This window comes from Hydractinia symbiolongicarpus, chromosome 11 (assembly GCF_029227915.1).
Source record: "Hydractinia symbiolongicarpus strain clone_291-10 chromosome 11, HSymV2.1, whole genome shotgun sequence".
Lineage (NCBI taxonomy): Eukaryota > Metazoa > Cnidaria > Hydrozoa > Anthoathecata > Hydractiniidae > Hydractinia > Hydractinia symbiolongicarpus.
The window spans coordinates 18,120,149-19,127,585 of NC_079885.1; the positions used below are offsets into that span (position 1 = coordinate 18,120,149).

The following is a 1,007,437-nucleotide window of genomic DNA, read 5'->3' on the forward strand; positions in this document are numbered from 1 at the left end:
CCATTTGCGTTTGAATTTCGATTCGATTCTTTATTTACTAGCGGTCGATTTAAAGTGGCCATAACAAGTACCAGTAATTTCGCGGCAAATTTAATCTGCTTCATACGTTTAGTCACGAACAAAAACTTCACATTTACTGCTTTGTTTCACATTTCCAATTAACCGTTAGCGGAAAAACGTCCGCCATGTTCGAAGTCATTGCATATATCTTGCGTTGAACTTTATAATATTCTTTCTTTAAACACTCAAAAAGGTACATCTGTAAAAACATTAAAAAAATAAAAATAAGAACGTTTAAAATAGTAGAACATGTTTGTTTGTCAACTTCTATTTATTTTTTGTACACTTTGTTCTAAAATCGTTCTGAATGACACTTTTTGTAAAAATGCCATCCACCAATGAGGTGTCCTCATAGCCAAACAAGTTATGTTTTTGTCTTGTAATTAATGTTGTGTTACCAAATATATTTTATATTCGCCTCACTATATATATATTTTATTTCTTCAGGCGGTGATTTTCAGCACAAGACTGTGATATGATATTATCTTAATCGTGATATATTCCTCAATTACTTCAGGTATCTGAATTTTTATTCATTTAATAAATTAACAATAAGAGGTTGTTCAAAAGGCTTTTTGTCTCTCATCGCTGCTGTACTTTTGCAACAACGGAGATAACAAAATGTATAGAAGTATCATTATTTTGTTTTATGTTAACTACACTTGATTTAGGAGAAAATGGGGAATGTCGGGTTCAGTATCGGAGAGCCCCTTCAGACGTATCTCGTGGAAACGTCTGTGACATTCGCGGAAACGCTACCTCTCTGATGTTTCTTGGGGGGAAACACCTGCGTATCCCGTAAAAACAATAATTGGCTTTAGGTGTCTCCCGTGAAAACGCAACCCTCTGAGCGAATCTTGTGGAAACGTCTACATCCCAGCGACTTTCATGGATCAAACGACCTAAACGCATACATCTCAGCGAATCTCGTGGAAACGCCTACATCTTAGCGAATCTCGTGGAGAAAACAGATCATCATCCCATTTAGCCGAAAAAGGAAGCCCAGCATCCCCATCAGCGCCAGTCATCAGTGCTTCTACCTACAAAAGACTTAGTAACCGCGAGCAGCCAAATTGAATCACCAAGAAACCTTGAGACAAGAGCACTGGTATTAGTAAGACCGCACCTTCGATGCCAATTGTTCCCATTATCTTGAGTTGTAGAGCGCGTCGAGCGTGGTGGATCGTCGTCGTAAAAGAGCCTCAGAGGTAAATATACTTGTTTCGTACGTGTTGTCATATGGCTCGATTATTGAGTTGATACGTGAGTTATGGTTCATTGTAGGATTAGTAGTTGGTACGATAACAGTTGTAGACATCGATTCCAATGGATGAAGTAATTGGTATACATAAAAATGAAAACAAAATATTCAAAAGGGTTGGTGGTTAGAAAAAGCAAACTGTCAATGACGAATGATAGGGGGGGGGGGGGGGGTAGTTGACTTTAGCTGCTCCTACTTATTGAATGCGACAGCTGAAGTAGGCGAGCAAATCTGGAGACATGGATTTACACTGTTGGTGGAGTCTGGGGTAAGGAGAAAACTAGTGTCCATGCCCTCTAATCACCCTTAACAGTGGCTTATTATTTTGCATTTGGCAAAACATTGGGCCTTTAGAGCATATTCTCTCATGTAACCATCCCTGCATGCAATCAACAGTCAAGCATCTCAACAAGGTAAGTGCTAACTTCTATAACCGCATGTAACATGTGGTGAATCGGGGGTCACCAACATATTGATTGTTCTCATCGCCGTACGAACAGGTTCTAGAATCAAGTTTGAGGTTGTCAAAACTTTAACGAGGTGATTTCGTTTACCGTAAAAAAGGTAGGGGCGCCATTGTGGTCATAAAAATGTCAGCATGAAAGTGGTAGTAAAAGGTTAGTCAACGACTATCTTCTGTCTTCACATGTCAAGATTCGGTTTTTTTGACAAAACTTAAGTTCACATGAGAAACAAATCGGCCAAACTTGTTTAGATATTGTTTTATGATCTTGATGTATTATTATTGGGTATGCTAACTTGAATTCTATATAAAAAGCCTAGCTCACAATCATTGCCAAAAAAGTAGTTGAGACAAATGCAAGAAATGACAATAAATGGCAACAAAAATGATAAAAACGGTCGGAAATCAACATCATTGTAACTACTGGGGGTGCATAGATAGATAGATAGATGTGCATATTTTACATGGCTAGCCTCACAAATATCGAGGGATATACCCTGTCTATTATTTCCAGGAGGGGCCATGGCTTAGATGGAGAGTCCTAGAGTATTTAATGCTCATTTTGAGCTACGCAGACCCAATTAGTAGGGCCCACGCTCTACTAGACAACTTCTTCTACGACGAGCTTCTACGACGGTTGCTGGAGACATACCTATTGGAAAATAATGAATAATGAAAATTTTCTGCATTGATTTCAAAAGTTGTGCTGACGGGAAACTCGCATGTGACTTCCTTTCGACTAAAGCTAAATTAGCAAAAACCCACCTAAAACTACACAATATGACAGATTTGAAGTTAGAAAACAAAGATTCTATAAAAAATTCAGCCCTTATTTATGAAGAGGTGACTGTGTGGAATGGTGTGTTTCCCTTCAAAATATAATAGCTACTTTAAAAACTGCGGACCTGTAATTGGTTTGAAAGTATAACATGACATTCGGCGGCCAGGAGAATTCAATCTATAAAATATAAACGTAGAGATATTATATATGTGAAAAATGCAACACCTAACCCTTATGTGGAAGTATATAAGGGACAAATAGAAATATACCTAGAACAAAATAAACATTGTCAATATAAAAATATGGAAGTTGTTCAGTAGGCAGACCTGGTGGTGGAATAATGAGGTTGACCAGTGTATAAAGGAAAAGACGAAACTTTGGAAAGAGTGGAAGTCAGGTGGTAGTAAAAATATTTACTTAGAAGCTAAGCGTTGTGCTTGTACAGCAGTGTATAAGGCAAAATCAGAAGCAGAAAGAAACAGATTTGCAGATGTGTCAGGCCATTCCTTGAGACGAGTGCGATTGCACGCGCACTCGCCCGCACACTGGTAAAAAAATTTACGAGTGCTTTTTATCGCACTCGTAAATTTTTTCTTTTTCTAAAATATTATAGAATGATGAAAAGGGCTATTAAACCTAAAGTAAAATTCTGTTTTTTATGTATTTTTTTAGCATAAAAATAAACAACATAATATTTATCACGGGTTGTCTGTAACAGCGATGTATGGAACAATCTTTTCTAATGTTTATAGAATTTTGTTATCTATTTATATCTTAGCAATCACAGTGTGCATGATAAAATGAATGGCGGCAATAAAAAGGATATAGTTGCGTGCGTCTAATTAATTGTATTTTATATTTATTTTTAATATTCTCTGTGGCCACCTGTTGCTTGAAGCTAGCGAACATAAAAAAAGAAAATTATCTATACTATTTATCTATTTATTTTAACATTTATCAATATTTTCAACAGGAATTAATAATTAAGTCCTGGGTACTAGGTTGTGAAATACATGTCAATTAAAAAAATGATACCTGCTATATTGCTCTATTACCAGAAGCAAATCATTTCAATGTGCTCAATGTGATTGCAAAGATATAAATAGATTAGAATTACATTCAACACAAAATAAAAATGATCTCCAGCATTGTGTTTCAGAGAGAGCTCATAACATTAGCAAGCAATAGAAAGTTAAAGCAACTTCACAACATTTTTTTGAATAGCAGAAAAAAAGATGTTGTGCAATAATTGAAATGTATTTTTATATTTTCACCACCAGGTGGCTGAAGAAAACACCTTCTTGGTGGCCCACAAATATAATTGTTCGTACACAAGAAGAGTATGACGTGAATATTCATCTTTATGCCCTTCAAAAATAAATAATAAAAAAAAATTGTTTTATTCATACACAATGAGAGTGCACAACTCAAAATTTTCCTTTTATATTTCTTTTAATGATATATTTCTTGCAAGACTTAAAACCTCATTTCTATACAGCTTAAATAACATAAACGTTGTGGTAAACAATAAAAAGTTAAGTGTGAATCACACTTGCAGATATTCACATCGCGCTTGTAAAATTTGCTTACGAGTGCGATTTTTCACACAACATAGCACTCGTAATTTTTTTAACGGGTACTTTTTGTAGCTCTGGCATAGTTTTATTCAAGAAATGGCCTGATGTGTTAAGAAGGGAAGACCAGTGCAATGAGGTATTCAAGATAGCAAAGCAAATGAAGAAGACTAATCAAGATGTTGTAGGTGAGAAGTGTATACGTAATGATGAAGGTGTTTTGGCTAGCACAGAGGAGGAGAAAAGGGTAGCTTGGAAGAATTATTATCAGAGGTTGCTTAACACTGAGTTTGATTGGGATGAGGATAATTTGTCTGATGAAGATGTTGTAGAAGGGCCAGCTATGCAGACAAAGAGTATGGGTAGTGGAGGCTATTAGGAAATTGAAGATTGGCAAGGCTGCAGGAGTATCAGGTATTGTTACAGAGATGGTAAAAGCATCTGGATATATTGGAGTTGAGCTTATTACAAGTGTTGCTAATCAGATTATAAAGGATGGTGCTATTCCGAGTGAGTGACAGTCGAGTGTAATAGTGAATTGTTTCAAGAGCGAGGGTGATGCATTAGAAAAAGGTAACTATAGAGGTTTGAAGTTGGTTGATCAAGTAATGACAGTTATTGAAAGAGTGATTGTTAAGTTACTTAGAGAAAGAATTGATATAGATAAGATTCAATTTGGTTTTGTTCCAGGGCGTGGCACTACAGATGCAAAATTTTACTCAGACAGCTTCAGGAAAAGTATTTAGGAAAGAAAAAGATCTATATTTTGCCTTTGTAGATTTAGAGAAAGCTTTTGATAGAGTGCCACGTAAAGTTATTTGGTGGGCTATGAAAAAATTAGGTGTGGATGAGTGGCTAGGTATGATGGCACAGTCTACGTACAGTAATGCCAGAAGTCGTGTCAGGATTAACGATTCACTTAGTGATGAATTTAGTGTAAATGTTGTTGTACATCAGGGTTCTGTACTTAGTCCTTTGTTGTTTGTTCTAGTCTTAGAAGGGTTGTCGATGGAGTTCAGAACAGGTTTGTCCATGGGAGTTATTGTATGCAGATGATTTGGTTCTCATAGCAGAGTCGATAGAATAATCAGTTGAAAAGTTTGAGAAGTGGAAGAAAGGACTAGAAGAGAATGGGCTAAGGGTGAACACAGCAAAGTCTAAAATCATGATTAGTAGCATTGCAGCCAAGTGTGACCTTGTAGTTGGAAAGTGGCCTTGTGGAGTTTGCAGGAAAGGCGTTGGTAGTAACTCAATTTTTTGTCAAACTTGCAAGCATTGTGTACATAAGAAGTGCAGTAGTATTGGTGGAAGGTTAAGAGCTGACATTCAGTTTGTATGCAAGAGTTGCAAAGGTGAGATTATAGAGAACGAAGTATTTCCAGCTTCAATGATATTACAACAGTGGCTCGTTAGAGTTAGTTGAGAACTTCTGTTACTTAGGTGATAATCTTCCTTTGTTGACTAGCAGAGTCTTGTCAATTGAGTTAAAACGTAGGTTGTATGAGGCCTGTGTAAGAAGTGTTATGTTGTACGGTAGTGAGACATGGGCAGTGAAGCAGGAAGATCTTGACCGTTTAGAAAGGAATGATATGAGAATGGTTAGGTGGATGTGTAACGCCAGTCTGAGAGACAGAAAGAGTTCAGATGAGCTAAGAAGCACGCTAAGTATCCGTAGAATTAAAGATGATATCCAGATCAAAAGATTAAATTGGCTGGGGCACCTGGAAAGAATAGAGGGGGATAATTGGGTAAGAAAGTGTAGAGACTTGATAGTTCCTGGGGCAAAGCCCAGAGGCAGACCAAGAAAGACTTGGCAGATACGGACAGACTTGATACAGAGGAAGTTGAGTTTGGATCTAACACAGTTTAGATCAGATTGAGGAGGGTCATTATTATACCCCGTGCAACCCATGCTAACATGGAAAACAGACGCAAAGCCGAGAATGATGATGATGAAACTCTTTTCCAGTGGATTTTTTCTCACAGAAACATTATTGAGGTTATAAACTATGGAGTGGTAGAGTGATGCCTTTTGATTTATTTGAATTCATTTAAAGTCATAAGAATGGCTTTGTGTGATATAATAGACTGATAATTACTTAGCTTCACCTAGCACCACCATCTTTTTTCCTGCCTCACAAATGCCAAAGCAAAAAGAGCTTTCCATCGTATAATGACAAGGCGACTGTATTTGTACAATGAAATGAAAATTTGTCTTCAACCTTGTCAACAACATCAATGATAACAACTGAAATATTATTATTATTATTATTATTATTATTCATTTATTTATAGTTGACTAAGTGTAAATACATATATAGCTAATAAAAGATTTTAAAATATACAGTATAAATATAAGGCATAAAATATTTTTAGATATATACAATTTTTTAACATTTGTGGTTGTATAAATTAAGTGAGTGTATAAGCAAATATGAAATTAGCGAGAGTACATCCGCGAGTGATATAAAACCAATTTGTGGAATGTATTTTTTACATAGTCTGCGGGAGCAGTTTGGTACCCACTTTTTAATTTGGGATTTAAAGGATTGCAAGGATGACATTTCTTTGATTCTTACCGGAATTTGTTGCCAGATTTTGTAACCGACCATAGTAAACTGATTTAGCATTACGGCCAGTAAATTCTCGATTATTTCTTAGATTGTATTTTGGATTATAAACAGGAAAAATATCTTGCATTATTTCTGGAGCCATGTCGTTTTTTATTTTGTACATCTCAGTTGCAAGAGATTGTAGGTTTCGTTGGTGTACCGTAACAGAGCTGTCCTTATGAAGGAGGTCTGCGAAGGAAGAAGAACTGTCGCTATATACTATCCGCAGTGATTTTTCATGTATTCGATTAATACGATTGTTTAGAGCTCTGTTGTGAAACATCCAAACTAGAGGGCAGTAATTGAATTGTGAAATTACGAAGGAATTCATTAATAGTTTCTTCTTATTAAAGTTCATAAAAGATGTCATCCTTGTAAGCGCATTTAGTTTCTGACTCGCTTTTGCACAGAGTTTAGACACATGCAGATCATATTTAAGTTTGTTATCGATAATGACTCCAAGTAGGCGTCTATGAGTGCTGCCTTTTATTACTGAGTTGCCTATCTGTGTACTTAATATTTCATTATCGCTTAAAAGCAAATGACACTTGTCATCATTTGCTTTCATTGCATTATTGTCAAACCATGTAAACACTTTTTCAGACATGTTTTGAAATTTAGTAACGACTTCCTTTGAGTCATTACCGATAACATATGGTGTTGTGTCAACTGCATAGCTCGCAAATTCAATGTCATTAAAATCAAATTCAACTGAGAAAAGATCGCAGATAAATATGTTAAAAAGTAACGGGTCTAGAATAGATCCTTGCGGAACGCCAAACAATATTTCAAACCATGAGCTATACGAATTTTTTATCTTTACTCTTTGAAATCTTCCACTCACATAACTCATAATTAGGCGTAGGGAATACATGTCAAATCCATATGCATGAAGTTTTGCGATCAGTAAATCATGTAGGAGACAGTCAAATGCTTTAGATAAATCAGTCAGAAGGGCTCCACCTGCTTTACCTTCATCAACAGCCTTTTTCCATTTTTCAAGCATAACAGTAAGACAGTGCTGAGCACTGTAGCCTTTCCTAAATCCACACTGAAACTTCTTCAATCTTCAATCTGACGATACAGACATCTCTCAAAGATTTTTGAAAGGTTACTAAGAATGCTTATAGGTCTGTAGTTTGATTTGTCAGATCTGTCTTTTTCTTTAAAAAGTGGTGTCACATCTGCCCTTTTCAAAAATTCTGGGTATTTACACAGATCAATTGCAGAGTTGACAGAGAAATGTAAAATTTCTAAATACTGATCTTCGTTTTCCTTAATTATTTTTGTTGGTATATCGGAAATAGATATGTACTTTAAAATTGTCAACAACATCAATGATAACAACTGAAATAGATAATGTTAATGTTTTTGAAATATATACTATAGCTATATATTATATATAATACTATATATATTACATACTGACTTGATAAAGATGTGAAATACATTCGAAATATCGTCGCAGATGTGTTTTCATTAACATAAAATATATTATATATAATATATATTTTAATAAACATGAAAATGAAGTCCTTTAAATTTACCAGATAGTAGCTAAAAGTGAAAATTAGTTCTGCTATTTAAGATCTTTTCAAAGCGCAAAATATTTATTCCTGTGAAATATGGCTGTTTTTGGACCCCTAGACTGCAAAAAATTAATTCAGCAAAAATTAAAAAACTGTGAAAATTTGTGCCCTAGGTGTTGTCATTAACATTAGTAATTAATCTAACATAGTATTTATAATCACAAGATTTTTGAATATCATTTATTCTGAAGATGGCTAAAAGCAAATTTTCTAACAATATATTTTTCGTTTTTATTTTTAAATCTTTTTTTAAAATTAACCATGAGGAAAAAATTTTTTGTAAAATTCTAAAATCTTGCATACCAATATTTGTAATAACATGTTAGTTGTACATTTGAAACATAGCTAGTTACTAATTGCAAACCAATGCCATCCTAACAAGCAAGATAGTTAAAAGAAAACACAATTAGATGAGAAATGGCTTGGCTTCTTTTTTCGCTTTACAAATCCTTCACTATTTTATGTTTCTTTCTTAGTTGATATATTTTATAAGTTTATATAATAAAGGATGGGATTACTATCCAGTACAAATGGACGCCAGAAGGTGATACCTATGTTAAAAAAGTATGGATTTTCTATCAGGTGTGTAATATTTTTGCTTGCTGAGGTTTTCGCTGTGTGTCTAACCTATTTCCTTATTTATTTATTTATTTATTTATTGTTGCTTTTTGTTTTATATTTTTACAGCATCTTGAGTTATATTTGTGGAATATCCTGGATGGCATCATTGGCACATCATGAACTTAGTGCAAAAAATTACTTTTCTGAAAATCAACTGTTACCTGGTTTAGTTGAAACATATTTTTCACAACTTCAACATGTGTATAAAATGTACAATAGAATTCTTTCAGAATGCCCCAACAATGATGTGTATGTATTGCTTTTAAACTTAAACAAAATTTGTTATTTTTATGTTAAAAAGAACCCAAGGTATAAAATGATGTTGGACTTATATTACAGAGCCTAAAAAAGTTGGTTAACAAGTCTTTTTAAATTTTTAATAAAGCTCTTTTCGTTCTCAAGATATTCACATTTCAAAATTAATTATGTTGCATAAATTATGATTTCATATTTAAGTAATAACAAATTTTGACATTTTCCGGCATCAGTAATTTTGTTAAGGGATGTGCATTCAAACTTTATTAATGCATAGATGTTATAAAGGTGAATACAATTAAGGGTGGTGTTATGGCGTTATTTAAGTGAGAGAATTGTTATGCAGCAAGAATTTGGCATTGTGTATGGCATAGGTGTAGTGTGTGGCTTTTTACAGAAATGTTGGCTTACTTCAACTTGATCGTAATGCTTTTAATTCTTTTTAAGTGTTTTGTATATTTTTAGTATCAAGGACTTTATTACCACTGAGTTTTACAAAGTTGGTTTAGATGTGCACACTCAGCCATTTTACATCAAGTCTAAGGTCTGTTTTAACAATAGTCATAATAATTTTTTTTTAAAAGATTCCTCAAAAAATTATTCATGTGCACATTTGCTACCTATTCTTCTTCAAAAATTATGTATATACTTGTACTTGCACCATGCTATATGATTAGTTCTAAATTTATTGTAATTGTAGCAACTAAATGGCACAAATGTATATGGGATATTTCGTGCCCCTCGAGCACCAGGAGTAGAATCAATCATTTTAAATGTCCCTCTTGATCGTTGCAACTCAAGTGGTGCCATTGCTTTGATGCTAACGCTTTCAAGATATTTCCGCTCTCAAACATACTGGGCAAAGGATATTATTTTCTTGGTTACAGATCATGGTTTATATGGCATGAAAGCTTGGTTAGAAGCATATCATCATGATCACAGTTATGGTAAGAATTGATAATTCTGATTTTTACATGTTTTAGTTAAGTTTGTGTCCTCAAATAATTATTTCCATTAGTCATGTCAATAAGGAATAAAAATTCTGCCTTGTGAATAGCAGAATTTGCAGTTATTTCCAAGTATATTGATGTATTAAGCTTTATGTTTTGCTTTTAATTCCTAACAGAGGACAAATTTGCATTGACAACATAAAATACAAAATTAAATATACAAATGTTCTTTTCATAATCTTCTTTAGATATAGAGACAGCTGATACCAGAGGTCATGCTGGATCTATCCAGGCTGCTCTTGTTCTTGATTTTTCCAATGATTTTATCAATTACTTCGATCTTCTGATAGAAGGAATGAACGGTCAACTGCCAAATCTTGATGTTATAAATGTAGTGTACCGTATTGCACAATTAGAAAGCGTGCGTGTTAAGTTTAAACACCAGGTATTTGAAATTTTTGTATATGAATTGTGACTTATGTACAACAAGGTTTGCATGAATATAATTTTTTAAAGTTAATTTGTAGTTAAAATTATTTCCATAAATAATTATTTTCCATGTAAAATCTGTTTGCAAGTAAATCAATTTAATCAACAAGGAAAAACTTTGCCGTTAATGGAAGAATTTGCGTTTATAGGTATTATAAAACAAAATTCTTAATTTAAAATAATTTCAAGTAATTCTTTAAATGACATGTTCATGTGAACGTATGTTAATACTTTAAAGAAACATATACATGGTCGTTCAATATATATATATATATTTTTATGGTAATATTTCAACCTCTATATTGGAGGTCTTCATCAGACTATGCCAATATAGTCTGATGAAGACCTCCAATACGGGAGTTGAAATATTACCATAAAAATATATATGCTGAAAAACCATGTATATGTTTCTGAAAAAAATTTCAAGTAATGTCAACAAATTCTGAACGGAGTGTGCCATTCTAAGCCTCAAAAAAATAATTTTATGAGGAAACCTTTAAAAAAATGTTTTTAGACACATTTGAATCAATTTAATGACAACTACTTGGGAAATTTGGAAACTTTGATTCGTATGATGATTATACATGCATCAGGTTATCCTGTTGGTAATCATGGCCTGTTTTACAAATATCGCATTGAAGCAGTCACATTAAAGGGTGTAAAAGATGGGAACATTGTTCATGGAAGTAGAGCTGACTTTGAAGCCATTGGACGGTACTATTAATTGATTTTTTCAGGTTATTTTTTGAAAAAAGGAGTAAATCCAAACATTATAGGTTCAGTTCATCTCTCATACTGCAATGTCTATTAGACAACCAAAAGAATACCAGCCTGTATATTTATGTGCAGGTTAATAGAAGGAATATTTCGAAGTTGGAATAACATGCTGGAGCATTTTCATCAATCATTTTTTCTATATGTGTTACCAAACACCAACCGATACATATCAATTGGATTATACATGCCACCACTTGGATGTTTGATGCTGCCACTTGTCATTTGTTTGTTTATGCTCTGGATTGATATATTCCAGCTTGAACATCCTCCAGATGAGAAGCAAAGTATGGTAGGAAAACCTAGTTAGATATTTATTATATGGAAAGATTTGCCAAGATAGTTGTAGCTAGAAATGTAACCTGTTGCTTTTAATGTTAGAGTAATTGTTTCCCCTGAATGTATTTTAGCAGTTGGTAAAAATTTATGGCTTCTAAAGTTTTGTGCGATCTTTTTAGAATTGTTTTAATTTCATTGTGACGTTTCTAAGGAATTTGATAACAAACTATAAACTATATTTATTGATAGCTATTTAACGATAATTAGATGAAGAACAATAAAATTATTGCTAAACAAAAAATTCTTAGAGATAAGGCTACATAGTAATAATCAGTACTAACCTATATTTATTGCTAACTTGATTTGTTTTTTCTGCCATGTGTTGTCATCCAGGAACTAATTTTTCCCACACCTGTTATATTGCGTAACTTGTTGTTAATGTTTTTCTTGTTTTTTGGCAGTGGAATATATCAGACATTCCATTTATGGGAGATGGTGTTGTCAGGAATTTGATATTTGATACCCAGTTTTTTAGGTGGATAAGTGCTTTGCATATTCCTTTAAATTTACAATTATGTTGTTACTTTGTGGGAAGAATTTTGTTTGCTACCGAGAGCTTGCAGTTACCTAGAATTAGGGTCTGTACATAACAATTTTTCTCTGGATCCGCTCATTACGTTCTTCTGATTTTTTTCACTTTTTGTTACTTATTAATAAATGCTAGAAAGTGACATTTTTGGATTTATGGAAAAAATCAAAATGGTACCATTTTTTAGCAAAAATGTTTTTTTATAATAAAAAAAACAAAAATTGGCCCAAAAATAGGGTTTTTATCATTACTGCACCGTTAATCTAGCTACTTAGAGGCTAAACTTGTGTTTCAGGTGCAGGATTATCATTACTTTTTTTTATAAATGTTGTAAAATATTAGTAGAGATCACTATCGCCAAATTTTATTTGGTTCATGCGGCCTTTGGTTTTAAAAGTAGCTAAAAATATGGTTTTAACATTTTCTGAAGGTTGATTTGTTTCTTTTTTTATTGATGAATTATAACCTGAGAACATATTATTATTTACAACTTTCAGTGGATTTTTGGAAAAAATAAGCTACCAACCTAAATTAACCTTAAATAAGGTTTTCATGTTTGTTTTAAATTTTCATTGTTTATTCTCATGTTTGGTAATTGTCTGTGACCATTAGAATGTAAACTTGTTTCACTGTCCCAGTGTTTAAAAAATTTTGATATGGTTTTCATTATTAGCAAGTAGCAGGATTTAAATTTTAGAAAATTTGTCCTTATTTACATATATGTTAGTTTTTGAAAAAAAAAAGTTCAGATTTAAATGTTAACATATCATAAGGAGAGTATTTGCATTCCACATTTTTTGTTAGAAATTTTTCTTTCAGAAAGCTGTAGACATTTTCTATAACAGTAACAGTTCAATTCAGCCATACATTGTTTAATTTTTTCCAATAAGAAATGGAAATGTTGATATATTCATTTTAGTTTTAACCCTGTTTAATGTTACGACATTATTTCCTCATGTGACAGGGTGAGTTTTTAATTTTTATAAAGAAGAAACTGTTTGCAAGAGTAAACAATGCAAAATTAAGAAATAATTTTTTGAGGAGAGTGGAAAATTAAGGAATAATTTTCTGAGGAGAAATGTAAAATTAAAGAATAATTGTCTAAAAATCAATGCGAAATTAAAAGAAAAAATTCTGAAAAAAAAACAAAACGAAATTAGAAAATAATTTTCTGAGGAAACAATACACAATTAAAAAATACTTTCTATAAAAAAACAAAGCCTGAGGTCGTTGGTTAAAAACGTGTTTAATTCCTTAAGTTTTTGTGAACATGGAAATTTAAACCAACTGTTGCTTAACACTTTTAGTGTCGAAAATATTGAAAAAATAAGCAACTTTGAGTGCCGGGCTAAAGCTAATTAAAAAGTGTGCCCTAACTTAAATCTTTAATAAGATTGAAAGCATTTCTCTTATTCTTACCATTAGAAAGAGCCCTAAATAATTAAAATATTACTTTATCCATCTTCTTAATGCATGTTAAGTTAAAAGGACGTATAGTCTTAGTATTGCGTTCCTTATAAACGTGTTCCTTATATTAGAAAACAACTCTTCACCAGAGCTTTTTTGATAGAATAATAACTTTAGCTATAGGTAGCATTAATTTCCAATAGATATTTACATTTCTCTTACTGTTAGCGATATAGCGATAAAACACATCGATGTGAAAATTATCGCTATATAGTTTGTTATCAAACTCCCTAGGATTGTCGCAATTGTGGATATCGTCACATATCTTTCCACATTTTTAAACTCTTATATTAATCTAAATCCAAATTTTTGCCTAGTTTTGTTACTACAAGGCTTTTTTTCATTTTTTTCTGAGAAACATTTTTAAATCTTTATTGCATTATAATTTCGAAATTCCTATTTTATTTGTGATAGTGGAATTTGTGACTTTATTTCAAAAACAACCAAATGGTGCTACATTCCATTGTACACGTATTCCTGAATGTCGTGTAAAATACAACTGTTTAAATACTGCCTGAAACAGATGTTGGTTACTGGGTATCTTTTTGGTAAAAATTGGTTATTGGGTATCCTTTTGGCAAAAATTTATTTACCATGTTTCCCACTTGTATAAACTTTTACATGTTTTCTCAATTCATATATCTATATAAGTCACTTTCATTAGCACATCCATATTTCCTCTAAATGTTGTATAAGTAAATTATGTTTTATAATTGTAGATAGTTCCTTATATATCTCGTCCATTTCGAAGCAAATTGCATTCCTTCGACCTTTAAATTTTACCCATTTAAGCATTTTATTACAAAACTCGCTTTCAGCTTTTTTGCTCAGGTCTTTATTTCTATAATGTGCAGGTGGAGTTTTGGGAAGGGAAGTAGCAATGTGCAAGTTTCTCTTCCTTTTGCCTCCCTCATTAGTAGGCACTGAATCTCCTGTATCTTTAGTTACTATTTTCTCTACTTTTGTATTAAATTGGTTTTTATTTTCGCTATTAATTGGTGTCAATTTTTTCTGTTGTTCATACTCCAATTTTTTAGCAATAGGTGGCAATACACTGTATTTTGTGAATGCTTTTCTCTTAGTTAACTGTTCTATGCTTGTTAGTTCTTTTTGTATATCGGTACTTATAGTTACATCTCGACAATCTGCTATGATATTATCGAGCACAGGTTTAGACGCTTCTGGAATCCGTAGTACCTTCGTTACAGGACGACGTAGAGCTACTTCTGGAAGCTTTGTTGGGAATGGAGTTGATTGAATGGAATTAAAAACATCCAGGTCGATGTTCTGCTTAGTTGGATAGTATATCGCCATTCTTTTCTGTTGATTGTCCTTGATGCTTGGTAAATGCAACATGTTGTTGCCCTTGTAACTTTTAGATCTTGTTTTTTGCTTGCTTAGTTGTTGTGATGTCATCACGTGGATGAGAGTCTGTCATTGGGCTCTAAAATAATCAATTTAATGTAAACAATAGTGAATTTGCTGATGTAATGATGATGATGCAAACTAAACTTGATGTTTTATTTAGGTTGCCTTGTCGGTGTTGCTTAATGGAAAAGTTCTTGCACAGATTTGTTTTGCTTACCTTTGTACCACGCTGTTATATTTTTCATGGCCGAGAATATTGCAAGTTGCGAAGGTTTATAATTTGTTGCCGTACCAATTACTTGGAGGATGTTTTGTTGTCTTATGGTTTTTTGCAGTTATATGCAGGTAAGAGTAATTATCCTAATTACATTTCCTGGTTTACTATTTAAACATTTCGAAGTACATTAGGTATTTCATTTGCTTAGTATTACTGTATCCAAGGTGAAATGAACGTGACTACCCACATTTTTGAATAGTCATTTCAAACAATTTAACTTTCTGTTTTCATTGACACGCCAACTAATTCGTTAAAAATGTTGTTTTAAGAGGTAAAAAGACCGTCTTGTGTAGTAAGTAGATTTTATATAACAAGTCATGATATATATTCATACTTTGTTTATATACATCGAAGACGAATTTCAAACCTTTTTTATTGTTTTTTTGTTGCAGATGAAGTTCTTCCAGTAAAATGCAAACGTGCTGTGTATGAATTCAGCTATAGAAAAGTTTTGAATTACCATATTCGTAATAAATAAATAACTCGCTACATTTTTAAAATTATTGACATTATTATTTTTATTTAAAGATTTCTGTCTTTCTAACAGTTTTGATTCAGTCAATTTAAAAAGTTGGCCTTGCGAATTTTACGATTATTGAAATACTTACCAAAGAACTACTTCTGGTTGATTGTATTGCTATTATTACTTTTAGTGTTCAGTTTGTTTTACAAAACGTTACCTTCATCCAATTGTTTGATTTGTAAACACGTTATAAAAAATACGCACACTAACTTTAACTGTAACAATCTTCAATGAAACAATTTTAGTGGACGGGTGGCCGTTTATTAGATTTTTTGTTTTTATATTGTGATTAGTTATTCCAAGTTATAACTTTATAAACCCCCTTATTGTTTCATCCATCCATTTAAAGCTGTGGCAGCTGTTTCGTGCTGTAAATCATCAAGAAAACGAGTGCAATACTATGTTTCCCAATTATCGCAGGTGCGTATTCACAAAACTGGAAAAGATATCTACCACCATCAGGATTATTGTTACGTCAATCGCTTCCATCTTTCTTACACCAGGTCACGTGACGCCACACATGACGTTTGTTTGTTTCGTGTTTTGGCGTCACTATCAAAATGCAGTAGAAAATAAGTGAAAAAAAGCTTAAGTTTTTTTGTCTTGTTTTGTTGTTGCTCGTGTTAGTAACTATTACGGATGTGATATATATTTAAGTGAGTTATTAATTTATTTATTTTTAAATTTCAGGTTCGCTCGAGATGAAAGGCACAATAATTCTGATAAAGTTCTAAAGTTATATTGGCTTCTGCATTTTTCTGTCCTCATCGTTTTGCTTTCGATACTAAATTTTTCATTGGCATTTATTGTGGCAACTTTTTACGTCCCTCTTGTAATCCTGGTGTGTTGTCAGCGAGCTAAATCAAGGTAAAAAAAAATTATCGCAATGTCTCCAGGGTGGCCAACAGGTCAAAAAGGTGTAATAAACAACAGGGTTTCGGGGTAATGGCCAAGCGCATACCTTCTCAATAAGGATAGATTTATTTTATAATTTTAATTATTGATACTCCTTTTTATAAATTCATAATGACGTAATTGCGGTCTCACGGAAACGAGGCAGCCGTTGCTCCAGTTCTTCATAAATAAAAAAATCGCTATGGCGGACAGTGTATCGAAAAAAGGTAAACATAAAAAACCAAGTCTTGGAAAGCAGTGTGCTGCCTGGGGATGTGATAGTAGAGGTTTAGTTGAATTCGAGGGTGAACGTATCACAAGTGCTTTGAGTTTCTTCCAGTTTCCGAAAGATCCCAGTCTTAGAAAAGTGTGGTGTAATCGTATAAAAAGAGTTGATGGAAAAGACAACTTTAGAGTTACTAATTATACTGTTTTGTGCGAGAAACATTTTGAGAAATCTGATATAATTCGTCCTCCTGGTGGCACATTAAGGAAATTAAAAAAAGGAGCAAAACCTATGCTGTTTGAAGCCATGGTAGAACAGCATGGAAGTAAACGGAAACCTCCTGTCAACAGACCCTCTCCCCGCAAAAAATTTAGAAACACAGTGTCAGATTATGAACCTCCGACAGAGTCATTTATGATAGATATGCCAGATGTTAGTTGTGATATGTCAAGCCAAACAGAAGAAAGTTTTTTTGACTCACAAAGCAAAATCGAAGCATTGCAGAAGGAAAATGAACAACTTAAAAATGATTTGTTGCACAGAACTGTAACTACAAAATGTAAATTTGTTGAACATGTGCTTTTGTCAGACGGAGCATGTAACCACTACACTGGTTTACCAAATGTTAAAGTTTTCAAAGGCATACTAATATTTTTGAACACTGGTGACAATGGAGAAAATGTGGTATTATACAACAACCAACAGGTCAAAGGTGATTCACAGAGAGGGAGACCCCGAATGCTATCCCCTTTAGAAAGTTTTTTGTTGACCCTGGTACGCATTAGAAGAAACTTCGATATTTTTCATTTATCTTATATCTTTCAAGTTTCTGAAGCTACAGTCACCAATACAGTGTTGACTTGGATAAATTATATGTACGTTAAATTTGGATCAATATGCATATGGCCTACCCGACAGCAGGTAAAAGATGTAATGCCAAAATCAATGATGGAAAAATTTCCTAATGTACGGTGCATTATAGACTGTGTTGAATTCAAAATTGCAGTGCCTGCTTCACTTGTTGTCCATAAATTGATGTATTCAGATTACAAAAGTCACACTACAGTAAAAGTTCTGGTTGGAATTGCACCAGGGGGTGGCTTCACTTTTATATCCTCAGCCTTCCCTGGGAGCATATCTGATAAAAATATAGTAGTGAAAAGTGGAATATTATACCCAGAACTCTGGGAGCCTGGTGATGCGATCATGGCAGATCGAGGTTTTTTGATAGCAGAATATGTGAATCCAATCGGTGTGGAGCTGATAATACCATGTTTTTTGAGAGGACGAGATCAGTTCAGTGAAAGCGAAGTTATTCAAAGTCAACAAATTGCCGCTGAAAGAATACATGTCGAAAGAATGATACAGAGATTGAAAACTTTTCACATATTTGATCGAGTTATTCCTGTTAACATGCTAGGTTCTCTTAACCAGATCATCACTGTTTGTGCAATGTTAGCAAATTTTCAAGAACCAATTTTAAAGGTATAGAATGTTTAGAAAAAGAAAATCTTTACAATTATATGCATAAAAATATCTAAAAAGTTTTTTACTGCTACACACACATTATGAGATATACCTCAAGGAGATGATTTTTTCTATAGCTTATTTTTGTGGTAATGTTGCAAACTCGTAAAAATCAATCCTTGCAAAAAATATCACTTTGAAGTATATTTCATATTTTACAAGGTTATGATATGTTTCAAGTACTTATTTATATTTATATATAAAGTATATAAAAATATCTAGATAGGTTCATTCCTCTAATTCCACAATTTCGGGTAACATGTACGTAAAATAAAATTTCAAGATTCGGTGCTGCAATGTATCCCAATATTCTGTGTCAAAGGGAACTCTGTCAATGGCTAATCCTTTCGATGTATAAAATACGAAGTCACACCATGTGCGTGTTGTTATAGCAAGTTGCATTTGTACTTGGTCATAATACGTGTGGTTTTTATTTATAGTAATTTGATTGTTTTCTTTGTTGTAAACTATACACGGGTTTGGTGAAATGTGGCAAATTGTTTTTGGATCAACATCCCTGTACTGTTCGCTGCATTTCACCTCCAATATACCAAAACATCCATCACATATAACTTTACCATCAGGTGTAGCACCCAACACAAAATTGATCGGATCAATGACTAAACCTGATTGTTCTACAGTTATGTTAAAATTCTTCAACTTCATATATCGCTCATAATGTTGGATTGCTATGGGTTCGTAAAATCGACCGTACTCCATTTTCATTTTCATAATCCTGTTCACATTTTTTTTACTCCCTGTCACAATGTTATGGGCTAATGTCTTCGAAGATTTTTCAGTTTTTCGTCCAGTTTTACCCAATTTGTTACATAAAGATGCTGTAAATCTGTTCTTGCGGTATAAAAACCAGTTCGGATCATCAGCTTGATTTCTTGTACTCGTTTCAATCAAGTTAACATCTTCGGAGTGGGATTTTAAATTTTCTAAAATATTGTTTTTCTTTATTTCAACAATATGAATATCCTTAGTAAAAGTGTCTATAACATTTTCCAATGATTGGAATGGAAATTGTGGATATCTTTGATACAATGGGTACTCTTTTCCATCTGATCTGTCAATGCTACAGTATACTGTAAAATCAGGTGGCATAACTGAACACTGATATGAGAGGTACGAACCTGATGGTAAAGTTCCAAATTGTGTCTGTCTGTGATGAACTGGATTGGGATTAAGTAATTTGGTTGCACATATATTTGTTGGTGTTTTATGTTCCATATGTCTTATGAGAAAATTGATATCATCTTTTAAAGTGTTTTTAACTATTCGAGGTTCGTAAAGAGATGAAACAATACCCTTTTTGTCTTGAACATTGTCAGTTTTTTTAGTTTTTTTCGATGGAGGAGACTTGATCATCATTTCCATGATAGGAACCTTTTCTATTCTACTTCTGGACTGCGGAACATTCCACACGCAGGGCTTTGAAGTACATGCTTTAGTTGCTGGTACCATAGATAGGCCATCTACTACCCACTTTGCTAAAAGTTTCATCATAGCATATGCATGAGAACATGTCCCACAACGTCCAGCTGGACACTGACAGTTCGCAAACTCAATATTGGAGGTTTTTTTCTCTATGGCTAAAAAAACCCATCTATTTGCTTTTTTCAAACTAGCTGCAGCTACACCCTTCAAACAAAATATTGTTTCATCTTCTTTAACATATATTGTATCAGTATCTAAGAACTTCTCTTCGAGGAATTGTTCGCCACGTATAAAATGTTTCTTTATTTTTGTTGAATTTTTACAAAATGTTTCATTGACATGTTCATGATAATTTTGAATATGTTCAACTGTAAAATTTGGCATTCCTTTCAAGGATTTCGACCAACCTGTTAAATCAGTTGGTTTTGACATATCAGCTTTGAGTTTCAAAGGGACTGATGGAAGTATTCCCTCTTTCCACAGCGGTTTCAAAATAACTCCCATTTTTTCTGCTTTTTTACGTAGCCAGATTTTATCAGGTGTAGGATCTACAATTTTAGCTTCAGTTTTATTTTCGAAATAGCTCATAACACGAACTTGAGCTTCTTTCAAAGTTGTAATACCTTGAAGTGTGTCTCCTCGGAATACCAGCCATCTTTTTAAATGTTCGACTTTGTAATTTGAAAGTTTTTCAAAATCTATATGAATATGTGGGTCACTAATGTCATCTTCTGTTAATATGATACTTTCATGAGCTAAATAAAATCAAGAGAAAACTAAGTAGAGGATAAACTATTATATATATTATGGTGTGCTGTGGTAGTTTTTAAATTTTGTACAAAATTTGATGTATATTAATCACCTATCTGCTGACAAAATATATAATATCAGTGTGCACAGTTTGGTGAATCTCCCCTTACTCGTATACCATTAAAATTTTAATATTAACGTGTTTACCTACTGACTTTTCTTCAAATAGTTCGTTGAAGTCTTCTACTATCATTTCATGGTCTCCGTCATTGTTTTCCATTATAATAAACTGTTCTTGAGTTTTTACACAAACTACTGAGTCTGTGTAGAAAGTTGTTGCTATTAAAATAGCAGTTTTATTGAAGTTTTAAGTTTTAAAAGTAATAAAGTTTGATAGTACGTCTTCTCTCTTGAAAAAAATTCGTAAAATGGTAATTAGCAATGTTTATCATAAAATACGTGCATACAATTATGGAGGTAATCAAATAGTCATCACAAAATACGAAAAATTACGGAAAATTATTATTGAGATAATTAATTCTCCATTATTCGTTGCGCGTGATTTTTCAATGTCCCCGTATCGTAAGAGATAATAAAATATAAAAGATTTGGAGCAACGGCTGCCTCTTTTTCATGATGAGGCTGAATATTGCGCAATAATTTATAAAAAGGAGTATATCTTTAGCCAGGATATCAAGCTGGTCTTCCCACTCGATCCTGGAAATGTTTCTACATTAACAAACCAGAACAAAGGCATTATCAATCGAAATATTAGAAGTTGAAAAATTGTAGGAGTTAAATATTTTTGTAAGCGGGAATATGCCCTTAACAATTCAAAAACAATTCGAAACGATTACATTTTCAAAGTTCAGTGTGTGTTTACTTGCCGATATATCTGGTTACATGCACATGAGAAAAGTTTCACAATCATATATTCTACAGTTTATCAGTTTTTGTTCATGATTTGACTGCTTAATACTTTCTGAAAAGAAATTTCTTTCCGTGAAGTGACTGGATATTGTAGATGGGATTAGGACTGTGGTTTTCTCACTTTTAACTGTTGGTCTTCCTGCGCTTGTTATCCTGTTGCTTTAAAAGGTTTTGAAATAAAAAAAACAGAAGCTACGTCATGAAATATTTTAGTCAAGCGGATTGACACGAACTCAATCTAGTGTGGTGTTTGCTTTTTGTAATTTACATTTGCCACATGTTTTTGTTTCTCGTGAAAATCTGAAAGATGTTTCACAGCTAATAGGCCATCAATTTTTCTCATAAAACTCCACTTAAGTTTTCATGACTGAACGGCTTACTATTTGTGTATGACGAGCATGTTGTGTTTTGGTTTTTAGGTTATTGGCCACAACAGCAGCTCTTTGGTCCTTACTCTCCACACCAGTAATAGTACTGTGTATCATTATGCTTGTTAGAACGTATCCTCTCCAAGAAGGACAAGAATTTGAAGGAATATTTTCAAGCATAACAAATTTAGTAACTGTTCTATACAACGAGGTTTCAGACGCTGCGTTGTCAATTTTCACCACGAAAGTAATATTCCTTGGTATAATTCCTTATTGGTTGTCTTTTAGTAGTTTATTTTAATTTAACATTTATGAAACTTTTTTTTTTTTCCATGCCCATTTTGCAGTTACCTTATTCCTCGCATAAATTGTCGATTTTAAAACTTTTAATTTAAAAAAACGCTTCCATGTTAAGGCCTATGGGTCTATACAGTCGACGCTTGATATCTCAAACTCTCACGGGACCGACGGAAATGTTCGAAATAAAGGATAGTAGAGATATTGAGCGTCGAAGACAAGAGATATAGAAATACGCGTACTTGTTTACGAAAGTTCACATTCTTGATTAGATTGTTTAGCCGAAAACGAGAAACAGCCAACGTTTTTACCACGAACGTTTTGTAGCCATTTTTGAAATGAAGAGGAATTAAAAATCCCAAATTATAACATTCGAAAGTCTCTTTTATGTATTATCTTTTATACAATGTGTTTTCTGTTCAAAAAATACGGGTAAAGTTCGAGATAATGTGATAAAACAGCTGAAGGGACGAGAAGAATAGTTCGACAAAGCGAAAGCTCGAGATAACGGATGGATGAGAGCTATTACTTGTGGTACAAGAAGAAACAATAAAGGGAATGGCTTGGATGTTCCGTGTAAATATCCTAGCTGGCAATAATACGTTATTAAAACGTTATAGTAACGTCGCACTGTGACCATATGTGACGTTGTGATAACGTCATCAGATTTGTACATTTGCACTCAACGACGTCAGTTCACGACGCAATAGTAACGTTTAAATGACGTCATTTCGAACGTCATGAGTTGGTTAGCATGTCGTCAGTATAACGTTAGTCGTCGCCGTTTCCTTTAGCATTGTCTGAAGAACTCGTTTGCATCGGTATAAGGCCATCGCATTATGCTTCATTGTTTGGTTATCTTTTGCTGACTTATTTCTGTGAACCGTAAGATAACGCGAAAAATTATTATTTGTGAGGAAAAAGAAAAACAGACAAAACGTTTATCAGGAATTAATTTTATTCCAATTAAAACGTGTAACAACTATAAGAACTATGCTTCGTCATCAAAAATGATATTGTTAAAATGATATTAAAGATTCTCCACAAGTATTTCCCACTTTCCCACTTGCGTTGCAAGAAATAAACCCTTGCGATTGACGACTTTAGCGAGCAAACTACAAACAAGTTTTTACATGGAATCTTAACCAAATGCAAAGAGAGCTATCAAAATCGTGAAGTTTGTACTAGTAGAAAAAAAATTACAATAGCAACAAGTAATGCGTTATAAAAAGTTAAGTGTGATACATTTTTGCGCGGAATTTTGTTTTAAGTTATACGTATCTTTATTTCTGTGCTAAAAATTCCCTTATTCTAACGAAATTGTTAGAGGTGACGTCAAAATTGTACTAAATACACAGACCCTGTCAAAACCAGTGTTCGCTATTCCACATACAATAATGTTTATACTAAGTTGCTTAGCAATGAATCTTTTAGCACAGTTTCTTATACAAAACAACTACGTAAAAACTTAACCATGCAAATAAGTAGAAATAAAACTTGCCAGAAACTAATCTTTCTTCTCTTCGACCGACTTCGTGCTCTGCTCAACACGCGCCGGTGCAAGCTTTTTTCGAACCTTTTCCCAAGAAGAATCCTTTCTTTCTTCTTTCTGTTTTCCATTCTTTTTTGTGAATAAAGAATGGAGAACATTTTGAAATGCGAATTTCGAAAAAAACACAATTAGTATTAGATGTTTTTTATTCCTACTTACTTGCCGCATCGAATAATTTCATCTTTTCAAAAGCCTTCTTCCCTTTTAATCCTTTGCCGCTGGACAAAGACAATACTTGATCTGTTGTTAACCTTATAATAAAAGTTATTTCAATTTTCCTAATCTATCCCTCTGCATATTTTGTGGAATGTATGTAATATATACATGTTTTGTCCATTGTTCTCCTGTCTAAGTGGATACTTCCACTGGACTTATCGATTATTAAGTAATAAACACTTGTGTTAATAATATGTTCCTTGCACATTCCCTCTCACAACTAGCACTTATATTGGATACTTGTTCCTTCTCACAACTAGCACTTATATTGGATACTTTTTCGACCTAATAAAGACAAGAAAAAGTGGGAGGAGATTTTAGTTATAAAGCAGTTTATGCTTAACCAAACAAAACTGTCACAACAGCTGCTCAACGAACTTATGTTAAACAAAATAAAAAGCTTCAAGATTTTTGAATTCACCTTTGACAACCACTTTTCAACGTTATCGTCATTGTTAGTACTCATTACTTTTCTGTTGCTTCTCAGGAGATTAAGAATTTCAGAAATCTCAAGTAAAATCATTCGTTGGAACTCTAATGCGATACAAACTAATAGTTAATTCACTCACGAAAAAAAAAAAAATCACGAATGATGCATTGTTAACTATTATCGCTTTAACTCTTAAGGGAGGCGCAAACCGGCCAACATTTTGGCCGACATCGACTAACCAACATGTTAGCCGGTTTGTGTTAGGCGCCAACATGCACAAGAAGAAAAAAATCTCAAAAAATGTTGGCCAACATTTATTAAATATTGGCCAACATTTCCGCCAAAGTTTGCACGTTGGTAGCACGTTTGTTGGGTAACCAACATGTTGGCCAACATTTCGACCAACATTTTAGCTTTCGAATGTTTTAATTCGAATTTTTTAAAATTCGAACTCCAAATCAAATGTTCTTAATTGATTCAAATGTTTATATATATTTTACATTTGGCGGGCATGTCCTTATAGCACTCTATTCATTTAAAAAATGGTTGTAAAAATATTCTCCATTTATTTGCCAGTTACTAGTCGATAGAGCCCGTGGAAAAATCCACTGAGGCTGGATAAAATTGAAAAATAAGCGTCATATGAATTTTGATGACGTCAGAAACCCATCTGCAAAAAAAATTAGAACCTTGTTTTTACGTTAACTCTATTGTGTAGAGTTTAAAACTCTGATAAAGAAAATGTATGTAATCACGTGCTTTTGATGAATAGTTAATGAGAATAAGGGTTTAAAAATTTTGCTGACGCCAGCAAAGTCCCAAATAAAAGTACAAAAATTTTTCTTTTGAAATTTGTACACCCGTTACCTTCATCTCAAAGTTTTAGGTGCACTGTAATGGCTTTAATAATTTAGTACATAGGATATTGACGTTAAAGTAGTGTTATTGACGTCGCCCTGTTACGTTAGAAAATTCAACATTTGAGACATAACTTTTTCAGCGATATCGCTTAGGCAGACGGACAATAAAAAAATAGGATTTTTTGCTGACGTCAGCTTTGAAGATAAAAATAGCGAAGTTTAGATTATTTGTTGCCTATAACTTGTAGAGGTTATAACGCTAATCAAAATAATGTATAGTTCAAAAGCCTAAAAACATAAAAGGTTTTAAAAATTTTACTGACATCCAGCAATTGCCTGTCAAAACCCAAAAATTCTTTTCAAGAAATTCTTTTACCTGTTGCCATTATCGTAAAGATCTTAAAACGCTAATCAGGAAAATGTATATGACAGCGAACGCAACTTCCTAGTGATTCACGCGAACGCACTCAACTAGGTGATGTAGATCAGAAAGGTGAAAGTCCTTGTGTCAAGTCTACACCTCACGATGCAGCACCTTTTAAGCGTCCTCTACGAACGGACACACTGGCAAGCGGCACACCACAAGCAAAGGTTAAGTCGGCTCGAAGGCACAACAGGTCGCGCCGACTTACGACAACTCTGGGCTTTCTTCAGTTCACGCACAAATCTTTCGCCTTTTACTAAAGATTTCCGTGGAGAAGGCCAAAACGATGAGTATATAGACGATTTTTCTACTGTCTCGCTTCGGCGGGACGATCACTAGTCTAAATGAAAAAACGTGCAGGAGGCCATACGCGGGCCTATCTCTCATCTCGCTCACAGAGACTTGGTAAGCACGGTCCACTCAATGGCTTTCCAAATGCGAAGAGTGAAGGCCGCAGACGGCAGGGGTTGAGCCAAGGGCCTTTCGGCCGTATCCCGCTCACAAGTTTTTTTTTTTTTTTTAGCAGAATAATACATACGAGCTAATCAAAATCGGCTCGAGGAAAGAAATAAAGTTCAGAGACAACCAAAGGAGTCGAACTGCAGTAGAAACAAACTAGATGTAACGCAAGCCACTAGTACGACGTATTGCCTACAGGGACCACACTCTCCGAGTCAGCGAACGCAACTTCCTAGTGATTCACGCGAACGCACTCAACTAGGTGATGTAGATCAGAAAGGTGAAAGTCCTTGTGTCAAGTCTACACCTCACGATGCAGCACCTTTTAAGCGTCCTCTACGAACGGACACACTGGCAAGCGGCACACCACAAGCAAAGGTTAAGTCGGCTCGAAGGCACAACAGGTCGCGCCGACTTACGACAACACTGGGCTTTCTTCAGTTCACGCACAAATCTTTCGCCTTTTACTAAAGATTTCCGTGGAGAAGGCCAAAACGATGAGTATATAGACGATTTTTCTACTGTCTCGCTTCGGCGGGACGATCACTAGTCTAAATGAAAAAACGTGCAGGAGGCCATACGCGGGCCTATCTCTCATCTCGCTCACAGAGACTTGGTAAGCACGGTCCACTCAATGGCTTTCCAAATGCGAAGAGTGAAGGCCGCAGACGGCAGGGGTTGAGCCAAGGGCCTTTCGGCCGTATCCCGCTCACAAGTTTTTTTTTTTTTTTTAGCAGAATAATACATACGAGCTAATCAAAATCGGCTCGAGGAAAGAAATAAAGTTCAGAGACAACCAAAGGAGTCGAACTGCAGTAGAAACAAACTAGATGTAACGCAAGCCACTAGTACGACGTATTGCCTACAGGGACCACACTCTCCGAGACAGCGAACGCAACTTCCTAGTGATTCACGCGAACGCACTCAACTAGGTGATGTAGATCAGAAAGGTGAAAGTCCTTGTGTCAAGTCTACACCTCACGATGCAGCACCTTTTAAGCGTCCTCTACGAACGGACACACTGGCAAGCGGCACACCACAAGCAAAGGTTAAGTCGGCTCGAAGGCACAACAGGTCGCGCCGACTTACGACAACACTGGGCTTTCTTCAGTTCACGCACAAATCTTTCGCCTTTTACTAAAGATTTCCGTGGAGAAGGCCAAAACGATGAGTATATAGACGATTTTTCTACTGTCTCGCTTCGGCGGGACGATCACTAGTCTAAATGAAAAAACGTGCAGGAGGCCATACGCGGGCCTATCTCTCATCTCGCTCACAGAGACTTGGTAAGCACGGTCCACTCAATGGCTTTCCAAATGCGAAGAGTGAAGGCCGCAGACGGCAGGGGTTGAGCCAAGGGCCTTTCGGCCGTATCCCGCTCACAAGTTTTTTTTTTTTTTTTAGCAGAATAATACATACGAGCTAATCAAAATCGGCTCGAGGAAAGAAATAAAGTTCAGAGACAACCAAAGGAGTCGAACTGCAGTAGAAACAAACTAGATGTAACGCAAGCCACTAGTACGACGTATTGCCTACAGGGACCACACTCTCCGAGACAGCGAACGCAACTTCCTAGTGATTCACGCGAACGCACTCAACTAGGTGATGTAGATCAGAAAGGTGAAAGTCCTTGTGTCAAGTCTACACCTCACGATGCAGCACCTTTTAAGCGTCCTCTACGAACGGACACACTGGCAAGCGGCACACCACAAGCAAAGGTTAAGTCGGCTCGAAGGCACAACAGGTCGCGCCGACTTACGACAACACTGGGCTTTCTTCAGTTCACGCACAAATCTTTCGCCTTTTACTAAAGATTTCCGTGGAGAAGGCCAAAACGATGAGTATATAGACGATTTTTCTACTGTCTCGCTTCGGCGGGACGATCACTAGTCTAAATGAAAAAACGTGCAGGAGGCCATACGCGGGCCTATCTCTCATCTCGCTCACAGAGACTTGGTAAGCACGGTCCACTCAATGGCTTTCCAAATGCGAAGAGTGAAGGCCGCAGACGGCAGGGGTTGAGCCAAGGGCCTTTCGGCCGTATCCCGCTCACAAGTTTTTTTTTTTTTTTTAGCAGAATAATACATACGAGCTAATCAAAATCGGCTCGAGGAAAGAAATAAAGTTCAGAGACAACCAAAGGAGTCGAACTGCAGTAGAAACAAACTAGATGTAACGCAAGCCACTAGTACGACGTATTGCCTACAGGGACCACACTCTCCGAGTCAGCGAACGCAACTTCCTAGTGATTCACGCGAACGCACTCAACTAGGTGATGTAGATCAGAAAGGTGAAAGTCCTTGTGTCAAGTCTACACCTCACGATGCAGCACCTTTTAAGCGTCCTCTACGAACGGACACACTGGCAAGCGGCACACCACAAGCAAAGGTTAAGTCGGCTCGAAGGCACAACAGGTCGCGCCGACTTACGACAACACTGGGCTTTCTTCAGTTCACGCACAAATCTTTCGCCTTTTACTAAAGATTTCCGTGGAGAAGGCCAAAACGATGAGTATATAGACGATTTTTCTACTGTCTCGCTTCGGCGGGACGATCACTAGTCTAAATGAAAAAACGTGCAGGAGGCCATACGCGGGCCTATCTCTCATCTCGCTCACAGAGACTTGGTAAGCACGGTCCACTCAATGGCTTTCCAAATGCGAAGAGTGAAGGCCGCAGACGGCAGGGGTTGAGCCAAGGGCCTTTCGGCCGTATCCCGCTCACAAGTTTTTTTTTTTTTTTTAGCAGAATAATACATACGAGCTAATCAAAATCGGCTCGAGGAAAGAAATAAAGTTCAGAGACAACCAAAGGAGTCGAACTGCAGTAGAAACAAACTAGATGTAACGCAAGCCACTAGTACGACGTATTGCCTACAGGGACCACACTCTCCGAGTCAGCGAACGCAACTTCCTAGTGATTCACGCGAACGCACTCAACTAGGTGATGTAGATCAGAAAGGTGAAAGTCCTTGTGTCAAGTCTACACCTCACGATGCAGCACCTTTTAAGCGTCCTCTACGAACGGACACACTGGCAAGCGGCACACCACAAGCAAAGGTTAAGTCGGCTCGAAGGCACAACAGGTCGCGCCGACTTACGACAACACTGGGCTTTCTTCAGTTCACGCACAAATCTTTCGCCTTTTACTAAAGATTTCCGTGGAGAAGGCCAAAACGATGAGTATATAGACGATTTTTCTACTGTCTCGCTTCGGCGGGACGATCACTAGTCTAAATGAAAAAACGTGCAGGAGGCCATACGCGGGCCTATCTCTCATCTCGCTCACAGAGACTTGGTAAGCACGGTCCACTCAATGGCTTTCCAAATGCGAAGAGTGAAGGCCGCAGACGGCAGGGGTTGAGCCAAGGGCCTTTCGGCCGTATCCCGCTCACAAGTTTTTTTTTTTTTTTTAGCAGAATAATACATACGAGCTAATCAAAATCGGCTCGAGGAAAGAAATAAAGTTCAGAGACAACCAAAGGAGTCGAACTGCAGTAGAAACAAACTAGATGTAACGCAAGCCACTAGTACGACGTATTGCCTACAGGGACCACACTCTCCGAGACAGCGAACGCAACTTCCTAGTGATTCACGCGAACGCACTCAACTAGGTGATGTAGATCAGAAAGGTGAAAGTCCTTGTGTCAAGTCTACACCTCACGATGCAGCACCTTTTAAGCGTCCTCTACGAACGGACACACTGGCAAGCGGCACACCACAAGCAAAGGTTAAGTCGGCTCGAAGGCACAACAGGTCGCGCCGACTTACGACAACACTGGGCTTTCTTCAGTTCACGCACAAATCTTTCGCCTTTTACTAAAGATTTCCGTGGAGAAGGCCAAAACGATGAGTATATAGACGATTTTTCTACTGTCTCGCTTCGGCGGGACGATCACTAGTCTAAATGAAAAAACGTGCAGGAGGCCATACGCGGGCCTATCTCTCATCTCGCTCACAGAGACTTGGTAAGCACGGTCCACTCAATGGCTTTCCAAATGCGAAGAGTGAAGGCCGCAGACGGCAGGGGTTGAGCCAAGGGCCTTTCGGCCGTATCCCGCTCACAAGTTTTTTTTTTTTTTTTAGCAGAATAATACATACGAGCTAATCAAAATCGGCTCGAGGAAAGAAATAAAGTTCAGAGACAACCAAAGGAGTCGAACTGCAGTAGAAACAAACTAGATGTAACGCAAGCCACTAGTACGACGTATTGCCTACAGGGACCACACTCTCCGAGACAGCGAACGCAACTTCCTAGTGATTCACGCGAACGCACTCAACTAGGTGATGTAGATCAGAAAGGTGAAAGTCCTTGTGTCAAGTCTACACCTCACGATGCAGCACCTTTTAAGCGTCCTCTACGAACGGACACACTGGCAAGCGGCACACCACAAGCAAAGGTTAAGTCGGCTCGAAGGCACAACAGGTCGCGCCGACTTACGACAACACTGGGCTTTCTTCAGTTCACGCACAAATCTTTCGCCTTTTACTAAAGATTTCCGTGGAGAAGGCCAAAACGATGAGTATATAGACGATTTTTCTACTGTCTCGCTTCGGCGGGACGATCACTAGTCTAAATGAAAAAACGTGCAGGAGGCCATACGCGGGCCTATCTCTCATCTCGCTCACAGAGACTTGGTAAGCACGGTCCACTCAATGGCTTTCCAAATGCGAAGAGTGAAGGCCGCAGACGGCAGGGGTTGAGCCAAGGGCCTTTCGGCCGTATCCCGCTCACAAGTTTTTTTTTTTTTTTTAGCAGAATAATACATACGAGCTAATCAAAATCGGCTCGAGGAAAGAAATAAAGTTCAGAGACAACCAAAGGAGTCGAACTGCAGTAGAAACAAACTAGATGTAACGCAAGCCACTAGTACGACGTATTGCCTACAGGGACCACACTCTCCGAGACAGCGAACGCAACTTCCTAGTGATTCACGCGAACGCACTCAACTAGGTGATGTAGATCAGAAAGGTGAAAGTCCTTGTGTCAAGTCTACACCTCACGATGCAGCACCTTTTAAGCGTCCTCTACGAACGGACACACTGGCAAGCGGCACACCACAAGCAAAGGTTAAGTCGGCTCGAAGGCACAACAGGTCGCGCCGACTTACGACAACACTGGGCTTTCTTCAGTTCACGCACAAATCTTTCGCCTTTTACTGAAGATTTCCGTGGAGAAGGCCAAAACGATGAGTATATAGACGATTTTTCTACTGTCTCGCTTCGGCGGGACGATCACTAGTCTAAATGAAAAAACGTGCAGGAGGCCATACGCGGGCCTATCTCTCATCTCGCTCACAGAGACTTGGTAAGCACGGTCCACTCAATGGCTTTCCAAATGCGAAGAGTGAAGGCCGCAGACGGCAGGGGTTGAGCCAAGGGCCTTTCGGCCGTATCCCGCTCACAAGTTTTTTTTTTTTTTTTAGCAGAATAATACATACGAGCTAATCAAAATCGGCTCGAGGAAAGAAATAAAGTTCAGAGACAACCAAAGGAGTCGAACTGCAGTAGAAACAAACTAGATGTAACGCAAGCCACTAGTACGACGTATTGCCTACAGGGACCACACTCTCCGAGACAGCGAACGCAACTTCCTAGTGATTCACGCGAACGCACTCAACTAGGTGATGTAGATCAGAAAGGTGAAAGTCCTTGTGTCAAGTCTACACCTCACGATGCAGCACCTTTTAAGCGTCCTCTACGAACGGACACACTGGCAAGCGGCACACCACAAGCAAAGGTTAAGTCGGCTCGAAGGCACAACAGGTCGCGCCGACTTACGACAACTCTGGGCTTTCTTCAGTTCACGCACAAATCTTTCGCCTTTTACTAAAGATTTCCGTGGAGAAGGCCAAAACGATGAGTATATAGACGATTTTTCTACTGTCTCGCTTCGGCGGGACGATCACTAGTCTAAATGAAAAAACGTGCAGGAGGCCATACGCGGGCCTATCTCTCATCTCGCTCACAGAGACTTGGTAAGCACGGTCCACTCAATGGCTTTCCAAATGCGAAGAGTGAAGGCCGCAGACGGCAGGGGTTGAGCCAAGGGCCTTTCGGCCGTATCCCGCTCACAAGTTTTTTTTTTTTTTTTAGCAGAATAACACATACGAGCTAATCAAAATCGGCTCGAGGAAAGAAATAAAGTTCAGAGACAACCAAAGGAGTCGAACTGCAGTAGAAACAAACTAGATGTAACGCAAGCCACTAGTACGACGTATTGCCTACAGGGACCACACTCTCCGAGACAGCGAACGCAACTTCCTAGTGATTCACGCGAACGCACTCAACTAGGTGATGTAGATCAGAAAGGTGAAAGTCCTTGTGTCAAGTCTACACCTCACGATGCAGCACCTTTTAAGCGTCCTCTACGAACGGACACACTGGCAAGCGGCACACCACAAGCAAAGGTTAAGTCGGCTCGAAGGCACAACAGGTCGCGCCGACTTACGACAACTCTGGGCTTTCTTCAGTTCACGCACAAATCTTTCGCCTTTTACTAAAGATTTCCGTGGAGAAGGCCAAAACGATGAGTATATAGACGATTTTTCTACTGTCTCGCTTCGGCGGGACGATCACTAGTCTAAATGAAAAAACGTGCAGGAGGCCATACGCGGGCCTATCTCTCATCTCGCTCACAGAGACTTGGTAAGCACGGTCCACTCAATGGCTTTCCAAATGCGAAGAGTGAAGGCCGCAGACGGCAGGGGTTGAGCCAAGGGCCTTTCGGCCGTATCCCGCTCACAAGTTTTTTTTTTTTTTTTAGCAGAATAATACATACGAGCTAATCAAAATCGGCTCGAGGAAAGAAATAAAGTTCAGAGACAACCAAAGGAGTCGAACTGCAGTAGAAACAAACTAGATGTAACGCAAGCCACTAGTACGACGTATTGCCTACAGGGACCACACTCTCCGAGACAGCGAACGCAACTTCCTAGTGATTCACGCGAACGCACTCAACTAGGTGATGTAGATCAGAAAGGTGAAAGTCCTTGTGTCAAGTCTACACCTCACGATGCAGCACCTTTTAAGCGTCCTCTACGAACGGACACACTGGCAAGCGGCACACCACAAGCAAAGGTTAAGTCGGCTCGAAGGCACAACAGGTCGCGCCGACTTACGACAACTCTGGGCTTTCTTCAGTTCACGCACAAATCTTTCGCCTTTTACTAAAGATTTCCGTGGAGAAGGCCAAAACGATGAGTATATAGACGATTTTTCTACTGTCTCGCTTCGGCGGGACGATCACTAGTCTAAATGAAAAAACGTGCAGGAGGCCATACGCGGGCCTATCTCTCATCTCGCTCACAGAGACTTGGTAAGCACGGTCCACTCAATGGCTTTCCAAATGCGAAGAGTGAAGGCCGCAGACGGCAGGGGTTGAGCCAAGGGCCTTTCGGCCGTATCCCGCTCACAAGTTTGTTTTTTTTTTTTAGCAGAATAATACATACGAGCTAATCAAAATCGGCTCGAGGAAAGAAATAAAGTTCAGAGACAACCAAAGGAGTCGAACTGCAGTAGAAACAAACTAGATGTAACGCAAGCCACTAGTACGACGTATTGCCTACAGGGACCACACTCTCCGAGACAGCGAACGCAACTTCCTAGTGATTCACGCGAACGCACTCAACTAGGTGATGTAGATCAGAAAGGTGAAAGTCCTTGTGTCAAGTCTACACCTCACGATGCAGCACCTTTTAAGCGTCCTCTACGAACGGACACACTGGCAAGCGGCACACCACAAGCAAAGGTTAAGTCGGCTCGAAGGCACAACAGGTCGCGCCGACTTACGACAACACTGGGCTTTCTTCAGTTCACGCACAAATCTTTCGCCTTTTACTAAAGATTTCCGTGGAGAAGGCCAAAACGATGAGTATATAGACGATTTTTCTACTGTCTCGCTTCGGCGGGACGATCACTAGTCTAAATGAAAAAACGTGCAGGAGGCCATACGCGGGCCTATCTCTCATCTCGCTCACAGAGACTTGGTAAGCACGGTCCACTCAATGGCTTTCCAAATGCGAAGAGTGAAGGCCGCAGACGGCAGGGGTTGAGCCAAGGGCCTTTCGGCCGTATCCCGCTCACAAGTTTTTTTTTTTTTTTTTAGCAGAATAATACATACGAGCTAATCAAAATCGGCTCGAGGAAAGAAATAAAGTTCAGAGACAACCAAAGGAGTCGAACTGCAGTAGAAACAAACTAGATGTAACGCAAGCCACTAGTACGACGTATTGCCTACAGGGACCACACTCTCCGAGACAGCGAACGCAACTTCCTAGTGATTCACGCGAACGCACTCAACTAGGTGATGTAGATCAGAAAGGTGAAAGTCCTTGTGTCAAGTCTACACCTCACGATGCAGCACCTTTTAAGCGTCCTCTACGAACGGACACACTGGCAAGCGGCACACCACAAGCAAAGGTTAAGTCGGCTCGAAGGCACAACAGGTCGCGCCGACTTACGACAACTCTGGGCTTTCTTCAGTTCACGCACAAATCTTTCGCCTTTTACTAAAGATTTCCGTGGAGAAGGCCAAAACGATGAGTATATAGACGATTTTTCTACTGTCTCGCTTCGGCGGGACGATCACTAGTCTAAATGAAAAAACGTGCAGGAGGCCATACGCGGGCCTATCTCTCATCTCGCTCACAGAGACTTGGTAAGCACGGTCCACTCAATGGCTTTCCAAATGCGAAGAGTGAAGGCCGCAGACGGCAGGGGTTGAGCCAAGGGCCTTTCGGCCGTATCCCGCTCACAAGTTTTTTTTTTTTTTTTAGCAGAATAATACATACGAGCTAATCAAAATCGGCTCGAGGAAAGAAATAAAGTTCAGAGACAACCAAAGGAGTCGAACTGCAGTAGAAACAAACTAGATGTAACGCAAGCCACTAGTACGACGTATTGCCTACAGGGACCACACTCTCCGAGACAGCGAACGCAACTTCCTAGTGATTCACGCGAACGCACTCAACTAGGTGATGTAGATCAGAAAGGTGAAAGTCCTTGTGTCAAGTCTACACCTCACGATGCAGCACCTTTTAAGCGTCCTCTACGAACGGACACACTGGCAAGCGGCACACCACAAGCAAAGGTTAAGTCGGCTCGAAGGCACAACAGGTCGCGCCGACTTACGACAACACTGGGCTTTCTTCAGTTCACGCACAAATCTTTCGCCTTTTACTAAAGATTTCCGTGGAGAAGGCCAAAACGATGAGTATATAGACGATTTTTCTACTGTCTCGCTTCGGCGGGACGATCACTAGTCTAAATGAAAAAACGTGCAGGAGGCCATACGCGGGCCTATCTCTCATCTCGCTCACAGAGACTTGGTAAGCACGGTCCACTCAATGGCTTTCCAAATGCGAAGAGTGAAGGCCGCAGACGGCAGGGGTTGAGCCAAGGGCCTTTCGGCCGTATCCCGCTCACAAGTTTTTTTTTTTTTTTTAGCAGAATAATACATACGAGCTAATCAAAATCGGCTCGAGGAAAGAAATAAAGTTCAGAGACAACCAAAGGAGTCGAACTGCAGTAGAAACAAACTAGATGTAACGCAAGCCACTAGTACGACGTATTGCCTACAGGGACCACACTCTCCGAGACAGCGAACGCAACTTCCTAGTGATTCACGCGAACGCACTCAACTAGGTGATGTAGATCAGAAAGGTGAAAGTCCTTGTGTCAAGTCTACACCTCACGATGCAGCACCTTTTAAGCGTCCTCTACGAACGGACACACTGGCAAGCGGCACACCACAAGCAAAGGTTAAGTCGGCTCGAAGGCACAACAGGTCGCGCCGACTTACGACAACACTGGGCTTTCTTCAGTTCACGCACAAATCTTTCGCCTTTTACTAAAGATTTCCGTGGAGAAGGCCAAAACGATGAGTATATAGACGATTTTTCTACTGTCTCGCTTCGGCGGGACGATCACTAGTCTAAATGAAAAAACGTGCAGGAGGCCATACGCGGGCCTATCTCTCATCTCGCTCACAGAGACTTGGTAAGCACGGTCCACTCAATGGCTTTCCAAATGCGAAGAGTGAAGGCCGCAGACGGCAGGGGTTGAGCCAAGGGCCTTTCGGCCGTATCCCGCTCACAAGTTTTTTTTTTTTTTTTAGCAGAATAATACATACGAGCTAATCAAAATCGGCTCGAGGAAAGAAATAAAGTTCAGAGACAACCAAAGGAGTCGAACTGCAGTAGAAACAAACTAGATGTAACGCAAGCCACTAGTACGACGTATTGCCTACAGGGACCACACTCTCCGAGACAGCGAACGCAACTTCCTAGTGATTCACGCGAACGCACTCAACTAGGTGATGTAGATCAGAAAGGTGAAAGTCCTTGTGTCAAGTCTACACCTCACGATGCAGCACCTTTTAAGCGTCCTCTACGAACGGACACACTGGCAAGCGGCACACCACAAGCAAAGGTTAAGTCGGCTCGAAGGCACAACAGGTCGCGCCGACTTACGACAACACTGGGCTTTCTTCAGTTCACGCACAAATCTTTCGCCTTTTACTAAAGATTTCCGTGGAGAAGGCCAAAACGATGAGTATATAGACGATTTTTCTACTGTCTCGCTTCGGCGGGACGATCACTAGTCTAAATGAAAAAACGTGCAGGAGGCCATACGCGGGCCTATCTCTCATCTCGCTCACAGAGACTTGGTAAGCACGGTCCACTCAATGGCTTTCCAAATGCGAAGAGTGAAGGCCGCAGACGGCAGGGGTTGAGCCAAGGGCCTTTCGGCCGTATCCCGCTCACAAGTTTTTTTTTTTTTTTTAGCAGAATAATACATACGAGCTAATCAAAATCGGCTCGAGGAAAGAAATAAAGTTCAGAGACAACCAAAGGAGTCGAACTGCAGTAGAAACAAACTAGATGTAACGCAAGCCACTAGTACGACGTATTGCCTACAGGGACCACACTCTCCGAGACAGCGAACGCAACTTCCTAGTGATTCACGCGAACGCACTCAACTAGGTGATGTAGATCAGAAAGGTGAAAGTCCTTGTGTCAAGTCTACACCTCACGATGCAGCACCTTTTAAGCGTCCTCTACGAACGGACACACTGGCAAGCGGCACACCACAAGCAAAGGTTAAGTCGGCTCGAAGGCACAACAGGTCGCGCCGACTTACGACAACACTGGGCTTTCTTCAGTTCACGCACAAATCTTTCGCCTTTTACTGAAGATTTCCGTGGAGAAGGCCAAAACGATGAGTATATAGACGATTTTTCTACTGTCTCGCTTCGGCGGGACGATCACTAGTCTAAATGAAAAAACGTGCAGGAGGCCATACGCGGGCCTATCTCTCATCTCGCTCACAGAGACTTGGTAAGCACGGTCCACTCAATGGCTTTCCAAATGCGAAGAGTGAAGGCCGCAGACGGCAGGGGTTGAGCCAAGGGCCTTTCGGCCGTATCCCGCTCACAAGTTTTTTTTTTTTTTTTAGCAGAATAATACATACGAGCTAATCAAAATCGGCTCGAGGAAAGAAATAAAGTTCAGAGACAACCAAAGGAGTCGAACTGCAGTAGAAACAAACTAGATGTAACGCAAGCCACTAGTACGACGTATTGCCTACAGGGACCACACTCTCCGAGACAGCGAACGCAACTTCCTAGTGATTCACGCGAACGCACTCAACTAGGTGATGTAGATCAGAAAGGTGAAAGTCCTTGTGTCAAGTCTACACCTCACGATGCAGCACCTTTTAAGCGTCCTCTACGAACGGACACACTGGCAAGCGGCACACCACAAGCAAAGGTTAAGTCGGCTCGAAGGCACAACAGGTCGCGCCGACTTACGACAACTCTGGGCTTTCTTCAGTTCACGCACAAATCTTTCGCCTTTTACTAAAGATTTCCGTGGAGAAGGCCAAAACGATGAGTATATAGACGATTTTTCTACTGTCTCGCTTCGGCGGGACGATCACTAGTCTAAATGAAAAAACGTGCAGGAGGCCATACGCGGGCCTATCTCTCATCTCGCTCACAGAGACTTGGTAAGCACGGTCCACTCAATGGCTTTCCAAATGCGAAGAGTGAAGGCCGCAGACGGCAGGGGTTGAGCCAAGGGCCTTTCGGCCGTATCCCGCTCACAAGTTTGTTTTTTTTTTTTAGCAGAATAACACATACGAGCTAATCAAAATCGGCTCGAGGAAAGAAATAAAGTTCAGAGACAACCAAAGGAGTCGAACTGCAGTAGAAACAAACTAGATGTAACGCAAGCCACTAGTACGACGTATTGCCTACAGGGACCACACTCTCCGAGACAGCGAACGCAACTTCCTAGTGATTCACGCGAACGCACTCAACTAGGTGATGTAGATCAGAAAGGTGAAAGTCCTTGTGTCAAGTCTACACCTCACGATGCAGCACCTTTTAAGCGTCCTCTACGAACGGACACACTGGCAAGCGGCACACCACAAGCAAAGGTTAAGTCGGCTCGAAGGCACAACAGGTCGCGCCGACTTACGACAACTCTGGGCTTTCTTCAGTTCACGCACAAATCTTTCGCCTTTTACTAAAGATTTCCGTGGAGAAGGCCAAAACGATGAGTATATAGACGATTTTTCTACTGTCTCGCTTCGGCGGGACGATCACTAGTCTAAATGAAAAAACGTGCAGGAGGCCATACGCGGGCCTATCTCTCATCTCGCTCACAGAGACTTGGTAAGCACGGTCCACTCAATGGCTTTCCAAATGCGAAGAGTGAAGGCCGCAGACGGCAGGGGTTGAGCCAAGGGCCTTTCGGCCGTATCCCGCTCACAAGTTTTTTTTTTTTTTTTAGCAGAATAATACATACGAGCTAATCAAAATCGGCTCGAGGAAAGAAATAAAGTTCAGAGACAACCAAAGGAGTCGAACTGCAGTAGAAACAAACTAGATGTAACGCAAGCCACTAGTACGACGTATTGCCTACAGGGACCACACTCTCCGAGACAGCGAACGCAACTTCCTAGTGATTCACGCGAACGCACTCAACTAGGTGATGTAGATCAGAAAGGTGAAAGTCCTTGTGTCAAGTCTACACCTCACGATGCAGCACCTTTTAAGCGTCCTCTACGAACGGACACACTGGCAAGCGGCACACCACAAGCAAAGGTTAAGTCGGCTCGAAGGCACAACAGGTCGCGCCGACTTACGACAACTCTGGGCTTTCTTCAGTTCACGCACAAATCTTTCGCCTTTTACTAAAGATTTCCGTGGAGAAGGCCAAAACGATGAGTATATAGACGATTTTTCTACTGTCTCGCTTCGGCGGGACGATCACTAGTCTAAATGAAAAAACGTGCAGGAGGCCATACGCGGGCCTATCTCTCATCTCGCTCACAGAGACTTGGTAAGCACGGTCCACTCAATGGCTTTCCAAATGCGAAGAGTGAAGGCCGCAGACGGCAGGGGTTGAGCCAAGGGCCTTTCGGCCGTATCCCGCTCACAAGTTTGTTTTTTTTTTTTAGCAGAATAATACATACGAGCTAATCAAAATCGGCTCGAGGAAAGAAATAAAGTTCAGAGACAACCAAAGGAGTCGAACTGCAGTAGAAACAAACTAGATGTAACGCAAGCCACTAGTACGACGTATTGCCTACAGGGACCACACTCTCCGAGACAGCGAACGCAACTTCCTAGTGATTCACGCGAACGCACTCAACTAGGTGATGTAGATCAGAAAGGTGAAAGTCCTTGTGTCAAGTCTACACCTCACGATGCAGCACCTTTTAAGCGTCCTCTACGAACGGACACACTGGCAAGCGGCACACCACAAGCAAAGGTTAAGTCGGCTCGAAGGCACAACAGGTCGCGCCGACTTACGACAACTCTGGGCTTTCTTCAGTTCACGCACAAATCTTTCGCCTTTTACTAAAGATTTCCGTGGAGAAGGCCAAAACGATGAGTATATAGACGATTTTTCTACTGTCTCGCTTCGGCGGGACGATCACTAGTCTAAATGAAAAAACGTGCAGGAGGCCATACGCGGGCCTATCTCTCATCTCGCTCACAGAGACTTGGTAAGCACGGTCCACTCAATGGCTTTCCAAATGCGAAGAGTGAAGGCCGCAGACGGCAGGGGTTGAGCCAAGGGCCTTTCGGCCGTATCCCGCTCACAAGTTTTTTTTTTTTTTTTTAGCAGAATAATACATACGAGCTAATCAAAATCGGCTCGAGGAAAGAAATAAAGTTCAGAGACAACCAAAGGAGTCGAACTGCAGTAGAAACAAACTAGATGTAACGCAAGCCACTAGTACGACGTATTGCCTACAGGGACCACACTCTCCGAGACAGCGAACGCAACTTCCTAGTGATTCACGCGAACGCACTCAACTAGGTGATGTAGATCAGAAAGGTGAAAGTCCTTGTGTCAAGTCTACACCTCACGATGCAGCACCTTTTAAGCGTCCTCTACGAACGGACACACTGGCAAGCGGCACACCACAAGCAAAGGTTAAGTCGGCTCGAAGGCACAACAGGTCGCGCCGACTTACGACAACTCTGGGCTTTCTTCAGTTCACGCACAAATCTTTCGCCTTTTACTAAAGATTTCCGTGGAGAAGGCCAAAACGATGAGTATATAGACGATTTTTCTACTGTCTCGCTTCGGCGGGACGATCACTAGTCTAAATGAAAAAACGTGCAGGAGGCCATACGCGGGCCTATCTCTCATCTCGCTCACAGAGACTTGGTAAGCACGGTCCACTCAATGGCTTTCCAAATGCGAAGAGTGAAGGCCGCAGACGGCAGGGGTTGAGCCAAGGGCCTTTCGGCCGTATCCCGCTCACAAGTTTTTTTTTTTTTTTTAGCAGAATAATACATACGAGCTAATCAAAATCGGCTCGAGGAAAGAAATAAAGTTCAGAGACAACCAAAGGAGTCGAACTGCAGTAGAAACAAACTAGATGTAACGCAAGCCACTAGTACGACGTATTGCCTACAGGGACCACACTCTCCGAGACAGCGAACGCAACTTCCTAGTGATTCACGCGAACGCACTCAACTAGGTGATGTAGATCAGAAAGGTGAAAGTCCTTGTGTCAAGTCTACACCTCACGATGCAGCACCTTTTAAGCGTCCTCTACGAACGGACACACTGGCAAGCGGCACACCACAAGCAAAGGTTAAGTCGGCTCGAAGGCACAACAGGTCGCGCCGACTTACGACAACACTGGGCTTTCTTCAGTTCACGCACAAATCTTTCGCCTTTTACTAAAGATTTCCGTGGAGAAGGCCAAAACGATGAGTATATAGACGATTTTTCTACTGTCTCGCTTCGGCGGGACGATCACTAGTCTAAATGAAAAAACGTGCAGGAGGCCATACGCGGGCCTATCTCTCATCTCGCTCACAGAGACTTGGTAAGCACGGTCCACTCAATGGCTTTCCAAATGCGAAGAGTGAAGGCCGCAGACGGCAGGGGTTGAGCCAAGGGCCTTTCGGCCGTATCCCGCTCACAAGTTTTTTTTTTTTTTTTAGCAGAATAATACATACGAGCTAATCAAAATCGGCTCGAGGAAAGAAATAAAGTTCAGAGACAACCAAAGGAGTCGAACTGCAGTAGAAACAAACTAGATGTAACGCAAGCCACTAGTACGACGTATTGCCTACAGGGACCACCCTCTCCGAGACAGCGAACGCAACTTCCTAGTGATTCACGCGAACGCACTCAACTAGGTGATGTAGATCAGAAAGGTGAAAGTCCTTGTGTCAAGTCTACACCTCACGATGCAGCACCTTTTAAGCGTCCTCTACGAACGGACACACTGGCAAGCGGCACACCACAAGCAAAGGTTAAGTCGGCTCGAAGGCACAACAGGTCGCGCCGACTTACGACAACACTGGGCTTTCTTCAGTTCACGCACAAATCTTTCGCCTTTTACTAAAGATTTCCGTGGAGAAGGCCAAAACGATGAGTATATAGACGATTTTTCTACTGTCTCGCTTCGGCGGGACGATCACTAGTCTAAATGAAAAAACGTGCAGGAGGCCATACGCGGGCCTATCTCTCATCTCGCTCACAGAGACTTGGTAAGCACGGTCCACTCAATGGCTTTCCAAATGCGAAGAGTGAAGGCCGCAGACGGCAGGGGTTGAGCCAAGGGCCTTTCGGCCGTATCCCGCTCACAAGTTTTTTTTTTTTTTTTAGCAGAATAATACATACGAGCTAATCAAAATCGGCTCGAGGAAAGAAATAAAGTTCAGAGACAACCAAAGGAGTCGAACTGCAGTAGAAACAAACTAGATGTAACGCAAGCCACTAGTACGACGTATTGCCTACAGGGACCACACTCTCCGAGACAGCGAACGCAACTTCCTAGTGATTCACGCGAACGCACTCAACTAGGTGATGTAGATCAGAAAGGTGAAAGTCCTTGTGTCAAGTCTACACCTCACGATGCAGCACCTTTTAAGCGTCCTCTACGAACGGACACACTGGCAAGCGGCACACCACAAGCAAAGGTTAAGTCGGCTCGAAGGCACAACAGGTCGCGCCGACTTACGACAACTCTGGGCTTTCTTCAGTTCACGCACAAATCTTTCGCCTTTTACTAAAGATTTCCGTGGAGAAGGCCAAAACGATGAGTATATAGACGATTTTTCTACTGTCTCGCTTCGGCGGGACGATCACTAGTCTAAATGAAAAAACGTGCAGGAGGCCATACGCGGGCCTATCTCTCATCTCGCTCACAGAGACTTGGTAAGCACGGTCCACTCAATGGCTTTCCAAATGCGAAGAGTGAAGGCCGCAGACGGCAGGGGTTGAGCCAAGGGCCTTTCGGCCGTATCCCGCTCACAAGTTTTTTTTTTTTTTTTAGCAGAATAATACATACGAGCTAATCAAAATCGGCTCGAGGAAAGAAATAAAGTTCAGAGACAACCAAAGGAGTCGAACTGCAGTAGAAACAAACTAGATGTAACGCAAGCCACTAGTACGACGTATTGCCTACAGGGACCACACTCTCCGAGACAGCGAACGCAACTTCCTAGTGATTCACGCGAACGCACTCAACTAGGTGATGTAGATCAGAAAGGTGAAAGTCCTTGTGTCAAGTCTACACCTCACGATGCAGCACCTTTTAAGCGTCCTCTACGAACGGACACACTGGCAAGCGGCACACCACAAGCAAAGGTTAAGTCGGCTCGAAGGCACAACAGGTCGCGCCGACTTACGACAACTCTGGGCTTTCTTCAGTTCACGCACAAATCTTTCGCCTTTTACTAAAGATTTCCGTGGAGAAGGCCAAAACGATGAGTATATAGACGATTTTTCTACTGTCTCGCTTCGGCGGGACGATCACTAGTCTAAATGAAAAAACGTGCAGGAGGCCATACGCGGGCCTATCTCTCATCTCGCTCACAGAGACTTGGTAAGCACGGTCCACTCAATGGCTTTCCAAATGCGAAGAGTGAAGGCCGCAGACGGCAGGGGTTGAGCCAAGGGCCTTTCGGCCGTATCCCGCTCACAAGTTTGTTTTTTTTTTTTAGCAGAATAATACATACGAGCTAATCAAAATCGGCTCGAGGAAAGAAATAAAGTTCAGAGACAACCAAAGGAGTCGAACTGCAGTAGAAACAAACTAGATGTAACGCAAGCCACTAGTACGACGTATTGCCTACAGGGACCACACTCTCCGAGACAGCGAACGCAACTTCCTAGTGATTCACGCGAACGCACTCAACTAGGTGATGTAGATCAGAAAGGTGAAAGTCCTTGTGTCAAGTCTACACCTCACGATGCAGCACCTTTTAAGCGTCCTCTACGAACGGACACACTGGCAAGCGGCACACCACAAGCAAAGGTTAAGTCGGCTCGAAGGCACAACAGGTCGCGCCGACTTACGACAACTCTGGGCTTTCTTCAGTTCACGCACAAATCTTTCGCCTTTTACTAAAGATTTCCGTGGAGAAGGCCAAAACGATGAGTATATAGACGATTTTTCTACTGTCTCGCTTCGGCGGGACGATCACTAGTCTAAATGAAAAAACGTGCAGGAGGCCATACGCGGGCCTATCTCTCATCTCGCTCACAGAGACTTGGTAAGCACGGTCCACTCAATGGCTTTCCAAATGCGAAGAGTGAAGGCCGCAGACGGCAGGGGTTGAGCCAAGGGCCTTTCGGCCGTATCCCGCTCACAAGTTTTTTTTTTTTTTTTAGCAGAATAATACATACGAGCTAATCAAAATCGGCTCGAGGAAAGAAATAAAGTTCAGAGACAACCAAAGGAGTCGAACTGCAGTAGAAACAAACTAGATGTAACGCAAGCCACTAGTACGACGTATTGCCTACAGGGACCACACTCTCCGAGACAGCGAACGCAACTTCCTAGTGATTCACGCGAACGCACTCAACTAGGTGATGTAGATCAGAAAGGTGAAAGTCCTTGTGTCAAGTCTACACCTCACGATGCAGCACCTTTTAAGCGTCCTCTACGAACGGACACACTGGCAAGCGGCACACCACAAGCAAAGGTTAAGTCGGCTCGAAGGCACAACAGGTCGCGCCGACTTACGACAACTCTGGGCTTTCTTCAGTTCACGCACAAATCTTTCGCCTTTTACTAAAGATTTCCGTGGAGAAGGCCAAAACGATGAGTATATAGACGATTTTTCTACTGTCTCGCTTCGGCGGGACGATCACTAGTCTAAATGAAAAAACGTGCAGGAGGCCATACGCGGGCCTATCTCTCATCTCGCTCACAGAGACTTGGTAAGCACGGTCCACTCAATGGCTTTCCAAATGCGAAGAGTGAAGGCCGCAGACGGCAGGGGTTGAGCCAAGGGCCTTTCGGCCGTATCCCGCTCACAAGTTTTTTTTTTTTTTTTAGCAGAATAATACATACGAGCTAATCAAAATCGGCTCGAGGAAAGAAATAAAGTTCAGAGACAACCAAAGGAGTCGAACTGCAGTAGAAACAAACTAGATGTAACGCAAGCCACTAGTACGACGTATTGCCTACAGGGACCACACTCTCCGAGACAGCGAACGCAACTTCCTAGTGATTCACGCGAACGCACTCAACTAGGTGATGTAGATCAGAAAGGTGAAAGTCCTTGTGTCAAGTCTACACCTCACGATGCAGCACCTTTTAAGCGTCCTCTACGAACGGACACACTGGCAAGCGGCACACCACAAGCAAAGGTTAAGTCGGCTCGAAGGCACAACAGGTCGCGCCGACTTACGACAACTCTGGGCTTTCTTCAGTTCACGCACAAATCTTTCGCCTTTTACTAAAGATTTCCGTGGAGAAGGCCAAAACGATGAGTATATAGACGATTTTTCTACTGTCTCGCTTCGGCGGGACGATCACTAGTCTAAATGAAAAAACGTGCAGGAGGCCATACGCGGGCCTATCTCTCATCTCGCTCACAGAGACTTGGTAAGCACGGTCCACTCAATGGCTTTCCAAATGCGAAGAGTGAAGGCCGCAGACGGCAGGGGTTGAGCCAAGGGCCTTTCGGCCGTATCCCGCTCACAAGTTTTTTTTTTTTTTTTAGCAGAATAATACATACGAGCTAATCAAAATCGGCTCGAGGAAAGAAATAAAGTTCAGAGACAACCAAAGGAGTCGAACTGCAGTAGAAACAAACTAGATGTAACGCAAGCCACTAGTACGACGTATTGCCTACAGGGACCACACTCTCCGAGACAGCGAACGCAACTTCCTAGTGATTCACGCGAACGCACTCAACTAGGTGATGTAGATCAGAAAGGTGAAAGTCCTTGTGTCAAGTCTACACCTCACGATGCAGCACCTTTTAAGCGTCCTCTACGAACGGACACACTGGCAAGCGGCACACCACAAGCAAAGGTTAAGTCGGCTCGAAGGCACAACAGGTCGCGCCGACTTACGACAACACTGGGCTTTCTTCAGTTCACGCACAAATCTTTCGCCTTTTACTAAAGATTTCCGTGGAGAAGGCCAAAACGATGAGTATATAGACGATTTTTCTACTGTCTCGCTTCGGCGGGACGATCACTAGTCTAAATGAAAAAACGTGCAGGAGGCCATACGCGGGCCTATCTCTCATCTCGCTCACAGAGACTTGGTAAGCACGGTCCACTCAATGGCTTTCCAAATGCGAAGAGTGAAGGCCGCAGACGGCAGGGGTTGAGCCAAGGGCCTTTCGGCCGTATCCCGCTCACAAGTTTTTTTTTTTTTTTTAGCAGAATAATACATACGAGCTAATCAAAATCGGCTCGAGGAAAGAAATAAAGTTCAGAGACAACCAAAGGAGTCGAACTGCAGTAGAAACAAACTAGATGTAACGCAAGCCACTAGTACGACGTATTGCCTACAGGGACCACACTCTCCGAGACAGCGAACGCAACTTCCTAGGGATTCACGCGAACGCACTCAACTAGGTGATGTAGATCAGAAAGGTGAAAGTCCTTGTGTCAAGTCTACACCTCACGATGCAGCACCTTTTAAGCGTCCTCTACGAACGGACACACTGGCAAGCGGCACACCACAAGCAAAGGTTAAGTCGGCTCGAAGGCACAACAGGTCGCGCCGACTTACGACAACACTGGGCTTTCTTCAGTTCACGCACAAATCTTTCGCCTTTTACTAAAGATTTCCGTGGAGAAGGCCAAAACGATGAGTATATAGACGATTTTTCTACTGTCTCGCTTCGGCGGGACGATCACTAGTCTAAATGAAAAAACGTGCAGGAGGCCATACGCGGGCCTATCTCTCATCTCGCTCACAGAGACTTGGTAAGCACGGTCCACTCAATGGCTTTCCAAATGCGAAGAGTGAAGGCCGCAGACGGCAGGGGTTGAGCCAAGGGCCTTTCGGCCGTATCCCGCTCACAAGTTTTTTTTTTTTTTTTAGCAGAATAATACATACGAGCTAATCAAAATCGGCTCGAGGAAAGAAATAAAGTTCAGAGACAACCAAAGGAGTCGAACTGCAGTAGAAACAAACTAGATGTAACGCAAGCCACTAGTACGACGTATTGCCTACAGGGACCACACTCTCCGAGACAGCGAACGCAACTTCCTAGTGATTCACGCGAACGCACTCAACTAGGTGATGTAGATCAGAAAGGTGAAAGTCCTTGTGTCAAGTCTACACCTCACGATGCAGCACCTTTTAAGCGTCCTCTACGAACGGACACACTGGCAAGCGGCACACCACAAGCAAAGGTTAAGTCGGCTCGAAGGCACAACAGGTCGCGCCGACTTACGACAACACTGGGCTTTCTTCAGTTCACGCACAAATCTTTCGCCTTTTACTGAAGATTTCCGTGGAGAAGGCCAAAACGATGAGTATATAGACGATTTTTCTACTGTCTCGCTTCGGCGGGACGATCACTAGTCTAAATGAAAAAACGTGCAGGAGGCCATACGCGGGCCTATCTCTCATCTCGCTCACAGAGACTTGGTAAGCACGGTCCACTCAATGGCTTTCCAAATGCGAAGAGTGAAGGCCGCAGACGGCAGGGGTTGAGCCAAGGGCCTTTCGGCCGTATCCCGCTCACAAGTTTTTTTTTTTTTTTTAGCAGAATAATACATACGAGCTAATCAAAATCGGCTCGAGGAAAGAAATAAAGTTCAGAGACAACCAAAGGAGTCGAACTGCAGTAGAAACAAACTAGATGTAACGCAAGCCACTAGTACGACGTATTGCCTACAGGGACCACACTCTCCGAGACAGCGAACGCAACTTCCTAGTGATTCACGCGAACGCACTCAACTAGGTGATGTAGATCAGAAAGGTGAAAGTCCTTGTGTCAAGTCTACACCTCACGATGCAGCACCTTTTAAGCGTCCTCTACGAACGGACACACTGGCAAGCGGCACACCACAAGCAAAGGTTAAGTCGGCTCGAAGGCACAACAGGTCGCGCCGACTTACGACAACTCTGGGCTTTCTTCAGTTCACGCACAAATCTTTCGCCTTTTACTAAAGATTTCCGTGGAGAAGGCCAAAACGATGAGTATATAGACGATTTTTCTACTGTCTCGCTTCGGCGGGACGATCACTAGTCTAAATGAAAAAACGTGCAGGAGGCCATACGCGGGCCTATCTCTCATCTCGCTCACAGAGACTTGGTAAGCACGGTCCACTCAATGGCTTTCCAAATGCGAAGAGTGAAGGCCGCAGACGGCAGGGGTTGAGCCAAGGGCCTTTCGGCCGTATCCCGCTCACAAGTTTTTTTTTTTTTTTTAGCAGAATAATACATACGAGCTAATCAAAATCGGCTCGAGGAAAGAAATAAAGTTCAGAGACAACCAAAGGAGTCGAACTGCAGTAGAAACAAACTAGATGTAACGCAAGCCACTAGTACGACGTATTGCCTACAGGGACCACACTCTCCGAGACAGCGAACGCAACTTCCTAGTGATTCACGCGAACGCACTCAACTAGGTGATGTAGATCAGAAAGGTGAAAGTCCTTGTGTCAAGTCTACACCTCACGATGCAGCACCTTTTAAGCGTCCTCTACGAACGGACACACTGGCAAGCGGCACACCACAAGCAAAGGTTAAGTCGGCTCGAAGGCACAACAGGTCGCGCCGACTTACGACAACTCTGGGCTTTCTTCAGTTCACGCACAAATCTTTCGCCTTTTACTAAAGATTTCCGTGGAGAAGGCCAAAACGATGAGTATATAGACGATTTTTCTACTGTCTCGCTTCGGCGGGACGATCACTAGTCTAAATGAAAAAACGTGCAGGAGGCCATACGCGGGCCTATCTCTCATCTCGCTCACAGAGACTTGGTAAGCACGGTCCACTCAATGGCTTTCCAAATGCGAAGAGTGAAGGCCGCAGACGGCAGGGGTTGAGCCAAGGGCCTTTCGGCCGTATCCCGCTCACAAGTTTTTTTTTTTTTTTTAGCAGAATAATACATACGAGCTAATCAAAATCGGCTCGAGGAAAGAAATAAAGTTCAGAGACAACCAAAGGAGTCGAACTGCAGTAGAAACAAACTAGATGTAACGCAAGCCACTAGTACGACGTATTGCCTACAGGGACCACACTCTCCGAGACAGCGAACGCAACTTCCTAGTGATTCACGCGAACGCACTCAACTAGGTGATGTAGATCAGAAAGGTGAAAGTCCTTGTGTCAAGTCTACACCTCACGATGCAGCACCTTTTAAGCGTCCTCTACGAACGGACACACTGGCAAGCGGCACACCACAAGCAAAGGTTAAGTCGGCTCGAAGGCACAACAGGTCGCGCCGACTTACGACAACTCTGGGCTTTCTTCAGTTCACGCACAAATCTTTCGCCTTTTACTAAAGATTTCCGTGGAGAAGGCCAAAACGATGAGTATATAGACGATTTTTCTACTGTCTCGCTTCGGCGGGACGATCACTAGTCTAAATGAAAAAACGTGCAGGAGGCCATACGCGGGCCTATCTCTCATCTCGCTCACAGAGACTTGGTAAGCACGGTCCACTCAATGGCTTTCCAAATGCGAAGAGTGAAGGCCGCAGACGGCAGGGGTTGAGCCAAGGGCCTTTCGGCCGTATCCCGCTCACAAGTTTTTTTTTTTTTTTTAGCAGAATAATACATACGAGCTAATCAAAATCGGCTCGAGGAAAGAAATAAAGTTCAGAGACAACCAAAGGAGTCGAACTGCAGTAGAAACAAACTAGATGTAACGCAAGCCACTAGTACGACGTATTGCCTACAGGGACCACACTCTCCGAGACAGCGAACGCAACTTCCTAGTGATTCACGCGAACGCACTCAACTAGGTGATGTAGATCAGAAAGGTGAAAGTCCTTGTGTCAAGTCTACACCTCACGATGCAGCACCTTTTAAGCGTCCTCTACGAACGGACACACTGGCAAGCGGCACACCACAAGCAAAGGTTAAGTCGGCTCGAAGGCACAACAGGTCGCGCCGACTTACGACAACTCTGGGCTTTCTTCAGTTCACGCACAAATCTTTCGCCTTTTACTAAAGATTTCCGTGGAGAAGGCCAAAACGATGAGTATATAGACGATTTTTCTACTGTCTCGCTTCGGCGGGACGATCACTAGTCTAAATGAAAAAACGTGCAGGAGGCCATACGCGGGCCTATCTCTCATCTCGCTCACAGAGACTTGGTAAGCACGGTCCACTCAATGGCTTTCCAAATGCGAAGAGTGAAGGCCGCAGACGGCAGGGGTTGAGCCAAGGGCCTTTCGGCCGTATCCCGCTCACAAGTTTTTTTTTTTTTTTTAGCAGAATAATACATACGAGCTAATCAAAATCGGCTCGAGGAAAGAAATAAAGTTCAGAGACAACCAAAGGAGTCGAACTGCAGTAGAAACAAACTAGATGTAACGCAAGCCACTAGTACGACGTATTGCCTACAGGGACCACACTCTCCGAGACAGCGAACGCAACTTCCTAGTGATTCACGCGAACGCACTCAACTAGGTGATGTAGATCAGAAAGGTGAAAGTCCTTGTGTCAAGTCTACACCTCACGATGCAGCACCTTTTAAGCGTCCTCTACGAACGGACACACTGGCAAGCGGCACACCACAAGCAAAGGTTAAGTCGGCTCGAAGGCACAACAGGTCGCGCCGACTTACGACAACTCTGGGCTTTCTTCAGTTCACGCACAAATCTTTCGCCTTTTACTAAAGATTTCCGTGGAGAAGGCCAAAACGATGAGTATATAGACGATTTTTCTACTGTCTCGCTTCGGCGGGACGATCACTAGTCTAAATGAAAAAACGTGCAGGAGGCCATACGCGGGCCTATCTCTCATCTCGCTCACAGAGACTTGGTAAGCACGGTCCACTCAATGGCTTTCCAAATGCGAAGAGTGAAGGCCGCAGACGGCAGGGGTTGAGCCAAGGGCCTTTCGGCCGTATCCCGCTCACAAGTTTTTTTTTTTTTTTTAGCAGAATAATACATACGAGCTAATCAAAATCGGCTCGAGGAAAGAAATAAAGTTCAGAGACAACCAAAGGAGTCGAACTGCAGTAGAAACAAACTAGATGTAACGCAAGCCACTAGTACGACGTATTGCCTACAGGGACCACACTCTCCGAGACAGCGAACGCAACTTCCTAGTGATTCACGCGAACGCACTCAACTAGGTGATGTAGATCAGAAAGGTGAAAGTCCTTGTGTCAAGTCTACACCTCACGATGCAGCACCTTTTAAGCGTCCTCTACGAACGGACACACTGGCAAGCGGCACACCACAAGCAAAGGTTAAGTCGGCTCGAAGGCACAACAGGTCGCGCCGACTTACGACAACTCTGGGCTTTCTTCAGTTCACGCACAAATCTTTCGCCTTTTACTAAAGATTTCCGTGGAGAAGGCCAAAACGATGAGTATATAGACGATTTTTCTACTGTCTCGCTTCGGCGGGACGATCACTAGTCTAAATGAAAAAACGTGCAGGAGGCCATACGCGGGCCTATCTCTCATCTCGCTCACAGAGACTTGGTAAGCACGGTCCACTCAATGGCTTTCCAAATGCGAAGAGTGAAGGCCGCAGACGGCAGGGGTTGAGCCAAGGGCCTTTCGGCCGTATCCCGCTCACAAGTTTGTTTTTTTTTTTTAGCAGAATAATACATACGAGCTAATCAAAATCGGCTCGAGGAAAGAAATAAAGTTCAGAGACAACCAAAGGAGTCGAACTGCAGTAGAAACAAACTAGATGTAACGCAAGCCACTAGTACGACGTATTGCCTACAGGGACCACACTCTCCGAGACAGCGAACGCAACTTCCTAGTGATTCACGCGAACGCACTCAACTAGGTGATGTAGATCAGAAAGGTGAAAGTCCTTGTGTCAAGTCTACACCTCACGATGCAGCACCTTTTAAGCGTCCTCTACGAACGGACACACTGGCAAGCGGCACACCACAAGCAAAGGTTAAGTCGGCTCGAAGGCACAACAGGTCGCGCCGACTTACGACAACTCTGGGCTTTCTTCAGTTCACGCACAAATCTTTCGCCTTTTACTAAAGATTTCCGTGGAGAAGGCCAAAACGATGAGTATATAGACGATTTTTCTACTGTCTCGCTTCGGCGGGACGATCACTAGTCTAAATGAAAAAACGTGCAGGAGGCCATACGCGGGCCTATCTCTCATCTCGCTCACAGAGACTTGGTAAGCACGGTCCACTCAATGGCTTTCCAAATGCGAAGAGTGAAGGCCGCAGACGGCAGGGGTTGAGCCAAGGGCCTTTCGGCCGTATCCCGCTCACAAGTTTTTTTTTTTTTTTTAGCAGAATAATACATACGAGCTAATCAAAATCGGCTCGAGGAAAGAAATAAAGTTCAGAGACAACCAAAGGAGTCGAACTGCAGTAGAAACAAACTAGATGTAACGCAAGCCACTAGTACGACGTATTGCCTACAGGGACCACACTCTCCGAGACAGCGAACGCAACTTCCTAGTGATTCACGCGAACGCACTCAACTAGGTGATGTAGATCAGAAAGGTGAAAGTCCTTGTGTCAAGTCTACACCTCACGATGCAGCACCTTTTAAGCGTCCTCTACGAACGGACACACTGGCAAGCGGCACACCACAAGCAAAGGTTAAGTCGGCTCGAAGGCACAACAGGTCGCGCCGACTTACGACAACTCTGGGCTTTCTTCAGTTCACGCACAAATCTTTCGCCTTTTACTAAAGATTTCCGTGGAGAAGGCCAAAACGATGAGTATATAGACGATTTTTCTACTGTCTCGCTTCGGCGGGACGATCACTAGTCTAAATGAAAAAACGTGCAGGAGGCCATACGCGGGCCTATCTCTCATCTCGCTCACAGAGACTTGGTAAGCACGGTCCACTCAATGGCTTTCCAAATGCGAAGAGTGAAGGCCGCAGACGGCAGGGGTTGAGCCAAGGGCCTTTCGGCCGTATCCCGCTCACAAGTTTTTTTTTTTTTTTTAGCAGAATAATACATACGAGCTAATCAAAATCGGCTCGAGGAAAGAAATAAAGTTCAGAGACAACCAAAGGAGTCGAACTGCAGTAGAAACAAACTAGATGTAACGCAAGCCACTAGTACGACGTATTGCCTACAGGGACCACACTCTCCGAGACAGCGAACGCAACTTCCTAGTGATTCACGCGAACGCACTCAACTAGGTGATGTAGATCAGAAAGGTGAAAGTCCTTGTGTCAAGTCTACACCTCACGATGCAGCACCTTTTAAGCGTCCTCTACGAACGGACACACTGGCAAGCGGCACACCACAAGCAAAGGTTAAGTCGGCTCGAAGGCACAACAGGTCGCGCCGACTTACGACAACTCTGGGCTTTCTTCAGTTCACGCACAAATCTTTCGCCTTTTACTAAAGATTTCCGTGGAGAAGGCCAAAACGATGAGTATATAGACGATTTTTCTACTGTCTCGCTTCGGCGGGACGATCACTAGTCTAAATGAAAAAACGTGCAGGAGGCCATACGCGGGCCTATCTCTCATCTCGCTCACAGAGACTTGGTAAGCACGGTCCACTCAATGGCTTTCCAAATGCGAAGAGTGAAGGCCGCAGACGGCAGGGGTTGAGCCAAGGGCCTTTCGGCCGTATCCCGCTCACAAGTTTTTTTTTTTTTTTTAGCAGAATAATACATACGAGCTAATCAAAATCGGCTCGAGGAAAGAAATAAAGTTCAGAGACAACCAAAGGAGTCGAACTGCAGTAGAAACAAACTAGATGTAACGCAAGCCACTAGTACGACGTATTGCCTACAGGGACCACACTCTCCGAGACAGCGAACGCAACTTCCTAGTGATTCACGCGAACGCACTCAACTAGGTGATGTAGATCAGAAAGGTGAAAGTCCTTGTGTCAAGTCTACACCTCACGATGCAGCACCTTTTAAGCGTCCTCTACGAACGGACACACTGGCAAGCGGCACACCACAAGCAAAGGTTAAGTCGGCTCGAAGGCACAACAGGTCGCGCCGACTTACGACAACTCTGGGCTTTCTTCAGTTCACGCACAAATCTTTCGCCTTTTACTAAAGATTTCCGTGGAGAAGGCCAAAACGATGAGTATATAGACGATTTTTCTACTGTCTCGCTTCGGCGGGACGATCACTAGTCTAAATGAAAAAACGTGCAGGAGGCCATACGCGGGCCTATCTCTCATCTCGCTCACAGAGACTTGGTAAGCACGGTCCACTCAATGGCTTTCCAAATGCGAAGAGTGAAGGCCGCAGACGGCAGGGGTTGAGCCAAGGGCCTTTCGGCCGTATCCCGCTCACAAGTTTTTTTTTTTTTTTTAGCAGAATAATACATACGAGCTAATCAAAATCGGCTCGAGGAAAGAAATAAAGTTCAGAGACAACCAAAGGAGTCGAACTGCAGTAGAAACAAACTAGATGTAACGCAAGCCACTAGTACGACGTATTGCCTACAGGGACCACACTCTCCGAGACAGCGAACGCAACTTCCTAGTGATTCACGCGAACGCACTCAACTAGGTGATGTAGATCAGAAAGGTGAAAGTCCTTGTGTCAAGTCTACACCTCACGATGCAGCACCTTTTAAGCGTCCTCTACGAACGGACACACTGGCAAGCGGCACACCACAAGCAAAGGTTAAGTCGGCTCGAAGGCACAACAGGTCGCGCCGACTTACGACAACTCTGGGCTTTCTTCAGTTCACGCACAAATCTTTCGCCTTTTACTAAAGATTTCCGTGGAGAAGGCCAAAACGATGAGTATATAGACGATTTTTCTACTGTCTCGCTTCGGCGGGACGATCACTAGTCTAAATGAAAAAACGTGCAGGAGGCCATACGCGGGCCTATCTCTCATCTCGCTCACAGAGACTTGGTAAGCACGGTCCACTCAATGGCTTTCCAAATGCGAAGAGTGAAGGCCGCAGACGGCAGGGGTTGAGCCAAGGGCCTTTCGGCCGTATCCCGCTCACAAGTTTTTTTTTTTTTTTTAGCAGAATAATACATACGAGCTAATCAAAATCGGCTCGAGGAAAGAAATAAAGTTCAGAGACAACCAAAGGAGTCGAACTGCAGTAGAAACAAACTAGATGTAACGCAAGCCACTAGTACGACGTATTGCCTACAGGGACCACACTCTCCGAGACAGCGAACGCAACTTCCTAGTGATTCACGCGAACGCACTCAACTAGGTGATGTAGATCAGAAAGGTGAAAGTCCTTGTGTCAAGTCTACACCTCACGATGCAGCACCTTTTAAGCGTCCTCTACGAACGGACACACTGGCAAGCGGCACACCACAAGCAAAGGTTAAGTCGGCTCGAAGGCACAACAGGTCGCGCCGACTTACGACAACTCTGGGCTTTCTTCAGTTCACGCACAAATCTTTCGCCTTTTACTAAAGATTTCCGTGGAGAAGGCCAAAACGATGAGTATATAGACGATTTTTCTACTGTCTCGCTTCGGCGGGACGATCACTAGTCTAAATGAAAAAACGTGCAGGAGGCCATACGCGGGCCTATCTCTCATCTCGCTCACAGAGACTTGGTAAGCACGGTCCACTCAATGGCTTTCCAAATGCGAAGAGTGAAGGCCGCAGACGGCAGGGGTTGAGCCAAGGGCCTTTCGGCCGTATCCCGCTCACAAGTTTTTTTTTTTTTTTTAGCAGAATAATACATACGAGCTAATCAAAATCGGCTCGAGGAAAGAAATAAAGTTCAGAGACAACCAAAGGAGTCGAACTGCAGTAGAAACAAACTAGATGTAACGCAAGCCACTAGTACGACGTATTGCCTACAGGGACCACACTCTCCGAGACAGCGAACGCAACTTCCTAGTGATTCACGCGAACGCACTCAACTAGGTGATGTAGATCAGAAAGGTGAAAGTCCTTGTGTCAAGTCTACACCTCACGATGCAGCACCTTTTAAGCGTCCTCTACGAACGGACACACTGGCAAGCGGCACACCACAAGCAAAGGTTAAGTCGGCTCGAAGGCACAACAGGTCGCGCCGACTTACGACAACTCTGGGCTTTCTTCAGTTCACGCACAAATCTTTCGCCTTTTACTAAAGATTTCCGTGGAGAAGGCCAAAACGATGAGTATATAGACGATTTTTCTACTGTCTCGCTTCGGCGGGACGATCACTAGTCTAAATGAAAAAACGTGCAGGAGGCCATACGCGGGCCTATCTCTCATCTCGCTCACAGAGACTTGGTAAGCACGGTCCACTCAATGGCTTTCCAAATGCGAAGAGTGAAGGCCGCAGACGGCAGGGGTTGAGCCAAGGGCCTTTCGGCCGTATCCCGCTCACAAGTTTTTTTTTTTTTTTTAGCAGAATAATACATACGAGCTAATCAAAATCGGCTCGAGGAAAGAAATAAAGTTCAGAGACAACCAAAGGAGTCGAACTGCAGTAGAAACAAACTAGATGTAACGCAAGCCACTAGTACGACGTATTGCCTACAGGGACCACACTCTCCGAGACAGCGAACGCAACTTCCTAGTGATTCACGCGAACGCACTCAACTAGGTGATGTAGATCAGAAAGGTGAAAGTCCTTGTGTCAAGTCTACACCTCACGATGCAGCACCTTTTAAGCGTCCTCTACGAACGGACACACTGGCAAGCGGCACACCACAAGCAAAGGTTAAGTCGGCTCGAAGGCACAACAGGTCGCGCCGACTTACGACAACTCTGGGCTTTCTTCAGTTCACGCACAAATCTTTCGCCTTTTACTAAAGATTTCCGTGGAGAAGGCCAAAACGATGAGTATATAGACGATTTTTCTACTGTCTCGCTTCGGCGGGACGATCACTAGTCTAAATGAAAAAACGTGCAGGAGGCCATACGCGGGCCTATCTCTCATCTCGCTCACAGAGACTTGGTAAGCACGGTCCACTCAATGGCTTTCCAAATGCGAAGAGTGAAGGCCGCAGACGGCAGGGGTTGAGCCAAGGGCCTTTCGGCCGTATCCCGCTCACAAGTTTTTTTTTTTTTTTTAGCAGAATAATACATACGAGCTAATCAAAATCGGCTCGAGGAAAGAAATAAAGTTCAGAGACAACCAAAGGAGTCGAACTGCAGTAGAAACAAACTAGATGTAACGCAAGCCACTAGTACGACGTATTGCCTACAGGGACCACACTCTCCGAGACAGCGAACGCAACTTCCTAGTGATTCACGCGAACGCACTCAACTAGGTGATGTAGATCAGAAAGGTGAAAGTCCTTGTGTCAAGTCTACACCTCACGATGCAGCACCTTTTAAGCGTCCTCTACGAACGGACACACTGGCAAGCGGCACACCACAAGCAAAGGTTAAGTCGGCTCGAAGGCACAACAGGTCGCGCCGACTTACGACAACACTGGGCTTTCTTCAGTTCACGCACAAATCTTTCGCCTTTTACTAAAGATTTCCGTGGAGAAGGCCAAAACGATGAGTATATAGACGATTTTTCTACTGTCTCGCTTCGGCGGGACGATCACTAGTCTAAATGAAAAAACGTGCAGGAGGCCATACGCGGGCCTATCTCTCATCTCGCTCACAGAGACTTGGTAAGCACGGTCCACTCAATGGCTTTCCAAATGCGAAGAGTGAAGGCCGCAGACGGCAGGGGTTGAGCCAAGGGCCTTTCGGCCGTATCCCGCTCACAAGTTTTTTTTTTTTTTTTAGCAGAATAATACATACGAGCTAATCAAAATCGGCTCGAGGAAAGAAATAAAGTTCAGAGACAACCAAAGGAGTCGAACTGCAGTAGAAACAAACTAGATGTAACGCAAGCCACTAGTACGACGTATTGCCTACAGGGACCACACTCTCCGAGACAGCGAACGCAACTTCCTAGTGATTCACGCGAACGCACTCAACTAGGTGATGTAGATCAGAAAGGTGAAAGTCCTTGTGTCAAGTCTACACCTCACGATGCAGCACCTTTTAAGCGTCCTCTACGAACGGACACACTGGCAAGCGGCACACCACAAGCAAAGGTTAAGTCGGCTCGAAGGCACAACAGGTCGCGCCGACTTACGACAACTCTGGGCTTTCTTCAGTTCACGCACAAATCTTTCGCCTTTTACTAAAGATTTCCGTGGAGAAGGCCAAAACGATGAGTATATAGACGATTTTTCTACTGTCTCGCTTCGGCGGGACGATCACTAGTCTAAATGAAAAAACGTGCAGGAGGCCATACGCGGGCCTATCTCTCATCTCGCTCACAGAGACTTGGTAAGCACGGTCCACTCAATGGCTTTCCAAATGCGAAGAGTGAAGGCCGCAGACGGCAGGGGTTGAGCCAAGGGCCTTTCGGCCGTATCCCGCTCACAAGTTTTTTTTTTTTTTTTAGCAGAATAATACATACGAGCTAATCAAAATCGGCTCGAGGAAAGAAATAAAGTTCAGAGACAACCAAAGGAGTCGAACTGCAGTAGAAACAAACTAGATGTAACGCAAGCCACTAGTACGACGTATTGCCTACAGGGACCACACTCTCCGAGACAGCGAACGCAACTTCCTAGTGATTCACGCGAACGCACTCAACTAGGTGATGTAGATCAGAAAGGTGAAAGTCCTTGTGTCAAGTCTACACCTCACGATGCAGCACCTTTTAAGCGTCCTCTACGAACGGACACACTGGCAAGCGGCACACCACAAGCAAAGGTTAAGTCGGCTCGAAGGCACAACAGGTCGCGCCGACTTACGACAACTCTGGGCTTTCTTCAGTTCACGCACAAATCTTTCGCCTTTTACTAAAGATTTCCGTGGAGAAGGCCAAAACGATGAGTATATAGACGATTTTTCTACTGTCTCGCTTCGGCGGGACGATCACTAGTCTAAATGAAAAAACGTGCAGGAGGCCATACGCGGGCCTATCTCTCATCTCGCTCACAGAGACTTGGTAAGCACGGTCCACTCAATGGCTTTCCAAATGCGAAGAGTGAAGGCCGCAGACGGCAGGGGTTGAGCCAAGGGCCTTTCGGCCGTATCCCGCTCACAAGTTTTTTTTTTTTTTTAGCAGAATAATACATACGAGCTAATCAAAATCGGCTCGAGGAAAGAAATAAAGTTCAGAGACAACCAAAGGAGTCGAACTGCAGTAGAAACAAACTAGATGTAACGCAAGCCACTAGTACGACGTATTGCCTACAGGGACCACACTCTCCGAGACAGCGAACGCAACTTCCTAGTGATTCACGCGAACGCACTCAACTAGGTGATGTAGATCAGAAAGGTGAAAGTCCTTGTGTCAAGTCTACACCTCACGATGCAGCACCTTTTAAGCGTCCTCTACGAACGGACACACTGGCAAGCGGCACACCACAAGCAAAGGTTAAGTCGGCTCGAAGGCACAACAGGTCGCGCCGACTTACGACAACACTGGGCTTTCTTCAGTTCACGCACAAATCTTTCGCCTTTTACTAAAGATTTCCGTGGAGAAGGCCAAAACGATGAGTATATAGACGATTTTTCTACTGTCTCGCTTCGGCGGGACGATCACTAGTCTAAATGAAAAAACGTGCAGGAGGCCATACGCGGGCCTATCTCTCATCTCGCTCACAGAGACTTGGTAAGCACGGTCCACTCAATGGCTTTCCAAAAGCGAAGAGTGAAGGCCGCAGACGGCAGGGGTTGAGCCAAGGGCCTTTCGGCCGTATCCCGCTCACAAGTTTTTTTTTTTTTTTAGCAGAATAATACATACGAGCTAATCAAAATCGGCTCGAGGAAAGAAATAAAGTTCAGAGACAACCAAAGGAGTCGAACTGCAGTAGAAACAAACTAGATGTAACGCAAGCCACTAGTACGACGTATTGCCTACAGGGACCACACTCTCCGAGACAGCGAACGCAACTTCCTAGTGATTCACGCGAACGCACTCAACTAGGTGATGTAGATCAGAAAGGTGAAAGTCCTTGTGTCAAGTCTACACCTCACGATGCAGCACCTTTTAAGCGTCCTCTACGAACGGACACACTGGCAAGCGGCACACCACAAGCAAAGGTTAAGTCGGCTCGAAGGCACAACAGGTCGCGCCGACTTACGACAACTCTGGGCTTTCTTCAGTTCACGCACAAATCTTTCGCCTTTTACTAAAGATTTCCGTGGAGAAGGCCAAAACGATGAGTATATAGACGATTTTTCTACTGTCTCGCTTCGGCGGGACGATCACTAGTCTAAATGAAAAAACGTGCAGGAGGCCATACGCGGGCCTATCTCTCATCTCGCTCACAGAGACTTGGTAAGCACGGTCCACTCAATGGCTTTCCAAATGCGAAGAGTGAAGGCCGCAGACGGCAGGGGTTGAGCCAAGGGCCTTTCGGCCGTATCCCGCTCACAAGTTTTTTTTTTTTTTTAGCAGAATAATACATACGAGCTAATCAAAATCGGCTCGAGGAAAGAAATAAAGTTCAGAGACAACCAAAGGAGTCGAACTGCAGTAGAAACAAACTAGATGTAACGCAAGCCACTAGTACGACGTATTGCCTACAGGGACCACACTCTCCGAGACAGCGAACGCAACTTCCTAGTGATTCACGCGAACGCACTCAACTAGGTGATGTAGATCAGAAAGGTGAAAGTCCTTGTGTCAAGTCTACACCTCACGATGCAGCACCTTTTAAGCGTCCTCTACGAACGGACACACTGGCAAGCGGCACACCACAAGCAAAGGTTAAGTCGGCTCGAAGGCACAACAGGTCGCGCCGACTTACGACAACACTGGGCTTTCTTCAGTTCACGCACAAATCTTTCGCCTTTTACTAAAGATTTCCGTGGAGAAGGCCAAAACGATGAGTATATAGACGATTTTTCTACTGTCTCGCTTCGGCGGGACGATCACTAGTCTAAATGAAAAAACGTGCAGGAGGCCATACGCGGGCCTATCTCTCATCTCGCTCACAGAGACTTGGTAAGCACGGTCCACTCAATGGCTTTCCAAAAGCGAAGAGTGAAGGCCGCAGACGGCAGGGGTTGAGCCAAGGGCCTTTCGGCCGTATCCCGCTCACAAGTTTTTTTTTTTTTTTAGCAGAATAATACATACGAGCTAATCAAAATCGGCTCGAGGAAAGAAATAAAGTTCAGAGACAACCAAAGGAGTCGAACTGCAGTAGAAACAAACTAGATGTAACGCAAGCCACTAGTACGACGTATTGCCTACAGGGACCACACTCTCCGAGACAGCGAACGCAACTTCCTAGTGATTCACGCGAACGCACTCAACTAGGTGATGTAGATCAGAAAGGTGAAAGTCCTTGTGTCAAGTCTACACCTCACGATGCAGCACCTTTTAAGCGTCCTCTACGAACGGACACACTGGCAAGCGGCACACCACAAGCAAAGGTTAAGTCGGCTCGAAGGCACAACAGGTCGCGCCGACTTACGACAACTCTGGGCTTTCTTCAGTTCACGCACAAATCTTTCGCCTTTTACTAAAGATTTCCGTGGAGAAGGCCAAAACGATGAGTATATAGACGATTTTTCTACTGTCTCGCTTCGGCGGGACGATCACTAGTCTAAATGAAAAAACGTGCAGGAGGCCATACGCGGGCCTATCTCTCATCTCGCTCACAGAGACTTGGTAAGCACGGTCCACTCAATGGCTTTCCAAATGCGAAGAGTGAAGGCCGCAGACGGCAGGGGTTGAGCCAAGGGCCTTTCGGCCGTATCCCGCTCACAAGTTTTTTTTTTTTTTAGCAGAATAATACATACGAGCTAATCAAAATCGGCTCGAGGAAAGAAATAAAGTTCAGAGACAACCAAAGGAGTCGAACTGCAGTAGAAACAAACTAGATGTAACGCAAGCCACTAGTACGACGTATTGCCTACAGGGACCACACTCTCCGAGACAGCGAACGCAACTTCCTAGTGATTCACGCGAACGCACTCAACTAGGTGATGTAGATCAGAAAGGTGAAAGTCCTTGTGTCAAGTCTACACCTCACGATGCAGCACCTTTTAAGCGTCCTCTACGAACGGACACACTGGCAAGCGGCACACCACAAGCAAAGGTTAAGTCGGCTCGAAGGCACAACAGGTCGCGCCGACTTACGACAACTCTGGGCTTTCTTCAGTTCACGCACAAATCTTTCGCCTTTTACTAAAGATTTCCGTGGAGAAGGCCAAAACGATGAGTATATAGACGATTTTTCTACTGTCTCGCTTCGGCGGGACGATCACTAGTCTAAATGAAAAAACGTGCAGGAGGCCATACGCGGGCCTATCTCTCATCTCGCTCACAGAGACTTGGTAAGCACGGTCCACTCAATGGCTTTCCAAATGCGAAGAGTGAAGGCCGCAGACGGCAGGGGTTGAGCCAAGGGCCTTTCGGCCGTATCCCGCTCACAAGTTTTTTTTTTTTTTTTAGCAGAATAATACATACGAGCTAATCAAAATCGGCTCGAGGAAAGAAATAAAGTTCAGAGACAACCAAAGGAGTCGAACTGCAGTAGAAACAAACTAGATGTAACGCAAGCCACTAGTACGACGTATTGCCTACAGGGACCACACTCTCCGAGACAGCGAACGCAACTTCCTAGTGATTCACGCGAACGCACTCAACTAGGTGATGTAGATCAGAAAGGTGAAAGTCCTTGTGTCAAGTCTACACCTCACGATGCAGCACCTTTTAAGCGTCCTCTACGAACGGACACACTGGCAAGCGGCACACCACAAGCAAAGGTTAAGTCGGCTCGAAGGCACAACAGGTCGCGCCGACTTACGACAACTCTGGGCTTTCTTCAGTTCACGCACAAATCTTTCGCCTTTTACTAAAGATTTCCGTGGAGAAGGCCAAAACGATGAGTATATAGACGATTTTTCTACTGTCTCGCTTCGGCGGGACGATCACTAGTCTAAATGAAAAAACGTGCAGGAGGCCATACGCGGGCCTATCTCTCATCTCGCTCACAGAGACTTGGTAAGCACGGTCCACTCAATGGCTTTCCAAATGCGAAGAGTGAAGGCCGCAGACGGCAGGGGTTGAGCCAAGGGCCTTTCGGCCGTATCCCGCTCACAAGTTTTTTTTTTTTTTTTAGCAGAATAATACATACGAGCTAATCAAAATCGGCTCGAGGAAAGAAATAAAGTTCAGAGACAACCAAAGGAGTCGAACTGCAGTAGAAACAAACTAGATGTAACGCAAGCCACTAGTACGACGTATTGCCTACAGGGACCACACTCTCCGAGACAGCGAACGCAACTTCCTAGTGATTCACGCGAACGCACTCAACTAGGTGATGTAGATCAGAAAGGTGAAAGTCCTTGTGTCAAGTCTACACCTCACGATGCAGCACCTTTTAAGCGTCCTCTACGAACGGACACACTGGCAAGCGGCACACCACAAACAAAGGTTAAGTCGGCTCGAAGGCACAACAGGTCGCGCCGACTTACGACAACTCTGGGCTTTCTTCAGTTCACGCACAAATCTTTCGCCTTTTACTAAAGATTTCCGTGGAGAAGGCCAAAACGATGAGTATATAGACGATTTTTCTACTGTCTCGCTTCGGCGGGACGATCACTAGTCTAAATGAAAAAACGTGCAGGAGGCCATACGCGGGCCTATCTCTCATCTCGCTCACAGAGACTTGGTAAGCACGGTCCACTCAATGGCTTTCCAAATGCGAAGAGTGAAGGCCGCAGACGGCAGGGGTTGAGCCAAGGGCCTTTCGGCCGTATCCCGCTCACAAGTTTTTTTTTTTTTTTTAGCAGAATAATACATACGAGCTAATCAAAATCGGCTCGAGGAAAGAAATAAAGTTCAGAGACAACCAAAGGAGTCGAACTGCAGTAGAAACAAACTAGATGTAACGCAAGCCACTAGTACGACGTATTGCCTACAGGGACCACACTCTCCGAGACAGCGAACGCAACTTCCTAGTGATTCACGCGAACGCACTCAACTAGGTGATGTAGATCAGAAAGGTGAAAGTCCTTGTGTCAAGTCTACACCTCACGATGCAGCACCTTTTAAGCGTCCTCTACGAACGGACACACTGGCAAGCGGCACACCACAAGCAAAGGTTAAGTCGGCTCGAAGGCACAACAGGTCGCGCCGACTTACGACAACACTGGGCTTTCTTCAGTTCACGCACAAATCTTTCGCCTTTTACTAAAGATTTCCGTGGAGAAGGCCAAAACGATGAGTATATAGACGATTTTTCTACTGTCTCGCTTCGGCGGGACGATCACTAGTCTAAATGAAAAAACGTGCAGGAGGCCATACGCGGGCCTATCTCTCATCTCGCTCACAGAGACTTGGTAAGCACGGTCCACTCAATGGCTTTCCAAATGCGAAGAGTGAAGGCCGCAGACGGCAGGGGTTGAGCCAAGGGCCTTTCGGCCGTATCCCGCTCACAAGTTTTTTTTTTTTTTTTAGCAGAATAATACATACGAGCTAATCAAAATCGGCTCGAGGAAAGAAATAAAGTTCAGAGACAACCAAAGGAGTCGAACTGCAGTAGAAACAAACTAGATGTAACGCAAGCCACTAGTACGACGTATTGCCTACAGGGACCACACTCTCCGAGACAGCGAACGCAACTTCCTAGTGATTCACGCGAACGCACTCAACTAGGTGATGTAGATCAGAAAGGTGAAAGTCCTTGTGTCAAGTCTACACCTCACGATGCAGCACCTTTTAAGCGTCCTCTACGAACGGACACACTGGCAAGCGGCACACCACAAGCAAAGGTTAAGTCGGCTCGAAGGCACAACAGGTCGCGCCGACTTACGACAACTCTGGGCTTTCTTCAGTTCACGCACAAATCTTTCGCCTTTTACTAAAGATTTCCGTGGAGAAGGCCAAAACGATGAGTATATAGACGATTTTTCTACTGTCTCGCTTCGGCGGGACGATCACTAGTCTAAATGAAAAAACGTGCAGGAGGCCATACGCGGGCCTATCTCTCATCTCGCTCACAGAGACTTGGTAAGCACGGTCCACTCAATGGCTTTCCAAATGCGAAGAGTGAAGGCCGCAGACGGCAGGGGTTGAGCCAAGGGCCTTTCGGCCGTATCCCGCTCACAAGTTTTTTTTTTTTTTTTAGCAGAATAATACATACGAGCTAATCAAAATCGGCTCGAGGAAAGAAATAAAGTTCAGAGACAACCAAAGGAGTCGAACTGCAGTAGAAACAAACTAGATGTAACGCAAGCCACTAGTACGACGTATTGCCTACAGGGACCACACTCTCCGAGACAGCGAACGCAACTTCCTAGTGATTCACGCGAACGCACTCAACTAGGTGATGTAGATCAGAAAGGTGAAAGTCCTTGTGTCAAGTCTACACCTCACGATGCAGCACCTTTTAAGCGTCCTCTACGAACGGACACACTGGCAAGCGGCACACCACAAGCAAAGGTTAAGTCGGCTCGAAGGCACAACAGGTCGCGCCGACTTACGACAACTCTGGGCTTTCTTCAGTTCACGCACAAATCTTTCGCCTTTTACTAAAGATTTCCGTGGAGAAGGCCAAAACGATGAGTATATAGACGATTTTTCTACTGTCTCGCTTCGGCGGGACGATCACTAGTCTAAATGAAAAAACGTGCAGGAGGCCATACGCGGGCCTATCTCTCATCTCGCTCACAGAGACTTGGTAAGCACGGTCCACTCAATGGCTTTCCAAATGCGAAGAGTGAAGGCCGCAGACGGCAGGGGTTGAGCCAAGGGCCTTTCGGCCGTATCCCGCTCACAAGTTTTTTTTTTTTTTTTAGCAGAATAATACATACGAGCTAATCAAAATCGGCTCGAGGAAAGAAATAAAGTTCAGAGACAACCAAAGGAGTCGAACTGCAGTAGAAACAAACTAGATGTAACGCAAGCCACTAGTACGACGTATTGCCTACAGGGACCACACTCTCCGAGACAGCGAACGCAACTTCCTAGTGATTCACGCGAACGCACTCAACTAGGTGATGTAGATCAGAAAGGTGAAAGTCCTTGTGTCAAGTCTACACCTCACGATGCAGCACCTTTTAAGCGTCCTCTACGAACGGACACACTGGCAAGCGGCACACCACAAGCAAAGGTTAAGTCGGCTCGAAGGCACAACAGGTCGCGCCGACTTACGACAACTCTGGGCTTTCTTCAGTTCACGCACAAATCTTTCGCCTTTTACTAAAGATTTCCGTGGAGAAGGCCAAAACGATGAGTATATAGACGATTTTTCTACTGTCTCGCTTCGGCGGGACGATCATTAGTCTAAATGAAAAAACGTGCAGGAGGCCATACGCGGGCCTATCTCTCATCTCGCTCACAGAGACTTGGTAAGCACGGTCCACTCAATGGCTTTCCAAATGCGAAGAGTGAAGGCCGCAGACGGCAGGGGTTGAGCCAAGGGCCTTTCGGCCGTATCCCGCTCACAAGTTTTTTTTTTTTTTTTAGCAGAATAATACATACGAGCTAATCAAAATCGGCTCGAGGAAAGAAATAAAGTTCAGAGACAACCAAAGGAGTCGAACTGCAGTAGAAACAAACTAGATGTAACGCAAGCCACTAGTACGACGTATTGCCTACAGGGACCACACTCTCCGAGACAGCGAACGCAACTTCCTAGTGATTCACGCGAACGCACTCAACTAGGTGATGTAGATCAGAAAGGTGAAAGTCCTTGTGTCAAGTCTACACCTCACGATGCAGCACCTTTTAAGCGTCCTCTACGAACGGACACACTGGCAAGCGGCACACCACAAGCAAAGGTTAAGTCGGCTCAAAGGCACAACAGGTCGCGCCGACTTACGACAACTCTGGGCTTTCTTCAGTTCACGCACAAATCTTTCGCCTTTTACTAAAGATTTCCGTGGAGAAGGCCAAAACGATGAGTATATAGACGATTTTTCTACTGTCTCGCTTCGGCGGGACGATCACTAGTCTAAATGAAAAAACGTGCAGGAGGCCATACGCGGGCCTATCTCTCATCTCGCTCACAGAGACTTGGTAAGCACGGTCCACTCAATGGCTTTCCAAATGCGAAGAGTGAAGGCCGCAGACGGCAGGGGTTGAGCCAAGGGCCTTTCGGCCGTATCCCGCTCACAAGTTTTTTTTTTTTTTTAGCAGAATAATACATACGAGCTAATCAAAATCGGCTCGAGGAAAGAAATAAAGTTCAGAGACAACCAAAGGAGTCGAACTGCAGTAGAAACAAACTAGATGTAACGCAAGCCACTAGTACGACGTATTGCCTACAGGGACCACACTCTCCGAGACAGCGAACGCAACTTCCTAGTGATTCACGCGAACGCACTCAACTAGGTGATGTAGATCAGAAAGGTGAAAGTCCTTGTGTCAAGTCTACACCTCACGATGCAGCACCTTTTAAGCGTCCTCTACGAACGGACACACTGGCAAGCGGCACACCACAAGCAAAGGTTAAGTCGGCTCGAAGGCACAACAGGTCGCGCCGACTTACGACAACTCTGGGCTTTCTTCAGTTCACGCACAAATCTTTCGCCTTTTACTAAAGATTTCCGTGGAGAAGGCCAAAACGATGAGTATATAGACGATTTTTCTACTGTCTCGCTTCGGCGGGACGATCACTAGTCTAAATGAAAAAACGTGCAGGAGGCCATACGCGGGCCTATCTCTCATCTCGCTCACAGAGACTTGGTAAGCACGGTCCACTCAATGGCTTTCCAAATGCGAAGAGTGAAGGCCGCAGACGGCAGGGGTTGAGCCAAGGGCCTTTCGGCCGTATCCCGCTCACAAGTTTTTTTTTTTTTTTTAGCAGAATAATACATACGAGCTAATCAAAATCGGCTCGAGGAAAGAAATAAAGTTCAGAGACAACCAAAGGAGTCGAACTGCAGTAGAAACAAACTAGATGTAACGCAAGCCACTAGTACGACGTATTGCCTACAGGGACCACACTCTCCGAGACAGCGAACGCAACTTCCTAGTGATTCACGCGAACGCACTCAACTAGGTGATGTAGATCAGAAAGGTGAAAGTCCTTGTGTCAAGTCTACACCTCACGATGCAGCACCTTTTAAGCGTCCTCTACGAACGGACACACTGGCAAGCGGCACACCACAAGCAAAGGTTAAGTCGGCTCGAAGGCACAACAGGTCGCGCCGACTTACGACAACTCTGGGCTTTCTTCAGTTCACGCACAAATCTTTCGCCTTTTACTAAAGATTTCCGTGGAGAAGGCCAAAACGATGAGTATATAGACGATTTTTCTACTGTCTCGCTTCGGCGGGACGATCACTAGTCTAAATGAAAAAACGTGCAGGAGGCCATACGCGGGCCTATCTCTCATCTCGCTCACAGAGACTTGGTAAGCACGGTCCACTCAATGGCTTTCCAAATGCGAAGAGTGAAGGCCGCAGACGGCAGGGGTTGAGCCAAGGGCCTTTCGGCCGTATCCCGCTCACAAGTTTTTTTTTTTTTTTAGCAGAATAATACATACGAGCTAATCAAAATCGGCTCGAGGAAAGAAATAAAGTTCAGAGACAACCAAAGGAGTCGAACTGCAGTAGAAACAAACTAGATGTAACGCAAGCCACTAGTACGACGTATTGCCTACAGGGACCACACTCTCCGAGACAGCGAACGCAACTTCCTAGTGATTCACGCGAACGCACTCAACTAGGTGATGTAGATCAGAAAGGTGAAAGTCCTTGTGTCAAGTCTACACCTCACGATGCAGCACCTTTTAAGCGTCCTCTACGAACGGACACACTGGCAAGCGGCACACCACAAGCAAAGGTTAAGTCGGCTCGAAGGCACAACAGGTCGCGCCGACTTACGACAACTCTGGGCTTTCTTCAGTTCACGCACAAATCTTTCGCCTTTTACTAAAGATTTCCGTGGAGAAGGCCAAAACGATGAGTATATAGACGATTTTTCTACTGTCTCGCTTCGGCGGGACGATCACTAGTCTAAATGAAAAAACGTGCAGGAGGCCATACGCGGGCCTATCTCTCATCTCGCTCACAGAGACTTGGTAAGCACGGTCCACTCAATGGCTTTCCAAATGCGAAGAGTGAAGGCCGCAGACGGCAGGGGTTGAGCCAAGGGCCTTTCGGCCGTATCCCGCTCACAAGTTTTTTTTTTTTTTTTAGCAGAATAATACATACGAGCTAATCAAAATCGGCTCGAGGAAAGAAATAAAGTTCAGAGACAACCAAAGGAGTCGAACTGCAGTAGAAACAAACTAGATGTAACGCAAGCCACTAGTACGACGTATTGCCTACAGGGACCACACTCTCCGAGACAGCGAACGCAACTTCCTAGTGATTCACGCGAACGCACTCAACTAGGTGATGTAGATCAGAAAGGTGAAAGTCCTTGTGTCAAGTCTACACCTCACGATGCAGCACCTTTTAAGCGTCCTCTACGAACGGACACACTGGCAAGCGGCACACCACAAGCAAAGGTTAAGTCGGCTCAAAGGCACAACAGGTCGCGCCGACTTACGACAACTCTGGGCTTTCTTCAGTTCACGCACAAATCTTTCGCCTTTTACTAAAGATTTCCGTGGAGAAGGCCAAAACGATGAGTATATAGACGATTTTTCTACTGTCTCGCTTCGGCGGGACGATCACTAGTCTAAATGAAAAAACGTGCAGGAGGCCATACGCGGGCCTATCTCTCATCTCGCTCACAGAGACTTGGTAAGCACGGTCCACTCAATGGCTTTCCAAATGCGAAGAGTGAAGGCCGCAGACGGCAGGGGTTGAGCCAAGGGCCTTTCGGCCGTATCCCGCTCACAAGTTTTTTTTTTTTTTTAGCAGAATAATACATACGAGCTAATCAAAATCGGCTCGAGGAAAGAAATAAAGTTCAGAGACAACCAAAGGAGTCGAACTGCAGTAGAAACAAACTAGATGTAACGCAAGCCACTAGTACGACGTATTGCCTACAGGGACCACACTCTCCGAGACAGCGAACGCAACTTCCTAGTGATTCACGCGAACGCACTCAACTAGGTGATGTAGATCAGAAAGGTGAAAGTCCTTGTGTCAAGTCTACACCTCACGATGCAGCACCTTTTAAGCGTCCTCTACGAACGGACACACTGGCAAGCGGCACACCACAAGCAAAGGTTAAGTCGGCTCGAAGGCACAACAGGTCGCGCCGACTTACGACAACTCTGGGCTTTCTTCAGTTCACGCACAAATCTTTCGCCTTTTACTAAAGATTTCCGTGGAGAAGGCCAAAACGATGAGTATATAGACGATTTTTCTACTGTCTCGCTTCGGCGGGACGATCACTAGTCTAAATGAAAAAACGTGCAGGAGGCCATACGCGGGCCTATCTCTCATCTCGCTCACAGAGACTTGGTAAGCACGGTCCACTCAATGGCTTTCCAAATGCGAAGAGTGAAGGCCGCAGACGGCAGGGGTTGAGCCAAGGGCCTTTCGGCCGTATCCCGCTCACAAGTTTTTTTTTTTTTTTTAGCAGAATAATACATACGAGCTAATCAAAATCGGCTCGAGGAAAGAAATAAAGTTCAGAGACAACCAAAGGAGTCGAACTGCAGTAGAAACAAACTAGATGTAACGCAAGCCACTAGTACGACGTATTGCCTACAGGGACCACACTCTCCGAGACAGCGAACGCAACTTCCTAGTGATTCACGCGAACGCACTCAACTAGGTGATGTAGATCAGAAAGGTGAAAGTCCTTGTGTCAAGTCTACACCTCACGATGCAGCACCTTTTAAGCGTCCTCTACGAACGGACACACTGGCAAGCGGCACACCACAAGCAAAGGTTAAGTCGGCTCAAAGGCACAACAGGTCGCGCCGACTTACGACAACTCTGGGCTTTCTTCAGTTCACGCACAAATCTTTCGCCTTTTACTAAAGATTTCCGTGGAGAAGGCCAAAACGATGAGTATATAGACGATTTTTCTACTGTCTCGCTTCGGCGGGACGATCACTAGTCTAAATGAAAAAACGTGCAGGAGGCCATACGCGGGCCTATCTCTCATCTCGCTCACAGAGACTTGGTAAGCACGGTCCACTCAATGGCTTTCCAAATGCGAAGAGTGAAGGCCGCAGACGGCAGGGGTTGAGCCAAGGGCCTTTCGGCCGTATCCCGCTCACAAGTTTTTTTTTTTTTTTTAGCAGAATAATACATACGAGCTAATCAAAATCGGCTCGAGGAAAGAAATAAAGTTCAGAGACAACCAAAGGAGTCGAACTGCAGTAGAAACAAACTAGATGTAACGCAAGCCACTAGTACGACGTATTGCCTACAGGGACCACACTCTCCGAGACAGCGAACGCAACTTCCTAGTGATTCACGCGAACGCACTCAACTAGGTGATGTAGATCAGAAAGGTGAAAGTCCTTGTGTCAAGTCTACACCTCACGATGCAGCACCTTTTAAGCGTCCTCTACGAACGGACACACTGGCAAGCGGCACACCACAAGCAAAGGTTAAGTCGGCTCGAAGGCACAACAGGTCGCGCCGACTTACGACAACTCTGGGCTTTCTTCAGTTCACGCACAAATCTTTCGCCTTTTACTAAAGATTTCCGTGGAGAAGGCCAAAACGATGAGTATATAGACGATTTTTCTACTGTCTCGCTTCGGCGGGACGATCACTAGTCTAAATGAAAAAACGTGCAGGAGGCCATACGCGGGCCTATCTCTCATCTCGCTCACAGAGACTTGGTAAGCACGGTCCACTCAATGGCTTTCCAAATGCGAAGAGTGAAGGCCGCAGACGGCAGGGGTTGAGCCAAGGGCCTTTCGGCCGTATCCCGCTCACAAGTTTTTTTTTTTTTTTTAGCAGAATAATACATACGAGCTAATCAAAATCGGCTCGAGGAAAGAAATAAAGTTCAGAGACAACCAAAGGAGTCGAACTGCAGTAGAAACAAACTAGATGTAACGCAAGCCACTAGTACGACGTATTGCCTACAGGGACCACACTCTCCGAGACAGCGAACGCAACTTCCTAGTGATTCACGCGAACGCACTCAACTAGGTGATGTAGATCAGAAAGGTGAAAGTCCTTGTGTCAAGTCTACACCTCACGATGCAGCACCTTTTAAGCGTCCTCTACGAACGGACACACTGGCAAGCGGCACACCACAAGCAAAGGTTAAGTCGGCTCGAAGGCACAACAGGTCGCGCCGACTTACGACAACTCTGGGCTTTCTTCAGTTCACGCACAAATCTTTCGCCTTTTACTAAAGATTTCCGTGGAGAAGGCCAAAACGATGAGTATATAGACGATTTTTCTACTGTCTCGCTTCGGCGGGACGATCACTAGTCTAAATGAAAAAACGTGCAGGAGGCCATACGCGGGCCTATCTCTCATCTCGCTCACAGAGACTTGGTAAGCACGGTCCACTCAATGGCTTTCCAAATGCGAAGAGTGAAGGCCGCAGACGGCAGGGGTTGAGCCAAGGGCCTTTCGGCCGTATCCCGCTCACAAGTTTTTTTTTTTTTTTTAGCAGAATAATACATACGAGCTAATCAAAATCGGCTCGAGGAAAGAAATAAAGTTCAGAGACAACCAAAGGAGTCGAACTGCAGTAGAAACAAACTAGATGTAACGCAAGCCACTAGTACGACGTATTGCCTACAGGGACCACACTCTCCGAGACAGCGAACGCAACTTCCTAGTGATTCACGCGAACGCACTCAACTAGGTGATGTAGATCAGAAAGGTGAAAGTCCTTGTGTCAAGTCTACACCTCACGATGCAGCACCTTTTAAGCGTCCTCTACGAACGGACACACTGGCAAGCGGCACACCACAAGCAAAGGTTAAGTCGGCTCGAAGGCACAACAGGTCGCGCCGACTTACGACAACTCTGGGCTTTCTTCAGTTCACGCACAAATCTTTCGCCTTTTACTAAAGATTTCCGTGGAGAAGGCCAAAACGATGAGTATATAGACGATTTTTCTACTGTCTCGCTTCGGCGGGACGATCACTAGTCTAAATGAAAAAACGTGCAGGAGGCCATACGCGGGCCTATCTCTCATCTCGCTCACAGAGACTTGGTAAGCACGGTCCACTCAATGGCTTTCCAAATGCGAAGAGTGAAGGCCGCAGACGGCAGGGGTTGAGCCAAGGGCCTTTCGGCCGTATCCCGCTCACAAGTTTTTTTTTTTTTTTTAGCAGAATAATACATACGAGCTAATCAAAATCGGCTCGAGGAAAGAAATAAAGTTCAGAGACAACCAAAGGAGTCGAACTGCAGTAGAAACAAACTAGATGTAACGCAAGCCACTAGTACGACGTATTGCCTACAGGGACCACACTCTCCGAGACAGCGAACGCAACTTCCTAGTGATTCACGCGAACGCACTCAACTAGGTGATGTAGATCAGAAAGGTGAAAGTCCTTGTGTCAAGTCTACACCTCACGATGCAGCACCTTTTAAGCGTCCTCTACGAACGGACACACTGGCAAGCGGCACACCACAAGCAAAGGTTAAGTCGGCTCGAAGGCACAACAGGTCGCGCCGACTTACGACAACTCTGGGCTTTCTTCAGTTCACGCACAAATCTTTCGCCTTTTACTAAAGATTTCCGTGGAGAAGGCCAAAACGATGAGTATATAGACGATTTTTCTACTGTCTCGCTTCGGCGGGACGATCACTAGTCTAAATGAAAAAACGTGCAGGAGGCCATACGCGGGCCTATCTCTCATCTCGCTCACAGAGACTTGGTAAGCACGGTCCACTCAATGGCTTTCCAAATGCGAAGAGTGAAGGCCGCAGACGGCAGGGGTTGAGCCAAGGGCCTTTCGGCCGTATCCCGCTCACAAGTTTTTTTTTTTTTTTTAGCAGAATAATACATACGAGCTAATCAAAATCGGCTCGAGGAAAGAAATAAAGTTCAGAGACAACCAAAGGAGTCGAACTGCAGTAGAAACAAACTAGATGTAACGCAAGCCACTAGTACGACGTATTGCCTACAGGGACCACACTCTCCGAGACAGCGAACGCAACTTCCTAGTGATTCACGCGAACGCACTCAACTAGGTGATGTAGATCAGAAAGGTGAAAGTCCTTGTGTCAAGTCTACACCTCACGATGCAGCACCTTTTAAGCGTCCTCTACGAACGGACACACTGGCAAGCGGCACACCACAAGCAAAGGTTAAGTCGGCTCGAAGGCACAACAGGTCGCGCCGACTTACGACAACTCTTGGCTTTCTTCAGTTCACGCACAAATCTTTCGCCTTTTACTAAAGATTTCCGTGGAGAAGGCCAAAACGATGAGTATATAGACGATTTTTCTACTGTCTCGCTTCGGCGGGACGATCACTAGTCTAAATGAAAAAACGTGCAGGAGGCCATACGCGGGCCTATCTCTCATCTCGCTCACAGAGACTTGGTAAGCACGGTCCACTCAATGGCTTTCCAAATGCGAAGAGTGAAGGCCGCAGACGGCAGGGGTTGAGCCAAGGGCCTTTCGGCCGTATCCCGCTCACAAGTTTTTTTTTTTTTTTTAGCAGAATAATACATACGAGCTAATCAAAATCGGCTCGAGGAAAGAAATAAAGTTCAGAGACAACCAAAGGAGTCGAACTGCAGTAGAAACAAACTAGATGTAACGCAAGCCACTAGTACGACGTATTGCCTACAGGGACCACACTCTCCGAGACAGCGAACGCAACTTCCTAGTGATTCACGCGAACGCACTCAACTAGGTGATGTAGATCAGAAAGGTGAAAGTCCTTGTGTCAAGTCTACACCTCACGATGCAGCACCTTTTAAGCGTCCTCTACGAACGGACACACTGGCAAGCGGCACACCACAAGCAAAGGTTAAGTCGGCTCGAAGGCACAACAGGTCGCGCCGACTTACGACAACTCTGGGCTTTCTTCAGTTCACGCACAAATCTTTCGCCTTTTACTAAAGATTTCCGTGGAGAAGGCCAAAACGATGAGTATATAGACGATTTTTCTACTGTCTCGCTTCGGCGGGACGATCACTAGTCTAAATGAAAAAACGTGCAGGAGGCCATACGCGGGCCTATCTCTCATCTCGCTCACAGAGACTTGGTAAGCACGGTCCACTCAATGGCTTTCCAAATGCGAAGAGTGAAGGCCGCAGACGGCAGGGGTTGAGCCAAGGGCCTTTCGGCCGTATCCCGCTCACAAGTTTTTTTTTTTTTTTTAGCAGAATAATACATACGAGCTAATCAAAATCGGCTCGAGGAAAGAAATAAAGTTCAGAGACAACCAAAGGAGTCGAACTGCAGTAGAAACAAACTAGATGTAACGCAAGCCACTAGTACGACGTATTGCCTACAGGGACCACACTCTCCGAGACAGCGAACGCAACTTCCTAGTGATTCACGCGAACGCACTCAACTAGGTGATGTAGATCAGAAAGGTGAAAGTCCTTGTGTCAAGTCTACACCTCACGATGCAGCACCTTTTAAGCGTCCTCTACGAACGGACACACTGGCAAGCGGCACACCACAAGCAAAGCTTAAGTCGGCTCGAAGGCACAACAGGTCGCGCCGACTTACGACAACTCTGGGCTTTCTTCAGATCACGCACAAATCTTTCGCCTTTTACTAAAGATTTCCGTGGAGAAGGCCAAAACGATGAGTATATAGACGATTTTTCTACTGTCTCGCTTCGGCGGGACGATCACTAGTCTAAATGAAAAAACGTGCAGGAGGCCATACGCGGGCCTATCTCTCATCTCGCTCACAGAGACTTGGTAAGCACGGTCCACTCAATGGCTTTCCAAATGCGAAGAGTGAAGGCCGCAGACGGCAGGGGTTGAGCCAAGGGCCTTTCGGCCGTATCCCGCTCACAAGTTTTTTTTTTTTTTTAGCAGAATAATACATACGAGCTAATCAAAATCGGCTCGAGGAAAGAAATAAAGTTCAGAGACAACCAAAGGAGTCGAACTGCAGTAGAAACAAACTAGATGTAACGCAAGCCACTAGTACGACGTATTGCCTACAGGGACCACACTCTCCGAGACAGCGAACGCAACTTCCTAGTGATTCACGCGAACGCACTCAACTAGGTGATGTAGATCAGAAAGGTGAAAGTCCTTGTGTCAAGTCTACACCTCACGATGCAGCACCTTTTAAGCGTCCTCTACGAACGGACACACTGGCAAGCGGCACACCACAAGCAAAGGTTAAGTCGGCTCGAAGGCACAACAGGTCGCGCCGACTTACGACAACTCTGGGCTTTCTTCAGTTCACGCACAAATCTTTCGCCTTTTACTAAAGATTTCCGTGGAGAAGGCCAAAACGATGAGTATATAGACCATTTTTCTACTGTCTCGCTTCGGCGGGACGATCACTAGTCTAAATGAAAAAACGTGCAGGAGGCCATACGCGGGCCTATCTCTCATCTCGCTCACAGAGACTTGGTAAGCACGGTCCACTCAATGGCTTTCCAAATGCGAAGAGTGAAGGCCGCAGACGGCAGGGGTTGAGCCAAGGGCCTTTTGGCCGTATCCCGCTCACAAGTTTTTTTTTTTTTTAGCAGAATAATACATACGAGCTAATCAAAATCGGCTCGAGGAAAGAAATAAAGTTCAGAGACAACCAAAGGAGTCGAACTGCAGTAGAAACAAACTAGATGTAACGCAAGCCACTAGTACGACGTATTGCCTACAGGGACCACACTCTCCGAGACAGCGAACGCAACTTCCTAGTGATTCACGCGAACGCACTCAACTAGGTGATGTAGATCAGAAAGGTGAAAGTCCTTGTGTCAAGTCTACACCTCACGATGCAGCACCTTTTAAGCGTCCTCTACGAACGGACACACTGGCAAGCGGCACACCACAAGCAAAGGTTAAGTCGGCTCGAAGGCACAACACGTCGCGCCGACTTACGACAACTCTGGGCTTTCTTCAGTTCACGCACAAATCTTTCGCCTTTTACTAAAGATTTCCGTGGAGAAGGCCAAAACGATGAGTATATAGACGATTTTTCTACTGTCTCGCTTCGGCGGGACGATCACTAGTCTAAATGAAAAAACGTGCAGGAGGCCATACGCGGGCCTATCTCTCATCTCGCTCACAGAGACTTGGTAAGCACGGTCCACTCAATGGCTTTCCAAATGCGAAGAGTGAAGGCCGCAGACGGCAGGGGTTGAGCCAAGGGCCTTTCGGCCGTATCCCGCTCACAAGTTTTTTTTTTTTTTTTAGCAGAATATTACATACGAGCTAATCAAAATCGGCTCGAGGAAAGAAATAAAGTTCAGAGACAACCAAAGGAGTCGAACTGCAGTAGAAACAAACTAGATGTAACGCAAGCCACTAGTACGACGTATTGCCTACAGGGACCACACTCTCCGAGACAGCGAACGCAACTTCCTAGTGATTCACGCGAACGCACTCAACTAGGTGATGTAGATCAGAAAGGTGAAAGTCCTTGTGTCAAGTCTACACCTCACGATGCAGCACCTTTTAAGCGTCCTCTACGAACGGACACACTGGCAAGCGGCACACCACAAGCAAAGGTTAAGTCGGCTCGAAGGCACAACAGGTCGCGCCGACTTACGACAACTCTGGGCTTTCTTCAGTTCACGCACAAATCTTTCGCCTTTTACTAAAGATTTCCGTGGAGAAGGCCAAAACGATGAGTATATAGACGATTTTTCTACTGTCTCGCTTCGGCGGGACGATCACTAGTCTAAATGAAAAAACGTGCAGGAGGCCATACGCGGGCCTATCTCTCATCTCGCTCACAGAGACTTGGTAAGCACGGTCCACTCAATGGCTTTCCAAATGCGAAGAGTGAAGGCCGCAGACGGCAGGGGTTGAGCCAAGGGCCTTTCGGCCGTATCCCGCTCACAAGTTTTTTTTTTTTTTTTAGCAGAATAATACATACGAGCTAATCAAAATCGGCTCGAGGAAAGAAATAAAGTTCAGAGACAACCAAAGGAGTCGAACTGCAGTAGAAACAAACTAGATGTAACGCAAGCCACTAGTACGACGTATTGCCTACAGGGACCACACTCTCCGAGACAGCGAACGCAACTTCCTAGTGATTCACGCGAACGCACTCAACTAGGTGATGTAGATCAGAAAGGTGAAAGTCCTTGTGTCAAGTCTACACCTCACGATGCAGCACCTTTCAAGCGTCCTCTACGAACGGACACACTGGCAAGCGGCACACCACAAGCAAAGGTTAAGTCGGCTCGAAGGCACAACAGGTCGCGCCGACTTACGACAACTCTGGGCTTTCTTCAGTTCACGCAAAAATCTTTCGCCTTTTACTAAAGATTTCCGTGGAGAAGGCCAAAACGATGAGTATATAGACGATTTTTCTACTGTCTCGCTTCGGCGGGACGATCACTAGTCTAAATGAAAAAACGTGCAGGAGGCCATACGCGGGCCTATCTCTCATCTCGCTCACAGAGACTTGGTAAGCACGGTCCACTCAATGGCTTTCCAAATGCGAAGAGTGAAGGCCGCAGACGGCAGGGGTTGAGCCAAGGGCCTTTCGGCCGTATCCCGCTCACAAGTTTTTTTTTTTTTTTTAGCAGAATAATACATACGAGCTAATCAAAATCGGCTCGAGGAAAGAAATAAAGTTCAGAGACAACCAAAGGAGTCGAACTGCAGTAGAAACAAACTAGATGTAACGCAAGCCACTAGTACGACGTATTGCCTACAGGGACCACACTCTCCGAGACAGCGAACGCAACTTCCTAGTGATTCACGCGAACGCACTCAACTAGGTGATGTAGATCAGAAAGGTGAAAGTCCTTGTGTCAAGTCTACACCTCACGATGCAGCACCTTTTAAGCGTCCTCTACGAACGGACACACTGGCAAGCGGCACACCACAAGCAAAGGTTAAGTCGGCTCGAAGGCACAACAGGTCGCGCCGACTTACGACAACTCTGGGCTTTCTTCAGTTCACGCACAAATCTTTCGCCTTTTACTAAAGATTTCCGTGGAGAAGGCCAAAACGATGAGTATATAGACGATTTTTCTACTGTCTCGCTTCGGCGGGACGATCACTAGTCTAAATGAAAAAACGTGCAGGAGGCCATACGCGGGCCTATCTCTCATCTCGCTCACAGAGACTTGGTAAGCACGGTCCACTCAATGTCTTTCCAAATGCGAAGAGTGAAGGCCGCAGACGGCTGGGGTTGAGCCAAGGGCCTTTCGGCCGTATCCCGCTCACAAGTTTTTTTTTTTTTTTTAGCAGAATAATACATACGAGCTAATCAAAATCGGCTCGAGGAAAGAAATAAAGTTCAGAGACAACCGAAGGAGTCGAACTGCAGTAGAAACAAACTAGATGTAACGCAAGCCACTAGTACGACGTATTGCCTACAGGGACCACACTCTCCGAGACAGCGAACGCAACTTCCTAGTGATTCACGCGAACGCACTCAACTAGGTGATGTAGATCAGAAAGGTGAAAGTCCTTGTGTCAAGTCTACACCTCACGATGCAGCACCTTTTAAGCGTCCTCTACGAACGGACACACTGGCAAGCGGCACACCACAAGCAAAGGTTAAGTCGGCTCGAAGGCACAACAGGTCGCGCCGACTTACGACAACTCTGGGCTTTCTTCAGTTCACGCACAAATCTTTCGCCTTTTACTAAAGATTTCCGTGGAGAAGGCCAAAACGATGAGTATATAGACGATTTTTCTACTGTCTCGCTTCGGCGGGACGATCACTAGTCTAAATGAAAAAACGTGCAGGAGGCCATACGCGGGCCTATCTCTCATCTCGCTCACAGAGACTTGGTAAGCACGGTCCACTCAATGGCTTTCCAAATGCGAAGAGTGAAGGCCGCAGACGGCAGGGGTTGAGCCAAGGGCCTTTCGGCCGTATCCCGCTCACAAGTTTTTTTTTTTTTTTTAGCAGAATAATACATACGAGCTAATCAAAATCGGCTCGAGGAAAGAAATAAAGTTCAGAGACAACCAAAGGAGTCGAACTGCAGTAGAAACAAACTAGATGTAACGCAAGCCACTAGTACGACGTATTGCCTACAGGGACCACACTCTCCGAGACAGCGAACGCAACTTCCTAGTGATTCACGCGAACGCACTCAACTAGGTGATGTAGATCAGAAAGGTGAAAGTCCTTGTGTCAAGTCTACACCTCACGATGCAGCACCTTTTAAGCGTCCTCTACGAACGGACACACTGGCAAGCGGCACACCACAAGCAAAGGTTAAGTCGGCTCAAAGGCACAACAGGTCGCGCCGACTTACGACAACTCTGGGCTTTCTTCAGTTCACGCACAAATCTTTCGCCTTTTACTAAAGATTTCCGTGGAGAAGGCCAAAACGATGAGTATATAGACGATTTTTCTACTGTCTCGCTTCGGCGGGACGATCACTAGTCTAAATGAAAAAACGTGCAGGAGGCCATACGCGGGCCTATCTCTCATCTCGCTCACAGAGACTTGGTAAGCACGGTCCACTCAATGGCTTTCCAAATGCGAAGAGTGAAGGCCGCAGACGGCAGGGGTTGAGCCAAGGGCCTTTCGGCCGTATCCCGCTCACAAGTTTTTTTTTTTTTTTAGCAGAATAATACATACGAGCTAATCAAAATCGGCTCGAGGAAAGAAATAAAGTTCAGAGACAACCAAAGGAGTCGAACTGCAGTAGAAACAAACTAGATGTAACGCAAGCCACTAGTACGACGTATTGCCTACAGGGACCACACTCTCCGAGACAGCGAACGCAACTTCCTAGTGATTCACGCGAACGCACTCAACTAGGTGATGTAGATCAGAAAGGTGAAAGTCCTTGTGTCAAGTCTACACCTCACGATGCAGCACCTTTTAAGCGTCCTCTACGAACGGACACACTGGCAAGCGGCACACCACAAGCAAAGGTTAAGTCGGCTCGAAGGCACAACAGGTCGCGCCGACTTACGACAACTCTGGGCTTTCTTCAGTTCACGCACAAATCTTTCGCCTTTTACTAAAGATTTCCGTGGAGAAGGCCAAAACGATGAGTATATAGACGATTTTTCTACTGTCTCGCTTCGGCGGGACGATCACTAGTCTAAATGAAAAAACGTGCAGGAGGCCATACGCGGGCCTATCTCTCATCTCGCTCACAGAGACTTGGTAAGCACGGTCCACTCAATGGCTTTCCAAATGCGAAGAGTGAAGGCCGCAGACGGCAGGGGTTGAGCCAAGGGCCTTTCGGCCGTATCCCGCTCACAAGTTTTTTTTTTTTTTTTAGCAGAATAATACATACGAGCTAATCAAAATCGGCTCGAGGAAAGAAATAAAGTTCAGAGACAACCAAAGGAGTCGAACTGCAGTAGAAACAAACTAGATGTAACGCAAGCCACTAGTACGACGTATTGCCTACAGGGACCACACTCTCCGAGACAGCGAACGCAACTTCCTAGTGATTCACGCGAACGCACTCAACTAGGTGATGTAGATCAGAAAGGTGAAAGTCCTTGTGTCAAGTCTACACCTCACGATGCAGCACCTTTTAAGCGTCCTCTACGAACGGACACACTGGCAAGCGGCACACCACAAGCAAAGGTTAAGTCGGCTCAAAGGCACAACAGGTCGCGCCGACTTACGACAACTCTGGGCTTTCTTCAGTTCACGCACAAATCTTTCGCCTTTTACTAAAGATTTCCGTGGAGAAGGCCAAAACGATGAGTATATAGACGATTTTTCTACTGTCTCGCTTCGGCGGGACGATCACTAGTCTAAATGAAAAAACGTGCAGGAGGCCATACGCGGGCCTATCTCTCATCTCGCTCACAGAGACTTGGTAAGCACGGTCCACTCAATGGCTTTCCAAATGCGAAGAGTGAAGGCCGCAGACGGCAGGGGTTGAGCCAAGGGCCTTTCGGCCGTATCCCGCTCACAAGTTTTTTTTTTTTTTTTAGCAGAATAATACATACGAGCTAATCAAAATCGGCTCGAGGAAAGAAATAAAGTTCAGAGACAACCAAAGGAGTCGAACTGCAGTAGAAACAAACTAGATGTAACGCAAGCCACTAGTACGACGTATTGCCTACAGGGACCACACTCTCCGAGACAGCGAACGCAACTTCCTAGTGATTCACGCGAACGCACTCAACTAGGTGATGTAGATCAGAAAGGTGAAAGTCCTTGTGTCAAGTCTACACCTCACGATGCAGCACCTTTTAAGCGTCCTCTACGAACGGACACACTGGCAAGCGGCACACCACAAGCAAAGGTTAAGTCGGCTCGAAGGCACAACAGGTCGCGCCGACTTACGACAACTCTGGGCTTTCTTCAGTTCACGCACAAATCTTTCGCCTTTTACTAAAGATTTCCGTGGAGAAGGCCAAAACGATGAGTATATAGACGATTTTTCTACTGTCTCGCTTCGGCGGGACGATCACTAGTCTAAATGAAAAAACGTGCAGGAGGCCATACGCGGGCCTATCTCTCATCTCGCTCACAGAGACTTGGTAAGCACGGTCCACTCAATGGCTTTCCAAATGCGAAGAGTGAAGGCCGCAGACGGCAGGGGTTGAGCCAAGGGCCTTTCGGCCGTATCCCGCTCACAAGTTTTTTTTTTTTTTTTAGCAGAATAATACATACGAGCTAATCAAAATCGGCTCGAGGAAAGAAATAAAGTTCAGAGACAACCAAAGGAGTCGAACTGCAGTAGAAACAAACTAGATGTAACGCAAGCCACTAGTACGACGTATTGCCTACAGGGACCACACTCTCCGAGACAGCGAACGCAACTTCCTAGTGATTCACGCGAACGCACTCAACTAGGTGATGTAGATCAGAAAGGTGAAAGTCCTTGTGTCAAGTCTACACCTCACGATGCAGCACCTTTTAAGCGTCCTCTACGAACGGACACACTGGCAAGCGGCACACCACAAGCAAAGGTTAAGTCGGCTCGAAGGCACAACAGGTCGCGCCGACTTACGACAACTCTGGGCTTTCTTCAGTTCACGCACAAATCTTTCGCCTTTTACTAAAGATTTCCGTGGAGAAGGCCAAAACGATGAGTATATAGACGATTTTTCTACTGTCTCGCTTCGGCGGGACGATCACTAGTCTAAATGAAAAAACGTGCAGGAGGCCATACGCGGGCCTATCTCTCATCTCGCTCACAGAGACTTGGTAAGCACGGTCCACTCAATGGCTTTCCAAATGCGAAGAGTGAAGGCCGCAGACGGCAGGGGTTGAGCCAAGGGCCTTTCGGCCGTATCCCGCTCACAAGTTTTTTTTTTTTTTTTAGCAGAATAATACATACGAGCTAATCAAAATCGGCTCGAGGAAAGAAATAAAGTTCAGAGACAACCAAAGGAGTCGAACTGCAGTAGAAACAAACTAGATGTAACGCAAGCCACTAGTACGACGTATTGCCTACAGGGACCACACTCTCCGAGACAGCGAACGCAACTTCCTAGTGATTCACGCGAACGCACTCAACTAGGTGATGTAGATCAGAAAGGTGAAAGTCCTTGTGTCAAGTCTACACCTCACGATGCAGCACCTTTTAAGCGTCCTCTACGAACGGACACACTGGCAAGCGGCACACCACAAGCAAAGGTTAAGTCGGCTCGAAGGCACAACAGGTCGCGCCGACTTACGACAACTCTGGGCTTTCTTCAGTTCACGCACAAATCTTTCGCCTTTTACTAAAGATTTCCGTGGAGAAGGCCAAAACGATGAGTATATAGACGATTTTTCTACTGTCTCGCTTCGGCGGGACGATCACTAGTCTAAATGAAAAAACGTGCAGGAGGCCATACGCGGGCCTATCTCTCATCTCGCTCACAGAGACTTGGTAAGCACGGTCCACTCAATGGCTTTCCAAATGCGAAGAGTGAAGGCCGCAGACGGCAGGGGTTGAGCCAAGGGCCTTTCGGCCGTATCCCGCTCACAAGTTTTTTTTTTTTTTTTAGCAGAATAATACATACGAGCTAATCAAAATCGGCTCGAGGAAAGAAATAAAGTTCAGAGACAACCAAAGGAGTCGAACTGCAGTAGAAACAAACTAGATGTAACGCAAGCCACTAGTACGACGTATTGCCTACAGGGACCACACTCTCCGAGACAGCGAACGCAACTTCCTAGTGATTCACGCGAACGCACTCAACTAGGTGATGTAGATCAGAAAGGTGAAAGTCCTTGTGTCAAGTCTACACCTCACGATGCAGCACCTTTTAAGCGTCCTCTACGAACGGACACACTGGCAAGCGGCACACCACAAGCAAAGGTTAAGTCGGCTCGAAGGCACAACAGGTCGCGCCGACTTACGACAACTCTGGGCTTTCTTCAGTTCACGCACAAATCTTTCGCCTTTTACTAAAGATTTCCGTGGAGAAGGCCAAAACGATGAGTATATAGACGATTTTTCTACTGTCTCGCTTCGGCGGGACGATCACTAGTCTAAATGAAAAAACGTGCAGGAGGCCATACGCGGGCCTATCTCTCATCTCGCTCACAGAGACTTGGTAAGCACGGTCCACTCAATGGCTTTCCAAATGCGAAGAGTGAAGGCCGCAGACGGCAGGGGTTGAGCCAAGGGCCTTTCGGCCGTATCCCGCTCACAAGTTTTTTTTTTTTTTTTAGCAGAATAATACATACGAGCTAATCAAAATCGGCTCGAGGAAAGAAATAAAGTTCAGAGACAACCAAAGGAGTCGAACTGCAGTAGAAACAAACTAGATGTAACGCAAGCCACTAGTACGACGTATTGCCTACAGGGACCACACTCTCCGAGACAGCGAACGCAACTTCCTAGTGATTCACGCGAACGCACTCAACTAGGTGATGTAGATCAGAAAGGTGAAAGTCCTTGTGTCAAGTCTACACCTCACGATGCAGCACCTTTTAAGCGTCCTCTACGAACGGACACACTGGCAAGCGGCACACCACAAGCAAAGGTTAAGTCGGCTCGAAGGCACAACAGGTCGCGCCGACTTACGACAACTCTGGGCTTTCTTCAGTTCACGCACAAATCTTTCGCCTTTTACTAAAGATTTCCGTGGAGAAGGCCAAAACGATGAGTATATAGACGATTTTTCTACTGTCTCGCTTCGGCGGGACGATCACTAGTCTAAATGAAAAAACGTGCAGGAGGCCATACGCGGGCCTATCTCTCATCTCGCTCACAGAGACTTGGTAAGCACGGTCCACTCAATGGCTTTCCAAATGCGAAGAGTGAAGGCCGCAGACGGCAGGGGTTGAGCCAAGGGCCTTTCGGCCGTATCCCGCTCACAAGTTTTTTTTTTTTTTTTAGCAGAATAATACATACGAGCTAATCAAAATCGGCTCGAGGAAAGAAATAAAGTTCAGAGACAACCAAAGGAGTCGAACTGCAGTAGAAACAAACTAGATGTAACGCAAGCCACTAGTACGACGTATTGCCTACAGGGACCACACTCTCCGAGACAGCGAACGCAACTTCCTAGTGATTCACGCGAACGCACTCAACTAGGTGATGTAGATCAGAAAGGTGAAAGTCCTTGTGTCAAGTCTACACCTCACGATGCAGCACCTTTTAAGCGTCCTCTACGAACGGACACACTGGCAAGCGGCACACCACAAGCAAAGGTTAAGTCGGCTCGAAGGCACAACAGGTCGCGCCGACTTACGACAACTCTGGGCTTTCTTCAGTTCACGCACAAATCTTTCGCCTTTTACTAAAGATTTCCGTGGAGAAGGCCAAAACGATGAGTATATAGACGATTTTTCTACTGTCTCGCTTCGGCGGGACGATCACTAGTCTAAATGAAAAAACGTGCAGGAGGCCATACGCGGGCCTATCTCTCATCTCGCTCACAGAGACTTGGTAAGCACGGTCCACTCAATGGCTTTCCAAATGCGAAGAGTGAAGGCCGCAGACGGCAGGGGTTGAGCCAAGGGCCTTTCGGCCGTATCCCGCTCACAAGTTTTTTTTTTTTTTTTAGCAGAATAATACATACGAGCTAATCAAAATCGGCTCGAGGAAAGAAATAAAGTTCAGAGACAACCAAAGGAGTCGAACTGCAGTAGAAACAAACTAGATGTAACGCAAGCCACTAGTACGACGTATTGCCTACAGGGACCACACTCTCCGAGACAGCGAACGCAACTTCCTAGTGATTCACGCGAACGCACTCAACTAGGTGATGTAGATCAGAAAGGTGAAAGTCCTTGTGTCAAGTCTACACCTCACGATGCAGCACCTTTTAAGCGTCCTCTACGAACGGACACACTGGCAAGCGGCACACCACAAGCAAAGGTTAAGTCGGCTCGAAGGCACAACAGGTCGCGCCGACTTACGACAACTCTGGGCTTTCTTCAGATCACGCACAAATCTTTCGCCTTTTACTAAAGATTTCCGTGGAGAAGGCCAAAACGATGAGTATATAGACGATTTTTCTACTGTCTCGCTTCGGCGGGACGATCACTAGTCTAAATGAAAAAACGTGCAGGAGGCCATACGCGGGCCTATCTCTCATCTCGCTCACAGAGACTTGGTAAGCACGGTCCACTCAATGGCTTTCCAAATGCGAAGAGTGAAGGCCGCAGACGGCAGGGGTTGAGCCAAGGGCCTTTCGGCCGTATCCCGCTCACAAGTTTTTTTTTTTTTTAGCAGAATAATACATACGAGCTAATCAAAATCGGCTCGAGGAAAGAAATAAAGTTCAGAGACAACCAAAGGAGTCGAACTGCAGTAGAAACAAACTAGATGTAACGCAAGCCACTAGTACGACGTATTGCCTACAGGGACCACACTCTCCGAGACAGCGAACGCAACTTCCTAGTGATTCACGCGAACGCACTCAACTAGGTGATGTAGATCAGAAAGGTGAAAGTCCTTGTGTCAAGTCTACACCTCACGATGCAGCACCTTTTAAGCGTCCTCTACGAACGGACACACTGGCAAGCGGCACACCACAAGCAAAGGTTAAGTCGGCTCGAAGGCACAACAGGTCGCGCCGACTTACGACAACTCTGGGCTTTCTTCAGTTCACGCACAAATCTTTCGCCTTTTACTAAAGATTTCCGTGGAGAAGGCCAAAACGATGAGTATATAGACCATTTTTCTACTGTCTCGCTTCGGCGGGACGATCACTAGTCTAAATGAAAAAACGTGCAGGAGGCCATACGCGGGCCTATCTCTCATCTCGCTCACAGAGACTTGGTAAGCACGGTCCACTCAATGGCTTTCCAAATGCGAAGAGTGAAGGCCGCAGACGGCAGGGGTTGAGCCAAGGGCCTTTTGGCCGTATCCCGCTCACAAGTTTTTTTTTTTTTTAGCAGAATAATACATACGAGCTAATCAAAATCGGCTCGAGGAAAGAAATAAAGTTCAGAGACAACCAAAGGAGTCGAACTGCAGTAGAAACAAACTAGATGTAACGCAAGCCACTAGTACGACGTATTGCCTACAGGGACCACACTCTCCGAGACAGCGAACGCAACTTCCTAGTGATTCACGCGAACGCACTCAACTAGGTGATGTAGATCAGAAAGGTGAAAGTCCTTGTGTCAAGTCTACACCTCACGATGCAGCACCTTTTAAGCGTCCTCTACGAACGGACACACTGGCAAGCGGCACACCACAAGCAAAGGTTAAGTCGGCTCGAAGGCACAACACGTCGCGCCGACTTACGACAACTCTGGGCTTTCTTCAGTTCACGCACAAATCTTTCGCCTTTTACTAAAGATTTCCGTGGAGAAGGCCAAAACGATGAGTATATAGACGATTTTTCTACTGTCTCGCTTCGGCGGGACGATCACTAGTCTAAATGAAAAAACGTGCAGGAGGCCATACGCGGGCCTATCTCTCATCTCGCTCACAGAGACTTGGTAAGCACGGTCCACTCAATGGCTTTCCAAATGCGAAGAGTGAAGGCCGCAGACGGCAGGGGTTGAGCCAAGGGCCTTTCGGCCGTATCCCGCTCACAAGTTTTTTTTTTTTTTTTAGCAGAATATTACATACGAGCTAATCAAAATCGGCTCGAGGAAAGAAATAAAGTTCAGAGACAACCAAAGGAGTCGAACTGCAGTAGAAACAAACTAGATGTAACGCAAGCCACTAGTACGACGTATTGCCTACAGGGACCACACTCTCCGAGACAGCGAACGCAACTTCCTAGTGATTCACGCGAACGCACTCAACTAGGTGATGTAGATCAGAAAGGTGAAAGTCCTTGTGTCAAGTCTACACCTCACGATGCAGCACCTTTTAAGCGTCCTCTACGAACGGACACACTGGCAAGCGGCACACCACAAGCAAAGGTTAAGTCGGCTCGAAGGCACAACAGGTCGCGCCGACTTACGACAACTCTGGGCTTTCTTCAGTTCACGCACAAATCTTTCGCCTTTTACTAAAGATTTCCGTGGAGAAGGCCAAAACGATGAGTATATAGACGATTTTTCTACTGTCTCGCTTCGGCGGGACGATCACTAGTCTAAATGAAAAAACGTGCAGGAGGCCATACGCGGGCCTATCTCTCATCTCGCTCACAGAGACTTGGTAAGCACGGTCCACTCAATGGCTTTCCAAATGCGAAGAGTGAAGGCCGCAGACGGCAGGGGTTGAGCCAAGGGCCTTTCGGCCGTATCCCGCTCACAAGTTTTTTTTTTTTTTTTAGCAGAATAATACATACGAGCTAATCAAAATCGGCTCGAGGAAAGAAATAAAGTTCAGAGACAACCAAAGGAGTCGAACTGCAGTAGAAACAAACTAGATGTAACGCAAGCCACTAGTACGACGTATTGCCTACAGGGACCACACTCTCCGAGACAGCGAACGCAACTTCCTAGTGATTCACGCGAACGCACTCAACTAGGTGATGTAGATCAGAAAGGTGAAAGTCCTTGTGTCAAGTCTACACCTCACGATGCAGCACCTTTCAAGCGTCCTCTACGAACGGACACACTGGCAAGCGGCACACCACAAGCAAAGGTTAAGTCGGCTCGAAGGCACAACAAGTCGCGCCGACTTACGACAACTCTGGGCTTTCTTCAGTTCACGCAAAAATCTTTCGCCTTTTACTAAAGATTTCCGTGGAGAAGGCCAAAACGATGAGTATATAGACGATTTTTCTACTGTCTCGCTTCGGCGGGACGATCACTAGTCTAAATGAAAAAACGTGCAGGAGGCCATACGCGGGCCTATCTCTCATCTCGCTCACAGAGACTTGGTAAGCACGGTCCACTCAATGGCTTTCCAAATGCGAAGAGTGAAGGCCGCAGACGGCAGGGGTTGAGCCAAGGGCCTTTCGGCCGTATCCCGCTCACAAGTTTTTTTTTTTTTTTAGCAGAATAATACATACGAGCTAATCAAAATCGGCTCGAGGAAAGAAATAAAGTTCAGAGACAACCAAAGGAGTCGAACTGCAGTAGAAACAAACTAGATGTAACGCAAGCCACTAGTACGACGTATTGCCTACAGGGACCACACTCTCCGAGACAGCGAACGCAACTTCCTAGTGATTCACGCGAACGCACTCAACTAGGTGATGTAGATCAGAAAGGTGAAAGTCCTTGTGTCAAGTCTACACCTCACGATGCAGCACCTTTTAAGCGTCCTCTACGAACGGACACACTGGCAAGCGGCACACCACAAGCAAAGGTTAAGTCGGCTCGAAGGCACAACAGGTCGCGCCGACTTACGACAACTCTGGGCTTTCTTCAGTTCACGCACAAATCTTTCGCCTTTTACTAAAGATTTCCGTGGAGAAGGCCAAAACGATGAGTATATAGACGATTTTTCTACTGTCTCGCTTCGGCGGGACGATCACTAGTCTAAATGAAAAAACGTGCAGGAGGCCATACGCGGGCCTATCTCTCATCTCGCTCACAGAGACTTGGTAAGCACGGTCCACTCAATGTCTTTCCAAATGCGAAGAGTGAAGGCCGCAGACGGCTGGGGTTGAGCCAAGGGCCTTTCGGCCGTATCCCGCTCACAAGTTTTTTTTTTTTTTTTAGCAGAATAATACATACGAGCTAATCAAAATCGGCTCGAGGAAAGAAATAAAGTTCAGAGACAACCGAAGGAGTCGAACTGCAGTAGAAACAAACTAGATGTAACGCAAGCCACTAGTACGACGTATTGCCTACAGGGACCACACTCTCCGAGACAGCGAACGCAACTTCCTAGTGATTCACGCGAACGCACTCAACTAGGTGATGTAGATCAGAAAGGTGAAAGTCCTTGTGTCAAGTCTACACCTCACGATGCAGCACCTTTTAAGCGTCCTCTACGAACGGACACACTGGCAAGCGGCACACCACAAGCAAAGGTTAAGTCGGCTCGAAGGCACAACAGGTCGCGCCGACTTACGACAACTCTGGGCTTTCTTCAGTTCACGCACAAATCTTTCGCCTTTTACTAAAGATTTCCGTGGAGAAGGCCAAAACGATGAGTATATAGACGATTTTTCTACTGTCTCGCTTCGGCGGGACGATCACTAGTCTAAATGAAAAAACGTGCAGGAGGCCATACGCGGGCCTATCTCTCATCTCGCTCACAGAGACTTGGTAAGCACGGTCCACTCAATGGCTTTCCAAATGCGAAGAGTGAAGGCCGCAGACGGCAGGGGTTGAGCCAAGGGCCTTTCGGCCGTATCCCGCTCACAAGTTTTTTTTTTTTTTTTAGCAGAATAATACATACGAGCTAATCAAAATCGGCTCGAGGAAAGAAATAAAGTTCAGAGACAACCAAAGGAGTCGAACTGCAGTAGAAACAAACTAGATGTAACGCAAGCCACTAGTACGACGTATTGCCTACAGGGACCACACTCTCCGAGACAGCGAACGCAACTTCCTAGTGATTCACGCGAACGCACTCAACTAGGTGATGTAGATCAGAAAGGTGAAAGTCCTTGTGTCAAGTCTACACCTCACGATGCAGCACCTTTTAAGCGTCCTCTACGAACGGACACACTGGCAAGCGGCACACCACAAGCAAAGGTTAAGTCGGCTCGAAGGCACAACAGGTCGCGCCGACTTACGACAACTCTGGGCTTTCTTCAGTTCACGCACAAATCTTTCGCCTTTTACTAAAGATTTCCGTGGAGAAGGCCAAAACGATGAGTATATAGACGATTTTTCTACTGTCTCGCTTCGGCGGGACGATCACTAGTCTAAATGAAAAAACGTGCAGGAGGCCATACGCGGGCCTATCTCTCATCTCGCTCACAGAGACTTGGTAAGCACGGTCCACTCAATGGCTTTCCAAATGCGAAGAGTGAAGGCCGCAGACGGCAGGGGTTGAGCCAAGGGCCTTTCGGCCGTATCCCGCTCACAAGTTTTTTTTTTTTTTTTAGCAGAATAATACATACGAGCTAATCAAAATCGGCTCGAGGAAAGAAATAAAGTTCAGAGACAACCAAAGGAGTCGAACTGCAGTAGAAACAAACTAGATGTAACGCAAGCCACTAGTACGACGTATTGCCTACAGGGACCACACTCTCCGAGACAGCGAACGCAACTTCCTAGTGATTCACGCGAACGCACTCAACTAGGTGATGTAGATCAGAAAGGTGAAAGTCCTTGTGTCAAGTCTACACCTCACGATGCAGCACCTTTTAAGCGTCCTCTACGAACGGACACACTGGCAAGCGGCACACCACAAGCAAAGGTTAAGTCGGCTCGAAGGCACAACAGGTCGCGCCGACTTACGACAACTCTGGGCTTTCTTCAGTTCACGCACAAATCTTTCGCCTTTTACTAAAGATTTCCGTGGAGAAGGCCAAAACGATGAGTATATAGACGATTTTTCTACTGTCTCGCTTCGGCGGGACGATCACTAGTCTAAATGAAAAAACGTGCAGGAGGCCATACGCGGGCCTATCTCTCATCTCGCTCACAGAGACTTGGTAAGCACGGTCCACTCAATGGCTTTCCAAATGCGAAGAGTGAAGGCCGCAGACGGCAGGGGTTGAGCCAAGGGCCTTTCGGCCGTATCCCGCTCACAAGTTTTTTTTTTTTTTTTAGCAGAATAATACATACGAGCTAATCAAAATCGGCTCGAGGAAAGAAATAAAGTTCAGAGACAACCAAAGGAGTCGAACTGCAGTAGAAACAAACTAGATGTAACGCAAGCCACTAGTACGACGTATTGCCTACAGGGACCACACTCTCCGAGACAGCGAACGCAACTTCCTAGTGATTCACGCGAACGCACTCAACTAGGTGATGTAGATCAGAAAGGTGAAAGTCCTTGTGTCAAGTCTACACCTCACGATGCAGCACCTTTTAAGCGTCCTCTACGAACGGACACACTGGCAAGCGGCACACCACAAGCAAAGGTTAAGTCGGCTCGAAGGCACAACAGGTCGCGCCGACTTACGACAACTCTGGGCTTTCTTCAGTTCACGCACAAATCTTTCGCCTTTTACTAAAGATTTCCGTGGAGAAGGCCAAAACGATGAGTATATAGACGATTTTTCTACTGTCTCGCTTCGGCGGGACGATCACTAGTCTAAATGAAAAAACGTGCAGGAGGCCATACGCGGGCCTATCTCTCATCTCGCTCACAGAGACTTGGTAAGCACGGTCCACTCAATGGCTTTCCAAATGCGAAGAGTGAAGGCCGCAGACGGCAGGGGTTGAGCCAAGGGCCTTTCGGCCGTATCCCGCTCACAAGTTTTTTTTTTTTTTTTAGCAGAATAATACATACGAGCTAATCAAAATCGGCTCGAGGAAAGAAATAAAGTTCAGAGACAACCAAAGGAGTCGAACTGCAGTAGAAACAAACTAGATGTAACGCAAGCCACTAGTACGACGTATTGCCTACAGGGACCACACTCTCCGAGACAGCGAACGCAACTTCCTAGTGATTCACGCGAACGCACTCAACTAGGTGATGTAGATCAGAAAGGTGAAAGTCCTTGTGTCAAGTCTACACCTCACGATGCAGCACCTTTTAAGCGTCCTCTACGAACGGACACACTGGCAAGCGGCACACCACAAGCAAAGGTTAAGTCGGCTCGAAGGCACAACAGGTCGCGCCGACTTACGACAACTCTGGGCTTTCTTCAGTTCACGCACAAATCTTTCGCCTTTTACTAAAGATTTCCGTGGAGAAGGCCAAAACGATGAGTATATAGACGATTTTTCTACTGTCTCGCTTCGGCGGGACGATCACTAGTCTAAATGAAAAAACGTGCAGGAGGCCATACGCGGGCCTATCTCTCATCTCGCTCACAGAGACTTGGTAAGCACGGTCCACTCAATGGCTTTCCAAATGCGAAGAGTGAAGGCCGCAGACGGCAGGGGTTGAGCCAAGGGCCTTTCGGCCGTATCCCGCTCACAAGTTTTTTTTTTTTTTTAGCAGAATAATACATACGAGCTAATCAAAATCGGCTCGAGGAAAGAAATAAAGTTCAGAGACAACCAAAGGAGTCGAACTGCAGTAGAAACAAACTAGATGTAACGCAAGCCACTAGTACGACGTATTGCCTACAGGGACCACACTCTCCGAGACAGCGAACGCAACTTCCTAGTGATTCACGCGAACGCACTCAACTAGGTGATGTAGATCAGAAAGGTGAAAGTCCTTGTGTCAAGTCTACACCTCACGATGCAGCACCTTTTAAGCGTCCTCTACGAACGGACACACTGGCAAGCGGCACACCACAAGCAAAGGTTAAGTCGGCTCGAAGGCACAACAGGTCGCGCCGACTTACGACAACTCTGGGCTTTCTTCAGTTCACGCACAAATCTTTCGCCTTTTACTAAAGATTTCCGTGGAGAAGGCCAAAACGATGAGTATATAGACGATTTTTCTACTGTCTCGCTTCGGCGGGACGATCACTAGTCTAAATGAAAAAACGTGCAGGAGGCCATACGCGGGCCTATCTCTCATCTCGCTCACAGAGACTTGGTAAGCACGGTCCACTCAATGGCTTTCCAAATGCGAAGAGTGAAGGCCGCAGACGGCAGGGGTTGAGCCAAGGGCCTTTCGGCCGTATCCCGCTCACAAGTTTTTTTTTTTTTTTTAGCAGAATAATACATACGAGCTAATCAAAATCGGCTCGAGGAAAGAAATAAAGTTCAGAGACAACCAAAGGAGTCGAACTGCAGTAGAAACAAACTAGATGTAACGCAAGCCACTAGTACGACGTATTGCCTACAGGGACCACACTCTCCGAGACAGCGAACGCAACTTCCTAGTGATTCACGCGAACGCACTCAACTAGGTGATGTAGATCAGAAAGGTGAAAGTCCTTGTGTCAAGTCTACACCTCACGATGCAGCACCTTTTAAGCGTCCTCTACGAACGGACACACTGGCAAGCGGCACACCACAAGCAAAGGTTAAGTCGGCTCGAAGGCACAACAGGTCGCGCCGACTTACGACAACTCTGGGATTTCTTCAGTTCACGCACAAATCTTTCGCCTTTTACTAAAGATTTCCGTGGAGAAGGCCAAAACGATGAGTATATAGACGATTTTTCTACTGTCTCGCTTCGGCGGGACGATCACTAGTCTAAATGAAAAAACGTGCAGGAGGCCATACGCGGGCCTATCTCTCATCTCGCTCACAGAGACTTGGTAAGCACGGTCCACTCAATGGCTTTCCAAATGCGAAGAGTGAAGGCCGCAGACGGCAGGGGTTGAGCCAAGGGCCTTTCGGCCGTATCCCGCTCACAAGTTTTTTTTTTTTTTTTAGCAGAATAATACATACGAGCTAATCAAAATCGGCTCGAGGAAAGAAATAAAGTTCAGAGACAACCAAAGGAGTCGAACTGCAGTAGAAACAAACTAGATGTAACGCAAGCCACTAGTACGACGTATTGCCTACAGGGACCACACTCTCCGAGACAGCGAACGCAACTTCCTAGTGATTCACGCGAACGCACTCAACTAGGTGATGTAGATCAGAAAGGTGAAAGTCCTTGTGTCAAGTCTACACCTCACGATGCAGCACCTTTTAAGCGTCCTCTACGAACGGACACACTGGCAAGCGGCACACCACAAGCAAAGGTTAAGTCGGCTCGAAGGCACAACAGGTCGCGCCGACTTACGACAACTCTGGGCTTTCTTCAGTTCACGCACAAATCTTTCGCCTTTTACTAAAGATTTCCGTGGAGAAGGCCAAAACGATGAGTATATAGACGATTTTTCTACTGTCTCGCTTCGGCGGGACGATCACTAGTCTAAATGAAAAAACGTGCAGGAGGCCATACGCGGGCCTATCTCTCATCTCGCTCACAGAGACTTGGTAAGCACGGTCCACTCAATGGCTTTCCAAATGCGAAGAGTGAAGGCCGCAGACGGCAGGGGTTGAGCCAAGGGCCTTTCGGCCGTATCCCGCTCACAAGTTTTTTTTTTTTTTTTAGCAGAATATTACATACGAGCTAATCAAAATCGGCTCGAGGAAAGAAATAAAGTTCAGAGACAACCAAAGGAGTCGAACTGCAGTAGAAACAAACTAGATGTAACGCAAGCCACTAGTACGACGTATTGCCTACAGGGACCACACTCTCCGAGACAGCGAACGCAACTTCCTAGTGATTCACGCGAACGCACTCAACTAGGTGATGTAGATCAGAAAGGTGAAAGTCCTTGTGTCAAGTCTACACCTCACGATGCAGCACCTTTTAAGCGTCCTCTACGAACGGACACACTGGCAAGCGGCACACCACAAGCAAAGGTTAAGTCGGCTCGAAGGCACAACAGGTCGCGCCGACTTACGACAACTCTGGGCTTTCTTCAGTTCACGCACAAATCTTTCGCCTTTTACTAAAGATTTCCGTGGAGAAGGCCAAAACGATGAGTATATAGACGATTTTTCTACTGTCTCGCTTCGGCGGGACGATCACTAGTCTAAATGAAAAAACGTGCAGGAGGCCATACGCGGGCCTATCTCTCATCTCGCTCACAGAGACTTGGTAAGCACGGTCCACTCAATGGCTTTCCAAATGCGAAGAGTGAAGGCCGCAGACGGCAGGGGTTGAGCCAAGGGCCTTTCGGCCGTATCCCGCTCACAAGTTTTTTTTTTTTTTTTAGCAGAATAATACATACGAGCTAATCAAAATCGGCTCGAGGAAAGAAATAAAGTTCAGAGACAACCAAAGGAGTCGAACTGCAGTAGAAACAAACTAGATGTAACGCAAGCCACTAGTACGACGTATTGCCTACAGGGACCACACTCTCCGAGACAGCGAACGCAACTTCCTAGTGATTCACACGAACGCACTCAACTAGGTGATGTAGATCAGAAAGGTGAAAGTCCTTGTGTCAAGTCTACACCTCACGATGCAGCACCTTTTAAGCGTCCTCTACGAACGGACACACTGGCAAGCGGCACACCACAAGCAAAGGTTAAGTCGGCTCGAAGGCACAACAGGTCGCGCCGACTTACGACAACTCTGGGCTTTCTTCAGTTCACGCAAAAATCTTTCGCCTTTTACTAAAGATTTCCGTGGAGAAGGCCAAAACGATGAGTATATAGACGATTTTTCTACTGTCTCGCTTCGGCGGGACGATCACTAGTCTAAATGAAAAAACGTGCAGGAGGCCATACGCGGGCCTATCTCTCATCTCGCTCACAGAGACTTGGTAAGCACGGTCCACTCAATGGCTTTCCAAATGCGAAGAGTGAAGGCCGCAGACGGCAGGGGTTGAGCCAAGGGCCTTTCGGCCGTATCCCGCTCACAAGTTTTTTTTTTTTTTTTAGCAGAATAATACATACGAGCTAATCAAAATCGGCTCGAGGAAAGAAATAAAGTTCAGAGACAACCAAAGGAGTCGAACTGCAGTAGAAACAAACTAGATGTAACGCAAGCCACTAGTACGACGTATTGCCTACAGGGACCACACTCTCCGAGACAGCGAACGCAACTTCCTAGTGATTCACGCGAACGCACTCAACTAGGTGATGTAGATCAGAAAGGTGAAAGTCCTTGTGTCAAGTCTACACCTCACGATGCAGCACCTTTTAAGCGTCCTCTACGAACGGACACACTGGCAAGCGGCACACCACAAGCAAAGGTTAAGTCGGCTCGAAGGCACAACAGGTCGCGCCGACTTACGACAACTCTGGGCTTTCTTCAGTTCACGCACAAATCTTTCGCCTTTTACTAAAGATTTCCGTGGAGAAGGCCAAAACGATGAGTATATAGACGATTTTTCTACTGTCTCGCTTCGGCGGGACGATCACTAGTCTAAATGAAAAAACGTGCAGGAGGCCATACGCGGGCCTATCTCTCATCTCGCTCACAGAGACTTGGTAAGCACGGTCCACTCAATGGCTTTCCAAATGCGAAGAGTGAAGGCCGCAGACGGCAGGGGTTGAGCCAAGGGCCTTTCGGCCGTATCCCGCTCACAAGTTTTTTTTTTTTTTTTAGCAGAATATTACATACGAGCTAATCAAAATCGGCTCGAGGAAAGAAATAAAGTTCAGAGACAACCAAAGGAGTCGAACTGCAGTAGAAACAAACTAGATGTAACGCAAGCCACTAGTACGACGTATTGCCTACAGGGACCACACTCTCCGAGACAGCGAACGCAACTTCCTAGTGATTCACGCGAACGCACTCAACTAGGTGATGTAGATCAGAAAGGTGAAAGTCCTTGTGTCAAGTCTACACCTCACGATGCAGCACCTTTTAAGCGTCCTCTACGAACGGACACACTGGCAAGCGGCACACCACAAGCAAAGGTTAAGTCGGCTCGAAGGCACAACAGGTCGCGCCGACTTACGACAACTCTGGGCTTTCTTCAGTTCACGCACAAATCTTTCGCCTTTTACTAAAGATTTCCGTGGAGAAGGCCAAAACGATGAGTATATAGACGATTTTTCTACTGTCTCGCTTCGGCGGGACGATCACTAGTCTAAATGAAAAAACGTGCAGGAGGCCATACGCGGGCCTATCTCTCATCTCGCTCACAGAGACTTGGTAAGCACGGTCCACTCAATGGCTTTCCAAATGCGAAGAGTGAAGGCCGCAGACGGCAGGGGTTGAGCCAAGGGCCTTTCGGCCGTATCGCGCTCACAAGTTTTTTTTTTTTTTTAGCAGAATAATACATACGAGCTAATCAAAATCGGCTCGAGGAAAGAAATAAAGTTCAGAGACAACCAAAGGAGTCGAACTGCAGTAGAAACAAACTAGATGTAACGCAAGCCACTAGTACGACGTATTGCCTACAGGGACCACACTCTCCGAGACAGCGAACGCAACTTCCTAGTGATTCACGCGAACGCACTCAACTAGGTGATGTAGATCAGAAAGGTGAAAGTCCTTGTGTCAAGTCTACACCTCACGATGCAGCACCTTTTAAGCGTCCTCTACGAACGGACACACTGGCAAGCGGCACACCACAAGCAAAGGTTAAGTCGGCTCGAAGGCACAACAGGTCGCGCCGACTTACGACAACTCTGGGCTTTCTTCAGTTCACGCACAAATCTTTCGCCTTTTACTAAAGATTTCCGTGGAGAAGGCCAAAACGATGAGTATATAGACGATTTTTCTACTGTCTCGCTTCGGCGGGACGATCACTAGTCTAAATGAAAAAACGTGCAGGAGGCCATACGCGGGCCTATCTCTCATCTCGCTCACAGAGACTTGGTAAGCACGGTCCACTCAATGGCTTTCCAAATGCGAAGAGTGAAGGCCGCAGACGGCAGGGGTTGAGCCAAGGGCCTTTCGGCCGTATCCCGCTCACAAGTTTTTTTTTTTTTTTTAGCAGAATATTACATACGAGCTAATCAAAATCGGCTCGAGGAAAGAAATAAAGTTCAGAGACAACCAAAGGAGTCGAACTGCAGTAGAAACAAACTAGATGTAACGCAAGCCACTAGTACGACGTATTGCCTACAGGGACCACACTCTCCGAGACAGCGAACGCAACTTCCTAGTGATTCACGCGAACGCACTCAACTAGGTGATGTAGATCAGAAAGGTGAAAGTCCTTGTGTCAAGTCTACACCTCACGATGCAGCACCTTTTAAGCGTCCTCTACGAACGGACACACTGGCAAGCGGCACACCACAAGCAAAGGTTAAGTCGGCTCGAAGGCACAACAGGTCGCGCCGACTTACGACAACTCTGGGCTTTCTTCAGTTCACGCACAAATCTTTCGCCTTTTACTAAAGATTTCCGTGGAGAAGGCCAAAACGATGAGTATATAGACGATTTTTCTACTGTCTCGCTTCGGCGGGACGATCACTAGTCTAAATGAAAAAACGTGCAGGAGGCCATACGCGGGCCTATCTCTCATCTCGCTCACAGAGACTTGGTAAGCACGGTCCACTCAATGGCTTTCCAAATGCGAAGAGTGAAGGCCGCAGACGGCAGGGGTTGAGCCAAGGGCCTTTCGGCCGTATCCCGCTCACAAGTTTTTTTTTTTTTTTTAGCAGAATAATACATACGAGCTAATCAAAATCGGCTCGAGGAAAGAAATAAAGTTCAGAGACAACCAAAGGAGTCGAACTGCAGTAGAAACAAACTAGATGTAACGCAAGCCACTAGTACGACGTATTGCCTACAGGGACCACACTCTCCGAGACAGCGAACGCAACTTCCTAGTGATTCACACGAACGCACTCAACTAGGTGATGTAGATCAGAAAGGTGAAAGTCCTTGTGTCAAGTCTACACCTCACGATGCAGCACCTTTTAAGCGTCCTCTACGAACGGACACACTGGCAAGCGGCACACCACAAGCAAAGGTTAAGTCGGCTCGAAGGCACAACAGGTCGCGCCGACTTACGACAACTCTGGGCTTTCTTCAGTTCACGCAAAAATCTTTCGCCTTTTACTAAAGATTTCCGTGGAGAAGGCCAAAACGATGAGTATATAGACGATTTTTCTACTGTCTCGCTTCGGCGGGACGATCACTAGTCTAAATGAAAAAACGTGCAGGAGGCCATACGCGGGCCTATCTCTCATCTCGCTCACAGAGACTTGGTAAGCACGGTCCACTCAATGGCTTTCCAAATGCGAAGAGTGAAGGCCGCAGACGGCAGGGGTTGAGCCAAGGGCCTTTCGGCCGTATCCCGCTCACAAGTTTTTTTTTTTTTTTTAGCAGAATAATACATACGAGCTAATCAAAATCGGCTCGAGGAAAGAAATAAAGTTCAGAGACAACCAAAGGAGTCGAACTGCAGTAGAAACAAACTAGATGTAACGCAAGCCACTAGTACGACGTATTGCCTACAGGGACCACACTCTCCGAGACAGCGAACGCAACTTCCTAGTGATTCACGCGAACGCACTCAACTAGGTGATGTAGATCAGAAAGGTGAAAGTCCTTGTGTCAAGTCTACACCTCACGATGCAGCACCTTTTAAGCGTCCTCTACGAACGGACACACTGGCAAGCGGCACACCACAAGCAAAGGTTAAGTCGGCTCGAAGGCACAACAGGTCGCGCCGACTTACGACAACTCTGGGCTTTCTTCAGTTCACGCACAAATCTTTCGCCTTTTACTAAAGATTTCCGTGGAGAAGGCCAAAACGATGAGTATATAGACGATTTTTCTACTGTCTCGCTTCGGCGGGACGATCACTAGTCTAAATGAAAAAACGTGCAGGAGGCCATACGCGGGCCTATCTCTCATCTCGCTCACAGAGACTTGGTAAGCACGGTCCACTCAATGGCTTTCCAAATGCGAAGAGTGAAGGCCGCAGACGGCAGGGGTTGAGCCAAGGGCCTTTCGGCCGTATCCCGCTCACAAGTTTTTTTTTTTTTTTTAGCAGAATATTACATACGAGCTAATCAAAATCGGCTCGAGGAAAGAAATAAAGTTCAGAGACAACCAAAGGAGTCGAACTGCAGTAGAAACAAACTAGATGTAACGCAAGCCACTAGTACGACGTATTGCCTACAGGGACCACACTCTCCGAGACAGCGAACGCAACTTCCTAGTGATTCACGCGAACGCACTCAACTAGGTGATGTAGATCAGAAAGGTGAAAGTCCTTGTGTCAAGTCTACACCTCACGATGCAGCACCTTTTAAGCGTCCTCTACGAACGGACACACTGGCAAGCGGCACACCACAAGCAAAGGTTAAGTCGGCTCGAAGGCACAACAGGTCGCGCCGACTTACGACAACTCTGGGCTTTCTTCAGTTCACGCACAAATCTTTCGCCTTTTACTAAAGATTTCCGTGGAGAAGGCCAAAACGATGAGTATATAGACGATTTTTCTACTGTCTCGCTTCGGCGGGACGATCACTAGTCTAAATGAAAAAACGTGCAGGAGGCCATACGCGGGCCTATCTCTCATCTCGCTCACAGAGACTTGGTAAGCACGGTCCACTCAATGGCTTTCCAAATGCGAAGAGTGAAGGCCGCAGACGGCAGGGGTTGAGCCAAGGGCCTTTCGGCCGTATCGCGCTCACAAGTTTTTTTTTTTTTTTAGCAGAATAATACATACGAGCTAATCAAAATCGGCTCGAGGAAAGAAATAAAGTTCAGAGACAACCAAAGGAGTCGAACTGCAGTAGAAACAAACTAGATGTAACGCAAGCCACTAGTACGACGTATTGCCTACAGGGACCACACTCTCCGAGACAGCGAACGCAACTTCCTAGTGATTCACGCGAACGCACTCAACTAGGTGATGTAGATCAGAAAGGTGAAAGTCCTTGTGTCAAGTCTACACCTCACGATGCAGCACCTTTTAAGCGTCCTCTACGAACGGACACACTGGCAAGCGGCACACCACAAGCAAAGGTTAAGTCGGCTCGAAGGCACAACAGGTCGCGCCGACTTACGACAACTCTGGGCTTTCTTCAGTTCACGCACAAATCTTTCGCCTTTTACTAAAGATTTCCGTGGAGAAGGCCAAAACGATGAGTATATAGACGATTTTTCTACTGTCTCGCTTCGGCGGGACGATCACTAGTCTAAATGAAAAAACGTGCAGGAGGCCATACGCGGGCCTATCTCTCATCTCGCTCACAGAGACTTGGTAAGCACGGTCCACTCAATGGCTTTCCAAATGCGAAGAGTGAAGGCCGCAGACGGCAGGGGTTGAGCCAAGGGCCTTTCGGCCGTATCCCGCTCACAAGTTTTTTTTTTTTTTTTAGCAGAATAATACATACGAGCTAATCAAAATCGGCTCGAGGAAAGAAATAAAGTTCAGAGACAACCAAAGGAGTCGAACTGCAGTAGAAACAAACTAGATGTAACGCAAGCCACTAGTACGACGTATTGCCTACAGGGACCACACTCTCCGAGACAGCGAACGCAACTTCCTAGTGATTCACGCGAACGCACTCAACTAGGTGATGTAGATCAGAAAGGTGAAAGTCCTTGTGTCAAGTCTACACCTCACGATGCAGCACCTTTTAAGCGTCCTCTACGAACGGACACACTGGCAAGCGGCACACCACAAGCAAAGGTTAAGTCGGCTCGAAGGCACAACAGGTCGCGCCGACTTACGACAACTCTGGGCTTTCTTCAGTTCACGCACAAATCTTTCGCCTTTTACTAAAGATTTCCGTGGAGAAGGCCAAACCGATGAGTATATAGACGATTTTTCTACTGTCTCGCTTCGGCGGGACGATCACTAGTCTAAATGAAAAAACGTGCAGGAGGCCATACGCGGGCCTATCTCTCATCTCGCTCACAGAGACTTGGTAAGCACGGTCCACTCAATGGCTTTCCAAATGCGAAGAGTGAAGGCCGCAGACGGCAGGGGTTGAGCCAAGGGCCTTTCGGCCGTATCCCGCTCACAAGTTTTTTTTTTTTTTTTAGCAGAATATTACATACGAGCTAATCAAAATCGGCTCGAGGAAAGAAATAAAGTTCAGAGACAACCAAAGGAGTCGAACTGCAGTAGAAACAAACTAGATGTAACGCAAGCCACTAGTACGACGTATTGCCTACAGGGACCACACTCTCCGAGACAGCGAACGCAACTTCCTAGTGATTCACGCGAACGCACTCAACTAGGTGATGTAGATCAGAAAGGTGAAAGTCCTTGTGTCAAGTCTACACCTCACGATGCAGCACCTTTTAAGCGTCCTCTACGAACGGACACACTGGCAAGCGGCACACCACAAGCAAAGGTTAAGTCGGCTCGAAGGCACAACAGGTCGCGCCGACTTACGACAACTCTGGGCTTTCTTCAGTTCACGCACAAATCTTTCGCCTTTTACTAAAGATTTCCGTGGAGAAGGCCAAAACGATGAGTATATAGACGATTTTTCTACTGTCTCGCTTCGGCGGGACGATCACTAGTCTAAATGAAAAAACGTGCAGGAGGCCATACGCGGGCCTATCTCTCATCTCGCTCACAGAGACTTGGTAAGCACGGTCCACTCAATGGCTTTCCAAATGCGAAGAGTGAAGGCCGCAGACGGCAGGGGTTGAGCCAAGGGCCTTTCGGCCGTATCCCGCTCACAAGTTTTTTTTTTTTTTTTAGCAGAATAATACATACGAGCTAATCAAAATCGGCTCGAGGAAAGAAATAAAGTTCAGAGACAACCAAAGGAGTCGAACTGCAGTAGAAACAAACTAGATGTAACGCAAGCCACTAGTACGACGTATTGCCTACAGGGACCACACTCTCCGAGACAGCGAACGCAACTTCCTAGTGATTCACGCGAACGCACTCAACTAGGTGATGTAGATCAGAAAGGTGAAAGTCCTTGTGTCAAGTCTACACCTCACGATGCAGCACCTTTTAAGCGTCCTCTACGAACGGACACACTGGCAAGCGGCACACCACAAGCAAAGGTTAAGTCGGCTCGAAGGCACAACAGGTCGCGCCGACTTACGACAACTCTGGGCTTTCTTCAGTTCACGCAAAAATCTTTCGCCTTTTACTAAAGATTTCCGTGGAGAAGGCCAAAACGATGAGTATATAGACGATTTTTCTACTGTCTCGCTTCGGCGGGACGATCACTAGTCTAAATGAAAAAACGTGCAGGAGGCCATACGCGGGCCTATCTCTCATCTCGCTCACAGAGACTTGGTAAGCACGGTCCACTCAATGGCTTTCCAAATGCGAAGAGTGAAGGCCGCAGACGGCAGGGGTTGAGCCAAGGGCCTTTCGGCCGTATCCCGCTCACAAGTTTTTTTTTTTTTTTTAGCAGAATAATACATACGAGCTAATCAAAATCGGCTCGAGGAAAGAAATAAAGTTCAGAGACAACCAAAGGAGTCGAACTGCAGTAGAAACAAACTAGATGTAACGCAAGCCACTAGTACGACGTATTGCCTACAGGGACCACACTCTCCGAGACAGCGAACGCAACTTCCTAGTGATTCACGCGAACGCACTCAACTAGGTGATGTAGATCAGAAAGGTGAAAGTCCTTGTGTCAAGTCTACACCTCACGATGCAGCACCTTTTAAGCGTCCTCTACGAACGGACACACTGGCAAGCGGCACACCACAAGCAAAGGTTAAGTCGGCTCGAAGGCACAACAGGTCGCGCCGACTTACGACAACTCTGGGCTTTCTTCAGTTCACGCACAAATCTTTCGCCTTTTACTAAAGATTTCCGTGGAGAAGGCCAAAACGATGAGTATATAGACGATTTTTCTACTGTCTCGCTTCGGCGGGACGATCACTAGTCTAAATGAAAAAACGTGCAGGAGGCCATACGCGGGCCTATCTCTCATCTCGCTCACAGAGACTTGGTAAGCACGGTCCACTCAATGGCTTTCCAAATGCGAAGAGTGAAGGCCGCAGACGGCAGGGGTTGAGCCAAGGGCCTTTCGGCCGTATCCCGCTCACAAGTTTTTTTTTTTTTTTTAGCAGAATAATACATACGAGCTAATCAAAATCGGCTCGAGGAAAGAAATAAAGTTCAGAGACAACCAAAGGAGTCGAACTGCAGTAGAAACAAACTAGATGTAACGCAAGCCACTAGTACGACGTATTGCCTACAGGGACCACACTCTCCGAGACAGCGAACGCAACTTCCTAGTGATTCACGCGAACGCACTCAACTAGGTGATGTAGATCAGAAAGGTGAAAGTCCTTGTGTCAAGTCTACACCTCACGATGCAGCACCTTTTAAGCGTCCTCTACGAACGGACACACTGGCAAGCGGCACACCACAAGCAAAGGTTAAGTCGGCTCGAAGGCACAACACGTCGCGCCGACTTACGACAACTCTGGGCTTTCTTCAGTTCACGCACAAATCTTTCGCCTTTTACTAAAGATTTCCGTGGAGAAGGCCAAAACGATGAGTATATAGACGATTTTTCTACTGTCTCGCTTCGGCGGGACGATCACTAGTCTAAATGAAAAAACGTGCAGGAGGCCATACGCGGGCCTATCTCTCATCTCGCTCACAGAGACTTGGTAAGCACGGTCCACTCAATGGCTTTCCAAATGCGAAGAGTGAAGGCCGCAGACGGCAGGGGTTGAGCCAAGGGCCTTTCGGCCGTATCCCGCTCACAAGTTTTTTTTTTTTTTTTAGCAGAATATTACATACGAGCTAATCAAAATCGGCTCGAGGAAAGAAATAAAGTTCAGAGACAACCAAAGGAGTCGAACTGCAGTAGAAACAAACTAGATGTAACGCAAGCCACTAGTACGACGTATTGCCTACAGGGACCACACTCTCCGAGACAGCGAACGCAACTTCCTAGTGATTCACGCGAACGCACTCAACTAGGTGATGTAGATCAGAAAGGTGAAAGTCCTTGTGTCAAGTCTACACCTCACGATGCAGCACCTTTTAAGCGTCCTCTACGAACGGACACACTGGCAAGCGGCACACCACAAGCAAAGGTTAAGTCGGCTCGAAGGCACAACAGGTCGCGCCGACTTACGACAACTCTGGGCTTTCTTCAGTTCACGCACAAATCTTTCGCCTTTTACTAAAGATTTCCGTGGAGAAGGCCAAAACGATGAGTATATAGACGATTTTTCTACTGTCTCGCTTCGGCGGGACGATCACTAGTCTAAATGAAAAAACGTGCAGGAGGCCATACGCGGGCCTATCTCTCATCTCGCTCACAGAGACTTGGTAAGCACGGTCCACTCAATGGCTTTCCAAATGCGAAGAGTGAAGGCCGCAGACGGCAGGGGTTGAGCCAAGGGCCTTTCGGCCGTATCGCGCTCACAAGTTTTTTTTTTTTTTTAGCAGAATAATACATACGAGCTAATCAAAATCGGCTCGAGGAAAGAAATAAAGTTCAGAGACAACCAAAGGAGTCGAACTGCAGTAGAAACAAACTAGATGTAACGCAAGCCACTAGTACGACGTATTGCCTACAGGGACCACACTCTCCGAGACAGCGAACGCAACTTCCTAGTGATTCACGCGAACGCACTCAACTAGGTGATGTAGATCAGAAAGGTGAAAGTCCTTGTGTCAAGTCTACACCTCACGATGCAGCACCTTTTAAGCGTCCTCTACGAACGGACACACTGGCAAGCGGCACACCACAAGCAAAGGTTAAGTCGGCTCGAAGGCACAACAGGTCGCGCCGACTTACGACAACTCTGGGCTTTCTTCAGTTCACGCACAAATCTTTCGCCTTTTACTAAAGATTTCCGTGGAGAAGGCCAAAACGATGAGTATATAGACGATTTTTCTACTGTCTCGCTTCGGCGGGACGATCACTAGTCTAAATGAAAAAACGTGCAGGAGGCCATACGCGGGCCTATCTCTCATCTCGCTCACAGAGACTTGGTAAGCACGGTCCACTCAATGGCTTTCCAAATGCGAAGAGTGAAGGCCGCAGACGGCAGGGGTTGAGCCAAGGGCCTTTCGGCCGTATCCCGCTCACAAGTTTTTTTTTTTTTTTTAGCAGAATAATACATACGAGCTAATCAAAATCGGCTCGAGGAAAGAAATAAAGTTCAGAGACAACCAAAGGAGTCGAACTGCAGTAGAAACAAACTAGATGTAACGCAAGCCACTAGTACGACGTATTGCCTACAGGGACCACACTCTCCGAGACAGCGAACGCAACTTCCTAGTGATTCACGCGAACGCACTCAACTAGGTGATGTAGATCAGAAAGGTGAAAGTCCTTGTGTCAAGTCTACACCTCACGATGCAGCACCTTTTAAGCGTCCTCTACGAACGGACACACTGGCAAGCGGCACACCACAAGCAAAGGTTAAGTCGGCTCGAAGGCACAACAGGTCGCGCCGACTTACGACAACTCTGGGCTTTCTTCAGTTCACGCACAAATCTTTCGCCTTTTACTAAAGATTTCCGTGGAGAAGGCCAAACCGATGAGTATATAGACGATTTTTCTACTGTCTCGCTTCGGCGGGACGATCACTAGTCTAAATGAAAAAACGTGCAGGAGGCCATACGCGGGCCTATCTCTCATCTCGCTCACAGAGACTTGGTAAGCACGGTCCACTCAATGGCTTTCCAAATGCGAAGAGTGAAGGCCGCAGACGGCAGGGGTTGAGCCAAGGGCCTTTCGGCCGTATCCCGCTCACAAGTTTTTTTTTTTTTTTTAGCAGAATAATACATACGAGCTAATCAAAATCGGCTCGAGGAAAGAAATAAAGTTCAGAGACAACCAAAGGAGTCGAACTGCAGTAGAAACAAACTAGATGTAACGCAAGCCACTAGTACGACGTATTGCCTACAGGGACCACACTCTCCGAGACAGCGAACGCAACTTCCTAGTGATTCACGCGAACGCACTCAACTAGGTGATGTAGATCAGAAAGGTGAAAGTCCTTGTGTCAAGTCTACACCTCACGATGCAGCACCTTTTAAGCGTCCTCTACGAACGGACACACTGGCAAGCGGCACACCACAAGCAAAGGTTAAGTCGGCTCGAAGGCACAACAGGTCGCGCCGACTTACGACAACTCTGGGCTTTCTTCAGTTCACGCACAAATCTTTCGCCTTTTACTAAAGATTTCCGTGGAGAAGGCCAAAACGATGAGTATATAGACGATTTTTCTACTGTCTCGCTTCGGCGGGACGATCACTAGTCTAAATGAAAAAACGTGCAGGAGGCCATACGCGGGCCTATCTCTCATCTCGCTCACAGAGACTTGGTAAGCACGGTCCACTCAATGGCTTTCCAAATGCGAAGAGTGAAGGCCGCAGACGGCAGGGGTTGAGCCAAGGGCCTTTCGGCCGTATCCCGCTCACAAGTTTTTTTTTTTTTTTTAGCAGAATAATACATACGAGCTAATCAAAATCGGCTCGAGGAAAGAAATAAAGTTCAGAGACAACCAAAGGAGTCGAACTGCAGTAGAAACAAACTAGATGTAACGCAAGCCACTAGTACGACGTATTGCCTACAGGGACCACACTCTCCGAGACAGCGAACGCAACTTCCTAGTGATTCACGCGAACGCACTCAACTAGGTGATGTAGATCAGAAAGGTGAAAGTCCTTGTGTCAAGTCTACACCTCACGATGCAGCACCTTTTAAGCGTCCTCTACGAACGGACACACTGGCAAGCGGCACACCACAAGCAAAGGTTAAGTCGGCTCGAAGGCACAACAGGTCGCGCCGACTTACGACAACTCTGGGCTTTCTTCAGTTCACGCACAAATCTTTCGCCTTTTACTAAAGATTTCCGTGGAGAAGGCCAAAACGATGAGTATATAGACGATTTTTCTACTGTCTCGCTTCGGCGGGACGATCACTAGTCTAAATGAAAAAACGTGCAGGAGGCCATACGCGGGCCTATCTCTCATCTCGCTCACAGAGACTTGGTAAGCACGGTCCACTCAATGGCTTTCCAAATGCGAAGAGTGAAGGCCGCAGACGGCAGGGGTTGAGCCAAGGGCCTTTCGGCCGTATCCCGCTCACAAGTTTTTTTTTTTTTTTTAGCAGAATAATACATACGAGCTAATCAAAATCGGCTCGAGGAAAGAAATAAAGTTCAGAGACAACCAAAGGAGTCGAACTGCAGTAGAAACAAACTAGATGTAACGCAAGCCACTAGTACGACGTATTGCCTACAGGGACCACACTCTCCGAGACAGCGAACGCAACTTCCTAGTGATTCACGCGAACGCACTCAACTAGGTGATGTAGATCAGAAAGGTGAAAGTCCTTGTGTCAAGTCTACACCTCACGATGCAGCACCTTTTAAGCGTCCTCTACGAACGGACACACTGGCAAGCGGCACACCACAAGCAAAGGTTAAGTCGGCTCGAAGGCACAACAGGTCGCGCCGACTTACGACAACTCTGGGCTTTCTTCAGTTCACGCACAAATCTTTCGCCTTTTACTAAAGATTTCCGTGGAGAAGGCCAAAACGATGAGTATATAGACGATTTTTCTACTGTCTCGCTTCGGCGGGACGATCACTAGTCTAAATGAAAAAACGTGCAGGAGGCCATACGCGGGCCTATCTCTCATCTCGCTCACAGAGACTTGGTAAGCACGGTCCACTCAATGGCTTTCCAAATGCGAAGAGTGAAGGCCGCAGACGGCAGGGGTTGAGCCAAGGGCCTTTCGGCCGTATCCCGCTCACAAGTTTTTTTTTTTTTTTTAGCAGAATAATACATACGAGCTAATCAAAATCGGCTCGAGGAAAGAAATAAAGTTCAGAGACAACCAAAGGAGTCGAACTGCAGTAGAAACAAACTAGATGTAACGCAAGCCACTAGTACGACGTATTGCCTACAGGGACCACACTCTCCGAGACAGCGAACGCAACTTCCTAGTGATTCACGCGAACGCACTCAACTAGGTGATGTAGATCAGAAAGGTGAAAGTCCTTGTGTCAAGTCTACACCTCACGATGCAGCACCTTTTAAGCGTCCTCTACGAACGGACACACTGGCAAGCGGCACACCACAAGCAAAGGTTAAGTCGGCTCGAAGGCACAACAGGTCGCGCCGACTTACGACAACTCTGGGCTTTCTTCAGTTCACGCACAAATCTTTCGCCTTTTACTAAAGATTTCCGTGGAGAAGGCCAAAACGATGAGTATATAGACGATTTTTCTACTGTCTCGCTTCGGCGGGACGATCACTAGTCTAAATGAAAAAACGTGCAGGAGGCCATACGCGGGCCTATCTCTCATCTCGCTCACAGAGACTTGGTAAGCACGGTCCACTCAATGGCTTTCCAAATGCGAAGAGTGAAGGCCGCAGACGGCAGGGGTTGAGCCAAGGGCCTTTCGGCCGTATCCCGCTCACAAGTTTTTTTTTTTTTTTTAGCAGAATAATACATACGAGCTAATCAAAATCGGCTCGAGGAAAGAAATAAAGTTCAGAGACAACCAAAGGAGTCGAACTGCAGTAGAAACAAACTAGATGTAACGCAAGCCACTAGTACGACGTATTGCCTACAGGGACCACACTCTCCGAGACAGCGAACGCAACTTCCTAGTGATTCACGCGAACGCACTCAACTAGGTGATGTAGATCAGAAAGGTGAAAGTCCTTGTGTCAAGTCTACACCTCACGATGCAGCACCTTTTAAGCGTCCTCTACGAACGGACACACTGGCAAGCGGCACACCACAAGCAAAGGTTAAGTCGGCTCGAAGGCACAACAGGTCGCGCCGACTTACGACAACACTGGGCTTTCTTCAGTTCACGCACAAATCTTTCGCCTTTTACTAAAGATTTCCGTGGAGAAGGCCAAAACGATGAGTATATAGACGATTTTTCTACTGTCTCGCTTCGGCGGGACGATCACTAGTCTAAATGAAAAAACGTGCAGGAGGCCATACGCGGGCGTATCTCTCATCTCGCTCACAGAGACTTGGTAAGCACGGTCCACTCAATGGCTTTCCAAATGCGAAGAGTGAAGGCCGCAGACGGCAGGGGTTGAGCCAAGGGCCTTTCGGCCGTATCCCGCTCACAAGTTTTTTTTTTTTTTTAGCAGAATAATACATACGAGCTAATCAAAATCGGCTCGAGGAAAGAAATAAAGTTCAGAGACAACCAAAGGAGTCGAACTGCAGTAGAAACAAACTAGATGTAACGCAAGCCACTAGTACGACGTATTGCCTACAGGGACCACACTCTCCGAGACAGCGAACGCAACTTCCTAGTGATTCACGCGAACGCACTCAACTAGGTGATGTAGATCAGAAAGGTGAAAGTCCTTGTGTCAAGTCTACACCTCACGATGCAGCACCTTTTAAGCGTCCTCTACGAACGGACACACTGGCAAGCGGCACACCACAAGCAAAGGTTAAGTCGGCTCGAAGGCACAACAGGTCGCGCCGACTTACGACAACTCTGGGCTTTCTTCAGTTCACGCACAAATCTTTCGCCTTTTACTAAAGATTTCCGTGGAGAAGGCCAAAACGATGAGTATATAGACGATTTTTCTACTGTCTCGCTTCGGCGGGACGATCACTAGTCTAAATGAAAAAACGTGCAGGAGGCCATACGCGGGCCTATCTCTCATCTCGCTCACAGAGACTTGGTAAGCACGGTCCACTCAATGGCTTTCCAAATGCGAAGAGTGAAGGCCGCAGACGGCAGGGGTTGAGCCAAGGGCCTTTCGGCCGTATCCCGCTCACAAGTTTTTTTTTTTTTTTTAGCAGAATAATACATACGAGCTAATCAAAATCGGCTCGAGGAAAGAAATAAAGTTCAGAGACAACCAAAGGAGTCGAACTGCAGTAGAAACAAACTAGATGTAACGCAAGCCACTAGTACGACGTATTGCCTACAGGGACCACACTCTCCGAGACAGCGAACGCAACTTCCTAGTGATTCACGCGAACGCACTCAACTAGGTGATGTAGATCAGAAAGGTGAAAGTCCTTGTGTCAAGTCTACACCTCACGATGCAGCACCTTTTAAGCGTCCTCTACGAACGGACACACTGGCAAGCGGCACACCACAAGCAAAGGTTAAGTCGGCTCGAAGGCACAACAGGTCGCGCCGACTTACGACAACACTGGGCTTTCTTCAGTTCACGCACAAATCTTTCGCCTTTTACTAAAGATTTCCGTGGAGAAGGCCAAAACGATGAGTATATAGACGATTTTTCTACTGTCTCGCTTCGGCGGGACGATCACTAGTCTAAATGAAAAAACGTGCAGGAGGCCATACGCGGGCCTATCTCTCATCTCGCTCACAGAGACTTGGTAAGCACGGTCCACTCAATGGCTTTCCAAATGCGAAGAGTGAAGGCCGCAGACGGCAGGGGTTGAGCCAAGGGCCTTTCGGCCGTATCCCGCTCACAAGTTTTTTTTTTTTTTTTAGCAGAATAATACATACGAGCTAATCAAAATCGGCTCGAGGAAAGAAATAAAGTTCAGAGACAACCAAAGGAGTCGAACTGCAGTAGAAACAAACTAGATGTAACGCAAGCCACTAGTACGACGTATTGCCTACAGGGACCACACTCTCCGAGACAGCGAACGCAACTTCCTAGTGATTCACGCGAACGCACTCAACTAGGTGATGTAGATCAGAAAGGTGAAAGTCCTTGTGTCAAGTCTACACCTCACGATGCAGCACCTTTTAAGCGTCCTCTACGAACGGACACACTGGCAAGCGGCACACCACAAGCAAAGGTTAAGTCGGCTCGAAGGCACAACAGGTCGCGCCGACTTACGACAACACTGGGCTTTCTTCAGTTCACGCACAAATCTTTCGCTTTTTACTAAAGATTTCCGTGGAGAAGGCCAAAACGATGAGTATATAGACGATTTTTCTACTGTCTCGCTTCGGCGGGACGATCACTAGTCTAAATGAAAAAACGTGCAGGAGGCCATACGCGGGCCTATCTCTCATCTCGCTCACAGAGACTTGGTAAGCACGGTCCACTCAATGGCTTTCCAAATGCGAAGAGTGAAGGCCGCAGACGGCAGGGGTTGAGCCAAGGGCCTTTCGGCCGTATCCCGCTCACAAGTTTTTTTTTTTTTTTTAGCAGAATAATACATACGAGCTAATCAAAATCGGCTCGAGGAAAGAAATAAAGTTCAGAGACAACCAAAGGAGTCGAACTGCAGTAGAAACAAACTAGATGTAACGCAAGCCACTAGTACGACGTATTGCCTACAGGGACCACACTCTCCGAGACAGCGAACGCAACTTCCTAGTGATTCACGCGAACGCACTCAACTAGGTGATGTAGATCAGAAAGGTGAAAGTCCTTGTGTCAAGTCTACACCTCACGATGCAGCACCTTTTAAGCGTCCTCTACGAACGGACACACTGGCAAGCGGCACACCACAAGCAAAGGTTAAGTCGGCTCGAAGGCACAACAGGTCGCGCCGACTTACGACAACTCTGGGCTTTCTTCAGTTCACGCACAAATCTTTCGCCTTTTACTAAAGATTTCCGTGGAGAAGGCCAAAACGATGAGTATATAGACGATTTTTCTACTGTCTCGCTTCGGCGGGATGATCACTAGTCTAAATGAAAAAAGGTGCAGGAGGCCATACGCGGGCCTATCTCTCATCTCGCTCACAGAGACTTGGTAAGCACGGTCCACTCAATGGCTTTCCAAATGCGAAGAGTGAAGGCCGCAGACGGCAGGGGTTGAGCCAAGGGCCTTTCGGCCGTATCCCGCTCACAAGTTTTTTTTTTTTTTTTAGCAGAATAATACATACGAGCTAATCAAAATCGGCTCGAGGAAAGAAATAAAGTTCAGAGACAACCAAAGGAGTCGAACTGCAGTAGAAACAAACTAGATGTAACGCAAGCCACTAGTACGACGTATTGCCTACAGGGACCACACTCTCCGAGACAGCGAACGCAACTTCCTAGTGATTCACGCGAACGCACTCAACTAGGTGATGTAGATCAGAAAGGTGAAAGTCCTTGTGTCAAGTCTACACCTCACGATGCAGCACCTTTTAAGCGTCCTCTACGAACGGACACACTGGCAAGCGGCACACCACAAGCAAAGGTTAAGTCGGCTCGAAGGCACAACAGGTCGCGCCGACTTACGACAACACTGGGCTTTCTTCAGTTCACGCACAAATCTTTCGCCTTTTACTAAAGATTTCCGTGGAGAAGGCCAAAACGATGAGTATATAGACGATTTTTCTACTGTCTCGCTTCGGCGGGACGATCACTAGTCTAAATGAAAAAACGTGCAGGAGGCCATACGCGGGCCTATCTCTCATCTCGCTCACAGAGACTTGGTAAGCACGGTCCACTCAATGGCTTTCCAAATGCGAAGAGTGAAGGCCGCAGACGGCAGGGGTTGAGCCAAGGGCCTTTCGGCCGTATCCCGCTCACAAGTTTTTTTTTTTTTTTTAGCAGAATAATACATACGAGCTAATCAAAATCGGCTCGAGGAAAGAAATAAAGTTCAGAGACAACCAAAGGAGTCGAACTGCAGTAGAAACAAACTAGATGTAACGCAAGCCACTAGTACGACGTATTGCCTACAGGGACCACACTCTCCGAGACAGCGAACGCAACTTCCTAGTGATTCACGCGAACGCGCTCAACTAGGTGATGTAGATCAGAAAGGTGAAAGTCCTTGTGTCAAGTCTACACCTCACGATGCAGCACCTTTTAAGCGTCCTCTACGAACGGACACACTGGCAAGCGGCACACCACAAGCAAAGGTTAAGTCGGCTCGAAGGCACAACAGGTCGCGCCGACTTACGACAACTCTGGGCTTTCTTCAGTTCACGCACAAATCTTTCGCCTTTTACTAAAGATTTCCGTGGAGAAGGCCAAAACGATGAGTATATAGACGATTTTTCTACTGTCTCGCTTCGGCGGGACGATCACTAGTCTAAATGAAAAAACGTGCAGGAGGCCATACGCGGGCCTATCTCTCATCTCGCTCACAGAGACTTGGTAAGCACGGTCCACTCAATGGCTTTCCAAATGCGAAGAGTGAAGGCCGCAGACGGCAGGGGTTGAGCCAAGGGCCTTTCGGCCGTATCCCGCTCACAAGTTTTTTTTTTTTTTTAGCAGAATAATACATACGAGCTAATCAAAATCGGCTCGAGGAAAGAAATAAAGTTCAGAGACAACCAAAGGAGTCGAACTGCAGTAGAAACAAACTAGATGTAACGCAAGCCACTAGTACGACGTATTGCCTACAGGGACCACACTCTCCGAGACAGCGAACGCAACTTCCTAGTGATTCACGCGAACGCACTCAACTAGGTGATGTAGATCAGAAAGGTGAAAGTCCTTGTGTCAAGTCTACACCTCACGATGCAGCACCTTTTAAGCGTCCTCTACGAACGGACACACTGGCAAGCGGCACACCACAAGCAAAGGTTAAGTCGGCTCGAAGGCACAACAGGTCGCGCCGACTTACGACAACACTGGGCTTTCTTCAGTTCACGCACAAATCTTTCGCCTTTTACTAAAGATTTCCGTGGAGAAGGCCAAAACGATGAGTATATAGACGATTTTTCTACTGTCTCGCTTCGGCGGGACGATCACTAGTCTAAATGAAAAAACGTGCAGGAGGCCATACGCGGGCCTATCTCTCATCTCGCTCACAGAGACTTGGTAAGCACGGTCCACTCAATGGCTTTCCAAATGCGAAGAGTGAAGGCCGCAGACGGCAGGGGTTGAGCCAAGGGCCTTTCGGCCGTATCCCGCTCACAAGTTTTTTTTTTTTTTTTAGCAGAATAATACATACGAGCTAATCAAAATCGGCTCGAGGAAAGAAATAAAGTTCAGAGACAACCAAAGGAGTCGAACTGCAGTAGAAACAAACTAGATGTAACGCAAGCCACTAGTACGACGTATTGCCTACAGGGACCACACTCTCCGAGACAGCGAACGCAACTTCCTAGTGATTCACGCGAACGCACTCAACTAGGTGATGTAGATCAGAAAGGTGAAAGTCCTTGTGTCAAGTCTACACCTCACGATGCAGCACCTTTTAAGCGTCCTCTACGAACGGACACACTGGCAAGCGGCACACCACAAGCAAAGGTTAAGTCGGCTCGAAGGCACAACAGGTCGCGCCGACTTACGACAACTCTGGGCTTTCTTCAGTTCACGCACAAATCTTTCGCCTTTTACTAAAGATTTCCGTGGAGAAGGCCAAAACGATGAGTATATAGACGATTTTTCTACTGTCTCGCTTCGGCGGGACGATCACTAGTCTAAATGAAAAAACGTGCAGGAGGCCATACGCGGGCCTATCTCTCATCTCGCTCACAGAGACTTGGTAAGCACGGTCCACTCAATGGCTTTCCAAATGCGAAGAGTGAAGGCCGCAGACGGCAGGGGTTGAGCCAAGGGCCTTTCGGCCGTATCCCGCTCACAAGTTTTTTTTTTTTTTTAGCAGAATAATACATACGAGCTAATCAAAATCGGCTCGAGGAAAGAAATAAAGTTCAGAGACAACCAAAGGAGTCGAACTGCAGTAGAAACAAACTAGATGTAACGCAAGCCACTAGTACGACGTATTGCCTACAGGGACCACACTCTCCGAGACAGCGAACGCAACTTCCTAGTGATTCACGCGAACGCACTCAACTAGGTGATGTAGATCAGAAAGGTGAAAGTCCTTGTGTCAAGTCTACACCTCACGATGCAGCACCTTTTAAGCGTCCTCTACGAACGGACACACTGGCAAGCGGCACACCACAAGCAAAGGTTAAGTCGGCTCGAAGGCACAACAGGTCGCGCCGACTTACGACAACTCTGGGCTTTCTTCAGTTCACGCACAAATCTTTCGCCTTTTACTAAAGATTTCCGTGGAGAAGGCCAAAACGATGAGTATATAGACGATTTTTCTACTGTCTCGCTTCGGCGGGACGATCACTAGTCTAAATGAAAAAACGTGCAGGAGGCCATACGCGGGCCTATCTCTCATCTCGCTCACAGAGACTTGGTAAGCACGGTCCACTCAATGGCTTTCCAAATGCGAAGAGTGAAGGCCGCAGACGGCAGGGGTTGAGCCAAGGGCCTTTCGGCCGTATCCCGCTCACAAGTTTTTTTTTTTTTTTTAGCAGAATAATACATACGAGCTAATCAAAATCGGCTCGAGGAAAGAAATAAAGTTCAGAGACAACCAAAGGAGTCGAACTGCAGTAGAAACAAACTAGATGTAACGCAAGCCACTAGTACGACGTATTGCCTACAGGGACCACACTCTCCGAGACAGCGAACGCAACTTCCTAGTGATTCACGCGAACGCACTCAACTAGGTGATGTAGATCAGAAAGGTGAAAGTCCTTGTGTCAAGTCTACACCTCACGATGCAGCACCTTTTAAGCGTCCTCTACGAACGGACACACTGGCAAGCGGCACACCACAAGCAAAGGTTAAGTCGGCTCGAAGGCACAACAGGTCGCGCCGACTTACGACAACACTGGGCTTTCTTCAGTTCACGCACAAATCTTTCGCCTTTTACTAAAGATTTCCGTGGAGAAGGCCAAAACGATGAGTATATAGACGATTTTTCTACTGTCTCGCTTCGGCGGGACGATCACTAGTCTAAATGAAAAAACGTGCAGGAGGCCATACGCGGGCCTATCTCTCATCTCGCTCACAGAGACTTGGTAAGCACGGTCCACTCAATGGCTTTCCAAATGCGAAGAGTGAAGGCCGCAGACGGCAGGGGTTGAGCCAAGGGCCTTTCGGCCGTATCCCGCTCACAAGTTTTTTTTTTTTTTTTAGCAGAATAATACATACGAGCTAATCAAAATCGGCTCGAGGAAAGAAATAAAGTTCAGAGACAACCAAAGGAGTCGAACTGCAGTAGAAACAAACTAGATGTAACGCAAGCCACTAGTACGACGTATTGCCTACAGGGACCACACTCTCCGAGACAGCGAACGCAACTTCCTAGTGATTCACGCGAACGCACTCAACTAGGTGATGTAGATCAGAAAGGTGAAAGTCCTTGTGTCAAGTCTACACCTCACGATGCAGCACCTTTTAAGCGTCCTCTACGAACGGACACACTGGCAAGCGGCACACCACAAGCAAAGGTTAAGTCGGCTCGAAGGCACAACAGGTCGCGCCGACTTACGACAACTCTGGGCTTTCTTCAGTTCACGCACAAATCTTTCGCCTTTTACTAAAGATTTCCGTGGAGAAGGCCAAAACGATGAGTATATAGACGATTTTTCTACTGTCTCGCTTCGGCGGGACGATCACTAGTCTAAATGAAAAAACGTGCAGGAGGCCATACGCGGGCCTATCTCTCATCTCGCTCACAGAGACTTGGTAAGCACGGTCCACTCAATGGCTTTCCAAATGCGAAGAGTGAAGGCCGCAGACGGCAGGGGTTGAGCCAAGGGCCTTTCGGCCGTATCCCGCTCACAAGTTTTTTTTTTTTTTTAGCAGAATAATACATACGAGCTAATCAAAATCGGCTCGAGGAAAGAAATAAAGTTCAGAGACAACCAAAGGAGTCGAACTGCAGTAGAAACAAACTAGATGTAACGCAAGCCACTAGTACGACGTATTGCCTACAGGGACCACACTCTCCGAGACAGCGAACGCAACTTCCTAGTGATTCACGCGAACGCACTCAACTAGGTGATGTAGATCAGAAAGGTGAAAGTCCTTGTGTCAAGTCTACACCTCACGATGCAGCACCTTTTAAGCGTCCTCTACGAACGGACACACTGGCAAGCGGCACACCACAAGCAAAGGTTAAGTCGGCTCGAAGGCACAACAGGTCGCGCCGACTTACGACAACTCTGGGCTTTCTTCAGTTCACGCACAAATCTTTCGCCTTTTACTAAAGATTTCCGTGGAGAAGGCCAAAACGATGAGTATATAGACGATTTTTCTACTGTCTCGCTTCGGCGGGACGATCACTAGTCTAAATGAAAAAACGTGCAGGAGGCCATACGCGGGCCTATCTCTCATCTCGCTCACAGAGACTTGGTAAGCACGGTCCACTCAATGGCTTTCCAAATGCGAAGAGTGAAGGCCGCAGACGGCAGGGGTTGAGCCAAGGGCCTTTCGGCCGTATCCCGCTCACAAGTTTTTTTTTTTTTTTAGCAGAATAATACATACGAGCTAATCAAAATCGGCTCGAGGAAAGAAATAAAGTTCAGAGACAACCAAAGGAGTCGAACTGCAGTAGAAACAAACTAGATGTAACGCAAGCCACTAGTACGACGTATTGCCTACAGGGACCACACTCTCCGAGACAGCGAACGCAACTTCCTAGTGATTCACGCGAACGCACTCAACTAGGTGATGTAGATCAGAAAGGTGAAAGTCCTTGTGTCAAGTCTACACCTCACGATGCAGCACCTTTTAAGCGTCCTCTACGAACGGACACACTGGCAAGCGGCACACCACAAGCAAAGGTTAAGTCGGCTCGAAGGCACAACAGGTCGCGCCGACTTACGACAACTCTGGGCTTTCTTCAGTTCACGCACAAATCTTTCGCCTTTTACTAAAGATTTCCGTGGAGAAGGCCAAAACGATGAGTATATAGACGATTTTTCTACTGTCTCGCTTCGGCGGGACGATCACTAGTCTAAATGAAAAAACGTGCAGGAGGCCATACGCGGGCCTATCTCTCATCTCGCTCACAGAGACTTGGTAAGCACGGTCCACTCAATGGCTTTCCAAATGCGAAGAGTGAAGGCCGCAGACGGCAGGGGTTGAGCCAAGGGCCTTTCGGCCGTATCCCGCTCACAAGTTTTTTTTTTTTTTTTAGCAGAATAATACATACGAGCTAATCAAAATCGGCTCGAGGAAAGAAATAAAGTTCAGAGACAACCAAAGGAGTCGAACTGCAGTAGAAACAAACTAGATGTAACGCAAGCCACTAGTACGACGTATTGCCTACAGGGACCACACTCTCCGAGACAGCGAACGCAACTTCCTAGTGATTCACGCGAACGCACTCAACTAGGTGATGTAGATCAGAAAGGTGAAAGTCCTTGTGTCAAGTCTACACCTCACGATGCAGCACCTTTTAAGCGTCCTCTACGAACGGACACACTGGCAAGCGGCACACCACAAGCAAAGGTTAAGTCGGCTCGAAGGCACAACAGGTCGCGCCGACTTACGACAACTCTGGGCTTTCTTCAGTTCACGCACAAATCTTTCGCCTTTTACTAAAGATTTCCGTGGAGAAGGCCAAAACGATGAGTATATAGACGATTTTTCTACTGTCGCGCTTCGGCGGGACGATCACTAGTCTAAATGAAAAAACGTGCAGGAGGCCATACGCGGGCCTATCTCTCATCTCGCTCACAGAGACTTGGTAAGCACGGTCCACTCAATGGCTTTCCAAATGCGAAGAGTGAAGGCCGCAGACGGCAGGGGTTGAGCCAAGGGCCTTTCGGCCGTATCCCGCTCACAAGTTTTTTTTTTTTTTTTAGCAGAATAATACATACGAGCTAATCAAAATCGGCTCGAGGAAAGAAATAAAGTTCAGAGACAACCAAAGGAGTCGAACTGCAGTAGAAACAAACTAGATGTAACGCAAGCCACTAGTACGACGTATTGCCTACAGGGACCACACTCTCCGAGACAGCGAACGCAACTTCCTAGTGATTCACGCGAACGCACTCAACTAGGTGATGTAGATCAGAAAGGTGAAAGTCCTTGTGTCAAGTCTACACCTCACGATGCAGCACCTTTTAAGCGTCCTCTACGAACGGACACACTGGCAAGCGGCACACCACAAGCAAAGGTTAAGTCGGCTCGAAGGCACAACAGGTCGCGCCGACTTACGACAACTCTGGGCTTTCTTCAGTTCACGCACAAATCTTTCGCCTTTTACTAAAGATTTCCGTGGAGAAGGCCAAAACGATGAGTATATAGACGATTTTTCTACTGTCTCGCTTCGGCGGGACGATCACTAGTCTAAATGAAAAAACGTGCAGGAGGCCATACGCGGGCCTATCTCTCATCTCGCTCACAGAGACTTGGTAAGCACGGTCCACTCAATGGCTTTCCAAATGCGAAGAGTGAAGGCCGCAGACGGCAGGGGTTGAGCCAAGGGCCTTTCGGCCGTATCCCGCTCACAAGTTTTTTTTTTTTTTTTAGCAGAATAATACATACGAGCTAATCAAAATCGGCTCGAGGAAAGAAATAAAGTTCAGAGACAACCAAAGGAGTCGAACTGCAGTAGAAACAAACTAGATGTAACGCAAGCCACTAGTACGACGTATTGCCTACAGGGACCACACTCTCCGAGACAGCGAACGCAACTTCCTAGTGATTCACGCGAACGCACTCAACTAGGTGATGTAGATCAGAAAGGTGAAAGTCCTTGTGTCAAGTCTACACCTCACGATGCAGCACCTTTTAAGCGTCCTCTACGAACGGACACACTGGCAAGCGGCACACCACAAGCAAAGGTTAAGTCGGCTCGAAGGCACAACAGGTCGCGCCGACTTACGACAACTCTGGGCTTTCTTCAGTTCACGCACAAATCTTTCGCCTTTTACTAAAGATTTCCGTGGAGAAGGCCAAAACGATGAGTATATAGACGATTTTTCTACTGTCTCGCTTCGGCGGGACGATCACTAGTCTAAATGAAAAAACGTGCAGGAGGCCATACGCGGGCCTATCTCTCATCTCGCTCACAGAGACTTGGTAAGCACGGTCCACTCAATGGCTTTCCAAATGCGAAGAGTGAAGGCCGCAGACGGCAGGGGTTGAGCCAAGGGCCTTTCGGCCGTATCCCGCTCACAAGTTTTTTTTTTTTTTTTAGCAGAATAATACATACGAGCTAATCAAAATCGGCTCGAGGAAAGAAATAAAGTTCAGAGACAACCAAAGGAGTCGAACTGCAGTAGAAACAAACTAGATGTAACGCAAGCCACTAGTACGACGTATTGCCTACAGGGACCACACTCTCCGAGACAGCGAACGCAACTTCCTAGTGATTCACGCGAACGCACTCAACTAGGTGATGTAGATCAGAAAGGTGAAAGTCCTTGTGTCAAGTCTACACCTCACGATGCAGCACCTTTTAAGCGTCCTCTACGAACGGACACACTGGCAAGCGGCACACCACAAGCAAAGGTTAAGTCGGCTCGAAGGCACAACAGGTCGCGCCGACTTACGACAACTCTGGGCTTTCTTCAGTTCACGCACAAATCTTTCGCCTTTTACTAAAGATTTCCGTGGAGAAGGCCAAAACGATGAGTATATAGACGATTTTTCTACTGTCGCGCTTCGGCGGGACGATCACTAGTCTAAATGAAAAAACGTGCAGGAGGCCATACGCGGGCCTATCTCTCATCTCGCTCACAGAGACTTGGTAAGCACGGTCCACTCAATGGCTTTCCAAATGCGAAGAGTGAAGGCCGCAGACGGCAGGGGTTGAGCCAAGGGCCTTTCGGCCGTATCCCGCTCACAAGTTTTTTTTTTTTTTTTAGCAGAATAATACATACGAGCTAATCAAAATCGGCTCGAGGAAAGAAATAAAGTTCAGAGACAACCAAAGGAGTCGAACTGCAGTAGAAACAAACTAGATGTAACGCAAGCCACTAGTACGACGTATTGCCTACAGGGACCACACTCTCCGAGACAGCGAACGCAACTTCCTAGTGATTCACGCGAACGCACTCAACTAGGTGATGTAGATCAGAAAGGTGAAAGTCCTTGTGTCAAGTCTACACCTCACGATGCAGCACCTTTTAAGCGTCCTCTACGAACGGACACACTGGCAAGCGGCACACCACAAGCAAAGGTTAAGTCGGCTCGAAGGCACAACAGGTCGCGCCGACTTACGACAACTCTGGGCTTTCTTCAGTTCACGCACAAATCTTTCGCCTTTTACTAAAGATTTCCGTGGAGAAGGCCAAAACGATGAGTATATAGACGATTTTTCTACTGTCTCGCTTCGGCGGGACGATCACTAGTCTAAATGAAAAAACGTGCAGGAGGCCATACGCGGGCCTATCTCTCATCTCGCTCACAGAGACTTGGTAAGCACGGTCCACTCAATGGCTTTCCAAATGCGAAGAGTGAAGGCCGCAGACGGCAGGGGTTGAGCCAAGGGCCTTTCGGCCGTATCCCGCTCACAAGTTTTTTTTTTTTTTTTAGCAGAATAATACATACGAGCTAATCAAAATCGGCTCGAGGAAAGAAATAAAGTTCAGAGACAACCAAAGGAGTCGAACTGCAGTAGAAACAAACTAGATGTAACGCAAGCCACTAGTACGACGTATTGCCTACAGGGACCACACTCTCCGAGACAGCGAACGCAACTTCCTAGTGATTCACGCGAACGCACTCAACTAGGTGATGTAGATCAGAAAGGTGAAAGTCCTTGTGTCAAGTCTACACCTCACGATGCAGCACCTTTTAAGCGTCCTCTACGAACGGACACACTGGCAAGCGGCACACCACAAGCAAAGGTTAAGTCGGCTCGAAGGCACAACAGGTCGCGCCGACTTACGACAACTCTGGGCTTTCTTCAGTTCACGCACAAATCTTTCGCCTTTTACTAAAGATTTCCGTGGAGAAGGCCAAAACGATGAGTATATAGACGATTTTTCTACTGTCTCGCTTCGGCGGGACGATCACTAGTCTAAATGAAAAAACGTGCAGGAGGCCATACGCGGGCCTATCTCTCATCTCGCTCACAGAGACTTGGTAAGCACGGTCCACTCAATGGCTTTCCAAATGCGAAGAGTGAAGGCCGCAGACGGCAGGGGTTGAGCCAAGGGCCTTTCGACCGTATCCCGCTCACAAGTTTTTTTTTTTTTTTAGCAGAATAATACATACGAGCTAATCAAAATCGGCTCGAGGAAAGAAATAAAGTTCAGAGACAACCAAAGGAGTCGAACTGCAGTAGAAACAAACTAGATGTAACGCAAGCCACTAGTACGACGTATTGCCTACAGGGACCACACTCTCCGAGACAGCGAACGCAACTTCCTAGTGATTCACGCGAACGCACTCAACTAGGTGATGTAGATCAGAAAGGTGAAAGTCCTTGTGTCAAGTCTACACCTCACGATGCAGCACCTTTTAAGCGTCCTCTACGAACGGACACACTGGCAAGCGGCACACCACAAGCAAAGGTTAAGTCGGCTCGAAGGCACAACAGGTCGCGCCGACTTACGACAACACTGGGCTGTCTTCAGTTCACGCACAAATCTTTCGCCTTTTACTAAAGATTTCCGTGGAGAAGGCCAAAACGATGAGTATATAGACGATTTTTCTACTGTCTCGCTTCGGCGGGACGATCACTAGTCTAAATGAAAAAACGTGCAGGAGGCCATACGCGGGCCTATCTCTCATCTCGCTCACAGAGACTTGGTAAGCACGGTCCACTCAATGGCTTTCCAAATGCGAAGAGTGAAGGCCGCAGACGGCAGGGGTTGAGCCAAGGGCCTTTCGGCCGTATCCCGCTCACAAGTTTTTTTTTTTTTTTTAGCAGAATAATACATACGAGCTAATCAAAATCGGCTCGAGGAAAGAAATAAAGTTCAGAGACAACCAAAGGAGTCGAACTGCAGTAGAAACAAACTAGATGTAACGCAAGCCACTAGTACGACGTATTGCCTACAGGGACCACACTCTCCGAGACAGCGAACGCAACTTCCTAGTGATTCACGCGAACGCACTCAACTAGGTGATGTAGATCAGAAAGGTGAAAGTCCTTGTGTCAAGTCTACACCTCACGATGCAGCACCTTTTAAGCGTCCTCTACGAACGGACACACTGGCAAGCGGCACACCACAAGCAAAGGTTAAGTCGGCTCGAAGGCACAACAGGTCGCGCCGACTTACGACAACTCTGGGCTTTCTTCAGTTCACGCACAAATCTTTCGCCTTTTACTAAAGATTTCCGTGGAGAAGGCCAAAACGATGAGTATATAGACGATTTTTCTACTGTCTCGCTTCGGCGGGACGATCACTAGTCTAAATGAAAAAACGTGCAGGAGGCCATACGCGGGCCTATCTCTCATCTCGCTCACAGAGACTTGGTAAGCACGGTCCACTCAATGGCTTTCCAAATGCGAAGAGTGAATGCCGCAGACGGCAGGGGTTGAGCCAAGGGCCTTTCGGCCGTATCCCGCTCACAAGTTTTTTTTTTTTTTTTAGCAGAATAATACATACGAGCTAATCAAAATCGGCTCGAGGAAAGAAATAAAGTTCAGAGACAACCAAAGGAGTCGAACTGCAGTAGAAACAAACTAGATGTAACGCAAGCCACTAGTACGACGTATTGCCTACAGGGACCACACTCTCCGAGACAGCGAACGCAACTTCCTAGTGATTCACGCGAACGCACTCAACTAGGTGATGTAGATCAGAAAGGTGAAAGTCCTTGTGTCAAGTCTACACCTCACGATGCAGCACCTTTTAAGCGTCCTCTACGAACGGACACACTGGCAAGCGGCACACCACAAGCAAAGGTTAAGTCGGCTCGAAGGCACAACAGGTCGCGCCGACTTACGACAACTCTGGGCTTTCTTCAGTTCACGCACAAATCTTTCGCCTTTTACTAAAGATTTCCGTGGAGAAGGCCAAAACGATGAGTATATAGACGATTTTTCTACTGTCTCGCTTCGGCGGGACGATCACTAGTCTAAATGAAAAAACGTGCAGGAGGCCATACGCGGGCCTATCTCTCATCTCGCTCACAGAGACTTGGTAAGCACGGTCCACTCAATGGCTTTCCAAATGCGAAGAGTGAAGGCCGCAGACGGCAGGGGTTGAGCCAAGGGCCTTTCGGCCGTATCCCGCTCACAAGTTTTTTTTTTTTTTTAGCAGAATAATACATACGAGCTAATCAAAATCGGCTCGAGGAAAGAAATAAAGTTCAGAGACAACCAAAGGAGTCGAACTGCAGTAGAAACAAACTAGATGTAACGCAAGCCACTAGTACGACGTATTGCCTACAGGGACCACACTCTCCGAGACAGCGAACGCAACTTCCTAGTGATTCACGCGAACGCACTCAACTAGGTGATGTAGATCAGAAAGGTGAAAGTCCTTGTGTCAAGTCTACACCTCACGATGCAGCACCTTTTAAGCGTCCTCTACGAACGGACACACTGGCAAGCGGCACACCACAAGCAAAGGTTAAGTCGGCTCGAAGGCACAACAGGTCGCGCCGACTTACGACAACTCTGGGCTTTCTTCAGTTCACGCACAAATCTTTCGCCTTTTACTAAAGATTTCCGTGGAGAAGGCCAAAACGATGAGTATATAGACGATTTTTCTACTGTCTCGCTTCGGCGGGACGATCACTAGTCTAAATGAAAAAACGTGCAGGAGGCCATACGCGGGCCTATCTCTCATCTCGCTCACAGAGACTTGGTAAGCACGGTCCACTCAATGGCTTTCCAAATGCGAAGAGTGAAGGCCGCAGACGGCAGGGGTTGAGCCAAGGGCCTTTCGGCCGTATCCCGCTCACAAGTTTTTTTTTTTTTTTTAGCAGAATAATACATACGAGCTAATCAAAATCGGCTCGAGGAAAGAAATAAAGTTCAGAGACAACCAAAGGAGTCGAACTGCAGTAGAAACAAACTAGATGTAACGCAAGCCACTAGTACGACGTATTGCCTACAGGGACCACACTCTCCGAGACAGCGAACGCAACTTCCTAGTGATTCACGCGAACGCACTCAACTAGGTGATGTAGATCAGAAAGGTGAAAGTCCTTGTGTCAAGTCTACACCTCACGATGCAGCACCTTTTAAGCGTCCTCTACGAACGGACACACTGGCAAGCGGCACACCACAAGCAAAGGTTAAGTCGGCTCGAAGGCACAACAGGTCGCACCGACTTACGACAACTCTGGGCTTTCTTCAGTTCACGCACAAATCTTTCGCCTTTTACTAAAGATTTCCGTGGAGAAGGCCAAAACGATGAGTATATAGACGATTTTTCTACTGTCTCGCTTCGGCGGGACGATCACTAGTCTAAATGAAAAAACGTGCAGGAGGCCATACGCGGGCCTATCTCTCATCTCGCTCACAGAGACTTGGTAAGCACGGTCCACTCAATGGCTTTCCAAATGCGAAGAGTGAAGGCCGCAGACGGCAGGGGTTGAGCCAAGGGCCTTTCGGCCGTATCCCGCTCACAAGTTGTTTTTTTTTAGCAGAATAATACATACGAGCTAATCAAAATCGGCTCGAGGAAAGAAATAAAGTTCAGAGACAACCAAAGGAGTCGAACTGCAGTAGAAACAAACTAGATGTAACGCAAGCCACTAGTACGACGTATTGCCTACAGGGACCACACTCTCCGAGACAGCGAACGCAACTTCCTAGTGATTCACGCGAACGCACTCAACTAGGTGATGTAGATCAGAAAGGTGAAAGTCCTTGTGTCAAGTCTACACCTCACGATGCAGCACCTTTTAAGCGTCCTCTACGAACGGACACACTGGCAAGCGGCACACCACAAGCAAAGGTTAAGTCGGCTCGAAGGCACAACAGGTCGCGCCGACTTACGACAACTCTGGGCTTTCTTCAGTTCACGCACAAATCTTTCGCCTTTTACTAAAGATTTCCGTGGAGAAGGCCAAAACGATGAGTATATAGACGATTTTTCTACTGTCTCGCTTCGGCGGGACGATCACTAGTCTAAATGAAAAAACGTGCAGGAGGCCATACGCGGGCCTATCTCTCATCTCGCTCACAGAGACTTGGTAAGCACGGTCCACTCAATGGCTTTCCAAATGCGAAGAGTGAAGGCCGCAGACGGCAGGGGTTGAGCCAAGGGCCTTTCGGCCGTATCCCGCTCACAAGTTTTTTTTTTTTTTTTAGCAGAATAATACATACGAGCTAATCAAAATCGGCTCGAGGAAAGAAATAAAGTTCAGAGACAACCAAAGGAGTCGAACTGCAGTAGAAACAAACTAGATGTAACGCAAGCCACTAGTACGACGTATTGCCTACAGGGACCACACTCTCCGAGACAGCGAACGCAACTTCCTAGTGATTCACGCGAACGCACTCAACTAGGTGATGTAGATCAGAAAGGTGAAAGTCCTTGTGTCAAGTCTACACCTCACGATGCAGCACCTTTTAAGCGTCCTCTACGAACGGACACACTGGCAAGCGGCACACCACAAGCAAAGGTTAAGTCGGCTCGAAGGCACAACAGGTCGCGCCGACTTACGACAACTCTGGGCTTTCTTCAGTTCACGCACAAATCTTTCGCCTTTTACTAAAGATTTCCGTGGAGAAGGCCAAAACGATGAGTATATAGACGATTTTTCTACTGTCTCGCTTCGGCGGGACGATCACTAGTCTAAATGAAAAAACGTGCAGGAGGCCATACGCGGGCCTATCTCTCATCTCGCTCACAGAGACTTGGTAAGCACGGTCCACTCAATGGCTTTCCAAATGCGAAGAGTGAAGGCCGCAGACGGCAGGGGTTGAGCCAAGGGCCTTTCGGCCGTATCCCGCTCACAAGTTTTTTTTTTTTTTTAGCAGAATAATACATACGAGCTAATCAAAATCGGCTCGAGGAAAGAAATAAAGTTCAGAGACAACCAAAGGAGTCGAACTGCAGTAGAAACAAACTAGATGTAACGCAAGCCACTAGTACGACGTATTGCCTACAGGGACCACACTCTCCGAGACAGCGAACGCAACTTCCTAGTGATTCACGCGAACGCACTCAACTAGTTGATGTAGATCAGAAAGGTGAAAGTCCTTGTGTCAAGTCTACACCTCACGATGCAGCACCTTTTAAGCGTCCTCTACGAACGGACACACTGGCAAGCGGCACACCACAAGCAAAGGTTAAGTCGGCTCGAAGGCACAACAGGTCGCGCCGACTTACGACAACTCTGGGCTTTCTTCAGTTCACGCACAAATCTTTCGCCTTTTACTAAAGATTTCCGTGGAGAAGGCCAAAACGATGAGTATATAGACGATTTTTCTACTGTCTCGCTTCGGCGGGACGATCACTAGTCTAAATGAAAAAACGTGCAGGAGGCCATACGCGGGCCTATCTCTCATCTCGCTCACAGAGACTTGGTAAGCACGGTCCACTCAATGGCTTTCCAAATGCGAAGAGTGAAGGCCGCAGACGGCAGGGGTTGAGCCAAGGGCCTTTTGGCCGTATCCCGCTCACAAGTTTTTTTTTTTTTTTAGCAGAATAATACATACGAGCTAATCAAAATCGGCTCGAGGAAAGAAATAAAGTTCAGAGACAACCAAAGGAGTCGAACTGCAGTAGAAACAAACTAGATGTAACGCAAGCCACTAGTACGACGTATTGCCTACAGGGACCACACTCTCCGAGACAGCGAACGCAACTTCCTAGTGATTCACGCGAACGCACTCAACTAGGTGATGTAGATCAGAAAGGTGAAAGTCCTTGTGTCAAGTCTACACCTCACGATGCAGCACCTTTTAAGCGTCCTCTACGAACGGACACACTGGCAAGCGGCACACCACAAGCAAAGGTTAAGTCGGCTCGAAGGCACAACACGTCGCGCCGACTTACGACAACTCTGGGCTTTCTTCAGTTCACGCACAAATCTTTCGCCTTTTACTAAAGATTTCCGTGGAGAAGGCCAAAACGATGAGTATATAGACGATTTTTCTACTGTCTCGCTTCGGCGGGACGATCACTAGTCTAAATGAAAAAACGTGCAGGAGGCCATACGCGGGCCTATCTCTCATCTCGCTCACAGAGACTTGGTAAGCACGGTCCACTCAATGGCTTTCCAAATGCGAAGAGTGAAGGCCGCAGACGGCAGGGGTTGAGCCAAGGGCCTTTCGGCCGTATCCCGCTCACAAGTTTTTTTTTTTTTTTTAGCAGAATATCACATACGAGCTAATCAAAATCGGCTCGAGGAAAGAAATAAAGTTCAGAGACAACCAAAGGAGTCGAACTGCAGTAGAAACAAACTAGATGTAACGCAAGCCACTAGTACGACGTATTGCCTACAGGGACCACACTCTCCGAGACAGCGAACGCAACTTCCTAGTGATTCACGCGAACGCACTCAACTAGGTGATGTAGATCAGAAAGGTGAAAGTCCTTGTGTCAAGTCTACACCTCACGATGCAGCACCTTTTAAGCGTCCTCTACGAACGGACACACTGGCAAGCGGCACACCACAAGCAAAGGTTAAGTCGGCTCGAAGGCACAACAGGTCGCGCCGACTTACGACAACTCTGGGCTTTCTTCAGTTCACGCACAAATCTTTCGCCTTTTACTAAAGATTTCCGTGGAGAAGGCCAAAACGATGAGTATATAGACGATTTTTCTACTGTCTCGCTTCGGCGGGACGATCACTAGTCTAAATGAAAAAACGTGCAGGAGGCCATACGCGGGCCTATCTCTCATCTCGCTCACAGAGACTTGGTAAGCACGGTCCACTCAATGGCTTTCCAAATGCGAAGAGTGAAGGCCGCAGACGGCAGGGGTTGAGCCAAGGGCCTTTCGGCCGTATCCCGCTCACAAGTTTTTTTTTTTTTTTTAGCAGAATAATACATACGAGCTAATCAAAATCGGCTCGAGGAAAGAAATAAAGTTCAGAGACAACCAAAGGAGTCGAACTGCAGTAGAAACAAACTAGATGTAACGCAAGCCACTAGTACGACGTATTGCCTACAGGGACCACACTCTCCGAGACAGCGAACGCAACTTCCTAGTGATTCACGCGAACGCACTCAACTAGGTGATGTAGATCAGAAAGGTGAAAGTCCTTGTGTCAAGTCTACACCTCACGATGCAGCACCTTTTAAGCGTCCTCTACGAACGGACACACTGGCAAGCGGCACACCACAAGCAAAGGTTAAGTCGGCTCGAAGGCACAACAGGTCGCGCCGACTTACGACAACTCTGGGCTTTCTTCAGTTCACGCACAAATCTTTCGCCTTTTACTAAAGATTTCCGTGGAGAAGGCCAAAACGATGAGTATATAGACGATTTTTCTACTGTCTCGCTTCGGCGGGACGATCACTAGTCTAAATGAAAAAACGTGCAGGAGGCCATACGCGGGCCTATCTCTCATCTCGCTCACAGAGACTTGGTAAGCACGGTCCACTCAATGGCTTTCCAAATGCGAAGAGTGAAGGCCGCAGACGGCAGGGGTTGAGCCAAGGGCCTTTCGGCCGTATCCCGCTCACAAGTTTTTTTTTTTTTTAGCAGAATAATACATACGAGCTAATCAAAATCGGCTCGAGGAAAGAAATAAAGTTCAGAGACAACCAAAGGAGTCGAACTGCAGTAGAAACAAACTAGATGTAACGCAAGCCACTAGTACGACGTATTGCCTACAGGGACCACACTCTCCGAGACAGCGAACGCAACTTCCTAGTGATTCACGCGAACGCACTCAACTAGGTGATGTAGATCAGAAAGGTGAAAGTCCTTGTGTCAAGTCTACACCTCACGATGCAGCACCTTTTAAGCGTCCTCTACGAACGGACACACTGGCAAGCGGCACACCACAAGCAAAGGTTAAGTCGGCTCGAAGGCACAACAGGTCGCGCCGACTTACGACAACTCTGGGCTTTCTTCAGTTCACGCACAAATCTTTCGCCTTTTACTAAAGATTTCCGTGGAGAAGGCCAAAACGATGAGTATATAGACGATTTTTCTACTGTCTCGTTTCGGCGGGACGATCACTAGTCTAAATGAAAAAACGTGCAGGAGGCCATACGCGGGCCTATCTCTCATCTCGCTCACAGAGACTTGGTAAGCACGGTCCACTCAATGGCTTTCCAAATGCGAAGAGTGAAGGCCGCAGACGGCAGGGGTTGAGCCAAGGGCCTTTCGGCCGTATCCCGCTCACAAGTTGTTTTTTTTTAGCAGAATAATACATACGAGCTAATCAAAATCGGCTCGAGGAAAGAAATAAAGTTCAGAGACAACCAAAGGAGTCGAACTGCAGTAGAAACAAACTAGATGTAACGCAAGCCACTAGTACGACGTATTGCCTACAGGGACCACACTCTCCGAGACAGCGAACGCAACTTCCTAGTGATTCACGCGAACGCACTCAACTAGGTGATGTAGATCAGAAAGGTGAAAGTCCTTGTGTCAAGTCTACACCTCACGATGCAGCACCTTTTAAGCGTCCTCTACGAACGGACACACTGGCAAGCGGCACACCACAAGCAAAGGTTAAGTCGGCTCGAAGGCACAACAGGTCGCGCCGACTTACGACAACTCTGGGCTTTCTTCAGTTCACGCACAAATCTTTCGCCTTTTACTAAAGATTTCCGTGGAGAAGGCCAAAACGATGAGTATATAGACGATTTTTCTACTGTCTCGCTTCGGCGGGACGATCACTAGTCTAAATGAAAAAACGTGCAGGAGGCCATACGCGGGCCTATCTCTCATCTCGCTCACAGAGACTTGGTAAGCACGGTCCACTCAATGGCTTTCCAAATGCGAAGAGTGAAGGCCGCAGACGGCAGGGGTTGAGCCAAGGGCCTTTCGGCCGTATCCCGCTCACAAGTTTTTTTTTTTTTTTTAGCAGAATAATACATACGAGCTAATCAAAATCGGCTCGAGGAAAGAAATAAAGTTCAGAGACAACCAAAGGAGTCGAACTGCAGTAGAAACAAACTAGATGTAACGCAAGCCACTAGTACGACGTATTGCCTACAGGGACCACACTCTCCGAGACAGCGAACGCAACTTCCTAGTGATTCACGCGAACGCACTCAACTAGGTGATGTAGATCAGAAAGGTGAAAGTCCTTGTGTCAAGTCTACACCTCACGATGCAGCACCTTTTAAGCGTCCTCTACGAACGGACACACTGGCAAGCGGCACACCACAAGCAAAGGTTAAGTCGGCTCAAAGGCACAACAGGTCGCGCCGACTTACGACAACTCTGGGCTTTCTTCAGTTCACGCACAAATCTTTCGCCTTTTACTAAAGATTTCCGTGGAGAAGGCCAAAACGATGAGTATATAGACGATTTTTCTACTGTCTCGCTTCGGCGGGACGATCACTAGTCTAAATGAAAAAACGTGCAGGAGGCCATACGCGGGCCTATCTCTCATCTCGCTCACAGAGACTTGGTAAGCACGGTCCACTCAATGGCTTTCCAAATGCGAAGAGTGAAGGCCGCAGACGGCAGGGGTTGAGCCAAGGGCCTTTCGGCCGTATCCCGCTCACAAGTTTTTTTTTTTTTTTTAGCAGAATAATACATACGAGCTAATCAAAATCGGCTCGAGGAAAGAAATAAAGTTCAGAGACAACCAAAGGAGTCGAACTGCAGTAGAAACAAACTAGATGTAACGCAAGCCACTAGTACGACGTATTGCCTACAGGGACCACACTCTCCGAGACAGCGAACGCAACTTCCTAGTGATTCACGCGAACGCACTCAACTAGGTGATGTAGATCAGAAAGGTGAAAGTCCTTGTGTCAAGTCTACACCTCACGATGCAGCACCTTTTAAGCGTCCTCTACGAACGGACACACTGGCAAGCGGCACACCACAAGCAAAGGTTAAGTCGGCTCGAAGGCACAACAGGTCGCGCCGACTTACGACAACTCTGGGCTTTCTTCAGTTCACGCACAAATCTTTCGCCTTTTACTAAAGATTTCCGTGGAGAAGGCCAAAACGATGAGTATATAGACGATTTTTCTACTGTCTCGCTTCGGCGGGACGATCACTATTCTAAATGAAAAAACGTGCAGGAGGCCATACGCGGGCCTATCTCTCATCTCGCTCACAGAGACTTGGTAAGCACGGTCCACTCAATGGCTTTCCAAATGCGAAGAGTGAAGGCCGCAGACGGCAGGGGTTGAGCCAAGGGCCTTTCGGCCGTATCCCGCTCACAAGTTTTTTTTTTTTTACCAGAATAATACATACGAGCTAATCAAAATCGGCTCGAGGAAAGAAATAAAGTTCAGAGACAACCAAAGGAGTCGAACTGCAGTAGAAACAAACTAGATGTAACGCAAGCCACTAGTACGACGTATTGCCTACAGGGACCACACTCTCCGAGACAGCGAACGCAACTTCCTAGTGATTCACGCGAACGCACTCAACTAGGTGATGTAGATCAGAAAGGTGAAAGTCCTTGTGTCAAGTCTACACCTCACGATGCAGCACCTTTTAAGCGTCCTCTACGAACGGACACACTGGCAAGCGGCACACCACAAGCAAAGGTTAAGTCGGCTCGAAGGCACAACAGGTCGCGCCGACTTACGACAACTCTGGGCTTTCTTCAGTTCACGCACAAATCTTTCGCCTTTTACTAAAGATTTCCGTGGAGAAGGCCAAAACGATGAGTATATAGACGATTTTTCTACTGTCTCGCTTCGGCGGGACGATCACTAGTCTAAATGAAAAAACGTGCAGGAGGCCATACGCGGGCCTATCTCTCATCTCGCTCACAGAGACTTGGTAAGCACGGTCCACTCAATGGCTTTCCAAATGCGAAGAGTGAAGGCCGCAGACGGCAGGGGTTGAGCCAAGGGCCTTTTGGCCGTATCCCGCTCACAAGTTTTTTTTTTTTTTTAGCAGAATAATACATACGAGCTAATCAAAATCGGCTCGAGGAAAGAAATAAAGTTCAGAGACAACCAAAGGAGTCGAACTGCAGTAGAAACAAACTAGATGTAACGCAAGCCACTAGTACGACGTATTGCCTACAGGGACCACACTCTCCGAGACAGCGAACGCAACTTCCTAGTGATTCACGCGAACGCACTCAACTAGGTGATGTAGATCAGAAAGGTGAAAGTCCTTGTGTCAAGTCTACACCTCACGATGCAGCACCTTTTAAGCGTCCTCTACGAACGGACACACTGGCAAGCGGCACACCACAAGCAAAGGTTAAGTCGGCTCGAAGGCACAACACGTCGCGCCGACTTACGACAACTCTGGGCTTTCTTCAGTTCACGCACAAATCTTTCGCCTTTTACTAAAGATTTCCGTGGAGAAGGCCAAAACGATGAGTATATAGACGATTTTTCTACTGTCTCGCTTCGGCGGGACGATCACTAGTCTAAATGAAAAAACGTGCAGGAGGCCATACGCGGGCCTATCTCTCATCTCGCTCACAGAGACTTGGTAAGCACGGTCCACTCAATGGCTTTCCAAATGCGAAGAGTGAAGGCCGCAGACGGCAGGGGTTGAGCCAAGGGCCTTTCGGCCGTATCCCGCTCACAAGTTTTTTTTTTTTTTTTAGCAGAATATTACATACGAGCTAATCAAAATCGGCTCGAGGAAAGAAATAAAGTTCAGAGACAACCAAAGGAGTCGAACTGCAGTAGAAACAAACTAGATGTAACGCAAGCCACTAGTACGACGTATTGCCTACAGGGACCACACTCTCCGAGACAGCGAACGCAACTTCCTAGTGATTCACGCGAACGCACTCAACTAGGTGATGTAGATCAGAAAGGTGAAAGTCCTTGTGTCAAGTCTACACCTCACGATGCAGCACCTTTTAAGCGTCCTCTACGAACGGACACACTGGCAAGCGGCACACCACAAGCAAAGGTTAAGTCGGCTCGAAGGCACAACAGGTCGCGCCGACTTACGACAACTCTGGGCTTTCTTCAGTTCACGCACAAATCTTTCGCCTTTTACTAAAGATTTCCGTGGAGAAGGCCAAAACGATGAGTATATAGACGATTTTTCTACTGTCTCGCTTCGGCGGGACGATCACTAGTCTAAATGAAAAAACGTGCAGGAGGCCATACGCGGGCCTATCTCTCATCTCGCTCACAGAGACTTGGTAAGCACGGTCCACTCAATGGCTTTCCAAATGCGAAGAGTGAAGGCCGCAGACGGCAGGGGTTGAGCCAAGGGCCTTTCGGCCGTATCCCGCTCACAAGTTTTTTTTTTTTTTTTTAGCAGAATAATACATACGAGCTAATCAAAATCGGCTCGAGGAAAGAAATAAAGTTCAGAGACAACCAAAGGAGTCGAACTGCAGTAGAAACAAACTAGATGTAACGCAAGCCACTAGTACGACGTATTGCCTACAGGGACCACACTCTCCGAGACAGCGAACGCAACTTCCTAGTGATTCACGCGAACGCACTCAACTAGGTGATGTAGATCAGAAAGGTGAAAGTCCTTGTGTCAAGTCTACACCTCACGATGCAGCACCTTTTAAGCGTCCTCTACGAACGGACACACTGGCAAGCGGCACACCACAAGCAAAGGTTAAGTCGGCTCGAAGGCACAACAGGTCGCGCCGACTTACGACAACTCTGGGCTTTCTTCAGTTCACGCACAAATCTTTCGCCTTTTACTAAAGATTTCCGTGGAGAAGGCCAAAACGATGAGTATATAGACGATTTTTCTACTGTCTCGCTTCGGCGGGACGATCACTAGTCTAAATGAAAAAACGTGCAGGAGGCCATACGCGGGCCTATCTCTCATCTCGCTCACAGAGACTTGGTAAGCACGGTCCACTCAATGGCTTTCCAAATGCGAAGAGTGAAGGCCGCAGACGGCAGGGGTTGAGCCAAGGGCCTTTCGGCCGTATCCCGCTCACAAGTTTTTTTTTTTTTTTTAGCAGAATAATACATACGAGCTAATCAAAATCGGCTCGAGGAAAGAAATAAAGTTCAGAGACAACCAAAGGAGTCGAACTGCAGTAGAAACAAACTAGATGTAACGCAAGCCACTAGTACGACGTATTGCCTACAGGGACCACACTCTCCGAGACAGCGAACGCAACTTCCTAGTGATTCACGCGAACGCACTCAACTAGGTGATGTAGATCAGAAAGGTGAAAGTCCTTGTGTCAAGTCTACACCTCACGATGCAGCACCTTTTAAGCGTCCTCTACGAACGGACACACTGGCAAGCGGCACACCACAAGCAAAGGTTAAGTCGGCTCGAAGGCACAACAGGTCGCGCCGACTTACGACAACTCTGGGCTTTCTTCAGTTCACGCACAAATCTTTCGCCTTTTACTAAAGATTTCCGTGGAGAAGGCCAAAACGATGAGTATATAGACGATTTTTCTACTGTCTCGCTTCGGCGGGACGATCACTAGTCTAAATGAAAAAACGTGCAGGAGGCCATACGCGGGCCTATCTCTCATTTCGCTCACAGAGACTTGGTAAGCACGGTCCACTCAATGTCTTTCCAAATGCGAAGAGTGAAGGCCGCAGACGGCTGGGGTTGAGCCAAGGGCCTTTCGGCCGTATCCCGCTCACAAGTTTTTTTTTTTTTTTTAGCAGAATAATACATACGAGCTAATCAAAATCGGCTCGAGGAAAGAAATAAAGTTCAGAGACAACCAAAGGAGTCGAACTGCAGTAGAAACAAACTAGATGTAACGCAAGCCACTAGTACGACGTATTGCCTACAGGGACCACACTCTCCGAGACAGCGAACGCAACTTCCTAGTGATTCACGCGAACGCACTCAACTAGGTGATGTAGATCAGAAAGGTGAAAGTCCTTGTGTCAAGTCTACACCTTACGATGCAGCACCTTTTAAGCGTCCTCTACGAACGGACACACTGGCAAGCGGCACACCACAAGCAAAGGTTAAGTCGGCTCGAAGGCACAACAGGTCGCGCCGACTTACGACAACTCTGGGCTTTCTTCAGTTCACGCACAAATCTTTCGCCTTTTACTAAAGATTTCCGTGGAGAAGGCCAAAACGATGAGTATATAGACGATTTTTCTACTGTCTCGCTTCGGCGGGACGATCACTAGTCTAAATGAAAAAACGTGCAGGAGGCCATACGCGGGCCTATCTCTCATCTCGCTCACAGAGACTTGGTAAGCACGGTCCACTCAATGGCTTTCCAAATGCGAAGAGTGAAGGCCGCAGACGGCAGGGGTTGAGCCAAGGGCCTTTCGGCCGTATCCCGCTCACAAGTTTTTTTTTTTTTTTAGCAGAATAATACATACGAGCTAATCAAAATCGGCTCGAGGAAAGAAATAAAGTTCAGAGACAACCAAAGGAGTCGAACTGCAGTAGAAACAAACTAGATGTAACGCAAGCCACTAGTACGACGTATTGCCTACAGGGACCACACTCTCCGAGACAGCGAACGCAACTTCCTAGTGATTCACGCGAACGCACTCAACTAGGTGATGTAGATCAGAAAGGTGAAAGTCCTTGTGTCAAGTCTACACCTCACGATGCAGCACCTTTTAAGCGTCCTCTACGAACGGACACACTGGCAAGCGGCACACCACAAGCAAAGGTTAAGTCGGCTCGAAGGCACAACAGGTCGCGCCGACTTACGACAACTCTGGGCTTTCTTCAGTTCACGCACAAATCTTTCGCCTTTTACTAAAGATTTCCGTGGAGAAGGCCAAAACGATGAGTATATAGACGATTTTTCTACTGTCTCGCTTCGGCGGGACGATCACTAGTCTAAATGAAAAAACGTGCAGGAGGCCATACGCGGGCCTATCTCTCATCTCGCTCACAGAGACTTGGTAAGCACGGTCCACTCAATGGCTTTCCAAATGCGAAGAGTGAAGGCCGCAGACGGCAGGGGTTGAGCCAAGGGCCTTTCGGCCGTATCCCGCTCACAAGTTTTTTTTTTTTTTTAGCAGAATAATACATACGAGCTAATCAAAATCGGCTCGAGGAAAGAAATAAAGTTCAGAGACAACCAAAGGAGTCGAACTGCAGTAGAAACAAACTAGATGTAACGCAAGCCACTAGTACGACGTATTGCCTACAGGGACCACACTCTCCGAGACAGCGAACGCAACTTCCTAGTGATTCACGCGAACGCACTCAACTAGGTGATGTAGATCAGAAAGGTGAAAGTCCTTGTGTCAAGTCTACACCTCACGATGCAGCACCTTTTAAGCGTCCTCTACGAACGGACACACTGGCAAGCGGCACACCACAAGCAAAGGTTAAGTCGGCTCGAAGGCACAACAGGTCGCGCCGACTTACGACAACTCTGGGCTTTCTTCAGTTCACGCACAAATCTTTCGCCTTTTACTAAAGATTTCCGTGGAGAAGGCCAAAACGATGAGTATATAGACGATTTTTCTACTGTCTCGCTTCGGCGGGACGATCACTAGTCTAAATGAAAAAACGTGCAGGAGGCCATACGCGGGCCTATCTCTCATCTCGCTCACAGAGACTTGGTAAGCACGGTCCACTCAATGACTTTCCAAATGCGAAGAGTGAAGGCCGCAGACGGCAGGGGTTGAGCCAAGGGCCTTTCGGCCGTATCCCGCTCACAAGTTTTTTTTTTTTTTTTTAGCAGAATAATACATACGAGCTAATCAAAATCGGCTCGAGGAAAGAAATAAAGTTCAGAGACAACCAAAGGAGTCGAACTGCAGTAGAAACAAACTAGATGTAACGCAAGCCACTAGTACGACGTATTGCCTACAGGGACCACACTCTCCGAGACAGCGAACGCAACTTCCTAGTGATTCACGCGAACGCACTCAACTAGGTGATGTAGATCAGAAAGGTGAAAGTCCTTGTGTCAAGTCTACACCTCACGATGCAGCACCTTTTAAGCGTCCTCTACGAACGGACACACTGGCAAGCGGCACACCACAAGCAAAGGTTAAGTCGGCTCGAAGGCACAACAGGTCGCGCCGACTTACGACAACTCTGGGCTTTCTTCAGTTCACGCACAAATCTTTCGCCTTTTACTAAAGATTTCCGTGGAGAAGGCCAAAACGATGAGTATATAGACGATTTTTCTACTGTCTCGCTTCGGCGGGACGATCACTAGTCTAAATGAAAAAACGTGCAGGAGGCCATACGCGGGCCTATCTCTCATCTCGCTCACAGAGACTTGGTAAGCACGGTCCACTCAATGGCTTTCCAAATGCGAAGAGTGAAGGCCGCAGACGGCAGGGGTTGAGCCAAGGGCCTTTCGGCCGTATCCCGCTCACAAGTTTTTTTTTTTTTTTTAGCAGAATAATACATACGAGCTAATCAAAATCGGCTCGAGGAAAGAAATAAAGTTCAGAGACAACCAAAGGAGTCGAACTGCAGTAGAAACAAACTAGATGTAACGCAAGCCACTAGTACGACGTATTGCCTACAGGGACCACACTCTCCGAGACAGCGAACGCAACTTCCTAGTGATTCACGCGAACGCACTCAACTAGGTGATGTAGATCAGAAAGGTGAAAGTCCTTGTGTCAAGTCTACACCTCACGATGCAGCACCTTTTAAGCGTCCTCTACGAACGGACACACTGGCAAGCGGCACACCACAAGCAAAGGTTAAGTCGGCTCGAAGGCACAACAGGTCGCGCCGACTTACGACAACTCTGGGCTTTCTTCAGTTCACGCACAAATCTTTCGCCTTTTACTAAAGATTTCCGTGGAGAAGGCCAAAACGATGAGTATATAGACGATTTTTCTACTGTCTCGCTTCGGCGGGACGATCACTAGTCTAAATGAAAAAACGTGCAGGAGGCCATACGCGGGCCTATCTCTCATTTCGCTCACAGAGACTTGGTAAGCACGGTCCACTCAATGTCTTTCCAAATGCGAAGAGTGAAGGCCGCAGACGGCTGGGGTTGAGCCAAGGGCCTTTCGGCCGTATCCCGCTCACAAGTTTTTTTTTTTTTTTAGCAGAATAATACATACGAGCTAATCAAAATCGGCTCGAGGAAAGAAATAAAGTTCAGAGACAACCAAAGGAGTCGAACTGCAGTAGAAACAAACTAGATGTAACGCAAGCCACTAGTACGACGTATTGCCTACAGGGACCACACTCTCCGAGACAGCGAACGCAACTTCCTAGTGATTCACGCGAACGCACTCAACTAGGTGATGTAGATCAGAAAGGTGAAAGTCCTTGTGTCAAGTCTACACCTCACGATGCAGCACCTTTTAAGCGTCCTCTACGAACGGACACACTGGCAAGCGGCACACCACAAGCAAAGGTTAAGTCGGCTCGAAGGCACAACAGGTCGCGCCGACTTACGACAACTCTGGGCTTTCTTCAGTTCACGCACAAATCTTTCGCCTTTTACTAAAGATTTCCGTGGAGAAGGCCAAAACGATGAGTATATAGACGATTTTTCTACTGTCTCGCTTCGGCGGGACGATCACTAGTCTAAATGAAAAAACGTGCAGGAGGCCATACGCGGGCCTATCTCTCATCTCGCTCACAGAGACTTGGTAAGCACGGTCCACTCAATGGCTTTCCAAATGCGAAGAGTGAAGGCCGCAGACGGCAGGGGTTGAGCCAAGGGCCTTTCGGCCGTATCCCGCTCACAAGTTTTTTTTTTTTTTTAGCAGAATAATACATACGAGCTAATCAAAATCGGCTCGAGGAAAGAAATAAAGTTCAGAGACAACCAAAGGAGTCGAACTGCAGTAGAAACAAACTAGATGTAACGCAAGCCACTAGTACGACGTATTGCCTACAGGGACCACACTCTCCGAGACAGCGAACGCAACTTCCTAGTGATTCACGCGAACGCACTCAACTAGGTGATGTAGATCAGAAAGGTGAAAGTCCTTGTGTCAAGTCTACACCTCACGATGCAGCACCTTTTAAGCGTCCTCTACGAACGGACACACTGGCAAGCGGCACACCACAAGCAAAGGTTAAGTCGGCTCGAAGGCACAACAGGTCGCGCCGACTTACGACAACTCTGGGCTTTCTTCAGTTCACGCACAAATCTTTCGCCTTTTACTAAAGATTTCCGTGGAGAAGGCCAAAACGATGAGTATATAGACGATTTTTCTACTGTCTCGCTTCGGCGGGACGATCACTAGTCTAAATGAAAAAACGTGCAGGAGGCCATACGCGGGCCTATCTCTCATCTCGCTCACAGAGACTTGGTAAGCACGGTCCACTCAATGGCTTTCCAAATGCGAAGAGTGAAGGCCGCAGACGGCAGGGGTTGAGCCAAGGGCCTTTCGGCCGTATCCCGCTCACAAGTTTTTTTTTTTTTTTAGCAGAATAATACATACGAGCTAATCAAAATCGGCTCGAGGAAAGAAATAAAGTTCAGAGACAACCAAAGGAGTCGAACTGCAGTAGAAACAAACTAGATGTAACGCAAGCCACTAGTACGACGTATTGCCTACAGGGACCACACTCTCCGAGACAGCGAACGCAACTTCCTAGTGATTCACGCGAACGCACTCAACTAGGTGATGTAGATCAGAAAGGTGAAAGTCCTTGTGTCAAGTCTACACCTCACGATGCAGCACCTTTTAAGCGTCCTCTACGAACGGACACACTGGCAAGCGGCACACCACAAGCAAAGGTTAAGTCGGCTCGAAGGCACAACAGGTCGCGCCGACTTACGACAACTCTGGGCTTTCTTCAGTTCACGCACAAATCTTTCGCCTTTTACTAAAGATTTCCGTGGAGAAGGCCAAAACGATGAGTATATAGACGATTTTTCTACTGTCTCGCTTCGGCGGGACGATCACTAGTCTAAATGAAAAAACGTGCAGGAGGCCATACGCGGGCCTATCTCTCATCTCGCTCACAGAGACTTGGTAAGCACGGTCCACTCAATGGCTTTCCAAATGCGAAGAGTGAAGGCCGCAGACGGCAGGGGTTGAGCCAAGGGCCTTTCGGCCGTATCCCGCTCACAAGTTTTTTTTTTTTTTTTAGCAGAATAATACATACGAGCTAATCAAAATCGGCTCGAGGAAAGAAATAAAGTTCAGAGACAACCAAAGGAGTCGAACTGCAGTAGAAACAAACTAGATGTAACGCAAGCCACTAGTACGACGTATTGCCTACAGGGACCACACTCTCCGAGACAGCGAACGCAACTTCCTAGTGATTCACGCGAACGCACTCAACTAGGTGATGTAGATCAGAAAGGTGAAAGTCCTTGTGTCAAGTCTACACCTCACGATGCAGCACCTTTTAAGCGTCCTCTACGAACGGACACACTGGCAAGCGGCACACCACAAGCAAAGGTTAAGTCGGCTCGAAGGCACAACAGGTCGCGCCGACTTACGACAACTCTGGGCTTTCTTCAGTTCACGCACAAATCTTTCGCCTTTTACTAAAGATTTCCGTGGAGAAGGCCAAAACGATGAGTATATAGACGATTTTTCTACTGTCTCGCTTCGGCGGGACGATCACTAGTCTAAATGAAAAAACGTGCAGGAGGCCATACGCGGGCCTATCTCTCATCTCGCTCACAGAGACTTGGTAAGCACGGTCCACTCAATGGCTTTCCAAATGCGAAGAGTGAAGGCCGCAGACGGCAGGGGTTGAGCCAAGGGCCTTTCGGCCGTATCCCGCTCACAAGTTTTTTTTTTTTTTTAGCAGAATAATACATACGAGCTAATCAAAATCGGCTCGAGGAAAGAAATAAAGTTCAGAGACAACCAAAGGAGTCGAACTGCAGTAGAAACAAACTAGATGTAACGCAAGCCACTAGTACGACGTATTGCCTACAGGGACCACACTCTCCGAGACAGCGAACGCAACTTCCTAGTGATTCACGCGAACGCACTCAACTAGGTGATGTAGATCAGAAAGGTGAAAGTCCTTGTGTCAAGTCTACACCTCACGATGCAGCACCTTTTAAGCGTCCTCTACGAACGGACACACTGGCAAGCGGCACACCACAAGCAAAGGTTAAGTCGGCTCGAAGGCACAACAGGTCGCGCCGACTTACGACAACTCTGGGCTTTCTTCAGTTCACGCACAAATCTTTCGCCTTTTACTAAAGATTTCCGTGGAGAAGGCCAAAACGATGAGTATATAGACGATTTTTCTACTGTCTCGCTTCGGCGGGACGATCACTAGTCTAAATGAAAAAACGTGCAGGAGGCCATACGCGGGCCTATCTCTCATCTCGCTCACAGAGACTTGGTAAGCACGGTCCACTCAATGGCTTTCCAAATGCGAAGAGTGAAGGCCGCAGACGGCAGGGGTTGAGCCAAGGGCCTTTCGGCCGTATCCCGCTCACAAGTTTTTTTTTTTTTTTTAGCAGAATAATACATACGAGCTAATCAAAATCGGCTCGAGGAAAGAAATAAAGTTCAGAGACAACCAAAGGAGTCGAACTGCAGTAGAAACAAACTAGATGTAACGCAAGCCACTAGTACGACGTATTGCCTACAGGGACCACACTCTCCGAGACAGCGAACGCAACTTCCTAGTGATTCACGCGAACGCACTCAACTAGGTGATGTAGATCAGAAAGGTGAAAGTCCTTGTGTCAAGTCTACACCTCACGATGCAGCACCTTTTAAGCGTCCTCTACGAACGGACACACTGGCAAGCGGCACACCACAAGCAAAGGTTAAGTCGGCTCGAAGGCACAACAGGTCGCGCCGACTTACGACAACTCTGGGCTTTCTTCAGTTCACGCACAAATCTTTCGCCTTTTACTAAAGATTTCCGTGGAGAAGGCCAAAACGATGAGTATATAGACGATTTTTCTACTGTCTCGCTTCGGCGGGACGATCACTAGTCTAAATGAAAAAACGTGCAGGAGGCCATACGCGGGCCTATCTCTCATCTCGCTCACAGAGACTTGGTAAGCACGGTCCACTCAATGGCTTTCCAAATGCGAAGAGTGAAGGCCGCAGACGGCAGGGGTTGAGCCAAGGGCCTTTCGGCCGTATCCCGCTCACAAGTTTTTTTTTTTTTTTAGCAGAATAATACATACGAGCTAATCAAAATCGGCTCGAGGAAAGAAATAAAGTTCAGAGACAACCAAAGGAGTCGAACTGCAGTAGAAACAAACTAGATGTAACGCAAGCCACTAGTACGACGTATTGCCTACAGGGACCACACTCTCCGAGACAGCGAACGCAACTTCCTAGTGATTCACGCGAACGCACTCAACTAGGTGATGTAGATCAGAAAGGTGAAAGTCCTTGTGTCAAGTCTACACCTCACGATGCAGCACCTTTTAAGCGTCCTCTACGAACGGACACACTGGCAAGCGGCACACCACAAGCAAAGGTTAAGTCGGCTCGAAGGCACAACAGGTCGCGCCGACTTACGACAACTCTGGGCTTTCTTCAGTTCACGCACAAATCTTTCGCCTTTTACTAAAGATTTCCGTGGAGAAGGCCAAAACGATGAGTATATAGACGATTTTTCTACTGTCTCGCTTCGGCGGGACGATCACTAGTCTAAATGAAAAAACGTGCAGGAGGCCATACGCGGGCCTATCTCTCATCTCGCTCACAGAGACTTGGTAAGCACGGTCCACTCAATGGCTTTCCAAATGCGAAGAGTGAAGGCCGCAGACGGCAGGGGTTGAGCCAAGGGCCTTTCGGCCGTATCCCGCTCACAAGTTTTTTTTTTTTTTAGCAGAATATTACATACGAGCTAATCAAAATCGGCTCGAGGAAAGAAATAAAGTTCAGAGACAACCAAAGGAGTCGAACTGCAGTAGAAACAAACTAGATGTAACGCAAGCCACTAGTACGACGTATTGCCTACAGGGACCACACTCTCCGAGACAGCGAACGCAACTTCCTAGTGATTCACGCGAACGCACTCAACTAGGTGATGTAGATCAGAAAGGTGAAAGTCCTTGTGTCAAGTCTACACCTCACGATGCAGCACCTTTTAAGCGTCCTCTACGAACGGACACACTGGCAAGCGGCACACCACAAGCAAAGGTTAAGTCGGCTCGAAGGCACAACAGGTCGCGCCGACTTACGACAACTCTGGGCTTTCGTCAGTTCACGCACAAATCTTTCTCCTTTTACTAAAGATTTCCGTGGAGAAGGCCAAAACGATGAGTATATAGACGATTTTTCTACTGTCTCGCTTCGGCGGGACGATCACTAGTCTAAATGAAAAAACGTGCAGGAGGCCATACGCGGGCCTATCTCTCATCTCGCTCACAGAGACTTGGTAAGCACGGTCCACTCAATGGCTTTCCAAATGCGAAGAGTGAAGGCCGCAGACGGCAGGGGTTGAGCCAAGGGCCTTTCGGCCGTATCCCGCTCACAAGTTTTTTTTTTTTTTTTAGCAGAATATTACATACGAGCTAATCAAAATCGGCTCGAGGAAAGAAATAAAGTTCAGAGACAACCAAAGGAGTCGAACTGCAGTAGAAACAAACTAGATGTAACGCAAGCCACTAGTACGACGTATTGCCTACAGGGACCACACTCTCCGAGACAGCGAACGCAACTTCCTAGTGATTCACGCGAACGCACTCAACTAGGTGATGTAGATCAGAAAGGTGAAAGTCCTTGTGTCAAGTCTACACCTCACGATGCAGCACCTTTTAAGCGTCCTCTACGAACGGACACACTGGCAAGCGGCACACCACAAGCAAAGGTTAAGTCGGCTCGAAGGCACAACAGGTCGCGCCGACTTACGACAACTCTGGGCCTTCTTCAGTTCACGCACAAATCTTTCGCCTTTTACTAAAGATTTCCGTGGAGAAGGCCAAAACGATGAGTATATAGACGATTTTTCTACTGTCTCGCTTCGGCGGGACGATCACTAGTCTAAATGAAAAAACGTGCAGGAGGCCATACGCGGGCCTATCTCTCATCTCGCTCACAGAGACTTGGTAAGCACGGTCCACTCAATGGCTTTCCAAATGCGAAGAGTGAAGGCCGCAGACGGCAGGGGTTGAGCCAAGGGCCTTTCGGCCGTATCCGGCTCACAAGTTTTTTTTTTTTTTTAGCAGAATAATACATACGAGCTAATCAAAATCGGCTCGAGGAAAGAAATAAAGTTCAGAGACAACCAAAGGAGTCGAACTGCAGTAGAAACAAACTAGATGTAACGCAAGCCACTAGTACGACGTATTGCCTACAGGGACCACACTCTCCGAGACAGCGAACGCAACTTCCTAGTGATTCACGCGAACGCACTCAACTAGGTGATGTAGATCAGAAAGGTGAAAGTCCTTGTGTCAAGTCTACACCTCACGATGCAGCACCTTTTAAGCGTCCTCTACGAACGGACACACTGGCAAGCGGCACACCACAAGCAAAGGTTAAGTCGGCTCGAACGCACAACAGGTCGCGCCGACTTACGACAACTCTGGGCTTTCTTCAGTTCACGCACAAATCTTTCGCCTTTTACTAAAGATTTCCGTGGAGAAGGCCAAAACGATGAGTATATAGACGATTTTTCCACTGTCTCGCTTCGGCGGGACGATCACTAGTCTAAATGAAAAAACGTGCAGGAGGCCATACGCGGGCCTATCTCTCATCTCGCTCACAGAGACTTGGTAAGCACGGTCCACTCAATGGCTTTCCAAATGCGAAGAGTGAAGGCCGCAGACGGCAGGGGTTGAGCCAAGGGCCTTTCGGCCGTATCCCGCTCACAAGTTTTTTTTTTTTTTTAGCAGAATATTACATACGAGCTAATCAAAATCGGCTCGAGGAAAGAAATAAAGTTCAGAGACAACCAAAGGAGTCGAACTGCAGTAGAAACAAACTAGATGTAACGCAAGCCACTAGTACGACGTATTGCCTACAGGGACCACACTCTCCGAGACAGCGAACGCAACTTCCTAGTGATTCACGCGAACGCACTCAACTAGGTGATGTAGATCAGAAAGGTGAAAGTCCTTGTGTCAAGTCTACACCTCACGATGCAGCACCTTTTAAGCGTCCTCTACGAACGGACACACTGGCAAGCGGCACACCACAAGCAAAGGTTAAGTCGGCTCGAAGGCACAACAGGTCGCGCCGACTTACGACAACTCTGGGCTTTCTTCAGTTCACGCACAAATCTTTCGCCTTTTACTAAAGATTTCCGTGGAGAAGGCCAAAACGATGAGTATATAGACGATTTTTCTACTGTCTCGCTTCGGCGGGACGATCACTAGTCTAAATGAAAAAACGTGCAGGAGGCCATACGCGGGCCTATCTCTCATCTCGCTCACAGAGACTTGGTAAGCACGGTCCACTCAATGGCTTTCCAAATGCGAAGAGTGAAGGCCGCAGACGGCAGGGGTTGAGCCAAGGGCCTTTCGGCCGTATCCCGCTCACAAGTTTTTTTTTTTTTTTTAGCAGAATAATACATACGAGCTAATCAAAATCGGCTCGAGGAAAGAAATAAAGTTCAGAGACAACCAAAGGAGTCGAACTGCAGTAGAAACAAACTAGATGTAACGCAAGCCACTAGTACGACGTATTGCCTACAGGGACCACACTCTCCGAGACAGCGAACGCAACTTCCTAGTGATTCACGCGAACGCACTCAACTAGGTGATGTAGATCAGAAAGGTGAAAGTCCTTGTGTCAAGTCTACACCTCAAGATGCAGCACCTTTTAAGCGTCCTCTACGAACGGACACACTGGCAAGCGGCACACCACAAGCAAAGGTTAAGTCGGCTCGAAGGCACAACAGGTCGCGCCGACTTACGACAACTCTGGGCTTTCTTCAGTTCACGCACAAATCTTTCGCCTTTTACTAAAGATTTCCGTGGAGAAGGCCAAAACGATGAGTATATAGACGATTTTTCTACTGTCTCGCTTCGGCGGGACGATCACTAGTCTAAATGAAAAAACGTGCAGGAGGCCATACGCGGGCCTATCTCTCATCTCGCTCACAGAGACTTGGTAAGCACGGTCCACTCAATGGCTTTCCAAATGCGAAGAGTGAAGGCCGCAGACGGCAGGGGTTGAGCCAAGGGCCTTTCGGCCGTATCCCGCTCACAAGTTTTTTTTTTTTTTTAGCAGAATATTACATACGAGCTAATCAAAATCGGCTCGAGGAAAGAAATAAAGTTCAGAGACAACCAAAGGAGTCGAACTGCAGTAGAAACAAACTAGATGTAACGCAAGCCACTAGTACGACGTATTGCCTACAGGGACCACACTCTCCGAGACAGCGAACGCAACTTCCTAGTGATTCACGCGAACGCACTCAACTAGGTGATGTAGATCAGAAAGGTGAAAGTCCTTGTGTCAAGTCTACACCTCACGATGCAGCACCTTTTAAGCGTCCTCTACGAACGGACACACTGGCAAGCGGCACACCACAAGCAAAGGTTAAGTCGGCTCGAAGGCACAACAGGTCGCGCCGACTTACGACAACTCTGGGCTTTCTTCAGTTCACGCACAAATCTTTCGCCTTTTACTAAAGATTTCCGTGGAGAAGGCCAAAACGATGAGTATATAGACGATTTTTCTACTGTCTCGCTTCGGCGGGACGATCACTAGTCTAAATGAAAAAACGTGCAGGAGGCCATACGCGGGCCTATCTCTCATCTCGCTCACAGAGACTTGGTAAGCACGGTCCACTCAATGGCTTTCCAAATGCGAAGAGTGAAGGCCGCAGACGGCAGGGGTTGAGCCAAGGGCCTTTCGGCCGTATCCCGCTCACAAGTTTTTTTTTTTTTTTTAGCAGAATAATACATACGAGCTAATCAAAATCGGCTCGAGGAAAGAAATAAAGTTCAGAGACAACCAAAGGAGTCGAACTGCAGTAGAAACAAACTAGATGTAACGCAAGCCACTAGTACGACGTATTGCCTACAGGGACCACACTCTCCGAGACAGCGAACGCAACTTCCTAGTGATTCACGCGAACGCACTCAACTAGGTGATGTAGATCAGAAAGGTGAAAGTCCTTGTGTCAAGTCTACACCTCACGATGCAGCACCTTTTAAGCGTCCTCTACGAACGGACACACTGGCAAGCGGCACACCACAAGCAAAGGTTAAGTCGGCTCGAAGGCACAACAGGTCGCGCCGACTTACGACAACTCTGGGCTTTCTTCAGTTCACGCACAAATCTTTCGCCTTTTACTAAAGATTTCCGTGGAGAAGGCCAAAACGATGAGTATATAGACGATTTTTCTACTGTCTCGCTTCGGCGGGACGATCACTAGTCTAAATGAAAAAACGTGCAGGAGGCCATACGCGGGCCTATCTCTCATCTCGCTCACAGAGACTTGGTAAGCACGGTCCACTCAATGGCTTTCCAAATGCGAAGAGTGAAGGCCGCAGACGGCAGGGGTTGAGCCAAGGGCCTTTCGGCTGTATCCCGCTCACAAGTTTTTTTTTTTTTTAGCAGAATAATACATACGAGCTAATCAAAATCGGCTCGAGGAAAGAAATAAAGTTCAGAGACAACCAAAGGAGTCGAACTGCAGTAGAAACAAACTAGATGTAACGCAAGCCACTAGTACGACGTATTGCCTACAGGGACCACACTCTCCGAGACAGCGAACGCAACTTCCTAGTGATTCACGCGAACGCACTCAACTAGGTGATGTAGATCAGAAAGGTGAAAGTCCTTGTGTCAAGTCTACACCTCACGATGCAGCACCTTTTAAGCGTCCTCTACGAACGGACACACTGGCAAGCGGCACACCACAAGCAAAGGTTAAGTCGGCTCGAAGGCACAACAGGTCGCGCCGACTTACGACAACTCTGGGCTTTCTTCAGTTCACGCACAAATCATTCGCCTTTTACTAAAGATTTCCGTGGAGAAGGCCAAAACGATGAGTATATAGACGATTTTTCTACTGTCTCGCTTCGGCGGGACGATCACTAGTCTAAATGAAAAAACGTGCAGGAGGCCATACGCGGGCCTATCTCTCATCTCGCTCACAGAGACTTGGTAAGCACGGTCCACTCAATGGCTTTCCAAATGCGAAGAGTGAAGGCCGCAGACGGCAGGGGTTGAGCCAAGGGCCTTTCGGCCGTATCCCGCTCACAAGTTTTTTTTTTTTTTTTAGCAGAATAATACATACGAGCTAATCAAAATCGGCTCGAGGAAAGAAATAAAGTTCAGAGACAACCAAAGGAGTCGAACTGCAGTAGAAACAAACTAGATGTAACGCAAGCCACTAGTACGACGTATTGCCTACAGGGACCACACTCTCCGAGACAGCGAACGCAACTTCCTAGTGATTCACGCGAACGCACTCAACTAGGTGATGTAGATCAGAAAGGTGAAAGTCCTTGTGTCAAGTCTACACCTCACGATGCAGCACCTTTTAAGCGTCCTCTACGAACGGACACACTGGCAAGCGGCACACCACAAGCAAAGGTTAAGTCGGCTCGAAGGCACAACAGGTCGCGCCGACTTACGACAACTCTGGGCTTTCTTCAGTTCACGCACAAATCTTTCGCCTTTTACTAAAGATTTCCGTGGAGAAGGCCAAAACGATGAGTATATAGACGATTTTTCTACTGTCTCGCTTCGGCGGGACGATCACTAGTCTAAATGAAAAAACGTGCAGGAGGCCATACGCGGGCCTATCTCTCATCTCGCTCACAGAGACTTGGTAAGCACGGTCCACTCAATGGCTTTCCAAATGCGAAGAGTGAAGGCCGCAGACGGCAGGGGTTGAGCCAAGGGCCTTTCGGCCGTATCCCGCTCACAAGTTTTTTTTTTTTTTTAGCAGAATAATACATACGAGCTAATCAAAATCGGCTCGAGGAAAGAAATAAAGTTCAGAGACAACCAAAGGAGTCGAACTGCAGTAGAAACAAACTAGATGTAACGCAAGCCACTAGTACGACGTATTGCCTACAGGGACCACACTCTCCGAGACAGCGAACGCAACTTCCTAGTGATTCACGCGAACGCACTCAACTAGGTGATGTAGATCAGAAAGGTGAAAGTCCTTGTGTCAAGTCTACACCTCACGATGCAGCACCTTTTAAGCGTCCTCTACGAACGGACACACTGGCAAGCGGCACACCACAAGCAAAGGTTAAGTCGGCTCGAAGGCACAACAGGTCGCGCCGACTTACGACAACTCTGGGCTTTCTTCAGTTCACGCAAAAATCTTTCGCCTTTTACTAAAGATTTCCGTGGAGAAGGCCAAAACGATGAGTATATAGACGATTTTTCTACTGTCTCGCTTCGGCGGGACGATCACTAGTCTAAATGAAAAAACGTGCAGGAGGCCATACGCGGGCCTATCTCTCATCTCGCTCACAGAGACTTGGTAAGCACGGTCCACTCAATGGCTTTCCAAATGCGAAGAGTGAAGGCCGCAGACGGCAGGGGTTGAGCCAAGGGCCTTTCGGCCGTATCCCGCTCACAAGTTTTTTTTTTTTTTTAGCAGAATAATACATACGAGCTAATCAAAATCGGCTCGAGGAAAGAAATAAAGTTCAGAGACAACCAAAGGAGTCGAACTGCAGTAGAAACAAACTAGATGTAACGCAAGCCACTAGTACGACGTATTGCCTACAGGGACCACACTCTCCGAGACAGCGAACGCAACTTCCTAGTGATTCACGCGAACGCACTCAACTAGGTGATGTAGATCAGAAAGGTGAAAGTCCTTGTGTCAAGTCTACACCTCACGATGCAGCACCTTTTAAGCGTCCTCTACGAACGGACACACTGGCAAGCGGCACACCACAAGCAAAGGTTAAGTCGGCTCGAAGGCACAACAGGTCGCGCCGACTTACGACAACTCTGGGCTTTCTTCAGTTTACGCATAAATCTTTCGCCTTTTACTAAAGATTTCCGTGGAGAAGGCCAAAACGATGAGTATATAGACGATTTTTCTACTGTCTCGCTTCGGCGGGACGATCACTAGTCTAAATGAAAAAACGTGCCAGAGGCCATACGCGGGCCTATCTCTCATCTCGCTCACAGAGACTTGGTAAGCACGGTCCACTCAATGGCTTTCCAAATGCGAAGAGTGAAGGCCGCAGACGGCAGGGGTTGAGCCAAGGGCCTTTCGGCCGTATCCCGCTCACAAGTTTTTTTTTTTTTTTAGCAGAATAATACATACGAGCTAATCAAAATCGGCTCGAGGAAAGAAATAAAGTTCAGAGACAACCAAAGGAGTCGAACTGCAGTAGAAACAAACTAGATGTAACGCAAGCCACTAGTACGACGTATTGCCTACAGGGACCACACTCTCCGAGACAGCGAACGCAACTTCCTAGTGATTCACGCGAACGCACTCAACTAGGTGATGTAGATCAGAAAGGTGAAAGTCCTTGTGTCAAGTCTACACCTCACGATGCAGCACCTTTTAAGCGTCCTCTACGAACGGACACACTGGCAAGCGGCACACCACAAGCAAAGGTTAAGTCGGCTCAAAGGCACAACAGGTCGCGCCGACTTACGACAACTCTGGGCTTTCTTCAGTTCACGCACAAATCTTTCGCCTTTTACTAAAGATTTCCGTGGAGAAGGCCAAAACGATGAGTATATAGACGATTTTTCTACTGTCTCGCTTCGGCGGGACGATCACTAGTCTAAATGAAAAAACGTGCAGGAGGCCATACGCGGGCCTATCTCTCATCTCGCTCACAGAGACTTGGTAAGCACGGTCCACTCAATGGCTTTCCAAATGCGAAGAGTGAAGGCCGCAGACGGCAGGGGTTGAGCCAAGGGCCTTTCGGCCGTATCCCGCTCACAAGTTTTTTTTTTTTTTTTAGCAGAATAATACATACGAGCTAATCAAAATCGGCTCGAGGAAAGAAATAAAGTTCAGAGACAACCAAAGGAGTCGAACTGCAGTAGAAACAAACTAGATGTAACGCAAGCCACTAGTACGACGTATTGCCTACAGGGACCACACTCTCCGAGACAGCGAACGCAACTTCCTAGTGATTCACGCGAACGCACTCAACTAGGTGATGTAGATCAGAAAGGTGAAAGTCCTTGTGTCAAGTCTACACCTCACGATGCAGCACCTTTTAAGCGTCCTCTACGAACGGACACACTGGCAAGCGGCACACCACAAGCAAAGGTTAAGTCGGCTCGAAGGCACAACAGGTCGCGCCGACTTACGACAACTCTGGGCTTTCTTCAGTTCACGCACAAATCTTTCGCCTTTTACTAAAGATTTCCGTGGAGAAGGCCAAAACGATGAGTATATAGACGATTTTTCTACTGTCTCGCTTCGGCGGGACGATCACTAGTCTAAATGAAAAAACGTGCAGGAGGCCATACGCGGGCCTATCTCTCATCTCGCTCACAGAGACTTGGTAAGCACGGTCCACTCAATGGCTTTCCAAATGCGAAGAGTGAAGGCCGCAGACGGCAGGGGTTGAGCCAAGGGCCTTTCGGCCGTATCCCGCTCACAAGTTTTTTTTTTTTTTTAGCAGAATAATACATACGAGCTAATCAAAATCGGCTCGAGGAAAGAAATAAAGTTCAGAGACAACCAAAGGAGTCGAACTGCAGTAGAAACAAACTAGATGTAACGCAAGCCACTAGTACGACGTATTGCCTACAGGGACCACACTCTCCGAGACAGCGAACGCAACTTCCTAGTGATTCACGCGAACGCACTCAACTAGGTGATGTAGATCAGAAAGGTGAAAGTCCTTGTGTCAAGTCTACACCTCACGATGCAGCACCTTTTAAGCGTCCTCTACGAACGGACACACTGGCAAGCGGCACACCACAAGCAAAGGTTAAGTCGGCTCGAAGGCACAACAGGTCGCGCCGACTTACGACAACTCTGGGCTTTCTTCAGTTCACGCACAAATCTTTCGCCTTTTACTAAAGATTTCCGTGGAGAAGGCCAAACCGATGAGTATATAGACGATTTTTCTACTGTCTCGCTTCGGCGGGACGATCACTAGTCTAAATGAAAAAACGTGCAGGAGGCCATACGCGGGCCTATCTCTCATCTCGCTCACAGAGACTTGGTAAGCACGGTCCACTCAATGGCTTTCCAAATGCGAAGAGTGAAGGCCGCAGACGGCAGGGGTTGAGCCAAGGGCCTTTCGGCCGTATCCCGCTCACAAGTTTTTTTTTTTTTTTTAGCAGAATAATACATACGAGCTAATCAAAATCGGCTCGAGGAAAGAAATAAAGTTCAGAGACAACCAAAGGAGTCGAACTGCAGTAGAAACAAACTAGATGTAACGCAAGCCACTAGTACGACGTATTGCCTACAGGGACCACACTCTCCGAGACAGCGAACGCAACTTCCTAGTGATTCACGCGAACGCACTCAACTAGGTGATGTAGATCAGAAAGGTGAAAGTCCTTGTGTCAAGTCTACACCTCACGATGCAGCACCTTTTAAGCGTCCTCTACGAACGGACACACTGGCAAGCGGCACACCACAAGCAAAGGTTAAGTCGGCTCGAAGGCACAACAGGTCGCGCCGACTTACGACAACTCTGGGCTTTCTTCAGTTCACGCACAAATCTTTCGCCTTTTACTAAAGATTTCCGTGGAGAAGGCCAAAACGATGAGTATATAGACGATTTTTCTACTGTCTCGCTTCGGCGGGACGATCACTAGTCTAAATGAAAAAACGTGCAGGAGGCCATACGCGGGCCTATCTCTCATCTCGCTCACAGAGACTTGGTAAGCACGGTCCACTCAATGGCTTTCCAAATGCGAAGAGTGAAGGCCGCAGACGGCAGGGGTTGAGCCAAGGGCCTTTCGGCCGTATCCCGCTCACAAGTTTTTTTTTTTTTTTTAGCAGAATAATACATACGAGCTAATCAAAATCGGCTCGAGGAAAGAAATAAAGTTCAGAGACAACCAAAGGAGTCGAACTGCAGTAGAAACAAACTAGATGTAACGCAAGCCACTAGTACGACGTATTGCCTACAGGGACCACACTCTCCGAGACAGCGAACGCAACTTCCTAGTGATTCACGCGAACGCACTCAACTAGGTGATGTAGATCAGAAAGGTGAAAGTCCTTGTGTCAAGTCTACACCTCACGATGCAGCACCTTTTAAGCGTCCTCTACGAACGGACACACTGGCAAGCGGCACACCACAAGCAAAGGTTAAGTCGGCTCGAAGGCACAACAGGTCGCGCCGACTTACGACAACTCTGGGCTTTCTTCAGTTCACGCACAAATCTTTCGCCTTTTACTAAAGATTTCCGTGGAGAAGGCCAAAACGATGAGTATATAGACGATTTTTCTACTGTCTCGCTTCGGCGGGACGATCACTAGTCTAAATGAAAAAACGTGCAGGAGGCCATACGCGGGCCTATCTCTCATCTCGCTCACAGAGACTTGGTAAGCACGGTCCACTCAATGGCTTTCCAAATGCGAAGAGTGAAGGCCGCAGACGGCAGGGGTTGAGCCAAGGGCCTTTCGGCCGTATCCCGCTCACAAGTTTTTTTTTTTTTTTTAGCAGAATATTACATACGAGCTAATCAAAATCGGCTCGAGGAAAGAAATAAAGTTCAGAGACAACCAAAGGAGTCGAACTGCAGTAGAAACAAACTAGATGTAACGCAAGCCACTAGTACGACGTATTGCCTACAGGGACCACACTCTCCGAGACAGCGAACGCAACTTCCTAGTGATTCACGCGAACGCACTCAACTAGGTGATGTAGATCAGAAAGGTGAAAGTCCTTGTGTCAAGTCTACACCTCACGATGCAGCACCTTTTAAGCGTCCTCTACGAACGGACACACTGGCAAGCGGCACACCACAAGCAAAGGTTAAGTCGGCTCGAAGGCACAACAGGTCGCGCCGACTTACGACAACTCTGGGCTTTCTTCAGTTCACGCACAAATCTTTCGCCTTTTACTAAAGATTTCCGTGGAGAAGGCCAAAACGATGAGTATATAGACGATTTTTCTACTGTCTCGCTTCGGCGGGACGATCACTAGTCTAAATGAAAAAACGTGCAGGAGGCCATACGCGGGCCTATCTCTCATCTCGCTCACAGAGACTTGGTAAGCACGGTCCACTCAATGGCTTTCCAAATGCGAAGAGTGAAGGCCGCAGACGGCAGGGGTTGAGCCAAGGGCCTTTCGGCCGTATCCCGCTCACAAGTTTTTTTTTTTTTTTTAGCAGAATAATACATACGAGCTAATCAAAATCGGCTCGAGGAAAGAAATAAAGTTCAGAGACAACCAAAGGAGTCGAACTGCAGTAGAAACAAACTAGATGTAACGCAAGCCACTAGTACGACGTATTGCCTACAGGGACCACACTCTCCGAGACAGCGAACGCAACTTCCTAGTGATTCACGCGAACGCACTCAACTAGGTGATGTAGATCAGAAAGGTGAAAGTCCTTGTGTCAAGTCTACACCTCACGATGCAGCACCTTTTAAGCGTCCTCTACGAACGGACACACTGGCAAGCGGCACACCACAAGCAAAGGTTAAGTCGGCTCGAAGGCACAACAGGTCGCGCCGACTTACGACAACTCTGGGCTTTCTTCAGTTCACGCACAAATCTTTCGCCTTTTACTAAAGATTTCCGTGGAGAAGGCCAAAACGATGAGTATATAGACGATTTTTCTACTGTCTCGCTTCGGCGGGACGATCACTAGTCTAAATGAAAAAACGTGCAGGAGGCCATACGCGGGCCTATCTCTCATCTCGCTCACAGAGACTTGGTAAGCACGGTCCACTCAATGGCTTTCCAAATGCGAAGAGTGAAGGACGCAGACGGCAGGGGTTGAGCCAAGGGCCTTTCGGCCGTATCCCGCTCACAAGTTTTTTTTTTTTTTTAGCAGAATAATACATACGAGCTAATCAAAATCGGCTCGAGGAAAGAAATAAAGTTCAGAGACAACCAAAGGAGTCGAACTGCAGTAGAAACAAACTAGATGTAACGCAAGCCACTAGTACGACGTATTGCCTACAGGGACCACACTCTCCGAGACAGCGAACGCAACTTCCTAGTGATTCACGCGAACGCACTCAACTAGGTGATGTAGATCAGAAAGTTGAAAGTCCTTGTGTCAAGTCTACACCTCACGATGCAGCACCTTTTAAGCGTCCTCTACGAACGGACACACTGGCAAGCGGCACACCACAAGCAAAGGTTAAGTCGGCTCGAAGGCACAACAGGTCGCGCCGACTTACGACAACTCTGGGCTTTCTTCAGTTCACGCACAAATCTTTCGCCTTTTACTAAAGATTTCCGTGGAGAAGGCCAAAACGATGAGTATATAGACGATTTTTCTACTGTCTCGCTTCGGCGGGACGATCACTAGTCTAAATGAAAAAACGTGCAGGAGGCCATACGCGGGCCTATCTCTCATCTCGCTCACAGAGACTTGGTAAGCACGGTCCACTCAATGGCTTTCCAAATGCGAAGAGTGAAGGCCGCAGACGGCAGGGGTTGAGCCAAGGGCCTTTCGGCCGTATCCCGCTCACAAGTTTTTTTTTTTTTTAGCAGAATATTACATACGAGCTAATCAAAATCGGCTCGAGGAAAGAAATAAAGTTCAGAGACAACCAAAGGAGTCGAACTGCAGTAGAAACAAACTAGATGTAACGCAAGCCACTAGTACGACGTATTGCCTACAGGGACCACACTCTCCGAGACAGCGAACGCAACTTCCTAGTGATTCACGCGAACGCACTCAACTAGGTGATGTAGATCAGAAAGGTGAAAGTCCTTGTGTCAAGTCTACACCTCACGATGCAGCACCTTTTAAGCGTCCTCTACGAACGGACACACTGGCAAGCGGCACACCACAAGCAAAGGTTAAGTCGGCTCGAAGGCACAACAGGTCGCGCCGACTTACGACAACTCTGGGCTTTCTTCAGTTCACGCACAAATCTTTCGCCTTTTACTAAAGATTTCCGTGGAGAAGGCCAAAACGATGAGTATATAGACGATTTTTCTACTGTCTCGCTTCGGCGGGACGATCACTAGTCTAAATGAAAAAACGTGCAGGAGGCCATACGCGGGCCTATCTCTCATCTCGCTCACAGAGACTTGGTAAGCACGGTCCACTCAATGGCTTTCCAAATGCGAAGAGTGAAGGCCGCAGACGGCAGGGGTTGAGCCAAGGGCCTTTCGGCCGTATCCCGCTCACAAGTTTTTTTTTTTTTTTTAGCAGAATAATACATACGAGCTAATCAAAATCGGCTCGAGGAAAGAAATAAAGTTCAGAGACAACCAAAGGAGTCGAACTGCAGTAGAAACAAACTAGATGTAACGCAAGCCACTAGTACGACGTATTGCCTACAGGGACCACACTCTCCGAGACAGCGAACGCAACTTCCTAGTGATTCACGCGAACGCACTCAACTAGGTGATGTAGATCAGAAAGGTGAAAGTCCTTGTGTCAAGTCTACACCTCACGATGCAGCACCTTTTAAGCGTCCTCTACGAACTGACACACTGGCAAGCGGCACACCACAAGCAAAGGTTAAGTCGGCTCGAAGGCACAACAGGTCGCGCCGACTTACGACAACTCTGGGCTTTCTTCAGTTCACGCACAAATCTTTCGCCTTTTACTAAAGATTTCCGTGGAGAAGGCCAAAACGATGAGTATATAGACGATTTTTCTACTGTCTCGCTTCGGCGGGACGATCACTAGTCTAAATGAAAAAACGTGCAGGAGGCCATACGCGGGCCTATCTTTCATCTCGCTCACAGAGACTTGGTAAGCACGGTCCACTCAATGGCTTTCCAAATGCGAAGAGTGAAGGCCGCAGACGGCAGGGGTTGAGCCAAGGGCCTTTCGGCCGTATCCCGCTCACAAGTTTTTTTTTTTTTTTTAGCAGAATAATACATACGAGCTAATCAAAATCGGCTCGAGGAAAGAAATAAAGTTCAGAGACAACCAAAGGAGTCGAACTGCAGTAGAAACAAACTAGATGTAACGCAAGCCACTAGTACGACGTATTGCCTACAGGGACCACACTCTCCGAGACAGCGAACGCAACTTCCTAGTGATTCACGCGAACGCACTCAACTAGGTGATGTAGATCAGAAAGTTGAAAGTCCTTGTGTCAAGTCTACACCTCACGATGCAGCACCTTTTAAGCGTCCTCTACGAACGGACACACTGGCAAGCGGCACACCACAAGCAAAGGTTAAGTCGGCTCGAAGGCACAACAGGTCGCGCCGACTTACGACAACTCTGGGCTTTCTTCAGTTCACGCACAAATCTTTCGCCTTTTACTAAAGATTTCCGTGGAGAAGGCCAAAACGATGAGTATATAGACGATTTTTCTACTGTCTCGCTTCGGCGGGACGATCACTAGTCTAAATGAAAAAACGTGCAGGAGGCCATACGCGGGCCTATCTCTCATCTCGCTCACAGAGACTTGGTAAGCACGGTCCACTCAATGGCTTTCCAAATGCGAAGAGTGAAGGCCGCAGACGGCAGGGGTTGAGCCAAGGGCCTTTCGGCCGTATCCCGCTCACAAGTCTTTTTTTTTTTTTAGCAGAATATTACATACGAGCTAATCAAAATCGGCTCGAGGAAAGAAATAAAGTTCAGAGACAACCAAAGGAGTCGAACTGCAGTAGAAACAAACTAGATGTAACGCAAGCCACTAGTACGACGTATTGCCTACAGGGACCACACTCTCCGAGACAGCGAACGCAACTTCCTAGTGATTCACGCGAACGCACTCAACTAGGTGATGTAGATCAGAAAGGTGAAAGTCCTTGTGTCAAGTCTACACCTCACGATGCAGCACCTTTTAAGCGTCCTCTACGAACGGACACACTGGCAAGCGGCACACCACAAGCAAAGGTTAAGTCGGCTCGAAGGCACAACAGGTCGCGCCGACTTACGACAACTCTGGGCTTTCTTCAGTTCACGCACAAATCTTTCGCCTTTTACTAAAGATTTCCGTGGAGAAGGCCAAAACGATGAGTATATAGACGATTTTTCTACTGTCTCGCTTCGGCGGGACGATCACTAGTCTAAATGAAAAAACGTGCAGGAGGCCATACGCGGGCCTATCTCTCATCTCGCTCACAGAGACTTGGTAAGCACGGTCCACTCAATGGCTTTCCAAATGCGAAGAGTGAAGGCCGCAGACGGCAGGGGTTGAGCCAAGGTCCTTTCGGCCGTATCCCGCTCACAAGTTTTTTTTTTTTTTTTAGCAGAATAATACATACGAGCTAATCAAAATCGGCTCGAGGAAAGAAATAAAGTTCAGAGACAACCAAAGGTGTCGAACTGCAGTAGAAACAAACTAGATGTAACGCAAGCCACTAGTACGACGTATTGCCTACAGGGACCACACTCTCCGAGACAGCGAACGCAACTTCCTAGTGATTCACGCGAACGCACTCAACTAGGTGATGTAGATCAGAAAGGTGAAAGTCCTTGTGTCAAGTCTACACCTCACGATGCAGCACCTTTTAAGCGTCCTCTACGAACGGACACACTGGCAAGCGGCACACCACAAGCAAAGGTTAAGTCGGCTCGAAGGCACAACAGGTCGCGCCGACTTACGACAACTCTGGGCTTTCTTCAGTTCACGCACAAATCTTTCGCCTTTTACTAAAGATTTCCGTGGAGAAGGCCAAAACGATGAGTATATAGACGATTTTTCTACTGTCTCGCTTCGGCGGGACGATCACTAGTCTAAATGAAAAAACGTGCAGGAGGCCATACGCGGGCCTATCTCTCATCTCGCTCACAGAGACTTGGTAAGCACGGTCCACTCAATGGCTTTCCAAATGCGAAGAGTGAAGGCCGCAGACGGCAGGGGTTGAGCCAAGGGCCTTTCGGCCGTATCCCGCTCACAAGTTTTTTTTTTTTTTTAGCAGAATATTACATACGAGCTAATCAAAATCGGCTCGAGGAAAGAAATAAAGTTCAGAGACAACCAAAGGAGTCGAACTGCAGTAGAAACAAACTAGATGTAACGCAAGCCACTAGTACGACGTATTGCCTACAGGGACCACACTCTCCGAGACAGCGAACGCAACTTCCTAGTGATTCACGCGAACGCACTCAACTAGGTGATGTAGATCAGAAAGGTGAAAGTCCTTGTGTCAAGTCTACACCTCACGATGCAGCACCTTTTAAGCGTCCTCTACGAACGGACACACTGGCAAGCGGCACACCACAAGCAAAGGTTAAGTCGGCTCGAAGGCACAACAGGTCGCGCCGACTTACGACAACTCTGGGCTTTCTTCAGTTCACGCACAAATCTTTCGCCTTTTACTAAAGATTTCCGTGGAGAAGGCCAAAACGATGAGTATATAGACGATTTTTCTACTGTCTCGCTTCGGCGGGACGATCACTAGTCTAAATGAAAAAACGTGCAGGAGGCCATACGCGGGCCTATCTCTCATCTCGCTCACAGAGACTTGGTAAGCACGGTCCACTCAATGGCTTTCCAAATGCGAAGAGTGAAGGCCGCAGACGGCAGGGGTTGAGCCAAGGGCCTTTCGGCCGTATCCCGCTCACAAGTTTTTTTTTTTTTTTAGCAGAATAATACATACGAGCTAATCAAAATCGGCTCGAGGAAAGAAATAAAGTTCAGAGACAACCAAAGGAGTCGAACTGCAGTAGAAACAAACTAGATGTAACGCAAGCCACTAGTACGACGTATTGCCTACAGGGACCACACTCTCCGAGACAGCGAACGCAACTTCCTAGTGATTCACGCGAACGCACTCAACTAGGTGATGTAGATCAGAAAGGTGAAAGTCCTTGTGTCAAGTCTACACCTCACGATGCAGCACCTTTTAAGCGTCCTCTACGAACGGACACACTGGCAAGCGGCACACCACAAGCAAAGGTTAAGTCGGCTCGAAGGCACAACAGGTCGCGCCGACTTACGAAAACTCTGGGCTTTCTTCAGTTCACGCACAAATCTTTCGCCTTTTACTAAAGATTTCCGTGGAGAAGGCCAAAACGATGAGTATATAGACGATTTTTCTACTGTCTCGCTTCGGCGGGACGATCACTAGTCTAAATGAAAAAACGTGCAGGAGGCCATACGCGGGCCTATCTCTCATCTCGCTCACAGAGACTTGGTAAGCACGGTCCACTCAATGGCTTTCCAAATGCGAAGAGTGAAGGCCGCAGACGGCAGGGGTTGAGCCAAGGGCCTTTCGGCTGTATCCCGCTCACAAGTTTTTTTTTTTTTTTTAGCAGAATAATACATACGAGCTAATCAAAATCGGCTCGAGGAAAGAAATAAAGTTCAGAGACAACCAAAGGAGTCGAACTGCAGTAGAAACAAACTAGATGTAACGCAAGCCACTAGTACGACGTATTGCCTACAGGGACCACACTCTCCGAGACAGCGAACGCAACTTCCTAGTGATTCACGCGAACGCACTCAACTAGGTGATGTAGATCAGAAAGGTGAAAGTCCTTGTGTCAAGTCTACACCTCACGATGCAGCACCTTTTAAGCGTCCTCTACGAACGGACACACTGGCAAGCGGCACACCACAAGCAAAGGTTAAGTCGGCTCGAAGGCACAACAGGTCGCGCCGACTTACGACAACTCTGGGCTTTCTTCAGTTCACGCACAAATCTTTCGCCTTTTACTAAAGATTTCCGTGGAGAAGGCCAAAACGATGAGTATATAGACGATTTTTCTACTGTCTCGCTTCGGCGGGACGATCAATAGTCTAAATGAAAAAACGTGCAGGAGGCCATACGCGGGCCTATCTCTCATCTCGCTCACAGAGACTTGGTAAGCACGGTCCACTCAATGGCTTTCCAAATGCGAAGAGTGAAGGCCGCAGACGGCAGGGGTTGAGCCAAGGGCCTTTCGGCCGTATCCCGCTCACAAGTTTTTTTTTTTTTTTAGCAGAATAATACATACGAGCTAATCAAAATCGGCTCGAGGAAAGAAATAAAGTTCAGAGACAACCAAAGGAGTCGAACTGCAGTAGAAACAAACTAGATGTAACGCAAGCCACTAGTACGACGTATTGCCTACAGGGACCACACTCTCCGAGACAGCGAACGCAACTTCCTAGTGATTCACGCGAACGCACTCAACTAGGTGATGTAGATCAGAAAGGTGAAAGTCCTTGTGTCAAGTCTACACCTCACGATGCAACACCTTTTAAGCGTCCTCTACGAACGGACACACTGGCAAGCGGCACACCACAAGCAAAGGTTAAGTCGGCTCGAAGGCACAACAGGTCGCGCCGACTTACGACAACTCTGGGCTTTCTTCAGTTCACGCACAAATCTTTCGCCTTTTACTAAAGATTTCCGTGGAGAAGGCCAAAACGATGAGTATATAGACGATTTTTCTACTGTCTCGCTTCGGCGGGACGATTACTAGTCTAAATGAAAAAACGTGCAGGAGGCCATACGCGGGCCTATCTCTCATCTCGCTCACAGAGACTTGGTAAGCACGGTCCACTCAATGGCTTTCCAAATGCGAAGAGTGAAGGCCGCAGACGGCAGGGGTTGAGCCAAGGGCCTTTCGGCCGTATCCCGCTCACAAGTTTTTTTTTTTTTTTTAGCAGAATAATACATACGAGCTAATCAAAATCGGCTCGAGGAAAGAAATAAAGTTCAGAGACAACCAAAGGAGTCGAACTGCAGTAGAAACAAACTAGATGTAACGCAAGCCACTAGTACGACGTATTGCCTACAGGGACCACACTCTCCGAGACAGCGAACGCAACTTCCTAGTGATTCACGCGAACGCACTCAACTAGGTGATGTAGATCAGAAAGGTGAAAGTCCTTGTGTCAAGTCTACACCTCACGATGCAGCACCTTTTAAGCGTCCTCTACGAACGGACACACTGGCAAGCGGCACACCACAAGCAAAGGTTAAGTCGGCTCGAAGGCACAACAGGTCGCGCCGACTTACGACAACTCTGGGCTTTCTTCAGTTCACGCACAAATCTTTCGCCTTTTACTAAAGATTTCCGTGGAGAAGGCCAAAACGATGAGTATATAGACGATTTTTCTACTGTCTCGCTTCGGCGGGACGATCACTAGTCTAAATGAAAAAACGTGCAGGAGGCCATACGCGGGCCTATCTCTCATCTCGCTCACAGAGACTTGGTAAGCACGGTCCACTCAATGGCTTTCCAAATGCGAAGAGTGAAGGCCGCAGACGGCAGGGGTTGAGCCAAGGGCCTTTCGGCCGTATCCCGCTCACAAGTTTTTTTTTTTTTTTTAGCAGAATAATACATACGAGCTAATCAAAATCGGCTCGAGGAAAGAAATAAAGTTCAGAGACAACCAAAGGAGTCGAACTGCAGTAGAAACAAACTAGATGTAACGCAAGCCACTAGTACGACGTATTGCCTACAGGGACCACACTCTCCGAGACAGCGAACGCAACTTCCTAGTGATTCACGCGAACGCACTCAACTAGGTGATGTAGATCAGAAAGGTGAAAGTCCTTGTGTCAAGTCTACACCTCACGATGCAGCACCTTTTAAGCGTCCTCTACGAACGGACACACTGGCAAGCGGCACACCACAAGCAAAGGTTAAGTCGGCTCGAAGGCACAACAGGTCGCGCCGACTTACGACAACTCTGGGCTTTCTTCAGTTCACGCACAAATCTTTCGCCTTTTACGAAAGATTTCCGTGGAGAAGGCCAAAACGATGAGTATATAGACGATTTTTCTACTGTCTCGCTTCGGCGGGACGATCACTAGTCTAAATGAAAAAACGTGCAGGAGGCCATACGCGGGCCTATCTCTCATCTCGCTCACAGAGACTTGGTAAGCACGGTCCACTCAATGGCTTTCCAAATGCGAAGAGTGAAGGCCGCAGACGGCAGGGGTTGAGCCAAGGGCCTTTCGGCCGTATCCCGCTCACAAGTTTTTTTTTTTTTTTTAGCAGAATAATACATACGAGCTAATCAAAATCGGCTCGAGGAAAGAAATAAAGTTCAGAGACAACCAAAGGAGTCGAACTGCAGTAGAAACAAACTAGATGTAACGCAAGCCACTAGTACGACGTATTGCCTACAGGGACCACACTCTCCGAGACAGCGAACGCAACTTCCTAGTGATTCACGCGAACGCACTCAACTAGGTGATGTAGATCAGAAAGGTGAAAGTCCTTGTGTCAAGTCTACACCTCACGATGCAGCACCTTTTAAGCGTCCTCTACGAACGGACACACTGGCAAGCGGCACACCACAAGCAAAGGTTAAGTCGGCTCGAAGGCACAACAGGTCGCGCCGACTTACGACAACTCTGGGCTTTCTTCAGTTCACGCACAAATCTTTCGCCTTTTACTAAAGATTTCCGTGGAGAAGGCCAAAACGATGAGTATATAGACGATTTTTCTACTGTCTCGCTTCGGCGGGACGATCACTAGTCTAAATGAAAAAACGTGCAGGAGGCCATACGCGGGCCTATCTCTCATCTCGCTCACAGAGACTTGGTAAGCACGGTCCACTCAATGGCTTTCCAAATGCGAAGAGTGAAGGCCGCAGACGGCAGGGGTTGAGCCAAGGGCCTTTCGGCCGTATCCCGCTCACAAGTTTTTTTTTTTTTTTAGCAGAATAATACATACGAGCTAATCAAAATCGGCTCGAGGAAAGAAATAAAGTTCAGAGACAACCAAAGGAGTCGAACTGCAGTAGAAACAAACTAGATGTAACGCAAGCCACTAGTACGACGTATTGCCTACAGGGACCACACTCTCCGAGACAGCGAACGCAACTTCCTAGTGATTCACGCGAACGCACTCAACTAGGTGATGTAGATCAGAAAGGTGAAAGTCCTTGTGTCAAGTCTACACCTCACGATGCAGCACCTTTTAAGCGTCCTCTACGAACGGACACACTGGCAAGCGGCACACCACAAGCAAAGGTTAAGTCGGCTCGAAGGCACAACAGGTCGCGCCGACTTACGACAACTCTGGGCTTTCTTCAGTTCACGCACAAATCTTTCGCCTTTTACTAAAGATTTCCGTGGAGAAGGCCAAAACGATGAGTATATAGACGATTTTTCTACTGTCTCGCTTCGGCGGGACGATCACTAGTCTAAATGAAAAAACGTGCAGGAGGCCATACGCGGGCCTATCTCTCATCTCGCTCACAGAGACTTGGTAAGCACGGTCCACTCAATGTCTTTCCAAATGCGAAGAGTGAAGGCCGCAGACGGCAGGGGTTGAGCCAAGGGCCTTTCGGCCGTATCCCGCTCACAAGTTTTTTTTTTTTTTTAGCAGAATAATACATACGAGCTAATCAAAATCGGCTCGAGGAAAGAAATAAAGTTCAGAGACAACCAAAGGAGTCGAACTGCAGTAGAAACAAACTAGATGTAACGCAAGCCACTAGTACGACGTATTGCCTACAGGGACCACACTCTCCGAGACAGCGAACGCAACTTCCTAGTGATTCACGCGAACGCACTCAACTAGGTGATGTAGATCAGAAAGGTGAAAGTCCTTGTGTCAAGTCTACACCTCACGATGCAGCACCTTTTAAGCGTCCTCTACGAACGGACACACTGGCAAGCGGCACACCACAAGCAAAGGTTAAGTCGGCTCGAAGGCACAACAGGTCGCGCCGACTTACGACAACTCTGGGCTTTCTTCAGTTCACGCACAAATCTTTCGCCTTTTACTAAAGATTTCCGTGGAGAAGGCCAAAACGATGAGTATATAGACGATTTTTCTACTGTCTCGCTTCGGCGGGACGATCACTAGTCTAAATGAAAAAACGTGCAGGAGGCCATACGCGGGCCTATCTCTCATCTCGCTCACAGAGACTTGGTAAGCACGGTCCACTCAATGTCTTTCCAAATGCGAAGAGTGAAGGCCGCAGACGGCAGGGGTTGAGCCAAGGGCCTTTCGGCCGTATCCCGCTCACAAGTTTTTTTTTTTTTTTAGCAGAATAATACATACGAGCTAATCAAAATCGGCTCGAGGAAAGAAATAAAGTTCAGAGACAACCAAAGGAGTCGAACTGCAGTAGAAACAAACTAGATGTAACGCAAGCCACTAGTACGACGTATTGCCTACAGGGACCACACTCTCCGAGACAGCGAACGCAACTTCCTAGTGATTCACGCGAACGCACTCAACTAGGTGATGTAGATCAGAAAGGTGAAAGTCCTTGTGTCAAGTCTACACCTCACGATGCAGCACCTTTTAAGCGTCCTCTACGAACGGACACACTGGCAAGCGGCACACCACAAGCAAAGGTTAAGTCGGCTCGAAGGCACAACAGGTCGCGCCGACTTACGACAACTCTGGGCTTTCTTCAGTTCACGCACAAATCTTTCGCCTTTTACGAAAGATTTCCGTGGAGAAGGCCAAAACGATGAGTATATAGACGATTTTTCTACTGTCTCGCTTCGGCGGGACGATCACTAGTCTAAATGAAAAAACGTGCAGGAGGCCATACGCGGGCCTATCTCTCATCTCGCTCACAGAGACTTGGTAAGCACGGTCCACTCAATGGCTTTCCAAATGCGAAGAGTGAAGGCCGCAGACGGCAGGGGTTGAGCCAAGGGCCTTTCGGCCGTATCCCGCTCACAAGTTTTTTTTTTTTTTTTAGCAGAATAATACATACGAGCTAATCAAAATCGGCTCGAGGAAAGAAATAAAGTTCAGAGACAACCAAAGGAGTCGAACTGCAGTAGAAACAAACTAGATGTAACGCAAGCCACTAGTACGACGTATTGCCTACAGGGACCACACTCTCCGAGACAGCGAACGCAACTTCCTAGTGATTCACGCGAACGCACTCAACTAGGTGATGTAGATCAGAAAGGTGAAAGTCCTTGTGTCAAGTCTACACCTCACGATGCAGCACCTTTTAAGCGTCCTCTACGAACGGACACACTGGCAAGCGGCACACCACAAGCAAAGGTTAAGTCGGCTCGAAGGCACAACAGGTCGCGCCGACTTACGACAACTCTGGGCTTTCTTCAGTTCACGCACAAATCTTTCGCCTTTTACTAAAGATTTCCGTGGAGAAGGCCAAAACGATGAGTATATAGACGATTTTTCTACTGTCTCGCTTCGGCGGGACGATCACTAGTCTAAATGAAAAAACGTGCAGGAGGCCATACGCGGGCCTATCTCTCATCTCGCTCACAGAGACTTGGTAAGCACGGTCCACTCAATGGCTTTCCAAATGCGAAGAGTGAAGGCCGCAGACGGCAGGGGTTGAGCCAAGGGCCTTTCGGCCGTATCCCGCTCACAAGTTTTTTTTTTTTTTTAGCAGAATAATACATACGAGCTAATCAAAATCGGCTCGAGGAAAGAAATAAAGTTCAGAGACAACCAAAGGAGTCGAACTGCAGTAGAAACAAACTAGATGTAACGCAAGCCACTAGTACGACGTATTGCCTACAGGGACCACACTCTCCGAGACAGCGAACGCAACTTCCTAGTGATTCACGCGAACGCACTCAACTAGGTGATGTAGATCAGAAAGGTGAAAGTCCTTGTGTCAAGTCTACACCTCACGATGCAGCACCTTTTAAGCGTCCTCTACGAACGGACACACTGGCAAGCGGCACACCACAAGCAAAGGTTAAGTCGGCTCGAAGGCACAACAGGTCGCGCCGACTTACGACAACTCTGGGCTTTCTTCAGTTCACGCACAAATCTTTCGCCTTTTACTAAAGATTTCCGTGGAGAAGGCCAAAACGATGAGTATATAGACGATTTTTCTACTGTCTCGCTTCGGCGGGACGATCACTAGTCTAAATGAAAAAACGTGCAGGAGGCCATACGCGGGCCTATCTCTCATCTCGCTCACAGAGACTTGGTAAGCACGGTCCACTCAATGTCTTTCCAAATGCGAAGAGTGAAGGCCGCAGACGGCAGGGGTTGAGCCAAGGGCCTTTCGGCCGTATCCCGCTCACAAGTTTTTTTTTTTTTTTAGCAGAATAATACATACGAGCTAATCAAAATCGGCTCGAGGAAAGAAATAAAGTTCAGAGACAACCAAAGGAGTCGAACTGCAGTAGAAACAAACTAGATGTAACGCAAGCCACTAGTACGACGTATTGCCTACAGGGACCACACTCTCCGAGACAGCGAACGCAACTTCCTAGTGATTCACGCGAACGCACTCAACTAGGTGATGTAGATCAGAAAGGTGAAAGTCCTTGTGTCAAGTCTACACCTCACGATGCAGCACCTTTTAAGCGTCCTCTACGAACGGACACACTGGCAAGCGGCACACCACAAGCAAAGGTTAAGTCGGCTCGAAGGCACAACAGGTCGCGCCGACTTACGACAACTCTGGGCTTTCTTCAGTTCACGCACAAATCTTTCGCCTTTTACTAAAGATTTCCGTGGAGAAGGCCAAAACGATGAGTATATAGACGATTTTTCTACTGTCTCGCTTCGGCGGGACGATCACTAGTCTAAATGAAAAAACGTGCAGGAGGCCATACGCGGGCCTATCTCTCATCTCGCTCACAGAGACTTGGTAAGCACGGTCCACTCAATGTCTTTCCAAATGCGAAGAGTGAAGGCCGCAGACGGCAGGGGTTGAGCCAAGGGCCTTTCGGCCGTATCCCGCTCACAAGTTTTTTTTTTTTTTTTAGCAGAATAATACATACGAGCTAATCAAAATCGGCTCGAGGAAAGAAATAAAGTTCAGAGACAACCAAAGGAGTCGAACTGCAGTAGAAACAAACTAGATGTAACGCAAGCCACTAGTACGACGTATTGCCTACAGGGACCACACTCTCCGAGACAGCGAACGCAACTTCCTAGTGATTCACGCGAACGCACTCAACTAGGTGATGTAGATCAGAAAGGTGAAAGTCCTTGTGTCAAGTCTACACCTCACGATGCAGCACCTTTTAAGCGTCCTCTACGAACGGACACACTGGCAAGCGGCACACCACAAGCAAAGGTTAAGTCGGCTCGAAGGCACAACAGGTCGCGCCGACTTACGACAACTCTGGGCTTTCTTCAGTTCACGCACAAATCTTTCGCCTTTTACTAAAGATTTCCGTGGAGAAGGCCAAAACGATGAGTATATAGACGATTTTTCTACTGTCTCGCTTCGGCGGGACGATCACTAGTCTAAATGAAAAAACGTGCAGGAGGCCATACGCGGGCCTATCTCTCATCTCGCTCACAGAGACTTGGTAAGCACGGTCCACTCAATGGCTTTCCAAATGCGAAGAGTGAAGGCCGCAGACGGCAGGGGTTGAGCCAAGGGCCTTTCGGCCGTATCCCGCTCACAAGTTTTTTTTTTTTTTTTAGCAGAATAATACATACGAGCTAATCAAAATCGGCTCGAGGAAAGAAATAAAGTTCAGAGACAACCAAAGGAGTCGAACTGCAGTAGAAACAAACTAGATGTAACGCAAGCCACTAGTACGACGTATTGCCTACAGGGACCACACTCTCCGAGACAGCGAACGCAACTTCCTAGTGATTCACGCGAACGCACTCAACTAGGTGATGTAGATCAGAAAGGTGAAAGTCCTTGTGTCAAGTCTACACCTCACGATGCAGCACCTTTTAAGCGTCCTCTACGAACGGACACACTGGCAAGCGGCACACCACAAGCAAAGGTTAAGTCGGCTCGAAGGCACAACAGGTCGCGCCGACTTACGACAACTCTGGGCTTTCTTCAGTTCACGCACAAATCTTTCGCCTTTTACTAAAGATTTCCGTGGAGAAGGCCAAAACGATGAGTATATAGACGATTTTTCTACTGTCTCGCTTCGGCGGGACGATCACTAGTCTAAATGAAAAAACGTGCAGGAGGCCATACGCGGGCCTATCTCTCATCTCGCTCACAGAGACTTGGTAAGCACGGTCCACTCAATGTCTTTCCAAATGCGAAGAGTGAAGGCCGCAGACGGCAGGGGTTGAGCCAAGGGCCTTTCGGCCGTATCCCGCTCACAAGTTTTTTTTTTTTTAGCAGAATAATACATACGAGCTAATCAAAATCGGCTCGAGGAAAGAAATAAAGTTCAGAGACAACCAAAGGAGTCGAACTGCAGTAGAAACAAACTAGATGTAACGCAAGCCACTAGTACGACGTATTGCCTACAGGGACCACACTCTCCGAGACAGCGAACGCAACTTCCTAGTGATTCACGCGAACGCACTCAACTAGGTGATGTAGATCAGAAAGGTGAAAGTCCTTGTGTCAAGTCTACACCTCACGATGCAGCACCTTTTAAGCGTCCTCTACGAACGGACACACTGGCAAGCGGCACACCACAAGCAAAGGTTAAGTCGGCTCGAAGGCACAACAGGTCGCGCCGACTTACGACAACTCTGGGCTTTCTTCAGTTCACGCACAAATCTTTCGCCTTTTACTAAAGATTTCCGTGGAGAAGGCCAAAACGATGAGTATATAGACGATTTTTCTACTGTCTCGCTTCGGCGGGACGATCACTAGTCTAAATGAAAAAACGTGCAGGAGGCCATACGCGGGCCTATCTCTCATCTCGCTCACAGAGACTTGGTAAGCACGGTCCACTCAATGGCTTTCCAAATGCGAAGAGTGAAGGCCGCAGACGGCAGGGGTTGAGCCAAGGGCCTTTCGGCCGTATCCCGCTCACAAGTTTTTTTTTTTTTTTTAGCAGAATAATACATACGAGCTAATCAAAATCGGCTCGAGGAAAGAAATAAAGTTCAGAGACAACCAAAGGAGTCGAACTGCAGTAGAAACAAACTAGATGTAACGCAAGCCACTAGTACGACGTATTGCCTACAGGGACCACACTCTCCGAGACAGCGAACGCAACTTCCTAGTGATTCACGCGAACGCACTCAACTAGGTGATGTAGATCAGAAAGGTGAAAGTCCTTGTGTCAAGTCTACACCTCACGATGCAGCACCTTTTAAGCGTCCTCTACGAACGGACACACTGGCAAGCGGCACACCACAAGCAAAGGTTAAGTCGGCTCGAAGGCACAACAGGTCGCGCCGACTTACGACAACTCTGGGCTTTCTTCAGTTCACGCACAAATCTTTCGCCTTTTACTAAAGATTTCCGTGGAGAAGGCCAAAACGATGAGTATATAGACGATTTTTCTACTGTCTCGCTTCGGCGGGACGATCACTAGTCTAAATGAAAAAACGTGCAGGAGGCCATACGCGGGCCTATCTCTCATCTCGCTCACAGAGACTTGGTAAGCACGGTCCACTCAATGGCTTTCCAAATGCGAAGAGTGAAGGCCGCAGACGGCAGGGGTTGAGCCAAGGGCCTTTCGGCCGTATCCCGCTCACAAGTTTTTTTTTTTTTTTTAGCAGAATAATACATACGAGCTAATCAAAATCGGCTCGAGGAAAGAAATAAAGTTCAGAGACAACCAAAGGAGTCGAACTGCAGTAGAAACAAACTAGATGTAACGCAAGCCACTAGTACGACGTATTGCCTACAGGGACCACACTCTCCGAGACAGCGAACGCAACTTCCTAGTGATTCACGCGAACGCACTCAACTAGGTGATGTAGATCAGAAAGGTGAAAGTCCTTGTGTCAAGTCTACACCTCACGATGCAGCACCTTTTAAGCGTCCTCTACGAACGGACACACTGGCAAGCGGCACACCACAAGCAAAGGTTAAGTCGGCTCGAAGGCACAACAGGTCGCGCCGACTTACGACAACTCTGGGCTTTCTTCAGTTCACGCACAAATCTTTCGCCTTTTACTAAAGATTTCCGTGGAGAAGGCCAAAACGATGAGTATATAGACGATTTTTCTACTGTCTCGCTTCGGCGGGACGATCACTAGTCTAAATGAAAAAACGTGCAGGAGGCCATACGCGGGCCTATCTCTCATCTCGCTCACAGAGACTTGGTAAGCACGGTCCACTCAATGGCTTTCCAAATGCGAAGAGTGAAGGCCGCAGACGGCAGGGGTTGAGCCAAGGGCCTTTCGGCCGTATCCCGCTCACAAGTTTTTTTTTTTTTTTTAGCAGAATAATACATACGAGCTAATCAAAATCGGCTCGAGGAAAGAAATAAAGTTCAGAGACAACCAAAGGAGTCGAACTGCAGTAGAAACAAACTAGATGTAACGCAAGCCACTAGTACGACGTATTGCCTACAGGGACCACACTCTCCGAGACAGCGAACGCAACTTCCTAGTGATTCACGCGAACGCACTCAACTAGGTGATGTAGATCAGAAAGGTGAAAGTCCTTGTGTCAAGTCTACACCTCACGATGCAGCACCTTTTAAGCGTCCTCTACGAACGGACACACTGGCAAGCGGCACACCACAAGCAAAGGTTAAGTCGGCTCGAAGGCACAACAGGTCGCGCCGACTTACGACAACTCTGGGCTTTCTTCAGTTCACGCACAAATCTTTCGCCTTTTACTAAAGATTTCCGTGGAGAAGGCCAAAACGATGAGTATATAGACGATTTTTCTACTGTCTCGCTTCGGCGGGACGATCACTAGTCTAAATGAAAAAACGTGCAGGAGGCCATACGCGGGCCTATCTCTCATCTCGCTCACAGAGACTTGGTAAGCACGGTCCACTCAATGGCTTTCCAAATGCGAAGAGTGAAGGCCGCAGACGGCAGGGGTTGAGCCAAGGGCCTTTCGGCCGTATCCCGCTCACAAGTTTTTTTTTTTTTTTTAGCAGAATATTACATACGAGCTAATCAAAATCGGCTCGAGGAAAGAAATAAAGTTCAGAGACAACCAAAGGAGTCGAACTGCAGTAGAAACAAACTAGATGTAACGCAAGCCACTAGTACGACGTATTGCCTACAGGGACCACACTCTCCGAGACAGCGAACGCAACTTCCTAGTGATTCACGCGAACGCACTCAACTAGGTGATGTAGATCAGAAAGGTGAAAGTCCTTGTGTCAAGTCTACACCTCACGATGCAGCACCTTTTAAGCGTCCTCTACGAACGGACACACTGGCAAGCGGCACACCACAAGCAAAGGTTAAGTCGGCTCGAAGGCACAACAGGTCGCGCCGACTTACGACAACTCTGGGCTTTCTTCAGTTCACGCACAAATCTTTCGCCTTTTACTAAAGATTTCCGTGGAGAAGGCCAAAACGATGAGTATATAGACGATTTTTCTACTGTCTCGCTTCGGCGGGACGATCACTAGTCTAAATGAAAAAACGTGCAGGAGGCCATACGCGGGCCTATCTCTCATCTCGCTCACAGAGACTTGGTAAGCACGGTCCACTCAATGGCTTTCCAAATGCGAAGAGTGAAGGCCGCAGACGGCAGGGGTTGAGCCAAGGGCCTTTCGGCCGTATCCCGCTCACAAGTTTTTTTTTTTTTTTAGCAGAATAATACATACGAGCTAATCAAAATCGGCTCGAGGAAAGAAATAAAGTTCAGAGACAACCAAAGGAGTCGAACTGCAGTAGAAACAAACTAGATGTAACGCAAGCCACTAGTACGACGTATTGCCTACAGGGACCACACTCTCCGAGACAGCGAACGCAACTTCCTAGTGATTCACGCGAACGCACTCAACTAGGTGATGTAGATCAGAAAGGTGAAAGTCCTTGTGTCAAGTCTACACCTCACGATGCAGCACCTTTTAAGCGTCCTCTACGAACGGACACACTGGCAAGCGGCACACCACAAGCAAAGGTTAAGTCGGCTCGAAGGCACAACAGGTCGCGCCGACTTACGACAACTCTGGGCTTTCTTCAGTTCACGCACAAATCTTTCGCCTTTTACTAAAGATTTCCGTGGAGAAGGCCAAAACGATGAGTATATAGACGATTTTTCTACTGTCTCGCTTCGGCGGGACGATCACTAGTCTAAATGAAAAAACGTGCAGGAGGCCATACGCGGGCCTATCTCTCATCTCGCTCACAGAGACTTGGTAAGCACGGTCCACTCAATGGCTTTCCAAATGCGAAGAGTGAAGGCCGCAGACGGCAGGGGTTGAGCCAAGGGCCTTTCGGCCGTATCCCGCTCACAAGTTTTTTTTTTTTTTTTAGCAGAATATTACATACGAGCTAATCAAAATCGGCTCGAGGAAAGAAATAAAGTTCAGAGACAACCAAAGGAGTCGAACTGCAGTAGAAACAAACTAGATGTAACGCAAGCCACTAGTACGACGTATTGCCTACAGGGACCACACTCTCCGAGACAGCGAACGCAACTTCCTAGTGATTCACGCGAACGCACTCAACTAGGTGATGTAGATCAGAAAGGTGAAAGTCCTTGTGTCAAGTCTACACCTCACGATGCAGCACCTTTTAAGCGTCCTCTACGAACGGACACACTGGCAAGCGGCACACCACAAGCAAAGGTTAAGTCGGCTCGAAGGCACAACAGGTCGCGCCGACTTACGACAACTCTGGGCTTTCTTCAGTTCACGCACAAATCTTTCGCCTTTTACTAAAGATTTCCGTGGAGAAGGCCATAACGATGAGTATATAGACGATTTTTCTACTGTCTCGCTTCGGCGGGACGATCACTAGTCTAAATGAAAAAACGTGCAGGAGGCCATACGCGGGCCTATCTCTCATCTCGCTCACAGAGACTTGGTAAGCACGGTCCACTCAATGGCTTTCCAAATGCGAAGAGTGAAGGCCGCAGACGGCAGGGGTTGAGCCAAGGGCCTTTCGGCCGTATCCCGCTCACAAGTTTTTTTTTTTTTTTAGCAGAATAATACATACGAGCTAATCAAAATCGGCTCGAGGAAAGAAATAAAGTTCAGAGACAACCAAAGGAGTCGAACTGCAGTAGAAACAAACTAGATGTAACGCAAGCCACTAGTACGACGTATTGCCTACAGGGACCACACTCTCCGAGACAGCGAACGCAACTTCCTAGTGATTCACGCGAACGCACTCAACTAGGTGATGTAGATCAGAAAGGTGAAAGTCCTTGTGTCAAGTCTACACCTCACGATGCAGCACCTTTTAAGCGTCCTCTACGAACGGACACACTGGCAAGCGGCACACCACAAGCAAAGGTTAAGTCGGCTCGAAGGCACAACAGGTCGCGCCGACTTACGACAACTCTGGGCTTTCTTCAGTTCACGCACAAATCTTTCGCCTTTTACTAAAGATTTCCGTGGAGAAGGCCAAAACGATGAGTATATAGACGATTTTTCTACTGTCTCGCTTCGGCGGGACGATCACTAGTCTAAATGAAAAAACGTGCAGGAGGCCATACGCGGGCCTATCTCTCATCTCGCTCACAGAGACTTGGTAAGCACGGTCCACTCAATGGCTTTCCAAATGCGAAGAGTGAAGGCCGCAGACGGCAGGGGTTGAGCCAAGGGCCTTTCGGCCGTATCCCGCTCACAAGTTTTTTTTTTTTTTTTAGCAGAATAATACATACGAGCTAATCAAAATCGGCTCGAGGAAAGAAATAAAGTTCAGAGACAACCAAAGGAGTCGAACTGCAGTAGAAACAAACTAGATGTAACGCAAGCCACTAGTACGACGTATTGCCTACAGGGACCACACTCTCCGAGACAGCAAACGCAACTTCCTAGTGATTCACGCGAACGCACTCAACTAGGTGATGTAGATCAGAAAGGTGAAAGTCCTTGTGTCAAGTCTACACCTCACGATGCAGCACCTTTTAAGCGTCCTCTACGAACGGACACACTGGCAAGCGGCACACCACAAGCAAAGGTTAAGTCGGCTCGAAGGCACAACAGGTCGCGCCGACTTACGACAACTCTGGGCTTTCTTCAGTTCACGCACAAATCTTTCGCCTTTTACTAAAGATTTCCGTGGAGAAGGCCAAAACGATGAGTATATAGACGATTTTTCTACTGTCTCGCTTCGGCGGGACGATCACTAGTCTAAATGAAAAAACGTGCAGGAGGCCATACGCGGGCCTATCTCTCATCTCGCTCACAGAGACTTGGTAAGCACGGTCCATTCAATGGCTTTCCAAATGCGAAGAGTGAAGGCCGCAGACGGCAGGGGTTGAGCCAAGGGCCTTTCGGCCGTATCCCGCTCACAAGTTTTTTTTTTTTTTTAGCAGAATAATACATACGAGCTAATCAAAATCGGCTCGAGGAAAGAAATAAAGTTCAGAGACAACCAAAGGAGTCGAACTGCAGTAGAAACAAACTAGATGTAACGCAAGCCACTAGTACGACGTATTGCCTACAGGGACCACACTCTCCGAGACAGCGAACGCAACTTCCTAGTGATTCACGCGAACGCACTCAACTAGGTGATGTAGATCAGAAAGGTGAAAGTCCTTGTGTCAAGTCTACACCTCACGATGCAGCACCTTTTAAGCGTCCTCTACGAACGGACACACTGGCAAGCGGCACACCACAAGCAAAGGTTAAGTCGGCTCGAAGGCACAACAGGTCGCGCCGACTTACGACAACTCTGGGCTTTCTTCAGTTCACGCACAAATCTTTCGCCTTTTACTAAAGATTTCCGTGGAGAAGGCCAAAACGATGAGTATATAGACGATTTTTCTACTGTCTCGCTTCGGCGGGACGATCACTAGTCTAAATGAAAAAACGTGCAGGAGGCCATACGCGGGCCTATCTCTCATCTCGCTCACAGAGACTTGGTAAGCACGGTCCATTCAATGGCTTTCCAAATGCGAAGAGTGAAGGCCGCAGACGGCAGGGGTTGAGCCAAGGGCCTTTCGGCCGTATCCCGCTCACAAGTTTTTTTTTTTTTTTAGCAGAATAATACATACGAGCTAATCAAAATCGGCTCGAGGAAAGAAATAAAGTTCAGAGACAACCAAAGGAGTCGAACTGCAGTAGAAACAAACTAGATGTAACGCAAGCCACTAGTACGACGTATTGCCTACAGGGACCACACTCTCCGAGACAGCGAACGCAACTTCCTAGTGATTCACGCGAACGCACTCAACTAGGTGATGTAGATCAGAAAGGTGAAAGTCCTTGTGTCAAGTCTACACCTCACGATGCAGCACCTTTTAAGCGTCCTCTACGAACGGACACACTGGCAAGCGGCACACCACAAGCAAAGGTTAAGTCGGCTCGAAGGCACAACAGGTCGCGCCGACTTACGACAACTCTGGGATTTCTTCAGTTCACGCACAAATCTTTCGCCTTTTACTAAAGATTTCCGTGGAGAAGGCCAAAACGATGAGTATATAGACGATTTTTCTACTGTCTCGCTTCGGCGGGACGATCACTAGTCTAAATGAAAAAACGTGCAGGAGGCCATACGCGGGCCTATCTCTCATCTCGCTCACAGAGACTTGGTAAGCACGGTCCACTCAATGGCTTTCCAAATGCGAAGAGTGAAGGCCGCAGACGGCAGGGGTTGAGCCAAGGGCCTTTCGGCCGTATCCCGCTCACAAGTTTTTTTTTTTTTTTAGCAGAATAATACATACGAGCTAATCAAAATCGGCTCGAGGAAAGAAATAAAGTTCAGAGACAACCAAAGGAGTCGAACTGCAGTAGAAACAAACTAGATGTAACGCAAGCCACTAGTACGACGTATTGCCTACAGGGACCACACTCTCCGAGACAGCGAACGCAACTTCCTAGTGATTCACGCGAACGCACTCAACTAGGTGATGTAGATCAGAAAGGTGAAAGTCCTTGTGTCAAGTCTACACCTCACGATGCAGCACCTTTTAAGCGTCCTCTACGAACGGACACACTGGCAAGCGGCACACCACAAGCAAAGGTTAAGTCGGCTCGAAGGCACAACAGGTCGCGCCGACTTACGACAACTCTGGGCTTTCTTCAGTTCACGCACAAATCTTTCGCCTTTTACTAAAGATTTCCGTGGAGAAGGCCAAAACGATGAGTATATAGACGATTTTTCTACTGTCTCGCTTCGGCGGGACGATCACTAGTCTAAATGAAAAAACGTGCAGGAGGCCATACGCGGGCCTATCTCTCATCTCGCTCACAGAGACTTGGTAAGCACGGTCCACTCAATGGCTTTCCAAATGCGAAGAGTGAAGGCCGCAGACGGCAGGGGTTGAGCCAAGGGCCTTTCGGCCGTATCCCGCTCACAAGTTTTTTTTTTTTTTTAGCAGAATAATACATACGAGGTAATCAAAATCGGCTCGAGGAAAGAAATAAAGTTCAGAGACAACCAAAGGAGTCGAACTGCAGTAGAAACAAACTAGATGTAACGCAAGCCACTAGTACGACGTATTGCCTACAGGGACCACACTCTCCGAGACAGCGAACGCAACTTCCTAGTGATTCACGCGAACGCACTCAACTAGGTGATGTAGATCAGAAAGGTGAAAGTCCTTGTGTCAAGTCTACACCTCACGATGCAGCACCTTTTAAGCGTCCTCTACGAACGGACACACTGGCAAGCGGCACACCACAAGCAAAGGTTAAGTCGGCTCGAAGGCACAACAGGTCGCGCCGACTTACGACAACTCTGGGCTTTCTTCAGTTCACGCACAAATCTTTCGCCTTTTACTAAAGATTTCCGTGGAGAAGGCCAAAACGATGAGTATATAGACGATTTTTCTACTGTCTCGCTTCGGCGGGACGATCACTAGTCTAAATGAAAAAACGTGCAGGAGGCCATACGCGGGCCTATCTCTCATCTCGCTCACAGAGACTTGGTAAGCACGGTCCACTCAATGGCTTTCCAAATGCGAAGAGTGAAGGCCGCAGACGGCAGGGGTTGAGCCAAGGGCCTTTCGGCCGTATCCCGCTCACAAGTTTTTTTTTTTTTTTTAGCAGAATAATACATACGAGCTAATCAAAATCGGCTCGAGGAAAGAAATAAAGTTCAGAGACAACCAAAGGAGTCGAACTGCAGTAGAAACAAACTAGATGTAACGCAAGCCACTAGTACGACGTATTGCCTACAGGGACCACACTCTCCGAGACAGCGAACGCAACTTCCTAGTGATTCACGCGAACGCACTCAACTAGGTGATGTAGATCAGAAAGGTGAAAGTCCTTGTGTCAAGTCTACACCTCACGATGCAGCACCTTTTAAGCGTCCTCTACGAACGGACACACTGGCAAGCGGCACACCACAAGCAAAGGTTAAGTCGGCTCGAAGGCACAACAGGTCGCGCCGACTTACGACAACTCTGGGCTTTCTTCAGTTCACGCACAAATCATTCGCCTTTCACTAAAGATTTCCGTGGAGAAGGCCAAAACGATGAGTATATAGACGATTTTTCTACTGTCTCGCTTCGGCGGGACGATCACTAGTCTAAATGAAAAAACGTGCAGGAGGCCATACGCGGGCCTATCTCTCATCTCGCTCACAGAGACTTGGTAAGCACGGTCCACTCAATGGCTTTCCAAATGCGAAGAGTGAAGGCCGCAGACGGCAGGGGTTGAGCCAAGGGCCTTTCGGCCGTATCCCGCTCACAAGTTTTTTTTTTTTTTTAGCAGAATAATACATACGAGCTAATCAAAATCGGCTCGAGGAAAGAAATAAAGTTCAGAGACAACCAAAGGAGTCGAACTGCAGTAGAAACAAACTAGATGTAACGCAAGCCACTAGTACGACGTATTGCCTACAGGGACCACACTCTCCGAGACAGCGAACGCAACTTCCTAGTGATTCACGCGAACGCACTCAACTAGGTGATGTAGATCAGAAAGGTGAAAGTCCTTGTGTCAAGTCTACACCTCACGATGCAGCACCTTTTAAGCGTCCTCTACGAACGGACACACTGGCAAGCGGCACACCACAAGCAAAGGTTAAGTCGGCTCGAAGGCACAACAGGTCGCGCCGACTTACGACAACTCTGGGCTTTCTTCAGTTCACGCACAAATCTTTCGCCTTTTACTAAAGATTTCCGTGGAGAAGGCCAAAACGATGAGTATATAGACGATTTTTCTACTGTCTCGCTTCGGCGGGACGATCACTAGTCTAAATGAAAAAACGTGCAGGAGGCCATACGCGGGCCTATCTCTCATCTCGCTCACAGAGACTTGGTAAGCACGGTCCACTCAATGGCTTTCCAAATGCGAAGAGTGAAGGCCGCAGACGGCAGGGGTTGAGCCAAGGGCCTTTCGGCCGTATCCCGCTCACAAGTTTTTTTTTTTTTTTAGCAGAATATTACATACGAGCTAATCAAAATCGGCTCGAGGAAAGAAATAAAGTTCAGAGACAACCAAAGGAGTCGAACTGCAGTAGAAACAAACTAGATGTAACGCAAGCCACTAGTACGACGTATTGCCTACAGGGACCACACTCTCCGAGACAGCGAACGCAACTTCCTAGTGATTCACGCGAACGCACTCAACTAGGTGATGTAGATCAGAAAGGTGAAAGTCCTTGTGTCAAGTCTACACCTCACGATGCAGCACCTTTTAAGCGTCCTCTACGAACGGACACACTGGCAAGCGGCACACCACAAGCAAAGGTTAAGTCGGCTCGAAGGCACAACAGGTCGCGCCGACTTACGACAACTCTGGGCTTTCTTCAGTTCACGCACAAATCTTTCGCCTTTTACTAAAGATTTTCGTGGAGAAGGCCAAAACGATGAGTATATAGACGATTTTTCTACTGTCTCGCTTCGGCGGGACGATCACTAGTCTAAATGAAAAAACGTGCAGGAGGCCATACGCGGGCCTATCTCTCATCTCGCTCACAGAGACTTGGTAAGCACGGTCCACTCAATGGCTTTCCAAATGCGAAGAGTGAAGGCCGCAGACGGCAGGGGTTGAGCCAAGGGCCTTTCGGCCGTATCCCGCTCACAAGTTTTTTTTTTTTTTAGCAGAATAATACATACGAGCTAATCAAAATCGGCTCGAGGAAAGAAATAAAGTTCAGAGACAACCAAAGGAGTCGAACTGCAGTAGAAACAAACTAGATGTAACGCAAGCCACTAGTACGACGTATTGCCTACAGGGACCACACTCTCCGAGACAGCGAACGCAACTTCCTAGTGATTCACGCGAACGCACTCAACTAGGTGATGTAGATCAGAAAGGTGAAAGTCCTTGTGTCAAGTCTACACCTCACGATGCAGCACCTTTTAAGCGTCCTCTACGAACGGACACACTGGCAAGCGGCACACCACAAGCAAAGGTTAAGTCGGCTCGAAGGCACAACAGGTCGCGCCGACTTACGACAACTCTGGGCTTTCTTCAGTTCACGCACAAATCTTTCGCCTTTTACTAAAGATTTCCGTGGAGAAGGCCAAAACGATGAGTATATAGACGATTTTTCTACTGTCTCGCTTCGGCGGGACGATCACTAGTCTAAATGAAAAAACGTGCAGGAGGCCATACGCGGGCCTATCTCTCATCTCGCTCACAGAGACTTGGTAAGCACGGTCCACTCAATGGCTTTCCAAATGCGAAGAGTGAAGGCCGCAGACGGCAGGGGTTGAGCCAAGGGCCTTTCGGCCGTATCCCGCTCACAAGTTTTTTTTTTTTTTTTAGCAGAATATTACATACGAGCTAATCAAAATCGGCTCGAGGAAAGAAATAAAGTTCAGAGACAACCAAAGGAGTCGAACTGCAGTAGAAACAAACTAGATGTAACGCAAGCCACTAGTACGACGTATTGCCTACAGGGACGACACTCTCCGAGACAGCGAACGCAACTTCCTAGTGATTCACGCGAACGCACTCAACTAGGTGATGTAGATCAGAAAGGTGAAAGTCCTTGTGTCAAGTCTACACCTCACGATGCAGCACCTTTTAAGCGTCCTCTACGAACGGACACACTGGCAAGCGGCACACCACAAGCAAAGGTTAAGTCGGCTCGAAGGCACAACAGGTCGCGCCGACTTACGACAACTCTGGGCTTTCTTCAGTTCACGCACAAATCTTTCGCCTTTTACTAAAGATTTCCGTGGAGAAGGCCAAAACGATGAGTATATAGACGATTTTTCTACTGTCTCGCTTCGGCGGGACGATCACTAGTCTAAATGAAAAAACGTGCAGGAGGCCATACGCGGGCCTATCTCTCATCTCGCTCACAGAGACTTGGTAAGCACGGTCCACTCAATGGCTTTCCAAATGCGAAGAGTGAAGGCCGCAGACGGCAGGGGTTGAGCCAAGGGCCTTTCGGCCGTATCCCGCTCACAAGTTTTTTTTTTTTTTTAGCAGAATATTACATACGAGCTAATCAAAATCGGCTCGAGGAAAGAAATAAAGTTCAGAGACAACCAAAGGAGTCGAACTGCAGTAGAAACAAACTAGATGTAACGCAAGCCACTAGTACGACGTATTGCCTACAGGGACCACACTCTCCGAGACAGCGAACGCAACTTCCTAGTGATTCACGCGAACGCACTCAACTAGGTGATGTAGATCAGAAAGGTGAAAGTCCTTGTGTCAAGTCTACACCTCACGATGCAGCACCTTTTAAGCGTCCTCTACGAACGGACACACTGGCAAGCGGCACACCACAAGCAAAGGTTAAGTCGGCTCGAAGGCACAACAGGTCGCGCCGACTTACGACAACTCTGGGCTTTCTTCAGTTCACGCACAAATCTTTCGCCTTTTACTAAAGATTTCCGTGGAGAAGGCCAAAACGATGAGTATATAGACGATTTTTCTACTGTCTCGCTTCGGCGGGACGATCACTAGTCTAAATGAAAAAACGTGCAGGAGGCCATACGCGGGCCTATCTCTCATCTCGCTCACAGAGACTTGGTAAGCACGGTCCACTCAATGGCTTTCCAAATGCGAAGAGTGAAGGCCGCAGACGGCAGGGGTTGAGCCAAGGGCCTTTCGGCCGTATCCCGCTCACAAGTTTTTTTTTTTTTTTTAGCAGAATAATACATACGAGCTAATCAAAATCGGCTCGAGGAAAGAAATAAAGTTCAGAGACAACCAAAGGAGTCGAACTGCAGTAGAAACAAACTAGATGTAACGCAAGCCACTAGTACGACGTATTGCCTACAGGGACCACACTCTCCGAGACAGCGAACGCAACTTCCTAGTGATTCACGCGAACGCACTCAACTAGGTGATGTAGATCAGAAAGGTGAAAGTCCTTGTGTCAAGTCTACACCTCACGATGCAGCACCTTTTAAGCGTCCTCTACGAACGGACACACTGGCAAGCGGCACACCACAAGCAAAGGTTAAGTCGGCTCGAAGGCACAACAGGTCGCGCCGACTTACGACAACTCTGGGCTTTCTTCAGTTCACGCACAAATCTTTCGCCTTTTACTAAAGATTTCCGTGGAGAAGGCCAAAACGATGAGTATATAGACGATTTTTCTACTGTCTCGCTTCGGCGGGACGATCACTAGTCTAAATGAAAAAACGTGCAGGAGGCCATACGCGGGCCTATCTCTCATCTCGCTCACAGAGACTTGGTAAGCACGGTCCACTCAATGGCTTTCCAAATGCGAAGAGTGAAGGCCGCAGACGGCAGGGGTTGAGCCAAGGGCCTTTCGGCCGTATCCCGCTCACAAGTTTTTTTTTTTTTTTTAGCAGAATAATACATACGAGCTAATCAAAATCGGCTCGAGGAAAGAAATAAAGTTCAGAGACAACCAAAGGAGTCGAACTGCAGTAGAAACAAACTAGATGTAACGCAAGCCACTAGTACGACGTATTGCCTACAGGGACCACACTCTCCGAGACAGCGAACGCAACTTCCTAGTGATTCACGCGAACGCACTCAACTAGGTGATGTAGATCAGAAAGGTGAAAGTCCTTGTGTCAAGTCTACACCTCACGATGCAGCACCTTTTAAGCGTCCTCTACGAACGGACACACTGGCAAGCGGCACACCACAAGCAAAGGTTAAGTCGGCTCGAAGGCACAACAGGTCGCGCCGACTTACGACAACTCTGGGCTTTCTTCAGTTCACGCACAAATCTTTCGCCTTTTACTAAAGATTTCCGTGGAGAAGGCCAAAACGATGAGTATATAGACGATTTTTCTACTGTCTCGCTTCGGCGGGACGATCACTAGTCTAAATGAAAAAACGTGCAGGAGGCCATACGCGGGCCTATCTCTCATCTCGCTCACAGAGACTTGGTAAGCACGGTCCACTCAATGGCTTTCCAAATGCGAAGAGTGAAGGCCGCAGACGGCAGGGGTTGAGCCAAGGGCCTTTCGGCCGTATCCCGCTCACAAGTTTTTTTTTTTTTTTTAGCAGAATAATACATACGAGCTAATCAAAATCGGCTCGAGGAAAGAAATAAAGTTCAGAGACAACCAAAGGAGTCGAACTGCAGTAGAAACAAACTAGATGTAACGCAAGCCACTAGTACGACGTATTGCCTACAGGGACCACACTCTCCGAGACAGCGAACGCAACTTCCTAGTGATTCACGCGAACGCACTCAACTAGGTGATGTAGATCAGAAAGGTGAAAGTCCTTGTGTCAAGTCTACACCTCACGATGCAGCACCTTTTAAGCGTCCTCTACGAACGGACACACTGGCAAGCGGCACACCACAAGCAAAGGTTAAGTCGGCTCGAAGGCACAACAGGTCGCGCCGACTTACGACAACTCTGGGCTTTCTTCAGTTCACGCACAAATCTTTCGCCTTTTACTAAAGATTTCCGTGGAGAAGGCCAAAACGATGAGTATATAGACGATTTTTCTACTGTCTCGCTTCGGCGGGACGATCACTAGTCTAAATGAAAAAACGTGCAGGAGGCCATACGCGGGCCTATCTCTCATCTCGCTCACAGAGACTTGGTAAGCACGGTCCACTCAATGGCTTTCCAAATGCGAAGAGTGAAGGCCGCAGACGGCAGGGGTTGAGCCAAGGGCCTTTCGGCCGTATCCCGCTCACAAGTTTTTTTTTTTTTTTTAGCAGAATATTACATACGAGCTAATCAAAATCGGCTCGAGGAAAGAAATAAAGTTCAGAGACAACCAAAGGAGTCGAACTGCAGTAGAAACAAACTAGATGTAACGCAAGCCACTAGTACGACGTATTGCCTACAGGGACCACACTCTCCGAGACAGCGAACGCAACTTCCTAGTGATTCACGCGAACGCACTCAACTAGGTGATGTAGATCAGAAAGGTGAAAGTCCTTGTGTCAAGTCTACACCTCACGATGCAGCACCTTTTAAGCGTCCTCTACGAACGGACACACTGGCAAGCGGCACACCACAAGCAAAGGTTAAGTCGGCTCGAAGGCACAACAGGTCGCGCCGACTTACGACAACTCTGGGCTTTCTTCAGTTCACGCACAAATCTTTCGCCTTTTACTAAAGATTTCCGTGGAGAAGGCCAAAACGATGAGTATATAGACGATTTTTCTACTGTCTCGCTTCGGCGGGACGATCACTAGTCTAAATGAAAAAACGTGCAGGAGGCCATACGCGGGCCTATCTCTCATCTCGCTCACAGAGACTTGGTAAGCACGGTCCACTCAATGGCTTTCCAAATGCGAAGAGTGAAGGCCGCAGACGGCAGGGGTTGAGCCAAGGGCCTTTCGGCCGTATCCCGCTCACAAGTTTTTTTTTTTTTTTTAGCAGAATATTACATACGAGCTAATCAAAATCGGCTCGAGGAAAGAAATAAAGTTCAGAGACAACCAAAGGAGTCGAACTGCAGTAGAAACAAACTAGATGTAACGCAAGCCACTAGTACGACGTATTGCCTACAGGGACCACACTCTCCGAGACAGCGAACGCAACTTCCTAGTGATTCACGCGAACGCACTCAACTAGGTGATGTAGATCAGAAAGGTGAAAGTCCTTGTGTCAAGTCTACACCTCACGATGCAGCACCTTTTAAGCGTCCTCTACGAACGGACACACTGGCAAGCGGCACACCACAAGCAAAGGTTAAGTCGGCTCGAAGGCACAACAGGTCGCGCCGACTTACGACAACTCTGGGCTTTCTTCAGTTCACGCACAAATCTTTCGCCTTTTACTAAAGATTTCCGTGGAGAAGGCCAAAACGATGAGTATATAGACGATTTTTCTACTGTCTCGCTTCGGCGGGACGATCACTAGTCTAAATGAAAAAACGTGCAGGAGGCCATACGCAGGCCTATCTCTCATCTCGCTCACAGAGACTTGGTAAGCACGGTCCACTCAATGGCTTTCCAAATGCGAAGAGTGAAGGCCGCAGACGGCAGGGGTTGAGCCAAGGGCCTTTCGGCCGTATCCCGCTCACAAGTTTTTTTTTTTTTTAGCAGAATAATACATACGAGCTAATCAAAATCGGCTCGAGGAAAGAAATAAAGTTCAGAGACAACCAAAGGAGTCGAACTGCAGTAGAAACAAACTAGATGTAACGCAAGCCACTAGTACGACGTATTGCCTACAGGGACCACACTCTCCGAGACAGCGAACGCAACTTCCTAGTGATTCACGCGAACGCACTCAACTAGGTGATGTAGATCAGAAAGGTGAAAGTCCTTGTGTCAAGTCTACACCTCACGATGCAGCACCTTTTAAGCGTCCTCTACGAACGGACACACTGGCAAGTGGCACACCACAAGCAAAGGTTAAGTCGGCTCGAAGGCACAACAGGTCGCGCCGACTTACGACAACTCTGGGCTTTCTTCAGTTCACGCACAAATCTTTCGCCTTTTACTAAAGATTTCCGTGGAGAAGGCCAAAACGATGAGTATATAGACGATTTTTCTACTGTCTCGCTTCGGCGGGACGATCACTAGTCTAAATGAAAAAACGTGCAGGAGGCCATACGCGGGCCTATCTCTCATCTCGCTCACAGAGACTTGGTAAGCACGGTCCACTCAATGGCTTTCCAAATGCGAAGAGTGAAGGCCGCAGACGGCAGGGGTTGAGCCAAGGGCCTTTCGGCCGTATCCCGCTCACAAGTTTTTTTTTTTTTTTTAGCAGAATAATACATACGAGCTAATCAAAATCGGCTCGAGGAAAGAAATAAAGTTCAGAGACAACCAAAGGAGTCGAACTGCAGTAGAAACAAACTAGATGTAACGCAAGCCACTAGTACGACGTATTGCCTACAGGGACCACACTCTCCGAGACAGCGAACGCAACTTCCTAGTGATTCACGCGAACGCACTCAACTAGGTGATGTAGATCAGAAAGGTGAAAGTCCTTGTGTCAAGTCTACACCTCACGATGCAGCACCTTTTAAGCGTCCTCTACGAACGGACACACTGGCAAGCGGCACACCACAAGCAAAGGTTAAGTCGGCTCGAAGGCACAACAGGTCGCGCCGACTTACGACAACTCTGGGCTTTCTTCAGTTCACGCACAAATCTTTCGCCTTTTACTAAAGATTTCCGTGGAGAAGGCCAAAACGATGAGTATATAGACGATTTTTCTACTGTCTCGCTTCGGCGGGACGATCACTAGTCTAAATGAAAAAACGTGCAGGAGGCCATACGCGGGCCTATCTCTCATCTCGCTCACAGAGACTTGGTAAGCACGGTCCACTCAATGGCTTTCCAAATGCGAAGAGTGAAGGCCGCAGACGGCAGGGGTTGAGCCAAGGGCCTTTCGGCCGTATCCCGCTCACAAGTTTTTTTTTTTTTTTTAGCAGAATAATACATACGAGCTAATCAAAATCGGCTCGAGGAAAGAAATAAAGTTCAGAGACAACCAAAGGAGTCGAACTGCAGTAGAAACAAACTAGATGTAACGCAAGCCACTAGTACGACGTATTGCCTACAGGGACCACACTCTCCGAGACAGCGAACGCAACTTCCTAGTGATTCACGCGAACGCACTCAACTAGGTGATGTAGATCAGAAAGGTGAAAGTCCTTGTGTCAAGTCTACACCTCACGATGCAGCACCTTTTAAGCGTCCTCTACGAACGGACACACTGGCAAGCGGCACACCACAAGCAAAGGTTAAGTCGGCTCGAAGGCACAACAGGTCGCGCCGACTTACGACAACTCTGGGCTTTCTTCAGTTCACGCACAAATCTTTCGCCTTTTACTAAAGATTTCCGTGGAGAAGGCCAAAACGATGAGTATATAGACGATTTTTCTACTGTCTCGCTTCGGCGGGACGATCACTAGTCTAAATGAAAAAACGTGCAGGAGGCCATACGCGGGCCTATCTCTCATCTCGCTCACAGAGACTTGGTAAGCACGGTCCACTCAATGGCTTTCCAAATGCGAAGAGTGAAGGCCGCAGACGGCAGGGGTTGAGCCAAGGGCCTTTCGGCCGTATCCCGCTCACAAGTTTTTTTTTTTTTTTAGCAGAATAATACATACGAGCTAATCAAAATCGGCTCGAGGAAAGAAATAAAGTTCAGAGACAACCAAAGGAGTCGAACTGCAGTAGAAACAAACTAGATGTAACGCAAGCCACTAGTACGACGTATTGCCTACAGGGACCACACTCTCCGAGACAGCGAACGCAACTTCCTAGTGATTCACGCGAACGCACTCAACTAGGTGATGTAGATCAGAAAGGTGAAAGTCCTTGTGTCAAGTCTACACCTCACGATGCAGCACCTTTTAAGCGTCCTCTACGAACGGACACACTGGCAAGCGGCACACCACAAGCAAAGGTTAAGTCGGCTCGAAGGCACAACAGGTCGCGCCGACTTACGACAACTCTGGGCTTTCTTCAGTTCACGCACAAATCTTTCGCCTTTTACTAAAGATTTCCGTGGAGAAGGCCAAAACGATGAGTATATAGACGATTTTTCTACTGTCTCGCTTCGGCGGGACGATCACTAGTCTAAATGAAAAAACGTGCAGGAGGCCATACGCGGGCCTATCTCTCATCTCGCTCACAGAGACTTGGTAAGCACGGTCCACTCAATGGCTTTCCAAATGCGAAGAGTGAAGGCCGCAGACGGCAGGGGTTGAGCCAAGGGCCTTTCGGCCGTATCCCGCTCACAAGTTTTTTTTTTTTTTTTAGCAGAATATTACATACGAGCTAATCAAAATCGGCTCGAGGAAAGAAATAAAGTTCAGAGACAACCAAAGGAGTCGAACTGCAGTAGAAACAAACTAGATGTAACGCAAGCCACTAGTACGACGTATTGCCTACAGGGACCACACTCTCCGAGACAGCGAACGCAACTTCCTAGTGATTCACGCGAACGCACTCAACTAGGTGATGTAGATCAGAAAGGTGAAAGTCCTTGTGTCAAGTCTACACCTCACGATGCAGCACCTTTTAAGCGTCCTCTACGAACGGACACACTGGCAAGCGGCACACCACAAGCAAAGGTTAAGTCGGCTCGAAGGCACAACAGGTCGCGCCGACTTACGACAACTCTGGGCTTTCTTCAGTTCACGCACAAATCTTTCGCCTTTTACTAAAGATTTCCGTGGAGAAGGCCAAAACGATGAGTATATAGACGATTTTTCTACTGTCTCGCTTCGGCGGGACGATCACTAGTCTAAATGAAAAAACGTGCAGGAGGCCATACGCGGGCCTATCTCTCATCTCGCTCACAGAGACTTGGTAAGCACGGTCCACTCAATGGCTTTCCAAATGCGAAGAGTGAAGGCCGCAGACGGCAGGGGTTGAGCCAAGGGCCTTTCGGCCGTATCCCGCTCACAAGTTTTTTTTTTTTTTTTAGCAGAATATTACATACGAGCTAATCAAAATCGGCTCGAGGAAAGAAATAAAGTTCAGAGACAACCAAAGGAGTCGAACTGCAGTAGAAACAAACTAGATGTAACGCAAGCCACTAGTACGACGTATTGCCTACAGGGACCACACTCTCCGAGACAGCGAACGCAACTTCCTAGTGATTCACGCGAACGCACTCAACTAGGTGATGTAGATCAGAAAGGTGAAAGTCCTTGTGTCAAGTCTACACCTCACGATGCAGCACCTTTTAAGCGTCCTCTACGAACGGACACACTGGCAAGCGGCACACCACAAGCAAAGGTTAAGTCGGCTCGAAGGCAAAACAGGTCGCGCCGACTTACGACAACTCTGGGCTTTCTTCAGTTCACGCACAAATCTTTCGCCTTTTACTAAAGATTTCCGTGGAGAAGGCCAAAACGATGAGTATATAGACGATTTTTCTACTGTCTCGCTTCGGCGGGACGATCACTAGTCTAAATGAAAAAACGTGCAGGAGGCCATACGCAGGCCTATCTCTCATCTCGCTCACAGAGACTTGGTAAGCACGGTCCACTCAATGGCTTTCCAAATGCGAAGAGTGAAGGCCGCAGACGGCAGGGGTTGAGCCAAGGGCCTTTCGGCCGTATCCCGCTCACAAGTTTTTTTTTTTTTTTAGCAGAATAATACATACGAGCTAATCAAAATCGGCTCGAGGAAAGAAATAAAGTTCAGAGACAACCAAAGGAGTCGAACTGCAGTAGAAACAAACTAGATGTAACGCAAGCCACTAGTACGACGTATTGCCTACAGGGACCACACTCTCCGAGACAGCGAACGCAACTTCCTAGTGATTCACGCGAACGCACTCAACTAGGTGATGTAGATCAGAAAGGTGAAAGTCCTTGTGTCAAGTCTACACCTCACGATGCAGCACCTTTTAAGCGTCATCTACGAACGGACACACTGGCAAGCGGCACACCACAAGCAAAGGTTAAGTCGGCTCGAAGGCACAACAGGTCGCGCCGACTTACGACAACTCTGGGCTTTCTTCAGTTCACGCACAAATCTTTCGCCTTTTACTAAAGATTTCCGTGGAGAAGGCCAAAACGATGAGTATATAGACGATTTTTCTACTGTCTCGCTTCGGCGGGACGATCACTAGTCTAAATGAAAAAACGTGCAGGAGGCCATACGCGGGCCTATCTCTCATCTCGCTCACAGAGACTTGGTAAGCACGGTCCACTCAATGGCTTTCCAAATGCGAAGAGTGAAGGCCGCAGACGGCAGGGGTTGAGCCAAGGGCCTTTCGGCCGTATCCCGCTCACAAGTTTTTTTTTTTTTTTTAGCAGAATAATACATACGAGCTAATCAAAATCGGCTCGAGGAAAGAAATAAAGTTCAGAGACAACCAAAGGAGTCGAACTGCAGTAGAAACAAACTAGATGTAACGCAAGCCACTAGTACGACGTATTGCCTACAGGGACCACACTCTCCGAGACAGCGAACGCAACTTCCTAGTGATTCACGCGAACGCACTCAACTAGGTGATGTAGATCAGAAAGGTGAAAGTCCTTGTGTCAAGTCTACACCTCACGATGCAGCACCTTTTAAGCGTCCTCTACGAACTGACACACTGGCAAGCGGCACACCACAAGCAAAGGTTAAGTCGGCTCGAAGGCACAACAGGTCGCGCCGACTTACGACAACTCTGGGCTTTCTTCAGTTCACGCACAAATCTTTCGCCTTTTACTAAAGATTTCCGTGGAGAAGGCCAAAACGATGAGTATATAGACGATTTTTCTACTGTCTCGCTTCGGCGGGACGATCACTAGTCTAAATGAAAAAACGTGCAGGAGGCCATACGCGGGCCTATCTCTCATCTCGCTCACAGAGACTTGGTAAGCACGGTCCACTCAATGGCTTTCCAAATGCGAAGAGTGAAGGCCGCAGACGGCAGGGGTTGAGCCAAGGGCCTTTCAACCGTATCCCGCTCACAATTTTTTTTTTTTTTTTTAGCAGAATATTACATACGAGCTAATCAAAATCGGCTCGAGGAAAGAAATAAAGTTCAGAGACAACCAAAGGAGTCGAACTGCAGTAGAAACAAACTAGATGTAACGCAAGCCACTAGTACGACGTATTGCCTACAGGGACCACACTCTCCGAGACAGCGAACGCAACTTCCTAGTGATTCACGCGAACGCACTCAACTAGGTGATGTAGATCAGAAAGGTGAAAGTCCTTGTGTCAAGTCTACACCTCACGATGCAGCACCTTTTAAGCGTCCTCTACGAACGGACACACTGGCAAGCGGCACACCACAAGCAAAGGTTAAGTCGGCTCGAAGGCACAACAGGTCGCGCCGACTTACGACAACTCTGGGCTTTCTTCAGTTCACGCACAAATCTTTCGCCTTTTACTAAAGATTTCCGTGGAGAAGGCCAAAACGATGAGTATATAGACGATTTTTCTACTGTCTCGCTTCGGCGGGACGATCACTAGTCTAAATGAAAAAACGTGCAGGAGGCCATACGCGGGCCTATCTCTCATCTCGCTCACAGAGACTTGGTAAGCACGGTCCACTCAATGGCTTTCCAAATGCGAAGAGTGAAGGCCGCAGACGGCAGGGGTTGAGCCAAGGGCCTTTCGGCCGTATCCCGCTCACAATTTTTTTTTTTTTTTTTAGCAGAATATTACATACGAGCTAATCAAAATCGGCTCGAGGAAAGAAATAAAGTTCAGAGACAACCAAAGGAGTCGAACTGCAGTAGAAACAAACTAGATGTAACGCAAGCCACTAGTACGACGTATTGCCTACAGGGACCACACTCTCCGAGACAGCGAACGCAACTTCCTAGTGATTCACGCGAACGCACTCAACTAGGTGATGTAGATCAGAAAGGTGAAAGTCCTTGTGTCAAGTCTACACCTCACGATGCAGCACCTTTTAAGCGTCCTCTACGAACGGACACACTGGCAAGCGGCACACCACAAGCAAAGGTTAAGTCGGCTCGAAGGCACAACAGGTCGCGCCGACTTACGACAACTCTGGGCTTTCTTCAGTTCACGCACAAATCTTTCGCCTTTTACTAAAGATTTCCGTGGAGAAGGCCAAAACGATGAGTATATAGACGATTTTTCTACTGTCTCGCTTCGGCGGGACGATCACTAGTCTAAATGAAAAAACGTGCAGGAGGCCATACGCGGGCCTATCTCTCATCTCGCTCACAGAGACTTGGTAAGCACGGTCCACTCAATGGCTTTCCAAATGCGAAGAGTGAAGGCCGCAGACGGCAGGGGTTGAGCCAAGGGCCTTTCGGCCGTATCCCGCTCACAAGTTTTTTTTTTTTTTTAGCAGAATAATACATACGAGCTAATCAAAATCGGCTCGAGGAAAGAAATAAAGTTCAGAGACAACCAAAGGAGTCGAACTGCAGTAGAAACAAACTAGATGTAACGCAAGCCACTAGTACGACGTATTGCCTACAGGGACCACACTCTCCGAGACAGCGAACGCAACTTCCTAGTGATTCACGCGAACGCACTCAACTAGGTGATGTAGATCAGAAAGGTGAAAGTCCTTGTGTCAAGTCTACACCTCACGATGCAGCACCTTTTAAGCGTCCTCTACGAACGGACACACTGGCAAGCGGCACACCACAAGCAAAGGTTAAGTCGGCTCGAAGGCACAACAGGTCGCGCCGACTTACGACAACTCTGGGCTTTCTTCAGTTCACGCACAAATCTTTCGCCTTTTACTAAAGATTTCCGTGGAGAAGGCCAAAACGATGAGTATATAGACGATTTTTCTACTGTCTCGCTTCGGCGGGACGATCACTAGTCTAAATGAAAAAACGTGCAGGAGGCCATACGCGGGCCTATCTCTCATCTCGCTCACAGAGACTTGGTAAGCACGGTCCACTCAATGGCTTTCCAAATGCGAAGAGTGAAGGCCGCAGACGGCAGGGGTTGAGCCAAGGGCCTTTCGGCCGTATCCCGCTCACAATTTTTTTTTTTTTTTTTAGCAGAATATTACATACGAGCTAATCAAAATCGGCTCGAGGAAAGAAATAAAGTTCAGAGACAACCAAAGGAGTCGAACTGCAGTAGAAACAAACTAGATGTAACGCAAGCCACTAGTACGACGTATTGCCTACAGGGACCACACTCTCCGAGACAGCGAACGCAACTTCCTAGTGATTCACGCGAACGCACTCAACTAGGTGATGTAGATCAGAAAGGTGAAAGTCCTTGTGTCAAGTCTACACCTCACGATGCAGCACCTTTTAAGCGTCCTCTACGAACGGACACACTGGCAAGCGGCACACCACAAGCAAAGGTTAAGTCGGCTCGAAGGCACAACAGGTCGCGCCGACTTACGACAACTCTGGGCTTTCTTCAGTTCACGCACAAATCTTTCGCCTTTTACTAAAGATTTCCGTGGAGAAGGCCAAAACGATGAGTATATAGACGATTTTTCTACTGTCTCGCTTCGGCGGGACGATCACTAGTCTAAATGAAAAAACGTGCAGGAGGCCATACGCGGGCCTATCTCTCATCTCGCTCACAGAGACTTGGTAAGCACGGTCCACTCAATGGCTTTCCAAATGCGAAGAGTGAAGGCCGCAGACGGCAGGGGTTGAGCCAAGGGCCTTTCGGCCGTATCCCGCTCACAAGTTTTTTTTTTTTTTTAGCAGAATAATACATACGAGCTAATCAAAATCGGCTCGAGGAAAGAAATAAAGTTCAGAGACAACCAAAGGAGTCGAACTGCAGTAGAAACAAACTAGATGTAACGCAAGCCACTAGTACGACGTATTGCCTACAGGGACCACACTCTCCGAGACAGCGAACGCAACTTCCTAGTGATTCACGCGAACGCACTCAACTAGGTGATGTAGATCAGAAAGGTGAAAGTCCTTGTGTCAAGTCTACACCTCACGATGCAGCACCTTTTAAGCGTCCTCTACGAACGGACACACTGGCAAGCGGCACACCACAAGCAAAGGTTAAGTCGGCTCGAAGGCACAACAGGTCGCGCCGACTTACGACAACTCTGGGCTTTCTTCAGTTCACGCACAAATCTTTCGCCTTTTACTAAAGATTTCCGTGGAGAAGGCCAAAACGATGAGTATATAGACGATTTTTCTACTGTCTCGCTTCGGCGGGACGATCACTAGTCTAAATGAAAAAACGTGCAGGAGGCCATACGCGGGCCTATCTCTCATCTCGCTCACAGAGACTTGGTAAGCACGGTCCACTCAATGGCTTTCCAAATGCGAAGAGTGAAGGCCGCAGACGGCAGGGGTTGAGCCAAGGGCCTTTCGGCCGTATCCCGCTCACAATTTTTTTTTTTTTTTTTAGCAGAATATTACATACGAGCTAATCAAAATCGGCTCGAGGAAAGAAATAAAGTTCAGAGACAACCAAAGGAGTCGAACTGCAGTAGAAACAAACTAGATGTAACGCAAGCCACTAGTACGACGTATTGCCTACAGGGACCACACTCTCCGAGACAGCGAACGCAACTTCCTAGTGATTCACGCGAACGCACTCAACTAGGTGATGTAGATCAGAAAGGTGAAAGTCCTTGTGTCAAGTCTACACCTCACGATGCAGCACCTTTTAAGCGTCCTCTACGAACGGACACACTGGCAAGCGGCACACCACAAGCAAAGGTTAAGTCGGCTCGAAGGCACAACAGGTCGCGCCGACTTACGACAACTCTGGGCTTTCTTCAGTTCACGCACAAATCTTTCGCCTTTTACTAAAGATTTCCGTGGAGAAGGCCAAAACGATGAGTATATAGACGATTTTTCTACTGTCTCGCTTCGGCGGGACGATCACTAGTCTAAATGAAAAAACGTGCAGGAGGCCATACGCGGGCCTATCTCTCATCTCGCTCACAGAGACTTGGTAAGCACGGTCCACTCAATGGCTTTCCAAATGCGAAGAGTGAAGGCCGCAGACGGCAGGGGTTGAGCCAAGGGCCTTTCGGCCGTATCCCGCTCACAAGTTTTTTTTTTTTTTTAGCAGAATAATACATACGAGCTAATCAAAATCGGCTCGAGGAAAGAAATAAAGTTCAGAGACAACCAAAGGAGTCGAACTGCAGTAGAAACAAACTAGATGTAACGCAAGCCACTAGTACGACGTATTGCCTACAGGGACCACACTCTCCGAGACAGCGAACGCAACTTCCTAGTGATTCACGCGAACGCACTCAACTAGGTGATGTAGATCAGAAAGGTGAAAGTCCTTGTGTCAAGTCTACACCTCACGATGCAGCACCTTTTAAGCGTCCTCTACGAACGGACACACTGGCAAGCGGCACACCACAAGCAAAGGTTAAGTCGGCTCGAAGGCACAACAGGTCGCGCCGACTTACGACAACTCTGGGCTTTCTTCAGTTCACGCACAATTCTTTCGCCTTTTACTAAAGATTTCCGTGGAGAAGGCCAAAACGCTGAGTATATAGACGATTTTTCTACTGTCTCGCTTCGGCGGGACGATCACTAGTCTAAATGAAAAAACGTGCAGGAGGCCATACGCGGGCCTATCTCTCATCTCGCTCACAGAGACTTGGTAAGCACGGTCCACTCAATGGCTTTCCAAATGCGAAGAGTGAAGGCCGCAGACGGCAGGGGTTGAGCCAAGGGCCTTTCGGCCGTATCCCGCTCACAAGTTTTTTTTTTTTTTTAGCAGAATAATACATACGAGCTAATCAAAATCGGCTCGAGGAAAGAAATAAAGTTCAGAGACAACCAAAGGAGTCGAACTGCAGTAGAAACAAACTAGATGTAACGCAAGCCACTAGTACGACGTATTGCCTACAGGGACCACACTCTCCGAGACAGCGAACGCAACTTCCTAGTGATTCACGCGAACGCACTCAACTAGGTGATGTAGATCAGAAAGTTGAAAGTCCTTGTGTCAAGTCTACACCTCACGATGCAGCACCTTTTAAGCGTCCTCTACGAACGGACACACTGGCAAGCGGCACACCACAAGCAAAGGTTAAGTCGGCTCGAAGGCACAACAGGTCGCGCCGACTTACGACAACTCTGGGCTTTCTTCAGTTCACGCACAAATCTTTCGCCTTTTACTAAAGATTTCCGTGGAGAAGGCCAAAACGATGAGTATATAGACGATTTTTCTACTGTCTCGCTTCGGCGGGACGATCACTAGTCTAAATGAAAAAACGTGCAGGAGGCCATACGCGGGCCTATCTCTCATCTCGCTCACAGAGACTTGGTAAGCACGGTCCACTCAATGGCTTTCCAAATGCGAAGAGTGAAGGCCGCAGACGGCAGGGGTTGAGCCAAGGGCCTTTCGGCCGTATCCCGCTCACAAGTTTTTTTTTTTTTTTTAGCAGAATATTACATACGAGCTAATCAAAATCGGCTCGAGGAAAGAAATAAAGTTCAGAGACAACCAAAGGAGTCGAACTGCAGTAGAAACAAACTAGATGTAACGCAAGCCACTAGTACGACGTATTGCCTACAGGGACCACACTCTCCGAGACAGCGAACGCAACTTCCTAGTGATTCACGCGAACGCACTCAACTAGGTGATGTAGATCAGAAAGGTGAAAGTCCTTGTGTCAAGTCTACACCTCACGATGCAGCACCTTTTAAGCGTCCTCTACGAACGGACACACTGGCAAGCGGCACACCACAAGCAAAGGTTAAGTCGGCTCGAAGGCACAACAGGTCGCGCCGACTTACGACAACTCTGGGCTTTCTTCAGTTCACGCACAAATCTTTCGCCTTTTACTAAAGATTTCCGTGGAGAAGGCCAAAACGATGAGTATATAGACGATTTTTCTACTGTCTCGCTTCGGCGGGACGATCACTAGTCTAAATGAAAAAACGTGCAGGAGGCCATACGCGGGCCTATCTCTCATCTCGCTCACAGAGACTTGGTAAGCACGGTCCACTCAATGGCTTTCCAAATGCGAAGAGTGAAGGCCGCAGACGGCAGGGGTTGAGCCAAGGGCCTTTCGGTCGTATCCCGCTCACAAGTTTTTTTTTTTTTTTTAGCAGAATAATACATACGAGCTAATCAAAATCGGCTCGAGGAAAGAAATAAAGTTCAGAGACAACCAAAGGAGTCGAACTGCAGTAGAAACAAACTAGATGTAACGCAAGCCACTAGTACGACGTATTGCCTACAGGGACCACACTCTCCGAGACAGCGAACGCAACTTCCTAGTGATTCACGCGAACGCACTCAACTAGGTGATGTAGATCAGAAAGGTGAAAGTCCTTGTGTCAAGTCTACACCTCACGATGCAGCACCTTTTAAGCGTCCTCTACGAACGGACACACTGGCAAGCGGCACACCACAAGCAAAGGTTAAGTCGGCTCGAAGGCACAACAGGTCGCGCCGACTTACGACAACTCTGGGCTTTCTTCAGTTCACGCACAAATCTTTCGCCTTTTACTAAAGATTTCCGTGGAGAAGGCCAAAACGATGAGTATATAGACGATTTTTCTACTGTCTCGCTTCGGCGGGACGATCACTAGTCTAAATGAAAAAACGTGCAGGAGGCCATACGCGGGCCTATCTCTCATCTCGCTCACAGAGACTTGGTAAGCACGGTCCACTCAATGGCTTTCCAAATGCGAAGAGTGAAGGCCGCAGACGGCAGGGGTTGAGCCAAGGGCCTTTCGGCCGTATCCCGCTCACAAGTTTTTTTTTTTTTTTTAGCAGAATATTACATACGAGCTAATCAAAATCGGCTCGAGGAAAGAAATAAAGTTCAGAGACAACCAAAGGAGTCGAACTGCAGTAGAAACAAACTAGATGTAACGCAAGCCACTAGTACGACGTATTGCCTACAGGGACCACACTCTCCGAGACAGCGAACGCAACTTCCTAGTGATTCACGCGAACGCACTCAACTAGGTGATGTAGATCAGAAAGGTGAAAGTCCTTGTGTCAAGTCTACACCTCACGATGCAGCACCTTTTAAGCGTCCTCTACGAACGGACACACTGGCAAGCGGCACACCACAAGCAAAGGTTAAGTCGGCTCGAAGGCACAACAGGTCGCGCCGACTTACGACAACTCTGGGCTTTCTTCAGTTCACGCACAAATCTTTCGCCTTTTACTAAAGATTTCCGTGGAGAAGGCCAAAACGATGAGTATATAGACGATTTTTCTACTGTCTCGCTTCGGCGGGACGATCACTAGTCTAAATGAAAAAACGTGCAGGAGGCCATACGCGGGCCTATCTCTCATCTCGCTCACAGAGACTTGGTAAGCACGGTCCACTCAATGGCTTTCCAAATGCGAAGAGTGAAGGCCGCAGACGGCAGGGGTTGAGCCAAGGGCCTTTCGGCCGTATCCCGCTCACAAGTTTTTTTTTTTTTTTTAGCAGAATAATACATACGAGCTAATCAAAATCGGCTCGAGGAAAGAAATAAAGTTCAGAGACAACCAAAGGAGTCGAACTGCAGTAGAAACAAACTAGATGTAACGCAAGCCACTAGTACGACGTATTGCCTACAGGGACCACACTCTCCGAGACAGCGAACGCAACTTCCTAGTGATTCACGCGAACGCACTCAACTAGGTGATGTAGATCAGAAAGGTGAAAGTCCTTGTGTCAAGTCTACACCTCACGATGCAGCACCTTTTAAGCGTCCTCTACGAACGGACACACTGGCAAGCGGCACACCACAAGCAAAGGTTAAGTCGGCTCGAAGGCACAACAGGTCGCGCCGACTTACGACAACTCTGGGCTTTCTTCAGTTCACGCACAAATCTTTCGCCTTTTACTAAAGATTTCCGTGGAGAAGGCCAAAACGATGAGTATATAGACGATTTTTCTACTGTCTCGCTTCGGCGGGACGATCACTAGTCTAAATGAAAAAACGTGCAGGAGGCCATACGCGGGCCTATCTCTCATCTCGCTCACAGAGACTTGGTAAGCACGGTCCACTCAATGGCTTTCCAAATGCGAAGAGTGAAGGCCGCAGACGGCAGGGGTTGAGCCAAGGGCCTTTCGGCCGTATCCCGCTCACAAGTTTTTTTTTTTTTTTTAGCAGAATATTACATACGAGCTAATCAAAATCGGCTCGAGGAAAGAAATAAAGTTCAGAGACAACCAAAGGAGTCGAACTGCAGTAGAAACAAACTAGATGTAACGCAAGCCACTAGTACGACGTATTGCCTACAGGGACCACACTCTCCGAGACAGCGAACGCAACTTCCTAGTGATTCACGCGAACCCACTCAACTAGGTGATGTAGATCAGAAAGGTGAAAGTCCTTGTGTCAAGTCTACACCTCACGATGCAGCACCTTTTAAGCGTCCTCTACGAACGGACACACTGGCAAGCGGCACACCACAAGCAAAGGTTAAGTCGGCTCGAAGGCACAACAGGTCGCGCCGACTTACGACAACTCTGGGCTTTCTTCAGTTCACGCACAAATCTTTCGCCTTTTACTAAAGATTTCCGTGGAGAAGGCCAAAACGATGAGTATATAGACGATTTTTCTACTGTCTCGCTTCGGCGGGACGATCACTAGTCTAAATGAAAAAACGTGCAGGAGGCCATACGCGGGCCTATCTCTCATCTCGCTCACAGAGACTTGGTAAGCACGGTCCACTCAATGGCTTTCCAAATGCGAAGAGTGAAGGCCGCAGACGGCAGGGGTTGAGCCAAGGGCCTTTCGGCCGTATCCCGCTCACAAGTTTTTTTTTTTTTTTAGCAGAATAATACATACGAGCTAATCAAAATCGGCTCGAGGAAAGAAATAAAGTTCAGAGACAACCAAAGGAGTCGAACTGCAGTAGAAACAAACTAGATGTAACGCAAGCCACTAGTACGACGTATTGCCTACAGGGACCACACTCTCCGAGACAGCGAACGCAACTTCCTAGTGATTCACGCGAACGCACTCAACTAGGTGATGTAGATCAGAAAGGTGAAAGTCCTTGTGTCAAGTCTACACCTCACGATGCAGCACCTTTTAAGCGTCCTCTACGAACGGACACACTGGCAAGCGGCACACCACAAGCAAAGGTTAAGTCGGCTCGAAGGCACAACAGGTCGCGCCGACTTACGACAACTCTGGGCTTTCTTCAGTTCACGCACAAATCTTTCGCCTTTTACTAAAGATTTCCGTGGAGAAGGCCAAAACGATGAGTATATAGACGATTTTTCTACTGTCTCGCTTCGGCGGGACGATCACTAGTCTAAATGAAAAAACGTGCAGGAGGCCATACGCGGGCCTATCTCTCATCTCGCTCACAGAGACTTGGTAAGCACGGTCCACTCAATGGCTTTCCAAATGCGAAGAGTGAAGGCCGCAGACGGCAGGGGTTGAGCCAAGGGCCTTTCGGCCGTATCCCGCTCACAAGTTTTTTTTTTTTTTTAGCAGAATAATACATACGAGCTAATCAAAATCGGCTCGAGGAAAGAAATAAAGTTCAGAGACAACCAAAGGAGTCGAACTGCAGTAGAAACAAACTAGATGTAACGCAAGCCACTAGTACGACGTATTGCCTACAGGGACCACACTCTCCGAGACAGCGAACGCAACTTCCTAGTGATTCACGCGAACGCACTCAACTAGGTGATGTAGATCAGAAAGGTGAAAGTCCTTGTGTCAAGTCTACACCTCACGATGCAGCACCTTTTAAGCGTCCTCTACGAACGGACACACTGGCAAGCGGCACACCACAAGCAAAGGTTAAGTCGGCTCGAAGGCACAACAGGTCGCGCCGACTTACGACAACTCTGGGCTTTCTTCAGTTCACGCACAAATCTTTCGCCTTTTACTAAAGATTTCCGTGGAGAAGGCCAAAACGATGAGTATATAGACGATTTTTCTACTGTCTCGCTTCGGCGGGACGATCACTAGTCTAAATGAAAAAACGTGCAGGAGGCCATACGCGGGCCTATCTCTCATCTCGCTCACAGAGACTTGGTAAGCACGGTCCACTCAATGGCTTTTCAAATGCGAAGAGTGAAGGCCGCAGACGGCAGGGGTTGAGCCAAGGGCCTTTCGGCCGTATCCCGCTCACAAGTTTTTTTTTTTTTTTTAGCAGAATAATACATACGAGCTAATCAAAATCGGCTCGAGGAAAGAAATAAAGTTCAGAGACAACCAAAGGAGTCGAACTGCAGTAGAAACAAACTAGATGTAACGCAAGCCACTAGTACGACGTATTGCCTACAGGGACCACACTCTCCGAGACAGCGAACGCAACTTCCTAGTGATTCACGCGAACGCACTCAACTAGGTGATGTAGATCAGAAAGGTGAAAGTCCTTGTGTCAAGTCTACACCTCACGATGCAGCACCTTTTAAGCGTCCTCTACGAACGGACACACTGGCAAGCGGCACACCACAAGCAAAGGTTAAGTCGGCTCGAAGGCACAACAGGTCGCGCCGACTTACGACAACTCTGGGCTTTCTTCAGTTCACGCACAAATCTTTCGCCTTTTACTAAAGATTTCCGTGGAGAAGGCCAAAACGATGAGTATATAGACGATTTTTCTACTGTCTCGCTTCGGCGGGACGATCACTAGTCTAAATGAAAAAACGTGCAGGAGGCCATACGCGGGCCTATCTCTCATCTCGCTCACAGAGACTTGGTAAGCACGGTCCACTCAATGGCTTTCCAAATGCGAAGAGTGAAGGCCGCAGACGGCAGGGGTTGAGCCAAGGGCCTTTCGGCCGTATCCCGCTCACAAGTTTTTTTTTTTTTTTTAGCAGAATAATACATACGAGCTAATCAAAATCGGCTCGAGGAAAGAAATAAAGTTCAGAGACAACCAAAGGAGTCGAACTGCAGTAGAAACAAACTAGATGTAACGCAAGCCACTAGTACGACGTATTGCCTACAGGGACCACACTCTCCGAGACAGCGAACGCAACTTCCTAGTGATTCACGCGAACGCACTCAACTAGGTGATGTAGATCAGAAAGGTGAAAGTCCTTGTGTCAAGTCTACACCTCACGATGCAGCACCTTTTAAGCGTCCTCTACGAACGGACACACTGGCAAGCGGCACACCACAAGCAAAGGTTAAGTCGGCTCGAAGGCACAACAGGTCGCGCCGACTTACGACAACTCTGGGCTTTCTTCAGTTCACGCACAAATCTTTCGCCTTTTACTAAAGATTTCCGTGGAGAAGGCCAAAACGATGAGTATATAGACGATTTTTCTACTGTCTCGCTTCGGCGGGACGATCACTAGTCTAAATGAAAAAACGTGCAGGAGGCCATACGCGGGCCTATCTCTCATCTCGCTCACAGAGACTTGGTAAGCACGGTCCACTCAATGGCTTTCCAAATGCGAAGAGTGAAGGCCGCAGACGGCAGGGGTTGAGCCAAGGGCCTTTCGGCCGTATCCCGCTCACAAGTTTTTTTTTTTTTTTAGCAGAATATTACATACGAGCTAATCAAAATCGGCTCGAGGAAAGAAATAAAGTTCAGAGACAACCAAAGGAGTCGAACTGCAGTAGAAACAAACTAGATGTAACGCAAGCCACTAGTACGACGTATTGCCTACAGGGACCACACTCTCCGAGACAGCGAACGCAACTTCCTAGTGATTCACGCGAACGCACTCAACTAGGTGATGTAGATCAGAAAGGTGAAAGTCCTTGTGTCAAGTCTACACCTCACGATGCAGCACCTTTTAAGCGTCCTCTACGAACGGACACACTGGCAAGCGGCACACCACAAGCAAAGGTTAAGTCGGCTCGAAGGCACAACAGGTCGCGCCGACTTACGACAACTCTGGGCTTTCTTCAGTTCACGCACAAATCTTTCGCCTTTTACTAAAGATTTCCGTGGAGAAGGCCAAAACGATGAGTATATAGACGATTTTTCTACTGTCTCGCTTCGGCGGGACGATCACTAGTCTAAATGAAAAAACGTGCAGGAGGCCATACGCGGGCCTATCTCTCATCTCGCTCACAGAGACTTGGTAAGCACGGTCCACTCAATGGCTTTCCAAATGCGAAGAGTGAAGGCCGCAGACGGCAGGGGTTGAGCCAAGGGCCTTTCGGCCGTATCCCGCTCACAAGTTTTTTTTTTTTTTTTAGCAGAATAATACATACGAGCTAATCAAAATCGGCTCGAGGAAAGAAATAAAGTTCAGAGACAACCAAAGGAGTCGAACTGCAGTAGAAACAAACTAGATGTAACGCAAGCCACTAGTACGACGTATTGCCTACAGGGACCACACTCTCCGAGACAGCGAACGCAACTTCCTAGTGATTCACGCGAACGCACTCAACTAGGTGATGTAGATCAGAAAGGTGAAAGTCCTTGTGTCAAGTCTACACCTCACGATGCAGCACCTTTTAAGCGTCCTCTACGAACGGACACACTGGCAAGCGGCACACCACAAGCAAAGGTTAAGTCGGCTCGAAGGCACAACAGGTCGCGCCGACTTACGACAACTCTGGGCTTTCTTCAGTTCACGCACAAATCTTTCGCCTTTTACTAAAGATTTCCGTGGAGAAGGCCAAAACGATGAGTATATAGACGATTTTTCTACTGTCTCGCTTCGGCGGGACGATCACTAGTCTAAATGAAAAAACGTGCAGGAGGCCATACGCGGGCCTATCTCTCATCTCGCTCACAGAGACTTGGTAAGCACGGTCCACTCAATGGCTTTCCAAATGCGAAGAGTGAAGGCCGCAGACGGCAGGGGTTGAGCCAAGGGCCTTTCGGCCGTATCCCGCTCACAAGTTTTTTTTTTTTTTTTAGCAGAATAATACATACGAGCTAATCAAAATCGGCTCGAGGAAAGAAATAAAGTTCAGAGACAACCAAAGGAGTCGAACTGCAGTAGAAACAAACTAGATGTAACGCAAGCCACTAGTACGACGTATTGCCTACAGGGACCACACTCTCCGAGACAGCGAACGCAACTTCCTAGTGATTCACGCGAACGCACTCAACTAGGTGATGTAGATCAGAAAGGTGAAAGTCCTTGTGTCAAGTCTACACCTCACGATGCAGCACCTTTTAAGCGTCCTCTACGAACGGACACACTGGCAAGCGGCACACCACAAGCAAAGGTTAAGTCGGCTCGAAGGCACAACAGGTCGCGCCGACTTACGACAACTCTGGGCTTTCTTCAGTTCACGCACAAATCTTTCGCCTTTTACTAAAGATTTCCGTGGAGAAGGCCAAAACGATGAGTATATAGACGATTTTTCTACTGTCTCGCTTCGGCGGGACGATCACTAGTCTAAATGAAAAAACGTGCAGGAGGCCATACGCGGGCCTATCTCTCATCTCGCTCACAGAGACTTGGTAAGCACGGTCCACTCAATGGCTTTCCAAATGCGAAGAGTGAAGGCCGCAGACGGCAGGGGTTGAGCCAAGGGCCTTTCGGCCGTATCCCGCTCACAAGTTTTTTTTTTTTTTTTAGCAGAATAATACATACGAGCTAATCAAAATCGGCTCGAGGAAAGAAATAAAGTTCAGAGACAACCAAAGGAGTCGAACTGCAGTAGAAACAAACTAGATGTAACGCAAGCCACTAGTACGACGTATTGCCTACAGGGACCACACTCTCCGAGACAGCGAACGCAACTTCCTAGTGATTCACGCGAACGCACTCAACTAGGTGATGTAGATCAGAAAGGTGAAAGTCCTTGTGTCAAGTCTACACCTCACGATGCAGCACCTTTTAAGCGTCCTCTACGAACGGACACACTGGCAAGCGGCACACCACAAGCAAAGGTTAAGTCGGCTCGAAGGCACAACAGGTCGCGCCGACTTACGACAACTCTGGGCTTTCTTCAGTTCACGCACAAATCTTTCGCCTTTTACTAAAGATTTCCGTGGAGAAGGCCAAAACGATGAGTATATAGACGATTTTTCTACTGTCTCGCTTCGGCGGGACGATCACTAGTCTGAATGAAAAAACGTGCAGGAGGCCATACGCGGGCCTATCTCTCATCTCGCTCACAGAGACTTGGTAAGCACGGTCCACTCAATGGCTTTCCAAATGCGAAGAGTGAAGGCCGCAGACGGCAGGGGTTGAGCCAAGGGCCTTTCGGCCGTATCCCGCTCACAAGTTTTTTTTTTTTTTTTAGCAGAATAATACATACGAGCTAATCAAAATCGGCTCGAGGAAAGAAATAAAGTTCAGAGACAACCAAAGGAGTCGAACTGCAGTAGAAACAAACTAGATGTAACGCAAGCCACTAGTACGACGTATTGCCTACAGGGACCACACTCTCCGAGACAGCGAACGCAACTTCCTAGTGATTCACGCGAACGCACTCAACTAGGTGATGTAGATCAGAAAGGTGAAAGTCCTTGTGTCAAGTCTACACCTCACGATGCAGCACCTTTTAAGCGTCCTCTACGAACGGACACACTGGCAAGCGGCACACCACAAGCAAAGGTTAAGTCGGCTCGAAGGCACAACAGGTCGCGCCGACTTACGACAACTCTGGGCTTTCTTCAGTTCACGCACAAATCTTTCGCCTTTTACTAAAGATTTCCGTGGAGAAGGCCAAAACGATGAGTATATAGACGATTTTTCTACTGTCTCGCTTCGGCGGGACGATCACTAGTCTAAATGAAAAAACGTGCAGGAGGCCATACGCGGGCCTATCTCTCATCTCGCTCACAGAGACTTGGTAAGCACGGTCCACTCAATGGCTTTCCAAATGCGAAGAGTGAAGGCCGCAGACGGCAGGGGTTGAGCCAAGGGCCTTTCGGCCGTATCCCGCTCACAAGTTTTTTTTTTTTTTTTAGCAGAATATTACATACGAGCTAATCAAAATCGGCTCGAGGAAAGAAATAAAGTTCAGAGACAACCAAAGGAGTCGAACTGCAGTAGAAACAAACTAGATGTAACGCAAGCCACTAGTACGACGTATTGCCTACAGGGACCACACTCTCCGAGACAGCGAACGCAACTTCCTAGTGATTCACGCGAACGCACTCAACTAGGTGATGTAGATCAGAAAGGTGAAAGTCCTTGTGTCAAGTCTACACCTCACGATGCAGCACCTTTTAAGCGTCCTCTACGAACGGACACACTGGCAAGCGGCACACCACAAGCAAAGGTTAAGTCGGCTCGAAGGCACAACAGGTCGCGCCGACTTACGACAACTCTGGGCTTTCTTCAGTTCACGCACAAATCTTTCGCCTTTTACTAAAGATTTCCGTGGAGAAGGCCAAAACGATGAGTATATAGACGATTTTTCTACTGTCTCGCTTCGGCGGGACGATCACTAGTCTAAATGAAAAAACGTGAAGGAGGCCATACGCGGGCCTATCTCTCATCTCGCTCACAGAGACTTGGTAAGCACGGTCCACTCAATGGCTTTCCAAATGCGAAGAGTGAAGGCCGCAGACGGGAGGGGTTGAGCCAAGGGCCTTTCGGCCGTATCCCGCTCACAAGTTTTTTTTTTTTTTTTTAGCAGAATAATACATACGAGCTAATCAAAATCGGCTCGAGGAAAGAAATAAAGTTCAGAGACAACCAAAGGAGTCGAACTGCAGTAGAAACAAACTAGATGTAACGCAAGCCACTAGTACGACGTATTGCCTACAGGGACCACACTCTCCGAGACAGCGAACGCAACTTCCTAGTGATTCACGCGAACGCACTCAACTAGGTGATGTAGATCAGAAAGGTGAAAGTCCTTGTGTCAAGTCTACACCTCACGATGCAGCACCTTTTAAGCGTCCTCTACGAACGGACACACTGGCAAGCGGCACACCACAAGCAAAGGTTAAGTCGGCTCGAAGGCACAACAGGTCGCGCCGACTTACGACAACTCTGGGCTTTCTTCAGTTCACGCACAAATCTTTCGCCTTTTACTAAAGATTTCCGTGGAGAAGGCCAAAACGATGAGTATATAGACGATTTTTCTACTGTCTCGCTTCGGCGGGACGATCACTAGTCTAAATGAAAAAACGTGCAGGAGGCCATACGCGGGCCTATCTCTCATCTCGCTCACAGAGACTTGGTAAGCACGGTCCACTCAATGGCTTTCCAAATGCGAAGAGTGAAGGCCGCAGACGGCAGGCGTTGAGCCAAGGGCCTTTCGGCCGTATCCCGCTCACAAGTTTTTTTTTTTTTTTTAGCAGAATATTACATACGAGCTAATCAAAATCGGCTCAAGGAAAGAAATAAAGTTCAGAGACAACCAAAGGAGTCGAACTGCAGTAGAAACAAACTAGATGTAACGCAAGCCACTAGTACGACGTATTGCCTACAGGGACCACACTCTCCGAGACAGCGAACGCAACTTCCTAGTGATTCACGCGAACGCACTCAACTAGGTGATGTAGATCAGAAAGGTGAAAGTCCTTGTGTCAAGTCTACACCTCACGATGCAGCACCTTTTAAGCGTCCTCTACGAACGGACACACTGGCAAGCGGCACACCACAAGCAAAGGTTAAGTCGGCTCGAAGGCACAACAGGTCGCGCCGACTTACGACAACTCTGGGCTTTCTTCAGTTCACGCACAAATCTTTCGCCTTTTACTAAAGATTTCCGTGGAGAAGGCCAAAACGATGAGTATATAGACGATTTTTCTACTGTCTCGCTTCGGCGGGACGATCACTAGTCTAAATGAAAAAACGTGCAGGAGGCCATACGCGGGCCTATCTCTCATCTCGCTCACAGAGACTTGGTAAGCACGGTCCACTCAATGGCTTTCCAAATGCGAAGAGTGAAGGCCGCAGACGGCAGGGGTTGAGCCAAGGGCCTTTCGGCCGTATCCCGCTCACAAGTTTTTTTTTTTTTTTTAGCAGAATAATACATACGAGCTAATCAAAATCGGCTCGAGGAAAGAAATAAAGTTCAGAGACAACCAAAGGAGTCGAACTGCAGTAGAAACAAACTAGATGTAACGCAAGCCACTAGTACGACGTATTGCCTACAGGGACCACACTCTCCGAGACAGCGAACGCAACTTCCTAGTGATTCACGCGAACGCACTCAACTAGGTGATGTAGATCAGAAAGGTGAAAGTCCTTGTGTCAAGTCTACACCTCACGATGCAGCACCTTTTAAGCGTCCTCTACGAACGGACACACTGGCAAGCGGCACACCACAAGCAAAGGTTAAGTCGGCTCGAAGGCACAACAGGTCGCGCCGACTTACGACAACTCTGGGCTTTCTTCAGTTCACGCACAAATCTTTCGCCTTTTACTAAAGATTTCCGTGGAGAAGGCCAAAACGATGAGTATATAGACGATTTTTCTACTGTCTCGCTTCGGCGGGACGATCACTAGTCTAAATGAAAAAACGTGCAGGAGGCCATACGCGGGCCTATCTCTCATCTCGCTCACAGAGACTTGGTAAGCACGGTCCACTCAATGGCTTTCCAAATGCGAAGAGTGAAGGCCGCAGACGGCAGGGGTTGAGCCAAGGGCCTTTCGGCCGTATCCCGCTCACAAGTTTTTTTTTTTTTTTTAGCAGAATATTACATACGAGCTAATCAAAATCGGCTCGAGGAAAGAAATAAAGTTCAGAGACAACCAAAGGAGTCGAACTGCAGTAGAAACAAACTAGATGTAACGCAAGCCACTAGTACGACGTATTGCCTACAGGGACCACACTCTCCGAGACAGCGAACGCAACTTCCTAGTGATTCACGCGAACGCACTCAACTAGGTGATGTAGATCAGAAAGGTGAAAGTCCTTGTGTCAAGTCTACACCTCACGATGCAGCACCTTTTAAGCGTCCTCTACGAACGGACACACTGGCAAGCGGCACACCACAAGCAAAGGTTAAGTCGGCTCGAAGGCACAACAGGTCGCGCCGACTTACGACAACTCTGGGCTTTCTTCAGTTCACGCACAAATCTTTCGCCTTTTACTAAAGATTTCCGTGGAGAAGGCCAAAACGATGAGTATATAGACGATTTTTCTACTGTCTCGCTTCGACGGGACGATCACTAGTCTAAATGAAAAAACGTGCAGGAGGCCATACGCGGGCCTATCTCTCATCTCGCTCACAGAGACTTGGTAAGCACGGTCCACTCAATGGCTTTCCAAATGCGAAGAGTGAAGGCCGCAGACGGCAGGGGTTGAGCCAAGGGCCTTTCGGCCGTATCCCGCTCACAAGTTTTTTTTTTTTTTTTAGCAGAATATTACATACGAGCTAATCAAAATCGGCTCGAGGAAAGAAATAAAGTTCAGAGACAACCAAAGGAGTCGAACTGCAGTAGAAACAAACTAGATGTAACGCAAGCCACTAGTACGACGTATTGCCTACAGGGACCACACTCTCCGAGACAGCGAACGCAACTTCCTAGTGATTCACGCGAACGCACTCAACTAGGTGATGTAGATCAGAAAGGTGAAAGTCCTTGTGTCAAGTCTACACCTCACGATGCAGCACCTTTTAAGCGTCCTCTACGAACGGACACACTGGCAAGCGGCACACCACAAGCAAAGGTTAAGTCGGCTCGAAGGCACAACAGGTCGCGCCGACTTACGACAACTCTGGGCTTTCTTCAGTTCACGCACAAATCTTTCGCCTTTTACTAAAGATTTCCGTGGAGAAGGCCAAAACGATGAGTATATAGACGATTTTTCTACTGTCTCGCTTCGGCGGGACGATCACTAGTCTAAATGAAAAAACGTGCAGGAGGCCATACGCGGGCCTATCTCTCATCTCGCTCACAGAGACTTGGTAAGCACGGTCCACTCAATGGCTTTCCAAATGCGAAGAGTGAAGGCCGCAGACGGCAGGGGTTGAGCCAAGGGCCTTTCGGCCGTATCCCGCTCACAAGTTTTTTTTTTTTTTTTAGCAGAATAATACATACGAGCTAATCAAAATCGGCTCGAGGAAAGAAATAAAGTTCAGAGACAACCAAAGGAGTCGAACTGCAGTAGAAACAAACTAGATGTAACGCAAGCCACTAGTACGACGTATTGCCTACAGGGACCACACTCTCCGAGACAGCGAACGCAACTTCCTAGTGATTCACGCGAACGCACTCAACTAGGTGATGTAGATCAGAAAGGTGAAAGTCCTTGTGTCAAGTCTACACCTCACGATGCAGCACCTTTTAAGCGTCCTCTACGAACGGACACACTGGCAAGCGGCACACCACAAGCAAAGATTAAGTCGGCTCGAAGGCACAACAGGTCGCGCCGACTTACGACAACTCTGGGCTTTCTTCAGTTCACGCACAAATCTTTCGCCTTTTACTAAAGATTTCCGTGGAGAAGGCCAAAACGATGAGTATATAGACGATTTTTCTACTGTCTCGCTTCGACGGGACGATCACTAGTCTAAATGAAAAAACGTGCAGGAGGCCATACGCGGGCCTATCTCTCATCTCGCTCACAGAGACTTGGTAAGCACGGTCCACTCAATGGCTTTCCAAATGCGAAGAGTGAAGGCCGCAGACGGCAGGGGTTGAGCCAAGGGCCTTTCGGCCGTATCCCGCTCACAAGTTTTTTTTTTTTTTTTAGCAGAATATTACATACGAGCTAATCAAAATCGGCTCGAGGAAAGAAATAAAGTTCAGAGACAACCAAAGGAGTCGAACTGCAGTAGAAACAAACTAGATGTAACGCAAGCCACTAGTACGACGTATTGCCTACAGGGACCACACTCTCCGAGACAGCGAACGCAACTTCCTAGTGATTCACGCGAACGCACTCAACTAGGTGATGTAGATCAGAAAGGTGAAAGTCCTTGTGTCAAGTCTACACCTCACGATGCAGCACCTTTTAAGCGTCCTCTACGAACGGACACACTGGCAAGCGGCACACCACAAGCAAAGGTTAAGTCGGCTCGAAGGCACAACAGGTCGCGCCGACTTACGACAACTCTGGGCTTTCTTCTGTTCACGCACAAATCTTTCGCCTTTTATTAAAGATTTCCGTGGAGAAGGCCAAAACGATGAGTATATAGACGATTTTTCTACTGTCTCGCTTCGGCGGGACGATCACTAGTCTAAATGAAAAAACGTGCAGGAGGCCATACGCGGGCCTATCTCTCATCTCGCTCACAGAGACTTGGTAAGCACGGTCCACTCAATGGCTTTCCAAATGCGAAGAGTGAAGGCCGCAGACGGCAGGGGTTGAGCCAAGGGCCTTTCGGCCGTATCCCGCTCACAAGTTTTTTTTTTTTTTTTAGCAGAATAATACATACGAGCTAATCAAAATCGGCTCGAGGAAAGAAATAAAGTTCAGAGACAACCAAAGGAGTCGAACTGCAGTAGAAACAAACTAGATGTAACGCAAGCCACTAGTACGACGTATTGCCTACAGGGACCACACTCTCCGAGACAGCGAACGCAACTTCCTAGTGATTCACGCGAACGCACTCAACTAGGTGATGTAGATCAGAAAGGTGAAAGTCCTTGTGTCAAGTCTACACCTCACGATGCAGCACCTTTTAAGCGTCCTCTACGAACGGACACACTGGCAAGCGGCACACCACAAGCAAAGGTTAAGTCGGCTCGAAGGCACAACAGGTCGCGCCGACTTACGACAACTCTGGGCTTTCTTCAGTTCACGCACAAATCTTTCGCCTTTTACTAAAGATTTCCGTGGAGAAGGCCAAAACGATGAGTATATAGACGATTTTTCTACTGTCTCGCTTCGACGGGACGATCACTAGTCTAAATGAAAAAACGTGCAGGAGGCCATACGCGGGCCTATCTCTCATCTCGCTCACAGAGACTTGGTAAGCACGGTCCACTCAATGGCTTTCCAAATGCGAAGAGTGAAGGCCGCAGACGGCAGGGGTTGAGCCAAGGGCCTTTCGGCCGTATCCCGCTCACAAGTTTTTTTTTTTTTTTTTAGCAGAATATTACATACGAGCTAATCAAAATCGGCTCGAGGAAAGAAATAAAGTTCAGAGACAACCAAAGGAGTCGAACTGCAGTAGAAACAAACTAGATGTAACGCAAGCCACTAGTACGACGTATTGCCTACAGGGACCACACTCTCCGAGACAGCGAACGCAACTTCCTAGTGATTCACGCGAACGCACTCAACTAGGTGATGTAGATCAGAAAGGTGAAAGTCCTTGTGTCAAGTCTACACCTCACGATGCAGCACCTTTTAAGCGTCCTCTACGAACGGACACACTGGCAAGCGGCACACCACAAGCAAAGGTTAAGTCGGCTCGAAGGCACAACAGGTCGCGCCGACTTACGACAACTCTGGGCTTTCTTCAGTTCACGCACAAATCTTTCGCCTTTTACTAAAGATTTCCGTGGAGAAGGCCAAAACGATGAGTATATAGACGATTTTTCTACTGTCTCGCTTCGGCGGGACGATCACTAGTCTAAATGAAAAAACGTGCAGGAGGCCATACGCGGGCCTATCTCTCATCTCGCTCACAGAGACTTGGTAAGCACGGTCCACTCAATGGCTTTCCAAATGCGAAGAGTGAAGGCCGCAGACGGCAGGGGTTGAGCCAAGGGCCTTTCGGCCGTATCCCGCTCACAAGTTTTTTTTTTTTTTTAGCAGAATATTACATACGAGCTAATCAAAATCGGCTCGAGGAAAGAAATAAAGTTCAGAGACAACCAAAGGAGTCGAACTGCAGTAGAAACAAACTAGATGTAACGCAAGCCACTAGTACGACGTATTGCCTACAGGGACCACACTCTCCGAGACAGCGAACGCAACTTCCTAGTGATTCACGCGAACGCACTCAACTAGGTGATGTAGATCAGAAAGGTGAAAGTCCTTGTGTCAAGTCTACACCTCACGATGCAGCACCTTTTAAGCGTCCTCTACGAACGGACACACTGGCAAGCGGCACACCACAAGCAAAGGTTAAGTCGGCTCGAAGGCACAACAGGTCGCGCCGACTTACGACAACTCTGGGCTTTCCTCAGTTCACGCACAAATCTTTCGCCTTTTACTAAAGATTTCCGTGGAGAAGGCCAAAACGATGAGTATATAGACGATTTTTCTACTGTCTCGCTTCGGCGGGACGATCACTAGTCTAAATGAAAAAACGTGCAGGAGGCCATACGCGGGCCTATCTCTCATCTCGCTCACAGAGACTTGGTAAGCACGGTCCACTCAATGGCTTTCCAAATGCGAAGAGTGAAGGCCGCAGACGGCAGGGGTTGAGCCAAGGGCCTTTCGGCCGTATCCCGCTCACAAGTTTTTTTTTTTTTTTTAGCAGAATATTACATACGAGCTAATCAAAATCGGCTCGAGGAAAGAAATAAAGTTCAGAGACAACCAAAGGAGTCGAACTGCAGTAGAAACAAACTAGATGTAACGCAAGCCACTAGTACGACGTATTGCCTACAGGGACCACACTCTCCGAGACAGCGAACGCAACTTCCTAGTGATTCACGCGAACGCACTCAACTAGGTGATGTAGATCAGAAAGGTGAAAGTCCTTGTGTCAAGTCTACACCTCACGATGCAGCACCTTTTAAGCGTCCTCTACGAACGGACACACTGGCAAGCGGCACACCACAAGCAAAGGTTAAGTCGGCTCGAAGGCACAACAGGTCGCGCCGACTTACGACAACTCTGGGCTTTCTTCAGTTCACGCACAAATCTTTCGCTTTTTACTAAAGATTTCCGTGGAGAAGGCCAAAACGATGAGTATATAGACGATTTTTCTACTGTCTCGCTTCGGCGGGACGATCACTAGTCTAAATGAAAAAACGTGCAGGAGGCCATACGCGGGCCTATCTCTCATCTCGCTCACAGAGACTTGGTAAGCACGGTCCACTCAATGGCTTTCCAAATGCGAAGAGTGAAGGCCGCAGACGGCAGGGGTTGAGCCAAGGGCCTTTCGGCCGTATCCCGCTCACAAGTTTTTTTTTTTTTTTAGCAGAATAAAACATACGAGCTAATCAAAATCGGCTCGAGGAAAGAAATAAAGTTCAGAGACAACCAAAGGAGTCGAACTGCAGTAGAAACAAACTAGATGTAACGCAAGCCACTATTACGACGTATTGCCTACAGGGACCACACTCTCCGAGACAGCGAACGCAACTTCCTAGTGATTCACGCGAACGCACTCAACTAGGTGATGTAGATCAGAAAGGTGAAAGTCCTTGTGTCAAGTCTACACCTCACGATGCAGCACCTTTTAAGCGTCCTCTACGAACGGACACACTGGCAAGCGGCACACCACAAGCAAAGGTTAAGTCGGCTCGAAGGCACAACAGGTCGCGCCGACTTACGACAATTCTGGGCTTTCTTCAGTTCACGCACAAATCTTTCGCCTTTTACTAAAGATTTCCGTGGAGAAGGCCAAAACGATGAGTATATAGACGATTTTTCTACTGTCTCGCTTCGGCGGGACGATCACTAGTCTAAATGAAAAAACGTGCAGGAGGCCATACGCGGGCCTATCTCTCATCTCGCTCACAGAGACTTGGTAAGCACGGTCCACTCAATGGCTTTCCAAATGCGAAGAGTGAAGGCCGCAGACGGCAGGGGTTGAGCCAAGGGCCTTTCGGCCGTATCCCGCTCACAAGTTTTTTTTTTTTTAGCAGAATAATACATACGAGCTAATCAAAATCGGCTCGAGGAAAGAAATAAAGTTCAGAGACAACCAAAGGAGTCGAACTGCAGTAGAAACAAACTAGATGTAACGCAAGCCACTAGTACGACGTATTGCCTACAGGGACCACACTCTCCGAGACAGCGAACGCAACTTCCTAGTGATTCACGCGAACGCACTCAACTAGGTGATGTAGATCAGAAAGGTGAAAGTCCTTGTGTCAAGTCTACACCTCACGATGCAGCACCTTTTAAGCGTCCTCTACGAACGGACACACTGGCAAGCGGCACACCACAAGCAAAGGTTAAGTCGGCTCGAAGGCACAACAGGTCGCGCCGACTTACGACAACTCTGGGCTTTCTTCAGTTCACGCACAAATCTTTCGCCTTTTACTAAAGATTTCCGTGGAGAAGGCCAAAACGATGAGTATATAGACGATTTTTCTACTGTCTCGCTTCGGCGGGACGATCACTAGTCTAAATGAAAAAACGTGCAGGGGGCCATACGCCGCCCTATCTCTCATCTCGCTCACAGAGACTTGGTAAGCACGGTCCACTCAATGGCTTTCCAAATGCGAAGAGTGAAGGCCGCAGACGGCAGGGGTTGAGCCAAGGGCCTTTCGGCCGTATCCCGCTCACAAGTTTTTTTTTTTTTTTAGCAGAATAATACATACGAGCTAATCAAAATCGGCTCGAGGAAAGAAATAAAGTTCAGAGACAACCAAAGGAGTCGAACTGCAGTAGAAACAAACTAGATGTAACGCAAGCCACTAGTACGACGTATTGCCTACAGGGACCACACTCTCCGAGACAGCGAACGCAACTTCCTAGTGATTCACGCGAACGCACTCAACTAGGTGATGTAGATCAGAAAGGTGAAAGTCCTTGTGTCAAGTCTACACCTCACGATGCAGCACCTTTTAAGCGTCCTCTACGAACGGACACACTGGCAAGCGGCACACCACAAGCAAAGGTTAAGTCGGCTCGAAGGCACAACAGGTCGCGCCGACTTACGACAACTCTGGGCTTTCTTCAGTTCACGCACAAATCTTTCGCCTTTTACTAAAGATTTCCGTGGAGAAGGCCAAAACGATGAGTATATAGACGATTTTTCTACTGTCTCGCTTCGGCGGGACGATCACTAGTCTAAATGAAAAAACGTGCAGGAGGCCATACGCGGGCCTATCTCTCATCTCGCTCACAGAGACTTGGTAAGCACGGTCCATTCAATGGCTTTCCAAATGCGAAGAGTGAAGGCCGCAGACGGCAGGGGTTGAGCCAAGGGCCTTTCGGCCGTATCCCGCTCACAAGTTTTTTTTTTTTTTTAGCAGAATAATACATACGAGCTAATCAAAATCGGCTCGAGGAAAGAAATAAAGTTCAGAGACAACCAAAGGAGTCGAACTGCAGTAGAAACAAACTAGATGTAACGCAAGCCACTAGTACGACGTATTGCCTACAGGGACCACACTCTCCGAGACAGCGAACGCAACTTCCTAGTGATTCACGCGAACGCACTCAACTAGGTGATGTAGATCAGAAAGGTGAAAGTCCTTGTGTCAAGTCTACACCTCACGATGCAGCACCTTTTAAGCGTCCTCTACGAACGGACACACTGGCAAGCGGCACACCACAAGCAAAGGTTAAGTCGGCTCGAAGGCACAACAGGTCGCGCCGACTTACGACAACTCTGGGCTTTCTTCAGTTCACGCACAAATCTTTCGCCTTTTACTAAAGATTTCCGTGGAGAAGGCCAAAACGATGAGTATATAGACGATTTTTCTACTGTCTCGCTTCGGCGGGACGATCACTAGTCTAAATGAAAAAACGTGCAGGAGGCCATACGCGGGCCTATCTCTCCTCTCGCTCACAGAGACTTGGTAAGCACGGTCCATTCAATGGCTTTCCAAATGCGAAGAGTGAAGGCCGCAGACGGCAGGGGTTGAGCCAAGGGCCTTTCGGCCGTATCCCGCTCACAAGTTTTTTTTTTTTTTTAGCAGAATAATACATACGAGCTAATCAAAATCGGCTCGAGGAAAGAAATAAAGTTCAGAGACAACCAAAGGAGTCGAACTGCAGTAGAAACAAACTAGATGTAACGCAAGCCACTAGTACGACGTATTGCCTACAGGGACCACACTCTCCGAGACAGCGAACGCAACTTCCTAGTGATTCACGCGAACGCACTCAACTAGGTGATGTAGATCAGAAAGGTGAAAGTCCTTGTGTCAAGTCTACACCTCACGATGCAGCACCTTTTAAGCGTCCTCTACGAACGGACACACTGGCAAGCGGCACACCACAAGCAAAGGTTAAGTCGGCTCGAAGGCACAACAGGTCGCGCCGACTTACGACAACTCTGGGATTTCTTCAGTTCACGCACAAATCTTTCGCCTTTTACTAAAGATTTCCGTGGAGAAGGCCAAAACGATGAGTATATAGACGATTTTTCTACTGTCTCGCTTCGGCGGGACGATCACTAGTCTAAATGAAAAAACGTGCAGGAGGCCATACGCGGGCCTATCTCTCATTTCGCTCACAGAGACTTGGTAAGCACGGTCCACTCAATGGCTTTCCAAATGCGAAGAGTGAAGGCCGCAGACGGCAGGGGTTGAGCCAAGGGCCTTTCGGTCGTATCCCGCTCACAAGTTTTTTTTTTTTTTAGCAGAATAATACATACGAGCTAATCAAAATCGGCTTGAGGAAAGAAATAAAGTTCAGAGACAACCAAAGGAGTCGAACTGCAGTAGAAACAAACTAGATGTAACGCAAGCCACTAGTACGACGTATTGCCTACAGGGACCACACTTTCCGAGACAGCGAACGCAACTTCCTAGTGATTCACGCGAACGCACTCAACTAGGTGATGTAGATCAGAAAGGTGAAAGTCCTTGTGTCAAGTCTACACCTCACGATGCAGCACCTTTTAAGCGTCCTCTACGAACGGACACACTGGCAAGCGGCACACCACAAGCAAAGGTTAAGTCGGCTCGAAGGCACAACAGGTCGCGCCGACTTACGACAACTCTGGGCTCTCTTCAGTTCACGCACAAATCTTTCGCCTTTTACTAAAGATTTCCGTGGAGAAGGCCAAAACGATGAGTATATAGACGATTTTTCTACTGTCTCGCTTCGGCGGGACGATCACTAGTCTAAATGAAAAAACGTGCAGGAGGCCATACGCGGGCCTATCTCTCATCTCGCTCACAGAGACTTGGTAAGCACGGTCCACTCAATGGCTTTCCAAATGCGAAGAGTGAAGGCCGCAGACGGCAGGGGTTGAGCCAAGGGCCTTTCGGCCGTATCCCGCTCACAAGTTTTTTTTTTTTTTAGCAGAATAATACATACGAGCTAATCAAAATCGGCTCGAGGAAAGAAATAAAGTTCAGAGACAACCAAAGGAGTCGAACTGCAGTAGAAACAAACTAGATGTAACGCAAGCCACTAGTACGACGTATTGCCTACAGGGACCACACTCTCCGAGACAGCGAACGCAACTTCCTAGTGATTCACGCGAACGCACTCAACTAGGTGATGTAGATCAGAAAGGTGAAAGTCCTTGTGTCAAGTCTACACCTCACGATGCAGCACCTTTTAAGCGTCCTCTACGAACGGACACACTGGCAAGCGGCACACCACAAGCAAAGGTTAAGTCGGCTCGAAGGCACAACAGGTCGCGCCGACTTACGACAACTCTGGGCTTTCTTCAGTTCACGCACAAATCTTTCGCCTTTTACTAAAGATTTCCGTGGAGAAGGCCAAAACGATGAGTATATAGACGATTTTTCTACTGTCTCGCTTCGGCGGGACGATCACTAGTCTAAATGAAAAAACGTGCAGGAGGCCACAAGCGGGCCTATCTCTCATCTCGCTCACAGAGACTTGGTAAGCACGGTCCACTCAATGGCTTTCCAAATGTGAAGAGTGAAGGCCGCAGACGGCAGGGGTTGAGCCAAGGGCCTTTCGGCCGTATCCCGCTCACAAGTTTTTTTTTTTTTTTAGCAGAATAATACATACGAGCTAATCAAAATCGGCTCGAGGAAAGAAATAAAGTTCAGAGACAACCAAAGGAGTCGAACTGCAGTAGAAACAAACTAGATGTAACGCAAGCCACTAGTACGACGTATTGCCTACAGGGACCACACTCTCCGAGACAGCGAACGCAACTTCCTAGTGATTCACGCGAACGCACTCAACTAGGTGATGTAGATCAGAAAGGTGAAAGTCCTTGTGTCAAGTCTACACCTCACGATGCAGCACCTTTTAAGCGTCCTCTACGAACGGACACACTGGCAAGCGGCACACCACAAGCAAAGGTTAAGTCGGCTCGAAGGCACAACAGGTCGCGCCGACTTACGACAACTCTGGGCTTTCTTCAGTTCACGCACAAATCTTTCGCCTTTTACTAAAGATTTCCGTGGAGAAGGCCAAAACGATGAGTATATAGACGATTTTTCTACTGTCTCGCTTCGGCGGGACGATCACTAGTCTAAATGAAAAAACGTGCAGGAGGCCACAAGCGGGCCTATCTCTCATCTCGCTCACAGAGACTTGGTAAGCACGGTCCACTCAATGGCTTTCCAAATGCGAAGAGTGAAGGCCGCAGACGGCAGGGGTTGAGCCAAGGGCCTTTCGGCCGTATCCCGCTCACAAGTTTTTTTTTTTTTTTAGCAGAATAATACATACGAGCTAATCAAAATCGGCTCGAGGAAAGAAATAAAGTTCAGAGACAACCAAAGGAGTCGAACTGCAGTAGAAACAAACTAGATGTAACGCAAGCCACTAGTACGACGTATTGCCTACAGGGACCACACTCTCCGAGACAGCGAACGCAACTTCCTAGTGATTCACGCGAACGCACTCAACTAGGTGATGTAGATCAGAAAGGTGAAAGTCCTTGTGTCAAGTCTACACCTCACGATGCAGCACCTTTTAAGCGTCCTCTACGAACGGACACACTGGCAAGCGGCACACCACAAGCAAAGGTTAAGTCGGCTCGAAGGCACAACAGGTCGCGCCGACTTACGACAACTCTGGGCTTTCTTCAGTTCACGCACAAATCTTTCGCCTTTTACTAAAGATTTCCGTGGAGAAGGCCAAAACGATGAGTATATAGACGATTTTTCTACTGTCTCGCTTCGGCGGGACGATCACTAGTCTAAATGAAAAAACGTGCAGGAGGCCATGCGCGGGCCTATCTCTCATCTCGCTCACAAAGACTTGGTAAGCACGGTCCACTCAATGGCTTTCCAAATGCGAAGAGTGAAGGCCGCAGACGGCAGGGGTTGAGCCAAGGGCCTTTCGGCCGTATCCCGCTCACAAGTTTTTTTTTTTTTAGCAGAATAATACATACGAGCTAATCAAAATCGGCTCGAGGAAAGAAATAAAGTTCAGAGACAACCAAAGGAGTCGAACTGCAGTAAAAACAAACTAGATGTAACGCAAGCCACTAGTACGACGTATTGCCTACAGGGACCACACTCTCCGAGACAGCGAACGCAACTTCCTAGTGATTCACGCGAACGCACTCAACTAGGTGATGTAGATCAGAAAGGTGAAAGTCCTTGTGTCAAGTCTACACCTCACGATGCAGCACCTTTTAAGCGTCCTCTACGAACGGACACACTGGCAAGCGGAACACCACAAGCAAAGGTTAAGTCGGCTCGAAGGCACAACAGGTCGCGCCGACTTACGACAACTCTGGGCTTTCTTCAGTTCACGCACAAATCTTTCGCCTTTTACTAAAGATTTCCGTGGAGAAGGCCAAAACGATGAGTATATAGACGATTTTTCTACTGTCTCGCTTCGGCGGGACGATCACTAGTCTAAATGAAAAAACGTGCAGGAGGCCATACGCGGGCCTATCTCTCATCTCGCTCACAGAGACTTGGTAAGCACGGTCCACTCAATGGCTTTCCAAATGCGAAGAGTGAAGGCCGCAGACGGCAGGGGTTGAGCCAAGGGCCTTTCGGCCGTATCCCGCTCACAAGTTTTTTTTTTTTTTAGCAGAATAATACATACGAGCTAATCAAAATCGGCTCGAGGAAAGAAATAAAGTTCAGAGACAACCAAAGGAGTCGAACTGCAGTAGAAACAAACTAGATGTAACGCAAGCCACTAGTACGACGTATTGCCTACAGGGACCACACTCTCCGAGACAGCGAACGCAACTTCCTAGTGATTCACGCGAACGCACTCAACTAGGTGATGTAGATCAGAAAGGTGAAAGTCCTTGTGTCAAGTCTACACCTCACGATGCAGCACCTTTTAAGCGTCCTCTACGAACGGACACACTGGCAAGCGGCACACCACAAGCAAAGGTTAAGTCGGCTCGAAGGCACAACAGGTCGCGCCGACTTACGACAACTCTGGGCTTTCTTCAGTTCACGCACAAATCTTTCGCCTTTTACTAAAGATTTCCGTGGAGAAGGCCAAAACGATGAGTATATAGTCGATTTTTCTACTGTCTCGCTTCGGCGGGACGATCACTAGTCTAAATGAAAAAACGTGCAGGAGGCCATACGCGGGCCTATCTCTCATCTCGCTCACAGAGACTTGGTAAGCACGGTCCATTCAATGGCTTTCCAAATGCGAAGAGTGAAGGCCGCAGACGGCAGGGGTTGAGCCAAGGGCCTTTCGGCCGTATCCCGCTCACAAGTTTTTTTTTTTTTAGCAGAATAATACATACGAGCTAATCAAAATCGGCTCGAGGAAAGAAATAAAGTTCAGAGACAACCAAAGGAGTCGAACTGCAGTAGAAACAAACTAGATGTAACGCAAGCCACTAGTACGACGTATTGCCTACAGGGACCACACTCTCCGAGACAGCGAACGCAACTTCCTAGTGATTCACGCGAACGCACTTAACTAGGTGATGTAGATCAGAAAGGTGAAAGTCCTTGTGTCAAGTCTACACCTCACGATGCAGCACCTTTTAAGCGTCCTCTACGAACGGACACACTGGCAAGCGGCACACCACAAGCAAAGGTTAAGTCGGCTCGAAGGCACAACAGGTCGCGCCGACTTACGACAACTCTGGGATTTCTTCAGTTCACGCACAAATCTTTCGCCTTTTACTAAAGATTTCCGTGGAGAAGGCCAAAACGATGAGTATATAGACGATTTTTCTACTGTCTCGCTTCGGCGGGACGATCACTAGTCTAAATGAAAAAACGTGCAGGAGGCCATACGCGGGCCTATCTCTCATTTCGCTCACAGAGACTTGGTAAGCACGGTCCACTCAATGGCTTTCCAAATGCGAAGAGTGAAGGCCGCAGACGGCAGGGGTTGAGCCAAGGGCCTTTCGGCCGTATCCCGCTCACAAGTTTTTTTTTTTTTTAGCAGAATAATACATACGAGCTAATCAAAATCGGCTTGAGGAAAGAAATAAAGTTCAGAGACAACCAAAGGAGTCGAACTGCAGTAGAAACAAACTAGATGTAACGCAAGCCACTAGTACGACGTATTGCCTACAGGGACCACACTCTCCGAGACAGCGAACGCAACTTCCTAGTGATTCACGCGAACGCACTCAACTAGGTGATGTAGATCAGAAAGGTGAAAGTCCTTGTGTCAAGTCTACACCTCACGATGCAGCACCTTTTAAGCGTCCTCTACGAACGGACACACTGGCAAGCGGCACACCACAAGCAAAGGTTAAGTCGGCTCGAAGGCACAACAGGTCGCGCCGACTTACGACAACTCTGGGCTCTCTTCAGTTCACGCACAAATCTTTCGCCTTTTACTAAAGATTTCCGTGGAGAAGGCCAAAACGATGAGTATATAGACGATTTTTCTACTGTCTCGCTTCGGCGGGACGATCACTAGTCTAAATGAAAAAACGTGCAGGAGGCCATACGCGGGCCTATCTCTCATCTCGCTCACAGAGACTTGGTAAGCACGGTCCACTCAATGGCTTTCCAAATGCGAAGAGTGAAGGCCGCAGACGGCAGGGGTTGAGCCAAGGGCCTTTCGGCCGTATCCCGCTCACAAGTTTTTTTTTTTTTTTAGCAGAATAATACATACGAGCTAATCAAAATCGGCTCGAGGAAAGAAATAAAGTTCAGAGACAACCAAAGGAGTCGAACTGCAGTAGAAACAAACTAGATGTAACGCAAGCCACTAGTACGACGTATTGCCTACAGGGACCACACTCTCCGAGACAGCGAACGCAACTTCCTAGTGATTCACGCGAACGCACTCAACTAGGTGATGTAGATCAGAAAGGTGAAAGTCCTTGTGTCAAGTCTACACCTCACGATGCAGCACCTTTTAAGCGTCCTCTACGAACGGACACACTGGCAAGCGGCACACCACAAGCAAAGGTTAAGTCGGCTCGAAGGCACAACAGGTCGCGCCGACTTACGACAACTCTGGGCTTTCTTCAGTTCACGCACAAATCTTTCGCCTTTTACTAAAGATTTCCGTGGAGAAGGCCAAAACGATGAGTATATAGACGATTTTTCTACTGTCTCGCTTCGGCGGGACGATCACTAGTCTAAATGAAAAAACGTGCAGGAGGCCACAAGCGGGCCTATCTCTCATCTCGCTCACAGAGACTTGGTAAGCACGGTCCACTCAATGGCTTTCCAAATGCGAAGAGTGAAGGCCGCAGACGGCAGGGGTTGAGCCAAGGGCCTTTCGGCCGTATCCCGCTCACAAGTTTTTTTTTTTTTTTAGCAGAATAATACATACGAGCTAATCAAAATCGGCTCGAGGAAAGAAATAAAGTTCAGAGACAACCAAAGGAGTCGAACTGCAGTAGAAACAAACTAGATGTAACGCAAGCCACTAGTACGACGTATTGCCTACAGGGACCACACTCTCCGAGACAGCGAACGCAACTTCCTAGTGATTCACGCGAACGCACTCAACTAGGTGATGTAGATCAGAAAGGTGAAAGTCCTTGTGTCAAGTCTACACCTCACGATGCAGCACCTTTTAAGCGTCCTCTACGAACGGACACACTGGCAAGCGGCACACCACAAGCAAAGGTTAAGTCGGCTCGAAGGCACAACAGGTCGCGCCGACTTACGACAACTCTGGGCTTTCTTCAGTTCACGCACAAATCTTTCGCCTTTTACTAAAGATTTCCGTGGAGAAGGCCAAAACGATGAGTATATAGACGATTTTTCTACTGTCTCGCTTCGGCGGGACGATCACTAGTCTAAATGAAAAAACGTGCAGGAGGCCATGCGCGGGCCTATCTCTCATCTCGCTCACAAAGACTTGGTAAGCACGGTCCACTCAATGGCTTTCCAAATGCGAAGAGTGAAGGCCGCAGACGGCAGGGGTTGAGCCAAGGGCCTTTCGGCCGTATCCCGCTCACAAGTTTTTTTTTTTTTTAGCAGAATAATACATACGAGCTAATCAAAATCGGCTCGAGGAAAGAAATAAAGTTCAGAGACAACCAAAGGAGTCGAACTGCAGTAAAAACAAACTAGATGTAACGCAAGCCACTAGTACGACGTATTGCCTACAGGGACCACACTCTCCGAGACAGCGAACGCAACTTCCTAGTGATTCACGCGAACGCACTCAACTAGGTGATGTAGATCAGAAAGGTGAAAGTCCTTGTGTCAAGTCTACACCTCACGATGCAGCACCTTTTAAGCGTCCTCTACGAACGGACACACTGGCAAGCGGAACACCACAAGCAAAGGTTAAGTCGGCTCGAAGGCACAACAGGTCGCGCCGACTTACGACAACTCTGGGCTTTCTTCAGTTCACGACAAATCTTTCGCCTTTTACTAAAGATTTCCGTGGAGAAGGCCAAAACGATGAGTATATAGACGATTTTTCTACTGTCTCGCTTCGGCGGGACGATCACTAGTCTAAATGAAAAAACGTGCAGGAGGCCATACGCGGGCCTATCTCTCATCTCGCTCACAGAGACTTGGTAAGCACGGTCCACTCAAGGGCTTTCCAAATGCGAAGAGTGAAGGCCGCAGACGGCAGGGGTTGAGCCAAGGGCCTTTCGGCCGTATCCCGCTCACAAGTTTTTTTTTTTTTTAGCAGAATAATACATACGAGCTAATCAAAATCGGCTCGAGGAAAGAAATAAAGTTCAGAGACAACCAAAGGAGTCGAACTGCAGTAGAAACAAACTAGATGTAACGCAAGCCACTAGTACGACGTATTGCCTACAGGGACCACACTCTCCGAGACAGCGAACGCAACTTCCTAGTGATTCACGCGAACGCACTCAACTAGGTGATGTAGATCAGAAAGGTGAAAGTCCTTGTGTCAAGTCTACACCTCACGATGCAGCACCTTTTAAGCGTCCTCTACGAACGGACACACTGGCAAGCGGCACACCACAAGCAAAGGTTAAGTCGGCTCGAAGGCACAACAGGTCGCGCCGACTTACGACAACTCTTTGCTTTCTTCAGTTCACGCACAAATCTTTCGCCTTTTACTAAAGATTTCCGTGGAGAAGGCCAAAACGATGAGTATATAGACGATTTTTCTACTGTCTGGCTTCGGCGGGACGATCACTAGTCTAAATGAAAAAACGTGCAAGAGGCCATACGCGGGCCTATCTCTCATCTCGCTCACAGAGACTTGGTAAGCACGGTCCACTCAATGGCTTTCCAAATGCGAAGAGTGAAGGCCGCAGACGGCAGGGGTTGAGCCAAGGGCCTTTCGGCCGTATCCCGCTCACAAGTTTTTTTTTTTTTTTAGCAGAATAATACATACGAGCTAATCAAAATCGGCTCGAGGAAAGAAATAAAGTTCAGAGACAACCAAAGGAGTCGAACTGCAGTAGAAACAAACTAGATGTAACGCAAGCCACTAGTACGACGTATTGCCTACAGGGACCACACTCTCCGAGACAGCGAACGCAACTTCCTAGTGATTCACGCGAACGCACTCAACTAGGTGATGTAGATCAGAAAGGTGAAAGTCCTTGTGTCAAGTCTACACCTCACGATGCAGCACCTTTTAAGCGTCCTCTACGAACGGACACACTGGCAAGCGGCACACCACAAGCAAAGGTTAAGTCGGCTCGAAGGCACAACAGGTCGCGCCGACTTACGACAACTCTGGGCTTTCTTCAGTTCACGCACAAATCTTTCGCCTTTTACTAAAGATTTCCGTGGAGAAGGCCAAAACGATGAGTATATAGACGATTTTTCTACTGTCTCGCTTCGGCGGGACGATCACTAGTCTAAATGAAAAAACGTGCAGGAGGCCATACGCGGGCCTATCTCTCATCTCGCTCACAGAGACTTGGTAAGCACGGTCCACTCAATGGCTTTCGAAATGCGAAGAGTGAAGGCCGCAGACGGCAGGGGTTGAGCCAAGGGCCTTTCGGCCGTATCCCGCTCACAAGTTTTTTTTTTTTTTTAGCAGAATAATACATACGAGATAATCAAAATCGGCTCGAGGAAAGAAATAAAGTTTAGAGACAACCAAAGGAGTCGAACTGCAGTAGAAACAAACTAAATGTAACGCAAGCCACTAGTACGACGTATTGCCTACAGGGACCACACTCTCCGAGACAGCGAACGCAACTTCCTAGTGATTCACGCGAACGCACTCAACTAGGTGATGTAGATCAGAAAGGTGAAAGTCCTTGTGTCAAGTCTACACCTCACGATGCAGCACCTTTTAAGCGTCCTCTACGAACGGACACACTGGCAAGCGGCACACCACAAGCAAAGGTTAAGTCGGCTCGAAGGCACAACAGGTCGCGCCGACTTACGACAGCTCTGGGCTTTCTTCAGTTCACGCACAAATCTTTTGCCTTTTACTAAAGATTTCCGTGGAGAAGGCCAAAACGATGAGTATATAGACGATTTTTCTACTGTCTCGCTTCGGCGGGACGATCACTAGTCTAAATGAAAAAACGTGCAGGAGGCCATACGCGGGCCTATCTCTCATCTCGCTCACAGAGACTTGGTAAGCACGGTCTACTCAATGGCTTTCCAAATGCGAAGAGTGAAGGCCGCAGACGGCAGGGGTTGAGCCAAGGGCCTTTTGGCCGTATCCCGCTCACAAGTTTTTTTTTTTTTTTAGCAGAATAATACATACGAGCTAATCAAAATCGGCTCGAGGAAAGAAATAAAGTTCAGAGACAACCAAAGGAGTCGAACTGCAGTAGAAACAAACTAGATGTAACGCAAGCCACTAGTACGACGTATTGCCTACAGGGACCACACTCTCCGAGACAGCGAACGCAACTTCCTAGTGATTCACGCGAACGCACTCAACTAGGTGATGTAGATCAGAAAAATGAAAGTCCTTGTGTCAAGTCTACACCTCACGATGCAGCACCTTTTAAGCGTCCTCTACGAACGGACACACTGGCAAGCGGCACACCACAAGCAAAGGTTAAGTCGGCTCGAAGGCACAACAGGTCGCGCCGACTTACGACAACTCTGGGCTTTCTTCAGTTCACGCACAAATCTTTCGCCTTTTACTAAAGATTTCCGTGGAGAAAGCCAAAACGATGAGTATATAGACGATTTTTCTACTGTCTCGCTTCGGCGGGACGATCACTAGTCTAAATGAAAAAACGTGCAGGAGGCCATACGCGGGCCTATCTCTCATCTCGCTCACAGAGACTTGGTAAGCACGGTCCACTCAATGGCTTTCCAAATGCGAAGAGTGAAGGCCGCAGACGGCAGGGGTTGAGCCAAGGGCCTTTCGGCCGTATCCCGCTCACAAGTTTTTTTTTTTTTTAGCAGAATAATACATACGAGCTAATCAAAATCGGCTCGAGGAAAGAAATAAAGTTCAGAGACAACCAAAGGAGTCGAACTGCAGTAGAAACAAACTAAATGTAACGCAAGCCACTAGTACGACGTATTGCCTACAGGGACCACACTCTCCGAGACAGCGAACGCAACTTCCTAGTGATTCACGCGAACGCACTCAACTAGGTGATGTAGATCAGAAAGGTGAAAGTCCTTGTGTCAAGTCTACACCTCACGATGCAGCACCTTTTAAGCGTCCTCTACGAACGGACACACTGGCAAGCGGCACACCACAAGCAAAGGTTAAGTCGGCTCGAAGGCACAACAGGTCGCGCCGACTTACGACAGCTCTGGGCTTTCTTCAGTTCACGCACAAATCTTTTGCCTTTTACTAAAGATTTCCGTGGAGAAGGCCAAAACGATGAGTATATAGACGATTTTTCTACTGTCTCGCTTCGGCGGGACGATCACTAGTCTAAATGAAAAAACGTGCAGGAGGCCATACGCGGGCCTATATCTCATCTCGCTCACAGAGACTTGGTAAGCACGGTCCACTCAATGGCTTTCCAAATGCGAAGAGTGAAGGCCGCAGACGGCAGGGGTTGAGCCAAGGGCCTTTCGGCCGTATCCCGCTCACAAGTTTTTTTTTTTTTTTAGCAGAATAATACATACGAGATAATCAAAATCGGCTCGAGGAAAGAAATAAAGTTTAGAGACAACCAAAGGAGTCGAACTGCAGTAGAAACAAACTAAATGTAACGCAAGCCACTAGTACGACGTATTGCCTACAGGGACCACACTCTCCGAGACAGCGAACGCAACTTCCTAGTGATTCACGCGAACGCACTCAACTAGGTGATGTAGATCAGAATGGTGAAAGTCCTTGTGTCAAGTCTACACCTCACGATGCAGCACCTTTTAAGCGTCCTCTACGAACGGACACACTGGCAAGCGGCACACCACAAGCAAAGGTTAAGTCGGCTCGAAGGCACAACAGGTCGCGCCGACTTACGACAGCTCTGGGCTTTCTTCAGTTCACGCACAAATCTTTTGCCTTTTACTAAAGATTTCCGTGGAGAAGGCCAAAACGATGAGTATATAGACGATTTTTCTACTGTCTCGCTTCGGCGGGACGATCACTAGTCTAAATGAAAAAACGTGCAGGAGGCCATACGCGGGCCTATCTCTCATCTCGCTCACAGAGACTTGGTAAGCACGGTCTACTCAATGGCTTTCCAAATGCGAAGAGTGAAGGCCGCAGACGGCAGGGGTTGAGCCAAGGGCCTTTTGGCCGTATCCCGCTCACAAGTTTTTTTTTTTTTTTAGCAGAATAATACATACGAGCTAATCAAAATCGGCTCGAGGAAGGAAATAAAGTTCAGAGACAACCAAAGGAGTCGAACTGCAGTAGAAACAAACTAGATGTAACGCAAGCCACTAGTACGACGTATTGCCTACAGGGACCACACTCTCCGAGACAGCGAACACAACTTCCTAGTGATTCACGCGAACGCACTCAACTAGGTGATGTAGATCAGAAAAATGAAAGTCCTTGTGTCAAGTCTACACCCCACGATGCAGCACCTTTTAAGCGTCCTCTACGAACGGACACACTGGCAAGCGGCACACCACAAGCAAAGGTTAAGTCGGCTCGAAGGCACAACAGGTCGCGCCGACTTACGACAACTCTGGGCTTTCTTCAGTTCACGCACAAATCTTTCGCCTTTTACTAAAGATTTCCGTGGAGAAAGCCAAAACGATGAGTATATAGACGATTTGTCTACTGTCTCGCTTCGGCGGGACGATCACTAGTCTAAATGAAAAAACGTGCAGGAGGCCATACGCGGGCCTATCTCTCATCTCGCTCACAGAGACTTGGTAAGCACGGTCCACTCAATCGCTTTCCAAATGCGAAGAGTGAAGGCCGCAGACGGCAGGGGTTGAGCCAAGGGCCTTTCGGCCGTATCCCGCTCACAAGTTTTTTTTTTTTTTTAGCAGAATAATACATACGAGCTAATCAAAATCGGCTCGAGGAAAGAAATAAAGTTTAGAGACAACCAAAGGAGTCGAACTGCAGTAGAAACAAACTAAATGTAACGCAAGCCACTAGTACGACGTATTGCCTACAGGGACCACACTCTCCGAGACAGCGAACGCAACTTCCTAGTGATTCACGCGAACGCACTCAACTAGGTGATGTAGATCAGAAAGGTGAAAGTCCTTGTGTCAAGTCTACACCTCACGATGCAGCACCTTTTAAGCGTCCTCTACGAACGGACACACTGGCAAGCGGCACACCACAAGCAAAGGTTAAGTCGGCTCGAAGGCACAACAGGTCGCGCCGACTTACGACAGCTCTGGGCTTTCTTCAGTTCACGCACAAATCTTTTGCCTTTTACTAAAGATTTCCGTGGAGAAGGCCAAAACGATGAGTATATAGACGATTTTTCTACTGTCTCGCTTCGGCGGGACGATCACTAGTCTAAATGAAAAAACGTGCAGGAGGCCATACGCGGGCCTATATCTCATCTCGCTCACAGAGACTTGATAAGCACGGTCCACTCAATGGCTTTCCAAATGCGAAGAGTGAAGGCCGCAGACGGCAGGGGTTGAGCCAAGGGCCTTTCGGCCGTATCCCGCTCACAAGTTTTTTTTTTTTTTTAGCAGAATAATACATACGAGCTAATCAAAATCGGCTCGAGGAAAGAAATAAAGTTCAGAGACAACCAAAGGAGTCGAACTGCAGTAGAAACAAACTAGATGTAACGCAAGCCACTAGTACGACGTATTGCCTACAGGGACCACACTCTCCGAGACAGCGAACGCAACTTCCTAGTGATTCACGCGAACGCACTCAACTAGGTGATGTAGATCAGAAAGGTGAAAGTCCTTGTGTCAAGTCTACACCTCACGATGCAGCACCTTTTAAGCGTCCTCTACGAACGGACACACTGGCAAGCGGCACACCACAAGCAAAGGTTAAGTCGGCTCGAAGGCACAACAGGTCGCGCCGACTTACGACAACTCTGGGCTTTCTTCAGTTCACGCACAAATCTTTCGCCTTTTACTAAAGATTTCCGTGGAGAAGGCCAAAACGATGAGTATATAGACGATTTTTCTACTGTCTCGCTTCGGCGGGACGATCACTAGTCTAAATGAAAAAACGTGCAGGAGGCCATACGCGGGCCTATCTCTCATCTCGCTCACAGAGACTTGGTAAGCACGGTCCACTCAATGGCTTTCCAAATGCGAAGAGTGAAGGCCGCAGACGGCAGGGGTTGAGCCAAGGGCCTTTCGGCCGTATCCCGCTCACAAGTTTTTTTTTTTTTTAGCAGAATAATACATACGAGCTAATCAAAATCGGCTCGAGGAAAGAAATAAAGTTTAGAGACAACCAAAGGAGTCGAACTGCAGTAGAAACAAACTAAATGTAACGCAAGCCACTAGTACGACGTATTGCCTACAGGGACCACACTCTCCGAGACAGCGAACGCAACTTCCTAGTGATTCACGCGAACGCACTCAACTAGGTGATGTAGATCAGAAAGGTGAAAGTCCTTGTGTCAAGTCTACACCTCACGATGCAGCACCTTTTAAGCGTCCTCTACGAACGGACACACTGGCAAGCGGCACACCACAAGCAAAGGTTAAGTCGGCTCGAAGGCACAACAGGTCGCGCCGACTTACGACAGCTCTGGGCTTTCTTCAGTTCACGCACAAATCTTTTGCCTTTTACTAAAGATTTCCGTGGAGAAGGCCAAAACGATGAGTATATAGACGATTTTTCTACTGTCTCGCTTCGGCGGGACGATCACTAGTCTAAATGAAAAAACGTGCAGGAGGCCATACGCGGGCCTATATCTCATCTCGCTCACAGAGACTTGGTAAGCACGGTCCACTCAATGGCTTTCCAAATGCGAAGAGTGAAGGCCGCAGACGGCAGGGGTTGAGCCAAGGGCCTTTCGGCCGTATCCCGCTCACAAGTTTTTTTTTTTTTTTAGCAGAATAATACATACGAGCTAATCAAAATCGGCTCGAGGAAAGAAATAAAGTTCAGAGACAACCAAAGGAGTCGAACTGCAGTAGAAACAAACTAGATGTAACGCAAGCCACTAGTACGACGTATTGCCTACAGGGACCACACTCTCCGAGACAGCGAACGCAACTTCCTAGTGATTCACGCGAACGCACTCAACTAGGTGATGTAGATCAGAAAGGTGAAAGTCCTTGTGTCAAGTCTACACCTCACGATGCAGCACCTTTTAAGCGTCCTCTACGAACGGACACACTGGCAAGCGGCACACCACAAGCAAAGGTTAAGTCGGCTCGAAGGCACAACAGGTCGCGCCGACTTACGACAACTCTGGGCTTTCTTCAGTTCACGCACAAATCTTTCGCCTTTTACTAAAGATTTCCGTGGAGAAGGCCAAAACGATGAGTATATAGACGATTTTTCTACTGTCTCGCTTCGGCGGGACGATCACTAGTCTAAATGAAAAAACGTGCAGGAGGCCATACGCGGGCCTATCTCTCATCTCGCTCACAGAGACTTGGTAAGCACGGTCCACTCAATGGCTTTCCAAATGCGAAGAGTGAAGGCCGCAGACGGCAGGGGTTGAGCCAAGGGCCTTTCGGCCGTATCCCGCTCACAAGTTTTTTTTTTTTTTTAGCAGAATAATACATACGAGCTAATCAAAATCGGCTCGAGGAAAGAAATAAAGTTTAGAGACAACCAAAGGAGTCGAACTGCAGTAGAAACAAACTAAATGTAACGCAAGCCACTAGTACGACGTATTGCCTACAGGGACCACACTCTCCGAGACAGCGAACGCAACTTCCTAGTGATTCACGCGAACGCACTCAACTAGGTGATGTAGATCAGAAAGGTGAAAGTCCTTGTGTCAAGTCTACACCTCACGATGCAGCACCTTTTAAGCGTCCTCTACGAACGGACACACTGGCAAGCGGCACACCACAAGCAAAGGTTAAGTCGGCTCGAAGGCACAACAGGTCGCGCCGACTTACGACAGCTCTGGGCTTTCTTCAGTTCACGCACAAATCTTTTGCCTTTTACTAAAGATTTCCGTGGAGAAGGCCAAAACGATGAGTATATAGACGATTTTTCTACTGTCTCGCTTCGGCGGGACGATCACTAGTCTAAATGAAAAAACGTGCAGGAGGCCATACGCGGGCCTATCTCTCATCTCGCTCACAGAGACTTGGTAAGCACGGTCTACTCAATGGCTTTCCAAATGCGAAGAGTGAAGGCCGCAGACGGCAGGGGTTGAGCCAAGGGCCTTTTGGCCGTATCCCGCTCACAAGTTTTTTTTTTTTTTTAGCAGAATAATACATACGAGCTAATCAAAATCGGCTCGAGGAAAGAAATAAAGTTCAGAGACAACCAAAGGAGTCGAACTGCAGTAGAAACAAACTAGATGTAACGCAAGCCACTAGTACGACGTATTGCCTACAGGGACCACACTCTCCGAGACAGCGAACGCAACTTCCTAGTGATTCACGCGAACGCACTCAACTAGGTGATGTAGATCAGAAAGGTGAAAGTCCTTGTGTCAAGTCTACACCTCACGATGCAGCACCTTTTAAGCGTCCTCTACGAACGGACACACTGGCAAGCGGCACACCACAAGCAAAGGTTAAGTCGGCTCGAAGGCACAACAGGTCGCGCCGACTTACGACAACTCTGGGCTTTCTTCAGTTCACGCACAAATCTTTCGCCTTTTACTAAAGATTTCCGTGGAGAAAGCCAAAACGATGAGTATATAGACGATTTTTCTACTGTCTCGCTTCGGCGGGACGATCACTAGTCTAAATGAAAAAACGTGCAGGAGGCCATACGCGGGCCTATCTCTCATCTCGCTCACAGAGACTTGGTAAGCACGGTCCACTCAATGGCTTTCCAAATGCGAAGAGTGAAGGCCGCAGACGGCAGGGGTTGAGCCAAGGGCCTTTCGGCCGTATCCCGCTCACAAGTTTTTTTTTTTTTTTAGCAGAATAATACATACGAGCTAATCAAAATCGGCTCGAGGAAAGAAATAAAGTTTAGAGACAACCAAAGGAGTCGAACTGCAGTAGAAACAAACTAAATGTAACGCAAGCCACTAGTACGACGTATTGCCTACAGGGACCACACTCTCCGAGACAGCGAACGCAACTTCCTAGTGATTCACGCGAACGCACTCAACTAGGTGATGTAGATCAGAAAGGTGAAAGTCCTTGTGTCAAGTCTACACCTCACGATGCAGCACCTTTTAAGCGTCCTCTACGAACGGACACACTGGCAAGCGGCACACCACAAGCAAAGGTTAAGTCGGCTCGAAGGCACAACAGGTCGCGCCGACTTACGACAGCTCTGGGCTTTCTTCAGTTCACGCACAAATCTTTTGCCTTTTACTAAAGATTTCCGTGGAGAAGGCCAAAACGATGAGTATATAGACGATTTTTCTACTGTCTCGCTTCGGCGGGACGATCACTAGTCTAAATGAAAAAACGTGCAGGAGGCCATACGCGGGCCTATATCTCATCTCGCTCACAGAGACTTGGTAAGCACGGTCCACTCAATGGCTTTCCAAATGCGAAGAGTGAAGGCCGCAGACGGCAGGGGTTGAGCCAAGGGCCTTTCGGCCGTATCCCGCTCCCAATTTTTTTTTTTTTTTTAGCAGAATAATACATACGAGCTAATCAAAATCGGCTCGAGGAAAGAAATAAAGTTCAGAGACAACCAAAGGAGTCGAACTGCAGTAGAAACAAACTAGATGTAACGCAAGCCACTAGTACGACGTATTGCCTACAGGGACCACACTCTCCGAGACAGCGAACGCAACTTCCTAGTGATTCACGCGAACGCACTCAACTAGGTGATGTAGATCAGAAAGGTGAAAGTCCTTGTGTCAAGTCTACACCTCACGATGCAGCACCTTTTAAGCGTCCTCTACGAACGGACACACTGGCAAGCGGCACACCACAAGCAAAGGTTAAGTCGGCTCGAAGGCACAACAGGTCGCGCCGACTTACGACAACTCTGGGCTTTCTTCAGTTCACGCACAAATCTTTCGCCTTTTACTAAAGATTTCCGTGGAGAAGGCCAAAACGATGAGTATATAGACGATTTTTCTACTGTCTCGCTTCGGCGGGACGATCACTAGTCTAAATGAAAAAACGTGCAGGAGGCCATACGCGGGCCTATCTCTCATCTCGCTCACAGAGACTTGGTAAGCACGGTCCACTCAATGGCTTTCCAAATGCGAAGAGTGAAGGCCGCAGACGGCAGGGGTTGAGCCAAGGGCCTTTCGGCCGTATCCGGCTCACAAGTTTTTTTTTTTTTTTAGCAGAATAATACATACGAGCTAATCAAAATCGGCTCGAGGAAAGAAATAAAGTTCAGAGACAACCAAAGGAGTCGAACTGCAGTAGAAACAAACTAGATGTAACGCAAGCCACTAGTACGACGTATTGCCTACAGGGACCACACTCTCCGAGACAGCGAACGCAACTTCCTAGTGATTCACGCGAACGCACTCAACTAGGTGATGTAGATCAGAAAGGTGAAAGTCCTTGTGTCAAGTCTACACCTCACGATGCAGCACCTTTTAAGCGTCCTCTACGAACGGACACACTGGCAAGCGGCACACCACAAGCAAAGGTTAAGTCGGCTCGAAGGCACAACAGGTCGCGCCGACTTACGACAACTCTGGGCTTTCTTCAGTTCACGCACAAATCTTTCGCCTTTTACTAAAGATTTCCGTGGAGAAGGCCAAAACGATGAGTATATAGACGATTTTTCTACTGTCTCGCTTCGGCGGGACGATCACTAGTCTAAATGAAAAAACGTGCAGGAGGCCATACGCGGGCCTATCTCTCATCTCGCTCACAGAGACTTGGTAAGCACGGTCCACTCAATGGCTTTCCAAATGCGAAGAGTGAAGGCCGCAGACGGCAGGGGTTGAGCCAAGGGCCTTTCGGCCGTATCCCGCTCACAAGTTTTTTTTTTTTTTTAGCAGAATAATACATACGAGCTAATCAAAATCGGCTCGAGGAAAGAAATAAAGTTCAGAGACAACCAAAGGAGTCGAACTGCAGTAGAAACAAACTAGATGTAACGCAAGCCACTAGTACGACGTATTGCCTACAGGGACCACACTCTCCGAGACAGCGAACGCAACTTCCTAGTGATTCACGCGAACGCACTCAACAAGGTGATGTAGATCAGAAAGGTGAAAGTCCTTGTGTCAAGTCTACACCTCACGATGCAGCACCTTTTAAGCGTCGTCTACGAACGGACACACTGGCAAGCGGCACACCACAAGCAAAGGTTAAGTCGGCTCGAAGGCACAACAGTTCGCGCCGACTTACGACAACTCTTTGCTTTCTTCAGTTCACGCACAAATCTTTCGCCTTTTACTAAAGATTTCCGTGGAGAAGGCCAAAACGATGAGTATATAGACGATTTTTCTACTGTCTCGCTTCGGCGGGACGATCACTAGTCTAAATGAAAAAACGTGCAGGAGGCCATACGCGGGCCTATCTCTCATCTCGCTCACAGAGACTTGGTAAGCACGGTCCACTCAATGGCTTTCCAAATGCGAAGAGTGAAGGCCGCAGACGGCAGGGGTTGAGCCAAGGGCCTTTCGGCCGTATCCCGCTCACAAGTTTTTTTTTTTTTTAGCAGAATAATACATACGAGCTAATCAAAATCGGCTCGAGGAAAGAAATAAAGTTCAGAGACAACCAAAGGAGTCGAACTGCAGTAGAAACAAACTAGATGTAACGCAAGCCACTAGTACGACGTAATGCCTACAGGGACCACACTCTCCGAGACAGCGAACGCAACTTCCTAGTGATTCACGCGAACGCACTCAACTAGGTGATGTAGATCAGAAAGGTGAAAGTCCTTGTGTCAAGTCTACACCTCACGATGCAGCACCTTTTAAGCGTCCTCTACGAACGGACACACTGGCAAGCGGCACACCACAAGCAAAGGTTAAGTCGGCTCGAAGGCACAACAGGTCGCGCCGACTTACGACAACTCTGGGCTTTCTTCAGTTCACGCACAAATCTTTCGCCTTTTACTAAAGATTTCCGTGGAGAAGGCCAAAACGATGAGTATATAGACGATTTTTCTACTGTCTCGCTTCGGCGGGACGATCACTAGTCTAAATGAAAAAACGTGCAGGAGGCCATACGCGGGCCTATCTCTCATCTCGCTCACAGAGACTTGGTAAGCACGGTCCACTCAATGGCTTTCCAAATGCGAAGAGTGAAGGCCGCAGACGGCAGGGGTTGAGCCAAGGGCCTTTCGGCCGTATCCCGCTCACAAGTTTTTTTTTTTTTTAGCAGAATAATACATACGAGCTAATCAAAATCGGCTCGAGGAAAGAAATAAAGTTCAGAGACAACCAAAGGAGTCGAACTGCAGTAGAAACAAACTAGATGTAACGCAAGCCACTAGTACGACGTATTGCCTACAGGGACCACACTCTCCGAGACAGCGAACGCAACTTCCTAGTGATTCACGCGAACGCACTCAACTAGGTGATGTAGATCAGAAAGGTGAAAGTCCTTGTGTCAAGTCTACACCTCACGATGCAGCACCTTTTAAGCGTCCTCTACGAACGGACACACTGGCAAGCGGCACACCACAAGCAAAGGTTAAGTCGGCTCGAAGGCACAACAGGTCGCGCCGACTTACGACAACTCTTTGCTTTCTTCAGTTCACGCACAAATCTTTCGCCTTTTACTAAAGATTTCCGTGGAGAAGGCCAAAACGATGAGTATATAGACGATTTTTCTACTGTCTCGCTTCGGCGGGACGATCACTAGTCTAAATGAAAAAACGTGCAAGAGGCCATACGCGGGCCTATCTCTCATCTCGCTCACAGAGACTTGGTAAGCACGGTCCACTCAATGGCTTTCCAAATGCGAAGAGTGAAGGCCGCAGACGGCAGGGGTTGAGCCAAGGGCCTTTCGGCCGTATCCCGCTCACAAGTTTTTTTTTTTTTTTTAGCAGAATAATACATACGAGCTAATCAAAATCGGCTCGAGGAAAGAAATAAAGTTCAGAGACAACCAAAGGAGTCGAACTGCAGTAGAAACAAACTAGATGTAACGCAAGCCACTAGTACGACGTATTGCCTACAGGGACCACACTCTCCGAGACAGCGAACGCAACTTCCTAGTGATTCACGCGAACGCACTCAACTAGGTGATGTAGATCAGAAAGGTGAAAGTCCTTGTGTCAAGTCTACACCTCACGATGCAGCACCTTTTAAGCGTCCTCTACGAACGGACACACTGGCAAGCGGCACACCACAAGCAAAGGTTAAGTCGGCTCGAAGGCACAACAGGTCGCGCCGACTTACGACAACTCTGGGCTTTCTTCAGTTCACGCACAAATCTTTCGCCTTTTACAAAAGATTTCCGTGGAGAAGGCCAAAACGATGAGTATATAGACGATTTTTCTACTGTCTCGCTTCGGCGGGACGATCACTAGTCTAAATGAAAAAACGTGCAAGAGGCCATACGCCGCCCTATCTCTCATCTCGCTCACAGAGACTTGGTAAGCACGGTCCACTCAATGGCTTTCCAAATGCGAAGAGTGAAGGCCGCAGACGGCAGGGGTTGAGCCAAGGGCCTTTCGGCCGTATCCCGCTCACAAGTTTTTTTTTTTTTTTTAGCAGAATAATACATACGAGCTAATCAAAATCGGCTCGAGGAAAGAAATAAAGTTCAGAGACAATCAAAGGAGTCGAACTGCAGTAGAAACAAACTAGATGTAACGCAAGCCACTAGTACGACGTATTGCCTACAGGGACCACACTCTCCGAGACAGCGAACGCAACTTCCTAGTGATTCACGCGAACGCACTCAACAAGGTGATGTAGATCAGAAAGGTGAAAGTCCTTGTGTCAAGTCTACACCTCACGATGCAGCACCTTTTAAGCGTCCTCTACGAACGGACACACTGGCAAGCGGCACACCACAAGCAAAGGTTAAGTCGGCTCGAAGGCACAACAGTTCGCGCCGACTTACGACAACTCTTTGCTTTCTTCAGTTCACGCACAAATCTTTCGCCTTTTACTAAAGATTTCCGTGGAGAAGGCCAAAACGATGAGTATATAGACGATTTTTCTACTGTCTCGCTTCGGCGGGACGATCACTAGTCTAAATGAAAAAACGTGCAGGAGGCCATACGCGGGCCTATCTCTCATCTCGCTCACAGAGACTTGGTAAGCACGGTCCACTCAATGGCTTTCCAAATGCGAAGAGTGAAGGCCGCAGACGGCAGGGGTTGAGCCAAGGGCCTTTCGGCCGTATCCCGCTCACAAGTTTTTTTTTTTTTTAGCAGAATAATACATACGAGCTAATCAAAATCGGCTCGAGGAAAGAAATAAAGTTCAGAGACAACCAAAGGAGTCGAACTGCAGTAGAAACAAACTAGATGTAACGCAAGCCACTAGTACGACGTAATGCCTACAGGGACCACACTCTCCGAGACAGCGAACGCAACTTCCTAGTGATTCACGCGAACGCACTCAACTAGGTGATGTAGATCAGAAAGGTGAAAGTCCTTGTGTCAAGTCTACACCTCACGATGCAGCACCTTTTAAGCGTCCTCTACGAACGGACACACTGGCAAGCGGCACACCACAAGCAAAGGTTAAGTCGGCTCGAAGGCACAACAGGTCGCGCCGACTTACGACAACTCTGGGCTTTCTTCAGTTCACGCACAAATCTTTCGCCTTTTACTAAAGATTTCCGTGGAGAAGGCCAAAACGATGAGTATATAGACGATTTTTCTACTGTCTCGCTTCGGCGGGACGATCACTAGTCTAAATGAAAAAACGTGCAGGAGGCCATACGCGGGCCTATCTCTCATCTCGCTCACAGAGACTTGGTAAGCACGGTCCACTCAATGGCTTTCCAAATGCGAAGAGTGAAGGCCGCAGACGGCAGGGGTTGAGCCAAGGGCCTTTCGGCCGTATCCCGCTCACAAGTTTTTTTTTTTTTTTAGCAGAATAATACATACGAGTTACTGTGGAAAGTTTATCATTTCTTGAACATGATAGTTTAGTAGGCGACGTTTCGGGAGATCCTTCTCCCATCATCGGGCAAAGTAAAATGATGTTGCGCATGTATTTATAAAATTGCAGAGGATCGAAATTCATAAAAATTAACCAATCAGAAACGAGCTGATAATTACAGTTAATTACGGTAATTAACATTTTCGGACCTGGATGTAGGTAACTACTTCTTCTGTAGGGCTGGTAACCAAATCTCAGGAAGTTGATACGAGATGCTGTTTATGTGTTTGTTACGTTCTACACTGTTGATGGTTTCTTTAATCTTCCTGGCCGTTGTTCTGGATTCTCTGTCAATGATTTTCTTCTCATCCCAATTAAACTGATGACTTCTGCTCCAGCTGTGGTCCGCAATTTCGTTTTTCTTCACATATCCGTTTCTCACTGCGCGCATATGTTCTTGTACTCGTTGCTTAAACTTTCTTTTTGTTTCGCCTATATACACTGCATCACAATCTTTACACGGGATTTCGTAAACAACATTGTTTTGCTCTTCCAGGTTTATTTTGTCTTTTGGTTTAGACAAAGTGCTTCTTAGGGTGTCTTTAGAGGTAAGAATGCATTTGATCTTGTGTTGCCTTAAAACTCGACGAAGGATCTCGCTGGTACCTGGTACGAAGGGTAGGAATGCTGATGCGATAAATTCCTCTGATGTTTCCTTGTTGTCTCCGTTGCATCTTCTCTTCATTTTATTTTCTACTTGCGTGATGACTTTATGACTGTATCCATTTGTGATTAATGCATTTCTTACACGTCGAATTTCTATTTTCCTCTCCTGTTTGTCACTGACTACACTGTTGGCACGATTCAGTAATGAAGATATGACACTTTCTTTGCAAGATTTCTGATGGTTTGATTCGAAGTTAAGGTACTGGTCAGTGTGTGTTGGTTTACGATGTGTAGAACGTAACAAACACATAAACAGCATCTCGTATCAACTTCCTGAGATTTGGTTACCAGCCCTACAGAAGAAGTAGTTACCTACATCCAGGTCCGAAAATGTTAATTACCGTAATTAACTGTAATTATCAGCTCGTTTCTGATTGGTTAATTTTTATGAATTTCGATCCTCTGCAATTTTATAAATACATGCGCAACATCATTTTACTTTGCCCGATGATGGGAGAAGGATCTCCCGAAACGTCGCCTACTAAACTATCATGTTCAAGAAATGATAAACTTTCCACAGTAATATGAATACTGAACAGACAAACCGAAATAATATCTTCAATACATACGAGCTAATCAAAATCGGCTCGAGGAAAGAAATAAAGTTCAGAGACAACCAAAGGAGTCGAACTGCAGTAGAAACAAACTAGATGTAACGCAAGCCACTAGTACGACGTATTGCCTACAGGGACCACACTCTCCGAGACAGCGAACGCAACTTCCTAGTGATTCACGCGAACGCACTCAACTAGGTGATGTAGATCAGAAAGGTGAAAGTCCTTGTGTCAAGTCTACACCTCACGATGCAGCACCTTTTAAGCGTCCTCTACGAACGGACACACTGGCAAGCGGCACACCACAAGCAAAGGTTAAGTCGGCTCGAAGGCACAACAGGTCGCGCCGACTTACGACAACTCTGGGCTTTCTTCAGTTCACGCACAAATCTTTCGCCTTTTACTAAAGATTTCCGTGGAGAAGGCCAAAACGATGAGTATATAGACGATTTTTCTACTGTCTCGCTTCGGCGGGACGATCACTAGTCTAAATGAAAAAACGTGCAGGAGGCCATACGCGGGCCTATCTCTCATCTCGCTCACAGAGACTTGGTAAGCACGGTCCACTCAATGGCTTTCCAAATGCGAAGAGTGAAGGCCGCAGACGGCAGGGGTTGAGCCAAGGGCCTTTCGGCCGTATCCCGCTCACAAGTTTTTTTTTTTTTTTAGCAGAATAATACATACGAGCTAATCAAAATCGGCTCGAGGAAAGAAATAAAGTTCAGAGACAACCAAAGGAGTCGAACTGCAGTAGAAACAAACTAGATGTAACGCAAGCCACTAGTACGACGTATTGCCTACAGGGACCACACTCTCCGAGACAGCGAACGCAACTTCCTAGTGATTCACGCGAACGCATTCAACTAGGTGATGTAGATCAGAAAGGTGAAAGTCCTTGTGTCAAGTCTACACCTCACGATGCAGCACCTTTTAAGCGTCCTCTACGAACGGACACACTGGCAAGCGGCACACCACAAGCAAAGGTTAAGTCGGCTCGAAGGCACAACAGGTCGCGCCGACTTACGACAACTCTTTGCTTTCTTCAGTTCACGCACAAATCTTTCGCCTTTTAATAAAGATTTCCGTGGAGAAGGCCAAAACGATGAGTATATAGACGATTTTTCTACTGTCTCGCTTCGGCGGGACGATCACTAGTCTAAATGAAAAAACGTGCAAGAGGCCATACGCGGGCCTATCTCTCATCTCGCTCACAGAGACTTGGTAAGCACGGTCCACTCAATGGCTTTCCAAATGCGAAGAGTGAAGGCCGCAGACGGCAGGGGTTGAGCCAAGGGCCTTTCGGCCGTATCCCGCTCACAAGTTTTTTTTTTTTTTTAGCAGAATAATACATACGAGCTAATCAAAGTCGGCTCGAGGAAAGAAATAAAGTTCAGAGACAACCAAAGGAGTCGAACTGCAGTAGAAACAAACTAGATGTAACGCAAGCCACTAGTACGACGTATTGCCTACAGGGACCACACTCTCCGAGACAGCGAACGCAACTTCCTAGTGATTCACGCGAACGCACTCAACTAGGTGATGTAGATCAGAAAGGTGAAAGTCCTTGTGTCAAGTCTACACCTCACGATGCAGCACCTTTTAAGCGTCTTCTACGAACGGACACACTGGCAAGCGGCACACCACAAGCAAAGGTTAAGTCGGCTCGAAGGCACAACAGGTCGCGCCGACTTACGACAACTCTGGGCTTTCTTCAGTTCACGCACAAATCTTTCGCCTTTTACAAAAGATTTCCGTGGAGAAGGCCAAAACGATGAGTATATAGACGATTTTTCTACTGTCTCGCTTCGGCGGGACGATCACTAGTCTAAATGAAAAAACGTGCAGGAGGCCATACGCGGGCCTATCTCTCATCTCGCTCACAGAGACTTGGTAAGCACGGTCCACTCAATGGCTTTCCAAATGCGAAGAGTGAAGGCCGCAGACGGCAGGGGTTGAGCCAAGGGCCTTTCGGCCGTATCCCGCTCACAAGTTTTTTTTTTTTTTAGCAGAATAATACATACGAGCTAATCAAAATCGGCTCGAGGAAAGAAATAAAGTTCAGAGACAACCAAAGGAGTCGAACTGCAGTAGAAACAAACTAGATGTAACGCAAGCCACTAGTACGACGTATTGCCTACAGGGACCACACTCTCCGAGACAGCGAACGCAACTTCCTAGTGATTCACGCGAACGCACTCAACTAGGTGATGTAGATCAGAGAGGTGAAAGTCCTTGTGTCAAGTCTACACCTCACGATGCAGCACCTTTTAAGCGTCCTCTACGAACGGACACACTGGCAAGCGGCACACCACAAGCAAAGGTTAAGTCGGCTCGAAGGCACAACAGGTCGCGCCGACTTACGACAACTCTTTGCTTTCTTCAGTTCACGCACAAATCTTTCGCCTTTTACTAAAGATTTCTGTGGAGAAGGCCAAAACGATGAGTATATAGACGATTTTTCTACTGTCTTGCTTCGGCGGGACGATCACTAGTCTAAATGAAAAAACGTGCAGGAGGCCATACGCGGGCCTATCTCTCATCTCGCTCACAGAGACTTGGTAAGCACGGTCCACTCAATGGCTTTCCAAATGCGAAGAGTGAAGGCCGCAGACGGCAGGGGTTGAGCCAAGGGCCTTTCGGCCGTATCCCGCTCACAAGTTTTTTTTTTTTTTTAGCAGAATAATACATACGAGCTAATCAAAATCGGCTCGAGGAAAGAAATAAAGTTCAGAGACAACCAAAGGAGTCGAACTGCAGTAGAAACAAACTAGATGTAACGCAAGCCACTAGTACGACGTATTGCCTACAGGGACCACACTCTCCGAGACAGCGAACGCAACTTCCTAGTGATTCACGCGAACGCACTCAACTAGGTGATGTAGATCAGAAAGGTGAAAGTCCTTGTGTCAAGTCTACACCTCACGATGCAGCACCTTTTAAGCGTCCTCTACGAACGGACACACTGGCAAGCGGCACACCACAAGCAAAGGTTAAGTCGGCTCGAAGGCACAACAGGTCGCGCCGACTTACGACAACTCTGGGCTTTCTTCAGTTCACGCACAAATCTTTCGCCTTTTACTAAAGATTTCCGTGGAGAAGGCCAAAACGATGAGTATATAGACGATTTTTCTACTGTCTCGCTTCGGCGGGACGATCACTAGTCTAAATGAAAAAACGTGCAGGAGGCCATACGCGGGCCTATCTCTCATCTCGCTCACAGAGACTTGGTAAGCACGGTCCACTCAATGGCTTTCCAAATGCGAAGAGTGAAGGCCGCAGACGGCAGGGGTTGAGCCAAGGGCCTTTCGGCCGTATCCCGCTCACAAGTTTTTTTTTTTTAGCAGAATAATACATACGAGCTAATCAAAATCGGCTCGAGGAAAGAAATAAAGTTCAGAGACAACCAAAGGAGTCGAACTGCAGTAGAAACAAACTAGATGTAACGCAAGCCACTAGTACGACGTATTGCCTACAGGGACCACACTCTCCGAGACAGCGAACGCAACTTCCTAGTGATTCACGCGAACGCACTCAACTAGGTGATGTAGATCAGAAAGGTGAAAGTCCTTGTGTCAAGTCTACACCTCACGATGCAGCACCTTTTAAGCGTCCTCTACGAACGGACACACTGGCAAGCGGCACACCACAAGCAAAGGTTAAGTCGGCTCGAAGGCACAACAGGTCGCGCCGACTTACGACAACTCTTTGCTTTCTTCAGTTCACGCACAAATCTTTCGCCTTTTACTAAAGATTTCCGTGGAGAAGGCCAAAACGATGAGTATATAGACGATTTTTCTACTGTCTCGCTTCGGCGGGACGATCACTAGTCTAAATGAAAAAGCGTGCAAGAGGCCATACGCGGGCCTATCTCTCATCTCGCTCACAGAGACTTGGTAAGCACGGTCCACTCAATGGCTTTCCAAATGCGAAGAGTGAAGGCCGCATACGGCAGGGGTTGAGCCAAGGGCCTTTCGGCCGTATCCCGCTCACAAGTTTTTTTTTTTTTTTAGCAGAATAATACATACGAGCTAATCAAAATCGGCTCGAGGAAAGAAATAAAGTTCAGAGACAACCAAAGGAGTCGAACTGCAGTAGAAACAAACTAGATGTAACGCAAGCCACTAGTACGACGTATTGCCTACAGGGACCACACTCTCCGAGACAGCGAACGCAACTTCCTAGTGATTCACGCGAACGCACTCAACTAGGTGATGTAGATCAGAAAGGTGAAAGTCCTTGTGTCAAGTCTACACCTCACGATGCAGCACCTTTTAAGCGTCCTCTACGAACGGACACACTGGCAAGCGGCACACCACAAGCAAAGGTTAAGTCGGCTCGAAGGCACAACAGGTCGCGCCGACTTACGACAACTCTGGGCTTTCTTCAGTTCACGCACAAATCTTTCGCCTTTTACTAAAGATTTCCGTGGAGAAGGCCAAAACGATGAGTATATAGACGATTTTTCTACTGTCTCGCTTCGGCGGGACGATCACTAGTCTAAATGAAAAAACGTGCAGGAGGCCATACGCGGGCCTATCTCTCATCTCGCTCACAGAGACTTGGTAAGCACGGTCCACTCAATGGCTTTCCAAATGCGAAGAGTGAAGGCCGCAGACGGCAGGGGTTGAGCCAAGGGCCTTTCGGCCGTATCCCGCTCACAAGTTTTTTTTTTTTTAGCAGAATAATACATACGAGCTAATCAAAATCGGCTCGAGGAAAGAAATAAAGTTCAGAGACAACCAAAGGAGTCGAACTGCAGTAGAAACAAACTAGATGTAACGCAAGCCACTAGTACGACGTATTGCCTACAGGGACCACACTCTCCGAGACAGCGAACGCAACTTCCTAGTGATTCACGCGAACGCACTCAACTAGGTGATGTAGATCAGAAAGGTGAAAGTCCTTGTGTCAAGTCTACACCTCACGATGCAGCACCTTTTAAGCGTCCTCTACGAACGGACACACTGGCAAGCGGCACACCACAAGCAAAGGTTAAGTCGGCTCGAAGGCACAACAGGTCGCGCCGACTTACGACAACTCTTTGCTTTCTTCAGTTCACGCACAAATCTTTCGCCTTTTACTAAAGATTTCCGTGGAGAAGGCCAAAACGATGAGTATATAGACGATTTTTCTACTGTCTCGCTTCGGCGGGACGATCACTAGTCTAAATGAAAAAGCGTGCAAGAGGCCATACGCGGGCCTATCTCTCATCTCGCTCACAGAGACTTGGTAAGCACGGTCCACTCAATGGCTTTCCAAATGCGAAGAGTGAAGGCCGCAGACGGCAGGGGTTGAGCCAAGGGCCTTTCGGCCGTATCCCGCTCACAAGTTTTTTTTTTTTTTTAGCAGAATAATACATACGAGCTAATCAAAATCGGCTCGAGGAAAGAAATAAAGTTCAGAGACAACCAAAGGAGTCGAACTGCAGTAGAAACAAACTAGATGTAACGCAAGCCACTAGTACGACGTATTGCCTACAGGGACCACACTCTCCGAGACAGCGAACGCAACTTCCTAGTGATTCACGCGAACGCACTCAACTAGGTGATGTAGATCAGAAAGGTGAAAGTCCTTGTGTCAAGTCTACACCTCACGATGCAGCACCTTTTAAGCGTCCTCTACGAACGGACACACTGGCAAGCGGCACACCACAAGCAAAGGTTAAGTCGGCTCGAAGGCACAACAGGTCGCGCCGACTTACGACAACTCTGGGCTTTCTTCAGTTCACGCACAAATCTTTCGCCTTTTACTAAAGATTTCCGTGGAGAAGGCCAAAACGATGAGTATATAGACGATTTTTCTACTGTCTCGCTTCGGCGGGACGATCACTAGTCTAAATGAAAAAACGTGCTGGAGGCCATACGCCGCCCTATCTCTCATTTCGCTCACAGAGACTTGGTAAGCACGGTCCACTCAATGGCTTTCCAAATGCGAAGAGTGAAGGCCGCAGACGGCAGGGGTTGAGCCAAGGGCCTTTCGGCCGTATCCCGCTCACAAGTTTTTTTTTTTTTTAGCAGAATAATACATACGAGCTAATCAAAATCGGCTCGAGGAAAGAAATAAAGTTCAGAGACAACCAAAGGAGTCGAACTGCAGTAGAAACAAACTAGATGTAACGCAAGCCACTAGTACGACGTATTGCCTACAGGGACCACACTCTCCGAGACAGCGAACGCAACTTCCTAGTGATTCACGCGAACGCACTCAACTAGGTGATGTAGATCAGAAAGGTGAAAGTCCTTGTGTCAAGTCTACACCTCACGATGCAGCACCTTTTAAGCGTCCTCTACGAACGGACACACTGGCAAGCGGCACACCACAAGCAAAGGTTAAGTCGGCTCGAAGGCACAACAGGTCGCGCCGACTTACGACAACTCTGGGCTTTCTTCAGTTCACGCACAAATCTTTCGCCTTTTACTAAAGATTTCCGTGGAGAAGGCCAAAACGATGAGTATATAGACGATTTTTCTACTGTCTCGCTTCGGCGGGACGATCACTAGTCTAAATGAAAAAACGTGCAGGAGGCCATACGCCGCCCTATCTCTCATCTCGCTCACAGAGACTTGGTAAGCACGGTCCACTCAATGGCTTTCCAAATGCGAAGAGTGAAGGCCGCAGACGGCAGGGGTTGAGCCAAGGGCCTTTCGGCCGTATCCCGCTCACAAGTTTTTTTTTTTTTTTAGCAGAATAATACATACGAGCTAATCAAAATCGGCTCGAGGAAAGAAATAAAGTTCAGAGACAACCAAAGGAGTCGAACTGCAGTAGAAACAAACTAGATGTAACGCAAGCCACTAGTACGACGTATTGCCTACAGGGACCACACTCTCCGAGACAGCGAACGCAACTTTCTAGTGATTCACGCGAACGCACTCAACTAGGTGATGTAGATCAGAAAGGTGAAAGTCCTTGTGTCAAGTCTACACCTCACGATGCAGCACCTTTTAAGCGTCCTCTACGAACGGACACACTGGCAAGCGGCACACCACAAGCAAAGGTTAAGTCGGCTCGAAGGCACAACAGGTCGCGCCGACTTACGACAACTCTGGGCTTTCTTCAGTTCACGCACAAATCTTTCGCCTTTTACTAAAGATTTCCGTGGAGAAGGCCAAAACGATGAGTATATAGACGATTTTTCTACTGTCTCGCTTCGGCGGGACGATCACTAGTCTAAATGAAAAAACGTGCAGGAGGCCATACGCGGGCCTATCTCTCATCTCGCTCACAGAGACTTGGTAAGCACGGTCCACTCAATGGCTTTCCAAATGCGAAGAGTGAAGGCCGCAGACGGAAGGGGTTGAGCCAAGGGCCTTTCGGCCGTATCCCGCTCACAAGTTTTTTTTTTTTTTTAGCAGAATAATACATACGAGCTAATCAAAATCGGCTCGAGGAAAGAAATAAAGTTTAGAGACAACCAAAGGAATCGAACTGCAGTAGAAACAAACTAAATGAAACGCAAGCCACTAGTACGACGTATTGCCTACAGGGACCACACTCTCCGAGACAGCGAACGCAACTTCCTAGTGATTCACGCGAACGCACTCAACTAGGTGATGTAGATCAGAAAGGTGAAAGTCCTTGTGTCAAGTCTACACCTCACGATGCAGCACCTTTTAAGCGTCCTCTACGAACGGACACACTGGCAAGCGGCACACCACAAGCAAAGGTTAAGTCGGCTCGAAGGCACAACAGGTCGCGCCGACTTACGACAACTCTGGGCTTTCTTCAGTTCACGCACAAATCTTTCGCCTTTTACTAAAGATTTCCGTGGAGAAGGCCAAAACGATGAGTATATAGACGATTTTTCTACTGTCTCGCTTCGGCGGGACGATCACTAGTCTAAATGAAAAAACGTGCAGGAGGCCATACGCGGGCCTATCTCTCATCTCGCTCACAGAGACTTGGTAAGCACGGTCCACTCAATGGCTTTCCAAATGCGAAGAGTGAAGGCCGCAGACGGCAGGGGTTGAGCCAAGGGCCTTTCGGCCGTATCCCGCTCACAAGTTTTTTTTTTTTTTAGCAGAATAATACATACGAGCTAATCAAAATCGGCTCGAGGAAAGAAATAAAGTTCAGAGACAACCAAAGGAGTCGAACTGCAGTAGAAACAAACTAGATGTAACGCAAGCCACTAGTACGACGTATTGCCTACAGGGACCACACTCTCCGAGACAGCGAACGCAACTTCCTAGTGATTCACGCGAACGCACTCAACTAGGTGATGTAGATCAGAAAGGTGAAAGTCCTTGTGTCAAGTCTACACCTCACGATGCAGCACCTTTTAAGCGTCCTCTACGAACGGACACACTGGCAAGCGGCACACCACAAGCAAAGGTTAAGTCGGCTCGAAGGCACAACAGGTCGCGCCGACTTACGACAACTCTGGGCTTTCTTCAGTTCACGCACAAATCTTTCGCCTTTTACTAAAGATTTCCGTGGAGAAGGCCAAAACGATGAGTATATAGACGATTTTTCTACTGTCTCGCTTCGGCGGGACGATCACTAGTCTAAATGAAAAAACGTGCAGGAGGCCATACGCGGGCCTATCTCTCATCTCGCTCACAGAGACTTGGTAAGCACGGTCCACTCAATGGCTTTCCAAATGCGAAGAGTGAAGGCCGCAGACGGCAGGGGTTGAGCCAAGGGCCTTTCGGCCGTATCCCGCTCACAAGTTTTTTTTTCTTTTAGCAGAATAATACATACGAGCTAATCAAAATCGGCTCGAGGAAAGAAATAAAGTTCAGAGACAACCAAAGGAGTCGAACTGCAGTAGAAACAAACTAGATGTAACGCAAGCCACTAGTACGACGTATTGCCTACAGGGACCACACTCTCCGAGACAGCGAACGCAACTTCCTAGTGATTCACGCGAACGCACTCAACTAGGTGATGTAGATCAGAAAGGTGAAAGTCCTTGTGTCAAGTCTACACCTCACGATGCAGCACCTTTTAAGCGTCCTCTACGAACGGACACACTGGCAAGCGGCACACCACAAGCAAAGGTTAAGTCGGCTCGAAGGCACAACAGGTCGCGCCGACTTACGACAACTCTGGGCTTTCTTCAGTTCACGCACAAATCTTTCGCCTTTTACTAAAGATTTCCGTGGAGAAGGCCAAAACGATGAGTATATAGACGATTTTTCTACTGTCTCGTTTCGGCGGGACGATCACTAGTCTAAATGAAAAAACGTGCAGGAGGCCATACGCCGGCCTATCTCTGATCTCGCTCACAGAGACTTGGTAAGCACGGTCCACTCAATGGCTTTCCAAATGCGAAGAGTGAAGGCCGCAGACGGCAGAGGTTGAGCCAAGGGCCTTTCGGACGTATCCCGCTCACAAGGTTTTTTTTTTTTTTAGCAGAATAATACATACGAGCTAATCAAAATCGGCTCGAGGAAAGAAATAAAGTTCAGAGACAACCAAAGGAGTCGAACTGCAGTAGAAACAAACTAGATGTAACGCAAGCCACTAGTACGACGTATTGCCTACAGGGACCACACTCTCCGAGACAGCGAACGCAACTTCCTAGTGATTCACGCGAACGCACTCAACTAGGTGATGTAGATCAGAAAGGTGAAAGTCCTTGTGTCAAGTCTACACCTCACGATGCAGCACCTTTTAAGCGTCCTCTACGAACGGACACACTGGCAAGCGGCACACCACAAGCAAAGGTTAAGTCGGCTCGAAGGCACAACAGGTCGCGCCGACTTACGACAACTCTGGGCTTTCTTCAGTTCACGCACAAATCTTTCGCCTTTTACTAAAGATTTCCGTGGAGAAGGCCAAAACGATGAGTATATAGACGATTTTTCTACTGTCTCACTTCGGCGGGACGATCACTAGTCTAAATGAAAAAACGTGCAGGAGGCCATACGCGGGCTTATCTCTCATCTCGCTCACAGAGACTTGGTAAGCACGGTCCACTCAATGGCTTTCCAAATGCGAAGAGTGAAGGCCGCAGACGGCAGGGGTTGAGCCAAGGGCCTTTCGGCCGTATCCCGCTCACAAGTTTTTTTTTTTTTTTAGCAGAATAATACATACGAGCTAATCAAAATCGGCTCGAGGAAAGAAATAAAGTTCAGAGACAACCAAAGGAGTCGAACTGCAGTAGAAACAAACTAGATGTAACGCAAGCCACTAGTACGACGTATTGCCTACAGGGACCACACTCTCCGAGACAGCGAACGCAACTTCCTAGTGATTCACGCGAACGCACTCAACTAGGTGATGTAGATCAGAAAGGTGAAAGTCCTTGTGTCAAGTCTACACCTCACGATGCAGCACCTTTTAAGCGTCCTCTACGAACGGACACACTGGCAAGCGGCACACCACAAGCAAAGGTTAAGTCGGCTCGAAGGCACAACAGGTCGCGCCGACTTACGACAACTCTGGGCTTTCTTCAGTTCACGCACAAATCTTTCGCCTTTTACTAAAGATTTCCGTGGAGAAGGCCAAAACGATGAGTATATAGACGATTTTTCTACTGTCTCGCTTCGGCGGGACGATCACTAGTCTAAATGAAAAAACGTGCAGGAGGCCATACGCCGCCCTATCTCTCATCTCGCTCACAGAGACTTGGTAAGCACGGTCCACTCAATGGCTTTCCAAATGCGAAGAGTGAAGGCCGCAGACGGCAGGGGTTGAGCCAAGGGCCTTTCGGCCGTATCCCGCTCACAAGTTTTTTTTTTTTTTTAGCAGAATAATACATACGAGCTAATCAAAATCGGCTCGAGGAAAGAAATAAAGTTCAGAGACAACCAAAGGAGTCGAACTGCAGTAGAAACAAACTAGATGTAACGCAAGCCACTAGTACGACGTATTGCCTACAGGGACCACACTTTCCGAGACAGCGAACGCAACTTCCTAGTGATTCACGCGAACGCACTCAACTAGGTGATGTAGATCAGAAAGGTGAAAGTCCTTGTGTCAAGTCTACACCTCACGATGCAGCACCTTTTAAGCGTCCTCTACGAACGGACACACTGGCAAGCGGCACACCACAAGCAAAGGTTAAGTCGGCTCGAAGGCACAACAGGTCGCGCCGACTTACGACAACTCTGGGCTTTCTTCAGTTCACGCACAAATCTTTCGCCTTTTACTAAAGATTTCCGTGGAGAAGGCCAAAACGATGAGTATATAGACGATTTTTCTACTGTCTCGCTTCGGCGGGACGATCACTAGTCTAAATGAAAAAACGTGCAGGAGGCCATACGCGGGCCTATCTCTCATCTCGCTCACAGAGACTTGGTAAGCACGGTCCACTCAATGGCTTTCCAAATGCGAAGAGTGAAGGCCGCAGACGGCAGGGGTTGAGCCAAGGGCCTTTCGGCCGTATCCCGCTCACAAGTTTTTTTTTTTTTTTAGCAGAATAATACATACGAGCTAATCAAAATCGGCTCGAGGAAAGAAATAAAGTTTAGAGACAACCAAAGGAATCGAACTGCAGTAGAAACAAACTAAATGAAACGCAAGCCACTAGTACGACGTATTGCCTACAGGGACCACACTCTCCGAGACAGCGAACGCAACTTCCTAGTGATTCACGCGAACGCACTCAACTAGGTGATGTAGATCAGAAAGGTGAAAGTCCTTGTGTCAAGTCTACACCTCACGATGCAGCACCTTTTAAGCGTCCTCTACGAACGGACACACTGGCAAGCGGCACACCACAAGCAAAGGTTAAGTCGGCTCGAAGGCACAACAGGTCGCGCCGACTTACGACAACTCTGGGCTTTCTTCAGTTCACGCACAAATCTTTCGCCTTTTACTAAAGATTTCCGTGGAGAAGGCCAAAACGATGAGTATATAGACGATTTTTCTACTGACTCGCTTCGGCGGGACGATCACTAGTCTAAATGAAAAAACGTGCAGGAGGCCATACGCGGGCCTATCTCTCATCTCGCTCACAGAGACTTGGTAAGCACGGTCCACTCAATGGCTTTCCAAATGCGAAGAGTGAAGGCCGCAGACGGCAGGGGTTGAGCCAAGGGCCTTTCGGCCGTATCCCGCTCACAAGTTTTTTTTTTTTTTTAGCAGAATAATACATACGAGCTAATCAAAATCGGCTCGAGGAAAGAAATAAAGTTCAGAGACAACCAAAGGAGTCGAACTGCAGTAGAAACAAACTAGATGTAACGCAAGCCACTAGTACGACGTATTGCCTACAGGGACCACACTCTCCGAGACAGCGAACGCAACTTCCTAGTGATTCACGCGAACGCACTCAACTAGGTGATGTAGATCAGAAAGGTGAAAGTCCTTGTGTCAAGTCTACACCTCACGATGCAGCACCTTTTAAGCGTCCTCTACGAACGGACACACTGGCAAGCGGCACACCACAAGCAAAGGTTAAGTCGGCTCGAAGGCACAACAGGTCGCGCCGACTTACGACAACTCTGGGCTTTCTTCAGTTCACGCACTAATCTTTCGCCTTTTACTAAAGATTTCCGTGGAGAAGGCCAAAACGATGAGTATATAGACGATTTTTCTACTGTCTCGCTTCGGCGGGACGATCACTAGTCTAAATGAAAAAACGTGCAGGAGGCCATACGCGGGCCTATCTCTCATCTCGCTCACAGAGACTTGGTAAGCACGGTCCACTCAATGGCTTTCCAAATGCGAAGAGTGAAGGCCGCAGACGGCAGGGGTTGAGCCAAGGGCCTTTCGGCCGTATCCCGCTCACAAGTTTTTTTTTTCTTTTAGCAGAATAATACATACGAGCTAATCAAAATCGGCTCGAGGAAAGAAATAAAGTTCAGAGACAACCAAAGGAGTCGAACTGCAGTAGAAACAAACTAGATGTAACGCAAGCCACTAGTACGACGTATTGCCTACAGGGACCACACTCTCCGAGACAGCGAACGCAACTTCCTAGTGATTCACGCGAACGCACTCAACTAGGTGATGTAGATCAGAAAGGTGAAAGTCCTTGTGTCAAGTCTACACCTCACGATGCAGCACCTTTTAAGCGTCCTCTACGAACGGACACACTGGCAAGCGGCACACCACAAGCAAAGGTTAAGTCGGCTCGAAGGCACAACAGGTCGCGCCGACTTACGACAACTCTGGGCTTTCTTCAGTTCACGCACAAATCTTTCGCCTTTTACTAAAGATTTCCGTGGAGAAGGCCAAAACGATGAGTATATAGACGATTTTTCTACTGTCTCGCTTCGGCGGGACGATCACTAGTCTAAATGAAAAAACGTGCAGGAGGCCATACGCCGGCCTATCTCTCATCTCGCTCACAGAGACTTGGTAAGCACGGTCCACTCAATGGCTTTCCAAATGCGAAGAGTGAAGGCCGCAGACGGCAGGGGTTGAGCCAAGGGCCTTTCGGACGTATCCCGCTCACAAGGTTTTTTTTTTTTTTAGCAGAATAATACATACGAGCTAATCAAAATCGGCTCGAGGAAAAAATAAAGTTCAGAGACAACCAAAGGAGTCGAACTGCAGTAGAAACAAACTAGATGTAACGCAAGCCACTAGTACGACGTATTGCTTACAGGGACCACACTCTCCGAGACAGCGAACGCAACTTCCTAGTGATTCACGCGAACGCACTGAACTAGGTGATGTAGATCAGAAAGGTGAAAGTCCTTGTGTCAAGTCTACACCTCACGATGCAGCACCTTTTAAGCGTCCTCTACGAACGGACACACTGGCAAGCGGCACACCACAAGCAAAGGTTAAGTCGGCTCGAAGGCACAACAGGTCGCGCCGACTTACGACAACTCTGGGCTTTCTTCAGTTCACGCACAAATCTTTCGCCTTTTACTAAAGATTCCCGTGGAGAAGGCCAAAACGATGAGTATATAGACGATTTTTCTACTGTCTCGCTTCGGCGGGACGATCACTAGTCTAAATGAAAAAACGTGCAGGAGGCCATACGCGGGCCTATCTCTCATCTCGCTCACAGAGACTTGGTAAGCACGGTCCACTCAATGGCTTTCCAAATGCGAAGAGTGAAGGCCGCAGACGGCAGGGGTTGAGCCAAGGGCCTTTCGGCCGTATCCCGCTCACAAGTTTTTTTTTTCTTTTAGCAGAATAATACATACGAGCTAATCAAAATCGGCTCGAGGAAAGAAATAAAGTTCAGAGACAACCAAAGGAGTCGAACTGCATTAGAAACAAACTAGATGTAACGCAAGCCACTAGTACGACGTATTGCCTACAGGGACCACACTCTCCGAGACAGCGAACGCAACTTCCTAGTGATTCACGCGAACGCACTCAACTAGGTGATGTAGATCAGAAAGGTGAAAGTCCTTGTGTCAAGTCTACACCTCACGATGCAGCACCTTTTAAGCGTCCTCTACGAACGGACACACTGGCAAGCGGCACACCACAAGCAAAGGTTAAGTCGGCTCGAAGGCACAACAGGTCGCGCCGACTTACGACAACTCTGGGCTTTCTTCAGTTCACGCACAAATCTTTCGCCTTTTACTAAAGATTTCCGTGGAGAAGGCCAAAATGATGAGTATATAGACGATTTTTCTACTGTCTCGCTTCGGCGGGACGATCACTAGTCTAAATGAAAAAACGTGCAGGAGGCCATACGCCGCCCTATCTCTCATCTCGCTCACAGAGACTTGGTAAGTACGGTCCACTCAATGGCTTTCCAAATGCGAAGAGTGAAGGCCGCAGACGGCAGGGGTTGAGCCAAGGGCCTTTCGGCCGTATCCCGCTCACAAGTTTTTTTTTTTTTAGCAGAATAATACATACGAGCTAATCAAAATCGGCTCGAGGAAAGAAATAAAGTTCAGAGACAACCAAAGGAGTCGAACTGCAGTAGAAACAAACTAGATGTAACGCAAGCCACTAGTACGACGTATTGCCTACAGGGACCACACTCTCCAAGACAGCGAACGCGACTTCCTAGTGATTCACGCGAACGCACTCAACTAGGTGATGTAGATCAGAAAGGTGAAAGTCCTTGTGTCAAGTCTACACCTCACGATGCAGCACCTTTTAAGCGTCCTCTACGAACGGACACACTGGCAAGCGGCACACCACAAGCAAAGGTTAAGTCGGCTCGAAGGCACAACAGGTCGCGCCGACTTACGACAACTCTGGGCTTTCTTCAGTTCACGCACAAATCTTTCGCCTTTTACTAAAGATTTCCGTGGAGAAGGCCTAAACGATGAGTATATAGACGATTTTTCTACTGTCTCGCTTCGGCGGGACGATCACTAGTCTAAATGAAAAAACGTGCAGGAGGCCATACGCGGGCCTATCTCTCATCTCGCTCACAGAGACTTGGTAAGCACGGTCCACTCAATGGCTTTCCAAATGCGAAGAGTGAAGGCCGCAGACGGCAGGGGTTAAGCCAAGGGCCTTTCGGCCGTATCCCGCTCACAAGTTTTTTTTTTTTTTAGCAGAATAATACATACGAGCTAATCAAAATCGGCTCGAGAAAAGAAATAAAGTTCAGAGACAACCAAAGGAGTCGAACTGCAGTAGAAACAAACTAGATGTAACGCAAGCCACTAGTACGACGTATTGCCTACAGGGACCACACTCTCCGAGACAGCGAACGCAACTTCCTAGTGATTCACGCGAACGCACTCAACTAGGTGATGTAGATCAGAAAGGTGAAAGTCCTTGTGTCAAGTCTACACCTCACGATGCAGCACCTTTTAAGCGTCCTCTACGAACGGACACACTGGCAAGCGGCACACCACAAGCAAAGGTTAAGTCGGCTCGAAGGCACAACAGGTCGCGCCGACTTACGACAACTCTGGGCTTTCTTCAGTTCACGCACAAATCTTTCGCCTTTTACTAAAGATTTCCGTGGAGAAGGCCAAAACGATGAGTATATAGACGATTTTTCTACTGTCTCGCTTCGGCGGGACGATCACTAGTCTAAATGAAAAAACGTGCAGGAGGCCATACGCGGGCCTATCTCTCATCTCGCTCACAGAGACTTGGTAAGCACGGTCCACTCAATGGCTTTCCAAATGCGAAGAGTGAAGGCCGCAGACGGCAGGGGTTGAGCCAAGGGCCTTTCGCCCGTATCCCGCTCACAAGTTTTTTTTTTTTTTTAGCAGAATAATACATACGAGCTAATCAAAATCGGCTCGAGGAAAGAAATAAAGTTCAGAGACAACCAAAGGAGTCGAACTGCAGTAGAAACAAACTAGATGTAACGCAAGCCACTAGTACGACGTATTGCCTACAGGGACCACACTCTCCGAGACAGCGAACGCAACTTCCTAGTGATTCACGCGAACGCACTCAACTAGGTGATGTAGATCAGAAATGTGAAAGTCCTTGTGTCAAGTCTACACCTCACGATGCAGCACCTTTTAAGCGTCCTCTACGAACGGACACACTGGCAAGCGGCACACCACAAGCAAAGGTTAAGTCGGCTCGAAGGCACAACAGGTCGCGCCGACTTACGACAACTCTGGGCTTTCTTCAGTTCACGCACAAATCTTTCGCCTTTTACTAAAGATTTCCGTGGAGAAGGCCAAAACGATGAGTATATAGACGATTTTTCTACTGTCTCGCTTCGGCGGGACGATCACTAGTCTAAATGAAAAAACGTGCAGGAGGCCATACGCCGCCCTATCTCTCATCTCGCTCACAGAGACTTGGTAAGTACGGTCCACTCAATGGCTTTCCAAATGCGAAGAGTGAAGGCCGCAGACGGCAGGGGTTGAGCCAAGGGCCTTTCGGCCGTATCCCGCTCACAAGTTTTTTTTTTTTTTAGCAGAATAATACATACGAGCTAATCAAAATCGGCTCGAGGAAAGAAATAAAGTTCAGAGACAACCAAAAGAGTCGAACTGCAGTAGAAACAAACTAGATGTAACGCAAGCCACTAGTACGACGTATTGCCTACAGGGACCACACTCTCCGAGACAGCGAACGCAACTTCCTAGTGATTCACGCGAACGCACTCAACTAGGTGATGTAGATCAGAAAGGTGAAAGTCCTTGTGTCAAGTCTACACCTCACGATGCAGCACCTTTTAAGCGTCCTCTACGAACGGACACACTGGCAAGCGGCACACCACAAGCAAAGGTTAAGTCGGCTCGAAGGCACAACAGGTCGCGCCGACTTACGACAACTCTGGGCTTTCTTCAGTTCACGCACAAATCTTTCGCCTTTTACTAAAGATTTCCGTGGAGAAGGCCAAAACGATGAGTATATAGACGATTTTTCTACTGTCTCGCTTCGGCGGGACGATCACTAGTCTAAATGAAAAAACGTGCAGGAGGCCATACGCGGGCCTATCTCTCATCTCGCTCACAGAGACTTGGTAAGCACGGTCCACTCAATGGCTTTCCAAATGCGAAGAGTGAAGGCCGCAGACGGCAGGGGTTGAGCCAAGGGCCTTTCGGCCGTATCCCGCTCACAAGTTTTTTTTTTTTTTTTAGCAGAATAATACATACGAGCTAATCAAAATCGGCTCGAGGAAAGAAATAAAGTTCAGAGACAACCAAAGGAGTCGAACTGCAGTAGAAACAAACTAGATGTAACGCAAGCCACTAGTACGACGTATTGCCTACAGGGACCACACTCTCCGAGACAGCGAACGCAACTTCCTAGTGATTCACGCGAACGCACTCAACTAGGTGATGTAGATCAGAAAGGTGAAAGTCCTTGTGTCAAGTCTACACCTCACGATGCAGCACCTTTTAAGCGTCCTCTACGAACGGACACACTGGCAAGCGGCACACCACAAGCAAAGGTTAAGTCGGCTCGAAGGCACAACAGGTCGCGCCGACTTACGACAACTCTGGGCTTTCTTCAGTTCACGCACAAATCTTTCGCCTTTTACTAAAGATTTCCGTGGAGAAGGCCAAAACGATGAGTATATAGACGATTTTTCTACTGTCTCGCTTCGGCGGGACGATCACTAGTCTAAATGAAAAAACGTGCAGGAGGCCATACGCGGGCCTATCTCTCATCTCGCTCACAGAGACTTGGTAAGCACGGTCCACTCAATGGCTTTCCAAATGCGAAGAGTGAAGGCCGCAGACGGCAGGGGTTGAGCCAAGGGCCTTTCGGCCGTATCCCGCTCACAAGTTTTTTTTTTTTTTTTAGCAGAATAATACATACGAGCTAATCAAAATCGGCTCGAGGAAAGAAATAAAGTTCAGAGACAACCAAAGGAGTCGAACTGCAGTAGAAACAAACTAGATGTAACGCAAGCCACTAGTACGACGTATTGCCTACAGGGACCACACTCTCCGAGACAGCGAACGCAACTTCCTAGTGATTCACGCGAACGCACTCAACTAGGTGATGTAGATCAGAAAGGTGAAAGTCCTTGTGTCAAGTCTACACCTCACGATGCAGCACCTTTTAAGCGTCCTCTACGAACGGACACACTGGCAAGCGGCACACCACAAGCAAAGGTTAAGTCGGCTCGAAGGCACAACAGGTCGCGCCGACTTACGACAACTCTGGGCTTTCTTCAGTTCACGCACAAATCTTTCGCCTTTTACTAAAGATTTCCGTGGAGAAGGCCAAAACGATGAGTATATAGACGATTTTTCTACTGTCTCGCTTCGGCGGGACGATCACTAGTCTAAATGAAAAAACGTGCAGGAGGCCATACGCGGGCCTATCTCTCATCTCGCTCACAGAGACTTGGTAAGCACGGTCCACTCAATGGCTTTCCAAATGCGAAGAGTGAAGGCCGCAGACGGCAGGGGTTGAGCCAAGGGCCTTTCGGCTGTATCCCGCTCACAAGTTTTTTTTTTTTTTAGCAGAATAATACATACGAGCTAATCAAAATCGGCTCGAGGAAAGAAATAAAGTTCAGAGACAACCAAAGGAGTCGAACTGCAGTAGAAACAAACTAGATGTAACGCAAGCCACTAGTACGACGTATTGCCTACAGGGACCACACTCTCCGAGACAGCGAACGCAACTTCCTAGTGATTCACGCGAACGCACTCAACTAGGTGATGTAGATCAGAAAGGTGAAAGTCCTTGTGTCAAGTCTACACCTCACGATGCAGCACCTTTTAAGCGTCCTCTACGAACGGACACACTGGCAAGCGGCACACCACAAGCAAAGGTTAAGTCGGCTCGAAGGCACAACAGGTCGCGCCGACTTACGACAACTCTGGGCTTTCTTCAGTTCACGCACAAATCATTCGCCTTTTACTAAAGATTTCCGTGGAGAAGGCCAAAACGATGAGTATATAGACGATTTTTCTACTGTCTCGCTTCGGCGGGACGATCACTAGTCTAAATGAAAAAACGTGCAGGAGGCCATACGCCGCCCTATCTCTCATCTCGCTCACAGAGACTTGGTAAGCACGGTCCACTCAATGGCTTTCCAAATGCGAAGAGTGAAGGCCGCAGACGGCAGGGGTTGAGCCAAGGGCCTTTCGGCCGTATCCCGCTCACAAGTTTTTTTTTTTTTTAGCAGAATAATACATACGAGCTAATCAAAATCGGCTCGAGGAAAGAAATAAAGTTCAGAGACAACCAAAGGAGTCGAACTGCAGTAGAAACAAACTAGATGTAACGCAAGCCACTAGTACGACGTATTGCCGACAGGGACCACACTCTCCGAGACAGCGAACGCAACTTCCTAGTGATTCACGCGAACGCACTCAACTAGGTGATGTAGATCAGAAAGGTGAAAGTCCTTGTGTCAAGTCTACACCTCACGATGCAGCACCTTTTAAGCGTCCTCTACGAACGGACACACTGGCAAGCGGCACACCACAAGCAAAGGTTAAGTCGGCTCGAAGGCACAACAGGTCGCGCCGACTTACGACAACTCTGGGCTTTCTTCAGTTCACGCACAAATCTTTCGCCTTTTACTAAAGATTTCCGTGGAGAAGGCCAAAACGATGAGTATATAGACGATTTTTCTACTGTCTCGCTTCGGCGGGACGATCACTAGTCTAAATGAAAAAACGTGCAGGAGGCCATACGCCGCCCTATCTCTCATCTCGCTCACAGAGACTTGGTAAGCACGGTCCACTCAATGGCTTTCCAAATGCGAAGAGTGAAGGCCGCAGACGGCAGGGGTTGAGCCAAGGGCCTTTCGGCCGTATCCCGCTCACAAGTTTTTTTTTTTTTTAGCAGAATAATACATACGAGCTAATCAAAATCGGCTCGAGGAAAGAAATAAAGTTCAGAGACAACCAAAGGAGTCGAACTGCAGTAGAAACAAACTAGATGTAACGCAAGCCACTAGTACGACGTATTGCCTACAGGGACCACACTCTCCGAGACAGCGAACGCAACTTCCTAGTGATTCACGCGAACGCACTCAACTAGGTGATGTAGATCAGAAATGTGAAAGTCCTTGTGTCAAGTCTACACCTCACGATGCAGCACCTTTTAAGCGTCCTCTACGAACGGACACACTGGCAAGCGGCACACCACAAGCAAAGGTTAAGTCGGCTCGAAGGCACAACAGGTCGCGCCGACTTACGACAACTCTGGGCTTTCTTCAGTTCACGCACAAATCTTTCGCCTTTTACTAAAGATTTCCGTGGAGAAGGCCAAAACGATGAGTATATAGACGATTTTTCTACTGTCTCGCTTCGGCGGGACGATCACTAGTCTAAATGAAAAAACGTGCAGGAGGCCATACGCCGCCCTATCTCTCATCTCGCTCACAGAGACTTGGTAAGTACGGTCCACTCAATGGCTTTCCAAATGCGAAGAGTGAAGGCCGCAGACGGCAGGGGTTGAGCCAAGGGCCTTTCGGCCGTATCCCGCTCACAAGTTTTTTTTTTTAGCAGAATAATACATACGAGCTAATCAAAATCGGCTCGAGGAAAGAAATAAAGTTCAGAGACAACCAAAAGAGTCGAACTGCAGTAGAAACAAACTAGATGTAACGCAAGCCACTAGTACGACGTATTGCCTACAGGGACCACACTCTCCGAGACAGCGAACGCAACTTCCTAGTGATTCACGCGAACGCACTCAACTAGGTGATGTAGATCAGAAAGGTGAAAGTCCTTGTGTCAAGTCTACACCTCACGATGCAGCACCTTTTAAGCGTCCTCTACGAACGGACACACTGGCAAGCGGCACACCACAAGCAAAGGTTAAGTCGGCTCGAAGGCACAACAGGTCGCGCCGACTTACGACAACTCTGGGCTTTCTTCAGTTCACGCACAAATCTTTCGCCTTTTACTAAAGATTTCCGTGGAGAAGGCCAAAACGATGAGTATATAGACGATTTTTCTACTGTCTCGCTTCGGCGGGACGATCACTAGTCTAAATGAAAAAAACGTGCAGGAGGCCATACGCGGGCCTATCTCTCATCTCGCTCACAGAGACTTGGTAAGCACGGTCCACTCAATGGCTTTCCAAATGCGAAGAGTGAAGGCCGCAGACGGCAGGGGTTGAGCCAAGGGCCTTTCGGCCGTATCCCGCTCACAAGTTTTTTTTTTTTTAGCAGAATAATACATACGAGCTAATCAAAATCGGCTCGAGGAAAGAAATAAAGTTCAGAGACAACCAAAGGAGTCGAACTGCAGTAGAAACATACTAGATGTAACGCAAGCCACTAGTACGACGTATTGCCTACAGGGACCACACTCTCCGAGACAGCGAACGCAACTTCCTAGTGATTCACGCGAACGCACTCAACTAGGTGATGTAGATCAGAAAGGTGAAAGTCCTTGTGTCAAGTCTACACCTCACGATGCAGCACCTTTTAAGCGTCCTCTACGAACGGACACACTGGCAAGCGGCACACCACAAGCAAAGGTTAAGTCGGCTCGAAGGCACAACAGGTCGCGCCGACTTACGACAACTCTGGGCTTTCTTCAGTTCACGCACAAATCTTTCGCCTTTTACTAAAGATTTCCGTGGAGAAGGCCAAAACGATGAGTATATAGACGATTTTTCTACTGTCTCGCTTCGGCGGGACGATCACTAGTCTAAATGAAAAAACGTGCAGGAGGCCATACGCGGGCCTATCTCTCATCTCGCTCACAGAGACTTGGTAAGCACGGTCCACTCAATGGCTTTCCAAATGCGAAGAGTGAAGGCCGCAGACGGCAGGGGTTGAGCCAAGGGCCTTTCGGCCGTATCCCGCTCACAAGTTTTTTTTTTTTTTAGCAGAATAATACATACGAGCTAATCAAAATCGGCTCGAGGAAAGAAATAAAGTTCAGAGACAACCAAAGGAGTCGAACTGCAGTAGAAACAAACTAGATGTAACGCAAGCCACTAGTACGACGTATTGCCTACAGGGACCACACTCTCCGAGACAGCGAACGCAACTTCCTAGTGATTCACGCGAACGCACTCAACTAGGTGATGTAGATCAGAAAGGTGAAAGTCCTTGTGTCAAGTCTACACCTCACGATGCAGCACCTTTTAAGCGTCCTCTACGAACGGACACACTGGCAAGCGGCACACCACAAGCAAAGGTTAAGTCGGCTCGAAGGCACAACAGGTCGCGCCGACTTACGACAACTCTGGGCTTTCTTCAGTTCACGCACAAATCTTTCGCCTTTTACTAAAGATTTCCGTGGAGAAGGCCAAAACGATGAGTATATAGACGATTTTTCTACTGTCTCGCTTCGGCGGGACGATCACTAGTCTAAATGAAAAAACGTGCAGGAGGCCATACGCCGCCCTATCTCTCATCTCGCTCACAGAGACTTGGTAAGCACGGTCCACTCAATGGCTTTCCAAATGCGAAGAGTGAAGGCCGCAGACGGCAGGGGTTGAGCCAAGAGCCTTTCGGCCGTATCCCCCTCACAATTTTTTTTTTTTTTTTTAGCAGAATAATACATACGAGCTAATCAAAATCGGCTCGAGGAAAGAAATAAAGTTCAGAGACAACCAAAGGAGTCGAACTGCAGTAGAAACAAACTAGATGTAACGCAAGCCACTAGTACGACGTATTGCCTACAGGGACCACACTCTCCGAGACAGCGAACGCAACTTCCTAGTGATTCACGCGAACGCACTCAACTAGGTGATGTAGATCAGAAAGGTGAAAGTCCTTGTGTCAAGTCTACACCTCACGATGCAGCACCTTTTAAGCGTCCTCTACGAACGGACACACTGGCAAGCGGCACACCACAAGCAAAGGTTAAGTCGGCTCGAAGGCACAACAGGTCGCGCCGACTTACGACAACTCTGGGCTTTCTTCAGTTCACGCACAAATCTTTCGCCTTTTACTAAAGATTTCCGTGGAGAAGGCCAAAACGATGAGTATATAGACGATTTTTCTACTGTCTCGCTTCGGCGGGACGATCACTAGTCTAAATGAAAAAACGTGCAGGAGGCCATACGCGGGCCTATCTCTCATCTCGCTCACAGAGACTTGGTAAGCACGGTCCACTCAGTGGCTTTCCAAATGCGAAGAGTGAAGGCCGCAGACGGCAGGGGTTGAGCCAAGGGCCTTTCGGCCGTATCCCGCTCACAAGTTTTTTTTTTTTTTTAGCAGAATAATACATACGAGCTAATCAAAATCGGCTCGAGGAAAGAAATAAAGTTCAGAGACAACCAAAGGAGTCGAACTGCAGTAGAAACAAACTAGATGTAACGCAAGCCACTAGTACGACGTATTGCCTACAGGGACCACACTCTCCGAGACAGCGAACGCAACTTCCTAGTGATTCACGCGAACGCACTCAACTAGGTGATGTAGATCAGAAAGGTGAAAGTCCTTGTGTCAAGTCTACACCTCACGATGCAGCACCTTTTAAGCGTCCTCTACGAACGGACACACTGGCAAGCGGCACACCGCAAGCAAATGTTAAGTCGGCTCGAAGGCACAACAGGTCGCGCCGACTTACGACAACTCTGGGCTTTCTTCAGTTCACGCACAAATCTTTCGCCTTTTACTAAAGATTTCCGTGGAGAAGGCCAAAACGATGAGTATATAGACGATTTTTCTACTGTCTCGCTTCGGCGGGACGATCACTAGTCTAAATGAAAAAACGTGCAGGAGGCCATACGCCGCCCTATCTCTCATCTCGCTCACAGAGACTTGGTAAGTACGGTCCACTCAATGGCTTTCCAAATGCGAAGAGTGAAGGCCGCAGACGGCAGGGGTTGAGCCAAGGGCCTTTCGGCCGTATCCCGCTCACAAGTTTTTTTTTTTTTAGCAGAATAATACATACGAGCTAATCAAAATCGGCTCGAGGAAAGAAATAAAGTTCAGAGACAACCAAAGGAGTCGAACTGCAGTAGAAACATACTAGATGTAACGCAAGCCACTAGTACGACGTATTGCCTACAGGGACCACACTCTCCGAGACAGCGAACGCAACTTCCTAGTGATTCACGCGAACGCACTCAACTAGGTGATGTAGATCAGAAAGGTGAAAGTCCTTGTGTCAAGTCTACACCTCACGATGCAGCACCTTTTAAGCGTCCTCTACGAACGGACACACTGGCAAGCGGCACACCACAAGCAAAGGTTAAGTCGGCTCGAAGGCACAACAGGTCGCGCCGACTTACGACAACTCTGGGCTTTCTTCAGTTCACGCACAAATCTTTCGCCTTTTACTAAAGATTTCCGTGGAGAAGGCCAAAACGATGAGTATATAGACGATTTTTCTACTGTCTCGCTTCGGCGGGACGATCACTAGTCTAAATGAAAAAACGTGCAGGAGGCCATACGCGGGCCTATCTCTCATCTCGCTCACAGAGACTTGGTAAGCACGGTCCACTCAATGGCTTTCCAAATGCGAAGAGTGAAGGCCGCAGACGGCAGGGGTTGAGCCAAGGGCCTTTCGGCCGTATCCCGCTCACAAGTTTTTTTTTTTTTTAGCAGAATAATACATACGAGCTAATCAAAATCGGCTCGAGGAAAGAAATAAAGTTCAGAGACAACCAAAGGAGTCGAACTGCAGTAGAAACAAACTAGATGTAACGCAAGCCACTAGTACGACGTATTGCCTACAGGGACCACACTCTCCGAGACAGCGAACGCAACTTCCTAGTGATTCACGCGAACGCACTCAACTAGGTGATGTAGATCAGAAAGGTGAAAGTCCTTGTGTCAAGTCTACACCTCACGATGCAGCACCTTTTAAGCGTCCTCTACGAACGGACACACTGGCAAGCGGCACACCACAAGCAAAGGTTAAGTCGGCTCGAAGGCACAACAGGTCGCGCCGACTTACGACAACTCTGGGCTTTCTTCAGTTCACGCACAAATCTTTCGCCTTTTACTAAAGATTTCCGTGGAGAAGGCCAAAACGATGAGTATATAGACGATTTTTCTACTGTCTCGCTTCGGCGGGACGATCACTAGTCTAAATGAAAAAACGTGCAGGAGGCCATACGCGGGCCTATCTCTCATCTCGCTCACAGAGACTTGGTAAGCACGGTCCACTCAATGGCTTTCCAAATGCGAAGAGTGAAGGCCGCAGACGGCAGGGGTTGAGCCAAGGGCCTTTCGGCCGTATCCCGCTCACAAGTTTTTTTTTTTTTTAGCAGAATAATACATACGAGCTAATCAAAATCGGCTCGAGGAAAGAAATAAAGTTCAGAGACAACCAAAGGAGTCGAACTGCAGTAGAAACAAACTAGATGTAACGCAAGCCACTAGTACGACGTATTGCCTACAGGGACCACACTCTCCGAGACAGCGAACGCAACTTCCTAGTGATTCACGCGAACGCACTCAACTAGGTGATGTAGATCAGAAAGGTGAAAGTCCTTGTGTCAAGTCTACACCTCACGATGCAGCACCTTTTAAGCGTCCTCTACGAACGGACACACTGGCAAGCGGCACACCACAAGCAAAGGTTAAGTCGGCTCGAAGGCACAACAGGTCGCGCCGACTTACGACAACTCTGGGCTTTCTTCAGTTCACGCACAAATCTTTCGCCTTTTACTAAAGATTTCCGTGGAGAAGGCCAAAACGATGAGTATATAGACGATTTTTCTACTGTCTCGCTTCGGCGGGACGATCACTAGTCTAAATGAAAAAACGTGCAGGAGGGCATACGCAGGCCTATCTCTCATCTCGCTCACAGAGACTTGGTAAGCACGGTCCACTCAATGGCTTTCCAAATGCGAAGAGTGAAGGCCGCAGACGGCAGGGGTTGAGCCAAGGGCCTTTCGGCCGTATCCCGCTCACAAGTTTTTTTTTTTTTTTAGCAGAATAATACATACGAGCTAATCAAAATCGGCTCGAGGAAAGAAATAAAGTTCAGAGACAACCAAAGGAGTCGAACTGCAGTAGAAACAAACTAGATGTAACGCAAGCCACTAGTACGACGTATTGCCTACAGGGACCACACTCTCCGAGACAGCGAACGCAACTTCCTAGTGATTCACGCGAACGCACTCAACTAGGTGATGTAGATCAGAAAGGTGAAAGTCCTTGTGTCAAGTCTACACCTCACGATGCAGCACCTTTTAAGCGTCCTCTACGAACGGACACACTGGCAAGCGGCACACCACAAGCAAAGGTTAAGTCGGCTCGAAGGCACAACAGGTCGCGCCGACTTACGACAACTCTGGGCTTTCTTCATTTCACGCACAAATCTTTCGCCTTTTACTAAAGATTTCCGTGGAGAAGGCCAAAACGATGAGTATATAGACGATTTTTCTACTGTCTCGCTTCGGCGGGACGATCACTAGTCTAAATGAAAAAACATGCAGGAGGCCATACGCGGGCCTATCTCTCATCTCGCTCACAGAGACTTAATAAGCACGGTCCACTCAATGGCTTTCCAAATGCGAAGAGTGAAGGCCGCAGACGGCAGGGGTTGAGCCAAGGGCCTTTCGGCCGTATCCCGCTCACAAGTTTTTTTTTTTTTTTAGCAGAATAATACATACGAGCTAATCAAAATCGGCTCGAGGAAAGAAATAAAGTTCAGAGACAACCAAAGGAGTCGAACTGCAGTAGAAACAAACTAGATGTAACGCAAGCCACTAGTACGACGTATTGCCTACAGGGACCACACTCTCCGAGACAGCGAACGCAACTTCCTAGTGATTCACGCGAACGCACTCAACTAGGTGATGTAGATCAGAAAGGTGAAAGTCCTTGTGTCAAGTCTACACCTCACGATGCAGCACCTTTTAAGCGTCCTCTACGAACGGACACACTGGCAAGCGGCACACCGCAAGCAAAGGTTAAGTCGGCTCGAAGGCACAACAGGTCGCGCCGACTTACGACAACTCTGGGCTTTCTTCAGTTCACGCACAAATCTTTCGCCTTTTACTAAAGATTTCCGTGGAGAAGGCCAAAACGATGAGTATATAGACGATTTTTCTACTGTCTCGCTTCGGCGGGACGATCACTAGTCTAAATGAAAAAACGTGCAGGAGGCCATACGCCGCCCTATCTCTCATCTCGCTCACAGAGACTTGGTAAGTACGGTCCACTCAATGGCTTTCCAAATGCGAAGAGTGAAGGCCGCAGACGGCAGGGGTTGAGCCAAGGGCCTTTCGGCCGTATCCCGCTCACAAGTTTTTTTTTTTTTAGCAGAATAATACATACGAGCTAATCAAAATCGGCTCGAGGAAAGAAATAAAGTTCAGAGACAACCAAAGGAGTCGAACTGCAGTAGAAACATACTAGATGTAACGCAAGCCACTAGTACGACGTATTGCCTACAGGGACCACACTCTCCGAGACAGCGAACGCAACTTCCTAGTGATTCACGCGAACGCACTCAACTAGGTGATGTAGATCAGAAAGGTGAAAGTCCTTGTGTCAAGTCTACACCTCACGATGCAGCACCTTTTAAGCGTCCTCTACGAACGGACACACTGGCAAGCGGCACACCACAAGCAAAGGTTAAGTCGGCTCGAAGGCACAACAGGTCGCGCCGACTTACGACAACTCTGGGCTTTCTTCAGTTCACGCACAAATCTTTCGCCTTTTACTAAAGATTTCCGTGGAGAAGGCCAAAACGATGAGTATATAGACGATTTTTCTACTGTCTCGCTTCGGCGGGACGATCACTAGTCTAAATGAAAAAACGTGCAGGAGGCCATACGCGGGCCTATCTCTCATCTCGCTCACAGAGACTTGGTAAGCACGGTCCACTCAATGGCTTTCCAAATGCGAAGAGTGAAGGCCGCAGACGGCAGGGGTTGAGCCAAGGGCCTTTCGGCCGTATCCCGCTCACAAGTTTTTTTTTTTTTTAGCAGAATAATACATACGAGCTAATCAAAATCGGCTCGAGGAAAGAAATAAAGTTCAGAGACAACCAAAGGAGTCGAACTGCAGTAGAAACAAACTAGATGTAACGCAAGCCACTAGTACGACGTATTGCCTACAGGGACCACACTCTCCGAGACAGCGAACGCAACTTCCTAGTGATTCACGCGAACGCACTCAACTAGGTGATGTAGATCAGAAAGGTGAAAGTCCTTGTGTCAAGTCTACACCTCACGATGCAGCACCTTTTAAGCGTCCTCTACGAACGGACACACTGGCAAGCGGCACACCACAAGCAAAGGTTAAGTCGGCTCGAAGGCACAACAGGTCGCGCCGACTTACGACAACTCTGGGCTTTCTTCAGTTCACGCACAAATCTTTCGCCTTTTACTAAAGATTTCCGTGGAGAAGGCCAAAACGATGAGTATATAGACGATTTTTCTACTGTCTCGCTTCGGCGGGACGATCACTAGTCTAAATGAAAAAAACGTGCAGGAGGCCATACGCGGGCCTATCTCTCATCTCGCTCACAGAGACTTGGTAAGCACGGTCCACTCAATGGCTTTCCAAATGCGAAGAGTGAAGGCCGCAGACGGCAGGGGTTGAGCCAAGGGCCTTTCGGCCGTATCCCGCTCACAAGTTTTTTTTTTTTTTAGCAGAATAATACATACGAGCTAATCAAAATCGGCTCGAGGAAAGAAATAAAGTTCAGAGACAACCAAAGGAGTCGAACTGCAGTAGAAACAAACTAGATGTAACGCAAGCCACTAGTACGACGTATTGCCTACAGGGACCACACTCTCCGAGACAGCGAACGCAACTTCCTAGTGATTCACGCGAACGCACTCAACTAGGTGATGTAGATCAGAAAGGTGAAAGTCCTTGTGTCAAGTCTACACCTCACGATGCAGCACCTTTTAAGCGTCCTCTACGAACGGACACACTGGCAAGCGGCACACCACAAGCAAAGGTTAAGTCGGCTCGAAGGCACAACAGGTCGCGCCGACTTACGACAACTCTGGGCTTTCTTCAGTTCACGCACAAATCTTTCGCCTTTTACTAAAGATTTCCGTGGAGAAGGCCAAAACGATGAGTATATAGACGATTTTTCTACTGTCTCGCTTCGGCGGGACGATCACTAGTCTAAATGAAAAAACGTGCAGGAGGGCATACGCAGGCCTATCTCTCATCTCGCTCACAGAGACTTGGTAAGCACGGTCCACTCAATGGCTTTCCAAATGCGAAGAGTGAAGGCCGCAGACGGCAGGGGTTGAGCCAAGGGCCTTTCGGCCGTATCCCGCTCACAAGTTTTTTTTTTTTTTTAGCAGAATAATACATACGAGCTAATCAAAATCGGCTCGAGGAAAGAAATAAAGTTCAGAGACAACCAAAGGAGTCGAACTGCAGTAGAAACAAACTAGATGTAACGCAAGCCACTAGTACGACGTATTGCCTACAGGGACCACACTCTCCGAGACAGCGAACGCAACTTCCTAGTGATTCACGCGAACGCACTCAACTAGGTGATGTAGATCAGAAAGGTGAAAGTCCTTGTGTCAAGTCTACACCTCACGATGCAGCACCTTTTAAGCGTCCTCTACGAACGGACACACTGGCAAGCGGCACACCACAAGCAAAGGTTAAGTCGGCTCGAAGGCACAACAGGTCGCGCCGACTTACGACAACTCTGGGCTTTCTTCATTTCACGCACAAATCTTTCGCCTTTTACTAAAGATTTCCGTGGAGAAGGCCAAAACGATGAGTATATAGACGATTTTTCTACTGTCTCGCTTCGGCGGGACGATCACTAGTCTAAATGAAAAAACATGCAGGAGGCCATACGCGGGCCTATCTCTCATCTCGCTCACAGAGACTTAATAAGCACGGTCCACTCAATGGCTTTCCAAATGCGAAGAGTGAAGGCCGCAGACGGCAGGGGTTGAGCCAAGGGCCTTTCGGCCGTATCCCGCTCACAAGTCTTTTTTTTTTTTTAGCAGAATAATACATACGAGCTAATCAAAATCGGCTCGAGGAAAGAAATAAAGTTCAGAGACAACCAAAGGAGTCGAACTGCAGTAGAAACAAACTAGATGTAACGCAAGCCACTAGTACGACGTATTGCCTACAGGGACCACACTCTCCGAGACAGCGAACGCAACTTCCTAGTGATTCACGCGAACGCACTCAACTAGGTGATGTAGATCAGAAAGGTGAAAGTCCTTGTGTCAAGTCTACACCTCACGATGCAGCACCTTTTGAGCGTCCTCTACGAACGGACACACTGGCAAGCGGCACACCACAAGCAAAGGTTAAGTCGGCTCGAAGGCACAACAGGTCGCGCCGACTTACGACAACTCTGGGCTTTCTTCAGTTCACGCACAAATCTTTCGCCTTTTACTAAAGATTTCCGTGGAGAAGGCCAAAACGATGAGTATATAGACGATTTTTCTACTGTCTCGCTTCGGCGGGACGATCACTAGTCTAAATGAAAAAACATGCAGGAGGCCATACGCGGGCCTATCTCTCATCTCGCTCACAGAGACTTGGTAAGCACGGTCCACTCAATGGCTTTCCAAATGCGAAGAGTGAAGGCCGCAGACGGCAGGGGTTGAGCCAAGGGCCTTTCGGCCGTATCCCGCTCACAAGTCTTTTTTTTTTTTTTAGCAGAATAATACATACGAGCTAATCAAAATCGGCTCGAGGAAAGAAATAAAGTTCAGAGACAACCAAAGGAGTCGAACTGCAGTAGAAACAAACTAGATGTAACGCAAGCCACTAGTACGACGTATTGCCTACAGGGACCACACTCTCCGAGACAGCGAACGCAACTTCCTAGTGATTCACGCGAACGCACTCAACTAGGTGATGTAGATCAGAAAGGTGAAAGTCCCTGTGTCAAGTCTACACCTCACGATGCAGCACCTTTTGAGCGTCCTCTACGAACGGACACACTGGCAAGCGGCACACCACAAGCAAAGGTTAAGTCGGCTCGAAGGCACAACAGGTCGCGCCGACTTACGACAACTCTGGGCTTTCTTCAGTTCACGCACAAATCTTTCGCCTTTTACTAAAGATTTCCGTGGAGAAGGCCAAAACGATGAGTATATAGACGATTTTTCTACTGTCTCGCTTCGGCGGGACGATCACTAGTCTAAATGAAAAAACGTGCAGGAGGCCATACGCGGGCCTATCTCTCATCTCGCTCACAGAAACTTGGTAAGCACGGTCCACTCAATGGCTTTCCAAATGCGAAGAGTGAAGGCCGCAGACGGCAGGGGTTGAGCCAAGGGCCTTTCAGCCGTATCCCGCTCACAAGTTTTTTTTTTTTTTTAGCAGAATAATACATACGAGCTAATCAAAATCGGCTCGAGGAAAGAAATAAAGTTCAGAGACAACCAAAGGAGTCGAACTGCAGTAGAAACAAACTAGATGTAACGCAAGCCACTAGTACGACGTATTGCCTACAGGGACCACACTCTCCGAGACAGCGAACGCAACTTCCTAGTGATTCACGCGAACGCACTCAACTAGGTGATGTAGATCAGAAAGGTGAAAGTCCTTGTGTCAAGTCTACACCTCACGATGCAGCACCTTTTAAGCGTCCTCTACGAACGGACACACTGGCAAGCGGCACACCACAAGCAAAGGTTAAGTCGGCTCGAAGGCACAACAGGTCGCGCCGACTTACGACAACTCTGGGCTTTCTTCAGTTCACGCACAAATCTTTCGCCTTTTACTAAAGATTTCCGTGGAGAAGGCCAAAACGATGAGTATATAGACGATTTTTCTACTGTCTCGCTTCGGCGGGACGATCACTAGTCTAAATGAAAAAACGTGCAGGAGGCCATACGCGGGCCTATCTCTCATCTCGCTCACAGAGACTTGGTAAGCACGGTCCACTCAATGGCTTTCCAAATGCGAAGAGTGAAGGCCGCAGACGGCAGGGGTTGAGCCAAGGGCCTTTCGGCCGTATCCCGCTCACAAGTTTTTTTTTTTTTTAGCAGAATAATACATACGAGCTAATCAAAATCGGCTCGAGGAAAGAAATAAAGTTCAGAGACAACCAAAGGAGTCGAACTGCAGTAGAAACAAACTAGATGTAACGCAAGCCACTAGTACGACGTATTGCCTACAGGGACCACACTCTCCGAGACAGCGAACGCAACTTCCTAGTGATTCACGCGAACGCACTCAACTAGGTGATGTAGATCAGAAAGGTGAAAGTCCTTGTGTCAAGTCTACACCTCACGATGCAGCACCTTTTAAGCGTCCTCTACGAACGGACACACTGGCAAGCGGCACACCACAAGCAAAGGTTAAGTCGGCTCGAAGGCACAACAGGTCGCGCCGACTTACGACAACTCTGGGCTTTCTTCAGTTCACGCACAAATCTTTCGCCTTTTACTAAAGATTTCCGTGGAGAAGGCCAAAACGATGAGTATATAGACGATTTTTCTACTGTCTCGCTTCGGCGGGACGATCACTAGTCTAAATGAAAAAACGTGCAGGAGGCCATACGCGGGCCTATCTCTCATCTCGCTCACAGAGACTTGGTAAGCACGGTCCACTCAATGGCTTTCCAAATGCGAAGAGTGAAGGCCGCAGACGGCAGGGGTTGAGCCAAGGGCCTTTCGGCCGTATCCCGCTCACAAGTTTTTTTTTTTTTTTAGCAGAATAATACATACGAGCTAATCAAAATCGGCTCGAGGAAAGAAATAAAGTTCAGAGACAACCAAAGGAGTCGAACTGCAGTAGAAACAAACTAGATGTAACGCAAGCCACTAGTACGACGTATTGCCTACAGGGACCACACTCTCCGAGACAGCGAACGCAACTTCCTAGTGATTCACGCGAACGCACTCAACTAGGTGATGTAGATCAGAAAGGTGAAAGTCCTTGTGTCAAGTCTACACCTCACGATGCAGCACCTTTTAAGCGTCCTCTACGAACGGACACACTGGCAAGCGGCACACCACAAGCAAAGGTTAAGTCGGCTCGAAGGCACAACAGGTCGCGCCGACTTACGACAACTCTGGGCTTTCTTCAGTTCACGCACAAATCTTTCGCCTTTTACTAAAGATTTCCGTGGAGAAGGCCAAAACGATGAGTATATAGACGATTTTTCTACTGTCTCGCTTCGGCGGGACGATCACTAGTCTAAATGAAAAAACGTGCAGGAGGCCATACGCGGGCCTATCTCTCATCTCGCTTACAGAGACTTGGTAAGCACGGTCCACTCAATGGCTTTCCAAATGCGAAGAGTGAAGGCCGCAGACGGTAGGGGTTGAGCCAAGGGCCTTTCGGCCGTATCCCGCTCACAAGTTTTTTTTTTTTTTAGCAGAATAATACATACGAGCTAATCAAAATCGGCTCGAGGAAAGAAATAAAGTTCAGAGACAACCAAAGGAGTCGAACTGCAGTAGAAACAAACTAGATGTAACGCAAGCCACTAGTACGACGTATTGCCTACAGGGACCACACTCTCCGAGACAGCGAACGCAACTTCCTAGTGATTCACGCGAACGCACTCAACTAGGTGATGTAGATCAGAAAGGTGAAAGTCCTTGTGTCAAGTCTACACCTCACGATGCAGCACCTTTTAAGCGTCCTCTACGAACGGACACACTGGCAAGCGGCACACCACAAGCAAAGGTTAAGTCGGCTCGAAGGCACAACAGGTCTCGCTCACAGAGACTTGGTAAGCACGGTCCACTCAATGGCTTTCCAAATGCGAAGAGTGAAGGCCGCAGACGGCAGGGGTTGAGCCAAGGGCCTTTCGCCCGTATCCCGCTCACAAGTTTTTTTTTTTTTTTAGCAGAATAATACATGCGAGCTAATCAAAATCGGCTCGAGGAAAGAAATAAAGTTCAGAGACAACCAAAGGAGTCGAACTGCAGTAGAAACAAACTAGATGTAACGCAAGCCACTAGTACGACGTATTGCCTACAGGGACCACACTCTCCGAGACAGCGAACGCAACTTCCTAGTGATTCACGCGAACGCACTCAACTAGGTGATGTAGATCAGAAAGGTGAAAGTCCTTGTGTCAAGTCTACACCTCACGATGCAGCACCTTTTAAGCGTCCTCTACGAACGGACACACTGGCAAGCGGCACACCACAAGCAAAGGTTAAGTCGGCTCGAAGGCAAAACAGGTCTCGCTCACAGAGACTTGGTAAGCACGGTCCACTCAATGGCTTTCCAAATGCGAAGAGTGAAGGCCGCAGACGGCAGGGGTTGAGCCAAGGGCCTTTCGCCCGTATCCCGCTCACAAGTTTTTTTTTTTTTTTAGCAGAATAATACATACGAGCTAATCAAAATCGGCTCGAGGAAAGAAATAAAGTTCAGAGACAACCAAAGGAGTCGAACTGCAGTAGAAACAAACTAGATGTAACGCAAGCCACTAGTACGACGTATTGCCTACAGGGACCACACTCTCCGAGACAGCGAACGCAACTTCCTAGTGATTCACGCGAACGCACTCAACTAGGTGATGTAGATCAGAAAGGTGAAAGTCCTTGTGTCAAGTCTACACCTCACGATGCAGCACCTTTTAAGCGTCCTCTACGAACGGACACACTGGCAAGCGGCACACCACAAGCAAAGGTTAAGTCGGCTCGAAGGCACAACAGGTCGCGCCCACTTACGACAACTCTGGGCTTTCTTCAGTTCACGCACAAATCTTTCGCCTTTTACTAAAGATTTCCGTGGAGAAGGCCAAAACGATGAGTATATAGACGATTTTTCTACTGTCTCGCTTCGGCGGGACGATCACTAGTCTAAATGAAAAAACGTGCAGGAGGCCATACGCGGGCCTATCTCTCATCTCGCTCACAGAGACTTGGTAAGCACGGTCCACTCAATGGCTTTCCAAATGCGAAGAGTGAAGGCCGCAGACGGCAGGGGTTGAGCCAAGGGCCTTTCGGCCGTATCCCGCTCACAAGTTTTTTTTTTTTTTAGCAGAATAATACATACGAGCTAATCAAAATCGGCTCGAGGAAAGAAATAAAGTTCAGAGACAACCAAAGGAGTCGAACTGCAGTAGAAACAAACTAGATGTAACGCAAGCCACTAGTACGACGTATTGCCTACAGGGACCACACTCTCCGAGACAGCGAACGCAACTTCCTAGTGATTCACGCGAACGCACTCAACTAGGTGATGTAGATCAGAAAGGTGAAAGTCCTTGTGTCAAGTCTACACCTCACGATGCAGCACCTTTTAAGCGTCCTCTACGAACGGACACACTGGCAAGCGGCACACCACAAGCAAAGGTTAAGTCGGCTCGAAGGCACAACAGGTCGCGCCGACTTACGACAACTCTGGGCTTTCTTCAGTTCACGCACAAATCTTTCGCCTTTTACTAAAGATTTCCGTGGAGAAGGCCAAAACGATGAGTATATAGACAATTTTTCTACTGTCTCGCTTCGGCGGGACGATCACTAGTCTAAATGAAAAAACGTGCAGGAGGCCATACGCGGGCCTATCTCTCATCTCGCTCACAGAGACTTGGTAAGCACGGTCCACTCAATGGCTTTCCAAATGCGAAGAGTGAAGGCCGCAGACGGCAGGGGTTGAGCCAAGGGCCTTTCGCCCGTATCCCGCTCACAAGTTTTTTTTTTTTTAGCAGAATAATACATACGAGCTAATCAAAATCGGCTCGAGGAAAGAAATAAAGTTCAGAGACAACCAAAGGAGTCGAACTGCAGTAGAAACAAACTAGATGTAACGCAAGCCACTAGTACGACGTATTGCCTACAGGGACCACACTCTCCGAGACAGCGAACGCAACTTCCTAGTGATTCACGCGAACGCACTCAACTAGGTGATGTAGATCAGAAAGGTGAAAGTCCTTGTGTCAAGTCTACATCTCACGGTGCAGCACCTTTTAAGCGTCCTCTACGAACGGACACACTGGCAAGCGGCACACCACAAGCAAAGGTTAAGTCGGCTCGAAGGCACAACAGGTCGCGCCGACTTACGACAACTCTGGGCTTTCTTCAGTTCACGCACAAATCTTTCGCCTTTTACTAAAGATTTCCGTGGAGAAGGCCAAAACGATGAGTATATAGACGATTTTTCTACTGTCTCGCTTCGGCGGGACGATCACTAGTCTAAATGAAAAAACGTGCAGGAGGCCATACGCGGGCCTATCTCTCATCTCGCTCACAGAGACTTGGTAAGCACGGTCCACTCAATGGCTTTCCAAATGCGAAGAGTGAAGGCCGCAGACGGCAGGGGTTGAGCCAAGGGCCTTTCGGCCGTATCCCGCTCACAAGTTTTTTTTTTTTTAGCAGAATAATACATACGAGCTAATCAAAATCGGCTCGAGGAAAAAAATAAAGTTCAGAGACAACCAAAAGAGTCGAACTGCAGTAGAAACAAACTAGATGTAACGCAAGCCACTAGTACGACGTATTGCCTACAGGGACCACACTCTCCGAGACAGCGAACGCAACTTCCTAGTGATTCACGCGAACGCACTCAACTAGGTGATGTAGATCAGAAAGGTGAAAGTCCTTGTGTCAAGTCTACACCTCACGATGCAGCACCTTTTAAGCGTCCTCTACGAACGGACACACTGGCAAGCGGCACACCACAAGCAAAGGTTAAGTCGGCTCGAAGGCACAACAGGTCGCGCCGACTTACGACAACTCTGGGCTTTCTTCAGTTCACGCACAAATCTTTCGCCTTTTACTAAAGATTTCCGTGGAGAAGGCCAAAACGATGAGTATATAGACGATTTTTCTACTGTCTCGCTTCGGCGGGACGATCACTAGTCTAAATGAAAAAACGTGCAGGAGGCCATACGCGGGCCTATCTCTCATCTCGCTCACAGAGACTTGGTAAGCACGGTCCACTCAATGGCTTTCCAAATGCGAAGAGTGAAGGCCGCAGACGGCAGGGGTTGAGCCAAGGGCCTTTCGCCCGTATCCCGCTCACAAGTTTTTTTTTTTTTTAGCAGAATAATACATACGAGCTAATCAAAATCGGCTCGAGGAAAGAAATAAAGTTCAGAGACAACCAAAGGAGTCGAACTGCAGTAGAAACAAACTAGATGTAACGCAAGCCACTAGTACGACGTATTGCCTACAGGGACAACACTCTCCGAGACAGCGAACGCAACTTCCTAGTGATTCACGCGAACGCACTCAACTAGATGATGTAGATCAGAAAGGTGAAAGTCCTTGTGTCAAGTCTACACCTCACGATGCAGCACCTTTTAAGCGTCCTCTACGAACGGACACACTGGCAAGCGGCACACCACAAGCAAAGGTTAAGTCGGCTCGAAGGCACAACAGGTCGCGCCGACTTACGACAACTCTGGGCTTTCTTCAGTTCACGCACAAATCTTTCGCCTTTTACTAAAGATTTCCGTGGAGAAGGCCAAAACGATGAGTATATAGACGATTTTTCTACTGTCTCGCTTCGGCGGGACGATCACTAGTCTAAATGAAAAAACGTGCAGGAGGCCATACGCGGGCCTATCTCTCATCTCGCTCACAGAGACTTGGTAAGCACGGTCCACTCAATGGCTTTCCAAATGCGAAGAGTGAAGGCCGCAGACGGCAGGGGTTGAGCCAAGGGCCTTTCGGCCGTATCCCGCTCACAAGTTTTTTTTTTTTTTTTTTTTTAGCAGAATAATACATACGAGCTAATCAAAATCGGCTCGAGGAAAGAAATAAAGTTCAGAGACAACCAAAGGAGTCGAACTGCAGTAGAAACAAACTAGATGTAACGCAAGCCACTAGTACGACGTATTGCCTACAGGGACCACACTCTCCGAGACAGCGAACGCAACTTCCTAGTGATTCACGCGAACGCACTGAACTAGGTGATGTAGATCAGAAAGGTGAAAGTCCTTGTGTCAAGTCTACACCTCACGATGCAGCACCTTTTAGGCGTCCTCTACGAACGGACACACTGGCAAGCGGCACACCACAAGCAAAGGTTAAGTCGGCTCGAAGGCACAACAGGTCGCGCCGACTTACGACAACTCTGGGCTTTCTTCAGTTCACGCACAAATCTTTCGCCTTTTACTAAAGATTTCCGTGGAGAAGGCCAAAACGATGAGTATATAGACGATTTTTCTACTGTCTCGCTTCGGCGGGACGATCACTAGTCTAAATGAAAAAACGTGCAGGAGGCCATACGCGGGCCTATCTCTCATCTCGCTCACAGAGACTTGGTAAGCACGGTCCACTCAATGGCTTTCCAAATGCGAAGAGTGAAGGCCGCAGACGGCAGGGGTTGAGCCAAGGGCCTTTCGGCCGTATCCCGCTCACAAGTTTTTTTTTTTTTTTAGCAGAATAATACATACGAGCTAATCAAAATCGGCTCGAGGAAAGAAATAAAGTTCAGAGACAACCAAAGGAGTCGAACTGCAGTAGAAACAAACTAGATGTAACGCAAGCCACTAGTACGACGTATTGCCTACAGGGACCACACTCTCCGAGACAGCGAACGCAACTTCCTAGTGATTCACGCGAACGCACTGAACTAGGTGATGTAGATCAGAAAGGTGAAAGTCCTTGTGTCAAGTCTACACCTCACGATGCAGCACCTTTTAGGCGTCCTCTACGAACGGACACACTGGCAAGCGGCACACCACAAGCAAAGGTTAAGTCGGCTCGAAGGCACAACAGGTCGCGCCGACTTACGACAACTCTGGGCTTTCTTCAGTTCACGCACAAATCTTTCGCCTTTTACTAAAGATTTCCGTGGAGAAGGCCAAAACGATGAGTATATAGACGATTTTTCTACTGTCTTGCTTCGGCGGGACGATCACTAGTCTAAATGAAAAAACGTGCAGGAGGCCATACGCGGGCCTATCTCTCATCTCGCTCACAGAGACTTGGTAAGCACGGTCCACTCAATGGCTTTCCAAATGCGAAGAGTGAAGGCCGCAGACGGCAGGGGTTGAGCCAAGGGCCTTTCGGCCGTATCCCGCTCACAAGTTTTTTTTTTTTTTAGCAGAATAATACATACGAGCTAATCAAAATCGGCTCGAGGAAAAAAATAAAGTTCAGAGACAACCAAAAGAGTCGAACTGCAGTAGAAACAAACTAGATGTAACGCAAGCCACTAGTACGACGTATTGCCTACAGGGACCACACTCTCCGAGACAGCGAACGCAACTTCCTAGTGATTCACGCGAACGCACTCAACTAGGTGATGTAGATCAGAAAGGTGAAAGTCCTTGTGTCAAGTCTACACCTCACGATGCAGCACCTTTTAGGCGTCCTCTACGAACGGACACACTGGCAAGCGGCACACCACAAGCAAAGGTTAAGTCGGCTCGAAGGCACAACAGGTCGCGCCGACTTACGACAACTCTGGGCTTTCTTCAGTTCACGCACAAATCTTTCGCCTTTTACTAAAGATTTCCGTGGAGAAGGCCAAAACGATGAGTATATAGACGATTTTTCTACTGTCTCGCTTCGGCGGGACGATCACTAGTCTAAATGAAAAAACGTGCAGGAGGCCATACGCGGGCCTATCTCTCATCTCGCTCACAGAGACTTGGTAAGCACGGTCCACTCAATGGCTTTCCAAATGCGAAGAGTGAAGGCCGCAGACGGCAGGGGTTGAGCCAAGGGCCTTTCGGCCGTATCCCGCTCACAAGTTTTTTTTTTTTTTAGCAGAATAATACATACGAGCTAATCAAAATCGGCTCGAGGAAAAAAATAAAGTTCAGAGACAACCAAAAGAGTCGAACTGCAGTAGAAACAAACTAGATGTAACGCAAGCCACTAGTACGACGTATTGCCTACAGGGACCACACTCTCCGAGACAGCGAACGCAACTTCCTAGTGATTCACGCGAACGCACTCAACTAGGTGATGTAGATCAGAAAGGTGAAAGTCCTTGTGTCAAGTCTACACCTCACGATGCAGCACCTTTTAAGCGTCCTCTACGAACGGACACACTGGCAAGCGGCACACCACAAGCAAAGGTTAAGTCGGCTCGAAGGCACAACAGGTCGCGCCGACTTACGACAACTCTGGGCTTTCTTCAGTTCACGCACAAATCTTTCGCCTTTTACTAAAGATTTCCGTGGAGAAGGCCAAAACGATGAGTATATAGACGATTTTTCTACTGTCTCGCTTCGGCGGGACGATCACTAGTCTAAATGAAAAAACGTGCAGGAGGCCATACGCGGGCCTATCTCTCATCTCGCTCACAGAGACTTGGTAAGCACGGTCCACTCAATGGCTTTCCAAATGCGAAGAGTGAAGGCCGCAGACGGCAGGGGTTGAGCCAAGGGCCTTTCGCCCGTATCCCGCTCACAAGTTTTTGTTTTTTTTTAGCAGAATAATACATACGAGCTAATCAAAATCGGCTCGAGGAAAGAAATAAAGTTCAGAGACAACCAAAGGAGTCGAACTGCAGTAGAAACAAACTAGATGTAACGCAAGCCACTAGTACGACGTATTGCCTACAGGGACCACACTCTCCGAGACAGCGAACGCAACTTCCTAGTGATTCACGCGAACGCACTCAACTAGGTGATGTAGATCAGAAAGGTGAAAGTCCTTGTGTCAAGTCTACACCTCACGATGCAGCACCTTTTAAGCGTCCTCTGCGAACGGACACACTGGCAAGCGGCACACCACAAGCAAAGGTTAAGTCGGCTCGAAGGCACAACAGGTCGCGCCGACTTACGACAACTCTGGGCTTTCTTCAGTTCACGCACAAATCTTTCGCCTTTTACTAAAGATTTCCGTGGAGAAGGCCAAAACGATGAGTATATAGACGATTTTTCTACTGTCTCGCTTCGGCGGGACGATCACTAGTCTAAATGAAAAAACGTGCAGGAGGCCATACGCGGGCCTATCTCTCATCTCGCTCACAGAGACTTGGTAAGCACGGTCCACTCAATGGATTTCCAAATGCGAAGAGTGAAGGCCGCAGACGGCAGGGGTTGAGCCAAGGGCCTTTCGGCCGTATCCCGCTCACAAGTTTTTTTTTTTTTTTAGCAGAATAATACATACGAGCTAATCAAAATTGGCTCGAGGAAAGAAATAAAGTTCAGAGACAACCAAAGGAGTCGAACTGCAGTAGAAACAAACTGGATGTAACGCAAGCCACTAGTACGACGTATTGCCTACAGGGACCACACTCTCCGAGACAGCGAACGCAACTTCCTAGTGATTCACGCGAACGCACTCAACTAGGTGATGTAGATCAGAAAGGTGAAAGTCCTTGTGTCAAGTCTACGCCTCACGATGCAGCACCTTTTAAGCGTCCTCTACGAACGGACACACTGGCAAGCGGCACACCACAAGCAAAGGTTAAGTCGGCTCGAAGGCACAACAGGTCGCGCCGACTTACGACAACTCTGGGCTTTCTTCAGTTCACGCACAAATCTTTCGCCTTTTACTAAAGATTTCCGTGGAGAAGGCCAAAACGATGAGTATATAGACGATTTTTCTACTGTCTCACTTCGGCGGGACGATCACTAGTCTAAATGAAAAAACGTGCAGGAGGCCATACGCGGGCTTATCTCTCATCTCGCTCACAGAGACTTGGTAAGCACGGTCCACTCAATGGTTTTCCAAATGCGAAGAGTGAAGGCCGCAGACGGCAGGGGTTGAGCCAAGGGCCTTTCGGCCGTATCCCGCTCACAAGTTTTTTTTTTTTTTTAGCAGAATAATACATACGAGCTAATCAAAATCGGCTCGAGGAAAGAAATAAAGTTCAAAGACAACCAAAGGAGTCGAACTGCAGTAGAAACAAACTAGATGTAACGCAAGCCACTAGTACGACGTATTGCCTACAGGGACCACACTCTCCGAGACAGCGAACGCAACTTCCTAGTGATTCACGCGAACGCACTCAACTAGGTGATGTAGATCAGAAAGGTGAAAGTCCTTGTGTCAAGTCTACACCTCACGATGCAGCACCTTTTAAGCGTCCTCTACGAACGGACACACTGGCAAGCGGCACACCACAAGCAAAGGTTAAGTCGGCTCGAAGGCACAACAGGTCGCGCCGACTGACGACAACTCTGGGCTTTCTTCAGTTCACGCACAAATCTTTCGCCTTTTACTAAAGATTTCCGTGGAGAAAGCCAAAACGATGAGTATATAGACGATTTTTCTACTGTCTCGCTTCGGCGGGACGATCACTAGTCTAAATGAAAAAACGTGCAGGAGGCCATACGCGGGCCTATCTCTCATCTCGCTCACAGAGACTTGGTAAGCACGGTCCACTCAATGGCTTTCCAAATGCGAAGAGTGAAGGCCGCAGACGGCAGGGGTTGAGCCAAGGGCCTTTCGGCCGTATCCCGCTCACAAGTTTTTTTTTTTTTTTAGCAGAATAATACATACGAGCTAATCAAAATCGGCTCGAGGAAAGAAATAAAGTTCAGAGACAACCAAAGGAGTCGAACTGCAGTAGAAACAAACTAGATGTAACGCAAGCCACTAGTACGACGTATTGCCTACAGGGACCACACTCTCCGAGACAGCGAACGCAACTTCCTAGTGATTCACGCGAACGCACTCAACTAGGTGATGTAGATCAGAAAGGTGAAAGTCCTTGTGTCAAGTCTACACCTCACGATGCAGCACCTTTTAAGCGTCCTCTACGAACGGAAACACTGGCAAGCGGCACACCACAAGCAAAGGTTAAGTCGGCTCGAAGGCACAACAGGTCGCGCCGACTTACGCCAACTCTGGGCTTTCTTCAGTTCACGCACAAATCTTTCGCCTTTTACTAAAGATTTCCGTGGAGAAGGCCAAAACGATGAGTATATAGACGATTTTTCTACTGTCTCGCTTCGGCGGGACGATCACTAGTCTAAATGAAAAAACGTGCAGGAGGCCATACGCGGGCCTATCTCTCATCTCGCTCACAGGGACTTGGTAAGCACGGTCCACTCAATGGCTTTCCAAATGCGAAGAGTGAAGGCCGCAGACGGCAAGGGTTGAGCCAAGGGCCTTTCGGCCGTATCCCGCTCACAAGTTTTTTTTTTTTTTAGCAGAATAATACATACGAGCTAATCAAAATCGGCTCGAGGAAAGAAATAAAGTTCAGAGACAACCAAAGGAGTCGAACTGCAGTAGAAACAAACTAGATGTAACGCAAGCCACTAGTACGACGTATTGCCTACAGGGACCACACTCTCCGAGACAGCGAACGCAACTTCCTAGTGATTCACGCGAACGCACTCAACTAGGTGATGTAGATCAGAAAGGTGAAAGTCCTTGTGTCAAGTCTACACCTCACGATGCAGCACCTTTTAAGCGTCCTCTACGAACGGACACACTGGCAGGCGGCACACCACAAGCAAAGGTTAAGTCGGCTCGAAGGCACAACAGGTCGCGCCGACTTACGACAACTCTGGGCTTTCTTCAGTTCACGCACAAATCTTTCGCCTTTTACTAAAGATTTCCGTGGAGAAAGCCAAAACGATGAGTATATAGACGATTTTTCTACTGTCTCGCTTCGGCGGGGCGATCACTAGTCTAAATGAAAAAACGTGCAGGAGGCCATACGCGGGCCTATCTCTCATCTCGCTCACAGAGACTTGGTAAGCACGGTCCACTCAATGGCTTTCCAAATGCGAAGAGTGAAGGCCGCAGACGGCAGGGGTTGAGCCAAGGGCCTTTCGCCCGTATCCCGCTCACAAGTTGTTTTTTTTTTTAGCAGAATAATACATACGAGCTAATCAAAATCGGCTCGAGGAAAGAAATAAAGTTCAGAGACAACCAAAGGAGTCGAACTGCAGTAGAAACAAACTAGATGTAACGCAAGCCACTAGTACGACGTATTGCCTACAGGGACCACACTCTCCGAGACAGCGAACGCAACTTCCTAGTGATTCACGCGAACGCACTCAACTAGGTGATGTAGATCAGAAAGGTGAAAGTCCTTGTGTCAAGTCTACACCTCACGATGCAGCACCTTTTAAGCGTCCTCTACGAACGGACACACTGGCAAGCGGCACACCACAAGCAAAGGTTAAGTCGGCTCGAAGGCACAACAGGTCGCGCCGACTTACGACAACTCTGGGCTTTCTTCAGTTCACGCACAAATCTTTCGCCTTTTACTAAAGATTTCCGTGGAGAAGGCCAAAACGATGAGTATATAGACGATTTTTCTACTGTCTCGCTTCGGCGGGACGATCACTAGTCTAAATGAAAAAACGTGCAGGAGGCCATACGCGGGTCTATCTCTCATCTCGCTCACAGAGACTTGGTAAGCACGGTCCACTCAATGGCTTTCCAAATGCGAAGAGTGAAGGCCGCAGACGGCAAGGGTTGAGCCAATGGCCTTTCGGCCGTATCCCGCTCGCAAGTTTTTTTTTTTTTTAGCAGAATAATACATACGAGCTAATCAAAATCGGCTCGAGGAAAGAAATAAAGTTCAGAGACAACCAAAGGAGTCTAACTGCAGTAGAAACAAACTAGATGTAACGCAAGCCACTAGTACGACGTATTGCCTACAGGGACCACACTCTCCGAGACAGCGAACGCAACTTCCTAGTGATTCACGCGAACGCACTCAACTAGGTGATGTAGATCAGAAAGGTGAAAGTCCTTGTGTCAAGTCTACACCTCACGATGCAGCACCTTTTAAGCGTCCTCTACGAACGGACACACTGGCAAGCGGCACACCACAAGCAAAGGTTAAGTCGGCTCGAAGGCACAACAGGTCGCGCCGACTTACGACAACTCTGGGCTTTCTTCAGTTCACGCACAAATCTTTCGCCTTTTACTAAAGATTTCCGTGGAGAAGGCCAAAACGATGAGTATATAGACGATGTTTCTACTGTCTTGCTTCGGCGGGACGATCACTAGTCTAAATGAAAAAACGTGCAGGAGGCCATACGCGGGCCTATCTCTCATCTCGCTCACAGAGACTTGGTAAGCACGGTCCACTCAATGGCTTTCCAAATGCGAAGAGTGAAGGCCGCAGACGGCAGGGGTTGAGCCAAGGGCCTTTCGGCCGTATCCCGCTCACAAGTTTTTTTTTTTTTTAGCAGAATAATACATACGAGCTAATCAAAATCGGCTCGAGGAAAGAAATGAAGTTCAGAGACAACCAAAGGAGTCGAACTGCAGTAGAAACAAACTAGATGTAACGCAAGCCACTAGTACGACGTATTGCCTACAGGGACCACACTCTCCGAGACAGCGAACGCAACTTCCTAGTGATTCACGCGAACGCACTCAACTAGGTGATGTAGATCAGAAAGGTGAAAGTCCTTGTGTCAAGTCTACACCTCACGATGCAGCACCTTTTAAGCGTCCTCTACGAACGGACACACTGGCAAGCGGCACAACACAAGCAAAGGTTAAGTCGGCTCGAAGGCACAACAGGTCGCGCCCACTTACGACAACTCTGGGCTTTCTTCAGTTCACGCACAAATCTTTCGCCTTTTACTAAAGATTTCCGTGGAGAAGTCCAAAACGATGAGTATATAGACGATTTTTCTACTGTCTCGCTTCGGCGGGACGATCACTAGTCTAAATGAAAAAACGTGCAGGAGGCCATACGCGGGCCTATCTCTCATCTCGCTCACAGAGACTTGGTAAGCACGGTCCACTCAATGGCTTTCCAAATGCGAAGAGTGAAGGCCGCAGACGGCAGGGGTTGAGCCAAGGGCCTTTCGGCCGTATCCCGCTCACAAGTTTTTTTTTTTTTTTAGCAGAATAATACATACGAGCTAATCAAAATCGGCTCGAGGAAAGAAATAAAGTTCAGAGACAACCAAAGGAGTCGAACTGCAGTAGAAACAAACTAGATGTAACGCAAGCCACTAGTACGACGTATTGCCTACAGGGACCACACTCTCCGAGACAGCGAACGCAACTTCCTAGTGATTCACGCGAACGCACTCAACTAGGTGATGTAGATCAGAAAGGTGAAAGTCCTTGTGTCAAGTCTACACCTCACGATGCAGCACCTTTTAAGCGTCCTCTACGAACGGACACACTTGCAAGCGGCACACCACAAGCAAAGGTTAAGTCGGCTCGAAGGCACAACAGGTCGCGCCGACTTACGACAACTCTGGGCTTTCTTCAGTTCACGCACAAATCTTTCGCCTTTTACTAAAGACTTCCGTGGAGAAGGCCAAAACGATGAGTATATAGACGATGTTTCTACTGTCTCGCTTCGGCGGGACGATCACTAGTCTAAATGAAAAAACGTGCAGGAGGCCATACGCGGGCCTATCTCTCATCTCGCTCACAGAAACTTGGTAAGCACGGTCCACTCAATGGCTTTCCAAATGCGAAGAGTGAAGGCCGCAGACGGCAGGGGTTGAGCCAAGGGCCTTTCGGCCGTATCCCGCTCACAAGTTTTTTTTTTTTTTTAGCAGAATAATACATACGAGGTAATCAAAATCGGCTCGAGGAAAGAAATGAAGTTCAGAGACAACCAAAGGAGTCGAACTGCAGTAGAAACAAACTAGATGTAACGCAAGCCACTAGTACGACGTATTGCCTACAGGGACCACACTCTCCGAGACAGCGAACGCAACTTCCTAGTGATTCACGCGAACGCACTCAACTAGGTGATGTAGATCAGAAAGGTGAAAGTCTTTGTGTCAAGTCTACACCTCACGATGCAGAACCTTTTAAGCGTCCTCTACGAACGGACACACTGGCAAGCGGCACACCACAAGCAAAGGTTAAGTCGGCTCGAAGGCACAACAGGTCGCGCCCACTTACGACAACTCTGGGCTTTCTTCAGTTCACGCACAAATCTTTCGCCTTTTACTAAAGATTTCCGTGGAGAAGGCCAAAACGATGAGTATATAGACGATTTTTCTACTGTCTCGCTTCGGCGGGACGATCACTAGTCTAAATGAAAAAACGTGCAGGAGGCCATACGCGGGCCTATCTCTCATCTCGCTCACAGAGAATTGGTAAGCACGGTCCACTCAATGGCTTTCCAAATGCGAAGAGTGAAGGCCGCAGACGGCAGGGGTTGAGCCAAGGGCCTTTCGGCCGTATCCCGCTCACAAGTTTTTTTTTTTTTTTAGCAGAATAATACATACGAGCTAATCAAAATCGGCTCTAGGAAAGAAATGAAGTTCAGAGACAACCAAAGGAGTCGAACTGCAGTAGAAACAAACTAGATGTAACGCAAGCCACTAGTACGACGTATTGCCTACAGGGACCACACTCTCCGAGACAGCGAACGCAACTTCCTAGTGATTCACGCGAACGCACTCAACTAGGTGATGTAGATCAGAAAGGTGAAAGTCTTTGTGTCAAGTCTACACCTCACGATGCAGAACCTTTTAAGCGTCCTCTACGAACGGACACACTGGCAAGCGGCACACCACAAGCAAAGGTTAAGTCGGCTCGAAGGCACAACAGGTCGCGCCCACTTACGACAACTCTGGGCTTTCTTCAGTTCACGCACAAATCTTTCGCCTTTTACTAAAGATTTCCGTGGAGAAGGCCAAAACGATGAGTATATAGACGATTTTTCTACTGTCTCGCTTCGGCGGGACGATCACTAGTCTAAATGAAAAAACGTGCAGGAGGCCATACGCGGGCCTATCTCTCATCTCGCTCACAGAGAATTGGTAAGCACGGTCCACTCAATGGCTTTCCAAATGCGAAGAGTGAAGGCCGCAGACGGCAGGGGTTGAGCCAAGGGCCTTTCGGCCGTATCCCGCTCACAAGTTTTTTTTTTTTTTTAGCAGAATAATACATACGAGCTAATCAAAATCGGCTCTAGGAAAGAAATGAAGTTCAGAGACAACCAAAGGAGTCGAACTGCAGTAGAAACAAACTAGATGTAACGCAAGCCACTAGTACGACGTATTGCCTACAGGGACCACACTCTCCGAGACAGCGAACGCAACTTCCTAGTGATTCACGCGAACGCACTCAACTAGGTGATGTAGATCAGAAAGGTGAAAGTCCTTGTGTCAAGTCTACACCTCACGATGCAGCACCTTTTAAGCGTCCTCTACGAACGGACACACTGGCAAGCGGCACACCACAAGCAAAGGTTAAGTCGGCTCGAAGGCACAACAGGTCGCGCCCACTTACGACAACTCTGGGCTTTCTTCAGTTCACGCACAAATCTTTCGCCTTTTACTAAAGATTTCCGTGGAGAAGGCCAAAACGATGAGTATATAGACGATTTTTCTACTGTCTCGCTTCGGCGGGACGATCACTAGTCTAAATGAAAAAACGTGCAGGAGGCCATACGCGGGCCTATCTCTCATCTCGCTCACAGAGACTTGGTAAGCACGGTCCACTCAATGGCTTTCCAAATGCGAAGAGTGAAGGCCGCAGACGGCAGGGGTTGAGCCAAGGGCCTTTCGGCCGTATCCCGCTCACAAGTTTTCTTTTTTTTGAACCAGAATAATACATACGAGCTAATCAAAATCGGCTCGAGGAAAGAAATAAAGTTCAGAGACAACCAAAGGAGTCGAACTGCAGTAGAAACAAACTAGATGTAACGCAAGCCACTAGTACGACGTATTGCCTACAGGGACCACACTCTCCGAGACAGCGAACGCAACTTCCTAGTGATTCACGCGAACGCACTCAACTAGGTGATGTAGATCAGAAAGGTGAAAGTCCTTGTGTCAAGTCTACACCTCACGATGCAGCACCTTTTAAGCGTCCTCTACGAACGGACACACTGGCAAGCGGCACACCACAAGCAAAGGTTAAGTCGGCTCGAAGGCACAACAGGTCGCGCCGACTTACGACAACTCTGGGCTTTCTTCAGTTCACGCACAAATCTTTCGCCTTTTACTAAAGATTTCCGTGGAAAAGGTCAAAACGATGAGTATATAGACGATTTTTCTACTGTCTCGCTTCGGCGGGACGATCACTAGTCTAAATGAAAAAACGTGCAGGAGGCCATACGCGGGCCTATCTCTCATCTCGCTCACAGAGAATTGGTAAGCACGGTCCACTCAATGGCTTTCCAAATGCGAAGAGTGAAGGCCGCAGACGGCAGGGGTTGAACCAAGGGCCTTTCGGCCGTATCCCGCTCACAAGTTTTTTTTTTTTTTTAGCAGAATAATACATACGAGCTAATCAAAATCGGCTCGAGGAAAGAAATGAAGTTCAGAGACAACCAAAGGAGTCGAACTGCAGTAGAAACAAACTAGATGTAACGCAAGCCACTAGTACGACGTATTGCCTACAGGGACCACACTCTCCGAGACAGCGAACGCAACTTCCTAGTGATTCACGCGAACGCACTCAACTAGGTGATGTAGATCAGAAAGGTGAAAGTCCTTGTGTCAAGTCTACACCTCACGATGCAGCACCTTTTAAGCGTCCTCTACGAACGGACACACTGGCAAGCGGCACACCACAAGCAAAGGTTAAGTCGGCTCGAAGGCACAACAGGTCGCGCCCACTTACGACAACTCTGGGCTTTCTTCAGTTCACGCACAAATCTTTCGCCTTTTACTAAAGATTTCCGTGGAGAAGGCCAAAACGATGAGTATATAGACGATTTTTCTACTGTCTCGCTTCGGCGGGACGATCACTAGTCTAAATGAAAAAACGTGCAGGAGGCCATACGCGGGCCTATCTCTCATCTCGCTCACAGAGAATTGGTAAGCACGGTCCACTCAATGGCTTTCCAAATGCGAAGAGTGAAGGCCGCAGACGGCAGGGGTTGAGCCAAGGGCCTTTCGGCCGTATCCCGCTCACAAGTTTTTTTTTTTTTTTAGCAGAATAATACATACGAGCTAATCAAAATCGGCTCGAGGAAAGAAATGAAGTTCAGAGACAACCAAAGGAGTCGAACTGCAGTAGAAACAAACTAGATGTAACGCAAGCCACTAGTACGACGTATTGCCTACAGGGACCACACTCTCCGAGACAGCGAACGCAACTTCCTAGTGATTCACGCGAACGCACTCAACTAGGTGATGTAGATCAGAAAGGTGAAAGTCCTTGTGTCAAGTCTACACCTCACGATGCAGCACCTTTTGAGCGTCCTCTACGAACGGACACACTGGCAAGCGGCACACCACAAGCAAAGGTTAAGTCGGCTCGAAGGCACAACAGGTCGCGCCGACTTACGACAACTCTGGGCTTTCTTCAGTTCACGCACAAATATTTCGCCTTTTACTAAAGATTTCCGTGGAGAAGGCCAAAACGATGAGTATATAGACGATTTTTCTACTGTCTCGCTTCGGCGGGACGATCACTAGTCTAAATGAAAAAACATGCAGGAGGCCATACGCGGGCCTATCTCTCATCTCGCTCACAGAGACTTGGTAAGCACGGTCCACTCAATGGCTTTCCAAATGCGAAGAGTGAAGGCCGCAGACGGCAGGGGTTGAGCCAAGGGCCTTTCGGCCGTATCCCGCTCACAAGTCTTTTTTTTTTTTTAGCAGAATAATACATACGAGCTAATCAAAATCGGCTCGAGGAAAGAAATAAAGTTCAGAGACAACCAAAGGAGTCGAACTGCAGTAGAAACAAACTAGATGTAACGCAAGCCACTAGTACGACGTATTGCCTACAGGGACCACACTCTCCGAGACAGCGAACGCAACTTCCTAGTGATTCACGCGAACGCACTCAACTAGGTGATGTAGATCAGAAAGGTGAAAGTCCTTGTGTCAAGTCTACACCTCACGATGCAGCACCTTTTGAGCGTCCTCTACGAACGGACACACTGGCAAGCGGCACACCACAAGCAAAGGTTAAGTCGGCTCGAAGGCACAACAGGTCGCGCCGACTTACGACAACTCTGGGCTTTCTTCAGTTCACGCACAAATCTTTCGCCTTTTACTAAAGATTTCCGTGGAGAAGGCCAAAACGATGAGTATATAGACGATTTTTCTACTGTCTCGCTTCGGCGGGACGATCACTAGTCTAAATGAAAAAACGTGCAGGAGGCCATACGCGGGCCTATCTCTCATCTCGCTCACAGAAACTTGGTAAGCACGGTCCACTCAATGGCTTTCCAAATGCGAAGAGTGAAGGCCGCAGACGGCAGGGGTTGAGCCAAGGGCCTTTCAGCCGTATCCCGCTCACAAGTTTTTTTTTTTTTTAGCAGAATAATACATACGAGCTAATCAAAATCGGCTCGAGGAAAGAAATAAAGTTCAGAGACAACCAAAGGAGTCGAACTGCAGTAGAAACAAACTAGATGTAACGCAAGCCACTAGTACGACGTATTGCCTACAGGGACCACACTCTCCGAGACAGCGAACGCAACTTCCTAGTGATTCACGCGAACGCACTCAACTAGGTGATGTAGATCAGAAAGGTGAAAGTCCTTGTGTCAAGTCTACACCTCACGATGCAGCACCTTTTAAGCGTCCTCTACGAACGGACACACTGGCAAGCGGCACACCACAAGCAAAGGTTAAGTCGGCTCGAAGGCACAACAGGTCGCGCCGACTTACGACAACTCTGGGCTTTCTTCAGTTCACGCACAAATCTTTCGCCTTTTACTAAAGATTTCCGTGGAGAAGGCCAAAACGATGAGTATATAGACGATTTTTCTACTGTCTCGCTTCGGCGGGACGATCACTAGTCTAAATGAAAAAACGTGCAGGAGGCCATACGCGGGCCTATCTCTCATCTCGCTCACAGAGACTTGGTAAGCACGGTCCACTCAATGGCTTTCCAAATGCGAAGAGTGAAGGCCGCAGACGGCAGGGGTTGAGCCAAGGGCCTTTCGGCCGTATCCCGCTCACAAGTTTTTTTTTTTTTTAGCAGAATAATACATACGAGCTAATCAAAATCGGCTCGAGGAAAGAAATAAAGTTCAGAGACAACCAAAGGAGTCGAACTGCAGTAGAAACAAACTAGATGTAACGCAAGCCACTAGTACGACGTATTGCCTACAGGGACCACACTCTCCGAGACAGCGAACGCAACTTCCTAGTGATTCACGCGAACGCACTCAACTAGGTGATGTAGATCAGAAAGGTGAAAGTCCTTGTGTCAAGTCTACACCTCACGATGCAGCACCTTTTAAGCGTCCTCTACGAACGGACACACTGGCAAGCGGCACACCACAAGCAAAGGTTAAGTCGGCTCGAAGGCACAACAGGTCGCGCCGACTTACGACAACTCTGGGCTTTCTTCAGTTCACGCACAAATCTTTCGCCTTTTACTAAAGATTTCCGTGGAGAAGGCCAAAACGATGAGTATATAGACGATTTTTCTACTGTCTCGCTTCGGCGGGACGATCACTAGTCTAAATGAAAAAACGTGCAGGAGGCCATACGCGGGCCTATCTCTCATCTCGCTCACAGAGACTTGGTAAGCACGGTCCACTCAATGGCTTTCCAAATGCGAAGAGTGAAGGCCGCAGACGGCAGGGGTTGAGCCAAGGGCCTTTCGGCCGTATCCCGCTCACAAGTTTTTTTTTTTTTTTAGCAGAATAATACATACGAGCTAATCAAAATCGGCTCGAGGAAAGAAATAAAGTTCAGAGACAACCAAAGGAGTCGAACTGCAGTAGAAACAAACTAGATGTAACGCAAGCCACTAGTACGACGTATTGCCTACAGGGACCACACTCTCCGAGACAGCGAACGCAACTTCCTAGTGATTCACGCGAACGCACTCAACTAGGTGATGTAGATCAGAAAGGTGAAAGTCCTTGTGTCAAGTCTACACCTCACGATGCAGCACCTTTTAAGCGTCCTCTACGAACGGACACACTGGCAAGCGGCACACCACAAGCAAAGGTTAAGTCGGCTCGAAGGCACAACAGGTCGCGCCCACTTACGACAACTCTGGGCTTTCTTCAGTTCACGCACAAATCTTTCGCCTTTTACTAAAGATTTCCGTGGAGAAGGCCAAAACGATGAGTATATAGACGATTTTTCTACTGTCTCGCTTCGGCGGGACGATCACTAGTCTAAATGAAAAAACGTGCAGGAGGCCATACGCGGGCCTATCTCTCATCTCGCTTACAGAGACTTGGTAAGCACGGTCCACTCAATGGCTTTCCAAATGCGAAGAGTGAAGGCCGCAGACGGCAGGGGTTGAGCCAAGGGCCTTTCGGCCGTATCCCGCTCACAAGTTTTTTTTTTTTTTAGCAGAATAATACATACGAGCTAATCAAAATCGGCTCGAGGAAAGAAATAAAGTTCAGAGACAACCAAAGGAGTCGAACTGCAGTAGAAACAAACTAGATGTAACGCAAGCCACTAGTACGACGTATTGCCTACAGGGACCACACTCTCCGAGACAGCGAACGCAACTTCCTAGTGATTCACGCGAACGCACTCAACTAGGTGATGTAGATCAGAAAGGTGAAAGTCCTTGTGTCAAGTCTACACCTCACGATGCAGCACCTTTTAAGCGTCCTCTACGAACGGACACACTGGCAAGCGGCACACCACAAGCAAAGGTTAAGTCGGCTCGAAGGCACAACAGGTCTCGCTCACAGAGACTTGGTAAGCACGGTCCACTCAATGGCTTTCCAAATGCGAAGAGTGAAGGCCGCAGACGGCAGGGGTTGAGCCAAGGGCCTTTCGCCCGTATCCCGCTCACAAGTTTTTTTTTTTTTTTAGCAGAATAATACATGCGAGCTAATCAAAATCGGCTCGAGGAAAGAAATAAAGTTCAGAGACAACCAAAGGAGTCGAACTGCAGTAGAAACAAACTAGATGTAACGCAAGCCACTAGTACGACGTATTGCCTACAGGGACCACACTCTCCGAGACAGCGAACGCAACTTCCTAGTGATTCACGCGAACGCACTCAACTAGGTGATGTAGATCAGAAAGGTGAAAGTCCTTGTGTCAAGTCTACACCTCACGATGCAGCACCTTTTAAGCGTCCTCTACGAACGGACACACTGGCAAGCGGCACACCACAAGCAAAGGTTAAGTCGGCTCGAAGGCACAACAGGTCTCGCTCACAGAGACTTGGTAAGCACGGTCCACTCAATGGCTTTCCAAATGCGAAGAGTGAAGGCCGCAGACGGCAGGGGTTGAGCCAAGGGCCTTTCGCCCGTATCCCGCTCACAAGTTTTTTTTTTTTTAGCAGAATAATACATACGAGCTAATCAAAATCGGCTCGAGGAAAGAAATAAAGTTCAGAGACAACCAAAGGAGTCGAACTGCAGTAGAAACAAACTAGATGTAACGCAAGCCACTAGTACGACGTATTGCCTACAGGGACCACACTCTCCGAGACAGCGAACGCAACTTCCTAGTGATTCACGCGAACGCACTCAACTAGGTGATGTAGATCAGAAAGGTGAAAGTCCTTGTGTCAAGTCTACACCTCACGATGCAGCACCTTTTAAGCGTCCTCTACGAACGGACACACTGGCAAGCGGCACACCACAAGCAAAGGTTAAGTCGGCTCGAAGGCACAACAGGTCGCGCCGACTTACGACAACTCTGGGCTTTCTTCAGTTCACGCACAAATCTTTCGCCTTTTACTAAAGATTTCCGTGGAGAAGGCCAAAACGATGAGTATATAGACGATTTTTCTACTGTCTCGCTTCGGCGGGACGATCACTAGTCTAAATGAAAAAACGTGCAGGAGGCCATACGCGGGACTATCTCTCATCTCGCTCACAGAGACTTGGTAAGCACGGTCCACTCAATGGCTTTCCAAATGCGAAGAGTGAAGGCCGCAGACGGCAGGGGTTGAGCCAAGGGCCTTTCGGCCGTATCCCGCTCACAAGTTTTTTTTTTTTTTAGCAGAATAATACATACGAGCTAATCAAAATCGGCTCGAGGAAAAAAATAAAGTTCAGAGACAACCAAAAGAGTCGAACTGCAGTAGAAACAAACTAGATGTAACGCAAGCCACTAGTACGACGTATTGCCTACAGGGACCACACTCTCCGAGACAGCGAACGCAACTTCCTAGTGATTCACGCGAACGCACTCAACTAGGTGATGTAGATCAGAAAGGTGAAAGTCCTTGTGTCAAGTCTACACCTCACGATGCAGCACCTTTTAAGCGTCCTCTACGAACGGACACACTGGCAAGCGGCACACCACAAGCAAAGGTTAAGTCGGCTCGAAGGCACAACAGGTCGCGCCGACTTACGACAACTCTGGGCTTTCTTCAGTTCACGCACAAATCTTTCGCCTTTTACTAAAGATTTCCGTGGAGAAGGCCAAAACGATGAGTATATAGACGATTTTTCTACTGTCTCGCTTCGGCGGGACGATCACTAGTCTAAATGAAAAAACGTGCAGGAGGCCATACGCGGGCCTATCTCTCATCTCGCTCACAGAGACTTGGTAAGCACGGTCCACTCAATGGCTTTCCAAATGCGAAGAGTGAAGGCCGCAGACGGCAGGGGTTGAGCCAAGGGCCTTTCGCCCGTATCCCGCTCACAAGTTTTTTTTTTTTTTTAGCAGAATAATACATACGAGCTAATCAAAATCGGCTCGAGGAAAGAAATAAAGTTCAGAGACAACCAAAGGAGTCGAACTGCAGTAGAAACAAACTAGATGTAACGCAAGCCACTAGTACGACGTATTGCCTACAGGGACAACACTCTCCGAGACAGCGAACGCAACTTCCTAGTGATTCACGCGAACGCACTCAACTAGATGATGTAGATCAGAAAGGTGAAAGTCCTTGTGTCAAGTCTACACCTCACGATGCAGCACCTTTTAAGCGTCCTCTACGAACGGACACACTGGCAAGCGGCACACCACAAGCAAAGGTTAAGTCGGCTCGAAGGCACAACAGGTCGCGCCGACTTACGACAACTCTGGGCTTTCTTCAGTTCACGCACAAATCTTTCGCCTTTTACTAAAGATTTCCGTGGAGAAGGCCAAAACGATGAGTATATAGACGATTTTTCTACTGTCTCCATTCTGCGGGACGATCACTAGTCTAAATGAAAAAACGTGCAGGAGGCCATACGCGGGCCTATCTCTCATCTCGCTCACAGAGACTTGGTAAGCACGGTCCACTCAATGGCTTTCCAAATGCGAAGAGTGAAGGCCGCAGACGGCAGGGGTTGAGCCAAGGGCCTTTCGGCCGTATCCCGCTCACAAGTTTTTTTTTTTTTTAGCAGAATAATACATACGAGCTAATCAAAATCGGCTCGAGGAAAGAAATAAAGTTCAGAGACAACCAAAGGAGTCGAACTGCAGTAGAAACAAACTAGATGTAACGCAAGCCACTAGTACGACGTATTGCCTACAGGGACCACACTCTCCGAGACAGCGAACGCAACTTCCTAGTGATTCACGCGAACGCACTGAACTAGGTGATGTAGATCAGAAAGGTGAAAGTCCTTGTGTCAAGTCTACACCTCACGATGCAGCACCTTTTAGGCGTCCTCTACGAACGGACACACTGGCAAGCGGCACACCACAAGCAAAGGTTAAGTCGGCTCGAAGGCACAACAGGTCGCGCCGACTTACGACAACTCTGGGCTTTCTTCAGTTCACGCACAAATCTTTCGCCTTTTACTAAAGATTTCCGTGGAGAAGGCCAAAACGATGAGTATATAGACGATTTTTCTACTGTCTCGCTTCGGCGGGACGATCACTAGTCTAAATGAAAAAACGTGCAGGAGGCCATACGCGGGCCTATCTCTCATCTCGCTCACAGAGACTTGGTAAGCACGGTCCACTCAATGGCTTTCCAAATGCGAAGAGTGAAGGCCGCAGACGGCAGGGGTTGAGCCAAGGGCCTTTCGGCCGTATCCCGCTCACAAGTTTTTTTTTTTTTAGCAGAATAATACATACGAGCTAATCAAAATCGGCTCGAGGAAAAAAATAAAGTTCAGAGACAACCAAAAGAGTCGAACTGCAGTAGAAACAAACTAGATGTAACGCAAGCCACTAGTACGACGTATTGCCTACAGGGACCACACTCTCCGAGACAGCGAACGCAACTTCCTAGTGATTCACGCGAACGCACTCAACTAGGTGATGTAGATCAGAAAGGTGAAAGTCCTTGTGTCAAGTCTACACCTCACGATGCAGCACCTTTTAAGCGTCCTCTACGAACGGACACACTGGCAAGCGGCACACCACAAGCAAAGGTTAAGTCGGCTCGAAGGCACAACAGGTCGCGCCGCTTTACGACAACTCTGGGCTTTCTTCAGTTCACGCACATATCTTTCGCCTTTTACTAAAGATTTCCGTGGAGAAGGCCAAAACGATGAGTATATAGACGATTTTTCTACTGTCTCGCTTCGGCGGGACGATCACTAGTCTAAATGAAAAAACGTGCAGGAGGCCATACGCGGGCCTATCTCTCATCTCGCTCACAGAGACTTGGTAAGCACGGTCCACTCAATGGCTTTCCAAATGCGAAGAGTGAAGGCCGCAGACGGCAGGGGTTGAGCCAAGGGCCTTTCGCCCGTATCCCGCTCACAAGTTTTTGTTTTTTTTTAGCAGAATAATACATACGAGCTAATCAAAATCGGCTCAAGGAAAGAAATAAAGTTCAGAGACAACCAAAGGAGTCGAACTGCAGTAGAAACAAACTAGATGTAACGCAAGCCACTAGTACGACGTATTGCCTACAGGGACCACACTCTCCGAGACAGCGAACGCAACTTCCTAGTGATTCACGCGAACGCACTCAACTAGGTGATGTAGATCAGAAAGGTGAAAGTCCTTGTGTCAAGTCTACACCTCACGATGCAGCACCTTTTAAGCGTCCTCTGCGAACGGACACACTGGCAAGCGGCACACCACAAGCAAAGGTTAAGTCGGCTCGAAGGCACAACAGGTCGCGCCGACTTACGACAACTCTGGGCTTTCTTCAGTTCACGCACAAATCTTTCGCCTTTTACTAAAGATTTCCGTGGAGAAGGCCAAAACGATGAGTATATAGACGATTTTTCTACTGTCTCACTTCGGCGGGACGATCACTAGTCTAAATGAAAAAACGTGCAGGAGGCCATACGCGGGCTTATCTCTCATCTCGCTCACAGAGACTTGGTAAGCACGGTCCACTCAATGGCTTTCCAAATGCGAAGAGTGAAGGCCGCAGACGGCAGGGGTTGAGCCAAGGGCCTTTCGGCCGTATCCCGCTCACAAGTTTTTTTTTTTTTTTAGCAGAATAATACATACGAGCTAATCAAAATCGGCTCGAGGAAAGAAATAAAGTTCAGAGACAACCAAAGGAGTCGAACTGCAGTAGAAACAAACTAGATGTAACGCAAGCCACTAGTACGACGTATTGCCTACAGGGACCACATTCTCCGAGACAGCGAACGCAACTTCCTAGTGATTCACGCGAACGCACTCAACTAGGTGATGTAGATCAGAAAGGTGAAACTCCTTGTGTCAAGTCTACACCTCACGATGCAGCACCTTTTAAGCGTCCTCTACGAACGGACACACTGGCAAGCGGCACACCACAAGCAAAGGTTAAGTCGGCTCGAAGGCACAACAGGTCGCGCCGACTGACGACAACTCTGGGCTTTCTTCAGTTCACGCACAAATCTTTCGCCTTTTACTAAAGATTTCCGTGGAGAAAGCCAAAACGATGAGTATATAGACGATTTTTCTACTGTCTCGCTTCGGCGGGACGATCACTAGTCTAAATGAAAAAACGTGCAGGAGGCCATACGCGGGCCTATCTCTCATCTCGCTCACAGAGACTTGGTAAGCACGGTCCACTCAATGGCTTTCCAAATGCGAAGAGTGAAGGCCGCAGACGGCAGGGTTTGAGCCAAGGGCCTTTCGGCCGTATCCCGCTCACAAGTTTTTTTTTTTTTTTAGCAGAATAATACATACGAGCTAATCAAAATCGGCTCGAGGAAAGAAATAAAGTTCAGAGACAACCAAAGGAGTCGAACTGCAGTAGAAACAAACTAGATGTAACGCAAGCCACTAGTACGACGTATTGCCTACAGGGACCACACTCTCCGAGACAGCGAACGCAACTTCCTAGTGATTCACGCGAACGCACTCAACTAGGTGATGTAGATCAGAAAGGTGAAAGTCCTTGTGTCAAGTCTACACCTCACGATGCAGCACCTTTTAAGCGTCCTCTACGAACGGAAACACTGGCAAGCGGCACACCACAAGCAAAGGTTAAGTCGGCTCGAAGGCACAACAGGTCGCGCCGACTTACGCCAACTCTGGGCTTTCTTCAGTTCACGCACAAATCTTTCGCCTTTTACTAAAGATTTCCGTGGAGAAGGCCAAAACGATGAGTATATAGACGATTTTTCTACTGTCTCGCTTCGGCGGGACGATCACTAGTCTAAATGAAAAAACGTGCAGGAGGCCATACGCGGGCCTATCTCTCATCTCGCTCACAGGGACTTGGTAAGCACGGTCCACTCAATGGCTTTCCAAATGCGAAGAGTGAAGGCCGCAGACGGCAAGGGTTGAGCCAAGGGCCTTTCGGCCGTATCCCGCTCACAAGTTTTTTTTTTTTTTAGCAGAATAATACATACGAGCTAATCAAAATCGGCTCGAGGAAAGAAATAAAGTTCAGAGACAACCAAAGGAGTCGAACTGCAGTAGAAACAAACTAGATGTAACGCAAGCCACTAGTACGACGTATTGCCTACAGGGACCACACTCTCCGAGACAGCGAACGCAACTTCCTAGTGATTCACGCGAACGCACTCAACTAGGTGATGTAGATCAGAAAGGTGAAAGTCCTTGTGTCAAGTCTACACCTCACGATGCAGCACCTTTTAAGCGTCCTCTACGAACGGACACACTGGCAAGCGGCACACCACAAGCAAAGGTTAAGTCGGCTCGAAGGCACAACAGGTCGCGCCGACTTACGACAACTCTGGGCTTTCTTCAGTTCACGCACAAATCTTTCGCCTTTTACTAAAGATTTCCGTGGAGAAAGCCAAAACGATGAGTATATAGACGATTTTTCTACTGTCTCGCTTCGGCGGGGCGATCACTAGTCTAAATGAAAAAACGTGCAGGAGGCCATACGCGGGCCTATCTCTCATCTCGCTCACAGAGACTTGGTAAGCACGGTCCACTCAATGGCTTTCCAAATGCGAAGAGTGAAGGCCGCAGACGGCAGGGGTTGAGCCAAGGGCCTTTCGCCCGTATCCCGCTCACAAGTTGTTTTTTTTTTTAGCAGAATAATACATACGAGCTAATCAAAATCGGCTCGAGGAAAGAAATAAAGTTCAGAGACAACCAAAGGAGTCGAACTGCAGTAGAAACAAACTAGATGTAACGCAAGCCACTAGTACGACGTATTGCCTACAGGGACCACACTCTCCGAGACAGCGAACGCAACTTCCTAGTGATTCACGCGAACGCACTCAACTAGGTGATGTAGATCAGAAAGGTGAAAGTCCTTGTGTCAAGTCTACACCTCACGATGCAGCACCTTTTAAGCGTCCTCTACGAACGGACACACTGGCAAGCGGCACACCACAAGCAAAGGTTAAGTCGGCTCGAAGGCACAACAGGTCGCGCCGACTTACGACAACTCTGGGCTTTCTTCAGTTCACGCACAAATCTTTCGCCTTTTACTAAAGATTTCCGTGGAGAAAGCCAAAACGATGAGTATATAGACGATTTTTCTACTGTCTCGCTTCGGCGGGGCGATCACTAGTCTAAATGAAAAAACGTGCAGGAGGCCATACGCGGGCCTATCTCTCATCTCGCTCACAGAGACTTGGTAAGCACGGTCCACTCAATGGCTTTCCAAATGCGAAGAGTGAAGGCCGCAGACGGCAGGGGTTGAGCCAAGGGCCTTTCGCCCGTATCCCGCTCACAAGTTGTTTTTTTTTTTAGCAGAATAATACATACGAGCTAATCAAAATCGGCTCGAGGAAAGAAATAAAGTTCAGAGACAACCAAAGGAGTCGAACTGCAGTAGAAACAAACTAGATGTAACGCAAGCCACTAGTACGACGTATTGCCTACAGGGACCACACTCTCCGAGACAGCGAACGCAACTTCCTAGTGATTCACGCGAACGCACTCAACTAGGTGATGTAGATCAGAAAGGTGAAAGTCCTTGTGTCAAGTCTACACCTCACGATGCAGCACCTTTTAAGCGTCCTCTACGAACGGACACACTGGCAAGCGGCACACCACAAGCAAAGGTTAAGTCGGCTCGAAGGCACAACAGGTCGCGCCGACTTACGACAACTCTGGGCTTTCTTCAGTTCACGCACAAATCTTTCGCCTTTTACTAAAGATTTCCGTGGAGAAGGCCAAAACGATGAGTATATAGACGATTTTTCTACTGTCTCGCTTCGGCGGGACGATCACTAGTCTAAATGAAAAAACGTGCAGGAGGCCATACGCGGGCCTATCTCTCATCTCGCTCACAGAGACTTGGTAAGCACGGTCCACTCAATGGCTTTCCAAATGCGAAGAGTGAAGGCCGCAGACGGCAGGGGTTGAGCCAAGGGCCTTTCGGCCGTATCCCGCTCACAAGTTTTTTTTTTTTTTTAGCAGAATAATACATACGAGCTAATCAAAATCGGCTCGAGGAAAGAAATAAAGTTCAGAGACAACCAAAGGAGTCGAACTGCAGTAGAAACAAACTAGATGTAACGCAAGCCACTAGTACGACGTATTGCCTACAGGGACCACACTCTCCGAGACAGCGAACGCAACTTCCTAGTGATTCACGCGAACGCACTCAACTAGGTGATGTAGATCAGAAAGGTGAAAGTCCTTGTGTCAAGTCTACACCTCACGATGCAGCACCTTTTAAGCGTCCTCTACGAACGGACACACTTGCAAGCGGCACACCACAAGCAAAGGTTAAGTCGGCTCGAAGGCACAACAGGTCGCGCCGACTTACGACAACTCTGGGCTTTCTTCAGTTCACGCACAAATCTTTCGCCTTTTACTAAAGACTTCCGTGGAGAAGGCCAAAACGATGAGTATATAGACGATGTTTCTACTGTCTCGCTTCGGCGGGACGATCACTAGTCTAAATGAAAAAACGTGCAGGAGGCCATACGCGGGCCTATCTCTCATCTCGCTCACAGAAACTTGGTAAGCACGGTCCACTCAATGGCTTTCCAAATGCGAAGAGTGAAGGCCGCAGACGGCAGGGGTTGAGCCAAGGGCCTTTCGGCCGTATCCCGCTCACAAGTTTTTTTTTTTTTTTAGCAGAATAATACATACGAGCTAATCAAAATCGGCTCGAGGAAAGAAATGAAGTTCAGAGACAACCAAAGGAGTCGAACTGCAGTAGAAACAAACTAGATGTAACGCAAGCCACTAGTACGACGTATTGCCTACAGGGACCACACTCTCCGAGACAGCTAACGCAACTTCCTAGTGATTCACGCGAACGCACTCAACTAGGTGATGTAGATCAGAAAGGTGAAAGTCCTTGTGTCAAGTCTACACCTCACGATGCAGCACCTTTTAAGCGTCCTCTACGAACGGACACACTGGCAAGCGGCACACCACAAGCAAAGGTTAAGTCGGCTCGAAGGCACAACAGGTCGCGCCCACTTACGACAACTCTGGGCTTTCTTCAGTTCACGCACAAATCTTTCGCCTTTTACTAAAGATTTCCGTGGAGAAGGCCAAAACGATGAGTATATAGACGATTTTTCTACTGTCTCGCTTCGGCGGGACGATCACTAGTCTAAATGAAAAAACGTGCAGGAGGCCATACGCGGGCCTATCTCTCATCTCGCTCACAGAGACTTGGTAAGCACGGTCCACTCAATGGCTTTCCAAATGCGAAGAGTGAAGGCCGCAGACGGCAGGGGTTGAGCCAAGGGCCTTTCGGCCGTATCCCGCTCACAAGTTTTCTTTTTTTTGAACCAGAATAATACATACGAGCTAATCAAAATCGGCTCGAGGAAAGAAATAAAGTTCAGAGACAACCAAAGGAGTCGAACTGCAGTAGAAACAAACTAGATGTAACGCAAGCCACTAGTACGACGTATTGCCTACAGGGACCACACTCTCCGAGACAGCGAACGCAACTTCCTAGTGATTCACGCGAACGCACTCAACTAGGTGATGTAGATCAGAAAGGTGAAAGTCCTTGTGTCAAGTCTACACCTCACGATGCAGCACCTTTTAAGCGTCCTCTACGAACGGACACACTGGCAAGCGGCACACCACAAGCAAAGGTTAAGTCGGCTCGAAGGCACAACAGGTCGCGCCGACTTACGACAACTCTGGGCTTTCTTCAGTTCACGCACAAATCTTTCGCCTTTTACTAAAGATTTCCGTGGAAAAGGTCAAAACGATGAGTATATAGACGATTTTTCTACTGTCTCGCTTCGGCGGGACGATCACTAGTCTAAATGAAAAAACGTGCAGGAGGCCATACGCGGGCCTATCTCTCATCTCGCTCACAGAGACTTGGTAAGCACGGTCCACTCAATGGCTTTCCAAATGCGAAGAGTGAAGGCCGCAGACGGCAGGGGTTGAGCCAAGGGCCTTTCGGCCGTATCCCGCTCACAAGTTTTCTTTTTTTTGAACCAGAATAATACATACGAGCTAATCAAAATCGGCTCGAGGAAAGAAATAAAGTTCAGAGACAACCAAAGGAGTCGAACTGCAGTAGAAACAAACTAGATGTAACGCAAGCCACTAGTACGACGTATTGCCTACAGGGACCACACTCTCCGAGACAGCGAACGCAACTTCCTAGTGATTCACGCGAACGCACTCAACTAGGTGATGTAGATCAGAAAGGTGAAAGTCCTTGTGTCAAGTCTACACCTCACGATGCAGCACCTTTTAAGCGTCCTCTACGAACGGACACACTGGCAAGCGGCACACCACAAGCAAAGGTTAAGTCGGCTCGAAGGCACAACAGGTCGCGCCGACTTACGACAACTCTGGGCTTTCTTCAGTTCACGCACAAATCTTTCGCCTTTTACTAAAGATTTCCGTGGAAAAGGTCAAAACGATGAGTATATAGACGATTTTTCTACTGTCTCGCTTCGGCGGGACGATCACTAGTCTAAATGAAAAAACGTGCAGGAGGCCATACGCGGGCCTATCTCTCATCTCGCTCACAGAGAATTGGTAAGCACGGTCCACTCAATGGCTTTCCAAATGCGAAGAGTGAAGGCCGCAGACGGCAGGGGTTGAGCCAAGGGCCTTTCGGCCGTATCCCGCTCACAAGTTTTTTTTTTTTTTTAGCAGAATAATACATACGAGCTAATCAAAATCGGCTCGAGGAAAGAAATGAAGTTCAGAGACAACCAAAGGAGTCGAACTGCAGTAGAAACAAACTAGATGTAACGCAAGCCAATAGTACGACGTATTGCCTACAGGGACCACACTCTCCGAGACAGCGAACGCAACTTCCTAGTGATTCACGCGAACGCACTCAACTAGGTGATGTAGATCAGAAAGGTGAAAGTCCTTGTGTCAAGTCTACACCTCACGATGCAGCACCTTTTAAGCGTCCTCTACGAACGGACACACTGGCAAGCGGCACACCACAAGCAAAGGTTAAGTCGGCTCGAAGGCACAACAGGTCGCGCCCACTTACGACAACTCTGGGCTTTCTTCAGTTCACGCACAAATCTTTCGCCTTTTACTAAAGATTTCCGTGGAGAAGGCCAAAACGATGAGTATATAGACGATTTTTCTACTGTCTTGCTTCGGCGGGACGATCACTAGTCTAAATGAAAAAACGTGCAGGAGGCCATACGCGGGCCTATCTCTCATCTCGCTCACAGAGACTTGGTAAGCACGGTCCACTCAATGGCTTTCCAAATGCGAAGAGTGAAGGCCGCAGACGGCAGGGGTTGAGCCAAGGGCCTTTCGGCCGTATCCCGCTCACAAGTTTTCTTTTTTTTGAACCAGAATAATACATACGAGCTAATCAAAATCGGCTCGAGGAAAGAAATAAAGTTCAGAGACAACCAAAGGAGTCGAACTGCAGTAGAAACAAACTAGATGTAACGCAAGCCACTAGTACGACGTATTGCCTACAGGGACCACACTCTCCGAGACAGCGAACGCAACTTCCTAGTGATTCACGCGAACGCACTCAACTAGGTGATGTAGATCAGAAAGGTGAAAGTCCTTGTGTCAAGTCTACACCTCACGATGCAGCACCTTTTAAGCGTCCTCTACGAACGGACACACTGGCAAGCGGCACACCACAAGCAAAGGTTAAGTCGGCTCGAAGGCACAACAGGTCGCGCCGACTTACGACAACTCTGGGCTTTCTTCAGTTCACGCACAAATCTTTCGCCTTTTACTAAAGATTTCCGTGGAAAAGGTCAAAACGATGAGTATATAGACGATTTTTCTACTGTCTCGCTTCGGCGGGACGATCACTAGTCTAAATGAAAAAACGTGCAGGAGGCCATACGCGGGCCTATCTCTCATCTCGCTCACAGAGAATTGGTAAGCACGGTCCACTCAATGGCTTTCCAAATGCGAAGAGTGAAGGCCGCAGACGGCAGGGGTTGAGCCAAGGGCCTTTCGGCCGTATCCCGCTCACAAGTTTTTTTTTTTTTTTAGCAGAATAATACATACGAGCTAATCAAAATCGGCTCGAGGAAAGAAATGAAGTTCAGAGACAACCAAAGGAGTCGAACTGCAGTAGAAACAAACTAGATGTAACGCAAGCCACTAGTACGACGTATTGCCTACAGGGACCACACTCTCCGAGACAGCGAACGCAACTTCCTAGTGATTCACGCGAACGCACTCAACTAGGTGATGTAGATCAGAAAGGTGAAAGTCCTTGTGTCAAGTCTACACCTCACGATGCAGCACCTTTTAAGCGTCCTCTACGAACGGACACACTGGCAAGCGGCACACCACAAGCAAAGGTTAAGTCGGCTCGAAGGCACAACAGGTCGCGCCGACTTACGACAACTCTGGGCTTTCTTCAGTTCACGCACAAATCTTTCGCCTTTTACTAAAGATTTCCGTGGAGAAGGCCAAAACGATGAGTATATAGACGATTTTTCTACTGTCTCGCTTCGGCGGGACGATCACTAGTCTAAATGAAAAAACGTGCAGGAGGCCATACGCGGGCCTATCTCTCATCTCGCTCACAGAGAATTGGTAAGCACGGTCCACTCAATGGCTTTCCAAATGCGAAGAGTGAAGGCCGCAGACGGCAGGGGTTGAGCCAAGGGCCTTTCGGCCGTATCCCGCTCACAAGTTTTTTTTTTTTTTAGCAGAATAATACATACGAGCTAATCAAAATCGGCTCGAGGAAAGAAATAAAGTTCAGAGACAACCAAAGGAGTCGAACTGCAGTAGAAACAAACTAGATGTAACGCAAGCCACTAGTACGACGTATTGCCTACAGGGACCACACTCTCCGAGACAGCGAACGCAACTTCCTAGTGATTCACGCGAACGCACTCAACTAGGTGATGTAGATCAGAAAGGTGAAAGTCCTTGTGTCAAGTCTACACCTCACGATGCAGCACCTTTTAAGCGTCCTCTACGAACGGACACACTGGCAAGCGGCACACCACAAGCAAAGGTTAAGTCGGCTCGAAGGCACAACAGGTCGCGCCGACTTACGACAACTCTGGGCTTTCTTCAGTTCACGCACAAATCTTTCGCCTTTTACTAAAGATTTCCGTGGAGAAGGCCAAAACGATGAGTATATAGACGATTTTTCTACTGTCTCGCTTCGGCGGGACGATCACTAGTCTAAATGAAAAAACGTGCAGGAGGCCATACGCGGGCCTATCTCTCATCTCGCTCACAGAGACTTGGTAAGCACGGTCCACTCAATGGCTTTCCAAATGCGAAGAGTGAAGGCCGCAGACGGCAGGGGTTGAGCCAAGGGCCTTTCGGCCGGATCCCGCTCACAAGTTTTTTTTTTTTTTAGCAGAATAATACATACGAGCTAATCAAAATCGGCTCGAGGAAAGAAATAAAGTTCAGAGACAACCAAAGGAGTCGAACTGCAGTAGAAACAAACTAGATGTAACGCAAGCCACTAGTACGACGTATTGCCTACAGGGACCACACTCTCCGAGACAGCGAACGCAACTTCCTAGTGATTCACGCGAACGCACTCAACTAGGTGATGTAGATCAGAAAGGTGAAAGTCCTTGTGTCAAGTCTACACCTCACGATGCAGCACCTTTTAAGCGTCCTCTACGAACGGACACACTGGCAAGCGGCACACCACAAGCAAAGGTTAAGTCGGCTCGAAGGCACAACAGGTCGCGCCGACTTACGACAACTCTGGGCTTTCTTCAGTTCACGCACAAATCTTTCGCCTTTTACTAAAGATTTCCGTGGAGAAGGCCAAAACGATGAGTATATAGACGATTTTTCTACTGTCTCGCTTCGGCGGGACGATCACTAGTCTAAATGAAAAAACGTGCAGGAGGCCATACGCGGGCCTATCTCTCATCTCGCTCACAGAGACTTGGTAAGCACGGTCCACTCAATGGCTTTCCAAATGCGAAGAGTGAAGGCCGCAGACGGCAGGGGTTGAGCCAAGGGCCTTTCGGCCGTATCCCGCTCACAAGTTTTTTTTTTTTTTTAGCAGAATAATACATACGAGCTAATCAAAATCGGCTCGAGGAAAGAAATAAAGTTCAGAGACAACCAAAGGAGTCGAACTGCAGTAGAAACAAACTAGATGTAACGCAAGCCACTAGTACGACGTATTGCCTACAGGGACCACACTCTCCGAGACAGCGAACGCAACTTCCTAGTGATTCACGCGAACGCACTCAACTAGGTGATGTAGATCAGAAAGGTGAAAGTCCTTGTGTCAAGTCTACACCTCACGATGCAGCACCTTTTAAGCGTCCTCTACGAACGGACACACTGGCAAGCGGCACACCACAAGCAAAGGTTAAGTCGGCTCGAAGGCACAACAGGTCGCGCCGACTTACGACAACTCTGGGCTTTCTTCAGTTCACGCACAAATCTTTCGCCTTTTACTAAAGATTTCCGTGGAGAAGGCCAAAACGATGAGTATATAGACGATTTTTCTACTGTCTCGCTTCGGCGGGACGATCACTAGTCTAAATGAAAAAACGTGCAGGAGGCCATACGCGGGCCTATCTCTCATCTCGCTCACAGAGACTTGGTAAGCACGGTCCACTCAATGGCTTTCCAAATGCGAAGAGTGAAGGCCGCAGACGGCAGGGGTTGAGCCAAGGGCCTTTCGGCCGTATCCCGCTCACAAGTTTTTTTTTTTTTTTAGCAGAATAATACATACGAGCTAATCAAAATCGGCTCGAGGAAAGAAATAAAGTTCAGAGACAACCAAAGGAGTCGAACTGCAGTAGAAACAAACTAGATGTAACGCAAGCCACTAGTACGACGTATTGCCTACAGGGACCACACTCTCCGAGACAGCGAACGCAACTTCCTAGTGATTCACGCGAACGCACTCAACTAGGTGATGTAGATCAGAAAGGTGAAAGTCCTTGTGTCAAGTCTACACCTCACGATGCAGCACCTTTTAAGCGTCCTCTACGAACGGACACACTGGCAAGCGGCACACCACAAGCAAAGGTTAAGTCGGCTCGAAGGCACAACAGGTCGCGCCGACTTACGACAACTCTGGGCTTTCTTCAGTTCACGCACATATCTTTCGCCTTTTACTAAAGATTTCCGTGGAGAAGGCCAAAACGATGAGTATATAGACGATTTTTCTACTGTCTTGCTTCGGCGGGACGATCACTAGTCTAAATGAAAAAACGTGCAGGAGGCCATACGCGGGCCTATCTCTCATCTCGCTCACAGAGACTTGGTAAGCACGGTCCACTCAATGGCTTTCCAAATGCGAAGAGTGAAGGCCGCAGACGGCAGGGGTTGAGCCAAGGGCCTTTCGGCCGTATCCCGCTCACAAGTTTTTTTTTTTTTTTAGCAGAATAATACATACGAGCTAATCAAAATCGGCTCGAGGAAAGAAATAAAGTTCAGAGACAACCAAAGGAGTCGAACTGCAGTAGAAACAAACTAGATGTAACGCAAGCCACTAGTACGACGTATTGCCTACAGGGACCACACTCTCCGAGACAGCGAACGCAACTTCCTAGTGATTCACGCGAACGCACTCAACTAGGTGATGTAGATCAGAAAGGTGAAAGTCCTTGTGTCAAGTCTACACCTCACGATGCAGCACCTTTTAAGCGTCCTCTACGAACGGACACACTGGCAAGCGGCACACCACAAGCAAAGGTTAAGTCGGCTCGAAGGCACAACAGGTCGCGCCGACTTACGACAACTCTGGGCTTTCTTCAGTTCACGCACAAATCTTTCGCCTTTTACTAAAGATTTCCGTGGAGAAGGCCAAAACGATGAGTATATAGACGATTTTTCTACTGTCTCGCTTCGGCGGGACGATCACTAGTCTAAATGAAAAAACGTGCAGGAGGCCATACGCGGGCCTATCTCTCATCTCGCTCACAGAGACTTGGTAAGCACGGTCCACTCAATGGCTTTCCAAATGCGAAGAGTGAAGGCCGCAGACGGCAGGGGTTGAGCCAAGGGCCTTTCGGCCGTATCCCGCTCACAAGTTTTTTTTTTTTTTAGCAGAATAATACATACGAGCTAATCAAAATCGGCTCGAGGAAAGAAATAAAGTTCAGAGACAACCAAAGGAGTCGTACTGCAGTAGAAACAAACTAGATGTAACGCAAGCCACTAGTACGACGTATTGCCTACAGGGACCACACTCTCCGAGACAGCGAACGCAACTTCCTAGTGATTCACGCGAACGCACTCAACTAGGTGATGTAGATCAGAAAGGTGAAAGTCCTTGTGTCAAGTCTACACCTCACGATGCAGCACCTTTTAAGCGTCCTCTACGAACGGACACACTGGCAAGCGGCACACCACAAGCAAAGGTTAAGTCGGCTCGAAGGCACAACAGGTCGCGCCGACTTACGACAACTCTGGGCTTTCTTCAGTTCACGCACAAATCTTTCGCCTTTTACTAAAGATTTCCGTGGAGAAGGCCAAAACGATGAGTATATAGACGATTTTTCTACTGTCTCGCTTCGGCGGGACGATCACTAGTCTAAATGAAAAAACGTGCAGGAGGCCATACGCGGGCCTATCTCTCATCTCGCTCACAGAGACTTGGTAAGCACGGTCCACTCAATGGCTTTCCAAATGCGAAGAGTGAAGGCCGCAGACGGCAGGGGTTGAGCCAAGGGCCTTTCGGCCGTATCCCGCTCACAAGTTTTTTTTTTTTTTTAGCAGAATAATACATACGAGCTAATCAAAATCGGCTCGAGGAAAGAAATAAAGTTCAGAGACAACCAAAGGAGTCGAACTGCAGTAGAAACAAACTAGATGTAACGCAAGCCACTAGTACGACGTATTGCCTACAGGGACCACACTCTCCGAGACAGCGAACGCAACTTCCTAGTGATTCACGCGAACGCACTCAACTAGGTGATGTAGATCAGAAAGGTGAAAGTCCTTGTGTCAAGTCTACACCTCACGATGCAGCACCTTTTAAGCGTCCTCTACGAACGGACACACTGGCAAGCGGCACACCACAAGCAAAGGTTAAGTCGGCTCGAAGGCACAACAGGTCGCGCCGACTTACGACAACTCTGGGCTTTCTTCAGTTCACGCACAAATCTTTCGCCTTTTACTAAAGATTTCCGTGGAGAAGGCCAAAACGATGAGTATATAGACGATTTTTCTACTGTCTCGCTTCGGCGGGACGATCACTAGTCTAAATGAAAAAACGTGCAGGAGGCCATACGCGGGCCTATCTCTCATCTCGCTCACAGAGACTTGGTAAGCACGGTCCACCCAATGGCTTTCCAAATGCGAAGAGTGAAGGCCGCAGACGGCAGGGATTGAGCCAAGGGCCTTTCGGCCGTATCCCGCTCACAAGTTTTTTTTTTTTTTTAGCAGAATAATACATACGAGCTAATCAAAATCGGCTCGAGGAAAGAAATAAAGTTCAGAGACAACCAAAGGAGTCGAACTGCAGTAGAAACAAACTAGATGTAACGCAAGCCACTAGTACGACGTATTGCCTACAGGGACCACACTCTCCGAGACAGCGAACGCAACTTCCTAGTGATTCACGCGAACGCACTCAACTAGGTGATGTAGATCAGAAAGGTGAAAGTCCTTGTGTCAAGTCTACACCTCACGATGCAGCACCTTTTAAGCGTCCTCTACGAACGGACACACTGGCAAGCGGCACACCACAAGCAAAGGTTAAGTCGGCTCGAAGGCACAACAGGTCGCGCCGACTTACGACAACTCTGGGCTTTCTTCAGTTCACGCACAAATCTTTCGCCTTTTACTAAAGATTTCCGTGGAGAAGGCCAAAACGATGAGTATATAGACGATTTTTCTACTGTCTCGCTTCGGCGGGACGATCACTAGTCTAAATGAAAAAACGTGCAGGAGGCCATACGCGGGCCTATCTCTCATCTCGCTCACAGAGACTTGGTAAGCACGGTCCACTCAATGGCTTTCCAAATGCGAAGAGTGAAGGCCGCAGACGGCAGGGGTTGAGCCAAGGGCCTTTCGGCCGTATCCCGCTCACAAGTTTTTTTTTTTTTTTAGCAGAATAATACATACGAGCTAATCAAAATCGGCTCGAGGAAAGAAATAAAGTTCAGAGACAACCAAAGGAGTCGAACTGCAGTAGAAACAAACTAGATGTAACGCAAGCCACTAGTACGACGTATTGCCTACAGGGACCACACTCTCCGAGACAGCGAACGCAACTTCCTAGTGATTCACGCGAACGCACTCAACTAGGTGATGTAGATCAGAAAGGTGAAAGTCCTTGTGTCAAGTCTACACCTCACGATGCAGCACCTTTTAAGCGTCCTCTACGAACGGACACACTGGCAAGCGGCACACCACAAGCAAAGGTTAAGTCGGCTCGAAGGCACAACAGGTCGCGCCGACTTACGACAACTCTGGGCTTTCTTCAGTTCACGCACAAATCTTTCGCCTTTTACTAAAGATTTCCGTGGAGAAGGCCAAAACGATGAGTATATAGACGATTTTTCTACTGTCTCGCTTCGGCGGGACGATCACTAGTCTAAATGAAAAAACGTGCAGGAGGCCATACGCGGGCCTATCTCTCATCTCGCTCACAGAGACTTGGTAAGCACGGTCCACCCAATGGCTTTCCAAATGCGAAGAGTGAAGGCCGCAGACGGCAGGGATTGAGCCAAGGGCCTTTCGGCCGTATCCCGCTCACAAGTTTTTTTTTTTTTTTAGCAGAATAATACATACGAGCTAATCAAAATCGGCTCGAGGAAAGAAATAAAGTTCAGAGACAACCAAAGGAGTCGAACTGCAGTAGAAACAAACTAGATGTAACGCAAGCCACTAGTACGACGTATTGCCTACAGGGACCACACTCTCCGAGACAGCGAACGCAACTTCCTAGTGATTCACGCGAACGCACTCAACTAGGTGATGTAGATCAGAAAGGTGAAAGTCCTTGTGTCAAGTCTACACCTCACGATGCAGCACCTTTTAAGCGTCCTCTACGAACGGACACACTGGCAAGCGGCACACCACAAGCAAAGGTTAAGTCGGCTCGAAGGCACAACAGGTCGCGCCGACTTACGACAACTCTGGGCTTTCTTCAGTTCACGCACAAATCTTTCGCCTTTTACTAAAGATTTCCGTGGAGAAGGCCAAAACGATGAGTATATAGACGATTTTTCTACTGTCTCGCTTCGGCGGGACGATCACTAGTCTAAATGAAAAAACGTGCAGGAGGCCATACGCGGGCCTATCTCTCATCTCGCTCACAGAGACTTGGTAAGCACGGTCCACCCAATGGCTTTCCAAATGCGAAGAGTGAAGGCCGCAGACGGCAGGGATTGAGCCAAGGGCCTTTCGGCCGTATCCCGCTCACAAGTTTTTTTTTTTTTTTAGCAGAATAATACATACGAGCTAATCAAAATCGGCTCGAGGAAAGAAATAAAGTTCAGAGACAACCAAAGGAGTCGAACTGCAGTAGAAACAAACTAGATGTAACGCAAGCCACTAGTACGACGTATTGCCTACAGGGACCACACTCTCCGAGACAGCGAACGCAACTTCCTAGTGATTCACGCGAACGCACTCAACTAGGTGATGTAGATCAGAAAGGTGAAAGTCCTTGTGTCAAGTCTACACCTCACGATGCAGCACCTTTTAAGCGTCCTCTACGAACGGACACACTGGCAAGCGGCACACCACAAGCAAAGGTTAAGTCGGCTCGAAGGCACAACAGGTCGCGCCGACTTACGACAACTCTGGGCTTTCTTCAGTTCACGCACAAATCTTTCGCCTTTTACTAAAGATTTCCGTGGAGAAGGCCAAAACGATGAGTATATAGACGATTTTTCTACTGTCTCGCTTCGGCGGGACGATCACTAGTCTAAATGAAAAAACGTGCAGGAGGCCATACGCGGGCCTATCTCTCATCTCGCTCACAGAGACTTGGTAAGCACGGTCCACTCAATGGCTTTCCAAATGCGAAGAGTGAAGGCCGCAGACGGCAGGGGTTGAGCCAAGGGCCTTTCGGCCGTATCCCGCTCACAAGTTTTTTTTTTTTTTTAGCAGAATAATACATACGAGCTAATCAAAATCGGCTCGAGGAAAGAAATAAAGTTCAGAGACAACCAAAGGAGTCGAACTGCAGTAGAAACAAACTAGATGTAACGCAAGCCACTAGTACGACGTATTGCCTACAGGGACCACACTCTCCGAGACAGCGAACGCAACTTCCTAGTGATTCACGCGAACGCACTCAACTAGGTGATGTAGATCAGAAAGGTGAAAGTCCTTGTGTCAAGTCTACACCTCACGATGCAGCACCTTTTAAGCGTCCTCTACGAACGGACACACTGGCAAGCGGCACACCACAAGCAAAGGTTAAGTCGGCTCGAAGGCACAACAGGTCGCGCCGACTTACGACAACTCTGGGCTTTCTTCAGTTCACGCACAAATCTTTCGCCTTTTACTAAAGATTTCCGTGGAGAAGGCCAAAACGATGAGTATATAGACGATTTTTCTACTGTCTCGCTTCGGCGGGACGATCACTAGTCTAAATGAAAAAACGTGCAGGAGGCCATACGCGGGCCTATCTCTCATCTCGCTCACAGAGACTTGGTAAGCACGGTCCACCCAATGGCTTTCCAAATGCGAAGAGTGAAGGCCGCAGACGGCAGGGATTGAGCCAAGGGCCTTTCGGCCGTATCCCGCTCACAAGTTTTTTTTTTTTTTTAGCAGAATAATACATACGAGCTAATCAAAATCGGCTCGAGGAAAGAAATAAAGTTCAGAGACAACCAAAGGAGTCGAACTGCAGTAGAAACAAACTAGATGTAACGCAAGCCACTAGTACGACGTATTGCCTACAGGGACCACACTCTCCGAGACAGCGAACGCAACTTCCTAGTGATTCACGCGAACGCACTCAACTAGGTGATGTAGATCAGAAAGGTGAAAGTCCTTGTGTCAAGTCTACACCTCACGATGCAGCACCATTTAAGCGTCCTCTACGAACGGACACACTGGCAAGCGGCACACCACAAGCAAAGGTTAAATCGGCTTGAAGGCACAACAGGTCGCGCCGACTTACGACAACTCTGGGCTTTCTTCAGTTCACGCACAAATCTTTCGCCTTTTACTAAAGATTTCCGTGGAGAAGGCCAAAACGATGAGTATATAGACGATTTTTCTACTGTCTCGCTTCGGCGGGACGATCACTAGTCTAAATGAAAAAACGTGCAGGAGGCCATACGCGGGCCTATCTCTCCTCTCGCTCACAGAGACTTGGTAAGCACGGTCCACTCAATGGCTTTCCAAATGCGAAGAGTGAAGACCGCAGACGGCAGGGGTTGAGCCAAGGGCCTTTCGGCCGTATCCCGCTCACAAGTTTTTTTTTTTTTTAGCAGAATAATACATACGAGCTAATCAAAATCGGCTCGAGGAAAGAAATAAAGTTCAGAGACAACCAAAGGAGTCGAACTGCAGTAGAAACAAACTAGATGTAACGCAAGCCACTAGTACGACGTATTGCCTACAGGGACCACACTCTCCGAGACAGCGAACGCAACTTCCTAGTGATTCACGCGAACGCACTCAACTAGGTGATGTAGATCAGAAAGGTGAAAGTCCTTGTGTCAAGTCTACACCTCACGATGCAGCACCTTTTAAGCGTCCTCTACGAACGGACACACTGGCAAGCGGCACACCACAAGCAAAGGTTAAGTCGGCTCGAAGGCACAACAGGTCGCGCCGACTTACGACAACTCTGGGCTTTCTTCAGTTCACGCACAAATCTTTCGCCTTTTACTAAAGATTTCCGTGGAAAAGGTCAAAACGATGAGTATATAGACGATTTTTCTACTGTCTCGCTTCGGCGGGACGATCACTAGTCTAAATGAAAAAACGTGCAGGAGGCCATACGCGGGCCTATCTCTCATCTCGCTCACAGAGAATTGGTAAGCACGGTCCACTCAATGGCTTTCCAAATGCAAAGAGTGAAGGCCGCAGACGGCAGGGGTTGAGCCAAGGGCCTTTCGGCCGTATCCCGCTCACAAGTTTTTTTTTTTTTTTAGCAGAATAATACATACGAGCTAATCAAAATCGGCTCGAGGAAAGAAATAAAGTTCAGAGACAACCAAAGGAGTCGAACTGCAGTAGAAACAAACTAGATGTAACGCAAGCCACTAGTACGACGTATTGCCTACAGGGACCACACTCTCCGAGACAGCGAACGCAACTTCCTAGTGATTCACGCGAACGCACTCAACTAGGTGATGTAGATCAGAAAGGTGAAAGTCCTTGTGTCAAGTCTACACCTCACGATGCAGCACCTTTTAAGCGTCCTCTACGAACGGACACACTGGCAAGCGGCACACCACAAGCAAAGGTTAAGTCGGCTCGAAGGCACAACAGGTCGCGCCGACTTACGACAACTCTGGGCTTTCTTCAGTTCACGCACAAATCTTTCGCCTTTTACTAAAGATTTCCGTGGAGAAGGCCAAAACGATGAGTATATAGACGATTTTTCTACTGTCTCGCTTCGGCGGGACGATCACTAGTCTAAATGAAAAAACGTGCAGGAGGCCATACGCGGGCCTATCTCTCATCTCGCTCACAGAGACTTGGTAAGCACGGTCCACTCAATGGCTTTCCAAATGCGAAGAGTGAAGGCCGCAGACGGCAGGGGTTGAGCCAAGGGCCTTTCGCCCGTATCCCGCTCACAAGTTTTTTTTTTTTTTAGCAGAATAATACATACGAGCTAATCAAACTCGGCTCGAGGAAAGAAATAAAGTTCAGAGACAACCAAAGGAGTCGAACTGCAGTAGAAACAAACTAGATGTAACGCAAGCCACTAGTACGACGTATTGCCTACAGGGACCACACTCTCCGAGACAGCGAACGCAACTTCCTAGTGATTCACGCGAACGCACTCAACTAGGTGATGTAGATCAGAAAGGTGAAAGTCCTTGTGTCAAGTCTACACCTCACGATGCAGCACCTTTTAAGCGTCCTCTACGAACGGACACACTGGCAAGCGGCACACCACAACCAAAGGTTAAGTCGGCTCGAAGGCACAACAGGTCGCGCCGACTTACGACAACTCTGGGCTTTCTTCAGTTCACGCACAAATCTTTCGCCTTTTACTAAAGATTTCCGTGGAGAAGGCCAAAACGATGAGTATATAGACGATTTTTCTACTGTCTCGCTTCGGCGGGACGATCACTAGTCTAAATGAAAAAACGTGCAGGAGGCCATACGCGGGCCTATCTCTCATCTCGCTCACAGAGACTTGGTAAGCACGGTCCACTCAATGGCTTTCCAAATGCGAAGAGTGAAGGCCGCAGACGGCAGGGGTTGAGCCAAGGGCCTTTCGGCCGTATCCCGCTCACAAGTTTTTTTTTTTTTTTAGCAGAATAATACATACGAGCTAATCAAAATCGGCTCGAGGAAAGAAATAAAGTTCAGAGACAACCAAAGGAGTCGAACTGCAGTAGAAACAAACTAGATGTAACGCAAGCCACTAGTACGACGTATTGCCTACAGGGACCACACTCTCCGAGACAGCGAACGCAACTTCCTAGTGATTCACGCGAACGCACTCAACTAGGTGATGTAGATCAGAAAGGTGAAAGTCCTTGTGTCAAGTCTACACCTCACGATGCAGCACCTTTTAAGCGTCCTCTACGAACGGACACACTGGCAAGCGGCACACCACAAGCAAAGGTTAAGTCGGCTCGAAGGCACAACAGGTCGCGCCGACTTACGACAACTCTGGGCTTTCTTCAGTTCACGCACAAATCTTTCGCCTTTTACTAAAGATTTCCGTGGAGAAGGCCAAAACGATGAGTATATAGACGATTTTTCTACTGTCTCGCTTCGGCGGGACGATCACTAGTCTAAATGAAAAAACGTGCAGGAGGCCATACGCGGGCCTATCTCTCATCTCGCTCACAGAGACTTGGTAAGCACGGTCGACCCAATGGCTTTCCAAATGCGAAGAGTGAAGGCCGCAGACGGCAGGGGTTGAGCCAAGGGCCTTTCGGCCGTATCCCGCTCACAAGTTTTTTTTTTTTTTTAGCAGAATAATACATACGAGCTAATCAAAATCGGCTCGAGGAAAGAAATAAAGTTCAGAGACAACCAAAGGAGTCGAACTGCAGTAGAAACAAACTAGATGTAACGCAAGCCACTAGTACGACGTATTGCCTACAGGGACCACACTCTCCGAGACAGCGAACGCAACTTCCTAGTGATTCACGCGAACGCACTCAACTAGGTGATGTAGATAAGAAAGGTGAAAGTCCTTGTGTCAAGTCTACACCTCACGATGCAGCACCTTTTAAGCGTCCTCTACGAACGGACACACTGGCAAGCGGCACACCACAAGCAAAGGTTAAGTCGGCTCGAAGGCACAACAGGTCGCGCCGACTTACGACAACTCTGGGCTTTCTTCAGTTCACGCACAAATCTTTCGCCTTTTACTAAAGATTTCCGTGGAGAAGGCCAAAACGATGAGTATATAGACGATTTTTCTACTGTCTCGCTTCGGCGGGACGATCACTAGTCTAAATGAAAAAACGTGCAGGAGGCCATACGCGGGCCTATCTCTCATCTCGCTCACAGAGACTTGGTAAGCACGGTCCACTCAATGGCTTTCCAAATGCGAAGAGTGAAGGCCGCAGACGGCAGGGGTTGAGCCAAGGGCCTTTCGGCCGTATCCCGCTCACAAGTTTTTTTTTTTTTTTTAGCAGAATAATACATACGAGCTAATCAAAATCGGCTCGAGGAAAGAAATAAAGTTCAGAGACAACCAAAGGAGTCGAACTGCAGTAGAAACAAACTAGATGTAACGCAAGCCACTAGTACGACGTATTGCCTACAGGGACCACACTCTCCGAGACAGCGAACGCAACTTCCTAGTGATTCACGCGAACGCACTCAACTAGGTGATGTAGATCAGAAAGGTGAAAGTCCTTGTGTCAAGTCTACACCTCACGATGCAGCACCTTTTAAGCGTCCTCTACGAACGGACACACTGGCAAGCGGCACACCACAAGCAAAGGTTAAGTCGGCTCGAAGGCACAACAGGTCGCGCCGACTTACGACAAATCTGGGCTTTCTTCAGTTCACGCACAAATCTTTCGCCTTTTACTAAAGATTTCCGTGGAGAAGGCCAAAACGATGAGTATATAGACGATTTTTCTACTGTCTCGCTTCGGCGGGACGATCACTAGTCTAAATGAAAAAACGTGCAGGAGGCCATACGCGGGCCTATCTCTCATCTCGCTCACAGAGAATTGGTAAGCACGGTCCACTCAATGGCTTTCCAAATGCAAAGAGTGAAGGCCGCAGACGGCAGGGGTTGAGCCAAGGGCCTTTCGGCCGTATCCCGCTCACAAGTTTTTTTTTTTTTTTAGCAGAATAATACATACGAGCTAATCAAAATCGGCTCGAGGAAAGAAATAAAGTTCAGAGACAACCAAAGGAGTCGAACTGCAGTAGAAACAAACTAGATGTAACGCAAGCCACTAGTACGACGTATTGCCTACAGGGACCACACTCTCCGAGACAGCGAACGCAACTTCCTAGTGATTCACGCGAACGCACTCAACTAGGTGATGTAGATCAGAAAGGTGAAAGTCCTTGTGTCAAGTCTACACCTCACGATGCAGCACCTTTTAAGCGTCCTCTACGAACGGACACACTGGCAAGCGGCACACCACAAGCAAAGGTTAAGTCGGCTCGAAGGCACAACAGGTCGCGCCGACTTACGACAACTCTGGGCTTTCTTCAGTTCACGCACAAATCTTTCGCCTTTTACTAAAGATTTCCGTGGAGAAGGCCAAAACGATGAGTATATAGACGATTTTTCTACTGTCTCGCTTCGGCGGGACGATCACTAGTCTAAATGAAAAAACGTGCAGGAGGCCATACGCGGGCCTATCTCTCATCTCGCTCACAGAGACTTGGTAAGCACGGTCCACTCAATGGCTTTCCAAATGCGAAGAGTGAAGGCCGCAGACGGCAGGGGTTGAGCCAAGGGCCTTTCGGCCGTATCCCGCTCACAAGTTTTTTTTTTTTTTTAGCAGAATAATACATACGAGCTAATCAAAATCGGCTCGAGGAAAGAAATAAAGTTCAGAGACAACCAAAGGAGTCGAACTGCAGTAGAAACAAACTAGATGTAACGCAAGCCACTAGTACGACGTATTGCCTACAGGGACCACACTCTCCGAGACAGCGAACGCAACTTCCTAGTGATTCACGCGAACGCACTCAACTAGGTGATGTAGATCAGAAAGGTGAAAGTCCTTGTGTCAAGTCTACACCTCACGATGCAGCACCTTTTAAGCGTCCTCTACGAACGGACACACTGGCAAGCGGCACACCACAAGCAAAGGTTAAGTCGGCTCGAAGGCACAACAGGTCGCGCCGACTTACGACAACTCTGGGCTTTCTTCAGTTCACGCACAAATCTTTCGCCTTTTACTAAAGATTTCCGTGGAGAAGGCCAAAACGATGAGTATATAGACGATTTTTCTACTGTCTCGCTTCGGCGGGACGATCACTAGTCTAAATGAAAAAACGTGCAGGAGGCCATACGCGGGCCTATCTCTCATCTCGCTCACAGAGACTTGGTAAGCACGGTCCACTCAATGGCTTTCCAAATGCGAAGAGTGAAGGCCGCAGACGGCAGGGGTTGAGCCAAGGGCCTTTCGCCCGTATCCCGCTCACAAGTTTTTTTTTTTTTTAGCAGAATAATACATACGAGCTAATCAAACTCGGCTCGAGGAAAGAAATAAAGTTCAGAGACAACCAAAGGAGTCGAACTGCAGTAGAAACAAACTAGATGTAACGCAAGCCACTAGTACGACGTATTGCCTACAGGGACCACACTCTCCGAGACAGCGAACGCAACTTCCTAGTGATTCACGCGAACGCACTCAACTAGGTGATGTAGATCAGAAAGGTGAAAGTCCTTGTGTCAAGTCTACACCTCACGATGCAGCACCTTTTAAGCGTCCTCTACGAACGGACACACTGGCAAGCGGCACACCACAACCAAAGGTTAAGTCGGCTCGAAGGCACAACAGGTCGCGCCGACTTACGACAACTCTGGGCTTTCTTCAGTTCACGCACAAATCTTTCGCCTTTTACTAAAGATTTCCGTGGAGAAGGCCAAAACGATGAGTATATAGACGATTTTTCTACTGTCTCGCTTCGGCGGGACGATCACTAGTCTAAATGAAAAAACGTGCAGGAGGCCATACGCGGGCCTATCTCTCATCTCGCTCACAGAGACTTGGTAAGCACGGTCCACTCAATGGCTTTCCAAATGCGAAGAGTGAAGGCGGCAGACGGCAGGGGTTGAGCCAAGGGCCTTTCGGCCGTATCCCGCTCACAAGTTTTTTTTTTTTTTTAGCAGAATAATACATACGAGCTAATCAAAATCGGCTCGAGGAAAGAAATAAAGTTCAGAGACAACCAAAGGAGTCGAACTGCAGTAGAAACAAACTAGATGTAACGCAAGCCACTAGTACGACGTATTGCCTACAGGGACCACACTCTCCGAGACAGCGAACGCAACTTCCTAGTGATTCACGCGAACGCACTCAACTAGGTGATGTAGATCAGAAAGGTGAAAGTCCTTGTGTCAAGTCTACACCTCACGATGCAGCACCTTTTAAGCGTCCTCTACGAACGGACACACTGGCAAGCGGCACACCACAAGCAAAGGTTAAGTCGGCTCGAAGGCACAACAGGTCGCGCCGACTTACGACAACTCTGGGCTTTCTTCAGTTCACGCACAAATCTTTCGCCTTTTACTAAAGATTTCCGTGGAGAAGGCCAAAACGATGAGTATATAGACGATTTTTCTACTGTCTCGCTTCGGCGGGACGATCACTAGTCTAAATGAAAAAACGTGCAGGAGGCCATACGCGGGCCTATCTCTCATCTCGCTCACAGAGACTTGGTAAGCACGGTCGACCCAATGGCTTTCCAAATGCGAAGAGTGAAGGCCGCAGACGGCAGGGGTTGAGCCAAGGGCCTTTCGGCCGTATCCCGCTCACAAGTTTTTTTTTTTTTTTAGCAGAATAATACATACGAGCTAATCAAAATCGGCTCGAGGAAAGAAATAAAGTTCAGAGACAACCAAAGGAGTCGAACTGCAGTAGAAACAAACTAGATGTAACGCAAGCCACTAGTACGACGTATTGCCTACAGGGACCACACTCTCCGAGACAGCGAACGCAACTTCCTAGTGATTCACGCGAACGCACTCAACTAGGTGATGTAGATAAGAAAGGTGAAAGTCCTTGTGTCAAGTCTACACCTCACGATGCAGCACCTTTTAAGCGTCCTCTACGAACGGACACACTGGCAAGCGGCACACCACAAGCAAAGGTTAAGTCGGCTCGAAGGCACAACAGGTCGCGCCGACTTACGACAACTCTGGGCTTTCTTCAGTTCACGCACAAATCTTTCGCCTTTTACTAAAGATTTCCGTGGAGAAGGCCAAAACGATGAGTATATAGACGATTTTTCTACTGTCTCGCTTCGGCGGGACGATCACTAGTCTAAATGAAAAAACGTGCAGGAGGCCATACGCGGGCCTATCTCTCATCTCGCTCACAGAGACTTGGTAAGCACGGTCCACTCAATGGCTTTCCAAATGCGAAGAGTGAAGGCCGCAGACGGCAGGGGTTGAGCCAAGGGCCTTTCGGCCGTATCCCGCTCACAAGTTTTTTTTTTTTTTTTAGCAGAATAATACATACGAGCTAATCAAAATCGGCTCGAGGAAAGAAATAAAGTTCAGAGACAACCAAAGGAGTCGAACTGCAGTAGAAACAAACTAGATGTAACGCAAGCCACTAGTACGACGTATTGCCTACAGGGACCACACTCTCCGAGACAGCGAACGCAACTTCCTAGTGATTCACGCGAACGCACTCAACTAGGTGATGTAGATCAGAAAGGTGAAAGTCCTTGTGTCAAGTCTACACCTCACGATGCAGCACCTTTTAAGCGTCCTCTACGAACGGACACACTGGCAAGCGGCACACCACAAGCAAAGGTTAAGTCGGCTCGAAGGCACAACAGGTCGCGCCGACTTACGACAACTCTGGGCTTTCTTCAGTTCACGCACAAATCTTTCGCCTTTTACTAAAGATTTCCGTGGAGAAGGCCAAAACGATGAGTATATAGACGATTTTTCTACTGTCTCGCTTCGGCGGGACGATCACTAGTCTAAATGAAAAAACGTGCAGGAGGCCATACGCGGGCCTATCTCTCATCTCGCTCACAGAGACTTGGTAAGCACGGTCGACCCAATGGCTTTCCAAATGCGAAGAGTGAAGGCCGCAGACGGCAGGGGTTGAGCCAAGGGCCTTTCGGCCGTATCCCGCTCACAAGTTTTTTTTTTTTTTTTTAGCAGAATAATACATACGAGCTAATCAAAATCGGCTCGAGGAAAGAAATAAAGTTCAGAGACAACCAAAGGAGTCGAACTGCAGTAGAAACAAACTAGATGTAACGCAAGCCACTAGTACGACGTATTGCCTACAGGGACCACACTCTCCGAGACAGCGAACGCAACTTCCTAGTGATTCACGCGAACGCACTCAACTAGGTGATGTAGATAAGAAAGGTGAAAGTCCTTGTGTCAAGTCTACACCTCACGATGCAGCACCTTTTAAGCGTCCTCTACGAACGGACACACTGGCAAGCGGCACACCACAAGCAAAGGTTAAGTCGGCTCGAAGGCACAACAGGTCGCGCCGACTTACGACAACTCTGGGCTTTCTTCAGTTCACGCACAAATCTTTCGCCTTTTACTAAAGATTTCCGTGGAGAAGGCCAAAACGATGAGTATATAGACGATTTTTCTACTGTCTCGCTTCGGCGGGACGATCACTAGTCTAAATGAAAAAACGTGCAGGAGGCCATACGCGGGCCTATCTCTCATCTCGCTCACAGAGACTTGGTAAGCACGGTCCACTCAATGGCTTTCCAAATGCGAAGAGTGAAGGCCGCAGACGGCAGGGGTTGAGCCAAGGGCCTTTCGGCCGTATCCCGCTCACAAGTTTTTTTTTTTTTTTTAGCAGAATAATACATACGAGCTAATCAAAATCGGCTCGAGGAAAGAAATAAAGTTCAGAGACAACCAAAGGAGTCGAACTGCAGTAGAAACAAACTAGATGTAACGCAAGCCACTAGTACGACGTATTGCCTACAGGGACCACACTCTCCGAGACAGCGAACGCAACTTCCTAGTGATTCACGCGAACGCACTCAACTAGGTGATGTAGATCAGAAAGGTGAAAGTCCTTGTGTCAAGTCTACACCTCACGATGCAGCACCTTTTAAGCGTCCTCTACGAACGGACACACTGGCAAGCGGCACACCACAAGCAAAGGTTAAGTCGGCTCGAAGGCACAACAGGTCGCGCCGACTTACGACAACTCTGGGCTTTCTTCAGTTCACGCACAAATCTTTCGCCTTTTACTAAAGATTTCCGTGGAGAAGGCCAAAACGATGAGTATATAGACGATTTTTCTACTGTCTCGCTTCGGCGGGACGATCACTAGTCTAAATGAAAAAACGTGCAGGAGGCCATACGCGGGCCTATCTCTCATCTCGCTCACAGAGACTTGGTAAGCACGGTCCACTCAATGGCTTTCCAAATGCGAAGAGTGAAGGCCGCAGACGGCAGGGGTTGAGCCAAGGGCCTTTCGGCCGTATCCCGCTCACAAGTTTTTTTTTTTTTTTTAGCAGAATAATACATACGAGCTAATCAAAATCGGCTCGAGGAAAGAAATAAAGTTCAGAGACAACCAAAGGAGTCGAACTGCAGTAGAAACAAACTAGATGTAACGCAAGCCACTAGTACGACGTATTGCCTACAGGGACCACACTCTCCGAGACAGCGAACGCAACTTCCTAGTGATTCACGCGAACGCACTCAACTAGGTGATGTAGATCAGAAAGGTGAAAGTCCTTGTGTCAAGTCTACACCTCACGATGCAGCACCTTTTAAGCGTCCTCTACGAACGGACACACTGGCAAGCGGCTAACCACAAGCAAAGGTTAAGTCGGCTCGAAGGCACAACAGGTCGCGCCCACTTACGACAACTCTGGGCTTTCTTCAGTTCACGCACAAATCTTTCGCCTTTTACTAAAGATTTCCGTGGAGAAGTCCAAAACGATGAGTATATAGACGATTTTTCTACTGTCTCGCTTCGGCGGGACGATCACTAGTCTAAATGAAAAAACGTGCAGGAGGCCATACGCGGGCCTATCTCTCATCTCGCTCACAGAGACTTGGTAAGCACGGTCCACTCAATGGCTTTCCAAATGCGAAGAGTGAAGGCCGCAGACGGCAGGGGTTGAGCCAAGGGCCTTTCGGCCGTATCCCGCTCACAAGTTTTTTTTTTTTTTTTTAGCAGAATAATACATACGAGCTAATCAAAATCGGCTCGAGGAAAGAAATAAAGTTCAGAGACAACCAAAGGAGCCGAACTGCAGTAGAAACAAACTAGATGTAACGCAAGCCACTAGTACGACGTATTGCCTACAGGGACCACACTCTCCGAGACAGCGAACGCAACTTCCTAGTGATTCACGCGAACGCACTCAACTAGGTGATGTAGATCAGAAAGGTGAAAGTCCTTGTGTCAAGTCTACACCTCACGATGCAGCACCTTTTAAGCGTCCTCTACGAACGGACACACTGGCAAGCGGCACACCACAAGCAAAGGTTAAGTCGGCTCGAAGGCACAACAGGTCGCGCCGACTTACGACAACTCTGGGCTTTCTTCAGTTCACGCACAAATCTTTCGCCTTTTACTAAAGATTTCCGTGGAGAAGGCCAAAACGATGAGTATATAGACGATTTTTCTACTGTCTCGCTTCGGCGGGACGATCACTAGTCTAAATGAAAAAACGTGCAGGAGGCCATACGCGGGCCTATCTCTCATCTCGCTCACAGAGACTTGGTAAGCACGGTCCACTCAATGGCTTTCCAAATGCGAAGAGTGAAGGCCGCAGACGGCAGGGGTTGAGCCAAGGGCCTTTCGGCCGTATCCCGCTCACAAGTTTTTTTTTTATTTTTAGCAGAATAATACATACGAGCTAATCAAAATCGGCTCGAGGAAAGAAATAAAGTTCAGAGACAACCAAAGGAGTCGAACTGCAGTAGAAACAAACTAGATGTAACGCAAGCCACTAGTACGACGTATTGCCTACAGGGACCACACTCTCCGAGACAGCGAACGCAACTTCCTAGTGATTCACGCGAACGCACTCAACTAGGTGATGTAGATCAGAAAGGTGAAAGTCCTTGTGTCAAGTCTACACCTCACGATGCAGCACCTTTTAAGCGTCCTCTACGAACGGACACACTGGCAAGCGGCACACCACAAGCAAAGGTTAAGTCGGCTCGAAGGCACAACAGGTCGCGCCGACTTACGACAACTCTGGGCTTTCTTCAGTTCACGCACAAATCTTTCGCCTTTTACTAAAGATTTCCGTGGAGAAGGCCAAAACGATGAGTATATAGACGATTTTTCTACTGTCTCGCTTCGGCGGGACGATCACTAGTCTAAATGAAAAAACGTGCAGGAGGCCATACGCGGGCCTATCTCTCATCTCGCTCACAGAGACTTGGTAAGCACGGTCCACTCAATGGCTTTCCAAATGCGAAGAGTGAAGGCCGCAGACGGCAGGGGTTGAGCCAAGGGCCTTTCGGCCGTATCCCGCTCACAAGTTTTTTTTTTTTTTTAGCAGAATAATACATACGAGCTAATCAAAATCGGCTCGAGGAAAGAAATAAAGTTCAGAGACAACCAAAGGAGTCGAACTGCAGTAGAAACAAACTAGATGTAACGCAAGCCACTAGTACGACGTATTGCCTACAGGGACCACACTCTCCGAGACAGCGAACGCAACTTCCTAGTGATTCACGCGAACGCACTCAACTAGGTGATGTAGATCAGAAAGGTGAAAGTCCTTGTGTCAAGTCTACACCTCACGATGCAGCACCTTTTAAGCGTCCTCTACGAACGGACACACTGGCAAGCGGCACACCACAAGCAAAGGTTAAGTCGGCTCGAAGGCTCAACAGGTCGCGCCCACTTACGACAACTCTGGGCTTTCTTCAGTTCACGCACAAATCTTTCGCCTTTTACTAAAGATTTCCGTGGAGAAGTCCAAAACGATGAGTATATAGACGATTTTTCTACTGTCTCGCTTCGGCGGGACGATCACTAGTCTAAATGAAAAAACGTGCAGGAGGCCATACGCGGGCCTATCTCTCATCTCGCTCACAGAGACTTGGTAAGCACGGTCCACTCAATGGCTTTCCAAATGCGAAGAGTGAAGGCCGCAGACGGCAGGGGTTGAGCCAAGGGCCTTTCGGCCGTATCCCGCTCACAAGTTTTTTTTTTTTTTAGCAGAATAATACATACGAGCTAATCAAAATCGGCTCGAGGAAAGAAATAAAGTTCAGAGACAACCAAAGGAGTCGAACTGCAGTAGAAACAAACTAGATGTAACGCAAGCCACTAGTACGACGTATTGCCTACAGGGACCACACTCTCCGAGACAGCGAACGCAACTTCCTAGTGATTCACGCGAACGCACTCAACTAGGTGATGTAGATCAGAAAGGTGAAAGTCCTTGTGTCAAGTCTACACCTCACGATGCAGCACCTTTTAAGCGTCCTCTACGAACGGACACACTGGCAAGCGGCACACCACAAGCAAAGGTTAAGTCGGCTCGAAGGCACAACAGGTCGCGCCGACTTACGACAACTCTGGGCTTTCTTCAGTTCACGCACAAATCTTTCGCCTTTTACTAAAGATTTCCGTGGAGAAGGCCAAAACGATGAGTATATAGACGATTTTTCTACTGTCTCGCTTCGGCGGGACGATCACTAGTCTAAATGAAAAAACGTGGAGGCCATACGCGGGCCTATCTCTCATCTCGCTCACAGAGACTTGGTAAGCACGGTCCACTCAATGGCTTTCCAAATGCGAAGAGTGAAGGCCGCAGACGGCAGGGGTTGAGCCAAGGGCCTTTCGGCCGTATCCCGCTCACAAGTTTTTTTTTTTTTTTTTAGCAGAATAATACATACGAGCTAATCAAAATCGGCTCGAGGAAAGAAATAAAGTTCAGAGACAACCAAAGGAGTCGAACTGCAGTAGAAACAAACTAGATGTAACGCAAGCCACTAGTACGACGTATTGCCTACAGGGACCACACTCTCCGAGACAGCGAACGCAACTTCCTAGTGATTCACGCGAACGCACTCAACTAGGTGATGTAGATCAGAAAGGTGAAAGTCCTTGTGTCAAGTCTACACCTCACGATGCAGCACCTTTTAAGCGTCCTCTACGAACGGACACACTGGCAAGCGGCACACCACAAGCAAAGGTTAAGTAGGCTCGAAGGCACAGCAGGTCGCGCCGACTTACGACAACTCTGGGCTTTCTTCAGTTCACGCACAAATCTTTCGCCTTTTACTAAAGATTTCCGTGGAGAAGGCCAAAACGATGAGTATATAGACGATTTTTCTACTGTCTCGCTTCGGCGGGACGATCACTAGTCTAAATAAAAAAACGTGCAGGAGGCCATACGCGGGCCTATCTCTCATCTCGCTCACAGAGACTTGGTAAGCACGGTCCACTCAATGGCTTTCCAAATGCGAAGAGTGAAGGCCGCAGACGGCAGGGGTTGAGCCAAGGGCCTTTCGGCCGTATCCCGCTCACAAGTTTTTTTTTTTTTTTAGCAGAATAATACATACGAGCTAATCAAAATCGGCTCGAGGAAAGAAATAAAGTTCAGAGACAACCAAAGGAGTCGAACTGCAGTAGAAACAAACTAGATGTAACGCAAGCCACTAGTACGACGTATTGCCTACAGGGACCACACTCTCCGAGACAGCGAACGCAACTTCCTAGTGATTCACGCGAACGCACTCAACTAGGTGATGTAGATCAGAAAGGTGAAAGTCCTTGTGTCAAGTCTACACCTCACGATGCAGCACCTTTTAAGCGTCCTCTACGAACGGACACACTGGCAAGCGGCACACCACAAGCAAAGGTTAAGTCGGCTCGAAGGCACAACAGGTCGCGCCGACTTACGACAACTCTGGGCTTTCTTCAGTTCACGCACAAATCTTTCGCCTTTTACTAAAGATTTCCGTGGAGAAGGCCAAAACGATGAGTATATAGACGATTTTTCTACTGTCTCGCTTCGGCGGGACGATCACTAGTCTAAATGAAAAAAACGTGCAGGAGGCCATACGCGGGCCTATCTCTCATCTCGCTCACAGAGACTTGGTAAGCACGGTCCACTCAATGGCTTTCCAAATGCGAAGAGTGAAGGCCGCAGACGGCAGGGGTTGAGCCAAGGGCCTTTCGGCCGTATCCCGCTCACAAGTTTTTTTTTTTTTTTTAGCAGAATAATACATACGAGCTAATCAAAATCGGCTCGAGGAAAGAAATAAAGTTCAGAGACAACCAAAGGAGTCGAACTGCAGTAGAAACAAACTAGATGTAACGCAAGCCACTAGTACGACGTATTGCCTACAGGGACCACACTCTCCGAGACAGCGAACGCAACTTCCTAGTGATTCACGCGAACGCACTCAACTAGGTGATGTAGATCAGAAAGGTGAAAGTCCTTGTGTCAAGTCTACACCTCACGATGCAGCACCTTTTAAGCGTCCTCTACGAACGGACACACTGGCAAGCGGCACACCACAAGCAAAGGTTAAGTAGGCTCGAAGGCACAACAGGTCGCGCCGACTTACGACAACTCTGGGCTTTCTTCAGTTCACGCACAAATCTTTCGCCTTTTACTAAAGATTTCCGTGGAGAAGGCCAAAACGATGAGTATATAGACGACTTTTCTACTGTCTCGCTTCGGCGGGACGATCACTAGTCTAAATGAAAAAACGTGCAGGAGGCCATACGCGGGCCTATCTCTCATCTCGCTCACAGAGACTTGGTAAGCACGGTCCACTCAATGGCTTTCCAAATGCGAAGAGTGAAGCCCGCAGACGGCAGGGGTTGAGCCAAGGGCCTTTCGGCCGTATCCCGCTCACAAGTTTTTTTTTTTTTTTTAGCAGAATAATACATACGAGCTAATCAAAATCGGCTCGAGGAAAGAAATAAAGTTCAGAGACAACCAAAGGAGTCGAACTGCAGTAGAAACAAACTAGATGTAACGCAAGCCACTAGTACGACGTATTGCCTACAGGGACCACACTCTCCGAGACAGCGAACGCAACTTCCTAGTGATTCACGCGAACGCACTCAACTAGGTGATGTAGATCAGAAAGGTGAAAGTCCTTGTGTCAAGTCTACACCTCACGATGCAGCACCTTTTAAGCGTCCTCTACGAACGGACACACTGGCAAGCGGCACACCACAAGCAAAGGTTAAGTAGGCTCGAAGGCACAACAGGTCGCGCCGACTTACGACAACTCTGGGCTTTCTTCAGTTCACGCACAAATCTTTCGCCTTTTACTAAAGATTTCCGTGGAGAAGGCCAAAACGATGAGTATATAGACGATTTTTCTACTGTCTCGCTTCGGCGGGACGATCACTAGTCTAAATGAAAAAACGTGCAGGAGGCCATACGCGGGCCTATCTCTCATCTCGCTCACAGAGACTTGGTAAGCACGGTCCACTCAATGGCTTTCCAAATGCGAAGAGTGAAGGCCGCAGACGGCAGGGGTTGAGCCAAGGGCCTTTCGGCCGTATCCCGCTCACAAGTTTTTTTTTTTTTTTAGCAGAATAATACATACGAGCTAATCAAAATCGGCTCGAGGAAAGAAATAAAGTTCAGAGACAACCAAAGGAGTCGAACTGCAGTAGAAACAAACTAGATGTAACGCAAGCCACTAGTACGACGTATTGCCTACAGGGACCACACTCTCCGAGACAGCGAACGCAACTTCCTAGTGATTCACGCGAACGCACTCAACTAGGTGATGTAGATCAGAAAGGTGAAAGTCCTTGTGTCAAGTCTACACCTCACGATGCAGCACCTTTTAAGCGTCCTCTACGAACGGACACACTGGCAAGCGGCACACCACAAGCAAAGGTTAAGTCGGCTCGAAGGCACAACAGGTCGCGCCGACTTACGACAACTCTGGGCTTTCTTCAGTTCACGCACAAATCTTTCGCCTTTTACTAAAGATTTCCGTGGAGAAGGCCAAAACGATGAGTATATAGACGATTTTTCTACTGTCTCGCTTCGGCGGGACGATCACTAGTCTAAATGAAAAAAACGTGCAGGAGGCCATACGCGGGCCTATCTCTCATCTCGCTCACAGAGACTTGGTAAGCACGGTCCACTCAATGGCTTTCCAAATGCGAAGAGTGAAGGCCGCAGACGGCAGGGGTTGAGCCAAGGGCCTTTCGGCCGTATCCCGCTCACAAGTTTTTTTTTTTTTTTTAGCAGAATAATACATACGAGCTAATCAATATCGGCTCGAGGAAAGAAATAAAGTTCAGAGACAACCAAAGGAGTCGAACTGCAGTAGAAACAAACTAGATGTAACGCAAGCCACTAGTACGACGTATTGCCTACAGGGACCACACTCTCCGAGACAGCGAACGCAACTTCCTAGTGATTCACGCGAACGCACTCAACTAGGTGATGTAGATCAGAAAGGTGAAAGTCCTTGTGTCAAGTCTACACCTCACGATGCAGCACCTTTTAAGCGTCCTCTACGAACGGACACACTGGCAAGCGGCACACCACAAGCAAAGGTTAAGTAGGCTCGAAGGCACAACAGGTCGCGCCGACTTACGACAACTCTGGGCTTTCTTCAGTTCACGCACAAATCTTTCGCCTTTTACTAAAGATTTCCGTGGAGAAGGCCGAAACGATGAGTATATAGACGACTTTTCTACTGTCTCGCTTCGGCGGGACGATCACTAGTCTAAATGAAAAAACGTGCAGGAGGCCATACGCGGGCCTATCTCTCATCTCGCTCACAGAGACTTGGTAAGCACGGTCCACTCAATGGCTTTCCAAATGCGAAGAGTGAAGGCCGCAGACGGCAGGGGTTGAGCCAAGGGCCTTTCGGCCGTATCCCGCTCACAAGTTTTTTTTTTTTTTTTAGCAGAATAATACATACGAGCTAATCAAAATCGGTTCGAGGAAAGAAATAAAGTTCAGAGACAACCAAAGGAGTCGAACTGCAGTAGAAACAAACTAGATGTAACGCAAGCCACTAGTACGACGTATTGCCTACAGGGACCACACTCTCCGAGACAGCGAACGCAACTTCCTAGTGATTCACGCGAACGCACTCAACTAGGTGATGTAGATCAGAAAGGTGAAAGTCCTTGTATCAAGTCTACACCTCACGATGCAGCACCTTTTAAGCGTCCTCTACGAACGGACACACTGGCAAGCGGCACACCACAAGCAAAGGTTAAGTAGGCTCGAAGGCACAACAGGTCGCGCCGACTTACGACAACTCTGGGCTTTCTTCAGTTCACGCACAAATCTTTCGCCTTTTACTAAAGATTTCCGTGGAGAAGGCCAAAACGATGAGTATATAGACGATTTTTCTACTGTCTCGCTTCGGCGGGACGATCACTAGTCTAAATGAAAAAACGTGCAGGAGGCCATACGCGGGCCTATCTCTCATCTCGCTCACAGAGACTTGGTAAGCACGGTCCACTCAATGGCTTTCCAAATGCGAAGAGTGAAGGCCGCAGACGGCAGGGGTTGAGCCAAGGGCCTTTCGGCCGTATCCCGCTCACAAGTTTTTTTTTTTTTTAGCAGAATAATACATACGAGCTAATCAAAATCGGCTCGAGGAAAGAAATAAAGTTCAGAGACAACCAAAGGAGTCGAACTGCAGTAGAAACAAACTAGATGTAACGCAAGCCACTAGTACGACGTATTGCCTACAGGGACCACACTCTCCGAGACAGCGAACGCAACTTCCTAGTGATTCACGCGAACGCACTCAACTAGGTGATGTAGATCAGAAAGGTGAAAGTCCTTGTGTCAAGTCTACACCTCACGATGCAGCACCTTTTAAGCGTCCTCTACGAACGGACACACTGGCAAGCGGCACACCACAAGCAAAGGTTAAGTCGGCTCGAAGGCACAACAGGTCGCGCCGACTTACGACAACTCTGGGCTTTCTTCAGTTCACGCACAAATCTTTCGCCTTTTACTAAAGATTTCCGTGGAGAAGGCCAAAACGATGAGTATATAGACGATTTTTCTACTGTCTCGCTTCGGCGGGACGATCACTAGTCTAAATGAAAAAAACGTGCAGGAGGCCATACGCGGGCCTATCTCTCATCTCGCTCACAGAGACTTGGTAAGCACGGTCCACTCAATGGCTTTCCAAATGCGAAGAGTGAAGGCCGCAGACGGCAGGGGTTGAGCCAAGGGCCTTTCGGCCGTATCCCGCTCACAAGTTTTTTTTTTTTTTTTAGCAGAATAATACATACGAGCTAATCAATATCGGCTCGAGGAAAGAAATAAAGTTCAGAGACAACCAAAGGAGTCGAACTGCAGTAGAAACAAACTAGATGTAACGCAAGCCACTAGTACGACGTATTGCCTACAGGGACCACACTCTCCGAGACAGCGAACGCAACTTCCTAGTGATTCACGCGAACGCACTCAACTAGGTGATGTAGATCAGAAAGGTGAAAGTCCTTGTGTCAAGTCTACACCTCACGATGCAGCACCTTTTAAGCGTCCTCTACGAACGGACACACTGGCAAGCGGCACACCACAAGCAAAGGTTAAGTAGGCTCGAAGGCACAACAGGTCGCGCCGACTTACGACAACTCTGGGCTTTCTTCAGTTCACGCACAAATCTTTCGCCTTTTACTAAAGATTTCCGTGGAGAAGGCCAAAACGATGAGTATATAGACGACTTTTCTACTGTCTCGCTTCGGCGGGACGATCACTAGTCTAAATGAAAAAACGTGCAGGAGGCCATACGCGGGCCTATCTCTCATCTCGCTCACAGAGACTTGGTAAGCACGGTCCACTCAATGGCTTTCCAAATGCGAAGAGTGAAGGCCGCAGACGGCAGGGGTTGAGCCAAGGGCCTTTCGGCCGTATCCCGCTCACAAGTTTTTTTTTTTTTTTTAGCAGAATAATACATACGAGCTAATCAAAATCGGTTCGAGGAGAGAAATAAAGTTCAGAGACAACCAAAGGAGTCGAACTGCAGTAGAAACAAACTAGATGTAACGCAAGCCACTAGTACGACGTATTGCCTACAGGGACCACACTCTCCGAGACAGCGAACGCAACTTCCTAGTGATTCACGCGAACGCACTCAACTAGGTGATGTAGATCAGAAAGGTGAAAGTCCTTGTATCAAGTCTACACCTCACGATGCAGCACCTTTTAAGCGTCCTCTACGAACGGACACACTGGCAAGCGGCACACCACAAGCAAAGGTTAAGTAGGCTCGAAGGCACAACAGGTCGCGCCGACTTACGACAACTCTGGGCTTTCTTCAGTTCACGCACAAATCTTTCGCCTTTTACTAAAGATTTCCGTGGAGAAGGCCAAAACGATGAGTATATAGACGATTTTTCTACTGTCTCGCTTCGGCGGGACGATCACTAGTCTAAATGAAAAAACGTGCAGGAGGCCATACGCGGGCCTATCTCTCATCTCGCTCACAGAGACTTGGTAAGCACGGTCCACTCAATGGCTTTCCAAATGCGAAGAGTGAAGGCCGCAGACGGCAGGGGTTGAGCCAAGGGCCTTTCGGCCGTATCCCGCTCACAAGTTTTTTTTTTTTTTAGCAGAATAATACATACGAGCTAATCAAAATCGGCTCGAGGAAAGAAATAAAGTTCAGAGACAACCAAAGGAGTCGAACTGCAGTAGAAACAAACTAGATGTAACGCAAGCCACTAGTACGACGTATTGCCTACAGGGACCACACTCTCCGAGACAGCGAACGCAACTTCCTAGTGATTCACGCGAACGCACTCAACTAGGTGATGTAGATCAGAAAGGTGAAAGTCCTTGTGTCAAGTCTACACCTCACGATGCAGCACCTTTTAAGCGTCCTCTACGAACGGACACACTGGCAAGCGGCACACCACAAGCAAAGGTTAAGTCGGCTCGAAGGCACAACAGGTCGCGCCGACTTACGACAACTCTGGGCTTTCTTCAGTTCACGCACAAATCTTTCGCCTTTTACTAAAGATTTCCGTGGAGAAGGCCAAAACGATGAGTATATAGACGATTTTTCTACTGTCTCGCTTCGGCGGGACGATCACTAGTCTAAATGAAAAAACGTGCAGGAGGCCATACGCGGGCCTATCTCTCATCTCGCTCACAGAGACTTGGTAAGCACGGTCCACTCAATGGCTTTCCAAATGCGAAGAGTGAAGGCCGCAGACGGCAGGGGTTGAGCCAAGGGCCTTTCGGCCGTATCCCGCTCACAAGTTTTTTTTTTTTTTAGCAGAATAATACATACGAGCTAATCAAAATCGGCTCGAGGAAAGAAATAAAGTTCAGAGACAACCAAAGGAGTCGAAGTGCAGTAGAAACAAACTAGATGTAACGCAAGCCACTAGTACGACGTATTGCCTACAGGGACCACACTCTCCGAGACAGCGAACGCAACTTCCTAGTGATTCACGCGAACGCACTCAACTAGGTGATGTAGATCAGAAAGGTGAAAGTCCTTGTGTCAAGTCTACACCTCACGATGCAGCACCTTTTAAGCGTCCTCTACGAACGGACACACTGGCAAGCGGCACACCACAAGCAAAGGTTAAGTCGGCTCGAAGGCACAACAGGTCGCGCCGACTTACGACAACTCTGGGCTTTCTTCAGTTCACGCACAAATCTTTCGCCTTTTACTAAAGATTTCCGTGGAGAAGGCCAAAACGATGAGTATATAGACGATTTTTCTACTGTCTCGCTTCGGCGGGACGATCACTAGTCTAAATGAAAAAACGTGCAGGAGGCCATACGCGGGCCTATCTCTCATCTCGCTCACAGAGACTTGGTAAGCACGGTCCACTCAATGGCTTTCCAAATGCGAAGAGTGAAGGCCGCAGACGGCAGGGGTTGAGCCAAGGGCCTTTCGGCCGTATCCCGCTCACAAGTTTTTTTTTTTTTTTAGCAGAATAATACATACGAGCTAATCAAAATCGGCTCGAGGAAAGAAATAAAGTTCAGAGACAACCAAAGGAGTCGAACTGCAGTAGAAACAAACTAGATGTAACGCAAGCCACTAGTACGACGTATTGCCTACAGGGACCACACTCTCCGAGACAGCGATTGCAACTTCCTAGTGATTCACGCGAACGCACTCAACTAGGTGATGTAGATCAGAAAGGTGAAAGTCCTTGTGTCAAGTCTACACCTCACGATGCAGCACCTTTTAAGCGTCCTCTACGAACGGACACACTGGCAAGCGGCACACCACAAGCAAAGGTTAAGTCGGCTCGAAGGCACAACAGGTCGCGCCGACTTACGACAACTCTGGGCTTTCTTCAGTTCACGCACAAATCTTTCGCCTTTTACTAAAGATTTCCGTGGAGAAGGCCAAAACGATGAGTATATAGACGATTTTTCTACTGTCTCGCTTCGGCGGGACGATCACTAGTCTAAATGAAAAAACGTGCAGGAGGCCATACGCGGGCCTATCTCTCATCTCGCTCACAGAGACTTGGTAAGCACTGTCCACTCAATGGCTTTCCAAATGCGAAGAGTGAAGGCCGCAGACGGCAGGGGTTGAGCCAAGGGCCTTTCGGCCGTATCCCGCTCACAAGTTTTTTTTTTTTTTAGCAGAATAATACATACGAGCTAATCAAAATCGGCTCGAGGAAAGAAATAAAGTTCAGAGACAACCAAAGGAGTCGAACTGCAGTAGAAACAAACTAGATGTAACGCAAGCCACTAGTACGACGTATTGCCTACAGGGACCACACTCTCCGAGACAGCGATTGCAACTTCCTAGTGATTCACGCGAACGCACTCAACTAGGTGATGTAGATCAGAAAGGTGAAAGTCCTTGTGTCAAGTCTACACCTCACGATGCAGCACCTTTTAAGCGTCCTCTACGAACGGACACACTGGCAAGCGGCACACCACAAGCAAAGGTTAAGTCGGCTCGAAGGCACAACAGGTCGCGGCGACTTACGACAACTCTGGGCTTTCTTCAGTTCACGCACAAATCTTTCGCCTTTTACTAAAGATTTCCGTGGAGAAGGCCAAAACGATGAGTATATAGACGATTTTTCTACTGTCTCGCTTCGGCGGGACGATCACTAGTCTAAATGAAAAAACGTGCAGGAGGCCATACGCGGGCCTATCTCTCATCTCGCTCACAGAGACTTGGTAAGCACGGTCCACTCAATGGCTTTCCAAATGCGAAGAGTGAAGGCCGCAGACGGCAGGGGTTGAGCCAAGGGCCTTTCGGCCGTATCCCGCTCACAAGTTTTTTTTTTTTTAGCAGAATAATACATACGAGCTAATCAAAATCGGCTCGAGGAAAGAAATAAAGTTCAGAGACAACCAAAGGAGTCGAACAGCAGTAGAAACAAACTAGATGTAACGCAAGCCACTAGTACGACGTATTGCCTACAGGGACCACACTCTCCGAGACAGCGAACGCAACTTCCTAGTGATTCACGCGAACGCACTGAACTAGGTGATGTAGATCAGAAAGGTGAAAGTCCTTGTGTCAAGTCTACACCTCACGATGCAGCACCTTTTAAGCGTCCTCTACGAACGGACACACTGGCAAGCGGCACACCACAAGCAAAGGTTAAGTCGGCTCGAAGGCACAACAGGTCGCGCCGACTTACGACAACTCTGGGCTTTCTTCAGTTCACGCACAAATCTTTCGCCTTTTACTAAAGATTTCCGTGGAGAAGGCCAAAACGATGAGTATATAGACGATTTTTCTACTGTCTCGCTTCGGCGGGACGATCACTAGTCTAAATGAAAAAACGTGCAGGAGGCCATACGCGGGCCTATCTCTCATCTCGCTCACAGAGACTTGGTAAGCACGGTCCACTCAATGGCTTTCCAAATGCGAAGAGTGAAGGCCGCAGACGGCAGGGGTTGAGCCAAGGGCCTTTCGGCCGTATCCCGCTCACAAGTTTTTTTTTTTTTTTAGCAGAATAATACATACGAGCTAATCAAAATCGGCTCGAGGAAAGAATTAAAGTTCAGAGACAACCAAAGGAGTCGAACTGCAGTAGAAACAAACTAGATGTAACGCAAGCCACTAGTACGACGTATTGCTTACAGGGACCACACTCTCCGAGACAGCGAACGCAACTTCCTAGTGATTCACGCGAACGCACTGAACTAGGTGATGTAGATCAGAAAGGTGAAAGTCCTTGTGTCAAGTCTACACCTCACGATGCAGCACCTTTTAAGCGTCCTGTACGAACGGACACACTGGCAAGCGGCACACCACAAGCAAAGGTTAAGTCGGCTCGAAGGCACAACAGGTCGCGCCGACTTACGACAACTCTGGGCTTTCTTCAGTTCACGCACAAATCTTTCGCCTTTTACTAAAGATTTCCGTGGAGAAGGCCAAAACGATGAGTATATAGACGATTTTTCTACTGTCTCGCTTCGGCGGGACGATCACTAGTCTAAATGAAAAAACGTGCAGGAGGCCATACGCGGGCCTATCTCTCATCTCGCTCACAGAGACTTGGTAAGCACGGTCCACTCAATGGCTTTCCAAATGCGAAGAGTGAAGGCCGCAGACGGCAGGGGTTGAGCCAAGGGCCTTTCGGCCGTATCCCGCTCACAAGTTTTTTTTTTTTTTAGCAGAATAATACATACGAGCTAATCAAAATCGGCTCGAGGAAAGAAATAAAGTTCAGAGACAACCAAAGGAGTCGAACTGCAGTAGAAACAAACTAGATGTAACGCAAGCCACTAGTACGACGTATTGCCTACAGGGACCACACTCTCCGAGACAGCGAACGCAACTTCCTAGTGATTCACGCGAACGCACTCAACTAGGTGATGTAGATCAGAAAGGTGAAAGTCCTTGTGTCAAGTCTACACCTCACGATGCAGCACCTTTTAAGCGTCCTCTACGAACGGACACACTGGCAAGCGGCACACCACAAGCAAAGGTTAAGTCGGCTCGAAGGCACAACAGGTCGCGCCCACTTACGACAACTCTGGGCTTTCTTCAGTTCACGCACAAATCTTTCGCCTTTTACTAAAGATTTCCGTGGAGAAGGCCAAAACGATGAGTATATAGACGATTTTTCTACTGTCTCGCTTCGGCGGGACGATCACTAGTCTAAATGAAAAAACGTGCAGGAGGCCATACGCGGGCCTATCTCTCATCTCGCTCACAGAGACTTGGTAAGCACGGTCCACTCAATGGCTTTCCAAATGCGAAGAGTGAAGGCCGCAGACGGCAGGGGTTGAGCCAAGGGCCTTTCGGCCGTATCCCGCTCACAAGTTTTTTTTTTTTTTAGCAGAATAATACATACGAGCTAATCAAAATCGGCTCGAGGAAAGAAATAAAGTTCAGAGACAACCAAAGGAGTCGAACTGCAGTAGAAACAAACTAGATGTAACGCAAGCCACTAGTACGACGTATTGCCTACAGGGACCACACTCTCCGAGACAGCGAACGCAACTTCCTAGTGATTCACGCGAACGCACTCAACTAGGTGATGTAGATCAGAAAGGTGAAAGTCCTTGTGTCAAGTCTACACCTCACGATGCAGCACCTTTTAAGCGTCCTCTACGAACGGACACACTGGCAAGCGGCACACCACAAGCAAAGGTTAAGTCGGCTCGAAGGCACAACAGGTCGCGCCGACTTACGACAACTCTGGGCTTTCTTCAGTTCACGCACAAATCTTTCGCCTTTTACTAAAGATTTCCGTGGAGAAGGCCAAAACGATGAGTATATAGACGATTTTTCTACTGTCTCGCTTCGGCGGGACGATCACTAGTCTAAATGAAAAAACGTGCAGGAGGCCATACGCGGGCCTATCTCTCATCTCGCTCACAGAGACTTGGTAAGCACGGTCCACTCAATGGCTTTCCAAATGCGAAGAGTGAAGGCCGCAGACGGCAGGGGTTGAGCCAAGGGCCTTTCGGCCGTATCCCGCTCACAAGTTTTTTTTTTTTTTTTAGCAGAATAATACATACGAGCTAATCAAAATCGGCTCGAGGAAAGAAATAAAGTTCAGAGACAACCAAAGGAGTCGAACTGCAGTAGAAACAAACTAGATGTAACGCAAGCCACTAGTACGACGTATTGCCTACAGGGACCACACTCTCCGAGACAGCGAACGCAACTTCCTAGTGATTCACGCGAACGCACTGAACTAGGTGATGTAGATCAGAAAGGTGAAAGTCCTTGTGTCAAGTCTACACCTCACGATGCAGCACCTTTTAAGCGTCCTCTACGAACGGACACACTGGCAAGCGGCACACCACAAGCAAAGGTTAAGTCGGCTCGAAGGCACAACAGGTCGCGCCGACTTACGACAACTCTGGGCTTTCTTCAGTTCACGCACAAATCTTTCGCCTTTTACTAAAGATTTCCGTGGAGAAGGCCAAAACGATGAGTATATAGACGATTTTTCTACTGTCTCGCTTCGGCGGGACGATCACTAGTCTAAATGAAAAAACGTGCAGGAGGCCATACGCGGGCCTATCTCTCATCTCGCTCACAGAGACTTGGTAAGCACGGTCCACTCAATGGCTTTCCAAATGCGAAGAGTGAAGGCCGCAGACGGCAGGGGTTGAGCCAAGGGCCTTTCGGCCGTATCCCGCTCACAAGTTTTTTCTTTTTTTTAGCAGAATAATACATACGAGCTAATCAAAATCGGCTCGAGGAAAGAAATAAAGTTCAGAGACAACCAAAGGAGTCGAACTGCAGTAGAAACAAACTAGATGTAACGCAAGCCACTAGTACGACGTATTGCCTACAGGGACCACACTCTCCGAGACAGCGAACGCAACTTCCTAGTGATTCACGCGAACGCACTGAACTAGGTGATGTAGATCAGAAAGGTGAAAGTCCTTGTGTCAAGTCTACACCTCACGATGCAGCACCTTTTAAGCGTCCTCTACGAACGGACACACTGGCAAGCGGCACACCACAAGCAAAGGTTAAGTCGGCTCGAAGGCACAACAGGTCGCGCCGACTTACGACAACTCTGGGCTTTCTTCAGTTCACGCACAAATCTTTCGCCTTTTACTAAAGATTTCCGTGGAGAAGGCCAAAACGATGAGTATATAGACGATTTTTCTACTGTCTCGCTTCGGCGGGACGATCACTAGTCTAAATGAAAAAACGTGCAGGAGGCCATACGCGGGCCTATCTCTCATCTCGCTCACAGAGACTTGGTAAGCACGGTCCACTCAATCGCTTTCCAATTGCGAAGAGTGAAGGCCGCAGACGGCAGGGGTTGAGCCAAGGGCTTTTCGGCCGTATCCCGCTCACAAGTTTTTTTTTCTTTTTAGCAGAATAATACATACGAGCTAATCAAAATCGGCTCGAGGAAAGAAATAAAGTTCAGAGACAACCAAAGGAGTCGAACTGCAGTAGAAACAAACTAGATGTAACGCAAGCCACTAGTACGACGTATTGCCTACAGGGACCACACTCTCCGAGACAGCGAACTCAACTTCCTAGTGATTCACGCGAACGCACTCAACTAGGTGATGTAGATCAGAAAGGTGAAAGTCCTTGTGTCAAGTCTACACCTCACGATGCAGCACCTTTTAAGCGTCCTCTACGAACGGACACACTGGCAAGCGGCACACCACAAGCAAAGGTTAAGTCGGCTCGAAGGCACAACAGGTTGCGCCGACTTACGACAACTCTGGGCTTTCTTCAGTTTACGCACAAATCTTTCGCCTTTTACTAAAGATTTCCGTGGAGAAGATCAAAACGATGAGTATATAGACGATTTCTACTGTCTCGCTTCGGCGGGACGATCACTAGTCTAAATGAAAAAACGTGCAGGAGGCCATACGCGGGCCTATCTCTCATCTCGCTCACAGAGACTTGGTAAGCACGGTCCACTCAATGGCTTTCCAAATGCGAAGAGTGAAGGCCGCAGACGGCAGGGGTTGAGCCAAGGGCCTTTCGGCCGTATCCCGCTCACAAGTTTTTTTTTTTTTTAGCAGAATAATACATACGAGCTAATCAAAATCGGCTCGAGGAAAGAAATGAAGTTCAGAGACAACCAAAGGAGTCGAACTGCAGTAGAAACAAACTAGATGTAACGCAAGCCACTAGTACGACGTATTGCCTACAGGGACCACACTCTCCGAGACAGCGAACGCAACTTCCTAGTGATTCACGCGAACGCACTGAACTAGGTGATGTAGATCAGAAAGGTGAAAGTCCTTGTGTCAAGTCTACACCTCACGATGCAGCACCTTTTAAGCGTCCTCTACGAACGGACACACTGGCAAGCGGCACACCACAAGCAAAGGTTAAGTCGGCTCGAAGGCACAACAGGTCGCGCCGACTTACGACAACTCTGGGCTTTCTTCAGTTCACGCACAAATCTTTCGCCTTTTACTAAAGATTTCCGTGGAGAAGGCCAAAACGATGAGTATATAGACGATTTTTCTACTGTCTCGCTTCGGCGGGACGATCACTAGTCTAAATGAAAAAACGTGCAGGAGGCCATACGCGGGCCTATCTCTCATCTCGCTCACAGAGACTTGGTAAGCACGGTCCACTCAATGGCTTTCCAAATGCGAAGAGTGAAGGCCGCAGACGGCAGGGGTTGAGCCAAGGGCCTTTCGGCCGTATCCCGCTCACAAGTTTTTTTTTTTAGCAGAATAATACATACGAGCTAATCAAAATCGGCTCGAGGAAAGAAATAAAGTTCAGAGACAACAAAAGGAGTCGAACTGCAGTAGAAACAAACTAGATGTAACGCAAGCCACTAGTACGACGTATTGCCTACAGGGACCACACTCTCCGAGACAGCGAACGCAACTTCCTAGTGATTCACGCGAACGCACTCAACTAGGTGATGTAGATCAGAAAGGTGAAAGTCCTTGTGTCAAGTCTACACCTCACGATGCAGCACCTTTTAAGCGTCCTCTACGAACGGACACACTGGCAAGCGGCACACCACAAGCAAAGGTTAAGTCGGCTCGAAGGCACAACAGGTCGCGCCGACTTACGACAACTCTGGGCTTTCTTCAGTTCACGCACAAATCTTTCGCCTTTTACTAAAGATTTCCGTGGAGAAGGCCAAAACGATGAGTATATAGACGATTTTTCTACTGTCTCGCTTCGGCGGGACGATCACTAGTCTAAATGAAAAAACGTGCAGGAGGCCATACGCGGGCCTATCTCTCATCTCGCTCACAGAGACTTGGTAAGCACGGTCCACTCAATGGCTTTCCAAATGCGAAGAGTGAAGGCCGCAGACGGCAGGGGTTGAGCCAAGGGCCTTTCGGCCGTATCCCGCTCACAAGTTTTTTTTTTTAGCAGAATAATACATACGAGCTAATCAAAATCGGCTCGAGGAAAGAAATAAAGTTCAGAGACAACAAAAGGAGTCGAACTGCAGTAGAAACAAACTAGATGTAACGCAAGCCACTAGTACGACGTATTGCCTACAGGGACCACACTCTCCGAGACAGCGAACGCAACTTCCTAGTGATTCACGCGAACGCACTCAACTAGGTGATGTAGATCAGAAAGGTGAAAGTCCTTGTGTCAAGTCTACACCTCACGATGCAGCACCTTTTAAGCGTCCTCTACGAACGGACACACTGGCAAGCGGCACACCACAAGCAAAGGTTAAGTCGGCTCGAAGGCACAACAGGTCGCGCCGACTTACGACAACTCTGGGCTTTCTTCAGTTCACGCACAAATCTTTCGCCTTTTACTAAAGATTTCCGTGGAGAAGGCCAAAACGATGAGTATATAGACGATTTTTCTACTGTCTCGCTTCGGCGGGACGATCACTAGTCTAAATGAAAAAACGTGCAGGAGGCCATACGCGGGCCTATCTCTCATCTCGCTCACAGAGACTTGGTAAGCACGGTCCACTCAATGGCTTTCCAAATGCGAAGAGTGAAGGCCGCAGACGGCAGGGGTTGAGCCAAGGGCCTTTCGGCCGTATCCCGCTCACAAGTTTTTTTTTTTTTTTTAGCAGAATATTACATACGAGCTAATCAAAATCGGCTCGAGGAAAGAAATAAAGTTCAGAGACAACCAAAGGAGTCGAACTGCAGTAGAAACAAACTAGATGTAACGCAAGCCACTAGTACGACGTATTGCCTACAGGGACCACACTCTCCGAGACAGCGAACGCAACTTCCTAGTGATTCACGCGAACGCACTCAACTAGGTGATGTAGATCAGAAAGGTGAAAGTCCTTGTGTCAAGTCTACACCTCACGATGCAGCACCTTTTAAGCGTCCTCTACGAACGGACACACTGGCAATCGGCACACCACAAGCAAAGGTTAAGTCGGCTCGAAGGCACAACAGGTCGCGCCGACTTACGACAACTCTGGGCTTTCTTCAGTTCACGCACAAATCTTTCGCCTTTTACTAAAGATTTCCGTGGAGAAGGCCAAAACGATGAGTATATAGACGATTTTTCTACTGTCTCGCTTCGGCGGGACGATCACTAGTCTAAATGAAAAAACGTGCAGGAGGCCATACGCAGGCCTATCTCTCATCTCGCTCACAGAGACTTGGTAAGCACGGTCCACTCAATGGCTTTCCAAATGCGAAGAGTGAAGGCCGCAGACGGCAGGGGTTGAGCCAAGGGCCTTTCGGCCGTATCCCGCTCACAAGTTTTTTTTTTTTTTAGCAGAATAATACATACGAGCTAATCAAAATCGGCTCGAGGAAAGAAATGAAGTTCAGAGACAACCAAAGGAGTCGAACTGCAGTAGAAACAAACTAGATGTAACGCAAGCCACTAGTACGACGTATTGCCTACAGGGACCACACTCTCCGAGACAGCGAACGCAACTTCCTAGTGATTCACGCGAACGCACTCAACTAGGTGATGTAGATCAGAAAGGTGAAAGTCCTTGTGTCAAGTCTACACCTCACGATGCAGCACCTTTTAAGCGTCCTCTACGAACGGACACACTGGCAAGCGGCACACCACAAGCAAAGGTTAAGTCGGCTCGAAGGCACAACAGGTCGCGCCGACTTACGACAACTCTGGGCTTTCTTCAGTTCACGCACAAATCTTTCGCCTTTTACTAAAGATTTCCGTGGAGAAGGCCAAAACGATGAGTATATAGACGATTTTTCTACTGTCTCGCTTCGGCGGGACGATCACTAGTCTAAATGAAAAAACGTGCAGGAGGCCATACGCGGGCCTATCTCTCATCTCGCTCACAGAGACTTGGTAAGCACGGTCCACTCAATGGCTTTCCAAATGCGAAGAGTGAAGGCCGCAGACGGCAGGGGTTGAGCCAAGGGCCTTTCGGCCGTATCCCGCTCACAAGTTTTTTTTTTTTTTTTAGCAGAATAATACATACGAGCTAATCAAAATCGGCTCGAGGAAAGAAATAAAGTTCAGAGACAACCAAAGGAGTCGAACTGCAGTAGAAACAAACTAGATGTAACGCAAGCCACTAGTACGACGTATTGCCTACAGGGACCACACTCTCCGAGACAGCGAACGCAACTTCCTAGTGATTCACGCGAACGCACTCAACTAGGTGATGTAGATCAGAAAGGTGAAAGTCCTTGTGTCAAGTCTACACCTCACGATGCAGCACCTTTTAAGCGTCCTCTACGAACGGACACACTGGCAAGCGGCACACCACAAGCAAAGGTTAAGTCGGCTCGAAGGCACAACAGGTCGCGCCGACTTACGACAACTCTGGGCTTTCTTCAGTTCACGCACAAATCTTTCGCCTTTTACTAAAGATTTCCGTGGAGAAGGCCAAAACGATGAGTATATAGACGATTTTTCTACTGTCTCGCTTCGGCGGGACGATCACTAGTCTAAATGAAAAAACGTGCAGGAGGCCATACGCGGGCCTATCTCTCATCTCGCTCACAGAGACTTGGTAAGCACGGTCCACTCAATGGCTTTCCAAATGCGAAGAGTGAAGGCCGCAGACGGCAGGGGTTGAGCCAAGGGCCTTTCGGCCGTATCCCGCTCACAAGTTTTTTTTTTTTTTAGCAGAATAATACATACGAGCTAATCAAAATCGGCTCGAGGAAAGAAATAAAGTTCAGAGACAACCAAAGGAGTCGAACTGCAGTAGAAACAAACTAGATGTAACGCAAGCCACTAGTACGACGTATTGCCTACAGGGACCACACTCTCCGAGACAGCGAACGCAACTTCCTAGTGATTCACGCGAACGCACTCAACTAGGTGATGTAGATCAGAAAGGTGAAAGTCCTTGTGTCAAGTCTACACCTCACGATGCAGCACCTTTTAAGCGTCCTCTACGAACGGACACACTGGCAAGCGGCACACCACAAGCAAAGGTTAAGTCGGCTCGAAGGCACAACAGGTCGCGCCGACTTACGACAACTCTGGGCTTTCTTCAGTTCACGCACAAATCTTTCGCCTTTTACTAAAGATTTCCGTGGAGAAGGCCAAAACGATGAGTATATAGACGATTTTTCTACTGTCTCGCTTCGGCGGGACGATCACTAGTCTAAATGAAAAAACGTGCAGGAGGCCATACGCGGGCCTATCTCTCATCTCGCTCACAGAGACTTGGTAAGCACGGTCCACTCAATGGCTTTCCAAATGCGAAGAGTGAAGGCCGCAGACGGCAGGGGTTGAGCCAAGGGCCTTTCGGCCGTATCCCGCTCACAAGTTTTTTTTTTTTTTTTAGCAGAATATTACATACGAGCTAATCAAAATCGGCTCGAGGAAAGAAATAAAGTTCAGAGACAACCAAAGGAGTCGAACTGCAGTAGAAACAAACTAGATGTAACGCAAGCCACTAGTACGACGTATTGCCTACAGGGACCACACTCTCCGAGACAGCGAACGCAACTTCCTAGTGATTCACGCGAACGCACTCAACTAGGTGATGTAGATCAGAAAGGTGAAAGTCCTTGTGTCAAGTCTACACCTCACGATGCAGCACCTTTTAAGCGTCCTCTACGAACGGACACACTGGCAAGCGGCACACCACAAGCAAAGGTTAAGTCGGCTCGAAGGCACAACAGGTCGCGCCGACTTACGACAACTCTGGGCTTTCTTCAGTTCACGCACAAATCTTTCGCCTTTTACTAAAGATTTCCGTGGAGAAGGCCAAAACGATGAGTATATAGACGATTTTTCTACTGTCTCGCTTCGGCGGGACGATCACTAGTCTAAATGAAAAAACGTGCAGGAGGCCATACGCGGGCCTATCTCTCATCTCGCTCACAGAGACTTGGTAAGCACGGTCCACTCAATGGCTTTCCAAATGCGAAGAGTGAAGGCCGCAGACGGCAGGGGTTGAGCCAAGGGCCTTTCGGCCGTATCCCGCTCACAAGTTTTTTTTTTTTTTTTAGCAGAATATTACATACGAGCTAATCAAAATCGGCTCGAGGAAAGAAATAAAGTTCAGAGACAACCAAAGGAGTCGAACTGCAGTAGAAACAAACTAGATGTAACGCAAGCCACTAGTACGACGTATTGCCTACAGGGACCACACTCTCCGAGACAGCGAACGCAACTTCCTAGTGATTCACGCGAACGCACTCAACTAGGTGATGTAGATCAGAAAGGTGAAAGTCCTTGTGTCAAGTCTACACCTCACGATGCAGCACCTTTTAAGCGTCCTCTACGAACGGACACACTGGCAAGCGGCACACCACAAGCAAAGGTTAAGTCGGCTCGAAGGCAAAACAGGTCGCGCCGACTTACGACAACTCTGGGCTTTCTTCAGTTCACGCACAAATCTTTCGCCTTTTACTAAAGATTTCCGTGGAGAAGGCCAAAACGATGAGTATATAGACGATTTTTCTACTGTCTCGCTTCGGCGGGACGATCACTAGTCTAAATGAAAAAACGTGCAGGAGGCCATACGCAGGCCTATCTCTCATCTCGCTCACAGAGACTTGGTAAGCACGGTCCACTCAATGGCTTTCCAAATGCGAAGAGTGAAGGCCGCAGACGGCAGGGGTTGAGCCAAGGGCCTTTCGGCCGTATCCCGCTCACAAGTTTTTTTTTTTTTTTAGCAGAATAATACATACGAGCTAATCAAAATCGGCTCGAGGAAAGAAATAAAGTTCAGAGACAACCAAAGGAGTCGAACTGCAGTAGAAACAAACTAGATGTAACGCAAGCCACTAGTACGACGTATTGCCTACAGGGACCACACTCTCCGAGACAGCGAACGCAACTTCCTAGTGATTCACGCGAACGCACTCAACTAGGTGATGTAGATCAGAAAGGTGAAAGTCCTTGTGTCAAGTCTACACCTCACGATGCAGCACCTTTTAAGCGTCCTCTACGAACGGACACACTGGCAAGCGGCACACCACAAGCAAAGGTTAAGTCGGCTCGAAGGCACAACAGGTCGCGCCGACTTACGACAACTCTGGGCTTTCTTCAGTTCACGCACAAATCTTTCGCCTTTTACTAAAGATTTCCGTGGAGAAGGCCAAAACGATGAGTATATAGACGATTTTTCTACTGTCTCGCTTCGGCGGGACGATCACTAGTCTAAATGAAAAAACGTGCAGGAGGCCATACGCGGGCCTATCTCTCATCTCGCTCACAGAGACTTGGTAAGCACGGTCCACTCAATGGCTTTCCAAATGCGAAGAGTGAAGGCCGCAGACGGCAGGGGTTGAGCCAAGGGCCTTTCGGCCGTATCCCGCTCACAAGTTTTTTTTTTTTTTTTAGCAGAATAATACATACGAGCTAATCAAAATCGGCTCGAGGAAAGAAATAAAGTTCAGAGACAACCAAAGGAGTCGAACTGCAGTAGAAACAAACTAGATGTAACGCAAGCCACTAGTACGACGTATTGCCTACAGGGACCACACTCTCCGAGACAGCGAACGCAACTTCCTAGTGATTCACGCGAACGCACTCAACTAGGTGATGTAGATCAGAAAGGTGAAAGTCCTTGTGTCAAGTCTACACCTCACGATGCAGCACCTTTTAAGCGTCCTCTACGAACTGACACACTGGCAAGCGGCACACCACAAGCAAAGGTTAAGTCGGCTCGAAGGCACAACAGGTCGCGCCGACTTACGACAACTCTGGGCTTTCTTCAGTTCACGCACAAATCTTTCGCCTTTTACTAAAGATTTCCGTGGAGAAGGCCAAAACGATGAGTATATAGACGATTTTTCTACTGTCTCGCTTCGGCGGGACGATCACTAGTCTAAATGAAAAAACGTGCAGGAGGCCATACGCGGGCCTATCTCTCATCTCGCTCACAGAGACTTGGTAAACACGGTCCACTCAATGGCTTTCCAAATGCGAAGAGTGAAGGCCGCAGACGGCAGGGGTTGAGCCAAGGGCCTTTCAACCGTATCCCGCTCACAATTTTTTTTTTTTTTTTTAGCAGAATATTACATACGAGCTAATCAAAATCGGCTCGAGAAAAGAAGACAACCAAAGGAGTCGAACTGCAGTAGAAACAAACTAGATGTAACGCAAGCCACTAGTACGACGTATTGCCTACAGGGACCACACTCTCCGAGACAGCGAACGCAACTTCCTAGTGATTCACGCGAACGCACTCAACTAGGTGATGTAGATCAGAAAGGTGAAAGTCCTTGTGTCAAGTCTACACCTCACGATGCAGCACCTTTTAAGCGTCCTCTACGAACGGACACACTGGCAAGCGGCACACCACAAGCAAAGGTTAAGTCGGCTCGAAGGCACAACAGGTCGCGCCGACTTACGACAACTCTGGGCTTTCTTCAGTTCACGCACAAATCTTTCGCCTTTTACTAAAGATTTCCGTGGAGAAGGCCAAAACGATGAGTATATAGACGATTTTTCTACTGTCTCGCTTCGGCGGGACGATCACTAGTCTAAATGAAAAAACGTGCAGGAGGCCATACGCGGGCCTATCTCTCATCTCGCTCACAGAGACTTGGTAAGCACGGTCCACTCAATGGCTTTCCAAATGCGAAGAGTGAAGGCCGCAGACGGCAGGGGTTGAGCCAAGGGCCTTTCGGCCGTATCCCGCTCACAATTTTTTTTTTTTTTTTTAGCAGAATATTACATACGAGCTAATCAAAATCGGCTCGAGGAAAGAAATAAAGTTCAGAGACAACCAAAGGAGTCGAACTGCAGTAGAAACAAACTAGATGTAACGCAAGCCACTAGTACGACGTATTGCCTACAGGGACCACACTCTCCGAGACAGCGAACGCAACTTCCTAGTGATTCACGCGAACGCACTCAACTAGGTGATGTAGATCAGAAAGGTGAAAGTCCTTGTGTCAAGTCTACACCTCACGATGCAGCACCTTTTAAGCGTCCTCTACGAACGGACACACTGGCAAGCGGCACACCACAAGCAAAGGTTAAGTCGGCTCGAAGGCACAACAGGTCGCGCCGACTTACGACAACTCTGGGCTTTCTTCAGTTCACGCACAAATCTTTCGCCTTTTACTAAAGATTTCCGTGGAGAAGGCCAAAACGATGAGTATATAGACGATTTTTCTACTGTCTCGCTTCGGCGGGACGATCACTAGTCTAAATGAAAAAACGTGCAGGAGGCCATACGCGGGCCTATCTCTCATCTCGCTCACAGAGACTTGGTAAGCACGGTCCACTCAATGGCTTTCCAAATGCGAAGAGTGAAGGCCGCAGACGGCAGGGGTTGAGCCAAGGGCCTTTCGGCCGTATCCCGCTCACAATTTTTTTTTTTTTTTTTAGCAGAATATTACATACGAGCTAATCAAAATCGGCTCGAGGAAAGAAATAAAGTTCAGAGACAACCAAAGGAGTCGAACTGCAGTAGAAACAAACTAGATGTAACGCAAGCCACTAGTACGACGTATTGCCTACAGGGACCACACTCTCCGAGACAGCGAACGCAACTTCCTAGTGATTCACGCGAACGCACTCAACTAGGTGATGTAGATCAGAAAGGTGAAAGTCCTTGTGTCAAGTCTACACCTCACGATGCAGCACCTTTTAAGCGTCCTCTACGAACGGACACACTGGCAAGCGGCACACCACAAGCAAAGGTTAAGTCGGTTCGAAGGCACAACAGGTCGCGCCGACTTACGACAACTCTGGGCTTTCTTCAGTTCACGCACAAATCTTTCGCCTTTTACTAAAGATTTCCGTGGAGAAGGCCAAAACGATGAGTATATAGACGATTTTTCTACTGTCTCGCTTCGGCGGGACGATCACTAGTCTAAATGAAAAAACGTGCAGGAGGCCATACGCGGGCCTATCTCTCATCTCGCTCACAGAGACTTGGTAAGCACGGTCCACTCAATGGCTTTCCAAATGCGAAGAGTGAAGGCCGCAGACGGCAGGGGTTGAGCCAAGGGCCTTTCGGCCGTATCCCGCTCACAAGTTTTTTTTTTTTTTTAGCAGAATAATACATACGAGCTAATCAAAATCGGCTCGAGGAAAGAAATAAAGTTCAGAGACAACCAAAGGAGTCGAACTGCAGTAGAAACAAACTAGATGTAACGCAAGCCACTAGTACGACGTATTGCCTACAGGGACCACACTCTCCGAGACAGCGAACGCAACTTCCTAGTGATTCACGCGAACGCACTCAACTAGGTGATGTAGATCAGAAAGGTGAAAGTCCTTGTGTCAAGTCTACACCTCACGATGCAGCACCTTTTAAGCGTCCTCTACGAACGGACACACTGGCAAGCGGCACACCACAAGCAAAGGTTAAGTCGGCTCGAAGGCACAACAGGTCGCGCCGACTTACGACAACTCTGGGCTTTCTTCAGTTCACGCACAAATCTTTCGCCTTTTACTAAAGATTTCCGTGGAGAAGGCCAAAACGATGAGTATATAGACGATTTTTCTACTGTCTCGCTTCGGCGGGACGATCACTAGTCTAAATGAAAAAACGTGCAGGAGGCCATACGCGGGCCTATCTCTCATCTCGCTCACAGAGACTTGGTAAGAACGGTCCACTCAATGGCTTTCCAAATGCGAAGAGTGAAGGCCGCAGACGGCAGGGGTTGAGCCAAGGGCCTTTCGGCCGTATCCCGCTCACAAGTTTTTTTTTTTTTTTAGCAGAATAATACATACGAGCTAATCAAAATCGGCTCGAGGAAAGAAATAAAGTTCAGAGACAACCAAAGGAGTCGAACTGCAGTAGAAACAAACTAGATGTAACGCAAGCCACTAGTACGACGTATTGCCTACAGGGACCACACTCTCCGAGACAGCGAACGCAACTTCCTAGTGATTCACGCGAACGCACTCAACTAGGTGATGTAGATCAGAAAGGTGAAAGTCCTTGTGTCAAGTCTACACCTCACGATGCAGCACCTTTTAAGCGTCCTCTACGAACGGACACACTGGCAAGCGGCACACCACAAGCAAAGGTTAAGTCGGCTCGAAGGCACAACAGGTCGCGCCGACTTACGACAACTCTGGGCTTTCTTCAGTTCACGCACAAATCTTTCGCCTTTTACTAAAGATTTCCGTGGAGAAGGCCAAAACGATGAGTATATAGACGATTTTTCTACTGTCTCGCTTCGGCGGGACGATCACTAGTCTAAATGAAAAAACGTGCAGGAGGCCATACGCGGGCCTATCTCTCATCTCGCTCACAGAGACTTGGTAAGCACGGTCCACTCAATGGCTTTCCAAATGCGAAGAGTGAAGGCCGCAGACGGCAGGGGTTGAGCCAAGGGCCTTTCGGCCGTATCCCGCTCACAAGTTTTTTTTTTTTTTTTAGCAGAATATTACATACGAGCTAATCAAAATCGGCTCGAGGAAAGAAATAAAGTTCAGAGACAACCAAAGGAGTCGAACTGCAGTAGAAACAAACTAGATGTAACGCAAGCCACTAGTACGACGTATTGCCTACAGGGACCACACTCTCCGAGACAGCGAACGCAACTTCCTAGTGATTCACGCGAACGCACTCAACTAGGTGATGTAGATCAGAAAGGTGAAAGTCCTTGTGTCAAGTCTACACCTCACGATGCAGCACCTTTTAAGCGTCCTCTACGAACGGACACACTGGCAAGCGGCACACCACAAGCAAAGGTTAAGTCGGCTCGAAGGCACAACAGGTCGCGCCGACTTACGACAACTCTGGGCTTTCTTCAGTTCACGCACAAATCTTTCGCCTTTTACTAAAGATTTCCGTGGAGAAGGCCAAAACGATGAGTATATAGACGATTTTTCTACTGTCTCGCTTCGGCGGGACGATCACTAGTCTAAATGAAAAAACGTGCAGGAGGCCATACGCGGGCCTATCTCTCATCTCGCTCACAGAGACTTGGTAAGCACGGTCCACTCAATGGCTTTCCAAATGCGAAGAGTGAAGGCCGCAGACGGCAGGGGTTGAGACAAGGGCCTTTCGGCCGTATCCCGCTCACAAGTTTTTTTTTTTTTTCAGCAGAATAATACATACGAGCTAATCAAAATCGGCTCGAGGAAAGAAATAAAGTTCAGAGACAACCAAAGGAGTCGAACTGCAGTAGAAACAAACTAGATGTAACGCAAGCCACTAGTACGACGTATTGCCTACAGGGACCACACTCTCCGAGACAGCGAACGCAACTTCCTAGTGATTCACGCGAACGCACTCAACTAGGTGATGTAGATCAGAAAGGTGAAAGTCCTTGTGTCAAGTCTACACCTCACGATGCAGCACCTTTTAAGCGTCCTCTACGAACGGACACACTGGCAAGCGGCACACCACAAGCAAAGGTTAAGTCGGCTCGAAGGCACAACAGGTCGCGCCGACTTACGACAACTCTGGGCTTTCTTCAGTTCACGCACAAATCTTTCGCCTTTTACTAAAGATTTCCGTGGAGAAGGCCAAAACGATGAGTATATAGACGATTTTTCTACTGTCTCGCTTCGGCGGGACGATCACTAGTCTAAATGAAAAAACGTGCAGGAGGCCATACGCGGGCCTATCTCTCATCTCGCTCACAGAGACTTGGTAAGCACGGTCCACTCAATGGCTTTCCAAATGCGAAGAGTGAAGGCCGCAGACGGCAGGGGTTGAGCCAAGGGCCTTTCGGCCGTATCCCGCTCACAAGTTTTTTTTTTTTTTTTAGCAGAATATTACATACGAGCTAATCAAAATCGGCTCGAGGAAAGAAATAAAGTTCAGAGACAACCAAAGGAGTCGAACTGCAGTAGAAACAAACTAGATGTAACGCAAGCCACTAGTACGACGTATTGCCTACAGGGACCACACTCTCCGAGACAGCGAACGCAACTTCCTAGTGATTCACGCGAACGCACTCAACTAGGTGATGTAGATCAGAAAGGTGAAAGTCCTTGTGTCAAGTCTACACCTCACGATGCAGCACCTTTTAAGCGTCCTCTACGAACGGACACACTGGCAAGCGGCACACCACAAGCAAAGGTTAAGTCGGCTCGAAGGCACAACAGGTCGCGCCGACTTACGACAACTCTGGGCTTTCTTCAGTTCACGCACAAATCTTTCGCCTTTTACTAAAGATTTCCGTGGAGAAGGCCAAAACGATGAGTATATAGACGATTTTTCTACTGTCTCGCTTCGGCGGGACGATCACTAGTCTAAATGAAAAAACGTGCAGGAGGCCATACGCGGGCCTATCTCTCATCTCGCTCACAGAGACTTGGTAAGCACGGTCCACTCAATGGCTTTCCAAATGCGAAGAGTGAAGGCCGCAGACGGCAGGGGTTGAGCCAAGGGCCTTTCGGCCGTATCCCGCTCACAAGTTTTTTTTTTTTTTTTAGCAGAATAATACATACGAGCTAATCAAAATCGGCTCGAGGAAAGAAATAAAGTTCAGAGACAACCAAAGGAGTCGAACTGCAGTAGAAACAAACTAGATGTAACGCAAGCCACTAGTACGACGTATTGCCTACAGGGACCACACTCTCCGAGACAGCGAACGCAACTTCCTAGTGATTCACGCGAACGCACTCAACTAGGTGATGTAGATCAGAAAGGTGAAAGTCCTTGTGTCAAGTCTACACCTCACGATGCAGCACCTTTTAAGCGTCCTCTACGAACGGACACACTGGCAAGCGGCACACCACAAGCAAAGGTTAAGTCGGCTCGAAGGCACAACAGGTCGCGCCGACTTACGACAACTCTGGGCTTTCTTCAGTTCACGCACAAATCTTTCGCCTTTTACTAAAGATTTCCGTGGAGAAGGCCAAAACGATGAGTATATAGACGATTTTTCTACTGTCTCGCTTCGGCGGGACGATCACTAGTCTAAATGAAAAAACGTGCAGGAGGCCATACGCGGGCCTATCTCTCATCTCGCTCACAGAGACTTGGTAAGCACGGTCCACTCAATGGCTTTCCAAATGCGAAGAGTGAAGGCCGCAGACGGCAGGGGTTGAGACAAGGGCCTTTCGGCCGTATCCCGCTCACAAGTTTTTTTTTTTTTTCAGCAGAATAATACATACGAGCTAATCAAAATCGGCTCGAGGAAAGAAATAAAGTTCAGAGACAACCAAAGGAGTCGAACTGCAGTAGAAACAAACTAGATGTAACGCAAGCCACTAGTACGACGTATTGCCTACAGGGACCACACTCTCCGAGACAGCGAACGCAACTTCCTAGTGATTCACGCGAACGCACTCAACTAGGTGATGTAGATCAGAAAGGTGAAAGTCCTTGTGTCAAGTCTACACCTCACGATGCAGCACCTTTTAAGCGTCCTCTACGAACGGACACACTGGCAAGCGGCACACCACAAGCAAAGGTTAAGTCGGCTCGAAGGCACAACAGGTCGCGCCGACTTACGACAACTCTGGGCTTTCTTCAGTTCACGCACAAATCTTTCGCCTTTTACTAAAGATTTCCGTGGAGAAGGCCAAAACGATGAGTATATAGACGATTTTTCTACTGTCTCGCTTCGGCGGGACGATCACTAGTCTAAATGAAAAAACGTGCAGGAGGCCATACGCGGGCCTATCTCTCATCTCGCTCACAGAGACTTGGTAAGCACGGTCCACTCAATGGCTTTCCAAATGCGAAGAGTGAAGGCCGCAGACGGCAGGGGTTGAGCCAAGGGCCTTTCGGCCGTATCCCGCTCACAAGTTTTTTTTTTTTTTTAGCAGAATAATACATACGTGCTAATCAAGATCGGCTCGAGGAAAGAAATAAAGTTCAGAGACAACCAAAGGAGTCGAACTGCAGTAGAAACAAACTAGATGTAACGCAAGCCACTAGTACGACGTATTGCCTACAGGGACCACACTCTCCGAGACAGCGAACGCAACTTCCTAGTGATTCACGCGAACGCACTCAACTAGGTGATGTAGATCAGAAAGGTGAAAGTCCTTGTGTCAAGTCTACACCTCACGATGCAGCACCTTTTAAGCGTCCTCTACGAACGGACACACTGGCAAGCGGCACACCACAAGCAAAGGTTAAGTCGGCTCGAAGGCACAACAGGTCGCGCCGACTTACGAAAACTCTGGGCTTTCTTCAGTTCACGCACAAATCTTTCGCCTTTTACTAAAGATTTCCGTGGAGAAGGCCAAAACGATGAGTATATAGACGATTTTTCTACTGTCTCGCTTCGGCGGGACGATCACTAGTCTAAATGAAAAAACGTGCAGGAGGCCATACGCGGGCCTATCTCTCATCTCGCTCACAGAGACTTGGTAAGCACGGTCCACTCAATGGCTTTCCAAATGCGAAGAGTGAAGGCCGCAGACGGCAGGGGTTGAGCCAAGGGCCTTTCGGCTGTATCCCGCTCACAAGTTTTTTTTTTTTTTTTAGCAGAATAATACATACGAGCTAATCAAAATCGGCTCGAGGAAAGAAATAAAGTTCAGAGACAACCAAAGGAGTCGAACTGCAGTAGAAACAAACTAGATGTAACGCAAGCCACTAGTACGACGTATTGCCTACAGGGACCACACTCTCCGAGACAGCGAACGCAACTTCCTAGTGATTCATGCGAACGCACTCAACTAGGTGATGTAGATCAGAAAGGTGAAAGTCCTTGTGTCAAGTCTACACCTCACGATGCAGCACCTTTTAAGCGTCCTCTACGAACGGACACACTGGCAAGCGGCACACCACAAGCAAAGGTTAAGTCGGCTCGAAGGCACAACAGGTCGCGCTGACTTACGACAACTCTGGGCTTTCTTCAGTTCACGCACAAATCATTCGCCTTTTACTAAAGATTTCCGTGGAGAAGGCCAAAACGATGAGTATATAGACGATTTTTCTACTGTCTCGCTTCGGCGGGACGATCACTAGTCTAAATGAAAAAACGTGCATGAGGCCATACGCGGGCCTATCTCTCATCTCGCTCACAGAGACTTGGTAAGCACGGTCCACTCAATGGCTTTCCAAATGCGAAGAGTGAAGGCCGCAGACGGCAGGGGTTGAGCCAAGGGCCTTTCGGCCGTATCCCGCTCACAAGTTTTTTTTTTTTTTTTAGCAGAATAATACATACGAGCTAATCAAAATCGGCTCGAGGAAAGAAATAAAGTTCAGAGACAACCAAAGGAGTCGAACTGCAGTAGAAACAAACTAGATGTAACGCAAGCCACTAGTACGACGTATTGCCTACAGGGACCACACTCTCCGAGACAGCGAACGCAACTTCCTAGTGATTCACGCGAACGCACTCAACTAGGTGATGTAGATCAGAAAGGTGAAAGTCCTTGTGTCAAGTCTACACCTCACGATGCAGCACCTTTTAAGCGTCCTCTACGAACGGACACACTGGCAAGCGGCACACCACAAGCAAAGGTTAAGTCGGCTCGAAGGCACAACAGGTCGCGCCGACTTACGACAACTCTGGGCTTTCTTCAGTTCACGCACAAATCTTTCGCCTTTTACTAAAGATTTCCGTGGAGAAGGCCAAAACGATGAGTATATAGACGATTTTTCTACTGTCTCGCTTCGGCGGGACGATCACTAGTCTAAATGAAAAAACGTGCAGGAGGCCATACGCGGGCCTATCTCTCATCTCGCTCACAGAGACTTGGTAAGCACGGTCCACTCAATGGCTTTCCAAATGCGAAGAGTGAAGGCCGCAGACGGCAGGGGTTGAGCCAAGGGCCTTTCGGCCGTATCCCGCTCACAAGTTTTTTTTTTTTTTAGCAGAATAATACATACGAGCTAATCAAAATCGGCTCGAGGAAAGAAATAAAGTTCAGAGACAACCAAAGGAGTCGAACTGCAGTAGAAACAAACTAGATGTAACGCAAGCCACTAGTACGACGTATTGCCTACAGGGACCACACTCTCCGAGACAGCGAACGCAACTTCCTAGTGATTCACGCGAACGCACTCAACTAGGTGATGTAGATCAGAAAGGTGAAAGTCCTTGTGTCAAGTCTACACCTCACGATGCAGCACCTTTTAAGCGTCCTCTACGAACGGACACACTGGCAAGCGGCACACCACAAGCAAAGGTTAAGTCGGCTCGAAGGCACAACAGGTCGCGCCGACTTACGACAACTCTGGGCTTTCTTCAGTTCACGCACAAATCTTTCGCCTTTTACTAAAGATTTCCGTGGAGAAGGCCAAAACGATGAGTATATAGACGATTTTTCTACTGTCTCGCTTCGGCGGGACGATCACTAGTCTAAATGAAAAAACGTGCAGGAGGCCATACGCGGGCCTATCTCTCATCTCGCTCACAGAGACTTGGTAAGCACGGTCCACTCAATGGCTTTCCAAATGCGAAGAGTGAATTATTATTTATTATTATTATTCATTTATTTATAGTTGACTAAGTATAAATACATATATAGCTAATAAAAGCTAGTTAATGTCAACTTGAAAAGAAAGATTTTAAAATATACAGTATAAATATAAGGCATAAAATATTTTTAGATATATACAATTTTTTAAACATTTGTGGTTGTATAAATTAAGTGAGTGTATAAGCAAATATGAAATTAGCGAGAGTACATCCGCGAGTCATATAAAACCAATTTGTGAGATGTATTTTTTACATAGTCTGCAGGAGCAGTTTGGTACCCACTTTTTAATTTGGGATTTAAAGGATTGCAAGGATGACATTTCTTTGATTCTTACTGGAATTTGTTGCCATATTTTGTAACCGATAAAGGATAAAGTTTCTGTACCATAGTAAACTGATTTAGCATTACGGCCAGTAAATTCTCGATTATTTCTTAGATTGTATTTTGGATTATAAACAGGAAAAATATCTTGCATTATTTCTGGAGCCATGTCGTTTTTTATTTTGTACATCTCAGTTGCAAGAGATTGTAGGTTTCGTTGGTGTACCGTAACAGAGCTGTCCTTATGAAGGAGGTCTGTGAAGGAAGAAGAACTGTCGCTATAGACTATCCGCAGTGCTTTTTCATGTATTCGATTAATACGATTGTTTAGAGCTCTGTTGTGAAACATCCAAACTAGAGGGCAGTAATTGAATTGCGAAATTACGAAGGAATTCATTAATAGTTTCTTCTTATTAAAGTTCATAAAAGATGTCATCCTTGTAAGCGCATTTAGTTTCTGACTCGCTTTTGCACAGAGTTTAGACACATGCAGATCAAATTTAAGTTTGTTATCGATAATGACTCCAAGTAGGCGTCCATGAGTGCTGCCTTTTATTACTGAGTTGCCTATCTGTGTACTTAATATTTCATTATCGCTTAAAAGCAAATGACACTTGTCATCATTTGCTTTCATTGCATTATTGTCAAACCATGTAAACACTTTTTCAGAAATGTTTTGAAGTTTAGTAACGACTTCCTTTGAGTCGTTACCGATAACATATGGTGTTGTGTCGTCTGCATAGCTCGCAAATTCAATGTCATTAAAATCAAATTCAACTGAGAAAAGATCGCAGATAAATATGTTAAAAAGTAACGGGCCTAGAATAGATCCTTGCGGCACGCCAAACAATATTTCAAGCCATGAGCTATACGAATTTTTTATCTTTACTCTTTGAAATCTTCCACTCACATAACTCATAATTAGGCGTAGGGAATACATGTCAAATCCATATGCATGAAGTTTTGCGATCAGTAAATCATGTAGGAGACAGTCAAATGCTTTAGATAAATCAGTCAGAAGGGCTCCACATGCTTTACCTTCATCAACAGCCTTTTTCCATTTTTCAAGCATAACAGTGAGACAGTGCTGAGCACTGTAGCCTTTCCTAAATCCACACTGAAACTTACTTAAGTATCGGTTAAAATAATCTTCAATCTGACGATACAGACATCTCTCAAAGATTTTTGAAAGGTTACTAAGAATGCTTATAGGTCTGTAGTTTGATTTGTTAGATCTGTCTTTTTCTTTAAAAAGTGGTGTCACATCTGCCCTTTTCAAAAATTCTGGGTATTTACACAGATCAATTGCAGAGTTAACAGAGAAATGTAAAATTTCTAAATACTGATCTTCGTTTTCCTTAATTATTTTTGTTGGTATATCGGTTTCTTGGCATGCCTTATGAATATTCAAATTTCGTATCTCTCTCCTGATTTCAGCTTTTTCTACATGATTGAAGGAAAAACCAGGATTGTAATCACCAATGTTTTTTTTTATATTCAGTATACTTGGATGGTTTTCATATCGTTTAATAGCCTTCAAAACAGGGTCATCTACGTTTGAGCAAATTACAAGGATTGTGTCAGATATTGTAAGATCCAGATTTTTTACAATATTCGTGAAGAAAGTGTTGAAAATGTTTGCAACCTTTTCATCATCCGATATGATTTCTTCTTTTTCTATCAGTGTTATAATTTGGGTCGATGGTCCTTTATCGGACAAGAAAGGTTTTATAGTTTTCCAAAATGTCTTATTATCGGTAATTTTTTTAACATTTAGATTGTTGTAATAATCATATTTTTCTTTTCGAAATAGTGTGACACAAATATTTCTTTGTTGATTAAAAGCTAATCTATTTTCTTCTGTTCTATTTTTTAAGTATTTATTTCTAAGCCTACTTCTTTTCATAACAGCCTTATGCAGGGTCCTATTCATGAACGGTGATTGGTTTGCTCTTACGTATTTTTTTTTTAATGGCGCAATTTTGTTAAGGACTGATTTTGCACATTCATGAAAGTTTTCTAACTCATCATCTATCTTTTTTTTCGATTTTTCTATATTTTGAAGTCGACATGTTAGCTCATAACAAAAACGTTCATTTGAAAAGTTTTTGTAATTCCTATATTTGATGATATGAGATTTTTGTTTCTGAAAATATATTTTCATTACAGTGATGGCCATTTTATGGAAATCGGAGAGACCTGTTTCCAATGTGCTGGTGTTTTGGAAATAGTTATATCGATTTGTGAGAAAAAGATCAATACACGATGGGTTATCAGGGTTTTTAAAGCATGTGGGGCCCTTCACGAGGCACTTAAGGTTGTAGAGTTCAGCAAATTCTGTCATGCTATTTTCGTTAATTTCCGCATTAAAATCTCCTAATAGTAATATGTTGTCATAATTTGCAGACAAAACATCAAGACCGTTACCAATATTTTTTAGATGTTCAGATATAGCATTTTTGTGGTGGTTGTATGAGCAACAGAGCAGCCATTTTTTTTTTCGCAGGTTTAGTTCGACAAAAAATCCTTCAAAATTGTCCGTACTAGTACTAGTTGGATGCAACTGTTTTGATGGAATATCTTGACGTACATATAAGAGCATACCTCCACCTTTACTATTACGATCCAGACGAAAAGGCTTTGTGTAACCGTCAATTTTAAATTGAGCGGTAGGAAAAGAGCTATCAATTTTAGTTTCAGAGATTAAAAGAACATCAAGGTTTCCATCAATTGCATCAACTAGACAGTCGAATTTATTTCGTACGGAATTAATGTTAATTTGTCCAAGAATAATCCTATTTAAGTTTTGTAGACGTAAGTTTTTTAAGCAGGAAGAGAACGATATATCATTTTGAAGGCCGCAGACGGCAGGGGTTGAGCCAAGGGCCTTTCGGCCGTATCCCGCTCACAAGTTTTTTTTTTTTTTTTTAGCAGAATAATACATACGAGCTAATCAAAATCGGCTCGAGGAAAGAAATAAAGTTCAGAGACAACCAAAGGAGTCGAACTGCAGTAGAAACAAACTAGATGTAACGCAAGCCACTAGTACGACGTATTGCCTACAGGGACCACACTCTCCGAGACAGCGAACGCAACTTCCTAGTGATTCACGCGAACGCACTCAACTAGGTGATGTAGATCAGAAAGGTGAAAGTCCTTGTGTCAAGTCTACACCTCACGATGCAGCACCTTTTAAGCGTCCTCTACGAACGGACACACTGGCAAGCGGCACACCACAAGCAAAGGTTAAGTCGGCTCGAAGGCACAACAGGTCGCGCCGACTTACGACAACTCTGGGCTTTCTTCAGTTCACGCACAAATCTTTCGCCTTTTACTAAAGATTTCCGTGGAGAAGGCCAAAACGATGAGTATATAGACGATTTTTCTACTGTCTCGCTTCGGCGGGACGATCACTAGTCTAAATGAAAAAACGTGCAGGAGGCCATACGCGGGCCTATCTCTCATCTCGCTCACAGAGACTTGGTAAGCACGGTCCACTCAATGGCTTTCCAAATGCGAAGAGTGAAGGCCGCAGACGGCAGGGGTTGAGCCAAGGGCCTTTCGGCCGTATCCCGCTCACAAGTTTTTTTTTTTTTTTTAGCAGAATAATACATACGAGCTAATCAAAATCGGCTCGAGGAAAGAAATAAAGTTCAGAGACAACCAAAGGAGTCGAACTGCAGTAGAAACAAACTAGATGTAACGCAAGCCACTAGTACGACGTATTGCCTACAGGGACCACACTCTCCGAGACAGCGAACGCAACTTCCTAGTGATTCACGCGAACGCACTCAACTAGGTGATGTAGATCAGAAAGGTGAAAGTCCTTGTGTCAAGTCTACACCTCACGATGCAGCACCTTTTAAGCGTCCTCTACGAACGGACACACTGGCAAGCGGCACACCACAAGCAAAGGTTAAGTCGGCTCGAAGGCACAACAGGTCGCGCCGACTTACGACAACTCTGGGCTTTCTTCAGTTCACGCACAAATCTTTCGCCTTTTACTAAAGATTTCCGTGGAGAAGGCCAAAACGATGAGTATATAGACGATTTTTCTACTGTCTCGCTTCGGCGGGACGATCACTAGTCTAAATGAAAAAACGTGCAGGAGGCCATACGCGGGCCTATCTCTCATCTCGCTCACAGAGACTTGGTAAGCACGGTCCACTCAATGGCTTTCCAAATGCGAAGAGTGAAGGCCGCAGACGGCAGGGGTTGAGCCAAGGGCCTTTCGGCCGTATCCCGCTCACAAGTTTTTTTTTTTTTTTAGCAGAATATTACATACGAGCTAATCAAAATCGGCTCGAGGAAAGAAATAAAGTTCAGAGACAACCAAAGGAGTCGAACTGCAGTAGAAACAAACTAGATGTAACGCAAGCCACTAGTACGACGTATTGCCTACAGGGACCACACTCTCCGAGACAGCGAACGCAACTTCCTAGTGATTCACGCGAACGCACTCAACTAGGTGATGTAGATCAGAAAGGTGAAAGTCCTTGTGTCAAGTCTACACCTCACGATGCAGCACCTTTTAAGCGTCCTCTACGAACGGACACACTGGCAAGCGGCACACCACAAGCAAAGGTTAAGTCGGCTCGAAGGCACAACAGGTCGCGCCGACTTACGACAACTCTGGGCTTTCTTCAGTTCACGCACAAATCTTTCGCCTTTTACTAAAGATTTCCGTGGAGAAGGCCAAAACGATGAGTATATAGACGATTTTTCTACTGTCTCGCTTCGGCGGGACGATCACTAGTCTAAATGAAAAAACGTGCAGGAGGCCATACGCGGGCCTATCTCTCATCTCGCTCACAGAGACTTGGTAAGCACGGTCCACTCAATGGCTTTCCAAATGCGAAGAGTGAAGGCCGCAGACGGCAGGGGTTGAGCCAAGGGCCTTTCGGCCGTATCCCGCTCACAAGTTTTTTTTTTTTTTTTAGCAGAATAATACATACGAGCTAATCAAAATCGGCTCGAGGAAAGAAATAAAGTTCAGAGACAACCAAAGGAGTCGAACTGCAGTAGAAACAAACTAGATGTAACGCAAGCCACTAGTACGACGTATTGCCTACAGGGACCACACTCTCCGAGACAGCGAACGCAACTTCCTAGTGATTCACGCGAACGCACTCAACTAGGTGATGTAGATCAGAAAGGTGAAAGTCCTTGTGTCAAGTCTACACCTCACGATGCAGCACCTTTTAAGCGTCCTCTACGAACGGACACACTGGCAAGCGGCACACCACAAGCAAAGGTTAAGTCGGCTCGAAGGCACAACAGGTCGCGCCGACTTACGACAACTCTGGGCTTTCTTCAGTTCACGCACAAATCTTTCGCCTTTTACTAAAGATTTCCGTGGAGAAGGCCAAAACGATGAGTATATAGACGATTTTTCTACTGTCTCGCTTCGGCGGGACGATCACTAGTCTAAATGAAAAAACGTGCAGGAGGCCATACGCGGGCCTATCTCTCATCTCGCTCACAGAGACTTGGTAAGCACGGTCCACTCAATGGCTTTCCAAATGCGAAGAGTGAAGGCCGCAGACGGCAGGGGTTGAGCCAAGGGCCTTTCGGCCGTATCCCGATCACAAGTTTTTTTTTTTTTTTTAGCAGAATAATACATACGAGCTAATCAAAATCGGCTCGAGGAAAGAAATAAAGTTCAGAGACAACCAAAGGAGTCGAACTGCAGTAGAAACAAACTAGATGTAACGCAAGCCACTAGTACGACGTATTGCCTACAGGGACCACACTCTCCGAGACAGCGAACGCAACTTCCTAGTGATTCACGCGAACGCACTCAACTAGGTGATGTAGATCAGAAAGGTGAAAGTCCTTGTGTCAAGTCTACACCTCACGATGCAGCACCTTTTAAGCGTCCTCTACGAACGGACACACTGGCAAGCGGCACACCACAAGCAAAGGTTAAGTCGGCTCGAAGGCACAACAGGTCGCGCCGACTTACGACAACTCTGGGCTTTCTTCAGTTCACGCACAAATCTTTCGCCTTTTACTAAAGATTTCCGTGGAGAAGGCCAAAACGATGAGTATATAGACGATTTTTCTACTGTCTCGCTTCGGCGGGACGATCACTAGTCTAAATGAAAAAACGTGCAGGAGGCCATACGCGGGCCTATCTCTCATCTCGCTCACAGAGACTTGGTAAGCACGGTCCACTCAATGGCTTTCCAAATGCGAAGAGTGAAGGCCGCAGACGGCAGGGGTTGAGCCAAGGGCCTTTCGGCCGTATCCCGCTCACAAGTTTTTTTTTTTTTTTTAGCAGAATAATACATACGAGCTAATCAAAATCGGCTCGAGGAAAGAAATAAAGTTCAGAGACAACCAAAGGAGTCGAACTGCAGTAGAAACAAACTAGATGTAACGCAAGCCACTAGTACGACGTATTGCCTACAGGGACCACACTCTCCGAGACAGCGAACGCAACTTCCTAGTGATTCACGCGAACGCACTCAACTAGGTGATGTAGATCAGAAAGGTGAAAGTCCTTGTGTCAAGTCTACACCTCACGATGCAGCACCTTTTAAGCGTCCTCTACGAACGGACACACTGGCAAGCGGCACACCACAAGCAAAGGTTAAGTCGGCTCGAAGGCACAACAGGTCGCGCCGACTTACGACAACTCTGGGCTTTCTTCAGTTCACGCACAAATCTTTCGCCTTTTACTAAAGATTTCCGTGGAGAAGGCCAAAACGATGAGTATATAGACGATTTTTCTACTGTCTCGCTTCGGCGGGACGATCACTAGTCTAAATGAAAAAACGTGCAGGAGGCCATACGCGGGCCTATCTCTCATCTCGCTCACAGAGACTTGGTAAGCACGGTCCACTCAATGGCTTTCCAAATGCGAAGAGTGAAGGCCGCAGACGGCAGGGGTTGAGCCAAGGGCCTTTCGGCCGTATCCCGCTCACAAGTTTTTTTTTTTTTTTTAGCAGAATATTACATACGAGCTAATCAAAATCGGCTCGAGGAAAGAAATAAAGTTCAGAGACAACCAAAGGAGTCGAACTGCAGTAGAAACAAACTAGATGTAACGCAAGCCACTAGTACGACGTATTGCCTACAGGGACCACACTCTCCGAGACAGCGAACGCAACTTCCTAGTGATTCACGCGAACGCACTCAACTAGGTGATGTAGATCAGAAAGGTGAAAGTCCTTGTGTCAAGTCTACACCTCACGATGCAGCACCTTTTAAGCGTCCTCTACGAACGGACACACTGGCAAGCGGCACACCACAAGCAAAGGTTAAGTCGGCTCGAAGGCACAACAGGTCGCGCCGACTTACGACAACTCTGGGCTTTCTTCAGTTCACGCACAAATCTTTCGCCTTTTACTAAAGATTTCCGTGGAGAAGGCCAAAACGATGAGTATATAGACGATTTTTCTACTGTCTCGCTTCGGCGGGACGATCACTAGTCTAAATGTAAAAACGTGCAGGAGGCCATACGCGGGCCTATCTCTCATCTCGCTCACAGAGACTTGGTAAGCACGGTCCACTCAATGGCTTTCCAAATGCGAAGAGTGAAGGCCGCAGACGGCAGGGGTTGAGCCAAGGGCCTTTCGGCCGTATCCCGCTCACAAGTTTTTTTTTTTTTTTTAGCAGAATAATACATACGAGCTAATCAAAATCGGCTCGAGGAAAGAAATAAAGTTCAGAGACAACCAAAGGAGTCGAACTGCAGTAGAAACAAACTAGATGTAACGCAAGCCACTAGTACGACGTATTGCCTACAGGGACCACACTCTCCGAGACAGCGAACGCAACTTCCTAGTGATTCACGCGAACGCACTCAACTAGGTGATGTAGATCAGAAAGGTGAAAGTCCTTGTGTCAAGTCTACACCTCACGATGCAGCACCTTTTAAGCGTCCTCTACGAACGGACACACTGGCAAGCGGCACACCACAAGCAAAGGTTAAGTCGGCTCGAAGGCACAACAGGTCGCGCCGACTTACGACAACTCTGGGCTTTCTTCAGTTCACGCACAAATCTTTCGCCTTTTACTAAAGATTTCCGTGGAGAAGGCCAAAACGATGAGTATATAGACGATTTTTCTACTGTCTCGCTTCGGCGGGACGATCACTAGTCTAAATGAAAAAACGTGCAGGAGGCCATACGCGGGCCTATCTCTCATCTCGCTCACAGAGACTTGGTAAGCACGGTCCACTCAATGGCTTTCCAAATGCGAAGAGTGAAGGCCGCAGACGGCAGGGGTTGAGCCAAGGGCCTTTCGGCCGTATCCCGCTCACAAGTTTTTTTTTTTTTTTTAGCAGAATATTACATACGAGCTAATCAAAATCGGCTCAAGGAAAGAAATAAAGTTCAGAGACAACCAAAGGAGTCGAACTGCAGTAGAAACAAACTAGATGTAACGCAAGCCACTAGTACGACGTATTGCCTACAGGGACCACACTCTCCGAGACAGCGAACGCAACTTCCTAGTGATTCACGCGAACGCACTCAACTAGGTGATGTAGATCAGAAAGGTGAAAGTCCTTGTGTCAAGTCTACACCTCACGATGCAGCACCTTTTAAGCGTCCTCTACGAACGGACACACTGGCAAGCGGCACACCACAAGCAAAGGTTAAGTCGGCTCGAAGGCACAACAGGTCGCGCCGACTTACGACAACTCTGGGCTTTCTTCAGTTCACGCACAAATCTTTCGCCTTTTACTAAAGATTTCCGTGGAGAAGGCCAAAACGATGAGTATATAGACGATTTTTCTACTGTCTCGCTTCGGCGGGACGATCACTAGTCTAAATGAAAAAACGTGCAGGAGGCCATACGCGGGCCTATCTCTCATCTCGCTCACAGAGACTTGGTAAGCACGGTCCACTCAATGGCTTTCCAAATGCGAAGAGTGAAGGCCGCAGACGGCAGGGGTTGAGCCAAGGGCCTTTCGGCCGTATCCCGCTCACAAGTTTTTTTTTTTTTTTTAGCAGAATAATACATACGAGCTAATCAAAATCGGCTCGAGGAAAGAAATAAAGTTCAGAGACAACCAAAGGAGTCGAACTGCAGTAGAAACAAACTAGATGTAACGCAAGCCACTAGTACGACGTATTGCCTACAGGGACCACACTCTCCGAGACAGCGAACGCAACTTCCTAGTGATTCACGCGAACGCACTCAACTAGGTGATGTAGATCAGAAAGGTGAAAGTCCTTGTGTCAAGTCTACACCTCACGATGCAGCACCTTTTAAGCGTCCTCTACGAACGGACACACTGGCAAGCGGCACACCACAAGCAAAGGTTAAGTCGGCTCGAAGGCACAACAGGTCGCGCCGACTTACGACAACTCTGGGCTTTCTTCAGTTCACGCACAAATCTTTCGCCTTTTACTAAAGATTTCCGTGGAGAAGGCCAAAACGATGAGTATATAGACGATTTTTCTACTGTCTCGCTTCGGCGGGACGATCACTAGTCTAAATGAAAAAACGTGCAGGAGGCCATACGCGGGCCTATCTCTCATCTCGCTCACAGAGACTTGGTAAGCACGGTCCACTCAATGGCTTTCCAAATGCGAAGAGTGAAGGCCGCAGACGGCAGGGGTTGAGCCAAGGGCCTTTCGGCCGTATCCCGCTCACAAGTTTTTTTTTTTTTTTTAGCAGAATATTACATACGAGCTAATCAAAATCGGCTCGAGGAAAGAAATAAAGTTCAGAGACAACCAAAGGAGTCGAACTGCAGTAGAAACAAACTAGATGTAACGCAAGCCACTAGTACGACGTATTGCCTACAGGGACCACACTCTCCGAGACAGCGAACGCAACTTCCTAGTGATTCACGCGAACGCACTCAACTAGGTGATGTAGATCAGAAAGGTGAAAGTCCTTGTGTCAAGTCTACACCTCACGATGCAGCACCTTTTAAGCGTCCTCTACGAACGGACACACTGGCAAGCGGCACACCACAAGCAAAGGTTAAGTCGGCTCGAAGACACAACAGGTCGCGCCGACTTACGACAACTCTGGGCTTTCTTCAGTTCACGCACAAATCTTTCGCCTTTTACTAAAGATTTCCGTGGAGAAGGCCAAAACGATGAGTATATAGACGATTTTTCTACTGTCTCGCTTCGGCGGGACGATCACTAGTCTAAATGAAAAAACGTGCAGGAGGCCATACGCGGGCCTATCTCTCATCTCGCTCACAGAGACTTGGTAAGCACGGTCCACTCAATGGCTTTCCAAATGCGAAGAGTGAAGGCCGCAGACGGCAGGGGTTGAGCCAAGGGCCTTTCGGCCGTATCCCGCTCACAAGTTTTTTTTTTTTTTTTAGCAGAATATTACATACGAGCTAATCAAAATCGGCTCGAGGAAAGAAATAAAGTTCAGAGACAACCAAAGGAGTCGAACTGCAGTAGAAACAAACTAGATGTAACGCAAGCCACTAGTACGACGTATTGCCTACAGGGACCACACTCTCCGAGACAGCGAACGCAACTTCCTAGTGATTCACGCGAACGCACTCAACTAGGTGATGTAGATCAGAAAGGTGAAAGTCCTTGTGTCAAGTCTACACCTCACGATGCAGCACCTTTTAAGCGTCCTCTACGAACGGACACACTGGCAAGCGGCACACCACAAGCAAAGGTTAAGTCGGCTCGAAGGCACAACAGGTCGCGCCGACTTACGACAACTCTGGGCTTTCTTCAGTTCACGCACAAATCTTTCGCCTTTTACTAAAGATTTCCGTGGAGAAGGCCAAAACGATGAGTATATAGACGATTTTTCTACTGTCTCGCTTCGGCGGGACGATCACTAGTCTAAATGAAAAAACGTGCAGGAGGCCATACGCGGGCCTATCTCTCATCTCGCTCACAGAGACTTGGTAAGCACGGTCCACTCAATGGCTTTCCAAATGCGAAGAGTGAAGGCCGCAGACGGCAGGGGTTGAACCAAGGGCCTTTCGGCCGTATCCCGCTCACAAGTTTTTTTTTTTTTTTTAGCAGAATAATACATACGAGCTAATCAAAATCGGCTCGAGGAAAGAAATAAAGTTCAGAGACAACCAAAGGAGTCGAACTGCAGTAGAAACAAACTAGATGTAACGCAAGCCACTAGTACGACGTATTGCCTACAGGGACCACACTCTCCGAGACAGCGAACGCAACTTCCTAGTGATTCACGCGAACGCACTCAACTAGGTGATGTAGATCAGAAAGGTGAAAGTCCTTGTGTCAAGTCTACACCTCACGATGCAGCACCTTTTAAGCGTCCTCTACGAACGGACACACTGGCAAGCGGCACACCACAAGCAAAGGTTAAGTCGGCTCGAAGGCACAACAGGTCGCGCCGACTTACGACAACTCTGGGCTTTCTTCAGTTCACGCACAAATCTTTCGCCTTTTACTAAAGATTTCCGTGGAGAAGGCCAAAACGATGAGTATATAGACGATTTTTCTACTGTCTCGCTTCGACGGGACGATCACTAGTCTAAATGAAAAAACGTGCAGGAGGCCATACGCGGGCCTATCTCTCATCTCGCTCACAGAGACTTGGTAAGCACGGTCCACTCAATGGCTTTCCAAATGCGAAGAGTGAAGGCCGCAGACGGCAGGGGTTGAGCCAAGGGCCTTTCGGCCGTATCCCGCTCACAAGTTTTTTTTTTTTTTTAGCAGAATATTACATTCGAGCTAATCAAAATCGGCTCGAGGAAAGAAATAAAGTTCAGAGACAACCAAAGGAGTCGAACTGCAGTAGAAACAAACTAGATGTAACGCAAGCCACTAGTACGACGTATTGCCTACAGGGACCACACTCTCCGAGACAGCGAACGCAACTTCCTAGTGATTCACGCGAACGCACTCAACTAGGTGATGTAGATCAGAAAGGTGAAAGTCCTTGTGTCAAGTCTACACCTCACGATGCAGCACCTTTTAAGCGTCCTCTACGAACGGACACACTGGCAAGCGGCACACCACAAGCAAAGGTTAAGTCGGCTCGAAGGCACAACAGGTCGCGCCGACTTACGACAACTCTGGGCTTTCTTCAGTTCACGCACAAATCTTTCGCCTTTTACTAAAGATTTCCGTGGAGAAGGCCAAAACGATGAGTATATAGACGATTTTTCTACTGTCTCGCTTCGGCGGGACGATCACTAGTCTAAATGAAAAAACGTGCAGGAGGCCATACGCGGGCCTATCTCTCATCTCGCTCACAGAGACTTGGTAAGCACGGTCCACTCAATGGCTTTCCAAATGCGAAGAGTGAAGGCCGCAGACGGCAGGGGTTGAGCCAAGGGCCTTTCGGCCGTATCCCGCTCACAAGTTTTTTTTTTTTTTTTAGCAGAATATTACATACGAGCTAATCAAAATCGGCTCGAGGAAAGAAATAAAGTTCAGAGACAACCAAAGGAGTCGAACTGCAGTAGAAACAAACTAGATGTAACGCAAGCCACTAGTACGACGTATTGCCTACAGGGACCACACTCTCCGAGACAGCGAACGCAACTTCCTAGTGATTCACGCGAACGCACTCAACTAGGTGATGTAGATCAGAAAGGTGAAAGTCCTTGTGTCAAGTCTACACCTCACGATGCAGCACCTTTTAAGCGTCCTCTACGAACGGACACACTGGCAAGCGGCACACCACAAGCAAAGGTTAAGTCGGCTCGAAGGCACAACAGGTCGCGCCGACTTACGACAACTCTGGGCTTTCTTCAGTTCACGCACAAATCTTTCGCCTTTTACTAAAGATTTCCGTGGAGAAGGCCAAAACGATGAGTATATAGACGATTTTTCTACTGTCTCGCTTCGGCGGGACGATCACTAGTCTAAATGAAAAAACGTGCAGGAGGCCATACGCGGGCCTATCTCTCATCTCGCTCACAAAGACTTGGTAAGCACGGTCCACTCAATGGCTTTCCAAATGCGAAGAGTGAAGGCCGCAGACGGCAGGGGTTGAGCCAAGGGCCTTTCGGCCGTATCCCGCTCACAAGTTTTTTTTTTTTTTTTAGCAGAATATTACATACGAGCTAATCAAAATCGGCTCGAGGAAAGAAATAAAGTTCAGAGACAACCAAAGGAGTCGAACTGCAGTAGAAACAAACTAGATGTAACGCAAGCCACTAGTACGACGTATTGCCTACAGGGACCACACTCTCCGAGACAGCGAACGCAACTTCCTAGTGATTCACGCGAACGCACTCAACTAGGTGATGTAGATCAGAAAGGTGAAAGTCCTTGTGTCAAGTCTACACCTCACGATGCAGCACCTTTTAAGCGTCCTCTACGAACGGACACACTGGCAAGCGGCACACCACAAGCAAAGGTTAAGTCGGCTCGAAGGCACAACAGGTCCCGCCGACTTACGACAACTCTGGGCTTTCTTCAGTTCACGCACAAATCTTTCGCCTTTTACTAAAGATTTCCGTGGAGAAGGCCAAAACGATGAGTATATAGACGATTTTTCTACTGTCTCGCTTCGGCGGGACGATCACTAGTCTAAATGAAAAAACGTGCAGGAGGCCATACGCGGGCCTATCTCTCATCTCGCTCACAGAGACTTGGTAAGCACGGTCCACTCAATGGCTTTCCAAATGCGAAGAGTGAAGGCCGCAGACGGCAGGGGTTGAGCCAAGGGCCTTTCGGCCGTATCCCGCTCACAAGTTTTTTTTTTTTTTTAGCAGAATATTACATACGAGCTAATCAAAATCGGCTCGAGGAAAGAAATAAAGTTCAGAGACAACCAAAGGAGTCGAACTGCAGTAGAAACAAACTAGATGTAACGCAAGCCACTAGTACGACGTATTGCCTACAGGGACCACACTCTCCGAGACAGCGAACGCAACTTCCTAGTGATTCACGCGAACGCACTCAACTAGGTGATGTAGATCAGAAAGGTGAAAGTCCTTGTGTCAAGTCTACACCTCACGATGCAGCACCTTTTAAGCGTCCTCTACGAACGGACACACTGGCAAGCGGCACACCACAAGCAAAGGTTAAGTCGGCTCGAAGGCACAACAGGTCCCGCCGACTTACGACAACTCTGGGCTTTCTTCAGTTCACGCACAAATCTTTCGCCTTTTACTAAAGATTTCCGTGGAGAAGGCCAAAACGATGAGTATATAGACGATTTTTCTACTGTCTCGCTTCGGCGGGACGATCACTAGTCTAAATGAAAAAACGTGCAGGAGGCCATACGCGGGCCTATCTCTCATCTCGCTCACAGAGACTTGGTAAGCACGGTCCACTCAATGGCTTTCCAAATGCGAAGAGTGAAGGCCGCAGACGGCAGGGGTTGAGCCAAGGGCCTTTCGGCCGTATCCCGCTCACAAGTTTTTTTTTTTTTTTAGCAGAATATTACATACGAGCTAATCAAAATCGGCTCGAGGAAAGAAATAAAGTTCAGAGACAACCAAAGGAGTCGAACTGCAGTAGAAACAAACTAGATGTAACGCAAGCCACTAGTACGACGTATTGCCTACAGGGACCACACTCTCCGAGACAGCGAACGCAACTTCCTAGTGATTCACGCGAACGCACTCAACTAGGTGATGTAGATCAGAAAGGTGAAAGTCCTTGTGTCAAGTCTACACCTCACGATGCAGCACCTTTTAAGCGTCCTCTACGAACGGACACACTGGCAAGCGGCACACCACAAGCAAAGGTTAAGTCGGCTCGAAGGCACAACAGGTCGCGCCGACTTACGACAACTCTGGGCTTTCTTCAGTTCACGCACAAATCTTTCGCCTTTTACTAAAGATTTCCGTGGAGAAGGCCAAAACGATGACTATATAGACGATTTTTCTACTGTCTCGCTTCGGCGGGACGATCACTAGTCTAAATGAAAAAACGTGCAGGAGGCCATACGCGGGCCTATCTCTCATCTCGCTCACAGAGACTTGGTAAGCACGGTCCACTCAATGGCTTTCCAAATGCGAAGAGTGAAGGCCGCAGACAGCAGGGGTTGAGCCAAGGGCCTTTCGGCCGTATCCCGCTCACAAGTTTTTTTTTTTTTTTTTAGCAGAATAATACATACGAGCTAATCAAAATCGGCTCGAGGAAAGAAATAAAGTTCAGAGACAACCAAAGGAGTCGAACTGCAGTAGAAACAAACTAGATGTAACGCAAGCCACTAGTACGACGTATTGCCTACAGGGACCACACTCTCCGAGACAGCGAACGCAACTTCCTAGTGATTCACGCGAACGCACTCAACTAGGTGATGTAGATCAGAAAGGTGAAAGTCCTTGTGTCAAGTCTACACCTCACGATGCAGCACCTTTTAAGCGTCCTCTACGAACGGACACACTGGCAAGCGGCACACCACAAGCAAAGGTTAAGTCGGCTCGAAGGCACGACAGGTCGCGCCGACTTACGACAACTCTGGGCTTTCTTCAGTTCACGCACAAATCTTTCGCCTTTTACTAAAGATTTCCGTGGAGAAGGCCAAAACGATGAGTATATAGACGATTTTTCTACTGTCTCGCTTCGGCGGGACGATCACTAGTCTAAATGAAAAAACGTGCAGGAGGCCATACGCCGCCCTATCTCTCATCTCGCTCACAGAGACTTGGTAAGCACGGTCCACTCAATGGCTTTCCAAATGCGAAGAGTGAAGGCCGCAGACGGCAGGGGTTGAGCCAAGGGCCTTTCGGCCGTATCCCGCTCACAAGTTTTTTTTTTTTTTTAGCAGAATAAAACATACGAGCTAATCAAAATCGGCTCGAGGAAAGAAATAAAGTTCAGAGACAACCAAAGGAGTCGAACTGCAGTAGAAACAAACTAGATGTAACGCAAGCCACTATTACGACGTATTGCCTACAGGGACCACACTCTCCGAGACAGCGAACGCAACTTCCTAGTGATTCACGCGAACGCACTCAACTAGGTGATGTAGATCAGAAAGGTGAAAGTCCTTGTGTCAAGTCTACACCTCACGATGAAGCACCTTTTAAGCGTCCTCTACGAACGGACACACTGGCAAGCGGCACACCACAAGCAAAGGTTAAGTCGGCTCGAAGGCACAACAGGTCGCGCCGACTTACGACAATTCTGGGCTTTCTTCAGTTCACGCACAAATCTTTCGCCTTTTACTAAAGATTTCCGTGGAGAAGGCCAAAACGATGAGTATATAGACGATTTTTCTACTGTCTCGCTTCGGCGGGACGATCACTAGTCTAAATGAAAAAACGTGCAGGAGGCCATACGCGGGCCTATCTCTCATCTCGCTCACAGAGACTTGGTAAGCACGGTCCACTCAATGGCTTTCCAAATGCGAAGAGTGAAGGCCGCAGACGGCAGGGGTTGAGCCAAGGGCCTTTCGGCCGTATCCCGCTCACAAGTTTTTTTTTTTTTTAGCAGAATAATACATACGAGCTAATCAAAATCGGCTCGAGGAAAGAAATAAAGTTCAGAGACAACCAAAGGAGTCGAACTGCAGTAGAAACAAACTAGATGTAACGCAAGCCACTAGTACGACGTATTGCCTACAGGGACCACACTCTCCGAGACAGCGAACGCAACTTCCTAGTGATTCACGCGAACGCACTCAACTAGGTGATGTAGATCAGAAAGGTGAAAGTCCTTGTGTCAAGTCTACACCTCACGATGCAGCACCTTTTAAGCGTCCTCTACGAACGGACACACTGGCAAGCGGCACACCACAAGCAAAGGTTAAGTCGGCTCGAAGGCACAACAGGTCGCGCCGACTTACGACAACTCTGGGCTTTCTTCAGTTCACGCACAAATCTTTCGCCTTTTACTAAAGATTTCCGTGGAGAAGGCCAAAACGATGAGTATATAGACGATTTTTCTACTGTCTCGCTTCGGCGGGACGATCACTAGTCTAAATGAAAAAACGTGCAGGAGGCCATACGCCGCCCTATCTCTCATCTCGCTCACAGAGACTTGGTAAGCACGGTCCACTCAATGGCTTTCCAAATGCGAAGAGTGAAGGCCGCAGACGGCAGGGGTTGAGCCAAGGGCCTTTCGGCCGTATCCCGCTCACAAGTTTTTTTTTTTTTTTAGCAGAATAATACATACGAGCTAATCAAAATCGGCTCGAGGAAAGAAATAAAGTTCAGAGACAACCAAAGGAGTCGAACTGCAGTAGAAACAAACTAGATGTAACGCAAGCCACTAGTACGACGTATTGCCTACAGGGACCACACTCTCCGAGACAGCGAACGCAACTTCCTAGTGATTCACGCGAACGCACTCAACTAGGTGATGTAGATCAGAAAGGTGAAAGTCCTTGTGTCAAGTCTACACCTCACGATGCAGCACCTTTTAAGCGTCCTCTACGAACGGACACACTGGCAAGCGGCACACCACAAGCAAAGGTTAAGTCGGCTCGAAGGCACAACAGGTCGCGCCGACTTACGACAACTCTGGGCTTTCTTCAGTTCACGCACAAATCTTTCGCCTTTTACTAAAGATTTCCGTGGAGAAGGCCAAAACGATGAGTATATAGACGATTTTTCTACTGTCTCGCTTCGGCGGGACGATCACTAGTCTAAATGAAAAAACGTGCAGGAGGCCATACGCGGGCCTATCTCTCATCTCGCTCACAGAGACTTGGTAAGCACGGTCCATTCAATGGCTTTCCAAATGCGAAGAGTGAAGGCCGCAGACGGCAGGGGTTGAGCCAAGGGCCTTTCGGCCGTATCCCGCTCACAAGTTTTTTTTTTTTTTTAGCAGAATAATACATACGAGCTAATCAAAATCGGCTCGAGGAAAGAAATAAAGTTCAGAGACAACCAAAGGAGTCGAACTGCAGTAGAAACAAACTAGATGTAACGCAAGCCACTAGTACGACGTATTGCCTACAGGGACCACACTCTCCGAGACAGCGAACGCAACTTCCTAGTGATTCACGCGAACGCACTCAACTAGGTGATGTAGATCAGAAAGGTGAAAGTCCTTGTGTCAAGTCTACACCTCACGATGCAGCACCTTTTAAGCGTCCTCTACGAACGGACACACTGGCAAGCGGCACACCACAAGCAAAGGTTAAGTCGGCTCGAAGGCACAACAGGTCGCGCCGACTTACGACAACTCTGGGCTTTCTTCAGTTCACGCACAAATCTTTCGCCTTTTACTAAAGATTTCCGTGGAGAAGGCCAAAACGATGAGTATATAGACGATTTTTCTACTGTCTCGCTTCGGCGGGACGATCACTAGTCTAAATGAAAAAACGTGCAGGAGGCCATACGCGGGCCTATCTCTCATCTCGCTCACAGAGACTTGGTAAGCACGGTCCATTCAATGGCTTTCCAAATGCGAAGAGTGAAGGCCGCAGACGGCAGGGGTTGAGCCAAGGGCCTTTCGGCCGTATCCCGCTCACAAGTTTTTTTTTTTTTTTAGCAGAATAATACATACGAGCTAATCAAAATCGGCTCGAGGAAAGAAATAAAGTTCAGAGACAACCAAAGGAGTCGAACTGCAGTAGAAACAAACTAGATGTAACGCAAGCCACTAGTACGACGTATTGCCTACAGGGACCACACTCTCCGAGACAGCGAACGCAACTTCCTAGTGATTCACGCGAACGCACTCAACTAGGTGATGTAGATCAGAAAGGTGAAAGTCCTTGTGTCAAGTCTACACCTCACGATGCAGCACCTTTTAAGCGTCCTCTACGAACGGACACACTGGCAAGCGGCACACCACAAGCAAAGGTTAAGTCGGCTCGAAGGCACAACAGGTCGCGCCGACTTACGACAACTCTGGGATTTCTTCAGTTCACGCACAAATCTTTCGCCTTTTACTAAAGATTTCCGTGGAGAAGGCCAAAACGATGAGTATATAGACGATTTTTCTACTGTCTCGCTTCGGCGGGACGATCACTAGTCTAAATGAAAAAACGTGCAGGAGGCCATACGCGGGCCTATCTCTCATTTCGCTCACAGAGACTTGGTAAGCACGGTCCACTCAATGGCTTTCCAAATGCGAAGAGTGAAGGCCGCAGACGGCAGGGGTTGAGCCAAGGGCCTTTCGGTCGTATCCCGCTCACAAGTTTTTTTTTTTTTTAGCAGAATAATACATACGAGCTAATCAAAATCGGCTTGAGGAAAGAAATAAAGTTCAGAGACAACCAAAGGAGTCGAACTGCAGTAGAAACAAACTAGATGTAACGCAAGCCACTAGTACGACGTATTGCCTACAGGGACCACACTCTCCGAGACAGCGAACGCAACTTCCTAGTGATTCACGCGAACGCACTCAACTAGGTGATGTAGATCAGAAAGGTGAAAGTCCTTGTGTCAAGTCTACACCTCACGATGCAGCACCTTTTAAGCGTCCTCTACGAACGGACACACTGGCAAGCGGCACACCACAAGCAAAGGTTAAGTCGGCTCGAAGGCACAACAGGTCGCGCCGACTTACGACAACTCTGGGCTCTCTTCAGTTCACGCACAAATCTTTCGCCTTTTACTAAAGATTTCCGTGGAGAAGGCCAAAACGATGAGTATATAGACGATTTTTCTACTGTCTCGCTTCGGCGGGACGATCACTAGTCTAAATGAAAAAACGTGCAGGAGGCCATACGCGGGCCTATCTCTCATCTCGCTCACAGAGACTTGGTAAGCACGGTCCACTCAATGGCTTTCCAAATGCGAAGAGTGAAGGCCGCAGACGGCAGGGGTTGAGCCAAGGGCCTTTCGGCCGTATCCCGCTCACAAGTTTTTTTTTTTTTAGCAGAATAATACATACGAGCTAATCAAAATCGGCTCGAGGAAAGAAATAAAGTTCAGAGACAACCAAAGGAGTCGAACTGCAGTAGAAACAAACTAGATGTAACGCAAGCCACTAGTACGACGTATTGCCTACGGGGACCACACTCTCCGAGACAGCGAACGCAACTTCCTAGTGATTCACGCGAACGCACTCAACTAGGTGATGTAGATCAGAAAGGTGAAAGTCCTTGTGTCAAGTCTACACCTCACGATGCAGCACCTTTTAAGCGTCCTCTACGAACGGACACACTGGCAAGCGGCACACCACAAGCAAAGGTTAAGTCGGCTCGAAGGCACAACAGGTCGCGCCGACTTACGACAACTCTGGGCTTTCTTCAGTTCACGCACAAATCTTTCGCCTTTTACTAAAGATTTCCGTAGAGAAGGCCAAAACGATGAGTATATAGACGATTTTTCTACTGTCTCGCTTCGGCGGGACGATCACTAGTCTAAATGAAAAAACGTGCAGGAGGCCACAAGCGGGCCTATCTCTCATCTCGCTCACAGAGACTTGGTAAGCACGGTCCACTCAATGGCTTTCCAAATGCGAAGAGTGAAGGCCGCAGACGGCAGGGGTTGAGCCAAGGGCCTTTCGGCCGTATCCCGCTCACAAGTTTTTTTTTTTTTTTAGCAGAATAATACATACGAGCTAATCAAAATCGGCTCGAGGAAAGAAATAAAGTTCAGAGACAACCAAAGGAGTCGAACTGCAGTAGAAACAAACTAGATGTAACGCAAGCCACTAGTACGACGTATTGCCTACAGGGACCACACTCTCCGAGACAGCGAACGCAACTTCCTAGTGATTCACGCGAACGCACTCAACTAGGTGATGTAGATCAGAAAGGTGAAAGTCCTTGTGTCAAGTCTACACCTCACGATGCAGCACCTTTTAAGCGTCCTCTACGAACGGACACACTGGCAAGCGGCACACCACAAGCAAAGGTTAAGTCGGCTCGAAGGCACAACAGGTCGCGCCGACTTACGACAACTCTGGGCTTTCTTCAGTTCACGCACAAATCTTTCGCCTTTTACTAAAGATTTCCGTGGAGAAGGCCAAAACGATGAGTATATAGACGATTTTTCTACTGTCTCGCTTCGGCGGGACGATCACTAGTCTAAATGAAAAAACGTGCAGGAGGCCACAAGCGGGCCTATCTCTCATCTCGCTCACAGAGACTTGGTAAGCACGGTCCACTCAATGGCTTTCCAAATGCGAAGAGTGAAGGCCGCAGACGGCAGGGGTTGAGCCAAGGGCCTTTCGGCCGTATCCCGCTCACAAGTTTTTTTTTTTTTTTAGCAGAATAATACATACGAGCTAATCAAAATCGGCTCGAGGAAAGAAATAAAGTTCAGAGACAACCAAAGGAGTCGAACTGCAGTAGAAACAAACTAGATGTAACGCAAGCCACTAGTACGACGTATTGCCTACAGGGACCACACTCTCCGAGACAGCGAACGCAACTTCCTAGTGATTCACGCGAACGCACTCAACTAGGTGATGTAGATCAGAAAGGTGAAAGTCCTTGTGTCAAGTCTACACCTCACGATGCAGCACCTTTTAAGCGTCCTCTACGAACGGACACACTGGCAAGCGGCACACCACAAGCAAAGGTTAAGTCGGCTCGAAGGCACAACAGGTCGCGCCGACTTACGACAACTCTGGGCTTTCTTCAGTTCACGCACAAATCTTTCGCCTTTTACTAAAGATTTCCGTGGAGAAGGCCAAAACGATGAGTATATAGACGATTTTTCTACTGTCTCGCTTCGGCGGGACGATCACTAGTCTAAATGAAAAAACGTGCAGGAGGCCATACGCGGGCCTATCTCTCATCTCGCTCACAGAGACTTGGTAAGCACGGTCCACTCAATGGCTTTCCAAATGCGAAGAGTGAAGGCCGCAGACGGCAGGGGTTGAGCCAAGGGCCTTTCGGCCGTATCCCGCTCACAAGTTTTTTTTTTTTTTAGCAGAATAATACATACGAGCTAATCAAAATCGGCTCGAGGAAAGAAATAAAGTTCAGAGACAACCAAAGGAGTCGAACTGCAGTAGAAACAAACTAGATGTAACGCAAGCCACTAGTACGACGTATTGCCTACAGGGACCACACTCTCCGAGACAGCGAACGCAACTTCCTAGTGATTCACGCGAACGCACTCAACTAGGTGATGTAGATCAGAAAGGTGAAAGTCCTTGTGTCAAGTCTACACCTCACGATGCAGCACCTTTTAAGCGTCCTCTACGAACGGACACACTGGCAAGCGGCACACCACAAGCAAAGGTTAAGTCGGCTCGAAGGCACAACAGGTCGCGCCGACTTACGACAACTCTGGGCTTTCTTCAGTTCACGCACAAATCTTTCGCCTTTTACTAAAGATTTCCGTGGAGAAGGCCAAAACGATGAGTATATAGACGATTTTTCTACTGTCTCGCTTCGGCGGGACGATCACTAGTCTAAATGAAAAAACGTGCAGGAGGCCATGCGCGGGCCTATCTCTCATCTCGCTCACAAAGACTTGGTAAGCACGGTCCACTCAATGGCTTTCCAAATGCGAAGAGTGAAGGCCGCAGACGGCAGGGGTTGAGCCAAGGGCCTTTCGGCCGTATCCCGCTCACAAGTTTTTTTTTTTTTTAGTAGAATAATACATACGAGCTAATCAAAATCGGCTCGAGGAAAGAAATAAAGTTCAGAGACAACCAAAGGAGTCGAACTGCAGTAAAAACAAACTAGATGTAACGCAAGCCACTAGTACGACGTATTGCCTACAGGGACCACACTCTCCGAGACAGCGAACGCAACTTCCTAGTGATTCACGCGAACGCACTCAACTAGGTGATGTAGATCAGAAAGGTGAAAGTCCTTGTGTCAAGTCTACACCTCACGATGCAGCACCTTTTAAGCGTCCTCTACGAACGGACACACTGGCAAGCGGAACACCACAAGCAAAGGTTAAGTCGGCTCGAAGGCACAACAGGTCGCGCCGACTTACGACAACTCTGGGCTTTCTTCAGTTCACGCACAAATCTTTCGCCTTTTACTAAAGATTTCCGTGGAGAAGGCCAAAACGATGAGTATATAGACGATTTTTCTACTGTCTCGCTTCGGCGGGACGATCACTAGTCTAAATGAAAAAACGTGCAGGAGGCCATACGCGGGCCTATCTCTCATCTCGCTCACAGAGACTTGGTAAGCACGGTCCATTCAATGGCTTTCCAAATGCGAAGAGTGAAGGCCGCAGACGGCAGGGGTTGAGCCAAGGGCCTTTCGGCCGTATCCCGCTCACAAGTTTTTTTTTTTTAGCAGAATAATACATACGAGCTAATCAAAATCGGCTCGAGGAAAGAAATAAAGTTCAGAGACAACCAAAGGAGTCGAACTGCAGTAGAAACAAACTAGATGTAACGCAAGCCACTAGTACGACGTATTGCCTACAGGGACCACACTCTCCGAGACAGCGAACGCAACTTCCTAGTGATTCACGCGAACGCACTCAACTAGGTGATGTAGATCAGAAAGGTGAAAGTCCTTGTGTCAAGTCTACACCTCACGATGCAGCACCTTTTAAGCGTCCTCTACGAACGGACACACTGGCAAGCGGCACACCACAAGCAAAGGTTAAGTCGGCTCGAAGGCACAACAGGTCGCGCCGACTTACGACAACTCTGGGATTTCTTCAGTTCACGCACAAATCTTTCGCCTTTTACTAAAGATTTCCGTGGAGAAGGCCAAAACGATGAGTATATAGACGATTTTTCTACTGTCTCGCTTCGGCGGGACGATCACTAGTCTAAATGAAAAAACGTGCAGGAGGCCATACGCGGGCCTATCTCTCATTTCGCTCACAGAGACTTGGTAAGCACGGTCCACTCAATGGCTTTCCAAATGCGAAGAGTGAAGGCCGCAGACGGCAGGGGTTGAGCCAAGGGCCTTTCGGCCGTATCCCGCTCACAAGTTTTTTTTTTTTTTAGCAGAATAATACATACGAGCTAATCAAAATCGGCTTGAGGAAAGAAATAAAGTTCAGAGACAACCAAAGGAGTCGAACTGCAGTAGAAACAAACTAGATGTAACGCAAGCCACTAGTACGACGTATTGCCTACAGGGACCACACTCTCCGAGACAGCGAACGCAACTTCCTAGTGATTCACGCGAACGCACTCAACTAGGTGATGTAGATCAGAAAGGTGAAAGTCCTTGTGTCAAGTCTACACCTCACGATGCAGCACCTTTTAAGCGTCCTCTACGAACGGACACACTGGCAAGCGGCACACCACAAGCAAAGGTTAAGTCGGCTCGAAGGCACAACAGGTCGCGCCGACTTACGACAACTCTGGGCTCTCTTCAGTTCACGCACAAATCTTTCGCCTTTTACTAAAGATTTCCGTGGAGAAGGCCAAAACGATGAGTATATAGACGATTTTTCTACTGTCTCGCTTCGGCGGGACGATCACTAGTCTAAATGAAAAAACGTGCAGGAGGCCATACGCGGGCCTATCTCTCATCTCGCTCACAGAGACTTGGTAAGCACGGTCCACTCAATGGCTTTCCAAATGCGAAGAGTGAAGGCCGCAGACGGCAGGGGTTGAGCCAAGGGCCTTTCGGCCGTATCCCGCTCACAAGTTTTTTTTTTTTTTAGCAGAATAATACATACGAGCTAATCAAAATCGGCTCGAGGAAAGAAATAAAGTTCAGAGACAACCAAAGGAGTCGAACTGCAGTAGAAACAAACTAGATGTAACGCAAGCCACTAGTACGACGTATTGCCTACAGGGACCACACTCTCCGAGACAGCGAACGCAACTTCCTAGTGATTCACGCGAACGCACTCAACTAGGTGATGTAGATCAGAAAGGTGAAAGTCCTTGTGTCAAGTCTACACCTCACGATGCAGCACCTTTTAAGCGTCCTCTACGAACGGACACACTGGCAAGCGGCACACCACAAGCAAAGGTTAAGTCGGCTCGAAGGCACAACAGGTCGCGCCGACTTACGACAACTCTGGGCTTTCTTCAGTTCACGCACAAATCTTTCGCCTTTTACTAAAGATTTCCGTGGAGAAGGCCAAAACGATGAGTATATAGACGATTTTTCTACTGTCTCGCTTCGGCGGGACGATCACTAGTCTAAATGAAAAAACGTGCAGGAGGCCACAAGCGGGCCTATCTCTCATCTCGCTCACAGAGACTTGGTAAGCACGGTCCACTCAATGGCTTTCCAAATGCGAAGAGTGAAGGCCGCAGACGGCAGGGGTTGAGCCAAGGGCCTTTCGGCCGTATCCCGCTCACAAGTTTTTTTTTTTTTAGCAGAATAATACATACGAGCTAATCAAAATCGGCTCGAGGAAAGAAATAAAGTTCAGAGACAACCAAAGGAGTCGAACTGCAGTAGAAACAAACTAGATGTAACGCAAGCCACTAGTACGACGTATTGCCTACAGGGACCACACTCTCCGAGACAGCGAACGCAACTTCCTAGTGATTCACGCGAACGCACTCAACTAGGTGATGTAGATCAGAAAGGTGAAAGTCCTTGTGTCAAGTCTACACCTCACGATGCAGCACCTTTTAAGCGTCCTCTACGAACGGACACACTGGCAAGCGGCACACCACAAGCAAAGGTTAAGTCGGCTCGAAGGCACAACAGGTCGCGCCGACTTACGACAACTCTGGGCTTTCTTCAGTTCACGCACAAATCTTTCGCCTTTTACTAAAGATTTCCGTGGAGAAGGCCAAAACGATGAGTATATAGACGATTTTTCTACTGTCTCGCTTCGGCGGGACGATCACTAGTCTAAATGAAAAAACGTGCAGGAGGCCATGCGCGGGCCTATCTCTCATCTCGCTCACAAAGACTTGGTAAGCACGGTCCACTCAATGGCTTTCCAAATGCGAAGAGTGAAGGCCGCAGACGGCAGGGGTTGAGCCAAGGGCCTTTCGGCCGTATCCCGCTCACAAGTTTTTTTTTTTTTTAGCAGAATAATACATACGAGCTAATCAAAATCGGCTCGAGGAAAGAAATAAAGTTCAGAGACAACCAAAGGAGTCGAACTGCAGTAAAAACAAACTAGATGTAACGCAAGCCACTAGTACGACGTATTGCCTACAGGGACCACACTCTCCGAGACAGCGAACGCAACTTCCTAGTGATTCACGCGAACGCACTCAACTAGGTGATGTAGATCAGAAAGGTGAAAGTCCTTGTGTCAAGTCTACACCTCACGATGCAGCACCTTTTAAGCGTCCTCTACGAACGGACACACTGGCAAGCGGAACACCACAAGCAAAGGTTAAGTCGGCTCGAAGGCACAACAGGTCGCGCCGACTTACGACAACTCTGGGCTTTCTTCAGTTCACGCACAAATCTTTCGCCTTTTACTAAAGATTTCCGTGGAGAAGGCCAAAACGATGAGTATATAGACGATTTTTCTACTGTCTCGCTTCGGCGGGACGATCACTAGTCTAAATGAAAAAACGTGCAGGAGGCCATACGCGGGCCTATCTCTCATCTCGCTCACAGAGACTTGGTAAGCACGGTCCACTCAAGGGCTTTCCAAATGCGAAGAGTGAAGGCCGCAGACGGCAGGGGTTGAGCCAAGGGCCTTTCGGCCGTATCCCGCTCACAAGTTTTTTTTTTTTTTAGCAGAATAATACATACGAGCTAATCAAAATCGGCTCGAGGAAAGAAATAAAGTTCAGAGACAACCAAAGGAGTCGAACTGCAGTAGAAACAAACTAGATGTAACGCAAGCCACTAGTACGACGTATTGCCTACAGGGACCACACTCTCCGAGACAGCGAACGCAACTTCCTAGTGATTCACGCGAACGCAACCAACTAGGTGATGTAGATCAGAAAGGTGAAAGTCCTTGTGTCAAGTCTACACCTCACGATGCAGCACCTTTTAAGCGTCCTCTACGAACGGACACACTGGCAAGCGGCACACCACAAGCAAAGGTTAAGTCGGCTCGAAGGCACAACAGGTCGCGCCGACTTACGACAACTCTGGGCTTTCTTCAGTTCACGCACAAATCTTTCGCCTTTTACTAAAGATTTCCGTGGAGAAGGCCAAAACGATGAGTATATAGACGATTTTTCTACTGTCTCGCTTCGGCGGGACGATCACTAGTCTAAATGAAAAAACGTGCAAGAGGCCATACGCGGGCCTATCTCTCATCTCGCTCACAGAGACTTGGTAAGCACGGTCCACTCAATGGCTTTCCAAATGCGAAGAGTGAAGGCCGCAGACGGCAGGGGTTGAGCCAAGGGCCTTTCGGCCGTATCCCGCTCACAAGTTTTTTTTTTTTTTAGCAGAATAATACATACGAGCTAATCAAAATCGGCTCGAGGAAAGAAATAAAGTTCAGAGACAACCAAAGGAGTCGAACTGCAGTAGAAACAAACTAGATGTAACGCAAGCCACTAGTACGACGTATTGCCTACAGGGACCACACTCTCCGAGACAGCGAACGCAACTTCCTAGTGATTCACGCGAACGCACTCAACTAGGTCATGTAGATCAGAAAGGTGAAAGTCCTTGTGTCAAGTCTACACCTCACGATGCAGCACCTTTTAAGCGTCCTCTACGAACGGACACACTGGCAAGCGGCACACCACAAGCAAAGGTTAAGTCGGCTCGAAGGCACAACAGGTCGCGCCGACTTACGACAACTCTTTGCTTTCTTCAGTTCACGCACAAATCTTTCGCCTTTTACTAAAGATTTCCGTGGAGAAGGCCAAAACGATGAGTATATAGACGATTTTTCTACTGTCTGGCTTCGGTGGGACGATCACTAGTCTAAATGAAAAAACGTGCAAGAGGCCATACGCGGGCCTATCTCTCATCTCGCTCACAGAGACTTGGTAAGCACGGTCCACTCAATGGCTTTCCAAATGCGAAGAGTGAAGGCCGCAGACGGCAGGGGTTGAGCCAAGGGCCTTTCGGCCGTATCCCGCTCACAAGTTTTTTTTTTTTTTTAGCAGAATAATACATACGAGCTAATCAAAATCGGCTCGAGGAAAGAAATAAAGTTCAGAGACAACCAAAGGAGTCGAACTGCAGTAGAAACAAACTAGATGTAACGCAAGCCACTAGTACGACGTATTGCCTACAGGGACCACACTCTCCGAGACAGCGAACGCAACTTCCTAGTGATTCACGCGAACGCACTCAACTAGGTGATGTAGATCAGAAAGGTGAAAGTCCTTGTGTCAAGTCTACACCTCACGATGCAGCACCTTTTAAGCGTCCTCTACGAACGGACACACTGGCAAGCGGCACACCACAAGCAAAGGTTAAGTCGGCTCGAAGGCACAACAGGTCGCGCCGACTTACGACAACTCTGGGCTTTCTTCAGTTCACGCACAAATCTTTCGCCTTTTACTAAAGATTTCCGTGGAGAAGGCCAAAACGATGAGTATATAGACGATTTTTCTACTGTCTCGCTTCGGCGGGACGATCACTAGTCTAAATGAAAAAACGTGCAGGAGGCCATACGCGGGCCTATCTCTCATCTCGCTCACAGAGACTTGGTAAGCACGGTCCACTCAATGGCTTTCCAAATGCGAAGAGTGAAGGCCGCAGACGGCAGGGGTTGAGCCAAGGGCATTTCGGCCGTATCCCGCTCACAAGTTTTTTTTTTTTTTTAGCAGAATAATACATACGAGATAATCAAAATCGGCTCGAGGAAAGAAATAAAGTTTAGAGACAACCAAAGGAGTCGAACTGCAGTAGAAACAAACTAAATGTAACGCAAGCCACTAGTACGACGTATTGCCTACAGGGACCACACTCTCCGAGACAGCGAACGCAACTTCCTAGTGATTCACGCGAACGCACTCAACTAGGTGATGTAGATCAGAAAGGTGAAAGTCCTTGTGTCAAGTCTACACCTCACGATGCAGCACCTTTTAAGCGTCCTCTACGAACGGACACACTGGCAAGCGGCACACCACAAGCAAAGGTTAAGTCGGCTCGAAGGCACAACAGGTCGCGCCGACTTACGACAGCTCTGGGCTTTCTTCAGTTCACGCACAAATCTTTTGCCTTTTACTAAAGATTTCCGTGGAGAAGGCCAAAACGATGAGTATATAGACGATTTTTCTACTGTCTCGCTTCGGCGGGACGATCACTAGTCTAAATGAAAAAACGTGCAGGAGGCCATACGCGGGCCTATCTCTCATCTCGCTCACAGAGACTTGGTAAGCACGGTCTACTCAATGGCTTTCCAAATGCGAAGAGTGAAGGCCGCAGACGGCAGGGGTTGAGCCAAGGGCCTTTTGGCCGTATCCCGCTCACAAGTTTTTTTTTTTTTTTAGCAGAATAATACATACGAGCTAATCAAAATCGGCTCGAGGAAAGAAATAAAGTTCAGAGACAACCAAAGGAGTCGAACTGCAGTAGAAACAAACTAGATGTAACGCAAGCCACTAGTACGACGTATTGCCTACAGGGACCACACTCTCCGAGACAGCGAACGCAACTTCCTAGTGATTCACGCGAACGCACTGAACTAGGTGATGTAGATCAGAAAAATGAAAGTCCTTGTGTCAAGTCTACACCTCACGATGCAGCACCTTTTAAGCGTCCTCTACGAACGGACACACTGGCAAGCGGCACACCACAAGCAAAGGTTAAGTCGGCTCGAAGGCACAACAGGTCGCGCCGACTTACGACAACTCTGGGCTTTCTTCAGTTCACGCACAAATCTTTCGCCTTTTACTAAAGATTTCCGTGGAGAAGGCCAAAACGATGAGTATATAGACGATTTTTCTACTGTCTCGCTTCGGCGGGACGATCACTAGTCTAAATGAAAAAACGTGCAAGAGGCCATACGCGGGCCTATCTCTCATCTCGCTCACAGAGACTTGGTAAGCACGGTCCACTCAATGGCTTTCCAAATGCGAAGAGTGAAGGCCGCAGACGGCAGGGGTTGAGCCAAGGGCCTTTCGGCCGTATCCCGCTCACAAGTTTTTTTTTTTTTTAGCAGAATAATACATACGAGCTAATCAAAATCGGCTCGAGGAAAGAAATAAAGTTCAGAGACAACCAAAGGAGTCGAACTGCAGTAGAAACAAACTAGATGTAACGCAAGCCACTAGTACGACGTATTGCCTACAGGGACCACACTCTCCGAGACAGCGAACGCAACTTCCTAGTGATTCACGCGAACGCACTCAACTAGGTGATGTAGATCAGAAAGGTGAAAGTCCTTGTGTCAAGTCTACACCTCACGATGCAGCACCTTTTAAGCGTCCTCTACGAACGGACACACTGGCAAGCGGCACACCACAAGCAAAGGTTAAGTCGGCTCGAAGGCACAACAGGTCGCGCCGACTTACGACAACTCTTTGCTTTCTTCAGTTCACGCACAAATCTTTCGCCTTTTACTAAAGATTTCCGTGGAGAAGGCCAAAACGATGAGTATATAGACGATTTTTCTACTGTCTGGCTTCGGCGGGACGATCACTAGTCTAAATGAAAAAACGTGCAAGAGGCCATACGCGGGCCTATCTCTCATCTCGCTCACAGAGACTTGGTAAGCACGGTCCACTCAATGGCTTTCCAAATGCGAAGAGTGAAGGCCGCAGACGGCAGGGGTTGAGCCAAGGGCCTTTCGGCCGTATCCCGCTCACAAGTTTTTTTTTTTTTTTAGCAGAATAATACATACGAGCTAATCAAAATCGGCTCGAGGAAAGAAATAAAGTTCAGAGACAACCAAAGGAGTCGAACTGCAGTAGAAACAAACTAGATGTAACGCAAGCCACTAGTACGACGTATTGCCTACAGGGACCACACTCTCCGAGACAGCGAACGCAACTTCCTAGTGATTCACGCGAACGCACTCAACTAGGTGATGTAGATCAGAAAGGTGAAAGTCCTTGTGTCAAGTCTACACCTCACGATGCAGCACCTTTTAAGCGTCCTCTACGAACGGACACACTGGCAAGCGGCACACCACAAGCAAAGGTTAAGTCGGCTCGAAGGCACAACAGGTCGCGCCGACTTACGACAACTCTGGGCTTTCTTCAGTTCACGCACAAATCTTTCGCCTTTTACTAAAGATTTCCGTGGAGAAGGCCAAAACGATGAGTATATAGACGATTTTTCTACTGTCTCGCTTCGGCGGGACGATCACTAGTCTAAATGAAAAAACGTGCAGGAGGCCATACGCGGGCCTATCTCTCATCTCGCTCACAGAGACTTGGTAAGCACGGTCCACTCAATGGCTTTCGAAATGCGAAGAGTGAAGGCCGCAGACGGCAGGGGTTGAGCCAAGGGCCTTTCGGCCGTATCCCGCTCACAAGTTTTTTTTTTTTTTTGGCAGAATAATACATACGAGATAATCAAAATCGGCTCGAGGAAAGAAATAAAGTTTAGAGACAACCAAAGGAGTCGAACTGCAGTAGAAACAAACTAAATGTAACGCAAGCCACTAGTACGACGTATTGCCTACAGGGACCACACTCTCCGAGACAGCGAACGCAACTTCCTAGTGATTCACGCGAACGCACTCAACTAGGTGATGTAGATCAGAAAGGTGAAAGTCCTTGTGTCAAGTCTACACCTCACGATGCAGCACCTTTTAAGCGTCCTCTACGAACGGACACACTGGCAAGCGGCACACCACAAGCAAAGGTTAAGTCGGCTCGAAGGCACAACAGGTCGCGCCGACTTACGACAGCTCTGGGCTTTCTTCAGTTCACGCACAAATCTTTTGCCTTTTACTAAAGATTTCCGTGGAGAAGGCCAAAACGATGAGTATATAGACGATTTTTCTACTGTCTCGCTTCGGCGGGACGATCACTAGTCTAAATGAAAAAACGTGCAGGAGGCCATACGCGGGCCTATATCTCATCTCGCTCACAGAGACTTGGTAAGCACGGTCCACTCAATGGCTTTCCAAATGCGAAGAGTGAAGGCCGCAGACGGCAGGGGTTGAGCCAAGGGCCTTTCGGCCGTATCCCGCTCACAAGTTTTTTTTTTTTTTTAGCAGAATAATACATACGAGATAATCAAAATCGGCTCGAGGAAAGAAATAAAGTTTAGAGACAACCAAAGGAGTCGAACTGCAGTAGAAACAAACTAAATGTAACGCAAGCCACTAGTACGACGTATTGCCTACAGGGACCACACTCTCCGAGACAGCGAACGCAACTTCCTAGTGATTCACGCGAACGCACTCAACTAGGTGATGTAGATCAGAAAGGTGAAAGTCCTTGTGTCAAGTCTACACCTCACGATGCAGCACCTTTTAAGCGTCCTCTACGAACGGACACACTGGCAAGCGGCACACCACAAGCAAAGGTTAAGTCGGCTCGAAGGCACAACAGGTCGCGCCGACTTACGACAGCTCTGGGCTTTCTTCAGTTCACGCACAAATCTTTTGCCTTTTACTAAAGATTTCCGTGGAGAAGGCCAAAACGATGAGTATATAGACGATTTTTCTACTGTCTGGCTTCGGCGGGACGATCACTAGTCTAAATGAAAAAACGTGCAAGAGGCCATACGCGGGCCTATCTCTCATCTCGCTCACAGAGACTTGGTAAGCACGGTCCACTCAATGGCTTTCCAAATGCGAAGAGTGAAGGCCGCAGACGGCAGGGGTTGAGCCAAGGGCCTTTCGGCCGTATCCCGCTCACAAGTTTTTTTTTTTTTTTAGCAGAATAATACATACGAGCTAATCAAAATCGGCTCGAGGAAAGAAATAAAGTTCAGAGACAACCAAAGGAGTCGAACTGCAGTAGAAACAAACTAGATGTAACGCAAGCCACTAGTACGACGTATTGCCTACAGGGACCACACTCTCCGAGACAGCGAACGCAACTTCCTAGTGATTCACGCGAACGCACTCAACTAGGTGATGTAGATCAGAAAGGTGAAAGTCCTTGTGTCAAGTCTACACCTCACGATGCAGCACCTTTTAAGCGTCCTCTACGAACGGACACACTGGCAAGCGGCACACCACAAGCAAAGGTTAAGTCGGCTCGAAGGCACAACAGGTCGCGCCGACTTACGACAACTCTGGGCTTTCTTCAGTTCACGCACAAATCTTTCGCCTTTTACTAAAGATTTCCGTGGAGAAGGCCAAAACGATGAGTATATAGACGATTTTTCTACTGTCTCGCTTCGGCGGGACGATCACTAGTCTAAATGAAAAAACGTGCAGGAGGCCATACGCGGGCCTATCTCTCATCTCGCTCACAGAGACTTGGTAAGCACGGTCCACTCAATGGCTTTCGAAATGCGAAGAGTGAAGGCCGCAGACGGCAGGGGTTGAGCCAAGGGCCTTTCGGCCGTATCCCGCTCACAAGTTTTTTTTTTTTTTTGGCAGAATAATACATACGAGATAATCAAAATCGGCTCGAGGAAAGAAATAAAGTTTAGAGACAACCAAAGGAGTCGAACTGCAGTAGAAACAAACTAAATGTAACGCAAGCCACTAGTACGACGTATTGCCTACAGGGACCACACTCTCCGAGACAGCGAACGCAACTTCCTAGTGATTCACGCGAACGCACTCAACTAGGTGATGAAGATCAGAAAGGTGAAAGTCCTTGTGTCAAGTCTACACCTCACGATGCAGCACCTTTTAAGCGTCCTCTACGAACGGACACACTGGCAAGCGGCACACCACAAGCAAAGGTTAAGTCGGCTCGAAGGCACAACAGGTCGCGCCGACTTACGACAGCTCTGGGCTTTCTTCAGTTCACGCACAAATCTTTTGCCTTTTACTAAAGATTTCCGTGGAGAAGGCCAAAACGATGAGTATATAGACGATTTTTCTACTGTCTCGCTTCGGCGGGACGATCACTAGTCTAAATGAAAAAACGTGCAGGAGGCCATACGCGGGCCTATATCTCATCTCGCTCACAGAGACTTGGTAAGCACGGTCCACTCAATGGCTTTCCAAATGCGAAGAGTGAAGGCCGCAGACGGCAGGGGTTGAGCCAAGGGCCTTTCGGCCGTATCCCGCTCACAAGTTTTTTTTTTTTTTTAGCAGAATAATACATACGAGATAATCAAAATCGGCTCGAGGAAAGAAATAAAGTTTAGAGACAACCAAAGGAGTCGAACTGCAGTAGAAACAAACTAAATGTAACGCAAGCCACTAGTACGACGTATTGCCTACAGGGACCACACTCTCCGAGACAGCGAACGCAACTTCCTAGTGATTCACGCGAACGCACTCAACTAGGTGATGTAGATCAGAAAGGTGAAAGTCCTTGTGTCAAGTCTACACCTCACGATGCAGCACCTTTTAAGCGTCCTCTACGAACGGACACACTGGCAAGCGGCACACCACAAGCAAAGGTTAAGTCGGCTCGAAGGCACAACAGGTCGCGCCGACTTACGACAGCTCTGGGCTTTCTTCAGTTCACGCACAAATCTTTTGCCTTTTACTAAAGATTTCCGTGGAGAAGGCCAAAACGATGAGTATATAGACGATTTTTCTACTGTCTCGCTTCGGCGGGACGATCACTAGTCTAAATGAAAAAACGTGCAGGAGGCCATACGCGGGCCTATCTCTCATCTCGCTAACAGAGACTTGGTAAGCACGGTCTACTCAATGGCTTTCCAAATGCGAAGAGTGAAGGCCGCAGACGGCAGGGGTTGAGCCAAGGGCCTTTTGGCCGTATCCCGCTCACAAGTTTTTTTTTTTTTTTAGCAGAATAATACATACGAGCTAATCAAAATCGGCTCGAGGAAAGAAATAAAGTTCAGAGACAACCAAAGGAGTCGAACTGCAGTAGAAACAAACTAGATGTAACGCAAGCCACTAGTACGACGTATTGCCTACAGGGACCACACTCTCCGAGACAGCGAACGCAACTTCCTAGTGATTCACGCGAACGCACTCAACTAGGTGATGTAGATCAGAAAAATGAAAGTCCTTGTGTCAAGTCTACACCTCACGACGCAGCACCTTTTAAGCGTCCTCTACGAACGGACACACTGGCAAGCGGCACACCACAAGCAAAGGTTAAGTCGGCTCGAAGGCACAACAGGTCGCGCCGACTTACGACAACTCTGGGCTTTCTTCAGTTCACGCACAAATCTTTCGCCTTTTACTAAAGATTTCCGTGGAGAAAGCCAAAACGATGAGTATATAGACGATTTTTCTACTGTCTCGCTTCGGCGGGACGATCACTAGTCTAAATGAAAAAACGTGCAGGAGGCCATACGCGGGCCTATCTCTCATCTCGCTCACAGAGACTTGGTAAGCACGGTCCACTCAATGGCTTTCCAAATGCGAAGAGTGAAGGCCGCAGACGGCAGGGGTTGAGCCAAGGGCCTTTCGGCCGTATCCCGCTCACAAGTTTTTTTTTTTTTTTAGCAGAATAATACATACGAGCTAATCAAAATCGGCTCGAGGAAAGAAATAAAGTTTAGAGACAACCAAAGGAGTCGAACTGCAGTAGAAACAAACTAAATGTAACGCAAGCCACTAGTACGACGTATTGCCTACAGGGACCACACTCTCCGAGACAGCGAACGCAACTTCCTAGTGATTCACGCGAACGCACTCAACTAGGTGATGTAGATCAGAAAGGTGAAAGTCCTTGTGTCAAGTCTACACCTCACGATGCAGCACCTTTTAAGCGTCCTCTACGAACGGACACACTGGCAAGCGGCACACCACAAGCAAAGGTTAAGTCGGCTCGAAGGCACAACAGGTCGCGCCGACTTACGACAGCTCTGGGCTTTCTTCAGTTCACGCACAAATCTTTTGCCTTTTACTAAAGATTTCCGTGGAGAAGGCCAAAACGATGAGTATATAGACGATTTTTCTACTGTCTCGCTTCGGCGGGACGATCACTAGTCTAAATGAAAAAACGTGCAGGAGGCCATACGCGGGCCTATATCTCATCTCGCTCACAGAGACTTGGTAAGCACGGTCCACTCAATGGCTTTCCAAATGCGAAGAGTGAAGGCCGCAGACGGCAGGGGTTGAGCCAAGGGCCTTTCGGCCGTATCCCGCTCACAAGTTTTTTTTTTTTTTTAGCAGAATAATACATACGAGCTAATCAAAATCGGCTCGAGGAAAGAAATAAAGTTCAGAGACAACCAAAGGAGTCGAACTGCAGTAGAAACAAACTAGATGTAACGCAAGCCACTAGTACGACGTATTGCCTACAGGGACCACACTCTCCGAGACAGCGAACGCAACTTCCTAGTGATTCACGCGAACGCACTCAACTAGGTGATGTAGATCAGAAAGGTGAAAGTCCTTGTGTCAAGTCTACACCTCACGATGCAGCACCTTTTAAGCGTCCTCTACGAACGGACACACTGGCAAGCGGCACACCACAAGCAAAGGTTAAGTCGGCTCGAAGGCACAACAGGTCGCGCCGACTTACGACAACTCTGGGCTTTCTTCAGTTCACGCACAAATCTTTCGCCTTTTACTAAAGATTTCCGTGGAGAAGGCCAAAACGATGAGTATATAGACGATTTTTCTACTGTCTCGCTTCGGCGGGACGATCACTAGTCTAAATGAAAAAACGTGCAGGAGGCCATACGCGGGCCTATCTCTCATCTCGCTCACAGAGACTTGGTAAGCACGGTCCACTCAATGGCTTTCCAAATGCGAAGAGTGAAGGCCGCAGACGGCAGGGGTTGAGCCAAGGGCCTTTCGGCCGTATCCCGCTCACAAGTTTTTTTTTTTTTTAGCAGAATAATACATACGAGCTAATCAAAATCGGCTCGAGGAAAGAAATAAAGTTTAGAGACAACCAAAGGAGTCGAACTGCAGTAGAAACAAACTAAATGTAACGCAAGCCACTAGTACGACGTATTGCCTACAGGGACCACACTCTCCGAGACAGCGAACGCAACTTCCTAGTGAGTCACGCGAACGCACTCAACTAGGTGATGTAGATCAGAAAGGTGAAAGTCCTTGTGTCAAGTCTACACCTCACGATGCAGCACCTTTTAAGCGTCCTCTACGAACGGACACACTGGCAAGCGGCACACCACAAGCAAAGGTTAAGTCGGCTCGAAGGCACAACAGGTCGCGCCGACTTACGACAGCTCTGGGCTTTCTTCAGTTCACGCACAAATCTTTTGCCTTTTACTAAAGATTTCCGTGGAGAAGGCCAAAACGATGAGTATATAGACGATTTTTCTACTGTCTCGCTTCGGCGGGACGATCACTAGTCTAAATGAAAAAACGTGCAGGAGGCCATACGCGGGCCTATCTCTCATCTCGCTCACAGAGACTTGGTAAGCACGGTCTACTCAATGGCTTTCCAAATGCGAAGAGTGAAGGCCGCAGACGGCAGGGGTTGAGCCAAGGGCCTTTTGGCCGTATCCCGCTCACAAGTTTTTTTTTTTTTTTAGCAGAATAATACATACGAGCTAATCAAAATCGGCTCGAGGAAAGAAATAAAGTTCAGAGACAACCAAAGGAGTCGAACTGCAGTAGAAACAAACTAGATGTAACGCAAGCCACTAGTACGACGTATTGCCTACAGGGACCACACTCTCCGAGACAGCGAACGCAACTTCCTAGTGATTCACGCGAACGCACTCAACTAGGTGATGTAGATCAGAAAGGTGAAAGTCCTTGTGTCAAGTCTACACCTCACGATGCAGCACCTTTTAAGCGTCCTCTACGAACGGACACACTGGCAAGCGGCACACCACAAGCAAAGGTTAAGTCGGCTCGTAGGCACAACAGGTCGCGCCGACTTACGACAACTCTGGGCTTTCTTCAGTTCACGCACAAATCTTTCGCCTTTTACTAAAGATTTCCGTGGAGAAAGCCAAAACGATGAGTATATAGACGATTTTTCTACTGTCTCGCTTCGGCGGGACGATCACTAGTCTAAATGAAAAAACGTGCAGGAGGCCATACGCGGGCCTATCTCTCATCTCGCTCACAGAGACTTGGTAAGCACGGTCCACTCAATGGCTTTCCAAATGCGAAGAGTGAAGGCCGCAGACGGCAGGGGTTGAGCCAAGGGCCTTTCGGCCGTATCCCGCTCACAAGTTTTTTTTTTTTTTTAGCAGAATAATACATACGAGCTAATCAAAATCGGCTCGAGGAAAGAAATAAAGTTTAGAGACAACCAAAGGAGTCGAACTGCAGTAGAAACAAACTAAATGTAACGCAAGCCACTAGTACGACGTATTGCCTACAGGGACCACACTCTCCGAGACAGCGAACGCAACTTCCTAGTGATTCACGCGAACGCACTCAACTAGGTGATGTAGATCAGAAAGGTGAAAGTCCTTGTGTCAAGTCTACACCTCACGATGCAGCACCTTTTAAGCGTCCTCTACGAACGGACACACTGGCAAGCGGCACACCACAAGCAAAGGTTAAGTCGGCTCGAAGGCACAACAGGTCGCGCCGACTTACGACAGCTCTGGGCTTTCTTCAGTTCACGCACAAATCTTTTGCCTTTTACTAAAGATTTCCGTGGAGAAGGCCAAAACGATGAGTATATAGACGATTTTTCTACTGTCTCGCTTCGGCGGGACGATCACTAGTCTAAATGAAAAAACGTGCAGGAGGCCATACGCGGGCCTATATCTCATCTCGCTCACAGAGACTTGGTAAGCACGGTCCACTCAATGGCTTTCCAAATGCGAAGAGTGAAGGCCGCAGACGGCAGGGGTTGAGCCAAGGGCCTTTCGGCCGTATCCCGCTCACAAGTTTTTTTTTTTTTTTAGCAGAATAATACATACGAGCTAATCAAAATCGGCTCGAGGAAAGAAATAAAGTTCAGAGACAACCAAAGGAGTCGAACTGCAGTAGAAACAAACTAGATGTAACGCAAGCCACTAGTACGACGTATTGCCTACAGGGACCACACTCTCCGAGACAGCGAACGCAACTTCCTAGTGATTCACGCGAACGCACTCAACTAGGTGATGTAGATCAGAAAGGTGAAAGTCCTTGTGTCAAGTCTACACCTCACGATGCAGCACCTTTTAAGCGTCCTCTACGAACGGACACACTGGCAAGCGGCACACCACAAGCAAAGGTTAAGTCGGCTCGAAGGCACAACAGGTCGCGCCGACTTACGACAACTCTGGGCTTTCTTCAGTTCACGCACAAATCTTTCGCCTTTTACTAAAGATTTCCGTGGAGAAGGCCAAAACGATGAGTATATAGACGATTTTTCTACTGTCTCGCTTCGGCGGGACGATCACTAGTCTAAATGAAAAAACGTGCAGGAGGCCATACGCGGGCCTATCTCTCATCTCGCTCACAGAGACTTGGTAAGCACGGTCCACTCAATGGCTTTCCAAATGCGAAGAGTGAAGGCCGCAGACGGCAGGGGTTGAGCCAAGGGCCTTTCGGCCGTATCCGGCTCACAAGTTTTTTTTTTTTTTTAGCAGAATAATACATACGAGCTAATCAAAATCGGCTCGAGGAAAGAAATAAAGTTCAGAGACAACCAAAGGAGTCGAACTGCAGTAGAAACAAACTAGATGTAACGCAAGCCACTAGTACGACGTATTGCCTACAGGGACCACACTCTCCGAGACAGCGAACGCAACTTCCTAGTGATTCACGCGAACGCACTCAACTAGGTGATGTAGATCAGAAAGGTGAAAGTCCTTGTGTCAAGTCTACACCTCACGATGCAGCACCTTTTAAGCGTCCTCTACGAACGGACACACTGGCAAGCGGCACACCACAAGCAAAGGTTAAGTCGGCTCGAAGGCACAACAGGTCGCGCCGACTTACGACAACTCTGGGCTTTCTTCAGTTCACGCACAAATCTTTCGCCTTTTACTAAAGATTTCCGTGGAGAAGGCCAAAACGATGAGTATATAGACGATTTTTCTACTGTCTCGCTTCGGCGGGACGATCACTAGTCTAAATGAAAAAACGTGCAGGAGGCCATACGCGGGCCTATCTCTCATCTCGCTCACAGAGACTTGGTAAGCACGGTCCACTCAATGGCTTTCCAAATGCGAAGAGTGAAGGCCGCAGACGGCAGGGGTTGAGCCAAGGGCCTTTCGGCTGTATCCCGCTCACAAGTTTTTTTTTTTTTTTTAGCAGAATAATACATACGAGCTAATCAAAATCGGCTCGAGGAAAGAAATAAAGTTCAGAGACAACCAAAGGAGTCGAACTGCAGTAGAAACAAACTAGATGTAACGCAAGCCACTAGTACGACGTATTGCCTACAGGGACCACACTCTCCGAGACAGCGAACGCAACTTCCTAGTGATTCACGCGAACGCACTCAACAAGGTGATGTAGATCAGAAAGGTGAAAGTCCTTGTGTCAAGTCTACACCTCACGATGCAGCACCTTTTAAGCGTCCTCTACGAACGGACACACTGGCAAGCGGCACACCACAAGCAAAGGTTAAGTCGGCTCGAAGGCACAACAGTTCGCGCCGACTTGCGACAACTCTTTGCTTTCTTCAGTTCACGCACAAATCTTTCGCCTTTTACTAAAGATTTCCGTGGAGAAGGCCAAAACGATGAGTATATAGACGATTTTTCTACTGTCTCGCTTCGGCGGGACGATCACTAGTCTAAATGAAAAAACGTGCAGGAGGCCATACGCGGGCCTATCTCTCATCTCGCTCACAGAGACTTGGTAAGCACGGTCCACTCAATGGCTTTCCAAATGCGAAGAGTGAAGGCCGCAGACGGCAGGGGTTGAGCCAAGGGCCTTTCGGCCGTATCCCGCTCACAAGTTTTTTTTTTTTTAGCAGAATAATACATACGAGCTAATCAAAATCGGCTCGAGGAAAGAAATAAAGTTCAGAGACAACCAAAGGAGTCGAACTGCAGTAGAAACAAACTAGATGTAACGCAAGCCACTAGTACGACGTAATGCCTACAGGGACCACACTCTCCGAGACAGCGAACGCAACTTCCTAGTGATTCACGCGAACGCACTCAACTAGGTGATGTAGATCAGAAAGGTGAAAGTCCTTGTGTCAAGTCTACACCTCACGATGCAGCACCTTTTAAGCGTCCTCTACGAACGGACACACTGGCAAGCGGCACACCACAAGCAAAGGTTAAGTCGGCTCGAAGGCACAACAGGTCGCGCCGACTTACGACAACTCTGGGCTTTCTTCAGTTCACGCACAAATCTTTCGCCTTTTACTAAAGATTTCCGTGGAGAAGGCCAAAACGATGAGTATATAGACGATTTTTCTACTGTCTCGCTTCGGCGGGACGATCACTAGTCTAAATGAAAAAACGTGCAGGAGGCCATACGCGGGCCTATCTCTCATCTCGCTCACAGAGACTTGGTAAGCACGGTCCACTCAATGGCTTTCCAAATGCGAAGAGTGAAGGCCGCAGACGGCAGGGGTTGAGCCAAGGGCCTTTCGGCCGTATCCCGCTCACAAGTTTTTTTTTTTTTTTAGCAGAATAATACATAAGAGCTAATCAAAATCGGCTCGAGGAAAGAAATAAAGTTCAGAGACAACCAAAGGAGTCGAACTGCAGTAGAAACAAACTAGATGTAACGCAAGCCACTAGTACGACGTATTGCCTACAGGGACCACACTCTCCGAGACAGCGAACGCAACTTCCTAGTGATTCACGCGAACGCACTCAACTAGGTGATGTAGATCAGAAAGGTGAAAGTCCTTGTGTCAAGTCTACACCTCACGATGCAGCACCTTTTAAGCGTCCTCTACGAACGGACACACTGGCAAGCGGCACACCACAAGCAAAGGTTAAGTCGGCTCGAAGGCACAACAGGTCGCGCCGACTTACGACAACTCTTTGCTTTCTTCAGTTCACGCACAAATCTTTCGCCTTTTACTAAAGATTTCCGTGGAGAAGGCCAAAACGATGAGTATATAGACGATTTTTCTACTGTCTCGCTTCGGCGGGACGATCACTAGTCTAAATGAAAAAACGTGCAAGAGGCCATACGCGGGCCTATCTCTCATCTCGCTCACAGAGACTTGGTAAGCACGGTCCACTCAATGGCTTTCCAAATGCGAAGAGTGAAGGCCGCAGACGGCAGGGGTTGAGCCAAGGGCCTTTCGGCCGTATCCCGCTCACAAGTTTTTTTTTTTTTTTTAGCAGAATAATACATACGAGCTAATCAAAATCGGCTCGAGGAAAGAAATAAAGTTCAGAGACAACCAAAGGAGTCGAACTGCAGTAGAAACAAACTAGATGTAACGCAAGCCACTAGTACGACGTATTGCCTACAGGGACCACACTCTCCGAGACAGCGAACGCAACTTCCTAGTGATTCACGCGAACGCACTCAACTAGGTGATGTAGATCAGAAAGGTGAAAGTCCTTGTGTCAAGTCTACACCTCACGATGCAGCACCTTTTAAGCGTCCTCTACGAACGGACACACTGGCACGCGGCACACCACAAGCAAAGGTTAAGTCGGCTCGAAGGCACAACAGGTCGCGCCGACTTACGACAACTCTGGGCTTTCTTCAGTTCACGCACAAATCTTTCGCCTTTTACAAAAGATTTCCGTGGAGAAGGCCAAAACGATGAGTATATAGACGATTTTTCTACTGTCTCGCTTCGGCGGGACGATCACTAGTCTAAATGAAAAAACGTGCAAGAGGCCATACGCCGCCCTATCTCTCATCTCGCTCACAGAGACTTGGTAAGCACGGTCCACTCAATGGCTTTCCAAATGCGAAGAGTGAAGGCCGCAGACGGCAGGGGTTGAGCCAAGGGCCTTTCGGCCGTATCCCGCTCACAAGTTTTTTTTTTTTTTTAGCAGAATAATACATACGAGCTAATCAAAATCGGCTCGAGGAAAGAAATAAAGTTCAGAGACAATCAAAGGAGTCGAACTGCAGTAGAAACAAACTAGATGTAACGCAAGCCACTAGTACGACGTATTGCCTACAGGGACCACACTCTCCGAGACAGCGAACGCAACTTCCTAGTGATTCACGCGAACGCACTCAACAAGGTGATGTAGATCAGAAAGGTGAAAGTCCTTGTGTCAAGTCTACACCTCACGATGCAGCACCTTTTAAGCGTCCTCTACGAACGGACACACTGGCAAGCGGCACACCACAAGCAAAGGTTAAGTCGGCTCGAAGGCACAACAGTTCGCGCCGACTTACGACAACTCTTTGCTTTCTTCAGTTCACGCACAAATCTTTCGCCTTTTACTAAAGATTTCCGTGGAGAAGGCCAAAACGATGAGTATATAGACGATTTTTCTACTGTCTCGCTTCGGCGGGACGATCACTAGTCTAAATGAAAAAACGTGCAGGAGGCCATACGCGGGCCTATCTCTCATCTCGCTCACAGAGACTTGGTAAGCACGGTCCACTCAATGGCTTTCCAAATGCGAAGAGTGAAGGCCGCAGACGGCAGGGGTTGAGCCAAGGGCCTTTCGGCCGTATCCCGCTCACAAGTTTTTTTTTTTTTTAGCAGAATAATACATACGAGCTAATCAAAATCGGCTCGAGGAAAGAAATAAAGTTCAGAGACAACCAAAGGAGTCGAACTGCAGTAGAAACAAACTAGATGTAACGCAAGCCACTAGTACGACGTAATGCCTACAGGGACCACACTCTCCGAGACAGCGAACGCAACTTCCTAGTGATTCACGCGAACGCACTCAACTAGGTGATGTAGATCAGAAAGGTGAAAGTCCTTGTGTCAAGTCTACACCTCACGATGCAGCACCTTTTAAGCGTCCTCTACGAACGGACACACTGGCAAGCGGCACACCACAAGCAAAGGTTAAGTCGGCTCGAAGGCACAACAGGTCGCGCCGACTTACGACAACTCTGGGCTTTCTTCAGTTCACGCACAAATCTTTCGCCTTTTACTAAAGATTTCCGTGGAGAAGGCCAAAACGATGAGTATATAGACGATTTTTCTACTGTCTCGCTTCGGCGGGACGATCACTAGTCTAAATGAAAAAACGTGCAGGAGGCCATACGCGGGCCTATCTCTCATCTCGCTCACAGAGACTTGGTAAGCACGGTCCACTCAATGGCTTTCCAAATGCGAAGAGTGAAGGCCGCAGACGGCAGGGGTTGAGCCAAGGGCCTTTCGGCCGTATCCCGCTCACAAGTTTTTTTTTTTTTTTAGCAGAATAATACATACGAGTTACTGTGGAAAGTTTATCATTTCTTGAACATGATAGTTTAGTAGGCGACGTTTCGGGAGATCCTTCTCCCATCATCGGGCAAAGTAAAATGATGTTGCGCATGTATTTATAAAATTGCAGAGGATCGAAATTCATAAAAATTAACCAATCAGAAACGAGCTGGTAATTACAGTTAATTACGGTAATTAACATTTTCGGACCTGGATGTAGGTAACTACTTCTTCTGTAGGGCTGGTAACCAAATCTCAGGAAGTTGATACGAGATGCTGTTTATGTGTTTGTTACGTTCTACACTGTTGATGGTTTCTTTAATCTTCCTGGCCGTTGTTCTGGATTCTCTGTCAATGATTTTCTTCTCATCCCAATTAAACTGATGACTTCTGCTCCAGCTGTGGTCCGCAATTTCGTTTTTCTTCACATCTCCGTTTCTCACTGCGCGCATATGTTCTTGTACTCGTTGCTTAAACTTTCTTTTTGTTTCGCATATATACACTGCATCACAATCTTTACACGGGATTTCGTAAACAACATTGTTTTGCTCTTCCAGGTTTATTTTGTCTTTTGGTTTAGACAAAGTGCTTCTTAGGGTGTCTTTAGAGGTAAGAATGCATTTGATCTTGTGTTGCCTTAAAACTCGACGAAGGATCTCGCTGGTACCTGGTACGAAGGGTAGGAATGCTGATGCGATAAATTCCTCTGATGTTTCCTTGTTGTCTCCGTTGCATCTTCTCTTCATTTTATTTTCTACTTGCGTGATGACTTTATGACTGTATCCATTTGTGATTAATGCATTTCTTACACGTCGAATTTCTATTTTCCTCTCCTGTTTGTCACTGACTACACTGTTGGCACGATTCAGTAATGAAGATATGACACTTTCTTTGCAAGATTTCTGATGGTTTGATTCGAAGTTAAGGTACTGGTCAGTGTGTGTTGGTTTACGATGTGTAGAACGTAACAAACACATAAACAGCATCTCGTATCAACTTCCTGAGATTTGGTTACCAGCCCTACAGAAGAAGTAGTTACCTACATCCAGGTCCGAAAATGTTAATTACCGTAATTAACTGTAATTATCAGCTCGTTTCTGATTGGTTAATTTTTATGAATTTCGATCCTCTGCAATTTTATAAATACATGCGCAACATCATTTTACTTTGCCCGATGATGGGAGAAGGATCTCCCGAAACGTCGCCTACTAAACTATCATGTTCAAGAAATGATAAACTTTCCACAGTAATATGAATACTGAACAGACAAACCGAAATAATATCTTCAATACATACGAGCTAATCAAAATCGGCTCGAGGAAAGAAATAAAGTTCAGAGACAACCAAAGGAGTCGAACTGCAGTAGAAACAAACTAGATGTAACGCAAGCCACTAGTACGACGTATTGCCTACAGGGACCACACTCTCCGAGACAGCGAACGCAACTTCCTAGTGATTCACGCGAACGCACTCAACTAGGTGATGTAGATCAGAAAGGTGAAAGTCCTTGTGTCAAGTCTACACCTCACGATGCAGCACCTTTTAAGCGTCCTCTACGAACGGACACACTGGCAAGCGGCACACCACAAGCAAAGGTTAAGTCGGCTCGAAGGCACAACAGGTCGCGCCGACTTACGACAACTCTGGGCTTTCTTCAGTTCACGCACAAATCTTTCGCCTTTTACTAAAGATTTCCGTGGAGAAGGCCAAAACGATGAGTATATAGACGATTTTTCTACTGTCTCGCTTCGGCGGGACGATCACTAGTCTAAATGAAAAAACGTGCAGGAGGCCATACGCGGGCCTATCTCTCATCTCGCTCACAGAGACTTGGTAAGCACGGTCCACTCAATGGCTTTCCAAATGCGAAGAGTGAAGGCCGCAGACGGCAGGGGTTGAGCCAAGGGCCTTTCGGCCGTATCCCGCTCACAAGTTTTTTTTTTTTTTTAGCAGAATAATACATACGAGCTAATCAAAATCGGCTCGAGGAAAGAAATAAAGTTCAGAGACAACCAAAGGAGTCGAACTGCAGTAGAAACAAACTAGATGTAACGCAAGCCACTAGTACGACGTATTGCCTACAGGGACCACACTCTCCGAGACAGCGAACGCAACTTCCTAGTGATTCACGCGAACGCACTCAACTAGGTGATGTAGATCAGAAAGGTGAAAGTCCTTGTGTCAAGTCTACACCTCACGATGCAGCACCTTTTAAGCGTCCTCTACGAACGGACACACTGGCAAGCGGCACACCACAAGCAAAGGTTAAGTCGGCTCGAAGGCACAACAGGTCGCGCCGACTTACGACAACTCTTTGCTTTCTTCAGTTCACGCACAAATCTTTCGCCTTTTAATAAAGATTTCCGTGGAGAAGGCCAAAACGATGAGTATATAGACGATTTTTCTACTGTCTCGCTTCGGCGGGACGATCACTAGTCTAAATGAAAAAACGTGCAAGAGGCCATACGCGGGCCTATCTCTCATCTCGCTCACAGAGACTTGGTAAGCACGGTCCACTCAATGGCTTTCCAAATGCGAAGAGTGAAGGCCGCAGACGGCAGGGGTTGAGCCAAGGGCCTTTCGGCCGTATCCCGCTCACAAGTTTTTTTTTTTTTTTAGCAGAATAATACATACGAGCTAATCAAAATCGGCTCGAGGAAAGAAATAAAGTTCAGAGACAACCAAAGGAGTCGAACTGCAGTAGAAACAAACTAGATGTAACGCAAGCCACTAGTACGACGTATTGCCTACAGGGACCACACTCTCCGAGACAGCGAACGCAACTTCCTAGTGATTCACGCGAACGCACTCAACTAGGTGATGTAGATCAGAAAGGTGAAAGTCCTTGTGTCAAGTCTACACCTCACGATGCAGCACCTTTTAAGCGTCTTCTACGAACGGACACACTGGCAAGCGGCACACCACAAGCAAAGGTTAAGTCGGCTCGAAGGCACAACAGGTCGCGCCGACTTACGACAACTCTGGGCTTTCTTCAGTTCACGCACAAATCTTTCGCCTTTTACAAAAGATTTCCGTGGAGAAGGCCAAAACGATGAGTATATAGACGATTTTTCTACTGTCTCGCTTCGGCGGGACGATCACTAGTCTAAATGAAAAAACGTGCAGGAGGCCTTACGCGGGCCTATCTCTCATCTCGCTCACAGAGACTTGGTAAGCACGGTCCACTCAATGGCTTTCCAAATGCGAAGAGTGAAGGCCGCAGACGGCAGGGGTTGAGCCAAGGGCCTTTCGGCCGTATCCCGCTCACAAGTTTTTTTTTTTTTTAGCAGAATAATACATACGAGCTAATCAAAATCGGCTCGAGGAAAGAAATAAAGTTCAGAGACAACCAAAGGAGTCGAACTGCAGTAGAAACAAACTAGATGTAACGCAAGCCACTAGTACGACGTATTGCCTACAGGGACCACACTCTCCGAGACAGCGAACGCAACTTCCTAGTGATTCACGCGAACGCACTCAACTAGGTGATGTAGATCAGAGAGGTGAAAGTCCTTGTGTCAAGTCTACACCTCACGATGCAGCACCTTTTAAGCGTCCTCTACGAACGGACACACTGGCAAGCGGCACACCACAAGCAAAGGTTAAGTCGGCTCGAAGGCACAACAGGTCGCGCCGACTTACGACAACTCTTTGCTTTCTTCAGTTCACGCACAAATCTTTCGCCTTTTACTAAAGATTTCTGTGGAGAAGGCCAAAACGATGAGTATATAGACGATTTTTCTACTGTCTTGCTTCGGCGGGACGATCACTAGTCTAAATGAAAAAACGTGCAGGAGGCCATACGCGGGCCTATCTCTCATCTCGCTCACAGAGACTTGGTAAGCACGGTCCACTCAATGGCTTTCCAAATGCGAAGAGTGAAGGCCGCAGACGGCAGGGGTTGAGCCAAGGGCCTTTCGGCCGTATCCCGCTCACAAGTTTTTTTTTTTTTTTAGCAGAATAATACATACGAGCTAATCAAAATCGGCTCGAGGAAAGAAATAAAGTTCAGAGACAACCAAAGGAGTCGAACTGCAGTAGAAACAAACTAGATGTAACGCAAGCCACTAGTACGACGTATTGCCTACAGGGACCACACTCTCCGAGACAGCGAACGCAACTTCCTAGTGATTCACGCGAACGCACTCAACTAGGTGATGTAGATCAGAAAGGTGAAAGTCCTTGTGTCAAGTCTACACCTCACGATGCAGCACCTTTTAAGCGTCCTCTACGAACGGACACACTGGCAAGCGGCACACCACAAGCAAAGGTTAAGTCGGCTCGAAGGCACAACAGGTCGCGCCGACTTACGACAACTCTGGGCTTTCTTCAGTTCACGCACAAATCTTTCGCCTTTTACTAAAGATTTCCGTGGAGAAGGCCAAAACGATGAGTATATAGACGATTTTTCTACTGTCTCGCTTCGGCGGGACGATCACTAGTCTAAATGAAAAAACGTGCAGGAGGCCATATGCGGGCCTATCTCTCATCTCGCTCACAGAGACTTGGTAAGCACGGTCCACTCAATGGCTTTCCAAATGCGAAGAGTGAAGGCCGCAGACGGCAGGGGTTGAGCCAAGGGCCTTTCGGCCGTATCCCGCTCACAAGTTTTTTTTTTTTTAGCAGAATAATACATACGAGCTAATCAAAATCGGCTCGAGGAAAGAAATAAAGTTCAGAGACAACCAAAGGAGTCGAACTGCAGTAGAAACAAACTAGATGTAACGCAAGCCACTAGTACGACGTATTGCCTACAGGGACCACACTCTCCGAGACAGCGAACGCAACTTCCTAGTGATTCACGCGAACGCACTCAACTAGGTGATGTAGATCAGAAAGGTGAAAGTCCTTGTGTCAAGTCTACACCTCACGATGCAGCACCTTTTAAGCGTCCTCTACGAACGGACACACTGGCAAGCGGCAAACCACAAGCAAAGGTTAAGTCGGCTCGAAGGCACAACAGGTCGCGCCGACTTACGACAACTCTTTGCTTTCTTCAGTTCACGCACAAATCTTTCGCCTTTTACTAAAGATTTCCGTGGAGAAGGCCAAAACGATGAGTATATAGACGATTTTTCTACTGTCTCGCTTCGGCGGGACGATCACTAGTCTAAATGAAAAAGCGTGCAAGAGGCCATACGCGGGCCTATCTCTCATCTCGCTCACAGAGACTTGGTAAGCACGGTCCACTCAATGGCTTTCCAAATGCGAAGAGTGAAGGCCGCAGACGGCAGGGGTTGAGCCAAGGGCCTTTCGGCCGTATCCCGCTCACAAGTTTTTTTTTTTTTTTAGCAGAATAATACATACGAGCTAATCAAAATCGGCTCGAGGAAAGAAATAAAGTTCAGAGACAACCAAAGGAGTCGAACTGCAGTAGAAACAAACTAGATGTAACGCAAGCCACTAGTACGACGTATTGCCTACAGGGACCACACTCTCCGAGACAGCGAACGCAACTTCCTAGTGATTCACGCGAACGCACTCAACTAGGTGATGTAGATCAGAAAGGTGAAAGTCCTTGTGTCAAGTCTACACCTCACGATGCAGCACCTTTTAAGCGTCCTCTACGAACGGACACACTGGCAAGCGGCACACCACAAGCAAAGGTTAAGTCGGCTCGAAGGCACAACAGGTCGCGCCGACTTACGACAACTCTGGGCTTTCTTCAGTTCACGCACAAATCTTTCGCCTTTTACTAAAGATTTCCGTGGAGAAGGCCAAAACGATGAGTATATAGACGATTTTTCTACTGTCTCGCTTCGGCGGGACGATCACTAGTCTAAATGAAAAAACGTGCTGGAGGCCATACGCCGCCCTATCTCTCATTTCGCTCACAGAGACTTGGTAAGCACGGTCCACTCAATGGCTTTCCAAATGCGAAGAGTGAAGGCCGCAGACGGCAGGGGTTGAGCCAAGGGCCTTTCGGCCGTATCCCGCTCACAAGTTTTTTTTTTTTTTAGCAGAATAATACATACGAGCTAATCAAAATCGGCTCGAGGAAAGAAATAAAGTTCAGAGACAACCAAAGGAGTCGAACTGCAGTAGAAACAAACTAGATGTAACGCAAGCCACTAGTACGACGTATTGCCTACAGGGACCACACTCTCCGAGACAGCGAACGCAACTTCCTAGTGATTCACGCGAACGCACTCAACTAGGTGATGTAGATCAGAAAGGTGAAAGTCCTTGTGTCAAGTCTACACCTCACGATGCAGCACCTTTTAAGCGTCCTCTACGAACGGACACACTGGCAAGCGGCACACCACAAGCAAAGGTTAAGTCGGCTCGAAGGCACAACAGGTCGCGCCGACTTACGACAACTCTGGGCTTTCTTCAGTTCACGCACAAATCTTTCGCCTTTTACTAAAGATTTCCGTGGAGAAGGCCAAAACGATGAGTATATAGACGATTTTTCTACTGTCTCGCTTCGGCGGGACGATCACTAGTCTAAATGAAAAAACGTGCAGGAGGCCATACGCCGCCCTATCTCTCATCTCGCTCACAGAGACTTGGTAAGCACGGTCCACTCAATGGCTTTCCAAATGCGAAGAGTGAAGGCCGCAGACGGCAGGGGTTGAGCCAAGGGCCTTTCGGCCGTATCCCGCTCACAAGTTTTTTTTTTTTTTTAGCAGAATAATACATACGAGCTAATCAAAATCGGCTCGAGGAAAGAAATAAAGTTCAGAGACAACCAAAGGAGTCGAACTGCAGTAGAAACAAACTAGATGTAACGCAAGCCACTAGTACGACGTATTGCCTACAGGGACCACACTCTCCGAGACAGCGAACGCAACTTCCTAGTGATTCACGCGAACGCACTCAACTAGGTGATGTAGATCAGAAAGGTGAAAGTCCTTGTGTCAAGTCTACACCTCACGATGCAGCACCTTTTAAGCGTCCTCTACGAACGGACACACTGGCAAGCGGCACACCACAAGCAAAGGTTAAGTCGGCTCGAAGGCACAACAGGTCGCGCCGACTTACGACAACTCTGGGCTTTCTTCAGTTCACGCACAAATCTTTCGCCTTTTACTAAAGATTTCCGTGGAGAAGGCCAAAACGATGAGTATATAGACGATTTTTCTACTGTCTCGCTTCGGCGGGACGATCACTAGTCTAAATGAAAAAACGTGCAGGAGGCCATACGCGGGCCTATCTCTCATCTCGCTCACAGAGACTTGGTAAGCACGGTCCACTCAATGGCTTTCCAAATGCGAAGAGTGAAGGCCGCAGACGGCAGGGGTTGAGCCAAGGGCCTTTCGGCCGTATCCCGCTCACAAGTTTTTTTTTTTTTTTAGCAGAATAATACATACGAGCTAATCAAAATCGGCTCGAGGAAAGAAATAAAGTTTAGAGACAACCAAAGGAATCGAACTGCAGTAGAAACAAACTAAATGAAACGCAAGCCACTAGTACGACGTATTGCCTACAGGGACCACACTCTCCGAGACAGCGAACGCAACTTCCTAGTGATTCACGCGAACGCACTCAACTAGGTGATGTAGATCAGAAAGGTGAAAGTCCTTGTGTCAAGTCTACACCTCACGATGCAGCACCTTTTAAGCGTCCTCTACGAACGGACACACTGGCAAGCGGCACACCACAAGCAAAGGTTAAGTCGGCTCGAAGGCACAACAGGTCGCGCCGACTTACGACAACTCTGGGCTTTCTTCAGTTCACGCACAAATCTTTCGCCTTTTACTAAAGATTTCCGTGGAGAAGGCCAAAACGATGAGTATATAGACGATTTTTCTACTGTCTCGCTTCGGCGGGACGATCACCAGTCTAAATGAAAAAACGTGCAGGAGGCCATACGCGGGCCTATCTCTCATCTCGCTCACAGAGACTTGGTAAGCACGGTCCACTCAATGGCTTTCCAAATGCGAAGAGTGAAGGCCGCAGACGGCAGGGGTTGAGCCAAGGGCCTTTCGGCCGTATCCCGCTCACAAGTTTTTTTTTTTTTTAGCAGAATAATACATACGAGCTAATCAAAATCGGCTCGAGGAAAGAAATAAAGTTCAGAGACAACCAAAGGAGTCGAACTGCAGTAGAAACAAACTAGATGTAACGCAAGCCACTAGTACGACGTATTGCCTACAGGGACCACACTCTCCGAGACAGCGAACGCAACTTCCTAGTGATTCACGCGAACGCACTCAACTAGGTGATGTAGATCAGAAAGGTGAAAGTCCTTGTGTCAAGTCTACACCTCACGATGCAGCACCTTTTAAGCGTCCTCTACGAACGGACACACTGGCAAGCGGCACACCACAAGCAAAGGTTAAGTCGGCTCGAAGGCACAACAGGTCGCGCCGACTTACGACAACTCTGGGCTTTCTTCAGTTCACGCACTAATCTTTCGCCTTTTACTAAAGATTTCCGTGGAGAAGGCCAAAACGATGAGTATATAGACGATTTTTCTACTGTCTCGCTTCGGCGGGACGATCACTAGTCTAAATGAAAAAACGTGCAGGAGGCCATACGCGGGCCTATCTCTCATCTCGCTCACAGAGACTTGGTAAGCACGGTCCACTCAATGACTTTCCAAATGCGAAGAGTGAAGGCCGCAGACGGCAGGGGTTGAGCCAAGGGCCTTTCGGCCGTATCCCGCTCACAAGTTTTTTTTTTCTTTTAGCAGAATAATACATACGAGCTAATCAAAATCGGCTCGAGGAAAGAAATAAAGTTCAGAGACAACCAAAGGAGTCGAACTGCAGTAGAAACAAACTAGATGTAACGCAAGCCACTAGTACGACGTATTGCCTACAGGGACCACACTCTCCGAGACAGCGAACGCAACTTCCTAGTGATTCACGCGAACGCACTCAACTAGGTGATGTAGATCAGAAAGGTGAAAGTCCTTGTGTCAAGTCTACACCTCACGATGCAGCACCTTTTAAGCGTCCTCTACGAACGGACACACTGGCAAGCGGCACACCACAAGCAAAGGTTAAGTCGGCTCGAAGGCACAACAGGTCGCGCCGACTTACGACAACTCTGGGCTTTCTTCAGTTCACGCACAAATCTTTCGCCTTTTACTAAAGATTTCCGTGGAGAAGGCCAAAACGATGAGTATATAGACGATTTTTCTACTGTCTCGCTTCGGCGGGACGATCACTAGTCTAAATGAAAAAACGTTGGGGAGGCCATACGCCGGCCTATCTCTCATCTCGCTCACAGAGACTTGGTAAGCACGGTCCACTCAATGGCTTTCCAAATGCGAAGAGTGAAGGCCGCAGACGGCAGGGGTTGAGCCAAGGGCCTTTCGGACGTATCCCGCTCACAAGGTTTTTTTTTTTTTTAGCAGAATAATACATACGAGCTAATCAAAATCGGCTCGAGGAAAGAAATAAAGTTCAGAGACAACCAAAGGAGTCGAACTGCAGTAGAAACAAACTAGATGTAACGCAAGCCACTAGTACGACGTATTGCCTACAGGGACCACACTCTCCGAGACAGCGAACGCAACTTCCTAGTGATTCACGCGAACGCACTCAACTAGGTGATGTAGATCAGAAAGGTGAAAGTCCTTGTGTCAAGTCTACACCTCACGATGCAGCACCTTTTAAGCGTCCTCTACGAACGGACACACTGGCAAGCGGCACACCACAAGCAAAGGTTAAGTCGGCTCGAAGGCACAACAGGTCGCGCCGACTTACGACAACTCTGGGCTTTCTTCAGTTCACGCACAAATCTTTCGCCTTTTACTAAAGATTTCCGTGGAGAAGGCCAAAACGATGAGTATATAGACGATTTTTCTACTGTCTCACTTCGGCGGGACGATCACTAGTCTAAATGAAAAAACGTGCAGGAGGCCATACGCGGGCTTATCTCTCATCTCGCTCACAGAGACTTGGTAAGCACGGTCCACTCAATGGCTTTCCAAATGCGAAGAGTGAAGGCCGCAGACGGCAGGGGTTGAGCCAAGGGCCTTTCGGCCGTATCCCGCTCACAAGTTTTTTTTTTTTTTAGCAGAATAATACATACGAGCTAATCAAAATCGGCTCGAGGAAAGAAATAAAGTTCAGAGACAACCAAAGGAGTCGAACTGCAGTAGAAACAAACTAGATGTAACGCAAGCCACTAGTACGACGTATTGCCTACAGGGACCACACTCTCCGAGACAGCGAACGCAACTTCCTAGTGATTCACGCGAACGCACTCAACTAGGTGATGTAGATCAGAAAGGTGAAAGTCCTTGTGTCAAGTCTACACCTCACGATGCAGCACCTTTTAAGCGTCCTCTACGAACGGACACACTGGCAAGCGGCACACCACAAGCAAAGGTTAAGTCGGCTCGAAGGCACAACAGGTCGCGCCGACTTAAGACAACTCTGGGCTTTCTTCAGTTCACGCACAAATCTTTCGCCTTTTACTAAAGATTTCCGTGGAGAAGGCCAAAACGATGAGTATATAGACGATTTTTCTACTGTCTCGCTTCGGCGGGACGATCACTAGTCTAAATGAAAAAACGTGCAGGAGGCCATACGCCGCCCTATCTCTCATCTCGCTCACAGAGACTTGGTAAGCACGGTCCACTCAATGGCTTTCCAAATGCGAAGAGTGAAGGCCGCAGACGGCAGGGGTTGAGCCAAGGGCCTTTCGGCCGTATCCCGCTCACAAGTTTTTTTTTTTTTTTAGCAGAATAATACATACGAGCTAATCAAAATCGGCTCGAGGAAAGAAATAAAGTTCAGAGACAACCAAAGGAGTCGAACTGCAGTAGAAACAAACTAGATGTAACGCAAGCCACTAGTACGACGTATTGCCTACAGGGACCACACTCTCCGAGACAGCGAACGCAACTTCCTAGTGATTCACGCGAACGCACTCAACTAGGTGATGTAGATCAGAAAGGTGAAAGTCCTTGTGTCAAGTCTACACCTCACGATGCAGCACCTTTTAAGCGTCCTCTACGAACGGACACACTGGCAAGCGGCACACCACAAGCAAAGGTTAAGTCGGCTCGAAGGCACAACAGGTCGCGCCGACTTACGACAACTCTGGGCTTTCTTCAGTTCACGCACAAATCTTTCGCCTTTTACTAAAGATTTCCGTGGAGAAGGCCAAAACGATGAGTATATAGACGATTTTTCTACTGTCTCGCTTCGGCGGGACGATCACTAGTCTAAATGAAAAAACGTGCAGGAGGCCATACGCGGGCCTATCTCTCATCTCGCTCACAGAGACTTGGTAAGCACGGTCCACTCAATGGCTTTCCAAATGCGAAGAGTGAAGGCCGCAGACGGCAGGGGTTGAGCCAAGGGCCTTTCGGCCGTATCCCGCTCACAAGTTTTTTTTTTTTTTTAGCAGAATAATACATACGAGCTAATCAAAATCGGCTCGAGGAAAGAAATAAAGTTTAGAGACAACCAAAGGAATCGAACTGCAGTAGAAACAAACTAAATGAAACGCAAGCCACTAGTACGACGTATTGCCTACAGGGACCACACTCTCCGAGACAGCGAACGCAACTTCCTAGTGATTCACGCGAACGCACTCAACTAGGTGATGTAGATCAGAAAGGTGAAAGTCCTTGTGTCAAGTCTACACCTCACGATGCAGCACCTTTTAAGCGTCCTCTACGAACGGACACACTGGCAAGCGGCACACCACAAGCAAAGGTTAAGTCGGCTCGAAGGCACAACAGGTCGCGCCGACTTACGACAACTCTGGGCTTTCTTCAGTTCACGCACAAATCTTTCGCCTTTTACTAAAGATTTCCGTGGAGAAGGCCAAAACGATGAGTATATAGACGATTTTTCTACTGTCTCGCTTCGGCGGGACGATCACTAGTCTAAATGAAAAAACGTGCAGGAGGCCATACGCGGGCCTATCTCTCATCTCGCTCACAGAGACTTGGTAAGCACGGTCCACTCAATGGCTTTCCAAATGCGAAGAGTGAAGGCCGCAGACGGCAGGGGTTGAGCCAAGGGCCTTTCGGCCGTATCCCGCTCACAAGTTTTTTTTTTTTTTTAGCAGAATAATACATACGAGCTAATCAAAATCGGCTCGAGGAAAGAAATAAAGTTCAGAGACAACCAAAGGAGTCGAACTGCAGTAGAAACAAACTAGATGTAACGCAAGCCACTAGTACGACGTATTGCCTACAGGGACCACACTCTCCGAGACAGCGAACGCAACTTCCTAGTGATTCACGCGAACGCACTCAACTAGGTGATGTAGATCAGAAAGGTGAAAGTCCTTGTGTCAAGTCTACACCTCACGATGCAGCACCTTTTAAGCGTCCTCTACGAACGGACACACTGGCAAGCGGCACACCACAAGCAAAGGTTAAGTCGGCTCGAAGGCACAACAGGTCGCGCCGACTTACGACAACTCTGGGCTTTCTTCAGTTCACGCACTAATCTTTCGCCTTTTACTAAAGATTTCCGTGGAGAAGGCCAAAACGATGAGTATATAGACGATTTTTCTACTGTCTCGCTTCGGCGGGACGATCACTAGTCTAAATGAAAAAACGTGCAGGAGGCCATACGCGGGCCTATCTCTCATCTCGCTCACAGAGACTTGGTAAGCACGGTCCACTCAATGGCTTTCCAAATGCGAAGAGTGAAGGCCGCAGACGGCAGGGGTTGAGCCAAGGGCCTTTCGGCCGTATCCCGCTCACAAGTTTTTTTTTTCTTTTAGCAGAATAATACATACGAGCTAATCAAAATCGGCTCGAGGAAAGAAATAAAGTTCAGAGACAACCAAAGGAGTCGAACTGCAGTAGAAACAAACTAGATGTAACGCAAGCCACTAGTACGACGTATTGCCTACAGGGACCACACTCTCCGAGACAGCGAACGCAACTTCCTAGTGATTCACGCGAACGCACTCAACTAGGTGATGTAGATCAGAAAGGTGAAAGTCCTTGTGTCAAGTCTACACCTCACGATGCAGCACCTTTTAAGCGTCCTCTACGAACGGACACACTGGCAAGCGGCACACCACAAGCAAAGGTTAAGTCGGCTCGAAGGCACAACAGGTCGCGCCGACTTACGACAACTCTGGGCTTTCTTCAGTTCACGCACAAATCTTTCGCCTTTTACTAAAGATTTCCGTGGAGAAGGCCAAAACGATGAGTATATAGACGATTTTTCTACTGTCTCGCTTCGGCGGGACGATCACTAGTCTAAATGAAAAAACGTGCAGGAGGCCATACGCCGGCCTATCTCTCATCTCGCTCACAGAGACTTGGTAAGCACGGTCCACTCAATGGCTTTCCAAATGCGAAGAGTGAAGGCCGCAGACGGCAGGGGTTGAGCCAAGGGCCTTTCGGACGTATCCCGCTCACAAGGTTTTTTTTTTTTTTAGCAGAATAATACATACGAGCTAATCAAAATCGGCTCGAGGAAAAAATAAAGTTCAGAGACAACCAAAGGAGTCGAACTGCAGTAGAAACAAACTAGATGTAACGCAAGCCACTAGTACGACGTATTGCTTACAGGGACCACACTCTCCGAGACAGCGAACGCAACTTCCTAGTGATTCACGCGAACGCACTGAACTAGGTGATGTAGATCAGAAAGGTGAAAGTCCTTGTGTCAAGTCTACACCTCACGATGCAGCACCTTTTAAGCGTCCTCTACGAACGGACACACTGGCAAGCGGCACACCACAAGCAAAGGTTAAGTCGGCTCGAAGGCACAACAGGTCGCGCCGACTTACGACAACTCTGGGCTTTCTTCAGTTCACGCACAAATCTTTCGCCTTTTACTAAAGATTCCCGTGGAGAAGGCCAAAACGATGAGTATATAGACGATTTTTCTACTGTCTCGCTTCGGCGGGACGATCACTAGTCTAAATGAAAAAACGTGCAGGAGGCCATACGCGGGCCTATCTCTCATCTCGCTCACAGAGACTTGGTAAGCACGGTCCACTCAATGGCTTTCCAAATGCGAAGAGTGAAGGCCGCAGACGGCAGGGGTTGAGCCAAGGGCCTTTCGGCCGTATCCCGCTCACAAGTTTTTTTTTTCTTTTAGCAGAATAATACATACGAGCTAATCAAAATCGGCTCGAGGAAAGAAATAAAGTTCAGAGACAACCAAAGGAGTCGAACTGCATTAGAAACAAACTAGATGTAACGCAAGCCACTAGTACGACGTATTGCCTACAGGGACCACACTCTCCGAGACAGCGAACGCAACTTCCTAGTGATTCACGCGAACGCACTCAACTAGGTGATGTAGATCAGAAAGGTGAAAGTCCTTGTGTCAAGTCTACACCTCACGATGCAGCACCTTTTAAGCGTCCTCTACGAACGGACACACTGGCAAGCGGCACACCACAAGCAAAGGTTAAGTCGGCTCGAAGGCACAACAGGTCGCGCCGACTTACGACAACTCTGGGCTTTCTTCAGTTCACGCACAAATCTTTCGCCTTTTACTAAAGATTTCCGTGGAGAAGGCCAAAACGATGAGTATATAGACGATTTTTCTACTGTCTCGCTTCGGCGGGACGATCACTAGTCTAAATGAAAAAACGTGCAGGAGGCCATACGCCGCCCTATCTCTCATCTCGCTCACAGAGACTTGGTAAGTACGGTCCACTCAATGGCTTTCCAAATGCGAAGAGTGAAGGCCGCAGACGGCAGGGGTTGAGCCAAGGGCCTTTCGGCCGTATCCCGCTCACAAGTTTTTTTTTTTTTAGCAGAATAATACATACGAGCTAATCAAAATCGGCTCGAGGAAAGAAATAAAGTTCAGAGACAACCAAAGGAGTCGAACTGCAGTAGAAACAAACTAGATGTAACGCAAGCCACTAGTACGACGTATTGCCTACAGGGACCACACTCTCCAAGACAGCGAACGCGACTTCCTAGTGATTCACGCGAACGCACTCAACTAGGTGATGTAGATCAGAAAGGTGAAAGTCCTTGTGTCAAGTCTACACCTCACGATGCAGCACCTTTTAAGCGTCCTCTACGAACGGACACACTGGCAAGCGGCACACCACAAGCAAAGGTTAAGTCGGCTCGAAGGCACAACAGGTCGCGCCGACTTACGACAACTCTGGGCTTTCTTCAGTTCACGCACAAATCTTTCGCCTTTTACTAAAGATTTCCGTGGAGAAGGCCAAAACGATGAGTATATAGACGATTTTTCTACTGTCTCGCTTCGGCGGGACGATCACTAGTCTAAATGAAAAAACGTGCAGGAGGCCATACGCGGGCCTATCTCTCATCTCGCTCACAGAGACTTGGTAAGCACGGTCCACTCAATGGCTTTCCAAATGCGAAGAGTGAAGGCCGCAGACGGCAGGGGTTAAGCCAAGGGCCTTTCGGCCGTATCCCGCTCACAAGTTTTTTTTTTTTTTAGCAGAATAATACATACGAGCTAATCAAAATCGGCTCGAGAAAAGAAATAAAGTTCAGAGACAACCAAAGGAGTCGAACTGCAGTAGAAACAAACTAGATGTAACGCAAGCCACTAGTACGACGTATTGCCTACAGGGACCACACTCTCCGAGACAGCGAACGCAACTTCCTAGTGATTCACGCGAACGCACTCAACTAGGTGATGTAGATCAGAAAGGTGAAAGTCCTTGTGTCAAGTCTACACCTCACGATGCAGCACCTTTTAAGCGTCCTCTACGAACGGACACACTGGCAAGCGGCACACCACAAGCAAAGGTTAAGTCGGCTCGAAGGCACAACAGGTCGCGCCGACTTACGACAACTCTGGGCTTTCTTCAGTTCACGCACAAATCTTTCGCCTTTTACTAAAGATTTCCGTGGAGAAGGCCAAAACGATGAGTATATAGACGATTTTTCTACTGTCTCGCTTCGGCGGGACGATCACTAGTCTAAATGAAAAAACGTGCAGGAGGCCATACGCCGCCCTATCTCTCATCTCGCTCACAGAGACTTGGTAAGTACGGTCCACTCAATGGCTTTCCAAATGCGAAGAGTGAAGGCCGCAGACGGCAGGGGTTGAGCCAAGGGCCTTTCGGCCGTATCCCGCTCACAAGTTTTTTTTTTTTTTAGCAGAATAATACATACGAGCTAATCAAAATCGGCTCGAGGAAAGAAATAAAGTTCAGAGACAACCAAAAGAGTCGAACTGCAGTAGAAACAAACTAGATGTAACGCAAGCCACTAGTACGACGTATTGCCTACAGGGACCACACTCTCCGAGACAGCGAACGCAACTTCCTAGTGATTCACGCGAACGCACTCAACTAGGTGATGTAGATCAGAAAGGTGAAAGTCCTTGTGTCAAGTCTACACCTCACGATGCAGCACCTTTTAAGCGTCCTCTACGAACGGACACACTGGCAAGCGGCACACCACAAGCAAAGGTTAAGTCGGCTCGAAGGCACAACAGGTCGCGCCGACTTACGACAACTCTGGGCTTTCTTCAGTTCACGCACAAATCTTTCGCCTTTTACTAAAGATTTCCGTGGAGAAGGCCAAAACGATGAGTATATAGACGATTTTTCTACTGTCTCGCTTCGGCGGGACGATCACTAGTCTAAATGAAAAAACGTGCAGGAGGCCATACGCGGGCCTATCTCTCATCTCGCTCACAGAGACTTGGTAAGCACGGTCCACTCAATGGCTTTCCAAATGCGAAGAGTGAAGGCCGCAGACGGCAGGGGTTGAGCCAAGGGCCTTTCGGCCGTATCCCGCTCACAAGTTTTTTTTTTTTTAGCAGAATAATACATACGAGCTAATCAAAATCGGCTCGAGGAAAGAAATAAAGTTCAGAGACAACCAAAGGAGTCGAACTGCAGTAGAAACAAACTAGATGTAACGCAAGCCACTAGTACGACGTATTGCCTACAGGGACCACACTCTCCGAGACAGCGAACGCAACTTCCTAGTGATTCACGCGAACGCACTCAACTAGGTGATGTAGATCAGAAAGGTGAAAGTCCTTGTGTCAAGTCTACACCTCACGATGCAGCACCTTTTAAGCGTCCTCTACGAACGGACACACTGGCAAGCGGCACACCACAAGCAAAGGTTAAGTCGGCTCGAAGGCACAACAGGTCGCGCCGACTTACGACAACTCTGGGCTTTCTTCAGTTCACGCACAAATCTTTCGCCTTTTACTAAAGATTTCCGTGGAGAAGGCCAAAACGATGAGTATATAGACGATTTTTCTACTGTCTTGCTTCGGCGGGACGATCACTAGTCTAAATGAAAAAACGTGCAGGAGGCCATACGCCGCCCTATCTCTCATCTCGCTCACAGAGACTTGGTAAGCACGGTCCACTCAATGGCTTTCCAAATGCGAAGAGTGAAGGCCGCAGACGGCAGGGGTTGAGCCAAGGGCCTTTCGGCCGTATCCCGCTCACAAGTTTTTTTTTTTTTTAGCAGAATAATACATACGAGCTAATCAAAATCGGCTCGAGGAAAGAAATAAAGTTCAGAGACAACCAAAGGAGTCGAACTGCAGTAGAAACAAACTAGATGTAACGCAAGCCACTAGTACGACGTATTGCCTACAGGGACCACACTCTCCGAGACAGCGAACGCAACTTCCTAGTGATTCACGCGAACGCACTCAACTAGGTGATGTAGATCAGAAATGTGAAAGTCCTTGTGTCAAGTCTACACCTCACGATGCAGCACCTTTTAAGCGTCCTCTACGAACGGACACACTGGCAAGCGGCACACCACAAGCAAAGGTTAAGTCGGCTCGAAGGCACAACAGGTCGCGCCGACTTACGACAACTCTGGGCTTTCTTCAGTTCACGCACAAATCTTTCGCCTTTTACTAAAGATTTCCGTGGAGAAGGCCAAAACGATGAGTATATAGACGATTTTTCTACTGTCTCGCTTCGGCGGGACGATCACTAGTCTAAATGAAAAAACGTGCAGGAGGCCATACGCCGCCCTATCTCTCATCTCGCTCACAGAGACTTGGTAAGTACGGTCCACTCAATGGCTTTCCAAATGCGAAGAGTGAAGGCCACAGACGGCAGGGGTTGAGCCAAGGGCCTTTCGGCCGTATCCCGTCACAAGTTTTTTTTTTTTTTAGCAGAATAATACATACGAGCTAATCAAAATCGGCTCGAGGAAAGAAATAAAGTTCAGAGACAACCAAAAGAGTCGAACTGCAGTAGAAACAAACTAGATGTAACGCAAGCCACTAGTACGACGTATTGCCTACAGGGACCACACTCTCCGAGACAGCGAACGCAACTTCCTAGTGATTCACGCGAACGCACTCAACTAGGTGATGTAGATCAGAAAGGTGAAAGTCCTTGTGTCAAGTCTACACCTCACGATGCAGCACCTTTTAAGCGTCCTCTACGAACGGACACACTGGCAAGCGGCACACCACAAGCAAAGGTTAAGTCGGCTCGAAGGCACAACAGGTCGCGCCGACTTACGACAACTCTGGGCTTTCTTCAGTTCACGCACAAATCTTTCGCCTTTTACTAAAGATTTCCGTGGAGAAGGCCAAAACGATGAGTATATAGACGATTTTTCTACTGTCTCGCTTCGGCGGGACGATCACTAGTCTAAATGAAAAAAACGTGCAGGAGGCCATACGCGGGCCTATCTCTCATCTCGCTCACAGAGACTTGGTAAGCACGGTCCACTCAATGGCTTTCCAAATGCGAAGAGTGAAGGCCGCAGACGGCAGGGGTTGAGCCAAGGGCCTTTCGGCCGTATCCCGCTCACAAGTTTTTTTTTTTTTTAGCAGAATAATACATACGAGCTAATCAAAATCGGCTCGAGGAAAGAAATAAAGTTCAGAGACAACCAAAGGAGTCGAACTGCAGTAGAAACATACTAGATGTAACGCAAGCCACTAGTACGACGTATTGCCTACAGGGACCACACTCTCCGAGACAGCGAACGCAACTTCCTAGTGATTCACGCGAACGCACTCAACTAGGTGATGTAGATCAGAAAGGTGAAAGTCCTTGTGTCAAGTGTACACCTCACGATGCAGCACCTTTTAAGCGTCCTCTACGAACGGACACACTGGCAAGCGGCACACCACAAGCAAAGGTTAAGTCGGCTCGAAGGCACAACAGGTCGCGCCGACTTACGACAACTCTGGGCTTTCTTCAGTTCACGCACAAATCTTTCGCCTTTTACTAAAGATTTCCGTGGAGAAGGCCAAAACGATGAGTATATAGACGATTTTTCTACTGTCTCGCTTCGGCGGGACGATCACTAGTCTAAATGAAAAAACGTGCAGGAGGCCATACGCGGGCCTATCTCTCATCTCGCTCACAGAGACTTGGTAAGCACGGTCCACTCAATGGCTTTCCAAATGCGAAGAGTGAAGGCCGCAGACGGCAGGGGTTGAGCCAAGGGCCTTTCGGCCGTATCCCGCTCACAAGTTTTTTTTTTTTTTAGCAGAATAATACATACGAGCTAATCAAAATCGGCTCGAGGAAAGAAATAAAGTTCAGAGACAACCAAAGGAGTCGAACTGCAGTAGAAACAAACTAGATGTAACGCAAGCCACTAGTACGACGTATTGCCTACAGGGACCACACTCTCCGAGACAGCGAACGCAACTTCCTAGTGATTCACGCGAACGCACTCAACTAGGTGATGTAGATCAGAAAGGTGAAAGTCCTTGTGTCAAGTCTACACCTCACGATGCAGCACCTTTTAAGCGTCCTCTACGAACGGACACACTGGCAAGCGGCACACCACAAGCAAAGGTTAAGTCGGCTCGAAGGCACAACAGGTCGCGCCGACTTACGACAACTCTGGGCTTTCTTCAGTTCACGCACAAATCTTTCGCCTTTTACTAAAGATTTCCGTGGAGAAGGCCAAAACGATGAGTATATAGACGATTTTTCTACTGTCTCGCTTCGGCGGGACGATCACTAGTCTAAATGAAAAAACGTGCAGGAGGCCATACGCCGCCCTATCTCTCATCTCGCTCACAGAGACTTGGTAAGCACGGTCCACTCAATGGCTTTCCAAATGCGAAGAGTGAAGGCCGCAGACGGCAGGGGTTGAGCCAAGGGCCTTTCGGCCGTATCCCCCTCACAAGTTTTTTTTTTTTTTTAGCAGAATAATACATACGAGCTAATCAAAATCGGCTCGAGGAAAGAAATAAAGTTCAGAGACAACCAAAGGAGTCGAACTGCAGTAGAAACAAACTAGATGTAACGCAAGCCACTAGTACGACGTATTGCCTACAGGGACCACACTCTCCGAGACAGCGAACGCAACTTCCTAGTGATTCACGCGAACGCACTCAACTAGGTGATGTAGATCAGAAAGGTGAAAGTCCTTGTGTCAAGTCTACACCTCACGATGCAGCACCTTTTAAGCGTCCTCTACGAACGGACACACTGGCAAGCGGCACACCACAAGCAAAGGTTAAGTCGGCTCGAAGGCACAACAGGTCGCGCCGACTTACGACAACTCTGGGCTTTCTTCAGTTCACGCACAAATCTTTCGCCTTTTACTAAAGATTTCCGTGGAGAAGGCCAAAACGATGAGTATATAGACGATTTTTCTACTGTCTCGCTTCGGCGGGACGATCACTAGTCTAAATGAAAAAACGTGCAGGAGGCCATACGCGGGCCTATCTCTCATCTCGCTCACAGAGACTTGGTAAGCACGGTCCACTCAGTGGCTTTCCAAATGCGAAGAGTGAAGGCCGCAGACGGCAGGGGTTGAGCCAAGGGCCTTTCGGCCGTATCCCGCTCACAAGTTTTTTTTTTTTTTTAGCAGAATAATACATACGAGCTAATCAAAATCGGCTCGAGGAAAGAAATAAAGTTCAGAGACAACCAAAGGAGTCGAACTGCAGTAGAAACAAACTAGATGTAACGCAAGCCACTAGTACGACGTATTGCCTACAGGGACCACACTCTCCGAGACAGCGAACGCAACTTCCTAGTGATTCACGCGAACGCACTCAACTAGGTGATGTAGATCAGAAAGGTGAAAGTCCTTGTGTCAAGTCTACACCTCACGATGCAGCACCTTTTAAGCGTCCTCTACGAACGGACACACTGGCAAGCGGCACACCGCAAGCAAAGGTTAAGTCGGCTCGAAGGCACAACAGGTCGCGCCGACTTACGACAACTCTGGGCTTTGTTCAGTTCACGCACAAATCTTTCGCCTTTTACTAAAGATTTCCGTGGAGAAGGCCAAAACGATGAGTATATAGACGATTTTTCTACTGTCTCGCTTCGGCGGGACGATCACTAGTCTAAATGAAAAAACGTGCAGGAGGCCATACGCCGCCCTATCTCTCATCTCGCTCACAGAGACTTGGTAAGTACGGTCCACTCAATGGCTTTCCAAATGCGAAGAGTGAAGGCCGCAGACGGCAGGGGTTGAGCCAAGGGCCTTTCGGCCGTATCCCGCTCACAAGTTTTTTTTTTTTTAGCAGAATAATACATACGAGCTAATCAAAATCGGCTCGAGGAAAGAAATAAAGTTCAGAGACAACCAAAGGAGTCGAACTGCAGTAGAAACAAACTAGATGTAACGCAAGCCACTAGTACGACGTATTGCCTACAGGGACCACACTCTCCGAGACAGCGAACGCAACTTCCTAGTGATTCACGCGAACGCACTCAACTAGGTGATGTAGATCAGAAAGGTGAAAGTCCTTGTGTCAAGTCTACACCTCACGATGCAGCACCTTTTAAGCGTCCTCTACGAACGGACACACTGGCAAGCGGCACACCACAAGCAAAGGTTAAGTCGGCTCGAAGGCACAACAGGTCGCGCCGACTTACGACAACTCTGGGCTTTCTTCAGTTCACGCACAAATCTTTCGCCTTTTACTAAAGATTTCCGTGGAGAAGGCCAAAACGATGAGTATATAGACGATTTTTCTACTGTCTCACTTCGGCGGGACGATCACTAGTCTAAATGAAAAAACGTGCAGGAGGCCATACGCGGGCCTATCTCTCATCTCGCTCACAGAGACTTGGTAAGCACGGTCCACTCAATGGCTTTCCAAATGCGAAGAGTGAAGGCCGCAGACGGCAGGGGTTGAGCCAAGGGCCTTTCGGCCGTATCCCGCTCACAAGTTTTTTTTTTTTTTTAGCAGAATAATACATACGAGCTAATCAAAATCGGCTCGAGGAAAGAAATAAAGTTCAGAGACAACCAAAGGAGTCGAACTGCAGTAGAAACATACTAGATGTAACGCAAGCCACTAGTACGACGTATTGCCTACAGGGACCACACTCTCCGAGACAGCGAACGCAACTTCCTAGTGATTCACGCGAACGCACTCAACTAGGTGATGTAGATCAGAAAGGTGAAAGTCCTTGTGTCAAGTCTACACCTCACGATGCAGCACCTTTTAAGCGTCCTCTACGAACGGACACACTGGCAAGCGGCACACCACAAGCAAAGGTTAAGTCGGCTCGAAGGCACAACAGGTCGCGCCGACTTACGACAACTCTGGGCTTTCTTCAGTTCACGCACAAATCTTTCGCCTTTTACTAAAGATTTCCGTGGAGAAGGCCAAAACGATGAGTATATAGACGATTTTTCTACTGTCTCGCTTCGGCGGGACGATCACTAGTCTAAATGAAAAAACGTGCAGGAGGCCATACGCGGGCCTATCTCTCATCTCGCTCACAGAGACTTGGTAAGCACGGTCCACTCAATGGCTTTCCAAATGCGAAGAGTGAAGGCCGCAGACGGCAGGGGTTGAGCCAAGGGCCTTTCGGCCGTATCCCGCTCACAAGTTTTTTTTTTTTTTAGCAGAATAATACATACGAGCTAATCAAAATCGGCTCGAGGAAAGAAATAAAGTTCAGAGACAACCAAAGGAGTCGAACTGCAGTAGAAACAAACTAGATGTAACGCAAGCCACTAGTACGACGTATTGCCTACAGGGACCACACTCTCCGAGACAGCGAACGCAACTTCCTAGTGATTCACACGAACGCACTCAACTAGGTGATGTAGATCAGAAAGGTGAAAGTCCTTGTGTCAAGTCTACACCTCACGATGCAGCACCTTTTAAGCGTCCTCTACGAACGGACACACTGGCAAGCGGCACACCACAAGCAAAGGTTAAGTCGGCTCGAAGGCACAACAGGTCGCGCCGACTTACGACAACTCTGGGCTTTCTTCAGTTCACGCACAAATCTTTCGCCTTTTACTAAAGATTTCCGTGGAGAAGGCCAAAACGATGAGTATATAGACGATTTTTCTACTGTCTCGCTTCGGCGGGACGATCACTAGTCTAAATGAAAAAACGTGCAGGAGGGCATACGCGGGCCTATCTCTCATCTCGCTCACAGAGACTTGGTAAGCACGGTCCACTCAATGGCTTTCCAAATGCGAAGAGTGAAGGCCGCAGACGGCAGGGGTTGAGCCAAGGGCCTTTCGGCCGTATCCCGCTCACAAGTTTTTTTTTTTTTTTAGCAGAATAATACATACGAGCTAATCAAAATCGGCTCGAGGAAAGAAATAAAGTTCAGAGACAACCAAAGGAGTCGAACTGCAGTAGAAACAAACTAGATGTAACGCAAGCCACTAGTACGACGTATTGCCTACAGGGACCACACTCTCCGAGACAGCGAACGCAACTTCCTAGTGATTCACGCGAACGCACTCAACTAGGTGATGTAGATCAGAAAGGTGAAAGTCCTTGTGTCAAGTCTACACCTCACGATGCAGCACCTTTTAAGCGTCCTCTACGAACGGACACACTGGCAAGCGGCACACCACAAGCAAAGGTTAAGTCGGCTCGAAGGCACAACAGGTCGCGCCGACTTACGACAACTCTGGGCTTTCTTCATTTCACGCACAAATCTTTCGCCTTTTACTAAAGATTTCCGTGGAGAAGGCCAAAACGATGAGTATATAGACGATTTTTCTACTGTCTCGCTTCGGCGGGACGATCACTAGTCTAAATGAAAAAACATGCAGGAGGCCATACGCGGGCCTATCTCTCATCTCGCTCACAGAGACTTGGTAAGCACGGTCCACTCAATGGCTTTCCAAATGCGAAGAGTGAAGGCCGCAGACGGCAGGGGTTGAGCCAAGGGCCTTTCGGCCGTATCCCGCTCACAAGTCTTTTTTTTTTTTTAGCAGAATAATACATACGAGCTAATCAAAATCGGCTCGAGGAAAGAAATAAAGTTCAGAGACAACCAAAGGAGTCGAACTGCAGTAGAAACAAACTAGATGTAACGCAAGCCACTAGTACGACGTATTGCCTACAGGGACCACACTCTCCGAGACAGCGAACGCAACTTCCTAGTGATTCACGCGAACGCACTCAACTAGGTGATGTAGATCAGAAAGGTGAAAGTCCTTGTGTCAAGTCTACACCTCACGATGCAGCACCTTTTGAGCGTCCTCTACGAACGGACACACTGGCAAGCGGCACACCACAAGCAAAGGTTAAGTCGGCTCGAAGGCACAACAGGTCGCGCCGACTTACGACAACTCTGGGCTTTCTTCAGTTCACGCACAAATCTTTCGCCTTTTACTAAAGATTTCCGTGGAGAAGGCCAAAACGATGAGTATATAGACGATTTTTCTACTGTCTCGCTTCGGCGGGACGATCACTAGTCTAAATGAAAAAACATGCAGGAGGCCATACGCGGGCCTATCTCTCATCTCGCTCACAGAGACTTGGTAAGCACGGTCCACTCAATGGCTTTCCAAATGCGAAGAGTGAAGGCCGCAGACGGCAGGGGTTGAGCCAAGGGCCTTTCGGCGGTATCCCGCTCACAAGTCTTTTTTTTTTTTTTAGCAGAATAATACATACGAGCTAATCAAAATCGGCTCGAGGAAAGAAATAAAGTTCAGAGACAACCAAAGGAGTCGAACTGCAGTAGAAACAAACTAGATGTAACGCAAGCCACTAGTACGACGTATTGCCTACAGGGACCACACTCTCCGAGACAGCGAACGCAACTTCCTAGTGATTCACGCGAACGCACTCAACTAGGTGATGTAGATCAGAAAGGTGAAAGTCCTTGTGTCAAGTCTACACCTCACGATGCAGCACCTTTTGAGCGTCCTCTACGAACGGACACACTGGCAAGCGGCACACCACAAGCAAAGGTTAAGTCGGCTCGAAGGCACAACAGGTCGCGCCGACTTACGACAACTCTGGGCTTTCTTCAGTTCACGCACAAATCTTTCGCCTTTTACTAAAGATTTCCGTGGAGAAGGCCAAAACGATGAGTATATAGACGATTTTTCTACTGTCTCGCTTCGGCGGGACGATCACTAGTCTAAATGAAAAAACGTGCAGGAGGCCATACGCGGGCCTATCTCTCATCTCGCTCACAGAAACTTGGTAAGCACGGTCCACTCAATGGCTTTCCAAATGCGAAGAGTGAAGGCCGCAGACGGCAGGGGTTGAGCCAAGGGCCTTTCAGCCGTATCCCGCTCACAAGTTTTTTTTTTTTTTTAGCAGAATAATACATACGAGCTAATCAAAATCGGCTCGAGGAAAGAAATAAAGTTCAGAGACAACCAAAGGAGTCGAACTGCAGTAGAAACAAACTAGATGTAACGCAAGCCACTAGTACGACGTATTGCCTACAGGGACCACACTCTCCGAGACAGCGAACGCAACTTCCTAGTGATTCACGCGAACGCACTCAACTAGGTGATGTAGATCAGAAAGGTGAAAGTCCTTGTGTCAAGTCTACACCTCACGATGCAGCACCTTTTAAGCGTCCTCTACGAACGGACACACTGGCAAGCGGCACACCACAAGCAAAGGTTAAGTCGGCTCGAAGGCACAACAGGTCGCGCCGACTTACGACAACTCTGGGCTTTCTTCAGTTCACGCACAAATCTTTCGCCTTTTACTAAAGATTTCCGTGGAGAAGGCCAAAACGATGAGTATATAGACGATTTTTCTACTGTCTCGCTTCGGCGGGACGATCACTAGTCTAAATGAAAAAACGTGCAGGAGGCCATACGCGGGCCTATCTCTCATCTCGCTCACAGAGACTTGGTAAGCACGGTCCACTCAATGGCTTTCCAAATGCGAAGAGTGAAGGCCGCAGACGGCAGGGGTTGAGCCAAGGGCCTTTCGGCCGTATCCCGCTCACAAGTTTTTTTTTTTTTTAGCAGAATAATACATACGAGCTAATCAAAATCGGCTCGAGGAAAGAAATAAAGTTCAGAGACAACCAAAGGAGTCGAACTGCAGTAGAAACAAACTAGATGTAACGCAAGCCACTAGTACGACGTATTGCCTACAGGGACCACACTCTCCGAGACAGCGAACGCAACTTCCTAGTGATTCACGCGAACGCACTCAACTAGGTGATGTAGATCAGAAAGGTGAAAGTCCTTGTGTCAAGTCTACACCTCACGATGCAGCACCTTTTAAGCGTCCTCTACGAACGGACACACTGGCAAGCGGCACACCACAAGCAAAGGTTAAGTCGGCTCGAAGGCACAACAGGTCGCGCCGACTTACGACAACTCTGGGCTTTCTTCAGTTCACGCACAAATCTTTCGCCTTTTACTAAAGATTTCCGTGGAGAAGGCCAAAACGATGAGTATATAGACGATTTTTCTACTGTCTCGCTTCGGCGGGACGATCACTAGTCTAAATGAAAAAACGTGCAGGAGGCCATACGCGGGCCTATCTCTCATCTCGCTCACAGAGACTTGGTAAGCACGGTCCACTCAATGGCTTTCCAAATGCGAAGAGTGAAGGCCGCAGACGGCAGGGGTTGAGCCAAGGGCCTTTCGGCCGTATCCCGCTCACAAGTTTTTTTTTTTTTCAGCAGAATAATACATACGAGCTAATCAAAATCGGCTCGAGGAAAGAAATAAAGTTCAGAGACAACCAAAGGAGTCGAACTGCAGTAGAAACAAACTAGATGTAACGCAAGCCACTAGTACGACGTATTGCCTACAGGGACCACACTCTCCGAGACAGCGAACGCAACTTCCTAGTGATTCACGCGAACGCACTCAACTAGGTGATGTAGATCAGAAAGGTGAAAGTCCTTGTGTCAAGTCTACACCTCACGATGCAGCACCTTTTAAGCGTCCTCTACGAACGGACACACTGGCAAGCGGCACACCACAAGCAAAGGTTAAGTCGGCTCGAAGGCACAACAGGTCGCGCCGACTTACGACAACTCTGGGCTTTCTTCAGTTCACGCACAAATCTTTCGCCTTTTACTAAAGATTTCCGTGGAGAAGGCCAAAACGATGAGTATATAGACGATTTTTCTACTGTCTCGCTTCGGCGGGACGATCACTAGTCTAAATGAAAAAACGTGCAGGAGGCCATACGCGGGCCTATCTCTCATCTCGCTTACAGAGACTTGGTAAGCACGGTCCACTCAATGGCTTTCCAAATGCGAAGAGTGAAGGCCGCAGACGGCAGGGGTTGAGCCAAGGGCCTTTCGGCCGTATCCCGCTCTCAAGTTTTTTTTTTTTTTAGCAGAATAATACATACGAGCTAATCAAAATCGGCTCGAGGAAAGAAATAAAGTTCAGAGACAACCAAAGGAGTCGAACTGCAGTAGAAACAAACTAGATGTAACGCAAGCCACTAGTACGACGTATTGCCTACAGGGACCACACTCTCCGAGACAGCGAACGCAACTTCCTAGTGATTCACGCGAACGCACTCAACTAGGTGATGTAGATCAGAAAGGTGAAAGTCCTTGTGTCAAGTCTACACCTCACGATGCAGCACCTTTTAAGCGTCCTCTACGAACGGACACACTGGCAAGCGGCACACCACAAGCAAAGGTTAAGTCGGCTCGAAGGCACAACAGGTCTCGCTCACAGAGACTTGGTAAGCACGGTCCACTCAATGGCTTTCCAAATGCGAAGAGTGAAGGCCGCAGACGGCAGGGGTTGAGCCAAGGGCCTTTCGCCCGTATCCCGCTCACAAGTTTTTTTTTTTTTTTAGCAGAATAATACATGCGAGCTAATCAAAATCGGCTCGAGGAAAGAAATAAAGTTCAGAGACAACCAAAGGAGTCGAACTGCAGTAGAAACAAACTAGATGTAACGCAAGCCACTAGTACGACGTATTGCCTACAGGGACCACACTCTCCGAGACAGCGAACGCAACTTCCTAGTGATTCACGCGAACGCACTCAACTAGGTGATGTAGATCAGAAAGGTGAAAGTCCTTGTGTCAAGTCTACACCTCACGATGCAGCACCTTTTAAGCGTCCTCTACGAACGGACACACTGGCAAGCGGCACACCACAAGCAAAGGTTAAGTCGGCTCGAAGGCACAACAGGTCTCGCTCACAGAGACTTGGTAAGCACGGTCCACTCAATGGCTTTCCAAATGCGAAGAGTGAAGGCCGCAGACGGCAGGGGTTGAGCCAAGGGCCTTTCGCCCGTATCCCGCTCACAAGTTTTTTTTTTTTTTTAGCAGAATAATACATACGAGCTAATCAAAATCGGCTCGAGGAAAGAAATAAAGTTCAGAGACAACCAAAGGAGTCGAACTGCAGTAGAAACAAACTAGATGTAACGCAAGCCACTAGTACGACGTATTGCCTACAGGGACCACACTCTCCGAGACAGCGAACGCAACTTCCTAGTGATTCACGCGAACGCACTCAACTAGGTGATGTAGATCAGAAAGGTGAAAGTCCTTGTGTCAAGTCTACACCTCACGATGCAGCACCTTTTAAGCGTCCTCTACGAACGGACACACTGGCAAGCGGCACACCACAAGCAAAGGTTAAGTCGGCTCGAAGGCACAACAGGTCGCGCCCACTTACGACAACTCTGGGCTTTCTTCAGTTCACGCACAAATCTTTCGCCTTTTACTAAAGATTTCCGTGGAGAAGGCCAAAACGATAAGTATATAGACGATTTTACTACTGTCTCGCTTCGGCGGGACGATCACTAGTCTAAATGAAAAAACGTGCAGGAGGCCATACGCGGGCCTATCTCTCATCTCGCTCACAGAGACTTGGTAAGCACGGTCCACTCAATGGCTTTCCAAATGCGAAGAGTGAAGGCCGCAGACGGCAGGGGTTGAGCCAAGGGCCTTTCGGCCGTATCCCGCTCACAAGTTTTTTTTTTTTTTAGCAGAATAATACATACGAGCTAATCAAAATCGGCTCGAGGAAAGAAATAAAGTTCAGAGACAACCAAAGGAGTCGAACTGCAGTAGAAACAAACTAGATGTAACGCAAGCCACTAGTACGACGTATTACCTACAGGGACCACACTCTCCGAGACAGCGAACGCAACTTCCTAGTGATTCACGCGAACGCACTCAACTAGGTGATGTAGATCAGAAAGGTGAAAGTCCTTGTGTCAAGTCTACACCTCACGATGCAGCACCTTTTAAGCGTCCTCTACGAACGGACACACTGGCAAGCGGCACACCACAAGCAAAGGTTAAGTCGGCTCGAAGGCACAACAGGTCGCGCCGACTTACGACAACTCTGGGCTTTCTTCAGTTCACGCACAAATCTTTCGCCTTTTACTAAAGATTTCCGTGGAGAAGGCCAAAACGATGAGTATATAGACAATTTTTCTACTGTCTCGCTTCGGCGGGACGATCACTAGTCTAAATGAAAAAACGTGCAGGAGGCCATACGCGGGCCTATCTCTCATCTCGCTCACAGAGACTTGGTAAGCACGGTCCACTCAATGGCTTTCCAAATGCGAAGAGTGAAGGCCGCAGACGGCAGGGGTTGAGCCAAGGGCCTTTCGCCCGTATCCCGCTCACAAGTTTTTTTTTTTTTAGCAGAATAATACATACGAGCTAATCAAAATCGGCTCGAGGAAAGAAATAAAGTTCAGAGACAACCAAAGGAGTCGAACTGCAGTAGAAACAGACTAGATGTAACGCAAGCCACTAGTACGACGTATTGCCTACAGGGACCACACTCTCCGAGACAGCGAACGCAACTTCCTAGTGATTCACGCGAACGCACTCAACTAGGTGATGTAGATCAGAAAGGTGAAAGTCCTTGTGTCAAGTCTACACCTCACGGTGCAGCACCTTTTAAGCGTCCTCTACGAACGGACACACTGGCAAGCGGCACACCACAAGCAAAGGTTAAGTCGGCTCGAAGGCACAACAGGTCGCGCCGACTTACGACAACTCTGGGCTTTCTTCAGTTCACGCACAAATCTTTCGCCTTTTACTAAAGATTTCCGTGGAGAAGGCCAAAACGATGAGTATATAGACGATTTTTCTACTGTCTCGCTTCGGCGGGACGATCACTAGTCTAAATGAAAAAACGTGCAGGAGGCCATACGCGGGCCTATCTCTCATCTCGCTCACAGAGACTTGGTAAGCACGGTCCACTCAATGGCTTTCCAAATGCGAAGAGTGAAGGCCGCAGACGGCAGGGGTTGAGCCAAGGGCCTTTCGGCCGTATCCCGCTCACAAGTTTTTTTTTTTTTAGCAGAATAATACATACGAGCTAATCAAAATCGGCTCGAGGAAAAAAATAAAGTTCAGAGACAACCAAAAGAGTCGAACTGCAGTAGAAACAAACTAGATGTAACGCAAGCCACTAGTACGACGTATTGCCTACAGGGACCACACTCTCCGAGACAGCGAACGCAACTTCCTAGTGATTCACGCGAACGCACTCAACTAGGTGATGTAGATCAGAAAGGTGAAAGTCCTTGTGTCAAGTCTACACCTCACGATGCAGCACCTTTTAAGCGTCCTCTACGAACGGACACACTGGCAAGCGGCACACCACAAGCAAAGGTTAAGTCGGCTCGAAGGCACAACAGGTCGCGCCGACTTACGACAACTCTGGGCTTTCTTCAGTTCACGCACAAATCTTTCGCCTTTTACTAAAGATTTCCGTGGAGAAGGCCAAAACGATGAGTATATAGACGATTTTTCTACTGTCTCGCTTCGGCGGGACGATCACTAGTCTAAATGAAAAAACGTGCAGGAGGCCATACGCGGGCCTATCTCTCATCTCGCTCACAGAGAATTGGTAAGCACGGTCCACTCAATGGCTTTCCAAATGCGAAGAGTGAAGGCCGCAGACGGCAGGGGTTGAGCCAAGGGCCTTTCGCCCGTATCCCGCTCACAAGTTTTTTTTTTTTTTAGCAGAATAATACATACGAGCTAATCAAAATCGGCTCGAGGAAAGAAATAAAGTTCAGAGACAACCAAAGGAGTCGAACTGCAGTAGAAACAAACTAGATGTAACGCAAGCCACTAGTACGACGTATTGCCTACAGGGACAACACTCTCCGAGACAGCGAACGCAACTTCCTAGTGATTCACGCGAACGCACTCAACTAGATGATGTAGATCAGAAAGGTGAAAGTCCTTGTGTCAAGTCTACACCTCACGATGCAGCACCTTTTAAGCGTCCTCTACGAACGGACACACTGGCAAGCGGCACACCACAAGCAAAGGTTAAGTCGGCTCGAAGGCACAACAGGTCGCGCCGACTTACGACAACTCTGGGCTTTCTTCAGTTCACGCACAAATCTTTCGCCTTTTACTAAAGATTTCCGTGGAGAAGGCCAAAACGATGAGTATATAGACGATTTTTCTACTGTCTCGCTTCGGCGGGACGATCACTAGTCTAAATGAAAAAACGTGCAGGAGGCCATACGCGGGCCTATCTCTCATCTCGCTCACAGAGACTTGGTAAGCACGGTCCACTCAATGGCTTTCCAAATGCGAAGAGTGAAGGCCGCAGACGGCAGGGGTTGAGCCAAGGGCCTTTCGGCCGTATCCCGCTCACAAGTTTTTTTTTTTTTTTAGCAGAATAATACATACGAGCTAATCAAAATCGGCTCGAGGAAAGAAATAAAGTTCAGAGACAACCAAAGGAGTCGAACTGCAGTAGAAACAAACTAGATGTAACGCAAGCCACTAGTACGACGTATTGCCTACAGGGACCACACTCTCCGAGACAGCGAACGCAACTTCCTAGTGATTCACGCGAACGCACTGAACTAGGTGATGTAGATCAGAAAGGTGAAAGTCCTTGTGTCAAGTCTACACCTCACGATGCAGCACCTTTTAGGCGTCCTCTACGAACGGACACACTGGCAAGCGGCACACCACAAGCAAAGGTTAAGTCGGCTCGAAGGCACAACAGGTCGCGCCGACTTACGACAACTCTGGGCTTTCTTCAGTTCACGCACAAATCTTTCGCCTTTTACTAAAGATTTCCGTGGAGAAGGCCAAAACGATGAGTATATAGACGATTTTTCTACTGTCTCGCTTCGGCGGGACGATCACTAGTCTAAATGAAAAAACGTGCAGGAGGCCATACGCGGGCCTATCTCTCATCTCGCTCACAGAGACTTGGTAAGCACGGTCCACTCAATGGCTTTCCAAATGCGAAGAGTGAAGGCCGCAGACGGCAGGGGTTGAGCCAAGGGCCTTTCGGCCGTATCCCGCTCACAAGTTTTTTTTTTTTTTTAGCAGAATAATACATACGAGCTAATCAAAATCGGCTCGAGGAAAGAAATAAAGTTCAGAGACAACCAAAGGAGTCGAACTGCAGTAGAAACAAACTAGATGTAACGCAAGCCACTAGTACGACGTATTGCCTACAGGGACCACACTCTCCGAGACAGCGAACGCAACTTCCTAGTGATTCACGCGAACGCATTGAACTAGGTGATGTAGATCAGAAAGGTGAAAGTCCTTGTGTCAAGTCTACACCTCACGATGCAGCACCTTTTAGGCGTCCTCTACGAACGGACACACTGGCAAGCGGCACACCACAAGCAAAGGTTAAGTCGGCTCGAAGGCACAACAGGTCGCGCCGACTTACGACAACTCTGGGCTTTCTTCAGTTCACGCACAAATCTTTCGCCTTTTACTAAAGATTTCCGTGGAGAAGGCCAAAACGATGAGTATATAGACGATTTTTCTACTGTCTTGCTTCGGCGGGACGATCACTAGTCTAAATGAAAAAACGTGCAGGAGGCCATACGCGGGCCTATCTCTCATCTCGCTCACAGAGACTTGGTAAGCACGGTCCACTCAATGGCTTTCCAAATGCGAAGAGTGAAGGCCGCAGACGGCAGGGGTTGAGCCAAGGGCCTTTCGGCCGTATCCCGCTCACAAGTTTTTTTTTTTTTTAGCAGAATAATACATACGAGCTAATCAAAATCGGCTCGAGGAAAAAAATAAAGTTCAGAGACAACCAAAAGAGTCGAACTGCAGTAGAAACAAACTAGATGTAACGCAAGCCACTAGTACGACGTATTGCCTACAGGGACCACACTCTCCGAGACAGCGAACGCAACTTCCTAGTGATTCACGCGAACGCACTCAACTAGGTGATGTAGATCAGAAAGGTGAAAGTCCTTGTGTCAAGTCTACACCTCACGATGCAGCACCTTTTAGGCGTCCTCTACGAACGGACACACTGGCAAGCGGCACACCACAAGCAAAGGTTAAGTCGGCTCGAAGGCACAACAGGTCGCGCCGACTTACGACAACTCTGGGCTTTCTTCAGTTCACGCACAAATCTTTCGCCTTTTACTAAAGATTTCCGTGGAGAAGGCCAAAACGATGAGTATATAGACGATTTTTCTACTGTCTCGCTTCGGCGGGACGATCACTAGTCTAAATGAAAAAACGTGCAGGAGGCCATACGCGGGCCTATCTCTCATCTCGCTCACAGAGACTTGGTAAGCACGGTCCACTCAATGGCTTTCCAAATGCGAAGAGTGAAGGCCGCAGACGGCAGGGGTTGAGCCAAGGGCCTTTCGGCCGTATCCCGCTCACAAGTTTTTTTTTTTTTTAGCAGAATAATACATACGAGCTAATCAAAATCGGCTCGAGGAAAGAAATAAAGTTCAGAGACAACCAAAGGAGTCGAACTGCAGTAGAAACAAACTAGATGTAACGCAAGCCACTAGTACGACGTATTGCCTACAGGGACCACACTCTCCGAGACAGCGAACGCAACTTCCTAGTGATTCACGCGAACGCACTCAACTAGGTGATGTAGATCAGAAAGGTGAAAGTCCTTGTGTCAAGTCTACACCTCACGATGCAGCACCTTTTAAGCGTCCTCTACGAACGGACACACTGGCAAGCGGCACACCACAAGCAAAGGTTAAGTCGGCTCGAAGGCACAACAGGTCGCGCCGACTTACGACAACTCTGGGCTTTCTTCAGTTCACGCACAAATCTTTCGCCTTTTACTAAAGATTTCCGTGGAGAAGGCCAAAACGATGAGTATATAGACGATTTTTCTACTGTCTCGCTTCGGCGGGACGATCACTAGTCTAAATGAAAAAACGTGCAGGAGGGCATACGCGGGCCTATCTCTCATCTCGCTCACAGAGACTTGGTAAGCACGGTCCACTCAATGGCTTTCCAAATGCGAAGAGTGAAGGCCGCAGACGGCAGGGGTTGAGCCAAGGGCCTTTCGGCCGTATCCCGCTCACAAGTTTTTTTTTTTTTTAGCAGAATAATACATACGAGCTAATCAAAATCGGCTCGAGGAAAGAAATAAAGTTCAGAGACAACCAAAGGAGTCGAACTGCAGTAGAAACAAACTAGATGTAACGCAAGCCACTAGTACGACGTATTGCCTACAGGGACCACACTCTCCGAGACAGCGAACGCAACTTCCTAGTGATTCACGCGAACGCACTCAACTAGGTGATGTAGATCAGAAAGGTGAAAGTCCTTGTGTCAAGTCTACACCTCACGATGCAGCACCTTTTAAGCGTCCTCTACGAACGGACACACTGGCAAGCGGCACACCACAAGCAAAGGTTAAGTCGGCTCGAAGGCACAACAGGTCGCGCCGACTTACGACAACTCTGGGCTTTCTTCATTTCACGCACAAATCTTTCGCCTTTTACTAAAGATTTCCGTGGAGAAGGCCAAAACGATGAGTATATAGACGATTTTTCTACTGTCTCGCTTCGGCGGGACGATCACTAGTCTAAATGAAAAAACATGCAGGAGGCCATACGCGGGCCTATCTCTCATCTCGCTCACAGAGACTTGGTAAGCACGGTCCACTCAATGGCTTTCCAAATGCGAAGAGTGAAGGCCGCAGACGGCAGGGGTTGAGCCAAGGGCCTTTCGGCCGTATCCCGCTCACAAGTCTTTTTTTTTTTTTAGCAGAATAATACATACGAGCTAATCAAAATCGGCTCGAGGAAAGAAATAAAGTTCAGAGACAACCAAAGGAGTCGAACTGCAGTAGAAACAAACTAGATGTAACGCAAGCCACTAGTACGACGTATTGCCTACAGGGACCACACTCTCCGAGACAGCGAACGCAACTTCCTAGTGATTCACGCGAACGCACTCAACTAGGTGATGTAGATCAGAAAGGTGAAAGTCCTTGTGTCAAGTCTACACCTCACGATGCAGCACCTTTTGAGCGTCCTCTACGAACGGACACACTGGCAAGCGGCACACCACAAGCAAAGGTTAAGTCGGCTCGAAGGCACAACAGGTCGCGCCGACTTACGACAACTCTGGGCTTTCTTCAGTTCACGCACAAATCTTTCGCCTTTTACTAAAGATTTCCGTGGAGAAGGCCAAAACGATGAGTATATAGACGATTTTTCTACTGTCTCGCTTCGGCGGGACAGTCTAAATGAAAAAACATGCAGGAGGCCATACGCGGGCCTATCTCTCATCTCGCTCACAGAGACTTGGTAAGCACGGTCCACTCAATGGCTTTCCAAATGCGAAGAGTGAAGGCCGCAGACGGCAGGGGTTGAGCCAAGGGCCTTTCGGCCGTATCCCGCTCACAAGTCTTTTTTTTTTTTTAGCAGAATAATACATACGAGCTAATCAAAATCGGCTCGAGGAAAGAAATAAAGTTCAGAGACAACCAAAGGAGTCGAACTGCAGTAGAAACAAACTAGATGTAACGCAAGCCACTAGTACGACGTATTGCCTACAGGGACCACACTCTCCGAGACAGCGAACGCAACTTCCTAGTGATTCACGCGAACGCACTCAACTAGGTGATGTAGATCAGAAAGGTGAAAGTCCTTGTGTCAAGTCTACACCTCACGATGCAGCACCTTTTAAGCGTCCTCTACGAACGGACACACTGGCAAGCGGCACACCACAAGCAAAGGTTAAGTCGGCTCGAAGGCACAACAGGTCGCGCCGACTTACGACAACTCTGGGCTTTCTTCAGTTCACGCACAAATCTTTCGCCTTTTACTAAAGATTTCCGTGGAGAAGGCCAAAACGATGAGTATATAGACGATTTTTCTACTGTCTCGCTTCGGCGGGACGATCACTAGTCTAAATGAAAAAACGTGCAGGAGGCCATACGCGGGCCTATCTCTCATCTCGCTCACAGAAACTTGGTAAGCACGGTCCACTCAATGGCTTTCCAAATGCGAAGAGTGAAGGCCGCAGACGGCAGGGGTTGAGCCAAGGGCCTTTCAGCCGTATCCCGCTCACAAGTTTTTTTTTTTTTTTAGCAGAATAATACATACGAGCTAATCAAAATCGGCTCGAGGAAAGAAATAAAGTTCAGAGACAACCAAAGGAGTCGAACTGCAGTAGAAACAAACTAGATGTAACGCAAGCCACTAGTACGACGTATTGCCTACAGGGACCACACTCTCCGAGACAGCGAACGCAACTTCCTAGTGATTCACGCGAACGCACTCAACTAGGTGATGTAGATCAGAAAGGTGAAAGTCCTTGTGTCAAGTCTACACCTCACGATGCAGCACCTTTTAAGCGTCCTCTACGAACGGACACACTGGCAAGCGGCACACCACAAGCAAAGGTTAAGTCGGCTCGAAGGCACAACAGGTCGCGCCGACTTACGACAACTCTGGGCTTTCTTCAGTTCACGCACAAATCTTTCGCCTTTTACTAAAGATTTCCGTGGAGAAGGCCAAAACGATGAGTATATAGACGATTTTTCTACTGTCTCGCTTCGGCGGGACGATCACTAGTCTAAATGAAAAAACGTGCAGGAGGCCATACGCGGGCCTATCTCTCATCTCGCTCACAGAGACTTGGTAAGCACGGTCCACTCAATGGCTTTCCAAATGCGAAGAGTGAAGGCCGCAGACGGCAGGGGTTGAGCCAAGGGCCTTTCGGCCGTATCCCGCTCACAAGTTTTTTTTTTTTTTAGCAGAATAATACATACGAGCTAATCAAAATCGGCTCGAGGAAAGAAATAAAGTTCAGAGACAACCAAAGGAGTCGAACTGCAGTAGAAACAAACTAGATGTAACGCAAGCCACTAGTACGACGTATTGCCTACAGGGACCACACTCTCCGAGACAGCGAACGCAACTTCCTAGTGATTCACGCGAACGCACTCAACTAGGTGATGTAGATCAGAAAGGTGAAAGTCCTTGTGTCAAGTCTACACCTCACGATGCAGCACCTTTTAAGCGTCCTCTACGAACGGACACACTGGCAAGCGGCACACCACAAGCAAAGGTTAAGTCGACTCGAAGGCACAACAGGTCGCGCCGACTTACGACAACTCTGGGCTTTCTTCAGTTCACGCACAAATCTTTCGCCTTTTACTAAAGATTTCCGTGGAGAAGGCCAAAACGATGAGTATATAGACGATTTTTCTACTGTCTCGCTTCGGCGGGACGATCACTAGTCTAAATGAAAAAACGTGCAGGAGGCCATACGCGGGCCTATCTCTCATCTCGCTCACAGAGACTTGGTAAGCACGGTCCACTCAATGGCTTTCCAAATGCGAAGAGTGAAGGCCGCAGACGGCAGGGGTTGAGCCAAGGGCCTTTCGGCCGTATCCCGCTCACAAGTTTTTTTTTTTTTTAGCAGAATAATACATACGAGCTAATCAAAATCGGCTCGAGGAAAGAAATAAAGTTCAGAGACAACCAAAGGAGTCGAACTGCAGTAGAAACAAACTAGATGTAACGCAAGCCACTAGTACGACGTATTGCCTACAGGGACCACACTCTCCGAGACAGCGAACGCAACTTCCTAGTGATTCACGCGAACGCACTCAACTAGGTGATGTAGATCAGAAAGGTGAAAGTCCTTGTGTCAAGTCTACACCTCACGATGCAGCACCTTTTAAGCGTCCTCTACGAACGGACACACTGGCAAGCGGCACACCACAAGCAAAGGTTAAGTCGGCTCGAAGGCACAACAGGTCGCGCCGACTTACGACAACTCTGGGCTTTCTTCAGTTCACGCACAAATCTTTCGCCTTTTACTAAAGATTTCCGTGGAGAAGGCCAAAACGATGAGTATATAGACGATTTTTCTACTGTCTCGCTTCGGCGGGACGATCACTAGTCTAAATGAAAAAACGTGCAGGAGGCCATACGCGGGCCTATCTCTCATCTCGCTTACAGAGACTTGGTAAGCACGGTCCACTCAATGGCTTTCCAAATGCGAAGAGTGAAGGCCGCAGACGGCAGGGGTTGAGCCAAGGGCCTTTCGGCCGTATCCCGCTCACAAGTTTTTTTTTTTTTTAGCAGAATAATACATACGAGCTAATCAAAATCGGCTCGAGGAAAGAAATAAAGTTCAGAGACAACCAAAGGAGTCGAACTGCAGTAGAAACAAACTAGATGTAACGCAAGCCACTAGTACGACGTATTGCCTACAGGGACCACACTCTCCGAGACAGCGAACGCAACTTCCTAGTGATTCACGCGAACGCACTCAACTAGGTGATGTAGATCAGAAAGGTGAAAGTCCTTGTGTCAAGTCTACACCTCACGATGCAGCACCTTTTAAGCGTCCTCTACGAACGGACACACTGGCAAGCGGCACACCACAAGCAAAGGTTAAGTCGGCTCGAAGGCACAACAGGTCTCGCTCACAGAGACTTGGTAAGCACGGTCCACTCAATGGCTTTCCAAATGCGAAGAGTGAAGGCCGCAGACGGCAGGGGTTGAGCCAAGGGCCTTTCGCCCGTATCCCGCTCACAAGTTTTTTTTTTTTTTTAGCAGAATAATACATGCGAGCTAATCAAAATCGGCTCGAGGAAAGAAATAAAGTTCAGAGACAACCAAAGGAGTCGAACTGCAGTAGAAACAAACTAGATGTAACGCAAGCCACTAGTACGACGTATTGCCTACAGGGACCACACTCTCCGAGACAGCGAACGCAACTTCCTAGTGATTCACGCGAACGCACTCAACTAGGTGATGTAGATCAGAAAGGTGAAAGTCCTTGTGTCAAGTCTACACCTCACGATGCAGCACCTTTTAAGCGTCCTCTACGAACGGACACACTGGCAAGCGGCACACCACAAGCAAAGGTTAAGTCGGCTCGAAGGCACAACAGGTCTCGCTCACAGAGACTTGGTAAGCACGGTCCACTCAATGGCTTTCCAAATGCGAAGAGTGAAGGCCGCAGACGGCAGGGGTTGAGCCAAGGGCCTTTCGCCCGTATCCCGCTCACAAGTTTTTTTTTTTTTTTAGCAGAATAATACATACGAGCTAATCAAAATCGGCTCGAGGAAAGAAATAAAGTTCAGAGACAACCAAAGGAGTCGAACTGCAGTAGAAACAAACTAGATGTAACGCAAGCCACTAGTACGACGTATTGCCTACAGGGACCACACTCTCCGAGACAGCGAACGCAACTTCCTAGTGATTCACGCGAACGCACTCAACTAGGTGATGTAGATCAGAAAGGTGAAAGTCCTTGTGTCAAGTCTACACCTCACGATGCAGCACCTTTTAAGCGTCCTCTACGAACGGACACACTGGCAAGCGGCACACCACAAGCAAAGGTTAAGTCGGCTCGAAGGCACAACAGGTCGCGCCCACTTACGACAACTCTGGGCTTTCTTCAGTTCACGCACAAATCTTTCGCCTTTTACTAAAGATTTCCGTGGAGAAGGCCAAAACGATGAGTATATAGACGATTTTTCTACTGTCTCGCTTCGGCGGGACGATCACTAGTCTAAATGAAAAAACGTGCAGGAGGCCATACGCGGGCCTATCTCTCATCTCGCTCACAGAGACTTGGTAAGCACGGTCCACTCAATGGCTTTCCAAATGCGAAGAGTGAAGGCCGCAGACGGCAGGGGTTGAGCCAAGGGCCTTTCGGCCGTATCCCGCTCACAAGTTTTTTTTTTTTTTAGCAGAATAATACATACGAGCTAATCAAAATCGGCTCGAGGAAAGAAATAAAGTTCAGAGACAACCAAAGGAGTCGAACTGCAGTAGAAACAAACTAGATGTAACGCAAGCCACTAGTACGACGTATTGCCTACAGGGACCACACTCTCCGAGACAGCGAACGCAACTTCCTAGTGATTCACGCGAACGCACTCAACTAGGTGATGTAGATCAGAAAGGTGAAAGTCCTTGTGTCAAGTCTACACCTCACGATGCAGCACCTTTTAAGCGTCCTCTACGAACGGACACACTGGCAAGCGGCACACCACAAGCAAAGGTTAAGTCGGCTCGAAGGCACAACAGGTCGCGCCGACTTACGACAACTCTGGGCTTTCTTCAGTTCACGCACAAATCTTTCGCCTTTTACTAAAGATTTCCGTGGAGAAGGCCAAAACGATGAGTATATAGACAATTTTTCTACTGTCTCGCTTCGGCGGGACGATCACTAGTCTAAATGAAAAAACGTGCAGGAGGCCATACGCGGGCCTATCTCTCATCTCGCTCACAGAGACTTGGTAAGCACGGTCCACTCAATGGCTTTCCAAATGCGAAGAGTGAAGGCCGCAGACGGCAGGGGTTGAGCCAAGGGCCTTTCGCCCGTATCCCGCTCACAAGTTTTTTTTTTTTTAGCAGAATAATACATACGAGCTAATCAAAATCGGCTCGAGGAAAGAAATAAAGTTCAGAGACAACCAAAGGAGTCGAACTGCAGTAGAAACAAACTAGATGTAACGCAAGCCACTAGTACGACGTATTGCCTACAGGGACCACACTCTCCGAGACAGCGAACGCAACTTCCTAGTGATTCACGCGAACGCACTCAACTAGGTGATGTAGATCAGAAAGGTGAAAGTCCTTGTGTCAAGTCTACACCTCACGGTGCAGCACCTTTTAAGCGTCCTCTACGAACGGACACACTGGCAAGCGGCACACCACAAGCAAAGGTTAAGTCGGCTCGAAGGCACAACAGGTCGCGCCGACTTACGACAACTCTGGGCTTTCTTCTGTTCACGCACAAATCTTTCGCCTTTTACTAAAGATTTCCGTGGAGAAGGCCAAAACGATGAGTATATAGACGATTTTTCTACTGTCTCGCTTCGGCGGGACGATCACTAGTCTAAATGAAAAAACGTGCAGGAGGCCATACGCGGGCCTATCTCTCATCTCGCTCACAGAGACTTGGTAAGCACGGTCCACTCAATGGCTTTCCAAATGCGAAGAGTGAAGGCCGCAGACGGCAGGGGTTGAGCCAAGGGCCTTTCGGCCGTATCCCGCTCACAAGTTTTTTTTTTTTCAGCAGAATAATACATACGAGCTAATCAAAATCGGCTCGAGGAAAAAAATAAAGTTCAGAGACAACCAAAAGAGTCGAACTGCAGTAGAAACAAACTAGATGTAACGCAAGCCACTAGTACGACGTATTGCCTACAGGGACCACACTCTCCGAGACAGCGAACGCAACTTCCTAGTGATTCACGCGAACGCACTCAACTAGGTGATGTAGATCAGAAAGGTGAAAGTCCTTGTGTCAAGTCTACACCTCACGATGCAGCACCTTTTAAGCGTCCTCTACGAACGGACACACTGGCAAGCGGCACACCACAAGCAAAGGTTAAGTCGGCTCGAAGGCACAACAGGTCGCGCCGACTTACGACAACTCTGGGCTTTCTTCAGTTCACGCACAAATCTTTCGCCTTTTACTAAAGATTTCCGTGGAGAAGGCCAAAACGATGAGTATATAGACGATTTTTCTACTGTCTCGCTTCGGCGGGACGATCACTAGTCTAAATGAAAAAACGTGCAGGAGGCCATACGCGGGCCTATCTCTCATCTCGCTCACAGAGACTTGGTAAGCACGGTCCACTCAATGGCTTTCCAAATGCGAAGAGTGAAGGCCGCAGACGGCAGGGGTTGAGCCAAGGGCCTTTCGCCCGTATCCCGCTCACAAGTTTTTTTTTTTTTTAGCAGAATAATACATACGAGCTAATCAAAATCGGCTCGAGGAAAGAAATAAAGTTCAGAGACAACCAAAGGAGTCGAACTGCAGTAGAAACAAACTAGATGTAACGCAAGCCACTAGTACGACGTATTGCCTACAGGGACAACACTCTCCGAGACAGCGAACGCAACTTCCTAGTGATTCACGCGAACGTACTCAACTAGATGATGTAGATCAGAAAGGTGAAAGTCCTTGTGTCAAGTCTACACCTCACGATGCAGCACCTTTTAAGCGTCCTCTACGAACGGACACACTGGCAAGCGGCACACCACAAGCAAAGGTTAAGTCGGCTCGAAGGCACAACAGGTCGCGCCGACTTACGACAACTCTGGGCTTTCTTCAGTTCACGCACAAATCTTTCGCCTTTTACTAAAGATTTCCGTGGAGAAGGCCAAAACGATGAGTATATAGACGATTTTTCTACTGTCTCGCTTCGGCGGGACGATCACTAGTCTAAATGAAAAAACGTGCAGGAGGCCATACGCGGGCCTATCTCTCATCTCGCTCACAGAGACTTGGTAAGCACGGTCCACTCAATGGCTTTCCAAATGCGAAGAGTGAAGGCCGCAGACGGCAGGGGTTGAGCCAAGGGCCTTTCGGCCGTATCCCGCTCACAAGTTTTTTTTTTTTTTTAGCAGAATAATACATACGAGCTAATCAAAATCGGCTCGAGGAAAGAAATAAAGTTCAGAGACAACCAAAGGAGTCGAACTGCAGTAGAAACAAACTAGATGTAATGCAAGCCACTAGTACGACGTATTGCCTACAGGGACCACACTCTCCGAGACAGCGAACGCAACTTCCTAGTGATTCACGCGAACGCACTGAACTAGGTGATGTAGATCAGAAAGGTGAAAGTCCTTGTGTCAAGTCTACACCTCACGATGCAGCACCTTTTAGGCGTCCTCTACGAACGGACACACTGGCAAGCGGCACACCACAAGCAAAGGTTAAGTCGGCTCGAAGGCACAACAGGTCGCGCCGACTTACGACAACTCTGGGCTTTCTTCAGTTCACGCACAAATCTTTCGCCTTTTACTAAAGATTTCCGTGGAGAAGGCCAAAACGATGAGTATATAGACGATTTTTCTACTGTCTCGCTTCGGCGGGACGATCACTAGTCTAAATGAAAAAACGTGCAGGAGGCCATACGCGGGCCTATCTCTCATCTCGCTCACAGAGACTTGGTAAGCACGGTCCACTCAATGGCTTTCCAAATGCGAAGAGTGAAGGCCGCAGACGGCAGGGGTTGAGCCAAGGGCCTTTCGGCCGTATCCCGCTCACAAGTTTTTTTTTTTTTTTAGCAGAATAATACATACGAGCTAATCAAAATCGGCTCGAGGAAAGAAATAAAGTTCAGAGACAACCAAAGGAGTCGAACTGCAGTAGAAACAAACTAGATGTAACGCAAGCCACTAGTACGACGTATTGCCTACAGGGACCACACTCTCCGAGACAGCGAACGCAACTTCCTAGTGATTCACGCGAACGCACTGAACTAGGTGATGTAGATCAGAAAGGTGAAAGTCCTTGTGTCAAGTCTACACCTCACGATGCAGCACCTTTTAGGCGTCCTCTACGAACGGACACACTGGCAAGCGGCACACCACAAGCAAAGGTTAAGTCGGCTCGAAGGCACAACAGGTCGCGCCGACTTACGACAACTCTGGGCTTTCTTCAGTTCACGCACAAATCTTTCGCCTTTTACTAAAGATTTCCGTGGAGAAGGCCAAAACGATGAGTATATAGACGATTTTTCTACTGTCTTGCTTCGGCGGGACGATCACTAGTCTAAATGAAAAAACGTGCAGGAGGCCATACGCGGGCCTATCTCTCATCTCGCTCACAGAGACTTGGTAAGCACGGTCCACTCAATGGCTTTCCAAATGCGAAGAGTGAAGGCCGCAGACGGCAGGGGTTGAGCCAAGGGCCTTTCGGCCGTATCCCGCTCACAAGTTTTTTTTTTTTTTAGCAGAATAATACATACGAGCTAATCAAAATCGGCTCGAGGAAAAAAATAAAGTTCAGAGACAACCAAAAGAGTCGAACTGCAGTAGAAACAAACTAGATGTAACGCAAGCCACTAGTACGACGTATTGCCTACAGGGACCACACTCTCCGAGACAGCGAACGCAACTTCCTAGTGATTCACGCGAACGCACTCAACTAGGTGATGTAGATCAGAAAGGTGAAAGTCCTTGTGTCAAGTCTACACCTCACGATGCAGCACCTTTTAAGCGTCCTCTACGAACGGACACACTGGCAAGCGGCACACCACAAGCAAAGGTTAAGTCGGCTCGAAGGCACAACAGGTCGCGCCGACTTACGACAACTCTGGGCTTTCTTCAGTTCACGCACAAATCTTTCGCCTTTTACTAAAGATTTCCGTGGAGAAGGCCAAAACGATGAGTATATAGACGATTTTTCTACTGTCTCGCTTCGGCGGGACGATCACTAGTCTAAATGAAAAAACGTGCAGGAGGCCATACGCGGGCCTATCTCTCATCTCGCTCACAGAGACTTGGTAAGCACGGTCCACTCAATGGCTTTCCAAATGCGAAGAGTGAAGGCCGCAGACGGCAGGGGTTGAGCCAAGGGCCTTTCGCCCGTATCCCGCTCACAAGTTTTTTTTTTTTTTAGCAGAATAATACATACGAGCTAATCAAAATCGGCTCGAGGAAAGAAATAAAGTTCAGAGACAACCAAAGGAGTCGAACTGCAGTAGAAACAAACTAGATGTAACGCAAGCCACTAGTACGACGTATTGCCTACAGGGACAACACTCTCCGAGACAGCGAACGCAACTTCCTAGTGATTCACGCGAACGTACTCAACTAGATGATGTAGATCAGAAAGGTGAAAGTCCTTGTGTCAAGTCTACACCTCACGATGCAGCACCTTTTAAGCGTCCTCTACGAACGGACACACTGGCAAGCGGCACACCACAAGCAAAGGTTAAGTCGGCTCGAAGGCACAACAGGTCGCGCCGACTTACGACAACTCTGGGCTTTCTTCAGTTCACGCACAAATCTTTCGCCTTTTACTAAAGATTTCCGTGGAGAAGGCCAAAACGATGAGTATATAGACGATTTTTCTACTGTCTCGCTTCGGCGGGACGATCACTAGTCTAAATGAAAAAACGTGCAGGAGGCCATACGCGGGCCTATCTCTCATCTCGCTCACAGAGACTTGGTAAGCACGGTCCACTCAATGGCTTTCCAAATGCGAAGAGTGAAGGCCGCAGACGGCAGGGGTTGAGCCAAGGGCCTTTCGGCCGTATCCCGCTCACAAGTTTTTTTTTTTTTTTAGCAGAATAATACATACGAGCTAATCAAAATCGGCTCGAGGAAAGAAATAAAGTTCAGAGACAACCAAAGGAGTCGAACTGCAGTAGAAACAAACTAGATGTAATGCAAGCCACTAGTACGACGTATTGCCTACAGGGACCACACTCTCCGAGACAGCGAACGCAACTTCCTAGTGATTCACGCGAACGCACTGAACTAGGTGATGTAGATCAGAAAGGTGAAAGTCCTTGTGTCAAGTCTACACCTCACGATGCAGCACCTTTTAGGCGTCCTCTACGAACGGACACACTGGCAAGCGGCACACCACAAGCAAAGGTTAAGTCGGCTCGAAGGCACAACAGGTCGCGCCGACTTACGACAACTCTGGGCTTTCTTCAGTTCACGCACAAATCTTTCGCCTTTTACTAAAGATTTCCGTGGAGAAGGCCAAAACGATGAGTATATAGACGATTTTTCTACTGTCTCGCTTCGGCGGGACGATCACTAGTCTAAATGAAAAAACGTGCAGGAGGCCATACGCGGGCCTATCTCTCATCTCGCTCACAGAGACTTGGTAAGCACGGTCCACTCAATGGCTTTCCAAATGCGAAGAGTGAAGGCCGCAGACGGCAGGGGTTGAGCCAAGGGCCTTTCGGCCGTATCCCGCTCACAAGTTTTTTTTTTTTTTTAGCAGAATAATACATACGAGCTAATCAAAATCGGCTCGAGGAAAGAAATAAAGTTCAGAGACAACCAAAGGAGTCGAACTGCAGTAGAAACAAACTAGATGTAACGCAAGCCACTAGTACGACGTATTGCCTACAGGGACCACACTCTCCGAGACAGCGAACGCAACTTCCTAGTGATTCACGCGAACGCACTGAACTAGGTGATGTAGATCAGAAAGGTGAAAGTCCTTGTGTCAAGTCTACACCTCACGATGCAGCACCTTTTAGGCGTCCTCTACGAACGGACACACTGGCAAGCGGCACACCACAAGCAAAGGTTAAGTCGGCTCGAAGGCACAACAGGTCGCGCCGACTTACGACAACTCTGGGCTTTCTTCAGTTCACGCACAAATCTTTCGCCTTTTACTAAAGATTTCCGTGGAGAAGGCCAAAACGATGAGTATATAGACGATTTTTCTACTGTCTTGCTTCGGCGGGACGATCACTAGTCTAAATGAAAAAACGTGCAGGAGGCCATACGCGGGCCTATCTCTCATCTCGCTCACAGAGACTTGGTAAGCACGGTCCACTCAATGGCTTTCCAAATGCGAAGAGTGAAGGCCGCAGACGGCAGGGGTTGAGCCAAGGGCCTTTCGGCCGTATCCCGCTCACAAGTTTTTTTTTTTTTTAGCAGAATAATACATACGAGCTAATCAAAATCGGCTCGAGGAAAAAAATAAAGTTCAGAGACAACCAAAAGAGTCGAACTGCAGTAGAAACAAACTAGATGTAACGCAAGCCACTAGTACGACGTATTGCCTACAGGGACCACACTCTCCGAGACAGCGAACGCAACTTCCTAGTGATTCACGCGAACGCACTCAACTAGGTGATGTAGATCAGAAAGGTGAAAGTCCTTGTGTCAAGTTTACACCTCACGATGCAGCACCTTTTAGGCGTCCTCTACGAACGGACACACTGGCAAGCGGCACACCACAAGCAAAGGTTAAGTCGGCTCGAAGGCACAACAGGTCGCGCCGACTTACGACAACTCTGGGCTTTCTTCAGTTCACGCACAAATCTTTCGCCTTTTACTAAAGATTTCCGTGGAGAAGGCCAAAACGATGAGTATATAGACGATTTTTCTACTGTCTCGCTTCGGCGGGACGATCACTAGTCTAAATGAAAAAGCGTGCAGGAGGCCATACGCGGGCCTATCTCTCATCTCGCTCACAGAGACTTGGTAAGCACGGTCCACTCAATGGCTTTCCAAATGCGAAGAGTGAAGGCCGCAGACGGCAGGGGTTGAGCCAAGGGCCTTTCGGCCGTATCCCGCTCACAAGTTTTTTTTTTTTTTAGCAGAATAATACATACGAGCTAATCAAAATCGGCTCGAGGAAAAAAATAAAGTTCAGAGACAACCAAAAGAGTCGAACTGCAGTAGAAACAAACTAGATGTAACGCAAGCCACTAGTACGACGTATTGCCTACAGGGACCACACTCTCCGAGACAGCGAACGCAACTTCCTAGTGATTCACGCGAACGCACTCAACTAGGTGATGTAGATCAGAAAGGTGAAAGTCCTTGTGTCAAGTCTACACCTCACGATGCAGCACCTTTTAAGCGTCCTCTACGAACGGACACACTGGCAAGCGGCACACCACAAGCAAAGGTTAAGTCGGCTCGAAGGCACAACAGGTCGCGCCGACTTACGACAACTCTGGGCTTTCTTCAGTTCACGCACAAATCTTTCGCCTTTTACTAAAGATTTCCGTGGAGAAGGCCAAAACGATGAGTATATAGACGATTTTTCTACTGTCTCGCTTCGGCGGGACGATCACTAGTCTAAATGAAAAAACGTGCAGGAGGCCATACGCGGGCCTATCTCTCATCTCGCTCACAGAGACTTGGTAAGCACGGTCCACTCAATGGCTTTCCAAATGCGAAGAGTGAAGGCCGCAGACGGCAGGGGTTGAGCCAAGGGCCTTTCGCCCGTATCCCGCTCACAAGTTTTTGTTTTTTTTTAGCAGAATAATACATACGAGCTAATCAAAATCGGCTCGAGGAAAGAAATAAAGTTCAGAGACAACCAAAGGAGTCGAACTGCAGTAGAAACAAACTAGATGTAACGCAAGCCACTAGTACGACGTATTGCCTACAGGGACCACACTCTCCGAGACAGCGAACGCAACTTCCTAGTGATTCACGCGAACGCACTCAACTAGGTGATGTAGATCAGAAAGGTGAAAGTCCTTGTGTCAAGTCTACACCTCACGATGCAGCACCTTTTAAGCGTCCTCTGCGAACGGACACACTGGCAAGCGGCACACCACAAGCAAAGGTTAAGTCGGCTCGAAGGCACAACAGGTCGCGCCGACTTACGACAACTCTGGGCTTTCTTCAGTTCACGCACAAATCTTTCGCCTTTTACTAAAGATTTCCGTGGAGAAGGCCAAAACGATGAGTATATAGACGATTTTTCTACTGTCTCGCTTCGGCGGGACGATCACTAGTCTAAATGAAAAAACGTGCAGGAGGCCATACGCGGGCCTATCTCTCATCTCGCTCACAGAGACTTGGTAAGCACGGTCCACTCAATGGATTTCCAAATGCGAAGAGTGAAGGCCGCAGACGGCAGGGGTTGAGCCAAGGGCCTTTCGGCCGTATCCCGCTCACAAGTTTTTTTTTTTTTTTAGCAGAATAATACATACGAGCTAATCAAAATTGGCTCGAGGAAAGAAATAAAGTTCAGAGACAACCAAAGGAGTCGAACTGCAGTAGAAACAAACTAGATGTAACGCAAGCCACTAGTACGACGTATTGCCTACAGGGACCACACTCTCCGAGACAGCGAACGCAACTTCCTAGTGATTCACGCGAACGCACTCAACTAGGTGATGTAGATCAGAAAGGTGAAAGTCCTTGTGTCAAGTCTACGCCTCACGATGCAGCACCTTTTAAGCGTCCTCTACGAACGGACACACTGGCAAGCGGCACACCACAAGCAAAGGTTAAGTCGGCTCGAAGGCACAACAGGTCGCGCCGACTTACGACAACTCTGGGCTTTCTTCAGTTCACGCACAAATCTTTCGCCTTTTACTAAAGATTTCCGTGGAGAAGGCCAAAACGATGAGTATATAGACGATTTTTCTACTGTCTCACTTCGGCGGGACGATCACTAGTCTAAATGAAAAAACGTGCAGGAGGCCATACGCGGGCTTATCTCTCATCTCGCTCACAGAGACTTGGTAAGCACGGTCCACTCAATGGCTTTCCAAATGCGAAGAGTGAAGGCCGCAGACGGCAGGGGTTGAGCCAAGGGCCTTTCGGCCGTATCCCGCTCACAAGTTTTTTTTTTTTTTTAGCAGAATAATACATACGAGCTAATCAAAATCGGCTCGAGGAAAGAAATAAAGTTCAGAGACAACCAAAGGAGTCGAACTGCAGTAGAAACAAACTAGATGTAACGCAAGCCACTAGTACGACGTATTGCCTACAGGGACCACACTCTCCGAGACAGCGAACGCAACTTCCTAGTGATTCACGCGAACGCACTCAACTAGGTGATGTAGATCAGAAAGGTGAAAGTCCTTGTGTCAAGTCTACACCTCACGATGCAGCACCTTTTAAGCGTCCTCTACGAACGGACACACTGGCAAGCGGCACACCACAAGCAAAGGTTAAGTCGGCTCGAAGGCACAACAGGTCGCGCCGACTGACGACAACTCTGGGCTTTCTTCAGTTCACGCACAAATCTTTCGCCTTTTACTAAAGATTTCCGTGGAGAAAGCCAAAACGATGAGTATATAGACGATTTTTCTACTGTCTCGCTTCGGCGGGACGATCACTAGTCTAAATGAAAAAACGTGCAGGAGGCCATACGCGGGCCTATCTCTCATCTCGCTCACAGAGACTTGGTAAGCACGGTCCACTCAATGGCTTTCCAAATGCGAAGAGTGAAGGCCGCAGACGGCAGGGGTTGAGCCAAGGGCCTTTCGGCCGTATCCCGCTCACAAGTTTGTTTTTTTTTTTAGCAGAATAATACATACGAGCTAATCAAAATCGGCTCGAGGAAAGAAATAAAGTTCAGAGAAAACCAAAGGAGTCGAACTGCAGTAGAAACAAACTAGATGTAACGCAAGCCACTAGTACGACGTATTGCCTACAGGGACCACACTCTCCGAGACAGCGAACGCAACTTCCTAGTGATTCACGCGAACGCACTCAACTAGGTGATGTAGATCAGAAAGGTGAAAGTCCTTGTGTCAAGTCTACACCTCACGATGCAGCACCTTTTAAGCGTCCTCTACGAACGGAAACACTGGCAAGCGGCACACCACAAGCAAAGGTTAAGTCGGCTCGAAGGCACAACAGGTCGCGCCGACTTACGCCAACTCTGGGCTTTCTTCAGTTCACGCACAAATCTTTCGCCTTTTACTAAAGATTTCCGTGGAGAAGGCCAAAACGATGAGTATATAGACGATTTTTCTACTGTCTCGCTTCGGCGGGACGATCACTAGTCTAAATGAAAAAACGTGCAGGAGGCCATACGCGGGCCTATCTCTCATCTCGCTCACAGGGACTTGGTAAGCACGGTCCACTCAATGGCTTTCCAAATGCGAAGAGTGAAGGCCGCAGACGGCAAGGGTTGAGCCAAGGGCCTTTCGGCCGTATCCCGCTCACAAGTTTTTTTTTTTTTTAGCAGAATAATACATACGAGCTAATCAAAATCGGCTCGAGGAAAGAAATAAAGTTCAGAGACAACCAAAGGAGTCGAACTGCAGTAGAAACAAACTAGATGTAACGCAAGCCACTAGTACGACGTATTGCCTACAGGGACCACACTCTCCGAGACAGCGAACGCAACTTCCTAGTGATTCACGCGAACGCACTCAACTAGGTGATGTAGATCAGAAAGGTGAAAGTCCTTGTGTCAAGTCTACACCTCAGAATGCAGCACCTTTTAAGCGTCCTCTACGAACGGACACACTGGCAAGCGGCACACCACAAGCAAAGGTTAAGTCGGCTCGAAGGCACAACAGGTCGCGCCGACTTACGACAACTCTGGGCTTTCTTCAGTTCACGCACAAATCTTTCGCCTTTTACTAAAGATTTCCGTGGAGAAAGCCAAAACGATGAGTATATAGACAATTTGTCTACTGTCTCGCTTCGGCGGGGCGATCACTAGTCTAAATGAAAAAACGTGCAGGAGGCCATACGCGGGCCTATCTCTCATCTCGCTCACAGAGACTTGGTAAGCACGGTCCACTCAATGGCTTTCCAAATGCGAAGAGTGAAGGCCGCAGACGGCAGGGGTTGAGCCAAGGGCCTTTCGCCCGTATCCCGCTCACAAGTTGTTTTTTTTTTTAGCAGAATAATACATACGAGCTAATCAAAATCGGCTCGAGGAAAGAAATAAAGTTCAGAGACAACCAAAGGAGTCGAACTGCAGTAGAAACAAACTAGATGTAACGCAAGCCACTAGTACGACGTATTGCCTACAGGGACCACACTCTCCGAGACAGCGAACGCAACTTCCTAGTGATTCACGCGAACGCACTCAACTAGGTGATGTAGATCAGAAAGGTGAAAGTCCTTGTGTCAAGTCTACACCTCACGATGCAGCACCTTTTAAGCGTCCTCTACGAACGGACACACTGGCAAGCGGCACACCACAAGCAAAGGTTAAGTCGGCTCGAAGGCACAACAGGTCGCGCCGACTTACGACAACTCTGGGCTTTCTTCAGTTCACGCACAAATCTTTCGCCTTTTACTAAAGATTTCCGTGGAGAAGGCCAAAACGATGAGTATATAGACGATTTTTCTACTGTCTCGCTTCGGCGGGACGATCACTAGTCTAAATGAAAAAACGTGCAGGAGGCCATACGCGGGCCTATCTCTCATCTCGCTCACAGAGACTTGGTAAGCACGGTCCACTCAATGGCTTTCCAAATGCGAAGAGTGAAGGCCGCAGACGGCAAGGGTTGAGCCAATGGCCTTTCGGCCGTATCCCGCTCGCAAGTTTTTTTTTTTTTTTAGCAGAATAATACATACGAGCTAATCAAAATCGGCTCGAGGAAAGAAATAAAGTTCAGAGACAACCAAAGGAGTCTAACTGCAGTAGAAACAAACTAGATGTAACGCAAGCCACTAGTACGACGTATTGCCTACAGGGACCACACTCTCCGAGACAGCGAACGCAACTTCCTAGTGATTCACGCGAACGCACTCAACTAGGTGATGTAGATCAGAAAGGTGAAAGTCCTTGTGTCAAGTCTACACCTCACGATGCAGCACCTTTTAAGCGTCCTCTACGAACGGAAACACTGGCAAGCGGCACACCACAAGCAAAGGTTAAGTCGGCTCGAAGGCACAACAGGTCGCGCCGACTTACGCCAACTCTGGGCTTTCTTCAGTTCACGCACAAATCTTTCGCCTTTTACTAAAGATTTCCGTGGAGAAGGCCAAAACGATGAGTATATAGACGATTTTTCTACTGTCTCGCTTCGACGGGACGATCACTAGTCTAAATGAAAAAACGTGCAGGAGGCCATACGCGGGCCTATCTCTCATCTCGCTCACAGGGACTTGGTAAGCACGGTCCATTCAATGGCTTTCCAAATGCGAAGAGTGAAGGCCGCAGACGGCAAGGGTTGAGCCAAGGGCCTTTCGGCCGTATCCCGCTCACAAGTTTTTTTTTTTTTTTAGCAGAATAATACATACGAGCTAATCAAAATCGGCTCGAGGAAAGAAATAAAGTTCAGAGACAACCAAAGGAGTCGAACTGCAGTAGAAACAAACTAGATGTAACGCAAGCCACTAGTACGACGTATTGCCTACAGGGACCACACTCTCCGAGACAGCGAACGCAACTTCCTAGTGATTCACGCGAACGCACTCAACTAGGTGATGTAGATCAGAAAGGTGAAAGTCCTTGTGTCAAGTCTACACCTCACGATGCAGCACCTTTTAAGCGTCCTCTACGAACGGACACACTGGCAAGCGGCACACCACAAGCAAAGGTTAAGTCGGCTCGAAGGCACAACAGGTCGCGCCGACTTACGACAACTCTGGGCTTTCTTCAGTTCACGCACAAATCTTTCGCCTTTTACTAAAGATTTCCGTGGAGAAAGCCAAAACGATGAGTATATAGACGATTTTTCTACTGTCTCGCTTCGGCGGGGCGATCACTAGTCTAAATGAAAAAACGTGCAGGAGGCCATACGCGGGCCTATCTCTCATCTCGCTCACAGAGACTTGGTAAGCACGGTCCACTCAATGGCTTTCCAAATGCGAAGAGTGAAGGCCGCAGACGGCAGGGGTTGAGCCAAGGGCCTTTCGCCCGTATCCCGCTCACAAGTTGTTTTTTTTTTTAGCAGAATAATACATACGAGCTAATCAAAATCGGCTCGAGGAAAGAAATAAAGTTCAGAGACAACCAAAGGAGTCGAACTGCAGTAGAAACAAACTAGATGTAACGCAAGCCACTAGTACGACGTATTGCCTACAGGGACCACACTCTCCGAGACAGCGAACGCAACTTCCTAGTGATTCACGCGAACGCACTCAACTAGGTGATGTAGATCAGAAAGGTGAAAGTCCTTGTGTCAAGTCTACACCTCACGATGCAGCACCTTTTAAGCGTCCTCTACGAACGGACACACTGGCAAGCGGCACACCACAAGCAAAGGTTAAGTCGGCTCGAAGGCACAACAGGTCGCGCCGACTTACGACAACTCTGGGCTTTCTTCAGTTCACGCACAAATCTTTCGCCTTTTACTAAAGATTTCCGTGGAGAAGGCCAAAACGATGAGTATATAGACGATTTTTCTACTGTCTCGCTTCGGCGGGACGATCACTAGTCTAAATGAAAAAACGTGCAGGAGGCCATACGCGGGCCTATCTCTCATCTCGCTCACAGAGACTTGGTAAGCACGGTCCACTCAATGGCTTTCCAAATGCGAAGAGTGAAGGCCGCAGACGGCAAGGGTTGAGCCAATGGCCTTTCGGCCGTATCCCGCTCGCAAGTTTTTTTTTTTTTTAGCAGAATAATACATACGAGCTAATCAAAATCGGCTCGAGGAAAGAAATAAAGTTCAGAGACAACCAAAGGAGTCTAACTGCAGTAGAAACAAACTAGATGTAACGCAAGCCACTAGTACGACGTATTGCCTACACGGACCACACTCTCCGAGACAGCGAACGCAACTTCCTAGTGATTCACGCGAACGCACTCAACTAGGTGATGTAGATCAGAAAGGTGAAAGTCCTTGTGTCAAGTCTACACCTCACGATGCAGCACCTTTTAAGCGTCCTCTACGAACGGACACACTGGCAAGCGGCACACCACAAGCAAAGGTTAAGTCGGCTCGAAGGCACAACAGGTCGCGCCGACTTACGACAACTCTGGGCTTTCTTCAGTTCACGCACAAATCTTTCGCCTTTTACTAAAGATTTCCGTGGAGAAGGCCAAAACGATGAGTATATAGACGATGTTTCTACTGTCTTGCTTCGGCGGGACGATCACTAGTCTAAATGAAAAAACGTGCAGGAGGCCATACGCGGGCCTATCTCTCATCTCGCTCACAGAGACTTGGTAAGCACGGTCCACTCAATGGCTTTCCAAATGCGAAGAGTGAAGGCCGCAGACGGCAGGGGTTGAGCCAAGGGCCTTTCGGCCGTATCCCGCTCACAAGTTTTTTTTTTTTTTAGCAGAATAATACATACGAGCTAATCAAAATCGGCTCGAGGAAAGAAATGAAGTTCAGAGACAACCAAAGGAGTCGAACTGCAGTAGAAACAAACTAGATGTAACGCAAGCCACTAGTACGACGTATTGCCTACAGGGACCACACTCTCCGAGACAGCGAACGCAACTTCCTAGTGATTCACGCGAACGCACTCAACTAGGTGATGTAGATCAGAAAGGTGAAAGTCCTTGTGTCAAGTCTACACCTCACGATGCAGCACCTTTTAAGCGTCCTCTACGAACGGACACACTGGCAAGCGGCACACCACAAGCAAAGGTTAAGTCGGCTCGAAGGCACAACAGGTCGCGCCCACTTACGACAACTCTGGGCTTTCTTCAGTTCACGCACAAATCTTTCGCCTTTTACTAAAGATTTCCGTGGAGAAGTCCAAAACGATGAGTATATAGACGATTTTTCTACTGTCTCGCTTCGGCGGGACGATCACTAGTCTAAATGAAAAAACGTGCAGGAGGCCATACGCGGGCCTATCTCTCATCTCGCTCACAGAGACTTGGTAAGCACGGTCCACTCAATGGCTTTCCAAATGCGAAGAGTGAAGGCCGCAGACGGCAGGGGTTGAGCCAAGGGCCTTTCGGCCGTATCCCGCTCACAAGTTTTTTTTTTTTTTTAGCAGAATAATACATACGAGCTAATCAAAATCGGCTCGAGGAAAGAAATAAAGTTCAGAGACAACCAAAGGAGTCGAACTGCAGTAGAAACAAACTAGATGTAACGCAAGCCACTAGTACGACGTATTGCCTACAGGGACCACACTCTCCGAGACAGCGAACGCAACTTCCTAGTGATTCACGCGAACGCACTCAACTAGGTGATGTAGATCAGAAAGGTGAAAGTCCTTGTGTCAAGTCTACACCTCACGATGCAGCACCTTTTAAGCGTCCTCTACGAACGGACACACTTGCAAGCGGCACACCACAAGCAAAGGTTAAGTCGGCTCGAAGGCACAACAGGTCGCGCCGACTTACGACAACTCTGGGCTTTCTTCAGTTCACGCACAAATCTTTCGCCTTTTACTAAAGACTTCCGTGGAGAAGGCCAAAACGATGAGTATCTAGACGATGTTTCTACTGTCTCGCTTCGGCGGGACGATCACTAGTCTAAATGAAAAAACGTGCAGGAGGCCATACGCGGGCCTATCTCTCATCTCGCTCACAGAAACTTGGTAAGCACGGTCCACTCAATGGCTTTCCAAATGCGAAGAGTGAAGGCCGCAGACGGCAGGGGTTGAGCCAAGGGCCTTTCGGCCGTATCCCGCTCACAAGTTTTTTTTTTTTTTTAGCAGAATAATACATACGAGGTAATCAAAATCGGCTCGAGGAAAGAAATGAAGTTCAGAGACAACCAAAGGAGTCGAACTGCAGTAGAAACAAACTAGATGTAACGCAAGCCACTAGTACGACGTATTGCCTACAGGGACCACACTCTCCGAGACAGCGAACGCAACTTCCTAGTGATTCACGCGAACGCACTCAACTAGGTGATGTAGATCAGAAAGGTGAAAGTCCTTGTGTCAAGTCTACACCTCACGATGCAGCACCTTTTAAGCGTCCTCTACGAACGGACACACTGGCAAGCGGCACACCACAAGCAAAGGTTAAGTCGGCTCGAAGGCACAACAGGTCGCGCCCACTTACGACAACTCTGGGCTTTCTTCAGTTCACGCACAAATCTTTCGCCTTTTACTAAAGATTTCCGTGGAGAAGGCCAAAACGATGAGTATATAGACGATTTTTCTACTGTCTCGCTTCGGCGGGACGATCACTAGTCTAAATGAAAAAACGTGCAGGAGGCCATACGCGGGCCTATCTCTCATCTCGCTCACAGAGACTTGGTAAGCACGGTCCACTCAATGGCTTTCCAAATGCGAAGAGTGAAGGCCGCAGACGGCAGGGGTTGAGCCAAGGGCCTTTCGGCCGTATCCCGCTCACAAGTTTTCTTTTTTTTGAACCAGAATAATACATACGAGCTAATCAAAATCGGCTCGAGGAAAGAAATAAAGTTCAGAGACAACCAAAGGAGTCGAACTGCGGTAGAAACAAACTAGATGTAACGCAAGCCACTAGTACGACGTATTGCCTACAGGGACCACACTCTCCGAGACAGCGAACGCAACTTCCTAGTGATTCACGCGAACGCACTCAACTAGGTGATGTAGATCAGAAAGGTGAAAGTCCTTGTGTCAAGTCTACACCTCACGATGCAGCACCTTTTAAGCGTCCTCTACGAACGGACACACTGGCAAGCGGCACACCACAAGCAAAGGTTAAGTCGGCTCGAAGGCACAACAGGTCGCGCCGACTTACGACAACTCTGGGCTTTCTTCAGTTCACGCACAAATCTTTCGCCTTTTACTAAAGATTTCCGTGGAAAAGGTCAAAACGATGAGTATATAGACGATTTTTCTACTGTCTCGCTTCGGCGGGACGATCACTAGTCTAAATGAAAAAACGTGCAGGAGGCCATACGCGGGCCTATCTCTCATCTCGCTCACAGAGAATTGGTAAGCACGGTCCACTCAATGGCTTTCCAAATGCGAAGAGTGAAGGCCGCAGACGGCAGGGGTTGAGCCAAGGGCCTTTCGGCCGTATCCCGCTCACAAGTTTTCTTTTTTTTGAACCAGAATAATACATACGAGCTAATCAAAATCGGCTCGAGGAAAGAAATAAAGTTCAGAGACAACCAAAGGAGTCGAACTGCGGTAGAAACAAACTAGATGTAACGCAAGCCACTAGTACGACGTATTGCCTACAGGGACCACACTCTCCGAGACAGCGAACGCAACTTCCTAGTGATTCACGCGAACGCACTCAACTAGGTGATGTAGATCAGAAAGGTGAAAGTCCTTGTGTCAAGTCTACACCTCACGATGCAGCACCTTTTAAGCGTCCTCTACGAACGGACACACTGGCAAGCGGCACACCACAAGCAAAGGTTAAGTCGGCTCGAAGGCACAACAGGTCGCGCCGACTTACGACAACTCTGGGCTTTCTTCAGTTCACGCACAAATCTTTCGCCTTTTACTAAAGATTTCCGTGGAAAAGGTCAAAACGATGAGTATATAGACGATTTTTCTACTGTCTCGCTTCGGCGGGACGATCACTAGTCTAAATGAAAAAACGTGCAGGAGGCCATACGCGGGCCTATCTCTCATCTCGCTCACAGAGAATTGGTAAGCACGGTCCACTCAATGGCTTTCCAAATGCGAAGAGTGAAGGCCGCAGACGGCAGGGGTTGAGCCAAGGGCCTTTCGGCCGTATCCCGCTCACAAGTTTTTTTTTTTTTTTAGCAGAATAATACATACGAGCTAATCAAAATCGGCTCGAGGAAAGAAATGAAGTTCAGAGACAACCAAAGGAGTCGAACTGCAGTAGAAACAAACTAGATGTAACGCAAGCCACTAGTACGACGTATTGCCTACAGGGACCACACTCTCCGAGACAGCGAACGCAACTTCCTAGTGATTCACGCGAACGCACTCAACTAGGTGATGTAGATCAGAAAGGTGAAAGTCCTTGTGTCAAGTCTACACCTCACGATGCAGCACCTTTTAAGCGTCCTCTACGAACGGACACACTGGCAAGCGGCACACCACAAGCAAAGGTTAAGTCGGCTCGAAGGCACAACAGGTCGCGCCCACTTACGACAACTCTGGGCTTTCTTCAGTTCACGCACAAATCTTTCGCCTTTTACTAAAGATTTCCGTGGAGAAGGCCAAAACGATGAGTATATAGACGATTTTTCTACTGTCTCGCTTCGGCGGGACGATCACTAGTCTAAATGAAAAAACGTGCAGGAGGCCATACGCGGGCCTATCTCTCATCTCGCTCACAGAGAATTGGTAAGCACGGTCCACTCAATGGCTTTCCAAATGCGAAGAGTGAAGGCCGCAGACGGCAGGGGTTGAGCCAAGGGCCTTTCGGCCGTATCCCGCTCACAAGTTTTTTTTTTTTTTAGCAGAATAATACATACGAGCTAATCAAAATCGGCTCTAGGAAAGAAATGAAGTTCAGAGACAACCAAAGGAGTCGAACTGCAGTAGAAACAAACTAGATGTAACGCAAGCCACTAGTACGACGTATTGCCTACAGGGACCACACTCTCCGAGACAGCGAACGCAACTTCCTAGTGATTCACGCGAACGCACTCAACTAGGTGATGTAGATCAGAAAGGTGAAAGTCCTTGTGTCAAGTCTACACCTCACGATGCAGCACCTTTTAAGCGTCCTCTACGAACGGACACACTGGCAAGCGGCACACCACAAGCAAAGGTTAAGTCGGCTCGAAGGCACAACAGGTCGCGCCCACTTACGACAACTCTGGGCTTTCTTCAGTTCACGCACAAATCTTTCGCCTTTTACTAAAGATTTCCGTGGAGAAGGCCAAAACGATGAGTATATAGACGATTTTTCTACTGTCTCGCTTCGGCGGGACGATCACTAGTCTAAATGAAAAAACGTGCAGGAGGCCATACGCGGGCCTATCTCTCATCTCGCTCACAGAGACTTGGTAAGCACGGTCCACTCAATGGCTTTCCAAATGCGAAGAGTGAAGGCCGCAGACGGCAGGGGTTGAGCCAAGGGCCTTTCGGCCGTATCCCGCTCACATGTTTTCTTTTTTTTGAACCAGAATAATACATACGAGCTAATCAAAATCGGCTCGAGGAAAGAAATAAAGTTCAGAGACAACCAAAGGAGTCGAACTGCAGTAGAAACAAACTAGATGTAACGCAAGCCACTAGTACGACGTATTGCCTACAGGGACCACACTCTCCGAGACAGCGAACGCAACTTCCTAGTGATTCACGCGAACGCACTCAACTAGGTGATGTAGATCAGAAAGGTGAAAGTCCTTGTGTCAAGTCTACACCTCACGATGCAGCACCTTTTAAGCGTCCTCTACGAACGGACACACTGGCAAGCGGCACACCACAAGCAAAGGTTAAGTCGGCTCGAAGGCACAACAGGTCGCGCCGACTTACGACAACTCTGGGCTTTCTTCAGTTCACGCACAAATCTTTCGCCTTTTACTAAAGATTTCCGTGGAAAAGGTCAAAACGATGAGTATATAGACGATTTTTCTACTGTCTCGCTTCGGCGGGACGATCACTAGTCTAAATGAAAAAACGTGCAGGAGGCCATACGCGGGCCTATCTCTCATCTCGCTCACAGAGAATTGGTAAGCACGGTCCACTCAATGGCTTTCCAAATGCGAAGAGTGAAGGCCGCAGACGGCAGGGGTTGAACCAAGGGCCTTTCGGCCGTATCCCGCTCACAAGTTTTTTTTTTTTTTTAGCAGAATAATACATACGAGCTAATCAAAATCGGCTCGAGGAAAGAAATGAAGTTCAGAGACAACCAAAGGAGTCGAACTGCAGTAGAAACAAACTAGATGTAACGCAAGCCACTAGTACGACGTATTGCCTACAGGGACCACACTCTCCGAGACAGCGAACGCAACTTCCTAGTGATTCACGCGAACGCACTCAACTAGGTGATGTAGATCAGAAAGGTGAAAGTCCTTGTGTCAAGTCTACACCTCACGATGCAGCACCTTTTAAGCGTCCTCTACGAACGGACACACTGGCAAGCGGCACACCACAAGCAAAGGTTAAGTCGGCTCGAAGGCACAACAGGTCGCGCCCACTTACGACAACTCTGGGCTTTCTTCAGTTCACGCACAAATCTTTCGCCTTTTACTAAAGATTTCCGTGGAGAAGGCCAAAACGATGAGTATATAGACGATTTTTCTACTGTCTCGCTTCGGCGGGACGATCACTAGTCTAAATGAAAAAACGTGCAGGAGGCCATACGCGGGCCTATCTCTCATCTCGCTCACAGAGAATTGGTAAGCACGGTCCACTCAATGGCTTTCCAAATGCGAAGAGTGAAGGCCGCAGACGGCAGGGGTTGAGCCAAGGGCCTTTCGGCCGTATCCCGCTCACAAGTTTTTTTTTTTTTTTTAGCAGAATAATACATACGAGCTAATCAAAATCGGCTCGAGGAAAGAAATGAAGTTCAGAGACAACCAAAGGAGTCGAACTGCAGTAGAAACAAACTAGATGTAACGCAAGCCACTAGTACGACGTATTGCCTACAGGGACCACACTCTCCGAGACAGCGAACGCAACTTCCTAGTGATTCACGCGAACGCACTCAACTAGGTGATGTAGATCAGAAAGGTGAAAGTCCTTGTGTCAAGTCTACACCTCACGATGCAGCACCTTTTGAGCGTCCTCTACGAACGGACACACTGGCAAGCGGCACACCACAAGCAAAGGTTAAGTCGGCTCGAAGGCACAACAGGTCGCGCCGACTTACGACAACTCTGGGCTTTCTTCAGTTCACGCACAAATCTTTCGCCTTTTACTAAAGATTTCCGTGGAGAAGGCCAAAACGATGAGTATATAGACGATTTTTCTACTGTCTCGCTTCGGCGGGACGATCACTAGTCTAAATGAAAAAACATGCAGGAGGCCATACGCGGGCCTATCTCTCATCTCGCTCACAGAGACTTGGTAAGCACGGTCCACTCAATGGCTTTCCAAATGCGAAGAGTGAAGGCCGCAGACGGCAGGGGTTGAGCCAAGGGCCTTTCGGCCGTATCCCGCTCACAAGTCTTTTTTTTTTTTTAGCAGAATAATACATACGAGCTAATCAAAATCGGCTCGAGGAAAGAAATAAAGTTCAGAGACAACCAAAGGAGTCGAACTGCAGTAGAAACAAACTAGATGTAACGCAAGCCACTAGTACGACGTATTGCCTACAGGGACCACACTCTCCGAGACAGCGAACGCAACTTCCTAGTGATTCACGCGAACGCACTCAACTAGGTGATGTAGATCAGAAAGGTGAAAGTCCTTGTGTCAAGTCTACACCTCACGATGCAGCACCTTTTGAGCGTCCTCTACGAACGGACACACTGGCAAGCGGCACACCACAAGCAAAGGTTAAGTCGGCTCGAAGGCACAACAGGTCGCGCCGACTTACGACAACTCTGGGCTTTCTTCAGTTCACGCACAAATCTTTCGCCTTTTACTAAAGATTTCCGTGGAGAAGGCCAAAACGATGAGTATATAGACGATTTTTCTACTGTCTCGCTTCGGCGGGACGATCACTAGTCTAAATGAAAAAACGTGCAGGAGGCCATACGCGGGCCTATCTCTCATCTCGCTCACAGAAACTTGGTAAGCACGGTCCACTCAATGGCTTTCCAAATGCGAAGAGTGAAGGCCGCAGACGGCAGGGGTTGAGCCAAGGGCCTTTCAGCCGTATCCCGCTCACAAGTTTTTTTTTTTTTAGCAGAATAATACATACGAGCTAATCAAAATCGGCTCGAGGAAAGAAATAAAGTTCAGAGACAACCAAAGGAGTCGAACTGCAGTAGAAACAAACTAGATGTAACGCAAGCCACTAGTACGACGTATTGCCTACAGGGACCACACTCTCCGAGACAGCGAACGCAACTTCCTAGTGATTCACGCGAACGCACTCAACTAGGTGATGTAGATCAGAAAGGTGAAAGTCCTTGTGTCAAGTCTACACCTCACGATGCAGCACCTTTTAAGCGTCCTCTACGAACGGACACACTGGCAAGCGGCACACCACAAGCAAAGGTTAAGTCGGCTCGAAGGCACAACAGGTCGCGCCGACTTACGACAACTCTGGGCTTTCTTCAGTTCACGCACAAATCTTTCGCCTTTTACTAAAGATTTCCGTGGAGAAGGCCAAAACGATGAGTATATAGACGATTTTTCTACTGTCTCGCTTCGGCGGGACGATCACTAGTCTAAATGAAAAAACGTGCAGGAGGCCATACGCGGGCCTATCTCTCATCTCGCTCACAGAGACTTGGTAAGCACGGTCCACTCAATGGCTTTCCAAATGCGAAGAGTGAAGGCCGCAGACGGCAGGGGTTGAGCCAAGGGCCTTTCGGCCGTATCCCGCTCACAAGTTTTTTTTTTTTTTAGCAGAATAATACATACGAGCTAATCAAAATCGGCTCGAGGAAAGAAATAAAGTTCAGAGACAACCAAAGGAGTCGAACTGCAGTAGAAACAAACTAGATGTAACGCAAGCCACTAGTACGACGTATTGCCAACAGGGACCACACTCTCCGAGACAGCGAACGCAACTTCCTAGTGATTCACGCGAACGCACTCAACTAGGTGATGTAGATCAGAAAGGTGAAAGTCTTTGTGTCAAGTCTACACCTCACGATGCAGCACCTTTTAAGCGTCCTCTACGAACGGACACACTGGCAAGCGGCACACCACAAGCAAAGGTTAAGTCGGCTCGAAGGCACAACAGGTCGCGCCGACTTACGACAACTCTGGGCTTTCTTCAGTTCACGCACAAAGCTTTCGCCTTTTACTAAAGATTTCCGTGGAGAAGGCCAAAACGATGAGTATATAGACGATTTTTCTACTGTCTCGCTTCGGCGGGACGATCACTAGTCTAAATGAAAAAACGTGCAGGAGGCCATACGCGGGCCTATCTCTCATCTCGCTTACAGAGACTTGGTAAGCACGGTCCACTCAATGGCTTTCCAAATGCGAAGAGTGAAGGCCGCAGACGGCAGGGGTTGAGCCAAGGGCCTTTCGGCCGTATCCCGCTCACAAGTTTTTTTTTTTTTTAGCAGAATAATACATACGAGCTAATCAAAATCGGCTCGAGGAAAGAAATAAAGTTCAGAGACAACCAAAGGAGTCGAACTGCAGTAGAAACAAACTAGATGTAACGCAAGCCACTAGTACGACGTATTGCCTACAGGGACCACACTCTCCGAGACAGCGAACGCAACTTCCTAGTGATTCACGCGAACGCACTCAACTAGGTGATGTAGATCAGAAAGGTGAAAGTCCTTGTGTCAAGTCTACACCTCACGATGCAGCACCTTTTAAGCGTCCTCTACGAACGGACACACTGGCAAGCGGCACACCACAAGCAAAGGTTAAGTCGGCTCGAAGGCACAACAGGTCTCGCTCACAGAGACTTGGTAAGCACGGTCCACTCAATGGCTTTCCAAATGCGAAGAGTGAAGGCCGCAGACGGCAGGGGTTGAGCCAAGGGCCTTTCGCCCGTATCCCGCTCACAAGTTTTTTTTTTTTTTTAGCAGAATAATACATGCGAGCTAATCAAAATCGGCTCGAGGAAAGAAATAAAGTTCAGAGACAACCAAAGGAGTCGAACTGCAGTAGAAACAAACTGGATGTAACGCAAGCCACTAGTACGACGTATTGCCTACAGGGACCACACTCTCCGAGACAGCGAACGCAACTTCCTAGTGATTCACGCGAACGCACTCAACTAGGTGATGTAGATCAGAAAGGTGAAAGTCCTTGTGTCAAGTCTACACCTCACGATGCAGCACCTTTTAAGCATCCTCTACGAACGGACACACTGGCAAGCGGCACACCACAAGCAAAGGTTAAGTCGGCTCGAAGGCACAACAGGTCTCGCTCACAGAGACTTGGTAAGCACGGTCCACTCAATGGCTTTCCAAATGCGAAGAGTGAAGGCCGCAGACGGCAGGGGTTGAGCCAAGGGCCTTTCGCCCGTATCCCGCTCACAAGTTTTTTTTTTTTTTTAGCAGAATAATACATACGAGCTAATCAAAATCGGCTCGAGGAAAGAAATAAAGTTCAGAGACAACCAAAGGAGTCGAACTGCAGTAGAAACAAACTAGATGTAACGCAAGCCACTAGTACGACGTATTGCCTACAGGGACCACACTCTCCGAGACAGCGAACGCAACTTCCTAGTGATTCACGCGAACGCACTCAACTAGGTGATGTAGATCAGAAAGGTGAAAGTCCTTGTGTCAAGTCTACACCTCACGATGCAGCACCTTTTAAGCGTCCTCTACGAACGGACACACTGGCAAGCGGCACACCACAAGCAAAGGTTAAGTCGGCTCGAAGGCACAACAGGTCGCGCCCGCTTACGACAACTCTGGGCTTTCTTCAGTTCACGCACAAATCTTTCGCCTTTTACTAAAGATTTCCGTGGAGAAGGCCAAAACGATGAGTATATAGACGATTTTTCTACTGTCTCGCTTCGGCGGGACGATCACTAGTCTAAATGAAAAAACGTGCAGGAGGCCATACGCGGGCCTATCTCTCATCTCGCTCACAGAGACTTGGTAAGCACGGTCCACTCAATGGCTTTCCAAATGCGAAGAGTGAAGGCCGCAGACGGCAGGGGTTGAGCCAAGGGCCTTTCGGCCGTATCCCGCTCACAAGTTTTTTTTTTTTTTAGCAGAATAATACATACGAGCTAATCAAAATCGGCTCGAGGAAAGAAATAAAGTTCAGAGACAACCAAAGGAGTCGAACTGCAGTAGAAACAAACTAGATGTAACGCAAGCCACTAGTACGACGTATTGCCTACAGGGACCACACTCTCCGAGACAGCGAACGCAACTTCCTAGTGATTCACGCGAACGCACTCAACTAGGTGATGTAGATCAGAAAGGTGAAAGTCCTTGTGTCAAGTCTACACCTCACGATGCAGCACCTTTTAAGCGTCCTCTACGAACGGACACACTGGCAAGCGGCACACCACAAGCAAAGGTTAAGTCGGCTCGAAGGCACAACAGGTCGCGCCGACTTACGACAACTCTGGGCTTTCTTCAGTTCACGCACAAATCTTTCGCCTTTTACTAAAGATTTCCGTGGAGAAGGCCAAAACGATGAGTATATAGACAATTTTTCTACTGTCTCGCTTCGGCGGGACGATCACTAGTCTAAATGAAAAAACGTGCAGGAGGCCATACGCGGGCCTATCTCTCATCTCGCTCACAGAGACTTGGTAAGCACGGTCCACTCAATGGCTTTCCAAATGCGAAGAGTGAAGGCCGCAGACGGCAGGGGTTGAGCCAAGGGCCTTTCGCCCGTATCCCGCTCACAAGTTTTTTTTTTTTTAGCAGAATAATACATACGAGCTAATCAAAATCGGCTCGAGGAAAGAAATAAAGTTCAGAGACAACCAAAGGAGTCGAACTGCAGTAGAAACAAACTAGATGTAACGCAAGCCACTAGTACGACGTATTGCCTACAGGGACCACACTCTCCGAGACAGCGAACGCAACTTCCTAGTGATTCACGCGAACGCACTCAACTAGGTGATGTAGATCAGAAAGGTGAAAGTCCTTGTGTCAAGTCTACACCTCACGGTGCAGCACCTTTTAAGCGTCCTCTACGAACGGACACACTGGCAAGCGGCACACCACAAGCAAAGGTTAAGTCGGCTCGAAGGCACAACAGGTCGCGCCGACTTACGACAACTCTGGGCTTTCTTCAGTTCACGCACAAATCTTTCGCCTTTTACTAAAGATTTCCGTGGAGAAGGCCAAAACGATGAGTATATAGACGATTTTTCTACTGTCTCGCTTCGGCGGGACGATCACTAGTCTAAATGAAAAAACGAGCAGGAGGCCATACGCGGGCCTATCTCTCATCTCGCTCACAGAGACTTGGTAAGCACGGTCCACTCAATGGCTTTCCAAATGCGAAGAGTGAAGGCCGCAGACGGCAGGGGTTGAGCCAAGGGCCTTTCGGCCGTATCCCGCTCACAAGTTTTTTTTTTTTTAGCAGAATAATACATACGAGCTAATCAAAATCGGCTCGAGGAAAAAAATAAAGTTCAGAGACAACCAAAAGAGTCGAACTGCAGTAGAAACAAACTAGATGTAACGCAAGCCACTAGTACGACGTATTGCCTACAGGGACCACACTCTCCGAGACAGCGAACGCAACTTCCTAGTGATTCACGCGAACGCACTCAACTAGGTGATGTAGATCAGAAAGGTGAAAGTCCTTGTGTCAAGTCTACACCTCACGATGCAGCACCTTTTAAGCGTCCTCTACGAACGGACACACTGGCAAGCGGCACACCACAAGCAAAGGTTAAGTCGGCTCGAAGGCACAACAGGTCGCGCCGACTTACGACAACTCTGGGCTTTCTTCAGTTCACGCACAAATCTTTCGCCTTTTACTAAAGATTTCCGTGGAGAAGGCCAAAACGATGAGTATATAGACGATTTTTCTACTGTCTCGCTTCGGCGGGACGATCACTAGTCTAAATGAAAAAACGTGCAGGAGGCCATACGCGGGCCTATCTCTCATCTCGCTCACAGAGACTTGGTAAGCACGGTCCACTCAATGGCTTTCCAAATGCGAAGAGTGAAGGCCGCAGACGGCAGGGGTTGAGCCAAGGGCCTTTCGCCCGTATCCCGCTCACAAGTTTTTTTTTTTTTTAGCAGAATAATACATACGAGCTAATCAAAATCGGCTCGAGGAAAGAAATAAAGTTCAGAGACAACCAAAGGAGTCGAACTGCAGTAGAAACAAACTAGATGTAACGCAAGCCACTAGTACGACGTATTGCCTACAGGGACAACACTCTCCGAGACAGCGAACGCAACTTCCTAGTGATTCACGCGAACGCACTCAACTAGATGATGTAGATCAGAAAGGTGAAAGTCCTTGTGTCAAGTCTACACCTCACGATGCAGCACCTTTTAAGCGTCCTCTACGAACGGACACACTGGCAAGCGGCACACCACAAGCAAAGGTTAAGTCGGCTCGAAGGCACAACAGGTCGCGCCGACTTACGACAACTCTGGGCTTTCTTCAGTTCACGCACAAATCTTTCGCCTTTTACTAAAGATTTCCGTGGAGAAGGCCAAAACGATGAGTATATAGACGATTTTTCTACTGTCTCGCTTCGGCGGGACGATCACTAGTCTAAATGAAAAAACGTGCAGGAGGCCATACGCGGGCCTATCTCTCATCTCGCTCACAGAGACTTGGTAAGCACGGTCCACTCAATGGCTTTCCAAATGCGAAGAGTGAAGGCCGCAGACGGCAGGGGTTGAGCCAAGGGCCTTTCGGCCGTATCCCGCTCACAAGTTTTTTTTTTTTTTTAGCAGAATAATACATACGAGCTAATCAAAATCGGCTCGAGGAAAGAAATAAAGTTCAGAGACAACCAAAGGAGTCGAACTGCAGTAGAAACAAACTAGATGTAACGCAAGCCACTAGTACGACGTATTGCCTACAGGGACCACACTCTCCAAGACAGCGAACGCAACTTCCTAGTGATTCACGCGAACGCACTCAACTAGGTGATGTAGATCAGAAAGGTGAAAGTCCTTGTGTCAAGTCTACACCTCACGATGCAGCACCTTTTAGGCGTCCTCTACGAACGGACACACTGGCAAGCGGCACACCACAAGCAAAGGTTAAGTCGGCTCGAAGGCACAACAGGTCGCGCCGACTTACGACAACTCTGGGCTTTCTTCAGTTCACGCACAAATCTTTCGCCTTTTACTAAAGATTTCCGTGGAGAAGGCCAAAACGATGAGTATATAGACGATTTTTCTACTGTCTCGCTTCGGCGGGACGATCACTAGTCTAAATGAAAAAACGTGCAGGAGGCCATACGCGGGCCTATCTCTCATCTCGCTCACAGAGACTTGGTAAGCACGGTCCACTCAATGGCTTTCCAAATGCGAAGAGTGAAGGCCGCAGACGGCAGGGGTTGAGCCAAGGGCCTTTCGGCCGTATCCCGCTCACAAGTTTTTTTTTTTTTTTAGCAGAATAATACATACGAGCTAATCAAAATCGGCTCGAGGAAAGAAATAAAGTTCAGAGACAACCAAAGGAGTCGAACTGCAGTAGAAACAAACTAGATGTAACGCAAGCCACTAGTACGACGTATTGCCTACAGGGACCACACTCTCCGAGACAGCGAACGCAACTTCCTAGTGATTCACGCGAACGCACTGAACTAGGTGATGTAGATCAGAAAGGTGAAAGTCCTTGTGTCAAGTCTACACCTCACGATGCAGCACCTTTTAGGCGTCCTCTACGAACGGACACACTGGCAAGCGGCACACCACAAGCAAAGGTTAAGTCGGCTCGAAGGCACAACAGGTCGCGCCGACTTACGACAACTCTGGGCTTTCTTCAGTTCACGCACAAATCTTTCGCCTTTTACTAAAGATTTCCGTGGAGAAGGCCAAAACGATGAGTATATAGACGATTTTTCTACTGTCTTGCTTCGGCGGGACGATCACTAGTCTAAATGAAAAAACGTGCAGGAGGCCATACGCGGGCCTATCTCTCATCTCGCTCACAGAGACTTGGTAAGCACGGTCCACTCAATGGCTTTCCAAATGCGAAGAGTGAAGGCCGCAGACGGCAGGGGTTGAGCCAAGGGCCTTTCGGCCGTATCCCGCTCACAAGTTTTTTTTTTTTTTAGCAGAATAATACATACGAGCTAATCAAAATCGGCTCGAGGAAAAAAATAAAGTTCAGAGACAACCAAAAGAGTCGAACTGCAGTAGAAACAAACTAGATGTAACGCAAGCCACTAGTACGACGTATTGCCTACAGGGACCACACTCTCCGAGACAGCGAACGCAACTTCCTAGTGATTCACGCGAACGCACTCAACTAGGTGATGTAGATCAGAAAGGTGAAAGTCCTTGTGTCAAGTCTACACCTCACGATGCAGCACCTTTTAGGCGTCCTCTACGAACGGACACACTGGCAAGCGGCACACCACAAGCAAAGGTTAAGTCGGCTCGAAGGCACAACAGGTCGCGCCGACTTACGACAACTCTGGGCTTTCTTCAGTTCACGCACAAATCTTTCGCCTTTTACTAAAGATTTCCGTGGAGAAGGCCAAAACGATGAGTATATAGACGATTTTTCTACTGTCTCGCTTCGGCGGGACGATCACTAGTCTAAATGAAAAAACGTGCAGGAGGCCATACGCGGGCCTATCTCTCATCTCGCTCACAGAGACTTGGTAAGCACGGTCCACTCAATGGCTTTCCAAATGCGAAGAGTGAAGGCCGCAGACGGCAGGGGTTGAGCCAAGGGCCTTTCGGCCGTATCCCGCTCACAAGTTTTTTTTTTTTTTAGCAGAATAATACATACGAGCTAATCAAAATCGGCTCGAGGAAAAAAATAAAGTTCAGAGACAACCAAAAGAGTCGAACTGCAGTAGAAACAAACTAGATGTAACGCAAGCCACTAGTACGACGTATTGCCTACAGGGACCACACTCTCCGAGACAGCGAACGCAACTTCCTAGTGATTCACGCGAACGCACTCAACTAGGTGATGTAGATCAGAAAGGTGAAAGTCCTTGTGTCAAGTCTACACCTCACGATGCAGCACCTTTTAAGCGTCCTCTACGAACGGACACACTGGCAAGCGGCACACCACAAGCAAAGGTTAAGTCGGCTCGAAGGCACAACAGGTCGCGCCGACTTACGACAACTCTGGGCTTTCTTCAGTTCACGCACAAATCTTTCGCCTTTTACTAAAGATTTCCGTGGAGAAGGCCAAAACGATGAGTATATAGACGATTTTTCTACTGTCTCGCTTCGGCGGGACGATCACTAGTCTAAATGAAAAAACGTGCAGGAGGCCATACGCGGGCCTATCTCTCATCTCGCTCACAGAGACTTGGTAAGCACGGTCCACTCAATGGCTTTCCAAATGCGAAGAGTGAAGGCCGCAGACGGCAGGGGTTGAGCCAAGGGCCTTTCGCCCGTATCCCGCTCACAAGTTTTTGTTTTTTTTTAGCAGAATAATACATACGAGCTAATCAAAATCGGCTCGAGGAAAGAAATAAAGTTCAGAGACAACCAAAGGAGTCGAACTGCAGTAGAAACAAACTAGATGTAACGCAAGCCACTAGTACGACGTATTGCCTACAGGGACCACACTCTCCGAGACAGCGAACGCAACTTCCTAGTGATTCACGCGAACGCACTCAACTAGGTGATGTAGATCAGAAAGGTGAAAGTCCTTGTGTCAAGTCTACACCTCACGATGCAGCACCTTTTAAGCGTCCTCTGCGAACGGACACACTGGCAAGCGGCACACCACAAGCAAAGGTTAAGTCGGCTCGAAGGCACAACAGGTCGCGCCGACTTACGACAACTCTGGGCTTTCTTCAGTTCACGCACAAATCTTTCGCCTTTTACTAAAGATTTCCGTGGAGAAGGCCAAAACGATGAGTATATAGACGATTTTTCTACTGTCTCGCTTCGGCGGGACGATCACTAGTCTAAATGAAAAAACGTGCAGGAGGCCATACGCGGGCCTATCTCTCATCTCGCTCACAGAGACTTGGTAAGCACGGTCCACTCAATGGATTTCCAAATGCGAAGAGTGAAGGCCGCAGACGGCAGGGGTTGAGCCAAGGGCCTTTCGGCCGTATCCCGCTCACAAGTTTTTTTTTTTTTTTAGCAGAATAATACATACGAGCTAATCAAAATTGGCTCGAGGAAAGAAATAAAGTTCAGAGACAACCAAAGGAGTCGAACTGCAGTAGAAACAAACTAGATGTAACGCAAGCCACTAGTACGACGTATTGCCTACAGGGACCACACTCTCCGAGACAGCGAACGCAACTTCCTAGTGATTCACGCGAACGCACTCAACTAGGTGATGTAGATCAGAAAGGTGAAAGTCCTTGTGTCAAGTCTACGCCTCACGATGCAGCACCTTTTAAGCGTCCTCTACGAACGGACACACTGGCAAGCGGCACACCACAAGCAAAGGTTAAGTCGGCTCGAAGGCACAACAGGTCGCGCCGACTTACGACAACTCTGGGCTTTCTTCAGTTCACGCACAAATCTTTCGCCTTTTACTAAAGATTTCCGTGGAGAAGGCCAAAACGATGAGTATATAGACGATTTTTCTACTGTCTCACTTCGGCGGGACGATCACTAGTCTAAATGAAAAAACGTGCAGGAGGCCATACGCGGGCTTATCTCTCATCTCGCTCACAGAGACTTGGTAAGCACGGTCCACTCAATGGCTTTCCAAATGCGAAGAGTAAAGGCCGCAGACGGCAGGGGTTGAGCCAAGGGCCTTTCGGCCGTATCCCGCTCACAAGTTTTTTTTTTTTTTTAGCAGAATAATACATACGAGCTAATCAAAATCGGCTCGAGGAAAGAAATAAAGTTCAGAGACAACCAAAGGAGTCGAACTGCAGTAGAAACAAACTAGATGTAACGCAAGCCACTAGTACGACGTATTGCCTACAGGGACCACACTCTCCGAGACAGCGAACGCAACTTCCTAGTGATTCACGCGAACGCACTCAACTAGGTGATGTAGATCAGAAAGGTGAAAGTCCTTGTGTCAAGTCTACACCTCACGATGCAGCACCTTTTAAGCGTCCTCTACGAACGGACACACTGGCAAGCGGCACACCACAAGCAAAGGTTAAGTCACCTCGAAGGCACAACAGGTCGCGCCGACTGACGACAACTCTGGGCTTTCTTCAGTTCACGCACAAATCTTTCGCCTTTTACTAAAGATTTCCGTGGAGAAAGCCAAAACGATGAGTATATAGACGATTTTTCTACTGTCTCGCTTCGGCGGGACGATCACTAGTCTAAATGAAAAAACGTGCAGGAGGCCATACGCGGGCCTATCTCTCATCTCGCTCACAGAGACTTGGTAAGCACGGTCCACTCAATGGCTTTCCAAATGCGAAGAGTGAAGGCCGCAGACGGCAGGGGTTGAGCCAAGGGCCTTTCGGCCGTATCCCGCTCACAAGTTTGTTTTTTTTTTTAGCAGAATAATACATACGAGCTAATCAAAATCGGCTCGAGGAAAGAAATAAAGTTCAGAGACAACCAAAGGAGTCGAACTGCAGTAGAAACAAACTAGATGTAACGCAAGCCACTAGTACGACGTATTGCCTACAGGGACCACACTCTCCGAGACAGCGAACGCAACTTCCTAGTGATTCACGCGAACGCACTCAACTAGGTGATGTAGATCAGAAAGGTGAAAGTCCTTGTGTCAAGTCTACACCTCACGATGCAGCACCTTTTAAGCGTCCTCTACGAACGGAAACACTGGCAAGCGGCACACCACAAGCAAAGGTTAAGTCGGCTCGAAGGCACAACAGGTCGCGCCGACTTACGCCAACTCTGGGCTTTCTTCAGTTCACGCACAAATCTTTCGCCTTTTACTAAAGATTTCCGTGGAGAAGGCCAAAACGATGAGTATATAGACGATTTTTCTACTGTCTCGCTTCGGCGGGACGATCACTAGTCTAAATGAAAAAACGTGCAGGAGGCCATACGCGGGCCTATCTCTCATCTCGCTCACAGAGACTTGGTAAGCACGGTCCACTCAATGGCTTTCCAAATGCGAAGAGTGAAGGCCGCAGACGGCAGGGGTTGAGCCAAGAGCCTTTCGGCCGTATCCCGCTCACAAGTTTTTTTTTTTTTTTAGCAGAATAATACATACGAGCTAATCAAAATCGGCTCGAGGAAAGAAATAAAGTTCAGAGACAACCAAAGGAGTCGAACTGCAGTAGAAACAAACTAGATGTAACGCAAGCCACTAGTACGACGTATTGCCTACAGGGACCACACTCTCCGAGACAGCGAACGCAACTTCCTAGTGATTCACGCGAACGCACTCAACTAGGTGATGTAGATCAGAAAGGTGAAAGTCCTTGTGTCAAGTCTACACCTCACGATGCAGCACCTTTTAAGCGTCCTCTACGAACGGACACACTGGCAAGCGGCACACCACAAGCAAAGGTTAAGTCGGCTCGAAGGCACAACAGGTCGCGCCGACTTACGACAACTCTGGGCTTTCTTCAGTTCACGCACAAATCTTTCGCCTTTTACTAAAGATTTCCGTGGAGAAGGCCAAAACAATGAGCATATAGACGATTTTTCTACTGTCTCGCTTCGGCGGGACGATCACTAGTCTAAATGAAAAAACGTGCAGGAGGCCATACGCGGGCCTATCTCTCATCTCGCTCACAGAGACTTGGTAAGCACGGTCCACTCAATGGCTTTCCAAATGCAAAGAGTGAAGGCCGCAGACGGCAGGGGTTGAGCCAAGGGCCTTTCGGCCGTATCCCGCTCACAAGTTTTTTTTTTTTTTTTAGCAGAATAATACATACGAGCTAATCAAAATCGGCTCGAGGAAAGAAATAAAGTTCAGAGACAACCAAAGGAGTCGAACTGCAGTAGAAACAAACTAGATGTAACGCAAGCCACTAGTACGACGTATTGCCTACAGGGACCACACTCTCCGAGACAGCGAACGCAACTTCCTAGTGATTCACGCGAACGCACTCAACTAGGTGATGTAGATCAGAAAGGTGAAAGTCCTTGTGTCAAGTCTACACCTCACGATGCAGCACCTTTTAAGCGTCCTCTACGAACGGACACACTGATAAGCGGCACACCACAAGCAAAGGTTAAGTCGGCTCGAAGGCACAACAGGTCGCGCCGACTTACGACAACTCTGGGCTTTCTTCAGTTCACGCACAAATCTTTCGCCTTTTACTAAAGATTTCCGTGGAGAAGGCCAAAACGATGAGTATATAGACGATTTTTCTACTGTCTCGCTTCGGCGGGACGATCACTAGTCTAAATGAAAAAACGTGCAGGAGGCCATACGCGGGCCTATCTCTCATCTCGCTCACAGAGACTTGGTAAGCACGGTCCACTCAATGGCTTTCCAAATGCGAAGAGTGAAGGCCGCAGACGGCAGGGGTTGAGCCAAGGGCCTTTCGGCCGTATCCCGCTCACAAGTTTTTTTTTTTTTAGCAGAATAATACATACGAGCTAATCAAAATCGGCTCGAGGAAAGAAATAAAGTTCAGAGACAACCAATGGAGTCGAACTGCAGTAGAAACAAACTAGATGTAACGCAAGCCACTAGTACGACGTATTGCCTACAGGGACCACACTCTCCGAGACAGCGAACGCAACTTCCTAGTGATTCACGCGAACGCACTCAACTAGGTGATGTAGATCAGAAAGGTGAAAGTCCTTGTGTCAAGTCTACACCTCACGATGCAGCACCTTTTAAGCGTCCTCTACGAACGGACACACTGGCAAGCGGCACACCACAAGCAAAGGTTAAGTCGGCTCGAAGGCACAACAGGTCGCGCCGACTTACGACAACTCTGGGCTTTCTTAAGTTCACGCACAAATCTTTCGCCTTTTACTAAAGATTTCCGTGGAGAAGTCCAAAACGATGAGTGTATAGACGATTTTTCTACCGTCTCGCTTCGGCGGGACGATCACTAGTCTAAATGAAAAAACGTGCAGGAGGCCATACGCGGGCCTATCTCTCATCTCGCTCACAGAGACTTGGTAAGCACGGTCCACTCAATGGCTTTCCAAATGCGAAGAGTGAAGGCCGCAGACGGCAGGGGTTGAGCCAAGGGCCTTTCGGCCGTATCCCGCTCACAAGTTTTTTTTTTTTTAGCAGAATAATACATACGAGCTAATCAAATTCGGCTCGAGGAAAGAAATAAAGTTCAGAGACAACCAAAGGAGTCGAACTGCAGTAGAAACAAACTAGATGTAACGCAAGCCACTAGTACGACGTATTGCCTACAGGGACCACACTCTCCGAGACAGCGAACGCAACTTCCTAGTGATTCACGCGAACGCACTCAACTAGGTGATGTAGATCAGAAAGGTGAAAGTCCTTGTGTCAAGTCTACACCTCACGATGCAGCACCTTTTAAGCGTCCTCTACGAACGGACACACTGGCAAGCGGCACACCACAAGCAAAGGTTAAGTCGGCTCGAAGGCACAACAGGTCGCGCCGACTTACGACAACTCTGGGCTTTCTTCAGTTCACGCACAAATCTCTCGCCTTTTACTAAAGATTTCCGTGGAGAAGGCCAAAACGATGAGTATATAGACGATTTTTCTACTGTCTCGCTTCGGCGGGACGATCACTAGTCTAAATGAAAAAACGTGCAGGAGGCCATACGCGGGCCTATCTCTCATCTCGCTCACAGAGACTTGGTAAGCACGGTCCACTCAATGGCTTTCCAAATGCGAAGAGTGAAGGCCGAAGACGGCAGGGGTTGAGCCAAGGGCCTTTCGGCCGTATCCCGCTCACAAGTTTTTTTTTTTTTTAGCAGAATAATACATACGAGCTAATCAAAATCGGCTCGAGGAAAGAAATAAAGTTCAGAGACAACCAAAGGAGTCGAACTGCAGTAGAAACAAACTAGATGTAACGCAAGCCACTAGTACGACGTATTGCCTACAGGGACCACACTCTCCGAGACAGCGAACGCAACTTCCTAGTGATTCACGCGAACGCACTCAACTAGGTGATGTAGATCAGAAAGGTGAAAGTCCTTGTGTCAAGTCTACACCTCACGATGCAGCACCTTTTAAGCGTCCTCTACGAACGGACACACTGGCAAGCGGCACACCACAAGCAAAGGTTAAGTCGGCTCGAAGGCACAACAGGTCGCGCCGACTTACGACAACTCTGGGCTTTCTTCAGTTCACGCACAAATCTTTCGCCTTTTACTAAAGATTTCCGTGGAGAAGGCCAAAACGATGAGTATATAGACGATTTTTCTACTGTCTCGCTTCGGCGGGACGATCACTAGTCTAAATGAAAAAACGTGCAGGAGGCCATACGCGGGCCTATCTCTCATCTCGCTCACAGAGACTTGGTAAGCACGGTCCACTCAATGGCTTTCCAAATGCGAAGAGTGAAGGCCGCAGACGGCAGGGGTTGAGCCAAGGGCCTTTCGGCCGTATCCCGCTCACAAGTTTTTTTTTTTTTTAGCAGAATAATACATACGAGCTAATCAAAATCGGCTCGAGGAAAGAAATAAAGTTCAGAGACAACCAAAGGAGTCGAACTGCAGTAGAAACAAACTAGATGTAACGCAAGCCACTAGTACGACGTATTGCCTACAGGGACCACACTCTCCGAGACAGCGAACGCAACTTCCTAGTGATTCACGCGAACGCACTCAACTAGGTGATGTAGATCAGAAAGGTGAAAGTCCTTGTGTCAAGTCTACACCTCACGATGCAGCACCTTTTAAGCGTCCTCTACGAACGGACACACTGGCAAGCGGCACACCACAAGCAAAGGTTAAGTCGGCTCGAAGGCACAACAGATCGCGCCGACTTACGACAACTCTGGGCTTTCTTCAGTTCACGCACAAATCTTTCGCCTTTTACTAAAGATTTCCGTGGAGAAGGCCAAAACGATGAGTATATAGACGATTTTTCTACTGTCTCGCTTCGGCGGGACGATCACTAGTCTAAATGAAAAAACGTGCAGGAGGCCATACGCGGGCCTATCTCTCATCTCGCTCACAGAGACTTGGTAAGCACGGTCCACTCAATGGCTTTCCAAATGCGAAGAGTGAAGGCCGCAGACGGCAGGGGTTGAGCCAAGGCCCTTTCGGCCGTATCTCGCTCACAAGTTTTTTTTTTTTTTTAGCAGAATAATACATACGAGCTAATCAAAATCGGCTCGAGGAAAGAAATAAAGTTCAGAGACAACCAAAGGAGTTGAACTGCAGTAGAAACAAACTAGATGTAACGCAAGCCACTAGTACGACGTATTGCCTACAGGGACCACACTCTCCGAGACAGCGAACGCAACTTCCTAGTGATTCACGCGAACGCACTCAACTAGGTGATGTAGATCAGAAAGGTGAAAGTCCTTGTGTCAAGTCTACACCTCACGATGCAGCACCTTTTAAGCGTCCTCTACGAACGGACACACTGGCAAGCGGCACACCACAAGCAAAGGTTAAGTCGGCTCGAAGGCACAACAGGTCGCGCCGACTTACGACAACTCTGGGCTTTCTTCAGTTCACGCACAAATCTTTCGCCTTTTACTAAAGATTTCCGTGGAGAAGGCCAAAACGATGAGTATATAGACGATTTTCCTACCGTCTCGCGTCGGCGGGACGATCACTAGTCTAAATGAAAAAACGTGCAGGAGGCCATACGCGGGCCTATCTCTCATCTCGCTCACAGAGACTTGGTAAGCACAGTCCACTCAATGGCTTTCCAAATGCGAAGAGTGAAGGCCGCAGACGACAGGGGTTGAGCCAAGGGCCTTTCGGCCGTATCCCGCTCACAAGTTTTTTTTTTTTTTAGCAGAATAATACATACGAGCTAATCAAAATCGGCTCGAGGAAAGAAATAAAGTTCAGAGACAACCAAAGGAGTCGAACTGCAGTAGAAACAAACTAGATGTAACGCAAGCCACTAGTACGACGTATTGCCTACAGGGACCACACTCTCCGAGACAGCGAACGCAACTTCCTAGTGATTCACGCGAACGCACTCAACTAGGTGATGTAGATCAGAAAGGTGAAAGTCCTTGTGTCAAGTCTACACCTCACGATGCAGCACCTTTTAAGCGTCCTCTACGAACGGACACACTGGCAAGCGGCACACCACAAGCAAAGGTTAAGTCGGCTCGAAGGCACAACAGGTCGCGCCGACTTACGACAACTCTGGGCTTTCTTCAGTTCACGCACAAATCTTTCGCCTTTTACTAAAGATTTCCGTGGAGAAGGCCAAAACGATGAGTATATAGACGATTTTTCTACTGTCTCGCTTCGGCGGGACGATCACTAGTCTAAATGAAAAAACGTGCAGGAGGCCATACGCGGGCCTATCTCTCATCTCGCTCACAGAGACTTGGTAAGCACGGTCCACTCAATGGCTTTCCAAATGCGAAGAGTGAAGGCCGCAGACGGCAGGGGTTGAGCCAAGGGCCATTCGGCCGTATCCCGCTCACAAGTTTTTTTTTTTTTTTAGCAGAATAATACATACGAGCTAATCAAAATCGGCTCGAGGAAAGAAATAAAGTTCAGAGACAACCAAAGGAGTCGAACTGCAGTAGAAACAAACTAGATGTAACGCAAGCCACTAGTACGACGTATTGCCTACAGGGACCACACTCTCCGAGACAGCGAACGCAACTTCCTAGTGATTCACGCGAACGCACTCAACTAGGTGATGTAGATCAGAAAGGTGAAAGTCCTTGTGTCACGTCTACACCTCACGATGCAGCACCTTTTAAGCGTCCTCTACGAACGGACACACTGGCAAGCGGCACACCACAAGCAAAGGTTAAGTCGGCTCGAAGGCACAACAGGTCGCGCCGACTTACGACAACTCTGGGCTTTCTTCAGTTCACGCACAAATCTTTCGCCTTTTACTAACGATTTCCGTGGAGAAGGCCAAAACGATGAGTATATAGACGATTTTTCTACTGTCTCGCTTCGGCGGGACGATCACTAGTCTAAATGAAAAAACGTGCAGGAGGCCATACGCGGGCCTATCTCTCATCTCGCTCACAGAGACTTGGTAAGCACGGTCCACTCAATGGCTTTCCAAATGCGAAGAGTGAAGGCCGCAGACGGCAGGGGTTGAGCCAAGTGCCTTTCGGCCGTATCCCGCTCACAATTTTTTTTTTTTTTTTAGCAGAATAATACATACGAGCTAATCAAAATCGGCTCGAGGAAAGAAATAAAGTTCAGAGACAACCAAAGGAGTCGAACTGCAGTAGAAACAAACTAGATGTAACGCAAGCCACTAGTACGACGTATTGCCTACAGGGACCACACTCTCCGAGACAGCGAACGCAACTTCCTAGTGATTCACGCGAACGCACTCAACTAGGTGATGTAGATCAGAAAGGTGAAAGTCCTTGTGTCAAGTCTACACCTCACGATGCAGCACCTTTTAAGCGTCCTCTACGAACGGACACACTGGCAAGCGGCACACCACAAGCAAAGGTTAAGTCGGCTCGAAGGCACAACAGGTCGCGCCGACTTACCACAACTCTGGGCTTTCTTCAGTTCAGGCACAAATCTTTCGCCTTTTACTAAAGATTTCCGTGGAGAAGGCCAAAACGATGAGTATATAGACGATTTTTCTACTGTCTCGCTTCGGCGGGACGATCACTAGTCTAAATGAAAAAACGTGCAGGAGGCCATACGCGGGCCTATCTCTCATCTCGCTCACAGAGACTTGGTAAGCACGGTCCACTCAATGGCTTTCCAAATGCGAAGAGTGAAGGCCGCAGACGGCAGGGGTTGAGCCAAGGGCCTTTCGGCCGTATCCCGCTCACAAGTTTTTTTTTTTTTAGCAGAATAATACATACGAGCTAATCAAAATCGGCTCGAGGAAAGAAATAAAGTTCAGAGACAACCAAAGGAGTCGAACTGCAGTAGAAACAAACTAGATGTAACGCAAGCCACTAGTACGACGTATTGCCTACAGGGACCACACTCTCCGAGACAGCGAACGCAACTTCCTAGTGATTCACGCGAACGCACTGAACTAGGTGATGTAGATCAGAAAGGTGAAAGTCCTTGTGTCAAGTCTACACCTCACGATGCAGCACCTTTTAAGCGTCCTCTACGAACGGACGCACTGGCAAGCGGCACACCACAAGCAAAGGTTAAGTCGGCTCGAAGGCACAACAGGTCGCGCCGACTTACGACAACTCTGGGCTTTCTTCAGTTCACGCACAAATCTTTCGCCTTTTACTAACGATTTCCGTGGAGAAGGCCAAAACGATGAGTATATAGACGATTTTTCTACTGTCTCGCTTCGGCGGGACGATCACTAGTCTAAATGAAAAAACGTGCAGGAGGCCATACGCGGGCCTATCTCTCATCTCGCTCACAGAGACTTGGTAAGCACGGTCCACTCAATGGCTTTCCAAATGCGAAGAGTGAAGGCCGCAGACGGCAGGGGTTGAGCCAAGTGCCTTTCGGCCGTATCCCGCTCACAATTTTTTTTTTTTTTTTAGCAGAATAATACATACGAGCTAATCAAAATCGGCTCGAGGAAAGAAATAAAGTTCAGAGACAACCAAAGGAGTCGAACTGCAGTAGAAACAAACTAGATGTAACGCAAGCCACTAGTACGACGTATTGCCTACAGGGACCACACTCTCCGAGACAGCGAACGCAACTTCCTAGTGATTCACGCGAACGCACTCAACTAGGTGATGTAGATCAGAAAGGTGAAAGTCCTTGTGTCAAGTCTACACCTCACGATGCAGCACCTTTTAAGCGTCCTCTACGAACGGACACACTGGCAAGCGGCACACCACAAGCAAAGGTTAAGTCGGCTCGAAGGCACAACAGGTCGCGCCGACTTACCACAACTCTGGGCTTTCTTCAGTTCAGGCACAAATCTTTCGCCTTTTACTAAAGATTTCCGTGGAGAAGGCCAAAACGATGAGTATATAGACGATTTTTCTACTGTCTCGCTTCGGCGGGACGATCACTAGTCTAAATGAAAAAACGTGCAGGAGGCCATACGCGGGCCTATCTCTCATCTCGCTCACAGAGACTTGGTAAGCACGGTCCACTCAATGGCTTTCCAAATGCGAAGAGTGAAGGCCGCAGACGGCAGGGGTTGAGCCAAGGGCCTTTCGGCCGTATCCCGCTCACAAGTTTTTTTTTTTTTTTAGCAGAATAATACATACGAGCGAATCAAAATCGGCTCGAGGAAAGAAATAAAGTTCAGAGACAACCAAAGGAGTCGAACTGCAGTAGAAACAAACTAGATGTAACGCAAGCCACTAGTACGACGTATTGCCTACAGGGACCACACTCTCCGAGACAGCGAACGCAACTTCCTAGTGATTCACGCGAACGCACTGAACTAGGTGATGTAGATCAGAAAGGTGAAAGTCCTTGTGTCAAGTCTACACCTCACGATGCAGCACCTTTTAAGCGTCCTCTACGAACGGACACACTGGCAAGCGGCACACCACAAGCAAAGGTTAAGTCGGCTCGAAGGCACAACAGGTCGCGCCGACTTACGACAACTCTGGGCTTTCTTCAGTTCACGCACAAATCTTTCGCCTTTTACTAAAGATTTCCGTGGAGAAGGCCAAAACGATGAGTATATAGACGATTTTTCTACTGTCTCGCTTCGGCGGGACGATCACTAGTCTAAATGAAAAAACGTGCAGGAGGCCATACGCGGGCCTATCTCTCATCTCGCTCACAGAGACTTGGTAAGCACGGTCCACTCAATGGCTTTCCAAATGCGAAGAGTGAAGGCCGCAGACGGCAGGAGTTGAGCCAAGGGCCTTTCGGCCGTATCCCGCTCACAAGTTTTTTTTTTTTTTTAGCAGAATAATACATACGAGCTAATCAAAATCGGCTCGAGGAAAGAAATAAAGTTTAGAGACAACCAAAGGAGTCAAACTGCAGTAGAAACAAACTAGATGTAACGCAAGCCACTAGTACGACGTATTGCCTACAGGGACCACACTCTCCGAGACAGCGAACGCAACTTCCTAGTGATTCACGCGAACGCACTCAACTAGGTGATGTAGATCAGAAAGGTGAAAGTCCTTGTGTCAAGTCTACACCTCACGATGCAGCACCTTTTAAGCGTCCTCTACGAACGGACACACTGGCAAGCGGCACACCACAACCAAAGGTTAAGTCGGCTCGAAGGCACAACAGGTCGCGCCGACTTACGACAACTCTGGGCTTTCTTCAGTTCACGCACAAATCTTTCGCCTTTTACTAAAGATTTCCGTGGAGAAGGCCAAAACGATAAGTATATAGACGATTTTTCTACTGTCTCGCTTCGGCGGGACGATCACTAGTCTAAATGAAAAAACGTGCAGGAGGCCATACGCGGGCCTATCTCTCATCTCGCCCACAGAGACTTGGTAAGCACGGTCCACTCAATGGCTTTCCAAATGCGAAGAGTGAAGGCCGCAGACGGCAGGGGTTGAGCCTAGGGCCTTTCGGCCGTATCCCGCTCACAAGTTTTTTTTTTCTTTAGCAGAATAATACATACGAGCTAATCAAAATCGGCTCGAGGAAAGAAATAAAGTTCAGAGACAACCAAAGGAGTCGAACTGCAGTAGAAACAAACTAGATGTAACGCAAGCCACTAGTACGACGTATTGCCTACAGGGACCACACTCTCCGAGACAGCGAACGCAACTTCCTAGTGATTCACGCGAACGCACTCAACTAGGTGATGTAGATCAGAAAGGTGAAAGTCCTTGTGTCAAGTCTACACCTCACGATGCAGCACCTTTTAAGCGTCCTCTACGAACGGACACACTGGCAAGCGGCACACCACAAGCAAAGGTTAAGTCGGCTCGAAGGCACAACAGGTCGCGCCGACTTACGACAACTCTGGGCTTTCTTCAGTTCACGCACAAATCTTTCGCCTTTTACTAAAGATTTCCGTGGAGAAGGCCAAAACTATGAGTATATAGACGATTTTTCTACTGTCTCGCTTCGGCGGGACGATCACTAGTCTAAATGAAAAAACGTGCAGGAGGCCATACGCGGGCCTATCTCTCATCTCGCCCACAGAGACTTGGTAAGCACGGTCCACTCAATGGCTTTCCAAATGCGAAGAGTGAAGGCCGCAGACGGCAGGGGTTGAGCCTAGGGCCTTTCGGCCGTATCCCGCTCACAAGTTTTTTTTTTTCTTTAGCAGAATAATACATACGAGCTAATCAAAATCGGCTCGAGGAAAGAAATAAAGTTCAGAGACAACCAAAGGAGTCGAACTGCAGTAGAAACAAACTAGATGTAACGCAAGCCACTAGTACGACGTATTGCCTACAGGGACCACACTCTCCGAGACAGCGAACGCAACTTCCTAGTGATTCACGCGAACGCACTCAACTAGGTGATGTAGATCAGAAAGGTGAAAGTCCTTGTGTCAAGTCTACACCTCACGATGCAGCACCTTTTAAGCGTCCTCTACGAACGGACACACTGGCAAGCGGCACACCACAAGCAAAGGTTAAGTCGGCTCGAAGGCACAACAGGTCGCGCCGACTTACGACAACTCTGGGCTTTCTTCAGTTCACGCACAAATCTTTCGCCTTTTACTAAAGATTTCCGTGGAGAAGGCCAAAACGATGAGTATATAGACGATTTTTCTACTGTCTCGCTTCGGCGGGACGATCACTAGTCTAAATGAAAAAACGTGCAGGAGGCCATACTCGGGCCTATCTCTCATCTCGCTCACAGAGACTTGGTAAGCACGGTCCACTCAATGGCTTTCCAAATGCGAAGAGTGAAGGCCGCAGACGGCAGGGGTTGAGCCAAGGGCCTTTCGGCCGTATCCCGCTCACAAGTTTTTTTTTTTTTTAGCAGAATAATACATACGAGCTAATCAAAATCGGCTCGAGGAAAGAAATAAAGTTCAGAGACAACCAAAGGAGTCGAACTGCAGTAGAAACAAACTAGATGTAACGCAAGCCACTAGTACGACGTATTGCCTACAGGGACCACACTCTCCGAGACAGCGAACGCAACTTCCTAGTGATTCACGCGAACGCACTCAACTAGGTGATGTAGATCAGAAAGGTGAAAGTCCTTGTGTCAAGTCTACACCTCACGATGCAGCACCTTTTAAGCGTCCTCTACGAACGGACACACTGGCAAGCGGCACACCACAAGCAAAGGTTAAGTCGGCTCGAAGGCACAACAGGTCGCGCCGACTTACGACAACTCTGGGCTTTCTTCAGTTCACGCACAAATCTTTCGCCTTTTACTAAAGATTTCCGTGGAGAAGGCCAAAACGATGAGTATATAGACGATTTTTCTACTGTCTCGCTTCGGCGGGACGATCACTAGTCTAAATGAAAAAACGTGCAGGAGGCCATACTCGGGCCTATCTCTCATCTCGCTCACAGAGACTTGGTAAGCACGGTCCACTCAATGGCTTTCCAAATGCGAAGAGTGAAGGCCGCAGACGGCAGGGGTTGAGCCAAGGGCCTTTCGGCCGTATCCCGCTCACAAGTTTTTTTTTTTAGCAGAATAATACATACGAGCTAATCAAAATCGGCTCGAGGAAAGAAATAAAGTTCAGAGACAACCAAAGGAGTCGAACTGCAGTAGAAACAAACTAGATGTAACGCAAGCCACTAGTACGACGTATTGCCTACAGGGACCACACTCTCCGAGACAGCGAACGCAACTTCCTAGTGATTCACGCGAACGCACTCAACTAGGTGATGTAGATCAGAAAGGTGAAAGTCCTTGTGTCAAGTCTACACCTCACGATGCAGCACCTTTTAAGCGTCCTCTACGAACGGACACACTGGCAAGCGGCACACCACAAGCAAAGGTTAAGTCGGCTCGAAGGCACAACAGGTCGCGCCGACTTACGACAACTCTGGGCTTTCTTCAGTTCACGCACAAATCTTTCGCCTTTTACTAAAGATTTCCGTGGAGAAGGCCAAAACGATGAGTATATAGACGATTTTTCTACTGTCTCGCTTCGGCGGGACGATCACTAGTCTAAATGAAAAAACGTGCAGGAGGCTATACGCGGGCCTATCTCTCATCTCGCTCACAGAGACTTGGTAAGCACGGTCCACTCAATGGCTTTCCAAATGCGAAGAGTGAAGGCCGCAGACGGCAGGGGTTGAGCCAAGGGCCTTTCGGCCGTATCCCGCTCACAAGTTTTTTTTTTTCTTTAGCAGAATAATACATACGAGCTAATCAAAATCGGCTCGAGGAAAGAAATAAAGTTCAGAGACAACCAAAGGAGTCGAACTGCAGTAGAAACAAACTAGATGTAACGCAAGCCACTAGTACGACGTATTGCCTACAGGGACCACACTCTCCGAGACAGCGAACGCAACTTCCTAGTGATTCACGCGAACGCACTCAACTAGGTGATGTAGATCAGAAAGGTGAAAGTCCTTGTGTCAAGTCTACACCTCACGATGCAGCACCTTTTAAGCGTCCTCTACGAACGGACACACTGGCAAGCGGCACACCACAAGCAAAGGTTAAGTCGGCTCGAAGGCACAACAGGTCGCGCCGACTTACGACAACTCTGGGCTTTCTTCAGTTCACGCACAAATCTTTCGCCTTTTACTAAAGATTTCCGTGGAGAAGGCCAAAACGATGAGTATATAGACGATTTTTCTACTGTCTCGCTTCGGCGGGACGATCACTAGTCTAAATGAAAAAACGTGCAGGAGGCCATACGCGGGCCTATCTCTCATCTCGCCCACAGAGACTTGGTAAGCATGGTCCACTCAATGGCTTTCCAAATGCGAAGAGTGAAGGCCGCAGACGGCAGGGGTTGAGCCTAGGGCCTTTCCGCCGTATCCCGCTCACAAGTTTTTTTTTTCTTTAGCAGAATAATACATACGAGCTAATCAAAATCGGCTCGAGGAAAGAAATAAAGTTCAGAGACAACCAAAGGAGTCGAACTGCAGTAGAAACAAACTAGATGTAACGCAAGCCACTAGTACGACGTATTGCCTACAGGGACCACACTCTCTGAGACAGCGAACGCAACTTCCTAGTGATTCACGCGAACGCACTCAACTAGGTGATGTAGATCAGAAAGGTGAAAGTCCTTGTGTCAAGTCTACACCTCACGATGCAGCACCTTTTAAGCGTCCTCTACGAACGGACACACTGGCAAGCGGCACACCACAAGCAAAGGTTAAGTCGGCTCGAAGGCACAACAGGTCGCGCCGACTTACGACAACTCTGGGCTTTCTTCAGTTCACGCACAAATCTTTCGCCTTTTACTAAAGATTTCCGTGGAGAAGGCCAAAACGATGAGTATATAGACGATTTTTCTACTGTCTCGCTTCGGCGGGACGATCACTAGTCTAAATGAAAAACGTGCAGGAGGCCATACTCGGGCCTATCTCTCATCTCGCTCACAGAGACTTGGTAAGCACGGTCCACTCAATGGCTTTCCAAATGCGAAGAGTGAAGGCCGCAGACGGCAGGGGTTGAGCCAAGGGCCTTTCGGCCGTATCCCGCTCACAAGTTTTTTTTTTTTTTTAGCAGAATAATACATACGAGCTAATCAAAATCGGCTCGAGGAAAGAAATAAAGTTCAGAGACAACCAAAGGAGTCGAACTGCAGTAGAAACAAACTAGATGTAACGCAAGCCACTAGTACGACGTATTGCCTACAGGGACCACACTCTCCGAGACAGCGAACGCAACTTCCTAGTGATTCACGCGAACGCACTCAACTAGGTGATGTAGATCAGAAAGGTGAAAGTCCTTGTGTCAAGTCTACACCTCACGATGCAGCACCTTTTAAGCGTCCTCTACGAACGGACACACTGGCAAGCGGCACACCACAAGCAAAGGTTAAGTCGGCTCGAAGGCACAACAGGTCGCGCCGACTAACGACAACTCTGGGCTTTCTTCAGTTCACGCACAAATCTTTCGCCTTTTACTAAAGATTTCCGTGGAGAAGGCCAAAACGATGAGTATATAGACGATTTTTCTACTGTCTCGCTTCGGCGGGACGATCACTAGTCTAAATGAAAAAACGTGCAGGAGGCCATACGCGGGCCTATCTCTCATCTCGCCCACAGAGACTTGGTAAGCACGGTCCACTCAATGGCTTTCCAAATGCGAAGAGTGAAGGCCGCAGACGGCAGGGGTTGAGCCTAGGGCCTTTCGGCCGTATCCCGCTCACAAGTTTTTTTTTTCTTTAGCAGAATAATACATACGAGCTAATCAAAATCGGCTCGAGGAAAGAAATAAAGTTCAGAGACAACCAAAGGAGTCGAACTGCAGTAGAAACAAACTAGATGTAACGCAAGCCACTAGTACGACGTATTGCCTACAGGGACCACACTCTCCGAGACAGCGAACGCAACTTCCTAGTGATTCACGCGAACGCACTCAACTAGGTGATGTAGATCAGAAAGGTGAAAGTCCTTGTGTCAAGTCTACACCTCACGATGCAGCACCTTTTAAGCGTCCTCTACGAACGGACACACTGGCAAGCGGCACACCACAAGCAAAGGTTAAGTCGGCTCGAAGGCACAACAGGTCGCGCCGACTTACGACAACTCTGGGCTTTCTTCAGTTCACGCACAAATCTTTCGCCTTTTACTAAAGATTTCCGTGGAGAAGGCCAAAACGATGAGTATATAGACGATTTTTCTACTGTCTCGCTTCGGCGGGACGATCACTAGTCTAAATGAAAAAACGTGCAGGAGGCCATACTCGGGCCTATCTCTCATCTCGCTCACAGAGACTTGGTAAGCACGGTCCACTCAATGGCTTTCCAAATGCGAAGAGTGAAGGCCGCAGACGGCAGGGGTTGAGCCAAGGGCCTTTCGGCCGTATCCCGCTCACAAGTTTTTTTTTTTAGCAGAATAATACATACGAGCTAATCAAAATCGGCTCGAGGAAAGAAATAAAGTTCAGAGACAACCAAAGGAGTCGAACTGCAGTAGAAACAAACTAGATGTAACGCAAGCCACTAGTACGACGTATTGCCTACAGGGACCACACTCTCCGAGACAGCGAACGCAACTTCCTAGTGATTCACGCGAACGCACTCAACTAGGTGATGTAGATCAGAAAGGTGAAAGTCCTTGTGTCAAGTCTACACCTCACGATGCAGCACCTTTTAAGCGTCCTCTACGAACGGACACACTGGCAAGCGGCACACCACAAGCAAAGGTTAAGTCGGCTCGAAGGCACAACAGGTCGCGCCGACTTACGACAACTCTGGGCTTTCTTCAGTTCACGCACAAATCTTTCGCCTTTTACTAAAGATTTCCGTGGAGAAGGCCAAAACGATGAGTATATAGACGATTTTTCTACTGTCTCGCTTCGGCGGGACGATCACTAGTCTAAATGAAAAAACGTGCAGGAGGCTATACGCGGGCCTATCTCTCATCTCGCTCACAGAGACTTGGTAAGCACGGTCCACTCAATGGCTTTCCAAATGCGAAGAGTGAAGGCCGCAGACGGCAGGGGTTGAGCCAAGGGCCTTTCGGCCGTATCCCGCTCACAAGTTTTTTTTTTTCTTTAGCAGAATAATACATACGAGCTAATCAAAATCGGCTCGAGGAAAGAAATAAAGTTCAGAGACAACCAAAGGAGTCGAACTGCAGTAGAAACAAACTAGATGTAACGCAAGCCACTAGTACGACGTATTGCCTACAGGGACCACACTCTCCGAGACAGCGAACGCAACTTCCTAGTGATTCACGCGAACGCACTCAACTAGGTGATGTAGATCAGAAAGGTGAAAGTCCTTGTGTCAAGTCTACACCTCACGATGCAGCACCTTTTAAGCGTCCTCTACGAACGGACACACTGGCAAGCGGCACACCACAAGCAAAGGTTAAGTCGGCTCGAAGGCACAACAGGTCGCGCCGACTTACGACAACTCTGGGCTTTCTTCAGTTCACGCACAAATCTTTCGCCTTTTACTAAAGATTTCCGTGGAGAAGGCCAAAACGATGAGTATATAGACGATTTTTCTACTGTCTCGCTTCGGCGGGACGATCACTAGTCTAAATGAAAAAACGTGCAGGAGGCCATACGCGGGCCTATCTCTCATCTCGCCCACAGAGACTTGGTAAGCATGGTCCACTCAATGGCTTTCCAAATGCGAAGAGTGAAGGCCGCAGACGGCAGGGGTTGAGCCTAGGGCCTTTCCGCCGTATCCCGCTCACAAGTTTTTTTTTTCTTTAGCAGAATAATACATACGAGCTAATCAAAATCGGCTCGAGGAAAGAAATAAAGTTCAGAGACAACCAAAGGAGTCGAACTGCAGTAGAAACAAACTAGATGTAACGCAAGCCACTAGTACGACGTATTGCCTACAGGGACCACACTCTCTGAGACAGCGAACGCAACTTCCTAGTGATTCACGCGAACGCACTCAACTAGGTGATGTAGATCAGAAAGGTGAAAGTCCTTGTGTCAAGTCTACACCTCACGATGCAGCACCTTTTAAGCGTCCTCTACGAACGGACACACTGGCAAGCGGCACACCACAAGCAAAGGTTAAGTCGGCTCGAAGGCACAACAGGTCGCGCCGACTTACGACAACTCTGGGCTTTCTTCAGTTCACGCACAAATCTTTCGCCTTTTACTAAAGATTTCCGTGGAGAAGGCCAAAACGATGAGTATATAGACGATTTTTCTACTGTCTCGCTTCGGCGGGACGATCACTAGTCTAAATGAAAAACGTGCAGGAGGCCATACTCGGGCCTATCTCTCATCTCGCTCACAGAGACTTGGTAAGCACGGTCCACTCAATGGCTTTCCAAATGCGAAGAGTGAAGGCCGCAGACGGCAGGGGTTGAGCCAAGGGCCTTTCGGCCGTATCCCGCTCACAAGTTTTTTTTTTTTTTTAGCAGAATAATACATACGAGCTAATCAAAATCGGCTCGAGGAAAGAAATAAAGTTCAGAGACAACCAAAGGAGTCGAACTGCAGTAGAAACAAACTAGATGTAACGCAAGCCACTAGTACGACGTATTGCCTACAGGGACCACACTCTCCGAGACAGCGAACGCAACTTCCTAGTGATTCACGCGAACGCACTCAACTAGGTGATGTAGATCAGAAAGGTGAAAGTCCTTGTGTCAAGTCTACACCTCACGATGCAGCACCTTTTAAGCGTCCTCTACGAACGGACACACTGGCAAGCGGCACACCACAAGCAAAGGTTAAGTCGGCTCGAAGGCACAACAGGTCGCGCCGACTTACGACAACTCTGGGCTTTCTTCAGTTCACGCACAAATCTTTCGCCTTTTACTAAAGATTTCCGTGGAGAAGGCCAAAACGATGAGTATATAGACGATTTTTCTACTGTCTCGCTTCGGCGGGACGATCACTAGTCTAAATGAAAAAACGTGCAGGAGGCCATACGCGGGCCTATCTCTCATCTCGCTCACAGAGACTTGGTAAGCACGGTCCACTCAATGGCTTTCCAAATGCGAAGAGTGAAGGCCGCAGACGGCAGGGGTTGAGCCAAGGGCCTTTCGGCCGTATCCCGCTCACAAGTTTTTTTTTTTTTTTAGCAGAATAATACATACGAGCTAATCAAAATCGGCTCGAGGAAAGAAATAAAGTTCAGAGACAACCAAAGGAGTCGAACTGCAGTAGAAACAAACTAGATGTAACGCAAGCCACTAGTACGACGTATTGCCTACAGGGACCACACTCTCCGAGACAGCGAACGCAACTTCCTAGTGATTCACGCGAACGCACTCAACTAGGTGATGTAGATCAGAAAGGTGAAAGTCCTTGTGTCAAGTCTACACCTCACGATGCAGCACCTTTTAAGCGTCCTCTACGAACGGACACACTGGCAAGCGGCACACCACAAGCAAAGGTTAAGTCGGCTCGAAGGCACAACAGGTCGCGCCGACTTACGACAACTCTGGGCTTTCTTCAGTTCACGCACAAATCTTTCGCCTTTTACTAAAGATTTCCGTGGAGAAGGCCAAAACGATGAGTATATAGACGATTTTTCTACTGTCTCGCTTCGGCGGGACGATCACTAGTCTAAATGAAAAAACGTGCAGGAGGCTATACGCGGGCCTATCTCTCATCTCGCTCACAGAGACTTGGTAAGCACGGTCCACTCAATGGCTTTCCAAATGCGAAGAGTGAAGGCCGCAGACGGCAGGGGTTGAGCCAAGGGCCTTTCGGCCGTATCCCGCTCACAAGTTTTTTTTTTTTTTTAGCAGAATAATACATACGAGCTAATCAAAATCGGCTCGAGGAAAGAAATAAAGTTCAGAGACAACCAAAGGAGTCGAACTGCAGTAGAAACAAACTAGATGTAACGCAAGCCACTAGTACGACGTATTGCCTACAGGGACCACACTCTCCGAGACAGCGAACGCAACTTCCTAGTGATTCACGCGAACGCACTCAACTAGGTGATGTAGATCAGAAAGGTGAAAGTCCTTGTGTCAAGTCTACACCTCACGATGCAGCACCTTTTAAGCGTCCTCTACGAACGGACACACTGGCAAGCGGCACACCACAAGCAAAGGTTAAGTCGGCTCGAAGGCACAACAGGTCGCGCCGACTTACGACAACTCTGGGCTTTCTTCAGTTCACGCACAAATCTTTCGCCTTTTACTAAAGATTTCCGTGGAGAAGGCCAAAACGATGAGTATATAGACGATTTTTCTACTGTCTCGCTTCGGCGGGACGATCACTAGTCTAAATGAAAAAACGTGCAGGAGGCCATACGCGGGCCTATCTCTCATCTCGCTCACAGAGACTTGGTAAGCACGGTCCACTCAATGGCTTTCCAAATGCGAAGAGTGAAGGCCGCAGACGGCAGGGGTTGAGCCAAGGGCCTTTCGGCCGTATCCCGCTCACAAGTTTTTTTTTTTTTTTAGCAGAATAATACATACGAGCTAATCAAAATCGGCTCGAGGAAAGAAATAAAGTTCAGAGACAACCAAAGGAGTCGAACTGCAGTAGAAACAAACTAGATGTAACGCAAGCCACTAGTACGACGTATTGCCTACAGGGACCACACTCTCCGAGACAGCGAACGCAACTTCCTAGTGATTCACGCGAACGCACTCAACTAGGTGATGTAGATCAGAAAGGTGAAAGTCCTTGTGTCAAGTCTACACCTCACGATGCAGCAACTTTTAAGCGTCCTCTACGAACGGACACACTGGCAAGCGGCACACCACAAGCAAAGGTTAAGTCGGCTCGAAGGCACAACAGGTCGCGCCGACTTACGACAACTCTGGGCTTTCTTCAGTTCACGCACAAATCTTTCGCCTTTTACTAAAGATTTCCGTGGAGAAGGCCAAAACGATGAGTATATAGACGATTTTTCTACTGTCTCGCTTCGGCGGGACGATCACTAGTCTAAATGAAAAAACGTGCAGGAGGCCATACGCGGGCCTATCTCTCATCTCGCTCACAGAGACTTGGTAAGCACGGTCCACTCATCGGCTTTCCAAATGCGAAGAGTGAAGGCCGCAGACGGCAGGGGTTGAGCCAAGGGCCTTTCGGCCGTATCCCGCTCACAAGTTTTTTTTTTTAGCAGAATAATACATACGAGCTAATCAAAATCGGCTCGAGGAAAGAAATAAAGTTCAGAGACAACCAAAGGAGTCGAACTGCAGTAGAAACAAACTAGATGTAACGCAAGCCACTAGTACGACGTATTGCCTACAGGGACCACACTCTCCGAGACAGCGAACGCAACTTCCTAGTGATTCACGCGAACGCACTCAACTAGGTGATGTAGATCAGAAAGGTGAAAGTCCTTGTGTCAAGTCTACACCTCACGATGCAGCACCTTTTAAGCGTCCTCTACGAACGGACACACTGGCAAGCGGCACACCACAAGCAAAGGTTAAGTCGGCTCGAAGGCACAACAGGTCGCGCCGACTTACGACAACTCTGGGCTTTCTTCAGTTCACGCACAAATCTTTCGCCTTTTACTAAAGATTTCCGTGGAGAAGGCCAAAACGATGAGTATATAGACGATTTTTCTACTGTCTCGCTTCGGCGGGACGATCACTAGTCTAAATGAAAAAACGTGCAGGAGGCTATACGCGGGCCTATCTCTCATCTCGCTCACAGAGACTTGGTAAGCACGGTCCACTCAATGGCTTTCCAAATGCGAAGAGTGAAGGCCGCAGACGGCAGGGGTTGAGCCAAGGGCCTTTCGGCCGTATCCCGCTCACATTTTTTTTTTTTTCTTTAGCAGAATAATACATACGAGCTAATCAAAATCGGCTCGAGGAAAGAAATAAAGTTCAGAGACAACCAAAGGAGTCGAACTGCAGTAGAAACAAACTAGATGTAACGCAAGCCACTAGTACGACGTATTGCCTACAGGGACCACACTCTCCGAGACAGCGAAGGCAACTTCCTAGTGATTCACGCGAATGCACTCAACTAGGTGATGTAGATCAGAAAGGTGAAAGTCCTTGTGTCAAGTCTACACCTCACGATGCAGCACCTTTTAAGCGTCCTCTACGAACGGACACACTGGCAAGCGGCACACCACAAGCAAAGGTTAAGTCGGCTCGAAGGCACAACAGGTCGCGCCGACTTACGACAACTCTGGGCTTTCTTCAGTTCACGCACAAATCTTTCGCCTTTTACTAAAGATTTCCGTGGAGAAGGCCAAAACGATGAGTATATAGACGATTTTTCTACTGTCTCGCTTCGGCGGGACGATCACTAGTCTAAATGAAAAAACGTGCAGGAGGCCATACGCGGGCCTATCTCTCATCTTGCCCACAGAGACTTGGTAAGCATGGTCCACTCAATGGCTTTCCAAATGCGAAGAGTGAAGGCCGCAGACGGCAGGGGTTGAGCCTAGGGCCTTTCCGCCGTATCCCGCTCACAAGTTTTTTTTTTCTTTAGCAGAATAATACATACGAGCTAATCAAAATCGGCTCGAGGAAAGAAATAAAGTTCAGAGACAACCAAAGGAGTCGAACTGCAGTAGAAACAAACTAGATGTAACGCAAGCCACTAGTACGACGTATTGCCTACAGGGACCACACTCTCTGAGACAGCGAACGCAACTTCCTAGTGATTCACGCGAACGCACTCAACTAGGTGATGTAGATCAGAAAGGTGAAAGTCCTTGTGTCAAGTCTACACCTCACGATGCAGCACCTTTTAAGCGTCCTCTACGAACGGACACACTGGCAAGCGGCACACCACAAGCAAAGGTTAAGTCGGCTCGAAGGCACAACAGGTCGCGCCGACTTACGACAACTCTGGGCTTTCTTCAGTTCACGCACAAATCTTTCGCCTTTTACTAAAGATTTCCGTGGAGAAGGCCAAAACGATGAGTATATAGACGATTTTTCTACTGTCTCGCTTCGGCGGGACGATCACTAGTCTAAATGAAAAACGTGCAGGAGGCCATACTCGGGCCTATCTCTCATCTCGCTCACAGAGACTTGGTAAGCACGGTCCACTCAATGGCTTTCCAAATGCGAAGAGTGAAGGCCGCAGACGGCAGGGGTTGAGCCAAGGGCCTTTCGGCCGTATCCCGCTCACAAGTTTTTTTTTTTTTTTAGCAGAATAATACATACGAGCTAATCAAAATCGGCTCGAGGAAAGAAATAAAGTTCAGAGACAACCAAAGGAGTCGAACTGCAGTAGAAACAAACTAGATGTAACGCAAGCCACTAGTACGACGTATTGCCTACAGGGACCACACTCTCCGAGACAGCGAACGCAACTTCCTAGTGATTCACGCGAACGCACTCAACTAGGTGATGTAGATCAGAAAGGTGAAAGTCCTTGTGTCAAGTCTACACCTCACGATGCAGCACCTTTTAAGCGTCCTCTACGAACGGACACACTGGCAAGCGGCACACCACAAGCAAAGGTTAAGTCGGCTCGAAGGCACAACAGGTCGCGCCGACTTACGACAACTCTGGGCTTTCTTCAGTTCACGCACAAATCTTTCGCCTTTTACTAAAGATTTCCGTGGAGAAGGCCAAAACGATGAGTATATAGACGATTTTTCTACTGTCTCGCTTCGGCGGGACGATCACTAGTCTAAATGAAAAAACGTGCAGGAGGCCATACGCGGGCCTATCTCTCATCTCGCTCACAGAGACTTGGTAAGCACGGTCCACTCAATGGCTTTCCAAATGCGAAGAGTGAAGGCCGCAGACGGCAGGGGTTGAGCCAAGGGCCTTTCGGCCGTATCCCGCTCACAAGTTTTTTTTTTTTTTTAGCAGAATAATACATACGAGCTAATCAAAATCGGCTCGAGGAAAGAAATAAAGTTCAGAGACAACCAAAGGAGTCGAACTGCAGTAGAAACAAACTAGATGTAACGCAAGCCACTAGTACGACGTATTGCCTACAGGGACCACACTCTCCGAGACAGCGAACGCAACTTCCTAGTGATTCACGCGAACGCACTCAACTAGGTGATGTAGATCAGAAAGGTGAAAGTCCTTGTGTCAAGTCTACACCTCACGATGCAGCAACTTTTAAGCGTCCTCTACGAACGGACACACTGGCAAGCGGCACACCACAAGCAAAGGTTAAGTCGGCTCGAAGGCACAACAGGTCGCGCCGACTTACGACAACTCTGGGCTTTCTTCAGTTCACGCACAAATCTTTCGCCTTTTACTAAAGATTTCCGTGGAGAAGGCCAAAACGATGAGTATATAGACGATTTTTCTACTGTCTCGCTTCGGCGGGACGATCACTAGTCTAAATGAAAAAACGTGCAGGAGGCCATACGCGGGCCTATCTCTCATCTCGCTCACAGAGACTTGGTAAGCACGGTCCACTCATCGGCTTTCCAAATGCGAAGAGTGAAGGCCGCAGACGGCAGGGGTTGAGCCAAGGGCCTTTCGGCCGTATCCCGCTCACAAGTTTTTTTTTTTTTTTAGCAGAATAATACATACGAGCTAATCAAAATCGGCTCGAGGAAAGAAGTAAAGTTCAGAGACAACCAAAGGAGTCGAACTGCAGTAGAAACAAACTAGATGTAACGCAAGCCACTAGTACGACGTATTGCCTACAGGGACCACACTCTCCGAGACAGCGAACGCAACTTCCTAGTGATTCACGCGAACGCACTCAACTAGGTGATGTAGATCTGAAAGATGAAAGTCCTTGTGTCAAGTCTACACCTCACGATGCAACACCTTTTAAGCGTCCTCTACGAACGGACACACTGGCAAGCGGCACACCACAAGCAAAGGTTAAGTCGGCTCGAAGGCACAACAGGTCGCGCCGACTTACGACAACTCTGGGCTTTCTTCAGTTCACGCACAAATCTTTCGCCTTTTACTAAGGATTTCCGTGGAGAAGGCCAAAACGATGAGTATATAGACGATTTTTCTACTGTCTCGCTTCGGCGGGACGATCACTAGTCTAAATGAAAAAACGTGCAGGAGGCCATACGCGGGCCTATCTCTCATCTCGCTCACAGAGACTTGGTAAGCACGGTCCACTCAATGGCTTTCCAAATGCGAAGAGTGAAGGCCGCAGACGGCAGGGGTTGAGCCAAGGGCCTTTTGGCCGTATCCCGCTCACAAGTTTTTTTATTTTTAGCAGAATAATACATACGAGCTAATCAAAATCGGCTCGAGGAAAGAAATAAAGTTCAGAGACAACCAAAGGAGTCGAACTGCAGTAGAAACAAACTAGATGTAACTCAAGCCACTAGTACGACGTATTGCCTACAGGGACCACACTCTCCGAGACAGCGAACGCAACTTCCTAGTGATTCACGCGAACGCACTGAACTAGGTGATGTAGATCAGAAAGGTGAAAGTCCTTGTGTCAAGTCTACACCTCACGATGCAGCACCTTTTAAGCGTCCTCTACGAACGGACACACTGGCAAGCGGCACACCACAAGCAAAGGTTAAGTCGGCTCGAAGGCACAACAGGTCGCGCCGACTTACGACAACTCTGGGCTTTCTTCAGTTCAAGCACAAATCTTTCGCCTTTTACTAAAGATTTCCGTGGAGAAGGCCAAAACGATGAGTATATAGACGATTTTTCTGCTGTCTCGCTTCGGCGGGACGATTACTAGTCTAAATGAAAAAACGTGCAGGAGGCCATACGCGGGCCTATCTCTCATCTCGCTCACAGAGACTTGGTAAGCACGGTCCACTCAATGGCTTTCCAAATGCGAAGAGTGAAGGCCGCAGACGGCAGGGGTTGAGCCAAGGGCCTTTCGGCCGTATCCCGCTCACAAGTTTTTTTTTTTTTTAGCAGAATAATACATACGAGCTAATCAAAATCGGCTCGAGGAAAGAAATAAAGTTCAGAGACAACCAAAGGAGTCGAACTGCAGTAGAAACAAACTAGATGTAACGCAAGCCACTAGTACGACGTATTGCCTACAGGGACCACACTCTCCGAGACAGCGAACGCAACTTCCTAGTGATTCACGCGAACGCACTGAACTAGGTGATGTAGATCAGAAAGGTGAAAGTCCTTGTGTCAAGTCTACACCTCACGATGCAGCACCTTTTAAGCGTCCTCTACGAACGGACACACTGGCAAGCGGCACACCACAAGCAAAGGTTAAGTCGGCTCGAAGGCACAACAGGTCGCGCCGACTTACGACAACTCTGGGCTTTCTTCAGTTCACGCACAAATCTTTCGCCTTTTACTAAAGATTTCCGTGGAGAAGGCCAAAACGATGAGTATATAGACGATTTTTCTACTGTCTCGCTTCGGCGGGACGATCACTAGTCTAAATGAAAAAACGTGCAGGAGGCCATACGCGGGCCTATCTCTCATCTCGCTCACAGAGACTTGGTAAGCACGGTCCAATCAATGGCTTTCCAAATGCGAAGAGTGAAGGCGGCAGACGGCAGGGGTTGAGCCAAGGGCCTTTCGGCCGTATCCCGCTCACAAGTTTTTTTTTTTTTAGCAGAATAATACATACGAGCTAATCAAAATCGGCTCGAGGAAAGAAATAAAGTTCAGAGACAACCAAAGGAGTCGAACTGCAGTAGAAACAAACTAGATGTAACGCAAGCCACTAGTACGACGTATTGCCTACAGGGACCACACTCTCCGAGACAGCGAACGCATTTTCCTAGTGATTCACACGAACGCACTGAACTAGGTGATGTAGATCAGAAAGGTGAAAGTCCTTGCGTCAAGTCTACACCTCACGATGCAGCACCTTTTAAGCGTCCTCTACGAACGGACACACTGGCAAGCGGCACACCACAAGCAAAGGTTAAGTCGGCTCGAAGGCACAACAGGTCGCGCCGACTTACGACAACTCTGGGCTTTCTTCAGTTCACGCACAAATCTTTCGCCTTTTACTAAAGATTTCCTTGGAGAAGGCCAAAACGATGAGTATATAGACGATTTTTCTACTGTCTCGCTTCGGCGGGACGATCACTAGTCTAAATGAAAAAACGTGCAGGAGGCCATACGCGGGCCTATCTCTCATCTCGCTCACAGAGACTTGGTAAGCACGGTCCAATCAATGGCTTTCCAAATGCGAAGAGTGAAGGCGGCAGACGGCAGGGGTTGAGCCAAGGGCCTTTCGGCCGTATCCCGCTCACAAGTTTTTTTTTTTTTTTAGCAGAATAATACATACGAGCTAATCAAAATCGGCTCGAGGAAAGAAATAAAGTTCAGAGACAACCAAAGGAGTCGAACTGCAGTAGAAACAAACTCGATGTAACGCAAGCCACTAGTACGACGTATTGCCTACAGGGACCACACTCTCCGAGACAGCGAACGCATTTTCCTAGTGATTCACACGAACGCACTGAACTAGGTGATGTAGATCAGAAAGGTGAAAGTCCTTGTGTCAAGTCTACACCTCACGATGCAGCACCTTTTAAGCGTCCTCTACGAACGGACACACTGGCAAGCGGCACACCACAAGCAAAGGTTAAGTCGGCTCGAAGGCACAACAGGTCGCGCCGACTTACGACAACTCTGGGCTTTCTTCAGTTCACGCACAAATCTTTCGCCTTTTACTAAAGATTTCCGTGGAGAAGGCCAAAACGATGAGTATATAGACGATTTTTCTACTGTCTCGCTTCGGCGGGACGATCACTAGTCTAAATGAAAAAACGTGCAGGAGGCCATACGCGGGCCTATCTCTCATCTCGCTCACAGAGACTTGGTAAGCACGGTCCACTCAATGGCTTTCCAAATGCGAAGAGTGAAGGCCGCAGACGGCAGGGGTTGAGCCAAGGGCCTTTCGGCTGTATCCCGCTCACAAGTTTTTTTTTTTTTTAGCAGAATAATACATACGAGCTAATCAAAATCGGCTCGAGGAAAGAAATAAAGTTCAGAGACAACCAAAGGAGTCGAACTGCAGTAGAAACAAACTAGATGTAACGCAAGCCACTAGTACGACGTATTGCCTACAGGGACCACACTCTCCGAGACAGCGAACGCATTTTCCTAGTGATTCACACGAACGCACTGAACTAGGTGATGTAGATCAGAAAGGTGAAAGTCCTTGTGTCAAGTCTACACCTCACGATGCAGCACCTTTTAAGCGTCCTCTACGAACGGACACACTGGCGAGCGGCACACCACAAGCAAAGGTTAAGTCGGCTCGAAGGCACAACAGGTCGCGCCGACTTACGACAACTCTGGGCTTTCTTCAGTTCACGCACAAATCTTTCGCCTTTTACTAAAGATTTCCGTGGAGAAGGCCAAAACGATGAGTATATAGACGATTTTTCTACTCTCTCGCTTCGGCGGGACGATCACTAGTCTAAACGAAAAAACGTGCAGGAGGCCATACGCGGGCCTATCTCTCATCTCGCTCACAGAGACTTGGTAAGCACGGTCCACTCAATGGCTTTCCAAATGCGAAGAGTGAAGGCGGCAGACGGCAGGGGTTGAGCCAAGGGCCTTTCGGCCGTATCCCGCTCACAAGTTTTTTTTTTTTTTTAGCAGAATAATACATACGAGCTAATCAAAATCGGCTCGAGGAAAGAAATAAAGTTCAGAGACAACCAAAGGAGTCGAACTGCAGTAGAAACAAACTAGATGTAACGCAAGCCACTAGTACGACGTATTGCCTACAGGGACCACACTCTCCGAGACAGCGAACGCAACTTCCTAGTGATTCACGCGAACGCACTGAACTAGGTGATGTAGATCAGAAAGGTGAAAGTCCTTGTGTCAAGTCTACACCTCACGATGCAGCACATTTTAAGCGTCCTCTACGAACGGACACACTGGCAAGCGGCACACCACAAGCAAAGGTTAAGTCGGCTCGAAGGCACAACAGGTCGCGCCGACTTACGACAACTCTGGGCTTTCTTCAGTTCACGCACAAATCTTTCGCTTTTTACTAAAGATTTCCGTGGAGAAGGCCAAAACGATGAGTATATAGACGATTTTTCTACTGTCTCGCTTCGGCGGGACGATCACTAGTCTAAATGAAAAAACGTGCAGGAGGCCATACGCGGGCCTATCTCTCATCTCGCTCACAGAGACTTGGTAAGCACGGTCCACTCAATGGCTTTCCAAATGCGAAGAGTGAAGGCGGCAGACGGCAGGGGTTGAGCCAAGAGCCTTTCGGCCGTATCCCGCTCACAATTTTTTTTTTTTTTAGCAGAATAATACATACGAGCTAATCAAAATCGGCTCGAGGAAAGAAATAAAGTTCAGAGACAACCAAAGGAGTCGAACTGCAGTAGAAACAAACTAGATGTAACGCAAGCCACTAGTACGACGTATTGCCTACAGGGACCACTCTCTCCGAGACAGCGAACGCAACTTCCTAGTGATTCACGCGAACGCACTGAACTAGGTGATGTAGATCAGAAAGGTGAAAGTCCTTGTGTCAAGTCTACACCTCACGATGCAGCACCTTTTAAGCGTCCTCTACGAACGGACACACTGGCAAGCGGCACACCACAAGCAAAGGTTAAGTCGGCTCGAAGGCACAACAGGTCGCGCCGACTTACGACAACTCTGGGCTTTCTTCAGTTCACGCACAAATCTTTCGCCTTTTACTAAAGATTTCCGTGGAGAAGGCCAAAACGATGAGTATATAGACGATTTTTCTACTGTCTCGCTTCGGCGGGACGATCACTAGTCTAAATGAAAAAACGTGCAGGAGGCCATACGCGGGCCTATCTCTCATCTCGCTCACAGAGACTTGGTAAGCACGGTCCACTCAATGGCTTTCCAAATGCGAAGAGTGAAGGCGGCAGACGGCAGGGGTTGAGCCAAGGGCCTTTCGGCCGTATCCCGCTCACAAGTTTTTTTTTTTTTTTAGCAGAATAATACATACGAGCTAATCAAAATCGGCTCGAGGAAAGAAATAAAGTTCAGAGACAACCAAAGGAGTCGAACTGCAGTAGAAACAAACTAGATGTAACGCAAGCCACTAGTACGACGTATTGCCTACAGGGACCACACTCTCCGAGACAGCGAACGCAACTTCCTAGTGATTCACGCGAACGCACTGAACTAGGTGATGTAGATCAGAAAGATGAAAGTCCTTGTGTCAAGTCTACACCTCACGATGCAGCACCTTTTAAGCGTCCTCTACGAACGGACACACTGGCAAGCGGCACACCACAAGCAAAGTTTAAGTCGGCTCGAAGGCACAACAGGTCGCGCCGACTTACGACAACTCTGGGCTTTCTTCAGTTCACGCACAAATCTTTCGCCTTTTACTAAAGATTTCCGTGGAGAACGCCAAAACGATGAGTATATAGACGATTTTTCTACTGTCTCGATTCGGCGGGACGATCACTAGTCTAAATGAAAAAACGTGCAGGAGGCCATACGCGGGCCTATCTCTCATCTCGCTTACAGAGACTTGGTAAGTACGGTCCACTCAATGGCTTTCCAAATGCGAAGAGTGAAGGCCGCAGACGGCAGGGGTTGAGCCAAGGGCCTTTCGGCCTTATCCCGCTCACAAGTTTTTTTTTTTTTTAGCAGAATAATACATACGAGCTAATCAAAATCGGCGCGAGGAAAGAAATAAAGTTCAGAGACAACCAAAGGAGTCGAACTGCAGTAGAAACAAACTAGATGTAACGCAAGCCACTAGTACGACGTATTGCCTACAGGGACCACACTCTCCGAGACAGCGAACGCAACTTCCTAGTGATTCACGCGAACGCACTCAACTAGGTGATGTAGATCAGAAAGGTGAAAGTCCTTGTGTCAAGTCTACACCTCACGATGCAGCACCTTTTAAGCGTCCTCTACGAACGGACACACTGGCAAGCGGCACACCACAAGCAAAGGTTAAGTCGGCTCGAAGGCACAACAGGTCGCGCCGACTTACGTCAACTCTGGGCTTTCTTCAGTTCACGCACAAATCTTTCGCCTTTTACTAAAGATTTCCGTGGAGAAGGCCAAAACGATGAGTATATAGACGATTTTTCTACTGTCTCGCTTCGGCGGGACGATCACTAGTCTAAATGAAAAAACGTGCAGGAGGCCATACGCGGGCCTATCTCTCATCTCGCTCACAGAGACTTGGTAAGCACGGTCCACTCAATGGCTTTCCAAATGCGAAGAGTGAAGGCGGCAGACGGCAGGGGTTGAGCCAAGGGCCTTTCGGCCGTATCCCGCTCACAAGTTTTTTTTTTTTTTTAGCAGAATAATACATACGAGCTAATCAAAATCGGCTCGAGGAAAGAAATAAAGTTCAGAGACAACCAAAGGAGTCGAACTGCAGTAGAAACAAACTAGATGTAACGCAAGCCACTAGTACGACGTATTGCCTACAGGGACCACACTCTCCGAGACAGCGAACGCAACTTCCTAGTGATTCACGCGAACGCACTGAACTAGGTGATGTAGATCAGAAAGGTGAAAGTCCTTGTGTCAAGTCTACACCTCACGATGCAGCACCTTTTAAGCGTCCTCTACGAACGGACACACTGGCAAGCGGCACACCACAAGCAAAGGTTAAGTCGGCTCGAAGGCACAACAGGTCGCGCCGACTTACGACAACTCTGGGCTTTCTTCAGTTCACGCACAAATCTTTCGCTTTTTACTAAAGATTTCCGTGGAGAAGGCCAAAACGATGAGTATATAGACGATTTTTCTACTGTCTCGCTTCGGCGGGACGATCACTAGTCTAAATGAAAAAACGTGCAGGAGGCCATACGCGGGCCTATCTCTCATCTCGCTCACAGAGACTTGGTAAGCACGGTCCACTCAATGGCTTTCCAAATGCGAAGAGTGAAGGCGGCAGACGGCAGGGGTTGAGCCAAGAGCCTTTCGGCCGTATCCCGCTCACAATTTTTTTTTTTTTTTAGCAGAATAATACATACGAGCTAATCAAAATCGGCTCGAGGAAAGAAATAAAGTTCAGAGACAACCAAAGGAGTCGAACTGCAGTAGAAACAAACTAGATGTAACGCAAGCCACTAGTACGACGTATTGCCTACAGGGACCACACTCTCCGAGACAGCGAAAGCAACTTCCTAGTGATTCACGCGAACGCACTGAACTAGGTGATGTAGATCAGAAAGGTGAAAGTCCTTGTGTCAAGTCTACACCTCACGATGCAGCACCTTTTAAGCGTCCTCTACGAACGGACACACTGGCAAGCGGCACACCACAAGCAAAGGTTAAGTCGGCTCGAAGGCACAACAGGTCGCGCCGACTTACGACAACTCTGGGCTTTCTTCAGTTCACGCACAAATCTTTCGCCTTTTACTAAAGATTTCCGTGGAGAAGGCCAAAACGATGAGTATATAGACGATTTTTCTACTGTCTCGCTTCGGCGGGACGATCACTAGTCTAAATGAAAAAACGTGCAGGAGGCCATACGCGGGCCTATCTCTCATCTCGCTCACAGAGACTTGGTAAGCACGGTCCACTCAATGGCTTTCCAAATGCGAAGAGTGAAGGCGGCAGACGGCAGGGGTTGAGCCAAGGGCCTTTCGGCCGTATCCCGCTCACAAGTTTTTTTTTTTTTTAGCAGAATAATACATACGAGCTAATCAAAATCGGCTCGAGGAAAGAAATAAAGTTCAGAGACAACCAAAGGAGTCGAACTGCAGTAGAAACAAACTAGATGTAACGCAAGCCACTAGTACGACGTATTGCCTACAGGGACCACACTCTCCGAGACAGCGAACGCAACTTCCTAGTGATTCACGCGAACGCACTCAACTAGGTGATGTAGATCAGAAAGGTGAAAGTCCTTGTGTCAAGTCTACACCTCACGATGCAGCACCTTTTAAGCGTCCTCTACGAACGGACACACTGGCAAGCGGCACACCACAAGCAAAGGTTAAGTCGGCTCGAAGGCACAACAGGTCGCGCCGACTTACGTCAACTCTGGGCTTTCTTCAGTTCACGCACAAATCTTTCGCCTTTTACTAAAGATTTCCGTGGAGAAGGCCAAAACGATGAGTATATAGACGATTTTTCTACTGTCTCGCTTCGGCGGGACGATCACTAGTCTAAATGAAAAAACGTGCAGGAGGCCATACGCGGGCCTATCTCTCATCTCGCTCACAGAGACTTGGTAAGCACGGTCCACTCAATGGCTTTCCAAATGCGAAGAGTGAAGGCCGCAGACGGCAGGAGTTGAGCCAAGGGCCTTTCGGCCGTATCCCGCTCACAAGTTTTTTTTTTTTTTAGCAGAATAATACATACGAGCTAATCAAAATCGGCTCGAGGAAAGAAATAAAGTTCAGAGACAACCAAAGGAGTCGAACTGCAGTAGAAACAAACTAGATGTAACGCAAGCCACTAGTACGACGTATTGCCTACAGGGACCACACTCTCCGAGACTGCGAACGCAACTTCCTAGTGATTCACGCGAACGCACTGAACTAGGTGATGTAGATCAGAAAGGTGAAAGTCCTTGTGTCAAGTCTACACCTCACGATGCAGCACCTTTTAAGCGTCCTCTACGAACGGACACACTGGCAAGCGGCACACCACAAGCAAAGGTTAAGTCGGCTCGAAGGCACAACAGGTCGCGCCGACTTACGACAACTCTGGGCTTTCTTCAGTTCACGCACAAATCTTTCGCTTTTTACTAAAGATTTCCGTGGAGAAGGCCAAAACGATGAGTATATAGACGATTTTTCTACTGTCTCGCTTCGGCGGGACGATCACTAGTCTAAATGAAAAAACGTGCAGGAGGCCATACGCGGGCCTATCTCTCATCTCGCTCACAGAGACTTGGTAAGCACGGTCCACTCAATGGCTTTCCAAATGCGAAGAGTGAAGGCGGCAGACGGCAGGGGTTGAGCCAAGGGCCTTTCGGCCGTATCCCGCTCACAAGTTTTTTTTTTTTTTAGCAGAATAATACATACGAGCTAATCAAAATCGGCTCGAGGAAAGAAATAAAGTTCAGAGACAACCAAAGGAGTCGAACTGCAGTAGAAACAAACTAGATGTAACGCAAGCCACTAGTACGACGTATTGCCTACAGGGACCACACTCTCCGAGACAGCGAACGCAACTTCCTAGTGATTCACGCGAACGCACTGAACTAGGTGATGTAGATCAGAAAGGTGAAAGTCCTTGTGTCAAGTCTACACCTCACGATGCAGCACCTTTTAAGCGTCCTCTACGAACGGACACACTGGCAAGCGGCACACCACAAGCAAAGGTTAAGTCGGCTCGAAGGCACAACAGGTCGCGCCGACTTACGACAACTCTGGGCTTTCTTCAGTTCACGCACAAATCTTTCGCCTTTTACTAAAGATTTCCGTGGAGAAGGCCAAAACGATGAGTATATAGACGATTTTTCTACTGTCTCGCTTCGGCGGGACGATCACTAGTCTAAATGAAAAAACGTGCAGGAGGCCATACGCGGGCCTATCTCTCATCTCGCTCACAGAGACTTGGTAAGCACGGTCCACTCAATGGCTTTCCAAATGCGAAGAGTGAAGGCGGCAGACGGCAGGGGTTGAGCCAAGGGCCTTTCGGCCGTATCCCGCTCACAAGTTTTTTTTTTTTTTTTAGCAGAATAATACATACGAGCTAATCAAAATCGGCTCGAGGAAAGAAATAAAGTTCAGAGACAACCAAAGGAGTCGAACTGCAGTAGAAACAAACTAGATGTAACGCAAGCCACTAGTACGACGTATTGCCTACAGGGACCACACTCTCCGAGACAGCGAACGCAACTTCCTAGTGATTCACGCGAACGCACTGAACTAGGTGATGTAGATCAGAAAGATGAAAGTCCTTGTGTCAAGTCTACACCTCACGATGCAGCACCTTTTAAGCGTCCTCTACGAACGGACACACTGGCAAGCGGCACACCACAAGCAAAGTTTAAGTCGGCTCGAAGGCACAACAGGTCGCGCCGACTTACGACAACTCTGGGCTTTCTTCAGTTCACGCACAAATCTTTCGCCTTTTACTAAAGATTTCCGTGGAGAACGCCAAAACGATGAGTATATAGACGATTTTTCTACTGTCTCGATTCGGCGGGACGATCACTAGTCTAAATGAAAAAACGTGCAGGAGGCCATACACGGGCCTATCTCTCATCTCGCTTACAGAGACTTGGTAAGTACGGTCCACTCAATGGCTTTCCAAATGCGAAGAGTGAAGGCCGCAGACGGCAGGGGTTGAGCCAAGGGCCTTTCGGCCTTATCCCGCTCACAAGTTTTTTTTTTTTTTAGCAGAATAATACATACGAGCTAATCAAAATCGGCGCGAGGAAAGAAATAAAGTTCAGAGACAACCAAAGGAGTCGAACTGCAGTAGAAACAAACTAGATGTAACGCAAGCCACTAGTACGACGTATTGCCTACAGGGACCACACTCTCCGAGACAGCGAACGCAACTTCCTAGTGATTCACGCGAACGCACTGAACTAGGTGATGTAGATCAGAAAGGTGAAAGTCCTTGTGTCAAGTCTACACCTCACGATGCAGCACCTTTTAAGCGTCCTCTACGAACGGACACACTGGCAAGCGGCACACCACAAGCAAAGGTTAAGTCGGCTCGAAGGCACAACAGGTCGCGCCGACTTACGTCAACTCTGGGCTTTCTTCAGTTCACGCACAAATCTTTCGCCTTTTACTAAAGATTTCCGTGGAGAAGGCCAAAACGATGAGTATATAGACGATTTTTCTACTGTCTCGCTTCGGCGGGACGATCACTAGTCTAAATGAAAAAACGTGCAGGAGGCCATACGCGGGCCTATCTCTCATCTCGCTCACAGAGACTTGGTAAGCACGGTCCACTCAATGGCTTTCCAAATGCGAAGAGTGAAGGCGGCAGACGGCAGGGGTTGAGCCAAGGGCCTTTCGGCCGTATCCCGCTCACAAGTTTTTTTTTTTTTTTAGCAGAATAATACATACGAGCTAATCAAAATCGGCTCGAGGAAAGAAATAAAGTTCAGAGACAACCAAAGGAGTCGAACTGCAGTAGAAACAAACTAGATGTAACGCAAGCCACTAGTACGACGTATTGCCTACAGGGACCACACTCTCCGAGACAGCGAACGCAACTTCCTAGTGATTCACGCGAACGCACTGAACTAGGTGATGTAGATCAGAAAGGTGAAAGTCCTTGTGTCAAGTCTACACCTCACGATGCAGCACCTTTTAAGCGTCCTCTACGAACGGACACACTGGCAAGCGGCACACCACAAGCAAAGGTTAAGTCGGCTCGAAGGCACAACAGGTCGCGCCGACTTACGACAACTCTGGGCTTTCTTTAGTTCACGCACAAATCTTTCGCCTTTTACTAAAGATTTCCGTGGAGAAGGCCAAAACGATGAGTATATAGACGATTTTTCTACTGTCTCGCTTCGGCGGGACGATCACTAGTCTAAATGAAAAAACGTGCAGGAGGCCATACGCGGGCCTATCTCTCATCTCGCTCACAGAGACTTGGTAAGCACGGTCCACTCAATGGCTTTCCAAATGCGAAGAGTGAAGGCCGCAGACGGCAGGGGTTGAGCCAAGGGCCTTTCGGCCGTATCCCGCTCACAAGTTTTTTTTTTTTTTAGCAGAATAATACATACGAGCTAATCAAAATCGGCTCGAGGAAAGAAATAAAGTTCAGAGACAACCAAAGGAGTCGAACTGCAGTAGAAACAAACTAGATGTAACGCAAGCCACTAGTACGACGTATTGCCTACAGGGACCACACTCTCCGAGACTGCGAACGCAACTTCCTAGTGATTCACGCGAACGCACTCAACTAGGTGATGTAGATCAGAAAGGTGAAAGTCCTTGTGTCAAGTCTACACCTCACGATGCAGCACCTTTTAAGCGTCCTCTACGAACGGACACACTGGCAAGCGGCACACCACAAGCAAAGGTTAAGTCGGCTCGAAGGTACAACAGGTCGCGCCGACTTACGACAACTCTGGGCTTTCTTCAGTTCACGCACAAATCTTTCGCCTTTTACTAAAGATTTCCGTGGAGAAGGCCAAAACGATGAGTATATAGACGATTTTTCTACTGTCTCGCTTCGGCGGGACGATCACTAGTCTAAATGAAAAAACGTGCAGGAGGCCATACGCGGGCCTATCTCTCATCTCGCTCACAGAGACTTGGTAAGCACGGTCCACTCAATGGCTTTCCAAATGCGAAGAGTGAAGGCCGCAGACGGCAGGGGTTGAGCCAAGGGCCTTTCGGCCGTATCCCGCTCACAAGTTTTTTTTTTTTTTAGCAGAATAATACATACGAGCTAATCAAAATCGGCTCGAGGAAAGAAATAAAGTTCAGAGACAACCAAAGGAGTCGAACTGCAGTAGAAACAAACTAGATGTAACGCAAGCCACTAGTACGACGTATTGCCTACAGGGACCACACTCTCCGAGACAGCGAACGCAACTTCCTAGTGATTCACGCGAACGCACTGAACTAGGTGATGTAGATCAGAAAGGTGAAAGTCCTTGTGTCAAGTCTACACCTCACGATGCAGCACCTTTTAAGCGTCCTCTACGAACGGACACACTGGCAAGCGGCACACCACAAGCAAAGGTTAAGTCGGCTCGAAGGCACAACAGGTCGCGCCGACTTACGACAACTCTGGGCTTTCTTCAGTTCACGCACAAATCTTTCGCCTTTTACTAAAGATTTCCGTGGAGAAGGCCAAAACGATGAGTATATAGACGATTTTTCTACTGTCTCGCTTCGGCGGGACGATCACTAGTCTAAATGAAAAAACGTGCAGGAGGCCATACGCGGGCCTATCTCTCATCTCGCTCACAGAGACTTGGTAAGCACGGTCCACTCAATGGCTTTCCAAATGCGAAGAGTGAAGGCGGCAGACGGCAGGGGTTGAGCCAAGGGCCTTTCGGCCGTATCCCGCTCACAAGTTTTTTTTGTTTTTTTAGCAGAGTAATACATACGAGCTAATCAAAATCGGCTCGAGGAAAGAAATAAAGTTCAGAGACAACCAAAGGAGTCGAACTGCAGTAGAAACAAACTAGATGTAACGCAAGCCACTAGTACGACGTATTGCCTACAGGGACCACACTCTCCGAGACAGCGAACGCAACTTCCTAGTGATTCACGCGAACGCACTCAACTAGGTGATGTAGATCAGAAAGGTGAAAGTCCTTGTGTCAAGTCTACACCTCACGATGCAGCACCTTTTAAGCGTCCTCTACGAACGGACACACTGGCAAGCGGCACACCACAAGCAAAGGTTAAGTCGGCTCGAAGGCACAACAGGTCGCGCCGACTTACGACAACTCTGGGCTTTCTTCAGTTCACGCACAAATCTTTCGCCTTTTACTAAAGATTTCCGTGGAGAAGGCCAAAACGATGAGTATATAGACGATTTTTCTACTGTCTCGCTTCGGCGGGACGATCACTAGTCTAAATGAAAAAACGTGCAGGAGGCCATACGCCGCCCTATCTCTCATCTCGCTCACAGAGACTTGGTAAGCACGGTCCACTCAATGGCTTTCCAAATGCGAAGAGTGAAGGCCGCAGACGGCAGGGGTTGAGCCAAGGGCCTTTCGGCCGTATCCCGCTCACAAGTTTTTTTTTTTTTTTAGCAGAATAATACATACGAGCTAATCAAAATCGGCTCGAGGAAAGAAATAAAGTTCAGAGACAACCAAAGGAGTCGAACTGCAGTAGAAACAAACTAGATGTAACGCAAGCCACTAGTACGACGTATTGCCTACAGGGACCACACTCTCCGAGACAGCGAACGCAACTTTCTAGTGATTCACGCGAACGCACTGAACTAGGTGATGTAGATCAGAAAGGTGAAAGTCCTTGTGTCAAGTCTACACCTCACGATGCAGCACCTTTTAAGCGTCCTCTACGAACGGACACACTGGCAAGCGGCACACCACAAGCAAAGGTTAAGTCGGCTCGAAGGCACAACAGGTCGCGCCGACTTACGACAACTCTGGGCTTTCTTCAGTTCACGCACAAATCTTTCGCCTTTTACTAAAGATTTCCGTGGAGAAGGCCAAAACGATGAGTATATAGACGATTTTTCTACTGTCTCGCTTCGGCGGGACGATCACTAGTCTAAATGAAAAAACGTGCAGGAGGCCATACGCGGGCCTATCTCTCATCTCGCTCACAGAGACTTGGTAAGCACGGTCCACTCAATGGCTTTCCAAATGCGAAGAGTGAAGGCGGCAGACGGCAGGGGTTGAGACAAGGGCCTTTCGGCCGTATCGCGCTCACAAGTTTTTTTTGTTTTTTTAGCAGAGTAATACATACGAGCTAATCAAAATCGGCTCGAGGAAAGAAATAAAGTTCAGAGACAACCAAAGGAGTCGAACTGCAGTAGAAACAAACTAGATGTAACGCAAGCCACTAGTACGACGTATTGCCTACAGGGACCACACTCTCCGAGACAGCGAACGCAACTTCCTAGTGATTCACGCGAACGCACTGAACTAGGTGATGTAGATCAGAAAGGTGAAAGTCCTTGTGTCAAGTCTACACCTCACGATGCAGCACCTTTTAAGCGTCCTCTACGAACGGACACACTGGCAAGCGGCACACCACAAGCAAAGGTTAAGTCGGCTCGAAGGCACAACAGGTCGCGCCGACTTACGACAACTCTGGGCTTTCTTCAGTTCACGCACAAATCTTTCGCCTTTTACTAAAGATTTCCGTGGAGAAGGCCAAAACGATGAGTATATAGACGATTTTTCTACTGTCTCGCTTCGGCGGGACGATCACTAGTCTAAATGAAAAAACGTGCAGGAGGCCATACGCGGGCCTATCTCTCATCTCGCTCACAGAGACTTGGTAAGCACGGTCCACTCAATGGCTTTCCAAATGCGAAGAGTGAAGGCCGCAGACGGCAGGGGTTGAGCCAAGGGCCTTTCGGCCGTATCCCGCTCACAGGTTTTTTTTTTTTTTAGCAGAATAATACATACGAGCTAATCAAAATCGGCTCGAGGAAAGAAATAAAGTTCAGAGACAACCAAAGGAGTCGAACTGCAGTAGAAACAAACTAGATGTAACGCAAGCCACTAGTACGACGTATTGCCTACAGGGACCACACTCTCCGAGACAGCGAACGCAACTTCCTAGTGATTCACGCGAACGCACTCAACTAGGTGATGTAGATCAGAAAGGTGAAAGTCCTTGTGTCAAGTCTACACCTCACGATGCAGCACCTTTTAAGCGTCCTCTACGAACGGACACACTGGCAAGCGGCACACCACAAGCAAAGGTTAAGTCGGCTCGAAGGCACAACAGGTCGCGCCGACTTACGACAACTCTGGGCTTTCTTCAGTTCACGCACAAATCTTTCGCCTTTTACTAAAGATTTCCGTGGAGAAGGCCAAAACGATGAGTATATAGACGATTTTTCTACTGTCTCGCTTCGGCGGGACGATCACTAGTCTAAATGAAAAAACGTGCAGGAGGCCATACGCGGGCCTATCTCTCATCTCGCTCACAGAGACTTGGTAAGCACGGTCCACTCAATGGCTTTCCAAATGCGAAGAGTGAAGGCGGCAGACGGCAGGGGTTGAGCCAAGGGCCTTTCGGCCGTATCCCGCTCACAAGTTTTTTTTGTTTTTTTAGCAGAGTAATACATACGAGCTAATCAAAATCGGCTCGAGGAAAGAAATAAAGTTCAGAGACAACCAAAGGAGTCGAACTGCAGTAGAAACAAACTAGATGTAACGCAAGCCACTAGTACGACGTATTGCCTACAGGGACCACACTCTCCGAGACAGCGAACGCAACTTCCTAGTGATTCACGCGAACGCACTGAACTAGGTGATGTAGATCAGAAAGGTGAAAGTCCTTGTGTCAAGTCTACACCTCGCGATGCAGCACATTTTAAGCGTCCTCTACGAACGGACACACTGGCAAGCGGCACACCACAAGCAAAGGTTAAGTCGGCTCGAAGGCACAACAGGTCGCGCCGACTTACGACAACTCTGGGCTTTCTTCAGTTCACGCACAAATCTTTCGCCTTTTACTAAAGATTTCCGTGGAGAAGGCCAAAACGATGAGTATATAGACGATTTTTCTACTGTCTCGCTTCGGCGGGACGATCACTAGTCTAAATGAAAAAACGTGCAGGAGGCCATACGCCGCCCTATCTCTCATCTCGCTCACAGAGACTTGGTAAGCACGGTCCACTCAATGGCTTTCCAAATGCGAAGAGTGAAGGCCGCAGACGGCAGGGGTTGAGCCAAGGGCCTTTCGGCCGTATCCCGCTCACAAGTTTTTTTTTTTTTTTAGCAGAATAATACATACGAGCTAATCAAAATCGGCTCGAGGAAAGAAATAAAGTTCAGAGACAACCAAAGGAGTCGAACTGCAGTAGAAACAAACTAGATGTAACGCAAGCCACTAGTACGACGTATTGCCTACAGGGACCACACTCTCCGAGACAGCGAACGCAACTTTCTAGTGATTCACGCGAACGCACTGAACTAGGTGATGTAGATCAGAAAGGTGAAAGTCCTTGTGTCAAGTCTACACCTCACGATGCAGCACCTTTTAAGCGTCCTCTACGAACGGACACACTGGCAAGCGGCACACCACAAGCAAAGGTTAAGTCGGCTCGAAGGCACAACAGGTCGCGCCGACTTACGACAACTCTGGGCTTTCTTCAGTTCACGCACAAATCTTTCGCCTTTTACTAAAGATTTCCGTGGAGAAGGCCAAAACGATGAGTATATAGACGATTTTTCTACTGTCTCGCTTCGGCGGGACGATCACTAGTCTAAATGAAAAAACGTGCAGGAGGCCATACGCCGCCCTATCTCTCATCTCGCTCACAGAGACTTGGTAAGCACGGTCCACTCAATGGCTTTCCAAATGCGAAGAGTGAAGGCCGCAGACGGCAGGGGTTGAGCCAAGGGCCTTTCGGCCGTATCCCGCTCACAAGTTTTTTTTTTTTTTTAGCAGAATAATACATACGAGCTAATCAAAATCGGCTCGAGGAAAGAAATAAAGTTCAGAGACAACCAAAGGAGTCGAACTGCAGTAGAAACAAACTAGATGTAACGCAAGCCACTAGTACGACGTATTGCCTACAGGGACCACACTCTCCGAGACAGCGAACGCAACTTCCTAGTGATTCACGCGAACGCACTCAACTAGGTGATGTAGATCAGAAAGGTGAAAGTCCTTGTGTCAAGTCTACACCTCACGATGCAGCACCTTTTAAGCGTCCTCTACGAACGGACACACTGGCAAGCGGCACACCACAAGCAAAGGTTAAGTCGGCTCGAAGGCACAACAGGTCGCGCCGACTTACGACAACTCTGGGCTTTCTTCAGTTCACGCACAAATCTTTCGCCTTTTACTAAAGATTTCCGTGGAGAAGGCCAAAACGATGAGTATATAGACGATTTTTCTACTGTCTCGCTTCGGCGGGACGATCACTAGTCTAAATGAAAAAACGTGCAGGAGGCCATACGCCGCCCTATCTCTCATCTCGCTCACAGAGACTTGGTAAGCACGGTCCACTCAATGGCTTTCCAAATGCGAAGAGTGAAGGCCGCAGACGGCAGGGGTTGAGCCAAGGGCCTTTCGGCCGTATCCCGCTCACAAGTTTTTTTTTTTTTTTTAGCAGAATAATACATACGAGCTAATCAAAATCGGCTCGAGGAAAGAAATAAAGTTCAGAGACAACCAAAGGAGTCGAACTGCAGTAGAAACAAACTAGATGTAACGCAAGCCACTAGTACGACGTATTGCCTACAGGGACCACACTCTCCGAGACAGCGAACGCAACTTCCTAGTGATTCACGCGAACGCACTCAACTAGGTGATGTAGATCAGAAAGGTGAAAGTCCTTGTGTCAAGTCTACACCTCACGATGCAGCACCTTTTAAGCGTCCTCTACGAACGGACACACTGGCAAGCGGCACACCACAAGCAAAGGTTAAGTCGGCTCGAAGGCACAACAGGTCGCGCCGACTTACGACAACTCTGGGCTTTCTTCAGTTCACGCACAAATCTTTCGCCTTTTACTAAAGATTTCCGTGGAGAAGGCCAAAACGATGAGTATATAGACGATTTTTCTACTGTCTCGCTTCGGCGGGACGATCACTAGTCTAAATGAAAAAACGTGCAGGAGGCCATACGCGGGCCTATCTCTCATCTCGCTCACAGAGACTTGGTAAGCACGGTCCACTCAATGGCTTTCCAAATGCGAAGAGTGAAGGCCGCAGACGGCAGGGGTTGAGCCAAGGGCCTTTCGGCCGTATCCCGCTCACAAGTTTTTTTTTTTTTTAGCAGAATAATACATACGAGCTAATCAAAATCGGCTCGAGGAAAGAAATAAAGTTCAGAGACAACCAAAGGAGTCGAACTGCAGTAGAAACAAACTAGATGTAACGCAAGCCACTAGTACGACGTATTGCCTACAGGGACCACACTCTCCGAGACAGCGAACGCAACTTCCTAGTGATTCACGCGAACGCACTGAACTGGGTGATGTAGATCAGAAAGGTAAAAGTCCTTGTGTCAAGTCTACACCTCACGATGCAGCACCTTTTAAGCGTCCTCTACGAACGGACACACTGGCAAGCGGCACACCACAAGCAAAGGTTAAGTCAGCTCGAAGGCACAACAGGTCGCGCCGACTTACGACAACTCTGGGCTTTCTTCAGTTCACGCACAAATCTTTCGCCTTTTACTAACGATTTCCGTGGAGAAGGCCAAAACGATGAGTATATAGACGATTTTTCTACTGTCTCGCTTCGGCGGGACGATCACTAGTCTAAATGAAAAAACGTGCAGGAGGCCATACGCGGGCCTATCTCTCATCTCGCTCACAGAGACTTGGTAAGCACGGTCCACTCAATGGCTTTCCAAATGCGAAGAGTGAAGGCCGCAGACGGCAGGGGTTGAGCCAAGGGCCTTTCGGCCGTATCCCGCTCACAAGTTTTTTTTTTTTTTTAGCAGAATAATACATACGAGCTAATCAAAATCAGCTAGAGGAAAGAAATAAAGTTCAGAGACAACCAAAGGAGTCGAACTGCAGTAGAAACAAACTAGATGTAACGCAAGCCACTAGTACGACGTATTGCCTACAGGGACCACACTCTCCGAGACAGCGAACGCAACTTCCTAGTGATTCACGCGAACGCACTGAACTAGGTGATGTAGATCAGAAAGGTGAAAGTCCTTGTGTCAAGTCTACACCTCACGATGCAGCACCTCTTAAGCGTCCTCTACGAACGGACACACTGGCAAGCGGCACACCACAAGCAAAGGTTAAGTCGGCTCGAAGGCACAACAGGTCGCGCCGACTTACGACAACTGGGCTTTCTTCAGTTCACGCACAAATCTTTCGCCTTTTACTAAAGATTTCCGTGGAGAAGGCCAAAACGATGAGTATATAGACGATTTTTCTACTGTCTCGCTTCGGCGGGACGATCACTAGTCTAAATGAAAAAACGTGCAGGAGGCCATACGCGGGCCTATCTCTCATCTCGCTCACAGAGACTTGGTAAGCACGGTCCACTCAATGGCTTTCCAAATGCGAAGAGTGAAGGCGGCAGACGGCAGGGGTTGAGCCAAGGGCCTTTCGGCCGTATCCCGCTCACAAGTTTTTTTTTTTTTTAGCAGAATAATACATACGAGCTAATCAAAATCGGCTCGAGGAAAGAAATAAAGTTCAGAGACAACCAAAGGAGTCGAACTGCAGTAGAAACAAACTAGATGTAACGCAAGCCACTAGTACGACGTATTGCCTACAGGGACCACACTCTCCGAGACAGCGAACGCAACTTCCTAGTGATTCACGCGAACGCACTCAACTAGGTGATGTAGATCAGAAAGGTGAAAGTCCTTGTGTCAAGTCTATACCTCACGATGCAGCACCTTTCAAGCGTCCTCTACGAACGGACACACTGGCAAGCGGCACACCACAAGCAAAGGTTAAGTCGGCTCGAAGGCACAACAGGTCGCGCCGACTTACGACAACTCTGGGCTTTCTTCAGTTCACGCACAAATCTTTCGCCTTTTACTAAAGATTTCCGTGGAGAAGGCCAAAAAGATGAGTATATAGACTATTTTTCTACTGTCTCGCTTCGGCGGGACGATCACTAGTCTAAATGAAAAAACGTGCAGGAGGCCATACGCGGGCCTATCTCTCATCTCGCTCACAGAGACTTGGTAAGCACGGTCCACTCAATGGCTTTCCAAATGCGAAGAGTGAAGGCCGCAGACGGCAGGGGTTGAGCCAAGGGCCTTTCGGCCGTATCCCGCTCACAAGTTTTTTTTTTTTTTTAGCAGAATAATACATACGAGCTAATCAAAATCGGCTCGAGGAAAGAAATAAAGTTCAGAGACAACCAAAGGAGTCGAACTGCAGTAGAAACAAACTAGATGTAACGCAAGCCACTAGTACGACGTATTGCCTACAGGGACCACACTCTCCGAGACAGCGAACGCAACTTCCTAGTGATTCACGCGAACGCACTGAACTAGGTGATGTAGATCAGAAAGGTGAAAGTCCTTGTGTCAAGTCTACACCTCACGATGCAGCACCTTTTAAGCGTCCTCTACGAACGGACACACTGGCAAGCGGCACACCACAAGCAAAGGTTAAGTCGGCTCGAAGGCACAACAGGTCGCGCCGACTTACGACAACTCTGGGCTTTCTTCAGTTCACGCACAAATCTTTCGCCTTTTACTAAAGATTTCCGTGGAGAAGACCAAAACGATGAGTATATAGACGATTTTTCCACTGTCTCGCTTCGGCGGGACGATCACTAGTCTAAATGAAAAAACGTGCAGGAGGCCATACGCGGGCCTATCTCTCATCTCGCTCACAGAGACTTGGTAAGCACGGTCCACTCAATGGCTTCCCAAATGCGAAGAGTGAAGGCGGCAGACGGCAGGGGTTGAGCCAAGGGCCTTTCGGCCGTATCCCGCTCACAAGGTTTTTTTTTATTTTAGCAGAATAATACATACGAGCTAATCAAAATCGGCTCGAGGAAAGAAATAAAGTTCAGAGACAACCAAAGGAGTCGAACTGCAGTAGAAACAAACTAGATGTGACGCAAGCCACTAGTACGACGTATTGCCTACAGGGACCACACTCTCCGAGACAGCGAACGCAACTTCCTAGTGATTCACGCGAACGCACTGAACTAGGTGATGTAGATCAGAAAGGTGAAAGTCCTTGTGTCAAGACTACACCTCACGATGCAGCACCTTTTAAGCGTCCTCTACGAACGGACACACTGGCAAGCGGCACACCACAAGCAAAGGTTAAGTCGGCTCGAAGGCACAACAGGTCGCGCCGACTTACGACAACTCTGGGCTTTCTTCAGTTCACGCACAAATCTTTCGCCTTTTACTAAAGATTTCCGTGGAGAAGGCCAAAACGATGAGTATATAGACAATTTTTCTACTGTCTCGCTTCGGCGGGACGATCACTAGTCTAAATGAAAAAACGTGCAGGAGGCCATACGCGGGCCTATCTCTCATCTCGCTCACAGAGACTTGGTAAGCACGGTCCACTCAATGGCTTTCCAAATGCGAAGAGTGAAGGCCGCAGACGGCAGGGGTTGAGCCAAGGGCCTTTCGGCCGTATCCCGCTCACAAGTTTTTTTTTTTTTAGCAGAATAATACATACGAGCTAATCAAAATCGGCTCGAGGAAAGATATAAAGTTCAGAGACAACCAAAGGAGTCGAACTGCAGTAGAAACAAACTAGATGTAACGCAAGCCACTAGTACGACGTATTGCCTACAGGGACCACACTCTCCGAGACAGCGAACGCAACTTCCTAGTGATTCACGCGAACGCACTCAACTAGGTGATGTAGATCAGAAAGGTGAAAGTCCTTGTGTCAAGTCTACACCTCACGATGCAGCACCTTTCAAGCGTCCTCTACGAACGGACACACTGGCAAGCGGCACACCACAAGCAAAGGTTAAGTCGGCTCGAAGGCACAACAGGTCGCGCCGACTTACGACAACTCTGGGCTTTCTTCAGTTCACGCACAAATCTTTCGCCTTTTACTAAAGATTTCCGTGGAGAAGGCCAAAAAGATGAGTATATAGACGATTTTTCTACTGTCTCGCTTCGGCGGGACGATCACTAGTCTAAATGAAAAAACGTGCAGGAGGCCATACGCGGGCCTATCTCTCATCTCGCTCACAGAGACTTGGTAAGCACGGTCCACTCAATGGCTTTCCAAATGCGAAGAGTGAAGGCCGCAGACGGCAGGGGTTGAGCCAAGGGCCTTTCGGCCGTATCCCGCTCACAAGTTTTTTTTTTTTTTTAGCAGAATAATACATACGAGCTAATCAAAATCGGCTCGAGGAAAGAAATAAAGTTCAGAGACAACCAAAGGAGTCGAACTGCAGTAGAAACAAACTAGATGTAACGCAAGCCACTAGTACGACGTATTGCCTACAGGGACCACACTCTCCGAGACAGCGAACGCAACTTCCTAGTGATTCACGCGAACGCACTGAACTAGGTGATGTAGATCAGAAAGGTGAAAGTCCTTGTGTCAAGTCTACACCTCACGATGCAGCACCTTTTAAGCGTCCTCTACGAACGGACACACTGGCAAGCGGCACACCACAAGCAAAGGTTAAGTCGGCTCGAAGGCACAACAGGTCGCGCCGACTTACGACAACTCTGGGCTTTCTTCAGTTCACGCACAAATCTTTCGCCTTTTACTAAAGATTTCCGTGGAGAAGACCAAAACGATGAGTATATAGACGATTTTTCCACTGTCTCGCTTCGGCGGGACGATCACTAGTCTAAATGAAAAAACGTGCAGGAGGCCATACGCGGGCCTATCTCTCATCTCGCTCACAGAGACTTGGTAAGCACGGTCCACTCAATGGCTTCCCAAATGCGAAGAGTGAAGGCGGCAGACGGCAGGGGTTGAGCCAAGGGCCTTTCGGCCGTATCCCGCTCACAAGGTTTTTTTTTATTTTAGCAGAATAATACATACGAGCTAATCAAAATCGGCTCGAGGAAAGAAATAAAGTTCAGAGACAACCAAAGGAGTCGAACTGCAGTAGAAACAAACTAGATGTGACGCAAGCCACTAGTACGACGTATTGCCTACAGGGACCACACTCTCCGAGACAGCGAACGCAACTTCCTAGTGATTCACGCGAACGCACTGAACTAGGTGATGTAGATCAGAAAGGTGAAAGTCCTTGTGTCAAGACTACACCTCACGATGCAGCACCTTTTAAGCGTCCTCTACGAACGGACACACTGGCAAGCGGCACACCACAAGCAAAGGTTAAGTCGGCTCGAAGGCACAACAGGTCGCGCCGACTTACGACAACTCTGGGCTTTCTTCAGTTCACGCACAAATCTTTCGCCTTTTACTAAAGATTTCCGTGGAGAAGGCCAAAACGATGAGTATATAGACGATTTTTCTACTGTCTCGCTTCGGCGGGACGATCACTAGTCTAAATGAAAAAACGTGCAGGAGGCCATACGCGGGCCTATCTCTCATCTCGCTCACAGAGACTTGGTAAGCACGGTCCACTCAATGGCTTTCCAAATGCGAAGAGTGAAGGCCGCAGACGGCAGGGGTTGAGCCAAGGGCCTTTCGGCCGTATCCCGCTCACAAGTTTTTTTTTTTTTAGCAGAATAATACATACGCGCTAATCAAAATCGGCTCGAGGAAAGATATAAAGTTCAGAGACAACCAAAGGAGTCGAACTGCAGTAGAAACAAACTAGATGTAACGCAAGCCACTAGTACGACGTATTGCCTACAGGGACCACACTCTCCGAGACAGCGAACGCAACTTCCTAGTGATTCACGCGAACGCACTGAACTAGGTGATGTAGATCAGAAAGGTGAAAGTCCTTGTGTCAAGTCTACACCTCACGATGCAGCACCTTTTAGGCGTCCTCTACGAACGGACACACTGGCAAGCGGCACACCACAAGCAAAGGTTAAGTCGGCTCGAAGGCACAACAGGTCGCGCCGACTTACGACAACTCTGGGCTTTCTTCAGTTCACGCACAAATCTTTCGCCTTTTACTGAAGATTTCCGTGGAGAAGGCCAAAAGAATGAGTATATAGACGATTTTTCTACTGTCTTGCTTCGGCGGGACGATCACTAGTCTAAATGAAAAAACGTGCAGGAGGCCATACGCGGGCCTATCTCTCATCTCGCTCACAGAGACTTGGTAAGCACGGTCCACTCAATGGCTTTCCAAATGCCAAGAGTGAAGGCCGCAGACGGCAGGGGTTGAGCCAAGGGCCTTTCGGCCGTATCCCGCTCACAAGGTTTTTTTTTTTTTAGCAGAATAATACATACGAGCTAATCAAAATCGGCTCGAGGAAAGAAATAAAGTTCAGAGACAACCAAAGGAGTCGAACTGCAGTAGAAACAAACTAGATGTAACGCAAGCCACTAGTACGACGTATTGCCTACAGGGACCACACTCTCCGAGACAGCGAACGCAACTTCCTAGTGATTCACGCGAACGCACTCAACTAGGTGATGTAGATCAGAAAGGTGAAAGTCCTTGTGTCAAGTCTACACCTCACGAAGCAGCACCTTTTAAGCGTCCTCTACGAACGGACACACTGGCAAGCGGCACACCACAAGCAAAGGTTAAGTCGACTCGAAGGCACAACAGGTCGCGCCGACTTACGACAACTCTGGGCTTTCTTCAGTTCACGCACAAATCTTTCGCCTTTTACTAAAGATTTCCGTGGAGAAGGCCAAAACGATGAGTATATAGACGATTTTTCTACTGTCTCGCTTCGGCGGGACGATCACTAGTCTAAATGAAAAAACGTGCAGGAGGCCATACGCGGGCCTATCTCTCATCTCGCTCACAGAGACTTGGTAAGCACGGTCCACTCAATGGCTTTCCAAATGCGAAGAGTGAAGGCGGCAGACGGCAGGGGTTGAGCCAAGGGCCTTTCGGCCGTATCCCGCTCACAAGTTTTTTTTTTTTTTTAGCAGAATAATACATACGAGCTAATCAAAATCGGCTCGAGGAAAGAAATAAAGTTCAGAGACAACCAAAGGAGTCGAACTGCAGTAGAAACAAACTAGATGTAACGCAAGCCACTAGTACGACGTATTGCCTACAGGGACCACACTCTCCGAGACAGCGAACGCAACTTCCTAGTGATTCACAAGTTTTTTTTTTTTTTTAGCAGAATAATACATACGAGCTAATCAAAATCGGCTCGAGGAAAGAAATAAAGTTCAGAGACAACCAAAGGAGTCGAACTGCAGTAGAAACAAACTAGATGTAACGCAAGCCACTAGTACGACGTATTGCCTACAGGGACCACACTCTCCGAGACAGCGAACGCAACTTCCTAGTGATTCACGCGAACGCACTGAACTAGGTGATGTAGATCAGAAAGGTGAAAGTCCTTGTGTCAAGTCTACACCTCACGATGCAGCACCTTTTAAGCGTCCTCTACGAACGGACACACTGGCAAGCGGCACACCACAAGCAAAGGTTAAGTCGGCTCGAAGGCACAACAGGTCGCGCCCACTTACGACAACTCTGGGCTTTCTTCAGTTCACGCACAAATCTTTCGCCTTTTACTAAAGATTTCCGTGGAGAAGGCCAAAACGATGAGTATATAGACGATTTTTCTACTGTCTCGCTTCGGCGGGACGATCACTAGTCTAAATGAAAAAACGTGCAGGAGGCCATACGCGGGCCTATCTCTCATCTCGCTCACAGAGACTTGGTAAGCACGGTCCACTCAATGGCTTTCCAAATGCGAAGAGTGAAGGCGGCAGACGGCAGGGGTTGAGCGAAGGGCCTTTCGGCCGTATCCCGCTCACAAGTTTTTTTTTTTTTAGCAGAATAATACATACGAGCTAATCAAAATCGGCTCGAGGAAAGAAATAAAGTTCAGAGACAACCAAAGGAGTCGAACTGCAGTAGAAACAAACTAGATGTAACGCAAGCCACTAGTACGACGTATTGCCTACAGGGACCACACTCTCCGAGACAGCGAACGCAACTTCCTAGTGATTCACGCGAACGCACTGAACTAGGTGATGTAGATCAGAAAGGTGAAAGTCCTTGTGTCAAGTCTACACCTCACGATGCAGCACCTTTTAAGCGTCCTCTACGAACGGACACACTGGCAAGCGGCACACCACAAGCTAAGGTTAAGTCAGCTCGAAGGCACAACAGGTCGCGCCGACTTACGACAACTCTGGGCTTTCTTCAGTTCACGCACAAATCTTTCGCCTTTTACTAAAGATTTCCGTGGAGAAGGCCAAAACGATGAGTATATAGACGATTTTTCTACTGTCTCGCTTCGGCGGGACGATCACTAGTCTAAATGAAAAAACGTGCAGGAGGCCATACGCGGGCCTATCTCTCATCTCGCTCACAGAGACTTGGTAAGCACGGTCCACTCAATGGCTTTCCAAATGCGAAGAGTGAAGGCCGCAGACGGCAGGGGTTGAGCCAAGGGCCTTTCGGCCGTATCCCGCTCACAACTTTTTTTTTTTTTTAGCAGAATAATACATACGAGCTAATCAAAATCGGCTCGAGGAAAGAAATAAAGTTCAGAGACAACCAAAGGAGTCGAACTGCAGTAGAAACAAACTAGATGTAACGCAAGCCACTAGTACGACGTATTGCCTACAGGGACCACACTCTCCGAGACAGCGAACGCAACTTCCTAGTGATTCACGCGAACGCACTCAACTAGGTGATGTAGATCAGAAAGGTGAAAGTCCTTGTGTCAAGTCTACACCTCACGATGCAGCACATTTTAAGCGTCCTCTACGAACGGACACACTGGCAAGCGGCACACCACAAGCAAAGGTTAAGTCGGCTCGAAGGCACAACAGGTCGCGCCGACTTACGACAACTCTGGGCTTTCTTCAGTTCACGCACAAATCTTTCGCCTTTTACTAAAGATTTCCGTGGAGAAGGCCAAAGCGATGAGTATATAGACGATTTTTCTACTGTCTCGCTTCGGCGGGACGATCACTAGTCTAAATGAAAAAACGTGCAGGAGGCCATACGCGGGCCTATCTCTCATCTCGCTCACAGAGACTTGGTAAGCACGGTCCACTCAATGGCTTTCCAAATGCGAAGAGTGAAGGCCGCAGACGGCAGGGGTTGAGCCAAGGGCCTTTCGGCCGTATCCCGCTCACAAGTTTTTTTTTTTTTTTAGCAGAATAATACATACGAGCTAATCAAAATCGGCTCGAGGAAAGAAATAAAGTTCAGAGACAACCAAAGGAGTCGAACTGCAGTAGAAACAAACTAGATGTAACGCAAGCCACTAGTACGACGTATTGCCTACAGGGACCACACTCTCCGAGACAGCGAACGCAACTTCCTAGTGATTCACGCGAACGCACTGAACTAGGTGATGTAGATCAGAAAGGTGAAAGTCCTTGTGTCAAGTCTACACCTCACGATGCAGCACCTTTTAAGCGTCCTCTACGAACGGACACACTGGCAAGCGGCACACCACAAGCAAAGGTTAAGTCGGCTCGAAGGCACAACAGGTCGCGCCAACTTACGACAACTCTGGGCTTTCTTCAGTTCACGCACAAATCTTTCGCCTTTTACTAAAGATTTCCGTGGAGAAGGCCAAAGCGATGAGTATATAGACGATTTTTCTACTGTCTCGCTTCGGCGGGACGATCACTAGTCTAAATGAAAAAACGTGCAGGAGGCCATACGCGGGCCTATCTCTCATCTCGCTCACAGAGACTTGGTAAGCACGGTCCACTCAATGGCTTTCCAAATGCGAAGAGTGAAGGCCGCAGACGGCAGGGGTTGAGCCAAGGGCCTTTCGGCCGTATCCCGCTCACAAGTTTTTTTTTTTTTTTAGCAGAATAATACATACGAGCTTATCAAAATCGGCTCGAGGAAAGAAATAAAGTTCAGAGACAACCAAAGGAGTCGAACTGCAGTAGAAACAAACTAGATGTAACGCAAGCCACTAGTACGACGTATTGCCTACAGGGACCACACTCTCCGAGACAGCGAACGCAACTTCCTAGTGATTCACGCGAACGCACTGAACTAGGTGATGTAGATCAGAAAGGTGAAAGTCCTTGTGTCAAGTCTACACCTCACGATGCAGCACCTTTTAAGCGTCCTCTACGAACGGACACACTGGCAAGCGGCACACCACAAGCAAAGGTTAAGTCGGCTCGAAGGCACAACAGGTCGCGCCAACTTTCGACAACTCTGGGCTTTCTTCAGTTCACGCACAAATCTTTCGCCTTTTACTAAAGATTTCCGTGGAGAAGGCCAAAACGATGAGTATATAGACGATTTTTCTACTGTCTCGCTTCGGCGGGACGATCACTAGTCTAAATGAAAAAACGTGCAGGAGGCCATACGCGGGCCTATCTCTCATCTCGCTCACAGAGACTTGGTAAGCACGGTCCACTCAATGGCTTTCCAAATGCGAAGAGTGAAGGCCGCAGACGGCAGGGGTTGAGCCAAGGGCCTTTCGGCCGTATCCCGCTCACAAGTTTTTTTTTTTTAGCAGAATAATACATACGAGCTAATCAAAATCGGCTCGAGGAAAGAAATAAAGTTCAGAGACAACCAAAGGAGTCGAACTGCAGTAGAAACAAACTAGATGTAACGCAAGCCACTAGTACGACGTATTGCCTACAGGGACCACACTCTCCGAGACAGCGAACGCAACTTCCTAGTGATTCACGCGAACGCACTGAACTAGGTGATGTAGATCAGAAAGGTGAAAGTCCTTGTGTCAAGTCTACACCTCACGATGCAGCACCTTTTAAGCGTCCTCTACGAACGGACACACTGGCAAGCGGCACACCACAAGCAAAGGTTAAGTCGGCTCGAAGGCACAACAGGTCGTGCCGACTTACGACAACTCTGGGCTTTCTTCAGTTCACGCACAAATCTTTCGCCTTTTACTAAAGATTTCCGTGGAGAAGGCCAAAACGATGAGTATATAGACGATTTTTCTACTGTCTCGCTTCGGCGGTACGATCACTAGTCTAAATGAAAAAATGTGCAGCAGGCCATACGCGGGCCTATCTCTCATCTCGCTCAAAGAGACTTGGTAAGCACGGTCCACTCAATGGCTTTCCAAATGCGAAGAGTGAAGGCCGCAGACGGCAGGGGTTGAGCCAAGGGCCTTTCGGCCGTATCCCGCTCACAAGTTTTTTTTTTTTTTTAGCAGAATAATACATACGAGCTAATCAAAATCGGCTCGAGGAAAGAAATAAAGTTCAGAGACAACCAAAGGAGTCGAACTGTAGTAGAAACAAACTAGATGTAACGCAAGCCACTAGTACGACGTATTGCCTACAGGGACCACACTCTCCGAGACAGCGAACGCAACTTCCTAGTGATTCACGCGAACGCACTGAACTAGGTGATGTAGATCAGAAAGGTGAAAGTCCTTGTGTCAAGTCTACACCTCACGATGCAGCACCTTTTAAGCGTCCTCTACGAACGGACACACTGGCAAGCGGCACACCACAAGCAAAGGTTAAGTCGGCTCGAAGGCACAACAGGTCGCGCCGACTTACGACAACTCTGGGCTTTCTTCAGTTCACGCACAAATCTTTCGCCTTTTACTAAAGATTTCCGTGGAGAAGGCCAAAACGATGAGTATATAGACGATTTTTCTACTGTCTCGCTTCGGCGGGACGATCACTAGTCTAAATGAAAAAACGTGCAGGAGGCCATACGCGGGCCTATCTCTCATCTCGCTCACAGAGAATTGGTAAGCACGGTCCACTCAATGGCTTTCCAAATGCGAAGAGTGAAGGCCGCAGACGGCAGGGGTTGAGCCAAGGGCCTTTCGGCCGTATCCCGCTCACAAGTTTTTTTTTTTTTTTAGCAGAATAATACATACGAGCTAATCAAAATCGGCTCGAGGAAAGAGATAAAGTTCAGAGACAACCAAAGGAGTCGAACTGCAGTAGAAACAAACTAGATGTAACGCAAGCCACTAGTACGACGTATTGCCTACAGGGACCACACTCTCCGAGACAGCGAACGCAACTTCCTAGTGATTCACGCGAACGCACTGAACTAGGTGATGTAGATCAGAAAGGTGAAAGTCCTTGTGTCAAGTCTACACCTCACGATGCAGCACCTTTTAAGCGTCCTCTACGAACGGACACACTGGCAAGCGGCACACCACAAGCAAAGGTTAAGTCGGCTCGAAGGCACAACAGGTCGCGCCGACTTACGACAACTCTGGGCTTTCTTCAGTTCACGCACAAATCTTTCGCCTTTTACTAAAGATTTCCGTGGAGAAGGCCAAAACGATGAGTATATAGACGATTTTTCTACTGTCTCGCTTCGGCGGGACGATCACTAGTCTAAATGAAAAAACGTGCAGGAGGCCATACGCGGGCCTATCTCTTATCTCGCTCACAGAGACTTGGTAAGCACGGTCCACTCAATGGCTTTCCAAATGCGAAGAGTGAAGGCCGCAGACGGCAGGGGTTGAGCCAAGGGCCTTTCGGCCGTATCCCGCTCACAAGTTTTTTTTTTTTTAGCAGAATAATACATACGAGCTAATCAAAATCGGCTCGAGGAAAGAAATAAAGTTCAGAGACAACCAAAGGAGTCGAACTGCAGTAGAAACAAACTAGATGTAACGCAAGCCACTAGTACGACGTATTGCCTACAGGGACCACACTCTCCGAGACAGCGAACGCAACTTCCTAGTGATTCACGCGAACGCACTGAACTAGGTGATGTAGATCAGAAAGGTGAAAGTCCTTGTGTCAAGTCTACACCTCACGATGCAGCACCTTTTAAGCGTCCTCTACGAACGGACACACTGGCAAGCGGCACACCACAAGCAAAGGTTAAGTCGGCTCGAAGGCACAACAGGTCGCGCCGACTTACGACAACTCTGGGCTTTCTTCAGTTCACGCACAAATCTTTCGCCTTTTACTAAAGATTTCCGTGGAGAAGGCCAAAACGATGAGTATATAGACGATTTTTCTACTGTCTCGCTTCGGCGGGACGATCACTAGTCTAAATGAAAAAACGTGCAGGAGGCCATACGCGGGCCTATCTCTCATCTCGCTCACAGAGACTTGGTAAGCACGGTCCACTCAATGGCTTTCCAAATGCGAAGAGTGAAGGCGGCAGACGGCAGGGGTTGAGCCAAGGGCCTTTCGGCCGTATCCCGCTCACAAGTTTTTTTTGTTTTTTAGCAGAATAATACATACGAGCTAATCAAAATCGGCTCGAGGAAAGAAATAAAGTTCAGAGACAACCAAAGGAGTCGAACTGCAGTAGAAACAAACTAGATGTAACGCAAGCCACTAGTACGACGTATTGCCTACAGGGACCACACTCTCCGAGACAGCGAACGCAACTTCCTAGTGATTCACGCGAACGCACTCAACTAGGTGATGTAGATCAGAAAGGTGAAAGTCCTTGTGTCAAGTCTACACCTCACGATGCAGCACCTTTTAAGCGTCCTCTACGAACGGACACACTGGCAAGCGGCACACCACAAGCAAAGGTTAAGTCGGCTCGAAGGCACAACAGGTCGCGCCGACTTACGACAACTCTGGGCTTTCTTCAGTTCACGCACAAATCTTTCGCCTTTTACTAAAGATTTCCGTGGAGAAGGCCAAAACGATGAGTATATAGACGATTTTTCTACTGTCTCGCTTCGGCGGGACGATCACTAGTCTAAATGAAAAAACGTGCAGGAGGCCATACGCGGGCCTATCTCTTATCTCGCTCACAGAGACTTGGTAAGCACGGTCCACTCAATGGCTTTCCAAATGCGAAGAGTGAAGGCCGCAGACGGCAGGGGTTGAGCCAAGGGCCTTTCGGCCGTATCCCGCTCACAAGTTTTTTTTTTTTAGCAGAATAATACATACGAGCTAATCAAAATCGGCTCGAGGAAAGAAATAAAGTTCAGAGACAACCAAAGGAGTCGAACTGCAGTAGAAACAAACTAGATGTAACGCAAGCCACTAGTACGACGTATTGCCTACAGGGACCACACTCTCCGAGACAGCGAACGCAACTTCCTAGTGATTCACGCGAACGCACTGAACTAGGTGATGTAGATCAGAAAGGTGAAAGTCCTTGTGTCAAGTCTACACCTCACGATGCAGCACCTTTTAAGCGTCCTCTACGAACGGACACACTGGCAAGCGGCACACCACAAGCAAAGGTTAAGTCGGCTCGAAGGCACAACAGGTCGCGCCGACTTACGACAACTCTGGGCTTTCTTCAGTTCACGCACAAATCTTTCGCCTTTTACTAAAGATTTCCGTGGAGAAGGCCAAAACGATGAGTATATAGACGATTTTTCTACTGTCTCGCTTCGGCGGGACGATCACTAGTCTAAATGAAAAAACGTGCAGGAGGCCATACGCGGGCCTATCTCTCATCTCGCTCACAGAGACTTGGTAAGCACGGTCCACTCAATGGCTTTCCAAATGCGAAGAGTGAAGGCGGCAGACGGCAGGGGTTGAGCCAAGGGCCTTTCGGCCGTATCCCGCTCACAAGTTTTTTTTGTTTTTTAGCAGAATAATACATACGAGCTAATCAAAATCGGCTCGAGGAAAGAAATAAAGTTCAGAGACAACCAAAGGAGTCGAACTGCAGTAGAAACAAACTAGATGTAACGCAAGCCACTAGTACGACGTATTGCCTACAGGGACCACACTCTCCGAGACAGCGAACGCAACTTCCTAGTGATTCACGCGAACGCACTCAACTAGGTGATGTAGATCAGAAAGGTGAAAGTCCTTGTGTCAAGTCTACACCTCACGATGCAGCACCTTTTAAGCGTCCTCTACGAACGGACACACTGGCAAGCGGCACACCACAAGCAAAGGTTAAGTCGGCTCGAAGGTACAACAGCTCGCGCCGACTTACGACAACTCTGGGCTTTCTTCAGTTCACGCACATATCTTTCGCCTTTTACTAAAGATTTCCGTGGAGAAGGCCAAAACGATGAGTATATAGACGATTTTTCTACTGTCTCGCTTCGGCGGGACGATCACTAGTCTAAATGAAAAAACGTGCAGGAGGCCATACGCGGGCCTATCTCTCATCTCGCTCACAGAGACTTGGTAAGCACGGTCCACTCAATGGCTTTCCAAATGCGAAGAGTGAAAGCCGCAGACGGCAGGGGTTGAGCCAAGGGCCTTTCGGCCGTATCCCGCTCACAAGTTTTTTTTTTTTTTTAGCAGAATAATACATACGAGCTAATCAAAATCGGCTCGAGGCAAGAAATAAAGTTCAGAGACAACCAAAGGAGTCGAACTGCAGTAGAAACAAACTAGATGTAACGCAAGCCACTAGTACGACGTATTGCCTACAGGGACCACACTCTCCGAGACAGCGAACGCAACTTCCTAGTGATTCACGCGAACGCACTGAACTAGGTGATGTAGATCAGAAAGGTGAAAGTCCTTGTGTCAAGTCTATATCTCACGATGCAGCACCTTTTAAGCGTCCTCTACGAACGGACACACTGGCAAGCGGCACACCACAAGCAAAGGTTAAGTCGGCTCGAAGGCACAACAGGTCGCGCCGACTTACGACAACTCTGGGCTTTCTTCAGTTCACGCACAAATCTTTCGCCTTTTACTAAAGATTTCCGTGGAGAAGGCCAAAACGATGAGAATATAGACGATTTTTCTACTGTCTCGCTTCGGCGGGACGATCACTAGTCTAAATGAAAAAACGTGCAGGAGGCCATACGCGGGCCTATCTCTCATCTCGCTCACAGAGACTTGGTAAGCACGGTCCATTCAATGGCTTTCCAAATGCGAAGAGTGAAGGCGGCAGACGGCAGGGGTTGAGCCAAGGGCCTTTCGGCCGTATCCCGCTCACAAGTTTTTTTTTTTTAGCAGAATAATACATACGAGCTAATCAAAATCGGCTCGAGGAAAGAAATAAAGTTCAGAGACAACCAAAGGAGTCGAACTGCAGTAGAAACAAACTAGATGTAACGCAAGCCACTAGTACGACGTATTGCCTACAGGGACCACACTCTCCGAGACAGCGAACGCAACTTCCTAGTGATTCACGCTAACGCACTCAACTAGGTGATGTAGATCAGAAAGGTGAAAGTCCTTGTGTCAAGTCTACACCTCACGATGCAGCACCTTTTAAGCGTCCTCTACGAACGGACACACTGGCAAGCGGCACACCACAAGCAAAGGTTAAGTCGGCTCGAAGGCACAACAGGTCGCGCCGACTTACGACAACTCTGGGCTTTCTTCAGTTCACGCACAAATCTTTCGCCTTTTACTAAAGATTTCCGTGGAGAAGGCCAAAACGATGAGTATATAGACGATTTTTCTACTGTCTCGCTTCGGCGGGACGATCACTAGTCTAAATGAAAAAACGTGCAGGAGGCCATACGCGGGCCTATCTCTCATCTCGCTCACAGAGACTTGGTAAGCACGGTCCACTCAATGGCTTTCCAAATGCAAAGAGTGAAGGCCGCAGACGGCAGGGGTTGAGCCAAGGGCCTTTCGGCCGTATCCCGCTCACAAGTTTTTTTTTTTTTTTTAGCAGAATAATACATACGAGCTAATCAAAATCGGCTGGAGGAAAGAAATAAAGTTCAGAGACAACCAAAGGAGTCGAACTGCAGTAGAAACAAACTAGATGTAACGCAAGCCACTAGTACGACGTATTGCCTACAGGGACCACACTCTCCGAGACAGCGAACGCAACTTCCTAGTGATTCACGCGAACGCACTCAACTAGGTGATGTAGATCAGAAAGGTGAAAGTCCTTGTGTCAAGTCTACACCTCACGATGCAGCACCTTTTAAGCGTCCTCTACGAACGGACACACTGGCAAGCGGCACACCACAAGCAAAGGTTAAGTCGGCTCGAAGGTACAGCAGGTCGCGCCGACTTACGACAACTCTGGGCTTTCTTCAGTTCACGCACAAATCTTTCGCCTTTTACTAAAGATTTCCGTGGAGAAGGCCAAAACGATGAGTATATAGACGATTTTTCTACTGTCTCGCTTCGGCGGGACGATCACTAGTCTAAATGAAAAAACGTGCAGGAGGCCATACGCGGGCCTATCTCTCATCTCGCTCACAGAGACTTGGTAAGCACGGTCCACTCAATGGCTTTCCAAATGCAAAGAGTGAAGGCCGCAGACGGCAGGGGTTGAGCCAAGGGCCTTTCGGCCGTATCCCGCTCACAAGTTTTTTTTTTTTTTAGCAGAATAATACATACGAGCTAATCAAAATCGGCTCGAGGAAAGAAATAAAGTTCAGAGACAACCAAAGGAGTCGAACTGCAGTAGAAACAAACTAGATGTAACGCAAGCCACTAGTACGACGTATTGCCTACAGGGACCACACTCTCCGAGACAGCGAACGCAACTTCCTAGTGATTCACGCGAACGCACTGAACTAGGTGATGTAGATCAGAAAAGTGAAAGTCCTTGTGTCAAGTCTACACCTCACGATGCAGCACCTTTTAAGCGTCCTCTACGAACGGACACACTGGCAAGCGGCACACCACAAGCAAAGGTTAAGTCGGCTCGAAGGCACAACAGGTCGCGCCGACTTACGACAACTCTGGGCTTTCTTCAGTTCACGCACAAATCTTTCGCCTTTTACTAAAGATTTCCGTGGAGAAGGCCAAAACGATGAGTATAGAGACAATTTTTCTACTGTCTCCCTTCGGCAGGACGATCACTAGTCTAAATGAAAAAACGTGCAGGAGGCCATACGCTTGCCTATCTCTCATCTCGCTCACAGAGACTTGGTAAGCACGGTCCACTCAATGGCTTTCCAAATGCGAAGAGTGAAGGCCGCAGACGGCAGGGGTTGAGCCAAGGGCCTTTCGGCCGTATCCCGCTCACAAGTTTTTTTTTTTTTTTAGCAGAATAATATATACGAGCTAATCAAAATCGGCTCGAGGAAAGAAATAAAGTTCAGAGACAACCAAAGGAGTCGAACTGCAGTAGAAACAAACTAGATGTAACGCAAGCCACTAGTACGACGTATTGCCTACAGGGACCACACTCTCCGAGACAGCGAACGCAACTTCCTAGTGATTCACGCGAACGCACTCAACTAGGTGATGTAGATCAGAAAGGTGAAAGTCCTTGTGTCAAGTCTACACCTCACGATGCAGCACCTTTTAAGCGTCCTCTACGAACGGACACACTGGCAAGCGGCACACCACAAGCAAAGGTTAAGTCGGCTCGAAGGCACAACAGGTCGCGCCGACTTACGACAACTCTGGGCTTTCTTCAGTTCACGCACAAATCTTTCGCCTTTTACTAAAGATTTCCGTGGAGAAGGCCAAAACGATGAGTATATAGACGATTTTTTTACTGTCTCGCTTCGGCGGGACGATCACTAGTCTAAATGAAAAAACGTGCAGGAGGCCATACGCGGGCCTATCTCTCATCTCGCTCACAGAGACTTGGTAAGCACGGTCCACTCAATGGCTTTCCAAATGCAAAGAGTGAAGGCCGCAGACGGCAGGGGTTGAGCCAAGGGCCTTTCGGCCATACCGCTCACAAGTTTTTTTTTTTTTTTTAGCAGAATAATACATACGAGCTAATCAAAATCGGCTCGAGGAAAGAAATAAAGTTCAGAGACAACCAAAGGAGTCGAACTGCAGTAGAAACAAACTAGATGTAACGCAAGCCACTAGTACGACGTATTGCCTACAGGGACCACACTCTCCGAGACAGCGAACGCAACTTCCTAGTGATTCACGCGAACGCACTGAACTAGGTGATGTAGATCAGAAAAGTGAAAGTCCTTGTGTCAAGTCTACACCTCACGATGCAGCACCTTTTAAGCGTCCTCTACGAACGGACACACTGGCAAGCGGCACACCACAAGCAAAGGTTAAGTCGGCTCGAAGGCACAACAGGTCGCGCCGACTTACGACAACTCTGGGCTTTCTTCAGTTCACGCACAAATCTTTCGCCTTTTACTAAAGATTTCCGTGGAGAAGGCCAAAACGATGAGTACATAGACGATTTTTCTACTGTCTCGCTTCGGCGGGACGATCACTAGTCTAAATGAAAAAACGTGCAGGAGGCCATACGCGGGCCTATCTCTCATCTCGCTCACAGAGACTTGGTAAGCACGGTCCATTCAATGGCTTTCCAAATGCGAAGAGTGAAGGCCGCAGACGGCAGGGGTTGAGCCAAGGGCCTTTCGGCCGTATCCCGCTCACAAGTTTTTTTTTTTTTTAGCAGAATAATACATACGAGCTAATCAAAATCGGCTCGAGGAAAGAAATAAAGTTCAGAGACAACCAAAGGAGTCGAACTGCAGTAGAAACAAACTAGATGTAACGCAAGCCACTAGTACGACGTATTGCCTACAGGGACCACACTCTCCGAGACAGCGAACGCAACTTCCTAGTGATTCACGCGAACGCACTCAACTAGGTGATGTAGATCAGAAAGGTGAAAGTCCTTGTGTCAAGTCTACACCTCACGATGCAGCACCTTTTAAGCGTCCTCTACGAACGGACACACTGGCAAGCGGCACACCACAAGCAAAGGTTAAGTCGGCTCGAAGGTACAACAGGTCGCGCCGACTTACGACAACTCTGGGCTTTCTTCAGTTCACGCACAAATCTTTCGCCTTTTACTAAAGATTTCCGTGGAGAAGGCCAAAACGATGAGTATATAGACGATTTTTCTACTGTCTCGCTTCGGCGGGACGATCACTAGTCTAAATGAAAAAACGTGCAGGAGGCCATACGCGGGCCTATCTCTCATCTCGCTCACAGAGACTTGGTAAGCACGGTCCACTCAATGGCTTTCCAAATGCAAAGAGTGAAGGCCGCAGACGGCAGGGGTTGAGCCAAGGGCCTTTCGGCCGTATCCCGCTCACAAGTTTTTTTTTTTTTTTAGCAGAATAATACATACGAGCTAATCAAAATCGGCTCGAGGAAAGAAATAAAGTTCAGAGACAACCAAAGGAGTCGAACTGCAGTAGAAACAAACTAGATGTAACGCAAGCCACTAGTACGACGTATTGCCTACAGGGACCACACTCTCCGAGACAGCGAACGCAACTTCCTAGTGATTCACGCGAACGCACTGAACTAGGTGATGTAGATCAGAAAAGTGAAAGTCCTTGTGTCAAGTCTACACCTCACGATGCAGCACCTTTTAAGCGTCCTCTACGAACGGACACACTGGCAAGCGGCACACCACAAGCAAAGGTTAAGTCGGCTCGAAGGCACAACAGGTCGCGCCGACTTACGACAACTCTGGGCTTTCTTCAGTTCACGCACAAATCTTTCGCCTTTTACTAAAGATTTCCGTGGAGAAGGCCAAAACGATGAGTATAGAGACAATTTTTCTACTGTCTCCCTTCGGCGGGACGATCACTAGTCTAAATGAAAAAACGTGCAGGAGGCCATACGCTTGCCTATCTCTCATCTCGCTCACAGAGACTTGGTAAGCACGGTCCACTCAATGGCTTTCCAAATGCAAAGAGTGAAGGCCGCAGACGGCAGGGGTTGAGCCAAGGGCCTTTCGGCCGTATCCCGCTCACAAGTTTTTTTTTTTTTTTAGCAGAATAATACATACGAGCTAATCAAAATCGGCTCGAGGAAAGAAATAAAGTTCAGAGACAACCAAAGGAGTCGAACTGCAGTAGAAACAAACTAGATGTAACGCAAGCCACTAGTACGACGTATTGCCTACAGGGACCACACTCTCCGAGACAGCGAACGCAACTTCCTAGTGATTCACGCGAACGCACTGAACTAGGTGATGTAGATCAGAAAAGTGAAAGTCCTTGTGTCAAGTCTACACCTCACGATGCAGCACCTTTTAAGCGTCCTCTACGAACGGACACACTGGCAAGCGGCACACCACAAGCAAAGGTTAAGTCGGCTCGAAGGCACAACAGGTCGCGCCGACTTACGACAACTCTGGGCTTTCTTCAGTTCACGCACAAATCTTTCGCCTTTTACTAAAGATTTCCGTGGAGAAGGCCAAAACGATGAGTATAGAGACAATTTTTCTACTGTCTCCCTTCGGCGGGACGATCACTAGTCTAAATGAAAAAACGTGCAGGAGGCCATACGCTTGCCTATCTCTCATCTCGCTCACAGAGACTTGGTAAGCACGGTCCACTCAATGGCTTTCCAAATGCGAAGAGTGAAGGCCGCAGACGGCAGGGGTTGAGCCAAGGGCCTTTCGGCCGTATCCCGCTCACAAGTTTTTTTTTTTTTAGCAGAATAATATATACGAGCTAATCAAAATCGGCTCGAGGAAAGAAATAAAGTTCAGAGACAACCAAAGGAGTCGAACTGCAGTAGAAACAAACTAGATGTAACGCAAGCCACTAGTACGACGTATTGCCTACAGGGACCACACTCTCCGAGACAGCGAACGCAACTTCCTAGTGATTCACGCGAACGCACTCAACTAGGTGATGTAGATCAGAAAGGTGAAAGTCCTTGTGTCAAGTCTACACCTCACGATGCAGCACCTTTTAAGCGTCCTCTACGAACGGACACACTGGCAAGCGGCACACCACAAGCAAAGGTTAAGTCGGCTCGAAGGTACAACAGGTCGCGCCGACTTACGACAACTCTGGGCTTTCTTCAGTTCACGCACATATCTTTCGCCTTTTACTAAAGATTTCCGTGGAGAAGGCCAAAACGATGAGTATATAGACGATTTTTCTACTGTCTCGCTTCGGCGGGACGATCACTAGTCTAAATGAAAAAACGTGCAGGAGGCCATACGCGGGCCTATCTCTCATCTCGCTCACAGAGACTTGGTAAGCACGGTCCACTCAATGGCTTTCCAAATGCAAAGAGTGAAGGCCGCAGACGGCAGGGGTTGAGCCAAGGGCCTTTCGGCCGTATCCCGCTCACAAGTTTTTTTTTTTTTAGCAGAATAATACATACGAGCTAATCAAAATCGGCTCGAGGAAAGAAATAAAGTTCAGAGACAACCAAAGGAGTCGAACTGCAGTAGAAACAAACTAGATGTAACGCAAGCCACTAGTACGACGTATTGCCTACAGGGACCACACTCTCCGAGACAGCGAACGCAACTTCCTAGTGATTCACGCGAACGCACTGAACTAGGTGATGTAGATCAGAAAGGTGAAAGTCCTTGTGTCAAGTCTACACCTCACGATGCAGCACCTTTTGAGCGTCCTCTACGAACGGACACACTGGCAAGCGGCACACCACAAGCAAAGGTTAAGTCGGCTCGAAGGCACAACAGGTCGCGCCGACTTACGACAACTCTGGGCTTTCTTCAGTTCACGCACAAATCTTTCGCCTTCTACTAAAGATTTTCGTGGAGAAGGCCAAAACGATGAGTATATAGACGATTTTTCTACTGTCTCGCTTCGGCGGGACGATCACTAGTCTAAATGAAAAAACGTGCAGGAGGCCATACGCGGGCCTATCTCTCATCTCGCTCACAGAGACTTGGTAAGCACGGTCCACTCAATGGCTTTCCAAATGCGAAGAGTGAAGGCCACAGACGGCAGGGGTTGAGCCAAGGGCCTTTCGGCCGTATCCCGCTCACAAGTTTTTTTTTTTTTTTAGCAGAATAATATATACGAGCTAATTAATATCGGCTCGAGGAAAGAAATAAAGTTCAGAGACAACCAAAGGAGTCGAACTGCAGTAGAAACAAACTAGATGTAACGCAAGCCACTAGTACGACGTATTGCCTACAGGGACCACACTCTCCGAGACAGCGAACGCAACTTCCTAGTGATTCACGCGAACGCACTGAACTAGGTGATGTAGATCAGAAAGGTGAAAGTCCTTGTGTCAAGTCTACACCTCACGATGCAGCACCTTTTAAGCGTCCTCTACGAACGGACACACTGGCAAGCGGCACACCACAAGCAAAGGTTAAGTCGGCTCGAAGGCACAACAGGTCGCGCCGACTTACGACAACTCTGGGCTTTCTTCAGTTCACGCACAAATCTTTCGCCTTTTACTAAAGATTTCCGTGGAGAAGGCCAAAACGATGAGTATATAGACGATTTTTCTACTGTCTCGCTTCGGCGGGACGATCACTAGTCTAAATGAAAAAACGTGCAGGAGGCCATACGCGGGCCTATCTCTCATCTCGCTCACAGAGACTTGGTAAGCACGGTCCACTCAATGGCTTTCCAAATGCGAAGAGTGAAGGCCGCAGACGGCAGGGGTTGAGCCAAGGGCCTTTCGGCCGTATCCCGCTCACAAGTTTTTTTTTTTTAGCAGAATAATACATACGAGCTAATCAAAATCGGCTCGAGGAAAGAAATAAAGTTCAGAGACAACCAAAGGAGTCGAACTGCAGTAGAAACAAACTAGATGTAACGCAAGCCACTAGTACGACGTATTGCCTACAGGGACCACACTCTCCGAGACAGCGAACGCAACTTCCTAGTGATTCACGCGAACGCACTCAACTAGGTGATGTAGATCAGAAAGGTGAAAGTCCTTGTGTCAAGTCTACACCTCACGATGCAGCACCTTTTAAGCGTCCTCTACGAACGGACACACTGGCAAGCGGCACACCACAAGCAAAGGTTAAGTCGGCTCGAAGGCACAACAGGTCGCGCCGACTTACGACAACTCTGGGCTTTCTTCAGTTCACGCACAAATCTTTCGCCTTTTACTAAAGATTTCCGTGGAGAAGGCCAAAACGATGAGTATATAGACGATTTTTCTACTGTCTCGCTTCGGCGGGACGATCACTAGTCTAAATGAAAAAACGTGCAGGAGGCCATACGCAGGCCTATCTCTCATCTCGCTCACAGAGACTTGGTAAGCACGGTCCACTCAATGGCTTTCCAAATGCGAAGAGTGAAGGCCGCAGACGGCAGGGGTTGAGCCAAGGGCCTTTCGGCCGTATCCCGCTCACAAGTTTTTTTTTTTTAGCAGAATAATACATACGAGCTAATCAAAATCGGCTCGAGGAAAGAAATAAAGTTCAGAGACAACCAAAGGAGTCGAACTGCAGTAGAAACAAACTAGATGTAACGCAAGCCACTAGTACGACGTATTGCCTACAGGGACCACACTCTCCGAGACAGCGAACGCAACTTCCTAGTGATTCACGCGAACGCACTGAACTAGGTGATGTAGATCAGAAAGGTGAAAGTCCTTGTGTCAAGTCTACACCTCACGATGCAGCACCTTTTAAGCGTCCTCTACGAACGGACACACTGGCAAGCGGCACACCACAAGCAAAGGTTAAGTCGGCTCGAAGGCACAACAGGTCGCGCCGACTTACGACAACTCTGGGCTTTCTTCAGTTCACGCACAAATCTTTCGCCTTTTACTTAAGATTTCCGTGGAGAAGGCCAAAACGATGAGTATATAGACGATTTTTCTACTGTCTCGCTTCGGCGGGACGATCACTAGTCTAAATGAAAAAACGTGCAGGAGGCCATACGCGGGCCTATCTCTCATCTCGCTCACAGAGACTTGGTAAGCACGGTCCACTCAATGGCTTTCCAAATGCGAAGAGTGAAGGCCGCAGACGGCAGGGGTTGAGCCAAGGGCCTTTCGGCCGTATCCCGCTCACAAGGTTTTTTTTTTTAGCAGAATAATACATACGAGCTAATCAAAATCGGCTCGAGGAAAGAAATAAAGTTCAGAGACAACCAAAGGAGTCGAACTGCAGTAGAAACAAACTAGATGTAACGCAAGCCACTAGTACGACGTATTGCCTACAGGGACCACACTCTCCGAGACAGCGAACGCAACTTCCTAGTGATTCACGCGAACGCACTGAACTAGGTGATGTAGATCAGAAAGGTGAAAGTCCTTGTGTCAAGTCTACACCTCACGATGCAGCACCTTTTAAGCGTCCTCTACGAACGGACACACTGGCAAGCGGCACACCACAAGCAAAGGTTAAGTCGGCTCGAAGGCACAACAGGTCGCGCCGACTTACGACAACTCTGGGCTTTCTTCAGTTCACGCACAAATCTTTCGCCTTTTACTAAAGATTTCCGTGGAGAAGGCCAAAACGATGAGTATATAGACGATTTTTCTACTGTCTCGCTTCGGCGGGACGATCACTAGTCTAAATGAAAAAACGTGCAGGAGGCCATACGCAGGCCTATCTCTCATCTCGCTCACAGAGACTTGGTAAGCACGGTCCACTCAATGGCTTTCCAAATGCGAAGAGTGAAGGCCGCAGACGGCAGGGGTTGAGCCAAGGGCCTTTCGGCCGTATCCCGCTCACAAGTTTTTTTTTTTTAGCAGAATAATACATACGAGCTAATCAAAATCGGCTCGAGGAAAGAAATAAAGTTCAGAGACAACCAAAGGAGTCGAACTGCAGTAGAAACAAACTAGATGTAACGCAAGCCACTAGTACGACGTATTGCCTACAGGGACCACACTCTCCGAGACAGCGACCGCAACTTCCTAGTGATTCACGCGAACGCACTCAACTAGGTGATGTAGATCAGAAAGGTGAAAGTCCTTGTGTCAAGTCTACACCTCACGATGCAGCACCTTTTAAGCGTCTTCTACGAACGGACACACTGGCAAGCGGCACACCACAAGCAAAGGTTAAGTCGGCTCGAAGGCACAACAGGTCGCGCCGACTTACGACAACTCTGGGCTTTCTTCAGTTCACGCACAAATCTTTCGCCTTTTACTAAAGATTTCCGTGGAGAAGGCCAAAACGATGAGTATATAGACGATTTTTCTACTGTCTCGCTTCGGCGGGACGATCACTAGTCTAAATGAAAAAACGTGCAGGAGGCCATACGCGGGCCTATCTCTCATCTCGCTCACAGAGACTTGGTAAGCACGGTCCACTCAATGGCTTTCCAAATGCGAAGAGTGAAGGCCGCAGACGGCAGGGGTTGAGCCAAGGGCCTTTCGGCCGTATCCCGCTCACAAGTTTTTTTTTTTTTTTAGCAGAATAATATATACGAGCTAATCAAAATCGGCTCGAGGAAAGAAATAAAGTTCAGAGACAACCAAAGGAGTCGAACTGCAGTAGAAACAAACTATATGTAACGCAAGCCCCTAGTACGACGTATTGCCTACAGGGACCACACTCTCCGAGACAGCGAACGCAACTTCCTAGTGATTCACGCGAACGCACTGAACTAGGTGATGTAGATCAGAAAGGTGAAAGTCCTTGTATCAAGTCTACACCTCACGATGCAGCACCTTTTAAGCGTCCTCTACGAACGGACACACTGGCAAGCGGCACACCACAAGCAAAGGTTAAGTCGGCTCGAAGGCACAACAGGTCGCGCCGACTTACGGCAACTCTGGGCTTTCTTCAGTTCACGCACAAATCTTTCGCCTTTTACTAAAGATTTCCGTGGAGAAGGCCAAAACGATGAGTATATAGACGATTTTTCTACTGTCTCCCTTCGGCGGGACGATCACTAGTCTAAATGAAAAAACGTGCAGGAGGCCATACGCGGGCCTATCTCTCATCTCGCTCACAGAGACTTGGTAAGCACGGTCCACTCAATGGCTTTCCAAATGCGAAGAGTGAAGGCCGCAGACGGCAGGGGTTGAGCCAAGGGCCTTTCGGCCGTATCCCGCTCACAAGTTTTTTTTTTTTTTTAGCAGAATAATACATACGAGCTAATCAAAATCGGCTCGAGGAAAGAAATAAAGTTCAGAGACAACCAAAGGAGTCGAACTGCAGTAGAAACAAACTAGATGTAACGCAAGCCACTAGTACGACGTATTGCCTACAGGGACCACACTCTCCGAGACAGCGAACGCAACTTCCTAGTGATTCACGCGAACGCACTCAACTAGGTGATGTAGATCAGAAAGGTGAAAGTCCTTGTGTCAAGTCTACACCTCACGATGCAGCACCTTTTAAGCGTCCTCTACGAACGGACACACTGGCAAGCGGCACACCACAAGCAAAGGTTAAGTCGGCTCGAAGGCACAACAGGTCGCGCCGACTTACGACAACTCTGGGCTTTCTTCACTTTACGCACAAATCTTTCGCCTTTTACTAAAGATTTCCGTGGAGAAGGCCAAAACGATGAGTATATAGACGATTTTTCTACTGTCTCGCTTCGGCGGGACGATCACTAGTCTAAATGAAAAAACGTGCAGGAGGCCATACGCGGGCCTATCTCTCATCTCGCTCACAGAGACTTGGTAAGCACGGTCCACTCAATGGCTTTCCAAATGCAAAGAGTGAAGGCCGCAGACGGCAGGGGTTGAGCCAAGGGCCTTTCGGCCGTATCCCGCTCACAAGTTTTTTTTTTTTTTTAGCAGAATAATACATACGAGCTAATCAAAATCGGCTCGAGGAAAGAAATAAAGTTCAGAGACAACCAAAGGAGTCGAACTGCAGTAGAAACAAACTAGATGTAACGCAAGCCACTAGTACGACGTATTGCCTACAGGGACCACACTCTCCGAGACAGCGAACGCAACTTCCTAGTGATTCACGCGAACGCACTGAACTAGGTGATGTAGATCAGAAAAGTGAAAGTCCTTGTGTCAAGTCTACACCTCACGATGCAGCACCTTTTAAGCGTCCTCTACGAACGTACACACTGGCAAGCGGCACACCACAAGCAAAGGTTAAGTCGGCTCGAAGGCACAACAGGTCGCGCCGACTTACGACAACTCTGGGCTTTCTTCAGTTCACGCACAAATCTTTCGCCTTTTACTAAAGATTTCCGTGGAGAAGGCCAAAACGATGAGTATAGAGACAATTTTTCTACTGTCTCCCTTCGGCGGGACGATCACTAGTCTAAATGAAAAAACGTGCAGGAGGCCATACGCTTGCCTATCTCTCATCTCGCTCACAGAGACTTGGTAAGCACGGTCCACTCAATGGCTTTCCAAATGCGAAGAGTGAAGGCCGCAGACGGCAGGGGTTGAGCCAAGGGCCTTTCGGCCGTATCCCGCTCACAAGTTTTTTTTTTTTTAGCAGAATAATATATACGAGCTAATCAAAATCGGCTCGAGGAAAGAAATAAAGTTCAGAGACAACCAAAGGAGTCGAACTGCAGTAGAAACAAACTAGATGTAACGCAAGCCACTAGTACGACGTATTGCCTACAGGGACCACACTCTCCGAGACAGCGAACGCAACTTCCTAGTGATTCACGCGAACGCACTGAACTAGGTGATGTAGATCAGAAAGGTGAAAGTCCTTGTGTCAAGTCTACACCTCACGATGCAGCACCTTTTAAGCGTCCTCTACGAACGGACACACTGGCAATCGGCACACCACAAGCAAAGGTTAAGTCGGCTCGAAGGCACAACAGGTCGCGCCGACTTACGACAACTCTGGGCTTTCTTCAGTTCACGCACAAATCTTTCGCCTTTTACTAAAGATTTCCGTGGAGAAAGCCAAAACGATGAGTACATAGACGATTTTTCTACTGTCTCGCTTCGGCGGGACGATCACTAGTCTAAATGAAAAAACGTGCAGGAGGCCGTACGCGGGCCTATCTCTCATCTCGCTCACAGAGACTTGGTAAGCACGGTCCATTCAATGGCTTTCCAAATGCGAAGAGTGAAGGCCGCAGACGGCAGGGGTTGAGCCAAGGGCCTTTCGGCCGTATCCCGCTCACAAGTTTTTTTTTTTTTAGCAGAATAATACATACGAGCTAATCAAAATCTGCTCGAGGAAAGAAATAAAGTTCAGAGACAACCAAAGGAGTCGAACTGCAGTAGAAACAAACTAGATGTAACGCAAGCCACTAGTACGACGTATTGCCTACAGGGACCACACTCTCCGAGACAGCGAACGCAACTTCCTAGTGATTCACGCGAACGCACTCAACTAGGTGATGTAGATCAGAAAGGTGAAAGTCCTTGTGTCAAGTCTACACCTCACGATGCAGCACCTTTTAAGCGTCCTCTACGAACGGACACACTGGCAAGCGGCACACCACAAGCAAAGGTTAAGTCGGCTCGAAGGTACAACAGGTCGCGCCGACTTACGACAACTCTGGGCTTTCTTCAGTTCACGCACAAATCTTTCGCCTTTTACTAAAGATTTCCGTGGAGAAGGCCAAAACGATGAGTATATAGACGATTTTTCTACTGTCTCGCTTCGGCGGGACGATCACTAGTCTAAATGAAAAAACGTGCAGGAGGCCATACGCGGGCCTATCTCTCATCTCGCTCACAGAGACTTGGTAAGCACGGTCAACTCAATGGCTTTCCAAATGCAAAGAGTGAAGGCCGCAGACGGCAGGGGTTGAGCCAAGGGCCTTTCGGCCGTATCCCGCTCACAAGTTTTTTTTTTTTTTTTAGCAGAATAATACATACGAGCTAATCAAAATCGGCTCGAGGAAAGAAATAAAGTTCAGAGACAACCAAAGGAGTCGAACTGCAGTAGAAACAAACTAGATGTAACGCAAGCCACTAGTACGACGTATTGCCTACAGGGACCACACTCTCCGAGACAGCGAACGCAACTTCCTAGTGATTCACGCGAACGCACTGAACTAGGTGATGTAGATCAGAAAAGTGAAAGTCCTTGTGTCAAGTCTACACCTCACGATGCAGCACCTTTTAAGCGTCCTCTACGAACGGACACACTGGCAAGCGGCACACCACAAGCAAAGGTTAAGTCGGCTCGAAGGCACAACAGGTCGCGCCGACTTACGACAACTCTGGGCTTTCTTCAGTTCACGCACAAATCTTTCGCCTTTTACTAAAGATTTCCGTGGAGAAGGCCAAAGCGATGAGTATAGAGACAATTTTTCTACTGTCTCCCTTCGGCGGGACGATCACTAGTCTAAATGAAAAAAACGTGCAGGAGGCCATACGCTTGCCTATCTCTCATCTCGCTCACAGAGACTTGGTAAGCACGGTCCACTCAATGGCTTTCCAAATGCGAAGAGTGAAGGCCGCAGACGGCAGGGGTTGAGCCAAGGGCCTTTCGGCCGTATCCCGCTCACAAGTTTTTTTTTTTTTTAGCAGAATAATACATACGAGCTAATCAAAATCGGCTCGAGGAAAGAAATAAAGTTCAGAGACAACCAAAGGAGTCGAACTGGATTAGAAACAAACTGGATGTAACGCAAGCCACTAGTACGACGTATTGCCTACAGGGACCACACTCTCCGAGACAGCGAACGCAACTTCCTAGTGATTCACGCGAACGCACTCAACTAGGTGATGTAGATCAGAAAGGTGAAAGTCCTTGTGTCAAGTCTACACCTCACGATGCAGCACCTTTTAAGCGTCCTCTACGAACGGACACACTGGCAAGCGGCACACCACAAGCAAAGGTTAAGTCGGCTCGAAGGTACAACAGGTCGCGCCGACTTACGACAACTCTGGGCTTTCTTCAGTTCACGCACAAATCTTTCGCCTTTTACTAAAGATTTCCGTGGAGAAGGCCAAAACGATGAGTATATAGACGATTTTTCTACTGTCTCGCTTCGGCGGGACGATCACTAGTCTAAATGAAAAAACGTGCAGGAGGCCATACGCGGGCCTATCTCTCATCTCGCTCACAGAGACTTGGTAAGCACGGTCCACTCAATGGCTTTCCAAATGCGAAGAGTGAAGGCCGCAGACGGCAGGGGTTGAGCCAAGGGCCTTTCGGCCGTATCCCGCTCACAAGTTTTTTTTTTTTTTAGCAGAATAATATATACGAGCTAATCAAAATCGGCTCGAGGAAAGAAATAAAGTTCAGAGACAACCAAAGGAGTCGAACTGCAGTAGAAACAAACTAGATGTAACGCAAGCCACTAGTACGACGTATTGCCTACAGGGACCACACTCTCCGAGACAGCGAACGCAACTTCCTAGTGATTCACGCGAACGCACTGAACTAGGTGATGTAGATCAGAAAGGTGAAAGTCCTTGTGTCAAGTCTACACCTCACGATGCAGCACCTTTTAAGCGTCCTCTACGAACGGACACACTGGCAAGCGGCACACCACAAGCAAAGGTTAAGTCGGCTCGAAGGCACAACAGGTCGCGCCGACTTACGACAACTCTGGGCTTTCTTCAGTTCACGCACAAATCTTTCGCCTTTTACTAAAGATTTCCGTGGAGAAAGCCAAAACGATGAGTACATAGACGATTTTTCTACTGTCTCGCTTCGGCGGGACGATCACTAGTCTAAATGAAAAAACGTGCAGGAGGCCATACGCGGGCCTATCTCTCATCTCGCTCACAGAGACTTGGTAAGCACGGTCCATTCAATGGCTTTCCAAATGCGAAGAGTGAAGGCCGCAGACGGCAGGGGTTGAGCCAAGGGCCTTTCTGCCGTATCCCGCTCACAAGTTTTTTTTTTTTTTTTAGCAGAATAATACATACGAGCTAATCAAAATCGGCTCGAGGAAAGAAATAAAGTTCAGAGACAACCAAAGGAGTCGAACTGCAGTAGAAACAAACTAGATGTAACGCAAGCCACTAGTACGACGTATTGCCTACAGGGACCACACTCTCCGAGACAGCGAACGCAACTTCCTAGTGATTCACGCGAACGCACTGAACTAGGTGATGTAGATCAGAAAAGTGAAAGTCCTTGTGTCAAGTCTACACCTCACGATGCAGCACCTTTTAAGCGTCCTCTACGAACGGACACACTGGCAAGCGGCACACCACAAGCAAAGGTTAAGTCGGCTCGAAGGCACAACAGGTCGCGCCGACTTACGACAACTCTGGGCTTTCTTCAGTTCACGCACAAATCTTTCGCCTTTTACTAAAGATTTCCGTGGAGAAGGCCAAAGCGATGAGTATAGAGACAATTTTTCTACTGTCTCGCTTCGGCGGGACGATCACTAGTCTAAATGAAAAAACGTGCAGGAGGCCATACGCTTGCCTATCTCTCATCTCGCTCCCAGAGACTTGGTAAGCACGGTCCACTCAATGGCTTTCCAAATGCGAAGAGTGAAGGCCGCAGACGGCAGGGGTTGAGCCAAGGGCCTTTCGGCCGTATCCCGCTCACAAGTTTTTTTTTTTTTTAGCAGAATAATACATACGAGCTAATCAAAATCGGCTCGAGGAAAGAAATAAAGTTCAGAGACAACCAAAGGAGTCGAACTGGAGTAGAAACAAACTAGATGTAACGCAAGCCACTAGTACGACGTATTGCCTACAGGGACCACACTCTCCGAGACAGCGAACGCAACTTCCTAGTGATTCACGCGAACGCACTCAACTAGGTGATGTAGATCAGAAAGGTGAAAGTCCTTGTGTCAAGTCTACACCTCACGATGCAGCACCTTTTAAGCGTCCTCTACGAACGGACACACTGGCAAGCGGCACACCACAAGCAAAGGTTAAGTCGGCTCGAAGGTACAACAGGTCGCGCCGACTTACGACAACTCTGGGCTTTCTTCAGTTCACGCACAAATCTTTCGCCTTTTACTAAAGATTTCCGTGGAGAAGGCCAAAACGATGAGTATATAGACGATTTTTCTACTGTCTAGCTTCGGCGGGACGATCACTAGTCTAAATGAAAAAACGTGCAGGAGGCCATACGCGGGCCTATCTCTCATCTCGCTCACAGAGACTTGGTAAGCACGGTCCACTCAATGGCTTTCCAAATGCAAAGAGTGAAGGCCGCAGACGGCAGGGGTTGAGCCAAGGGCCTTTCGGCCGTATCCCGCTCACAAGTTTTTTTTTTTTTTTTAGCAGAATAATACATACGAGCTAATCAAAATCGGCTCGAGGAAAGAAATAAAGTTCAGAGACAACCAAAGGAGTCGAACTGCAGTAGAAACAAACTAGATGTAACGCAAGCCACTAGTACGACGTATTGCCTACAGGGACCACACTCTCCGAGACAGCGAACGCAACTTCCTAGTGATTCACGCGAACGCACTGAACTAGGTGATGTAGATCAGAAAAGTGAAAGTCCTTGTGTCAAGTCTACACCTCACGATGCAGCACCTTTTAAGCGTCCTCTACGAACGGACACACTGGCAAGCGGCACACCACAAGCAAAGGTTAAGTCGGCTCGAAGGCACAACAGGTCGCGCCGACTTACGACAACTCTGGGCTTTCTTCAGTTCACGCACAAATCTTTCGCCTTTTACTAAAGATTTCCGTGGAGAAGGCCAAAACGATGAGTATAGAGACAATTTTTCTACTGTCTCCCTTCGGCGGGACGATCACTAGTCTAAATGAAAAAACGTGCAGGAGGCCATACGCGGGCCTATCTCTCATCTCGCTCACAGAGACTTGGTAAGCACGGTCCACTCAATGGCTTTCCAAATGCGAAGAGTGAAGGCCACAGACGGCAGGGGTTGAGCCAAGGGCCTTTCGGCCGTATCCCGCTCACAAGTTTTTTTTTTTTTTAGCAGAATAATATATACGAGCTAATCAAAATCGGCTCGAGGAAAGAAATAAAGTTCAGAGACAACCAAAGGAGTCGAACTGCAGTAGAAACAAACTAGATGTAACGCAAGCCACTAGTACGACGTATTGCCTACAGGGACCACACTCTCCGAGACAGCGAACGCAACTTCCTAGTGATTCACGCGAACGCACTGAACTAGGTGATGTAGATCAGAAAGGTGAAAGTCCTTGTGTCAAGTCTACACCTCACGATGCAGCACCTTTTGAGCGTCCTCTACGAACGGACACACTGGCAAGCGGCACACCACAAGCAAAGGTTAAGTCGGCTCGAAGGCACAACAGGTCGCGCCGACTTACGACAACTCTGGGCTTTCTTCAGTTTACGCACAAATCTTTCGCCTTTTACTAAAGATTTCCGTGGAGAAGGCCAAAACGATGAGTATATAGACGATTTTTCTACTGTCTCGCTTCGGCGGGACGATCAGTAGTCTAAATGAAAAAACGTGCAGGAGGCCATACGCGGGCCTATCTCTCATCTCGCTCACAGAGACTTGGTAAGCACGGTCCACTCAATGGCTTTCCAAATGCAAAGAGTGAAGGCCGCAGACGGCAGGGGTTGAGCCAAGGGCCTTTCGGCCGTATCCCGCTCACAAGTTTTTTTTTTTTTTTAGCAGAATAATACATACGAGCTAATCAAAATCGGCTCGAGGAAAGAAATAAAGTTCAGAGACAACCAAAGGAGTCGAACTGCAGTAGAAACAAACTAGATGTAACGCAAGCCACTAGTACGACGTATTGCCTACAGGGACCACACTCTCCGAGACAGCGAACGCAACTTCCTAGTGATTCACGCGAACGCACTGAACTAGGTGATGTAGATCAGAAAAGTGAAAGTCCTTGTGTCAAGTCTACACCTCACGATGCAGCACCTTTTAAGCGTCCTCTACGAACGTACACACTGGCAAGCGGCACACCACAAGCAAAGGTTAAGTCGGCTCGAAGGCACAACAGGTCGCGCCGACTTACGACAACTCTGGGCTTTCTTCAGTTCACGCACAAATCTTTCGCCTTTTACTAAAGATTTCCGTGGAGAAGGCCAAAACGATGAGTATAGAGACAATTTTTCTACTGTCTCCCTTCGGCGGGACGATCACTAGTCTAAATGAAAAAACGTGCAGGAGGCCATACGCTTGCCTATCTCTCATCTCGCTCACAGAGACTTGGTAAGCACGGTCCACTCAATGGCTTTCCAAATGCGAAGAGTGAAGGCCGCAGACGGCAGGGGTTGAGCCAAGGGCCTTTCGGCCGTATCCCGCTCACAAGTTTTTTTTTTTTTTAGCAGAATAATATATACGAGCTAATCAAAATCGGCTCGAGGAAAGAAATAAAGTTCAGAGACAACCAAAGGAGTCGAACTGCAGTAGAAACAAACTAGATGTAACGCAAGCCACTAGTACGACGTATTGCCTACAGGGACCACACTCTCCGAGACAGCGAACGCAACTTCCTAGTGATTCACGCGAACGCACTGAACTAGGTGATGTAGATCAGAAAGGTGAAAGTCCTTGTGTCAAGTCTACACCTCACGATGCAGCACCTTTTAAGCGTCCTCTACGAACGGACACACTGGCAAGCGGCACACCACAAGCAAAGGTTAAGTCGGCTCGAAGGCACAACAGGTCGCGCCGACTTACGACAACTCTGGGCTTTCTTCAGTTCACGCACAAATCTTTCGCCTTTTACTAAAGATTTCCGTGGAGAAAGCCAAAACGATGAGTACATAGACGATTTTTCTACTGTCTCGCTTCGGCGGGACGATCACTAGTCTAAATGAAAAAACGTGCAGGAGGCCGTACGCGGGCCTATCTCTCATCTCGCTCACAGAGACTTGGTAAGCACGGTCCATTCAATGGCTTTCCAAATGCGAAGAGTGAAGGCCGCAGACGGCAGGGGTTGAGCCAAGGGCCTTTCGGCCGTATCCCGCTCACAAGTTTTTTTTTTTTTAGCAGAATAATACATACGAGCTAATCAAAATCTGCTCGAGGAAAGAAATAAAGTTCAGAGACAACCAAAGGAGTCGAACTGCAGTAGAAACAAACTAGATGTAACGCAAGCCACTAGTACGACGTATTGCCTACAGGGACCACACTCTCCGAGACAGCGAACGCAACTTCCTAGTGATTCACGCGAACGCACTCAACTAGGTGATGTAGATCAGAAAGGTGAAAGTCCTTGTGTCAAGTCTACACCTCACGATGCAGCACCTTTTAAGCGTCCTCTACGAACGGACACACTGGCAAGCGGCACACCACAAGCAAAGGTTAAGTCGGCTCGAAGGTACAACAGGTCGCGCCGACTTATGACAACTCTGGGCTTTCTTCAGTTCACGCACAAATCTTTCGCCTTTTACTAAAGATTTCCGTGGAGAAGGCCAAAACGATGAGTATATAGACGATTTTTCTACTGTCTCGCTTCGGCGGGACGATCACTAGTCTAAATGAAAAAACGTGCAGGAGGCCATACGCGGGCCTATCTCTCATCTCGCTCACAGAGACTTGGTAAGCACGGTCAACTCAATGGCTTTCCAAATGCAAAGAGTGAAGGCCGCAGACGGCAGGGGTTGAGCCAAGGGCCTTTCGGCCGTATCCCGCTCACAAGTTTTTTTTTTTTTTTTAGCAGAATAATACATACGAGCTAATCAAAATCGGCTCGAGGAAAGAAATAAAGTTCAGAGACAACCAAAGGAGTCGAACTGCAGTAGAAACAAACTAGATGTAACGCAAGCCACTAGTACGACGTATTGCCTACAGGGACCACACTCTCCGAGACAGCGAACGCAACTTCCTAGTGATTCACGCGAACGCACTGAACTAGGTGATGTAGATCAGAAAAGTGAAAGTCCTTGTGTCAAGTCTACACCTCACGATGCAGCACCTTTTAAGCGTCCTCTACGAACGGACACACTGGCAAGCGGCACACCACAAGCAAAGGTTAAGTCGGCTCGAAGGCACAACAGGTCGCGCCGACTTACGACAACTCTGGGCTTTCTTCAGTTCACGCACAAATCTTTCGCCTTTTACTAAAGATTTCCGTGGAGAAGGCCAAAGCGATGAGTATAGAGACAATTTTTCTACTGTCTCCCTTCGGCGGGACGATCACTAGTCTAAATGAAAAAACGTGCAGGAGGCCATACGCTTGCCTATCTCTCATCTCGCTCACAGAGACTTGGTAAGCACGGTCCACTCAATGGCTTTCCAAATGCGAAGAGTGAAGGCCGCAGACGGCAGGGGTTGAGCCAAGGGCCTTTCGGCCGTATCCCGCTCACAAGTTTTTTTTTTTTTTAGCAGAATAATACATACGAGCTAATCAAAATCGGCTCGAGGAAAGAAATAAAGTTCAGAGACAACCAAAGGAGTCGAACTGGAGTAGAAACAAACTAGATGTAACGCAAGCCACTAGTACGACGTATTGCCTACAGGGACCACACTCTCCGAGACAGCGAACGCAACTTCCTAGTGATTCACGCGAACGCACTCAACTAGGTGATGTAGATCAGAAAGGTGAAAGTCCTTGTGTCAAGTCTACACCTCACGATGCAGCACCTTTTAAGCGTCCTCTACGAACGGACACACTGGCAAGCGGCACACCACAAGCAAAGGTTAAGTCGGCTCGAAGGTACAACAGGTCGCGCCGACTTACGACAACTCTGGGCTTTCTTCAGTTCACGCACAAATCTTTCGCCTTTTACTAAAGATTTCCGTGGAGAAGGCCAAAACGATGAGTATATAGACGATTTTTCTACTGTCTCGCTTCGGCGGGACGATCACTAGTCTAAATGAAAAAACGTGCAGGAGGCCATACGCGGGCCTATCTCTCATCTCGCTCACAGAGACTTGGTAAGCACGGTCCACTCAATGGCTTTCCAAATGCGAAGAGTGAAGGCCGCAGACGGCAGGGGTTGAGCCAAGGGCCTTTCGGCCGTATCCCGCTCACAAGTTTTTTTTTTTTTTAGCAGAATAATATATACGAGCTAATCAAAATCGGCTCGAGGAAAGAAATAAAGTTCAGAGACAACCAAAGGAGTCGAACTGCAGTAGAAACAAACTAGATGTAACGCAAGCCACTAGTACGACGTATTGCCTACAGGGACCACACTCTCCGAGACAGCGAACGCAACTTCCTAGTGATTCACGCGAACGCACTGAACTAGGTGATGTAGATCAGAAAGGTGAAAGTCCTTGTGTCAAGTCTACACCTCACGATGCAGCACCTTTTAAGCGTCCTCTACGAACGGACACACTGGCAAGCGGCACACCACAAGCAAAGGTTAAGTCGGCTCGAAGGCACAACAGGTCGCGCCGACTTACGACAACTCTGGGCTTTCTTCAGTTCACGCACAAATCTTTCGCCTTTTACTAAAGATTTCCGTGGAGAAAGCCAAAACGATGAGTACATAGACGATTTTTCTACTGTCTCGCTTCGGCGGGACGATCACTAGTCTAAATGAAAAAACGTGCAGGAGGCCATACGCGGGCCTATCTCTCATCTCGATCACAGAGACTTGGTAAGCACGGTCCATTCAATGGCTTTCCAAATGCGAAGAGTGAAGGCCGCAGACGGCAGGGGTTGAGCCAAGGGCCTTTCGGCCGTATCCCGCTCACAAGTTTTTTTTTTTTTTTTAGCAGAATAATACATACGAGCTAATCAAAATCGGCTCGAGGAAAGAAATAAAGTTCAGAGACAACCAAAGGAGTCGAACTGCAGTAGAAACAAACTAGATGTAACGCAAGCCACTAGTACGACGTATTGCCTACAGGGACCACACTCTCCGAGACAGCGAACGCAACTTCCTAGTGATTCACGCGAACGCACTGAACTAGGTGATGTAGATCAGAAAAGTGAAAGTCCTTGTGTCAAGTCTACACCTCACGATGCAGCACCTTTTAAGCGTCCTCTACGAACGGACACACTGGCAAGCGGCACACCACAAGCAAAGGTTAAGTCGGCTCGAAGGCACAACAGGTCGCGCCGACTTACGACAACTCTGGGCTTTCTTCAGTTCACGCACAAATCTTTCGCCTTTTACTAAAGATTTCCGTGGAGAAGGCCAAAGCGATGAGTATAGAGACAATTTTTCTACTGTCTCGCTTCGGCGGGACGATCACTAGTCTAAATGAAAAAACGTGCAGGAGGCCATACGCTTGCCTATCTCTCATCTCGCTCCCAGAGACTTGGTAAGCACGGTCCACTCAATGGCTTTCCAAATGCGAAGAGTGAAGGCCGCAGACGGCAGGGGTTGAGCCAAGGGCCTTTCGGCCGTATCCCGCTCACAAGTTTTTTTTTTTTTTAGCAGAATAATACATACGAGCTAATCAAAATCGGCTCGAGGAAAGAAATAAAGTTCAGAGACAACCAAAGGAGTCGAACTGGAGTAGAAACAAACTAGATGTAACGCAAGCCACTAGTACGACGTATTGCCTACAGGGACCACACTCTCCGAGACAGCGAACGCAACTTCCTAGTGATTCACGCGAACGCACTCAACTAGGTGATGTAGATCAGAAAGGTGAAAGTCCTTGTGTCAAGTCTACACCTCACGATGCAGCACCTTTTAAGCGTCCTCTACGAACGGACACACTGGCAAGCGGCACACCACAAGCAAAGGTTAAGTCGGCTCGAAGGTACAACAGGTCGCGCCGACTTACGACAACTCTGGGCTTTCTTCAGTTCACGCACAAATCTTTCGCCTTTTACTAAAGATTTCCGTGGAGAAGGCCAAAACGATGAGTATATAGACGATTTTTCTACTGTCTAGCTTCGGCGGGACGATCACTAGTCTAAATGAAAAAACGTGCAGGAGGCCATACGCGGGCCTATCTCTCATCTCGCTCACAGAGACTTGGTAAGCACGGTCCACTCAATGGCTTTCCAAATGCAAAGAGTGAAGGCCGCAGACGGCAGGGGTTGAGCCAAGGGCCTTTCGGCCGTATCCCGCTCACAAGTTTTTTTTTTTTTTTTAGCAGAATAATACATACGAGCTAATCAAAATCGGCTCGAGGAAAGAAATAAAGTTCAGAGACAACCAAAGGAGTCGAACTGCAGTAGAAACAAACTAGATGTAACGCAAGCCACTAGTACGACGTATTGCCTACAGGGACCACACTCTCCGAGACAGCGAACGCAACTTCCTAGTGATTCACGCGAACGCACTGAACTAGGTGATGTAGATCAGAAAAGTGAAAGTCCTTGTGTCAAGTCTACACCTCACGATGCAGCACCTTTTAAGCGTCCTCTACGAACGGACACACTGGCAAGCGGCACACCACAAGCAAAGGTTAAGTCGGCTCGAAGGCACAACAGGTCGCGCCGACTTACGACAACTCTGGGCTTTCTTCAGTTCACGCACAAATCTTTCGCCTTTTACTAAAGATTTCCGTGGAGAAGGCCAAAACGATGAGTATAGAGACAATTTTTCTACTGTCTCCCTTCGGCGGGACGATCACTAGTCTAAATGAAAAAACGTGCAGGAGGCCATACGCTTGCCTATCTCTCATCTCGCTCACAGAGACTTGGTAAGCACGGTCCACTCAATGGCTTTCCAAATGCGAAGAGTGAAGGCCGCAGACGGCAGGGGTTGAGCCAAGGGCCTTTCGGCCGTATCCCGCTCACAAGTTTTTTTTTTTTTTAGCAGAATAATATATACGAGCTAATCAAAATCGGTTCGAGGAAAGAAATAAAGTTCAGAGACAACCAAAGGAGTCGAACTGCAGTAGAAACAAACTAGATGTAACGCAAGCCACTAGTACGACGTATTGCCTACAGGGACCACACTCTCCGAGACAGCGAACGCAACTTCCTAGTGATTCACGCGAACGCACTGAACTAGGTGATGTAGATCAGAAAGGTGAAAGTCCTTGTGTCAAGTCTACACCTCACGATGCAGCACCTTTTGAGCGTCCTCTACGAACGGACACACTGGCAAGCGGCACACCACAAGCAAAGGTTAAGTCGGCTCGAAGGCACAACAGGTCGCGCCGACTTACGACAACTCTGGGCTTTCTTCAGTTCACGCACAAATCTTTTGCCTTTTACTAAAGATTTTCGTGGAGAAGGCCAAAACGATGAGTATATAGACGATTTTTCTACTGTCTCGCTTCGGCGGGACGATCACTAGTCAAAATGAAAAAACGTGCAGGAGGCCATACGCGGGCCTATCTCTCATCTCGCTCACAGAGACTTGGTAAGCACGGTCCACTCAATGGCTTTCCAAATGCGAAGAGTGAAGGCCACAGACGGCAGGGGTTGAGCCAAGGGCCTTTCGGCCGTATCCCGCTCACAAGTTTTTTTTTTTTTTAGCAGAATAATATATACGAGCTAATCAAAATCGGCTCGAGGAAAGAAATAAAGTTCAGAGACAACCAAAGGAGTCGAACTGCAGTAGAAACAAACTAGATGTAACGCAAGCCACTAGTACGACGTATTGCCTACAGGGACCACACTCTCCGAGACAGCGAACGCAACTTCCTAGTGATTCACGCGAACGCACTGAACTAGGTGATGTAGATCAGAAAGGTGAAAGTCCTTGTGTCAAGTCTACACCTCACGATGCAGCACCTTTTAAGCGTCCTCTACGAACGGACACACTGGCAAGCGGCACACCACAAGCAAAGGTTAAGTCGGCTCGAAGGCACAACAGGTCGCGCCGACTTACGACAACTCTGGGCTTTCTTAAGTTCACGCACAAATCTTTCGCCTTTTACTAAAGATTTCCGTGGAGAAGGCCAAAACGATGAGTATATAGACGATTTTTCTACTGTCTCGCTTCGGCGGGACGATCACTAGTCTAAATGAAAAAACGTGCAGGAGGCCATACGCGGGCCTATCTCTCATCTCGCTCACAGAGACTTGGTAAGCACGGTCCACTCAATGGCTTTCCAAATGCGAAGAGTGAAGGCCGCAGACGGCAGGGGTTGAGCCAAGGGCCTTTCGGCCGTATCCCGCTCACAAGTTTTTTTTTTTTTTAGCAGAATAATATATACGAGCTAATCAAAATCGGCTCGAGGAAAGAAATAAAGTTCAGAGACAACCAAAGGAGTCGAACTGCAGTAGAAACAAACTAGATGTAACGCAAGCCACTAGTACGACGTATTGCCTACAGGGACCACACTCTCCGAGACAGCGAACGCAACTTCCTAGTGATTCACGCGAACGCACTGAACTAGGTGATGTAGATCAGAAAGGTGAAAGTCCTTGTGTCAAGTCTACACCTCACGATACAGCACCTTTTGAGCGTCCTCTACGAACGGACACACTGGCAAGCGGCACACCACAAGCAAAGGTTAAGTCGGCTCGAAGGCACAACAGGTCGCGCCGACTTACGACAACTCTGGGCTTTCTTCAGTTCACGCACAAATCTTTCGCCTTTTACTAAAGATTTTCGTGGAGAAGGCCAAAACGATGAGTATATAGACGATTTTTCTACTGTCTCGCTTCGGCGGGACGATCACTAGTCTAAATGAAAAAACGTGCAGGAGGCCATACGCGGGCCTATCTCTCATCTCGCTCACAGAGACTTGGTAAGCACGGTCCACTCAATGGCTTTCCAAATGCGAAGAGTGAAGGCCACAGACGGCAGGGGTTGAGCCAAGGGCCTTTCGGCCGTATCCCGCTCACAAGTTTTTTTTTTTTTTTAGCAGAATAATATATACGAGCTAATCAAAATCGGCTCGAGGAAAGAAATAAAGTTCAGAGACAACCAAAGGAGTCGAACTGCAGTAGAAACAAACTAGATGTAACGCAAGCCACTAGTACGACGTATTGCCTACAGGGACCACACTCTCCGAGACAGCGAACGCAACTTCCTAGTGATTCACGCGAACGCACTGAACTAGGTGATGTAGATCAGAAAGGTGAAAGTCCTTGTGTCAAGTCTACACCTCACGATGCAGCACCTTTTAAGCGTCCTCTACGAACGGACACACTGGCAAGCGGCACACCACAAGCAAAGGTTAAGTCGGCTCGAAGGCACAACAGGTCGCGCCGACTTACGACAACTCTGGGCTTTCTTCAGTTCACGCACAAATCTTTCGCCTTTTACTAAAGATTTCCGTGGAGAAGGCCAAAACGATGAGTATATAGACGATTTTTCTACTGTCTCGCTTCGGCGGGACGATCACTAGTCTAAATGAAAAAACGTGCAGGAGGCCATACGCGGGCCTATCTCTCATCTCGCTCACAGAGACTTGGTAAGCACGGTCCACTCAATGGCTTTCCAAATGCGAAGAGTGAAGACCGCAGACAGCAGGGGTTGAGCCAAGGGCCTTTCGGCCGTATCCCGCTCACAAGTTTTTTTTTTTTTTTAGCAGAATAATATATACGAGCTAATCAAAATCGGCTCGAGGAAAGAAATAAAGTTCAGAGACAACCAAAGGAGTCGAACTGCAGTAGAAACAAACTAGATGTAACGCAAGCCACTAGTACGACGTATTGCCTACAGGGACCACACTCTCCGAGACAGCGAACGCAACTTCCTAGTGATTCACGCGAACGCACTGAACTAGGTGATGTAGATCAGAAAGGTGAAAGTCCTTTGTCAAGTCTACACCTCACGATGCAGCACCTTTTGAGCGTCCTCTACGAACGGACACACTGGCAAGCGGCACACCACAAGCAAAGGTTAAGTCGGCTCGAAGGCACAACAGGTCGCGCCGACTTACGACAACTCTGGGCTTTCTTCAGTTCACGCACAAATCTTTCGCCTTTTACTAAAGATTTTCGTGGAGAAGGCCAAAACGATGAGTATATAGACGATTTTTTTACTGTCTCGCTTCGGCGGGACGATCACTAGTCTAAATGAAAAAACGTGCAGGAGGCCATACGCGGGCCTATCTCTCATCTCGCTCACAGAGACTTGGTAAGCACGGTCCACTCAATGGCTTTCCAAATGCGAAGAGTGAAGGCCACAGACGGCAGGGGTTGAGCCAAGGGCCTTTCGGCCGTATCCCGCTCACAAGTTTTTTTTTTTTTTTAGCAGAATAATATATACGAGCTAATCAAAATCGGCTCGAGGAAAGAAATAAAGTTCAGAGACAACCAAAGGAGTCGAACTGCAGTAGAAACAAACTAGATGTAACGCAAGCCACTAGTACGACGTATTGCCTACAGGGACCACACTCTCCGAGACAGCGAACGCAACTTCCTAGTGATTCACGCGAACGCACTGAACTAGGTGATGTAGATCAGAAAGGTGAAAGTCCTTGTGTCAAGTCTACACCTCACGATGCAGCACCTTTTAAGCGTCCTCTACGAACGGACACACTGGCAAGCGGCACACCACAAGCAAAGATTAAGTCGGCTCGAAGGCACAACAGGTCGCGCCGACTTACGACAACTCTGGGCTTTCTTCAGTTCACGCACAAATCTTTCGCCTTTTACTAAAGATTTCCGTGGAGAAGGCCAAAACGATGAGTATATAGACGATTTTTCTACTGTCTCGCTTCGGCGGGACGATCACTAGTCTAAATGAAAAAACGTGCAGGAGGCCATACGCGGGCCTATCTCTCATCTCGCTCACAGAGACTTGGTAAGCACGGTCCACTCAATGGCTTTCCAAATGCGAAGAGTGAAGGCCGCAGACGGCAGGGGTTGAGCCAAGGGCATTTCGGCCGTATCCCGCTCACAAGTTTTTTTTTTTTTAGCAGAATAATACATACGAGCTAATCAAAATCGGCTCGAGGAAAGAAATAAAGTTCAGAGACAACCAAAGGAGTCGAACTGCAGTAGAAACAAACTAGATGTAACGCAAGCCACTAGTACGACGTATTGCCTACAGGGACCACACTCTCCGAGACAGCGAACACAACTTCCTAGTGATTCACGCGAACGCACTGAACTAGGTGATGTAGATCAGAAAGGTGAAAGTCCTTGTGTCAAGTCTACACCTCACGATGCAGCACCTTTTAAGCGTCCTCTACGAACGGACACACTGGCAAGCGGCACACCACAAGCAAAGGTTAAGTCGGCTCGAAGGCACAACAGGTCGCGCCGACTTACGACAACTCTGGGCTTTCTTCAGTTCACGCACAAATCTTTCGCCTTTTACTAAAGATTTCCGTGGAGAAGGCCAAAACGATGAGTATATAGACGATTTTTCTACTGTCTCGCTTCGGCGGGACGATCACTAGTCTAAATGAAAAAACGTGCAGGAGGCCATACGCGGGCCTATCTCTCATCTCGCTCACAGGGACTTGGTAAGCACGGTCCACTCAATGGCTTTCCAAATGCGAAGAGTGAAGGCCGCAGACGGCAGGAGTTGAGCCAAGGGCCTTTTGGCCGTATCCCGCTCACAAGTTTTTTTTTTTTAGCAGAATAATACATACGAGCTAATCAAAATCGGCTCGAGGAAAGAAATAAAGTTCAGAGACAACCAAAGGAGTCGAACTGCAGTAGAAACAAACTAGATGTAACGCAAGCCACTAGTACGACGTATTGCCTACAGGGACCACACTCTCCGAGACAGCGAACGCAACTTCCTAGTGATTCACGCGAACGCACTCAACTAGGTGATGTAGATCAGAAAGGTGAAAGTCCTTGTGTCAAGTCTACACCTCACGATGCAGCACCTTTTAAGCGTCCTCTACGAACGGACACACTGGCAAGCGGCACACCACAAGCAAAGGTTAAGTCGGCTCGAAGGCACAACAGGTCGCGCCTACTTACGACAACTCTGGGCTTTCTTCAGTTTACGCACAAATCTTTCGCCTTTTACTAAAGATTTCCGTGGAGAAGGCCAAAACGATGAGTATATAGACGATTTTTCTACTGTCTCGCTTCGGCGGGACGATCACTAGTCTAAATGAAAAAACGTGCAGGTGGCCATACGCCGGCCTATCTCTCATCTCGCTCACAGAGACTTGGTAAGCACGGTCCACTCAATGGCTTTCCAAATGCGAAGAGTGAAGGCCGCAGACGGCAGGGGTTGAGCCAAGAGCCTTTCGGCCGTATCCCGCTCACAAGTTTTTTTTTTTTTTAGCAGAATAATACATACGAGCTAATCAAAATCGGCTCGAGGAAAGAAATAAAGTTCAGAGACAACCAAAGGAGTCGAACTGCAGTAGAAACAAACTAGATGTAACGCAAGCCACTAGTACGACGTATTGCCTACAGGGACCACACTCTCCGAGACAGCGAACGCAACTTCCTAGTGATTCACGCGAACGCACTCAACTAGGTGATGTAGATCAGAAAGGTGAAAGTCCTTGTGTCAAGTCTACACCTCACGATGCAGCACCTTTTAAGCGTCCTCTACGAACGGACACACTGGCAAGCGGCACACCACAAGCAAAGGTTAAGTCGGCTCGAAGGCACAACAGGTCGCGCCGACTTACGACAACTCTGGGCTTTCTTCAGTTCACGCACAAATCTTTCGCCTTTTACTAAAGATTTCCGTGGAGAAGGCCAAAACGATGAGTATATAGACGATTTTTCTACTGTCTCGCTTCGGCGGGACGATCACTAGTCTAAATGAAAAAACGTGCTGGAGGCCATACGCCGCCCTATCTCTCATTTCGCTCACAGAGACTTGGTAAGCACGGTCCACTCAATGGCTTTCCAAATGCGAAGAGTGAAGGCCGCAGACGGCAGGGGTTGAGCCAAGGGCCTTTCGGCCGTATCCCGCTCACAAGTTTTTTTTTTTTTTAGCAGAATAATACATACGAGCTAATCAAAATCGGCTCGAGGAAAGAAATAAAGTTCAGAGACAACCAAAGGAGTCGAACTGCAGTAGAAACAAACTAGATGTAACGCAAGCCACTAGTACGACGTATTGCCTACAGGGACCACACTCTCCGAGACAGCGAACGCAACTTCCTAGTGATTTACGCGAACGCACTCAACTAGGTGATGTAGATCAGAAAGGTGAAAGTCCTTGTGTCAAGTCTACACCTCACGATGCAGCACCTTTTAAGCGTCCTCTACGAACGGACACACTGGCAAGCGGCACACCACAAGCAAAGGTTAAGTCGGCTCGAAGGCACAACAGGTCGCGCCGACTTACGACAACTCTGGGCTTTCTTCAGTTCACGCACAAATCTTTCGCCTTTTACTAAAGATTTCCGTGGAGAAGGCCAAAACGATGAGTATATAGACGATTTTTCTACTGTCTCGCTTCGGCGGGACGATCACTAGTCTAAATGAAAAAACGTGCAGGAGGCCATACGCCGCCCTATCTCTCATCTCGCTCACAGAGACTTGGTAAGCACGGTCCACTCAATGGCTTTCCAAATGCGAAGAGTGAAGGCCGCAGACGGCAGGGGTTGAGCCAAGGGCCTTTCGGCCGTATCCCGCTCACAAGTTTTTTTTTTTTTTTAGCAGAATAATACATACGAGCTAATCAAAATCGGCTCGAGGAAAGAAATAAAGTTCAGAGACAACCAAAGGAGTCGAACTGCAGTAGAAACAAACTAGATGTAACGCAAGCCACTAGTACGACGTATTGCCTACAGGGACCACACTCTCCGAGACAGCGAACGCAACTTCCTAGTGATTCACGCGAACGCACTCAACTAGGTGATGTAGATCAGAAAGGTGAAAGTCCTTGTGTCAAGTCTACACCTCACGATGCAGCACCTTTTAAGCGTCCTCTACGAACGGACACACTGGCAAGCGGCACACCACAAGCAAAGGTTAAGTCGGCTCGAAGGCACAACAGGTCGCGCCGACTTACGACAACTCTGGGCTTTCTTCAGTTCACGCACAAATCTTTCGCCTTTTACTAAAGATTTCCGTGGAGAAGGCCAAAACGATGAGTATATAGTCGATTTTTCTACTGTCTCGCTTCGGCGGGACGATCACTAGTCTAAATGAAAAAACGTGCAGGAGGCAATACGCGGGCATATCTCTCATCTCGCTCACAGAGACTTGGTAAGCACGGTCCACTCAATGGCTTTTCAAATGCGAAGAGTGAAGGCCGCAGACGGCAGGGGTTGAGCCAAGGGCCTTTCGGCCGTATCCCGCTCACAAGTCTTTTTTTTTTTTAGCAGAATAATACATACGAGCTAATCAAAATCGGCTCGAGGAAAGAAATAAAGTTCAGAGACAACCAAAGGAGTCGAACTGCAGTAGAAACAAACTAGATGTAACGCAAGCCACTAGTACGACGTATTGCCTGCAGGGACCACACTCTCCGAGACAGCGAACGCAACTTCCTAGTGATTCACGCGAACGCACTCAACTAGGTGATGTAGATCAGAAAGGTGAAAGTCCTTGTGTCAAGTCTACACCTCACGATGCAGCACCTTTTAAGCGTCCTCTACGAACGGACACACTGGCAAGCGGCACACCACAAGCAAAGGTTAAGTCGGCTCGAAGGCACAACAGGTCGCGCCGACTTACGACAACTCTGGGCTTTCTTCAGTTTACGCACAAATCTTTCGCCTTTTACTAAAGATTTCCGTGGAGAAGGCCAAAACGATGAGTATATAGACGATTTTTCTACTGTCTCGCTTCGGCGGGACGATCACTAGTCTAAATGAAAAAACGTGCAGGAGGCCATACGCGGGCCTATCTCTCATCTCGCTCACAGAGACTTGGTAAGCACGGTCCACTCAATGGCTTTCCAAATACGAAGAGTGAAGGCCGCAGATGGCAGGGGTTGAGCCAAGGGCCTTTCGGCCGTATCCCGCTCACAAGTCTTTTTTTTTTTTTAGCAGAATAATACATACGAGCTAATCAAAATCGGCTCGAGGAAAGAAATAAAGTTCAGAGACAACCAAAGGAGTCGAACTGCAGTAGAAACAAACTAGATGTAACGCAAGCCACTAGTACGACGTATTGCCTGCAGGGACCACACTCTCCGAGACAGCGAACGCAACTTCCTAGTGATTCACGCGAACGCACTCAACTAGGTGATGTAGATCAGAAAGGTGAAAGTCCTTGTGTCAAGTCTACACCTCACGATGCAGCACCTTTTAAGCGTCCTCTACGAACGGACACACTGGCAAGCGGCACACCACAAGCAAAGGTTAAGTCGGCTCGAAGGCACAACAGGTCGCGCCGACTTACGACAACTCTGGGCTTTCTTCAGTTTACGCACAAATCTTTCGCCTTTTACTAAAGATTTCCGTGGAGAAGGCCAAAACGATGAGTATATAGACGATTTTTCTACTGTCTCGCTTCGGCGGGACGATCACTAGTCTAAATGAAAAAACGTGCAGGAGGCCATACGCGGGCCTATCTCTCATCTCGCTCACAGAGACTTGGTAAGCACGGTCCACTCAATGGCTTTCCAAATACGAAGAGTGAAGGCCGCAGATGGCAGGGGTTGAGCCAAGGGCCTTTCGGCCGTATCCCGCTCACAAGTTTTTTTTTTTTTTTAGCAGAATAATACATACGAGCTAATCAAAATCGGCTCGAGGAAAGAAATAAAGTTCAGAGACAACCAAAGGAGTCGAACTGCAGTAGAAACAAACTAGATGTAACGCAAGCCACTAGTACGACGTATTGCCTACAGGGATCACACTCTCCGAGACAGCGAACGCAACTTCCTCGTGATTCACGCGAACGCACTCAACTAGGTGATGTAGATCAGAAAGGTAAAAGTCCTTGTGTCAAGTCTACACCTCACGATGCAGCACCTTTTAAGCGTCCTCTACGAACGGACACACTGGCAAGCGGCACACCACAAGCAAAGGTTAAGTCGGCTCGAAGGCACAACAGGTCGCGCCGACTTACGACAACTCTGGGCTTTCTTCAGTTCACGCACAAATCTTTCGCCTTTTACTAAAGATTTCCGTGGAAAAGGCCAAAACGATGAGTATATAGACGATTTTTCTACTGTCTCGCTTCGGCGGGACGATCACTAGTCTAAATGAAAAAACGTGCAGGAGGCCATACGCGGGCCTATCTCTCATCTCGCTCACAGAGACTTGGTAAGCACGGTCCACTCAATGGCTTTCCAAATGCGAAGAGTGAAGGCCGCAGACGGCAGGGGTTGAGCCAAGGGCCTTTCGGCCGTATCCCGCTCACAAGTTTTTTTTTTTTTTTAGCAGAATAATACATACGAGCTAATCAAAATCGGCTCGAGGAAAGAAATAAAGTTCAGAGACAACCAAAGGAATCGAACTGCAGTAGAAACAAACTAGATGTAACGCAAAACACTAGTACGACGTATTGCCTACAGGGACCACACTCGCCGACACAGCGAACGCAACTTCCTAGTGATTCACGCGAACGCACTGAACTAGGTGATGTAGATCAGAAAGGTGAAAGTCCTTGTGTCAAGTCTACACCTCACGATGCAGCACCTTTTAAGCGTCCTCTACGAACGGACACACTGGCAAGCGGCACACCACAAGCAAAGGTTAAGTCGGCTCGAAGGCACAACAGGTCGCGCCGACTTACGACAACTCTGGGCTTTCTTCAGTTCACGCACAAATCTTTCGCCTTTTACTAAAGATTTCCGTGGAGAAGGCCAAAACGATGAGTATATAGACGATTTTTCTACTGTCTCGCTTCGGCGGGACGATCACTAGTCTAAATGAAAAAACGTGCAGGAGGCCATACGCGGGCCTATCTCTCATCTCGCTCACAGAGACTTGGTAAGCACGGTCCACTCAATGGCTTTCCAAATGCGAAGAGTGAAGGCCGCAGACGGCAGGGGTTGAGCCAAGGGCCTTTCGGCCGTATCCCGCTCACAAGTTTTTTTTTTTTTAGCAGAATAATACATACGAGCTAATCAAAATCGGCTCAAGGAAAGAAATAAAGTTCAGAGACAACCAAAGGAGTCGAACTGCAGTAGAAAAAAACTTGATGTAACGCAAGCCACTAGTACGACGTATTGCCTACAGGGACCACACTCTCCGAGACAGCGAACGCAACTTCCTAGTGATTCACGCGAACGCACTCAACTAGGTGATGTAGATCAGAAAGGTAAAAGTCCTTGTGTCAAGTCTACACCTCACGATGCAGCACCTTTTAAGCGTCCTCTACGAACGGACACACTGGCAAGCGGCACACCACAAGCAAAGGTTAAGTCGGCTCGAAGGCACAACAGGTCGCGCCGACTTACGACAACTCTGGGCTTTCTTCAGTTCACGCACAAATCTTTCGCCTTTTACTAAAGATTTCCGTGGAAAAGGCCAAAACGATGAGTATATAGACGATTTTTCTACTGTCTCGCTTCGGCGGGACGATCACTAGTCTAAATGAAAAAACGTGCAGGAGGCCATACGCGGGCCTATCTCTCATCTCGCTCACAGAGACTTGGTAAGCACGGTCCACTCAATGGCTTTCCAAATGCGAAGAGTGAAGGCCGCAGACGGCAGGGGTTGAGCCAAGGGCCTTTCGGCCGTATCCCGCTCACAAGTTTTTTTTTTTTTTTAGCAGAATAATACATACGAGCTAATCAAAATCGGCTCGAGGAAAGAAATAAAGTTCAGAGACAACCAAAGGAATCGAACTGCAGTAGAAACAAACTAGATGTAACGCAAAACACTAGTACGACGTATTGCCTACAGGGACCACACTCGCCGACACAGCGAACGCAACTTCCTAGTGATTCACGCGAACGCACTGAACTAGGTGATGTAGATCAGAAAGGTGAAAGTCCTTGTGTCAAGTCTACACCTCACGATGCAGCACCTTTTAAGCGTCCTCTACGAACGGACACACTGGCAAGCGGCACACCACAAGCAAAGGTTAAGTCGGCTCGAAGGCACAACAGGTCGCGCCGACTTACGACAACTCTGGGCTTTCTTCAGTTCACGCACAAATCTTTCGCCTTTTACTAAAGATTTCCGTGGAGAAGGCCAAAACGATGAGTATATAGACGATTTTTCTACTGTCTCGCTTCGGCGGGACGATCACTAGTCTAAATGAAAAAACGTGCAGGAGGCCATACGCGGGCCTATCTCTCATCTCGCTCACAGAGACTTGGTAAGCACGGTCCACTCAATGGCTTTCCAAATGCGAAGAGTGAAAGCCGCAGACGGCAGGGGTTGAGCCAAGGGCCTTTCGGCCGTATCCCGCTCACAAGTTTTTTTTTTTTTAGCAGAATAATACATACGAGCTAATCAAAATCGGCTCAAGGAAAGAAATAAAGTTCAGAGACAACCAAAGGAGTCGAACTGCAGTAGAAACAAACTTGATGTAACGCAAGCCACTAGTACGACGTATTGCCTACAGGGACCACACTCTCCGAGACAGCGAACGCAACTTCCTAGTGATTCACGCGAACGCACTCAACTAGGTGATGTAGATCAGAAAGGTGAAAGTCCTTGTGTCAAGTCTACACCTCACGATGCAGCACCTTTTAAGCGTCCTCTACGAACGGACACACTGGCAAGCGGCACACCACAAGCAAAGGTTAAGTCGGCTCGAAGGCACAACAGGTCGCGCCGACTTACGACAACTCTGGGCTTTCTTCAGTTTACGCACAAATCTTTCGCCTTTTACTAAAGATTTCCGTGGAGAAGGCCAAAACGATGAGTATATAGACGATTTTTCTACTGTCTCGCTTCGGCGGGACGATCACTAGTCTAAATGAAAAAACGTGCAGGAGGCCATACGCGGGCCTATCTCTCATCTCGCTCACAGAGACTTGGTAAGCACGGTCCACTCAATGGCTTTCCAAATGCGAAGAGTGAAGGCCGCAGACGGCAGGGGTTGAGCCAAGGGCCTTTCGGCCGTATCCCGCTCACAAGTTTTTTTTTTTTTTTAGCAGAATAATATATACGAGCTAATCAAAATCGGCTCGAGGAAAGAAATAAAGTTCAGAGACAGCCAAAGGAGTCGAACTGCAGTAGACACAAACTAGATGTAACGCAAGCCCCTAGTACGACGTATTGCCTACAGGGACCACACTCTCCGAGACAGCGAACGCAACTTCCTAGTGATTCACGCGAACGCACTGAACTAGGTGATGTAGATCAGAAAGGTGAAAGTCCTTGTGTCAAGTCTACACCTCACGATGCAGCACCTTTTAAGCGTCCTCTACGAACGGACACACTGGCAAGCGGCACACCACAAGCAAAGGTTAAGTCGGCTCGAAGGCACAACAGGTCGCGCCGACTTACGACAACTCTGGGCTTTCTTCAGTTCACGCACAAATCTTTCGCCTTTTACTAAAGATTTCCGTGGAGAAGGCCAAAACGATGAGTATATAGACGATTTTTCTACTGTCTCGCTTCGGCGGGACGATCACTAGTCTAAATGAAAAAACGTGCAGGAGGCCATACGCGGGCCTATCTCTCATCTCGCTCACAGAGACTTGGTAAGCACGGTCCACTCAATGGCTTTCCAAATGCGAAGAGTGAAGGCCGCAGACGGCAGGGGTTGAGCCAAGGGCCTTTCGGCCGTATCCCGCTCACAAGTTTTTTTTTTTTTTTAGCAGAATAATACATACGAGCTAATCAAAATCGGCTCGAGGAAAGAAATAAAGTTCAGAGACAACCAAAGGAGTCGAACTGCAGTAGAAACAAACTAGATGTAACGCAAGCCACTAGTACGACGTATTGCCTACAGGGACCACACTCTCCGAGACAGCGAACGCAACTTCCTAGTGATTCACGCGAACGCACTCAACTAGGTGATGTAGATCAGAAAGGTGAAAGTCCTTGTGTCAAGTCTACACCTCACGATGCAGCACCTTTTAAGCGTCCTCTGCGAACGGACACACTGGCAAGCGGCACACCACAAGCAAAGGTTAAGTCGGCTCGAAGGCACAACAGGTCGCGCCGACTTACGACAACTCTGGGCTTTCTTCAGTTCACGCACAAATCTTTCGCCTTTTACTAAAGATTTCCGTGGAGAAGGCCAAAACGATGAGTATATAGACGATTTTTCTACTGTCTCGCTTCGGCGGGACGATCACTAGTCTAAATGAAAAAACGTGCAGGAGGCCATACGCGGGCCTATCTCTCATCTCGCTCACAGAGACTTGGTAAGCACGGTCCACTCAATGGCTTTTCAAATGCGAAGAGTGAAGGCCGCAGACGGCAGGGGTTGAGCCAAGGGCCTTTCGGCCGTATCCCGCTCACAAGTTTTTTTTTTTTTTTAGCAGAATAATACATACGAGCTAATCAAAATCGGCTCGAGGAAAGAAATAAAGTTCAGAGACAACCAAAGGAGTCGAACTGCAGTAGAAACAAACTAGATGTAACGCAAGCCACTAGTACGACGTATTGCCTACAGGGACCACACTCTCCGAGACAGCGAACGCAACTTCCTAGTGATTCACGCGAACGCACTCAACTAGGTGATGTAGATCAGAAAGGTGAAAGTCCTTGTGTCAAGTCTACACCTCACGATGCAGCACCTTTTAAGCGTCCTCTACGAACGGACACACTGGCAAGCAGCACACCACAAGCAAAGGTTAAGTCGGCTCGAAGGCACAACAGGTCGCGCCGACTTACGACAACTCTGGGCTTTCTTCAGTTTACGCACAAATCTTTCGCCTTTTACTAAAGATTTCCGTGGAGAAGGCCAAAACGATGAGTATATAGACGATTTTTCTACTGTCTCGCTTCGGCGGGACGATCACTAGTCTAAATGAAAAAACGTGCAGGAGGCCATACGCGGGCCTATCTCTCATCTCGCTCACAGAGACTTGGTAAGCACGGTCCACTCAATGGCTTTCCAAATGCGAAGAGTGAAGACCGCAGACGGCAGGGGTTGAGCCAAGGGCCTTTCGGCCGTATCCCGCTCACAAGTTTTTTTTTTTTTTTAGCAGAATAATATATACGAGCTAATCAAAATCGGCTCGAGGAAAGAAATAAAGTTCAGAGACAACAAAAGGAGTCGAACTGCAGTAGAAACAAACTAGATGTAACGCAAGCCCCTAGTACGACGTATTGCCTACAGGGACCACACTCTCCGAGACAGCGAACGCAACTTCCTAGTGATTCACGCGAACGCACTGAACTAGGTGATGTAGATCAGAAAGGTGAAAGTCCTTGTGTCAAGTCTACACCTCACGATGCAGCACCTTTTAAGCGTCCTCTACGAACGGACACACTGGCAAGCGGCACACCACAAGCAAAGGTTAAGTCGGCTCGAAGGCACAACAGGTCGCGCCGACCTACGACAACTCTGGGCTTTCTTCAGTTTACGCACAAATCTTTCGCCTTTTACTAAAGATTTCCGTGGAGAAGGCCAAAACGATGAGTATATAGACGATTTTTCTACTGTCTCGCTTCGGCGGGACGATCACTAGTCTAAATGAAAAAACGTGCAGGAGGCCATACGCGGGCCTATCTCTCATCTCGCTCACAGAGACTTGGTAAGCACGGTCCACTCAATGGCTTCCCAAATGCGAAGAGTGAAGGCCGCAGATGGCAGGGGTTGAGCCAAGGGCCTTTCGGCCGTATCCCGCTCACAAGTTTTTTTTTTTTTTTAGCAGAATAATACATACGAGCTAATCAAAATCGGCTCGAGGAAAGAAATAAAGTTCAGAGACAACCAAAGGAGTCGAACTGCAGTAGAAACAAACTAGATGTAACGCAAGCCACTAGTACGACGTATTGCCTACAGGGATCACACTCTCCGAGACAGCGGACGCAACATCCTAGTGATTCACGCGAACGCACTCAACTAGGTGATGTAGATCAGAAAGGTGAAAGTCCTTGTGTCAAGTCTACACCTCACGATGCAGCACCTTTTAAGCGTCCTCTACGAACGGACACAGTGGCAAGCGGCACACCACAAGCAAAGGTTAAGTCGGCTCGAAGGCACAACAGGTCGCGCCGACTTACGACAACTCTGGGCTTTCTTCAGTTCACGCACAAATCTGTCGCCTTTTACTAAAGATTTCCGTGGAAAAGGCCAAAACGATGAGTATATAGACGATTTTTCTACTGTCTCGCTTCGGCGGGACGATCACTAGTCTAAATGAAAAAACGTGCAGGAGGCCATACGCGGGCCTATCTCTCATCTCGCTCACAGAGACTTGGTAAGCACGGTCCACTCAATGGCTTTCCAAATGCGAAGAGTGAAGGCCGCAGACGGCAGGGGTTGAGCCAAGGGCCTTTCGGCCGTATCCCGCTCACAAGTTTTTTTTTTTTTAGCAGAATAATACATACGAGCTAATCAAAATCGGCTCGAGGAAAGAAATAAAGTTCAGAGACAACCAAAGGAATCGAACTGCAGTAGAAACAAACTAGATGTAACGCAAAACACTAGTACGACGTATTGCCTACAGGGACCACACTCGCCGACACAGCGAACGCAACTTCCTAGTGATTCACGCGAACGCACTGAACTAGGTGATGTAGATCAGAAAGGTGAAAGTCCTTGTGTCAAGTCTACACCTCACGATGCAGCACCTTTTAAGCGTCCTCTACGAACGGACACACTGGCAAGCGGCACACCACAAGCAAAGGTTAAGTCGGCTCGAAGGCACAACAGGTCGCGCCGACTTACGACAACTCTGGGCTTTCTTCAGTTCACGCACAAATCTTTCGCCTTTTACTAAAGATTTCCGTGGAGAAGGCCAAAACGATGAGTATATAGACGATTTTTCTACTGTCTCGCTTCGGCGGGACGATCACTAGTCTAAATGAAAAAACGTGCAGGAGGCCATACGCGGGCCTATCTCTCATCTCGCTCACAGAGACTTGGTAAGCACGGTCCACTCAATGGCTTTCCAAATGCGAAGAGTGAAAGCCGCAGACGGCAGGGGTTGAGCCAAGGGCCTTTCGGCCGTATCCCGCTCACAAGTTTTTTTTTTTTTTAGCAGAATAATACATACGAGCTAATCAAAATCGGCTCGAGGAAAGAAATAAAGTTCAGAGACAACCAAAGGAGTCGAACTGCAGTAGAAACAAACTAGATGTAACGCAAGCCACTAGTACGACGTATTGCCTACAGGGACCACACTCTCCGAGACAGCGAACGCAACTTCCTAGTGATTCACGCGAACGCACTCAACTAGGTGATGTAGATCAGAAAGGTGAAAGTCCTTGTGTCAAGTCTACACCTCACGATGCAGCACCTTTTAAGCGTCCTCTACGAACGGACACACTAGCAAGCGGCACACCACAAGCAAAGGTTAAGTCGGCTCGAAGGCACAACAGGTCGCGCCGACTTACGACAACTCTGGGCTTTCTTCAGTTCACGCACAAATCTGTCGCCTTTTACTAAAGATTTCCGTGGAAAAGGCCAAAACGATGAGTATATAGACGATTTTTCTACTGTCTCGCTTCGGCGGGACGATCACTAGTCTAAATGAAAAAACGTGCAGGAGGCCATACGCGGGCCTATCTCTCATCTCGCTCACAGAGACTTGGTAAGCACGGTCCACTCAATGGCTTTCCAAATGCGAAGAGTGAAGGCCGCAGACGGCAGGGGTTGAGCCAAGGGCCTTTCGGCCGTATCCCGCTCACAAGTTTTTTTTTTTTTTAGCAGAATAATACATACGAGCTAATCAAAATCGGCTCGAGGAAAGAAATAAAGTTCAGAGACAACCAAAGGAATCGAACTGCAGTAGAAACAAACTAGATGTAACGCAAAACACTAGTACGACGTATTGCCTACAGGGACCACACTCGCCGACACAGCGAACGCAACTTCCTAGTGATTCACGCGAACGCACTGAACTAGGTGATGTAGATCAGAAAGGTGAAAGTCCTTGTGTCAAGTCTACACCTCACGATGCAGCACCTTTTAAGCGTCCTCTACGAACGGACACACTGGCAAGCGGCACACCACAAGCAAAGGTTAAGTCGGCTCGAAGGCACAACAGGTCGCGCCGACTTACGACAACTCTGGGCTTTCTTCAGTTCACGCACAAATCTTTCGCCTTTTACTAAAGATTTCCGTGGAGAAGGCCAAAACGATGAGTATATAGACGATTTTTCTACTGTCTCGCTTCGGCGGGACGATCACTAGTCTAAATGAAAAAACGTGCAGGAGGCCATACGCGGGCCTATCTCTCATCTCGCTCACAGAGACTTGGTAAGCACGGTCCACTCAATGGCTTTCCAAATGCGAAGAGTGAAGGCCGCAGACGGCAGGGGTTGAGCCAAGGGCCTTTCGGCCGTATCCCGCTCACAAGTTTTTTTTTTTTTAGCAGAATAATACATACGAGCTAATCAAAATCGGCTCGAGGAAAGAAATAAAGTTCAGAGACAACCAAAGGAGTCGAACTGCAGTAGAAACAAACTAGATGTAACGCAAGCCACTAGTACGACGTATTGCCTACAGGGACCACACTCTCCGAGACAGCGAACGCAACTTCCTAGTGATTCACGCGAACGCACTCAACTAGGTGATGTAGATCAGAAAGGTGAAAGTCCTTGTGTCAAGTCTACACCTCACGATGCAGCACCTTTTAAGCGTCCTCTACGAACGGACACACTGGCAAGCGGCACACCACAAGCAAAGGTTAAGTCGGCTCGAAGGCACAACAGGTCGCGCCGACTTACGACAACTCTGGGCTTTCTTCAGTTCACGCACAAATCTGTCGCCTTTTACTAAAGATTTCCGTGGAAAAGGCCAAAACGATGAGTATATAGACGATTTTTCTACTGTCTCGCTTCGGCGGGACGATCACTAGTCTAAATGAAAAAACGTGCAGGAGGCCATACGCGGGCCTATCTCTCATCTCGCTCACAGAGACTTGGTAAGCACGGTCCACTCAATGGCTTTCCAAATGCGAAGAGTGAAGGCCGCAGACGGCAGGGGTTGAGCCAAGGGCCTTTCGGCCGTATCCCGCTCACAAGTTTTTTTTTTTTTTAGCAGAATAATACATACGAGCTAATCAAAATCGGCTCGAGGAAAGAAATAAAGTTCAGAGACAACCAAAGGAATCGAACTGCAGTAGAAACAAACTAGATGTAACGCAAAACACTAGTACGACGTATTGCCTACAGGGACCACACTCGCCGACACAGCGAACGCAACTTCCTAGTGATTCACGCGAACGCACTGAACTAGGTGATGTAGATCAGAAAGGTGAAAGTCCTTGTGTCAAGTCTACACCTCACGATGCAGCACCTTTTAAGCGTCCTCTACGAACGGACACACTGGCAAGCGGCACACCACAAGCAAAGGTTAAGTCGGCTCGAAGGCACAACAGGTCGCGCCGACTTACGACAACTCTGGGCTTTCTTCAGTTTACGCACAAATCTTTCGCCTTTTACTAAAGATTTCCGTGGAGAAGGCCAAAACGATGAGTATATAGACGATTTTTCTACTGTCTCGCTTCGGCGGGACGATCACTAGTCTAAATGAAAAAACGTGCAGGAGGCCATACGCGGGCCTATCTCTCATCTCGCTCACAGAGACTTGGTAAGCACGGTCCACTCAATGGCTTTCCAAATGCGAAGAGTGAAGGCCGCAGACGGCAGGGGTTGAGCCAAGGGCCTTTCGGCCGTATCCTGCTCACAAGTTTTTTTTTTTAGCAGAATAATACATACGAGCTAATCAAAATCGGCTCGAGGAAAGAAATAAAGTTCAGAGACAACCAAAGGAGTCGAACTGCAGTAGAAACAAACTAGATGTAACGCAAAACACTAGTACGACGTATTGTCTACAGGGACCACACTCTCCGAGACAGCGAACGCAACTTCCTAGTGATTCACGCGAACGCACTGAACTAGGTGATGTAGATCAGAAAGGTGAAAGTCCTTGTGTCAAGTCTACACCTCACGATGCAGCACCTTTTAAGCGTCCTCTACGAACGGACACACTGGCAAGCGGCACACCACAAGCAAAGGTTAAGTCGGCTCGAAGGCACAACAGGTCGCGCCGACTTACGACAACTCTGGGCTTTCTTCAGTTCACGCACAAATCTTTCGCCTTTTACTAAAGATTTCCGTGGAGAAGGCCAAAACGATGAGTATATAGACGATTTTTCTACTGTCTCGCTTCGGCGGGACGATCACTAGTCTAAATGAAAAAACGTGCAGGAGGCCATACGCGGGCCTATCTCTCATCTCGCTCACAGAGACTTGGTAAGCACGGTCCAATCAATGGCTTTCCAAATGCGAAGAGTGAAGGCCGCAGACGGCAGGGGTTGAGCCAAGGGCCTTTCGGCCGTATCCCGCTCACAAGTTTTTTTTTTTTTTTAGCAGAATAATACATACGAGCTAATCAAAATCGGCTCGAGGAAAGAAATAAAGTTCAGAGACAACCAAAGGAGTCGAACTGCAGTAGAAACAAACTAGATGTAACGCAAGCCACTAGTACGACGTATTGCCTACAGGGACCACACTCTCCGAGACAGCGAACGCAACTTCCTAGTGATTCACGCGAACGCACTCAACTAGGTGATGTAGATCAGAAAGGTGAAAGTCCTTGTGTCAAGTCTACACCTCACGATGCAGCACCTTTTAAGCGTCCTCTACGAACGGACACACTGGCAAGCGGCACACCACAAGCAAAGGTTAAGTCGGCTCGAAGGCACAACAGGTCGCGCCGACTTACGACAACTCTGGGCTTTCTTCAGTTCACGCACAAATCTTTCGCCTTTTACTAAAGATTTCCGTGGAGAAGGCCAAAACGATGAGTATATAGACGATTTTTCTACTGTCTCGCTTCGGCGGGACGATCACTAGTCTAAATGAAAAAACGTGCAGGAGGCCATACGCGGGCCTATCTCTCATCTCGCTCACAGAGACTTGGTAAGCACGGTCCACTCAATGGCTTTCCAAATGCGAAGAGTGAAGGCCGCAGACGGCAGGGGTTGAGCCAAGGGCCTTTCGGCCGTATCCCGCTCACAAGTTTTTTTTTTTTTTAGCAGAATAATACATACGAGCTAATCAAAATCGGCTCGAGGAAAGAAATAAAGTTCAGAGACAACCAAAGGAGTCGAACTGCAGTAGAAACAAACTAGATGTAACGCAAGCCACTAGTACGACGTATTGTCTACAGGGACCACACTCTCCGAGACAGCGAACGCAACTTCCTAGTGATTCACGCGAACGCACTGAACTAGGTGATGTAGATCAGAAAGGTGAAAGTCCTTGTGTCAAGTCTACACCTCACGATGCAGCACCTTTTAAGCGTCCTCTACGAACGGACACACTGGCAAGCGGCACACCACAAGCAAAGGTTAAGTCGGCTCGAAGGCACAACAGGTCGCGCCGACTTACGACAACTCTGGGCTTTCTTCAGTTCACGCACAAATCTTTCGCCTTTTACTAAAGATTTCCGTGGAGAAGGCCAAAACGATGAGTATATAGACGATTTTTCTACTGTCTCGCTTCGGCGGGACGATCACTAGTCTAAATGAAAAAACGTGCAGGAGGCCATACGCGGGCCTATCTCTCATCTCGCTCACAGAGACTTGGTAAGCACGGTCCACTCAATGGCTTTCCAAATGCGAAGAGTGAAGGCCGCAGACGGCAGGGGTTGAGCCAAGGGCCTTTCGGCCGTATCCCGCTCACAAGTTTTTTTTTTTTTAGCAGAATAATACATACGAGCTAATCAAAATCGGCTCGAGGAAAGAAATAAAGTTCAGAGACAACCAAAGGAGTCGAACTGCAGTAGAAACAAACTAGATGTAACGCAAGCCACTAGTACGACGTATTGTCTACAGGGACCACACTCTCCGAGACAGCGAACGCAACTTCCTAGTGATTCACGCGAACGCACTGAACTGGGTGATGTAGATCAGAAAGGTGAAAGTCCTTGTGTCAAGTCTACACCTCACGATGCAGCACCTTTTAAGCGTCCTCTACGAACGGACACACTGGCAAGCGGCACACCACAAGCAAAGGTTAAGTCGGCTCGAAGGCACAACAGGTCGCGCCGACTTACGACAACTCTGGGCTTTCTTCAGTTCACGCACAAATCTTTCGCCTTTTACTAAAGATTTCCGTGGAGAAGGCCAAAACGATGAGTATATAGACGATTTTTCTACTGTCTCGCTTCGGCGGGACGATCACTAGTCTAAATGAAAAAACGTGCAGGAGGCCATACGCGGGCCTATCTCTCATCTCGCTCACAGAGACTTGGTAAGCACGGTCCAATCAATGGCTTTCCAAATGCGAAGAGTGAAGGCCGCAGACGGCAGGGGTTGAGCCAAGGGCCTTTCGGCCGTATCCCGCTCACAAGTTTTTTTTTTTTTTTAGCAGAATAATACATACGAGCTAATCAAAATCGGCTCGAGGAAAGAAATAAAGTTCAGAGACAACCAAAGGAGTCGAACTGCAGTAGAAACAAACTAGATGTAACGCAAGCCACTAGTACGACGTTTGCCTACAGGGACCACACTCTCCGAGACAGCGAACGCAACTTCCTAGTGATTCACGCGAACGCACTCAACTAGGTGATGTAGATCAGAAAGGTGAAAGTCCTTGTGTCAAGTCTACACCTCACGATGCAGCACCTTTTAAGCGTCCTCTACGAACGGACACACTGGCAAGCGGCACACCACAAGCAAAGGTTAAGTCGGCTCGAAGGCACAACAGGTCGCGCCGACTTACGACAACTCTGGGCTTTCTTCAGTTCACGCACAAATCTTTCGCCTTTTACTAAAGATTTCCGTGGAGAAGGCCAAAACGATGAGTATATAGACGATTTTTCTACTGTCTCGCTTCGGCGGGACGATCACTAGTCTAAATGAAAAAACGTGCAGGAGGCCATACGCGGGCCTATCTCTCATCTCGCTCACAGAGACTTGGTAAGCACGGTCCAATCAATGGCTTTCCAAATGCGAAGAGTGAAGGCCGCAGACGGCAGGGGTTGAGCCAAGGGCCTTTCGGCCGTATCCCGCTCACAAGTTTTTTTTTTTTTTTAGCAGAATAATACATACGAGCTAATCAAAATCGGCTCGAGGAAAGAAATAAAGTTCAGAGACAACCAAAGGAGTCGAACTGCAGTAGAAACAAACTAGATGTAACGCAAGCCACTAGTACGACGTATTGCCTACAGGGACCACACTCTCCGAGACAGCGAACGCAACTTCCTAGTGATTCACGCGAACGCACTCAACTAGGTGATGTAGATCAGAAAGGTGAAAGTCCTTGTGTCAAGTCTACACCTCACGATGCAGCACCTTTTAAGCGTCCTCTACGAACGGACACACTGGCAAGCGGCACACCACAAGCAAAGGTTAAGTCGGCTCGAAGGCACAACAGGTCGCGCCGACTTACGACAACTCTGGGCTTTCTTCAGTTCACGCACAAATCTTTCGCCTTTTACTAAAGATTTCCGTGGAGAAGGCCAAAACGATGAGTATATAGACGATTTTTCTACTGTCTCGCTTCGGCGGGACGATCACTAGTCTAAATGAAAAAACGTGCAGGAGGCCATACGCGGGCCTATCTCTCATCTCGCTCACAGAGACTTGGTAAGCACGGTCCACTCAATGGCTTTCCAAATGCGAAGAGTGAAGGCCGCAGACGGCAGGGGTTGAGCCAAGGGCCTTTCGGCCGTATCCCGCTCACAAGTTTTTTTTTTTTTTAGCAGAATAATACATACAAGCTAATCAAAATCGGCTCGAGGAAAGAAATAAAGTTCAGAGACAACCAAAGGAGTCGAACTGCAGTAGAAACAAACTAGATGTAACGCAAGCCACTAGTACGACGTATTGTCTACAGGGACCACACTCTCCGAGACAGCGAACGCAACTTCCTAGTGATTCACGCGAACGCACTGAACTAGGTGATGTAGATCAGAAAGGTGAAAGTCCTTGTGTCAAGTCTACACCTCACGATGCAGCACCTTTTAAGCGTCCTCTACGAACGGACACACTGGCAAGCGGCACACCACAAGCAAAGGTTAAGTCGGCTCGAAGGCACAACAGGTCGCGCCGACTTACGACAACTCTGGGCTTTCTTCAGTTCACGCACAACTCTTTCGCCTTTTACTAAAGATTTCCGTGGAGAAGGCCAAAACGATGAGTATATAGACGATTTTTCTACTGTCTCGCTTCGGCGGGACGATCACTAGTCTAAATGAAAAAACGTGCAGGAGGCCATACGCGGGCCTATCTCTCATCTCGCTCACAGAGACTTGGTAAGCACGGTCCACTCAATGGCTTTCCAAATGCGAAGAGTGAAGGCCGCAGACGGCAGGGGTTGAGCCAAGGGCCTTTCGGCCGTATCCCGCTCACAAGTTTTTTTTTTTTTAGCAGAATAATACATACGAGCTAATCAAAATCGGCTCGAGGAAAGAAATAAAGTTCAGAGACAACCAAAGGAGTCGAACTGCAGTAGAAACAAACTAGATGTAACGCAAGCCACTAGTACGACGTATTGTCTACAGGGACCACACTCTCCGAGACAGCGAACGCAACTTCCTAGTGATTCACGCGAACGCACTGAACTGGGTGATGTAGATCAGAAAGGTGAAAGTCCTTGTGTCAAGTCTACACCTCACGATGCAGCACCTTTTAAGCGTCCTCTACGAACGGACAAACTGGCAAGCGGCACACCACAAGCAAAGGTTAAGTCGGCTCGAAGGCACAACAGGTCGCGCTGACTTACAACAACTCTGGGCTTTCTTCAGTTCACGCACAAATCTTTCGCCTTTTACTAAAGATTTCCGTGGAGAAGGCCAAAACGATGAGTATATAGACGATTTTTCTACTGTCTCGCTTCGGCGGGACGATCACTAGTCTAAATGAAAAAACGTGCAGGAGGCCATACGCGGGCCTATCTCTCATCTCGCTCACAGAGACTTGGTAAGCACGGTCCACTCAATGGCTTTCCAAATGCGAAGAGTGAAGGCCGCAGACGGCAGGGGTTGAGCCAAGGGCCTTTCGGCCGTATCCCGCTCACAAGTTTTTTTTTTTTTTTAGCAGAATAATACATACGAGCTAATCAAAATCGGCTCGAGGAAAGAAATAACGTTCAGAGACAACCAAAGGAGTCGAACTGCAGTAGAAACAAACTAGATGTAACGCAAGCCACTAGTACGACGTATTGCCTACAGGGACCACACTCTCCGAGACAGCGAACGCAACTTCCTAGTGATTCACGCGAACGCACTGAACTAGGTGATGTAGATCAGAAAGGTGAAAGTCCATGTGTCAAGTCTACACCTCACGATGCAGCACCTTTTAAGCGTCCTCTGCGAACGGACACACTGGCAAGCGGCACACCACAAGCAAAGGTTAAGTCGGCTCGAAGGCACAACAGGTCGCGCCGACTTACGACAACTCTGGGCTTTCTTCAGTTCACGCACAAATCTTTCGCCTTTTACTAAAGATTTCCGTGGAGAAGGCCAAAACGATGAGTATATAGACGATTTTTCTACTGTCTCGCTTCGGCGGGACGATCACTAGTCTAAATGAAAAAACGTGCAGGAGGCCATACGCGGGCCTATCTCTCATCTCGCTCACAGAGACTTGGTAAGCACGGTCCACTCAATGGCTTTCCAAATGCGAAGAGTGAAGGCCGCAGACGGCAGGGGTTGAGCCAAGGGCCTTTCGGCCGTATCCCGCTCACAAGTTTTTTTTTTTTTAGCAGAATAATACATACGAGCTAATCAAAATCGGCTCGAGGAAAGAAATAAAGTTCAGAGACAACCAAAGGAGTCGAACTGCAGTAGAAACAAACTAGATGTAACGCAAGCCACTAGTACGACGTATTGCCTACAGGGACCACACTCTCCGAGACAGCGAACGCAACTTCCTAGTGATTCACGCGAACGCACTGAACTAGGTGATGTAGATCAGAAAGGTGAAAGTCCTTGTGTCAAGTCTATACCTCACGATGCAGCACCTTTTAAGCGTCCTCTACGAACGGACACACTGGCAAGCGGCACACCACAAGCAAAGGTTAAGTCGGCTCGAAGGCACAACAGGTCGCGCCGACTTACGACAACTCTGGGCTTTCTTCAGTTCACGCACAAATCTTTCGCCTTTTACTAAAGATTTCCGTGGAGAAGGCCAAAACGATGAGTATATAGACGATTTTTCTACTGTCTCGCTTCGGCGGGACGATCACTAGTCTAAATGAAAAAACGTGCAGGAGGCCATACGCGGGCCTATCTCTCATCTCGCTCACAGAGACTTGGTAAGCACGGTCCACTCAATGGCTTTCCAAATGCGAAGAGTGAAGGCCGCAGACGGCAGGGGTTGAGCCAAGGGCCTTTCGGCCGTATTCCGCTCACAAGTTTTTTTTTTTTTTAGCAGAATAATACATACGAGCTAATCAAAATCGGCTCGAGGAAAGAAATAAAGTTCAGAGACAACCAAAGGAGTCGAACTGCAGTAGAAACAAACTAGATGTAACGCAAGCCACTAGTACGACGTATTGCCTACAGGGACCACACTCTCCGAGACAGCGAACGCAACTTCCTAGTGATTCACGCGAACGCACTGAACTAGGTGATGTAGATCAGAAAGGTGAAAGTCCTTGTGTCAAGTCTACACCTCACGATGCAGCACCTTTTAAGCGTCCTCTACGAACGGACACACTGGCAAGCGGCACACCACAAGCAAAGGTTAAGTCGGCTCGAAGGCACAACAGGTCGCGCCGACTTACGACAACTCTGGGTTTTCTTCAGTTCACGCACAAATCTTTCGCCTTTTACTAAAGATTTCCGTGGAGAAGGCCAAAACGATGAGTATATAGACGATTTTTCTACTGTCTCGCTTCGGCGGGACGATCACTAGTCTAAATGAAAAAACGTGCAGGAGGCCATACGCGGGCCTATCTCTCATCTCGCTCACAGAGACTTGGTAAGCACGGTCCACTCAATGGCTTTCCAAATGCGAAGAGTGAAGGCCGCAGACGGCAGGGGTTTAGCCAAGGGCCTTTCGGCCGTATCCCGCTCACAAGTTTTTTTTTTTTTAGCAGAATAATACATACGAGCTAATCAAAATCGGCTCGAGGAAAGAAATAAAGTTCAGAGACAACCAAAGGAGTCGAACTGCAGTAGAAACAAACTAGATGTAACGCAAGCCACTAGTACGACGTATTGTCTACAGGGACCACACTCTCCGAGACAGCGAACGCAACTTCCTAGTGATTCACGCGAACGCACTGAACTAGGTGATGTAGATCAGAAAGGTGAAAGTCCTTGTGTCAAGTCTACACCTCACGGTGCAGCACCTTTTAAGCGTCCTCTACGAACGGACACACTGGCAAGCGGCACACCACAAGCAAAGGTTAAGTCGGCTCGAAGGCACAACAGGTCGCGCCGACTTACGACAACTCTGGGTTTTCTTCAGTTCACGCACAAATCTTTCGCCTTTTACTAAAGATTTCCGTGGAGAAGGCCAAAACGATGAGTATATAGACGATTTTTCTACTGTCTCGCTTCGGCGGGACGATCACTAGTCTAAATGAAAAAACGTGCAGGAGGCCATACGCGGGCCTATCTCTCATCTCGCTCACAGAGACTTGGTAAGCACGGTCCACTCAATGGCTTTCCAAATGCGAAGAGTGAAGGCCGCAGACGGCAGGGGTTGAGCCAAGGGCCTTTCGGCCGTATCCCGCTCACAAGTTTTTTTTTTTTTAGCTGAATAATACATACGAGCTAATCAAAATCGGCTCGAGGAAAGAAATAAAGTTCAGAGACAACCAAAGGAGTCGAACTGCAGTAGAAACAAACTAGATGTAACGCAAGCCACTAGTACAACGTATTGCCTACAGGGACCACACTCTCCGAGACAGCGAACGCAACTTCCTAGTGATTCACGCGAACGCACTGAACTAGGTGATGTAGATCAGAAAGGTGAAAGTTCTTGTGTCAAGTCTACACCTCACGATGCAGCACCTTTTAAGCGTCCTCTAGGAACGGACACACTGGCAAGCGGCACACCACAAGCAAAGGTTAAGTCGGCTCGAAGGCACAACAGGTCGCGCCGACTTACGACAACTCTGGGCTTTCTTCAGTTCACGCACAAATCTTTCGCCTTTTACTAAAGATTTCCGTGGAGAAGGCCAAAACGATGAGTATATAGACGATTTTTCTACTGTCTCGCTTCGGCGGGACGATCACTAGTCTAAATGAAAAAACGTGCAGGAGGCCATACGCGGGCCTATCTCTCATCTCGCTCACAGAGACTTGGTAAGCACGGTCCACTCAATGGCTTTCCAAATGCGAAGAGTGAAGGCCGCAGACGGCAGGGGTTGAGCCAAGGGCCTTTCGGCCGTATCCCGCTCACAAGTTTTTTTTTTTTTTAGCAGAATAATACATACGAGCTAATCAAAATCGGCTCGAGGAAAGAAATAAAGTTCAGAGACAACCAAAGGAGTCGAACTGCAGTAGAAACAAACTAGATGTAACGCAAGCCACTAGTACGACGTATTGCCTACAGGGACCACACTCTCCGAGACAGCGAACGCAACTTCCTAGTGATTCACGCGAACGCACTCAACTAGGTGATGTAGATCAGAAAGGTGAAAGTCCTTGTGTCAAGTCTACACCTCACGGTGCAGCACCTTTTAAGCGTCCTCTACGAACGGACACACTGGCAAGCGGCACACCACAAGCAAAGGTTAAGTCGGCTCGAAGGCACAACAGGTCGCGCCGACTTACGACAACTCTGGGTTTTCTTCAGTTCACGCACAAATCTTTCGCCTTTTACTAAAGATTTCCGTGGAGAAGGCCAAAACGATGAGTATATAGACGATTTTTCTACTGTCTCGCTTCGGCGGGACGATCACTAGTCTAAATGAAAAAACGTGCAGGAGGCCATACGCGGGTCTATCTCTCATCTCGCTCACAGAGACTTGGTAAGCACGGTCCACTCAATGGCTTTCCAAATGCGAAGAGTGAAGGCCGCAGACGGCAGGGGTTGAGCCAAGGGCCTTTCGGCCGTATCCCGCTCACAAGTTTTTTTTTTTTTAGCTGAATAATACATACGAGCTAATCAAAATCGGCTCGAGGAAAGAAATAAAGTTCAGAGACAACCAAAGGAGTCGAACTGCAGTAGAAACAAACTAGATGTAACGCAAGCCACTAGTACGACGTATTGCCTACAGGGACCACACTCTCCGAGACAGCGAACGCAACTTCCTAGTGATTCACGCGAACGCACTGAACTAGGTGATGTAGATCAGAAAGGTGAAAGTCCTTGTGTCAAGTCTACACCTCACGATGCAGCACCTTTTAAGCGTCCTCTACGAACGGACACACTGGCAAGCGGAACACCACAAGCAAAGGTTAAGTCGGCTCGAAGGCACAACAGGTCGCGCCGACTTACGACAACTCTGGGCTTTCTTCAGTTCACGCACAAATCTTTCGCCTTTTACTAAAGATTTCCGTGGAGAAGGCCAAAACGATGCGTATATAGACGATTTTTCTACTGTCTCGCTTCGGCGGGACGATCACTAGTCTAAATGAAAAAACGTGCAGGAGGCCATACGCGGGCCTATCTCTCATCTCGCTCACAGAGACTTGGTAAGCACGGTCCACTCAATGGCTTTCCAAATGCGAAGAGTGAAGGCCGCAGACGGCAGGGGTTGAGCCAAGGGCCTTTCGGCCGTATCCCGCTCACAAGTTTTTTTTTTTTTAGCAGAATAATACATACGAGCTAATCAAAATCGGCTCGAGGAAAGAAATAAAGTTCAGAGACAACCAAAGGAGTCGAACTGCAGTAGAAACAAACTAGATGTAACGCAAGCTACTAGTACGACGTATTGCCTACAGGGACCACACTCTCCGAGACAGCGAACGCAACTTCCTAGTGATTCACGCGAACGCACTGAACTAGGTGATGTAGATCAGAAAGGTGAAAGTCCTTGTGTCAAGTCTACACCTCACGATGCAGCACCTTTTAAGCGTCCTCTACGAACAGACACACTGGCAAGCGGAACACCACAAGCAAAGGTTAAGTCGGCTCGAAGGCACAACAGGTCGCGCCGAGTTACGACAACTCTGGGCTTTCTTCAGTTCACGCACAAATCTTTCGGCTTTTATTAAAGATTTCCGTGGAGAAGGCCAAAACGATGAGTATATAGACGATTTTTCTACTGTCTCGCTTCGGCGGGACGATCACTAGTCTAAATGAAAAAACGTGCAGGAGGCCATACGCGGGCCTATCTCTCATCTCGCTCACAGAGACTTGGTAAGCACGGTCCACTCAATGGCTTTCCAAATGCGAAGAGTGAAGGCCGCAGACGGCAGGGGTTGCGCCAAGGGCCTTTCGGCCGTATCCCGCTCACAAGTTTTTTTTTTTTTTAGCAGAATAATACATACGAGCTAATCAAAATCGGCTCGAGGAAAGAAATAAAGTTCAGAGACAACCAAAGGAGTCGAACTGCAGTAGAAACAAACTAGATGTAACGCAAGCCACTAGTACGACGTATTGCCTACAGGGACCACACTCTCCGAGACAGCGAACGCAACTTCCTAGTGATTCACGCAAACGCACTGAACTAGGTGATGTAGATCAGAAAGGTGAAAGTCCTTGTGTCAAGTCTACACCTCACGATGCAGCACCTTTTAAGCGTCCTCTACGAACGGACACACTGGCAAGCGGCACACCACAAGCAAAGGTTAAGTCGGCTCGAAGGCACAACAGGTCGCGCCGACTTACGTCAACTCTGGGCTTTCTTCAGTTCACGCACAAATCTTTCGCCTTTTACTAAAGATTTCCGTGGAGAAGGCCAAAACGATGAGTATATAGACGATTTTTCTACTGTCTCGCTTCGGCGGGACGATCACTAGTGTAAATGAAAAAACGTGCAGGAGGCCATACGCGGGCCTATCTCTCATCTCGCTCACAGAGATTTGGTAAGCACGGTCCACTCAATGGCTTTCCAAATGCGAAGAGTGAAGGCCGCAGACGGCAGGGGTTGAGCCAAGGGCCTTTCGGCCGTATCCCGCTCACAAGTTTTTTTTTTTTTAGCAGAATAATACATACGAGCTAATCAAAATCGGCTCGAGGAAAGAAATAAAGTTCAGAGACAACCAAAGGAGTCGAACTGCAGTAGAAACAAACTAGATGTAACGCAAGCCACTAGTAGGACGTATTGCCTACAGGGACCACACTCTCCGAGACAGCGAACGCAACTTCCTAGTGATTCACGCGAACGCACTGAACTAGGTGATGTAGATCAGAAAGGTGAAAGTCCTTGTGTCAAGTCTACACCTCACGATGCAGCACCTTTTAAGCGTCCTCTACGAACGGACACACTGGCAAGCGGCACACCACAAGCAAAGGTTAAGTCGGCTCGAAGGCACAACAGGTCGCGCCGACTTACGACAACTCTGGGCTTTCTTCAGTTCACGCACAAATCTTTCGCCTTTTACTAAAGATTTCCGTGGAGAAGGCCAAAACGATGAGTATATAGACGATTTTTCTACTGTCTCGCTTCGGCGGGACGATCACTAGTCTAAATGAAAAAACGTGCAGGAGGCCATACGCGGGCCTATCTCTCATCTCGCTCAAAGAGACTTGGTAAGCACGGTCCACTCAATGGCTTTCCAAATGCGAAGAGTGAAGGCCGCAGACGGCAGGGGTTGAGCCAAGGGCCTTTCGGCCGTATCCCGCTCACAAGTTTTTTTTTTTTTAGCAGAATAATACATACGAGCTAATCAAAATCGGCTCGAGGAAAGAAATAAAGTTCAGAGACAACCAAAGGAGTCGAACTGCAGTAGAAACAAACTAGATGTAACGCAAGCCACTAGTACGACGTATTGCCTACAGGGACCACACTCTCCGAGACAGCGAACGCAACTTCCTAGTGATTCACGCGAACGCACTGAACTAGGTGATGTAGATCAGAAAGGTGAAAGTCCTTGTGTCAAGTCTACACCTCACGATGCAGCACCTTTTAAGCGTCCTCTACGAACGGACACACTGGCAAGCGGCACACCACAAGCAAAGGTTAAGTCGGCTCGAAGGCACAACAGGTCGCGCCGACTTACGACAACTCTGGGCTTTCTTCAGTTCACGCACAAATCTTTCGCCTTTTACTAAAGATTTCCGTGGAGAAGGCCAAAACGATGAGTATATAGACGATTTTTCTACTGTCTCGCTTCGGCGGGACGATCACTAGTCTAAATGAAAAAACGTGCAGGAGGCCATACGCGGGCCTATCTCTCATCTCGCTCAAAGAGACTTGGTAAGCACGGTCCACTCAATGGCTTTCCAAATGCGAAGAGTGAAGGCCGCAGACGGCTGGGGTTGAGCCAAGGGCCTTTCGGCCGTATCCCGCACACAAGTTTTTTTTTTTTTAGCAGAATAATACATACGAGCTAATCAAAATCGGCTCGAGGAAAGAAATAAAGTTCAGAGACAACCAAAGGAGTCGAACTGCAGTAGAAACAAACTAGATGTAACGCAAGCCACTAGTACGACGTATTGCCTACAGGGACCACACTCTCCGAGACAGCGAACGCAACTTCCTAGTGATTCACGCGAACGCACTGAACTAGGTGATGTAGATCAGAAAGGTGAAAGTCCGTGTGTCAAGTCTACACCTCACGATGCAGCACCTTTTAAGCGTCCTCTACGAACGGACACACTGGCAAGCGGCACACCACAAGCAAAGGTTAAGTCGGTTCGAAGGCACAACAGGTCGCGCCGACTTACGACAACTCTGGGCTTTCTTCCATTCACGCACAAATCTTTCGCCTTTTACTAAAGATTTCCGTGGAGAAGGCCAAAACGATGAGTATATAGACGATTTTTCTACTGTCTCGCTTCGGCGGGACGATCACTAGTCTAAATGAAAAAACGTGCAGGAGGCCATACGCGGGCCTATCTCTCATCTCGCTCACAGAGACTTGGTAAGCACGGTCCACTCAATGGCTTTCCAAATGCGAAGAGTGAAGGCCGCAGACGGCAGGGGTTGAGCCAAGGGCCCTTCGGCCGTATCCCGCTCACAAGTTTTTTTTTTTTTTAGCAGAATAATACATACGAGCTAATCAAAATCGGCTCGAGGAAAGAAACAAAGTTCAGAGACAACCAAAGGAGTCGAACTGCAGTAGAAACAAACTAGATGTAACGCAAGCCACTAGTACGACGTATTGCCTACAGGGACCACACTCTCCGAGACTGCGAACGCAACTTCCTAGTGATTCACGCGAACGCACTGAACTAGGTGATGTAGATCAGAAAGGTGAAAGTCCTTGTGTCAAGTCTACACCTCACGATGCAGCACCTTTTAAGCGTCCTCTACGAACGGACACACTGGCAAGCGGCACACCACAAGCAAAGGTTAAGTCGGCTCGAAGGCACAACAGGTCGCGCCGACTTACGACAACTCTGGGCTTTCTTCAGTTCACGCACAAATCTTTCGCCTTTTACTAAAGATTTCCGTGGAGAAGGCCAAAACGATGAGTATATAGACGATTTTTCTATTGTCTCACTTCGGCGGGACGATCACTAGTCTAATTGAAAAAACGTGCAGGAGGCCATACGCGGGCCTATCTCTCATCTCGCTCACAGAGACTTGGTAAGCACGGTCCACTCAATGGCTTTCCAAATGCGAAGAGTGAAGGCCGCAGACGGCAGGGGTTGAGCCAAGGGCCTTTCGGCCGTATCCCGCTCACAAGTTTTTTTTTTTTTTAGCAGAATAATACATACGAGCTAATTAAAATCGGCTCGAGGAAAGAAATAAAGTTCAGAGACAACCAAAGGAGTCGAACTGCAGTTGAAACAAACTAGATGTAAGGCAAGCCACTAGTACGACGTATTGCCTACAGGGACCACACTCTCCGAGACAGCGAACGCAACTTCCTAGTGATTCACGCGAACGCACTGAACTAGGTGATGTAGATCAGAAAGGTGAAAGTCCTTGTGTCAAGTCTACACCTCACGATGCAGCACCTTTTAAGCGTCCTCTACGAACGGACACACTGGCAAGCGGCACACCACAAGCAAAGGTTAAGTCGGCTCGAAGGCACAACAGGTCGCGCCGACTTACGACAACTCTGGGCTTTCTTCAGTTCACGCACAAATCTTTCGCCTTTTACTAAAGATTTCCATGGAGAAGGCCAAAACGATGAGTATATAGACGATTTTTCTACTGTCTCGCTTCGACGGGACGATCACTAGTCTAAATAAAAAAACGTGCAGGAGGCCATACGCGGGCCTATCTCTCATCTCGCTCACAGAGACTTGGTAAGCACGGTCCACTCAATGGCTTTCCAAATGCGAAGAGTGAAGGCCGCAGACGGCAGGGGTTGAGCCAAGGGCCTTTCGGCCGTATCTCGCTCACAAGTTTTTTTTTTTTTTAGCAGAATAATACATACGAGCTAATCAAAATCGGCTCGAGGAAAGAAATAAAGTTCAGAGACAACCAAAGGAGTCGAACTGCAGTAGAAACAAACTAGATGTAACGCAAGCCACTAGTACGACGTATTGCCTACAGGGACCACACTCTCCGAGACAGCGAACGCAACTTCCTAGTGATTCACGCGAACGCACTGAACTACGTGATGTAGATCAGAAAGGTGAAAGTCCTTGTGTCAAGTCTACACCTCACGATGCAGCACCTTTTAAGCGTCCTCTACGAACGGACACACTGGCAAGCGGCACACCACAAGCAAAGGTTAAGTCGGCTCGAAGGCACAACAGGACGCGCCGACTTACGACAACTCTGGGCATTCTTCAGTTCACGCAGAAATCTTTCGCCTTTTACAAAAGATTTCCGTGGAGAAGGCCAAAACGATGAGTATATAGACGATTTTTCTACTGTCTCGCTTCGGCGGGACGATCACTAGTCTAAATGAAAAAACGTGCAGGAGGCCATACGCGGGCCTATCTCTCATCTCGCTCACAGAGACTTGGTAAGCACGGTCCACTCAATGGCTTTCCAAATGCGAAGAGTGAAGGCCGCAGACGGCAGGGGTTGAGCCAAGGGCCTTTCGGCCGTATCCCGCTCACAAGTTTTTTTTTTTTTAGCAGAATAATACATACGAGCTAATCAAAATCGGCTCGAGGAAAGAAATAAAGTTCAGAGACAACCAAAGGAGTCGAACTGCAGTAGAAACAAACTAGATGTAACGCAAGCCACTAGTACGACGTATTGCCTACAGGGACCACACTCTCCGAGACAGCGAACGCAACTTCCTAGTGATTCACGCGAACGCACTGAACTAGGTGATGTAGATCAGAAAGGTGAAAGTCCTTGTGTCAAGTCTACACCTCACGATGCAGCACCTTTTAAGCGTCCTCTACGAACGGACACACTGGCAAGCGGCACACCACAAGCAAAGGTTAAGTCGGCTCGAAGGCACAACAGGTCGCGCCGACTTACGACAACTCTGGGCTTTCTTCAGTTCACGCACAAATCTTTCGCCTTTTACTAAAGATTTCCGTGGAGAAGGCCAAAACGATGAGTATATAGACGATTTTTCTACTGTCTCGCTTCGGCGGGACGATCACTAGTCTAAATGAAAAAACGTGCAGGAGGCCATACGCGGGCCTATCTCTCATCTCGCTCAAAGAGACTTGGTAAGCACGGTCCACTCAATGGCTTTCCAAATGCGAAGAGTGAAGGCCGCAGACGGCTGGGGTTGAGCCAAGGGCCTTTCGGCCGTATCCCGCACACAAGTTTTTTTTTTTTTAGCAGAATAATACATACGAGCTAATCAAAATCGGCTCGAGGAAAGAAATAAAGTTCAGAGACAACCAAAGGAGTCGAACTGCAGTAGAAACAAACTAGATGTAACGCAAGCCACTAGTACGACGTATTGCCTACAGGGACCACACTCTCCGAGACAGCGAACGCAACTTCCTAGTGATTCACGCGAACGCACTGAACTAGGTGATGTAGATCAGAAAGGTGAAAGTCCGTGTGTCAAGTCTACACCTCACGATGCAGCACCTTTTAAGCGTCCTCTACGAACGGACACACTGGCAAGCGGCACACCACAAGCAAAGGTTAAGTCGGTTCGAAGGCACAACAGGTCGCGCCGACTTACGACAACTCTGGGCTTTCTTCCATTCACGCACAAATCTTTCGCCTTTTACTAAAGATTTCCGTGGAGAAGGCCAAAACGATGAGTATATAGACGATTTTTCTACTGTCTCGCTTCGGCGGGACGATCACTAGTCTAAATGAAAAAACGTGCAGGAGGCCATACGCGGGCCTATCTCTCATCTCGCTCACAGAGACTTGGTAAGCACGGTCCACTCAATGGCTTTCCAAATGCGAAGAGTGAAGGCCGCAGACGGCAGGGGTTGAGCCAAGGGCCCTTCGGCCGTATCCCGCTCACAAGTTTTTTTTTTTTTTAGCAGAATAATACATACGAGCTAATCAAAATCGGCTCGAGGAAAGAAACAAAGTTCAGAGACAACCAAAGGAGTCGAACTGCAGTAGAAACAAACTAGATGTAACGCAAGCCACTAGTACGACGTATTGCCTACAGGGACCACACTCTCCGAGACTGCGAACGCAACTTCCTAGTGATTCACGCGAACGCACTGAACTAGGTGATGTAGATCAGAAAGGTGAAAGTCCTTGTGTCAAGTCTACACCTCACGATGCAGCACCTTTTAAGCGTCCTCTACGAACGGACACACTGGCAAGCGGCACACCACAAGCAAAGGTTAAGTCGGCTCGAAGGCACAACAGGTCGCGCCGACTTACGACAACTCTGGGCTTTCTTCAGTTCACGCACAAATCTTTCGCCTTTTACTAAAGATTTCCGTGGAGAAGGCCAAAACGATGAGTATATAGACGATTTTTCTATTGTCTCACTTCGGCGGGACGATCACTAGTCTAATTGAAAAAACGTGCAGGAGGCCATACGCGGGCCTATCTCTCATCTCGCTCACAGAGACTTGGTAAGCACGGTCCACTCAATGGCTTTCCAAATGCGAAGAGTGAAGGCCGCAGACGGCAGGGGTTGAGCCAAGGGCCTTTCGGCCGTATCCCGCTCACAAGTTTTTTTTTTTTTTAGCAGAATAATACATACGAGCTAATTAAAATCGGCTCGAGGAAAGAAATAAAGTTCAGAGACAACCAAAGGAGTCGAACTGCAGTTGAAACAAACTAGATGTAAGGCAAGCCACTAGTACGACGTATTGCCTACAGGGACCACACTCTCCGAGACAGCGAACGCAACTTCCTAGTGATTCACGCGAACGCACTGAACTAGGTGATGTAGATCAGAAAGGTGAAAGTCCTTGTGTCAAGTCTACACCTCACGATGCAGCACCTTTTAAGCGTCCTCTACGAACGGACACACTGGCAAGCGGCACACCACAAGCAAAGGTTAAGTCGGCTCGAAGGCACAACAGGTCGCGCCGACTTACGACAACTCTGGGCTTTCTTCAGTTCACGCACAAATCTTTCGCCTTTTACTAAAGATTTCCATGGAGAAGGCCAAAACGATGAGTATATAGACGATTTTTCTACTGTCTCGCTTCGACGGGACGATCACTAGTCTAAATAAAAAAACGTGCAGGAGGCCATACGCGGGCCTATCTCTCATCTCGCTCACAGAGACTTGGTAAGCACGGTCCACTCAATGGCTTTCCAAATGCGAAGAGTGAAGGCCGCAGACGGCAGGGGTTGAGCCAAGGGCCTTTCGGCCGTATCTCGCTCACAAGTTTTTTTTTTTTTTAGCAGAATAATACATACGAGCTAATCAAAATCGGCTCGAGGAAAGAAATAAAGTTCAGAGACAACCAAAGGAGTCGAACTGCAGTAGAAACAAACTAGATGTAACGCAAGCCACTAGTACGACGTATTGCCTACAGGGACCACACTCTCCGAGACAGCGAACGCAACTTCCTAGTGATTCACGCGAACGCACTGAACTACGTGATGTAGATCAGAAAGGTGAAAGTCCTTGTGTCAAGTCTACACCTCACGATGCAGCACCTTTTAAGCGTCCTCTACGAACGGACACACTGGCAAGCGGCACACCACAAGCAAAGGTTAAGTCGGCTCGAAGGCACAACAGGACGCGCCGACTTACGACAACTCTGGGCATTCTTCAGTTCACGCAGAAATCTTTCGCCTTTTACAAAAGATTTCCGTGGAGAAGGCCAAAACGATGAGTATATAGACGATTTTTCTACTGTCTCGCTTCGGCGGGACGATCACTAGTCTAAATGAAAAAACGTGCAGGAGGCCATACGCGGGCCTATCTCTCATCTCGCTCACAGAGACTTGGTAAGCACGGTCCACTCAATGGCTTTCCAAATGCGAAGGATGAAGGCCGCAGACGGCAGGGGTTGAGCCAAGGGCCTTTCGGCCGTATCCCGCTCACAAGTTTTTTTTTTAGCAGAATAATACATACGAGCTAATCAAAATCGGCTCGAGGAAAGAAATAAAGTTCAGAGACAACCAAAGGAGTCGAACTGCAGTAGAAACAAACTAGATGTAACGCAAGCCACTAGTACGACGTATTGCCTACAGGGACCACACTCTCCGAGACAGCGAACGCAACTTCCTAGTGATTCACGCGAACGCACTGAACTAGGTGATGTAGATCAGAAAGGTGAAAGTCCTTGTGTCAAGTCTACACCTCACGATGCAGCACCTTTTAAGCGTCCTCTACGAACGGAAACACTGGCAAGCGGCACACCACAAGCAAAGGTTTAGTCGGCTCGAAGGCACAACAGGTCGCGCCGACTTACGACAACTCTGGGCTTTCTTCAGTTCACGCACAAATCTTTCGCCTTTTACTAAAGATTTCCGTGGAGAAGGCCAAAACGATGAGTATATAGACGATTTTTCTACTGTCTCGCTTCGGCGGGACGATCACTAGTCTAAATAAAAAAACGTGCAGGAGGCCATACGCGGGCCTATCTCTCATCTCGCTCACAGAGACTTGGTAAGCACGGTCCACTCAATGGCTTTCCAAATGCGAAGAGTGAAGGCCGCAGACGGCAGGGGTTGAGCCAAGGGCCTTTCAGCCGTAACCCGCTCACAAGTTTTTTTTTTAGCAGAATAATACATACGAGCTAATCAAAATCGGCTCGAGGAAAGAAATGAAGTTCAGAGACAACCAAAGGAGTCGAACTGCAGTAGAAACAAACTAGATGTAACGCAAGCCACTAGTACGACGTATTGCCTACAGGGACCACACTCTCCGAGACAGTGAATGCAACTTCCTAGTGATTCACGCAAACGCACTGAACTAGGTGATGTAGATCAGAAAGGTGAAAGTCCTTGTGTCAAGTCTACACCTCACGATGCAGCACCTTTTAAGCGTCCTCTACGAACGGACACACTGGCAAGCGGCACACCACAAGCAAAGGTTAAGTCGGCTCGAAGGCACAACAGGTCGCGCCGACTTACGACAACTCTGGGCTTTCTTCAGTTCACGCACAAATCTTTCGCCTTTTACTAAAGATTTCCGTGGAGAAGGCCAAAACGATGAGTATATAGACGATTTTTCTACTGTCTCGCTTCGGCGGGACGATCATTAGTCTAAATGAAAAAACGTGCAGGAGGCCATACGCGGACCTATCTCTCATCTCGCTCACAGAGACTTGGTAAGCACGGTCCACTCAATGGCTTTCCAAATGCGAAGAGTGAAGGCCGCAGACGGCAGGGGTTGAGCCAAGGGCCTTTCGGCCGTATCCCGCTTACAAGTTTTTTTTTAGCAGAATAATACATACGAGCTAATCAAAATCGGCTCGAGGAAAGAAATAAAGTTCAGAGACAACCAAAGGAGTCGAACTGCAGTAGAAACAAACTAGATGTAACGCAAGCCACTAGTACGACGTATTGCCTACAGGGACCACACTCTCCGAGACAGCGAACGCAACTTCCTAGTGATTCACGCGAACGCACTGAACTAGGTGATGTAGATCAGGAAGGTGAAAGTCCTTGTGTCAAGTCTACACCTCACGATGCAGCACCTTTTAAGCGTCCTCTACGAACGGACACACTGGCAAGCGGCACACCACAAGCAAAGGTTAAGTCGGCTCGAAGGCACAACAGGTCGCGCCGACTTACGACAACTCTGGGCATTCTTCAGTTCACGCACAAATCTTTCGCCTTTTACAAAAGATTTCCGTGGAGAAGGCCAAAACGATGAGTATATAGACGATTTTTCTACTGTCTCGCTTCGGCGGGACGATCACTAGTCTAAATGAAAAAACGTGCAGGAGGCCATACGCGGGCCTATCTCTCATCTCGCTCACAGACACTTGGTAAGCACGGTCCACTCAATGGCTTTCCAAATGCGAAGAATGAAGGCCGCAGACGGCAGGGGTTGAGCCAAGGGCCTTTCGGCCGTATCCCGCTCACAAGTTTTTTTTTTAGCAGAATAATACATACGAGCTAATCAAAATCGGCTCGAGGAAAGAAATAAAGTTCAGAGACAACCAAAGGAGTCGAACTGCAGTAGAAACAAACTAGATGTAACGCAAGCCACTAGTACGACGTATTGCCTACAGGGACCACACTCTCCGAGACAGCGAACGCAACTTCCTAGTGATTCACGCGAACGCACTGAACTAGGTGATGTAGATCAGAAAGGTGAAAGTCCTTGTGTCAAGTCTACACCTCACGATGAAGCACCTTTTAAGCGTCCTCTACGAACGGACACACTGGCAAGCGGCACACCACAAGCAAAGGTTAAGTCGGCTCGAAGGCACAACAGGTCGCGCCGACTTACGACAACTGTGGGCTTTCTTCAGTTCACGCACAAATCTTTCGCCTTTTACTAAAGATTTCCGTGGAGAAGGCCAAAACGATGAGTATATAGACGACTTTGCTACTGTCTCGCTTCGGCGGGACGATCACTAGTCTAAATGAAAAAACGTGCAGGAGGCCATACGCGGGCCTATCTCTCATCTCGCTCAGAGAGACTTTGTAAGCACGGTCCACTCAATGGCTTTCCAAATGCGAAGAGTGAAGGCCGCAGACGACAGGGGTTGAGCCAAGGGCCTTTCGGCCGTATCCCGCTCACAAGTTTTTTTTTTAGCAGAATAATACATACGAGCTAATCAAAATCGGCTCGAGGAAAGAAATAAAGTTCAGAGACAACCAAAGGAGTCGAACTGCAGTAGAAACAAACTAGATGTAACGCAAGCCACTAGTACGACGTATTGCCTACAGGGACCACACTCTCCGAGACAGCGAACGCAACTTCCTAGTGATTCACGCGAACGCACTGAACTAGGTGATGTAGATCAGAAAGGTGAAAGTCCTTGTGTCAAGTCTACACCTCACGATGCAGCACCTTTTAAGCGTCCTCTACGAACGGACACACTGGCAAGCGGCACACCACAAGCAAAGGTTAAGTCGGCTCGAGGGCACAACAGGTCGCGCCGACTTACGACAACTCTGGGCATTCTTCAGTTCACGCACAAATCTTTCGCCTTTTACAAAAGATTTCCGTGGAGAAGGCCAAAACGATGAGTATATAGACGATTTTTCTACTGTCTCGCTTCGGCGGGACGATCACTAGTCTAAATGAAAAAACGTGCAGGAGGCCATACGCGGGCCTATCTCTCATCTCGCTCACAGACACTTGGTAAGCACGGTCCACTCAATGGCTTTCCAAATGCGAAGAATGAAGGCCGCAGACGGCAGGGGTTGAGCCAAGGGCCTTTCGGCCGTATCCCGCTCACAAGTTTTTTTTTTAGCAGAATAATACATACGAGCTAATCAAAATCGGCTCGAGGAAAGAAATAAAGTTCAGAGACAACCAAAGGAGTCGAACTGCAGTAGAAACAAACTAGATGTAACGCAAGCCACTAGTACGACGTATTGCCTACAGGGACCACACTCTCCGAGACAGCGAACGCAACTTCCTAGTGATTCACGCGAACGCACTGAACTAGGTGATGTAGATCAGAAAGGTGAAAGTCCTTGTGTCAAGTCTACACCTCACGATGAAGCACCTTTTAAGCGTCCTCTACGAACGGACACACTGGCAAGCGGCACACCACAAGCAAAGGTTAAGTCGGCTCGAAGGCACAACAGGTCGCGCCGACTTACGACAACTGTGGGCTTTCTTCAGTTCACGCACAAATCTTTCGCCTTTTACTAAAGATTTCCGTGGAGAAGGCCAAAACGATGAGTATATAGACGACTTTGCTACTGTCTCGCTTCGGCGGGACGATCACTAGTCTAAATGAAAAAACGTGCAGGAGGCCATACGCGGGCCTATCTCTCATCTCGCTCAGAGAGACTTGGTAAGCACGGTCCACTCAATGGCTTTCCAAATGCGAAGAATGAAGGCCGCAGACGGCAGGGGTTGAGCCAAGGGCCTTTCGGCCGTATCCCGCTCACAAGTTTTTTTTTTAGCAGAATAATACATACGAGCTAATCAAAATCGGCTCGAGGAAAGAAATAAAGTTCAGAGACAACCAAAGGAGTCGAACTGCAGTAGAAACAAACTAGATGTAACGCAAGCCACTAGTACGACGTATTGCCTACAGGGACCACACTCTCCGAGACAGCGAACGCAACTTCCTAGTGATTCACGCGAACGCACTGAACTAGGTGATGTAGATCAGAAAGGTGAAAGTCCTTGTGTCAAGTCTACACCTCACGATGCAGCACCTTTTAAGCGTCCTCTACGAACGGACACACTGGCAAGCGGCACACCACAAGCAAAGGTTAAGTCGGCTCGAAGGCACAACAGGTCGCACCGACTTACGACAACTCTGGGCTTTCTTCAGTTCACGCACAAATCTTTCGCCTTTTACAAAAGATTTCCGTGGAGAAGGCCAAAACGATGAGTATATAGACGATTTTTCTACTGTCTCGCTTCGGCGGGACGATCACTAGTCTAAATGAAAAAACGTGCAGGAGGCCATACGCGGGCCTATCTCTCATCTCGCTCACAGACACTTGGTAAGCACGGTCCACTCAATGGCTTTCCAAATGCGAAGAATGAAGGCCGCAGACGGCAGGGGTTGAGCCAAGGGCCTTTCGGCCGTATCCCGCTCACAAGTTTTTTTTTTAGCAGAATAATACATACGAGCTAATCAAAATCGGCTCGAGGAAAGAAATAAAGTTCAGAGACAACCAAAGGAGTCGAACTGCAGTAGAAACAAACTAGATGTAACGCAAGCCACTAGTACGACGTATTGCCTACAGGGACCACACTCTCCGAGACAGCGAACGCAACTTCCTAGTGATTCACGCGAACGCACTCAACTAGGTGATGTAGATCAGAAAGGTGAAAGTCCTTGTGTCAAGTCTACACCTCACGATGCAGCACCTTTTAACCGTCCTCTACGAACGGACACACTGGCAAGCGGCACACCACAAGCAAAGGTTAAGTCGGCTCGAAGGCACAACAGGTCGCACCGACTTACGACAACTCTGGGCTTTCTTCAGTTCACGCACAAATCTTTCGCCTTTTACTAAAGATTTCCGTGGAGAAGGCCAAAACGATGAGTATATAGACGATTTTGCTGCTGTCTCGCTTCGGCGGGACGATCACTAGTCTAAATGAAAAAACGTGCAGGAGGCCATACGCGGGCCTATCTCTCATCTCGCTCAGAGAGACTTGGTAAGCACGGTCCACTCAATGGCTTTCCAAATGCGAAGAGTGAAGGCCGCAGACGGCAGGGGTTGAGCCAAGGGCCTTTCGGCCGTATCTCGCTCACAAGTTTTTTTTTAGCAGAATAATACATACGAGCTAATCAAAATCGGCTCGAGGAAAGAAATAAAGTTCAGAGACAACCAAAGGAGTCGAACTGCAGTAGAAACAAACTAGATGTAACGCAAGCCACTAGTACGACGTATTGCCTACAGGGACCACACTCTCCGAGACAGCGAACGCAACTTCCTAGTGATTCACGCGAACGCACTGAACTAGGTGATGTAGATCAGGAAGGTGAAAGTCCTTGTGTCAAGTCTACACCTCACGATGCAGCACCTTTTAAGCGTCCTCTACGAACGGACACACTGGCAAGCGGCACACCACAAGCAAAGGTTAAGTCGGCTCGAAGGCACAACAGGTTGCGCCGACTTACGACAACTCTGGGCTTTTTTCAGTTCACGCACAAATCTTTCGCCTTTTACTAAAGATTTCCGTGAAGAAGGCCAAAACGATGAGTATATAGACGATTTTTCTACTGTCTCGCTTCGGCGGGACGATCACTAGTCTAAATGAAAAAACGTGCAGGAGGCCATACGCGGGCCTATCTCTCATCTCGCTCACGGAGACTTGGTATGCACGGTCCACTCAATGGCTTTCCAAATGCGAAGAGCGAAGGCCGCAGACGGCAGGGGTTGAGCCAAGGGTCTTTCGGCCGTATCCCGCTCACAAGTTTTTTTTTTAGCAGAATAATACATACGAGCTAATCAAAATCGGCTCGAGGAAAGAAATAAAGTTCAGAGACAACCAAAGGAGTCGAACTGCAGTAGAAACAAACTAGATGTAACGCAAGCCACTAGTACGACGTATTGCCTACAGGGACCACACTCTCCGAGACAGCGAACGCAACTTCCTAGTGATTCACGCGAACGCACTGAACTAGGTGATGTAGATCAGGAAGGTGAAAGTCCTTGTGTCAAGTCTACACCTCACGATGCAGCACCTTTTAAGCGTCCTCTACGAACGGACACACTGGCAAGCGGCACACCACAAGCAAAGGTTAAGTCGGCTCGAAGGCACAACAGGTCGCGCCGACTTACGACAACTCTGGGCATTCTTCAGTTCACGCACAAATCTTTCGCCTTTTACTAAAGATTTCCGTGGAGAAGGCCAAAACGATGAGTATATAGACGATTTTTCTACTGTCTCGCTTCGGCGGGACGATCACTAGTCTAAATGAAAAAACGTGCAGGAGGCCATACGCGGGCCTATCTCTCATCTCGCTCACAGAGACTTAGTAAGCACGGTCCACTCAATGGCTTTCCAAATGCGAAGAATGAAGGCCGCAGACGGCAGGGGTTGAGCCAAGGGCCTTTCGGCCGTATCCCGCTCACAAGTTTTTTTTTTAGCAGAATAATACATACGAGCTAATCAAAATCGGCTCGAGGAAAGAAATAAAGTTCAGAGACAACCAAAGGAGTCGAACTGCAGTAGAAACAAACTAGATGTAACGCAAGCCACTAGTACGACGTATTGCCTACAGGGACCACACTCTCCGAGACAGCGAACGCAACTTCCTAGTGATTCACGCTAACGCACTGAACTGGGTGATGTAGATCAGAAAGGTGAAAGTCCTTGTGTCAAGTCTACACCTCACGATGCAGCACCTTTTAAGCGTCCTCTACGAACGGACACACTGGCAAGCGGCACACCACAAGCAAAGGTTAAGTCGGCTCGAAGGCACAACAGGTCGCGCCGACTTACGACAACTCTGGGCTTTCTTCAGTTCACGCACAAATCTTTCGCCTTTTACTAAAGATTTCCGTGGAGAAGGCCAAAACGATGAGCATATAGACGATTTTTCTACTGTCTCGCTTCGGCGGGACGATCACTAGTCTAAATGAAAAAACGTGCAGGAGGCCATACGCGGGCCTATCTCTCATCTCGCTCACGGAGACTTGGTATGCACAGTCCACTCAATGGCTTTCCAAATGCGAAGAGCGAAGGCCGCAGACGGCAGGGGTTGAGCCAAGGGTCTTTCGGCTGTATCCCGCTCACAAGTTTTTTTTTTAGCAGAATAATACATACGAGCTAATCAAAATCGGCTCGAGGAAAGAAATAAAGTTCAGAGACAACCAAAGGAGTCGAACTGCAGTAGAAACAAACTAGATGTAACGCAAGCCACTAGTACGACGTATTGCCTACAGGGACCACACTCTCCGAGACAGCGAACGCAACTTCCTAGTGATTCACGCGAACGCACTGAACTAGGTGATGTAGATCAGGAAGGTGAAAGTCCTTGTGTCAAGTCTACACCTCACGATGCAGCACCTTTTAAGCGTCCTCTACGAACGGACACACTGGCAAGCGGCACACCACAAGCAAAGGTTAAGTCGGCTCGAAGGCACAACAGGTCGCGCTGACTTACGACGACTCTGGGCTTTCTTCAGTTCACGCACAAATCTTTCGCCTTTTACTAAAGATTTCCGTGAAGAAGGCCAAAACGATGAGTATATAGACGATTTTTCTACTGTCTCGCTTCGGCGGGACGATCACTAGTCTAAATGAAAAAACGTGCAGGAGGCCATACGCGGACCTATCTCTCATCTCGCTCACAGAGCCTTGGTAAGCACGGTCCACTCAATGGCTTTCCAAATGCGAAGAGTGAAGGCCGCAGACGGCAGGGGTTGAGCCAAGGGCCTTTCGGCCGTATCCCGCTCACAAGTTTTTTTTTTAGCAGAATAATACATACGAGCTAATCAAAATCGGCTCGAGGAAAGAAATAAAGTTCAGAGACAACCAAAGGAGTCGAACTGCAGTAGAAACAAACTAGATGTAACGCAAGCCACTAGTACGACGTATTGCCTACAGGGACCACACTCTCCGAGACAGCGAACGCAACTTCCTAGTGATTCACGCGAACGCACTCAACTAGGTGATGTAGATCAGAAAGGTGAAAGTCCTTGTGTCAAGTCTACACCTCACGATGCAGCACCTTTTAAGCGTCCTCTACGAACGGACACACTGGCAAGCGGCACACCACAAGCAAAGGTTAAGTCGGCTCGAAGGCACAACAGGTCGCGCCGACTTACGACAACTCTGGGCTTTCTTCAGTTCACGCACAAATCTTTCGCCTTTTACTAAAGATTTCCGTGGAGAAGGCCAAAACGATGAGTATATAGACGATTTTTCTACTGTCTCGCTTCGGCGGGACGATCACTAGTCTAAATGAAAAAACGTGCAGGAAGCCATACGCGGGCCTATCTCTCATCTCGCTCACGGAGACTTGGTATGCACGGTCCACTCAATGGCTTTCCAAATGCGAAGAGCGAAGGCCGCAGACGGCAGGGGTTGAGCCAAGGGTCTTTCGGCCGTATCCCGCTCACAAGTTTTTTTTTTAGCAGAATAATACATACGAGCTAATCAAAATCGGCTCGAGGAAAGAAATAAAGTTCAGAGACAACCAAAGGAGTCGAACTGCAGTAGAAACAAACTAGATGTAACGCAAGCCACTAGTACGACGTATTGCCTACAGGGACCACACTCTCCGAGACAGCGAACGCAACTTCCTAGTGATTCACGCGAACGCACTCAACTAGGTGATGTAGATCAGAAAGGTGAAAGTCCTTGTGTCAAGTCTACACCTCACGATGCAGCACCTTTTAAGCGTCCTCTACGAACGGACACACTGGCAAGCGGCACACCACAAGCAAAGGTTAAGTCGGCTCGAAGGCACAACAGGTCGCGCCGACTTACGACAACTCTGGGCTTTCTTTAGTTCACGCACAAATCTTTCGCCTTTTACTAAAGATTTCCGTGGAGAAGGCCAAAACGATGAGTATATAGACGATTTTTCTACTGTCTCGCTTCGGCGGGACGATCACTAGTCTAAATGAAAAAACGTGCAGGAGGCCATACGCGGGCCTATCTCTCATCTCGCTCACAGAGACTTGGTAAGCACGGTCCACCCAATGGCTTTCCAAATGCGAAGAGTGAAGGCCGCAGACGGCAGGGGTTGAGCCAAGGGCCTTTCGGCCGTATCCCGCTCACAAGTTTTTTTTTTTTTTTAGCAGAATAATACATACGAGCTAATCAAAATCGGCTCGAGGAAAGAAATAAAGTTCAGAGACAACCAAAGGAGTCGAACTGCAGTAGAAACAAACGAGATGTAACGCAAGCCACTAGTACGACGTATTGCCTACAGGGACCACACTCTCCGAGACAGCGAACGCAACTTCCTAGTGATTCACGCGAACGCACTCAACTAGGTGATGTAGATCAGAAAGGTGAAAGTCCTTGTGTCAAGTCTACACCTCACGATGCAGCACCTTTTAAGCGTCCTCTACGAACGGACACACTGGCAAGCGGCACACCACAAGCAAAGGTTAAGTCGGCTCGAAGGCACAACAGGTCGCGCCGACTTACGACAACTCTGGGCTTTCTTCAGTTCACGCACAAATCTTTCGCCTTTTACTAAAGATTTCCGTGGAGAAGGCCAAAACGATGAGTATATAGACGATTTTTCTACTGTCTCGCTTCGGCGGGACGATCACTAGTCTAAATTAAAAAAACGTGCAGGAGGCCATACGCGGGCCTATCTCTCATCTCGCTCACAGAGACTTGGTAAGCACGGTCGACCCAATGGCTTTCCAAATGCGAAGAGTGAAGGCCGCAGACGGCAGGGGTTGAGCCAAGGGCCTTTCGGCCGTATCCCGCTCACAAGTTTTTTTTTTTTTTAGCAGAATAATACATACGAGCTAATCAAAATCGGCTCGAGGAAAGAAATAAAGTTCAGAGACAACCAAAGGAGTCGAACTGCAGTAGAAACAAACTAGATGTAACGCAAGCCACTAGTACGACGTATTGCCTACAGGGACCACACTCTCCGAGACAGCGAACGCAACTTCCTAGTGATTCACGCGAACGCACTCAACTAGGTGATGTAGATCAGAAAGGTGAAAGTCCTTGTGTCAAGTCTACACCTCACGATGCAGCACCTTTTAAGCGTCCTCTACGAACGGACACACTGGCAAGCGGCACACCACAAGCAAAGGTTAAGTCGGCTCGAAGGCACAACAGGTCGCGCCGACTTACGACAACTCTGGGCTTTCTTCAGTTCACGCACAAATCTTTCGCCTTTTACTAAAGATTTCCGTGGAGAAGGCCAAAACGATGAGTATATAGACGATTTTTCTACTGTCTCGCTTCGGCGGGACGATCACTAGTCTAAATGAAAAAACGTGCAGGAGGCCATACGCGGGCCTATCTCTCATCTCGCTCACAGAGACTTGGTAAGCACGGTCGACCCAATGGCTTTCCAAATGCGAAGAGTGAAGGCCGCAGACGGCAGGAGTTGAGCCAAGGGCCTTTCGGCCGTATCCCGCTCACAAGTTTTTTTTTTTTTTTTAGCAGAATAATACATACGAGCTAATCAAAATCGGCTCGAGGAAAGAAATAAAGTTCAGAGACAACCAAAGGAGTCGAACTGCAGTAGAAACAAACTAGATGTAACGCAAGCCACTAGTACGACGTATTGCCTACAGGGACCACACTCTCCGAGACAGCGAACGCAACTTCCTAGTGATTCACGCGAACGCACTCAACTAGGTGATGTAGATCAGAAAGGTGAAAGTCCTTGTGTCAAGTCTACACCTCACGATGCAGCACCTTTTAAGCGTCCTCTACGAACGGACACACTGGCAAGCGGCACACCACAAGCAAAGGTTAAGTCGGCTCGAAGGCACAAAAGGTCGCGCCGACTTACGACAACTCTGGGCTTTCTTCAGTTCACGCACAAATCTTTCGCCTTTTACTAAAGATTTCCGTGGAGAAGGCCAAAACGATGAGTATATAGACGATTTTTCTACTGTCTCGCTTCGGCGGGACGATCACTAGTCTAAATGAAAAAACGTGCAGGAGGCCATACGCGGGCCTATCTCTCATCTCGCTCACAGAGACTTGGTAAGCACGGTCCACTCAATGGCTTTCCAAATGCGAAGAGTGAAGGCCGCAGACGGCAGGGGTTGAGCCAAGGGCCTTTCGGCCGTATCCCGCTCACAAGTTTTTTTTTTTTTTTAGCAGAATAATACATACGAGCTAATCAAAATCGGCTCGAGGAAAGAAATAAAGTTCAGAGACAACCAAAGGAGTCGAACTGCAGTAGAAACAAACTAGATGTAACGCAAGCCACTAGTACGACGTATTGCCTACAGGGACCACACTCTCCGAGACAGCGAACGCAACTTCCTAGTGATTCACGCGAACGCACTCAACTAGGTGATGTAGATCAGAAAGGTGAAAGTCCTTGTGTCAAGTCTACACCTCACGATGCAGCACCTTTTAAGCGTCCTCTACGAACGGACACACTGGCAAGCGGCACACCACAAGCAAAGGTTAAGTCGGCTCGAAGGCACAACAGGTCGCGCCGACTTACGACAACTCTGGGCTTTCTTCAGTTCACGCACAAATCTTTCGCCTTTTACTAAAGATTTCCGTGGAGAAGGCCAAAACGATGAGTATATAGACGATTTTTCTACTGTCTCGCTTCGGCGGGACGATCACTAGTCTAAATGAAAAAACGTGCAGGAGGCCATACGCGGGCCTATCTCTCATCTCGCTCACAGAGACTTGGTAAGCACGGTCCACCCAATGGCTTTCCAAATGCGAAGAGTGAAGGCCGCAGACGGCAGGGATTGAGCCAAGGGCCTTTCGGCCGTATCCCGCTCACAAGTTTTTTTTTTTTTTTAGCAGAATAATACATACGAGCTAATCAAAATCGGCTCGAGGAAAGAAATAAAGTTCAGAGACAACCAAAGGAGTCGAACTGCAGTAGAAACAAACTAGATGTAACGCAAGCCACTAGTACGACGTATTGCCTACAGGGACCACACTCTCCGAGACAGCGAACGCAACTTCCTAGTGATTCACGCGAACGCACTCAACTAGGTGATGTAGATCAGAAAGGTGAAAGTCCTTGTGTCAAGTCTACACCTCACGATGCAGCACCATTTAAGCGTCCTGTACGAACGGACACACTGGCAAGCGGCACACCACAAGCAAAGGTTAAGTCGGCTTGAAGGCACAAAAGGTCGCGCCGACTTACGACAACTCTGGGCTTTCTTCAGTTCACGCACAAATCTTTCGCCTTTTACTAAAGATTTCCGTGGAGAAGGCCAAAACGATGAGTATATAGACGATTTTTCTACTGTCTCGCTTCGGCGGGACGATCACTAGTCTAAATGAAAAAACGTGCAGGAGGCCATACGCGGGCCTATCTCTCCTCTCGCTCACAGAGACTTGGTAAGCACGGTCCACTCAATGGCTTTCCAAATGCGAAGAGTGAAGGCCGCAGACGGCAGGGGTTGAGCCAAGGGCCTTTCGGCCGTATCCCGCTCACAAGTTTTTTTTTTTTTTTAGCAGAATAATACATACGAGCTAATCAAAATCGGCTCGAGGAAAGAAATAAAGTTCAGAGACAACCAAAGGAGTCGAACTGCAGTAGAAACAAACTGGATGTAACGCAAGCCACTAGTACGACGTATTGCCTACAGGGACCACACTCTCCGAGACAGCGAACGCAACTTCCTAGTGATTCACGCGAACGCACTCAACTAGGTGATGTAGATCAGAAAGGTGAAAGTCCTTGTGTCAAGTCTACACCTCACGATGCAGCACCTTTTAAGCGTCCTCTACGAACGGACACACTGGCAAGCGGCACACCACAAGCAAAGGTTAAGTCGGCTCGAAGGCACAACAGGTCGCGCCGACTTACGACAACTCTGGGCTTTCTTCAGTTCACGCACAAATCTTTCGCCTTTTACTAAAGATTTCCGTGGAGAAGGCCAAAACGATGAGTATATAGACGATTTTTCTACTGTCTCGCTTCGGCGGGACGATCACTACTCTAAATGAAAAAACGTGCAGGAGGCCATACGCGGGCCTATCTCTCATCTCGCTCACAGAGACTTGGTAAGCACGGTCCACCCAATGGCTTTCCAATTGCGAAGAGTGAAGGCCGCAGACGGCAGGGGTTGAGCCAAGGGCCTTTCGGCCGTATCCCGCTCACAAGTTTTTTTTTTTTTTTAGCAGAATAATACATACGAGCTAATCAAAATCGGCTCGAGGAAAGAAATAAAGTTCAGAGACAACCAAAGGAGTCGAACTGCAGTAGAAACAAACTAGATGTAACGCAAGCCACTAGTACGACGTATTGCCTACAGGGACCACACTCTCCGAGACAGCGAACGCAACTTCCTAGTGATTCACGCGAACGCACTCAACTAGGTGATGTAGATCAGAAAGGTGAAAGTCCTTGTGTCAAGTCTACACCTCACGATGCAGCACCTTTTAAGCGTCCTCTACGTACGGACACACTGGCAAGCGGCACACCACAAGCAAAGGTTAAGTCGGCTCGAAGGCACAACAGGTCGCGCCGACTTACGACAACTCTGGGCTTTCTTCAGTTCACGCACAAATCTTTCGCCTTTTACTAAAGATTTCCGTGGAGAAGGCCAAAACGATGAGTATATAGACGATTTTTCTACTGTCTCGCTTCGGCGGGACGATCACTAGTCTAAATGAAAAAACGTGCAGGAGGCCATACGCGGGCCTATCTCTCATCTCGCTCACAGAGACTTGGTAAGCACGGTCGACCCAATGGCTTTCCAAATGCGAAGAGTGAAGGCCGCAGACGGCAGGGGTTGAGCCAAGGGCCTTTCGGCCGTATCCCGCTCACAAGTTTTTTTTTTTTTTTAGCAGAATAATACATACGAGCTAATCAAAATCGGCTCGAGGAAAGAAATAAAGTTCAGAGACAACCAAAGGAGTCGAACTGCAGTAGAAACAAACTAGATGTAACGCAAGCCACTAGTACGACGTATTGCCTACAGGGACCACACTCTCCGAGACAGCGAACGCAACTTCCTAGTGATTCACGCGAACGCACTCAACTAGGTGATGTAGATCAGAAAGGTGAAAGTCCTTGTGTCAAGTCTACACCTCACGATGCAGCACCTTTTAAGCGTCCTCTACGAACGGACACACTGGCAAGCGGCACACCACAAGCAAAGGTTAAGTCGGCTCGAAGGCACAACAGGTCGCGCCGACTTACGACAACTCTGGGCTTTCTTCAGTTCACGCACAAATCTTTCGCCTTTTACTAAAGATTTCCGTGGAGAAGGCCAAAACGATGAGTATATAGACGATTTTTCTACTGTCTCGCTTCGGCGGGACGATCACTAGTCTAAATGAAAAAACGTGCAGGAGGCCATACTCGGGCCTATCTCTCATCTCGCTCACAGAGACTTGGTAAGCACGGTCCACTCAATGGCTTTCCAAATGCGAAGAGTGAAGGCCGCAGACGGCAGGGGTTGAGCCAAGGGCCTTTCGGCCGTATCCCGCTCACAAGTTTTTTTTTTTTTTTAGCAGAATAATACATACGAGCTAATCAAAATCGGCTCGAGGAAAGAAATAAAGTTCAGAGACAACCAAAGGAGTCGAACTGCAGTAGAAACAAACTAGATGTAACGCAAGCCACTAGTACGACGTATTGCCTACAGGGACCACACTCTCCGAGACAGCGAACGCAACTTCCTAGTGATTCACGCGAACGCACTCAACTAGGTGATGTAGATCAGAAAGGTGAAAGTCCTTGTGTCAAGTCTACACCTCACGATGCAGCACCTTTTAAGCGTCCTCTACGAACAGACACACTGGCAAGCGGCACACCACAAGCAAAGGTTAAGTCGGCTCGAAGGCACAACAGGTCGCGCCCACTTACGACAACTCTGGGCATTCTTCAGTTCACGCACAAATCTTTCGCCTTTTACTAAAGATTTCCGTGGAGAAGTCCAAAACGATGAGTATATAGACGATTTTTCTACTGTCTCGCTTCGGCGGGACGATCACTAGTCTAAATGAAAAAACGTGCAGGAGGCCATACGCGGGCCTATCTCTCATCTCGCTCACAGAGACTTGGTAAGCACGGTCCACTCAATGGCTTTCCAAATGCGAAGAGTGAAGGCCGCAGACGGCAGGGGTTGAGCCAAGGGCCTTTCGGCCGTATCCCGCTCACAAGTTTTTTTTTTTTTTAGCAGAATAATACATACGAGCTAATCAAAATCGGCTCGAGGAAAGAAATAAAGTTCAGAGACAACCAAAGGAGTCGAACTGCAGTAGAAACAAACTAGATGTAACGCAAGCCACTAGTACGACGTATTGCCTACAGGGACCACACTCTCCGAGACAGCGAACGCAACTTCCTAGTGATTCACGCGAACGCACTCAACTAGGTGATGTAGATCAGAAAGGTGAAAGTCCTTGTGTCAAGTCTACACCTCACGATGCAGCACCTTTTAAGCGTCCTCTACGAACGGACACACTGGCAAGCGGCACACCACAAGCAAAGGTTAAGTCGGCTCGAAGGCACAACAGGTCGCGCCGACTTACGACAACTCTGGGCTTTCTTCAGTTCACGCACAAATCTTTCGCCTTTTACTAAAGATTTCCGTGGAGAAGGCCAAAACGATGAGTATATAGACGATTTTTCTACTGTCTCGCTTCGGCGGGACGATCACTAGTCTAAATGAAAAAACGTGCAGGAGGCCATACGCGGGCCTATCTCTCATCTCGCTCACAGAGACTTGGTAAGCACGGTCCACTCAATGGCTTTCCAAATGCGAAGAGTGAAGGCCGCAGACGGCAGGGGTTGAGCCAAGGGCCTTTCGGCCGTATCCCGCTCACAAGTTTTTTTTTTTTTTAGCAGAATAATACATACGAGCTAATCAAAATCGGCTCGAGGAAAGAAATAAAGTTCAGAGACAACCAAAGGAGTCGAACTGCAGTAGAAACAAACTAGATGTAACGCAAGCCACTAGTACGACGTATTGCCTACAGGGACCACACTCTCCGAGACAGCGAACGCAACTTCCTAGTGATTCACGCGAACGCACTCAACTAGGTGATGTAGATCAGAAAGGTGAAAGTCCTTGTGTCAAGTCTACACCTCACGATGCAGCACCTTTTAAGCGTCCTCTACGAACGGACACACTGGCAAGCGGCACACCACAAGCAAAGGTTAAGTCGGCTCGAAGGCACAACAGGTCGCGCCGACTTACGACAACTCTGGGCTTTCTTCAGTTCACGCACAAATCTTTCGCCTTTTACTAAAGATTTCCGTGGAGAAGGCCAAAACGATGAGTATATAGACGATTTTTCTACTGTCTCGCTTCGGCGGGACGATCACTAGTCTAAATGAAAAAACGTGCAGGAGGCCATACGCGGGCCTATCTCTCATCTCGCTCACAGAGACTTGGTAAGCACGGTCCACTCAATGGCTTTCCAAATGCGAAGAGTGAAGGCCGCAGACGGCAGGGGTTGAGCCAAGGGCCTTTCGGCCGTATCCCGCTCACAAGTTTTTTTTTTTTTTAGCAGAATAATACATACGAGCTAATCAAAATCGGCTCGAGGAAAGAAATAAAGTTCAGAGACAACCAAAGGAGTCGAACTGCAGTAGAAACAAACTAGATGTAACGCAAGCCACTAGTACGACGTATTGCCTACAGGGACCACACTCTCCGAGACAGCGAACGCAACTTCCTAGTGATTCACGCGAACGCACTCAACTAGGTGATGTAGATCAGAAAGGTGAAAGTCCTTGTGTCAAGTCTACACCTCACGATGCAGCACCTTTTAAGCGTCCTCTACGAACGGACACACTGGCAAGCGGCACACCACAAGCAAAGGTTAAGTCGGCTCGAAGGCACAACAGGTCGCGCCGACTTACGACAACTCTGGGCTTTCTTCAGTTCACGCACAAATCTTTCGCCTTTTACTAAAGATTTCCGTGGAGAAGGCCAAAACGATGAGTATATAGACGATTTTTCTACTGTCTCGCTTCGGCGGGACGATCACTAGTCTAAATGAAAAAACGTGCAGGAGGCCATACGCGGGCCTATCTCTCATCTCGCTCACAGAGACTTGGTAAGCACGGTCCACTCAATGGCTTTCCAAATGCGAAGAGTGAAGGCCGCAGACGGCAGGGGTTGAGCCAAGAGCCTTTCGGCCGTATCCCGCTCACAAGTTTTTTTTTTTTTTTAGCAGAATAATACATACGAGCTAATCAAAATCGGCTCGAGGAAAGAAATAAAGTTCAGAGACAACCAAAGGAGTCGAACTGCAGTAGAAACAAACTAGATGTAACGCAAGCCACTAGTACGACGTATTGCCTACAGGGACCACACTCTCCGAGACAGCGAACGCAACTTCCTAGTGATTCACGCGAACGCACTCAACTAGGTGATGTAGATCAGAAAGGTGAAAGTCCTTGTGTCAAGTCTACACCTCACGATGCAGCACCTTTTAAGCGTCCTCTACGAACGGACACACTGGCAAGCGGCACACCACAAGCAAAGGTTAAGTCGGCTCGAAGGCACAACAGGTCGCGCCGACTTACGACAACTCTGGGCTTTCTTCAGTTCACGCACAAATCTTTCGCCTTTTACTAAAGATTTCCGTGGAGAAGGCCAAAACGATGAGTATATAGACGATTTTTCTACTGTCTCGCTTCGGCGGGACGATCACTAGTCTAAATGAAAAAACGTGCAGGAGGCCATACGCAGGCCTATCTCTCATCTCGCTCACAGAGACTTGGTAAGCACGGTCCACTCAATGGCTTTCCAAATGCGAAGAGTGAAGGCCGCAGACGGCAGGGGTTGAGCCAAGGGCCTTTCGGCCGTATCCCGCTCACAAGTTTTTTTTTTTTTTTAGCAGAATAATACATACGAGCTAATCAAAATCGGCTCGAGGAAAGAAATAAAGTTCAGAGACAACCAAAGGAGTCGAACTGCAGTAGAAACAAACTAGATGTAACGCAAGCCACTAGTACGACGTATTGCCTACAGGGACCACACTCTCCGAGACAGCGAACGCAACTTCCTAGTGATTCACGCGAACGCACTGAACTAGGTGATGTAGATCAGAAAGGTGAAAGTCCTTGTGTCAAGTCTACACCTCACGATGCAGCACCTTTTAAGCGTCCTCTACGAACGGACACACTGGCAAGCGGCACACCACAAGCAAAGGTTAAGTAGGCTCGAAGGCACAACAGGTCGCGCCGACTTACGACAACTCTGGGCTTTCTTCAGTTCACGCACAAATCTTTCGCCTTTTACTAAAGATTTCCGTGGAGAAGGCCAAAACGATGAGTATATAGACGATTTTTCTACTGTCTCGCTTCGGCGGGACGATCACTAGTCTAAATGAAAAAACGTGCAGGAGGCCATACGCGGGCCTATCTCTCATCTCGCTCACAGAGACTTGGTAAGCACGGTCCACTCAATGGCTTTCCAAATGCGAAGAGTGAAGGCCGCAGACGGCAGGGGTTGAGCCAAGGGCCTTTCGGCCGTATCCCGCTCACAAGTTTTTTTTTTTTTTAGCAGAATAATACATACGAGCTAATCAAAATCGGCTCGAGGAAATAAATAAAGTTCAGAGACAACCAAAGGAGTCGAGCTGCAGTAGAAACAAACTAGATGTAACGCAAGCCACTAGTACGACGTATTGCCTACAGGGACCACACTCTCCGAGACAGCGAACGCAACTTCCTAGTGATTCACGCGAACGCACTCAACTAGGTGATGTAGATCAGAAAGGTGAAAGTCCTTGTGTCAAGTCTACACCTCACGATGCAGCACCTTTTAAGCGTCCTCTACGAACAGACACAATGGCAAGCGGCACACCACAAGCAAAGGTTAAGTCGGCTCGAAGGCACAACAGGTCGCGCCCACTTACGACAACTCTGGGCTTTCTTCAGTTCACGCACAAATCTTTCGCCTTTTACTAAAGATTTCCGTGGAGAAGTCCAAAACGATGAGTATATAGACGATTTTTCTACTGTCTCGCTTCGGCGGGACGATCACTAGTCTAAATGAAAAAACGTGCAGGAGGCCATACGCGGGCCTATCTCTCATCTCGCTCACAGAGACTTGGTAAGCACGGTCCACTCAATGGCTTTCCAAATGCGAAGAGTGAAGGCCGCAGACGGCAGGGGTTGAGCCAAGGGCCTTTCGGCCGTATCCCGCTCACAAGTTTTTTTTTTTTTTAGCAGAATAATACATACGAGCTAATCAAAATCGGCTCGAGGAAAGAAATAAAGTTCAGAGACAACCAAAGGAGTCGAACTGCAGTAGAAACAAACTAGATGTAACGCAAGCCACTAGTACGACGTATTGCCTACAGGGACCACACTCTCCGAGACAGCGAACGCAACTTCCTAGTGATTCACGCGAACGCACTCAACTAGGTGATGTAGATCAGAAAGGTGAAAGTCCTTGTGTCAAGTCTACACCTCACGATGCAGCACCTTTTAAGCGTCCTCTACGAACGGACACACTGGCAAGCGGCACACCACAAGCAAAGGTTAAGTCGGCTCGAAGGCACAACAGGTCGCGCCGACTTACGACAACTCTGGGCTTTCTTCAGTTCACGCACAAATCTTTCGCCTTTTACTAAAGATTTCCGTGGAGAAGGCCAAAACGATGAGTATATAGACGATTTTTCTACTGTCTCGCTTCGGCGGGACGATCACTAGTCTAAATGAAAAAACGTGCAGGAGGCCATACGCGGGCCTATCTCTCATCTCGCTCACAGAGACTTGGTAAGCACGGTCCACTCAATGGCTTTCCAAATGCGAAGAGTGAAGGCCGCAGACGGCAGGGGTTGAGCCAAGAGCCTTTCGGCCGTATCCCGCTCACAAGTTTTTTTTTTTTTTTAGCAGAATAATACATACGAGCTAATCAAAATCGGCTCGAGGAAAGAAATAAAGTTCAGAGACAACCAAAGGAGTCGAACTGCAGTAGAAACAAACTAGATGTAACGCAAGCCACTAGTACGACGTATTGCCTACAGGGACCACACTCTCCGAGACAGCGAACGCAACTTCCTAGTGATTCACGCGAACGCACTCAACTAGGTGATGTAGATCAGAAAGGTGAAAGTCCTTGTGTCAAGTCTACACCTCACGATGCAGCACCTTTTAAGCGTCCTCTACGAACGGACACACTGGCAAGCGGCACACCACAAGCAAAGGTTAAGTCGGCTCGAAGGCACAACAGGTCGCGCCGACTTACGACAACTCTGGGCTTTCTTCAGTTCACGCACAAATCTTTCGCCTTTTACTAAAGATTTCCGTGGAGAAGGCCAAAACGATGAGTATATAGACGATTTTTCTACTGTCTCGCTTCGGCGGGACGATCACTAGTCTAAATGAAAAAACGTGCAGGAGGCCATACGCGGGCCTATCTCTCATCTCGCTCACAGAGACTTGGTAAGCACGGTCCACTCAATGGCTTTCCAAATGCGAAGAGTGAAGGCCGCAGACGGCAGGGGTTGAGCCAAGGGCCTTTCGGCCGTATCCCGCTCACAAGTTTTTTTTTTTTTAGCAGAATAATACATACGAGCTAATCAAAATCGGCTCGAGGAAAGAAATAAAGTTCAGAGACAACCAAAGGAGTCGAACTGCAGTAGAAACAAACTAGATGTAACGCAAGCCACTAGTACGACGTATTGCCTACAGGGACCACACTCTCCGAGACAGCGAACGCAACTTCCTAGTGATTCACGCGAACGCACTCAACTAGGTGATGTAGATCAGAAAGGTGAAAGTCCTTGTGTCAAGTCTACACCTCACGATGCAGCACCTTTTAAGCGTCCTCTACGAACGGACACACTGGCAAGCGGCACACCACAAGCAAAGGTTAAGTCGGCTCGAAGGCACAACAGGTCGCGCCGACTTACGACAACTCTGGGCTTTCTTCAGTTCACGCACAAATCTTTCGCCTTTTACTAAAGATTTCCGTGGAGAAGGCCAAAACGATGAGTATATAGACGATTTTTCTACTGTCTCGCTTCGGCGGGACGATCACTAGTCTAAATGAAAAAACGTGCAGGAGGCCATACGCGGGCCTATCTCTCATCTCGCTCACAGAGACTTGGTAAGCACGGTCCACTCAATGGCTTTCCAAATGCGAAGAGTGAAGGCCGCAGACGGCAGGGGTTGAGCCAAGGGCCTTTCGGCCGTATCCCGCTCACAAGTTTTTTTTTTTTTTTAGCAGAATAATACATACGAGCTAATCAAAATCGGCTCGAGGAAAGAAATAAAGTTCAGAGACAACCAAAGGAGTCGAACTGCAGTAGAAACAAACTAGATGTAACGCAAGCCACTAGTACGACGTATTGCCTACAGGGACCACACTCTCCGAGACAGCGAACGCAACTTCCTAGTGATTCACGCGAACGCACTCAACTAGGTGATGTAGATCAGAAAGGTGAAAGTCCTTGTGTCAAGTCTACACCTCACGATGCAGCACCTTTTAAGCGTCCTCTACGAACGGACACACTGGCAAGCGGCACACCACAAGCAAAGGTTAAGTCGGCTCGAAGGCACAACAGGTCGCGCCGACTTACGACAACTCTGGGCTTTCTTCAGTTCACGCACAAATCTTTCGCCTTTTACTAAAGATTTCCGTGGAGAAGGCCAAAACGATGAGTATATAGACGATTTTTCTACTGTCTCGCTTCGGCGGGACGATCACTAGTCTAAATGAAAAAACGTGCAGGAGGCCATACGCAGGCCTATCTCTCATCTCGCTCACAGAGACTTGGTAAGCACGGTCCACTCAATGGCTTTCCAAATGCGAAGAGTGAAGGCCGCAGACGGCAGGGGTTGAGCCAAGGGCCTTTCGGCCGTATCCCGCTCACAAGTTTTTTTTTTTTTTTAGCAGAATAATACATACGAGCTAATCAAAATCGGCTCGAGGAAAGAAATAAAGTTCAGAGACAACCAAAGGAGTCGAACTGCAGTAGAAACAAACTAGATGTAACGCAAGCCACTAGTACGACGTATTGCCTACAGGGACCACACTCTCCGAGACAGCGAACGCAACTTCCTAGTGATTCACGCGAACGCACTCAACTAGGTGATGTAGATCAGAAAGGTGAAAGTCCTTGTGTCAAGTCTACACCTCACGATGCAGCACCTTTTAAGCGTCCTCTACGAACGGACACACTGGCAAGCGGCACACCACAAGCAAAGGTTAAGTAGGCTCGAAGGCACAACAGGTCGCGCCGACTTACGACAACTCTGGGCTTTCTTCAGTTCACGCACAAATCTTTCGCCTTTTACTAAAGATTTCCGTGGAGAAGGCCAAAACGATGAGTATATAGACGATTTTTCTACTGTCTCGCTTCGGCGGGACGATCACTAGTCTAAATGAAAAAACGTGCAGGAGGCCATACGCGGGCCTATCTCTCATCTCGCTCACAGAGACTTGGTAAGCACGGTCCACTCAATGGCTTTCCAAATGCGAAGAGTGAAGGCCGCAGACGGCAGGGGTTGAGCCAAGGGCCTTTCGGCCGTATCCCGCTCACAAGTTTTTTTTTTTTTAGCACAATAATACATACGAGCTAATCAAAATCGGCTCGAGGAAAGAAATAAAGTTCAGAGACAACCAAAGGAGTCGAGCTGCAGTAGAAACAAACTAGATGTAACGCAAGCCACTAGTACGACGTATTGCCTACAGGGACCACACTCTCCGAGACAGCGAACGCAACTTCCTAGTGATTCACGCGAACGCACTCAACTAGGTGATGTAGATCAGAAAGGTGAAAGTCCTTGTGTCAAGTCTACACCTCACGATGCAGCACCTTTTAAGCGTCCTCTACGAACGGACACACTGGCAAGCGGCACACCACAAGCAAAGGTTAAGTCGGCTCGAAGGCACAACAGGTCGCGCCGACTTACGACAACTCTGGGCTTTCTTCAATTCACGCACAAATCTTTCGCCTTTTACTAAAGATTTCCGTGGAGAAGGCCAAAACGATGAGTATATAGACGATTTTTCTACTGTCTCGCTTCGGCGGGACGATCACTAGTCTAAATGAAAAAACGTGCAGGAGGCCATACGCGGGCCTATCTCTCATCTCGCTCACAGAGACTTGGTAAGCACGGTCCACTCAATGGCTTTCCAAATGCGAAGAGTGAAGGCCGCAGACGGCAGGGGTTGAGCCAAGGGCCTTTCGGCCGTATCCCGCTCACAAGTTTTTTTTTTTTTAGCAGAATAATACATACGAGCTAATCAAAATCGGCTCGAGGAAAGAAATAAAGTTCAGAGAAAACCAAAGGAGTCGAACTGCAGTAGAAACAAACTAGATGTAACGCAAGCCACTAGTACGACGTATTGCCTACAGGGACCACACTCTCCGAGACAGCGAACGCAACTTCCTAGTGATTCACGCGAACGCACTCAACTAGGTGATGTAGATCAGAAAGATGAAAGTCCTTGTGTCAAGTCTACACCTCACGATGCAGCACCTTTTAAGCGTCCTCTACGAACGGACACACTGGCAAGCGGCACACCACAAGCAAAGGTTAAGTCGGCTCGAAGGCACAACAGGTCGCGCCGACTTACGACAACTCTGGGCTTTCTTCAGTTCACGCACAAAACTTTCGCCTTTTACTAAAGATTTCCGTGGAGAAGGCCAAAACGATGAGTATATAGACGATTTTTCTACTGTCTCGCTTCGGCGGGACGATCACTAGTCTAAATGAAAAAACGTGCAGGAGGCCATACGCGGGCCTATCTCTCATCTCGCTCACAGAGACTTGGTAAGCACGGTCCACTCAATGGCTTTCCAAATGCGAAGAGTGAAGGCCGCAGACGGCAGGGGTTGAGCCAAGGGCCTTTCGGCCGTATCCCGCTCACAAGTTTTTTTTTTTTTTAGCAGAATAATACATACGAGCTAATCAAAATCGGCTCGAGGAAAGAAATAAAGTTCAGAGACAACCAAAGGAGTCGAACTGCAGTAGAAACAAACTAGATGTAACGCAAGCCACTAGTACGACGTATTGCCTACAGGGACCACACTCTCCGAGACAGCGAACGCAACTTCCTAGTGATTCACGCGAACGCACTCAACTAGGTGATGTAGATCAGAAAGGTGAAAGTCCTTGTGTCAAGTCTACACCTCACGATGCAGCACCTTTTAAGCGTCCTCTACGAACGGACACACTGGCAAGCGGCACACCACAAGCAAAGGTTAAGTCGGCTCGAAGGCACAACAGGTCGCGCCGACTTACGACAACTCTGGGCTTTCTTCAGTTCACGCACAAATCTTTCGCCTTTTACTAAAGATTTCCGTGGAGAAGGCCAAAACGATGAGTATATAGACGATTTTTCTACTGTCTCGCTTCGGCGGGACGATCACTAGTCTAAATGAAAAAACGTGCAGGAGGCCATACGCGGGCCTATCTCTCATCTCGCTCACAGAGACTTGGTAAGCACGGTCCACTCAATGGCTTTCCAAATGCGAAGAGTGAAGGCCGCAGACGGCAGGGGTTGAGCCAAGGGCCTTTCGGCCGTATCCCGCTCACAAGTTTTTTTTTTTTTTAGCAGAATAATACATACGAGCTAATCAAAATCGGCTCGAGGAAAGAAATAAAGTTCAGAGACAACCAAAGGAGTCGAACTGCAGTAGAAACAAACTAGATGTAACGCAAGCCACTAGTACGACGTATTGCCTACAGGGACCACACTCTCCGAGACAGCGAACGCAACTTCCTAGTGATTCACGCGAACGCACTGAACTAGGTGATGTAGATCAGAAAGGTGAAAGTCCTTGTGTCAAGTCTACACCTCACGATGCAGCACCTTTTAAGCGTCCTCTACGAACGGACACACTGGCAAGCGGCACACCACAAGCAAAGGTTAAGTCGGCTCGAAGGCACAACAGGTCGCGCCGACTTACGACAACTCTGGGCTTTCTTCAGTTCACGCACAAATCTTTCGCCTTTTACTAAAGATTTCCGTGGAGAAGGCCAAAACGATGAGTATATAGACGATTTTTCTACTGTCTCGCTTCGGCGGGACGATCACTAGTCTAAATGAAAAAACGTGCAGGAGGCCATACGCGGGCCTATCTCTCATCTCGCTCACAGAGACTTGGTAAGCACGGTCCACTCAATGGCTTTCCAAATGCGAAGAGTGAAGGCCGCAGACGGCAGGGGTTGAGCCAAGGGCCTTTCGGCCGTATCCCGCTCACAAGTTTTTTTTTTTTAGCAGAATAATACATACGAGCTAATCAAAATCGGCTCGAGGAAAGAAATAAAGTTCAGAGACAACCAAAGGAGTCGAACTGCAGTAGAAACAAACTAGATGTAACGCAAGCCACTAGTACGACGTATTGCTTACAGGGACCACACTCTCCGAGACAGCGAACGCAACTTCCTAGTGATTCACGCGAACGCACTGAACTAGGTGATGTAGATCAGAAAGGTGAAAGTCCTTGTGTCAAGTCTACACCTCACGATGCAGCACCTTTTAAGCGTCCTCTACGAACGGACACACTGGCAAGCGGCACACCACAAGCAAAGGTTAAGTCGGCTCGAAGGCACAACAGGTCGCGCCGACTTACGACAACTCTGGGCTTTCTTCAGTTCACGCACAAATCTTTCGCCTTTTACTAAAGATTTCCGTGGAGAAGGCCAAAACGATGAGTATATAGACGATTTTTCTACTGTCTCGCTTCGGCGGGACGATCACTAGTCTAAATGAAAAAACGTGCAGGAGGCCATACGCGGGCCTATCTCTCATCTCGCTCACAGAGACTTGGTAAGCACGGTCCACTCAATGGCTTTCCAAATGCGAAGAGTGAAGGCCGCAGACGGCAGGGGTTGAGCCAAGGGCCTTTCGGCCGTATCCCGCTCACAAGTTTTTTTTTTTTTTTAGCAGAATAATACATACGAGCTAATCAAAATCGGCTCGAGGAAAGAAATAAAGTTCAGAGACAACCAAAGGAGTCGAACTGCAGTAGAAACAAACTAGATGTAACGCAAGCCACTAGTACGACGTATTGCCTACAGGGACCACACTCTCCGAGACAGCGAACGCAACTTCCTAGTGATTCACGCGAACGCACTCAACTAGGTGATGTAGATCAGAAAGGTGAAAGTCCTTGTGTCAAGTCTACACCTCACGATGCAGCACCTTTTAAGCGTCCTCTACGAACGGACACACTGGCAAGCGGCACACCACAAGCAAAGGTTAAGTCGGCTCGAAGGCACAACAGGTCGCGCCGACTTACGACAACTCTGGGCTTTCTTCAGTTCACGCACAAATCTTTCGCCTTTTACTAAAGATTTCCGTGGAGAAGGCCAAAACGATGAGTATATAGACGATTTTTCTACTGTCTCGCTTCGGCGGGACGATCACTAGTCTAAATGAAAAAACGTGCAGGAGGCCATACGCGGGCCTATCTCTCATCTCGCTCACAGAGACTTGGTAAGCACGGTCCACTCAATGGCTTTCCAAATGCGAAGAGTGAAGGCCGCAGACGGCAGGGGTTGAGCCAAGGGCCTTTCGGCCGTATCCCGCTCACAAGTTTTTTTTTTTTTTAGCAGAATAATACATACGAGCTAATCAAAATCGGCTCGAGGAAAGAAATAAAGTTCAGAGACAACCAAAGGAGTCGAACTGCAGTAGAAACAAACTAGATGTAACGCAAGCCACTAGTACGACGTATTGCCTACAGGGACCACACTCTCCGAGACAGCGAACGCAACTTCCTAGTGATTCACGCGAACGCACTCAACTAGGTGATGTAGATCAGAAAGGTGAAAGTCCTTGTGTCAAGTCTACACCTCACGATGCAGCACCTTTTAAGCGTCCTCTACGAACGGACACACTGGCAAGCGGCACACCACAAGCAAAGGTTAAGTCGGCTCGAAGGCACAACAGGTCGCGCCGACTTACGACAACTCTGGGCTTTCTTCAGTTCACGCACAAATCTTTCGCCTTTTACTAAAGATTTCCGTGGAGAAGGCCAAAACGATGAGTATATAGACGATTTTTCTACTGTCTCGCTTCGGCGGGACGATCACTAGTCTAAATGAAAAAACGTGCAGGAGGCCATACGCGGGCCTATCTCTCATCTCGCTCACAGAGACTTGGTAAGCACGGTCCACTCAATGGCTTTCCAAATGCGAAGAGTGAAGGCCGCAGACGGCAGGGGTTGAGCCAAGGGCCTTTCGGCCGTATCCCGCTCACAAGTTTTTTTTTTTTTTAGCAGAATAATACATACGAGCTAATCAAAATCGGCTCGAGGAAAGAAATAAAGTTCAGAGACAACCAAAGGAGTCGAACAGCAGTAGAAACAAACTAGATGTAACGCAAGCCACTAGTACGACGTATTGCCTACAGGGACCACACTCTCCGAGACAGCGAACGCAACTTCCTAGTGATTCACGCGAACGCACTGAACTAGGTGATGTAGATCAGAAAGGTGAAAGTCCTTGTGTCAAGTCTACACCTCACGATGCAGCACCTTTTAAGCGTCCTCTACGAACGGACACACTGGCAAGCGGCACACCACAAGCAAAGGTTAAGTCGGCTCGAAGGCACAACAGGTCGCGCCGACTTACGACAACTCTGGGCTTTCTTCAGTTCACGCACAAATCTTTCGCCTTTTACTAAAGATTTCCGTGGAGAAGGCCAAAACGATGAGTATATAGACGATTTTTCTACTGTCTCGCTTCGGCGGGACGATCACTAGTCTAAATGAAAAAACGTGCAGGAGGCCATACGCGGGCCTATCTCTCATCTCGCTCACAGAGACTTGGTAAGCACGGTCCACTCAATGGCTTTCCAAATGCGAAGAGTGAAGGCCGCAGACGGCAGGGGTTGAGCCAAGGGCCTTTCGGCCGTATCCCGCTCACAAGTTTTTTTTTTTTTTAGCAGAATAATACATACGAGCTAATCAAAATCGGCTCGAGGAAAGAAATAAAGTTCAGAGACAACCAAAGGAGTCGAACTGCAGTAGAAACAAACTAGATGTAACGCAAGCCAATAGTACGACGTATTGCTTACAGGGACCACACTCTCCGACACAGCGAACGCAACTTCCTAGTGATTCACGCGAACGCACTGAACTAGGTGATGTAGATCAGAAAGGTGAAAGTCCTTGTGTCAAGTCTACACCTCACGATGCAGCACCTTTTAAGCGTCCTCTACGAACGGACACACTGGCAAGCGGCACACCACAAGCAAAGGTTAAGTCGGCTCGAAGGCACAACAGGTCGCGCCGACTTACGACAACTCTGGGCTTTCTTCAGTTCACGCACAAATCTTTCGCCTTTTACTAAAGATTTCCGTGGAGAAGGCCAAAACGATGAGTATATAGACGATTTTTCTACTGTCTAGCTTCGGCGGGACGATCACTAGTCTAAATGAAAAAACGTGCAGGAGGCCATACGCGGGCCTATCTCTCATCTCGCTCACAGAGACTTGGTAAGCACGGTCCACTCAATGGCTTTCCAAATGCGAAGAGTGAAGGCCGCAGACGGCAGGGGTTGAGCCAAGGGCCTTTCGGCCGTATCCCGCTCACAAGTTTTTTTTTTTTTTTAGCAGAATAATACATACGAGCTAATCAAAATCGGCTCGAGGAAAGAAATAAAGTTCAGAGACAACCAAAGGAGTCGAACTGCAGTAGAAACAAACTAGATGTAACGCAAGCCACTAGTACGACGTATTGCCTACAGGGACCACACTCTCCGAGACAGCGAACGCAACTTCCTAGTGATTCACGCGAACGCACTCAACTAGGTGATGTAGATCAGAAAGGTGAAAGTCCTTGTGTCAAGTCTACACCTCACGATGCAGCACCTTTTAAGCGTCCTCACGAACGGACACACTGGCAAGCGGCACACCACAAGCAAAGGTTAAGTCGGCTCGAAGGCACAACAGGTCGCGCCGACTTACGACAACTCTGGGCTTTCTTCAGTTCACGCACAAATCTTTCGCCTTTTACTAAAGATTTCCGTGGAAAAGGCCAAAACGATGAGTATATAGACGATTTTTCTACTGTCTCGCTTCGGCGGGACGATCACTAGTCTAAATGAAAAAACGTGCAGGAGGCCATACGCGGGCCTATCTCTCATCTCGCTCACAGAGACTTGGTAAGCACGGTCCACTCAATGGCTTTCCAAATGCGAAGAGTGAAGGCCGCAGACGGCAGGGGTTGAGCCAAGGGCCTTTCGGCCGTATCCCGCTCACAAGTTTTTTTTTTTTTTTAGCAGAATAATACATACGAGCTAATCAAAATCGGCTCGAGGAAAGAAATAAAGTTCAGAGACAACCAAAGGAGTCGAACTGCAGTAGAAACAAACTAGATGTAACGCAAGCCACTAGTACGACGTATTGCCTACAGGGACCACACTCTCCGAGACAGCGAACTCAACTTCCTAGTGATTCACGCGAACGCACTCAACTAGGTGATGTAGATCAGAAAGGTGAAAGTCCTTGTGTCAAGTCTACACCTCACGATGCAGCACCTTTTAAGCGTCCTCTACGAACGGACACACTGGCAAGCGGCACACCACAAGCAAAGGTTAAGTCGGCTCGAAGGCACAACAGGTCGCGCCGACTTACGACAACTCTGGGCTTTCTTCAGTTCACGCACAAATCTTTCGCCTTTTACTAAAGATTTCCGTGGAGAAGGCCAAAACGATGAGTATATAGACGATTTTTCTACTGTCTCGCTTCGGCGGGACGATCACTAGTCTAAATGAAAAAACGTGCAGGAGGCCATACGCGGGCCTATCTCTCATCTCGCTCACAGAGACTTTGTAAGCACGGTCCACTCAATGGCTTTCCAAATGCGAAGAGTGAAGGCCGCAGACGGCAGGGGTTGAGCCAAGGGCCTTTCGGCCGTATCCCGCTCACAAGTTTTTTTCTTTTTTTAGCAGAATAATACATACGAGCTAATCAAAATCGGCTCGAGGAAAGAAATAAAGTTCAGAGACAACCAAAGGAGTCGAACTGCAGTAGAAACAAACTAGATGTAACGCAAGCCACTAGTACGACGTATTGCCTACAGGGACCACACTCTCCGAGACAGCGAACGCAACTTCCTAGTGATTCACGCGAACGCACTGAACTAGGTGATGTAGATCAGAAAGGTGAAAGTCCTTGTGTCAAGTCTACACCTCACGATGCAGCACCTTTTAAGCGTCCTCTACGAACGGACACACTGGCAAGCGGCACACCACAAGCAAAGGTTAAGTCGGCTCGAAGGCACAACAGGTCGCGCCGACTTACGACAACTCTGGGCTTTCTTCAGTTCACGCACAAATCTTTCGCCTTTTACTAAAGATTTCCGTGGAGAAGGCCAAAACGATGAGTATATAGACGATTTTTCTACTGTCTCGCTTCGGCGGGACGATCACTAGTCTAAATGAAAAAACGTGCAGGAGGCCATACGCGGGCCTATCTCTCATCTCGCTCACAGAGACTTGGTAAGCACGGTCCACTCAATGGCTTTCCAAATGCGAAGAGTGAAGGCCGCAGACGGCAGGGGTTGAGCCAAGGGCTTTTCGGCCGTATCCCGCTCACAAGTTTTTTTTTCTTTTTAGCAGAATAATACATACGAGCTAATCAAAATCGGCTCGAGGAAAGAAATAAAGTTCAGAGACAACCAAAGGAGTCGAACTGCAGTAGAAACAAACTAGATGTAACGCAAGCCACTAGTACGACGTATTGCCTACAGGGACCACACTCTCCGAGACAGCGAACGCAACTTCCTAGTGATTCACGCGAACGCACTCAACTAGGTGATGTAGATCAGAAAGGTGAAAGTCCTTGTGTCAAGTCTACACCTCACGATGCAGCACCTTTTAAGCGTCCTCTACGAACGGACACACTGGCAAGCGGCACACCACAAGCAAAGGTTAAGTCGGCTCGAAGGCACAACAGGTCGCGCCGACTTACGACAACTCTGGGCTTTCTTCAGTTCACGCACAAATCTTTCGCCTTTTACTAAAGATTTCCGTGGAGAAGGCCAAAACGATGAGTATATAGACGATTTTTCTACTGTCTCGCTTCGGCGGGACGATCACTAGTCTAAATGAAAAAACGTGCAGGAGGCCATACGCGGGCCTATCTCTCATCTCGCTCACAGAGACTTGGTAAGCACGGTCCACTCAATGGCTTTCCAAATGCGAAGAGTGAAGGCCGCAGACGGCAGGGGTTGAGCCAAGAGCCTTTCGGCCGTATCCCGCTCACAAGTGTTTTTTTTTTTTAGCAGAATAATACATACGAGCTAATCAAAATCGGCTCGAGGAAAGAAATAAAGTTCAGAGACAATAAAAGGAGTCGAACTGCAGTAGAAACAAACTAGATGTAATGCAAGCCACTAGTACGACGTATTGCCTACAGGGACCACACTCTCCGAGACAGCGAACGCAACTTCCTAGTGATTCACGCGAACGCACTGAACTAGGTGATGTAGATCAGAAAGGTGAAAGTCCTTGTGTCAAGTCTACACCTCACGATGCAGCACCTTTTAAGCGTCCTCTACGAACGGACACACTGGCAAGCGGCACACCACAAGCAAAGGTTAAGTCGGCTCGAAGGCACAACAGGTCGCGCCGACTTACGACAACTCTGGGCTTTCTTCAGTTCACGCACAAATCTTTCGCCTTTTACTAAAGATTTCCGTGGAGAAGGCCAAAACGATGAGTATATAGACGATTTTTCTACTGTCTCGCTTCGGCGGGACGATCACTAGTCTAAATGAAAAAACGTGCAGGAGGCCATACGCGGGCCTATCTCTCATCTCGCTCACAGAGACTTGGTAAGCACGGTCCACTCAATGGCTTTCCAAATGCGAAGAGTGAAGGCCGCAGACGGCAGGGGTTGAGCCAAGAGCCTTTCGGCCGTATCCCGCTCACAAGTTTTTTTTTTTTTTTAGCAGAATAATACATACGAGCTAATCAAAATCGGCTCGAGGAAAGAAATAAAGTTCAGAGACAACCAAAGGAGTCGAACTGCAGTAGAAACAAACTAGATGTAACGCAAGCCACTAGTACGACGTATTGCCTACAGGGACCACACTCTCCGAGACAGCGAACGCAACTTCCTAGTGATTCACGCGAACGCACTCAACTAGGTGATGTAGATCAGAAAGGTGAAAGTCCTTGTGTCAAGTCTACACCTCACGATGCAGCACCTTTTAAGCGTCCTATACGAACGGACACACTGGCAAGCGGCACACCACAAGCAAAGGTTAAGTCGGCTCGAAGGCACAACAGGTCGCGCCGACTTACGACAACTCTGGGCTTTCTTCAGTTCACGCACAAATCTTTCGCCTTTTACTAAAGATTTCCGTGGAGAAGGCCAAAACGATGAGTATATAGACGATTTTTCTACTGTCTCGCTTCGGCGGGACGATCACTAGTCTAAATGAAAAAACGTGCAGGAGGCCATACGCGGGCCTATCTCTCATCTCGCTCACAGAGACTTGGTAAGCACGGTCCACTCAATGGCTTTCCAAATGCGAAGAGTGAAGGCCGCAGACGGCAGGGGTTGAGCCAAGGGCCTTTCGGCCGTATCCCGCCCACAAGTTTTTTTTTTTTTAGCAGAATAATACATACGAGCTAATCAAAATCGGCTCGAGGAAAGAAATAAAGTTCAGAGACAACCAATGGAGTCGAACTGCAGTAGAAACAAACTAGATGTAACGCAAGCCACTAGTACGACGTATTGGCTACAGGGACCACACTCTCCGAGACAGCGAACGCAACTTCCTAGTGATTCACGCGAACGCACTCAACTAGGTGATGTAGATCAGAAAGGTGAAAGTCCTTGTGTCAAGTCTACACCTCACGATGCAGCACCTTTTAAGCGTCCTCTACGAACGGACACACTGGCAAGCGGCACACCACAAGCAAATGTTAAGTCGGCTCGAAGGCACAACAGGTCGCGCCGACTTACGACAACTCTGGGCTTTCTTAAGTTCACGCACAAATCTTTCGCCTTTTACTAAAGATTTCCGTGGAGAAGGCCAAAACGATGAGTGTATAGACGATTTTTCTACCGTCTCGCTTCGGCGGGACGATCACTAGTCTAAATGAAAAAACGTGCAGGAGGCCATACGCGGGCCTATCTCTCATCTCGCTCACAGAGACTTGGTAAGCACGGTCCGCTCAATGGCTTTCCAAATGCGAAGAGTGAAGGCCGCAGACGGCAGGGGTTGAGCCAAGGGCCTTTCGGCCGTATCCCGCTCACAAGTTTTTTTTTTTTTAGCAGAATAATACATACGAGCTAATCAAAATCGGCTCGAGGAAAGAAATAAAGTTCAGAGACAACCAAAGGAGTCGAACTGCAGTAGAAACAAACTAGATGTAACGCAAGCCACTAGTACGACGTATTGCCTACAGGGACCACACTCTCCGAGACAGCGAACGCAACTTCCTAGTGATTCACGCGAACGCACTCAACTAGGTGATGTAGATCAGAAAGGTGAAAGTCCTTGTGTCAAGTCTACACCTCACGATGCAGCACCTTTTAAGCGTCCTCTACGAACGGACACACTGGCAAGCGGCACACCACAAGCAAAGGTTAAGTCGGCTCGAAGGCACAACAGGTCGCGCCGACTTACGACAACTCTGGGCTTTCTTCAGTTCACGCACAAATCTTTCGCCTTTTACTAAAGATTTCCGTGGAGAAGGCCAAAACGATGAGTATATAGACGATTTTTCTACTGTCTCGCTTCGGCGGGACGATCACTAGTCTAAATGAAAAAACGTGCAGGAGGCCATACGCGGGCCTATCTCTCATCTCGCTCACAGAGACTTGGTAAGCACGGTCCACTCAATGGCTTTCCAAATGCGAAGAGTGAAGGCCGCAGACGGCAGGGGTTGAGCCAAGGGCCTTTCGGCCGTATCCCGCTCACAAGTTTTTTTTTTTTTTAGCAGAATAATACATACGAGCTAATCAAAATTGGCTCGAGGAAAGAAATAAAGTTCAGAGACAACCAAAGGAGTCGAACTGCAGTAGAAACAAACTAGATGTAACGCAAGCCACTAGTACGACGTATTGCCTACAGGGACCACACTCTCCGAGACAGCGAACGCAACTTCCTAGTGATTCACGCGAACGCACTCAACTAGGTGATGTAGATCAGAAAGGTGAAAGTCCTTGTGTCAAGTCTACACCTCACGATGCAGCACCTTTTAAGCGTCCTCTACGAACGGACACACTGGCAAGCGGCACACCACAAGCAAAGGTTAAGTCGGCTCGAAGGCACAACAGGTCGCGCCGACTTACGACAACTCTGGGCTTTCTTAAGTTCACGCACAAATCTTTCGCCTTTTACTAAAGATTTCTGTGGAGAAGGCCAAAACGATGAGTATATAGACGATTTTTCTACCGTCTCGCTTCGGCGTGACGATCACTAGTCTAAATGAAAAAACGTGCAGGAGGCCATACGCGGGCCTATCTCTCATCTCGCTCACAGAGACTTGGTAAGCACGGTCCACTCAATGGCTTTCCAAATGCGAAGAGTGAAGGCCGCAGACGGCAGGGGTTGAGCCAAGGGCCTTTCGGCCGTATCCCGCTCACAAGTTTTTTTTTTTTTTAGCAGAATAATACATACGAGCTAATCAAAATCGGCTCGAGGAAAGAAATAAAGTTCAGAGACAACCAAAGGAGTCGAACTGCAGTAGAAACAAACTAGATGTAACGCAAGCCACTAGTACGACGTATTGCCTACAGGGACCACACTCTCCGAGACAGCGAACGCAACTTCCTAGTGATTCACGCGAACGCACTCAACTAGGTGATGTAGATCAGAAAGGTGAAAGTCCTTGTGTCAAGTCTACACCTCACGATGCAGCACCTTTTAAGCGTCCTCTACGAACGGACACACTGGCAAGCGGCACACCACAAGCAAAGGTTAAGTCGGCTCGAAGGCACAACAGGTCGCGCCGACTTACGACAACTCTGGGCTTTCTTCAGTTCACGCACAAATCTTTCGCCTTTTACTAAAGATTTCCGTGGAGAAGGCCAAAACGATGAGTATATAGACGATTTTTCTACTGTCTCGCTTCGGCGGGACGATCACTAGTCTAAATGAAAAAACGTGCAGGAGGCCATACGCGGGCCTATCTCTCATCTCGCTCACAGAGACTTGGTAAGCACGGTCCACTCAATGGCTTTCCAAATGCAAAGAGTGAAGGCCGCAGACGGCAGGGGTTGAGCCAAGGGCCTTTCGGCCGTATCCCGCTCACAAGTTTTTTTTTTTTTTTAGCAGAATAATACATACGAGCTAATCAAAATCGGCTCGAGGAAAGAAATAAAGTTCAGAGACAACCAAAGGAGTCGAACTGCAGTAGAAACAAACTAGATGTAACGCAAGCCACTAGTACGACGTATTGCCTACAGGGACCACACTCTCCGAGACAGCGAACGCAACTTCCTAGTGATTCACGCGAACGCACTCAACTAGGTGATGTAGATCAGAAAGGTGAAAGTCCTTGTGTCAAGTCTACACCTCACGATGCAGCACCTTTTAAGCGTCCTCTACGAACGGACACACTGGCAAGCGGCACACCACAAGCAAAGGTTAAGTCGGCTCGAAGGCACAACAGGTCGCGCCGACTTACGACAACTCTGGGCTTTCTTAAGTTCACGCACAAATCTTTCGCCTTTTACTAAAGATTTCCGTGGAGAAGGCCAAAACGATGAGTATATAGACGATTTTTCTACCGTCTCGCTTCGGCGGGACGATCACTAGTCTAAATGAAAAAACGTGCAGGAGGCCATACGCGGGCCTATCTCTCATCTCGCTCACAGAGACTTGGTAAGCACGGTCCACTCAATGGCTTTCCAAATGCGAAGAGTGAAGGCCGCAGACGGCAGGGGTTGAGCCAAGGGCCTTTCGGCCGTATCCCGCTCACAAGTTTTTTTTTTTTTTTAGCAGAATAATACATACGAGCTAATCAAAATCGGCTCGAGGAAAGAAATAAAGTTCAGAGACAACCAAAGGAGTCGAACTGCAGTAGAAACAAACTAGATGTAACGCAAGCCACTAGTACGACGTATTGCCTACAGGGACCACACTCTCCGAGACAGCGAACGCAACTTCCTAGTGATTCACGCGAACGCACTCAACTAGGTGATGTAGATCAGAAAGGTGAAAGTCCTTGTGTCAAGTCTACACCTCACGATGCAGCACCTTTTAAGCGTCCTCTACGAACGGACACACTGGCAAGCGGCACACCACAAGCAAAGGTTAAGTCGGCTCGAAGGCACAACAGGTCGCGCCGACTTACGACAACTCTGGGCTTTCTTCAGTTCACGCACAAATCTTTCGCCTTTTACTAAAGATTTCCGTGGAGAAGGCCAAAACGATGAGTATATAGACGATTTTTCTACTGTCTCGCTTCGGCGGGACGATCACTAGTCTAAATGAAAAAACGTGCAGGAGGCCATACGCGGGCCTATCTCTCATCTCGCTCACAGAGACTTGGTAAGCACGGTCCACTCAATGGCTTTCCAAATGCGAAGAGTGAAGGCCGCAGACGGCAGGGGTTGAGCCAAGGGCCTTTCGGCCGTATCCCGCTCACAAGTTTTTTTTTTTTTTTAGCAGAATAATACATACGAGCTAATCAAAATCGGCTCGAGGAAAGAAATAAAGTTCAGAGACAACCAAAGGAGTCGAACTGCAGTAGAAACAAACTAGATGTAACGCAAGCCACTAGTACGACGTATTGCCTACAGGGACCACACTCTCCGAGACAGCGAACGCAACTTCCTAGTGATTCACGCGAACGCACTCAACTAGGTGATGTAGATCAGAAAGGTGAAAGTCCTTGTGTCAAGTCTACACCTCACGATGCAGCACCTTTTAAGCGTCCTCTACGAACGGACACACTGGCAAGCGGCACACCACAAGCAAAGGTTAAGTCGGCTCGAAGGCACAACAGGTCGCGCCGACTTACGACAACTCTGGGCTTTCTTAAGTTCACGCACAAATCTTTCGCCTTTTACTAAAGATTTCCGTGGAGAAGGCCAAAACGATGAGTATATAGACGATTTTTCTACCGTCTCGCTTCGGCGGGACGATCACTAGTCTAAATGAAAAAACGTGCAGGAGGCCATACGCGGGCCTATCTCTCATCTCGCTCACAGAGACTTGGTAAGCACGGTCCACTCAATGGCTTTCCAAATGCGAAGAGTGAAGGCCGCAGACGGCAGGGGTTGAGCCAAGGGCCTTTCGGCCGTATCCCGCTCACAAGTTTTTTTTTTTTTTTAGCAGAATAATACATACGAGCTAATCAAAATCGGCTCGAGGAAAGAAATAAAGTTCAGAGACAACCAAAGGAGTCGAACTGCAGTAGAAACAAACTAGATGTAACGCAAGCCACTAGTACGACGTATTGCCTACAGGGACCACACTCTCCGAGACAGCGAACGCAACTTCCTAGTGATTCACGCGAACGCACTCAACTAGGTGATGTAGATCAGAAAGGTGAAAGTCCTTGTGTCAAGTCTACACCTCACGATGCAGCACCTTTTAAGCGTCCTCTACGAACGGACACACTGGCAAGCGGCACACCACAAGCAAAGGTTAAGTCGGCTCGAAGGCACAACAGGTCGCGCCGACTTACGACAACTCTGGGCTTTCTTCAGTTCACGCACAAATCTTTCGCCTTTTACTAAAGATTTCCGTGGAGAAGGCCAAAACGATGAGTATATAGACGATTTTTCTACTGTCTCGCTTCGGCGGGACGATCACTAGTCTAAATGAAAAAACGTGCAGGAGGCCATACGCGGGCCTATCTCTCATCTCGCTCACAGAGACTTGGTAAGCACGGTCCACTCAATGGCTTTCCAAATGCGAAGAGTGAAGGCCGCAGACGGCAGGGGTTGAGCCAAGGGCCTTTCGGCCGTATCCCGCTCACAAGTTTTTTTTTTTTTTTAGCAGAATAATACATACGAGCTAATCAAAATCGGCTCGAGGAAAGAAATAAAGTTCAGAGACAACCAAAGGAGTCGAACTGCAGTAGAAACAAACTAGATGTAACGCAAGCCACTAGTACGACGTATTGCCTACAGGGACCACACTCTCCGAGACAGCGAACGCAACTTCCTAGTGATTCACGCGAACGCACTCAACTAGGTGATGTAGATCAGAAAGGTGAAAGTCCTTGTGTCAAATCTACACCTCAAGATGCAGCACCTTTTAAGCGTCCTCTACGAACGGACACACTGGCAAGCAGCACACCACAAGCAAAGGTTAAGTCGGCTCGAAGGCACAACAGGTCGCGCCGACTTACGACAACTCTGGGCTTTCTTCAGTTCACGCACAAATCTTTCGCCTTTTACTAAAGATTTCCGTGGAGAAGGCCAAAACGATGAGTATATAGACGATTTTTCTACCGTCTCGCTTCGGCGGGACGATCACTAGTCTAAATGAAAAAACGTGCAGGAGGCCATACGCGGGCCTATCTCTCATCTTGCTCACAGAGACTTGGTAAGCACGGTCCACTCAATGGCTTTCCAAATGCGAAGAGTGAAGGCCGCAGACGGCAGGGGTTGAGCCAAGGGCCTTTCGGCCGTATCCCGCTCACAAGTTTTTTTTTTTTTTTAGCAGAATAATACATACGAGCTAATCAAAATCGGCTCGAGGAAAGAAATAAAGTTCAGAGACAACCAAAGGAGTCGAACTGCAGTAGAAACAAACTAGATGTAACGCAAGCCACTAGTACGACGTATTGCCTACAGGGACCACACTCTCCGAGACAGCGAACGCAACTTCCTAGTGATTCACGCGAACGCACTCAACTAGGTGATGTAGATCAGAAAGGTGAAAGTCCTTGTGTCAAGTCTACACCTCACGATGCAGCACCTTTTAAGCGTCCTCTACGAACGGACACACTGGCAAGCGGCACACCACAAGCAAAGGTTAAGTCGGCTCGAAGGCACAACAGATCGCGCCGACTTACGACAACTCTGGGCTTTCTTCAGTTCACGCACAAATCTTTCGCCTTTTACTAAAGATTTCCGTGGAGAAGGCCAAAACGATGAGTATATAGACGATTTTTCTACTGTCTCGCTTCGGCGGGACGATCACTAGTCTAAATGAAAAAACGTGCAGGAGGCCATACGCGGGCCTATCTCTCATCTCGCTCACAGAGACTTGGTAAGCACGGTCCACTCAATGGCTTTCCAAATGCGAAGAGTGAAGGCCGCAGACGGCAGGGGTTGAGCCAAGGCCCTTTCGGCCGTATCTCGCTCACAAGTTTTTTTTTTTTTTAGCAGAATAATACATACGAGCTAATCAAAATCGGCTCGAGGAAAGAAATAAAGTTCAGAGACAACCAAAGGAGTTGAACTGCAGTAGAAACAAACTAGATGTAACGCAAGCCACTAGTACGACGTATTGCCTACAGGGACCACACTCTCCGAGACAGCGAACGCAACTTCCTAGTGATTCACGCGAACGCACTCAACTAGGTGATGTAGATCAGAAAGGTGAAAGTCCTTGTGTCAAGTCTACACCTCACGATGCAGCACCTTTTAAGCGTCCTCTACGAACGGACACACTGGCAAGCGGCACACCACAAGCAAAGGTTAAGTCGGCTCGAAGGCACAACAGGTCGCGCCGACTTACGACAACTCTGGGCTTTCTTCAGTTCACGCACAAATCTTTCGCCTTTTACTAAAGATTTCCGTGGAGAAGGCCAAAACGATGAGTATATAGACGATTTTTCTACCGTCTCGCTTCGGCGGGACGATCACTAGTCTAAATGAAAAAACGTGCAGGAGGCCATACGCGGGCCTATCTCTCATCTCGCTCACAGAGACTTGGTAAGCACAGTCCACTCAATGGCTTTCCAAATGCGAAGAGTGAAGGCCGCAGACGACAGGGGTTGAGCCAAGGGCCTTTCGGCCGTATCCCGCTCACAAGTTTTTTTTTTTTTTTTAGCAGAATAATACATACGAGCTAATCAAAATCGGCTCGAGGAAAGAAATAAAGTTCAGAGACAACCAAAGGAGTCGAACTGCAGTAGAAACAAACTAGATGTAACGCAAGCCACTAGTACGACGTATTGCCTACAGGGACCACACTCTCCGAGACAGCGAACGCAACTTCCTAGTGATTCACGCGAACGCACTCAACTAGGTGATGTAGATCAGAAAGGTGAAAGTCCTTGTGTCAAGTCTACACCTCACGATGCAGCACCTTTTAAGCGTCCTCTACGAACGGACACACTGGCAAGCGGCACACCACAAGCAAAGGTTAAGTCGGCTCGAAGGCACAACAGGTCGCGCCGACTTACGACAACTCTGGGCTTTCTTCAGTTCACGCACAAATCTTTCGCCTTTTACTAAAGATTTCCGTGGAGAAGGCCAAAACGATGAGTATATAGACGATTTTTCTACTGTCTCGCTTCGGCGGGACGATCACTAGTCTAAATGAAAAAACGTGCAGGAGGCCATACGCGGGCCTATCTCTCATCTCGCTCACAGAGACTTGGTAAGCACGGTCCACTCAATGGCTTTCCAAATGCGAAGAGTGAAGGCCGCAGACGGCAGGGGTTGAGCAAAGGGCCATTCGGCCGTATCCCGCTCACAAGTTTTTTTTTTTTTTTAGCAGAATAATACATACGAGCTAATCAAAATCGGCTCGAGGAAAGAAATAAAGTTCAGAGACAACCAAAGGAGTCGAACTGCAGTAGAAACAAACTAGATGTAACGCAAGCCACTAGTACGACGTATTGCCTACAGGGACCACACTCTCCGAGACAGCGAACGCAACTTCCTAGTGATTCACGCGAACGCACTCAACTAGGTAATGTAGATCAGAAAGGTGAAAGTCCTTGTGTCAAGTCTACACCTCACGATGCAGCACCTTTTAAGCGTCCTCTACGAACGGACACACTGGCAAGCGGCACACCACAAGCAAAGGTTAAGTCTGCTCGAAGGCACAACAGATCGCGCCGACTTACGACAACTCTGGGCTTTCTTCAGTTCACGCACAAATCTTTCGCCTTTTACTAAAGATTTCCGTGGAGAAGGCCAAAACGATGAGTATATAGACGATTTTTCTACTGTCTCGCTTCGGCGGGACGATCACTAGTCTAAATGAAAAAACGTGCAGGAGGCCATACGCGGGCCTATCTCTCATCTCGCTCACAGAGACTTGGTAAGCACGGTCCACTCAATGGCTTTCCAAATGCGAAGAGTGAAGGCCGCAGACGGCAGGGGTTGAGCCAAGGCCCTTTCGGCCGTATCTCGCTCACAAGTTTTTTTTTTTTTTAGCAGAATAATACATACGAGCTAATCAAAATCGGCTCGAGGAAAGAAATAAAGTTCAGAGACAACCAAAGGAGTTGAACTGCAGTAGAAACAAACTAGATGTAACGCAAGCCACTAGTACGACGTATTGCCTACAGGGACCACACTCTCCGAGACAGCGAACGCAACTTCCTAGTGATTCACGCGAACGCACTCAACTAGGTGATGTAGATCAGAAAGGTGAAAGTCCTTGTGTCAAATCTACACCTCACGATGCAGCACCTTTTAAGCGTCCTCTACGAACGGACACACTGGCAAGCGGCACACCACAAGCAAAGGTTAAGTCGGCTCGAAGGCACAACAGGTCGCGCCGACTTACGACAACTCTGGGCTTTCTTCAGTTCACGCACAAATCTTTCGCCTTTTACTAAAGATTTCCGTGGAGAAGGCCAAAACGATGAGTATATAGACGATTTTTCTACCGTCTCGCTTCGGCGGGACGATCACTAGTCTAAATGAAAAAACGTGCAGGAGGCCATACGCGGGCCTATCTCTCATCTCGCTCACAGAGACTTGGTAAGCACAGTCCACTCAATGGCTTTCCAAATGCGAAGAGTGAAGGCCGCAGACGACAGGGGTTGAGCCAAGGGCCTTTCGGCCGTATCCCGCTCACAAGTTTTTTTTTTTTTTTTAGCAGAATAATACATACGAGCTAATCAAAATCGGCTCGAGGAAAGAAATAAAGTTCAGAGACAACCAAAGGAGTCGAACTGCAGTAGAAACAAACTAGATGTAACGCAAGCCACTAGTACGACGTATTGCCTACAGGGACCACACTCTCCGAGACAGCGAACGCAACTTCCTAGTGATTCACGCGAACGCACTCAACTAGGTGATGTAGATCAGAAAGGTGAAAGTCCTTGTGTCAAGTCTACACCTCACGATGCAGCACCTTTTAAGCGTCCTCTACGAACGGACACACTGGCAAGCGGCACACCACAAGCAAAGGTTAAGTCGGCTCGAAGGCACAACAGGTCGCGCCGACTTACGACAACTCTGGGCTTTCTTCAGTTCACGCACAAATCTTTCGCCTTTTACTAAAGATTTCCGTGGAGAAGGCCAAAACGATGAGTATATAGACGATTTTTCTACTGTCTCGCTTCGGCGGGACGATCACTAGTCTAAATGAAAAAACGTGCAGGAGGCCATACGCGGGCCTATCTCTCATCTCGCTCACAGAGACTTGGTAAGCACGGTCCACTCAATGGCTTTCCAAATGCGAAGAGTGAAGGCCGCAGACGGCAGGGGTTGAGCCAAGGGCCATTCGGCCGTATCCCGCTCACAAGTTTTTTTTTTTTTTTTAGCAGAATAATACATACGAGCTAATCAAAATCGGCTCGAGGAAAGAAATAAAGTTCAGAGACAACCAAAGGAGTCGAACTGCAGTAGAAACAAACTAGATGTAACGCAAGCCACTAGTACGACGTATTGCCTACAGGGACCACACTCTCCGAGACAGCGAACGCAACTTCCTAGTGATTCACGCGAACGCACTCAACTAGGTGATGTAGATCAGAAAGGTGAAAGTCCTTGTGTCAAGTCTACACCTCACGATGCAGCACCTTTTAAGCGTCCTCTACGAACGGACACACTGGCAAGCGGCACACCACAAGCAAAGGTTAAGTCGGCTCGAAGGCACAACAGGTCGCGCCGACTTACGACAACTCTGGGCTTTCTTCAGTTCACGCACAAATCTTTCGCCTTTTACTAAAGATTTCCGTGGAGAAGGCCAAAACGATGAGTATATAGACGATTTTTCTACTGTCTCGCTTCGGCGGGACGATCACTAGTCTAAATGAAAAAACGTGCAGGAGGCCATACGCGGGCCTATCTCTCATCTCGCTCACAGAGACTTGGTAAGCACGGTCCACTCAATGGCTTTCCAAATGCGAAGAGTGAAGGCCGCAGACGGCAGGGGTTGAGCCAAGGGCCTTTCGGCCGTATCCCGCTCACAAGTTTTTTTTTTTTTTTAGCAGAATAATACATACGAGCTAATCAAAATCGGCTCGAGGAAAGAAATAAAGTTCAGAGACAACCAAAGGAGTCGAACTGCAGTAGAAACAAACTAGATGTAACGCAAGCCACTAGTACGACGTATTGCCTACAGGGACCACACTCTCCGAGACAGCGAACGCAACTTCCTAGTGATTCACGCGAACGCACTCAACTAGATGATGTAGATCAGAAAGGTGAAAGTCCTTGTGTCAAGTCTACACCTCACGATGCAGCACCTTTTAAGCGTCCTCTACGAACGGACACACTGGCAAGCGGCACACCACAAGCAAAGGTTAAGTCGGCTCGAAGGCACAACAGGTCGCGCCGACTTACGACAACTCTGGGCTTTCTTCAGTTCACGCACAAATCTTTCGCCTTTTACTAAAGATTTCCGTGGAGAAGGCCAAAACGATGAGTATATAGACGATTTTTCTACTGTCTCGCTTCGGCGGGACGATCACTAGTCTAAATGAAAAAACGTGCAGGAGGCCATACGCGGGCCTATCTCTCATCTCGCTCACAGAGACTTGGTAAGCACGGTCCACTCAATGGCTTTCCAAATGCGAAGAGTGAAGGCCGCAGACGGCAGGGGTTGAGCCAAGGGCCATTCGGCCGTATCCCGCTCACAAGTTTTTTTTTTTTTTTAGCAGAATAATACATACGAGCTAATCAAAATCGGCTCGAGGAAAGAAATAAAGTTCAGAGACAACCAAAGGAGTCGAACTGCAGTAGAAACAAACTAGATGTAACGCAAGCCACTAGTACGACGTATTGCCTACAGGGACCACACTCTCCGAGACAGCGAACGCAACTTCCTAGTGATTCACGCGAACGCACTCAACTAGGTGATGTAGATCAGAAAGGTGAAAGTCCTTGTGTCAAGTCTACACCTCACGATGCAGCACCTTTTAAGCGTCCTCTACGAACGGACACACTGGCAAGCGGCACACCACAAGCAAAGGTTAAGTCGGCTCGAAGGCACAACAGGTCGCGCCGACTTACGACAACTCTGGGCTTTCTTCAGTTCACGCACAAATCTTTCGCCTTTTACTAACGATTTCCGTGGAGAAGGTCAAAACGATGAGTATATAGACGATTTTTCTACTGTCTCGCTTCGGCGGGACGATCACTAGTCTAAATGAAAAAACGTGCAGGAGGCCATACGCGGGCCTATCTCTCATCTCGCTCACAGAGACTTGGTAAGCACGGTCCACTCAATGGCTTTCCAAATGCGAAGAGTGAAGGCCGCAGACGGCAGGGGTTGAGCCAAGGGCCTTTCGGCCGTATCCCGCTCACAATTTTTTTTTTTTTTTTAGCAGAATAATACATACGAGCTAATCAAAATCGGCTCGAGGAAAGAAATAAAGTTCAGAGACAACCAAAGGAGTCGAACTGCAGTAGAAACAAACTAGATGTAACGCAAGCCACTAGTACGACGTATTGCCTACAGGGACCACACTCTCCGAGACAGCGAACGCAACTTCCTAGTGATTCACGCGAACGCACTCAACTAGGTGATGTAGATCAGAAAGGTGAAAGTCCTTGTGTCAAGTCTACACCTCACGATGCAGCACCTTTTAAGCGTCCTCTACGAACGGACACACTGGCAAGCGGCACACCACAAGCAAAGGTTAAGTCGGCTCGAAGGCACAACAGGTCGCGCCGACTTACGACAACTCTGTGCTTTCTTCAGTTCACGCACAAATCTTTCGCCTTTTACTAAAGATTTCCGTGGAGAAGGCCAAAACGATGAGTATATAGACGATTTTTCTACTGTCTCGCTTCGGCGGGACGATCACTAGTCTAAATGAAAAAACGTGCAGGAGGCCATACGCGGGCCTATCTCTCATCTCGCTCACAGAGACTTGGTAAGCACGGTCCACTCAATGGCTTTCCAAATGCGAAGAGTGAAGGCCGCAGACGGCAGGGGTTGAGCCAAGGGCCTTTCGGCCGTATCCCGCTCACAAGTTTTTTTTTTTTTTAGCAGAATAATACATACGAGCTAATCAAAATCGGCTCGAGGAAAGAAATAAAGTTCAGAGACAACCAAAGGAGTCGAACTGCAGTAGAAACAAACTAGATGTAACGCAAGCCACTAGTACGACGTATTGCCTACAGGGACCACACTCTCCGAGACAGCGAACGCAACTTCCTAGTGATTCACGCGAACGCACTCAACTAGGTGATGTAGATCAGAAAGGTGAAAGTCCTTGTGTCAAGTCTACACCTCACGATGCAGCACCTTTTAAGCGTCCTCTACGAACGGACACACTGGCAAGCGGCACACCACAAGCAAAGGTTAAGTCGGCTCGAAGGCACAACAGGTCGCGCCGACTTACGACAACTCTGGGCTTTCTTCAGTTCACGCACAAATCTTTCGCCTTTTACTAACGATTTCCGTGGAGAAGGCCAAAACGATGAGTATATAGACGATTTTTCTACTGTCTCGCTTCGGCGGGACGATCACTAGTCTAAATGAAAAAACGTGCAGGAGGCCATACGCGGGCCTATCTCTCATCTCGCTCACAGAGACTTGGTAAGCACGGTCCACTCAATGGCTTTCCAAATGCAAAGAGTGAAGGCCGCAGACGGCAGGGGTTGAGCCAAGGGCCTTTCGGCCGTATCCCGCTCACAAGTTTTTTTTTTTTTTAGCAGAATAATACATACGAGCTAATCAAAATCGGCTCGAGGAAAGAAATAAAGTTCAGAGACAACCAAAGGAGTCGAACTGCAGTAGAAACAAACTAGATGTAACGCAAGCCACTAGTACGACGTATTGCCTACAGGGACCACACTCTCCGAGACAGCGAACGCAACTTCCTAGTGATTCACGCGAACGCACTCAACTAGGTGATGTAGATCAGAAAGGTGAAAGTCCTTGTGTCAAGTCTACACCTCACGATGCAGCACCTTTTAAGCGTCCTCTACGAACGGACACACTGGCAAGCGGCACACCACAAGCAAAGGTTAAGTCGGCTCGAAGGCACAACAGGTCGCGCCGACTTACGACAACTCTGGGCTTTCTTCAGTTCACGCACAAATCTTTCGCCTTTTACTAAAGATTTCCGTGGAGAAGGCCAAAACGATGAGTATATAGACGATTTTTCTACTGTCTCACTTCGGCGGGACGATCACTAGTCTAAATGAAAAAACGTGCAGGAGGCCATACTCGGGCCTATCTCTCATCTCGCTCACAGAGACTTGGTAAGCACGGTCCACTCAATGGCTTTCCAAATGCGAAGAGTGAAGGCCGCAGACGGCAGGGGTTGAGCCAAGGGCCTTTCGGCCGTATCCCGCTCACAATTTTTTTTTTTTTTTAGCAGAATAATACATACGAGCTAATCAAAATCGGCTCGAGGAAAGAAATAAAGTTCAGAGACAACCAAAGGAGTCGAACTGCAGTAGAAACAAACTAGATGTAACGCAAGCAACTAGTACGACGTATTGCCTACAGGGACCACACTCTCCGAGACAGCGAACGCAACTTCCTAGTGATTCACGCGAACGCACTCAACTAGGTGATGTAGATCAGAAAGGTGAAAGTCCTTGTGTCAAGTCTACACCTCACGATGCAGCACCTTTTAAGCGTCCTCTACGAACGGACACACTGGCAAGCGGCACACCACAAGCAAAGGTTAAGTCGACTCGAAGGCACAACAGGTCGCGCCGACTTACGACAACTCTGGGCTTTCTTCAGTTCACGCACAAATCTTTCGCCTTTTACTAAAGATTTCCGTGGAGAAGGCCAAAAGGATGAGTATATAGACGATTTTTCTACTGTCTCGCTTCGGCGAGACGATCACTAGTCTAAATGAAAAAACGTGCAGGAGGCCATACGCTCTCGCTCACAGAGACTTGGTAAGCACGGTCCACTCAATGGCTTTCCAAATGCGAAGAGTGAAGGCCGCAGACGGCAGGGGTTGAGCCAAGGGCCTTTCGGCCGTATCCCGCTCACAATTTTTTTTTTTTTTTAGCAGAATAATACATACGAGCTAATCAAAATCGGCTCGAGGAAAGAAATAAAGTTCAGAGACAACCAAAGGAGTCGAACTGCAGTAGAAACAAACTAGATGTAACGCAAGCAACTAGTACGACGTATTGCCTACAGGGACCACACTCTCCGAGACAGCGAACGCAACTTCCTAGTGATTCACGCGAACGCACTCAACTAGGTGATGTAGATCAGAAAGGTGAAAGTCCTTGTGTCAAGTCTACACCTCACGATGCAGCACCTTTTAAGCGTCCTCTACGAACGGACACACTGGCAAGCGGCACACCACAAGCAAAGGTTAAGTCGACTCGAAGGCACAACAGGTCGCGCCGACTTACGACAACTCTGGGCTTTCTTCAGTTCACGCACAAATCTTTCGCCTTTTACTAAAGATTTCCGTGGAGAAGGCCAAAACGATGAGTATATAGACGATTTTTCTACTGTCTCGCTTCGGCGAGACGATCACTAGTCTAAATGAAAAAACGTGCAGGAGGCCATACGCTCTCGCTCACAGAGACTTGGTAAGCACGGTCCACTCAATGGCTTTCCAAATGCGAAGAGTGAAGGCCGCAGACGGCAGGGGTTGAGCCAAGGGCCTTTCGGCCGTATCCCGCTCACAAGTTTTTTTTTTTTTTTAGCAGAATAATACATACGAGCTAATCAAAATCGGCTCGAGGAAAGAAATAAAGTTCAGAGACAACCAAAGGAGTCGAACTGCAGTAGAAACAAACTAGATGTAACGCAAGCCACTAGTACGACGTATTGCCTACAGGGACCACACTCTCCGAGACAGCGAACGCAACTTCCTAGTGATTCACGCGAACGCACTCAACTAGGTGATGTAGATCAGAAAGGTGAAAGTCCTTGTGTCAAGTCTACACCTCACGATGCAGCACCTTTTAAGCGTCCTCTACGAACGGTCACACTGGCAAGCGGCACACCACAAGCAAAGGTTAAGTCGGCTCGAAGGCACAACAGGTCGCGCCGACTTACGACAACTCTGGGCTTTCTTCAGTTCACGCACAAATCTTTCGCCTTTTACTAAAGATTTCCGTGGAGAAGGCCAAAACGATGAGTATATAGACGATTTTTCTACTGTCTCGCTTCGGCGGGACGATCACTAGTCTAAATGAAAAAACGTGCAGGAGGCCATACGCGGGCCTATCTCTCATCTCGCTCACAGAGACTTGGTAAGCACGGTCCACTCAATGGCTTTCCAAATGCGAAGAGTGAAGGCCGCAGACGGCAGGGGTTGAGCCAAGGGCCTTTCGGCCGTATCCCGCTCACAAGTTTTTTTTTTCTTTAGCAGAATAATACATACGAGCTAATCAAAATCGGCTCGAGGAAAGAAATAAAGTTCAGAGACAACCAAAGGAGTCGAACTGCAGTAGAAACAAACTAGATGTAACGCAAGCCACTAGTACGACGTATTGCCTACAGGGACCACACTCTCCGAGACAGCGAACGCAACTTCCTAGTGATTCACGCGAACGCACTCAACTAGGTGATGTAGATCAGAAAGGTGAAAGTCCTTGTGTCAAGTCTACACCTCACGATGCAGCACCTTTTAAGCGTCCTCTACGAACGGACACACTGGCAAGCGGCACACCACAAGCAAAGGTTAAGTCGGCTCGAAGGCACAACAGGTCGCGCCGACTTACGACAACTCTGGGCTTTCTTCAGTTCACGCACAAATCTTTCGCCTTTTACTAAAGATTTCCGTGGAGAAGGCCAAAACGATGAGTATATAGACGATTTTTCTACTGTCTCGCTTCGGCGGGACGATCACTAGTCTAAATGAAAAAACGTGCAGGAGGCCATACGCGGGCCTATCTCTCATCTCGCTCACAGAGACTTGGTAAGCACGGTCCACTCAATGGCTTTCCAAATGCGAAGAGTGAAGGCCGCAGACGGCAGGAGTTGAGCCAAGGGCCTTTCGGCCGTATCCCGCTCACAAGTTTTTTTTTTTTTTTAGCAGAATAATACATACGAGCTAATCAAAATCGGCTCGAGGAAAGAAATAAAGTTTAGAGACAACCAAAGGAGTCAAACTGCAGTAGAAACAAACTAGATGTAACGCAAGCCACTAGTACGACGTATTGCCTACAGGGACCACCCTCTCCGAGACAGCGAACGCAACTTCCTAGTGATTCACGCGAACGCACTCAACTAGGTGATGTAGATCAGAAAGGTGAAAGTCCTTGTGTCAAGTCTACACCTCACGATGCAGCACCTTTTAAGCGTCCTCTACGAACGGACACACTGGCAAGCGGCACACCACAAGCAAAGGTTAAGTCGGCTCGAAGGCACAACAGGTCGCGCCGACTTACGACAACTCTGGGCTTTCTTCAGTTCACGCACAAATCTTTCGCCTTTTACTAAAGATTTCCGTGGAGAAGGCCAAAACGATGAGTATATAGACGATTTTTCTACTGTCTCGCTTCGGCGGGACGATCACTAGTCTAAATGAAAAAACGTGCAGGAGGCCATACGCGGGCCTATCTCTCATCTCGCCCACAGAGACTTGGTAAGCACGGTCTACTCAATGGCTTTCCAAATGCAAAGAGTGAAGGCCGCAGACGGCAGGGGTTGAGCCTAGGGCCTTTCGGCCGTATCCCGCTCACAAGTTTTTTTTTTCTTTAGCAGAATAATACATACGAGCTAATCAAAATCGGCTCGAGGAAAGAAATAAAGTTCAGAGACAACCAAAGGAGTCGAACTGCAGTAGAAACAAACTAGATGTATCGCAAGCCACTAGTACGACGTATTGCCTACAGGGACCACACTCTCCGAGACAGCGAACGCAACTTCCTAGTGATTCACGCGAACGCACTCAACTAGGTGATGTAGATCAGAAAGGTGAAAGTCCTTGTGTCAAGTCTACACCTCACGATGCAGCACCTTTTAAGCGTCCTCTACGAACGGACACACTGGCAAGCGGCACACCACAAGCAAAGGTTAAGTCGGCTCGAAGGCACAACAGGTCGCGCCGACTTACGACAACTCTGGGCTTTCTTCAGTTCACGCACAAATCTTTCGCCTTTTACTAAAGATTTCCGTGGAGAAGGCCAAAACGATGAGTATATAGACGATTTTTCTACTGTCTCGCTTCGGCGGGACGATCACTAGTCTAAATGAAAAAACGTGCAGGAGGCCATACTCGGGCCTATCTCTCATCTCGCTCACAGAGACTTGGTAAGCACGGTCCACTCAATGGCTTTCCAAATGCGAAGAGTGAAGGCCGCAGACGGCAGGGGTTGAGCCAAGGGCCTTTCGGCCGTATCCCGCTCACAAGTTTTTTTTTTTTTTTAGCAGAATAATACATACGAGCTAATCAAAATCGGCTCGAGGAAAGAAATAAAGTTCAGAGACAACCAAAGGAGTCGAACTGCAGTAGAAACAAACTAGATGTAACGCAAGCCACTAGTACGACGTATTGCCTACAGGGACCACACTCTCCGAGACAGCGAACGCAACTTCCTAGTGATTCACGCGAACGCACTCAACTAGGTGATGTAGATCAGAAAGGTGAAAGTCCTTGTGTCAAGTCTACACCTCACGATGCAGCACCTTTTAAGCGTCCTCTACGAACGGACACACTGGCAAGCGGCACACCACAAGCAAAGGTTAAGTCGGCTCGAAGGCACAACAGGTCGCGCCGACTTACGACAACTCTGGGCTTTCTTCAGTTCACGCACAAATCTTTCGCCTTTTACTAAAGATTTCCGTGGAGAAGGCCAAAACGATGAGTATATAGACGATTTTTCTACTGTCTCGCTTCGGCGGGACGATCACTAGTCTAAATGAAAAAACGTGCAGGAGGCCATACTCGGGCCTATCTCTCATCTCGCTCACAGAGACTTGGTAAGCACGGTCCACTCAATGGCTTTCCAAATGCGAAGAGTGAAGGCCGCAGACGGCAGGGGTTGAGCCAAGGGCCTTTCGGCCGTATCCCGCTCACAAGTTTTTTTTTTTTTTAGCAGAATAATACATACGAGCTAATCAAAATCGGCTCGAGGAAAGAAATAAAGTTCAGAGACAACCAAAGGAGTCGAACTGCAGTAGAAACAAACTAGATGTAACGCAAGCCACTAGTACGACGTATTGCCTACAGGGACCACACTCTCCGAGACAGCGAACGCAACTTCCTAGTGATTCACGCGAACGCACTCAACTAGGTGATGTAGATCAGAAAGGTGAAAGTCCTTGTGTCAAGTCTACACCTCACGATGCAGCACCTTTTAAGCGTCCTCTACGAACGGACACACTGGCAAGCGGCACACCACAAGCAAAGGTTAAGTCGGCTCGAAGGCACAACAGGTCGCGCCGACTTACGACAACTCTGGGCTTTCTTCAGTTCACGCACAAATCTTTCGCCTTTTACTAAAGATTTCCGTGGAGAAGGCCAAAACGATGAGTATATAGACGATTTTTCTACTGTCTCGCTTCGGCGGGACGATCACTAGTCTAAATGAAAAAACGTGCAGGAGGCTATACGCGGGCCTATCTCTCATCTCGCTCACAGAGACTTGGTAAGCACGGTCCACTCAATGGCTTTCCAAATGCGAAGAGTGAAGGCGGCAGACGGCAGGGGTTGAGCCAAGGGCCTTTCGGCCGTATCCCGCTCACAAGTTTTTTTTTTCTTTAGCAGAATAATACATACGAGCTAATCAAAATCGGCTCGAGGAAAGAAATAAAGTTCAGAGACAACCAAAGGAGTCGAACTGCAGTAGAAACAAACTAGATGTAACGCAAGCCACTAGTACGACGTATTGCCTACAGGGACCACACTCTCCGAGACAGCGAACGCAACTTCCTAGTGATTCACGCGAACGCACTCAACTAGGTGATGTAGATCAGAAAGGTGAAAGTCCTTGTGTCAAGTCTACACCTCACGATGCAGCACCTTTTAAGCGTCCTCTACGAACGGACACACTGGCAAGCGGCACACCACAAGCAAAGGTTAAGTCGGCTCGAAGGCACAACAGGTCGCGCCGACTTACGACAACTCTGGGCTTTCTTCAGTTCACGCACAAATCTTTCGCCTTTTACTAAAGATTTCCGTGGAGAAGGCCAAAACGATGAGTATATAGACGATTTTTCTACTGTCTCGCTTCGGCGGGACGATCACTAGTCTAAATGAAAAAACGTGCAGGAGGCCATACGCGGGCCTATCTCTCATCTCGCTCACAGAGACTTGGTAAGCACGGTCCACTCAATGGCTTTCCAAATGCGAAGAGTGAAGGCCGCAGACGGCAGGAGTTGAGCCAAGGGCCTTTCGGCCGTATCCCGCTCACAAGTTTTTTTTTTTTTTTAGCAGAATAATACATACGAGCTAATCAAAATCGGCTCGAGGAAAGAAATAAAGTTTAGAGACAACCAAAGGAGTCAAACTGCAGTAGAAACAAACTAGATGTAACGCAAGCCACTAGTACGACGTATTGCCTACAGGGACCACACTCTCCGAGACAGCGAACGCAACTTCCTAGTGATTCACGCGAACGCACTCAACTAGGTGATGTAGATCAGAAAGGTGAAAGTCCTTGTGTCAAGTCTACACCTCACGATGCAGCACCTTTTAAGCGTCCTCTACGAACGGACACACTGGCAAGCGGCACACCACAAGCAAAGGTTAAGTCGGCTCGAAGGCACAACAGGTCGCGCCGACTTACGACAACTCTGGGCTTTCTTCAGTTCACGCACAAATCTTTCGCCTTTTACTAAAGATTTCCGTGGAGAAGGCCAAAACGATGAGTATATAGACGATTTTTCTACTGTCTCGCTTCGGCGGGACGATCACTAGTCTAAATGAAAAAACGTGCAGGAGGCCATACTCGGGCCTATCTCTCATCTCGCTCACAGAGACTTGGTAAGCACGGTCCACTCAATGGCTTTCCAAATGCGAAGAGTGAAGGCCGCAGACGGCAGGGGTTGAGCCAAGGGCCTTTCGGCCGTATCCCGCTCACAAGTTTTTTTTTTTTTTTAGCAGAATAATACATACGAGCTAATCAAAATCGGCTCGAGGAAAGAAATAAAGTTCAGAGACAACCAAAGGAGTCGAACTGCAGTAGAAACAAACTAGATGTAACGCAAGCCACTAGTACGACGTATTGCCTACAGGGACCACACTCTCCGAGACAGCGAACGCAACTTCCTAGTGATTCACGCGAACGCACTCAACTAGGTGATGTAGATCAGAAAGGTGAAAGTCCTTGTGTCAAGTCTACACCTCACGATGCAGCACCTTTTAAGCGTCCTCTACGAACGGACACACTGGCAAGCGGCACACCACAAGCAAAGGTTAAGTCGGCTCGAAGGCACAACAGGTCGCGCCGACTTACGACAACTCTGGGCTTTCTTCAGTTCACGCACAAATCTTTCGCCTTTTACTAAAGATTTCCGTGGAGAAGGCCAAAACGATGAGTATATAGACGATTTTTCTACTGTCTCGCTTCGGCGGGACGATCACTAGTCTAAATGAAAAAACGTGCAGGAGGCCATACGCGGGCCTATCTCTCATCTCGCTCACAGAGACTTGGTAAGCACGGTCCACTCAATGGCTTTCCAAATGCGAAGAGTGAAGGCCGCAGACGGCAGGGGTTGAGCCAAGGGCCTCTCGGCCGTATCCCGCTCACAAGTTTTTTTTTTTTTTAGCAGAATAATACATACGAGCTAATCAAAATCGGCTCGAGGAAAGAAATAAAGTTCAGAGACAACCAAAGGAGTCGAACTGCAGTAGAAACAAACTAGATGTAACGCAAGCCACTAGTACGACGTATTGCCTACAGGGACCACACTCTCCGAGACAGCGAACGCAACTTCCTAGTGATTCACGCGAACGCACTCAACTAGGTGATGTAGATCAGAAAGGTGAAAGTCCTTGTGTCAAGTCTACACCTCACGATGCAGCAACTTTTAAGCGTCCTCTACGAACGGACACACTGGCAAGCGGCACACCACAAGCAAAGGTTAAGTCGGCTCGAAGGCACAACAGGTCGCGCCGACTTACGACAACTCTGGGCTTTCTTCAGTTCACGCACAAATCTTTCGCCTTTTACTAAAGATTTCCGTGGAGAAGGCCAAAACGATGAGTATATAGACGATTTTTCTACTGTCTCGCTTCGGCGGGACGATCACTAGTCTAAATGAAAAAACGTGCAGGAGGCCATACGCGGGCCTATCTCTCATCTCGCTCACAGAGACTTGGTAAGCACGGTCCACTCATCGGCTTTCCAAATGCGAAGAGTGAAGGCTGCAGACGGCAGGGGTTGAGCCAAGGGCCTTTCGGCCGTATCCCGCTCACAAGTTTTTTTTTTTTTTTAGCAGAATAATACATACGAGCTAATCAAAATCGGCTCGAGGAAAGAAGTAAAGTTCAGAGACAACCAAAGGAGTCGAACTGCAGTAGAAACAAACTAGATGTAACGCAAGCCACTAGTACGACGTATTGCCTACAGGGACCACACTCTCCGAGACAGCGAACGCAACTTCCTAGTGATTCACGCGAACGCACTCAACTAGGTGATGTAGATCTGAAAGGTGAAAGTCCTTGTGTCAAGTCTACACCTCACGATGCAACACCTTTTAAGCGTCCTCTACGAACGGACACACTGGCAAGCGGCACACCACAAGCAAAGGTTAAGTCGGCTCGAAGGCACAACAGGTCGCGCCGACTTACGACAACTCTGGGCTTTCTTCAGTTCACGCACAAATCTTTCGCCTTTTACTAAAGATTTCCGTGGAGAAGGCCAAAACGATGAGTATATAGACGATTTTTCTACTGTCTCGCTTCGGCGGGACGATCACTAGTCTAAATGAAAAAACGTGCAGGAGGCCATACGCGGGCCTATCTCTCATCTCGCTCACAGAGACTTGGTAAGCACGGTCCACTCAATGGCTTTCCAAATGCGAAGAGTGAAGGCCGCAGACGGCAGGGGTTGAGCCAAGGGCCTTTTGGCCGTATCCCGCTCACAAGTTTTTTTTTTTTAGCAGAATAATACATACGAGCTAATCAAAATCGGCTCGAGGAAAGAAATAAAGTTCAGAGACAACCAAAGGAGTCGAACTGCAGTAGAAACAAACTAGATGTAACGCAAGCCACTAGTACGACGTATTGCCTACAGGGACCACACTCTCCGAGACAGCGAACGCAACTTCCTAGTGATTCACGCGAACGCACTGAACTAGGTGATGTAGATCAGAAAGGTGAAAGTCCTTGTGTCAAGTCTACACCTCACGATGCAGCACCTTTTAAGCGTCCTCTACGAACGGACACACTGCCAAGCGGCACACCACAAGCAAAGGTTAAGTCGGCTCGAAGGCACAACAGGTCGCGCCGACTTACGACAACTCTGGGCTTTCTTCAGTTCACGCACAAATCTTTCGCCTTTTACTAAAGATTTCCGTGGAGAAGGCCAAAACGATGAGTATATAGACGATTTTTCTACTGTCTCGCTTCGGCGGGACGATTACTAGTCTAAATGAAAAAACGTGCAGGAGGCCATACGCGGGCCTATCTCTCATCTCGCTCACAGAGACTTGGTAAGCACGGTCCACTCAATGGCTTTCCAAATGCGAAGAGTGAAGGCCGCAGACGGCAGGGGTTGAGCCAAGGGCCTTTCGGCCGTATCCCGCTCACAAGTTTTTTTTTTTTTTAGCAGAATAATACATACGAGCTAATCAAAATCGGCTCGAGGAAAGAAATAAAGTTCAGAGACAACCAAAGGAGTCGAACTGCAGTAGAAACAAACTAGATGTAACGCAAGCCACTAGTACGACGTATTGCCTACAGGGACCACACTCTCCGAGACAGCGAACGCAACTTCCTAGTGATTCACGCGAACGCACTGAACTAGGTGATGTAGATCAGAAAGGTGAAAGTCCTTGTGTCAAGTCTACACCTCACGATGCAGCACCTTTTAAGCGTCCTCTACGAACGGACACACTGGCAAGCGGCACACCACAAGCAAAGGTTAAGTCGGCTCGAAGGCACAACAGGTCGCGCCGACTTACGACAACTCTGGGCTTTCTTCAGTTCACGCACAAATCTTTCGCCTTTTACTAAAGATTTCCGTGGAGAAGGCCAAAACGATGAGTATATAGACGATTTTTCTACTGTCTCGCTTCGGCGGGACGATCACTAGTCTAAATGAAAAAACGTGCAGGAGGCCATACGCGGGCCTATCTCTCATCTCGCTCACAGAGACTTGGTAAGCACGGTCCAATCAATGGCTTTCCAAATGCGAAGAGTGAAGGCGGCAGACGGCAGGGGTTGAGCCAAGGGCCTTTCGGCCGTATCCCGCTCACAAGTTTTTTTTTTTTTTTTAGCAGAATAATACATACGAGCTAATCAAAATCGGCTCGAGGAAAGAAATAAAGTTCAGAGACAACCAAAGGAGTCGAACTGCAGTAGAAACAAACTAGATGTAACGCAAGCCACTAGTACGACGTATTGCCTACAGGGACCACACTCTCCGAGACAGCGAACGCATTTTCCTAGTGATTCACGCGAACGCACTGAACTAGGTGATGTAGATCAGAAAGGTGAAAGTCCTTGTGTCAAGTCTACACCTCACGATGCAGCACCTTTTAAGCGTCCTCTACGAACGGACACACTGGCAAGCGGCACACCACAAGCAAAGGTTAAGTCGGCTCGAAGGCACAACAGGTCGCGCCGACTTACGACAACTCTGGGCTTTCTTCAGTTCACGCACAAATCTTTCGCCTTTTACTAAAGATTTCCGTGGAGAAGGCCAAAACGATGAGTATATAGACGATTTTTCTACTGTCTCGCTTCGGCGGGACGATCACTAGTCTAAATGAAAAAACGTGCAGGAGGCCATACGCGGGCCTATCTCTCATCTTGCTCACAGAGACTTGGTAAGCACGGTCCACTCAATGGCTTTCCAAATGCGAAGAGTGAAGGCCGCAGACGGCAGGGGTTGAGCCAAGGGCCTTTCGGCTGTATCCCGCTCACAAGTTTTTTTTTTTTTAGCAGAATAATACATACGAGCTAATCAAAATCGGCTCGAGGAAAGAAGTAAAGTTCAGAGACAACCAAAGGAGTCGAACTGCAGTAGAAACAAACTAGATGTAACGCAAGCCACTAGTACGACGTATTGCCTACAGGGACCACACTCTCCGAGACAGCGAACGCAACTTCCTAGTGATTCACGCGAACGCACTCAACTAGGTGATGTAGATCTGAAAGGTGAAAGTCCTTGTGTCAAGTCTACACGTCACGATGCAACACCTTTTAAGCGTCCTCTACGAACGGACACACTGGCAAGCGGCACACCACAAGCAAAGGTTAAGTCGGCTCGAAGGCACAACAGGTCGCGCCGACTTACGACAACTCTGGGCTTTCTTCAGTTCACGCACAAATCTTTCGCCTTTTACTAAAGATTTCCGTGGAGAAGGCCAAAACGATGAGTATATAGACGATTTTTCTACTGTCTCGCTTCGGCGGGACGATCACTAGTCTAAATGAAAAAACGTGCAGGAGGCCATACGCGGGCCTATCTCTCATCTCGCTCACAGAGACTTGGTAAGCACGGTCCACTCAATGGCTTTCCAAATGCGAAGAGTGAAGGCCGCAGACGGCAGGGGTTGAGCCAAGGGCCTTTTGGCCGTATCCCGCTCACAAGTTTTTTTTTTTTTTAGCAGAATAATACATACGAGCTAATCAAAATCGGCTCGAGGAAAGAAATAAAGTTCAGAGACAACCAAAGGAGTCGAACTGCAGTAGAAACAAACTAGATGTAACGCAAGCCACTAGTACGACGTATTGCCTACAGGGACCACACTCTCCGAGACAGCGAACGCAACTTCCTAGTGATTCACGCGAACGCACTGAACTAGGTGATGTAGATCAGAAAGGTGAAAGTCCTTGTGTCAAGTCTACACCTCACGATGCAGCACCTTTTAAGCGTCCTCTACGAACGGACACACTGGCAAGCGGCACACCACAAGCAAAGGTTAAGTCGGCTCGAAGGCACAACAGGTCGCGCCGACTTACGACAACTCTGGGCTTTCTTCAGTTCACGCACAAATCTTTCGCCTTTTACTAAAGATTTCCGTGGAGAAGGCCAAAACGATGAGTATATAGACGATTTTTCTACTGTCTCGCTTCGGCGGGACGATTACTAGTCTAAATGAAAAAACGTGCAGGAGGCCATACGCGGGCCTATCTCTCATCTCGCTCACAGAGACTTGGTAAGCACGGTCCACTCAATGGCTTTCCAAATGCGAAGAGTGAAGGCCGCAGACGGCAGGGGTTGAGCCAAGGGCCTTTCGGCCGTATCCCGCTCACAAGTTTTTTTTTTTTTTTAGCAGAATAATACATACGAGCTAATCAAAATCGGCTCGAGGAAAGAAATAAAGTTCAGAGACAACCAAAGGAGTCGAACTGCAGTAGAAACAAACTAGATGTAACGCAAGCCACTAGTACGACGTATTGCCTACAGGGACCACACTCTCCGAGACAGCGAACGCATTTTCCTAGTGATTCACGCGAACGCACTGAACTAGGTGATGTAGATCAGAAAGGTGAAAGTCCTTGTGTCAAGTCTACACCTCACGATGCAGCACCTTTTAAGCGTCCTCTACGAACGGACACACTGGCAAGCGGCACACCACAAGCAAAGGTTAAGTCGGCTCGAAGGCACTACAGGTCGCGCCGACTTACGACAACTCTGGGCTTTCTTCAGTTCACGCACAAATCTTTCGCCTTTTACTAAAGATTTCCGTGGAGAAGGCCAAAACGATGAGTATATAGACGATTTTTCTACTGTCTCGCTTCGGCGGGACGATCACTAGTCTAAATGAAAAAACGTGCAGGAAGCCATACGCGGGCCTATCTCTCATCTCGCTCACAGAGACTTGGTAAGCACGGTCCACTCAATGGCTTTCCAAATGCGAAGAGTGAAGGCCGCAGACGGCAGGGGTTGAGCCAAGGGCCTTTCGGCTGTATCCCGCTCACAAGTTTTTTTTTTTTAGCAGAATAATACATACGAGCTAATCAAAATCGGCTCGAGGAAAGAAATAAAGTTCAGAGACAACCAAAGGAGTCGAACTGCAGTAGAAACAAACTAGATGTAACGCAAGCCACTAGTACGACGTATTGCCTACAGGGACCACACTCTCCGAGACAGCGAACGCAACTTCCTAGTGATTCACGCGAACGCACTGAACTAGGTGATGTAGATCAGAAAGGTGAAAGTCCTTGTGTCAAGTCTACACCTCACGATGCAGCACCTTTTAAGCGTCCTCTACGAACGGACACACTGGCAAGCGGCACACCACAAGCAAAGGTTAAGCCGGCTCGAAGGCACAACAGGTCGCGCCGACTTACGACAACTCTGGGCTTTCTTCAGTTCACGCACAAATCTTTCGCCTTTTACTAAAGATTTCCGTGGAGAAGGCCAAAACGATGAGTATATAGACGATTTTTCTACTGTCTCGCTTCGGCGGGACGATCACTAGTCTAAATGAAAAAACGTGCAGGAGGCCATACGCGGGCCTATCTCTCATCTCGCTCACAGAGACTTGGTAAGCACGGTCCAATCAATGGCTTTCCAAATGCGAAGAGTGAAGGCGGCAGACGGCAGGGGTTGAGCCAAGGGCCTTTCGGCCGTATCCCGCTCACAAGTTTTTTTTTTTTTAGCAGAATAATACATACGAGCTAATCAAAATCGGCTCGAGGAAAGAAATAAAGTTCAGAGACAACCAAAGGAGTCGAACTGCAGTAGAAACAAACTAGATGTAACGCAAGCCACTAGTACGACGTATTGCCTACAGGGACCACACTCTCCGAGACAGCGAACGCATTTTCCTAGTGATTCACGCGAACGCACTGAACTTGGTGATGTAGATCAGAAAGGTGAAAGTCCTTGTGTCAAGTCTACACCTCACGATGCAGCACCTTTTAAGCGTCCTCTACGAACGGACACACTGGCAAGCGGCACACCACAAGCAAAGGTTAAGTCGGCTCGAAGGCACAACAGGTCGCGCCGACTTACGACAACTCTGGGCTTTCTTCAGTTCACGCACAAATCTTTCGCCTTTTACTAAAGATTTCCGTGGAGAAGGCCAAAACGATGAGTATATAGACGATTTTTCTACTGTCTCGCTTCGGCGGGACGATTACTAGTCTAAATGAAAAAACGTGCAGGAGGCCATACGCGGGCCTATCTCTCATCTCGCTCACAGAGACTTGGTAAGCACGGTCCACTCAATGGCTTTCCAAATGCGAAGAGTGAAGGCCGCAGACGGCAGGGGTTGAGCCAAGGGCCTTTCGGCCGTATCCCGCTCACAAGTTTTTTTTTTTTTTTTAGCAGAATAATACATACGAGCTAATCAAAATCGGCTCGAGGAAAGAAATAAAGTTCAGAGACAACCAAAGGAGTCGAACTGCAGTAGAAACAAACTAGATGTAACGCAAGCCACTAGTACGACGTATTGCCTACAGGGACCACACTCTCCGAGACAGCGAACGCAACTTCCTAGTGATTCACGCGAACGCACTGAACTAGGTGATGTAGATCAGAAAGGTGAAAGTCCTTGTGTCAAGTCTACACCTCACGATGCAGCACCTTTTAAGCGTCCTCTACGAACGGACACACTGGCAAGCGGCACACCACAAGCAAAGGTTAAGTCGGCTCGAAGGCACAACAGGTCGCGCCGACTTACGACAACTCTGGGCTTTCTTCAGTTCACGCACAAATCTTTCGCCTTTTACTAAAGATTTCCGTGGAGAAGGCCAAAACGATGAGTATATAGACGATTTTTCTACTGTCTCGCTTCGGCGGGACGATCACTAGTCTAAATGAAAAAACGTGCAGGAAGCCATACGCGGGCCTATCTCTCATCTCGCTCACAGAGACTTGGTAAGCACGGTCCACTCAATGGATTTCCAAATGCGAAGAGTGAAGGCCGCAGACGGCAGGGGTTGAGCCAAGGGCCTTTCGGCTGTATCCCGCTCACAAGTTTTTTTTTTTTTTAGCAGAATAATACATACGAGCTAATCAAAATCGGCTCGAGGAAAGAAATAAAGTTCAGAGACAACCAAAGGAGTCGAACTGCAGTAGAAACAAACTAGATGTAACGCAAGCCACTAGTACGACGTATTGCCTACAGGGACCACACTCTCCGAGACAGCGAACGCAACTTCCTAGTGATTCACGCGAACGCACTGAACTAGGTGATGTAGATCAGAAAGGTGAAAGTCCTTGTGTCAAGTCTACACCTCACGATGCAGCACCTTTTAAGCGTCCTCTACGAACGGACACACTGGCAAGCGGCACACCACAAGCAAAGGTTAAGCCGGCTCGAAGGCACAACAGGTCGCGCCGACTTACGACAACTCTGGGCTTTCTTCAGTTCACGCACAAATCTTTCGCCTTTTACTAAAGATTTCCGTGGAGAAGGCCAAAACGATGAGTATATAGACGATTTTTCTACTGTCTCGCTTCGGCGGGACGATCACTAGTCTAAATGAAAAAACGTGCAGGAGGCCATACGCGGGCCTATCTCTCATCTCGCTCACAGAGACTTGGTAAGCACGGTCCAATCAATGGCTTTCCAAATGCGAAGAGTGAAGGCGGCAGACGGCAGGGGTTGAGCCAAGGGCCTTTCGGCCGTATCCCGCTCACAAGTTTTTTTTTTTTTAGCAGAATAATACATACGAGCTAATCAAAATCGGCTCGAGGAAAGAAATAAAGTTCAGAGACAACCAAAGGAGTCGAACTGCAGTAGAAACAAACTAGATGTAACGCAAGCCACTAGTACGACGTATTGCCTACAGGGACCACACTCTCCGAGACAGCGAACGCATTTTCCTAGTGATTCACGCGAACGCACTGAACTTGGTGATGTAGATCAGAAAGGTGAAAGTCCTTGTGTCAAGTCTACACCTCACGATGCAGCACCTTTTAAGCGTCCTCTACGAACGGACACACTGGCAAGCGGCACACCACAAGCAAAGGTTAAGTCGGCTCGAAGGCACAACAGGTCGCGCCGACTTACGACAACTCTGGGCTTTCTTCAGTTCACGCACAAATCTTTCGCCTTTTACTAAAGATTTCCGTGGAGAAGGCCAAAACGATGAGTATATAGACGATTTTTCTACTGTCTCGCTTCGGCGGGACGATTACTAGTCTAAATGAAAAAACGTGCAGGAGGCCATACGCGGGCCTATCTCTCATCTCGCTCACAGAGACTTGGTAAGCACGGTCCACTCAATGGCTTTCCAAATGCGAAGAGTGAAGGCCGCAGACGGCAGGGGTTGAGCCAAGGGCCTTTCGGCCGTATCCCGCTCACAAGTTTTTTTTTTTTTTTAGCAGAATAATACATACGAGCTAATCAAAATCGGCTCGAGGAAAGAAATAAAGTTCAGAGACAACCAAAGGAGTCGAACTGCAGTAGAAACAAACTAGATGTAACGCAAGCCACTAGTACGACGTATTGCCTACAGGGACCACACTCTCCGAGACAGCGAACGCAACTTCCTAGTGATTCACGCGAACGCACTGAACTAGGTGATGTAGATCAGAAAGGTGAAAGTCCTTGTGTCAAGTCTACACCTCACGATGCAGCACCTTTTAAGCGTCCTCTACGAACGGACACACTGGCAAGCGGCACACCACAAGCAAAGGTTAAGTCGGCTCGAAGGCACAACAGGTCGCGCCGACTTACGACAACTCTGGGCTTTCTTCAGTTCACGCACAAATCTTTCGCCTTTTACTAAAGATTTCCGTGGAGAAGGCCAAAACGATGAGTATATAGACGATTTTTCTACTGTCTCGCTTCGGCGGGACGATCACTAGTCTAAATGAAAAAACGTGCAGGAGGCCATACGCGGGCCTATCTCTCATCTCGCTCACAGAGACTTGGTAAGCACGGTCCAATCAATGGCTTTCCAAATGCGAAGAGTGAAGGCGGCAGACGGCAGGGGTTGAGCCAAGGGCCTTTCGGCCGTATCCCGCTCACAAGTTTTTTTTTTTTTTTTTAGCAGAATAATACATACGAGCTAATCAAAATCGGCTCGAGGAAAGAAATAAAGTTCAGAGACAACCAAAGGAGTCGAACTGCAGTAGAAACAAACTAGATGTAACGCAAGCCACTAGTTCGACGTATTGCCTACAGGGACCACACTCTCCGAGACAGCGAACGCATTTTCCTAGTGATTCACGCGAACGCACTGAACTAGGTGATGTAGATCAGAAAGGTGAAAGTCCTTGTGTCAAGTCTACACCTCACGATGCAGCACCTTTTAAGCGTCCTCTACGAACGGACACACTGGCAAGCGGCACACCACAAGCAAAGGTTAAGTCGGCTCGAAGGCACTACAGGTCGCGCCGACTTACGACAACTCTGGGCTTTCTTCAGTTCACGCACAAATCTTTCGACTTTTACTAAAGATTTCCGTGGAGAAGGCCAAAACGATGAGTATATAGACGATTTTTCTACTGTCTCGCTTCGGCGGGACGATCACTAGTCTAAATGAAAAAACGTGCAGGAGGCCATACGCGGGCCTATCTCTCATCTCGCTCACAGAGACTTGGTAAGCACGGTCCACTCAATGGCTTTCCAAATGCGAAGAGTGAAGGCCGCAGACGGCAGGGGTTGAGCCAAGGGCCTTTCGGCTGTATCCCGCTCACAAGTTTTTTTTTTTTTAGCAGAATAATACATACGAGCTAATCAAAATCGGCTCAAGGAAAGAAATAAAGTTCAGAGACAACCAAAGGAGTCGAACTGCAGTAGAAACAAACTAGATGTAACGCAAGCCACTAGTACGACGTATTGCCTACAGGGACCACACTCTCCGAGACAGCGAACGCAACTTCCTAGTGATTCACGCGAACGCACTGAACTAGGTGATGTAGATCAGAAAGGTGAAAGTCCTTGTGTCAAGTCTACACCTCACGATGCAGCACCTTTTAAGCGTCCTCTACGAACGGACACACTGGCAAGCGGCACACCACAAGCAAAGGTTAAGTCGGCTCGAAGGCACAACAGGTCGCGCCGACTTACGACAACTCTGGGCTTTCTTCAGTTCACGCACAAATCTTTCGCCTTTTACTAAAGATTTCCGTGGAGAAGGCCAAAACGATGAGTATATAGACGATTTTTCTACTGTCTCGCTTCGGCGGGACGATTACTAGTCTAAATGAAAAAACGTGCAGGAGGCCATACGCGGGCCTATCTCTCATCTCGCTCACAGAGACTTGGTAAGCACGGTCCACTCAATGGCTTTCCAAATGCGAAGAGTGAAGGCCGCAGACGGCAGGGGTTGAGCCAAGGGCCTTTCGGCCGTATCCCGCTCACAAGTTTTTTTTTTTTTTAGCAGAATAATACATACGAGCTAATCAAAATCGGCTCGAGGAAAGAAATAAAGTTCAGAGACAACCAAAGGAGTCGAACTGCAGTAGAAACAAACTAGATGTAACGCAAGCCACTAGTACGACGTATTGCCTACAGGGACCACACTCTCCGAGACAGCGAACGCAACTTCCTAGTGATTCACGCGAACGCACTGAACTAGGTGATGTAGATCAGAAAGGTGAAAGTCCTTGTGTCAAGTCTACACCTCACGATGCAGCACCTTTTAAGCGTCCTCTACGAACGGACACACTGGCAAGCGGCACACCACAAGCAAAGGTTAAGTCGGCTCGAAGGCACAACAGGTCGCGCCGACTTACGACAACTCTGGGCTTTCTTCAGTTCACGCACAAATCTTTCGCCTTTTACTAAAGATTTCCGTGGAGAAGGCCAAAACGATGAGTATATAGACGATTTTTCTACTGTCTCGCTTCGGCGGGACGATTACTAGTCTAAATGAAAAAACGTGCAGGAGGCCATACGCGGGCCTATCTCTCATCTCGCTCACAGAGACTTGGTAAGCACGGTCCACTCAATGGCTTTCCAAATGCGAAGAGTGAAGGCCGCAGACGGCAGGGGTTGAGCCAAGGGCCTTTCGGCCGTATCCCGCTCACAAGTTTTTTTTTTTTTTAGCAGAATAATACATACGAGCTAATCAAAATCGGCTCGAGGAAAGAAATAAAGTTCAGAGACAACCAAAGGAGTCGAACTGCAGTAGAAACAAACTAGATGTAACGCAAGCCACTAGTACGACGTATTGCCTACAGGGACCACACTCTCCGAGACAGCGAACGCAACTTCCTAGTGATTCACGCGAACGCACTGAACTAGGTGATGTAGATCAGAAAGGTGAAAGTCCTTGTGTCAAGTCTACACCTCACGATGCAGCACCTTTTAAGCGTCCTCTACGAACGGACACACTGGCAAGCGGCACACCACAAGCAAAGGTTAAGTCGGCTCGAAGGCACAACAGGTCGCGCCGACTTACGACAACTCTGGGCTTTCTTCAGTTCACGCACAAATCTTTCGCCTTTTACTAAAGATTTCCGTGGAGAAGGCCAAAACGATGAGTATATAGACGATTTTTCTACTGTCTCGCTTCGGCGGGACGATCACTAGTCTAAATGAAAAAACGTGCAGGAGGCCATACGCGGGCCTATCTCTCATCTCGCTCACAGAGACTTGGTAAGCACGGTCCAATCAATGGCTTTCCAAATGCGAAGAGTGAAGGCGGCAGACGGCAGGGGTTGAGCCAAGGGCCTTTCGGCCGTATCCCGCTCACAATTTTTTTTTTTTTTTAGCAGAATAATACATACGAGCGAATCAAAATCGGCTCGAGGAAAGAAATAAAGTTCAGAGACAACCAAAGGAGTCGAACTGCAGTAGAAACAAACTAGATGTAACGCAAGCCACTAGTACGACGTATTGCCTACAGGGACCACACTCTCCGAGACAGCGAACGCATTTTCCTAGTGATTCACGCGAACGCACTGAACTAGGTGATGTAGATCAGAAAGGTGAAAGTCCTTGTGTCAAGTCTACACCTCACGATGCAGCACCTTTTAAGCGTCCTCTACGAACGGACACACTGGCAAGCGGCACACCACAAGCAAAGGTTAAGTCGGCTCGAAGACACTACAGGTCGCGCCGACTTACGACAACTCTGGGCTTTCTTCAGTTCACGCACAAATCTTTCGCCTTTTACTAAAGATTTCCGTGGAGAAGGCCAAAACGATGAGTATATAGACGATTTTTCTACTGTCTCGCTTCGGCGGGACGATCACTAGTCTAAATGAAAAAACGTGCAGGAGGCCATACGCGGGCCGATCTCTCATCTCGCTCACAGAGACTTGGTAAGCACGGTCCACTCAATGGCTTTCCAAATGCGAAGAGTGAAGGCCGCAGACGGCAGGGGTTGAGCCAAGGGCCTTTCGGCTGTATCCCGCTCACAAGTTTTTTTTTTTTTTAGCAGAATAATACATACGAGCTAATCAAAATCGGCTCGAGGAAAGAAATAAAGTTCAGAGACAACCAAAGGAGTCGAACTGCAGTAGAAACAAACTAGATGTAACGCAAGCCACTAGTACGACGTATTGCCTACAGGGACCACACTCTCCGAGACAGCGAACGCAACTTCCTAGTGATTCACGCGAACGCACTGAACTAGGTGATGTAGATCAGAAAGGTGAAAGTCCTTGTGTCAAGTCTACACCTCACGATGCAGCACCTTTTAAGCGTCCTCTACGAACGGACACACTGGCAAGCGGCACACCACAAGCAAAGGTTAAGCCGGCTCGAAGGCACAACAGGTCGCGCCGACTTACGACAACTCTGGGCTTTCTTCAGTTCACGCACAAATCTTTCGCCTTTTACTAAAGATTTCCGTGGAGAAGGCCAAAACGATGAGTATATAGACGATTTTTCTACTGTCTCGCTTCGGCGGGACGATCACTAGTCTAAATGAAAAAACGTGCAGGAGGCTATACGCGGGCCTATCTCTCATCTCGCTCACAGAGACTTGGTAAGCACGGTCCAATCAATGGCTTTCCAAATGCGAAGAGTGAAGGCGGCAGACGGCAGGGGTTGAGCCAAGGGCCTTTCGGCCGTATCCCGCTCACAAGTTTTTTTTTTTTTTTAGCAGAATAATACATACGAGCTAATCAAAATCGGCTCGAGGAAAGAAATAAAGTTCAGAGACAACCAAAGGAGTCGAACTGCAGTAGAAACAAACTAGATGTAACGCAAGCCACTAGTACGACGTATTGCCTACAGGGACCACACTCTCCGAGACAGCGAACGCATTTTCCTAGTGATTCACGCGAACGCACTGAACTTGGTGATGTAGATCAGAAAGGTGAAAGTCCTTGTGTCAAGTCTACACCTCACGATGCAGCACCTTTTAAGCGTCCTCTACGAACGGACACACTGGCAAGCGGCACACCACAAGCAAAGGTTAAGTCGGCTCGAAGGCACAACAGGTCGCGCCGACTTACGACAACTCTGGGCTTTCTTCAGTTCACGCACAAATCTTTCGCCTTTTACTAAAGATTTCCGTGGAGAAGGCCAAAACGATGAGTATATAGACGATTTTTCTACTGTCTCGCTTCGGCGGGACGATCAGTAGTCTAAATGAAAAAACGTGCAGGAGGCCATACGCGGGCCTATCTCTCATCTCGCTCACAGAGACTTGGTAAGCACGGTCCACTCAATGGCTTTCCAAATGCGAAGAGTGAAGGCCGCAGACGGCAGGGGTTGAGCCAAGGGCCTTTCGGCTGTATCCCGCTCACAAGTTTTTTTTTTTTTTAGCAGAATAATACATACGAGCTAATCAAAATCGGCTCGAGGAAAGAAATAAAGTTCAGAGACAACCAAAGTAGTCGAACTGCAGTAGAAACAAACTAGATGTAACGCAAGCCACTAGTACGACGTATTGCCTACAGGGACCACACTCTCCGAGACAGCGAACGCAACTTCCTAGTGATTCACGCGAACGCACTCAACTAGGTGATGTAGATCAGAAAGGTGAAAGTCCTTGTGTCAAGTCTACACCTCACGATGCAGCACCTTTTAAGCGTCCTCTACGAACGGACACACTGGCAAGCGGCACACCACAAGCAAAGGTTAAGTCGGCTCGAAGGCACAACAGGTCGCGCCGACTTACGACAACTCTGGGCTTTCTTCAGTTCACGCACAAATCTTTCGCCTTTTACTAAAGATTTCCGTGGAGAAGGCCAAAACGATGAGTATATAGACGATTTTTCTACTGTCTCGCTTCGGCGGGACGATCACTAGTCTAAATGAAAAAACGTGCAGGAGGCCATACGCGGGCCTATCTCTCATCTCGCTCACAGAGACTTGGTAAGCACGGTCCACTCAATGGCTTTCCAAATGCGAAGAGTGAAGGCGGCAGACGGCAGGGGTTGAGCCAAGGGCCTTTCGGCCGTATCCCGCTCACAATTTTTTTTTTTTTTAGCAGAATAATACATACGAGCTAATCAAAATCGGCTCGAGGAAAGAAATAAAGTTCAGAGACAACCAAAGGAGTCGAACTGCAGTAGAAACAAACTAGATGTAACGCAAGCCACTAGTACGACGTATTGCCTACAGGGACCACACTCTCCGAGACAGCGAACGCAACTTCCTAGTGATTCACGCGAAATCACTGAACTAGGTGATGTAGATCAGAAAGATGAAAGTCCTTGTGTCAAGTCTACACCTCACGATGCAGCACCTTTTAAGCGTCCTCTACGAACGGACACACTGGCAAGCGGCACACCACAAGCAAAGGTTAAGTCGGCTCGAAGGCACAACAGGTCGCGCCGACTTACGACAACTCTGGGCTTTCTTCAGTTCACGCACAAATCTTTCGCCTTTTACTAAAGATTTCCGTGGAGAAGGCCAAAACGATGAGTATATAGACGATTTTTCTACTGTCTCGCTTCGGCGGGACGATCACTAGTCTAAATGAAAAAACGTGCAGGAGGCCATACGCGGCCCTATCTCTCATCTCGCTCACAGAGACTTGGTAAGCACGGTCCACTCAATGGCTTTCCAAATGCGAAGAGTGAAGGCGGCAGACGGCAGGGGTTGAGCCAAGGGCCTTTCGGCCGTATCCCGCTCACAAGTTTTTTTTTTTTTAGCAGAATAATACATACAAGCTAATCAAAATCGGCTCGAGGAAAGAAATAAAGTTCAGAGACAACCAAAGGAGTCGAACTGCAGTAGAAACAAACTAGATGTAACGCAAGCCACTAGTACGACGTATTGCCTACAGGGACCACACTCTCCGAGACAGCGAACGCAACTTCCTAGTGATTCACGCGAACGCACTGAACTAGGTGATGTAGATCAGAAAGGTGAAAGTCCTTGTGTCAAGTCTACACCTCACGATGCAGCACCTTTTAAGCGTCCTCTACGAACGGACACACTGGCAAGCGGCACACCACAAGCAAAGGTTAAGTCGGCTCGAAGGCACAACAGGTCGCGCCGACTTACGTCAACTCTGGGCTTTCTTCAGTTCACGCACAAATCTTTCGCCTTTTACTAAAGATTTCCGTGGAGAAGGCCAAAACGATGAGTATATAGACGATTTTTCTACTGTCTCGCTTCGGCGGGACGATCACTAGTCTAAATGAAAAAACGTGCAGGAGGCCATACGCGGGCCTATCTCTCATCTCGCTCACAGAGACTTGGTAAGCACGGTCCACTCAATGGCTTTCCAAATGCGAAGAGTGAAGGCGGCAGACGGCAGGGGTTGAGCCAAGGGCCTTTCGGCCGTATCCCGCTCACAAGTTTTTTTTTTTTTTAGCAGAATAATACATACGAGCTAATCAAAATCGGCTCGAGGAAAGAAATAAAGTTCAGAGACAACCAAAGGAGTCGAACTGCAGTAGAAACAAACTAGATGTAACGCAAGCCACTAGTACGACGTATTGCCTACAGGGACCACACTCTCCGAGACAGCGAACGCAACTTCCTAGTGATTCACGCGAACGCACTGAACTAGGTGATGTAGATCAGAAAGGTGAAAGTCCTTGTGTCAAGTCTACACCTCACGATGCAGCACCTTTTAAGCGTCCTCTACGAACGGACACACTGGCAAGCGGCACACCACAAGCAAAGGTTAAGTCGGCTCGAAGGCACAACAGGTCGCGCCGACTTACGACAACTCTGGGCTTTCTTTAGTTCACGCACAAATCTTTCGCCTTTTACTAAAGATTTCCGTGGAGAAGGCCAAAACGATGAGTATATAGACGATTTTTCTACTGTCTCGCTTCGGCGGGACGATCACTAGTCTAAATGAAAAAACGTGCAGGAGGCCATACGCGGGCCTATCTCTCATCTCGCTCACAGAGACTTGGTAAGCACGGTCCACTCAATGGCTTTCCAAATGCGAAGAGTGAAGGCCGCAGACGGCAGGGGTTGAGCCAAGGGCCTTTCGGCCGTATCCCGCTCACAAGTTTTTTTTTTTTAGCAGAATAATACATACGAGCTAATCAAAATCGGCTCGAGGAAAGAAATAAAGTTCAGAGACAACCAAAGGAGTCGAACTGCAGTAGAAACAAACTAGATGTAACGCAAGCCACTAGTACGACGTATTGCCTACAGGGACCACACTCTCCGAGACTGCGAACGCAACTTCCTAGTGATTCACGCGAACGCACTCAACTAGGTGATGTAGATCAGAAAGGTGAAAGTCCTTGTGTCAAGTCTACACCTCACGATGCAGCACCTTTTAAGCGTCCTCTACGAACGGACACACTGGCAAGCGGCACACCACAAGCAAAGGTTAAGTCGGCTCGAAGGTACAACAGGTCGCGCCGACTTGCGACAACTCTGGGCTTTCTTCAGTTCACGCACAAATCTTTCGCCTTTTACTAAAGATTTCCGTGGAGAAGGCCAAAACGATGAGTATATAGACGATTTTTCTACTGTCTCGCTTCGGCGGGACGATCACTAGTCTAAATGAAAAAACGTGCAGGAGGCCATACGCGGGCCTATCTCTCATCTCGCTCACAGAGACTTGGTAAGCACGGTCCACTCAATGGCTTTCCAAATGCGAAGAGTGAAGGCGGCAGACGGCAGGGGTTGAGCCAAGGGCCTTTCGGCCGTATCCCGCTCACAAGTTTTTTTTTTTTTTAGCAGAATAATACATACGAGCTAATCAAAATCGGCTCGAGGAAAGAAATAAAGTTCAGAGACAACCAAAGGAGTCGAACTGCAGTAGAAACAAACTAGATGTAACGCAAGCCACTAGTACGACGTATTGCCTACAGGGACCACACTCTCCGAGACAGCGAACGCAACTTCCTAGTGATTCACGCGAACGCACTGAACTAGGTGATGTAGATCAGAAAGGTGAAAGTCCTTGTGTCAAGTCTACACCTCACGATGCAGCACCTTTTAAGCGTCCTCTACGAACGGACACACTGGCAAGCGGCACACCACAAGCAAAGGTTAAGTCGGCTCGAAGGCACAACAGGTCGCGCCGACTTACGACAACTCTGGGCTTTCTTCAGTTCACGCACAAATCTTTCGCCTTTTACTAAAGATTTCCGTGGAGAAGGCCAAAACGATGAGTATATAGACGATTTTTCTACTGTCTCGCTTCGGCGGGACGATCACTAGTCTAAATGAAAAAACGTGCAGGAGGCCATACGCGGGCCTATCTCTCATCTCGCTCACAGAGACTTGGTAAGCACGGTCCACTCAATGGCTTTCCAAATGCGAAGAGTGAAGGCCGCAGACGGCAGGGGTTGAGCCAAGGGCCTTTCGGCCGTATCCCGCTCACAAGTTTTTTTTTTTTTTAGCAGAATAATACATACGAGCTAATCAAAATCGGCTCGAGGAAAGAAATAAAGTTCAGAGACAACCAAAGGAGTCGAACTGCAGTAGAAACAAACTAGATGTAACGCAAGCCACTAGTACGACGTATTGCCTACAGGGACCACACTCTCCGAGACAGCGAACGCAACTTCCTAGTGATTCACGCGAACGCACTGAGCTAGGTGATGTAGATCAGAAAGGTGAAAGTCCTTGTGTCAAGTCTACACCTCACGATGCAGCACCTTTTAAGCGTCCTCTACGAACGGACACACTGGCAAGCGGCACACCACAAGCAAAGGTTAAGTCGGCTCGAAGGCACAACAGGTCGCGCCGACTTACGACAACTCTGGGCTTTCTTCAGTTCACGCACAAATCTTTCGCCTTTTACTAAAGATTTCCGTGGAGAAGGCCAAAACGATGAGTATATAGACGATTTTTCTGCTGTCTCGCTTCGGCGGGACGATCACTAGTCTAAATGAAAAAACGTGCAGGAGGCCATACGCGGGCCTATCTCTCATCTCGCTCACAGAGACTTGGTAAGCACGGTCCACTCAATGGCTTTCCAAATGCGAAGAGTGAAGGCGGCAGACGGCAGGGGTTGAGCCAAGGGCCTTTCGGCCGTATCCCGCTCACAAGTTTTTTTTGTTTTTTTAGCAGAGTAATACATACGAGCTAATCAAAATCGGCTCGAGGAAAGAAATAAAGTTCAGAGACAACCAAAGGAGTCGAACTGCAGTAGAAACAAACTAGATGTAACGCAAGCCACTAGTACGACGTATTGCCTACAGGGACCACACTCTCCGAGACAGCGAACGCAACTTCCTAGTGATTCACGCGAACGCACTGAACTAGGTGATGTAGATCAGAAAGGTGAAAGTCCTTGTGTCAAGTTTACACCTCACGATGCAGCACCTTTTAAGCGTCCTCTACGAACGGACACACTGGCAAGCGGCACACCACAAGCAAAGGTTAAGTCGGCTCGAAGGCACAACAGGTCGCGCCGACTTACGACAACTCTGGGCTTTCTTCAGTTCACGCACAAATCTTTCGCCTTTTACTAAAGATTTCCGTGGAGAAGGCCAAAACGATGAGTATATAGACGATTTTTCTACTGTCTCGCTTCGGCGGGACGATCACTACTCTAAATGAAAAAACGTGCAGGAGGCCATACGCGGGCCTATCTCTCATCTCGCTCACAGAGACTTGGTAAGCACGGTCCACTCAATGGCTTTCCAAATGCGAAGAGTGAAGGCGGCAGACGGCAGGGGTTGAGCCAAGGGCCTTTCGGCCGTATCCCGCTCACAAGTTTTTTTTGTTTTTTTAGCAGAGTAATACATACGAGCTAATCAAAATCGGCTCGAGGAAAGAAATAAAGTTCAGAGACAACCAAAGGAGTCGAACTGCAGTAGAAACAAACTAGATGTAACGCAAGCCACTAGTACGACGTATTGCCTACAGGGACCACACTCTCCGAGACAGCGAACGCAACTTCCTAGTGATTCACGCGAACGCACTCAACTAGGTGATGTAGATCAGAAAGGTGAAAGTCCTTGTGTCAAGTCTACACCTCACGATGCAGCACCTTTTAAGCGTCCTCTACGAACGGACACACTGGCAAGCGGCACACCACAAGCAAAGGTTAAGTCGGCTCGAAGGCACAACAGGTCGCGCCGACTTACGACAACTCTGGGCTTTCTTCAGTTCACGCACAAATCTTTCGCCTTTTACTAAAGATTTCCGTGGAGAAGGCCAAAACGATGAGTATATAGACGATTTTTCTACTGTCTCGCTTCGGCGGGACGATCACTAGTCTAAATGAAAAAACGTGCAGGAGGCCATACGCGGGCCTATCTCTCATCTCGCTCACAGAGACTTGGTAAGCACGGTCCACTCAATGGCTTTCCAAATGCGAAGAGTGAAGGCCGCAGACGGCAGGGGTTGAGCCAAGGGCCTTTCGGCCGTATCCCGCTCACAAGTTTTTTTTGTTTTTTTAGCAGAGTAATACATACGAGCTAATCAAAATCGGCTCGAGGAAAGAAATAAAGTTCAGAGACAACCAAAGGAGTCGAACTGCAGTAGAAACAAACTAGATGTAACGCAAGCCACTAGTACGACGTATTGCCTACGGGGACCACACTCTCCGAGACAGCGAACGCAACTTCCTAGTGATTCACGCGAACGCACTGAACTAGGTGATGTAGATCAGAAAGGTGAAAGTCCTTGTGTCAAGTCTACACCTCACGATGCAGCACCTTTTAAGCGTCCTCTACGAACGGACACACTGGCAAGCGGCACACCACAAGCAAAGGTTAAGTCGGCTCGAAGGCACAACAGGTCGCGCCGACTTACGACAACTCTGGGCTTTCTTCAGTTCACGCACAAATCTTTCGCCTTTTACTAAAGATTTCCGTGGAGAAGGCCAAAACGATGAGTATATAGACGATTTTTCTACTGTCTCGCTCCGGCGGGACGATCACTAGTCTAAATGAAAAAACGTGCAGGAGGCCATACGCCGCCCTATCTCTCATCTCGCTCACAGAGACTTGGTAAGCACGGTCCACTCAATGGCTTTCCAAATGCGAAGAGTGAAGGCCGCAGACGGCAGGGGTTGAGCCAAGGGCCTTTCGGCCGTATCCCGCTCACAAGTTTTTTTTTTTTTTTAGCAGAATAATACATACGAGCTAATCAAAATCGGCTCGAGGAAAGAAATAAAGTTCAGAGACAACCAAAGGAGTCGAACTGCAGTAGAAACAAACTAGATGTAACGCAAGCCACTAGTACGACGTATTGCCTACAGGGACCACACTCTCCGAGACAGCGAACGCAACTTTCTAGTGATTCACGCGAACGCACTGAACTAGGTGATGTAGATCAGAAAGGTGAAAGTCCTTGTGTCAAGTCTACACCTCACGATGCAGCACCTTTTAAGCGTCCTCTACGAACGGACACACTGGCAAGCGGCACACCACAAGCAAAGGTTAAGTCGGCTCGAAGGCACAACAGGTCGCGCCGACTTACGACAACTCTGGGCTTTCTTCAGTTCACGCACAAATCTTTCGCCTTTTACTAAAGATTTCCGTGGAGAAGGCCAAAACGATGAGTATGTAGACGATTTTTCTACTGTCTCGCTTCGGCGGGACGATCACTAGTCTAAATGAAAAAACGTGCAGGAGGCCATACGCCGCCCTATCTCTCATCTCGCTCACAGAGACTTGGTAAGCACGGTCCACTCAATGGCTTTCCAAATGCGAAGAGTGAAGGCCGCAGACGGCAGGGGTTGAGCCAAGGGCCTTTCGGCCGTATCCCGCTCACAAGTTTTTTTTTTTTTTTTAGCAGAATAATACATACGAGCTAATCAAAATCGGCTCGAGGAAAGAAATAAAGTTCAGAGACAACCAAAGGAGTCGAACTGCAGTAGAAACAAACTAGATGTAACGCAAGCCACTAGTACGACGTATTGCCTACAGGGACCACACTCTCCGAGACAGCGAACGCAACTTCCTAGTGATTCACGCGAACGCACTCAACTAGGTGATGTAGATCAGAAAGGTGAAAGTCCTTGTGTCAAGTCTACACCTCACGATGCAGCACCTCTTAAGCGTCCTCTACGAACGGACACACTGGCAAGCGGCACACCACAAGCAAAGGTTAAGTCGGCTCGAAGGCACAACAGGTCGCGCCGACTTACGACAACTCTGGGCTTTCTTCAGTTCACGCACAAATCTTTCGCCTTTTACTAAAGATTTCCGTGGAGAAGGCCAAAACGATGAGTATATAGACGATTTTTCTACTGTCTCGCTTCGGCGGGACGATCACTAGTCTAAATGAAAAAACGTGCAGGAGGCCATACGCGGGCCTATCTCTCATCTCGCTCACAGAGACTTGGTAAGCACGGTCCACTCAATGGCTTTCCAAATGCTAAGAGTGAAGGCGACAGACGGCGGGGGTTGAGCCAAGGGCCTTTCGGCCGTATCCCGCTCACAAGTTTTTTTTTTTTTTTAGCAGAATAATACATACGAGCTAATCAAAATCGGCTCGAGGAAAGAAATAAAGTTCAGAGACAACCAAAGGAGTCGAACTGCAGTAGAAACAAACTAGATGTAACGCAAGCCACTAGTACGACGTATTGCCTACAGGGACCACACTCTCCGAGACAGCGAACGCAACTTCCTAGTGATTCACGCGAACGCACTGAACTAGGTGATGTAGATCAGAAAGGTGAAAGTCCTTGTGTCAAGTCTACACCTCACGATGCAGCACCTTTCAAGCGTCCTCTACGAACGGACACACTGGCAAGCGGCACACCACAAGCAAAGGTTAAGTCGGCTCGAAGGCACAACAGGTCGCGCCGACTTACGACAACTCTGGGCTTTCTTCAGTTCACGCACAAATCTTTCGCCTTTTACTAAAGATTTCCGTGGAGAAGGCCAAAACGATGAGTAAATAGACGATTTTTCTACTGTCTCGCTTCGGCGGGACGATCACTAGTCTAAATGAAAAAACGTGCAGGAGGCCATACGCGGGCCTATCTCTCATCTCGCTCACAGAGACTTGGTAAGCACGGTCCACTCAATGGCTTTCCAAATGCGAAGAGTGAAGGCCGCAGACGGCAGGGGTTGAGCCAAGGGCCTTTCGGCCGTATCCCGCTCACAAGTTTTTTTTTTTTTTAGCAGAATAATACATACGAGCTAATCAAAATCGGCTCGAGGAAAGAAATAAAGTTCAGAGACAACCAAAGGAGTCGAACTGCAGTAGAAACAAACTAGATGTAACGCAAGCCACTAGTACGACGTATTGCCTACAGGGACCACACTCTCCGAGACAGCGAACGCAACTTCCTAGTGATTCACGCGAACGCACTGAACTAGGTGATGTAGATCAGAAAGGTGAAAGTCCTTGTGTCAAGTCTACACCTCACGATGCAGCACCTTTTAAGCGTCCTCTACGAACGGACACACTGGCAAGCGGCACACCACAAGCAAAGGTTAAGTCGGCTCGAAGGCACAACAGGTCGCGCCGACTTACGACAACTCTGGGCTTTCTTCAGTTCACGCACAAATCTTTCGCCTTTTACTAAAGATTTCCGTGGAGAAGACCAAAACGATGAGTATATAGACGATTTTTCCACTGTCTCGCTTCGGCGGGACGATCACTAGTCTAAATGAAAAAACGTGCAGGAGGCCATACGCGGGCCTATCTCTCATCTCGCTCACAGAGACTTGGTAAGCACGGTCCACTCAATGGCTTTCCAAATGCGAAGAGTGAAGGCGGCAGACGGCAGGGGTTGAGCCAAGGGCCTTTCGGCCGTATCCCGCTCACAAGGTTTTTTTTTATTTTAGCAGAATAATACATACGAGCTAATCAAAATCGGCTCGAGGAAAGATATAAAGTTCAGAGACAACCAAAGGAGTCGAACTGCAGTAGAAACAAACTAGATGTAACGCAAGCCACTAGTGCGACGTATTGCCTACAGGGACCACACTCTCCGAGACAGCGAACGCAACTTCCTAGTGATTCACGCGAACGCACTCAACTAGGTGATGTAGATCAGAAAGGTGAAAGTCCTTGTGTCAAGTCTACACCTCACGAAGCAGCACCTTTTAAGCGTCCTCTACGAACGGACACACTGGCAAGCGGCACACCACAAGCAAAGGTTAAGTCGGCTCGAAGGCACAACAGGTCACGCCGACTTACGACAACTCTGGGCTTTCTTCAGTTCACGCACAAATCTTTCGCCTTTTACTAAAGATTTCCGTGGAGAAGGCCAAAACGATGAGTATATAGACGATTTTTCTACTGTCTCGCTTCGGCGGGACGATCACTAGTCTAAATGAAAAAACGTGCAGGAGGCCATGCGCGGGCCTATCTCTCATCTCGCTCACAGAGACTTGGTAAGCACGGTCCACTCAATGGCTTTCCAAATGCGAAGAGTGAAGGCCGCAGACGGCAGGGGTTGAGCCAAGGGCCTTTCGGCCGTATCCCGCTCACAAGTTTTTTTTTTTTTTTTAGCAGAATAATACATACGAGCTAATCAAAATCGGCTCGAGGAAAGAAATAAAGTTCAGAGACAACCAAAGGAGTCGAACTGCAGTAGAAACAAACTAGATGTAACGCAAGCCACTAGTACGACGTATTGCCTACAGGGACCACACTCTCCGAGACAGCGAACGCAACTTCCTAGTGATTCACGCGAACGCACTGAACTAGGTGATGTAGATCAGAAAGGTGAAAGTCCTTGTGTCAAGTCTACACCTCACGATGCAGCACCTTTTAAGCGTCCTCTACGAACGGACACACTGGCAAGCGGCACACCACAAGCAAAGGTTAAGTCGGCTCGAAGGCACAACAGGTCGCGCCGACTTACGACAACTCTGGGCTTTCTTCAGTTCACGCACAAATCTTTCGCCTTTTACTAAAGATTTCCGTGGAGAAGGCCAAAACGATGAGTATATAGACGATTTTTCTACTGTCTCGCTTCGGCGGGACGATCACTAGTCTAAATGAAAAAACGTGCAGGAGGCCATACGCGGGCCTATCGCTCATCTCGCTCACAGAGACTTGGTAAGCACGGTCCACTCAATGGCTTTCCAAATGCGAAGAGTGAAGGCCGCAGACGGCAGGGGTTGAGCCAAGGGCCTTTCGGCCGTATCCCGCTCACAAGTTTTTCTTTTTTTTAGCAGAATAATACATACGAGCTAATCAAAATCGGCTCGAGGAAAGAAATAAAGTTCAGAGACAACCAAAGGAGTCGAACTGCAGTAGAAACAAACTAGATGTAACGCAAGCCACTAGTACGACGTATTGCCTACAGGGACCACACTCTCCGAGACAGCGAACGCAACTTCCTAGTGATTCACGCGAACGCACTGAACTAGGTGATGTAGATCAGAAAGGTGAAAGTCCTTGTGTCAAGTCTACACCTCACGATGCAGCACCTTTTAAGCGTCCTCTACGAACGGACACACTGGCAAGCGGCACACCACAAGCAAAGGTTAAGTCGGCTCGAAGGCACAACAGGTCGCGCCGACTTACGACAACTCTGGGCTTTCTTCAGTTCACGCACAAATCTTTCGCATTTTACTAAAGATTTCCGTGGAGAAGGCCAAAACGATGAGTATATAGACGATTTTTCTACTGTCTCGCTTCGGCGGGACGATCACTAGTCTAAATGAAAAAACGTGCAGAAGGCCATACGCGGGCCTATCTCTCATCTCGCTCACAGAGACTTGGTAAGCACGGTCCACTCAATGGCTTTCCAAATGCGAAGAGTGAAAGCGGCAGACGGCAGGGGTTGAGCCAAGGGCCTTTCGGCCGTATCCCGCTCACAAGTTTTTTTTTTTTAGCAGAATAATACATACGAGCTAATCAAAATCGGCTCGAGGAAAGAAATAAAGTTCAGAGACAACCAAAGGAGTCGAACTGCAGTAGAAACAAACTAGATGTAACGCAAGCCACTAGTACGACGTATTGCCTACAGGGACCACACTCTCCGAGACAGCGAACGCAACTTCCTAGTGATTCACGCGAACGCACTGAACTAGGTGATGTAGATCAGAAAGGTGAAAGTCCTTGTGTCAAGTCTACACCTCACGATGCAGCACCTTTTAAGCGTCCTCTACGAACGGACACACTGGCAAGCGGCACACCACAAGCAAAGGTTAAGTCGGCTCGAAGGCACAACAGGTCGCGCCGACTTACGACAACTCTGGGCTTTCTTCAGTTCACGCACAAATCTTTCGCCTTTTACTAAAGATTTCCGTGGAGAAGGCCAAAAGAATGAGTATATAGACGATTTTTCTACTGTCTTGCTTCGGCGGGACGATCACTAGTCTAAATGAAAAAAAAGGCAGGAGGCCATACGCGGGCCTATCTCTCATCTCGCTCACAGAGACTTGGTAAGCACGGTCCACTCAATGGCTTTCCAAATGCCAAGAGTGAAGTCCGCAGACGGCAGGGGTTGAGCCAAGGGCCTTTCGGCCGTATCCCGCTCACAAGGTTTTTTTTTTTTTTAGCAGAATAATACATACGAGCTAATCAAAATCGGCTCGAGGAAAGAAATAAAGTTCAGAGACAACCAAAGGAGTCGAACTGCAGTAGAAACAAACTAGATGTAACGCAAGCCACTAGTACGACGTATTGCCTACAGGGACCACACTCTCCGAGACAGCGAACGCAACTTCCTAGTGATTCACGCGAACGCACTGAACTAGGTGATGTAGATCAGAAAGGTGAAAGTCCTTGTGTCAAGTCTACACCTCACGATGCAGCACCTTTTAAGCGTCCTCTACGAACGGACACACTGGCAAGCGGCACACCACAAGCAAAGGTTAAGTCGGCTCGAAGGCACAACAGGTCGCGCCGACTTACGACAACTCTGGGCTTTCTTCAGTTCACGCACAAATCTTTCGCCTTTTACTAAAGATTTCCGTGGAGAAGGCCAAAACGATGAGTATATAGACGATTTTTCTACTGTCTCGCTTCGGCGGGACGATCACTAGTCTAAATGAAAAAACGTGCAGGAGGCCATACGCGGGCCTATCTCTCATCTCGCTCACAGAGACTTGGTAAGCACGGTCCACTCAATGGCTTTCCAAATGCGAAGAGTGAAGGCCGCAGACGGCAGTGGTTGAGCCAAGGGCCTTTCGGCCGTATCCCGCTCACAAGTTTTTTTTTTTTTTAGCAGAATAATACATACGAGCTAATCAAAATCGGCTCGAGGAAAGAAATAAAGTTCAGAGACAACCAAAGGAGTCGAACTGCAGTAGAAACAAACTAGATGTAACGCAAGCCACTAGTACGACGTATTGCCTACAGGGACCACACTCTCCGAGACAGCGAACGCAACTTCCTAGTGATTCACGCGAACGCACTGAACTAGGTGATGTAGATCAGAAAGGTGAAAGTCCTTGTGTCAAGTCTACACCTCACAATGCAGCACCTTTTAAGCGTCCTCTACGAACGGACACACTGGCAAGCGGCACACCACAAGCAAAGGTTAAGTCGGCTCGAAGGCACAACAGGTCGCGCCGACTTACGACAACTCTGGGCTTTCTTCAGTTCACGCACAAATCTTTCGCCTTTTACTAAAGATTTCCGTGGAGAAGGCCAAAACGATGAGTATATAGACGATTTTTCTACTGTCTCGCTTCGGCGGGACGATCACTAGTCTAAATGAAAAAACGTGCAGGAGGCCATACGGGGGCCTATCTCTCATCTCGCTCACAGAGACTTGGTAAGCACGGTCCACTCAATGGCTTTCCAAATGCGAAGAGTGAAGGCCGCAGACGGCAGGGGTTGAGCCAAGGGCCTTTCGGCCGTATCCCGCTCACAAGTTTTTTTTTTTTTTAGCAGAATAATACATACGAGCTAATCAAAATCGGCTCGAGGAAAGAAATAAAGTTCAGAGACAACCAAAGGAGTCGAACTGTAGTAGAAACAAACTAGATGTAACGCAAGCCACTAGTACGACGTATTGCCTACAGGGACCACACTCTCCGAGACAGCGAACGCAACTTCCTAGTGATTCACGCGAACGCACTGAACTAGGTGATGTAGATCAGAAAGGTGAAAGTCCTTGTGTCAAGTCTACACCTCACGATGCAGCACCTTTTAAGCGTCCTCTACGAATGGACACACTGGCAAGCGGCACACCACAAGCAAAGGTTAAGTCGGCTCGAAGGCACAACAGGTCGCGCCGACTTACGACAACTCTGGGCTTTCTTCAGTTCACGCACAAATCTTTCGCCTTTTACTAAAGATTTTCCTGGAGAAGGCCAAAACGATGAGTATATAGACGATTTTTCTACTGTCTCGCTTCGGCGGGACGATCACTAGTCTAAATGAAAAAACGTGCGGGAGGCCATACGCGGGCCTATCTCTCATCTCGCTCACAGAGACTTGGTAAGCACGGTCCACTCAATGGCTTTCCAAATGCGAAGAGTGAAGGCCGCAGACGGCAGGGGTTGAGCCAAGGGCCTTTCGGCCGTATCCCGCTCACAACTTTTTTTTTTTTTAGCAGAATAATACATACGAGCTAATCAAAATCGGCTCGAGGAAAGAAATAAAGTTCAGAGACAACCAAAGGAGTCGAACTGCAGTAGAAACAAACTAGATGTAACGCAAGCCACTAGTACGACGTATTGCCTACAGGGACCACACTCTCCGAGACAGCGAACGCAACTTCCTAGTGATTCACGCGAACGCACTCAACTAGGTGATGTAGATCAGAAAGGTGAAAGTCCTTGTGTCAAGTCTACACCTCACGATGCAGCACCTTTTAAGCGTCCTCTACGAACGGACACACTGGCAAGCGGCACACCACAAGCAAAGGTTAAGTCGGCTCGAAGGCACAACAGGTCGCGCCGACTTACGACAACTCTGGGCTTTCTTCAGTTCACGCACAAATCTTTCGCCTATTACTAAAGATTTCCGTGGAGAAGGCCAAAGCGATGAGTATATAGACGATTTTTCTACTGTCTCGCTTCGGCGGGACGATCACTAGTCTAAATGAAAAAACGTGCAGGAGGCCATACGCGGGCCTATCTCTCATCTCGCTCACAGAGACTTGGTAAGCACGGTCCACTCAATGGCTTTCCAAATGCGAAGAGTGAAGGCCGCAGACGGCAGGGGTTGAGCCAAGGGCCTTTCGGCCGTATCCCGCTCACAAGTTTTTTTTTTTTTTTAGCAGAATAATACATACGAGCTAATCAAAATCGGCTCGAGGAAAGAAATAAAGTTCAGAGACAACCAAAGGAGTCGAACTGCAGTAGAAACAAACTAGATGTAACGCAAGCCACTAGTACGACGTATTGCCTACAGGGACCACACTCTCCGAGACAGCGAACGCAACTTCCTAGTGATTCACGCGAACGCACTGAACTAGGTGATGTAGATCAGAAAGGTGAAAGTCCTTGTGTCAAGTCTACACCTCACGATGCAGCACCTTTTAAGCGTCCTCTACGAACGGACACACTGGCAAGCGGCACACCACAAGCAAAGGTTAAGTCGGCTCGAAGGCACAACAGGTCGCGCCGACTTACGACAACTCTGGGCTTTCTTCAGTTCACGCACAAATCTTTCGCCTTTTACTAAAGATTTCCGTGGAGAAGGCCAAAACGATGAGTATATAGACGATTTTTCTACTGTCTCGCTTCGGCGGGACGATCACTAGTCTAAATGAAAAAACGTGCAGGAGGCCATACGCGGGCCTATCTCTCATCTCGCTCACAGAGACTTGGTAAGCACGGTCCACTCAATGGCTTTCCAAATGCGAAGAGTGAAGGCCGCAGACGGCAGGGGTTGAGCCAAGGGCCTTTCGGCCGTATCCCGCTCACAAGTTTTTTTTTTTTTTTAGCAGAATAATACATACGAGCTAATCAAAATCGGCTCGAGGAAAGAAATAAAGTTCAGAGACAACCAAAGGAGTCGAACTGCAGTAGAAACAAACTAGATGTAACGCAAGCCACTAGTACGACGTATTGCCTACAGGGACCACACTCTCCGAGACAGCGAACGCAACTTCCTAGTGATTCACGCGAACGCACTGAACTAGGTGATGTAGATCAGAAAGGTGAAAGTCCTTGTGTCAAGTCTACACCTCACGATGCAGCACCTTTTAAGCGTCCTCTACGAACGGACACACTGGCAAGCGGCACACCACAAGCAAAGGTTAAGTCGGCTCGAAGGCACAACAGGTCGCGCCAACTTACGACAACTCTGGGCTTTCTTCAGTTCACGCACAAATCTTTCGCCTTTTACTAAAGATTTCCGTGGAGAAGGCCAAAACGATGAGTATATAGACGATTTTTCTACTGTCTCGCTTCGGCGGGACGATCACTAGTCTAAATGAAAAAACGTGCAGGAGGCCATACGCGGGCCTATCTCTCATCTCGCTCACAGAGACTTGGTAAGCACGGTCCACTCAATGGCTTTCCAAATGCGAAGAGTGAAGGCCGCAGACGGCAGGGGTTGAGCCAAGGGCCTTTCGGCCGTATCCCGCTCACAAGTTTTTTTTTTTTTTAGCAGAATAATACATACGAGCTAATCAAAATCGGCTCGAGGAAAGAAATAAAGTTCAGAGACAACCAAAGGAGTCGAACTGCAGTAGAAACAAACTAGATGTAACGCAAGCCACTAGTACGACGTATTGCCTACAGGGACCACACTCTCCGAGACAGCGAACGAAACTTCCTAGTGATTCACGCGAACGCACTGAACTAGGTGATGTAGATCAGAAAGGTGAAAGTCCTTGTGTCAAGTCTACACCTCACGATGCAGCACCTTTTAAGCGTCCTCTACGAACGGACACACTGGCAAGCGGCACACCACAAGCAAAGGTTAAGTCGGCTCGAAGGCACAACAGGTCGTGCCGACTTACGACAACTCTGGGCTTTCTTCAGTTCACGCACAAATCTTTCGCCTTTTACTAAAGATTTCCGTGGAGAAGGCCAAAACGATGAGTATATAGACGATTTTTCTACTGTCTCGCATCGGCGGTACGATCACTAGTCTAAATGAAAAAATGTGCAGGAGGCCATACGCGGGCCTATCTCTCATCTCGCTCACAGAGACTTGGTAAGCACGGTCCACTCAATGGCTTTCCAAATGCGAAGAGTGAAGGCCGCAGACGGCAGGGGTTGAGCCAAGGGCCTTTCAGCCGTATCCCGCTCACAAGTTTTTTTTTTTTAGCAGAATAATACATACGAGCTAATCAAAATCGGCTCGAGGAAAGAAATAAAGTTCAGAGACAACCAAAGGAGTCGAACTGCAGTAGAAACAAACTAGATGTAACGCAAGCCACTAGTACGACGTATTGCCTACAGGGACCACACTCTCCGAGACAGCGAACGCAACTTCCTAGTGATTCACCCGAACGCACTGAACTAGGTGATGTAGATCAGAAAGTTGAAAGTCCTTGTGTCAAGTCTACACCTCACGATGCAGCACCTTTTAAGCGTCCTCTACGAACGGACACACTGGCAAGCGGCACACCACAAGCAAAGGTTAAGTCGGCTCGAAGGCACAACAGGTCGCGCCGACTTACGACAACTCTGGGTTTTCTTCAGTTCACGCACAAATCTTTCGCCTTTTACTAAAGATTTCTGTCGAGAAGGCCAAAACGATGAGTATATAGACGATTTTTCTACTGTCTCGCTTCGGCGGGACGATCACTAGTCTAAATGAAAAAACGTGCAGGAGGCCATACGCTGGCTTATCTCTCATCTCGCTCACAGAGACTTGGTAAGCACGGTCCACTCAATGGCTTTCCAAATGCGAAGAGTGAAGGCCGCAGACGGCAGGGGTTGAGCCAAGGGCCTTTCGGCCGTATCCCGCTCACAAGTTTTTTTTTTTTTAGCAGAATAATACATACGAGCTAATCAAAATCGGCTCGAGGAAAGAAATAAAGTTCAGAGACAACCAAAGGAGTCGAACTGTAGTAGAAACAAACTAGATGTAACGCAAGCCACTAGTACGACGTATTGCCTACAGGGACCACACTCTCCGAGACAGCGAACGCAACTTCCTAGTGATTCACGCGAACGCACTGAACTAGGTGATGTAGATCAGAAAGGTGAAAGTCCTTGTGTCAAGTCTACACCTCACGATGCAGCACCTTTTAAGCGTCCTCTACGAACGGACACACTGGCAAGCGGCACACCACAAGCAAAGGTTAAGTCGGCTCGAAGGCACAACAGGTCGCGCCGACTTACGACAACTCTGGGCTTTCTTCAGTTCACGCACAAATCTTTCGCCTTTTACTAAAGATTTCCGTGGAGAAGGCCAAAACGATGAGTATATAGACGATTTTTCTACTGTCTCGCTTCGGCGGGACGATCACTAGTCTAAATGAAAAAACGTGCAGGAGGCCATACGCGGGCCTATCTCTCATCTCGCTCACAGAGACTTGGTAAGCACGGTCCACTCAATGGCTTTCCAAATGCGAAGAGTGAAGGCCGCAGACGGCAGGGGTTGAGCCAAGGGCCTTTCGGCCGTATCCCGCTCACAACTTTTTTTTTTTTTTTAGCAGAATAATACATACGAGCTAATCAAAATCGGCTCGAGGAAAGAAATAAAGTTCAGAGACAACCAAAGGAGTCGAACTGCAGTAGAAACAAACTAGATGTAACGCAAGCCACTAGTACGACGTATTGCCTACAGGGACCACACTCTCCGAGACAGCGAACGCAACTTCCTAGTGATTCACGCGAACGCACTGAACTAGGTGATGTAGATCAGAAAGGTGAAAGTTCTTGTGTCAAGTCTACACCTCACGATGCAGCACCTTTTAAGCGTCCTCTACGAACGGACACACTGGCAAGCGGCACACCACAAGCAAAGGTTAAGTCGGCTCGAAGGCACAACAGGTCGCGCCGACTTACGACAACTCTGGGCTTTCTTCAGTTCACGCACAAATCTTTCGCCTTTTACTAAAGATTTCCGTGGAGAAGGCCAACGCGATGAGTATATAGACGATTTTCCTACTGTCTCGCTTCGGCGGGACGATCACTAGTCTAAATGAAAAAACGTGCAGGAGGCCATACGCGGGCCTATCTCTCATCTCGCTCACAGAGACTTGGTAAGCACGGTCCACTCAATGGCTTTCCAAATGCGAAGAGTGAAGGCCGCAGACGGCAGGGGTTGAGCCAAGGGCCTTTCGGCCGTATCCCGCTCACAAGTTTTTTTTTTTTTTAGCAGAATAATACATACGAGCTAATCAAAATCGGCTCGAGGAAAGAAATAAAGTTCAGAGACAACCAAAGGAGTCGAACTGCAGTAGAAACAAACTAGATGTAACGCAAGCCACTAGTACGACGTATTGGCTACAGGGACCACACTCTCCGAGACAGCGAACGCAACTTCCTAGTGATTCACGCGAACGCACTGAACTAGGTGATGTAGATCAGAAAGGTGAAAGTCCTTGTGTCAAGTCTACACCTCACGATGCAGCACCTTTTAAGCGTCCTCTACGAACGGACACACTGGCAAGCGGCACACCACAAGCAAAGGTTAAGTCGGCTCGAAGGCACAACAGGTCGCGCCAACTTACGACAACTCTGGGCTTTCTTCAGTTTACGCACAAATCTTTCGCCTTTTACTAAAGATTTCCGTGGAGAAGGCCAAAACGATGAGTATATAGACGATTTTTCCACTGTCTCGCTTCGGCGGGACGATCACTAGTCTAAATGAAAAAACGTGCAGGAGGCCATACGCGGGCCTATCTCTTATCTCGCTCACAGAGACTTGGTAAGCACGGTCCACTCAATGGCTTTCCAAATGCGAAGAGTGAAGGCCGCAGACGGCAGGGGTTGAGCCAAGGGCCTTTCGGCCGTATCCCGCTCACAAGTTTTTTTTTTTTTAGCAGAATAATACATACGAGCTAATCAAAATCGGCTCGAGGAAAGAAATAAAGTTCAGAGACAACCAAAGGAGTCGAACTGCAGTAGAAACAAACTAGATGTAACGCAAGCCACTAGTACGACGTATTGCCTACAGGGACCACACTCTCCGAGACAGCGAACGCAACTTCCTAGTGATTCACGCGAACGCACTGAACTAGGTGATGTAGATCAGAAAGGTGAAAGTCCTTGTGTCAAGTCTACACCTCACGATGCAGCACCTTTTAAGCGTCCTCTACGAACGGACACACTGGCAAGCGGCACACCACAAGCAAAGGTTAAGTCGGCTCGAAGGCACAACAGGTCGCGCCGACTTACGACAACTCTGGGCTTTCTTCAGTTCACGCACAAATCTTTCGCCTTTTACTAAAGATTTCCGTGGAGAAGGCCAAAACGATGAGTATATAGACGATTTTTCTACTGTCTCGCTTCGGCGGGACGATCACTAGTCTAAATGAAAAAACGTGCAGGAGGCCATACGCGGGCCTATCTCTCATCTCGCTCACAGAGACTTGGTAAGCACGGTCCACTCAATGGCTTTCCAAATGCGAAGAGTGAAGGCGGCAGACGGCAGGGGTTGAGCCAAGGGCCTTTCGGCCGTATCCCGCTCACAAGTTTTTTTTTTTTTTTAGCAGAATAATACATACGAGCTAATCAAAATCGGCTCGAGGAAAGAAATAAAGTTCAGAGACAACCAAAGGAGTCGAACTGCAGTAGAAACAAACTAGATGTAACGCAAGCCACTAGTACGACGTATTGCCTACAGGGACCACACTCTCCGAGACAGCGAACGCAAATTCCTAGTGATTCACGCGAACGCACTCAACTAGGTGATGTAGATCAGAAAGGTGAAAGTCCTTGTGTCAAGTCTACACCTCACGATGCAGCACCTTTTAAGCGTCCTCTACGAACGGACACACTGGCAAGCGGCACACCACAAGCAAAGGTTAAGTCGGCTCGAAGGTACAACAGGTCGCGCCGACTTACGACAACTCTGGGCTTTCTTCAGTTCACGCACATATCTTTCGCCTTTTACTAAAGATTTCCGTGGAGAAGGCCAAAACGATGAGTATATAGACGATTTTTCTACTGTCTCGCTTCGGCGGGACGATCACTAGTCTAAATGAGAAAACGTGCAGGAGGCCATACGCGGGCCTATCTCTCATCTCGCTCACAGAGACTTGGTAAGCACGGTCCACTCAATGGCTTTCCAAATGCGAAGAGTGAAAGCCGTAGACGGCAGGGGTTGAGCCAAGGGCCTTTCGGCCGTATCCCGCTCACAAGTTTTTTTTTTTTTTTTAGCAGAATAATACATACGAGCTAATCAAAATCGGCTCGAGGAAAGAAATAAAGTTCAGAGACAACCAAAGGAGTCGAACTGCAGTAGAAACAAACTAGATGTAACGCAAGCCACTAGTACGACGTATTGCCTACAGGGACCACACTCTCCGAGACAGCGAACGCAACTTCCTAGTGATTCACGCGAACGCACTGAACTAGGTGATGTAGATCAGAAAGGTGAAAGTCCTTGTGTCAAGTCTATATCTCACGATGCAGCACCTTTTAAGCGTCCTCTACGAACGGACACACTGGCAAGCGGCACACCACAAGCAAAGGTTAAGTCGGCTCGAAGGCACAACAGGTCGCGCCGACTTACGACAACTCTGGGCTTTCTTCAGTTCACGCACAAATCTTTCGCCTTTTACTAAAGATTTCCGTGGAGAAGGCCAAAACGATGAGAATATAGACGATTTTTCTACTGTCTCGCTTCGGCGGGACGATCACTAGTCTAAATGAAAAAACGTGCAGGAGGCCATACGCGGGCCTATCTCTCATCTCGCTCACAGAGACTTGGTAAGCACGGTCCATTCAAAGGCTTTCCAAATGCGAAGAGTGAAGGCCGCAGACGGCAGGGGTTGAGCCAAGGGCCTTTCGGCCGTATCCCGCTCACAAGTTTTTTTTTTTTAGCAGAATAATACATACGAGCTAATCAAAATCGGCTCGAGGAAAGAAATAAAGTTCAGAGACAACCAAAGGAGTCGAACTGCAGTAGAAACAAACTAGATGTAACGCAAGCCACTAGTACGACGTATTGCCTACAGGGACCACACTCTCCGAGACAGCGAACGCAACTTCCTAGTGATTCACGCGAACGCACTCAACTAGGTGATGTAGATCAGAAAGGTGAAAGTCCTTGTGTCAAGTCTACACCTCACGATGCAGCACCTTTTAAGCGTCCTCTACGAACGGACACACTGGCAAGCGGCACACCACAAGCAAAGGTTAAGTCGGCTCGAAGGCACAACAGGTCGCGCCGACTTACGACAACTCTGGGCTTTCTTCAGTTCACGCACAAATCTTTCGCCTTTTACTAAAGATTTCCGTGGAGAAGGCCAAAACGATGAGTATATAGACGATTTTTCTACTGTCTCGCTTCGGCGGGACGATCACTAGTCTAAATGAAAAAACGTGCAGGAGGCCATACGCGGGCCTATCTCTCATCTCGCTCACAGAGACTTGGTAAGCACGGTCCACTCAATGGCTTTCCAAATGCAAAGAGTGAAGGCCGCAGACGGCAGGGGTTGAGCCAAGGGCCTTTCGGCCGTATCCCGCTCACAAGTTTTTTTTTTTTTTTAGCAGAATAATACATACGAGCTAATCAAAATCGGCTCGAGGAAAGAAATAAAGTTCAGAGACAACCAAAGGAGTCGAACTGCAGTAGAAACAAACTAGATGTAACGCAAGCCACTAGTACGACGTATTGCCTACAGGGACCACACTCTCCGAGACAGCGAACGCAACTTCCTAGTGATTCACGCGAACGCACTGAACTAGGTGATGTAGATCAGAAAAGTGAAAGTCCTTGTGTCAAGTCTACACCTCACGATGCAGCACCTTTTAAGCGTCCTCTACGAACGGACACACTGGCAAGCGGCACACCACAAGCAAAGGTTAAGTCGGCTCGAAGGCACAACAGGTCGCGCCGACTTACGACAACTCTGGGCTTTCTTCAGTTCACGCACAAATCTTTCGCCTTTTACTAAAGATTTCCGTGGAGAAGGCCAAAACGATGAGTACATAGACGATTTTTCTACTGTCTCGCTTCGGCGGGACGATCACTAGTCTAAATGAAAAAACGTGCAGGAGGCCATACGCGGGCCTATCTCTCATCTCCCTCACAGAGACTTGGTAAGCACGGTCCATTCAATGGCTTTCCAAATGCGAAGAGTGAAGGCCGCAGACGGCAGGGGTTGAGCCAAGGGCCTTTCGGCCGTATCCCGCTCACAAGTTTTTTTTTTTTTTAGCAGAATAATACATACGAGCTAATCAAAATCGGCTCGAGGAAAGAAATAAAGTTCAGAGACAACCAAAGGAGTCGAACTGCAGTAGAAACAAACTAGATGTAACGCAAGCCACTAGTACGACGTATTGCCTACAGGGACCACACTCTCCGAGACAGCGAACGCAACTTCCTAGTGATTCACGCGAACGCACTCAACTAGGTGATGTAGATCAGAAAGGTGAAAGTCCTTGTGTCAAGTCTACACCTCACGATGCAGCACCTTTTAAGCGTCCTCTACGAACGGACACACTGGCAAGCGGCACACCACAAGCAAAGGTTAAGTCGGCTCGAAGGTACAACAGGTCGCGCCGACTTACGACAACTCTGGGCTTTCTTCAGTTCACGCACAAATCTTTCGCCTTTTACTAAAGATTTCCGTGGAGAAGGCCAAAACGATGAGTATATAGACGATTTTTCTACTGTCTCGCTTCGGCGGGACGATCACTAGTTTAAATGAAAAAACGTGCAGGAGGCCATACGCGGGCCTATCTCTCATCTCGCTCACAGAGACTTGGTAAGCACGGTCCACTCAATGGCTTTCCAAATGCAAAGAGTGAAGGCCGCAGACGGCAGGGGTTGAGCCAAGGGCCTTTCGGCCGTATCCCGCTCACAAGTTTTTTTTTTTTTTTAGCAGAATAATACATACGAGCTAATCAAAATCGGCTCGAGGAAAGAAATAAAGTTCAGAGACAACCAAAGGAGTCGAACTGCAGTAGAAACAAACTAGATGTAACGCAAGCCACTAGTACGACGTATTGCCTACAGGGACCACACTCTCCGAGACAGCGAACGCAACTTCCTAGTGATTCACGCGAACGCACTGAACTAGGTGATGTAGATCAGAAAAGTGAAAGTCCTTGTGTCAAGTCTACACCTCACGATGCAGCACCTTTTAAGCGTCCTCTACGAACGGACACACTGGCAAGCGGCACACCACAAGCAAAGGTTAAGTCGGCTCGAAGGCACAACAGGTCGCGCCGACTTACGACAACTCTGGGCTTTCTTCAGTTCACGATCAAATCTTTCGCCTTTTACTAAAGATTTCCGTGGAGAAGGCCAAAACGATGAGTATAGAGACAATTTTTCTACTGTCTCCCTTCGGCGGGACGATCACTAGTCTAAATGAAAAAACGTGCAGGAGGCCATACGCTTGCCTATCTCTCATCTCGCTCACAGAGACTTGGTAAGCACGGTCCACTCAATGGCTTTCCAAATGCGGAGTCGAACTGCAGTAGAAACAAACTAGATGTAACGCAAGCCACTAGTACGACGTATTGCCTACAGGGACCACACTCTCCGAGACAGCGAACGCAACTTCCTAGTGGTTCACGCGAACGCCCTGAACTAGGTGCTCAATAGCAGTAATTTCTATTTTAATGACAACCCTAGCGCGTCTGTGTACAAATGTGTTAATTACTTTACTGGTTCCTCCGTGCAATTTCATGGCTCTGCTGCATCCAGAGGAATTGCTGTATGTTAGCGACAGCTGGCAAGAATGTAAAAATAACGATGGCTATAAAATTGTTGACAATGATTTATACGAGAAATTTTTCAGGGGCTGACAACGATTCATTGGATATTTGAATGAAAAACACGAATGCGAGTATTAAATGTTTTTATAGGTAGCATGTCACAAGCCATGTTACGAAACTGACTTTAATTGGGAACAAATTTGTTAATTTTTAGAAAGGGCATGCCACTGGGTAGTTGTTCCACTTTAGTAGACCTGTTCTGAAATAAGATTAACAACACATCGATCACGATGGGACTCGAACCCACAATCTTCCGATTCGAAGTCGGACGCCTTATCCATTAGGCCACGCGATCATATCAACGTGCGCGTTACGCAACAAAATCTGGTTGGCATCAAACAAAGCTCAATAGCAGTAATTTCTATGTTAATGACAACCCTAGCGCGTCTGTGTACAAATGTGTTAATTACTTTACTGGTTCCTCCGTGCAATTTCATGGCTCTGCTGCATCCAGAGGAATTGCTGTATGTTAGCGACAGCTGGCAAGAATGTAAAAATAACGATGGCTATAAAATTGTTGACAATGATTTATACGAGAAATTTTTCAGGGGCTGACAACGATTCATTGGATATTTGAATGAAAAACACGAATGCGAGTATTAAATGTTTTTATAGGTAGCATGTCACAAGCCATGTTACGAAACTGACTTTAATTGGGAACAAATTTGTTAATTTTTAGAAAGGGCATGCCACTGGGTAGTTGTTCCACTTTAGTAGACCTGTTCTGAAATAAGATTAACAACACATCGATCACGATGGGACTCGAACCCACAATCTTCCGATTCGAAGTCGGACGCCTTATCCATTAGGCCACGCGATCATATCAACGTGCGCGTTACGCAACAAAATCTGGTTGGCATCAAACAAAGCTCAATAGCAGTAATTTCTATGTTAATGACAACCCTAGCGCGTCTGTGCACAAATGCTTTAATTAATTGACTGGTTCCTCCAGGTAATTTCAAAGCCATGCCGCAGCCAGAGGAAATGCTGTATATTAGCGATGGCTGGCAAGAATGCACAAACTAACGATGGCTGTAAAATGGTTGACATTGAATTTTACGAGGAATATATCAAGGGCTGACAATGATTCATTGTAAATTTGATTAGAGAAACAAGAATGCCAGTGTTAAATGTACTTATTAGTAGCATGTCGCAAGCCATGTTACGAATTCACTTTTATTGGGAACAGATTTGTCGGTGTTCAGGAATCGCATGCCAATGGGAAGTTTCTCCACTTTAGTAGACTTGTTCTCAACTAAGATTAACAGCACATCGATCACGATGGGACTCGAACCCACAATCTTCCGATTCGAAGTCGGACGCCTTATCCATTAGGCCACGCGATCATGTCAATGTACGCGTTACGCAACAACATCTGGTTGGCATCAAACAAAGTTCAATGCCAGTAATTTCTATGTTAATGGCAACCCTAGCGCGTCTGTGTACAAATGTTTTAATTAATTGACTGGTTCCTCCGTGTAATTTCAAAGCTATGCCGCAGCCAGAGGAAATGCTGTATATTAGCGACGGCTGGCAAGAATGCACAAACTAACGATGGATGTAAAATGGTTCACGATGCAGCACCTTTTAAGCGTCCTCTACGAACGGACACACTGGCAAGCGGCACACCACAAGCAAAGGTTAAGTCGGCTCGAAGGCACAACAGGTCGCGCCGACTTACGACAACTCTGGGCTTTCTTCAGTTCACGATCAAATCTTTCGCCTTTTACTAAAGATTTCCGTGGAGAAGGCCAAAACGATGAGTATAGAGACAATTTTTCTACTGTCTCCCTTCGGCGGGACGATCACTAGTCTAAATGAAAAAACGTGCAGGAGGCCATACGCTTGCCTATCTCTCATCTCGCTCACAGAGACTTGGTAAGCACGGTCCACTCAATGGCTTTCCAAATGCGGAGTCGAACTGCAGTAGAAACAAACTAGATGTAACGCAAGCCACTAGTACGACGTATTGCCTACAGGGACCACACTCTCCGAGACAGCGAACGCAACTTCCTAGTGGTTCACGCGAACGCCCTGAACTAGGTGCTCAATAGCAGTAATTTCTATTTTAATGACAACCCTAGCGCGTCTGTGTACAAATGTGTTAATTACTTTACTGGTTCCTCCGTGCAATTTCATGGCTCTGCTGCATCCAGAGGAATTGCTGTATGTTAGCGACAGCTGGCAAGAATGTAAAAATAACGATGGCTATAAAATTGTTGACAATGATTTATACGAGAAATTTTTCAGGGGCTGACAACGATTCATTGGATATTTGAATGAAAAACACGAATGCGAGTATTAAATGTTTTTATAGGTAGCATGTCACAAGCCATGTTACGAAACTGACTTTAATTGGGAACAAATTTGTTAATTTTTAGAAAGGGCATGCCACTGGGTAGTTGTTCCACTTTAGTAGACCTGTTCTGAAATAAGATTAACAACACATCGATCACGATGGGACTCGAACCCACAATCTTCCGATTCGAAGTCGGACGCCTTATCCATTAGGCCACGCGATCATATCAACGTGCGCGTTACGCAACAAAATCTGGTTGGCATCAAACAAAGCTCAATAGCAGTAATTTCTATGTTAATGACAACCCTAGCGCGTCTGTGTACAAATGTGTTAATTACTTTACTGGTTCCTCCGTGCAATTTCATGGCTCTGCTGCATCCAGAGGAATTGCTGTATGTTAGCGACAGCTGGCAAGAATGTAAAAATAACGATGGCTATAAAATTGTTGACAATGATTTATACGAGAAATTTTTCAGGGGCTGACAACGATTCATTGGATATTTGAATGAAAAACACGAATGCGAGTATTAAATGTTTTTATAGGTAGCATGTCACAAGCCATGTTACGAAACTGACTTTAATTGGGAACAAATTTGTTAATTTTTAGAAAGGGCATGCCACTGGGTAGTTGTTCCACTTTAGTAGACCTGTTCTGAAATAAGATTAACAACACATCGATCACGATGGGACTCGAACCCACAATCTTCCGATTCGAAGTCGGACGCCTTATCCATTAGGCCACGCGATCATATCAACGTGCGCGTTACGCAACAAAATCTGGTTGGCATCAAACAAAGCTCAATAGCAGTAATTTCTATGTTAATGACAACCCTAGCGCGTCTGTGCACAAATGCTTTAATTAATTGACTGGTTCCTCCAGGTAATTTCAAAGCCATGCCGCAGCCAGAGGAAATGCTGTATATTAGCGATGGCTGGCAAGAATGCACAAACTAACGATGGCTGTAAAATGGTTGACATTGAATTTTACGAGGAATATATCAAGGGCTGACAATGATTCATTGTAAATTTGATTAGAGAAACAAGAATGCCAGTGTTAAATGTACTTATTAGTAGCATGTCGCAAGCCATGTTACGAACTCACTTTTATTGGGAACAGATTTGTCAGTGTTCAGGAATCGCATGCCAATGGGAAGTTTCTCCACTTTAGTAGACTTGTTCTCAACTAAGATTAACAGCACATCGATCACGATGGGACTCGAACCCACAATCTTCCGATTCGAAGTCGGACGCCTTATCCATTAGGCCACGCGATCATGTCAATGTACGCGTTACGCAACAACATCTGGTTGGCATCAAACAAAGTTCAATGCCAGTAATTTCTATGTTAATGGCAACCCTAGCGCGTCTGTGTACAAATGTTTTAATTAATTGACTGGTTCCTCCGTGTAATTTCAAAGCTATGCCGCAGCCAGAGGAAATGCTGTATATTAGCGACGGCTGGCAAGAATGCACAAACTAACGATGGATGTAAAAAGGTTGACAACGAATTTTACGAGGAATATACCAAGGGCTGACAATGATTCATTGAAAATTTGATTAGAGAAAGAAGAATGCCAGAGTTAAATGTACCTATTAGTAGCATGTCGCAAGCCATGCTACAAAATTCACTTTTATTGGGAACAGATTTGTCGGTTTTCAGGAATCGCATGCCACTGGGTAGTTTCTCCACTTTAGTAGACTTGTTCTCAACTAAGATTAACAACACATCGATCACGATGGGACTCGAACCCACAATCTTCCGATTCGAATTCGGACGCCTAATCCATTAGGCCACGCGATCATATCAACGTGCGCGTTACGCAACAAAATCTGGTTGGCATCAAACAAAGCTCAATAGCAGTAATTTCTATGTTAATGACAACCCTAGCGCGTCTGTGCACAAATGCTTTAATTAATTGACTGGTTCCTCCAGGTAATTTCAAAGCCATGCCGCAGCCAGAGGAAATGCTGTATATTAGCGATGGCTGGTAAGAATGCACAAACTAACGATGGCTGTAAAGTGGTTGACAATGAATTTTACGAGGAATATATCAAGGGCTGACAATGATTCATTGTAAATTTGATTAGAGAAACAAGAATGCCAGTGTTAAATGTACTTATTAGTAGCATGTCGCAAGCCATGTTACGAATTCACTTTTATTGGGAACAGATTTGTCAATTTTTAGAAAGCACATGCCACTGGGTAGTTGTTCCACTTTAGTAGACCTGTTCTGAAATAAGTTTAACAACACATCGATCACGATGGGACTCGAACCCACAATCTTCCGATTCGAAGTCGGACGCCTAATCCACTAGGCCACGCGATCATAACAATGTACGCGTTACGCAACAATATCTGGTTGGCATCAAACAAAATTCAATGCCAGTAATTTCTATGTTAATGACAACCCTAGCGCGTCTGTGTACAAATGTTTTAATTAATTGACTGGTTCCTCCGTGTAATTTCAAAGCTATGCCGCAGCCAGAGGAAATGCTGTATATTAGCGACGGCTGGCAAGAATGCACAAACTAACGATGGATGTAAAATGGTTGACAACGAGTTTTACGAGGAATATACCAAGGGCTGACAATGATTCATTGCAAATTTGATTAGAGAAAGAAGAATGCCAGAGTTAAATGTACCTATTAGTAGCATGTCGCAAGCCATGCTACGAAATTCACTTTTATTGGGAACAGATTTGTCGGTTTTCAGGAATCGCATGCCACTGGGTAGTTGTTCCACTTTAGTAGACCTGTTCTGAACTAAGATTAACAACACATCGATCACGATGGGACTCGAACCCACAATCTTCCGATTCGAAGTCGGACGCCTTATCCATTAGGCCACGCGATCATATCAACGTGCGCGTTACGCAACAAAATCTGGTTGGCATCAAACAAAGCTCAATAGCAGTAATTTCTATGTTAATGACAACCCTAGCGCGTCTGTGCACAAATGCTTTAATTAATTGACTGGTTCCTCCAGGTAATTTCAAAGCCATGCCGCAGCCAGAGGAAATGCTGTATATTAGCGATGGCTGGCAAGAATGCACAAACTAACGATGGCTGTAAAATGGTTGACATTGAATTTTACGAGGAATATATCAAGGGCTGACAATGATTCATTGTAAATTTGATTAGAGAAACAAGAATGCCAGTGTTAAATGTACTTATTAGTAGCATGTCGCAAGCCATGTTACGAATTCACTTTTATTGGGAACAGATTTGTCGGTTTTCAGGAATCGCATGCCAATGGGAAGTTTCTCCACTTTAGTAGACTTGTTCTCAACTAAGATTAACAGCACATCGATCACGATGGGACTCGAACCCACAATCTTCCGATTCGAAGTCGGACGCCTTATCCATTAGGCCACGCGATCCTGTCAATGTACGTGTTACGCAACAATATGTGGTTGGCATGAACCAAAATTCAATGCCAGTAATTTCTATGTTAATGACAACCGCAGCGCGTCTGTGTACAAATATGTTAATTAAATGACTGGTACTTCCGTGTAATTTCGTGGCTATGCTGCGGCCAGAGGAATGGCTGTATATTAGCGATGGCTGGTAAGAATGCACAAACTAACGATGGCTGTAAAGTGGTTGACAATGAATTTTACGAGGAATATATCAAGGGCTGACAATGATTCATTGTAAATTTGATTAGAGAAACAAGAATGCCAGTGTTAAATGTACCTATTAGTAGCATGTGGCAGGCCATGTTACGAAATTCACTTTTATTGGGAACAGATTTGTCCATTTTTAGAAATCGCATGCCACTGGGTAGTTGTTCCACTTTAGTAGACCTGTTCTGAACTAAGATTAACAACACATCGATCACGATGGGACTCGAACCCACAATCTTCCAATTCGAAGTCGGACGCCTTATCCATTAGGCCACGCGATCCTGTCAATGTACGCGTTACGCAACAATATGTGGTTGGCATGAAACAAAATTCAATGCCAGTAATTTCTATGTTAATGACAACCGCAGCGCGTCTGTGTACAAATATGTTAATTAAATGACTGGTACTTCAGTGTAATTTCGTGGCTATGCTGCGGCCAGAGGAATGGCTGTATATTAGAGACGGCTGGCAAGAATGCACAAACTAACGATGTCTGTAAAATGGTTGACAATGAATTTTACGAGGAATATATCAAGGGCTGACAATGATTCATTGTAAATTTGATTAGAGAAACAAGAATGCCAGTGTTAAATGTACCTAATAGTAGCATGTCGCAGGCCATGTTACGAAATTCACTTTTATTGGGAACAGATTTGTCAATTTTTAGAAAGCGCATTCAGTTCACGATCAAATCTTTCGCCTTTTACTAAAGATTTCCGTGGAGAAGGCCAAAACGATGAGTATAGAGACAATTTTTCTACTGTCTCCCTTCGGCGGGACGATCACTAGTCTAAATGAAAAAACGTGCAGGAGGCCATACGCTTGCCTATCTCTCATCTCGCTCACAGAGACTTGGTAAGCACGGTCCACTCAATGGCTTTCCAAATGCGGAGTCGAACTGCAGTAGAAACAAACTAGATGTAACGCAAGCCACTAGTACGACGTATTGCCTACAGGGACCACACTCTCCGAACAAAATCTGGTTGGCATCAAACAAAGCTCAATAGCAGTAATTTCTATGTTAATGACAACCCTAGCGCGTCTGTGCACAAATGCTTTAATTAATTGACTGGTTCCTCCAGGTAATTTCAAAGCCATGCCGCAGCCAGAGGAAATGCTGTATATTAGCGATGGCTGGTAAGAATGCACAAACTAACGATGGCTGTAAAGTGGTTGACAATGAATTTTACGAGGAATATATCAAGGGCTGACAATGATTCATTGTAAATTTGATTAGAGAAACAAGAATGCCAGTGTTAAATGTACTTATTAGTAGCATGTCGCAAGCCATGTTACGAATTCACTTTTATTGGGAACAGATTTGTCAATTTTTAGAAAGCACATGCCACTGGGTAGTTGTTCCACTTTAGTAGACCTGTTCTGAAATAAGTTTAACAACACATCGATCACGATGGGACTCGAACCCACAATCTTCCGATTCGAAGTCGGACGCCTAATCCACTAGGCCACGCGATCATAACAATGTACGCGTTACGCAACAATATCTGGTTGGCATCAAACAAAATTCAATGCCAGTAATTTCTATGTTAATGACAACCCTAGCGCGTCTGTGTACAAATGTTTTAATTAATTGACTGGTTCCTCCGTGTAATTTCAAAGCTATGCCGCAGCCAGAGGAAATGCTGTATATTAGCGACGGCTGGCAAGAATGCACAAACTAACGATGGATGTAAAATGGTTGACAACGAGTTTTACGAGGAATATACCAAGGGCTGACAATGATTCATTGCAAATTTGATTAGAGAAAGAAGAATGCCAGAGTTAAATGTACCTATTAGTAGCATGTCGCAAGCCATGCTACGAAATTCACTTTTATTGGGAACAGATTTGTCGGTTTTCAGGAATCGCATGCCACTGGGTAGTTGTTCCACTTTAGTAGACCTGTTCTGAACTAAGATTAACAACACATCGATCACGATGGGACTCGAACCCACAATCTTCCGATTCGAAGTCGGACGCCTTATCCATTAGGCCACGCGATCATATCAACGTGCGCGTTACGCAACAAAATCTGGTTGGCATCAAACAAAGCTCAATAGCAGTAATTTCTATGTTAATGACAACCCTAGCGCGTCTGTGCACAAATGCTTTAATTAATTGACTGGTTCCTCCAGGTAATTTCAAAGCCATGCCGCAGCCAGAGGAAATGCTGTATATTAGCGATGGCTGGCAAGAATGCACAAACTAACGATGGCTGTAAAATGGTTGACATTGAATTTTACGAGGAATATATCAAGGGCTGACAATGATTCATTGTAAATTTGATTAGAGAAACAAGAATGCCAGTGTTAAATGTACTTATTAGTAGCATGTCGCAAGCCATGTTACGAATTCACTTTTATTGGGAACAGATTTGTCGGTTTTCAGGAATCGCATGCCAATGGGAAGTTTCTCCACTTTAGTAGACTTGTTCTCAACTAAGATTAACAGCACATCGATCACGATGGGACTCGAACCCACAATCTTCCGATTCGAAGTCGGACGCCTTATCCATTAGGCCACGCGATCCTGTCAATGTACGTGTTACGCAACAATATGTGGTTGGCATGAACCAAAATTCAATGCCAGTAATTTCTATGTTAATGACAACCGCAGCGCGTCTGTGTACAAATATGTTAATTAAATGACTGGTACTTCCGTGTAATTTCGTGGCTATGCTGCGGCCAGAGGAATGGCTGTATATTAGCGATGGCTGGTAAGAATGCACAAACTAACGATGGCTGTAAAGTGGTTGACAATGAATTTTACGAGGAATATATCAAGGGCTGACAATGATTCATTGTAAATTTGATTAGAGAAACAAGAATGCCAGTGTTAAATGTACCTATTAGTAGCATGTGGCAGGCCATGTTACGAAATTCACTTTTATTGGGAACAGATTTGTCCATTTTTAGAAATCGCATGCCACTGGGTAGTTGTTCCACTTTAGTAGACCTGTTCTGAACTAAGATTAACAACACATCGATCACGATGGGACTCGAACCCACAATCTTCCAATTCGAAGTCGGACGCCTTATCCATTAGGCCACGCGATCCTGTCAATGTACGCGTTACGCAACAATATGTGGTTGGCATGAAACAAAATTCAATGCCAGTAATTTCTATGTTAATGACAACCGCAGCGCGTCTGTGTACAAATATGTTAATTAAATGACTGGTACTTCAGTGTTATTTCGTGGCTATGCTGCGGCCAGAGGAATGGCTGTATATTAGAGACGGCTGGCAAGAATGCACAAACTAACGATGTCTGTAAAATGGTTGACAATGAATTTTACGAGGAATATATCAAGGGCTGACAATGATTCATGGCAAATTTGATTAGAGAAACAAGAATGCGAGTATTAAATGTTTTTATAGGTAGCATGTCACAAGCCATGTTACGAAACTGACTTTAATTGGGAACAAATTTGTTAATTTTTAGAAAGGGCATGCCACTGGGTAGTTGTTCCACTTTAGTAGACCTGTTCTGAAATAAGATTAACAACACATCGATCACGATGGGACTCGAACCCACAATCTTCCGATTCGAATTCGGACGCCTTATCCATTTGGCCACGCGATCATATCAACGTACACGCTACGCAACAAAATTTGGTTAGTATAAAACAAAACTCATTCGTCAATAATTTCTATGTTAATGACAACCCTAGCGCGTCTGTGCACAAATGCTTCAATTAATTGACTGGTTCCTCCAGGTAATTTCAAAGCCATGCCGCAGCCAGAGGAAATGCTGTATATTAGCGATGGCTGGTAAGAATGCACAAATTAACGATGGCTGTAAAGTGGTTGACAATGAATTTTACGAGGAATATATCAAGGGCTGACAATGATTCATTGTAAATTTGATTAGAGAAACAAGAATGCCAGTGTTAAATGTACCTATTAGTAGCATGTCGCAGGCCATGTTACGAAATTCACTTTTATTGGGAACAGATTTGTCAATTTTTAGAAAGCGCATGCCACTGGGTAGTTGTTCCACTTTAGTAGACTTGTTGTCAACTAAGATTAACAACACATCGATCACGATGGGATTCGAACCCACAATCTTCCGATTCGAATTCGGACGCCTTATCCATTTGGCCACGCGATCATATCAACGTACACGTTACGCAACAAAATTTGGTTAGTATAAAACAAAACTCATTCGTCAATAATTTCTATGTTAATGACAACCCTAGCGGGTCTGTGCACAAATGCTTCAATTAATTGACTGGTTCCTTCAGGTAATTTCAAAGCCATGCCGCAGCCAGAGGAAATGCTGTATATTAGCGATGGCTGGTAAGAATGCACAAACTAACGATGGCTGTAAAGTGGTTGACAATGAATTTTACGAGGAATATATCAAGGGCTGACAATGATTCATTGTAAATTTGATTAGAGAAACAAGAATGCCAGTGTTAAATGTACCTAATAGTAGCATGTCGCAGGCCATGTTACGAAATTCACTTTTATTGGGAACAGATTTGTCAATTTTTAGAAAGCGCATGCCACTGGGTAGTTGTTCCACTTTAGTAGACCTGTTCTGAACTAAGATTAACAACACATCGATCACGATGGGCCTCGAACCCACAATCTTCCGATTCGAAGTCGGACGCCTTATCCATTAGGCCACGCGATCATGTCAATGTACGCGTTACGCAACAACATGTGGTTGGCATCAAACAAAATTCAATGCCAGTAATTTCTATGTTAATGACAACCGCAGCGCGTCTGTGTACAAATGTGTTAATTAAATGATTGGTACTTCCGTGTAATTTCGTGGCTATGCTGCAGCCAGAGGAATTGCTGTATATTAGAGACGGCTGGCAAGAATGCACAAACTAACGATGGCTGTAAAATGGTTGACAATGAATTTTACGAGAAATATATCAAGGGCTGACAATGATTCATTGCAAATTTGATTAGAGAAACAAGAATACCAGAGTTAAATGTACCTATTAGTAGCATGTGGCAGGCCATGTTACGAAATTCACTTTTATTGGGAACAGATTTGTCCATTTTTAGAAATCGCATGCCACTGGGTAGTTGTTCCACTTTAGTAGACCTGTTCTGAACTAAGATTAACAACACATCGATCACGATGGGACTCGGACCCACAATCTTCCAATTCGAAGTCGGACGCCTTATCCATTAGGCCACGCGATCCTGTCAATGTACGCGTTATGCAACATTATGTGGTTGGCATGAAACAAAATTCAATGCCAGTAATTTCTATGTTAATGACAACCGCAGCGCGTCTGTGTACAAATGTATTAATTAAATGACTGGTACTTCCGTGTAATTTCGTGGCTATGCTGCGGCCAGAGGAATGGCTGTATATTAGAGACGGCTGGCAAGAATGCACAAACTAACGATGGCTGTAAAATGGTTGACAATGAATTTTACGAGGAATATATCAAGGGCTGACAATGATTCATTGCAAATTTGATTAGAGAAACAAGAATGCCAGAGTTAAATGTACCTATTAGTAGCATGTCGCAAGCCATGTTACGAAATCCACTTTTATTGGGAACAGATTTGTCGGTTTTCAGGAATCGCATGCCACTGGGTAGTTTCTCCACTTTAGTAGACTTGTTCTCAACTAAGATTAACAACACATCGATCACGATGGGACTCGAACCCACAATCTTCCGATTCGAAGTCGGACGCCTTATCCATTTGGCCACGCGATCATATCAACGTACACGTTACGCAACAAAATTTGGTTAGTATAAAACAACACTCATTCGTCAATAATTTCTATGTTAATGACAACCCTAGCGCGTCTGTGCACAAATGCTTCAATTAATTGACTGGTTCCTCCAGGTAATTTCAAAGCCATGCCGCAGCCAGAGGAAATGCTGTATATTAGCGATGGCTGGTAAGAATGCACAAACTAACGATGGCTGTAAAGTGGTTGACAATGGATTTTACGAGGAATATATCCAGGGCTGACAATGATTCATTGTAAATTTGATTAGAGAAACAAGAATGCCAGTGTTAAATGTACCTATTAGTAGCATGTCGCAGGCCATGTTACGAAATTCACTTTTATTGGGAACAGATTTGTCAATTTTTAGAAAGCGCATGCCACTGGGTAGTTGTTCCACTTTAGTAGACCTGTTCTGAACTAAGATTAACAACACATCGATCACGATGGGACTCGGACCCACAATCTTCCAATTCGAAGTCGGACGCCTTATCCATTAGGCCACGCGATCCTGTCAATGTACGCGTTACGCAACATTATGTGGTTGGCATGAAACAAAATTCAATGCCAGTAATTTCTATGTTAATGACAACCACAGCGCGTCTGTGTACAAATGTGTTAATTAAATGACTGGTACTTCCGTGTAATTTCGTGGCTATGCTGCGGCCAGAGGAATGGCTGTATATTAGAGACGGCTGGCAAGAATGCACAAACTAACGATGGCTGTAAAATGGTTGACAATGAATTTTACGAGGAATATATCAAGGGCTGACAATGATTCATTGCAAATTTGATTAGAGAAACAAGAATGCCAGAGTTAAATGTACCTATTAGTAGCATGTCGCAAGCCATGTTACGAAATCCACTTTTATTGGGAACAGATTTGTCGGTTTTCAGGAATCGCATGCCACTGGGTAGTTTCTCCACTTTAGTAGACTTGTTCTCAACTAAGATTAACAACACAACGATCACGATGGGACTCGAACCCACAATCTTCCGATTCGAATTCAGACGCCTTATCCATTTGGCCACGCGATCATATCAACGTACACGTTACGCAACAAAATTTGGTTAGTATAAAACAAAATTCAATGCCAGTAATTTCTATGTTAATGACAACCGCAGCGCGTCTGTGTACAAATGTGTTAATTAAATGACTGGTACTTCCTTAATTTCGTGGCTATGCTGCGGCCAGAGGAATGGCTGTATATTAGAGACGGCTGGCAAGAATGCACAAACTAACGATGGCTGTAAAATGGTTGACAATGAATTTTACGAGGAATATATCAAGGGCTGACAATGATTCATTGCAAATTTGATTAGAGAAACAAGAATGCCAGAGTTAAATGTACCTATTAGTAGCATGTCGCAAGCCATGTTACGAAATCCACTTTTATTGGGAACAGATTTGTCGGTTTTCAGGAATCGCATGCCACTGGGTAGTTTCTCCACTTTAGTAGACTTGTTCTCAACTAAGATTAACAACACATCGATCACGATGGGACTCGAACCCACAATCTTCCGATTCGAATTCAGACGCCTTATCCATTTGGCCACGCGATCATATCAACGTACACGTTACGCAACAATATGTGGTTGGCATCAAACAAAGTTCAATGCCAGTAATTTCTATGTTAATGACAACCGCAGCGCGTCTGTGTACAAATGTGTTAATTAAATGACTGGTACTTCCGTGTAATTTCGTGGCTATGCTGCGGCCAGAGGAATTGCTGTATATTAGAGACGGCTGGCAAGAATGCACAAACTAACGATGGCTGTAAAATGGTTGACAATGAATTTTACGAGGAATATATCAAGGGCTGACAATGATTCATTGCAAATTTGATTAGAGAAACAAGAATACCAGAGTTAGATGTACCTATTAGTAGCAAGTCGCAAGCCATGTTACGAAATTCACTTTCATTGGGAACAGATTTGTCAATTCTTAGAAAGCGCATGCCACTGGGTAGTTGTTCCACTTTAGTAGACTTGTTCCTAACTAAGATTAACAGCACATCAATCACGATGGGACTCGAACCCACAATCTTCCGATTCGAAGTTAGACGCCTTATCCATTAGGCCAGGCGATCATGTCAATCTACGCGTTACGCAACAATATCTGGTTGGCATCAAACAAAGTTCAATGCCAGTAATTTCTATGTTAATGACAACCCTAGCGCGTCTGTGTACAAATGTTTTAATTAATTGACTGGTTCCTCCGTGTAATTTCAAAGCTATGCCGCAGCCAGAGGAAATGCTGTATATTAGCGACGGCTGGCAAGAATGCACAAACTAACGATGGATGTAAAATGGTTGACAACAAATTTTACGAGGAATATACCAAGGGCTGACAATGATTCATTGCAAATTTGATTAGAGAAACAAGAATGCCAGAGTTATATGTACTTATTAGTAGCATTTCGCAAGCCATGCTACGAAATTCACATTTATTGGGAAAAGATTTGTCGGTTTTCAGGAATCGCATGCCACTGGGTAGTTTCTCCACTTTAGTAGACTTGTTCTCAACTAAGATTAACAACAGATCGATCACGATGGGACTCGAACCCACAATCTTCCGATTCGAATTCGGACGCCTTATCCATTAGGCCACGCGATCATATCAACGTACACGTTACGCAACAAAATTTGGTTAGTATAAAACAAAACTCATTCGTCAATAATTTCTATGTTAATGACAACCGTAGCGCGTCTGTGTACAAATGTGTTAATTAATTTACTGGTTCCTCCGTGTAATTTCATGGCTCTGCTGCGGCCAGAGGAGTTGCTGTATGTTAGCGACAGCTGGCATGAATGTAAAACTAACGATGGCTGTAAAATGGTTGACAATGAATTTTACGAGGAATATTTCAAGGGCTGACAACGATTTATTGGATATTTGTAGAGCAAAAACAAGAATGCGAGTATTAAATGTTTTTATAGGTAGCATGTCACAAGCCATGTTACGAAACTGACTTTAATTGGGAACAAATTTGTTAATTTTTAGAAAGGGCATGCCACTGGGTAGTTGTTCCACTTTAGTAGACCTGTTCTGAACTAAGATTAACAATACATCGATCACGATGGGATTCGAACCCACAATCTTCCAATTCGAAGTCGGACGACTTATCCCTTAGGCGACGCGATCATGTCAATGTACGCGTTACGCAACAATATTTGGTTGGCATCAAACAAAATTCAATGCCAGTAATTTCTATGTTAATGACAACCGCAGCGCGTCTGTGTACAAATGTGTTAATTAAATGACTGGTACTTCCGTGTAACTTCGTGGCTATGCTGCGGCCAGAGGAATTGCTGTATATTAGAGACGGCTGGCAAGAATGCACAAACTAACGATGGCTGTAAAATGGTTGACAATGAATTTTACGAGGAATATATCAAGGGCTGACAATGAATCACTGTAAATATGATTAGAGAAACAAAAATGCCAGTATTAAATGTACTTAATAGTAGCATGTCACAATCCATTTTACGAAATCCAGTTTTATTGGGAACAGATTTGTCAACTTTAAAGAAGCGCATGGCGCTGGGAATTCTTTCCACTTTAGTAGACTTGTTCTCAAATAAGATTAACAACACATCGATCACGATGAGACTCGAACCCACAATCTTGCGATTCGAAGTCGGACGCCTTATCCATTAGGCCACGCGATCACATCAACGTACGCGTTATGCAACAATATCTGGTTGGCATCAAACAAAGTTCAATGCCAGTAATTTCTATGTTAATGACAACCGCAGCGCGTCTCTGTACAAATGTGTTAATTAATTGACTGGTACCTCCATGTAATTTCGTGGCTATGCTGCGGCCAGAGGAATTGCTGTATATTAGAGACGGCTGGCAAGAATGCACAAACTAACGATGGCTGTAAAATTGTTGACAATGAATTTTACGAGGAATATTTCAAGGGCTGGCAACGATTCATTGAAATATGATTAGAGAAACGAGAATGCAAGTATTAAATGTTTTTATAGGTAGCATGTCACAAGCCATGTTACGAAATTGACTTTAATTGGGAACAGATTTGTCAATTTTTAGAAAGCGCATGCCACTGGGTAGTTGTTCCACTTTAGTAGACCTTTTCTGAACTAAAATTAACAACACATCAATCACGATGGGATTCGAACCCACAAGCTTCCGATTCGAAGTCGGACGCCTTGTCTATTAGGCCACGCGATCACATCAACGTACGCGTTATGCAACAATATCTGGTTGGCATCAAACAAAGTTCAATGCCAGTAATTTCTATGTTAATGACAACCGCAGCGCGTCTCTGTACAAATGTGTTAATTAATTGACTGGTACCTCCATGTAATTTCGTGGCTATGCTGCGGCCAGAGGAATTGCTGTATGTTAGCGACAGCTGGCAAGAATGTAAAACTAACGATGGCTGTAAAATGGTTGACAATGAATTTTACTTGGAATATTTCAAGGGCTGGCAACGATTCATTGAAATATGATTGGAGAAACAAGAATGCCAGAATTAAATGTTTTTATAGGTAGCATGTCACAAGCCATGTTACGAAATTGACTTTAATTGGGAACAGATTTGTCAATTTTTAGAAAGCGCATGCCACTGGGTAGTTGTTCCACTTTAGTAGACCTGTTCTGAACTAAGAACACATCGATCAGGATGGGACTCGAACCCACAATCTTCCGATTCGAAATCGGACGAACTATACATTAGGGCACGCGATCATAACAACGGACACGTTACCCAACAAAATTTGGTGGGAGTAAAACAAAACTCATTCACCAATAATTTCTATGTTAATGACAACCGTAGCGCGTCTGTGTACAAATGTGTTAATTAAATTACTGGTTCCTCCGTGTAATTTCATGGCTCTGCTGCGGCCAGAGGAGTTGCTGTATGTTAGCGGCAGCTGGCAAGAATGTAAAACTAACGATGGCTGTAAAATGGTTGACAATGATTTATACGAGCAATTTTTCAGGGGCTGACAACGGTTCAATGAATATTTTATTAGAAAAACAAGAATCCCAGGGTTAAATGTACCTATTAGTAACATGTCGCAAGCCATGTTACGAAATCCTCTTTTATTGGGAACAGATTTGTCAATTTTTAGAAATCGCATGCCACTGTGTAGTTGTTCCACTTTAGTAGACCTGTTCTGAACTAAAATTAACAACACATCGATCACGATGAGATTCGAACCCACAATCTTCCAATTCGAAGTCGGACGCCTTATCCCTTAGGCCACGCGATCATGTCAATGCACGCGTTACGCAACAATATTTGGTTGGCATCAAACAAAATTCAATGCCAGTAATTTCTATGTTAATGACAACCGCAGCGCGTCTGTGTACAAATGTGTTAATTAAATGACTGGTACTTCCGTGTAACTTCGTGGCTATGCTGCGGCCAGAGGAATTGCTGTATATTAGAGACGGCTGGCAAGAATGCACAAACTAACGATGGCTGTAAAATGGTTGACAATGAATTTTACGAGGAATATATCAAGGGCTGACAATGATTCACTGTAAATATGATTAGAGAAACAAAAATGCCAGTATTGAATGTACTTAATAGTAGCATGTCACAACCATTTTACGAAATCCAGTTTTATTGGGAACAGATTTGTCAACTTTAAAGAAGCGCGTGGCGCTGGGAATTCTTTCCACTTTAGTAGACTTGTTCTCAAATAAGATTAACAACACATCAATCACGATGGGACTCGAACCCACAATCTTCCGATTCGAAGTTAGACGCCTTATCCATTAGGCCAGGCGATCATGTCAATCTACGCGTTACGCAACAATATCTGGTTGGCATCAAACAAAGTTCAATGCCAGTAATTTCTATGTTAATGACAACCCTAGCGCGTCTGTGTACAAATGTTTTAATTAATTGACTGGTTCCTCCGTGTAATTTCAAAGCTATGCCGCAGCCAGAGGAAATGCTGTATATTAGCGACGGCTGGCAAGAATGCACAAACTAACGATGGATGTAAAATGGTTGACAACAAATTTTACGAGGAATATACCAAGGGCTGACAATGATTCATTGCAAATTTGATTAGAGAAACAAGAATGCCAGAGTTATATGTACTTATTAGTAGCATTTCGCAAGCCATGCTACGAAATTCACATTTATTGGGAAAAGATTTGTCGGTTTTCAGGAATCGCATGCCACTGGGTAGTTTCTCCACTTTAGTAGACTTGTTCTCAACTAAGATTAACAACAGATCGATCACGATGGGACTCGAACCCACAATCTTCCGATTCGAATTCGGACGCCTTATCCATTAGGCCACGCGATCATATCAACGTACACGTTACGCAACAAAATTTGGTTAGTATAAAACAAAACTCATTCGTCAATAATTTCTATGTTAATGACAACCGTAGCGCGTCTGTGTACAAATGTGTTAATTAATTTACTGGTTCCTCCGTGTAATTTCATGGCTCTGCTGCGGCCAGAGGAGTTGCTGTATGTTAGCGACAGCTGGCATGAATGTAAAACTAACGATGGCTGTAAAATGGTTGACAATGAATTTTACGAGGAATATTTCAAGGGCTGACAACGATTTATTGGATATTTGTAGAGCAAAAACAAGAATGCGAGTATTAAATGTTTTTATAGGTAGCATGTCACAAGCCATGTTACGAAACTGACTTTAATTGGGAACAAATTTGTTAATTTTTAGAAAGGGCATGCCACTGGGTAGTTGTTCCACTTTAGTAGACCTGTTCTGAACTAAGATTAACAATACATCGATCACGATGGAATTCGAACCCACAATCTTCCAATTCGAAGTCGGACGACTTATCCCTTAGGCGACGCGATCATGTCAATGTACGCGTTACGCAACAATATTTGGTTGGCATCAAACAAAATTCAATGCCAGTAATTTCTATGTTAATGACAACCGCAGCGCGTCTGTGTACAAATGTGTTAATTAAATGACTGGTACTTCCGTGTAACTTCGTGGCTATGCTGCGGCCAGAGGAATTGCTGTATATTAGAGACGGCTGGCAAGAATGCACAAACTAACGATGGCTGTAAAATGGTTGACAATGAATTTTACGAGGAATATATCAAGGGCTGACAATGAATCACTGTAAATATGATTAGAGAAACAAAAATGCCAGTATTAAATGTACTTAATAGTAGCATGTCACAATCCATTTTACGAAATCCAGTTTTATTGGGAACAGATTTGTCAACTTTAAAGAAGCGCATGGCGCTGGGAATTCTTTCCACTTTAGTAGACTTGTTCTCAAATAAGATTAACAACACATCGATCACGATGAGACTCGAACCCACAATCTTGCGATTCGAAGTCGGACGCCTTATCCATTAGGCCACGCGATCACATCAACGTACGCGTTATGCAACAATATCTGGTTGGCATCAAACAAAGTTCAATGCCAGTAATTTCTATGTTAATGACAACCGCAGCGCGTCTCTGTACAAATGTGTTAATTAATTGACTGGTACCTCCATGTAATTTCGTGGCTATGCTGCGGCCAGAGGAATTGCTGTATATTAGAGACGGCTGGCAAGAATGCACAAACTAACGATGGCTGTAAAATTGTTGACAATGAATTTTACGAGGAATATTTCAAGGGCTGGCAACGATTCATTGAAATATGATTAGAGAAACGAGAATGCAAGTATTAAATGTTTTTATAGGTAGCATGTCACAAGCCATGTTACGAAATTGACTTTAATTGGGAACAGATTTGTCAATTTTTAGAAAGCGCATGCCACTGGGTAGTTGTTCCACTTTAGTAGACCTTTTCTGAACTAAAATTAACAACACATCGATCACGATGGGATTCGAACCCACAAGCTTCCGATTCGAAGTCGGACGCCTTGTCTATTAGGCCACGCGATCACATCAACGTACGCGTTATGCAACAATATCTGGTTGGCATCAAACAAAGTTCAATGCCAGTAATTTCTATGTTAATGACAACCGCAGCGCGTCTCTGTACAAATGTGTTAATTAATTGACTGGTACCTCCATGTAATTTCGTGGCTATGCTGCGGCCAGAGGAATTGCTGTATGTTAGCGACAGCTGGCAAGAATGTAAAACTAACGATGGCTGTAAAATGGTTGACAATGAATTTTACTTGGAATATTTCAAGGGCTGGCAACGATTCATTGAAATATGATTGGAGAAACAAGAATGCCAGAATTAAATGTTTTTATAGGTAGCATGTCACACGCCATGTTACGAAATTGACTTTAATTGGGAACAGATTTGTCAATTTTTAGAAAGCGCATGCCACTGGGTAGTTGTTCCACTTTAGTAGACCTGTTCTGAACTAAGAACACATCGATCAGGATGGGACTCGAACCCACAATCTTCCGATTCGAAATCGGACGAACTATACATTAGGGCACGCGATCATAACAACGGACACGTTACCCAACAAAATTTGGTGGGAGTAAAACAAAACTCATTCACCAATAATTTCTATGTTAATGACAACCGTAGCGCGTCTGTGTACAAATGTGTTAATTAAATTACTGGTTCCTCCGTGTAATTTCATGGCTCTGCTGCGGCCAGAGGAGTTGCTGTATGTTAGCGGCAGCTGGCAAGAATGTAAAACTAACGATGGCTGTAAAATGGTTGACAATGATTTATACGAGCAATTTTTCAGGGGCTGACAACGGTTCAATGAATATTTTATTAGAAAAACAAGAATCCCAGGGTTAAATGTACCTATTAGTAACATGTCGCAAGCCATGTTACGAAATCCTCTTTTATTGGGAACAGATTTGTCAATTTTTAGAAATCGCATGCCACTGTGTAGTTGTTCCACTTTAGTAGACCTGTTCTGAACTAAAATTAACAACACATCGATCACGATGAGATTCGAACCCACAATCTTCCAATTCGAAGTCGGACGCCTTATCCCTTAGGCCACGCGATCATGTCAATGCACGCGTTACGCAACAATATTTGGTTGGCATCAAACAAAATTCGATGCCAGTAATTTCTATGTTAATGACAACCGCAGCGCGTCTGTGTACAAATGTGTTAATTAAATGACTGGTACTTCCGTGTAACTTCGTGGCTATGCTGCGGCCAGAGGAATTGCTGTATATTAGAGACGGCTGGCAAGAATGCACAAACTAACGATGGCTGTAAAATGGTTGACAATGAATTTTACGAGGAATATATCAAGGGCTGACAATGATTCACTGTAAATATGATTAGAGAAACAAAAATGCCAGTATTGAATGTACTTAATAGTAGCATGTCACAACCATTTTACGAAATCCAGTTTTATTGGGAACAGATTTGTCAACTTTAAAGAAGCGCATGGCGCTGGGAATTCTTTCCACTTTAGTAGACTTGTTCTCAAATAAGATTAACAACACATCGATCACGATGAGACTCGAACCCACAATCTTGCGATTCGAAGTCGGACGCCTTATCCATTAGGCCACGCGATCATGTCAATGTACGCGTTATGCAACAATATCTGGTTGACAGCAAACAAAGTTCAATGCCAGTAATTTCTATGTTAATGACAATCCTAGCGCGTCTGTGCACAAATGTTTTAATTAATTGACTGGTTCCTTCAGGTAATTTGAAAGCCATGCCGCAGCCAGAGGAAATGCTGTATATTAGCGATGGCTGGCAAGAATGCACAAACTAACGATGACTGTAAAATGGTTGACAATGATACTTACGAGGAATATATCAAGGGCTGACAATGATTCATTGTAAAATTGATTAGAGAAACAAGAATGCCAGTGTTAAATGTGCCTATTAGCAGCATGTCGCAAGCCATCTTACGAAATTCACTTTTATTGGGAACAGATTTGTTAATTTTTAGAAAGCGCATGCCACTGGGCAGTTGTTCCACTTTAGTAGACCTGTTCTGAACTAAAATTAACAACACATCGATCACGATGGGATTCGAACCCACAATCTTCCGATTCGAAGTCGGACGCCTTATCTATTAGGCCACGCGATCATATCAACGTACGCGTTACGCAACAATGTCTGGTTAGCATAAAACAAAGTTCAATGCCAGTAATCTCTATGTTAATGACAACCGCAGCGCGTCTGTGTACAAATGTGTTAATTAATTGACTGGTACCTCCATGTAATTTCGTGGCTTTGCTGCGGCCAGAGGAATTGCGGTATCTTAGCGATAGGCTGGCAAGAATGCACAAACTAACGATGGCTGTAAAACGGTTGACAATGAATTTTACGAGGAATATTTCAAGGGCTCGCAACGATTCACTGTAAATATGATTAGAGAAACAAGAATGCCAGTATTAAATGTACTTAATAGTAGCATGTCACAAGCCATGTTACGAAATCCAGTTTTATTGGAAACAGATTTGTCAATTTTAAAGAAGCGCGTGGCGCTGGGAATTCTTTCCACTTTAGTAGACTTGTTCTCAACTAAGATTAACAATACGTCGACCACAATGTAACTCGACCCACAATCGTCCGATTCAAAGTCGGACGCCCTATCCATTAGGCCACCCGATCATATCAACGTACACGTTACGCAACAAAATTTGGTTGGAATAAAACAAAACTCATTCGCCGATAATTTCTATGTTAATGACAACGGTAGCGCGTCTGTGTACAAATGTGTTAATTAATTTACTGGTTCCCCTGTGTAATTTCATGGCTCTGCTGCGGCCAGAGGAATTGCTGTATGTTAGCGACAGCTGGCAAGAGTGTGAAACTAACGATGGCTGTAAAATGGTTTACAATGAATTATACGAGGAATTTTTCAGGGGCTGACAACGATTCATTGGATATTCGATTGGAAAAACAAGAGTGCGAGTAATAAATGTTTTTATTGGTAGCATGTCATAAGCCATGTTAGGAAATTCACTTTTATTGGGAACAGATTTGTCAATTTTTAGAAAGCGCATGCCACTGGGTACTTGTTCCACCTTAGTAGACCTGTTCTGAACTAAGATTAACAACACATCGATCACAATGAGACTCGTACCCACAATCTTCCGATTCGAAGTCGGATGCCTTATCCATTAGGCCCCGCGATCACATCAACGTTCGCGTTACGCAGCATAATCTGGTTGGCATCAAACAAAGCTCAATACCAGAAATTTCTATGTTAATGACAACCCTAGCCCGTCTGTGTACAAATGTTTTAATTAATTGACTGGTTCCTCCGTGTAATTTCATGGCTCTGCTGCGGCCAGAGGAATTGCTGTATGTTAGCGACAGCTGGCAAGAATGTAAAACTAACGATGGCTGTAAAATGGTTGACAATGAATTTTACTTGGAATATTTCAAGGGCTGGCAACGATTCATTGAAATATGATTAGAGAAACAAGAATGCCAGTATTAAATGTTTTTATAGGTAGCTTGTCACAAGCCATGTTACGAAATTGACTTTAATTGGGAGCAGATTTGTCAATGTTTAGAAAGCGCATGCCACTGGGTAGTTGTTCCACTTTAGTAGACCTGTTCCGAACTAAAATTAACAACACATCGATCGCGATGGGACTCGAACCCACAATCTTCCGATTCGATGTCGGACGCCTTATCCATTAGGCCACGCGATCATATCAACGTACATGTTACGCAACAAAAATTGGTTGGAATAAAACAAAACTCATTCGCCAATAATTTCTATGTTAATGACAACCGTGGCGCACCTGTGTACAAATGTGTTACATAATTTACTGGTTCCTCCGTGTAATTTCATGGCTCTGCTGCGGCCAGAGAAATTGCTCTATGTTACCGACAGCTGGCAACCATGTAAAACTAACGATGGCTGTATAATGGTTTACAATGAATTATACGAGGAATTTTTCAGGGGCTGACAACGATTCATTGGATATTTGACTAGAAAAACAAGAATGCGAGTATTAAATGTTTTTAAAGGTAGCATGTGACAAGCCATGTTACGAAATTGACTTTAATTGGGAACAGATTTGTCAATTTTTAGAAAGCGCATGCCACTGGGTAGTTGTTCCACTTTAGTAGACCTGTTCCGAACTAAAATTAACAACACATCGATCGCGATGGGACTCGAACCCACAATCTTCCGATTCGATGTCGGACGCCTTATCCATTAGGCCACGCGATCATATCAACGTACATGTTACGCAACAAAAATTGGTTGGAATAAAACAAAACTCATTCGCCAATAATTTCTATGTTAATGACAACCGTGGCGCACCTGTGTACAAATGTGTTACATAATTTACTGGTTCCTCCGTGTAATTTCATGGCTCTGCTGCGGCCAGAGAAATTGCTCTATGTTACGGACAGCTGGCAACCATGTAAAACTAACGATGGCTGTATAATGGTTTACAATGAATTATACGAGGAATTTTTCAGGGGCTGACAACGATTCATTGGATATTTGACTAGAAAAACAAGAATGCGAGTATTAAATGTTTTTAAAGGTAGCATGTGACAAGCCATGTTACAAAATTGACTTTAATTGGGAACAGATTTGTCAATTTTTAGAAAGCGCATGCCACTGGGTAGTTGTTCCACTTTAGTAGACCTGTTCTGAACTAAGATTAACAACACATCGATCACGATGGGACTCGAACCCACAATCTCCCGATTCGAAGTCGGACGCCTTATCCATTAGGCCACGCGATCATGTCATCGTACGCGTTACGCAACAAAATCTGGTTGGCATCAAACAAAGCTCAATAGCAGTAATTTCTATGTTAATGACAACTCTAGCGCGTCTGTTCACAAATGTTTTAATTAATTGACTGGTTCCTCCAGGTAATTTCAAAACTATGCCGCAGCCAGAGGAATTGCTGTATATTAGCGATGGCTGGCAAGAATGCACAAACTAACGATGTCTGTAAAATGTTTGACAACGAATTTTACGAGGAATATTTCAAGGGCTGGCAACGATTCGCTGTAAATATGATTAGAGAAACAAGAATGCCAGTATTAAATGTACTTAATAGTAGCATGTCACAAGCTATGTTACGAAATCCAGTTTTATTGGGAACAGATTTGTCAATTTTAAAGAAGCGCATGGCGCTGGGAATTCTTTCCACTTTAGTAGACTTGTTCTCAACTAAGATTAACAATACGTCGACCACAATGGGACTCGACCCACAATAGTCCGATTCGAAGTCGGACGCCCTATCCATTAGGCCACCCGATCATATCAACGTACATGTTACGCAACAAAATTTGGTTAGTATAAACCAAAACTCATTCGTCAATAATTTCCATGTTAATGACAACCGTAGCGCGTCTGTGTACAAATGTGTTAATTAATTTACTGGTTCCTCCGTGTAATTTCATGGCTCTGCTGCAGCAAGAGGAAATGCTGTATATTAGCGACGGCTGGCAAGAATGCACAAACTAACGATGGCTGTAATATGGTTGACAACGAATTGTACGAGGAATATATCAAGGGCTGGCAATGATTCATTGTAAATATGATTAGAGAAACAAGAATATCAGTGTTAAATGTACCTATTAGTAGCATGTCGCAAGCCATGTTACGAAATTGACTTTAATTGGGAACAGATTTGTCAATTTTTAGAAAGCGAATGCCACTGGGTAGTTGTTCCACTTTACTAGACCTGTTCTGAACTAAGATTAACAACACATCGATCACGATGGGACTCGAACCCACAATCTTCCGATTCAAAGTCGGACGCCTTATCCATTAGGCCACGCGATCATGTCAATGTACGCGTTACACAACAATATCTGGTTGGCATCAAACAAAGTTCAATGCCAGTAATTTCTATGGTAATGACAACCGCAGGGCGTCTGTGTACAAATGTGCTAATTAAATGACTGGTACCTCCGTGTAATTTCATGGCTCTGCTGCAGCCAGAGGAATTGCTGTATGTTAGCGACAGCTGGCAAGAATGTAAAACTAACGATGGCTGTAACATGGTTGACAATGATTTATACGAGAAATTTTTGAGGGGCTGACAACGATTCATTAGATATTTGAATAGAAAAACAAGAATGCGAGTATTAAATGTTTTTATAGGTAGCATGTGACAAGCCATGTTACGAAATTGACTTTAATTGGGAACAGATTTGTCAATTTTTAGAAAGTGCATGCCACTGGGTAGTTGTTCCACTTTAGTAGACCTGTTCTGAACTAAGATTAACAACACATCGGTCACGATGAGACTCGAACCCACAATCTCCCGATTCGAAGTCGGACGCCTAATCCATTAGGCCACGTGATCATATCAACGTACGCGTTACGCAACAAAATCTGGTTGGCATCAAACAAAGCTCAATAGCAGTGATTTCTATGTTAATGACAACCCTAGCGCGTCTGTGCACAAATGTTTTAATTATTTGACTGGTTCCTCCAGGTAATTTCAAAACTATACCGCAGCCAGAGGAAATACTGTATATTAGCGATGGCTGGCAAGAATGCACAAACTAACGATGGCTGTAAAATGTTTGACAACGAATTTTACGAGGAATATTTCAAGGGCTGGCAACGATTCGCTGTAAATATGATTAGAGAAACAAGAATGCCAGTATTAAATGTACTTAATAGTAGCATGTCACAAGCCATGTTACGAAATCCAGTTTTATTGGGAACAAATTTGTCAATTATAAAGAAGCGCATGGCGTTGGGAATTTTTTCCACTTTAGTAGACTTGTTCTCAAATAAGATTAACAATACGTCGACCGCAATGGGACTCGACCCACAATCTTCCGATTCGAAGTCGGACGCCCTATCCATTAGGCCACCCGATCATATCCACGTACATGTTACGCAACAAAATTTGGTTAGTATAAACCAAAACTCATTCGTCAATAATTCCCATGTTAATGACAACCGTAGCGCGTCTGTGTGCAAATGTGTTAATTAATTTACTGGTTCCTCCGTGTAATTTCATGGCTCTGCTGCGGCCAGAGGAATTGCTCTATGTTAGCGACAGCTGGCAAGCATGTAAAACTAAGGATGGCTGTAGAATGGTTTACAACGAATTATACGAGGAATTTTTCAGGGGCTGACAACGATTCATTGGATATTTGACTAGAAAAACAAGAGTGCGACTATTAAATGTTTTTATTGGTAGCATGTCATAAGCCATGTTAGGAAGTTCACTTTTATTGGGAACAGATTTGTCAATTGTTAGAAAGCGCATGCCACTGAGTAGTTGTTCCACCTTAGTAGACCTGTTCTGAACTAAGATTAACAACACATCGATCACGATGGGACTCGAACCCACAATCCTCCGATTCGAAATGGGACGCCCTATACATTAGGCCACGCGATCATAACAACGTACACGTTACCCAACAAAATTTGGTTGGAGTAAAACAAAACTCATTCACCAATAATTTCTATGTTAATGACAACCGTAGCGCGTCTGTGTACAAATGTGTTAATTAATTTACTGGTTCCTCCGTGTAATTTCATGGGTCTGCTGCGGCCAGAGGAAATGCTGTATATTAGCGACGGCTGGCAAGAATGCACAAACTAACGATGGCTGTAAAATGGTTGACAACGAATTTTACGAGGAATATATCAAGGGCTGACAATGATTCATTGTAAATATGATTAGAGAAACAAGAACGTCGGTGTTAAATGTACCTATTAGTAGCATGTCGCAAGCCATGTTACGAAATTCACTTTTATTGGGAACAGATTTGTCAATTTTTAGAAAGGGCATGCCACTGGGTAGTTGTTCCACTTTAGTAGACCTGTTCTGAAATAAAATTAACAACACATCGATCACGATGGGACTCGAACCCACAATCTTCCGATTCGAAGTCGGACGCCTTATCCATTAGGCCACGCGATCATATCAACGTACACGTTACGCAACAAAATTTGGTTAGTATAAAACAAAACTCATTCGCCAATAATTTCTATGTTAATGACAACCGTACCACGTCTGTGTACAAATGTGTTAATTAATTTACTGGTTCCTCCGTGTAATTTCATGGCTCTGCTGCAGCCAGAGGAATTGCTGTATGTTAGCGACAGCGTGCAAGAATGTAAAACTAACGATGGCTGTAAAATGGTTGACAATAATTTATACGAGAAATTTTTCGGGGGCTGACAACGATTCATTGGATATTTGAATAGAAAAACAAGAATGCGAGTATTAGATGTTTTTATAGGTAGCATGTCACCAGCCATGTCACGAAATTGACTTTAATTGGGAACAGATTTGTCAATTTTTAGAAAGCGAATGCCACTGGGTAGTTGTTCCACTTTACTAGACCTGTTCTGAACTAAGATTAACAACACATCGATCACGATGGGACTCGAACCCACAATCTTCCGATTCAAAGTCGGACGCCTTATCCATTAGGCCACGCGATCATGTCAATGTACGCGTTACACAACAATATCTGGTTGGCATCAAACAAAGTTCAATGTCAGTAATTTCTATGGTAATGACAATCGCAGGGCGTCTGTGTACAAATGTGTTAATTAAATGACTGGTACCTCCGTGTAATTTCATGGCTCTGCTGCAGCCAGAGGAATTGCTGTATGTTAGCGACAGCTGGCAAGAATGTAAAACTAACGATGGCTGTAAAATGGTTGACAATGATTTATACGAGAAATTTTTCAGGGGCTGACAACGATTCATTAGATATTTGAATAGAAAAACAAGAATGTGAGTATTAAATGTTTTTATAGGTAGCATGTGACAAGCCATGTTACGAAATTGACTTTAATTGGGAACGGATTTGTCAATTTTTAGAAAGCGCATGCCACTGGGTAGTTGTTCCACTTTAGTAGACCTGTTCTGAACTAAGATTAACAACACATCGATCACGATGAGAATCGAACCCACAATCTCCCGATTCGAAGTCGGACACCTTATCCATTAGGCCACGTGATCATATCAACGTACGCGTTACGCAACAAAATCTGGTTGGCATCAAACAAAGCTCAATAGCAGTAATTTCTATGTTAATGACAACCCTAGCGCGTCTGTGCACAAATGTTTTAATTAATTGACTGGTTCCTCCAGGTAATTTCAAAACTATGCCGCAGCCAGAGGAATTGCTGTATATTAGCGATGGCTGGCAAGAATGCACAAACTAACGATGTCTGTAAAATGTTTGACAACGAATTTTACGAGGAATATTTCAAGGGCTGGCAACGATTCGCTGTAAATATGATTAGAGAAACAAGAACGTCAGTGTTAAATGTACCTATTAGTAGCATGTCGCAAGCCATGTTACGAAATTCACTTTTATTAGGAACAGATTTGTCAATTTTTAGAAAGCGCATGCCACTGGGTAGTTGTTCCACTTTAGTAGACCTGTTCTGAACTAAGATTAACAACACATCAATCACGATGGGACTCGAACCCACAATCTTCCGATTCGAAGTCGGACGCCTTATCCATTAGGCCACGCGATCATATCAACGTACACGTTACGCACAAAATTTGGTTGGAATAAAACAAAACTCATTCGCCAATAATTTCTATGTTAATGACAACCGTGGCGCGTCTGTGTACAAATGTGTTACATAATTTACTGGTTCCTCCGTGTAATTTCATGGCTCTGCTGCGGCCAGAGGAATTGCTGTAAGTTAGCGACAGCTGGCAAGAATGTAAAACTAACGATGGCTGTAGAATGGTTTACAATGAATTATACGAGGAATTTTTCAGGGGCTGACAACGATTCATTGGATATTTGATTAGAAAAACAAGAATGCGAGTACTAATTGTTTTTATAGGTAGCATGTCACAAGCCATGTTACGAAACTGACTTTAATTGGGAACAAATTTGTTAATTTTTAGAAAGGGCATGCCACTGGGTAGTTGTTCCACTTTAGTAGACCTGTTCTGAACTAAGATTAACAATACATCGATCACGATGGGATTCGAACCCACAATCTTCCAATTCGAAGTCGGACGACTTATCCCTTAGGCGACGCGATCATGTCAATGTACGCGTTACGCAACAATATTTGGTTGGCATCAAACAAAATTCAATGCCAGTAATTTCTATGTTAATGACAACCGCAGCGCGTCTGTGTACAAATGTGTTAATTAAATGACTGGTACTTCCGTGTAACTTCGTGGCTATGCTGCGGCCAGAGGAATTGCTGTATATTAGAGACGGCTGGCAAGAATGCACAAACTAACGATGGCTGTAAAATGGTTGACAATGAATTTTACGAGGAATATATCAAGGGCTGACAATGAATCACTGTAAATATGATTAGAGAAACAAAAATGCCAGTATTAAATGTACTTAATAGTAGCATGTCACAATCCATTTTACGAAATCCAGTTTTATTGGGAACAGATTTGTCAACTTTAAAGAAGCGCATGGCGCTGGGAATTCTTTCCACTTTAGTAGACTTGTTCTCAAATAAGATTAACAACACATCGATCACGATGAGACTGGAACCCACAATCTTCCGATTCGAAGTCGGACGCCCTATCCATTAGGCCACCCGATCATATCCACGTACATGTTACGCAACAAAATTTGGTTAGTATAAACCAAAACTCATTCGTCAATAATTCCCATGTTAATGACAACCGTAGCGCGTCTGTGTGCAAATGTGTTAATTAATTTACTGGTTCCTCCGTGTAATTTCATGGCTCTGCTGCGGCCAGAGGAATTGCTCTATGTTAGCGACAGCTGGCAAGCATGTAAAACTAAGGATGGCTGTAGAATGGTTTACAACGAATTATACGAGGAATTTTTCAGGGGCTGACAACGATTCATTGGATATTTGACTAGAAAAACAAGAGTGCGACTATTAAATGTTTTTATTGGTAGCATGTCATAAGCCATGTTAGGAAGTTCACTTTTATTGGGAACAGATTTGTCAATTGTTAGAAAGCGCATGCCACTGAGTAGTTGTTCCACCTTAGTAGACCTGTTCTGAACTAAGATTAACAACACATCGATCACGATGGGACTCGAACCCACAATCCTCCGATTCGAAATGGGACGCCCTATACATTAGGCCACGCGATCATAACAACGTACACGTTACCCAACAAAATTTGGTTGGAGTAAAACAAAACTCATTCACCAATAATTTCTATGTTAATGACAACCGTAGCGCGTCTGTGTACAAATGTGTTAATTAATTTACTGGTTCCTCCGTGTAATTTCATGGGTCTGCTGCGGCCAGAGGAAATGCTGTATATTAGCGACGGCTGGCAAGAATGCACAAACTAACGATGGCTGTAAAATGGTTGACAACGAATTTTACGAGGAATATATCAAGGGCTGACAATGATTCATTGTAAATATGATTAGAGAAACAAGAACGTCGGTGTTAAATGTACCTATTAGTAGCATGTCGCAAGCCATGTTACGAAATTCACTTTTATTGGGAACAGATTTGAAAATTTTTAGAAAGGGCATGCCACTGGGTAGTTGTTCCACTTTAGTAGACCTGTTCTGAAATAAAATTAACAACACATCGATCACGATGGGACTCGAACCCACAATCTTCCGATTCGAAGTCGGACGCCTTATCCATTAGGCCACGCGATCATATCAACGTACACGTTACGCAACAAAATTTGGTTAGTATAAAACAAAACTCATTCGTCAATAATTTCTATGTTAATGACAACCGTACCACGTCTGAGTACAAATGTGTTAATTAATTTACTGGTTCCTCCGTGTAATTTCATGGCTCTGCTGCAGCCAGAGGAATTGCTGTATGTTAGCGACAGCGTGCAAGAATGTAAAACTAACGATGGCTGTAAAATGGTTGACAACGAATTTTACAAGGAATATATCAAGGGCTGACAATGAAACATTGTAAATATGATTAGAGAAACCAGAACGTCAGTGTTAAATGTACCTATTAGTAGCATGTCGCAAGCCATGTTACGAAATTCACTTTTATTGGGAACAGATTTGTCAATTTTTAGAAAGCGCATGCCACTGGGTAGTTGTTCCACTTTAGTAGACCTGTTCTGAACTAAGATTAACAACACATCAATCACGATGGGACTCGAACCCACAATCTTCCGATTCGAAGTCGGACGCCTTATCCATTAGGCCACGCGATCATATCAACGTACACGTTACGCACAAAATTTGGTTGGAATAAAACAAAACTCATTCGCCAATAATTTCTATGTTAATGACAACCGTGGCGCGTCTGTGTACAAATGTGTTACATAATTTACTGGTTCCTCCGTGTAATTTCATGGCTCTGCTGCGGCCAGAGGAATTGCTGTAAGTTAGCGACAGCTGGCAAGAATGTAAAACTAACGATGGCTGTAAAATGGTTGACAATAATTTATACGAGAAATTTTTCGGGGGCTGACAACGATTCATTGGATATTTGAATAGAAAAACAAGAATGCGAGTATTAGATGTTTTTATAGGTAGCATGTCACCAGCCATGTCACGAAATTGACTTTAATTGGGAACAGATTTGTCAATTTTTAGAAAGCGAATGCCACTGGGTAGTTGTTCCACTTTACTAGACCTGTTCTGAACTAAGATTAACAACACATCGATCACGATGGGACTCGAACCCACAATCTTCCGATTCAAAGTCGGACGCCTTATCCATTAGGCCACGCGATCATGTCAATGTACGCGTTACACAACAATATCTGGTTGGCATCAAACAAAGTTCAATGTCAGTAATTTCTATGGTAATGACAATCGCAGGGCGTCTGTGTACAAATGTGTTAATTAAATGACTGGTACCTCCGTGTAATTTCATGGCTCTGCTGCAGCCAGAGGAATTGCTGTATGTTAGCGACAGCTGGCAAGAATGTAAAACTAACGATGGCTGTAAAATGGTTGACAATGATTTATACGAGAAATTTTTCAGGGGCTGACAACGATTCATTAGATATTTGAATAGAAAAACAAGAATGCGAGTATTAAATGTTTTTATAGGTAGCATGTGACAAGCCATGTTACGAAATTGACTTTAATTGGGAACGGATTTGTCAATTTTTAGAAAGCGCATGCCACTGGGTAGTTGTTCCACTTTAGTAGACCTGTTCTGAACTAAGATTAACAACACATCGATCACGATGAGAATCGAACCCACAATCTCCCGATTCGAAGTCGGACGCCTTATCCATTAGGCCACGTGATCATATCAACGTACGCGTTACGCAACAAAATCTGGTTGGCATCAAACAAAGCTCAATAGCAGTAATTTCTATGTTAATGACAACCCTAGCGCGTCTGTGCACAAATGTTTTAATTAATTGACTGGTTCCTCCAGGTAATTTCAAAACTATGCCGCAGCCAGAGGAATTGCTATATATTAGCGATGGCTGGCAAGAATGCACAAACTAACGATGTCTGTAAAATGTTTGACAACGAATTTTACGAGGAATATTTCAAGGGCTGGCAACGATTCGCTGTAAATATGATTAGAGAAACAAGAACGTCAGTGTTAAATGTACCTATTAGTAGCATGTCGCAAGCCATGTTACGAAATTCACTTTTATTAGGAACAGATTTGTCAATTTTTAGAAAGCACATGCCACTGGGTAGTTGTTCCACTTTAGTAGACCTGTTCTGAACTAAGATTAACAACACATCAATCACGATGGGACTCGAACCCACAATCTTCCGATTCGAAGTCGGACGCCTTATCCATTAGGCCACGCGATCATATCAACGTACACGTTACGCACAAAATTTGGTTGGAATAAAACAAAACTCATTCGCCAATAATTTCTATGTTAATGACAACCGTGGCGCGTCTGTGTACAAATGTGTTACATAATTTACTGGTTCCTCCGTGTAATTTCATGGCTCTGCTGCGGCCAGAGGAATTGCTGTAAGTTAGCGACAGCTGGCAAGAATGTAAAACTAACGATGGCTGTAGAATGGTTTACAATGAATTATACGAGGAATTTTTCAGGGGCTGACAACGATTCATTGGATATTTGATTAGAAAAACAAGAATGCGAGTACTAATTGTTTTTATAGGTAGCATGTCACAAGCCATGTTACGAAACTGACTTTAATTGGGAACAAATTTGTTAATTTTTAGAAAGGGCATGCCACTGGGTAGTTGTTCCACTTTAGTAGACCTGTTCTGAACTAAGATTAACAATACATCGATCACGATGGGATTCGAACCCACAATCTTCCAATTCGAAGTCGGACGACTTATCCCTTAGGCGACGCGATCATGTCAATGTACGCGTTACGCAACAATATTTGGTTGGCATCAAACAAAATTCAATGCCAGTAATTTCTATGTTAATGACAACCGCAGCGCGTCTGTGTACAAATGTGTTAATTAAATGACTGGTACTTCCGTGTAACTTCGTGGCTATGCTGCGGCCAGAGGAATTGCTGTATATTAGAGACGGCTGGCAAGAATGCACAAACTAACGATGGCTGTAAAATGGTTGACAATGAATTTTACGAGGAATATATCAAGGGCTGACAATGAATCACTGTAAATATGATTAGAGAAACAAAAATGCCAGTATTAAATGTACTTAATAGTAGCATGTCACAATCCATTTTACGAAATCCAGTTTTATTGGGAACAGATTTGTCAACTTTAAAGAAGCGCATGGCGCTGGGAATTCTTTCCACTTTAGTAGACTTGTTCTCAAATAAGATTAACAACACATCGATCACGATGAGACTGGAACCCACAATCTTGCGATTCGAAGTCGGACGCCTTATCCATTAGGCCACGCGATCACATCAACGTACGCGTTATGCAACAATATCTGGTTGGCATCAAACAAAGTTCAATGCCAGTAATTTCTATGTTAATGACAACCGCAGCGCGTCTCTGTACAAATGTGTTAATTAATTGACTGGTACCTCCATGTAATTTCGTGGCTATGCTGCGGCCAGAGGAATTGCTGTATATTAGAGACGGCTGGCAAGAATGCACAAACTAACGATGGCTGTAAAATTGTTGACAATGAATTTTACGAGGAATATTTCAAGGGCTGGCAACGATTCATTGAAATATGATTAGAGAAACGAGAATGCCAGTATTAAATGTTTTTATAGGTAGCATGTCACAAGCCATGTTACGAAATTGACTTTAATTGGGAACAGATTTGTCAATTTTTAGAAAGCGCATGCCACTGGGTAGTTGTTCCACTTTAGTAGACCTTTTCTGAACTAAAATTAACAACACATCGATCACGATGGGATTCGAACCCACAAGCTTCCGATTCGAAGTCGGACGCCTTGTCTATTAGGCCACGCGATCACATCAACGTACGCGTTATGCAACAATATCTGGTTGGCATCAAACAAAGTTCAATGCCAGTAATTTCTATGTTAATGACAACCGCAGCGCGTCTCTGTACAAATGTGTTAATTAATTGACTGGTACCTCCATGTAATTTCGTGGCTATGCTGCGGCCAGAGGAATTGCTGTATGTTTGCGACAGCTGGCAAGAATGTAAAACTAACGATGGCTGTAAAATGGTTGACAATGAATTTTACTTGGAATATTTCAAGGGCTGGCAACGATTCATTGAAATATGATTGGAGAAACAAGAATTCCAGAATTAAATGTTTTTATAGGTAGCATGTCACAAGCCATGTTACGAAATTGACTTTAATTGGGAACAGATTTGTCAATTTTTAGAAAGCGCATGCCACTGGGTAGTTGTTCCACTTTAGTAGACCTGTTCTGAACTAAGAACACATCGATCAGGATGGGACTCGAACCCACAATCTTCCGATTCGAAATCGGACGAACTATACATTAGGGCACGCGATCATAACAACGGACACGTTACCCAACAAAATTTGGTGGGAGTAAAACAAAACTCATTCACCAATAATTTCTATGTTAATGACAACCGTAGCGCGTCTGTGTACAAATGTGTTAATTAAATTACTGGTTCCTCCGTGTAATTTCATGGCTCTGCTGCAGCCAGAGGAGTTGCTGTATGTTAGCGGCAGCTGGCAAGAATGTAAAACTAACGATGGCTGTAAAATGGTTGACAATGATTTATACGAGCAATTTTTCAGGGGCTGACAACGGTTCAATGAATATTTTATTAGAAAAACAAGAATCCCAGGGTTAAATGTACCTATTAGTAACATGTCGCAAGCCATGTTACGAAATCCTCTTTTATTGGGAACAGATTTGTCAATTTTTAGAAATCGCATGCCACTGTGTAGTTGTTCCACTTTAGTAGACCTGTTCTGAACTAAAATTAACAACACATCGATCACGATGAGATTCGAACCCACAATCTTCCAATTCGAAGTCGGACGCCTTATCCCTTAGGCCACGCGATCATGTCAATGTACGCGTTACGCAACAATATTTGGTTGGCATCAAACAAAATTCAATGCCAGTAATTTCTATGTTAATGACAACCGCAGCGCGTCTGTGTACAAATGTGTTAATTAAATGACTGGTACTTCCGTGTAACTTCGTGGCTATGCTGCGGCCAGAGGAATTGCTGTATATTAGAGACGGCTGGCAAGAATGCACAAACTAACGATGGCTGTAAAATGGTTGACAATGAATTTTACGAGGAATATATCAAGGGCTGACAATGATTCACTGTAAATATGATTAGAGAAACAAAAATGCCAGTATTGAATGTACTTAATAGTAGCATGTCACAACCATTTTACGAAATCCAGTTTTATTGGGAACAGATTTGTCAACTTTAAAGAAGCGCATGGCGCTGGGAATTCTTTCCACTTTAGTAGACTTGTTCTCAAATAAGATTAACAACACATCGATCACGATGAGACTCGAACCCACAATCTTGCGATTCGAAGTCGGACGCCTTATCCATTAGGCCACGCGATCATGTCAATGTACGCGTTATGCAACAATATCTGGTTGACAGCAAACAAAGTTCAATGCCAGTAATTTCTATGTTAATGACAATCCTAGCGCGTCTGTGCACAAATGTTTTAATTAATTGACTGGTTCCTTCAGGTAATTTGAAAGCCATGCCGCAGCCAGAGGAAATGCTGTATATTAGCGATGGCTGGCAAGAATGCACAAACTAACGATGGCTGTAAAATGGTTGACAATGATACTTACGAGGAATATATCAAAGGCTGACAATGATTCATTGTAAAATTGATTAGAGAAACAAGAATGCCAGTGTTAAATGTGCCTATTAGCAGCATGTCGCAAGCCATCTTACGAAATTCACTTTTATTGGGAACAGATTTGTTAATTTTTAGAAAGCGCATGCCACTGGGTAGTTGTTCCACTTTAGTAGACCTGTTCTGAACTAAAATTAACAACACATCGATCACGATGGGATTCGAACCCACAATCTTCCGATTCGAAGTCGGACGCCTTATCTATTAGGCCACGCGATCATATCAACGTACGCGTTACGCAACAATGTCTGGTTAGCATCAAACAAAGTTCAATGCCAGTAATCTCTATGTTAATGACAACCGCAGCGCGTCTGTGTACAAATGTGTTAATTAATTGACTGGTACCTCCATGTAATTTCGTGGCTTTGCTGTGGCCAGAGGAATTGCGGTATCTTAGCGATAGGCTGGCAAGAATGCACAAACTAACGATGGCTGTAAAACGGTTGACAATGAATTTTACGAGGAATATTTCAAGGGCTCGCAAAGATTCACTGTAAATATGATTAGAGAAACAAGAATGCCAGTATTAAATGTACTTAATAGTAGCATGTCACAAGCCATGTTACGAAATCCAGTTTTATTAAAAACAGATTTGTCAATTTTAAAGAAGCGCGTGGCGCTGGGAATTCTTTCCACTTTAGTAGACTTGTTCTCAACTAAGATTAACAATACGTCGACCACAATGTAACTCGACCCACAATCGTCCGATTCAAAGTCGGACGCCCTATCCATTAGGCCACCCGATCATATCAACGTACACGTTACGCAACAAAATTTGGTTGGAATAAAACAAAACTCATTCGCCGATAATTTCTATGTTAATGACAACGGTAGCGCGTCTGTGTACAAATGTGTTAATTAATTTACTGGTTCCTCCGTGTAATTTCATGGCTCTGCTGCGGCCAGAGGAATTTCTGTATGTTAGAGACAGCTGGCAAGAGTGTGAAACTAACGATGGCTGTAAAATGGTTTACAATGAATTATACGAGGAATTTTTCAGGGGCTGACAACGATTCATTGGATATTCGATTGGAAAAACAAGAGTGCGAGTAATAAATGTTTTTATTGGTAGCATGTCATAAGCCATGTTAGGAAATTCACTTTTATTGGGAACAGATTTGTCAATTTTTAGAAAGCGCATGCCACTGGGTACTTGTTCCACCTTAGTAGACCTGTTCTGAACTAAGATTAACAACACATCGATCACAATGAGACTCGTACCCACAATCTTCCGATTCGAAGTCGGATGCCTTATCCATTAGGCCCCGCGATCACATCAACGTTCGCGTTACGCAGCATAATCTGGTTGGCATCAAACAAAGCTCAATACCAGAAATTTCTATGTTAATGACAACCCTAGCCCGTCTGTGTACAAATGTTTTAATTAATTGACTGGTTCCTCCGTGTAATTTCATGGCTCTGCTGCGGCCAGAGGAATTGCTGTATGTTAGCGACAGCTGGCAAGAATGTAAAACTAACGATGGCTGTAAAATGGTTGACAATGAATTTTACTTGGAATATTTCAAGGGCTGGCAACGATTCATTGAAATATGATTAGAGAAACAAGAATGCCAGTATTAAATGTTTTTATAGGTAGCTTGTCACAAGCCATGTTACGAAATTGACTTTAATTGGGAGCAGATTTGTCAATGTTTAGAAAGCGCATGCCACTGGGTAGTTGTTCCACTTTAGTAGACCTGTTCCGAACTAAAATTAACAACACATCGATCACGATGGGACTCGAACCCACAATCTTCCGATTCGATGTCGGACGCCTTATCCATTAGGACACGCGATCATATCAACGTACATGTTACGCAACAAAAATTGGTTGGAATAAAACAAAACTCATTCGCCAATAATTTCTATGTTAATGACAACCGTGGCGCACCTGTGTACAAATGTGTTACATAATTTACTGGTTCCTCCGTGTAATTTCATGGCTCTGCTGCGGCCAGAGAAATTGCTCTATGTTACCGACAGCTGGCAACCATGTAAAACTAACGATGGCTGTATAATGGTTTACAATGAATTATACGAGGAATTTTTCAAGGGCTGACAACGATTCATTGGATATTTGACTAGAAAAACAAGAATGCGAGTATTAAATGTTTTTAAAGGTAGCATGTGACAATCCATGTTACGAAATTGACTTTAATTGGGAACAGATTTGTCAATTTTTAGAAAGCGCATGCCACTGGGTAGTTGTTCCACTTTAGTAGACCTGTTCTGAACTAAGATTAACAACACATCGATCACGATGGGACTCGAACCCACAATCTCTCGATTCGAAGTCGGACGCCTTATCCATTAGGCCACGCGATCATGTCATCGTACGCGTTACGCAACAAAATCTGGTTGGCATCAAACAAAGCTCAATAGCAGTAATTTCTATGTTAATGACAACTCTAGCGCGTCTGTGCACAAATGTGTTAATTAATTTACTGGTTCCTCCGTGTAATTTCATGGCTCTGCTGCAGCAAGAGGAAATGCTGTATATTAGCGACGGCTGGCAAGAATGCACAAACTAACGATGGCTGTAATATGGTTGACAACGAATTGTACGAGGAATATATCAAGGGCTGACAATGATTCATTGTAAATATGATTAGAGAAACAAGAATATCAGTGTTAAATGTACCTATTAGTAGCATGTCGCAAGCCATGTTACGAAATTCACTTTTATTGGGAACAGATTTGTCAATTTTTAGAAAGCGCATGCCACTGGGTAGTTGTTCCACTTTAGCAGACCTGTTCTGAACTAAAATTAACAACACATCGATCACGATGGGACTCGAACCCACAATCTTCCAATTCGAAGTCGGACGCCTTATCCATTAGGCCACGCTATCATATCAACGTACAAGTTACGCAACAAAATTTGGTTAGTATAAAACAAAACTCATTCGTCAATAATTTCTATGTTAATGACAACCGTAGCGTGTCTGTGTACAAATGCGTTAATTAATTTACTGGTTCCTCCGTGTAATTTCATGGCTCTGCTGCACCCAGAGGAATTGCTGTATGTTAGCGACAGCTGGCAAGAATGTAAAACTAACGATGGCTGTAAAATGGTTGACAATGATTTATACGAGAAATTTTTCGGGGGCTGACAACGATTCATTGGATATTTGAATAGAAAAACAAGAATGCGAGTATTAGATGTTTTTATAGGTAGCATGTCACCAGCCATGTCACGAAATTGACTTTAATTGGGAACAGATTTGTCAATTTTTAGAAAGCGAATGCCACTGGGTAGTTGTTCCACTTTACTAGACCTGTTCTGAACTAAGATTAACAACACATCGATCACGATGGGACTCGAACCCACAATCTTCCGATTCAAAGTCGGACGCCTTATCCATTAGGCCACGCGATCATGTCAATGTACGCGTTACACAACAATATCTGGTTGGCATCAAACAAAGTTCAATGCCAGTAATTTCTATGGTAATGACAACCGCAGGGCGTCTGTGTACAAATGTGCTAATTATATGACTGGTACCTCCGTGTAATTTCATGGCTCTGCTGCAGCCAGAGGAATTGCTGTATGTTAGCGACAGCTGGCAAGAATGTAAAACTAACGATGGCTGTAAAATGGTTGACAATGATTTATACGAGAAATTTTTCAGGGGCTGACAACGATTCATTAGATATTTGAATAGAAAAACAACAATGCGAGTATTAAATGTTTTTATAGGTAGCATGTGACAAGCCATGTTACGAAATTGACTTTAATTGGGAACAGATTTGTCAATTTTTAGAAAGCGCATGCCACTGGGTAGTTGTTCCACTTTAGTAGACCTGTTCTGAACTAAGATTAACAACACATCGATCACGGTGAGACTCGAACCCACAATCTCCCGATTCGAAGTCGGACGCCTTATCCATTAGGCCACGTGATCATATCAACGCACGCGTTACGCAGCAAAATCTGGTTGGCATCAAACAAAGCTCAATAGCAGTAATTTCTATGTTAATGACAAACCTAGCGCGTCTGTGCACAAATGTTTTAATTAATTGACTGGTTCCTCCAGGTAATTTCAAAACTGTGCCGCAGTCAGAGGAATTGCTGTATATTAGCGATGGCTGGCAAGAATGCACAAACTAACGATGTCTGTAAAATGTTTGACAACGAATTTTACGAGGAATATTTCAAGGGCTGGCAACGATTCGCTGTAAATATGATTAGAGAAACAAGAATGCCAGTATTAAATGTACTTAATAGTAGCATGTCACAAGCTATGTTACGAAATCAAGTTTTATTGGGAACAGATTTGTCAATTTTAAAGAAGCGCATGGCGCTGGGAATTCTTTCCACTTTAGTAGACTTGTTCTCAACTAAGATTAACAATACGTCGACCACAATGGGACTCGACCCACAATAGTCCGATTCGAAGTCGGACGCCCTATCCATTAGGCCACCCGATCATATCAACGTACATGTTACGCAACAAAATTTGGTTAGTATAAACCAAAACTCATTCGTCAATAATTCCCATGTTAATGACAACCGTAGCGCGTCTGTGTACAAATGTGTTAATTAATTTACTGGTTCCTCCGTGTAATGTCATGGCTCTGCTGCAGCCAGAGGAATTGCTGTATGTTAGCGACAGCTGGCAAGAATGTAAAACTAACGATGGCTGTAAAATGGTTGACAATGATTTATACGAGAAATTTTTCAGGGGCTGACAACGATTCATTGGATATTTGAATAGAAAAACAAGAATGCGAGTATTAATGTTTTTATAGGTAGCATGTGACAAGCCATGTTACGAAATTGACTTTAATTGGGAACAGATTTGTCAATTTTTCGAAAGCGCATGCCACTGGGTAGTTGTTCCACTTTAGTAGACCTGTTCTGAACTAAGATTAACAACACATCGATCACGATGGGACTCGAACCCACAATCTCCCGATTCGAAGTCGGACGCCTTATCCATTAGGCCACGCGATCATGTCATCGTACGCGTTACGCAACAAAATCTGGTTGGCATCAAACAAAGCTCAATAGCAGTAATTTCTATGTTAATGACAACCCTAGCGCGTCTGTGCACAAATGTTTTAATTATTTGACTGGTTCCTCCAGGTAATTTCAAAACTATACCGCAGCCAGAGGAAATGCTGTATATTAGCGACGGCTGGCAAGAATGCACAAACTAACGATGGCTGTAAAATGGTTGACAACGAATTTTACGAGGAATATATCAAGGGCTGACAATGATTCATTGTAAATATGATTAGAGAAACAAGAACGTCAGTGTTAAATGTACCTATTAGTAGCATGTCGCAAGCCATGTTACGAAATTCACTTTTATTGGGAACAGATTTGTCAATTTTTAGAAAGTGCATGCCACTGGGTAGTTGTTCCACTTTAGTGGACCTGTTCTGAAATAAAATTAACAACACATCGATCACGATGGGACTCGAACCCACAATCTTCCGATTCGAAGTCGGACGCCTTATCCATTAGGCCACGCGATCATATCAACGTACACGTTACGCAACAAAATTTGGTTAGTATAAAACAAAACTCATTCGTCAATAATTTCTATGTTAATGACAACCGTACCACGTCTGTGTACAAATGTGTTAATTAATTTACTGGTTCCTCCGTGTAATTTCATGGCTCTGCTGCAGCCAGAGGAATTGCTGTATGTTAGCGACAGCGTGCAAGAATGTAAAACTAACGATGGCTGTAAAATGGTTGACAATGATTTATACGAGAAATTTTTCAGGGGCTGACAACGATTCATTAGATATTTGAATAGAAAAACAAGAATGCGAGTATTAAATGTTTTTATAGGTAGCATGTGACAAGCCATGTTACGAAATTGACTTTAATTGGGAACAGATTTGTCAATTTTTAGAAAGCGCATGCCACTGGGTAGTTGTTCCACTTTAGTAGACCTGTTCTGAACTAAGATTAACAACACATCGATCACGATGAGACTCGAACCCACAATCTCCCGATTCGAAGTCGGACGCCTTATCCATTAGGCCACGTGATCATATCAACGTACGCGTTACGCAACAAAATCTGGTTGGCATCAAACAAAGCTCAATAGCAGTAATTTCTATGTTAATGACAACCCTAGCGCGTCTGTGCACAAATGTTTTAATTAATTGACTGGTTCCTCTAGGTAATTTCAAAACTATGCCGCAGCCAGAGGAATTGCTGTATATTAGCGATGGCTGGCAAGAATGCACAAACTAACGATGTCTGTAAAATGTTTGACAACGAATTTTACGAGGAATATTTTAAGGGCTGGCAACGATTCGCTGTAAATATGATTAGAGAAACAAGAATTCCAGTATTAAATGTACTTAATAGTAGCATGTCACAAGCTATGTTACCAAATCCAGTTTTATTGGGAACAGTTTTGTCAATTTTAAAGAAGCGCATTGCGCTGGGAATTCTTTCCACTTTAGTAGACTTGTTCTCAACTAAGATTAACAATACGTCGACCACAATGGGACTCGACCCACAATAGTCCGATTCGAAGTCGGACGCCCTATCCATTAGGCCACCCGATCATATCAACGTACATGTTAGGCAACAAAATTTGGTTAGTATAAACCAAAACTCATTCGCCAATAATTCCCATGTTAATGACAACCGTAGCGCGTCTGTGTGCAAATGTGTTAATTAATTTACTGGTTCCTCCGTGTAATTTCATGGCTCTGCTGCAGCCAGAGGAATTGCTGTATGTTAGCGACAGCTGGCAAGAATGTAAAACTAACGATGGCTGTAAAATGGTTGACAATGATTTATACGAGAAATTTTTCAGGGGCTGACAACGACTCATTGGATATTTGAATAGAAAAACAAGAATGCGAGTATTAAATGTTTTTATAGGTAGCATGTGACAAGCCATGTTACGAAATTGACTTTAATTGGGAACAGATTTGTCAATTTTTAGAAAGCGCATGCCACTGGGTAGTTGTTCCACTTTAGTAGACCTGTTCTTAACTAAGATGAACAACACATCGATCACGATGGGACTCGAACCCACAATCTCCCGATTCGAAGTCGGACGCCTTATCCATTAGGCCACGCGATCATGTCATCGTACGCGTTACGCAACAAAATCTGGTTGGCATCAAACAAAGCTCAATAGCAGTGATTTCTATGTTAATGACAACCCTAGCGCGTCTGTGCACAAATGTTTTAATTATTTGACTGGTTCCTCCAGGTAATTTCAAAACTATACCGCAGCAAGAGGAAATGCTGTATATTAGCGATGGCTGGCAAGAATGCACAAACTAACGATGGCTGTAAAATGTTTGACAACGAATTTTACGAGGAATATTTCAAGGGCTGGCAACGATTCGCTGTAAATATGATTAGAGAAACAAGAATGCCAGTATTAAATGTACTTAATAGTAGCATGTCACAAGCCATGTTACGAAATCCAGTTTTATTGGGAACAAATTTGTCAATTATAAAGAAGCGCATGGCGTTGGGAATTTTTTCCACTTTAGTAGACTTGTTCTCAAATAAGATTAACAATACGTCGACCGCAATGGGACTCGACCCACAATCGTCCGATTCGAAGTCGGACGCCCTATCCATTAGGCCACCCGATCATATCCACGTACATGTTACGCAACAAAATTTGGTTAGTATAAACCAAAACTCATTCGTCAATAATTCCCATGTTAATGACAACCGTAGCGCGTCTGTGTGCAAATGTGTTAATTAATTTACTGGTTCCTCCGTGTAATTTCATGGCTCTGCTGCGGCCAGAGGAATTGCTCTATGTTAGCGACAGCTGGCAAGCATGTAAAACTAACGATGGCTGTAGAATGGTTTACAACGAATTATACGAGGAATTTTTCAGGGGCTGACAACGATTCATTGGATATTTGACTAGAAAAACAAGAGTGCGACTATTAAATGTTTTTATTGGTAGCATGTCATAAGCCATGTTAGGAAGTTCACTTTTATTGGGAACAGATTTGTCAATTGTTAGAAAGCGCATGCCACTGAGTAGTTGTTCCACCTTAGTAGACCTGTTCTGAACTAAGATTAACAACACATCGATCACGATGGGACTCGAACCCACAATCCTCCGATTCGAAATGGGACGCCCTATACATTAGGCCACGCGATCATAACAACGTACACGTTACCCAACAAAATTTGGTTGGAGTAAAACAAAACTCATTCACCAATAATTTCTATGTTAATGACAACCGTAGCGCGTCTGTGTACAAATGTGTTAATTAATTTACTGGTTCCTCCGTGTAATTTCATGGGTCTGCTGCGGCCAGAGGAAATGCTGTATATTAGCGACGGCTGGCAAGAATGCACAAACTAACGATGGCTGTAAAATGGTTGACAACGAATTTTACGAGGAATATATCAAGGGCTGACAATGATTCATTGTAAATATGATTAGAGAAACAAGAACGTCGGTGTTAAATGTACCTATTAGTAGCATGTCGCAAGCCATGTTACGAAATTCACTTTTATTGGGAACAGATTTGTCAATTTTTACATAGCGCATGCCACTGGGTAGTTGTTCCACTTTAGTAGACCTGTTCTGAAATAAAATTAACAACACATCGATCACGATGGGACTCGAACCCACAATCTTCCGATTCGAAGTCGGACGCCTTATCCATTAGGCCACGCGATCATATCAACGTACACGTTACGCAACAAAATTTGGTTAGTATAAAACAAAACTCATTCGTCAATAATTTCTATGTTAATGACAACCGTACCACGTCTGTGTACAAATGTGTTAATTAATTTACTGGTTCCTCCGTGTAATTTCATGGCTCTGCTGCAGCCAGAGGAATTGCTGTATGTTAGCGACAGCGTGCAAGAATGTAAAACTAACGATGGCTGTAAAATGGTTGACAATGATTTATACGAGAAATTTTTAGGGGGCTGACAACGATTCATTGGATATTTGAATAGAAAAACAAGAATGCCAGTATTAAATGTACTTAATAGTAGCATGTCACAAGCCATGTTACGAAATCCAGTTTTATTGGGAACAAATTTGTCAATTTTAAAGAAGCGCATGCGTTGGGAATTTTTTCCACTTTAGTAGACTTGTTCTCAACTAAGATTAACAATACGTCGACCGCAATGGGACTCGACCCACAATCGTCCGATTCGAAGTCGGACGCCCTATCCATTAGGCCACCCGATCATATCAACGTACATGTTACGCAACAAAAATTGGTTGGAATAAAACAAAACTCATTCGCCAATAATTTCTATGTTAATGACAACTGTGGCGCGCCTGTGTACAAATGTGTTACAAAATTTACTGGTTCCTCCGTGTAATTTCATGGCTCTCCTGCGGCCAGAGGAATTGCTCTATGTTAGCGACAGTTGGCAAGCATGTAAAACTAACGATGGCTGTAAAATGGTTGACAAAGAATTTTACAAGGAATATATCAAGGGCTGACAATGAAACATTGTAAATATGATTAGAGAAACCAGAACGTCAGTGTTAAATGTACCTATTAGTAGCATGTCGCAAGCCATGTTACGAAATTCACTTTTATTGGGAACAGATTTGTCAATTTTTAGAAAGCGCATGCCACTGGGTAGTTGTTCCACTTTAGTAGACCTGTTCTGAACTAAGATTAACAACACATCAATCACGATGGGACTCGAACCCACAATCTTCCGATTCGAAGTCGGACGCCTTATCCATTAGGCCACGCGATCATATCAACGTACACGTTACGCACAAAATTTGGTTGGAATAAAACAAAACTCATTCGCCAATAATTTCTATGTTAATGACAACCGTGGCGCGTCTGTGTACAAATGTGTTACATAATTTACTGGTTCCTCCGTGTAATTTCATGGCTCTGCTGCGGCCAGAGGAATTGCTGTAAGTTAGCGACAGCTGGCAAGAATGTAAAACTAACGATGGCTGTAAAATGGTTGACAATAATTTATACGAGAAATTTTTCGGGGGCTGACAACGATTCATTGGATATTTGAATAGAAAAACAAGAATGCGAGTATTAGATGTTTTTATAGGTAGCATGTCACCAGCCATGTCACGAAATTGACTTTAATTGGGAACAGATTTGTCAATTTTTAGAAAGCGAATGCCACTGGGTAGTTTTTCCACTTTACTAGACCTGTTCTGAACTAAGATTAACAACACATCGATCACGATGGGACTCGAACCCACAATCTTTCGATTCAAAGTCGGACGCCTTATCCATTAGGCCACGCGATCATGTCAATGTACGCGTTACACAACAATATCTGGTTGGCATCAAACAAAGTTCAATGCCAGTAATTTCTATGGTAATGACAACCGCAGGGCGTCTGTGTACAAATGTGTTAATTAAATGACTGGTACCTCCGTGTAATTTCATGGCTCTGCTGCAGCCAGAGGAATTGCTGTATGTTAGCGACAGTTGGCAAGAATGTAAAACTAACGATGGCTGTAAAATGGTTGACAATGATTTATACGAGAAATTTTTCAGGGGCTGACAACGATTCATTAGATATTTGAATAGAAAAACAAGAATGCGAGTATTAAATGTTTTTATAGGTAGCATGTGACAAGCCATGTTACGAAATTGACTTTAATTGGGAACAGATTTGTCAATTTTTAGAAAGCGCATGCCACTGGGTAGTTGTTCCACTTTAGTAGACCTGTTCTGAACTAAGATTAACAACACATCGATCACGATGGGACTCGAACCCACAATCTCCCGATTCGAAGTCGGACGCCTTATCCATTAGGCCACGCGATCATGTCATCGTACGCGTTACGCAACAAAATCTGGTTGGCATCAAACAAAGCTCAATAGCAGTAATTTCTATGTTAATGACAACCCTAGCGCGTCTGTGCACAAATGTTTTAATTAATTGACTGGTTCCTCCAGGTAATTTCAAAACTATGCCGCAGCCAGAGGAATTGCTGTATATTAGCGATGGCTGGCAAGAATGCACAAACTAACGATGTCTGTAAAATGTTTGACAACGAATTTTACGAGGAATATTTCAAGGGCTGGCAACGATTCGCTGTAAATATGATTAGAGAAACAAGAATGCCAGTATTAAATGTACTTAATAGTAGCATGTCACAAGCTATGTTACGAAATCCAGTTTTATTGGGAACAGTTTTGTCAATTTTAAAGAAGCGCATGGCGTTGGGAATTCTTTCCACTTTAGTAGACTTGTTCTCAACTAAGATTAACAATACGTCAACCACAATGGGACTCGACCCACAATAGTCCGATTCGAAGTCGGACGCCCTATCCATTAGGCCACCCGATCATATCAACGTACATGTTACGCAACAAAATTTGATTAGTATAAACCAAAACTCATTCGTCAATAATTCCCATGTTAATGACAACCGTAGCGCGTCTGTGTGCAAATGTGTTAATTAATTTACTGGTTCCTCCGTGTAATTTCATGGCTCTGCTGCAGCCAGAGGAATTGCTGTATGTTAGCGACAGCTGGCAAGAATGTAAAACTAACGATGGCTGTAAAATGGTTGACAATGATTTATACGAGAAATTTTTCAGGGGCTGACAACGATTCATTGGATATTTGAATAGAAAAACAAGAATGCGAGTATTAAATGTTTTTATAGGTAGCATGTGACAAGCCATGTTACGAAATTGACTTTAATTGGGAACAGATTTGTCAATTTTTTGAAAGCGCATGCCACTGGGTAGTTGTTCCACTTTAGTAGACCTGTTCTGAACTAAGATTAACAACACATCGATCACGATGGGACTCGAACCCACAATCTCCCGATTCGAAGTCGGACGCCTTATCCATTAGGCCACGCGATCATGTCATCGTACGCGTTACGCAACAAAATCTGGTTGGCATCAAACAAAGCTCAATAGCAGTGATTTCTATGTTAATGACAACCCTAGCGCGTCTGTGCACAAATGTTTTAATTATTTGACTGGTTCCTCCAGGTAATTTCAAAACTATACCGCAGCCAGAGGAAACGCTGTATATTAGCGATGGCTGGCAAGAATGCACAAACTAACGATGGCTGTAAAATGTTTGACAACGAATTTTACGAGGAATATTTCAAGGGCTGGCAACGATTCGCTGTAAATATGATTAGAGAAACAAGAATGCCAGTATTAAATGTACTTAATAGTAGCATGTCACAAGCCATGTTACGAAATCCAGTTTTATTGGGAACAAATTTGTCAATTATAAAGAAGCGCATGGCGTTGGGAATTTTTTCCACTTTAGTAGACTTGTTCTCAAATAAGATTAACAATACGTCGACCGCAATGGGACTCGACCCACAATCGTCCGATTCGAAGTCAGACGCCCTATCCATTAGGCCACCCGATCATATCAACGTACATGTTACGCAACAAAATTTGGTTAGTATAAACCAAAACTCATTCGTCAATAATTCTCATGTTAATGACAACCGTAGCGCGTCTGTGTGCAAATGTGTTAATTAATTTACTGGTTCCTCCGTGTAATTTCATGGCTCTGCTGCGGCCAGAGGAATTGCTCTATGTTAGCGACAGCTGGCAAGCATGTAAAACTAACGATGGCTGTAGAATGGTTTACAACGAATTATACGAGGAATTTTTCAGGGGCTGACAACGATTCATTGGATATTTGACTAGAAAAACAAGAGTGCGACTATTAAATGTTTTTATTGGTAGCATGTCATAAGCCATGTTAGGAAGTTCACTTTTATTGGGAACAGATTTGTCAATTGTTAGAAAGCGCATGCCACTGAGTAGTTGTTCCACCTTAGTAGACCTGTTCTGAACTAAGATTAACAACACATCGATCACGATGGGACTCGAACCCACAATCCTCCGATTCGAAATGGGACGCCCTATACATTAGGCCACGCGATCATAACAACGTACACGTTACCCAACAAAATTTGGTTGGCATCAAACAAAGTTCAATGCCAGTAATTTCTATGTTAATGACAACCGCAGCGCGTCTGTGTACAAATGTGTTAATTAATTTACTGGTTCCTCCGTGTAATTTCATGGCTCTGCTGCGGCCAGAGGAATTGCTGTAAGTTAGCGACAGCTGGCAAGAATGTAAAACTAACGATGGCTGTAAAATGGTTGACAATAATTTATACGAGAAATTTTTCGGGGGCTGACAACGATTCATTGGATATTTGAATAGAAAAACAAGAATGCGAGTATTAGATGTTTTTATAGGTAGCATGTCACCAGCCATGTCACGAAATTGACTTTAATTGGGAACAGATTTGTCAATTTTTAGAAAGCGCATGCCACTGGGTAGTTGTTCCACTTTAGTAGACCTGTTCTGAAATAAAATTAACAACACATCGATCACGATGGGACTCGAACCCACAATCTTCCGATTCGAAGTCGGACGCCTTATCCATTAGGCCACGCGATCATATCAACGTACACGTTACGCAACAAAATTTGGTTAGAATAAAACAAAACTCATTCGTCAATAATTTCTATGTTAATGACAACCGTACCACGTCTGTGTACAAATGTGTTAATTAATTTACTGGTTCCTCCGTGTAATTTCATGGCTCTGCTGCAGCCAGAGGAATTGCTGTATGTTAGCGACAGCGTGCAAGAATGTAAAACTAACGATGGCTGTAAAATGGTTGACAATGATTTATACGAGAAATTTTTAGGGGGCTGACAACGATTCATTGGATATTTGAATAGAAAAACAAGAATGCCAGTATTAAATGTACCTATTAGTAGCATGTCGCAAGCCATGTTACGAAATTCACTTTTATTGGGAACAGATTTGTCAATTTTTAGAAAGCGCATGCCACTGGGTAGTTGTTCCACTTTAGTAGACCTGTTCTGAACTAAGATTAACAACACATCAATCACGATGGGACTCGAACCCACAATCTTCCGATTCGAAGTCGGACGCCTTATCCATTAGGCCACGCGATCATATCAACGTACACGTTACGCACAAAATTTGGTTGGAATAAAACAAAACTCATTCGCCAATAATTTCTATGTTAATGACAACCGTGGCGCGTCTGTGTACAAATGTGTTACATAATTTACTGGTTCCTCCGTGTAATTTCATGGCTCTGCTGCTGCCAGAGGAATTGCTGTAAGTTAGCGACAGCTGGCAAGAATGTAAAACTAACGATGGCTGTAGAATGGTTTACAATGAATTATACGAGGAATTTTTCAGGGGCTGACAACGATTCATTGGATATTTGATTAGAAAAACAAGAGTGCGAGTATTAGATGTTTTTATTGGTATCATGTCATAAGCCATGTCAGGAAACTCACTTTTATTGGGAACAGATTTGTCAGTTGTTAGAAAGCGCATGCCACTGGGTAGTTGTTCCACTTTAGTAGACCTGTTCTGAATTAAGATTAACAACACATCGATCACGATGGGACTCGAACCCACCATCTTCCGATTCGAAGTCGGACGCCTTATCCATTAGGCCACGCGATCATATCAACGTACGCGTTACGCAACATAATCTGGTTGGCATCAAACAAAGCTCAATACCAGTAATTTCTATGTTAATGACAACCCTAGCCCGTCTGTGTACAAATGTTTTAATTAATTGACTTGTTCCTACGTGTAATTTCAAGGCTATGCCGCAGCCAGAGGAAATGCTGTATATTAGCGACGGCTGGCAAGAATGCACAAACTAACGATGGCTGTAAAATGGTTGACAACGAATTTTACGAGGAATTTATCAAGGGCTGACAATGATTCATTGTAAATATGATTAGAGAAACAAGAACGTCAGTGTTAAATGTACCTATTAGTAGCATGTCGCAAGCCATGTTACGAAATTCACTTTTATTGGGAACAGATTTGTCAATTTTTAGAAAGCGCATGCCACTGGGTAGTTGTTCCACTTTAGTAGACCTGTTCTGAACTAAAATTAACAACACATCGATCACAATGGGACTTGACCCACAATCGTCCGATTCGAAGTCGGACGCCCTATCCATTAGGCCACCCGATCATATCAACGTACACGTTACGCAACAAAATTTGGTTGGAATAAAACAAAACTCATTCGCCAATAATTTCTATGTTAATGACAACCGTGGCGCGTCTGTGTACAAATGTGTTACACAATTTACTGGTTCCTATGTGTAATTTCATGGCTCTGCTTCGGCCAGAGGAATTGCTGTAAGTTAGCGACAGCTGGCAAGAATGTAAAACTAACGATGGCTGTAGAATGGCTTACAATGAATTATACGAGGAATTTTTCAGGGGCTGACAACGATTCATTGGATATTTGATTAAAAAAACAAGAGTGCGAGAATTAAATGTTTTTATTGGTATCATGTCATAAGCCATGTCAGGAAATTCACTTTTATTGGGAACAGATTTGTCAGTTGTTAGAAAGCACATGCCACTGGGTAGTTGTTCCACTTTAGTAGACCTGTTCTGAACTAAGATTAACAACACATCGATCACGATGGGACTCGAACCCACCATCTTCCGATTAGAAGTCGGACGCTTTATCCATTAGGCCACGCGATGATATCAACGTACGCGTTACGCAACATAATCTGGTTGGCATCAAACAAAGCTCAATACCAGTAATTTCTATGTTAATGACAACCCTAGCCCGTCTGTGTACAAATGTTTTAATTAATTGACTTGTTCCTACGTGTAATTTCAAGGCTATGCCGCAGCCAAAGGAAATGCTGTATATTAGCGACGGCTGGTAAGAATGTAAAACTAACGATGGCCGTAAAATGGTTGACAATGATTTATACGAGGAATTTTTCAGGAGCTGACAACGATTCATTGGATATTTGATTAGAAAAACAAGAATGCGAGTATTAAATATTTTCATTAGTAACATGTCGCAAGCCATGTTACGAAATCCACTTTTATTGGGAACAGATTTGTCGGTTTTCAGGAATCGCATGCCACTGGGTAGTTTCTCCACTTTAGTAGACTTGTTCTCAACTAAGATTAACAACACATCGATCACGATGGGACTCGAACCCACAATCTTCCGATTCGAAGTCGGACGCCTAATCCATAAGGCCACGCGATCATATCAACGTACGCGTTACGCAACAAAATCTGGTTGGCATCAAACAAAGCTCAATGACAGTAATTTCTAAGTTACAGGCAACCCTGGCACGTCTGTGTACAAATGTGTTAATTAATTGACTGGCACCTCCGTGTAATTTCATGGCTATGCCGCCGCCAGAGGAAATGCTGTATATTACCGATGGCTGGCAAGATTGCACAAACTAACGATGGCTTTATAATGGTTGACAATGAATTTTACGAGGAATATTTCAAGGCCTGGCAACGATTCATTGTAAATATGATTAGAGAAACAAGAATGCCAGTATTAAATGTACTTATTAGTAGCATGTCACAAGCCATGTTACGAAATCCAGTTTTATTGGGAACAGATTTGTCAATTCTTAGAAAGCGCATGCCACTGGGTAGTTGTTCCACTTTAGTAGACCTGTTCTGAAATAAAATTAACAACACATCGATCACAATGGGACTCGAACCCACAATCTTCCGATTCGAAGTCGGACGCCTTATCCATTAGGCCACGCGATCATATCAACATACACGTTACGCAACAAAATTTGGTTAGTATAAAACAAAACTCATTCGTCAATAATTTCTATGTTAATGACAACCGTAGCTCGTCTGTGTACAACTGTGTTAATTGATTTACTGGTTCCTCAGTCTGGCAAGAATGTAAAACTAACGATGGCTGTAAAATGGTTGACAATGATTTATACGAGGAATTTTTCAGGGGCTGACAACGATTCATTGGATATTTGAATAGAAAAACATGAATGCGAGTATTAAATGTTTTTATAAGTAGCATGTCACAAGCCATGTTAGGAAATTGACTTTAATTGGGAACAAACTTGTCAATTTTTAGAAAGCGCAAGCCACTGGGTAGGTGTTCCACTTTAGTAGACCTGTTCTGAACTAAGATTAACAACACATCGATCACGATGGGACTCCAGCCCACAATCTTCCGATTCGAAGTTGGACGCCTGATCCATTAGGCCACGCGATCATGTCAACGTACGTGTTACGCAACATAATCTGGTTGGCATCAAACAAAGCTCAATACCAGTAATTTCTATGTTAATGACAACCCTAGCCCGTCTGTGTACAAATGTTTTAATTAATTTACTGATTCCTCCGTGTAATTTCATGGCTCTGCTGCGGCCAGAGGAAATGCTGTATATTAGCGACGGCTGGCAAGAATGCACAAACTAACGATGGCTGTAAAATGTTTGACAATGATTTATACGAGAAATTTTTCAGGGGCTGACAACGATTTGTTGGATATTTGAATAGAAAAACAAGAATGCGAGTATTAAATGTTTTTATAGGTAGCAAGTCACAAGCCATGTTATGAAATTGACTTTAATTAGGAACAGATTTGTCAATTTTTAGAAAGCGCATGCCACTGGGTAGTTGTTCCACTTTAGTAGACCTGTTCTGAACTAAGCTTAACAACACATCGATCACGATGGGACTCGAACCCACAATCTTCCGATTCGAAGTCGGACGCCTTATCCATTAGGCCACGCGATCATATCAACGTACGCGTTACGCAACAAAATCTGGTTGGCATAAAAAAATGCATAATAGCCGTAATTTCTAGGTTAATGACAACCCTAGCGCGTCTGTGCACAAATGTTTTAATTAATTGACTGGTTCCTCCTGGTAATTTCAAAGCCATGCTGCAGCCAGAGGAAATGCTGTATATTAGCGATGGCTGGCAAGAATGCACAAAATAACAATGGCTGTAAAATGGTTGACAATGAATTTTACGAGGAATATTTCAAGGGCTCGCAACGATTCACTGTAAATGTGATTAAAGAAACAAGAATGCCAGTGCTAAATGAACCTATTAGTAGCATGTCGCAAGCCATATTACGAAATCCACTTTTATTGGGAACAGATGTGTCGGTTTTAAGGAATTGCATGCCATTGGGTAGTTTCTCCGATTTAGTAGACTTGTTTTCAACTAAGATTAACAACACATCGATCACGATGGGACTGGAACCCACAATCTTCCGATTAGAAGTCGAACGCCTTATCCATTAGGCCACGCGATCATATCAACGTTCGCGTTACGCAGCATAATCTGGTTGGCATCAAACAAAGCTCAATACCAGAAATTTCTATGTTAATGACAACCCTAGCCCGTCTGTGTACAAATGTTTTAATTAATTGACTGGTTCCTCCAGGTAATTTCAAGGCTATGCCGCAGCCACAGGAAATGCTGTATATTAGCGACGGCTGGCAAGAATGCACAAACTAACGATGGCTGTAAAATGGTTGACAATGAATTTTACGAGGAATATTTCAAGGGCTCGCAACGATTCACTGTAAATATGATTAGAGAAACAAGAATGCCAGTATTAAATGTACTTAATAGTAGCATGTCACAAGCCATGTTCCGAAATCCAGTTTTATTGGGAACAGATTTTTCAATTTTAAAGAAGCGCATGGCGCTGGGAAATCTTTCCACTTTAGTAGACTTGTTCTCAACTAAGATTAACAATACGTTTACCACAATGGAACTCAACCCACAATCGTCCGATTCGAAGTCGGACGCCCTATCCATTAGGCCACCCGATCATATCAACGTGCACGTTACGCAACAAAATTTGGTTTCAATGAAACAAAACTCATTAGCCAATAATTTCTATGTTAATGACAACCGTAGCGCGTCTGTGTACATATGTGTTACTTAATTTACTGGTTCCTCCGTGTAATTTCATGGTTCTGCTGCGGCCAGAGGAATTGCTGTATGTTAGCGACAGGTGGCAAGAGTGTAAAACTAACGATGGCTGTAAAATGGTTTACAATGAATTATACGAGGAATTTTTTCAGGGGCTGACAACGATTCATTGGATATTTGATTAGAAAAACAGGAGTGCGAGTATTAAATGTTTTTATTGGTAGCATGTCATAAGCCATGATAGGAAATTCACTTTTATTGGGAACAGATTTGTCAATTTTTAGAAAGCGCATGCCACTGGGTAGTTGTTCCACTTTAGTAAACCTGTTCTGAACTAAGATTAACAATACGTTGACCACAATGGAACTCAACCCACAATCGTCCGATTCGAAGTCGGACGCTTTATCCATTAGGGCACGCGATCATATCAACGTACGCGTTACGCAGCATTATCTGGTTTGCATCAAACAAAGTTCAATGCCAGTAATTTCTATGTTAATGACAACCCTAGCCCGTCTGCGTACAAATGTGTTAATTAATTGACTGGTACCTCCATGTAATTTCGTGGCTATGCTACGGCCAGAGGAATTGCTGTATATTAGAGACGGCTGGCAAGAATGCACAAATTAACGATGGCTGTATAATTGTTGACAATGATTTATACGAGAAATCTTTCAGGGGCTGAAAACGATTCATTGGATATTTGAATAGAAAAACAAGAATTCGAGTATTAAATGTTTTTATTGGTAGCATGTCATAAGCAATGTTAGGAAATTCACTTTTATTGGGAACGGATTTTTCAATTTATAGAAAGCGCATGCCACTGGGTAGTTGTTCCACTTTAGTAGACCTGTTCTCAACTAAGATTAACAATATGTTGACCAAAATTGGACTCGAACCCACAATCGTCCGAATCGAAATCGGTGGCCCTATCCATAAGGCCACGCGATCATATCAACGTACACGTTAAGCAACAAAATTTGGTTGGAATAAAACAAAACTCATTCACCTATAATTTCTATGTTAATGACAACAGTAGCGCGTCTGTGTACAAATGTGTTAATTAATTTACTGGTTCCTCCGTGTAATTTCATGGCTGTGCTGCGGGCAGAAGAATTGCTGTATGTTAGCGACAGCTGGCAAGAATGTAAAATTAACGATGGCTGTAAAATGGTTGACAATGATTTATACGAGGAATTTTTCAGTGGCTGACAACGATTCATTGTAAATTTGATTAAAGAAACAAGAATGCCAGTGTTAAATGTACCTATTAGTAGCATGTCGCAAGCCATGTTACGAAATCCGCTTATATTGGGAACAGATTTGTCGGTTTTAAGGAATCGCATGCAATGGGGTACTTTCTCCAATTTAGTAGACTTTTTCTCAACTAAGATTAACAAAACATCGATCACGATGGGACTGGAACCCACAATCTTCCGATTCGAAGTCGAACGCCTTATCCATTAGGCCACGCGATCATATCAACGTACGCGTTACGCAACAAATTTTGGTTGGCATCAAACAAAGCTCAATGCCAGTAATTTCTATGTTACAGGCAACCCTGGCACGTCTGTGTACAATTGTGTTAATTAATTGACCGGCAACTCCGTGTAATTTCATGGCTATGCCGCCGCCAGAGGAAATGCTGTATATTAGAGATGGCTGGCAAGAATGCACAAACTAACGATGGCTGTAAAAATGGTTGACAATGAATTTTACGAGGAATATTTCAAGGGCTGGCAACGATTCATTGGATATTTGAATAGAAAAACAAGAATGCGAGTATTAAATGTTTTTATAGGTAGCATGTCACAGGCCATGTTACGAAATTGAACTTAATTGGGAACAGATTTGTCAATTTTTAGAAAGCGCATGCCACTGGGTAGTTGTTCCACTTTAGTTGACCTGTTTTGAACTAAGATTAACAACACATCGATCACGATAAGACTCGAACCCACAATCTTCCGATTCGAAGTCGGCGCCTTATCCACTAGGCCACGCGATCATATCAACGTATGCGTTACGCAACAAAATTTGGTTATTATAAAACAAAACTCATTCGCCAATAATTTCTATGTGAATAACAACTTTAGCGCGTCTGTGTACAAATGTGTTAATTAATTTACTGGTTCTTCCGTGTAATTTCATGGCTCTGTGGAGACCAGAGGAATTGCTGTATGTTAGCGACGGCTGGCAAGAATGCACAAACTAACGATGGGTGTAAAATGGTTGACAATGAATTTTACGAGGAATACTTCAAGGGCTGGCAAGGATTCATTGAAATATGATTAGAGAAACAAGAATGCCAGTACTAAATGTACTTATTAGTAGCATGTCCCAAGCCATGTTACGAAATCCAGTTTTATTTGGAACAGATTTGTCAATTTTTAGAAAGCGCATGCCACTGGTTAATAGTTCCACTTTAGTAGACCTGTTCTGAACTAAGATTAACCACACATCGATCACGATGAGACTCGAACCTACAATCTTCCGAATCGAAGTCGGACGCCTTATCCATTAGGCCACGCGATCATATCAACGTTCGCGTTACGCAACATAATGTGGTTGGCATCAAACAAAGCCCAATACCACAAATTTCTATGTTAATGACAACCCTAGCCCGTCTGCGTACAAATGTGTTAATTAATTGACTGGTACCTCCATGTAATTTCGTGGCTATGCTGCGGCCAGAGGAATTGCTGTATATTAGAGACGGCTGGCAAGAATGCACAAATTAACGATGGCTGTAAAATGGTTGACAATGAATTTTACGAGGAATATATCAAGGGCTGACAATGATTCATTGTAAATTTGATTAGAGGAACAAGAATGCCAGTATTAAATGTACTTATCAGTAGCATGTCCCATGCCATGTTACGAAATCAAGTTTTATTGGGAACAGATTTGTCAATTTTTAGAAAGCGCATGCCACTGGGTAGTTGTTCCACTTTAGTAGACCTGTTCTGAACTAAAATTAACAACACATCGATCACGATGGGACTCGAACCCACAATCTTCCAATTCGAAGTCGGACGCCTTATCCATTAGGCCACGCGATCATATCAACGTACGCGTTACGCAACAATATCTGGTTGGCATCAAACAAAGTTCAATGCCAGTAATTTCTATGTTAATGACAACCGCAGCGCGTCTGTGTACAAATGTGTTAATTAATTTACTGGTTCCTCCGTGTAATTTCATGGATCTGCTGCGGCCAGAGGAATTGCTGTATTTTAGCGACAACTGGCAAGAATGTAAAACTAACGATGGCTGTAAAATGGTTGACAATGATTTATACGAGAAATTTTTCAGGGGCTGACAACGATTCATTGGATATTTGAATAGAAAAACAAGAATGCGAGTATTAAATGTTTTTATAGGTAGCATGTCACAAGCCATGTTACGAAATTGACTTTAATTGGGAACAGATTTGTCAATTTTTAGAAAGCGCATGCCACTGGTTAGTTGTTCCACTTTAGTAGACCTGTTCTGAACTAAGATTAACAACACATCGATCACGATGGGACTCGAACCCACAATCTTCCTATTCGAAGTCGGACGCCTTATCCATTAGGTCACGCGATCATATCAACGTACGCGTTACGCAACAAAATCTGGTTGGCATCAAACAAAGCTCAATAGCAGTAATTTCTATGTTAATGACAACCCTAGCGCGTCTGTGCACAAATGTTTTAATTAATTGACTGTTTCCTCCAGGTAATTTCATGGCTCTGCTGCGGCCAGAAGAATTGCTGTATGTTAGCGACAGCTGGCAAGAATGTAAAACTAACGATGGCTGTAAAATGGTTGACAATGATATATACGAGGAATTTTTCTGGGGCTGACAACGATTCATTGTAAATTTGATTAGAGAAACAAGAATGCCAGTGTTAAATGTACCTATTAGTAGCATGTCGCAAGCCATGTTACGAAATTCTCTTTTATTGGGAACAGATTTGTCAATTTTTAGAAAGCGAATGTCACTGGGTAGTTGTTCCACTTTTGTAGACCTGTTCTGAACTAAGATTAACAACACATCGATCACGATGGGACTCGAACCCACAATCTTAAGATTCCGAGTCGGACGCCTTATCCATTAAGCCACGCGATCATATCAATGTACGCGTTACGCAACAATATCTGGTTGGCATCAAAAAAAGCTCAATGGCAGTAATTTCTATGTTACAGGCAACCCTGGCACGTCTGTGTACAAATGTGTTAATTAATTGAGTGGCACCTCCGAGTAATTTCATGGCTATGCCGCCGCCAGAGGAAATGCTGTATATTAGCGACGGCTGGCAAGAATGCACAAACTAACGATGGCTGTAAAAATGGTTGACAATGAATTTTACGAGGAATAATTTAAGCGCTGACAACGGTTCATTGGATATTCGAATAGAAAAACCAGAATGCGAGTATTAAATGTTTTTATAGGTAGGATGTCACAAGCCATGTTACGAAATCCAGTTTTATTGGGAACAGAATTGGTCAATTTTCAAGAAGCGCATGGCGCTGGGAATTCTTTTCGCTTTAGTAGACTTGTTCTCAACTAAGATTAACAATATGTTGACCATAATTGGACTCGAACTCACAATCGTCCGATTTGAAATCGGTCGCCCTATCCATTAGGCCATGCGATCATATCAACGTACACGTTACGCAACAAAATTTGGTTGGAATAAAACAAAACTCATTCGCCTATAATTTCTATGTTAATGACAACCGTAGCGTGTCTGTGTACAAATGTGTAAATTAATTTACTGGTTCCTCCGTGTAATTTCAAGGCTCTGCTGCGGCCAGAAGAATTGCTGTATGTTAGCGACAGCTGGCAAGAATGTAAAACTAACGATGGCTGTAAAATGGTTGACAATGATTAATACGAGGAATTTTTCAGGGGCTGACAACGATTCATTGTAAATTTGATTAGAGAAACAAGAATGCCAGTGTTAAATGTACGTATTAGTAGCATGTCGCAAGCCATGTTACGAAATCCACTTTTATTGGGAACAGATTTCTCGGTTTTAAGGAATCGCATGCCATTGGGTAGTTTCTCCAATTTAGTAGACTTGTTCTCAACTAAGATTAACAACACATCGATCGCGATGGGACTGGAACCCACAATGTTTCGATTCGAAGTCGAGCGTCTTATCCATTAGGCCGCGCGATCATATCAACGTACAAAATCTGGTTGGCATCAAACAAAGCTCAATGCCAGTAATTTCTATGTTACAGGCAACCCTGGCACGTCTGTGTACAAATTTGTTAATTAATTGACTGGCACATCCGTGTAATTTCATGGCTATGCCGCCGCCAGAGGAAATGCTGTATATTAGCGACGGCTGGCAAGAATGCACAAACTAACGATGGCGGTAAAATGGTTGACAACGGATTTTACGAGAAATATATCAAGGGCGGACAATGATTCATTGTAAATTTGATTAGAGAAACAAGAATGCCAGTATTCAATGTACTTATTAGTAGCATGTCCCAAGCCATGTTACGAAATCCACTTTTATTGGGAACAGATTTGTCAATTTTTAGAAAGCGCATGCCGCTGGGTAGTTGTTTCACTTCAGTTGACCTGTTCTGAACTAAGATTGACAACACATCGATCACGATAAGACTCGAACCCACAATCTTCCGATTCGAAGTCGGACGCCTTATCCATTAGGCCACGCGATCATATCAACGTACGCGTCACGCAACAACATCTGGTTGGCATCAAACAAAGCTCAATACCAGTAATTTCTATGTTACAGGCAACCCTGGCACGTCTGTGTACAAATGTGTTAATTAATTGAGTGGCACCTCCGAGTAATTTCATGGCTATGCCGCCGCCAGAGGAAATGCTGTATATTAGCGACGGCTGGCAAGAATGCACAAACTAACGATGGCTGTAAAAATGGTTGACAATGAATTTTACGAGGAATACTTCAAGGGCTGGCAACGATTCATTGAAATATGATTAAAGAAACAAGAATGCCAGTATTAAATGTACTTATTAGTAGCATGTCCCAAGCCATGTTACGAAATTCAGTTTTATTGGGAACAGAAGTGGTCAATTTTCAAGAAGCGCATGGCGCTGGGAATTCTTTTCGCTTTAGTAGACTTGTTCTCAACTAAGATTAACAATATGTTGACCACAATTGGACTCGAACCCACAATCGTCCGATTTGAAATCGGACGCCCTATCCATTAGGCCATGTGATCATATCAACGTACACGTTACGCAACAAAATTTGGTTGGAATAAAACAAAACTCATTCGCCTATAATTTCTATGTTAATGACAACCGTAGCGCGTCTGTGTACAAATGTGTTAATTAATTTACTGGTTCCTCCGTGTAATTTCATAGCTCTGCTGCGGCCAGAAGAATTGCTGTCTGTTAGCGACAGCTGGCAAGAATGTAAAACTAACGATGGCTGTAAAATGGTTGACAATGATTTATACGAGGAACTTTTCAGGGGCTGACAACGATTCATTGTAAATTTGATTAGAGAAACAAGAATGCCAGTGTTAAATGTACGTATTAGTAGCATGTCGCAAGCCATGTTACGAAATCCACTTTTATTGGGAACAGATTTCTCGGTTTTAAGGAATCGCATGCCATTGGGTAGTTGTTCCACTTTAGTAGACCTGTTCTGAACTAAAATTTACAACACATCGAACACGATGGGACTCGAACCCACAATCTTCCGATTCGAAGTCGAACGCCTTATCCATTAGGCCGCGCGATCATATCAACGTACGCGTTACGCAACAAAATCTGGTTGGCATCAAACAAAGCTCAATGCCAGTAATTTCTATGTTACAGGCAACCCTAGCACGTCTGTGTACAAATGTGTTAATTAATTGAGGGGCACTTCCGTGTAATTTCATGGCTATGCCGCCTCCAGAGGAAATTCTGTATATTAGCGATGGCTGGCAAGAATGCACAAACTAACGATGGCTGTAAAAATGGTTGACAATGAAATTTACGAGGAATTTTTCAAAGGCTGACAACGATTCATTGGATATTTGAATAGAAAAACAAGGATGCGAGAATTAAATGTACTTATTAGTAGCATGTCCCAAGCCATGGTGCGAAATCCAGTTTTATTGGGAACAGAAGTGGTCAATTTTCAAGAAGCGCATGGCGCTGGGAATTCTTTTCGCTTTAGTAGACTTGTTCTCAACTAAGATTAACAATATGTTGACCACAATTGGACTCGAACCCACAATCGTCCGATTTGAAATCGGACGCCCTATCCATTAGGCCATGTGATCATATCAACGTACACGTTACGCAACAAAATTTGGTTGGAATAAAACAAAACTCATTCGCCTATAATTTCTATGTTAATGACAACCGTAGCGCGTCTGTGTACAAATGTGTTAATTAATTTACTGGTTCCTCCGTGTAATTTCATGGCTCTGCTGCGGCCAGAAGAATTGCTGTCTGTTAGCGACAGCTGGCAAGAATGTAAAACTAACGATGGCTGTAAAATGGTTGACAATGATTTATACGAGGAATTTTTCAGGGGCTGATCATATCAACGTACGCGTTACGCAACAATATCTGGTTGACATCAAACAAAGTTCAATGCCAGTAATTTCTATGTTAATGAAAACCGCAGCGCGTCTGTGTACAAATGTGTTAATTAATTTACTGGTTCCTCCGTGTAATTTCATGGATCTACTGCGGCCAGAGGAATTGCTGTATTTTAGCGACAACAGGCAAGAATGTAAAACTAACGATGGCTGTAAAATGGTTGACAATGATTTATACGAGAAATTTTTCAGGGGCTGACAACGATTCACTGGATATTTGAATAGAAAAACAAGAATGCGAGTATTAAATGCTTTTATAGGTAGCATGTCACAAGCCATGTTACGAAATTGACTTTAATTGGGAACAGATTTGTCAATTTTTAGAAAGCGCATGCCACTGGGTAGTTGTTCCACTTTAGTAGACCTGTTCTGAACTAAGATTAACAACACATCGATCACGATGGCACTCGAACCCACAATCTTACCATTCGAAGTCGGACGCCTTATCCATTAGGTCACGCGATCATATCAACGTACGCGTTACGCAACAAAATCTGGTTGGCATCAAACAAAGCTCAATAGCAGTAATTTCTAAGTTAATGACAACCCTAGCGCGTCTGTGCACAAATGTTTTAATTAATTGACTGTTTCCTCCAGGTAATGTCATGGCTCTGCTGCGGCCAGAAAAATTGCTTTATGTTAGCGACAGCTGGCAAGAATGTAAAACTAACGATGGCTGTAAAATGGTTGACAATGATATATACGAGGAATGTTTCAGGGGCTGACAACGATTCATTGTAAATTTGATTAGAGAAACAAGAATGCCAGTGTTAAATGTACCTATTAGTAGCATGTCGCAAGCCATGTTACGAAATCCACTTTTATTGGGAACAGATTTGACGGTTTTAAGGAATCGCATGCCATTGGGAAGTTTATCCAATTTAGTAGACTTGTTCTCAACTAAGATTAAAAACACATCGATCACGATGGGACTGGAACCCTCAATCTTCCGATTCGAAGTCGAACGCCTTATCCATTAGGCCGCGCGATCATATCAACGTACGCGTTACGCCACAAAATTTGCTTGGCATCAATCAAAGCTCAATGCCAGTAATTTCTATGTTACAGGCAACCCTGGCACGTCTGTGTACAAATGTGTTAATTAATTGACTGGTTTCTACGTGTAATTTCATGGCTCTGTGAAGGCCAGAGGAATTGCTGTATGTTAGCGACGGCTGGCAAGAATGCACAAACCAACGATGGCTGTAAAATGGTTGACAATGAATTTTACGAGGAATACTTCAAGGGCTGGCAACGATTCATTGAAATATGATTAAAAAAACAAGAATGCCAGTATTCAATGTACTTATTAGTAGCATGTCCCCAGCCATGTTACGAAATCCACTTTTATTGGAAACAGAAGTGGTCAATTTTCAAGAAGCGCATGGCGCTGGGAATTCTTTTCGCTTTAGTAGACTTGTTCTCAACTAAGATTAACAATATGTTGACCACAATTGGACTCGAACCCACAATCGTCCGATTTAAATCGGACGCCCTATCCATTAGACCAGGTGATCATATCAACGTACACGTTACGCAACAAAATTTGGTTGGAAAAAAACAAAACTCATTCGCCTATAATTTCTATGTTAATGACAACCGTAGCGCGTCTGTGTACAAATGTGTTAATTAATTTACTGGTTCCTCCGTGTAATTTCATGGCTCTGCTGCGGCCAGAAGAATTGCTGTATGTTAGCGACAGCTGGCAAGAATGTAAAACTAACGATGACTGTAAAATGGTTGACAATGATTTATACGAGGAATTTTTCGAGGGCTGACAACGATTCATTGTAAATTTAATTAGAGAAACAAGAATGCCAGTGTTAAATGTACGTATTAGTAGCATGTCACAAGCCATGTTACGAAATCCACTTTTATTGGGAACAGATTTCTCGGTTTTAAGGAATCGCATGCCATTGGGTAGTTTCTCCAATTTAGTAGACTTGTTATCAACTAAGATTAACAACACATCGATCGCGATGGGACTGGAACCCACAATCTTCCGATTCGAAGTCGAACGCCTTATCCATTAGGCCGCACGATCATATCAACGTACGCGTTACGCAACAAAATCTGGTTGGCATCAAACAAAGCTCAATGCCAGTAATTTTTATGTTAATGACAACCGTAGCGCGTCTGTGTACAAATGTGTTAATTAATTTACTGGTTCCTCCGTGTAATTTCATGGCTCTGCTGCGGCCAGAAGAATTGCTGTATGTTAGCGACAGCTGGCAAGAATGTAAAACTAACGATGACTGTAAAATGGTTGACAATGATTTATACGAGGAATTTTTCGAGGGCTGACAACGATTCATTGTAAATTTAATTAGAGAAACAAGAATGCCAGTGTTAAATGTACGTATTAGTAGCATGTCACAAGCCATGTTACGAAATCCACTTTTATTGGGAACAGATTTCTCGGTTTTAAGGAATCGCATGCCATTGGGTAGTTTCTCCAATTTAGTAGACTTCTTATCAACTAAGATTAACAACACATCGATCGCGATGGGACTGGAACCCACAATCTTCCGATTCGAAGTCGAACGCCTTATCCATTAGGCCGCGCGATCATATCAACGTACGCGTTACGCAACAAAATCTGGTTGGCATCAAACAAAGCTCAATGCCAGTAATTTCTATGTTACAGGCAACCCTAGCACGTCTGTGTACAAATGTGTTAATTAATTGACTGGCACCTCCGTGTAATTTCATTGCTATGCTCCGCCAGAGGAAATTCTGTATATTAGCGACGGCTGGCAAGAAGGCACAAACTAACGATGGCTGTAAAATGGTTGACAATGAATTTTACGAGGAATATATCAAGGGCTGACAATGATTCATTGTAAATTTGATTAGGGAAACAAGAATGCCAGCATTAAATGTACTTATTAGTAGCATGTCCCAAGCCATGTTAGGAAATCCACTTTTATTGGGAACAGATTTGTCAATTTTTAGAAAGCGCATGCCACTGGGTAGTTGTTCCACTTCAGTTGACCTGTTCTGAACTAAGATTGACAACACATCGATCACGATAAGACTCGAACCCACAATCCTTCTATTCGAAGTCGGACGCCTTATCCATTAGGCCACGCGATCATATCAACGTACGCGTTACGCAACAACATCTGGTTGGCATCAAACAAAGCTCAATACCAGTAATTTCTATGTTAATGACAACCCTAGCCCGTCTGTGTACAAATGTTTTAATTAATTGACTGGTTCCTACGTGTAATTTCATGGCTCTGTGAAGGCCAGAGGAATTGCTGCATGTTAGCGACGGCTGGCAAGAATGCACAAACTAACGATGGCTGTAAAATCGTTGACAATGAATTTTACGAGGAATACTTCAAGGGCTGGCAACGATTCATTGAAATATGATTAAAGAAACAAGAATGCCAGTATTAAATGTACTTATTAGTAGCATGTCCCAAGCCATGTTACGAAATCCAATTTTATTGGGAACAGAATTGGTCAATTTTCAAGAAGCGCATGGCGCTGGGAATTCTTTTCGCTTTAGTAGACTTGTTCTCAACTAAGATTAACAATATGTTGACCACAATTGAACTCGAACCCACAATCGTCCGATTTGAAATCGGACGCCTTATCCATTAGGCCGCGCGATCAGATCAGCGTACGCGCTAAGCAACAAAATCTGGTTGGCATCAAACAAAGCTCAATGCCAGTAATTTCTATGTTACAGGCAACCCTGGCACGTCTGTGTAAAAATGTGTTAATTAATTGACTGGCACCTCCGTGTAATTTCATGGCTATGCCGCCGCCAGAGGAAATGCTGTATATTAGCGATGGTTGGCAAGAATGCACAAACTAACGATGGCTGTTAAAATGGTTGACAATGAATTTTACGAGGAATATTTCAAAGGCTGACAACGATTCATTGGATATTTGATAAGAAAAACAAGAATGCGAGTATTAAATGTTCTTATAGGTAGCATGTCACAATCCATGTTACGAAATTGTCTTTAATTGGGAACAGATTTGTCAATTTTTAGAAAGCGCATGCCACTAGGTAGTTGTTCAACTTTAGTTGACCTGTTTTGAACTAAGATTAACAACACATCTATCACGATAAGACTCGAACCCACAATCTTCCGATTCGAAGTCGGACGCCTTATCCATTAGGCCACGCGATCATATCAACGTACGCGTTACGCAAAAAAATCTGGTTAGCATCGAACAAAGCTAAATGTTAATGACAACCCTAGCCCGTCTGTGTACAAATGTTTTAATTAATTGACTGGTTCCTACGTGTAATTTCATGGCTCTGTGAAAGCCAGAGGAATTGCTGTATGTTAGCGACGGCTGGCAAGAATGCACAAGCTAACGATGGCTGTAAAATGGTTGACAATGAATTTTACGAGGAATACTTCAAGGGCTGGCAACGATTCATTGAAATATGATTAAAGAAACAAGAATGCCAGTATTAAATGTACTTATTAGTAGCATGTCCCAAGCCATGTTACGAAATCCAGTTTTATTGGGAACAGAATTGGTCAATTTTCAAGAAGCGCATGGCGCTGGGAATTCTTTTCGCTTTAGTAGACTTGTTCTCAACTAAGATTAACAATATGTTGACCACAATTGGACTCGAACCCACAATCGTCCGATTTGAAGTCGGACGCCCTATCCATTAGGCCATGCGATCATATCAACGTACACGTTACGCAACAAAATTTGGTTGGAATAAAACAAAACTCATTCGCCTATAATTTCTATTTTAATGACAACCGTAGCGCGTCTGTGTACAAATGTGTTAATTAATTTACTGGTTCCTCCGTGTAATTTCATGGCTCTGCTGCGGCCAGAAGAATTGCTGTATGTTAGCGACAGCTGGCAAGAATGTAAAACTAACGATGGCTGTAAAATGGTTGACAATGATTTATACGAGGAATGTTTTAGGGGCTGACTTCATTGTAAATTTGATTAGAGAAACAAAAATGCCAGTGTTAAATGTACGTATTAGTAGTATGTCGCAAGCCATGTTACGAAATCCACTTTTATTGGGAACAGAGTTCTCGGTTTTAAGGAATCGCATGCCATTGGGTAGTTTCTCCAATTTAGTAGACTTGTTCTCAACTAAGATTAACAACACATCGATCGCGATGGGACTGGAACCCGCAATCTTCCGATTCGAAGTCGAACGCCTTATCCATTAGGCCGCGATCATATCAACGTACGCGTTACGCAACAGAATCTGGTTGGCATCAAACAAAGCCCAATGCCAGTAATTTCTATGTTACAGGCAACCTTAGCACGTCTGTGTACAAATGTGTTAATTAATTGACTGGCACCTCCGTGTAATTTCATGGCTATGCCGCCGCCAGAGGAAATTCTGTATATTAGCGACGGCTGGCAAGAATGCACAAACTAACGATGGCTGTAAAATGGTTGACAATGAATTTTTCGAGGAATATATCAAGGGCTGACAATGATTCATTGTAAATTTGATTAGAGAAACAAGAATGCCAGTATTAAATGTACTTATTAGTAGCATGTCCCAAGCCATGTTACGAAATCCAGTTTTATTGGGAACAGAATTGGTCAATTTTCAAGAAGCGCATGGCGCTGGGAATTCTTTTCGCTTTAGTAGACTTGTTCTCAACTAAGATTAACAATATGTTGACCACAATGGAACTCAACCCACAATCGTCCGATTCGAAGTCGGACGCCCTATCCATTAGGCCACCCGATCATATCAACGTACACGTTACGCAACAAAATTTGGTTTGAATAAAACAATACTCATTAGCCAATAATTTCTATGTTAATGACAACCGTAGGGCGTCTGTGTACAAATGTGTTTCTTAATTTACTGGTTCCTCCATGTAATTTTATGGCTCTGCTGCGGCCAGAAGAAATGCTGTATGTTAACGAGAGCTGGCAAGAGTGTAAAACTAACGATGGTTGTAAAGTGGTTTACATTGAATTATACGAGGAATTTTTTCAGGGGCTGACAACGATTCACTGGATATTTGATTAGAAAAACAAATGTGCAACTATTAAATGTTTTTATTGGTAGCATGTCATAAGCCATGTTAGGAAATTCACTTTTATTGGGAACAGAAGTGTCAATTTTTAGAAAGTGCATGCCACTAGGTAGTTGTTCCACTTTAGTAGACCTGTTGTGAACTAAGATTAACAACACATCGATCACGATGAGACTCAAACCCACAATCTTCCGATTCGAAGTCGGACGCCTTATCCATTAGGCCACGCGATCATATCAACGTACGCGTTACGCAAAAATATCTGGTTGGCATCAAACAAAGTTCAATGTCCGTAATTTCTACGTTAATGACAACCGCAGCGCATCTCTGTACAAGTGTGTTAATTAATTGACTAGTACCTCCATGTAATTTCGTGGCTATGCTGCGGCCAGAGGAATTGTTGTATATTAGAGACGGCTGGCAAGAATGCACAAACTAACGAATGCTGTAAAATGGTTGACAATGAATTTTACGAGGAATATTTCAAGGGCTCGCAACGATTCACTGTAAATATGATTAGAGAAACAAGAATGCAAGTAGTAAATGTACTTAATAGTAGCATGTCACAAGCCATGTTGCGAAATTCAATTTTATTGGGAACAGATTTGTCAATTTTTAGAAAGCGCATGCCACTGGGTAGTTGTTCCACTTTAGTAGACCTGTTCTGAACTAAGATTAACAACACATCAATCACAATGAGTCTCGAACCCACAATCTTCCGATTCGAAGTCGGACGCCTTATCCATTAGGCCACGCGAGCATATCAACGTTCGCGTTACGCAGCATAATCTAGTTGGCATCAAACAAAGCACAATACCTGAAATTTCTATGTTAATGACAACTCTAGCCCGTCTGTGTACAAATGTTTTAATTAATTGACTGGTTCCTACGTGTAATTTCAAGGATATGCCGCAGCCACAGGAAATGCTGTATATTAGCGGCGGCTGGCAAGAATGCACAAATTACGATGGCTGTAAAATGGTTGACAATGAATTTTACGAGGAATATTTCAAGGGCTGTCAACGACTCATTGAAATATGATTAGAGAAACAAGAATGCCAGTATTAAATGTACTTATTAGTAGCATGTCCCAAGCCATGTTACGAAATCCAGTTTTATTTGGAACAGAATTGGTCAATTTTGAGAAGCGCAGGGCGCTGGGAATTCTTTCCGCTCTAGTAGACTTGTTCTGAACTAATATTAACAACATGTTGACCACAATTGGACTCGAACCCACAATCGTCCGATTCGAAATCGGACGCCCTATCCATTAGGCCACGCGATCATATCATCGTACACGTTACACAACAAAATTTGGTTGGAATAAAACAAAACTCATTCGCCTATAATTTCTATGTTAATGACAACCGTAGCGCGTCTGTGTACAAATGTGTTAATTAAATTACTGGTTCCTCCGTGTAATTTCATGGCTCTGCTGCGGGCAGAAGAATTGCTAAATGTTAGCGACAGCTGGCAAGAATGTAAAATTAACGATGGCTGTAAAATGGTTGACAATGATTTATACGAGGAATTTTTCAGGGGCTGACAACGATTCATTGTAAATTTGATTAAAGAAACAAGAATGCCAGTGTTAAATGTACCTATTAGTAGCATGCCGCAAGCCATGTTACGAGATCCACTTTTATTGGGAACAGATTTGTCGGTTTTAAGGAATCGCATGCCATTGGGTAGTTTCTCCAATTTAGTAGACATGTTCTCAACTAAGATTAACAACACATCGATCACGATGGGACTGGAACCCACAATCTTCCGATTCGAAGTCGAACGCCTTATGCATTAGGCCGCGCGAGCATATCAACGTACGCGTTACGCAACAAAATCTGGTTGGCATCAAACAAAGCTCAATGCCAGTAATTTCTATGTTACAGGCAACCCTGGCACGGCTGTGTACAAATGTGTTAATTTATTGACTGGCACCTCCGTGTAATTTCATGGCTATGCCGCCACCAGAGGAAATGATGTATATTAGCGATGGCTGGCAAGAATGCACAAACTAACGATGGCTGTAAATTGGTTGACAATGAATTTTACGAGGAATATTTCAAGGGCTGACAACGATTCATTGGATATTTGAATAGAAAAGCAAGAATGCGAGTATTAAATGTTTTTATAGGTAGCATGTCACAAGCCATGTTACGAAATTGACTTTAATTGGGAACAGATTTGTCAATTTTTTGAAAGCGCATGCCACTGGGTAGTTGTTCCACTTTAGTCGACCTGTTCTGAACTAGGATTAACAACACATCGATCACGATAAGACTTTAACCCACAATCTTCCGATTCGAGGTCGGACGCCTTATCCATTAGGCCACGCAATCATATCAAAGTACGCGTTACGCAACAAAATTTTGTTAGTATAAAACAAAACTCATTCGCCAATAATTTCTATGTTAATGACAACCGTAGCGCGTCTGTGTACAAATGTGTTAATTAATTTACTGGTTCCTCCGTGTAATTTCATGGCTCTGCTGCGGGCAGAAGAATTGCTAAATGTTAGCGACAGCTGGCAAGAATGTAAAATTAACGATGGCTGTAAAATGGTTGACAATGATTTATACGAGGAATTTTTCAGGGGCTGACAACGATTCATTGTAAATTTGATTAAAGAAACAAGAATGCCAGTGTTAAATGTACCTATTAGTAGCATGCCGCAAGCCATGTTACGAGATCCACTTTTATTGGGAACAGATTTGTCGGTTTTAAGGAATCGCATGCCATTGGGTAGTTTCTCCAATTTAGTAGACATGTTCTCAACTAAGATTAACAACACATCGATCACGATGGGACTGGAACCCACAATCTTCCGATTCGAAGTCGAACGCCTTATGCATTAGGCCGCGCGAGCATATCAACGTACGCGTTACGCAACAAAATCTGGTTGGCATCAAACAAAGCTCAATGCCAGTAATTTCTATGTTACAGGCAACCCTGGCACGGCTGTGTACAAATGTGTTAATTTATTGACTGGCACCTCCGTGTAATTTCATGGCTATGCCGCCACCAGAGGAAATGATGTATATTAGCGATGGCTGGCAAAAATGCACAAACTAACGATGGCTGTAAAATGGTTGACAATGAATTTTACGAGGAATATTTCAAGGGCTGTCAACGACTCATTGAAATATGATTAGAGAAACAAGAATGCCAGTATTAAATGTACTTATTAGTAGCATGTCCCAAGCCATGTTACGAAATCCAGTTTTATTTGGAACAGAATTGGTCAATTTTGAGAAGCGCAGGGCGCTGGGAATTCTTTCCGCTCTAGTAGACTTGTTCTGAACTAATATTAACAACATGTTGACCACAATTGGACTCGAACCCACAATCGTCCGATTCGAAATCGGACGCCCTATCCATTAGGCCACGCGATCATATCATCGTACACGTTACACAACAAAATTTGGTTGGAATAAAACAAAACTCATTCGCCTATAATTTCTATGTTAATGACAACCGTAGCGCGTCTGTGTACAAATGTGTTAATTAAATTACTGGTTCCTCCGTGTAATTTCATGGCTCTGCTGCGGGCAGAAGAATTGCTAAATGTTAGCGACAGCTGGCAAGAATGTAAAATTAACGATGGCTGTAAAATGGTTGACAATGATTTATACGAGGAATTTTTCAGGGGCTGACAACGATTCATTGTAAATTTGATTAAAGAAACAAGAATGCCAGTGTTAAATGTACCTATTAGTAGCATGCCGCAAGCCATGTTACGAGATCCACTTTTATTGGGAACAGATTTGTCGGTTTTAAGGAATCGCATGCCATTGGGTAGTTTCTCCAATTTAGTAGACATGTTCTCAACTAAGATTAACAACACATCGATCACGATGGGACTGGAACCCACAATCTTCCGATTCGAAGTCGAACGCCTTATGCATTAGGCCGCGCGAGCATATCAACGTACGCGTTACGCAACAAAATCTGGTTGGCATCAAACAAAGCTCAATGCCAGTAATTTCTATGTTACAGGCAACCCTGGCACTGCTGTGTACAAATGTGTTAATTTATTGACTGGCACCTCCGTGTAATTTCATGGCTATGCCGCCACCAGAGGAAATGATGTATATTAGCGATGGCTGGCAAGAATGCACAAACTAACGATGGCTGTAAATTGGTTGACAATGAATTTTACGAGGAATATTTCAAGGGCTGACAACGATTCATTGGATATTTGAATAGAAAAGCAAGAATGCGAGTATTAAATGTTTTTATAGGTAGCATGTCACAAGCCATGTTACGAAATTGACTTTAATTGGGAACAGATTTGTCAATTTTTTGAAAGCGCATGCCACTGGGTAGTTGTTCCACTTTAGTCGACCTGTTCTGAACTAGGATTAACAGCACATCGATCACGATAAGACTTTAACCCACAATCTTCCGATTCGAGGTCGGACGCCTTATCCATTAGGCCACGCAATCATATCAAAGTACGCGTTACGCAACAAAATTTTGTTAGTATAAAACAAAACTCATTCGCCAATAATTTCTATGTTAATAACAACCCTAGCGCGTCTGTGTACCAATGTGTTAATTAAATTACTGGTTCCTCCGTGTAATTTCATGGCTCTGCTGCGGGCAGAAGAATTGCTAAATGTTAGCGACAGCTGGCAAGAATGTAAAATTAACGATGGCTGTAAAATGGTTGACAATGATTTATACGAGGAATTTTTCAGGGGCTGACAACGATTCATTGTAAATTTGATTAAAGAAACAAGAATGCCAGTGTTAAATGTACCTATTAGTAGCATGCCGCAAGCCATGTTACGAGATCCACTTTTATTGGGAACAGATTTGTCGGTTTTAAGGAATCGCATGCCATTGGGTAGTTTCTCCAATTTAGTAGACATGTTCTCAACTAAGATTAACAACACATCGATCACGATGGGACTGGAACCCACAATCTTCCGATTCGAAGTCGAACGCCTTATGCATTAGGCCGCGCGAGCATATCAACGTACGCGTTACGCAACAAAATCTGGTTGGCATCAAACAAAGCTCAATGCCAGTAATTTCTATGTTACAGGCAACCCTGGCACGGCTGTGTACAAATGTGTTAATTTATTGACTGGCACCTCCGTGTAATTTCATGGCTATGCCGCCACCAGAGGAAATGATGTATATTAGCGATGGCTGGCAAAAATGCACAAACTAACGATGGCTGTAAATTGGTTGACAATGAATTTTACGAGGAATATTTCAAGGGCTGACAACGATTCATTGGATATTTGAATAGAAAAGCAAGAATGCGAGTATTAAATGTTTTTATAGGTAGCATGTCACAAGCCATGTTACGAAATTGTCTTTAATTGGGAACAGATTTGTCAATTTTTTGAAAGCGCATGCCACTGGGTAGTTGTTCCACTTTAGTTGACCTGTTCTGAACTAGGATTAACAACACATCGATCACGATAAGACTTTAACCCGCAATCTTCCGATTCGAGGTCGGACGCCTTATCCATTAGGCCACGCAATCATATCAAAGTACGCGTTACGCAACAAAATTTTGTTAGTATAAAACAAAACTCATTCGCCAATAATTTCTATGTTAATAACAACCCTAGCGCGTCTGTGTACAAATGTGTTAATTAATTTACTGGTTCCTCCGTGTAATTTCATGGCTCTGTGAAGGCCAGAGGAATTGCTGTATGTTAGCGACGACTGGCAAGAATGTACAAACTAACGATGGCTGTAAATTGGTTGACAATGAATTATACGAGGAATTTTTTCAGGGGCTGACAACGATTCACTGGATATTTGATTAGAAAAACAAGAGTGCGAGTATTAAATGTACTTATTAGTAGCATGTCTCAAGCCATGTTACGAAATCCAGTTTTATTGGGAACAGAATTGGTCATTTTTCAAGAAGCGCATGGCGCTGGGAATTCTTTTCGCTTCAGTAGACTTGTTCTCAACTAAGATTAACAATATGTTGACCACAATTGAACTCGAACCCACAATCGTCCGATTTGAAATCGGACGCCTTATCCATTAGGCCGCGCGATTATATCAACGTACGCGTTACGCAACAAAATCTGGTTGGCATCAAACAAAGCTCAATGCTAGTAATTTCTATGTTACAGGCAACCCTGGCACGTCTGTGTACAAATGTGTTAATTAATTGACTGGCACCTCCGTGTAATTTCATGGCTATGCCGCCGCCAAAGGAAATGCTGTATATTAGCGATGGCTGGCAAGAATGCACAAACTAACGATGGCTGTAAAAATGGTTGACAATGAATTTTACAAGGAATATTTCAAAGGCTGACAACGATTCATTGGATATTTGATAAGAAAAACAAGAATGCGAGTATTAAATGTTCTTATAGGTAGCATGTCACAAGCCATGTTACGAAATTGACTTTAATTGGGAACAGATTTGTCAATTTTTAGAAAGCGCATGCCACTAGGTAGTTGTTCAACTTTAGTTGACCTGTTTTGAACTAAGATTAACAACACATCGATCACGATAAGACTCGAACCCACAATCTTCCGATTCGAAGTCGGACGCCTTATCCATTAGGCCACGCGATCATATCAACGTACGCGTTACGCAAAAATATCTGGTTGGCATCAAACAAAGTTCAATGTCCGTAATTTCTACGTTAATGACAACCGCAGCGCATCTCTGTACAAGTGTGTTAATTAATTGACTAGTACCTCCATGTAATTTCGTGGCTATGCTGCGGCCAGAGGAATTGTTGTATATTAGAGACGGCTGGCAAGAATGCACAAACTAACGAATGCTGTAAAATGGTTGACAATGAATTTTACGAGGAATATTTCAAGGGCTCGCAACGATTCACTGTAAATATGATTAGAGAAACAAGAATGCAAGTAGTAAATGTACTTAATAGTAGCATGTCACAAGCCATGTTGCGAAATTCAATTTTATTGGGAACAGATTTGTCAATTTTTAGAAAGCGCATGCCACTGGGTAGTTGTTCCACTTTAGTAGACCTGTTTTGAACTAAGATTAACAACACATCAATCACAATGAGTGTCGAACCCACAATCTTCCGATTCGAAGTCGGACGCCTTATCCATTAGGCCACGCGAGCATATCAACGTTCGCGTTACGCAGCATAATCTAGTTGGCATCAAACAAAGCATAATACCTGAAATTTCTATGTTAATGACAACTCTAGCCCGTCTGTGTACAAATGTTTTAATTAATTGACTGGTTCCTACGTGTAATTTCAAGGATATGCCGCAGCCACAGGAAATGCTGTATATTAGCGGCGGCTGGCAAGAATGCACAAATTACGATGGCTGTAAAATGGTTGACAATGAATTTTACGAGGAATATTTCAAGGGCTGTCAACGACTCATTGAAATATGATTAGAGAAACAAGAATGCCAGTATTAAATGTACTTATTAGTAGCATGTCCCAAGCCATGTTACGAAATCCAGTTTTATTGGGAACAGAATTGGTCAATTTTGAGAAGCGCAGGGCGCTGGGAATTCTTTCCGCTCTAGTAGACTTGTTCTCAACTAATATTAACAACATGTTGACCACAATTGGACTCGAACCCACAATCGTCCGATTCGAAATCGGACGCCCTATCCATTAGGCCACGTGATCATATCATCGTACACGTTACACAACAAAATTTGGTTGGAATAAAACAAAACTCATTCGCCTATAACTTCTATGTTAATGACAACCGTAGCGCGTCTGTGTACAAATGTGTTAATTAAATTACTGGTTCCTCCGTGTAATTTCATGGCTCTGCTGCGGGCAGAAGAATTGCTAAATGTTAGCGACAGCTGGCAAGAATGTAAAATTAACGATGGCTGTAAAATGGTTGACAATGATTTATACGAGGAATTTTTCAGGGGCTGACAACGATTCATTGTAAATTTGATTAAAGAAACAAGAATGCCAGTGTTAAATGTAACTATTAGTAGCATGCCGCAAGCCATGTTACGAAATCCACTTTTATTGGGAACAGATTTGTCGGTTTTAAGGAATCGCATGCCATTGGGTAGTTTCTCCAATTTAGTAGACATGTTCTCAACTAAGATTAACAACACATCGATCACGATGGGACTGGAACCCACAATCTTCCGATTCGAAGTCGAACGCCTTATGCATTAGGCCGCGCGAGCATATCAACGTACGCGTTACGCAACAAAATCTGGTTGGCATTAAACAAAGCTCAATGCCAGTAATTTCTATGTTACAGGCAACCCTGGCACGGCTGTGTACAAATGTGTTAATTTATTGACTGGCACCTCCGTGTAATTTCATGGCTATGCCGCCACCAGAGGAAATGCTGTATATTAGCGATGGCTGGCAAGAATGCACAAACTAACGATGGCTGTAAATTGGTTGACAATGAATTTTACGAGGAATATTTCAAGGGCTGACAACGATTCATTGGATATTTGAATAGAAAAGCAAGAATGCGAGTATTAAATGTTTTTATAGGTAGCATGTCACAAGCCATGTTACGAAATTGACTTTAATTGGGAACAGATTTGTCAATTTTTTGAAAGCGCATGCCACTGGGTAGTTGTTCCACTTTAGTTGACCTGTTCTGAACTAGGATTAACAACACATCGATCACGATAAGACTCTAACCCACAATCTTCCGATTCGAAATCGGACGCCCTATCCATTAGGCCATGCGATCATATCAACGTACACGTTACGCAACAAAATTTTGTTAGTATAAAACAAAACTCATTCGCCAATAATTTCTATGTTAATGACAACCGCAGCGCGTCTGTGTACAAATGTGTTAATTAATTTACTGGTTCCTCCGTGTAATTTCATGGCTCTGCTACGGCCAGAGAAATTGCTGTATGTTAGCGACAGCTGGCAAGAATGTAAAACTAACGATGGCTGTAAAATGGTTGACAATGATTTATACGAGAAATTTTTCAGGGGCTGACAAAGATTCATTGGATATTTGAATAAAAAAACAAGAGTGCGAGTATTAAATGCTTTTTTAGGTAGCATGTCACAAGCCATGTAACGAAATTGACTTTAATTGGGAACAGATTTGAAAGCGCATGCCACTGGGTAGTTGTTCCGCTTTAGTAGACCCGTTCTGAACTAAAATTAACAACACATCGATCACTATGGGACTCGAACCCACAATCTTCCGATTCGAAGTCGGACGCCTTATCCATTAGGCCACGCGATCATATCAACGTACGCGTTACGCAAAAAAATCTGGTTGGCATCAAACAAAGCTCAATAGCAGTAATTTCTATGTTAATGACAACCCTAGCGCGTCTGTGCACAAATGTTTTAATTAATTGACTGATTCATCCAGGTAATTTCATGGCTCTGCTGCGGCCAGAAGAATTGCTGTATGTTAGCGACAGCTGGCAAGAATGTAAAACTAACGATGGCTGTAAAATGGTTGACAATGATTTATACGAGGAATGTTTCAGGGGCTGACAACGATTCATTGTAAATTTTATTAGAGAAACAAGAATTCCAGTGTTAAATGTACCTATTAGTAGCATGTCGCAAGCCATGTTACGAAATCCACTTTTATTGGGAACAGATTTGTCGCTTTTAAGGAATCGCATGCCATTGGGTAGTTTCTCCAATTTAGTAGACTTGTTCTCAACTAAGATTAACAACACATCGATCACGATGGGACTGGAACCCACAATCTTCCGATTCGAAGTCGAACGCCTTATCCATTAGGCCGCGCGATTATATCAACGTACACGTTACGCAACAAAATCTGGTTGGCATCAAACAAAGCTCAATACCAGTAATTTCTATGTTAATGACAACCCTAGCCCGTCTGTGTACAAATGTTTTAATTAATTGACTGGCTCCTACGTGTAATTTCAAGGCTATGCCGCAGCCAGAAGAAATTCAGTATGTTAGCGACGACTGGCAAGAATGTAAAACTAACGATGGCTGTAAAATGGTTGACAATGAATTTTACGAGGAATATATCAAGGGCTGACAATGATTCACTGTAAATTTGATTAGAGAAGCAAGAATGCCAGTATTAAATGTTTTTATAGGTAGCATGTCACAAGCCATGTTACGAAATTGATTTTAATTGGGTACAGATTTGTCAATTTTTAGAAAGCGCATGCCACTGGGTAGTTGTTCCACTTTAGTAGACCTGTTCTGAACTAAAATTAACAACACATCGATCACGATGAGCCTTGAATCCACAATCTTCCAATTCAAAGTCGGACGCCTTATCCATTAGGCCACGCGATCATATCAACGTACGCGTTACGCAACAATATCTGGTTGGCATCAAACAAAGTTCAATGCCAGTAATTTCTATTTTAATGACAACCGCAGCGCGTCTGTGTACAAATGTGTTAATTAATTTACTGCTTCCTCCGTGTAATTTCATGGCTCTGCTGCGGCCAGAGGAATTACTGTATGTTAGCGACAGTTGGCAAGAATGTAAAACTAACGATGGCTGTAAAATGGTTGACAATGATTTATACGAGAAATTTTTCAGGGGCTGACAACGATTCATTGGATATTTGAATAGAAAATCAAGAATGCAAGTATTAAATGTTTTTATAGGAAGCATGTCACAAGCCATGTTACGAAATTGACTTTAATTGGGAACAGATTTGTCAATTTTTAGAAAGCGCATGCCATTGGGTAGTTTCTACAATTTAGTAGACTTGTTCTCAACTAAGATTAACAACATATCGATCACCATGGGACTGGAACCCACAATCTTCCAATTCGAAGTCGAACGCCTTGTCCATTAGGCCGCGCGATCATATCAACGTGCGCGTTACGCAACAAAATCTGGTTGGCATCAAACAAAGCTCAATGCCATTAATTTCTATGTTACAGGCAACCCTGGCACGTCTGTGTACAAATGTGTTAATTAATTGACTGGCACCTCCGTGTAATTTCATGGCTATGCCGCTGCCAGAGGAAATGCTGTATATTAGCGATGGCTGGCAAGAATGCACAAACTAACGATGGCTGTAAAAATGGTTGACAATGAATTTTACGAGGAGTATTTCAAGGGCTGACAACGATTCATTGGATATTTGAATAGAAAAACAAGAATGCGAGTATTAAATGTTTTTATAGGTAGCATGTCACAAGGCATGTTACGAAATTGACTTTAATTGGGAACAGATTTGTCAATTTTTAGAAAGCGCATGCCACTGGGCAGTTGTTCCACTTTAGTTGACCTGTTCTGAACTAAGATTAACAACACATCGATCACGATAAGACTCGAACCCACCATCTTTCGATTCGAAGTCGGACGCCTTATCCATTAGGCCACGCGATCATATCAACGTACGCGTTACGCAACAAAATCTGGTTGGCATCAAACAAAGCTCAATACCAGTAATTTCTATGTTATTGACAACCCTAGCCCGTCTGTATACAAATGTTTTAATTAATTGACTGGTTCCTACGTGTAATTTCAAGGCTATGCTGCAGCCAGAAGAAATTCAGTATATTAGCGACGGCTGGCAAGAATGCACAAACTAACGATGGCTGTAAAATGGTTGACAATGAATTTTACGAGGAATATATCAAGGGCTGACAATGATTCATTGTAAATTTGATTAGAGAAACAAGAATGGCAGTATTAAATGTACTTATTAGTAGCATGTCCCAAGCCATGTTACGAAATCCAGTTTTATTGGGAACAGATTTGTCAATCTTTAGAAAGCGCATGCCATTGGGTAGTTGTTCCACTTTAGTAGACCTGTTCTGAACTAAAATTAACAACACATCGATCACGATGAGACTCGAACCCACAATCTTCCGATTCGAAGTCGGACGCCTTATCCTTTAGGCCACGCGATCATATCAACGTACGCGTTACGCAACAATATCTGGTTGGCATCAAACAAAGTTCAATGCTATAATTTCTATGTTAATGACAACCGCAGCGCGTCTGTGTACAAATAGGTTAATTAATTTACTGGTTCCTCCGTGTAATTTCAAGGCTATGCCGCAGCCAGAAGAAATGCTGTATATTAGCGATGGCTGGCAAGAATGCACAAACTAACGATGGCTGTAAATTGGTTGATAATGAATTTTACGAGGAATACTTTAAGGGCTGGCAACGATTCATTAAAATATGATTAGAGAAACAAGAATGCCAGTATTAAATGTACTTATTAGTAACATGTCCCAAGCCATGTTACGAAATCCAGTTTTATTGGGAACAGAATTGGTCAATTTTCAAGAAGCGCATGGCGCTGGGAATTCTTTCCGCTCTAGTAGACTTGTTCTCAACTAAGAATAACAATATGTTGACCACAATTGGACTCGAACCCACAATCGTCCGATTCAAAATCGGACGCCCTATCCATTAGGCCACGCGATCATATCACCGTACACGTTACGCAACAAAATTTGGTTGGAATAAAACAAAACTCATTCGCCTATAACTTCTATGTTAATGACAACCCTAGCCCGTCTGTGTACAAATGTTTCAATTAATTGACTGGTTCCTACGTGTAATTTCAAGGCTATGCCGCAGCCAGAAGAAATGCTGTATATTAGCGATGGCTGGCAAGAATGCACAAACTAACGATGGCTGTAAATTGGTTGACAATGAATTTTACGAGGCATATTTCAAGGGCTGACAACGATTCATTGGATATTTGAATAGAAAAGCAAGAATGCGAGTATTAAATGTTTTTATAGGTAGCATGTCACAAGCCATGTTACGAAATTGACTTTAATTGGGAACAGATTTGTCAATTTTTAGAAAGCGCATGCCACTGGGTAGTTGTTCCACTTTAGTTGACCTGTTCTGAACTAGGATTAACAACACATCGATCACGATAAGACTCGAACCCACAATCTTCCGATTTGAGGTCGGACGCCTTATCCATTAGGCCACGCAATCATATCAAAGTACGTGTTACGCAACAAAATTTTGTTAGTATAAAACAAAACTCATTAGCCAATAATTTCTATGTTAATAACAATCCTAGCGCGTCTGTGTACAAATGTGTTAATTAATTTACTGGTTCCTCCGTGTAATTTCATGGCTCTGTGAAGGCCAGAGGAATTGCTGTATGTTAGCGACGACTGGCAAGAATGCACAAACTAACGATGGCTGTAAATTGGTTGACAATGAATTTTACGAGGAATACTTTAAGGGCTGGCAACGATTCGCTGTAAATATGATTAGAGAAACAAGAATGCCAGTATTAAATGTACTTATTAGTAACATGTCTCAAGCCATGTTACGAAATCCAGTTTTATTGGGAACAGAATAGGTCAATTTTCAAGAAGCGCATGGCGCTCGGAATTCTTTTCGCTTTAGTAGACTTGTTCTCAACTAAGATTAACAATATGTTGACCACAATTGGACGCAAACCCACAATCGTCCGATTCGAAATCGGACGCCCTATCCATTAGGCCATGCGATCATATCAACGTACACGTTACGCAACAAAAATTTGTTGGAATAAAACAAAACTCATTCGCCAATAATTTCTATTTTAATGACAACTGCAACGCGTCTGTGTACAAATGTGTTAATTATTTTACTGGTTCCTCCGTGTAATTTCATGGCTTTGCTGCGGCCAGAAGAATTGCTGTATGTTAGCGGCAGCTGGCAAGAATGTAAAACTAACGATGGCTGTAAAATGGTTGACAATGATTTATACGAGGAATGTTTCAGGGGCTGACAACGATTGATTGGATATTTGAATAGAAAAACAAGAATGCGAGTATTAAATGTTTTTATAGGTAGCATGTCCCAAGCCATGTTACGAAATCCACTTTTATTGGGAACAGATTTGTCGGTTTTAAGGAATTGCATGCCATTGGGTAGTTTCTCCAATTTAGTAGACTTGTTCTCAACTAAGATTAACAACACATCGATCACGATAAGACTCGCACCCACAATCTTACGATTCGAAGTCGGACGCCTTATCCATTTGGCCACGCGATCATATCAACGTACGCGTTACGCAATAAAATCTGGTTGGCATCAAACAAAGCTCAATACCAGTAATTTCTATGTTAATAACAACCCTAGCCCGTCTGTGTACAAATGTTTTAATTAATTGACTGGTTCCTACGTGTATTTTCAAGGCTATGCCGCAGCAAGAAGAAATTCAGTATATTAGCGACGGCTGGCAAGAATGCACAAACTAACGATAGCTGTAAAATGGTTGACAATGAATTTTACGAGGAATATATCAAGGGCTGACAATGATTCATTGTAAATTTGATTAGAGAAACAAGGATGCCAGTATTAAATGTACTTATTAGTAGCATATCCCAAGCCATGTTACGAAATCCAGTTTTGTTGGGAAGAGATTTGTCAATTTTTAGAAAGCGCATGCCACTGGGTAGTTGTCCACTTTAGTAGACCTCTTTTGAACTAAAATTAACAACACATCGATCACGATGGGACTCGAACCCACAATCTCCCGATTGGAACTCAGACGCCTTATCCATTAGGCCACGCAATCATATCAACGTACGCGTTACGCAACAATATCTGGTTGGCATCAAACAAAGTTCAATGCCAGTAATTTCTATGTTAATGACAACCGCAGCGCGTCTGTGTACAAATGTGTTAATTAATTTACTGGTTCCTCCGTGTAATTTCATGGCTCTGCTACGGCCAGAGAAATTGCTGTATGTTAGCGACAGCTGGCAAGAATGTAAAACTAACGATGGCTGTAAAATGGTTGACAATGATTTATACGAGAAATTTTTCAGGGGCTGACAAAGATTCATTGGATATTTCAATAAAAAAACAAGAGTGCGAGTATTAAATGCTTTTTTAGGTAGCATGTCACAAGCCATGTTACGAAATTGACTTTAATTGGGAGCAGATTTGAAAGCGCATGCCACTGGGTAGTTGTTCCGCTTTAGTAGACCCGTTCTGAACTAAGATTAACAACACATCGATCACGATGGGACTCGAACCCACAATCTTCCGATTCGAAGTCGGACGCCTTATCCATTAGGCCACGCGATCATATCAACGTACGCGTTACGCAAAAAAATCTGGTTGGCATCAAACAAAGCTCAATAGCAGTAATTTCTATGTTAATGACAACCCTATCGCGTCTGTGCACAAATGTTTTAATTAATTGACTGGTTCATCCAGGTAATTTCATGGCTCTGCTGCGGCCAGAAGAATTGCTGTATGTTAGCGACAGCTGGCAAGAATGTAAAACTAACGATGGCTGTAAAAAGGTTGACAATGATTTATACGAGGAATGTTTCAGGGGCTGACAACGATTCATTGTAAATTTAATTAGAGAAACAAGAATTCCAGTGTTAAATATACCTATTAGTAGCATGTCGCAAGCCATGTTACGAAATCCACTTTTATTGGGAACAGATTTGTCGGTTTTAAGGAATCGCATGCCATTGGGTAGTTTCTCCAATTTAGTAGACTTGTTCTCAACTAAGATTAACAACACATCGATCACGATGGGACTGGAACCCACAATCTTCCGATTCGAAGTCGAACGCCTTTTCCATTAGGCCGCGCGATCATATCAACGTACACGTTACGCAACAAAATCTGGTTGGCATCAAACAAAGCTCAATACCAGTAATTTCTATGTTAATGACAACCCTAGCCCGTCTGTGTACAAATGTTTTAATTAATTGACTGGTTCCTACGTGTAATTTCAAGGCTATGCCGCAGCCAGAAGAAATTCAGTATGTTAGCGACGACTGGCAAGAATGTAAAACTAACGATGGCTGTAAAATGGTTGACAATGAATTTTACGAGGAATATATCAAGGGCTGACAATGATTCACTGTAAATTTGATTAGAGAAGCAAGAATGCCAGTATTAAATGTTTTTATAGGTAGCATGTCACAAGCCATGTTACGAAATTGACTTTAATTGGGTACAGATTTGTCAATTTTTAGAAAGCGCATGCCACTGGGTAGTTGTTCCACTTTAGTAGACCTGTTCTGAACTAAAATTAACAACACATCGATCACGATGAGCCTCGAATCCACAATCTTCCGATTCAAAGTCCGACGCCTTATCCATTAGGCCACGCGATCATATCAACGTACGCGTTACGCAACAATATCTGGTTGGCATCAAACAAAGTTCAATGCCAGTAATTTCTATGTTAATGACAACCGCAGCGCGTCTGTGTACAAATGTGTTAATTAATTTACTGCTTCCTCCGTGTAATTTCATGGCTCTGCTGCGGCCAGAGGAATTACTGTATGTTAGCGACAGTTGGCAAGAATGTAAAACTAACGATGGCTGTAAAATGGTTGACAATGATTTATATGAGAAATTTTTCAGGGGCTGACAACGATTCATTGGATATTTGAATAGAAAATCAAGAATGCGAGTATTAAATGTTTTTATAGGAAGCATGTCCCAAGACATGTTACGAAATCCAGTTTTAATGGGAACAGATTTGTCAATTTTTAGAAAGCGCATGCCATTGGGTAGTTTCTACAATTTAGTAGACTTGTTCTCAACTAAGATTAACAACACATCGATCACGATGAGACTCGAACCCACAATTTTCCGATTCGAAGTCGGACGCCTTTTCCTTTAGGCCACGCGATCATATCAACGTACGCGTTACGCAACAATATCTGGTTGGCATCAAACATAGTTCAATGCCATAATTTCTATGTTAATGACAACCGCAGCGCGTCTGTGTACAAATGTGTTAATTAATTTACTGGTTCCTCCGTGTAATTTCATGGCTCTGCTGCGGCCAGAAGAAATTCAGTATATTAGCGACGGCTGGCAAGAATGCACAAACTAACGATGGCTGTAAAATGGTTGACAATGAATTTTACGAGTAATATATCAAGGGCTGACAATGATTCATTGGATATTTGAATAGAAAAACAAGAATGCAAGTATTAAATGTTTTTATAGGTAGCATGTCACAAGGCATGTTACGAAATTGACTTTAATTGGGAACAGATTTGTCAATTTTTAGAAAGCGCATGCCACTGGGTAGTTGTTCCACTTTAGTTGAACTGCTCTGAACTAAGATTAACAACACATCGATCACGATAAGACTCGAACCACCATCTTCCGATTCGAAGTCGGACGCCTTATCCATTAGGCCACGCGATCATATCAACGTACGCGTTACGCAACATAATCTGGTTGGCATCAAACAAAGCTCAATACCAGTAATTTCTATGTTAATGACAACCCTAGCCCGTCTGTGTACAAATGTTTTAACTAATTGACTGGTTCCTACGTGTAATTTCAAGGCTATGCTGCAGCCAGAAGAAATTCAGTATATTAGCGACGGCTGGCAAGAATGCACAAACTAACGATGGCTGTAAAATGGTTGACAATGAATTTTACGAGGAATATATCAAGGGCTGACAATGATTCATTGTAAATTTGATTAGAGAAACATGAATGCCAGTATTATATGTTTTTATAGGTAGCATGTCGCAAGCCATGTTACAAAATTGACTTTAATTGGGAACAGATTTGTCAATTTTTAGAAAGCGCATGCCACTGGGTAGTTTCTCCAGTTTAGTAGACTTGTTCTCAACTAAGATTAAAAACACATCGATCACGATGGCCTACAACCCACAATCTTCCGATTCGAAGTCGATCGCCTTATCCATTAGGCCGCGCGATCAGATCAACGTACGCGCTACGCAACAAAATCTGGTTGGCATCAAACAAAGCTCAATGCCAGTAATTTCTATGTTACAGGCAACCCTGGCACGTCTGTGTACAAATGTGTTAATTAATTGACTGGCACCTCCGTGTAATTTCATGGCTATGCCGCCGCCAGAGGAAATGCTGTATATTAGCGATGGCTGGCAAGAATGCACAAACTAACGAAGGCTGTAAAAATGGTTGACAATGAGTTTTACGAGAAATATTTCAAGGGCTGACAACGATTCATTGGATATTTGAATAGAAAAACAAGAATGCGAGTATTAAATGTTTTTATAGGTAGCATGTCACAAGCCATGTTACGAAATTGACTTTAATTGGGTACAGATTTGTCAATTTTTAGAAAGCGCATGCCACTGGGTAGTTGTTCCACTTTAGTAGACCTGTTCTGAACTAAAATTAACAACACATCGATCACGATGAGCCTCGAATCCACAATCTTCCGATTCAAAGTCGGACGCCTTATCCATTAGGCCACGCGATCATATCAACGTACGCGTTACGCAACAATATCTGGTTGGCATCAAACAAAGTTCAATGCCAGTAATTTCTATGTTAATGACAACCGCAGCGCGTCTGTGTACAAATGTGTTAATTAATTTACTGCTTCCTCCGTGTAATTTCATGGCTCTGCTGCGGCCAGAGGAATTACTGTATGTTAGCGACAGTTGGCAAGAATGTAAAACTAACGATGGCTGTAAAATGGTTGACAATGATTTATACGAGAAATTTTTCAGGGGCTGACAACGATTCATTGGATATTTGAATAGAAAATCAAGAATGCGAGTATTAAATGTTTTTATAGGAAGCATGTCCCAAGCCATGTTACGAAATCCAGTTTTAATGGGAACAGATTTGTCAATTTTTAGAAAGCGCATGCCATTGGGTAGTTTCTACAATTTAGTAGACTTGTTCTCAACTAAGATTAACAACACATCGATCACGATGAGACTCGAACCCACAATTTTCCGATTCGAAGTCGGACGCCTTATCCTTTAGGCCACGCGATCATATCAACGTACGCGTTACGCAACAATATCTGGTTGGCATCAAACATAGTTCAATGCCATAATTTCTATGTTAATGACAACCGCAGCGCGTCTGTGTACAAATGTGTTAATTAATTTACTGGTTCCTCCGTGTAATTTCATGGCTCTGCTGCGGCCAGAAGAAATTCAGTATATTAGCGACGGCTGGCAAGAATGCACAAACTAACGATGGCTGTAAAATGGTTGACAATGAATTTTACGAGTAATATATCAAGGGCTGACAATGATTCATTGGATATTTGAATAGAAAAACAAGAATGCAAGTATTAAATGTTTTTATAGGTAGCATGTCACAAGGCATGTTACGAAATTGACTTTAATTGGGAACAGATTTGTCAATTTTTAGAAAGCGCATGCCACTGGGTAGTTGTTCCACTTTAGTTGAACTGCTCTGAACTAAGATTAACAACACATCGATCACGATAAGACTCAAACCATCATCTTCCGATTCGAAGTCGGACGCCTTATCCATTAGGCCACGCGATCATATCAACGTACGCGTTACGCAACAAAATCTGGTTGGCATCAAACAAAGCTCAATACCAGTAATTTCTATGTTAATGACAACCCTAGCCCGTCTGTGTACAAATGTTTTAATTAATTGACTGTTTCCTACGTGTAATTTCAAGGCTATGCTGCAGCCAGAAGAAATTCAGTATATTAGCGACGGCTGGCAAGAATGCACAAACTAACGATGGCTGTAAAATGGTTGACAATGAATTTTACGAGGAATATATCAAGGGCTGACAATGATTCATTGTAAATTTGATTAGAGAAACAAGAATGCCAGTATTATATGTTTTTATAGGTAGCATGTCGCAAGCCATGTTACAAAATTGACTTTAATTGGGAACAGATTTGTCAATTTTTAGAAAGCGCATGCCACTGGGTAGTTTCTCCAGTTTAGTAGACTTGTTCTCAACTAAGATTAAAAACACATCGATCACGATGGGCTGCAACCCACAATCTTCCGATTCGAAGTCGATCGCCTTATCCATTAGGCCGCGCGATCAGATCAACGTACGCGCTACGCAACAAAATCTGGTTGGCATCAAACAAAGCTCAATGCCAGTAATTTCTATGTTACAGGCAACCCTGGCACGTCTGTGTACAAATGTGTTAATTAATTGACTGGCACCTCCGTGTAATTTCATGGCTATGCCGCCGCCAGAGGAAATGCTGCATATTAGCGATGGCTGGCAAGAATGCACAAACTAACGATGGCTGTAAAAATGGTTGACAATGAATTTTACGAGAAATATTTCAAGGGCTGACAACGATTCATTGGATATTTGAATAGAAAAACAAGAATGCAAGTATTAAATGTTTTTATAGGTAGCATGTCACAAGGCATGTTACGAAATTGACTTTAATTGGGAACAGACTTGTCAATTTTTAGAAAGCGCATGCCACTGGGTAGTTGTTCCACTTTAGTTGAACTGTTCTGAACAAAGATTAACAACACATCGATCACGATAAGACTCGAACCCACCATCTTCCGATTGGAAGTCGGACGCCTTATCCATTAGGCCACGCGATCATATCAACGTACGCGTTACGCAACAATATGTGGTTGGCATCAAACAAAGTTCAATGCCAGTAATTTCTATGTTACAGGCAACCCTGGCACGTCTGTGTACAAATGTGTTAATTAATTGACTGGCACCTCCGTGTAATTTCATGGCTATGCCGCCGCCAGAGGAAATGCTGTATATTAGCGATGGCTGGCTAGAATGCACAAACTAACGATGGCTGTAAAAATGGTTGACAATAAATTTTATGAGTAATATTTCAAGGGCTGACAACGATTCATTGGATATTTGAATAGAAAAACAAGAATGCGAGTATTAAATGTTTTTATAGGTAGCATGTCACAAGCGATGTTACGAAATTGACTTTAATTGGGAACAGATTTGTCAATTTTTAGAAAGCGCATGCCACTGGGTAGTTGTTCTACGTTAGTTGACCTGTTCTGAACTAAAATTAACAACAAATCGATCAAGATGGGACTCGAACCCACAATCTTCCGATTCGAAGTCGGACGCCTTATCCATTAGTCCACGCGATCATATCAACGTACGCGTTACGCAACAATATCTGGTTGGCATCAAACAAAGTTCAATGACAGTAATTTCCATGTTAATGACAACCCTTGCCCGTCTGTGTACAAATGTTTTAATTAATTGACTGGTTCCTACGTGTAATTTCAAGGCTATGCCGCAGCCAGAAGAAATTCAGTATATTAGCGACGGCTGGCAAGAATGCACAAATTAACGATGGCTGTAAAATGGTTGACAATGAATTTTACGAGTAATATATCAAGGGCTGACAATGATTCATTGCAAATTTGATTAGAGAAACAAGAATGCCAGTATTAAATGTACTTATTAGTAGCATGTCCCAAGCCATGTTACGAAATCCAGTTTTATTGGGAACAGATTTGTCAATTTTTAGAAAGCGCATACCGCTGGGTAGTTGTTCAACTTTAGTGGACCTGTTCTGAACTAAAATTAACAACACATCGATCACGATGGGACTAGAACGCACATTCTTCCGATTCGAAGTCGGACGCCTTATCCATTAGGCCACGCGATAATATCAACGTACGCGTTACGCAACAATATCTGATTGGCATCAAACAAAGTTCAATGCCAGTTATTTCTATGTTAATGACAACCGCAGCGCGTCTGTGTACAAATGTGTTAATTAATTTACTGGTTCCTCCGTGTAATTTCATGGCTCTGCTGCGGCCAGAGGAATTGCTGTATGTTAGCGACAGCTGGCAAGCATGTAAAACTAACGATGGCTGTAAAATGGTTGACAATGATTTATACGAGAAATTTTTCAGGGGCTGACAACGATTCATTGGATATTTGAATAGAAAAACAAGAATGCGAGTATTAAATGTTTTTATAGGTAGCATGTCACAAGCCATGTTACGAAATTGACTTTAATTGGGAACAGATTTGTCAATTTTTAGAAAGCGCATGCCACTTGGTAGTTGTTCCACATTAGTAGACCTGTTCTGAACTAAGATTAACAATACGTCGACCACAATGGGATTCGACCCACAATCGTCCGATTCGAAGTCGGACGCCCTATCCATTAGGCCACCCGATCATTTCAACGTACACGTTACGCAACAAAATTTGGTTGGAAAAAAACAAAACTCATTCGCCAATAATTTCTATGTTAATGACAACCGTGGCGCGTCTGTGTACAAATGTGTTACTTAATTTACTGGTACCTCCGTGTAATTTCGTGGCTATGCTGCGGCCAGAGGAATTGCTGCATAATAGAGACGGCTGGCAAGAATGCACAAACTAACGATGGCTGTAAAATGGTTGACAATAAATGTTACGAGGAATATATCAAGGGCTGACAATGATTCATTGTAAATTTGATTAGAGAAACAAGAATGGGAGTATTAAATATTTTTATAGGTAGCATGTCACAAGCCATGTTACGAAATTGACTTTAATTGGGAACAGATTTGTCAATTTTTAGAAAGCGCATGCCACTGGGTAGTTGTTCCACTTTAGTTGACCTGTTCTGAACTAAGATTAACAACACATCGATCACGATTGGACTCGAACCCACAATCTTCCGATTCGAAGTCGGACGCCTTATCCATTAGGCCACGCGATCATATCAACGTACGCGTTACGCAACAAAATCTGGTTGGTATCAAACAAAGATCAATAGCAGTAATTTCTATGTTAATGACAACCGTAGCGCGTCTGTGCACAAATGTTGTATTTAATTGACTGGTTCCTCCAGCTAATTTCAAAACTATGCCGCAGCCAGAGGAAATGCTATATTAGCGATGGCTGGCAATATGCACAAACTAACGATGGCTGTAAAATGTTTAACAACGAATTTTACGAGGAATATTTCAAGGGCTGGTAACGATTCGCTGTAAATATGATTAGAGAAAGAAGAATGCCAGTATTAAATGTACTTAATAGTAGCATGTCACCAGCCATGTTACGAAATCCAGTTTTATTGGGAACAGATTTGTCAATTTTAAAGAAGCGCATGGCGCTGGGAATTCTTTCCACTTTAGTAGACTTGTTCTCAACTAAGATTAACAATACGTCGACCACAATGGGATTCAACCCACAATCGTCCGATTCGAAGTCGGACGCCCTATCCATTAGGCCACCCGATCATTTCAACGTACACGTTACGCAACAAAATTTGGTTGGAATAAAACAAAACTCATTCGCCAATAATTTCTATGTTAATGACAACCGTGGCGCGTCTGTGTACAAATGTGTTACTTAATTTACTGGTACCTCCGTGTAATTTCGTGGCTATGCTGCGGCCAGAGGAATTGCTGTATGTTAGCGACACCTGGCAAGAATGTAAAACTAACGATGGCTGTAAAATGGTTGACAATGATTTATACGAGGAATTTTCCAGGGGCTGACAACGATTCATTGGATATTTGAATAGAAAAACATGAATGCGAGTATTAAATGTTTTTATAAGTAGCATGTCACAAGCCATGTTACGAAATTGACTTTAATTGGGAACAGATTTGTCAATTTTTAGAAAACGCATGCCACTGGGTAGTTGTTCGACTTTAGTAGACCTGTTCTGAACTGAAATTACAAACACATCGATCACGATGGGACTCGAACCAACAATCTTCCGATTCGAAGTCGGACGCCTTATCCATTAGGCCACGCAAACATGTGAACGTACACGTTACGCAAAAAATTTTGGTTAGTATAAAACAAAACTCATTCGCCAATAATTTCTATGTTAATGAAAACCGTAGCGCGTCTGTGCACAAATGTGTTAATTAATTTACTGGTTCCTCCGTGTAATTTCATGGCTCTGCTGCGGCCAGAGGAATTGCTGTATGTTAGCGACAGCTGGAAAGATTGTAAAACTAACGATGGCTGTAAAATGGTTGACAATAAATGTTACGAGGAATATATCAAGGGCTGACAATGATTCATTGTAAATTTGATTAGAGAAACAAGAATGCGAGTATTAAATATTTTTATAGGTAGCATGTCACAAGCCATGTTACGAAATTGACTTTAATTGGGAACAGATTTGTCAATTTTTAGAAAACGCATGCCACTGGGTAGTTGTTCGACTTTAGTAGACCTGCTCTGAACTAAAATTACCAACACATCGATCACGATGGGACTCGAACCCACAATCTTCTGATTCGAAGTCGGACGCCTTATCCATTAGGCCACGCGATCATATCAACGTACGCGTTACGCAACAAAACCTGGTTAGCATCAAACAAAGCTCAATAGCCGTAATTTCTATGTTAATGACAACCCTAGCGCGTCTGTGTACAAATGTGTTAATCAATTTACTGCTTCCTCCGTGTAATTTCATGGCTCTGCTGCGGTCAGAAGAATTGCTGTATGTTAGCGACAGCTGGCAAGAATGTAAAACTAACGATGGCTGTAAAATGGTTGACAATGATTTATACGAGGAATTTTTCACGGGCTGACAACGATTCATTGTAAATTTGATTGGAGAAACAAGAATGCCAGTGTTAAATGTACCTATTAGTAGCATGTCGCAAGCCATGTTACGAAATCCACTTTTATTGGGAACAGATTTGTCGGTTTTAAGGAATCGCATGCCATTGGGTAGTTTCTACAATTTAGTAGACTTGTTCTCAACTAAGATTAACAACACATCGATCACGATGGGACTGGAACCCACAATCTTCCGATTCGAAGTCGAACGCCTTATCCATTAGGCTGCACCATCATATCAACGTACGCGTTACGCAACAAAATCTGGTTGGCATCAAACAAAGCTCAATGCCAGTAACTTCTATGTTACAAGCAACCCTGGCACGTCTGTGTACAAATGTGTTAATTAATTGAGTGGCAAGTTCGTGTAACTTCATGGCTATGCCGCCGCCAGAGGAAATGCTGTATATTAGCGATGGCTGGCAAGAATGCTCAAACTATTGATGGCTGTAAAAATGGTTGACAATGAACTTTACGAGGAATATTTCAAGGGCTGACAACGATTCATTGGATATTTGAATAGAAAAACAGGAATGCGAGTATTAGATGTTTTTATAGGTAGCATGTTACAAGCCATGTTACAAAATTGACTTTAATTGGGAACAGATTTGTCAATTTTTAGAAAGCGCATGCCACTGGGTAGTTGTTCCACTTTAGTTGACCTGTTCTGAACTAAGATTAACAACACATCGATCACGATAAAACTCGAACCCACAATCTTCAGATTCGAGGTCGGACGCCTTATCCATTAGGGCACGCGATCATATCAACGTACACGTTACGCAACAACATCTGGTTGGCATCAAACAAAGCTCAATGCCAGTAATTTCTATGTTAATGACAACCCTAGCCCGTCTGTGTACAAATGTTTTAATTAATTGTCTGGTTCCTACGTGTAATTTCAAGGCTATGCTGCAGCCAGAAGAAATTCAGTATATTAGCGACGGCTGGCAAGAATGCACAAACTAACGATGGCTGTAAAATGGTTGACAATGAATTTTACGAGGAATATATCAAGGGCTGACAATGATTCATTGTAAATTTGATTAGAGAAACAAGAATGCCAGTATTAAATGTACTTATTAGTAGCATGTCCCAAACCATGTTACGAAATCCAGTTTTATTGGGAACAGATTTGCCAATTTTAGAAAGCCGTGCCACTGGGTAGTTGTTCCACTTATGTAGACCTGTTCTGAACTAAGATTAACAACACATCGATCACGATAAGACTCGAACCCACAATCTTCAGATTCGAGGTCGGACGCCTTATCCATTAGGGCACGCGATCATATCAACGTACACGTTACGCAACAACATCTGGTTGGCATCAAACAAAGCTCAATGCCAGTAATTTCTATTTTAATGACAACCCTATCCCGTCTGTGTACAAATGTTTTAATTAATTGACTGGTTCCTACGTGTAATTTCAAGGCTATGCTGCAGCCAGAAGAAATTCAGTATATTAGCGACGGCTGGCAAGAATGCACAAACTAACGATGGCTGTAAAATGGTTGACAATGATTTATACGAGGAATTTTTCACGGGCTGACAACGATTCATTGTAAATTTGATTGGAGAAACAAGAATGCCAGTGTTAAATGTACCTATTAGTAGCATGTCGCAAGCCATGTTACGAAATCCACTTTTATTGGGAACAGATTTGTCGGTTTTAAGGAATCGCATGCCATTGGGTAGTTTCTACAATTTAGTAGACTTGTTCTCAACTAAGATTAACAACACATCGATCACGATGGGACGGGAACCCACAATCTTCCGATTCGAAGTCGAACGCCTTATCCATTAGGCCGCACCATCATATCAACGTACGCGTTACGCAACAACATCTGGTTGGCATCAAACAAAGCTCAATGCCAGTAATTTCTATGTTAATGACAACCCTAGCCCGTCTGTGTACAAATGTTTTAATTAATTGACTGGTTCCTACGTGTAATTTCAAGGCTATGCTGCAGCCAGAAGAAATTCAGTATATTAGCGACGGCTGGCAAGAATGCACAAACTAACGATGGCTGTAAAATGGTTGACAATGAATTTTACGAGGAATATATCAAGGGCTGACAATGATTCATTGTAAATTTGATTAGAGAAACAAGAATGCCAGTATTAAATGTACTTATTAGTAGCATGTCCCAAGCCATGTTACGAAATCCAGTTTTATTGGGAACAGATTTGTCAATTTTAGAAAGACGTGCCACTGGTTAGTTGTTCCACTTATGTAGACCTGTTCTGAACTAAGATTAACAACACATCGATCACGATAAGACTCGAACCCACAATCTTCAGATTCGAGGTCGGACGCCTTATCCATTAGGGCACGCGATCATATCAACGTACACGTTACGCAACAACATCTGGTTGGCATCAAACAAAGCTCAATGCCAGTAATTTCTATTTTAATGACAACCCTATCCCGTCTGTGTACAAATGTTTTAATTAATTAACTGGTTCCCACGTGTAATTTCAAAGCTATGCTGCAGCCAGAAGAAATTCAGTATATTAGCGACGGCTGGCAAGAATGCACAAACTAACGATGGCTGTAAAATGGTTGACAATGAATTTTACGAGGAATATATCAAGGGCTGACAATGATTCATTGTAAATTTGATTAGAGAAACAAGAATGCCAGTATTAAATGTACTTATTAGTAGCATGTCCCAAGCCATGTTACGAAATCCAGTTTTATTGGGAACAGATTTGTCAATTTTAGAAAGCCGTGCCACTGGGTAGTTGTTCCACTTATGTAGACCTGTTCTGAACTAAGATTAACAACACATCGATCACGATAAGACTCGAACCCACAATCTTCAGATTCGAGGTCGGACGCCTTATCCATTAGGGCACGCGATCATATCAACGTACACGTTACGCAACAACATCTGGTTGGCATCAAACGAAGCTCAATGCCAGTAATTTCTATTTTAATGACAACCCTATCCCGTCTGTGTACAAATGTTTTAATTAATTGACTGGTTCCTACGTGTAATTTCAAAGCTATGCTGCAGCCAGAAGAAATTCAGTATATTAGCGACGGCTGGCAAGAATGCACAAACTAACGATGGCTGTAAAATGGTTGACAATGAATTTTACGAGGAATATATCAAGGGCTGACAATGATTCATTGTAAATTTGATTAGAGAAACAAGAATGCCAGTATTAAATGTACTTATTATTAGCATATCCCAAGCCATGTTACGAAATCCAGTTTTATTGGGAACAGATTTGTCAATTTTAGAAAGCCGTGCCACTGGGTAGTTGTTCCACTTATGTAGACCTGTTCTGAACTAAAATTAACAACACATCGATCACGATGAGACTCGAACCCACAATCTTCCGATTCGAAGTCGGACGCCTTATCCATTAGGCCACGCCATCATATCAACGTACGCGTTACGCAACAACATCTGGTTGGCATCAAACAAAGCTCAATGCCAGTAATTTCTATGTTACAGGCAACCCTGGCACGTCTGTGTACAAATGTGTTAATTAATTGAGTGGCAAGTCCGTGTAACTTCATGGCTATGCCGCCGCCATAGGAATTGCTGTATATTAGCGATGGCTGGCAAGAATGCTCAAACTATTGATGGCTGTAAAAATGGTTGACAATGAACTTTACGAGGAATATTTCAAGGGCTGACAACGATTCATTGGATATTTGAATAGAAAAACAAGAATGCGAGTATTAGATGTTTTTATAGGTAGCATGTTACAAGCCATGTTACGAAATTGACTTTAATTGGGAACAGATTTGTCAATTTTTAGAAAGCACATGCCACTGGGTAGTTGTTCCACTTTAGTTGACCTGTTCTGAACTAAGATTAACAACACATCGATCACGATAAGACTCGAACCCACAATTTTCAGATTCGAGGTCGGACGCCTTATCCATTAGGGCACGCGATCATATCAACGTACACGTTACGCAACAACATCTGGTTGGCATCAAACAAAGCTTAATGCCAGTAATTTCTATGTTAATGACAACCCTAGCCAGTCTGTGTACAAATGTTTTAATTAATTGACTGGTTCCTACGTGTAATTTCAAGGCTATGCTGCAGCCAGAAGAAATTCAGTATATTAGCGACGGCTGGCAAGAATGCACAAACTAACGATGGCTGTAAAATGGTTGACAATGATTTATACGAGGAATTTTTCACGGGCTGACAACGATTCATTGTAAATTTGATTGGAGAAACAAGAATGCCAGTGTTAAATTTACCTATTAGTAGCATGTCGCAAGCCATGTTACGAAATCCACTTTTATTGGGAACAGATTTGTCGGTTTTAAGGAATCGCATGCCATTGGGTAGTTTCTACAATTTAGTAGACTTGTTCTCAACTAAGATTAACAACACATCGATCACGATGGGACGGGAACCCACAATCTTCCGATTCGAAGTCGAACGCCTTATCCATTAGGCCGCACCATCATATCAACGTACACGTTACGCAACAACATCTGGTTGGCATCAAACAAAGCTCAATGCCAGTAATTTCTATTTTAATGACAACCCTATCCCGTCTGTGTACAAATGTTTTAATTAATTAACTGGTTCCCACGTGTAATTTCAAAGCTATGCTGCAGCCAGAAGAAATTCAGTATATTAGCGACGGCTGGCAAGAATGCACAAACTAACGATGGCTGTAAAATGGTTGACAATGAATTTTACGAGGAATATATCAAGGGCTGACAATGATTCATTGTAAATTTGATTAGAGAAACAAGAATGCCAGTATTAAATGTACTTATTAGTAGCATGTCCCAAGCCATGTTACGAAATCCAGTTTTATTGGGAACAGATTTGTCAATTTTAGAAAGCCGTGCCACTGGGTAGTTGTTCCACTTATGTAGACCTGTTCTGAACTAAGATTAACAACACATCGATCACGATAAGACTCGAACCCACAATCTTCAGATTCGAGGTCGGACGCCTTATCCATTAGGGCACGCGATCATATCAACGTACACGTTACGCAACAACATCTGGTTGGCATCAAACGAAGCTCAATGCCAGTAATTTCTATTTTAATGACAACCCTATCCCGTCTGTGTACAAATGTTTTAATTAATTGACTGGTTCCTACGTGTAATTTCAAAGCTATGCTGCAGCCAGAAGAAATTCAGTATATTAGCGACGGCTGGCAAGAATGCACAAACTAACGATGGCTGTAAAATGGTTGACAATGAATTTTACGAGGAATATATCAAGGGCTGACAATGATTCATTGTAAATTTGATTAGAGAAACAAGAATGCCAGTATTAAATGTACTTATTATTAGCATGTCCCAAGCCATGTTACGAAATCCAGTTTTATTGGGAACAGATTTGTCAATTTTAGAAAGCCGTGCCACTGGGTAGTTGTTCCACTTATGTAGACCTGTTCTGAACTAAAATTAACAACACATCGATCACGATGAGACTCGAACCCACAATCTTCCGATTCGAAGTCGGACGCCTTATCCATTAGGCCACGCCATCATATCAACGTACGCGTTACGCAACAACATCTGGTTGGCATCAAACAAAGCTCAATGCCAGTAATTTCTATTTTAATGACAACCCTATCCCGTCTGTGTACAAATGTTTTAATTAATTGACTGGTTCCTACGTGTAATTTCAAAGCTATGCTGCAGCCAGAAGAAATTCAGTATATTAGCGACGGCTGGCAAGAATGCACAAACTAACGATGGCTGTAAAATGGTTGACAATGAATTTTACGAGGAATATATCAAGGGCTGACAATGATTCATTGTAAATTTGATTAGAGAAACAAGAATGCCAGTATTACATGTACTTATTATTAGCATGTCCCAAGCCATGTTACGAAATCCAGTTTTATTGGGAACAGATTTGTCAATTTTAGAAAGCCGTGCCACTGGGTAGTTGTTCCACTTATGTAGACCTGTTCTGAACTAAAATTAACAACACATCGATCACGATGAGACTCGAACCCACAATCTTCCGATTCGAAGTCGGACGCCTTATCCATTAGGCCACGCCATCATATCAACGTACGCGTTACGCAACAACATCTGGTTGGCATCAAACAAAGCTCAATGCCAGTAATTTCTATGTTACAGGCAACCCTGGCACGTCTGTGTACAAATGTGTTAATTAATTGAGTGGCAAGTCCGTGTAACTTCATGGCTATGCCGCCGCCATAGGAATTGCTGTATATTAGCGATGGCTGGCAAGAATGCTCAAACTATTGATGGCTGTAAAAATGGTTGACAATGAACTTTACGAGGAATATTTCAAGGGCTGACAACGATTCATTGGATATTTGAATAGAAAAACAAGAATGCGAGTATTAGATGTTTTTATAGGTAGCATGTTACAAGCCATGTTACGAAATTGACTTTAATTGGGAACAGATTTGTCAATTTTTAGAAAGCGCATGCCACTGGGTAGTTGTTCCACTTTAGTTGACCTGTTCTGAACTAAGATTAACAACACATCGATCACGATAAGACTCGAACCCACAATCTTCAGATTCGAGGTCGGACGCCTTATCCATTAGGGCACGCGATCATATCAACGTACACGTTACGCAACAACATCTGGTTGGCATCAAACAAAGCTTAATGCCAGTAATTTCTATGTTAATGACAACCCTAGCCAGTCTGTGTACAAATGTTTTAATTAATTGACTGGTTCCTACGTGTAATTTCAAGGCTATGCTGCAGCCAGAAGAAATTCAGTATATTAGCGACGGCTGGCAAGAATGCACAAACTAACGATGGCTGTAAAATGGTTGACAATGATTTATACGAGGAATTTTTCACGGGCTGACAACGATTCATTGTAAATTTGATTGGAGAAACAAGAATGCCAGTGTTAAATGTACCTATTAGTAGCATGTCGCAAGCCATGTTACGAAATCCACTTTTATTGGGAACAGATTTGTCGGTTTTAAGGAATCGCATGCCATTGGGTAGTTTCTACAATTTAGTAGACTTGTTCTCAACTAAGATTAACAACACATCGATCACGATGGGACGGGAACCCACAATCTTCCGATTCGAAGTCGAACGCCTTATCCATTAGGCCGCACCATCATATCAACGTACGCGTTACGCAACAACATCTGGTTGGCATCAAACAAAGCTCAATGCCAGTAATTTCTATGTTAATGACAACCCTAGCCCGTCTGTGTACAAATGTTTTAATTAATTGACTGGTTCCTACGTGTAATTTCAAGGCTATGCTGCAGCCAGAAGAAATTCAGTATAATAGCGACGGCTGGCAAGAATGCACAAACTAACGATGGCTGTAAAATGGTTGACAATGAATTTTACGAGGAATATATCAAGGGCTGACAATGATTCATTGTAAATTTGATTAGAGAAACAAGAATGCCAGAGTTAAATGTACCTATTAGTAGCATGTCCCAAGCCATGTTACGAAATCCAGTTTTATTGGGAACAGATTTGTCAATTTTAGAAAGCCGTGCCAATGGGTGGTTGTTCCACTTATGTAGACCTGTTCTGAACTAAGAGTAACAACACATCGATCACGATAAGACTCGAACCCACAATCTTCAGATTCGAGCTAGGACGCCTTATCCATTAGGGCACGCGATCATATCAACGTACACGTTACGCAACAACATCTGGTTGGCATCAAACAAAGCTCAATGCCAGTAGTTTCTATTTTAATGACAACCCTATCCCGTCTGTGTACAAATGTTTTAATTAATTGACTGGTTCCTACGTGTAATTTCAAGGCTATGCTGCAGCCAGAAGAAATTCAGTATATTAGCGACGGCTGGCAAGAATGCACAAACTAACGATGGCTGTAAAATGGTTGACAATGAATTTTACGAGGAATATATCAAGGGCTGACAATGATTCATTGTAAATTTCATTAGAAAAACAAGAATGCCAGTATTAAATGTACTTATTATTAGCATGTCCCAAGCCATGTTACGAAATCCAGTTTTATTGGGAACAGATTTGTCAATTTTAGAAAGCCGTGCCACTGGGTAGTTGTTCCACTTATGTAGACCTGTTCTGAACTAAAATTAACAACACATCGATCACGATGAGACTCGAACCCACAATCTTCCGATTCGAAGTCGGACGCCTTATCCATTAGGCCACGCCATCATATCAACGTACGCGTTACGCAACAATATCTGGTTGGCATCAAACAAAGTTCAATGCCAGTAATTTCTATGTTAATGACAACCGCAGCGCGTCTGTGTACAAATGTGTTAATTAATTTACTGGTTCCTCCGTGTAATTTCATGGCTCTGCTGCGGCCAGAGGAATTGCTGTATGTTAGCGACAGCTGGCAAGAATGTAAAACTAATGATGGCTGTAAAATGGTTGACAATGAATCATACGAGAAATTTTTCAGGGGCTGACAACGATTCATTGGATATTTGAATAGAAAAACAAGAATGCGAGTATTAAATGTTTTTATAGGTAGCATGTCACAAGCCATGTTACGAAATTGACTTTAATTGGGAACAGATTTGTCAATTTATAGAAAGCGCATGCCACTGGGTAGCTTCTCCAATTTAGTAGACTTGTTCTCAACTAAGATTAAAAACACATCGATCACGATGGGACTGGAACCCACAATCTTTCGATTCGAAATCGATCGCCTTATCCATTAGGCCGCGCGATCAGATCAACGTACGCGTTACGCAACAAAATCTGGTTGGCATCAAACAAAGCTCAATGCCAGTAATTTCTATGTTACAGGCAACCCTGGCACGTCTGTGTACAAATGTGTTAATTAATTGACTGGCACCTCCGTGTAATTTCATGGCTATGCCGCCGCCAGAGGAAATGCTGTATATTAGCGATGGCTTGCAAGAATGCACAAACTATTGATGGCCGTAAAAATGGTTGACAATGAATTTTACGAGGAATATTTCAAGGGCTGACAACGATTTATTGGATATTTGTAGAGCAAAAACAAGAATGCGAGCATTAAATGTTTTTATAGGTAGCATGTCACAAGCCATGTTAGGAAATGGACTTTAATTGGGAACAGATTTGTCAATTTTTAGAAAGCGCATGCCACTGGGTAGTTGTTCCACTTTAGTATACCTGTTCTGAACTAAAATTAACAACACATCGATCACGATGGGACTCGAACCCACATTCTTCCGATTCGAAGTCGGACGCCTTATCCATTAGGCCACGCGATCATATCAACGTACACGTTACGCAACAACATCTGGTTGGCATCAAACAAAGCTCAATGCTAGTAATTTCTATGTTAATGACAACCCTAGCCCGTCTGTGTACAAATGTTTTAATTAATTGACTGGTTCCTACGTGTAATTTCAAGGCTATGCTGCAGCCAGAAGAAATTCAGTATATTAGCGCTGGCTGGCAAGAATGCACAAACTAACGATGGCTGTAAAATGGTTGACAATGAATTTTGCGAGGAATATATCAAGGGCTGACAATGATTCATTGTAAAATTGATTAGAGAAACAAGAATGCCAGTATTAAATGTACTTATTAGTAGCATGTCCCAAGCCATGTTACGAAATCCAGTTTTATTGGGAACAGATTTGTCAATTTTAGAAAGCCGTGCCACTGGGTGGTTGTTCCACTTATGTAGACCTGTTCTGAACTAAAATTAACAACACATCGATCACGATGAGACTCGAACCCACAATCTTCCGATTCGAAGTCGGACGCCTTATCCATTAGGCCACGCGATCATACCAACGTACACGTTACGCAACAACATCTGGTTGGCATCAAACAAAGCTCAATGCCAGTAATTTCTATTTTAATGACAACCCTATCCCGTCTGTGTACAAATGTTTTAATTAATTGACTGGTTCCTACGTGTAATTTCAAGGCTATGCTGCAGCCAGAAGAAATTCAGTATATTAGCGACGGCTGGCAAGAATGCACAAACTAACGATGGCTGTAAAATGGTTGACAATGAATTTTACGAGGAATATATCAAGGGCTGACAATGATTCATTGTAAATTTCATTAGAAAAACAAGAATGCCAGTATTAAATGTACTTATTATTAGCATGTCCCAAGCCATGTTACGAAATCCAGTTTTATTGGGAACAGATTTGTCAATTTTAGAAAGCCGTGCCACTGGGTAGTTGTTCCACTTATGTAGACCTGTTCTGAACTAAAATTAACAACACATCGATCACGATGAGACTCGAACCCACAATCTTCCGATTCGAAGTCGGACGCCTTATCCATTAGGCCACGCCATCATATCAACGTACGCGTTACGCAACAATATCTGGTTGGCATCAAACAAAGTTCAATGCCAGTAATTTCTATGTTAATGACAACCGCAGCGCGTCTGTGTACAAATGTGTTAATTAATTTACTGGTTCCTCCGTGTAATTTCATGGCTCTGCTGCGGCCAGAGGAATTGCTGTATGTTAGCGACAGCTGGCAAGAATGTAAAACTAATGATGGCTGTAAAATGGTTGACAATGAATCATACGAGAAATTTTTCAGGGGCTGACAACGATTCATTGGATATTTGAATAGAAAAACAAGAATGCGAGTATTAAATGTTTTTATAGGTAGCATGTCACAAGCCATGTTACGAAATTGACTTTAATTGGGAACAGATTTGTCAATTTATAGAAAGCGCATGCCACTGGGTAGCTTCTCCAATTTAGTAGACTTGTTCTCAACTAAGATTAAAAACACATCGATCACGATGGGACTGGAACCCACAATCTTTCGATTCGAAATCGATCGCCTTATCCATTAGGCCGCGCGATCAGATCAACGTACCCGTTACGCAACAAAATCTGGTTGGCATCAAACAAAGCTCAATGCCAGTAATTTCTATGTTACAGGCAACCCTGGCACGTCTGTGTACAAATGTGTTAATTAATTGACTGGCACCTCCGTGTAATTTCATGGCTATGCCGCCGCCAGAGGAAATGCTGTATATTAGCGATGGCTTGCAAGAATGCACAAACTATTGATGGCCGTAAAAATGGTTGACAATGAATTTTACGAGGAATATTTCAAGGGCTGACAACGATTTATTGGATATTTGTAGAGCAAAAACAAGAATGCGAGTATTAAATGTTTTTATAGGTAGCATGTCACAAGCCATGTTAGGAAATGGACTTTAATTGGGAACAGATTTGTCAATTTTTAGAAAGCGCATGCCACTGGGTAGTTGTTCCACTTTAGTATACCTGTTCTGAACTAAAATTAACAACACATCGATCACGATGGGACTCGAACCCACATTCTTCCGATTCGAAGTCGGACGCCTTATCCATTAGGCCACGCGATCATATCAAGGTATGCGTTACGCAACAATATCTGGTTGGCATCAAACAAAGTTCAATGCCAGTAATTTCTTTGTTAATGACAATCGCAGCGCGTCTGTGTACAAATGTGTTACTTAAGCGATGGCTGGCAAGTATGCACAAACTAACGATGGCTGTAAAATGGTTAACAACGAATTTTAGGAGGAACATATCAAAGGCTGACAATGATTCATTGCAAGATTGATTAGAGAAACAAGAATACCAGTGTTAAATGTACCTATTAGTAGCATGTCACAAGCCATGTTACGAAATCCAGTTTTATTGGGAACAGATTTGTCAATTTTAAAGAAGCGCATGGCGCTGGGAATTCTTTCCACTTCAGTAGACTTGTTCTCAACTAAGATTAACAATACGTCGACCACAATGGGATTCGACCCACAATCGTCCGATTCGAAGTTTGACGCCCTATCCATTAGGCCACCCGATCATTTCAACGTACACGTTACGCAACAAAATTTGGTTGGAATAAAACAAAACTCATTCGCCAATGTATTCTATGTTAATGACAACCGTGGCGCGTCTGTGTACAAATGTGTTACTTAATTTACTGGTACCTCCGTGTAATTTCGTGGCTATGCTGCGGCCAGAGGAATTGCTGTATATTAGAGACGGCTGGCAAGAATGCACAAACTAACGATGGCTGTAAAATGCTTGACAATGAATTTTACGAGGAATATATCAAAGGCTGACAATGATTCATTGCAAGATTGATTAGAGAAACAAGAATACCAGTGTTAAATGTACCTATTAGTAGCATGTCGCAAGCCATGTTACGAAATTCTCTTTTATTGGGAACAGATTTGTCAATTTTTAGAAAGCGCATGCCACTGGGTAGTTGTTCCACTTTAGTAGACCTGTTCTGAACTAAAATTAACAACACATCAATCACGATGGGACTCGAACCCACAATCTTCCGATTCGAAGTCGGACGCATTATCCATTAGGCCACGCGATCATATCAACGTACACGTTACGCAACAAAATTTGGTTAGTAAAAAACAAAACTCATTCGTCAATAATTTCTATGTTAATGACAACCGTAGCGCGACTGTGTCCAAATGTGTTAGTTAATTTACTGGTTCCTCCGTGTAATTTCATGGCTCTGCTGCAGCCAGAGGATTTGCTGTATGTTAGCGACAGCTGGCAAGAATGTAAAACTAACGATGGCTGTAAAATGGTTGACAATGATTTATACGAGAAATTTTTCGGGGGCTGACAACGATTCATTGGATATTTGAATAGAAAAACAAGAATGCGAGTATTAAATGTTTTTATAGCTAGCATGTCACAAGCCATGTTACAAAATTGACTTTAATTGGGAACAGATTTGTCGGTTTTCAGGAATCGCATGCCACTGGGTAGTTTCTCCACTTTAGTAGACTTGTTTTTAACTAAGATTAACAGCACATCGATCACGATAGGACTCGAACACACAATCTTCCGATTCAAAGTCGGACACCTTATCCATTAGGCCACGCGATCATGTCAATGTACGCGTTACGCAACAATATCTGGTTGACATCAAACAAAGTTCAATGCCAGTAATTTCTATGTTAATGACAACCGCAGCGCGTCTGTGTACAAATGTGTTAATTAAATGACTGGTACCTCCGTGTAATTTCGTGGCTATGCTGCGGCCAGAGGAATTGCTGTATATTAGAGACGGCTGACAAGAATGCACAAACTAACGATGGCTGTAAAATGTTTGACAATGAATTTTACGAGGAATATATTAAGGGCTGACAATGATTCATTGCAAATTTGATTAGAGAAACAAGAATGCCAGAGTTAAATGTACCTATTAGTAGCATGTCCCAAGCCATGTTACGAAATCCAGTTTTATTGGGAACAGATTTGTCAATTGTAGAAAGCCGTGCCACTGGGTAGTTGTTCCACTTATGTAGACCTGTTCTGAACTAAAATGAACAACACATCGATCACGATGAGACTCGAACCCACAATCTTCCGATTCGAAGTCGGACGCCTTATCCATTAGGCCACGCCATCATATCAACGTACGCGTTACGCAACAACATCTGGTTGGCATCAAACAAAGCTCAATGCCAGTAATTTCTATGTTACAGGCAACCCTGGTACGTCTGTGTACAAATGTGTTAATTAATTGAGTGGCAAGTCCGTGTAACTTCATGGCTATGCCGCCGCCAGAGGAAATGCTGTATATTAGCGATGGCTGGCAAGAATGCTCAAACTATTGATGGCTGTAAAAATGGTTGACAATGAACTTTACGAGGAATATTTCAAGGGCTGACAACGATTCATTGGATATTTGAATAGAAAAACAAGAATGCGAGTATTAGATGTTTTTATAGGTAGCATGTTACAAGCCATGTTACGAAATTGACTTTAATTGGGAACAGATTTGTCAATTTTTAGAAAGCGCATGCCACTGGGTAGTTGTTCCACTTTAGTTGACCTGTTCTGAACTAAGATTAACAACACATCGATCACGATAAGACTCGAACCCACAATCTTCAGATTCGAGGTCGGACGCCTTATCCATTAGGGCACGCGATCATATCAACGTACACGTTACGCAACAATATCTGGTTGGCATCAAACAAAGTTCAATGCCAGTAATTTCTTTGTTAATGACAATCGCAGCGCGTCTGTGTACAAATGTGTTACTTAAGCGATGGCTGGCAAGTATGCACAAACTAACGATGGCTGTAAAATGGTTAACAACGAATTTTAGGAGGAACATATCAAAGGCTGACAATGATTCATTGCAAGATTGATTAGAGAAACAAGAATACCAGTGTTAAATGTACCTATTAGTAGCATGTCACAAGCCATGTTACGAAATGCAGTTTTATTGGGAACAGATTTGTCAATTTTAAAGAAGCGCATGGCGCTGGGAATTCTTTCCACTTTAGTAGACTTGTTCTCAACTAAGATTAACAATACGTCGACCACAATGGGATTCGACCCACAATCGTCCGATTCGAAGTTTGACGCCCTATCCATTAGGCCACCCGATCATTTCAACGTACACGTTACGCAACAAAATTTGGTTGGAATAAAACAAAACTCATTCGCCAATGTATTCTATGTTAATGACAACCGTGGCGCGTCTGTGTACAAATGTGTTACTTAATTTACTGGTACCTCCGTGTAATTTCGTGGCTATGCTGCGGCCAGAGGAATTGCTGTATATTAGAGACGGCTGGCAAGAATGCACAAACTAACGATGGCTGTAAAATGCTTGACAATGAATTTTACGAGGAATATATCAAAGGCTGACAATGATTCATTGCAAGATTGATTAGAGAAACAAGAATACCAGTGTTAAATGTACCTATTAGTAGCATGTCGCAAGCCATGTTACGAAATTCTCTTTTATTGGGAACAGATTTGTCAATTTTTAGAAAGCGCATGCCACTGGGTAGTTGTTCCACTTTAGTAGACCTGTTCTGAACTAAAATTAACAACACCTCAATCACGATGGGACTCGAACCCACAATCTTCCGATTCGAAGTCGGACGCATTATCCATTAGGCCACGCGATCATATCAACGTACACGTTACGCAACAAAATTTGGTTAGTAAAAAACAAAACTCATTCGTCAATAATTTCTATGTTAATGACAACCGTAGCGCGACTGTGTCCAAATGTGTTAGTTAATTTACTGGTTCCTCCGTGTAATTTCATGGCTCTGCTGCAGCCAGAGGATTTGCTGTATGTTAGCGACAGCTGGCAAGAATGTAAAACTAACGATGGCTGTAAAATGGTTGACAATGATTTATACGAGAAATTTTTCGGGGGCTGACAACGATTCATTGGATATTTGAATAGAAAAACAAGAATGCGAGTATTAAATGTTTTTATAGCTAGCATGTCACAAGCCATGTTACAAAATTGACTTTAATTGGGAACAGATTTGTCGGTTTTCAGGAATCGCATGCCACTGGGTAGTTTCTCCACTTTAGTAGACTTGTTTTTAACTAAGATTAACAGCACATCGATCACGATAGGACTCGAACACACAATCTTCCGATTCAAAGTCGGACACCTTATCCATTAGGCCACGCGATCATGTCAATGTACGCGTTACGCAACAATATCTGGTTGACATCAAACAAAGTTCAATGCCAGTAATTTCTATGTTAATGACAACCGCAGCGCGTCTGTGTACAAATGTGTTAATTAAATGACTGGTACCTCCGTGTAATTTCGTGGCTATGCTGCGGCCAGAGGAATTGCTGTATATTAGAGACGGCTGACAAGAATGCACAAACTAACGATGGCTGTAAAATGTTTGACAATGAATTTTACGAGGAATATATTAAGGGCTGACAATGATTCATTGCAAATTTGATTAGAGAAACAAGAATGCCAGAGTTAAATGTACCTATTAGTAGCATGTCCCAAGCCATGTTACGAAATCCAGTTTTATTGGGAACAGATTTGTCAATTGTAGAAAGCCGTGCCACTGGGTAGTTGTTCCACTTATGTAGACCTGTTCTGAACTAAAATTAACAACACATCGATCACGATGAGACTCGAACCCACAATCTTCCGATTCGAAGTCGGACGCCTTATCCATTAGGCCACGCCATCATATCAACGTACGCGTTACGCAACAACATCTGGTTGGCATCAAACAAAGCTCAATGCCAGTAATTTCTATGTTACAGGCAACCCTGGTACGTCTGTGTACAAATGTGTTAATTAATTGAGTGGCAAGTCCGTGTAACTTCATGGCTATGCCGCCGCCAGAGGAAATGCTGTATATTAGCGATGGCTGGCAAGAATGCTCAAACTATTGATGGCTGTAAAAATGGTTGACAATGAACTTTACGAGGAATATTTCAAGGGCTGACAACGATTCATTGGATATTTGAATAGAAAAACAAGAATGCGAGTATTAGATGTTTTTATAGGTAGCATGTTACAAGCCATGTTACGAAATTGACTTTAATTGGGAACAGATTTGTCAATTTTTAGAAAGCGCATGCCACTGGGTAGTTGTTCCACTTTAGTTGACCTGTTCTGAACTAAGATTAACAACACATCGATCACGATAAGACTCGAACCCACAATCTTCAGATTCGAGGTCGGACGCCTTATCCATTAGGGCACGCGATCATATCAACGTACACGTTACGCAACAACATCTGGTTGGCATCAAACAAAGCTCAATGCCAGTAATTTCTATGTTAATGACAACCCTAGCCCGTCTGTGTACAAATGTTTTAATTAATTGACTGGTTCCTACGTGTAATTTCAAGGCTATGCTGCAGCCAGAAGAAATTCAGTATATTAGCGACGGCTGGCAAGAATGCACAAACTAACGATGGCTGTAAAATGGTTGACAATGAATTTTGCGAGGAATATATCAAGGGCTGACAATGATTCATTGTAAAATTGATTAGAGAAACAAGAATGCCAGTATTAAATGTACTTATTAGTAGCATGTCCCAAGCCATGTTACGAAATCCAGTTTTATTGGGAACAGATTTGTCAATTTTAGAAAGCCGTGCCACTGGGTGGTTGTTCCACTTATGTAGACCTGTTCTGAACTAAGAGTAACAACACATCGATCACGATAAGACTCGAACCCACAATCTTCAGATTCGAGCTAGGACGCCTTATCCATTAGGGCACGCGATCATATCAACGTACACGTTACGCAACAACATCTGGTTGGCATCAAACAAAGCTCAATGCCAGTAATTTCTATTTTAATGACAACACTATCCCGTCTGTGTACAAATGTTTTAATTAATTGACTGGTTCCTACGTGTAATTTCAAGGCTATGCTGCAGCCAGAAGAAATTCAGTATATTAGCGACGGCTGGCAAGAATGCACAAACTAACGATGGCTGTAAAATGGTTGACAATGAATTTTACGAGGAATATATCAAGGGCTGACAATGATTCATTGTAAATTTCATTAGAAAAACAAGAATGCCAGTATTAAATGTACTTATTATTAGCATGTCCCAAGCCATGTTACGAAATCCAGTTTTATTGGGAACAGATTTGTCAATTTTAGAAAGCCGTGCCACTGGGTAGTTGTTCCACTTATGTAGACCTGTTCTGAACTAAAATTAACAACACATCGATCACGATGAGACTCGAACCCACAATCTTCCGATTCGAAGTCGGACGCCTTATCCATTAGGCCACGCCATCATATCAACGTACGCGTTACGCAACAATATCTGGTTGGCATCAAACAAAGTTCAATGCCAGTAATTTCTATGTTAATGACAACCGCAGCGCGTCTGTGTACAAATGTGTTAATTAATTTACTGGTTCCTCCGTGTAATTTCATGGCTCTGCTGCGGCCAGAGGAATTGCTGTATGTTAGCGACAGCTGGCAGGAATGTAAAACTAATGATGGCTGTAAAATGGTTGACAATGAATCATACGAGAAATTTTTCAGGGGCTGACAACGATTCATTGGATATTTGAATAGAAAAACAAGAATGCGAGTATTAAATGTTTTTATAGGTAGCATGTCACAAGCCATGTTACGAAATTGACTTTAATTGGGAACAGATTTGTCAATTTATAGAAAGCGCATGCCACTGGGTAGCTTCTCCAATTTAGTAGACTTGTTCTCAACTAAGATTAAAAACACATCGATCACGATGGGACTGGAACCCACAATCTTTCGATTCGAAATCGATCGCCTTATCCATTAGGCCGCGCGATCAGATCAACGTACGCGTTACGCAACAAAATCTGGTTGGCATCAAACAAAGCTCAATGCCAGTAATTTCTATGTTACAGGCAACCCTGGCACGTCTGTGTACAAATGTGTTAATTAATTGACTGGCACCTCCGTGTAATTTCATGGCTATGCCGCCGCCAGAGGAAATGCTGTATATTAGCGATGGCTTGCAAGAATGCACAAACTATTGATGGCCGTAAAAATGGTTGACAATGAATTTTACGAGGAATATTTCAAGGGCTGACAACGATTTATTGGATATTTGTAGAGCAAAAACAAGAATGCGAGTATTAAATGTTTTTATAGGTAGCATGTCACAAGCCATGTTAGGAAATGGACTTTAATTGGGAACAGATTTGTCAATTTTTAGAAAGCGCATGCCACTGGGTAGTTGTTCCACTTTAGTATACCTGTTCTGAACTAAAATTAACAACACATCGATCACGATGGGACTCGAACCCACATTCTTCCGATTCGAAGTCGGACGCCTTATCCATTAGGCCACGCGATCATATCAAGGTATGCGTTACGCAACAATATCTGGTTGGCATCAAACAAAGTTCAATGCCAGTAATTTCTTTGTTAATGACAATCGCAGCGCGTCTGTGTACAAATGTGTTAATTAATTTACTGGTTCCTCCGTGTAATTTCATGACTCTGCTGCAGCCAGAGGATTTGCTGTATATTAGCGATGGCTGGCAAGTATGCACAAACTAACGATGGCTGTAAAATGGGTAACAACGAATTTTAGGAGGAACATATCAAAGGCTGACAATGATTCATTGCAAGATTGATTAGAGAAACAAGAATACCAGTGTTAAATGTACCTATTAGTAGCATTTCACAAGCCATGTTACGAAATCCAGTTTTATTGGGAACAGATTTGTCAATTTTAAAGAAGCGCATGGCGCTGGGAATTCTTTCCACTTTAGTAGACTTGTTCTCAACTAAGATTAACAATACGTCGACCACAATGGGATTCGACCCACAATCGTCCGATTCGAAGTTTGACGCCCTATCCATTAGGCCACCCGATCATTTCAACGTACACGTTACGCAACAAAATTTGGTTGGAATAAAACAAAACTCATTCGCCAATGTATTCTATGTTAATGACAACCGTGGCGCGTCTGTGTACAAATGTGTTACTTAATTTACTGGTACCTCCGTGTAATTTCGTGGCTATGCTGCGGCCAGAGGAATTGCTGTATATTAGAGACGGCTGGCAAGAATGCACAAACTAACGATGGCTGTAAAATGCTTGACAATGAATTTTACGAGGAATATATCAAAGGCTGACAATGATTCATTGCAAGATTGATTAGAGAAACAACAATACCAGTGTTAAATGTACCTATTAGTAGCATGTCGCAAGCCATGTTACGAAATTCTCTTTTATTGGGAACAGATTTGTCAATTTTTAGAAAGCGCATGCCACTGGGTAGTTGTTCCACTTTAGTAGACCTGTTCTGAACTAAAATTAACAACACATCAATCACGATGGGACTCGAACCCACAATCTTCCGATTCGAAGTCGGACGCATTATCCATTAGGCCACGCGATCATATCAACGTACACGTTACGCAACAAAATTTGGTTAGTAAAAAACAAAACTCATTCGTCAATAATTTCTATGTTAATGACAACCGTAGCGCGACTGTGTCCAAATGTGTTAGTTAATTTACTGGTTCCTCCGTGTAATTTCATGGCTCTGCTGCAGCCAGAGGATTTGCTGTATGTTAGCGACAGCTGGCAAGAATGTAAAACTAACGATGGCTGTAAAATGGTTGACAATGATTTATACGAGAAATTTTTCGGGGGCTGACAACGATTCATTGGATATTTGAATAGAAAAACAAGAATGCGAGTATTAAATGTTTTTATAGCTAGCATGTCACAAGCCATGTTACAAAATTGACTTTAATTGGGAACAGATTTGTCGGTTTTCAGGAATCGCATGCCACTGGGTAGTTTCTCCACTTTAGTAGACTTGTTTTTAACTAAGATTACCAGCACATCGATCACGATAGGACTCGAACACACAATCTTCCGATTCAAAGTCGGACACCTTATCCATTAGGCCACGCGATCATGTCAATGTACGCGTTACGCAACAATATCTGGTTGACATCAAACAAAGTTCAATGCCAGTAATTTCTATGTTAATGACAACCGCAGCGCGTCTGTGTACAAATGTGTTAATTAAATGACTGGTACCTCCGTGTAATTTCGTGGCTATGCTGCGGCCAGAGGAATTGCTGTATATTAGAGACGGCTGACAAGAATGCACAAACTAACGATGGCTGTAAAATGTTTGACAATGAATTTTACGAGGAATATATTAAGGGCTGACAATGATTCATTGCAAATTTGATTAGAGAAACAAGAATGCCAGAGTTAAATGTACCTATTAGTAGCATGTCGCAAGCCATGTTAAGAAATTCACTTTTACTGGAAACAGATTTGTCAATTTTTAGAAAGCACATGCCACTGGGTAGTTGTTCCACTTTAGTAGACCTGTTCTGAACTAAAATTAACAACACATCGATCACGATGGGACTCGAACCCACAATCTTTCGATTCGAAGTCGGACGCCTTATCCATTAGGCCACGCGATCATTTCAACGTACACGTTACGCAACAAAATTTGGTTAGTATAAAACAAAACTCATTCGTCAATAATTTCTATGTTAATGACAACCGTAGCGCGTCTGTGTACAAAGGTTTTATTTAATTGACTGGTTCCTCCGTGTAATTTCAAAGCTATGCCGAAGCCAGAGGAAATGTTGTATATTAGCGACGGCTGGCAAGAATGCACAAACTAACGATGGCTGTAAAATGGTTGACAACGAATTTTACGAGGAATATATCAAGGGCTGACAATAATTCATTGTAAAATTGATTAGAGAAACAAGAATGCCAGTGTTAAATGTACCTATTAGTAGCATGTCGCAAGCCATGTTAAGAAATTCACTTTTACTGGAAACAGATTTGTCAATTTTTAGAAAGCGCATGCCACTGGGTAGTTGTTCCACTTTAGTAGACCTGTTCTGAACTAAAACTAACAACACATCGATCACGATGGGACTCGAACCCACAATCTTGCGATTCGAAGTCGGAAGCTTTATCCATTAGGCCACGCGATCATATCAACGTACACGCTACGCAACAAAATTTGGTTGGTATAAAACAAAACTCATTCGTCAATAATTTCTATGTTAATGACAACCGTAGCGCGTCTGTGTACAAATGTTTTAATTAATTTACTGGTTCCTCCGTGTAATTTCATGGCTCTGCCGCAGCCAGAGGAAATGCTGTATATTAGCGACGGCTGGCAAGAATGCACAAACTAACGATGGCTGTAAAATGGTTGACAACGAATTCTACGAGGAATATGTCAAGGGCTGACAATGATTCATTGTAAATTTGATTAGAGAAACAAGAATGCCAGTGTTAAATGTACCTATTAGTAGCATGTCGCAAGCCATGTTACGAAATTCACTTTAATTGGGAACAGGTTTGTCAATTTTTAGAAAGCGCATGCCACTGGGTAGTTGTTCCACTTTAGTAAACCTGTTCTGAACTAAAATTAACAACACATCGATCACGATGGGACTCGAACCCACAATCTTCCGATTCGAAGTCGGACGCCTTATCAATTAGGCCACGCGATCATATCAACGTACACGTTACGCAACAAAATTTGGTTAGTATAAAACAAAACTCATTCGCCAATAATTTCTATGTTAATAACAACCGCAGCGCGTCTGTGTACAAATATGTTAATTAATTTACTGGTTCCTCCGTGTAATTTCATGGCTCTGCTGAGGCCAGAGGAATTGCTGTATGTTAGCGACAGCTGGCAAGAATGTAAAACTAACGATGGCTGTAATATGGTTGTCAATGATTTATACGAGAAATTTTCCAGGGGCTGACAACTATTCATTGGATATTTGAATAGAAAAACAAGAATGCGAGTATTAAATGTTTTTATAAGTAGCATGTCACAAGCCATGTTACGAAATTGACTTTAATTGGGAAGAGACTTGTCAATTTTTAGAAAGCGCATGCCACTGGGTAGTTGTTCCACTTTAGTAGACCTGTTCTGAACTAAAATTAACAACACATCGATCACGATGGGACTCGAACCCACAATCTTCCGATTCGAAGTCGGACGCTTTATCCATTAGGCCACGCGATCATATCAACGTACACGTTACGCAACAAAATTTGGTTGGTATAAAACAAAACTCATTCGTCAATAATTTCTATGTTAATGACAACCGTAGCGCGTCTGTGTACAAATGTTTTAATTAATTTACTGGTTCCTCCGTGTAATTTCATGGCTCTGCTGCAGCCAGATGATATGCTGTATGCTAGCGACAGCTGGCAAGTATGTAAAACTAACGATGGCTGTGAAATGGTTGACAATGATTTATAAGAGAAATTTTTCAGGGGCTGACAACGATTCATTGGATATTTGATTAGAAAAACAAGAGTGCGAGTATTAAATGTTTTTATTGGTAGCATGTCATAAGTCATGTTAGGAAATTCACTTTTATTGGGAACAGATTTGTCAATTTTTAGAAAGCGCATGCCACTGGGTAGTTGTCCCACTTTAGTAGACCTGTTCTGAACTAAGATTGACAACACATCGATCACAATGAGACTCGAACCCACAATCTTCCGATTTGAAGTCGGACGCCTTATCCATTAGGCCACGCGATTATATCAACGTACGCGTTACGCAACAAAACCTGGTTGGCATCAAAGAAAGCTCAATAGCAGTAATTTCTATGTTAATGACAACCCTAGCGCGTCTGTGTACAAATGTTTTAATTAATTTACTGGTTCCTCCGTGTAATTTCATGGCTCTGCTGCAGCTGGAGGAATTGCTGTATGTTAGCGACAGCTGGCAAGAATGTAAAACTAACGATGGCTGTAAAATGGTTGACAATGATTTATACGAGAAATTTTTCAGGGGCTGACAACGATTCATTGGATATTTGATTAGAAAAACAAAAATGCCAGAGTTAAATGTACCTATTAGTAGCATGTCGCAAGCCATGTTACAAAATATACTTTTACTGGGAACAGATTTGTCAATTTTTAGAAAGCGCATGCCACTGGGTAGTTGTTCCACTTTAGTAGATCTGTTCTGAACTAAGATTAACAACACATCGATCACAATGAGACTCGAACCCACAATCTTCCGATTCGAAGTCGGACGCCTTATCCATTAGGCCACGCGATCATGTCAACGTACGCGTTACGCAATAAAACCTGGTTGGCATCAAAAAAAGCTCAATAGCAGTATTTTCCATGTTAATGACAACCGTAGCGCGTCTGTGTACAAATGTGTTAATTAATTTACTGGTTCCTCCGTGTATTTTCAAAGCTATGCCGCAGCCAGAGGAAATGCTGTATATTAGCGACGGCTGGCACGAATGCACAAACTAACGATGGCTGTAAAATGGTTGACAACGAATTTTACGAGGAATATATCAAGGGCTTACAATGATTCATTGTAAAATTGATTAGAGAAACAAGAATGCCAGTGGTAAATGTACCTATTAGTAGCATGTCGCAAGCCATGTTAAGAAATTCACTTTTACTGGAAACAGATTTGTCAATTTTTAGAAAGCGCATGCCACTGGGTAGTTGTTCCACTTTAGTAGACCTGAACTAAAATTAACAACACATCGATCACGATGGGACTTGAACCCACAATCTTTCGATTCGAAGTCGGACGCCTTATCCATTAGGCCACGCGATCATATCAAGGTACACGTTACGCAACAAAATTTCGTTAGTATAAAACAAAACTCATTCGTCAATAATTTCTATGTTAATGACAACCGTAGCGCGTCTGTGTACAAATGTTTTATGTAATTTACTGGTTCCTCCGTGTAAGTCATGGCTCTGCTGCAGCCAGAGGAATTGCTGTATGTTAGCGACAGCTGGCAAGTATGTAAAACTAGCGATGGCTGTAAAATGGTTGACAATGATTTATACGAGAAATTTTTCAGGGGCTGACAACGATTCATTGGATATTTGATTAGAAAAACAAGAGTGCGAGTATTAAATGTTTTTATTGGTAGCATGTCATAAGCCATGTTAGGAAATTCACTTTTAATGGGAACAGATTTGTCAATTTTTAGAAAGCGCATGCCACTGGGTAGTTGTTCCACTTTAGTAGACCTGTTCTGAACTAAGATTGACAACACATCGATCACAATGGGACTCGAACCCACAATCTTCCGATTCGAAGTCGGACGCCTTATCAATTAGGCCACGGGATCATATCAACGTACACGTTACGCAATAAAATTTGGTTAGTATAAAACAAAACTCATTCGCCAGTAATTTCTATGTTAATAACAACCCTAGCGCGTCTGTGTACAAATGTGTTAATTAATTTACTGGTTCCTCCGTGTAATTTCATGGCTCTGCTGAGGCCAGAGGAATTGCTGTATGTTAGCGACAGCTGGCAAGAATGTAAAACTAACGATGGCTGTAAAATGGTTGACAATGATTTATACGAGAAATTTTCCAGGGGCTGACAACGATTCATTGGATACTTGAATAGAAAAACAAGAATGCGAGTATTAAATGTTTTTATAAGTAGCATGTCACAAGCCATGTTACGAAATTGACTTTAATTGGGAACAGACTTGTCAATTTTTAGAAAGCGCATGCCACTGGGTAGTTGTTCCACTTTAGTAGACCTGTTCTGAACTAAGATTGACAACACATCGATCACAATGAGACTCGAACCCACAATCGTCCGATTCGAAGTCGGACGCCTTATCCATTAGGCCACGCGATTATATCATCCTACGCGTTACGCAACAAAACCTGGTTGGCATCAAAGAAAGCTCAATAGCAGTAATTTCTATGTTAATGACAACCCTAGCGCGTCCTTGTACAAATGTTTTAATTAATTGAATGGTTCCTCCGTGTAATTTCAAAGCTATGCCGCAGCCAGAGGAAATGCTGTATATTAGCGACGGCTGGCAAGAATGCACAAACTAACGATGGCTGTAAAATGGTTGACAACGAATTCTACGAGGAATATGTCAAGGGCTGACAATGATTCAATGTAAATTTGATTAGAGAAACAAGAATGCCAGTGTTAAATGTACCTATTAGTAGCATGTCGCAAGCCATGTTACGAAATTCACTTTAATTGGGAACAGATTTGTCAATTTTTAGAAAGCGCATGCCACTGGGTAGTTGTTCCACTTTAGTAGACCTGTTCTGAACTAAAATTAACAACACATCGATCACGATGGTACTCGAACCCACAATCTTCCAATTCGAAGTCGGACGCCTTATCAATTAGGCCACGCGATCATATCAACGTACACGTTACGCAACAAAATTTGGTTAGTATAAAACAAAACTCATTCGTCAATAATTTATATGTTAATGACAACCGTAGCGCGTCTGTGTACAAATGTTTTAATTAATTTACTGGTTCCTCCGTGTAAGTCATGGCTCTGCTGCAGCCAGAGGAATTGCTGTATGTTAGCGACAGCTGGCAAGTATGTAAAACTAGCGATGGCTGTAAAATGGTTGACAATGATTTATACGAGAAATTTTTCAGGGGCTGAAAACGATTCATTGGATATTTGATTAGAAAAACAAGAGTGCGAGTATTAAATGTTTTTATTGGTAGCATGTCATAAGCCATGTTAGGAAATTCACTTTTATTGGGAACAGATTTGTCAATTTTTAGAAAGCGCATGCCACTGGGTAGTTGTTCCACTTTAGTAGACCTGTTCTGAACTAAGATTGACAACACATCGATCACGATGGGACTCGAACCCAAAATTTTCCGATTCGAAGTCGGACGCCTTATCAATTAGGCCACGCGATCATATCAACGTACACGTTACGCAACAAAATTTGGTTAGTATAAAACAAAACTCATTCGCCAATAATTTCTATGTTAATAACAACCCTAGCGCGTCTGTGTACAAATGTGTTAATTAATTTACTGGTTCCTCCGTGTAATTTCATGGATCTGCTGAGGCCAGAGGAATTGCTGTATGTTAGCGACAGCTGGCAAGAATGTAAAACTAACGATGGCTGTAAAATGGTTGACAATGATTTATACGAGAAATTTTCCAGGGGCTGACAACGATTCATTGGATATTTGAATAGAAAAACAAGAATGCGAGTATTAAATGTTTTTATAAGTAGATGTCACAAGCCATGTTACGAAATTGACTTTAATTGGGAACAGACTTGTCAATTTTTAGAAAGCGCATGCCAATGGGTAGTTGTTCCACTTTAGTAGACCTGTTCTGAACTAAGATTGACAACACATCGATCACAATGAGACTCGAACCCACAATCTTCCGATTCGAAGTCGGACGCCTTATCCATTAGGCCACGCGATTATATCATCCTACGCGTTACGCAACAAAACCTGGTTGGCATCAAAGAAAGCTCAATAGCAGTAATTTCTATGTTAATGACAAACCTAGCGCGTCCTTGTACAAATGTTTTAATTAATTGACTGGTTCCTCCGTGTATTTTCAAAGCTATGCCGCAGCCAGAGGAAATGCTGTATATTAGCGACGGCTGGCACGAATGCACAAACTAACGATTGCTGTAAAATGGTTGACAACGAATTTTACGAGGAATATATCAAGGGCTGACAATGATTCATTGTAAAATTGATTAGAGAAACAAGAATGCCAGTGGTAAATGTACCTATTAGTAGCATGTCGCAAGCCATGTTAAGAAATTCACTTTTACTGGAAACAGATTTGTCAATTTTTAGAAAGCGCATGCCACTGGGTAGTTGTTCCACTTTAGTAGACCTGTTCTGAACTAAAATTAACAACACATCGATCACGATGGTACTCGAACCCACAATCTTCCAATTCGAAGTCGGACGCCTTATCAATTAGGCCACGCGATCATATCAACGTACACGTTACGCAACAAAATTTGGTTAGTATAAAACAAAACTCATTCGTCAATAATTTATATGTTAATGACAACCGTAGCGCGTCTGTGTACAAATGTTTTAATTAATTTACTGGTTCCTCCGTGTAAGTCATGGCTCTGCTGCAGCCAGAGGAATTGCTGTATGTTAGCGACAGCTGGCAAGTATGTAAAACTAGCGATGGCTGTAAAATGGTTGACAATGATTTATAGGAGAAATTTTTCAGGGGCTGAAAACGATTCATTGGATATTTGATTAGAAAAACAAGAGTGCGAGTATTAAATGTTTTTATTGGTAGCATGTCATAAGCCATGTTAGGAAATTCACTTTTATTGGGAACAGATTTTAATTTTTTAGAAAGCGCATGCCACTGGGTAGTTGTTCCACTTTAGTAGACCTGTTCTGAACTAAAATTAACAACACATCGATCACGATGGGACTCGAACCCACAATCTTTCGATTCGAAGTCGGACGCCTTATCCATTAGGCCACGCGATCATATCAAGGTACACGTTACGCAACAAAATTTGGTTAGTATAAAACAAAACTCATTCGTCAATAATTTCTATGTTAATGACAACCGTAGCGCGTCTGTGTACAAATGTGTTAATTAATTTACTGGTTCCTCCGTGTAATTTCATGGCTCTGCTGCAGCCAGAGGAATTGTTGTATGTTAGCGACAGCTGGCAAGAATATAAAACTAACGATGGCTGTAAAATGGTTGACAATGATTTATACGAGAAATTTTTCAGAGGCTGACAACGATTCATTGGATATTTGATTAGAAAACGGGAGTGCGAGTATTAAATGTTTTTATTGGTAGCATGTCATAAGCCATGTTAGGAAATTCACTTTTATTGGGAATAAATTTGTCAATTTTTAGAAAGCACATGCCACTGGGTAGTTGTTCTACTTTAGTAGACCTGTTCCGAACTAAGATTAACAACACATCGATCACAATGAGACTCGAACCCACAATCTTCCGATTCGAAGTCGGACGCCTTATCCATTAGGCCACGCGATCATTTCAACGTACACGTTACGCAACAAAATTTGGTTGGCATCAAACAAAGCTCAATAGCAGTAATTTCTATGTTAATGAAAACCCTAGTGCGTCTGTGTACAAAGGTTTTAATTAATTGACTGGTTCCTCCGTGTAATTTCAAAGCAATGCCGCAGCCAGAGGAAATGCTGTATATTAGCGACGGCTGGCAAGAATGCACAAACTAACGATGGCTGTAAAATGGTTGACAACGAATTCTACGAGGAATATGTCAAGGGCTGACAATGATTCATTGTAAATTTGATTAGAGAAACAAGAATGCCAGTGTTAAATGTACCTATTAGTAGCATGTCGCAAGCCATGTTACGAAATTCACTTTAATTGGGAACAGATTTGTCAATTTTTAGAAAGCGCATGCCACTGGGTAGTTGTTCCACTTTAGTAGACCTGTTCTGAACTAAAATTAACAACACATCGATCACGATGGGACTCGAACCCACAATCTTCCGATTCGAAGTCGGACGCCTTATCAATTAGGCCACGCGATCATATCAACGTACACGTTACGCAACAAAATTTGGTTAGTATAAAACAAAACTCATTCGCCAATAATTTCTATGTTAATAACAACCCTAGCGCGTCTGTGTACAAATGTGTTAAATAATTTACTGGTTCCTCCGTGTAATTTCATGGCTCTGCTGCAGCCAGAGGAATTGCTGTATGTTAGCGACAGCTGGCAAGTATGTAAAACTAACGATGGCTGTAAAATGGTTGACAATGATTTATACGAGAAATTTTTCAGGGGCTGACAACGATTCATTGGATATTTGATTAGAAAAACAAGAGTGCGAGTATTAAATGTTTTTATTGGTAGCATGTCATAAGCCATGTTAGGAAATTCACTTTTATTGGGAACAGATTTGTCAATTTTTAGAAAGCGCATGCCACTGGGTAGTTGTTCCACTTTAGTAGACCTGTTCTGAACTAAGATTGACAACACATCGATCACAATGAGACTCGAACCAACAATCTTCCGATTCGAAGTCGGACGCCTTATCCATTAGGCCACGCGATTATATCAACGTACGCGTTACGCAACAAAACCTGGTTGGCATCAAAGAAAGCTCAATAGCAGTAATTTCTATGTTAATGACAACCCTAGCGCGTCCTTGTACAAATGTTTTAATTAATTGACTGGTTCCTCCGTGTCATTTCAAAGCTATGTCGCAGCCAGAGGAAATGCTGCATATTAGCGACGGCTGGCAAGAATGCACAAACTAACGATGGCTGTAAAATGGTTGACAACGAATTTTACGAGGAATATATCAAGGGCTGACAATGATTCATTGCAAATGTGATTAGAAAAACAAGAATGCCAGAGTTAAATGTACCTATTAGTAGCATGTCGCAAGCCATGTTACAAAATTGACTTTTATTGGGAACAGATTTGTCAATTTTTAGAAAGCGCATGCCACTGGGTAGTTGTTCCACTTTAGTAGATCTGTTCTGAACTAAGATTAACAACACATCGATCACAATGAGACTCGAACCCACAATCTTCCGATTCGAAGTCGGACGCCTTATCCATTAGGCCACGCGATCATATCAACGTACGCGTTACGCAAAAAAACCCGGTTGGCAGCAAAAAAAGCTCAATAGCAGTAATTTCTATGTTAATGACAACCGCAGCGCGTCTGTGTACAAATGTGTTAATTAAATGACTGGTACCTCCGTGTAATTTCGTTGCTATGCTTCGGCCAGAAGAATTGCTGTATATTAAAGACGGCTGGCAAGAATGCACAAACTAACGATGGCTGTAAAATGGTTGACAATGAATTTTTCGAGGAATGTATCAAGGGATGACAATGATTCATTGTAATTTTGATTAGAAAAACAAGAATGCCAGTGTTAAATGTACCTATTAGCAGCATGTCGCAAGCCATGTTACGAAATTCACTTTTATTGGGAACAGATTTGTCAATTTTTAGAAAGCGCATGCCACTGGGTAGTTGTTCCACTTTAGTAGACTTGTTCTGAACTAAAATTAGCAACACATCGATCACGATGGGACTCGAACCCACAATCTTCCGATTCGAAGTCAGACGCCTTATCCATTAGGCCACGCGATCATATCAACGTACACGTTACGCAACAAAATTTGGTTAGTATAAAACAAAACTCATTCGTTAATAATTTCTATGTTAATGACAACCATAGCGCGTCTGTGTACAAATGTGTTAATTAATTTACTGGTTCCTCCGTGTAATTTCATGGCTCTGCTGCAGCCAGAGGAATTGCTGTAAGTTAGCGACAGCTGGCAAGAATGTAAAACTAACGATGGCTGTAAAATGGTTGACAATGATTTATACGAGAAATTTTTCAGGGGCTGACAATGATTCATTGGATATTTGAATAGAAAAACAAGAATGCGAGTTTTAAATGTTTTTATAGGTAGCATGTCACAAGCCATGTTACGAAATTGACTTTAATTGGGAACAGATTTGTCAATTTTTAGAAAGCGCATGCCACTGGGTAGTTGTTCCACTTTAGTAGACTTGTTTTGAACTAAGCTTAACAACACATCGATCACGATGGGTCTCGAACCCACAATCTTCCGATTCGAAGTCGGACGCCTTATCCATTAGGCCACGCGATCATATCAACGTACGCGTTACGCAACAAAATCTGGTTGGCGTCAAACAAAGCTCAATAGCAGTAATTTCTATGTTATTGACAACCCTAGCGCGTCTGTGCACAAATGTTTTAATTAATTGACTGGTTCCTCCAGGTAATTTCAAAGCCATGCCGCAGCCAGAGGAAATGCTGTATATTAGCGATTGCTGGCAAGATTGCACAAACTAACGATGGCTGTAAAATGGTTGACAATGAATTTTGCGAGGAATATATCAAGGGCTGACAATGATTCATTGTAAATTTGATTAGAGAAACAAGAATGCCGGTGTTAAATGTACTTAATAGTAGCATGTCACAAGCCATATTACGAAATCCAGTTTTATTGGGAACAGATTTGACAATTATAAAGAAGCGCATGGCGCTGGGAATTCTTTCCACTTTAGTAGACTTGTTCTCAACTAAGATTAACAATACGTCGACCACAATGAGACTCGAACCCACAATCTTCCGATGCGAAGTCGGACGCCTTATCCATTAGGCCACGCGATCATATCAACGTACGCGTTACGCAATAAAACCTGGTTGGCATCGAAAAAAGCTCAATGGCAGTAATTTCTATGTTAATGACAACCGCAGCGCGTCTGTGTACAAATGTGTTAATTAAATAACTGGTACCTCCGTGTAATTTCGTTGCTATGCTTCGGCCAGAAGAATTGCTGTATATTAAAGACGGCTGGCAAGAAAGCACAAACTAACGATGGCTGTAAAATGGTTGACAATGAATTTTACGAGGAATGTATCAAGGGATGACAATGATTCATTGTAAATTTGATTAGAGAAACAAGAATGCCAGTGTTAAATGTACCTATTAGTAGCATGTCGCAAGCCATGTTACGAAATTCACTTTTATTGGGAACAGATTTGACAATTATAAAGAAGCGCATGGCGCTGGGAATTCTTTCCACTTTAGTAGTCTTGTTCTCAACTAAGATTAACAATACGTCGACCAAAATGGGACTCGACCCACAATCGTCCGATTCAAAGTCGGACGCCCTATCCATTAGGCCACCCGATCATATCAACGTACACCATACGCAATAAAATTTGGTTGGAATGAAACAAAACTCATTCGCCGATAATTTCTATGTTAATGACAACCGTAGCACGTCTGTGTACAAATGTGTTACTTAATTTACTGGTTCCTCCATGTAATTTCATGGCTCTGCTGCGGCCAGAGGAATTGCTGTATGTTAGCGACAGCTGGCAAGAGTGTAAAACTAACGATGGCTGTATAATGGTTTACAATGAATTATACGAGGAATTTTTCAGGGGCTGACAACGATTCATTGGATATTTGATTAGAAAAACAAGAGTGCGAGTATTAAATGTTTTTATTGGTAGCATGTAATAAGCCATTTTAGGAAATTCACTTTTATTGGGAACAGATTTGTCAATTTTTAGAAAGCCCATGCCACTGGGTAGTTGTTCCGCTTTGTAGACCTATTCTGAACTAAGATTAACAACACATCGATTACAATGAGACTCGAACCCACAATCTTCCGATTCGAAGTCGGACGCCTTATCCATTAGGCCACGCGATCATATCAACGTTCGCGTTACGCAACATAATCTGGTTGGCATCAAACAAAGCTCAATACCAGAAATTTCTATGTTAATGACAACCCTAGCCCGTCTGTGTACAAATGTTTTAATTAATTGACTGGTTCTTCCGTGTAATTTCATGGCTCTGCTGCGGCCAGAGGAATTGCTGTATGTTAGCGACAGCTGGCAAGAATGTAAAACTAACGATGGCTGTAAAATGGTTGACAATGATTTATACGGGGAAGTTTTCAGGGGCTGACAACAATTCAATGTAAATTTGATTAAAGAAACAAGAATGTCAGTGTTAAATGTACCTATTAGTAGTATGTCGCAAGCCATGTTACGAAATCCACTTTTATTGGGAACAGATTTGTCGGTTTTCAGGAATCGCATGCCACTGGGTAGTTTCTCCACATTAGTAGACTTGTTCTCAACTAAGATTAACAACACATCAATCACGATGGGACTCGAACTCACAATCTTCCGATTCGAAGTCGGACGCCTTATCCATTAGGCCACGCGATCATATCAACGTACGCGTTACGCAACAAAGTCTGGTTGGCATCAAACAAAGCTCAATGCCAGTAATTTCTATATTACAGGCAACCCTGGCACGTCTGTGTACAAATGTGTTAATTAATTGACTGGCACCTCCGTGTAATTTCATGGCTATGCCGCCGCCAGAGGAAATGCTGTATATTAGCGATGGCTGGCAAGAATGCACAAACAAACGATGGCTGTAAAAATGGTTGACAATGAATTTTACGAGGAATATTTCAAGGGCTGTCAACGTTTCATTGAAAATATGAATGGAGAAACAAGAATGCCTGTATTTAATGTACTTATTATTAGCATGTCCCAAGCCATGTTACGAAATCCAGTTTTATTGGGAACAGAATTTGTCAATTTTCAAGAAGCGCATGGCGCTGGGAATTCTTTCCACTTTAGTAGACTTGTTCTCAACTAAGATTAACAACACATCAATCACAATGGGACTCGAACTCACAATCTTCCGATTCGAAGTCGGACGCCTTATCCATTAGGCCACGTGATCATATCAACGTACGCGTTACGCAACAAAGTCTGGTTGGCATCAAACAAAGCTCAATGCCAGTAATTTCTATGTTACAGGCAACCCTGGCACGTCTGTGTACAAATGTGTTAATTAATTGACTGGCACCTCCGTGTAATTTCATGGCTATGCCGCCGCCAGAGGAAATGCTGTATATTAGCGATGGCTGGCAAGAATGCACAAACTAACGATGGCTGTAAAATGGTTGACAACGAATTTTGCGAGGAATACTTCAAGGGCTGGCAGCGTTTCATTGTAAATATGATTAGAGAGACAAGAATGCCAGAATTAAGTGTACTTATTAGTAGCATGTCACAAGCCATGTTACGAAATCAAGTTTTATTGGGAACAGATTTGTGAATTTTTAAGAAGCGCATGGCGCTGGGAATTCTTTCCACTTTAGTAGACTTGTTCTCAACTAAGATTAACAACACATCAATCACAATGGGACTCGAACTCACAATCTTCCGATTCGAAGTCGGACGCCTTATCCATTAGGCCACGCGATCATATCAACGTACGCGTTACGCAACAAAGTCTGGTTGGCATCAAACAAAGCTCAATGCCAGTAATTTCTATGTTACAGGCAACCCTGGCACGTCTGTGTACAAATGTGTTAATTAATTGACTGCCACCTCCGTGTAATTTGATGGCTATGCCGCCGCCAGAGGAAATGCTGTATATTAGCGATGGCTGGCAAGAATGCACAAACTAACGATGGCTGTAAAATGGTTGACAACGAATTTTGCGAGGAATACTTCAAGGGCTGGCAGCGTTTCATTGTAAATATGATTAGAGGGACAAGAATGCCAGAATTAAGTGTACTTATTAGTAGCATGTCACAAGCCATGTTACAAAATCAAGTTTTATTGGGAACAGATTTGTGAATTTTTAAGAAGCGCATGGCGCTGGGAATTCTTTCCACTTTAGTAGACTTGTTCTCAACTAAGATTAACAATACGTCGACCACAATGGGACTCGAAGCCACAATCGTCCGATTCAAAGTCGTACGCCCTATTCAATAGGCAACGCGATCATATCAACGTACACGTTGCGCAAAATAATTTGGTTGGTATGAAACAAAACTCATTTGCCAATAATTTCTATGTTAATGACAACCGTAGCGCGTCTGTGTAAAAATGTGTTAATTAATTTACTGGTTCCTCCGTGTAATTTCATTGCTCTGCTGCGGCCAGAGGGTTTGCTGTTTGTTAGCGACAGCTGGCAAGAATGTAAAATTAACGATGGCTGTAAAATGGTTGACAATGATTTATACGGGGAATTTTTCAGGAGCTGACAACGATTGATTGGATATTTGATTAGAAAAACAAGAATGCGAGTATTAAATGTTTTAATTGGTTGCATGTTCCAAGCCATGTTACGAAGTTCTCTTTTATTGGGAACAGATTTGTAAATTTTTAGAAAGCGCATGCCACTGGGTAGTTGTTCCACTTTAGTAGACTTGTTCTCAACTAAGATTAACAACACATTGATCACGATGGAACTCGAACCCACAACCTTCCGATTTGAATGCCACTGGGTAGTTTCTCCACATTAGTAGACTTGTTCTCAACTAAGATTAACAACACATCAATCACGATGGGACTCGAACTCACAATCTTCCGATTCGAAGTCGGACGCCTTATCCATTAGGCCACGCGATCATATCAACGTACGCGTTACGCAACAAAGTCTGGTTGGCATCAAACAAAGCTCAATGCCAGTAATTTCTATGTTACAGGCAACCCTGGCACGTCTGTGTACAAATGTGTTAATTAATTGACTGGCACCTCCGTGTAATTTCATGACTATGCCGCCGCCAGAGGAAATGCTGTATATTAGCGATGGCTGGCAAGAATGCACAAACAAACGATGGCTGTAAAAATGGTTGACAATGAATTTTACGAGGAATATTTCAAGGGCTGGCAACGTTTCATTGAAAATATGAATGGAGAAACAAGAATGCCTGTATTAAATGTACTTATTAGTAGCATGTCCCAAGCCATGTTACGAAATCCAGTTTTATTGGGAACAGAATTTGTCAATTTTCAAGAAGCGCATGGCGCTGGGAATTCTTTCCACTTTAGTAGACTTGTTCTCAACTAAGATTAACAACACATCAATCACAATGGGACTCGAACTCACAATCTTCCGATTCGAAGTCGGACGCCTTATCCATTAGGCCACGCGATCATATCAACGTACGCGTTACGCAACAAAATCTGGTTGGCATCAAACAAAGCTCAATGCCAGTAATTTCTATGTTACAGGCAACCCTGGCACGTCTGTGTACAAATGTGTTAATTAATTGACTGGCACCTCCGTGTAGTTTCATGGCTATGCCGCCGCCAGAGGAAATGCTGTATATTAGCGATGGCTGGCAAGAATGCACAAACTAACGATGGCTGTTAAATGGTTGACAACGAATTTTGCGAGGAATACTTCAAGGGCTGGCAGCGTTTCATTGTAAATATGATTAGAGGGACAAGAATGCCAGAATTAAGTGTACTTATTAGTAGCATGTCACAAGCCATGTTACGAAATCAAGTTTTATTGGGAACAGATTTGTGAATTTTTAAGAAGCGCATGGCGCTGGGAATTCTTTCCACTTTAGTAGACTTGTTCTCAACTAAGATTAACAATACGTCGACCACAATGGGACTCGAAGCCACAATCGTCCGATTCAAAGTCGTACGCCCTATTCAATAGGCAACGCGATCATATCAACGTACACGTTGCGCAAAAAAATTTGGTTGGTATGAAACAAAACTCATTTGCCAATAATTTCTATGTTAATGACAACCGTAGCGCGTCTGTGTAAAAATGTGTTAATTAATTTACTGGTTCCTCCGTGTAATTTCATTGCTCTGCTGCGGCCAGAGGATTTGCTGTTTGTTAGCGACAGCTGGCAAGAATGTAAAATTAACGATGGCTGTAAAATGGTTGACAATGATTTATACGGGGAATTTTTCAGGAGCTGACAACGATTGATTGGATATTTGATTAGAAAAACAAGAATGCGAGTATTAAATGTTTTTATTGGTTGCATGTTCCAAGCCATGTTACGAAGTTCACTTTTATTGGGAACAGATTTGTCAATTTTTAGAAAGCGCATGCCACTGGGTAGTTGTTCCACTTTAGTAGACTTGTTCTCAACTAAGATTAACAACACATTGATCACGATGGAACTCGAACCCACAACCTTCCGATTTGAAGTCGGACGCCTTATCCAGTAGGCCACGCGATCCTTTCAATGTACGCGTAACGCAACAAAATTTGGTTGGCGTAAAAAAACACTCATTCACCAATAATTTCTATGTTAATGACAACCCTTACTCGTCTGTGTACAAATGTTTTAATTAATTGACTGGTTCCTCCGTGCAATTTCAAGGCTATGCCGCCGCCAGAGAAAATGCTGTATCTTAGCGATGGCTGGCAAGAATGCACAAACTAACGATGCCTGTAAAATGATTGACAATGAATTTTACGAGGAATATTTCAAGGGCTGACAACGATTCATTGTAAATTTGATTTGAAAAACAAGAATGCTTGCATTAAATGTACTTATTAGAAGCATGTCACGAAAGCCATTTTTATTGTGAAAAGATTTCTGAAATCTTAGGAAGCGCATGCTACTGGGAAGTTTTTTCCATTTTAGTAGACTTGTTTTCAACTAAGATTAACAACACATCGATCACGATGGGACTCGAACCCACAATCAGCCGATTCGAAGTCGGACGCCTTATCCGTTAGGCCACGTAATCGCATCAACGTACGCGTTACGCAACAAAATCTGGTTGACATCAAACAAAGCTCAATGCCAGTAATTTTTATGTTAATGATAGCCCTAGCGCGGCTGTGTACAAATGTGTTATTTAATTGACTGGTACCTCCGTGTAACTTCAAGGCTATGCTGCAGTCGGAAGAAATGCTGTATATTAGCCACGGCTGGCAAGAATGCACAAACTAAAGATGGCTGTAAAATGGTTGACAATGACTTTTACGAGGAGTTTATCAAGGGCTGGCAACGATTCATTGAAAGTTTGATTAGAGAAACAAGAATGCTTGTATTAATTGTACTTATTAGTAGCATGTCACAAGCCATGTTACGCAATCCACTTTTATTGGGAACAGATTTGTCAGTTTCCAGGAAGCGCATGCCACTGTGAAGTTTTTCCACTTTAGTAGACTTGTTCTCAACTAAGATTAACAATACGTCGATCACAATGGGACTCGAAACCACGATCGTCCGATTTGAAGTCGGACGCTTTATCCATTATGCCACACAATCATATCAACGTACGCGTTACACAACAAAATCTGGTTGGCATCAAACAACGCCCATTACCAGTACTATGTTAATGACTACCGTAGTGCGTCTGTGTACAAATGTATCAATTCATCGACAAGTGCCTTTGTGTAATTTCATGGCTGTGCTGCGACCAGAAGAATTGCTGCACATAAGCCATGGCTGGCAAGAATGGTGAGATTATGTATGCCTATAACAATTTTGACAATGGATTTCTCGAAGAATAATTCAAGGGTTGCCAATGATTCATTGTAAATTTGATAATATAAACAAGAATGCTAGTGTTAAATGTACTTACTGCAACCATGTCAAATTCCATGTCACGAAATCCACTTTTATTGGGAAAAAATTGGTGCCTTTTCAGGAAACGCATGACACCGGGAATTCTTCAAGGCTTTAGTAGGCTTGTCCTTAACTAAGATTAACAATACGTCGATCACGATGGGACTCGACTCACAATCTTCTGATTCGAAGTTGGACGCCTTATCCATTAGGCCACGCGATCATATCAACGTACGCGATACGCAACTAAGTCTGGTTGGCATCAAACAAAGCCATTTCCTGTAATTTCTATGTTAATGACTACCCTAGTGCGTCTGCGTACAAATGTATAAATTCATCGACAACTGCCTTTGTGTAATTTTATGGCTGTGCTACGACCAGAAGAATTGCTATATATAAGTGATAGCTGGCAAGAACGCACAAACTATGGATGCCTATAACAATTTTGACAATGAACTTTTCGAAGAAGAATTTAAGGGCTGCCAATGATTCATTGTAAAATTGATAATATAAACAAGAATGATATTGTTAAATGTGTTTATTGCAACAATGTCAGAATCCATGTTTCGAAATCCACTTTTATTGGGAACAAATTTGTCATTTTTCAGGAAACGCATGACAACGGGAAGTCCTTTGCGCTTCAGTAACCTTGTTCTCAACTAATATTAACAACACATCGATCACGATGGGACCCAAACCCACAATCTTCCGGTTCAAAGTGAGACGCCTTATCCATTAGGCCACGCGATCGTATCAACGTACGCGTAACGCAACAAAATTTGGTTAGCGTAAAACATAACTCATTCGCCAATAAATTCTATGTTAATGAAAACCGTAATGCGTCTGTGTACAAATGTATCAATTCTTCGACAAGTGCCTTTGTATAACTTCATGGTGATTCAGCGGCTAGAAGAATTGCTGTATATTAGCGACGGCTGGCAAGAATGCACATACTAACGATGCCTGTAGAATGATTGACAAAAAATTTTACGAGGAATATTTGACGGGCTAACAACGATTCATTGTAAATTTGATTAGAAAAAAAAGAATGCTTGTATTGAATACACTTATTAGAAGCATGTCGCAAGCCATGTTACGCAATCCACTTTTATTGGGAACAGATCCAACCAGATTTTGTTGCGTAACGAGTACGTTGAAATGATCGCGTGGCCTAATGGATATGGCGTCTGACTTCGAATCGGAAGTTTGTGGGTTCGAGTCCCATTGTGATCGATGTGGTGTTAATTTTAGTTCAGAACAGTTCTACTAAAGTGAAACAACTACCCAGTGGCATGCGCTTTCTAAAAATTGACAAGTCGGTTCCCAATTAAAGTCAATATCGTAACATCGCTTGTGACATGCTACTTATAAAAACATTTAATACTCGCATTCTTGTTTTTCTATTCAAATATCCAATGAATCGTTGTCAGCCCCCGAAAAGTTTCTCGTATAAATCATTGTCAACCATTTTACAGCCATCGTTAGTTTTACATTCTTCCCAGCTGTCGCTAACATACAGCAATTCCTCTGGCTGCAGCAGAGCCATGAAATTACACGGAGGAACCAGTAAATTAATTAACACATTTGTACACAGACGCGCTAGGGTTGTCATTAGCATAGAATTACTCCTATTTATCTTTGTTTGATGTCAACCAGATTTTGTTGCGTAACGCAAACGTTAATATGATCGCGTGGCCTAATGGATAAGGCGTCCGACTTCGAATCGTAATATTGTGGGTTCGAGTCCCATCGTGATCGATGTGTTGTTAATATTAGTTCAGAACAGGTGTACTAAAGTGGAACAACCACCCAGTGGCATGCGCCTTTTAAAAATTGACAAGTCTGTTCCCAATTAAAGTCAATTTCGAAACATGGCTTGTGACACGCTACCTATAAAAACATTTAATACTCGCATTCATGTTTTTCTATTCAAATATCCAATGAATCGTTGTCAGCCCCTGGAAAATGCCTCGTATAAATCATTGTCAACCATTTTACAGCCATCGTTAGTTTTACATTCTTGCCAGCTGTCGCTAACATTCAGCAATTGCTCTGGCCGCAGCAGAGCCATGAAATTACACGGAGGAACCAGTAAATTAATTAACACATTTGTACACAGACGCGCTACGGTTGTTATTAACATAGAAATTATTGGCGAATGCGTTTTGTTTTATACTAACCAAATTTTGTTGCGTAACGTGTACGTTCAGATGATCGCGTGGCCTAATGGATGGGGTGTCCCATTTCGAATCGGAAGATCGAGGGTTCTAGTCCCATCGTGATCGATGTGTTGTTAGTCTTAGTTGAGAACAAGTCTACTAAAGTGGAGAAACTACCAAGTGGCATTCGATTCCTGAAAACCGACAAATCTGTTCCCAATAAAAGTGGATTTCGTAACATGGCTTGCGACATGCTACTAATAGGTACATTTAACTCTGGCATTCTTGTTTCTCTAATCAAATTTGCAATGAATCATTGTCAGCCCTTGATATTTTCCTCGTAAAATTCATTGTCAACCATTTTACAGCCATCGTTAGTTTGTGCATTCTTGCAAGCCGTCTCTAATATACAGCAATTCCTCTGGCCGCAGCATAGCCACGAAATTACACGGAGGTACCAGTCAATTAATTAACACATTTGTACACAGACGCACTGCGGTTGTCATTAACATAGAAATTACTGGCATTGAACTTTTTTTGATGCCAACCAGATATTGTTGCGTAACGCGTACATTGATATGATCGCGTGGCTTAATGGATAAGGCGTCCGACTCGGAATCTTAAGATTGTGGGTTCGAGTCCCATCGTGATCGATGTGTTGTTAATCTTAGTTCAGAACAGGTCTACAAAAGTGGAACAACTACCCAGTGACATTCGCTTTCTAAAAATTGACAAATCTGTTCCCAATAAAAGTGAATTTCGTAACATGGCTTGGGACATGCAACTAATAGGTACATTTAACACTGGCATTCTTGTTTCTCTAATCATATTTACAATGAATCGTTATCAGCCCTTGATATATTCCTCGTAAAATTCGTTGTCAACCATTATACAGCCATCGTTAGTTTGTGCATTCTTGCCAGCCGTCGCTAATATACAGCATTTCCTCTGGCTTCGGCATAGCTTTGAAATTACACGGAGGAACCAGTCAATTAATTAAAACATTTGTACACAGACGCGCTAGGGTTGTCATTAACATAAAAATTACTGCTATTGAGCTTTGTTTGATGCCAACCAGATATTGTTGCGTAACGCGTACATTGACATGATCGCGTGACCTAATGGATAAGGCGTCCAACTTCGAATCGGAAGATTGTGGGTTCGAGTCCCATCGTGATCGATGTGTTGTTCATCTTAGTTCAGAACAGGTCTACTAAAGTGGAACAACTACCCAGTGGCATGCGCTTTTTAAAAATTGACAAATCTGTTCCCAATGAAAGTCAATTTCATAACATGGCTTGCGACATGCTTCTAATAGGTACATTTAACACTGGCATTCTTGTTTCTCTAATCAAATTGACAATGAATCATTGTCAGCCATTGATATATTCCTCGTAAAATTCATTGTCAACCATTATACAGCCACCGTTAGTTTGTGCATTCTTGCCAGCCATGGCTAATATACAGCATTTCCTCTGGCTACGGCATGGCTTTGAAATTACCTGGAGGAACCAGTCAATTAATTAAAGCATTTGTGCACAGACGCGCTAGGGTTGTCATTAACATAGAAATTACTGGTATTGAGCTTTGTTTGATGCCAACCAGATTGTGTTGCGTAACGCGTACGTTGATATGATCGCGTGGCCTAATGTATAAGGCGTCCGACTTCGAATCGGAAGATTGTGGGTTCGAGTCCCATTGTGATCGATGTGTTGTTAATCTTAGTTCAGAACAGGTCTACCCAGTGGCATGCGCTTTCTAAAAATTAACAAATTTGTTCCTAATTAAAGTCAATTTCGTAACATGGCTTGTGACATGATACCTATAAAATCATTTAACACTCGCATCTGTGTTTTTCTATTCAAATATCCAATGAATCGTTGTCAGCCCCTGAAAAATTTCTCGTACAAATCATTGTCAACCATTTTACAGCCATCGTTAGTTCTACATTCTTGCCAGCTGTCGCTAACATACAGCAATTCCTCTGGCTGCAGCAGAGCCATGAAATTACACGGAGGAACCAGTAAATTAATTAACACATTTGTACACAGACGTGCTACGGTTGTCATTAACATAGAAATTATTGACGAATGAGTTTTGTTTTATACTAATCAAATTTTGTTGCGTAACGTGTACGTTGATATGATCGCATGGCCTACTGGATAAGGCGTCCGACTTCGAATCCGAAGATTGTGGGTTCGAGTCCCATCGTGATCGATGTGTTGTTAATTTTAGTTCAGAACAGGTCTACTAAAGTGGAACAACTACCCAGTGGCATGCGCTTTTTAAAAATTGACAAATCTGTTCCCAATGAAAGTCAATTTCATAACATGGCTTGCGACATGCTTCTAATAGGTACATTTAACACTGGCATTCTTGTTTCTCTAATCAAATTGACAATGAATCATTGTCAGCCATTGATATATTCCTCGTAAAATTCATTGTCAACCATTATACAGCCACCGTTAGTTTGTTCCTTCTTTGCCAGCCATGGCTAATATACAGCATTTCCTCTGGCTACAGCATGGCTTTGAAATTACCTGGAGGAACCAGTCAATTAATTAAAGCATTTGTGCACAGACGCGCTAGGGTTGTCATTAACATAGAAATTACTGGTATTGAGCTTTGTTTGATGCCAACCAGATTGTGATGCGTAACGCGTACGTTGATATGATCGCGTGGCCTAATGTATAAGGCGTCCGACTTCGAATCGGAAGATTGTGGGTTCGAGTCCCATTGTGATCGATGTGTTGTTAATCTTAGTTCAGAACAGGTCTACCCAGTGGCATGCGCTTTCTAAAAATTAACAAATTTGTTCCTAATTAAAGTCAATTTCGTAACATGGCTTGTGACATGATACCTATAAAATCATTTAACACTCGCATCTGTGTTTTTCTATTCAAATATCCAATGAATCGTTGTCAGCCCCTGAAAAATTTCTCGTACAAATCATTGTCAACCATTTTACAGCCATCGTTAGTTCTACATTCTTGCCAGCTGTCGCTAACATACAGCAATTCCTCTGGCTGCAGCAGAGCCATGAAATTACACGGAGGAACCAGTAAATTAATTAACACATTTGTACACAGACGCGCTACGGTTGTCATTAACATAGAAATTATTGACGAATGAGTTTTGTTTTATACTAATCAAATTTTGTTGCGTAACGTGTACGTTGATATGATCGCATGGCCTACTGGATAAGGCGTCCGACTTCGAATCCGAAGATTGTGGGTTCGAGTCCCATCGTGATCGATGTGTTGTTAATTTTAGTTCAGAACAGGTCTACTAAAGTGGAACAACTACCCAGTGGCATGCGCTTTTTAAAAATTGACAAATCTGTTCCCAATGAAAGTCAATTTCATAACATGGCTTGCGACATGCTTTTAATAGGTACATTTAACACTGGCATTCTTGTTTCTCTAATAAAATTGACAATGAATCATTGTCACCCCTTGATATATTCCTCGTAAAATTCATTGTCAACCATTATACAGCCACCGTTAGTTTGTGCATTCTTGCCAGCCATCGCTAATATACAGCATTTCCTCTGGCTACGGCATGGCTTTGAAATTACCTGGAGGAACCAGTCAATTAATTAAAGCATTTGTGCACAGACGCGCTAGGGTTGTCATTAACATAGAAATTACTGGTATTGAGCTTTGTTTGATGCCAACCAGATTGTGTTGCGTAACGCGTACGTTGATATGATCGCGTGGCCTAATGTATAAGGCGTCCGACTTCGAATCGGAAGATTGTGGGTTCGAGTCCCATTGTGATCGATGTGTTGTTAATCTTAGTTCAGAACAGGTCTACCCAGTGGCATGCGCTTTCTAAAAATTAACAAATTTGTTCCTAATTAAAGTCAATTTCGTAACATGGCTTGTGACATGATACCTATAAAATCACTTAACACTCGCATCTGTGTTTTTCTATTCAAATATCCAATGAATCGTTGTCAGCCCCTGAAAAATTTCTCGTACAAATCATTGTCAACCATTTTACAGCCATCGTTAGTTCTACATTCTTGCCAGCTGTCGCTAACATACAGCAATTCCTCTGGCTGCAGCAGAGCCATGAAATTACACGGAGGAACCAGTAAATTAATTAACACATTTGTACACAGACGCGCTACGGTTGTCATTAACATAGAAATTATTGACGAATGAGTTTTGTTTTATACTAATCAAATTTTGTTGCGTAACGTGTACGTTGATATGATCGCATGGCCTACTGGATAAGGCGTCCGACTTCGAATCCGAAGATTGTGGGTTCGAGTCCCATCGTGATCAATGTGTTGTTAATTTTAGATCAGAACAGGTCTACTAAAGTGAAACAACTACCCAGTGGCATGCGCTTTCTAAAAATTGACAAGTCGGTTCCCAATTAAAATCAATTTCGTAACATGGTTTGAGACATGCTACTTATTAAAACATTTAATACTCGCATTCTTGTTTTTCTATTTAAATATCCAATGAATCGTTGTCAGCCCCCGAAAAATTTCTCGTATAAATCATTGTCAACCATTTTACAGCCATCGTTAGTTTTACATTCTTCCCAGCTGTCGCTAACATACAGCAATTCCTCTGGCTGCAGCAGAGCCATGAAATTACACGGAGGAACCAGTAAATTAATTAACACATTTGTACACCGACTAGTGACGGTTGTCATTAACATAGAAATTATTGACGAATGAGTTTTGTTTTATTCTAACCAAATTTTGTTGCGTAACGCGTACGTTGATATGATCGTGTGGCCAAATAGATAAGGTGTCCGACTTCGAATCGGAAGATTGTGGGTTCGAGTCCCATTATGATCGATGTGTTGTTAATCTTAGTTCAGAACAGGTCTACTAAAGTGGAACAACTACCCAGTGGCATGCGCTTTCTAAAAATTGACAAGTCTGTTCCCAATTAAAGTCAATTTCGAAACATGGCTTATGACACGCTACCTATAAAAACATTTAATACTCGCATTCATGTTTTTCTATTCAAATATCCAATGAATCGTTGTCAGCCCCTAAGAAATGCCTCGTATAAATCATTGTCAACCATTTTACAGCCATCGTTAGTTTTACATTCTTGCCAGCTGTCGCTAACATTCAGCAATTCCTCTGGCCGCAGCAGAGCCATGAAATTACACGGAGGAACCAGTAAATTAATTAACACATTTGTACACAGACGCGCTACGGTTGTTATTAACATAGAAATTATTGGCGAATGCGTTTTGTTTTATACTAACCAAATTTTGTTGCGTAACGTGTACGTTCAGATGATCGCGTGGCCTAATGTATGGGGCGTCCCATTTCGAATCGGAAGATCGAGGGTTCTAGTCCCATCGTGATCGATGTGTTGTTAGTCTTAGTTGAGAACAAGTCTACTAAAGTGGAGAAACTACCAAGTGGCATTCGATTCCTGAAAACCGACAAATCTGTTCCCAATAAAAGTGGATTTCGTAACATGGCTTGCGACATGCTACTAATAGGTACATTTAACTCTGGCATTCTTGTTTCTCTAATCAAATTTGCAATGAATCATTGTCAGCCCTTGATATATTCCTCGTAAAATTCATTGTCAACCATTTTACAGCCATCGTTAGTTTGTGCATTCTTGCAAGCCGTCTCTAATATACAGCAATTCCTCTGGCCGCAGCATAGCCACGAAATTACACGGAGGTACCAGTCAATTAATTAACACATTTGTACACAGACGCACTGCGGTTGTCATTAACATAGAAATTACTGGCATTGAACTTTTTTTGATGCCAACCAGATATTGTTGCGTAACGCGTACATTGATATGATCGCGTGGCTTAATGGATAAGGCGTCCGACTCGGAATCTTAAGATTGTGGGTTCGAGTCCCATCGTGATCGATGTGTTGTTAATCTTAGTTCAGAACAGGTCTACAAAAGTGGAACAACTACCCAGTGACATTCGCTTTCTAAAAATTGACAAATCTGTTCCCAATAAAAGAGAATTTCGTAACATGGCTTGGGACATGCAACTAATAGGTACATTTAACACTGGCATTCTTGTTTCTCTAATCATATTTACAATGAATCATTATCAGCCCTTGATATATTCCTCGTAAAATTCGTTGTCAACCATTATACAGCCATCGTTAGTTTGTGCATTCTTGCCAGCCGTCGCTAATATACAGCATTTCCTCTGGCTTCGGCATAGCTTTGAAATTACACGGAGGAACCAGTCAATTAATTAAAACATTTGTACACAGACGCGCTAGGGTTATCATTAACATAAAAATTACTGCTATTGAGCTTTGTTTGATGCCAACCAGATATTGTTGCGTAACGCGTACATTGACATGATTGCGTGACCTAATGGATAAGGCGTCCAACTTCGAATCGGAAGATTGTGGGTTCGAGTCCCATCGTGATCGATGTGTTGTTAATCTTAGTTCAGAACAGGTCTACTAAAGTGGAACAACTACCCAGTGGCATGCGCTTTCTAAAAATTGACAAATCTGTTCCCAATGAAAGTCAATTTCATAACATGGCTTGCGACATGCTTCTAATAGGTACATTTAGCACTGGCATTCTTGTTTCTCTAATCAAATTGACAATGAATCATTGTCAGCCCTTGATATATTCCTCGTAAAATTCATTGTCAACCATTTTACAGCCACCGTTAGTTTGTGCATTCTTGCCAGCCATCGCTAATATACAGCATTTCCTCTGGCTACGGCATGGCTTTGAAATTACCTGGAGGAACCAGTCAATTAATTAAAGCATTTGTGCACAGACGCGCTAGGGTTGTCATTAACATAGAAATTACTGGTATTGAGCTTTGTTTGATGCCAACCAGATTGTGTTGCGTAACGCGTACGTTGATATGATCGCGTGGCCTAATGGATAAGGCGTCCGACTTCGAATCGGAAGATTGTGGGTTCGAGTCCCATTGTGATCGATGTGTTGTTAATCTTAGTTCAGAACAGGTCTACTAAAGTGGAACAACTACCCAGTGGCATGCGCTTTCTAAAAATTAACAAATTTGTTCCTAATTAAAGTCAATTTCGTAACATGGCTTGTGACATGCTACCTATAAAATCATTTAACACTCGCATCTGTGTTTTTCTATTCAAATATCCAATGAATCGTTGTCAGCCCCTGAAAAATTTCTCGTAAAAATCATTGTCAACCATTTTACAGCCATCGTTAGTTCTACATTCTTGCCAGCTGTCGCTAACATACAGCAATTCCTCTGGCTGCAGCAGAGCCATGAAATTACACGGAGGAACCAGTAAATTAATTAACACATTTGTACACAGACGCGCTACGGTTGTCATTAACATAGAAATTATTGACGAATGAGTTTTGTTTTATACTAATCAAATTTTGTTGCGTAACGTGTACGTTGATATGATCGCATGGCCTACTGGATAAGGCGTCCGACTTCGAATCCGAAGATTGTGGGTTCGAGTCCCATCGTGATCGATGTGTTGTTAATTTTAGTTCAGAACAGGTGTACTAAAGTGAAACAACTACCCAGTGGTATGCGCTTTCTAAAAATTAACAAATTTGTTCCTAATTAAAGTCAATTTCGTAACATGGCTTGTGACATGCTACCTATAAAATCATTTAACACTCGCATCTGTGTTTTTCTATTCAAATATCCAATGAATCGTTGTCAGCCCCTGAAAAATTTCTCGTACAAATCATTGTCAACCATTTTACAGCCATCGTTAATTCTACATTCTTGCCAGCTGTCGCTAACATACAGCAATTCCTCTGGCTGCAGCAGAGCCATGAAATTACACGGAGGAACCAGTAAATTAATTAACACATTTGTACACAGACGCGCTACTGTTGTCATTAACATAGAAATTATTGACAAATGAGTTTTGTTTTATACTAATCAAATTTTGTTGCGTAACGTGTACGTTGATATGATCGCATGGCCTACTGGATAAGGCGTCCGACTTTGAATCCGAAGATTGTGGGTTCGAGTCCCATTGTGATCGATGTGTTGTTAATCTTAGTTCAGAACAGGTCTACTAAAGTGGAACAACTACCCAGTGGCATGCGCTTTCTAAAAATTAACAAATTTGTTCCTAATTAAAGTCAATTTCGTAACATGGCTTGTGACATGCTACCTATAAAATCATTTAACACTCGCATCTGTGTTTTTCTATTCAAATATCCAATGAATCGTTGTCAGCCCCTGAAAAATTTCTCGTACAAATCATTGTCAACCATTTTACAGCCATCGTTAGTTCTACATTCTTGCCAGCTGTCGCTAACATACAGCAATTCCTCTGGCTGCAGCAGAGCCATGAAATTACACGGAGGAACCAGTAAATTAATTAACACAATTGTACACAGACTAGTGACGGTTGTCATTAACATAGAAATTATTGACGAATGAGTTTTGTTTTTTCCAACCAAATTTTGTTGCGTAACGCGTACGTTGATATGATCGCGTGGCCTAATGGATAAGGCGTCCGACTTCGAATCGGAAGATTGTGGGTTCGAGTCCCATTGTGATCGATGTGTTGTTAATCTTAGTTCAGAACAGGTCTACTAAAGTGGAACAACTACCCAGTGGCATGCGCTTTCTAAAAATTAACAAATTTGTTCCTAATTAAAGTCAATTTCGTAACATGGCTTGTGGCATGCTACCTATAAAATCATTTAACACTCGCATCCGTGTTTTTCTATTCAAATATCCAATGAATCGTTGTCAGCCCCTGAAAAATTTTTCGTACAAATCATTGTCAACCATTTTACAGCCATCGTTAGTTTTACATTCTTGCCAGCTGTCGCTAACATACAGCAATTCCTCTGGCTGCAGCAGAGCCATGAAATTACACGGAGGAACCAGTAAATTAATTAACACATTTGTACACAGACGCGCTACGGTTGTCATTAACATAGAAATTATTGACGAATGAGTTTTGTTTTTTCTAACCAAATTTTGTTGCGTAACGCGTACGTTGATATGATCGCGTGGCCTAATGGATAAGGCGTCCGACTTCGAATCGGAAGATTGTGGGTTCGAGTCCCATTGTGATCGATGTGTTGTTAATCTTAGTTCAGAACAGGTCTACTAAAGTGGAACAACTACCCAGTGGCATGCGCTTTCTAAAAATTAACAAATTTGTTCCTAATTAAAGTCAATTTCGTAACATGGCTTGTGGCATGCTACCTATAAAATCATTTAACACTCGCATCCGTGTTTTTCTATTCAAATATCCAATGAATCGTTGTCAGCCCCTGAAAAATTTTTCGTACAAATCATTGTCAACCATTTTACAGCCATCGTTAGTTTTACATTCTTGCCAGCTGTCGCTAACATACAGCAATTCCTCTGGCTGCAGCAGAGCCATGAAATTACACGGAGGAACCAGTAAATTAATTAACACATTTGTACACAGACGCGCTACGGTTGTCATTAACATAGAAATTATTGACGAATGAGTTTTGTTTTTTCTAACCAAATTTTGTTGCGTAACGCGTACGTTGATATGATCGCGTGGCCTAATGGATAAGGCGTCCGACTTCGAATCGGAAGATTGTGGGTTCGAGTCCCATTGTGATCGATGTGTTGTTAATCTTAGTTCAGAACAGGTCTACTAAAGTGGAACAACTACCCAGTGGCATGCGCTTTCTAAAAATTAACAAATTTGTTCCTAATTAAAGTCAATTTCGTAACATGGCTTGTGGCATGCTACCTATAAAATCATTTAACACTCGCATCCGTGTTTTTCTATTCAAATATCCAATGAATCGTTGTCAGCCCCTGAAAAATTTTTCGTACAAATCATTGTCAACCATTTTACAGCCATCGTTAGTTTTACATTCTTGCCAGCTGTCGCTAACATACAGCAATTCCTCTGGCTGCAGCAGAGCCATGAAATTACACGGAGGAACCAGTAAATTAATTAACACATTTGTACACAGACGCGCTACGGTTGTCATTAACATAGAAATTATTGACGAATGAGTTTTGTTTTATACTAACCAAATTTTGTTGCGTAACGTGTACGTTGATATGATCGCATGGCCTAATGGATAAGGCGTCCGACTTCGAATCGGAAGATTGTGGGTTCGAGTCCCATCGTGATCGATGTGTTGTTAATTTTAGTTCAGAACAGGTCTACTAAAGTAAAACAACTACCCAGTGGCATGCGCTTTCTAAAAATTGACAAGTCGGTTCCCAATTAAAATCAATTTCGTAACATGGCTTGTGACATGCTACTTATTAAAACATTTAATACTCGCATTCTTGTTTTTCTATTTAAATATCCAATGAATCGTTGTCAGCCCCCAAAAAATTTCTCGTATAAATCATTGTCAACCATTTTACAGCCATCGTTAGTTTTACATTCTTGTCAGCTGTCGCTAACATACAGCAATTCCTCTGGCTGCAGCAGAGCCATGAAATTACACGGAGGAACCAGTAAATTAATTAACACATTTGTACACAGACTAGTGACGGTTGTCATTAACATAGAAATTATTGACGAATGAGTTTTGTTTTATTCTAACCAAATTTTGTTACGTAACGCGTACGTTGATATGATCGCGTGGCCTAATGGATAAGGCGTCCGACTTCGAATCGGAAGATTGTGGGTTCGAGTCCCATTGTGATCGATGTGTTGTTAATCTTAGTTCAGAACAGGTCTACTAAAGTGGAACAACTACCCAGTGGCATGCGCTTTCTAAAAATTAACAAATTTGTTCCTAATTAAAGTCAATTTCGTAACATGGCTTGTGACATGCTACCTATAAAATCATTTAACACTCGCATCCGTGTTTTTCTTTTCAAATATCCAATGAATCGTTGTCAGCCCCTGAAAAATTTCTCGTACAAATCATTGTCAACCATTTTACAGCCATCGTTAGTTTTACATTCTTGCCCGCTGTCGCTAACATACAGCAATTCCTCTGGCTGCAGCAGAGCCATGAAATTACACGGAGGAACCAGTAAATTAATTAACACATTTGTACACAGACGCGCTACGGTTGTCATTAACATAGAAATTATTGACGAATGTGTTTTGTTTTATACTAACCAAATTTTGTTGCGTAACGTGTACGTTGATATGATCGCATGGCCTAATGGTGGCGTCCGACTTCGAATCGGAAGATTGTGGGTTCGAGTCCCATCGTGATCGATGTGCTGTTAATCTTAGTTGAGAACAAGTCTACTAAAGTGGAGAAACTACCCAGTGGCATGCGATTCCTGAAAACCGACAAATCTATTCCCAATAAAAGTGGATTTCGTAACATGGCTTGCGACATGCTACTAATAGGTACATTTAACTCTGGCATTCTTGTTTCTCTAATCACATTTGCAATGAATCATTGTCAGCCCTTGATATATTCCTCGTAAAATTCATTGTCAACCATTTTACAGCCATCGTTAGTTTTACATTCTTGCCAGCTGTCACTAACATACAGCAATTCCTCTGGCTGTAGCAGAGCCATGAAATTACACGGAGGAACCAGTAAATTAAGTAACACATTTGTACACAGACGCGCTACGGTTGTCATTAACAGAGAAATTATAAGGCGTCCGACTTCGAATCGGAAGATTGTGGGTTCAAGTCCCATCGTGATCGATGTGCTGTTATTCTTTATTGAGAACAAGTCTACTAAAGTGGAGAAACTACCCAGTGACATGCGATTCCTGAAAACCGACAAATCTGTTCCCAATAAAAGTGGATTTCGTAACATGGCTTGCGACATGCTACTAATAGGTACATTTAACTCTGGCATTCTTGTTTCTCTAATCACATTTGCAATGAATCATTGTCAGCCCTTGATATATTCCTCGTAAAATTCATTGTCAACCATTTTACAGCCATCGTTATTTTTACATTCCTGCCAGCTGTCGCTAACATACAGCAATTCCTCTGGCTGTAGCAGAGCCATGAAATTACACGGAGGAACCAGTAAATTAAGTAACACATTTGTACACAGACGCGCTACGGTTGTCATTAACAGAGAAATTATTGACGAATGAGTTTTGTTTTATACTAACCAAATTTTGTTGCGTAACGTGTACGTTGATATGATCGCGTGGCCTAATGGATAAGGCGTCCGACTTCGAATCGGAAGATTGTGCGTTCAAGTCCCATCGTGATCGATGTGCTGTTAATCTTTATTGAGAACAAGTCTACTAAAGTGGAGAAACTACCCAGTGGCATGCGATTCCTGAAAACCGACAAATCTGTTCCCAATAAAAGTGGATTTCGTAACATGGCTTGCGACATGCTACTAATAGGTACATTTAACTCTGGCATTCTTGTTTCTCTAATCACATTTGCAATGAATCATTGTCAGCCCTTGATATATTCCTCGTAAAATTCATTGTCAACCATTTTACAGCCATCGTTAGTTTTACATTCCTGCCAGCTGTCGCTAACATACAGCAATTCCTCTGGCTGTAGCAGAGCCATGAAATTACACGGAGGAACCAGTAAATTAAGTAACACATTTGTACACAGACGCGCTACAGTTGTCATTAACAGAGAAATTATTGACGAATGAGTTTTGTTTTATACTAACCAAATTTTGTTGCGTAACGTGTACGTTGATATGATCGCGTGGCCTAATGGATAAGGCGTCCGACTTCGAATCGGAAGATTGTGGGTTCGAGTCCCATCGTGATCGATGTGTTGTTAATTTTAGTTCAGAACAGGTCTATTAAAGTGAAACAACTACCCAGTGGCATGCGCTTTCTAAAAATTGACAAATCTGTTCCCAATAAAAGTGAATTACTTAACATGGCTTGGGAAATTGTACTAATAGGTACATTTAACACTGGCAATCTTGTTTCTCCAATCAAATTTGCAATGAATCATTGTCAGCCCTTGATATATTCCTCGTAAAATTCATTGTCAACCATTTTACAGCCATCGTTAGTTTGTGCATTCTTGCAAGCCGTCTTTAATTTACAGCAATTCCTCTGGCCGCAGCATAGCCACGAAATTTCACGGAGGTACCAGTCATTTAATTAACACATTTGTACACAGACGCGCTGCGGTTGTCATTAACATAGAAATTACTGGCATTGAAATTTGTTTGATGCCAACCAGATATTGTTGCGTAACGCGTACATTGACCTGATCACGTGGCCTAATGGATAAGGCGTCCGACTTCGAATCGGAAAATTGTGGGTTCGAGTCCCATCGTGATCGATGTGCTGTTAATCTTAGTTGAGAACAAGTCTACTAAAGGGGAGAAGCTACCCAGTCGCATGCGATTCCTGAAAACCGACAAATCTGATCCCAATAAAAGTGGATTTCGTAACATAGCTTGCGACATACTACTAATAGGTACATTTAACTCTGGCATTCTTGTTTCTCTAATCACATTTGAAATGAATCATTGTCAGCCCTTGATATATTCCTCGTAAAATTCATTGTCAACCATTTTACAGCCATTGTTAGTTTTACATTCTTGCCAGCTGTCGCTAACATACAGCAATTCCTCTGGCTGCAGCAGAGCTATGAAATTACACGGAGGAACCAGTAAATTAAGTAACACATTTGTACACAGACGCGCTACGGTTGTCATTAACAGAGAAATTATTGACGAATGAGTTTTGTTTTATACTAACCAAATTTTGTTGCGTAACGTGTACGTTGATATGATCGCGTGGCCTAATAGATAAGGCGTCCGACTTCGAATTGGAAGATTGTGGGTTCGAGTCCCATTGTGATCGATGTGTTGTTAATTTTAGTTCAGAACAGGTCTACTAAAGTGGAACAACTACCCAGTGGCATGCGCTTTCTAAAATTTGACAAATCTGTTCCCAATAAAAGTGAATTACTTAACATGGCTTGGGACATTGTACTAATAGGTACATTTAACACTGCCATTCTTTTTTCTCTAATCAAATTTGCAATGAATCATTGTCAGCCCTTGATATATTCCTCGTAAAATTCATTGTCAACCATTTTACAGCCATCGTTAGTTTGTGCATTTTTGCCAGCCGTCTCTAATATACAGCAATTCCTCTGGCCGCAACATAGCCACGAAATCACACGGAGGTACCAGTCATTTAATTAACACATTTGTACACAGACGCGCCGCGGTTGTCATTAACATAGAAATTACTGGCATTTAACTTTGTTTGATACCAACCAGATATTGTTGCATAACGCGTACATTGACATGATCGCGTGGCCAAATGGATGAGTCGTCCGACTCGAATCGGAAGATTGTGGGTTCGAGTCCCATTGTGATCGATGTGTTGTTAATCTTAGTTCTGAACAGGTCTACTAAAGTGGAACAACTACCCAGTGGCATTTGCTTTCTAAAAATTGACAAATCTGTTCCCAATTAAAGTCAATTTCGTAACATGGCTTGTGACATGCTACCTATAAAAACAATTAGTACTCGCATTCTTGTTTTTCTATTCAAATATCCAATGAATCGTTGTCAGCCCCTGAAAAATTTCTCGTATAAATCATTGTCAACCATTTTACAGCCATCGTTAGTTTTACATTCTTGCCAGCTGTCGCTAACATACAGCAATTCTTCTGGCCGCAGCAGAGCCATGAAATCACACGGAGGAACCAGTAAATTAATTAACACATTTGTACACAGACGCGCTACGGTTGTCATTAACATAGAAATTATTGGTGAATGAGTTTTGTTTTATTCCAACCAAATTTTGTTGCGCAACGCGTACGTTGATATGATCGCGTGGCCTAATGGGCTAGGCGTCTGACTTCTAATCGGAAGTTTGTGGGTTTGAGCGTGATCGATGTGTTGTTAATTTTAGTTCAGAACAGGTCTACTAAAGTGGAGCAACTACCCAGTGCAATGCGCTTTCTTAAAATTGACAAATCTGTTACCAACAAAAGTGAATTTCGTAATATGGCTTGGGACATGCTACCAATGAAAATATTTAATACTCGCATTCTTGTTTTTCTATTCAAATATCCAATGAATCGTTGTCAGCCCCTGAAAAATTCCTCGTATAAATCATTGTCAACCATTTTACAGCCACCGTTAGTTTGTGCATTCTTGCCAGCCGTCTCTAATATACAGCAATTCCTCTGGCCGCAACATAGCCTCGAAATCACACGGGGGTACCAGTCATTTAATTAACACATTTGTACACAGACGCGCTGCGGTTGTCATTAACATAGAAATTACTGGCATTTAACTTTGTTTGATACCAACCAGATATTGTTGCATAACGCGTACATTGACATGATCGCGTGGCCTAATGGATGAGTCGTCCGACTCGAATCGGAAGATTGCGGGTTCCAGTCCCATCGTAATCGATGTGTTGTTAATTTTAGTTCAGAACAGGTCTACTAAAGTGGAACAACTACCCAGTGGCATGCGCTTTCTAAAAATTGACAAATCTGTTCCCAATAAAAGTGAATTACTTAACATGGCTTGGGACATTGTACTAATAGGTACATTTAACACTGCCATTCTTGTTTCTCTAATCAAATTTGCAATGAATCATTGTCAGCCCTTGATATATTCCTCGTAAAATTCATTGTCAACCATTTTACAGCCATCGTTAGTTTGTGCATTCTTGCCAGCCGTCTCTAATATACAGCAATTCCTCTGGCCGCAACATAGCCACGAAATCACACGGAGGTACCAGTCATTTAATTAACACATTTGTACACAGACGCGCTGCGGTTGTCATTAACATAGAAATTACTGGCATTTAACTTTGTTTGATACCAACCAGATATTGTTGCATAACGCGTACATTGACATGATCGCGTGGCCAAATGGATGAGTCGTCTGACTCGAATCGGAAGATTGTGGGTTCGAGTCCCATTGTGATCGATGTGTTGTTAATCTTAGTTCAGAACAGGTCTACTAAAGTGGAACAACTACCCAGTGGCATTCGCTTTCTAAAATTTGACAAATCTGTTCCCAATTAAAGTCAATTTCGTAACATGGCTTGTGACATGCTACCTATAAAAACAATTAGTACTCGCATTCTTGTTTTTCTATTCAAATATCCAATGAATCGTTGTCAGCCCCTGAAAAATTTCTCGTATAAATCATTGTCAACCATTTTACAGCCATCGTTAGTTTTACATTCTTGCCAGCTGTCGCTAACATACAGCAATTCTTCTGGCCGCAGCAGAGTCATGAAATCACACGGAGGAACCAGTAAATTAATTAACACATTTGTACACAGACGCGCTACGGTTGTCATTAACATAGAAATTATTGGTGAATGAGTTTTGTTTTATTCCAACCAAATTTTGTTGCGTAACACGTACGTTGATATGATCGCGTGGCCTAATGGGCTAGGCGTCTGACTTCTAATCGGAAGATTGTGGGTTTGAGCGTGATCGATGTGTTGTTAATTTTAGTTCAGAACAGGTCTACTGAAGTGGAGCAACTACCCAGTGCAATGCGCTTTCTTAAAATTGACAAATCTGTTCCCAACAAAAGTGAATTTCGTAATATGGCTTGGGACATGCTACCAATGAAAATATTTAATACTCGCATTCTTGTTTTTCTATTCAAATATCCAATGAATCGTTGTCAGCCCCTGAAAAATTTCTCGTATAAATCATTGTCAAACATTTTACAGCCACAGTTAGTTTGTGCATTCTTGCCAGCCGTCTCTAATATACAGCAATTCCTCTGGCCGCAACATAGCCTCGAAATCACACGGGGGTACCAGTCATTTAATTAACACATTTGTACACAGACGCGCTGCGGTTGTCATTAACATAGAAATTACTGGCATTTAACTTTGTTTGATACCAACCAGATATTGTTGCATAACGCGTACATTGACTTGATCGCGTGGCATAATGGATGAGTCGTCCGACTCGAATCAGAAGATTGTGGGTTCGAGTCCCATCGTGATCGATGTGTTGTTAATCTTAGTTCACAACAGGTCTACTAGAGTGGAACAACTACCCAGTGGCATTCGCTTTCTAAAAATTGACAAATCTGTTCCCAATTAAAGTCAATTTCGTAACATGGCTTGTGACATGCTACCTATAAAAACAATTAGTACTCGCATTCTTGTTTTTCTATTCAAATATCCAATGAATCGTTGTCAGCCCCTGAAAAATTTCTCGTACAAATCATTGTCAACCATTTTACAACCATCGTTAGTTTTACATTCTTGCCAGCTGTCGCTAACATACAGCAATTCCTCTGGCTGCAGCAGAGCCATGAAATTACACGGAGGAACCAGTAAATTAATTAACACATTTGTACGAATCGGAAGATTGCGGGTTCCAGTCCCATCGTGATCGATGTGTTGTTAATTTTAGTTCAGAACAGGTCTACTAAAGTGGAACAACTACCCAGTGGCATGCGCTTTCTAAAAATTGACAAATCTGTTCCCAGTAAAAGTGAATTTCGTAACATGGCTTGCGACATGCTAGTAATAGGTACATTTAACTCTGGCATTCTTGTTTCTCTAATCACATTTGCAATGAATCATTGTCAGCCCTTGATATATTCCTCGTAAAATTCATTGTCAACCATTTTACAGCTATCGTTAGTTTTACATTCTTGCCAGCTGTCGCTAACATACAGCAATTCCTCTGGCTGCAGCAGAGCCATGAAATTACACGGTGGAACCAGTAAATTAATTAACACATTTGTACACAGACGAGCTACAGTTGTCATTAACATAGAAATTATTGACAAATGAGTTTTGTTTTATTCTAACCAAATTTTGTTGCGTAACGTGTACGTTGATATGATCGCATGGCCTAATGGATAAGGCGTCCGAATTCGAATCGGAAGATTGTGGGTTCGAGTCCCATCGTGATCGATGTGTTGTTAATTTTAGTTCAGAACAGGTCTACTAAAGTGAAACAACTACCCAGCGGCATGCGCTTTCTAAAAATTGATAAGTCGGTTCCCAATTAAAATCTATTTTGTAACATGGCTTGTGACATGCTACTTATCAAAACATTTAATACTCACATTCTTGTTTTTCTTTTTAAGTATCCAATGAATCGTTGTCAGCCCCCGAACAATTTCTCCTATAAATCATTGTCAACCATTCTACAGCCATCGTTAGTCTTACATTCTTGCCAGCTGTCGCTAACATACAGCAATTCCTCTGGCTGCAGCAGAGCCATGAAATTACACGGAGGAACCAGTAAATTAATTAACACATTTGTACGAATCGGAAGATTGCGGGTTCCAGTCCCATCGTGATCGATGTGTTGTTAATTTTAGTTCAGAACAGGTCTACTAAAGTGGAACAACTACCCAGTGGCATGCGCTTTCTAAAAATTGACAAATCTGTTCCCAGTAAAAGTGAATTTCGTAACATGGCTTGCGACATGCTAGTAATAGGTACATTTAACTCTGGCATTCTTGTTTCTCTAATCACATTTGCAATGAATCATTGTCAGCCCTTGATATATTCCTCGTAAAATTCATTGTCAACCATTTTACAGCTATCGTTAGTTTTACATTCTTGCCAGCTGTCGCTAACATACAGCAATTCCTCTGGCTGCAGCAGAGCCATGAAATTACACGGTGGAACCAGTAAATTAATTAACACATTTGTACACAGACGAGCTACAGTTGTCATTAACATAGAAATTATTGACAAATGAGTTTTGTTTTATTCTAACCAAATTTTGTTGCGTAACGTGTACGTTGATATGATCGCATGGCCTAATGGATAAGGCGTCCGAATTCGAATCGGAAGATTGTGGGTTCGAGTCCCATCGTGATCGATGTGTTGTTAATTTTAGTTCAGAACAGGTCTACTAAAGTGAAACAACTACCCAGCGGCATGCGCTTTCTAAAAATTGATAAGTCGGTTCCCAATTAAAATCTATTTTGTAACATGGCTTGTGACATGCTACTTATCAAAACATTTAATACTCACATTCTTGTTTTTCTTTTTAAGTATCCAATGAATCGTTGTCAGCCCCCGAACAATTTCTCCTATAAATCATTGTCAACCATTCTACAGCCATCGTTAGTCTTACATTCTTGCCAGCTGTCGCTAACATACAGCAATTCCTCTGGCTGCAGCAGAGCCATGAAATTACACGGTGGAACCAGTAAATTAATTAACACATTTGTACACAGACGAGCTACGGTTGTCATTAACATAGAAATTATTGACGAATGAGTTTTGTTTTATTCTAACCAAATTTTGTTGCGTAACGTGTACGTTGATATGATCGCGTGGCCTAATGGATAAGGCGTCTTACTTCGAATCGGAAGATTGTGGGTTCGAGTCCCATCGTGATCAATGTGTTGTTAATTTTAGTTCAGAACAGGTCTACTAAAGTGGAACAACTACCCAGTGGCATGCGCTTTCTAAAAATTGACAAATCTGTTCCCAGTAAAAGTGAATTTCGTAACATGGCTTGCGATATGCTAGTAATAGGTACATTTAACACTGGCATTCTAGTTTCTGTAATCAACTTTACAATGAATCATTGTCAGCCCTTGATATATTCCTCGTAAAATTCGTTGTCAACCATTTACAGCCATCGTTAGTTTGTGCATTCTTGCCAGCCGTCGCTAATATACAGCATTTCCTCTGGCTGCGGCATAGCTTTGAAATTACACGGAGGAACCAGTCAATTAATTAAAACATTTGTACACAGACGCGCTAGGGTTGTCATTAGCATTGAATTACTGCTATTGAGCTTTTTTTGCTGCCAACCGGGTTTTATTGCGTAACGCGTACGTTGATATGATCGCGTGGCCTAATGGATAAGGCGTCCGACTTCGAATCGGAAGATTGTGGGTTCAAGTCCCATCGTGATCGATGTGTTGTTATTCTTAGTTCAGAACAGGTCTACTAAAGTGGAACAACTACCCAGTGGCATGCGCCTTCTAAAAATTGACAAGTCTGTTCCCAATTAAAGTCAATTTCGTAACATGGCTTGTGACATGCTACCTATAAAAACATTTAATACTCGCATTCATGTTTTTCTATTCAAATATCCAATGAATCGTTGTCAGCCCCTGGAAAATTCCTCGTATAAATCATTGTCAACCATTTTACAGCCATCGTTAGTTTTACATTCTTGCCAGCTGTCGCTAACATTCAGCAATTCCTCTGGCCGCAGCAGAGCAATGAAATTACACGGAGGAACCAGTAAATTAATTAAAACATTTGTACACAGACGCGCTACGGTTGTTATTAACGTAGAAATTATTGGCGAATGAGTTTTGTTTTATACTAACCAAATTTTGTTGCGTAACGTGTATCTTCACATGATCGCGTGGCCTAATGGATGGGGCGTCCCACTTCGAATCGGAAGATCGAGGTTTCGAGTCCCATCGTGATCGATGGGTTGTTAGTATTAGTTGAGAACAAGTCTACTAAAGTGGAGAAACTACCCAGTGGCATGCGATTCCTGAAAACCGACAAATCTGTTCCCAATAAAAGTGGATTTCGTAACATGGCCTGCGACATGCTACTAATAGGTACATTTAACTCTGGCATTCTTGTTTCTCTAATCAAATTTGCAATGAATCATTGTCAGCCCTTGATATATTCCTCGTAAAATTCATTGTCAACCATTTTACAGCCATCGTTAGTTTGTGCATTCTTGCAAGCCGTCTCTAATTTACAGCAATTCCTCTGGCCGCAGCATAGCCACGAAATTTCACGGAGGTACCAGTCAATTAATTAACACATTTGTACACAGACGCGCTGCGGTTGTCATTAACATAGAAATTACTGGCATTGAAATTTGTTTGATGCCAACCAGATATTGTTGCGTAACGCGTACATGGACATGATCGCGTGGCCTAATGGATAAGGCGTCCGACTTCGAATCGGAAGATTGTGGGTTCGAGTCCCATCGTGATCGATGTGTTGTTAATTTTAGTTCAGAACAGGTCTACTAAAGTGAAACAACTACCCAGTGGCATGCGCTTTCTAAAAATTGACAAGTCGATTCCCAATTAAAGTCAATTTCGTAACATGGCTTGTGACATGCTACTTATTAAAACATTTAATACTCGCATTCTTGTTTTTCTATTTAAATATCCAATGAATCGTTGTTAGCCCCGAAAAATTTCTCGTATAAGTCATTGTCAACCATTTTACAGCCATCGTTAGTTTTACATTCTTGCCAGCTGTCGCTAACATACAGCATTTCCTCTGGCTGCAGCAGAGCCATGAAATTACACGGAGGAACCAGTGAATTAATTAACACATTTGTACACAGACGAGCTACGGTTGTCATTAACATAGAAAATATTGACGAATGAGTTTTGTTTTATTCTAACCAAATTTTGTTGCGTAACGTATATGTTGATATGATCGCGTGGCCTAATGGATAAGGCGTCCGACTTCGAATCATAAGATTGTGGGTTCGAGTCCCATCGTGATCGATGTGTTGTTAATTTTAGTTGAGAACAAGTCTACTAAAGTGGAACAACTACCCAGTGGCATGCGATTCCTGAAAACCGACAAATCTGTTCCCAATAAAAGTGGATTTCGTAACATGGCTTGCGACATGCTACTAATAGGTACATTTAACTCTGGCATTCTTGTTTCTCTAATCAAATTTGCAATGAATCATTGTCAGCCCTTGATATATTCCTCGTAAAATTCATTGTAAACCATTTTACAGCCATCGTTAGTTTGTGCATTCTAGCAAGCCGTTTTTAATTTACAGCAATTCTTCTGGCCGCAGCATAGCCGCGAAATTTCACGGAGGTACCAGTCAATTAAGTAACACATTTGTACACAGACGCGCTACGGTTGTCATTAACAGAGAAATTATTGACGAATGAGTTTTGTTTTATACTAACCAAATTTTGTTGCGTAACGTGTACGTTGATATGATCGCGTGGCCTAATGGATAAGGCGTCCGACTTCCAATCGAAAGATTGTGGGTTCGAGCGTGATCGATGTGTTGTTAATTTTAGTTCAGAACAGGTCTACTAAAGTGGAGCAACTACCCAGTGCAATGCGCTTTCTTAAAATTGACAAATCTGTTCCCAATTAAAGTCAATTTCGTAACATGGCTTGTGACATGCTACTTATAAAAACATTTAATACTCGCATTCTTGTTTTTCTATTCAAATATCCAATGAATCGTTGTCAGCCCCTGAAAAATTCCTCGTATAAATCATTGTCAACCATTTTACAGCCATCGTTAGTTTTACATTCTTGCTAGCTGTCGCTAACATACAGCAATTCCTCTGGCCGCAGCAGAGCAATGAAATTACGCGGAGGAACCAGTAAATTAATTAACACATTTGTACACAGACGCGCTACGGTTGTCATTAACATAGATATTATTGGCGAATGAGTTTTGTTTTATACCAACCAAGTTTCGTTGCGTAACGTGCACGTTGAATTGATCGCGTGGCCTAATGGATAAGGCGTCCGACTACGAATCGGAAGATTGTGGGTTCGAGTCCCATCGTGATCGATGTGCTGTTAATCTTAGTTGAGAACAAGTCTACTAAAGTGGAGAAACTACACAGTGGCATGCGATTCCTGAAAACCGACAAATCTGTTCCCAATAAAAGTGGATTTCGTAACATGGCTTGCGACATGCTACTAATAGGTACATTTAACTCTGGCATTCTTGTTTCTCTAATCACATTTGCAATGAATCATTGTCAGCCCTTGATATATTCCTCGTAAAATTCATTGTCAATCATTTTACAGCCATCGTTAGTTTTACATTCTTGCCAGCTGTCGCTAACATACAGCAATTCCTCTGGCTGCAGCAGAGCCATGAAATTACACGGAGGCACCAGTAAATTAAGTAACACATTTGTACACAGACGCGCTACGGTTGTCATTAACAGAGAAATTACTGACGAATGAGTTTTGTTTTATACTAACCAAATTTTGTTACGTAACGTGTACGTTGATATGATCGCGTGGCCTAATGGATAAGGCGTCCGACTTCGAATCGGAAGATTGTGGGTTCGAGTCCCATCGTGATCGATGTGTTGTTAATTTTAGTTTAGAACAGGTCTACTAAAGTGAAACAACTACCCAGTGGCATGCGCTTTCTAAAAATTGACAAGTCGGTTTCCAATTAAAGTCAATTTCGTAACATGGCTTGTGACATGCTACTTATTAAAACATTTAATACTCGCATTCTTGTTTTTCTATTTAAATATCCAATGAATCGTTGTCAGCCCCCGAGAAATTTCTCGTATAAATTATTGTCAACCATTTTACAGCCATCGTTAGTTTTACATTATTGCCAGCCGTCGCTAACATACAGCAATTCCTCTGGCTGCAGCAGAGCCATGAAATTACACGGAGGAACCAGTAAATTAATTAACACATTTGTACACAGACGAGCTACGGTTGTCATTAACATAGAAATTATTGACGAATGAGTTTTGTTTTATTCTAACCAAATTTTGTTGCGTAACGTGTACGTTGATATGATCGCGTGGCCTAATGGATAAGGCGTCCGACTTCGAATCGGAAGATTGTGGGTTCGAGTCCCATCGTGATCGATGTGTTGTTAATTTTAGTTCAGAACATGTCTACTAAAGTGGAACAACTACCCAGTGGCATGCGCTTTCTAAAAATTGACAAATCTGTTCCCAGTGAAAGTGAATTTCGTAACATGGCTTGCGACATGCTAGTAATAGGTACATTTAACACTGGCATTCTAGTTTCTGTAATCAACTTTACAATGAATCATTGTCAGCCCTTGATATATTCCTCGTAAAATTCGTTGTCAACCATTTTACAGCCATCGTTAGTTTGTGCATTCTTGCCAGCCGTCGCTAATATACAGCATTTCCTCTGGCTGCGGCATAGCTTTGAAATTACACGGAGGAACCAGTCAATTAATTAAAACATTTGTACACAGACGCGCTAGGGTTGTCCTTAGCATAGAATTACTCCTATTGAGCTTTGTTTGATGCCAACCAGATTTTTTTGCGTAACGCAAACTTTAATTTGATCGCGTGGCCTAATGGATAAGGCGTTCGACTTCGAATCGTAAGATTGTGGGTTCGAGTCCCATCGTGATCGATGTGTTGTTAATCTTAGTTCAAAACAGGTCTACGAAAGGGGAACAACTACCCAGTGGCATGCGCCTTCTAAAAATTGACAAGTCTGTTCCCAATTAAAGTCAATTTCGTAACATGGCTTGTGACATGCTACCTATAAAAAGATTTAATACTCGCATTCATGTTTTTCTATTGAAATATCCAATGAATCGTTGTCAGCCCCTGGAAAATTCCTCGTATAAATCATTGTCAACCATTTTACAGCCATCGTTAGTTTTACATTCTTGCCAACTGTCGCTAACATTCAGCAATTCCTCTGGCCGCAGCAGAGCCATGAAATTACACGGAGGAACCAGTAAATTAATTAACACATTTGTACACAGACGCGCTACGGTTGTTATTAACATAGAAATTATTGGCGAATGAGTTTTGTTTTATACTAACTAAATTTTGTTGCGTAACGTGTTTGTTCACATGATCGCGTGGCCTAATGGATGGGCGTCCCACTTCGAATCGGAAGATCGAGGGTTCGAGTCCCATCGTGATCGATGTGTTGTTAGTCTTAGTTGAGAACAAGTCTACTAAAGTGGAGAAACTACCCAGTGTCATGCGATTCCTGAAAACCGACAAATCTGTTCCCAATAAAAGTGGATTTCGTAACATGGCTTGCGACATGCTACTAATAAGTACATTTAACTCTGGCATTCTTGTTTCTCTAATCAAATTTGCAATGAATCATTGTCAGCCCTTGATATATTCTTCGTAAAATTCATTGTCAACCATTTTACAGCCATCGTTAGTTTGTGCATTCTTGCAAGCCGTCTCTAATTTACAGCAATTCCTCTGGCCGCAGCATAGCCACGAAATTTCACGGAGGTACCAGTCAATTATTTAACATATTTGTACACAGACGCGCTGCGGTTGTCATTAACATAGAAATTACTGGCATTGAAAGTTGTTTGATGCCAACCAGATATTGTTGCGTAACGCGTACATTGACATGATCGCGTGGCCTAATGGATAAAGCGTCCGACTTCGAATCGGAAGATTGTGGGTTCGAGTCCCATCGTAATCGATGTGCTGTTAATCTTAGTTGAGAACATGTCTACTAAAGTGGAGAAACTACCCAGTGGCATGCGACTCCTGAAAACCGACAAATCTGTTCCCAATAAAAGTGGATTTCGTAACATGGCTTGCGACATGCTACTAATAGGTACATTTAACTCTGGCATTCTTGTTTCTCTAATCACATTTGCAATGAATCATTGTCAGCCCTTGATATATTCCTCGTAAAATTCGTTGTCAACCATTTTACAGCCATCGTTAGTTTGTGCGTTCTTGCCAGCCGTCGCTAATATACAGCATTTCTTCTGGCTGCGGCATAGCTTTGAAATTACACGGAGGAACCAGTCAATTAATTAACACATTTGTACACAGACGCGCTACGGTTGTCATTATTAGAGAAATTATTGGCGAATGAGTTTTGTTTTATACTAACCAAATTTTGTTGCGTAACGTGTACGTTGATATGATCGCGTGGCCTAATGGATAAGGCGTCCGACTTCGAATCGGAAGATTGTGGGTTCGAGTCCCATTGTGATCGATGTGTTGTTAATTTTAGTTCAGAACAGGTCTACTAAAGTGGAACAACTACCCAGTGGCATGCGCTTTCTAAAAATTGACAAATCTGTTCCCAATAAAAGTGAATTACTTAACATGGCTTGGGACATTGTACTAATAGGTACATTTAACACTGGCAATCTTGTTTCTCTAATCAAATTTGCAATGAATCATTGCCAGCCCTTGATATATTCCTCGTAAAATTCATTGTCAACCATTTTACAGCCATCGTTAGTTTGTGCATTCTTGCCAGCCGTCTCTAATATACAGCAATTCCTCTGGCCGCAACATAGCCACGAAATCACACGGAGGTACCAGTCATTTGATTAACATATTTGTACACAGACGCGCTGCGGTTGTCATTAACATAGAAATTACTGGCATTTAACTTTGTTTGATACCAACCAGATAATGTTGCATAACGCGTACATTGACATGATCGCGTGGCCTAATGGATAAGGCGTCCGACTTCCAATCGGAAGATTGTGGGTTCGAGCGTGATCGATGTGTTGTTAATTTTAGTTCAGAACAGGTCTACTAAAGTGGAGCAACTACCCAGTGCAATGCGCTTTCTTAAAATTGACAAATCTGTTCCCAATAAAAGTGAATTTCGTAATATGGCTTGGGACTTGCTACCAATGAAAATATTTAATACTCGCATTCTTGTTTTTCTAATCAAATATCCAATGAATCGTTGTCAGCCCCTGAAAAATTCCTCGTATAAATCATTGTCAACCATTTTACAGCCATCGTTAGTTTTACATTCTTGCTAGCTGTGGCTAACATACAGCAATTCCTCTGGCCGCAGCAGAGCAATGAAATTACACGGAGGAACCAGTAAATTAATTAACACATTTGTACACAGACGCGCTACGGTTGTCATTAACATAGATATTATTGGCGAATGAGTTTTGTTTTTTACCAACCAAGTTTCGTTGCGTAGCGTGTACGTTGATATGATCGCGTGGCCTAATGGATAAGGCGTCCGACTTCGAATCGGAAGATTGTGGTTTCGAGTCCCATCGTGATCGATGTGCTGTTAATCTTAGTTGACAACAAGTCTACTAAAGTGGAGAAACTACACAATGGCATGCGATTCCTGAAAACCGACAAATCTGTTCCCAATAAAAGTGGATTTCGTAACATGGCTTGCGACATGCTACTAATAGGTACATTTAACTCTGGCATTCTTGTTTCTCTAATCACATTTGCAATGAATCATTGTCAGCCCTTGATATATTCCTCGTAAAATTCATTGTCAACCATTTTACAGAGATCGTTAGTTTTACATTCTTGCCAGCTGTCGCTAACATACAGCAATTCCTCTGGCTGCAGCAGAGCCATGAAATTACACGGAGGAACCAGTAAATTAAGTAACACATTTGTACACAGACGCGCTACGGTTGTCATTAACAGAGAAATTATTGACGAATGAGTTTTGTTTTATACTAACCAAACTTTGTTGCGTAACGTGTACGTTGATATGATCGCGTGGCCTAATGGGCTAGGCGTCCGACTTCCAATCGGAAGATTGTGGGTTCGAGCGTGATCGATGTGTTGTTAATTTTAGTTCAGAACAGGTCTACTAAAGTGGAGCAACTACCCAGTGCAATGCGCTTTCTTAAAATTGACAAATCTGTTCCCAATAAAAGTGAATTTCGTAATATGGCTTGGGACTTGCTACCAATGAATGGCATTCTTGTTTCTCTAATCACATTTGCAATGAATCATTGTCAGCCCTTGATATATTCCTCGTAAAATTCATTGTCAACCATTTTACAGAGATCGTTAGTTTTACATTCTTGCCAGCTGTCGCTAACATACAGCAATTCCTCTGGCTGCAGCAGAGCCATGAAATTACACGGAGGAACCAGTAAATTAAGTAACACATTTGTACACAGACGCGCTACGGTTGTCATTAACAGAGAAATTATTGACGAATGAGTTTTGTTTTATACTAACCAAATTTTGTTGCGTAACGTGTACGTTGATATGATCGCGTGGCCTAATGGATAAGGCGTCCGACTTCGAATCGGAAGATTGTGGGTTCGAGTCCCATCGTGATCGATGTGTTGTTAATTTTAGTTCAGAACAGGTCTACTAAAGTGAAACAACTACCCAGTGGCATGCGCTTTCTAAAAATTGACAAGTCGGTTCCCAATTAAAGTCAATTTCGTAACATGGCTTGTGACATGCTACTTATTAAAACATTTAATACTCGCTTTCTTGTTTTTCTATTTAAATATCCAATGAATCGTTGTCAGCCCCCGAAAAATTTCTCGTAAAATTCGTTGTCAACCATTTTACAGCCATCGTTACTTTGTGCATTCTTGCCAGCCGTCGCTAATATACAGCATTTCCTCTGGCTGCGGCATAGCCTTGAAATTCCACGTAGGAACCAGTCAATTAATTAAAACATTTGTACATAGACGGGTAAGGGTTGTCATTAACATAGAAATTACTAGTATTGAGCTTTGTTTGATGCCAACCAGATTTTGTTGCGTAACGCGTACGTTGATATGATCGGGTGGCCTAATGGATAAGGCGTCCGACTTCCAATCGGAAGATTGTGGGTTCGAGCGTGATCGATGTGTTGTTAATTTTAGTTCAGAACAGGTCTACTAAAGTGGAGCAACTACCCAGTGCAATGCGCTTTCTTAAAATTGACAAATCTGTTCCCAATAAAAGTGAATTTCGTAATATGGCTTGGGACTTGCTACCAATGAAAATATTTAATACTCGCATTCTTGTTTTTCTAATCAAATATCCAATGAATCTTTGTCAGCCCCTGAAAAATTCCTCGTATAAATCATTGTCAACCATTTTACAGCCATCGTTAGTTTTACATTCTTGCTAGCTGTGGCTAACATACAGCAATTCCTCTGGCCGCAGCAGAGCAATGAAATTACACGGAGGAACCAGTAAATTAATTAACACATTTGTACACAGACGCGCTACGGTTGTCATTAACATAGATATTATTGGCGAATGAGTTTTGTTTTTTACCAACCAAACTTTGTTGCGTAACGTGTACGTTGATATGATCGCGTGGCCTAATGGGCTAGGCGTCCGACTTCCAATCGGAAGATTGTGGGTTCGAGCGTGATCGATGTGTTGTTAATTTTAGTTCAGAACAGGTCTACTAAAGTGGAGCAACTACCCAGTGCAATGCGCTTTCTTAAAATTGACAAATCTGTTCCCAATAAAAGTGAATTTCGTAATATGGCTTGGGACTTGCTACCAATGAATGGCATTCTTGATTCTCTAATCACATTTGCAATGAATCATTGTCAGCCCTTGATATATTCCTCGTAAAATTCATTGTCAACCATTTTACAGAGATCGTTAGTTTTACATTCTTGCCAGCTGTCGCTAACATACAGCAATTCCTCTGGCTGCAGCAGAGCCATGAAATTACACGGAGGAACCAGTAAATTAAGTAACACATTTGTACACAGACGCGCTACGGTTGTCATTAACAAAGAAATTATTGACGAATGAGTTTTGTTTTATACTAACCAAATTTTGTTGCGTAACGTGTACGTTGATATGATCGCGTGGCTTAATGGATAAGGCGTCCGACTTCGAATCGGAAGATTGTGGGTTCGAGTCCCATCGTGATCGATGTGTTGTTAATTTTAGTTCAGAACAGGTCTACTAAAGTGAAACAACTACCCAGTGGCATGCGCTTTCTAAAAATTGACAAGTCGGTTCCCAATTAAAGTCAATTTCGTAACATGGCTTGTGACATGCTACTTATTAAAACATTTAATACTCGCTTTCTTGTTTTTCTATTTAAATATCCAATGAATCGTTGTCAGCCCCCGAAAAATTTCTCGTAAAATTCGTTGTCAACCATTTTACAGCCATCGTTACTTTGTGCATTCTTGCCAGCCGTCGCTAATATACAGCATTTCCTCTGGCTGCGGCATAGCCTTGAAATTCCACGTAGGAACCAGTCAATTAATTAAAACATTTGTACACAGACGGGTAAGGGTTGTCATTAACATAGAAATTACTAGTATTGAGCTTTGTTTGATGCCAACCAGATTTTGTTGCGTAACGCGTACGTTGATATGATCGGGTGGCCTAATGGCTAAGACGTCCGACTTCGAATCGGAAGATTGTGGGTTCGAGTCCCATCGTGATCGATGTGTTGTTAATATTAGTTAAGAACAGGTCTATTAAAGTGGAACAACTGCCCACTGGCATGCGCTTTCTAAAAATTGACAAATCTGTTCCCAATTAAAGTCAATTTTGTAACATGGCTTGTGACATGCTACCAATGAAAATATTTAATACTCGCATTCTTGTTTTTCTAATCAAATATCCAATGAATCGTTGTCAGCCCCTGAAAAATTCCTCGTATAAATCATTGTCAACCATTTTACAGCCATCGTTAGTTTTACATTCTTGCTAGCTGTCGCTAACATACAGCAATTCCTCTGGCCGCAGCAGAGCAATGAAATTACACGGAGGAACCAGTAAATTAATTAACACATTTGTACACAGACGCGCTACGGTTGTCATTAACATAGATATTATTGGCGAATGAGTTTTGTTTTTTACCAACCAAGTTTCGTTGCGTAACGTGTACGTTGATATGATCGCGTGGCCTAATGGATAAGGCGTCCGACTTCGAATCGGAAGATTGTGGTTTCGAGTCCCATCGTGATCGATGTGCTGTTAATCTTAGTTGACAACAAGTCTACTAAAGTGGAGAAACTACACAATGGCATGCGATTCCTGAAAACCGACAAATCTGTTCCCAATAAAAGTGGATTTCGTAACATGGCTTGCGACATGCTACTAATAGGTACATTTAACTCTGGCATTCTTGTTTCTCTAATCACATTTGCAATGAATCATTGTCAGCCCTTGATATATTCCTCGTAAAATTCATTGTCAACCATTTTACAGAGATCGTTAGTTTTACATTCTTGCCAGCTGTCGCTAACATACAGCAATTCCTCTGGCTGCAGCAGAGCCATGAAATTACACGGAGGAACCAGTAAATTAAGTAACACATTTGTACACAGACGCGCTACGGTTGTCATTAACAGAGAAATTATTGACGAATGAGTTTTGTTTTATACTAACCAAACTTTGTTGCGTAACGTGTACGTTGATATGATCGCGTGGCCTAATGGATAAGGCGTCCGACTTCCAATCGGAAGATTGTGGGTTCGAGCGTGATCGATGTGTTGTTAATTTTAGTTCAGAACAGGTCTACTAAAGTGGAGCAATTACCCAGTGCAATGCGCTTTCTTAAAATTGACAAATCTGTTCCCAATAAAAGTGAATTTCGTAATATGGCTTGGGACTTGCTACCAATGAATGGCATTCTTGATTCTCTAATCACATTTGCAATGAATCATTGTCAGCCCTTGATATATTCCTCGTAAAATTCATTGTCAACCATTTTACAGAGATCGTTAGTTTTACATTCTTGCCAGCTGTCGCTAACATACAGCAATTCCTCTGGCTGCAGCAGAGCCATGAAATTACACGGAGGAACCAGTAAATTAAGTAACACATTTGTACACAGACGCGCTACGGTTGTCATTACCAGAGAAATTATTGACGAATGAGTTTTGTTTTATACTAACCAAATTTTGTTGCGTAACGTGTACGTTGATATGATCGCGTGGCCTAATGGATAAGGCGTCCGACTTCGAATCGGAAGATTGTGGGTTCGAGTCCCATCGTGATCGATGTGTTGTTAATTTTAGTTCAGAACAGGTCTACTAAAGTGAAACAACTACCCAGTGGCATGCGCTTTCTAAAAATTGACAAGTCGGTTCCCAATTAAAGTCAATTTCGTAACATGGCTTGTGACATGCTACTTATTAAAACATTTAATACTCGCTTTCTTGTTTTTCTATTTAAATATCCAATGAATCGTTGTCAGCCCCCGAAAAATTTCTCGTAAAATTCGTTGTCAACCATTTCACAGCCATCGTTACTTTGTGCATTCTTGCCAGCCGTCGCTAATATACAGCATTTCCTCTGGCTGCGGCATAGCCTTGAAATTCCACGTAGGAACCAGTCAATTAATTAAAACATTTGTACACAGACGGGTAAGGGTTGTCATTAACATAGAAATTACTAGTATTGAGCTTTGTTTGATGCCAACCAGATTTTGTTGCGTAACGCGTACGTTGATATGATCGGGTGGCCTAATGGCTAAGACGTCCGACTTCGAATCGGAAGATTGTGGGTTCGAGTCCCATCGTGATCGATGTGTTGTTAATATTAGTTAAGAACAGGTCTATTAAAGTGGAACAACTGCCCACTGGCATGCGCTTTCTAAAAATTGACAAATCTGTTCCCAATTAAAGTCAATTTTGTAACATGGCTTGTGACATGCTACCAATGAAAATATTTAATACTCGCATTCTTGTTTTTCTAATCAAATATCCAATGAATCGTTGTCAGCCCCTGAAAAATTCCTCGTATAAATCATTGTCAACCATTTTACAGCCATCGTTAGTTTTACATTCTTGCTAGCTGTCGCTAACATACAGCAATTCCTCTGGCCGCAGCAGAGCAATGAAATTACACGGAGGAACCAGTAAATTAATTAACACATTTGTACACAGACGCGCTACGGTTGTCATTAACATAGATATTATTGGCGAATGAGTTTTGTTTTTTACCAACCAAGTTTCGTTGCGTAACGTGTACGTTGATATGATCGCGTGGCCTAATGGATAAGGCGTCCGACTTCGAATCGGAAGATTGTGGTTTCGAGTCCCATCGTGATCGATGTGCTGTTAATCTTAGTTGACAACAAGTCTACTAAAGTGGAGAAACTACACAATGGCATGCGATTCCTGAAAACCGACAAATCTGTTCCCAATAAAAGTGGATTTCGTAACATGGCTTGCGACATGCTACTAATAGGTACATTTAACTCTGGCATTCTTGTTTCTCTAATCACATTTGCAATGAATCATTGTCAGCCCTTGATATATTCCTCGTAAAATTCATTGTCAACCATTTTACAGAGATCGTTAGTTTTACATTCTTGCCAGCTGTCGCTAACATACAGCAATTCCTCTGGCTGCAGCAGAGCCATGAAATTACACGAAGGAACCAGTAAATTAAGTAACACATTTGTACACAGACGCGCTACGGTTGTCATTAACAGAGAAATTATTGACGAATGAGTTTTGTTTTATACTAACCAAATTTTGTTGCGTAACGTGTACGTTGATATGATCGCGTGGCCTAATGGATAAGGCGTCCGACTTCGAATCGGAAGATTGTGGGTTCGAGTCCCATCGTGATCGATGTGTTGTTAATTTTAGTTCAGAACAGGTCTACTAAAGTGAAACAACTACCCAGTGGCATGCGCTTTCTAAAAATTGACAAGTCGGTTCCCAATTAAAGTCAATTTCGTAACATGGCTTGTGACATGCTACTTATTAAAACATTTACTACTCGCATTCTTGATTTCTATTTAAATATCCAATGAATCGTTGTCAGCCCCCGAAAAATTTCTCGTATAAATCATTGTCAACCATTTTACAGCCATCGTTAGTTTTACATTCTTGCCAGCTGTCGCTAACATACAGCAATTCCTCTGGCTGCAGCAGAGCCATGAAATTACACGGAGGAACCAGTAAATTAATTAACACATTTGTACACAGACGAGCTACGGTTGTCATTAACATAGAAATTATTGACGAATGAGTTTTGTTTTATTCTAACCAAATTTTGATGCGTAACGTGTACGTTGATATGATCGCGTGGCCTAATGGATAAGGCGTCCGACTTTGAATCTTAAGATTGTGGGTTCGAGTCCCATCGTGGTCGATGTGTTGTTAATTATAGTTCAGAACAGGTCTACTAAAGTGGAACAACTACCCAGTGGCATGCGCTTTCTAAAAATTGACAAATCTGTTCCCAGTAAAAGTGAATTTCGTAATATGGCTTGCGACATGCTAGTAATAGGTACATTTAAGACTGGCATTCTAGTTTCTGTAATCAACTTTACAATGAATCATTGTCAGCCCTAGATATATTCCTCGTAAAATTCGTTGTCAACCATTTTACAGCCATCGTTAGTTTGTGCATTCTTGCCTGCCGTCGCTAATATACAGCATTTCCTCTGGCTGCCGCGTATCTTTGAAATTACACGGAGGAACCAGTCAATTAATTAAAACATTTGTACACAGACGCGCTAGGGTTCTCATTAGCAAAGAATTACTCCTATTAAGCTTTGTTTGATGCCAACCAGATTTTGTTGCGTAACGCAAACGTTAATATGATCGCGTGGCCTAATGGATAAGGCGTCCGACTTCGAATCGTAAGAGTGGAACAACTACCCAGTGGCATGCGCCTTCTAAAAATTGACAAGTCTTTTCCCAATTAAAGTCAATTTCGTAACATGGCTTGTGACATGCTACCTATAAAAACATTTAATACTCGCATTCATGTTTTTCTATTCAAATATCCAATGAATCGTTGTCAGCTCCTGGAAAATTCCTCGTATAAATCATTGTCAACCATTTTACAGCAATCGTTAGTTTGTGCATTCTTGCAAGCCGTCTCTAATTTACAGCAATTCCTCTGGCCGCAGCATAGCCACGATATTTCACGGAGGTACCAGTCAATTATTTAACACATTTGTACACAGACGCGCTAGGGTTGTCATTAACATAGAAATTACTGGCATTGAAATTTGTTTGATGCCAACCAGATATTGTTGCGTAACGCGTACATTGGCATGATCGCGTGGCCTAACGGGTAAGGCGTTCGACTTCGAATCGGAAAATTGTGGGTTCGAGTCCCATCGTGATCGATGTGCTGTTAATCTTAGTTGAGAACAAGTCTACTAAAGTGGAGAAACTACCCAGTGGCATGTGATTCCTGAAAACCGACAAATCTGTTCCCAATAAAAGTGGATTTCGTAACATGGCTTGCGACATGCTACTAATAAGTACATTTAACTCTGGCATTCTTGTTTGTCTAATCATATTTACAATGAATTGTTGCCAGGCCTTGAAATATTCCTCGTAAAATTCATTGTCCACCATTATACAGCCATCGTTAGTTTGTGCATTCTTGCCAGCCATCGCTAATATAGAGCTTTTCCTCTGGCGGCGGCATAGGCATGAAATTACACGGAGGTGCCAGTCAATTAATTAACACATTTGTACACAGACGTGCCAGGGTTGCCTGTAACTTAGAAATTATTGGCAAATGAGTTTTCTTTTATTCCAACCAAATTTTGTTGCATAACGTGTACGTTGATATGATCGGGTGGCCTAATGGATAAGGCGTCCGACTTCGAATCTGGCGATTGTGGATCGAGTCCCATTGTGGTCGACGTATTGTTAATCTTAGTTGAGAACAAGTCTACTAAAGTGGAAAGAATTCCCAGCGCCATGCACTTCTTTAAAATTGACAAATGTGTTCCCAATAAAACTGGATTTCGTAACATGGCTTGTGACATGCAACTATTAAGCACATTTAATACAGGCATTCTTGTTTCTCTAATCATATTTACAGCGAATCGTTGCCAGCCCTTGAAATATTCCTCGTAAAATTCGTTGTCAAACATTTTACAGCCATCGTTAGTTTGTGCATTCTTGCCAGCCATCGCTAATATACAGCATTTCCTCTGGCTGCGGCATAGTTTTGAAATTACCTGGAGGAACCAGTCAATTAATTAAAACATTTGTACACAGACTCGCTAGGGTTGTCATTAACATAGAAATTACTGCTATTGAGCTTTGTTTGCTGCCAACCAGATTTTGTTGCGTAACGCGTACGTTGATATGATCGCGTGGCCTAATGGATAAGGCGTCCGACTTCGAATCGGAAGAATGTGGGTTCGAGTCCCATCGTGATCGATGTGTTGTTAATCTTAGGTTAGAACAGGTCTACTAAAGTGGAACAACTACCCAGTGGCATGCGCTTTCTAAAAATTGACAAATCTGTTCCCAATTAAAGTTAATTTCGTAACATGGCTTGTGACATGCTACCTATAAAAACATTTAATACTCGCATTCTTGTTTCTCCAATCAAATTTACAATGCATCGCTGTCAGCCCCTCGTATAAATCATTGTCAACTATTTTACAGCCATCGTTAGTTTTACATTCTTGCCAGCTGTCGCTAACATACAGCAATTCCTCTGGCTGCAGCACAGCCATGAAATTACACGGAGGAACCAGTAAATTAATTAACACATTTGTACACAGACGCGCTACGGTTGTCATTAACATAGAAATTATTGGCGAATGAGTTTTGTTTTATACTAACCAAATTTTGTTGCGTAACCTACACGTTGCTATGATCGCGTGGCCTAATGGATAAGGCGTCCGACTTCGAATGGGAAGATTGTGGGTTCGAGTCCCATCGTGATCGATGTGTTGTTATTTTTAGATCAGAACTTGTCTACTAAGGTGGAACAACTACCCAGTGGCATGCGCTTTCTAAAAATTGACAAATCTGTTCCCAATAAAAGTGAATTTCGTAACATGGCTTGCGGCATGCTGCTAATAGGTATATTTAACACTGGCATTCTTGTTTCTCTAATCAAATATCCAATGAATCGTTGTCAGCCCCTGGAAACTTCCTCGTATAAATCATTGTCAACCATTTTACAGCCATCGTTAGTTTTACATTCTTGCCAGCTGTCGCTAACATACAGCAATTCCTCTGGCTGCAGCACAGCCATGAAATTACACGGAGGAACCAGTCAATTAATTAAAACATTTGTACACAGACGCGCTAGGGTTGTCATTAACATAGAAATTACTGCTATTGAGCTTTGTTTGATGCCAACCAGATTTTGTTGCGTAACGCGTACGTTGATATGATCGCGTGGCCTTATGGATAAGGCGTTCGACTTCGAATCGGAAGATTGTGGGTTCGAGTCCCATCGTAATCGATGTGTTGTTAATCTTAGTTCAGAACAGGTCTACTAAACTGAAACAACTACCCAGTGGCATGCGCTTTCAAAAAATTGACAAATCTGTTCCCAACAAAAGTCAATTTCGTAACATGGCTTCTGACATGCTACCTATAAAAACATTTTATACTCGCATTCTTGTTTTTCTATTATAACATCCAATGAATCGTTGTCAGCCCCTGAAAAATTTCTCGTATAAATCATTGTCCACCATTTTACAGCCATCGTTAGTTTTACATTCTTGCCAGCTGTCGCTAACATACAGCAATTCCTCTGGCTGCAGCACAGCCATGAAATTACACGGAGGAACCAGTAAATTAATTAACACATTTGTACACAGACGCGCTACGGTTGTCATTAACATAGAAATTATTGGCGAATGAGTTTTGTTTTATACTAACCAAATTTTGTTGCGTAACCTATACGTTGCTATGATCGCGTGGCCTAATGGATAAGGCGTCCGACTTCGAATCGGAAGATTGTGTGTTCGAGTCCCATCGTGATCGATGTGTTGTTAGTTTGAGTTCAGAACAGGTCTACTAAAGTGGAACAACTACCCAGTGGCATGCGCTTTCTAAAAATTGACAAATCTGTTCCCAATAAAAGTGAATTTCGTAACATGGCTTGCGACATGCTGCTAATAGGTATATTTAACACTGGCATTCTTGTTTCTCTATTCAAATATCCAATGAATCGTTGTCAGCCCCTGGAATCTTCCTCGTATAAATCATTGTCAACCATTTTACAGCCATCGTTAGTTTTAAATTTTTGCCAGCTGTCGCTAACATGCAGCAATTCCTCTGGCCGCAGCAGAGTCATGGAATTACACGGAGGAACCAGTAAATTAATTAACACATTTGTACACAGACGCGCTACGGTTGTCATTAACATAGAAATTATTGGCGAATGAGTTTTGTTTAATACTAACCAAATTTTGTTGCGTAACGTGTACGTTGACATGATCGCGTGGCCTAATGGATAAGGCGTCCGACTTCGAATCGGAAGATTGTGGGTTCCAGTCCCATCGTGATCGATGTGTTGTTAATCTTAGTTGAGAACAAGTCTACTAAAGCGGAAAGAATTCCCAGCGCCATGCGCTTCTTGAAAATTGACCAAATCCCAATAAAACTGGATTTCGTAACTTGGCTTGGGACTTGCTACTAATAAGTACATTTAATACTGGCATTCTTGTTTCTCTAATCAAATTTACAATGAATCATTGTCAGCCCTTGATATATTCCTCGTAAAATTCATTGTCAACCATTTCACAGCCATTGTTAGTTTTACATTCTTGCCAGCTGTCGCTAACATACAGCAATTCCTCTGGCTGCAGCAGAGCCATGAAATTACACGGAGGAACCAGTAAATTATTTAACACATTTGTACACAGAAGCGCTAGGGTTGTCATTAACATAGAAATTACTGCTATTGAGCTTTGTCTGATGCCAACCAGATTTTGTTGCTTAACGCGTACGTTGATATGATCGCGTGGCCTAATGGATAAGGCGTCCGACTTCGAATCGGAAGATTGTGGGTTCGATTCCCATCGTGATCGATGTGTTGTTAGCATTAGTTCAGAACAAGTCAACTAAGGTGGAACAACTACCCAGTGGCATGCGCTTTCTAAAAATTGACAAGTCTGTTCCCGATTAAAGTCAATTTCGTAATAGGCTTGTGACATGCTACTTATAAAAAGATTTAATACTTGCATTCTTGTTTTTATATTCAAATAACCAATAAATCGTTGTCAGCCCCTGAAAAATTTCTCGTATAAATCATTTTCAACCATTTTACAGCCATCGTTAGTTTTAAATTTTTGCCAGCTGTCGCTAACATACAGCAATTCCTCTTGCTGCAGCAGAGCCATGAAATTACATGAAGGAACCAGTAAATTAATTAACGTATTTGTACACAGACGTGCTACGGTTGTCATTAACATAGAAATTATTGGCGAATGAGTTTTGTTTTATACTAACCAAATTACAGCCATTGTTAGTTTTACATTCTTGCCAGCTGTCGCTAACATACAGCAATTCCTCTGGCTGCAGCAGAGCCATGAAATTACACGGACGAACCAGTAAATTAATTAACACATTTGTACACAGACGCGCTAGGGTTGTCATTAACATAGAAATTACTGCTATTGAGCTTTGTTTGATGCCAACCACATTTTGTTGCGTAACGCGTACGTTGATATGATCGCATGGCCTTATGGATAAGGCGTCTGACTTCGAATCGGAAGATTGTGGGTTCGAGTCCCATCGTGATCGATGTGTTGTTAGTTTTAGTTCAGAACAGGTCTACTAAAGTGGAACAACTACCAAGTGGCATGGGCTTTCTAAAAATTGACAAGTTTGTTCCCGATTAAAGTCAATTTCGTAATAGGCTTGTGACATGCTACTTATAAAAAGATTTAATACTCGCATTCTTGTTTTTATATTCAAATAACCAATGAATCGTTGTCAGCCCCTGAAAAATTTCTCGTATAAATCATTTTCAACCATTTTACAGCCATCGTTAGTTTTACATTTTTGCCAGCTGTCGCTAACATACAGCAACTCCTCTTGCTGCAGCAGAGCCATGAAATTACACGGACGAACCAGTAAATTATTTAACACATTTGTACACAGACGCGCTAGGGTTGTCATTAACATAGAAATTACTGCTATTGAGCTTTGTTTGATGCCAACCAGATTTTGTTGCGTAACGCGTACGTTGATATGATCGCGTGGCTTTAAGGGTAAGGCGTCCGACTTCGAATCGGAAGATTGTGGGTTCGAGTCCCATCGTGATCGATGTGTTGTTAATTTTAGTTCAGAACAGGTCTACTAAAGTGGAACAACTACCAAGTCGCATGGGCTTTCTATAAATTGACAAGTCTGTTCCCGATTAAAGTCAATTTCGTAACATGGCTTGTGACATGCTACTTACAAAAAACATTTAATACTCGCATTCTTGTTTTTCTATTCAAATATCCAATGAATCGTTGTCAGCCCCTGGAATCTTCCTTGTAAAAATCATTGTCAACCATTTTACAGCCATCGTTAGTTTTACATTCTTGCCAGCTGTCGCTAACATGCAGCAATTCCTCTGGCCGCAGCAGAGCCATGAAATTACACGGAGGAACCAGTAAATTAATTAACACATTTGTACACAGACGCGCTACGGTTGTCATTAACATAGAAATTATTGGCGAATGAGTTTTGTTTAATACTAACCAAATTTTGTTGCGTAACGTGTACGTTGATATGATCGCGTGGCCTAATGGATAAGGCGTCCGACTTCGAATCGGAAGATTGTGGGTTCGAGTCCCATCGTGATCGATGTGTTGTTAATCTTAGTTCACAACAGGTCTACTAAAGTGGAACAACTACCCAGTGGCATGCGCTTTCTAAAAATTGACAAGTCTGTTCCCAATTAAAGTCAATTTCGTAACATGGCTCGTGACATGCTACTTATAAAAACATTTAATACTCGCATTCTTGTTTTTATATTCAAATAACCAATGAATCGTTGTCAGCTCCTGAAAAATTTCTCGTATAAATCATTTTCAACCATTTTACAGCCATCGTTAGTTTTACATTTTTGCCAGCTGTCGCTAACATACAGTAATTCCTCTTGCTGCAGCAGAGCCATGAAATTACACGGAGGAACCAGTAAATTAATTAACACATTTGTACACAGACGCGCTACGGTTGTCATTAACATAGAAATTATTGGCGAATGAGTTTTGTTTTATACTAACCAAGTTTTGTTGCGTAACCTATACGTTGCTATGATCGCGTGTTCCAATGGATAAGGCGTCCGAATTCGAATCGGATGATTGTGTGTTCGAGTCCCATCGTGATCGATGTGTTGTTAGTTTTAGTTCAGAACAGGTCTACTAAAGTGGAACAACTACCCAGTGGCTTGCGCTTTCTAAAAATTGACAAATCTGTTCCCAATAAAAGTGAATTTCGTAACATGGCTTGCGACATGCTACTAAAAAGTACATTTAATACTGGCATTCTTGTTTCTCTTATCAAATTTACAATTAATCAATGTCAGCCCTTGATATATTCCTCGTAAAATTTGTTGTCAACCATTTTACAGCCATCGTTAGTTTTACATTCTTGCCAGCTGTCGCTAACATACAGCAATTCCTCTGGCCGCAGCAGAGCCATGAAATTACACGGAGGAACCAGTAAATTATTTAACACATTTGTACACAGACGCGCTTGTGTTGTCATTAACATAGAAATTTCTGCTATTGAGCTTTGTTTGATGCCAACCACATTTTGTTGCTTAACGCGTACGGTGATATGATCGCGTGTCCTAATGGATAAGGCGTCCGACTTCGAATCGGAAGTTTGTGGGTTCAAGTCCCATCGTGATCGATGTGTTGTTAATCTTAGTTCAGAACAGGTCTACTAAAGTGGAACAACTACCCAGTGGCATGCGCTTTCTAAAAATTGACAAGTCTGTTCCTCATTAAAGTCAATTTCGTAACATGGCTTGCGACATGCTACTAAAAATTACATTTAACACTGGCATTCTTGTTTCTCTTATCAAATTTACAATGAATCATTGTCAGCCCTTAATATATTCCTCGTAAAATTCGTTGTCAACCATTTTACAGCCTTCGTTAGTTTGTGCATTCTTGCCAGCCATTGCTAATATACAGCATTTCCTCTGGCTGCGGCATAGCTTTGAAATTACACGGAGGAACCAGACAATTAATTAAAACATTTGTACACAGAGGCGCTAGGGTTGTCATTAACATAGAAATTACTGCTATTGAGCTTTGTTGGATGTCAACCAGATTTTGTTGCGTAACGTGTACGTTGATATGATCGCGTGGCCTTATGGATAAGGCGTTCCCTTTGAATCGGAAGATTGTGGGTTTGAGTCCCATCGTGATCGATGTGTTGTTAATCTTAGTTCAGAACAGGTCTACTAAAGTGGAACAACTACCCAGTGGCATGGGCTTTCTAAAAATTGACAAGTCTGTTCCCGATTAAAGTCAATTTCGTAACATGTCTTGTGACATGCTACTTATGAAAACATTTAATACTCGCATTCTTGTTTTTCTATTCAAATATCCGATGAATCGTTGTCAGCCCCTGTCAAACATTTTACAGCCATCGTTAGTTTTACATTCTTGCCAGCTGTCGCTAACATGCAGCAATTCCTTTGGCCGCAGCAGAGCCATGAAATTACACGGAGGAACCAGTAAATTAATTAACACATTTGTACACAGACGCGCTAGGGTTGTCATTAACATAGAAATTACTACTATTGAGCTTTGTTTAATACTAACCAGATTTTGTTGCTTAACGCGTACGTTGATATGATCGCGTGGCCTAATGGATAAGCCGTCCGACTTCGAATCGGAAGATTGTGGGTTCGAGTCCCATCGTGATCGATGTGTTGTTAGTTTTAGTTCAGAACAAGTCTACTAAAGTGGAACAACTACGCAGTGGCATGCGCTTTCTAAAAATTGACAAGTCTGTTCCCAATTAAAGTCAAATTCGTAACATGGCTTGCGACATGCTACTTATAAAAACATTTAATACTCGCATTCTTGTTTTTCTATTCAAATATCCAATGAATCGTTGTCAGCCCCTGGAAAATTCTTCGTAAAAATCATTGTCAACCATTTTACAGCCATCGTTAGTTTTACATTCTTGCCAGCTGTCGCTAACATACAGCAATTCCTCTGGCCGCAGCAGAGCCATGAAATTACACGGAGGAACCAGTAAATTATTTAACACATTTGTACACAGACGCGCTTGTGTTGTCATTAACATAGAAATTTCTGCTATTGAGCTTTGTTTGATGCCAACCACATTTTGTTGCTTAACGCGTACGGTGATATGATCGCGTGTCCTAATGGATAAGGCGTCCGACTTCGAATCGGAAGTTTGTGGGTTCAAGTCCCATCGTGATCGATGTGTTGTTAATCTTAGTTCAGAACAGGTCTACTAAAGTGGAACAACTACCCAGTGGCATGCGCTTTCTAAAAATTGACAAGTCTGTTCCTTATTAAAGTCAATTTCGTAACATGGCTTGCGACATGCTACTAAAAATTACATTTAACACTGGCATTCTTGTTTCTCTTATCAAATTTACAATGAATCATTGTCAGCCCTTGATATATTCCTCGTAAAATTCGTTGTCAACCATTTTACAGCCATCGTTAGTTTGTGCATTCTTGCCAGCCATTGCTAATATACAGCATTTCCTCTGGCTGCGGCATAGCTTTGAAATTACACGGAGGAACCAGACAATTAATTAAAACATTTGTACACAGAGGCGCTAGGGTTGTCATTAACATAGAAATTACTGCTATTGAGCTTTGTTGGATGTCAACCAAATTTTGTTGCGTAACGTGTACGTTGATATGATCGCGTGGCCTTATGGATAAGGCGTTCCCTTTGAATCGGAAGATTGTGGGTTTGAGTCCCATCGTGATCGATGTGTTGTTAATCTTAGTTCAGAACAGGTCTACTAAAGTGGAACAACTACCCAGTGGCATGGGCTTTCTAAAAATTGACAAGTCTGTTCCCGATTAAAGTCAATTTCGTAACATGGCTTGTGACATGCTACTTATGAAAACATTTAATACTCGCATTCTTGTTTTTCTATTCAAATATCCAATGAATCGTTGTCAGCCCCTGTCAAACATTTTACAGCCATCGTTAGTTTTACATTCTTGCCAGCTGTCGCTAACATGCAGCAATTCCTTTGGCCGCAGCAGAGCCATGAAATTACACGGAGGAGCCAGTAAATTAATTAACACATTTGTACACAGACGCGCTAGGGTTGTCATTAACATAGAAATTACTACTATTGAGCTTTGTTTAATACTAACCAGATTTTGTTGCTTAACGCGTACGTTGATATGATCGCGTGGCCTAATGGATAAGCCGTCCGACTTCGAATCGGAAGATTGTGGGTTCGAGTCCCATCGTTATCGATGTGTTGTTAGTTTTAGTTCAGAACAAGTCTACTAAAGTGGAACAACTACGCAGTGGCATGCGCTTTCTAAAAATTGACAAGTCTGTTCCCAATTAAAGTCAAATTCGTAACATGGCTTGCGACATGCTACTTATAAAAACATTTAATACTCGCATTCTTGTTTTTCTATTCAAATATCCAATGAATCGTTGTCAGCCCCTGGAAAATTCTTCGTAAAAATCATTGTCAACCATTTTACAGCCATCGTTAGTTTTACATTCTTGCCAGCTGTCGCTAACATACAGCAATTCCTCTGGCCGCAGCAGAGCCATGAAATTACACGGAGGAACCAGTAAATTATTTAACACATTTGTACACAGACGCGCTTGTGTTGTCATTAACATAGAAATTTCTGCTATTGAGCTTTGTTTGATGCCAACCACATTTTGTTGCTTAACGCGTACGGTGATATGATCGCGTGTCCTAACGGATAAGGCGTCCGACTTCGAATCGGAAGTTTGTGGGTTCAAGTCCCATCGTGATCGATGTGTTGTTAATCTTAGTTCAGAACAGGTCTACTAAAGTGGAACAACTACCCAGTGGCATGCGCTTTCTAAAAATTGACAAGTCTGTTCCTTATTAAAGTCAATTTCGTAACATGGCTTGCGACATGCTACTAAAAATTACATTTAACACTGGCATTCTTGTTTCTCTTATCAAATTTACAATGAATCATTGTCAGCCCTTGATATATTCCTCGTAAAATTCGTTGTCAACCATTTTACAGCCATCGTTAGTTTGTGCATTCATGCCAGCCGTCGCTAATATACAGCATTTCCTCTGGCTGCGGCATAGCCTTGAAATTCCACGTAGGAACCAGTCAATTAATTAAAACATTTGTACACAGACGAGTAAGGGTTGTCATTAACATAGAAATTACTGCTATTGAGCTTTGTTTGACGTCAACAAGATTTTGTTGCGTAACGCGTACGTTGATATGATCTTGTGGCCTACTGGATAAGACGTCCGACTTCGAATCGGAAGATTGTGGGTTCGAGTCCCATCGTGATCGATGTGTTGTTAATCTTAGTTCAGAACAGGTCAAATAAAGTGGAACAACTACCCAGGGGCATGCGCTTTCTAAAAATTGACAAATCTGTTCCCAATTAAAGTCAATTTCGTAACATGGCTTGTGACATGCTACCTTAAAAGACATTTAATACTCGCATTCTTGTTTTTCTATTCAAACATCCAATGAATCGTTGTCACCCCTGAAAAATCTCTCGTATAAATCATTGTCAACCATTTTACAGCCATCGTTAGTTTTACATTCTTGCCAGCTGTTGCTAACATACAGCAATTCCTCTGGCTGCAGCAGAGCCATGAAATTACACGGAGGAACCAGTAAATTAATTAACACATTTGTACACAGACGCGCTTGTGTTGTCATTAACATAGAAATTTCTGCTATTGAGCTTTGTTTGATGCCAACCACATTTTGTTGCTTAACGCGTACGGTGATATGATCGCGTGTCCTAATGGATAAGGCGTCCGACTTCGAATCGGAAGTTTGTGGGTTCAAGTCCCATCGTGATCGATGTGTTGTTAATCTTAGTTCAGAACAGGTCTACTAAAGTGGAACAACTACCCAGTGGCATGCGCTTTCTAAAAATTGACAAGTCTGTTCCTTATTAAAGTCAATTTCGTAATAGGCTTGTGACATGCTACTTATAAAAACATTTAATACTCGCATTCTTGTTTTTCTATTCAAATATCCAATGAATCGTTATCAGCCCCTGGAAAATTCTTCGTAAAGATCATTGTCAACCATTTTACAGCCATCGTTAGTTTTACATATTTGCCAGCTGTCGCTAACATACAGCAATTCCTCTGGCCGCAACAGAGCCATGAAATTACACGGAGGAACCAGTAAATTAATTAACGCATTTGTACACAGACGCGCTACGGTTGTCATTAACATAGAAATTATTGGCGATTGAGTTTTGTTTTATACTAACCAAATTTTGTTGCGTAACGTGTACGTTGATATGATCGCGTGGCGTAATGGATAGGACGTCCGACTTGGAATCGGTACTTTGTGGTTCGAGTCCCATCGTGATCGATGTGTTGTTAATATTAGTTCAGAAAAGGTCTAATAAGTAGAACAACTATCCAGTGGCATGCGCTTTCTAAAAATTGACAAATCTCTTCCCAATAAAAGTGAATTTCGAAACATGGCTTGCGACATGCTACTAATAGGTACATTTAGCACTGGCATTCTTGTTTCTCTAATCAAATTTACAATGAATCATTGTCAGCCCTTGATATATTCCTCGTAAAATTCGTTGTCAACCATTTTACAGCCATCGTTAGTTTGTGCATTCTTGCCAGCCGTCGCTAATATACAGCATTTCCTCTGGCTGCGGCATAGCCTTGAAATTACACGGAGGAACCAGTCAATTTATTAAAACATTTGTACACAGACGCGCTAGAGTTGTCATTAACATAGAAATTACTGCTATTGAGCTTTGTTTGACGTCAACAAGATTTTGTTGCGTAACGCGTACGTTGATATGATCGCGTGGCCTACTGGATAAGGCGTCCGACTTCGAATCGGAAGATTGTGGGTTCGAGTCCCATCGTGATCGATGTGTTGTTAATCTTTGTTCAGAACCGGTTTACTAAAGTGGAACAACTACCCAGTGTCATGCCCTTTCTAAAAATTGACAAGTCTGTTCCCAATTAAAGTCAATTTCGTAACATGGCTTGTGACATGCTACTTATAAAAACATTTAATACTCGCATTCTTGTTTTTCTATTCAAATATCCAATGAATCGTTGTCAGCCCCTGGAAAATTCTTCGTATAAATCATTGTCAACCATTTTACAGCCATCGTTAGTTTTACATTCTTGCCAGCTGTCGCAAAATACAGCAATTCCTCTGGCCGCAGCAGAGCCGTGAAATTACACGGAGGAACCAGTAAATTAATTAACACATTTATACACAGACTCGCTAGGGTTGTCATTAACATAGAAATTACTGCTATTGAGCTTTGTTTGATGCCAACCAGATTTTGTTGCGTAACGCGTACGTTGATATGATCGCGTGGCCTTATGGATAAGGCGTCCGACCTCGAATCGGAGGATTGTGGGTTCGAGTCCCATCGTGATCGATGTGTTGTTAATCTTAGTTCAGAACAGGTCAACTAAAGTGGAACAACTACCCAGGGGCATGCGCTTTCTAAAAATTGACAAATCTGTTCCCAATTAAAGTCAATTTCGTAACATGGCTTGTGACATGCTACCTTTAAAGACATTTAATACTCGCATTCTTGTTTTTCTATTCAAATATCCAATGAATCGTTGTCAGCCCCTGAAAAATCACTCGTATAAATCATTGTCAAACATTTTACAGCCATCGTTAGTTTTACATTCTTGCCAGCTGTTGCTAACATACAGCAATTCCTCTGGCTGCAGCAGAGCCATGAAATTACACGGAGGAACCAGTATATTAATTAACACATTTATACACAGACGCGCTAGTGTTGTCATTAACATAGAAATTACTGCTATTGAGCTTTGTTTGATGCCAACCAGATTTTGTTGCGTAACGCGTACGTTGATATGATTGCGTGGCCTTATGGATAAGGCGTCCGACTTCGAATCGGAGGATTGTGGGTTCGAGTCCCATCGTGATCGATGTGTTGTTAATCTTAGTTCAGAACAGGTCAACTAAGGTGGAACAACTACCCAGGGGCATGCGGTTTCTAAAAATTGACAAATCTGTTCCCAATTAAAGTCAATTTCGTAACATGGCTTGTGACATGCTACCTTTAAAGACATTTAATACTCGCATTCTTGTTTTTCTATTCAAATATCCAATGAATCGTTGTCACCCCTGAAAAATCTCAGGTATAAATCATTGTCAACCATTTTACAGCCATCGTTAGTTTTACATTCTTGCCAGCTGTTGCTAACATACAGCAATTCCTCTGGCTGCAGCAGAGCCATGAAATTACACGGAGGAACCAGTAAATTAATTAACACATTTGTACACATACGCGCTTGTGTTGTCATTAACATAAAAATTTCTGCTATTGAGCTTTGTTTGATGCCAACCACATTTTGTTGCTTAACGCGTACGGTGATATGATCGCGTGTCCTGATGGATAAGGCTTCCGACTTCGAATCGGAAGTTTGTGGGTTCAAGTCCCATCGTGATCGATGTGTTGTTAATCTTAGTTCAGAACAGGTCTACTAAAGTGGAACAACTACCCAGTGGCATGCGCTTTCTAAAAATTGACAAGTCTGTTCCTTATTAAAGTCCATTGCGTAATAGGCTTGTGACATGCTACTTATAAAAACATTTAATACTCGCATTCTTGTTTTTCTATTCAAATATCCAATGAATCGTTGTCAGCCCCTGGAAAATTCTTCGTAAAAATCATTGTCAACCATTTTACAGCCATCGTTAGTTTTACATATTTGCCAGCTGTCGCTAACATACAGCAATTCCTCTGGCTGCAACAGAGCCATGAAATTACACGGAGGAACCAGTAAATTAATTAACGCATTTGTACACAGACGCGCTACGGTTGTCATTAACATAGAAATTATTGGCAATTGAGTTTTGTTTTATACTAACCAAATTTTGTTGCGTAACGTGTACGTTGATATGATCGCGTGGCGTAATGGATAAGACGTCCGACTTGGAATCGAAACTTTGTGGGTTCGAGTCCCATCGTGATCGATGTGTTGTTAATATTAGTTCAGAAAAGGTATAATAAGTGGAACAACTATCCAGTGGCATGCGCTTTCTAAAGATTGACAAATCTGTTCCCAATAAGAGTGAATTTCGTAACATGGCTTGCGACATGCTACTAATAGGTACATTTAGCACTGGCATTCTTGTTTCTCTAATCAAATTTACAATGAATCATTGTCCGCCCTTGATATATTCCTCGTAAAATTCGTTGTCAACCATTTTACAGCCATCGTTAGTTTGTGCATTCTTGCCAGCCGTCGCTAATATACAGCATTTCCTCTGGCTGCGGCATAGCCTTGAAATTACACGGAGGAACCAGTCAATTAATTAAAACATTTGTACACAGACGCGCTAGGGTTGTCATTAACATAGAAATTACTGCTATTGAGCTTTGTTTGACGTCAACAAGATTTTGTTGCGTAACGCGTACGTTGATATGATCGCGTGGCCTACTGAATAAGGCGTCCGACTTCGAATCGGAAGATTGTGGGTTCGAGTCCCATCGTGATCGATGTGTTGTTAATCTTTGTTCAGAACCGGTTTACTAAAGTGGAACAACTACCCAGTGGCATGCCCTTTCTAAAAATTGACAAGTTTGTTCCCAATTAAAGTCAATTTCGTAACATGGCTTGTGACATGCTACTTATAAAAACATTTAATACTCGCATTCTTGTTTTTCTATTCAAATATCCAATGAATCGTTGTCAGCCCCTGGAAAATTCTTCGTATAAATCATTGTCAACCATTTTACAGCCATCGTTAGTTTTACATTCTTGCCAGCTGTCGCTAACATACAGCAATTCCTCTGGCCGCAGCAGAGCCGTGAAATTACACGGAGGAACCAGTAAATTAATTAACACATTTATACACAGACGCGCTAGGGTTGTCATTAACATAGAAATTACTGCTATTGAGCTTTGTTTGATGCCAACCAGATTTTGTTGCGTAACGCGTACGTTGATATGATCGCGTGGCCTTATGGATAAGGCGTCCGACTTCGAATCGGAGGATTGTGGGTTCGAGTCCCATCGTGATCGATGTGTTGTTAATCTTAGTTCAGAACAGGTCAACTAAAGTGGAACAACTACCCAGGGGCATGCGCTTTCTAAAAATTGACAAATCTGTTCCCAATTAAAGTCAATTTCGTAACATGGCTTGTGACATGCTACCTTTAAAGACATTTAATACTCGCATTCTTGTTTTTCTATTCAAATATCCAATGAATCGTTGTCAGCCCCTGAAAAATCTCTCGTATAAATCATTGTCAACCATTTTACAGCCATCGTTAGTTTTACATTCTTGCCAGCTGTTGCTAACATACAGCAATTCCTCTGGCTGCTGCAGAGCCATGAAATTACACGGAGGAACCAGTATATTAATTAACACATTTGTACACAGACGCGCTACGGTTGTCATTAACATAGAAATTATTGGCGAATGAGTTTTGTTTTATACCAACCAAATTTTGTTGCGTAACGTGTATGTTGATATGATCGCGTGGCCTAATGGATAAGGCGTCCGACTTCGAATCGGAAGATTGTGGGTTCGAGTCCCATCGTGATCGATGTGTTGTTAATTTTAGTTCAGAACAGGTCTACTAAAGTGGAACAACTACCCAGTGGCATGCGCTTTCTAAAAATTGACAAATCTGTTCCCAATAAAAGTGAATTTCGTAACATGGCTTGCAACATGCTACTAATAGGTACATTTAACACTGGCATTCTTGTTTCTCTAATCAAATTTACAATGAATCATTGTCAGCCCTTGACATATTCCTCGTAAAATTCGTTGTCAACCATTTTACAGCCATCGTTAGTTTGTGCATTCTTGCCAGTCGTCGCTAATATACAGCATTTCCTCTGGCTGCTGCAAAGCCTTCAAATTACACGGAGGAACCAGTCAATTAATTAAAACATTTGTACAAGTCTGTTCCCAATAAAAGTCAATTTCGTAACACGGCTTGTGACATGCTACTTATAAAAACATTTAATACTCACATTCTTGTTTTTCTATTCAAATATCCAATGAATCGTTGTCAGCCCCTGGAAAATTCTTCGTATAAATCATTGTCAACCATTTCACAGCCATCGTTAGTTTTACATTCTTGCCAGCTGTCGCTAACATACAGCAATTCCTCTGGCTGCAGCAGAGCCATGAAATTACACGGAGAAACCAGTAAATTAATTAACACATTTGTACCCAGACGCGCTACGGTTGTCATTAACATAGAAATTATTGGCGAATGAGTTTTGTTTTATACTAACCACATTTTGTTGCGTAACGTGTACGTTGACATGACCGCGTGGCCTAATGGATAAGGCGTCCGACTTCGAATCGGAAGATTGTGGGTTCGAGTCCCATCGTGATCGATGTGTTGTTAATTTTAGCTCAGAACAGGTCTACTAAAGTGAAACAACTACCCAGTGGCATGCGCTTTCTAAAAATTGACAAATCTGTTCCCAATAAAAGTGAATTTCGTAACATGGCTTGCGACATGCTACTAATAGGTACATTTAACACTGGCATTCTTGTTTCTCTAATCAAATTTACAATGAATCATTGTCAACCTTTGATATATTCCTCGTGAAAATCATTGTCAACCATTTTACAGCCATCGTTAGTTTGTGCATTCTTGCCAGCCGTCGCTAATATACAGCATTTCCTCTGGCTGCGGCATAGCCTTGAAATTACACGGAGGAACCAGTCAATTAATTAAAACATTTGTACACAGACGCGCTAGGGTTGTCATTAACATAGAAATTACTGCTATTGAGCTTTGTTTGACGTCAACAAGATTTTGTTGCGTAACGCGTACGTTGATATGATCGCGTGGCCAAATGGATAAGGCGTCCGACTTCGAATCGGAAGATTGTGGGTTCGAGTCCCATCGTGATCGATGTGTTGTTAATTTTAGTTCAGATCAGGTCTACTAAAGTGGAACAACTACCCAGTGGCATGCGCTTTCTAAAAATTGACAAATCTGTTCCCAATAAAAGTGAATTTCGTAACATGGCTTGCGACATGCTACTAATAGGTACATTTAACACTGGCATTCTTGTTTCTCTAATCAAATTTACAATGGATCATTGTCAACCCTTGATATATTCCTCGTAAAATTCGTTGTCAACCATTTTACAGCCATCGTTAGTTTGTGCATTCTTGCCAGCCGTCTCTAATATACAGCAATTCCTCTGGCCGCAGCATAGCCTTGAAATTACACGGAGGAACCAGTCAATTAATTAAAACATTTGTACACAGACGCGTTAGGGTTGTCATTAACATAGAAATTACTGCTATTGAGCTTTGTTTCATGCCAACCAGATTTTGTTGCGTAACGCGTACGTTGATATGATCGCGTGGCATAATGGATAAGGCGTCCGAATTCGAATCGGAAGATTGTGGGTTCGAGTCCCATCGTGATCGATGTGTTGTTAATGTTAGTTCAAAACAGGTCAACTAAAGTGGAACAACTACCCAGGGGCATGCGCTTTCTAAAAAATGACAAATCTGTTCCCAATTAAAGTCAATTTTGTAACATGGCTTGTGACATGCTACCTATAAAGACATTTAATAATCGGATTCTTGTTTTTCTATTCAAATATCCAATGAATCTTTGTCAGCCCCTGAAAAATCTCTCGTATAAATCATTGTCAACCATTTTACAGCCATCGTTAGTTTTACATTCTTGCCAGCTGTCGCTAACATACAGCAATTTCTCTGGCTGCAGCAGAGCCTTGAAATTCCACGGAGGAACCTGTCAATTAATTAAAACATTTATACACAGACGCGTTAGGGTTGTCATTAACATAGAAATTACTGCTATTGAGCTTTGTTTGATGTCAACAAGATTTTGTTGCGTAACGCGTACGTTGATATGATCGCGTGGCCTAATGGATAAGGCGTCCGACTTCGAATCGGAAGATTGTGGGTTCGAGTCCCATCGTGATCGATGTGTTGTTAATTTTAGCTCAGAACAGGTCTACTAAAGTGAAACAACTACCCAGTGGCATGCGCTTTCTAAAAATTGACAAATCTGTTCCCAATAAAAGTGAATTTCGTAACATGGCTTTCGACATGCTACTAATAGGTACATTTAACACTGGCATTCTTGTTTCTCTAATCAAATTTACAATGAATCATTGTCAACCTTTGATATATTCCTCGTGAAAATCATTGTCAACCATTTTACAGCCATCGTTAGTTTGTGCATTCTTGCCAGCCGTCGCTAATATACAGCATTTCCTCTGGCTGCGGCATAGCCTTGAAATTACACGGAGGAACCAGTCAATTAATTAAAACATTTGTACACAGACGCGCTAGGGTTGTCATTAACATAGAAATTACTGCTATTGAGCTTTGTTTGACGTCAACAAGATTTTGTTGCGTAACGCGTACGTTGATATGATCGCGTGGCCAAATGGATAAGGCGTCCGACTTCGAATCGGAAGATTGTGGGTTCGAGTCCCATCGTGATCGATGTGTTGTTAATTTTAGTTCAGATCAGGTCTACTAAAGTGGAACAACTACCCAGTGGCATGCGCTTTCTAAAAATTGACAAATCTGTTCCCAATAAAAGTGAATTTCGTAACATGGCTTGCGACATGCTACTAATAGGTACATTTAACACTGGCATTCTTGTTTCTCTAATCAAATTTACAATGGATCATTGTCAACCCTTGATATATTCCTCGTAAAATTCGTTGTCAACCATTTTACAGCCATCGTTAGTTTGTGCATTCTTGCCAGCCGTCTCTAATATACAGCAATTCCTCTGGCCGCAGCATAGCCTTGAAATTACACGGAGGAACCAGTCAATTAATTAAAACATTTGTACACAGACGCGTTAGGGTTGTCATTAACATAGAAATTTCTGCTATTGAGCTTTGTTTCATGCCAACCAGATTTTGTTGCGTAACGCGTACGTTGATATGATCGCGTGGCATAATGGATAAGGCGTCCGAATTCGAATCGGAAGATTGTGGGTTCGAGTCCCATCGTGATCGATGTGTTGTTAATCTTAGTTCAAAACAGGTCAACTAAAGTGGAACAACTACCCAGGGGCATGCGCTTTCTAAAAAATGACAAATCTGTTCCCAATTAAAGTCAATTTTGTAACATGGCTTGTGACATGCTACCTATAAAGACATTTAATAATCGGATTCTTGTTTTTCTATTCAAATATCCAATGAATCTTTGTCAGCCCCTGAAAAATCTCTCGTATAAATCATTGTCAACCATTTTACAGCCATCGTTAGTTTTACATTCTTGCCAGCTGTCGCTAACATACAGCAATTTCTCTGGCTGCAGCAGAGCCTTGAAATTCCACGGAGGAACCTGTCAATTAATTAAAACATTTATACACAGACGCGTTAGGGTTGTCATTAACATAGAAATTACTGCTATTGAGCTTTGTTTGATGTCAACAAGATTTTGTTGCGTAACGCGTACGTTGATATGATCGCGTGGCCTAATGGATAAGGCGTCCGACTTCGAATCGGAAGATTGTGGGTTCGAGTCCCATCGTGATTGATGTGTTGTTAATCTTAGTTCAGAACAGGTCTACTAAAGTGAAACAACTGGTTGCAGCATAGCCTTGAAATTACACGGAGGAACAAGTCAATTAATTAAAACATTTGTACACAGACGCGCTAGGGTTGTCTTTAACATAGAAATTGCTGCTATTGAGCTTGTTTGATGTCAACAAGATTTTGTTGCGTAACGCGTACGTTGATATGATCGCGTGGCCTAATGGATAAGACGTCCGACTTCGAATCGGAAGATTGTGGGTTCGAGTCCCATCGTTATGGATGTGTTGTTAATCTTAGTTCAGAACAGGTATGCTTGTGCCATGCTATCTATTAAGACATTTAATACTCGCATTCTTGTTTTTCTATTCAAATATCCAATGAATCGTTGTCAGGCCCTGAAAGATCTCTCGTATAAATCATTGTCAACCATTTTACAGCCATCGTTAGTTTTACATTCTTGCCAGCTGTCGCTAACATACAGGAATTCCTCTGGCTGCAGCAGAGCCATGAAATTACACGGAGGAACCAGTAAATTAATTAACACATTTGTACACAGACGCGCTACGGTTGTCATTAACATAGAAATTATTGGCGAATGAGTTTTGTTTTATACTAACCAAATTTTGTTGCGTAATGTGTGTACGTTGATATGATCGCGTGGCATAATGGATAAGGCGTCCGACTTCGAATCGGAAGATTGTGGGTTCGAGTCCCATCGTGATCGATGTGTTGTTAATTTTAGTTCAGATCAGGTCTACTAAAGTGGAACAACTACCAAGTGGCATGCGCTTTCTAAAAATTGACAAATCTGTTCCCAATAAAAGTGAATTTCGTAACATGGCTTGCGACATGCTACTAATAGGTACATTTAACACTGGCATTCTTGTTTCTCTAATCAAATTTACAATGAATCATTGTCAGCCCTTGATATATTCCTCGTAAAATTCATTGTCAACCATTTTACAGCCATCGTTACTTTGTGCATTCTTGCCAGCCGTCGCTAATATACAGCATTTCCTCTGGCTGCGGCATGGCCTTGAAATTCCACGTAGGAACCAGTCAATTAATTAAAACATTTGTACACAGACGGGTAAGGGTTGTCATTAACATAGAAATTACTAGTATTGAGCTTTGTTTGATGCCAACCAGATTTTGTTGCGTAACGCGTACGTTGATATAATCGGGTGGCCTAATGGCTAAGACGTCCGACTTCGAATCGGAAGATTGTGGGTTCGAGTCCCATCGTGATCGATGTGTTGTTAATATTAGTTAAGAACAGGTCTATTAAAGTGGAACAACTGCCCACTGGCATGCGCTTTCTAAAAATTGACAAATCTGTTCCCAATTAAAGTCAATTTTGTAACATGGCTTGTGACATGCTACCTATAAAGACATTTAATACTCGCATTCTTGTTTTTCTATTCAAATATCCAATAAATCGTTGTCAGGCCCTTAAAAATCTCTCGTATTAATCATTGTCAACCATTTTACAGCCATCGTTAGTTTTACATTCTTGCCAGCTGTCGCTAACATACAGCAATTCCTCTGGCTGCAGCAGAGCCATGAAATTACACGGAGGAACCAGTAAATTAATTAACACATTTGTACACAGACGCGCTACGGTTGTCATTAACATAGAAATTATTGGCGAATGAGTTTTGTTTTATACTAACCAAATTTTGTTGCGTAACGTGTACATTGATATGATCGGGTGGCCTAATGGCTAAGACGTCCGACTTCGAATCGGAAGATTGTGGGTTCGAGTCCCATCGTGATCGATGTGCTGTTAATATTAGTTCTGAACAGGTCTACTAAAGTGGAACAACTGCCCAGTGGCATGCGCTTTCTAAAAATTGACAAATCTGTTCCCAATAAAAGTGAATTTCGTAACATGGCTTGCGACATGCTACTAATAGGTACATTTAACACTGGCATTCTTGTTTCTCTAATCAAATTTACAATGAATCATTGTCAGCCCTTGATATATTCCTCGTAAAATTCATTGTCAACCATTTTACAGCCATCGTTACTTTGTGCATTCTTGCCAGCCGTCGCTAATATACAGCATTTCCTCTGGCTGCGGCATAGCCTTGAAATTCCACGTAGGAACCAGTCAATTAATTAAAACATTTGTACACAGACGGGTAAGGGTTGTCATTAACATAGAAATTACTGGTATTGAGCTTTGTTTGATGCCAACCAGATTTTGTTGCGTAACGCGTACGTTGATATGATCGGGTGGCCTAATGGCTAAGACGTCCGACTTCGAATCGGAAGATTGTGGGTTCGAGTCCCATCGTGATCGATGTGTTGTTAATATTAGTTAAGAACAGGTCTATTAAAGTGGAACAACTGCCCACTGGCATGCGCTTTCTAAAAATTGACAAATCTGTTCCCAATTAAAGTCAATTTTGTAACATGGCTTGTGACATGCTACCTATAAAGACATTTAATACTCGCATTCTTGTTTTTCTATTCAAATATCCAATAAATCGTTGTCAGGCCCTTAAAAATCTCTGGTATAAATCATTGTCAACCATTTTACAGCCATCGTTAGTTTTACATTCTTGCCAGCTGTCGCTAACATACAGCAATTCCTCTGGCTGCAGCAGAGCCATGAAATTACACGGAGGAACCAGTAAATTAATTAACACATTTGTACACAGACGCGCTACGGTTGTCATTAACATAGAAATTATTGGCGAATGAGTTTTGTTTTATACTAACCAAATTTTGTTGCGTAACGTGTACATTGATATGATCGGGTGGCCTAATGGCTAAGACGTCCGACTTCGAATCGGAAGATTGTGGGTTCGAGTCCCATCGTGATCGATGTGCTGTTAATATTAGTTCAGAACGGGTCTACTAAAGTGGAACAACTGCCCAGTGGCATGCGCTTTCTAAAAATTGACAAATCTGTTCCCAATAAAAGTGAATTTCGCAACATGGCTTGCGACATGCTACTAATAGGTACATTTAACACTGGCATTCTTGTTTCTCTAATCAAATTTACAATGAATCATTGTCAGCACTTGATATATTCCTCGTAAAATTCATTGTCAACCATTTTACAGCCATCGTTACTTTGTGCATTCTTGCCAGCCGTCGCTAATATACAGCATTTCCTCTGGCTGCGGCATAGCCTTGAAATTCCACGTAGGAACCAGTCAATTAATTAAAACATTTGTACACAGACGGGTAAGGGTTGTCATTAACATAGAAATTACTGGTATTGAGCTTTGTTTGATGCCAACCAGATTTTGTTGCGTAACGCGTACGTTGATATGATCGCGTGGCCAAATGGATGAGGCGTCCGACTTCGAATCGGAAGATTGTGGGTTCGAGTCCCATCGTGATCGATGTGTTGTTAATTTTAGTTCAGATCAGGTCTACTAAAGTGGAACAACTACCCAGTGGCATGCGCTTTCTAAAAATTGACAAATCTGTTCCCAATAAAAGTGAATTTCGTAACATGGCTTGCGACATGCTACTAATAGGTACATTTAACACTGGCATTCTTGTTTCTCTATTCAAATATCCAATGAATCGTTGTCAGCCCCTGGAAAATTCTTCGTATAAATCATTGTCAACCATTTTACAGCCATCGTTAGTTTTACATTCTTGCCAGCTGTCGCTAACATACAGCAATTCCTCTGGCCGCAGCAGAGCCGTGAAATTACACGGAGGAACAAGTAAATTAATTAACACATTTATACACAGACGCGCTAGGGTGGCCTAATGGCTAAGACGTCCGACTTCGAATCGGAAGATTGTGGGTTCGAGTCCCATCGTGATCGATGTGCTGTTAATATTAGTTCAGAACGGGTCTACTAAAGTGGAACAACTGCCCAGTGGCATGCGCTTTCTAAAAATTGACAAATCTGTTCCCAATAAAAGTGAATTTCGCAACATGGCTTGCGACATGCTACTAATAGGTACATTTAACACTGGCATTCTTGTTTCTCTAATCAAATTTACAATGAATCATTGTCAGCACTTGATATATTCCTCGTAAAATTCATTGTCAACCATTTTACAGCCATCGTTACTTTGTGCATTCTTGCCAGCCGTCGCTAATATACAGCATTTCCTCTGGCTGCGGCATAGCCTTGAAATTCCACGTAGGAACCAGTCAATTAATTAAAACATTTGTACACAGACGGGTAAGGGTTGTCATTAACATAGAAATTACTGGTATTGAGCTTTGTTTGATGCCAACCAGATTTTGTTGCGTAACGCGTACGTTGATATGATCGCGTGGCCAAATGGATGAGGCGTCCGACTTCGAATCGGAAGATTGTGGGTTCGAGTCCCATCGTGATCGATGTGTTGTTAATTTTAGTTCAGATCAGGTCTACTAAAGTGGAACAACTACCCAGTGGCATGCGCTTTCTAAAAATTGACAAATCTGTTCCCAATAAAAGTGAATTTCGTAACATGGCTTGCGACATGCTACTAATAGGTACATTTAACACTGGCATTCTTGTTTCTCTATTCAAATATCCAATGAATCGTTGTCAGCCCCTGGAAAATTCTTCGTATAAATCATTGTCAACCATTTTACAGCCATCGTTAGTTTTACATTCTTGCCAGCTGTCGCTAACATACAGCAATTCCTCTGGCCGCAGCAGAGCCGTGAAATTACACGGAGGAACAAGTAAATTAATTAACACATTTATACACAGACGCGCTAGGGTTGTCATTAACATAGAAATTACTGCTATTGAGCTTTGTTTGATGCCAACCAGATTTTGTTGCGTAACGCGTACGTTGATATGATCGCGTGGCCTTATGGATAAGGCGTCCGACTTCGAATCGGAGGATTGTGGGTTCGAGTCCCATCGTGATCGCTGTGTTGTTAATCTTAGTTCAGAACAGGTCAACTAAAGTGGAACAACTACCCAGGGGCATGCGCTTTCTAAAAATTGACAAATCTGTTCCCAATTAAAGTCAATTTCGTAACATGGCTTGTGACATGCTACCTTTAAAGACATTTAATACTCGCATTCTTGTTTTTCTATTCAAATATCCAATGAATCGTTGTCAGCCCCTGAAAAATCTCTCGTATAAATCATTGTCAACCATTTTACAGCCATCGTTAGTTTTACATTCTTGCCAGCTGTTGCTAACATACAGCAATTCCTCTGGCTGCTGCAGAGCCATGAAATTACACGGAGGAACCAGTATATTAATTAACACATTTGTACACAGACGCGCTACGGTTGTCATTAACATAGAAATTATTGGCGAATGAGTTTTGTTTTATACCAACCAAATTTTGTTGCGTAACGTGTATGTTGATATGATCGCGTGGCCTAATGGATAAGGCGTCCGACTTCGAATCGGAAGATTGTGGGTTCGAGTCCCATCGTGATCGATGTGTTGTTAATTTTAGTTCAGAACAGGTCTACTAAAGTGGAACAACTACCCAGTGGCATGCGCTTTCTAAAAATTGACAAATCTGTTCCCAATAAAAGTGAATTTCGTAACATGGCTTGCAACATGCTACTAATAGGTACATTTAACACTGGCATTCTTGTTTCTCTAATCAAATTTACAATGAATCATTGTCAGCCCTTGACATATTCCTCGTAAAATTCGTTGTCAACCATTTTACAGCCATCGTTAGTTTGTGCATTCTTGCCAGTCGTCGCTAATATACAGCATTTCCTCTGGCTGCTGCAAAGCCTTCAAATTACACGGAGGAACCAGTCAATTAATTAAAACATTTGTACAAGTCTGTTCCCAATAAAAGTCAATTTCGTAACATGGCTTGTGACATGCTACTTATAAAAACATTTAATACTCACATTCTTGTTTTTCTATTCAAATATCCAATGAATCGTTGTCAGCCCCTGGAAAATTCTTCGTATAAATCATTGTCAACCATTTCACAGCCATCGTTAGTTTTACATTCTTGCCAGCTGTCGCTAACATACAGCAATTCCTCTGGCTGCAGCAGAGCCATGAAATTACACGGAGAAACCAGTAAATTAATTAACACATTTGTACCCAGACGCGCTACGGTTGTCATTAACATAGAAATTATTGGCGAATGAGTTTTGTTTTATACTAACCACATTTTGTTGCGTAACGTGTACGTTGACATGACCGCGTGGCCTAATGGATAAGGCGTCCGACTTCGAATCGGAAGATTGTGGGTTCGAGTCCCATCGTGATCGATGTGTTGTTAATTTTAGCTCAGAACAGGTCTACTAAAGTGAAACAACTACCCAGTGGCATGCGCTTTCTAAAAATTGACAAATCTGTTCCCAATAAAAGTGAATTTCGTAACATGGCTTGCGACATGCTACTAATAGGTACATTTAACACTGGCATTCTTGTTTCTCTAATCAAATTTACAATGAATCATTGTCAACCTTTGATATATTCCTCGTGAAAATCATTGTCAACCATTTTACAGCCATCGTTAGTTTGTGCATTCTTGCCAGCCGTCGCTAATATACAGCATTTCCTCTGGCTGCGGCATAGCCTTGAAATTACACGGAGGAACCAGTCAATTAATTAAAACATTTGTACACAGACGCGCTAGGGTTGTCATTAACATAGAAATTACTGCTATTGAGCTTTGTTTGACGTCAACAAGATTTTGTTGCGTAACGCGTACGTTGATATGATCGCGTGGCCAAATGGATAAGGCGTCCGACTTCGAATCGGAAGATTGTGGGTTCGAGTCCCATCGTGATCGATGTGTTGTTAATTTTAGTTCAGATCAGGTCTACTAAAGTGGAACAACTACCCAGTGGCATGCGCTTTCTAAAAATTGACAAATCTGTTCCCAATAAAAGTGAATTTCGTAACATGGCTTGCGACATGCTACTAATAGGTACATTTAACACTGGCATTCTTGTTTCTCTAATCAAATTTACAATGAATCATTGTCAGCCCTTGATATATTCCTCGTAAAATTCGTTGTCAACCATTTTACAGCCATCGTTAGTTTGTGCATTCTTGCCAGCCGTCTCAAATATACAGCAATTCCTCTGGCCGCAGCATAGCCTTGAAATTACACGGAGGAACCAGTCAATTAATTAAAACATTTGTACACAAACGCGTTAGGGTTGTCATTAACATAGAAATTACTGCTATTGAGCTTTGTTTCATGCCAACCAGATTTTGTTGCGTAACGCGTACGTTGATATGATCGCGTGGCATAATGGATAAGGCGTCCGAATTCGAATCGGAAGATTGTGGGTTCGAGTCCCATCGTGATCGATGTGTTGTTAATCTTAGTTCAAAACAGGTCAACTAAATTGGAACAACTACCCAGGGGCATGCGCTTTCTAAAAAATGACAAATCTGTTCCCAATTAAAGTCAATTTTGTAACATGGCTTGTGAGATGCTACCTATAAAGACATTTAATAATCGGATTCTTGTTTTTCTATTCAAATATCCAATGAATCTTTGTCAGCCCCTGAAAAATCTCTCGTATAAATCATTGTCAACCATTTTACAGCCATCGTTAGTTTTACATTCTTGCCAGCTGTCGCTAACATACAGCAATTCCTCTGGCTGCAGCAGAGCCTTGAAATTCCACGGAGGAACCTGTCAATTAATTAAAACATTTATACACAGACGCGTTAGGGTTGTCATTAACATAGAAATTACTGCTATTGAGCTTTGTTTGACGTCAACAAGATTTTGTTGCGTAACGCGTACGTTGATATGATCGCGTGGCCTAATGGATAAGGCGCCCGACTTCGAATCGGAAGATTGTGGGTTCGAGTCCCATCGTGATCGATGTGTTGTTAATCTTAGTTCAGAACAGGTCTACTAAAGTGAAACAACTGGCTGCGGCATAGCCTTGAAATTACACGGAGGAACAAGTCAATTAATTAAAACATTTGTACACAGACGCGCTAGGGTTGTCTTTAACATAGAAATTACTGCTATTGAGCTTGTTTGATGTCAACAAGATTTTGTTGCGTAACGCGTACGTTGATATGATCGCGTGGCCTAATGGATAAGACGTCCGACTTCGAATCGGAAGATTGTGGGTTCGAGTCCCATCGTTGTGGATGTGTTGTTAATCTTAGTTCAGAACAGGTATGCTTGTGCCATGCTATCTATTAAGACATTTAATACTCGCATTCTTGTTTTTCTATTCAAATATCCAATGAATCGTTGTCAGGCCCTGAAAGATCTCTCGTATAAATCATTGTCAACCATTTTACAGCCATCGTTAGTTTTACATTCTTGCCAGCTGTCGCTAACATACAGGAATTCCTCTCAGAGCCATGAAATTACACGGAGGAACCAGTAAATTAATTAACACATTTGTACACAGACGCGCTACGGTTGTCATTAACATAGAAATTATTGGCGAATGAGTTTTGTTTTATACTAACCAAATTTTGTTGCGTAATGTGTGTACGTTGATATGATCGCGTGGCATAATGGATAAGGCGTCCGACTTCGAATCGGAAGATTGTGGGTTCGAGTCCCATCGTGATCGATGTGTTGTTAATTTTAGTTCAGATCAGGTCTACTAAAGTGGAACAACTACCAAGTGGCATGCGCTTTCTAAAAATTGACAAATCTGTTCCCAATAAAAGTGAATTTCGTAACATGGCTTGCGACATGCTACTAATAGGTACATTTAACACTGGCATTCTTGTTTCTCTAATCAAATTTACAATGAATCATTGTCAGCCCTTGATATATTCCTCGTAAAATTCATTGTCAACCATTTTACAGCCAACGTTAGTTTTACATTCTTGCCAGCTGTCGCTAACATACAGCAATTCCTCTGGCTGCAGCAGAGCCATGAAATTACACGGAGGAACCAGTAAATTAATTAACACATTTGTACACAGACGAGCTACGGTTGTCGTTAACATAGAAATTATTGGCGAATGAGTTTTGTTTTATACTAACCACATTTTGTTGCGTAACGTGTACGTTGACATGATCGCGTGGCCTAATGGACAAGGCCTCCGACTTCGAATCGGAAGATTGTGGGTTCGGGTCCCATCGTGATCGATGTGTTGTTAATCTTAGTTCAGAGCAGGTTTAATAAAGTGGAACAACTACGCAGTGGCATGCGCTTTCTAAAAATTGACAGATTGTGGGTTCGAGTCCCATCGTGATCGATGTGTTGTTAATCTTAGTTAAGATCAGGTGTACTAAAGTGGAACAACTACCCAGTGGCATGCGCTTTCTAAAAATTGACAAATCTGTTCCCAATAAAAGTGAATTTCGTAACATGGCTTGCGACATGCTACTAATAGGTACATTTAACACTGGCATTCTTGTTTCTCTAATCAAATTTACAATGGATCATTGTCAACCCTTGATATATTCCTCGTAAAATTCGTTGTCAACCATTTTACAGCCATCGTTAGTTTGTGCATTCTTGCCAGCCGTCTCTAATATACAGCAATTCCTCTGGCCGCAGCATAGCCTTGAAATTACACGGAGGAACCAGTCAATTAATTAAAACATTTGTACACAGACGCGTTAGGGTTGTCATTAACATAGAAATTACTGCTATTGAGCTTTGTTTCATGCCAACCAGATTTTGTTGCGTAACGCGTACGTTGATATGATCGCGTGGCATAATGGATAAGGCGTCCGAATTCGAATCGGAAGATTGTGGGTTCGAGTCCCATCGTGATCGATGTGTTGTTAATCTTAGTTCAGAGCAGGTTTAATAAAGTGGAACAACTACGCAGTGGCATGCGCTTTCTAAAAATTGACAGATTGTGGGTTCGAGTCCCATCGTTATCGATGTGTTGTTAATCTTAGTTAAGAGCAGGTTTGCTAAAGTGGAACAACTACCCAGTGGCATGCACTTTCTAAAAATTGACAAAAATTTTACAGCCATCGTTAGTTTTACATTCTTGCCAGCTGTCGCTAACATACAGCAATTCCTCTGGCTGCAGCAGAGCCATGAAATTACACGGAGGAACCAGTAAATTAATTAACACATTTGTACACAGACGCGCTACGGTTGTCATTAACATAGAATTTATTGGCGAATGAGTTTTGTTTTATACTAACCACATTTTGTTGCGTAACGTGTACGTTGACATGATCGCGTGGCCTAATGGATAAGGCGTCCGACTTCGAATCGGAAGATTGTGGGTTCGAGTCCCATCGTGATCGATGTGTTGTTAATTTTAGCTCAGAGCAGGTCTACTAAAGTGAAACAACTGGCTGCGGCATAGCCTTGAAATTACACGGAGGAACCAGTCAATTAATTAAAACATTTGTACACAGACGCGCTAGGGTTGTCTTTAACATAGAAATTACTGCTATTGAGCTTGTTTGATGTCAACAAGATTTTGTTGCGTAACGCGTACGTTGATATGATCGCGTGACCTATTGGACAAGACGTCCGACTTCGAATCGGAAGATTGTGGGTTCAAGTCCCATCGTTATGGATGTGTTGTTAATCTTAGTTCAGAACAGGTATGCTTGTGCCATGCTATCTATTAAGACATTTAATACTCGCATTCTTGTTTTTCTATTCAAATATCCAATGAATCGTTGTCAGGCCCTGAAAGATCTCTCGTATAAATCATTGTCAACCATTTTACAGCCATCGTTAGTTTTACATTCTTGCCAGCTTTCGCTAACATGCAGGAATTCCTCTGGCTGCAGCAGAGCCATGAAATTACACGGAGGAACCAGTAAATTAATTAACACATTTGTACACAGACGCGCTACGGTTGTCATTAACATAGAAATTACTGCTATTGAGCTTTGTTTCATGCCAACCAGATTTTGTTGCGTAATGCGTACGTTGATATGATCGCGTGGCATAATGGATAAGGCGTCCGACTTCGAATCGGAAGATTGTGGGTTCGAGTCCCATCGTGATCGATGTGTTGTTAATCTTAATTCAAAACAGGTCAACTAAAGTGGAACAACTACCCAGGGGCATGCGCTTTCTAAAAAATGACAAATCTGTTCCCAATTAAAGTCAATTTTGTAACATGGCTTGTGACATGCTACCTATAAAGACATTTAATAATCGGATTCTTGTTTTTCTATTCAAATATACAATGAATCATTGTCAGCCCCTGAAAAATCTCTCGTATAAATCATTGTCAACCATTTTACAGCCATCGTTAGTTTTACATTCTTGCCAGCTGTCGCTAACATACAGCAAATCCTCTGGCTGCAGCAGAGCCTTGAAATTCCACGGAGGAACCAGTCAATTAATTAAAACATTTGTACACAGACGCGTTAGAGTTGTCATTAACATAGAAAATACTGCTATTGAGCTTTGTTTGATGTCAACAAGATTTTGTTGCGTAACGCGTACGTTGATATGATCGCGTGGCCTAATGGATAAGTCGTCCGACTTCGAATCGGAAGATTGTAGGTTCGAGTCCCATCGTGATCGATGTGTTGTTAATCTTAGTTCAGAGCAGGTTTAATAAAGTGGAACAACTACCCAGTTGCATGCGCTTTCTAAAAATTGACAGATTGTGGGTTCGAGTCCCATCGTGATCGATGTGTTGTTAATCTTAGTTCAGAGCAGGTTTGCTAAAGTGGAACAACTACCCAGTGGCATTCGCTTTCTAAAAATTGACAAATCTGTTCCCAATAAAAGTGAATTTCGTAACATGGCTTGCGACATGCTACTAATAGGTACATTTAACACTGGCATTCTTGTTTCTCTAATCAAATTTACAATGAATCATTGTCAGCCCTTGATATATTCCTCGTAAAATTCATTGTCAACCATTTTACAGCCATCGTTACTTTGTGCATTCTTGCCAGCCGTCGCTAATATAGAGCATTTCCTCTGGCTGCGGCATAGCCTTGAAATTCCACGTAGGAACCAGTCAATTAATTAAAACATTTGTACACAGACGAGTAAGGGTTGTCTTTAACATAGAAATTACTGGTATTGAGCTTTGTTTGATGCCAACCAGATTTTGTTGCGTAACGCGTACATTGATATGATCGCGTGGCCTAATGGATAAGGCGTCCGACTTCGAATCGGAAGATTGTGGGTTCGAGTCCCATCGTGATCGATGTGTTGTTAATCTTAGTTCAGAGCAGGTTTAATAAAGTGGAACAACTACCCAGTGGCATGCGCTTTCTAAAAATTGACAGATTGTGGGTTCGAGTCCCATCGTGATAGATGTGTTGTTAATCTTAGTTCAGAGCAGGTTTGCTAAAGTGGAACAACTACCCAGTGGCATGCACTTTCTAAAAATTGACAAAAATTTTACAGCCATCGTTAGTTTTACATTCTTGCCAGCTGTCGCTAACATACAGCAATTCCTCTGGCTGCAGCAGAGCCATGAAATTACACGGAGGAACCAGTAAATTAATTAACACATTTGTACACAGACGCGCTACGGTTGTCATTAACATAGAATTTATTGGCGAATGAGTTTTGTTTTATACTAACCACATTTTGTTGCGTAACGTGTACGTTGACATGATCGCGTGGCCTAATGGATAAGGCGTCCGACTTCGAATCGGAAGATTGTGGGTTCGAGTCCAATCGTGATCGATGTGTTGTTAATTTTAGCTCAGAACAGGTCTACTAAAGTGAAACAACTGGCTGCGGCATAGCCTTGAAATTACACGGAGGAACCAGTCAATTAATTAAAACATTTGTACACAGACGCGCTAGGGTTGTCTTTAACATAGAAATTACTGCTATTGAGCTTGTTTGATGTCAACAAGATTTTGTTGCGTAACGCGTACGTTGATATGATCGCGTGACCTAATGGATAAGACGTCCGACTTCGAATCGGAAGATTGTGGGTTCGAGTCCCATCGTTATGGATGTGTTGTTAATCTTAGTTCAGAACAGGTATGCTTGTGCCATGCTATCTGTTAAGACATTTAATACTCGCATTCTTGTTTTTCTATTCAAATATCCAATGAATCGTTGTCAGGCCCTGAAAGATCTCTCGTATAAATCATTGTCAACCATTTTACAGCCATCGTTAGTTTTACATTCTTGCCAGCTTTCGCTAACATACAGGAATTCCTCTGGCTGCAGCAGAGCCATGAAATTACACGGAGGAACCAGTAAATTAATTAACACATTTGTACACAGACGCGCTACGGTTGTCATTAACATAGAAATTATTGGCGAATGAGTTTTGTTTTATACTAACCAAATTTTGTTGCGTAACGTGTACGTTGATATGATCGCGTGGCCTAATGGATAAGGCGTCCGACTTCGAATCGGAAGATTGTGGGTTCGAGTCACATAGTGATCGATGTGTTGTTAATTTTAGTTCAGATCAGGTCTACTAAAGTGGAACAACTACCCAGTGGCATGCGCTTTCTAAAAATTGACAAATCTGTTCCCAATAAAAGTGAATTTCGTAACATGGCTTGCGACATGCTACTAATAGGTACATTTAACACTGGCATTCTTGTTTCTCTAATCAAATTTACAATGAATCATTGTCAGCCCTTGATATATTCCTCGTAAAATTCATTGTCAACCATTTTACAGCCATCGTTACTTTGTGCATTCTTGCCAGCCGTCGCTAATATACAGCATTTCCTCTGGCTGCGGCATAGCCTTGAAATTCCACGTAGGAACCAGTCAATTAATTAAAACATTTGTACACAGACGAGTAAGAGTTGTCATTAACATAGAAATTACTGGTATTGAGCTTTGTTTGATGCCAACCAGATTTTGTTGCGTAACGCGTACATTGATATGATCGCGTGGCCTAATGGATAAGGCGTCTGACTTCGAATCGGAAGATTGTGGGTTCGAGTCCCATCGTGATCGGTGTGTTGTTAATCTTAGTTCAGAACAGATCAACTAAAGTGGAACAACTACCCAGTGGCATGCGCTTTCTAAAAATTGAAAAGTCTGTTCCCAATTAAAGTCAATTTTGTAACATGGCTTGTGACATGCTACCTATAAAGACATTTAATACTCGCATTCTTGTTTTTCTATTCAAATATCCAATGAATCGTTGTCAGCCCCTGAAAAATCTCTTGTATAAATCGTTGTCAACCATTTTACAGCCATCGTTAGTTTTATATTCTTGCCAGCTGTCGCTAACATACAGCAATTCCTCTGGCTGAAGCAGAACCATGAAATTACACGGAGGAACCAGTAAATTAATTAACACATTTGTACACAGACGCGCTACGGTTGTCATTAACATAGAATTTATTGGCGAATGAGTTTTGTTTTATACTAACCACATTTTGTTGCGTAACGTGTACGTTGACATGATCGCGTGGCCTAATGGATAAGGCGTCCGCCTTCGAATCGGAAGATTGTGGGTTCGAGTCCCATCGTGATCGATGTGTTGTTAATTTTAGCTCAGAAAATGTCTACTAAAGTGAAACAACTGGCTGCGGCATAGCCTTGAAATTACACGGAGGAACCAGTCAATTAATTAAAACATTTGTACACAGACGCGCTAGGGTTGTCTTTAACATAGAAATTACTGCTATTGAGCTTGTTTGATGTCAACAAGATTTTGTTGCGTAACGCGTACGTTAATATGATCGCGTGGCCTAATGGATAAGACGTCCGACTTCGAATCGGAAGATTGTGGGTTCGAGTCCCATCGTTATGGATGTGTTGTTAATCTTAGTTCAGAACAGATCAACTAAAGTGGAACAACTACCCAGGGGCATGCGCTTTCTAAAAAATGACAAATCTGTTCCCAATTAAAGTCAATTTTGTAACATGGCTTGTGACATGCTACCTATAAAGACATTTAATACTCGCATTCTTGTTTTTCTATTCAAATATCCAATGAATCGTTGTCAGCCCCTGAAAAATCTCTCGTATTAATCATTGTCAACCATTTTACAGCCATCGTTAGTTTTACATTCTTGCCAGCTGTCGCTAACATGCAGCAATTCCTCTTGCTGCAGCAGAGCCATGAAATTACACGGAGGAACCAGTAAATTAATTAACACATTTGTACACAGACGCGCTACGGTTGTCATTAACATAGAAATTATTGGCGAATGAGTTTTGTTTTATACTAACCACATTTTGTTGCGTAACGTGTACGTTGACATGATCGCGTGGCCTAATGGATAAGGCGTCCGACTTCGAATCGGAAGATTGTGGGTTCGAGTCCCATCGTGATCGATGTGTTGTTAATTTTAGCTCAGAACAGGAATACTAAAGTGAAACAACTGGCTGCGGCATAGCCTTGAAATTACACGGAGGAACCAGTCAATTAATTAAAACATTTGTACACAGACGCGCTAGGGTTGTCTTTAACATAGAAATTACTGCTATTGAGCTTGTTTGATGTCAACAAGATTTTGTTGCGTAACGCGTACGTTGATATGATCGCGTGGCCTAATGGATAAGACGTCCGACTTCGAATCGGAAGATTGTGGGTTCGAGTCACATCGTTATGGATGTGTTGTTAATCTTAGTTCAGAACAGGTATGCTTGTGCCATGCTATCTATTAAGACATTTAATACTCGCATTCTTGTTTTTCTATTCAAATATCCAATGAATCGTTGTCAGGCCCTGAAAGATCTCTCGTATAAATCATTGTCAACCATTTTACAGCCATCGTTAGTTTTACATTCTTGCCAGCTTTCGCTAACATACAGGAATTCCTCTGGCTGCAGCAGAGCCATGAAATTACACGGAGGAACCAGTAAATTAATTAACACATTTGTACACAGACGCGCTACGGTTGTCATTAACATAGAAATTATTGGCGAATGAGTTTTGTTTTATACTAACCAAATTTTGTTGCGCAACGTGTACGTTGATATGATCGCGTGGCCTAATGGATAAGGCGTCCGACTTCGAATCGGAAGATTGTGGGTTCGAGTCCCATCGTGATCGATGTGTTGTTAATTTTAGTTCAGATCAGGTCTACTAAAGTGGAACAACTACCCAGTGGCATGCGCTTTCTAAAAATTGACAAATCTGTTCCCAATAAAAGTGAATTTCGTAACATGGCTTGCGACATGCTACTAATAGGTACATTTAACACTGGCATTCTTGTTTCTCTAATCAAATTTACAATGATTCATTGTCAGCCCTTGATATATTCCTCGTAAAATTCATTGTCAACCATTTTACCGCCATCGTTACTTTATGCATTCTTGCCAGCCGTCGCTAATATACAGCATTTCCTCTGGCTGCGGCATAGCCTTGAAATTCCACGTAGGAACCAGTCAATTAATTAAAACATTTGTACACAGACGAGTAAGGGTTGTCATTAACATAGAAATTACTGGTATTGAGCTTTGTTTGATGCCAACCACAATTTGTTGCGTAACGCGTACGTTGATATGATCGCGTGGCCTAATGGATAAGGCGTCCGACTTCGAATCGGAAGATTGTGGGTTCGAGTCCCATCGTGATCGATGTGTTGTTAATCTTAGTTCAGAACAGATCAACTAAAGTGGAACAACTACCCAGGGGCATGCGCTTTCTAAAAAATGAAAAATCTGTTCCCAATTAAAGTCAATTTTGTAACATGGCTTGTGACATGCTACCTATAAAGACATTTAATACTCGCATTCTTGTTTTTCTATTCAAATATCCAATGAATCGTTGTCAGCCCCTGAAAAATCTCTCGTATTAATCATTGTCAACCATTTTACAGCCATCGTTAGTTTTACATTTTTGCCAGCTGTCGCTAACATGCAGCAATTCCTCTTGCTGCAGCAGAGCCATGAAATTACACGGAGGAACCAGTAAATTAATTAACACATTTGTACACAGACGCGCTAGGGTTGTCATTACCATAGAAATTATTGGCGAATGAGTTTTGTTTTATACTAACCAAATTTTGTTGCGTAACGTGTACGTTGATATGATCGCGTGGCCTAATGGATAAGGCGTCCGACTTCGAATCGGAAGATTGTGGGTTCGAGTCCCATCGTGATCGATGTGTTGTTAATTTTAGTTCAGATCAGGTCTACTAAAGTGGAACAACTACCCAGTGGCATGCGCTTTCTAAAAATTGACAAATCTGTTCCCAATAAAAGTGAATTTCGTAACATGGCTTGCGACATGCTACTAATAGCTACATTTAACACTGGCATTCTTGTTTCTCTAATCAAATTTACAATGAATCATTGTCAGCCCTTGATATATTCCTCGTAAAATTCATTGTCAACCATTTTACCGCCATCGTTACTTTGTGCATTCTTGCCAGCCGTCGCTAATATACAGCATTTCCTCTGGCTGCGGCATAGCCTTGAAATTCCACGTAGGAACCAGTCAATTAATTAAAACATTTGTACACAGACGAGTAAGGGTTGTCATTAACATAGAAATTACTGGTATTGAGCTTTGTTTGATGCTAACCAGAATTTGTTGCGTAACGCGTACGTTGATATGATCGCGTGGCCTAATGGATAAGGCGTCCGACTTCGAATCGGAAGATTGTGGGTTCGAGTCCCATCGTGATCGATGTGTTGTTAATCTTAGTTCAGAACAGATCAACTAAAGTGGAATAACTACCCAGGGGTATGCGCTTTCTAAAAAATGAAAAATCTGTTCCCAATTAAAGTCAATTTTGTAACATGGCTTGTGACATGCTACCTATAAAGACATTTAATACTCGCATTCTTGTTTTTCTATTCAAATATCCAATGAATCGTTGTCAGCCCCTGAAAAATCTCTCGTATTAATCATTGTCAACCATTTTACAGCCATCGTTAGTTTTACATTTTTGCCAGCTGTCGCTAACATGCAGCAATTCCTCTTGCTGCAGCAGAGCCATGAAATTACACGGAGGAACCAGTAAATTAATTAACACATTTGTACACAGACGCGCTACGGTTGTCATTAACATAGAAATTATTGGCGAATGAGTTTTGTTTTATACTAACCAAATTTTGTTGCGTAACGTGTACGTTGATATGATTGCGTGGCCTAATGGATAAGGCGTCCGACTTCGAATCGGAAGATTGTGGGTTCGAGACCCATCGTGATCGATGTGGTGGTAATCTTAGTTCAGAACAGGTTTACTAAAGTGGAACAACTACCCAGTGGCATGCGCTTTCTAAAAATTGACAAGTCTGTTCCCAATTGAAGTCAATTTTGTAACATGGCTTGCGACATGCTACTAACAGGTACATTTAACACTGGCATTCTTGTTTCTCTAATCAAATTTACAATGAATAATTGTCAGCCCTTGATATATTCCTCGTAAAATTCGTTATCAACCATTTTACAGCCATCGTTAGTTTGTGCATTCTTGCCAGCCGTCGCTAATATACAGCATTTCCTCTGGCTGCGGCATAGCCTTGAAATTACACGGAGGAACCAGTCAATTAATTAAAACATTTGTACACAGACGAGTAAGGGTTGTCATTAACATAGAAATTACTGGTATTGAGCTTTGTTTGATGCCAACCAGATTTTGTTGCGTAACGCGTACGTTGATATGATCGCGTGGCCTAATGGATAAGGCGTCCGACTTCGAATCGGAAGATTGTGGGTTCGAGTCCCATCGTGATCGATGTGTTGTTAATCTTAGTTCAGAACAGCTCAACTAAAGTGGAACAACTACCCAGGGGCATGCGCTTTCTAAAAAATGAAAAATCTGTTCCCAATTGAAGTCAATTTCGTAACATGGCTTGCGACATGCTACTAATAAGTACATTTAACACCGGCATTCTTGTTTCTCTAATCAATTTTAAAATGAATCATTGTCAGCCCTTGATATATTCCTCGTAAAATTCGTTGTCAACCATTTTACAGCCATCGTTAGTTTGTGCATTCTTGCCAGCCGTCGCTAATATACAGCATTTCCTCTGGCTGCGGCATAGCCTTGAAATTACACGGAGGAACCAGTCAATTAATTAAAACATTTGTACAAGTCTGTTCCCAATTAAAGTCATTTTCGTAACATGGCTTGTGACATGCTACTTATAAAAACATTTAATACTCACATTCTTGTTTTTCTATTCAAATATCCAATGAATCGTTGTCAGCCCCTGAAAAATCTCTCGTATTAATCATTGTCAACCATTTTACAGCCATCGTTAGTTTTACATTTTTGCCAGCTGTCGCTAACATGCAGCAATTCCTCTTGCTGCAGCAGAGCCATGAAATTACACGGAGGAACCAGTAAATTAATTAACACATTTGTACACAGACGCGCTACGGTTGTCATTAACATAGAAATTATTGGCGAATGAGTTTTGTTTTATACTAACCAAATTTTGTTGCGTAACGTGTACGTTGATATGATCGCGTGGCCTAATGGATAAGGCGTCCGACTTCGAATCGGAAGATTGTGGGTTCGAGACCCATCGTGATCGATGTGGTGGTAATCTTAGTTCAGAACAGGTTTACTAAAGTGGAACAACTACCCAGTGGCATGCGCTTTCTAAAAATTGACAAGTCTGTTCCCAATTGAAGTCAATTTCGTAACATGGCTTGCGACATGCTACTAACAGGTACATTTAACACTGGCATTCTTGTTTCTTTAATCAAATTTACAATGAATAATTGTCAGCCCTTGATATATTCCTCGTAAAATTCGTTATCAACCATTTTACAGCCATCGTTAGTTTGTGCATTCTTGCCAGCCGTCGCTAATATACAGCATTTCCTCTGGCTGCGGCATAGCCTTGAAATTCCACGTAGGAACCAGTCAATTAATTAAAACATTTGTACACAGACGGGTAAGGGTTGTCATTAACATAGAAATTACTGCTATTGAGCTTTGCTTGATGTCAACAAGATTTTGTTGCGTAACGCCTACGTTGATATGATCGCGTGGCCTAATGGATAAGGCGTCCGACTTCGAATCGGAAGATTGTGGGTTCAAGTCCCATCGTGATCGTTGTGTTGTTAATCTTAGTTCAGAGCAGGTTTGCTAAAGTGGAACAACTACCCAGTGGCATGCGCTTTCTAAAAATTGACAAGTCGTTCCCAATTAAAGTCAATTTTGTAACATGGCTTGTGACATGCTACCTATAAAGACATTTAATACTCGCATTCTTGTTTTTCTATTCAAATATCCAATGAATCGTTGTCAGCCCCTGAAAAATCTCTCGTATAAATCATTGTCAACCATTTTACAGCCATCGTTAGTTTTACATTCTTGCCAGCTGTCGCTAACATACAGCGATTCCTCTGGCTGCAGCAGAGCCATGAAATTACACGGAGGAACCAGTAAATTAATTAACACATTTGTACACAGACGCGCTACGGTTGTCATTAACATAGAAATTATTGGCGAATGAGTTTTGTTTTATACTAACCAAATTTTGTTGCGTAACGTGTACGTTGATATGATCGCGTGGCCTAATGGATAAGGCGTCCGACTTCGAATCGGAAGATTGTGGGTTTGAGTCCCATCGTGATCGATGTGTTGTTAATTTTAGTTCAGAACAGGTCTACAAAATTGGAACAACTACCCAGTGGCATGCGCTTTCTAAAAATTGACAAATCTGTTCCCAATAAAAGTGAATTTCGTAACATGGCTCGCGACATGCTACTAATAGGTACATTTAACACCGGCATTCTTGTTTCTCTAATCAATTTTAAAATGAATCATTGTCAGCCCTTGATATATTCCTCGTAAAATTCGTTGTCAACCATTTTACAGCCATCGTTAGTTTGTGCATTCTTGCCAGCCGTCGCTAATATACAGCATTTCCTCTGGCTGCGGCATAGCCTTGAAATTCCACGTAGGAACCAGTCAATTAATTAAAACATTTGTACACAGATGGGTAAGGGTTGTCATTAACATAGAAATTACTGCTATTGAGCTTTGTTTGATGTCAACAAGATTTTGTTGCGTAACGCCTACGTTGATATGATCGCGTGGCCTAATGGATAAGGCGTCCGACTTCGAATCGGAAGATTGTGGGTTCAAGTCCCATCGTGATCGATGTGTTGTTAATCTTAGTTCAGAGCAGGTTTGCTAAAGTGGAACAACTACCCAGTGGCATGCGCTTTCTAAAAATTGACAAGTCTGTTCCCAATTAAAGTCAATTTTGTAACATGGCTTGTGACATGCTACCTATAAAGACATTTAATACTCGCATTCTTGTTTTTCTATTCAAATATCCAGTGAATCGTTGTCAGCTCCTGAAAAATCTCTCGTATAAATCATTGTCAACCATTTTACAGCCATCGTTAGTTTTACATTCTTGCCAGCTGTCGCTAACATACAGCAATTCCTCTGGCTGCAGCAGAGCCATGAAATTACACGGAGGAACCAGTAAATTAATTAACACATTTGTACACAGACGCGCTACGGTTGTCATTAACATAGAAATTATTGGCGAATGAGTTTTGTTTTATACTAACCAAATTTTGTTGCGTAACGTGTACGTTGATATGATCGCGTGGCCTAATGGATAAGGCGTCCGACTTCGAATCGGAAGATTGTGGGTTCGAGTCCCATCGTGATCGATGTGTTGTTAATTTTAGTTCAGAACAGGTCTACAAAATTGGAACAACTACCCAGTGGCATGCGCTTTCTAAAAATTGACAAATCTGTTCCCAATAAAAGTGAATTTCGTAACATGGCTTGCGACATGCTACTAATAGGTACATTTAACACCGGCATTCTTGTTTCTCTAATCAATTTTAAAATGAATCATTGTCAGCCCTTGATATATTCCTCGTAAAATTCGTTGTCAACCATTTTACAGCCATCGTTAGTTTGTGCATTCTTGCCAGCCGTCGCTAATATACAGGATTTCCTCTGGCTGCGGCATAGCCTTGAAATTACACGGAGGAACCAGTCAATTAATTAAAACATTTGTACAAGTCTAACTGGTTGCGGCATAGCCTTGAAATTACACGGAGGAACAAGTCAATTAATTAAAACATTTGTACACAGACGCGCTAGGGTTGTCTTTAACATAGAAATTACTGCTATTGAGCTTGTTTGATGTCAACAAGATTTTGTTGCGTAACGCGTACGTTGATATGATCGCGTGGCCTAATGGATAAGACGTCCGACTTCGAATCGGAAGATTGTGGGTTCGAGTCCCATCGTTATGGATGTGTTGTTAATCTTAGTTCAGAACAGGTATGCTTGTGCCATGCTATCTATTAAGACATTTAATACTCGTATTCTTGTTTTTCTATTCAAATATCCAATGAATCGTTGTCAGGCCCTGAAAGATCTCTCGTATAAATCATTGTCAACCATTTTACAGTCATCTTTAGTTTTACATTCTTGCCAGCTGTCGCTAACATACAGGAATTCCTCTGGCTGCAGCAGAGCCATGAAATTACACGGAGGAACCAGTAAATTAATTAACACATTTGTACACAGACGCGCTACGGTTGTCATTAACATAGAAATTATTGGCGAATGAGTTTTGTTTTATACTAACCAAATTTTGTTGCGTAATGTGTGTACGTTGATATGATCGCGTGGCATAATGGATAAGGCGTCCGACTTCGAATCGGAAGATTGTGGGTTCGAGTCCCATCGTGATCGATGTGTTGTTAATTTTAGTTCAGATCAGGTCTACTAAAGTGGAACAACTACCAAGTGGCATGCGCTTTCTAAAAATTGACAAATCTGTTCCCAATAAAAGTGAATTTCGTAACATGGCTTGCGACATGCTACTAATAGGTACATTTTACACTGGCATTCTTGTTTCTCTAATCAAATTTACAATGAATCATTGTCAGCCCTTGATATATTCCTCGTAAAATTCATTGTCAACCATTTTACAGCCATCGTTAGTTTTACATTCTTGCCAGCTGTCGCTAACATACAGCAATTCCTCTGGCCGCAGCAGAGACGTGAAATTACACGGAGGAACCAGTAAATTAATTAACACATTTATACACAGACGCGCTAGGGTTGTCATTAACATAGAAATTACTGCTATTGAGCTTTGTTTGATGCCAACCAGATTTTGTTGCGTAACGCGTACGTTGATATGATCGCGTGGCCTTATGGATAAGGCGTCCGACTTCGAATCGGAGGATTGTGGGTTCGAGTCCCATCGTGATCGATGTGTTGTTAATCTTTGTTCAGAACAGGTCAACTAAAGTGGAACAACTACCCAGGGGCATGCGCTTTCTAAAAATTGACAAATCTGTTCCCAATTAAAGTCAATTTCGTAACATGGCTTGTGACATGCTACCTTTAAAGACATTTAATACTCGCATTCTTGTTTTTCTATTCAAATATCCAATGAATCATTGTCAGCCCCTGAAAAATCTCTCGTATAAATCATTGTCAACCATTTTACAGCCATCGTTAGTTTTACATTCTTGCCAGCTGTTGCTAACATACAGCAATTCCTCTGGCTGCTGCAGAGCCATGAAATTACACGGAGGAACCAGTATATTAATTAACACATTTGTACACAGACGCGCTACGGTTGTCATTAACATAGAAATTATTGGCGAATGAGTTTTGTTTTATACCAACCAAATTTTGTTGCGTAACGTGTATGTTGATATGATCGCGTGGCCTAATGGATAAGGCGTCCGACTTCGAATCGGAAGATTGTGGGTTCGAGTCCCATCGTGATCGATGTGTTGTTAATTTTAGTTCAGAACAGGTCTACTAAAGTGGAACAACTACCCAGTGGCATGCGCTTTCTAAAAATTGACAAATCTGTTCCCAATAAAAGTGAATTTCGTAACATGGCTTGCAACATGCTACTAATAGGTACATTTAACACTGGCATTCTTGTTTCTCTAATCAAATTTACAATGAATCATTGTCAGCCCTTGACATATTCCTCGTAAAATTCGTTGTCAACCATTTTACAGCCATCGTTAGTTTGTGCATTCTTGCCAGTCGTCGCTAATATACAGCATTTCCTCTGGCTGCTGCAAAGCCTTCAAATTACACGGAGGAACCAGTCAATTAATTAAAACATTTGTACAAGTCTGTTCCCAATAAAAGTCAATTTCGTAACATGGCTTGTGACATGCTACTTATAAAAATATTTAATACTCACATTCTTGTTTTTCTATTCAAATATCCAATGAATCGTTGTCAGCCCCTGGAAAATTCTTCGTATAAATCATTGTCAACCATTCCACAGCCATCGTTAGTTTTACATTCTTGCCACTGTCGCTAACATACAGCAATTCCTCTGGCTGCAGCAGAGCCATGAAATTACACGGAGAAACCAGTAAATTAATTAACACATTTGTACCCAGACGCGCTACGGTTGTCATTAACATAGAAATTATTGGCGAATGAGTTTTGTTTTATACTAACCACATTTTGTTGCGTAACGTGTACGTTGACATGACCGCGTGGCCTAATGGATAAGGCGTCCGACTTCGAATCGGAAGATTGTGGGTTCGAGTCCCATCGTGATCGATGTGTTGTTAATTTTAGATCAGAACAGGTCTACTAAAGTGAAACAACTACCCAGTGGCATGCGCTTTCTAAAAATTGACAAATCTGTTCCCAATAAAAGTGAATTTCGTAACATGGCTTGCGACATGCTACTAATAGGTACATTTAACACTGGCATTCTTGTTTCTCTAATCAAATTTACAATGAATCATTGTCAACCTTTGATATATTCCTCGTGAAAATCATTGTCAACCATTTTACAGCCATCGTTAGTTTGTGCATTCTTGCCAGCCGTCGCTAATGTACAGCATTTCCTCTGGCTGCGGCATAGCCTTGAAATTACACGGAGGAACCAGTCAATTAATTAAAACATTTGTACACAGACGCGCTAGGGTTGTCATTAACATAGAAATTACTGCTATTGAGCTTTGTTTGACGTCAACAAGATTTTGTTGCGTAACGCGTACGTTGATATGATCGCGTGGCCAAATGGATAAGGCGTCCGACTTCGAATCGGAAGATTGTGGGTTCGAGTCCCATCGTGATCGATGTGTTGTTAATTTTAGTTCAGATCAGGTCTACTAAAGTGGAACAACTACCCAGTGGCATGCGCTTTCTAAAAATTGACAAATCTGTTCCCAATAAAAGTGAATTTCGTAACATGGCTTGCGACATGCTACTAATAGGTACATTTAACACTGGCATTCTTGTTTCTCTAATCAAATTTACAATGAATCATTGTCAGCCCTTGATATATTCCTCGTAAAATTCGTTGTCAACCATTTTACAGCCATCGTTAGTTTGTGCATTCTTGCCAGCCGTCTCTAATATACAGCAATTCCTCTGGCCGCAGCATAGCCTTGAAATTACACGGAGGAACCAGTCAATTAATTAAAACATTTGTACACAGACGCGTTAGGGTTGTCATTAACATAGAAATTACTGCTATTGAGCTTTGTTTCATGCCAACCAGATTTTGTTGCGTAACGCGTACGTTGATATGATCGCGTGGCATAATGGATAAGGCGTCCGAATTCGAATCGGAAGATTGTGGGTTCGAGTCCCATCGTGATCGATGTGTTGTTAATCTTAGTTCAAAACAGGTCAACTAAAGTGGAACAACTACCCAGGGGCATGCGCTTTCTAAAAAATGACAAATCTGTTCCCAATTAAAGTCAATTTTGTAACATGGCTTGTGACATGCTACCTATAAAGACATTTAATAATCGGATTCTTGTTTTTCTATTCAAATATCCAATGAATCTTTGTCAGCCCCTGAAAAATCTCTCGTATAAATCATTGTCAACCATTTTACAGCCATCGTTAGTTTTACATTCTTGCCAGCTGTCGCTAACATACATCAATTCCTCTGGCTGCAGCAGAGCCTTGAAATTCCACGGAGGAACCTGTCAATTAATTAGAACATTTATACACAGACGCGTTAGGGTTGTCATTAACATAGAAATTACTGCTATTGAGCTTTGTTTGACGTCAACAAGATTTTGTTGCGTAACGCGTACGTTGATATGATCGCGTGGCCTAATGGATAAGGCGTCCGACTTCGAATCGGAAGATTGTGGGTTCGAGTCCCATCGTGATCGATGTGTTGTTAATCTTAGTTCAGAACAGGTCTACTAAAGTGAAACAACTGGCTGCGGCATAGCCTTGAAATTACACGGAGGAACAAGTCAATTAATTAAAACATTTGTACACAGACGCGCTAGGGTTGTCTTTAACATAGAAATTACTGCTATTGAGCTTGTTTGATGTCAACAAGATTTTGTTGCGTAACGCGTACGTTGATATGATCGCGTGGCCTAATGGATAAGACGTCCGACTTCGAATCGGAAGATTGTGGGTTCGAGTCCCATCGTTATGGATGTGTTGTTAATCTTAGTTCAGAACAGGTATGCTTGTGCCATGCTATCTATTAAGACATTTAATACTCGCATTCTTGTTTTTCTATTCAAATATCCAATGAATCGTTGTCAGGCCCTGAAAGATCTCTCGTATAAATCATTGTCAACCATTTTACAGCCATCGTTAGTTTTACATTCTTGCCAGCTGTCGCTAACATACAGGAATTCCTCTGGCTGCAGCAGAGCCATGAAATTACACGGAGGAACCAGTAAATTAATTAACACATTTGTACACAGACGCGCTACGGTTGTCATTAACATAGAAATTATTGGCGAATGAGTTTTGTTTTATACTAACCAAATTTTGTTGCGTAATGTGTGTACGTTGATATGATCGCGTGGCATAATGGATAAGGCGTCCGACTTCGAATCGGAAGATTGTGGGTTCGAGTCCCATCTTGATCGATGTGTTGTTAATATTAGTTAAGAACAGGTCTATTAAAGTGGAACAACTGCCCACTGGCATGCGCTTTCTAAAAATTGACAAATCTGTTCCCAATTAAAGTCAAATTTGTAACATGGCTTGTGACATGCTACCTATAAAGACATTTAATACTCGCATTCTTGTTTTTCTATTCAAATATCCAATAAATCGTTGTCAGGCCCTTAAAAATCTCTCGTATAAATCATTGTCAACCATTTTACAGCCATCGTTAGTTTTACATTCTTGCCAGCTGTCGCTAACATACAGCAATTCCTCTGGCTGCAGCAGAGCCATGAAATTACACGGAGGAACCAGTAAATTAATTAACACATTTGTACACAGACGCGCTACGGTTGTCATTAACATAGAAATTATTGGCGAATGAGTTTTGTTTTATACTAACCAAATTTTGTTGCGTAACGTGTACATTGATATGATCGGGTGGCCTAATGGCTAAGACGTCCGACTTCGAATCGGAAGATTGTGGGTTCGAGTCCCATCGTGATCGATGTGCTGTTAATATTAGTTCAGAACTGGTCTACTAAAGTGGAACAACTGCCCAGTGGCATGCGCTTTCTAAAAATTGACAAATCTGTTCCCAATAAAAGTGAATTTCGTAACATGGCTTGCGACATGCTACTAATAGGTACATTTAACACTGGCATTCTTGTTTCTCTAATCAAATTTACAATGAATCATTGTCAGCACTTGATATATTCCTCGTAAAATTCATTGTCAACCATTTTACAGCCATCGTTACTTTGTGCATTCTTGCCAGCCGTCGCTAATATACAGCATTTCCTCTGGCTGCGGCATAGCCTTGAAATTCCACGTAGGAACCAGTCAATTAATTAAAACATTTGTACACAGACGGGTAAGGGTTGTCATTAACATAGGAATTACTGGTATTGAGCTTTGTTTGATGCCAACCAAATTTTGTTGCGTAACGCGTACGTTGATATGATCGCGTGGCCTAATGGATAAGTCGTCCAACTTCGAATCGGAAGATTGTGGGTTCGAGTCCCATCGTGATCGATGTGTAGTTACTCTTAGTTCAGAACAGGTCTACTAAAGTGGAACAACTACCCAGTGGCATGCGCTTTCTAAAAATTGACAAATCTGTTCCAAATAAAAGTCAATTTTGTAACATGGCTTGTGACATGCTACCTATAAAGACATTTAATACTCGCATTCTTGTTTTTCTATTCAAATATCCAATGAATCGTTGTCAGCCCCTGAAAAATCTCTCGTATAAATCATTGTCAACCATTTTACAGCCATCGTTAGTTTTACATTCTTGCCAGCTGTCGCTAACATACAGCAATTCCTCTGGCTGCAGCAGAGCCATGAAATTACACGGAGGAACCAGGAAATTAATTAACACATTTGTACACAGACGCACTACGGTTGTCATTAACATAGAAATTATTGGCGAATGAGTTTTGTTTTATACTAACCAAATTTTGTTGCGTAACGTGTACGTTGATATGATCGCGTGGCCAAATGGATAAGGCGTCCGACTTCGAATCGGAAGATTGTGGGTTCGAGTCCCATCGTGATCGATGTGTTGTTAATTTTAGTTCAGATCAGGTCTACTAAAGTGGAACAACTACCCAGTGGCATGCGCTTTCTAAAAATTGACAAATCTGTTCCCAATAAAAGTGAATTTCGTAACATGGCTTGCGACATGCTACTAATAGGTACATTTAACACTGGCATTCTTGTTTCTCTATTCAAATATCCAATGAATCGTTGTCAGCCCCTGGAAAATTCTTCGTATAAATCATTGTCAACCATTTTACAGCCATCGTTAGTTTTACATTCTTGCCAGCTGTCGCTAACATACAGCAATTCCTCTGGCCGCAGCAGAGCCGTGAAATTACACGGAGGAACCAGTAAATTAATTAACACATTTATACACAGACGCGCTAGGGTTGTCATTAACATAGAAATTACTGCTATTGAGCTTTGTTTGATGCCAACCAGATTTTGTTGCGTAACGCGTACGTTGATATGATCGCGTGGCCTTATGGATAAGGCGTCCGACTTCAAATCGGAGGATTGTGGGTTCGAGTCCCATCGTGATCGATGTGTTGTTAATCTTAGTTCAGAACAGGTCAACTAAAGTGGAACAACTACCCAGGGGCATGCGCTTTCTAAAAATTGACAAATCTGTTCCCAATTAAAGTCAATTTCGTAACATGGCTTGTGACATGCTACCTTTAAAGACATTTAATACTCGCATTCTTGTTTTTCTATTCAAATATCCAATGAATCATTGTCAGCCCCTGAAAAATCTCTCGTATAAATCATTGTCAACCATTTTACAGCCATCGTTAGTTTTACATTCTTGCCAGCTGTTGCTAACATACAGCAATTCCTCTGGCTGCTGTAGAGCCATGAAATTACACGGAGGAACCAGTATATTAATTAACACATTTGTACACAGACGCGCTACGGTTGTCATTAACATAGAAATTATTGGCGAATGAGTTTTGTTTTATACCAACCAAATTTTGTTGCGTAACGTGTATGTTGATATGATCGCGTGGCCTAATGGATAAGGCGTCCGACTTCGAATCGGAAGATTGTGGGTTCGAGTCCCATCGTGATCGATGTGTTGTTAATTTTAGTTCAGAACAGGTCTACTAAAGTGGAACAACTACCCAGTGGCATGCGCTTTCTAAAAATTGACAAATCTGTTCCCAATAAAAGTGAATTTCGTAACATGGCTTGCAACATGCTACTAATAGGTACATTTAACACTGGCATTCTTGTTTCTCTAATCAAATTTACAATGAATCATTGTCAGCCCTTGACATATTCCTCGTAAAATTCGTTGTCAACCATTTTACAGCCATCGTTAGTTTGTGCATTCTTGCCAGTCGTCGCTAATATACAGCATTTCCTCTGGCTGCTGCAAAGCCTTCAAATTACACGGAGGAACCAGTCAATTAATTAAAACATTTGTACAAGTCTGTTCCCAATAAAAGTCAATTTCGTAACATGGCTTGTGACATGCTACTTATAAAAACATTTAATACTCACATTCTTGTTTTTCTATTCAAATATCCAATGAATCGTTGTCAGCCCCTGGAAAATTCTTCGTATAAATCATTGTCAACCATTTCACAGCCATCGTTAGTTTTACATTCTTGCCAGCTGTCGCTAACATACAGCAATTCCTCTGGCTGCAGCAGAGCCATGAAATTACACGGAGAAACCAGTAAATTAATTAACACATTTGTACCCAGACGCGCTACGGTTGTCATTAACATAGAAATTATTGGCGAATGAGTTTTGTTTTATACTAACCACATTTTGTTGCGTAACGTGTACGTTGACATGACCGCGTGGCCTAATGGATAAGGCGTCCGACTTCGAATCGGAAGATTGTGGGTTCGAGTCCCATCGTGATCGATGTGTTGTTAATTTTAGCTCAGAACAGGTCTACTAAAGTGAAACAACTACCCAGTGGCATGCGCTTTCTAAAAATTGACAAATCTGTTCCCAATAAAAGTGAATTTCGTAACATGGCTTGCGACATGCTACTAATAGGTACATTTAACACTGGCATTCTTGTTTCTCTAATCAAATTTACAATGAATCATTGTCAACCTTTGATATATTCCTCGTGAAAATCATTGTCAACCATTTTACAGCCATCGTTAGTTTGTGCATTCTTGCCAGCCGTCGCTAATGTACAGCATTTCCTCTGGCTGCGGCATAGCCTTGAAATTACACGGAGGAACCAGTCAATTAATTAAAACATTTGTACACAGACGCGCTAGGGTTGTCATTAACATAGAAATTACTGCTATTGAGCTTTGTTTGACGTCAACAAGATTTTGTTGCGTAACGCGTACGTTGATATGATCGCGCGGCCAAATGGATAAGGCGTCCGACTTCGAATCGGAAGATTGTGGGTTCGAGTCCCATCGTGATCGATGTGTTGTTAATTTTAGTTCAGATCAGGTCTACTAAAGTGGAACAACTACCCAGTGGCATGCGCTTTCTAAAAATTGACAAATCTGTTCCCAATAAAAGTGAATTTCGTAACATGGCTTGCGACATGCTACTAATAGGTACATTTAACACTGGCATTCTTGTTTCTCTAATCAAATTTACAATGAATCATTGTCAGCCCTTGATATATTCCTCGTAAAATTCGTTGTCAACCATTTTACAGCCATCGTTAGTTTGTGCATTCTTGCCAGCCGTCTCTAATATACAGCAATTCCTCTGGCCGCAGCATAGCCTTGAAATTACACGGAGGAACCAGTCAATTAATTAAAACATTTGTACACAGACGCGTTAGGGTTGTCATTAACATAGAAATTACTGCTATTGAGCTTTGTTTCATGCCAACCAGATTTTGTTGCGTAACGCGTACGTTGATATGATCGCGTGGCATAATGGATAAGGCGTCCGAATTCGAATCGGAAGATTGTGGGTTCGAGTCCCATCGTGATCGATGTGTTGTTAATCTTAGTTCAAAACAGGTCAACTAAAGTGGAACAACTACCCAGGGGCATGCGCTTTCTAAAAAATGACAAATCTGTTCCCAATTAAAGTCAATTTTGAAACATGGCTTGTGACATGCTACCTATAAAGACATTTAATAATCGGATTCTTGTTTTTCTATTCAAATATCCAATGAATCTTTGTCAGCCCCTGAAAAATCTCTCGTATAAATCATTGTCAACCATTTTACAGCCATCGTTAGTTTTACATTCTTGCCAGCTGTCGCTAACATACATCAATTCCTCTGGCTGCAGCAGAGCCTTGAAATTCCACGGAGGAACCTGTCAATTAATTAAAACATTTATACACAGACGCGTTAGGGTTGTCATTAACATAGAAATTACTGCTATTGAGCTTTGTTTGACGTCAACAAGATTTTGTTGCGTAACGCGTACGTTGATATGATCGCGTGGCCTAATGGATAAGGCGTCCGACTTCGAATCGGAAGATTGTGGGTTCGAGTCCCATCGTGATCGATGTGTTGTTAATCTTAGTTCAGAACAGGTCTACTAAAGTGAAACAACTGGCTGCGGCATAGCCTTGAAATTACACGGAGGAACAAGTCAATTAATTAAAACATTTGTACACAGACGCGCTAGGATTGTCTTTAACATAGAAATTACTGCTATTGAGCTTGTTTGATGTCAACAAGATTTTGTTGCGTAACGCGTACGTTGATATGATCGCGTGGCCTAATGGATAAGACGTCCGACTTCGAATCGGAAGATTGTGGGTTCGAGTCCCATCGTTATGGATGTGTTGTTAATCTTAGTTCAGAACAGGTATGCTTGTGCCATGCTATCTATTAAGACATTTAATACTCGCATTCTTGTTTTTCTATTCAAATATCCAATGAATCGTTGTCAGGCCCTGAAAGATCTCTCGTATAAATCATTGTCAACCATTTTACAGCCATCGTTAGTTTTACATTCTTGCCAGCTGTCGCTAACATACAGGAATTCCTCTGGCTGCAGCAGAGCCATGAAATTACACGGAGGAACCAGTAAATTAATTAACACATTTGTACACAGACGCGCTACGGTTGTCATTAACATAGAAATTATTGGCGAATGAGTTTTGTTTTATACTAACCAAATTTTGTTGCGTAATGTGTGTACGTTGATATGATCGCGTGGCATAATGGATAAGGCGTCCGACTTCGAATCGGAAGATTGTGGGTTCGAGTCCCATCGTGATCGATGTGTTGTTAATTTTAGTTCAGATCAGGTCTACTAAAGTGGAACAACTACCAAGTGGCATGCGCTTTCTAAAAATTGACAAATCTGTTCCCAATAAAAGTGAATTTCGTAACATGGCTTGCGACATGCTACTAATAGGTACATTTAACACTGGCATTCTTGTTTCTCTAATCAAATTTACAATGAATCATTGTCAGCCCTTGATATATTCCTCGTAAAATTCATTGTCAACCATTTTACAGCCATCGTTACTTTGTGCATTCTTGCCAGCCGTCGCTAATATACAGCATTTCCTCTGGCTGCGGCATAGCCTTGAAATTCCACGTAGGAACCAGTCAATTAATTAAAACATTTGTACACAGACGGGTAAGGGTTGTCATTAACATAGAAATTACTAGTATTGAGCTTTGTTTGATGCCAACCAGATTTTGTTGCGTAACGCGTACGTTGATATGATCGGGTGGCCTAATGGCTAAGACGTCCTACTTCGAATCGGAAGATTGTGGGTTCGAGTCCCATCGTGATCGATGTGTTGTTAATATTAGTTAAGAACAGGTCTATTAAAGTGGAACAACTGCCCACTGGCATGCGCTTTCTAAAAATTGACAAATCTGTTCCCAATTAAAGTCAATTTTGTAACATGGCATGTGACATGCTACCTATAAAGACATTTAATACTCGCATTCTTGTTTTTCTATTCAAATATCCAATAAATCGTTGTCAGGCCCTGAAAAATCTCTCGTATAAATCATTGTCAACCATTTTACAGCCATCGTTAGTTTTACATTCTTGCCAGCTGTCGCTAACATACAGCAATTCCTCTGGCTGCAGCAGAGCCATGAAATTACACGGAGGAACCAGTAAATTAATTAACACATTTGTACACAGACGCGCTACGGTTGTCATTAACATAGAAATTATTGGCGAATGAGTTTTGTTTTATACTAACCAAATTTTGTTGCGTAACGTGTACATTGATATGATCGGGTGGCCTAATGGCTAAGACGTCCGACTTCGAATCGGAAGATTGTGGGTTCGAGTCCCATCGTGATCGATGTGCTGTTAATATTAGTTCAGAACAGGTCTACTAAAGTGGAACAACTGCCCAGTGGCATGCGCTTTCTAAAAATTGACAAATCTGTTCCCAATAAAAGTGAATTTCGTAACATGGCTTGCGACATGCTACTAATAGGTACATTTAACACTGGCATTCTTGTTTCTCTAATCAAATTTACAATGAATCATTGTCAGCACTTGATATATTCCTCGTAAAATTCATTGTCAACCATTTTACAGCCATCGTTACTTTGTGCATTCTTGCCAGCCGTCGCTAATATACAGCATTTCTTCTGGCTGCGGCATAGCCTTGAAATTCCACGTAGGAACCAGTCAATTAATTAAAACATTTGTACACAGACGGGTAAGGGTTGTCATTAACATAGAAATTACTGGTATTGAGCTTTGTTTGATGCCAACCAGATTTTGTTGCGTAACGCGTACGTTGATATGATCGCGTGGCCTAATGGATAAGGCGTCCAACTTCGAATCGGAAGATTGTGGGTTCGAGTCCCATCGTGATCGATGTGTAGTTACTCTTAGTTCAGAACAGGTCTACTAAAGTGGAACAACTACCCAGTGGCATGCGCTTTCTAAAAATTGACAAATCTGTTCCCAATAAAAGTCAATTTTGTAACATGGCTTGTGACATGCTACCTATAAAGACATTTAATACTCGCATTCTTGTTTTTCTATTCAAATATCCAATGAATCGTTGTTAGCCCCTGAAAAATCTCTCGTATAAATCATTGTCAACCATTTTACAGCCATCGTTAGTTTTACATTCTTGCCAGCTGTCGCTAACATACAGCAATTCCTCTGGCTGCAGCAGAGCCATGAAATTACACGGAGGAACCAGGAAATTAATTAACACATTTGTACACAGACGCACTACGGTTGTCATTAACATAGAAATTATTGGCGAATGAGTTTTGTTTTATACTAACCAAATTTTGTTGCGTAACGTGTACGTTGATATGATCGCGTGGCCAAATGGATAAGGCGTCCGACTTCGAATCGGAAGATTGTGGGTTCGAGTCCCATCGTGATCGATGTGTTGTTAATTTTAGTTCAGATCAGGTCTACTAAAGTGGAACAACTACCCAGTGGCATGCGCTTTCTAAAAATTGACAAATCTGTTCCCAATAAAAGTGAATTTCGTAACATGGCTTGCGACATGCTACTAATAGGTACATTTAACACTGGCATTCTTGTTTCTTTAATCAAATTTACAATGAATCATTGTCAGCCCTTGATATATTCCTCGTAAAATTCGTTGTCAACCATTTTACAGCCATCGTTAGTTTGTGCATTCTTGCCAGCCGTCTCTAATATACAGCATTTCCTCTGGCCGCAGCATAGCCTTGAAATTACACGGAGGAACCAGTCAATTAATTAAAACATTTGTACACAGACGAGTTAGGGTTGTCATTAACATAGAAATTACTGCTATTGAGCTTTGTTTCATGCCAACCAGATTTTGTTGCGTAACGCGTACGTTGATATGATCGCGTGGCATAATGGATAAGGCGTCCGACTTCGAATCGGAAGATTGTGGGTTCGAGTCCCATGGTGATCGATGTGTTGTTAATCTTAGTTCAAAACAGGTCAACTAAAGTGGAACAACTACCCAGGGGCATGCGCTTTCTAAAAAATGACAAATCTGTTCCCAATTAAAGTCAATTTTGTAACATGGCTTGTGACATGCTACCTATAAAGACATTTAATAATCGGATTCTTGTTTTTCTATTCAAATATACAATGAATCATTGTCAGCCCCTGAAAAATCTCTCGTATAAATCATTGTCAACCATTTTACAGCCATCGTTAGTTTTACATTCTTGCCAGCTGTCGCTAACATACAGCAAATCCTCTGGCTGCAGCAGAGCCTTGAAATTCCACGGAGGAACCAGTCAATTAATTAAAACATTTGTACACAGACGCGTTAGGGTTGTCATTAACATAGAAATTACTGCTATTGAGCTTTGTTTGATGTCAACAAGATTTTGTTGCGTAACGCGTACGTTGAAATGATGGCGTGGCCTAATGGATAAGGCGTCCGACTTCGAATCGGAAGATTGTGGGTTCGAGTCCCATCGTGATCGATGTGTTGTTAATCTTAGTTCAGAGCAGGTTTAATAAAGTGGAACAACTACGCAGTGGCATGCGCTTTCTAAAAATTGACAGACTGTGGGTTCGAGTCCCATCGTGATCGATGTGTTGTTAATCTTAGTTAAGAGCAGGTTTGCTAAAGTGGAACAACTACCCAGTGGCATGCACTTTCTAAAAATTGACAAAAATTTTACAGCCATCGTTAGTTTTACATTCTTGCCAGCTGTCGCTAACATACAGCAATTCCTCTGGCTGCAGCAGAGCCATGAAATTACACGGAGGAACCAGTAAATTAATTAACACATTTGTACACAGACGCGCTACGGTTGTCATTAACATAGAATTTATTGGCGAATGAGTTTTGTTTTATACTAACCACATTTTGTTGCGTAACGTGTACGTTGACATGATCGCGTGGCCTAATGGATAAGGCGTCCGACTTCGAATCGGAAGATTGTGGGTTCGAGTCCCATCGTGATCGATGTGTTGTTAATTTTAGCTCAGAACAGGTCTACTAAAGTGAAACAACTGGCTGCGGCATAGCCTTGAAATTACACGGAGGAACCAGTCAATTAATTAAAACATTTGTACACAGACGCGCTATGGTTGTCTTTAACATAGAAATTACTGCTATTGAGCTTGTTTGATGTCAACAAGATTTTGTTGCGTAACGCGTACGTTGATATGATCGCGTGACCTATTGGATAAGACGTCCGACTTCGAATCGGAAGATTGTGGGTTCAAGTCCCATCGTTATGGATGTGTTGTTAATCTTAGTTCAGAACAGGTATGCTTGTGCCATGCTATCTATTAAGACATTTAATACTCGCATTCTTGTTTTTCTATTCAAATATCCAATGAATCGTTGTCAGGCCCTGAAAGATCTCTCGTATAAATCATTGTCAACCATTTTACAGCCATCGTTAGTTTTACATTCTTGCCAGCTTTCGCTAACATGCAGGAATTCCTCTGGCTGCAGCAGAGCCATGAAATTACACGGAGGAACCAGTAAATTAATTAACACATTTGTACACAGACGCGCTACGGTTGTCATTAACATAGAAATTACTGCTATTGAGCTTTGTTTCATGCCAACCAGATTTTGTTGCGTAACGCGTACGTTGATATGATCGCGTGGCATAATGGATAAGGCGTCCGACTTCGAATCGGAAGATTGTGGGTTCGAGTCCCATCGTGATCGATGTGTTGTTAATCTTAATTCAAAACAGGTCAACTAAAGTGGAACAACTACCCAGGGGCATGCGCTTTCTAAAAAATGACAAATCTGTTCCCAATTAAAGTCAATTTTGTAACATGGCTTGTGACATGCTACCTATAAAGACATTTAATAATCGGATTCTTGTTTTTCTATTCAAATATACAATGAATCATTGTCAGCCCCTGAAAAATCTCTCGTATAAATCATTGTCAACCATTTTACAGCCATCGTTAGTTTTACATTCTTGCCAGCTGTCGCTAACATACAGCAAATCCTCTGGCTGCAGCAGAGCCTTGAAATTCCACGGAGGAACCAGTCAATTAATTAAAACATTTGTACACAGACGCGTTAGGGTTGTCATTAACATAGAAAATACTGCTATTGAGCTTTGTTTGATGTCAACAAGATTTTGTTGCGTAACGAGTCCGTTGATATGATCGCGTGGCCTAATGGATAAGGCGTCCGACTTCGAATCGGAAGATTGTGGGTTCGAGTCCCATCGTGATCGATGTGTTGTTAATCTTAGTTCAGAGCAGGTTTAATAAAGTGGAACAACTACCCAGTGGCATGCGCTTTCTAAAAATTGACAGATTGTGGGTTCGAGTCCCATCGTGATCGATGTGTTGTTAATCTTAGTTCAGAGCAGGTTTGCTAAAGTGGAACAACTACCCAGTGGCATGCACTTTCTAAAAATTGACAAAAATTTTACAGCCATCGTTAGTTTTACATTCTTGCCAGCTGTCGCTAACATACAGCAATTCCTCTGGCTGCGGCAGAGCCATGAAATTACAGGGAGAAACCAGTAAATTAATTAACACATTTGTACACAGACGCGCTACGGTTGTCATTAACATAGAATTTATTGGCGAATGAGTTTTGTTTTATACTAACCACATTTTGTTGCGTAACGTGTACGTTGACATGATCGCGTGGCCTAATGGATAAGGCGTCCGACTTCGAATCGGAAGATTGTGGGTTCGAGTCCAATCGTCATCGATGTGTTGTTAATTTTAGCTCAGAACAGGTCTACTAAAGTGAAACAACTGGCTGCGGCATAGCCTTGAAATTACACGGAGGAACCAGTCAATTAATTAAAACATTTGTACACAGACGCGCTAGGGTTGTCTTTAACATAGAAATTACTGCTATTGAGCTTGTTTGATGTCAACAAGATTTTGTTGCGTAACGCGTACGTTGATATGATCGCGTGACCTAATGGATAAGACGTCCGACTTCGAATCGGAAGATTGTGGGTTCGAGTCTCATCGTTATGGATGTGTTGTTAATCTTAGTTCAGAACAGGTATGCTTGTGCCATGCTATCTGTTAAGACATTTAATACTCGCATTCTTGTTTTTCTATTCAAATATCCAATGAATCGTTGTCAGGCCCTGAAATATCTCTCGTATAAATCATTGTCAACCATTTTACAGCCATCGTTAGTTTTACATTATTGCCAGCTTTCGCTAACATACAGGAATTCCTCTGGCTGCAGCAGAGCCATGAAATTACACGGAGGAACCAGTAAATTAATTAACACATTTGTACACAGACGCGCTACGGTTGTCATTAACATAGAAATTATTGGCGAATGAGTTTTGTTTTATACTAACCAAATTTTGTTGCGTAACGTGTACGTTGATATGATCGCGTGGCCTAATGGATAAGGCGTCCGACTTCGAATCGGAAGATTGTGGGTTCGAGTCCCATAGTGATCGATGTGTTGTTAATTTTAGTTCAGATCAGGTCTACTAAAGTGGAACAACTACCCAGTGGCATGCGCTTTCTAAAAATTGACAAATCTGTTCCCAATAAAAGTGAATTTCGTAACATGGCTTGCGACATGCTACTAATAGGTACATTTAACACTGGCATTCTTGTTTCTCTAATCAAATTTACAATGAATCATTGTCAGCCCTTGATATATTCCTCGTAAAATTCATTGTCAACCATTTTACAGCCATCGTTACTTTGTGCATTCTTGCCAGCCGTCGCTAATATACAGCATTTCCTCTGGCTGCGGCATAGCCTTGAAATTCCACGTAGGAACCAGTCAATTAATTAAAACATTTGTACACAGACGAGTAAGGGTTGTCATTAACATAGAAATTACTGGTATTGAGCTTTGTTTGATGCCAACCAGATTTTGTTGCGTAACGCGTACATTGATATGATCGCGTGGCCTAATGGATAAGGCGTCCGACTTCGAATCGGAAGATTGTGGGTTCGAGTCCCATCGTGATCGATGTGTTGTTAATCTTAGTTCAGAACAGATCAACTAAAGTGGAACAACTACCCAGTGGCATGCGCTTTCTAAAAATTGAAAAGTCTGTTCCCAATTAAAGTCAATTTTGTAACATGGCTTGTGACATGCTACCTATAAAGACATTTAATACTCGCATTCTTGTTTTTCTATTCAAATATCCAATGAATCGTTGTCAGCTCCTGAAAAATCTCTCGTATAAATCATTGTCAACCATTTTACAGCCATCGTTAGTTTTATATTCTTGCCAGCTGTCGCTAACATACAGCAATTCCTCTGGCTGAAGCAGAACCATGAAATTACACGGAGGAACCAGTAAATTAATTAACACATTTGTACACAGACGCGCTACGGTTGTCATTAACATAGAATTTATTGGCGAATGAGTTTTGTTTTATACTAACCACATTTTGTTGCGTAACGTGTACGTTGACATGATCGCATGGCCTAATGGATAAGGCGTCCGACTTCGAATCGGAAGATTGTGGGTTCGAGTCCCATCGTGATCGATGTGTTGTTAATTTTAGCTCAGAAAATGTCTACTAAAGTGAAACAACTGGCTGCGGCATAGCCTTGAAATTACACGGAGGAACCAGTCAATTAATTAAAACATTTGTACACAGACGCGCTAGGGTTGTCTTTAACATAGAAATTACTGCTATTGAGCTTGTTTGATGTCAACAAGTTTTTGTTGCGTAACGCGTACGTTGATATGATCGCGTGGCCTAATGGATAAGACGTCCGACTTCGAATCGGAAGATTGTGGGTTCGAGTCCCATCGTTATGGATGTGTTGTTAATCTTAGTTCAGAACAGATCAACTAAAGTGGAACAACTACCCAGGGGCATGCGCTTTCTAAAAAATGACAAATCTGTTCCCAATTAAAGTCAATTTTGTAACATGGCTTGTGACATGCTACCTATAAAGACATTTAATACTCGCATTCTTGTTTTTCTATTCAAATATCCAATGAATCGTTGTCAGCCCCTGAAAAATCTCTCGTATTAATCATTGTCAACCATTTTACAGCCATCGTTAGTTTTACATTCTTGCCAGCCGTCGCTAACATGCAGCAATTCCTCTTGCTGCAGCAGAGCCATGAAATTACACGGAGGAACCAGTAAATTAATTAACACATTTGTACACAGACGCGCTACGGTTGTCATTAACATAGAAATTATTGGCGAATGAGTTTTGTTTTATACTAACCACATTTTGTTGCGTAACGTGTACGTTGACATGATCGCGTGGCCTAATGGATAAGGCGTCCGACTTCGAATCGGAAGATTGTGGGTTCGAGTCCCATCGTGATCGATGTGTTGTTAATTTTAGCTCAGAACAGGAATACTAAAGTGAAACAACTGGCTGCGGCATAGCCTTGAAATTACACGGAGGAACCAGTCAATTAATTAAAACATTTGTACACAGACGCGCTAGGGTTGTCTTTAACATAGAAATTACTGCTATTGAGCTTGTTTGATGTCAACAAGATTTTGTTGCGTAACGCGTACGTTGATATGATCGCGTGGCCTAATGGATAAGACGTCCGACTTCGAATCGGAAGATTGTGGGTTCGAGTCCCATCGTTATGGATGTGTTGTTAATCTTAGTTCAGAACAGGTATGCTTGTGCCATGCTATCTATTAAGACATTTAATACTCGCATTCTTGTTTTTCTATTCAAATATCCAATGAATCGTTGTCAGGCCCTGAAAGATCTCTCGTATAAATCATTGTCAACCATTTTACAGCCATCGTTAGTTTTACATTCTTGCCAGCTTTCGCTAACATACAGGAATTCCTCTGGCTGCAGCAGAGCCATGAAATTACACGGAGGAACCAGTAAATTAATTAACACATTTGTACACAGACGCGCTACGGTTGTCATTAACATAGAAATTATTGGCGAATGAGTTTTGTTTTATACTAACCAAATTTTGTTGCGTAACGTGTACGTTGACATGATCGCGTGGCCTAATGGATAAGGCGTCCGACTTCGAATCGGAAGATTGTGGGTTCGAGTCCCATCGTGATCGATGTGTTGTTAATTTTAGCTCAGAACAGGAATACTAAAGTGAAACAACTGGCTGCGGCATAGCCTTGAAATTACACGGAGGAACCAGTCAATTAATTAAAACATTTGTACACAGACGCGCTAGGGTTGTCTTTAACATAGAAATTACTGCTATTGAGCTTGTTTGATGTCAACAAGATTTTGTTGCGTAACGCGTACGTTGATATGATCGCGTGGCCTAATGGATAAGACGTCCGACTTCGAATCAGAAGATTGTGGGTTCGAGTCCCATCGTTATGGATGTGTTGTTAATCTTAGTTCAGAACAGGTATGCTTGTGCCATGCTATCTATTAAGACATTTAATACTCGCATTCTTGTTTTTCTATTCAAATATCCAATGAATCGTTGTCAGGCCCTGAAAGATCTCTCGTATAAATCATTGTCAACCATTTTACAGCCATCGTTAGTTTTACATTCTTGCCAGCTTTCGCTAACATACAGGAATTCCTCTGGCTGCAGCAGAGCCATGAAATTACACGTAGGAACCAGTCAATTAATTAAAACATTTGTACACAGACGAGTAAGGGTTGTCATTAACATAGAAATTACTGCTATTGAGCTTTGTTTGATGCTAACCAGAATTTGTTGCGTAACGCGTACGTTGATATGATCGCGTGGCCTAATGGATAAGGCGTCCGACTTCGAATCGGAAGATTGTGGGTTCGAGTCCCATCGTGATCGATGTGTTGTTACTCTTAGTTCAGAACAGATCAACTAAAGTGGAACAACTACCCAGGGGCATGCGCTTTCTAAAAAATGAAAAATCTGTTCCCAATTAAAGTCAATTTTGTAACATGGCTTGTGACATGCTACCTATAAAGACATTTAATACTCGCATTCTTGTTTTTCTATTCAAATATCCAATGAATCGTTGTCAGCCCCTGAAAAATCTCTCGCATTAATCATTGTCAACCATTTTACAGCCATCGTTAGTTTTACATTTTTGCCAGCTGTCGCTAACATGCAGCAATTCCTCTTGCTGCAGCAGAGCCATGAAATTACACGGAGGAACCAGTAAATTAATTAACACATTTGTACACAGACGCGCTACGGTTGTCATTAACATAGAAATTATTGGCGAATGAGTTTTGTTTTATACTAACCAAATTTTGTTGCGTAACGTGTACGTTGATATGATCGCATGGCCTAATGGATAAGGCATCCGACTTCGAATCGGAAGATTGTGGGTTCGAGACCCATCGTGATCGATGTGGTGGTAATCTTAGTTCAGAACAGGTTTACTAAAGTGGAACAACTACCCAGTGGCATGCGCTTTCTAAAAATTGACAAGTCTGTTCCCAATTGAAGTCAATTTCGTAACATGGCTTGCGACATGCTACTAACAGGTACATTTAACACTGGCATTCTTGTTTCTCTAATCAAATTTACAATGAATAATTGTCAGCCCTTGATATATTCCTCGTAAAATTCGTTATCAACCATTTTACAGCCATCGTTAGTTTGTGCATTCTTGCCAGCCGTCGCTAATATACAGCATTTCCTCTGGCTGCGGCATAGCCTTGAAATTCCACGTAGGAACCAGTCAATTAATTAAAACATTTGTACACAGACGGGTGAGGGTTGTCATTAACATAGAAATTACTGCTATTGAGCTTTGTTTGATGTCAACAAGATTTTGTTGCGTAACGCCTACGTTGATATGATCGCGTGGCCTAATGGATAAGGCGTCCGACTTCGAATGGGAAGATTGTGGGTTCAAGTCCCATCGTGATCGATGTGTTGTTAATCTTAGTTCAGAGCAGGTTTGCTAAAGTGGAACAACTACCCAGTGGCATGCGCTTTCTAAAAATTGACAAATCTGTTCCCAATTAAAGTCAATTTTGTAACATGGCTTGTGACATGCTACCTATAAAGACATTTAATACTCGCATTCTTGTTTTTCTATTCAAATATCCAATGAATCGTTGTCAGCCCCTGAAAAATCTCTCGTATAAATCATTGTCAACCATTTTACAGCCATCGTTAGTTTTACATTCTTGCCAGCTGTCGCTAACATACAGCGATTCCTCTGGCTGCAGCAGAGCCATGAAATTACACGGAGGAACCAGTAAATTAATTAACACATTTGTACACAGACGCGCTACGGTTGTCATTAACATAGAAATTATTGGCGAATGAGTTTTGTTTTATACTAACCAAATTTTGTTGCGTAACGTGTACGTTGATATGATCGCGTGGCCTAATGGATAAGGCGTCCGACTTCGAATCGGAAGATTGTGGGTTCGAGTCCCATCGTGATCGATGTGTTGTTAATTTTAGTTCAGAACAGGTCTACAAAATTGGAACAACTACCCAGTGGCATGCGCTTTCTAAAAATTGACAAATCTGTTCCTAATAAAAGTGAATTTCGTAACATGGCTTGCGACATGCTACTAATAGGTACATTTAACACCGGCATTCTTGTTTCTCTAATCAATTTTAAAATGAATCATTGTCAGCCCTTGATATATTCCTCGTAAAATTCGTTGTCAACCATTTTACAGCCATCGTTAGTTTGTGCATTCTTGCCAGCCGTCGCTAATATACAGCATTTCCTCTGGCTGCGGCATAGCCTTGAAATTACACGGAGGAACCAGTCAATTAATTAAAACATTTGTACAAGTCTGTTCCCAATTAAAGTCAATTTCGTAACATGGCTTGTGACATGCTACTTATAAAAACATTTAATCCTCACATTCTTGTTTTTCTATTCAAATATCCAATGAATCGTTGTCAGCCCCTGGAAAATTCTTCGTATAAATCATTGTCAACCATTTTACAGCCATCGTTAGTTTTACATTCTTGCCAGCTTTCGCTAACATACAGGAATTCCTCTGGCTGCAGCAGAGCCATGAAATTACACGGAGGAACCAGTAAATTAATTAACACATTTGTACACAGACGCGCTACGGTTGTCATTAACATAGAAATTATTGGCGAATGAGTTTTGTTTTATACTAACCAAATTTTGTTGCGTAACGTGTACGTTGATATGATCGCGTGGCCTAATGGATAAGGCGTCCGACTTCGAATCGGAAGATTGTGGGTTCGAGTCCCATCGTGATCGATGTGTTGTTAATTTTAGTTCAGATCAGGTCTACTAAAGTGGAACAACTACCCAGTGGCATGCGCTTTCTAAAAATTGACAAATCTGTTCCCAATAAAAGTGAATTTCGTAACATGGCTTGCGACATGCTACTAATAGGTACATTTAACACTGGCATTCTTGTTTCTCTAATCAAATTTACAATGAATCATTGTCAGCCCTTGATATATTCCACGTAAAATTCATTGTCAACCATTTTACAGCCATCGTTACTTTGTGCATTCTTGCCAGCCGTCGCTAATATACAGCATTTCCTCTGGCTGCGGCATAGCCTTGAAATTCCACGTAGGAACCAGTCAATTAATTAAAACATTTGTACACAGACGAGTAAGGGTTGTCATTAACATAGAAATTACTGGTATTGAGCTTTGTTTGATGCCAACCAGATTTTGTTGCGTAACGCTTACGTTGATATGATCGCGTGGCCTAATGGATAAGGCGTCCGACTTCGAATCGGAAGATTGTGGGTTCGAGTCCCATCGTGATCGATGTGTTGTTAATCTTAGTTCAGAACAGATCAACTAAAGTGGAACAACTACCCAGGGGCATGCGCTTTCTAAAAAATGAAAAATCTGTTCCCAATTGAAGTCAATTTTGTAACATGGCTTGTGACATGCTACCTATAAGGACATTTAATACTCGCATTCTTGTTTTTCTATTCAAATATCCAATGAATCGTTGTCAGCCCCTGAAAAATCTCTCGTATTAATCATTGTCAACCATTTTACAGCCATCGTTAGTTTTACATTTTTGCCAGCTGTCGCTAACATGCAGCAATTCCTCTTGCTGCAGCAGAGCCATGAAATTACACGGAGGAACCAGTAAATTAATTAACACATTTGTACACAGACGCGCTACGGTTGTCATTAACATAGAAATTATTGGCGAATGAGTTTTGTTTTATACTAACCAAATTTTGTTGCGTAACGTGTACGTTGATATGATCGCGTGGCATAATGGATAAGGCGTCCGACTTCGAATCGGAAGATTGTGGGTTCGAGACCCATCGTGATCGATGTGGTGGTAATCTTAGTTCAGAACAGGTTTACTAAAGTGGAACAACTACCCAGTGGCTTGCGCTTTCTAAAAATTGACAAGTCTGTTCCCAATTAAAGTCAATTTCGTAACATGGCTTGCGACATGCTACTAACAGGTACATTTAACACTGGCATTCTTGTTTCTCTAATCAAATTTACAATGAATAATTGTCAGCCCTTGATATATTCCTCGTAAAATTCGTTATCAACCATTTTACAGCCATCGTTAGTTTGTGCATTCTTGCCAGCCGTCTCTAATATACAGCATTTCCTCTGGCTGCGGCATAACCTTGAAATTCCACGTAGGAACCAGTCAATTAATTAAAACATTTGTACACAGACGGGTAAGGGTTGTCATTAACATAGAAATTACTGCTATTGAGCTTTGTTTGATGTCAACAAGATTTTGTTGCGTAACGCCTACGTTGATATGATCGCGTGGCCTAATGGATAAGGCGTCCGACTTCGAATCGGAAGATTGTGGGTTCAAGTCCCATCGTGATCGATGTGTTGTTAATCTTAGTTCAGAGCAGGTTTCCTAAAGTGGAACAACTACCCAGTGGCATGCGCTTTCTAAAAATTGACAAGTCTGTTCCCAATTAAAGTCAATTTTGTAACATGGCTTGTGACATGCTACCTATAAAAAAATTTAATACTCGCATTCTTGTTTTTCTATTCAAATATCCAATGAATCGTTGTCAGCCCCTGAAAAATCTCTCGTATAAATCATTGTCAACCATTTTACAGCCATCGGTAGTTTTACATTCTTGCCAGCTGTCGCTAACATACAGCAATTCCTCTGGCTGCAGCAGAGCCATGAAATTACACGGAGGAACCAGTAAATTAATTAACACATTTGTACACAGACGCGCTACGGTTGTCATTAACATAGAAATTATTGGCGAATGAGTTTTGTTTTATACTAACCAAATTTTGTTGCGTAACGTGTACGTTGATATGATCGCGTGGCCTAATGGATAAGGCGTCCGACTTCGAATCGGAAGATTGTGGGTTCAAGTCCCATCGTGATCGATGTGTTGTTAATTTTAGTTCAGAACAGGTCTACAAAATTGGAACAACTACCCAGTGGCATGCACTTTCTAAAAATTGACAAATCTGTTCCCAATAAAAGTGAATTTCGTAACATGGCTTGCGACATGCTACTAATAGGTACATTTAACACCGGCATTCTTGTTTCTCTAATCAATTTTAAAATGAATCATTGTCAGCCCTTGATATATTCCTCGTAAAATTCGTTGTCAACCATTTTACAGCCATCGTTAGTTTGTGCATTCTTGCCAGCCGTCGCTAATATACAGCATTTCCTCTGGCTGCGGCATAGCCTTGAAATTACACGGAGGAACCAGTCAATTAATTAAAACATTTGTACACAGACGAGTAAGGGTTGTCATTAACATAGAAATTACTGGTATTGAGCTTTGTTTGATGCCAACCAGATTTTGTTGCGTAACGCGTACGTTGATATGATCGCGTGGCCTAATGGATAAGGCGTCCGACTTCGAATCGGAAGATTGTGGGTTCGAGTCCCATCGTGATCGATGTGTTGTTAATTTTAGTTTAGAACAGGTCTACAAAATTGGAACAACTACCCAGTGGCATGCACTTTCTAAAAATTGACAAATCTGTTCCCAATAAAAGTGAATTTCGTAACATGGCTTGCGACATGCTACTAATAGGTACATTTAACACCGGCATTCTTGTTTCTCTAATCAATTTTAAAATGAATCATTGTCAGCCCTTGATATATTCCTCGTAAAATTCGTTGTCAACCATTTTACAGCCATCGTTAGTTTGTGCATTCTTGCCAGCCGTCGCTAATATACAGCATTTTCTCTGGCTGCGGCATAGCCTTGAAATTACACGGAGGAACCAGTCAATTAATTAAAACATTTGTACACAGACGAGTAAGGGTTGTCATTAACATAGAAATTACTGCTATTGAGCTTTGTTTGATGTCAACAAGATTTTGTTACGTAACGCCTACGTTGATATGATAGCGTGGCCTAATGGATAAGGCGTCCGACTTCGAATCGGAAGATTGTGGGTTCAAGTCCCATCGTGATCGATGTGTTGTTAATCTTAGTTCAGAGCAGGTTTGCTAAAGTGGAACAACTACCCAGTGGCATGCGCTTTCTAAAAATTGACAAGTCTGTTCCCAATAAAAGTGAATTTCGTAACATGGCTTGCGACATGCTACTAATAGGTACATTTAACACCGGCATTCTTGTTTCTCTAATCAATTTTAAAATGAATCATTGTCAGCCCTTGATATATTCCTCGTAAAATTCGTTGTCAACCATTTTACAGCCATCGTTAGTTTGTGCATTCTTGCCAGCCGTCGCTAATATACAGCATTTCCTCTGGCTGCGGCATAGCCTTGAAATTACACGGAGGAACCAGTCAATTAATTAAAACATTTGTACAAGTCTGCTCCCAATTAAAGTCAATTTCGTAACATGGCTTGTGACATGCTACTTATAAAAACATTTAATACTCACATTCTTGTTTTTCTATTCAAATATCCAATGAATCGTTGTCAGCCCCTGGAAAATTCTTCGTATAAATCATTGTCAACCATTTTACAGCCATCGTTAGTTTTACATTCTTGCCAGCTTTCGCTAACATACAGGAATTCCTCTGGCTGCAGCAGAGCCATGAAATTACACGGAGGAACCAGTAAATTAATTAACACATTTGTACACAGACGCGCTACGGTTGTCATTAACATAGAAATTATTGGCGAATGAGTTTTGTTTTATACTAACCAAATTTTGTTGCGTAACGTGTACGTTGATATGATCGCGTGGCCTAATGGATAAGGCGTCCGACTTCGAATCGGAAGATTGTGGGTTCGAGTCCCATCGTGATCGATGTGTTGTTAATTTTAGTTCAGATCAGGTCTACTAAAGTGGAACAACTACCCAGTGGCATGCGCTTTCTAAAAATTGACAAATCTGTTCCCAATAAAAGTGAATTTCGTAACATGGCTTGCGACATGCTACTAATAGGTACATTTAACACTGGCATTCTTGTTTCTCCAATCAAATTTACAATGAATCATTGTCAGCCCTTGATATATTCCTCGTAAAATTCATTGTCAACCATTTTACAGCCATCGTTACTTTGTGCATTCTTGCCAGCCGTCGCTAATATACAGCATTTCCTCTGGCTGCGGCATAGCCTTGAAATTCCACGTAGGAACCAGTCAATTAATTAAAACATTTGTACACAGACGAGTAAGGGTTGTCATTAACATAGAAATTACTGGTATTGAGCTTTGTTTGATGCCAACCAGATTTTGTTGCGTAACGCGTACGTTGATATGATCGCGTGGCCTAATGGATAAGGCGTCCGACTTCGAATCGGAAGATTGTGGGTTCGAGTCCCATCGTGATCGATGTGTTGTTAATCTTAGTTCAGAACAGATCAACTAAAGTGGAACAACTAACCAGGGGCATGCGCTTTCTAAAAAATGAAAAATCTGTTCCCAATTGAAGTCAATTTTGTAACATGGCTTGTGACATGCTACCTATAAAGACATTTAATACTCGCATTCTTGTTTTTCTATTCAAATATCCAATGAATCGTTGTCAGCCCCTGAAAAATCTCTCGTATTAATCATTGTCAACCATTTTACAGCCATCGTTAGTTTTACATTTTTGCCAGCTGTCGCTAACATGCAGCAATTCCTCTTGCTGCAGCAGAGCCATGAAATTACACGGAGGAACCAGTAAATTAATTAACACATTTATACACAGACGCGCTACGGTTGTCATTAACATAGAAATTATTGGCGAATGAGTTTTGTTTTATACTAACCAAATTTTGTTGCGTAACGTGTACGTTGATATGATCGCGTGGCCTAATGGATAAGGCGTCCGACTTCGAATCGGAAGATTGTGGGTTCGAGACCCATCGTGATCGATGTGGTGGTAATCTTAGTTCAGAACAGGTTTACTAAAGTGGAACAACTACCCAGTGGCATGCGCTTTCTAAAAATTGACAAGTCTGTTCCCAATTAAAGTCAATTACGTAACATGGCTTGCGACATGCTACTAACAGGTACATTTAACACTGGCATTCTTGTTTCTCTAATCAAATTTACAATGAATAATTGTCAGCCCTTGATATATTCCTCGTAAAATTCGTTATCAACCATTTTACAGCCATCGTTAGTTTGTGCATTCTTGCCAGCCGTCGCTAATATACAGCATTTCCTCTGGCTGCGGCATAGCCTTGAAATTCCACGTAGGAACCAGTCAATTAATTAAAACATTTGTACACAGACGGGTAAGGGTTGTCATTAACATAGAAATTACTGCTATTGAGCTTTGTTTGATGTCAACAAGATTTTGTTGCGTAACGCCTACGTTGATATGATCGCGTGGCCTAATGGATAAGGCGTCCGACTTCGAATCGGAAGATTGTGGGTTCAAGTCCCATCGTGATCGATGTGTTGTTAATCTTAGTTCAGAGCAGGTTTGCTAAAGTGGAACAACTACCCAGTGGCATGCGCTTTCTAAAAATTGACAAGTCTGTTCCCAATTAAAGTCAATTTTGTAACATGGCTTGTGACATGCTACCTATAAAGACATTTAATACTCGCATTCTTGTTTTTCTATTCAAATATCCAGTGAATCGTTGTCAGCCCCTGAAAAATCTCTCGTATAAATCATTGTCAACCATTTTACAGCCATCGTTAATTTTACATTCTTGCCAGCTGTCGCTAACATACAGCAATTCCTCTGGCTGCAGCAGAGCCATGAAATTACACGGAGGAACCAGTAAATTAATTAACACATTTGTACACAGACGCGCTACGGTTGTCATTAACATAGAAATTATTGGCGAATGAGTTTTGTTTTATACTAACCAAATTTTGTTGCGTAACGTGTACGTTGATATGATCGCGTGGCCTAATGGATAAGGCGTCCGACTTCGAATCGGAAGATTGTGGGTTCGAGTCCCATCGTGATCGATGTGTTGTTAATTTTAGTTCAGAACAGGTCTACAAAATTGGAACAACTACCCAGTGGCATGCGCTTTCTAAAAATTGACAAATCTGTTCCCAATAAAAGTGAATTTCGTAACATGGCTTGCGACATGCTACTAATAGGTACATTTAACACCGGCATTCTTGTTTCTCTAATCAATTTTAAAATGAATCATTGTCAGCCCTTGATATATTCCTCGTAAAATTCTTTGTCAACCATTTTACAGCCATCGTTAGTTTGTGCATTCTTGCCAGCCGTCGCTAATATACAGCATTTCCTCTGGCTGCGGCATAGCCTTGAAATTACACGGAGGAACCAGTCAATTAATTAAAACATTTGTACAAGTCTGTTCCCAATTAAATCAATTTCGTAACATGGCTTGTGACATGCTACTTATAAAAACATTTAATACTCACATTCTTGTTTTTCTATTCAAATATCCAATGAATCGTTGTCAGCCCCTGGAAAATTCTTCGTATAAATCATTGTCAACCATTTTACAGCCATCGTTAGTTTTACATTCTTGCCAGCCGTCGCTAACATACAGCAATTCCTCTGGCTGCAGCGGAGCCATGAAATTACACGGAGGAACCAGTAAATTAATTAACACATTTGTACACAGACGCGCTACGGTTGTCATTAACATAGAAATTATTGGCGAATGAGTTTTGTTTTATACTAACCACATTTTGTTGCGTAACGTGTACGTTGACATGATCGCGTGGCCTAATGGATAAGGCGTCCGACTTCGAATCGGAAGATTGTGGGTTCGAGTCCCATCGTGATCGATGTGTTGTTAATTTTAGTTCAGAACAGGTCTACTAAAGTGGAACAACTACCCAAGGCATGCGCTTTCTAAAAATTGACAAATCTGTTCCCAATTAAAGTCAATTTCGTAACATGGCTTGTGACATGCTACCTATAAAGACATTTGATACTCGCATTCTTGTTTTTCTATTCAAATATCCAATGAATCGTTGTCAGCCCCTGAAAAATCTCTCGTATAAATCATTGTCAACCATTTTACAGCCAACGTTAGTTTTACATTCTTGCCAGCTGTCGCTAACATACAGCAATTCCTCTGGCTGCAGCAGAGCCATGAAATTACACGGAGGAACCAGTAAATTAATTAACACATTTGTACACAGACGCGCTACGGTTGTCGTTAACATAGAAATTATTGGCGAATGAGTTTTGTTTTATACTAACCACATTTTGTTGCGTAACGTGTACGTTGACATGATCGCGTGGCCTAATGGACAAGGCCTCCGACTTCGAATCGGAAGATTGTGGGTTCGAGTCCCATCGTGACCGATGTGTTGTTAATTTTAGTTCAGAACAGGTCTACTAAAGTGAAACAACTACCCAGTGGCATGCGCTTTCTAAAAATTGACAAGTCTGTTCCCAATAAAACTGGATTTCGTAACATGGCTTGGGACATGCTACTAATAAGTACATTTAATACTGGCATTCTTGTTTCTCAAATCATATTTTCAATGAATCGTTGCCAGCCCTTGAAATATTCCTCGTAAAATTCATTGCCAACCATTTTACCGCCATCGTTAGTTTGTGCATTCTTGCTAGCCGTCGCTAATATACAGCATTTCCTCTGGGTGCGGCATAGCTTTGAAATTACACGGAGGAACCAGTCAATTAATTAAAACATTTGTGCACAGACGCGCTAGGGTTGTCATTAACATAGAAATTAATGCTATTGAGCTTTGTTTGCTGCCAACCAGATTTTGTTGCGTAACGCGTACGTTGATATGATCGTGTGGCCTAATGGATAAGGCGTCCGACTTCGAATTAGAAGATTGTGGGTTCGAGTCCCATCGTGATCGATGTGTTGTTAATCTTAGTTGAGAACAAGTCTACTAAAGTGAAGAATCTACCCAGTGGCATGCGATTCCTGAAAACCGACAAATCTGTTCCCAATAAAAGTGGATTTTGTAACATGGCTTGCGACATGCTACTAATAGGTACATTTAACTCTGGCATTCTTGTTTCTCTAATCAAGTTTACAATGAATCATTGTCTGCCCTTGATATATTTCTCGTAAAATTCATTCTCAACCATTTTACAGCCATCGTTAGTTTGTGCATTCTTGCCAGCCATCGCTAATATACAACATTTCCTTTGGCGGCAGCATAGCCATGAAGTTACACGGAGGTGCCAGTCAATTAATTAACACATTTGTACACAGACGTGCCAGGGTTGCCAGTAACATAGAAATTACTGGCATTGAGCTTTGTTTGATGCCAACCAGACTTTGTTGCGTAACGTGTACGTTGATGTGATCGGGTGGCCTAATTGATAGGGCGTCCGATTTCGAATCGGACGATTGTGGGTTGGAGTCAAATTGTGGCCAACGTATTGTTAATCTTAGTTGGGAACAAGTCTACTAAAGTGGAAAGATTTCCCAGCGCCATGCGCTTCTTGAAAATTGACAAATCTGTTCCCAATAAAACTGGATTTCGTAACATGGCTTGGGACATGCTACTAATAAGTACATTTAATACTGGCATTCTTGTTTCTCTAATCATATTTTCAATGAATCGTTGCCAGCCCTTGAAATATTCCTCGTAAAATTCATTGCCAACCATTTTATCGCCATCGTTAGTTTGTGCATTCTTGCCAGCCGTCGCTAATATACAGCATTTCCTCTGGGTGCGGCATAGCTTTGAAATTACACGGAGGAACCAGTCAATTAATTAAAACATTTGTGCACAGACGCGCTAGGGTTGTCATTAACATAGAAATTAATGCTATTGAGCTTTGTTTGATGCCAACCAGATTTTGTTGCGTAACGCGTACGTTGATATGATCGTGTGGCCTAATGGATAAGGCGTCCGACTTCGAATTAGAAGATTGTGGGTTCGAGTCCCATCGTGATCGATGTGTTGTTAATCTTAGTTGAGAACAAGTCTACTAAAGTGAAGAATCTACCCAGTGGCATGCGATTCCTGAAAACCGACAAATCTGTTCCCAATAAAAGTGGATTTTGTAACATGGCTTGCGACATGCTACTAATAGGTACATTTAACTCTGGCATTCTTGTTTCTCTAATCAAATTTACAATGAATCATTGTCTGCCCTTGATATATTTCTCATAAAATTCATTCTCAACCATTTTACAGCCATCGTTAGTTTGTGCATTCTTGCCAGCCATCGCTAATATACAACATTTCCTTTGGCGGCAGCATAGCCATGAAGTTACACGGAGGTGCCAGTCAATTAATTAACACATTTGTACACAGACGTGCCAGGGTTGCCAGTAACATAGAAATTACTGGCATTGAGCTTTGTTTGATGCCAACCAGACTTTGTTGCGTAACGTGTACGTTGATGTGATCGGGTGGCCTAATTGATAGGGCGTCCGATTTCGAATCGGACGATTGTGGGTTGGAGTCAAATTGTGGCCAACGTATTGTTAATCTTAGTTGGGAACAAGTCTACTAAAGTGGAAAGATTTCCCAGCGCCATGCGCTTCTTGAAAATTGACAAATCTGTTCCCAATAAAACTGGATTTCGTAACATGGCTTGGGACATGCTACTAATAAGTACATTTAATACTGGCATTCTTGTTTCTCTAATCATATTTTCAATGAATCGTTGCCAGCCCTTGAAATATTCCTCGTAAAATTCATTGCCAACCATTTTATCGCCATCGTTAGTTTGTGCATTCTTGCCAGCCGTCGCTAATATACAGCATTTCCTCTGGGTGCGGCATAGCTTTGAAATTACACGAAGGAACCAGTCAATTAATTAAAACATTTGTACACAGACGCGCTAGGGTTGTCATTAACATAGAAATTATTGCTATTGAGCTTTGTTTGATGCCAACCAGATTTTGTTGCGTAACGCGTACGTTGATATAATTGCGTGGCCTAATGGATAAGGCGTCCGACTTCGAATTGGAAGATTGTGGGTTCGAGTCCCATCGTGATCGATGTGTTGTTAATCTTAGTTGAGAACAAGTCTACTAAAGTGGAAAGATATCCCAGCGCCATGCGCTTCTTGAAAATTGACAAATCTGTTACCAATAAAACTGGATTTCGTAACATGGCTTGGGACATGCTACTAATAGGTACCTTTAACTCTGGCATTCTTGTTTCTCTAATCAAATTTACAATGAATCATTATCTGCCCTTGATATATTCCTCGTAAAATTCATTCTCAACCATTTTACAGCCATCGTTAGTTTGTGCATTCTTGCCAGCCATTGCTAATATACAGCATTTCCTCTGGCGGCAGCATAGCCATGAAATTACACGGAGGTGTCAGTCAATTAATTAACACATTTGTACACAGACGTGCCAGGGTTGCCAGTAACATAGAAATTACTGGCATTGAGCTTTGTTTGATGCCAACCAGATTTTGTTGCGTAACGTATACGTTGATGTGATCGCGTGGTGTAATGGGTAGGGCGTCTGATTTCGAATCGGACGATTGTGGGTTCGAGTCCCATCGTGATTGATGTGTTGTTAATCTTAGTTCAGAACCGGTCTACTAAAGTGGAACAACTAACCAGTGGCATGCGCTTTCTAAAAATTGACAAATCAGTTTCCAATTAAAGTCAACTTCGCAACATGGCTTGTGACATGCTACCTATAAAAATACTTAATACTCGCATTCTTGTTTTTCTATTCAAATATCCAATGAATCATTGTCAGCCCCTAAAAAATTCCTCGTAAAAATCATTGTCAACCATTTTACAGCCATCTTTAGTTTTACATCCTTGCCAGCTGTCGCTAACATACAACAATTCCTCTGGCCGCAGCAGAGCCGTGAAATTACACGGAGGAACCAGTAAATTAATTAACACATTTGTACACAGACGCGCTACGGTTGTTCTTAACATAGAAATTATTGGCGAATGAGTTTTGTTTTACACCAACCAAATTTTGTTGCGTAACGCGTACGTTGAAATGATCGCGTGGCCTAATGGATAGGGCGTCCGACTTCGAATCGGAAAATTGTAGGTTCGAATCCCATCGTGATCGATGTGTTGTTAAAAAGTGGAACAACTACCCAGTGGCATGCGCTTCCTATAAATTGACAAATCTGTTCCCAATAAAGGTGAATTTCGTAACATGGCTTGTGACATGCTACTAATAGGTACATTTAACACTGGCATTCTTGTTTCTCTAATCAAATTTACAATGAATCATTGTCAGCCCTTGATATATTCCTCGTAAAATTCGTTGTTAACCATTTTACAGCCTTCGTTAGTTTGTGCATTCTTGCCAGCTGTCGCTAATATACAGCATTTCCTCTGGCTGCGGCATAGCTTTGAAATTACACGGAGGAACCTGTCAATTAATTAAAACATTTGTGCACAGACGTGCCAGGGTTGCCAGTAACATAGAAATTACTGGAATTGAGCTTTGTTTGATGCCAACCAGATTTTGTTGCGTAACGTGTACGTTGATGTGATCGGGTGGCCTAATGGATAGGGCGTCCGATTTCGAATCGGACGATTGTAGGTTGGAGTCAAATTATGGCCAACGTATTGTTAATCTTAGTTGGGAACAAGTCTACTAAAGTGGAAAGATTTCCCAGCGCCATGCGCTTCTTGAAAATTGACAAATCTGTTCCCAATAAAACTGGATTTCGTAACATGGCTTGGGACATGCTACTAATAAGTACATTTAATACTGGCATTCTTGTTTCTCTAATCATGTTTTCAATGAATCGTTGCCAGCCCTTGAAATATTCCTCGTAAAATTCATTGCCAACCATTTTACCGCCATCGTTAGTTTGTGCATTCTTGCCAGCCGTCGCTAATATACAGCATTTCCTCTGGGTGCGGCATAGCTTTGAAATTACACGGAGGAACCAGTCAATTAATTAAAACATTTGTGCACAGACGCGCTAGGGTTGTCATTAACATAGAAATTATTGCTATTGAGCTTTGTTTGATGCCAACCAGATTTTGTTGCGTAACGCGTACGTTGATATGATCGCGTGGCCTAATGGATAGGGCGTCTGATTTCGAATCGGACGATTGTGTGTTCGAGTCAAATTGTGGCCAACGTATTGTTAATCTTAGTTGAGAACAAGTCTACTAAAGTGGAAAGATTTCCCAGCGCCATGCGCTTCTTGAAAATTGACAAATCTGTTCCCAATAAAACTGGATTTCGTAACATGGCTTGGGACATGCTACTAATAAGTACATTTAATACTGGCATTCTTGTTTCTCTAATCATATTTACAATGAATCGTTGCCAGCCCTTGAAATATTCCTCGTAAAATTCATTGCCAACCATTTTACCGCCATCATTAGTTTGTGCATTCTTGCCAGCCGTCGCTAACATACAGCATTTCGTCTGGCTGCGGCATAGACTTGAAATTACACGGAGGAACCAGTCAATTAATTAAAACATTTGTACACAGACGCGCTAGGGTTGTCATGAACATAGAGGTTACTGGTAATGAGCTTTGTTTGATTCCAACCAGATTTTGTCGCGTAACGCACATGTTGATTTGATCGCGTGGCCTAATGGATAAGGCGTCTGACTTCGAATCGGAAGATTGTGGGTTCGAGTCCCATCGTGATTGATGTGTTGTTAATCTTAGTTCAGAACCGGTCTACTAAAGTGGAACAACTAACCAGTGGCATGCGCTTTCTAAAAATTGACAAATCTGTTTCCAATTAAAGTCAATTTCGTAACATGGCTTGTGACATGCTACCTATAAAAATACTTAATACTCGCATTCTTGTTTTTCTATTCAAATATCCAATGAATCATTGTCAGCCCCTGAAAAATTCCTCGTATAAATCATTGTCAACCATTTTACAGCCATCTTTAGTTTTACATCCTTGCCAGCTGTCGCTAACATACAACAATTCCTCTGGCCGCAGCAGAGCCGTGAAATTACACGGAGGAACCAGTAAATTAATTAACACATTTGTACACAGACGCGCTACGGTTGTTCTTAACATAGAAATTATTGGCGAATGAGTTTTGTTTTATACCAACCAAATTTTGTTGCGTAACGCGTACGTTGAAATGATCGCGTGGCCTAATGGATAGGGCGTCCGACTTCGAATCGGAAGATTGTGGGTTCGAATCCCATCGTGATCGATGTGTTGTTAAAAAGTGGAACAACTACCCAGTGGCATGCGCTTCCCATAAATTGACAAATCTGTTCCCAATAAAGGTGAATTTCGTAACATGGCTTGTGACATGCTACTAATAGGTACATTTAACACTGGCATTCTTGTTTCTCTAATCAAATTTACAATGAATCATTGTCAGCCCTTGATATATTCCTCGTAAAATTCATTGCCAACCATTTCACAGCCTTCGTTAGTTTGTGCATTCTTGCCAGCTGTCGCTAATATACAGCATTTCCTCTGGCTGCGGCATAGCTTTGAAATTACACGGAGGAACCAGTCAATTAATTAAAACATTTGTGCACAGACGCGCTAGGGTTGTCATTAACATAGAAATTATTGGCGATTGAGTTTTGTTTTATACTAACCAAATTTTGTTGCGTAACGTGTACGTTGATATGATCGCGTGGCCTAATGGATAAGGCGTCCGACATCGAATCGGAAGATTGTGGGTTCGAGTCCCATCGTGATCGATGTGTTGTTAATTATAGTTCAGAACAGGTCTACTAAAGTGGAACAACTACCCAGTGGCATGCGCTTTCTAAAAATTGACAAGTCTGTTCCCAATTAAAGTGAATTTCGTAGCATGGCTTGCGACATGCTACTAATAGGTACATTTAACACTGGCATTCTTGTTTCTCTAATCAAATGTACAATGAATCATTGTCAGCCCTTGATATATTCCTCGTAAAACTCGTTGTTAACCATTTTACCATTTTATGCGATTCCTGAAAACCGACAAATCTGTTCCCAATAAAAGTGGATTTTGTAACATGGCTTGCGACATGCTACTAATAGGTACATTTAACTCTGGCATTCTTGTTTCTCTAATCAAATTTACAATGAATCATTGTCTGCACTTGATATATTCCTCGTAAAATTCATTCTCAACCATTTTACAGCCATCGTTAGTTTGTGCATTCTTGCCAGCTATCGCTAATATACAACATTTCCTCTGGCGGCAGCATAGCCATGAAGTTACACGGAGGTGCCAGTCAATTAATTAACACATTTGTACACAGACGTGCCAGGGTTGCCAGTAACATAGAAATTACTGGAATTGAGCTTTGTTTGATGCCAACCAGATTTTGTTGCGTAACGTGTACGTTGATGTGATCGGGTGGCCTAATGGATAGGGCGTCCGATTTCGAATCGGACGATTGTAGGTTGGAGTCAAATTGTGGCCAACGTATTGTTAATCTTAGTTGGGAACAAGTCTACTAAAGTGGAAAGATTTCCCAGCGCCATGCGCTTCTTGAAAATTGACAAATCTGTTCCCAATAAAACTGGATTTCGTAACATGGCTTGAGACATGCTACTAATAAGTACATTTAATACTGGCATTCTTGTTTCTCTAATCATATTTTCAATAAATCGTTGCCAGCCCTTGAAATATTCCTCGTAAAATTCATTGCCAACCATTTTACCGCCATCGTTAGTTTGTGCATTCTTGCCAGACGTCGCTAATATACAGCATTTCCTCTGGGAGCGGCATAGCTTTGAAATTACACGGAGGAACCAGTCAATTAATTAAAACATTTGTGCACAGACGCGCTAGGGTTGTCATTAACATAGAAATTATTGCTATTGAGCTTTGTTTGATGCCAACCAGATTTTGTTGCGTAACGCGTACGTTGATATGATCGCGTGGCCTAATGGATAGGGCGTCTGATTTCGAATCGGACGATTGTGGGTTCGAGTCAAATTGTGGCCAACGTTTTGTTAATCTTAGTTGAGAACAAGTCTACTAAAGTGGAAAGATTTCCCAGCGCCATGCGCTTCTTGAAAATTGACAAATCTGTTCCCAATAAAACTGGATTTCGTAACATGGCTTGGGACATGCTACTAATAAGTACATTTAATACTGGCATTCTTGTTTCTCTAATCATATTTACAATGAATCGTTGCCAGCCCTTGAAATATTCCTCGTAAAATTCATTGCCAACCATTTTACAGCCTTCGTTAGTTTGTGCATTCTTGCCAGCTGTCGCTAATATACAGCATTTCCTCTGGCTGCGGCATAGCTTTGAAATTACACGGAGGAACCAGTCAATTAATTAAAACATTTGTGCACAGACGCGCTAGGGTTGTCATTAACGTAGAAATTATTGGCGATTGAGTTTTGTTTTATACTAACCAAATTTTGTTGCGTAACGTGTACGTTGATATGATCGCGTGGCCTAATGGATAAGGCGTCCGACTTCGAATCGGAAGATTGTGGGTTCGAGTCCCATCGTGATCGATGTGTTGTTAATTATAGTTCAGAACAGGTCTACTAAAGTGGAACAACTACCCAGTGGCATGCGCTTTCTAAAAATTGACAAGTCTGTGCCCAATTAAAGTGAATTTCGTAGCATGGCTTGCAACATGCTACTAATAGGTACATTTAACACTGGCATTCTTGTTTCTCTAATCAAATGTACAATGAATCATTGTCAGCCCTTGATATATTCCTCGTAAAACTCGTTGTTAACCATTTTACCATTTTATGCGATTCCTGAAAACCGACAAATCTGTTCCCAATAAAAGTGGATTTTGTAACATGGCTTGCGACATGCTACTAATAGGTACATTTAACTCTGGCATTCTTGTTTCTCTAATCAAATTTACAATGAATCATTGTCTGCCCTTGATATATTCCTCGTAAAATTCATTCTCAACCATTTTACAGCCATCGTTAGTTTGTGCATTCTTGCCAGCCATCGCTAATATACAACATTTCCTCTGGCGGCAGCATAGCCATGAAGTTACACGGAGGTGCCAGTCAATTAATTAACACATTTGTACACAGACGTGCCAGGGTTGCCAGTAACATAGAAATTACTGGAATTGAGCTTTGTTTGATGCCAACCAGATTTTGTTGCGTAACGTGTACGTTGATGTGATCGGGTGGCCTAATGGATAGGGCGTCCGATTTCGAATCGGACGATTGTAGGTTGGAGTCAAATTGTGGCCAACGTATTGTTAATCTTAGTTGGGAACAAGTCTACTAAAGTGGAAAGATTTCCCAGCGCCATGCGCTTCTTGAAAATTGACAAATCTGTTCCCAATAAAACTGGATTTCGTAACATGGCTTGAGACATGCTACTAATAAGTACATTTAATACTGGCATTCTTGTTTCTCTAATCATATATTCAATGAATCGTTGCCAGCCCTTGAAATATTCCTCGTAAAATTCATTGCCAACCATTTTACCGCCATCGTTAGTTTGTGCATTCTTGCCAGCCGTCGCTAATATACAGCATTTCCTCTGGGTGCGGCATAGCTTTGAAATTACACGGAGGAACCAGTCAATTAATTAAAACATTTGTGCACAGACGCGCTAGGGTTGTCATTAACATAGAAATTATTGCTATTGAGCTTTGTTTGATGCCAACCAGATTTTGTTGCGTAACGCGTACGTTGATATGATCGCGTGGCCTAATGGATAGGGCGTCTGATTTCGAATCGGACGATTGTGGGTTCGAGTCAAATTGTGGCCAACGTTTTGTTAATCTTAGTTGAGAACAAGTCTACTAAAGTGGAAAGATTTCCCAGCGCCATGCGCTTCTTGAAAATTGACAAATCTGTTCCCAATAAAACTGGATTTCGTAACATGGCTTGGGACATGCTACTAATAAGTACATTTAATACTGGCATTCTTGTTTCTCTAATCATATTTACAATGAATCGTTGCCAGCCCTTGAAATATTCCTCGTAAAATTCATTGCCAACCATTTTACCGCCATCGTTAGTTTGTGCATTCTTGCCAGCCGTCGCTAATATACAGCATTTCGTCTGGCTGCGGCATAGCCTTGAAATTACACGGAGGAACCAGTCAATTAATTAAAACATTTGTACACAGACGCGCTAGGGTTGTCATGAACATAGAGGTTACTGGTAATGAGCTTTGTTTGATTCCAACCAGATTTTGTCGCGTAACGCACATGTTGATTTGATCGCGTGGCCTAATGCATAAGGCGTCTGACTTCCAATCGCAAGATTGTGGTTTCGAGTCCCATCGTGATTGATGTGTTGTTAATCTTAGTTCAGAACCGGTCTACTAAAGTGGAACAACTAACCAGTGGCATGCGCTTTCTAAAAATTGACAAATCTGTTTCCAATTAAAGTCAATTTCGTAACATGGCTTGTGACATGCTACCTATAAAAATACTTAATACTCGCATTCTTGTTTTTCTATTCAAATATCCAATGAATCATTGTCAGCCCCTGAAAAATTCCTCGTATAAATCATTGTCAACCATTTTACAGCCATCTTTAGTTTTACATCCTTGCCAGCTGTCGCTAACATACAACAATTCCTCTGGCCGCAGCAGAGCCGTGAAATTACACGGAGGAACCAGTAAATTAATTAACACATTTGTACACAGACGCGCTACGGTTGTTCTTAACATAGAAATTATTGGCGAATGAGTTTTGTTTTACACCAACCAAATTTTGTTGCGTAACGCGTACGTTGAAATGATCGCGTGGCCTAATGGATAGGGCGTCCGACTTCGAATCGGAAAATTGTAGGTTCGAGTCCCATCGTGATCGATGTCTTGTTAATCTTAGTTCAGAACAGGTCTACTAAATTGAAGAAACTACCCAGTGGCATGCGATTCGTGAAAACCGACAAATCTGTTCCCAATAAAAGTGGTTTTCGTAACATGGCTCGCGACATGCTACTAATAGGTACATTTAACGTTGGCATTCTTGTTTCGCTAATCAAATTTACAATGAATCATTGTCAGCCCTTGATATATACCTCGTAAAATTCATTGTCAACCATTTTACAGCCATCGTTAGTTTGTGCATTCTTGCCAGCCATCGCTAATATACAGCATTTCCACTGGCGGCAGCATAGCCATGAAATTACACGGAGGTGCCAGTCAATTAATTAACACATTTGTACACAGACGTGCCAGGGTTGCCGGTAACATAGAAATTACTGTCATTGAGGTCTGTTTGATGCCAACCAGATTTTGTTGCGTAACGCGTACGTTAATATGATCGCGTGGCCTAATGGATAAGGCGTCCGACTTCGAATCGGAAGATTGTGGGTTCGAGTCCATTTGTGATCGAAATGTTTTAATCTTAGTTGAGGACAAGGCTGATGAAGTGGAGAAGACTTCCCGGTGTCATGCGTTTCCTGAAAAATTTTCTTCCCAATAAAAGTGGATTTCGAAAGATGGTTTCTAAAGTGCTTCTAATAAGTACATTAAGTTCTAGCATTCTTCTTTTTCTAATCAAATTTACAATGAATCGTTTTCAGCCTAATTACACGGAGGTGCCAGTCAATTAATGAACACATTTGTACACAGACGCGCTGCGGTTGTCATTAACATAGAAATTACTGGCATTGAGCTTTGTTTGATGCCAACCAGAAATTGTTGCGTAACGTGTACGTTAATATGATCGCGTGGCCTAATGGATAAGGCGTCCGACTTCGAATCGGAAGATTGTGGGTTCGAGTCCCATCGTGATCGATGTGTTGTTAATCTTAGTTCACAACAGGTCTACTAAATTGGAACAACTACCCAGTGGCATGCACTTTCTAAAAATTGACAAATCTGTTCCCAATAAAAGTGAATTTCGTAACATGGCTTGGGACATGCTACTAATAAGTACATTTAATTCTGGCATTCTTGTTTCACTAATCACATATACAATGAATCGTTGTCAGTCTTTGAAATATTCCTCGTAAAATTCATTGTCAACCATTTTACAACCATCTTTAGTTTGTGCATTCTTGCCAGCCGTCGCTAATATACAGCATTTCGTCTGGCTGCGGCATAGCCTTGAAATTACACGGAGGAACCAGTCAATTAATTAAAACATTTGTACACAGACGCGCTAGGGTTGTCATGAACATAGAGGTTACTGGTAATGAGCTTTGTTTGATTCCAACCAGATTTTGTCGCGTAACGCACATGTTGATTTGATCGCGTGGCCTAATGGATAAGGCGTCCGACTTCGAATCGGAAGATTGTGGGTTCGAGTCCCATCGTGATCGACGTGTTGTTAATCTTAGTGGAGAATAAATCTACTAAAGTGGAAAAAACATCCCAGTGGCATGCGCTTCGTAAAAATTGACAAATCTGTTCCCAATAAAACTGGATTTCATTACATTGCTTATGATATGTTTCTAATAAGTACATATAGAACAAGCGTTCTTGTTTTTCTAATCAAATCTGCAATAAATCGGTGTCAGCCCTTGAAATATTCCTTGTAAATTCATTGTCAATCATTTTACAGCCATCGTTATTTTGTGCATTCTTGCCGGACTTATCCATTATGCCACGCGATTATATCAACGTACACGTTACGCAACAAGATCTGGTTGGCATCAAACAAAGCCCATTGCCAGTAATTTCTATGTTAAAGACTACCGTAGTGTGTCTGTGTACAATTGTATCAATTCATCGACAAGTGCCTTTGTGTAATTTCATGGCTGTGCTGCGACCAGAAGAATTGCTGTATATAAGCGATGGCTAGCAAGAATGCACAAACTATCGATGGCTGTAAAATGATTGACAATGAATTTAGGAGGAATACTTCAAGGGCTGACAACTATTCTTTGCAAATTAGATTAGAAAAACAGGAATACTTGTATTAAATGTACTTATTAGTAGTATATCACAAGCAATGTTACGAAATCCAATTTTATTGGGAACAGATTTGTCAATTTTTACGAAGCGCATGCCACTGGGATGTTTTTTCCACTTTAGTAGACTTGTTCTCTACTAAGATTAACAATATATCGATCACGATGGGACTCGAACCCACAATCTTCCGATTCGAAGTCGGACGCCTTATTCATTAGACCACGAGATCATATCAACGTACTCTTTACGCAACAAAGTCTGGCTGACATCAAAAAAAGCTCAATGCCAGTAACTTCTATGTTAATGACTACATTAGCACATATGTGTACAAATGTGTTAATTAATTGACTGTTACCTCCGTGTAATTTCATGGCTATGCTGCGGCCAGAGGAATTGCTTTATATTAGCGACAGCTGGTAAGAATGCACAAACTATCGATGGCTGTAAAAAGTTTACAATGAATTTACGAGGAATACTTCAAGGGCTGACAACTATTCTTTGCATGATAGATTACAAAATCAAAAATGCTTGAATTAAATGTACTTATTAGTAGCATATCACAAGCCATGTTACGAAATCCAATCGTATTGGAAACAGATTTGTCAATTTTTAGGAAGCGCATGCCACTGGGTAACTTTTTCCACTTTAGTAGACTTTTCTTAACTAAAATTAACATCACATCGATCACGATCGGACTCGAACCCACAATCTTCCGGTTCGAAGTCGGAAGCCTTATCCATTAGGCCACGCGATCATATAAACGTATGCGTTACGCAACAAAGTCTGGTTGACATCTAAAAAAGTTCAATGTCAGTAACTTCTATGTTAATGACTACCGTAGCACGTATGTGTACAAATGTGTTAATTAATTGACTGTTACCTCCGTGTAATTTCATGGCTATACTGCGGCCAGAGGAATTGCTGTATGTTAGCGACATCTGGTAAGAATGCACAAACTAACGATGGCTGTAAAAAATTGTCAATGAATTTACGAGGAATACTTCAAGGGCTGACAACTATTCTTTGCAAATTAGATTAGAAAAACAGGAATGCTTGTATTAAATGTACTTATTAGTAGCATATCACAAGCCATGTTACGAAATCCAATTTTATTGGGAATAGATTTGTCAATTTTTAGGAAGCGCATGCCACTGGGTAGCTTTTTCCACTATAGTAGAATTGTTCTCAACTAAGATAAACAACACATCGATCACGATGGGACTCGAACCCACAATCTTCCGGTTCGAAGTCGGAAGCCTTATCCATTATGCCACGCGATCATATAAACGTATGCGTTACGCAACAAAGTCTGGTTGACATCAAATAAAGCTCAATGCCAGTAACCTCTATGTTAATGACTACCGTAGCACGTATGTGTACAAATGTGTTAATTAATTGACTGTTACCTCCGTGTAATTTCATGGCTATGCTGCGGCCAGAGGAATTGCTGTATATAAGCGATGGCTGGCAAGAATGCACAAACTATCGATGGCTGTAAAATGATTGACAATGAAATTACGAGGAATACTTCAAGGGCTGACAACTATTCTTTGCAAATTAGATTACAAAAACAGGAATGCTTGTATTAAATGTACTTGTTAGTAGTATATCACAAGCAATGGTACGAAATCCAATTCTATTGGGAACAGATTTGTCAATTTTTACGAAGTGCATGCCACTGGGATGTTTTTTCCACTTTAGTAGACTTGTTCTCTACTAAGATTAACAATATGTCGATCACGATGGGACTCGAACCCACAATCTTCCGATTCGAAATCGGATGCCTTATCCATTAGACCACGAGATCATATCAACGTACTCTTTACGCAACAAAATCTGGTTGACATCAAAAAAAGCTCAATGCCAGTAACTTCTATGTTAATGACTACATTAGCACATATGTGTACAAATGTGTTAATTAATTGACTGTTACCTCCGTGTAATTTCATGGCTATGCTACGGCCAGAGGAATTGCTGCATGTTAGCGACATCTGGTAAGAATGCACAAACTAACGATGGCTGTAAAAAATTGTCAATGAATTTACGAGGAATACTTCAAGGGCTGACAACTATTATTTCAAATTAGATTAGATAAACAGGAATGCTTGTATTAAATGTACTTATTAGCAGCATATCACAAGCCATGTTACGAAATCCAACTTTATTGTGAACAGATTTGTCAATGTTTAGGAAGCGCATGCCACAGTGTGGGTTTTTCCACTTTAGTAGACTTGTTTTCAACTAAGATTAGCAACACATCGATCACGATGGGACTCGAACCCACAATTTTCTGGTTTGAAGTCGGAAGCCTTATCCATTATGCCACGCGATCATATAAACGTACGCGCTACGCAACAAAGTCTGATTGACATCAAAAAAAGCCCAATGCCAGTAACTTCTTTGTTAATGACTACCGTAGCACGTATGTGTACAATAGTGTTAATTAATTGACTGGTACCTACGTGTTGTTTTAAGGCTATGGCGCGGCAAGAGGAAATGCTGTATATTAGTTACAGCTGGTAAGAATGCACAAACTAACGATGGCTGTAAAAATTTGACAATGAATTTACGAGAAATACTTCAAGGGCTGACAACTATTCCTTGCAAATTAGATTAGAAAATCAATAATGCTTTTGTTAAATGTACTTATTAGTAGTATATCACAAGCAATGTTACGAAATCCAATTTTATTGGGAACAGATTTGTCAATTTTTACGAAACGCATGCCACTGGGATGTTTTTTCCACTTTAGTAGACTTGTTCTCTACTAAGATTAACAATATATCGATCACGATGGGACTCGAACCCACAATCTTCCGATTCGAAATCGGATGCCTTATCCATTAGACCACGAGATCATATCAACGTACTCTTTACGCAACAAAATCTGGTTGACATAAAAAAAAGCTCAATGCCAGTAACTTCTATGTTAATGACTACATTAGCACATATGTGTACAAATGTGTTAATTAATTGACTGTTACCTCCGTGTAATTTCATGGCTATGCTACGGCCAGAGGAATTGCTGCATGTTAGCGACATCTGGTAAGAATGCACAAACTAACGATGGCTGTAAAAAATTGTCAATGAATTTACGAGGAATACTTCAAGGGCTGACAACTATTCTTTCAAATTAGATTAGATAAACAGGAATGCTTGTATTAAATGTACTTATTAGCAGCATATCACTAGCCATGTTACGAAATCCAACTTTATTGTGAACAGATTTGTCAATGTTTAGGAAGCGCATGCCACAGTGTGGGTTTTTCCACTTTAGTAGACTTGTTTTCAACTAAGATTAACAACACATCGATCACGATGGGACTCGAACCCACAATTTTCTGGTTTGAAGTCGGAAGCCTTATCCATTATGCCACGCGATCATATAAACGTACGCGCTACGCAACAAAGTCTGATTGACATCAAAAAAAGCTCAATGCCAGTAACTTCTTTGTTAATGACTACCGTAGCACGTATGTGTACAATAGTGTTAATTAATTGACTGGTACCTACGTGTTGTTTTAAGGCTATGGCGCGGCAAGAGGAAATGCTGTATATTAGCGACAGCTGGTAAGAATGCACAAACTAACGATGGCTGTAAAAAATTGACAATGAATTTACGAGAAATACTTCAAGGGCTGACAACTATTCCTTGCAAATTAGATTAGAAAATCAATAATGCTTTTATTAAATGTACTTATTAGTAGCATATCTCAAGCCATGTTACGAAACCCAATTTTGTTGGAAACAGATTTGTCAATTTTTACGAAGCGCATGCCACTGGGTTGTTTTTTCCACTTTAGTAGACTTGTTCTCAACTAAGATTAACAATACGGCGATCACGATGGGACTCGAACCCACAAACTTCAGATTTGAAGTCGGACGCCTTATCCATTAGGCCACGCAATCATATCAACGTACGCGTTATGCAACAAAATCTGGTTGAAATCAAACAAAGCTCAATGCTAGTAATTTCTATGTTAATGACAACCCTAGCGCGTCTGTGTACAAATGTGTTAATTAATTGACTGGTACCTCCGAGTAAATTCATGGCTATGCTGCAGCCAAAAGAATTCCTGTATATTAGCGACGGCTTGCAAGAATGCACAAACTATGGATGCCTATCACAATTTTTACAATGAACTTTTCGAAGAATTCTTCAAGGGCTGCCAATGATTCATTGTAAACTTGGTAATATAAACAACAATTCTAATGTTTAACGTATTTATTGCAACCATGTCAAAATCCATGTTTTGAAATCACTTTTATTGGGAACAAATTTGTTATTTTTCAGGAAACGCATGACACCGGGAAGTATTCTCTGCTTCAGTTACCTTGTTTTCAACTAAGATTAACAACACATCGATCACGATGGGACTGGAACTCACAACCTTCTGATTCGAAGTCGGACGCCTTATTCACTAGGCCACGCGATCATATCAACGTACGCGTTACGCAATAAAATCTGGTTGGCATCAAACAAAGCCCATTGCTAGTAATTTCTATGTTAATAACTACCGTAGTCAGTCCGTGTACAAAAGTAGTAATTCATCGACAAGTGCCATTATGTAATTTCATGGATGTGCAGCAACCTTAAGAATTGCTGTACATAAGCGATGGCTGGCCAGAATTCACAAAGCAACGATGCTTGTAAAGTGGTTGACAATGAATTTTACGAGGAATATTTCAGGGCTGGCAACGACTCATTGTAAATATGATTAGAGAAACACGAAAGCCAGTACCAAATGTACTTATTAATAGCATGTCACAACCCATGTTACGAAATCCACTTTTATTGGGAACAGACTTGTTAATTTTCAGGAAGCGCATGGCACTGGGAATTTTTTCTACTTTAGTAGACTTGTTCTCAACTAAAATTAACAATACGTCGACCACAATGGGACTCGAAACCAAAATCTTCCGATTTGAAGTCGGACGCCTTATCCATTAGGCCACCCGATCATAACAACGTACGCGTTTCGCAACAAAATCTGGATGACATCAAACAAAGCTCAATGCCAGTAATTTCTATGTTAATGACAACCCTAGCTCGTCTGTACACAAATGTGTTAATTAATTGACTGGTACCTCCGTGTAATTTCATGGCTATGCTGTGGCCAGAGGAATTGCTGTGTATTAGCGACGTCTGACAAGAATGCACAAACTAACGATGGCTGTAAAATCGTTAACAATGAATTTTAAGAGGAATATTTCAAGGGCTGACAACGATTCATTGTAAGTTTGATTAGAGAAACAAGAATGCCAGTGTTAAATGTACTTATTAGTAGCATGTCACAAGCCATGTTAGGAAATCTACTTTGATTGGGAACGGAATTGTCAATTTGCAGGAAGCGCATGGCACCGGGAATTTCTTCCACCTTAGTAGACTTGTTCTCAACTAAGATTAACAATACGTCGACCACAATGAGACTCGAAATCACAATTGTCTGATTCCAAGACGGACGCCTTATCCATTAGGTCATTCGATCATATCAACGTACGCGTTACGCAACACAGTCTGGTTGACATCAAACAAAGCTCAATGCCAATAATTTCTATGTTAATGACAACCGTAGCGCGTCTGTGTACAAAGGTATCAATTCATCGACAAGTGCCTTTGTGTAATTTCATGGCTGTGCTGCGACCAGAAGATTTGCTGTATATAAGCGATAGCTGGCAGGAATGCACAAACTAACGATGGCTGTAAAATCGTTAACAATGAATTTTACGAGGAATATTTCAAGGGCTGACAACGATTCAATGTAAATTTGATTAGAGAAACAAGAATGCCAGTGTTAATTGTACTTATTAGTAGCATGTCACAAGCCATGTTACGAAATGTACTTTTATTAGGAACAGATTTGTCAATTTTCAGGAAGCGCATGGCACTGGGAATTTTTTCCACTTTAGTAGACTTGTTCTCAACCAAGATTAACAATACGTCGACCACAATGGGTCTCGAAACCAAAATCTTCTGATTCGAAGTCGGACGCCTTATCCATGAGGCCACGCGATCATATCAACGTATGCGTTTCGCAACAAAATCTGGTTGACATAAAACAAAGCTCAATGCGAGTAATTTCTATGTTATTGACAACCCTAGTCCGGCTGTGTACAAATGTGTTAATTAATTGAGTGGTACCTCCGTGTAATTTCATGGCTATGCTGTGGCCAGAGGAATTGCTGCGTATTAGCGACGTCTGACAAAAATGCACAAACTAACGATGGCTGTAAAATGGTTAACAATGAAAGTTACGAGGAATATTTCAGGGCTGGCAATGACTCATTGTAAAAATGATTAGAGAAACAAGAATGCCGGTACTAAATGTACTTATTAATAGCATGTCACAACCCATGTTACCAAATCCACTTTCATTGGGAACAGACTTGTAAATATTCAGGAAGCGCATGGCACTGGGAATTTTTTCTACTTTAGTAGACTTGTTCTCAACTAAGATTAACAATACGTCGACCACAATGGGATTCGAAACCAAAATCTTCCGATTCGAAATCGGACGCCTTATCCACTAGGCCACCCGATCATATCAACGTACGCGTTTCGGAACAAAATCTGGTTGACATCAAACAAAGCTCAATGCCAGTAATTTCTATGTTAATGACAACCCTAGTGCGTCTGTGTACGAATGTGTTAATTAATTGAGTGGTACCTCCGTGTAATTTCATGGCTATGCTGTGGCCAGAGGAATTGCTGTGTATTATCGACGTCTGACAAGAATGCACAAACTAACGATGGCTGTAAAATGGTTGACAATGAAAGTTACGAGGAATATTTCAGGGCTGCCAACGACTTATTGTAAATATGATTAGAGAAACAAGAATGCCAGTACTAAATGTACTTATTGATAGCATGTCACAACCCATGTTACCAAATCCACTTTCATTGGGAACAGACTTGTAAATATTCAGGAAGCGCATGGCACTGGGAATTTTTTCTACTTTAGAATACTTGTTTTCAACTAAGATTAACAATACGTCGACCACAATGGGATTTGAAACCAAAATTTTCCGATTCGAAGTCGGACGCCTTATCCATTAGGTCACACAATCATATCAACGTACGCGTTACGGAACACAGTCTGGTTGACATCAAACAAAGCTCAATGCCAATAATTTCTATGTTAATGACAACCCTAGCCCGTCTGTGCACAAATGTGTTAATTAATTGACTCGTACCTCCGTGTAATTTCATGGCTATGCTGTGGCCAGAGGAATTGCTGTGTATTAGCGACGTCTGACAAGAATGCACAAACTAACGATGGCTGTAAAATCGTTAACAATGAATTTTACGAGGAATATTTCAAGGGCTGACAACGATTCAATGTAAATTTGATTAGAGAAACAAGAATGCCAGTGTTAAATGTACTTATTAGTAGCATGTCACAATCCCTGTAACGAAATGTACTTTTATTAGGAACATATTTGTCAATTTTCAGGAAGCGCATGTCACCGGGAATTTTTTTCACTTTAGTGTACTTGTTTTCAACTAAGATTCTGTTCCCAATAAAACTGGATTTCGTAACATGGCTTGAGACATGCTACTAATAAGTACATTTAATACTGGCATTCTTGTTTCTCTAATCATATATTCAATGAATCGTTGCCAGCCCTTGAAATATTCCTCGTAAAATTCATTGCCAACCATTTTACCGCCATCGTTAGTTTGTGCATTCTTGCCAGCCGTCGCTAATATACAGCATTTCCTCTGGGTGCGGCATAGCTTTGAAATTACACGGAGGAACCAGTCAATTAATTAAAACATTTGTGCACAGACGCGCTAGGGTTGTCATTAACATAGAAATTATTGCTATTGAGCTTTGTTTGATGCCAACCAGATTTTGTTGCGTAACGCGTACGTTGATATGATCGCGTGGCCTAATGGATAGGGCGTCTGATTTCGAATCGGACGATTGTGGGTTCGAGTCAAATTGTGGCCAACGTTTTGTTAATCTTAGTTGAGAACAAGTCTACTAAAGTGGAAAGATTTCCCAGCGCCATGCGCTTCTTGAAAATTGACAAATCTGTTCCCAATAAAACTGGATTTCGTAACATGGCTTGGGACATGCTACTAATAAGTACATTTAATACTGGCATTCTTGTTTCTCTAATCATATTTACAATGAATCGTTGCCAGCCCTTGAAATATTCCTCGTAAAATTCATTGCCAACCATTTTACCGCCATCGTTAGTTTGTGCATTCTTGCCAGCCGTCGCTAATATACAGCATTTCGTCTGGCTGCGGCATAGCCTTGAAATTACACGGAGGAACCAGTCAATTAATTAAAACATTTGTACACAGACGCGCTAGGGTTGTCATGAACATAGAGGTTACTGGTAATGAGCTTTGTTTGATTCCAACCAGATTTTGTCGCGTAACGCACATGTTGATTTGATCGCGTGGCCTAATGCATAAGGCGTCTGACTTCCAATCGCAAGATTGTGGTTTCGAGTCCCATCGTGATTGATGTGTTGTTAATCTTAGTTCAGAACCGGTCTACTAAAGTGGAACAACTAACCAGTGGCATGCGCTTTCTCAAAATTGACAAATCTGTTTCCAATTAAAGTCAATTTCGTAACATGGCTTGTGACATGCTACCTATAAAAATACTTAATACTCGCATTCTTGTTTTTCTATTCAAATATCCAATGAATCATTGTCAGCCCCTGAAAAATTCCTCGTATAAATCATTGTCAACCATTTTACAGCCATCTTTAGTTTTACATCCTTGCCAGCTGTCGCTAACATACAACAATTCCTCTGGCCGCAGCAGAGCCGTGAAATTACACGGAGGAACCAGTAAATTAATTAACACATTTGTACACAGACGCGCTACGGTTGTTCTTAACATAGAAATTATTGGCGAATGAGTTTTGTTTTACACCAACCAAATTTTGTTGCGTAAGGCGTACGTTGAAATGATCGCGTGGCCTAATGGATAGGGCGTCCGACTTCGAATCGGAAAATTGTAGGTTCGAGTCCCATCGTGATCGATGTCTTGTTAATCTTAGTTCAGAACAGGTCTACTAAATTGAAGAAACTACCCAGTGGCATGCGATTCGTGAAAACCGACAAATCTGTTCCCAATAAAAGTGGTTTTCGTAACATGGCTCGCGACATGCTACTAATAGGTACATTTAACGTTGGCATTCTTGTTTCGCTAATCAAATTTACAATGAATCATTGTCAGCCCTTGATATATACCTCGTAAAATTCATTGTCAACCATTTTACAGCCATCGTTAGTTTGTGCATTCTTGCCAGCCATCGCTAATATACAGCATTTCCACTGGCGGCAGCATAGCCATGAAATTACACGGAGGTGCCAGTCAATTAATTAACACATTTGTACACAGACGTGCCAGGGTTGCCGGTAACATAGAAATTACTGTCATTGAGGTCTGTTTGATGCCAACCAGATTTTGTTGCGTAACGCGTACGTTAATATGATCGCGTGGCCTAATGGATAAGGCGTCCGACTTCGAATCGGAAGATTGTGGGTTCGAGTCCATTTGTGATCGAAATGTTTTAATCTTAGTTGAGGACAAGGCTGATGAAGTGGAGAAGACTTCCCGGTGTCATGCGTTTCCTGAAAAATTTTCTTCCCAATAAAAGTGGATTTCGAAAGATGGTTTCTAAAGTGCTTCTAATAAGTACATTAAGTTCTAGCATTCTTCTTTTTCTAATCAAATTTACAATGAATCGTTTTCAGCCTAATTACACGGAGGTGCCAGTCAATTAATGAACACATTTGTACACAGACGCGCTGCGGTTGTCATTAACATAGAAATTACTGGCATTGAGCTTTGTTTGATGCCAACCAGAAATTGTTGCGTAACGTGTACGTTAATATGATCGCGTGGCCTAATGGATAAGGCGTCCGACTTCGAATCGGAAGATTGTGGGTTCGAGTCCCATCGTGATCGATGTGTTGTTAATCTTAGTTCACAACAGGTCTACTAAATTGGAACAACTACCCAGTGGCATGCACTTTCTAAAAATTGACAAATCTGTTCCCAATAAAAGTGAATTTCGTAACATGGCTTGGGACATGCTACTAATAAGTACATTTAATTCTGGCATTCTTGTTTCACTAATCACATATACAATGAATCGTTGTCAGTCTTTGAAATATTCCTCGTAAAATTCATTGTCAACCATTTTACAACCATCTTTAGTTTGTGCATTCTTGCCAGCCGTCGCTAATATACAGCATTTCGTCTGGCTGCGGCATAGCCTTGAAATTACACGGAGGAACCAGTCAATTAATTAAAACATTTGTACACAGACGCGCTAGGGTTGTCATGAACATAGAGGTTACTGGTAATGAGCTTTGTTTGATTCCAACCAGATTTTGTCGCGTAACGCACATGTTGATTTGATCGCGTGGCCTAATGGATAAGGCGTCCGACTTCGAATCGGAAGATTGTGGGTTCGAGTCCCATCGTGATCGACGTGTTGTTAATCTTAGTGGAGAATAAATCTACTAAAGTGGAAAAAACATCCCAGTGGCATGCGCTTCGTAAAAATTGACAAATCTGTTCCCAATAAAACTGGATTTCATTACATTGCTTATGATATGTTTCTAATAAGTACATATAGAACAAGCGTTCTTGTTTTTCTAATCAAATCTGCAATAAATCGGTGTCAGCCCTTGAAATATTCCTTGTAAATTCATTGTCAATCATTTTACAGCCATCGTTATTTTGTGCATTCTTGCCGGACTTATCCATTATGCCACGCGATTATATCAACGTACACGTTACGCAACAAGATCTGGTTGGCATCAAACAAAGCCCATTGCCAGTAATTTCTATGTTAAAGACTACCGTAGTGTGTCTGTGTACAATTGTATCAATTCATCGACAAGTGCCTTTGTGTAATTTCATGGCTGTGCTGCGACCAGAAGAATTGCTGTATATAAGCGATGGCTAGCAAGAATGCACAAACTATCGATGGCTGTAAAATGATTGACAATGAATTTAGGAGGAATACTTCAAGGGCTGACAACTATTCTTTGCAAATTAGATTAGAAAAACAGGAATGCTTGTATTAAATGTACTTATTAGTAGTATATCACAAGCAATGTTACGAAATCCAATTTTATTGGGAACAGATTTGTCAATTTTTACGAAGCGCATGCCACTGGGATGTTTTTTCCACTTTAGTAGACTTGTTCTCTACTAAGATTAACAATATATCGATCACGATGGGACTCGAACCCACAATCTTCCGATTCGAAGTCGGACGCCTTATTCATTAGACCACGAGATCATATCAACGTACTCTTTACGCAACAAAATCTGGTTGACATCAAGCAAAGCTCAATGCAAGTAAATTCTATGTTAATGACAACCCTAGCGCGTCTGTGTACAAATGTGTTAATTAATTGACTGGTACCTCCGTGTTATTTCAAGGCTAATGTACAAACTAAGGATGGCTGTAAAATGGTTGAGAATGAATTTTACGAGGAATATTTCAAAGGCTGACAACGATTCATTGCAAATGTGATTAGAGAAACAAGAACGCCAGTATTAATGTACTTATTGGTAGCATGTCACAAGCCATGTTACGAAATCCACTTTTATTGGGAACTGATTTGTCAGTTTTTAGGAAGCACATGCCACTGGGTAGCTTTTTCCACTTTAGTAGACTTGTTCTCAACTAAGATTAACAACACATCGATCACGATGGGACTCGAACCCACAATCTTCTGGTTCGAAGTCGGAAGCCTTATCCATTAGGCCACGCGATCATATAAACGTATGCGTTACGCAACAAAGTCTGGCTGACATCAAAAAAAGCTCAATGCCAGTAACTTCTATGTTAATGACTACATTAGCACATATGTGTACAAATGTGTTAATTAATTGACTGTTACCTCCGTGTAATTTCATGGCTATGCTGCGGCCAGAGGAATTGCTTTATATTAGCGACAGCTGGTAAGAATGCACAAACTATCGATGGCTGTAAAAAGTTTACAATGAATTTACGAGGAATACTTCAAGGGCTGACAACTATTCTTTGCATGATAGATTACAAAATCAAAAATGCTTGAATTAAATGTACTTATTAGTAGCATATCACAAGCCATGTTACGAAATCCAATCGTATTGGAAACAGATTTGTCAATTTTTAGGAAGCGCATGCCACTGGGTAACTTTTTCCACTTTAGTAGACTTTTCTTAACTAAAATTAACATCACATCGATCACGATCGGACTCGAACCCACAATCTTCCGGTTCGAAGTCGGAAGCCTTATCCATTAGGCCACGCGATCATATAAACGTATGCGTTACGCAACAAAGTCTGGTTGACATCTAAAAAAGTTCAATGTCAGTAACTTCTATGTTAATGACTACCGTAGCACGTATGTGTACAAATGTGTTAATTAATTGACTGTTACCTCCGTGTAATTTCATGGCTATACTGCGGCCAGAGGAATTGCTGTATGTTAGCGACATCTGGTAAGAATGCACAAACTAACGATGGCTGTAAAAAATTGTCAATGAATTTACGAGGAATACTTCAAGGGCTGACAACTATTCTTTGCAAATTAGATTAGAAAAACAGGAATGCTTGTATTAAATGTACTTATTAGTAGCATATCACAAGCCATGTTACGAAATCCAATTTTATTGGGAATAGATTTGTCAATTTTTAGGAAGCGCATGCCACTGGGTAGCTTTTTCCACTATAGTAGACTTGTTCTCAACTAAGATAAACAACACATCGATCACGATGGGACTCGAACCCACAATCTTCCGGTTCGAAGTCGGAAGCCTTATCCATTATGCCACGCGATCATATAAACGTATGCGTTACGCAACAAAGTCTGGTTGACATCAAATAAAGCTCAATGCCAGTAACCTCTATGTTAATGACTACCGTAGCACGTATGTGTACAAATGTGTTAATTAATTGACTGTTACCTCCGTGTAATTTCATGGCTATGCTGCGGCCAGAGGAATTGCTGTATATAAGCGATGGCTGGCAAGAATGCACAAACTATCGATGGCTGTAAAATGATTGACAATGAAATTACGAGGAATACTTCAAGGGCTGACAACTATTCTTTGCAAATTAGATTACAAAAACAGGAATGCTTGTATTAAATGTACTTGTTAGTAGTATATCACAAGCAATGGTACGAAATCCAATTCTATTGGGAACAGATTTGTCAATTTTTACGAAGTGCATGCCACTGGGATGTTTTTTCCACTTTAGTAGACTTGTTCTCTACTAAGATTAACAATATGTCGATCACGATGGGACTCGAACCCACAATCTTCCGATTCGAAATCGGATGCCTTATCCATTAGACCACGAGATCATATCAACGTACTCTTTACGCAACAAAATCTGGTTGACATCAAAAAAAGCTCAATGCCAGTAACTTCTATGTTAATGACTACATTAGCACATATGTGTACAAATGTGTTAATTAATTGACTGTTACCTCCGTGTAATTTCATGGCTATGCTACGGCCAGAGGAATTGCTGCATGTTAGCGACATCTGGTAAGAATGCACAAACTAACGATGGCTGTAAAAAATTGTCAATGAATTTACGAGGAATACTTCAAGGGCTGACAACTATTCTTTCAAATTAGATTAGATAAACAGGAATGCTTGTATTAAATGTACTTATTAGCAGCATATCACAAGCCATGTTACGAAATCCAACTTTATTGTGAACAGATTTGTCAATGTTTAGGAAGCGCATGCCACAGTGTGGGTTTTTCCACTTTAGTAGACTTGTTTTCAACTAAGATTAACAACACATCGATCACGATGGGACTCGAACCCACAATTTTCTGGTTTGAAGTCGGAAGCCTTATCCATTATGCCACGCGATCATATAAACGTACGCGCTACGCAACAAAGTCTGATTGACATCAAAAAAAGCTCAATGCCAGTAACTTCTTTGTTAATGACTACCGTAGCACGTATGTGTACAATAGTGTTAATTAATTGACTGGTACCTACGTGTTGTTTTAAGGCTATGGCGCGGCAAGAGGAAATGCTGTATATTAGCGACAGCTGGTAAGAATGCACAAACTAACGATGGCTGTAAAAATTTGACAATGAATTTACGAGAAATACTTCAAGGGCTGACAACTATTCCTTGCAAATTAGATTAGAAAATCAATAATGCTTTTATTAAATGTACTTATTAGTAGTATATCACAAGCAATGTTACGAAATCCAATTTTATTGGGAACAGATTTGTCAATTTTTACGAAACGCATGCCACTGGGATGTTTTTTCCACTTTAGTAGACTTGTTCTCTACTAAGATTAACAATATATCGATCACGATGGGACTCGAACCCACAATCTTCCGATTCGAAATCGGATGCCTTATCCATTAGACCACGAGATCATATCAACGTACTCTTTACGCAACAAAATCTAGTTGACATCAAAAAAAGCTCAATGCCAGTAACTTCTATGTTAATGACTACATTAGCACATATGTGTACAAATGTGTTAATTAATTGACTGTTACCTCCGTGTAATTTCATGGCTATGCTACGGCCAGAGGAATTGCTGCATGTTAGCGACATCTGGTAAGAATGCACAAACTAACGATGGCTGTAAAAAATTGTCAATGAATTTACGAGGAATACTTCAAGGGCTGACAACTATTCTTTCAAATTAGATTAGATAAACAGGAATGCTTGTATTAAATGTACTTATTAGCAGCATATCACTAGCCATGTTACGAAATCCAACTTTATTGTGAACAGATTTGTCAATGTTTAGGAAGCGCATGCCACAGTGTGGGTTTTTCCACTTTAGTAGACTTGTTTTCAACTAAGATTAACAACACATCGATCACGATGGGACTCGAACCCACAATTTTCTGGTTTGAAGTCGGAAGCCTTATCCATTATGCCACGCGATCATATAAACGTACGCGCTACGCAACAAAGTCTGATTGACATCAAAAAAAGCTCAATGCCAGTAACTTCTTTGTTAATGACTACCGTAGCACGTATGTGTACAATAGTGTTAATTAATTGACTGGTACCTACGTGTTGTTTTAAGGCTATGGCGCGGCAAGAGGAAATGCTGTATATTAGCGACAGCTGGTAAGAATGCACAAACTAACGATGGCTGTAAAAAATTGACAATGAATTTACGAGAAATACTTCAAGGGCTGACAACTATTCCTTGCAAATTAGATTAGAAAATCAATAATGCTTTTATTAAATGTACTTATTAGTAGCATATCCCAAGCCATGTTACGAAACCCAATTTTGTTGGAAACAGATTTGTCAATTTTTACGAAGCGCATGCCACTGGGTTGTTTTTTCCACTTTAGTAGACTTGTTCTCAACTAAGATTAACAATACGGCGATCACGATGGGACTCGAACCCACAAACTTCAGATTTGAAGTCGGACGCCTTATCCATTAGGCCACGCAATCATATCAACGTACGCGTTACGCAACAAAATCTGGTTGAAATCAAACAAAGCTCAATGCTAGTAATTTCTATGTTAATGACAACCCTAGCGCGTCTGTGTACAAATGTGTTAATTAATTGACTGGTACCTCCGTGTAAATTCATGGCTATGCTGCAGCCAAAAGAATTCCTGTATATTAGCGACGGCTTGCAAGAATGCACAAACTATGGATGCCTATCACAATTTTTACAATGAACTTTTCGAAGAATTCTTCAAGGGCTGCCAATGATTCATTGTAAACTTGGTAATATAAACAACAATTCTAATGTTTAACGTATTTATTGCAACCATGTCAAAATCCATGTTTTGAAATCACTTTTATTGGGAACAAATTTGTTATTTTTCAGGAAACGCATGACACCGGGAAGTATTCTCTGCTTCAGTTACCTTGTTTTCAACTAAGATTAACAACACATCGATCACGATGGGACTGGAACTCACAACCTTCTGATTCGAAGTCGGACGCCTTATTCACTAGGCCACGCGATCATATCAACGTACGCGTTACGCAATAAAATCTGGTTGGCATCAAACAAAGCCCATTGCTAGTAATTTCTATGTTAATAACTACCGTAGTCAGTCCGTGTACAAAAGTAGTAATTCATCGACAAGTGCCATTATGTAATTTCATGGATGTGCAGCAACCTTAAGAATTGCTGTACATAAGCGATGGCTGGCCAGAATTCACAAAGCAACGATGCTTGTAAAGTGGTTGACAATGAATTTTACGAGGAATATTTCAGGGCTGGCAACGACTCATTGTAAATATGATTAGAGAAACACGAAAGCCAGTACCAAATGTACTTATTAATAGCATGTCACAACCCATGTTACGAAATCCACTTTTATTGGGAACAGACTTGTTAATTTTCAGGAAGCGCATGGCACTGGGAATTTTTTCTACTTTAGTAGACTTGTTCTCAACTAAAATTAACAATACGTCGACCACAATGGGACTCGAAACCAAAATCTTCCGATTTGAAGTCGGATGCCTTATCCATTAGGCCACCCGATCATAACAACGTACGCGTTTCGCAACAAAATCTGGATGACATCAAACAAAGCTCAATGCCAGTAATTTCTATGTTAATGACAACCCTAGCTCGTCTGTACACAAATGTGTTAATTAATTGACTGGTACCTCCGTGTAATTTCATGGCTATGCTGTGGCCAGAGGAATTGCTGTGTATTAGCGACGTCTGACAAGAATGCACAAACTAACGATGGCTGTAAAATCGTTAACAATGAATTTTAAGAGGAATATTTCAAGGGCTGACAACGATTCATTGTAAGTTTGATTAGAGAAACAAGAATGCCAGTGTTAAATGTACTTATTAGTAGCATGTCACAAGCCATGTTAGGAAATCTACTTTGATTGGGAACGGAATTGTCAATTTGCAGGAAGCGCATGGCACCGGGAATTTCTTCCACCTTAGTAGACTTGTTCTCAACTAAGATTAACAATACGTCGACCACAATGAGACTCGAAATCACAATTGTCTGATTCCAAGACGGACGCCTTATCCATTAGGTCATTCGATCATATCAACGTACGCGTTACGCAACACAGTCTGGTTGACATCAAACAAAGCTCAATGCCAATAATTTCTATGTTAATGACAACCGTAGCGCGTCTGTGTACAAAGGTATCAATTCATCGACAAGTGCCTTTGTGTAATTTCATGGCTGTGCTGCGACCAGAAGATTTGCTGTATATAAGCGATAGCTGGCAGGAATGCACAAACTAACGATGGCTGTAAAATCGTTAACAATGAATTTTACGAGGAATATTTCAAGGGCTGACAACGATTCAATGTAAATTTGATTAGAGAAACAAGAATGCCAGTGTTAATTGTACTTATTAGTAGCATGTCACAAGCCATGTTACGAAATGTACTTTTATTAGGAACAGATTTGTCAATTTTCAGGAAGCGCATGGCACTGGGAATTTTTTCCACTTTAGTAGACTTGTTCTCAACCAAGATTAACAATACGTCGACCACAATGGGTCTCGAAACCAAAATCTTCTGATTTGAAGTCGGACGCCTTATCCATGAGGCCACGCGATCATATCAACGTATGCGTTTCGCAACAAAATCTGGTTGACATAAAACAAAGCTCAATGCGAGTAATTTCTATGTTATTGACAACCCTAGTCCGGCTGTGTACAAATGTGTTAATTAATTGAGTGGTACCTCCGTGTAATTTCATGGCTATGCTGTGGCCAGAGGAATTGCTGCGTATTAGCGACGTCTGACAAAAATGCACAAACTAACGATGGCTGTAAAATGGTTAACAATGAAAGTTACGAGGAATATTTCAGGGCTGGCAATGACTCATTGTAAAAATGATTAGAGAAACAAGAATGCCGGTACTAAATGTACTTATTAATAGCATGTCACAACCCATGTTACCAAATCCACTTTCATTGGGAACAGACTTGTAAATATTCAGGAAGCGCATGGCACTGGGAATTTTTTCTACTTTAGTAGACTTGTTCTCAACTAAGATTAACAATACGTCGACCACAATGGGATTCGAAACCAAAATCTTCCGATTCGAAATCGGACGCCTTATCCACTAGGCCACCCGATCATATCAACGTACGCGTTTCGGAACAAAATCTGGTTGACATCAAACAAAGCTCAATGCCAGTAATTTCTATGTTAATGACAACCCTAGTGCGTCTGTGTACGAATGTGTTAATTAATTGAGTGGTACCTCCGTGTAATTTCATGGCTATGCTGTGGCCAGAGGAATTGCTGTGTATTATCGACGTCTGACAAGAATGCACAAACTAACGATGGCTGTAAAATGGTTGACAATGAAAGTTACGAGGAATATTTCAGGGCTGCCAACGACTCATTGTAAATATGATTAGAGAAACAAGAATGCCGGTACTAAATGTACTTATTGATAGCATGTCACAACCCATGTTACCAAATCCACTTTCATTGGGAACAGACTTGTAAATATTCAGGAAGCGCATGGCACTGGGAATTTTTTCTACTTTAGAATACTTGTTTTCAACTAAGATTAACAATACGTCGACCACAATGGGATTCGAAACCAAAATTTTCCGATTCGAAGTCGGACGCCTTATCCATTAGGTCACACAATCATATCAACGTACGCGTTACGGAACACAGTCTGGTTGACATCAAACAAAGCTCAATGCCAATAATTTCTATGTTAATGACAACCCTAGCCCGTCTGTGCACAAATGTGTTAATTAATTGACTCGTACCTCCGTGTAATTTCATGGCTATGCTGTGGCCAGAGGAATTGCTGTGTATTAGCGACGTCTGACAAGAATGCACAAACTAACGATGGCTGTAAAATCGTTAACAATGAATTTTACGAGGAATATTTCAAGGGCTGACAACGATTCAATGTAAATTTGATTAGAGAAACAAGAATGCCAGTGTTAAATGTACTTATTAGTAGCATGTCACAATCCCTGTAACGAAATGTACTTTTATTAGGAACATATTTGTCAATTTTCAGGAAGCGCATGTCACCGGGAATTTTTTTCACTTTAGTGTACTTGTTTTCAACTAAGATTAACAATACGTCGACCACAGGGGGACTCAAAATCACAATCGTCCGATTCGAAGTCGGACGCCTTATCCATTAGGTCACACGATCATATCAACGTCCGCGTTACGTAACAAAGTCTGATTAGCATCAAACAAAGCCCATTGTCAGTAATTTCTATGTTAATGACAACCGTAGCGCGTCTGTGTACAAATGTGTTAACTAATTGACTGGTATCTCCGAGTAACTTTATGGCTCTGCTGCGACCAGAGGAATTGCGGTATATTAGCGACAGCCGGCAAGAATGCACAAACTAACCATGGCTGTAAATTGGTTAACAATGAATTTTACGAGGAATATTTTAAGGGCTGACAACGATTCATTGTAAATTTGATTAGAGAAAAAGAATGCCAGTGTTAAATGTACTTATTAGTAGCATGTCACAACCCATGTTACGAAATCTACTTTGATTGGGAACAGATTTTTCAATTTTCAGGAAGTGCATGTCACCGGGAATTTTTTCTACTTTAGTAGACTTGTTCTCAACTAAGATAAACAATACGTCGACCACAATGGGACTCGAAATCACAATCGTCCGATTTGAAGTCGGACGCCTTATCCATTAGGTCACGCGATCATATCAACGTACGCGTTACGTAACAAAGTCTGGTTGGCATCAAACAAAGCCCATTGTCAGTAACTTCTTTGTTAATGAACACAGTAGCGTGTCTGTGTACAAATGTGTTAATTACTTGTCTGGTACCTCCGTGTAATTTTATAGCTATGCTGCGGCCAGAGGAATTGCTGTATAATAGCGACAGCTGGCAAGAATACACAAACTAACGATGGCTGTAAAATGGTTGGCAATGATTTTTACGAGGAATAATTCAAGGGCTGACAACTATTCTTTGCAAATTCGATTAGAAAAACAAGAATGCTTGTATTAAATGTACTTATTAGTAGCATATCACAAGCCATGTTACGTAATCCAAATTTATTGGGAACACATTTGTCAGTTTTTACGAAGCGCATGCCACTGGAATGTTTTTTCCACTTTAGTAAACTTGTTCTCAACTAAGAGTGACAGTACGTCGTCCACAATGGGACTCGAACCCTCAATCGTCCGATTGAAAGTAACACGCCTTATCCATTAGACCATGCGCGCGTATCAACGTACGCGCTACGCAACAAAATTTGGTTGGCATAAAACAAAAATCATTCGCCAATATTTTCCATGTTAATGACAACCGTGGCAAGTCTGTGTACAAATGTGTTAACTAATTGACTGGTACCTCCGACTAATTTCATGGCACTGCTGCGGCCAGAGAAATTGGTGTATATTAACGACAGCTGGCAAGAATGCACAAACTAACGATGGCTGTAAAACGGTTGACAATGATTTTTACGAGGAATTTTTCAAGGGCTGAGTAGAACCATGTCACAAGTCTTGATACGAAATCCACTTTTATTGGGAACATATTTGTCAATTTTCAGGAAGCGCATGCCACTGGGAAGGTATTTCCACTTTGGAAGACTTGTTCTCAACTAAGATTAACAACACAACGAACACGATGGGACTCGAACCCATAATCTTCCGATTCGAAGCGAGACGACTTAACCATTAGGCCACACGATGATCTCAACGTACGCATTGCGCAACAAAATTTGGTTGGCGTAAAACAAAACCCGTTCGCCGATAATTTCTATGTAAAAGACTACCGTAGTGCTTCTGTGTGCAAATGTTTTAATTCATCGACAAGTGGCTTTGGATAAACTCATGGCTGTGGTGCTACCAGAAGAATTGCTGTATATAAGCGATGGCTGGCAAGAATGCACAAACTATGGATTCCTATCACTACTTTGACAATGTGTTTTTCGAAGAATAATTCAAGGCCTGCCAATGATTCATTGTAAATTTGATAATATAAACAAGTAAGCTAGTATTAAATGTACTTATTGGAAGCATGTCGCAAACCATGTTACGAAATCTACTTTTATTGGGACCAAACTTGTCATTTTTCAAGAAACGCATGACACCGTGAAGTCTTCTCCGGTATAGTAGCATTGTCATCATCTAAGATTAACAGTACGTCGACCACAATGGGACTGGAACCCACAATCGCCCGATCAAATGTCAGACGCCTAACCATTAAGCCATCCGGTCGTATCAACGCACGCGTTACGCAACAAAATTTGGTTGGCATAAAACAAAACCCATTCGCCGATAATTTCTATGTTAATGACAACCGTAGTGCGTCTGTGGGCAAATATATTAATTAATCGACTGGTACCTCCGTGTAATTTCATGGCTATGCTGCGGCCAGAGGAATTGCTCTATATTAGCAACAGCTGGCAAGAATGCACAACGTAACGATACCTGTAAAATTGACAATCAATATTACGAGGAATATTTCAAGGACTGACAACGATTCATTGTATATTTGATTAGAAAAACAAGAATGCTAATATTAAATGCACTTATTAGAAGCATGCCACAAGCCATGTTACGAAATCCACTTTTATTGGGAACATATTTGTCAATTTTCAGGAAGCGCATGTCACCGGGAATTTTTTCCACTTTAGTAGACTTGTTCTCAACTAAGATTAACAATACGTCGACCACAATGAGACTCAAAATCACAATTGTCCGATTTGAAGTCGGACGCCTTATCCATTAGGTCACGCGATCATATCAACGTACGCGTTACGTAACAAAGTCTGGTTGAGATCAAACAAAGCCCATTGTCAGTAATTTCTATGTTAATGAAAACCGTAGCGTGTCTGTGTACAAATGTGTTAATTACTTGTCTGGTACTTCCGTGTAATTTTATGGCTATCTCAACTGAGACTAACAACACATCGATCACGAAGGAACTCGAACACAGAATCTTCCGATTTGAAGTCTGACGCCTTATCCAATAGGCCACGCGATCTTATCAACGTAAGCGTTACGCAACAAAACTTGGTTAGCATAAAACAAAACTCATTCGGAAATAATTTCTATATTACTGACAACCGTAGTGCGTCTGTGTACAAATGCATAAATTGATCGACAGGTGCCTTTGTGTAATCACATGGCGGTGCTGCGGCCAGAAGAAATACTGTAGATAAGCAACGGCTGGCAAGAATGCATAAACTAAGGATGCCTGCAAAATGGTTGACAATGAAATTTCCGAGGAATATTTCAAGGGCTGACAACTATTCACTGTAGATTTGATAATATAAACAAGAATGCTAATGATAAAGGTAGTTCTTATATGCATGTCACAACCCATGTTACGATATCCATTTTTATTGGGCACAACTTGAACATTTTTCAGGAGACGCATGCCGCTTGGGAGTGTTTTCCGCTTTAGTAACGTTTTTCTTAACTATGATCAACGTACACGTTACGCAACAAAATTCGGTTGGCAACAGAGATACAGAAATGTTCCTTCTTGCACAATCGCATGGGCGTACAACAGTGACGTCACAGCACGTCAAAGCCATCCCCTAATAGTCACCAATCCAAGACCTATTCCATATTAATCCACATATTTCAAGGATTTAGTATTCGATGACGTCATCAATGCAGAATAATAGGTCTAATATTTTCTAGCACAATTCCCTAAAAATCAACGCGCACATCTGAGGGGAAATTCCCCAAGGGAAATAACTGTGTTAATTTGGAGCAAGATGAAATCCTCCAAAAATGCAAAAACTCTACATAATAGAGAGAAACAATTACGTGATATTGCAAAAACCTGTGGATTAACGGGGTATTTCAAGCTACGTAAAGCCGAATTGCTTGCCTTCTTGGAGGACAATAACGCAAGCCATGAAAATTGGTTCAAGTTTGTTGGAAAGAATCCCCACATGTTAGAGCATGTACAGGATCAATTTAAAACGAAGGACTGGTGCGGTAAGGCTGTTGAAAGGGAACACTTCATCCTCATGCATCCCCCTGATAGGTTCACGACACAGGACATGTGGGATAAGGCTGTTGGGGAGTATCTTTCGCTGCTGTTGCATGTGCCGGATAGGTTCAAGACACAGGACATGTGCAATAAAGCGGTTGAAAAGATATCCGATATGTTCAGGCACATACCGTATCAATTCAGGACGCAAGACATGTGCAACAAGGCTGTTGAAAAGGATCCCCATGCTCTGATCTGGGTCCCGGATCATATCAAGACACAAGACTTGTGTATGCCGAGTCGGTTCAAGACGCAGGGCATGTGTAATAAGGTTGTTGCAAAGGAGCCCTGGATGCCCAGGCACGTGCCGGATCAATGTAAGACACATTATATGTGTAAATGGGCTGTTATGAGGGATGAAGAGATGTTCGAGTATATGCCGGACTGGTTTGTCACCCGGGATATAATTAAGGCCGTTAAAAAGATCAAGGAGTGCTCGAGCATGTCCGGGATCAATTCAGGACGCAAGACATGTGGAATGGGATTGTTGAAAAGGATACCCACATGTTCAGATGTATGCCAAATCAATTCAAAACGCAAGACATATGCAATAGGATTGTTGAAAAAGATACCTTTCATAAAAAGATAGTTTTCCGGACCTCGTTGGGATGTATATAAAATGGTACTCTGTTACTGGTGCTCTGTAGAACTATGCGACATCGTCAGATTCCCCATGAGATACAACCCTCCGCAGGTGAGTACAACAAAATCCGGCTTTCTTCATGTGATGCAAAACATAGCTGCCCATATGAGAGATGGTGGTGAGTATATATACAAGTGCTACTTTTGTAGTAATGCGTGCTGCCTGGCTTATGTGGAAGAGTGGAAGATATATGACAGCGCGTATGGAATATCGCTGTGGCTATTGAAAAAGCGCTACAAAGGAAGGCCTTCTCCAGACTGGAGACGCCTTGAATGATTTGAAGGTGACTTGACGCAAGAGGAATTCCTGGCATTGGTCTGACACGTTATCCTACAACATGGTTGTAAGATATAATAAAACATGTGCGTCAACTGTCAATCAAAATTCGATACCTTCGGAACCGCAACATTGATTGCATTTATGGCCGGCGTAGGTATCTCTTTACCTCTTATGGCCCAGACATTAGTACAAGAATCAGAGAAGGAGGGGTCTAATGAACAGAGGATTAAGGATCTGGAGGATCGTCTTGCTGTCCTAATAAATGACTGAATATTGCGACGAATGTGAGCGTATATTGCATGCGTATGACAAATGAACCTGCGGACGTAGGTTTGTGGTAAGCGGTAAAATGTTATGCTGGTACTGTTACCATGAATATGTCACGTATGATGGGAGTGGCTGCGTATGTACGATGACATGTAATTCTCTGAAGTCGTTCGAAATATATAATAAACAAAATGCTGAAATTTGAGAGTGAGCTTGTCAACCTTAAATTATTCTGCTCATTTGCTGCTACCTTCACAGACACAGATATCAATGTGATCTACCTGACGGTGTCAGACCCCATTCCTGCTAACGGGGCTAGGGATCAAGGGTGTATAGTAGGATACCATACACAGGATCTTGTGGTAGCTTTAAGGGTAAAGACGCCGAAAATCTGATCCGCACAAGGGGTGACTAAGTATAACGCAAATGCAGCACCGGCAATGAGCTTTGATTTCGAGTAATATCCGGATTGGTTTGATAAATATCGTCAAATCTGGTCAAATGTCGAGTTGATGTCCGAGCAGTTGACAACGGAGCCTGTGAAAAAGGACCAATATGCGAACGCTAAGCTTAAGTATTACAATAATGCAATCACAACTAAATTCTATGGTATGCCAATTCCCTACGATGAGCTTTGCCAAGTCAGTCCTTTTTTTGGTTATTTCATTTGTGTATGTTCAAGGCAAAAACCACTACCCCCAGGTACATATCACGGAATGCCGATACAAAGACTTCAAAAAGGAATGGTTGTTAAGTGAGGATTAAAAACAAAAACAAAAAAGCACATTTATTTTATAGGTCATACCGACGCTATATAATATAATATAATATAATATAATATAATATAATATAATATAATATAATATAATATAATATAATATAATATAATATAATATAATATAATATAATATAATATAATATAATATAATATAATATAACATAATATAATATAATATAATATAATATAATATAATATAATATAATATAATATAATATAATATAATATAATATAATATAATATAATATAATATAATATAATATAATATAATATAATATAATATAATATAATATAATATAATATAATATAATATAATATAATATAATATAATATAATATAAAGCAGCAGGTTAAGCAGGAGGTGAGTCTACATAGTGCTTGCATCCTGCACAGATTGCAGTTTTTTTAATTTCGTCTTTCCCCTCTTCGCGGCTTTAAGCAACCAACTGGGCTCTCTCGTGTTCGTTGATGACATTCACGATCCTGTTAAAGCGCTGCCGCATTTACTCCTTAAGCAGCATATACCTCTCCTTTTCCCTACTGATCAAGCTGTACTTATAGTCACTGAAAACGCCGTTTCGCTTTGCTAATCAGATCTACAATCGAGTTTAATTTCGCCTCTGCAAGTAGCCTCATACTATCATGTTCTTTGGACTTAACACGCAACCGTTTAGAGGCATTTGAAAGGCCTTCTGGACCTATCCCGGCTGCAATCGCAAGTCTCCCATGGCACAGGCCAGGGGGATCCCCCAAACCTGAGGCCATAGCTCCAATCCCAAGCCCCGACGTAATAACACGTACACCCATCAGACCATGAGCGCAAAAGCGTTCCCACGTATTGTGCATTTTAAATTTTTTGCCAAGTCTATTCCGCTCCCTTTACTTCATCCCGGAAATATTGTTCTATTTCCTCTATTTCCCTGAGTCTAAAAACCTGTTTATCATCCTGATCAGAGCCCTGCGCAGGTGCACTCGGCAAACGCGGATAACATTTACTTATATCAGTCATTTATTCTATGAGAATGCACATTGTGATGTCAAAATAAGTCACGTCCTTCTCGTGATGGTAGATGTCCGTTAGCATAAACTCCAGACGGTCCGTTGACCCCTTCATTGGAAGGTATACAGGACTGTCAAAGGTCCAGCTTAGCATGTCCCCCATGCGTTCAATTTCTTGGTGGGAAGCAAGGCCAGAACCTTGGATTTTTTCCATCCAATAGGCAGTCGTCTTCATCAAGCTGGGGACAAACGAGTCTCAGCCTATAGTAAATGTCGGTCCTGTATAAGCTGTCGTAGTCACCCTTCATATAATACTTTTTTTCAGGGTCATAGGGTAGGCCTAGGAGGTCCTGCAATAATCTTTTAATCACCACCGAGTGCCCATCGTTGACACGAAGCCTACAGTAGCCATTCTTTAATACGAAAAGCTTGATCTTGTCCTCTGTCTGGCTGTTGACAATAGCTGCGATATCCTCGATTTTGCACAAACCATTCACAATAGATACGCGAGAATGGCCATTTGGTTTAAGCAACTTGGAGCGTCAGGACCTGTACGTGAGTACAGACTCCCATATCTCGGTAGTATTCCCCGAGTTTACGAATTAAGCTATAAAGGTTCCAACAACCTACCTTGATGGCCCTGTTAATGTGAATTGGAAAGGGCAGGCGTTGGACTATTGGAATATTCAGGTTAATTTCGCCACCCGTCACGCAACAATAGTCCTGGGCATCTGCACCAAGCATAAGACAGGCTCGGTACCCGTCATCAACTCCATATTCAAATTCAATACCTATTACCACATGCATTGTATTCTGGCAAGAATGAAGGTACCCATGCCTTACGATGATGGCTTCTCACAGTATAAAAACCCATACTCGAGCTCCGGGTATGCACACGCGAATACGGTGCAGATGCTAATGCCCTGTATAAATTCAAGGCTGTCATGACATCGCTCACCAATGGTAGATGGTGGCCCCAAGTTGATGGGGATTGGGTCAAATTCATCATACCGACAAGTCAGGGTTTGACATCGGGGGGTCGGACTAAGCTAAGCGAGACTATCTGTGTTTATGTGGTCCTATTGCTAGGGTCCCAGGCAGGTGCCAAGGCATGCCTGATTGGCTCCCATGCGGACAACTACACATCAAGGCAGATCCTGGTACAGAAGTTCGAGGCCATGGTTCAACGTCAAGAGAATTTAAGCCATGACATTCCGGAGTTAAAAAAGGTGTTGCTATATACCCGGAACCCAGTGAATTTTGCCGTCATGCATGGCGTGTATATGTTGCCCTCCGACATGAATCTGTGCATAGGCAAAATTGTCTTGTATAACAATAATATTTTGATTGCCCCTGCAAGTGCGATGATTGGTATCCGACTTGACCTAAATAACAATCCGCTTATGAGGCATGCGTCTGCAACAACCCTCAGTCATACTATCAAAACACCCATACGTACTCCAAAGCATGCAGAGCATACAACACCTAATACACCTCCTATACATACTCCTGATCATACTATACAGGCTATGCTATCCATATCTTCCGGGTCCACTACCACGCCCCCAATACCCGAACAAAACCAGCATGAGGATACCAAGGCCGTATTAATCACGATAGGGGTAGGTATCATCATTGCCTTCATATGGCTGAAAAATAGGTCTATTTTACGTAAAGCACGACAAGGGCGGCTACTGCCGCGATGGCAATATACAGTTGCTTTGCAGCATATCCAAGGACTGTTGCTGCTGCCCTCACGATGAAGGAGACTATGGTGCCGATGACTGAAAGCAATCCCGCACCCGCCTTATCTGCTAGATATTTCAGGAAGTTCCCAAGTCTTTCGTGTTGCTTTCGTACGAATCCTTTTTCGGCCCCATCCATGGCACTTCTGCTCGCAGCGCCTGCTGCAGCACTTCCTCCCCCCGTAACAGATAGTACCATAGCGCTTATCAACAGCCCAATAGCAGAGACTGTACTGGCTATGGTTATACCCTGCCCATTGAAGAGTATTTTTAGCTTCTCGAGGAAGGACGTGTCATCCTTAGCTATTTTGATCAGCATATCCTTGCTGGAACTCAGCTGACTATAAATCTGTAGCCTTTGAGTTTTCTCACGTGCGTCGGCAGTCTACTTTAAATCACTCCATATTTCAAGGTCATCCTTCACCTTTTCTATCTTCTTATCGAGGAGGTCTTGATTTCAAGGACCACTATCTTTTCCGTCCTTTCGTTCCTCAAGCATTTTCAGCCTATCTGCTGCCGTTCTAATCTTGTCTTCATAAAGGATCTGCCTTGCCTGCAATACCTCCAGGGCGCTGATAGTTTGCGATGTCTGATAAAGTCCATTCATTTCTCGTTCATCCAGGCCTTCGACATTTCCTGTCAGGGCAGTTTCTTGAATAAGTCTTTCTGACTCGTCCACGAAAATATTGGCATTCCTGATACCATCAAGTGAATCCATTTCAATATGCTCTTTCCTCTGCAGAAGTTTCTGGACCTCCGCTTTACTACCTTTGTTAGATGTTTGATATTTATCAAAACTTAAGGCCTTCAGACGCGTAGGTCCTAAGTCCGTCTCTATGGTGGTAATAGATTTAAACTTACCTATACTAGTCGTAAGCACTATTTCTATATATGTTCTACCCTCCAGCATTACCTTCCTAAAAACAAGCTTTCTACCTCATCAGCCTTAAAATAATGATACTTTTTATCGGTTGACGTCAAATTTAAATGCTCGCTAAGTTTATCATAAAGATTGTCAAAGGTTTCCTCCAAATTCTGTTCCCCCAGCCCAAGCTCCAGGTCCCTGCGCGCACCTTCCTACTGCTGACCCGGCGTTGAAGTCCTCGCTGCTGACCCGGCGTTGCAGTCCTCGATGTTCCGAGGAGTTGCTTCGACTGTTGCGTACCCTCCTTATCGCCTTTATCATCCTCATATGCCTACCAATATTCTCCTCAGGTGTGAATACTGGACCATCAGCCATCTTTATTTACAACCTTTTTCCTCCTATAGTAAATATAAATGCGTTTGGAACCATACTAGATCTATATACGAAGACCAAGCAACTTCTGGCTATGAAAGGACGCCAGCAACGGGCTAAAATCTGACATACCCCATCAACATCGATCAGAATCAAGAGCTCTATATTGACATATCCAACATGCCCCAGATTGATGTCATCTTTCCGGGTAGTCTCAAGCTCCTATTTGACCTGGCTCTGACGAGGACTAATACAACAAGAACCATCGTGTCGAACATAAGTAAATCTCTGGTGAAAAGCCTACATATTACCCTAAACGGCAATAAGGTCGAAAACAATAGCGATTACAACATTCTAGCCGTATACCGGGATCTATGGCTACCAAAACTCAACCGGGACAACAATTTCATCCTGCAAGGCATCAATCCAAACGACGGGACGATTAGGGCCTTACAGGTAAGTGCTAGTGGCCATGTGGGGACCGATGAAGAAAAGGCAATCGTGACAGACTATGGGAACACCTTTTGCATAACGCTGGGCCAAATGTTTGGACTGACTCGTGATCTTCAATTCTACCCGGCAGGACTCTATGACCGTCTCCAATTCATCGTAAATTTTCCACCTTACGCCGATATCATCAAAAATGGAGGGACAGCAGCATCGGGGTCTTCAGCAGCCAAGACGGCTGATGCTACGTACAAGATCACCAATATCCAATTGGAGTTTGACAAGACCACCCATGAAGGCTTGGCAGCTGCTATGATGTCAAGATATGCAAGACTCGCTTTGCCAAATCCTTCAAGGAAGGTTTACTACTCTTTATAGATCCTGGAAAAGTGAAGGATTACGCGGGCGTAAACGAAAAGTTTTATAACCCAATAATCGAGAAGATATCAGTAACTGTAGAGGGTGAACTCAACGAGCTCTACTCCCACGCGATGTTACCCAAGAATCAATTGGAACAAGTCGTGAACCTCTTTAGTAGCCAAGACTCGATTGGCCGATTCTTCAATAAACGATACGCGCTCTTCATCGACTTTCGGGAATCTCCTGCAAAATGCTCAAATATTTTGGATGGTAAACTGGATAGGTTGGAGTATTAAATGACCACAACTCGTGTTTGTTCCCAAGGGAAAAAACGATTTAATATGGAGGGAACCAAGAGATGCTCAAAATTTAAGCACTTTTTATCTTTGGACAAGTTTAGGATCAAGGTAAATGGTCAACTAACGATAACATGCATAAAATGGCTCGATAGAAAGAAAGCGTCGGCAGAGCGTAATAGGTGCCCGCATCAAAAGAAAAGGCCTAAATGCAAAGAGTGTGGCGGTAGTCAAATATGCCCCCAACAAAGGGAGTGATACCAATTTAAGGAGTGTGGTGGAAGCCAAGTTTTTCCCCATCAAAGGATAAGATCCCCTGTAAAAAGTGTGGAGGTAATGGTATTTGCCCTCATGAAAGGCGAAGATCCTACTGTAAAGACTGCGGAGGTGGAAGCCTCTGCCATCATGAAAAGCATGGTCGAGATTGCCCTATATACGATTCTGCTGAGCATCTGACCGGTTGTGTAAGAAGCCGAACCTACCGGGCCCTGAAAGGAAGCAAGGAGCTCAGCTCCTGGTAGCATCTTGGATGTGATATCGCTACCCTGCGTGCCCATATTTAGGCTCAGTTTTCTGAGGGCATGACCTGGGACAATTATGGTAAGGGGTGGCATCTAGATCACATAGTTCCACTAAAGTATCGAGAAGATGGGAATGTTTCATCACTTGCCTAGGTGTCTAAAAGGCTGCACTACACCAATACCCATCCCATGTGGGCAAGTGAAAACATATGGAAAGGCAATCGCTTTATCTCACAATAAAGAGAAACATGGCGACAATAGCTGTGATAGTGGCTGGGGCGGCTATAAACGCCCTTGCATTCAGCGGTTCCAATTATTTATTCAGCAAGCTCTCAGGGCATGGGGTGACCGAACGTAAAAGCACGATGAGGCCGTTGAAAAGCTTAATACGGCCCAGGCCCAATGGATACGGTATAGACAGAAGAAACTGGACTGGTTTGCGACAGAAAGAGAGAAACAACTTAACCCTATTCGGTCCGGGGTTTTTCGAACATACTATGACCGGGGGGGGGCGGATTCCGCCCCCCCTCAATAACTTTTCATAGGATTGTTCAAATTGAATCAAACTTAGCACATTTATAGCACGTCATAAAAGGAACAAAATGGCGCCAATAAACTTTTGCTTGCGTCAGCACATTTTCTGTGACGTCATCAGAAGCTTGAAAATTGTCAAAAATGCCACTATCTGCTTAAAATATAATTACTTTCGTTCTAGAGCGAATTTTTTCATTCTGTTTGAAGTTTCTGAAAGCTAAATAAAAGTTATTTAACATATCTTCCGGTTTTTACATGGATCGGATAAAAAATTGCCAAAAATTGAACGAAAATCCGTTTTTTTCCGATTTTCGGGTGAAATCCGACAAAATCGGGAAATCGGATTACCACGTGTTCAAATTTTTCAAAATGATTCTTCTTGATGAAATAAAGTTGTGTTGCAAGTTTCAAGTTCTAAGGATAATCCTAAAAGGAGTTATTATATTTTCCCCATTATATGGATTTCATAGAGATTTTTAGGGGTAGTTTCAAGTAATGGCCAATATCAAAGCCTCTGAAATGTATGGGACCTACAAAATTAGCATGCAGGTGTCTAATAGATAAATGTTGAAACTCAGTAAGTATCATAGCCATATAACAAAGCAATCAGGAGTTAATAAAAAAAAACCGTCAGGGGGGGCGGAATCCGCCCCCCCCCGGACCGAATAGGGTTAAGGCGGGGAAAAGTCTTATGTAGCTTGATGATTCTATGTATTAGTTCTACATCGCCTCTGATAGAAAAGCTCTACAATTGAAGATCTTCTACGCACCCGCGAAGCAACAACAGGATGGGGAACTCACGTTCATACTTGGCTCTTTATCCCTGCTGTGGTTCGTGGCCTATAAATATCTGTAGGAACGCAGGAAACAGAAAAGCTAAGCAATATCTACAATATTCCGGAACATCTGTGGGTTGGACGCAGAGCGGTCAAACTCCTCACGAAGAAGAGTGGCCTATCTAAAAGGAGGGTAATTCATTGGCTGAGTAGGCAACTCCTGTGGCTACGACACATTCCAGGCCCACAACGTATTGACTACCCCCATTTTACCATTACGGCACCCAACGGAATGCATCAATTTGATATACTGTACATGGCTCACGATCGATTGTATGGCAATACGTACAAGTATATTCTGACGGGGATGGATGTGGCTTCACAATTTAAGGTAGCGAGGCACCTAAAAAGTAAGAAAGCCAGCAAATTCGCTGGGATGCCCAAAGATATTTACAAAGCAGGACCCCTTCGTTACCCGAAAATCTTTCAGTGGGATTATGGTAGTGAGTTCAAATCCGACGTAACAAAACTACTGGAGGATAAGGGTGTTGAGATCAAGGGGGCTACCACGAAGTACCACCATACGCTCACAGCCTTCGTCGAATCGTACAACAAGGTCCTTGCAGAGAGACTGTTGAAGCCCCAAGATGCCCAGGAGTTAGCATCCGATGAGTCTAGTACCACCTGGGTCAAACATCTCTATACCATCGTGAAAGGTCTCAACAATACCAAGACTACTATGATTGGTATGAAACCTAACAAGGTCATCAAATTCGATGATGTATCACTCACGAAAAATGAGGAATATCCCGAGGAAAAAACCCTATCTGTTACAGCCTGGAGAGGAACATGGAGATTCGAAAAGACGCGCAACTGAAACCTGGTGGAGTAAAAAGATGTATAGGTTGAACCATATTGTGACGGGTAGTCGTCTTCTATATTATTTGAAAGATGGTCCCGAAAGGAGCTTCGTCCCGGAAGAACTCGTGCAGGTACCGGAGAATGTTGAAGTGCCTCCAGAGCATGTTAAAGAATGGTGATAGGGATCGAGCTTTATCAAAGGGTGGGGTGCACCCCCACCTATTTTTGCATACAATATTTACTACATGCAAGGGTAGTAAAAATCGTGTTTGGTTGGGTGTCTCAGATCTAAGTACACCTTGGATACCACCTATTCCGCGAGTTCCAGGAGTTTTTCATGGGTATAATTCTCACCAAGCCTAAAATGTCTAACCCTCTCCGGGTTTACTTCAATACATCCACGTTCCCGTAGCCAGTTGTAATGCACTATATAATTAGAGGTCTCTGACAGTACCACGATCTCACCCTAGTGGTAATCAACGAGTTTATTGCGAATATTTTGTTCTACATACCACTGTTGACCACAGATGGCAAGGTATTGAAAGGGATCGCCATTATTCTTCTGGATGATGACCATGCTATTATCATTTCCGGGATCTTCAAGGTGTGGCACAGCATGTTGCTGTAGCTCCTCAATTTAATTTCCCAACATCACGATTTTACTAACCCTGTCCTCAATTTCATCATTGAGTAAGGCAAGGGCCCTATCTCTATCTTCCAGGGCTTGACGCTGCTCCTTCAGCTCATCCTTTAGTTTTTTCACACCTGCCCTGGCCAGCCATTTAATGACCCCAACAACCTTTGGTTTCTTTGATCTACGCACAATTTCCAGGGTGCCCTCGAATGTGACAAAGACATCATGTACATTTTTCTCTCCTCCCCGCATACCTGATCAGGGGCCTGTGGAAGATGCCTCATTGGAGCCCACTATTTCTGACCTGGTTGATATGAATGCCAAAGGTATTGTCATATTTTTAACTTTTTAAATACCCAGAATCCGTCCCAAGTCGGGCGTTGAAACATAGGTTGGTTGTTGGGTAGTGCTTTAATGACACCTGCGTTGAACATAACTTCCGTTGACATCTTTTTTATATATCAACGTAAGCCAGAGGTTTTCGCTTTGCTCAATCCAAAATTTTCCACTTTCTAGGATGTTCAAGCCTTACGTATAGACATACTTGGACCTCTTCAATCCAACCTTAATATCGTCCCAGTCTGTTATTACGTTCGTCTCTTCATTGATTAGTCTCATGTCGCTGCGTTCATGTGGGTACCAGAGGAAGAGATGTTTCTTTTGACGACAGAGGTTCTTGGGGGAAGCGGAATAGCCCTGGGTTAATAACCACAAACTATGCCTTTTATGCCTTCCCGAAATAGCCAATTGAAGCAGAGGCTGCCTTTTTTGTCGAGTCCCTTGTTGGCTATCACATCATTGACAACGAAAAGACTGTCCTTGGACGCGAATAACGACGACAACTTCTAAATCCATTCAAACAGCTCATTTCCGGGGTCTATCTGGAACATGTAATCATCCTTCCATAATGAGGCCCTATCTAAATAAGTACTGTTTCACTGTAGGTATGGCAAAGTATTACGATATTGTGATAGTGTCCTTTGTATTCATTTTCGAGGAGGTTCAGAACATTGGGCCGGTGAAGATTGCCGTATGTGGATCTCTTACGACATTAAAAAATATATTTCAATAGTTGCTCCATTTTCGATTATGAATTTAGGGGTATATGGCTGCACATGCATCACAACTCAATACGCCTCCATACAGGTTTTCCAGGGACCCCGACAGGCATGTTAAAGCTTAGTATTTCGGGCCTTGTATTCGAGGGGTGGTGGAGTATACCTTAGTTTTCCCCGAAGACACCACAGGGCATTGTGATACATTTCACCAAGCCTTGCCTTCTCCGGCCCATCCCCAAGGAGTTCGGTATATTGACTTATAAACCTGTATGTAAGTAGATCATACAGGATGAGATAGTTTTCATCCTGTTGAAAACCCCAATTTCCCAGCCAACCAATGCAGGTCTTAGTCCGACCATTGCCCCTGATTTTGAATCGATCGAGATATAACATATTTTTGCAGATCCTACAACATCTGATCTCCATTTCTTGAAGCATACTGTGCCCAGTATAATGCCTTGGCGACCTCGGCAATTGTATTGGACGGGTAAACGTTTCATCATATCTGAATCGTACCTTGTCATTAACATGCCTCTCATAATTTTCCCAGGTATACCACCCAATAAACTGTGCTTGGGTATGGTCCTGGAGGATGATTATTATCTCAAGTAAGGGTTGCATGTAAATACGGCGTTTGGCATTTCCTTTTGATACCCTCCCAAGATCAAGGCAGGGAATGCATGTTTTTGCAAGTTGACTTCCTTTGCCCTTTGACTTGAACTGGTTCAATGGTAGAGTTTTTAAACATTTATGGCACTGTTTGGCCTCCTCTTCCATTTATTTTTATTTGTCTGTATGACAAATAAAAATTTCACCAGGCGCTCTATTTCGGAAATATCAGGGACTTGTTGTACCATTCCTGCTTGATCGCATATTCGTCGAATAGAATGGCTGTCGTCATATAGCTGGCTAGTTTCTTCCATATACAATTTGGTCCCAGGCCTGCAAACCCCAACGCCTTCTTTCCGCCCATGGCAATTAGAATTGTGCACGACACGAGCCTGACAGACTCTCACAAGGCATTGATTATCATAGTTTCTTTTAGTCCCATGTTTTCATCATGTTTACTTGCCATTTATTAGGTATCATTTTAGCAAAATTAATTGCATGCTGGGGATGGGTTGGGTTCTACCATGCTGAGGCTCCGGATTATCCACCGGCTTATTGGGTTCATTTTTACCCCTTCCCAAAATATACCAAACCCTGACACCTACAGCAATCACAGCTATTGCTCTAACTCCATAGATGTGGACACTGCCCATTGACTTGCTGGAAGGTTCTTTGCCAAGGTTGTTCTTTAAGTCGGCCTTGTTCTTCCTATTTCATTCGGCAAGTGTCTTGCCGGCTGCTACACGACCTTCATTCTTCGGTAACTTTGTTGTTATAACCCTCTCCTCTTGTTTTTGTTCTTCTTCAATCATTTTTATTTATCGAACCGTCTCCTCCGCTGTATCCGCCTCTTTCTACGCATCCTTCTTTTTCCCATATACCGAGCCGTATGGGCCACCACAGGTAGTGGGGCTAAACACCTCCCAATGCTACAGTATACGAGTATTCCCAGATCGGTCATGCTATCCCTTATAATGGGATCTTCCTCAATATCTCTTCTTAGCTCCTCAACACTGTCTATATCTACAAAATTCCTTATCATGCTGGCATATAGGCTGACAACATGGATGGACAGTGCTTTTGCTGTATTCTCGCCCTTCTCCCGGCGTTCCCGTTGCACATGCTCTGTACGTACCTCATCGATGGCCTCCTGCGGGGCCTTGTCAACAAAGCCTTCTGTGCATTTTTGGGGCAAAGGATGCCCTTTACCTTTACGAAGAGCCTCTTTTAAAGTTTCGCGTTTATCAATGGGGTTCTCGATATTTTCATATTCTGCGGAGCCATTGTCGAATACTTGTGCAATATCGGACGACATATTTATTAGTAGTCGAAATCGAAAAAAGCAAAATGCGATCAGGGCATACGGCTGGAGCAAGCTATATACAGACATGCCTCCATTTTATTCCCCTGTAGACTCTAGCCGGTAATGACCTCTGGTCCGGTTGTATGAGCCGTTTAACGCCTGCCCTGTTCAATGCTAACTTTGATACCTCTTGCGTGTATACCTTATGGTTTTTATTTTGGATTAGGACTTGCGTTTTGTATATATCAACGCCCTCTTCCAGACATCATTGATAGTCGTCGAAGGTGATGCATTTCTTGGTGACACATCTCCTAACGCCCTTGGCCTTGCGCTGCCCATCCTCCGGTGTAAGACTCTTATAGGCGTATGCCTTGGCCCTCAATGTAATGAACTCGGTCATGATTTTGTCATCTAATTCGTCCTTCATCAAGCCTATCACTTTCTTGTTTTTTCCTATAGGGATGGTCCTTCCATCATCAGGGTTATACGCACTTGTATCGAATCTTTTTTCGATGTCCTGCGCAATATCCTTGTAAAAATCGTGTGTCTTGATATGGTACACAAAGCCTTTCCTATCCATATAGCAGTTCCGCCGCTTGCTTCCACGTTTTGGCTGCATATAGCCGTAGTGGAACTCGTACATCACTATTTTGACATGTCCAATATAGCCTGGCCTGTATATACGAGCTTGTTCATCTTGCCCTCGGTCTTGCCCATTTCAACATCTAGGAGGTGCTTACTAAACCGATTTGCACCCTTGAAATTAGCCTTCATTACGAGCCTCATGTACTTGTCCTCATTGGTGGCTATCTGGATGTTGCGGTGGTTCCGGATATACTGTAATATGCACCACACAGCGACGTTTCTTACTCAGATTCGGGACCAGCTTCTCAATCTTATGTACCATCTTGCGTTCGGGTAGGAACGGTAGCTCATTATGTTTATCATGTAGCTTTTTGGGGTAACCGATACCTACCTCTAAGATATATCCATACCTATTATCCTCAAAGAGCTTCCCAATCCGCCTTTCTGTGAAGGACTCAAAATTCCGCACCCATTTGAACCGGTCCGTGGGTAAGTCTTGACACATGGCATACCCTTATAGGTTGTTCGCGTGGAGGTACTGGAGGTGTGATGATTCAACCTCTGGATCGTACTGGTCTTCCATGTATTTGTTATTTGCTTTGGCATATCGGTGTACAGCCTGGGTTATACCTCCCTGGATACACTTCTCGAACATGAGGAGAATGTCGGGGTCTGTAAGGAACTCTAACCTTATACCCGTAAATTTCAGGGCTGTCTTCCAGGCCAATCTAGGTGCGGAGTAGAAATGGGCAGGATCAACCTTGTAATTGTCCAGGCATACACCTGGAAATGTCTCGAAAACGTCGGCTATTAGCAGAACGTCTATGGTCACGTAGATATCATGGTAGTCCCCCATTGTGACGTTATCGTTCTCTGAGGTAATGACATTCCATACCTCTGTCGCATAGGTATAGTCCCTGTCGCTAATACCTCTCATATTGAGCTTGCTACAAAAGCCCTCCTTTGGTGGCAGTTCCAGCTCCTCAAATCGCTGCCATCTATCCATCCATTCATAGAGGTACACACCTTTTCTCAGCATCAGCCTGAAGATATCATCCTTGTCGATAAATTTGGCCATGGATGGTACGTTTGCCTTTACCTGGTCCCGATTAAGGTGCTTTGTGGTACACGTTGAACAATTTTTAACAAATTTTACACCGAAACTTTGCCATGTATACCCTGGAATTCTAGACAGGTATCTCCACACTGCTTACATTATATACCTACCGCGTTTGTACCAATGAGGTTGCTTGCCAATTTGTCAAAGCTTGATGCCATGAATCGACAGCTATCGGTAAACCTTATTTCGATTGTCTTGTACTTCTAACCATCACCATTTCCCATACCTCCAACGGGTACCTTGATTTTTGCATTAAAACTGATATATTTCTCTGTATTCTCTGCGATGCAGCGACTGTCCTGAGTATCGTACTTCTCAACCAAGTCCATTATGAACAGATGGGCATCATACCCTGAAAGGTTGTGGAATATCACGTGGATATACCCGGGTATCTTATACTTCAAATATGGCACTTTGATGCCTCCTCATGTTCTCTTTTTAGGACCTCTGTTAAAGGCAGCATGTCCTGCTGTGGATAGGTATTACAGAGTCTTTTCACTTCATCGTCCAGATGGTTGACAAAGCGGGTGACGCAGTCCTCACCCCTATAAATTTTTAAGGGATCCGGTACATCCCCACAGGCAAAGGTACTATACATGCACAAGCCTGATGGTGCATGCTTGTTTAGCCTTTTCGTCTTGGTGTCCCTTGCATCCTCTACCGGGATTAGCATTTCAACATGTGTTTTAACCTGGGCAAACATCATATTCAGCATGTCATCTACGTTGTTACCCTGGAATACTGAAGCCATATTGCTATAAAAGACCCTTTTCACCTCAATATACTCCTCGACATTAGCCTCCTTGATATTTGTTGGTTTTCTCCACATTATTCGTAGCGACAGCTATACTTTTGCCAATCGCATATCTTCTACCTGATCCTCAATTAAGATTCGCACATTGGGTCGCACCATCCTGATACACCCGTCAACGTCGGTACTTCCTATACCAGGAATACGGAAACTTCTGAAGGTCGTATGGTGAGTATGGTTATGACCCTCGTGTGTGAAATCTTGCCCCGGCTGTTCATGTAGATAGTCTTCCTCGGCCTCTTTATTATATAGAATTTTTTTTGTTTGTCGGAGGATTTCATTCTGCTCCACCTAGCGTGTCTTTACTGCGCATGTGTTGATTTTTTGATGAGTATCAGGGAAATTCCCCTTTGACTCTTTTTTGTTGCATGATAAGGACTTCACCTTGATATGCATGACTAAGCACAGCATGATGGGGACTTGTTGTGACGTCACGGTATTGTGCGCACACGACTGCGCCAGAAGGAATATTTTCCTATCTCTTTGGAATCATATTTGTCATTTTTCAGAAAACGAAAGACACTGGGAAGTTTCTCCGTTTTAGTAGCCTTGTCCTTAACTAAGATTAACAACACATTGATCACGATGGGACTTGAACACACAATCTCCCGATTTGAAGTCGGACGCCTTATCCATTAGGCCACGCGACCGTTGCAATGTACGCGTTACGCAATAAAACTTGGTTGGCATCAAACAAAATTTATTCGCTAATAAATTATATGTAAATAACAACTGCAGTGCGTCTGTATAAGAATGTAATAATTAATCGACTGGTGCCTCCGTGTAATTTAATGGCCGTTCTGCAGCCAGAAAAATTGTTGTACATAAGCGGCTGCTGGCAAGGATTCACAAACTGACAATGCCTGTAACATGGTTGAAAATGGACAACACATCGATCACGATAGGACTTGAACCTGCAATCTTCCGATTTGAAGTCGGACAGCTAATCTATTAGGCCACAGGATTGTATCAATGTATGCGTTACGCAACAAAACTTGGTTGACATAAAAAAAAACCTATTCCAGAATGTTATTAGCTACTGTAGTGAGTCTGTTTAGAATTGTATTAACTCATCGACAGGTGCCTTTGTGTAATTTCATGCCTCTGCTGCAGCCAGAAGAATTGCTGTATATAAGCGACGGCTGGCAAGGATTTACAAACTAGCCATGCCTGTAACATGGTTGACAATGGATTTTCCGTGGTATTTTTTTAAGAATGCTAGCATTTAATGTATTCATTACAAGTATGTCACAAGCCATGTTACGAAATCCACTTTTATTGGGAACAGCTTTTTCATTTATACACCTGACTCTCGTCTGGCTCACTTGGTGGTAAGCTCGGGTAAAGCTTAGCAATATCGATCATATTTATTCTATGAGCAAGTGCATAGTAATTCCCACGAACGAAACATTCTTATGGTGGTGATACTCGTCTCTCAGCATGAACTCGAGACGATCGGTTGACCCTTCATGGGAAGGTATACAGGAGTGTCAAAACTCCACGTCAGCATATCCCACCCAAGCGTTTAGCTCTTTGGGAGGAAGAAGGGCAAGAATCTTGGACTTTTTACCATCCAGCAGGAAATCATCTTCATCGAGCTGAGAGCAAACAAGTCTTAGCCGCCAGTATACGCCAGTCTTGTAGAATGAATCGTAGTCACCCTTCATATAATATTTTTTACTGGGATTGTAGGGTAGACCCAAGAGCTCTTGCAGTTTTCGATGAATCACCACCGTGTACCCGTCATTGACACGGAGTCTGCAGAGTCCACTTTTCAAGACAAACAGATTAATCTTGTCCTTTGTCCGACTGTTGACGGCAATCGCTAAATCCTCGATCTTGTACAACCCATTCATTATTTCAATTCGAGTGACCCTTTGATCAAGCCCCACCTTACGGATGGTAAAATCGCTATTAGTGAAGAGGTTCAGCCATGTGGGCCGAATAATGAATGATTTTAAAGCGATCCTGGTGTCTTCCCTAGGTAGTCCTCAAATATCGTGAGGTTCTCTATATCCGCGACATACATTTGCTTCATGTTTCCTAAAAGAAAAGATGTGCTCAAGTACGCGCGGTCCAAGGTCGACTTCTCGGTTGCTCATGGAGTATACATGATTCCTAGCAACATGATTCTTTATATAGGGAATGTCGTGAATTTCACGAACAAAATCCTCATAAGCAATAAGTACTTCTCGATTGGTGTAAATCCGGAGATTAACGCGAAGCAGGAGCACAGTTCCAGTAGCAAGGCAGCGGGGCAAGAAAAGGGGGTAGTTGGTGGCACCGACACCCCGATCAGGTCTGCGGATGTCCATGAAAATACCAAGGCTACCGTTATCACATTGGGAGTAGGGCTAATCCTCGCGTTCATCTGGATGAAGAAATAGGTGTAATGTGTTCATCAATATACTAGACTCTCATCAATTCTTTCCCTCACTCCTCCTGTTACCCACATACGCAACAACAATACCAACAACAGCAGACAAAGCCATATACAAGTGCTTTGCCGCGAACTCGACGACTCTCGCTGCAACTCTGAAAAAGAACGATACCACGCTGCCAATGATCCCTGGTAACGCTGCACCTGCTTTGCCTGCTAGGTACTTCAGGAATTTTCCGAGTCTTCCAAGCTGTTTCTGTACAAAACCTTTCCCGCCAATACTTCCTCCTACACCTGTTGTGGAATCTCCACCTGTAACTGCGAGTACAATGGTGGCTATGAGCAAACCAACAGCGGAGACTACGCTAGCTATGGTCAGACCTTGCTCCTTGAACAAGATCTTGAGCTTTTCGATCAAAGTTTTATCATCCCCCGCGATCTTGATCCAGGTGTAGCTAGAGTAGTACACCCTCATGAGTACAGTTGAGGTTTTGCACGGTCAAACCCCTATTAAAAAACGCTGCTTTTAGACCCCGTAAAAATCTGTGACGTCACAGATTTCATCATGCCTCAAATGAGTAAACAAGTCACGTGACATCATGACGGCACTCGACAAAACTGCTGACATCAGCAACAGCACAAATTATTTTGATCCTGGTTGAGGTGTAAAAATCTATAATAAAGAGATGCCTTTCCTATCTGCAGAACAATTTGATGCCTTGAAATCAGAGCACGAGAGTATTATGAAGTGGCGTGATGTTCCCACTGGAATCATATTCAAAATTGAGTATGTTGAAGAGATCAAGACCAAAAAAGGTGATGCAACTGTTATCACATTGATTGATTGTGATGGTGAACGATTTCAAGCATGGGCAACGAGTGTACTGAGAGAAGCTTTGATAGGTCGAACAGGTCAGATGTTCATCAAATCACTGGGAAAGAAACAATCTACGAAGAATCCTGGTCAATTTTACTATGATTACAACCTTGTGGAAGTGGAAGACTAAAAAGTAATCTTTTGTGACTGGAGACAGTCACAAAAATAACGAAAGCCTGGTTGTGCTCAGCTACATAAACAAATGGACAAACTGTGACAAGAAGCTAAAGCCTTAGGTCTCAAAGGGTACTCTACGTTGAAGCGAATAGACCTTGTTGAAGCCATATGCAAAGTCAAGTATAAGGATGCGTCGACACAAACGGACGGACCGTACTGCGAGCCTTGTGCTAAAATTGCGTGGGGGAAAAATCTAGCTCAATATTTGAGGGATCTCGCTAAAAAACGTGTCGTACATGATGGCGACTTGCTCATAGATGAAGATACGGGAGAAGTGATCGTCTAGTATGTTGACCAACATATTAGACTCTGTAGGCGGGTGGAGACTCTAGGTAGCGCTGGCATACTGCGCAGAATGCAGTTTTTTCATAAGCTCATCTTTGGCTTCTTGCCTGCCTTGCGCCAGCAACTCTGCGCGTTCATTCTCGTTGATGGATTTCACAGCTTTTTTCGTTCGTTGTCGGATCTGCTCCTTGAGTATCATGTAGCGCTGTTTTTCCTGCATGATCCATGTAAACTCGTAGTCTGAAATTGTACCATCTTGGATCGCTCTGGAAATCTTATCGTATACAGTGTCTAGCTTCAACTCTGCCAGGAGTTTGATGCATTCGTGCTTGTGCACCTTGTGCTCTAGTCGCTTCGAGGCATTCTTGAGGCCTACTTGGCCCATACCTACTGCAAGAGCCGCGGCTTCAAGACCAATTGCTATGGGGGCTCCGAATCCGGTTGCAAGTGTGGCTATACCTGCTGCGGAGGTGATGACAGTAACAGCAATCATACCATGATCAGCATACCGAAGCCCCATTCCCCAAAGCTTGAACTTTTTGTATAGTTTTTCTCTCTCCTTGATCTCAGCACGCAGGTACTGCTCGATTTCTTCGATCTTCTTGAGCCTGTAGACCTGACTTTCTTGCTCCTGCGGAGCCGCCAGGCGATCAGGCTCATACTCAGGCGCACTTGGCGGCAAAGTTGGGTAAAGCTTATCAGCCATTTATTCTATGAGTAAGTGCATCGTAATTCCGACGAACGAAACATTTTTTTCATGGTGATACTCGTCCGTCAGCATGAACTCCAGTCTGTCTGTTGAACCTTTCAGAGGAACGTAGATTGGAGTGTCAAAACTCCATGTAAGCATGTCTCCCCATGCGTTTAACTCTTTGGTGGGAAGCAAAGCAAGAATTTTTGATTTTTTCCCATCCAGTAGGCAATCGTCTTCATCCAGCTGAGGGCAAACGAGTCTCAATCTTTGGTACACGTCAGTTTTGTAGAAGCTGTCATAGTCGCCTTTGGTAAAATACTTTTTTGCAGGGTTGTAGGGTAGCCCCATAAGCTCCTGTAGTTTTCGATGGATTACCACAGTATACCCGTCACTAACCCTAAGCCTACAGAGTCCATTTTTCAGGACAAACAGCTTAATCTTGTCCTGTGCTTGACTGTTGACGATGGCCGCGATATCCTCGATCTTGTACAGGCCGTTCATTATTTCAATTCGGGTAACAGTCTGATCAGGTCCTACTTTGCGTATTGTAAAATCGTTGTTACTGTAAAGGTTCAGCCATACGGGCCTGATACTTATCGATTTCAGGGCAATTCTCGTGTCCTGCCCTAGGTAATCGTCAAAAATCGTAGGCTTATCTATATCCGTGACATACAGCTGCCTCATGTTTCTTTCTTTAAAGAGACATGAACATTTATAGCTATAACCAAAAGGCAAAATACAAGTCCAATAGAGGTGAATGGCCTCTCGGTGTAATTAATCTAGAGCATCAAGACCTCTACGTTTCTACAGAATCACACATTCCTGTGACCTTCTCGATGTTCACGAAATACCCCATAAAAGTCCCCACTAACCTGTTGAACGACCCCGTAAGTGTAAATTGGACCGGTCAAGCCCTTGGCTACTGGAATATACAAGTTAATTTCGCTTGTCATTGCGCTAGTACCGCCCTGGGTATATCCGCCAAACACTTGAATGGCTCCGTCCCTCTCATCAACAGTATCTTTAAATTCCACGTCTATTACCACATGCGGCGTATCCTAGCGAGAATGAAGGTACCCATGCCATACGATGACGGCTTTTCCCAATACGAGAACCCCTACTCTACATCTGGATATGCCCAGATTTGTCGTGAATATGGTGCCGACCCCAATGCCCATTACAAGTTTAAAGCTCTCATGTCCTCGCTCACAAATGGTAGATGGTGGCCGCAAGTAGATGGTGATTGGGCCAAGTTTATCATGCCTACGAGCCAAGGCCTGACATCGGAAGGCCTGACGAAGCTTAGCGAGAGTATTCGTGTTTACGTGATTATACTACTAGGGTCCCAAGCTGATGCCAAGGCATCCCTTATAGGTTCGGATGCTGACAATTTCACAGCGAGACAGATACTACTACAGAAATTCGAAGCCATGGTACAACGTGAGGAGAACGTAGGTCATGATATCACCGTGTTTCAAAAGGTGCTTCAATATGCCAGGACCCCAGTGAATTTTGCCGTGATGCACCACGTGTACATGCTACCATCCGATATGAACCTGCGTATTGGTAAAATTGTGGGGTATAACAACAACGTCTTGATTGCGCCGGCGAGTGCGATGATTGGCATAAGGCTAGACCTAAACAACAAGCCCATTAACACACAGCCTTTAAAACGAGTCAGACCTGGGCAAGAAATATCGAGGGGTGCCCTAAAACCGGGGTCTGAAAAGATGCCACCGATACCTCAGTCAGGAGATGGAAACCCTCACGAGGACACCAAGGCCACCTTGGTTACTGTGGGAGTATTATCGATCCTAATGTACATTTGGTTGAAGAAATAGGTGCTCATGCTGAGCCGTAGGCGATCTAATTTGTTGATCAACACATTAGACTCGAGCTTCGCGATCTACGATTTTTTGGAACTATGTTCCACGCTGCCACCCTTCCCAACGTAGGCCACAACAAGAGCAGCAGCGGCAGCGATCGCTATGTAGAGGTGTTTGGCTGCGTATTCAACAACTTTTGCTGCCACTCTGAAAAAGAACGAGACAACCGTGCCAATAATCCCTGGTAGCGCCGCACCTGCCTTACCTGCCAGGTATTTCAAAATTTTTCCAGGCCTTTCCAGCTGTTTTTGCAAAAAGCCCTTCCCTGCGGCACTTCCTGCCGCTGCAGCACCCGCTCCTCCACCACCTGTAACTGCGAGTACGATGGTGGAAATCAGTAGACCAACAGCCGAGACGATGCTTGCTATAGTAATCCCTTGCTCCTTAAACAAAATTCTAAGCTTTTCAGCCAGAGATTTATCGCCTTTTGCGATTTTCATCAGCGTTTCCTTAATTGCTTTCAGTTGGCTCTGAGTGTCAGATGATAGTAAACCGTGTGCTTCTCGTACTGCTTCCTTTTGATCTTGGAGTCGTTCTAGATCTTCCCTAGCCCTTGCAATATCTTCGTTCCATATAGTTTGCTGTTCCTCTGATAGAGTCGCAGGTGTAGCCTTCTTCGTCTCAAGCCTTTTCACCTTGGCTTCTGCTTTGGCGATCTCGCTGTCGTAGAAGATCATCTTGTTTTTCAGGTGCTTCAGGTTACCCCTTAGCGTTTGAAGCTCGAAGTTGAGCCCTCTTCTTTCACGCTCTGTGAAGGCTTGCTTTTGCTGAGCCGCTAGGCGATCGCTGGCGCCAAAGGGAGTCTCTTCGATCAGGCTCTCCGTTTCATCAAGGATGTTCTCGAGCAGCGGCATCATTTCGATATCATCGGCCTTCTCTTGCTCCTGCTGAGCCGCTAGGCGATCAACGTGAACAATCTCGTTAAGGAGTTTCTGAGCCATTGCTTTACTACCTTTGTTTGGTGTAGTATAGTCGGTAAACCCCATGGTTCGCAAGCGATTTGTACCTAACCTCCTCCGTATCTCGGCAACGCTCCTTAATTCACCATGCCTTTTCGTGATCTCTATGCCATCGAAAAGAAGCTGGTTTCCCCGTGCCTCAAACTCGTTGTAATATCTCGCGATTGGCTGCCCCAGCTCCTCACCAAGGTGTTCGTAAAGATCGTCGACCTTTGATTTTAGTAGCTCTTCCCTCTGCCTTGTCGTGGTGTCTCGTGCTGAGCCGGATTGACCCTGCTCTTGCTCCTGATCTGGCGTTAGCGTGGAGCTGGCATCAGGCCTACTGAAATCCTCGTATGGAATGTTTTCCTCCGACGTAAAGTCGTCTCCTTCGTATATTGGATTAACCGGCATTTATTTGAAAGGAAAATCAGCTAATAATAAAGCATGAGTAACATATTCGGAACTAAGCTCGATCCCTACGCGGAGATTAAAACGATGATGGCTATGAAGGGGAAGAAGCAGCGTGTAAAGGTAAGTCATGTGCCTAGTATGATTAATCAGAACGAGGACTTGTATGTTGACATTCCCAACATGGGGCAGAACGATGTAATTTTTCCAGGCAGTATCAAACTACTTTTCGATCTAGAACTTACGGGAACAAACACGAAGCGCACTATCGTCAGCAATATAGGTAAATCTTTGGTGCAAAATCTTCGTATCACTTTGAATGGCAACAAGGTGCAAAATATTAGCGATTTCAGCAACCTGGCGGTCTACCGGGACCTACGGCTGCCCAAGTTTGATCGGGAAAACAACTTGATCCTAGAGGGGATCAATCCGAACGACGGTACAATCCGCGCCCTACAGGTAAAAGCGACTGATCATGTAGGCACGGATGAAGAAAAAGCGATCGTCGCAGCCTACGGCAACAACTTTTGCATCCCTATCGGTAAAATGTTCGAACTCACGAGGGATCTGCCGTTCTACCAGCCAGGGCTACACGATAGGCTGCAATTCGTTATACATTTTGCATCATATGGTGACGTTATAAAGGATGCCGGTACCCCAGCTGTTGGAAGCACGGCAGCTAAACCCGCAGACAGTGCGCACAAGATCACTAATATCGCACTAGAGTTTGACAAGGTTAATAACGAGGATCTCGCGAGCGCTATGATGTCACGGTATAGTCGTTTGGCGCTACCTTATGAAAGGGTTCTCCGTAGCAAGGTTGTCACGATAAAAAAGGCTGATACCAGCTACAATTTGCAAATTGATACTCCAGCAAAAAGTTTAAAAGGCGTCTTATTATTGTTCGTAGATCCGGGGAAAGTGAAGGCTTACTCGGGTGCTAACGAGGTCTTCTACAACCCAAAGATCGAAAAAATCTGGATCACTGTCGAGGGTGAGCCTAATGAGCTCTACACGCACGCGATGCTCCCGAAAGATCACCTCGAGCAGATCGTAAACTTATTCGGTAGCCACGATTCAAAGGTGACGATTGGGCAGTTCTTCACAGAGAGATACGCCCTTTTTGTTGATTTCCGAGCATCACTTGATCATAGTCTCCATGGTTCGGGAAGGCCGTTACAGAGATTGTCAGACGGTATAACCTTGCATATGACCAAGAAAGCAGACGGAACAGCGGGGGATATTAAATGCTACGTTTTCCTACTTCAAGATGCTCAGCTGAATATCTTAGATGGGCGTTTTCACAGTGTCGAATATTAAAATAAAGATGGCAACTATCGGTGTTCTTGTGGCTGGTGCTGCGATTAACGCTCTAGCATTCTCGGGGAGTAACTATCTGTTCAGTAAGCTGTCAGGCCATGGTGAGGCCGAGCGTAAAAGGCACGACAAGGCGATTGAACAACAGCAAGCTGCTCAAGCACAGTGGGTAAGAGATCGGCAGGCAAAGATCGATTGGTATAACCATCAACGAGAGCTGAAAAGGCAGCCTGGAGAGAGCTTGAAGGTGCTCGATGAAGAGATGAGGGAGTACTATATCACAACGATCGAGAAGGCGCCTAAGTTATCCGACTTCTACACGCTCAGCAAGCAGCAACAAGACGGTGAGCTAACGTTCATCGTTGGATCCCTAGCCCTCCTTGGTTTTGCAGCGTACAAGTTCGCCTAGACATGTAAAATGTTTTCGATATGTAATTAACATGTTGAAACATATCATTACTCCAGAAGAAGCGAAAAAATTAGGCAGTATTTACTATACCCCTGAAAATTTATGGACTGGTCGGAAGTCTGTTAAATTGCTCGCTGAGCACAGTGGACTACCTAAAAAGAAAGTCGTACACTGGCTATCTCGTCAGTTGCTCTGGCTTAGACATATTCGAGGACCTAAAAGGATTGATTACCCGCATTTTACAATCACAAGGCCTAATGAAATGCACCAATTTGATTTGCTCTACATGCATCATGATCGCCTGTATGGCTTGAAATACAAATATATCCTCACAGGGATCGATGTAGCCTCGCGCTACAAGGTAGCTAGACCACTGAGAACGAAGAAAGCCAGCGAAGTCGCCGACATGATCAAGGACATTTACGCGAAGCCCGGAGGCAAAGCAGGACCTTTACGTTATCCGAAGATCTTCCAGTGCGACAACGGTAGTGAGTTCAAGTCAGATGTGACAAAACTGCTAGAGGGCAATGGGGTCGAGATTAAGCGTGCAACCACCAAATATCATCATACGTTCACAGCCTTTGTCGAGTCCTATAACAAGGTGCTTGCGGAGAGACTGTTCAAGTCCCAGGATGCACAAGAGTTGGTCACTGATGAGATTAGTAGCATCTGGGTCAAGCACTTGTACACCATCGTGAAAAGCATGAACAATACCAAAACTGCCATGATCGGTATGAAACCCAACAAGGCAATCAAGCTAGATGAAGTACCGCTTGCGAAAAATCGCCTGGCGGCTCCGCAGGAGCATGAAAAGCCTTTACCCGAGGACGGTCTTTACTTGTACCTGCTACAACCAAGAGAAGAGCATGGTGATGCTAAGCGACGTGCTACTGACGCCTGGTGGAGCAAAAAGACGTATAGACTCGACCGCATCGAGGCGGCCGTGTCAGCGGAAGGGCGATCGCCTAGCGGCTCAGCAAGAGCAAGCCCGTCTAGCCGTCTGTTGTACTATCTTGCAGGTGGGCTAGAACGTAGTTTTGTGGCAGAGGAGCTCATGCTAATCCCAGAGGATATTCAAGTACCTCCTGAGCATGTCAAGGAGTGGTAAACTTTTCGAGTCAGATTTGAGTACACCTTACAATTCCAGCAAGCTTGCGGACCTCTCAAAAATCTTCAACAACCCAATCCAAAAATGGTTCTGCCTTGGGTTTCTTACACCTTAAAAGGAAGCAATAGAGACCAGGTTCTGTCAGTAACATCGTGTCTGGATGAAGGGGGTCGATATCGACCCCCCTTGTCAAGGAGTGGTAAGCTGACAATATTTTTGTAGCCTCGTGAAGCTACAAAAAAGTTGAGTCTCGCTAGTCTTCGAGCGCAGGCACTCCCAGGTCATACAAATCGTCGCGAGTAAGATCGATGAGTCGAAAGTGGCATTGATACCGTTCTACGTGTCCTCTTCGAATCGATTGAACGCGTGCATCCCGTTAGGATTATCGATGACCACAATCTGTTCACAGTTTGGATAGTTGTCCCTAAGCCATCTCCTTTTGGTGGAGATTTTCCGTCTTTGAACACGTGCACAGTAGTAGGGAAGACGATGGCACTGATCATCGTCTGGTGCAGTATGCTTGCGGTAAATCATGATCGCGTTGTCTTTTCGAGGATCTTGCGCACGTGGAACATGTCGCTGTCGTAGCTCTGTGATTTCTTGCGCTTGTACCGCAAGTTGTCTATCTTTTTCTTCAAGATCATCCTCCAGCACCATAAGTTGTCTATCCCTGTCTTCGAGGTCATCTTCAAGCAACGCCAGGGCTTGACGCTGCTCTTCGAAGGTCTTGAGCTGTAGTTGCTCACGGATTTTTGGGAACATTGTGTTGCAGCAATATTTCCTGAACCTTCTCGCTTTGGGCTGCTGGCTTCCAAACACCAGCTCATACATACCCTCCTCATTGATGTAGTGGTCGTATTTTTGAGAGTCGGATGGCCATTTCACAGGTTCACCCGTACCGGGTGAACCGCTTAGTTGCCACTTGTGAGTGTAATTTTCCTGACTACAGTGGTTGCGAATGGTATTAGATGTGTCTTTTTTGTACTCCAGTGCGCCTTCTACTACTTCTTTAGCACGAGTCCAAGGGCGACCGTTGATGGTTACGGTATGTAACTTGGTATTGTTAAATTCAACTGCTACAAGACAAGACATCTTTCTTACACACGCCAAGGCTCAACCACAGTTTTTTTTGTGATTCGAAAAAAGTCACAAAATTACGAGGTCCAATAACCAACACCAAGCTGAGGAAGCCATGGATATTTTTCGCATAACTCTTCCCCGTCAGGACGGAGCCGCAGGCGATCAATATCCCGAGTAGTGTTGGCTCTCAAAAGAGCTTGATACACAGCTTTAATTACGCTCTCATTATCCATCTTTTCTTATATGTCAAGAGTCTAACCAACAATCTTGTAACTTCTAGGATGCTCCAGTCTTACGTACAAGCAAGCATGCTTGGACTTCTTGAGCTGAGCCTTGATGTTTTCCAAGTCGCTGATCATGTTTGTTTCCTCGTCGACGAGTTTCATGTCTGATCGTTCGTGGCGGTATCACATGAACAACTGCTCTTTTTGCCTTCGAAGGTTCTTCGGCAAGGCGGTATACGACTGCGTTAGTAGCCAGAGACTGTGTTTGCGATGTCTACCACTGATGGCAAGCTCCAGCAAGGGCTGTTGCTTTTTATCCAGGCTATCGTCGGCTATCATATCGTCAACGATAAACAACGTCTCTTCGCCCGCCAGCAACGACGACAGTTTTTGGATCCACTCGAACAGCTGCTCCTTGGGCTCCACCAGGAATACGCAGTCATCCCTCCATAGCGAGGATCTCTCTTGATAGGTCTTGTTCCAGCGGATTGTAGGGCAGAGAATGACAATGTTGTCGAAATGCTGCCTATACTCGTTCTCAAGCAAATCCAGGACACGCTGCGTCTTGCCACAGCTTGTCGGTCCCGTAAAGATTGCCGTATGCGGCTCCTTGACAATGTCTAGAGTCATTTTATTCTGAGGGTATTGCAGCGCTTTGTGTTTGCCTTGGGCAGACATAAACCTTGTAGGGCGCTTACTTAGAGATGAAGCGGTTACCTTTTCTAATGTTCTCGCTTGCCCACATTGGTTGGGTATTTGTATAGTGTAGTCTTCTCGTTGGTCAACTATTTTGGAGGCATCATGGAACGCTTATACCACTCTTGTTTTATCGCGTAATCGTCGAATAATATCGCTCCTGTCATATAGCCAGCGAGCTTCAAGCCGTTCTCCATGTCCATCTTGGCCCCCGGTCTAGAAACTCCCAGAGCCTTTTTCGCGCCTAGCGCCAAGACAATAGTATAGGATACTAGTCTGACAGATTCCCACAAGGAATCGACGACTTCTTTCTGATACTCTTTGCTGCTCATTTATTAAGGTTATCGCATCTTCAAAATGTCGATATGACGCCCTTCCGCTGACACGGTCGCCAGGCGATCGCGTTGCGTGGGTTGAGACGGCGCTGGCGCACCTGTGGAGACGGTTTCAGCAGGCTTCTTACGTATATAATAGACTGCCACGCAAACGGTAAGTACAGCAGGTAGACCTCAAGCGCCATAGAGATATGCACTGTCCGGGAACTTGTGATGACTTGCGACAGATTCCTGACCCTCTTGCGAAGTACTTTTGCCCAAGTTCTTCTGTAAGTCAGCCTTGTTCTTGCGATTCCATTCAGCAAGTCTCTTGCCAGCAGCAACACGACCCTCATTCTTCTTGGTTATGACTTGGTTAGATTGTTCTTCACTCATTTATCTTGTAAGTCGTGAGACGTACAAAAATCATTTCTTTTTTTACATCAAGACGGCTAGATCTTGATCATACAGCTGGAGGCCTTCAAACCGTTTCTGCCAGCGTATCTTATCGCGTTCTTATACAAAGTCCTCACTAAATTACACGCCTTTGGTGGAAAGCGATCAGCTTCTGGTGTCAGGATTACCCAACCGCGTGAGTGGGAGTCACCGTAAATGCTGCACCAATCTGTGTACCGTGCTTTTATTCTGCCAGCGTATCTTTTCCCATTGCTTATACGATCAGTATTTTCACGATTGCTCATATGAAACTTCGAAAGACTGTTCCCCATCTTTTTCTTGCTGTTCGTCATCTCACTTTTCATCTGTCTTGGACACATGCTTCACGGAGAGCTGAGTGTGATTAATGGTATGAGCAGCAATCAATAGTGGCGCTAGAAATTTTCCAAAGGCAGAGTACACAAGGATCCCCAAATCTGCCATGGAGTCCTTGATAATCGGATCTTCCTCGATGTCTTTTTTCAGACCCTCCGCACTATCGAGTTGAACAACATTACCTACGCCCTTCGCGTACATGCCAATCGCATGTGAAGATAGTGCCTTGGTGGTCTTTTCTCCTTTCTCGTGGAGCTCTCGTTGAACGAATTCCGCATACGCTTTTTCGATCACCTCATCTGATGCCTTGTCAGCAAAGCTTTCAGTACATTTCTTCGGCAAGAGATGCTGTTTGCCTTTGCGTATAGCTTCTTTCAAAGCTTGACGTTTTTCGATAGGTTTTTCACGATGTTCAAAAGCTTCTGCTGGTGTGTCTACAACATCAAATATAGCTGTAATCTCGCTCATCTTTATTAGAAGCCTTCTATAACGCAAAAAGCAGAGCACGATCAAGACGTACGGAAGAATTATTGCTATAGTGAGGGCTATGTCGTTCAGCATGTTTTATTTTTCAAAACAAAACCCTCGCAAGGGAACCCTCTGGGGTTTTTGTTGTTGTTTTTGTTGTTGTTGTTTGAACCCAGAGGGTTTTTGATTCTGTGAGTATACCACTCAGAACCTTTGGTTCACCATATCCAAGGTGTTTTTCAGTGCTGTCCTGCTTTGCAGGCTTAGCGTACTTGCTCTTTATACTCTATACAGAATGTCGTGCTTGTACTACGCATTAACGAAACCCACCTTTTAAGTGAGCACTTTCAGAGGCCGTTCCTTGCACTGACATTTAACCGGCATTTTGGCGCAATTTTTCCCGTAGTGGCACAGTGTGTGGGAGAAACCGGGGCGAGACGGCCGCTTTCAGCTAGGACGTGCTCTCGCCCGCGCACTCCTACCCTTCCGCCAGGATCTAAGCCTGCTCCCACAATTTTACTATAATTCGAGCTTCGTATATAAGCTATTCAGTATCACCTTGAGTACTACCTGTGTGAAAATTCACGCATCACCGGTTAGCTCGTTTGGACATCATACAGAAAACCTCTTGCTTATTCAGAAATGTGTTTATCATTTTTGAATGGATGAGGCAAATGAGTTTTATCTTGTTTCTACCGCTTTATACTGAAGAGGAGTGACTCGAAGCTGTGTGAAAATTTAAAATATTTTTCAACGCGACCTACAATTCTAGCGGTACTGTGTGGATGCCATCCTCGAGTACCTTCCGCTTATCGTATAACGCCGAGAGTCCCAGCTTGTTTTGTTCATACGTAACCATCCCCTGGTTGCTCACCCGGAAACCTACGTTTTTCGCAGTGTCAATAGAGCCATTCAACGCGTTCTTATACCTCTCCCATGTCATAGCGTTATGCTTCTTCGACATGCCCTTACAGGAGAATTTTGTGCCCTCTTTCCCTTCGACGAAATAGCACTTGGCTGTCGTGGCAATCATCCTAAACCCCATAAACTCAAGCTTAAACAGACTTCCTGTTCGACTCGAGTATTTATCAGTGACGAGCCAGTTTTTCACGTCTTTGTCGTACTCGTCAAGCAGTTCAGGGCGAACAACATCTCGCAACTCTTCTCCAGAGATGGCAAAATAGGCACTGTCCGTATCCATGTAAATATATTCAAAGTCTCGACGATCCACGTACTTGTCGATGAAGTCATAATAGAACTCAAGCATGCGCAATTTGGCCAGCTGGTACACTGCAATGCCGCACTGGTATGCTCTGTCGATATGCACCTTTTTCTTCCCTTCTCGGATCTCGTAAGCAGCACCTATCTCTTCAAGATCTTCAAGGTATGGCGATCTCATCGCTGCATCCACCTTCTTTTCATCTCTCGTAAAGATGGTGTTCGCGTGTCTCGCTAGGTCCTCGATCATTTTCCCATAGAATGAGTTCCCTTTCAGCTTTGCCGTATCTCCAGCAATACGCTTGTCAGGATCCTTATCGGCTTGTCGTCGTGCATCCGCAATTTCTTCCGGAAACCACGCAAACGGTTTACCTCGTTTGTACTTGATGAACTGGTGAAACGTTGTCACCTTCAGGCCATGGTCGAGGTACCACTTTAGCACCGGAGTGTACAACAAGATCTTTTCAGCTTTCATCAACCCTAGGAGCTTACGTGTGCCTGAAATACGTTTGCGCCCTGTTGCTTTTAGGTACTCGTGCATGTGCTCAGGGATTTGATCGTCGGGTATCTCCTTGACCACAAATAGCGGAGCCATCTCGCTGAATTTGTCATACAGTTCCAGAGGGACCTCGATGTCGACCTGCGCAAAACCGAATAAGCTGCCGCTCTGCACCCCTTCTGTCAACAGTCTGATGTTGTGCTCAGCTGTGGGTGGGTTGATCTTGATCAGCTTCTCCTTCCCACAAGGAAAGTCTTGCATCAACGTACTCGGGAACAGCATGTTCGCGTCAAGCCCCAAAACAGTTTTGCACTTCCGTGGCTCCTGGTAGATATGGGATCTGATACCCGTCACGTCTCTCTCGTGGTACCTACAGAACATGATGGCAGGCCCTCCCACCATGCCCGTCTGCAAGAGCTCGTAGGCCTCATTCTTCGTGCACTCAGTGCAAGCCTTTTCCACCTTTTTGCACGCCTTGCACTTCTTGGAACTATGTTCCGCGTTGCTGTTGAAGCAGTCTTCATTACACTTATGCTTACAAGGCTCTCCTGGAGCGTATAGCTCTAGCTTTGGATTCAGTCGTAGAGACTTGTTCAAGACGTAGCGCATCGACACACCTGGAATGCTTACTGCGCCTTTCAAGATGTCTATCTCGTCGTCGTAGTACTGCCGCCTTGTCTTGTCCACGGCTTCGATGAAAGGTTCCACGTCGGCTAAATTGTACTCACGCAACCAGTCCATCATGGTGACGCAGCCTCGCTTGTAAAACTCTGCACGGAATGTTTCGTACTCATCAAGAGAGAGGGTGTTTTTCCCAGTAAGACTGCTATAGAAGTTCTTGTGCTCCACGGGGCCGACGTGGTTTAGCTTGTCATAGCTCGTCAGCCACTCGTATGGGAACACCAGCTTTTCGAGCTTGCAATCCAGAGACTTGCACCATAGGTCGTAGCTCATGCCAGGAGCTATAAAATTTTTGATATCGATAAATTTGAACCTCGAGGTTGTGAGGAACATGTAGTCGTTGTCTTTCTTCGCCACTTTGATCTTTTTGCTATCGTCTTTGGCAATTTGATCGACAAAGTACCGCTTGATCATGTTCAGGTCATACTTTCCACTGTTGAAACCTATCACGACCACCTGGTTTACCCACTCGTTCCATGCCTTCTGAGTCTTGTCTGGAAGCATGTCAAAATCATCGGGTCTTGGATACATTCTCTCCACGTCTTTCACGATGAGGGCGTGTCTCTTTTCGAGCTGCTCCACAAATCGTTCAACCAAGATCTTGGGATCATCATGCTCCAGGAACGTTGGATCTCCGTTCAGACTATCGTGAATAGCGACGCTGACCGGCACATGCTCCGAGATGTATGTTAGATCGGATGTTTGCCGCTGGTGTAAAGGTGCTAGGAGGGCCTCGAAATCAAACACGATGTAGTGAGGGTAGGGTCGAAATTCTTTCTTGAAGTACCTCTTGGCTTGGGGTGGGCTCTCACACTCCCACACTGTGACGAGGTTGTAGCCAAGTTTTCGGATGCCTTCCCCCTTAGACTTGGTGGTCCTATATCTGTTTATGTTTGCTGTTCCTTGGCAGGGGCATCCGTGCCACTTGCAACCGTCGTACTCATAGACTTTCCTGGTCTGAGGCTCATAGCCGTCTACCTTGTAGACCTCATTTTCTTTCTCCCCGTAGCGTATGACTCGTTCTCCTCCATGCCCACAGAGTGCGTGATGAATGTGCCTTCCAGTTTCCCTCGACATGTGCTCGAGCCATTCACAAGCGTCATAGCTGAAGCCCTCACCGTAAAAGACCTTCTCTGACTTGCTAGGCATGCGCTTGACCTTCTCGCCTTTGCAGATGATAGTCGGCTTTCTTCCTCCACATATCTTCTTATGTCTCGTAAGATCTCCGCTGCTTGTAAACATTTGCTTGCAGGCTTCTCATTCCCATTTCTGTCGTGCCAGTACGTCTAAATCCTTGATGTAGAAACAGTGTCCATCTAGCATACCAAGGTTGATCGTGTCTAAATCTTTTTTATATTGATTCTGACCGTACACAAGTCTCCATAGCGTTTTCCCAGAGTTGGTCTTGGGTTCAAAGACTCTGATGTTGATCTTGAAACGCTTCGCTTTGCCCTCGAAGTCAACGAGCTTCGTAGCTCGTACATCTTCCCTCTTTAGTTTGGGGTTCTCGTAGTACTCGCGTGCTATTGCGCTGCTCTCGTTCTCCACGGTGGTGTACGGCAAGACATCTCCAGACACACAAATTGTCGGTTCTCTCATCCTCCTTGTCAAAGCTGTAGATGCACCTCTTCTTTCGCAACCAGTCTGGTAAAGGTCCACAGCCTAACAGGGGCTCCCTTGTGGAGATGATCTTGATCTGCACATGCTGGAAAACTATTTTCCCTTCGTACGATCCTGGGGTCTCGATTGTTCTTTCTGGTGGCAAGTACGCCTTCCCCCAAAACTCATGATCTCCTAGATCTAATCGCTGCATTTCGCATTTTTCGATAAAGGCTTCGATGTCAGCTAGGCTCGTAAGCGATCCTTCGCTTCCCTTGGTCTTGTGATACGGAGCCGTGCCACCTCCTGCTTCGTATATGGTGCAAGCAAAACTGTAGACTACCTTGACTCTCATGTCTATGTAGGGCGTAATTTTTCGTATGATGGCCTCCGCCAGTGGCTGATTAAGGTTCTTGTTGAACCGCCATGTCTTGACACGATTTCCGTCTTCCAACATCTGTGTGTCATTTTCATCAAAAATATGCTGAATGTCTTCGACGCCTTCGGATCGGTTTTTCTCTTGTGGGAACATGTGCTTGATGTCTTCGACTCCGCTGTATTCGTCTTGTATGTCTCCGGCATCGTAAAAGTCCTCTCGCGCTTCTCTCTCGATTTCATCGTGCAGCGTTGCCCTTCCAGCAATTTGCTCCCTCGCCCTGTTATAATAATGCCTAACAGTGTCTCGCACGCTCTGTAGTCGACCTGCAAGAGCATAGCGAGTTGCTGCTACTGGCGCTGAGACAGCGCTATATAATTTACTAATTACATTCTTGAACCAACTCATTTCTCTTTATTATAAGTACATTCAGACTTCAACTAGCAGCGGTCGCAATTTGAGTAGGGAATTTCCCTTTCTATTCCATCAGATTTGCGCGTTTGTTGATGTCAGCAGTTTTGTCGAGTGCCGTCATTTTTGGTGATGTCAGCAAATTTGTTGGATATCACGTGACTTGTTTACGCATTTGAGGTATGATAAAATCTGTGACGTCACAGATTTTTTACGGGGTCTAAAAGCAGCGTTTTTTAATAGGGGTTTGACCGTGGAAAACCTCAACTGTACTCATGAGGGTGTACTACTCTAGCTGGTGTCTTTGATGTTCCTCAGCTGAGTATGAATGCTGGGTGATAGTAAACCGTGCGCTTTTGCCGTAGCATCTTTTTGATCACGTAGTCGTTCCAGGTCTTCCTTGGCTTTGGTAATATCTTTATCCCAGATAGCTAGCTATTCCTCAGATGCTCCAGGTGTGGCCTTCTTGCCCTAGAGATCTTTCACATTGTCTTCTGCTTTGTCGATCTCACTTTTGTAGAAGATCATCTTACCTTCTAACTGTTTCAAATTTCCCCGTAACGTTTAAAGCTCACGGTTTAACCCTCTTCTTTCACGCTCTGTGATATCCCCGCCAAAGGAATTATCTTCGATAAGGCTCTCCGTGTCATCGATGACGTTCTCGAATAGCGGCAGCATTTCGATGTCATCAGCTTTTTCATTGACATTATCCAATTCGTTAAGGAGCTTCTGGGCCATAGTCTTACTGCCCTTGTGTGGTGTAGTATAGTCGGTAAACCCCATGGCTCACAATTGCCCCGCATCTAGCCTATCCCGTAGCACGTTAACGCTCCTGAATTCACCATTCGTTTTCTTGGGCTCCTAATCATCGTAATGAAACTGGTTTCCGTCGACCTCAAACTCGTTATAGTATCTCGCACTCGGCTCTGCTAGCTCCCCACTAAGGGCTTCATAAAGGCTATCAACATTTGATCTTAGTATCTCCTACCTTGCCGTGAGAGTAGTCTTTCCCGTCGTGGTATCTCCTAAAGGTGTTGCGGACGTGGTGGTGGACCCAGGAATATCCTTGGATTGAAGGATCTCGCTCGCGCTACTAAACTCCGTGTCCTTATATTGAATATCTTCCTCTGGCGTAAAGTCATCTCCTTCGTATATTGGATTAATCGACATTTATTCAACATTAAACTATGTATTGATAAATGTACGGAACTAAGCTAGATCCTCACAAGCAACTAAGGACAATGCTGGCAATGAAAGGCAAGAAGCAGCGCGACAAGTCTCCCTCAACCCCAGTACGATTAATCAAAACGAAGATTTGAACGTCGACGTTCCCAATTTGGGTAAAGATGATGTAATTTTCCCAGGCTCTCTTAAACTCCTATTCGACTTGGAACTGACTGGCACCAACACGAAACGCACCATCGTCAGCAACTTCGGCAAGGCCTTGGTATAAAACCTTCGCATAAGCCTGAACGGCCACGAAGTCCAAAACATCAGCGATTTTAATGTGCTCGCAGTACATAGGGACCTGTGGCTGCCAAAATTTGACGGAGAGAACAATTTGATTCTTGAAGGCATAAATCCCAACGATGGTACCATCAGATGTATGCAAGTAAAAGCTAGCGACCATGTAGGAAATGATGAAGAAAAGGCGATCGTCGCAGCCTATGGGAACACTTTTGCCATCACTATCGGCAATATGTTCGAGTTGACAAGGGATCTGCCTTTTTATCAAGCAGGCTTACACGACAAGCTTCAGTTTGTCATACATGTTGCTCCTTATGACCAAGTCATCAAAGATGCTGGTATGACGACTTCAGGGTCTACAGCGGCAGCTAAACCAGCTGATGCTGCGTATAAGTTCACCAACATCAGTTTCGAATTCGATAAAGTGACAAACGAAAGTCTCGCGAGTGCTATGATGTCACGATATTCGAGATTGGCCCTGCTCTACGAAAGGATTGTCCGCAACAAAGTGGTGACTATGAAAAAAGCCGACACCTCCTATAACCTCCAGATCCACAATCCCGCGAAGTCTCTGAAGGGCGTCTTATTACTATTCATAGACCCGAAGAAAGGGAAAACTTATGCTGGCGCTAACGAGGTCTTCTACAGCCCCAAGATCGAGAAAATTGCGATCACGGTGGAAAGTGAGCCTAACGAACTGTATAGCCACGCCATGCTACCGAAGGAGCATCTGGAACAAGTCTTTGAACTTTTCGGAGTCCACGATAGCGAAGTGGCGATAACTCAGTTTTGTACGGAACGTTATGCGCTGTTCATTGACTTTAGAGCAAGTCCAGATCACAGTCTCCTTGGTAGTGGAAGACTTCTACAGAGGTTTTCGGACGCGTCGCCTTGCATATGACCAAGAAAAGCGATGGAACTGGGGATATCAAGGCATATGTGTACTTGCTCCAAGATGCTCAGCTGAATATTTTTAATGGCAGGTGGCATAGCAGGGAATACTAAATAAAGATGGCAACAATTGGCGTACTCGTGGCGGGTGCTGCGATTAATGCATTAGCGTTCAGCGATTCTAATTTCCTTTTCAGCAAACTCGGTGGGCACGGGAAAGAATAGAGGAAGCGGCACAATAAAGGTATTGAACAATTACAAGCTGTTCAAGCCCAATGGGTGCGGGATCGTCAAGCAAAGATTGATTGGTACAATAAGCAGCGAGAGCTTAAGCGCCAAGATGGCGAAAGTTTAAAAGAGCGTTATGATGGTATGAGAGACTATTACATCGCGACGATCGAGAAGGCTTCTAAGTTATCCGACTTCTACACACCAAGCAAACAACAACAAGACGGCGAGCTCACGTTTATCGTAGGATCCTTGGCCCTCCTTGGTTTTGCAGCGTACAAGTAAATGTAAAGAACATTTTCGACATGTAATAAATATATTGAAAGCACATATCGTTACGGCTGACGATGTAGCACATACCTTTCTTGGAGTCTTGCATTTTCTTGGCACTGTTCTTCAAGCTGGCGATCCCTCTCCTCAAGTTCGTCATTCAACACCACAAGCTGTCTATCCCTGTCCTCGAGGTCATCATTAAGTAGTGCCAGAGCTTCACGCTGCTCTTCGATGGCCACGTCCTTCGCTTCAAGAGATTCGGCAAGCTTTTGTATTTGTTTGGGTAGTACCTCCTCTACAACCCACCCAAGGAATGGTTCAGCCTCGGGCCTGCCACACCTTAGGAGGAAGCAATAAAGGCCGCCTCCGTCAGTAAAATCGTGTTTGGCTAGGTGTACACAGATCTGGGTAGATCCTGAGGAATTTTTTCCCAGTCACGGCGTAAGCCTAGGTCCACGACTGTTTCACACACCATGGCGATTATCTCCTTCTGTTGCGGTGAGACATTACAACGCATTTATATTATATATTATTTCATCTTGAAAGGGTCGATATCGGGCTGACGCATGGGCTGCTGAGTCAATGCGGGCTGCTTACGAAAAATATAGAATCCAACTCCCACACAGGCCAGTATAGCAACGATGCCTCCACCAATGTATACACTGCCTGACTGTACAGAACTCACCCCAGAAGAGGTTTTGACTGTAGATTCTACAGCACCCTCTTGTTGCTTCAGATCTTCCTTCCTCTTCTTCATTAGTACCGCCAGCTTGTGACCTTGCACGACTCTCCCTGGATGCTTTACTGGCTTTGCTATTACCTTCTCTTCTTACGTCTGTTGTTCGCTTATTTCTTGTAACTCGAGAGAGTTACAAAATCACTTCACCGTAGCTATCCTTAAACCTTCTCTGCCAGCGTATATTATCATATTCATATGTGGAGCCCTCATTACATTACATGCTTGTGGTGGCAATCGATCAGCCGCTGGTGTCAATATCACTATACCGCGTGCGTGGGAGTCTCCGTAAGGACTGAACCAGTCTGTATACCGTACTCGTATTCTGTGTTTGCACAGGACCTCATTGTTGATGTATCAACTATTTCACGATTGTCCATGTGTATCTTCTATAGACTGTTTCACATTCTTTTCTTGCTATTCATCAACCTTCTCTTCAACTCCCTTGGATGTTGAGAGCTGGGTGTTATTAATCGTATGTGCAGCGACTAAAAGAGGTGCCAGGAGCTTCCCAAAAGCTGCATAGACTAGTATACCCAACTCAACCACACTTTCCTGGATAATAGAGTCCTCTTCCAGGTCTTGACGTAGCTTATCAGCACTATCGAGAGGAACCAGTTTGCCTATAGCTTTCGTGTTCATAGTGATGGCATGAGTTGACAAGGCCTTGGCAGTTTTCTCTGAACGTACTCAGCATGTATCTTGTCGATCACCTCGGGTGATGCTTTGTCAAGGAAGGCTTCTGTGCACTTCTTTGGTAGGAGGTGCTGTTTACCTTTACGTGCATCTTTCAAAGCTTGACGTTTGTCAATATGTTTTTCGCGTTGCTCGAAGGCTTCTGCTGGGGTATCGACTACATCGGTTATCTCTGCTAATTCTGACATTTTTATTAGAAGCCACCTGTGTCTAAAATAACCAAAGATGCTCAGGGCGTACGGGAGGAGTATGGTAATCAGTAACAGAGCTTCCATCATTTTATTGGAACCTTGTGTGCAAAGGTGAAGCTTAACCACATCTTTGGAATCATCAGGTAAAGCGCGCTAACTACTCGGAGATATGTCTATAACCTTTCTATTTGTTCTCACTTGTCCACATTGGCTGCATGTTTGTATAGTGCAGCCTTTCGATTTGCAATTCATAGCTGGATGCAACACTATTCTCTTTATACTTGATGGGGATTTTGTGATCAAACTCCTACTTATCTCTGTTACCCCAATTCATACCATCTCTGAATTGCGCCTGGATACGTTTCATCAGAATTACAATACTGCATCCAAGGTATTTCATAGAGGCTATCTCCGTATCCCAGTTTAGAGCATTGTGTATTCTGGTCAAAATTAGCTGATGGAGATATCCAGGGCGATCACATATGGAGCACTGGTGTTTTTGTTTTTTGTGTGGGCATTTGTTTCGCTCCCGTGACGCCTTATGCATATCGAGGCATCTGATGTACCATTTCGGTAATTGTCCATTCCCCATGACACTGGGCTTGTCTAAAAGGAAAAAGTGATTACATTGCTTGCATTTCTTGATCCCCTCTATTTTTGTTGTTGCTTTTGTGAAACACTACTTCACAAAACTTTGGACATGGAAACCTCGCTCATCATGTTTCCCTAGCCACTTAGCCATAATCACCCCTGGCGAGCGTTGATATTTGGCCTGGTTGCACTTGCCGTTTGTCATCTGCCCTATTGAGTGCCAGCTTGTTCACCCCCTGCGTGTAGATTTGATGACCTTTTTCTAGATCAGCACCTTTTCGGATAATCGATGTCAACTTCCAAGATGTAGCCGTGCCTGCTGTCAGCGACGAGTTTCAGGATCCGCGTCTGCGTAAAGACCTTAACGTTCAACAGCCACTTGATGCCGTGCGTGGCCAGGTCTTGACGCATGGCCCAGCCGTACAAATTGTTGGCATAGAGGTACTGCAAGTAGGACGACTCAGCCTCCGGATCGTATTGGTCCCCCATGTACTTGTTGTTCGCCTTGGCATATCGGTGCACGGCTTGGGTTATACCTCCACGGATACCTCCTTCAAACATCAGGAGCATGTCAGAGTCTGTGAAGAGCTCCAACCTGATTTTTGTGTACTTAAACGCTGCTTTCCATGCCAGGCCTAGTGCGCTGGAGAAGTGGGCGGGGTTGAGCTTGTAGTTATGCAGGCACACTCCCCGAAAGCTCTCGAATACGTCGGCTAGTAGCAGGACGTCTGTGGCAAGATACACGTCGTGATAGTCTCCCAAGTTGACCTCCGCACCCTCTGGAGTGACAACATTCCATACTTTTTGAGCGTGCTCGTAGTCTTCGTCGCTGATAACGCGCATGTTGAGCTTGCTATTGAAGGCCTCCTTGGGAGGTAGCTCCGTCTCCTCGAATCGTCGCCAGCCATCCATGTACTCGTAGGGGTAGACGCCCTTTTTGCGCATGAGCTTAAAGGTGTCATCCTCAGCAAAAACTGTTCATCATCGAGATTGCTCGCCAATTTGTCTAACGACAATGCTATGAAACGACAGCTGTCGATGAACCTGATCTCTATACTCTTGTACGTATCACCATCACCGTTCCCCATGTCTGCAATAGACACCCTGATTTTAACGTTGAAGGAGATGTACTTTTCGGTGTTTTCAGCGATGCAAACAATATCGTGGGTGTTATACTTCTCTCCAAGTTCTCGGATGAGCAAGTGTGCGTCGTGCCCTGAAAGATTGTGGAAGATAACGGGTACGTGGCTGGGTATCTTTTATCTGAGGTTGCAAATCGCGTGCGCTGCACCTCTATACAGCCCCGTGTAGTGACAGTGGTCTCGAACTTTACGGCTATACTCGTCTTTGTCAAAAGGCAGATGTGACAAGTCGTGGCGGAATCGTGCTCCCTCTTTAGTACCTCCGTTAGTGGAAACATGTCCTGCTTGGGGTAGGTGCTGTAAAGTCGCTTTACCTCATCCTCTAGATGGTTGAAGAACTTCTTCACGCAGTCCTCACCCCTGTAGACTTTTAGTGGGTTGGCACGGGCCTGTAGGCAAAGGTACTATATGTGCACCAGCGACATGGTACGTGCTTGTTCAGCGTTTTCGTCTTGGTTTCCCTCTTATCTTCAGTCATAGGAACGAGCAGAGATTAGGAATCTGCATAGATGGCAAAGAGTACTTTAAACTGCTGCTGACCGTCCTTGTAGTAGAGCCACTTTTCCTTTTCGGTTGGCATCGTGATCTTGACCGCTTCGTTGTCCCTGCAGTTCATATAGTGCTTGTCTCGCGATTCGATTGTTGGAAAGGCTTGCAAGCAGTTCAGACAAGTGCATTTTTGCCGTATTCTTCGATGTCTCACTGCCCAATAGCCGTGAGAGATTTCTGGCGGCTATATAGTGAGTCTTTTTTGTCGTCCGTGAGGAGTAACAGATTAACCTGTTTCTCGCGTTCGTTGTGTATGGATCGACGCAGGATATTGAAAGTCTTCCCCATCACGTACAAGACGTTCACCGCGATGTCGGGTTGTTCTTCTCAAGCCTGGAGATGTCCTTGATGCTTGTGGGAAACTCGATGCCCTGCCTGTTATAGCTCTCCGCAAAGGGTCTTAGCTTGCTGATTCTTTGAGGATCTCTGGCTATCTCCTCGTGATATAGAGCAGCGATAATGAACCATTTAAAGCACTCCTCACCCTTGTTCGCGGGGTTAATGATTGCTTTTTTGGGGGTTATTCACTTGGGTGCTTCTATATACGAGGAACTTCTCGTCAACTTGAGCTTGTGGAAGTCCACATCGAGGTGCATGATTCTATACATCCGTCCTGACCTGGAAAAACATCGCATAAGGCACTTCATCCACGACGCTACCCTGGAAGACCGATGTCATGTTGCTGTGGAAGACCTTATCGACTTCAATAAACTCGCTAGTGCCCTCCACTGGTTTCTTCCATATAATCCAGAGGAAGCACTGCACCTTAGCAGACCCCATGTCTTTAACCTGCTTCTTAACTAAGGTTTTTACCTGTGATCGCACCATCCCCAAGTATCCATCAACATCCGTACTGTTTATGCCAGGGATGCGAAAACTTCGGAAGGTGCTATGGAAAGCATGCTTATGTTCCTGGGGTGAGAAGTCTTGGTTCGGTTGCTGCTTATCTTCAGCATGATCCTCACTTGCCTCTTCTTCAACTTCCGCCCCACCAGGGTCTTCCTTGCCCCATCATAAAGAGGAAGGATGCTATTTTTTGCCGATGCATATATACTTTGCATTGACATTCTAATACCCTCCGGCACATGGTTCAAAAGCCAGTCAGAACACTCTCGCAGCTTACTCTTTACCGCTGGACGAATCCTCGCCATCTCTTGGCGTTCACATACATTCATAACTTCGGGTGTGAGGAGTCGAGGCTCAATCTTACTCTTAATAGGACGGGTTTTTGCCATCTCTTGACGCTCGAATATATCCAAGGCATCTGATCAAACGCGCAACTACCAAATACCACCACACTTTCACGGCTTTCGTGGAGTCCTATAACAAGGTGCTCGCTGAAAGGCTTTTCAAATCTCAAGATGCGCAAGAGTTGATCACCGACGAACAAAGTAGCACATGGGTCAAGCACTTGTACACTATCGTCAAGAGGTTGAACAACACCAAGACTGCTATGATCAATATGAAGCTAAGCAAGACGATCAAACTTGACGAGGTGCCACAGGTCGAGGAAAAGCATGATGAGAAACCGTTACCCGATGACGGCCTCTACTGGTATCTGCTGCAACCTGCAGAGGAACATGGAGATGCTAAAAGACGTGCAACGGACGCTTCGTGGAGCAAAAAGAATTATAGACTTGATAGTATTGTGACTGGTACCCGTCTACTGTACTATTTGAAAGACAGGCTTGAACGTAGTTTTTTGTCAGAGGATTTGATGCTAGTACCAGAGGATGTTGAAGTACCTCCGGATCATGTTAAAGAGTGTTTAATTTCTCGAGTCAGATGGCCATTTCACCGTTTCTCCCGGTATGGGAAATCGCTCAGTTGCCACTTGAAATGGCATATATGCCGTTCCATGTGGCCCTCCTCTGCGAATCTGTTAAACGCGTGAATACTATTGGCGTTATCGATCACCACAATCTCTTCAGACTTGGGGTATTGATCCTTGAACCATCTTTTTGGTTGGTAAAACACGTCTTTGAAGGCGGGCACAGTAATACGGAAGATGGTGAAACTCATCCTCATCAATAGTCGTATGCTTGCGGTAAATCATAATAACATTGTCCTTTCGAGGATCTTTAACATGTAGCACATACCTTTCTTGGAGTCTTGCATTTTCTTGGCACTGTTCTTCAAGCTGGCGATCCCTCTCCTCAAGTTCGTCATTCAACACCACAAGCTGTCTATCCCTGTCCTCGAGGTCATCATTAAGTAGTGCCAGAGCTTCACGCTGCTCTTCGATGGCCACGTCCTTCGCTTCAAGAGATTCGGCAAGCTTTTGTATTTGTTTGGGTAGTACCTCCTCTACAACCCACCCAAGGAATGGTTCAGCCTCGGGCCTGCCACACCTTAGGAGGAAGCAATAAAGGCCGCCTCCGTCAGTAAAATCGTGTTTGTCTAGGTGTACACAGATCTGGGTAGATCCTGAGGAATTTTTTCGTTTTCCCAGTCACGGCGTAAGCCTAGGTCCACGACTGTTTCACACACCATGGCGATTATCTCCTTCTGTTGCGGTGAGACATTACAACGCATTTATATTATATATTATTTCATCTTGAAAGGGTCGATATCGGGCTGACGCATGGGCTGCTGAGTCAATGCGGGCTGCTTACGAAAAATATAGAATCCAACTCCCACACAGGCCAGTATAGCAACGATGCCTCCACCAATGTATACACTGCCTGACTGTACAGAACTCACCCCAGAAGAGGTTTTGACTGTAGATTCTACAGCACCCTCTTGTTGCTTCAGATCTTCCTTCCTCTTCTTCATTAGTACCGCCAGCTTGTGACCTTGCACGACTCTCCCTGGATGCTTTACTGGCTTTGCTATTACCTTCTCTTCTTACGTCTGTTGTTCGCTTATTTCTTGTAACTCGAGAGAGTTACAAAATCACTTCACCGTAGCTATCCTTAAACCTTCTCTGCCAGCGTATATTATCATATTCATATGTGGAGCCCTCATTACATTACATGCTTGTGGCCCTTGGATGTTGAGAGCTGGGTGTTATTAATCGTATGCGCAGCGACTAAAAGAGGTGCCAGGAGCTTCCCAAAAGCTGCATAGACTAGTATACCCAACTCAACCACACTTTCCTGGATAATAGAGTCCTCTTCCAGGTCTTGACGTAGCTTATCAGCACTATCGAGAGGCACCAGTTTGCCTATAGCTTTCGTGTTCATAGTGATGGCATGAGTTGACAAGGCCTTGGCAGTTTTCTCTGAACGTACTCAGCATGTATCTTGTCGATCACCTCGGGTGATGCTTTGTCAAGGAAGGCTTCTGTGCACTTCTTTGGTAGGAGGTGCTGTTTACCTTTACGTGCATCTTTCAAAGCTTGACGTTTGTCAATATGTTTTTCGCGTTGCTCGAAGGCTTCTGCTGGGGTATCGACTACATCGGTTATCTCTGCTAATTCTGACATTTTTATTAGAAGCCACCTGTGTCTAAAATAACCAAAGATGCTCAGGGCGTACGGGAGGAGTATGGTAATCAGTAACAGAGCTTCCATCATTTTATTGGAACCTTGTGTGCAAAGGTGAAGCTTAACCACATCTTTGGAATCATCAGGTAAAGCGCGCTAACTACTCGGAGATATGTCTATAACCTTTCTATTTGTTCTCACTTGTCCACATTGGCTGCATGTTTGTATAGTGCAGCCTTTCGATTTGCAATTCATAGCTGGATGCAACACTATTCTCTTTATACTTGATGGGGATTTTGTGATCAAACTCCTACTTATCTCTGTTACCCCAATTCATACCATCTCTGAATTGCGCCTGGATACGTTTCATCAGAATTACAATACTGCATCCAAGGTATTTCATAGAGGCTATCTCCGTATCCCAGTTTAGAGCATTGTGTTTTCTGGTCAAAATTAGCTGATGGAGATATCCAGGGCGATCACATATGGAGCACTGGTGTTTTTGTTTTTTGTGTGGGCATTTGTTTCGCTCCCGTGACGCCTTATGCATATCGAGGCATCTGATGTACCATTTCGGTAATTGTCCATTCCCCATGACACTGGGCTTGTCTAAAAGGAAAAAGTGATTACATTGCTTGCATTTCTTGATCCCCTCTATTTTTGTTGTTGCTTTTGTGAAACACTACTTCACAAAACTTTGGACATGGAAACCTCGCTCATCATGTTTCCCTAGCCACTTAGCCATAATCACCCCTGGCGAGCGTTGATATTTGGCCTGGTTGCACTTGCCGTTTGTCATCTGCCCTATT

At 45.4% G+C, this 1,007,437-nt stretch overlaps 3 protein-coding genes, 1245 non-coding genes and 1 pseudogene across 1248 annotated transcripts; 1135 read left to right on the top strand and 114 right to left on the bottom strand.

Annotated features, from left to right (window-relative positions):
- The first annotated feature begins 1,919 nt into the window (after positions 1-1,919).
- LOC130614378 (glycosylphosphatidylinositol anchor attachment 1 protein-like) lies at positions 1,920-22,387 on the top strand. Its single transcript, XM_057435807.1, has 11 exons — positions 1,920-1,938; positions 8,817-8,922; positions 9,028-9,210; positions 9,682-9,760; positions 9,917-10,163; positions 10,415-10,611; positions 11,170-11,369; positions 11,505-11,721; positions 15,293-15,477; positions 16,623-16,799; positions 22,122-22,387. Exons 2-11 carry the CDS (start codon positions 8,849-8,851, stop codon positions 22,369-22,371), a joined length of 1,809 nt encoding a protein of 602 aa, XP_057291790.1. The 5' UTR covers positions 1,920-1,938; positions 8,817-8,848; the 3' UTR covers positions 22,372-22,387.
- Positions 14,185-16,357, bottom strand: LOC130614384 (uncharacterized). The gene is made up of 2 exons (XM_057435813.1): positions 16,018-16,357; positions 14,185-15,208 (listed from the first exon to the last, which is right to left on the bottom strand). The coding sequence occupies exon 2, from the start codon at positions 15,178-15,180 to the stop codon at positions 14,425-14,427; it is 756 nt and encodes a 251-aa protein (XP_057291796.1). The 5' UTR covers positions 15,181-15,208; positions 16,018-16,357; the 3' UTR covers positions 14,185-14,424.
- Positions 22,388-26,059: 3,672 nt separating the features above from the next.
- LOC130618861 (U5 spliceosomal RNA) lies at positions 26,060-26,180 on the top strand. The gene has a single exon (XR_008979606.1). It is a non-coding gene; the product is annotated as a U5 spliceosomal RNA (small nuclear RNA).
- A 549-nt stretch (positions 26,181-26,729) lies between these two features.
- Positions 26,730-26,850, top strand: LOC130619827 (U5 spliceosomal RNA). Its single transcript, XR_008980565.1, has one exon. It is a non-coding gene; the product is annotated as a U5 spliceosomal RNA (small nuclear RNA).
- Positions 26,851-27,399: 549 nt separating this feature from the next.
- Positions 27,400-27,520, top strand: LOC130619828 (U5 spliceosomal RNA). The gene has a single exon (XR_008980566.1). It is a non-coding gene; the product is annotated as a U5 spliceosomal RNA (small nuclear RNA).
- A 549-nt stretch (positions 27,521-28,069) lies between these two features.
- Positions 28,070-28,190, top strand: LOC130619829 (U5 spliceosomal RNA). The gene has a single exon (XR_008980567.1). It is a non-coding gene; the product is annotated as a U5 spliceosomal RNA (small nuclear RNA).
- A 549-nt stretch (positions 28,191-28,739) lies between these two features.
- LOC130619830 (U5 spliceosomal RNA) lies at positions 28,740-28,860 on the top strand. Its single transcript, XR_008980568.1, has one exon. It is a non-coding gene; the product is annotated as a U5 spliceosomal RNA (small nuclear RNA).
- Positions 28,861-29,409: 549 nt separating this feature from the next.
- On the top strand, positions 29,410-29,530 carry LOC130619831 (U5 spliceosomal RNA). Its single transcript, XR_008980569.1, has one exon. It is a non-coding gene; the product is annotated as a U5 spliceosomal RNA (small nuclear RNA).
- Positions 29,531-30,079: 549 nt separating this feature from the next.
- Positions 30,080-30,200, top strand: LOC130619833 (U5 spliceosomal RNA). Its single transcript, XR_008980571.1, has one exon. It is a non-coding gene; the product is annotated as a U5 spliceosomal RNA (small nuclear RNA).
- A 549-nt stretch (positions 30,201-30,749) lies between these two features.
- On the top strand, positions 30,750-30,870 carry LOC130619834 (U5 spliceosomal RNA). Its single transcript, XR_008980572.1, has one exon. It is a non-coding gene; the product is annotated as a U5 spliceosomal RNA (small nuclear RNA).
- A 549-nt stretch (positions 30,871-31,419) lies between these two features.
- On the top strand, positions 31,420-31,540 carry LOC130619938 (U5 spliceosomal RNA). Its single transcript, XR_008980674.1, has one exon. It is a non-coding gene; the product is annotated as a U5 spliceosomal RNA (small nuclear RNA).
- A 549-nt stretch (positions 31,541-32,089) lies between these two features.
- Positions 32,090-32,210, top strand: LOC130618862 (U5 spliceosomal RNA). Its single transcript, XR_008979607.1, has one exon. It is a non-coding gene; the product is annotated as a U5 spliceosomal RNA (small nuclear RNA).
- Positions 32,211-32,759: 549 nt separating this feature from the next.
- Positions 32,760-32,880, top strand: LOC130618864 (U5 spliceosomal RNA). The gene has a single exon (XR_008979608.1). It is a non-coding gene; the product is annotated as a U5 spliceosomal RNA (small nuclear RNA).
- Positions 32,881-33,429: 549 nt separating this feature from the next.
- LOC130618865 (U5 spliceosomal RNA) lies at positions 33,430-33,550 on the top strand. Its single transcript, XR_008979609.1, has one exon. It is a non-coding gene; the product is annotated as a U5 spliceosomal RNA (small nuclear RNA).
- A 549-nt stretch (positions 33,551-34,099) lies between these two features.
- LOC130619835 (U5 spliceosomal RNA) lies at positions 34,100-34,220 on the top strand. Its single transcript, XR_008980573.1, has one exon. It is a non-coding gene; the product is annotated as a U5 spliceosomal RNA (small nuclear RNA).
- A 550-nt stretch (positions 34,221-34,770) lies between these two features.
- LOC130618866 (U5 spliceosomal RNA) lies at positions 34,771-34,891 on the top strand. Its single transcript, XR_008979610.1, has one exon. It is a non-coding gene; the product is annotated as a U5 spliceosomal RNA (small nuclear RNA).
- A 549-nt stretch (positions 34,892-35,440) lies between these two features.
- On the top strand, positions 35,441-35,561 carry LOC130619836 (U5 spliceosomal RNA). Its single transcript, XR_008980574.1, has one exon. It is a non-coding gene; the product is annotated as a U5 spliceosomal RNA (small nuclear RNA).
- A 549-nt stretch (positions 35,562-36,110) lies between these two features.
- On the top strand, positions 36,111-36,231 carry LOC130619838 (U5 spliceosomal RNA). Its single transcript, XR_008980575.1, has one exon. It is a non-coding gene; the product is annotated as a U5 spliceosomal RNA (small nuclear RNA).
- A 549-nt stretch (positions 36,232-36,780) lies between these two features.
- Positions 36,781-36,901, top strand: LOC130619839 (U5 spliceosomal RNA). The gene has a single exon (XR_008980576.1). It is a non-coding gene; the product is annotated as a U5 spliceosomal RNA (small nuclear RNA).
- A 549-nt stretch (positions 36,902-37,450) lies between these two features.
- LOC130619939 (U5 spliceosomal RNA) lies at positions 37,451-37,571 on the top strand. The gene has a single exon (XR_008980675.1). It is a non-coding gene; the product is annotated as a U5 spliceosomal RNA (small nuclear RNA).
- Positions 37,572-38,120: 549 nt separating this feature from the next.
- LOC130618867 (U5 spliceosomal RNA) lies at positions 38,121-38,241 on the top strand. The gene has a single exon (XR_008979611.1). It is a non-coding gene; the product is annotated as a U5 spliceosomal RNA (small nuclear RNA).
- Positions 38,242-38,790: 549 nt separating this feature from the next.
- On the top strand, positions 38,791-38,911 carry LOC130618868 (U5 spliceosomal RNA). Its single transcript, XR_008979613.1, has one exon. It is a non-coding gene; the product is annotated as a U5 spliceosomal RNA (small nuclear RNA).
- A 549-nt stretch (positions 38,912-39,460) lies between these two features.
- On the top strand, positions 39,461-39,581 carry LOC130618869 (U5 spliceosomal RNA). Its single transcript, XR_008979614.1, has one exon. It is a non-coding gene; the product is annotated as a U5 spliceosomal RNA (small nuclear RNA).
- A 549-nt stretch (positions 39,582-40,130) lies between these two features.
- On the top strand, positions 40,131-40,251 carry LOC130618870 (U5 spliceosomal RNA). The gene has a single exon (XR_008979615.1). It is a non-coding gene; the product is annotated as a U5 spliceosomal RNA (small nuclear RNA).
- Positions 40,252-40,801: 550 nt separating this feature from the next.
- On the top strand, positions 40,802-40,922 carry LOC130618871 (U5 spliceosomal RNA). The gene has a single exon (XR_008979616.1). It is a non-coding gene; the product is annotated as a U5 spliceosomal RNA (small nuclear RNA).
- Positions 40,923-41,471: 549 nt separating this feature from the next.
- Positions 41,472-41,592, top strand: LOC130619840 (U5 spliceosomal RNA). Its single transcript, XR_008980577.1, has one exon. It is a non-coding gene; the product is annotated as a U5 spliceosomal RNA (small nuclear RNA).
- A 549-nt stretch (positions 41,593-42,141) lies between these two features.
- On the top strand, positions 42,142-42,262 carry LOC130619841 (U5 spliceosomal RNA). Its single transcript, XR_008980578.1, has one exon. It is a non-coding gene; the product is annotated as a U5 spliceosomal RNA (small nuclear RNA).
- Positions 42,263-42,811: 549 nt separating this feature from the next.
- On the top strand, positions 42,812-42,932 carry LOC130618873 (U5 spliceosomal RNA). The gene has a single exon (XR_008979618.1). It is a non-coding gene; the product is annotated as a U5 spliceosomal RNA (small nuclear RNA).
- Positions 42,933-43,481: 549 nt separating this feature from the next.
- On the top strand, positions 43,482-43,602 carry LOC130618875 (U5 spliceosomal RNA). Its single transcript, XR_008979619.1, has one exon. It is a non-coding gene; the product is annotated as a U5 spliceosomal RNA (small nuclear RNA).
- Positions 43,603-44,151: 549 nt separating this feature from the next.
- On the top strand, positions 44,152-44,272 carry LOC130618876 (U5 spliceosomal RNA). The gene has a single exon (XR_008979620.1). It is a non-coding gene; the product is annotated as a U5 spliceosomal RNA (small nuclear RNA).
- A 549-nt stretch (positions 44,273-44,821) lies between these two features.
- Positions 44,822-44,942, top strand: LOC130618877 (U5 spliceosomal RNA). The gene has a single exon (XR_008979621.1). It is a non-coding gene; the product is annotated as a U5 spliceosomal RNA (small nuclear RNA).
- A 549-nt stretch (positions 44,943-45,491) lies between these two features.
- On the top strand, positions 45,492-45,612 carry LOC130618878 (U5 spliceosomal RNA). Its single transcript, XR_008979622.1, has one exon. It is a non-coding gene; the product is annotated as a U5 spliceosomal RNA (small nuclear RNA).
- A 549-nt stretch (positions 45,613-46,161) lies between these two features.
- LOC130619842 (U5 spliceosomal RNA) lies at positions 46,162-46,282 on the top strand. Its single transcript, XR_008980580.1, has one exon. It is a non-coding gene; the product is annotated as a U5 spliceosomal RNA (small nuclear RNA).
- A 549-nt stretch (positions 46,283-46,831) lies between these two features.
- On the top strand, positions 46,832-46,952 carry LOC130619843 (U5 spliceosomal RNA). The gene has a single exon (XR_008980581.1). It is a non-coding gene; the product is annotated as a U5 spliceosomal RNA (small nuclear RNA).
- Positions 46,953-47,501: 549 nt separating this feature from the next.
- LOC130619940 (U5 spliceosomal RNA) lies at positions 47,502-47,622 on the top strand. The gene has a single exon (XR_008980676.1). It is a non-coding gene; the product is annotated as a U5 spliceosomal RNA (small nuclear RNA).
- Positions 47,623-48,171: 549 nt separating this feature from the next.
- Positions 48,172-48,292, top strand: LOC130618880 (U5 spliceosomal RNA). The gene has a single exon (XR_008979625.1). It is a non-coding gene; the product is annotated as a U5 spliceosomal RNA (small nuclear RNA).
- A 549-nt stretch (positions 48,293-48,841) lies between these two features.
- Positions 48,842-48,962, top strand: LOC130618881 (U5 spliceosomal RNA). Its single transcript, XR_008979626.1, has one exon. It is a non-coding gene; the product is annotated as a U5 spliceosomal RNA (small nuclear RNA).
- A 549-nt stretch (positions 48,963-49,511) lies between these two features.
- Positions 49,512-49,632, top strand: LOC130618882 (U5 spliceosomal RNA). The gene has a single exon (XR_008979627.1). It is a non-coding gene; the product is annotated as a U5 spliceosomal RNA (small nuclear RNA).
- Positions 49,633-50,181: 549 nt separating this feature from the next.
- LOC130618883 (U5 spliceosomal RNA) lies at positions 50,182-50,302 on the top strand. The gene has a single exon (XR_008979628.1). It is a non-coding gene; the product is annotated as a U5 spliceosomal RNA (small nuclear RNA).
- Positions 50,303-50,851: 549 nt separating this feature from the next.
- On the top strand, positions 50,852-50,972 carry LOC130618884 (U5 spliceosomal RNA). The gene has a single exon (XR_008979629.1). It is a non-coding gene; the product is annotated as a U5 spliceosomal RNA (small nuclear RNA).
- Positions 50,973-51,521: 549 nt separating this feature from the next.
- LOC130618887 (U5 spliceosomal RNA) lies at positions 51,522-51,642 on the top strand. The gene has a single exon (XR_008979631.1). It is a non-coding gene; the product is annotated as a U5 spliceosomal RNA (small nuclear RNA).
- A 549-nt stretch (positions 51,643-52,191) lies between these two features.
- On the top strand, positions 52,192-52,312 carry LOC130618888 (U5 spliceosomal RNA). The gene has a single exon (XR_008979632.1). It is a non-coding gene; the product is annotated as a U5 spliceosomal RNA (small nuclear RNA).
- A 549-nt stretch (positions 52,313-52,861) lies between these two features.
- LOC130618889 (U5 spliceosomal RNA) lies at positions 52,862-52,982 on the top strand. Its single transcript, XR_008979633.1, has one exon. It is a non-coding gene; the product is annotated as a U5 spliceosomal RNA (small nuclear RNA).
- Positions 52,983-53,531: 549 nt separating this feature from the next.
- Positions 53,532-53,652, top strand: LOC130618890 (U5 spliceosomal RNA). The gene has a single exon (XR_008979635.1). It is a non-coding gene; the product is annotated as a U5 spliceosomal RNA (small nuclear RNA).
- Positions 53,653-54,201: 549 nt separating this feature from the next.
- Positions 54,202-54,322, top strand: LOC130618891 (U5 spliceosomal RNA). The gene has a single exon (XR_008979636.1). It is a non-coding gene; the product is annotated as a U5 spliceosomal RNA (small nuclear RNA).
- A 549-nt stretch (positions 54,323-54,871) lies between these two features.
- On the top strand, positions 54,872-54,992 carry LOC130618892 (U5 spliceosomal RNA). The gene has a single exon (XR_008979637.1). It is a non-coding gene; the product is annotated as a U5 spliceosomal RNA (small nuclear RNA).
- Positions 54,993-55,541: 549 nt separating this feature from the next.
- LOC130618893 (U5 spliceosomal RNA) lies at positions 55,542-55,662 on the top strand. The gene has a single exon (XR_008979638.1). It is a non-coding gene; the product is annotated as a U5 spliceosomal RNA (small nuclear RNA).
- Positions 55,663-56,211: 549 nt separating this feature from the next.
- Positions 56,212-56,332, top strand: LOC130618894 (U5 spliceosomal RNA). Its single transcript, XR_008979639.1, has one exon. It is a non-coding gene; the product is annotated as a U5 spliceosomal RNA (small nuclear RNA).
- A 549-nt stretch (positions 56,333-56,881) lies between these two features.
- Positions 56,882-57,002, top strand: LOC130618895 (U5 spliceosomal RNA). Its single transcript, XR_008979640.1, has one exon. It is a non-coding gene; the product is annotated as a U5 spliceosomal RNA (small nuclear RNA).
- A 549-nt stretch (positions 57,003-57,551) lies between these two features.
- On the top strand, positions 57,552-57,672 carry LOC130619845 (U5 spliceosomal RNA). Its single transcript, XR_008980583.1, has one exon. It is a non-coding gene; the product is annotated as a U5 spliceosomal RNA (small nuclear RNA).
- Positions 57,673-58,221: 549 nt separating this feature from the next.
- Positions 58,222-58,342, top strand: LOC130618897 (U5 spliceosomal RNA). Its single transcript, XR_008979641.1, has one exon. It is a non-coding gene; the product is annotated as a U5 spliceosomal RNA (small nuclear RNA).
- Positions 58,343-58,891: 549 nt separating this feature from the next.
- Positions 58,892-59,012, top strand: LOC130618899 (U5 spliceosomal RNA). The gene has a single exon (XR_008979643.1). It is a non-coding gene; the product is annotated as a U5 spliceosomal RNA (small nuclear RNA).
- Positions 59,013-59,560: 548 nt separating this feature from the next.
- On the top strand, positions 59,561-59,681 carry LOC130619846 (U5 spliceosomal RNA). The gene has a single exon (XR_008980584.1). It is a non-coding gene; the product is annotated as a U5 spliceosomal RNA (small nuclear RNA).
- A 548-nt stretch (positions 59,682-60,229) lies between these two features.
- LOC130618900 (U5 spliceosomal RNA) lies at positions 60,230-60,350 on the top strand. The gene has a single exon (XR_008979644.1). It is a non-coding gene; the product is annotated as a U5 spliceosomal RNA (small nuclear RNA).
- Positions 60,351-60,898: 548 nt separating this feature from the next.
- LOC130619847 (U5 spliceosomal RNA) lies at positions 60,899-61,019 on the top strand. Its single transcript, XR_008980585.1, has one exon. It is a non-coding gene; the product is annotated as a U5 spliceosomal RNA (small nuclear RNA).
- A 548-nt stretch (positions 61,020-61,567) lies between these two features.
- Positions 61,568-61,688, top strand: LOC130618901 (U5 spliceosomal RNA). Its single transcript, XR_008979646.1, has one exon. It is a non-coding gene; the product is annotated as a U5 spliceosomal RNA (small nuclear RNA).
- A 547-nt stretch (positions 61,689-62,235) lies between these two features.
- Positions 62,236-62,356, top strand: LOC130618903 (U5 spliceosomal RNA). Its single transcript, XR_008979647.1, has one exon. It is a non-coding gene; the product is annotated as a U5 spliceosomal RNA (small nuclear RNA).
- Positions 62,357-62,905: 549 nt separating this feature from the next.
- Positions 62,906-63,026, top strand: LOC130618904 (U5 spliceosomal RNA). The gene has a single exon (XR_008979648.1). It is a non-coding gene; the product is annotated as a U5 spliceosomal RNA (small nuclear RNA).
- Positions 63,027-63,575: 549 nt separating this feature from the next.
- On the top strand, positions 63,576-63,696 carry LOC130618905 (U5 spliceosomal RNA). Its single transcript, XR_008979649.1, has one exon. It is a non-coding gene; the product is annotated as a U5 spliceosomal RNA (small nuclear RNA).
- A 549-nt stretch (positions 63,697-64,245) lies between these two features.
- Positions 64,246-64,366, top strand: LOC130619849 (U5 spliceosomal RNA). The gene has a single exon (XR_008980586.1). It is a non-coding gene; the product is annotated as a U5 spliceosomal RNA (small nuclear RNA).
- Positions 64,367-64,915: 549 nt separating this feature from the next.
- On the top strand, positions 64,916-65,036 carry LOC130618906 (U5 spliceosomal RNA). Its single transcript, XR_008979650.1, has one exon. It is a non-coding gene; the product is annotated as a U5 spliceosomal RNA (small nuclear RNA).
- A 549-nt stretch (positions 65,037-65,585) lies between these two features.
- LOC130618907 (U5 spliceosomal RNA) lies at positions 65,586-65,706 on the top strand. Its single transcript, XR_008979651.1, has one exon. It is a non-coding gene; the product is annotated as a U5 spliceosomal RNA (small nuclear RNA).
- Positions 65,707-66,255: 549 nt separating this feature from the next.
- LOC130618909 (U5 spliceosomal RNA) lies at positions 66,256-66,376 on the top strand. Its single transcript, XR_008979652.1, has one exon. It is a non-coding gene; the product is annotated as a U5 spliceosomal RNA (small nuclear RNA).
- A 549-nt stretch (positions 66,377-66,925) lies between these two features.
- LOC130618910 (U5 spliceosomal RNA) lies at positions 66,926-67,046 on the top strand. Its single transcript, XR_008979653.1, has one exon. It is a non-coding gene; the product is annotated as a U5 spliceosomal RNA (small nuclear RNA).
- A 548-nt stretch (positions 67,047-67,594) lies between these two features.
- On the top strand, positions 67,595-67,715 carry LOC130618912 (U5 spliceosomal RNA). The gene has a single exon (XR_008979655.1). It is a non-coding gene; the product is annotated as a U5 spliceosomal RNA (small nuclear RNA).
- A 549-nt stretch (positions 67,716-68,264) lies between these two features.
- Positions 68,265-68,385, top strand: LOC130618913 (U5 spliceosomal RNA). Its single transcript, XR_008979657.1, has one exon. It is a non-coding gene; the product is annotated as a U5 spliceosomal RNA (small nuclear RNA).
- A 548-nt stretch (positions 68,386-68,933) lies between these two features.
- On the top strand, positions 68,934-69,054 carry LOC130618914 (U5 spliceosomal RNA). Its single transcript, XR_008979658.1, has one exon. It is a non-coding gene; the product is annotated as a U5 spliceosomal RNA (small nuclear RNA).
- A 549-nt stretch (positions 69,055-69,603) lies between these two features.
- LOC130618915 (U5 spliceosomal RNA) lies at positions 69,604-69,724 on the top strand. Its single transcript, XR_008979659.1, has one exon. It is a non-coding gene; the product is annotated as a U5 spliceosomal RNA (small nuclear RNA).
- A 548-nt stretch (positions 69,725-70,272) lies between these two features.
- On the top strand, positions 70,273-70,393 carry LOC130618916 (U5 spliceosomal RNA). Its single transcript, XR_008979660.1, has one exon. It is a non-coding gene; the product is annotated as a U5 spliceosomal RNA (small nuclear RNA).
- Positions 70,394-70,942: 549 nt separating this feature from the next.
- LOC130618917 (U5 spliceosomal RNA) lies at positions 70,943-71,063 on the top strand. Its single transcript, XR_008979661.1, has one exon. It is a non-coding gene; the product is annotated as a U5 spliceosomal RNA (small nuclear RNA).
- Positions 71,064-71,612: 549 nt separating this feature from the next.
- On the top strand, positions 71,613-71,733 carry LOC130618918 (U5 spliceosomal RNA). Its single transcript, XR_008979662.1, has one exon. It is a non-coding gene; the product is annotated as a U5 spliceosomal RNA (small nuclear RNA).
- A 549-nt stretch (positions 71,734-72,282) lies between these two features.
- On the top strand, positions 72,283-72,403 carry LOC130618920 (U5 spliceosomal RNA). The gene has a single exon (XR_008979663.1). It is a non-coding gene; the product is annotated as a U5 spliceosomal RNA (small nuclear RNA).
- A 549-nt stretch (positions 72,404-72,952) lies between these two features.
- Positions 72,953-73,073, top strand: LOC130618921 (U5 spliceosomal RNA). The gene has a single exon (XR_008979664.1). It is a non-coding gene; the product is annotated as a U5 spliceosomal RNA (small nuclear RNA).
- Positions 73,074-73,622: 549 nt separating this feature from the next.
- Positions 73,623-73,743, top strand: LOC130618922 (U5 spliceosomal RNA). Its single transcript, XR_008979665.1, has one exon. It is a non-coding gene; the product is annotated as a U5 spliceosomal RNA (small nuclear RNA).
- Positions 73,744-74,292: 549 nt separating this feature from the next.
- On the top strand, positions 74,293-74,413 carry LOC130619778 (U5 spliceosomal RNA). Its single transcript, XR_008980517.1, has one exon. It is a non-coding gene; the product is annotated as a U5 spliceosomal RNA (small nuclear RNA).
- Positions 74,414-74,962: 549 nt separating this feature from the next.
- LOC130618924 (U5 spliceosomal RNA) lies at positions 74,963-75,083 on the top strand. The gene has a single exon (XR_008979668.1). It is a non-coding gene; the product is annotated as a U5 spliceosomal RNA (small nuclear RNA).
- Positions 75,084-75,632: 549 nt separating this feature from the next.
- Positions 75,633-75,753, top strand: LOC130618853 (U5 spliceosomal RNA). Its single transcript, XR_008979597.1, has one exon. It is a non-coding gene; the product is annotated as a U5 spliceosomal RNA (small nuclear RNA).
- Positions 75,754-76,301: 548 nt separating this feature from the next.
- LOC130618823 (U5 spliceosomal RNA) lies at positions 76,302-76,422 on the top strand. The gene has a single exon (XR_008979567.1). It is a non-coding gene; the product is annotated as a U5 spliceosomal RNA (small nuclear RNA).
- Positions 76,423-76,969: 547 nt separating this feature from the next.
- Positions 76,970-77,090, top strand: LOC130618925 (U5 spliceosomal RNA). The gene has a single exon (XR_008979669.1). It is a non-coding gene; the product is annotated as a U5 spliceosomal RNA (small nuclear RNA).
- A 549-nt stretch (positions 77,091-77,639) lies between these two features.
- LOC130618926 (U5 spliceosomal RNA) lies at positions 77,640-77,760 on the top strand. The gene has a single exon (XR_008979670.1). It is a non-coding gene; the product is annotated as a U5 spliceosomal RNA (small nuclear RNA).
- Positions 77,761-78,309: 549 nt separating this feature from the next.
- On the top strand, positions 78,310-78,430 carry LOC130619708 (U5 spliceosomal RNA). The gene has a single exon (XR_008980446.1). It is a non-coding gene; the product is annotated as a U5 spliceosomal RNA (small nuclear RNA).
- A 549-nt stretch (positions 78,431-78,979) lies between these two features.
- On the top strand, positions 78,980-79,100 carry LOC130618927 (U5 spliceosomal RNA). Its single transcript, XR_008979671.1, has one exon. It is a non-coding gene; the product is annotated as a U5 spliceosomal RNA (small nuclear RNA).
- A 549-nt stretch (positions 79,101-79,649) lies between these two features.
- Positions 79,650-79,770, top strand: LOC130618928 (U5 spliceosomal RNA). The gene has a single exon (XR_008979672.1). It is a non-coding gene; the product is annotated as a U5 spliceosomal RNA (small nuclear RNA).
- A 549-nt stretch (positions 79,771-80,319) lies between these two features.
- Positions 80,320-80,440, top strand: LOC130618929 (U5 spliceosomal RNA). Its single transcript, XR_008979673.1, has one exon. It is a non-coding gene; the product is annotated as a U5 spliceosomal RNA (small nuclear RNA).
- Positions 80,441-80,988: 548 nt separating this feature from the next.
- LOC130618931 (U5 spliceosomal RNA) lies at positions 80,989-81,109 on the top strand. Its single transcript, XR_008979674.1, has one exon. It is a non-coding gene; the product is annotated as a U5 spliceosomal RNA (small nuclear RNA).
- A 549-nt stretch (positions 81,110-81,658) lies between these two features.
- Positions 81,659-81,779, top strand: LOC130618932 (U5 spliceosomal RNA). Its single transcript, XR_008979675.1, has one exon. It is a non-coding gene; the product is annotated as a U5 spliceosomal RNA (small nuclear RNA).
- A 549-nt stretch (positions 81,780-82,328) lies between these two features.
- LOC130618933 (U5 spliceosomal RNA) lies at positions 82,329-82,449 on the top strand. The gene has a single exon (XR_008979676.1). It is a non-coding gene; the product is annotated as a U5 spliceosomal RNA (small nuclear RNA).
- A 549-nt stretch (positions 82,450-82,998) lies between these two features.
- On the top strand, positions 82,999-83,119 carry LOC130618934 (U5 spliceosomal RNA). Its single transcript, XR_008979677.1, has one exon. It is a non-coding gene; the product is annotated as a U5 spliceosomal RNA (small nuclear RNA).
- Positions 83,120-83,668: 549 nt separating this feature from the next.
- LOC130618936 (U5 spliceosomal RNA) lies at positions 83,669-83,789 on the top strand. Its single transcript, XR_008979680.1, has one exon. It is a non-coding gene; the product is annotated as a U5 spliceosomal RNA (small nuclear RNA).
- A 549-nt stretch (positions 83,790-84,338) lies between these two features.
- On the top strand, positions 84,339-84,459 carry LOC130618937 (U5 spliceosomal RNA). Its single transcript, XR_008979681.1, has one exon. It is a non-coding gene; the product is annotated as a U5 spliceosomal RNA (small nuclear RNA).
- A 549-nt stretch (positions 84,460-85,008) lies between these two features.
- On the top strand, positions 85,009-85,129 carry LOC130618938 (U5 spliceosomal RNA). Its single transcript, XR_008979682.1, has one exon. It is a non-coding gene; the product is annotated as a U5 spliceosomal RNA (small nuclear RNA).
- A 549-nt stretch (positions 85,130-85,678) lies between these two features.
- On the top strand, positions 85,679-85,799 carry LOC130618939 (U5 spliceosomal RNA). Its single transcript, XR_008979683.1, has one exon. It is a non-coding gene; the product is annotated as a U5 spliceosomal RNA (small nuclear RNA).
- A 549-nt stretch (positions 85,800-86,348) lies between these two features.
- Positions 86,349-86,469, top strand: LOC130618854 (U5 spliceosomal RNA). Its single transcript, XR_008979598.1, has one exon. It is a non-coding gene; the product is annotated as a U5 spliceosomal RNA (small nuclear RNA).
- Positions 86,470-87,016: 547 nt separating this feature from the next.
- LOC130618825 (U5 spliceosomal RNA) lies at positions 87,017-87,137 on the top strand. The gene has a single exon (XR_008979570.1). It is a non-coding gene; the product is annotated as a U5 spliceosomal RNA (small nuclear RNA).
- A 547-nt stretch (positions 87,138-87,684) lies between these two features.
- On the top strand, positions 87,685-87,805 carry LOC130618940 (U5 spliceosomal RNA). The gene has a single exon (XR_008979684.1). It is a non-coding gene; the product is annotated as a U5 spliceosomal RNA (small nuclear RNA).
- A 549-nt stretch (positions 87,806-88,354) lies between these two features.
- On the top strand, positions 88,355-88,475 carry LOC130618942 (U5 spliceosomal RNA). The gene has a single exon (XR_008979685.1). It is a non-coding gene; the product is annotated as a U5 spliceosomal RNA (small nuclear RNA).
- Positions 88,476-89,024: 549 nt separating this feature from the next.
- LOC130619710 (U5 spliceosomal RNA) lies at positions 89,025-89,145 on the top strand. Its single transcript, XR_008980449.1, has one exon. It is a non-coding gene; the product is annotated as a U5 spliceosomal RNA (small nuclear RNA).
- Positions 89,146-89,693: 548 nt separating this feature from the next.
- Positions 89,694-89,814, top strand: LOC130618943 (U5 spliceosomal RNA). The gene has a single exon (XR_008979686.1). It is a non-coding gene; the product is annotated as a U5 spliceosomal RNA (small nuclear RNA).
- A 549-nt stretch (positions 89,815-90,363) lies between these two features.
- LOC130618944 (U5 spliceosomal RNA) lies at positions 90,364-90,484 on the top strand. The gene has a single exon (XR_008979687.1). It is a non-coding gene; the product is annotated as a U5 spliceosomal RNA (small nuclear RNA).
- Positions 90,485-91,033: 549 nt separating this feature from the next.
- Positions 91,034-91,154, top strand: LOC130618945 (U5 spliceosomal RNA). The gene has a single exon (XR_008979688.1). It is a non-coding gene; the product is annotated as a U5 spliceosomal RNA (small nuclear RNA).
- A 549-nt stretch (positions 91,155-91,703) lies between these two features.
- LOC130618946 (U5 spliceosomal RNA) lies at positions 91,704-91,824 on the top strand. The gene has a single exon (XR_008979690.1). It is a non-coding gene; the product is annotated as a U5 spliceosomal RNA (small nuclear RNA).
- Positions 91,825-92,373: 549 nt separating this feature from the next.
- On the top strand, positions 92,374-92,494 carry LOC130618948 (U5 spliceosomal RNA). The gene has a single exon (XR_008979692.1). It is a non-coding gene; the product is annotated as a U5 spliceosomal RNA (small nuclear RNA).
- A 549-nt stretch (positions 92,495-93,043) lies between these two features.
- On the top strand, positions 93,044-93,164 carry LOC130618949 (U5 spliceosomal RNA). Its single transcript, XR_008979693.1, has one exon. It is a non-coding gene; the product is annotated as a U5 spliceosomal RNA (small nuclear RNA).
- A 548-nt stretch (positions 93,165-93,712) lies between these two features.
- On the top strand, positions 93,713-93,833 carry LOC130618950 (U5 spliceosomal RNA). The gene has a single exon (XR_008979694.1). It is a non-coding gene; the product is annotated as a U5 spliceosomal RNA (small nuclear RNA).
- A 549-nt stretch (positions 93,834-94,382) lies between these two features.
- Positions 94,383-94,503, top strand: LOC130619767 (U5 spliceosomal RNA). The gene has a single exon (XR_008980506.1). It is a non-coding gene; the product is annotated as a U5 spliceosomal RNA (small nuclear RNA).
- Positions 94,504-95,052: 549 nt separating this feature from the next.
- LOC130618951 (U5 spliceosomal RNA) lies at positions 95,053-95,173 on the top strand. The gene has a single exon (XR_008979695.1). It is a non-coding gene; the product is annotated as a U5 spliceosomal RNA (small nuclear RNA).
- Positions 95,174-95,722: 549 nt separating this feature from the next.
- LOC130618953 (U5 spliceosomal RNA) lies at positions 95,723-95,843 on the top strand. Its single transcript, XR_008979696.1, has one exon. It is a non-coding gene; the product is annotated as a U5 spliceosomal RNA (small nuclear RNA).
- A 549-nt stretch (positions 95,844-96,392) lies between these two features.
- LOC130619711 (U5 spliceosomal RNA) lies at positions 96,393-96,513 on the top strand. Its single transcript, XR_008980450.1, has one exon. It is a non-coding gene; the product is annotated as a U5 spliceosomal RNA (small nuclear RNA).
- Positions 96,514-97,062: 549 nt separating this feature from the next.
- Positions 97,063-97,183, top strand: LOC130618954 (U5 spliceosomal RNA). The gene has a single exon (XR_008979697.1). It is a non-coding gene; the product is annotated as a U5 spliceosomal RNA (small nuclear RNA).
- Positions 97,184-97,732: 549 nt separating this feature from the next.
- Positions 97,733-97,853, top strand: LOC130618955 (U5 spliceosomal RNA). Its single transcript, XR_008979698.1, has one exon. It is a non-coding gene; the product is annotated as a U5 spliceosomal RNA (small nuclear RNA).
- A 548-nt stretch (positions 97,854-98,401) lies between these two features.
- On the top strand, positions 98,402-98,522 carry LOC130618956 (U5 spliceosomal RNA). The gene has a single exon (XR_008979699.1). It is a non-coding gene; the product is annotated as a U5 spliceosomal RNA (small nuclear RNA).
- Positions 98,523-99,071: 549 nt separating this feature from the next.
- On the top strand, positions 99,072-99,192 carry LOC130618957 (U5 spliceosomal RNA). Its single transcript, XR_008979701.1, has one exon. It is a non-coding gene; the product is annotated as a U5 spliceosomal RNA (small nuclear RNA).
- Positions 99,193-99,741: 549 nt separating this feature from the next.
- Positions 99,742-99,862, top strand: LOC130619712 (U5 spliceosomal RNA). Its single transcript, XR_008980451.1, has one exon. It is a non-coding gene; the product is annotated as a U5 spliceosomal RNA (small nuclear RNA).
- A 549-nt stretch (positions 99,863-100,411) lies between these two features.
- LOC130618958 (U5 spliceosomal RNA) lies at positions 100,412-100,532 on the top strand. The gene has a single exon (XR_008979702.1). It is a non-coding gene; the product is annotated as a U5 spliceosomal RNA (small nuclear RNA).
- A 549-nt stretch (positions 100,533-101,081) lies between these two features.
- On the top strand, positions 101,082-101,202 carry LOC130618960 (U5 spliceosomal RNA). Its single transcript, XR_008979704.1, has one exon. It is a non-coding gene; the product is annotated as a U5 spliceosomal RNA (small nuclear RNA).
- Positions 101,203-101,750: 548 nt separating this feature from the next.
- Positions 101,751-101,871, top strand: LOC130618961 (U5 spliceosomal RNA). Its single transcript, XR_008979705.1, has one exon. It is a non-coding gene; the product is annotated as a U5 spliceosomal RNA (small nuclear RNA).
- Positions 101,872-102,420: 549 nt separating this feature from the next.
- Positions 102,421-102,541, top strand: LOC130619652 (U5 spliceosomal RNA). Its single transcript, XR_008980390.1, has one exon. It is a non-coding gene; the product is annotated as a U5 spliceosomal RNA (small nuclear RNA).
- Positions 102,542-103,090: 549 nt separating this feature from the next.
- Positions 103,091-103,211, top strand: LOC130618962 (U5 spliceosomal RNA). The gene has a single exon (XR_008979706.1). It is a non-coding gene; the product is annotated as a U5 spliceosomal RNA (small nuclear RNA).
- A 549-nt stretch (positions 103,212-103,760) lies between these two features.
- Positions 103,761-103,881, top strand: LOC130619713 (U5 spliceosomal RNA). Its single transcript, XR_008980452.1, has one exon. It is a non-coding gene; the product is annotated as a U5 spliceosomal RNA (small nuclear RNA).
- A 549-nt stretch (positions 103,882-104,430) lies between these two features.
- Positions 104,431-104,551, top strand: LOC130618964 (U5 spliceosomal RNA). Its single transcript, XR_008979707.1, has one exon. It is a non-coding gene; the product is annotated as a U5 spliceosomal RNA (small nuclear RNA).
- A 549-nt stretch (positions 104,552-105,100) lies between these two features.
- Positions 105,101-105,221, top strand: LOC130618965 (U5 spliceosomal RNA). Its single transcript, XR_008979708.1, has one exon. It is a non-coding gene; the product is annotated as a U5 spliceosomal RNA (small nuclear RNA).
- A 549-nt stretch (positions 105,222-105,770) lies between these two features.
- Positions 105,771-105,891, top strand: LOC130618966 (U5 spliceosomal RNA). The gene has a single exon (XR_008979709.1). It is a non-coding gene; the product is annotated as a U5 spliceosomal RNA (small nuclear RNA).
- A 548-nt stretch (positions 105,892-106,439) lies between these two features.
- On the top strand, positions 106,440-106,560 carry LOC130618967 (U5 spliceosomal RNA). Its single transcript, XR_008979710.1, has one exon. It is a non-coding gene; the product is annotated as a U5 spliceosomal RNA (small nuclear RNA).
- Positions 106,561-107,109: 549 nt separating this feature from the next.
- Positions 107,110-107,230, top strand: LOC130619653 (U5 spliceosomal RNA). The gene has a single exon (XR_008980391.1). It is a non-coding gene; the product is annotated as a U5 spliceosomal RNA (small nuclear RNA).
- A 549-nt stretch (positions 107,231-107,779) lies between these two features.
- LOC130618968 (U5 spliceosomal RNA) lies at positions 107,780-107,900 on the top strand. The gene has a single exon (XR_008979712.1). It is a non-coding gene; the product is annotated as a U5 spliceosomal RNA (small nuclear RNA).
- Positions 107,901-108,449: 549 nt separating this feature from the next.
- LOC130618969 (U5 spliceosomal RNA) lies at positions 108,450-108,570 on the top strand. The gene has a single exon (XR_008979713.1). It is a non-coding gene; the product is annotated as a U5 spliceosomal RNA (small nuclear RNA).
- Positions 108,571-109,119: 549 nt separating this feature from the next.
- On the top strand, positions 109,120-109,240 carry LOC130618970 (U5 spliceosomal RNA). The gene has a single exon (XR_008979714.1). It is a non-coding gene; the product is annotated as a U5 spliceosomal RNA (small nuclear RNA).
- A 549-nt stretch (positions 109,241-109,789) lies between these two features.
- On the top strand, positions 109,790-109,910 carry LOC130618972 (U5 spliceosomal RNA). The gene has a single exon (XR_008979716.1). It is a non-coding gene; the product is annotated as a U5 spliceosomal RNA (small nuclear RNA).
- A 549-nt stretch (positions 109,911-110,459) lies between these two features.
- LOC130619850 (U5 spliceosomal RNA) lies at positions 110,460-110,580 on the top strand. Its single transcript, XR_008980587.1, has one exon. It is a non-coding gene; the product is annotated as a U5 spliceosomal RNA (small nuclear RNA).
- A 548-nt stretch (positions 110,581-111,128) lies between these two features.
- Positions 111,129-111,249, top strand: LOC130618973 (U5 spliceosomal RNA). Its single transcript, XR_008979717.1, has one exon. It is a non-coding gene; the product is annotated as a U5 spliceosomal RNA (small nuclear RNA).
- A 549-nt stretch (positions 111,250-111,798) lies between these two features.
- LOC130619851 (U5 spliceosomal RNA) lies at positions 111,799-111,919 on the top strand. The gene has a single exon (XR_008980588.1). It is a non-coding gene; the product is annotated as a U5 spliceosomal RNA (small nuclear RNA).
- A 549-nt stretch (positions 111,920-112,468) lies between these two features.
- LOC130619928 (U5 spliceosomal RNA) lies at positions 112,469-112,589 on the top strand. Its single transcript, XR_008980664.1, has one exon. It is a non-coding gene; the product is annotated as a U5 spliceosomal RNA (small nuclear RNA).
- Positions 112,590-113,138: 549 nt separating this feature from the next.
- Positions 113,139-113,258, top strand: LOC130619707 (U5 spliceosomal RNA). Its single transcript, XR_008980445.1, has one exon. It is a non-coding gene; the product is annotated as a U5 spliceosomal RNA (small nuclear RNA).
- A 550-nt stretch (positions 113,259-113,808) lies between these two features.
- On the top strand, positions 113,809-113,929 carry LOC130619852 (U5 spliceosomal RNA). Its single transcript, XR_008980589.1, has one exon. It is a non-coding gene; the product is annotated as a U5 spliceosomal RNA (small nuclear RNA).
- A 549-nt stretch (positions 113,930-114,478) lies between these two features.
- LOC130618975 (U5 spliceosomal RNA) lies at positions 114,479-114,599 on the top strand. The gene has a single exon (XR_008979718.1). It is a non-coding gene; the product is annotated as a U5 spliceosomal RNA (small nuclear RNA).
- A 548-nt stretch (positions 114,600-115,147) lies between these two features.
- LOC130619853 (U5 spliceosomal RNA) lies at positions 115,148-115,268 on the top strand. The gene has a single exon (XR_008980591.1). It is a non-coding gene; the product is annotated as a U5 spliceosomal RNA (small nuclear RNA).
- Positions 115,269-115,817: 549 nt separating this feature from the next.
- On the top strand, positions 115,818-115,938 carry LOC130618976 (U5 spliceosomal RNA). Its single transcript, XR_008979719.1, has one exon. It is a non-coding gene; the product is annotated as a U5 spliceosomal RNA (small nuclear RNA).
- Positions 115,939-116,486: 548 nt separating this feature from the next.
- LOC130618977 (U5 spliceosomal RNA) lies at positions 116,487-116,607 on the top strand. Its single transcript, XR_008979720.1, has one exon. It is a non-coding gene; the product is annotated as a U5 spliceosomal RNA (small nuclear RNA).
- A 549-nt stretch (positions 116,608-117,156) lies between these two features.
- LOC130619854 (U5 spliceosomal RNA) lies at positions 117,157-117,277 on the top strand. The gene has a single exon (XR_008980592.1). It is a non-coding gene; the product is annotated as a U5 spliceosomal RNA (small nuclear RNA).
- A 549-nt stretch (positions 117,278-117,826) lies between these two features.
- Positions 117,827-117,947, top strand: LOC130618978 (U5 spliceosomal RNA). The gene has a single exon (XR_008979721.1). It is a non-coding gene; the product is annotated as a U5 spliceosomal RNA (small nuclear RNA).
- Positions 117,948-118,495: 548 nt separating this feature from the next.
- Positions 118,496-118,616, top strand: LOC130618979 (U5 spliceosomal RNA). The gene has a single exon (XR_008979723.1). It is a non-coding gene; the product is annotated as a U5 spliceosomal RNA (small nuclear RNA).
- Positions 118,617-119,164: 548 nt separating this feature from the next.
- LOC130618980 (U5 spliceosomal RNA) lies at positions 119,165-119,285 on the top strand. The gene has a single exon (XR_008979724.1). It is a non-coding gene; the product is annotated as a U5 spliceosomal RNA (small nuclear RNA).
- Positions 119,286-119,834: 549 nt separating this feature from the next.
- Positions 119,835-119,954, top strand: LOC130619751 (U5 spliceosomal RNA). Its single transcript, XR_008980489.1, has one exon. It is a non-coding gene; the product is annotated as a U5 spliceosomal RNA (small nuclear RNA).
- A 550-nt stretch (positions 119,955-120,504) lies between these two features.
- On the top strand, positions 120,505-120,625 carry LOC130618981 (U5 spliceosomal RNA). The gene has a single exon (XR_008979725.1). It is a non-coding gene; the product is annotated as a U5 spliceosomal RNA (small nuclear RNA).
- A 549-nt stretch (positions 120,626-121,174) lies between these two features.
- On the top strand, positions 121,175-121,295 carry LOC130618982 (U5 spliceosomal RNA). Its single transcript, XR_008979726.1, has one exon. It is a non-coding gene; the product is annotated as a U5 spliceosomal RNA (small nuclear RNA).
- Positions 121,296-121,844: 549 nt separating this feature from the next.
- LOC130619752 (U5 spliceosomal RNA) lies at positions 121,845-121,964 on the top strand. The gene has a single exon (XR_008980490.1). It is a non-coding gene; the product is annotated as a U5 spliceosomal RNA (small nuclear RNA).
- Positions 121,965-122,514: 550 nt separating this feature from the next.
- LOC130618984 (U5 spliceosomal RNA) lies at positions 122,515-122,635 on the top strand. Its single transcript, XR_008979728.1, has one exon. It is a non-coding gene; the product is annotated as a U5 spliceosomal RNA (small nuclear RNA).
- Positions 122,636-123,184: 549 nt separating this feature from the next.
- LOC130618986 (U5 spliceosomal RNA) lies at positions 123,185-123,305 on the top strand. The gene has a single exon (XR_008979729.1). It is a non-coding gene; the product is annotated as a U5 spliceosomal RNA (small nuclear RNA).
- A 548-nt stretch (positions 123,306-123,853) lies between these two features.
- On the top strand, positions 123,854-123,974 carry LOC130619934 (U5 spliceosomal RNA). Its single transcript, XR_008980671.1, has one exon. It is a non-coding gene; the product is annotated as a U5 spliceosomal RNA (small nuclear RNA).
- A 549-nt stretch (positions 123,975-124,523) lies between these two features.
- Positions 124,524-124,644, top strand: LOC130618987 (U5 spliceosomal RNA). The gene has a single exon (XR_008979730.1). It is a non-coding gene; the product is annotated as a U5 spliceosomal RNA (small nuclear RNA).
- A 549-nt stretch (positions 124,645-125,193) lies between these two features.
- On the top strand, positions 125,194-125,314 carry LOC130618988 (U5 spliceosomal RNA). Its single transcript, XR_008979731.1, has one exon. It is a non-coding gene; the product is annotated as a U5 spliceosomal RNA (small nuclear RNA).
- Positions 125,315-125,862: 548 nt separating this feature from the next.
- Positions 125,863-125,983, top strand: LOC130618989 (U5 spliceosomal RNA). The gene has a single exon (XR_008979732.1). It is a non-coding gene; the product is annotated as a U5 spliceosomal RNA (small nuclear RNA).
- A 549-nt stretch (positions 125,984-126,532) lies between these two features.
- On the top strand, positions 126,533-126,653 carry LOC130618990 (U5 spliceosomal RNA). Its single transcript, XR_008979734.1, has one exon. It is a non-coding gene; the product is annotated as a U5 spliceosomal RNA (small nuclear RNA).
- A 545-nt stretch (positions 126,654-127,198) lies between these two features.
- LOC130618991 (U5 spliceosomal RNA) lies at positions 127,199-127,319 on the top strand. Its single transcript, XR_008979735.1, has one exon. It is a non-coding gene; the product is annotated as a U5 spliceosomal RNA (small nuclear RNA).
- A 549-nt stretch (positions 127,320-127,868) lies between these two features.
- Positions 127,869-127,989, top strand: LOC130618992 (U5 spliceosomal RNA). The gene has a single exon (XR_008979736.1). It is a non-coding gene; the product is annotated as a U5 spliceosomal RNA (small nuclear RNA).
- A 548-nt stretch (positions 127,990-128,537) lies between these two features.
- LOC130618993 (U5 spliceosomal RNA) lies at positions 128,538-128,658 on the top strand. The gene has a single exon (XR_008979737.1). It is a non-coding gene; the product is annotated as a U5 spliceosomal RNA (small nuclear RNA).
- Positions 128,659-129,206: 548 nt separating this feature from the next.
- LOC130618994 (U5 spliceosomal RNA) lies at positions 129,207-129,327 on the top strand. Its single transcript, XR_008979738.1, has one exon. It is a non-coding gene; the product is annotated as a U5 spliceosomal RNA (small nuclear RNA).
- Positions 129,328-129,876: 549 nt separating this feature from the next.
- Positions 129,877-129,997, top strand: LOC130618997 (U5 spliceosomal RNA). The gene has a single exon (XR_008979740.1). It is a non-coding gene; the product is annotated as a U5 spliceosomal RNA (small nuclear RNA).
- A 549-nt stretch (positions 129,998-130,546) lies between these two features.
- LOC130618998 (U5 spliceosomal RNA) lies at positions 130,547-130,667 on the top strand. Its single transcript, XR_008979741.1, has one exon. It is a non-coding gene; the product is annotated as a U5 spliceosomal RNA (small nuclear RNA).
- A 547-nt stretch (positions 130,668-131,214) lies between these two features.
- LOC130618816 (U5 spliceosomal RNA) lies at positions 131,215-131,335 on the top strand. The gene has a single exon (XR_008979561.1). It is a non-coding gene; the product is annotated as a U5 spliceosomal RNA (small nuclear RNA).
- Positions 131,336-131,880: 545 nt separating this feature from the next.
- LOC130618999 (U5 spliceosomal RNA) lies at positions 131,881-132,001 on the top strand. Its single transcript, XR_008979742.1, has one exon. It is a non-coding gene; the product is annotated as a U5 spliceosomal RNA (small nuclear RNA).
- A 549-nt stretch (positions 132,002-132,550) lies between these two features.
- Positions 132,551-132,671, top strand: LOC130619000 (U5 spliceosomal RNA). Its single transcript, XR_008979743.1, has one exon. It is a non-coding gene; the product is annotated as a U5 spliceosomal RNA (small nuclear RNA).
- Positions 132,672-133,220: 549 nt separating this feature from the next.
- LOC130619001 (U5 spliceosomal RNA) lies at positions 133,221-133,341 on the top strand. Its single transcript, XR_008979745.1, has one exon. It is a non-coding gene; the product is annotated as a U5 spliceosomal RNA (small nuclear RNA).
- Positions 133,342-133,887: 546 nt separating this feature from the next.
- On the top strand, positions 133,888-134,008 carry LOC130619003 (U5 spliceosomal RNA). Its single transcript, XR_008979747.1, has one exon. It is a non-coding gene; the product is annotated as a U5 spliceosomal RNA (small nuclear RNA).
- Positions 134,009-134,556: 548 nt separating this feature from the next.
- On the top strand, positions 134,557-134,677 carry LOC130619004 (U5 spliceosomal RNA). Its single transcript, XR_008979748.1, has one exon. It is a non-coding gene; the product is annotated as a U5 spliceosomal RNA (small nuclear RNA).
- A 549-nt stretch (positions 134,678-135,226) lies between these two features.
- LOC130619005 (U5 spliceosomal RNA) lies at positions 135,227-135,347 on the top strand. The gene has a single exon (XR_008979749.1). It is a non-coding gene; the product is annotated as a U5 spliceosomal RNA (small nuclear RNA).
- Positions 135,348-135,897: 550 nt separating this feature from the next.
- Positions 135,898-136,018, top strand: LOC130619006 (U5 spliceosomal RNA). Its single transcript, XR_008979750.1, has one exon. It is a non-coding gene; the product is annotated as a U5 spliceosomal RNA (small nuclear RNA).
- A 549-nt stretch (positions 136,019-136,567) lies between these two features.
- Positions 136,568-136,688, top strand: LOC130619008 (U5 spliceosomal RNA). Its single transcript, XR_008979751.1, has one exon. It is a non-coding gene; the product is annotated as a U5 spliceosomal RNA (small nuclear RNA).
- A 549-nt stretch (positions 136,689-137,237) lies between these two features.
- Positions 137,238-137,358, top strand: LOC130619010 (U5 spliceosomal RNA). Its single transcript, XR_008979753.1, has one exon. It is a non-coding gene; the product is annotated as a U5 spliceosomal RNA (small nuclear RNA).
- A 548-nt stretch (positions 137,359-137,906) lies between these two features.
- On the top strand, positions 137,907-138,027 carry LOC130619011 (U5 spliceosomal RNA). The gene has a single exon (XR_008979754.1). It is a non-coding gene; the product is annotated as a U5 spliceosomal RNA (small nuclear RNA).
- A 548-nt stretch (positions 138,028-138,575) lies between these two features.
- On the top strand, positions 138,576-138,696 carry LOC130619012 (U5 spliceosomal RNA). The gene has a single exon (XR_008979756.1). It is a non-coding gene; the product is annotated as a U5 spliceosomal RNA (small nuclear RNA).
- A 550-nt stretch (positions 138,697-139,246) lies between these two features.
- Positions 139,247-139,367, top strand: LOC130619013 (U5 spliceosomal RNA). The gene has a single exon (XR_008979757.1). It is a non-coding gene; the product is annotated as a U5 spliceosomal RNA (small nuclear RNA).
- Positions 139,368-139,916: 549 nt separating this feature from the next.
- On the top strand, positions 139,917-140,037 carry LOC130619014 (U5 spliceosomal RNA). Its single transcript, XR_008979758.1, has one exon. It is a non-coding gene; the product is annotated as a U5 spliceosomal RNA (small nuclear RNA).
- Positions 140,038-140,585: 548 nt separating this feature from the next.
- LOC130619015 (U5 spliceosomal RNA) lies at positions 140,586-140,706 on the top strand. Its single transcript, XR_008979759.1, has one exon. It is a non-coding gene; the product is annotated as a U5 spliceosomal RNA (small nuclear RNA).
- Positions 140,707-141,254: 548 nt separating this feature from the next.
- LOC130619016 (U5 spliceosomal RNA) lies at positions 141,255-141,375 on the top strand. Its single transcript, XR_008979760.1, has one exon. It is a non-coding gene; the product is annotated as a U5 spliceosomal RNA (small nuclear RNA).
- Positions 141,376-141,923: 548 nt separating this feature from the next.
- Positions 141,924-142,044, top strand: LOC130619017 (U5 spliceosomal RNA). Its single transcript, XR_008979761.1, has one exon. It is a non-coding gene; the product is annotated as a U5 spliceosomal RNA (small nuclear RNA).
- A 549-nt stretch (positions 142,045-142,593) lies between these two features.
- Positions 142,594-142,714, top strand: LOC130619019 (U5 spliceosomal RNA). The gene has a single exon (XR_008979762.1). It is a non-coding gene; the product is annotated as a U5 spliceosomal RNA (small nuclear RNA).
- A 548-nt stretch (positions 142,715-143,262) lies between these two features.
- Positions 143,263-143,383, top strand: LOC130619020 (U5 spliceosomal RNA). The gene has a single exon (XR_008979763.1). It is a non-coding gene; the product is annotated as a U5 spliceosomal RNA (small nuclear RNA).
- Positions 143,384-143,932: 549 nt separating this feature from the next.
- LOC130619022 (U5 spliceosomal RNA) lies at positions 143,933-144,053 on the top strand. The gene has a single exon (XR_008979765.1). It is a non-coding gene; the product is annotated as a U5 spliceosomal RNA (small nuclear RNA).
- Positions 144,054-144,601: 548 nt separating this feature from the next.
- On the top strand, positions 144,602-144,722 carry LOC130619023 (U5 spliceosomal RNA). The gene has a single exon (XR_008979767.1). It is a non-coding gene; the product is annotated as a U5 spliceosomal RNA (small nuclear RNA).
- Positions 144,723-145,269: 547 nt separating this feature from the next.
- LOC130619929 (U5 spliceosomal RNA) lies at positions 145,270-145,390 on the top strand. The gene has a single exon (XR_008980665.1). It is a non-coding gene; the product is annotated as a U5 spliceosomal RNA (small nuclear RNA).
- Positions 145,391-145,939: 549 nt separating this feature from the next.
- LOC130618820 (U5 spliceosomal RNA) lies at positions 145,940-146,060 on the top strand. Its single transcript, XR_008979564.1, has one exon. It is a non-coding gene; the product is annotated as a U5 spliceosomal RNA (small nuclear RNA).
- Positions 146,061-146,608: 548 nt separating this feature from the next.
- LOC130619663 (U5 spliceosomal RNA) lies at positions 146,609-146,729 on the top strand. The gene has a single exon (XR_008980401.1). It is a non-coding gene; the product is annotated as a U5 spliceosomal RNA (small nuclear RNA).
- A 548-nt stretch (positions 146,730-147,277) lies between these two features.
- LOC130619024 (U5 spliceosomal RNA) lies at positions 147,278-147,398 on the top strand. The gene has a single exon (XR_008979768.1). It is a non-coding gene; the product is annotated as a U5 spliceosomal RNA (small nuclear RNA).
- A 549-nt stretch (positions 147,399-147,947) lies between these two features.
- LOC130619025 (U5 spliceosomal RNA) lies at positions 147,948-148,068 on the top strand. The gene has a single exon (XR_008979769.1). It is a non-coding gene; the product is annotated as a U5 spliceosomal RNA (small nuclear RNA).
- Positions 148,069-148,616: 548 nt separating this feature from the next.
- LOC130619026 (U5 spliceosomal RNA) lies at positions 148,617-148,737 on the top strand. Its single transcript, XR_008979770.1, has one exon. It is a non-coding gene; the product is annotated as a U5 spliceosomal RNA (small nuclear RNA).
- A 549-nt stretch (positions 148,738-149,286) lies between these two features.
- Positions 149,287-149,407, top strand: LOC130619027 (U5 spliceosomal RNA). The gene has a single exon (XR_008979771.1). It is a non-coding gene; the product is annotated as a U5 spliceosomal RNA (small nuclear RNA).
- A 547-nt stretch (positions 149,408-149,954) lies between these two features.
- LOC130619941 (U5 spliceosomal RNA) lies at positions 149,955-150,075 on the top strand. Its single transcript, XR_008980678.1, has one exon. It is a non-coding gene; the product is annotated as a U5 spliceosomal RNA (small nuclear RNA).
- A 549-nt stretch (positions 150,076-150,624) lies between these two features.
- On the top strand, positions 150,625-150,745 carry LOC130619028 (U5 spliceosomal RNA). Its single transcript, XR_008979772.1, has one exon. It is a non-coding gene; the product is annotated as a U5 spliceosomal RNA (small nuclear RNA).
- A 548-nt stretch (positions 150,746-151,293) lies between these two features.
- LOC130619714 (U5 spliceosomal RNA) lies at positions 151,294-151,414 on the top strand. Its single transcript, XR_008980453.1, has one exon. It is a non-coding gene; the product is annotated as a U5 spliceosomal RNA (small nuclear RNA).
- A 548-nt stretch (positions 151,415-151,962) lies between these two features.
- Positions 151,963-152,083, top strand: LOC130618818 (U5 spliceosomal RNA). The gene has a single exon (XR_008979563.1). It is a non-coding gene; the product is annotated as a U5 spliceosomal RNA (small nuclear RNA).
- A 548-nt stretch (positions 152,084-152,631) lies between these two features.
- Positions 152,632-152,752, top strand: LOC130619030 (U5 spliceosomal RNA). The gene has a single exon (XR_008979773.1). It is a non-coding gene; the product is annotated as a U5 spliceosomal RNA (small nuclear RNA).
- Positions 152,753-153,301: 549 nt separating this feature from the next.
- Positions 153,302-153,422, top strand: LOC130619031 (U5 spliceosomal RNA). The gene has a single exon (XR_008979774.1). It is a non-coding gene; the product is annotated as a U5 spliceosomal RNA (small nuclear RNA).
- A 548-nt stretch (positions 153,423-153,970) lies between these two features.
- On the top strand, positions 153,971-154,091 carry LOC130619654 (U5 spliceosomal RNA). Its single transcript, XR_008980392.1, has one exon. It is a non-coding gene; the product is annotated as a U5 spliceosomal RNA (small nuclear RNA).
- A 549-nt stretch (positions 154,092-154,640) lies between these two features.
- Positions 154,641-154,761, top strand: LOC130619032 (U5 spliceosomal RNA). Its single transcript, XR_008979775.1, has one exon. It is a non-coding gene; the product is annotated as a U5 spliceosomal RNA (small nuclear RNA).
- Positions 154,762-155,310: 549 nt separating this feature from the next.
- On the top strand, positions 155,311-155,431 carry LOC130619034 (U5 spliceosomal RNA). The gene has a single exon (XR_008979778.1). It is a non-coding gene; the product is annotated as a U5 spliceosomal RNA (small nuclear RNA).
- Positions 155,432-155,980: 549 nt separating this feature from the next.
- LOC130619035 (U5 spliceosomal RNA) lies at positions 155,981-156,101 on the top strand. Its single transcript, XR_008979779.1, has one exon. It is a non-coding gene; the product is annotated as a U5 spliceosomal RNA (small nuclear RNA).
- A 549-nt stretch (positions 156,102-156,650) lies between these two features.
- LOC130619036 (U5 spliceosomal RNA) lies at positions 156,651-156,771 on the top strand. The gene has a single exon (XR_008979780.1). It is a non-coding gene; the product is annotated as a U5 spliceosomal RNA (small nuclear RNA).
- Positions 156,772-157,319: 548 nt separating this feature from the next.
- LOC130619037 (U5 spliceosomal RNA) lies at positions 157,320-157,440 on the top strand. Its single transcript, XR_008979781.1, has one exon. It is a non-coding gene; the product is annotated as a U5 spliceosomal RNA (small nuclear RNA).
- Positions 157,441-157,987: 547 nt separating this feature from the next.
- On the top strand, positions 157,988-158,108 carry LOC130619038 (U5 spliceosomal RNA). The gene has a single exon (XR_008979782.1). It is a non-coding gene; the product is annotated as a U5 spliceosomal RNA (small nuclear RNA).
- Positions 158,109-158,657: 549 nt separating this feature from the next.
- LOC130619039 (U5 spliceosomal RNA) lies at positions 158,658-158,778 on the top strand. The gene has a single exon (XR_008979783.1). It is a non-coding gene; the product is annotated as a U5 spliceosomal RNA (small nuclear RNA).
- A 549-nt stretch (positions 158,779-159,327) lies between these two features.
- LOC130619041 (U5 spliceosomal RNA) lies at positions 159,328-159,448 on the top strand. The gene has a single exon (XR_008979784.1). It is a non-coding gene; the product is annotated as a U5 spliceosomal RNA (small nuclear RNA).
- Positions 159,449-159,996: 548 nt separating this feature from the next.
- LOC130619042 (U5 spliceosomal RNA) lies at positions 159,997-160,117 on the top strand. Its single transcript, XR_008979785.1, has one exon. It is a non-coding gene; the product is annotated as a U5 spliceosomal RNA (small nuclear RNA).
- Positions 160,118-160,666: 549 nt separating this feature from the next.
- Positions 160,667-160,787, top strand: LOC130619043 (U5 spliceosomal RNA). Its single transcript, XR_008979786.1, has one exon. It is a non-coding gene; the product is annotated as a U5 spliceosomal RNA (small nuclear RNA).
- Positions 160,788-161,335: 548 nt separating this feature from the next.
- LOC130619044 (U5 spliceosomal RNA) lies at positions 161,336-161,456 on the top strand. The gene has a single exon (XR_008979787.1). It is a non-coding gene; the product is annotated as a U5 spliceosomal RNA (small nuclear RNA).
- Positions 161,457-162,004: 548 nt separating this feature from the next.
- On the top strand, positions 162,005-162,125 carry LOC130618796 (U5 spliceosomal RNA). The gene has a single exon (XR_008979541.1). It is a non-coding gene; the product is annotated as a U5 spliceosomal RNA (small nuclear RNA).
- A 549-nt stretch (positions 162,126-162,674) lies between these two features.
- On the top strand, positions 162,675-162,795 carry LOC130619046 (U5 spliceosomal RNA). Its single transcript, XR_008979790.1, has one exon. It is a non-coding gene; the product is annotated as a U5 spliceosomal RNA (small nuclear RNA).
- A 548-nt stretch (positions 162,796-163,343) lies between these two features.
- LOC130619047 (U5 spliceosomal RNA) lies at positions 163,344-163,464 on the top strand. The gene has a single exon (XR_008979791.1). It is a non-coding gene; the product is annotated as a U5 spliceosomal RNA (small nuclear RNA).
- A 549-nt stretch (positions 163,465-164,013) lies between these two features.
- Positions 164,014-164,134, top strand: LOC130619048 (U5 spliceosomal RNA). The gene has a single exon (XR_008979792.1). It is a non-coding gene; the product is annotated as a U5 spliceosomal RNA (small nuclear RNA).
- A 549-nt stretch (positions 164,135-164,683) lies between these two features.
- LOC130619787 (U5 spliceosomal RNA) lies at positions 164,684-164,804 on the top strand. Its single transcript, XR_008980526.1, has one exon. It is a non-coding gene; the product is annotated as a U5 spliceosomal RNA (small nuclear RNA).
- Positions 164,805-165,353: 549 nt separating this feature from the next.
- Positions 165,354-165,474, top strand: LOC130619049 (U5 spliceosomal RNA). The gene has a single exon (XR_008979793.1). It is a non-coding gene; the product is annotated as a U5 spliceosomal RNA (small nuclear RNA).
- Positions 165,475-166,022: 548 nt separating this feature from the next.
- Positions 166,023-166,143, top strand: LOC130619050 (U5 spliceosomal RNA). The gene has a single exon (XR_008979794.1). It is a non-coding gene; the product is annotated as a U5 spliceosomal RNA (small nuclear RNA).
- A 548-nt stretch (positions 166,144-166,691) lies between these two features.
- On the top strand, positions 166,692-166,812 carry LOC130619052 (U5 spliceosomal RNA). Its single transcript, XR_008979795.1, has one exon. It is a non-coding gene; the product is annotated as a U5 spliceosomal RNA (small nuclear RNA).
- A 548-nt stretch (positions 166,813-167,360) lies between these two features.
- Positions 167,361-167,481, top strand: LOC130619788 (U5 spliceosomal RNA). Its single transcript, XR_008980527.1, has one exon. It is a non-coding gene; the product is annotated as a U5 spliceosomal RNA (small nuclear RNA).
- Positions 167,482-168,030: 549 nt separating this feature from the next.
- On the top strand, positions 168,031-168,151 carry LOC130619053 (U5 spliceosomal RNA). Its single transcript, XR_008979796.1, has one exon. It is a non-coding gene; the product is annotated as a U5 spliceosomal RNA (small nuclear RNA).
- A 548-nt stretch (positions 168,152-168,699) lies between these two features.
- On the top strand, positions 168,700-168,820 carry LOC130619054 (U5 spliceosomal RNA). The gene has a single exon (XR_008979797.1). It is a non-coding gene; the product is annotated as a U5 spliceosomal RNA (small nuclear RNA).
- A 548-nt stretch (positions 168,821-169,368) lies between these two features.
- LOC130619055 (U5 spliceosomal RNA) lies at positions 169,369-169,489 on the top strand. The gene has a single exon (XR_008979798.1). It is a non-coding gene; the product is annotated as a U5 spliceosomal RNA (small nuclear RNA).
- Positions 169,490-170,038: 549 nt separating this feature from the next.
- Positions 170,039-170,159, top strand: LOC130619056 (U5 spliceosomal RNA). The gene has a single exon (XR_008979800.1). It is a non-coding gene; the product is annotated as a U5 spliceosomal RNA (small nuclear RNA).
- A 549-nt stretch (positions 170,160-170,708) lies between these two features.
- LOC130619058 (U5 spliceosomal RNA) lies at positions 170,709-170,829 on the top strand. The gene has a single exon (XR_008979802.1). It is a non-coding gene; the product is annotated as a U5 spliceosomal RNA (small nuclear RNA).
- A 546-nt stretch (positions 170,830-171,375) lies between these two features.
- Positions 171,376-171,496, top strand: LOC130619059 (U5 spliceosomal RNA). Its single transcript, XR_008979803.1, has one exon. It is a non-coding gene; the product is annotated as a U5 spliceosomal RNA (small nuclear RNA).
- A 549-nt stretch (positions 171,497-172,045) lies between these two features.
- Positions 172,046-172,166, top strand: LOC130619060 (U5 spliceosomal RNA). Its single transcript, XR_008979804.1, has one exon. It is a non-coding gene; the product is annotated as a U5 spliceosomal RNA (small nuclear RNA).
- A 549-nt stretch (positions 172,167-172,715) lies between these two features.
- On the top strand, positions 172,716-172,836 carry LOC130619061 (U5 spliceosomal RNA). Its single transcript, XR_008979805.1, has one exon. It is a non-coding gene; the product is annotated as a U5 spliceosomal RNA (small nuclear RNA).
- Positions 172,837-173,385: 549 nt separating this feature from the next.
- On the top strand, positions 173,386-173,506 carry LOC130619063 (U5 spliceosomal RNA). Its single transcript, XR_008979806.1, has one exon. It is a non-coding gene; the product is annotated as a U5 spliceosomal RNA (small nuclear RNA).
- A 549-nt stretch (positions 173,507-174,055) lies between these two features.
- Positions 174,056-174,176, top strand: LOC130619064 (U5 spliceosomal RNA). Its single transcript, XR_008979807.1, has one exon. It is a non-coding gene; the product is annotated as a U5 spliceosomal RNA (small nuclear RNA).
- Positions 174,177-174,724: 548 nt separating this feature from the next.
- On the top strand, positions 174,725-174,845 carry LOC130619065 (U5 spliceosomal RNA). Its single transcript, XR_008979808.1, has one exon. It is a non-coding gene; the product is annotated as a U5 spliceosomal RNA (small nuclear RNA).
- Positions 174,846-175,394: 549 nt separating this feature from the next.
- On the top strand, positions 175,395-175,515 carry LOC130619666 (U5 spliceosomal RNA). Its single transcript, XR_008980405.1, has one exon. It is a non-coding gene; the product is annotated as a U5 spliceosomal RNA (small nuclear RNA).
- Positions 175,516-176,063: 548 nt separating this feature from the next.
- On the top strand, positions 176,064-176,184 carry LOC130619066 (U5 spliceosomal RNA). Its single transcript, XR_008979809.1, has one exon. It is a non-coding gene; the product is annotated as a U5 spliceosomal RNA (small nuclear RNA).
- Positions 176,185-176,733: 549 nt separating this feature from the next.
- LOC130619067 (U5 spliceosomal RNA) lies at positions 176,734-176,854 on the top strand. The gene has a single exon (XR_008979811.1). It is a non-coding gene; the product is annotated as a U5 spliceosomal RNA (small nuclear RNA).
- A 548-nt stretch (positions 176,855-177,402) lies between these two features.
- Positions 177,403-177,523, top strand: LOC130619069 (U5 spliceosomal RNA). Its single transcript, XR_008979812.1, has one exon. It is a non-coding gene; the product is annotated as a U5 spliceosomal RNA (small nuclear RNA).
- Positions 177,524-178,071: 548 nt separating this feature from the next.
- Positions 178,072-178,192, top strand: LOC130619768 (U5 spliceosomal RNA). Its single transcript, XR_008980507.1, has one exon. It is a non-coding gene; the product is annotated as a U5 spliceosomal RNA (small nuclear RNA).
- A 548-nt stretch (positions 178,193-178,740) lies between these two features.
- Positions 178,741-178,861, top strand: LOC130619071 (U5 spliceosomal RNA). The gene has a single exon (XR_008979814.1). It is a non-coding gene; the product is annotated as a U5 spliceosomal RNA (small nuclear RNA).
- A 548-nt stretch (positions 178,862-179,409) lies between these two features.
- On the top strand, positions 179,410-179,530 carry LOC130619072 (U5 spliceosomal RNA). The gene has a single exon (XR_008979815.1). It is a non-coding gene; the product is annotated as a U5 spliceosomal RNA (small nuclear RNA).
- Positions 179,531-180,079: 549 nt separating this feature from the next.
- Positions 180,080-180,200, top strand: LOC130619974 (U5 spliceosomal RNA). The gene has a single exon (XR_008980709.1). It is a non-coding gene; the product is annotated as a U5 spliceosomal RNA (small nuclear RNA).
- Positions 180,201-180,748: 548 nt separating this feature from the next.
- LOC130619073 (U5 spliceosomal RNA) lies at positions 180,749-180,869 on the top strand. The gene has a single exon (XR_008979816.1). It is a non-coding gene; the product is annotated as a U5 spliceosomal RNA (small nuclear RNA).
- A 548-nt stretch (positions 180,870-181,417) lies between these two features.
- On the top strand, positions 181,418-181,538 carry LOC130619861 (U5 spliceosomal RNA). The gene has a single exon (XR_008980598.1). It is a non-coding gene; the product is annotated as a U5 spliceosomal RNA (small nuclear RNA).
- Positions 181,539-182,085: 547 nt separating this feature from the next.
- LOC130619075 (U5 spliceosomal RNA) lies at positions 182,086-182,206 on the top strand. Its single transcript, XR_008979817.1, has one exon. It is a non-coding gene; the product is annotated as a U5 spliceosomal RNA (small nuclear RNA).
- A 549-nt stretch (positions 182,207-182,755) lies between these two features.
- Positions 182,756-182,876, top strand: LOC130619076 (U5 spliceosomal RNA). The gene has a single exon (XR_008979818.1). It is a non-coding gene; the product is annotated as a U5 spliceosomal RNA (small nuclear RNA).
- A 548-nt stretch (positions 182,877-183,424) lies between these two features.
- LOC130619077 (U5 spliceosomal RNA) lies at positions 183,425-183,545 on the top strand. Its single transcript, XR_008979819.1, has one exon. It is a non-coding gene; the product is annotated as a U5 spliceosomal RNA (small nuclear RNA).
- Positions 183,546-184,094: 549 nt separating this feature from the next.
- LOC130619078 (U5 spliceosomal RNA) lies at positions 184,095-184,215 on the top strand. Its single transcript, XR_008979820.1, has one exon. It is a non-coding gene; the product is annotated as a U5 spliceosomal RNA (small nuclear RNA).
- Positions 184,216-184,764: 549 nt separating this feature from the next.
- On the top strand, positions 184,765-184,885 carry LOC130619079 (U5 spliceosomal RNA). The gene has a single exon (XR_008979822.1). It is a non-coding gene; the product is annotated as a U5 spliceosomal RNA (small nuclear RNA).
- A 549-nt stretch (positions 184,886-185,434) lies between these two features.
- On the top strand, positions 185,435-185,555 carry LOC130619080 (U5 spliceosomal RNA). Its single transcript, XR_008979823.1, has one exon. It is a non-coding gene; the product is annotated as a U5 spliceosomal RNA (small nuclear RNA).
- A 549-nt stretch (positions 185,556-186,104) lies between these two features.
- LOC130619081 (U5 spliceosomal RNA) lies at positions 186,105-186,225 on the top strand. Its single transcript, XR_008979824.1, has one exon. It is a non-coding gene; the product is annotated as a U5 spliceosomal RNA (small nuclear RNA).
- A 549-nt stretch (positions 186,226-186,774) lies between these two features.
- LOC130619083 (U5 spliceosomal RNA) lies at positions 186,775-186,895 on the top strand. The gene has a single exon (XR_008979826.1). It is a non-coding gene; the product is annotated as a U5 spliceosomal RNA (small nuclear RNA).
- Positions 186,896-187,442: 547 nt separating this feature from the next.
- LOC130619084 (U5 spliceosomal RNA) lies at positions 187,443-187,563 on the top strand. The gene has a single exon (XR_008979827.1). It is a non-coding gene; the product is annotated as a U5 spliceosomal RNA (small nuclear RNA).
- A 549-nt stretch (positions 187,564-188,112) lies between these two features.
- Positions 188,113-188,233, top strand: LOC130619086 (U5 spliceosomal RNA). The gene has a single exon (XR_008979828.1). It is a non-coding gene; the product is annotated as a U5 spliceosomal RNA (small nuclear RNA).
- Positions 188,234-188,782: 549 nt separating this feature from the next.
- On the top strand, positions 188,783-188,903 carry LOC130619087 (U5 spliceosomal RNA). Its single transcript, XR_008979829.1, has one exon. It is a non-coding gene; the product is annotated as a U5 spliceosomal RNA (small nuclear RNA).
- Positions 188,904-189,451: 548 nt separating this feature from the next.
- LOC130619088 (U5 spliceosomal RNA) lies at positions 189,452-189,572 on the top strand. Its single transcript, XR_008979830.1, has one exon. It is a non-coding gene; the product is annotated as a U5 spliceosomal RNA (small nuclear RNA).
- Positions 189,573-190,121: 549 nt separating this feature from the next.
- Positions 190,122-190,242, top strand: LOC130619089 (U5 spliceosomal RNA). Its single transcript, XR_008979831.1, has one exon. It is a non-coding gene; the product is annotated as a U5 spliceosomal RNA (small nuclear RNA).
- Positions 190,243-190,791: 549 nt separating this feature from the next.
- On the top strand, positions 190,792-190,912 carry LOC130619090 (U5 spliceosomal RNA). Its single transcript, XR_008979833.1, has one exon. It is a non-coding gene; the product is annotated as a U5 spliceosomal RNA (small nuclear RNA).
- Positions 190,913-191,460: 548 nt separating this feature from the next.
- On the top strand, positions 191,461-191,581 carry LOC130619091 (U5 spliceosomal RNA). The gene has a single exon (XR_008979834.1). It is a non-coding gene; the product is annotated as a U5 spliceosomal RNA (small nuclear RNA).
- Positions 191,582-192,130: 549 nt separating this feature from the next.
- LOC130619092 (U5 spliceosomal RNA) lies at positions 192,131-192,251 on the top strand. The gene has a single exon (XR_008979835.1). It is a non-coding gene; the product is annotated as a U5 spliceosomal RNA (small nuclear RNA).
- A 549-nt stretch (positions 192,252-192,800) lies between these two features.
- On the top strand, positions 192,801-192,921 carry LOC130619093 (U5 spliceosomal RNA). The gene has a single exon (XR_008979836.1). It is a non-coding gene; the product is annotated as a U5 spliceosomal RNA (small nuclear RNA).
- Positions 192,922-193,470: 549 nt separating this feature from the next.
- Positions 193,471-193,591, top strand: LOC130619095 (U5 spliceosomal RNA). Its single transcript, XR_008979838.1, has one exon. It is a non-coding gene; the product is annotated as a U5 spliceosomal RNA (small nuclear RNA).
- A 548-nt stretch (positions 193,592-194,139) lies between these two features.
- On the top strand, positions 194,140-194,260 carry LOC130619097 (U5 spliceosomal RNA). Its single transcript, XR_008979839.1, has one exon. It is a non-coding gene; the product is annotated as a U5 spliceosomal RNA (small nuclear RNA).
- A 549-nt stretch (positions 194,261-194,809) lies between these two features.
- Positions 194,810-194,930, top strand: LOC130619098 (U5 spliceosomal RNA). The gene has a single exon (XR_008979840.1). It is a non-coding gene; the product is annotated as a U5 spliceosomal RNA (small nuclear RNA).
- Positions 194,931-195,478: 548 nt separating this feature from the next.
- LOC130619099 (U5 spliceosomal RNA) lies at positions 195,479-195,599 on the top strand. The gene has a single exon (XR_008979841.1). It is a non-coding gene; the product is annotated as a U5 spliceosomal RNA (small nuclear RNA).
- A 549-nt stretch (positions 195,600-196,148) lies between these two features.
- LOC130619100 (U5 spliceosomal RNA) lies at positions 196,149-196,269 on the top strand. The gene has a single exon (XR_008979842.1). It is a non-coding gene; the product is annotated as a U5 spliceosomal RNA (small nuclear RNA).
- A 548-nt stretch (positions 196,270-196,817) lies between these two features.
- Positions 196,818-196,938, top strand: LOC130619875 (U5 spliceosomal RNA). The gene has a single exon (XR_008980612.1). It is a non-coding gene; the product is annotated as a U5 spliceosomal RNA (small nuclear RNA).
- Positions 196,939-197,486: 548 nt separating this feature from the next.
- On the top strand, positions 197,487-197,607 carry LOC130619101 (U5 spliceosomal RNA). Its single transcript, XR_008979844.1, has one exon. It is a non-coding gene; the product is annotated as a U5 spliceosomal RNA (small nuclear RNA).
- Positions 197,608-198,156: 549 nt separating this feature from the next.
- Positions 198,157-198,277, top strand: LOC130619102 (U5 spliceosomal RNA). Its single transcript, XR_008979845.1, has one exon. It is a non-coding gene; the product is annotated as a U5 spliceosomal RNA (small nuclear RNA).
- A 549-nt stretch (positions 198,278-198,826) lies between these two features.
- LOC130619103 (U5 spliceosomal RNA) lies at positions 198,827-198,947 on the top strand. The gene has a single exon (XR_008979846.1). It is a non-coding gene; the product is annotated as a U5 spliceosomal RNA (small nuclear RNA).
- Positions 198,948-199,496: 549 nt separating this feature from the next.
- On the top strand, positions 199,497-199,617 carry LOC130619104 (U5 spliceosomal RNA). Its single transcript, XR_008979847.1, has one exon. It is a non-coding gene; the product is annotated as a U5 spliceosomal RNA (small nuclear RNA).
- Positions 199,618-200,166: 549 nt separating this feature from the next.
- Positions 200,167-200,287, top strand: LOC130619105 (U5 spliceosomal RNA). Its single transcript, XR_008979848.1, has one exon. It is a non-coding gene; the product is annotated as a U5 spliceosomal RNA (small nuclear RNA).
- A 549-nt stretch (positions 200,288-200,836) lies between these two features.
- LOC130619108 (U5 spliceosomal RNA) lies at positions 200,837-200,957 on the top strand. The gene has a single exon (XR_008979850.1). It is a non-coding gene; the product is annotated as a U5 spliceosomal RNA (small nuclear RNA).
- A 548-nt stretch (positions 200,958-201,505) lies between these two features.
- LOC130619109 (U5 spliceosomal RNA) lies at positions 201,506-201,626 on the top strand. Its single transcript, XR_008979851.1, has one exon. It is a non-coding gene; the product is annotated as a U5 spliceosomal RNA (small nuclear RNA).
- Positions 201,627-202,174: 548 nt separating this feature from the next.
- Positions 202,175-202,295, top strand: LOC130619110 (U5 spliceosomal RNA). Its single transcript, XR_008979852.1, has one exon. It is a non-coding gene; the product is annotated as a U5 spliceosomal RNA (small nuclear RNA).
- A 549-nt stretch (positions 202,296-202,844) lies between these two features.
- LOC130619111 (U5 spliceosomal RNA) lies at positions 202,845-202,965 on the top strand. The gene has a single exon (XR_008979853.1). It is a non-coding gene; the product is annotated as a U5 spliceosomal RNA (small nuclear RNA).
- Positions 202,966-203,514: 549 nt separating this feature from the next.
- LOC130619112 (U5 spliceosomal RNA) lies at positions 203,515-203,635 on the top strand. The gene has a single exon (XR_008979855.1). It is a non-coding gene; the product is annotated as a U5 spliceosomal RNA (small nuclear RNA).
- Positions 203,636-204,183: 548 nt separating this feature from the next.
- LOC130619113 (U5 spliceosomal RNA) lies at positions 204,184-204,304 on the top strand. Its single transcript, XR_008979856.1, has one exon. It is a non-coding gene; the product is annotated as a U5 spliceosomal RNA (small nuclear RNA).
- Positions 204,305-204,853: 549 nt separating this feature from the next.
- LOC130619114 (U5 spliceosomal RNA) lies at positions 204,854-204,974 on the top strand. The gene has a single exon (XR_008979857.1). It is a non-coding gene; the product is annotated as a U5 spliceosomal RNA (small nuclear RNA).
- A 549-nt stretch (positions 204,975-205,523) lies between these two features.
- Positions 205,524-205,644, top strand: LOC130619115 (U5 spliceosomal RNA). The gene has a single exon (XR_008979858.1). It is a non-coding gene; the product is annotated as a U5 spliceosomal RNA (small nuclear RNA).
- Positions 205,645-206,193: 549 nt separating this feature from the next.
- LOC130619116 (U5 spliceosomal RNA) lies at positions 206,194-206,314 on the top strand. Its single transcript, XR_008979859.1, has one exon. It is a non-coding gene; the product is annotated as a U5 spliceosomal RNA (small nuclear RNA).
- A 549-nt stretch (positions 206,315-206,863) lies between these two features.
- Positions 206,864-206,984, top strand: LOC130619117 (U5 spliceosomal RNA). The gene has a single exon (XR_008979860.1). It is a non-coding gene; the product is annotated as a U5 spliceosomal RNA (small nuclear RNA).
- Positions 206,985-207,533: 549 nt separating this feature from the next.
- On the top strand, positions 207,534-207,654 carry LOC130619120 (U5 spliceosomal RNA). The gene has a single exon (XR_008979862.1). It is a non-coding gene; the product is annotated as a U5 spliceosomal RNA (small nuclear RNA).
- A 550-nt stretch (positions 207,655-208,204) lies between these two features.
- LOC130619121 (U5 spliceosomal RNA) lies at positions 208,205-208,325 on the top strand. The gene has a single exon (XR_008979863.1). It is a non-coding gene; the product is annotated as a U5 spliceosomal RNA (small nuclear RNA).
- A 549-nt stretch (positions 208,326-208,874) lies between these two features.
- On the top strand, positions 208,875-208,995 carry LOC130619122 (U5 spliceosomal RNA). Its single transcript, XR_008979864.1, has one exon. It is a non-coding gene; the product is annotated as a U5 spliceosomal RNA (small nuclear RNA).
- A 549-nt stretch (positions 208,996-209,544) lies between these two features.
- Positions 209,545-209,665, top strand: LOC130619123 (U5 spliceosomal RNA). The gene has a single exon (XR_008979866.1). It is a non-coding gene; the product is annotated as a U5 spliceosomal RNA (small nuclear RNA).
- A 549-nt stretch (positions 209,666-210,214) lies between these two features.
- LOC130618855 (U5 spliceosomal RNA) lies at positions 210,215-210,335 on the top strand. The gene has a single exon (XR_008979599.1). It is a non-coding gene; the product is annotated as a U5 spliceosomal RNA (small nuclear RNA).
- Positions 210,336-210,884: 549 nt separating this feature from the next.
- LOC130619124 (U5 spliceosomal RNA) lies at positions 210,885-211,005 on the top strand. The gene has a single exon (XR_008979867.1). It is a non-coding gene; the product is annotated as a U5 spliceosomal RNA (small nuclear RNA).
- Positions 211,006-211,554: 549 nt separating this feature from the next.
- LOC130618856 (U5 spliceosomal RNA) lies at positions 211,555-211,675 on the top strand. The gene has a single exon (XR_008979600.1). It is a non-coding gene; the product is annotated as a U5 spliceosomal RNA (small nuclear RNA).
- Positions 211,676-212,224: 549 nt separating this feature from the next.
- Positions 212,225-212,345, top strand: LOC130619931 (U5 spliceosomal RNA). The gene has a single exon (XR_008980668.1). It is a non-coding gene; the product is annotated as a U5 spliceosomal RNA (small nuclear RNA).
- A 549-nt stretch (positions 212,346-212,894) lies between these two features.
- Positions 212,895-213,015, top strand: LOC130618857 (U5 spliceosomal RNA). Its single transcript, XR_008979602.1, has one exon. It is a non-coding gene; the product is annotated as a U5 spliceosomal RNA (small nuclear RNA).
- A 550-nt stretch (positions 213,016-213,565) lies between these two features.
- On the top strand, positions 213,566-213,686 carry LOC130619126 (U5 spliceosomal RNA). Its single transcript, XR_008979869.1, has one exon. It is a non-coding gene; the product is annotated as a U5 spliceosomal RNA (small nuclear RNA).
- Positions 213,687-214,234: 548 nt separating this feature from the next.
- LOC130619779 (U5 spliceosomal RNA) lies at positions 214,235-214,355 on the top strand. The gene has a single exon (XR_008980518.1). It is a non-coding gene; the product is annotated as a U5 spliceosomal RNA (small nuclear RNA).
- A 549-nt stretch (positions 214,356-214,904) lies between these two features.
- LOC130619866 (U5 spliceosomal RNA) lies at positions 214,905-215,025 on the top strand. Its single transcript, XR_008980603.1, has one exon. It is a non-coding gene; the product is annotated as a U5 spliceosomal RNA (small nuclear RNA).
- Positions 215,026-215,573: 548 nt separating this feature from the next.
- On the top strand, positions 215,574-215,694 carry LOC130619759 (U5 spliceosomal RNA). The gene has a single exon (XR_008980498.1). It is a non-coding gene; the product is annotated as a U5 spliceosomal RNA (small nuclear RNA).
- Positions 215,695-216,240: 546 nt separating this feature from the next.
- LOC130619127 (U5 spliceosomal RNA) lies at positions 216,241-216,361 on the top strand. The gene has a single exon (XR_008979870.1). It is a non-coding gene; the product is annotated as a U5 spliceosomal RNA (small nuclear RNA).
- Positions 216,362-216,909: 548 nt separating this feature from the next.
- Positions 216,910-217,030, top strand: LOC130619128 (U5 spliceosomal RNA). The gene has a single exon (XR_008979871.1). It is a non-coding gene; the product is annotated as a U5 spliceosomal RNA (small nuclear RNA).
- Positions 217,031-217,578: 548 nt separating this feature from the next.
- LOC130619130 (U5 spliceosomal RNA) lies at positions 217,579-217,699 on the top strand. The gene has a single exon (XR_008979872.1). It is a non-coding gene; the product is annotated as a U5 spliceosomal RNA (small nuclear RNA).
- Positions 217,700-218,247: 548 nt separating this feature from the next.
- On the top strand, positions 218,248-218,368 carry LOC130619769 (U5 spliceosomal RNA). The gene has a single exon (XR_008980508.1). It is a non-coding gene; the product is annotated as a U5 spliceosomal RNA (small nuclear RNA).
- A 547-nt stretch (positions 218,369-218,915) lies between these two features.
- LOC130619819 (U5 spliceosomal RNA) lies at positions 218,916-219,036 on the top strand. The gene has a single exon (XR_008980557.1). It is a non-coding gene; the product is annotated as a U5 spliceosomal RNA (small nuclear RNA).
- Positions 219,037-219,583: 547 nt separating this feature from the next.
- LOC130619131 (U5 spliceosomal RNA) lies at positions 219,584-219,704 on the top strand. Its single transcript, XR_008979873.1, has one exon. It is a non-coding gene; the product is annotated as a U5 spliceosomal RNA (small nuclear RNA).
- A 548-nt stretch (positions 219,705-220,252) lies between these two features.
- On the top strand, positions 220,253-220,373 carry LOC130619133 (U5 spliceosomal RNA). Its single transcript, XR_008979875.1, has one exon. It is a non-coding gene; the product is annotated as a U5 spliceosomal RNA (small nuclear RNA).
- Positions 220,374-220,921: 548 nt separating this feature from the next.
- Positions 220,922-221,042, top strand: LOC130619134 (U5 spliceosomal RNA). The gene has a single exon (XR_008979877.1). It is a non-coding gene; the product is annotated as a U5 spliceosomal RNA (small nuclear RNA).
- Positions 221,043-221,588: 546 nt separating this feature from the next.
- LOC130619135 (U5 spliceosomal RNA) lies at positions 221,589-221,709 on the top strand. The gene has a single exon (XR_008979878.1). It is a non-coding gene; the product is annotated as a U5 spliceosomal RNA (small nuclear RNA).
- A 547-nt stretch (positions 221,710-222,256) lies between these two features.
- Positions 222,257-222,377, top strand: LOC130618839 (U5 spliceosomal RNA). Its single transcript, XR_008979584.1, has one exon. It is a non-coding gene; the product is annotated as a U5 spliceosomal RNA (small nuclear RNA).
- Positions 222,378-222,923: 546 nt separating this feature from the next.
- LOC130619772 (U5 spliceosomal RNA) lies at positions 222,924-223,044 on the top strand. The gene has a single exon (XR_008980510.1). It is a non-coding gene; the product is annotated as a U5 spliceosomal RNA (small nuclear RNA).
- A 547-nt stretch (positions 223,045-223,591) lies between these two features.
- On the top strand, positions 223,592-223,712 carry LOC130619821 (U5 spliceosomal RNA). Its single transcript, XR_008980560.1, has one exon. It is a non-coding gene; the product is annotated as a U5 spliceosomal RNA (small nuclear RNA).
- Positions 223,713-224,260: 548 nt separating this feature from the next.
- Positions 224,261-224,381, top strand: LOC130619136 (U5 spliceosomal RNA). The gene has a single exon (XR_008979879.1). It is a non-coding gene; the product is annotated as a U5 spliceosomal RNA (small nuclear RNA).
- Positions 224,382-224,929: 548 nt separating this feature from the next.
- Positions 224,930-225,050, top strand: LOC130619137 (U5 spliceosomal RNA). Its single transcript, XR_008979880.1, has one exon. It is a non-coding gene; the product is annotated as a U5 spliceosomal RNA (small nuclear RNA).
- Positions 225,051-225,597: 547 nt separating this feature from the next.
- Positions 225,598-225,717, top strand: LOC130619902 (U5 spliceosomal RNA). Its single transcript, XR_008980639.1, has one exon. It is a non-coding gene; the product is annotated as a U5 spliceosomal RNA (small nuclear RNA).
- A 549-nt stretch (positions 225,718-226,266) lies between these two features.
- Positions 226,267-226,385, top strand: LOC130619975 (U5 spliceosomal RNA). Its single transcript, XR_008980710.1, has one exon. It is a non-coding gene; the product is annotated as a U5 spliceosomal RNA (small nuclear RNA).
- A 548-nt stretch (positions 226,386-226,933) lies between these two features.
- Positions 226,934-227,054, top strand: LOC130619138 (U5 spliceosomal RNA). The gene has a single exon (XR_008979881.1). It is a non-coding gene; the product is annotated as a U5 spliceosomal RNA (small nuclear RNA).
- A 548-nt stretch (positions 227,055-227,602) lies between these two features.
- LOC130619723 (U5 spliceosomal RNA) lies at positions 227,603-227,723 on the top strand. Its single transcript, XR_008980462.1, has one exon. It is a non-coding gene; the product is annotated as a U5 spliceosomal RNA (small nuclear RNA).
- A 548-nt stretch (positions 227,724-228,271) lies between these two features.
- Positions 228,272-228,392, top strand: LOC130618842 (U5 spliceosomal RNA). Its single transcript, XR_008979586.1, has one exon. It is a non-coding gene; the product is annotated as a U5 spliceosomal RNA (small nuclear RNA).
- A 547-nt stretch (positions 228,393-228,939) lies between these two features.
- LOC130619724 (U5 spliceosomal RNA) lies at positions 228,940-229,060 on the top strand. Its single transcript, XR_008980463.1, has one exon. It is a non-coding gene; the product is annotated as a U5 spliceosomal RNA (small nuclear RNA).
- A 548-nt stretch (positions 229,061-229,608) lies between these two features.
- LOC130619725 (U5 spliceosomal RNA) lies at positions 229,609-229,729 on the top strand. The gene has a single exon (XR_008980464.1). It is a non-coding gene; the product is annotated as a U5 spliceosomal RNA (small nuclear RNA).
- A 548-nt stretch (positions 229,730-230,277) lies between these two features.
- On the top strand, positions 230,278-230,398 carry LOC130619806 (U5 spliceosomal RNA). Its single transcript, XR_008980544.1, has one exon. It is a non-coding gene; the product is annotated as a U5 spliceosomal RNA (small nuclear RNA).
- Positions 230,399-230,946: 548 nt separating this feature from the next.
- LOC130619726 (U5 spliceosomal RNA) lies at positions 230,947-231,067 on the top strand. Its single transcript, XR_008980465.1, has one exon. It is a non-coding gene; the product is annotated as a U5 spliceosomal RNA (small nuclear RNA).
- Positions 231,068-231,615: 548 nt separating this feature from the next.
- LOC130619139 (U5 spliceosomal RNA) lies at positions 231,616-231,736 on the top strand. The gene has a single exon (XR_008979882.1). It is a non-coding gene; the product is annotated as a U5 spliceosomal RNA (small nuclear RNA).
- A 547-nt stretch (positions 231,737-232,283) lies between these two features.
- On the top strand, positions 232,284-232,404 carry LOC130619728 (U5 spliceosomal RNA). The gene has a single exon (XR_008980466.1). It is a non-coding gene; the product is annotated as a U5 spliceosomal RNA (small nuclear RNA).
- Positions 232,405-232,952: 548 nt separating this feature from the next.
- LOC130619141 (U5 spliceosomal RNA) lies at positions 232,953-233,073 on the top strand. The gene has a single exon (XR_008979883.1). It is a non-coding gene; the product is annotated as a U5 spliceosomal RNA (small nuclear RNA).
- Positions 233,074-233,621: 548 nt separating this feature from the next.
- Positions 233,622-233,742, top strand: LOC130619729 (U5 spliceosomal RNA). Its single transcript, XR_008980467.1, has one exon. It is a non-coding gene; the product is annotated as a U5 spliceosomal RNA (small nuclear RNA).
- Positions 233,743-234,290: 548 nt separating this feature from the next.
- LOC130618843 (U5 spliceosomal RNA) lies at positions 234,291-234,411 on the top strand. Its single transcript, XR_008979587.1, has one exon. It is a non-coding gene; the product is annotated as a U5 spliceosomal RNA (small nuclear RNA).
- A 548-nt stretch (positions 234,412-234,959) lies between these two features.
- Positions 234,960-235,080, top strand: LOC130619730 (U5 spliceosomal RNA). The gene has a single exon (XR_008980468.1). It is a non-coding gene; the product is annotated as a U5 spliceosomal RNA (small nuclear RNA).
- Positions 235,081-235,628: 548 nt separating this feature from the next.
- Positions 235,629-235,749, top strand: LOC130619142 (U5 spliceosomal RNA). The gene has a single exon (XR_008979884.1). It is a non-coding gene; the product is annotated as a U5 spliceosomal RNA (small nuclear RNA).
- Positions 235,750-236,297: 548 nt separating this feature from the next.
- LOC130619143 (U5 spliceosomal RNA) lies at positions 236,298-236,418 on the top strand. Its single transcript, XR_008979885.1, has one exon. It is a non-coding gene; the product is annotated as a U5 spliceosomal RNA (small nuclear RNA).
- A 550-nt stretch (positions 236,419-236,968) lies between these two features.
- LOC130619961 (U5 spliceosomal RNA) lies at positions 236,969-237,087 on the top strand. The gene has a single exon (XR_008980697.1). It is a non-coding gene; the product is annotated as a U5 spliceosomal RNA (small nuclear RNA).
- Positions 237,088-237,634: 547 nt separating this feature from the next.
- Positions 237,635-237,755, top strand: LOC130619145 (U5 spliceosomal RNA). The gene has a single exon (XR_008979888.1). It is a non-coding gene; the product is annotated as a U5 spliceosomal RNA (small nuclear RNA).
- A 549-nt stretch (positions 237,756-238,304) lies between these two features.
- On the top strand, positions 238,305-238,423 carry LOC130619962 (U5 spliceosomal RNA). Its single transcript, XR_008980698.1, has one exon. It is a non-coding gene; the product is annotated as a U5 spliceosomal RNA (small nuclear RNA).
- A 549-nt stretch (positions 238,424-238,972) lies between these two features.
- LOC130619753 (U5 spliceosomal RNA) lies at positions 238,973-239,093 on the top strand. The gene has a single exon (XR_008980491.1). It is a non-coding gene; the product is annotated as a U5 spliceosomal RNA (small nuclear RNA).
- Positions 239,094-239,644: 551 nt separating this feature from the next.
- Positions 239,645-239,763, top strand: LOC130619963 (U5 spliceosomal RNA). The gene has a single exon (XR_008980699.1). It is a non-coding gene; the product is annotated as a U5 spliceosomal RNA (small nuclear RNA).
- A 547-nt stretch (positions 239,764-240,310) lies between these two features.
- On the top strand, positions 240,311-240,431 carry LOC130619146 (U5 spliceosomal RNA). Its single transcript, XR_008979889.1, has one exon. It is a non-coding gene; the product is annotated as a U5 spliceosomal RNA (small nuclear RNA).
- Positions 240,432-242,269: 1,838 nt separating this feature from the next.
- Positions 242,270-242,390, top strand: LOC130619147 (U5 spliceosomal RNA). Its single transcript, XR_008979890.1, has one exon. It is a non-coding gene; the product is annotated as a U5 spliceosomal RNA (small nuclear RNA).
- A 550-nt stretch (positions 242,391-242,940) lies between these two features.
- LOC130619982 (U5 spliceosomal RNA) lies at positions 242,941-243,059 on the top strand. The gene has a single exon (XR_008980716.1). It is a non-coding gene; the product is annotated as a U5 spliceosomal RNA (small nuclear RNA).
- Positions 243,060-243,607: 548 nt separating this feature from the next.
- On the top strand, positions 243,608-243,728 carry LOC130619754 (U5 spliceosomal RNA). The gene has a single exon (XR_008980493.1). It is a non-coding gene; the product is annotated as a U5 spliceosomal RNA (small nuclear RNA).
- Positions 243,729-244,277: 549 nt separating this feature from the next.
- LOC130619977 (U5 spliceosomal RNA) lies at positions 244,278-244,396 on the top strand. Its single transcript, XR_008980712.1, has one exon. It is a non-coding gene; the product is annotated as a U5 spliceosomal RNA (small nuclear RNA).
- A 548-nt stretch (positions 244,397-244,944) lies between these two features.
- On the top strand, positions 244,945-245,065 carry LOC130619148 (U5 spliceosomal RNA). Its single transcript, XR_008979891.1, has one exon. It is a non-coding gene; the product is annotated as a U5 spliceosomal RNA (small nuclear RNA).
- A 547-nt stretch (positions 245,066-245,612) lies between these two features.
- LOC130619964 (U5 spliceosomal RNA) lies at positions 245,613-245,731 on the top strand. Its single transcript, XR_008980700.1, has one exon. It is a non-coding gene; the product is annotated as a U5 spliceosomal RNA (small nuclear RNA).
- Positions 245,732-246,279: 548 nt separating this feature from the next.
- Positions 246,280-246,400, top strand: LOC130619149 (U5 spliceosomal RNA). The gene has a single exon (XR_008979892.1). It is a non-coding gene; the product is annotated as a U5 spliceosomal RNA (small nuclear RNA).
- A 548-nt stretch (positions 246,401-246,948) lies between these two features.
- On the top strand, positions 246,949-247,067 carry LOC130619965 (U5 spliceosomal RNA). Its single transcript, XR_008980701.1, has one exon. It is a non-coding gene; the product is annotated as a U5 spliceosomal RNA (small nuclear RNA).
- A 548-nt stretch (positions 247,068-247,615) lies between these two features.
- On the top strand, positions 247,616-247,736 carry LOC130619150 (U5 spliceosomal RNA). Its single transcript, XR_008979893.1, has one exon. It is a non-coding gene; the product is annotated as a U5 spliceosomal RNA (small nuclear RNA).
- A 547-nt stretch (positions 247,737-248,283) lies between these two features.
- Positions 248,284-248,404, top strand: LOC130619152 (U5 spliceosomal RNA). Its single transcript, XR_008979894.1, has one exon. It is a non-coding gene; the product is annotated as a U5 spliceosomal RNA (small nuclear RNA).
- Positions 248,405-248,952: 548 nt separating this feature from the next.
- LOC130619153 (U5 spliceosomal RNA) lies at positions 248,953-249,073 on the top strand. The gene has a single exon (XR_008979895.1). It is a non-coding gene; the product is annotated as a U5 spliceosomal RNA (small nuclear RNA).
- A 548-nt stretch (positions 249,074-249,621) lies between these two features.
- Positions 249,622-249,742, top strand: LOC130619154 (U5 spliceosomal RNA). Its single transcript, XR_008979896.1, has one exon. It is a non-coding gene; the product is annotated as a U5 spliceosomal RNA (small nuclear RNA).
- A 547-nt stretch (positions 249,743-250,289) lies between these two features.
- LOC130619155 (U5 spliceosomal RNA) lies at positions 250,290-250,410 on the top strand. The gene has a single exon (XR_008979897.1). It is a non-coding gene; the product is annotated as a U5 spliceosomal RNA (small nuclear RNA).
- A 547-nt stretch (positions 250,411-250,957) lies between these two features.
- Positions 250,958-251,078, top strand: LOC130618817 (U5 spliceosomal RNA). The gene has a single exon (XR_008979562.1). It is a non-coding gene; the product is annotated as a U5 spliceosomal RNA (small nuclear RNA).
- Positions 251,079-251,626: 548 nt separating this feature from the next.
- On the top strand, positions 251,627-251,748 carry LOC130619741 (U5 spliceosomal RNA). Its single transcript, XR_008980479.1, has one exon. It is a non-coding gene; the product is annotated as a U5 spliceosomal RNA (small nuclear RNA).
- Positions 251,749-252,295: 547 nt separating this feature from the next.
- On the top strand, positions 252,296-252,416 carry LOC130619157 (U5 spliceosomal RNA). The gene has a single exon (XR_008979900.1). It is a non-coding gene; the product is annotated as a U5 spliceosomal RNA (small nuclear RNA).
- Positions 252,417-252,964: 548 nt separating this feature from the next.
- On the top strand, positions 252,965-253,085 carry LOC130619158 (U5 spliceosomal RNA). Its single transcript, XR_008979901.1, has one exon. It is a non-coding gene; the product is annotated as a U5 spliceosomal RNA (small nuclear RNA).
- A 548-nt stretch (positions 253,086-253,633) lies between these two features.
- LOC130619776 (U5 spliceosomal RNA) lies at positions 253,634-253,754 on the top strand. The gene has a single exon (XR_008980515.1). It is a non-coding gene; the product is annotated as a U5 spliceosomal RNA (small nuclear RNA).
- A 548-nt stretch (positions 253,755-254,302) lies between these two features.
- On the top strand, positions 254,303-254,423 carry LOC130619855 (U5 spliceosomal RNA). Its single transcript, XR_008980593.1, has one exon. It is a non-coding gene; the product is annotated as a U5 spliceosomal RNA (small nuclear RNA).
- Positions 254,424-254,971: 548 nt separating this feature from the next.
- On the top strand, positions 254,972-255,092 carry LOC130619159 (U5 spliceosomal RNA). Its single transcript, XR_008979902.1, has one exon. It is a non-coding gene; the product is annotated as a U5 spliceosomal RNA (small nuclear RNA).
- A 547-nt stretch (positions 255,093-255,639) lies between these two features.
- Positions 255,640-255,760, top strand: LOC130619883 (U5 spliceosomal RNA). The gene has a single exon (XR_008980619.1). It is a non-coding gene; the product is annotated as a U5 spliceosomal RNA (small nuclear RNA).
- Positions 255,761-256,308: 548 nt separating this feature from the next.
- On the top strand, positions 256,309-256,429 carry LOC130618815 (U5 spliceosomal RNA). Its single transcript, XR_008979560.1, has one exon. It is a non-coding gene; the product is annotated as a U5 spliceosomal RNA (small nuclear RNA).
- A 546-nt stretch (positions 256,430-256,975) lies between these two features.
- LOC130619662 (U5 spliceosomal RNA) lies at positions 256,976-257,096 on the top strand. The gene has a single exon (XR_008980400.1). It is a non-coding gene; the product is annotated as a U5 spliceosomal RNA (small nuclear RNA).
- A 547-nt stretch (positions 257,097-257,643) lies between these two features.
- LOC130619160 (U5 spliceosomal RNA) lies at positions 257,644-257,764 on the top strand. The gene has a single exon (XR_008979903.1). It is a non-coding gene; the product is annotated as a U5 spliceosomal RNA (small nuclear RNA).
- Positions 257,765-258,312: 548 nt separating this feature from the next.
- On the top strand, positions 258,313-258,433 carry LOC130619161 (U5 spliceosomal RNA). The gene has a single exon (XR_008979904.1). It is a non-coding gene; the product is annotated as a U5 spliceosomal RNA (small nuclear RNA).
- A 547-nt stretch (positions 258,434-258,980) lies between these two features.
- On the top strand, positions 258,981-259,101 carry LOC130619163 (U5 spliceosomal RNA). The gene has a single exon (XR_008979905.1). It is a non-coding gene; the product is annotated as a U5 spliceosomal RNA (small nuclear RNA).
- A 549-nt stretch (positions 259,102-259,650) lies between these two features.
- Positions 259,651-259,771, top strand: LOC130619164 (U5 spliceosomal RNA). Its single transcript, XR_008979906.1, has one exon. It is a non-coding gene; the product is annotated as a U5 spliceosomal RNA (small nuclear RNA).
- A 549-nt stretch (positions 259,772-260,320) lies between these two features.
- Positions 260,321-260,441, top strand: LOC130619165 (U5 spliceosomal RNA). The gene has a single exon (XR_008979907.1). It is a non-coding gene; the product is annotated as a U5 spliceosomal RNA (small nuclear RNA).
- A 547-nt stretch (positions 260,442-260,988) lies between these two features.
- LOC130619943 (U5 spliceosomal RNA) lies at positions 260,989-261,109 on the top strand. Its single transcript, XR_008980680.1, has one exon. It is a non-coding gene; the product is annotated as a U5 spliceosomal RNA (small nuclear RNA).
- A 547-nt stretch (positions 261,110-261,656) lies between these two features.
- On the top strand, positions 261,657-261,777 carry LOC130619166 (U5 spliceosomal RNA). Its single transcript, XR_008979908.1, has one exon. It is a non-coding gene; the product is annotated as a U5 spliceosomal RNA (small nuclear RNA).
- Positions 261,778-262,324: 547 nt separating this feature from the next.
- Positions 262,325-262,445, top strand: LOC130619167 (U5 spliceosomal RNA). Its single transcript, XR_008979910.1, has one exon. It is a non-coding gene; the product is annotated as a U5 spliceosomal RNA (small nuclear RNA).
- Positions 262,446-262,989: 544 nt separating this feature from the next.
- Positions 262,990-263,110, top strand: LOC130619169 (U5 spliceosomal RNA). The gene has a single exon (XR_008979912.1). It is a non-coding gene; the product is annotated as a U5 spliceosomal RNA (small nuclear RNA).
- Positions 263,111-263,657: 547 nt separating this feature from the next.
- LOC130619170 (U5 spliceosomal RNA) lies at positions 263,658-263,778 on the top strand. The gene has a single exon (XR_008979913.1). It is a non-coding gene; the product is annotated as a U5 spliceosomal RNA (small nuclear RNA).
- Positions 263,779-264,325: 547 nt separating this feature from the next.
- Positions 264,326-264,446, top strand: LOC130619171 (U5 spliceosomal RNA). Its single transcript, XR_008979914.1, has one exon. It is a non-coding gene; the product is annotated as a U5 spliceosomal RNA (small nuclear RNA).
- Positions 264,447-264,995: 549 nt separating this feature from the next.
- Positions 264,996-265,116, top strand: LOC130619172 (U5 spliceosomal RNA). Its single transcript, XR_008979915.1, has one exon. It is a non-coding gene; the product is annotated as a U5 spliceosomal RNA (small nuclear RNA).
- A 548-nt stretch (positions 265,117-265,664) lies between these two features.
- Positions 265,665-265,785, top strand: LOC130619174 (U5 spliceosomal RNA). Its single transcript, XR_008979916.1, has one exon. It is a non-coding gene; the product is annotated as a U5 spliceosomal RNA (small nuclear RNA).
- Positions 265,786-266,331: 546 nt separating this feature from the next.
- On the top strand, positions 266,332-266,452 carry LOC130619175 (U5 spliceosomal RNA). The gene has a single exon (XR_008979917.1). It is a non-coding gene; the product is annotated as a U5 spliceosomal RNA (small nuclear RNA).
- Positions 266,453-266,999: 547 nt separating this feature from the next.
- Positions 267,000-267,120, top strand: LOC130619176 (U5 spliceosomal RNA). The gene has a single exon (XR_008979918.1). It is a non-coding gene; the product is annotated as a U5 spliceosomal RNA (small nuclear RNA).
- A 547-nt stretch (positions 267,121-267,667) lies between these two features.
- Positions 267,668-267,788, top strand: LOC130619177 (U5 spliceosomal RNA). The gene has a single exon (XR_008979919.1). It is a non-coding gene; the product is annotated as a U5 spliceosomal RNA (small nuclear RNA).
- A 548-nt stretch (positions 267,789-268,336) lies between these two features.
- Positions 268,337-268,457, top strand: LOC130618834 (U5 spliceosomal RNA). The gene has a single exon (XR_008979578.1). It is a non-coding gene; the product is annotated as a U5 spliceosomal RNA (small nuclear RNA).
- A 548-nt stretch (positions 268,458-269,005) lies between these two features.
- Positions 269,006-269,126, top strand: LOC130619178 (U5 spliceosomal RNA). The gene has a single exon (XR_008979921.1). It is a non-coding gene; the product is annotated as a U5 spliceosomal RNA (small nuclear RNA).
- Positions 269,127-269,672: 546 nt separating this feature from the next.
- On the top strand, positions 269,673-269,793 carry LOC130619179 (U5 spliceosomal RNA). The gene has a single exon (XR_008979922.1). It is a non-coding gene; the product is annotated as a U5 spliceosomal RNA (small nuclear RNA).
- A 547-nt stretch (positions 269,794-270,340) lies between these two features.
- On the top strand, positions 270,341-270,461 carry LOC130619181 (U5 spliceosomal RNA). The gene has a single exon (XR_008979924.1). It is a non-coding gene; the product is annotated as a U5 spliceosomal RNA (small nuclear RNA).
- Positions 270,462-271,009: 548 nt separating this feature from the next.
- On the top strand, positions 271,010-271,130 carry LOC130619182 (U5 spliceosomal RNA). Its single transcript, XR_008979925.1, has one exon. It is a non-coding gene; the product is annotated as a U5 spliceosomal RNA (small nuclear RNA).
- Positions 271,131-271,678: 548 nt separating this feature from the next.
- LOC130618835 (U5 spliceosomal RNA) lies at positions 271,679-271,799 on the top strand. Its single transcript, XR_008979580.1, has one exon. It is a non-coding gene; the product is annotated as a U5 spliceosomal RNA (small nuclear RNA).
- Positions 271,800-272,347: 548 nt separating this feature from the next.
- On the top strand, positions 272,348-272,468 carry LOC130619183 (U5 spliceosomal RNA). The gene has a single exon (XR_008979926.1). It is a non-coding gene; the product is annotated as a U5 spliceosomal RNA (small nuclear RNA).
- A 549-nt stretch (positions 272,469-273,017) lies between these two features.
- On the top strand, positions 273,018-273,138 carry LOC130619185 (U5 spliceosomal RNA). Its single transcript, XR_008979927.1, has one exon. It is a non-coding gene; the product is annotated as a U5 spliceosomal RNA (small nuclear RNA).
- Positions 273,139-273,686: 548 nt separating this feature from the next.
- On the top strand, positions 273,687-273,807 carry LOC130619186 (U5 spliceosomal RNA). Its single transcript, XR_008979928.1, has one exon. It is a non-coding gene; the product is annotated as a U5 spliceosomal RNA (small nuclear RNA).
- A 547-nt stretch (positions 273,808-274,354) lies between these two features.
- LOC130619187 (U5 spliceosomal RNA) lies at positions 274,355-274,475 on the top strand. Its single transcript, XR_008979929.1, has one exon. It is a non-coding gene; the product is annotated as a U5 spliceosomal RNA (small nuclear RNA).
- Positions 274,476-275,023: 548 nt separating this feature from the next.
- Positions 275,024-275,144, top strand: LOC130619188 (U5 spliceosomal RNA). Its single transcript, XR_008979930.1, has one exon. It is a non-coding gene; the product is annotated as a U5 spliceosomal RNA (small nuclear RNA).
- Positions 275,145-276,645: 1,501 nt separating this feature from the next.
- LOC130619189 (U5 spliceosomal RNA) lies at positions 276,646-276,766 on the top strand. Its single transcript, XR_008979932.1, has one exon. It is a non-coding gene; the product is annotated as a U5 spliceosomal RNA (small nuclear RNA).
- A 547-nt stretch (positions 276,767-277,313) lies between these two features.
- LOC130618789 (U5 spliceosomal RNA) lies at positions 277,314-277,434 on the top strand. The gene has a single exon (XR_008979533.1). It is a non-coding gene; the product is annotated as a U5 spliceosomal RNA (small nuclear RNA).
- A 546-nt stretch (positions 277,435-277,980) lies between these two features.
- LOC130619190 (U5 spliceosomal RNA) lies at positions 277,981-278,101 on the top strand. Its single transcript, XR_008979933.1, has one exon. It is a non-coding gene; the product is annotated as a U5 spliceosomal RNA (small nuclear RNA).
- A 546-nt stretch (positions 278,102-278,647) lies between these two features.
- LOC130619191 (U5 spliceosomal RNA) lies at positions 278,648-278,768 on the top strand. Its single transcript, XR_008979934.1, has one exon. It is a non-coding gene; the product is annotated as a U5 spliceosomal RNA (small nuclear RNA).
- Positions 278,769-279,315: 547 nt separating this feature from the next.
- Positions 279,316-279,436, top strand: LOC130619193 (U5 spliceosomal RNA). The gene has a single exon (XR_008979936.1). It is a non-coding gene; the product is annotated as a U5 spliceosomal RNA (small nuclear RNA).
- Positions 279,437-279,990: 554 nt separating this feature from the next.
- LOC130619194 (U5 spliceosomal RNA) lies at positions 279,991-280,111 on the top strand. The gene has a single exon (XR_008979937.1). It is a non-coding gene; the product is annotated as a U5 spliceosomal RNA (small nuclear RNA).
- Positions 280,112-280,659: 548 nt separating this feature from the next.
- LOC130619691 (U5 spliceosomal RNA) lies at positions 280,660-280,780 on the top strand. The gene has a single exon (XR_008980430.1). It is a non-coding gene; the product is annotated as a U5 spliceosomal RNA (small nuclear RNA).
- Positions 280,781-281,327: 547 nt separating this feature from the next.
- On the top strand, positions 281,328-281,448 carry LOC130619196 (U5 spliceosomal RNA). The gene has a single exon (XR_008979938.1). It is a non-coding gene; the product is annotated as a U5 spliceosomal RNA (small nuclear RNA).
- Positions 281,449-281,995: 547 nt separating this feature from the next.
- Positions 281,996-282,116, top strand: LOC130619197 (U5 spliceosomal RNA). The gene has a single exon (XR_008979939.1). It is a non-coding gene; the product is annotated as a U5 spliceosomal RNA (small nuclear RNA).
- Positions 282,117-282,664: 548 nt separating this feature from the next.
- LOC130619198 (U5 spliceosomal RNA) lies at positions 282,665-282,785 on the top strand. The gene has a single exon (XR_008979940.1). It is a non-coding gene; the product is annotated as a U5 spliceosomal RNA (small nuclear RNA).
- Positions 282,786-283,333: 548 nt separating this feature from the next.
- LOC130619742 (U5 spliceosomal RNA) lies at positions 283,334-283,455 on the top strand. Its single transcript, XR_008980480.1, has one exon. It is a non-coding gene; the product is annotated as a U5 spliceosomal RNA (small nuclear RNA).
- Positions 283,456-284,002: 547 nt separating this feature from the next.
- On the top strand, positions 284,003-284,123 carry LOC130618844 (U5 spliceosomal RNA). The gene has a single exon (XR_008979588.1). It is a non-coding gene; the product is annotated as a U5 spliceosomal RNA (small nuclear RNA).
- A 548-nt stretch (positions 284,124-284,671) lies between these two features.
- LOC130619199 (U5 spliceosomal RNA) lies at positions 284,672-284,792 on the top strand. The gene has a single exon (XR_008979941.1). It is a non-coding gene; the product is annotated as a U5 spliceosomal RNA (small nuclear RNA).
- Positions 284,793-285,339: 547 nt separating this feature from the next.
- On the top strand, positions 285,340-285,460 carry LOC130619682 (U5 spliceosomal RNA). Its single transcript, XR_008980421.1, has one exon. It is a non-coding gene; the product is annotated as a U5 spliceosomal RNA (small nuclear RNA).
- Positions 285,461-286,007: 547 nt separating this feature from the next.
- LOC130619200 (U5 spliceosomal RNA) lies at positions 286,008-286,128 on the top strand. The gene has a single exon (XR_008979943.1). It is a non-coding gene; the product is annotated as a U5 spliceosomal RNA (small nuclear RNA).
- A 547-nt stretch (positions 286,129-286,675) lies between these two features.
- On the top strand, positions 286,676-286,796 carry LOC130619904 (U5 spliceosomal RNA). The gene has a single exon (XR_008980640.1). It is a non-coding gene; the product is annotated as a U5 spliceosomal RNA (small nuclear RNA).
- Positions 286,797-287,343: 547 nt separating this feature from the next.
- Positions 287,344-287,464, top strand: LOC130619797 (U5 spliceosomal RNA). The gene has a single exon (XR_008980535.1). It is a non-coding gene; the product is annotated as a U5 spliceosomal RNA (small nuclear RNA).
- A 548-nt stretch (positions 287,465-288,012) lies between these two features.
- On the top strand, positions 288,013-288,133 carry LOC130619932 (U5 spliceosomal RNA). The gene has a single exon (XR_008980669.1). It is a non-coding gene; the product is annotated as a U5 spliceosomal RNA (small nuclear RNA).
- Positions 288,134-288,681: 548 nt separating this feature from the next.
- On the top strand, positions 288,682-288,802 carry LOC130619201 (U5 spliceosomal RNA). The gene has a single exon (XR_008979944.1). It is a non-coding gene; the product is annotated as a U5 spliceosomal RNA (small nuclear RNA).
- Positions 288,803-289,350: 548 nt separating this feature from the next.
- LOC130619202 (U5 spliceosomal RNA) lies at positions 289,351-289,471 on the top strand. Its single transcript, XR_008979945.1, has one exon. It is a non-coding gene; the product is annotated as a U5 spliceosomal RNA (small nuclear RNA).
- A 548-nt stretch (positions 289,472-290,019) lies between these two features.
- Positions 290,020-290,140, top strand: LOC130619203 (U5 spliceosomal RNA). Its single transcript, XR_008979946.1, has one exon. It is a non-coding gene; the product is annotated as a U5 spliceosomal RNA (small nuclear RNA).
- A 548-nt stretch (positions 290,141-290,688) lies between these two features.
- LOC130619893 (U5 spliceosomal RNA) lies at positions 290,689-290,809 on the top strand. Its single transcript, XR_008980629.1, has one exon. It is a non-coding gene; the product is annotated as a U5 spliceosomal RNA (small nuclear RNA).
- Positions 290,810-291,357: 548 nt separating this feature from the next.
- LOC130619205 (U5 spliceosomal RNA) lies at positions 291,358-291,478 on the top strand. Its single transcript, XR_008979948.1, has one exon. It is a non-coding gene; the product is annotated as a U5 spliceosomal RNA (small nuclear RNA).
- A 548-nt stretch (positions 291,479-292,026) lies between these two features.
- LOC130619891 (U5 spliceosomal RNA) lies at positions 292,027-292,147 on the top strand. Its single transcript, XR_008980628.1, has one exon. It is a non-coding gene; the product is annotated as a U5 spliceosomal RNA (small nuclear RNA).
- A 548-nt stretch (positions 292,148-292,695) lies between these two features.
- On the top strand, positions 292,696-292,816 carry LOC130619207 (U5 spliceosomal RNA). Its single transcript, XR_008979949.1, has one exon. It is a non-coding gene; the product is annotated as a U5 spliceosomal RNA (small nuclear RNA).
- A 547-nt stretch (positions 292,817-293,363) lies between these two features.
- On the top strand, positions 293,364-293,484 carry LOC130619208 (U5 spliceosomal RNA). The gene has a single exon (XR_008979950.1). It is a non-coding gene; the product is annotated as a U5 spliceosomal RNA (small nuclear RNA).
- Positions 293,485-294,031: 547 nt separating this feature from the next.
- LOC130619209 (U5 spliceosomal RNA) lies at positions 294,032-294,152 on the top strand. Its single transcript, XR_008979951.1, has one exon. It is a non-coding gene; the product is annotated as a U5 spliceosomal RNA (small nuclear RNA).
- Positions 294,153-294,700: 548 nt separating this feature from the next.
- Positions 294,701-294,821, top strand: LOC130619210 (U5 spliceosomal RNA). Its single transcript, XR_008979952.1, has one exon. It is a non-coding gene; the product is annotated as a U5 spliceosomal RNA (small nuclear RNA).
- A 1,499-nt stretch (positions 294,822-296,320) lies between these two features.
- Positions 296,321-296,441, top strand: LOC130619211 (U5 spliceosomal RNA). The gene has a single exon (XR_008979954.1). It is a non-coding gene; the product is annotated as a U5 spliceosomal RNA (small nuclear RNA).
- A 547-nt stretch (positions 296,442-296,988) lies between these two features.
- LOC130619212 (U5 spliceosomal RNA) lies at positions 296,989-297,109 on the top strand. Its single transcript, XR_008979955.1, has one exon. It is a non-coding gene; the product is annotated as a U5 spliceosomal RNA (small nuclear RNA).
- Positions 297,110-297,657: 548 nt separating this feature from the next.
- Positions 297,658-297,778, top strand: LOC130619720 (U5 spliceosomal RNA). The gene has a single exon (XR_008980458.1). It is a non-coding gene; the product is annotated as a U5 spliceosomal RNA (small nuclear RNA).
- Positions 297,779-298,325: 547 nt separating this feature from the next.
- Positions 298,326-298,446, top strand: LOC130619213 (U5 spliceosomal RNA). The gene has a single exon (XR_008979956.1). It is a non-coding gene; the product is annotated as a U5 spliceosomal RNA (small nuclear RNA).
- Positions 298,447-298,992: 546 nt separating this feature from the next.
- On the top strand, positions 298,993-299,113 carry LOC130619809 (U5 spliceosomal RNA). Its single transcript, XR_008980548.1, has one exon. It is a non-coding gene; the product is annotated as a U5 spliceosomal RNA (small nuclear RNA).
- A 548-nt stretch (positions 299,114-299,661) lies between these two features.
- On the top strand, positions 299,662-299,783 carry LOC130619743 (U5 spliceosomal RNA). Its single transcript, XR_008980482.1, has one exon. It is a non-coding gene; the product is annotated as a U5 spliceosomal RNA (small nuclear RNA).
- A 547-nt stretch (positions 299,784-300,330) lies between these two features.
- LOC130618845 (U5 spliceosomal RNA) lies at positions 300,331-300,451 on the top strand. Its single transcript, XR_008979589.1, has one exon. It is a non-coding gene; the product is annotated as a U5 spliceosomal RNA (small nuclear RNA).
- A 548-nt stretch (positions 300,452-300,999) lies between these two features.
- Positions 301,000-301,120, top strand: LOC130619214 (U5 spliceosomal RNA). The gene has a single exon (XR_008979957.1). It is a non-coding gene; the product is annotated as a U5 spliceosomal RNA (small nuclear RNA).
- A 547-nt stretch (positions 301,121-301,667) lies between these two features.
- LOC130619684 (U5 spliceosomal RNA) lies at positions 301,668-301,788 on the top strand. The gene has a single exon (XR_008980422.1). It is a non-coding gene; the product is annotated as a U5 spliceosomal RNA (small nuclear RNA).
- Positions 301,789-302,335: 547 nt separating this feature from the next.
- Positions 302,336-302,456, top strand: LOC130619686 (U5 spliceosomal RNA). Its single transcript, XR_008980424.1, has one exon. It is a non-coding gene; the product is annotated as a U5 spliceosomal RNA (small nuclear RNA).
- Positions 302,457-303,003: 547 nt separating this feature from the next.
- Positions 303,004-303,124, top strand: LOC130619215 (U5 spliceosomal RNA). The gene has a single exon (XR_008979958.1). It is a non-coding gene; the product is annotated as a U5 spliceosomal RNA (small nuclear RNA).
- A 548-nt stretch (positions 303,125-303,672) lies between these two features.
- On the top strand, positions 303,673-303,793 carry LOC130619933 (U5 spliceosomal RNA). The gene has a single exon (XR_008980670.1). It is a non-coding gene; the product is annotated as a U5 spliceosomal RNA (small nuclear RNA).
- A 548-nt stretch (positions 303,794-304,341) lies between these two features.
- On the top strand, positions 304,342-304,462 carry LOC130619218 (U5 spliceosomal RNA). Its single transcript, XR_008979960.1, has one exon. It is a non-coding gene; the product is annotated as a U5 spliceosomal RNA (small nuclear RNA).
- Positions 304,463-305,010: 548 nt separating this feature from the next.
- LOC130619895 (U5 spliceosomal RNA) lies at positions 305,011-305,131 on the top strand. The gene has a single exon (XR_008980631.1). It is a non-coding gene; the product is annotated as a U5 spliceosomal RNA (small nuclear RNA).
- Positions 305,132-305,679: 548 nt separating this feature from the next.
- Positions 305,680-305,800, top strand: LOC130619896 (U5 spliceosomal RNA). The gene has a single exon (XR_008980632.1). It is a non-coding gene; the product is annotated as a U5 spliceosomal RNA (small nuclear RNA).
- A 548-nt stretch (positions 305,801-306,348) lies between these two features.
- On the top strand, positions 306,349-306,469 carry LOC130619692 (U5 spliceosomal RNA). The gene has a single exon (XR_008980431.1). It is a non-coding gene; the product is annotated as a U5 spliceosomal RNA (small nuclear RNA).
- Positions 306,470-307,017: 548 nt separating this feature from the next.
- LOC130619897 (U5 spliceosomal RNA) lies at positions 307,018-307,138 on the top strand. Its single transcript, XR_008980634.1, has one exon. It is a non-coding gene; the product is annotated as a U5 spliceosomal RNA (small nuclear RNA).
- Positions 307,139-307,686: 548 nt separating this feature from the next.
- LOC130619219 (U5 spliceosomal RNA) lies at positions 307,687-307,807 on the top strand. The gene has a single exon (XR_008979961.1). It is a non-coding gene; the product is annotated as a U5 spliceosomal RNA (small nuclear RNA).
- Positions 307,808-308,354: 547 nt separating this feature from the next.
- LOC130619220 (U5 spliceosomal RNA) lies at positions 308,355-308,475 on the top strand. The gene has a single exon (XR_008979962.1). It is a non-coding gene; the product is annotated as a U5 spliceosomal RNA (small nuclear RNA).
- A 547-nt stretch (positions 308,476-309,022) lies between these two features.
- LOC130619221 (U5 spliceosomal RNA) lies at positions 309,023-309,143 on the top strand. The gene has a single exon (XR_008979963.1). It is a non-coding gene; the product is annotated as a U5 spliceosomal RNA (small nuclear RNA).
- A 548-nt stretch (positions 309,144-309,691) lies between these two features.
- Positions 309,692-309,812, top strand: LOC130619222 (U5 spliceosomal RNA). The gene has a single exon (XR_008979965.1). It is a non-coding gene; the product is annotated as a U5 spliceosomal RNA (small nuclear RNA).
- Positions 309,813-310,360: 548 nt separating this feature from the next.
- Positions 310,361-310,481, top strand: LOC130619890 (U5 spliceosomal RNA). The gene has a single exon (XR_008980627.1). It is a non-coding gene; the product is annotated as a U5 spliceosomal RNA (small nuclear RNA).
- A 548-nt stretch (positions 310,482-311,029) lies between these two features.
- On the top strand, positions 311,030-311,150 carry LOC130619223 (U5 spliceosomal RNA). Its single transcript, XR_008979966.1, has one exon. It is a non-coding gene; the product is annotated as a U5 spliceosomal RNA (small nuclear RNA).
- A 547-nt stretch (positions 311,151-311,697) lies between these two features.
- LOC130619224 (U5 spliceosomal RNA) lies at positions 311,698-311,818 on the top strand. Its single transcript, XR_008979967.1, has one exon. It is a non-coding gene; the product is annotated as a U5 spliceosomal RNA (small nuclear RNA).
- A 548-nt stretch (positions 311,819-312,366) lies between these two features.
- LOC130619225 (U5 spliceosomal RNA) lies at positions 312,367-312,487 on the top strand. Its single transcript, XR_008979968.1, has one exon. It is a non-coding gene; the product is annotated as a U5 spliceosomal RNA (small nuclear RNA).
- Positions 312,488-313,035: 548 nt separating this feature from the next.
- Positions 313,036-313,156, top strand: LOC130619226 (U5 spliceosomal RNA). The gene has a single exon (XR_008979969.1). It is a non-coding gene; the product is annotated as a U5 spliceosomal RNA (small nuclear RNA).
- Positions 313,157-313,704: 548 nt separating this feature from the next.
- LOC130619227 (U5 spliceosomal RNA) lies at positions 313,705-313,825 on the top strand. The gene has a single exon (XR_008979970.1). It is a non-coding gene; the product is annotated as a U5 spliceosomal RNA (small nuclear RNA).
- A 548-nt stretch (positions 313,826-314,373) lies between these two features.
- On the top strand, positions 314,374-314,494 carry LOC130619230 (U5 spliceosomal RNA). The gene has a single exon (XR_008979972.1). It is a non-coding gene; the product is annotated as a U5 spliceosomal RNA (small nuclear RNA).
- A 548-nt stretch (positions 314,495-315,042) lies between these two features.
- On the top strand, positions 315,043-315,163 carry LOC130619231 (U5 spliceosomal RNA). Its single transcript, XR_008979973.1, has one exon. It is a non-coding gene; the product is annotated as a U5 spliceosomal RNA (small nuclear RNA).
- Positions 315,164-315,711: 548 nt separating this feature from the next.
- Positions 315,712-315,832, top strand: LOC130619232 (U5 spliceosomal RNA). Its single transcript, XR_008979974.1, has one exon. It is a non-coding gene; the product is annotated as a U5 spliceosomal RNA (small nuclear RNA).
- Positions 315,833-316,380: 548 nt separating this feature from the next.
- LOC130619233 (U5 spliceosomal RNA) lies at positions 316,381-316,501 on the top strand. Its single transcript, XR_008979976.1, has one exon. It is a non-coding gene; the product is annotated as a U5 spliceosomal RNA (small nuclear RNA).
- Positions 316,502-317,048: 547 nt separating this feature from the next.
- On the top strand, positions 317,049-317,169 carry LOC130619898 (U5 spliceosomal RNA). The gene has a single exon (XR_008980635.1). It is a non-coding gene; the product is annotated as a U5 spliceosomal RNA (small nuclear RNA).
- Positions 317,170-317,717: 548 nt separating this feature from the next.
- On the top strand, positions 317,718-317,838 carry LOC130619235 (U5 spliceosomal RNA). The gene has a single exon (XR_008979977.1). It is a non-coding gene; the product is annotated as a U5 spliceosomal RNA (small nuclear RNA).
- A 547-nt stretch (positions 317,839-318,385) lies between these two features.
- Positions 318,386-318,506, top strand: LOC130619236 (U5 spliceosomal RNA). Its single transcript, XR_008979978.1, has one exon. It is a non-coding gene; the product is annotated as a U5 spliceosomal RNA (small nuclear RNA).
- A 548-nt stretch (positions 318,507-319,054) lies between these two features.
- LOC130619237 (U5 spliceosomal RNA) lies at positions 319,055-319,175 on the top strand. The gene has a single exon (XR_008979979.1). It is a non-coding gene; the product is annotated as a U5 spliceosomal RNA (small nuclear RNA).
- A 548-nt stretch (positions 319,176-319,723) lies between these two features.
- LOC130619238 (U5 spliceosomal RNA) lies at positions 319,724-319,844 on the top strand. The gene has a single exon (XR_008979980.1). It is a non-coding gene; the product is annotated as a U5 spliceosomal RNA (small nuclear RNA).
- A 549-nt stretch (positions 319,845-320,393) lies between these two features.
- Positions 320,394-320,514, top strand: LOC130619885 (U5 spliceosomal RNA). Its single transcript, XR_008980621.1, has one exon. It is a non-coding gene; the product is annotated as a U5 spliceosomal RNA (small nuclear RNA).
- Positions 320,515-321,062: 548 nt separating this feature from the next.
- LOC130619239 (U5 spliceosomal RNA) lies at positions 321,063-321,183 on the top strand. The gene has a single exon (XR_008979981.1). It is a non-coding gene; the product is annotated as a U5 spliceosomal RNA (small nuclear RNA).
- A 548-nt stretch (positions 321,184-321,731) lies between these two features.
- LOC130619241 (U5 spliceosomal RNA) lies at positions 321,732-321,852 on the top strand. The gene has a single exon (XR_008979982.1). It is a non-coding gene; the product is annotated as a U5 spliceosomal RNA (small nuclear RNA).
- A 547-nt stretch (positions 321,853-322,399) lies between these two features.
- LOC130619243 (U5 spliceosomal RNA) lies at positions 322,400-322,520 on the top strand. The gene has a single exon (XR_008979984.1). It is a non-coding gene; the product is annotated as a U5 spliceosomal RNA (small nuclear RNA).
- A 548-nt stretch (positions 322,521-323,068) lies between these two features.
- LOC130619244 (U5 spliceosomal RNA) lies at positions 323,069-323,189 on the top strand. Its single transcript, XR_008979985.1, has one exon. It is a non-coding gene; the product is annotated as a U5 spliceosomal RNA (small nuclear RNA).
- A 548-nt stretch (positions 323,190-323,737) lies between these two features.
- Positions 323,738-323,858, top strand: LOC130619245 (U5 spliceosomal RNA). Its single transcript, XR_008979987.1, has one exon. It is a non-coding gene; the product is annotated as a U5 spliceosomal RNA (small nuclear RNA).
- A 549-nt stretch (positions 323,859-324,407) lies between these two features.
- On the top strand, positions 324,408-324,528 carry LOC130619246 (U5 spliceosomal RNA). The gene has a single exon (XR_008979988.1). It is a non-coding gene; the product is annotated as a U5 spliceosomal RNA (small nuclear RNA).
- Positions 324,529-325,078: 550 nt separating this feature from the next.
- LOC130619247 (U5 spliceosomal RNA) lies at positions 325,079-325,199 on the top strand. Its single transcript, XR_008979989.1, has one exon. It is a non-coding gene; the product is annotated as a U5 spliceosomal RNA (small nuclear RNA).
- A 549-nt stretch (positions 325,200-325,748) lies between these two features.
- On the top strand, positions 325,749-325,869 carry LOC130619249 (U5 spliceosomal RNA). The gene has a single exon (XR_008979991.1). It is a non-coding gene; the product is annotated as a U5 spliceosomal RNA (small nuclear RNA).
- A 549-nt stretch (positions 325,870-326,418) lies between these two features.
- On the top strand, positions 326,419-326,539 carry LOC130619798 (U5 spliceosomal RNA). Its single transcript, XR_008980537.1, has one exon. It is a non-coding gene; the product is annotated as a U5 spliceosomal RNA (small nuclear RNA).
- Positions 326,540-327,089: 550 nt separating this feature from the next.
- LOC130619250 (U5 spliceosomal RNA) lies at positions 327,090-327,210 on the top strand. The gene has a single exon (XR_008979992.1). It is a non-coding gene; the product is annotated as a U5 spliceosomal RNA (small nuclear RNA).
- A 549-nt stretch (positions 327,211-327,759) lies between these two features.
- On the top strand, positions 327,760-327,880 carry LOC130619252 (U5 spliceosomal RNA). The gene has a single exon (XR_008979993.1). It is a non-coding gene; the product is annotated as a U5 spliceosomal RNA (small nuclear RNA).
- Positions 327,881-328,428: 548 nt separating this feature from the next.
- Positions 328,429-328,549, top strand: LOC130619799 (U5 spliceosomal RNA). The gene has a single exon (XR_008980538.1). It is a non-coding gene; the product is annotated as a U5 spliceosomal RNA (small nuclear RNA).
- A 547-nt stretch (positions 328,550-329,096) lies between these two features.
- On the top strand, positions 329,097-329,217 carry LOC130619253 (U5 spliceosomal RNA). Its single transcript, XR_008979994.1, has one exon. It is a non-coding gene; the product is annotated as a U5 spliceosomal RNA (small nuclear RNA).
- A 547-nt stretch (positions 329,218-329,764) lies between these two features.
- Positions 329,765-329,885, top strand: LOC130619254 (U5 spliceosomal RNA). Its single transcript, XR_008979995.1, has one exon. It is a non-coding gene; the product is annotated as a U5 spliceosomal RNA (small nuclear RNA).
- Positions 329,886-330,433: 548 nt separating this feature from the next.
- Positions 330,434-330,554, top strand: LOC130619256 (U5 spliceosomal RNA). Its single transcript, XR_008979998.1, has one exon. It is a non-coding gene; the product is annotated as a U5 spliceosomal RNA (small nuclear RNA).
- Positions 330,555-331,104: 550 nt separating this feature from the next.
- On the top strand, positions 331,105-331,225 carry LOC130619675 (U5 spliceosomal RNA). Its single transcript, XR_008980413.1, has one exon. It is a non-coding gene; the product is annotated as a U5 spliceosomal RNA (small nuclear RNA).
- Positions 331,226-331,774: 549 nt separating this feature from the next.
- On the top strand, positions 331,775-331,895 carry LOC130619257 (U5 spliceosomal RNA). The gene has a single exon (XR_008979999.1). It is a non-coding gene; the product is annotated as a U5 spliceosomal RNA (small nuclear RNA).
- A 548-nt stretch (positions 331,896-332,443) lies between these two features.
- On the top strand, positions 332,444-332,564 carry LOC130619258 (U5 spliceosomal RNA). The gene has a single exon (XR_008980000.1). It is a non-coding gene; the product is annotated as a U5 spliceosomal RNA (small nuclear RNA).
- A 550-nt stretch (positions 332,565-333,114) lies between these two features.
- LOC130619762 (U5 spliceosomal RNA) lies at positions 333,115-333,235 on the top strand. Its single transcript, XR_008980500.1, has one exon. It is a non-coding gene; the product is annotated as a U5 spliceosomal RNA (small nuclear RNA).
- Positions 333,236-333,784: 549 nt separating this feature from the next.
- On the top strand, positions 333,785-333,905 carry LOC130619259 (U5 spliceosomal RNA). Its single transcript, XR_008980001.1, has one exon. It is a non-coding gene; the product is annotated as a U5 spliceosomal RNA (small nuclear RNA).
- A 547-nt stretch (positions 333,906-334,452) lies between these two features.
- LOC130619260 (U5 spliceosomal RNA) lies at positions 334,453-334,573 on the top strand. Its single transcript, XR_008980002.1, has one exon. It is a non-coding gene; the product is annotated as a U5 spliceosomal RNA (small nuclear RNA).
- A 550-nt stretch (positions 334,574-335,123) lies between these two features.
- Positions 335,124-335,244, top strand: LOC130619676 (U5 spliceosomal RNA). Its single transcript, XR_008980414.1, has one exon. It is a non-coding gene; the product is annotated as a U5 spliceosomal RNA (small nuclear RNA).
- A 549-nt stretch (positions 335,245-335,793) lies between these two features.
- LOC130619261 (U5 spliceosomal RNA) lies at positions 335,794-335,914 on the top strand. Its single transcript, XR_008980003.1, has one exon. It is a non-coding gene; the product is annotated as a U5 spliceosomal RNA (small nuclear RNA).
- A 547-nt stretch (positions 335,915-336,461) lies between these two features.
- Positions 336,462-336,582, top strand: LOC130619263 (U5 spliceosomal RNA). The gene has a single exon (XR_008980004.1). It is a non-coding gene; the product is annotated as a U5 spliceosomal RNA (small nuclear RNA).
- A 547-nt stretch (positions 336,583-337,129) lies between these two features.
- LOC130619264 (U5 spliceosomal RNA) lies at positions 337,130-337,250 on the top strand. The gene has a single exon (XR_008980005.1). It is a non-coding gene; the product is annotated as a U5 spliceosomal RNA (small nuclear RNA).
- A 548-nt stretch (positions 337,251-337,798) lies between these two features.
- On the top strand, positions 337,799-337,919 carry LOC130619265 (U5 spliceosomal RNA). The gene has a single exon (XR_008980006.1). It is a non-coding gene; the product is annotated as a U5 spliceosomal RNA (small nuclear RNA).
- A 547-nt stretch (positions 337,920-338,466) lies between these two features.
- On the top strand, positions 338,467-338,587 carry LOC130619266 (U5 spliceosomal RNA). Its single transcript, XR_008980007.1, has one exon. It is a non-coding gene; the product is annotated as a U5 spliceosomal RNA (small nuclear RNA).
- Positions 338,588-339,133: 546 nt separating this feature from the next.
- Positions 339,134-339,254, top strand: LOC130619268 (U5 spliceosomal RNA). Its single transcript, XR_008980010.1, has one exon. It is a non-coding gene; the product is annotated as a U5 spliceosomal RNA (small nuclear RNA).
- Positions 339,255-339,802: 548 nt separating this feature from the next.
- On the top strand, positions 339,803-339,923 carry LOC130619269 (U5 spliceosomal RNA). Its single transcript, XR_008980011.1, has one exon. It is a non-coding gene; the product is annotated as a U5 spliceosomal RNA (small nuclear RNA).
- A 547-nt stretch (positions 339,924-340,470) lies between these two features.
- On the top strand, positions 340,471-340,591 carry LOC130619270 (U5 spliceosomal RNA). The gene has a single exon (XR_008980012.1). It is a non-coding gene; the product is annotated as a U5 spliceosomal RNA (small nuclear RNA).
- A 547-nt stretch (positions 340,592-341,138) lies between these two features.
- LOC130619271 (U5 spliceosomal RNA) lies at positions 341,139-341,259 on the top strand. Its single transcript, XR_008980013.1, has one exon. It is a non-coding gene; the product is annotated as a U5 spliceosomal RNA (small nuclear RNA).
- A 549-nt stretch (positions 341,260-341,808) lies between these two features.
- On the top strand, positions 341,809-341,929 carry LOC130619272 (U5 spliceosomal RNA). Its single transcript, XR_008980014.1, has one exon. It is a non-coding gene; the product is annotated as a U5 spliceosomal RNA (small nuclear RNA).
- A 548-nt stretch (positions 341,930-342,477) lies between these two features.
- LOC130619274 (U5 spliceosomal RNA) lies at positions 342,478-342,598 on the top strand. The gene has a single exon (XR_008980015.1). It is a non-coding gene; the product is annotated as a U5 spliceosomal RNA (small nuclear RNA).
- Positions 342,599-343,146: 548 nt separating this feature from the next.
- LOC130619923 (U5 spliceosomal RNA) lies at positions 343,147-343,265 on the top strand. The gene has a single exon (XR_008980660.1). It is a non-coding gene; the product is annotated as a U5 spliceosomal RNA (small nuclear RNA).
- A 547-nt stretch (positions 343,266-343,812) lies between these two features.
- On the top strand, positions 343,813-343,933 carry LOC130619275 (U5 spliceosomal RNA). Its single transcript, XR_008980016.1, has one exon. It is a non-coding gene; the product is annotated as a U5 spliceosomal RNA (small nuclear RNA).
- A 544-nt stretch (positions 343,934-344,477) lies between these two features.
- On the top strand, positions 344,478-344,598 carry LOC130619276 (U5 spliceosomal RNA). Its single transcript, XR_008980017.1, has one exon. It is a non-coding gene; the product is annotated as a U5 spliceosomal RNA (small nuclear RNA).
- Positions 344,599-345,142: 544 nt separating this feature from the next.
- LOC130619277 (U5 spliceosomal RNA) lies at positions 345,143-345,263 on the top strand. Its single transcript, XR_008980018.1, has one exon. It is a non-coding gene; the product is annotated as a U5 spliceosomal RNA (small nuclear RNA).
- A 549-nt stretch (positions 345,264-345,812) lies between these two features.
- Positions 345,813-345,933, top strand: LOC130619278 (U5 spliceosomal RNA). Its single transcript, XR_008980020.1, has one exon. It is a non-coding gene; the product is annotated as a U5 spliceosomal RNA (small nuclear RNA).
- A 547-nt stretch (positions 345,934-346,480) lies between these two features.
- On the top strand, positions 346,481-346,601 carry LOC130619280 (U5 spliceosomal RNA). Its single transcript, XR_008980022.1, has one exon. It is a non-coding gene; the product is annotated as a U5 spliceosomal RNA (small nuclear RNA).
- A 549-nt stretch (positions 346,602-347,150) lies between these two features.
- Positions 347,151-347,271, top strand: LOC130619281 (U5 spliceosomal RNA). The gene has a single exon (XR_008980023.1). It is a non-coding gene; the product is annotated as a U5 spliceosomal RNA (small nuclear RNA).
- A 547-nt stretch (positions 347,272-347,818) lies between these two features.
- On the top strand, positions 347,819-347,939 carry LOC130619282 (U5 spliceosomal RNA). Its single transcript, XR_008980024.1, has one exon. It is a non-coding gene; the product is annotated as a U5 spliceosomal RNA (small nuclear RNA).
- A 549-nt stretch (positions 347,940-348,488) lies between these two features.
- On the top strand, positions 348,489-348,609 carry LOC130619283 (U5 spliceosomal RNA). Its single transcript, XR_008980025.1, has one exon. It is a non-coding gene; the product is annotated as a U5 spliceosomal RNA (small nuclear RNA).
- Positions 348,610-349,158: 549 nt separating this feature from the next.
- On the top strand, positions 349,159-349,279 carry LOC130619285 (U5 spliceosomal RNA). Its single transcript, XR_008980026.1, has one exon. It is a non-coding gene; the product is annotated as a U5 spliceosomal RNA (small nuclear RNA).
- Positions 349,280-349,827: 548 nt separating this feature from the next.
- On the top strand, positions 349,828-349,948 carry LOC130619286 (U5 spliceosomal RNA). Its single transcript, XR_008980027.1, has one exon. It is a non-coding gene; the product is annotated as a U5 spliceosomal RNA (small nuclear RNA).
- A 549-nt stretch (positions 349,949-350,497) lies between these two features.
- Positions 350,498-350,618, top strand: LOC130619287 (U5 spliceosomal RNA). Its single transcript, XR_008980028.1, has one exon. It is a non-coding gene; the product is annotated as a U5 spliceosomal RNA (small nuclear RNA).
- Positions 350,619-351,155: 537 nt separating this feature from the next.
- LOC130619288 (U5 spliceosomal RNA) lies at positions 351,156-351,276 on the top strand. The gene has a single exon (XR_008980029.1). It is a non-coding gene; the product is annotated as a U5 spliceosomal RNA (small nuclear RNA).
- A 549-nt stretch (positions 351,277-351,825) lies between these two features.
- Positions 351,826-351,946, top strand: LOC130619289 (U5 spliceosomal RNA). The gene has a single exon (XR_008980031.1). It is a non-coding gene; the product is annotated as a U5 spliceosomal RNA (small nuclear RNA).
- A 549-nt stretch (positions 351,947-352,495) lies between these two features.
- Positions 352,496-352,616, top strand: LOC130619291 (U5 spliceosomal RNA). The gene has a single exon (XR_008980032.1). It is a non-coding gene; the product is annotated as a U5 spliceosomal RNA (small nuclear RNA).
- Positions 352,617-353,164: 548 nt separating this feature from the next.
- LOC130619293 (U5 spliceosomal RNA) lies at positions 353,165-353,285 on the top strand. Its single transcript, XR_008980034.1, has one exon. It is a non-coding gene; the product is annotated as a U5 spliceosomal RNA (small nuclear RNA).
- A 548-nt stretch (positions 353,286-353,833) lies between these two features.
- Positions 353,834-353,954, top strand: LOC130619294 (U5 spliceosomal RNA). The gene has a single exon (XR_008980035.1). It is a non-coding gene; the product is annotated as a U5 spliceosomal RNA (small nuclear RNA).
- Positions 353,955-354,503: 549 nt separating this feature from the next.
- LOC130619295 (U5 spliceosomal RNA) lies at positions 354,504-354,624 on the top strand. The gene has a single exon (XR_008980036.1). It is a non-coding gene; the product is annotated as a U5 spliceosomal RNA (small nuclear RNA).
- A 548-nt stretch (positions 354,625-355,172) lies between these two features.
- LOC130619297 (U5 spliceosomal RNA) lies at positions 355,173-355,293 on the top strand. The gene has a single exon (XR_008980037.1). It is a non-coding gene; the product is annotated as a U5 spliceosomal RNA (small nuclear RNA).
- Positions 355,294-355,842: 549 nt separating this feature from the next.
- Positions 355,843-355,963, top strand: LOC130619298 (U5 spliceosomal RNA). The gene has a single exon (XR_008980038.1). It is a non-coding gene; the product is annotated as a U5 spliceosomal RNA (small nuclear RNA).
- A 549-nt stretch (positions 355,964-356,512) lies between these two features.
- On the top strand, positions 356,513-356,633 carry LOC130619299 (U5 spliceosomal RNA). Its single transcript, XR_008980039.1, has one exon. It is a non-coding gene; the product is annotated as a U5 spliceosomal RNA (small nuclear RNA).
- A 548-nt stretch (positions 356,634-357,181) lies between these two features.
- On the top strand, positions 357,182-357,302 carry LOC130619300 (U5 spliceosomal RNA). The gene has a single exon (XR_008980040.1). It is a non-coding gene; the product is annotated as a U5 spliceosomal RNA (small nuclear RNA).
- A 548-nt stretch (positions 357,303-357,850) lies between these two features.
- Positions 357,851-357,971, top strand: LOC130618798 (U5 spliceosomal RNA). Its single transcript, XR_008979542.1, has one exon. It is a non-coding gene; the product is annotated as a U5 spliceosomal RNA (small nuclear RNA).
- A 549-nt stretch (positions 357,972-358,520) lies between these two features.
- LOC130619944 (U5 spliceosomal RNA) lies at positions 358,521-358,641 on the top strand. Its single transcript, XR_008980681.1, has one exon. It is a non-coding gene; the product is annotated as a U5 spliceosomal RNA (small nuclear RNA).
- A 549-nt stretch (positions 358,642-359,190) lies between these two features.
- LOC130619301 (U5 spliceosomal RNA) lies at positions 359,191-359,311 on the top strand. The gene has a single exon (XR_008980042.1). It is a non-coding gene; the product is annotated as a U5 spliceosomal RNA (small nuclear RNA).
- A 547-nt stretch (positions 359,312-359,858) lies between these two features.
- LOC130619302 (U5 spliceosomal RNA) lies at positions 359,859-359,979 on the top strand. The gene has a single exon (XR_008980043.1). It is a non-coding gene; the product is annotated as a U5 spliceosomal RNA (small nuclear RNA).
- A 3,739-nt stretch (positions 359,980-363,718) lies between these two features.
- On the top strand, positions 363,719-363,839 carry LOC130619303 (U5 spliceosomal RNA). The gene has a single exon (XR_008980044.1). It is a non-coding gene; the product is annotated as a U5 spliceosomal RNA (small nuclear RNA).
- Positions 363,840-364,388: 549 nt separating this feature from the next.
- On the top strand, positions 364,389-364,509 carry LOC130619305 (U5 spliceosomal RNA). Its single transcript, XR_008980046.1, has one exon. It is a non-coding gene; the product is annotated as a U5 spliceosomal RNA (small nuclear RNA).
- A 548-nt stretch (positions 364,510-365,057) lies between these two features.
- On the top strand, positions 365,058-365,178 carry LOC130619306 (U5 spliceosomal RNA). The gene has a single exon (XR_008980047.1). It is a non-coding gene; the product is annotated as a U5 spliceosomal RNA (small nuclear RNA).
- A 549-nt stretch (positions 365,179-365,727) lies between these two features.
- Positions 365,728-365,848, top strand: LOC130619308 (U5 spliceosomal RNA). Its single transcript, XR_008980048.1, has one exon. It is a non-coding gene; the product is annotated as a U5 spliceosomal RNA (small nuclear RNA).
- A 549-nt stretch (positions 365,849-366,397) lies between these two features.
- Positions 366,398-366,518, top strand: LOC130619309 (U5 spliceosomal RNA). Its single transcript, XR_008980049.1, has one exon. It is a non-coding gene; the product is annotated as a U5 spliceosomal RNA (small nuclear RNA).
- Positions 366,519-367,067: 549 nt separating this feature from the next.
- On the top strand, positions 367,068-367,188 carry LOC130619310 (U5 spliceosomal RNA). Its single transcript, XR_008980050.1, has one exon. It is a non-coding gene; the product is annotated as a U5 spliceosomal RNA (small nuclear RNA).
- A 549-nt stretch (positions 367,189-367,737) lies between these two features.
- LOC130619311 (U5 spliceosomal RNA) lies at positions 367,738-367,858 on the top strand. The gene has a single exon (XR_008980051.1). It is a non-coding gene; the product is annotated as a U5 spliceosomal RNA (small nuclear RNA).
- A 549-nt stretch (positions 367,859-368,407) lies between these two features.
- LOC130619312 (U5 spliceosomal RNA) lies at positions 368,408-368,528 on the top strand. The gene has a single exon (XR_008980053.1). It is a non-coding gene; the product is annotated as a U5 spliceosomal RNA (small nuclear RNA).
- Positions 368,529-369,077: 549 nt separating this feature from the next.
- On the top strand, positions 369,078-369,198 carry LOC130619313 (U5 spliceosomal RNA). The gene has a single exon (XR_008980054.1). It is a non-coding gene; the product is annotated as a U5 spliceosomal RNA (small nuclear RNA).
- Positions 369,199-369,747: 549 nt separating this feature from the next.
- LOC130619314 (U5 spliceosomal RNA) lies at positions 369,748-369,868 on the top strand. Its single transcript, XR_008980055.1, has one exon. It is a non-coding gene; the product is annotated as a U5 spliceosomal RNA (small nuclear RNA).
- A 549-nt stretch (positions 369,869-370,417) lies between these two features.
- On the top strand, positions 370,418-370,538 carry LOC130619315 (U5 spliceosomal RNA). The gene has a single exon (XR_008980056.1). It is a non-coding gene; the product is annotated as a U5 spliceosomal RNA (small nuclear RNA).
- Positions 370,539-371,087: 549 nt separating this feature from the next.
- Positions 371,088-371,208, top strand: LOC130619317 (U5 spliceosomal RNA). Its single transcript, XR_008980058.1, has one exon. It is a non-coding gene; the product is annotated as a U5 spliceosomal RNA (small nuclear RNA).
- A 549-nt stretch (positions 371,209-371,757) lies between these two features.
- On the top strand, positions 371,758-371,878 carry LOC130618858 (U5 spliceosomal RNA). Its single transcript, XR_008979603.1, has one exon. It is a non-coding gene; the product is annotated as a U5 spliceosomal RNA (small nuclear RNA).
- Positions 371,879-372,426: 548 nt separating this feature from the next.
- On the top strand, positions 372,427-372,547 carry LOC130619319 (U5 spliceosomal RNA). The gene has a single exon (XR_008980059.1). It is a non-coding gene; the product is annotated as a U5 spliceosomal RNA (small nuclear RNA).
- Positions 372,548-373,096: 549 nt separating this feature from the next.
- On the top strand, positions 373,097-373,217 carry LOC130619320 (U5 spliceosomal RNA). The gene has a single exon (XR_008980060.1). It is a non-coding gene; the product is annotated as a U5 spliceosomal RNA (small nuclear RNA).
- A 549-nt stretch (positions 373,218-373,766) lies between these two features.
- Positions 373,767-373,887, top strand: LOC130619321 (U5 spliceosomal RNA). Its single transcript, XR_008980061.1, has one exon. It is a non-coding gene; the product is annotated as a U5 spliceosomal RNA (small nuclear RNA).
- A 548-nt stretch (positions 373,888-374,435) lies between these two features.
- LOC130619322 (U5 spliceosomal RNA) lies at positions 374,436-374,556 on the top strand. The gene has a single exon (XR_008980062.1). It is a non-coding gene; the product is annotated as a U5 spliceosomal RNA (small nuclear RNA).
- A 548-nt stretch (positions 374,557-375,104) lies between these two features.
- On the top strand, positions 375,105-375,225 carry LOC130619909 (U5 spliceosomal RNA). The gene has a single exon (XR_008980646.1). It is a non-coding gene; the product is annotated as a U5 spliceosomal RNA (small nuclear RNA).
- A 550-nt stretch (positions 375,226-375,775) lies between these two features.
- Positions 375,776-375,896, top strand: LOC130619323 (U5 spliceosomal RNA). Its single transcript, XR_008980064.1, has one exon. It is a non-coding gene; the product is annotated as a U5 spliceosomal RNA (small nuclear RNA).
- Positions 375,897-376,444: 548 nt separating this feature from the next.
- Positions 376,445-376,565, top strand: LOC130619761 (U5 spliceosomal RNA). Its single transcript, XR_008980499.1, has one exon. It is a non-coding gene; the product is annotated as a U5 spliceosomal RNA (small nuclear RNA).
- Positions 376,566-377,112: 547 nt separating this feature from the next.
- LOC130619324 (U5 spliceosomal RNA) lies at positions 377,113-377,233 on the top strand. Its single transcript, XR_008980065.1, has one exon. It is a non-coding gene; the product is annotated as a U5 spliceosomal RNA (small nuclear RNA).
- Positions 377,234-377,781: 548 nt separating this feature from the next.
- LOC130619325 (U5 spliceosomal RNA) lies at positions 377,782-377,902 on the top strand. The gene has a single exon (XR_008980066.1). It is a non-coding gene; the product is annotated as a U5 spliceosomal RNA (small nuclear RNA).
- A 548-nt stretch (positions 377,903-378,450) lies between these two features.
- On the top strand, positions 378,451-378,571 carry LOC130619326 (U5 spliceosomal RNA). The gene has a single exon (XR_008980067.1). It is a non-coding gene; the product is annotated as a U5 spliceosomal RNA (small nuclear RNA).
- A 548-nt stretch (positions 378,572-379,119) lies between these two features.
- On the top strand, positions 379,120-379,240 carry LOC130619773 (U5 spliceosomal RNA). Its single transcript, XR_008980511.1, has one exon. It is a non-coding gene; the product is annotated as a U5 spliceosomal RNA (small nuclear RNA).
- Positions 379,241-379,787: 547 nt separating this feature from the next.
- On the top strand, positions 379,788-379,908 carry LOC130619822 (U5 spliceosomal RNA). Its single transcript, XR_008980561.1, has one exon. It is a non-coding gene; the product is annotated as a U5 spliceosomal RNA (small nuclear RNA).
- A 546-nt stretch (positions 379,909-380,454) lies between these two features.
- LOC130619888 (U5 spliceosomal RNA) lies at positions 380,455-380,575 on the top strand. The gene has a single exon (XR_008980625.1). It is a non-coding gene; the product is annotated as a U5 spliceosomal RNA (small nuclear RNA).
- Positions 380,576-381,123: 548 nt separating this feature from the next.
- LOC130619327 (U5 spliceosomal RNA) lies at positions 381,124-381,244 on the top strand. Its single transcript, XR_008980068.1, has one exon. It is a non-coding gene; the product is annotated as a U5 spliceosomal RNA (small nuclear RNA).
- A 548-nt stretch (positions 381,245-381,792) lies between these two features.
- On the top strand, positions 381,793-381,913 carry LOC130619330 (U5 spliceosomal RNA). The gene has a single exon (XR_008980070.1). It is a non-coding gene; the product is annotated as a U5 spliceosomal RNA (small nuclear RNA).
- Positions 381,914-382,460: 547 nt separating this feature from the next.
- LOC130619331 (U5 spliceosomal RNA) lies at positions 382,461-382,581 on the top strand. The gene has a single exon (XR_008980071.1). It is a non-coding gene; the product is annotated as a U5 spliceosomal RNA (small nuclear RNA).
- A 547-nt stretch (positions 382,582-383,128) lies between these two features.
- LOC130619332 (U5 spliceosomal RNA) lies at positions 383,129-383,249 on the top strand. The gene has a single exon (XR_008980072.1). It is a non-coding gene; the product is annotated as a U5 spliceosomal RNA (small nuclear RNA).
- A 545-nt stretch (positions 383,250-383,794) lies between these two features.
- On the top strand, positions 383,795-383,915 carry LOC130619774 (U5 spliceosomal RNA). The gene has a single exon (XR_008980512.1). It is a non-coding gene; the product is annotated as a U5 spliceosomal RNA (small nuclear RNA).
- A 547-nt stretch (positions 383,916-384,462) lies between these two features.
- Positions 384,463-384,583, top strand: LOC130619823 (U5 spliceosomal RNA). The gene has a single exon (XR_008980562.1). It is a non-coding gene; the product is annotated as a U5 spliceosomal RNA (small nuclear RNA).
- Positions 384,584-385,130: 547 nt separating this feature from the next.
- Positions 385,131-385,251, top strand: LOC130619333 (U5 spliceosomal RNA). Its single transcript, XR_008980073.1, has one exon. It is a non-coding gene; the product is annotated as a U5 spliceosomal RNA (small nuclear RNA).
- Positions 385,252-385,797: 546 nt separating this feature from the next.
- LOC130619334 (U5 spliceosomal RNA) lies at positions 385,798-385,918 on the top strand. Its single transcript, XR_008980075.1, has one exon. It is a non-coding gene; the product is annotated as a U5 spliceosomal RNA (small nuclear RNA).
- Positions 385,919-386,465: 547 nt separating this feature from the next.
- Positions 386,466-386,586, top strand: LOC130619335 (U5 spliceosomal RNA). Its single transcript, XR_008980076.1, has one exon. It is a non-coding gene; the product is annotated as a U5 spliceosomal RNA (small nuclear RNA).
- Positions 386,587-387,133: 547 nt separating this feature from the next.
- Positions 387,134-387,254, top strand: LOC130619336 (U5 spliceosomal RNA). Its single transcript, XR_008980077.1, has one exon. It is a non-coding gene; the product is annotated as a U5 spliceosomal RNA (small nuclear RNA).
- A 549-nt stretch (positions 387,255-387,803) lies between these two features.
- LOC130619981 (U5 spliceosomal RNA) lies at positions 387,804-387,922 on the top strand. The gene has a single exon (XR_008980715.1). It is a non-coding gene; the product is annotated as a U5 spliceosomal RNA (small nuclear RNA).
- Positions 387,923-388,470: 548 nt separating this feature from the next.
- LOC130619337 (U5 spliceosomal RNA) lies at positions 388,471-388,591 on the top strand. Its single transcript, XR_008980078.1, has one exon. It is a non-coding gene; the product is annotated as a U5 spliceosomal RNA (small nuclear RNA).
- Positions 388,592-389,139: 548 nt separating this feature from the next.
- LOC130619731 (U5 spliceosomal RNA) lies at positions 389,140-389,260 on the top strand. Its single transcript, XR_008980469.1, has one exon. It is a non-coding gene; the product is annotated as a U5 spliceosomal RNA (small nuclear RNA).
- Positions 389,261-389,808: 548 nt separating this feature from the next.
- LOC130619338 (U5 spliceosomal RNA) lies at positions 389,809-389,929 on the top strand. Its single transcript, XR_008980079.1, has one exon. It is a non-coding gene; the product is annotated as a U5 spliceosomal RNA (small nuclear RNA).
- A 549-nt stretch (positions 389,930-390,478) lies between these two features.
- On the top strand, positions 390,479-390,597 carry LOC130619976 (U5 spliceosomal RNA). Its single transcript, XR_008980711.1, has one exon. It is a non-coding gene; the product is annotated as a U5 spliceosomal RNA (small nuclear RNA).
- A 548-nt stretch (positions 390,598-391,145) lies between these two features.
- On the top strand, positions 391,146-391,266 carry LOC130619339 (U5 spliceosomal RNA). The gene has a single exon (XR_008980080.1). It is a non-coding gene; the product is annotated as a U5 spliceosomal RNA (small nuclear RNA).
- Positions 391,267-391,814: 548 nt separating this feature from the next.
- LOC130619732 (U5 spliceosomal RNA) lies at positions 391,815-391,935 on the top strand. Its single transcript, XR_008980471.1, has one exon. It is a non-coding gene; the product is annotated as a U5 spliceosomal RNA (small nuclear RNA).
- Positions 391,936-392,483: 548 nt separating this feature from the next.
- Positions 392,484-392,604, top strand: LOC130619913 (U5 spliceosomal RNA). The gene has a single exon (XR_008980650.1). It is a non-coding gene; the product is annotated as a U5 spliceosomal RNA (small nuclear RNA).
- A 548-nt stretch (positions 392,605-393,152) lies between these two features.
- LOC130619342 (U5 spliceosomal RNA) lies at positions 393,153-393,273 on the top strand. Its single transcript, XR_008980082.1, has one exon. It is a non-coding gene; the product is annotated as a U5 spliceosomal RNA (small nuclear RNA).
- A 548-nt stretch (positions 393,274-393,821) lies between these two features.
- On the top strand, positions 393,822-393,942 carry LOC130619734 (U5 spliceosomal RNA). The gene has a single exon (XR_008980473.1). It is a non-coding gene; the product is annotated as a U5 spliceosomal RNA (small nuclear RNA).
- Positions 393,943-394,490: 548 nt separating this feature from the next.
- LOC130619735 (U5 spliceosomal RNA) lies at positions 394,491-394,611 on the top strand. The gene has a single exon (XR_008980474.1). It is a non-coding gene; the product is annotated as a U5 spliceosomal RNA (small nuclear RNA).
- Positions 394,612-395,159: 548 nt separating this feature from the next.
- On the top strand, positions 395,160-395,280 carry LOC130618846 (U5 spliceosomal RNA). The gene has a single exon (XR_008979591.1). It is a non-coding gene; the product is annotated as a U5 spliceosomal RNA (small nuclear RNA).
- Positions 395,281-395,828: 548 nt separating this feature from the next.
- LOC130619736 (U5 spliceosomal RNA) lies at positions 395,829-395,949 on the top strand. The gene has a single exon (XR_008980475.1). It is a non-coding gene; the product is annotated as a U5 spliceosomal RNA (small nuclear RNA).
- Positions 395,950-396,497: 548 nt separating this feature from the next.
- Positions 396,498-396,618, top strand: LOC130619343 (U5 spliceosomal RNA). Its single transcript, XR_008980083.1, has one exon. It is a non-coding gene; the product is annotated as a U5 spliceosomal RNA (small nuclear RNA).
- A 547-nt stretch (positions 396,619-397,165) lies between these two features.
- LOC130619737 (U5 spliceosomal RNA) lies at positions 397,166-397,286 on the top strand. Its single transcript, XR_008980476.1, has one exon. It is a non-coding gene; the product is annotated as a U5 spliceosomal RNA (small nuclear RNA).
- Positions 397,287-397,834: 548 nt separating this feature from the next.
- On the top strand, positions 397,835-397,955 carry LOC130618847 (U5 spliceosomal RNA). Its single transcript, XR_008979592.1, has one exon. It is a non-coding gene; the product is annotated as a U5 spliceosomal RNA (small nuclear RNA).
- A 548-nt stretch (positions 397,956-398,503) lies between these two features.
- Positions 398,504-398,624, top strand: LOC130619739 (U5 spliceosomal RNA). Its single transcript, XR_008980477.1, has one exon. It is a non-coding gene; the product is annotated as a U5 spliceosomal RNA (small nuclear RNA).
- Positions 398,625-399,172: 548 nt separating this feature from the next.
- LOC130619344 (U5 spliceosomal RNA) lies at positions 399,173-399,293 on the top strand. The gene has a single exon (XR_008980084.1). It is a non-coding gene; the product is annotated as a U5 spliceosomal RNA (small nuclear RNA).
- A 548-nt stretch (positions 399,294-399,841) lies between these two features.
- LOC130619345 (U5 spliceosomal RNA) lies at positions 399,842-399,962 on the top strand. The gene has a single exon (XR_008980086.1). It is a non-coding gene; the product is annotated as a U5 spliceosomal RNA (small nuclear RNA).
- A 551-nt stretch (positions 399,963-400,513) lies between these two features.
- LOC130619967 (U5 spliceosomal RNA) lies at positions 400,514-400,632 on the top strand. The gene has a single exon (XR_008980703.1). It is a non-coding gene; the product is annotated as a U5 spliceosomal RNA (small nuclear RNA).
- A 546-nt stretch (positions 400,633-401,178) lies between these two features.
- LOC130619346 (U5 spliceosomal RNA) lies at positions 401,179-401,299 on the top strand. The gene has a single exon (XR_008980087.1). It is a non-coding gene; the product is annotated as a U5 spliceosomal RNA (small nuclear RNA).
- Positions 401,300-401,849: 550 nt separating this feature from the next.
- LOC130619968 (U5 spliceosomal RNA) lies at positions 401,850-401,968 on the top strand. Its single transcript, XR_008980704.1, has one exon. It is a non-coding gene; the product is annotated as a U5 spliceosomal RNA (small nuclear RNA).
- A 549-nt stretch (positions 401,969-402,517) lies between these two features.
- Positions 402,518-402,638, top strand: LOC130619755 (U5 spliceosomal RNA). The gene has a single exon (XR_008980494.1). It is a non-coding gene; the product is annotated as a U5 spliceosomal RNA (small nuclear RNA).
- A 550-nt stretch (positions 402,639-403,188) lies between these two features.
- Positions 403,189-403,307, top strand: LOC130619970 (U5 spliceosomal RNA). The gene has a single exon (XR_008980705.1). It is a non-coding gene; the product is annotated as a U5 spliceosomal RNA (small nuclear RNA).
- Positions 403,308-403,854: 547 nt separating this feature from the next.
- On the top strand, positions 403,855-403,975 carry LOC130619347 (U5 spliceosomal RNA). The gene has a single exon (XR_008980088.1). It is a non-coding gene; the product is annotated as a U5 spliceosomal RNA (small nuclear RNA).
- Positions 403,976-405,813: 1,838 nt separating this feature from the next.
- LOC130619348 (U5 spliceosomal RNA) lies at positions 405,814-405,934 on the top strand. The gene has a single exon (XR_008980089.1). It is a non-coding gene; the product is annotated as a U5 spliceosomal RNA (small nuclear RNA).
- Positions 405,935-406,484: 550 nt separating this feature from the next.
- LOC130619983 (U5 spliceosomal RNA) lies at positions 406,485-406,603 on the top strand. Its single transcript, XR_008980717.1, has one exon. It is a non-coding gene; the product is annotated as a U5 spliceosomal RNA (small nuclear RNA).
- Positions 406,604-407,151: 548 nt separating this feature from the next.
- LOC130619756 (U5 spliceosomal RNA) lies at positions 407,152-407,272 on the top strand. Its single transcript, XR_008980495.1, has one exon. It is a non-coding gene; the product is annotated as a U5 spliceosomal RNA (small nuclear RNA).
- Positions 407,273-407,821: 549 nt separating this feature from the next.
- Positions 407,822-407,940, top strand: LOC130619979 (U5 spliceosomal RNA). Its single transcript, XR_008980714.1, has one exon. It is a non-coding gene; the product is annotated as a U5 spliceosomal RNA (small nuclear RNA).
- Positions 407,941-408,488: 548 nt separating this feature from the next.
- Positions 408,489-408,609, top strand: LOC130619349 (U5 spliceosomal RNA). Its single transcript, XR_008980090.1, has one exon. It is a non-coding gene; the product is annotated as a U5 spliceosomal RNA (small nuclear RNA).
- A 548-nt stretch (positions 408,610-409,157) lies between these two features.
- Positions 409,158-409,276, top strand: LOC130619971 (U5 spliceosomal RNA). The gene has a single exon (XR_008980706.1). It is a non-coding gene; the product is annotated as a U5 spliceosomal RNA (small nuclear RNA).
- Positions 409,277-409,824: 548 nt separating this feature from the next.
- Positions 409,825-409,945, top strand: LOC130619350 (U5 spliceosomal RNA). The gene has a single exon (XR_008980091.1). It is a non-coding gene; the product is annotated as a U5 spliceosomal RNA (small nuclear RNA).
- A 547-nt stretch (positions 409,946-410,492) lies between these two features.
- On the top strand, positions 410,493-410,613 carry LOC130619352 (U5 spliceosomal RNA). Its single transcript, XR_008980092.1, has one exon. It is a non-coding gene; the product is annotated as a U5 spliceosomal RNA (small nuclear RNA).
- A 548-nt stretch (positions 410,614-411,161) lies between these two features.
- Positions 411,162-411,282, top strand: LOC130619354 (U5 spliceosomal RNA). Its single transcript, XR_008980094.1, has one exon. It is a non-coding gene; the product is annotated as a U5 spliceosomal RNA (small nuclear RNA).
- Positions 411,283-411,830: 548 nt separating this feature from the next.
- LOC130619355 (U5 spliceosomal RNA) lies at positions 411,831-411,951 on the top strand. Its single transcript, XR_008980095.1, has one exon. It is a non-coding gene; the product is annotated as a U5 spliceosomal RNA (small nuclear RNA).
- Positions 411,952-412,498: 547 nt separating this feature from the next.
- On the top strand, positions 412,499-412,619 carry LOC130619857 (U5 spliceosomal RNA). Its single transcript, XR_008980595.1, has one exon. It is a non-coding gene; the product is annotated as a U5 spliceosomal RNA (small nuclear RNA).
- Positions 412,620-413,167: 548 nt separating this feature from the next.
- On the top strand, positions 413,168-413,288 carry LOC130619356 (U5 spliceosomal RNA). The gene has a single exon (XR_008980097.1). It is a non-coding gene; the product is annotated as a U5 spliceosomal RNA (small nuclear RNA).
- Positions 413,289-413,836: 548 nt separating this feature from the next.
- On the top strand, positions 413,837-413,958 carry LOC130619744 (U5 spliceosomal RNA). The gene has a single exon (XR_008980483.1). It is a non-coding gene; the product is annotated as a U5 spliceosomal RNA (small nuclear RNA).
- A 546-nt stretch (positions 413,959-414,504) lies between these two features.
- Positions 414,505-414,625, top strand: LOC130619357 (U5 spliceosomal RNA). The gene has a single exon (XR_008980098.1). It is a non-coding gene; the product is annotated as a U5 spliceosomal RNA (small nuclear RNA).
- A 548-nt stretch (positions 414,626-415,173) lies between these two features.
- LOC130619358 (U5 spliceosomal RNA) lies at positions 415,174-415,294 on the top strand. The gene has a single exon (XR_008980099.1). It is a non-coding gene; the product is annotated as a U5 spliceosomal RNA (small nuclear RNA).
- Positions 415,295-415,842: 548 nt separating this feature from the next.
- LOC130619359 (U5 spliceosomal RNA) lies at positions 415,843-415,963 on the top strand. Its single transcript, XR_008980100.1, has one exon. It is a non-coding gene; the product is annotated as a U5 spliceosomal RNA (small nuclear RNA).
- A 548-nt stretch (positions 415,964-416,511) lies between these two features.
- LOC130619858 (U5 spliceosomal RNA) lies at positions 416,512-416,632 on the top strand. The gene has a single exon (XR_008980596.1). It is a non-coding gene; the product is annotated as a U5 spliceosomal RNA (small nuclear RNA).
- A 548-nt stretch (positions 416,633-417,180) lies between these two features.
- Positions 417,181-417,301, top strand: LOC130619360 (U5 spliceosomal RNA). Its single transcript, XR_008980101.1, has one exon. It is a non-coding gene; the product is annotated as a U5 spliceosomal RNA (small nuclear RNA).
- Positions 417,302-417,848: 547 nt separating this feature from the next.
- On the top strand, positions 417,849-417,969 carry LOC130619884 (U5 spliceosomal RNA). Its single transcript, XR_008980620.1, has one exon. It is a non-coding gene; the product is annotated as a U5 spliceosomal RNA (small nuclear RNA).
- A 548-nt stretch (positions 417,970-418,517) lies between these two features.
- Positions 418,518-418,638, top strand: LOC130619361 (U5 spliceosomal RNA). The gene has a single exon (XR_008980102.1). It is a non-coding gene; the product is annotated as a U5 spliceosomal RNA (small nuclear RNA).
- Positions 418,639-419,184: 546 nt separating this feature from the next.
- LOC130619363 (U5 spliceosomal RNA) lies at positions 419,185-419,305 on the top strand. Its single transcript, XR_008980103.1, has one exon. It is a non-coding gene; the product is annotated as a U5 spliceosomal RNA (small nuclear RNA).
- Positions 419,306-419,852: 547 nt separating this feature from the next.
- LOC130619364 (U5 spliceosomal RNA) lies at positions 419,853-419,973 on the top strand. The gene has a single exon (XR_008980104.1). It is a non-coding gene; the product is annotated as a U5 spliceosomal RNA (small nuclear RNA).
- Positions 419,974-420,520: 547 nt separating this feature from the next.
- On the top strand, positions 420,521-420,641 carry LOC130619366 (U5 spliceosomal RNA). Its single transcript, XR_008980106.1, has one exon. It is a non-coding gene; the product is annotated as a U5 spliceosomal RNA (small nuclear RNA).
- Positions 420,642-421,187: 546 nt separating this feature from the next.
- Positions 421,188-421,308, top strand: LOC130619693 (U5 spliceosomal RNA). The gene has a single exon (XR_008980432.1). It is a non-coding gene; the product is annotated as a U5 spliceosomal RNA (small nuclear RNA).
- Positions 421,309-421,855: 547 nt separating this feature from the next.
- LOC130619367 (U5 spliceosomal RNA) lies at positions 421,856-421,976 on the top strand. The gene has a single exon (XR_008980108.1). It is a non-coding gene; the product is annotated as a U5 spliceosomal RNA (small nuclear RNA).
- A 546-nt stretch (positions 421,977-422,522) lies between these two features.
- LOC130619368 (U5 spliceosomal RNA) lies at positions 422,523-422,643 on the top strand. Its single transcript, XR_008980109.1, has one exon. It is a non-coding gene; the product is annotated as a U5 spliceosomal RNA (small nuclear RNA).
- A 548-nt stretch (positions 422,644-423,191) lies between these two features.
- Positions 423,192-423,312, top strand: LOC130619369 (U5 spliceosomal RNA). The gene has a single exon (XR_008980110.1). It is a non-coding gene; the product is annotated as a U5 spliceosomal RNA (small nuclear RNA).
- Positions 423,313-423,859: 547 nt separating this feature from the next.
- On the top strand, positions 423,860-423,980 carry LOC130619370 (U5 spliceosomal RNA). Its single transcript, XR_008980111.1, has one exon. It is a non-coding gene; the product is annotated as a U5 spliceosomal RNA (small nuclear RNA).
- Positions 423,981-424,528: 548 nt separating this feature from the next.
- LOC130619372 (U5 spliceosomal RNA) lies at positions 424,529-424,649 on the top strand. The gene has a single exon (XR_008980113.1). It is a non-coding gene; the product is annotated as a U5 spliceosomal RNA (small nuclear RNA).
- Positions 424,650-425,197: 548 nt separating this feature from the next.
- On the top strand, positions 425,198-425,318 carry LOC130619805 (U5 spliceosomal RNA). The gene has a single exon (XR_008980543.1). It is a non-coding gene; the product is annotated as a U5 spliceosomal RNA (small nuclear RNA).
- Positions 425,319-425,864: 546 nt separating this feature from the next.
- Positions 425,865-425,986, top strand: LOC130619745 (U5 spliceosomal RNA). The gene has a single exon (XR_008980484.1). It is a non-coding gene; the product is annotated as a U5 spliceosomal RNA (small nuclear RNA).
- Positions 425,987-426,533: 547 nt separating this feature from the next.
- LOC130619374 (U5 spliceosomal RNA) lies at positions 426,534-426,654 on the top strand. The gene has a single exon (XR_008980114.1). It is a non-coding gene; the product is annotated as a U5 spliceosomal RNA (small nuclear RNA).
- A 547-nt stretch (positions 426,655-427,201) lies between these two features.
- Positions 427,202-427,322, top strand: LOC130619375 (U5 spliceosomal RNA). The gene has a single exon (XR_008980115.1). It is a non-coding gene; the product is annotated as a U5 spliceosomal RNA (small nuclear RNA).
- A 548-nt stretch (positions 427,323-427,870) lies between these two features.
- LOC130618837 (U5 spliceosomal RNA) lies at positions 427,871-427,991 on the top strand. Its single transcript, XR_008979582.1, has one exon. It is a non-coding gene; the product is annotated as a U5 spliceosomal RNA (small nuclear RNA).
- Positions 427,992-428,539: 548 nt separating this feature from the next.
- On the top strand, positions 428,540-428,660 carry LOC130619376 (U5 spliceosomal RNA). The gene has a single exon (XR_008980116.1). It is a non-coding gene; the product is annotated as a U5 spliceosomal RNA (small nuclear RNA).
- Positions 428,661-429,209: 549 nt separating this feature from the next.
- On the top strand, positions 429,210-429,330 carry LOC130619377 (U5 spliceosomal RNA). Its single transcript, XR_008980117.1, has one exon. It is a non-coding gene; the product is annotated as a U5 spliceosomal RNA (small nuclear RNA).
- Positions 429,331-429,878: 548 nt separating this feature from the next.
- LOC130619379 (U5 spliceosomal RNA) lies at positions 429,879-429,999 on the top strand. Its single transcript, XR_008980120.1, has one exon. It is a non-coding gene; the product is annotated as a U5 spliceosomal RNA (small nuclear RNA).
- Positions 430,000-430,546: 547 nt separating this feature from the next.
- On the top strand, positions 430,547-430,667 carry LOC130619380 (U5 spliceosomal RNA). The gene has a single exon (XR_008980121.1). It is a non-coding gene; the product is annotated as a U5 spliceosomal RNA (small nuclear RNA).
- Positions 430,668-431,214: 547 nt separating this feature from the next.
- On the top strand, positions 431,215-431,335 carry LOC130619381 (U5 spliceosomal RNA). The gene has a single exon (XR_008980122.1). It is a non-coding gene; the product is annotated as a U5 spliceosomal RNA (small nuclear RNA).
- Positions 431,336-432,836: 1,501 nt separating this feature from the next.
- Positions 432,837-432,957, top strand: LOC130619924 (U5 spliceosomal RNA). Its single transcript, XR_008980661.1, has one exon. It is a non-coding gene; the product is annotated as a U5 spliceosomal RNA (small nuclear RNA).
- Positions 432,958-433,504: 547 nt separating this feature from the next.
- Positions 433,505-433,625, top strand: LOC130618790 (U5 spliceosomal RNA). The gene has a single exon (XR_008979534.1). It is a non-coding gene; the product is annotated as a U5 spliceosomal RNA (small nuclear RNA).
- A 546-nt stretch (positions 433,626-434,171) lies between these two features.
- Positions 434,172-434,292, top strand: LOC130619382 (U5 spliceosomal RNA). Its single transcript, XR_008980123.1, has one exon. It is a non-coding gene; the product is annotated as a U5 spliceosomal RNA (small nuclear RNA).
- A 546-nt stretch (positions 434,293-434,838) lies between these two features.
- LOC130619383 (U5 spliceosomal RNA) lies at positions 434,839-434,959 on the top strand. Its single transcript, XR_008980124.1, has one exon. It is a non-coding gene; the product is annotated as a U5 spliceosomal RNA (small nuclear RNA).
- A 547-nt stretch (positions 434,960-435,506) lies between these two features.
- Positions 435,507-435,627, top strand: LOC130619385 (U5 spliceosomal RNA). The gene has a single exon (XR_008980125.1). It is a non-coding gene; the product is annotated as a U5 spliceosomal RNA (small nuclear RNA).
- A 548-nt stretch (positions 435,628-436,175) lies between these two features.
- Positions 436,176-436,296, top strand: LOC130619386 (U5 spliceosomal RNA). Its single transcript, XR_008980126.1, has one exon. It is a non-coding gene; the product is annotated as a U5 spliceosomal RNA (small nuclear RNA).
- Positions 436,297-436,844: 548 nt separating this feature from the next.
- On the top strand, positions 436,845-436,965 carry LOC130619695 (U5 spliceosomal RNA). The gene has a single exon (XR_008980433.1). It is a non-coding gene; the product is annotated as a U5 spliceosomal RNA (small nuclear RNA).
- Positions 436,966-437,512: 547 nt separating this feature from the next.
- Positions 437,513-437,633, top strand: LOC130619387 (U5 spliceosomal RNA). Its single transcript, XR_008980127.1, has one exon. It is a non-coding gene; the product is annotated as a U5 spliceosomal RNA (small nuclear RNA).
- Positions 437,634-438,180: 547 nt separating this feature from the next.
- Positions 438,181-438,301, top strand: LOC130619388 (U5 spliceosomal RNA). The gene has a single exon (XR_008980128.1). It is a non-coding gene; the product is annotated as a U5 spliceosomal RNA (small nuclear RNA).
- Positions 438,302-438,848: 547 nt separating this feature from the next.
- On the top strand, positions 438,849-438,969 carry LOC130618838 (U5 spliceosomal RNA). Its single transcript, XR_008979583.1, has one exon. It is a non-coding gene; the product is annotated as a U5 spliceosomal RNA (small nuclear RNA).
- Positions 438,970-439,517: 548 nt separating this feature from the next.
- On the top strand, positions 439,518-439,638 carry LOC130619677 (U5 spliceosomal RNA). Its single transcript, XR_008980416.1, has one exon. It is a non-coding gene; the product is annotated as a U5 spliceosomal RNA (small nuclear RNA).
- A 541-nt stretch (positions 439,639-440,179) lies between these two features.
- On the top strand, positions 440,180-440,300 carry LOC130619389 (U5 spliceosomal RNA). Its single transcript, XR_008980130.1, has one exon. It is a non-coding gene; the product is annotated as a U5 spliceosomal RNA (small nuclear RNA).
- Positions 440,301-440,848: 548 nt separating this feature from the next.
- Positions 440,849-440,969, top strand: LOC130619391 (U5 spliceosomal RNA). Its single transcript, XR_008980132.1, has one exon. It is a non-coding gene; the product is annotated as a U5 spliceosomal RNA (small nuclear RNA).
- A 547-nt stretch (positions 440,970-441,516) lies between these two features.
- LOC130619392 (U5 spliceosomal RNA) lies at positions 441,517-441,637 on the top strand. The gene has a single exon (XR_008980133.1). It is a non-coding gene; the product is annotated as a U5 spliceosomal RNA (small nuclear RNA).
- A 547-nt stretch (positions 441,638-442,184) lies between these two features.
- LOC130619393 (U5 spliceosomal RNA) lies at positions 442,185-442,305 on the top strand. Its single transcript, XR_008980134.1, has one exon. It is a non-coding gene; the product is annotated as a U5 spliceosomal RNA (small nuclear RNA).
- A 1,501-nt stretch (positions 442,306-443,806) lies between these two features.
- On the top strand, positions 443,807-443,927 carry LOC130619394 (U5 spliceosomal RNA). Its single transcript, XR_008980135.1, has one exon. It is a non-coding gene; the product is annotated as a U5 spliceosomal RNA (small nuclear RNA).
- Positions 443,928-444,474: 547 nt separating this feature from the next.
- LOC130618791 (U5 spliceosomal RNA) lies at positions 444,475-444,595 on the top strand. Its single transcript, XR_008979536.1, has one exon. It is a non-coding gene; the product is annotated as a U5 spliceosomal RNA (small nuclear RNA).
- A 546-nt stretch (positions 444,596-445,141) lies between these two features.
- Positions 445,142-445,262, top strand: LOC130619813 (U5 spliceosomal RNA). The gene has a single exon (XR_008980552.1). It is a non-coding gene; the product is annotated as a U5 spliceosomal RNA (small nuclear RNA).
- Positions 445,263-445,808: 546 nt separating this feature from the next.
- On the top strand, positions 445,809-445,929 carry LOC130619396 (U5 spliceosomal RNA). The gene has a single exon (XR_008980136.1). It is a non-coding gene; the product is annotated as a U5 spliceosomal RNA (small nuclear RNA).
- Positions 445,930-446,476: 547 nt separating this feature from the next.
- LOC130619397 (U5 spliceosomal RNA) lies at positions 446,477-446,597 on the top strand. The gene has a single exon (XR_008980137.1). It is a non-coding gene; the product is annotated as a U5 spliceosomal RNA (small nuclear RNA).
- A 548-nt stretch (positions 446,598-447,145) lies between these two features.
- Positions 447,146-447,266, top strand: LOC130619398 (U5 spliceosomal RNA). The gene has a single exon (XR_008980138.1). It is a non-coding gene; the product is annotated as a U5 spliceosomal RNA (small nuclear RNA).
- A 548-nt stretch (positions 447,267-447,814) lies between these two features.
- On the top strand, positions 447,815-447,935 carry LOC130619696 (U5 spliceosomal RNA). Its single transcript, XR_008980434.1, has one exon. It is a non-coding gene; the product is annotated as a U5 spliceosomal RNA (small nuclear RNA).
- A 547-nt stretch (positions 447,936-448,482) lies between these two features.
- LOC130619399 (U5 spliceosomal RNA) lies at positions 448,483-448,603 on the top strand. The gene has a single exon (XR_008980139.1). It is a non-coding gene; the product is annotated as a U5 spliceosomal RNA (small nuclear RNA).
- A 547-nt stretch (positions 448,604-449,150) lies between these two features.
- LOC130619400 (U5 spliceosomal RNA) lies at positions 449,151-449,271 on the top strand. Its single transcript, XR_008980141.1, has one exon. It is a non-coding gene; the product is annotated as a U5 spliceosomal RNA (small nuclear RNA).
- A 548-nt stretch (positions 449,272-449,819) lies between these two features.
- On the top strand, positions 449,820-449,940 carry LOC130619402 (U5 spliceosomal RNA). Its single transcript, XR_008980142.1, has one exon. It is a non-coding gene; the product is annotated as a U5 spliceosomal RNA (small nuclear RNA).
- Positions 449,941-450,488: 548 nt separating this feature from the next.
- On the top strand, positions 450,489-450,609 carry LOC130619698 (U5 spliceosomal RNA). The gene has a single exon (XR_008980436.1). It is a non-coding gene; the product is annotated as a U5 spliceosomal RNA (small nuclear RNA).
- Positions 450,610-451,156: 547 nt separating this feature from the next.
- On the top strand, positions 451,157-451,277 carry LOC130619404 (U5 spliceosomal RNA). The gene has a single exon (XR_008980144.1). It is a non-coding gene; the product is annotated as a U5 spliceosomal RNA (small nuclear RNA).
- Positions 451,278-451,824: 547 nt separating this feature from the next.
- On the top strand, positions 451,825-451,945 carry LOC130619405 (U5 spliceosomal RNA). Its single transcript, XR_008980145.1, has one exon. It is a non-coding gene; the product is annotated as a U5 spliceosomal RNA (small nuclear RNA).
- Positions 451,946-452,493: 548 nt separating this feature from the next.
- LOC130619406 (U5 spliceosomal RNA) lies at positions 452,494-452,614 on the top strand. The gene has a single exon (XR_008980146.1). It is a non-coding gene; the product is annotated as a U5 spliceosomal RNA (small nuclear RNA).
- A 548-nt stretch (positions 452,615-453,162) lies between these two features.
- On the top strand, positions 453,163-453,284 carry LOC130619747 (U5 spliceosomal RNA). Its single transcript, XR_008980486.1, has one exon. It is a non-coding gene; the product is annotated as a U5 spliceosomal RNA (small nuclear RNA).
- Positions 453,285-453,831: 547 nt separating this feature from the next.
- Positions 453,832-453,952, top strand: LOC130618849 (U5 spliceosomal RNA). Its single transcript, XR_008979594.1, has one exon. It is a non-coding gene; the product is annotated as a U5 spliceosomal RNA (small nuclear RNA).
- Positions 453,953-454,500: 548 nt separating this feature from the next.
- Positions 454,501-454,621, top strand: LOC130619408 (U5 spliceosomal RNA). Its single transcript, XR_008980147.1, has one exon. It is a non-coding gene; the product is annotated as a U5 spliceosomal RNA (small nuclear RNA).
- Positions 454,622-455,168: 547 nt separating this feature from the next.
- LOC130619775 (U5 spliceosomal RNA) lies at positions 455,169-455,289 on the top strand. The gene has a single exon (XR_008980513.1). It is a non-coding gene; the product is annotated as a U5 spliceosomal RNA (small nuclear RNA).
- Positions 455,290-455,836: 547 nt separating this feature from the next.
- On the top strand, positions 455,837-455,957 carry LOC130619409 (U5 spliceosomal RNA). The gene has a single exon (XR_008980148.1). It is a non-coding gene; the product is annotated as a U5 spliceosomal RNA (small nuclear RNA).
- A 548-nt stretch (positions 455,958-456,505) lies between these two features.
- On the top strand, positions 456,506-456,626 carry LOC130618859 (U5 spliceosomal RNA). The gene has a single exon (XR_008979604.1). It is a non-coding gene; the product is annotated as a U5 spliceosomal RNA (small nuclear RNA).
- A 548-nt stretch (positions 456,627-457,174) lies between these two features.
- Positions 457,175-457,295, top strand: LOC130619687 (U5 spliceosomal RNA). The gene has a single exon (XR_008980425.1). It is a non-coding gene; the product is annotated as a U5 spliceosomal RNA (small nuclear RNA).
- Positions 457,296-457,842: 547 nt separating this feature from the next.
- On the top strand, positions 457,843-457,963 carry LOC130619410 (U5 spliceosomal RNA). Its single transcript, XR_008980149.1, has one exon. It is a non-coding gene; the product is annotated as a U5 spliceosomal RNA (small nuclear RNA).
- A 547-nt stretch (positions 457,964-458,510) lies between these two features.
- On the top strand, positions 458,511-458,631 carry LOC130619905 (U5 spliceosomal RNA). Its single transcript, XR_008980641.1, has one exon. It is a non-coding gene; the product is annotated as a U5 spliceosomal RNA (small nuclear RNA).
- A 547-nt stretch (positions 458,632-459,178) lies between these two features.
- On the top strand, positions 459,179-459,299 carry LOC130619800 (U5 spliceosomal RNA). Its single transcript, XR_008980539.1, has one exon. It is a non-coding gene; the product is annotated as a U5 spliceosomal RNA (small nuclear RNA).
- A 548-nt stretch (positions 459,300-459,847) lies between these two features.
- On the top strand, positions 459,848-459,968 carry LOC130619945 (U5 spliceosomal RNA). The gene has a single exon (XR_008980682.1). It is a non-coding gene; the product is annotated as a U5 spliceosomal RNA (small nuclear RNA).
- Positions 459,969-460,516: 548 nt separating this feature from the next.
- LOC130619411 (U5 spliceosomal RNA) lies at positions 460,517-460,637 on the top strand. Its single transcript, XR_008980150.1, has one exon. It is a non-coding gene; the product is annotated as a U5 spliceosomal RNA (small nuclear RNA).
- Positions 460,638-461,185: 548 nt separating this feature from the next.
- LOC130619899 (U5 spliceosomal RNA) lies at positions 461,186-461,306 on the top strand. Its single transcript, XR_008980636.1, has one exon. It is a non-coding gene; the product is annotated as a U5 spliceosomal RNA (small nuclear RNA).
- A 548-nt stretch (positions 461,307-461,854) lies between these two features.
- Positions 461,855-461,975, top strand: LOC130619900 (U5 spliceosomal RNA). The gene has a single exon (XR_008980637.1). It is a non-coding gene; the product is annotated as a U5 spliceosomal RNA (small nuclear RNA).
- A 548-nt stretch (positions 461,976-462,523) lies between these two features.
- Positions 462,524-462,644, top strand: LOC130619412 (U5 spliceosomal RNA). The gene has a single exon (XR_008980152.1). It is a non-coding gene; the product is annotated as a U5 spliceosomal RNA (small nuclear RNA).
- Positions 462,645-463,191: 547 nt separating this feature from the next.
- LOC130619413 (U5 spliceosomal RNA) lies at positions 463,192-463,312 on the top strand. Its single transcript, XR_008980153.1, has one exon. It is a non-coding gene; the product is annotated as a U5 spliceosomal RNA (small nuclear RNA).
- Positions 463,313-463,860: 548 nt separating this feature from the next.
- LOC130619901 (U5 spliceosomal RNA) lies at positions 463,861-463,981 on the top strand. The gene has a single exon (XR_008980638.1). It is a non-coding gene; the product is annotated as a U5 spliceosomal RNA (small nuclear RNA).
- A 548-nt stretch (positions 463,982-464,529) lies between these two features.
- Positions 464,530-464,650, top strand: LOC130619414 (U5 spliceosomal RNA). The gene has a single exon (XR_008980154.1). It is a non-coding gene; the product is annotated as a U5 spliceosomal RNA (small nuclear RNA).
- Positions 464,651-465,199: 549 nt separating this feature from the next.
- On the top strand, positions 465,200-465,320 carry LOC130619416 (U5 spliceosomal RNA). The gene has a single exon (XR_008980156.1). It is a non-coding gene; the product is annotated as a U5 spliceosomal RNA (small nuclear RNA).
- A 548-nt stretch (positions 465,321-465,868) lies between these two features.
- LOC130619417 (U5 spliceosomal RNA) lies at positions 465,869-465,989 on the top strand. Its single transcript, XR_008980157.1, has one exon. It is a non-coding gene; the product is annotated as a U5 spliceosomal RNA (small nuclear RNA).
- A 546-nt stretch (positions 465,990-466,535) lies between these two features.
- LOC130619419 (U5 spliceosomal RNA) lies at positions 466,536-466,656 on the top strand. The gene has a single exon (XR_008980158.1). It is a non-coding gene; the product is annotated as a U5 spliceosomal RNA (small nuclear RNA).
- Positions 466,657-467,203: 547 nt separating this feature from the next.
- On the top strand, positions 467,204-467,324 carry LOC130619912 (U5 spliceosomal RNA). The gene has a single exon (XR_008980649.1). It is a non-coding gene; the product is annotated as a U5 spliceosomal RNA (small nuclear RNA).
- A 1,501-nt stretch (positions 467,325-468,825) lies between these two features.
- LOC130619420 (U5 spliceosomal RNA) lies at positions 468,826-468,946 on the top strand. Its single transcript, XR_008980159.1, has one exon. It is a non-coding gene; the product is annotated as a U5 spliceosomal RNA (small nuclear RNA).
- Positions 468,947-469,493: 547 nt separating this feature from the next.
- Positions 469,494-469,614, top strand: LOC130618792 (U5 spliceosomal RNA). The gene has a single exon (XR_008979537.1). It is a non-coding gene; the product is annotated as a U5 spliceosomal RNA (small nuclear RNA).
- Positions 469,615-470,160: 546 nt separating this feature from the next.
- Positions 470,161-470,281, top strand: LOC130619421 (U5 spliceosomal RNA). The gene has a single exon (XR_008980160.1). It is a non-coding gene; the product is annotated as a U5 spliceosomal RNA (small nuclear RNA).
- Positions 470,282-470,827: 546 nt separating this feature from the next.
- Positions 470,828-470,948, top strand: LOC130619422 (U5 spliceosomal RNA). The gene has a single exon (XR_008980161.1). It is a non-coding gene; the product is annotated as a U5 spliceosomal RNA (small nuclear RNA).
- Positions 470,949-471,495: 547 nt separating this feature from the next.
- On the top strand, positions 471,496-471,616 carry LOC130619423 (U5 spliceosomal RNA). Its single transcript, XR_008980163.1, has one exon. It is a non-coding gene; the product is annotated as a U5 spliceosomal RNA (small nuclear RNA).
- A 548-nt stretch (positions 471,617-472,164) lies between these two features.
- LOC130619424 (U5 spliceosomal RNA) lies at positions 472,165-472,285 on the top strand. The gene has a single exon (XR_008980164.1). It is a non-coding gene; the product is annotated as a U5 spliceosomal RNA (small nuclear RNA).
- Positions 472,286-472,833: 548 nt separating this feature from the next.
- LOC130619699 (U5 spliceosomal RNA) lies at positions 472,834-472,954 on the top strand. Its single transcript, XR_008980438.1, has one exon. It is a non-coding gene; the product is annotated as a U5 spliceosomal RNA (small nuclear RNA).
- A 547-nt stretch (positions 472,955-473,501) lies between these two features.
- LOC130619425 (U5 spliceosomal RNA) lies at positions 473,502-473,622 on the top strand. Its single transcript, XR_008980165.1, has one exon. It is a non-coding gene; the product is annotated as a U5 spliceosomal RNA (small nuclear RNA).
- A 547-nt stretch (positions 473,623-474,169) lies between these two features.
- On the top strand, positions 474,170-474,290 carry LOC130619426 (U5 spliceosomal RNA). The gene has a single exon (XR_008980166.1). It is a non-coding gene; the product is annotated as a U5 spliceosomal RNA (small nuclear RNA).
- Positions 474,291-474,838: 548 nt separating this feature from the next.
- LOC130619428 (U5 spliceosomal RNA) lies at positions 474,839-474,959 on the top strand. The gene has a single exon (XR_008980168.1). It is a non-coding gene; the product is annotated as a U5 spliceosomal RNA (small nuclear RNA).
- Positions 474,960-475,507: 548 nt separating this feature from the next.
- On the top strand, positions 475,508-475,629 carry LOC130619748 (U5 spliceosomal RNA). Its single transcript, XR_008980487.1, has one exon. It is a non-coding gene; the product is annotated as a U5 spliceosomal RNA (small nuclear RNA).
- Positions 475,630-476,176: 547 nt separating this feature from the next.
- LOC130618850 (U5 spliceosomal RNA) lies at positions 476,177-476,297 on the top strand. The gene has a single exon (XR_008979595.1). It is a non-coding gene; the product is annotated as a U5 spliceosomal RNA (small nuclear RNA).
- A 548-nt stretch (positions 476,298-476,845) lies between these two features.
- LOC130619430 (U5 spliceosomal RNA) lies at positions 476,846-476,966 on the top strand. The gene has a single exon (XR_008980169.1). It is a non-coding gene; the product is annotated as a U5 spliceosomal RNA (small nuclear RNA).
- Positions 476,967-477,514: 548 nt separating this feature from the next.
- Positions 477,515-477,635, top strand: LOC130619718 (U5 spliceosomal RNA). The gene has a single exon (XR_008980456.1). It is a non-coding gene; the product is annotated as a U5 spliceosomal RNA (small nuclear RNA).
- Positions 477,636-478,184: 549 nt separating this feature from the next.
- LOC130619431 (U5 spliceosomal RNA) lies at positions 478,185-478,305 on the top strand. The gene has a single exon (XR_008980170.1). It is a non-coding gene; the product is annotated as a U5 spliceosomal RNA (small nuclear RNA).
- Positions 478,306-478,851: 546 nt separating this feature from the next.
- Positions 478,852-478,972, top strand: LOC130619952 (U5 spliceosomal RNA). The gene has a single exon (XR_008980689.1). It is a non-coding gene; the product is annotated as a U5 spliceosomal RNA (small nuclear RNA).
- Positions 478,973-479,518: 546 nt separating this feature from the next.
- LOC130619911 (U5 spliceosomal RNA) lies at positions 479,519-479,639 on the top strand. Its single transcript, XR_008980648.1, has one exon. It is a non-coding gene; the product is annotated as a U5 spliceosomal RNA (small nuclear RNA).
- A 547-nt stretch (positions 479,640-480,186) lies between these two features.
- LOC130619432 (U5 spliceosomal RNA) lies at positions 480,187-480,307 on the top strand. The gene has a single exon (XR_008980171.1). It is a non-coding gene; the product is annotated as a U5 spliceosomal RNA (small nuclear RNA).
- A 547-nt stretch (positions 480,308-480,854) lies between these two features.
- Positions 480,855-480,975, top strand: LOC130619433 (U5 spliceosomal RNA). Its single transcript, XR_008980172.1, has one exon. It is a non-coding gene; the product is annotated as a U5 spliceosomal RNA (small nuclear RNA).
- A 548-nt stretch (positions 480,976-481,523) lies between these two features.
- Positions 481,524-481,644, top strand: LOC130619877 (U5 spliceosomal RNA). Its single transcript, XR_008980614.1, has one exon. It is a non-coding gene; the product is annotated as a U5 spliceosomal RNA (small nuclear RNA).
- A 547-nt stretch (positions 481,645-482,191) lies between these two features.
- On the top strand, positions 482,192-482,312 carry LOC130619434 (U5 spliceosomal RNA). The gene has a single exon (XR_008980174.1). It is a non-coding gene; the product is annotated as a U5 spliceosomal RNA (small nuclear RNA).
- A 548-nt stretch (positions 482,313-482,860) lies between these two features.
- LOC130619946 (U5 spliceosomal RNA) lies at positions 482,861-482,981 on the top strand. Its single transcript, XR_008980683.1, has one exon. It is a non-coding gene; the product is annotated as a U5 spliceosomal RNA (small nuclear RNA).
- Positions 482,982-483,529: 548 nt separating this feature from the next.
- Positions 483,530-483,650, top strand: LOC130619765 (U5 spliceosomal RNA). Its single transcript, XR_008980504.1, has one exon. It is a non-coding gene; the product is annotated as a U5 spliceosomal RNA (small nuclear RNA).
- Positions 483,651-484,196: 546 nt separating this feature from the next.
- On the top strand, positions 484,197-484,317 carry LOC130619948 (U5 spliceosomal RNA). The gene has a single exon (XR_008980684.1). It is a non-coding gene; the product is annotated as a U5 spliceosomal RNA (small nuclear RNA).
- Positions 484,318-484,865: 548 nt separating this feature from the next.
- Positions 484,866-484,986, top strand: LOC130619766 (U5 spliceosomal RNA). Its single transcript, XR_008980505.1, has one exon. It is a non-coding gene; the product is annotated as a U5 spliceosomal RNA (small nuclear RNA).
- Positions 484,987-485,534: 548 nt separating this feature from the next.
- LOC130619435 (U5 spliceosomal RNA) lies at positions 485,535-485,655 on the top strand. The gene has a single exon (XR_008980175.1). It is a non-coding gene; the product is annotated as a U5 spliceosomal RNA (small nuclear RNA).
- A 548-nt stretch (positions 485,656-486,203) lies between these two features.
- On the top strand, positions 486,204-486,324 carry LOC130619864 (U5 spliceosomal RNA). The gene has a single exon (XR_008980601.1). It is a non-coding gene; the product is annotated as a U5 spliceosomal RNA (small nuclear RNA).
- Positions 486,325-486,871: 547 nt separating this feature from the next.
- On the top strand, positions 486,872-486,992 carry LOC130618795 (U5 spliceosomal RNA). Its single transcript, XR_008979540.1, has one exon. It is a non-coding gene; the product is annotated as a U5 spliceosomal RNA (small nuclear RNA).
- Positions 486,993-487,540: 548 nt separating this feature from the next.
- LOC130619436 (U5 spliceosomal RNA) lies at positions 487,541-487,661 on the top strand. Its single transcript, XR_008980176.1, has one exon. It is a non-coding gene; the product is annotated as a U5 spliceosomal RNA (small nuclear RNA).
- A 547-nt stretch (positions 487,662-488,208) lies between these two features.
- On the top strand, positions 488,209-488,329 carry LOC130619437 (U5 spliceosomal RNA). The gene has a single exon (XR_008980177.1). It is a non-coding gene; the product is annotated as a U5 spliceosomal RNA (small nuclear RNA).
- Positions 488,330-488,873: 544 nt separating this feature from the next.
- Positions 488,874-488,994, top strand: LOC130619438 (U5 spliceosomal RNA). The gene has a single exon (XR_008980178.1). It is a non-coding gene; the product is annotated as a U5 spliceosomal RNA (small nuclear RNA).
- A 548-nt stretch (positions 488,995-489,542) lies between these two features.
- On the top strand, positions 489,543-489,663 carry LOC130619441 (U5 spliceosomal RNA). The gene has a single exon (XR_008980180.1). It is a non-coding gene; the product is annotated as a U5 spliceosomal RNA (small nuclear RNA).
- Positions 489,664-490,210: 547 nt separating this feature from the next.
- On the top strand, positions 490,211-490,331 carry LOC130619442 (U5 spliceosomal RNA). Its single transcript, XR_008980181.1, has one exon. It is a non-coding gene; the product is annotated as a U5 spliceosomal RNA (small nuclear RNA).
- A 547-nt stretch (positions 490,332-490,878) lies between these two features.
- Positions 490,879-490,999, top strand: LOC130619443 (U5 spliceosomal RNA). The gene has a single exon (XR_008980182.1). It is a non-coding gene; the product is annotated as a U5 spliceosomal RNA (small nuclear RNA).
- Positions 491,000-491,546: 547 nt separating this feature from the next.
- On the top strand, positions 491,547-491,667 carry LOC130619444 (U5 spliceosomal RNA). Its single transcript, XR_008980183.1, has one exon. It is a non-coding gene; the product is annotated as a U5 spliceosomal RNA (small nuclear RNA).
- A 544-nt stretch (positions 491,668-492,211) lies between these two features.
- On the top strand, positions 492,212-492,332 carry LOC130619445 (U5 spliceosomal RNA). Its single transcript, XR_008980185.1, has one exon. It is a non-coding gene; the product is annotated as a U5 spliceosomal RNA (small nuclear RNA).
- A 548-nt stretch (positions 492,333-492,880) lies between these two features.
- On the top strand, positions 492,881-493,001 carry LOC130619446 (U5 spliceosomal RNA). The gene has a single exon (XR_008980186.1). It is a non-coding gene; the product is annotated as a U5 spliceosomal RNA (small nuclear RNA).
- Positions 493,002-493,548: 547 nt separating this feature from the next.
- LOC130619447 (U5 spliceosomal RNA) lies at positions 493,549-493,669 on the top strand. The gene has a single exon (XR_008980187.1). It is a non-coding gene; the product is annotated as a U5 spliceosomal RNA (small nuclear RNA).
- A 547-nt stretch (positions 493,670-494,216) lies between these two features.
- On the top strand, positions 494,217-494,337 carry LOC130619448 (U5 spliceosomal RNA). The gene has a single exon (XR_008980188.1). It is a non-coding gene; the product is annotated as a U5 spliceosomal RNA (small nuclear RNA).
- A 548-nt stretch (positions 494,338-494,885) lies between these two features.
- LOC130619449 (U5 spliceosomal RNA) lies at positions 494,886-495,006 on the top strand. The gene has a single exon (XR_008980189.1). It is a non-coding gene; the product is annotated as a U5 spliceosomal RNA (small nuclear RNA).
- A 548-nt stretch (positions 495,007-495,554) lies between these two features.
- On the top strand, positions 495,555-495,675 carry LOC130619450 (U5 spliceosomal RNA). The gene has a single exon (XR_008980190.1). It is a non-coding gene; the product is annotated as a U5 spliceosomal RNA (small nuclear RNA).
- A 548-nt stretch (positions 495,676-496,223) lies between these two features.
- Positions 496,224-496,344, top strand: LOC130619453 (U5 spliceosomal RNA). The gene has a single exon (XR_008980192.1). It is a non-coding gene; the product is annotated as a U5 spliceosomal RNA (small nuclear RNA).
- A 544-nt stretch (positions 496,345-496,888) lies between these two features.
- LOC130619454 (U5 spliceosomal RNA) lies at positions 496,889-497,009 on the top strand. The gene has a single exon (XR_008980193.1). It is a non-coding gene; the product is annotated as a U5 spliceosomal RNA (small nuclear RNA).
- A 548-nt stretch (positions 497,010-497,557) lies between these two features.
- On the top strand, positions 497,558-497,678 carry LOC130619455 (U5 spliceosomal RNA). The gene has a single exon (XR_008980194.1). It is a non-coding gene; the product is annotated as a U5 spliceosomal RNA (small nuclear RNA).
- A 547-nt stretch (positions 497,679-498,225) lies between these two features.
- LOC130619456 (U5 spliceosomal RNA) lies at positions 498,226-498,346 on the top strand. Its single transcript, XR_008980196.1, has one exon. It is a non-coding gene; the product is annotated as a U5 spliceosomal RNA (small nuclear RNA).
- A 547-nt stretch (positions 498,347-498,893) lies between these two features.
- On the top strand, positions 498,894-499,014 carry LOC130619457 (U5 spliceosomal RNA). Its single transcript, XR_008980197.1, has one exon. It is a non-coding gene; the product is annotated as a U5 spliceosomal RNA (small nuclear RNA).
- A 548-nt stretch (positions 499,015-499,562) lies between these two features.
- Positions 499,563-499,683, top strand: LOC130619458 (U5 spliceosomal RNA). Its single transcript, XR_008980198.1, has one exon. It is a non-coding gene; the product is annotated as a U5 spliceosomal RNA (small nuclear RNA).
- A 548-nt stretch (positions 499,684-500,231) lies between these two features.
- LOC130619917 (U5 spliceosomal RNA) lies at positions 500,232-500,352 on the top strand. Its single transcript, XR_008980653.1, has one exon. It is a non-coding gene; the product is annotated as a U5 spliceosomal RNA (small nuclear RNA).
- Positions 500,353-500,898: 546 nt separating this feature from the next.
- On the top strand, positions 500,899-501,019 carry LOC130619674 (U5 spliceosomal RNA). Its single transcript, XR_008980412.1, has one exon. It is a non-coding gene; the product is annotated as a U5 spliceosomal RNA (small nuclear RNA).
- Positions 501,020-501,566: 547 nt separating this feature from the next.
- LOC130619459 (U5 spliceosomal RNA) lies at positions 501,567-501,687 on the top strand. Its single transcript, XR_008980199.1, has one exon. It is a non-coding gene; the product is annotated as a U5 spliceosomal RNA (small nuclear RNA).
- A 546-nt stretch (positions 501,688-502,233) lies between these two features.
- LOC130619880 (U5 spliceosomal RNA) lies at positions 502,234-502,354 on the top strand. The gene has a single exon (XR_008980617.1). It is a non-coding gene; the product is annotated as a U5 spliceosomal RNA (small nuclear RNA).
- Positions 502,355-502,902: 548 nt separating this feature from the next.
- LOC130619460 (U5 spliceosomal RNA) lies at positions 502,903-503,023 on the top strand. Its single transcript, XR_008980200.1, has one exon. It is a non-coding gene; the product is annotated as a U5 spliceosomal RNA (small nuclear RNA).
- A 547-nt stretch (positions 503,024-503,570) lies between these two features.
- LOC130619719 (U5 spliceosomal RNA) lies at positions 503,571-503,690 on the top strand. Its single transcript, XR_008980457.1, has one exon. It is a non-coding gene; the product is annotated as a U5 spliceosomal RNA (small nuclear RNA).
- Positions 503,691-504,239: 549 nt separating this feature from the next.
- Positions 504,240-504,360, top strand: LOC130619867 (U5 spliceosomal RNA). Its single transcript, XR_008980604.1, has one exon. It is a non-coding gene; the product is annotated as a U5 spliceosomal RNA (small nuclear RNA).
- A 546-nt stretch (positions 504,361-504,906) lies between these two features.
- LOC130619461 (U5 spliceosomal RNA) lies at positions 504,907-505,027 on the top strand. Its single transcript, XR_008980201.1, has one exon. It is a non-coding gene; the product is annotated as a U5 spliceosomal RNA (small nuclear RNA).
- Positions 505,028-505,575: 548 nt separating this feature from the next.
- On the top strand, positions 505,576-505,696 carry LOC130619785 (U5 spliceosomal RNA). The gene has a single exon (XR_008980523.1). It is a non-coding gene; the product is annotated as a U5 spliceosomal RNA (small nuclear RNA).
- Positions 505,697-506,243: 547 nt separating this feature from the next.
- On the top strand, positions 506,244-506,364 carry LOC130619463 (U5 spliceosomal RNA). The gene has a single exon (XR_008980202.1). It is a non-coding gene; the product is annotated as a U5 spliceosomal RNA (small nuclear RNA).
- A 548-nt stretch (positions 506,365-506,912) lies between these two features.
- LOC130619868 (U5 spliceosomal RNA) lies at positions 506,913-507,033 on the top strand. Its single transcript, XR_008980605.1, has one exon. It is a non-coding gene; the product is annotated as a U5 spliceosomal RNA (small nuclear RNA).
- Positions 507,034-507,580: 547 nt separating this feature from the next.
- On the top strand, positions 507,581-507,701 carry LOC130619465 (U5 spliceosomal RNA). The gene has a single exon (XR_008980204.1). It is a non-coding gene; the product is annotated as a U5 spliceosomal RNA (small nuclear RNA).
- A 547-nt stretch (positions 507,702-508,248) lies between these two features.
- LOC130619466 (U5 spliceosomal RNA) lies at positions 508,249-508,369 on the top strand. Its single transcript, XR_008980205.1, has one exon. It is a non-coding gene; the product is annotated as a U5 spliceosomal RNA (small nuclear RNA).
- A 547-nt stretch (positions 508,370-508,916) lies between these two features.
- LOC130619871 (U5 spliceosomal RNA) lies at positions 508,917-509,037 on the top strand. The gene has a single exon (XR_008980607.1). It is a non-coding gene; the product is annotated as a U5 spliceosomal RNA (small nuclear RNA).
- Positions 509,038-509,584: 547 nt separating this feature from the next.
- LOC130619467 (U5 spliceosomal RNA) lies at positions 509,585-509,705 on the top strand. The gene has a single exon (XR_008980207.1). It is a non-coding gene; the product is annotated as a U5 spliceosomal RNA (small nuclear RNA).
- Positions 509,706-510,254: 549 nt separating this feature from the next.
- Positions 510,255-510,375, top strand: LOC130619786 (U5 spliceosomal RNA). Its single transcript, XR_008980524.1, has one exon. It is a non-coding gene; the product is annotated as a U5 spliceosomal RNA (small nuclear RNA).
- A 547-nt stretch (positions 510,376-510,922) lies between these two features.
- On the top strand, positions 510,923-511,043 carry LOC130619468 (U5 spliceosomal RNA). The gene has a single exon (XR_008980208.1). It is a non-coding gene; the product is annotated as a U5 spliceosomal RNA (small nuclear RNA).
- Positions 511,044-511,591: 548 nt separating this feature from the next.
- LOC130619700 (U5 spliceosomal RNA) lies at positions 511,592-511,712 on the top strand. The gene has a single exon (XR_008980439.1). It is a non-coding gene; the product is annotated as a U5 spliceosomal RNA (small nuclear RNA).
- A 547-nt stretch (positions 511,713-512,259) lies between these two features.
- On the top strand, positions 512,260-512,380 carry LOC130619469 (U5 spliceosomal RNA). The gene has a single exon (XR_008980209.1). It is a non-coding gene; the product is annotated as a U5 spliceosomal RNA (small nuclear RNA).
- Positions 512,381-512,927: 547 nt separating this feature from the next.
- On the top strand, positions 512,928-513,048 carry LOC130619470 (U5 spliceosomal RNA). Its single transcript, XR_008980210.1, has one exon. It is a non-coding gene; the product is annotated as a U5 spliceosomal RNA (small nuclear RNA).
- A 549-nt stretch (positions 513,049-513,597) lies between these two features.
- On the top strand, positions 513,598-513,718 carry LOC130619471 (U5 spliceosomal RNA). Its single transcript, XR_008980211.1, has one exon. It is a non-coding gene; the product is annotated as a U5 spliceosomal RNA (small nuclear RNA).
- A 548-nt stretch (positions 513,719-514,266) lies between these two features.
- Positions 514,267-514,387, top strand: LOC130619472 (U5 spliceosomal RNA). Its single transcript, XR_008980212.1, has one exon. It is a non-coding gene; the product is annotated as a U5 spliceosomal RNA (small nuclear RNA).
- Positions 514,388-514,936: 549 nt separating this feature from the next.
- LOC130619474 (U5 spliceosomal RNA) lies at positions 514,937-515,057 on the top strand. The gene has a single exon (XR_008980213.1). It is a non-coding gene; the product is annotated as a U5 spliceosomal RNA (small nuclear RNA).
- A 547-nt stretch (positions 515,058-515,604) lies between these two features.
- LOC130619475 (U5 spliceosomal RNA) lies at positions 515,605-515,725 on the top strand. The gene has a single exon (XR_008980214.1). It is a non-coding gene; the product is annotated as a U5 spliceosomal RNA (small nuclear RNA).
- A 549-nt stretch (positions 515,726-516,274) lies between these two features.
- On the top strand, positions 516,275-516,395 carry LOC130619477 (U5 spliceosomal RNA). Its single transcript, XR_008980216.1, has one exon. It is a non-coding gene; the product is annotated as a U5 spliceosomal RNA (small nuclear RNA).
- Positions 516,396-516,943: 548 nt separating this feature from the next.
- On the top strand, positions 516,944-517,064 carry LOC130619478 (U5 spliceosomal RNA). The gene has a single exon (XR_008980218.1). It is a non-coding gene; the product is annotated as a U5 spliceosomal RNA (small nuclear RNA).
- A 548-nt stretch (positions 517,065-517,612) lies between these two features.
- Positions 517,613-517,733, top strand: LOC130619479 (U5 spliceosomal RNA). Its single transcript, XR_008980219.1, has one exon. It is a non-coding gene; the product is annotated as a U5 spliceosomal RNA (small nuclear RNA).
- Positions 517,734-518,282: 549 nt separating this feature from the next.
- Positions 518,283-518,403, top strand: LOC130619480 (U5 spliceosomal RNA). The gene has a single exon (XR_008980220.1). It is a non-coding gene; the product is annotated as a U5 spliceosomal RNA (small nuclear RNA).
- Positions 518,404-518,950: 547 nt separating this feature from the next.
- On the top strand, positions 518,951-519,071 carry LOC130619949 (U5 spliceosomal RNA). The gene has a single exon (XR_008980685.1). It is a non-coding gene; the product is annotated as a U5 spliceosomal RNA (small nuclear RNA).
- A 547-nt stretch (positions 519,072-519,618) lies between these two features.
- On the top strand, positions 519,619-519,738 carry LOC130619922 (U5 spliceosomal RNA). Its single transcript, XR_008980659.1, has one exon. It is a non-coding gene; the product is annotated as a U5 spliceosomal RNA (small nuclear RNA).
- A 547-nt stretch (positions 519,739-520,285) lies between these two features.
- On the top strand, positions 520,286-520,406 carry LOC130618799 (U5 spliceosomal RNA). Its single transcript, XR_008979543.1, has one exon. It is a non-coding gene; the product is annotated as a U5 spliceosomal RNA (small nuclear RNA).
- Positions 520,407-520,954: 548 nt separating this feature from the next.
- LOC130619816 (U5 spliceosomal RNA) lies at positions 520,955-521,075 on the top strand. Its single transcript, XR_008980554.1, has one exon. It is a non-coding gene; the product is annotated as a U5 spliceosomal RNA (small nuclear RNA).
- A 548-nt stretch (positions 521,076-521,623) lies between these two features.
- LOC130618793 (U5 spliceosomal RNA) lies at positions 521,624-521,744 on the top strand. Its single transcript, XR_008979538.1, has one exon. It is a non-coding gene; the product is annotated as a U5 spliceosomal RNA (small nuclear RNA).
- Positions 521,745-522,290: 546 nt separating this feature from the next.
- On the top strand, positions 522,291-522,411 carry LOC130618814 (U5 spliceosomal RNA). The gene has a single exon (XR_008979559.1). It is a non-coding gene; the product is annotated as a U5 spliceosomal RNA (small nuclear RNA).
- Positions 522,412-522,959: 548 nt separating this feature from the next.
- Positions 522,960-523,080, top strand: LOC130619817 (U5 spliceosomal RNA). Its single transcript, XR_008980555.1, has one exon. It is a non-coding gene; the product is annotated as a U5 spliceosomal RNA (small nuclear RNA).
- Positions 523,081-523,628: 548 nt separating this feature from the next.
- On the top strand, positions 523,629-523,749 carry LOC130619481 (U5 spliceosomal RNA). Its single transcript, XR_008980221.1, has one exon. It is a non-coding gene; the product is annotated as a U5 spliceosomal RNA (small nuclear RNA).
- A 546-nt stretch (positions 523,750-524,295) lies between these two features.
- LOC130619878 (U5 spliceosomal RNA) lies at positions 524,296-524,416 on the top strand. Its single transcript, XR_008980615.1, has one exon. It is a non-coding gene; the product is annotated as a U5 spliceosomal RNA (small nuclear RNA).
- A 547-nt stretch (positions 524,417-524,963) lies between these two features.
- LOC130619482 (U5 spliceosomal RNA) lies at positions 524,964-525,084 on the top strand. Its single transcript, XR_008980222.1, has one exon. It is a non-coding gene; the product is annotated as a U5 spliceosomal RNA (small nuclear RNA).
- Positions 525,085-525,832: 748 nt separating this feature from the next.
- LOC130619483 (U5 spliceosomal RNA) lies at positions 525,833-525,953 on the top strand. Its single transcript, XR_008980223.1, has one exon. It is a non-coding gene; the product is annotated as a U5 spliceosomal RNA (small nuclear RNA).
- A 546-nt stretch (positions 525,954-526,499) lies between these two features.
- On the top strand, positions 526,500-526,620 carry LOC130619485 (U5 spliceosomal RNA). Its single transcript, XR_008980224.1, has one exon. It is a non-coding gene; the product is annotated as a U5 spliceosomal RNA (small nuclear RNA).
- Positions 526,621-527,167: 547 nt separating this feature from the next.
- Positions 527,168-527,288, top strand: LOC130619703 (U5 spliceosomal RNA). The gene has a single exon (XR_008980442.1). It is a non-coding gene; the product is annotated as a U5 spliceosomal RNA (small nuclear RNA).
- Positions 527,289-527,836: 548 nt separating this feature from the next.
- LOC130619704 (U5 spliceosomal RNA) lies at positions 527,837-527,957 on the top strand. Its single transcript, XR_008980443.1, has one exon. It is a non-coding gene; the product is annotated as a U5 spliceosomal RNA (small nuclear RNA).
- A 548-nt stretch (positions 527,958-528,505) lies between these two features.
- LOC130619486 (U5 spliceosomal RNA) lies at positions 528,506-528,626 on the top strand. The gene has a single exon (XR_008980225.1). It is a non-coding gene; the product is annotated as a U5 spliceosomal RNA (small nuclear RNA).
- A 545-nt stretch (positions 528,627-529,171) lies between these two features.
- On the top strand, positions 529,172-529,292 carry LOC130619814 (U5 spliceosomal RNA). Its single transcript, XR_008980553.1, has one exon. It is a non-coding gene; the product is annotated as a U5 spliceosomal RNA (small nuclear RNA).
- A 548-nt stretch (positions 529,293-529,840) lies between these two features.
- Positions 529,841-529,961, top strand: LOC130619487 (U5 spliceosomal RNA). Its single transcript, XR_008980226.1, has one exon. It is a non-coding gene; the product is annotated as a U5 spliceosomal RNA (small nuclear RNA).
- A 548-nt stretch (positions 529,962-530,509) lies between these two features.
- On the top strand, positions 530,510-530,630 carry LOC130619489 (U5 spliceosomal RNA). Its single transcript, XR_008980229.1, has one exon. It is a non-coding gene; the product is annotated as a U5 spliceosomal RNA (small nuclear RNA).
- A 546-nt stretch (positions 530,631-531,176) lies between these two features.
- On the top strand, positions 531,177-531,297 carry LOC130619490 (U5 spliceosomal RNA). Its single transcript, XR_008980230.1, has one exon. It is a non-coding gene; the product is annotated as a U5 spliceosomal RNA (small nuclear RNA).
- A 548-nt stretch (positions 531,298-531,845) lies between these two features.
- On the top strand, positions 531,846-531,966 carry LOC130619491 (U5 spliceosomal RNA). Its single transcript, XR_008980231.1, has one exon. It is a non-coding gene; the product is annotated as a U5 spliceosomal RNA (small nuclear RNA).
- Positions 531,967-532,511: 545 nt separating this feature from the next.
- On the top strand, positions 532,512-532,632 carry LOC130619492 (U5 spliceosomal RNA). Its single transcript, XR_008980232.1, has one exon. It is a non-coding gene; the product is annotated as a U5 spliceosomal RNA (small nuclear RNA).
- A 548-nt stretch (positions 532,633-533,180) lies between these two features.
- On the top strand, positions 533,181-533,301 carry LOC130619810 (U5 spliceosomal RNA). Its single transcript, XR_008980549.1, has one exon. It is a non-coding gene; the product is annotated as a U5 spliceosomal RNA (small nuclear RNA).
- Positions 533,302-533,849: 548 nt separating this feature from the next.
- On the top strand, positions 533,850-533,970 carry LOC130619792 (U5 spliceosomal RNA). Its single transcript, XR_008980531.1, has one exon. It is a non-coding gene; the product is annotated as a U5 spliceosomal RNA (small nuclear RNA).
- Positions 533,971-534,515: 545 nt separating this feature from the next.
- LOC130619493 (U5 spliceosomal RNA) lies at positions 534,516-534,636 on the top strand. Its single transcript, XR_008980233.1, has one exon. It is a non-coding gene; the product is annotated as a U5 spliceosomal RNA (small nuclear RNA).
- A 549-nt stretch (positions 534,637-535,185) lies between these two features.
- LOC130619496 (U5 spliceosomal RNA) lies at positions 535,186-535,306 on the top strand. Its single transcript, XR_008980235.1, has one exon. It is a non-coding gene; the product is annotated as a U5 spliceosomal RNA (small nuclear RNA).
- Positions 535,307-535,853: 547 nt separating this feature from the next.
- Positions 535,854-535,975, top strand: LOC130619763 (U5 spliceosomal RNA). Its single transcript, XR_008980501.1, has one exon. It is a non-coding gene; the product is annotated as a U5 spliceosomal RNA (small nuclear RNA).
- A 547-nt stretch (positions 535,976-536,522) lies between these two features.
- LOC130618787 (U5 spliceosomal RNA) lies at positions 536,523-536,643 on the top strand. Its single transcript, XR_008979531.1, has one exon. It is a non-coding gene; the product is annotated as a U5 spliceosomal RNA (small nuclear RNA).
- Positions 536,644-537,190: 547 nt separating this feature from the next.
- LOC130619664 (U5 spliceosomal RNA) lies at positions 537,191-537,311 on the top strand. Its single transcript, XR_008980402.1, has one exon. It is a non-coding gene; the product is annotated as a U5 spliceosomal RNA (small nuclear RNA).
- A 547-nt stretch (positions 537,312-537,858) lies between these two features.
- Positions 537,859-537,979, top strand: LOC130619497 (U5 spliceosomal RNA). The gene has a single exon (XR_008980236.1). It is a non-coding gene; the product is annotated as a U5 spliceosomal RNA (small nuclear RNA).
- Positions 537,980-538,527: 548 nt separating this feature from the next.
- LOC130618826 (U5 spliceosomal RNA) lies at positions 538,528-538,649 on the top strand. The gene has a single exon (XR_008979571.1). It is a non-coding gene; the product is annotated as a U5 spliceosomal RNA (small nuclear RNA).
- A 547-nt stretch (positions 538,650-539,196) lies between these two features.
- On the top strand, positions 539,197-539,318 carry LOC130618827 (U5 spliceosomal RNA). The gene has a single exon (XR_008979572.1). It is a non-coding gene; the product is annotated as a U5 spliceosomal RNA (small nuclear RNA).
- A 545-nt stretch (positions 539,319-539,863) lies between these two features.
- Positions 539,864-539,984, top strand: LOC130619811 (U5 spliceosomal RNA). Its single transcript, XR_008980550.1, has one exon. It is a non-coding gene; the product is annotated as a U5 spliceosomal RNA (small nuclear RNA).
- Positions 539,985-540,530: 546 nt separating this feature from the next.
- LOC130619937 (U5 spliceosomal RNA) lies at positions 540,531-540,651 on the top strand. The gene has a single exon (XR_008980673.1). It is a non-coding gene; the product is annotated as a U5 spliceosomal RNA (small nuclear RNA).
- Positions 540,652-541,199: 548 nt separating this feature from the next.
- Positions 541,200-541,320, top strand: LOC130619498 (U5 spliceosomal RNA). The gene has a single exon (XR_008980237.1). It is a non-coding gene; the product is annotated as a U5 spliceosomal RNA (small nuclear RNA).
- A 545-nt stretch (positions 541,321-541,865) lies between these two features.
- LOC130619499 (U5 spliceosomal RNA) lies at positions 541,866-541,986 on the top strand. The gene has a single exon (XR_008980238.1). It is a non-coding gene; the product is annotated as a U5 spliceosomal RNA (small nuclear RNA).
- A 545-nt stretch (positions 541,987-542,531) lies between these two features.
- Positions 542,532-542,652, top strand: LOC130619921 (U5 spliceosomal RNA). Its single transcript, XR_008980658.1, has one exon. It is a non-coding gene; the product is annotated as a U5 spliceosomal RNA (small nuclear RNA).
- A 545-nt stretch (positions 542,653-543,197) lies between these two features.
- On the top strand, positions 543,198-543,318 carry LOC130619500 (U5 spliceosomal RNA). Its single transcript, XR_008980240.1, has one exon. It is a non-coding gene; the product is annotated as a U5 spliceosomal RNA (small nuclear RNA).
- A 545-nt stretch (positions 543,319-543,863) lies between these two features.
- On the top strand, positions 543,864-543,984 carry LOC130619502 (U5 spliceosomal RNA). The gene has a single exon (XR_008980242.1). It is a non-coding gene; the product is annotated as a U5 spliceosomal RNA (small nuclear RNA).
- A 548-nt stretch (positions 543,985-544,532) lies between these two features.
- LOC130619722 (U5 spliceosomal RNA) lies at positions 544,533-544,654 on the top strand. Its single transcript, XR_008980461.1, has one exon. It is a non-coding gene; the product is annotated as a U5 spliceosomal RNA (small nuclear RNA).
- A 547-nt stretch (positions 544,655-545,201) lies between these two features.
- LOC130618813 (U5 spliceosomal RNA) lies at positions 545,202-545,322 on the top strand. Its single transcript, XR_008979558.1, has one exon. It is a non-coding gene; the product is annotated as a U5 spliceosomal RNA (small nuclear RNA).
- A 548-nt stretch (positions 545,323-545,870) lies between these two features.
- LOC130618828 (U5 spliceosomal RNA) lies at positions 545,871-545,992 on the top strand. Its single transcript, XR_008979573.1, has one exon. It is a non-coding gene; the product is annotated as a U5 spliceosomal RNA (small nuclear RNA).
- A 545-nt stretch (positions 545,993-546,537) lies between these two features.
- Positions 546,538-546,658, top strand: LOC130619656 (U5 spliceosomal RNA). Its single transcript, XR_008980395.1, has one exon. It is a non-coding gene; the product is annotated as a U5 spliceosomal RNA (small nuclear RNA).
- Positions 546,659-547,204: 546 nt separating this feature from the next.
- On the top strand, positions 547,205-547,325 carry LOC130619503 (U5 spliceosomal RNA). Its single transcript, XR_008980243.1, has one exon. It is a non-coding gene; the product is annotated as a U5 spliceosomal RNA (small nuclear RNA).
- A 549-nt stretch (positions 547,326-547,874) lies between these two features.
- LOC130619680 (U5 spliceosomal RNA) lies at positions 547,875-547,996 on the top strand. Its single transcript, XR_008980419.1, has one exon. It is a non-coding gene; the product is annotated as a U5 spliceosomal RNA (small nuclear RNA).
- A 547-nt stretch (positions 547,997-548,543) lies between these two features.
- Positions 548,544-548,664, top strand: LOC130619504 (U5 spliceosomal RNA). The gene has a single exon (XR_008980244.1). It is a non-coding gene; the product is annotated as a U5 spliceosomal RNA (small nuclear RNA).
- A 547-nt stretch (positions 548,665-549,211) lies between these two features.
- LOC130619657 (U5 spliceosomal RNA) lies at positions 549,212-549,332 on the top strand. Its single transcript, XR_008980396.1, has one exon. It is a non-coding gene; the product is annotated as a U5 spliceosomal RNA (small nuclear RNA).
- Positions 549,333-549,881: 549 nt separating this feature from the next.
- LOC130619667 (U5 spliceosomal RNA) lies at positions 549,882-550,002 on the top strand. The gene has a single exon (XR_008980406.1). It is a non-coding gene; the product is annotated as a U5 spliceosomal RNA (small nuclear RNA).
- Positions 550,003-550,549: 547 nt separating this feature from the next.
- On the top strand, positions 550,550-550,670 carry LOC130619789 (U5 spliceosomal RNA). The gene has a single exon (XR_008980528.1). It is a non-coding gene; the product is annotated as a U5 spliceosomal RNA (small nuclear RNA).
- A 549-nt stretch (positions 550,671-551,219) lies between these two features.
- Positions 551,220-551,341, top strand: LOC130618829 (U5 spliceosomal RNA). Its single transcript, XR_008979574.1, has one exon. It is a non-coding gene; the product is annotated as a U5 spliceosomal RNA (small nuclear RNA).
- Positions 551,342-551,887: 546 nt separating this feature from the next.
- On the top strand, positions 551,888-552,008 carry LOC130618803 (U5 spliceosomal RNA). The gene has a single exon (XR_008979548.1). It is a non-coding gene; the product is annotated as a U5 spliceosomal RNA (small nuclear RNA).
- Positions 552,009-552,556: 548 nt separating this feature from the next.
- LOC130618831 (U5 spliceosomal RNA) lies at positions 552,557-552,678 on the top strand. Its single transcript, XR_008979575.1, has one exon. It is a non-coding gene; the product is annotated as a U5 spliceosomal RNA (small nuclear RNA).
- Positions 552,679-553,224: 546 nt separating this feature from the next.
- On the top strand, positions 553,225-553,345 carry LOC130619658 (U5 spliceosomal RNA). The gene has a single exon (XR_008980397.1). It is a non-coding gene; the product is annotated as a U5 spliceosomal RNA (small nuclear RNA).
- A 546-nt stretch (positions 553,346-553,891) lies between these two features.
- Positions 553,892-554,012, top strand: LOC130619505 (U5 spliceosomal RNA). The gene has a single exon (XR_008980245.1). It is a non-coding gene; the product is annotated as a U5 spliceosomal RNA (small nuclear RNA).
- Positions 554,013-554,561: 549 nt separating this feature from the next.
- Positions 554,562-554,683, top strand: LOC130619681 (U5 spliceosomal RNA). The gene has a single exon (XR_008980420.1). It is a non-coding gene; the product is annotated as a U5 spliceosomal RNA (small nuclear RNA).
- Positions 554,684-555,229: 546 nt separating this feature from the next.
- On the top strand, positions 555,230-555,350 carry LOC130619507 (U5 spliceosomal RNA). Its single transcript, XR_008980246.1, has one exon. It is a non-coding gene; the product is annotated as a U5 spliceosomal RNA (small nuclear RNA).
- A 547-nt stretch (positions 555,351-555,897) lies between these two features.
- Positions 555,898-556,018, top strand: LOC130619659 (U5 spliceosomal RNA). The gene has a single exon (XR_008980398.1). It is a non-coding gene; the product is annotated as a U5 spliceosomal RNA (small nuclear RNA).
- Positions 556,019-556,567: 549 nt separating this feature from the next.
- Positions 556,568-556,688, top strand: LOC130619668 (U5 spliceosomal RNA). The gene has a single exon (XR_008980407.1). It is a non-coding gene; the product is annotated as a U5 spliceosomal RNA (small nuclear RNA).
- Positions 556,689-557,235: 547 nt separating this feature from the next.
- LOC130619790 (U5 spliceosomal RNA) lies at positions 557,236-557,356 on the top strand. The gene has a single exon (XR_008980529.1). It is a non-coding gene; the product is annotated as a U5 spliceosomal RNA (small nuclear RNA).
- A 549-nt stretch (positions 557,357-557,905) lies between these two features.
- On the top strand, positions 557,906-558,027 carry LOC130618832 (U5 spliceosomal RNA). The gene has a single exon (XR_008979576.1). It is a non-coding gene; the product is annotated as a U5 spliceosomal RNA (small nuclear RNA).
- Positions 558,028-558,573: 546 nt separating this feature from the next.
- Positions 558,574-558,694, top strand: LOC130619865 (U5 spliceosomal RNA). Its single transcript, XR_008980602.1, has one exon. It is a non-coding gene; the product is annotated as a U5 spliceosomal RNA (small nuclear RNA).
- A 547-nt stretch (positions 558,695-559,241) lies between these two features.
- On the top strand, positions 559,242-559,362 carry LOC130619879 (U5 spliceosomal RNA). The gene has a single exon (XR_008980616.1). It is a non-coding gene; the product is annotated as a U5 spliceosomal RNA (small nuclear RNA).
- Positions 559,363-559,909: 547 nt separating this feature from the next.
- Positions 559,910-560,030, top strand: LOC130619862 (U5 spliceosomal RNA). Its single transcript, XR_008980599.1, has one exon. It is a non-coding gene; the product is annotated as a U5 spliceosomal RNA (small nuclear RNA).
- A 548-nt stretch (positions 560,031-560,578) lies between these two features.
- On the top strand, positions 560,579-560,699 carry LOC130619508 (U5 spliceosomal RNA). The gene has a single exon (XR_008980247.1). It is a non-coding gene; the product is annotated as a U5 spliceosomal RNA (small nuclear RNA).
- A 547-nt stretch (positions 560,700-561,246) lies between these two features.
- Positions 561,247-561,367, top strand: LOC130619679 (U5 spliceosomal RNA). Its single transcript, XR_008980418.1, has one exon. It is a non-coding gene; the product is annotated as a U5 spliceosomal RNA (small nuclear RNA).
- A 548-nt stretch (positions 561,368-561,915) lies between these two features.
- On the top strand, positions 561,916-562,036 carry LOC130619509 (U5 spliceosomal RNA). The gene has a single exon (XR_008980248.1). It is a non-coding gene; the product is annotated as a U5 spliceosomal RNA (small nuclear RNA).
- Positions 562,037-562,582: 546 nt separating this feature from the next.
- Positions 562,583-562,703, top strand: LOC130619510 (U5 spliceosomal RNA). Its single transcript, XR_008980249.1, has one exon. It is a non-coding gene; the product is annotated as a U5 spliceosomal RNA (small nuclear RNA).
- Positions 562,704-563,248: 545 nt separating this feature from the next.
- On the top strand, positions 563,249-563,369 carry LOC130618804 (U5 spliceosomal RNA). The gene has a single exon (XR_008979549.1). It is a non-coding gene; the product is annotated as a U5 spliceosomal RNA (small nuclear RNA).
- Positions 563,370-563,916: 547 nt separating this feature from the next.
- LOC130619511 (U5 spliceosomal RNA) lies at positions 563,917-564,037 on the top strand. Its single transcript, XR_008980251.1, has one exon. It is a non-coding gene; the product is annotated as a U5 spliceosomal RNA (small nuclear RNA).
- Positions 564,038-564,584: 547 nt separating this feature from the next.
- On the top strand, positions 564,585-564,705 carry LOC130619512 (U5 spliceosomal RNA). Its single transcript, XR_008980252.1, has one exon. It is a non-coding gene; the product is annotated as a U5 spliceosomal RNA (small nuclear RNA).
- Positions 564,706-565,253: 548 nt separating this feature from the next.
- LOC130618840 (U5 spliceosomal RNA) lies at positions 565,254-565,374 on the top strand. The gene has a single exon (XR_008979585.1). It is a non-coding gene; the product is annotated as a U5 spliceosomal RNA (small nuclear RNA).
- A 547-nt stretch (positions 565,375-565,921) lies between these two features.
- LOC130618805 (U5 spliceosomal RNA) lies at positions 565,922-566,042 on the top strand. Its single transcript, XR_008979550.1, has one exon. It is a non-coding gene; the product is annotated as a U5 spliceosomal RNA (small nuclear RNA).
- A 548-nt stretch (positions 566,043-566,590) lies between these two features.
- Positions 566,591-566,711, top strand: LOC130618806 (U5 spliceosomal RNA). Its single transcript, XR_008979551.1, has one exon. It is a non-coding gene; the product is annotated as a U5 spliceosomal RNA (small nuclear RNA).
- Positions 566,712-567,259: 548 nt separating this feature from the next.
- LOC130619780 (U5 spliceosomal RNA) lies at positions 567,260-567,380 on the top strand. The gene has a single exon (XR_008980519.1). It is a non-coding gene; the product is annotated as a U5 spliceosomal RNA (small nuclear RNA).
- A 548-nt stretch (positions 567,381-567,928) lies between these two features.
- LOC130619514 (U5 spliceosomal RNA) lies at positions 567,929-568,049 on the top strand. The gene has a single exon (XR_008980254.1). It is a non-coding gene; the product is annotated as a U5 spliceosomal RNA (small nuclear RNA).
- Positions 568,050-568,595: 546 nt separating this feature from the next.
- Positions 568,596-568,716, top strand: LOC130619781 (U5 spliceosomal RNA). Its single transcript, XR_008980520.1, has one exon. It is a non-coding gene; the product is annotated as a U5 spliceosomal RNA (small nuclear RNA).
- A 548-nt stretch (positions 568,717-569,264) lies between these two features.
- Positions 569,265-569,385, top strand: LOC130619515 (U5 spliceosomal RNA). Its single transcript, XR_008980255.1, has one exon. It is a non-coding gene; the product is annotated as a U5 spliceosomal RNA (small nuclear RNA).
- A 546-nt stretch (positions 569,386-569,931) lies between these two features.
- Positions 569,932-570,052, top strand: LOC130618807 (U5 spliceosomal RNA). The gene has a single exon (XR_008979552.1). It is a non-coding gene; the product is annotated as a U5 spliceosomal RNA (small nuclear RNA).
- Positions 570,053-570,600: 548 nt separating this feature from the next.
- Positions 570,601-570,721, top strand: LOC130619516 (U5 spliceosomal RNA). The gene has a single exon (XR_008980256.1). It is a non-coding gene; the product is annotated as a U5 spliceosomal RNA (small nuclear RNA).
- Positions 570,722-571,269: 548 nt separating this feature from the next.
- LOC130619518 (U5 spliceosomal RNA) lies at positions 571,270-571,390 on the top strand. The gene has a single exon (XR_008980257.1). It is a non-coding gene; the product is annotated as a U5 spliceosomal RNA (small nuclear RNA).
- Positions 571,391-571,938: 548 nt separating this feature from the next.
- LOC130618809 (U5 spliceosomal RNA) lies at positions 571,939-572,059 on the top strand. The gene has a single exon (XR_008979553.1). It is a non-coding gene; the product is annotated as a U5 spliceosomal RNA (small nuclear RNA).
- A 548-nt stretch (positions 572,060-572,607) lies between these two features.
- On the top strand, positions 572,608-572,728 carry LOC130618810 (U5 spliceosomal RNA). Its single transcript, XR_008979554.1, has one exon. It is a non-coding gene; the product is annotated as a U5 spliceosomal RNA (small nuclear RNA).
- A 548-nt stretch (positions 572,729-573,276) lies between these two features.
- LOC130619953 (U5 spliceosomal RNA) lies at positions 573,277-573,397 on the top strand. The gene has a single exon (XR_008980690.1). It is a non-coding gene; the product is annotated as a U5 spliceosomal RNA (small nuclear RNA).
- A 546-nt stretch (positions 573,398-573,943) lies between these two features.
- Positions 573,944-574,064, top strand: LOC130619519 (U5 spliceosomal RNA). Its single transcript, XR_008980258.1, has one exon. It is a non-coding gene; the product is annotated as a U5 spliceosomal RNA (small nuclear RNA).
- A 547-nt stretch (positions 574,065-574,611) lies between these two features.
- LOC130619955 (U5 spliceosomal RNA) lies at positions 574,612-574,732 on the top strand. Its single transcript, XR_008980692.1, has one exon. It is a non-coding gene; the product is annotated as a U5 spliceosomal RNA (small nuclear RNA).
- Positions 574,733-575,279: 547 nt separating this feature from the next.
- Positions 575,280-575,400, top strand: LOC130619520 (U5 spliceosomal RNA). The gene has a single exon (XR_008980259.1). It is a non-coding gene; the product is annotated as a U5 spliceosomal RNA (small nuclear RNA).
- Positions 575,401-575,946: 546 nt separating this feature from the next.
- LOC130619956 (U5 spliceosomal RNA) lies at positions 575,947-576,067 on the top strand. Its single transcript, XR_008980693.1, has one exon. It is a non-coding gene; the product is annotated as a U5 spliceosomal RNA (small nuclear RNA).
- Positions 576,068-576,614: 547 nt separating this feature from the next.
- On the top strand, positions 576,615-576,735 carry LOC130618811 (U5 spliceosomal RNA). The gene has a single exon (XR_008979555.1). It is a non-coding gene; the product is annotated as a U5 spliceosomal RNA (small nuclear RNA).
- Positions 576,736-577,279: 544 nt separating this feature from the next.
- LOC130619521 (U5 spliceosomal RNA) lies at positions 577,280-577,400 on the top strand. Its single transcript, XR_008980260.1, has one exon. It is a non-coding gene; the product is annotated as a U5 spliceosomal RNA (small nuclear RNA).
- A 548-nt stretch (positions 577,401-577,948) lies between these two features.
- LOC130619522 (U5 spliceosomal RNA) lies at positions 577,949-578,069 on the top strand. The gene has a single exon (XR_008980262.1). It is a non-coding gene; the product is annotated as a U5 spliceosomal RNA (small nuclear RNA).
- A 547-nt stretch (positions 578,070-578,616) lies between these two features.
- Positions 578,617-578,737, top strand: LOC130619523 (U5 spliceosomal RNA). Its single transcript, XR_008980263.1, has one exon. It is a non-coding gene; the product is annotated as a U5 spliceosomal RNA (small nuclear RNA).
- Positions 578,738-579,283: 546 nt separating this feature from the next.
- LOC130619524 (U5 spliceosomal RNA) lies at positions 579,284-579,404 on the top strand. The gene has a single exon (XR_008980264.1). It is a non-coding gene; the product is annotated as a U5 spliceosomal RNA (small nuclear RNA).
- Positions 579,405-579,951: 547 nt separating this feature from the next.
- On the top strand, positions 579,952-580,072 carry LOC130619526 (U5 spliceosomal RNA). The gene has a single exon (XR_008980266.1). It is a non-coding gene; the product is annotated as a U5 spliceosomal RNA (small nuclear RNA).
- A 548-nt stretch (positions 580,073-580,620) lies between these two features.
- LOC130619527 (U5 spliceosomal RNA) lies at positions 580,621-580,741 on the top strand. The gene has a single exon (XR_008980267.1). It is a non-coding gene; the product is annotated as a U5 spliceosomal RNA (small nuclear RNA).
- Positions 580,742-581,288: 547 nt separating this feature from the next.
- Positions 581,289-581,409, top strand: LOC130619915 (U5 spliceosomal RNA). Its single transcript, XR_008980651.1, has one exon. It is a non-coding gene; the product is annotated as a U5 spliceosomal RNA (small nuclear RNA).
- A 546-nt stretch (positions 581,410-581,955) lies between these two features.
- LOC130619529 (U5 spliceosomal RNA) lies at positions 581,956-582,076 on the top strand. The gene has a single exon (XR_008980268.1). It is a non-coding gene; the product is annotated as a U5 spliceosomal RNA (small nuclear RNA).
- Positions 582,077-582,624: 548 nt separating this feature from the next.
- Positions 582,625-582,745, top strand: LOC130619530 (U5 spliceosomal RNA). The gene has a single exon (XR_008980269.1). It is a non-coding gene; the product is annotated as a U5 spliceosomal RNA (small nuclear RNA).
- Positions 582,746-583,291: 546 nt separating this feature from the next.
- LOC130619531 (U5 spliceosomal RNA) lies at positions 583,292-583,412 on the top strand. Its single transcript, XR_008980270.1, has one exon. It is a non-coding gene; the product is annotated as a U5 spliceosomal RNA (small nuclear RNA).
- Positions 583,413-583,959: 547 nt separating this feature from the next.
- Positions 583,960-584,080, top strand: LOC130619688 (U5 spliceosomal RNA). The gene has a single exon (XR_008980427.1). It is a non-coding gene; the product is annotated as a U5 spliceosomal RNA (small nuclear RNA).
- A 546-nt stretch (positions 584,081-584,626) lies between these two features.
- On the top strand, positions 584,627-584,747 carry LOC130619689 (U5 spliceosomal RNA). Its single transcript, XR_008980428.1, has one exon. It is a non-coding gene; the product is annotated as a U5 spliceosomal RNA (small nuclear RNA).
- Positions 584,748-585,293: 546 nt separating this feature from the next.
- LOC130619532 (U5 spliceosomal RNA) lies at positions 585,294-585,414 on the top strand. The gene has a single exon (XR_008980271.1). It is a non-coding gene; the product is annotated as a U5 spliceosomal RNA (small nuclear RNA).
- A 547-nt stretch (positions 585,415-585,961) lies between these two features.
- On the top strand, positions 585,962-586,082 carry LOC130619690 (U5 spliceosomal RNA). The gene has a single exon (XR_008980429.1). It is a non-coding gene; the product is annotated as a U5 spliceosomal RNA (small nuclear RNA).
- A 546-nt stretch (positions 586,083-586,628) lies between these two features.
- Positions 586,629-586,749, top strand: LOC130619807 (U5 spliceosomal RNA). Its single transcript, XR_008980545.1, has one exon. It is a non-coding gene; the product is annotated as a U5 spliceosomal RNA (small nuclear RNA).
- A 546-nt stretch (positions 586,750-587,295) lies between these two features.
- LOC130619960 (U5 spliceosomal RNA) lies at positions 587,296-587,416 on the top strand. Its single transcript, XR_008980696.1, has one exon. It is a non-coding gene; the product is annotated as a U5 spliceosomal RNA (small nuclear RNA).
- Positions 587,417-587,963: 547 nt separating this feature from the next.
- Positions 587,964-588,084, top strand: LOC130619533 (U5 spliceosomal RNA). The gene has a single exon (XR_008980273.1). It is a non-coding gene; the product is annotated as a U5 spliceosomal RNA (small nuclear RNA).
- Positions 588,085-588,630: 546 nt separating this feature from the next.
- Positions 588,631-588,751, top strand: LOC130619534 (U5 spliceosomal RNA). Its single transcript, XR_008980274.1, has one exon. It is a non-coding gene; the product is annotated as a U5 spliceosomal RNA (small nuclear RNA).
- Positions 588,752-589,297: 546 nt separating this feature from the next.
- On the top strand, positions 589,298-589,418 carry LOC130619535 (U5 spliceosomal RNA). Its single transcript, XR_008980275.1, has one exon. It is a non-coding gene; the product is annotated as a U5 spliceosomal RNA (small nuclear RNA).
- A 546-nt stretch (positions 589,419-589,964) lies between these two features.
- LOC130619873 (U5 spliceosomal RNA) lies at positions 589,965-590,085 on the top strand. The gene has a single exon (XR_008980609.1). It is a non-coding gene; the product is annotated as a U5 spliceosomal RNA (small nuclear RNA).
- Positions 590,086-590,632: 547 nt separating this feature from the next.
- On the top strand, positions 590,633-590,754 carry LOC130619715 (U5 spliceosomal RNA). The gene has a single exon (XR_008980454.1). It is a non-coding gene; the product is annotated as a U5 spliceosomal RNA (small nuclear RNA).
- A 546-nt stretch (positions 590,755-591,300) lies between these two features.
- LOC130619824 (U5 spliceosomal RNA) lies at positions 591,301-591,421 on the top strand. Its single transcript, XR_008980563.1, has one exon. It is a non-coding gene; the product is annotated as a U5 spliceosomal RNA (small nuclear RNA).
- A 547-nt stretch (positions 591,422-591,968) lies between these two features.
- LOC130619926 (U5 spliceosomal RNA) lies at positions 591,969-592,089 on the top strand. The gene has a single exon (XR_008980662.1). It is a non-coding gene; the product is annotated as a U5 spliceosomal RNA (small nuclear RNA).
- A 546-nt stretch (positions 592,090-592,635) lies between these two features.
- Positions 592,636-592,756, top strand: LOC130619536 (U5 spliceosomal RNA). Its single transcript, XR_008980276.1, has one exon. It is a non-coding gene; the product is annotated as a U5 spliceosomal RNA (small nuclear RNA).
- Positions 592,757-593,302: 546 nt separating this feature from the next.
- On the top strand, positions 593,303-593,423 carry LOC130619874 (U5 spliceosomal RNA). Its single transcript, XR_008980610.1, has one exon. It is a non-coding gene; the product is annotated as a U5 spliceosomal RNA (small nuclear RNA).
- Positions 593,424-593,970: 547 nt separating this feature from the next.
- LOC130619717 (U5 spliceosomal RNA) lies at positions 593,971-594,092 on the top strand. Its single transcript, XR_008980455.1, has one exon. It is a non-coding gene; the product is annotated as a U5 spliceosomal RNA (small nuclear RNA).
- Positions 594,093-594,638: 546 nt separating this feature from the next.
- On the top strand, positions 594,639-594,759 carry LOC130619825 (U5 spliceosomal RNA). Its single transcript, XR_008980564.1, has one exon. It is a non-coding gene; the product is annotated as a U5 spliceosomal RNA (small nuclear RNA).
- A 547-nt stretch (positions 594,760-595,306) lies between these two features.
- LOC130619927 (U5 spliceosomal RNA) lies at positions 595,307-595,427 on the top strand. The gene has a single exon (XR_008980663.1). It is a non-coding gene; the product is annotated as a U5 spliceosomal RNA (small nuclear RNA).
- A 543-nt stretch (positions 595,428-595,970) lies between these two features.
- On the top strand, positions 595,971-596,091 carry LOC130619538 (U5 spliceosomal RNA). Its single transcript, XR_008980278.1, has one exon. It is a non-coding gene; the product is annotated as a U5 spliceosomal RNA (small nuclear RNA).
- A 543-nt stretch (positions 596,092-596,634) lies between these two features.
- On the top strand, positions 596,635-596,755 carry LOC130619540 (U5 spliceosomal RNA). The gene has a single exon (XR_008980279.1). It is a non-coding gene; the product is annotated as a U5 spliceosomal RNA (small nuclear RNA).
- A 542-nt stretch (positions 596,756-597,297) lies between these two features.
- On the top strand, positions 597,298-597,418 carry LOC130619907 (U5 spliceosomal RNA). Its single transcript, XR_008980643.1, has one exon. It is a non-coding gene; the product is annotated as a U5 spliceosomal RNA (small nuclear RNA).
- A 543-nt stretch (positions 597,419-597,961) lies between these two features.
- LOC130619957 (U5 spliceosomal RNA) lies at positions 597,962-598,082 on the top strand. The gene has a single exon (XR_008980694.1). It is a non-coding gene; the product is annotated as a U5 spliceosomal RNA (small nuclear RNA).
- Positions 598,083-598,625: 543 nt separating this feature from the next.
- LOC130619908 (U5 spliceosomal RNA) lies at positions 598,626-598,746 on the top strand. The gene has a single exon (XR_008980645.1). It is a non-coding gene; the product is annotated as a U5 spliceosomal RNA (small nuclear RNA).
- Positions 598,747-599,289: 543 nt separating this feature from the next.
- On the top strand, positions 599,290-599,410 carry LOC130619959 (U5 spliceosomal RNA). The gene has a single exon (XR_008980695.1). It is a non-coding gene; the product is annotated as a U5 spliceosomal RNA (small nuclear RNA).
- Positions 599,411-599,953: 543 nt separating this feature from the next.
- On the top strand, positions 599,954-600,074 carry LOC130619757 (U5 spliceosomal RNA). The gene has a single exon (XR_008980496.1). It is a non-coding gene; the product is annotated as a U5 spliceosomal RNA (small nuclear RNA).
- Positions 600,075-600,617: 543 nt separating this feature from the next.
- On the top strand, positions 600,618-600,738 carry LOC130619764 (U5 spliceosomal RNA). The gene has a single exon (XR_008980502.1). It is a non-coding gene; the product is annotated as a U5 spliceosomal RNA (small nuclear RNA).
- A 542-nt stretch (positions 600,739-601,280) lies between these two features.
- LOC130619706 (U5 spliceosomal RNA) lies at positions 601,281-601,401 on the top strand. Its single transcript, XR_008980444.1, has one exon. It is a non-coding gene; the product is annotated as a U5 spliceosomal RNA (small nuclear RNA).
- A 543-nt stretch (positions 601,402-601,944) lies between these two features.
- Positions 601,945-602,065, top strand: LOC130619777 (U5 spliceosomal RNA). The gene has a single exon (XR_008980516.1). It is a non-coding gene; the product is annotated as a U5 spliceosomal RNA (small nuclear RNA).
- Positions 602,066-602,608: 543 nt separating this feature from the next.
- Positions 602,609-602,729, top strand: LOC130619803 (U5 spliceosomal RNA). Its single transcript, XR_008980542.1, has one exon. It is a non-coding gene; the product is annotated as a U5 spliceosomal RNA (small nuclear RNA).
- A 543-nt stretch (positions 602,730-603,272) lies between these two features.
- LOC130618822 (U5 spliceosomal RNA) lies at positions 603,273-603,393 on the top strand. The gene has a single exon (XR_008979566.1). It is a non-coding gene; the product is annotated as a U5 spliceosomal RNA (small nuclear RNA).
- Positions 603,394-603,936: 543 nt separating this feature from the next.
- LOC130619541 (U5 spliceosomal RNA) lies at positions 603,937-604,057 on the top strand. The gene has a single exon (XR_008980280.1). It is a non-coding gene; the product is annotated as a U5 spliceosomal RNA (small nuclear RNA).
- Positions 604,058-604,600: 543 nt separating this feature from the next.
- LOC130619701 (U5 spliceosomal RNA) lies at positions 604,601-604,721 on the top strand. The gene has a single exon (XR_008980440.1). It is a non-coding gene; the product is annotated as a U5 spliceosomal RNA (small nuclear RNA).
- A 548-nt stretch (positions 604,722-605,269) lies between these two features.
- Positions 605,270-605,390, top strand: LOC130619542 (U5 spliceosomal RNA). Its single transcript, XR_008980281.1, has one exon. It is a non-coding gene; the product is annotated as a U5 spliceosomal RNA (small nuclear RNA).
- Positions 605,391-605,938: 548 nt separating this feature from the next.
- LOC130619543 (U5 spliceosomal RNA) lies at positions 605,939-606,059 on the top strand. Its single transcript, XR_008980282.1, has one exon. It is a non-coding gene; the product is annotated as a U5 spliceosomal RNA (small nuclear RNA).
- Positions 606,060-606,608: 549 nt separating this feature from the next.
- On the top strand, positions 606,609-606,729 carry LOC130619544 (U5 spliceosomal RNA). The gene has a single exon (XR_008980284.1). It is a non-coding gene; the product is annotated as a U5 spliceosomal RNA (small nuclear RNA).
- Positions 606,730-607,277: 548 nt separating this feature from the next.
- LOC130619545 (U5 spliceosomal RNA) lies at positions 607,278-607,398 on the top strand. Its single transcript, XR_008980285.1, has one exon. It is a non-coding gene; the product is annotated as a U5 spliceosomal RNA (small nuclear RNA).
- A 548-nt stretch (positions 607,399-607,946) lies between these two features.
- On the top strand, positions 607,947-608,067 carry LOC130619546 (U5 spliceosomal RNA). Its single transcript, XR_008980286.1, has one exon. It is a non-coding gene; the product is annotated as a U5 spliceosomal RNA (small nuclear RNA).
- Positions 608,068-608,615: 548 nt separating this feature from the next.
- Positions 608,616-608,736, top strand: LOC130619547 (U5 spliceosomal RNA). Its single transcript, XR_008980287.1, has one exon. It is a non-coding gene; the product is annotated as a U5 spliceosomal RNA (small nuclear RNA).
- A 548-nt stretch (positions 608,737-609,284) lies between these two features.
- On the top strand, positions 609,285-609,405 carry LOC130619548 (U5 spliceosomal RNA). The gene has a single exon (XR_008980288.1). It is a non-coding gene; the product is annotated as a U5 spliceosomal RNA (small nuclear RNA).
- A 548-nt stretch (positions 609,406-609,953) lies between these two features.
- On the top strand, positions 609,954-610,074 carry LOC130619551 (U5 spliceosomal RNA). Its single transcript, XR_008980290.1, has one exon. It is a non-coding gene; the product is annotated as a U5 spliceosomal RNA (small nuclear RNA).
- Positions 610,075-610,622: 548 nt separating this feature from the next.
- Positions 610,623-610,743, top strand: LOC130619920 (U5 spliceosomal RNA). The gene has a single exon (XR_008980657.1). It is a non-coding gene; the product is annotated as a U5 spliceosomal RNA (small nuclear RNA).
- Positions 610,744-611,290: 547 nt separating this feature from the next.
- LOC130619552 (U5 spliceosomal RNA) lies at positions 611,291-611,411 on the top strand. The gene has a single exon (XR_008980291.1). It is a non-coding gene; the product is annotated as a U5 spliceosomal RNA (small nuclear RNA).
- Positions 611,412-611,958: 547 nt separating this feature from the next.
- On the top strand, positions 611,959-612,079 carry LOC130619553 (U5 spliceosomal RNA). The gene has a single exon (XR_008980292.1). It is a non-coding gene; the product is annotated as a U5 spliceosomal RNA (small nuclear RNA).
- Positions 612,080-612,626: 547 nt separating this feature from the next.
- LOC130619554 (U5 spliceosomal RNA) lies at positions 612,627-612,747 on the top strand. Its single transcript, XR_008980293.1, has one exon. It is a non-coding gene; the product is annotated as a U5 spliceosomal RNA (small nuclear RNA).
- Positions 612,748-613,295: 548 nt separating this feature from the next.
- LOC130619555 (U5 spliceosomal RNA) lies at positions 613,296-613,416 on the top strand. Its single transcript, XR_008980295.1, has one exon. It is a non-coding gene; the product is annotated as a U5 spliceosomal RNA (small nuclear RNA).
- Positions 613,417-613,964: 548 nt separating this feature from the next.
- LOC130619556 (U5 spliceosomal RNA) lies at positions 613,965-614,085 on the top strand. The gene has a single exon (XR_008980296.1). It is a non-coding gene; the product is annotated as a U5 spliceosomal RNA (small nuclear RNA).
- Positions 614,086-614,632: 547 nt separating this feature from the next.
- LOC130619802 (U5 spliceosomal RNA) lies at positions 614,633-614,753 on the top strand. The gene has a single exon (XR_008980541.1). It is a non-coding gene; the product is annotated as a U5 spliceosomal RNA (small nuclear RNA).
- Positions 614,754-615,300: 547 nt separating this feature from the next.
- LOC130619557 (U5 spliceosomal RNA) lies at positions 615,301-615,421 on the top strand. Its single transcript, XR_008980297.1, has one exon. It is a non-coding gene; the product is annotated as a U5 spliceosomal RNA (small nuclear RNA).
- A 548-nt stretch (positions 615,422-615,969) lies between these two features.
- LOC130619558 (U5 spliceosomal RNA) lies at positions 615,970-616,090 on the top strand. Its single transcript, XR_008980298.1, has one exon. It is a non-coding gene; the product is annotated as a U5 spliceosomal RNA (small nuclear RNA).
- Positions 616,091-616,636: 546 nt separating this feature from the next.
- LOC130619559 (U5 spliceosomal RNA) lies at positions 616,637-616,757 on the top strand. The gene has a single exon (XR_008980299.1). It is a non-coding gene; the product is annotated as a U5 spliceosomal RNA (small nuclear RNA).
- A 548-nt stretch (positions 616,758-617,305) lies between these two features.
- LOC130619560 (U5 spliceosomal RNA) lies at positions 617,306-617,426 on the top strand. Its single transcript, XR_008980300.1, has one exon. It is a non-coding gene; the product is annotated as a U5 spliceosomal RNA (small nuclear RNA).
- Positions 617,427-617,974: 548 nt separating this feature from the next.
- Positions 617,975-618,095, top strand: LOC130619563 (U5 spliceosomal RNA). Its single transcript, XR_008980302.1, has one exon. It is a non-coding gene; the product is annotated as a U5 spliceosomal RNA (small nuclear RNA).
- A 546-nt stretch (positions 618,096-618,641) lies between these two features.
- Positions 618,642-618,762, top strand: LOC130618851 (U5 spliceosomal RNA). Its single transcript, XR_008979596.1, has one exon. It is a non-coding gene; the product is annotated as a U5 spliceosomal RNA (small nuclear RNA).
- A 546-nt stretch (positions 618,763-619,308) lies between these two features.
- LOC130619910 (U5 spliceosomal RNA) lies at positions 619,309-619,429 on the top strand. The gene has a single exon (XR_008980647.1). It is a non-coding gene; the product is annotated as a U5 spliceosomal RNA (small nuclear RNA).
- Positions 619,430-619,976: 547 nt separating this feature from the next.
- On the top strand, positions 619,977-620,097 carry LOC130619564 (U5 spliceosomal RNA). The gene has a single exon (XR_008980303.1). It is a non-coding gene; the product is annotated as a U5 spliceosomal RNA (small nuclear RNA).
- Positions 620,098-620,644: 547 nt separating this feature from the next.
- On the top strand, positions 620,645-620,765 carry LOC130619565 (U5 spliceosomal RNA). The gene has a single exon (XR_008980304.1). It is a non-coding gene; the product is annotated as a U5 spliceosomal RNA (small nuclear RNA).
- Positions 620,766-621,310: 545 nt separating this feature from the next.
- Positions 621,311-621,431, top strand: LOC130619566 (U5 spliceosomal RNA). The gene has a single exon (XR_008980306.1). It is a non-coding gene; the product is annotated as a U5 spliceosomal RNA (small nuclear RNA).
- A 548-nt stretch (positions 621,432-621,979) lies between these two features.
- LOC130619568 (U5 spliceosomal RNA) lies at positions 621,980-622,100 on the top strand. Its single transcript, XR_008980307.1, has one exon. It is a non-coding gene; the product is annotated as a U5 spliceosomal RNA (small nuclear RNA).
- Positions 622,101-622,647: 547 nt separating this feature from the next.
- Positions 622,648-622,768, top strand: LOC130619569 (U5 spliceosomal RNA). Its single transcript, XR_008980308.1, has one exon. It is a non-coding gene; the product is annotated as a U5 spliceosomal RNA (small nuclear RNA).
- A 547-nt stretch (positions 622,769-623,315) lies between these two features.
- Positions 623,316-623,436, top strand: LOC130619570 (U5 spliceosomal RNA). The gene has a single exon (XR_008980309.1). It is a non-coding gene; the product is annotated as a U5 spliceosomal RNA (small nuclear RNA).
- A 547-nt stretch (positions 623,437-623,983) lies between these two features.
- On the top strand, positions 623,984-624,104 carry LOC130619791 (U5 spliceosomal RNA). The gene has a single exon (XR_008980530.1). It is a non-coding gene; the product is annotated as a U5 spliceosomal RNA (small nuclear RNA).
- A 547-nt stretch (positions 624,105-624,651) lies between these two features.
- On the top strand, positions 624,652-624,772 carry LOC130619784 (U5 spliceosomal RNA). The gene has a single exon (XR_008980522.1). It is a non-coding gene; the product is annotated as a U5 spliceosomal RNA (small nuclear RNA).
- A 548-nt stretch (positions 624,773-625,320) lies between these two features.
- LOC130619571 (U5 spliceosomal RNA) lies at positions 625,321-625,441 on the top strand. Its single transcript, XR_008980310.1, has one exon. It is a non-coding gene; the product is annotated as a U5 spliceosomal RNA (small nuclear RNA).
- A 548-nt stretch (positions 625,442-625,989) lies between these two features.
- Positions 625,990-626,110, top strand: LOC130619572 (U5 spliceosomal RNA). The gene has a single exon (XR_008980311.1). It is a non-coding gene; the product is annotated as a U5 spliceosomal RNA (small nuclear RNA).
- Positions 626,111-626,658: 548 nt separating this feature from the next.
- On the top strand, positions 626,659-626,779 carry LOC130619574 (U5 spliceosomal RNA). Its single transcript, XR_008980312.1, has one exon. It is a non-coding gene; the product is annotated as a U5 spliceosomal RNA (small nuclear RNA).
- Positions 626,780-627,326: 547 nt separating this feature from the next.
- Positions 627,327-627,447, top strand: LOC130619576 (U5 spliceosomal RNA). Its single transcript, XR_008980314.1, has one exon. It is a non-coding gene; the product is annotated as a U5 spliceosomal RNA (small nuclear RNA).
- A 548-nt stretch (positions 627,448-627,995) lies between these two features.
- Positions 627,996-628,116, top strand: LOC130619577 (U5 spliceosomal RNA). Its single transcript, XR_008980315.1, has one exon. It is a non-coding gene; the product is annotated as a U5 spliceosomal RNA (small nuclear RNA).
- A 546-nt stretch (positions 628,117-628,662) lies between these two features.
- On the top strand, positions 628,663-628,783 carry LOC130619916 (U5 spliceosomal RNA). Its single transcript, XR_008980652.1, has one exon. It is a non-coding gene; the product is annotated as a U5 spliceosomal RNA (small nuclear RNA).
- A 546-nt stretch (positions 628,784-629,329) lies between these two features.
- LOC130619578 (U5 spliceosomal RNA) lies at positions 629,330-629,450 on the top strand. Its single transcript, XR_008980317.1, has one exon. It is a non-coding gene; the product is annotated as a U5 spliceosomal RNA (small nuclear RNA).
- A 547-nt stretch (positions 629,451-629,997) lies between these two features.
- Positions 629,998-630,118, top strand: LOC130619951 (U5 spliceosomal RNA). Its single transcript, XR_008980687.1, has one exon. It is a non-coding gene; the product is annotated as a U5 spliceosomal RNA (small nuclear RNA).
- A 547-nt stretch (positions 630,119-630,665) lies between these two features.
- LOC130619579 (U5 spliceosomal RNA) lies at positions 630,666-630,786 on the top strand. The gene has a single exon (XR_008980318.1). It is a non-coding gene; the product is annotated as a U5 spliceosomal RNA (small nuclear RNA).
- A 548-nt stretch (positions 630,787-631,334) lies between these two features.
- Positions 631,335-631,455, top strand: LOC130619886 (U5 spliceosomal RNA). Its single transcript, XR_008980623.1, has one exon. It is a non-coding gene; the product is annotated as a U5 spliceosomal RNA (small nuclear RNA).
- A 548-nt stretch (positions 631,456-632,003) lies between these two features.
- On the top strand, positions 632,004-632,124 carry LOC130619580 (U5 spliceosomal RNA). Its single transcript, XR_008980319.1, has one exon. It is a non-coding gene; the product is annotated as a U5 spliceosomal RNA (small nuclear RNA).
- A 548-nt stretch (positions 632,125-632,672) lies between these two features.
- LOC130619887 (U5 spliceosomal RNA) lies at positions 632,673-632,793 on the top strand. The gene has a single exon (XR_008980624.1). It is a non-coding gene; the product is annotated as a U5 spliceosomal RNA (small nuclear RNA).
- A 548-nt stretch (positions 632,794-633,341) lies between these two features.
- Positions 633,342-633,462, top strand: LOC130619581 (U5 spliceosomal RNA). Its single transcript, XR_008980320.1, has one exon. It is a non-coding gene; the product is annotated as a U5 spliceosomal RNA (small nuclear RNA).
- Positions 633,463-634,010: 548 nt separating this feature from the next.
- LOC130619647 (U5 spliceosomal RNA) lies at positions 634,011-634,131 on the top strand. Its single transcript, XR_008980386.1, has one exon. It is a non-coding gene; the product is annotated as a U5 spliceosomal RNA (small nuclear RNA).
- A 548-nt stretch (positions 634,132-634,679) lies between these two features.
- Positions 634,680-634,800, top strand: LOC130619582 (U5 spliceosomal RNA). The gene has a single exon (XR_008980321.1). It is a non-coding gene; the product is annotated as a U5 spliceosomal RNA (small nuclear RNA).
- Positions 634,801-635,347: 547 nt separating this feature from the next.
- LOC130619649 (U5 spliceosomal RNA) lies at positions 635,348-635,468 on the top strand. The gene has a single exon (XR_008980388.1). It is a non-coding gene; the product is annotated as a U5 spliceosomal RNA (small nuclear RNA).
- Positions 635,469-636,017: 549 nt separating this feature from the next.
- LOC130619583 (U5 spliceosomal RNA) lies at positions 636,018-636,138 on the top strand. The gene has a single exon (XR_008980322.1). It is a non-coding gene; the product is annotated as a U5 spliceosomal RNA (small nuclear RNA).
- A 548-nt stretch (positions 636,139-636,686) lies between these two features.
- On the top strand, positions 636,687-636,807 carry LOC130619585 (U5 spliceosomal RNA). The gene has a single exon (XR_008980323.1). It is a non-coding gene; the product is annotated as a U5 spliceosomal RNA (small nuclear RNA).
- Positions 636,808-637,354: 547 nt separating this feature from the next.
- On the top strand, positions 637,355-637,475 carry LOC130619651 (U5 spliceosomal RNA). Its single transcript, XR_008980389.1, has one exon. It is a non-coding gene; the product is annotated as a U5 spliceosomal RNA (small nuclear RNA).
- A 549-nt stretch (positions 637,476-638,024) lies between these two features.
- Positions 638,025-638,145, top strand: LOC130619586 (U5 spliceosomal RNA). Its single transcript, XR_008980324.1, has one exon. It is a non-coding gene; the product is annotated as a U5 spliceosomal RNA (small nuclear RNA).
- A 549-nt stretch (positions 638,146-638,694) lies between these two features.
- Positions 638,695-638,815, top strand: LOC130619588 (U5 spliceosomal RNA). Its single transcript, XR_008980326.1, has one exon. It is a non-coding gene; the product is annotated as a U5 spliceosomal RNA (small nuclear RNA).
- A 548-nt stretch (positions 638,816-639,363) lies between these two features.
- On the top strand, positions 639,364-639,484 carry LOC130619589 (U5 spliceosomal RNA). The gene has a single exon (XR_008980328.1). It is a non-coding gene; the product is annotated as a U5 spliceosomal RNA (small nuclear RNA).
- A 548-nt stretch (positions 639,485-640,032) lies between these two features.
- LOC130619973 (U5 spliceosomal RNA) lies at positions 640,033-640,153 on the top strand. The gene has a single exon (XR_008980708.1). It is a non-coding gene; the product is annotated as a U5 spliceosomal RNA (small nuclear RNA).
- Positions 640,154-640,701: 548 nt separating this feature from the next.
- LOC130619796 (U5 spliceosomal RNA) lies at positions 640,702-640,822 on the top strand. The gene has a single exon (XR_008980534.1). It is a non-coding gene; the product is annotated as a U5 spliceosomal RNA (small nuclear RNA).
- Positions 640,823-641,369: 547 nt separating this feature from the next.
- Positions 641,370-641,490, top strand: LOC130619950 (U5 spliceosomal RNA). Its single transcript, XR_008980686.1, has one exon. It is a non-coding gene; the product is annotated as a U5 spliceosomal RNA (small nuclear RNA).
- A 547-nt stretch (positions 641,491-642,037) lies between these two features.
- On the top strand, positions 642,038-642,159 carry LOC130619750 (U5 spliceosomal RNA). Its single transcript, XR_008980488.1, has one exon. It is a non-coding gene; the product is annotated as a U5 spliceosomal RNA (small nuclear RNA).
- Positions 642,160-642,705: 546 nt separating this feature from the next.
- On the top strand, positions 642,706-642,826 carry LOC130618801 (U5 spliceosomal RNA). The gene has a single exon (XR_008979545.1). It is a non-coding gene; the product is annotated as a U5 spliceosomal RNA (small nuclear RNA).
- Positions 642,827-643,359: 533 nt separating this feature from the next.
- On the top strand, positions 643,360-643,480 carry LOC130618794 (U5 spliceosomal RNA). The gene has a single exon (XR_008979539.1). It is a non-coding gene; the product is annotated as a U5 spliceosomal RNA (small nuclear RNA).
- Positions 643,481-644,014: 534 nt separating this feature from the next.
- LOC130619590 (U5 spliceosomal RNA) lies at positions 644,015-644,135 on the top strand. Its single transcript, XR_008980329.1, has one exon. It is a non-coding gene; the product is annotated as a U5 spliceosomal RNA (small nuclear RNA).
- A 547-nt stretch (positions 644,136-644,682) lies between these two features.
- LOC130619591 (U5 spliceosomal RNA) lies at positions 644,683-644,803 on the top strand. The gene has a single exon (XR_008980330.1). It is a non-coding gene; the product is annotated as a U5 spliceosomal RNA (small nuclear RNA).
- Positions 644,804-645,351: 548 nt separating this feature from the next.
- Positions 645,352-645,472, top strand: LOC130619592 (U5 spliceosomal RNA). The gene has a single exon (XR_008980331.1). It is a non-coding gene; the product is annotated as a U5 spliceosomal RNA (small nuclear RNA).
- Positions 645,473-646,019: 547 nt separating this feature from the next.
- Positions 646,020-646,140, top strand: LOC130619593 (U5 spliceosomal RNA). Its single transcript, XR_008980332.1, has one exon. It is a non-coding gene; the product is annotated as a U5 spliceosomal RNA (small nuclear RNA).
- Positions 646,141-646,688: 548 nt separating this feature from the next.
- Positions 646,689-646,809, top strand: LOC130619594 (U5 spliceosomal RNA). Its single transcript, XR_008980333.1, has one exon. It is a non-coding gene; the product is annotated as a U5 spliceosomal RNA (small nuclear RNA).
- A 547-nt stretch (positions 646,810-647,356) lies between these two features.
- Positions 647,357-647,477, top strand: LOC130619596 (U5 spliceosomal RNA). The gene has a single exon (XR_008980334.1). It is a non-coding gene; the product is annotated as a U5 spliceosomal RNA (small nuclear RNA).
- Positions 647,478-648,024: 547 nt separating this feature from the next.
- Positions 648,025-648,145, top strand: LOC130619597 (U5 spliceosomal RNA). Its single transcript, XR_008980335.1, has one exon. It is a non-coding gene; the product is annotated as a U5 spliceosomal RNA (small nuclear RNA).
- A 548-nt stretch (positions 648,146-648,693) lies between these two features.
- On the top strand, positions 648,694-648,814 carry LOC130619598 (U5 spliceosomal RNA). The gene has a single exon (XR_008980336.1). It is a non-coding gene; the product is annotated as a U5 spliceosomal RNA (small nuclear RNA).
- Positions 648,815-649,362: 548 nt separating this feature from the next.
- On the top strand, positions 649,363-649,483 carry LOC130619600 (U5 spliceosomal RNA). Its single transcript, XR_008980339.1, has one exon. It is a non-coding gene; the product is annotated as a U5 spliceosomal RNA (small nuclear RNA).
- Positions 649,484-650,030: 547 nt separating this feature from the next.
- LOC130619601 (U5 spliceosomal RNA) lies at positions 650,031-650,151 on the top strand. Its single transcript, XR_008980340.1, has one exon. It is a non-coding gene; the product is annotated as a U5 spliceosomal RNA (small nuclear RNA).
- A 548-nt stretch (positions 650,152-650,699) lies between these two features.
- LOC130619602 (U5 spliceosomal RNA) lies at positions 650,700-650,820 on the top strand. Its single transcript, XR_008980341.1, has one exon. It is a non-coding gene; the product is annotated as a U5 spliceosomal RNA (small nuclear RNA).
- Positions 650,821-651,365: 545 nt separating this feature from the next.
- On the top strand, positions 651,366-651,486 carry LOC130619603 (U5 spliceosomal RNA). The gene has a single exon (XR_008980342.1). It is a non-coding gene; the product is annotated as a U5 spliceosomal RNA (small nuclear RNA).
- Positions 651,487-652,033: 547 nt separating this feature from the next.
- On the top strand, positions 652,034-652,154 carry LOC130619604 (U5 spliceosomal RNA). Its single transcript, XR_008980343.1, has one exon. It is a non-coding gene; the product is annotated as a U5 spliceosomal RNA (small nuclear RNA).
- Positions 652,155-652,703: 549 nt separating this feature from the next.
- LOC130619605 (U5 spliceosomal RNA) lies at positions 652,704-652,824 on the top strand. The gene has a single exon (XR_008980344.1). It is a non-coding gene; the product is annotated as a U5 spliceosomal RNA (small nuclear RNA).
- Positions 652,825-653,370: 546 nt separating this feature from the next.
- On the top strand, positions 653,371-653,491 carry LOC130619607 (U5 spliceosomal RNA). Its single transcript, XR_008980345.1, has one exon. It is a non-coding gene; the product is annotated as a U5 spliceosomal RNA (small nuclear RNA).
- Positions 653,492-654,038: 547 nt separating this feature from the next.
- On the top strand, positions 654,039-654,159 carry LOC130619608 (U5 spliceosomal RNA). Its single transcript, XR_008980346.1, has one exon. It is a non-coding gene; the product is annotated as a U5 spliceosomal RNA (small nuclear RNA).
- Positions 654,160-654,707: 548 nt separating this feature from the next.
- Positions 654,708-654,828, top strand: LOC130619609 (U5 spliceosomal RNA). The gene has a single exon (XR_008980347.1). It is a non-coding gene; the product is annotated as a U5 spliceosomal RNA (small nuclear RNA).
- A 545-nt stretch (positions 654,829-655,373) lies between these two features.
- On the top strand, positions 655,374-655,494 carry LOC130619610 (U5 spliceosomal RNA). Its single transcript, XR_008980348.1, has one exon. It is a non-coding gene; the product is annotated as a U5 spliceosomal RNA (small nuclear RNA).
- Positions 655,495-656,040: 546 nt separating this feature from the next.
- Positions 656,041-656,161, top strand: LOC130619612 (U5 spliceosomal RNA). The gene has a single exon (XR_008980351.1). It is a non-coding gene; the product is annotated as a U5 spliceosomal RNA (small nuclear RNA).
- Positions 656,162-656,710: 549 nt separating this feature from the next.
- Positions 656,711-656,831, top strand: LOC130619613 (U5 spliceosomal RNA). The gene has a single exon (XR_008980352.1). It is a non-coding gene; the product is annotated as a U5 spliceosomal RNA (small nuclear RNA).
- A 547-nt stretch (positions 656,832-657,378) lies between these two features.
- LOC130619614 (U5 spliceosomal RNA) lies at positions 657,379-657,499 on the top strand. The gene has a single exon (XR_008980353.1). It is a non-coding gene; the product is annotated as a U5 spliceosomal RNA (small nuclear RNA).
- A 546-nt stretch (positions 657,500-658,045) lies between these two features.
- Positions 658,046-658,166, top strand: LOC130619615 (U5 spliceosomal RNA). The gene has a single exon (XR_008980354.1). It is a non-coding gene; the product is annotated as a U5 spliceosomal RNA (small nuclear RNA).
- A 548-nt stretch (positions 658,167-658,714) lies between these two features.
- Positions 658,715-658,835, top strand: LOC130619616 (U5 spliceosomal RNA). The gene has a single exon (XR_008980355.1). It is a non-coding gene; the product is annotated as a U5 spliceosomal RNA (small nuclear RNA).
- Positions 658,836-659,385: 550 nt separating this feature from the next.
- LOC130619889 (U5 spliceosomal RNA) lies at positions 659,386-659,506 on the top strand. The gene has a single exon (XR_008980626.1). It is a non-coding gene; the product is annotated as a U5 spliceosomal RNA (small nuclear RNA).
- Positions 659,507-660,052: 546 nt separating this feature from the next.
- On the top strand, positions 660,053-660,173 carry LOC130619619 (U5 spliceosomal RNA). Its single transcript, XR_008980357.1, has one exon. It is a non-coding gene; the product is annotated as a U5 spliceosomal RNA (small nuclear RNA).
- A 547-nt stretch (positions 660,174-660,720) lies between these two features.
- LOC130619620 (U5 spliceosomal RNA) lies at positions 660,721-660,841 on the top strand. Its single transcript, XR_008980358.1, has one exon. It is a non-coding gene; the product is annotated as a U5 spliceosomal RNA (small nuclear RNA).
- A 547-nt stretch (positions 660,842-661,388) lies between these two features.
- Positions 661,389-661,509, top strand: LOC130619621 (U5 spliceosomal RNA). The gene has a single exon (XR_008980359.1). It is a non-coding gene; the product is annotated as a U5 spliceosomal RNA (small nuclear RNA).
- A 547-nt stretch (positions 661,510-662,056) lies between these two features.
- On the top strand, positions 662,057-662,177 carry LOC130619622 (U5 spliceosomal RNA). Its single transcript, XR_008980361.1, has one exon. It is a non-coding gene; the product is annotated as a U5 spliceosomal RNA (small nuclear RNA).
- A 547-nt stretch (positions 662,178-662,724) lies between these two features.
- On the top strand, positions 662,725-662,845 carry LOC130619623 (U5 spliceosomal RNA). The gene has a single exon (XR_008980362.1). It is a non-coding gene; the product is annotated as a U5 spliceosomal RNA (small nuclear RNA).
- Positions 662,846-663,393: 548 nt separating this feature from the next.
- On the top strand, positions 663,394-663,514 carry LOC130619625 (U5 spliceosomal RNA). The gene has a single exon (XR_008980364.1). It is a non-coding gene; the product is annotated as a U5 spliceosomal RNA (small nuclear RNA).
- A 547-nt stretch (positions 663,515-664,061) lies between these two features.
- LOC130619626 (U5 spliceosomal RNA) lies at positions 664,062-664,182 on the top strand. Its single transcript, XR_008980365.1, has one exon. It is a non-coding gene; the product is annotated as a U5 spliceosomal RNA (small nuclear RNA).
- A 546-nt stretch (positions 664,183-664,728) lies between these two features.
- Positions 664,729-664,849, top strand: LOC130619627 (U5 spliceosomal RNA). The gene has a single exon (XR_008980366.1). It is a non-coding gene; the product is annotated as a U5 spliceosomal RNA (small nuclear RNA).
- Positions 664,850-665,395: 546 nt separating this feature from the next.
- Positions 665,396-665,516, top strand: LOC130619629 (U5 spliceosomal RNA). Its single transcript, XR_008980367.1, has one exon. It is a non-coding gene; the product is annotated as a U5 spliceosomal RNA (small nuclear RNA).
- Positions 665,517-666,063: 547 nt separating this feature from the next.
- LOC130619702 (U5 spliceosomal RNA) lies at positions 666,064-666,184 on the top strand. Its single transcript, XR_008980441.1, has one exon. It is a non-coding gene; the product is annotated as a U5 spliceosomal RNA (small nuclear RNA).
- A 545-nt stretch (positions 666,185-666,729) lies between these two features.
- LOC130619630 (U5 spliceosomal RNA) lies at positions 666,730-666,850 on the top strand. Its single transcript, XR_008980368.1, has one exon. It is a non-coding gene; the product is annotated as a U5 spliceosomal RNA (small nuclear RNA).
- A 547-nt stretch (positions 666,851-667,397) lies between these two features.
- On the top strand, positions 667,398-667,518 carry LOC130619631 (U5 spliceosomal RNA). Its single transcript, XR_008980369.1, has one exon. It is a non-coding gene; the product is annotated as a U5 spliceosomal RNA (small nuclear RNA).
- A 547-nt stretch (positions 667,519-668,065) lies between these two features.
- Positions 668,066-668,186, top strand: LOC130618802 (U5 spliceosomal RNA). The gene has a single exon (XR_008979547.1). It is a non-coding gene; the product is annotated as a U5 spliceosomal RNA (small nuclear RNA).
- A 549-nt stretch (positions 668,187-668,735) lies between these two features.
- LOC130619632 (U5 spliceosomal RNA) lies at positions 668,736-668,856 on the top strand. Its single transcript, XR_008980370.1, has one exon. It is a non-coding gene; the product is annotated as a U5 spliceosomal RNA (small nuclear RNA).
- Positions 668,857-669,405: 549 nt separating this feature from the next.
- Positions 669,406-669,526, top strand: LOC130619633 (U5 spliceosomal RNA). Its single transcript, XR_008980372.1, has one exon. It is a non-coding gene; the product is annotated as a U5 spliceosomal RNA (small nuclear RNA).
- A 549-nt stretch (positions 669,527-670,075) lies between these two features.
- On the top strand, positions 670,076-670,196 carry LOC130619678 (U5 spliceosomal RNA). Its single transcript, XR_008980417.1, has one exon. It is a non-coding gene; the product is annotated as a U5 spliceosomal RNA (small nuclear RNA).
- Positions 670,197-670,744: 548 nt separating this feature from the next.
- LOC130619671 (U5 spliceosomal RNA) lies at positions 670,745-670,865 on the top strand. Its single transcript, XR_008980410.1, has one exon. It is a non-coding gene; the product is annotated as a U5 spliceosomal RNA (small nuclear RNA).
- A 549-nt stretch (positions 670,866-671,414) lies between these two features.
- Positions 671,415-671,535, top strand: LOC130619634 (U5 spliceosomal RNA). The gene has a single exon (XR_008980373.1). It is a non-coding gene; the product is annotated as a U5 spliceosomal RNA (small nuclear RNA).
- Positions 671,536-672,083: 548 nt separating this feature from the next.
- On the top strand, positions 672,084-672,204 carry LOC130619655 (U5 spliceosomal RNA). The gene has a single exon (XR_008980394.1). It is a non-coding gene; the product is annotated as a U5 spliceosomal RNA (small nuclear RNA).
- A 547-nt stretch (positions 672,205-672,751) lies between these two features.
- On the top strand, positions 672,752-672,872 carry LOC130619818 (U5 spliceosomal RNA). The gene has a single exon (XR_008980556.1). It is a non-coding gene; the product is annotated as a U5 spliceosomal RNA (small nuclear RNA).
- A 548-nt stretch (positions 672,873-673,420) lies between these two features.
- LOC130619635 (U5 spliceosomal RNA) lies at positions 673,421-673,541 on the top strand. Its single transcript, XR_008980374.1, has one exon. It is a non-coding gene; the product is annotated as a U5 spliceosomal RNA (small nuclear RNA).
- Positions 673,542-674,090: 549 nt separating this feature from the next.
- LOC130619637 (U5 spliceosomal RNA) lies at positions 674,091-674,211 on the top strand. Its single transcript, XR_008980376.1, has one exon. It is a non-coding gene; the product is annotated as a U5 spliceosomal RNA (small nuclear RNA).
- Positions 674,212-674,758: 547 nt separating this feature from the next.
- LOC130619876 (U5 spliceosomal RNA) lies at positions 674,759-674,879 on the top strand. Its single transcript, XR_008980613.1, has one exon. It is a non-coding gene; the product is annotated as a U5 spliceosomal RNA (small nuclear RNA).
- Positions 674,880-675,424: 545 nt separating this feature from the next.
- LOC130618821 (U5 spliceosomal RNA) lies at positions 675,425-675,545 on the top strand. Its single transcript, XR_008979565.1, has one exon. It is a non-coding gene; the product is annotated as a U5 spliceosomal RNA (small nuclear RNA).
- Positions 675,546-676,093: 548 nt separating this feature from the next.
- Positions 676,094-676,214, top strand: LOC130619638 (U5 spliceosomal RNA). The gene has a single exon (XR_008980377.1). It is a non-coding gene; the product is annotated as a U5 spliceosomal RNA (small nuclear RNA).
- A 547-nt stretch (positions 676,215-676,761) lies between these two features.
- Positions 676,762-676,882, top strand: LOC130619640 (U5 spliceosomal RNA). The gene has a single exon (XR_008980378.1). It is a non-coding gene; the product is annotated as a U5 spliceosomal RNA (small nuclear RNA).
- Positions 676,883-677,429: 547 nt separating this feature from the next.
- On the top strand, positions 677,430-677,550 carry LOC130619935 (U5 spliceosomal RNA). Its single transcript, XR_008980672.1, has one exon. It is a non-coding gene; the product is annotated as a U5 spliceosomal RNA (small nuclear RNA).
- Positions 677,551-678,096: 546 nt separating this feature from the next.
- LOC130619919 (U5 spliceosomal RNA) lies at positions 678,097-678,217 on the top strand. The gene has a single exon (XR_008980656.1). It is a non-coding gene; the product is annotated as a U5 spliceosomal RNA (small nuclear RNA).
- Positions 678,218-678,765: 548 nt separating this feature from the next.
- LOC130619641 (U5 spliceosomal RNA) lies at positions 678,766-678,886 on the top strand. Its single transcript, XR_008980379.1, has one exon. It is a non-coding gene; the product is annotated as a U5 spliceosomal RNA (small nuclear RNA).
- Positions 678,887-679,434: 548 nt separating this feature from the next.
- Positions 679,435-679,555, top strand: LOC130619642 (U5 spliceosomal RNA). The gene has a single exon (XR_008980380.1). It is a non-coding gene; the product is annotated as a U5 spliceosomal RNA (small nuclear RNA).
- Positions 679,556-680,102: 547 nt separating this feature from the next.
- Positions 680,103-680,221, top strand: LOC130619860 (U5 spliceosomal RNA). Its single transcript, XR_008980597.1, has one exon. It is a non-coding gene; the product is annotated as a U5 spliceosomal RNA (small nuclear RNA).
- A 547-nt stretch (positions 680,222-680,768) lies between these two features.
- On the top strand, positions 680,769-680,889 carry LOC130619972 (U5 spliceosomal RNA). The gene has a single exon (XR_008980707.1). It is a non-coding gene; the product is annotated as a U5 spliceosomal RNA (small nuclear RNA).
- A 546-nt stretch (positions 680,890-681,435) lies between these two features.
- On the top strand, positions 681,436-681,556 carry LOC130619643 (U5 spliceosomal RNA). Its single transcript, XR_008980381.1, has one exon. It is a non-coding gene; the product is annotated as a U5 spliceosomal RNA (small nuclear RNA).
- A 548-nt stretch (positions 681,557-682,104) lies between these two features.
- LOC130619872 (U5 spliceosomal RNA) lies at positions 682,105-682,225 on the top strand. Its single transcript, XR_008980608.1, has one exon. It is a non-coding gene; the product is annotated as a U5 spliceosomal RNA (small nuclear RNA).
- A 547-nt stretch (positions 682,226-682,772) lies between these two features.
- Positions 682,773-682,893, top strand: LOC130618833 (U5 spliceosomal RNA). Its single transcript, XR_008979577.1, has one exon. It is a non-coding gene; the product is annotated as a U5 spliceosomal RNA (small nuclear RNA).
- A 546-nt stretch (positions 682,894-683,439) lies between these two features.
- On the top strand, positions 683,440-683,560 carry LOC130619644 (U5 spliceosomal RNA). Its single transcript, XR_008980383.1, has one exon. It is a non-coding gene; the product is annotated as a U5 spliceosomal RNA (small nuclear RNA).
- A 548-nt stretch (positions 683,561-684,108) lies between these two features.
- On the top strand, positions 684,109-684,229 carry LOC130619812 (U5 spliceosomal RNA). The gene has a single exon (XR_008980551.1). It is a non-coding gene; the product is annotated as a U5 spliceosomal RNA (small nuclear RNA).
- A 549-nt stretch (positions 684,230-684,778) lies between these two features.
- On the top strand, positions 684,779-684,899 carry LOC130619794 (U5 spliceosomal RNA). Its single transcript, XR_008980532.1, has one exon. It is a non-coding gene; the product is annotated as a U5 spliceosomal RNA (small nuclear RNA).
- A 545-nt stretch (positions 684,900-685,444) lies between these two features.
- Positions 685,445-685,565, top strand: LOC130619645 (U5 spliceosomal RNA). The gene has a single exon (XR_008980384.1). It is a non-coding gene; the product is annotated as a U5 spliceosomal RNA (small nuclear RNA).
- Positions 685,566-686,113: 548 nt separating this feature from the next.
- Positions 686,114-686,234, top strand: LOC130619665 (U5 spliceosomal RNA). Its single transcript, XR_008980403.1, has one exon. It is a non-coding gene; the product is annotated as a U5 spliceosomal RNA (small nuclear RNA).
- Positions 686,235-686,781: 547 nt separating this feature from the next.
- Positions 686,782-686,902, top strand: LOC130619646 (U5 spliceosomal RNA). The gene has a single exon (XR_008980385.1). It is a non-coding gene; the product is annotated as a U5 spliceosomal RNA (small nuclear RNA).
- A 548-nt stretch (positions 686,903-687,450) lies between these two features.
- On the top strand, positions 687,451-687,572 carry LOC130619669 (U5 spliceosomal RNA). Its single transcript, XR_008980408.1, has one exon. It is a non-coding gene; the product is annotated as a U5 spliceosomal RNA (small nuclear RNA).
- A 644-nt stretch (positions 687,573-688,216) lies between these two features.
- Positions 688,217-688,289, bottom strand: Trnar-ucg (transfer RNA arginine (anticodon UCG)). The gene has a single exon. It is a non-coding gene; the product is annotated as a tRNA-Arg (tRNA).
- Positions 688,290-688,741: 452 nt separating this feature from the next.
- On the bottom strand, positions 688,742-688,814 carry Trnar-ucg (transfer RNA arginine (anticodon UCG)). The gene has a single exon. It is a non-coding gene; the product is annotated as a tRNA-Arg (tRNA).
- A 453-nt stretch (positions 688,815-689,267) lies between these two features.
- On the bottom strand, positions 689,268-689,340 carry Trnar-ucg (transfer RNA arginine (anticodon UCG)). The gene has a single exon. It is a non-coding gene; the product is annotated as a tRNA-Arg (tRNA).
- A 337-nt stretch (positions 689,341-689,677) lies between these two features.
- Positions 689,678-689,799, top strand: LOC130619670 (U5 spliceosomal RNA). The gene has a single exon (XR_008980409.1). It is a non-coding gene; the product is annotated as a U5 spliceosomal RNA (small nuclear RNA).
- A 644-nt stretch (positions 689,800-690,443) lies between these two features.
- Trnar-ucg (transfer RNA arginine (anticodon UCG)) lies at positions 690,444-690,516 on the bottom strand. The gene has a single exon. It is a non-coding gene; the product is annotated as a tRNA-Arg (tRNA).
- Positions 690,517-690,968: 452 nt separating this feature from the next.
- Positions 690,969-691,041, bottom strand: Trnar-ucg (transfer RNA arginine (anticodon UCG)). The gene has a single exon. It is a non-coding gene; the product is annotated as a tRNA-Arg (tRNA).
- Positions 691,042-691,494: 453 nt separating this feature from the next.
- Positions 691,495-691,567, bottom strand: Trnar-ucg (transfer RNA arginine (anticodon UCG)). The gene has a single exon. It is a non-coding gene; the product is annotated as a tRNA-Arg (tRNA).
- Positions 691,568-692,021: 454 nt separating this feature from the next.
- Trnar-ucg (transfer RNA arginine (anticodon UCG)) lies at positions 692,022-692,094 on the bottom strand. Its single transcript has one exon. It is a non-coding gene; the product is annotated as a tRNA-Arg (tRNA).
- Positions 692,095-692,547: 453 nt separating this feature from the next.
- Positions 692,548-692,620, bottom strand: Trnar-ucg (transfer RNA arginine (anticodon UCG)). The gene has a single exon. It is a non-coding gene; the product is annotated as a tRNA-Arg (tRNA).
- A 454-nt stretch (positions 692,621-693,074) lies between these two features.
- Positions 693,075-693,147, bottom strand: Trnar-ucg (transfer RNA arginine (anticodon UCG)). Its single transcript has one exon. It is a non-coding gene; the product is annotated as a tRNA-Arg (tRNA).
- Positions 693,148-693,600: 453 nt separating this feature from the next.
- On the bottom strand, positions 693,601-693,673 carry Trnar-ucg (transfer RNA arginine (anticodon UCG)). The gene has a single exon. It is a non-coding gene; the product is annotated as a tRNA-Arg (tRNA).
- A 454-nt stretch (positions 693,674-694,127) lies between these two features.
- On the bottom strand, positions 694,128-694,200 carry Trnar-ucg (transfer RNA arginine (anticodon UCG)). The gene has a single exon. It is a non-coding gene; the product is annotated as a tRNA-Arg (tRNA).
- A 368-nt stretch (positions 694,201-694,568) lies between these two features.
- Positions 694,569-694,701, top strand: LOC130619984 (U5 spliceosomal RNA; annotated as a pseudogene).
- Positions 694,702-695,322: 621 nt separating this feature from the next.
- Trnar-ucg (transfer RNA arginine (anticodon UCG)) lies at positions 695,323-695,395 on the bottom strand. Its single transcript has one exon. It is a non-coding gene; the product is annotated as a tRNA-Arg (tRNA).
- Positions 695,396-695,849: 454 nt separating this feature from the next.
- On the bottom strand, positions 695,850-695,922 carry Trnar-ucg (transfer RNA arginine (anticodon UCG)). Its single transcript has one exon. It is a non-coding gene; the product is annotated as a tRNA-Arg (tRNA).
- A 453-nt stretch (positions 695,923-696,375) lies between these two features.
- Positions 696,376-696,448, bottom strand: Trnar-ucg (transfer RNA arginine (anticodon UCG)). The gene has a single exon. It is a non-coding gene; the product is annotated as a tRNA-Arg (tRNA).
- Positions 696,449-696,902: 454 nt separating this feature from the next.
- Trnar-ucg (transfer RNA arginine (anticodon UCG)) lies at positions 696,903-696,975 on the bottom strand. Its single transcript has one exon. It is a non-coding gene; the product is annotated as a tRNA-Arg (tRNA).
- A 454-nt stretch (positions 696,976-697,429) lies between these two features.
- On the bottom strand, positions 697,430-697,502 carry Trnar-ucg (transfer RNA arginine (anticodon UCG)). Its single transcript has one exon. It is a non-coding gene; the product is annotated as a tRNA-Arg (tRNA).
- Positions 697,503-697,957: 455 nt separating this feature from the next.
- Positions 697,958-698,030, bottom strand: Trnar-ucg (transfer RNA arginine (anticodon UCG)). Its single transcript has one exon. It is a non-coding gene; the product is annotated as a tRNA-Arg (tRNA).
- A 455-nt stretch (positions 698,031-698,485) lies between these two features.
- Positions 698,486-698,558, bottom strand: Trnar-ucg (transfer RNA arginine (anticodon UCG)). Its single transcript has one exon. It is a non-coding gene; the product is annotated as a tRNA-Arg (tRNA).
- Positions 698,559-699,012: 454 nt separating this feature from the next.
- On the bottom strand, positions 699,013-699,085 carry Trnar-ucg (transfer RNA arginine (anticodon UCG)). Its single transcript has one exon. It is a non-coding gene; the product is annotated as a tRNA-Arg (tRNA).
- Positions 699,086-699,539: 454 nt separating this feature from the next.
- Positions 699,540-699,612, bottom strand: Trnar-ucg (transfer RNA arginine (anticodon UCG)). The gene has a single exon. It is a non-coding gene; the product is annotated as a tRNA-Arg (tRNA).
- A 455-nt stretch (positions 699,613-700,067) lies between these two features.
- Positions 700,068-700,140, bottom strand: Trnar-ucg (transfer RNA arginine (anticodon UCG)). Its single transcript has one exon. It is a non-coding gene; the product is annotated as a tRNA-Arg (tRNA).
- A 454-nt stretch (positions 700,141-700,594) lies between these two features.
- On the bottom strand, positions 700,595-700,667 carry Trnar-ucg (transfer RNA arginine (anticodon UCG)). The gene has a single exon. It is a non-coding gene; the product is annotated as a tRNA-Arg (tRNA).
- Positions 700,668-701,119: 452 nt separating this feature from the next.
- Positions 701,120-701,192, bottom strand: Trnar-ucg (transfer RNA arginine (anticodon UCG)). The gene has a single exon. It is a non-coding gene; the product is annotated as a tRNA-Arg (tRNA).
- A 981-nt stretch (positions 701,193-702,173) lies between these two features.
- On the bottom strand, positions 702,174-702,246 carry Trnar-ucg (transfer RNA arginine (anticodon UCG)). Its single transcript has one exon. It is a non-coding gene; the product is annotated as a tRNA-Arg (tRNA).
- Positions 702,247-705,853: 3,607 nt separating this feature from the next.
- Trnar-ucg (transfer RNA arginine (anticodon UCG)) lies at positions 705,854-705,926 on the bottom strand. The gene has a single exon. It is a non-coding gene; the product is annotated as a tRNA-Arg (tRNA).
- A 1,508-nt stretch (positions 705,927-707,434) lies between these two features.
- Positions 707,435-707,507, bottom strand: Trnar-ucg (transfer RNA arginine (anticodon UCG)). The gene has a single exon. It is a non-coding gene; the product is annotated as a tRNA-Arg (tRNA).
- A 2,026-nt stretch (positions 707,508-709,533) lies between these two features.
- Positions 709,534-709,606, bottom strand: Trnar-ucg (transfer RNA arginine (anticodon UCG)). The gene has a single exon. It is a non-coding gene; the product is annotated as a tRNA-Arg (tRNA).
- Positions 709,607-711,112: 1,506 nt separating this feature from the next.
- Positions 711,113-711,185, bottom strand: Trnar-ucg (transfer RNA arginine (anticodon UCG)). Its single transcript has one exon. It is a non-coding gene; the product is annotated as a tRNA-Arg (tRNA).
- Positions 711,186-711,639: 454 nt separating this feature from the next.
- Trnar-ucg (transfer RNA arginine (anticodon UCG)) lies at positions 711,640-711,712 on the bottom strand. The gene has a single exon. It is a non-coding gene; the product is annotated as a tRNA-Arg (tRNA).
- A 454-nt stretch (positions 711,713-712,166) lies between these two features.
- On the bottom strand, positions 712,167-712,239 carry Trnar-ucg (transfer RNA arginine (anticodon UCG)). Its single transcript has one exon. It is a non-coding gene; the product is annotated as a tRNA-Arg (tRNA).
- A 981-nt stretch (positions 712,240-713,220) lies between these two features.
- On the bottom strand, positions 713,221-713,293 carry Trnaq-uug (transfer RNA glutamine (anticodon UUG)). Its single transcript has one exon. It is a non-coding gene; the product is annotated as a tRNA-Gln (tRNA).
- A 2,034-nt stretch (positions 713,294-715,327) lies between these two features.
- Positions 715,328-715,400, bottom strand: Trnar-ucg (transfer RNA arginine (anticodon UCG)). The gene has a single exon. It is a non-coding gene; the product is annotated as a tRNA-Arg (tRNA).
- A 454-nt stretch (positions 715,401-715,854) lies between these two features.
- Positions 715,855-715,927, bottom strand: Trnaq-uug (transfer RNA glutamine (anticodon UUG)). The gene has a single exon. It is a non-coding gene; the product is annotated as a tRNA-Gln (tRNA).
- Positions 715,928-716,380: 453 nt separating this feature from the next.
- On the bottom strand, positions 716,381-716,453 carry Trnar-ucg (transfer RNA arginine (anticodon UCG)). Its single transcript has one exon. It is a non-coding gene; the product is annotated as a tRNA-Arg (tRNA).
- Positions 716,454-716,907: 454 nt separating this feature from the next.
- Trnar-ucg (transfer RNA arginine (anticodon UCG)) lies at positions 716,908-716,980 on the bottom strand. The gene has a single exon. It is a non-coding gene; the product is annotated as a tRNA-Arg (tRNA).
- Positions 716,981-719,015: 2,035 nt separating this feature from the next.
- Positions 719,016-719,088, bottom strand: Trnar-ucg (transfer RNA arginine (anticodon UCG)). Its single transcript has one exon. It is a non-coding gene; the product is annotated as a tRNA-Arg (tRNA).
- A 454-nt stretch (positions 719,089-719,542) lies between these two features.
- Trnar-ucg (transfer RNA arginine (anticodon UCG)) lies at positions 719,543-719,615 on the bottom strand. Its single transcript has one exon. It is a non-coding gene; the product is annotated as a tRNA-Arg (tRNA).
- A 453-nt stretch (positions 719,616-720,068) lies between these two features.
- Trnaq-uug (transfer RNA glutamine (anticodon UUG)) lies at positions 720,069-720,141 on the bottom strand. The gene has a single exon. It is a non-coding gene; the product is annotated as a tRNA-Gln (tRNA).
- Positions 720,142-720,594: 453 nt separating this feature from the next.
- Trnar-ucg (transfer RNA arginine (anticodon UCG)) lies at positions 720,595-720,667 on the bottom strand. Its single transcript has one exon. It is a non-coding gene; the product is annotated as a tRNA-Arg (tRNA).
- A 454-nt stretch (positions 720,668-721,121) lies between these two features.
- On the bottom strand, positions 721,122-721,194 carry Trnar-ucg (transfer RNA arginine (anticodon UCG)). The gene has a single exon. It is a non-coding gene; the product is annotated as a tRNA-Arg (tRNA).
- Positions 721,195-722,700: 1,506 nt separating this feature from the next.
- Trnar-ucg (transfer RNA arginine (anticodon UCG)) lies at positions 722,701-722,773 on the bottom strand. The gene has a single exon. It is a non-coding gene; the product is annotated as a tRNA-Arg (tRNA).
- Positions 722,774-724,799: 2,026 nt separating this feature from the next.
- Positions 724,800-724,872, bottom strand: Trnar-ucg (transfer RNA arginine (anticodon UCG)). Its single transcript has one exon. It is a non-coding gene; the product is annotated as a tRNA-Arg (tRNA).
- Positions 724,873-726,905: 2,033 nt separating this feature from the next.
- On the bottom strand, positions 726,906-726,978 carry Trnar-ucg (transfer RNA arginine (anticodon UCG)). The gene has a single exon. It is a non-coding gene; the product is annotated as a tRNA-Arg (tRNA).
- Positions 726,979-727,432: 454 nt separating this feature from the next.
- Positions 727,433-727,505, bottom strand: Trnar-ucg (transfer RNA arginine (anticodon UCG)). Its single transcript has one exon. It is a non-coding gene; the product is annotated as a tRNA-Arg (tRNA).
- A 454-nt stretch (positions 727,506-727,959) lies between these two features.
- Trnaq-uug (transfer RNA glutamine (anticodon UUG)) lies at positions 727,960-728,032 on the bottom strand. Its single transcript has one exon. It is a non-coding gene; the product is annotated as a tRNA-Gln (tRNA).
- A 453-nt stretch (positions 728,033-728,485) lies between these two features.
- On the bottom strand, positions 728,486-728,558 carry Trnar-ucg (transfer RNA arginine (anticodon UCG)). The gene has a single exon. It is a non-coding gene; the product is annotated as a tRNA-Arg (tRNA).
- Positions 728,559-729,537: 979 nt separating this feature from the next.
- On the bottom strand, positions 729,538-729,610 carry Trnar-ucg (transfer RNA arginine (anticodon UCG)). The gene has a single exon. It is a non-coding gene; the product is annotated as a tRNA-Arg (tRNA).
- A 454-nt stretch (positions 729,611-730,064) lies between these two features.
- Trnar-ucg (transfer RNA arginine (anticodon UCG)) lies at positions 730,065-730,137 on the bottom strand. Its single transcript has one exon. It is a non-coding gene; the product is annotated as a tRNA-Arg (tRNA).
- A 454-nt stretch (positions 730,138-730,591) lies between these two features.
- On the bottom strand, positions 730,592-730,664 carry Trnar-ucg (transfer RNA arginine (anticodon UCG)). Its single transcript has one exon. It is a non-coding gene; the product is annotated as a tRNA-Arg (tRNA).
- Positions 730,665-731,644: 980 nt separating this feature from the next.
- On the bottom strand, positions 731,645-731,717 carry Trnar-ucg (transfer RNA arginine (anticodon UCG)). The gene has a single exon. It is a non-coding gene; the product is annotated as a tRNA-Arg (tRNA).
- A 1,508-nt stretch (positions 731,718-733,225) lies between these two features.
- On the bottom strand, positions 733,226-733,298 carry Trnar-ucg (transfer RNA arginine (anticodon UCG)). The gene has a single exon. It is a non-coding gene; the product is annotated as a tRNA-Arg (tRNA).
- A 979-nt stretch (positions 733,299-734,277) lies between these two features.
- Positions 734,278-734,350, bottom strand: Trnar-ucg (transfer RNA arginine (anticodon UCG)). The gene has a single exon. It is a non-coding gene; the product is annotated as a tRNA-Arg (tRNA).
- A 453-nt stretch (positions 734,351-734,803) lies between these two features.
- Trnaq-uug (transfer RNA glutamine (anticodon UUG)) lies at positions 734,804-734,876 on the bottom strand. Its single transcript has one exon. It is a non-coding gene; the product is annotated as a tRNA-Gln (tRNA).
- Positions 734,877-735,329: 453 nt separating this feature from the next.
- Trnar-ucg (transfer RNA arginine (anticodon UCG)) lies at positions 735,330-735,402 on the bottom strand. Its single transcript has one exon. It is a non-coding gene; the product is annotated as a tRNA-Arg (tRNA).
- A 980-nt stretch (positions 735,403-736,382) lies between these two features.
- Trnar-ucg (transfer RNA arginine (anticodon UCG)) lies at positions 736,383-736,455 on the bottom strand. The gene has a single exon. It is a non-coding gene; the product is annotated as a tRNA-Arg (tRNA).
- Positions 736,456-737,961: 1,506 nt separating this feature from the next.
- On the bottom strand, positions 737,962-738,034 carry Trnar-ucg (transfer RNA arginine (anticodon UCG)). The gene has a single exon. It is a non-coding gene; the product is annotated as a tRNA-Arg (tRNA).
- Positions 738,035-738,488: 454 nt separating this feature from the next.
- Positions 738,489-738,561, bottom strand: Trnar-ucg (transfer RNA arginine (anticodon UCG)). The gene has a single exon. It is a non-coding gene; the product is annotated as a tRNA-Arg (tRNA).
- Positions 738,562-739,014: 453 nt separating this feature from the next.
- On the bottom strand, positions 739,015-739,087 carry Trnar-ucg (transfer RNA arginine (anticodon UCG)). The gene has a single exon. It is a non-coding gene; the product is annotated as a tRNA-Arg (tRNA).
- A 1,506-nt stretch (positions 739,088-740,593) lies between these two features.
- Trnar-ucg (transfer RNA arginine (anticodon UCG)) lies at positions 740,594-740,666 on the bottom strand. Its single transcript has one exon. It is a non-coding gene; the product is annotated as a tRNA-Arg (tRNA).
- A 454-nt stretch (positions 740,667-741,120) lies between these two features.
- Positions 741,121-741,193, bottom strand: Trnar-ucg (transfer RNA arginine (anticodon UCG)). Its single transcript has one exon. It is a non-coding gene; the product is annotated as a tRNA-Arg (tRNA).
- Positions 741,194-742,122: 929 nt separating this feature from the next.
- Trnar-ucg (transfer RNA arginine (anticodon UCG)) lies at positions 742,123-742,195 on the bottom strand. The gene has a single exon. It is a non-coding gene; the product is annotated as a tRNA-Arg (tRNA).
- A 454-nt stretch (positions 742,196-742,649) lies between these two features.
- On the bottom strand, positions 742,650-742,722 carry Trnar-ucu (transfer RNA arginine (anticodon UCU)). Its single transcript has one exon. It is a non-coding gene; the product is annotated as a tRNA-Arg (tRNA).
- A 2,034-nt stretch (positions 742,723-744,756) lies between these two features.
- On the bottom strand, positions 744,757-744,829 carry Trnar-ucg (transfer RNA arginine (anticodon UCG)). The gene has a single exon. It is a non-coding gene; the product is annotated as a tRNA-Arg (tRNA).
- A 1,508-nt stretch (positions 744,830-746,337) lies between these two features.
- Positions 746,338-746,410, bottom strand: Trnar-ucg (transfer RNA arginine (anticodon UCG)). Its single transcript has one exon. It is a non-coding gene; the product is annotated as a tRNA-Arg (tRNA).
- A 979-nt stretch (positions 746,411-747,389) lies between these two features.
- Positions 747,390-747,462, bottom strand: Trnap-cgg (transfer RNA proline (anticodon CGG)). Its single transcript has one exon. It is a non-coding gene; the product is annotated as a tRNA-Pro (tRNA).
- A 1,498-nt stretch (positions 747,463-748,960) lies between these two features.
- On the bottom strand, positions 748,961-749,033 carry Trnar-ucg (transfer RNA arginine (anticodon UCG)). The gene has a single exon. It is a non-coding gene; the product is annotated as a tRNA-Arg (tRNA).
- Positions 749,034-757,106: 8,073 nt separating this feature from the next.
- On the bottom strand, positions 757,107-757,179 carry Trnar-ucg (transfer RNA arginine (anticodon UCG)). The gene has a single exon. It is a non-coding gene; the product is annotated as a tRNA-Arg (tRNA).
- A 6,252-nt stretch (positions 757,180-763,431) lies between these two features.
- Trnar-ucg (transfer RNA arginine (anticodon UCG)) lies at positions 763,432-763,504 on the bottom strand. Its single transcript has one exon. It is a non-coding gene; the product is annotated as a tRNA-Arg (tRNA).
- Positions 763,505-766,053: 2,549 nt separating this feature from the next.
- On the bottom strand, positions 766,054-766,126 carry Trnar-ucg (transfer RNA arginine (anticodon UCG)). Its single transcript has one exon. It is a non-coding gene; the product is annotated as a tRNA-Arg (tRNA).
- A 2,560-nt stretch (positions 766,127-768,686) lies between these two features.
- On the bottom strand, positions 768,687-768,759 carry Trnar-ucg (transfer RNA arginine (anticodon UCG)). Its single transcript has one exon. It is a non-coding gene; the product is annotated as a tRNA-Arg (tRNA).
- A 3,078-nt stretch (positions 768,760-771,837) lies between these two features.
- Trnar-ucg (transfer RNA arginine (anticodon UCG)) lies at positions 771,838-771,910 on the bottom strand. Its single transcript has one exon. It is a non-coding gene; the product is annotated as a tRNA-Arg (tRNA).
- A 7,297-nt stretch (positions 771,911-779,207) lies between these two features.
- Trnar-ucg (transfer RNA arginine (anticodon UCG)) lies at positions 779,208-779,280 on the bottom strand. The gene has a single exon. It is a non-coding gene; the product is annotated as a tRNA-Arg (tRNA).
- A 1,504-nt stretch (positions 779,281-780,784) lies between these two features.
- Trnar-ucg (transfer RNA arginine (anticodon UCG)) lies at positions 780,785-780,857 on the bottom strand. Its single transcript has one exon. It is a non-coding gene; the product is annotated as a tRNA-Arg (tRNA).
- Positions 780,858-784,465: 3,608 nt separating this feature from the next.
- On the bottom strand, positions 784,466-784,538 carry Trnar-ucg (transfer RNA arginine (anticodon UCG)). Its single transcript has one exon. It is a non-coding gene; the product is annotated as a tRNA-Arg (tRNA).
- A 2,032-nt stretch (positions 784,539-786,570) lies between these two features.
- Positions 786,571-786,643, bottom strand: Trnar-ucg (transfer RNA arginine (anticodon UCG)). The gene has a single exon. It is a non-coding gene; the product is annotated as a tRNA-Arg (tRNA).
- A 452-nt stretch (positions 786,644-787,095) lies between these two features.
- Trnar-ucg (transfer RNA arginine (anticodon UCG)) lies at positions 787,096-787,168 on the bottom strand. Its single transcript has one exon. It is a non-coding gene; the product is annotated as a tRNA-Arg (tRNA).
- Positions 787,169-789,200: 2,032 nt separating this feature from the next.
- Positions 789,201-789,273, bottom strand: Trnar-ucg (transfer RNA arginine (anticodon UCG)). Its single transcript has one exon. It is a non-coding gene; the product is annotated as a tRNA-Arg (tRNA).
- A 982-nt stretch (positions 789,274-790,255) lies between these two features.
- Positions 790,256-790,328, bottom strand: Trnar-ucg (transfer RNA arginine (anticodon UCG)). The gene has a single exon. It is a non-coding gene; the product is annotated as a tRNA-Arg (tRNA).
- Positions 790,329-790,780: 452 nt separating this feature from the next.
- Trnar-ucg (transfer RNA arginine (anticodon UCG)) lies at positions 790,781-790,853 on the bottom strand. The gene has a single exon. It is a non-coding gene; the product is annotated as a tRNA-Arg (tRNA).
- A 452-nt stretch (positions 790,854-791,305) lies between these two features.
- Trnar-ucg (transfer RNA arginine (anticodon UCG)) lies at positions 791,306-791,378 on the bottom strand. The gene has a single exon. It is a non-coding gene; the product is annotated as a tRNA-Arg (tRNA).
- Positions 791,379-792,360: 982 nt separating this feature from the next.
- On the bottom strand, positions 792,361-792,433 carry Trnar-ucg (transfer RNA arginine (anticodon UCG)). Its single transcript has one exon. It is a non-coding gene; the product is annotated as a tRNA-Arg (tRNA).
- Positions 792,434-793,352: 919 nt separating this feature from the next.
- Trnar-ucg (transfer RNA arginine (anticodon UCG)) lies at positions 793,353-793,425 on the bottom strand. Its single transcript has one exon. It is a non-coding gene; the product is annotated as a tRNA-Arg (tRNA).
- Positions 793,426-794,404: 979 nt separating this feature from the next.
- Trnar-ucg (transfer RNA arginine (anticodon UCG)) lies at positions 794,405-794,477 on the bottom strand. The gene has a single exon. It is a non-coding gene; the product is annotated as a tRNA-Arg (tRNA).
- A 1,447-nt stretch (positions 794,478-795,924) lies between these two features.
- Trnar-ucg (transfer RNA arginine (anticodon UCG)) lies at positions 795,925-795,997 on the bottom strand. Its single transcript has one exon. It is a non-coding gene; the product is annotated as a tRNA-Arg (tRNA).
- Positions 795,998-796,976: 979 nt separating this feature from the next.
- On the bottom strand, positions 796,977-797,049 carry Trnar-ucg (transfer RNA arginine (anticodon UCG)). The gene has a single exon. It is a non-coding gene; the product is annotated as a tRNA-Arg (tRNA).
- A 1,505-nt stretch (positions 797,050-798,554) lies between these two features.
- Trnar-ucg (transfer RNA arginine (anticodon UCG)) lies at positions 798,555-798,627 on the bottom strand. The gene has a single exon. It is a non-coding gene; the product is annotated as a tRNA-Arg (tRNA).
- A 982-nt stretch (positions 798,628-799,609) lies between these two features.
- Trnar-ucg (transfer RNA arginine (anticodon UCG)) lies at positions 799,610-799,682 on the bottom strand. Its single transcript has one exon. It is a non-coding gene; the product is annotated as a tRNA-Arg (tRNA).
- A 981-nt stretch (positions 799,683-800,663) lies between these two features.
- Trnar-ucg (transfer RNA arginine (anticodon UCG)) lies at positions 800,664-800,736 on the bottom strand. Its single transcript has one exon. It is a non-coding gene; the product is annotated as a tRNA-Arg (tRNA).
- A 981-nt stretch (positions 800,737-801,717) lies between these two features.
- Trnar-ucg (transfer RNA arginine (anticodon UCG)) lies at positions 801,718-801,790 on the bottom strand. The gene has a single exon. It is a non-coding gene; the product is annotated as a tRNA-Arg (tRNA).
- A 983-nt stretch (positions 801,791-802,773) lies between these two features.
- Positions 802,774-802,846, bottom strand: Trnar-ucg (transfer RNA arginine (anticodon UCG)). The gene has a single exon. It is a non-coding gene; the product is annotated as a tRNA-Arg (tRNA).
- A 454-nt stretch (positions 802,847-803,300) lies between these two features.
- Trnar-ucg (transfer RNA arginine (anticodon UCG)) lies at positions 803,301-803,373 on the bottom strand. The gene has a single exon. It is a non-coding gene; the product is annotated as a tRNA-Arg (tRNA).
- Positions 803,374-804,353: 980 nt separating this feature from the next.
- Positions 804,354-804,426, bottom strand: Trnar-ucg (transfer RNA arginine (anticodon UCG)). Its single transcript has one exon. It is a non-coding gene; the product is annotated as a tRNA-Arg (tRNA).
- Positions 804,427-804,875: 449 nt separating this feature from the next.
- On the bottom strand, positions 804,876-804,948 carry Trnar-ucg (transfer RNA arginine (anticodon UCG)). Its single transcript has one exon. It is a non-coding gene; the product is annotated as a tRNA-Arg (tRNA).
- Positions 804,949-805,401: 453 nt separating this feature from the next.
- Trnar-ucg (transfer RNA arginine (anticodon UCG)) lies at positions 805,402-805,474 on the bottom strand. Its single transcript has one exon. It is a non-coding gene; the product is annotated as a tRNA-Arg (tRNA).
- Positions 805,475-806,981: 1,507 nt separating this feature from the next.
- On the bottom strand, positions 806,982-807,054 carry Trnar-ucg (transfer RNA arginine (anticodon UCG)). The gene has a single exon. It is a non-coding gene; the product is annotated as a tRNA-Arg (tRNA).
- A 1,505-nt stretch (positions 807,055-808,559) lies between these two features.
- Positions 808,560-808,632, bottom strand: Trnar-ucg (transfer RNA arginine (anticodon UCG)). Its single transcript has one exon. It is a non-coding gene; the product is annotated as a tRNA-Arg (tRNA).
- A 453-nt stretch (positions 808,633-809,085) lies between these two features.
- On the bottom strand, positions 809,086-809,158 carry Trnar-ucg (transfer RNA arginine (anticodon UCG)). The gene has a single exon. It is a non-coding gene; the product is annotated as a tRNA-Arg (tRNA).
- Positions 809,159-809,612: 454 nt separating this feature from the next.
- Positions 809,613-809,685, bottom strand: Trnar-ucg (transfer RNA arginine (anticodon UCG)). The gene has a single exon. It is a non-coding gene; the product is annotated as a tRNA-Arg (tRNA).
- A 981-nt stretch (positions 809,686-810,666) lies between these two features.
- Positions 810,667-810,739, bottom strand: Trnar-ucg (transfer RNA arginine (anticodon UCG)). Its single transcript has one exon. It is a non-coding gene; the product is annotated as a tRNA-Arg (tRNA).
- A 454-nt stretch (positions 810,740-811,193) lies between these two features.
- On the bottom strand, positions 811,194-811,266 carry Trnar-ucg (transfer RNA arginine (anticodon UCG)). The gene has a single exon. It is a non-coding gene; the product is annotated as a tRNA-Arg (tRNA).
- A 454-nt stretch (positions 811,267-811,720) lies between these two features.
- Trnar-ucg (transfer RNA arginine (anticodon UCG)) lies at positions 811,721-811,793 on the bottom strand. Its single transcript has one exon. It is a non-coding gene; the product is annotated as a tRNA-Arg (tRNA).
- A 1,506-nt stretch (positions 811,794-813,299) lies between these two features.
- Trnar-ucg (transfer RNA arginine (anticodon UCG)) lies at positions 813,300-813,372 on the bottom strand. Its single transcript has one exon. It is a non-coding gene; the product is annotated as a tRNA-Arg (tRNA).
- Positions 813,373-813,825: 453 nt separating this feature from the next.
- Trnar-ucg (transfer RNA arginine (anticodon UCG)) lies at positions 813,826-813,898 on the bottom strand. Its single transcript has one exon. It is a non-coding gene; the product is annotated as a tRNA-Arg (tRNA).
- A 456-nt stretch (positions 813,899-814,354) lies between these two features.
- On the bottom strand, positions 814,355-814,427 carry Trnar-ucg (transfer RNA arginine (anticodon UCG)). Its single transcript has one exon. It is a non-coding gene; the product is annotated as a tRNA-Arg (tRNA).
- A 454-nt stretch (positions 814,428-814,881) lies between these two features.
- Positions 814,882-814,954, bottom strand: Trnar-ucg (transfer RNA arginine (anticodon UCG)). Its single transcript has one exon. It is a non-coding gene; the product is annotated as a tRNA-Arg (tRNA).
- Positions 814,955-816,036: 1,082 nt separating this feature from the next.
- Positions 816,037-816,109, bottom strand: Trnar-ucg (transfer RNA arginine (anticodon UCG)). The gene has a single exon. It is a non-coding gene; the product is annotated as a tRNA-Arg (tRNA).
- A 456-nt stretch (positions 816,110-816,565) lies between these two features.
- Trnar-ucg (transfer RNA arginine (anticodon UCG)) lies at positions 816,566-816,638 on the bottom strand. Its single transcript has one exon. It is a non-coding gene; the product is annotated as a tRNA-Arg (tRNA).
- A 1,498-nt stretch (positions 816,639-818,136) lies between these two features.
- On the bottom strand, positions 818,137-818,209 carry Trnar-ucg (transfer RNA arginine (anticodon UCG)). The gene has a single exon. It is a non-coding gene; the product is annotated as a tRNA-Arg (tRNA).
- A 1,987-nt stretch (positions 818,210-820,196) lies between these two features.
- Trnar-ucg (transfer RNA arginine (anticodon UCG)) lies at positions 820,197-820,269 on the top strand. The gene has a single exon. It is a non-coding gene; the product is annotated as a tRNA-Arg (tRNA).
- A 452-nt stretch (positions 820,270-820,721) lies between these two features.
- Positions 820,722-820,794, top strand: Trnar-ucg (transfer RNA arginine (anticodon UCG)). Its single transcript has one exon. It is a non-coding gene; the product is annotated as a tRNA-Arg (tRNA).
- Positions 820,795-821,775: 981 nt separating this feature from the next.
- On the top strand, positions 821,776-821,848 carry Trnap-cgg (transfer RNA proline (anticodon CGG)). The gene has a single exon. It is a non-coding gene; the product is annotated as a tRNA-Pro (tRNA).
- A 981-nt stretch (positions 821,849-822,829) lies between these two features.
- Positions 822,830-822,902, top strand: Trnar-ucg (transfer RNA arginine (anticodon UCG)). The gene has a single exon. It is a non-coding gene; the product is annotated as a tRNA-Arg (tRNA).
- A 965-nt stretch (positions 822,903-823,867) lies between these two features.
- On the top strand, positions 823,868-823,940 carry Trnar-ucg (transfer RNA arginine (anticodon UCG)). Its single transcript has one exon. It is a non-coding gene; the product is annotated as a tRNA-Arg (tRNA).
- Positions 823,941-824,904: 964 nt separating this feature from the next.
- On the top strand, positions 824,905-824,977 carry Trnar-ucg (transfer RNA arginine (anticodon UCG)). Its single transcript has one exon. It is a non-coding gene; the product is annotated as a tRNA-Arg (tRNA).
- A 964-nt stretch (positions 824,978-825,941) lies between these two features.
- Positions 825,942-826,014, top strand: Trnar-ucg (transfer RNA arginine (anticodon UCG)). The gene has a single exon. It is a non-coding gene; the product is annotated as a tRNA-Arg (tRNA).
- Positions 826,015-826,995: 981 nt separating this feature from the next.
- Trnap-cgg (transfer RNA proline (anticodon CGG)) lies at positions 826,996-827,068 on the top strand. The gene has a single exon. It is a non-coding gene; the product is annotated as a tRNA-Pro (tRNA).
- Positions 827,069-828,049: 981 nt separating this feature from the next.
- Positions 828,050-828,122, top strand: Trnar-ucg (transfer RNA arginine (anticodon UCG)). The gene has a single exon. It is a non-coding gene; the product is annotated as a tRNA-Arg (tRNA).
- Positions 828,123-829,629: 1,507 nt separating this feature from the next.
- Positions 829,630-829,702, top strand: Trnar-ucg (transfer RNA arginine (anticodon UCG)). Its single transcript has one exon. It is a non-coding gene; the product is annotated as a tRNA-Arg (tRNA).
- Positions 829,703-830,155: 453 nt separating this feature from the next.
- Trnar-ucg (transfer RNA arginine (anticodon UCG)) lies at positions 830,156-830,228 on the top strand. The gene has a single exon. It is a non-coding gene; the product is annotated as a tRNA-Arg (tRNA).
- A 453-nt stretch (positions 830,229-830,681) lies between these two features.
- Positions 830,682-830,754, top strand: Trnar-ucg (transfer RNA arginine (anticodon UCG)). Its single transcript has one exon. It is a non-coding gene; the product is annotated as a tRNA-Arg (tRNA).
- A 454-nt stretch (positions 830,755-831,208) lies between these two features.
- On the top strand, positions 831,209-831,281 carry Trnar-ucg (transfer RNA arginine (anticodon UCG)). The gene has a single exon. It is a non-coding gene; the product is annotated as a tRNA-Arg (tRNA).
- Positions 831,282-831,735: 454 nt separating this feature from the next.
- On the top strand, positions 831,736-831,808 carry Trnar-ucg (transfer RNA arginine (anticodon UCG)). The gene has a single exon. It is a non-coding gene; the product is annotated as a tRNA-Arg (tRNA).
- Positions 831,809-833,233: 1,425 nt separating this feature from the next.
- Positions 833,234-833,306, top strand: Trnar-ucg (transfer RNA arginine (anticodon UCG)). The gene has a single exon. It is a non-coding gene; the product is annotated as a tRNA-Arg (tRNA).
- A 454-nt stretch (positions 833,307-833,760) lies between these two features.
- Positions 833,761-833,833, top strand: Trnar-ucg (transfer RNA arginine (anticodon UCG)). The gene has a single exon. It is a non-coding gene; the product is annotated as a tRNA-Arg (tRNA).
- Positions 833,834-834,287: 454 nt separating this feature from the next.
- Positions 834,288-834,360, top strand: Trnar-ucg (transfer RNA arginine (anticodon UCG)). The gene has a single exon. It is a non-coding gene; the product is annotated as a tRNA-Arg (tRNA).
- Positions 834,361-834,814: 454 nt separating this feature from the next.
- On the top strand, positions 834,815-834,887 carry Trnar-ucg (transfer RNA arginine (anticodon UCG)). The gene has a single exon. It is a non-coding gene; the product is annotated as a tRNA-Arg (tRNA).
- A 3,995-nt stretch (positions 834,888-838,882) lies between these two features.
- Positions 838,883-838,955, top strand: Trnar-ucg (transfer RNA arginine (anticodon UCG)). Its single transcript has one exon. It is a non-coding gene; the product is annotated as a tRNA-Arg (tRNA).
- Positions 838,956-839,804: 849 nt separating this feature from the next.
- Positions 839,805-839,877, top strand: Trnar-ucg (transfer RNA arginine (anticodon UCG)). Its single transcript has one exon. It is a non-coding gene; the product is annotated as a tRNA-Arg (tRNA).
- Positions 839,878-840,331: 454 nt separating this feature from the next.
- Positions 840,332-840,404, top strand: Trnar-ucg (transfer RNA arginine (anticodon UCG)). Its single transcript has one exon. It is a non-coding gene; the product is annotated as a tRNA-Arg (tRNA).
- Positions 840,405-840,856: 452 nt separating this feature from the next.
- On the top strand, positions 840,857-840,929 carry Trnar-ucg (transfer RNA arginine (anticodon UCG)). Its single transcript has one exon. It is a non-coding gene; the product is annotated as a tRNA-Arg (tRNA).
- A 981-nt stretch (positions 840,930-841,910) lies between these two features.
- Trnar-ucg (transfer RNA arginine (anticodon UCG)) lies at positions 841,911-841,983 on the top strand. Its single transcript has one exon. It is a non-coding gene; the product is annotated as a tRNA-Arg (tRNA).
- Positions 841,984-842,436: 453 nt separating this feature from the next.
- On the top strand, positions 842,437-842,509 carry Trnar-ucg (transfer RNA arginine (anticodon UCG)). The gene has a single exon. It is a non-coding gene; the product is annotated as a tRNA-Arg (tRNA).
- A 976-nt stretch (positions 842,510-843,485) lies between these two features.
- On the top strand, positions 843,486-843,558 carry Trnar-acg (transfer RNA arginine (anticodon ACG)). The gene has a single exon. It is a non-coding gene; the product is annotated as a tRNA-Arg (tRNA).
- A 454-nt stretch (positions 843,559-844,012) lies between these two features.
- Trnar-ucg (transfer RNA arginine (anticodon UCG)) lies at positions 844,013-844,085 on the top strand. Its single transcript has one exon. It is a non-coding gene; the product is annotated as a tRNA-Arg (tRNA).
- A 454-nt stretch (positions 844,086-844,539) lies between these two features.
- Trnar-ucg (transfer RNA arginine (anticodon UCG)) lies at positions 844,540-844,612 on the top strand. The gene has a single exon. It is a non-coding gene; the product is annotated as a tRNA-Arg (tRNA).
- Positions 844,613-845,065: 453 nt separating this feature from the next.
- Positions 845,066-845,138, top strand: Trnar-ucg (transfer RNA arginine (anticodon UCG)). The gene has a single exon. It is a non-coding gene; the product is annotated as a tRNA-Arg (tRNA).
- A 980-nt stretch (positions 845,139-846,118) lies between these two features.
- Trnar-ucg (transfer RNA arginine (anticodon UCG)) lies at positions 846,119-846,191 on the top strand. Its single transcript has one exon. It is a non-coding gene; the product is annotated as a tRNA-Arg (tRNA).
- A 455-nt stretch (positions 846,192-846,646) lies between these two features.
- On the top strand, positions 846,647-846,719 carry Trnar-ucg (transfer RNA arginine (anticodon UCG)). Its single transcript has one exon. It is a non-coding gene; the product is annotated as a tRNA-Arg (tRNA).
- Positions 846,720-847,694: 975 nt separating this feature from the next.
- Positions 847,695-847,767, top strand: Trnar-ucg (transfer RNA arginine (anticodon UCG)). Its single transcript has one exon. It is a non-coding gene; the product is annotated as a tRNA-Arg (tRNA).
- Positions 847,768-848,730: 963 nt separating this feature from the next.
- On the top strand, positions 848,731-848,803 carry Trnar-ucg (transfer RNA arginine (anticodon UCG)). The gene has a single exon. It is a non-coding gene; the product is annotated as a tRNA-Arg (tRNA).
- A 1,484-nt stretch (positions 848,804-850,287) lies between these two features.
- Trnar-ucg (transfer RNA arginine (anticodon UCG)) lies at positions 850,288-850,360 on the top strand. The gene has a single exon. It is a non-coding gene; the product is annotated as a tRNA-Arg (tRNA).
- Positions 850,361-850,814: 454 nt separating this feature from the next.
- On the top strand, positions 850,815-850,887 carry Trnar-ucg (transfer RNA arginine (anticodon UCG)). The gene has a single exon. It is a non-coding gene; the product is annotated as a tRNA-Arg (tRNA).
- A 454-nt stretch (positions 850,888-851,341) lies between these two features.
- On the top strand, positions 851,342-851,414 carry Trnar-ucg (transfer RNA arginine (anticodon UCG)). The gene has a single exon. It is a non-coding gene; the product is annotated as a tRNA-Arg (tRNA).
- Positions 851,415-852,377: 963 nt separating this feature from the next.
- Trnar-ucg (transfer RNA arginine (anticodon UCG)) lies at positions 852,378-852,450 on the top strand. The gene has a single exon. It is a non-coding gene; the product is annotated as a tRNA-Arg (tRNA).
- A 454-nt stretch (positions 852,451-852,904) lies between these two features.
- Positions 852,905-852,977, top strand: Trnar-ucg (transfer RNA arginine (anticodon UCG)). Its single transcript has one exon. It is a non-coding gene; the product is annotated as a tRNA-Arg (tRNA).
- Positions 852,978-853,431: 454 nt separating this feature from the next.
- Trnar-ucg (transfer RNA arginine (anticodon UCG)) lies at positions 853,432-853,504 on the top strand. Its single transcript has one exon. It is a non-coding gene; the product is annotated as a tRNA-Arg (tRNA).
- A 454-nt stretch (positions 853,505-853,958) lies between these two features.
- Positions 853,959-854,031, top strand: Trnar-ucg (transfer RNA arginine (anticodon UCG)). The gene has a single exon. It is a non-coding gene; the product is annotated as a tRNA-Arg (tRNA).
- A 1,441-nt stretch (positions 854,032-855,472) lies between these two features.
- Positions 855,473-855,545, top strand: Trnar-ucg (transfer RNA arginine (anticodon UCG)). The gene has a single exon. It is a non-coding gene; the product is annotated as a tRNA-Arg (tRNA).
- A 981-nt stretch (positions 855,546-856,526) lies between these two features.
- Positions 856,527-856,599, top strand: Trnar-ucg (transfer RNA arginine (anticodon UCG)). The gene has a single exon. It is a non-coding gene; the product is annotated as a tRNA-Arg (tRNA).
- A 443-nt stretch (positions 856,600-857,042) lies between these two features.
- Trnar-ucg (transfer RNA arginine (anticodon UCG)) lies at positions 857,043-857,115 on the top strand. Its single transcript has one exon. It is a non-coding gene; the product is annotated as a tRNA-Arg (tRNA).
- A 980-nt stretch (positions 857,116-858,095) lies between these two features.
- Positions 858,096-858,168, top strand: Trnar-ucg (transfer RNA arginine (anticodon UCG)). Its single transcript has one exon. It is a non-coding gene; the product is annotated as a tRNA-Arg (tRNA).
- Positions 858,169-858,622: 454 nt separating this feature from the next.
- Trnar-ucg (transfer RNA arginine (anticodon UCG)) lies at positions 858,623-858,695 on the top strand. Its single transcript has one exon. It is a non-coding gene; the product is annotated as a tRNA-Arg (tRNA).
- Positions 858,696-859,144: 449 nt separating this feature from the next.
- On the top strand, positions 859,145-859,217 carry Trnar-ucg (transfer RNA arginine (anticodon UCG)). The gene has a single exon. It is a non-coding gene; the product is annotated as a tRNA-Arg (tRNA).
- A 1,167-nt stretch (positions 859,218-860,384) lies between these two features.
- On the top strand, positions 860,385-860,457 carry Trnar-ucg (transfer RNA arginine (anticodon UCG)). The gene has a single exon. It is a non-coding gene; the product is annotated as a tRNA-Arg (tRNA).
- Positions 860,458-860,912: 455 nt separating this feature from the next.
- On the top strand, positions 860,913-860,985 carry Trnar-ucg (transfer RNA arginine (anticodon UCG)). Its single transcript has one exon. It is a non-coding gene; the product is annotated as a tRNA-Arg (tRNA).
- Positions 860,986-861,965: 980 nt separating this feature from the next.
- On the top strand, positions 861,966-862,038 carry Trnar-ucg (transfer RNA arginine (anticodon UCG)). The gene has a single exon. It is a non-coding gene; the product is annotated as a tRNA-Arg (tRNA).
- A 955-nt stretch (positions 862,039-862,993) lies between these two features.
- On the top strand, positions 862,994-863,066 carry Trnar-ucg (transfer RNA arginine (anticodon UCG)). The gene has a single exon. It is a non-coding gene; the product is annotated as a tRNA-Arg (tRNA).
- A 453-nt stretch (positions 863,067-863,519) lies between these two features.
- On the top strand, positions 863,520-863,592 carry Trnar-ucg (transfer RNA arginine (anticodon UCG)). Its single transcript has one exon. It is a non-coding gene; the product is annotated as a tRNA-Arg (tRNA).
- A 1,481-nt stretch (positions 863,593-865,073) lies between these two features.
- On the top strand, positions 865,074-865,146 carry Trnar-ucg (transfer RNA arginine (anticodon UCG)). Its single transcript has one exon. It is a non-coding gene; the product is annotated as a tRNA-Arg (tRNA).
- A 979-nt stretch (positions 865,147-866,125) lies between these two features.
- On the top strand, positions 866,126-866,198 carry Trnar-ucg (transfer RNA arginine (anticodon UCG)). The gene has a single exon. It is a non-coding gene; the product is annotated as a tRNA-Arg (tRNA).
- Positions 866,199-867,176: 978 nt separating this feature from the next.
- Trnar-ucg (transfer RNA arginine (anticodon UCG)) lies at positions 867,177-867,249 on the top strand. The gene has a single exon. It is a non-coding gene; the product is annotated as a tRNA-Arg (tRNA).
- Positions 867,250-868,227: 978 nt separating this feature from the next.
- Positions 868,228-868,300, top strand: Trnar-ucg (transfer RNA arginine (anticodon UCG)). The gene has a single exon. It is a non-coding gene; the product is annotated as a tRNA-Arg (tRNA).
- Positions 868,301-869,804: 1,504 nt separating this feature from the next.
- Positions 869,805-869,877, top strand: Trnar-ucg (transfer RNA arginine (anticodon UCG)). Its single transcript has one exon. It is a non-coding gene; the product is annotated as a tRNA-Arg (tRNA).
- Positions 869,878-870,330: 453 nt separating this feature from the next.
- Positions 870,331-870,403, top strand: Trnar-ucg (transfer RNA arginine (anticodon UCG)). Its single transcript has one exon. It is a non-coding gene; the product is annotated as a tRNA-Arg (tRNA).
- Positions 870,404-870,857: 454 nt separating this feature from the next.
- On the top strand, positions 870,858-870,930 carry Trnar-ucg (transfer RNA arginine (anticodon UCG)). Its single transcript has one exon. It is a non-coding gene; the product is annotated as a tRNA-Arg (tRNA).
- A 732-nt stretch (positions 870,931-871,662) lies between these two features.
- Positions 871,663-871,735, top strand: Trnar-ucg (transfer RNA arginine (anticodon UCG)). Its single transcript has one exon. It is a non-coding gene; the product is annotated as a tRNA-Arg (tRNA).
- A 454-nt stretch (positions 871,736-872,189) lies between these two features.
- Trnar-ucg (transfer RNA arginine (anticodon UCG)) lies at positions 872,190-872,262 on the top strand. The gene has a single exon. It is a non-coding gene; the product is annotated as a tRNA-Arg (tRNA).
- A 454-nt stretch (positions 872,263-872,716) lies between these two features.
- Positions 872,717-872,789, top strand: Trnar-ucg (transfer RNA arginine (anticodon UCG)). The gene has a single exon. It is a non-coding gene; the product is annotated as a tRNA-Arg (tRNA).
- A 453-nt stretch (positions 872,790-873,242) lies between these two features.
- On the top strand, positions 873,243-873,315 carry Trnar-ucg (transfer RNA arginine (anticodon UCG)). Its single transcript has one exon. It is a non-coding gene; the product is annotated as a tRNA-Arg (tRNA).
- Positions 873,316-873,769: 454 nt separating this feature from the next.
- Positions 873,770-873,842, top strand: Trnar-ucg (transfer RNA arginine (anticodon UCG)). The gene has a single exon. It is a non-coding gene; the product is annotated as a tRNA-Arg (tRNA).
- A 454-nt stretch (positions 873,843-874,296) lies between these two features.
- On the top strand, positions 874,297-874,369 carry Trnar-ucg (transfer RNA arginine (anticodon UCG)). The gene has a single exon. It is a non-coding gene; the product is annotated as a tRNA-Arg (tRNA).
- A 453-nt stretch (positions 874,370-874,822) lies between these two features.
- On the top strand, positions 874,823-874,895 carry Trnar-ucg (transfer RNA arginine (anticodon UCG)). Its single transcript has one exon. It is a non-coding gene; the product is annotated as a tRNA-Arg (tRNA).
- Positions 874,896-875,545: 650 nt separating this feature from the next.
- On the top strand, positions 875,546-875,618 carry Trnar-ucg (transfer RNA arginine (anticodon UCG)). Its single transcript has one exon. It is a non-coding gene; the product is annotated as a tRNA-Arg (tRNA).
- Positions 875,619-876,599: 981 nt separating this feature from the next.
- On the top strand, positions 876,600-876,672 carry Trnar-ucg (transfer RNA arginine (anticodon UCG)). The gene has a single exon. It is a non-coding gene; the product is annotated as a tRNA-Arg (tRNA).
- A 454-nt stretch (positions 876,673-877,126) lies between these two features.
- Trnar-ucg (transfer RNA arginine (anticodon UCG)) lies at positions 877,127-877,199 on the top strand. The gene has a single exon. It is a non-coding gene; the product is annotated as a tRNA-Arg (tRNA).
- Positions 877,200-877,653: 454 nt separating this feature from the next.
- On the top strand, positions 877,654-877,726 carry Trnar-ucg (transfer RNA arginine (anticodon UCG)). The gene has a single exon. It is a non-coding gene; the product is annotated as a tRNA-Arg (tRNA).
- A 454-nt stretch (positions 877,727-878,180) lies between these two features.
- Positions 878,181-878,253, top strand: Trnar-ucg (transfer RNA arginine (anticodon UCG)). The gene has a single exon. It is a non-coding gene; the product is annotated as a tRNA-Arg (tRNA).
- An 892-nt stretch (positions 878,254-879,145) lies between these two features.
- Positions 879,146-879,218, top strand: Trnar-ucg (transfer RNA arginine (anticodon UCG)). The gene has a single exon. It is a non-coding gene; the product is annotated as a tRNA-Arg (tRNA).
- Positions 879,219-879,671: 453 nt separating this feature from the next.
- Positions 879,672-879,744, top strand: Trnar-ucg (transfer RNA arginine (anticodon UCG)). Its single transcript has one exon. It is a non-coding gene; the product is annotated as a tRNA-Arg (tRNA).
- A 454-nt stretch (positions 879,745-880,198) lies between these two features.
- Trnar-ucg (transfer RNA arginine (anticodon UCG)) lies at positions 880,199-880,271 on the top strand. Its single transcript has one exon. It is a non-coding gene; the product is annotated as a tRNA-Arg (tRNA).
- A 732-nt stretch (positions 880,272-881,003) lies between these two features.
- On the top strand, positions 881,004-881,076 carry Trnar-ucg (transfer RNA arginine (anticodon UCG)). Its single transcript has one exon. It is a non-coding gene; the product is annotated as a tRNA-Arg (tRNA).
- Positions 881,077-881,530: 454 nt separating this feature from the next.
- Trnar-ucg (transfer RNA arginine (anticodon UCG)) lies at positions 881,531-881,603 on the top strand. The gene has a single exon. It is a non-coding gene; the product is annotated as a tRNA-Arg (tRNA).
- Positions 881,604-882,057: 454 nt separating this feature from the next.
- Positions 882,058-882,130, top strand: Trnar-ucg (transfer RNA arginine (anticodon UCG)). The gene has a single exon. It is a non-coding gene; the product is annotated as a tRNA-Arg (tRNA).
- Positions 882,131-882,583: 453 nt separating this feature from the next.
- Trnar-ucg (transfer RNA arginine (anticodon UCG)) lies at positions 882,584-882,656 on the top strand. Its single transcript has one exon. It is a non-coding gene; the product is annotated as a tRNA-Arg (tRNA).
- A 642-nt stretch (positions 882,657-883,298) lies between these two features.
- Trnar-ucg (transfer RNA arginine (anticodon UCG)) lies at positions 883,299-883,371 on the top strand. The gene has a single exon. It is a non-coding gene; the product is annotated as a tRNA-Arg (tRNA).
- Positions 883,372-883,825: 454 nt separating this feature from the next.
- Trnar-ucg (transfer RNA arginine (anticodon UCG)) lies at positions 883,826-883,898 on the top strand. The gene has a single exon. It is a non-coding gene; the product is annotated as a tRNA-Arg (tRNA).
- A 564-nt stretch (positions 883,899-884,462) lies between these two features.
- Trnar-ucg (transfer RNA arginine (anticodon UCG)) lies at positions 884,463-884,535 on the top strand. The gene has a single exon. It is a non-coding gene; the product is annotated as a tRNA-Arg (tRNA).
- Positions 884,536-884,950: 415 nt separating this feature from the next.
- Positions 884,951-885,023, top strand: Trnar-ucg (transfer RNA arginine (anticodon UCG)). The gene has a single exon. It is a non-coding gene; the product is annotated as a tRNA-Arg (tRNA).
- Positions 885,024-885,670: 647 nt separating this feature from the next.
- On the top strand, positions 885,671-885,743 carry Trnar-ucg (transfer RNA arginine (anticodon UCG)). The gene has a single exon. It is a non-coding gene; the product is annotated as a tRNA-Arg (tRNA).
- A 1,090-nt stretch (positions 885,744-886,833) lies between these two features.
- On the top strand, positions 886,834-886,906 carry Trnar-ucg (transfer RNA arginine (anticodon UCG)). Its single transcript has one exon. It is a non-coding gene; the product is annotated as a tRNA-Arg (tRNA).
- A 415-nt stretch (positions 886,907-887,321) lies between these two features.
- Positions 887,322-887,394, top strand: Trnar-ucg (transfer RNA arginine (anticodon UCG)). Its single transcript has one exon. It is a non-coding gene; the product is annotated as a tRNA-Arg (tRNA).
- Positions 887,395-888,569: 1,175 nt separating this feature from the next.
- On the top strand, positions 888,570-888,642 carry Trnar-ucg (transfer RNA arginine (anticodon UCG)). Its single transcript has one exon. It is a non-coding gene; the product is annotated as a tRNA-Arg (tRNA).
- Positions 888,643-889,096: 454 nt separating this feature from the next.
- On the top strand, positions 889,097-889,169 carry Trnar-ucg (transfer RNA arginine (anticodon UCG)). Its single transcript has one exon. It is a non-coding gene; the product is annotated as a tRNA-Arg (tRNA).
- A 732-nt stretch (positions 889,170-889,901) lies between these two features.
- Trnar-ucg (transfer RNA arginine (anticodon UCG)) lies at positions 889,902-889,974 on the top strand. The gene has a single exon. It is a non-coding gene; the product is annotated as a tRNA-Arg (tRNA).
- A 648-nt stretch (positions 889,975-890,622) lies between these two features.
- Trnar-ucg (transfer RNA arginine (anticodon UCG)) lies at positions 890,623-890,695 on the top strand. Its single transcript has one exon. It is a non-coding gene; the product is annotated as a tRNA-Arg (tRNA).
- Positions 890,696-891,149: 454 nt separating this feature from the next.
- Trnar-ucg (transfer RNA arginine (anticodon UCG)) lies at positions 891,150-891,222 on the top strand. The gene has a single exon. It is a non-coding gene; the product is annotated as a tRNA-Arg (tRNA).
- A 454-nt stretch (positions 891,223-891,676) lies between these two features.
- On the top strand, positions 891,677-891,749 carry Trnar-ucg (transfer RNA arginine (anticodon UCG)). The gene has a single exon. It is a non-coding gene; the product is annotated as a tRNA-Arg (tRNA).
- Positions 891,750-892,203: 454 nt separating this feature from the next.
- Positions 892,204-892,276, top strand: Trnar-ucg (transfer RNA arginine (anticodon UCG)). The gene has a single exon. It is a non-coding gene; the product is annotated as a tRNA-Arg (tRNA).
- Positions 892,277-892,730: 454 nt separating this feature from the next.
- Positions 892,731-892,803, top strand: Trnar-ucg (transfer RNA arginine (anticodon UCG)). Its single transcript has one exon. It is a non-coding gene; the product is annotated as a tRNA-Arg (tRNA).
- Positions 892,804-893,257: 454 nt separating this feature from the next.
- Trnar-ucg (transfer RNA arginine (anticodon UCG)) lies at positions 893,258-893,330 on the top strand. The gene has a single exon. It is a non-coding gene; the product is annotated as a tRNA-Arg (tRNA).
- A 732-nt stretch (positions 893,331-894,062) lies between these two features.
- On the top strand, positions 894,063-894,135 carry Trnar-ucg (transfer RNA arginine (anticodon UCG)). The gene has a single exon. It is a non-coding gene; the product is annotated as a tRNA-Arg (tRNA).
- A 454-nt stretch (positions 894,136-894,589) lies between these two features.
- Trnar-ucg (transfer RNA arginine (anticodon UCG)) lies at positions 894,590-894,662 on the top strand. The gene has a single exon. It is a non-coding gene; the product is annotated as a tRNA-Arg (tRNA).
- Positions 894,663-895,115: 453 nt separating this feature from the next.
- Positions 895,116-895,188, top strand: Trnar-ucg (transfer RNA arginine (anticodon UCG)). The gene has a single exon. It is a non-coding gene; the product is annotated as a tRNA-Arg (tRNA).
- A 454-nt stretch (positions 895,189-895,642) lies between these two features.
- Positions 895,643-895,715, top strand: Trnar-ucg (transfer RNA arginine (anticodon UCG)). Its single transcript has one exon. It is a non-coding gene; the product is annotated as a tRNA-Arg (tRNA).
- A 454-nt stretch (positions 895,716-896,169) lies between these two features.
- On the top strand, positions 896,170-896,242 carry Trnar-ucg (transfer RNA arginine (anticodon UCG)). The gene has a single exon. It is a non-coding gene; the product is annotated as a tRNA-Arg (tRNA).
- A 969-nt stretch (positions 896,243-897,211) lies between these two features.
- On the top strand, positions 897,212-897,284 carry Trnar-ucg (transfer RNA arginine (anticodon UCG)). Its single transcript has one exon. It is a non-coding gene; the product is annotated as a tRNA-Arg (tRNA).
- Positions 897,285-897,737: 453 nt separating this feature from the next.
- On the top strand, positions 897,738-897,810 carry Trnar-ucg (transfer RNA arginine (anticodon UCG)). The gene has a single exon. It is a non-coding gene; the product is annotated as a tRNA-Arg (tRNA).
- A 454-nt stretch (positions 897,811-898,264) lies between these two features.
- Trnar-ucg (transfer RNA arginine (anticodon UCG)) lies at positions 898,265-898,337 on the top strand. The gene has a single exon. It is a non-coding gene; the product is annotated as a tRNA-Arg (tRNA).
- Positions 898,338-899,068: 731 nt separating this feature from the next.
- Trnar-ucg (transfer RNA arginine (anticodon UCG)) lies at positions 899,069-899,141 on the top strand. The gene has a single exon. It is a non-coding gene; the product is annotated as a tRNA-Arg (tRNA).
- Positions 899,142-899,595: 454 nt separating this feature from the next.
- Positions 899,596-899,668, top strand: Trnar-ucg (transfer RNA arginine (anticodon UCG)). The gene has a single exon. It is a non-coding gene; the product is annotated as a tRNA-Arg (tRNA).
- Positions 899,669-900,122: 454 nt separating this feature from the next.
- On the top strand, positions 900,123-900,195 carry Trnar-ucg (transfer RNA arginine (anticodon UCG)). Its single transcript has one exon. It is a non-coding gene; the product is annotated as a tRNA-Arg (tRNA).
- Positions 900,196-900,648: 453 nt separating this feature from the next.
- Positions 900,649-900,721, top strand: Trnar-ucg (transfer RNA arginine (anticodon UCG)). Its single transcript has one exon. It is a non-coding gene; the product is annotated as a tRNA-Arg (tRNA).
- A 650-nt stretch (positions 900,722-901,371) lies between these two features.
- Positions 901,372-901,444, top strand: Trnar-ucg (transfer RNA arginine (anticodon UCG)). Its single transcript has one exon. It is a non-coding gene; the product is annotated as a tRNA-Arg (tRNA).
- A 454-nt stretch (positions 901,445-901,898) lies between these two features.
- On the top strand, positions 901,899-901,971 carry Trnar-ucg (transfer RNA arginine (anticodon UCG)). The gene has a single exon. It is a non-coding gene; the product is annotated as a tRNA-Arg (tRNA).
- A 981-nt stretch (positions 901,972-902,952) lies between these two features.
- Trnar-ucg (transfer RNA arginine (anticodon UCG)) lies at positions 902,953-903,025 on the top strand. The gene has a single exon. It is a non-coding gene; the product is annotated as a tRNA-Arg (tRNA).
- Positions 903,026-904,005: 980 nt separating this feature from the next.
- On the top strand, positions 904,006-904,078 carry Trnar-ucg (transfer RNA arginine (anticodon UCG)). Its single transcript has one exon. It is a non-coding gene; the product is annotated as a tRNA-Arg (tRNA).
- A 732-nt stretch (positions 904,079-904,810) lies between these two features.
- Positions 904,811-904,883, top strand: Trnar-ucg (transfer RNA arginine (anticodon UCG)). Its single transcript has one exon. It is a non-coding gene; the product is annotated as a tRNA-Arg (tRNA).
- A 454-nt stretch (positions 904,884-905,337) lies between these two features.
- Trnar-ucg (transfer RNA arginine (anticodon UCG)) lies at positions 905,338-905,410 on the top strand. Its single transcript has one exon. It is a non-coding gene; the product is annotated as a tRNA-Arg (tRNA).
- Positions 905,411-905,864: 454 nt separating this feature from the next.
- On the top strand, positions 905,865-905,937 carry Trnar-ucg (transfer RNA arginine (anticodon UCG)). Its single transcript has one exon. It is a non-coding gene; the product is annotated as a tRNA-Arg (tRNA).
- A 453-nt stretch (positions 905,938-906,390) lies between these two features.
- Trnar-ucg (transfer RNA arginine (anticodon UCG)) lies at positions 906,391-906,463 on the top strand. Its single transcript has one exon. It is a non-coding gene; the product is annotated as a tRNA-Arg (tRNA).
- Positions 906,464-907,113: 650 nt separating this feature from the next.
- Trnar-ucg (transfer RNA arginine (anticodon UCG)) lies at positions 907,114-907,186 on the top strand. The gene has a single exon. It is a non-coding gene; the product is annotated as a tRNA-Arg (tRNA).
- A 981-nt stretch (positions 907,187-908,167) lies between these two features.
- Positions 908,168-908,240, top strand: Trnar-ucg (transfer RNA arginine (anticodon UCG)). The gene has a single exon. It is a non-coding gene; the product is annotated as a tRNA-Arg (tRNA).
- Positions 908,241-908,694: 454 nt separating this feature from the next.
- Trnar-ucg (transfer RNA arginine (anticodon UCG)) lies at positions 908,695-908,767 on the top strand. The gene has a single exon. It is a non-coding gene; the product is annotated as a tRNA-Arg (tRNA).
- Positions 908,768-909,221: 454 nt separating this feature from the next.
- On the top strand, positions 909,222-909,294 carry Trnar-ucg (transfer RNA arginine (anticodon UCG)). Its single transcript has one exon. It is a non-coding gene; the product is annotated as a tRNA-Arg (tRNA).
- A 454-nt stretch (positions 909,295-909,748) lies between these two features.
- Trnar-ucg (transfer RNA arginine (anticodon UCG)) lies at positions 909,749-909,821 on the top strand. Its single transcript has one exon. It is a non-coding gene; the product is annotated as a tRNA-Arg (tRNA).
- Positions 909,822-910,274: 453 nt separating this feature from the next.
- On the top strand, positions 910,275-910,347 carry Trnar-ucg (transfer RNA arginine (anticodon UCG)). Its single transcript has one exon. It is a non-coding gene; the product is annotated as a tRNA-Arg (tRNA).
- A 415-nt stretch (positions 910,348-910,762) lies between these two features.
- Positions 910,763-910,835, top strand: Trnar-ucg (transfer RNA arginine (anticodon UCG)). The gene has a single exon. It is a non-coding gene; the product is annotated as a tRNA-Arg (tRNA).
- A 647-nt stretch (positions 910,836-911,482) lies between these two features.
- On the top strand, positions 911,483-911,555 carry Trnar-ucg (transfer RNA arginine (anticodon UCG)). The gene has a single exon. It is a non-coding gene; the product is annotated as a tRNA-Arg (tRNA).
- Positions 911,556-912,008: 453 nt separating this feature from the next.
- On the top strand, positions 912,009-912,081 carry Trnar-ucg (transfer RNA arginine (anticodon UCG)). The gene has a single exon. It is a non-coding gene; the product is annotated as a tRNA-Arg (tRNA).
- A 1,136-nt stretch (positions 912,082-913,217) lies between these two features.
- Positions 913,218-913,290, top strand: Trnar-ucg (transfer RNA arginine (anticodon UCG)). Its single transcript has one exon. It is a non-coding gene; the product is annotated as a tRNA-Arg (tRNA).
- Positions 913,291-913,744: 454 nt separating this feature from the next.
- Positions 913,745-913,817, top strand: Trnar-ucg (transfer RNA arginine (anticodon UCG)). Its single transcript has one exon. It is a non-coding gene; the product is annotated as a tRNA-Arg (tRNA).
- A 454-nt stretch (positions 913,818-914,271) lies between these two features.
- Positions 914,272-914,344, top strand: Trnar-ucg (transfer RNA arginine (anticodon UCG)). The gene has a single exon. It is a non-coding gene; the product is annotated as a tRNA-Arg (tRNA).
- Positions 914,345-915,076: 732 nt separating this feature from the next.
- On the top strand, positions 915,077-915,149 carry Trnar-ucg (transfer RNA arginine (anticodon UCG)). The gene has a single exon. It is a non-coding gene; the product is annotated as a tRNA-Arg (tRNA).
- A 648-nt stretch (positions 915,150-915,797) lies between these two features.
- On the top strand, positions 915,798-915,870 carry Trnar-ucg (transfer RNA arginine (anticodon UCG)). Its single transcript has one exon. It is a non-coding gene; the product is annotated as a tRNA-Arg (tRNA).
- A 647-nt stretch (positions 915,871-916,517) lies between these two features.
- Positions 916,518-916,590, top strand: Trnar-ucg (transfer RNA arginine (anticodon UCG)). Its single transcript has one exon. It is a non-coding gene; the product is annotated as a tRNA-Arg (tRNA).
- Positions 916,591-917,044: 454 nt separating this feature from the next.
- Trnar-ucg (transfer RNA arginine (anticodon UCG)) lies at positions 917,045-917,117 on the top strand. The gene has a single exon. It is a non-coding gene; the product is annotated as a tRNA-Arg (tRNA).
- Positions 917,118-917,571: 454 nt separating this feature from the next.
- Positions 917,572-917,644, top strand: Trnar-ucg (transfer RNA arginine (anticodon UCG)). Its single transcript has one exon. It is a non-coding gene; the product is annotated as a tRNA-Arg (tRNA).
- A 454-nt stretch (positions 917,645-918,098) lies between these two features.
- Trnar-ucg (transfer RNA arginine (anticodon UCG)) lies at positions 918,099-918,171 on the top strand. The gene has a single exon. It is a non-coding gene; the product is annotated as a tRNA-Arg (tRNA).
- Positions 918,172-918,903: 732 nt separating this feature from the next.
- On the top strand, positions 918,904-918,976 carry Trnar-ucg (transfer RNA arginine (anticodon UCG)). Its single transcript has one exon. It is a non-coding gene; the product is annotated as a tRNA-Arg (tRNA).
- Positions 918,977-919,430: 454 nt separating this feature from the next.
- Positions 919,431-919,503, top strand: Trnar-ucg (transfer RNA arginine (anticodon UCG)). Its single transcript has one exon. It is a non-coding gene; the product is annotated as a tRNA-Arg (tRNA).
- A 454-nt stretch (positions 919,504-919,957) lies between these two features.
- On the top strand, positions 919,958-920,030 carry Trnar-ucg (transfer RNA arginine (anticodon UCG)). The gene has a single exon. It is a non-coding gene; the product is annotated as a tRNA-Arg (tRNA).
- A 454-nt stretch (positions 920,031-920,484) lies between these two features.
- Trnar-ucg (transfer RNA arginine (anticodon UCG)) lies at positions 920,485-920,557 on the top strand. The gene has a single exon. It is a non-coding gene; the product is annotated as a tRNA-Arg (tRNA).
- Positions 920,558-921,011: 454 nt separating this feature from the next.
- Positions 921,012-921,084, top strand: Trnar-ucg (transfer RNA arginine (anticodon UCG)). The gene has a single exon. It is a non-coding gene; the product is annotated as a tRNA-Arg (tRNA).
- A 454-nt stretch (positions 921,085-921,538) lies between these two features.
- Positions 921,539-921,611, top strand: Trnar-ucg (transfer RNA arginine (anticodon UCG)). Its single transcript has one exon. It is a non-coding gene; the product is annotated as a tRNA-Arg (tRNA).
- Positions 921,612-922,065: 454 nt separating this feature from the next.
- Positions 922,066-922,138, top strand: Trnar-ucg (transfer RNA arginine (anticodon UCG)). The gene has a single exon. It is a non-coding gene; the product is annotated as a tRNA-Arg (tRNA).
- A 732-nt stretch (positions 922,139-922,870) lies between these two features.
- On the top strand, positions 922,871-922,943 carry Trnar-ucg (transfer RNA arginine (anticodon UCG)). The gene has a single exon. It is a non-coding gene; the product is annotated as a tRNA-Arg (tRNA).
- Positions 922,944-923,397: 454 nt separating this feature from the next.
- Positions 923,398-923,470, top strand: Trnar-ucg (transfer RNA arginine (anticodon UCG)). Its single transcript has one exon. It is a non-coding gene; the product is annotated as a tRNA-Arg (tRNA).
- A 454-nt stretch (positions 923,471-923,924) lies between these two features.
- Trnar-ucg (transfer RNA arginine (anticodon UCG)) lies at positions 923,925-923,997 on the top strand. The gene has a single exon. It is a non-coding gene; the product is annotated as a tRNA-Arg (tRNA).
- Positions 923,998-924,451: 454 nt separating this feature from the next.
- On the top strand, positions 924,452-924,524 carry Trnar-ucg (transfer RNA arginine (anticodon UCG)). Its single transcript has one exon. It is a non-coding gene; the product is annotated as a tRNA-Arg (tRNA).
- A 454-nt stretch (positions 924,525-924,978) lies between these two features.
- Positions 924,979-925,051, top strand: Trnar-ucg (transfer RNA arginine (anticodon UCG)). The gene has a single exon. It is a non-coding gene; the product is annotated as a tRNA-Arg (tRNA).
- A 731-nt stretch (positions 925,052-925,782) lies between these two features.
- Trnar-ucg (transfer RNA arginine (anticodon UCG)) lies at positions 925,783-925,855 on the top strand. Its single transcript has one exon. It is a non-coding gene; the product is annotated as a tRNA-Arg (tRNA).
- Positions 925,856-926,308: 453 nt separating this feature from the next.
- Trnar-ucg (transfer RNA arginine (anticodon UCG)) lies at positions 926,309-926,381 on the top strand. Its single transcript has one exon. It is a non-coding gene; the product is annotated as a tRNA-Arg (tRNA).
- Positions 926,382-926,835: 454 nt separating this feature from the next.
- Positions 926,836-926,908, top strand: Trnar-ucg (transfer RNA arginine (anticodon UCG)). Its single transcript has one exon. It is a non-coding gene; the product is annotated as a tRNA-Arg (tRNA).
- A 981-nt stretch (positions 926,909-927,889) lies between these two features.
- On the top strand, positions 927,890-927,962 carry Trnar-ucg (transfer RNA arginine (anticodon UCG)). Its single transcript has one exon. It is a non-coding gene; the product is annotated as a tRNA-Arg (tRNA).
- Positions 927,963-928,943: 981 nt separating this feature from the next.
- Trnar-ucg (transfer RNA arginine (anticodon UCG)) lies at positions 928,944-929,016 on the top strand. Its single transcript has one exon. It is a non-coding gene; the product is annotated as a tRNA-Arg (tRNA).
- Positions 929,017-929,997: 981 nt separating this feature from the next.
- Positions 929,998-930,070, top strand: Trnar-ucg (transfer RNA arginine (anticodon UCG)). Its single transcript has one exon. It is a non-coding gene; the product is annotated as a tRNA-Arg (tRNA).
- A 1,485-nt stretch (positions 930,071-931,555) lies between these two features.
- Positions 931,556-931,628, top strand: Trnar-ucg (transfer RNA arginine (anticodon UCG)). The gene has a single exon. It is a non-coding gene; the product is annotated as a tRNA-Arg (tRNA).
- Positions 931,629-932,082: 454 nt separating this feature from the next.
- On the top strand, positions 932,083-932,155 carry Trnar-ucg (transfer RNA arginine (anticodon UCG)). Its single transcript has one exon. It is a non-coding gene; the product is annotated as a tRNA-Arg (tRNA).
- Positions 932,156-932,587: 432 nt separating this feature from the next.
- Trnar-ucg (transfer RNA arginine (anticodon UCG)) lies at positions 932,588-932,660 on the top strand. Its single transcript has one exon. It is a non-coding gene; the product is annotated as a tRNA-Arg (tRNA).
- A 1,696-nt stretch (positions 932,661-934,356) lies between these two features.
- Trnar-ucg (transfer RNA arginine (anticodon UCG)) lies at positions 934,357-934,429 on the top strand. Its single transcript has one exon. It is a non-coding gene; the product is annotated as a tRNA-Arg (tRNA).
- A 2,222-nt stretch (positions 934,430-936,651) lies between these two features.
- Trnar-ucg (transfer RNA arginine (anticodon UCG)) lies at positions 936,652-936,724 on the top strand. Its single transcript has one exon. It is a non-coding gene; the product is annotated as a tRNA-Arg (tRNA).
- Positions 936,725-937,583: 859 nt separating this feature from the next.
- Trnar-ucg (transfer RNA arginine (anticodon UCG)) lies at positions 937,584-937,656 on the top strand. The gene has a single exon. It is a non-coding gene; the product is annotated as a tRNA-Arg (tRNA).
- Positions 937,657-938,110: 454 nt separating this feature from the next.
- On the top strand, positions 938,111-938,183 carry Trnar-ucg (transfer RNA arginine (anticodon UCG)). The gene has a single exon. It is a non-coding gene; the product is annotated as a tRNA-Arg (tRNA).
- A 2,326-nt stretch (positions 938,184-940,509) lies between these two features.
- Positions 940,510-940,582, bottom strand: Trnar-ucg (transfer RNA arginine (anticodon UCG)). The gene has a single exon. It is a non-coding gene; the product is annotated as a tRNA-Arg (tRNA).
- Positions 940,583-941,560: 978 nt separating this feature from the next.
- Trnar-ucg (transfer RNA arginine (anticodon UCG)) lies at positions 941,561-941,633 on the bottom strand. The gene has a single exon. It is a non-coding gene; the product is annotated as a tRNA-Arg (tRNA).
- A 6,078-nt stretch (positions 941,634-947,711) lies between these two features.
- Trnar-ucg (transfer RNA arginine (anticodon UCG)) lies at positions 947,712-947,784 on the top strand. Its single transcript has one exon. It is a non-coding gene; the product is annotated as a tRNA-Arg (tRNA).
- Positions 947,785-948,643: 859 nt separating this feature from the next.
- On the top strand, positions 948,644-948,716 carry Trnar-ucg (transfer RNA arginine (anticodon UCG)). The gene has a single exon. It is a non-coding gene; the product is annotated as a tRNA-Arg (tRNA).
- A 454-nt stretch (positions 948,717-949,170) lies between these two features.
- Trnar-ucg (transfer RNA arginine (anticodon UCG)) lies at positions 949,171-949,243 on the top strand. Its single transcript has one exon. It is a non-coding gene; the product is annotated as a tRNA-Arg (tRNA).
- A 2,807-nt stretch (positions 949,244-952,050) lies between these two features.
- On the bottom strand, positions 952,051-952,123 carry Trnar-ucg (transfer RNA arginine (anticodon UCG)). The gene has a single exon. It is a non-coding gene; the product is annotated as a tRNA-Arg (tRNA).
- A 978-nt stretch (positions 952,124-953,101) lies between these two features.
- Trnar-ucg (transfer RNA arginine (anticodon UCG)) lies at positions 953,102-953,174 on the bottom strand. The gene has a single exon. It is a non-coding gene; the product is annotated as a tRNA-Arg (tRNA).
- A 38,582-nt stretch (positions 953,175-991,756) lies between these two features.
- LOC130613491 (uncharacterized) lies at positions 991,757-995,293 on the bottom strand. Its single transcript, XM_057434827.1, has 7 exons — positions 995,030-995,293; positions 994,423-994,759; positions 992,889-994,332; positions 992,528-992,840; positions 992,350-992,379; positions 992,212-992,223; positions 991,757-991,939 (listed from the first exon to the last, which is right to left on the bottom strand). Exons 1-7 carry the CDS (start codon positions 995,291-995,293, stop codon positions 991,757-991,759), a joined length of 2,583 nt encoding a protein of 860 aa, XP_057290810.1.
- Positions 995,294-1,007,437: the final 12,144 nt, after the last annotated feature.

Excerpts from the sequence above, each read along its gene's own strand:
- LOC130614378 (XM_057435807.1), top strand. The coding sequence starts at position 8,849 with ATGGGATTACTATCCAGTACAAATGGACGCCAGAAGGTGATACCTATG. Across the intron at positions 8,923-9,027 it reads AAGTATGGATTTTCTATCAG|CATCTTGAGTTATATTTGTG; the intron begins GTGTGTAATATT and ends ATATTTTTACAG. Across the intron at positions 16,800-22,121 it reads TGTCAGCGAGCTAAATCAAG|GTTATTGGCCACAACAGCAG; the intron begins GTAAAAAAAAAT and ends TTTGGTTTTTAG.
- LOC130614384 (XM_057435813.1), bottom strand. The coding sequence starts at position 15,180 with ATGACATCACAACAACTAAGCAAGCAAAAAACAAGATCTAAAAGTTAC.
- LOC130613491 (XM_057434827.1), bottom strand. The coding sequence starts at position 995,293 with ATGTTTACAAGCAGCGGAGATCTTACGAGACATAAGAAGATATGTGGA. Across the intron at positions 994,760-995,029 it reads AAGAAAATGAGGTCTACAAG|CGGCAAACATCCGATCTAAC; the intron begins GTAGACGGCTAT and ends CCTTTACACCAG. Across the intron at positions 994,333-994,422 it reads TCAAATTGCCAAAGACGATA|CTCCTGGCATGAGCTACGAC; the intron begins GCAAAAAGATCA and ends AAAATTTTATAG.